Source organism: Myotis myotis, unplaced genomic scaffold, assembly GCF_014108235.1.
Source record: "Myotis myotis isolate mMyoMyo1 unplaced genomic scaffold, mMyoMyo1.p scaffold_m19_p_1, whole genome shotgun sequence".
Classification (NCBI taxonomy): Eukaryota; Metazoa; Chordata; class Mammalia; order Chiroptera; family Vespertilionidae; genus Myotis; species Myotis myotis.
In genome coordinates this window covers 60941029-62094461 of record NW_023416313.1, presented here as the reverse complement: position 1 = coordinate 62094461, position 1153433 = coordinate 60941029, and the positions used below count along the sequence as shown (strand labels likewise).

At 37.3% G+C, this 1153433-nt stretch overlaps 1 protein-coding gene, 1 non-coding gene and 3 pseudogenes across 4 annotated transcripts; 2 read left to right on the top strand and 3 right to left on the bottom strand.

The window, feature by feature from the left end:
• Positions 1 to 30317: 30317 nt before the first annotated feature.
• Positions 30318 to 31616, top strand: LOC118671497 (annotated as a pseudogene).
• Positions 31617 to 179840: 148224 nt separating this feature from the next.
• On the bottom strand, positions 179841 to 179943 carry LOC118661445. The gene has a single exon (XR_004969346.1). It is a non-coding gene; the product is annotated as a U6 spliceosomal RNA (small nuclear RNA).
• Positions 179944 to 331519: 151576 nt separating this feature from the next.
• On the bottom strand, positions 331520 to 1133510 carry CCSER1 (coiled-coil serine rich protein 1). 3 transcript variants are annotated; one of them, XM_036339701.1, is made up of 10 exons: positions 1133076 to 1133510; positions 984988 to 986349; positions 978097 to 978281; positions 901911 to 902004; positions 858671 to 858791; positions 694544 to 694751; positions 622819 to 622896; positions 554502 to 554585; positions 482356 to 482433; positions 331520 to 331667 (listed from the first exon to the last, which is right to left on the bottom strand). In XM_036339701.1, the coding sequence occupies exons 2-10, from the start codon at positions 986306 to 986308 to the stop codon at positions 331536 to 331538; spliced, it is 2301 nt and encodes a 766-aa protein (XP_036195594.1). In that variant the 5' UTR covers positions 986309 to 986349; positions 1133076 to 1133510; the 3' UTR covers positions 331520 to 331535. The 3 variants fall into 3 exon arrangements, with proteins under 3 accessions (XP_036195594.1, XP_036195602.1, XP_036195609.1); XM_036339709.1 differs by lacking the exon at positions 1133076 to 1133510 and adding an exon at positions 1132685 to 1133068; XM_036339716.1 differs by lacking the exon at positions 331520 to 331667 and adding an exon at positions 457142 to 458404.
• LOC118671488 lies at positions 340511 to 341836 on the bottom strand (annotated as a pseudogene).
• Positions 874590 to 874914, top strand: LOC118671502 (annotated as a pseudogene).
• Positions 1133511 to 1153433: the final 19923 nt, after the last annotated feature.

Below are 1153433 nucleotides of genomic sequence, written 5' to 3'. Positions count from 1 at the left end.
CCAATCGCAGGCTCCGCCCCTGCCCAGGCCAGAGGGGTGTTAGGCCTGGACAGGGAACCCCCAGGCCACTCTAATCGCCTGCCCAGGCCTAAGGCCTCTGGCCCGGGGCTTAGGCCTGGGCAGGGGACCTCCAGCCCTGTGCGATCACCGGCTCCACCTCTGCCCACGCCTCAGGCTTCTGGCCAGGACAATCGCCGGCTCTGCCTCCCCAGGTGGTGTATGGCGCTGCCTGCCTCACCCGTAGTATGCAAATTTAATGGCCATCTTTGTTGGGTTAATTTGCATACTCTTCTGATTGGCTGGTGGGTGTAGCAAAGGTACAGTCAATTAGCATCTTTGTCTTTTATTAGTGTAGATAACTACATTTTTCTTGCTCAAGGTATACACTATTTTAATAAGTTAAGTGTTAAATTTGTGGTTTAAAATTTATCTAATAGCCGAAACCGGTTTGGCTCAGTGGATAGAGCGTCGGCCTGCGGACTGAAAGGTCCCAGGTTCGATTCCAGTCAAGGGCATGTACCTGGGTTGCGGGCACATCCCCAGTAGGAGATGTGCAGGAGGCGGCTGATCGATGTTTCTCTCTCATTGATGTTTCTAACTCTCTATCTCTCTCCCTTCCTCTCTGTAAAAAATCAATAAAATATATTTTAAAAAAATAATAAAATTTATCTAATAATGTTAATATCCTCTAGTTCATAATACATAAAAAAATATTTACTATTCATTTACATTCATATAGGTGACATAAAGGAAAATCATTTGCAGTACATTGTATAACAATAAACAAAATTCATAAAAAATAAAATTATTATAAAATACATATCTGAAGAAAAGTGAGTGAAGAGAATAGGATTAATCCATGTGGACAAGAATGTTTATTTCTTTGTTTGGTCTTTCATTCATAATTACACTTGTTGATTGAGGACATTTTTTTGGACTCCTACTATGTGACATGCAAAGCAATTTAGAATATCAAAGATTTATTTCATATATTTTATTTAGCCTTAAGTAGCTTAAAATGTAGTGGAGAAATATGTCACTCACATATATAAGTGATTAAATTATTATAGCTAAGAAATAATATCAGGTAATAGTATGTTGAGACATACTATCTAATAAAGAGGGAATATGCTAATTGATTCTCACACCATTGCAAAAGATGGTGGCGCCCACAGCCAATAAGGAGGGAATATGCTAATTGAACACCCCACCCTCAAAGATGGCAGCACCCACAGCCACAAAATGGCAGCACCCAGTCCCCTCAGCCCCGCCTGGGCAGCAGGTGCGCAGCAAGGCTGGGTCCACCCCTACTGCACACCTGCCTCCAGAGTCCCCCAGTCCCTTTAGCCCCCCAGCCACCCAGGGCCGACCCAAGGCTCAGGCAAGCCTCAGATGGCGGCTGCCCAGTTGCCTAGGGCCGCCTGAGGCTCAGGTAACCAGGGCCAGCCGAGGCTTGAGCTGCTGGCAGTGGCAGCAGCAGAGGTGTGATGGGGCATCGCCTTCCTCTGATCGCTGGGTCGCCTCCTGCCCCTGAGGGCTCTTGGACTGTGAGAGGGGGCAGGCCAGGCTGAAGGACCCCCCTTCCAGTGCATGAATTTTCATGCACCGGGCCTCTAGTAGCCTATAAATAACATTAATAACAGCCACAAAAGAATCAACACTTGTAACATGTTTATATTTTCCAGGTATTAGTTAATTTAATCTTCACAACAACCACATGGGATATTACTGCTACTATTTCCAATTATACTGAATAAATATAATATATAGAGATTTTCCATGAATTGACATTGACATAATGCTAGTAAATGTTACAGTGGTGACATCGAGATAAACTGACTCTGAAGGACTGTGCAAAAGAGAATGGAAGGACTAGTCTAAGAAGGTAAAATTTAAATAGATCTTGAAAAGTAATTTAGACAGGGAAGGAAGAGAACAGACGGAATTCAATTAGAGGAATCAATGTGAGCAAAATAATGGAGCCTGAAATGCATGCAGCAAATTTAAGACACCATGCATACACCTGAATATTTGGAAATAGTATGAATAGGATAACAGTAGTAGCTAATGAGTATGTATTTCAAATTTAAATAGGTTTTAAAAAAGTGACTGGGTGTACACTGTAGTTACATTGAGTGGAATAGCAGCTCACTAAACCTGGTCTTAATCCTGAAGTTAACATACAGTCACTGTAGATTTTCAAGGAAGTCATTCTTTATATGGAGCAGTGTCTCCAGGAGTAAATGATTCATAAGATATATATTTGTGATTATTTTTTTGGCTTGGTTAGGCATATTTCTTGCAACAAGCAGATAAATAAACTACGTATCTTACTGAGAACCCTTCTAATATTTTAACACTACAATAAAAGCAATCATGATATAATTGAAAACCATATGAATATTTTTATTAACTCATCTTTTTTTTGTCACCTAAAATTACTAATGGGGGAGTGTAGAAATAATAATAAGCTTACAAAAGCGCTTGCGGTGATTTAGTTCATCTTCTTTAATATACAGGCAGAACTCAACTACATTAAATCAAACAGAAGAGCTTTCAAATTCAAGTGCCCAGCAATTTATTCTAGAGTCACTGCAATTTTTATATTTGATTATTTGACTTATCTTAGCTACTACCAATAATCACAGCCAGCCTTCAGCAAAACTGAAAGGAAAAGCTATTTGTCTTCTAAACCAATTCTCATTCACTTTTCTTTCCCTTCTGTCATCCATATTTCAAATACCTAAATCAACCTTCCTAGTTCATCCCTATCCCCAAAAGTGAGGTTATAGAAGAAACACCAACATATCTTACAAGGTTGGATAAAATACACTCCAAAGCTTTATCTAGAATGTCTGGAATTCAATAATCATATGAAAAATGATGGCTTATTTTACACAGCAGAGCCTGAGACTCTACTTTCAAATGGGGATAAATTTGTTTAACTCATCCATATTAAAGTATTCATATTTTAAAACTCCAGTCAGTAAAATTATGTGAAAAGTTGAAATAATTCTGTAATAAATGATCTAAAGTAATTCCTATGAAAAAATAGAACTGAGGTGGAATTAATTATTCAGGTTTCTGGTATGTATTGATTAAATTATATGAATAATAACTCATTGTCCCTACATTTATCTGAATATATTTAAATGTATTAGTCTTTGTGTTCCCAGTACCTCAATTACAGCCTATAATAGTTAGATGATAATGTCTCCTAAATGAATGAATGATGAAAATCAGTGGTGCAAAGATTAGCTTGAAAATGGAGAAATTAAGATAATGATCTAATCTGAATTTCAACACGGTGGGAAAAAATCTGAATTTTAAAGCATCTTTCTGTCAATAATTTCCAAATCTTTGATATTTTATCAATGATATTTTTGTGAGATAAATTCCACTGTGAAGATATAAATAGAATTATATTAACCCTCTTGGAAATAGTAACTTTTAATGGAAGTATGTTAATCAGAATATATCCACTGATTATAAAGAATTTTGCTTTGCAAATTACTTTGTGTTTTTTTGAAATTTACTAACTTGTAATAACTTTCATGCTATTATGAACTCATCTGCCACAATGCTTTTAACTTATGGGATTTGTGTTAGCCATCTGGCTAATTATTATCTAATAAATAACTGTTCTCAGAGTTCTATCAGCATCTAATAATCTCTATGAGAACATGTATCTATCTTATTAGATATTATTGATATGGAATTACCACTTACTATCACACTTTTGACATCAGTAAGGTAGTTTAAATCCTTTTCCTTTTACTGACTGATTACTTTTTAAAGCTTTAGTAAGTTTTGCTATTTTATTTTGGCATTTTACATTATTCTCTTTTCCTTAACGCTTTGAATTCTAAAAACAAATAAATGAAACAAGACACGCTACTTCCAGATGGCTAATAAAAACTCCAACTATGCTAATATATAAAAACCCAGTGTCCATAACATCCAAAATGACTGAAGGCTCAACCAAGCAGAAGTCAGCACTGACTACCGAGGGGGCTGTAGATCAGGCCCAGAGAGAGGCCTGGAGAGAGAAGCAGGGTCTGATCTGTAGCCTTGGAAGCAGCTGTTGATCAGCACTCGCCTCTCTCTTTCTCTGGGGCCTGGCCAGCAGCCATGCCTTTTTCTCTTGGGGCTTCCACTCGGGCTGCTGATCAGCCCCGCCTCTCTGATTAGGCATGGAGATAGGCCCGGAGACGCTGACTGGCATAAAAATCAACCAATCAGAACCAAATCTGGGTGAACTGAAAGGAGCCAATGGCTGCCTAGGAGGCAGAGCTTTTGATGCTGAATGGCATAGAAAGCGACCAATCAGAACCAAATCTGGGTGAAGTGTGAGGAGCCAAAGGCTGCCTAGTAGGCAGAGCTTTTGATGCTGACTGGTATAGAAACCAACCAATCAGAACCAAATCTGGGTGAAATGTGAAGGCAGAACCTAAGGTGGGGGCTGAGGAGGGGTTTTAAGGGCAACAGATGTTTGGTGTAAGGTGTAAGAAAGTGGTTCAATTTTTTAATGACCAGTTTGGCAGTTTAGTGCATATGGCTGGCTATCAGTCCAGCTATAGGGATTATGTATTTTTGTCTGCCAAGAGCATCTCCTCCTGCTGAAAAAGGCTCCCCCACCCCATTTAAGTAATCCTATCCTATATAATCCATTTATACTAATAAAAAGGTAATATGCTAATTAGACCAGGTCGACCGGCCATTTCCCGGATGTCCGACTTCCTTCCAGACAAAGTAATGGTGGTGGGGGCTGAGGCAGAGACAGTTAGGGACAATCAGGCTGGCAGGAGAGGGCAGTTGGGGGAGATCAGGCTGGCAGGGGAGAGCAGTTAGGGGTGAGATCAGGCTGGAAGCGGAGGGCCGTTGGGGGCGAGATCAGGCCGGGAGGGGAGGACAGTTGGGAGGGAGATCAGGCTGGCAAGGGAGGACAGTTAGGGGTTATCATGCAGGCAGAGGCAGTTGGGGGTGAGATCAGGCCGACAGGGGAGGGCACTTAGGGGCAATCAGGCAGACAGGCAGATACAGTTAGGGGCGATCAAGCAGGCAGGCAGACAGGTTAGGGGTGATCAGGCGGGCAGACAGAGGCAGTTAGGGGCAATCAGGCAGGCAGGCAGGTGAGTGGTTAGGAGCCAGCGGGATTGGGCCTAAACCAGCAGTCGGACATTCCCCAACAGATCCCCGATTGGAGAAGGTGCAGGCTGGGCTGAGGGAACCCCCACCCCCTCATGCATGAATTTTGTGCACTGGGCCTCTAGTATTCCTATAACATACTTTAGATAATAGAAAAAAGTAATTTATTAACTTTTAAAAGTATGTTATAGTCCTATAACAAACTTTATATAATAGAAAGAATAGTTTATTATCTTCTTTGAATTTTCAATACCTCTTATCAGAAATGATAATATCAATATCTTAGCCTAATTATTATTTGTATACATTAAGTAGAACCTACCATAGTCATTTTTTTTAACATTTGCATGGTCTCAAAGGTAATTAATTTATCTTAAATAAATAGTTATGTGGCTCAGTGGTTGAGTGTTGACCTATGATCCCGGAGGTCCTGTTAGATTCCTGGTCAGGGCACATGCCCGGGTTGTGGGCTCAATCTCCCTTGGGGGGCATGTAGGAGGCAGCCAATCAGTGATTATCTCTCATCATTGATTTTTCTATCTCTCTCTCCCTCTCCCTTCCTCTCTGAAATCAATAAAAATATATTTAAAAATAAATGAATACAGGATTTTAAAAAAAATATAAGTTCTTTACAGCAGGCAACTTTTCTTTGTTTGTTTTTCCTGCATAGTACATAATTGTAAAAATCAATAATATAGAAATGAGGAAAGAATCTGTAATGCCTTAACATTTAAAAATTAGCTTGTTTGGAAAAAATTAAGAACCACATTATCTCGCTCATATGTGGAATATAAAACTGAAAGTAACAAATGAACAAACAAGAAAAACAAATAAAAACTCATAGACACAGAAAACAGTGTGGGGGCTGGGAGTTCGTTAAGGATAAAGGGAGTAGAATATAGAATGACAGAAGATGATTTAAATTTGGGTAGTAGGCATACAATGCAATATCCAGATGATGTATCATAGAATTGTACACTTGAAACCTATATAATTTTATTAACCAATGTCATGCCAATAAATTTAATTATAAAATAATGCATGACTCAAGGGGGAAAATTTAGCTTCCTAGGAAGTTAATGATGTAATTTTTGTAATTTTTGTAATCCTATGATATTGAAACTCTGATATGGAAAATATTAAACTCAAATTAATTACAAGAGACAGGTAAATTACATTGAATAACCTCTAAGCTGATTTTATTTCATTTTAATTAAAGAACTAGAGGCCCAGTGCATATAAGCCTAACCAATGGACACAGACACCAGGGGGGTGAGGGCATGAATAGGGGGTGTGTGAGGGGGTAATTGAGAGATAAGGACACATGTGTAATATCTTAATCAATAAAGAAAAAAAATACACTACTCAATATTGTAAGTTAAAAATATTAACTATCTGATAGCCGTGGGCTGACACATATTAGTGTTTGTATATACAGTAATTGAATATAGACTTTTAATAAAAGAACATGCCCTTTTTGTGAGGCTGAAGGTACTTTTATTGATCCTTTTCCTTCTTCATTACCATTGTGAGAAAAATTGATTCAATGATTCATTTGGGTTAAAAATAATATTCAAATATGGTCATTGCATAAGTTTTTAAAGGCATTTGCTTCTTCAGATGCTTTTCATTTCTGACTAAACTACAGTATTCAACAGATATGGAAATAATTCTTAATGAGAAGAAACACTCCTGAGACATGAAATTGCTTCAGGGAAGAAATGTAATATGCCATCAGAAAGCAAATAAATTCCCCGGGTTGGCCCTCTCATGTGAATTTTAGTAAATTGCTACAACCTGTTCTGTCAATACTAATGATCAGAGCATTTATCAGAGATGCAATAAAGGAGAGAACATATGCAAACAAAAACCTATTAACTTTTCTTAGTTGGTCAAAAGATATCAAAGAAAGTTTTCCAGGCTAGGTGAAGAGAATACCAGATCTCTGGTAACTATTCAGCAAGCTACTTTGTAGCTTACCACAAAAGATGGACTCAGCTACACACACACACACACACACACACACACACACACACACACACACCCACACACAAAACAAAAACACAAAACACAAACACATTTACACAATGGCAACTTGATTTTTCTATATCAAACAGGGATCACTTTTTATTGCTTCTACATGATTCCAAAGCTGTCATAACAAATAAATTGAAGATAGTATAAGAAAAACAATATGTATGTAATAAAAAAACAATAAACATATGAAAGCAAGCCAATTAAAAACTTCAAACCATCAAAATATAGTTAAGAATACTACATACAGCTGATTACTTAAAAACAGCATTTAATCTAGAATTCCTTTTGCCCTGCATGGGTCTTACTGGAATCAATATTACTCCCAAGGCTATAAAAGGTAGTAAAACCAATTAAGATGTTTGCTTTGGTTTGTAAAAGGACATATATCAATAGCACCCTTTCTAAAATTTGCTAATTTTAAAAAAATTAGTCTACAGTAATTTCACTGCTATTTAAGCTCTACATTAAGAATTTATCTTCATGCACCTGAAATTAGTTTTACCTAAATGTATGTCAATGTAGTTAAAGAGAACTCACTACCAAGAGTAAGAGGGTAATTTGACTGTACAAAATCAGATATTAGTAAAACTTGAAGAAACAAAGTGATATAATAACAATATCTTCATTTTAGAATTATTTTTTTTTCTCATTTTGAATTGACTCTCCACAGATCTATTAATCAATGGCTTCAGTTCTGATATGGTTTTCCTCTGTGCCTCCCAGAAGTCCTGCAAATATACTTAGTATTTTATACCCAGATGTTTTGTCCACTCCTGGTAACTTTCTATGAATAGTATGTTATTTACATTGTATCAATTTTTACAGTATTTTCCTAATTCTTAGTATAGTAGATAACACTGAAGAAAAAGCAGAACTTACACAGAAGCAGATGTTCTGGAAGCAAGAGGTAGAAGATATTGCACAAGAAAACACTGACCTTTCACATCTCACATCCATTATTTAACTTCTTCACTCAACAAAATGACATTGTATCTCATATGTGCTAATTATTGTGATGGATATAGAGATGATTTTATATATGCAATTCCTGTTTTCAAGAGAACCAACTTAACCTAGAATATGGTCCTGATGAAATGGACATAAAGAACATAAAATATGATTTTATGGGGAAGCGAAGCTAAGAATAAGATCTACTAAATTAAATATATGTCACTCTGAAGGATGCTGGACAACCACTGGGAATTAGAAGAGGATTGCGTACCAAAAGTAAGACTAAGAGATTCTAAAGATAACCCTTTTTCTCCTTCACAATTTTATGAAGGTCGACACTGGCAATACATTTAAAGCAATCAAAGGGTATTGAATAGAGTTGACCATGGGGGGCATTCTTTGTACTTGAGTGATCTTTTTCAATATAATGAATAAAGAATTTCCTTGAAAGAAGAAATGAAATTTAGAGTAAAGCGGTGACTGTATTCCAAAATAAATGTGGGGCTACCTATCTAATCCCGTCTTCCAAACCCTGTTTCACTCAGGATTTACATTGCTAAGAGTGGATACAAAGTGATGAATTTAGAAAGTGTTCAAGTGGGATACTAGTAACTACTATAAGCATATCTATAAGCATATAAAATTATCAACATTCAGCTAATAAGCTTTAACAAAAAATAAAGTGTAATATTTGAAAAGGTAAATGATTAGCTTCTCTTTTCCAAAGTCAAATATGTATATTAGCTAAAAATAAGAACGTCGATGTATATTTTTCTACCTCAATGTTTACTAAAGACATATTTATAATTACAACTGGTAACAAGTTAAAAGAGGAATCTTTTTCTTTTGAATGATACTTAATAAAATGAATTTAATTTTTCACCATGATCAACCTAGAAAAAATATTAACAGAGATTATATATTTAAAAAATATATCAAAACTGCACCTGACTCTGTACTTCATTACCTTCTTAATTATTATTGCTTGATAATTTAGACATTGAGACAACTACTGTAGATAAATGCATTTTGAGAAAATATTACACTTCTATAATAAAGTGATTAAAGATGGGAACAAAGATCTCCCTATACTATATATGTCCATCTGAATAACTCTGGGCATGTGCTGATAACCTCAGTCCTATATTAGCTTCAGAAATGAATTTCCATCTGTCTTTAGATACTTATATATGCTAATTATCTATGTATCTTTAACTGAATATACAAAAATAATTTTTAATCCTATCCCCACAAACATTCCAGTTTTTTAAAGTTCCATCTCAAGAGAAAATATATAACTTATTTATTCAATAAAGAAACCTATGTCACTGTTACCCTCTTTTCCCCCCCAAATCCAAAGACACATCTTGTTAATACTATTTCCAAAATATCCCATTATTTTCTCCTTTCTCTTTTCCACTGTCATATCATAGCTCAAGATATTTCAATTCATCTCTTTTTTTGGTTGTCACATGGCCTCTATTGATTCTTTTCCTTTACTATGCTCTGCATTGCTATCAAGCTTGTTTTGCCCAAATAAGGATGTCTTCATATTCATCATGCTCAATCACCTTTACAGACTTCTATTGTTGATTGTAAATTCTTTTTAATTTAGTATTTAATGCACTTCAAATTCTAACACCAATCTGTGTTTTCAACTGGATCTCAGGGTGTTCTGCTTGGTACATGTACACTCGCCTTACAAAAGTTGATTCATTGTTCCTAAAATGCTATGCACTTCAAGACCCAGAGGTTATTTAAACAAGTCAATCTCCCTAAAGTGTCATTTTTCTCTTTTTGTTGTTGTTAATCCTAGCCCAAGGATTTTTCCCCATTAACTTTTAGAGCGTGGAAAGGAGGGGGAGAGACAGAGAGAGAGAAACATTGATGGGGGAAAGGCATACCAATGGGTTGCCTCCCGCACACACCATGACCAGGGCTGGGATGGAGACTGCAACTGAGGTACTCACCCCTGACAGGAATTGAACCCAGAACCCTTTAATCTGAGGGCCAAAGCTTGATCCACTAGCCAAACTAACCAGGGCGAGTGTCATATTCCTTTATTCATCTGTCAAAATCCTACGAATCCTATAAAGATCAGCTCATAGGTTACTACTGGTCCTCCTAAAATTAATCAGTTGCTTCCTTCTGCTGTTCACTTACTCTAACTATTTTGTATAGTACTTCTATTGAGAAATTAGGGTTGGGACTGGCTAGTCTCAATGACTTTTTTTCTTGAAATTGGAAAAAGAATAAGATGTCTTCTATTCAAGAGAGTATCTGATCTCAAGAGAAGAATTAGTACAAACTTCTATAAGTTGAGGCTGCACATAAACAAGAAAGCACTAGGGTAAAAGGTTATATTATATTCAGATTTAGTGTTATTTTCTCATGAAAAGAATTCTTTTATTCTATCAAGAATCATCATGCTCTCTGATCAGTAGGACAAGAGCTCTGAAGACCCTATAATTGTATGTGATAACAACACAGCTCTTCCTCATCCTTGGTAGGAAGACAGCATAACCACACACTTGGTTTAAGAGCCTGTATTACCTTGCTATTTTTTCATATATTTTAGTTAGTGATAGAACTCAAGTTGGAGTACTCATTTCCTGAAGTAATCACTCTTAGCTAATTGTTGTAGCAAACTATTCATTTCCTCCTGAGATCTGTTCATTCATAGGCTCTAAGAGCAGCTATTACATGGTTCTTTTCACTCATTCTCCCTTGATATCTTCCTCCACTAAGTATAATCACTTGGTTAGTACCAGCAAATTGCCACCAATTAATATCAAATTGAGATAGCTACCAGATTTTCACTCACTGGGGATAAGAAATCTTCAAGAGTTTGGCACATGTTCAGTAAATGCTTAGAGTTAGCTACACCATTTTGTAAAAATATCTAATTTAAGCAGAATTGAATTTTTATCCTTTCAAACTAAATAAATCAGTTTTCCCTATTTTTATCAAAATTTTAGCCAGAGATCAGTTGCATTCAGAGTGAGATGGCCAGCTACAGACACTTGAATGCAACAGTAATTGAAAATAAAAAAATAAACTTTCAACTACAGTGACCACAAAAGATAGTCTCAAATTACTAAATTTAAAATAATCTTAACAATAAAAAAATCATCAGCAATTTTACAGAAATAAATATGATTAAAGGGGGATATTATGAACAACTGTATGTCAAAAATTAGCTTATCTAAAAGACAAGACAAATTTCTCAAATGACACAAACTACCAAAATTGACTGAAGAAGAAATTGAAAATCTGAATGGGCTAAACAAGTTAAAAAACTACAATAACAACAATCTAAAAAAGAAACACAAAACCTCTCATAAAAAGCCCAGATCACAATGGCTTCATTAGTAAAATTCCATGACATATTTTAAGAAAAATCAATACCAATTTTAACAAATTCTTTCACAAAAAAGATTTAATACTTCCACAATGATTCTATAAGGCCAATATACACTGATACCAAATTAGGCAAAGACTTTGCAGGAAAATTACAGAGCAACAGCCTTTACAAACATAGATGCAAAACTTCACCCAAGTACTAGGAGAACAAAGCTATCAACATATAAAAAATTATATATCATGAGAAAGTATGATTTCCATATAAAATTCATACAAAATTCAATTAATATAATAGATTATAGTAATACAATAACAGAGAAAACCCACACAATTATCTCAATAGATATAGAAAAAGTACTTCATGAATTCCAACATTTTTTTTACGCTAGAAGTACTCAAGTGGTAGGATTAGAAGAAAACTTCCTCAGCTTTCATACATAAAGGACAACTATGAAAAACAGCTGAACAGCATACTTCATGGTGAGAGACTGTATGCTCCCACCTAAAATTAAAAAGAAAAGAAGTACATCTGTTCTCACTACTTCTGTTCAACACTGTACAGGAGTTCTAGCCATGGAAACTCAGAGAAAGAGAAATAAATCATCCAGATTGTAATGGAAAACGTAAAACTATCTCTATTGACAGATGCCATAATCTTATATAGAGAAAATCGTAAGGAATTTACTTGAGAACTATTGGGACTAATAAACCAATTCAGATATGCTGCAGGACACAAGATCAATATACAAAAATAAATTGGATGTCCATACACTAGCAACAAACAATGTAAAAATGAAATTAAGGAAACAATTTCTCTACAGATTCAATGTAATCCCTGTAAATATCCAAGTTGCTTTTCTTTATTTACAGAAACTGACAAGATGATACTAAAATGACACTGAAAGGCAAAGAGCTGGCCCTGATAAGGTAGCTCAGTTGGCTGGAGCTTCATCCCAATATGTCAAGGTTGTGGCTTCAATCCCTAGTCAGGGCACAAACAAGAATTAACCAATGAATGCATGAATAAGTGGAACAAAAAAATCGAATTTTCTCTTCCCCCTTTCTCTTTCTCTAAAAATCAAAACAATTTTTTTTCTTTTTAAAAAGTAAGGAACTCAGAATAGCCAAAATAATCTTGGGAGAGTAGAGAAGGGGATCAAAAATGGGGCATTGAAAATATCCTAAATTAAACAGTGATGATGGTTGCGCAACCCTGTAAATATACTGAAAACCACTGAATAGAACATTTTAAAAGGGTGGTTTATGGTGTGAATTAGATCTCAATAAAGGATATAAAAGATTTTACAAAGGACACTGATTTTATTTCATTTTCACTAAATTCTCTAAGCATTTTTAAAATTTAAGAATAAAATAATCAAGAGGATTTAGGAAGACTTTAAGTAAATAAGGAAAATTATACAGCATGTTAATAATTTCTTCATTTGGTTCACTACTCTGTTCACCTGACTCCTAGTCACCATGATAACTTAAACCTTTAAATAATTTTAAAATATATTCATATTTAGTCATGTTTTGTTTAATTTACATGCATAATGATCCATTGGGTAAATGATGATTATAATAGATAATAGCCAGAAAACATAAAAAACATTGATATTGAAGTTAAAATTGGTGAATAAAAATAAAATGATAATAGCTTTGTAATTATTCTTTAAAATTATTTCGATAAAAATAAGATAAAATTATTATTCATTATTATTTAATAAAACGATACAGGGTTAAGTGACAATATAATGACACTTCTATAAAATTGTTTACCTACAAATGCTTTTGTTTTGTTTGTTTAATAAAGGCTAGCATTATAATTAAGACACATTCAAACGCTATTAGTGGGTAACATAAGACTATTTTTTGGGGTGATAAGACCTATACTTCTTATATGCTTTTATTTCATCCTGTAAATTTAAAAAAAATACATTTTTTTTTTGGACAACCATAAATAGATAGAAAGAGATAAGATTAGGAGAAGCAATATCTGGTGCTTCCACATTTTACAACACTTAATAAAATTTCCATTAGAAACAGTTTTCTTAACTCTTAAAAATATACCTTTTTCGTAAAGATAAAGTATGAATCATTCTAGTCTGAATGTTTAATAATTATCTCCCTTGCAGAGTGGTATGTAATACTTTAATATTTATTAAAAACTAGTGGCTCAGTGCACAGACTCATGCACATTGAAAGGAAATTAACTAGAAGAAAGATTTGTGTGTCACTCGAGAACTGCCACTGCCAAGTCACCACAGCTTGGCAGTAAACCAAATTTGGGGACAACAGTGCCCCAGGAGCAACATAACCCATGGCCAAAGGTGGAATTGCATTGCCCGATGAGGAATCGGGCTCCCTCCTCTCTGGTTCTGGGGTGTATCATCCGAAAACCACCGCTGCCAAGTCACCGCAGCGCAGCAGCTCCTGTGTTGGGAGTCTGCTCTCTGGTGGTCAGTGCATATCATATATACCAGCCAGTCTGCCAGTCAGATGGTCGGATGGTCACTTCGCCTTTTATATATATAGATGTTTATAGTCTCTCTGAGACATGTAGCCATTCAGCTTTGATCCTGTGAATTTATAATATAAAACCTCAGTGTGATTAAATTTAATTCAGCTCAATAAGTACTAATATATCAAAAAGGCTTTTTTATTCAAGGTGGACAGTAATATAAGAATCCTATCTGAGATAAATCTAATATGCGCATTCAATCTAATGGTACTTCTCATTAAACTCTCATTATATCCTGCCACTGACAAGGATTCAGGAAACTTTTGAAAATTGTCAATATAATCATATATTTCATCCTAGGGGGATAGAGAAAAACTAATATTTTCCTTATAACAACCTTTATTGTGACTACTGAGTCTTTGAATGACAGCTTTTCTCAGTTCTAGAATACATTTTATATTTTTTCCAAAAGTTCCTTGCACATATTTTAACTTATGGAATCCTTAATTATATCTTAGTAGTAAACATGAAAAGAGGTAATGATATGTAACAATATCTTATATTATTTTATCTATTGTAATCATGACAATATAGTGCTGCATTTTAAACAGAGAATGTTGTAGTTTCCTATTGTAGTATCAATCTACTGTTTTTTATTTTATTCCTATTTAATACCTTTCCTAAAACGATTTGTCCAATCCTTTCTTTGTATGTTTTTATTATTTTAATCTGGATGAAACCTCCAAAGTATATCCTCAGAGCACTTGTAATTGTCACAATTCATGGAAACATGAAACACTACATTTCTAACATTTCAGCTATTTCAAAAAAGCATTTAGGCAATGCTGTATTTTATATTAAATACCAAGAATAATGTTCATTTTCTTTTCTACTATGTGCTTAAATTAATTCTAAACAGTTGTGTAGTCATTTAAAAAACTAGGCTAAATATCTTGTTATTTATCTATATTATAAAAACTCAGTGGCCCTAATGCTATAACAACCAAAGACCGGTCACCAGGAGGCTGCGTGCGCAGTGAGGTACATGCGGGTGAATGGCGCTTTGTGCGCGGCAAAGCGCAGGGGGCTGGGCTGGGACTTGACTCTGGGTCTCTCGGCACCCGCAGGACTCAGGGGAGTTCCGCGGCATGGCAGGGTCTGGGGTCCCGGGTCTCGTGCAATTTTGCATGCTGGGTCACTAGTAAATTATAATAGTCATATGAAAAAAAGAATACCACCAAGATATTTGTCAAGTCCAAACTTTCTCTTGACTTGCAGATTTTCAACTTATCTCAGAAAAAATATCACTTAGTTTAATTTATGTTAAAGTCTAATATGACATATAAAATAATGTAAAGAGCCCACTTCTACACTTAATTGACATTCATGTTTGTCCTGAGAGCAAAATAATTTTTAGGTAATCTTTTCTTTTAAGATAGAATAGTGGTGGAATGAATTCATTTAAATTATGCAGTCTTTCAGAGGTTAATAAACAGACTCTATTACTCTTAATATGTTATACTAGAGGCCCTGTGCATGAATTCGTGCACAGGTGGGGTCCCTTGGGGTGGCCTGCAGGGATAGGGCTCCAGCTCACAGCCCCACAGCCTTGCTTGGCACATCACCATAGCCTGGCACCACCCACTCACCTGCTCCATCGTGCCGCTGTGGTCCAGCTCTTATTGGGGCCCGTCGGGGCCAGCAGTGCCTCCACTGCCGCCTGCTGCCAGTGCTGCATCACCGACACCCGCCATGTTCTGTGCTGCCCCCTGGTGGTCAGCACACATCATAGCAAATGGTCGAACAATTTGCATATTAGGCTTTTATTATATAAGAAATCTGCCCTCATATCCTGTGTAATGCTTACAAAAGCTACTGTTTGGGTATCTATATATATAAAACCCTAATATTCAAGTAGACCGAACTGCGGAACAACTAAACAACCAAACAACTGGTCACTATAACATGTGCTGACCACCAGAGGGCACAAGCGAGACATGGTGGGCACTGGCAGCAGGTGGCAGAGTGCGGAGCATGGCGGGCATTGGCCGCGGCGGGATGCTGGAGCAGATGAGCGGGAGCGCCAGACCAAGCTGGGATGCCAGTCGCTGTTATCTGGGCGAGCCTCTGGTGGTTACTGAAAATTCTTTGCTCCCACGTGCCATAGTCCTACCCAGCGCTCACACCTGCTGCCAGCGCTGGCTCCACTTGTACCAGCTGCTGGTACCAGAGCTGCTTCTTGCACCCGCTGCTGGCGCCTGGCACCAGCCCCGATTGCTTAGCACCGTCAGTGGGTTTGAGCAGCAGCTGCCAGCCCTGATTGCCACTCAGGGCTTCTCCACCTCCCCCCACTCCTGAGGGGCGATCAGGGCAGCAGCCACAGCTTGCACCCGCTGCTGGCGCTGGCCCTAATTGCTCCGCGCCATCAGCAAGTGTGAGTGGGGCTGGCACCGTCATCACACGGGAGCCATGGTAGCAGTAGCGGGGCTGCCGGCACATAGAGGACCAGGGTGTGGGGGATGGGCCAAGACCCGCCTCTGTGCCCACCACAGCCTTGTGGCCCACAGTTCATTTCAAGATGCATGCACTGGGCCCCTAGTAAAAATTATAACAGCCATATGATTCTACTGTCAGTCAAATAACAGTAAAGGGTTTACAGATGACGGGTAGGTAAGAAGTACTACAAAGCAGTGAGTAAGCAGTCTCTGTCTAATGCATATAAAACTTACTCCATTCCAATATGATGAGAGAGGTAGTAGCAGTTTAGAGCTTATCATGGGCATACATTTATTTTTATTTTATTATTTTTTTAAATCTTTATTTTTAAAAGTATTACATATGTCCCCTCTTTTTCCCCCATTGACCCCTTCTAGTCCACCCCTCCTCCAATCCAGGCCTTCACCACACTATTGTCTGTGTTCATGGGTTATGTATATATGCTTACAAGTTCCTTGGTTGAACTCTTTCCACCCACCCCCACCTTCCCTCTGAAATATGACAGTCTGTTCCATGCTTCTATGTCTCTGGATCTATTTTGTTCAGCAGTTTATTTTGTTCATTAGATTTATGCTAAGTGAAATAAACCAGTCAAAGAAAGACAAGTATCACATGATCTTACTCATAGGTGGAATCTAATACATTTATTTTTAAAGAACATAAAATTTTCACTATAGGTTGTTAGTATTTATTTATTTTTTTAAAATATATTTTATTGATTTTTTACAGAGAGGAAGGGAGAGGGATAGAGAGTTAGAAACATTGATGAGAGAGAAACATCGATCAGCTGCCTCCTGCACATTCCCCCTGGGGATGTGCCCGCAACCGAGGTACATGCCCTTGACAGGAATCGAACCCGGGACCCTTGAGTCTGCAGGCCGACACTCTATCCACTGAGCCAAACCGGTCAGGGCAGTTTTTAGTATTTAGTTGTTGTTTCGGCACCTCTTAATTATCACAATTTTATCTGTACTTTTGATATTTTAGCTAGCACCATAAAAATTAGTCATCTATTCTAATTTTGTATATAATACATTTAGTATAATATGTTAGTCATTACTATTACATCATTGAAATGAATTGATATGTAAAAAATTATACTCTTCCACCTCACCTTCCTCTCATGAAGCCCATTGTAGCTGCACACACAGGATGGACAGTGGCAGTCAGGGACATTTGGCTGAAAGTAGGCTCTTTTAAGCCTGATAGCCTGGATCAATATATTGGTTTAATTAGTGGCTGTGTGATTACTGAATTGATTAACCTCTTTTGTTTTGATTTCATTATCATTAAAGAGGTGATACTAATGGTAGGTGCTTCTTATGACTGTGGTAAGATTAAATGAGTTAATAACTTGGCATATGGAAATACTCAATTCATGTTTATAATATATGTTATATTATTATTAAATTTTTAAAAATGTTTTAGAGCACTAACTAGTTTGCCTCAGTGGATAGAGCATCGGCCTGCAGACTGAAAGGTCCCAGGTTCGATTCCGGTCAAGGGCATGTACCTTGATTGGCGGGCACATCCCCAGTGGGGAGTGTGCAGGAGGTAGCTGATCGATGTTTCTCTCTCATCGATGTTTCTACCTCTCTATCCCTCTCCCTTCCTCTCTGTAAAAAACCAATAAAATATAAAAATAAATGTTTTAGAAATTTCAGTCAATATTTTAGTAAGATTAACACAAACTCTCAATACCCACCAATTCTATTGTGCCTTTATAGTAGTAACCATTTTTAACATCTTTATCTTTATTGAAATACAAATTAAATGTCATAAAATTTACCCTTTGTGAGTATACAATTCAATTCCAACTTCATAAATATTAATCATGAGATAATTTAATACATTACCAGGTACTGTGTAAGTACCTAACCTAATTAATTCATTTAGTCATCAGTCTAAATCTATGGAGTGTGTTCTTTTGGGACACACTCAGTTTTTCATATGGAAAAACGAAGAATAGAGTGCTTAAATAATTTTCTCAAGTTTGATCAGAAAGAAGTGGATAAACAGGGTTTCCAAATCAGTTATTCAAAATTCTAGAGCCTAAACTATTAAACAGCACATTATGTTGATCTTTACATGTCCTATTCAAAGCAATACATATTTTGCAGCATTCATAAAACATTCACAAAGGATGACCATGGATGAGGCTAAAAAAAGGAGCTCCATTCAATTTTAAAAGGGACATATCACTCTAGGTCATAATAAATAAAATTAGGGAAAAATAGATTAAAAGATTTCACACAAAGAGATTCAGAAGACAAGCCACAGATTGGGAGAAAGTATTAGCGAAAGACACATCTGTTATGACTATTATCCAAAATATAGGGTAGGGTAAAAGTAGGTTTAAAGTTGTTCAGATGGAAAATAATTCAATAATTAATAAATAATAATAAAAGAATAAACTGTGTGTTTTGCATACTCAAAACTGTAAACCTACATTTGCCCCATTCTGTATGCAAAGACATCTTAAAACCCAACAAATATGGGCAAAAGACTTGAAAAGATGTCTCACCAAAGAAGATATACAAAGGCTAGTAAGCATTTGAATATGTGTCCAACAATGTATATTGTTAGGGAAATGCAAATTAAAACAACAATGAGGTACCACTACATATCTACTAAAATGGCAAAATTCCAAAACACTGGCATACCAAATACTGGGCAAGGATATGGAACAATGAGAACACTCATTCAATGCTATGGGGAATGCAAAATGGTACAGTCACTTTGAAAGACACTGGCAGTTTCTTGCAAAACTAAACATATTTAAACCATTCAACCCAGCAATCACAATCCTTGGTATTTACCCAAATGAATTGAAACCTTATGTCCAATAGCAGTTTTTTTTATTCATACCTGCCCAAACTTGGAAGCAATCAAAATGACCTTCAATAGGTGAATGGATAAATAAACTGGTACATCCAGACAATGAAATATTATCCAGGACTGAAAATAAATGAGCTACCAAGCCCTGAGCTACCGTGAAAAGACATGGTGGAAACTTAAATGCATATTACTAAGTTAAATTAGCCAATCTGAAAGGATACATACTGTATCGTTCCAATTATAGGACACCTAGGAAAAGCAAAACTATGGAGACAATGAAAAGATCAATAGCTGCCCGACAGGAGGGATGAGGGAGGCATGAATAGACAGCACAGTAGACTTTTAAGGCAGTGAAACTATTTTGTATAGTACTAAAATGATGGATATATATCATTATACATTTTTTTAAAAAACCCATCGAATTTACATTAGGAGAGAAACCTAATGTAAAACTATGAACTTGGGGGTGGTAATGATGTTATCAAATAATGGTTCATCAATTGCAATAAACGTAGAACTGTGGCAAGGGATACTGTTGTTAAGGGAGCCTAGCCTGCATGTGTGTGGGGAGAGGCAGTACACAGAAAATCTTATTATTGTCTACTCAATCTTACTGTGAACCTAAAATTGCTCTGTACATGAAATTTACTAATTAAATAAAAGCTTCATATATCTGGAAACTTAAAATATAGTAAATACACAATACAATCAACAAAAATACTAATTCTCAAAATTTGTGGATACAAACATCTCTATATACAGTATACACACACAATTTAATCAGATTAGATCAGATTAAATAAATTTATTTATTTATTTATTTTTTAAAATATATTTTATTGATTTTTTACAGAGAGGAAGGGAGAGAGACAGAGAGTCAGAAACATCGATGAGAGAGAAACATCGATCAGCTGCCTCCTGCACATCTCCTACTGGGGATATGCCCGCAACCCAGGTACATGCCCTTGCCCGGAATCGAACCTGGGACCCTTCAGTCCGCAGACTGATGCTCTATCCACTGAGCCAAACCGGTTTCGGCCAGATTAAATAAATTTAATTAAACATTTCATTTGACCCAGCCAGTCCAGTCATGGTTTTAAGCTTTTGAAAAATTCCTGCACATGTACAGAAAGGTACAGAAAGTAGAAAGCTTTATTGCAACATTGTTTGCAGTTACAGAGACTTAGAGGCAATCTAAGGTAACTGGAGGCAACATTAGCATAATAAATAAGTAAACTCTAGTGAATTTGAACAATAAAATCCTATGCAGTATTTAGAAGCATTGAATTAGAATCCATAGGTATTTTAAACATAGGATTGATTGAATAAAGAAACAGAGTTATACCTATGCAAATTAAGCATGCACCATGGGATATATTTTATATGAAACAAGGTCATACAAGTCTACATTTAAAAAGTGCATAAAAGGAAAAGTAGGGAGTAGGGAAAATACATAAGAAAAAGGGTGAGGTATGAGGACAGGGTGCCGTAAACTGAAGAATATCATTAGGTGATCCCTCTGTACCTGAGGCCCCCACAAAAGAGAAAGATTAAAAAAAATATGTTGACTATAAGGTTTACCTATCTAAATATATCTACTGACCAATTAACAAACTTTTCAGAAGAAAATGAATATATATTACACTTTTTTAAAATGTAGAAAGAGAAGTTTAGAAAAAACACTTCCTCAAGGTCACCCAACCATTAATAAAAGTATGAAAAGCACAAAGACCATGGAAAATTTCTAGAGTAATATTCTATCACTGACATACCATTTTCTTTCATTAGATTACATACAAGGGGGGTCAGGGAAAATGTTAGGAAATAGAAGTGTAGTTATCCAGGAGGGAAAATATACAGTGTAAATAAGTCTCCCTTTTCTCTGTAGTGGCAAAATTCACTGAATTATTTTCCAGCTAAAGAAGAAAGAAGGGGGTAAAGTATCTAAATTTTATCTTACTGATTTTCTTTAACTCTTATTTTAACTTTACTGTGCAATAGAAATGGATTACTCATTTTGAAACCAACAAAGGATGTCATTTTGTTTTTCTCTGACCTTGAGTGGATTTTCCATTTTCATATTCCTCTCAACTGCTGCATTTGCTCATAATTGCTTTTGCATAATAGCTATATGTTGCTTGGAGATGTACAGTTAATTGCAGTAATCCACACTGTACACTGCAATGCTGCATACTTAAATGCCCTCTTTCACACACTAGAGTGGGGAGTGGAATTGTGGGGGAAAGGCAATTCCAGAGATTAAAGGAAAATTCATACAGTTTTCCAACAACAAATACATTATAAATTATTAAATGTCTGGTCCTTTCATTAAGAATTTTAAAAATGTTGATGTAAAAAAGAATCCTATATAACTTTTTATTTTTTTAAACAAAGACAAACTGAGGAAAATCTATCCTATACGCATTTCAATTTTAATGTACATCTTATCCTAAAGGTTAATGTTGATTATTGACTATGGAAACTCCCCCACACGCCCTTGTAAAAGAAATCATTCATTACAGCATCCTTCAAAACCTGTTGTAAGCCATAGTTGGTAATATGGTCAGAATCAGAAGAAACAGATTTAGCTATTTTATACAAAGTGCTAAACGTTATAGAGAAAACAATTTTTGCTTCAGCCCAAGAATTTTTGTTTCCTTAAACTTCATACAATTATTTTCAATCTTTGCCATCATTAGATATTTATTTCTCTTCCCTAATAATAAATTTGTGGATATCTTATTGCAGTTTTTAAAATATAAACTAAAAAATATTAGGAGTACAGTAAGGCATATTATTATTAGCACATAAACTTAGCATCCAATTCAGGCAGTGTTCCAAAACTTGTATTATTTAATTTAATTTTCAAAAGCACAACATGACAAAAGTATTCTTATTTAAATCATAACTCACAGAAGAAACCCAACACTTAAAATCAGGTAAGAAACCTGACAAGGACAATCAATGAGTAAGTGGGAATCTGGGATTTGAACCCAATCTTTTAACTACAGAGCTTGTGGTTTTTTTAATCTTTCTTGTTGAGATCATTACAGAGGTCCCCCATTTTTCCCCATTACCTCCATCCAGCCAATTTTATTAGTATAATAATACTGTCACTAAGACCATCCATGAAGAGATCAAGTTTAATTTTAAGTATAGAAAGAGGAATAGCAGTAAGGATGGTCAGGTTGGAGAGGGACATAGATAAGTCAATGCAACTTCTTATTCTCTCCCTTCACAAACAAAATAGATGAGCTTTTTTAATAATTTAGTTAAATATATAATATTGGAATTTGTATGCCAACTTTAACCTCCATGTTCATATTTGCTGTAGGGAATGTTTACCCAAGGGCAACACACATAGTAAAGCACAGTGTATCAGGAAAAAAAATCATTTTAAGGCAAAATATAATTAAACCATAATTTTAGTGTGCCACACAAAAAAGTATATTGGATATTTTGGTAACAGTTTTAATATAACATTTTATGCCATAAGGTTCTTGAAAATGTGTTTGTTTAATTTTATGCTTTTCTGATCTACTAGACTGATGATACAAAGACAATAAGAAAAATACTTGCCCTCAGTGACCAGGCTTCATTGGACATTTCAAAAATAGTTCAGTGAATCTGTTCTTATTTCATGTAATCTATTCCTTTATTCCCAGATATGAACCATTAAGAAAACATCTCAAGCATTTCATTTTGGACTTCCAAAGAAAAATCAAATTATTATCTGCTGTCAATTATACTTGGGATTTTTCAGGAACTCTGCTAGTTTTTGTCTAATGATGAGAGACTCTCACATTATCTAAGTAGTATAAGTTACAACTTAATGCACTGTTTTTAAAATAAAGGTGTCATACAAATTTACTTATTTACTAGCAATTATGCTAAGGTGTAACAGGATTTAAATTACCATGCTTTTATTCAAAACTTTATCATACATAAGGCTATGGCATTTTGAATTAATTTTACTCAGTATTTATTAAAATTAAATAAAGAAGAAAATATATGCCCCTAATTAGATTTCATAGCAATTTTTATTTTTAAAATAACTATAAAAAAAGAGTGGATTGCCTTAACTGGTTTGGCTAGGTGGGTGGAGCGTCGGCCTGCGGACTGAGGGGTCCCAGGTTCAATTCCAGTCAGGGGCATGTACCTGGGTTGTGGGCACATCCCCAGTAGGAGGTGGGCAGGAGGCAGCTGATCAATGTTTCTCTCTCATCGATGTTTCTAACTCTATCCCTTTCCTTTCCTCTCTGTAAAAAAATCAATAAAATATATTTTAAAAAAAGAGTGGGTTAGGATAGACCAATTTTGATACATTTTATATTTTACTTTAACATTAAAATTTTTACTTAGTGAAAGTAATTATGACATTTAGATAATATATTTTGGGAGAAAATATTTCTTTTTATTTTAAATGTGTTAATTGACTTCTGAGAAGAAAGGAGAGGAAGAGATAGAAACATGAATGATGAAAGAGAATCACTGATCAGCTGCCTCCTACACGCAGCTACTGAGGGATCAAGCCCGCAACCCGGGTATGTGCCCTCACTAGGAATCCAACCGTGACCTCTTAGTCCATGGAACAACTCTCAATTCACTGAGCAACACTGGCTTGGGGGAAGAAAATATATTTTCTATATATTTCTACTCATAACACAAAATAACATGGTTGATAACTGCAGGATAACTGAATAGAATACTCACAAGACTGAAAAAAAATATGTACCAGAAAAATATGCATTGGGCCGAAACCGGTTTGGCTCGGTGGGTGGAGCGTCGGCCTGCGGACTGAGGGGTCCCAGGTTCGATTCCGGTCAGGGGCATGTACCTGGGTTGCGGGCACATCCCCAGTGGGAGATGTGCAGGAGGCAGCTGATTGATGTTTCTCTCCCATCGATGTTTCTAACTCTCTATCTCTCTCCCTTCCTCTCTGTAAAAAATCAATAAAATATATTAAAAAAAATATGCATTGAAGCAACTATTTCAGATATTTTACTGACTCATCATATTGTTGTATGCATTATAAATAAGTTATGATATGATTGAATATGTTATACCAACCAAGATATATAACTGGTTCAGTGGACTTCACGATCATTAATATAATAAATAAAAATTTAGTCACTTATTTCATTATGTCAATAATCTCTACCACAACTTATAAAAAGTAAAAGGGAAAACTATAGAAATCATTCACCAACTGCTAGTGGATATAAATCCCTTCCATTTCTCCTCAGTTCTTATTTCTTTTTTAATAAATGACACTATATTTTTTGTCTTACTCAGACCTCTCCTTACCTGGCCCCAATAAGTCATTCTTGAAATTGTCTAAAAATACTTGTTAAAACTATAATTATTCTCAGAGCACTGTCCACTTTAATATTTTTGTATAATTCTCCATCAACTGAAAGATAAAGTCCTACACAGTAGTTTAACATAAAATCTTTCATGACCTAAAGTTTGACTCTATTGTATTATTTTTGTGTTATATTCATGCTTTCCTGAATATATCACACAGATGTTTTAAAACATTGCTTAGGCTTTATCCCTACTGGAAAATTTTAGGAACATATTACTACCTGGCACACTATCTTCAAGACAATTTAACTATTATATTTTGCCCATTAAAGGGACTATTTAAAACTTTTGATTTTTATGGACTCATCATCTTTCTCAGTATGCTAATAGTATATCTATGGAAGTAAATGTTAATGACATTTTTATTCTTAAAAGCACAAAATTCCAAAAGAAGATTACGGTGCATTGTTATGCTATTGACTTTAAATACATTATAACTAAAGTTAAAATTTAGTTCATCCCATTAGACAGATAAAAGATGGTATCAGTTGGGGCTGCTGTAACAAAGTACCACAGACTGAGTAGCTTATAACAATAGAAGTTTATTTCTCACAGTTGTGGAGGCTGGAAGTCTGAGATTAAGGTGCCAGTATGGTTGGTTGGGTTTTGGTAAGTATTCTTTTCTGGGCTAGAAACTGCTCACTTCTTGTTCTATCTTCACATGGCAGAAAGAGAGCTAGCTGGCTCTCTGCCTTCTTATAAGGACACCAATCCCATTCATGAGGGTTCCATCCTATGAACTAATTCCCTCCCAAAGGCCCCACCTCAAAATACCATCATTTTGGGATTATGGTTTGAACATATGGATTTGGGGGGACACAAACATTCACTCTGTTGCAAAAGAACAGATAGATAGATTGATAGGTGATAGATTATAAATAGATAGAATGAGCCTTATGTAAAGAGCTGTCTTGAGTATTAATTTGTTTTTCTTTATATTTATTTTTTACATTATTATAGATATCCCTATTTTAAAGTTACTTCTTACCCTAAACATCCCTAACAAAACCTTTATTCTTAATATTTTTGTAACTCATATAATATTTTAGAATTGGATTAATAAATTCATTTAATCATGTTTAAAAAGGAAAATGTTACTACATTTAAAACTTTCATTTAAAATCTACTTTTATATAAATGTAGGAATTTATTCTCTTAGAATTTAGCTAAATTTTCTTCAAATAAAATATTTAAAAAGATAACTTAAAAAGTATTTTATCTCTATACTAGTGACCAGGTCATGAATTTGTGAACATGGAAAGGAAATTAATTAGAAGAAATATTTTAATATCACTATTTGCCCTTTCTCTATGATAGATGTGTCAACCAAATTCATGATTGACAATGACAGATGGAAACCCATGCGTGATTGGCACCAGAGAGTGCTTTATTTATTTTTTTAATTTTTAAAAATATATTTTATTGATTTTTTTTACAAAAAGGAAGAGAGAGGGATAGAGAGTTAGAAACATCGATGAGAGAGAAACATTGATTAGCTGCCTCCTGCACACCCCCTACTGGGGAAGTAAAGTACATGCCCTTGACCAGAATCAAACCTGGGACCTTTCAGTCCGTAGGCTGACACTCTATCCACTGAGCAAAACTGGTTAGGGCCAGCTAGTGCTTTATATGTATCATGCATGTGCAAGTCAACTTAGCCTTTTATAGATATAGAATAAACTTGCTTAATTAGACCTGCTTTCTGATGTAGCTAAACTTTTTCCAGCCCAGTGAAGCACCCCAACTTCTTTTTCTGGTAATTGTCAGCAACACAGCAGTAAATACCAACACGAAGCAGATTATTATTGTAGATCACTCAGGGAGAACAAAGGGTAAAATATTTAACTGCAGCAGTGTTTGACTATATTTTGTGCATTGAGAAAACCTGAGGTCATTTTCAAGGGCCACCGTATCTTACTTCTTTTCACTCAGGTCAAGTTTCTAAGCTTTCTAAATCTCCATTTTCAAGCTAATGAAAAAAAAAAATAGGATTCCACCAAGTCTCCTATCTACCTACTCCAGGACTTCTGTGAGGATCAAATGAGATGAGGCACGTGCAAACGCTTCACAGATGTTTGGAAAACGCTTCACAGACATTTGGTTACAGTGTGAAATGTTTCCACCTGGCTATAAAGCAAGTTGTGTTCCTGGGCTGAAGAAACTGCAAGGAGGCTAGTCTCTCGGGAGAGGAAGCTGGGCGTTGCTGTGTGATGTCATTATCCGGTGCCCACAGCAATCGTTTCAGGGCTGGGCTAGGCTGTGGGCCTCATTTTGCACCATGGGGTCCAGGCTGCAATTTGGCAGGCTGTCACTCCGGGGTGGTGGCAGGGCCTGTGTCCCACTTGGGGGAAGCCAAGTGTTGCTTTGTTGGCACCAGGTCCATGCTGCCATTTCTCTGTAAATGGTCAGCGCGTGTCAAGGCATCTCCTGCATTGAGCATCTGCCCCCTGGTGGTCAGTGTGCATCATAGCAACTGGTGGGACGGGCAGAGGGATACTTAGCATATTAGCCTTTTATATATTTAGATAGCTGAAATGACTGCCTTGACTATAAATGGTTAATAAAATATATTATATTTTTTACTCTTTACTTTAATATCTTGAAAAGTTACAGTTTCCACTATAGATAAACACACACAAATATAGTACTCTGTCAACATCCTATCTAATAATAGACAAATATGGTAATTGACCATACCTTCACTACGCCTCCCATTGGCTAATCAGTGTGATATGCAAATTAACTGCCAACAAAGATGGAAGTTAATTTGCATACGTAGGCTCCAAGTGGTGGAGCAAAGCCTGACGTTTCTGGGGCCAGCGGAGCAGCGAGGCCTGATGTTTCTGGGGCCAGCAGAGCAGCGAGGCCTGACGTTTCCGGGGTCAGCTCTGGCCAGAACTTGGCCAGAGCGAAGGCCTGGGCCCCGGTCGCCGGAGGCAATCTGATGCCAGCAGCCAGGGGAATGGAAGGCCTATTTGCATGAATCTCTTCATGCAACAGGCCTCTAATATATATATAATAATCAGATGTTTTATATGTGTATATAATGATCAGATATTACACATATAGTATTTAGTCAGCTCTGACAGCAATAATTCATACAAATATAATGTTTCTTTGTCAATGCTAATCTGTCAAGTATCAATGAGATAAAGGTGTGCTGAAAGAGCTATGAAACAACAAATGTCTGTTTATCAGAAAATACAAATATAGAAAGATTAGGCAAAATCCTTGGAAAGCTATCCATTTAAAACCCAAGACAAGTACCAGTCTAGCAAGAATACTGGTCATCAGTTGTGGCTTTCAGAACTTCCAAAATCTAGATTTGGAATGAAAGAAAACTTTCCTTTTTCTTCTTCTTCTTCTTTTTTCTGTTTCTTTGTTACTTTCCTTCTATTTTTCCCTTTCTTTCCTTCATTGTTTGAAGGTAGGGGACATTTGTGTGGGTCAAAATAAGCTTTCTATTAGATATTTTATAAATACCAGAACCTGCACCTTAAATTCATGTATAACATTCAATTAGGAAGTTACTCTTTCAACAAAATGAAGAGGACATAATTATAGTGTGAGAACTAATACAGGAACAGAAAATTGCATAGGAAGGAAGGTCAGAGAGAACTCAGACTAGACAAAGAAAAATTGTATTAATTGTATGATGGTGAAAACACAGAAACAAGATGTCCAGCAGAGTATAAGAACTTAGTGACAGACATCTGCAGAGCACAATGAAAGGAAGCAAAACCTTGGCAGTAGAGTTGAAAATGAGGTGGTTTATTTTTATCTTTTTGTATTAAATTTTGATCAAGAAGTAAAACAATAATTTTTCAGAGGCGATACAGTTATTAGAACCAGAAACAGCAAAGAAACAATATCTGGACCAAAACGGAGCTAATTCTTTTAGGATGATGGTTTTCTCCGGTTCCTAATCTTAATATGTTTATGTACCAGCAATACACTAAAGAAAAAACATATCGTTTGTATTTCATAGCTTACCTTGCTGACTTTCAACATTTCTGAGATTTACTTTTTTAGTTCAAACACTTTTATAAAAATAGATCTTTTTGGTATTGAAAAAAAAGTTCATTCATAAGGAAGCAAGCTATGTCTATTTCTTTGGAAAACTTATCTTGCAGATCAATTGTTATGCTCCTCAGGGGCAATATTTATGAATATTTTGTTTTCAGAGATTTTCAATCATTATGAGTTTGTTCCTCAAACGCATCTAATGAACATGCAAATGACATCTACACTACGTGAAATGAAAATGTATGTATCTAGCATTACTTCTTAAAACGCTACTGCACACATCTAATACCACTAGCACAACAAATTACCTGTTGTTCCCTCAACTCACCATGCACTTTCCCAAATCTATAAATTTCTCTCTTCTGAAATGATCCTATAAAATAAAAGGGCTGAGTTCAAAGATCACTACCTCTGTGAAGACTGTCCTCTGTTCCCGCAATCAGAAAATTATTCAGGAAAAGCCCAAGATCAGAGAGAAAGTGCTCTTGAGGATTCATAGTTGTAAATCAATAAACATCTTCAATAACATCATTACTGTAGGCTTAATAATGGATGACTTCTCAGATCGTGTCCTTTAGTACAGGCCATGCTATCATCTTAAAGCATAGATCTACAATGAGCTAATAATTTACAGTAAAAAAGCATCTCTCTCTGACAGGTCGGCTTCTCTGGGGTAGTCAGCAGAGTACAGAATATGCTCCTCAGAGACATGAGGTTGTCCTGAAGTAGCCCTGGGAAAACCAAACATGGCCAATTTACCCATGGCTCCCAGAGAACTTACACATTTTTTGATTTTGTAAATTTAGTTCCTCACATGATTTTATTTGAAGGATTCAGCAACTAATAATTAGTTTGAAAACTATTGATCCAAAAGAATGGATAGGCTGGCTTTCTACTGAGTTTTTCAGAGATTTGGGGCAGCAGGAAAGTTGAGACTATACTTCTAGCCAAGAAGATTGTTGCCAGTAACATTGGCTTTATCTTTCTACAGACAGTGAAGTAGAGATGGTGTTGACAAGCTTTTGTAAAAATCTATCCATTATAATGCATTCCTAAAATAAAAGCCATGCTATTCCCATAGGAGATAAGCCAAGAACAGGTCCACAAAGAGGACTGAAATTATGCTAATTAATAGTGGTACACATCAGGAGTATATTAAAAACCTAGCCAAACAACACTATTTTCAAACTTCAGAAATGCCATTTATTTTTCCTAATAGAAGCTGCCATCATCAGACATATTACTACATTGGAAAAAAACAACACTATTAACAATGACATAGTCTACTCTTCAGTCAGTTAAATTTTTAGAATGAGTAAAACATTTGAATAACATGAAAAGTTGTAAATTATTATAATAACTTAGCATTCATCACTCTCATTGTAACTACTCTCCATCTGCTGATCTGTCTGATAGCCAGCATAGGCCAAAGTCTTATTCTTTAATGGTAAAATAAAATAAAATAAAATAAAATAAAAAATTATTCTTCAGGGGAAACTGGCCAAAGAAGAAAATTTGCAACATTATTTAGATTTTTAAAAAATTATAATTAACAAGAAAATATATACATTTAAAAATAGTGTGAAGATTCCAAACGGTCACTAATCCTGTTCCCTCTAATTTCAGGAGTCGGAAAATTCAGATCCTAAATATGCCACCCCTGCTGCGATGGGAAGTCCTGGACAGCCTGCTTGCTCAGTATGGAACAGTAGAGAACAGTGAACAAGAGCCATCATGAAGCTGAATGGCCACCAGCTGGAGAACCATGCCTTGAAGGTCTCCTATATTCCCGACGAGCAGATAGCACAGGGTCCTGAGAATGGGCGCCGAGGGGGCTTTGGCTCTCGGGGTCAACCTCGACAGGGCTCGTCTGTGGCAGCCGGGGCCCCTGCCAAGCAGCAGCAAGCGGACATCCCCCTGCGGCTCCTGGTGCCCAACCAGTATGTGGGCGCCATCATTGGCAAGGAGGGCGCCACCATCTGACACATCACAAAACAGACCCAGTCCAAGGCTGACGAGGTTCCCCTGAAGATCCTGGCCCAAAATAACTTCTTGGGGCGTCTCATTGGCAAGGAGGGATGCAACCTGAAGAAGGTGGAGCAGGACACGGAGACGAAAATCACCATCTCCTCGCTGCAGGCCCTCACCTTCTCTAACCCCGAGAGGACCATCACCGTGAAGGGAGTCATCGAGAACTGCTGCAGCACCGAGCAGGAGATCATGAAGAATGTTGGGGAGGCCTGTGAGAATGACGGGGCTGCCATGAGTCTGCAGTCTCATCTCATCCCCGGCCTGAACTTGGCTGCCGTGGGTCTTTCCCCAGCCTCGTGCAGTGCAGTCCCGCCGCCTCCCAGCAGTGTCACGGGAGCTGCTCCCTATAGCTCCCTTTTGCAGGCTCTGGAGCAGGAGATGGTGCACTGCAGGTCCTCATCCCTGCCCAGCGCGGGGAGCCATCATCGGCAGGGAGGGGCAGTACATCAAACAGCTCTCCCGTTTGGCCAGCGCCTCCATCAAGATTGCTCCTCCGGAAACTCCTGACTCCAAAGTTCGTATGGTCATCATCACTGGACCCCCAGAGGCCCAATTCAAGGCTCAGGGAAGAATTTATGGAAAACTCAAGGAGGAGAATTTCTTTGGTCCCAAGGAGGGAGTAAAGCTGGAAACCCATATCCGGGTACCAGCGTAGGCAGCCGGCCGGGTTATTGGCAAAGGTGGCAAAATGGTGAATGAGTTGCAGAATTTGACAGCAGCTGAAGTGGTGGTGCCAAGAGACCAGAGCCCTGATGAGAACGACCAGGTCATCCTTAAGATCAGCGGGCATTTCTATGCCAGCCAGATGGCTCAGAGGAAGATCCGAGGCATCCTGGCCCAAGTTAAACAGCTGCACCAAGAGGGACAGCGTAACCGGGCCCAGGCGCGGAGGAGGTGACCCGCCCCTTCTGAGCACATCAACTCCAGGACGAGAGGTTGAAATCCAGAGCGCGTTCTCCCCAGCAGGCCTGAGAATGAGCGGGGATCAGGGACACTTGGGCCAGGATGTCGATCAGGTTTGCCCACTTGTTTGAGCAGCCTGATCAGTGAGGAACCCTGATCTCTCTGACCCAAACACCCAATCAATTGGCCCAACACTGCCCACCCCTCAGGGTGTCACCATGGAAATTCTAGCTCAGGGTGCTTTTAAATATAGATTGTTTAAGTAAGTTCTTCAGGTCCCACCGAGAGGGTGGGCCAGATCCCAGTGGGAAGAGAAATAAAATTTCCTTCAGGTTTTTAAAACATGAAAAAAAAATAGTGCGAATAATTTTTTGTTTTTAAATGCTCACAGATGTTATTGGTATAGTGATAATATTAGAAAGGCATAGTTTTACCTAGGTTGTGATCAAACAGTACCCCGAGTATAGTACTATAATAATTAAAATATTTAAATTTCTATGGAAATATCCCTTTATGTTCTGATGCATTATTCAATGGACATGTTAATATTAAGGTAATGATGACAACTAATATTTGTTAAGTGTACATGATGTAGTAAGATCTCTGTAAAGTGCTTTGTGTGCATTCTCACATTTTAATTTTGAGGACAGTGTTATTATGATTATCATTCTACAGATAAGTTCACTGAGTCAAAGGTTAGGTACCTTGCCTCAGACCCAAATTTAATAAGTGATGGAGATGACACATGAAGCCAGGTCAGTGTAGCTCAAAGTTATGCTTCACATTGGAGACCTTAACCATTTTGCTAAGTAAGTTTCATTTGATTAGCAATGTCTCCACTGCTACCTAGCTATATACACTTAAGTCAATACCCTCAACTTCTCTAAGCCACCATTTCTTCATCTGTAAAGTGGGTATAATAGTGATTTTTTCCTCATAGGGTTAATGTGAAAAATCTAATTAAATTAGATAACGGGTGAGATTACATCAAACTAAAAAGCTCCTGCCCAGCAAAATTAACTATTAAAAAAAACCCAAAAAGTCAATGAATGGAATGGAAGAAGAAATTTGCCCCAAATACCTCTAACAAGGGGGTAATATCCAAAATATAAAAACAACATGTACAACTCAATAACAAAAAAATGGACAGCACAATTTAAAAATGAGCAGAGCTGAATAGACACTTTTTCCAAGAAGACATACAAATGAGCAATAGATATATGAAAATATGCTAAACTTCACTAGCTACTAGGAGAATGCAAATCAAAAACACAATGAATACCACCTCACACCTGTTAGAATACTATTCTCAACACGATAAGTAATCACAAGTGCTGGAGAGGTTGAGATAAAGGAACCCTCATTCATTGCTGCTGGGAATGTTAAATTAGTACAGCCACTATGAAAATTCCTTTAAAAATTAAGAATAGAGCTACCATATGATTCTACAATCTCTCTTCTGGATACACTAGTGACCTGGTGAATGAATTTGTGCACATTGAGAGGAAATTAATTAGAAAGTGGCCAGTGGGGTGGGGCTGGAAAAGAAGGGCCAGACACACCCTGGAACCAGCCTCCTGCGGTTCCTCCCTGGCATCTGTAGAATGAGTGGGGTCCCTCTGGCAGGTGGGGTCACTCGGCCTGGCCTGCGGGGATTGGGGAAACTGGCTCTCCAACATTCCCCAAGGTGTCCTGGAGTTCGAAAGGGCACTCTGCAAAGTTGCTGTCGTACAGGGTGTGGAACGCCAACGCAATTGTGCAGTAAACCAGATCCGGGCTGACAGTGCCCCAGCAGCAACATAACCCACAGCCGAAGGTGGAATCATGCAGCCCGGTGAGGAATCGGGCTCCCACCTCTCTGGTTTCTGGGTGCGTCACCCAAGAACCGCTGCTGCCAAGTCACTGCCATTCGGCAGCTCCTGTGTTGAGCAGTTGCCCCTGGTGGTTAGTGCATGTCATAGTGACCGGTCGGACAGTAGGAGGGACACTTAGTATATTACCCTTTTATCTATATAGATACCTGGAAATTTTGAAAACCTTTGTGAAGAGGTATATACCCCTTTGTCCATTGCAGCATTATTCACAATGGATGATTAGATAAAGATATGGTACATATATAAAGTGAAATACTTCCCAGCCATAAAAAAGGATTAAATACTGTAATTTGCAACAACATGGATGGATCTTAAGAATATCATGCTAAGTGAAGTAAGTCAGATGGAAAAGGAAACAACTATATTATTTCACACATGTGGGATATAAAGCAGAAGGTAAACAAATGAACAACAAATAAACTCAATGACAGAGACACAGTATGGTGGTTAACAGAAGGGAAGGGAATTGAAGAGAGGATAGAGAAGGTAACTGAAGTCAAATATACGGTGATGGAAAGAGACTTGACGTTCAATGGTGAGCACAAAATGCAATATACAGATGGTGTGTTATAAAATTGTACAGCTGAAACTTCTGTAATGTTACCCCAATAAATTTCATTTTAAAAATGGATAATGGATGCAACACTATAAATTATGGCTATCATTACTGTTTTTGTTTTTATTAAGTTTTGATGAGAGAATAACATAATCAAAGAAGTTATTTATGGAGCTTAAGTTTGTAGAGAAAGAAAAAGTGGGGATTGGGAAGACACTGAAGTCAAAGAAATCTAACTGTTCCAGAGGCTGTAATGTAATGAATAGGCAAGATGGAAAGGGAATAATGCAGGCAGGGGGCTCAGGAGAGGAAAGGAACATTATGAGAAACCAAAAAAAAAAACCTCCAAAACCCAAAAACAACAACAACAAAAAAAACCCCTTTCTAATGACTTTCCCTATCACCCGGAATAAAATTGGAAATTCTTATGAGAGCCTGCATGACCTGGCATGAGCTGCCTATCAACCCATCTACCTTTCTGACTTCACCTTCTAACCTTTCTCTCCCTCTACCAGCTCTTGCTTGATCACTTAATTCTAGTCAGAATCCTTCACTCATTTTCTTCCAAAAGGATGTTCATGTTTCTGCCTCAAGGTGTTTGCATTTGCTATTTCTCCTGCCTTATACATTACTGCCCCATGTGTCCATTTGGCTGGCTCAGTCACCTTTTTCAGGACGCATGTAAATGTTACCTGAAAGAAATCTTCCCTGGTTACAAGAGAGCTCTTTCTTCCAATTCATGTCATTCTCTTTCCCTTTATCCTTTTTTATGCTTAGACCTCATCACTTCCTAACAAATGTTATGCCTATTTGTTTAATTTTGTTTGCTACCTTCCCCTCACCCTTACAAGAATGTAAGTCTTCTAATACTGCAGGAACTTTATTTTACTGCTGAATTCCCAGGGCTTCATATTTTGGAATCTATGGATGGATAACGAATTTCATTTTTAAAAATCATGTGAAAATAATTGTTATACATGATGAAAAGAATAGAGCTGGAAATTAAATGTTTTCATTATATGTAATCAATAATTATAAGTATTAGAAACTAATAGAAGTATTGATCTAAATTAAATTCGGCAAATCAATGGGTAACATATATAACTGATAGCAAAACAGCCATTACCTGACTGAGACCTGCTTCATTATAACTTATTCTTACAATATTTTTATTTAAAAAAAATCAGATAAATAACTTTTCTCTTTTGTTCTGCAACTTAATATTTGAGTATATTTGTTTCCATACATAGAATCTTTTCCACAATGAAACAGCAGTAAGTATGATGCAAACTAGTTTCCTTGTAAACAGATTTATGTACATCCTCCCTGCTGCCTCTTGACTCATATTTCCCAAGATTTGAGGTATTTTAAACATAAAACAGCAAAAAAAGAAAGAAAAAATGCAAAAACCTCAATTTCTAATTTAAACTTCAATGTCATCTTGGTCTGCCGCAATGTAAACAAATCCTAAATTTTCTTATTTTTTAGGGTTTCTTCTTTTTTAAAATTTACCTTTATTGTTTAAAGTATTACAGATGTCCCCCTTTTTTACCTATTGACCCTCTCCACCCTACACCCACCTCCCCATCCCTAGGACTTCACCCACTATTATCTGTGTCCATGGATTATGCATATATGCATATACATTATTTTGTTAATCTCTTCCTGGACCCCACCTCCCTTTCCTTCTGAGATTTATTTGTTTGTTCCTTGTTTCTATGTCTCTGGATCTATTTTGTTCATCAGTTTATTTTGTTTTTTAGATTTTTCATATGAGTAAGGTCATGTAATACATGTCTTTCTCTAACTGGCTTATTTCGTTTAGCATAATACTCTCCAGGTCCCCTGTGCTGTCTCAAAGGGTAAGAGATCCTTCTTTAGCATAGTATTCCACTGAGTAAATGTATCACATCTTTATTCATTCATCTACTGATGGGCACTTGGGCTGTTTCGAGATCTAAGCTACTGTAAATAGTGCTGCTATGAAGCAGGAGTACATATATTGTTTTCTGATTTGTGTTTCAGAATTCATGGGATATATTCCTAGAACTGGGATTGCTGGATCAATGGCAATTCCATTTTTAATTTTTTGGAGGAAACTCCATACTATTTTCCATAATGGCTGCAATAATCTGCATTCCCACCAGCAGAGTACAGGGTTCCCTTTTCTCAACAACCTTGCAAGCACTTGTCATCTGTTCATTTGTTGATGGTAGCCATTCTGACAGATGTGAGGTGATAGCTCATTGTCCTTTTAATTTGTATCTCTCTGACCAATGACTTTGAGAATTTTTTCATAGATCTCTTGGACACTGTATGCCCTCCTTGGGGAAGTATCTACTTAGGTCCTTCACCCATTTTTAAATTGGATTGTCTTCCTTTTGTTGAGTTGTATTAGTTCTTTTTAAATTAACCCCTTTATCAGCTGTTTCATTGCCAAATATGTTCTATCATACAGTGGGCTCCCTTTTCATTTTTTGATGGTTTCTTTTGCTTACAGAGCTTTCATTTTGATGAAGTCCCATTTATTTTCTCTTTTGCTTCCCTTCCCCTAGGAGATGTATCAGCAAATATATTGCTATGAGAAATGTCTGAAATTTGGCTGCCTATGATTTCTTCTAGGATATTTAGGGTTTCACTACTTACATTTAAGTCTTTTATCCATTTTAAATTTATTCTTGTCTATAGTGTATGTTGGCGGTCTAGTTATTTATTTATTTTTGTGCATGTACCTTTCCAATTTTCCCAACAGAATTTATTGAAGAGACTGTCTTGATTTAATTTTATGTTCTTGCCTCCTTTTCTAAATATTAATTGAGCATAATGGCTTGGGTTGATTTCTGGGTTCTCTGTTCTGTTCCATTGATCTATGTGCCTGTTCTTATGCCAGTACCAGGCTGTTTTGATTACAATGGTTTTGTAGTATAATTTGATATCAGGTATTGTGATCCTTCCTACTTTGTTCCTCTTTCTCAAGATTGCTGTGGATATTTGGGTATTATTTTTTTTTGGTTCCATGTTAATTTTTGGAGTATTTGTTCTAGATCTGTGAGATATGCTGTTGGTATTTTAATAGGGATTGCTTCAATCTATGGATTGTTTTGGGCTGGTACTTTGAAAAGATAAACAAGAATGATGAATAGCTAGCCAGACTCATCAAGAAAAAAGAAGAGAGAATATAAACAAATAAAATCAGAAATGAAAAAGGTGAGGTAACAGCTAACACCACAAGAATACAAAAGATCATAAGAAAATATTACAAACAACTATATGCCAACAAATTGGACAATATGGGTGAAATGGACAAATTCCCAAAAACATAAGATCTGGCAAAACTGACTCCCGAAGAATCAGAAACTCTGATTAGACCAATAACAACAAATGAAATTGAATCAGTGATCAAAAAACTCCCAGAAATTAAAAGTCCCATACCTGAATGGTTTCACAGGGGAGTTTTACTATTCCAAAAAATTCAAGAAGAATGAAGACTTCCAAACTCTTTTTATGAGGCAAGCATTATCCTAATCCCCAAACCAGATACAGATGCTACAACAAGATAAAATTATAGGCTAATATCTGATAAACATAGATGTCAAAATCCTCAACAAAATATTAGCAAATTAAATCCAGCAATACATGAAACAGATTATTCACCATGACCAAATGGGATTTATCCCAGAGAAGCAAGATTGGTACAATATTTGTAAATTACTAAATGTGATATATCACATAAACAAAATGAAAGATAAAATTCACATGATCATCTATATATATAAAAACCTAAGCAACCATTATGATGGAATGACTGGATCAACTGGAACAACCGGTTGCTATATGCACACTGACCACCAGGGGGCAGATTCTCAATGCAGGAGCTTCCCCCATCCCTCAGGCCCCGATCATCGATGGGGCCTCCTGGCCAACCTCCCAGTTCCTCACCACGGCCAGCAGGCCCAGATCACCTGATTGGGGCCGGGCACCCTGGCTGGGACAGAGAACACAGCCCCTTTCCCAGGGGTCTGAAGGCCAGCTCCCTCCTCGGGGCCAGTGGCCAACCTCCTGGGTCCCCCTGACCCCCAGTTGGTAGGTCCCGAACGCCCAATTGGGTCCGGGCCCTGGGCTGGGACAGGGAACCAGGGGTGGGTGGTGGTGGACAGAGGAGTTGAGGGAAGGAGGAGTGGGGAGTTGGGGAGGTGGGGGACCACGTGGTGGCAGTGCATGGGCGGCGAGGGAAGGAGGAGGCAGGCGGGGAGGCGGGGAACCTGATCAGCCCTGATCGCCGGCCAGGCCTAGGGACCCCACTCGTGCATGAATTTCATGCACCGGGTCTCTAATATCAATATATACAGAAAAAGCATTTGACAAAATCCAGCATCCATTTTTGATAAAAAACTCTTAGCAAAGTGGGAATAAAGGGATTACACCTCAACATAACAAATGCCATATATGACAAACCTATAGTCAACATCATACTTGATGGGCAAAAACTAAAACCATTTCACTTTGGAATAGGAACAAGACAGGGATGTCTGCTTTCACCACTCTTATTCAACCTAGTACTGGAAATCCTAGCCACTGCAATCAGACAAGATGAAAAAAAATAAAAGGCGTCCAAACTGGAAAGGAGGGAGTAAGGCTGTCATTACTTGCAGATGACATGATATTGTAAACAGAAAACCCTAAAGACTCCAACAAAAAACTACTTAGATTTAATAAATGAATTTGACAAAGTAGCAGGATACAAAGTTAATATCCAGAAATGGATGGCACTTTTATACACCAATAATGAACTCAGAAATAGAAACTAAAAAAAAGAAAAAAAAGCAACCCAAAACAATCCTATTTACTATTGCAACAAAAAACAATAGATACCTGGAACAAACTTAACCAAGGCAGTAAAAATCTGTACTCAGAATACTACAGGACAGCCCTAACCAGTTTGCCTCAGTGGGTAGAGCATCAGTCTGTGAACCTAAGGGTCCTGGGTTTGATTCTGGTCAAGGGCACATACTTGGTGGCAGGCTCTTCCCAGGCCCTGGCCCTGGTTGGGGCTTGTGCAAGAGGCAACCAATCAATGTGTTTCTCACATCGATGTTTCTCTCTGTCTTTCCTTCTCTCTTCCACTACCCCTAAAAATCAATGGAAAAATATCCTTGGGTAAGGATTAACAGAAAAAAATAAATAAAGAAAGAAAGAAAGAAAGAAAGAAAGAAAGAAAGAAAGAAAGAGGGAGGGAGGGAGGGAGGGAGGGAGGGAGGGAGGAAGGGAGGAAGGAAGGAAGGAAGGAAGGAAGGAAGGAAGGAAGGAAGGAAGGAAGGAAGGAAACTACAGGACACTGAAAAAAGAAAAAGAGTAAAACACAAACGGAAGAATATACTGTGTTCATGGATTGGAAGAATTAACATAAATAAAATCTCCATAGTATCTAAATTTTCTATTTTTATATCCCTGGCATAAATATATTTCATATTTATTTTATAAGAAAACTTACTGTTTCCCCCCCATCTTTATTGTTTAAAGTATTACATTGGTCCTCCTTTTCCCTCCATTAACCTCTTCTAGCTTGTTGCCATTCCTCTCAGGCCCTCACCATTTTCTGTGTCCACAGGTTATGCATATATGCATACAAGTTCATTGGTTGATCTTTCCCCTCCCTTCCTGTTTTTGTTTTAAATTAACAAGGCTTTTGTATTCATTGTTCATAAGGCATTAAAAGTATTTATTACCTTGCCCAGCCAGCATTCCTCAGTGTTTGAGCATCAACCTATGAACCAGGAGGTCAGGGTTCGATTCCCGGTCAGGGTGGTCAGGATACATGCCAGGGTTGTGGGCTCTATCCCCAGTGGGGGGGAGGGAGGGGGAGGGATGCTGGAGGCAGCTTATCAATGATTTAATCTCATCATTGATTTTTCTATCTCTCTCTCCTTCTGCCTTCTTCTCTGAAATCAATAAAAATATTTAAAAAAATTTAAAACTGTATTACATCTTTAAACACATGTGTACTAGTATATTGTTTATGTTTCTCTTCCCGATAACTTCATATTTTAGTTATATGTATTTGAGAAGTTATTGAAAAGTGAATCAGATTTTTATACTAGCTAACATTATACAATTATATGGAGGAAAATCTGAATTGAATGTGGAACTATCTATAATGGCCATGAAATAGTGATCACAAAATTGTTTTTTCTTTTGAGTATTTTTCAAATCTGAGCACTTAAAAATAGTGAAAAATGCAATTCTCAATAATTATATTTAAGTGAATTGGGGTATACACAAAGTGGTCTCAAAGAATATTTACATTCTAATTTTGTAAAATACTTATTTTAAATTTCATTTTTGTCATAAAGTCTGTTTCTCTACCATACTTGGGCTTTAGTTTTATTATTTGAAGAGTATTATATATTTATGTATACCTACATTCAACATATATACTAGTATGTGTGTGTGTATATATATATATTTACATAATGAAGTTATTAGTAATTATTTTTATATTTATGTACATGCTCCTCAACTTCATTCCCAAGTGATTTCAATCACAGACATTTTAATTCTTACTTATTTAGATTAAGATATAGTAAAAAAAAAAAGTAATAATGAAAACAAGAAAAGAATCATCTGTACTTAAGAGACAAGAACGTCTGCCTGAACTAGAAAGAGGTACTTCAATGTATCAGTAACTATCTTCTTTAAGCCTAGTATGTTCCTGAAAAGAAATGTTTTGATGATACAGGCAGCTTGCAAAGGTTAGGTAGTAATTGCATTGGAGATTGCAGTTCCGTTTGTAGGGCAAGAAGAGCACAAGTGAGTTCACCACAGGTGGAGATAAAAGGCAGGAGGGTAATCATTGGCTCCTGCTTCCTCAGTGATACATGCGACTGCTTTTCCCTTTTCAAAACACCCCCATCTTTTTTGTCAAATTGTAAAAACAATGAAGTTCCTCTCTTATAATTCTGTTTTCTTTATGCCACAAAAAATAGTGACATACATTATCTGAATTTCAAACATTTATTCAGGGCATAAATATGTCATGATTTGGAAAGAAACTATGTTCCCTGACATTTGACAGTCTTTTCTTTGGAGCTTACCAAATCATCCCTGTGTCCTCTACCAAAGCTCTGAAATCACATATTTGTGAAAATGATATTTCAGAAATGACAGCAAGGTTGATTAATTGGTGCTGGGTTATTGTCATTTCCTGTTCATTTTTTTTCCTGTCCTATACCAAAGAAATGTAATGGGAAATAGCTTTTCATCCATGAATTAGGAAATGAACCCAAGTCTACATTGACTTTTAGCTGAGAAATTAGGTATAGGGCACTTGGATAATTTTGAGATGCCAAGCCTGTGGGTGGAATTATAAATCAGAGTGAAATAAGATTGATTTTCTATGGTTATATCAGTAGGTTCTAAAATGATTGAAGAAGCCCAAGTATATTCAAATAGCAATGCTACTATTTTAATTCAAATAGCTATAAGTATTGATTTAGACTTTTGATTAGGTGGCTCACAAATGAGTCACTGGAAGGTTCTTTTAAAATACAGATGACTGGATTGCACCACCAGAGTTTCTGATTTAGTTGTTCTGGGGTGGGTCCAAAATTTGCATTTCTAATAATTTTCTTGATGACCACTCTTGGAGAATCACTGAAATAAACTATTTACAGGTGGATCACTTGGAAGCTAAGAATCAATTATTCTCAAATGGAAGACAGAATGAACTCATACATATCATAGGAACGCAGACAGATACTATACACTAGAGCAGGGGTGGGCAAACTTTTTGACTCGAGGGCCCAATGGGTTCTTAAACTGGACCGGAGGGCCGGAACAAAAGCATGGATGGAGTGTTTGTGTGAACTAATATAAATTCAAAGTAAACATCATTACATAAAAGGGTACAGTCTTTTTTTTTTTTTTAGTTTTATTCATTTCAAACTGGCCGGATCTGGCCCACGGGCCGTAGTTTGCCCACGGCTGCACTAGAGGCACGGTGCATGGATTCATGCATCAGCGGGGTCCCTCGGCCTGGCCTGTGCCCTCTTGCAATCCTGGACCCCTCAGGGGATGTTGGACTGCCAGTTCAAACTGATCCCCGCAGGCCAGACCAAGGGACCCCACCGGTGCACGAATCTGTGCACCGGGCCTCTAGTATGCATATAAGATCTTTAGTTAATCTCTTCCCGCCCTCCCCCTTCCTCCCTTCCCTCTGAGATTCATCAGTCTGTTCCATGTTCCCATGCCTGTTCATTGAGCGTCTCCCCCCTGGTGGTCAGTGCATATCATAGTTACCAGTTGAATGTCACTTAGCCTTTTATATATATATAGATAATTTTTAGCAAATGTTTACTTAAAACCTGAAAATGTATGGATATGTGTTTACTTAAAAGTCTGTATTGTCACTTTCATTCTTCAAATATTCTGCAGGATCCAAAAATTGATTCACTGACTCCTTGATTTTGTTTAGGAAAGACATATTCACTGGCCCTAAGTACTTTTTTCTATACAGTAGTGACCGAGGCTGGTGGTGAGAGGTCATTTTAGCAAGGTTAGTCAGAGAAGGCCTCTGAGGTGTTGTTATTTGATCTGAAAAGTGTAAAACAAGTTATGAAACGATCTAAAGTAGATCCCAAGTTCCTGAAGTAAGAACAAGTTTGACTAGGCTGAATATAATGTTTTACAGTTTGAAAAAAAAAAAAAGTCACATAAAGAGCTATTCAATTAAAGATAAAGATTGGACAAGATGTTTCAAAGAAAAATACATTACAAAGAGCTAGGGAAATTTCTGAATGTATTGACTAATGATGTAAATTTTTTCACTGAATAGGAAGAAAAAGACAACAGTATTTATGAAATAGCATGCTGAAGTTAATTTAAAGTCACAAGCACACTGGGGAAGTTTCCAGAGAGATGGGCAGCCAGCTTAAGCAGGACTGTCTGGGAGCTCATGTTAGATTGCTGAACAAACCAGAAAGTCCGTCTATTCATTTACAACTGGGGACACTCTTTCCCTGGAACTGGAATATTTATGTTTGCTGTCCGTGAAATTCTCATTGTTGCAGCATGGGAGAAGTTGAATCTCAAAATGAATCACTCTTGACAAAAGTGGAATCGGAGTAAAGGAAAACAATGACATTGCAATCCAACTGGCTTCAGTCAGACCCACAGAAAAAAATATCTTGGTAGCATCTGGAGCAGCGGTTCTCAACCTGTGGGTCATGACCCATTTGGCGGTCGAATGACCCTTTCACAGGGGTCGCCTAAGATCATCCTGCATATCAGATATTTACATTACTATTCATAACAGTAGCAAAGCAGTTATGAAGTAGCAACGAAAATAATTTTATGGTTGGGGGTCACAACATGAGGAACTGTTTTAAAGGGCCAGAAGGTTGAGAACCACTGATCCAGAGTGTTTGAGGGTCTTCCCACCCTGATCTCAGCACAAGGCATTGCTGGGAATTTTAACATCAAGGCCTTACCCTTTCGGCTGCTTTTCTCTAGCTCCTGTGAAAACCATCTTCTGCCAAGACTTTTTTTTTTTTAATCAGATGGGGTACAATATCATTTACTATGCTACAGATTTACATTTGCTAATAGAGTGACACTCTCCTGGGATTCTACCTGACACGCTTTTGAGTAATCCTCAAATTCTTACCTCCTTATTTAGGGTTTGCAATGTGGCTGTTTATAGCAATAGCTAAACTCTCCCATTATAACTATAAAAAATGTTAAATTTTAGAAGGTTCCCTAAACTTATTTTGGGAAATAGCTTGCAATCCCCATGTTATAGGCTAAATTGTGTCTCCCCAAAATGCATATGTTGAATCCCTACGCCCAGTACCTCAACCTGTGACAGTTTGTGAAGATAGGGCCTTTAAAGAGGTAATTAATTTAACACGAGGCTGTTAGGGTGAACCCTAATTTAATATGACTAGGGCAGTGGTCGGCAAACTCATTAGTCAACAGAGCCAAATATCAACAGTACAACGATTGAAATTTCTTTTGAGAGCCAAATTTTTTAAACTTAAACTATATAGGTAGGTACATTGTTATTAACTTAATTAGGGTACTCCTAAGGCTTCGGAAGAGCCATACTCAAGGGGCCAAAGAGCCACATGTGGCTCGCGAGCCGCAGTTTGCCAACCACGGGTAGGGTTTCTGTAAGGAGAAGAAAGTTGGACATCAAAAGAGACAGCAAGGATGTGCACACCCAGAGGCACACAGGGAGAAGAAGGCTATCCATAAGCCAAACAGAGATGCTTCAGGAGAAACCACACCTGCCTGTCTTAATCTTGGACTTGTAGCCTTGAAAACTGTGAGAAAACAAATGAATGCTGTTTTAGTCACCAAATCTGTGGTATGTTGTTATGGCAGCCCTAGCAAACCAAAACACCACATGACTTCTGACTATGAAAGCATTTGAACGCTGCATGTCAAAATGTTTGATATAACCTTTGGAACATTGGTAGTAGAGAGGGAAGAGGAGAGGAAGAGAGGGAGAACAAGCTAATAAATGGATTTCCTTTTTGTGATAAAACAGAAAATAAATCATATATTAAAGCTAAGCTCCCCCCCCTCCTCTCTCTCTCTCACACACACACACTAAGAGAAAAAATATCACCTGACAAAAATATACTCCCTGAAGAACCATGATCTATAGATCGAGTACTTGCTTCCAATTCAGTAATGATTGAGAAGACACTTGTAACATATTAACAGTTGCCTTAGAAGTAAGAAGTGTCAGATTCTCTCATCTAGAATAAGAATGACATTTTATTTTTTTATATATTTTTAAAATATATTTAAATATATATTTTTAATATATTTTATTAATTTTTTACAGAGAGGAAGGGAGAGAGATAGAGAGCTAGAAACATCGATGAGAGAGAAACATTGATCAGCTGCCTCCTGCACATCTCCCACTGGGGATGTGCCCACAACCCAGGTACATGCCCTTGACCGGAATCGAACCTGGGACCTCTCAGTCCGCAGGCCGACGCTCTATCCACTGAGCCAAACCGGTTTTGGCAAGAATGACATTTTAAAACAGTTGTGCTCTAGACTGCAGTTTCCAAAATTCCAAAAAAAATCTCCTGAACTTATGTGACATTTAAAAAAAAAAGATATGACTGTATTCTTCATCGACTCAGTAATCTTTTAGAACTGGGTGGGGATGTGTGAAGTGTTCTCACAAAACAGGGAACACAAACTTGAGCCACTTCTGTCACAGCCCAGAGGACAGGGAGAAACAATGGCAAAGATCACTGTCAATCCCAATGACATGCAGGTATGTTATCGTGTTAGAAAACATTCAATGTTTTTATCTTGCTGATGCCAATTTCAACATTTTACAATATATCCTTATATTGAAGTAAATTATAATTACTTATTCCTCTAAAAACTAGTTAAATGTTCTATTTGGAGTTGTGCTACTACATTAAAACTTCCTGAATTTGCTTAGCCATTAAAAAAGAAGCCACAAGCATGTATTTCCAAGTGTGTGGGAGCTAATACTAACAAGAACAGTAAATATATGAAACTATATAGTTTATAAAGTACAAGTGAAAAAGCTACAAAGCTTAATATAGAGGAATTAATTATAACATGTCTTTTAATCTTTCATATTTTTTTAAAATTTGACTTAAGCAGGTTCCTTGTGGTATAAACAAAGAAAGATAGGATTATAAACTCAGTATGTTATATATATGGTCAAGTCAAAGTGTCTTAAAAATTTCCCATAGTTAAATTGTTTCAAACTCAGATTAATAAAAATGACAGAAACTATAATTTCTGACATATATTCCATGCACATAATTAATTGTATCTGATATCTGGCTTTGGCTTCATTAAAGTAGAGCTAGAATTTAAGAAGTTTGCATAGAAATCCAAAGGCAGAAACTTTTCAGATTTTCATATTTCTTCCTCAACTTTTTTACTGACTGAACTTTATTGAGACTGTCTAAAATATTCAACTTAGTTTTTTATAAAAATAATTGTTTTTTATTTATATGTTTGAAACATTTTAATATAATATTTAATTAAATAATACGTTTTTCTATAGTAGCACAATTGGATTACTTATATTTAAGAATAAAAAGTGATTCTTTTTTCCTATATTTATTGAGATATAATTGACATATAATATTGTGTGAGTTTGAGGTATATGTGTTAATCTGATACCTTAATATATTGCAAAATGTATACCACCATAGCATTAGCCAACACCTTGATTACATCACAGAATTATCATTCCTTTTTTGTGGTGAGAACATTTAAGATCTACTCACATAGCAACTTTTGAGTATATAATGAATGCAGTATTATTAACTGTAATCACTATGATGTACAGTAGATCCAGAACTTATCTTATAACTAGAGTTTATATGTTTTTGACCCATATCTTCCCATTTACCTTACACCCCAACGCCTGGTAACCACCATTCTAGTCTCTGGTTCTATGAGTTCAGCTTTTTAGATTCCACATATAAGTGATATCACATAGTCTTTGTCTTTCTCTGTCTGAGTTAGTTCATGTAGCATAACGCCCTCAAGGTCCATCCATGTTGTCATGAATGGCAGTATCTTTTTCTTTTTGATGACTGAATGATATTTCATTTTGTATCTATAACCACATCTTCTTTTTATCTATTCAATTATTGATGTCTGTCAACATTTTATGCTGCAATGAACATGGTGGTACAGCTATCTCTTCAAGACCCTGATTTCATTTCCTTTGGATATATATCCAAAAGTGGGATTGCTGGATGATATGGTAGTTTTATTTTTTTCAGGAACCTTAATAATGTTTTCCATAGTGGCTGCACCAATTACATTTTTACTAAAAGGTTCCCTTTTCTATACCTCCTGGCCAACACCTCTTGCCTCTTGTCTTCTTTATAAGAGCCATTATAATGGATGAATTGTGATTTGCATTTGCACTACCCGGATAACGAGTAATGCTGAGCACTTTTTCATGTATCTGTTGACTGAGTGTACGCCTTCTTTGGAAAAAAATGTCTATTTAGTTTCTCTGGTTATTTTTTTTAATTCAGTTATTTCTGTGTTGTTGTTTTTTTTCTGAATTTTATTAGTTCTTTATATATTTTGGATATTAACCCATTGTTGGACCTATGACTTGCAAATATCTTCTCCCATTTGTAGGTTCTCTTTTCATTTTGTTAATGGTCCCTTCTACTGTGCAGAAGCTTTTTTATTTTGATGTGGTGCCACTTCTTTATTTTTCTTTTGTTACCTTTGCTTTTGGTGTCAAATCCATTGCTACGACTGATGTCAAGGAACAAAACTGGCCCTTGATAAGCAAGTTATTTCACTGGTAGAAACATTAAATTGTCCCATAGCTAAAATATAGCTGAGTAGTTCTGAGTTTACAGTCTGAAAAGATAGTCAGTATCTATATATATAAAACCCTAATATGCAAATAGACCAAACAGTGGAACAACTGAACAACAGAACAACCAGTCACTATGACGTGCACTGACCATCAGGTGGGGCACACAGAACATGGCGGGCATCAGCTGTGGTGGGGTGGTGGAGCAGTTGAGCAGGGGTGCCAGACCAAGGTGAGGCACTGGTCACTGTCACTGGGGCGAGCCTCTGGTAATTACTGAAAATTCTTTGCTCCCACATGCTGGGCACCGGCGCTGATCATCCCTGAGGGCTTTTCCACCTCCCCTTGCTCCTGTGGGGTGATTGGGGCAGCAGCCGCTGCTCGCACCCGCTGATGGCACTGGCCACAATTGCTCTGAGCCATCACCGAGTGTGAGTGGCTGTGGCAGGAGCAGGACTGCTGGCAGATAGGGGACCAGGGGCCGTAGCAGGAGGGGCTGGGCGTAGTCATGGAGAATGGGCCAAGACCTCCCCCTGTGCCCACCGCAGCCTAGCGGCCCACAGTTTCTTTCAACGTGCATGGATTCGTGCACTGGGCCCCTAGTATTTTACATAAGTAACCAATGTTGGTTAATCCATCACGTTGGTTAAGTGGAAAGTGATTAAGGTATTAGTTCTAGAAAGAGATTGGAGCTGCAAGATTTTGTGAAACAGTTTTTAGAAAGCAATGCATAATTGCTTTTCTAGATTTCTTTTCCTGATTATAAATAATAGCTAAGAGCTTCAAAATCATAAACCAATCAATATCACTTAGATGTTTGCAATCTAATTAATTAAGATCATTGTTCTAATTGTCAAGAAAACTGGAAGGTAGTTATAATTATTCACACTTTGACCTTAAATGTGTAATTTTATTATTGGAGGTGTGATTTTTCTTAAATTTGTAAAATAAATGATTGGGATACATTAGTCCTCTAGCACAAAAAATAATTACATAGTCATCAAAATGGAAAATTTGATACATAAATACTACCAAAGTTACTATTGACTTGAGGTAAGTAATCTTATTAATGATGTTGATAGTTTCGTTTTGTTTCTTATATGCCTTGCCAGCTATCTCAGGTTAAAGATACAGAATAAAACTAGATAAAATTGAATAATCAATCCATTCACTCCTTAAATTGACTCCCAAAACTATGGTGTTTACACTTTTAATATGTCCCCTCTAAAACAGTACCATGACTAAGACATCCCAGTCTAAATGAAGACCAAACCCACAATTTCTGGCTAATGAGACCAGTACTAGGTATTTGCTCTTTTGTGATTTCTACTGAAAAATGCTTCAAAGAGAATGCTGTATGAGAAATGGTGTCAATTGTGCAAGGCACTAAGATTTGTGGCAATTTTAAACCATTGGGTTTTTTTCTCCTCTTTGTATACCCTATTCAGAAGCTTCCATAATAAAAATTACTTTTCCAAGGCAAATGCCTGTTTAAGTTATCTTCTTCTACTCATTAAAAATGTTTATAATGAAAAATAACTCTCCTCACACTCCAGATGTTTGCTCATCTCAAGGAGAAGCTCTGTAGACTTTGTCTGGAGGTGGTTGAAGCAAAGAATGTGTTTCCCCTAACACCACATAATATAGGCATTGGCAGAACACAGGAATATAAAATATCATGACACAGAGTCTTGGGAGTAAGCCACACAACTTAACTTGGATAGCATAGATCACAGACTATTATTGAAGGAAATAAAATTTCAAAAAAGGCATTAACCACCAATTTACTCAGCTACCCCTTTCATTGATGGTTCAGGCCAACAATTATAATATGGATAAATATGTTATGATGTTATGCTCTATGTTATGATGATGGATAAAAAAAATCAGAATAGTTTCCAAAGGAAATAATACACAGGCAAAATGCCCATTTATGATTTTTTTTAAAGTTTCCTTCTCCAGCTAAGGCCTGTTGTGGGGTGTGACCTGCCTCTGTGATACTGCTAAGAAAATACCAAGAGTAAGTGGTCAATAAAATCTCTTAAGATTCTGTCAGCTAAACCTGTCTCTTTCTCTGACATGCCAGGGACTTCAAAAAGCAACAGCAGGGCCAGTTTGGCAAATAGTGTCCTTGAAAGTGTCTTAGTACTGGTAATAAATAATATACCAAGATGTCAGTGGGTATATAGCAAAATATTTCTATTCAAATACAAAATCTGTCCTTTTTCATTTTTTACTTTTTTATTTTGTTATTTCTTCTTGTTGTTAATCCTCACCTAACAATATTTTTCCCATTGCTTTTCAGAGAGAGTGGAAGGGAAGGAGGGAGCAGGGAAGGGGTGGGAAGAGAGAGAGAGAAAGAGAGAAAGAAAAACATCCTTGTGAGAGAGACACATTGACTGGTTGCCTCCTGCACCCTGATGGGGGTGGGAGGTGGGGGGCAGGGAGTGAACTGACAACCCAGGTATATGCCCTTGACCAGGAATCGAATCCATCATCCTTTGGTGCAAGGGTTGACCCTCTAATCACTGAGCAGCACTGGCCAGGGCAAAATCTGTTGTTTTTTTTAATTATGTGGGAACATTTTGGGGGGGTTAATCCTCACCCAAGGATTTTTTCCATAGGATTTTTTCCATTGATTTTTTTTAAGATAGAGTAGAAGCTGTGGGGGCGGTGCGGTGCGGGGGGGGCGGGGGGGGGAGAAATTTCAATGTGAGAGAGACACATTGACTGGCTGCCTCTGTACGTGCTCCCCTACCAGGGCCAGGGATGGAGCCTGCAACCTTGACCAGAATCGAACTGGGACCCTTCAGTCTGCGGACCGATGCTCTATCCAATGAGCCAAACCAGCTAGGGCTTGGAAAAATATATTCAAGTTGTTTTTGACATGTACAAATAGGGTTTGGAAACTGCATATAGCACAAAAAAAGTTTGTATACTTTTAATTTTTAAAAAAGGAAGAAAAACAGGGTTCTTATTAATTGATCTGGGTGAGGAAAAAAATCTTTAGCCAAATAACACTACAGGCTCAAGCGAGAACATTTCAGATTCTTGAGTTTCCTTTCTTCATATTAATACCAATCCATCCAAGACATTTTAGTGGCAATTATAATTGTTTTACAACTGACTGGGAAGCCTGTCATAGCGCGGCACTTAAGGAGAGGCTGTCATAACAGCCTGTCTCAAGAAAGCTCCAGCGAAGCCCCGAAGTAAAAGCTCACCCGTTGGCAAAGTCACAATCTGATACAGCACAAGCGAACCGGAAACTCACCAGGTAAACAAACGCTCCAAGTCATTTAAAAACAATGGAAAATCGCCCACCGCTTTTATGTGTGCCGATCCCACCAGGATTCTAAAATGAAACCTAGTAATTTCTTACTAAGGACGTAGTTAAATAAAATATTTACATGTTTGTTAGTTTTAAGGCAACAGGACAAAAATATATCATCCTGCCAGGCACAAAAATATGATAATATGTTAACACACGGAAGCTTCTTAATGATGAGGTACCTTTAAATGCCTCCTAAACCAGTTCAAAGGGGAAAGACAGAATATCACCTCGCGCTGCCAGGTCTGGTGAGAGAGGTGTTTACCGCACGCAGAAAAACAAGCAGGCCGTGGCCCGGGAGCGCGTCATCACAGCTTTTTTAGGGGCCTATCCATTACCTCATGGCAGCTGTGAGCCCGGCACCTTCCAATCAATGCGGCACGGCTGGGTCACTGCGAACCTGAATGATCTCATCTCCTAGGTACCGGGCTGGCAGTTGCAGCAGTCTGTGCATAGAGCAGCTCCTTTGGGTAGATTGCACTGGTAGTAAAGATATCAGAGAGCTTTTTCCATAATTTAGGCTTTTCTCTTAATGGTGTTATTATCCTTCAAGTTCAGTAATGAGGCTACTGAGAGTTTTCTTGTGGTGCTTTACTTCTTACATTCATGTTTAATATCTCGCCCACTCATCACCTTGTCGGGAGGTTACAAGGAGGTGCACTAGGCAGTGTTCCCAGTTTCTGATAGGAGAAAGAGGGTTTTATTTTTCCTCATTTGAAAGATCTTTGCCAAGTTAGAAGCATGATTTAACTTTTAAACAAATACTGTTGAATTAAAATATTAAAATACAGCCTTTACCTGTGGCATTGCAGAAGTCATAAAAGTAGACTTTTTTTGCATGCACAGATTGAACAGTTGCATTTTCAACCTGAACATCCATGACTTCATCTGTAGTTTTCCTGAGACCCACACTTGGATCATTTGCATTACAATGCAAGAGTAAATTTAATAGCTGATGAGTGAGCAAAACAAATGAACTGATATTTATATCTCAATACCAATAATTATTTATTTGTCAACATACTTTTGTGTATAAGGGAGAATTATATGTTCTAATTTTAAGTGAAAATTCAGAGGTCCTATGAATATGTCTTACAAAAGTCAAGGACCCAATGGCAAATATCAAAAGCTCATTACAGATTTATCTTAATAATCATTCTCCCTTCTGCAATCTCAACATATGCTTCCTTCTTACGCAGCCTTCCAGGCAATCAATACCAACCTATCAGAATAGGCATGAGAGATAAAAACTAATTGCCAACCTTGGTCAACTAAGTATGAAGCAGCACTGGCAGGGTCTTCTCTATTTTGATATTTTCCTTACCATTTAGTTTTCTACAATCTAAACACTATTAACAAAATAAAAGAAGTTAATTGCATTAGAAGAGAGCTGGAATACTTAGTTATTCCAACTATAAATGATTTTGAATCCCTCTATATTAGCATATTATTTTAAAAATGTTTAAGAAACCTTTAATATGAAATAAGGTGCTGAATGGCTGTAATCTATACAATACCTTATGAACATAAATATCTGTTACTTCAAATTCAACATTAAATTTAACACATGGCCTTATTTGCTAAACTTCTTCCAAGACTGTACCTTTAGTAAAAGGCACCTGGATTCATATTAGCTCTCTTCAAAAGCATGCAAAATTAACTTATTTCCTCTTTTAATGTGATTTGTAGATATTTACATTTAATAAATATCATAGATTCGATGTAGATTGGTTAAGACTGAACCCAATACATGTAAGTAGAATCGTAGATACTTAAGAATGTATAGAGATTGCTGAATAGTTGATTTTGGTCACTTTAGGAAGTTCTCTAAGGCCCTGACCTATAGTAACATGGCTATTTTTGACCCTAACCTTTTAAGCACACCTTTTAAGTTGATGTGAAGAACATGAAAGAGACAAATAATTGCCTTTTTCAAGATATAAAATGAAAGACGGTGGCAGAGTAGGTTTAAACTACACTCATCTCCTCTCAGAACCAAAATGGAATCATAACTAAAATATAGAGCAATCAATCTGAAAAACAAATTGAAGACAAGCCGAAAATCTTATAACCAAGGATTTACGGAAGAAGCTACATGAAGAATGGTAGGAAGAGTAGACATGCAAAAGGGGCTGAGCCTGCTCCAACAAGAAGAGGCTGAAATTCCAGAGGGATATCTCAGTTGCAAAGGTTCCCCCTGAGGAACATGGGGTTTCAACCCCACACCAGGCTCTCTACCCCAGAGCAAGAGAGTCATGAAGATACACCCACATAACCCCTGGCTGTGAAATCAGAGGGGATTCTGCCTTCCTGGGAGAGTTAGGAGTCTGCTAGGGACACAGGCACCATATGAAAGGGCCAACACACAAAGTCATGTTCGCAGCCATTCACCCTGGGCTCTGGTGATGGGAGGGTAGAGCAGACAAGAGTCCTGCGAGGACAGTTTGGCAGTTTGTGGCTCTGGGAAGAGTGCTGAGGGGATAGCTGCCAGGATCCTCTATGCTGAGTGAATCTACTGCACCACAGATGCCAAATATTTTAAAGCTTTTTTCTTTTAATTGTTTTTTAAGATAGAGGAAAGGGAGGAAAAGAGGGAGAAGGGGAGAGAGAGAGAGAGAGAGAGAGAGAGAGAGAGAGAGAGAGAGAGACGCGAGAGAAACATCCATTGGTTTTCTCCTGTATGTAGCCCAACTTGGGATTCAATGCAAAAGCTAGGTGTATGCCCTGACTGGGAATTGAACTCATCACCTCTCAGTGTAGGAGATGATGCTCCAACCGACTGAGCCACCCAGCCAGATCAACACCAACGTTTTTGGGCTGAGCTTGCTGCTCCTTACAGGGTAAGTCTTGGGGAAAGAAATAGCAATGCACTCCAGACTCCCTGTCACCCAATCCCATGCAACTCATGCGCTGCTGAGGAATCAGCTGCCTGGACCTAGGTGTACAGGTCTGGGCAGACTCAGGGGGTGTCAAAGACTGAGTTGGGTGGCTTTCCCCCCACTTTCCTGTGAACCTGACTGGTGACACCCTTTTCATGAGAGATCCACTAGCCTCACCTCTGGGTCCTGGTGGCCTCACCCTCTCTACTCATAGCGGCTCCATCCTGCTGAGATACGGACAGAACTAGGACAGACTAAATTGTATAGCTCTGGAGTGGGGACAGCAGCCTCCACCTTTCCCCAAGCCTGACCAGCAACTTCCTGTCTCCTGACTCCTAACAGCCCCACCCTGTTGAGAGCAGGCTCCTGACAGACCTTGGCACAGACTGAGTTGTGTGGTTCTAGGACGGGAGAAATTTTTCCTGCGCACACCTGACCAGTGCAGAGCTTTTCTTGCACGTGGCCAAATATTTGTCTGTCAGGACCTATTAAACACTGCTGGCCTCAACCTGACAACTCCTTGAGACCCTGTTCTACCACAAAGGTCTGTGAGCAACTAGAAGGTGACAGTTAGATGTTGTATACTCTGGGACATTTGCTGAGTAGTCTCAGACCCAGCCGGAGCACTGAGTTTGAACCTGTATCAATCTGGTGAATACCACTCATTCTCACCTGATGGCTCAATGAGAATCTATCTCATGCTATCTGGTGATGCTCCAGTATCACCAGAGACTCTTTGGGTGACTGAGCCTGTATCAATCTGGTGAATACCACTCATTCTCACCTGATGGCTCAATGAGAATCTATCTCATGCTATCTGGTGATGCTCCAGTATCACCAGAGACTCTTTGGGTGACTGAGCCTAATAGGCAGGCAGAATGTGGAGGCAAGCAGAGGCAGATCTTGGAATTCTTTGGTACTTTTGCTGACCTGTCCACCAGGCTTGCTGCTGGCAAAAGCCTAACTTGGTGTGCAACGTGATCCTTCCTGCACACCCCCAACCAACAGAGGCAGCCACAAGCTATAGATTGCTTTGAAGCTCCAAACAGGTTACCCAGGGGCAGACACAGGTAGTGTCTGATATTGACCTACACCAGAGTCCCTCCAAGAGGCCCTGGAACCAACACACCCAGTGGCCAACTTCAGATAACATCAGAGCAGGACCTAGTTAGCATCAAAAGTGGCACATCCAAAGGGAGATCTTGACAGGCAACAGGCCCTGCTGAGACAAATTCCATTCTGTGTGTCAATGCCTGCACAACAGCTCATACACTGTGGCTGGGGTTGATTCTCACAGTCAGCCAGCCTGAGGGTTGACCCCAAACACAAATGGACCAATTGTAATCAAGACTCAATTACAACAATAGGTCCCAATAACCTACACAAGGGTCATTCTTGGAGCACCCACTACAGGTGATCAAATAATGTGCCACTGGTCCCACAGGACACTTACTACAAAAGGCCACCCTATCAAGCAGATCTACCTAATACATAGAAACAAACACAAAGAGACAGTTAAAATGGGGAGACAAAGAAGCATGCCCCAAATGAAAGAACAGGAGAAATCCCCAGAAAAAAGAGTAAATAATATAGAGGCAGGCAATTTACCAGATATAGAGTTCAAAAGAACGGTTATAAAGATGCTCATAGAACTTAGTGAGAACTACAACTTGAAGATGGACATAGAAACCACAAAAAAGAACCAGTCAGAATAAAGGATTCAATATCTGAAATGAAGAGTACACTAGAAGGCATTAGAAGTAGGTTGAATGAAGCAGAGGATGGAATAAGCTTATTGAAAGAGAAGGTAGAAAAAAATACCCAATCAGAGCAGAAAAAAAATTAAAATAAAAAAATAATTTGTATAGTTTAAGGAATATTTGGGACAACATGAAGTGAATGAACTCTGCATCATGGGGTACCAGAAGGAGAAGAGAGCAAGCAAGGGATTGAGAGGCTATTTGAAGAAATAATGACTGAAAACTTCCCTATTTCCCTAACCTGGTGAAGGAAAATGACACACAAGTCTAAGAAATGCAGAAAATCCCAAACAAGATGAAACCAAAGAGGCCCACACCAAGACACATCATAATTAAAATGCCAATGTTTAAAAAGAAAGATAGAATCCTAAAAACAGCAAGAGAAAAATAGCTAATTACCTACAAGAGAACTCCCATAAGGCTATCAGCTGATTTCTCAATAGAAACATTTCAGGCCTGAAGGGATTGGCATGAAATATTCAAAGTGATAAAAAGCATGACTTATAACCAAGACACTTTACCAAGCAAGGTTTTCATTTAAAATTGAAGAAGAAATAAAGAGCCTCCCAGACCAAAAAAAAACAAAAACAAAAAAAGGGTCCATTACCACCAAATCAGTATTATAAGAAATGTTAATAGCTCTTTAAGAAGAATAAATAAAAAACAACAGAGGAACATACTTAAAAGACTAAAATGGCAATAAATATGTACTGGTCAATAATCACTTTAAACAGAAATGGCTTAAATGATCCAATCAAAAGACATATGGTAACTGAATAGATAAGAAAATAAGACTCATTTATATGTTGTCTACAAGAAACCCACCTCAGAATGAAAGACACACACAGACTAAAAGTAAAGGGATAGGAACACAATATTTCATGCAAATGGAAATGAAAACAACAACAGCAGCAACTGACATAGCAATACTTATATCTCACAAAATAGACTTTAAAACAAGGCTATCATAAGAAACAAAGAAAAACACACAATATAATATACAGATTATGTATTATAGAATTATACCTCTGAAACCTATATAATTTTATTAACCAATGCCACCCCAATAAATTCAATTATAAATAAGCAAAAAGTGCATAAATAAATAAATGCTGAAAAATGAACACGCATATGTTTCTAAAACCCTACTTAAACTGAAACAGAGGTCTTCCATAACACCATTATATAGGAAAAAGTATTATATGCAGTCATATTTTCCTAGTGTCATAACATTTTTTAAAGCCATGCTCTACTGAAGAGATTTTTTTCAAGTACTTCATGTTTTTGTTACCTTATTTAATAGTGAGCCAGTGAGATTTTTCAGCTGAAATGTCAGGTTTATAATTAGGATTCCTATAGTCTAAAGTTTATCTTGCCTAAAGACATGGGTATCTTTTCAAAGATTTGAAATCTGTATTATACCAATTAGATAAATCTTCTTTGAACCTTTCACATAGTAAATTAATTTTATACTACTTCCTTTTCCTTTTGACCTTTCCAATAGAAATGAGAAATGTAAGTTTAAGATTGAACAATTATTTAGATGAGATTAAATGTTGCCTACTTCCAATCAAGATTGGGAGAAATATTATAATAGTCTGAGATATCACAGATAAGAGTCAATTATTTACACTTTGAGATGTAAAACTTTATTTGTGTGTGTTTTTTAGCACCTAGCACATTGTTGGATCTCTCTCAATTAAACTGATTCATTCTATTTTCAGTTATAGAATTAAGTCTATCATTTAAAGTAATGAGTTTTAATAATTTTTACTATTAAGGTTAACTCTAAATAGAACCTTTAAATATTATAAGAATATATATATATAATATATATACATATATATATATATGTATATATATGTATATATATTATATATATATAACCAAAATGAAATAAAAATCATACTGATTTCTTGGATTACAAATAAAATTTATTACTGTGATTGTTTCATCAAATAAACTGTTCTTATGGTCATAAACATTATTTTAATGCTTTCATATTTTCTTTTCTTTTATAGAAATGCTTAGCAAAAAGAAAATGTAATTTCAGAAAATGATTTTAATATCTGATATATACACAGAATATAATGACTTATATTTGAATAAAATAGGATTTTAACTCTCTGATAAAGAGGAAACTAGGTCAGTTAAAATCTTTATCTTTCAATTACAGGGTGAAAAATCTCATTTATTCAGGATTTTTATTACTTCAGAATTCATGGCAATAAGAACAATGATTAGATTGAAGTTTTTAGTTATATTATCTCCAAAAAAAAATTTTTACTCTTTAACACAGTCTACTTTCCCCTATATCTTTTTTTTATCCCTTATTATGAGAAAACTTTAAGTATGCATAATAGGATACTGGATTTATAATTTATAATTAACCAAATTAAATAAATGATTTTAAAAATCCTTTAATTGGTCCATAATTCCTGTATTCTCACCATTTACATACTTCTCCCTTGGTTTACTCCACAAATAAACTGTGGCCCCCAAGAGGGAAAAGTGATAAATTCTTATTTATGAGGGATCTGTTCTTAATCATTTGTTCAAAATAGCTGTTGAGAGATAGTTCTTTGCATAGTACTGTGCTGGGCGTTAGGTGACCCAACAATAATCAAGAGAACATATCTGGCTCAGCAGTACTTCTATTCTAATTTTGAATCAACCCAATATTATGTTTACATTATCTGGTCATAAGAAGCTCCACAAAAATCAGTACAAGTGCAGCTAATCCCAATGGTAGGTGGAGGTCAGGAATCTGAATGCGTGTGCGATAAAAAGACGCCTTAGGGAGTTTAACAATGCAAAAAGTATTTGTTGTCCCACTACTGTACATTTTATCTTAACAAAGCATATATTAGTTTATACACTAGGATCAAACAGTTACTTTTCAAACCCACCTGTACCACTTTCTACCTGATCTTAGGTGCTTTACTAAATTTTGTGTGTGTCTGTTTTCTAATTTGTAAAATGGGATTTAAGTAGTGGTAAATCTCCCACCATTGTAGAGATTAATGAGCTACTAAAAATTCTAAGTAAAACACTGAAATAGTTTTTGACACATGGCAAGCGCTCAATAGATGTTAGTTATTATCATTTTCATTGTCATTGTGGGCTGTTGAGAAAATATTTTAGTAAACCAGCAGCACACTGCTTCCTCTTTCAATACATTATACTGAAAACTTGATGTCCTGGGCTAAGAGGAAGGCGTGGGAAGTGAATTTTCAATGTATGGGTAGTCTGAGAACTCAAGAGAGAGAGATTTCCCGAACTCAGGAAGTGTGTTTACATTTCAAGATACTGAGACCCAAGATCTTAGAGAAATCACTAGGTCACATAAGCAAGGCGATGGGGTTTATGTGCCCATTGAAGAGATTTACACTAAAAAAGTTAGAATGAGAGTCCCTTATCTTTTCTTCCAATCTCCAAAGAAAAATTTTTTCTTCCTGATTTTTGGTATATGTGGGGAAGGTAGCTGCTTTTTCTAGGGTATATAGGTATATGACATCCCCTTGCTTTTATCCCCTCACCTATGAAGTTTGAGGCCACTCACTTGGGAGATTTTACCATCTGTCTTTCATTGTGTGTTCCAGTAATAACCACTGGAAAAAAAGGGGATCAACGCATCTATTAATGACTAAGTCGTCTCTGATCTAGAATATCTTGGATGCACATTTAGGATAAAATCAATAATGAGGATTATTCCAAATCCAACAAATATCCTCCTCCTCATTCTCTTCCACATCAACATCATGGCAGAGAATAGCTATAGTCCACCTGCTAGATATGTTGAAAACCCATTTCTTTCTGAGCACAGTCTAGAGTGTATTTTTTAACCCTTTGTTTTACATCAGTACAGCTATGTGACTAAGTTTTGGTCAATAAAACCTGGATAGAAGGAGTGCCACCTCCAGGGACTTGTAGTCTACTCTTCAATCCTCTACATACTAGTATTTTCTCCTTTACCTGCCTGGGTGGATGCATAAAATGTAAGGAAAAACTTTGAAATTTTAGATGACAATTGAGCCACTACAGAGAAGGAGGTTGGGAACAGGCAAGGCTATATGAAGGAAACTTCCTCTAACCCAACCCTACCAATCTTCATTATTCTTAGATGTTATGATAAGACTCTAAGATTTTCATGAGCAAGAAGGATGTTATAGTAATTAGCTACGCTGATACAGAGATCAAGTCTTCTTAATCATTATGAAAGACTCCCAGATGTGGTAGGCTCTTTGTATCCTCTTCTTTCCAAAGGAACTCAGCCATGACTCTAGACCAGGGGTGGGCAACCTTTTTGTGAGTGCGTGCCTAAACCAGCAAAATCTCTGACTCAAAATTCTTCTGCGTGCCAACCCTAATTTTTTGAGAACATGTTATACCTACTTGATATCTCTTAAGGTGTACGTATGTGAAGAACCTTGAATAAATAATAAATTCATTCAAGCGACAAAAACACAGTATATGATGATGAAAAATACATTTATTTTTTAATGTATACATGTACACTGATAGTCCAACAGAAAACTTTATGACTCTGTTTGATATTATCAGTGGGACTTTTGCTGCTGCATCACTGATGACAGAGATTTTGCATCAGGTTTATATTTCGTGACCTTCAGAGATACGCACGAGCTACTACTTTCATCCGTCAGGCTACTCCTATTATGAGACTTAACAAAATTCATCACTGATGAAAACATGGAGAGTAATGCTGTTGCAAAGTTTTTTAAACAGAAAAAATTTTCTGGAATGGCATTCCAAGTCCTCAATAGTTTGTTTTTGACACTATTGAAATTGTTCTTCCCCTCTCTCGTCAATCCATGTCTATGGTCTTTAAGATAACTTGTTACGTAAAATTATTTATCTAAGATGCACCTACACTGAATTTATCTGAAAATAAAAAAGTGGTTATTAAGAAAAAAATCGTAAATGGAAGATTATAAGAGAGGGTTTCACGTGCCAGCAAAAGTTACTGGCGTGCCATATTTGGCACACATGCCAGGGGTTGCCCACCCCTCCTTAGACCCAAAGCAAAGGACAGACAGGGTGTATAGGTATTTGTAGGTAATGCATATGTGAAAGAGAATGGCATATAAAGAGAGGAATAAAATTGTGTAATTTACAAAACACAGTTGTGCAATTTCTGTTACCTTTGTAGCTCCTCTGTTTCTCATCATATGAATACTCATTATAATCTTTAAGCATTGTAATCAATTTTTTAGAGTTCAATCCAATTAAACATAGTTCATGTACCAGACTGTATTTTTCAATTATATTGAATTTTCTAATTTGCTTTTCTTAAAAAGTAAAAAAATTGATAGTATACTCTATGAAACAGGCACTTTAGATGTGTGAGATTATCTTATTTACTCTTCACAATAAATGTTTAAGGTAAATGTGTTAAGAAGCATCACTTTTTCTATCATCTTATCATAAAAAACATTTTAAAAACATCAAAAAGCAAAATTAAAGCTTTTGACCTTTTTCACAATGACAAAATAATCTGAGGAAGAGAACATCTAATTTTCTCATTCAAGCATCCATTTCTTTTGTGGATTAGAGATCCAGGAAGATGCAGGCTTAGGGACAGAGAGAGTTAAGCACCACATGGCAGACAAAGTACATAAAAATAGGAAAAGCCTTGATTTCATATATGAAGTGTATGTTCAACCTAATTATAAGAATTCATTTTAAATTGAATGGTCTGCCTCTTGAATATTGTGATTTTTTCTTTAAACTCACAATGGTCATCTTTTATTTCCTTAGATCAATTAGAAATAACAAAATATACAATGTTTTTATTGCAAATCTAAAAGACAGATTTATGGATTATGCGCACACCTCCCCATACAGGCTGACCTTAATTTCTACTGTTTAGTCAAGTGCTCCTGCAGTGTGCTCTTCTATCCCTTGATGCTTACCCTGCCCCTTGAGATTATGCACAGAAGGGCTACACACCTTCCCTTCGAATGCTCTGTATGCCGCCGACAATGGTGAGTCACTGTGGCATTTCTAGGCCTCTGGCACTTCAGTCATTCAATAACAATGATAACTAACAGCAAGGTAAAGGGCTGTTTATCACCAAAGGATGGTTATCAAGCCCAGGTGTTCTATAATCCAGTAGGCAAATGGACAAGAAATGGTATAAACTGGAAAAAAAAAAAGAAAAGAAAAGGAAAGAAGAAAAGAAAAGAAGAGAAAAGAAAAGAAAAGAAAAGAAAAAGTTATGATTATTGATGTCAGAGGAAAAGTTAAGACTTGAAATAAAATATGATTTTTAAGACTACAGATATTGAAAGAATATTTACTCTCTGCTACAGAGATATTAAGAATTGCACATGGATCTTAAAGACCTCTAAGGCAGCAGAAAGAAGACACATTTCTTTTCCAGGAACTTTTGACTATAGATTGTTTCTGGGGCCAAGCAGCCAAGGACCTATATTAATAGTCCCCAAATAGTCATCCTTGTTTTTTTCCCCTTGTATTTCTTATCCCATCTTCCTACCTAAGACTAATAATTCCAGGAAATACATAAGAAGCATGTATTTTACAGCCCCAGGGTTTTATATCCCATGTTTTTTTTTAAACTACTCACATAATCTGAAATTATTTTCTCTTTCCCTTTATTAGGTGCTCTGGTGTTGCCTTATGAGTCAGACAATCATATTTGTCTCCATCCTTTCCCCAGACACACTCATTCAAACAGAAACATACATGCATTCCTATTAAAAATATCCATAATTTTAAAGTAATTATTGTGCTTCTACAACCCCTTGAGCCTCCATTACACACAACACTAATCAACTAACTAAATAAGAACTGTAACTTCAACTCTAACAGTTGTGTATCCCCAATGCTTTCCTTTTACTAAAGTATTTCTATTAAACACACACACACACACATACACACACACACCTTGTAAATGAATAGGACTTCACAAAGAAACTACTGCAAACCAATTTGTTATACAAAATTTTTCATTTAATAAAATCTATTATTTTAAACTTCAAGAAACATTATATATTGTGGTGTCTTATAAAGAACACTTGCTAAAAACAGATTTTATTGTGTTAATATTTTGTTCTTATATCTAGTCAACAAATACTTATGATAACTTAATGAAAGTAATTGACGGTAGAGTAAAATCATCTCTTATTTCAAGAATGTCACTATCAATTCCAAAAGGATCTCAATAACATCCTGAGAAATAGATCACTACATAAAGTCATTATTGTATTTTGTACTTAGTTTTCATGGAAAGTAACAGATCGATTTATAGTCAGATATCATATACCATCTGCTCATGTCTAATATAGATTTTCTATATCACATTTTAGTTTTTTCCTAATACACACAAAAAGACAAAATGATATGAATTAATGTCACAAATTTTTAATATTTGGGATGATGAAGTATGCTTATAGAAGAAACTACATTTTTTGTTGTTGTTAATCTTCACCCGAGGATATTTTTCCATTGATTTTTAGAGAGAGTGGAAGGGAGAGGAGAGACAGAGGAGAGAAACATCAATGTGAAAGAGACACATTGATTGGTTGCCTCCCATATACACCCCAACCAGACCAGGATCGAGCATGCACCTGAGGTACATGCCCTTGACCAGAATGGAATCCATAACCTTCAGTTTGTGGGCCGCCATTCAATACACTGAGCCAAACAGGCTAGGCCAAGAAACTATACTTTTAGTTGAAAACAGGTGATAAAAAATTATCAATTACTTTAAAATTGACATAATACATATATATATGTATATATATATATGTATATATACATATATATATATAATATTTACAAATATCTACAAATGAATTTTTTAAAGTAAATGTCCTTTAGATTGAAATAAAAGAAAAATAGAAGTTGAAGATATTCCTGAACTGGAATAACAGTGTAGAAATAAATTGTACAGTCATATAAGATATATTTTCTGTCAAAATAAATTAGGGATTTGATTAAATATACTTGTACAGTTTAGTGAAGTAATGCCATTATAGTAGACTGAAAAAATAATCAATAGGAATATTTAGGTGTTTCAGTACAGAGGTAGGAGACATAGAGTCATTCTTATATTCCTGAAACAACAATTGGAAATAATGTTAGAGCTACAATTTATTATACAGACAGTATGATTGAATGGTGACTTGTATCTGGTAACTTGGAATTGCTGGGCTTAGAATAAATGAAATAATAGAAATTGCATGAAAGAGTAAAATATGATTTTTTAAAATCCAGTTTTCTGAATAAATACTTCAAAACCTAGGAAAATTTTGGAAAATAAAGAGAACAAAATTATGAATGTTGCTTTCACACTGAATAAAAAATAGTTTAAGAATGCATAACAAGCTTACATGAAAGTACATTAAAAGATCCAGTTGGCAGTATCTAGCCATTCTTAAAATTTCCCCCCTTTTTTCCATCCACCCGGCTTTGCTCTCTTTACATTCATTGATTTGACCATGAATCAGGCTCATATTATAGGACAGAATTACAAACTCTGACTCTGAATTGCCCTTTACTGTCCAATCTTAATATGGGTTGTAGATCAAATTTTTCCTCTAGGTTTTAAGGAATCTCAATAATGTGATCCATTCCTATTCTTATATGCCTCCCGCCATTCTTCTACTTACATGCATTTATGCTCTGACCTGATTCATTATTTATATCCTATTATATAATCCAATCCTATTGGATTCAATTATTTGTTCTGAAATTACATTATAAACATAACAATAAAATTGAAACTGCCAAGAAAAGCCACAATCCAGCCTTGAGTCTGGTTGGGAAAAAGGAAATGATCCCAGAACAGTATTATGGGAGCACAAAGAAACACAGTTCAGTTTGTATGAAAATCAGACCCCATGGTAGGTGACACATGAACTTCCTCTCACCTCCACTCATGATGCTATTTTCACTTGAACGGTTATGCCACTTTCCCCTGACTAATGCAATCATTCTCAAATTTACCTTGAGTAATCTAGACATTTTAGCTTATTTTCATTTACAGAACAAAATCTACCCCTTACATTTTATGCATTAAAAGAAAATAGTTGAAAAAAATAGAAATCTTTGTCAAAATTCTCCTTACAGTTCAGACAAGCAAATAATAACTCCAATATTAACTGTTACTAGTGATAGACAGGACAGTGAATAACTCAAAATCAGTTACTGAAGGAAGAGGATTAGAACAAGGAAATTTTCTGTGTCTCCCCTAAGATTTCACCAGTTTTCAGAGAGATTTTTAAACAAACACACAGCACCTTAATTTAATGTTGATAGTTGGACAAATATAAATATGCTTAGATTAACTCTAATTAAATGCTTGGTCTTTATTTTATAGTTCAAATTTGATCATTCACAACTAGTGGCTTTATTTTAAAACTAGAAGCTGGTGCATGGATTCATACACTGGTGCTGTCCCTCGGGCTGGCCTGTGGGGATAGGGTCAAAACTGGCTCTCTGACATCCCCTGAGCGGTCCCTGATTGCAAGAGGGCTCAGGCCAGGCCGAGTGAGCCCACCAGTGCACGATTGGGGCTGGGGAGGGACCACAGGAGGGCTCCAGGGCATGTCCGGCCCATCTTGCCCAGTCCTGATCAGATTGGCCAGACCCCAGCAGCAAGCTAACCTAACGTTGGAGTGTATACCCCTGGGTGGTCAGTGCATATCATAGCGACTGGTTGAACGCTCGAATGAACGGTCGGACACTTAGCATCTTAGGCTTATTATTATATAGGATAATTAAAATTTTAAAATAAATAAAATCCTGAGGTAACTTCAGACGCTGGGATAGGTTAGATTACAACCTCCAACAATGTCTTCTAAGTCCTGTGATTGTAAATGTTTTTGGTAAATGGGATTTCCCAGATGTGCTGAAATTAAGGATTCAGGGATTATCCTGAGTTATATAGGTGGGCCCTAAATGTAGTAAAGTGTGTGAGAAGAGAGGGGCAGAAGGAAACTTGACTACAGAGACAGAAGACAATGTGACTTACAGAAACAAGGTAAGATTCTGCTGGTTTCAAAGACGGAAGAGGGGACACCAGTCAAGGGTGACGAGGAATGCTGCTCAAGAGTCTGGGGAAACAAGTGAGCAGACCCTCCCCTTAGAGTCCTGCCAACATTTTGATTTTGGCTCAGTTAAATTTATTTTGGTCTTCTGACCTCCAGAACGGTAAGAGAATAAATGCGTGTTCTAAGCCAGCATATTTGTGGTATTCTGTTACCGCAGCCATAGGAAACCATTATAAACATTTTTAAAAATAGTTCCTTGCCCTAGCCGGTTTGGCTCAGTGGATAGAATAGGGTCCCAGGTTTGATTCTGGTCAAGGTTCCCCGGCCTTGGACAGGGTGCATGCAGGAGATAACCAAACAATGAGTCTCTCTCACATCGATGTTTCTCTCTGTCTCTCCCCCTCCCTTCCACTGTCTCTAAAAAAGAGAAAATAGTTCCTCATTCACAATGATCTTGCAGTTATAGGGCCCATGTGTGTTAGATTAAAAATCAACAGAGCAGTCTGCTGTTTTAGTGATACTTATTCCTATTTGTATCTGTGAAAAATTACAAATATACCTCGTTAAAATTCTAGATGTATGTCCATTAATTGTTAGATTCTTTTATTTACCCATTTGTGTAACTATAAGTTATTGCTTTCATTAATTACCAACTTTTAAACTAAAATATATGGTATAGTGATAAAGCCACATATACTTTTCCATATAATTTTTTTTCCATTTTTTTTCCAACCCTATTATAAACTCATGTCCCTTTGCTGGAAAATCAGTGTAGATTTAGCCGAGATATATAACACCTGAAAATTTGCTTGGGTTCTTTGAAAGATAGTATTGAATAGGTAGGTAAAGGTGCAGAAGTGGATGGGATTTGTCTGAAATAGATGGAAAGCTGAGGACACATCATTGAATTTGTATGCTCCAAATGCTTAGGCTTAAAGTAAGTCTGGCAAAGGAAAGGCGACAACATTTAAATGGATGTAAAAAAATGTGTAGGTGGAAAGATGTGTTCTGGAAAAAGTAAACAGTGTAACAGAGGAATAAAAAGGGGCCACTCACTTTCACAGGAAGCAGTCTTAAGAGACTTTCTGTGGTCTGACATGCAAATGACATGGGAAAAATGTACAATTCAAAATAAAACGGAGCAAAAGAAATCGCCTACAAATGCATGATCACCTTCTCAAGTAGACCGTGTTCCTAGGTAGTTTGGAGACCTGTTTGCAGATATCCTAATATGCAGAACACAAATTTTACCAGGAAAAGGCATAAAACTCCAAATGCTGAGAAGTATAAAGATACTTGGATTTTTTTTTATTTTGCAAAATTGCCATAAAATATTATCACACACAATTATAAATGCTCAAATGACCTTGTATAAATCATAAACTGCAGTGGGCTCAAATCTCTTGCTCTTAAACAAATTTTCTTTAGTTCAATAAATTATGAATTATGTGACCCTGTTAGGTGACAGATAATGAAATGAGGTAACTTCACGTAAAGGAGAATAACCCAGTGGTTGCTCAAATTCAAAGTGTTAAGGACATTTTATATGTGAAGGCTAGAGGATTATTTGAACAATTAAACCTTTACAGCATTCAGCAACAGTTACCTGAGGTTACTGATCCTGTTTTCCATAACTAAGGACAAGGTAAGGCAGAGTCCTTATTTGCAAGGAAATGAGCTAGAAAAAGAATCTTATCAGGAGCTCTCTTCAGTTTGAGCTGCAACCAAAGAGCTAAAGAGTGCTTGTCAAGAAGAAAGTGAGGTCTCCAGTCTTTATTAGCTTTACAGGGCAAACACTGAACCTGCTGTGACTAAAAAATGAAAAGATGAAAGAATTCATTCAGCTGTTTTAAGAATGAATTTTATCCACTAGGTTTACCTTTAATAGTCCCACAGCGCATTTGGGAAGACAGTGTGATCTCATTTACCATTTTTGCTATCATTGGAGTCACATCATTTCTGGAAATATTTTCAAAGGAGAGACAAAGACATATATTTAGATATGCTTGACATATGTGACTTGCCTGTGAACAGCTATATGATTTTTTTTAGTATATCTGGTACTCTACAGGCAATGTATAATGTGCTCAATACAAGCTACTCTTATTAGGGAAAATTTACACAAAAGAAAATGTTTACTTGCCTTTGCTTTTGTTTCTTATAGGCAAAGGGAGCTTAGGCAATTCAGGAAACCTTATAAAACAGCTTCATGAAACTGGAGTCACAAGTTCAAATTCTTTTAGTGAGTCACCAGTGACTGACACTATACTTTCTGTCCAGAAGACAAAACAGGCTGGGCACTTAACGTGTTAGATGCTGGGGATTATGGATTCTATGGCAACAAGAAGAAGACATGCTCTACCTGAAGGCATTCAAATTCAACTATATTTTAATTGTACTGGCAAATGAGAATATTCTATATATTTAAAAGTATAATATGCAAATTGACTGGACTATGGGATGACTGGTCACTATGACGTGCACTGACCACCAGGGGGCAGATGCTCAACACAGGAGCTGCCCCCAGTCCACAAGTCTTGACCGCCTGATGGGGACCTGCTGGCCAACCTCTCAGTCCCTCCCCCAGCCAGCAGGCTCCAATCGCCCGATGGGGAACGGGGAACTGGTGGTGGGTGGTTGTGGGCGTGGGTTGGCGCCAGTCCAAGGTAGGTGCGAGCGAGCAGGGCCCCAACGATCACCCCACACAGCAATGGGAAGGGTTAGCTGCTGGCAGCTGGGAAAGATCAGCCCTGATGGCAGGCCAGGCCTAGGGACCCTACCCATGCATGAATTTCATGCGCCGGGCCTCTAGTATCTATATATCAGTTTGCCTTCTGCATATTGATCACCATTTTGAGACTTCTGCCCTAGAAGTTATTTTCCAGATTTGTTGAGAGCATGCACTCCATAGTATGATCTAAATACTAATTATGCATATGTCATAGCATATAGGGAGTGTTCTGATGCAAATTGTTATTAATGAAATGGTGAGCAAAGCCTTAAGGGACTCAGCCAGAGTATCTCTTTGGAACCACACTGGTCACTCCACCAAGGCCAATTGAAAATGTCTACTTTTTGTCAATCCTAGTATTTATTACCGGTAATTAACACTAAACTGGGACTTTGCTTTTTACTTTAAGTGAAAACTTTATTGCTGAAGTTTTGTCTTCAAGTTCTATACTCTTTTTCTCTGGTGTCTAACCTGATGTTAATCCTAGCCAATGTATTTTTCATGGCAAACATTGCTATTTTCATCACTGAAAGTTCAAATTGAGTCTATTGATATGCTGTACATTTCTCAGCATACTTTTTTTCCACCTTCTTGATTATTTGGAGAACATAATGGCTCTTTTAATACCCATTGTACGTATTGTATTATCTGCGTCATTTATGGATATGTTTATGTTGATTTATTTTTTTTCCTTATTGTGGATCTTGGTTTCCTTTTTTGTATGCCTGATAATTTTTTTTGAAATGTTTCTAGGTATTGACTTTTTTTTTTGTGGGGGGGGATAATTCTCTTCATATTTTTAAAAATGTATTGTGATTTACAACTAAGTTACCTAAAAACAGTGTGATAATCTCTTCATTGCTTTTGAGTTTTGTTATATGCAGAACCATAGCAGCCTTTAATGGATCTAATTTGGCCCCACTACTGAATCAGTGTCCCTCTGCCTGTTGCCCTAGGTATTGTACCTTGGCTTTTGGAAATTTGAATTATTCCTAGACCAGTAGGAGCCCTGAGAGTTGTTCCCCTTATTTCTGTCCAGTGGTTCTTTCCCTAGCTTTGGGCAGTTTCCTCACAGCAATGCTCCGATCAGTACTGAGCTGAAGACGTGGGGGAACCTTCTGCTGACCTCTGACCTCTGCCCTGTAGTTTTGTCCTCACAGGTGCATTGACCTCTCCCAACACTCTGTCTCCTCCATGCATAGCAGCACTGAGCTCTGTTTGGGTTCCTCCTCTCTGCGCTTCAGCCTGAAACTGAAGACAGAAAACTGGGGCAGTTGTAGGACCCACTTCATTTGTTTCTTCTCACTCAGAGATCGCTATCCTACACAGCCAGTTGCATGACATTTGAAAACTAATGATTTATAGATTTTATCCACATTTTTAGTTGGCTAAGGTAACAAAGTAAATTTGATCCCTGTTACTCCACCATGGCTGATAAATGGAAATCCTTCCTAAGGTTTATCAACAGATGTCTGATTAAATAATTTCTTATGTGATCTGATTTTTTTTTTTTTGCTATGAATAAGTGCTACCTCAGTCCTGTGTTTTTAAGCAAAGCTTTCAGAGAAATTCATGTTTTCCTATGCATGGTAAGAAAAAATTAACTCTTTGGTAGAAAGATTTTCTCCCTAGTAGGACAAGGAAGTAAGAAAAGTCATCCTTGGACATCAAGGTGAACCATCCTATATAAAAAGACTGTATTAAACATCTTCAGTTACTGAGACGCTGTTGTATAGCATATGGTGGGCCCGTTACAGTACTCAGTTCCAACATAGTTATGTGGAAACAAAATAAATCACATCTGCACACTAGGACTTGGTTGCTCAGAGAGAAAATAAAATAAAACAAAAATAGTTATGCCCTGCCAGCGTGGCTCAGTTGGCTGAGCATCCTCCTGCTCACCAAAGTGCTGCCAGTTTGATTTCCAATCAGGGCATGTACCTGAGTTCTGGTTTTGATCCCTGGTCCAGGACACATAGAGGGCAACTGATCGATGCTTCTCTCTCCCCCTCTCCCTCTCCCTCTCTCTCCCTGTCTCTCTCCCTCTCTCCGTCTCTCTCTTTCCCTTTCTCTTCCACCCCCCACCCTGGGCATGTCTTCAGGTGAGGATTTTAAAAAATCAACAGTGAACTCATGCTTTCTAAATGTAACCCTGAATTGTTGGGACTTCCTTTATTAAAAGTCTTCAAAATGAGGAAGATCTCAGAGCACTAAAGTTATAGTTTATTTATTTATTTATTTATTTCCACTTTAAGAATGAATGGCCAACTCTCTCTCATTCCAAAATGGTAGAATAATGCTTACAACAGTCCATAAAATTCCAACTATGGTAAAATGTTAATCACTTTTTAGTCTCTAATATACTTATAAACAGATAAGTATGTATTGGATTTTCATTTTACTGGGGATAGAGAAAGGTGATCACTGAAAAAGTGACATATTTTATTTAATCTTTTAAAAATATGATTTTGATTTTTTTAGACAGAAAGGAAGGGAGGGGGAGAGAGATATAGAAACATTGATGAGAGAGAAACATGGATCAGTTGCCTCCTGCACACCCCCTACTGAGGATCCAGCCTGCAACCGGGGCATGTGACCTGACCAGGAATTGAACCTGTGACTTTTTGGTGCATGGGATGATGCTCAATCTACTGAACCACACTGGCTGGGAAAAAAGTGACACACTTTAGATTAAATGCCTGATGATGCCTAATGACTTGGATCCATTTGGGTTTCATATTTGAAATTTCAAATTTCTAAATAAGGTGTCAAACTGGGATTCTCAATTGCTACCACTTTTCCCATTTTTCCTCAATATAAACTTTATCATAGACCAACACTCATTCGCTGACCTTTGCTTTGAAAAATATTACTATATCTGCTCCGGGCATAAAGGAGGGAGTAACTCTGTGCTGGGAGCAGCTTCAGAAGAAGGTGGCATTTAAGCCTTAAGTAAATGTACTAACCATGTAGATTCAATATTAGAAAATGCAAAAACATATAATGTATTTTAGCCTTGGAACTAATAAGATCAGGAAATGAATCCCTGCTGAGTGCATGACTCTCTTTGAGTATCAGGAATAAGGTATATATATCAAAGCATGCTATCTTCTCGAGGATTTTGTATTTTATCTTCTTTTCTTCTTTTCTTGGAACACTCTTTCCCCAGAAATCCTCATGGCCCACTGCCTCCCATCCAAGCTTCTATATATATGCACTCTAGTCGTGAGCCTTGCCCTAATATAAAATAGTAAATCTTCTCTACTACCCAACCCACCCATCACTACTCTATTCCTTCTATGTCTTTTCATTGTATTGTTTTCATAGTTCTTATTACTGCCTGGAGTTTATATATATTCACTTTTAATTTATTTTCTGTCTGTCTTTTCCCACTAGAATGCAAACTCCCAAAGGCAGTTACTTCATCCAATTTTCCCTACTATTGTATTTTCATCTACAATGGTGTTTATCACATAGCAGGCACCCCATAAACACTTGTTGAATGAGTGAATACAATACTTAATATAGTGCCAGATATATAATAAGTGTTCAGTCAAGTTACTGTCAACTTTGTACCATCAAAATCATCAATGATTTAATATTCTAAAATACAAAAATACTTTCAAGCATCTCACCTTCCTGAAAGAAATTATATGAAAATAGTATATATGAAAATAGAGAAAACTTTCTTGACATTTGAAATAAGAAACTCTAACTACAGAAGACCACACAGTGAGTGAGTTGGGATTAATTTAGAACAACACTTATAGGTAAAATAAATCATTCTAAATAAGTAGTTAGTTGGTTCTTCTCAATAAATGTGTTTTAAGACATTTTAGCCATCATTTTATTTAACTTCAGTAATCTGATGGTTTGTTGGACTCAGTAATTTGATATTTTATTGAATGAAATTCCCTGGAGTAACAGAATCAAAACGGTATATTTAGAAATGAAGAGTCAAGAGAGAGTATAATATTTGAAACTCACGAAAGACATAAATAAGTTGCTAATACTAAAAAGGAAGTTACAGCATTAATAAGAAAGGAGACAAATTAATTTAGTCCAAAGTGTAAAAAATGCTCAATTTCAATTCATGTTTTTATCTTAATATAAATAATTGACATATAAAATATCATCTAATTTCTCCAAATCTTTACTAACTTACATTACTCACCTTACACAAAAGGAAATTAATAAGCACATGAACATATTCAATAAAGCTAATAAAACATAATAAACACTTACTGAACACTTTTTCATGGACCTATCTTTATTAGCCAATTGAGTATAAAATAATCAAGACAGTTATATTCTCAAAAGACTCAAAATATGGTGGACACACACATGTAAACAAATAAGTTTAATTCATTGTAAGTGCTACATTATTGTAATTTCTAGACTTTAAATTTCATGGACCAGTAAAATTTTAATTAAAAGAATAACTTAATAAAAAGCAGTGTTGTTAACTTGCCTTCTAACATAACAGTATAATACTGTTAGGAAGACCAAACCTTTAAGTGAAATATTTTAACACTTAATAGATAGATCCTCATGAAAAACTCATTTCTCTGTTCTTATTTGTTCAATAAATTCAAATTCCAGTAAAGACTACACATCACTGTTTTCAGCAGCATTGCTATAACAGTGCTACAGGCACATGGTAGGGGAAGTGATCTGTTCAGTGCTGGGAGCAGCTGCACAGGAGAGAGACATCTGAAGCACCAGTAAGATAAGGAATAAAGGTGAAGTAGCCGGTTTGGGGGTAAGATAGTAAGTGACAGAGACAACACTATGAAGGGTGACAGGGCAAAGAGCAAAAGGCAAGGATGGCTAGTACCTGACGGAAGGAAAGCCAGAGTCAGTTAAAAAGAGTAAAAGGAGCCCTGGCTGGTTTGGCTCAGTGGATAGAGCACCAGCCTGTGGACTGAAGGGTCCCAGGTTCAATTCTGGTCAAGGGCACATGCCTGGGTTGTGGGCTTGATCCCCATTAGGGGACGTGCAGGAGGCAGCCAATTAATGATTCTCTCTCATCATTGATATTTCTATCTCTTTCCCTCTCCCTTCCTCTCTGAAATCAATAAAGATATATTTTAAAAAAAAGAGTAAAAGGAGAAAACACTATGTTCTGTGATATGAAACAAACAACCTCTAGCACAGCAATGTTATGTGTAGCCTCAAAAATCAGTGGACTCCTCAACACTGCAATTCTCTGTTTGCAATCTCAAGAGATCTTGCTAGAAGGCTGGAGACATCTGAACTCAGGAAGATGAATGGCAGATAGGAAGCGTGCGAAGTCCCTGATGCCACAAGTCAAACATTGGTCGAAAGAACACATCCATGCCAAAGGCACTGCAACCAGTTTGGTCTACTTGTTTTTTGACACAGGGGAAGGAGCCATTCACTCTATGAAGTAGTCCATTTCCATGTACTGTTTTAATCAAATTAAGTCAAAAAGAAAGTAGACCTGAATTCAAGGAGAAATTCTGTACATTTCAAAAAATATTTAACAGCAAATACCTGCTTCAGTTATAATAACTCAAAATTTAAAGTAGCTAACAATACGAAAGTATTTTATATGAATACTAGAGGCCTGGTGCATGTAATTCGTGCATGAGTAGAGTCCCTAGGCCTGGCCTGCAATCAGGGCTGATCTTCCCCAGCTGCCACCACCTACCCCTGGTTCTCGGTTCCCCACTGGGCAATCAGAGCCTGCTGGCCGGAGGGAGGAACCGAGAGGTTGGTCATTCCTGCCCACTCGCTGGCCCTGCCCCCTCCTGCTGCCACCACTGGTCGCCCTCTGTGTGTGGGGTGACCAACAGGGCAATTGGGGTCCTGGCACAACCCTCCTCTGCCACCACCCGCCCCCAGTTCCCTATTCCTCATCAGGAGATCAGAACCTGCCAGCCAGGGGGAGGGATCAAGAGGTTGGCCAGCAGGCTCCAATTGGGCGACTGGGGCCTGTGGGCTGGGGGCAGCTTCTCTGTTGAGTGTCTGCCCCCTGGTGGTCAGAGTGCATTATAGCTTATTGGTCGTTCCTTTGTCTGGTCAATTTGCAAATTATGCTTTTATATGTATAGATAGATAATAAATTATGTTGTCAAATACGTTCAGAATACAAAAAAATATTTAAAATGGGATAACTTCAAAGGATGCATAACTATTTTATGCATTATATATTCATTATATACATTATATATATTCATGGTTATACATGAGGACATAGAAATACACACACACTACACAAAGGATTGTAAGGAAAATATCAGATTCTTATTAACTGCTATATATTTTTATTGGGTTTATGGGTTTTTCTAAGGCTTATGTATTTTCTAAAGTTTCCATAATGAATACGTAGAACTTTTATAATATGAAGACAACATAGTATTTATGAAACACACCCCGACAATCTATAAATCTTCTGACATATAAATGGCTAATCCTCACTATCTAGAAAACCTAGTTGTTCAAAAGGAGTTTTTGCTTAATTACAATCAATATGTTCTCAGCAATGGTTTTGCTTTTGGCCACTGTTTAATGTGACTTATTCCACTAAAATTCTAATCTTATTATCTGGGAAAAAATCTGAGGAAAGAAGAGTCATTAAAATGATCCTTTCCCTAAAAAAGTAAAACAAAAACATAAACAAAGAAAGCAGGACCCGTACTGCTGTCACTAGGATTAAAACAATACAAACTCAAAGCAAAAGAATAATAAAGTCAAAATGAACTATTTACACTTATTAAAAGTGTACATCAGTTATGCATTTGCTTTTTCTAATTTATTACATACATTCTGCCCACTTCAAAAAGAAAAGTAAAAGTAAATTCTTACCTATAATTATCGCTACAAAGGACCAATTCTGTCCTCTTTTATTGGAATGCAGAGTGGCAGCTGTATAAGTTATACATATCACGTAAAGTCAAGCAAAAAAAAAACCAAAAAACAACCCCACAATTTTTGAAGAGGCATGCAAGCAAAGATAGTAAAGTGTTATATTACCACTATGCTTTGTTCTTCTCCAATTTAAGCTAATATTTTATTAAAAGAAGGTGCCCTTAAAATCATTGGGCAGTATGTGTTAAATTGGAGGTAGATTAGAAGGTGATAGGTGATAGATGCATAGATGTAAACAGATGAGATGTGAAATAAGAAAGAGCCTGTGTGCACGTGAGAGACAGAGAATGAGTACGCCAATATTTGGCCTGCATATTTTCATAAAATCCAAAATATGTAACTTTATTTCTATCATTTTCATGAGTCCAGCACCAGTTCAGTATCTTTTTAAGAAAGAAAATGCCTTTGCTATTGAATAAAAGGTAAGAGTAACCACAAGATAGAAAAAAAAGTGAATTACTATAACTCACCACTTTGAACAATACTCTCACTTTCCTTTTTTCTTCCAATATAAAAGCTGTTGCAAAGTACAAGTGAACACTCATAGCAAAACTGAATATAATACAATTATAGAAATAGATAAAATTTCTTAAAATCTCAACCATAAAATCTATCTTAGAAAGTCAGGCATTGCACAGTAAAAGGGAAGGAAAGAGCTAGTAGAATTATTTTGTGTTGAAGCATAAGGGAGATTATCTTTCTCTAGAAGTGATATAGGGGGGCAGAAAAGTGCTCTCAAATATAAAGCATATCGGGAAAAAAAGTTTTTTTAAAGAATTCATACTCATTTTCACAGTATAAAGTAAGACACATTTATTATTGCTTTTTGCTTTTAGCGGCACACCTTGTCTATAGTACTGAGGTTGGTGCCAAGGCACATCCTGGAACACGACACACTAAACTGTAATGAATGCTTCAGCTCAGTGTGAATAAGGCCACTGACTTTTAGTAAATGGCCTCCTACTTGGATTAATAGAGACCTACTACCAATGAGAGCAAGCAAGGACAACAAATATCAACAAATAGTATTTCTCCGCCAGTTTAGCATTTTACTCCCAGTGGTCAATTAGTTTAAAAACGTAAGTGAATCAGCACTTTAAAGATCTGTCCTTAGTTTGCTCATAAATGTGGCATTGCTCTGCTATACTACTATTTATGACTGCATCATTAGCTTTGATATATTCTAGAACACATAAAATATACAGTGATAGGTTTATATTGAAGAATCTGTTCTACTGAACAATTAAATAATTTAGCTTATGCTACTTGTTTTAGGGGGCTACCCAGCTTACAGCATACTCAGATTCTCATATTTCCTCCACTTTTCATATTTAATTAGTAATAGAACAGATGCCACTCAAAGACTAGGAGAAATATTTAAGAATAAGTAATCACATCCCATCAATAAAGCTAACCCTTACATAATGTGCCTGTATTTTCAATATATGCAGCTCCCATCTTTGTTTTTTTCCCCCCTGAGAAACCCATTCCAATTCTAGGACACAGCATCGGTACGGAGATCTCAGGCTCCATGAGGCCAATATTATATTTATAACTATTAATTATTGGGAGAATTTCAGTCTGTACATCTTTATTATATATTTGAAGAAACAAATTATTCTAATTATTAAATGTCTATATAATCAGATGGTTAACTAATCAGTTGTAATTAAAAAGCCAACAATTCTGTATTACAATTTTTCATCTAAAATGAATTTCAGCCCTAACCGGTTTGGCCCAGTGGATAGAGCATCGGCCTGTGGACTGAAGGGTCCCAGGTTTGATTCCAGTGAAGGCCATGTACCTTGGTTGCAGGCACATCCCCAGTAGGGGGTGTGCAGGAGGCAGCTGATTGATGTTTCCCTCTTATCGATCTTTCTAACTCTCTATCCTTCTCCCTTCCTCTCTGTAAAAAAATCAATAAAATATATTTAAAAAAATAAAATGAATTACGTATGTGCTTTTAAAATTTTCTGATGGCTAGTATTAATAATTTATGTATCAATTCTGAAATCATGATGCTCTATGAGTCTATTATTACATGTTTGGACCTATAATTAAGTAGCTAAAAATCACAGGATACCTCCCTCAATATTTTTCTTGTTTTATGACATCATTGCCTCTCCATAGTATTTAGTTTTGCATGCTTTCAATCTACAACCATTTAAATACCTTCTTGCTCAAATTAACTGTATTCAAAATAGACATGCTTCTCCCAGAGTGTGAGATGCACTTAATTCCTGTTCAATGATCCATTATTTTGTTATCTTTATAAACGGACCAAGAATGCAAATTTCATTCATGGACCAGTTAATATAATCAGACATTAATTTCTCGTTCTTTTCTTTCTCTACCAAAATCTGAATCATAATTTGAAAGCAAAGCTGAGAACACGAAGTATTGCCTCTTCAGTGTTTTTGACTCCTGACACGTAGTGTCAGAGCGAATGAAGATGATATGCAGGCCTTGATTATACATGTGTAGCCAGCCTGACTCAGTAGGCTTTCATTCACATCCCAAATGCAAATGCCAGGAAGACAGCTCACACGTGAATGGGCCCCCACAGCCCTCCGTAGGAAGTCACTAGGCATCAAAGATGTTTCACATCCAGATTTAACACAGTGGCCTTTTGTTATTGCCATGCACACAGTATTAGAATTTCATTTCTGGATGTTTATGACATGGCACTTTTCCCACTTGTCCTGCTGTGCCTTAGGCCTTCTCTGGGGCTTAGAGTTTTTTTCCTAATTTAGGTTCACCTGTGGCCATCTGCCTATTTTCCTAATTGAGTTCCACTCATGGCATAATTACTGGGAGACTCTCAGTTTGTGCTGAGCAGGTTTGTCAAAGGAAAAATTCCAATCTTCTTTGTCACTAGTCATATGATCTTAAATAAAAATGTTACCTTTTTTATTATTATTTTCTCACTTACTGCCCCACAGAATTATTAATAGTGACCTCAATATGTAGTGGGTAATTTTATGTAGCTGCCTAAACAGCATCTCCTTTTATATGTCTTAACTTAGCAGAACCTAAAAAAATAAATAAATCCAAATCTAAAGTCATCATCAACTTTCCCTTACATTCTGTTCTACTACCTCCTTGCTTCTAACTCCAAAAAGTTAACTCCCATTGACACTGAAGGTGATAACAGAAGATTTCTGGAGAAGATGGGACTTGGTCTTAGTGTTTACGTTATTCTTCCTAAATATCTAAATGATAGTATATTTATTGGAAGCTTGCTATATGTCATGCAGTGTAACAGGTATTTTACATATATTATCTCAATTGATTTAAGTCCTACCAATGAGAGTAGCATTTTGAGGAACAGAAATATAATCTATGTGCCTAGAGCACAGAAAGCAGAAGGAGGGTGACATTGAGGCAGGATAGTACGAAGCTAAGGAAATTCCTTGACAAGTGGAATAAGGGAAACTGAGACAAAATAATTAAACAAGGCCAAACAAATTGAATCACAAGGTTTCTTTCACCTTCCTTAGGAGGAGCACATGGTTTGCACATTCCAGACTGTCCTAGTGCAGAACAGACTCAGTCCTGTCCCTCTTCAATAATGCCTTTTGGAAATAAAGCTAACCAGAAAATAACCCTGACCCCTCCATACACACATTTTGATGAATCAACATATGGAAAGACAGCTGGACAGCTACTGTTAAGACCTTCCCTGAGACGTCTCCTAGGATTGCTGCAGGCCAAAGAAAGATAAAAAGCCTTAAGACAAAGAACCACCAGCAGGCTCTATCAGTGGTTCTCAACCTTCTGGCCCTTTAAATACAGTTCCTTATGTTGTGACCCAACCATAAAATTATTTTCATTGCTACTTCATAACTGTTATGTTGCTACTGTTATGAGTCATAATGTAAATAGCTGATATGCAGGATGGTCTTGGGCGACCCTTGTGAAAGGGTCCTTTGACCGCCAAAGGGGTCGTGACCCACAGGTTGAGAACCGCTGCTCTAGATAGAGCATGCCATGCCTTGCATCTCTGCTCTCTTTCTTTTAAACTTTAAGGGTCCCCATAAGACTTGCAACCAGGAGAGCAGAGGACAGCAGCAGCTTGTCCCAGGCTTAGCACCTGAACCTGTCTCCAGGGCCCCTTTCCTCTGGCTTTTCCAGGGAGCTATCAAAAGCCTTGGCTCTGTAAGGTTTCTAGAGTCAAAGCAGCCCTGCCCAGGCTCTCCTGTTGCTTCTCCCACCTCAAGCCCTTCCTTTTTCTCACCGTCCCCTGCTTTAATAAACATACTCTTGAAGTCACTAGGACTCTTGTTGTGAAACTTTACTGCATGAAGTCAAGAACCCACACACTGAGGCAGACCCACTCTGGGCCCCAGCCCCATCTGGCAACAACATGAAAAAAGACCAATGAACTAAGTAGGGGTTCAGAACATTCTGGATCTTGTAGATAATGTTAAAGATGTGCTTGTTTATCTTCAGAGAAACTGGAAGCCTTGATATCATTTAAGTGGAGTGCTAGCATAATTACATTGCCTTCAGTGATGAAAACTGACTACAGGGGCCAAATTCGAATGTGGAGAGGCAGGAAAAAATATTATGGCACAAATACACCTAATCCATGGAACTTTCTCCTGCTACTCTAGCATGTTGCTCTCCTTCCGTTATGGACTGTATTTCAATTATAATAACATGAGCACATGGTTTTTTTTGTTTTTTTTTGTGTGTGTGTTTTTTTTTATATTATAGTGGTTTGACTCAAGTGAAAATAAGACAAAATTAAATTATAGGCTGTAGTTGACTATTACTTCCAACTAAAAGTTGAGTATTGTTATATAAATCAATAATTAAAGATGAATTTGAAATTAGATATTTCGAATAGGCTTTAAATAGTGTGTAATCGCTGTGCTATCCTTCCTTGAATTTAATTAAAATTAGTTGTTCAATAATTTTTTAAATATGTGGAAGGAACCATATAGAAAGCCATATATTTTAATATCACTAATGCATTAATAAGCATGTGATGGTACTAAAATCTTTTCCAACAATCTTCTTCTCTCAGAAAATAAAAGAAGCAATTTACTTTTGATTGTTTATAGAAAGTTTAACTTTGGATTTTCTAAATGGTTAGACACTTTTATCCTGCAAATGAAATAGCATGAGGAGTATTGGATGAGTGCTGTCACACTAACAGCAAAATGCTCCGCTTCTGCCACCAAATGCCAGCTATTCTTCCCAGGTAGGCCAGCAGGTGAATCCACTGAAATCATAGAACATAGACCAAAAAACCTTCATTTTCCCATTAGGAAGAAACTTTTTGTTATGAAAAATTCCCTAAATAAACATCTAGTTAAAAATAAAGGATATGCCGAAACTGGTTTGGCTCAGTGGATAGAGCGTCGGCCTGCGGACTGAAAGGTCCCGGGTTCGATTCCGGTCAAGGGCATGTACCTGGGTTGTGGGCACTTCCCCAGTGGGGGATGTGCAGGAGGCAGCTGATTGATGTTTCTCTCTCATCGATGTTTCTAACTCTCTATCTCTCTCTCTTCCTCTCTGTAAAAAATCAATAAAATATATTTAAAAAAAATAAAGGATATAAACTTGCAGAAATACCTGATAGTGTCATCATTGCACTATGCCTTTCACTAGGACCCTATCTATGGAGAATCGTGGAGTGGACATTGATTTAAGAGAACAGGTTATAAAGAAAGCCCGTGAGATTCATTCTTTAATTTATTTTTATTTTATTTATTGATGAGAGAAAGGCAGAGACAGAGACATCAATTTGTTGCTCCACTTATTTGTGCATTCATTGGTTGAATTTTGGATGTGCACTGACTGGGGATCAAGCTTACAACCTTGACATATCTGGATAATGGTCTAACTAACTGAGCTACCCAGGTCATTCTTTCCACAGGAAAGTTCTGTGGCAAGTTCAGATTCAGGTCAATCTACTACATTTCCATTAAATCTGGTAAAATAACTGCTATTGAGAATTCATATTTAAAACATGAATAAAATGTATAAAACAGAGAAGTCCCCCATCAATCTCTATTACAATAATGGAAACATGGATTTTTATTGCTCACAATTATATTCAAATAGAAAAGAACTTAAAAAAAACAAAACACTTCTTCTTTGACAAGAGATCGAATTGGTAAACTTAGACCCTTGATTTTTAAGGCTAAGATCACACTCTAACTATCCTGTTTTTAACCCTGTTTTTTCAGTTATGCTCCAGCCACAATAAACGGTATTTGTTTCCTAAAAATCATTAAGTAATTTTATAGCCTCTCTGTAACTTTGAACAGATTGTTCTTTTAACCTGAATCGCTTTCATTGTTTTCTGCCCACTGAGATACTAAGCAATTTTTCCATATATCTTGATCAGAAACCTAACCTATTCCACACCCTCAAAGTTATTCATCAGAATTAAATATTCCTGCCTCAACATTCTCCTACTGCCTAAAATACTAGCCATTCAAAAAACAAAAGCAAAAATCCTGTAACTGTCTAAACACACTTTTCTATTCGTAGCTTCCCTTCTTCTGCTTTGATTTTTAGTCCTTCTATATATTTTATATAACTGGAAAATCACAATTCAAGATTTTGTACTCAGTTAATAACTTTTCTCCAGAGATCATCCTCTGACCAGACAGAGTGAAGAACATTTTTACTCAACAAAATCAATGCCTTGTTCCTTTTAGGTTACTGCTCAGAAGCTATGGCATTGATTACTTGTGCATACATGCCTGTCATGGTCAACTTTGAGTTTACAGTTTAGGCACTGTGATGAACATTCATTCATTATTCATTTAGCAAATGTTTAAATGTCTAGGGCTCTAGGCTCTGGGCTGGACTCTGGGGATAATATGGCAAACAAGACAGACATAATTTCTACATTTCATGAAGCCGATAGAGATGTAGTAACCAAACATTCATTCCTATAACTTAAAATTGTGAGTTCATATAATAACTTTAATTAATAAAGTAGTAAATAAATTGATGTGGCATATGTTTACCATATCACTTGCTTTTATTCAGTGTAGTACTTCTCAGTAATTTGCACATTGATTACGTTTTCTTGAATAATCTGTGGTCAGGGACCTAAATGCACTGATAATAGCAACTAGCATACCGTGCTGTACATAGTAGAGCCATGATTCATATTTCTTTACCTTCACGCCCACGGAGTATGAAAAGCCTTCCCAAAATCAAAAATGAATAAAAGGAAATACTAATTTGACAACAGAAAAATAAAAATATGACCATAATCAACAGTTTTGAATTTGAGAAAATGTAATTTACATTTCAAAAAATGGCTAATTTCCCTAATATTTAAGTCCCCTAAAATCAACAATACAATACCAAACACGACAGAAAAAAAAAGGACAGTTTACAAAAAAGAAAAGTGTAAGTTTAATATCATAAAATCAGCTCAATTTAATATTTGGGAAGTAAAAACAAGTCTACATAGAGGCCACTTTTTCACTTAAAAGATTGTAAAAGTTCAAAAGTTTGATGCTTTGTTGATGAGGAAATGGAAAACAAACACTCTCATATATTGCTAGTAAAGAGTAAACTGTTGCAAACCTTATAGAGAAAGATTTGTCTAAATTGATTTAAATGGAAAGTTTATATGTCTATTGAACATGCAATTCTCCTTTATGAAATTTTCCCTACAGAAAATTCATGGACATATATAAAATCATTCATTACAGTAGTATTTGTAATTTAAACTATGTATAAATATCCATCAATAGGCATCTACTTAAATTAGTTATGGTGCATACATACAATGGAATAGCATGTAGTAGTATAACAAGAATAAAGAACTTCTTTATGTATTCATTTAGAAAATCTCAAATATAAGATACATTTTAACTAATATGACAAGCTACTGGATTATATAGAAAGAGTGGTAAAATTTAAAAACAGAGGAAAAGACAATGTTCTGTATATGTGTGTGTACAAACAATCTCTGTAAGTATACATAGAAAATTGAGAACACTGGCTTCTAAAATGTCAGGAACTGAGTGGTTGGGGAAAATGGTGGAAAAATAATTTCAGTTATACCTTGATGTTTTTACATTTCAGCTCTGTGGATGTATGAGCAGGAAAAAAATTTAATTTAAAAGGTTTCTATACACTAAAGACAGATTGCTGAAATAAATTAATCAATCAAAACAAAAAGATTTCTATCATTAAAATATTTGAACTTGTGATTCTAGAGTCTTGGTATGTGCAGGCAAAAAAACATACCCATATATGTATACACAAGAATCACAAGAATCACAGTTTGTATTAGTTTGAGAAGCTGAAGAACAGGAAAATATATGTAGGTCTAATGCATATTGATGTTTTCTACAATGATTTTCACCTTAGCCAAATGATAATTTTTCTGTTTTGTGATGTGTCCATTCTATATTTTCTTAAAAAGAATGTATTTCAAAGCTGAGTCAATTGAGAGCTAATAGCATATTTACTTAAATAGTATTTAGTAATTAACTGGCCCTATAATTATTTTCTTTAAATTATGTAATAGCAAAGACAAAATAAAAATTTAAGAATGTGTGTGTGTGTGTGTGTGTGTGTGCATGCGTGCTTTCCAAAGCAAAATACTCAATAGTGTAATTGGACAGGCAGTAAAGCAAAGGACAAAGTCAGTATATACATTTCATATAGTCTAAAAGTAAAATTTAAATATAGTGGTTTTCAAATAATGCACATATCCTATATAATAATAACAACTGTATTTATAATCTTTTCTAGGAGAAAAATCCATTATATTTCACACATGAATACATATTTAAAAGCAATGCCTAAAATATCATGGTATGTTATTGTAAAAGCTTTTCTTTTTCTTTTTCATATGTTTCAATGAGTATTGAAAAATACTGCAAAAAATGCATTCTGTTTATATGTATGCCAGGTGGAACAATCAAGAAATTTCAAAAGGTTGAGAATGATAAATAATGTCAATAATAGGAAAAAAGAAAGTCTTTTCAAAAAATGGTGTGGGGGAATTGGACAGATGCATGTGAAAAGTGAAACTGGACCACTTTCTTACACTATTTACAAGATAAACAACATTAATTAGACTTAAATGTAAGACCTGACACCATGAAACTCCTAGAAGAAAACATAAGCAGTAAACTCTTTGACATAAATATTTCTTTGATATGTCTCTTCAGGCAAGGAAAACAGAAGCAAAAATAAGCAAGTGAGTCTACATCAAACTGGAAAGCTTTTGCATAGCGAAAGAAACCATCAACAGAAAGAAAAGATAGCCTACTGCATGACTAAACTACAATAATGCCTTTGTATATGACTTCATGAACAGTATTAATTTTTATTGATTTCAGAGAGAGGGAGAGAGAGAGAGAGAGAGAGAGAGAGAGAGAGAGAGAGAGATCAATGATGAGAGAGAATCATTGATCAGCCACCTCCTGCACACCCCACACTGGGGATCAAGTCCACGACCCGGCATAATGCCCTAATTGAAATTGAACCATGACTTCCTGGTTCATAGGTCGATGCTCAACCACTGAGCCATGCTGGCTGACCTCTTAGAATATATTTTGAAACAGATGGCAAGCACTTTTTATAGGCTAGCATTTATATTTTTAAAATGCTGGTAAGGTAAGCAAATAGGGAAAAACTATTCAGAAGTATAAGTAATTGCTTTCCATTCTAGGGATTGACTATATTATTTCTGGTTTTACCTATAAAATAAGTTCCTTGGACTTATAAGCCTATTCTTTAGATAAGAAGAAATATTATGGGTCACTTCCACGTATTTTTGCTAAAGGAGCCCTGATGATGCCTACGTTCTTTCTCTATCATCAGCCAGACCTACTTTGGTATATTTTTAAGAGAAACAGTAAGGCACTTCAGCATGTTTTTTTTTTTTCCCAATGGAATGAAAAAGAGCATATTCATTATTACTCCATCAAACTGTTTATTTTCTAGTAGTACTTTTATATTGAAAAAAGTACCAATTTTCAGTGAATTTTCAGTAGTTAGAATCACAAACATCTTTTTATTAATTTAAAATTTATACCTTTAAAAGCTGAAATTGACATCACTTCCAAACATCTTTAGTCTTTCCAACTGCCTCTCAGTCCTTTGTAAATTATTTACCCATTGCTAACACCAGCTGCTTTACTGTCACAGCACTTGAACTAGACCTGCTGCTGTTAAAAGCTTGTGTATGTTCTGATTTTATATGCTTGGCCTCTTTTTGGCGGTATACTGGATGACCTAAAGGTAATATGCAGAATCCTTTGGTCTTAATGGATCAATTTTTTTTTTCTGGAAAATGAAGGCCAGAAAGTATTTCAAAATATTGGATTTTTAAAAAAAGCATTTAAATTAACAATCATCATTGACCTTGAAATTAAAAATACTTTGAAAATAAAAAAAAATCAAGCTATGAATATTTCAGAAGCACCACTATCCTCCTAAATCTATGCTTGCAAATCCTGTGTGGAAACAAAATATATATATACACACACAAAAGTATTACTCCATGGGACGTAATCATGTGATTAAGTTATGATTTACAATTAGGCAATAAGACAACACCAAATACAGTAGTAGTATGGTACTGCATTAGAATTGTCAAAAGAAGAAATGACCAGTTCAAGCTGGAAGCACTAGAAATTTCTGGGTGTAGTGTGACTAAGATGAACCTATGAGGATAGGTATAGACATGTGAAGGGAGAGCTATCAAGGCCAATGCAAAGGCAAAGGCAGTAGCAAAGACATCCGACCATATAAACATTAATTCATTCCATTAGTTTTCTGTGGCTGCTGTAACCAATAGCCACACACTTAGACTTTAAAACAACACAAATTTATTATGTCACAATTCTGAATGTCATAAATTCAACTAAGTCCCCCAAGCTAAGATTAATGTGAAGCAGGGTTAATTTCCTCACTGGAGACTCTGGGGAAGAATCGACTTCCAGGCACATGTGGATTAGCAAACTTCAGGTAGGTACAGCTAGGACAGGTATTGTTTCCTTGCTGGACTGTGTCAGCTGAGACAAGAATAGTTCTCAGCTTCTTGTCTGCCTGCATTCCCTGGATCCTGCCCCCTTTATCTTCAAAGCCAGTTTAAGAGGTGAGGGGTAGGGGGGAGTAAGTGCTTCTCAAGTCTGAATTCACCAGTCTTCCCATTTGACTTCCTGCTCTCTATTTTGACTATTTCATTTGCTTTTATGGGCCTGCCCAAGAGACCACATCTGATCCACTGAATAATATACAATTATCTCCTTCTTTTATGTGCAGTGTTTAGCAACCTAATTCCACCTACAAATCCTTTTTGTTAAGTAACAACTTCTCTACTGGTATAACACATGGGCAAAGGCTTATAAAGGCCAGAATCCTGGCTACCACACTCATTCAAAACATTGTGTGTGCGTGCGTGTGTGTGTGTGTGTGTGTGTGTGTGTGTGTGTGTGTGCCAGTAGCTCTAATTTTAGTCATGGAAGGATACAAAAAATAAAGGAAAACACTCCTTTTCAAACTCTCAAAAGACAACCTTAAAATTGATCAGAATTAATAAATTGGTACTTTATTGATCACAATCTAGGTGGGGGTGGGAAACAAGATAAATTACATGAAAGCAGCAGTAAAACTACATATCCCTTCTGCCTTTGTTGCCTCTACTTCTTTCCTTTATTTCATGTCATAATAAAATAAGTCAGAGAATATGTAAGTTTGCTAAAGAAACTCTAGTTATTATCATTGACACGGTTGGATACTTGCTGCCTGAGACACTTCTTTACAGAAATAGTTTCTGCTTGCAAAAGACTCAACCAAAACATAAAAGCACACATGCCTAGTATATTTTTTAGGAAGTTCATTCAAGTGGTACGAAACACGTAACCTAAAAAAGGTCTTTAATTTTTTTTTCCTTGGCAGATCAAACAATGAAGTGAATACATTTCATTCCCTATTCATTGTCAGCTCATAGCACCCTTCGAGTTATTACATGCATGGTGAAAATAGTAGAAAGTACTGAGTGTTTTAAATGTGGAAAAAATTTAGGTTTGAATAAAACATGAGAGGTAAAACTTAAAATGTGTTCCTCTTTCAGACTTTAATCCAATTATCCAGCAGGATTGACAGTAACATTTCCTGCAAAGTGTTTGACTAGGTAACTGTTTGGAAATAAAAGATGCTGATAAATTACAAGCTTAAAAAAAATGGGGGAAAAATTGACTAAAATGAAACATTTGCTATATTTTTTCTTTCCCAAATCATATTAATTTATTAATTCTAGTAAGGCTAAGGAAATTGTTCAAAGAGAAGGATTTTACTGTTACTGTGTTCATAATATTGGGGTATCTATAGAATCCTATATAATAAAGAGGTAATATGCAAATTAACCCTCACCCCTCACAAGATGGCTGCCTACAACCAGGCTGGCAGGGGGGGTTAGTGAGGGACGACCAAACGACTGAACAGCAGGCTACATGGGGCAACCAGGCCAGCAGGGGGTAGGCAGTGGGGGCAACCAATCCAGTAGAGGGGAGCAGTTGGGCATGACCAGGCTGGCAGGGAGGGCAGTTAGGAGTGACCAGGCCAGCACACAGAGTCAGTAAAGGTCGATCAGGCCAGCAGGAGGGCAGTTAGGGGTGACCAGGCAGGCAGGCAGGTGAGCAATTAGGATCCAGCAGTCCAGGGATTGGGCCTAAACCAGCAGTCGCACATCACCCGAGGAGTCCTGGATAGGAGAGGGTGCAGGTTGGGCTGAGGGACATTCCCCCACCCCCACCATGCATGAATTTCATGCACTGGGCCTCTAGTATGTAATAAAAATCAGTTATATTTACATGAGCATTAAAGGATAAATTACTAAATCTTTTACTTTGAATACTCATTGATCACACCATACTTCAGGTTGTTATAAAATTTTGAAAGCAAAATACTATTATGTGGGAAGCATAACATGCTGCAGTTGTAACTAAAATAAAGTTTTTTTAAATGACTTTTAAAAGTCTTTCCAGATAGAACATATGGAGATGGGAAGAGAACTTTATTGGCTTAAAAAAATTTGGAAAGCTACAGAACATCTCAATCTGGAAAATAATATAAAAGTAGGTTTCATCAGAAATGGCAGTGTAAATTAAATCTCATTAATGAACTGCAGTGAATGGAGGTAAATAGAACAGCAAAAATTATGTAAATTAAGGTTAAAAGGTACTAAGATGAATAAATTGGACAACATAAGGGCATGTTAAATGAAAATTAAAATCATTAAAATAAATATCTGCATCAAAGATGAACCATTTAACTGTTCCTAATGAAGAGTTCATTAGGATGACTGTCTAATCTTTATTGAGGTTGGAAAAAGTTTTACTGAGATTCACTGTCATAGATGATTTTATTTTTGTCTTAGTCAACATATTTGAATGTTTTTAGACAAATTCAGAGCAGGCCAAATGAAGAGCATTTGTTAAGTTTCAGGTGACTGCTTTGCCACAATGGAGAATGATGTACATCTAGAAAAATTGTTCTGCTCAAAGTAAGTAAGGGGCCAGGAAAGAATACAGTATATGAACTGTGAACATCTAGCTCCAATCTGAGAGCAGCCATTATTACTACATTTGTAAGTAAAACATAGGTTTATTCCTCTGAAAGTCATCACGTCTCATCACACTTCAAGCAATAACTTCAAAAAATCAGACCCCATATTGCGGTATCATCCTGCCATCTATCTATATATATAAAAGGCCAAGTGACCATCCAACTGTTTGAACAGCCAACACCTATGACGTGCACTGACCACCAGGGGGCAGACGCTCAACGCAGGAGCTGCAGTGCTCTGGTGACTTGGCAGTGATGGTTCTTGGGTGCTACACCCTGCAACCAGAGAGGAGGGAGCCCGATTCCTCGCAGGGCCAGCACACACTTCTACCTGCAGCGCTTCCACCTTCAGCCATAGGTTATGTTGTTCCTGGGGCACTGTCAGCCCTGGATCTGGTTTACTGCACACTTGATTTGCGTCCCACACCATGTACGACAGCAATTTTGCAGAGTTCCCTCTTGCATTCCAGGACCCCTCGGGGGATGTCGGAGAGCCGGTTTCAGCCCAATTCCTGCAGGTCAGGCTCAAGGACCCCACCTGCCAGAGGGACCCTGCTTACTCCACAGCTGCCCTGAGCCGTGGCAGGTGCAGCCCTCTGGGGAAGGACCATGGGAGGTTGGCTCCAGGGCATGTCTGGTCAGACATGCCCCATCTTAACCAACCCCCCTCACCCCTGCTGCTGACCTCCACCCAGGACCGCCTGCATTAGTGCCTGCACCAGAGCCAGTGCAGCAAGCCAGAGACCCGAGCATGAGTTTTCTTTCTTTTTCTTTTTTTTCCATTCCCTCCCCAGAGGCCCTTCAAGTGGCACTTCCCCAGGAATTCTAATTAATTCTCTTCCAGTGTGCAGGAATCCATGCACTGGGCCACTAGTGTATATATAATGTAGGAATATGCAAATTTGTTTGGGACGCTGTCACGTCATAACTGTTCACAGGGTGGGTGTGGCTGCAGGGCCATAGGGCGGCACTCTGGGTCTAAATGCGATTTCGTCCTGCCCAGGCAGACTCCCCCGCAGCCAAGCAGAATCCCAACGGCCAACCTGGGGTTTACTAAACTTTACTGGGGCTGCTCCCCACACCCTCATCCCCTGCCCCAGGACCACGCTGGCTGCAGCAGGGCACCACAGCAGTGCCCTGACAGGCAGGTGGCCCAGGAGAGCCAAGTGGAGAGGGGCTGCAGGGAGTCACAAAGGGGCGGGGCCAGCTGGGCCAAGCTCTGGGGGTCTGAGGAGAGCGCCTGAAGGAAGAGGAAGCTTCGGCAAAGTGGCCGGCCAGGGGGTGAGCAGCCCAAAGGGCACAGAGCAGCGCCAAGGTGGGGTGCACCGGAGGGCCCTTGGGCTGGGGCAGGGGGCTGGCGAGCGGGGATCTGCTTTGCCTGCAGAGAGTGAGGTTCTGCAGTGGCCCCAAAAACATGGGAAACAAGAGGTGATGACTGCCAGCTTGGAAGGACGCCCGGGTGGAGGGGCACGAACTCGCAGCCCTGAAGAGGGGGCCTTGAGGGGCGCCGCCACCTCAGTGGAGGGGCGCCACACTGCAGGGTACCCCACTGCGGCAGTTTGGCGAAGCTCCCAGTGGTAACCCGGTCTTGCTGCAGCCTGCGAACTTAAGAGGCCCTGACTCCTGTTCCTGCCTTGGCCCAAAAGCAAGCCTGCGCCTGCCCTGCTGGCAGTTCCCACCCTGCCCTATGGGGGTGCACACCTGCAGGGTGAGTGCAAGCCTACCACCTGCTCCCCAGAAGGGGGTTAGTAAAGAATGGGGTGGGGCGGGGGAGAGGAAAGAATGTGGAGCATCCACATGAAGAAGTGCTTGAGAACGGGGCTCGGAAATTGGCCTCAGTTTGTAAAATGGAGTAAGCATGTCCCAGTGTTCCCTGAGCTTTGAGGGCCAATTGAAATACTATATAAAGAAAATGAGGGAAGACCTGAGAAAGTAAAGGAAGGGTGAGCAACACAAAAGAAAGATTGGAAGGAACCTGTAAACCTAGTGTCACTTAAATAGGGAATATAGTCAACAGTGTTGTAATGATGGTATGATGCCAGGTGGGTACTGGAAATATGGGGAACACTTTGTAAAGTATATGATTGTCTAACCACTACTCTGTAACTAATATAAAACCTGAAACTAATACAAAATAATATTGAATGGAAAGAAATGAAAATAGTGAAATTTTTATAAATTTCAACATTTAAATAAAGGCTGTAAGGGAAGGAAGGGGGAGAATAAAAATAGTGTTTTTCATTTTACCACTTATTGTTTTTCAGTACATGAACAAGACAGTTGTCTTTATATGGTGCTTTTATACTTTTCTAAGTCATTATCTCATTTATGTTCAGGGCAACTTAAAGACTAGATAATTATTCCCTCCACTATTCAAAGAAAGGAAATCTTGGTATCTGGCCCCAATTATTTAATCATCAAGTCCTTATTGTAAAGCAGGGTTAGTGAAATTTTCTATGAAGGGTCATATCTTTACTAATAAAAGCCTTGGGGGTGATCAGGCCAGCAGGGGAGGGCAGATGGGGGCAATCAGGCCATCAGGGGAGTGGTTAGGGGGTGATCAGACTGGCAGGCAGAAGCAGGGCAATTAGGCAGGCAGGCAGGTGAGCAGTTAGGAGCCAGTGGTCCTGGATTGTGAGAGGGATGTCCAACTGCCTGGATTGGGCCTAAATTGGCAGTTGAACATCCCCCAAAGGGTCTGAGATTGGAGAGGGTGCAGGCTGGGCTGAGGGACACCCCCCTGTGCATGAATTTCATGCACTGGGCCACAAGTTGTGATATATAACATTCTACTTTGTTTCTCTCTGAATGTTACATGAGTAGTCTCATAAATACAAGGCATATATAAATTATGAAGGACCCAGAGACCTTTATTGAATGCCCCAGGAACAAAACCAACAAAGAGAGAAAATATTTAAAGGACTGCAAAAACCTATTTTAGATTGAAGGCAAATCAAAGAAGAAATTTAAAACCTTAAAATAAAACTTTTTGAAGTGGTCAGTCCATGGATTCAATACCAACAAAGAAAATTGTAAAGATATTGTAAAAAGTTGAAAAACTTGAGTGCAATGCAACATTAAATTCAATATATTTTCCTGTACATTAATAAGTCACAAGATGGCAAAAGGCTGACCTATATAGCCAAATGGTTTATTACTGGCTACACAAGATTCCCTCCCCTTATGATAGTCAGTACTCAGTAGATGCTTGTATAATTTACAGAAATGGACGTATGTGGATTTGTACTATCGCATGAAAATTGGTTTAAATTACATTTTTCTATGTATGTAGATAGAAACATATGCGAAGATCTGTCTCCATACAAGGTTAAAAGGCTTACAAAATTTATCAGAAGAATGAGAAGGAGAAAAGAAACAATTTACTCTTTGTTTTTTTAAAACTAGGTTTGATGTTCTGTTGTCAAGGTTGTCATCTGGTGTTAAACAGACACCATTATTTAACAACTCAACACTATGTAACAACAACATTATTTAACACTATTTACCCTAATGCAGATGAATCTGTGGGTGCCCTCACCATTCACCTTCGTGCTATGTAATCTTTACTGTATTTTTGGCCTGAAGACTATTTTCTAGGCTGGAGCACAATCTGCCCCTTTGCTGGGTAAGCGGCAAGGACTGACCAACGGTCCTTACTCGCTCAAACAGCGTGGACCAGCGAAAAACAAGGAGTTGGTGGATAAATTCCCCAGATTGCTGGCCCCTGAGATGGGATAACTCTTAAGTCTGCTCTATAAAATATTACCCAAAGTTCCTTATTCCTAGCAGGCTTATAGTTTATTAAGCCTACACATATGATTAAAAAAAAAAGTACTATTGAATATGATTGAACTCCAATTATCTCAGTGATAAGAGTCTTAAAAACTCACTCTTAACATTGTTCTTCCTTTACCTATTTTGTTTCTTAATGCCTAACCTAATATTTCCTGAGATCACCTCCCAAATAAACTACTTCAACTTGAGTCTATCTCAGGGTCAGATTCTAGGGGAACCAGAATGTGTAGTTTCATCCTAGGCAAAATTGAGACGATGATGCCAATCTCAAGATGTACAGTGATCGTTAAATTAATTAAGACAATTTAAAGGCCTTTGAGTGGAACTTAATAAGGAACCTATCTTGTTTGTTATTCTTAGATGTTGAACTATTCTAATGTAGTAAGTGATGAATAGCTAAATTAGATACTATTTGGTAATACCTAAAGAATAAATTTTTTTCTATCTCCACATTCAGAAATCTTCCTATAGTAATAGATGGATTTAGTCCATATTGTTAGGGGAACACATTGAAACAAACAAAAAACACTGATTCTGTTGAAAACATTAAGATGCCAGTGCCTTATTTAAGAGAGCATCTAATTTAATAAAAGGGTAATATGCAAATTAACCATCACTCTGTCATGAAGATGGTGGCGCCCATAGCGCCCGCAGTGGAAGGATGGGGGGCATCTGGGCAGGCAGCATGCCCCCACCCCAGCAGACACAATGCAGGGGGGCCTCTGCACTTGAGCTGCAGAGGAAACACCTTTTCTGACTGCTCATTGGCTAAGCACCCTGCATGCCGCCACTCGCAGTGTTCTTGGTAACTTGGGTAATAAGAATCCAAGAAGGTGATCTAGGGTTTTTCCACTACACTTCTGGAGGAAAAACTAAGGTCCACTGCTGGAGGGGCTAAGAAATGTCTTATCCTGCCATAGCCGGTTTGGCTCAGTGGATAGAGCCTTGGCCTGCCGACTGCAGGGTCCGGGTTTGATTCTGATCAAGGGCATGTACTTAGGTTGCAGGCTCTTCCCTGGCTGGGGCCCAGGTCCGGGCTCATGCAGGAGGCAACCAATTGAAGTGTCCCTCTCACATTGATGTTTCTCTCTGTCTTTCCCTCTCTCTTCCAAGCTCTCTAAAAATCAATGGAAACATATCCTTAGGCAAGGATAAAAAAAAAAAAAAAAAGAGGAGAAAGAAATGTCATATCCTATGAAAGACACATCTTGAAAATGCCTGAAGAAAGTTGTCATTTTTTGTGGTGTGAGGATGGAGTGTATGTTGATGAAACACCTTGGCGGCTGCGGTGGTGTGATGGGGCTGGCACCTTCCCCTGATCAGCCCAGTCACCTCCCACAAAGGGAGGCCAGACTGCGGCTTAGGCCCGCTCTCTGCTAAGCCGTCAGGAGGACATCCCCTGAGGGCTCCCAGTCTGTGAGAGGGGCAGGCTGGGCTGAGGGACCCCCCCCCCCAAGTGCACAAATTTTGTGCACTGGGCCTCTAGTTTAAAATATAAGACTATATGAAGATACACCATAATTCCTGAACTATTCAATAGTACTTATTTTATCATATGTGTCTGTTTAATAAACTACAAGCCTGTTAGGAAAAAAAATGTTTCAATTCAATTTTCTTTTCTTTTTTTCTTTCTTTCTTTCTTTCTTTCTTTCTTTCTTTCTTTCTTTCTTTCTTTCTTTCTTTCTTTCTTCCTTTCTTTCTTTCTTTCTTCCTTTCTTTCTTTCTCTTTTTCCTTTCTTTTTTTCTTTCTTTACTTCTTCCTTCCCCTTTTCTTTCTTTCATCTGGCCATCAAAAACTATGCATTTAATAAAAATTGAATGGGTTGATGGATAGAACACATACTTGGAAAATGTTTAAATGTTTACACTTGGGTCAGCATTTTGAAATGGAGGAAAATACTGTCATCAATAAATCTAATACATTGGAGAGAATGTATTTTCTCATTGAAATCCAAATGGAATCATAGCTTAAAGTAGAGCAAATTAAAATTTGACATACATGTTTGTTGGGAGGTGTGAATGACCTCCTTCATATTAAAATCCCTTCATATTTCAATGAAAAGAAAATATTTTCTTATTAATATAAAACAGTTTCAGATTTGATTCTCAACTCTTTGAAGTAGGTGAAGGATGAATAGTCTTCTTTTCAAAGGAACCAGAAATATTGAAGTTCTTGACTTCAAACCTATACTGCCATTTCACTAGAATTCTTTGTCCATGCTGATCAGATTTGGCATCCATTGTTTTGTTGTCTTTCTCTCCGTGTGTATATGACAATATAAGACACAAAGTGGCAGTGCGTCCTTGAACTCTTAGGGTTTTATTTGTCAAGAGTGCTTTACAAGTCTGGGTACAACATGCTTATAAACACGCCACTCTCCTCAGACTGCATGTTAACAAGATTTTCCCCTTCAATTATATTTGCATGTAGCCTGTTTCTGAAGTCTTGCTTTCATGTCTTAATTTTTAAAACCCTTGGGAGCTTTAATGGTTTGAATATCCAGTTAATAAAGCAATTTGTATACATATTTTATTCCTCCTGGTTATTTATTTTTCTTTTGTGTCACTAGAAAAGGCCAAGCATGAAATTGGAGCTGCAAAGCAAGAACACATTTTTGATATGAAACGGCTCTGAAAACTCAATAGGTGTGCAGCAAAGCAGGAAGGGTAAAGGGGCTGAATAATTCATTGAACCTTAAGCATCAATGAATTACACTTAGAGTGAGGAACGTCTGCTTTGCAACATTAGGTATAAAATGTGAGTGTAAAATAAGACATTTAAAGCACCACTTTGTGAAAATATTCAAATAAAAAAGGTTGTTTTTTTTTTCATTAATAATCCTATGGATGATAACACTATGAATAAAAAAATCCAGGATGGAAAATTCATATTATTACGTGAATTTTACCTATGTAGGTCAAATAAGTTAAATCCTGAATGAAAACATAATACATACAGAATTTTTATTTATACAGAATGATATGCAATGATGAAGATAAAATTATAACTATAAATTCAAAGTCATTTATTTATGTACTAGGAAAAACTTGTGAATATATTGTAAGCCATTTAAAACCATGCAAGCAGCACATCTTTGCATAATACACTATAACTACTACTACTACCATTACTATCAACTATGTTACTACTAGAATATATTTATGAAATTGCTTACTTATGAAAAAATTTCTTCCTTTACAGTCCTTCCTCCTCTTATACCACAGTTACTTTTCTAAAATGCAATTATTATGTTACTCAATTGCTTTATGATTTTCCCATGGCTCTCAAATAGTTATTACTAATGAAAATAAAAAGCCTGATAGTAAAACTACATAGCTTACCTCTGCATCGTGCTAAGCATTTATAGACATACATTTATTCATCAAAATAATCCTGATTACCACGGTTTTACAGATGAGGGAGCTGAGTCCTAAATGTTTAAATAAGTTATCCCACATTCCACAGATGGTAAGTGAAAATAAACTCAGACATTCTACTTCTTGAACTTTCAGAACATCAAATAAAGTTTGTACTTCACTTTTCCTGGCCTTATGTGTATGTCCATCCTAATCCCCCATATCACCTTCCCTAAACACTATGCCCTAGCCACTCCAAACTATTAATCGCATGTATCATATCATTTCATTCATTGTTCCATGTCATCACATTTGCTTTTACTTTGCCACTGCCACCCTCCATTCTATGTGGAAAATTTCTAAGTTTTTAAAAGTCAACTCAAGTTTATTTGCTCAATGAAGCCTTTTATCGATGCCTTGGAGAGGTGTACTGCTTCATTCAAACATTATTTTCTCAGCACCTGGGAATTCAGTAAATAATCCAATCACAGTACCTTGTCTTCCAGGAACTTGCAATTGAACAGGAAATAGAGATAAGGACCTCAATAATCTAGTGCTACATTGCAAATTTGTAATGCAAAGAAAAGTTAAGAAGCTATGAAAACATATAGGATGGGTGGGTTGCCCAGACATCTATATATATAAAAGGCTAATATGCTAAGTGTCTTATGGTCTGACCAGTTGCTATGATGCGCGCTGACTACCAGGGGGCAGACACTCAAAGGAGGAGCTGCCAAGATGGACACTGGCCATTGACAGAGAAATGGCAGTGCCTACCTGGCATTCACAAAGCAGCACTTGGCTTCCCCCAAGTGGGACACAGGTCCTGACACTACCCTGGAGCCACAGCCCATAAAATTGCAGCCAACACTGCCAAGACCCCATGGTGCAAAATGTGGCCCACAGCCCAACCCAGGCTGGAAACGGTGGCTGTGGGCACCAGGTAATGACATCACGTAGCAATGTCCAGCTTCCTCTCCCTAGCAACTAGCCTCCTTGCAGTTTCTTCAGCCCAGGAACATGACTTCCTTTATAGCCAGGTGCAAACATTTTACACTGTAACCAAATGTCTGTGAAGCATTTTCCTGTGCCTCATCTCATTTGATCCTCACAGGAGTCCTGGAGTAGGGAGATAGGAGACTTGGTATTTTCTTTTCTTTAGCTGGAAAATGGAGATTTAGAAAGTTTAAAAACTTGACCCGACTGCAAAGAGGTAAGAAATGGTGGACCCTGAAAATGACTTCAGGTTTTCGCAATGTGCTGAATATAGTCAAACACTGCTGCAGTTACATATTTTACCCTTTGTTCTGCCTACATGATCTACAATAATAATCTGCTTCGTGTTGATATTTACTGCTGTGTTGCTGACAATTACCTGAAAGAGAAGCCGGGGTGCTTCACTGGGCTGAAAAATGTTTAGCTACGTCAGAAAGCAGGCCTAATTTAGCAAGTTTATTCTATATCTATAAAAGACTAAGTTGACACATGCATGCACGATACATATATGATAAAGTTCTCACTGGTGCCAATTGTACACATGTGTTTCAATCTGTCATTGTCAATCGTGAATTTGGTTGACACTTCTATTATAGAGAAAGGACGAATAGCAATATTAAAATATTTATTCTAATTAATTTCCTTTCAATGTGCATGAAGCCATGCACCAGGACACTTGTAGGGAATAATGAGAGGTTCACAGAGAGACTGGCATTTAAGTGAAGCATAAGATAAATGAAAAAGAAAAAGAAAAAGAAGATGAAAGGTTCAGTGTGAAGTATCTATTAGGTATATCTTGTTATGTGTTTCATCTATTATGTAATTTATCCCTGTACATAATTACCTTTTTACTAGAGGCCTGATGGATGAAAATTCATGCAAGAGTAGGCCTTCCTTCCCCCAGCTGCTGACACCGGCTTCCCTCTGGCACCCGAGACCCGGTCAGCTTCCTCTAGAACAGCGGTTCACAACCTGTGGGTCACGACCTTTTTGGTGGTCGAATGACCCTTTCACAGACCATCCTGCATATCAGATACTTACATTACGATTCATAACAGTAGCAACATTACAGTTATGAAGTAGCAATGAAAATAATTTTATGGTTCAGTCACAACATGAGGAACTGTATTTAAAGGGCCAGCAGGTTGAGAACCACTGCTCCAGAAGGATGTCCAGAAGGACGTCTGGTCTAATTAGCATATTACCCTTTTATTACTATAGATATGTGTCTCCCACACACATCTCCCAAGACCACATCCTCTACCTTCATACAACTAGCTCAGAATAGATACACAGTAGTACCCAGTCTACATGTAGAAATAAATCACTTAATAAGGGCCTAACATTAAATCACTGACAGATGGAAAGTAAAGAAGAGTGCAATTTCAAGAAATACTTAGCAATTCCCAATGATAGGGCTGGTGGAGAGATTTAACATAGAGGACAAGAAAGGGAGAGGCAGATATCAGGGATGCTCCTTTCTGGCATGGTGCCTGGCTTGGTGGAAATGAAATGATGGAAAAAAACACATTTGGGGTTAGAGTTTGAGGTGCCTATGAGGCTTTTATAGTCTTCATAGCCCCTCACTTTACCACAGTTCTTGATTCCTAATGGACTTAAAAATATTTGATTTATGTAATATCAAATCTAATGGTTAGGTGTCAAAGTAAAACCTCTAATATTTTGATTTCCCTTGGAACACTTGAAGAAGCCTATTTTCTCAAATAAAAATATCAGGATCAGCAAATGATAGTTTAAAATTTTTATGTGGGTATGTGTCCTCAGGGAAATTACATATGTTTGGGTAAGTTAATTTATGACAACACAATACAACTGTCTGAATCATTATTGCTTAGAGATGAATTATACATTGCCAAACCAAATGCTTTCCTAATTTGACCAGCGTACTAAGATTCTTGGTGCATTCTAATATGAATTGCCAAAAAGAGAAACTTCAGCTAAACATGATTTGCATTTAAAATGTTACTATCACAGCATGTCTCATAAATATATAACTAATAGCTTTCCAACTTTCAGAGTCTAAAGCTTAACATTTTAGACACTGCCATCAGGCTTAAAATTTTCCACCCAGATAATTTCAGAATTTAACCCACAGGTAAAACACATTTATTACATTTTGCCTGCACAATATTTCCTTCATTTCATAAATATATTTAAGAACCACATTTGCTCACATAATAGTCACCTTCACATAATAATCACGAATTTATTTTGAAGTAAGGAAAAACGGGTCAATGATGCCTGTATGAAGTTCACACAACCCAGTTAGTTGCCTCAAGCGACGTGTTAAAAAGCAGCAGCTTCTGTATTTGTATTTATTTATTTAACTTGTATTTATTTCACGTGACAGGTTTCAGTCTCAATGGCTGAATTACACTAGAAACCAAGACATGAATATCAGGAGCATAAAGCAGCAGGGCCCGGCATAATGGCAGGGTGAGGAACCAAGCAAACATTTATTCTGTGTATTTTATCCTGTGCCAAAATGACTAGCTACATTCATTCCATAGCTGTTTATGACATTTGGAAAATCTTAGGATCTGTGAAACTGGAGTAAGTTGAGTTTTACAAAAGTAAAAACGTAAGAGAAAATCTTGAATCCCATGAAACCAAGTTACTTTGGAGAAGAGTAACCAATCAAGCAGAAAATGCCTCTCTCCCCATCATTTACCCATAACTTACTTGGCATTCCTTAAAGCCTCCAGCATCTTTTCATGACTTTAAAAGTAAAAATATCCCTGTGACTCACAATGAACACTCTATTTTCACTCTCCCCCCCCCCTCCTACACGTTCCCCCCAGAGGCCTGGGTAAACTTGTTAATCTCAGAGATCCAGGACAAATTAGGTAGACCAGCTTGTTGTATATAATTCATCCTATGGACTCCCCAGATCCCTCATATGTCCCTACCCTCATCAGAACTACCCAGACCAACCTCAGTCCACACACCCGTCCTATATCTATGATAAGGCCCAGCTGGTACAGCAGTTCTGCATGCTCCACTAAGCACTATTTGGGAAGTAGTTAAACCTACGCTCCAACTTTAACAGCAAAAAACTTCAGAGTTTGTCCTCTCATAATGGCTGCATTCTTTCAATACAGTCAGCAGATGAATAAAGGTGTAATACAAAGTCGGCCACTAACCCACTGTTTTACCCTGTGTTCATATAGGGTATGTTTTGTTGGTATAACTGATCAGCACAGTTAGAAGCTCAATCAAACTGAGAATTCCTGACAGCAAGTGGTATTCCGGAACCTTCCCTGGTAAGACAATGCACAAAGAAAATAGTTGAATAATTTGATCAAAATGCATGGTCTATATCATTTTGAAAATTTTCTTTACAAAACAGGGAAATTCCTACTTCATCACAGATTAAGAATAAAGAAATATCTGGTCATACTTGCCTTTATTCTTTTACAACCCCTATTTTTAAATATCTCCATTGAATTTAAAAATAGTTCTTCATCTGTTAATAGATACAACATACTTAATTTATCACAGAGATTGTGAAAAATATAGGTCATTCATCAGAGTTTAATTGCAAGGGAAAAAAGTAAGTGGGGTAAACTCCATTTCTCATTTTTTTATATTATAGATTTAAAGTAACTGCAATAAATCTAGATGCTTTTTAGTAAATGTGTTAAAAATGACTTTACTGATTAAATACTTCAGCAAATCTTTTACACTTTATTATTTTTAGCTGGTGTTTCTTATTTTCTTTTTTGTCATGCAAAATAGATTTAAAACAGCAATTCAATCCTATAAAATTTACAAACATGTTTGAAGTAAAAAGAAATTCTTTTCTACTTATGATTCTAATGTTGGTTTGGTGCTATGATGACCACTCTATTACCACTTACCAATAATTCCCAAATGACCTATACTGGTACATATCCAACACTTAATTGCTGAAGTAATTTATAGCTAAGTGTTTAGAATGTTGGGTCAATAGAAAAATAAGGGGCTACACTGCATCTTTCAGATATTAAGATTAAACCTTTAAATATAAAGAAATTGCCAAACTGATCTATTTATTTTTAAAGATTATTTGAACTAGATCCTTGTTTTTAACCATACTTAGGCACTTAGTCTCATGATGATGTTGAGATATTTAAAAAAGAATTTTTTCTCAGTACATTCTACCATCATTTTCTTTGCTGGCAGTATTTATAATATTTAGTGATTTACTAAACTTTCCATTTTAATGCTTTCTCTTGCTCTTCTGAAAACCCTCATATCATTGTAGGACAATCCTCTCAAAATATAACCATGATATTAAATGTTCCAGAATTACTGGAAATAAGTAGCCAGCTGGTATATGAGGTTAGGGTCACCTTATTCTGAAGTACCTCCATTCTATAAACTTCAAATAGAGGTACACTTTTCCTGAGGTCATCTCCATCAAGTCTCAACTACTCTACTCTCATGGATCATAAGCACCCCATTCAATTTGCCTTCAAAATATTTCTTCCAAGCATCTTACTAATGTATTCAAAGAAAAAGGAATTCAAAATGAAAAACAGTAACATGCAATGTCAAGTTTCTAGTCAGTCTGGAAACCGTCCTTTAGTTGACTCTCTCTCAGCACCAGCTGTAACCCAATTAAATTCAACAGTGCACAGGTGTTCACAGGACTGACTAACACAAAAGCATACTACCCTTTAGGGCTCTTAAAAATTAGAGTTCTTTAATTTCCATACACCATCAAAACCAAACAATAAAATATTTGGGGAAAAAGAAATTAGATACAGCAGGGGAAAAACACAATCAGCATGAGCTGTAACCCAATTAAACTGAATAGCACTCAGGTGTTTGCAAGAGCACGCTCACTTACAATTTTACCCACACAAATCAGCTTTCTCTACTACCTCTTAAGGTCAATGATGAATATCCATTTGTCTTAATGTTGCTTTGAGATGAGAGTTTTCTGAATCTGGGTTCTTAAAAGTGGATTTAATTGTAAATATAATGTGGTGAAAATAAAACATTTTTTAATCTAAATATTCCATCATGGGAACTTCACATTTTAAAATTTTATTTTTCTATTGAATTTATTGGGGTGACATTGGTTAATAAAATTCTATAGGTTTACAATCCTATAGTACATCGTATTGTATGGTGTGTTCACCACCCCAAGTCAATTCCATCATGGGCACTTCACATTTAAAAATACTACCTGATTTAGTTCTGCAAGAGGCACTAATAGAGGTTTTAGTTTTTACTGACATTCTTTGAATTTCATTGATGATGCAGAAAATATTTAGTTTATGAAAAGATCCAACTACATGGAATACCTCCCTAACTGTGATAAATTATTTTAAAGTCAATGTTTAACATATTAGAAAGACCCAGTTAAATAGATAGGTTCCTATGAGGTGTTATTCAACCCTTTGTACACCATAAGCTTCTATAGATGCTTTTAAACATCATTTTTTCATGAGACATTTCAACTGAAAATATCCAAGAACACCTGAATTGTGAGTAATATATTTATTGTTATAGTGCTCATTGCAAATTGATTTTTAAAATTAAATTCAAAGTGTTGTGGCATGTGGGGATGGCTTCCATTTTGGATGCATGGCAGTTAACTGGTCAATGTGTATTTAGAACATTGATCATATCAGTACCAAGTTACAATATTAATTTATTTCAATGTGAAAATTCAAGGCCATCAGACCTACCCATGATTTAAATACACTAGACAGAAATAACTTTGTACTCATTTTAATAAAACATTATATGTTGTTTTACTCTGTCGGTTTGCAAAGTATGATTGCAAACCAGCAACATTAGTGACACCTGAGAAATTCTTGGACTTGCGCAATCTCACACCCGATCTCAGACCATCTGAATCAAATACTCTGGGCTTGAGGCTTAGCAATCTCCTTATTGCTTTAAATGAGCCCTCAGAGGAACTGAATTTAAGAACCACTGGTCTATTGATTCTACTTCTGCTTCTTAATATACCACAAAACTGTGGCAAACTCCTATTTATACTATTGTGATCTATGATAAATCAGAATGTATCCGTTTAATACAATTTTTCTACCTCCTCATACAAATGACTGAATAAAAACACATTTCTAATATTCTAAAATTTTAACTAAAAGCAAAAAAAATGTGCTTGCCTCACATATAACTGTGCAATGATGCAACTGAACTAATACAACTTTAAATGAAAAAAAAATCAGAGAGCTTATTCAATTATAATTTGAAACATCGCTGCTATAAACAGAAATATGAACTGGATTCAACTGATAGAAATCATAAAATTAATTTTTTGATTTAATATAATTTGAAGTTAAACCTCTGTCCAAGTTTATATAGAAAAGAAATACTACATAGAAACAAGAGAAAATACATTTAATTTGTATAGTGTATTTGTGTATTGTGTATATTTTAACATTGCTAATAAGTTTATATTCATTTTATTTTTACATTCTAATCTTTGAACTGAACATCTTTAATAGCAACAAATCATTACATAATTTTTGCATCCTTTTGCAAAGCTCTACCATAATGTAAACAATTAGCAAGGAAATGATTTTGTGAATGTTAGAATGTAGCTATTTGTACTAAAATAACAAACATATTTCTGAGACCAAGTAAAGAATTAAGAGTGAGAAAAGATTATGTATACATAAATCTAAACAGAATTATACACATATGTAAAAACATACATGTATAAAAAAATTAATTCTAATTTTTTCAGAAAGTCAAGTATATCCCATTTCAGATTTCCTCTTCTTATTCATTCATGAGACAAATATATGCAGTTTATTTTGCATGCTATTTTGTGAATACCAGAAATTTATATAGAAAATATGTCAATAAAAATATACTCTTATTTATTAATTTTAAATGTTGTATAGACATATATAAAATAATTATATAAGTATTATATATTTATATGATATAGATATAGATATAGATATAGATATTATTGATTGCAGAGAGAAAATAAAGAGAGATAGAAACATCAATGATGAGAGAGAATCATTGATTGGCTGCCCCTTTCATGTCCCCTACTGGGCATGAAACCCACAACCCTAGGCATGCACCCTGGCCAGGAATCCAACCATGACCTCCTTGTTCATAGGTTGATGATCAACCACTGAAGCACACTGGCCAGGTTAAAATAATTTTTATTTATAATGTAATATAGACAAGAAGTGTAAAATGAAACAAGTATCATGCTCACTTATCTAGCATAATATGGTTATGCTAGAAAATTTTCAGAACATTTTTATGATAAACTACTGATGAATTTGTTTTTAGGGCTAGGAAAAGTTACTTATTTTAAAAATCAGCTCTTGAAAACAAATTAAACAGCACTAGTCATTCTTTCCTCATCGATTTCTCTTTGTGGTTTGCGGCTTTCTATAGTAAGTTTCCTTCTAGAAAGTGCAAACAACCCATCAACATTCAAGTACTTAAGAAATATTTTAATTTTAGAAACTCTCAACTTTTGAATGTTTATGATATCCTGACGGCATAAACTCACTGGTAATCTTAATTGGATAATAAAATGAAAGCTGTAGGTGTAACTTGCAAGGAAAATAAAAAGAGTACTATAAGCACTGAAAAGATCCATTGAAATGACTCTCATCAATGTGTGCATGCTGATTTAATATAACATATATGAAGTTATATATAATGTATATAATGTATATACACATACTAGCACTAAGCACAACCATATGTACATATGCAACCACTTAACATATGTCATCACCAATATGCCAAAAGAGAATGTCTGGTGCATTCTTGGCGCTGGGAATACAGGAATGCACCAGACAAATCTGGCTCTTGACTTCCTGAAGCTTAGCGTACGGTGAGCATCAGGCATGTACCTAGATCAGTTATTTAGCAGTTATTTAGCAGTTATTTAGCATTCAAGCCATTTGATATACCAATATTGTTTGAAAAAAGCATATAGTAAGTGTATGTAAATGATTTTTGCTTTAAAAATAGCAGAATGCAGTAACTGATAAACCCAACGAAAGAAATGTGAGACTTGCTTTGACAGCTAAAGATAATAGTTGTAACATGGGCAAGTATTTATTTACTCTTAAACTCCCGTAAGAGACAGTGCTTTCAGAAACTTTAAATAAATTCCAGATGATCAGTGAAGACTGGAGGCTTATATTAGCAGAAAATTGTGGATGGAATTTAGAAAGTACACATGATGATATCAAAATACATAAATACACTTTTAATTGATAAAATCATAGTTTGAGCAGATGTCATAAATTTGAATTAGTACTTTATTTTCCAAATATTAATTAGTAGGATGATCCTAACTTTATTTGCCAAAATGAAATTAGTAGGCATTTTTCATGTTAATTGGCAAATAAATTTTATATAAATAATTAATTCTTAGTAATGTCATTTTAAGGTAATGGTTTTGTCATTGAAAATGAACACACTGAAATACTGTTTATTAGCAATAAAAATGTAGGTAACTTAACATCTATTTTTAGGTCCATCTTTAAATCACTGTTATCTTATAAATTAATTTCTTGTCTTTTTGTTTTCACAGTATAATATCAGACATGTAATAGATATAAAATGATTAACATCTTAATATTAGCTATCATAGTTAACATCTAAAGTATGTTACTTGTCCTAGTATTAATACTTCCAATACATACACAAGTAAAAATAGATAAATCCAAATATGTCAATAAATGAGAAAACATAGCTGTAATTTTTGGTAAACGGATTATGCAAGGAATAATTTTTTTTTAAAAGGAATATCTGAAAAATTCTTCACAACCTTTTTTTCAGTATGCTGATATAGAAAAAGTTAAAAAGGTGATCCTGTACTTCTCCACATTCATCCCTGATAGCTCCAAATATATGATAATATGAGTTTATGTACACTGTGCTAAAAAAAGGTGTAGACTACTGATATTTGATTCGAAATACTTATAAAAATCATGGTGATCAGGTAGGGAAGAACTTAATGGAGTTGGAGAAGCCTCATAAAACAGTAATAAGATCCAGGTATACTACATAAGATCAGAAGATATATGTTTTAAAAATATAAACAGTACAAAATTATTAAATATGGCTTGATCACTATATTTCTTCTAACTAAAAGAAGGCTATTTCTACTAGTTGGAGGTGTATTTTTTTAAGTAAAGTTAATGTAAATGAATGAAATTATTTTACACTGTGGATAATTCACTTATGTGTTTGGTAAATAAATTTATGTGTTAACTTTTTTTTCTCTTACTTAAATCAAAATACATATGTTACTGAGTAATGATCGAGGATTTAAGGACATAAATTACACCACCTTAATTCCTCATCATATAATCAGACAGCAATTTATCACCTATCCTATATAATTAAAGCCTAATACGCAAATCGACCAACAACTGAAAGACAAGTCGCTATGATGTGCATTCACCACCAGGGGGCAGATGCTCAATGCAGGAGCTGCCCCCAGCCTGCAGGCCCCAGGCCAGACAAGATGGGTGCCAGCGGGGGCCCCCCCCCAACCGCCCTGCCATTTGCCTTCCACAGAGGGCAATGGAGATTTTTAAAAAAAGGGGGATATATGTAATACTTTCCACAATAAAGATTTATTAAAAAAAATAAATAAAAACTGTCAGCTCACTAAAAATAAATTTAACATTAATAAAATATTTTCATTTTATCTGTTATCCATATTTACAGTTAGTAAATACTCCTAATATTGTCTTTTATAATATTTTTCTTTGTATTAAGAATCCAGTCCAGGATTATGTATTCCATTTAGTCTCTTAAGTCTCCTTTAATCTGGTATATGTCCTCAGCCTTTTTTTTTCTTTCATGATATTGACCCTTTTTGAAGACAGCAGGGCTTTGCTCCTTTTGTTTTGTTTCCTTAATAGAAGGTTCTACACTTAAAGTTTGTTTCCTCATGATTTAATACAGGTCACATATCCGGGGTGATGGCCACATAGGTGATGCTGTGTGCTGTCTAGGGTGTCATACGCACACGCAGACAAAGCTGCTGGCCCTTATCAGTGATCACCTGGTCAGGGTGTTGTTCAGCTTACTCAGTCTAGAGTTATTACTTTTTCTTTTGCAAAAATATTAGTAAATCTGTAGGAAGGCACTTCAATATAATGTTTCTCATCAAAATGTCTCCCTAGATTTAGCATCCGTGGATGATGCTTGCCCCAGAACAATCTTTATTATGATGGTTGCAAAATGATGGTTTTTCAACTCTAATATCCTCCCAACATTTATCAATTGATATTCTGTTTCAAGAAAAGGCCTTCCCTTTTCCTCATATATGTATTTATATTAAAATTTATTTTTTTAAAATATATAAACATCAACCTCCATCTAATGTCACGGGAAAGCACTCAGAGAAGTGCCACCCCTCCCCTACTCCTCCCACTCTCTCTGCCATCCACTTGCACAAGCTCAGCACACATGTTTCTTCTTGTTCCAGTAAGCAGACGTGGGTACATTTTTTAATTTCCTCTTTTTATTTAAAAGCTAACATAATATATAGTCTGTTTGGCACTTTGCTTTTTTACTTAACATTATCTCGTGGAAAATAACCACATATCAGTTCTTAAATACCTTCTTTATTCTTTGTTCAGATGCATAAAGCTCCGTTGTATATTTCTACCATAATTTATCCAACTAGTCACCTACATTTGGATATTTTAGTAATGTCCAATATTTTAAAACTACAAATGATGTTTTAATAAATAACTTTGTGTGCAGGATTTTTGTACTATTGTACATGCATCTTCAGGATAAATTCCTAGAATTGGAATTGCTGGGTTGAAAGATAAAGGTCCATTACTTTTCTTAGATATGGCCAAATTCCCTTCTATACGATTTTACTACTTTTCATTCCTACCTGCAGTATATGAGAATGCTATTTCCCCACAATTTTGCCAACTATTTTTAAATTTTTGAAAATTTTCCAATATTATGTCAAATCTCAGTGTAGTTTTACTTTTCATTTCTCTTATTATGGTTAAAGTTGAATCTCTTTTCACGTATTTAAGAGCAATTTTGAAATCATTTTTGAGAAATTTGATTTGAAATACTTATAAAAATCATGGTGATAAGGTAGGGAAGAACTTAATGGAGTTGGAGAAGCCTCATAAAACAGTAATAAGATCCAGGTAATCTACATAAGATCAGAAGACATATGTTTTAAGTAAGATATATGTTTCAAGTAAGCAGACATGGGTATATTTTTTACTTCCTCTTTTTTATTTAAAAGCTAACATAATATATAGTCTGTTTGGCACTTTGCTTTTTTACTTAACATTATCTATATCTTTTGTAAATATTTTCTCCCAATTCCTTATTTGTGTTTTGACTTTACTTAGAGTACATTTTGTCATGAAAATGTTTTTATATCTATCTAGTATAATTTAGTCTTCTTTAATCTTATGCATCTAAACATTGAATCAATTTAGAAAGCACTTCCCTACATTCAAGTTATAAGAAACACACCTGTTTTCTTCTCAAACTTATTGTTTCATTGTTTACATTTAGTTCTCTGATCTATTTTTAGTTTATTCTTGTGCATGGTGTGAGGAATGTATCTAATTTTATTTTACTCCAAATGATAAACTTTTAATAGCATTTATTCAAAACAATATATTTTTTTTCTTTATCTTTATTGTTGAATATATTACAGATGTCCCCCCCCCCCATTGACCCTCTCTCCACCCCCCTCCCATTCCTCCTACACCCCACCTGGCTTTCACTGTACTATTTATTGTCTGTGTCCATGGATTATGCATATATGCATATGTTATTTGGGTTAATCTATAGCTATCTTTGTTTAAAATCTTTTTTTGTTGAACGTATTACACAGGTCCCCCCTTGTACTCCCAATTAACCTCTTCCAGCCCACTCCCCTCCCCCCTCACACCCCACTCCCCACCCTCACCACACCATTGTCTGTGTCCATGCGTTATACATATGCATACAAGTTCACTGGTTGATCTCTTCCCATCCACCTTCCCCTACCTCCTCTCTGAGGTTCAACAGTCTGTTCATGCTATTTTTGATTATTTCAAAACTTTTAAGAAATGCATTTGAAAATTATAACTTGATATTATATTGCTTTAATCTCATGATATAAATAATGAAAACACTTAGTTATTGTGTTTATTTAAAGATTCTAATTGTTTCCTTTAACAGTTTTCCAAATGTATGATGAGTTACCTGCAATACATTACCACCAACCATGACCTCACTCAGCAAGACTACAAATACTTTATAGACCTAGATGTTATGTTTTCCATCTATCAGCAGACCCAATTTAATATCACTTATTTACAGTGACTCATTGGGATCCTCTCTCATAAAAGGATAAATTAACCAATAATATTTAGGGCAAACATCCATTATGTAGCAGTTGGGAACTTGAACAAAAATTTTACTTTAGCTACAGCAACTAGATCAAGAATAGGTTCCCACCATGAGCCAAGCCTGGTTGTTTTAACAAAAGCTGTGCGTTTCCTCATGCGCCCTCCACACCTTTTCTGTAGCAGCCTTCGCATTTTAATTTGAGTCTAATACTGAGATCCATTACAGGGAGGAAAACATTCTGTTTGGTACCTAATAGTTTTCCTCAAGATGGCAATGATTTCCTAAAATATAACAAAAAGAAATACTCAGGCTTTACTTGCTTATCTTCTCTTTATGTGTTTTAATGATGTTCTCCATCTCCAAATGGGAACACATAAAGTATAATGGGGATTAGCCATTATACCGAACAAGTTGGTAAATATTCTAGGTGTTGTCAGACACATGCTTTTTGTTGTGACTCCTTAACTCTGCAGCTGAAGCATACCAGCAGCAGCCGTTTGTCCTAAAAGATAAGATGTAACTATTTCTCCTCAGACCTTTTAAAGTCTCACTGTTATGTATATCGTAAGGTAGCGCCAATGAAATTTAATTCATTGAAATAGAATAATAAATTTAAGAATCTACTCTGATGTTCAGGTGCTTAAAGGGGTAATAATGTCTGGTTAGGTACAAATACATATCTCCTATTTGGTAACACATTGTTTTAATTTACTAAGATTAACCTTGAGCTCTCCCTACAAAAAAACCTGAGATGGCATTAAGAGAAATGGTTAGAGAAGCTTGAAAGTTAACCAGTGGAATGCTGTCTTTAAGAAACTCAACATACAATTACCATCTTACTGGCTTTTGCACTCATCCATAATAATTGAATATCCTATATCATTTGCAACTGAACTAAATGTTTGAGCTCTGGCTTCTGACATTATCTTTCTTATTTGTTAAAAGAAATCAAAATCAACCATATTTTTTCCAATATGAATTTATATGAAGTTCCAAACAAGAAGCAACAAAGGTATTGAGGCGAAGTCCAAAAGACTGCAATTCTGAGCCTGCAGGCCAGCAGGGCAAACTGGTATTTCCCCCGGTTGTCTTTCTGAAGCTTTAATGTAATTATTTTCGCTTTTCTGAGGACCTAAATCCTGGTGCAGGCCGCTTCATCAATAGACTAAAACTCCACGCTGTAGGAAGATTTCCTGGAAGCTGATCAGCTTCCACAACTTCATATTAACAAATGGCCTTCCTGTTGTACTTTACAGGTACGCTTGCAGTGGCTTTTCTTATTCAGAGTGGAATAGGTTCAAATTACGATATAGCTATTCATGAGAATCATTGTCCTCTATGCAGAAGACTTAATAAATTACCTCTTTTGTCTTTTTTATTAGGTTTCATGAACCTGTTACAGGAAGGTAATTAAGTTAATTTGAATACAGTTTTGGAATGTTGTTAGCCATATCAGAGATAACTCCTATAAGCTTTTACACAATCACATGATTCTGTTTATACCACAGTATATCTAATTTTTAGTTAAAATACTAATATGCTTAATACATGTTTTTAAAAGCAATGGATTTGATAAAGAAAAAATGGTTATATGGTATCTGAAGAAAAACTATATTTGCAGTGTATTATTAGATATGGTTAAAATAAGCTAAATCAAGATGTATCTGTATTTTGACACTGACTCTATTTTTGTCTATAATGACAGAAGGCTATATGATACAGGTATTTGGAGGAGGGAGCCCAATCAGAGCATTCTGCTGATGTGCTGCGGTGTGAGGTTGTCCTAGTTATGGTTAAAATGTTATACATTATGAATTTAGAAGTTAGAGGAATAAACCTGTAGTACACATTGATTATGTTTTTTTTTTCAAGTTTTAGTAATGGAATCAGAAAGGATGTTCAAACTTGTTTTATAGAAACACAGAGGTCTTGACACATATAGAGACATAATTATACTTTTAATCATTGGCTCAAGAAATTAAATACCATAGAAATAGATATAAAAATATGTCAAAGGTACCACAGGATTTTTGCCCATACATCTACGGATGGGCACTTGGGCTGCTTCCAATTCTTGGCTATTGTAAATAATGCTGTAGTGAACATAGGATACATATATCTTTTCAAATTAGTGCTTCAGGTTTCTTAGGATATATTCCCAAAAGTAGAATCACTGGATCATAAGGCAGTTCCATTTTTATTTTTTGAGGTAACTCCATATTGCTTTCCACAGTGACTTCACAAATCTACATTTCTACCAACAGTGTACTAGGATTCTCTTTTTTCCCTATCCTTGCTAGTATTTCTTGTTTATTGATTTATTGATAATAGCCATTCCGATATTGTGGTTTTAATTTTCATTTCTCTGATGATTAGTGACTTTGAGGATCTTTTTATATGTCTATTGGCTTTCTCTATGTCCTCTTTAGAGAGGTGTGTTTATTCAGGTCCTTTGTCCATTTTAGAATTTAATGTTTTTTTCTGGTGTTGAGTTTTACATTTATACAATGAAATAGAACTTGGCCATAAAAAAGAAGGAAATCTTACCTATTGTGACAGATGGACCTGGAGAGCATTATACTAAGTGAAATAAGCCAGTCAGAGAAAGATAAATATCATATGATTTGACTCATATGTGGAATCTAATGAACAAAATAAACTAACAAGCAAAATAGAAATGACTCATAGATAAAGATAATAGACTGACAGCTGTCAGATGGGAGGGGTTTTGTGTGGCTGGGTGAAAATGGTGAAGAGATTAAGCAGAAAAAACACACACAAAAAAACCCTCATGGACACAGACAACAGTATGACAATTAGCAGAGAGAAGGGGGTGAAAGTGGTAGAAGAGGGTATAGGGGGGATAAATAGTGATAGAAGGAGACTTGACTTGGCATTGGTACACATAATACAATATATAAACTATGCATTATAGAATTGTACATCTGAAACCTGTATAATTTTATTAACAAATATCATCCCAAAAGTACAAAAAAAATGTAACAAAAAGGAAATATATCAAAGGTAATGTTATTGCATTAATTAGAGATGTCAATGATCATTTTAAATGTTCTTCTCTTTTCGCAGGTTTATTCTTGAAAACTTAGTGGATATAAATAAGCCTTCACCTCCTTGGGGAAAAAGTACAACTAGTCCTCATAATCAGATTTTCTGAATGTTTTTGAACTCCAAATTCTTGAAATTTGATTGGTCCAAAAGGCACTGTCCTGATTGGGCACAATAGAGCCTCTTTGTTTGTTTGAGGCTTCACAGCTCCAATTGGATGGGGAAATCCTCAGTCCTACTAATTGAAAAGGGTTCCAGGCGCTCCTTTATAAGGGCTGGCTCAGATGGCAGAGACAGTGAAGGCAGGCAGTTCAGTACAGGCTACTTCCTGACGTGCAGTTTGGGTGAGAGGGCCCCTCTCTGCAGAAAGGGCTGCTAGGCTCTGTTTTTTTTTTGTTTTGTTTTGTTTTGTTTTGTTTTGTGTTTTTTTTTTTAATTTGAGCCACCCAGTTCGCCACTGGGAGCCCTTCTTAGTAGGTTCTTAGTAGGTGTCTTTTGTAACTCAGGGTTCACAAGACAAATACAACAAAGAATAAATTTCTAAAAATGTTTTACATATTGCGAAAATGAGGAATTAGATTATTCAGCTTTGCTGCAGTAACAAATAACCCCCAGATCCTGGTGGCTTACAATAGCAAATTTCTATGTCTCACATTACATGTCTGCTCCATCTCTGATCTTCCTGTTTTCTTGTCCTATTGCCCAGCTGAGAGAATAGTCTCTTTGGGATTTGCCAGTTTTATGAAAGAGGGCAAAGAGCAAAAGAACTGGCAGAATGAATGTAATGGTGCCTGTTCCCCTTTCTGTTGAGATGTGACATAAATCAGATCCTCTCATATTCCATTGGCTAAAATGGGTTACAAAGCCAAATCAAAATCAGAGAGGCAGGGATAAAAACTCTGCCTACAGGACACAGAGACGGTCACATGGCAATGAGTGGGGATGTATAATACTCTTAAAAGAGGATTGCTGGAAACAGAAAGCAACCTATCACAGAAGGATTCTGTATTTTCCCGCCATGTCAGGGTTTATGAGTCATCTCCTTATCAGTAGTACCTCTTCATGCTGCCTTTTCATTTTTAGAATTAGTTTATTCCATGTTTGTATTTTTATTTTATTTTATTTTTTTTAATTTCTTCAGAATTGATTAAGTTATTACGTATGTGTCCTTATCCACACGTTACCCCTTATCCCCCCCACTCATGCCCTCACCCCCCTATTGTCCGTGTCCATTGCTTAGGCCTATATGCCTGCATATAAGTCCTTTGGTTGATCTCTCCCCCTTACTCCCACCGAGGCTCAACAGTCCGATTGATGCCTCTCCATCTCTGGATCTGTCCTTGTTCATCAGTTTATGTTGTTCATTATATTCCACAAATGAGTGAGATCATGTGGTATTTATCCTTTTCTGACTGGCTTATTTCACTTAGCATAATGCTCTCCAGGTCCATCCAGGCTGTTGCAAATAGTAAGAATTCCTTCTTTTTTACAGCAGCATAGTATTCCATTGTGTAGATGTACCACAGTTTTCTAATACACTCATCTACTGATGGGCACTTAGGCTGTTTCCAAATCTTAGCTATGGTGAATTGTGCTGCTATGAACATAGGGGTGCATATATCCTTTCTAATTGGTGTTTCTAGTTTCTCGGGATATATTCCTAGAAGTGGGATCACTGAGTCAAATGAGAGTTCCATTTTTATTGTTTTGAGGAAGCTCCATACTGTTCTCCACAGTGGCTGCACCAGTCTGCATTCCCACCAGCAGTGGAACATATTTGCCAATGTTATCACCGATAAGGGTTTAATCTCCAACATTTACAGGGAACTCATACAACTAAACGAAAGGAAGATAAACAACCCAATCAAAAAATGGGCCACGGACCTAAATAGAAACTTTTCAAAAGAAAACTGAGACATACAAAAACATGCTTAAAGTCACTAATCATCTGAGAGATGCAAATCAAAATGACAACGCGGTACCATCTCACACCTGTCAGAATGGCTGTCATCAACAAATCAACAAATGACAAGTGCTGGCGAGGATGTGGAGAAAAAGGAACCCTCGTGCACCGTTGGTGGGAATCCATGTTTGTATTATATTGACAAGTTGGCTGAAGCCCCAACAGAGTAAACTTTAATTCTGAAAGAATAGGGACAAATTTTACACTATATACAGGGACATTTTTTTTTGTGGAGTTTACAGACATCCTCTTTTTTCTCTTCAATATAAGAATGTTGAAGTAAATGAAATCACTACCAAGTGAAAATATTTAGTTATAATGCTTGATCAGAAAGGTATGGCAATTCTGAAGCCTGTAGACAATAGAAGAGGTGCATTAAATGCCCCTCCCCCCCCTAAAAATAATGAAGCATGATGAAAGCTTGAGTATATACTATATCTTATGTATTTAAAAAGAGAAACAACTAAAATACATGCTTTTAAGCAGTAGAGAAATGTGTGAATCTGCCAAGGATTCTAGAAGCCACAGTAAACTGGTAAAGGCAAAACGGGAAAGAAAAAAAATACATTACACATTTAACAAGTCTGTTGTTTTGAACACTATGGTTTTCCTGCTGTTATATTTGCTAAAGGGCATAGAACTATTATTAAGTAGGAGCCAAAAATCACAGCACAGACCAAATGGAGCATATTACCCTAAGTAAATATTTGAGAACATTGAATTTAATATTAGCTGCTGCTGAACAAGAAAAAAAATCTCCGTGTAAGTTATGAATCAGACCACATGCTTGTCATAAGAGTTCTAGTTATATCACCTGACATCCTAGGGAGAAGATCGAAAGGCATGGCAACAAGGAAACAATATTATTTCATGCAAGCTAAGAAATTATTTCCTTAAAATTCACCCACCCATACAAAAAGTATTATCATTTTTTATCAAATATCCACATGAGAAAATTGCACATATTGCATTTGTTCCATATAATTTATAACAGAGGCTAAGAATAAAAGCCACCTAAGCCACCTAAAAAAGCAAGACACATTTGCTATTCAAAACATTTCCTGAAATCATGCTAGACTTGCCAGATCTTGCTTTAGAATGCCTGCCATACACAGAGATCTTAACAAAATATTCATAAGAAATGCTACTTAAGGACCAGTTACAGGTAATGTCCCACAGGATAATTGATGAGCTTGATGATGGACAAAATAACTAAAGAGATGCTACACATGAGGAAATATAACAACCAACAAATGATGACAGAAATTTTGAGAGAGAAAAGCCATCAATAGTGGAAGGTGAAGATGAAAACTATGACATAATAGCATGTGGCCATGTTGTTCTATGTATAAGACAAAATTATAAGGGAACAGAAACTATAAATAGGTAAAAAACAAACAAACAAACAAAAAAACCTACTGGTAAAGACAGAAAAGAACAAACATGAAAAGAGTAGCAGAGATTCTAGGAAAAGGACTGGAGAATGAATGTAAAATCCCAAGTATTGCTTAGGTTCCAGTTCTATTTCCTCTGTATCTTACAGAGGAAAAAAAAAAAAGTCACTTTTTACCAAGAAATTTTAATAAGTCTCATCCTTATAATCTAAAGTCTCTAATGAGTGTGATTTATATTTTTTCTAAATGATGATTACTCAAATTAACCTGTTAAAGTGAAGCATGATCTTCAATTATAAAATAAACTAGAGTCCCAGTGCACAAAATTTGTGCACTGGTAGTGTCCCTGGCTGCTGCGGGCTGCTGGCCAGGTACTCCCTTCCTTCCCCCAGCTGGCGCCACCCCCTGGTTGAATTCCTGGTCAAGGGGACAATTTGCATACTACACTTTTATTATATTGGATACAAAAGCAAACCAAATACAATCATTTATTTTGGTACTGATCATAAATACTGGAATAATATTTTATATAGTACTAGTGACCCAGTGCATGAAATTCGTGCACAGGGGTGGGGGGGGGTTTCCTCAGCCCAGCCTACACTCTCTCCAATTGGGGACCCCTTGAGGGATGTCCAACTGCTGGCAGTCGGACATCCCTCTGGCAATCTGGGACCATTGGCTCCTAACCGCTCACCTGCCTGCCTGCCTGCCTGATCACCCCTAACTGCCCTCCCCTGCTGGCCTGATCTTGCCCCCAACTGCCCTCCCCTGCTGGCCTGATCTCAACTCCAATTGCCCTCCCCTGATGGCCTGATCTCGCCCCAAATGGGTCTCCCCTGCCAGCCTGATCTCACCCCCAACGGCCCTTCCCTGCCAGCCTGATCACCCCTAACTGCCTTTTCCTCAGCCCCCACCACCATGGCTTTGTCCGGAAGGAAGTCAGACATCTGGAAGATGGCCAGTCGGCCCAGTCTAATTAGATTATTACCTTTTTATTAGTATAGATAGATTATATAGGATAGGATTGCTTAAATGGGGGTGGGGGGGTCCTTTTTTAGCAGGAGGAGATGCTCTTGGCAGACAAAAATACATAATCCATATATCTGGACTGATAGCCAGCCATATGTACTATACTGCCAAACCGGTCATTAAAAAATTGAACCGCTTTCTTACACCTTACACCAAACAGCTGTTGCCCTTAAAACCCCTCTCAGCCCCCACCTTAGGTTCTGCCTTAGCAGTTCACCCAGACTAGGTTCTGATTGGTCAGTTTCTATGCCAGTCAGCATCTCTGGGACTATTTCCAGGCCTGATCAGAGAGGCAGGGCTTATCAACAGCCACCCCAGGCTGCTGGTGAGCTGGCTGAACTGCTGATCTCTCAGAGAGAGAGAGAGAGAAAGAGAGAGAGAGAGAGAGAGAGAGAGAGAGAGAGAGAGAGAGAGAGAGAGTGTCATGGCTGCTGGCGCGGTCCAGAGAGAGAGAGGCTGTGGTTCAGAGCCTGCTTCTCTCTCTCTCCAGGCCTCACCAGCAGCTGCGGTAGCCTCTAATCAGCCCCACCTCTTTCTCTCCCTGAGAGGTCAGCAGTTCAGCCCGCTTGCCAGTCCCTGCCCACCAGAGCCTGCTGCGTGCACAGCCTGGCATTTGGGCGAGCATCTGGTCGTTTTGGACATTATAGACCCTGGGTTTTTATATATCAGGATGGGATAAAGCAAATGGTGTCATTAAGAACCAGGATACTAAGAATGAGAGAAAGGAGATACAAAGGTACTTCAATAAGATTATATAAAGCCCCTGTAATTCAAATTTGAATTGAATGAATTAGTATGAATTTATGGTTCAGTACATATGCATATTTAACCACAAATATATCTCTGCTAGCTCTATTCATTCAAAAGGTCAAAAATTAGGAGATATCAAAAATCTACTAAAAGAGATTTAATATACATATCAACCAATTTTAATAGGACTTATTTGGATACTAGTTCAACACACTCTTAAAAGAATAAGACTTTTTGAGAAATGTGGATCTTGATGGAATATTTGGTAATAATAAAAATTATGGCTAAATATTCTTTATGATGATAGTATTGTGAGTTTTTAAAGAATCTTACTCTTTTAGAGACATATTCTAAAATATTTATAGATACATGATATAATGTCAGGATTTATTTCAAAAGGCTTAGGAGATAGAATAGATGGGAGTTTAGAAGAAATATTACTTGATGAATGAATAACTGTTGAAGGTAGGTGAAACATTGGAATTTTTTATACTAGCCTCTCTAACTTCTGTATTGATTTAAACATTTTATGTAAAATATTGCTAAAATAATCAATTGCCAGGAAATGATAGGAATAGAACATATTTAAAGCCTTTTCCAAAATACTCACTATCCTATGGATGGAACCACACCAAATTAACTGAAAATATCCACATCTGCCCATACTAATAGAGAAATAAATAATTCACAAAAAGAAAACAGTGATGACACATTATGGTCATATGTATTCACATCTCTGTATAAACCAGTTATACCAGTTGTACATCCATTGGGAACCTGCCGTGGGCTAGTCTGTGGTACACATCGACATCTCTAAAACATGGATCTGCATTCAGAACATTAATTCCTGATGTTTATTGGATTCTTATGTTTATGGAGTTCCCCCTCCCTCATCACAAAATGGCCTTATGCAAAATGACTGACATACCTGGTATAGTAGGCACTCTAAAATGTTCTTTGAATGAATTAAGGAAAAAATGCTTAAAATAAATACATTGCCAAACTAATATTTCCTTTGTGAATTACTAAATCTGAGATTTGTTTAATAAATATATGCCTTAAAAAATCAGCTATAAGTAGTTGGATTCTATTTAACTGAACCAAAACACATTGATTATCCAATTTGCCATCATTCTCTTAAAATTTTTCTTTAAGTTAAAAAAAAAATCATCCAGTGAGTACAGCATTCTATGTAAGAGACAAGATTTCCTATACTGTTAAAAATAAGGCTTCAAATTTGGATTCTAGATAGGGATGCAAAAATGTCCAAGGCAGTTCATGATAAATTTTTTTAGTAGATGCATACACTGCTAAGAGATTTCTGAGGGTAAACAAACAAAAAGAATGCAATGAGGCAACAATATCAAAGACCAGATCTTAACTATCTGGTTTCTAATCTCATGGTCAGTTTACAGTATATCTTCCTTAATCTACCCTACTCATTAACAATTTAACAAAGATTTAGGCATTCAAATGAGTTTTTGATTATATACAGGGTGTGGAAAAAGTAAGTTTATAGGGAAAATGATACAATAATGAAAAAATAATAATATAGTAACAAATTCTGCGTTTCATGTACTCACAACTGTAAACCTACTTTTCCCCTGTGCTGCAAAATCCTCTCTCTCTTGGAACTTACCTACTAGAATGATTCAGAAAATGCACAAGTGTGTTTGTATGGATGGATGTATATTTACTGCTTACCTCAGGTTGGTCTATTTATAAGCTACAGTGGTGTACCCCTAATGGCCCAAGAATATATATGTGGAAAACACTGAAAGTCTCTCCCAAACAACTAATATGCTAATATACTTGAAAGTCTATCTATTAGAAATAAAAATGTAGTGTTACCATAGTTTGCCTCAAGCATGAAACTACTAATATGCAGTAAACAAACACAAAACTAGAAACATAATTTGATGGAAGTAGACTGTACTATTTAACATCTTTCCTAAAGATTACATCTACTATTTTCTTCCATATTCACCAAGTTAAATTTATAGTAGCTGGAAGGTTATTTTTGTGAGATTAAATTATACTAATAGCCTTTTTTATATCTTTAATACAGTTATGATTCTTAAGGAAGACCCAGGGAGACACAAAGGAGGAAAAAACTGAGAGTTAATAGTGATAGTTGGCTCTCACTATTTTCACAACTTTATGATAAGTATTGGGGAATTTGTGGAAAGTATAACGAAAAATAGAAAATAATTTATCCTCTGATAAAGAACAGGACACCGACTTACGAATCTTCCGTACAAGAAGAAGAAAGGCCTGATAAAATATTTAAAGATATTAACGCAACTATTTCTGATAAAAAATCTTTCCAACTAGATATGAGAATTCTTCATATATCAGCATATAGTTTGGAACATATTAAATGGAATCATTAATGCCCTTTTCTTTTTGGGTAACCAATAAAATTTATTTGGAGGAATTCCTACAGGCTGCCAATCCTGGAAACACTCCCTTTCCAATAAAGTAAACAATAGATAAGCAGTGGGAGAACATATTTAGTTACTAAGTTATGATATAATAATATTATGACAGTATTTTAAAGTATTAAAAATTTAAAATCTAAAAATACAATTTATATAATTTCAAATATCTATAGAATAATTTTTATATCTCAAATAAAGATCGGTCTAAGTTTATATTTCAAAATAAAGAAAATCTGCTACTGAACTATACTATTTAAAACAAAATTAAATAAACCAAGGTATAACTATTTAAAGGCTTAATAGAATAGCTCTTTTACAGTTGACTATAGTATTCAACATCTCTACATGAAAATTATTCAGTTTTTATAAGTTCTTACTGTAATATATAATTTCTGAAAATGTGATGTGTATTCTGGAATTCATGGAGTTAAATTTAAAACATATTAATTTTTAGTGTTTTGAGGAATTGCCATATGTTCTGCCAATTGTTCTGAGACATCAAGGACACTTTAGAATATGATCAATACAATAGAGACCCAAATCTATGAATTACAGTAGGAATCTCATTTGTGACATCCTTGTCTTCATCCAGAGTCATATGGTCCCCAAACTAAAAAGTCATTTGTTCCTAAATTAAAGAGGGGAAAATATTGTTTCTGACCTGAAAAAATACAAAAATACTTCTTCCATTCAAACTGAATATAGCTGAATATAGAAATAAGATTTTAATCAAAGAATACACATGTGCATATATATATATATATATATATATATATATATATATATATATATATATATCGATTTAATGGAGTCATTGACTTCTTTAATCAGTGAAAATGATGTAAATATCTGTTAAAGGTTCTTTTCCAAAAACTGACTCTAAATTTAGATAATTTTTGAGCTCTGAGGATCTGTCAGATACTGCCACATGCTATATTTATATAGCTTTACTTAATTAGAGATAGTCAGAAGGAAAAGGGAAAGAAATAGAGGACACTATAACCGAAGCAGCAGCCTTCTCCTTATATTTGATTTATTCCTTTTCAAGTCAATTTAGTTACTGAATCAGCTGTTTCACCAGTTTTTTCCTTAGTTATTTTGGCACCTTTATATTTTATGTCAACACTTGCTCATATTTATTGTCATTTTCTCACCTACATACATCCTATGTTTCAGTCAACCTAGATTACTTCTATTTCTACTTCAATTCAACACAGTTTTATGGACAGTAAGTCACTCTACTAGAGGCAAACCATAGGTCCTCTTCAAGGATTTTGTAGATTCTAACCTCCATAGCATTATGCTGGAGCGATATTTGGGGTATAAAAGAAAATATATTGACTACCTTGGCTTCTTGGAGAAAATGACTCACGAATGAAAACTTGTTCGAAAAACAGAGGAGTATCTTATGGACACAAAAGAGAGAGCATATCAGGCAAATAAAGATCTCTCAGGAGCCAAAGGCAACAATCCAGGATTGATATGATGGTCTGAAACCAACCTTGAATTTTTTAAACTGTTAATAACTAGGTTTTTCAAGAATTTACACTGTAGTCAAGTACATAACTAAACATTATATAATTCCTGAAATTTTCTCTTTTTTAAAAAAATATATATTTTATTGATTTTTTACAGAGAGGAAGGGAGAGAGATAGAGAGTCAGAAACATCGATGAGAGAGAAACATCGATCAGCCGCCTCCTGAACACCTCCTACTGGGGATGTGCCTGCAACCAAGGTACATGCCGTTGACCGGAATTATTCCTGGGACCGTTTGGCCTGCAGGCCGATGCTCTAGCCACTGAGCCATACAGGTACGACCTGAAATTTTCTTGCCCCAGATATCCTTATGCCCACTCCCTCATTTTTTTTTTTTTTTTGGATCTTTGCTCAGTGACTTCCCCAACGAGGATTATAAAATAACAAGCACAAAATCTCCTGACCATGTTTTTTTCTTTATATAGATTTTCACCACTTGAAACAGTATATATTTACTCATTTAATTGTTTATGCCAGGGGTCCTCAAACCACGGCCCGCAGGCCACATGCAAATACAAATATTGTATTTGTTCCCGTTTTGTTTTTTTTCTTTCAAAATAAGATATGTGCAGTGTGCATAGGAATTTGTTCATAGTTTTTTTTAAAAAAAACTATAGTCCGGCCCTCCAACAGTCTGAGGGACAGTGAACTGGCCCACTGTTTAAAAAGTTTGAGGACCCCTGGTTTATGCTCTGCTTCCTACCACTAGAATATAAAGTTGATGAGAGCAGACAATTTGTTTAGAGAAATACTTGGCTCATAATTAGTGTTCAATTATCATTTTGTTGAAATGATCCAGGAATAAATGCTGGTCTTCAAAGCAAAAACATTTCTGGTCCCTTATGTTCCCAAACTGCATTATGCATTCATCTATTGATGGACATCTAGGTTGTTTCCATACCTGAGCTAGCCTATCTAATAATAGACAAATATGGTAATTAACCATACCTCCACTACGCTTCCCATTGGATAATCAGGGCGATATGCAAATTAACTGCCAACAAAGATGGTGGCCGGCAGCCAGGCAGCTGAAGCGAACATGAGGCTTGCTTGCTCCAGTGATGGAGGAAGCCAAGGTTCCCCCCCTGCTGCAGCCGAGCTCTGAGCTCCAGTCTAAGCAACAATATTGCAATTATAGAAGCTAAACAAACCCCAGAAACCTGCTTTCAGCCAGCCAGCCTCGGAGCTGGAGCCGTAACAAAGTTTCAATTACAGAAGGTAAATAAATCCCAGAATAAAAAAAAAAGAAAAAAGAAAAAAAGGAAAGACTAGGAGCTTCAGTTGCAGGCTTGGCCCGCCAGAAAACAACCCTCAGCCCCTCATCCAGGCTGGCCAGGCACCCCAGTGGGGACACCCACCCTGAAGGGGGTGCGGGCAGTCTGAAGTCAGCCATCAGCCCCTCATCCAGGCTGGCCAGGCACCCCAGTGGGGACCCCAACCCTAAAGGGGGTGTGAGCAGCCTGAAAACAGCCATCAGCCCCTCACCCAGGCTGGCCAGGCACCCAAGCAGGACTCCCACCCTGATCTGGGACACCATTCAGGGCAAACCAGCCAGCCCCCACCCATGCACCAGGCCTCTATCCTATATAGTAAAAGGCTAATATGCAAACTGACTTTAACAGCAGAAAGACTGGGAATGACTGGTCACTATGACACACACTGACCACCAGGGGCCAGATGCTCAATGCAGGAGCTGCCCTCTGGTGGTCAGTGTGCTCCCACATCGGGGAGCTCTTCTCAGCCACAAGCCAGGCTGATGGCTGCCAGTATAGCGGTGGTGGTGGGAGCCGCTCCTGCCTCCTCAGCAGCGCTAAGGATGTCCGACTGCAGCTTAGGTCTTTTCCGTGCTGGCAAGTGGACATCCCCCGGGGGCTGCCAGGCTGCCAGAGGGATGTCTGATTGCCATCTTAGGCCCAATCCCTTGCGGAGCCGGCCTCAGCCAGCAAGTGGTCATCCCCCGAGGGGTCCCAGACTGAGAGAGGGCACAAGCCTTGCTGAGGGAACCCCCCTCTGAGTGCACAAATTTTTGTGCACTGGGCCTCTAGTTATAAATAATGCTGCAACAAATATAGGGGTGCATATATATTTCCCAGTTAGAGTTTACATTTTCTTCAGATAAATATCGAGAAGTGGAATTGCTTGCTAGGTTGTATGGTATAACAATTTTTAGTGTTTTGAGGAATTGCCATAATGTTTTCCATAGTGTCTGCAATGCAATGAGTAGACTTTAAATTTATATCTATCATTTATCAATCAATCAATCTATCTATCATCTAATATGGCTATAAAATGCAGCAACAAAGAATGAAATCTTGCTATTGTGACAATATGGGTGGATCTAGAAGGTATTTATGCTAAGAAAAATAGGGGAGTCAGAGAAAGACAAATATTCAATAGTCTCACTTATGTTTGATATCTACAAATCAAAACAAACAAATAAATAAAAGAAAACAGACTCATAGAAACAGAGATCAAAGAGATGGTTAGAGAACACAGGAAGTGAGGGATGAGTGAAAAAGTGAAGGGGAATATAGTCAATAATATTGTGATAAGTTTGCATCATGACAGATGATTATTAGCATTAGTGAGGTGATCACCTTTGTAAGGCATAAAGATCTAAAATATCGATATTGCACACCTGAAACTATTACAACTAATATAATATTGTATATCAAGTATACTTAAATAAATAAAATAAAGGTTACACATTTTACAAAAACCTAAGTTAGTGTTCTCATAGATCTTCCTCTAACCTGCTGATATATTACTCATTCTGTATTTGTTGCCACTGTCAATAAACTCTCCACTCTCATAAGGATCTATGGAAACACAGCCCATCTCTATCACACCTTACATCTTTTTAGTTCTCCAGTCCTGTTGGTTCTTTCTCCACAATGTCTCCTAGGTCTCTCTTACCTTTATTCATTCCCCTTGACTACTATGTGACTGAAGACTCTACTCATTGCTCACCTCAGCAACATCCTGTCTCTGTAAAAAATTAATTAACTACATTAAAAAGTTTCTGCCAATGTAATGTGTTCTGATCTCTCATGCCTCCAGTTCATTCATTTCTGAACTAGGAAGTTTCTTCCTCGAGTAAAATTCTCATCACTTTACCTTTCCAAATTATTTTTGCTAGACCACAAAATTCAGGGTGGGGCGAATGTAGGTTTTCAGTTGTTTATATAGAAAATAATATGATAATTAATAAATGATTATACAGGAACTAGAGGCCCGGTGCACAAAATTGGTGCACTGGAGGGGGGGTCCTTCAGCCTGGGACTTCTCGGGGGATGTCCGCCTGCCAGCTTAGGCCCTGTCCCCTCCAGGGATTGGGCCTATGCTGGCAGTCAGACATCCCTCTCGCAGTCTGGGGCTCTCCCAGTCCAGACCCGCTTGCTCTTACCACCCACTTACAGTGAAGGCGGGAGAGGCTCCCGACACCGCCACTGCACTCACCAGACATGAGGCCAGCTCTGGCTGAGCAGTGCTCCCCCTGTGGGAGCGCCCTGACCACCAGGGGGCAGCTCCTGCATTTCAGCATCTGCTTCCTGGTGGTCAGTGCGTGTCATAGCGACCAGTCATTCTGCTGTTCAGTCTATTTGCATATTAGGGTTTTATTATATAGGATAAATACTGTGTTTTGTATACTCACAACTGTAAACCTCCTTTTGCCCAACCCTATATACAAAAAACTCCTAAACTTTTAGGATTTAATGAATGCCTTAATGTATATTTTGGTGAAGTTAATAATAAGTAATTTCCTCATTAATGTAATAAAATGTATGTGTAAAATATTAATTTCCTGCCTACTATCTGCTAATATCTCAGTAAAGGCCATTTGCCCCTCTCTCCCTTCTCCATGATGAGATTTGATGTTACCTGTCTGGATTTTGCTTTTCAGGACCTTGTTTAAATACCAATCACCTTGAAAAAAAAATTAAAATATCTCAACTCCGACCTTAGCTTTTAAATCTTTTTATCTTAAATTAATTCTCATAGTGAGCCTGTCTAAGTCAGTCTTCCTTACATATTAAAAAAAAACAAAAACCCAGAATGTATATAACCTCCTTCATCTTGTTAGATAGGATTCTCAACTAAAGGTAATAGAAAATCAGCTCAACCTAGCTTTCAACAGACAGAAATATGTTGGCTTATATAAATGAGTTGGCTTATGTAAATGAGTTGGCTTATATAAATGAAATATCCAATGGGCAGGTAAAGCTGAAAACAGTGAATCGAGTATTAAAATTCTCTCTCCCCCTCTTTCTCTTTCTGTCTCCCACTCTCCCCCTTCCTCCTGTCTCTCTCTTCACCAAGGCTTGTGTAAAGATCCTTCTTCTAAATCACTGCAAGTTTTGGCAGTTCTGAATAATGATATAAACATATGTGTCGAGATGGTTTGTGGACATGAGTTTCAGCTCATTTGGGTGAATACCAAGGAGTGCTATCATTAGATCATAGAGGAACAGAATGCTTTGGGTAAACACACACACACACACACACACACACACACACACACACACACACACGAGCAACAAAACCTTCCAGTTTTTAATTTTTCATTGTAATGAAAAAAACTGAACATTTAACACAATTTATATGACCTGATAACAGCTATATAACAATTTATATACTTGATTAGTTTAGCATTTTCCTAGAAATATTACTAATACTTTTAAATTAACAATGTTCATAATTGTATAATAGGCTTAGAAAGGTTTTTTGTAAGAGAAATACAGCATAATGGCCATATAATTTCCCAAACAAAGATCAGTACTGGTTTCTTAGACCAAATAACTGAGCATTAACAGTAATAGATGTAATTGTTGAACTATGAGAATTATAATGTAGAAAGAAGAGTTAACCCCTCAAGATAGAATTCACCTAAACTAACATTTTATTGAGAATCTACCCTGTGCCAAGCACTCTTCTGGCCACTGGAGATGGAGAAATAAATAAGGCATAAGGTGTCCCTGTACTCTTGGAGGAACTGATGTCTAGGGTGAGGATGGCAGGGTGTACTATAAACAAACATAATACAATAATGTACAATTGGGTAATATTAAGTGCTGCGTTGAAAAATTAAGCAGTATATCAGAAGAGGATGAAAGAAAGTTATATACAGTAATCAGAAAATTCCAACAGAAACAAGAATGAAGGGAGAGAGGGAGCTAATGTGAAGATCTGGGGGAGCAGCATTCCAAACAGAAGCAACAGCAAATGCAAAGGGGACCCACAGCACCTAATGTGAAACAATGCCTGACATGTGTGTGATGGAAAAGCCTGCTACCTATTGAAATGGTGTGCGCATTGTATTGTTTTAGAGTACCTTTTGTTGTTTCTTTTTTTTTTTTTTTTTAAAGCTGACTGTTTTGTTTTGTTTTGTTTTTTTAAAATATATTTTATTGATTTTTTTACAGAGAGGAAGGGAGAGAGATAGAGAGTTAGAAACATCGATGGGAGAGAAACATCGATCAGCGGCCTCCTGCATACCCCCTACTGGGGATGTGCCCACAACCAAGGTACATGCCCTTGACCGGGATCGAACCTGGGACCTTTCAGTCCACAGGTTGATGCTCTATCCACTGAGCCAAACCGGTTTCGGCTTGTTGTTTCTTTTTAATGTAAATTTAAAGTAGCTTGCAAGGCATTGCATGTTACTAATAAGACTAGAGGCCCGATGTACAAAAATTTGTGCACTCGGGAATGGGGGTCCCTCAGCCAGGCCTGTGCCCTCTCACAGTCTGGGACCCCTCAGGGGATGTCCACCTGCTGGCTTAGGCCTGGTTCTTGGGGGGTCAGGTCTAAGCTAGCAGTCAGACATCCCTCTGGCAGTCTGGGAGCCCTTGGGGATGTCCACTTGCCAGCAGGGACCAGGCCTAAGATGTAGTTGGACATCCTTAGCGCTGTTGAGGAGGCGGGAGAGGCTCTTGCCACCACCACCTGCTGCCAGCCATGAGCCTGGCATGTGGCTGAGCAGAGCTCCTCCTGTGGGAGTGCATTGACCACCAGGGGGCAGCTCCTGCATTGAGCGTCTGCCCCCTGGTGGTCAGTGTGTGTCATAGTGACCAGTCATTCCCAGTTGTTCTGCTGTTAGGGTCAATTTGCATATTGCCCTTTTACTATATAGGATAGATGCCTGGTGCATGGATGGGGGGTGGCTGGTTTGCCCTGATGGAGTCCTGGATCAGGGTGGGGGTCCTGCTTGGGTGCCTGGTCAGCGTGGGTGAGGGGATGAAGACCATTTTAAGGCTGGCCACACTCTCTTCAGGGTGGAGGTCCCCACTGGGGTGCCTGGCCAGCCTGGGTGAGGGGCTGAGGGCTGTTTTCAGGCTGGTCAAGTCCCCCAGTGTCTAGACCCCCCAGTAGCTAGCCTGGGTGAGGGGCTGAGGGCCGTTTTCAGGCTGGCCACGCCTCCTTCAGAGTGGGGGTCCCTACTGGGATGCCTGGCCAGCCTGGGTGAGGGGCTGAGGGCCATTTTCAGGCTGGCCATGCACCTCGGCGACCCAAGCTCCCAGCCTCTCTTTTTTCTCTTTTTTTTTCCCAGCAGGTATCTGGGATTTATCTATCTTCTGTAATTGAAACTTTTTAGCCTTGGGTGGAGCCCAGGGCAGGCCAGGGCAGGTGAGATGCTTGGCTTCCTCCATTGCCAGGGGCAACCCACACCTTATTCTCACTCTAGCTCCATGGCTGCCGCCATCTTTGTGATGGAGTGATGGAGTGATGATTAATTTGCATATTACTCTTTTATTAGGATACTAGAGGCCTGGTGCATGAAAATTAATGCACTGCAGGGGGGGTTCCTCAGCCCAGCCTGCTCCTCTCTCACAGTCCGGGAGCCCTCAGGGGCGGGCAGCGACCCAGCAATCAGGGGAAGGTGATGCCCCATCACACTTCTGCTGCTGCCATTGCTGGCAGCACAAACCTCAGCCAGCTCTGGTTACCTGAGCCTTGGGTGGCCCTGGGAGGCTGGGCAGACGCCATCCAATGCTTACTGTGGCTGGGGCACTGAGGGGACTGGGGGACTCTGGAGGCAGCCACATGGCAAGGCCCTGGCTGGGCTGAGGGAACATGGCACAGCCATCTTTGAGGGCATGTCAATTAACATATTCCCTTTTTATAGGCTGTGGGTGCCACCATCTTTGAGGGTGGGACAGTCAATTGGCATATTCCCTCCTTATTGGCTGTGGGCACTTCCATCTTTGAGGGTGGGGCAGTCAATTAGCATATTCCCTCCTTATTGGCTGTGGGCACTGCCATCTTTTGTGATGGCATGAGGGTCAATTAGCATATTCCCTCTTTATTAGATAGGATGACACAACATGAGACAGTCAGGATCTCTGACCTTATAATTGGGGTGAAGGGGGTGACAAAAGTCCAATTCATTGCACTACTTCCATCTTGATCACTAATTGTTCCTTGAAAATAACTTTCATTTTAAGATAATTTTATTGCCAATAAATATTTTCAACTATCTTAGGGAATAATCAGGAAAATAATAGCTGCCCGGGAGGAAAGTAGCATTTATAGAGTTTTAACAGCTTCAGTTGATCTCAATGCTCAGAGAGGCTACATTGTTAATTAATATTTCCTACATAAGTCTGGCACATACTTATTTCCCATAAACATTTAAGAAGTCTGTTTAATTACATGAGACCTCTTCCCATTGAATAATCATATCAAATATTTGATTTATTGATCTTTATAATTCATTATTGAACCTTACAATTCATTTTTGACTGCACTAGTTTCAATCTTCAATAATTTGATTCAATCATTTAAAAGATAATTAAATATTTAAATATTTTCCCTTTCCCCAGTATTCTTTTTTTCCTAGTACTAGTATTCGTGTGATTACATTTACTTTAAAGTACTTTTCTCCGGAAGCAATTTACTGTTATTCAAGAAACTCTAAATCCCATTGAGTATCTCTTTAATGGAACTTCTCTTTTCCTCTTGTTTTCTTTAATGGACTCTGAAGTTTTTGATTAAAGGCAAACAAAATTAAGAAAATTTAAAAAAAAATCTAAAAATACCTAAATTATCTCTTTTTTCCCCCTAGTAAATGAGTTTTATATTCAACAGCATGATGAATTTTTCAATATCCTACACTACTTATAAGCCATGCCCATTACCACATATATGCCATTACCTTATCATTATTTTTCCTATCCCCATTAGTAATTGGAGAAACCATTATTGTTATGTTCTAAAATGGGGAGTTTAGCTATTTATGTGTCAGTTATTATACTGAAAATTCTAATAACATTTGGCAAAGTTTCCCAAACTTCAACCTTTCACATGTCAACTTTAAATATTATAACATTGCATTACCTATTATTTACTTTTACATTTCTCAAAATAAACGGGAAAACAAAATATATCCAGAGACATTGAAGCATGCAACAGATTGATAAATTTTAGAGGGAAGGCAGGGTGGTGGAAAGAGTTTAAACAAAGAATTTATATGCATATATTCATAACCCATGGGTCGACAATAGTTCAATGAAAGCCTGGGGAGAGGGTGAGAAGAGGGTGGAGGGGATTAATGGGGGGAAAAGGAGGACATAAATAATACTTTCAACAATAAAGAAAAATTTTAAAAAATAAACTGCATTTTAACTTATATGTATTTGAAGAGAACATCTCATTTTACTACCATAAGTGGAAAAATTAGAACAGCTTGCAATAAATAGACTATAATCATAAAATAAAAATACCATGAAAAGCAGTATTATTAACTTTTAGGTAGAAGCTGTTGCCTGGTAAATATCTTTGTCTAGTGTCTATCTTTTCTCTGTTCAAGTAGAAGATTGAATGTGTTAAGGTGTTAAAAAACAATCATCTCCAAACGAAGAGTTTATCAGCAGAAATGACAGATCAGAAGAAATGTTAGATATTGTAAACAACATTATACTCTCCCTCTGTAAATCAATGTTCTTTAAGTGCAAAGTAGCCACAATCATCTCTGCTTTAAACCACGATACTGATTCCCCACTTAGTACATAATGGCATAGAGATTAGTGTGAAAGAGATTTACTTTCTCTTCAGAAAATGTGCTTTATAAAATGGTAAATCATTGCCTATTTGTTGTATTTTCACTGTTTTGCTCACAGGCTTTTCTGACACAAAATCAATTTTTATTAATTTTCTGAGCAAAGTGAAGAAACTTAGCTAACTGAGAAAAAGCTGCGAAGCAGATAAAGTGGAATTTTATTTCAGTTAATGAGGAAAAGTTTATACATCATCTAGTTAAATACAATTTAAGGATTTTTAAAAAATGTTTATTGGGCACATACTATGTTCTAAGCATTGCTCCAGGTGCTGAAATGGAGGGCAAGATAATTTCCATAATAAATTTTCAAGAGGGAAAGGGTTAATCTTCATTATTTGTGTTCATATTTTTTTTCTTTTTTAAATAAATATTTATTGTTGAAAGTATTACATGTGTCCCTTTTTTCCCATTGCCCTCTTCCCCACCTTCACCCCAAGCCTTCACCACCCACTGTCTGTGTCCTTGGGTTATGCATATACATATATGAGTTCATTGGTTAATCTCTTCCCCTCTCCACCCTCCCCTATCTTCCCTCTGAGGTTGACAGACTGTTTGATGTTTCTATGTCTCTGGGTCTATCTTTGTTCATCAGTATATATATATATATATATATATATATATATATATATATATATATATATATATATATTAAGAGTTCCCACTCCATAGGAGAATGTATTTGCTGATACATCTGATAAGGGGTTAACCTTCAAAATCTACAGAGAATTCATACAACTTAACACAAGGAAGATAAACAATCCAATTAAAAAATGGGCAAAGGGCCTCAATAGACTCTTCTCCAAAATGGATATACAGATGGCCAAAAGGCATATAAAAACATGCTCAAAATCACAGATCATCCAAGAGATGCAAATCAAAACGACAATGAGCTACTACCTCACACCTGTAAGAATGGCTATCATCAACAAACAACAAGTGTTGTAGAGGATGTGGAGAAAAGGGAACTCTTGTGCACTGCTGGTGGGAATGCAGACTGGTGCAGCCACTGTGGAGAATAGTTTGGAGCTTCCTCAAAACACGAAAAATGGAACTCCCATTTGACCCAGTGATCCCACTTCTAGGAGTATATCCCAAGAACTCAGAAACACCAATCAGAAAGGATATATGCACCCCTATGTTCATAGCAACACAATTTACCATAGCTAAGATTTGGAAACAGTCTAAGTGCCCATCAGCAGTTGAGTGGATTAAAAACTATGGTACTATACAATGGAATACTACACTTTTTTAAAAAAAAAAGAACTCTTGCCATTTGCAACAGCATGGATGGATCTAGAGAGCATTATGCTAAGCGAAAATAAGCCAGTCAGAAAAAGATAAAACCTACAAATATTAAGTTTATATATTTTAGTTAATGTTTCTCCTTCATAAAAGAAGTTACTTATAGGGATTTAAATTTTGAAGACACAGATATGAGAGAGACACATGAACTGGTTGCCTTCCCCCAATACCGTGACGGGAGCCGGGATCAAACCTATAACCCAGGTATATGCCTTTGATTGAGCCATATCAGCCAGGGCACATGCAAGTTGTTTATTTGATAGATGATCCCAGGAAACAATGCAAAGAGAATGGGGAAATGAGATAAGAAAGGAAAGGAAGCCAATAAGCATTTATTTTCTTATTAAAAACTGCCTTACTGAGATATAACTTACTTAAACACAAAATTCACCATTTCAGTGTTTGACTCAATGGAGTTTTAGTATATTTACAGAGTTGTGCTAACATCCCTATAATGTGAGGTCATTTTCATCATGCCCAAAGGAAGCTGGATTCCCATTGGCAGTCATTCCCCTGAGCCACATTGGCCAGGGCCCTACATTAATATATGATAGTGATCAATGCAGATGCATAAAAAATATTAAAAATAACTTGAAAAAGACATACAATGCCAAAGCCCACGTAAAAAGCTTTATAATTTCCCCAAGTTAAAAAAAAATGCACTCAGTAACTATCACTTTATTCTAAACGCATACTCTAAATATTAAATTGTACTTTCAATTGTATTTTTTTCCTCTACCAGAAAACATTAAAGCTAGTTTTAAAATTAATTGAAGTAAGTTATATTCTGAAACCAATAATTAGAACTTTTTATAAAAACCAAAGCTCTTTGTAATTCCAAGCACATCACCTTTTATTGCTTTATTCAATCCATAGTTCAGAAAAGCAAAACCATATAATTAATCAGTGCAATTTTGTTTTCCATTCTCTATGTTGCCCTTTTGTAGCTTTCAATTATAAAGAGAAAATTATGAAAATAAAATAAAACCCAAGTCACCCTAGAAAGCAATGATCTGAAAACAAAGTCAAAGGACTGAAATCGTTTTAACAAACTTTGTAAATGTTGAGAATAAAACGGTAGAAGACAATAGAATGAAATTGTAGCCCAGCCCTCTGAGATCTGGGCAGCAAATTTACCATGCTACTCCACAAGTCATTTAATATTTTCATTAAAGTGGAAAAACTTACAGGAGTTTCAATTATGTCCATTATGCTCAGGGGACCGACTTTTGAAAGTAGGCCAACAAATCCTGACTAACTGATAAAACCTAATGGTTTTTTATCTTAATTGTACATTATCAAAGCCAGACAGAAATACTTAAAGAAATTTAGACTGATTGAGTTCTATTTCACTGAGTTTCCACCAGTTCATATTCTTGTACCCACTGTGAATTAATATAGAAATTCCTGTGTACAAAATAAAAAAAAGATAAAGTCAGAATCACAAGATGTGCGGAACTAACAATGAAACAGATGCATACACTGTACATGCTTCATTAAATGAGAACATCGAAATAAGTTATGAGTCTTTATGATACCTTATCAAAGGATGGTAGAAATAGTACGTATAATTTGGTGATTTACCAAATTAATGGCATTTTAAGATGGAAATTTTCTCTTTCAGATGAACAAAATTTTCTGGCCCTAATAAGAATTGGGAATTTAAAAAATTAAAAATCCTAATCCCCAAACTAATATAGTGATACATATTCTTCTTGAAGGCAACAGCAGATGACTGTTATCTTTGTCAACTAGCGTCTAACCATTTTTCATGAAACTATATTCCAATTTCCCTCTGAGGGAAAACATCCTTCCTCACATTTCATTCAATGTTTGGTGGGACTCACTTGTACTTGGTTCAGGTTTTAACGACAGAGATTGATTTCTTGGTACATATTTTTTCTATCATCACCAGACGTACACCACGAGTCTTTTGCTACAGATTCTGGAGAAGAAAGTAGTATTTTCCTTTGGACTGAAATATGAGAGCACGTTGAATGTTATAACCACTGCTGCCATGTTGTTCCTGTACAAAGCTAGAGACTAGAGTCAAACACACAAAAAGTAGAGCCAACACATGAAGAGATGCCAAACACTGAGAGTTCTCTTTCTTTCTAAATTCAGCTCCCTTTCCCCACCTTCACTGATAAGCAACTATGAGAAGGCTTTTCTTTCACTTACCAAAAAAAGAATATTTAAAAACAAAGATTCATAAATGATCAAATATAAAAAGAGGCTCTATACCAGAATCTTTTAAATTAATTCATTAATGTATCCATTTATTTAATATTTATTATATGTCTGGAAACAGGGAAGATGTTAAAAGCTGATTTGGAATCCATTTTTAATTATCTTATCTTTCATTTAATATTTTTTTCCTTCTTAAGATATCAAGCCTTCTTAAAGTAAAGATGTATTTAACTGATATATATTTTTCAATCTTCTATACCAAAAACAGTTTTAGCATTGAGATAGAATTCTAAGGTTAGTCCATTTATAGGAAACATATAGATAAATATTGCACATTAATTGTTTGATACACTGACAGCACAGAAAACGTCACTTACCTAAAATGTGCCATCACATAGAAACTTCTTAAAAACACAACAACACTTAAGCCATTATCTTAATAATGAGTTAATATAGTAATTCCAGAAATGGTCAATTGGAATCCTTAAAAATATAAAAATAGTGTCTCATGGTACAGTAAACAAGTTATTTGAAAGGTAAAACATGGACTCTGGAATAGTATTTCGGTTTAATGCATAACCTGTGGACACAGACAATCGGGTGCGGGAGGAGGGGAGCAAGCTAGAGGAGGTTAATGGGGGAAAGGAGGGCCTATGTAATACTTTCAACGTTAAATATTAAAATAAAAATATTCAAAAAATCTGAGAATTAAAAAAATATTGAATTTATTAAGGTGACATTGGTTAGTACAATTATATAGGTTTTAATTCTATAATATATCATCTGTGTACTGTATTGTGTGTTCACCATCCAAAGTCGTTTCCTTCCATCACCATAAATCCAATTTCCAGCTCTTACAGTTATAAGTTATATAACGTCATTGTTTCTTAACCTTTTAAGATATAATTACCTCATTTGTAAAGTGGAGGAAATCATACAAAACTCTATGTGTGGATTCTATAAGGAATATAAGACATGTAGTACATGATCTATTACATACAATCATTCAGTAATTAATGGTTTTAAAATTATTACCCTTGCACAGCAAAGGAAACCATCAACAGAACAATAAGAAAGCCCACTGCATTGGAGACCATATTTGCCAATGTTATCTCCAATAAAGGTTTAATTTCTAAAATTTACAGGAAACTAATGCAACTTAACAAAAGGAAGATAAATTATCCAATCAAAAATGAGCAAAGGACCTCAATAGACACTTTTGAAAGAGGACATACAGAAGGCCAAGAGACATATGAAAACATGCTCAAAGTCACTAATCATCTGAGAGATGCAAATCAAATGACAATGAGATACCATCTCACACCTGTGAGAATAGCTATCAACAGCAAATCAACAAATGACAAGTGCTGGCGAGGATACAGAAAAAAACGAAGCCTCTTGCACTGCTGGTGGGAATGCAGACTGGTGCAGCCACTGTGGAAAACTTTATGGAGTTTCCTCAAAAAACTAAAAATGGAACTCCCATTTGACCCAGTAATCCCTCTTCTAGGCACATATCCCAAACAATCAGAAACACCAATCAGAAAGGATATATGCACCCCTATGTTCACAGCAGCACAATTTACCATAGCTAAAATTTGGAAACAGCCTAAGTGCCCATGAGTAGATGAATGGATTAGAAAACTGTGGTACATCTACAATGGAATACTATGCTGCTTTAAAAGAGAAGGAACTCTTACCATTTGCAACAGCATGGATGGACTTGGAGAGCATCATGCTAAGTGAAATAAGCCAGTCATAGAAAGATAAATATCACATGATCTCACTCATTCGTGGAATATAATGAACAACATAAACTGATGAACCAAAATAGAGCCAGAGGGGGTAAAAATATTTTAGAATATAATAAAAGTAATCTATTTATTTACAGATTTTTAATATTTCCTACAAGTTTTATGATATTATACTATGTTAGTACAGTCAGTAATATTATTATATTTAATTTTTTTCTTAAAAATATTAATTTTTATTGCATATAATATTATATTTAAAAATTTTCTTGAAATATTAACTTTTATTGCATGTAACTGTATGCTACTTAAAATCATTCTTGAAATATTAATGTTTACTGCATGTAAAAATAAAATAAAAATGAAATATAAACTGCAAAAATAGAAAAAAAAATGATTTGTAAAAAAAAATGTTATCCAAATAAACTGATATTAGAATAAACTAAATTAACTGGAATCTTTAAGAAAAAATACAGATATTAGAATTTAAAATCAACAATATTTAATTTTTCTTATGATTCAATCATTTCTCAATTATTTTGTACATAGGCACTTGTATTTTTTCTTTAAGTACTTAGTTAACAACTTGCACTATTTAGAACTATCATAAAATTGAGAAAATGCAAATGTATGTAAAAGAAATCACCTTATAAATTTTTGTGGGGGTTGCATATGATTTTTTGATATGATATTGCTAAGTACAGCATAGAAGAAACTTATTATATCATCTGAGCTGTGAAGCACTGATAAACTAAGGCACAAAAGTTAAAAAAATTTTTTTAGATAGTTCCCCACATCCTCACCAGCACTTGTCATTTGTTGATTTATTGATGGTAGCCATTCTGACAGGTGTGAGGTGATGCTTCATTGTCATTTTAATTTGCATGTTTCTGATGATCAGAGACTTTGAGCATGTTTTCATATGTCTCTTGGCTTTCTATATGTCCACTTTGGAGAAGTACCTATTTAGTTGCTTTGCCCATTTTTCAATTTGGATTGTTTGTCTTTGTTTTGTTATGTTGTATCAATTCCTTATATATTTTAGAAATTAACCCCTTATCAGATGTATCATTGGCAAATAGGTTCTGCCATATAGTATGCTCCCTTTTCATTTGTTGATGGTTTCTTTTGCTTTGCAGAAGCTTTTATATTGATGTAGTCCCATTTGTTTACTTCCTTCTTTGTTTCCTTTGTCCTAGGAGATGTATGTGCAAACATATTGCCATGAGACATGTCTGAGATTTTACTGCCTATGAACCTTAGTATACTGCTGGTGGGAATGCAGACTGGAGCAGCCACTATGGAAAACAGCATGGAGTTGCCTCAAAAAATAAAAAATGGAACTCCCATTTGATCCCACTTCTAGAAATATAGTCTAAGAATCCCAAAACATCAATGAGAAAGAATACATGCACCCCAGTGTTCATAGCAGTTCTAGTTATAATAGTTAAATTCTGAAAACAGCCCAAGTGCCCATCAGTAGATAAGTGGGTAAAAAAGCTATACATTTCCACCATAAGATACTATGCAGCTGTAAAAAAAAGAGGATCTCTTAACTTTACAGACAGCATGGAGGGACCTGGAGAGTATTATTCTAAGAAAAATGATCATTTAGAGCAGTGGTTCTCAACGTGTGGGTCGCGACCCCTTTGGCAGTCGAATGACCCTTTCACAGGGGTTGCCTAAGACCATCCTGCATATCAGATATTTACAATACGATTCATAATAGTAGCAATATTACAGTTATGAAGTAGCAACGAAAATAATTTTATGATTGGGTCACAACATGAGGAACTGTATTTAAAGGGCCAGAAGGTTGAGAACCACTGCTTTAGAGATCATATCACATGATCTCACTTATATGTGGAATCTAATGAACAAAATAAACTGATGAACAAAATAGATCCAGAGATACAGTAGCATGGAACAGACTGTGGAATTTCAGTGGGCAGGTCGGAGTGGGAGGGTTGATAGGGTGGGTGGGTGGGGAGAGATTAATAGAAGAATTTGTATGCATAACCCATGGACACAGACAATAGTGTGGTGAAGGCCTGGCAGGGGGGAAATGGAGGGGGGGAAAAAGGAAACATCTGTAATGTTTTCAACAATAAAGATACATTTTTAAAAAGATAGTTCTCATACTCATTATGTGATATGATGAGAAAAGCACAAGAAAAATTGAATGGTAAACACACAAGGTGTCTTCAAATAAGTACATTATTTTTGGTCAAGCTGCCTAACTACCTGTTTTTCAATATACTGTTAATTGATATTTAAAAAGTGTGCTTTCTTTAGAATATATATATATATATATATATATATATATATATATATATTAAAATACAGGAGCAAGTGAACATTACAGGGGACTTTTATGGATTGCAGTTTTCTGGCCTTTACTTTTGAGATTATGCTATTAACCTTTAACCAGAGAGATAGTGAATAACCACATTAGTGGGTTTCACATCTAAGTGAAGTCTTTTAAATTATTTAATGTGCAAAATTTGTTCTAATTCTTACCTGTAAACTAATCACTAGGTATAATGATTAGATTTTAAATGCATTTAATTTCATTTGGCATAATTATTTTATTTTGTTTTGTTGCTTTATTTCTTTTGGGGGCATAATTATATTTTGATATGTTTTTTACCATAAAGCATTTTAAGAGACATATCAATCTGTCCTTTCTTCTCAGTAATATGTGTGAATTACAATATATTCATGTCAACTAGTTTATGTGATCCATTTATCATGTTATTTTCATTGCCCTCACCTAATCTATATTTATAAAAGCCTAAGCAGCTATCCAACTGTCAGACTGGTAGCTATGACATGCACTGACCATCAGGGGCCAGACTCTCAACACAGGAGCTGCTGAGCCGCAGTGAATTGGCAGCTGCGGTTCTCGGTGACCCAGCCAGAACTAGAGAGGAGGTGCATCACCCCAGAACTGCCCTCTCACAATTCAGGACCTCTCAGTGGATGTTGGAGAGCCAGTTTTTGCCCAATCCCCGCAGGCTAAACGGAGGGACCCCACCGGCCACAAATCCATGCATTGGGCTTCTAGTTTCTAAATAATTTCATATAATGACACTGGAACTTTTATTCTTCCAGAATTACAGTTGTTTCTTTAACTCCCAAAGTTAGGCCCAAAGGGACAATATTTTGAACTTTTAGGATATGCCTTGAAGAATCTGAAATAGAAAATTTTTTCATTGCACAGTACTTCCCTTCTAATTAACCTAGCGCATTCCTTACTCAATATTTACCCTATATTTTACAGGGTTATCTACACTAATAAAAGAGTAATATGCTAATTAGACCAGGAGACCTTCTGGACAAAGCCATGGTAGTGAGGCTGAGGCAGAGGCAGTTAGGGGGGGATCAGGCCAGGAGGGGAGGGAAGTTGGGGGGATCAGGCCAGCAAGGTGGGCAGTTGGGGGTGAGCAGGCTGGCGGGGGGGCAGTTTTGGCAAGCAGGCTGGCTGGGGGGCAGTTGGGAGTGAGCAGGCCGGCAGGCAGAGTGATTAGGGACGATCAGGCAGGCAGGCAGATGAACAGTTAGGAGCCAGCGGTGTTGGGTTGTGAAAGAGATGTCCGACTGCCGGTTTAGGCCCGATCCCTGTGGGGTCCCACATTGGAGAGGGTGCAGTCCGGGCTGAGGGATACCCACCCCCATACATGAATTTTGTGCACCAGCCCACTAGTCATTAATAAAAACCCTTTTATTCTGATATTACTTTTATAGTAACTGTTATAATAGCAGGAAGCACAGCCATGGCTGTGAGGATGTTGGAGAAGTTTAGGCTAGGAGAAAGAAGTGCAGAGACAATCTGGAAAGGTTTACAAAGCTCATTTGGATACTTGGATTATCCACCTACAGGAAGGAGCCAGAGTTCAAATCCAAAGGGGCTAAATACTTTTAAATCTCATTACCATTATTCTCAAGGGGTTTTATTGGAAGAGATGAGCAATAGCATTGGGTATGGTTAGGTGCCTACAAGACTGGATCTAAAATACTGAAAACACTGTTTTTCCCCATTTCCACTGCCACGCACACCTCTCTCCTATGCAATGTAAAATTTAAACAATAATGAAATTTGAATAATATATGATCTTTTAAAAGTCTTAATTTTCTCATGATGACTAGTTTAATTTTTTAAAAAATAAATCTCAAACCCTCATGCATTGTATCTTTATGAAACGTCTAATCTTATCCCAAAGAATGACCAGAAAAAATATTCCTAATTATTGAGAGTGTCCATGTAACAACTACTATAATTGAGCAGGAAGAGCCTTTAGGAATAAGACAGGAAGGATTTTAACACAGCTCAAATGGCTAGAGATTGGAGTCCAAATTCAGGCCCAGAAATAATCAGAGTAAGACTGGGAGCAGGGCGACTTCAAAAGGCCAGCAGGTAAACCAGTCAAAGACATTAGGGGTTGGATGAAGTTACAATAAAAAATTCACAGATGTTAAAGGGACTAGACACCAAAACAGAAAGATCCAGACTACTTTCAGACACACTTCTTAACGGGCAAGGCCATCGAATATAATTCTAATTCAGATTAGGAACTGGACAGTGCTGATTCTACCAGACACAGCCTTTAGTGTCAGAAGGTAGTGCAGCAAAACTCAACACAGTGAAGAAAAATATGCTTCCCTTATGTATTACTTGGATATAATGTGCCTGTGGTAAATTAGGAAAGTCTATAGTGCATTAAAATAAGCATTATCATTCAAACATTTATTCAGCTCAAATAAAATCCTTTAAAATCATTTGTCTAAATTTGTCACCCTAATAAATTTAATTAAAAATAAATAAATAAATGGGACTACATCAAAATAAAAAGCTTTTGTACAGCAAAAGAAACCATCAACAAAACAACAAGAAAGCCCACTGCATAGGAGAAGATATTTGCAAATGTTATCACTGATAAGGGTTTAATCTCCGACATTTACAAGGAACTCATACAACTTAACAAAAGGAATATAAACAACACAATCAAAAAATGGGCAATGGACCTAAATAGATACTTTTCGAAAGAGGACATAAGAAAGGCCAAGAGACATGAAAACATACTCAAGTTACAAATCATCCGAGAGATGCAAATCAAAATGACAATGCGGTATCACCTCACACCTGTCAGACTGGCTATCATCAACAAATCAACAAGTGACAAGTGCTGGAGAGGATGTGGAGAAAAAGGAACACTTGTGCACTGCTGGTGGGAATGCAGACTGGTACAGCCACTATGGAGAACAGTATGGAGTTTCCTCAAAAAACTAAAAATGGAATTCTCATTTGACCTAGTGATCCCACTTCTAGGAATATATCCCAAGCAATCAGAAACACTAATCAGAAAGGATATATGCACCCCTATGTTCATAGCGGCATAATTCACCATAGCTAAGATTTGGAAACAGCCTAAATGCCCATCAGCTGATGAGTGGATTAGAAAACTGTGGTACATCTACACAATGGAATACTATGTTGCGGTAAAAAAGAAGGAAATCTTACCATTTGCAACAGCATGGATGGAACTGGAGAGCATTATGATAAGCAAAATAAGCCAGTCAGAGAAAAATAAATATCAAATGTTCTCACTCATTTGTGGATTATAATGAACAACATAAACGGATGAACAAAAACAGATCCAGAGACAGAGGAGCATGGATCAGACCATCAAACCTCAGAGGGAAGGTAGGGGAGGGTGTGGGTAAGGGGGAGAGATCAACCAAAGGACTTGTATGCATGCATATAAGCCTAACCAATGGACACAGACACCAGGCGGGTGAGGGCATGAGTGGGGGTTGAGGGGACAATGGGGGACAAGGACCCATATGTAAAACCTTAATCAACAAAGAAAAGAAAAACAAAATAAAAAAATACTACAGTGATCTAAAAAATAATAATAAATAAACAAACAAACAAACAAATTAGAGGGAGAGAGAGCAAACATGGCTGCTCCTAGCTTCTAAGAGGCCACCTCTAAAGGAGAATAAAATGAAGAGCTCACATTAAAAAAGAAAGCTAGACCAACTTTCCTCTGTTAAAACCATTACAATAGCATTAGTCATCTAAGCTTCACTCGTCCTTAATGTGGAGCTGATTTTAATTAGCACACTTTAAAAACTAACTTCAAAATCTTCTGAGGAGCTATCATCGCCATGGCTATCAATGTAATCATGTAACAATTTCTGTAAAAAAAATGTACTCAAACTGACTCTTCTTTAAATTTATTCTTTATGCATTTGTATTTTTTTTATATTTTTAACAAGGGGATGTGCTAACATAATTAATAATGGGATATACTCATATACAGGGTATCCCAAAACAATATATATGCACTTTACCAACTGGTAGCTCAATTTTGAAAATGAAATGTATTTTTAATGAACACTGCCTTTATAATTACTCAAAGTGTATGTATATATTTTTTGAGACATCCTATATATTAATAAAATCAACACAAAGTACTATGTTAACAAGCTATTAATAGTTTTCTCTGAGGGTATAAATTTAGAGTTGAATCAAGTTTGCAATTAGTTTTCTGTAGCTTTACAGGCAGATATTAATTTTAATAAGAATTATGTGGAAATATTTTATTAAAATACTATGTTTAAAATCTTATTTCATTATAAAACTACTAGAGGCCCAGTGCACAAAAATTTGTGCACTCGGGGGGGGGGGGTCCCTCAGACCGGCCTGTGCCCTCTCGCAGTCTGGCCCCTCGGGAGATAATGACCTGCTGGCTTAGGCCTGCTCTCGGGTGGCAGAGGGCAGGCCCAATCCCTAGGTGCAGCCCCTGGTCGGGCTCAGAGCAGGGCCAATTGGGGTGTTGGGGTGCCGCCCCCTGTCATGCACAGAGCAGGGCGGATTGGGAGGTTGCGATGCCACCCTCAGTCATGCTCAGGGTAGGGCCGATTGGGGGGTTGGGACACCGCCCCCTGTCACACACAGAGCAGGGCGGATCAGGGGGTTGGGGCACTGGCCTCTGTCATGCTGATCCCAGTGTTGGGAGGCCTCTCGGCTCCGCTGATCCCGGTGCTGGGAGGCATATTACTCTTTTACTATATAGGATAGAGACCTGGTGCATGGGTGGGGCTGGCTGGTTTGCCCTGAATGGTGTCCTGGATCAGGGTGGGGGTCTCCACTGGGGTGCCTGGCTAGCCTGGGTGAGGGGATGATGGCTGTTTGCAGCTGGTCACACACCCTTCAGGGTGAGGGTCCCCACTTGGGTGCCTGGCCAGCCTGGATGAAGGGATGATGGCTGTTGGCAGCTGGTCACACACCCTTTAGGGTGGGGGTCCCCACTGGGGTGCCTGGCCAGTCTGGGTGAAGGGCTGAGTGCTGTTTTCAGGCTGGCGGTTGACTGAAGCTTCCAACTGCTCCCTTTTTTTCTTTTTTTTTAAAAAATTCTGGGCCAGCTTTAGCTCTGGCTCCAACTCTGAGGCCTCTGTTGCTGAAAGCAGGTATCTGGTTTGTTTGGGTTCTATAATCGAAACAATGTATAACTCCAGCTCTGAGATCCCAGCTCGCTGAAAGCAGGTCTCTGGGGTTTTGTTTAGCTTCTATATTTGTTACAATGTTTCAAACTGCAGGCTCAGAGGCCAGCAAGGCAGGCGGGGAACGTTGGAGTCCTCCGTCACTGAAGCAAGCAAGCCTCATGTTAGTTTCAAGCTGCCTGGCTGCCGGCCGCCATCTTGACTGGCAGTTAATTGCATATAGCCCTGATTAGCCAATGGGAAGGGTAGCAGTCTTACGCTATTTACCATGTTTCTCTTTTATTAGATAGGATTAGAGTAACCCCTAATTAGTAAAAATGTAAATACTTATTATTCAACTACTATTGACAATCTATTTAAACTATGTGTGTCAATATTAATAACTTTGATCATTAGGCCCTTTATTTCATGCAATTTTGTCTGAAAAATTAGTATTTCCCACATTTCCTGTAGTGACAGTTCTGAAGCTTCATTGTGTACAAAGGACATTTTATCAAAGATGTTCCTAGAATTCATTATGTCTCCAGCAATGTACTAAGGAAAGTACACAACATAGCAAATAGTAGGCTTATACCTTTTTGCACTATAACTATTAAAGATAAGTGACTTTATTGACCAAGTCCATACGATTTATAGCTTTATAGAATATTAAATAGTTATATCTCATAGAACTCTGCCAACAGTTAAAGATGGATTTGAAATTTTAAACATATTCCTAATCAAAGCAGGGTGAATGTTTTATATGCAAGGTACAAAACAACAACATGCATATGCAACGGCACTGAGCTGTACGCACTGAAATGAAGCTTGTAAAACAGATATTGTCTTATCAACAACAGTTAATGAATGTGTATAGACAAATACTATTACAATTTAATTTAAATAGGCTTTCGTCTTACTATGCACACAGGCCCTCCTCTTTTCTTCTCAGCTATGTTACACAAAAGTATGGCTCTGCTGAATTTGATCTTTTCAGTTTGTAACCAAAGCTATGAAAAACATAGTTAAAAAAAAGAGTATAATCAATGGAAGTAAAATATGTGCAGAAAATAATTTTCTGATTTCTTCTTGGCTTGCTGAGAAAATGTAAATGTACACAAAACTCAAGTGATTCTTCCTCTTGGCAGTGGTGGGCACACACCGGGAATCTTTTTAGGTCTCTTTTAACTCTGAACCTTCTCCCGGTCAACATGATTGAGGCATGTGTATGTCCTTGTTTCTTTGAAATCTTGCTAAAAACATTACCACACTGTCCAGTCACTGTTAGCCTGTGCCAAGTCTGTACTTCACCTGAAATCTCCCCCTGACTTTTCCTGTTGGCATACCATCAGCCCATTTTTGCTCTCTTCATGAATGCTGTGGATAATTATTACTAGTATAATATCCATATGGCTACAGAGGGAAATGAATTTCCACCCAGAGAGAAAGGTCCATTTTTCCAACTCTGCCTTATGCATTCTTCCCCACAGAACGAGTGGAATGGCGGTTTGTCTCATTGATGCCATTGAGAAAATGCTGAGTAAGAATGTTTTGCTTCGTCCCTTTGGCCCTCTCTCCTCTCCCTGAGAGCTGCCTTCCTGCTATCTTCTCCCCTTAACTCTAAGTCCCAGGGAACGCAGGGTGGACCAGAGAGTGGGGATGGCTCATGCGCTATAGGGTGAAGTTCACATGGGGGTGGGGCAAGGAAACTGGTAACGCATTTTGGTCAGAGCTTCAGCCTGTGACTTAGCCCCACATCACCTGGTCTCCCCTCAGGTGCTCCAGGGCTAGCCTCCTACTGGCTGGGACACACAGCTTATATAGAGCATGGCAACTCTAGGCAAAAACGGCTCTTCTCAATCTTATTATTTTACAAAGAGCAGATATAAATCTTACTCAGAATAACGAAAGTCTTTTAATTTTAAAAGAGACACATTTTCTCAGCGGGAGGGGGGAGGGAGGCAGGAACGATATTAACCAAAGAATTTATATGCATACATGCATAGTCACAGATAATAGTGTGTGGTGGTAGGTAGACGAGGTTAATGCAGGGGGGAAGAGGGACATCTGTAATACCTGCAATAATAAAGATATATTTTTTTAAAAAAAGATACATTTAGAAGCCTTATTTCATCTCAGTAAGAAAACCTTCAGGGCATATTCAATATATAAACACTGAAGATTAATTTTACACTCCTTTATATTCTAGATCATTCTAGTTTTTAATCTAAATAAATATGTCTTTCCAAACAAATGAGCTTTACATGCGCAGGAAGCATATAATATCTATGATTTCAATATAGAAAAACTAACAACCATAGGCATACAATTGGACACAGTAACTACCCTATTCAAGAAAACATAATACACTTGCACATGGACATTCACCTACTTAAAAGTAGAGACTAATGTATAAACACAGCACATGGCCAAAATACACAGTATGTATAATCTAAACAGAACATAAAAATTTAGGTTTCTCTGATCAGTAAAAAGTGTTTCTATCACCTTGTTTAGGGTATTCTTGGTGTGTGTGTGTGTGTGTGTGTGTGTGTGTGTGTGTGTGTGTGTTCTCCTTTTATCTGCCTCTTTAGACCGATTTTGGATGTCAGTAACTGTTTTCCTCATGTCTCCTTACTCATCACTGCAAATTGTGCAGTACATTACACAAAATAGACACTTATTGAATATCTGAATGTATTTTATAATGAATGAGAAATCATATCCAGGCAAAACTTTATGGACATATATACAGGCAATAACCATCCACAAAGACCCCAAAAATATGTAAAATTGAGACAACTGTGGGATACTGAGTAAAAGGCCAGGTTTGATAAGGTATAAGCAAGTGAAATTTGGTTAGAAAAGGAATATACAGAGGAGTAAAAGAAACTAGCAGTTTAACAAAGGAGGCTCAGGATCTTTAATTATGTAGAATTAATGTTCTCATTCTCATGAAATGACTATATACTCCATTTACTACTCAAATTATCCATCACTCAATTTATATAAACATTTGAATGTTTACAAATTTAACTGAATGTTCTGTTAGTCTAATTATTTTAAGTTTCTAAGTTTATTGATTTATCTCAGCAAAACCTTAAAAATTTTAATTTTAGTGCAATGTTTCAGTCACGCTCATTTTCCAAAACATATTAATAATTTTTCAGTAATTGTTTTACTTCTTTGTAAAAAAACTATTTCAGAGCCAGAAAGACTGCCATTTTACCAATGCACTTTAAAAACTAATATTAAACCTGCTTTAACATAATCACTCAAACATAAGCCAATCATAAAATGTATTTCTGCTATGCTCTTTTGTTATTCACATGCCCTTATTTTTCTGTAATGTTAGATCTCAGTTCCTAAGTAATAGCCATAGTTAATCACTTGCGTTAAACTATAAATTTCTGTAACTGAATTATACAAATAAAATGGAGTTATTTTTAATTAGGAAATTATTACATTGCTTATTGATTTACAATGGTCGCACCATAATTAAATAAGGTATATGTGGTTGTAAATTTGAATTCAAAAGAGGTGCTCTACCTTAATCCATTCCTGGAATTGAAAATCATGACCCAAGAAAGTAGCAGGTATGACATAATGTGGAGATAAATTTCAAATTGAAAAATCTGGAGAAAGGGAGGGGTAGCAAATGAGCATAATAGGTAACATGATCCTTGCCTTCCAAGTAGAAAGGAATGAGCTATTTACAGCTAGCTTGAGTCCATGCCAGAGTTTACAATGCTTTCCTCAGCAAATAAGTAGTTTGCAAATGAATAGTTTTTCAGGTGACATAACACTTGCAACTCTAGAAGAGAACTCACATTTCCACTGTGAAGAATTTCATGATAAACAAGACATTTTATCTGATATACAGTGACAGATGATTAAGACAGTGCATTATAGTACTGTATTCAGAATCCTTTTTTTCAGGACTATCAATCCAACCGTAATGGTATGTTAGAAAAGCGTGCACACTTGGACAATTCCTCCCACAACAATAGCACTCCAAATGTTCCTGCAGATGTTTGGCGAAGATTGCCTTTGTGACAAGAAAAGCTGTGGAGATGCTCATAAGCATAAAAATCTACACGAGAACAAGGAGAAACATTTTCCATGAGAGTTAAGTTTGTTCCTCTCAAGTAGTTTTGGAATTGAAATTTCAATGTGAGGCATCAAATTTAATAAGCTTTTATGCATCATACAGAATATTATGAATTACATAGTCATTTTTTTTATGGGGCAGAGTATCTCCCCTTATCCATAAAGCATTATGTAAGATTTTACAAGGAAAATCTCAAGGCTTTATTATATAAAAAGTAGGTTCAGTTTCCACTTGGGTATTTAGCAGTCGGACGATAGATGATGTGGCTATGAAGTAAATTAGTAGTTTAAAGAGTTCCTGATGTTCCAGAGACCTGCATGGGCCTATAGGAGTTACTATGGGAAGTCACAACTGCTAATTCTCTTACCTTGTATTTCCTACTTCCTTCTGTGGCATTGTAATAAATTGTCACAATTAAGGTAATGCTCGTGCTTTTGATTTTTCTAATTGAAACCTGTGAAATCTATTACATGCATCCATTGAATAGTTTTTATATAAGAAAACAAAACTAGAGACTCTGGTACTTAGAGAATGATAGAGCTGTTAAATGGCAAGATAATTTTCCTTCTTTCCAGATATTTATTCTGACATCCATCCTCTTCCTAATAACCTAAACTTAATTTATTCTTCTTTTTTTTTAAAAAAAAAATATATATTTTATTGATTTTTTACAGAGAGGAAGGGAGAGAGATAGAGAGTTAGAAACATCGATGAGAGAGAAACATCGATCAGCTGCCTCCTGCACATCTCCTACTGGGGATGTGCCCGCAACCCAGGTACATGCCCTTGACCAGAATCGAACCTGGGACCTTTCAGTCCGCAGGCCGACGCTCTATCCACTGAGCCAAACCGGTTTCGGCAAATTTATTCTTTACATGAAAAATTTTCCTACTTTGAGATGTTTTCTTTTTAATTTTACACTTCTTGAGACCAGAATATTTTTATATAACTTGAAAGTGCTTGCAATCTAGTATTGTTGTTTATAAATATAACATAGGGTTTATAATCACTCAATAATGTAGGTAATAATGATGATAATATTATCAATGTAAGTAATGCTTTCCAGATTGGAAAAAGAAAAACATATTTTGAACAGCAAGGAAAATACGCCTTTCTTTTAAGAGTTTTTCAATTATCTTTTAAATAACTGTATGTTTTAAAAATAATAACATGAAGCAGAAAATAATATTAATTACAAATTTAAATTAGTTTTTAATGATCTCTATAACTGGTTTCAACACAAAGAAAACCATGCCAAATAAGCTAATATAACAATTTTAGAAATTAGCAAAATTTCAATAGGTTAGTGAGAATCTAGTATCTTAATATCATTCATTTTTATTAACTTTAATTTGTTGGACATTCATTAAGGTATTGATATGTATGAGCTTAATTTTAATGGAGATGAAAACAACTTCATGTTAGAAATATATTGCAAAAAATTTCTATTGATGATACAGACTGATACACACATTATAAAGATACAGGGTTTGCAGCTGGTTTCTAGTTTAGCCTGGCAATACTTATTAGTGAACAAATGTCCTGTATCAGATGGTGTCTTAAGTGATGTGTGTTTTATAGACATGGGTCCATGTTCTGATTGATCTTCTAGAGTAGTGGATGAGCACTCTTTTTTATCAAATAATCACATTTTTTAAAGTGAAAAAAATCCAAGTTAAAGAAATAAAACCTATGGAGGGTATTTTTCCATTATTTTATGCATATTTTATAAGATATTTATGAGGGAGGTGAAGAAAGAGTTTCTCAAGGAACTGCCCAAGGACTGAGATCTGAAAAACAAATAGGAATGAACTAGGTGAGAGGAAGGAGATGAGGGTAAGTGCTAGGCCCCTGCAGCAGGAGGAAGCAGGGAAGAGTCAGAGGGAAAGACCCTTGTGTCAGAGCAGAGAACCAGGAGCAGCCTGAAACAAGAGGGGGCTAGATAGAAGATGGGAGGCCAGAACTTGCAGGCCCTTGTAATCACATAAGATTTCCTGTCCATGCACGGTGAGTCTAGAATTAAAGTCAGAAGATCAGATTTGCATTCTAAAGAACAGCTGCAAAACAAACACGAAAGAAAAACAAATGTAAAGTGTCTAGAAAGGAATGTAATAATGAAGAAAGAGAGATCAGGCAGGACTTGAAGAAATAGTAATGGACGATTAAGTCACTCAACTCCTCTGTCATTTTCCTCAAACCTATAATAATAAAAGCATAATATGCTATTTAAACTGGACGGCCTAACGACCTTCCAGACGACATCACAGACAGCCTTCCAGACGAAGCCGCTAGGAGGGCCGAGGCAAGCTGCGGCTGCGAGGGCTGAGCCCCTTGCATGAGTTTCGTGCATCGGGCCTCTAGTATAAAATAAGGGGGTTAGACTGGATGACTTCAAAGATCCCCTTCATTTCTAACATTCTATGAAACAAGTAATTCCAAAATAAAGATGTACTTAATGGACAGGATACTAGGCATAGAAACAACAGTTGCTAAAAGCTTAGGCAGATACCTCTACAGGGCAAATGTCTCCTTGATCCTATTGCAACAGAGACATTCTAAACAAGAAAACTGAATAGATAATTTGTATTTTTGTTTCCAAAGAATACATTATTAGCCTTTTTAGCAAATTGAATGTAGTCTCCTCAGAGGAAGGTAATTTCTCTCTTAGCTCAGCTACAGGGTTATTTTAATACATTAGGAAAATAAGATAATTTTCTGCAAATTGAAAAAAAAGTTTTTGCACAGCAAAGGAAATCACCAACAAAACAACAAGACAACCTACTGAATGGAAGAAGATATTTGTTAATGATACATCTGATAAGGGGTTAATTTCCAAAATTTATAAAGAATGCATAGAATTCAACACCAAAAATACAAAAGTCCATTAAGAAATGGCAGAGGACATGACTAGATACTGCAAAGAAGACATACAGATGGCCAATAAATATATGAAAAGTTGTTCAACATCACTAATCATCAGAGAAATGCAAATTAAAATCACAGTGAGATAACACCTCACACCTGTCAGAATTGCTCTCATCAATAAATTAACAAATAAATGTTGACAAAGATAGGGAGAAAAGGGAACCTTTGTGCACTATTGGTGGAAATGCAGATTGGTGTATCCTCTGTGGAAAACAATATCGTTGGTCCTCAAAAACGTAAAAGTGGAGCTGCCTTATGACCCAGTGATTCCACTTCTGGGTATACATATATCTGAAGAAACCCACAACAGTGATTTGAAAGAATAAATGCATTCCTATGTTTATTGCATTGTTATTTGCAATAGCCATGATCTGGAAGCAACCCCAGTGCCCATCAATAGACAAGTGGATAAAAAATGGTTGGTGGTACATGCATACAATAGAATATTAATCAGCTTAACAAAAAGAATAAAATCTTAGCATCTGTGACAGGAGGGATGTACCTAGAGGATATTATGCTAAGTGAAATAAGTCAGTCAGAGAAAAAGAAAATACAATACAATTTTACGTATATGTGGTATCTAAAGATCAAAATAAGACTGAACAAACAAAATAGAAACAGACTCACGGATACAGAGAATAGACAGATAGTTGCCGAGAAGAGGAAAGTTGGGGAGCTTGATGGAAAAGGGGAAGGGATTAAAACTTACAAATTGGTAGTCACAAATAGTCCCGAGGATGTAAAGTATAGCATAGGGAATATAATTATGTATGGTGCCAGGTGGCTACTTGAAATATCGGGGTGACCACGTTGTTGGGTATATGGTTGTCTAAGCACTATGCTGTACACCTGAAAACAATACAGAATATTAATGTTAACTGTATGGTGAATTCTAGCTTCTAAAATCCCACAAAAATTAATAAAACAATCAGAAAATTAAAGTAAAATTGTTATTTGAAGATATAGTTTATTTTTGAAATTATTACCATTGTTTTACAGATTGCTGGATGTTAGTGTGTCCAAAATACTTTTCCTTTACTTTTCAATTTATTAATTTTCATAAGTATTTTAATTACCATTCTTTGTGGGAAGATAAATTAGAGCAATACATAATGCAAAACCCCAGTTATACCTTCTAAATTAGAAAATAAGTATACTTTTTACCACTAATAAAAATTAAATGTAATATGGGTCATGCTCAGTGGTCAAAAATGTTTAAGTTTTTTATAGGATCCCTTCATCACATGTAAAATTAACTGGTCTTTTATTTTTTACTAATTTGAAGGGGCAAATAATTCAGATGTTTTACTAAAATCTAAAATCTAGATGACACAGAACTATAATTATAACAACAGTTTCCTTGTAGGTATATATATATACCTAGAAGGAAACTGTTGTTATGTATGTATATATATATTCAATATAGACTTTGTCTACTGATCAAGATTATATAAAATTATTTTAAATACACATATTTATCATGTATTCTAAGTCCAAAAATTCTAGAATTCAAAACTCAGAAAACCAAATATAACATTGTCAAACCTAATCACTCAAAGGAAAATCTAGAAGTTTTGAAAACGGACACTCATTTCTAAATTGATTCATAAATTTTAATCAATGAATAAACATTTTCATTTTTCAAACTAAAACTGATAAATCTTTTATTCTGTGATGATATTCTTGTAGGTTATGAATATTTAACCATGTTTTCCAAACTCTTTTTTCTTTGCTATGGAGGCTGAGGAGATTGCTGCCACGTATATTGTTACTGGAACTGGAGTCGTTTAAAAGTAAGATGAGTAAACTGGTGCACGTATTAGTCATATGGCAGGCAGCCAAGTCTAGGAAGCTTTGTGCAGTATTATGAGTATAAATGAATGAAACAAGATACTTTATTTCAGCAGAATTGTGCTCCTGAGATTTTATCTTCATGCTGAAAATATGCAGCACTATTTACCTTGACCCAGGCTCATGTTTATTTGTGTGTGTTTTTTTTCATTTTTTTAAAATCTAATTAGTCCATGTGACCCTCTACTTCTAGCTGCCAATCTGATACCTGTTTTCCCTGCCTGCTTACAGAGGGAATCATAATTCTGTCCTCCCCAGGGTCATAAGGTACCAGCTAAACACACTTGCTACCCCCTAGCTATCTTGTATCTATAGATGGATTGTGGCAGATTTCCAGAGAGGAAATTAATGGCAATATCCCCATCAAATGACTTCATTTTCCAAGTAAAGATTCTCTGGGTAATAAAACTTGGAACCCATCTTTTTTTCTCCTGCCTGGAATTCAGACACAAAGGCCTGGAAAGCTACCTACTATGCTGGTGAAACAAGACAACAGAAACAGAGGACTACTGCTAACCCACAGGCACCTTGGGAATTAGAAAAAAGGTATTCCCTCCTGACACAGGAAAGCCCAAGCTGACCTCTTGCAAAACCTAAGCTGCCCAGTACTGAATGGTAGCCCTACAAAAAAACATCGAGAATCTTGCTTCATTTTTACACGGAGTCACTGTATCGGCCCCAGATTGTTACTCTCAGATTTCCTATGCTTGAAACAAATATTTAAATAACTGTGAGATCTGTTTTTGTTGTTTGTTGTTTGATCGTTACAGCCAAATGTATCACTAATATCACTGCCTATAGGTTTTATGCATGTTATTTACCTCTTACGGAATATACACTCAAAATATAAACTTTCATATTTGTAAATAAAGAAATAGTATTCTGTAAGTATATTCCTCTAAATTAAAAAATTATTTGATTATAAATTTAAATATCAAACTTGTTTTCAAAACTTGTCCCCAGCATTTTCCTCATGGGGAGAAATATATGTGGGCAGATAGTATTCACGAATTCCTTTCTAAACCCTTTGCTGAGCACAAAAAGCAATGAAGTCATTGGAACACTGATGAATAGCAAACTGCCATGAAATAGGCCCTGCAGACTGATACTCTTCAAATTATGAAAAAGTAAAGTATTAAATAAGAATAAAATGATAGAGTTTGATAGATAGAACAAATAAATGCAAAAAGAACCCCCCTCAACACACACACACACACACACACACACACACACACACACACACACAAGAGAATATGAACAATGTCACCATATAGACTAGTGATGGCGAACCTTTTGAGCTCGGCGTGGCAGCATTTTGAAAAACCCTAACTTAACTCTGGTGCCGTGTCACATATAGAAATTTTTTGATATTTGCAACCACAGTAAAACAAAGATTTATATTTTTTGATATTTATTTTATATATTTAAATGCCATTTAACAAAGAAAAATCAACCAAAAAAATGAGTTCGCGTGTCACCTCTGACACGCGTGTCATAGGTTCGCCATCACTGATATAGACACTGAATTACCCTAGGTATATTTCCTTTTGCTTCCACTGTAAAATGAGGCAGGATTTTAGGAAAGCGAATTCTATATACCCATAGGCCACTGAGCCAACAAAGTCTTTCTTGTTATGTTCAGTAGAAAATTTATGCCACACTAAATATAATGGGAAAGGCTTAAAGCTTTAAATTAGACTTTTTTAATTGTTAAATGAAGGACAATCAGTTTTTTGTTTGTACAGAAAAATGATTCAAATTTTAATTTCAGTTAAATATCCTAAACATGATTTTTTAATATTCTTATTCCAGAAAAAATATATTTATATAATATGTGTATATGTATATTAGGTAATAATTCATTAATAAAAGTTCAAACTACTTGAAAACTACTGAAACTATTAAAATGTTTTTAGATCTACTCATTAAATCACAGCAGAAAAATGTACTAAAAACTCACTTGAGTAATGGCTAAATATAATTTTCTGCAGAAACCTGTAAATATTCATGATTCCCTTTCATTTGATTAATATTATGTGTTTCTGATCAATTCATTTGTCAATTTTTATTTGGCAATTACTGTGTGCTAGCCACTGTGTTAGATTGGAGGGAAGCAAAAATAATAAGAAATCTTCCCTTCCCTTTAGAATTTTAGAGTAAAGTTTATATAGGGATTGTACTTGGAAATAGCCATTTTATTAACAAATTCTTCACGAAATTTGTATGTTATTTTTCAAATTAGATTAACCTGTAACAAATACTTGAACACTAAGTTGAGGAGGAGATGGGAAAAGGCTGAACTCTCTCAGCTTTTCATACATAAAACTGAACAAATTATTAAATTGGAGTAAATTTACAATTACAAATAATTAAACTGAATCATTCAATTCAACCCAGTGAGGGCAAATTAGTGAGGGGAGATATTCTTGAATAATATCAGATTATTTATAAGAAAAATAGAAAGACAAGTAGAAAAATAGAAATACGTTTTTCTTTGCTCTTATTAATAAAATTTAGTGGATTTGTGAAGCTGCTAAAGGCAAAACAATTTTAACAACATTGCTTTTGTTTTAAGTGAATCCTTATTCAGCAGCATTTTGAATATTTCATTCACTCATCCACTATTCATTAAGCGCCTTTTTTGAATAATCCTTGATTTATCTCATAATGCTAAGGATAAAATGGTAAGAGTCCATGTTTCCTGTCCTTAGAGAATCCATTTTTCAGAGCTAGCTTCACAATAATCAAATAATGACAAAGAAATTGCAAAATGAAACATTTACTCTGGATGTGATAAGAAATAAAATTTGAATTGGACTGGTCAGTGAAATTCAGGAAGGCTTCCTTGAGGAAGTGATGGCCATGTTGAGATCTGAAGTCTCTGAGATGAGAAAAATGGTAGTGCATTCATGCCCAAAGCTTCTGTCTACTCCGGAAGGGAAGACAGCTCATTTGAAAAGTTAAGTATGAGCATGATTTCATTTGTTAAAATTATGAAAAGAAAAACCCATGTGGTGGGTAATTGTCCAGAATGAGTCCCCCAAGATGGTATGAGCACTGTTTGGAGCTACTGATAAGTGCCATTTAACTTCAGGCTCAACAGAAACCTTTGCCTTCCCCCCCTTAGCTACTAGAAGAATTTGAATTTGGGGCCTTGTCCATATAAGAGGTTGAACTACCTACAGAGAAGGACAAATTTCTAATTGCTGAACATTGACTCTTATCATCCTGCAATGACTTTCCTTCCCTCTAAAGTTCCAAGTTGACCCTTAGCTCAGAATGTCATATAGACCTCACTTTTCCTTTCTGTCTTTGTATCTCTCATGTATGTGGTGTCTCTGACTCTCTTACATGTGCAGGGTTCCCATACAGATGTATGTAATTAAATTTGGCCATTTTCTCTTCATCTGTCTCATATCTGTTTGATTATTAGAACCGCTAAAGGGACCTCAAGAATAAAGTTTCTTCCTCCTCTACACCAAGCTTCTGCTGAAAGCTCAATGGATCTATTTCACAACAAAAACATTTAAGAAAGAAAGAATTTCATGAACGATAACAAAAATAAGTGAAACCAACTGACTTCAAATAACACAACTCCAAATAGAGCGAAACTGTTGCTATTGAGTACACTTGCTTTTGAAGAAATACATGATTACTAGGTATATCTGTGATTAGTACATTTTTTGTCATTTCTACTTCTCACATAGTATGGGCATTGACTCTTAAAAGGAGTTCCTTTTATCAAATGCAGACCATGATATAAAATTTGATCACTCAAGCTATAAGTCTTCAAATGATTTTAAGTCATAGACCATCTTTCATTTGCAATAAACATTAATAATGACATAACTCACCAAAACAGAAATTAGAATAAAATTACTAAGAAAAAGTGTTAAGTTGGTATTATCCTAGCCTTCCTATTTAGACTTACAGTGAAAAAGACTGAGTGGCAACATTTATGGAACAGGAATCAAGTGCACCTGTGCTACTAACTAGTTCAGTGTCCCAGATCAAATTAATTAACTTTTCAGGGACTGACCTACAAAATAACAGAGAAAAGAATTAGGACTGAACTTAATGCTGAAATACATGACAAGGTGAAAAATCATGATTCCAAAGGTTGCTTTAAATTTCAGACTGAATGTATTTGTTTTGCTTTCAGTCTATCAAGTTTCTGAAAACCATGACTACATAACAACCTTTCACTTTCCTGAGTATTAATAGTGGAAAATTGGCCTTGGTTTCAGTACAGGTTGAGCTTGACTATTATTATCTTTCAAGAAAAGCACATTTAAGCAATAGAAATCAATTGCGCTGGAAAGATGGGCTAGAGATAGGAATGAAAAACTGTGTTCTCTTGGTTTTATTAAAACAGGTGATTCATTTGTAAATGTGGAAAGTTCTCCATTTTTAAAAGTCATTGCCTGTCAGCTGGTGTACAGAAAGTGTTCGTTTCCAATTCATTTAAATAAACACTGCACTCTAGTGAGCCAAGATGAAGAGCGAACTTCTTAGCCAGCTGTTTGAAAAGATGTACTCAAGGAAACCTCTTCACCTCTTTGCCCTGGTAATAAAGAATTTCTTAGTTTTAGCTCATTTAAACAAGTCTAGACAATTTATAATAATGGTGTGCAGAAATATATTTTCCCAATTGTTTTTCAGATGACTGAATCCATAACTCGAAAAAATACCAGGAAGGCCACAACTGATTGCCTTTTAAATTCAGAAGATTGAGGTAAAATATGGAACTGGAAGAAAATTGTTGATGCCAAGGAATCATCCTCAATCTGCACCTCAGGAGAATGAGGACAGGGAGGTCCCAAATGCAAATACGTCTGGATCAGCAACCCAGAGGACACAGGTGGGAGGAGAACATGTGGAAGACTTTCTGGAAAGAATTATAGTCCCAGCAATTTAAGGAGTATCCTCAAATTTGGCTGTAGCTGGAAAGAACCACAATCTTTATTGACAGCAACTGTACGCCATACACTTTCCTAGAAGCTGAGGTCTGGTAGGAGAAAATTCTGAGATGTCCTACATTAATTACAGCAGGCTGTAGGGTGGGAGGACCGGCCAAGAGAGGTGAATCCCTTAACAACGGCAGGGCAAAACCAGCATAAGACTGCTTACATTCCTGAGTAAACGCTGAAACTTTGAATTACTTTCCCAGGTGGCTATTTTTGGGACTATCTCCCGGCCACAGGCCACTGACCACCAGGCGCCTCTGCTTCTTGTTCACACATGAACTTTCAGACTGTTGCCCAGCACTCATCCAAAGAAGCCAACACTTCTTTCTCCTGGACTCTGTGCCTATCAAAGGACTGAGCCCCGATTCACCTTCTCTCGCTCCCTTTATCTACAGCCAATGCAAAGTCTTTCAAACAATTTACATCTTTCTTCCCCCTGCCTGATGCATAAAAAAAGCACACAAATGCCGGGGTTGTGGGTGTGTCCTTCTCCAGCCTGAGCCCTGCTGCTGCTGGTGTGGACTTCATGTCCCAGCACCTGGTCCTTCTCTGGCCAGTGGTTGGCTCAATCAACCCTTCCTTTCAGAACAGCTTTCAGTGGTACAAGTTTTTTGTTTAACATATCAGAGCAGAGAAAACACACACACACACACACACACACACACACACACACACACACACACACATCACCACCTGGATATTCTATTTTAGCAGAAAGAGACAAGTAAAAATGCAAGGTAAAAAATTAAAATATGTAGTATCTTCACTATTCTTTATCAAGATACTATGGAGTATTTCAATAGTAATAAGCGGTAAGGGGAAACTAATTAACCAGAGAGAAGAAACGGCTTTAAATTATCGTGATAATGTTACCTCCCAAACATCTATCTTTAGGACAAACCTGTTTGACATGAATGTCTAATAACTTGAATGTCCATTGAACCGACACCTTAAAATTCACAAATCAGAAATTAAAATGATTGCACCTCATAACTGGCTCTGTCTGTAAGCTCCACCCCTCCTGTTGCTGAATAACACCTTCAGGTTGTTCTTGACCCCTCCATTTTGCTCACATCCAATCTGTCAGCAAACGTCTTCATTCCACCTTTATTGCTACTCCTGGGGGAGGAGCGAGCACCAATTAGTAAAATATTCATTTTGCCCTTGTTCTCCTACAGTCTGCCCTCAACATAATAGCCAGAGTAACCATTCTAAAACGTAGGTCACACCAAAGGTTTTCCATTTCCTTCGGTATAAAAGTAAAGGCTGCACGACCCAACTCCAGCCATCTCTCTGAAATCCTTTCCTACCCAACCCCTTCCCCTTAATAAGGCTGTAGCCACAGAGGCACATTTGCTATTCTGACAACACACACCTGCCTTTGGGTCTTGGCATTTTCTCACTCCAGAGAGCCTCAGGGCTAATTTTCTCACCTCTTATCCAAATGTTACTTTCTCTCTGAGGTAACAGGGACACTTCCATTCTCCTTCACCTTGCCCTCTTATTTATCTGTTACATCTACTGTTTATTTCCTACTCATTTCCCAAGCAACATAAGCTTCAAAAAGGTGGGGATCGCTGTTTTCTTCAGGAAAGTTTCTCAGGTTTGCCTAGAAAAGTGCCTGGAACATATCTTCATCACTCAATAACACTTGTAAACAAAGTAGTGTAAAGAATGTGTGTGTGTGTATTTGTGTGTGTGTGTATGCAAAATCCAAACTGTCACTACAGCAAAAAAGAGAAACAAATCTTTTAATGGAATGAAACTTATGAGAGACTTTTGAGAAAATGTTGGCCTTGGTTTCACACCACAACCCTCTGAAGGAACCCCAACCATCCCCTAAGAAGGGAAAAGCAGTTCTTGGGAGCCTAACATTGACATCAGAAAGAAGTAAACATTTTCTGCAGAGCAGTGGCCTGGAAAGACTAGCAAATGCTGCAGGCTTGAGAAGGGGACTTCAGCCAGAGGAGTGAAAGGCTGGGAGGCTTCCTAACAATGATAATACGGAAGGGCAGCATGAGATCTGCTAATGGAACCTGGGAGAGAGCTCCTAACCTGCTCTGTTCCATTTGGAGTGGGCATGGATATTTCAACCTAAATGAGATGGTCCTCATTCCATAGGAGAATAGCTGGCACTATTAATAAGAGGCAGCATTTTTTGTAGACAGAAAGTGAAATATACAGCAGTCCTCTTGGTGCCTTCAAAGTCTACCACTACTGAGTCATTGGTCCTCATATGTGGCCCACCCCTTGGGAACTGATTTGAGGGACACAGCCATGGCTGCAATACATTTAGGAAACCAATAAAGAACTGCTGATACTTTAGTAAAAATTGTTTTGCCCTCAATGAGCTGAGTATTTTAAGGGTCATTGATATATATATATATATCTGTGTACATATATATATATATATTTAATCATCACCCTATGATATGTGTTTATTGATTTTTAGAGAGAGAGGAAGGGAGCAAGGGAGAAGGAGAGGGAAATGGAGAGAGAGAAGGAAGAGAGAAAAAGAGAGAGAGAGAGAGAGAGAGAGAGAGAGAGAGAGAGAGAGAGAGAAGAGGAGAGAAACATCCATGTGAGAGGGAAACATTGATCACTTGCCTCCCATACACACCCCAACCAGGATCAAACCTGAAACCATTTGGTATATAAGACAATGCTCCAACCAACTAAGCCACTCGGCCAATGTTGAAAAGTCTCTCAGGGAGAAAAGTGTATTGAAGAGCATAAAAAAATCTCACAGATAGCTAGCAATAATAAGAGCAAAAAATAAATTAATTAGATTTGGCAATTGCAAAATCATCAATGGTCTGCTAAAGCAGTTTCCGTGATGTAGGAGTGGCTTAAAGGAAAAATTGGTATAAATATCTATTCTTTTAATGAAATTAGTTTGTAAAAGAAGGACATAGTGGAAATACAACAAGGAATGGTAGCAAAAGATGCATGTAACATTTAGATGGTTGGCTCTACTAGCCTTTCAAAAAAATAGTAGTCCATAATTCATACATTTTAAGATCTCAAGATTAATATTTTGACAAACAGTTCCACAGCCTACTTCCCTGATAGGGCTGTTTGTCAAATTTTCAAAAAAACTAAAAATTATGACTCTAATTCAATTGTAAAATGTCAAAAATGTCAAATATCTCATTTGACACATAAATTAATGAGGCAACTAGTAAGATGTTCCTATGGAGTATATGTTTGTGTCCCACCCAAATTTATATGTTAAAAAAAAATCAATCCCTAATGTAATAATATCAGGAGGTGGGACCTTTTTGGGATAATTAGGTTTAGATGATGTTTTAAAGGGGGAGTCCCATGGATAGGGTTAATGAAGAAGAGATGATATCTTCTCTCTCTCTCTCTCTCTCTCTCTCTCTCTCTCTCTCTCTCTCTCTCTCTCCAGTACAAGGAATGGCCATGTGAGGACCTAATCAGGAAGAGGGCCCTTATCAAGAACTCACCCTTATCTCAGAATTCTAGCCTCCACAAACATTAGTAACAAATGTTTGTTGTTGAAATCACCAGTTTATGGTATTTGTTACGGAAGCCCAAGCAGACTAAAACAGATGTTAGGATCACTTCAAAAAACCAATTTGTGTGTATGAGCTTTCAGGAATGCTGAAATGAAGTTGCCAATACCAGTGGTTCTCAACCTTCTGGCCCTTTAAATACAGTTCCTCATGTTGTGACCCAACCACAAAATTATTTTTGTTGCTACTTCATAACTGAAATGTTGCTACTGTTATGAATCGTAATGTAAATATCTGATATACAGGATGGTCTTAGGCGACCCCTGTGAAAGGGTCGTTCAACCGCCAAAGGGGTCGGGACCCACAGGATGAGAACCGCTGCAATAGATGCAAACCAGTTAATATGCTACAGGGCAATACATCACTGTCTTCTTGGTGATCTTTTCTATGAGGCAGAAACCAATGTATTTTTACTGGAGGAGGTTCATTTGCACTACTATAGACAAGAATCACTACATTACTATGAATTTTCTACAAATAAAGTTCAATCCCTATGGAGTTATAAAATAATCTACTCAATAGAAAGCCCATCAAAGATACATCTCCATCCTCACCCCTCACTCCCACCATATAACCCCCAAAATTTCCTATAAAAATGCTGAGCACTGAAAGAACACCCAACAATCTTTTATGCTGTCACAAACCAAGGACGGTCAGGAGTAAGGAGTTAGGAGAGAGGCTCAGAATACACCTCCCCTAAAGCCTTCAGAAGTAACATGGTTCTGCCTACACCTTGATCTTCATCTGCTAGTCCCCAGAAGGATGACATATTAAATTTCTGTTGGCTAAGCTACCCAGTTTGCAGTATTCATTATAGCGGCCCTGGGAAACTAACTCACTAACCTATTTCTAGGCCAAATCCAAATTCCCACTGACAAGACATTTAAAATTTCTAACATATATCTCAAAAAGATGAAAATAAATCAAATTTCAATCTAAACACTAAAAGAAAGAAAGAAAGAAAGAAAGAAAGAAAGAAAGAAAGAAAGAAAGAGAGAAAGAAGGGTTGGTTTTGGTTTCATATTTTCTTGCTAGCAACAGGCACTTTGTTCCTGGTAGAGTACAAAGGGCTGCCAGCCTTTTGTGTAGTATTGCTTTATAACATGTAACGCTGTATTTTAAGCAAACATTCACTTGTGGCAAAGTCAATATCACAAATGAAATATAGTCTGAGAAGAAAGGAAAATCAATATCCACCTTTAGGGTCATTACATTTTGATAAGGATTTTCTGCAAACATCAATATACTACCAAATAGATATGCATTGCATGTTTTTCTTTCTTTTTTTAATTTTTATTTAATGAAATCTGTCTGGATCTCTCTCTCTCTCTCTCTCTCTCTCTCTCTCTCTCTCTCTCTCTCTCTCTCTCTCTTTCCCTCTCTCTCTCACACACACACAATACACAGTTTTCTACAGAATCACCAGAATCCTTGAAGATTTCTATTGTTGTTATTTTGTTTTAAATAGATGTGTTAACAGATATTGGCCTTGCATTAGAAAAAAGAAAATATCAAGCTAACCAGATACCTACATACGCTCCAATGTCTGGACAAGTAGTTGTACAAATAGAATAGAGTAGACAGCTAAAAAGGATGAAGGGGATTAAAAATTTTGACTTTCATATTTGACAAAGATGTTTAAATTAAAAAAGATGGAAGTAACCAAAGTATTTAATAATAGTTGAGAAGAACTCAAGATGAAAATGAGAACTAAATAAAGTGTTCTAAAATAGTTGGCCTGCTCATCTTCCCACAGGGTTTGAGACAGTAGCCAAAGAAAACACAATTTCTGACTGGGCTCAAATGATCTAAATTGTTTTTCATTAATATTTTTTCATTTTATCAAAACTAAGCTTTAAGTAACCCATTCCTAGACAGAAAAAAAAAATTCTAAATGATGATTTACACGTGTATTGCTTGACTATATGTTAAAGAAAAACTCAGGCTTTCAAAATATTTTTCTTACATTTTAATGCCATAAACCTAGCTATATGTTACTATTAGCTAATTATCTTTATCCAATTCCACTCAATATTTGATTCACATTCATTGTAAAATGAGCTAATGACAATTTGAATGCCTTGGGCCAATAATTCTCAAACTCTTTGTCTATGCATGCTTTCAAATATGTGCATGCTTATGCAACACCAGGAATGCAATTTTGGACCTTGGAGTGACTGAACAAATACAAGTATAGCTACTATGTTAAATATTAAAACATAGCTACTATGGAACTGTGTGACACACAGACATAGTATGTTAGCAAACACTCTTCCACTGCTAATCTCCTGACATCACAGTAGACCCAGACAACATTGCTTATAGATAATGTCCATAAAAAGTTTGCAAATCTCTCCAATCTTTTGTTGCATGTATGAAGTCCCTTACACTGTGTCTGGATTCATGCACCGGTGGGGTCCCTTAGCCTGCGCCCTCCCGCAATCCAGGACCCCTCAGCGGATGTTGGACTTTGGTTTCAGTCCCAATCCTTGCAGGCCAGGCCAAGGGACCCCACTGGTGCACAAATCCGGGCACTGGGCCTCTAGTATGCATATAAGAACTTTGGTTAATCTTTTCCTGCCCTCCCACCTCCCCCTTCCCTCTGAGATTCATCAGCCTGTTCCATGTTTCCATGCTTGTGCATTGAGCATCTGGCCCCTGGTGGTCGTCAGTGTGTGTCATAGTTACTGGTCGGACGGTCGGACAGTAGAATGGTCGGCTGGTTGCTTAGGCTTTTATATATATAGATGGCAAAGAGCATTCACTGACTCCTAATTGCTTACAGATTTACCTACTATTTTTGGACATATTTCCTTTGAAGTATTTCCAGGTACCCTAAAACTTACCATATCTAGCATGATACACTTTCCCTTTATGACTTTAGGACAGGGTCAGCACTGTCATTTGTGCACATTTTGTCAGTCATTATGAGAGGGAACAGCTCATCAAAATATAAACGGAGAGAATATGTTTCAGTAAACAAACTATGGAAGATAGTGCAGTGGTGTAAAACCTCTTTATATCCAGGAACACTTACAAATGACTGTATATCCTCTCACAGGGGATGTAATTTTGGAAAAAGGAATACACTGAACTTAGATTAGGGCAGGAATGATCATTATCAAGCCCAGGATCTTAGCCATGAAGTGAGCTAGCATCTACGGATAGACAATGCTCAGCAGTGAGAAGCATTTTGTTCACCAAAAGTATTTCCTAGCCGTTGGATCACAAGGAAAGTGTATGATTACAGTGTACTGTAAAGGGCTACTCAAAGAATTATAATTTTCTGGTGCTGTGTGGGCCCAATTAAAAAGAATATAAATGACCAATATTTTTATAGTTCCCTTGATTAAAGATTCAAAGCAATACTAAAAAGAAACATTGCAATGATTCCAATGTAATGGTATTACACCAAAATAACTTTTTCATGGTTTCTATTCAAGCATCCACAATTTCTCTTAGTTGACCTTCAGCAAGGAATTGTTCTTTTCTGTTCTCTAAAGGCTACAGCCTTTCACGTTCCAGTAGACACAATATTGTTCTCCCACTTTGCTCCTACTCATTGTGAGTTGTGCCATGCTTTCACATCATAAAACCCATTCAGCAAAATGTTTCATCTATGAAAGGTCAAGGAAAAGCTAGATAAATGCCCAGTTGTAGCAAAATAACTTTCACAATTTGCTTACAATTTAATAGCATAACCGTGATAGGTTAAATATATCCAGCTAAGCTCTGACATATGTATTCCACTCCTTTAGGGATCAAACAAAAAGGACATTACAGACAGTCCTCAGGTTACATCAGACTCGATGTATGTTGTTTCGTGGTTATGTCGCCATCTCCCATTTATTTATTAAAAAAAAAAGTTCCATCATTTCAACGTATGTACATATGTGCTTTATGTTTTTTATTATTTATTTACCACAAGTAAAGGTCAGGAATTGTTATCTTTCTTTTAATTTTTTTTTTTTAATGTTTCACTTCATTACTGCTGTGTATGTGCTCCATGTGAGTGACGTAGGTGCTTATGTAGGTGGGTTCCAACTTATGGCAAAAATCGTGTTACATCACACCATAGGAACGGATTTCTGATGTAACCCAAGGACCTACTATATAGGAAAGGTGTTTGGAAGGAAAGGAAAAAGCAAGAGAAAGTGAGGCTAGAAAGGGTTACAAAGACTTAGCTATCACTGGATCTCTTCATAGTTGCTCCTTATGTTATTTCCTAATTTTGCTTCTTAACAGGTCACTACACAGAGAGGTTTTCATTAAGAATTGACATACACTTGAAATTTTGCTAAAAGCACATTTTTTTAAAAATCAGATTGTACAACATAAATATATGCAATTTTATTTTTTTAAGTTTACTTCAAAAAAATTTTTTATTTTTTATCTTCATCCTGGGATATGCTTATTGATTTTACAGATAGGAATGGAGAGAGAGAGATAAACTGCCGGGAGCCGGTCCATGCTTGCTGTTTCAAGGGACCTGGCATATATGGCATACTGTTCTTAATATGTTTGCTCACCTTCTTGGCACTGTGTTTTAACCAAAGTCTCTGAGAAAGGTTGTTTCCCCAGGTAGGGATTTTCCCCTGAAGTTAGGGAGGGACTAAAACCTCTTAACTAAGTGCCAGGCAGGTAATTAATCACTTTAACTATGAACAATCATGCTTAAGCTACATAACCTTTACTCCCTGGAATGGAGATAAGAAATGCCCTAACCTTTGGAATAGAGATAGATAGGATTGGAATCAACTGGTATAAATACAGAGGTAACAAGAGAGAACTTAGAAGACAGAACCTACACATAACGTAGAGACAGAAGAACTTCGCTGGAGAGATCATGGCAAAAGATCCTGGACAGAAACTGGACACAGAACCTAGAGACAGAATCTAGCGAGAGAACATGGCAAAAGATCCTGGACAGAAACTGGCAACAGAACTAAGAGACAGAACATAGAGAGAACCTGGCTGAAGAACCTAGAGACAGAACCTGGCTACAGAACCTGGATAGAACATGGCAAGAGAACCTGACTAGAACATGGCTATAGAACCTGGCTGGAGAACCTGGAGAACCTGGCTGGAGAACCTAGCAAGAGAACATGGACACAGAACCTGGCTGGAGATCCTAACCAGAACTTTGCTGGAGATCCTGACCAGAACTTCGCTGGAGATCCAAACCAGAACTTGGCTGGAGATCCTGGCTGGATATCCTGGCTGGGCTGCTGATCAACTGAACGCTGTCTCCATGTCATTCCTTCTTCACCGACTCCGTCCACACCTTTGGGGACCCCTGGACCTGCTGCGGTTGGACCCCAGCAATAAACATTGATGTGAGAGAGATATCTCGATCAGCTGCCTCTCACTTGGGCCGCGACCAGCAATCAGACCCACAACCTCGGTATATAACCTGACAAGGAAGCGAACCTACAACCTTTTGGTGTATTGAACAATGCTCCAACCAACTGAGCTACACTGGCCAGGGTGAGTTTCCAATTTAAACACCTAAGCACATCTAATCTCTATTCATGAGTACAGTTGACCCTTGAAAACTTCAGGGATTAGGGAACTGACCTTGGAACAGTTGAAAATCCATGTATAACTTTTGATTACCCCCAAACTTAACTACTACTGGCCTACTATTGACCAAAACCCTTATTGATAAGATATACAGTCAGTTAACATCTATTTTACATATCATATATATCTATTAGAGGCCCAATGCACAAAGAATCATGCAAGAATAGGCCTTCCTTCCCCTGGCTGCTGGCACTGGCTTTCCTCTGGCACCCGGGACCTGGGCCTTTGCTCTGGCTGCCGCCTTTTGCCTTCGCTCTGGCCAGAGCCACTTTCCGCCTTCACTCTGGCCCTGCCGCCCTCCTGTAGCTCCTTCCACCCCTCCTCTCCCGCCCCAGCCGCTCTGTGCCTGTGCACACACACTGCCCATAGGCCCAGAGTGGCTGGGCCATGGTGACAATGCAAGTGTCCTGGCCTGGCTGCCACCATCTTTGTCATGTCAATTTGCATATTCCCTCCTTATTGTCTGTGGGTGCTGCCATCTTTGTTGCAGAGTGATGGTCAATTTGCACATTCTGTCTTTATTAGATAGGATAAATATTATATACTTACCATGAAGTAAACTTGTGATTAAGAAAATCATGAGGTTTATGACTGAATGATAAAATTACAGCCCTTTCTCATCAGTAATTTGAAAGTGGACCAATTGAAATTATTATCTTCTGGTTTGTTTTATTTTTTAGGGTTTATTTTTTATAGGAACATGATTTCCAATAGTTTGCAAAGTAGTTTTTTAAAAAATATATATTTTATTGATTTTTTTAAAGAGAGAAAGCGAGAGGGATAGAGAGTTAGAAACACTGATGAGAGAGAAACATTGATTCAGCTGCCTCCTGCACACACTTCACTGGGGATGTGCCTGCAACCAAGGTACATGCCCTTGACCGGAATCAAACCTGGGACCCTTCAGTCTGCAGGCCAACACTCTATCCACTGAGCCAATCTGGTTAGGGCATAAAGAAGTTAATACAATGCCCAAATACTGATAACATTGCTATAGTTGCTTCTATGTGCTTCTGCTTTTAAATCATTTGTAATTTAATATTTCAAAATTAAGTCCAAGTTGAAAATGCGAAATTTTTGCATTTTATAATTGCTGATACTGTCTTTTGAACTTTTCCACAAATACATTGCATCTCAAAGGAATTCCATTGTTGTTGTATTCATTTTATTTTAGTTATAGAAATGTTTAAGAGCTTCCATTAAAAGCCTTTTTTTGCCTTTTATAAAATGAATAGAATGTTAAAATGTGATAGTTCTGCTTTACATGTAAAAACAAACCTTTGGATAAGTCTAAAAGCAATCTAATAAATTGGAAAGAATGCAACGATGGGAAACGAAACATTCATCAAGATGATAATTAGACATTTCTAACTGAATCAAAACTATTTTTCTGTTTATTTTTTTGAAAGAAGAATGAAAAGATCCAAAATATTCCTATGTGTGTGCTGTTTCAGATGTTTTATGCAGTATAAAGATACATCATGCCCGATGCCTCACTGAAACAAAGAAAAGTAATCTAGCCTAGAAGGGAGACAATGACTGAGATTTTCTTTCTGCAATTGAGAAATAAGTCCTGAGAAACACATATATTTCTCCATGCAATTGTCTTTTCTACTTTAGTGTTAGCGTTAGAAGAAATTTCATTTAAATAACATTCTTTTCATAACCTCCTAATAACTTAGAAGGCAGATAAACATTTACAAATGAAAACAATAAATACTAAATAAATACGCTTCCAGTAACACTTTGGGCTTCTGCGTGATTTGTCCGTAATGTTAATGGTTGTGTCTAGGTAAATGTCTGAAACAATATATGTTACTAATTAAAAGACTGTATATCCTGTGGTGTGAACTCTGTGATCTAATTAAATTCTGGCTGCCCTCCATTATGAAAAAGGAAAAGATGTGATGTGTGAAAATGTGCAAATTAAACTAGATTACTAAGTCCTTGAACCAATATTGCGTTGCTAAGGTTAGATGTTTTTGATGATCTGGGGTGCATGAAATGATGAATCAAGGGATATAGCTCAAGAATGGAGGTATACATATTATGCCAGAGAGTGTGTGTTAGCCTGCTAAGATTAAAGTTAGCCAATGTATCAACAAGTATAGGTATTAGAAAGAAAAATTTAAGGCAATACCTTGTCCATTTAGCATATGTTAATTCTATTAAACCTTTCTTTCATTTAAATGTCAGTAAACATAATGCTAAAATTATAGACTATCTCTGCAGTTATTTTCTTTTTTAAAGTAATTGTATTTTATGAACTAGTATGAAATCAAATAATAGACACAAAAATCATATATTTCCTAATTAATAGACATCATCATTTAGAAGTGTTTAAGAAAAATCAGCAGATAGCATGGAGAGTTCTCACACATCCTCCCACCCCTGTTATTAACATTTTATAGTACGGAAATTATAGAATAGTATAGTAAAACTTTATAATTTTTATAATTAATAAGTAAATATTGATATATTGTTATGAGCTAAATATTTATAGCCCATCATTTATTTGATAATTAATCCATACTTTATTTAGATTTTCTTAGTTTTCACCTAATACCCTTTCTCTGTTCTAGTGATCTTATCCTGGATACCACATTATATTTAATTGTCGTTTTTCCTTAGGCTCCCCTTGCCTATGACGTGGATTTTGTACAATGTTCTTTGACATAAGATCGGTGCAACACCCACTGTCAAGAATCCCTGGAGCAGAAGCAGTGATTAAATTACCCATTTAACTATATAAGGGTGATTTGGATATCTATTTTGAAAGTCCCTAATAAATAAATTATAAATGTATCATGCATTCAGGTAACTAGCATCGTTCTTAACACTAATTACATCAATGTAATCATATGTCCTTAGACAATGACCGTGTGACTGTGAGTGTTTGCTTTAAACTTTTTATACTGATAAATTATGAGAAGGAACCACAATTTATGGCTATTTATCAAGGGATAATTATTGAGGGATTACTACTTACCTTTGTAGAACTGAATATATGGTGATGAATAAGCCAGAAAAAGTCCTTTCTTTGAGTTTATACAATAGTTAAACCAATAAACAGGGAATGAGATAATTTGATACCATAATTTCAGATATTGATAAATACTGTGAAAAAGTACACATAGTTTGAGCTGATACACAAATGACAAGAATGATCTGTGGGAAAATCCTCCTCGGCAGACAGGAGAGCCAACGCCAAGCTGTAAGGCATGAGCAAGTGCAGCCATCAGGACAGGAAGGTGGTGGCAGAGCGAAGCGAAAGCATTGGGAATTCGGAAAAGCAATAAAGGACAGGCCAGAATGATAGGGCCCTTTACACCACGCAAGGAGTGTGGATTTATATCACAATAAATAAGCCACTGGAGAATTTCAAATAGAGAGTTTATGTAGAAGGCTTATCTGCCCTGATTTATGTTTTTTAAATATTATTCCCCTGTGCTATGGAGATTAGATTTGGAGGGAAACAGTGCTGGAAAATAGATGATCAGTCAGGAAGTGATTGTAGAAATAAGAAATGATGTTGACTTGGAATAAGGTGCTTTGCAGCAGAAATAAACATAAGCGGGAGGACTTGGAATGCCCTTTGAAGGGAGAGCTAACAGAATTTGCTGATTAAATGAATGCTGGGGTAGGGGAAAAGGAATCAAAGAGGTTTCTTAGATTTTTTTGCTTAAGAACCAATTGCCATTTACTGAGGTGAAATATGGGGAGGAGTATGTTCAAAGGTGGATATTGAGTATTTTATTGTGACTCCCATGAATTTTAGATACTTACATTGATATCCAAATGAAGATATCTGTTTGGCAGTACAATATATGCTCAGAATTTGGGAAGAGGTCAGGATTGGTGATACAAATTTTGGGGTTACAGGGACATTGTGTATGTTTTTTTAAAAATATTTTTGTTGATTTCAGAGAGGAAGGGAGAGGGAGAGAGAGAGAGAAATAGAAACATCAATGATGAGAGAGAATCATTGTTCAGCTGCCTCCTACACGCCCCCACTAGAGATCAAGCCTGCAACCTGGGCATGTGCCCTGACCAGGAATCAAACTATTACCTCCTGGTTCGTGGGTCAATGTTCAACTACTGAGCCACACTGACCTGGCAAAATTATTTATTTTTATAAACTCAATGTCAAAATATTTATTAGGTGAACATAATTTTATCTTCTGGCATGTACCACAATCATATTTTAGTAGATAAATCATGTATTAATTCCTTTTTTAATATTTCAGTTTTTAAAAGGTAACTGTCATAACTAAATTCAAAAGAAAATTTTTATTTCAGTAGACCTAGTGGTAATATAAATATCTATGCTATATATATTAGTGGAATGTATCAGTGAAGAACCATGTATCTGTTAGATAATCAATTAGGATCTTTTCCATACTCAGCATAACCTTTACATATCACTTCATTATTAAATAATAGAATATTTATCAATATCCATCTGTAAATTGTGCACATTATTTACAGATTACAAATGAAAGGACCATATAAAACCATCTTTCCCTACTATTTCTGAAAATAGCTTATGAAAATATTTGCTCTTAGTTAAGTCTAATCTTCCTTTTAGGGTGAAGAGAGTAGCCGCTACACTTTTAAAAACGCTTCTTAAAACCTAAGCCTTCAAATAATTACTATATAAACAAAGATAGAAGTAAAATCTGGGATATATCCTAAATACTGGCTGGGGCATGGAGTGAATGAAAGAACCTTAATGCTAACCTAGCTTGCCAAATCAATTATATACTATTCATGAATTAACTTTGAAAGCTCTCTTGGTGATAAACATTTTTTATAATAATAAATTTTACTGCTTAACACAGAACTCTTTTTTCTCTACCTTTTCAGTTGTCACTTAGTTAAAATCTTTCATAAATACCTTGAAAATATCAGCATTTGCAGTGATAAATAAAATCCAGTGTTTTTAAAACCAGTGTTCTTCTAAACATGGGCTGAGAAAAATAATTGTTGAAAAATGAGTAATTTATTTTTATGTTTGAATAATTAATTATATTTTAAGCAGCACCATTGAATTAGTATCTACCTGAGGCACAGATGTCTCAGTCTCTGAAAGCAATTAATGCTTTTATATATCATTTTCCTCACAGAACTGATGGTGGCTTCATTTTCACTGCCATGAACATACATTACTTGATTTCCTTGGCACTAAAAAATAGTGCCTTCAAGTCTTATTCAGAGTTGTAATTTATCTAAAATAATGAGTAGATACCAAAACTAGACATTTTAATACACCATTTTTTAAAAACCCCATTATCAGAAAGCTGTTCACACAGCAGATAACAGAAAATGGAATTAGTTACAGTTCAGATATGCAATCATATATTGTTTGTAGTAATTTTATAATAAGCCCCACTGATGTCACTGGAATTGGTTACACTGAAAAGACACATTAATTCTCTCTTTCAAAGGATTATTGACTTCCTGAGTCTTAAAACTTTTCTTTCCAAAGTAAAGCAACGAAATGATTCATTATTTCAAGAGCAGGTAAAATCTAGACAAAGGAAAAGCAGTAGTTTCAATTGAGCTCCTAACCTGGCAATGACTTATTTTGTCTCCATTGTGTTTCTCTTTAACTTCCATCTATCCCTATGCCTCCTACTGAATATTAGATATCACAATAGCAAGTGGTTCATGTAAAGCGAATATCATTTAATGCAGTATGATTTTGAAGCCAATTTTAACTTAGTAACACCACCCAGTAATATAATGAGAACTAATACCTACTTTTTTTTCTAACTTTTAGAGAGAAAAAAGTCCATGCTAAAATTTCTATTGTAATTTTTATAGAATTTATGATTTCCTAATTTAGTATATGCATGTAAAAGAAGGAAATCAAATTGTCTTTAAAAACATGAATAGAATATGCAAATATCCTTGTAGTATTGCTTTCTTCCTAGTATAGTATAACCCCTGGAGTCAAACTAGTTAGCTATGACATGTCAGCTCTGTCACATACTTTCATTTTCTAAACACACAAAGGTGATAGTAATGACAGCTCCTCTATAGGTATCAAGTTACTATGGTGCTCAAAGTAGTGCTTCACTATGTTGATTTTTGAATACCAAAAGGTATAGTTGGGTCTTTATTAAATAAAGTTAAAAAATAATATCTCAAATGGTATTCTCTGGCCTTCTTACAATTCAGTTTAATCAGAAAATTCACATACATAACATTTGCACTTGTAAAATGCAGTGTATCATGAAAAAAACATGCTTTAGTTCCATGTGATCTCACCTAATTAGGTGCATGCCTCACTTTTAAGGGCTTAATGGAGTTGCAACACTTACATAGAAGCCTATAGCCACAGTTCTTTCATCTAACATGGTGTTTCTCAAATTTTAGCATGTATCAGAATTACCTAGACAGTTTGTTAAAACGTAGAATGCATTTTGGGCCTCACCTCCAAAATCTCTGATTTAGTTGGTCTGGGTTAGGTCCTGAGAAATTGCCTGTCTAACCAGTTTCCCCAGTCCTGCTGTTGTTGGTCAAGGCACCTCAATTGGAAAACTGCTGCTCTAAAAAAAAAAAAGTGATTGCTTTTCCCATCTGGGTTTTGGGAACGATATAATCAGTACTGTAACCACTGAACTGCACACTTCACCAGCACTTGCCAATGGTTTGGCTGAGGCAGGTGATATTTGAGAGACATAATCAGGTCTGAGGGCTTCCGTTTTATTCCCTTCTGTGTTTGGGGACTCCCACAGTCACCTAGGCACGGACACCGGTGTGGTCCACAAAAGATTTACTGAAGTTTTTAAGACTAAAATTCTGGTTCGCTCTATGATTTATACATCTCATTTTCATACATTTCGTGTGCTTGTCTCTCAGCCTCCATCCCTACCACCTTCTATGTTCTCCTCTTTATCTAAGGTGCCTGAATCCTGGAAACTACATTTCTGTATTTGCTTTAGGCCAGGGATGGGCAACCTTTTTGTGAGTGCGTGCCAAACCCAGCAAAATCTCTGACTCAAAATTCTTCTGCGTGCCAACCCTCATTTTTTGAGAACATGTTACGCCTACTTGATATCTCTTAAGGTGTACGTATGTGAAGAACCTTGAAGAAATAATAAAATTCATTCGAGCGACAAAAACACAGTATATGATGATGAAAAATACATTTATTTTTTAATGTATACATGTTACGTAAAATTATTTATTTATCTAAGAAGCACCTACACTGAATTTATCTGAAAAATAAAAAAGTCGATATTAAGAAAAAAATTATAAACGGAAGATTATAAGAGAGGGTTTTGCGTGCCAGCAAAAGTTACTGGTGTGCCATGTTTGGCACCCGTGCCAAGGGATGCCCACCCCTGCTTTAGGCTCTGTTGATGACATGCATACAGGTAAAATTTGGAAGGCACAAGAATGGGGCTGACACAGAGGCTCCAAGACATGACCTCGTGGCCTGTGTGGTCATTTGGAGCTGTAGGCAGCTGGGACTGTTTCCAGCTGCTTCCTGACCTCCGCCTCTCAGCTGTAGTGGCATCGGGCAATGATAGGTGATCCCATTTCCAATTCAGTAGTCCTCCCAACATAATTTCTTGCTGTAAGTGGTTTCTGATATCTGCAAGACTATCTTCTCTTTATACTTTCTATACCTTTTCTCTGTATCTCATAATCACAATTAATAGTATAATTTTATTAGCTGTCATCATGCCATTTTCATTTCATTTCATCAATTATCTACTTATTTCTCTGTTAAATTAGTCCCTTCCTAACATCCATTAGGCCTCCAGAAATCCTTTAATTTCTTAAATATGCCCATAGTTTCTTATCCACATCTATGCAACTGACATGCACATTTGAGTTAAGTTTCAGTGCAAATGTCATTGCGTCTACAAATTGCTTACTCTAAAATATTGTTTTTACCACCTTCTCTCAAATACATTCTCCTTCAAAGTCTACAATACAGTTGTGGTTTCTTTTGTTTTTCCTACATACATTTATTGGTCTACTGTCTGCTCACACACGTTTCTATTGAGAACTTTGTCACATGATTAAGTTTTTGTCCCTTGGCAACCATTGCTTTCTTCTCCGGGGATTTTACCTTCTATTTACCATTCTGCTCTCAACTCTAACCTTGAACTTTTCCCTTCATGCCTTTGATCCTACTTCAGTCGGTTTCCGGGCTCATGTGTGCAACCTGGAATTTCTCAGAGGATAAACATACACCCTTTAGCCAAGACGCTTCATAGTCTAAACCAGGCGTATCTTCTAAACCTCATCATCTTTCATGAATATTCCATTTACATTCTTTGCTTCATTTTACCTTCCACCTAAATATCCTCATCTTAAGAGCAAAGACCTGCCCTCTTTAACATTTTCTGAAAATATCTTGTCCTGTGGCTTTTTTCTGCCCCAAAATCTTGATGAACTTTGTAAAAACAGAGATAATATATACTATCACTAGAATAAAAAGCCAGGTATTTTAATTACAATGTAAATTGACATTGGAGTGCTATAGTATATTAATGATGAGCCTTGTAAGGGTAGTTGAAGTAGACATTTTATATGGAGAACCAGTATTTTTAAGTAAATATTAGTTCATTTTATTCAAAATTGTTCTGTTAAATTGTTCGTTAAAAATCAAATTAAATCTTACTTGCTTATATTAAAATGCCAATTACATTTTGAGTTACACATTCAATATTACTGTTTAAATGAATCAAGGTACGATTCTAAACAGAAATCTGTGTTCTCTTTAATAAGATGTATCGTGGAAAAAAAACTTAAAATTTGTGAAAGATAAAAGAGTCATTTCTATCATTCTTCATGCACCTCAAGTATCACCTCCTTTTAAAGGATATTCAAATGCCTCAGGCATATGACATTCCACTTGACTGCAATCTCCGTCCATTTATGTTTCTATTTGATAGCTAAATATGCAGGGCAATAATTACTAATTACTTATCTCCAACTCCCACTGGAACAGGTGATTTCCCGGGTGTAGTGATTAATATCTGATAAATGAACAAATGAGATAATGCCAGTAAATTTGGTCAATACAAATTTTACTTGCTGATAAAAACAGGAATAGAAAAAAAAATGAGCTATTCCTGTTTACCCATCAGATAAGAATTTTTTTAAAAACAAATTAGTTGCTGTTAATTTTCAGTTTTTACCTATTGAATCTATATATTACATATTAGCCACTTGGCTATACTGACTTTGTTTAATCAACCAAGGAAAGAAAACCTAGAAAAATTCCAACAATTAATTATAATATGTTTTTAATTTAATGCACATTGTCTTCCAACTCTAAACCTGAGAATCACTATGTCACATGAAGAGAAAGGGTGTAGCGGGCAAGAGAAGGAGGTAAGTAGAAGGACAAGAATACACAAAGGGAGATGGATAGACATATGAAAGGAAAGTGAAAAGTAGAATCATTTATCTTCAAGTGGTAAATAGAGGAAGAATATAAGGATTTTGACATTGTTTTCTATACCTGCTTTCTTCCTTATCCTGCAAACCTAATTCCCTCTTCTATTCCTATTTCTCCTCTTCCAAAATTTATGTGGAATTTATTCCAAAGAATCATTCACCCTTCCTTTTTTGAAGTTTGTTGAAAATTTGTGTAACTTTCAACCTGATTTCAAAGGAAGGATTTAAGGAATTACCTCAGGATTTTTAAATGACACATTGTCATATAAATATTTTGAGAGTATGTTATACTTATACACATTAAATCTTCATTTGGTCACTATAATGACACTAGGCTGAAGTTTTTTATTTTTTTTTTTATTTTGGATTTCGTTCCTTTAAAATATCCTAACATGAAACATTCAATAGTTTGCTTTAAAAGCCATTTGTTTAAAGCAAGCTATTGAACAACATGGGTTGGAACTGTGTGAGTCCACTTATATACAAATCTTTTCAATAAATATAATGAAAACATTTTGGAGATTCCCTTACTACTGTGAAGCAATAGATTCCATTAGGCTACCATAAAGCAATCATATCGCTATTCCTTTGTTAGCACTGCAAGGATGGTTATACCTGTAATAAATATGAATTTCTTTTTCACATTATCTTCTCATTTTTATGTTTAATATTAGTAACACATATAACATCTACAGTGTTTTCAGTCATATATTACAATACTGATGTGGGTACTGACATGATACATTTTGTAAGCAAAGTAAACTTATGATATCAATATATACAGCAGAGTACTCTAAATGTATTTTTTCTTCCTTAAGGTTTTCTTAATAATATTTTTTATCCTCTAGCCAACTTTATTAGAAAAATACATTATGTAATATACTAGAGGCCTGGTGCATGAATTCGTGCACCAGTGGAGTCCTTCGTGCTGGCCTGTGTGATTGGGCTGATACCGGCTTTCTGACATCTTCTGAGGGGTCCTGGAATGCGAGAGGGTTCAGGCCAGGCCAAGGGACCCCACTGGTGCACGATCAGTGTTGGTGAGGGTCCACAGAAGGGCTCCAGGGCATGTCTGGCCCCATCTTGCCCAGTCCCGCTTGGGACCAATTGGGGCCAGTTGGCCAGGGAGGGATGTGGGAGGTTGGGCAGCCAGGGAGGGATTGTGGGAGGGCTCCAGGGCATGTCTGGCCCATCTTGCTCAGTTCTGATTGGACAGAGCCCAGCAGCAAACTAACCTCCCAGTAGAGTGTCTGTCCCCTGGTGGTCAGTTTACATCATAGAGAGCGGTTGAGAGGCCTTAGCATATTATTAGCATATTACACTTTGATTGGTTAAATGGTTGACAGGACACTTAGCATGTTAGATTTTTATTATATAGGATATAATATACCAAATATATTCTAATTGACTATTTATGTTATAGGTAAGGTTTCCAGTCAACAGTAATTACATTTTGGTAGAGTCAAAAGTTATGCACAAAACTTTGCATGGAGTTAGTACTCCTAACCTTTTGTTGTCCGAGGATCAAATGTAATTACTGTGATGAATATAAAAATGCAGGCTGACTAATTCATGCTATAACACTTAAAACCCAAGAACAGGTAGGATAACGGTGCCACAGTATCATTTATAAGCCACCCTTCCTGAAAATACTGAAAACCTCAATATCAAGAAGAAAAAACAAACCCAAAGATTTCTCATTGTATGCAATATTTATGAAGATAAATGCATTTTTATAACTTCTAGAAAACTATTTTTTTCTAAATATGTGTTGTGTTTATGCTCTTCATAAAATAATATAGTTGGTATTCTAAGATTTTAAAATATTTAATTTCACAGAATCCAGTAATTCATTCCTTCAAAGAGAAACACCAGCATCACAGAATAATTTTCTCTGTCTAATAAGTTTTCATACTCAAAATCTTCATATTGGTTTTAGAGTTTATTTATTTGATGAGTTAATATTTTATATTTCCTATGAAAAATTTAATATTTCCTTAAAATTAATTTTCTTTATATTTTATCTATTTAACTTTCTGATACAGTAAGAAATTTAAAAGTGCTAAAATTTAAAAATGCTATTTAATTCATATAATAATTAGTATCCACTGCACCTAATTGAATATTCTCACTCTGCTTGTTTCTAAAGTCTAAACAATACAGAAAATATACTTAAGGGGTAATAGATGATCATAAATTTTACTAGGCAGCTTAAATTATATTTTCCTCTCTGTAATTACATTGAGATGACATTGTTAGTTATTTGGAAATGAAAGAGCCAGTCATATTTTGCTAGTGTGTAAGCAAGTCAAAAGCAGGGACTGTGTTTTAAGTCATCTTATTAAGAGTATTATCTTGTGCCTAATATGGAAACGGCTATATTATTGAGTGGGCGTAGAGCAATGAAAAGCGCTGGTCCTCCGAAGTCAGAAAAAGAAAACACAGAATTTGAATCCTGGCTCCATGCATGTTGAAGTAAGCTCAATAGTCATTCTCCAAATATATTTTCAAATGGTAACCCCCTGTTCATACTTGGAAATGGGTGTTTACAGGACTAATCAAGTTAATAATCTTGAGGATAGATAACATCCTCTTGGAGTTAGAGTGGGCCTATATCCTTATAAGAAACAGAAAAAAGACAGAGGTGCAAACAGAGAAAGGCCATGCGAGAATGAAACAGAGATTGGAGTAGAGTCCACAATACCGAGAGTTGCTGACAGCCATGAGAAGCTCGCTGACAGGCCTGGGGAGGCTAGCTCTGGGCCTCCAGAGGAAACCAACCCTGACCATACCTTGATTTCCGACGTCTGACCCCCAACATCCGGGATAATTTGTCACAGCAGTCCTAGGGAACTAATGCCAGCATTCAGTCACTAAGAGAGTTACATTTCTCATTTAAAAATGAGGCTAAGGACTATTATTTCAGATCTGTTAAGAAAGTTAAATGAGATAACCTTCAACCACTTCACCTGATTCTGATATCCAGCAGCACTCAGATATTGGTTCCCCTTCTAACAACCACTCAGGAGCAGCCTCTACTAGGATTTTTCAAGGCAACATATCTAAAATGTGCTTGCCTTAGCAAGGAGTATAAATATAATTTGTGCTTACATAAACTACGATTCATTACGAGGCAATTTTTATGTTTATTTCCTATATTGCTGATGATTTAGAAACCACCATAATGAGAAAATTTAATTAAATACAGTGAATATTAGTTATTAAGGATTAATAACAGCACTTTTGAACCTCTTGAAACATCAGTAAGTCAGGTAAACAAGTTTTATCTTTTTCCCTGAACACTTGCTTTTTTTTTTTTTTTTAACTCACCCGAGGATATTTTTCCCATTGATTTTTAGAGAATGGAAGAGAGAGAGTAAAAGACAGAGAGCAACATTGATGTGAGAGTTGAGGTTTAAAAATCAATGTGAGAGAAACACATTGATTGGTTGCCTCCTGCACATGCCCTGAGCAGGGCCTGGTATGGGGAGGAGCCTGGAACCGAGGTACATACCCTTGCCCAGAATCGAACCCGGGACCCTTCCCTCCACAGAGCAGGCTCTATCCACTGAACCAAACCAGCTAGAGCCACTTGCCTTCTTGACCCTTCCATGAGGCTGCCCACATTGACCTCAACATGAAGTGCAAAGGAAGAATGAAAAACAAGGGAAAGGATTTTGTCTAAACTCAACTCCTAAAGGTCCAGAGAAAACCTTTTATAGCCTATAATTTGAAGAATAATTATATTTCACATTTTTAGAAATTAAAAAAATGTAATTTTAATAAGTGTTAAGTCTCAACAGCCTGACCCCACATTATTTTTAATGTTTTGCCTGTGTTGGCTATTCTTCTATGTGTGAGCAAGGACACATGTTCTTGTTAATAGTACATAAAAGTTTGGCCAAAAAAGCTGACTGTATATCACATTTTCTACCAAAACTGTATTGCAAAAAACACAATTTTAAAGAGACAAGGCTACAAAACTCAGAACTGCCCCTGAGTATGCATTGAATAAATTCTGATCAGCAACTTTTTATAAAATAAATCTCAATGTCCAATGAATATTTATAAGAAATGATTTTTTTGTTTTCTATGTAAATTGAAACAAAAGCAGTTGTTAACAATTAAATTAAAATAATACCCTATTAATTTCAGTTACTAATTGACATTTCATAGATAAAAATGATACCCTAGGCAAATATTCTTTGTAAAAAAATTTAGGTGGTATAGAATCATATATTGTTATATTAATTTCAGGTATACAATATGGTGACCTTTTTCTACCTTACGATGTGATCACCCCACTGATTCTAGTAATCATCTATCACCATGGAAACTTAACTCAATAAAAACGATGGAATGCCTCATGGATTTGCATGTCATCCTTGTGCAGGGACATTCTGGTCTCTGTGTCATTCCAGTTTTAGTGTATGTGCTGCTGAAGTGAGCACAAGCAAAGGGTCCTTACATAATATAAAGGTGTACTTCAACCTGTTGACTAGAGCTTAATCATAAGTTTCTCAGGTAAGTGGGTTCTATAAATTTATTGTGTTTAGCAACTTTTTAAAATGCTATTAAAGCCCACTAAACCAGGCATTAAGAAAAACATATTTATAATGTTTCCAACATTGTTCTAAATGAGACCTAGCCAGTTCAGCAAGGGCTACAAGAAGTGAGGAGGTGGAAAGAATGGCCCCTGGGGAAGGTTTCCTCTGGGGGTCTCCCAGGAAACCATTCCTCAATGCATTTTTAGTCTCCTCAGATTGTACCTTTAGTCTCTCAGGTTTGAAGAGACCAAGAATGAATTGTTTTCTTATGGACAGATTCATCTGAACAACATTTATATGAAAGTTGTGTAAAAGTCAATGTCAATTTATTGATTTCCAATTTCAATTGTTACTGCTAAGGAAACCAGATTCGTAAGGCCACCAGACTCTAGCTATATGTTCTCTCTGTAGATACCCTGTGGAAAAGCAGCTCACAGTTCCAAATATGAAGGTGTATGAGGAGCATGGGATAATAGAGACAAAAAAATGCTTAAGCATTGAATTAAGCTGACTGAGGTTTCCATTTCTCCTATCAATTATCCCTTCCACAGGGATCAACAATTCAAGTGTTTCCTGTATTGTGCATGAAGGAGCTCTTGAATGCTTGATCTGTGGACTATTTTTTGTTTGTTTGTTTGTTTTAAACATTACCAAACCCTCCACTTATGATTGATGATGTCTGCTTTCCTCAGATTTAATATGTTGAATTAAATACAGCCACATTTTTAAGGGTCATGCCAGATTTTTCCAGTTTAAGGGAATTTGCATATATACACCCATATCTATTATGTATTGATTTCAATTTTCAGAAACCAATCATAATTTCAAATGTTTATTTCTCTTGGAGGATATTTCATTATGTTCTTATATAGAATATATGTTTTTATTTTTAAGGGCTTGGCAATGCACCTGATCAACATGCTATGAACAAAATGAGTCACATGTCTTCAAGAGAACAGGATAAAGGATATATTTTACGTCCTATTTTAGGCCAACACAGTCATTTGAGTACAAATGTAGGGTTTTTACAATAAGATTCTTAGTGGACTAAAGAAAACCAAACACACACCCTGAGATTATGTGTGTGACAACAAATGAGCTCATTTTATTTAATTGATATTTAAAATTATCAAAAATTATATTTACTAATATTTGTGTAAAATTGTGATTATAATTTTTCCCCTGAGGATCCAAGTAATATATTTAGTACTCAGAGGAAAATTCAAAATGGAATTTCCTGACTTGTGCTAAAAGAGTTAAATGCTAGTCTATTTGCTCTTTAAGAAGCAAAAACTAATAAAAACAGTTTTGACCCATATTCATATATAATTACTTTAATTTTTTGGCATAAAAAATTAGATCATTATAATACTTGTCACATTTCATAACTGAAGTGAGGAACTTAAAATACTTTACAGGTTATTTGAGGAATCTAACACTATATATATATTTATATAAATAATCTAATAAAAGACAAACATGGTAATTGACCATACCTTCGTTACGCTTCCCATTGGCTAATCAGCATGATATGCAAATTAACCACCAGAAAAGATGGCGGCTAATTTGCATATGTAGGCACCAAGCGATGAAGCCAAGCCTGCTGGCCCTGGGCAGGAGCAGCAAGCAAAGGCTGGTGTGGTGAGTGCAGAGCTAAGCCCGCCATGCTGGCCCCACCTCTGGGGCCCGAGCGAAGAGCGAAGAGCAAAGCCCATCGTGACTGCCCCTCTTGGCGAAGAGTGAAGGCCTGGGTTCCAGGTGTCAGAGGAAAACTGGTGCCAGCAGCCAGGGGAAGGGGGTCCTGCGGGGCCCCAGACTGCAAGAAGGCACAGGCCAGGCTGAGGGACCCACCCAAGTGCACAAATTTTTGTGCACCGGGCCTCTAGTATATATATAAAAGCCTAAGCAACCGGCCGGCCAGCCAACCATTTGACCTTCAGACCGGTAACTATAATGTGCACTGACCACCAGGGGGAAGCACTCAATGTAGGACCAGAGACCACAGGCATGGAAACATGGAACAGACTGATGAATCTCAGAGGGAAGGGGGGAGGGGAAAGGGGGAGGACGGGAAGAGATTAACCAAAGATCTTATATGCATACTAGAGGCCTGATTCATGCACTGGAGGGGTCCCTCAGCCTGGCCTGTGGGGATCAGGCCAAAACACTCTCCGACATCCCCCGAAGGGTCCTGGAGTGTGAGAGAGCACAGGACCCCAGCGGTGCACTTGTGAATTTAATTTGACCTCTAACCGAAAAACTAACACTTTCCAACACTGCAAAGAAATACTTCAATTCCACAAGTGCCTGATCCTTCAGCCCTATGAGCTACATACAGCTTCTCAAAGAAGCTGTGTTCTGGCCCCCGGCCATATCTCCCCACATACTGCTCCATTCTCCTGGACTTGTTCTACTCACATCTTCAACTGACTCACTTATATTCAACCTTCCAGAATTACTTGGGCATCAACTCCTAATTTGACAGAAAGAGGAAAACTTTCCATAGCTTTTGGGGGTTGGGGGGTGGGGAGACATGATGCCTTGATAGAAATATTAAAGAAAAGAACCTTGGAAAAAGAAATAGGAAAAATAGATAGAAGCCTGGTTTTGTCACTAAGCTTTGAACTCTGAATAAATCACATTATCTTTCAAGGATTTATTTGTGATATGTATGGATTGGAATAGATAATCTCTGGGACCATTTATAATTGTATATGGCAACTTGGAAACTTTTAAACTGAGTCATAACAGATAAAATCAAATTTATCCTCAAAATCCATAATATCAATGGGTTCCAATTACAAAATCTAAATTATATTTACTAACATACTTAATATGTTGCCTTAATCTAGACTTTCCTTTATAAGTCATTAGTGATCTTACCACCTGTGTCCCTGGGCCTTCAGTGCTTGGCTTTCTCCTCTCCCAGTAGTTCTGGACCCATCATGTATTCCTATCACTGTCCCATGAATAAAGGATCTTTTTCTGTTCCCTCCTTTCAGCCACAATGGGTTTTCACCAGTATGGGGTGCATTCCCCCCTGTACTTTAGGCTTCTGTTCTGTATGCACCTTTCCAACAGTGGTTAATGTTCTCTTCCTTGGACTCTTCACTCAATTCAAGAGTCACTTTATCAGGGGTTTTGCCAGTAATTTTATGTGATTATCCAGTGTGGACTGTAGAGAAGAGCCTAAAAGTAGGAGCAAATTCTCACTATATTGATATTCTCTTGCTAGCCCACATTTGACCTTACCAGGTGGTTAACTAGAATTTAACAGAAGCCTTACTGCTCTTTACCTGTGTCTGCTACATCTGGTCTCTCCATGCTATCTACTTACCTCTTCACTTCTAGCTCAGGCTAGCTGGTTGGGCTTGACTTTTCTACTCTGGTGGTTTAAGAGAAGTTGCAAATGTATATTTCCTCTATATATTTTTGTTATTAAAAGGGTAGGAAAAAGGCTCTGCAGTTTTCTATACCCCAAGCTAAAACTAGAACATCTACATATGGTTATAACATATTTTCATTACCTAAATATATTCAGTAGCTGAGAATGATAATCATTATTGACTACATATCAAAGGAAATGCCTTCTATATTTTCTTTTTATTGAAACTGAACATAACTTTTACTTTTTAGTTGCTTAAAACTAAAAGCTCCATTAGATGTAAAAACTCTTACTTTGTTCTAAAAAAAAAAAAAGACAATATTTAGAATTTTCCTTCCAGAGGATTACAACATAGATTACATTCTTTTTTTGTACCTTTTCCACTTCCTAACAATCTATTGTATTAGCTTGTCTTTTATTAGTGGTATATTGATGATTTCATCATGTCATTTAAAACTTTTCCTTGTTATTCTCTTTCTAACTGAAACTTCTCTTTTGAAGAATGGGATTTCCTTCATCCTAGATACATATGCACATTTAACTGTGAACTTACAGACATGATGCACTTTCTTTGTTCCCTGAGCACGCAGAGCCACATAAGCCTTACTTCACTCATGTAAGGTTGAAAGCAACCCTACCAGGTGTGGCTTCTAAAGGTGTCTTTCAAAGGCAGTGATCCAATATAGATACAAAGGTCTATTAGTTCTCACTAATGTTGAAGCCTGTTCCTTTATTGCTTCTAAGCACAGAAAACAATGAAGAAAAGTAAAATCAAAGTTATGTCTAAAATAGGATAATAAATAATGTAAAGGTGTTCTGTGGAATAATAGAGACCAAAAAAGGAGGGGGCAATAACAATAAATAAACTGATAAACCCAAAAGGAAATAAATCAGAACAAACAGTGAAAAAAATTGTTAGAAAAATATACTCTGAAGATAGCCCATCTTAAAATTATTCCGACTTTGAAAGAAATATTATTGCGAATAAAAATCTTGCTATCATTCCTTTCTTCTTGAATGTATTGTTCTTTACCACTTGCTGAATTAATCAATTTAAAAATTGCTCTTTAGTTCTAAAAAGAAGGGAAAAACTTGATTGAAAATGAGGGAGGTAAGCTAAAACAAATGAGAGAAAAGCATACTTTGAAGAATAGATAATATTAAATTTTTGACATATGAATAAAAATTGGTATTGCATAGAATAATTTTATATTTTCAAGAATAGATTGAAATACATTGTGAAAAACCCTATAGAAACATTTAATCTTTTAATCATGTGTAGCAAAAATAATTTCCCTTTATTTTTAGGATAATCCCTTAAACTATTAAACAAAATACGTATGTTTTTATGTTTATGCCCTGTTTTAAATATACAACCTCAGTTTATGTGTGTTATAATGGTAACTCCTATCTGATGATTCTGAATAAGAAAGTAGCATCATTTTCATGTGTAATCATTTCAGTTACGTTGATATTCCATTACCTGAGGATGGCGCAGCTAAGTTAGATATAGGGCATACCTTGTTTACTGCACTTTACTTTATTGCACTTCAAAGATATTGCATTTTTTTTTTACAAATTGAAATTTTCTGGCAACAGGCATTAAGTCAATAGGCTTTATTTTTCCAACAGCATTTGCTCACTTTGTGTCTCTGTGTCAATTTTTGATAATTCTCGCAGTATTTCAAACCTTTAATTACTATCATATTTTATGGTAATCTGTGATATTTGGTGTTATTATAGCAATTGTTTTGGAGCACAATTGCATCCAAATAAGATAGCTATCTTTTTTAAAAATTAGAATCCATGAGTTTGCTATTAGCATGAGAAGGCTCTTTTCTTTTTCTTTCCAACCATCCTTCACCTCCTCCCCTTAGGCAACCATCAGCGGTTCTTTGTATCATTGGATTTGTTTCTATCTTGTTTTGTTTATTCATTTGTTTTGTTTTGTTTTCAGATTCCACATATAGATGAAATCCTACAGTATTTGTCCTTCTGTTTGATTTTTTAAATTAAAATTTGTTAAGGTGATATATTGATTAATAAAATTATAAAGGTTTCAAGAGTGTTAATCTTTAATACTAGTACATCCTCTATATATTGTATTGTGTGCCCACCACCTAAAGTGAATTCTTTTTCTATCACCATATAGTTGACCCCCTTTAGAATCTCCCCACCTTCCTTCCCTCTGGTAACCAACATACTGTTGTCTGGGTCTATGAGTTTTTGTTTTTATTTTTCTTATTTGTTCATTTATTGCTTTCAGTTTTATATCCCACATATGAATGAAATCAGAAGGTTCTTGACATTTTCTGTCTGGCATATTTCACTTAGCATAATATTCTCAAGGTCCATCCTTGATGTCACAAATGGCAGTATTTCATGTTTCTATATGCACCCCTCTGTTCATTGCAGCATTAATCATAGTGGCCATGACATGAAAACAACAGAACAGTCCTTCAGTAGATGATTGGGTAAAGATGTGGTAAATATTTACAATGGAATTCTTCTTTTTCTGATTCATTTTACTTAGAATAATACCCTCTAGGCCAGTGATGGCGAACCTATGACACACGTGTCAGAGGTGACACACGAACTCATTTTTTTTGGTTGATTTTTCTTTGTTAAATGACATTTAAATATATAAATAAATATCAAAAATATAAGTCTTTGTTTTACTATGGTTGCAAAGATCTAAAAATTTCTATATGTGACACGGCACCAGAGTTAAGTTAGGGTTTTTCAAAATGTTGACACGCCGAGCTCAAAAGGTTCGCCATCACTACTCTAGTCCCATCCATATTGTGGCAAATATAGAATTTTATTCTATTTTTGTCACTAACATTTGATTGTGTATATACATAGATATATGACATCTTCTTTATCCACTCATCTATCAATGGATACCTATGTTGCTTTCATATCTTAGCTATTGTAAATAATGTTGCAATGAACATAGGGGTGCATATAGCTTTCCAAATCAGTGTTTTTGTTTTTACAGATAAATAACCAGTGTTATTGCTGGGTTGAATTTGAATTTGAATTTTTTGAGAACTCTCCGTACTGTTTTTCACTGTAGCTGCACCAGTTTAAAATCACAACAAAAGTGCATGAATGTTGTATTTTATCCAAATCCTTGCCAACACTCATTTGTTGATTTTTTTATGACAACCATTCTGACAGGTGTGAAGTGGAATCTCATTGTCATTTTGATTTGCATTTCCCTGATGATTAGTGATGTTGATTACCTTCCATATGTCTGTTGGACATCTGTATGTTTTCTTGGTGAATGTCTATTTAGGGGTTTAGCTCATTTTTTAGTTGGATTATTTGTTTCCTTGGTGTTAAATTTTATATATTTGTGATATTAATCCTTTTTTGGATATATCACTTGTAAATATTTTTACCATTCAGTAGGTTGTGTGTATTCCGGTTGTTTACCAGTTGGCAATTCACCAGTCTCCCTTACCCTGGGCCTTCCTATTCCCTGAGACACAACAATATAAAAATTATGTCAAATGATAACTTTACAATAGTCTCCCAGTTTTCAAGCAAAAGAAATAGTCACATGTCTCTCACATAAAGTAAAAAGCTAAGAGTGATTAAGCTTAGTGTGGGAGGCAAATGAAAAGCCAAGCTAGGCCTCTTGCGCCAAATAGTTAGCCAAGCTGGGAATGCAAAGGAAAAGTTCTTAAAGAAAATTAAAGGTGCTACTTAAGTGAACACAAATGATAAGAAAGTCTAACAGGGTAATTGCTGAAATGCAGACAGTTTTAGTGGTCTGGACAGAAGATCAAACCAGCTACAACATTTCATTAAACCAAAATCTAATCCAGAGCATGGCCCTAAGCCTCTTCAATTCTTTGAAGGCTAAGAGAGATAAGGACATAGCTGAAAAAAGTTTAAAGCCACCAGAAATTGGTTCACAAGTTTTAAGAAAAGAAGTCATCTCTATAACATAAAAGTGCAAGTGAAGCAACAAGTGTTGAGCTAAAAGCTGTAGCAAGTTATCCAGAAGACCTGTGTGAGATAATTAACGAAGGTAACTACACTAAACAGGTTTTCAACATAGATGAAACAGCCTTATATTGGGATATGATGTCTTTCAGGACTTTCCTAGGTAGAACAAAGTCAACGCCGGGCTTCAAAGCTTTAAAGAACAGGCTGACTCTCTTGTTAGAGGCTAATGCATCTGGTGATTTTAAGTTAAAGCCAATACTCATTAACCATTGTGAAAATCCTGGAGCTCTTATAAATTATGCTGCATCCACTCTATCTGTGCTCTATAAGTGGAACAACAAAGCCTGGATGACAACACATCTACTTATAACAGACTTTACAGAACATTTTATGCTCACTGTTGTGTCCTAATACTCAGGGGGAAAAAACAAATCCCTCTCAAAATATTACTGCTGATTCACAATGCACCTGGTCACTCAAGAGTCCTGACGGAGATGTACAATGAGATTAACGTTATTTTCATGCCTTCTAACAAACAGCCATTCTGAAGCCCATAAGTCAAGGAGCAATTTTGACTTTCAAGTCTTATTATTGAAGAAATACATATTATAAGGCTATTGCTGCCATAGATAGGGATTCCTCTGATGGATCTGGGAAAGTAAATTGAAAACCTACTGGAAAGGATTCATCATTCTAGATGCCATAAAGAACATTTGTGATTCATGTCAAGAGGTCAGGCTATCAACATTAATAGGAACTTTGAAAAAGTTAATTCCAATCCACGTGGATGATTTTGAGGTGGTGAAGACTTCAGTGGAAAAAGTAACTACAGGTAAGATGGAAAAAGCAAGAGAACTAAAATTAAAAATGAATTATGAAGATGTGACAGAATGACTGCAATCTCATCATAAAACTTTAATGGATGAGGAGTTGCTTCATATGGATGAGCCCTTTTAATTACTTCACCATTTAATCAATCTCTCTTTGTTGCTAGATTTTGTTTTGGGTTGTCACCAAAATAAATTTGTTAAATTGGATATACTTTTGAAAAAGCTAAAGTGATAGCCATAAAACAGATAAGTTCTTAATAGTGAATACAACATAAAAAAGAGTAAAACTTTAGTTAATTTTAACCTCAAGAAAGTATTAATCACTGCTTTCCAACAGTCATAAATATAAATACAACAAACCAAAATCAACTGTAAGATATCTATATATGTGTTGGTTTTATAGAATAGGGTAGGAATGAAGATGATATCAATATTCTCATGTTTGTATACAGAATAAAACATTCATTATTTTAATATCATATTTTTATAAGACCCACGATTACAAATATTTAAGAAGTCTCAACTAATATGTAATTCAGAGATTCCAAGACTTGTACTTGACCAAAAGAAAATGTAATAATTAGCATTCCAAATTCATGTCTTATAAGCTTACTATTTCCAAGTCCACATGTTCAGAAATGCAATATCCTGTTTATGGTCTTATATTCTGAGGCACAGGATACACTTCAATTTTGGTTCCTCAGACTAAGAGAATCCATCCATCATCTTATTTTTCTTTCTGCTTTTAGTGAAATTAAGCCTTATGTAACCAGAAATAATAATTGGAACTCTCAAATATCTACTATTATTTTCATATTATACAGTTTAATTTTCTGCAAGTAAGAAATAAGTTTAATCCAAATTGAAGGTTACACTTCCATAACCTTTATATTTCCACTCATGATTTCACAGCACCTATTATGAATTTACATTTCCAAAATGTTCTAGTAGCAATAATTTCTCTATTCCAAAACAATAGATATTATTTTATCTTCAGTAACATCACTTATATGCACATCAATAACTTTTTACTTTAAGCAGTGGTAAATAATTTTTTTTATCTCATTGAAATTCCTGCTATAGTTTTCATTTTTTATCAATTAATACTGCACCAATAGCTACATAAAAGATGCCATAGCTTTAGTATACTTTAGAAAGTTAGATAATTGAGAAACAGGTAAAAAGAAATAACAACAAGGGGCAATTTGAGACCTGCTAGTGATTATTTAATTTGGGGGGAATATTTAATATATCTAAATCCCATCTTCTATTCACATTATCAGTTCTTTCTGCCACAACTTCAATCATAAGAATTTAAATTTTGACCATTCTTTCATGAAAAAGGAGAGAGTACAGTTCGTAGTTTTGTTTGTTGTTTGGCCAGCTTTATAATGGTGCAAAGTACTTCATTTAAAAAAAAAATCGATTCACAGATCCTCCTCAGTGAATGTCGCCAAAATCATGTGTTTCTTCTGCCGACAGTGAGGAAAGGCATTATGAGACAGAACTGCACCTTCGAATCACCTTTAACATCATATTAAGATGAATCTATTTGGCATTTTATTGCTGAGCACGGCAATTAGATCCACGTGGTGTACTGCTGTAGCAGTCTATAATGGAAGCAAACAACCATGATTTTCTGATGGATGCTGGTATGGGAAAAAGGAAAGACACGAATGGAATGGGCAATGAAAATAGCTCCTTCTCAAAGTCTGATGGCACTTTGGAGATTCCACATCTTAAATTTACACGTACATCCCTCACTGAAAAAAGTTCAGGGTATGCTCCTGAGCTAAAATGCATGTATCTGATTCTCGGGCAAAGTGTATATATTTATAATACAGCTGAGTAAAGTTGTAATACCTCGGATTTATATCTAAAAATTATTATTTTCATCTTTTCTGAATATTATGACTTGGGGATAAACTATGGTGGTTATAAAGTCAACTTTGCTTTAAATTCACTAGTAAGACAATTTCTTTTCATGGATTTTTTTTTTCCTTTTCAAGAAAAGTTGCCTCATTCACGGTGGCTAAAACACAGCTGTATATGATATCAGAGCTCTCTGAACAAGTATGTAAAAGAAGTAATGATTTAAGAAAGCTTACTGACTCGGTTGACAGAGAAAGCACTATCACTGTTGCTAAATAAAAATGAAATTAAATAAGAGCCACTTCTATCTCTGCCCCAGACTTTGAGCCATTATTGAAGCCTCAATGCACTGGGCAACATTGCAATGCAGTTTTCCTAAACGGGCTGGATAATGACAAACGGATAAGGAAGAGGCAAAAGGAACCATTTGCTAGAAACAGGCTATAGGTAATATACAACACGGATTGCATATTGACCTCCGGGCATTTGGTCTCGATCAGCATGCCATGCTACAGCACAGGAACACAGTCATGTTTACAACACAGAGCTGAAGGGAAGAGACTCACATAGCTGCCTGCGAGAAGGTACAGGAGCACTTCCATAAGCTGTGCCCTGTAAATAAAACACATTTTTTTTGGAGCAACTGATCATTAGAAACAGTATAAAATGGTAACAAAATGAACAGAGAAAATGAAAACACACAAAATAAATAAAAAATGGTTTTAGAGGCTGTTTTTATTAAATAAAGTTTTGGAGTTACTGTATGTGGCAGACATAAATATCAAAGTAATATTTGTAGGAAATTAAGAAAAATATGTAATACATCAAAATGAGAGATAAAAATAAAACTTGCAGCCAAATATGGGAAGGTTGAATTTGACAGACAGAACGTTATGTGAAAAGTAGAATGCACATTTATGAAGTGGCCTCCTTCCAGAGTAGGTTCTTTATCTGATGTAAACATTTCCACAGCCTTACTAGTAAACTAAACAGTGTTGTAGTTGCTCTTTCTTTCTCTACCTGACACACTGTACAAACCAAAAATAACGACTTCAATAAAACAACTCTACCCTGTGCATCAATAAAAGTTAATCACTGAAAAACAGCATAATTCAAAGGAAAAATGTTATTAAATAAAGATATTAATTGTGTATGATAGGGAATAACGTTAGAACAACTACATTGTGAATATTTGCTATATCCTTCTAGTTGACAAAGATCTGCACAGACCTATTGTAATTAAAATTGTATATTCTTATTCCTGGCACTGATCTCCATCACAAAATTACATTATAATTTATGCAAGGAGAACTTTTGAAATTTTAGGAGAATATAAGTCTCTGTGAAAATCAATAGTTCATTATAAATATAACTTGCAAATAACAAGAATATTTGAAAATGATTAATAATTATTGAACTTTCACTGTCTAAAGCAGCTATGCCTAGCACATGAACAGCATTATCTTATTTAGTTCCCACAGCAGTCCCTGAGGTAGTTACAATTTTTGACTGTTATTTATTATGATTGCTGTGTTTGATGATGAGAAAACTCCTTAGAATTAATTAAGTAACTTTAGATTCAGGTTGCAATCAGTTAAGGAACTATCCACTTTGTTTAATGCTAGTTATATAATTAAAAGAGGGATCCACAAAATAATTCCTGTTGCTGGCATTTAATGAATTTTCCCTCTAATAAGAATAGCAAATGCTAGTATTAAGGCCTTGGTTCCTATAAAGGTATATAAAAGAGCATATACCTTATCTTGTAAAATGTCTGTATACTTGCATTGATGGATGATAAATAAGACATGCAAATCCCCTGCTTTAATGTTCTCTAAGAATATGTGTGTATTTCTAAAAATCATCATTATTTGCAACAAGATAATAATAACTTTTAACAAAAATTCATCATTTGTGAAAATTTTTTGTACTTTTTAGAATTTTAAGTAATTACTTCAAGTATAAGTAAAACCCATGAAACAAGAATACTATTTTTTAAAGCTGTACTATTGAAACAGAATAGAAACTGAAAATCACATTAATGTTCCTGTTTATTAAAAACAAATATTTCCAAGGCTGGTAGTATAATAGGACTCATCTTTATTAGATATATAATTATGGAAAGATGTTTATTCAAATGTATTCCTATAATTAATCAGGATCAAACTTACCCCTGGACCAAAATGTAAAATACAGGAAAGTAATATATCATGTTAATATAATTTGATTGGAGAAATTAGTCTCTGAAGTTCTGAAACTCCAGTTGTGATCACTGGGTGGGGAGGGTCACATTGAGTTAATCCACAAAAGTTCAGTTTTGTTATTAGAGAAAATACCTTGACTTGAAGGTGGTTTTTTTGTTTGTTTTTTATTTTATTGATTTTTTACAGAGAGGAAGGTAGAGGGATAGAGAGTTAGAAACATCAATGAGAGAGAAACATCGATCAGTTGCCTCCTGCACACCCCCTACTGGGTATGTGCCCATAACCAAGGTACATGCCCCCAACCGGAATCGAACCTGGGACCCTTCAGTCCGCAGGCCGACGCTCTATCCACTGAGCCAAACCTGTTAGGGCTAAAGTTTTTGTTTTAACTGGCTCCAAGCAGCTTATCGCATGACTAGAGGCCCAGTGCATGAATTTGTGCACCAGTGAGGGCTCTCGGCCTGGCCTGCAGGATCGGGCTGAAACCAGTTCCGACATCCACAGAGGAGCCCTGGATTTCAAGAGGGTGCAGGCCAGGCTGAGGGACCCCACTAGTGCACGATCGGGGCTAGGGAGGGATGTGGGAGATTGGCCAGCCAAGGAGGGACCACAGGAGGGCTCCAGAGCGTGCCTGGCCCTTCTTGCTCAGTCCTGCTTGGCTGGACCCCTGCAGCAAGCTAACCTACCAGTTGGAGCGTCTGCCTACTGGTGGCCAGTGCATGTCATAGTGACTGGCCAACCAGTCAACTGTCTGCCCTCTGGTGGTCAGTGCACATCATAGTGAGCATTTGATCATCCTTAGCATATCATTAGCCTATTATGCTTTGATTGGTTGAATGGATGACTGGACAACCAGACACTTAGCATGTTAGGCTTTTATTATATAGGCCTAGAGGCCTGGTGCACGACATTTGTGCACTGGGGAGGGGTGTCCCTCAGCCCAACCTGTGCCCTCTTGCAGTTGGACATCCTCTAAGGGATCCTTAGCACTGTCGTGGAGACAGGAGAGCCTCCCACCACCACCTCTGTGCTTGCCAGCCATGAGCCAGGCTTCTGGCTGAGCAGTGCTCCCCCTGTGGGAGGTCGCTGACCACCAGGGAACAGCTCCTGCTTTGAGCATCTGCCCCCTGGTGGTCAGTGTGCATCATAGCAGCTGGTCATTCCACCATCTGGTCGATTTGCATATTACGGTTTTGTTATATAGGATACTTCTTTCTTGGACAATATGAAACCCATGTGTGGTGTACATACCTCTGTGGGAAACTGATATAGGGTTGAGCCTCGGACTGACCTGCTGGCAAAGTCACAAACAAGTCCCAGCTTAGAGGGCTCAGTCCTCTTAGCATAATTAGGCTTGACCTTATAACACTCCCCAGATCTTACCTGGGAAGCTAATGGGCTGAGGGAAGTGCAGGGAGTGTAAACATGATCAAAACAGGTGAAACTCACAAGAACTGTAACTATGGTAACCACTGCATTGTTTACCTCAGACTATAAAAGGTCGATGCGGACTGAGCACAGGTGGAAGTCCTTCCTCTTGAGTTGGACTTACCCGCCTGGTCCCCCAATATTTCCAAATTATCTTTTTTCTTTTCTATTTCATTTGTGTGCGGCTCCTCTTCCAGATATTGAACCTGAACCACGCAGGACGTGGAAGGAAACATTTACAACATACCTCATTTGGGTTGTCTCCCAGATCACCTTTCTCCCCAAAGTTACATATTCTCTGCATCAATTAAGTTTCTTTTGATGGCACTTTATACAGGTGACTGCTGCGTATTTGTGTTTCTCAGAATCATTTAATTTAGTTATATGTTTATTCTCAGTGGAATTCTTAAATAGACTGTAGTAATTAAAGCAGTTTTGGGTTCACACTGAAACTGAGTGGACGGTACAGATTTCCCCTATCCCCACTGCTCCACATATACCCTGCCTTTCACACTGTTAACATCCCCCACCAGAGTGGTACATTTGTTACAACTGATGAACTTACATTGACACATTACTATCACCCAGTGGCATTAAATGGGTTTGGACTGACATCTATCCATAATATGATAGTGTCATGCAGGGTACTTTTCACTGTCCTAAGAAATTCTCTGTGCTCTGCCTATCCATCTCTCCCTCACTCCAGCGCTTGACAACCACTGATCGTTTTTTACTGCCTCATAGTTTTAACTCTTTCAGAATGTCTTAGAGCTGGAATCATATAGTATATAGCCTTTTCATACTGGCCTATTGAACTCTGTAATATGGATGTAGGAGTCCTCCATGTCTTTTTATGGCTTGATAGCTCATTTCTTTTTAACATTGAGTAATATTCTATTGTATGAATGCACTACAGTTTATCTATTCAACTACTGAAGAGCATCTTGGTAGCTTTCATGTTTGGGCAATTATGAACAAAGCTGCTTCAAACATCTGTGTGCTGGTTTCTGTGTAAACATAACTTTTCAACTAACCTGGATAAATACTAAGGAGGGAAACTGCTGAGTTTTATAGTAAGACTATGTTTAATTTTGTAAGAAACTGTTAAACTGCCTTTGGTAGAGGCTGTATCTCAGTAGAATCTTTTACAAATAAAAATGCCATCAAATGTCAGTGAAAAGACCAAATATAGATAAAGTAATTGTATTTAATAAAATGCCAATCCAGGTAATACATTTCCAAAGTCTTTATAAACATTATATGATGATATAAACCCTGACATTACAACTAATATATGTTATGTGTATTAGGTAAGAACAAATGGAGAGCAAATATTACTAATTCTTTTCAAGTAATCCTTGGGTTGGGGTAACAAATTGTCACATATTACCATAAGAAGATTAAGCATTGTTAAAAAAAATATTATTGTGTGTAGGAAAGCAGTTGAGCATAAGCAACTTAGAACCAGTTAGAATATTTAGGGAGCTCTGATGACTAAATCTAGATTCTTCTATGTGGGTTTACCCACATAATTTTCTTTCCAAACCATTTTATCCCTAAAACGTTGATTAAAATTCCATCTATAATTTGGGGTTATAAATTGAATTTATTCATCCAAGGTTCTGATAAAGAACAAGCCTGTGATCAATCATTTTAGAATCTCAGCAAATCCAACAGAGAATTACTTAACCCCCAGATTTTCTTTCATGCGTACAATATCGTTCATGGATATCATTATGCTTATTTAACTAATATTTTTACAGCATTTTGTAGCACACTATGGGCTGATTTCATACATACTGCTATATAAGAAAGAACCAAATTTTCTGAAGCACATGATATCTCCATATGAGGTGACATATTTCCCATTACCACAAACGGAGAGGGAGAAGTAGAAAAATGAATTCCCATGGTTACAAAGCCAGGATGTGGCAACAGCAGGCCTTGAAGTGAAGTCCTTTGGCTCCTGCAACCCAGGAGCTCACTTACTATAGGCTGAGATTGGTCAAGGTGAATATGAAGAGTGAGCCACACACATAGAGGCTATTCTGTGAAACATGGGAACATGGTGATTCCCACTATAAGTCAAGTAAGTTGTGAATAAGGCCAGAAATAAACAGAAGATTTTGGAACAGTGAAAAATATAAAAATCAGAAATTCACAAAAGAAATGCAATACATGTATGTATGTATGTATGCATGTATTATAAACAAAAATAATTTAATGTAGCAGATTAGGTGCATACAAAACCAATGAAGTTGTAGAGGAGCAACAGACAGAAGATACTACTGCTAGCTTTTAGGTTTTTTGCTACCATGGTAGTGTTGAGAAAAAACATGCTGCTATTGCACTAGTTAGAATTATGAGAAACTACCTCTGAAATCACAGATTCCCCATAGTCACTGAGCAGGTTACCTTTAAAAAGCACACACAAAAAAGTGACAACCCTCATTAATACCTTCCTTCCCTCTGGAAGCATTTAGAAAAAACAGATTGTAGGCATAGTTCAGAACACAGAGATAGAAGAGAAGAACATATAGTCTGGTTGGGGTAAGAGCCAACACTGTTTTTACTTGAGAAAATATTAAAATAATATCTCAACTATGATGAATAAGAATTCAGAACATACTCACTGGCCCCAGGCACACACACCAAAAAGCAAAACAATGCCAGGCATGGAATGGAAATATGAATGTAAGAAAATTCTTAAGTAACCTTTATCCAAAAGCCTTGGGCTAAGTATTATTCAGAATTCGGAATTATTCAAAATTTACAAACTAACACTCCCAGCTAAGTCTAGAGCTGGAGTAATAAAATACATTAATATTGCTGGAGCAAACCAATGACAACTCCACTGTGATTTAATAAAGGTTACGAATAGCTTCTTGTCAATTCAGATAAAGGCAGATTTGGTTACCAAACAAGTCATAGAAAAGCTCTTGGTTTTTAGGGGATTTTGTTTGCTTGTTTGTTTTTGGGGATCTTAGAATTACTGATAAGAGATCAAACAGCTTTAAAATTATTAAAAATTGTGTAATTAGAAAGCAAGGAGGTATGAAATTTAGAAAGTTAGAATTTTAATTGCCTTATCTTACATCCTTGTAGTGCTAAGGTTCTCGTGAAGAAGAAATACTTTAAGAAACAATTAGTTTTTCAAGAAAATGGATTTAAGATTTTAGCATTTACAAAAGAATGCTCAACCTTTAGAATAATCACAAATTAAGGGGAAGTTTGACCTTTTCCTCTCAGATACACATATGAGGAAATAGTAGGATTAAGTAATAAAGCCATTTTAAATTTTATAGAAAATATGATTTTAAATAAGATATTTATAATAAATGTATCAGTATTCTTGCATTCCTTCATGCTTTTTTGGTGGAACTTCTATTTTAATTGATAGTGTAATGTTTCAAGTTTACATATACCTCTCAGAACTATCTTCAAGGACTAATAAGTCAGAGATGGGTGAATAGTTCAGTAAATATGTAGATTTCAAAATGCTTGTTAATTACTGGAAATAGAAAACTATTCAGGTGTGTGTATTTTAGGTACCCAAATCATACAAGAAACAACTTTATTCATTCTTTTCTAACTTATAGTCTTGCTTTGATATTAACTTTATCCCTTCATTAATGTACCCAAATTCAACATACTCAAATACTATCTCTTTTAAAATTTCTCTTAGGTAATAGACCTGCCCAGGTCATGCCCTTGATCTACTACTTTAGAAGACATATAGTGATAGATGCACTTGCTCATTAATCAAACCAGGCAGTGCACAGAACTTGCAAGGCGAACGTGCCTTTAAATAGACTGCACTTTTTGTACCCGGCTCACCTTTATATAACCAAAAATAGTAAGGATCAGATGACTATCTACTATTAGCATCAGAAGACAGTGCAGTAAATTTGATACAATAAAGGAAGAAGGATTTGGTGTTAGATATCTTAACTGCCAAAAAGCAAAAAAGAAATAATTGTTAATCAATAAATAAAAGAGCAGGGATATGTGAGATACTTTATTTTCTCAACAACCTGGTAGAAACTTTAAAATGAAAACTTACAAGGTAACAATGACTGAAATCCTTATGGCTTCCAAATAATGTACTGGGTCTAAACATTTCTATTAAGGAAATAACCATGGTAAAATTGTCATGAGAAAATTAAATTTATGCCCTTCTTTTTTACCTACCTCCAACACTATGTATTTACCACAGTTACACACATAGTAACAAATTTACTATATATGCTTTAACAAAAAATTGCAGTACAAATTTTGATATCATTAGTTTTAAATATTAATGGTTAAAAGTTACCAGTTTTATGAGAGACATTTAACTGAGGCATACGAAAACATATGTACTATTACATGAATTTAGTTTTATATTTTGTATTCTTTTCTTAAATTGACTCTCTTGACAGTTATTCTTCTGCAAGTTTCAATAATACATCTCCTGCTAGTACTTCAGTAAGAAACACAGGAGATGGTATGAACTCTGAAGACACACTGAGAATATGAAATGCAATATTGCCCAAAAGAAAAACGCAAATTCTTCTGCACACTTTGTATCCTTTTAACTTATAATAGTAATCGCAACTTAATGTATTTCCCGGGGATCTCCCAAGGCACAGCCAAAGGCAATCAGTTCCTTCCAGCTAGTCACCAATGTCCAGTGTTTCTTTCGTTGCTTAAATGTTACCCTAAGCCTTTTCCTTTTATTTTATGCCTTTGAAATGTAGTGAACCTTTTCCCAAAAGACACTTATCAAGGAATTTGACATTTGCAACAGTAAGAAGCAGCATGCACTGTGTGTTAATATGAGGGCCTGAAAGACTTGACGATTTGTGTGTCCACTTCTCTGGCAGTGTGTTCATTTATTATTAACATACATTAAAATCTTTTAAATGACAGCACTCTTCACACTATAGAAGTATGGAAAACAGGTTAGTTACCATGGAGGACAGGCTATTCATTATTTTTCTGAGAGGTACAGATAAACATTATCTTTAAACTTACTTTTTTTCTCATTTGACACATGTACCAATCATGACAAACTACATGCTTTCTACAGAAAATGAACAAAGAAAAAAATTAAAGGTAAAAAAAAGTAATGAAAAACAAAGACCAATAAGATTAATTTAATCATTCTGAAACATACAACTGACATGTACAAATATTCATCAACAATCTTAAGTGCTTTCAATGATGGCAGAATTAAAAACCTTTGCTTGACCCTCAGATTTGCTACAAGTTTACATTCACCTACTCCTTTAATTCTATCACTTTCCCAAATAACATTCAGGTTGGCCTTTAAATAAAATGGAAAAACATGTAGATTCTGAGGTGCAGGAAGGAAGCATATAATTCTGAAAAGTTTATGTCTTGATGGGCTAAATTTGAACTTTATCTAAGTAAGTTTATATATTGAGGATCCGGTAAAATTCCGTTTACGTGAAATCAGGGCTGAAAAATATTCAGAAGTATGAGAGGAATGTGGACCTGAAAGTAAAATGACCCATAAGTAGTAAAGAAGATATTGTATCATAGCACTATTTCACAGCTAAGGAATGTAGCCTTCCTTGGGCTACAACATTACAATGAAACACATTAAATCTATGCCCTCTCATTTTTAAGATCAGTACTAGTTGACCGGCCACTGAAAAAGTTTATAAAACCAGAAATATTAAAAAGTGTATTTCCATATGTAAAACATTTTATTTTAACCTAAAACACGTGGAGGTTCATTCATTCATCCATATTTTAACAATGACCATGGCCTTTGGAGTGAAAGTCTACATGTCACTCTCCTTCCTTTTTTTTGTTTTGTTTTGTTTTGTTTTGTTAATCCTCACCTGAGGATATTTTTCCATTGATTTTTAGAGAGTGGAAGGGATGGGGAGAGGCAGAGATAGACACATTGATTGATTGCTTCCCTCACCCGCCTACCAGGGCCAGGGATTGAGCCTGCAACCCAGGTATGTGCCCTTGACCAGAATCTTACCTGTGACCCTTCAGTCTGCAGGGCAAAGTTCTATTTTTTGAACCAAACTAGCTAGGGCTCCTTCCTCTTTCTTTCAAAGTCACACAGTAATGTATCTTCTTCATATTCCAGATTGAGTTACTTTAAAGTGGCTTTAGTTTAAAGTCCATTGCAAAGCAATCTAAATGTTGATTCCCTATGAACTTGCTCATTTCTCCCTTTTTATTTTTCAGTGCTTTCAAAGGCTTTCTAAAACATTCTACTTGGTTTTGTTCATTGTTTTCACTTGCATGTTTTATCTGTTTATCTAATATTCTACTAATTCACCTAATAATGATAATTCTTATAATAATAATTACAACCAAAATAAATATATTTAGGGGAAAATGACTCATGAAAAGGAAGTGAGCAGACTAACGGGAGAGATGCTTGTCACCAGCACCACAGCTTTCCAGAGGGAATGAGGCCTCTGAGTCAATTTAGTAAGTATGTTAAGTGGGATCCTCCTATGATCCCAGATGATGAAATGAATGTTCAATTAAGTTCAGTAACCATGTTTTAAAGATGGGCAGAAAGTTAGATAGGATTATGTGCTATCAATACAATTAATTTCATGACATGGTAATCTTCAATTATTTGGAAAATCCCTTAACTCACTGTACTTCTGACCCTTGTGGTGGTACATTAATGAGGGATATATATATATATATATATATATATTTACATAAACCATTATTTATTCAATTACTTTTCAATTTAATTGTTTGTATATTCAATAACATATTGACTAAATTATTATTTATTTTTATTGAAAAAGCTCTAAGTTAATCATAATTCCAAAGAATGATTTTAGAGACCACCACCAGATTTTAGAATTTGGTTAATGAACATAGTTATATGGAAAACATGAAAGTCAGTAGCTACTGAAAATTCTACTTAAATCTCTTGGGAAATGTCATTAAGCTATATCAACATTTCCTTCTTATGGTTTCATATGACTAAATTTAGGAAATAAGAGTTCACATACTATTACCAGTAACTTTGTCTGAAGTCATTTTAGCCAAGCTCAGAAAGAAAAATAAATGTAAAAAACATAGATTAGCATACATGTGTTCAGATAAATATATTTTCTTTGTAATATTTAATGCCCCTACTGGGAATTGAGTCTACAGCCTGGGCATGTGACCGAGAGGTGAATCGGCAACCTCTTGGTGCATGGGACAATGCTCAACCACTGAACAACACCAGCCAGGGCTATAAATGCATTTTATACATAATACTTTATAATCCTACTAGAGGCCCGGAGCACAAAAATTCGTGCACTCAGGAGGGAGGGGGGGGATCCATCAGCCCGGCCTGTGCCCTCTCACAGTCTGGGACCCCTCGGGAGATAACGACCTACTGGCTTAGGCCTGCTCCCGGGTGGCAGAGGGAAGGCCTAATCCCTAGGTGCAGTCCCTGGTTGGGCTCAGAGCAGGGACGATTGGGGAGTTGGGGCACCGCCCCCTGTCATGCACAGAGCAGGGCAGATTGGGAGGTTGCGATTCCACCCTCAGTCATGCTCAGGGTAGGGCCGATAGGGGGGTTGGGGCACCGCCCCCTGTCACACTCAAGGCAGGGTCGATGGGAAGGTTGCGGCGCCACCCCCTGTCACGCACAAAGCAGGGCCCATCAGGGGGGTTGGGGCTCCATACCCTGTCACGCACAGAGCAGGGTCAATCAGGGGGTTGGGGCGCTCCCCCCTGTCATGCACAGAGCAGGGCCCATCAGGGGGTTGAGGCACTCCCCCCTGTCACACAGTAGGGCCGATAGGGGAGTTGGGGCACCGCCCCCTGTCACACTCAGGGCAGGGCGGATCAGGGGGTTGGGGCATCACCCTCTATCACCCACAGAGCAGAGCAGATCAGGGGGTTGGGGCGCTGCCACTCTCACACTCAGGGTAGGGCCGATGGGGAGGTTATGGCTCTACCCTGTCACACACAGAGCAGGGCCCGTGGGGGGCGGGGGGGTTGGGGCGCCGCACCCTGTCACACACAGAGCCGCAGGGCGATCAGGGCGTTGGGGAGCTCCCTCCTATCAGGCACAGAGCAGGGCTGATCAGGGGGTTGGGGCACCTTCCCCTGTCAGGAACAGAGCAGGGCGGATAGGGAGGGTGTGACCCCGCTCCCTGTCACACACAGAGCCGCAGGGCGATCAGGGGTTTTGGGCGCTGCCCCCTGTCACGGTGATCCCGGTGCCGGGAGGCATATTACCTTTTTACTATATAGGATAGAGGCCTGGTACATGGGTGGGGCTGGCTGGTTTGCCCTGAAGGGTGTCCTCGATCTGGGTGGGGGTCCCCACTGGGGTGCCTGGCCAGCCTGGGTGAGGGGATGATGGCTGTTTGCAGCTGGTCACACACCCTTCAGGGTGGGGGTCCCCACTGGGGTGCCTGGCCAGCCTGGGTGAGGGGATGATGGCTGTTTGCAGCTGGTCACACACCCTTCAGGGAGTGGGTCCCCACTGGGGTTCCTAGCCAGTCTGGGTGAGGGGCTGAGGGCTGTTTTCAGGCTGGGACTGAAGCTCCCAACTGCTCCTTTTTTTCTTTTTCTTTTTTATTCTGGGCCAGCTTTAGCTCTGGCTCCAGCTCTGAGGCCTCTGCTGCTGAAAGTAGGTATCTGGTTTGTTTCGGTTCTATAATCGAAACAATGTATAACTCCAGCTCTGAGATCCCAGCTCGCTGAAAGCTGGTTTCTGGGGTTTTGTTCAGCTTCTATATTTGTTACAATGTTTCAAACTGCCCGCTCAGAGGCCGGCAAGGCAGGTGGGGAACATTGGTTTCCTCCGTCACTGAAGCAAGCAAGCCTCATGTTAGTTTAAAGCTGCCTGGCTGCCGGCCGCCATCTTGGATGGCAGTTAATTTGCATATCGCCCTGATTAGCCAATGGAAGGGTAGCGGTCATACGCTAATTACCATGTTTCTCTTTTATTAGATAGGATGAGATCTTCACAATCTTCAAAACAATCCTCCAAGCAAATATCACTCATCATTTTACAATTCAGGAAAATGAAGTTTGTGGAAGAGGTTAAACAGCTGCCTAAAGTCATCCTTGTCTGCCCTCCTCTCAAATCTACCCAGCAGAACTTTATCCATGCACCTTAGCACTACATTACTCAGGAGTAGGTTCAGCGTATCTTTAGAGCACCAGCAATTCAAGGTACAAAGAAACATGCTGTATACTAACAAATTATATACTTGCTGTTTAGTAATTTAAAAACATTGACATATTTATGAATGGAGGGAAATATTACAATTTAATATTAATATGGTTTCCTTTCTTCTAATTGTGTGGTTTAGTGTTGTTTTCAATTAAATTATAGTATATATGCAGGGGTGAAGTGGCACCATGATAAGACACTACAATTTTCATTGCTCAGAGCTTCTGACAGTCTTACTCTGACTCTGTACATTGCTCTATATTCATAAAAGTTACATGAAGCAGCATTATTTGTGGCTGAGAAAATTCAATTACTTGTCCAAGTTCACAAGACTAGTAAACAGCAGATATGTAATAATGTAAACTAAAAGCATTCTGACTGCAATAGCCACGTTCCTTCTAAGATATCATACTGACAACTAGTCTATTTGAAAGAAAGCCATAAGAGAAGAAGTTAAAAGAAATAAATGGGTTATCCTGGAGAAAAGAAAGGTAAAAGGATTATAAAACTGGTGCATGGGCCAATGCTCAACCACTGGTTGTATTTCCATGGTTAAAACAGATTTAAATGGTATTACCCCCACGAGACAGGACTAACACCAAAAGATGGAAGAAAGAGTGGCAGATTTTGAATTAATCTAAGAACTGTGTTGACAGTCAAAAACTATTACCAGAGATATTTGGATAGAGATCCAGTAACTATGTTGGTGTGAATGAAAAGACTGTACAAGCATTAATGGTAGAGAGAAAGGTGTCTAGACTACTTATTCTCAAGCATGACTATATTTTGGAATCATCTGTAAAATTTTATTTAATGTTTAGCAAAATTTTCCCCAGTCCTATCACTGTTGAGAATCTCTGAGGACCTGCCATAGGATGGATCAAGCCGGGAATCATGAAGTAGGGCATGAACAACAGCAGTTTTGAAATCTGGATTTTAGCAAGGAAACTCCTTCCATAGCATAATAATGTGAACACATATTAGGAGTCACAGTAGAGTCTTGCCTCTGCCAACTAATCACTCTAAAGTTCAGTTGCCTCATCTGCACAGTAAAATACTATAGAGTATATTGTAGAGTTAATGTAAGATCTAGCACAAAATCTATACAAATAGTAGTTATTACTTGTATGATTAATTTCAGTGAAGTAGAAAGTACTGTAGAGAACTTTATTTTTCTTTCCTCAGGCTCATGTGTGGGGGAGTGATGGGTAGGGGGAACAGTATGTTATGCTGTTGCATAATTATTAACCTCTTTTCATCCACAGATTTCTTTTGCATATATTTCATACCCTTGAAGCTTATTCAATGTGCTATTATTTTTATGGTGAGAAAGTAAGCTCAACAAGGTTATTAAAAGAAATAGCTTATAGAAACCGATATCAACTGTATATCCACAGCAATTCTAGAAGTTAATCCTGCTATAAATTCATTTAAATTTGAAGTCTGTGCCCATGTGAATCTGAAAAACAATATACATGAAAGCATAAACATATCTAAACACTCAACTATCCATGCTATTTATTTCATTCATTGTGTGACTGTTTCCTTTCCCTAATGCTTCTATGTTGAATAATTTCTCTTTTGTAAGATTACCAAGGTCTTACTCATGTTTGTATGAGGTCATATCCTTTCATGAATACAATGGCCTCTTTGAGGACTATAAGGAAAATACATGACAGAAAACTGGCTCACATAAATGCTTTGAGAACAAATATATGTCCCATTTTATTCCAATACAAAATATTCAATTAAAACAAAACCATAAAACTAATATTTTTGTTTTTAAAGAAAGAAATATGGCAATGAATTTGCCAAATGTACCTTTAAGATAACATTCATCCAGAGCATTTAATTTCCATCATATTGGTTTTGAATCCTATTCCCATCTACAGTATTATTTTTGTTTGTTTGTTTGTTTAACTTTTCTTTTCCATTTTTTTCTAGAGTGTGTGGAAGGGACAGAGGGAGGGGGAGATAAAAAGAGAGAAACATCAATGTGAGAGAGACACATCAATTCTGCCCTGACCAGAGCCAGGGATCAAACCTGCCACCCTTTGGTCCTCAGGCTGATGCACTAACCACTGAGCTAAATCAGTCAGGGCTAGTGTATTCTTAATAATGCTCTTTTATTTATCAATTGTCCTCATTTTAATTTTTTTAAATTTCATTAAAATTTTTCCTCCAAAACCCCAAACCTGATGTAAAATGCACAATTGTTTTTATTGCAAGCTTAGTTTAGATTTGATTTGCAACCTATTATCATAATTTAAAAACATTTTGGGAAATAGCTCTCAGGTTCCTATTCTATAGACACATGAAATGGAAGAAAAATCTATATATATAAAAGCCTAAGTGACCGGTATGACCAGTCGACCGGTCGTTCGGTCGACTGGTCATTATGATGCAGACACTCAATGCAGGAGCTGCCCCTTGGTGGTCAGTGCACTCCCACAGCCAACCTCCCATGGTCAGCCAACCTCCTGTGGCCCCTCCCCCTGGCCAGATAGCCCCAATGGGCCCCAATCACAGGCCAGGACAAGGGACTCCATCTGTGCATGAATTCGTGCACTGGGCCTCTAATAATATTATAATTAAGGACACATGGATTTTTATCCTGGCTCCATCTCTCAATATGTTGGTATCCCTAGACAACTTGTCCTTCCTGCCTCATATTCTCCCCTAAAGTTAATTAAATGAGTTATATTTGTAAAGCACTTAGAATATTTTCTGATATTTAGTAATGGTCTGTAAATAAGCATGATGGATTTATTTTTGCATATTAGCATAGGGTCTGATATAATATGTACTCAATGAGCAAATTTGAGGTCACTTATATCCACCATTAATTGTATGATATTAAACACAATCTCCTCAAGCTTCAATAGCCTCACCTTAAACACAGGATTTTAGAGAGAGAGAGAGAGAGAGAGAGAGAGAGAGAGAGAGAGAGAGAGAGAGAAAGGGAGAGAGAGATCCATCTGTTGTTCCACTGATTCATGCATTCATTGGTTGCTTTTGTATATGCCCTGACTGGGGACAGAATCTGCAACCTTAGCATCTCAGGACAATGCTCTAACCAACTGAACTACCTGGACAGGGCCTGTGATACCTATTTTGTGTCACATATTGCTATGACAATTATTCGAATGCTATAATGTAAGAGATTAGTTAGAAGAAAACTAAAGTGCTTTACAAGTTATTATTCAGTATTGATATTAACTCAATTTTTCTGTAATGTATTCTCAAGTGTCAGGCAGAGGGAGTTTGCTTAACCCAGGAAGCACAATACTGGGAGACTTAGGGCTTCTCAGAGACAAGATATTCTCTTCCAAGGATACTGCCTGGAAATATGGCTGACAAAGAAAAACATATTTTAAATAACACATTCTATTTCATTTTATTGCACAAAAAGTATTAGCTATCCAAAGATTTTTAGTGTTAAATTAAGTAGTTCTTAGTGCATTACAATTTTCTGTATCTTATCTCTTTGCCTCTCACATTGTGAGAAATTATATTTGTACTCAACTGACTCTAAACGATCACAAATTCTAAATTACTGACATCTACAGTAGTAAAATTATTGAACAGCCATAGCATTTGTCCAGCATAAAATAGGGTTATAATTGACATTTATATACTTTAAAATAGTAGTTATCATATCTCACTTCCCACTGATTATCTTACATATTTATTTCCCCTTTTTATTTTGGAAAATATCTTTCTAAAGCAAATTTGTTAATCATAAACAGCCTCCAGTTAAATGCACAAGTATTAAATCTTTTCTTCCCAGAAATATTTCTCAGAGTAAAGTTATAGCTCAATAAGGAAGACACATATTTCCATCTTAAACTTAGTACTAAATGTTTTGCTCATGGTCTCCTAGCACATTTGCTATTTATTGAGAAGAAACATTCACATTTTCTGCAGTGGGCATTTAATACTAAGGTGAATTATTCTATTAAGAACAAGTTGAGTGTTTTCTTCACAAGTATACACACCTATATTTAAGCACACTGTGAGGTTACAACACACAAAACATTTCTTTTTATTATGTGCCCTTCTTTTTTTTTAAATTTTAATATTTTGTGATAAAAACACTTAACCTAAGATTTACTTAAAAAAAAAAAAAGTAACTGTACAATATACCGTTGTTGACCAGAGGTACCGTGTTTTATAGCAGATCTCTAGAGAAAGAGTCTTCATTCATTATAAGATACTTCTGGATAAAATATTTGGTGTATCTTTATTTTCAGAGACCATTTAACTACTTGGAATAAATAAATACATTAGCTGCCTGCTTTCCATTAGAATATGGTGTTAGATTTGCAGAAATGCGTGTATGTGTGTGAGTGCATGCGTTCTGTATTCAAACCTTCTTGAATCCACATTATTCAGTCAGACTAGGCAAGCTGAATCATGAATATTAAAATGCATTTTTCATATTGAGCTCAGCTTGATGTTAAAATAGTCTGAGATTACTTACTGCAAGAGATTTCTTCTTGAAAAATGAAATATTTAGTTATGTTTTCTAACTCCACTGCATCAGTAGGCTACTTTGGGACATGTCAAAATTTATTAGGATGAAATAAAAGCTAACAAGAAATATTCTAAAACATAATAGTCCTAAGTATATACCAATACTTCTTTTTTTGTTTTATGTTTTTAGTAATAATACTATTCATCACTTTATCCTTAGTATATAGTGTTAGTATTTGGAGGCTACAAGGATAGTTTTACCCATATGAAAAGTTAAAATGAAACAAGACTTCTTTCTTTTTTTTTTTCTTTCTTAAAATGTATAGATAGACTGAAATGTTGAAAAGTCTCGAGAAAGTGACAAAACATTTGTAAGCCTTTAGGAGTATATTATGATTGACTTATTAACATGCCTAATGAAAAAACAGTATCACCCAAGAGGTTTTTTTAGCCCAGAAAGCACAGGCTGGGAGAAGATATGAGGTCCTCCCAGCAAGAGGATGTTTAGTTACAAGAATACTTGCCTGGCAGTATTATTTTCTTTAAATCATAAAGCAACTTAGCAAAAAAAAAAAAAATCAAACAACTTTAATTCCTTCTTTAATTAACATGCTCAGTTAGCCGATTTGATTATATTTTGGCTGCCTCTGTGCCACCCACATGGAGACAAAACTGAATAATTTATCTGCTTCCATCCTGTAGTTAGCGTTCTTACTGTTCAAGGATAAATTAGAATCCTGAGTTTGTACATCAGTCTCATAAACTCATTTTTTTTTGTGAGACTGCCTATGAGTGATGGATGCTTTGGGAGTGCTAAAAGGAGTTTATCATTCTGTAGGCTGACAATTAGACACTAGAACTTTGAAAAATCACTATCAATGGTGACATTTCCTCAGTAATGATAATAAAGTAAGCAGACACTTACACAGGTCTATGATGTGAGAGACTACTGTAATTCCGTCACATATACTAACACATTCTATGTCCATAAGAGGCCTTTGAGTTACGTACTTTTGTTATATGTCTTTTCTTTTTCTTTTTCTTTTTTTTTAATGAAGAAGCTGAGTCAGAAAAGCAAACTTTAGAGGAAAGTGTCAAACTCAGACCTTTGGTTCCAGAAACTGGGCCCTGACTTCTATGTGCCAGAGTGCTTCTAGAATAGTTATTAATATGCTCATTAATAGAAGGCTTATTAATACCAAGCGAAATAAGTCAGTCCAAGAAAGATAAATATCACATGATCTCACTCATTTGTGGATTATAATGAACAACATAAACTGATGATCCAGAGACAGAGAAGCATTGATTAGATGCTCAAACCTCAGAAGGAAGGTAGGGGAGGGAAGGGGTAAGGGGGAGAGATCAACCGAAGGACTTCTATGCATGCATACCAGCATAACCAATGGACACAAACACCATGGGGGTGAGGGCATGAGTGTGGGGGGGGTAATGGGGGGACAGGGACACATATGTAATACCTTAATCAATAAATAAAGGAAATAAAAAACATTAAGTCAGTCTATTTTATATTTCTTCCTTGAGGTTTTAAAAAAATTCCATAAAGCTAAAGTTTTATAACAAGGTAAATAGGAATTAAAATATTAGTTTTGTATTAGTTGGTAATGTATCTAGGTTCTAAAGATCCTGTAATATGCTACTTCCAGTGGAATATTAAAATTATTAGAAATTAGAAATATATTTTAAGTATTTTTGGAATAATTGACCTATAACTTTTTTTAAACCAATGTAGAAAATTCAAGAAAGTAAACTATGGTGCTTTTAAAAGAGTTTTTAAGATAGAGCACTCACTCTTCCTTATATAGATTTTATAGGAAACTTGGAGTTTATGAAACGGAAATCACACATCTATTTATCAATCACTGCCATTGCATGAGAGTTTTTCCTTTATATTTATATTTTCCTTTATATTTAAAATTAGTGACTAAAATGAATGCCTGAAAGGACAAATCAGTAAATCTTTAATACTGCATAATCTTAAAATAATTCTTTATCACAAATATTTGCTTGTGAAAAGTTTATTTAGGGAACACATATGAAAATTATTACTGTGGGCCTGCTAAATACAATGCACCAGGAGAGATACAGAATAAGTTTGGAAAATCTCCCTTTTTAACCTATTACAAAAATACTGACAAAAAATAACAAAATAGCAAAAATAACAATAATATAGCTAGGATATGCTAAGTACTATAAAAAAGTATATGAGAAAAGATTATTTCTGACTGGGCTTTTATTTACTGAATACATATTTACTGTGCTACTTACTCTATTCCAGACTCAGTGTGAAAGAATCGGGGATACAGCAGTGAACAGATACAAGTCTCATGAATCTTACTGTAGATTCTAGTGACAGGAGAAATACTAGAAGTTATCAAATATGTAAGGAAGTGATGAGCTTGCTTATTAAGCAGGATGGTCAAGAGAGAAGTGAACTCAATGACATGAGAAAATTATTCTTGCAGGTACTGGTTGGAGATTAGCTTATTTGGCTGAAGGATGGATAACAGATTAAGAATAGTTATAGTTCATATAAAGCAAAGTTCTTTTTTGTATTTTATAAAATGTAATTTAAACAAAATCTTAAAGGATAAATATGATTTGAGCAACTAATGGTAAGAAAGTAAAATTACAAAGAGAAGGTTTGGCATGAACAAATGCAAGATATTGAGAAACAAGGGAAAATTCAGGGAATTCGGATTATTCTGTGAAAGTGTATGGTATGCATGGAAGGAAAGGGAGGGTGAGGCAGAGAACGAAAGTTGAAATTAGCTGTATATAAGGATATGAAATTTAGTGAAGTAGATTATAATTGCTTCTACGGACAGGTTAGCTAAAATTTGATCTTAAAAATACATTTAGCAGTGCCCATGATGAAATTTTCTTAGAAAATAGGTCAGTGTAAAGGGCGGCGATGTTGTGCCAGTTTCAAACTACATTTATCTTTGACAATGGTTTGCATTTTACATATTTTCCCCTCTGGCTCTTAAATGTGCCATATTTGAAAAATGACCAAATTAAAAATCACGAGATTTGGAATTAATGCCAAATCTGATAACTGTCATTTACATTCAAATCACCTAGTTCCCTCTCCTATAAGAAACACATTTTGAACTCAATGGTTTATCAGATTAGTCCCCAAATTTTAAAACTGATTTAATGATATTAATGCAGTTCCAGTGTGAGGACGAAATACTACCCTATGTTCAAGTAGGGGATGAGCTATTTGATTGACTAAGGTTTTTTACTTGTCTAGGACAAAAGTAATCACATAGTTTGTTTAAACTTTGAAGCTCTGGCTTCCTTTAAGCCATTCTTATCCATGAGTAAATGTCATTTTAAAAAATTTACTACCAAGACATCCTTTAGGGGGATGTTGACAAATCTCAGACTTCAAGTTATAAAATCACATATTGTGGATGAAATTAATTATCTACAGAATTTCTTAGGGCAGAATTTTAAAAATTAATTATACTTAAGTATAGTTGATATACAATCTTATGTTGGTTATATTAGCTTAAGGTGGTCAATATAATGATTCAACATTGTTATACCTTACAATTTAATCACCCTACTAATTCTAGTAATCACCTGTCACCATTTAAACTTATCACAATGTTATTGAATAATTTCCTCTTCCCCTTTTTCCCACCCATTCCCTTCTGGTAATAACCCATTTGGTCCCTGTTCCTATGAGTCTATTTTTGTTTTATTTGTTTGTCTGTTTTGCATATAAGTGAAATCATACAGTCTTTGTCTTTCTCTTCCTAACTTATTTCACTTAGCATAATACCCTTTAGATGCATCTAGGTTATCGTAAAGGGAAATATTTCATTTTTATTACTGCATAATATTCCATTGTATATACATACCACATCCTCTTTATCCATTCACCTAGTGATGGACACAAAGGCTGCTTCTCTATCTTTCCTACTATAAATAATGCTGCAATAAACATATTGGTGCATATATCTTTTTGAATTAGTGTTCTCATTTTCTTTGGATAAATACCCAGAAATGGAATTGCTGGGCCATATGTTATATCTAGTTTTAATGAGATGATAAGTATCAGTACTATTTTGCACAGTTGTTGCACCAATTTGCAGTCCAACCAGTAGTGCGAAAGGATTTCCTTTTCTCCACATCCTTGCCAACACATGTTATTTGTTGACTTTTTGATAATAGTCATTCTCACTGGTGTGAGGTGGTATCTCTTAGATTTGCATTTCCCTGATGATTAGTGGTGTTGACCATATTTTCATAAGTATATGCATCAGAAAATCCTAGAGAATCCATAAAAAATTATAGAATTAATAAAAGAATTCAGTAAAGTAGCAGGATACAAAATTAATATACAGAAATCTGTTGTGTTCCTGTACACAAATCACAAACAATCAAAAGGAGAAATGAAAACGATCAAATGGGCAATTGCATCAATAAAATAAAGTACCTAGGAATAAACTTAACTGTGGAAGTAAAAGGCTTGTAGTGTGGAAACTATAAGACTTTGAATAAAGACACTAAAGGGGACACAAATAAATGATCTACTGTGCTCATAGGTTAGAAAGATTAATATTGCAAAATAGCCATACTACCCAAAACAATTTACAGATTCAATGCAATTCCTATTAAAATACCGACATCATGCTTACCAAAACCAGAAAAAATATTTACAAAGTTATAATAACCAAAACAGGATGGTACTGGCCCGCACACACACACACACACACACACACACACACACACACACGGAAAAGAATAGAGAGGTTGGATATAAACCCTCACTTATATGGTTGACTAACCTATGACAAAGAAGATAAAAGTATACACTGGACTATTGAAATCCCTTCACCAAGTGGTAATGTGAAAACTGGGTAGACACATGAAAAAAATAAACTGGACCACTCTCTTACACCATATACAAGAATAAACTCAAAAAGGGTTAAAGACTTAAATATAAGGCCTAAAATCATTAAACTCCTATTAAAAAAGCAGGAAGTAAACTATCTGACATCAGTCTGAGTAATATCTTTTTGGATTACATCCCTTTGAGCAAGGGAAATAAAAGCAAAAAAAAAATTTTTTTTTAAATGGGACTACATCAAACTAATAAGCTTCTGCACAGTGAAGGAAACCTTTGACAAAACAAATAAGCAAGCTGCTGAATGGGAAAAATATTTGCAAATAATATATCCAATAAGATATTGATATACAAAATATAAGATATTCATTCAAATAAGTAACAAAAAATAAACAATCCTATTGAAAGTTGAGCAGAGAACATGAAAAGACATTTCACCAAAGAAGATCCAATTACTTCTTATTGTGACTGAGTTATCACAAAATACATTTTCAGACTTTCCTACAGAGAAGAATATGCTAACAGAAGATGTGAGTGTTGTTTTTCCCAGCAATTACATTTCTCTAAGTCAGTCACTCTTGTTTTAGAGTTGCTAGGACTTTTTATTATCATGAATTAATCATCAAAAAAGCTCTGACAATTCTCACACATTGGAGGATTTCAACTGGGACAATGAGACTCCATTAAGGCAATTTCCCCAAGTAAAATATTAAGGTCTGGTGAAGATTTTTTACAAAAGATATATGTCAAATTTAAATCTTCACCAGAGGATATGTTTTCTATTAATTTTGAGAGAGAATGGAAGGAAGAGAGAAACAGAAATATCAATGTGAGAAACATCGATCGGTTGCCTTCCATGCATGCCCCAACTGGGGATCAAACCCCCAACCTTTTGGTGTGTGGGATGATGCTCCAACAAACTATGCCACCTGGCCAAGGCTGATATATATTTACTAGAGGCCCGGTGCATGAAATTCGTGCAGGGGGGGTGGGGAGGGAGAAATGCCCTCATCCAGCCTACACCCTCTCCAATCTGGGACCCCTTGGGGGATGTCCAACTGCCAGTTTAGTCGGACATCCCACTCACAATCCTGGACCACTGGCTCCTAATCACTCACCTGCCTGCCTGCCTGGTCGCTCATAACTGCCCCACCACCTGCTGGCCTGATCACCCCTCACTGCCCCCTGCTGCTGGCCAGGTCACCCATCACTGCCCCCTCCCTGCCATCCTGGTTGCTCCTAACTGCCCCCCACTGGCCTAGTCACCCCTCACTGCCCCCCCCTGCCAGCCTAATTGCCCCCAACTGCCTCCCCTGCTGGCCTGGTCACCCCCAACTGTTCCCCCCACTGGCCTGGTCACCCCTCATGGCCCCCCCACCAGCCTGGTCACCCCAGGCAGCCTGTTGTTCAGTCATTTGGTTGTCCCTCACTAACATCCCTGCCGGCTTCATCGTAGGCAGCCATCTTGTGAGGGTGTGAGGGTTAATTTACATATTACCTCTTTATTATATAGGATATATATATATATATATATATATATATATATACACACATATATATATATATATATCTTAATATACAGATCTACTCAATATCTCTAAATTTATTGAAGAACTTACATATTTCCTCTTACTATTGTGCCACTAAAGAGAAAAGCACAGGTTTCAGCACTGTATTTTTATTCTGCAAAAACCTGCAATTATTTCCTTTCATACACATGTAGGGTCAGTATGTGCACATCTGGTTACTAGTCCTTAACGTTTTTAAGAAACATAAAAAACTTTTTGGACAAGCTATATGTCACAGGTTCACATCTATATTATAATTGATGGATTTACAACAACTACCTGACCTTTTAAACACTTGATTTTAGGTCCAGACTTTATTATGATATGCTTGTTATTGCCTTTTAAAATACTAAATAAATATAGACTTAGCACTTTCCTAATTGATGTCCTTTTATCTTCAGCTTATGAGCTCTTTCCTAATTCTCATTCTCAGATGGAAGCATCTTCAGATCCAACCAATATTTCTCAACAAAGAATCCAATGAAAGAATTTGATTACAGGCTGAATTACAAATATTTTAGATTCATTATTGGTTCACCATCAATGGTGATTCATGTCAGCCTCCTAAAAGGCACATTTTAATATGGCCTCTATTGCTTGACTATTCAGGAAAAAGTGTATTTTGAACATGGTTGTGCCAGGAAATGCACTAAGAAATTCAATTAGTGGAAATGTTTGGGACTTCATCAGACTCCTCAAGTAGGTTATGCTCCTCAGAAGCTTCATTTTTGTATTGTGTATCAAGCCTGCTGTTATGGGTAAAACACTTATGTAACAGTAAGGATAAACACCTGCATGGCCTTACTCCCTTAGATAAGAAATAGCTCAGCACTTCCTATGTACAAAACAGACGAAGAGCCTACGAGATACATAGAGTAATTTCTGAGATTGCAATTACCTCAGTATTTCAGCTTTCTGACTCAACTGCTAAATATTTCTCATCAATAAAGATCCAAGAGTTTATTTATTTATTTATTTTTTTAATATATTTTATTGATTTTTACAGAGAGGAAGGGAGAGAGATAGTTAGAAACACTGATGAAAGAGAAACATCAATCAGCTGCCTCCTGCACATCTCCTACTGGGGATGTGCCCACAACCCAGGTACATGCCCTTGACCGGAATTGAACCTGGGGCCCCTCAGTCCGCAGGCCGACGCTCCATCCACCGAGCGAAACCGGTTTCGGCAAGATCCAAGAGTTTAAAGAATTAGTGAGGCACTGCCCTCATGCCCAAAGGCCCTGCTCTAGCACAGTCAGTCACCATATTTCCCTCGATGCCATGGGACATGAGAGCCAGTCCATCAAGGCAGAGGGGAGGGACTCCAGGGCCTGGTTTTCTTAGATCACTTTTCTTTAGAGAGGACCATAGCTGCCTAACATAACAATAACTTAGAAATCTCATTTAAAATAAAGATGCCAAATCCTCTTAAATTAGTAGAAGCAAAATCACAGGGTAGCATCCATTGTGTCTGTATTATAACCTGCACTCTCAGTGAATTTTATGTACACCACACTGTTTAAAATAAGTCTAGTACTGAATGCCAGAGGCTGACATTTCCATCTTAGATAATTATTTCCTTTTAGCTTCCTTGCTGAGAATAATCCATATGTTTATACTATCGTCTTCAAGATTTGACAAAGAAAAAGCTTGTCTCTTGTGCAGATTTTATCTTCACATATAAAATCCACTTTCTGAAGCAGATTTGATGAAACCATAAATGATAAGAGAGGGGAAAAAGATAGTAAAAAAAACCCTGATAATAGTTAAAGACAGAAATAGAAATAAATTATAGAGAGCGACATAGGTTAACATTTACCCCAAAGTTACTACATGCAAGTTGTATTTTATATGCAGGATGAGGCTGGGATTGATGATGATAAGCCACTCAGTCAAAGGGAAAATTAGGTGAAATTTGCTAATTTTAAATGTGGAATATTTGTGAGAGTACCTGCATCAATTCTCATCACCTCCACTTATTATTTGGAGAAAACACTCAGCCCACTTTAACAATTTTGATTCGTGACTTAACATGTCATGCAAAATGTGTCTAACTCAAAGATAGTTATTGCCCTGGAAACTAAGAAACCATTCTATTCATAACAGTTGTGTTTCACCCTTATAAAATGCAACTATATTTTGATCCAGCAGCACGTGAACCAATCTCTCTCTGTACTTCTGATCATTCTAAGAAAACATAGTTATGTTTATCTCCTGTAGTTCAATATTATCAAACCATAAATGAGCAAACATGCATGCAGAATTCAAAAGAATGCCTCCTAATATTTGACCTGATTACTCCCAAATAACCTCGGTACAGCTTTTTAAACAGGCCTGTCCTCTATTAAGGAAAAGAATTAGGCTGTCCTACTTAGGAGAAGGCCAGGACATGAACCTTTGTTTTAAACTATAAAAAGATAGTTGATTTTGTCCCAATTTCAATCTAATCCATTACAAAGCTAGAATGAAAATAGACAAATACATTCAAATAAAGTATAACTTCGTCTGTTCTATATTTTCCCTAAATTTCAACAATTGATTTATCTGAACAAAAACCCAAAGAACATAAAAACTCTGAGAGAATATAGATCGTAACTTTTTCATTCCTTCTGAGCACAACAACAATTGTACACAATGTCCGTGTGTTTTTAAGAAAGAACTATTGCATGCATTTGAGGAATAGAATTCACGGATTTTCAGTAATAAATGTAAAATATGCTAAGAGTTTTAGCTTGTTTATTATAAGTCTATCATGTGTCAATATTAATGAGTACATACCTCTCTTCCAATAGGGGGAAATTAATTAGTATTATTATTTTAGAATAGACTTTAGAGATAAAATAGCAAGGGTAAAATATAATAATATAGGCTTAAGTAGTGGTTGCTATATTGTAGGTACTCTTCTAAGTACTTGGTTTATGTTAACGGATTCTTCATATTACCCTTATGATGAAGATACTATATTGTGTGTGTGTGTGTGTGTTTCCATTTTTCAAATTAAGAAAACACAGCGAGAACATAATGGAACCGTAATTCAAAGCCTGTCAGTCTGACTCAAGAGTTTGTGCTCCTAGCCACTCAAAAGGGATGATTAATTCCATAATGTTTTGGGTTAATATTACTACAAAGGATTATGAGATTTAATAGGAACAGTAATTACATGATAATTTCTAGAGATGCAGGATGACAAATCTGGAAACCATGCCTACAGAGCACCAGGTGAACTGGGAATATCAGATTTTAAAAGGAAATATACCAAGAAAAGAATGTTTAAATTTTTCACATATTTCAAGGAAAAGAAAAAAAAGAGAGATTAGATATATTCAAAATATAATATCACTAAAATGAATATTTGAATTTTCTTCCTAAAAATTCCCAAATTCCATCTGAACTTATAAATGGCAAAAAGTACAAGTTATGCCTAAATATCCCACAAATTATTTTATGGTGTTCAAATTTAGTATCTGCTTTCTAATTAGATAAAAATCCATCATATATACTACAAAATATAACTATTTATGGCTTTTAGGTCTTTCTATAATCTCTGTTTTGATTTTAAGAGTGTTGGTTTTTGTTAGTTTTAACCTCTAATTGAGCTATCAGCTCAGACCCCAGGATTCATTTTTAATTGAAACATCTATTAGAACATTGAAAAAGTAAGAAGAAAGAAACCCACAAATTGATGAGAATCTTCAAAGAATTAAATTAGAATCCGAGTAAATGTTGAATGGTGAGACTGAATTTCAAAGGCTTACAATTCTTGTTTATCAAAGCTAATGGGAGAAGAGGATGAGGCTGGGTGAACAAAAAGGCCTGACTGGAAAACTAATGTGAAGCTGAAACTCTCCAGGCACCTCTGACAGGTGGGTTTTACATAATTGACAATTAAGGGGATTTCCCATTTTCTTCTGAATTTCCATTCTGCTTGTTGCTTTCTTATCTAATGTGTCAAATGTTTGTACTTTTTGTTTACTGTTGGAAAATATATTTTAAGAATATAAAATGAGAAAATCAATATGTTTGCATTTCTAGAAAAGTTCATTGAATCTTTTTTTTTTTAAGTTCATGGAATCTTGACAGAAAAAAATGATATACTAAAAACATAGGTAATCGAAAAGTTTATTCTGAATGTAATTAGTAATACTTTCACTAAATTTAAAAAAAATTTTTCAATATGTATGTCTTTTTTTCATTTATAGAGGTCACATATTATATCTACAGGAGAAAGTAAGAAAAAAAACACATTAAAATGTGCATTAAATGATGCATGTTGGTCATTAAAATAAATTTGGAAACTAAAAGACCATTTGTTGAGACCAGATGATATATTTACATTTTCTTTTACTTAGCTTATAGGCTGGACTTTTATTTTAGTACTTGAGTACACTGATGGGGTTCAAATGATCAACTTTTTGGTAAGACAATCTTGTTCAAATTAGTAAAAGGGAAAGTTAGCAAAGAGAAAAACCTTAATAGCATTTTAATGGTGTATTCTGATAATGGCCTAATCAGCATTTTACACAAACCTATCCTGTAAAGTGGGCATTAGGTTTTATGCTTGAGAGACTTGAGGAATACATCCCATTCAGTAATGTAAATACAATCCCTGCTCAAAGACTTTTCTTGAATTCTAACAAGATGTTCTTAGTGAGGACCCTGATCTGAAAGTTATGATGTCATTATGTCTTTCATTTCACCTTCCAAAGATGTTATCTCTACGACACTTTAATTAAATAATAATATGTTGTTTTCTTCAATAAAAACCTGCCGAGTGACTTTGACCAGCAAGTAAGTACAAATTAGTCACTTCCAAAAGTTTGGTCTCTTGGAAAAGTGTACGTTTTCATTGTTTTAGAATAGGATAATTCACTCTCCCTCCCTCTACTCCTCCCTTTCTCCCATAAAAATAAGACATGCCTTGTATTTTAAAAATATCAAACAGAATATGATACAAAGTAAACAATAAATATATCAATCCAATCCCTCAACCCCAAGTAGCTAAGAGTTCCACTCCCCAGAGACTGCCATTCTCAATATTCTAGAGAATGCTTCATAGAATTTTTGTGCATATATGTCCATGTATATATACAGTGTTACACAGGATGAAACTACAGATACCCTTCTGTGTCTATTTTTTTACTAGAGGCCCAGTGCACAAAATTCATGCACGGGTGAGGTCCGGAGCCCTGGCTGGTGATTGAAGCACAAGTGTCTGGCGTTGAAGGGCAGGTCCCAGCTGACCTCTGGGCCCTAGGCAGCACCTGGGCCCCTGGGCCCCTGCAGCGCCCCCTCATCCTGAGTCACAGCACCCAAGTCCCCACAAGATGTGGTGAGCGCAGCTGGACGCTGCAGGCGTGCTCTCTCCCGGCTGGCCTTGCAGACTGGCTCTTGCGAGAACCCACAGGGAGCCAGACTGGCCCCTGAGGTCCTGGTGGCTGCGGCCTGGCTCACCTGGAAGGTGCCACGCGGGTGTGGGTGGGCTCCTCCTGGGTTCCTGGCACCTGAGTGCAGGGCTTTCCTGGCATGCAAGCCCTGGCATCCTGGGGGAAGGTAGCAGGGGGAGTGAGAGTGCGCTCAGTGGACACCCCACACTGTTGGATTTCTAGGAACAGGATTGCTAGATCAAATCTTTTATTTTATTAAATGTTGACAGAATTTTTCCAAAATGGCTAAAGCAATTTACATTTTTACCAAAAATATGTGAATGTATCACCTTCTGTGTACTCAAGCAACAGATAAATAAGATGCTACTGAATTTTTGCAAACTTGAGGGACATTATGTAAAATTTTACTGTTTATTTCATTTGTTTTCTCTGAACACCAAAGAGTTGGGGCATGATTTATATGTCTTGCAAACAGTTTATAGTTATACTAGAGACCTGGTGCACAGAATTCGCGCAAGGGGCTCAGCCCTCGCAGCTGCAGCAGCTTGCCTAGGCCCTTGCAGCCCTGGCTTTGTCTGGAAAGACATCGGGAAGGTCGTTTGGCTGTCCGGTCTAATTAGCATATTATGCTTTCATTATTATAGATTTTAATTTGTGCCCCAATAACAATCACCTTCCTTTTACTAATGGTTTTACTCATATATATATATTTGAAATGTGTTTGATCATAAATTTGTATTAATATCTTATGTTTCAAATGATTTTTAAAATATTTTATTATATTTCACCTTATGGGCTATTCTTGCTTTGTCTTACTTTGTTGGATTTTCTTTTGTACCCTCAACAACATACAAAAATAGACAGATAAATAGATTATGTATATAATATAATTAATTTTCAACTTCTCAAGAAATAATATTCTAACCCTTACCTACAATGAGCAATTAGAATTTGTCCAATTAGGCTTAGAGTATTTTCAATTATTTTACCCTGTTTTACCCATCACCCATTTAGTTTAGGTGAGCATTTATTTTTTCTTAGTGTTTATATCTGTAAACACAGTTCTAATTCTAACATTTTATTTACTCAGGTAATTTTTATTGAAAAAAATTAATTATCTCACATTTTCCTTATCTCCTCCTCTCCATTATATAATGTTTTCACTATAACCCCATGTATTTATGAGTATTCTGCAATCAAATATGATTGTAATTCTTGCACTGCAGTTAAATGGTTCAATCATTGTATATTTATTTGGTGTAGTTCTTCCTCAATCACTTATTAGCTGAAATTTATTCTCTAGAAACTTCTTATCAATTCATAGCAAATATTTATGTAAGGTTTTGAATATTTTTATTATTTTGTCGCAATCATTTGCAATAGTATGAATGGACCTGGATAGTATCATGCTAAGCTAAATAGGCCAGAGAAAGATAAGTATCACATGATGTCACACATATGTGGAATTTAATGAAGAAAATAAACTGCTGATGAAAATAGATCCAGAGACATAGGACCATGGAACAGACTGATGAATTTCAGAGAGAAAGTGGGGGTGGGGGTGAGATTAACGGGGGAATTTATATGCATATATGATAGCCCATGGACACAGACAATGCTGTCATGAAGTTTTGGGATTGGTGGGTGCAGGGAGAAGGGGGCCAATGGGAAAATATAACAAAAAAACAAGGGGCATATATTCAACAATAAAGAGAATTTTTAAAAAAAAAATTGTAAGAATCCTCAAAATTCTAACATTGAATGTCATTAGGAAGAAATTTGAAACTAATGGGATTTTTGTCCTCTCAAATGACTAGATAATATTTTCTAGATGTCTGAAAGAGTTTTCTATCTGGCCAGGGCCTCTATGTTATTTTTGTTTGTTTGTTTTAAATTCTGAAATTTAATCTGTATATCTAGAAATAGCATATTTATGTTTTACCATTTATGTTCCCTTTTGCAGGATTTTGTCTTGTTTTGTTTTTGATACAGTGCTGCGGTCATATTGCTCACTTTCATATTTTATTTTGAAGTTGCATATAACACAGGTTTTGGGTATGACTGGGTTATTTTAGCCTTTACTTATTCTCTGCCATCTGAGATTGGCAGCCACATGCTACTCACAGGGCAGATGTCTTGTGTTTGCCACATCAGTGATGATTCAACATGATTTATTCTATTCCACCAAGCTTCTCTTGCCAAAGCAGTTACAGAAAGCTCCCAAAGCTAGCCTGTTCAGCTTCCTGATGTTCCAAATAAAGGATTGTTGTCTTTCCTGCTCAAACTTTGTAACAAACTTGAAAGAATTATGCTCTGGCTGGTTTTACTGAGATCAGCATTCCAGGGCCAGTTTATGGCTGTCCTCAGAAACCCTGAGGCCTTCAGGCGTTTCTCAGCTCCTCCTCACTTGTTTCAGCTCACTGATACAGGTAGACCTTGTTTTATACATAGATATATTTTTTCTTGTTATTTTTTTGGCAGGCAGGTGAGGGGATAGATTCCATCTTTATTTCATTTACAATAAAAAATTTAACAATGAAAAGGTTTTTATAAGCCATATTGCTAGTTAATAAAATATATCCGTAAAGATGAAAACACTTTTTGTAACAAAAATGTAAAAATTGATCTTATTCTTCCTGCTATGTAATGGATTATATATTTGATTTGCAGTGGTAATGTAGATCCAATAAGATATATATTTTAAAGAAATGTATTTTTTAATTATTTTGTCTGTTTTCAGATTATGTTTAATCAGCTTATATTATGCTGATATAAAATTTAATGGTGGAGAGGAAGAAAATGGCGGAGGTTTAGACAGACGTGTCAGTGCCTTGTCCCGGAGCAGATAAGGGCAGGCAGCTGAAACGGGTAGCATACAGCCCGAATAAGCAGAGGAGATTCAGCTGAGAGACAGTCTGCAGCCAGGAAAGACAGAGAAATCCTAGATAAAGGGAACGGTTCGAGGCTGAGGCTGAAACCTCTCCAGGTGCGCCGGCACAGCCGCGGAGACCGTGCCATCTTGGGTGACTGTCACCGGCATCCAGAGACCAGCTACTAACCCGGCAACAACGGCTCTCAAGCAGCGCGACTATGTGAACTCAGAGGAACCTTGCTTCTCCCCACAGAAAGATCCAAGCAACAGCGGCCTCCTGATCTCCACACACTCTGTCTGAGGAACAGCTGCTGTGTGTGAAGCCTCCCTCCACCTGCCAGAAGAGCCACAACAGCTGTGAACAGCACCCATCAGAAGACCCGCTACCAACAGAGGAGCAACTGCTACCACAACCGCCAAGGAGCAACCACAGCCCGAGGAGCCACTGCCACCTAGGGAGCAGCCACTGAATGACTCAATATCTATATATGTCAGTGAGATCAAACATGGGTAGACAAAGAAATCCCCAAAGGAAAGAAAAGGAGGACTCACCAGAAAAGCAGCTAAGTGATACAGAGGCATACAACATGACAGAAAAAGAATTCAGAATAAGGGTCCTAGAGTGCATACACCGGATGGAGGAAAAAATCAACAACTTATCCAAGAAGCAAGAAGAAACAGATGAAAAAATCAACAACTTAAGTAAGACCCAAGAAGAAATGAAGTGCGATATAGCTGCAATAAAGAACACCATTAAAAGTATCAACAGTAGACTAGGAGAAGCGGAAGACCGAATTAGTGAATTAGAAGACAGGGAAGCAAAACACACCCAAACTGTACTTCAGTTGGAGAAAAAAATTAAAAGACAGGAGGAGAGCTTAAGGGAGCTTTGGGACAACATGAAACGAAACAACATACGAATAATAGGGGTGCCAGAACAACAGAAAGAGGAACAAGGATTAGAAAACCTATTGGAAGAAATAATATCAGAAAACTTCCCTGAGGTGGGGAAGAAAAAAGTCACACAAGCCCAGAGAGTCCCAAACAAGGTGAACCCGAAAAGACCCACACCAAGACACATCATAATTACCATGGCAAATATTCAGGACAAAGAGAGAATCTTACAGGCTGCAAGAGAGAGACGGAAAGTTACATACAAGGGATCTCCCATTAGATTATCAAATGATTTCTCAACAGAAACACATCAGGCCAGAAAAGAATGGACAGAAATTTACAAAGTGATGCAAAGCAAAGGACTGAATCCAAGAATACTCTATCCAGCAAGGCTATCATTCAAAATTGAAGGGGAAATAAGAAGCTTCACAGACAAAAAAAGGCTAAGGGAGTTTATCACCACCAAGCCAGCAATGCAAGAAATGCTAAAGGGACTGGTGTAAAAAGAAGAAATAAAAATCCCAGAAAGAAAACAGCCACACACAAAAAAAGAAATGGCTACAAACAAGTACCTTTCAATAATAACTTTAAACGTAAATGGGCTAAATGCTCCAACCAAAAGATATCGAGTGGCTGAATGGATAAAAAATCATGACCCATACATTCGCTGTCTACAAGAGACTCACCTCATTAGAAAGGACTCACACAGACTGAAAGTGAAGGGATGGAAAAATATCTTTCAGGCTAATGGAAAAGAAAAGAAAGCTGGGGTAGCAATACTTATATCGGACAAAATAGACCTCAAAGTGAAGGTCATAACAAGAGATACGGAAGGCCACTTCATAATACTAAAGGGATCAATACAACAAGAAGATATAACCCTGATAAACATATATGCACCCAATGCAGGAGCACCCAAATACATAAAAAATCTTCTGGAAGATATCAAAGGAGAGATCGACAACAATACAATCATAGTAGGGGACTTTAATACACCACTGTCTTCACTGGATAAATCCTCTAGACAAACAATCAGCAAAGAAACAGCAATCCTAAATGACTCACTAGATCAGATGGACTTAATTGACATCTCCAGAACACTTCATCCCACAGCCACGGAATATACATTCTTCTCAAGTGCTCATAGGACAGATTCAAAAATAGACCACATATTGGGTCACAAACAAAGTCTCCCCAAATTCAAGAAGATTGAAATCATACCAAGCATCTTCTCAGACCACGATGGCATAATATTAGAAATAAACTACAATAAAAACAACCCAAAATACTCAAACACTTGGAAGCTGAAAAGCATGTTATTAAATATTGATTGGGTTACCAATGAGATCAAAGAAGAAATTAAAAACATCCTGGAAACTAATGACAATGAAAACACAACAATCCAAAACCTATGGGACACAATGAAAGCAGTCCTGAGAGGGGAAGTTTATAGCTCTACAGGCCTATCTCAAAAAACAAGAAAAAATGGTAGTAAATCATCTAACTCTACAACTCAAAGAATTAGAAAGAGAGCAACAAAGAAACCCCAGAGTGAGCAGAAGGAAGGAGATAATAAAGATTAGAGCAGAAATAAATGACATAGAGACCAAAAAAATAATACAGAAAATCAATGAAACCAAGAGCTGGTTCTTTGAAAGGATAAACAAGATTGACAAACCTCTAGCCATGCTCACCAAGAAGCAAAGAGAGAGGACCCAAATAAACAAAATCAGAAACGATAGGGGCGAAATAACAACAGACCCCACAGAAATACAAATGATTGTTAAAAAATACTATGGACAGCTCTACTCCAACAAACTAGACAACCTGGAAGAAATGGACAAATTCCTAGAAAAATACAACATTCCAAAACTCAATCAGGAAGAATCTAAAAATCTCAATAGGCCAATAACTATGGAAGAAATTGAAGCAGTCATCAAAAAGCTTCCATCAAACAAAAGCCCAGGACCAGACGGCTTCACAGGGGAATTTTACCAAACATTCAAGGAAGAACTAAAACCTATCCTCCTCAGACTACTACAAAAAATTCAGGAGGAAGGAACACTTCCAAGCTCATTCTATGAAGCCAGCATCACCCTAATACCAAAACCCGGTAAAGACAACACAATAAAAGAGAATTACAGGCCAATATCGCTTATGAACATAGATGCCAAAATCCTCAACAAAATCTTAGCAAATTGGATCCAGCAGTACATCAGAAAGATCATACACCATGACCAAGTAGGATTCATCCCAGGGATGCAAGGATGGTACAATATCCGCAAATCAATAAATGTGATACATCACATAAACAAATTGAAAGAAAAAAAACCACATGGTCATATCAATTGATGCAGAAAAAGCGTTTGACAAAATCCAACACCCATTTTTGATAAAAACTCTCAGCAAGGTGGGAGTAGAAGGATCATACCTCAACATAATAAAAGCCATATATGACAGGCCCACAGCCAACATCATACTCAATGGACAAAAACTAACACCATTTCCCCTAAGAACAGGAACAAGACAGGGATGCCCGCTCTCACCACTCCTGTTCAACATAGTACTGGAAGTGTTAGCCATTGCAATTCGGCAAGAGGAAGAAATAAAAGGCATCCAAATTGGAAAAGAGGAAGTAAAACTGTCCTTATTTGCAGACGACATGATATTATACATACAAAACCCTAGAGACTCCATCAAAAAACTACTAGACTTAATACATGAATTTGGCAATGTAGCAGGATACAAAATTAACCCCAAGAAATCTGAGGCATTTCTATACACCAATAGTGAACTTTCAGAAAGAGAGATTACAAAAACAATCCCATTTACCATCGCACCAAAGAAATTAAGCTACCTAGGAATAAACTTAACTAAAGAGGTAAAAGACCTCTACTCAGAAAACTACAGGACGTTGAAAAAAGAGATAGAGGAAGACATAAACAAATGGAAGAACATTCCGTGTTCATGGATTCGTAGGATCAACATCATTAAAATGTCCATACTACCCAAAGCAATCTATAAATTCAATGCACTTCCCATTAAAATAACAACAGCATACTTCACAGATCTAGAACGAACTCTCCAAAAATTCATCTGGAATAAAAAAAGACCCCGAATAGCTGCAGCAATCCTGAGAAAGAACAAAGTAGGTGGGATCTCAATACCAGATATCAAGCTGTATTACAAAGCCACTGTTCTCAAAACTGCCTGGTACTGGCACAAAAACAGACATATAGATCAATGGAATAGAATAGAGAGCCCAGAAATTGGCCCGAACCAATATGCTCAGTTAATATTTGACAAAGGAGGCAAGAACATACAATGGAGCCAGGATAGTCTCTTCAATAAATGGTGTTGGGAAAATTGGACAGATATATGCAAGAAAATGAAACTAGACCACCAACTTACACCATACACAAAAATAAACTCAAAATGGATAAAGGACTTAAATGTATGACAGGAAACCATAAAAATTCTAGAGGAATCCAAAGGCAACAAAATCTCAGACATATGCCGAAGCAATTTCTTCACTGATACAGCTCCTAGGGCACTTGAAACTAAAGAGAAAATGAACAAATGGGACTACTTCAAAATAAAAAGCTTCTGCACAGCAAAAGAAACCATCAACAAAACAACAAGAAAACCCACTGTGTGGGAAAACATATTTGCCAATGTCATATCTGATAAGGGCCTAATCTCCAAAATTTATAGGGAACTCATACAACTTAACAAAAGGAAGATAAACAATCCAATCAAAAAATGGGCAAAGGACCTAAATAGACACCTTTCAAAACAGGACATTCAGAAAGCCAAGAGACATATGAAAACATGCTCAAAGTCACTAATCATCCGAGAGATGCAAATCAAAACAACAATGAGGTATCATCTCACACCTGTCAGACTGGCTATCATCAACAAATCAACAAACGACAAGTGCTGGAGAGGATGTGGAGAAAAAGGAACACTTGTGCACTGCTGGTGGGAATGCAGACTGGTGCAGCCACTATGGAAGACAGTATGGAGATTCCTCAAAAAACTACAAATGGAACTACCATTTGACCCTGTGATCCCACTTCTAGGAATATATCCCAGGAAACCAGAAACACCAATCAGAAAGGATATATGCACCCCTATGTTCATAGCAGCACAATTCACCATAGCTAAGATCTGGAAACAGCCTAAGTGCCCATCAGTAGATGAATGGATCAGAAAACTGTGGTACATCTACACGATGGAATACTATGCTGCTGTAAAAAAGAAGGAACTCCTACCATTTGCAACGGCATGGATGGATCTGGAGAGCATTATGCTAAGTGAAATAAGCCAGTCAATGAAGGAAAAATACCACATGATCTCACTCATTCATGGATAATAGAGACCATTACAAACTTTTGAACAGTAATAGATACAGAGGCAGAGCTGCCTCAAACAGATTGTCAAACTGCAGCGGGAAGGCCGGGGAAAGTTGAGGGGGGCAGGAGGGAGTGGTATAAGAGATCAACCGAAGGACTTGTATGCATGCATATATGCATAACCAATGGACATGGGACGCTGGGGGGTGGGGGAGGCCAGGGGATAGTCAAGGGCGGGGGAAAAAAAAGACACATATGTAATACCCTTTGTAATACTTTAAGCAATTAAAAAAATAAATAAAAAAATTTAATGGTATGATTTATGTAAAAAGCTGAAAATAATTTATGTTTTTAGTGTAGATATATATGTATGTATGTCTGTGTATGTGTCTATACATGTGTTTCATTTGTAAACTATCTTGAACATATATAATTTTTAACCAAAGAAACATGTTTTTGCTTTTTAAAAATAAAAACAAAACCTTACTCCTTTAGGGAAAAAACACACATGTTTTTTAGTTTTCAAGAATAATGGATTCTATTTAAAATTACACCTGATTTTAAGAAACCAGTAGCAGGGTTCCCCAACATGTTTACTCAAATTATGACAATTTTCAAATATTCTTAAAATATTTTTGTTCCTTTCTCTGTGCAATCTAGGGTATTGTTGTTTTATTTTGTTTTGTTTTAATGTTTGGGGAAGCATCAGAGAAGATCCCTGGGCTGGTGAGCAAATTTGGTTGGGGATAGACATGTTTAAAAAAATTCACAGAACTGCCTGCGCAGAAGAAAATGCTGACTGGCTAAAATTTATATCCTAAAAATAGAAACCAAATAATTGATAAATCCACATCTCTTTTTTTCTCTTTGCTGGTGTACACAGCTTGCCTTATTCGCACTGATCCCACTATCAAATGCATAAATCTTAACTACCAGCATTAGAGATTTGGAGATTTTTTTTCTCAAATTTGACTAAATAGACTGTATGTTTTAAAGAAGCAAACAAACAAGCATAGACATGATTTTTAGCAGTTGCAGTTTAACTAAATATTTTCCACTGTAAAGCAGAAATTTTGTCTTCCTACACATTCACAATAGAACTTATTAAAATCGAGATTCAGTCTTAAAAATAAATCCTCTCAAGTTCTTTCTGAATTACTAAGTAGACTCCAATTAAGAGAAACTACTGTCATTTTTCGCTCATTTCTATTTGCTGGTTCCTTTTTTGTTGGTTTTCTTTATTGCTTATTACATAGTGTCTGTTTTAAAAAATGTAGTTATCTTCCACTACTTTAGGTACAAAAAGTGTTTGTGAACTAATATATAAACCTTAACTATCAGAGTTAGAGATGTGGAGATTATATGTTTTAGAAAACTAACTAAAAATAAATTATAGAAAACTTTCATTAATAATTTTAGAGGTTCCCTATGTAATGTCATTCATATTTTCAATGATAAAATATTGGGTAGTTATATAATTTATCACTTACAATATATTAAGTTATAGGGAGTAACTTTGGAACATGCAGTGATTCAGCACATTGCAAAAAGGTTTACATGGGTCATTTCATTTAATACTCATATTTATGTGCTTGTGTTAACTATGCTATGATAATTATGGCCATTTTACAGATGATACAATTGTGCCTGAAATACTTTTGTTCAATTTCCAATGACTAATAACTGTTGAAGCGATATGCAGTCTTGACCTAGCCTAGATAATGCTCTAAAGTAAACCATTGGGCCACACAATTTGTTGTATTTAAACAGCAAGCTCCAATGTGTGATTCATATAGACTTAGATTATCTAAAGCCTCACATCAAGACAAGAAGGAAGAAAAACATACAGTGAACTTTGTTCGAATACACCAACAGTAAAGTACTGAAGTCATATCTGCACAGTCCTCCTGCAAGTGCATCCATGCCCTTAATCCCAACACTGCAAATTACTTATCGCTGATGTCCTGGGTAGGAGCACCCGCCCATAGTCCAGCCCCGATGTGCGTAGGTCTATTCATTCACATCAGCCCCACCAAAGAAAAGAAAAGAAAAAGTAAACCATGTTGAATTAGAATTCTGACCTATTTGTGTTGAGGAGTATAATCTTTAATTTAAATCACTGGCACAAAAATGTCTTTAATTTAATCAGATTTTCAAAATTTTGATAATTTCCTCTTTTGAAAATTTAAAGGGTTTACCATAGCTGTGTCATACAAACAACTGCATCATAAATTAAAACTTGTACATATATGTTCTTCCAAATTGACTGATCCACCCCTTGATCTGTATCTGAGTCACCATAACTTCCTACCTTGTTATTTTTCCTTGACCTCTTCTTTTGTATATCCCTCATTGTTTTCTTTCATTTACTCCTTTTCTCTCTTTATCTATTCATGTTAGGGATTTCGTTCATATTTTTAATCTGTCAATTTACACACTACTTCCATCTTCCTTATCCAGACCATACATTATCTTTCTTTTGCTCTGTGCTTACAGTATCAATCTCTGAGCTCAGAGGTTAAGTACTCAGATTCTACCCAAAGAATGACCTATATTTCTGGCCCCTCCAATCTCACTCCGAAATATTCACTGAGTATACAATGTAAAACTATTTACCTGCCACACAGATTAAAAGTTGCAGAATTAGGATTTAAACTAAACTCTGACTACAAAACCTGCACACAGATATGCAAGAGATTCAAAACTAATTCTTAGGAGGTTATAGACTCAAAATGACACTTGTCAATAGGAAGGATAAATAGAGCATCGATCTGTCTTCTCTGGTTGGCTCTTACCACTATTTAAAAAGTTATCCATGTGAGACATATGTACTACTCTTTGTAATACTTTAAGCCAGCGGTTCTCAACCTGTGGGTCACGACCCCTTTGGGGGTCGAACGACCCTATCATAGGGGTCGCCTAAGACCATCGGAAAACACATAATTACATATTGTTTTGTGATTAATCACTATGCTTTAATTATGTTCAATTTGTAACAATGAAAATACATCCTGCATATCAGATATTTACATTACGATTCATAACAGTAGCAAAATTACAGTTATGAAGTAGCAACGAAAATAATTTTATGGCCAGCACAGATAGAAAACCTTTCATTATCATGCATCGTTCTACTGGACAAGAATGAGAAGTAGAGAAAATCTGTCATTTTGCAAATTAGTCACAGACTTATTAGTAATAAATATTAAAACATGTGCCTTATCTGTCTGCCTCCTACGGTATAGTTACAACTTTATTTTATCTTCTTTTTGGATTTCTATATGATTTTGTACAAAATTACTATTTAATTAAATGTATATAAGCAGCATGATAGATAAATGTACATTGCTGAGAGTGAATCTGAAGCAATGTTAACTCACAATGTTTTAGCTAATTTGTTTTCTGAGGCAGGTAAGTGTTTTGTATGCTTTTTTTTTCTCATGTTTGTCACAAGAATTATTTTTAGGAACAGCTCACTCAAAGCACTATAACTAACAAAAAGATACAACAAAACTTTGGCCAGCTTCTAAAGTGGCTGCATTTCAGGATTCCTTCCAAACATAAAAATTGTTTGGAAAGCATTCCAGTTATAAGATAAGTAGCTCACTGTTAATTTTTTATACTTGGTGAATATTTTATTTTGGAAAGCATCAATTTTGTTATTATTAATAAAACATGATAATTTTGGCTGAATTGCAGCAAAAATCCTTAGGAAACCCATAAACGTACTAGTCATGGCTTCATAGGTAAAATGGGAAACTATAAATATACTGGTCAATTCTAACACTCTCTGGGACTCACATTATGTATGCGACAAAGTGTAAATTCCTCAGCGCTCCTCAATAAATCCAGTATGTGTCTACCATATACCTTGTCCAAATTTTCCACCATTGGTACCCATATAGCCCTAAAGATCTTTTTACTATCTATCCTATATTGTTTTCTCTTCAAAATAATTTTATTTTTTGTGTCTTGCCAATTATCTAGGTCATAGCCAATTAGGCCGTTTAGGATTTTCTGGCACCTTGCAGTGCAGGATCATGTGCTCTCCACTCACAGGATCTGAACAAACAGCCTAAAATAGTTGCAACGCTTTCCCTCTCCTCCACCTTCTCTCTCTCCCTTTTTATATATGTGTACATAACTTATATCATATAAAATTGGTTTTCCTTCTTCCCTTATCACACCTTTACTGTGTGCATTTTCTTCACAATACACTATTATAATACATCACATTAGACACACCCAGAATATTTATAGTAAAAGACAATAGTTATTTACTATTTATTTATTTGACAATTCCCCACTGGACAATATATTTTATTCCAAATTTGCTTTCATAAATAATGATCTGTTGTGCACTCTAACACACTGCACTCTGGTTATATTTTGATAATTAGTTTTTAGTGTTATAGCATATATACAATGAGTTCAAGGGCTATATGACTTGCTCATATCTATATCCACATGCTTGGCAGTGAATCTAAACATCTTTGAAACCTAATTTTAAATTTATGCCTGAAATACCTGATAAAAATGCAGTAACTACTTTAGGGATCAGTTCAAACTATATGTATTTGATTTAAGAGAAAATTATGGTAATAAGAAAAAATAAAGGTATTATAATTTATAACCTGATAAACATATAATTGAGTTTTCTTTTTCCATTCATGCTTAAGGATTTTTCATTTTATTGGTAATACACAAGTATTAATTGAATGAAGAAATTGTCATAACTTTTCATTTGGAACTCTTAATATTATAATTATGTTCAATAAACATGTGGTTTAATTAATACTGTTGTGTAATCTAGGAATGGAAAGAAATTCATGTTTTAAGAACAATTCATGGTAAATATTAATTTTACTATCTGTGTGTGTGTGTGTGTGTGTGTGTGTGTGTGTGTGTGTGATGTTGGTATGAGGAAAGAGAAGCTTTTTGCTATGCTGAGATCTGAACAATAGAGAAATACTAGAAGCTATTTGAGTGACAAAAGTGAGAAATAAAAAATGAGTCCCAGAATTAGAAGCTTGAGGACTTTGAAGGGAGAACTGTAGTAACCAGTGAGAAAGTTTGACTAAGTTTTGCTGTGTGGAATGGAATATGATCCTCTCCATACTTATCTACATTGCATGCTGATGATTTTAAAGATGGATTGATTTTCAAGTTGATAACTCATGGTGAGAGCAAAAGCCACCTAACCATCCTAGTGATCTTAGAGTATACTTGAATGGATAAAACATATCTGGTCAGGGCTAGAGCGAATAACATGTCAAAACCCTTTGAAAGCAAAAAAGCTCATATATTGGACAAGTAAAAGAAGGCAGTTCTTGCAATGGACAATGGATCAGACACAAATACAGAGGTAGAGGCCAAAAGAAAGATGAATCTTTAGAAAGAGCCATACATCTAGGTCTCTTGTTTCTTTGTCTTGTTTTGTTTTAATTTGTTTTTAATTTCCATTTCTGGGTCCTGGTTCCTTGAAGCCTGCCTCATTTTCTGTCCCTAATAGTCCTTGAGACATACTAAGTGCTCTTTAGTGTAAATATTGTTTTAATTGTGTCAGAGAGAGGTTTTGTGATTTTTGCCACTTAAGAGATTTGACAAAACAGCAGCTTCTCCCCCAGTATGGCTCAGTGATTGAGTGTCCACCCATGAACCAGGAGGTCACAGTTCGATTCCTGGTCAGGGCACATGCCCGGGTTGTGGGCTCGATCCCCAGTAGGGGACATGCAGGAGGCAGCCAGTCAATCATCCTCTCTCATCATTGATGTTTCTATCTCTCTCTCCCTCTCCCTTCCTTCTTTCTCCTTCTCTCTGAAATCAATAAAAGAAATACCAAAAAACAAACAAACAAACAAAAGCTTCTCTGTCAGTAGGGAAATACCTGAGAAAAGAACCTGTGTTTCTCACTCTCAGTTTAGCTCTGTCCATTATACTGTGCTCCTGGCTACATCTTCTCCCCTCTATGATACAAAACAAAGAGCAGTTTATGAAAGATCTGTAACTCTGGATGTCTTACAATCAGACAGTATCATAAGCTTTATAAAATGTATCCATGAAGAGAGACTAGCAAAATAATAATCCACATGCATGTATGAAATATGTATACTACTTTAGATTAAAAAAAAAGGTATCAATTCAAACTGCTCTTGCTAGGTTACTAAAAATTCAACTTTGTTTAGAGGTTTTTCAGAGTATTGTACCAGAAATTGAAATGTGATTCTCATTTGAAAAGTTTTTCATAATGCTTTAATAATGAATATTGTTGATAGTTTTCCTTTTTACAACAGAGTAGTCCTTAAGGAGGAAACACATTGATATGAAGAAACACAAGGGAAAGAGTGAGCGTGGAGTGTGAGCACAGGTCACCACTGGTGACCTTTGACTGCAGAGCTATGATCAGCCGAACCATCTTCGCCCAGACACATGTGTCTGCAGAATATGTGGACTGTCCATAGAGTGTTTGAGCAAAAGAACATTTTACAAGGATACACAGTATGCAGGTTATGAGTACTTTAGGAAAGTAACTATTCCTCATACCAAATTTACAAAATAATGTTTTAAACAGTCAAGTCCCAAAAATAATAAGTAAATAAATACCACCCTTAAAAAATAAGTTGAAATAGCAAATTTTTATATTTTGTCATTGCTTTTTCAATTTTTTTCATGGAGAACTAGAACATAATTGATAAAGTTGAATTTCCTTTTTTTTTGCCTTCCCAGGGTCAGCAATCCCCTCCCTCCTCTGACAGAAATCACTATCAAAACTTTAATCTGTATCCTCCTTTTCTATATATATTTTTAACTCAGCAGTTCTCAAAGCTTTTGCTCCCAAGACACCTTTATTCACTTAAAATTATGAAGGAGTCAAGAGTTTTAGTTTATGTTGGTCATTTCTATGTATCATATTAGAATTTAAAATTGAGAAAATATATCTATTCATTGAATTAAAATGCACAAAGCAATAAACCCATGACATCTAATATAATAATAGAGGGATATGCAAATTAGCCAGAACGCTGTAACATCACAACCGATCTATAAGCATCGGAGAGATACAGGGGGCAGAGCAGCAGGCAGAGAGCTACGGAGGGTGGGGACGCGAGCTAAGAGCAGCTGAGAGCTACCAGCAGTGGCGGGCGGGGTGGCCAGCTGAGGCCAGCGGCAGGCAGGGAGCTGCTCGCACACGGATTCATGTGCAGGGCTACTAGTGTTACTATAAATAGCATTTTGTTAAAAAAAAAAAAAAACTAAATTTCCAAAAGAAAAATAAGTAGTGTTAAAAGTAGATTGATTTTTTAAATACAGTTCTAAAAAACATTTTTAATGTCTGCCTAAAAAGAAAAAGCAAAACTCTTTCTTCTGCTTCTGCATTAAATCTATTCAGATGTAAGATTTTATTTTAAGTATATGAAGAAAATCTGGTCTGGCACAGATATGTGGTAGGTAAAAAGAAGGATTTCTTAGACCTCCTAAAATATGTTGAGGGTCCCATAGTTTCTCAAACCATACTTTGAGAAACACTGCTCTAATTATTTATTTGTAAACAATGTGTAATATTTCTTCATGTCAATTTAAATTTACTTAAGTGGTACTCTGAATATATATATATATACCATTATGCAAATTTTAAGGTCTTTCAGATTGATACATTTATCTTAATGCTCCATAATAACTCAAACACTGAGGTATTGCAGGAGAGACAGACATAGGGATCAATGGAATAAAACAAGAGAGCCCAGAAAGAAACCCAAGCTTATGTGGGAACTTGGTTTATGATGGGCAAGTGAAGGATTATCTAATTAGTAGTTATAATATTAGCACCCAGGTGCTTAATAACTTAGGTGCTAATTTTTAAGATAAATTAGATTATGTAGACCAGTAGAAGAAACAAAACTGGACTTGGTGTTGTTAAACAGAAGGATGGAGTAAAGGGGGGCAGACGATGAAGCTTCCTGCCAGATTAGCGCCTCTTCTGTCATGATCAGGGCCACGAGAGGATAGACAGCCTCCCATCAGGGAATAGTCTTACCTAAAGTGTAACTTCTTCAATGTCTTTTTATTCCCAGAATATTCTTTAGGGAGACTGCTGGTGGGATTAAGTGAAGTAGGCCAAAAAGAAAAAAGAGAGAGTTGCTGCTATAGTGGCAGAACTAGTCAAATGCTTACTGAACAGTAGACTACGTACCAAAAGGAAATTTCATATGCCAATTCCCATTAACCCGCTTCACTTATTTTAGATGTTTCTGAATTATTACTCTGTTTTGACACATAAGGCATCTCTTTTAAACCGTCATTGTATTCTAGCTCTCAGCAAAGAGTATTTTCCAACATATTGTTCTCGTTAATCACCTAATCATAAGAATCAATTTTTAATGTTCCATTAACTATGTGATCGCTCAGGCAAAACAAATTACTTGTCATATCTGTCAAGTCATTGCCACCTTGTCAGTGAGCAGAAAGCATGCAAGGAACTAGCATACATTTCCAGAGGCAATTGTTACTAGAGAAACAAACAAAACAGAACAAACACTTGCTTCTCAATTTGTTACATTTAAGAAGACAATATCTAACAAATCATGTGACCCCGATAAAAATATACTACCTAGGTTCTATTCTAACCTACCTATCACCCTTTCCCTGTGGTCCACATTTGAAAAAAATCCCAGTGGATTTCAGAGAGCTTCATTGAGCCCTATGCTCTTCCCAAACACAACACAGGAGGGAAGTGACCAGAAAGGCCAAACTGTGGGTCTTCCACTCTCATCTTAACCAGAACAATTCCAGGCATAACTGGGATAATAATTGATATTAATAACTCTATGAATAATTTATGAACTCTAGGGTAAGCTTACATGTTACAAAATGTTATTTTAGATAAAAATTAAATTAATACAAAATGAAAATCACTGGCTAAACAATTGCTCTGCATATGAATTTCTACCTATATGAGTTTCTTTCTAAAAGACAGATATGAATGACAGATACTCACGCTGGCAAGCATAGGCGTACTACTAAAATTAACACATTCAGGTTGGTAAAAATGTATATTCTCCATGACTTTTCTAAATATATCGTGCTCTTTTGGGAGCAGCAGTCCTCATAAAAATAGCATGCTACCAATAGGGATCTCTTGCCCTAAACTGAAATAACTAAGGAAAACTTCTAACAGGTCATTTCTTTCTCTCCCTTCTATCAAAAGTTTAAATAAATAAATATTACTATTTGAAGATAACATATAAACATTTACCATTTACTTTCACCCTCCCCCCAATTGGCCAGTGTAGAGATCATCTGTGAAGTAGGATTCATACTAGCTTTGATAACAATTGTATTTGAAAATAGATTTTGAGAGTGTTTTGAGCAATCATTTAAATACATTTATGAAAATTTATACTGTAGTATATCAACTCAAATGAACTGAAGTCAATGAGATTGATTCAGAAAACTGAAAAGTCTAGGAGTATGTAGACTTTATTAGATCTAGAAGTCAGAAGAAGGCTACTGGGGCAGTTTTCTCCTTTGCATTCAGTATTTTTGCCATCTACATTTGCTAAATTTTTAACAGATTTTTTTTCTCCTGAGGGCAAAATGGTCATAGTAACTCTAGGCTTACAGGTATTTGTGGTGATACTATCTCAATCACAAAAAAGAATTCTAATTGACTTTATGTCAATCACTAAGAAAAAGATACACATTCTTGGTATCTTTCACAGTTCCTGGCTCAATCGCAGTTCCCAGGTATATTTGATAATCTTTGGGCCAGCCTAGGCCATTGATGTTAATATAAGTGAGTTAATATGATACAAGTTCTTTTCTGGTGGGAAAAGTGTAGTGTCCCAAAGGAAGGGAATGACTCTGTCTTCAGAACAAAAGGGGAGAGAATATAAAATATACAAAACAATGGATGTACCCAAACCTCAATGAAATTTCTGCAAAGTATAACAGTGATATGTGTCATTCAGTTAACATATTGTACTAAGATTTTATAAAAATCAGATTTATGAACTTTTAGTGACACCTCATAAACTGGCTTATTTTATTTCTATCTTCTTTTTGTCTGTTTCATAACAATATTGTTTGTATTCCAAACAATAACAACGGGATGATAAAAGAGATGAAATCTAAATGTAGTGAAGTTGTGTATTTGTCCCTTTCATTCCTTCTTTCATTGGTGAGACAGACAAGCGAGAAAACTAACACAGCAATATTTAATTACAATGTGGAAAAAGCAAAAGGGTAAAATAATGCAGGAAAGAATTTGTCCTGTGCATAGGAACTCTTTGAAAAATAAAGAATGACAATAGGATGTCCTAAAGTCAAGACAACATGTGTAGATTAGTGTTTCTCTACTTGATTATATCATGTTACTCATGTGCTCACTGACAAGGGAGAGCCAACAGCTAGAGGCAGCCAGGAGGCTGCAGGCGGGAAGGTCCCTCTTCACCAGCTGTAGGTCTGAAGAATGACAGCAGTTGAGAAGCTCAAGCGCAGATATCTTGTTTGAAATGTTTGAGCAGAAAATTAGGACATGAGTTGAGGAGTCAAGAGAAAGTGGCTTATCAAAGAGGCAAAGTTCTTTAGGAGAAGAAAGGTGATTGGATTCAGAACAAAGACCACTATTTTATAAGCAGGAAAGACAGGATCAAAGACAGGATCCACCTTTGGTGGTGGAAAAATTACATAGTTTCCAAGTCCTTGGGGAGTTCTACCACCTCAGAGATCCATAGCGCAATAAAAGACACTACTGTTTTTTATCTATCAGAGGATTTTAATAATTGCTTGGATTAAAATTGGGCTCTAAAATTAACATTTAAATTAGGCATAACAGTTTATTCAGAGTCATTATACAATGACTCTGGAGAGTCATTAAATACATTTTCACTTAATATAGACAATACAATATTTCAGGATCTTGTGATTTCTCAGTACTTTCATTTTAAACATAATTTATCATATATATATATATATATATATCCAGTTAACTGAATGTCTTTCTTGATTAATGAAATTTTAAATAAAAGGAATTAATTTAAAAAATCAGATTTACTTTAAAATTAATAAAACAATTCTTTTTGTCATATAAATATTCTCTCTTCTTATAGCAAGTGGTAGGTGAAGGAAATTCTCATATTCTTTTGAAAACTATCCCTTCAAGAACATACAATCTCACTTTATTTAAAGGAGACTGAGCTTTTCATTTATTTAAAACTAGAGGTCCGGTGCACAAAAATTTGTGCACTCCGGGGGAAGGGGAGGCCTCTCAGGCTGGCCTGTGCCCTCTCACAGTCTGGGACCCCTCCGGAGATAATGCCCTGCTGGATTAGGCCTGCTCCCGGGTGGCAGAGGGCAGGCCCAATCCCTAGGTGCAGCCCCTGGTCGGGCTCAGAGCAGGGTCGATGGGGAGGTTGCGGCGCCACCCCCTGTCACGCACAGAGCAGGGCCAATCCGGGGGTTGAGGAGCTCCCCCCGTCACTAATAGAGTAGGGTCGATAGGGGAGTTGGGGCACCGACCCTGTCACACACAGAGCAGGGCGGATCAGGGGGTTGGGGTGCTGCCCTCTATCACCCACAGAGCAGGGCCGATCAGGGGTTGGGACGCCACCACTCTCACACTCAGGGCAGGGGAGATGGGGAGGTTATGGCTCTACCCCATCACACACAGAGCAGGGCCCGTGGGGGGGTGGGGTTGGGGTGCCGCACCCTGTCACACACAGAGCAGGGCCGATCAGGGGGGGTTGGGGCACCGCACCCTGTCACACACAGAGCCGCAGTGCGATCAGAGGTTGGGGAGCTCCCGTATCAGGCACAGAGCAGGGCTGATCAGGAGGTTGGGGTGCCTTCCCCTGTCACAAACAGAGCAGGGCGGTTAGGGAGGGTGTGGCCCCACCTCCTGTCACACACAGAGTCGCAGGGCGATCAGGGGGTTTGGGCGCTGCCCCCTGTCCCGCTGATCCCAGTGCCGGGAGGCCTCTCGGCTCCGCTGATCCCGGTGCCGGGAGGCATATTACCCTTTTACTATATAGAATAGAGACCTGGTGCATGGGTGGGGCTGGCTGGTTTGCCCTGAAGGGTGTCCTGGATCAGGGTGGGGGTCCCCACTGGGGTGCCTGGCCAGCCTGGGTGAGGGGATGATGGCTGTTTGTAGCTGGTCACACACCCTTCAGGGTGGGGGTCCCCACTGGGGTGCCTGGCCAGTCTGGCTGAGGGGCTGAGGGCTGTTTTCAGGCTGGCGGGTGACGGAAGCTCCCAACCACTTCTGTTTTTCTTTTTTTCTTTTTAATTCTGGGCCAGCTTTAGCTCTGAGGCTCCAGCTCTTAGGCTTCTGCTGCTGAAAGTAGGTAATTGAAACAATGTATAACTCTAGCTCTGACTCCAGCTCTGAGATCCCAGCTCGCTGAAAGCTGGTTTCTGGGGTTTTTTTTAGCTTCTATATTTGTTAAAATGTTTCAAACTGCAGGCTCAGAGGCCTGCAGCGGCAGGTGGGGAACATTGGAGTCCTCCGTCACTGAAGCAAGCAAGTCTCATGTTAGTTTCAAGCTGCCTGGCTGCCGGCCGCCATCTTGGCTGACAGTTAATTTGCATATTGCTCTGATTAGCCAATGGGAACGGTAGCGGTCGTATGCCAATTACCATGTTTCTCTTTTATTAGATAGGATAGTGAATATGCTGTCTTTTAGGCACTGTTTTAACCACAATTGTTTCATTGTGAACAAGAAAGATAAGCAGCTGCTATTCTAGTAAAAACTGGTAGAGAAAGATGAACAATAAGTAAGCACAGATATAAAGCTTCAGCAGCTATAGGGGATTTGAGAATATCAAATGGACTAACTCAGAGAGTAATAGAGGTAGGCAGGAACCACTTCAGTTGCTGATGATTGCTTTAGAGGGGAGGGGCACTGAAATTACTGAATGTCCAGGTATAGGGAGATGGGATAGGGTTTTATTTTTTACTAGAGGCCTGGTGCACAAAATTCATGCACATGGGTGGGGGTGTCCCTCAGCCCAGTCTGCACCCTCTTGCAGTGTAGGAGCCCTTGGGAGATGTCCGACTCCCAGGGAGTGGGTCTAAGCCGGCAGTGAGACATCCTTAGCACTGCTACGGAGGCAGAAAAGGCTCCCACCACCACCGCTGTATTTGCCAGCCATCATCCCAGCTTCTGGCTGAGTGGTGCTCTCCCTATGGCAGGGGTGGGCTATCTTTTTATGAGTGTGTGCCAAAACCAGCAAAATATCTGGCTCAAAATTCTTCTGCGTGCCAACCCTAATTTTTTGAGAACATGTTATGCCTACCTGATATCTCTTAAGGTATACGTATGTGAAGAACCTTGAAGAAATAATAAAATTCATTCGAGCGACAAAAACACAGTATATGATGATAAAAAATACATTTATTTTTTAATATATACATATACACTGATAGTCCGACAGAAAACTTTATGACTCGTTTGATATTATCAGTGGGACTTTTGCTGCTGCATCACTGATGACAGAGATTTTGCATCAGGTTTATATTTCGTGACCTTCAGAGATATGCACGAGCTACTACTTTCATCCATCAGGCTACTCTTATTACAAGACTTAACAAAATTCATCACTGATCCACAAGCGTATGTGGATGAAACCAAAACACTGGTCAGATCTAGGAAGGCAGGGAGAGTTAAGGCAGAGGCATAGAAATTGCTCTTCCCCTCTCTTGTCAACCCATGTCTATGGTCTTTAAGATAACTTGTTATGTAAAATTATTTATTTATTTAAGATGCACCTACACTGAATTTATCTGAAAAATAAAAAAATCAATATTAAGAAAAAAATTGTAAATGGAAGATCATAAGAGAGGGTTTTGAGTGCCAGCAAAAGTTACTGGTGTGCCGTGTTTGGCATGCGTGCCAGGGGTTGCCCACCCCTGCCCTATGGGAATGCACGGACCACCAGGGGACAGTTTCTGCTTTGAGTGTCTGTTCCCTGGTGGTCAGTGCACATCATAGCAAGGTGTTGAGCATACTTAGCATAGCATTAGCATATTATGCTTTGATTGGTTGAATGACCAACTAGATGATCAGACACTTAGCATTTTAGGTTTTTATTATATAGGATTCATTTTCAAATGACAATTACAATACACAATGTACAACTAAAAGACAGAAAAATGTATGTGACTGCATTAAGTACATAGGCAAGCACTTTATCTCTATGCAGATGAAGATTATGCAAGTAAAGATAACTATTCTTTAATATATTGGTAAGGTAGACAGAATAATCGGAGCATAAGAAAATGTATGTGTGATTTCTCACTGACTCCTGCCTTGCTGCATGCTTTTGTTGATACTGCTGGCATTCTTTTGTTGATAGGCATGAGGCAAATGGTATAAGAATGGAATTTATGTTTTCTTTGCTAAACCCCAAAGACACCCAGCAAACCCACGTACAAGATTTAGTTCTCTAAGGACTGGAAAGGCCTTGTCTATAACTCAAACAGACAAACATTCTGCGGCATCTCCACGGAAATAGGAAGCTGCTACGTGAGGCAACATAACAGGCACAGTGGTAAACAGTGAAGGGTTTCTCCTGGAGGAATCTGAGAATCTGTAGCAATGTGTCTGGTCCATAGAACAGAGATGGCTTGATATACCAACGTGATGGCAACAGAAAGAACTGGTGTAAAGCCCAACATAAGGCTTAGAAACTTGAGTTCCAGACTTCATTAAAGGACCGTATGCTCCCATTGCTGCAATAACTTTGGTATCGAATAAACTGAACTTATGAACCCAAGTTGTAAATCAGGCAACAAGTTTTCACACTGCTTTGATTGTGCAGGTTGACTCATGGATTAAATTTACTCACAGGGTCCTCCTCCCTTTCAAAAAGTTTGTGAATCTCTGGAAGCCTGGCTAGAATGCAGTGTTCATTTTTTATGGGGGACCAGCATATTTCACTTTATAATTGTCATACCTGAAACTCAAAATGTTTAAGTAATTTACATAGGTTACATAGGTAGCAAGAATTTCAGCCAGTTTCAACATGAATGTATGAAACCCTAACTCTTTTTAATACACCACAATACAATAACGTGGTATCTTTGAAGCTGGGAGACCTAATATAGTAAAATTGTGGCTGTACTGTAGACTTTAGGCTCTATGAGAGTGAGACTGGCTGTACAGAATCCCCACCACCCAAACAAATGCTTGGCACAAAGGAGGCATTCACAAATAGTGAATAAATAAATTTAAAGATACACATATAAAAAGTTGAAATATAAAAATTCCAGTCAAAATATTTAAAATCTCTTTGTGTGTTACCTATAAAGTTCATATCATGTCCAATGTTGTTTTCTTTTTACAGAAAAGGTTGGTGCAAAGTGAAGTATCAGAAGTTAATGATCAGAACTGGAATGCTTCTTTCTACTTAATTCTACATTTTCCCTCTTGCTTCAGTAAAATATACTATCCTCTTGATCCCAAACGCTCAGACACAGGTGACATTGCTGCTGCCATATCCATAGTGAGAATACTGCCTCAGTCGTTAGAAAATTATATCAGACATATGCTAGAACCACTTAGCAGCTGAAACACTGAAGAGACAACTTTGTTGGGAAAAGATAAAAAGATCCAGCAGAGGGAGAATGAGGATGCATTCCCACATTCCAAACCGCCAAGGGTCTCAAAAAGCAGCCAGGCGAGAGCTTAATGGAGTGCAGTTCCCTTTTACAATTACAAGCAACTGTTTTTCATACAGCCTTAGCATAATGATGGGGCACAGTGTACAGAGAATACAAAACGGAAAGGAAGGAAGACACTGAAAGAAGTATGTTCTATTCTAAGCAACAAGAACATTCATTCACTTGTCTGGAGTGAATATTGTACCAAACAATTATACCTAAGATATTAGAAACACAGATATAATTTAAGGCCATTTTCCTGGAACAATGCAGTAATACAATCTTTAAATAAATTTCTCACTCTTCAAATATAAGCAAACTATGAGAAATGTGCATAATTTAAGAGATTTGAAAACACAACTATTGTCACAAAATCCAAAGATAACCCTTGATAGCAATTCCTATGTCTTCCATTTTTCTTCCATACATTTTAAAAAAAAAATGATAATTTCTTCAAACTAAAAAATCTTTATTAAAAGTCTTTGCAGAAAATTTACAATGCTACTTCTACCACTACTATTACTACTATTAATAGTGACTATAAAAATATTTAGTTCAATGCTAACACCCACTTTACATTATAATTAATCCTTATACTATGTAGTAGTTTTTACCCATCATTTTATATATGAGGATACTGAGTTTCTAGACTTTAGAAATGTGTCCCAAATTATAATTTGCTGACCTAGACCCTGAAACCATTTCTGTCTAATACCCTAGTATTTATTTACTCCAATCATTATACTATATTGCTCCACACGCCCTTGTTGATGGAATATGACAGTAATATCTTTGTTAAAGCCTTTGTAAATGACATAGTTCTATAACTCACAACTAATTTATTTCTCAATAACTTAAATAATCTTCGGAATATAGCTGCCATATTACCACACCTTTGAGACATGGAAGCTGTAGTACCAGGAAAAGAAAGATTAAAAGCAGCAATAACACTCAATGCCTGTGGGTCTACAAACCTTGTCTGTTAAGTCATCCTGTATGTTTTGTCTTTCCTAAATACTCCACATCCAGCAAGTTTTGGAGGTTGTCATTTCAAAATATAGCTCAACTCCAAGTGATGCTCACCACCACCTACATTATATCCCTAGTTCAAGCTGCCACCATCTTCCTCTAAATTATTATACTGGCATCTCAATTTCTCTCCCTCTCTCTTTTCTTATACTTGCCCATTCTCCATCGTCAAACCAAGCATCTTGTCTACACAGTAGCCATGACGTTTCCTTTCAAATGTAAGAAAGATCATTTCACACCTGAAGAAAACCACCCATGGCTTTCCATCATAATTTGTTCTTATTCAATTTCTAACAACCTTAAATTTATATAAAATATTCAACAAAATGTCATGTGTATATAATGTTCAGTACTAAGAATAAAGCTTTTCCTAAACCATTTAAAATAAGTTTCCAACTGAAATACTTTCCACACAAAAAGGCACTCTCCAATGTAATCATGACACCATTATCAGTATCCGGAACTTAACTGACATTGACATTACTACAGTCTCCTCAGACCTCATTTGGTGTCACCAATTGTCCAAATAATGTATTTTACTGCAAACAATCCAGATCAGAATACCACCCTGAATTTTTCATATCTCTTTTTACCTTCCTGAGTTTTTTCCTTGATTGTCATGTTCTCAACACTTTAAAGATTTTGAAGTTATTTTGTAAAATGTCCATTTGGGATGAAATTATGTTTTCTTGTTCAAATTATACTTATTTTCAAGGGATATTATTTTTAAAAAGTGACAATGTGGTGTCACTGCATCCTACTAGGTGACATACAACTTTGACTTGTTCCATTACCAATTATATAATAAGTTCCAGACTCATTATACTTTCCCTGACAAGCTCTAGGATCAACCATTTCTGCAATGAGTCCTGATTCCTTTTAGTGGAGTATGGTATTTAGAAGCAAGATCTAGGTGCTAAATAGGTATTTGAGGTATTGTTGCTCCTAGGCACTCTGAGTTGACAGAAAGAGAAAATATATGCATAAATATTTTTATGTACATATAGTTGTATATATTATACATATATTTATTAATATTTATTAAACCTTAAAGTCACACCATTATCTCTAATTCTTGTAGACAGAAATATAATTCTCATTGTCCTTAATATATTTACTTATTTTATCAGTCCCCTTCTTTCTAACAAATATTTCTTCACTTCTGCTCTACCCTCCATATCACTTGGGCTTGAACATCCATCATTAGGCCATAGCTCCACATGGAAGCTCCACTCATTCCTTTGGGTTTCTCACCACATGTGGGTTGCTGAAAATCATCCCTGTCATGTTGGAGCACCATGTAATTCAGTACTCCTTTGGGGATATTCTCTTGACCTTGTCTATGCTCCTACACCTGCACTAATTTACCAGGCCTGCTCCTTCAGGTGTGTATGCCTGTCTTACTCTGCCTAGCATCTTGGCTGAAATGTTCAGGAAAAGAAGAAAAGGAAGAGGGAAAGCTTCTGACAACAACTTAAAACATAGCAGCACTACTTGGACCTACAAAATTCTCCATGCACTAGACATAAAATTCCAACATCATCTCTTACTCTGGCCTCAAGCACTTGTTCCGTGAACACACCAACTACCAGCTTGCTTCAAGTCTTTGGGACTGTTAATTTCTGTACTTGAAGCACACTTCCCCAAGATTCCTTTCAGCCTCACAATCACTCCACCTAAATCTAATCAATCTCCATCAGTTACCCTGGTTTATTTGAATTGTTGTACTTTTACTCATATATTTATATTATATTGTATTATGTTATATATTATATTATATTATATTATATTATATTATATTATATTATATTATATTATATTATATTAATTATTGAATTTGTTTATTGTCTGTTCCCTTGATCCCATGAACTGGAATGTAAGCTCTATAAGAACCGGAATTTTGTTTTCTTAGTGCCATATTCTCAGTAGGTAGACGAGATTTGGTACAAAATGTGAGTTCTTCAATACATTGTTTAAATAAATAATACATGGGACATCTGCCCTTGGCTTGGACTGTCTTTTCATCTTTGAATTCTGCCTATGTTTATCCATCTCATGTTCTATTAATTTATAGCTACTAGTTATTAGTGTTCCTCTGCTCAGACTTGCTTGGCCGATCTTGGTTCCTAGATTTAGTACTCCAGATTCTAGATGTATGGCCTACCCTTGAACAGTCTAATCTCATTTTCCTGCCCATGGAGCTAATGAGTTCAGCTACTACAGTTGGCCTAGAACAGGCATTGCCAAATAATTTCCATGAATGTATTCTTTAGTTTTCTGTTCAATATTTCATTCATTTATCCCAATGTTTTGTTCATAAACTTTTCATTGCTTCATTTATGCACATCAATCAAGTATTTTTCAGAAACAGAAAAATTAACATGTTAAAAATTTTATAATCTACCGAGATTAAGCATGACTTAATTCTCCTCTCAGATGGTCACTTTGGACTCAAATTAACGCCAAAACAATCAGTTAACATTTGTTAAAACCTCATTGCTGTTATGAGCAAATGCTTCTCCCCCAGTGTCTTCCCATGACTCTTTGTAGAAGAGCATTCACTAGTGTGCAGCTCCCGGCCTCCTTCCACCCTTTGCTCTTTCTTCTCAAGAGAAAATAACTGATGTGAAGTGTGGTAAATCTGGGAAAAAGTAAACCAATTATGCTTGGCTCGCCTTTATGATGCTGCTTCTGTTAGGGGATTTGTTGATTTTCCCGTGAAGGGGAAGGTTTCCCTGCCTCAGGTTTAGGTAAGTTTGTCTAATACTAAGGGCCAGTATTAGGAGGCCATTATTACAAACGAATAAAGGTGATATTCTGGCCCTTTTACATTCTTCAGATATTTCATATCATTTAGACCCAGAGCTGAGAAATTTTGCAACCTAATCCTTTCAAAACTTTTCTTGTTGTAGTAGTATTTTCCTCACATTCTGATTCTTAATAAAAAATGAAAGCTAGGTGAGATGCTCAGACTATACATTGATTCAAGACTCCTATTACGTAAGTCATTAAACTTAGTTATTTCTTGACACATGCATTTTGAGTGTATGTCTCAGGACTTTGCAACTATATTATTTTGGAAGAATTTTTTATTGGCATATTAGTTTGGGTTTTGATCTTGCTATGAGGGGTTTGAAAGACTGAGAGGTATTTTTCCTTCCTCAATACTAAAAAGTTGGTTAAACCTTGATTTGATGGGAGTGGAAGCCCCAGCTTACAATGATTATTAATAGCGTTGTGTGTTTTTTCCCTCTTCAGATTAAAGATGAAAGTTACCAGGTCCTTCATGATGAGGGGCAAAGAGCTGACACTGTAAAAGGCAACAGCATAAGTGGACACTCTTAGGAGGGAGAAATTAAATTTTGCTGCTACCAGGAAGAGGCTCAAGGTACAGAATTTCCATCAAATGGTAAATATCTTTCCCCCTCTCCACCTTGAAAATAGAATCAGGGAGGCATGGCTACATGGCATCTTTGATGGCTAATCACTATGATCGCTCCTGGACTGGCCTCTATGAATCCACCGGGCAACAGTGCCCAAAAGAAGATGGAGGACCACACTTCACAGCAATATACTAACCACATTAAATATTATAAACCACTCGGTTGTTGGAACAAGGACCCTCTCTCGTTTTATGGATATCATGTCAATTTCTTGAATACTGATAATCTGCAGGAGCTTCAACCAAAGAACTAAGATGGAGGTTCTGGATATATTGATTGGAAAAAAAAAAGGCTCAAATTGAATTTGATTTAAAACACAGTACAGTAGCATTTCATTCACCAAAATATTATACAGCAATTTCACATCATTACTTTAAGGCATTCCTTTATATATTTATAACTCTTTTTTTTCCTTTGAGGTAAAATTTACATAGAATGAAATACTTAAGTTTCTGTAACCCATACTGCTATCAGAGGACATTAGATAATAGAACATTATCATCCCAGAAAGTTCCCTCATGCTTCTTCCCTTGGCCCCAACCCCAGAGGCCACTACTACTAGTATTCTTTTTGTTTTTGCTCACAGTATATTAATTCTACCTGTTCTAGAACCTAATATAAAGGAAATAAAACAGTATGTTAACCTTTTATGTAAAGCTTCCTTCACTCAGAATAACGTTTTGCAATTCATTTGTGTTGCTGCATGTATCAAGAATTCGCTATTTTTTGTTGCTGAGTTGTATTTCATATGAATATGACATAGCTCATCTTCCATGTTCCTATTGATGGATATTCAGTTGGTGTTGAATTTTTTGTTTTTGTTTTTTAACTAATACAAATAAACCACTGTAAATATTCTAGGACAGGTTATTTGGAAACAATCTTTTTCTTTTAGTGGTAAATATCTAAAAAACACATTTTTTAGTCATCAAGGATGTGTATGTTTTGTTTTACAAAAAACGATTCAGACATTTCTCCAAAGAAACTGTGCCATTTCACTCCCACGAACAATGCATGAGGGTTCTGTTTCTGGTTGGTCCATATCTCAACTCCAAAGTTGATGTCAGTCTTTTTATTTTTACTAATGTGGTGAATGTTTTAATTCATTTTTGTATTTTAAATACTTTTAAAATTTGAATTTAATATAAACTAAATTATAAAATTATAAAAATTTATAATAAAGTCAAATGAATTTATATGAGGCAAGGAAACATATTTGTTTTGCTTATTATTAACAGTAGTATCTAGAGAATTGCCTGACATAGTAACTGCACCCGTATTTGTTGAGTAAAGCAATTACGTAAATATTATCTAAAATGTTTTATCAATTCTTCTTCTTTGCTCTAAATTTGTTTTCATAATTATATCCTTTAATTCCTAGCCTCTACATACTTATTGTATTAATTTTAATTACCAAATATCATTATGTTAATTTAAATACATATTCAAGTCCCAGAATATTATCAATATTGCTTATTGATCTCCATCTAGATTTCCCCCCTTCAATCAGGCTTGAATTCTCAAGATCTCCTCTCACCTGATTAGTAGAGTAGCTCCAGTTTCAAATCCTTCCACCCAACTACATGTCTATGGTCCTAATACTCCTGTCTCCATTCATTTTCATATTTTGTTTCCTTTGTGTAAAATGCCCTTTTTCACAGTCTTTTTTGTGGATGGCCCTGTAAGTATCTATGCATATATCTAATTTTTCTTTCTGGATAGAAAGAACTGAAGGAAGAAAATACTACACCTACAAGTCTGGTTGTTTGGAACTTAAAGATGAGTACCAAAAGGTCTAAGAGGAAGTGCAAACCACATTCAAATAGAAAATTCCAGAAACTCATGTACAGAAGGCACATCAAATTGAGAATGATTCAACAATCTCCCACGGTACATTCAGAGCAAAGTAGAAGTCCTTCAATGCCCACAACCAAACAGGTCACAGCCCATCTGTCTTCTATAGCCATTGCCACCATGCGTCTTGCCTCATCAATTGTTGCTATTGACTGCTGGTGCTCTACTATGTGGCCATGTCTGCATAGGTGGCTCTATTCCTTAAACAGGAGACTAGCTTCTTCAGGGTACTTCTCACTGAATCTGCCATAATCACTCCTCTTTATCTCCAGTCCTTGTGGGCTTCTGTATTGTTTTTCCTTTAGAATTTCAGTTCCAAGGGAGTATGGCCTGTATCTATATTGTTGTGACTGTATTCAAGAAATATTTGTTGAAAATAAACAACTCTCTATACTGGTTGAGGTCCTAGGAGTGAGCTTTGGCCTCAAACTGAAATTTCTTTTACTCTGCAAGAATCCCATCTCTGAGGAACATTTTATTTTCTTCTTTTCATTACCTTTCAGGTATAGGAGACCAACTGCATCTTTTAAATACAAAGACAAAATGCATTCACTAAAGGTAGGTGTGTTTTTAAACATACAACACTGATTACTGAACCTAATTGGTGGATGCAGTCATAAATGTATGAGTATTTTCTTCTCTTGATAGAGTAAACACGAGAATGTAACATTTAACCTTAAATTCTGTTACAAAGCCATAGCACAATTCTTTATTGTTTTCAATGAAAAATGCTTTCTCTCTCTTCCATGCTTTCATACATATTCCTTTCTCCAGACATTCCTGATCCATCTCTCTAAACCTTCAGATTTCAGTTTAAGCATAAATTCTGCAGGGTGTTTTATTTGGAAACTTAGAATATACTGGGTATCTTTGCTCTACTTACCCTTAGCTCTCTGTACATCTCAATCATGAGATATATTTATTTAATTCTTTATTAAAATACTGTCTTTCTTGCTAGAACTCATGTTGATCTTGTTCTTTGCTCTATTCCTTGTACTTTTCACAATGCCTGCTACAGAGCTGTAAATGAGTAAAATGCCTAATAATCTTTATTTTCTTATATATATATATATACAATTACACAGCCTGCAATGACAAAATCTATATATATAAAAGCCAAGCAACTGGAACAACAGAAGACCAGAAGGACCGGTTGCTATGATGTGCACTGCAGCAACCAAATGGCCCAATTGGGGGCTTGATTGGCCCCCTTAAACTCCCACACCACTCTCCCCGCCAGCCCGGCTCAACTGGCCCCCATTGTGGTGGGCTGGAAGACCCCGCCTGTGCATGAATTTGTGCACTGGGCCTCTCGTAGAGAAATAAGGATAATCTAGGAGAAATTGGTTGGGGAAAAAAAGAAGAAGAAAGAGGAAGGAAGAAAGAGGGGGAAGAATAAAGGAAGAAAAATGTTGGTAAAAGAAGAATGTCAGTGAAAATTTTGGAGTAAAATTAGATTACCCTCTATTTCCACCATCAATTTATAGAAAATGATTAGAATTCTTGTCACTAGTTGTTTTTAACATCACTAATATAAAATGTACTTAATTTTTACTTATTCCAGGTTAAAGAGGCATAAAATATCTATAATTAAAGATAATATTTAAGTGCTTCTAGCAATATTTAAAATCTATCAAATAAAGAAAGCAATATTAGTAATAATTGAGGTCATGTATATCCTCCTGAAATTATCTGTGTGTACATTCTATAGACAGTAAGCAGCCTAAGTGCTTTTTAATGAGCAAAGCTTCAGCTAAGGATTTTAATTTGAATTTTTATTTAATATTGAAGGAAAATTTAATTACCAAATCATCTTGAGTATATTCAGAATATTTCAATAACTTAAGAGTGCCTTCAAATTTAATTATTAGTAAATATTTCACTGCACATTTAATTTCAAAACCAATGGTCCTATAAATCACAGATAATTTAAAACTATTTTCATATACAATAATGAATATTGTTTTGATTTATCTGTGTGGAAAACTTAATGGTTTAAGAATATTAGATTAAGAAACATTATGTCTTTATATAAGAGTTTTAAGGTACTTCCTTCATTTTTATTTAAAGATCATAAAAACATTTCACTATATTTGCAAAAAAACAGTTATTTTCAAAAAAATATTAATAACTGTCATTTCAATATTTTTATTTATGATTTATATAAAAAGCATACTCCCTATTACCCTTTTTATTAAAGAAAAACATTTTTAGCAATAAATACTGATGGAAGTTTTAGGAGAATGCATATTGTTTATGATGTTTGTGTGGTGAACTAAAAGTACAATATATAGAAATCATAATTATGACCTTAATTTTATGAGAACTAACAAAGCAGTATTTCTTTTCTTTCTCTTTTCTTCTCTCTTCTTCTCTCTTCTTTTCTTTTCTTTTCTTTTCTTTTCTTTTCTTTTCTTTTCTTTTCTTTTTTTTCTTTTCCTTTCTTTTTTCTAACTGACTTTAGATAGCGAGGAAGGGAGAAGGAAAGGGAGAAACATCAATGCAAGAGAGAAACATCAATCTGCTGCCTCCTGCATACCCCTACCAAGGATCAAGCCCACAACCCAGGCATGTGCCCTGACCAGGAATTGAACCAGCAACCTTTTGGTGCATGGGATGACACTCAACCAACTGGGCAACCCTGGCCAGGGCCAAAATAGCAATATTTTTCAGTGAATTTATTTGTAGAAAGTCCCCACAAAAATATAAAAGATTCATATCTTGCAAGAAGTTTTAGGGGTGGACACTTTTTATATAGCAACTGAAAAATAAAGACAGTTAAAAGGACATATATATGGAGGAAGACAGTTAAAAGATTTTCTAAATAGTACATCTAAATGAAACCCCGGGTTGTTTACAACAAAGTAAGCTGAAGTGAAAGTCTTTATAGTCTTCTATGGTTTAAATCAATCTTATTTGCCATGTATGCAAGCTGGTTACTGAGCTCAGAAGTCAGTTTGAAAGTCTATGATCACTTCCCCCAGAAAGAATTGCATTCTCCACTGTTTGCATCTACACTCTACACTGCACAATGCTTTCTGCACTTACGTTTTTAAGTCACCCTCCTGAGAGATCAGAGACCATTTTATAAAGGAATAATGACTAAATTATGTCACTTTATAAATTGTGGCAATAATAAACTGACCTTGACAACCATATTATTTCCTATTCAAATATTTAGTTATTCATAATGATAAAAATTACATTTCAGCTCTGGCTGGTATGGCTATGTTGGTTGGGCAGAATCCAATGCACCAAAAAGGTTGCTAGTTCAAATCCTAGTCAAGGGAATATGCCCAGGTTGTGGGTTCAAGGGGTTGTACAGGAGGCAGCCGGTGGATGTTGCATTCTCATATCAAGGTTTCTCTCGAAAAATCAATAAACTATTCTTTAAAAATAATTGTATTTCAGTCAATAATTTGACATCTAGAAGCATTAACCATACATTAAATTATTTTAAATGTTCATATGATTTTCTACCTAGTTTAGAGTAACCAAATTATATTACTCAAAATTATTTTTATAATTAGGCAGTAATCTTTTACCACAAATCACTATTAAACTCTCAGATCTAATGCATTTTAGATTCAACAGACAGTAATCACTGTGGTCATAAAGTTATAGACTTTATAGAAATAACCAAGTACCAATCCTTCAAAATCTGATCAAATCTACTTGATTCAGAGTTTTTATATTTTTGTCAAGTCTCTTCTCAAAAACATCACTTTCCACACAACACAGTTGTTTATTCTCCTACATAAACACTGGGTTTTCTACAAATCCTGTTTGTTTTTTTTTTAACAGAAAATATGCATGTTTTAACATAGCATACATATATATGCACATGTATATGTATAAATAAACATATCTATAGATCTACACATGCATATATAAATATATTTTATCAATATATATGTTTTATATACACACTAGAGGCCTGGTGCATGAAATTTGTGCACTGGGGGGGGGCGTGTCCCTCAGCCCAGCCTGCACCCTCTCCAATCTGGGACCCTTGTGGGATGTCCGACTAAACTGACAGTCGGACATCCCTCCCACAATCAGGGACTGCTGGCTCCTAACCACTCGCCTGCTTGCCTGCCTGATTGCCCCAACCACTTCTGCCTGCCAGCCTGATTGCCCCCTAACTGCTCCCCTGCCTGCCTGATTGACACCTAACTGCAGGCCTGGTTGCCACCAACTGCCCTCCCCTGCTGGCCATCTTGTGATGACATGGGGGCAGCCATCTTGTGATGACATGAGGGCATAAGGGCACAAGAGCCACCTAGGCTTTTATTAGTATAGATAAATGTGGTATGTTTAAAGGTGTATGTCTGTATGTGTGTACATGTGTTTATTGTCTATCATAACTCCATGGGGACATTTAATTTATTGCTTTAGCTCCAACACAGGAACAACAGAACAGTACTAAGCAATCAGTGTATATTTGTTGAATTAATAAACATCAATAAGATTTTTTTTCAAATCGGGGCTTTGTTTCAGAAACACTAAAACACTTATTTGATAAAAATTATCTCCTAGATAAAAGTGAGTAGTCTGTAGTTATAGAAAAATGTAGCAAATAGAAAGATAAGCATACAAATTTATACTGCTTAATGTATATATCTTTACTAGTTAGCTGGGATCAAAAGCTGAAACTATTTCATCTTTAAAAATTTTGCTCTATTTTATTTTTTTCCATTAACATTCATCCCCCCACCCCCATACCTTCTTCTTCTAATTAAAACATCAGGTATTTCAGTCAACCCAATTTCAAAGATTCTTTCAATGCTAAGATTTGAGATGTATTCATTTGTAAAATATGTGAATGATTATATTCAAGAAGACTTTTAAAACAAAGAATATATTCATTAAAAATGGTTTTTTAAAGAAACAAATCTAATTCATGATCCTTAGCTTTTTTACCATTGAAACATTGTTGTGTTTTCATTCTTTTATGTTGAACAAGTAATAGATTATAATTAAAAATAATATTTCTAAGTTTTGAGTACATTAACAAATTTAGTGAACTTAGAAATTTGATAGATTCATCTTGCAGCTGCACTAACCATGCTGGGCTAGAAACAAAGGAGAAGAGAAATGCCGACTCTTTGGAGGTTCATTTAAAGAACTGAGGCTCTGTGTCAAGGCAAAAGGAAGCCATTGCCAAGTTGTGAGAGGGATGGTGTTAATCACTTCTGAGTGGACAATGACTGCAGTAGGAAAGCAGTGACATCTGAAGACTGGGTGGCTGTAGCTCCCAGTAATGACACAGATAGATCCAAGAGAGAGACAGGAGAGAGAAAGACAGTCTTTGAACATTTTTTCTCAAATCAGATATAAATATTAATAGTATTATTTTTTTTATGCCAGTGAAGAATAATGAGAACAAGTAAATGGATGCATTACAAATAATCTTGAGCAGTATAGCAAATGTGTAAGTCAAAGTACATATAAGAATCTGAAGCATCTTCTAATTTCTAAATATAACTTCTCATGAAATCAATTTCTTCCATCTATTTCTAGTGGAATATATTAATGTTCTCAAGTAGACCATGAAGAAGATTCTATAATAGAATCTTGTAACACTGTCCTCAAAATTTTCCCATGAAGTTAGTAAAGGTTGATTAGCCTCCTAATCCTAGAAGTTCTCTAAAATAGCACTATGCCTGCTAAAATACCAGTACATTCTGTATTTGACGTCTGTACAAAGTAGAGTTTGAGCTGTAACCAAGAGGAGATCTCAAATATTAAAACTATATAATAATATTGGCCATACTGGCTTTGACAGAGTGCATCCAATGATAGACACCTCCCCAGACACTTAAAGAAAAATATGTTTGATCTTTATTTTCACTAATTGGCATGGCAATGTTCTTAATTGCTGAAATATTTGCATCAGGGTCAAGTGTTAATAGCTTCCTTAGCATAGCTAACATATCTATTATTGAAAATCATTCCATCTACTCACCATTTACTGAGGCTCAAAAATACTAATTTCAACACCTAACAATTTATTTTAAAACATTTCAAGTGTTATGATTAGAAAAATGAAGAAATAAATATGGCAGCTTCACTATCACTTTCTTCCTTTATTTAATGACTAGAGGCCCAGTGCATAAAATTCATGCACTGGGGGGGGGGAATTCCCCCACCTGGCCTGTGCCCTCTCATAGTATGGGAGCCCCATGAATGATTGCCTCAAAGAGATAGGCCCTGCCCACCCATCCAGGGCTCCTCGATGGATTGTCCCAAAGAGGTAGGCTGGAGGCAGGGGTCCCGCCCCCATGCCGCATGGAGCCGCGGGGCCCCCAGGCCTTGCGGAATGGAGTCTCCAGGCCCCACCTCCATGCCATGCATGCAGCATCAAGTCCCACCCACACATGCACACCCACTGCACACACAGCCTCCTGGTGATGGATTGTGACAGCGTGAGGGTATCACGGCTATTTGCATATTAGCACTTTATTATATAGGATATTCCAGTGTAAGTTCTCAAATAACCCAATCATTTTTTTTAGATGGGCATGCAAGCTATTTTTTAAGGTAATGAAAACACTTAGAGATTTTCCTGTGGTAAAGTTTTCAATGACTTTCATGGATATGAGTAGGCCATGGCCTACAGAGGGTGTGAGTTGTACATTTGACCTTGTTCTGAAAAATCTAATGAAACCTCATATTAAGATGCATCATAAATCACTCTAGTGAAACCACAGTCCACTTGCAGACAACAATTATAATAGTTGTCTGCAAGTGGACTGTGTGTGTGTGTGTGTACGTATGTGCAAGTATATTTTCCACTACATGCATTAGTTACAATTAAATAAAGAAAACTTGGGATGGTAAAAAGTACTTCTTTTTCATATTTATGTGATGTGATTTGTTGTGCTAAGAATGCTTATGAAAATCAGTAAAATGTTCTAATTTTTGAGACCCATCCCAAATGTCACCACTTTTATGCAGACTTTTTATAAAACATATTTTTATTTATTTCAGAGAAGAAGAGAGAGGGAGAGATTGAAACATCAGTGATGAGACAGAATAATTGATCAGCTGTCTCCTTCATGTCCCCTATTGGGGATGGAGCCTGCAATCCAAGCATGTGCTCCAATGGGGAATTGAACCGTGACCCTCTGGTTCATAGGTTGACACTCAAACATTGAACCACAGTGACCAGGTGCAGACTATTTTGACTATTACTGTTACCTCAGATTCAATCTCCTATTTTGAATTCTTTTAGCATTTTATTTTTATTTCTTATAGGCATTTACTACATTTTTCTTTGTACTGCAATTATATTTTGGCTTGATTTATCCTTCATTCCTATAAGGGACTATCACCCACTATATCTTATTACGATATTTCACATTGTTCATTTTAATGTAAATTGGTTAAAATTATTTATAATTGACATTCATTTAAAATCATAATAAGAGGGTGGGGGGGGGGTAAGAGATCAACCAAGGACTTATATGCATGAATATAAGCATAACCAATGGACACAGACACTGGGGAGGTGGAGAGGGTGATGAAGGCATGTGCTGGGGGTGGGGAAGCCGGGGAAAGGTCAATGGGGGAAAAAGGAGACATATGTACTACTATTTGTAATACTTTAAACAATAAAAAATTAAATAAAAAAGAATCATGTATTTTGTGTTCTTGTCAAGTCAATCAAGAATTGCCTCAAACTAAAACAATTATAAAACGCCTCCCTATTAACACATTGACCATAAGGGGCATCAGGCCAGAAGGCTCTGAAAATCACACACACAAAAATAAGCAGGAAGATAATTCTAAATTATAAGTGAAAATGTAAATGCAGTGGGACATTGTTCCCTTATAGGGGTCAAGATACCTGAGAAGTGGCACTGAGTCAAAATATGGACTTACACAGGAGCACGTCAGGAAGCTTGATTGGGGGCAGTGGCAACAATAATGATCACACTGGAGCATTGCATATTCATATAATATTTTAACAGCTTTCCTAGCGCTTTGGCTTACAGTATTTTTTTGGACTCTTACAGTAATTCTGTTATATTTGCCCCTATAAATTTATGCTTTATCTGAGGTTAAAACTGAGTACAGAGATAGAACTAGTCTGGGGTTCTTTCCAAGAGAGAGAACCTCTTTTTGAATTGTTTTCCTTTATTAGTTTTTATGATATTCAAAACATTAAACATAGAAACAAAAATAAATGTAAGTCCCTATAGTTTATGGAATACAAATCCTGCTTCCATTATTTTAAGGAAAACTCAGTTATCACGGGGCTAGATCATTGTAGGAGATGTTTGTCATGAAGTAAATTTTTTTGCAGATAGAGCATGCTTCTCTAGAGAGAAATTTACTTACATTCAAATAACCAAATGACACTGACATAAAGGAAGTATATACTTGTTATAGGAAAAATAAGGATAAAATGCAATCAGCTTAAGAAAAATATGCATATTAATGTAAATATGTCCCATGAGAATATAAGAAATAGAAGTGCGAATTCTATATAAGGTGCGGAAGTTGCCTAGAAACAGTTGGAAGTCAACTAAGGTTATCATTCTAATTAACTCATTTAATTAGACATGTGAAAGGCTCTGAGAGGTTCATATGAGGGAAATGATATTTCAGTTAAAAAAAAACGAACTTAATCAAAAGATGTTTGCTAGAAAGTTCATTTTTAGAGCTATACATTTTACAATATACCAGGGACAATGCCCATAGTAGCCACCATTAAAAAGCTTATGTTCAGAAATTTAAGAATAAATAATTTTGACATCATTTTATACAAACTAGATTTTTTTTTACTAGGAAAGAAACATTAGAAAACAATGCTGAATAAAAAAGTGAGAATGGAATCAAAAGATACAGAATCAAAACTAACAGGAGGAAATTAAAATACAAAGAGAGCCAAACCAAGGTTCTGCCAAGGGGATGGGCATTAAAAAAGTGATGTGAGAGATTTCAAGGATAGAAACAAGTTCTGTTGGCAATGAGAAGTAGGGGCCAAAAGGAAAGGGAAAGGGAGCATTTGACAACTTTCATTAATTGAGAACAAGCCATTAACTAAAAGAGTAAATTTCCTCAGTGGACCAGGTTTAGTGAGATGGATATATTGGGATATATCGAGTCAGAGGTGTATAGGGGGTAGACAGTTATCCTGCAAACATTGAAATCTAAGCATGATATTGCACATGACATCCAATAAAATTAAAAACAAAACAAACAAACAAAAAAACATGACTTATAATTTGAAGTTGGAAATCTCAAAGAGAAATTGAACTCTTGGAGGCTGAAAATTATCCTAGAGAAATTTATAGGAATATGGTGATAAAATAGCCACATCAGGAACCACAAGCATAATTAAAATGGAATTCCATTTGGAGAAGACAAAGTATAACACTGGAAGGGAGGATTCTGGGGTAGGAAAGGAATCAGGAAAGGAAGATAATGGTTCCCAGAACAGGAAGAACAAAGTTGTCCTGCACTCCACTGAGTCTCAGCAGGGTGAGGAGTGAGTGAGGCTTTAGTTGGGTCACTGTTCCCTAAAAAAGATGAGGCAGAACATAAGGAAAGGAGATGAAGCAGCAAAAAAATAGGCTACTCTTATTTCCATCAGGGTTCTCGGTTGCAAGCAATCAAAACCAACTCTGGCTGAATGAGGCAGAGAGGGAATTTATTACAAGGACATTGAGTAGTTATCAGAAATGGGAGAAGGGCTGACTAACCAAGTTCAGGGCCATGCACACCACATCCAGGATTCAACAAGGACACCGTGCCATCATCTATCAGTACCAGATGGTAAAATTCACACTTTCTAAGCAGCTAGCTCTGGACAAAGGACAGTACCCCACTGTCACTACTGCCATAGGCCCCCAGTCTCCCTGAAACTGTGAAAATTGCCTTGAAAGTGACTATCTATGACTCTATCTTTACAATATGACTATCAGGTTAATGAAACCTGAGTTGTATGTTCCTACCATAGTAGTAAAGGAAGCTGGGGAAGTGAGACCCTACTTCTCCAATGAGAGATGCTCTATCTCTCATCAAGAAAGAATCTGATAATAACCAGGCAGGCATTGTTATTGACATTTTACAGGTGAAAAAACTGAGGTCTACACATTCATAAAGTTGGGATTCAAAGTAAATTTTATTTAACTCTTTTAAGGATAATAATGCAATACACATGAGAGAGGATAATCTTCTGAAACCATGACAAATATAATTTTTACTCTGTAAATCATATTGACCTATAACTCCCTACCCTTTGACTCAATGATATTCATTTATGTAGGAAATATATATGAATACAGTCTCAAATAGAGAAGTCATTGCTCAGCTCTGAGTTTCCAATGTAGGTTCTTTTTTAAGTCCTTAAAAGACATAGTCTTAAAAGTCAGGCTTTGGGGTAATTCCAAAAATCGCCTTTATACATTAAAAGAAAATCTTAGCTATCTGCATTAACAGTTTTTTTGTAAGACAGTATAGAAAGTATAGATGATATCCTATATGATAAAAACCTAATATGCTAAGTGTTTGGTCGTCTGATCATCCATTCAACCAATCAAAGCATAATATGCTAATGTATGCTAAGACTGCTCAACTGCTCACTATGACTGCACTGACCACATGGGGGCAGACAATTGACTGTTCAATCAGTAGCTATGACGTGCACTGACCACCAGGGGCAGAAGTTCCAATCAGTAGGTTAGTTTCCTGCTGGGATCCGACTGATCAGGACTGAGCAAGACAGGCCAACACACCCTGTGGCCCTCCTATGGTCCCTCTCAGGCTGGCCAAGATCCCGCATTCCTCCCTGGCCCCAATTGTGCACCAGTGGGGTCCCTGGGCCTGGCCTGCATCCTCTCGCAATCCGGGAGGGTGTCAAAGAGTCGATTTGGGCCCAATCCCACAGGCCAGGCCGAGGGACCCCACTGGTGCACGAATTCATGCACCAGGACTCTAGTGATATATAAGAAGATAATTTCTTACCACATGGGAAGAGAAAAGTCCACTCTGGTGTTTGAAGAAGTTTGAAGAGATTTGAAAGGGTTCAGGGTAGCTAGCAATAAGGTAATACTAAATCTCTCAAAGGAAACGGGACCTAAATAAACACTTTTCAAAAGAGGACATACAGAAGGCCAAGAGACATATGAAAACATGCTCAAAGTCACTAATCATCAAAGAGATGTAAATCAAAACAACAATGAGGTACCATCTCACACCTGTCAGAATGGCTATCATCAACAAATCAACAAAAAACAAGTGCTGGTGAAGATGCAGAGGAAAAGGAACCCTCTTGCACGCCTGGTGGAAATGCAGACTGGTGAAGCCACTGTGGAGAACAGCATGGAGTTTCCTCAGAAAACTAAAAATGGAACTTCCATTGAACCAGTAATGCCACTTCTAGGATATATCCCAAGAAAACAGAAACACCAATCAGAAAGGATATATGCACCCTTATGTTCATAGCAGCACAATTTACAATAGCTAAGATTTGCAAACAGCCTACAGTGGGGCCTTGACTTACGAGTTTAATTCGTTCCAAGACCAAGCTAGTTAAGGAGCTCGTTAAGGAGCTCGTTAACTCAAATTACTCTATCAACTCAATGCAAAAAATCGGTGGAGAGACAGCTGGTATCTCAAAAAACTCTTTAGTCGGGACACTCATAAGTCAAGGCCCCACTGTAAGCACCCATCAGCAGATGAACGGATTAAAAAACTGTGGTACATCTACCCAGTGGAATACTACACTGCTGTAAAAAAGAAGGAACTCTTACCATTTGCAACAGCATGGATGGAACTGGAGAGCATTATGCTAAGCGAAATAAGTCAGAGAAAGATAAATATCACATGATCTCACTCATATGTGGAATATAATGAACAACATAAACTGAAGAACAAAAACAGAACCAAAGACATAGAAGCATCAAACAGACTATCCAACCTATGAGGGAAGGTGGGGGCTGAAGGGGTAAGAGATCAACCAAAAGACTTGTATGCATGCATATGAGCATAACCAAAGGGTACAGACAGTAGGGGGGTGAAGGCATATGCTGGGAGGTGGGAGTGGACAGGGAGAGGTCAAATGGGGGAAAAAGGAGACTCATATAATACTTTAAACAATAAAGAATTTGAATTAAAAAAAAAAAACCCTGAAAATTGAAGGTAAAACTCAATAAATGTATTTAGTATTGCATATGAATAGAGAAGTTTCCCTGAAATGTGACTCTTGTTCACCCTTGCTATCTTGGAGATTTAGTGAAGGAAAGAGATGCCTCACATGAACCAATGGGTATGGAGAGGTCTTGACTTAGGATAAGGAAACCATGAAATATAGGTATGTTAATAAAAACAATTATGTCAGGGGCCATAGATTCCAATAGTGGGCACCAAGGAGAGGACCACAAGACTAGACAGGTACTGAAGTTCCCAGTGGATATCTGCGTGGGCTACCCAGTGACCAGCCACAGGATGGAAGAGTACTGTACTTGCACTTGCTCTCCTGATGCTATGAAGCACAATCCCAGAAAATATCCTAAGATAAAGAGAAGGGAGCTGAGGAAAGGAGTTTCAATGAGGGGGTGAGTAGTAACGGAAAAATATAATAACAGCAAAAATTGAGATAATTTATGTTGTATACCCTTAGTTTTAATTTGGTAGTTAGCAGGAGGCAGAGAGCTGTGATTGATATGACAGACAGAAGGAAATAGAGATTTAAAATAATCTTTAAGTGAATTATTTGGCCATTTATCCCTGAACCAGGAAAAAGAAACTGCTTTTAAAAGGTACAAAACCATCCATCACATATCTAAATGAATTCAATCCTTACAGTTAATTTGAACACACAACAGATGTTAAATAGTTACATGAAGTTTTATAAATAATGTCTTCTTGTTCTTAGAAACAAACCATATGGGACACAAATTATTTGCATTTATCACTTTAAACTGAACTTTTATATTTTCAGGTATTTTACATCTAGAATACAACTGCATATAATGACTAAATTATTCCACTATAACAACCTGCTATTTCTAAATATGAAAATACTTTTAATAATTAAAATAAAACATAAACCCACTCATTTAAATTCAAACGTTAATGAATAAAAACTTTAAAATCAAATAAATTCTCAATTTATGTTCACTTTTTAAAGAAATCTATAGATCTATAAATCATAACCTTGCATATATATAATCTTTTGGGAAAGAACAAAGTATAAATTGAAATTAAAAAATAAAAAAGAATAACCAAACTGCATTTATTTCATTTGGATTCACAGAAATATTTGGCCAAGGACACCAAAATATTCAGATAATTTCCAGATGAATTTAAAGAGAACTACTATATCAATGACTATATTTTAAATGAGGTCATGTACAATAACTTTCTCAACTATTCTCAAATTCAGGTTAGACAATGACTCCAGGCCACAAGAGACCAGATGCTACAGGAGGAGAATTATTAATTTTATCACTAAGTAAATTTTCAGCATCTCCTGTCCTAATTAAGAATGAATACAGTGACATCAAAATAAGTACATCTACATGCTCTAAACCTGATTTTAAATCCAGGGCACAATACCTCTTGGAATACTTGGATTCCACCCATATAAAATAAAAAATAGGAAACACTTTTAACCATAAATCATTTTTGTTGGTAAAGATAATACTGTTTCCCTGACTGGTTTGGCTCAGTGGATAGAGCATTGGCCTGCGGATCAAGGGTCCCAGGTTTTATACCGGTCAAGGGCATATACCTTGGTTGCGGGCACATCCCCAGTGGGGGGTGTGCAGGAGGCAGCTGATTGATGTTTCTCTCTCATCGATGTTTCTAACTCTCTATCCCTCTCCCTTCCTCTCTGTAAAAAATCAATAATATATATATATATTTTTAAATAGATAATATTGTAATAACCTGACTGTAAAGCTACAGCTACAAAAAGTTTTAGGAGCTACCATTTACATACTAAGCACCACCATCTACTTTTTAAAAATCATTTGAGCCGAAACTGGTTTGGCTCAGTGGATAGAGCGTCGGCCTGCGGACTGAAGGGTCCCGGGTTCGATTCCGGTCAAGGGCATGTACCTGGGCTGCGGGCACATCCCCAGTGGGAGATGTGCAGGAGGCAGCTGATCGATGTTTCTCTCTCATCGATGTTTCTAACTCTCTATCTCTCTCCCTTCCTCTCTCTGTAAAAAATCAATAAAATATATTTTAAAATAAATAAATAAATAAATAAATAAATAAATAAATAAAAATCATTTGATATTTAAATTACTTTAGATCTAACGTATTCCACATATATCTAAAATCATCATGTGCACAATTTGCGGTACTTGCACATACCATCTAGAAAGCAGAATTCTAACAATTATATTCCTAGATATTCTAACTATAACTCTTTTACACTATTAATCTGGTAACTCCTAGAATGTTTTTGGTCACAGAAGATATCCCTTTCAGGAGCATATACAGATAGGCATATTAGTTCTAACTAGCACAATGATAAAAAAACTCTAGAGATATTATGACTGTTGTGATAGGCACAACACAGTTAATATTTTGTTGGTTCTACATTTTCTCACAATGAGTACAATGCTTGAACCACAAACATATTAAGTGTACAATTAGATCATTCATTCATTCAAGTGATATTTATTAGATATGTATAGACCACCTAATCAATATTAGGTAATGTTCTAGGATAAATAAGTAAGTAACAAGATTAAGTTTCTGCCCCTATACTTATGCATGTAAAAATATTTTTCAGCAATCATAAAATGCATCATAATAGTATTGCCTATTCCTATAAATATGTAATACTTGGAACAGGTCAACCTCATCATATTTACCCTCAAAACCTCTAATTCCTTTAGTTTATCAGAATATTTAGCAAACTAAAACAATCAAAGTGATAGGAAGGTTTGGACTACTTAGTTTAAAAATATAGTCAAGCCCAGCTGGTGTGGGCCAGTGATTGATTGTTGACCCATGAACCAGGAGGTCTGGGTTCAATTCTCAGTCACGGCACATGCCCAGGTTGCAGGCTCAATCCCCAGTAGGGGGCATGCAGGAGGCAGCAGATCAATGATTCTCTCATATCTTTGATGTTTCTCTCCCTCTCTCCCTCACCTTTCTTCTATAATCAATAAAAATATATTTAAAAAATAAAACACAGTCAAGTTACAACTGTCTAACAAAACCCAAACACCATAGCATCAACACTGAGAAATGACTGCTACTAGGAAACTTGAGATAGTATTGTTAAACAATTTTTTCTAAAAACGGAGAGAAAAATAAACACTGGCAAGTACTATAATTTTAATATTAAACTAAGAACTTCCTCAAGCTTTACATAACCAAGTGATGAGTGTTTTTTTTGTTTGTTTTTGTTGGCTTTTGTTGGTTTTTTTTTTTTTTGCATTCATACAGGTATAGAAGGGGATATATAATATATCTTCTAAAATGACTGTTTCAATAGACTTCTATGTTAAGGGACTATATTTTATGGGTAGTGTTTTGATCTGAGGTTTATCTGATCCACATAATAAATACATGTTTTAAAGTGACACAGTCATGCTAAATGTCCCCTGGAGTAGAGAGAGCATGACATTTCCAGTCAAGAGATCTGAGGGTTATGCAATATAAAGTACTAAAGGTACTAAAGTTTTCTAAGACTCAGTTTCTTTATCCTGAATATGGGACTGTGTGAGACTACAACAGAACAGTCTACATGCTGAAGTGCTTTGTAAACTGTTCAGTCCTGTACAAAATTGTCCCCTTCAGTTCCTTGTACCACTTCTGAGGTTCCATAGTCACTGATATATGTAGCACGTCAGTAATTTTTTTTTTTTTTGTCTTAAGGTCACTTTCCTCCAGCTTCTCATGATGTTGTGTTGCTTTTTAATTCCAATAGTCCATAATTTGCTAAATAACAAATGCTACCTCTTCTGAGCACAGCACATGTGACATCTGACTTTCACAACTCTGTGAGAAAGAGGCTTAGAGGGGTCATTCAGCTAATACATGACAGAGCCTGGATTCGAACTCAGACAAGCTCTCTGTGTGCCCCTTACACCACGCCAGTGTACCCACTGGCCACAGGACTCTTCTGAGTACAGGATGGTGTCTTATTCACTTGCATGTTCTCAAAGTCTAGTGCTCTGTTTTTCAGTAGGATCCAATATGCTTCAGTGAATAACCCATCCATATGTCCAACTGACCTTCCTCTTCCTGCAAGCTGAGACCATGTCCTATGGTTTTAATATCAAAAGGAATAAAATACTTGGTTAGTTAACATGTGTATATTAGTCCTCAGTGATGTTTATGTAGTATTATATGCATTTTTACTTTAAAAAAATATATTTTATTGATATTTTTTTACAGAGAGAAAGGGAGAGGGATAGAGAGTTAGAAACATTGATAAGAGAGAAACATCGATCAGCTGCCTCCTACACACCCCCTACTGGGGATGTGCCTACAACCAAAGTACATGTCCATGACCGGAATCGAACCCAGGACCCCTTAGTCCACAGGCTGATGCTCTATCCACTGAGCCAAACTGGTCAGGGCATGCATTTTTACTTTTAACTATTATTTTCTTTGAATTTTATAAGTAGGGTACAATCATATGTCTTTACCTTCTACACTTCAATTGTAACTGTTGCTAATGGAGAAAAATATTAGAGCCATAAAAACTTTCCAGATCCCTACTCCCCCCACCCCACCCCCCAAAAAAAGAAGTAAAATGAAAGAAACAAAAAATAAACCCAAAATATTTTATTTCATTTATTCATACCCTCCTTGTCTAAAATAAGTTTTAGGTAGCTTTCAAAATAAAAAATAGCATGATAGAAATAAATTTTTTAAATGAAGCACTTAAAGTAAGGATAGGAAAATAAGAATTAAATTAGCAAACCCATTAAAGTTCCTATGCTTGGTTTAAAGTAGGGTCACAGAATATTCTAGAAGATGAAAAAAGAGATCTATTGCAGTGTTCATGAGATAAAACAAACCAGTTGCCTAAATCTAACTATTCCTTACATCAATACCTGGACAAAGTTTTACTGTGGATCCTACAAGAAATCCACAGTAAACATTGTGATGGATTTTATGGGGCTATTTCTTGTAATGCACCTCAATAAAGGTTAGTGACTTCTTACCAGAACATAATGTTATAACAGGAATTTCACAGAGCACAGGTAGAAGCAATCCGGTGCCAGCCTTATGGTGGTCTGCCCTAAACCAAGAGGATCTTAGAGTATCTAGGGTAGGAGTTGGGTTACCAGAAAAATCTGTGAACCTCCCAGTATTTGATGTGTGTGTGATGGGGTGGGGTGGGGCTATGTATGCTGAGGTGTGTCTTTCTGTAGGGAGCAGAGAGCACCATTAGCTTTCATGAGTTTCTGAGAATGGATCAAGCAATAGAAGAACTGAGCATGTTCCCTCAGGCAGGCTCTGTAAAAGTTTTTACCAATAGAGAGTTCAAGATTATGGTTACTGAGAGGAAGAGGAACTGTTGCCCAGTTCACTGCAGAACCAGTAGATATGGATTTTCTTTTTTGAAAACTATGCTCTTTAAGGACTTCCAATAAGAGGACCATTTGGCAGGGCAAAACCTTCTTTGGGAAAAAAAAAATTAGATGTTCCTTCTAACTCAGAGACAAAATGCACAATAATATAAATTATATAATTTCTTTCTAAAACACATCATAAAGGAATGCTACATTTAAAAATTATAGAGCTTTTATTTATTTGTTCATTTCTTGCTTTAGTTTTATATCCCACGTATGAATGAAATCATATGGCTCTTAGTTTTTTCTGTCTGTCTTATTTGGCTGAGCATAATAGTGTCAAGATCCATCCATGTTATCACAAATGGAAGTATTTCATTTTTACTTATGGTTGAGTAATATACCATTGTGTATATGTATCACAACGTCTTTACCTAATTATCTATCAAAGGATACCTGGGTTGTTTCCATGTCTTGAACATAACGAGTCATGCTGCAATGAACACAGGGGTGTGTATATCTTTACGGATAAAAGTTTTCAAGTTTTCTGGGTAGATTCTCAGGAGACAGGTTTCTGGGTCATATACTATCTCTATTCTTAATATTTTGAGGAGCCTCCATACCATTTTCCATAGTAATAGATACAGACAACATTGTGGTGGTTACCAGAAAGAAGGGGGTAGGGGTTCTAAAGGGTAAATGGGGTCAAATATATGATGACAGAATAAGATTTGACTTTGGGTGGAGGGCACATAATGCAATATACAGATAATGTATCATAGAATTGTATACTTGAAACCTAAATAATTTTATTAATCAATGTAACCCCAATAATTTTAATTTAAAAAACCTCCATATTTCATAAAATATTGCTTATCAATTTACCTCTAAATGAAACATAATCAGAAACTAAATATACAACCTAAATGATAGAAGATATTTGGCTGAATTATGCTCTGTTTTATACTGTTAGTCTTTCTAGATGAATCTATTTATTCACTGTATATCTTGTCTTCTCATTATTCAATTACTAAATAAATATTGTACATTATTTGAACAACAACAAAATGATAGAGCAAAATTTGAAGACATAAGCATTTGATAACTTTGTCTCTAGTCCTTATTATTTGCAATTTCAACTAACATTAAATTTATTTCCAGACCTATGTAGACCTTTATTTTTTTTTTTTTACATACATATGTGTTATTTATTATGTTTTTAATTTTTTGGTTAATTCTCACCTGAGGACATTTTTCCATTGATTTGTAGAGAGAGTGGAAGGGAAGGAGGGAGGAAAGAGAGAGAGAGAGATTGATTGCCTCCCACACTTGCCCTCATCGGGAGCTAAGGGTTGGACCTGCAACCTAGGCACATGCTCTTTCCTGGAAATCAAACCTGATAACCATTCAGTGAGCAGGTCCATACTCTTACCACTGAGAACATTTGCCAGGACTATTTATTTTTTTTAATGGTATCCAACATGTTTAAATAAATAAATAAATAAATAAATAAATAAATAAATAAATCCAAAACAATTTAACCTAGTGATTGATGAGTTTTATGCAAAGCCAACAATAATGAAAGCTACAGATGAATAATTATTATGGAGTTCTTTATGCATTTTTATAAGTATAATTTGTATTTGTTCCTTTCCTAAGCATGACTGGGTTTATTAAAATATTTTACTCTCTGGAACTAGAATTAAATAGATACCTTTCTTTTTTTTTAACTTTACGGTTATTGATATCTATTTTGGATAGCAATATTTTTTATTCACTTGCATAGATAATCAAAATTTGTTATAACAATAAGTATATCTCTAATATTCTGGATTTATTTTACTCTTTAAATCGCTAAACAGTGAAATCAAGTAATAGAATCTAGAGTTTCTATTTCTAAACTCAAATCCATTAATAAATATGTGACATGACATTGTGAAGGTTATGATTTTCTTATATTGTTACTACATTTCTTATAACATTTAAAATATATCAATTTATATCACTGAAACATTATAAAAGTTAGGTAAAAAAAATGCCAGGTGCTTTGCCATGTAAAACATCTGAGAAAATAGAAATTCTATTTCACTGACTATAAAAAAGATGAGAATATCTTTAGGGGGAAATGTACCAAATTGCAAATGTTCACCCTGAATTTTTCAAGAAAGAGAATACCATAAAAACTTAAATGGATTGAAATAATAAAAAATAATATTAAAATGCATAAAAACTCTCCTATCCAAAATTATTATTTTTCATGATGACAGTTTTATGATTCACAGGTTAACAAAATAATTATGTATATTAGATTACCTTATTACATCCAATTGTCAGGTGAATATCACATTCAAATTTTGCCTAGATATTTTACTCTTTTTTATGAGATGTATAATTTAGGTAAAATACAGTACAGAGAAGTGTCATATACCTTGGAATGAAAAATTGAGCTCAGTAGAATTAAATTATTTGAGGCCTGGGGTACTACAATAGTTTAAACAAAACTCTGAAAACAGAAATTCAAGAATACTATACATATATCTGTAAGTTGAGTAGGTGGAAAATAAGTTAAGCTGACAATTTGTTAAAAGTCCATTTCAAAAACATTTCTGAGACTTTTAATATTTCTGTAATTCTAAGTACAATGTTTTGCTTATTTGTGACTCAGCCAAGTTTCAGCATTAATTCATGACGTTAGACTATTCAAGAGAAACCTCACTAAAATTAAGGAAACAGATGTCTGCTGATATCATCTGCTAAGTATCCTATCTAATAAAAGAGAAACATGGTAATTAGCCATACCTCCGCTACCCTTCCCATTGGCTAATCAGGGTGATATGCAAATTAACAGCCAGCCAAGATGGCAGCCGGCAGCCAGGCAGCTTGAAGCGAACATGAGGCTTGCTTGCTTCAGTGACGGAGGACTCCAACGTTCCCCGCCTGCCGCTGCCAGCCTCTGAGCTTGCAGTTTGAAACATTGTTACAAATATAGAAGCTAAACAAAACCCCAGGAACCTGCTTTCAGCCAGCCGGGTTCTCAGAGCTGGAGTTGAAACAGTGTTTCGATTATAGAACACAAACAAACCAGATACCTGCTTTTAGCAGCAGAGGCCTAAGAGCTGGAGCCAAGCCTCAGAGCTAAAGCTGGCCCAGAATAAATAAAAAAAAGAAAAAAAGCAGCGGTTGGGAGCTTCTGTCACTCACCAGCCTGAAAACAGCCCTCAGCCCCTCACCCAGACTGGCCAGGCACCCACTGGGGACCCCCACCCTGAAGGGTGTGTGACCAGCTGCAAACAGCCATCATCCCCTCATCCAGGCTGGCCAGGCACCCAAGCGAGACCCCCACCCTGATCCAGGACACCCTTCAGGGCAAACCAGCCAGCCCCTCCCATGCACCAGGTCTCTATCCTATATAGTAAAAGGGTAATATGCCTCCCAGCACCTGAATCAGCAGAGCCATAAGGCCTCCCGTCACCAGGATCAGCATGACAGGGGGTAGCACCCAAACCCCCTGATCGCCCTGCAGCTCTGTGTGTGAAAGGGGGCAGGGACACAACCTCCCTATCCGCCCTTCTCTGTTCGTGACAGGGGAAGGTGCCCCAACCCCCTGATCATCCCTGCTCTGTGCCTGATAGGGGGGAGCTCCCCAACCCCCTGATTGCCCTGCGGCTCTGTGTGTGACAGGGTGCAGCGCCCCAACCCCCTGATCGGCCCTGCTCTGTGTGTGACAGGGTGCAGCGCCCCAAACCCCCCGCCCCCATGGGCCCTGCTCTGGGGTAGAGCCATAACTGCCCATCAGCCCTGCCCTGAGTGTGACGGGGTGCGGTGCCCCAACCCCCTGATCCGCCCTGCTCTGTGTGACAGGGGGCGGTGCCCCAACTCCCCTATCGGCCCTACTCTGTGAGTGACTGGGGGGAGCTCCTCAACCTCCTGATCAGCCCTGCTCTGTGCATGACAGGGGGGAGCTCCCCAACCCCCTGATTGGCCCTGCTCTGCGCGTGACAGGGTATGGAGCCCCAACCCCCCTGATGGGCCCTCCTCTGTGAGTGACAGGGGGCAGCACCCCAGCCCCCTGATTGGCCCTGCTCTGTGTGTGACAGGGAGTGGCGCCGCAACCTCCCGCCTGAGAGCACAAATTTTTGTGCACCGGGCCTCTAGTCCTATATAATAAAAGACCAGGCGTCACAACCAGAATGACCAAGTGACCAGTCGCTATGAGGTGCACTGAACATCTTTGGTCCCTCACCCAGCCCGCAGGCTCCCATTGCTGGATGGCCAATGGGGAACCACAGGGAACTGGGCTGTGAGGTGGAGTGGGACTGGGGACTGGTGAGTGGGCAGAAGGCAGATTTCTTGGTCCCTCCCCCTGGTTGGCAGGCTCCCATTGATCCTCAGTTTCTTCTGAAAGGAACATGGCACCTCCACTGCACAGCCTCCTGGGATGCAGACTCACCTCTGTGAGAGGCTCTGGAACAGAGACTTCAACAAGGACTTCAGCACCTGCAGCGACCCTCAGCCTTCGCTGCTGGGAGGTGGACAGAGAACAACAGCTTTAAAGCACAAACACCCTCCTCAGGAAGAACCCACCACCTCTCTACTCCACAGCCCCTTCCATGTTTGCAAGAAACTGCACATGCTCCTCCCTGCGGGATGGGCAGGGCCAGAGCCTGAGCTGAGCGGTTCCGCCATGGGGGAGGGACCGAGCCAGGCGGCTGGGCCAGTGCAGGGACAGAGGGAGGGAGGATGGGGCAGGAGCAAGGGGGCAGCCCTGGTTCCCTGCACCTCCTCCCACAGGCATAGCCCTTCTGGGTTGAGTTTCCCACGTCATTGTTAGGGTTTGATGCAGGCTGTGAAAGGATTCACAAGGGAGAGGAGAGACAGGTGCTGAGAGAGGGCGTTTATTTTACTTCTTTAAAGGGAGCAAAGGGCCAGGTGCCCTTTGATGGCACAAGGCACCTAAGGCAGAGTAGGCTGTTCTTTTGATCGCAAGATGGCTAACGAGGAACTGGGGTGGGTGGCAGCGGCGGGGCTGGACTGGGGACTGGCAAGCAGGTGGAAGATGTCCCTGATCGCAGGCTAGGCCTAGGGACCCTACCCGCACATAATTTTGTGCACTGGGCCTCTAGTTTCTTTATATCAAACAATTAATTGATCTTGTGTAAATAATAACTTAGACTTGTGGATACCTAGGCATAATTTTGTAGCTTAAATATGGAACTATATTTTCTATCAGACGAAAGGGCAAATATATTTAGGAATAAAATATGTTTACTACAATGTAAATCAATATTCAGTATCTTTTCAGGTGTAATCTTCAGATTCCTCTTTTTGGATGTTGTGATAAGCTACTATATTGATTACTTTGCAAATATGTTTCTATTCTGTCTATTTTGGAGAGGGGAGAGTCCTAGACTTAGATAGATTTGAGTATACTGTTGCAAAGACTACATCTTGTATGTGTGTGTTTTATATGGCAATAGTCAGAAATCATTTGAGAATCAGGAGGGTCCATGTGGTTAGCAGCTCCTCATCCCTTGCTCAGGCATGGCATCCAAGTGTGATGAGGCTGAGTTAAATATCATGTAACTTTATCATGCCTGATAAACTGTATGGCAGTGGCAGCTGCATTAGAAAATGTCATTCATTTTCCTGTTCAGAATATGGTGAAGTTCTTGTGGGTTGGTACGTTCCAGGCTTGTGTGTAAAAGCAGCTCCGTGCTATGAATTTCTCCCACCTCACCAATGAAGATCAGTATAGCAAATAGTGTTGGTGTGTAATCTTTATAGTGACTATTCATGAGAAATTCATTAGGAAAAAGTGGTATTACAATTCTTCTGTTTGTAAGAAGAAACATGAATAATAAACTCCAAAATATAAAATTAGTAAACTATTAAAAGCGGTTTAAACCCAGAGCTGCCTCGAATCAGGTTCTATTACGCAAGAACATTTCACACCCAAAATAGAAGGGATTTGAGTTTCTTCCTCTATTTGGTGGGTTCCCACCACTCGTCTCACTTTAGTAACAAGGCTCACACTCATGTGTTTTCAGGGAGTGGGCCAAGTTCTTTCATGTGATTTTCTCTATACTTTTTTGGTCAATTGATATATGTGTTTCTTGCTCCTTTTTGTTGGATTTGTATACATTGCATGATAGACCATACCTGTACCATAAATATGCACTACAATTAAGAACTGGATTTCTCTCAATGTAACAAAATATCCAAATCAGAGTCTTACATGTAATAGGGGTATATTATTCTCTACAACCTATCAGGGTGGAGGCATTTAAGTCTAAGCAATAGTGTAAGATGTCAGAATACAAGCCTTCAGATCATCTTACCTTTACAACTTTCAATCTAAGTCCAACAGCTTCAACCTTTATGTTTATAATTCATGCAGAATGTAGATGGACATATGAAAGTCAAAAAGAGCACAGGACAGTTGAATCTAATTTTTAAAGAGGTTTCAATTTGTATTTAACCTACATTGATCATAACAAGAGGACATGATCAACACTACTTAATAAGAGAGGCTGATATGACATTTTAATTGAACATATTACTTTATCAATAAAATTTTGAAATTAGACAAATCACATTTACTCCCTAAACTTCAGTTTCCTCAGTTCTAGAAGTTTACCCCTTCTACCTATCCTATCTAATAAAAGAGAAACATGGTAATTAGCATAGGACCGCTACCCTTCCCATTGGCTAACCAGGGTGATATGCAAATTAACTGCCTGCCAAGATGGCAGCCGGCAGCCAGGCAGCTGGAAGCGAACATGAGGCTTGCTTGCTTTAGTGACGGAGGACTCCAACGTTCCCCACCTGCCGCTGCCGGCCTCTGAGCTGCAACTCTAAGCAACTATGTTACAAATATAGAAGCTCAACAAAACCCCAGACACCTGCTTTAGTCCTGGGCTTCAGCCAGCAGGATCGCAACATTGTTTGAAATATAGAAGGTAAACAAAGGTCAGAAACCTGCTTTCAGCAGCAGAGGCCTAAGAGCTGGAGCCAAGCCTGAGAGCTAAAGCTGGCCCAGAATTAAAAAAAAGAAAAAAGGAGCAGTTGGGAGCTTCAGTCACCCACCAGCCTGAAAACAGCCCTCAGCCCCTCACCCAGACTGGCCAGGCACCCCAGTGGGGACCCCCACCCTGATCCAGGACACCCTTCAGGGCAAACCAGCCAGCCCCCACCCATGCACCAGGCCTCTATCCTATATAGTAAAAGGGTAATATGCCTCCCAGCACTGGGATCTCAGAGCCCTGAGGCCTCCTGACAACGGGATCAGTGTGGCAGGGGGCAGGGCCCAAACCCCCTGATCGCCCTGCGGCTCTGTGTGTGAAAGGGGGCAGGGCGACAACCTCCCTATCCGCCCTGCTCTGTTCGTGACAGGGGAAGGTGCCCCAACCCCCTGATCATCCCTGCTCTGTGCCTGATAGGGGGGAGCTCCCCAACCCCCTTATTCCCTGCGGCTCTGTGTGTGACAGTGTGTGGTGTCCCAACCCCCTGATCGGCCCTGCTCTGTGGGTGATAGAGGGTGACGCCCCAACCACCCCCCACAGGCCCTGCTCTGTGTGTGACAGGGTAGAGCCATAACCTCCCCATCGGCCCTGCCCTGAGTGTGACAGGGTGCAGCGCCCCAATCCCCTGATCCGCCCTGCTCTGTGGGTGATAGAGGGTGGCGCCCCAACCCCCTGATCGGCCCTGCTCTGTGTGTGACAGGGGGCAGTGCCCCAACTCCCCTACGCCCTACTCTGTGAGTGATGGGGGAGCTCCCCAACCCCCTGATGGGCTCTGCTCTGTGCATGACAGGGGGGAGCTCCCCAACTCCCTGATCAACCCTATTCTGTGTGTGACAGGGTACGGAGCCCCAACCCCCCTGATGGGCCCTGCTCTGTGAGTGACAGTGGGCAGTGCCCCAACCCCCTGATTGGCCCTGCTCTGTGCATGACAGGGGGTGGCGCCGCAACCTCCCCATCGACCCTGCCTTGAGTGTGACAGGGAGCGGGGCCCCAACCTCCCAATTGGCACCAGTCCTTATTGCTCAGCACCCTTAGAGGGTGTGAGTGGTGGTGGCTGGTCCCAATCTCCCCAGAGGGCTTCTCCACATCCCCCTACTCCTGAGGGGCAATTGGGGCAGTAGCCTGCGCTCACACCTGCTGCTGGCACCGGCCACTATTGCTCCGCTCTGTCAGTGGGTGCAAGTGGGGCCAGTGCATGTGGGAGCAATGGTGGCAGGAGCTGCCAGCAGACAGGGGACCGGGGGCTGTGGCTGGAGGGGCCGGGCGGGGATGCAGAGGATGGGCTGAGACCCACCCCTGTGCCCACTGCAGTCTCACGGCCCACAGTTCCTTTCTAGGTGCACAAATTTGTGCACTGGGCCCCTAGTAACATTATATAAGCAATTGAATAATTGAAAATGAAATTAAACTGTCTACAAAATGTACATGTAAACATAATTCAATTTAAAAATCTTTATACAGTTTTATGCTACAGACTGCTTTGTATCTAATAAATACAAATACAACATGGCAACCACCATATATGAAACAATTTATATTCTGAAAATATTCATAGTTGTACCTTTAGAGGGTAAAAAATAGCTTAACATGCCTACAAGTATTTTTAACACTGTTGATTTTATTGTCTGTATTTTTTTCAGATGCAGCATTTAATATACATAATTTCCTTTGTTTTAACATTTTATCTTGTCTTTGTAAAATCTTACAGAAATTTATTAAAAACTAGTAAATTGAAAAATCATGTGTATTTTGGCATTTGTTAAAAGGAAATATATTTTAGGTTTTAAAAAAATATTTCTGTCTGGCCTGGTAGAGTGCAAAAGTGATACCAAAGAAAATGAAGAATTGGAACAAATAAATAAATGCATTAATTTATGTTTCCATGTTAATTTTCCAGTAAATCAAAGTTCTCTTTTACAAAAGGCTGGTTTTGTATTTAAAAAAATAAATATTTTCACTGAAAATATTTTCTCATTCAACTTAAAATACTGCTAGTGGAAAGAGAAAAAATACTAAAAATAATTTAAGGTGTCAATCTCAGAGGGAAGGCGTGGGGGGGAAAGAGATTAACCAAATAATTTATATGCATATATGCATAACTCATAGACACAAACAATAGGCTGGTGAAGGCCTGGGATGGGGGTAGGAGAGGAGGCTAGAAGGAGTCAATGGGGGGAAAGGGTATATTTTCATAAATGTCAACAATAGAGATAAATTAAAAATATGAAAAAATGACTTATAAAGCAGAATGATGATTAACTATGTGTGGTATACTGTTTTACAAACTTACTCTTAAACATCATTTAAAAAAACTTAAGTGCTCATAAGATGTCAAAATTAATTATTTATTCATGGCTAATTGAAAGCTAATTAGACTTTCTGTTTGGGCAGTGTTCATCATTAGAGTAACTAACATCCATTTGAAATGAGCATTTGGGTAATGTCAAAGAGAATGTCCACTTTAATCATTTTTTTTTTTTATCACCAGTATGTGGCACAGTTTGGGTCACATACTATGCTCAACAGATATTTGCTGAATTAATGAAATAAATAACTTACAGTATAAGTAAAATTTGGCTTTTTAATGTTAATCTTTGTGCAAAACACTATGTCCCTTCTCAAAGTCATTCGTCACTTAGATGCAAACAAACCTCATTATATTTAACTGGAGGCCCAGAGCATGAAATCTGTGCATGTGGGGGTAATGGGGGTGGTCCTAAGCCCAGCCTACACTCTCTCACAATCCAGGACTGCTGGCTCCTAGCCACTCACCTGACTGCCTGCCTGATTGCCCCTAACCATTCTACCTGCCTGCCTGAACCCCCATAATCCCTCTGCCTGCCTGATCACCCCTAACCACCTCTGCCTGCCTGCTTCATTGCCCCTAACTGCTCACCTGCCTGCCTGATCACTCCTAACTGCCTCTGCCTGCCTGAACCCCCCTTATCCCTCTGCCTGCCTGCCTGCCTGATAACCCCTAACCACCTCTGCCTGCCTGCCTCATTGCCCCTAACTCCTCACCTGCCTGCATGATCACCCTTAATCGCCTCTGCCTCAGCCCCTGCCACCCTGGCTTCATCTGGAATGATGTCCGTAAGGTCATTCAGCTGTCCCGTCTAATTAGCATATTATGCTTTTATTATTATAGATTACTAAAGATTTCCTCACTTCTTTACTATGTCAGTAATTAAAATGTACCTTTAAAATATCTTACAAAATAGAATTAATAATTGTCTTAAAATCATGGTTATAAAATAAAAATTTATGGTATTGAAAGTCTTTGGGAATTTGATTAAGTATCCTTAAAATTTTTCTGAGTTGCACTTAAAATATTTTTATCCACACAGAACAGAAATCTCTAACACATGTATTTTTTCTGACTCTAAAAGTAGTTCTCTGCTGCACAGGTTTTCTGAGAAACTACTAAAGAACAGAAAGAGTATATTTACTCCCAAATATAAAAAGGAATATTAATGGAGGGAATCATTTTACTTTTGGAGGAGAAATTAGATATCAGCTGTGATCTAATAACTAGTAGCTAATATTTCAAGTTTTCAAATTTATTTTAAAAGAATATTTGTACTACTAACAGGCATAACATCATTTTACTTTTAATACTGGAGCTTACCTAATTTTGGAAGTTATTTACTATCAAGGTATGTAATGAAAGCAACCTAGAAGGTTAATACAAGCTCTAATACAAATCCTTCTTCTTTTATTTCAATATAATACAGAATGAGTAATAAGATTTCCCATTTTCCTTGGTCAAAAGCTGTTGGCATGGCACTAACTTACTATAGGCATTAAAGAATGGATGAGATTTTGACAGACCAAGTTATAAGAGGGCACATTCTAATCAGAGAAAATAGTATCTCCCAAAGTGGAAAAGTGCGAGTTCCTGAAGCCCAGGGATCCTATGCGACGAAAGACAAATATGAAGCTAGTCGGAGCAGATTAGTAGCACCTTAACTGCTAAAAACAAGATAAGTCCTTAATTTGACAGGCATTGGGAAATCATTGAGAATCTCGAGAAGGGGAGATATATTACCTGAGCCATACTGTAGGAAGCTGCAATTGCATGAAAGACTAGCTTGAGAGAAGGGCAAGGCAATGGCAAAGTTAAAAACTATAGTCCTGGCAAGAAGTTTAAAGGAAGAAATATTTTCAAGATAGTAAACCAAAGTGTTTTTCTTCCCAGGAATTCCTAGGTCCTAATTGTCTTGTGAGTCTCCCACTAATTGTATCAGTGGTATCTATTACTTTGTAGGAATTCACAGCATCCAGTCAGAAATAAGGGAGTCACTAGAATAAGGTAGTCACTCAAGTCTTAAAAAGTCATGTGTGTGAGAGAGATTGATTTTCTAAATTCCCAAATTTACTCTATATATGGATATATATATATATATATATATATCCTATCTAATAAAAGAGAAACATGGTAATTTGCCGTACATCCGCTACCCTTCCCATTGGCTAATCAGGGCGATATGCAAATTAACTGCCAGCCAAGATGGCGGCCGGCAGCCAGGCTACTGACATGAACATGAGGCTTGCTTGCTTCACTGACGGAGGACTACAACGTTCCCTGCCTGCCGCTGCTGGGCACTGAGCTGCTAAGAAACATTGTTACAAATATAGAAGCTAAACAAAACCCCAGAAACCTGTTTTCAGTCAGCCGGGATCTCAGAGCTGGTGTCGCAATAAAGTTTCAAAAACAGGAAGTAAACAAAGCCAGAAACCTGCTTTCAGCAGCAAGGTCTCACAGCTAAAGCTGGCTCTCAGCTCCAGTGACAGCCATAAATCCAAGAATGCAAAAAAAAAAAAGGAAAAAAGGAGCGGTTGGGAGCTTCAGTCACCTGCCAGCCTGAAAACGGCCTTCAGCCCCTCACCCAGACTGGCCAGGCACCCCGGTGAGGACCTCCACCCTAAAGGGTGTGTGACCAGCTGCAAACAGCCATCAGCCCCTCACCCAGGCTGGCCAAGGCACCCAAGCGGGACCCCCACCCTGATTCAGAACACCCTTCAGGGCAAACCAGCCGTCCCCCACCTGTGCACCAGGCCTCTATCCTATATAGTAAAAGGGTAATATGCCTCCCAGCACCGGTATCAGTGGAGCCAAGAGGCCTCCTGGCACCAGGATCAGTGTGACAGGGGGCAGCGCCCAAACCCCCTGATCACCATGTGGTTCTGTGTGTGACAGGGGGCGGGGCCACAACCTCCCTATCCGCCCGGCTCTGTTTGTGACAGGGGAAGGCACCCTAAACCCCTGATCAGCCCTGCTCTGTGCCTGATAGGGGGGAGCTCCCAAACCCTCCCATGGGCCCTGCTCTGTGTGTGACAGGGTGGAGCCACAACCTCCCCATCAGCCCTGCCCTAAGTGTGACAGGGGGGAGTGCCCCAACATCCCCATCGATCATGTGTTGAGTGTTACAGGGGCAGCGCCCCAACCCCCAAATTGGCTCTACCCTGAGTGTGACTGAGGGTGGCATCACAAACTCCTGATCGGCCCTGCTCTGCGCATGACAGGGGGTAGCTCCCCAACCCCCTGGTCGGCCCTGCTCTGTGAATGACAGGGGGGAGCTCCCCAACCCCCTGATCGACCCTGCTCTGTGTGTGACAGGGTACAAAGCCCCAACCCCCCTGATGGGCCCTGCTCTGTGAGTGACAGGGGGCAGCGCCCCAACCCCCTGATCGGCTGGCTCTGTATGTGACAGGGGTGGCACCACAACCCCCTGATCTTCCCTGCTCCGTGTGTGACAGGGGGTGGCGCCGCAACCTCCCCATCGACCCTGCCTTGAGTGTGACAGGGGGCGGCGCCTCAACCCCCCAATCGGCCCTACCCTGAGCGTGAATGAGGGTGGCATCGCAACCTCCTGATCCGCCCTGCTCTGTGCATGACAGGGGGCGGTGCCCCAACTCCCCAGTCGGCCCTGCTCTGAGCCCGACCAGGGGCTTCACCTAGGGATTGGGCTTGCCCTCTGCCACCCGGGAATGGGCCTAAACCAGCAGGCCGTTATCTCCTGAGGGGTCCCAGACTGTGAGAGGGCACAGGCCAGGCTGAGGGATCCCCCCTCGCCCCCGAGTGCACAAATTTTTGTGCACCGGGCCTCTAGTGTATATATATATATATATATATATATATATATATATATATATATATATATATATTTCAGTATACTGGTATAAAATATGACTATGTGCCATAAGGTAGAGATGATGTAGTGTATATATTATGATATTAGAGCAGAATTTCCTCTAATGGTAAAAGGGTGGACACTTTATGGAGTAGGGAGGAAGTGAATAAATTTGAAGTTAATAGCTCTAGAGCTAAAATGACTGTTGATTTTGGTGAAGGACTCACCAACACAATCTCTTTCCCCTGAGCTGCAAAGGGTGCTCTGTGCCAACAGTCACCACCATAGAGTAAAAATATTTTCAGGTAAGGGAGGGTATAGGATGGTGCTAGGTATATTTTAAGCTTCAAATAACATCTATATATATAAAAACCTAATATGCAAATAGACCGAATGGTGGAACAATTGGTCGCTATGATGTGCACTGACCACCAGGGAGCATGCGCGGAACATGGTGGGCATCGGCAGCAGGAGGCAGAGCACGGAACATGGCCAGCATCAGTCGCAGCAAGATGGTGGAGCAGGTGAGTGGGGACATCATACCAAAGTGGGGCACTGGTCGCTATCATTGGGGCAAGCCTCTGGTGGTTACTGAAAGTTCTTTGCTCCCACGTGCCATGGTCCCGCCCAGCACTTGCACCCACAGATGGTGTCGGAGCCACTCATCGCACCTGGCGCCAGCCCCGATTGCTCGGCACCATAAGCAGGTGCGGGCGGTGGTTGCTGGCCCTGATCGCCCCTGAGAACTTCTCCATCTCCCCCTGCTCCTGAGGGGTGATCAGGGCAGCAGCTGCCAATCATACCCACTGACAGCAGCAGTCCTGCTCGCACCTGCTGCTGGTGCTGGCCTCAATTGCTCTGCCCTGTCTGCGGTGGGAGTGGGGCTGCCAGCAGAGAGGAGACTGGTGCTGCAGTGGGAGAGGCTGGGCAGGGGCATGGAGGATGGGCCAAGGCCCACCCCTGTGCCCACCGCAGCCTCATGGTCCACAGTTCCTTTCAAGGTGCATGAATTCATGCACTGGGCCTCTAGTATTTAATATTAACTAATGGATATTCAAATAACTTAGAAGTGCAGAATACTGCTCCTTTGCTGCTTTGAGCAAGAAGCATTCAATAGTGTTGCCCCTGAATTGAACATTGAGATTTCATCTGCTCTAATACAAATCCTTCTTCTTTTATTTCACAAATACAATAGAGTCAGTTGAATCATGATTACATCTTACCAAATCCAGTTTTCTGAAAAGTGAATTATATTATTTTCAACCCTGTTCTGTAACTTAGTCCACATTTAAGTATAAGTGAAAAATAAGATCTTCCTATTTCCTGAAAGAAATGCTTCCAATTAATAACTTTTGAAGATCTTCTTCACCTTATTCTGTACTAAATATAGGAAGACTTTGAAAAAAGAACATGGACAATCAAAAAGATATTGACTGTTTGTTATACTATTTCCCAGATGCCAGGGAGATAGTGGTCCCAGATTTGGGACTATACCTAGGACATCAGGTTTGACATTTCATTTGCAATAAAAGTTACAGATGCTGGCCCTAACCTATTTGGCTCAGTGGATAGAGCGTCAGCCTGCAGACTGAAGGGCCCCAGGTTCGATTCTGGTCAAGGGCATGTACCTTGGTTGCGGACTTGATCCCCAGTAGGGGGTGTGCAGCAGGCAGCTGATCAATGTTTCTCTCTCATCAGTGTTTCTTATTCTCTACCCCTCTCCCTTCCTCTCTGTAAAATCAAAAAAAAAATATATTTTTAAAAAAGTTACAAATGGTGAAGAGACAAGACCCAGCCAAGTGGGAATAGGTTCTCTAAGTGCTGTCCTTTACATTAACATATAAATGGATATATAAATATAAATGAAGCATGTTATCACCTGTTGAATCAAAATATATTTGATGTTCAGAAGGTTTAAGATTTCAGCATATTGGATATTAAAGTACAAAAAGAAAATATCTATTATCATTATACACCAGTTGACACATTTAAGTCCTGAGAAAATCAAAGAAAATCATGCTGGAAATATGATAACACTAATAAATATAATACCATCCTAAATAATAAAAGGGTAATATGCAAATCGACCAAATGGCAGAATGACCAGTCGCTATGATGCGCACTGACCACTAGGGGTCATATGCTCAACACATATGATCGCCGCTCAGCCAGAAGCTGGACTCATGGCTGTTGAGCCCAGTGGTGGTGGTGGGAGCCTCTCCCGCCTCCGCATCATTCGGACATCCCCCGAGGGCTCCCAGACTGTGAGAGGGTACACCGAGCTGAGGGACCCCCCCGCCCAAGTGCACGAATTTCGTGGACCGGGCCTCTAGTAATACATAATTAGAAAAAAGAGAAATGCCTTAAAACATAAAGTAGCTAGATTCATCTGAAGAGTAAAGTCCAAAGTATTTTATTACTTATTAATTTCAACTTATAATATTAAGCATTTTCTTTTTCAATATTTTTTAAAATAACTCTTAGTATCTAAATCATACAAAATAAGTCTGATTATGAACAATGACAAACAAAACTATTTTTGCTCAATAATATTAAGGAGGACAGATATGAGACCATTTTGTCTAAAGTAGTTTATTTTTCCATAAGGCAAAGTTAATATGAGAATTAGAGTGGTGAGGCTGGAAATGAGTGAGGTTTAGGCTGGTGGTAGGTGAATTGGGTAACACTCTCCAGCAGAGACTGAGTTCTTTATGTAACAGATAAAAACCCTGAAGACAAAGGACCCAGTGCATGCTCTCTCTCTTAAACATGCCCACTCCTCTGCCGACTACCTTCTTCACTCAGGCATGCTCTCTCTTTCTCTCTCTCTTCTTCTCTTTCTTTTTTATTTTATTTTATTTTATTTTATTTTATTTTATTTTATTTATTTTATTTTATTTTATTTATTTTATTTTATTTTGTTTTGTTTTGTTTAAAGTATTATTCCCAGGGCACATATAATTTCTCCATAACTAACTTCTCCCATGAATACAAAGTTTCTTCTTTTTCACAACAAGAAGGTGTAAAAGCAGTGGACTAGCTGAAAAACAGAAGCTGACAAACTTATACAAGAGTTTCAGGGAATCAATTGTTTGGCCCTTAGTTTTAATCACTGTTCTTCTTGCTTACCACAAATCTATATTAAATATTAGATAAGTGTCTAGTTTAATAGCATTTTCCTAAATTTAATTTTCTAGGTTGCAATTATATACTCTGCTCTTAAATGTTAACTCAATGTTTGTGATATTTTCTATGCATTGTGCTGGAGGTGTTGAAAAATATAATCAAAACCCTCCAGACTTCAACACTCTTCTAAGAGCACCAATATACTAGATACTTATACCTGTCTCTGAATTCTGCTACCTCTTGTCCTTTTTTTTTTCTTTCTGTTCAATATATATGCTGAAAGAAATATGCAAATCTTAGAGCACTTAGATATATGGCTTACGTCTTCCATTCTAATTGGCTCCTCCACAAATTGATCAAAATAAATCCTTCTCAAATGGTTGTTCTGAGGAAAGCATGAAGCACAATACTTAGCATAAATAGACAATAAATAGTGCTTGAATCACTTTTCCTATGTGCTTGTATTTAATCCTAAAGACCAGCATTTTCATTTGCATTTCTGGCCATTTTCCCTAAGGTCTTTTGCACATAACAGGTAGATTTATAAGAGGCCTATAAAGACATTTTTTTTTTACAGTAATTTTTACCTCTCCCAATGACTTTCTTTTCCCAAACTATTGCTTTTTGGAATATTGCTTTAAACATTTTTAATGTAAAAAATAAAAATAGGATCACTTTGGATTTAACATGCAGATTTTTAGCATGAATGAAATTTTATATTCTATACTAGACAGTGCTTCAAACAATCTTACAATTAATAGAATACATTTACATTAAACCATATTTGAATACTCATAATACAAGGTAAACGTACCTATCACCATACTATGACGATTTTTATTTATCTTAACTAAACTTATTTAATAAAGCAAACATTTCTATAACAGATTCCTGTAAATTACATAGGAAAAACAAGAAAACATGTAATCAGATATCTGCTCCTGAGCCTTGGACATGTGAGTATTCCTGTGTATCACTTCCAATAATTGAAAATTTATTTATTTTATTTTTTAAAAATTTTTATTTTTGAAAGTATTATATATGTCCCCCCTTTTTCCTCATTAACCCCTTCTAGCCTGCATCTGTGGCCAGCCCCAGGCCTTCACCACACTATTTTCTGTTTCCATGGGTTATGCATATATGAATACAAGTTCTTTTGATAATGGGGGAAACATTGATGAACACATAGAATGCTGATGAGCTTTGCTCTGAAATTTTAAAGGACTTTTTGAAATCTGGCCTCATGACTACTATAGGGATTACTGAATATTTGGGACTTGTAATTTTCAGTATTTTGCTTTCCCAACCTTAGTCATTTGTAAAGAACTAATGAGTGTTGTACACAATCAAACAGAGGATATTTTATAAATTTAAAGTCCTCAATGTAATAAATAAGAGAATTTTGTGAGAAAGAAGAATTAGATTTTATTAATTATATTCTAAAATTTAGAAACTAAGGTATAGAGAAAATAAATAACTTAGAGGCAATCATTCAGAAGGACTCAAACTGAACCTCAATTTCTGTGAATCACAGGATAGTGATAAGAACACGAACACACACATACATACACACATTTAAGGAAGAAATGAAAATTTGCCAGCAACAACAAAAAAATTGTACTTTAAAAATGGAATTTTAATGTCCTGCCATATAATGCCTACATATTATTACCTCAGCATTTAAGTTAATTTAATTATTTGGACCAATATACTCATGATGTCAAAGGCCATGAAATATAGATTAATTTAGTTAGGGTATGTGGTGTATTTTTTAATAAACTTACAGAAAATTTGCAAAAATAATTTAAATACCCCCTTTCATCCAGCACCCAGGGCACCTATTTGTGAAAATCTTACCACTTTTGCTTCTCCTTTCACCACTTTTGCTTCTTCTTTCCTTCCCTCTCTCTCTTCCTCTTTCCCTCCCTGGTTCTTTCTCTTTCTCTATCTGTCTCTCCCTTGTATGTATATGTATGACTAATATTTTTTAGTGAATGACTTGAACATAAGTTGCCGATAGTACATCCCATCACCCCTGAACATTTTATTTATTTATTTTAAATATATATTTTATTGATTTTTTTACAGAGAGGAAAGAAGAGGGATAGAGAGTTAGAAACATCTATGAGAAAGAAACATCCATCAGCTGCCTCCTGTACACTCCCTACTGGGGATGTGCCTGCAACCAAGGTATATGCACTTGACCAGAATCGAACCTGGGACCCTTGAGTCTAAAGGCTGATACTCTATCCACTGACCCAAACCAGTTAGGCCACCCCTGAATATTTTAGAGTGAATATCTTATGTTAAAAGAATTCTTGCCCCAGCCAGTTTGGCTCAGTGGATAGAGTGTTGGTCTGACAGCTGAAGGATCACAGGTGCAGTTCCTGATCAAGGGCACAAACCTTCATCCCAGCCCTGGTTGGCTCCTGCAGGAAGCAGCCAATCAATGTGTCTCTCTCACATCATGTTTCTCTGTCTCTCCCCTTCCCTTCCACTCTCTCTAAAAATCAATGGAAAAAATATCTTCAAGTGAGGATCAACAACAACAAGAAGAATTCTCTGTGTAACCCTGGTACAACCACCTAAATCATAAAATTAACATTGAAAACAATACCACCATCTAGACCAGGGTGGGCAACCTTTTTGTGAGTGCGTGCCAAAACCAGCAAAATCTCTGACTCAAAATACTTCTTCGTGCCAACCCTAATTTTTTGAGAACATGTTACACCTACTTGATATCTCTTAATGTGTACATATGTGAAGAACCTTGAAGAAATAATAAAATTCATTCGAGCGACAAAAACACAGTATATGATGATGAAAAATACATTTATTTTTTAATGTATACACGTACACTGATAGTCCGACAGAAAACTTTATGACTCCATTTGATATCATCAGTGGGACTTTTGCTGCTGCATCACTGATGACAGAGATTTTACATCAGGTTTATATTTCGTGCCCTTCAGAGATACGCACGAGCTACTACTTTCATCCGTCAGGCTACTCCTATTACGAGACTTAACAAAATTCATCACTGAGAACAGAGATTCACAAGTGTATGTGGATGAAAACATGGAGAGTAACGCTGTTGCAAAGTTTTTTAAACGAAAAAAATTTTCTGGAATGGCATTCCAAGTCCTCAAGTTTGTTTTTGACACTATTGAAATTGCTCTTCCCCTCTCTCGTCAATCCATGTCTACGGTCTTTAAGATAACTTGTTATGTAAAATTATTTATTTATCTAAGATGCACCTACACTGAATTTATCTGAAAAATAAAAAAGTTAATATTAAGAAAAAAAAATTGTAAATGGAAGATTATAAGAGAGGGTTTCGCGTGCCAGCAAAAGTTACTGGCGTGCCATGTTTGGCACGTGTGCCAGGGTTGCCCACCCCTGATCTAGACTGCCATTGAATACACAGATCCCATTCAAATTTGAAGAATTCACTTTTTAGATATTTTTGAACTTCTGATCTGGAATCCAATCCAAGAATTCATGTTGCTTTTGTTTTTGTCATATCTCTTTAGTCTCCTTCAATCTTGGAACTGTTTCCAAATCTTACCTTTACTTCTGTGACTTTAATTCATTTTTAAAATGTGGTCAGTTCGTTTTTAGAATGCCTTTCAGTTTTAGTTTATTTGATATTTATAATTGGTTTCTGATTCTGCACTTCTATTAGGTATATTACAAAAATGATGTTGATTTTTCCCATTACTAGTGATCATTTGGTTAAGATGATGGCTTTAAGTTAACTGCTAAATTATTATTTTCAACCTTGTAATGAATAAGTATATGTAGGGAGCTATTGTGAGGCTGAAAAGATTCTGTTCTCAACATACTTTCACTGTCTATTAGCACCCATTGATAATCCCATTACATTATTATGATTGTACCCAAATAGCTACTTTCTATTTCATATTTTCCCCATTTGTTTAATTATTTTTTTTCTTTATGTCAATAGGGTCTCAAGGATTTCTATTTTATTCAGTAGATAATGTGAGCATCAATATTTATTTTGATGCTCACATTTTCTAGGTGTGTTCAGTAAAGACTCTTAAAGCTGGCTCCTACATTTTTCTTTTCTTTTTACTCAAAAAACAAAAGCAAACAAAAAACAAAGCAATAATAACATCTTTCGAGTACTGCCTTGTAAAACAGGAAAGTGCAGACTCATCTCGAACTTCTGCTGCCCTACCACTGTAACCAGTCATGATAGTTATTCAAGAATGCTGACATATTGGAGTAGAGACTGGTACTTAAGATCTGAGTGCTTGATGTAATCATCGTTTCTAAATATCACTGTTTTTTGGCCCTCTGAAAAAGACAAAGTTAGGAAATATATGTTTGCATAAGCACACACATATTGACACTTGTCTATATCTATATTTTTTTCTTTCTATTAAAAATCAAAAGTTCACACCAATGCTTCCAAGTTTAACTCTATACCACAAGTGTCCAGTCATCCAGTTGGCTGTTCAACCAATCAAGGAGTAATATGCTAATGATATGCTAAGGCCACTCAACCACTCACTATGACATGCACTGACCACCGGAGGGCAGACACTCAATGCAGGAGCTGCCCCCTGGTGGTCAGTGCATTCTCACAAGGGGAGCACTGCTCAGGCAGAAGCCCTGAGCCTGGCTCATGGCTGGCGAGCACAGTGGTGGTGGCAGCAGTCTCTCCTGCCTCCACAGCAGCACTAAGGATGTCTGACTGACAGCCTAGTCCCACTCCCCCCGCAGGGCTCCTGGACATCCCCTGAGGGCTCCTGGACTGGGAGAGGGTGCAGGCCAGGCTGAGGGACCCGCCCCGAGTGCAAGATTTTGTGCACCAGGCCTCTAGTATTTATATATTTGTAAATATCTTCTCTAATAGTGAAAATTGATGTCCATTATCATCATATACTATTTACTTGCTCACTCATTCCCTGTGTAACCAATCTCTGACTTTGTGAGGGGCTTTCTCCCTCCAGTGACTGGCCCACTGATTGTCATGGCACCTCCTGAACCCCAAATCCTCTTTACCCTGGTTCATCACACTTTACCACAAAAGAATGGAATGGAGAAAGAAAGAAAAAAGGGAAAGGGAAGGAACAAGAAAGAAAAGAGGAAAAAAGAAACAATATTTTTTTAAAAAGGAAGGAATAGAAGACAAGCAAGTAGAAGAACAAGAACAAAAGGTTTTACTTGAATAACAACATTTAGTACCCTTCAATCTTTTAAATAATATTTGAAAATTTGTAATTATCTTCAATATGCTGGTGGATTTGTTTTATATACAGATAAAGCCCCCAACCATATCAGGCATTCTATCCCCAAGAAATACAGACCTAAAGTTTATTACAAAGAAAAATTATTTCAGTGTATATTTTCTTATTATTTGTTTACCTAAAACTTATAAAAACTAAGGGTAAAGGAGTCTTAAGACTCTAATAGGTATATATTATAAAATCAAAAATAGTTTTATTTTTCCCCTTTTATATTTCAAATTACCTGTTCTACAGTAAAAGTTATATTTCAACTAAATGTTACAACCCTCACAAAACTGTCCCAATACTCCAGGAAATATTTAGATGCTGCTTTGCAATAAGCATCTAAATCCAATAGTCACTCCAAGGGAGGAAATAATTGTAATTGCCTAAATGTATCCATTTCCCTTGACTCTGAAGTCCTTCAATGTTCATATCATTTGTTTTCATATTGCATCACCAACACAGAGTTTAAAATTTAAAAGGTGCTCTATTAAGATCTATCCACTGAGTGAATGAATCAATTCTTCACATCTCATTAAAGTTTCAAGGCAATTTTGAAATCAATCTGAAGTTAGAGGGTGTTCTCTAGTGTTATAATACTAGCATTTACATATTGTAGTGTCAACTTCCTAATTTGTATTCAGCACTTCATTATTCACATGTTTACATTATGCCCTTTATAACCTTTTGTGTACTATAAATTCCTTATTCATCTTATATCTGTTTTTTATTAATTTCCTATATTAATTAACTCTACACTAGTCACCCTTAACCTTCATTTTATTTACAGTCACCAAGGTCATTTGAAGTATGCTAAATTCATTTCCCTAATAAACAAAACACTTAAACTCCTGTCATCTTCCAAAATGATGAATATATTCTTTATTCATATTCCATGTCTTTCTGTAAGGTATTAGAGTACACAGACTGAGTTTTCAGTTTGAGACAAATTTGGCTGTTTCGGTATTCTATATCTAGATATACTGTGTGAAGAGCTCTCGTGTGTTTTCTTTTTTAATCTTAAAAACAACATATAAACTAGTATTTTCATCTTCATTTTAAAGTTGAGAAATATGAGCTCAGACATTTTTAATGATTTATCCAAAAATCATACAGCCAGCAAGCGGCTGAATTACAACCCTACCTCAGTGTATCAATTCCACCCCATGGCTTCCTAGCTTTTTATTTTGAAATGTTTCAACTACTGAAATATTGAAAGGCTAGTTTCATGATCATTGATATACTCTTCACCTACATTCACCAATTGTTAGCACTTACTTTATACAGAGAAAATGCTCTATATCTGACTCTCTCTTTTACTCAGGCTATCTTTAGATATAGAGGTGTGTGTGTGTGTGTGTGTGTGTGTGTGTGTGTGTGTGTGTGTTTTCTTGTAAACCATCTGAAAGCAGCTGCATGCACTATGATACTTACCTATCAAATAACTCAGCATGTATTCCTTATAGAAAAGGACATTATATGCTGCTTACACACACATTACCTATGTAGTATTCTTACCACAAATATTTAACCTGAATCAAACAATGAGGAAAATATCATACAGAGCCAAAATGAGAAGTGGTCTATACAACAATAGAATTGGAATTTTCAAAAAATATTCATATAAGATGATAAAAAATAGGAGAGTGCTATTTATTCTACATGAGACTAAAGTACCATGAAAACTAAATACAATATATAGATCCTATCTTGACAAAAAAAAATAAATAAAACAGCTATGAATACCATTTTGAAGACAGTCCAGAAAATGTTAATAGTGTGGCATATTGAATAATATTATACCACATTCATACCGGTGCTTTTCAGAGTCAAAGTAGTAAGTGCCTCCACAAGACTATTTTCTCTGAAATGCATGCAAACGTATTTAAATGCACAAGAATTCTGTGTATGCTTTCTCTAATATACATACATACATATACAGATCTATAATAATTACGTGTTTATTATTTTTGTAAATATAGTATTGAATGTCGATAGTTCTTTTCATGATGCACCAAAGCTTTATATAGAGATATGGAATGAAAAGTATATAACATATTTTAACCTAAACAGTATGCCTAATAAAAAACAACTGAGAGCAATTTAATATCCCAACCTTTTCTTATGTTCTGATCTTTGGTTATTAACATCAGCAACTTATTAAGAAAATTGGCTATTTGCTTCTCAATAGTAGGACAATAGAAAACTGCTTCCTTTGTAATAAACAGGGATTTTTTTGGTCAGTTATTCAGTCATATAGCAAACACCTTTCGAAGGATCAGAGAGGTATGGGCTAACTAAAACTATTAAGCATATCAAATTAATTTTGTTGATACCATTTTAGATACATATGTATTAATTATATAAAAGAATTTATGATATAAGGATAAAAGTCCATATGATTTTGAGAAATGGCCATGAGGACCAAGAAGGAGACAAACAATAAAAACCAGGGGTGAAGAGAGCAAATCACCATAATAAATCTGAGGGTTGACAAGGACCTGTTCGAGTATAAAACAGTTTCCTTTATTATATAGTCACAGGGGGAATACAATGAACTTTGGGTGTAAATTGGAGAGTTTTATAAGTTCAAGTTGGACGATACCATGAATGTTGGTTAATTACACTTATTAAGGCTCAGCTGAAACAGTGGTTCTTTGTTGCTGAATATTAATCTATATACTTAAAACAATAAACAGAAACAAGCCACTGGGAACTTGTTCTTTACAACAACATTTTCTCCAAATCTGCTGGCAGAGGGTCTGATATTTTTTTTTTTAATCAACTGAGATTGAATTTAAGTATTATGAATGTAATTACATCACCTTTTTTTGTACTGCTAGCCTACTAGCTTGTTTTTCTTAAATAATATGTATTCAAAAGTATATGTGAAATAAGCTAGTCAGAGAAGGACAAGTACCATATGATTTCACTCATATGTGGAATTTAATGAACAAACTGAACTACCAAGCAAAATAGAGACAGACTCATAGAGTGCAGGCTGACAGTTCTGGTGGGGTGGGGGGAGGGGAAGTGTTGGGGAGGGTAAAGGGATTAAGAAAAAATAAGAGAGAGAGAGATAGAACTCGTGGACATGGACAACAGTGTAGTGACTGTGTGGGGGTCGAGGTGGAAGAGGGCATAGAGGGAATAAATGGTGATAAAAAATAAAATTTAAAAAAGTAAATGTTAATTATGTCATTGATAAAATCACAGTTCTGTTTATAAGGTCAGTAACCTTTATTAAAATAATTGTTCAAAAACATTTCTTGAACTGAATCTGAAGAGATACTTAAAAGTACAACATACAAATCAAGAATATAATTAACTTCTAAGGGAAAACTTCATGTCCAGACTTAGGCATTTTTAATAAGTAGAGTTTCTAGTTAAATTTCTCCACATAGATGAAATAGAATGGACTCATCATTTATCTTCTCAAGGTAAAGGTCAACACATTACTATGCAAATAGTAACCATTTCTTCCTATTCCACTCTTGTCTTTATCTGCTCAGATAATGGTATTGCTAAGTTTCCCTTCTCAACCCTGGGGATATCTCTGTCTTTTCCCTCACTCTTCATGCCCAAGAGACTACTGGTGATGCCTGTGTTTGATTTGAAATTCCTAGTGCTATTCCTTAGTTTACATTTCTCTTACATCATTGTGCATTAAACAGTTGTGATCTTTTTGCTTCTTTCTTTTACATCTTCTAATTTATCCCAATCTCTACTTCCATAGTTAAGTGTCTAAACCACAAACTCATCTTGTTATTTCTTTGTCAGACTTAGTAGGTTCTCTATCCTTTCCCTGACTTCTTCCTTGATAATTCAACCCTCATATTGTTCAGCTATAGACAGGTAGCCACATATTTGTGGGAAATCTTGGAATCACAAAATAATCTAGGATTAGGTAATTCCATTCCCATATCAGCGACCATTTTCCAAATAGGCTTATAGAAGAATTTTGGCCAATGACACAGGGGGGCGGAATCTACTGCAGAAATTTCTAGGCAAGAAGATGAAGAAAACAAAAGCTTTATCCCCTACCTTTAGACATTATAGACTGAGACTGTTATGCTTGAAATTAAATGAGCCATATAAACATAATGAGGGAAAACAATTGCAGAGAAGCGGAGTTAAGCCATGCTTTCACTGCATGACTGGATTCACTCACTTTCCCTGTACCCACCTTATCGCTACACCTTGTTATGTGTGATAGTACACGCCCTACTTTTTCTTTAATCAAGGCCTTCCTCCATTACTTGAAATAAAAACCACATTATTCTATTCAGAATTCCTGATGAGGTCCCTAATTACCCACCAGAGAAAATTCTCAATCTTTGGTATAGAATTCAAAGCATCTTAAATCATCACAGCCTAACCTGGGTTTAGTCTAACTCTATTTTCCCATAACCACTTTGCAGAGAACATTTAGAAATTAGAATTACATTCCTTTTCATTTCTGTGTCTTTTTTACTGTAACCTGAGTAAATAATGCTTGTCACCCCTTTTCCCCACTCAAAGGAACGTGAAATCTGACTCATTCTTCCATCCTCCATTTAAATACAAAGCTAAACCTTATTTGGCCCTTAAGATTAGAAGCAAATATTTCCAATTTATTTATTTAATCTCGAAAACAAGTTATTTATGTTATAACTTAGTAATCATATCATGCTTGCATCTAGTAACCCAATTAGGAGGATAAATTATTTTTGTTAAGGGGGAGGACCTTCAGTTGAGCCTGAAGAAAATTTAGGAAGTGACTGGTAAGGATTAAAGTTTACATTTTTTAATCTTTGTAAAATGTGCAAAGTAACTTTATTAAAGTTGAAGGAGCGAATAGAATCCTATACTAATAAAAGAAAAACATGCAAATTGACTGTACTTTTGCTATGCCTTAAGCCACGCCCACCAGCCAATTAGAGTGACTATATGCAAATTAACCCAACCAAGATGGCGGCCGGCAGCCACAGAGCTGGAGCAAGCAGGAGGCTTGCTTGCTCCAGTGATGGAGGAAGCCAAGGTTCCCTGCCTGCCGTGGCTCGGGTCTGAGCTCCACTGAAAGCAACAAAGTTTCAATTGTAGAAGATAATAAAAACCCCAGATACCTGCTTTCAGTCAGCCGTGGCCACGGAGCTGGAGCGAGCAGGAGTGGGTTGCCCCTGGCGATGGAGGAAGCCAAGCTTTTCGCAGGCCTCCACTAAAGGCAAGAAAGTTTCAATTATAGAAGGTAAATAAATCCCAGAATAAAAAAAAGAAAATAAGGAGAGGTTGGGAGCTTACATCGCCAGGGTGCTTGGCCAGCCTGCAAACAGCCCTCAGCCCCTCACCCAGGCTGGCCAGGCACCCCAGTGGGGACCCCCCACCCTAAAGGGGGTGTGGCCAGCCTGAAAACAGGCATCACCCCTTCACCCAGGCTGGCCAAACCTCCTTGGGGTGAGAGTCCCCACTGGGGTGGACATCCTCCAAGGGGTCCCAAACTGCAAGAGGGCATAGGCCAGGCTAAGGGACTCCTCGAGTGCACAAATTTTTGTGCACCGGGCCTCTAGTTAAATGTAATAGTCTCACAAAATAAAGGGACCACTAAGTAAGGATTATAAAATAATGTAATGCCATTTTGTTGGTTTGTTTTTGTTTTGTTGACCCTGCAGAGGGAAGGAGAAGAGAGTCAAAAATTAAAGGGACTGATTTGAGAGGAAATGTGTAGGACTGGGCCAAAGAAGATTTCAGTAGAAGATGACCTCAAGCAGTATTTTCACAGCAGAACACCGATAACATACGTGACAAAGGGCCATGGTTTCATGTGAGAGAGCAGCAACAGGACTTGGACTCATGGCTGAACACTTTAGACCCTGTGAGGCCTGCCAGAAATATTTTATGGTGTCCCTCTGCAAAAGCACTGATAGTTTGGGAATGTGGTACATGCAATAGGAATTTGAGCATTTATGCTAATGTGACTTTTCATGTTCCCCAAAGCAATATGACTTTTGATATCTGAAGTGCATCTATAGTTCATTGCACCTATAATAATACCTTATCCCTAGTAGCCATGCAATAACTATTATCATGATGGAACCAAACAAATTTGTATAATTCTTTGATTAACCACAGCCAGTCAGTACATCCTTGGTCATCACCCAGGAGGCAGAACTACACTGAGGTGGGAAATATTTTACAAACATCAAAGCATATTTACAAAATAAATGCAACTGTGAGTAATTCCTAATTAAAGAACTAAGGAGAGTCTCCCCTTCCCCCCCCCTTTTATTTTTCTCCTGGAGCAAAATATATAAAAGTAGTTAAGGTAGTGAAAAATATAGCAAGGGCATTCAAAATCTCCAATTTGTACAATTTAAAAAAATTACCATACAGCAAATGCAAATTTTGTGCCTGCAATGCTTTGCTGTCAAAAGCAATTGATCTCTGTGTGAATGATAATGCTTAAGCTCATGGCCTTTCTGAGGAAAAGCACCTGCAGCAGAATGACAAACGAGGGGAGGCCGAGTAGTTGGCACATGGTCAGTGCGGTTACAGGAACCTCTTTTTGAAATAGAAGGAGCACAGTCTTCTGAACAGTAGAACTGATTAAATTCGTATCTTTCAGGATCTCCCAATTCTATCTCATATATTGCCTGGACTTTTTTATCCACATGGTGTCCTTGGTAATTTCATAGAGGAATCATGGGGATTTCTAGATCATTTGCAGAATCTAATTTGAAAACATCATAGCTTCTTAGTCAATCATATCCCTCTGACTATACTTTTAAAAAATACATATATTTTTATTGATTTTAGGAGAGAGAGCGAGAGAGAAACATCAATGATGAGAGAGAATCATTGATCGGCTGCCTCCTGTAAGCCCCACACTGGAGATCGAGCCCACAACCTGGGCATATGCCCTGACCTGGAATCGAACCTTGACCTCTTGGTTCATAGGTCAACATTCAACCACTGAACCACACTGGCCAGGCTGATTGTACTTTTTATGAGATGACACATGTTTCAGGATGATGGCAGAAGCAAGGGCTGAATCAATTACAAAGAGCTCTTTCCAAACATGATAAACGCTCTATGTCATAAGGCATCTTCCTAGACATTCTGGCTTTCATGACTCTATTTTCTTCCTGACTGACAACAAAAATATATCCTGAAAAGTCTACCTTGTCCACTTCAAGTTTTTGTATACAGACACTATATCTTCAATCTCAGATTTATTTTTTAATTTATTACCATCCATATTTGTGTTGAGCACTTTGCTGTGAAGTGCACAATTCTAGTAAATGTAGTAAATAAGTAAAGCATATTTGATAATTCAAACTTGGGACATGATGCTTATTCTTATCTCAATTATTCAGCTATTCTTCAATAAAACTTAATGTAAATATCCATTTTCATTGCATCTATTCTATAACTGAATATTTGAAACAACTTTTAAAGTACTACCTCATTCTAATTATGACTAACTCCTAATAAATAAATTGACATATATTTCATCTTATTTTACAGACAATATAATTTCATGTTTGCAACCTTCATTTTTTTAAATACTTAAGTTATTTTATGTTAATAAGCTACTAAAATATTTTTTAAATGTAAATTTGGAAATGAAAAATTTTTAGAAATTCTTGTCATTTATAAAAATACTAGAGGCCCAGTGCATGAAATCTTGAATGGGTAGGGTCCTTAGGCCTAGCCTGCAATCAGGGCCATCTTCCACCTGTTTTTCCAGTCTCCAGTCCCGCCCAGCTGCCAACACCCACCCGGGTTCCCCATTAGCCACCTGGCAATCTATTGGACCCTGTGGGCCAGGGGGAGCGACCAAGAGGCCAAAAGGTCTGCCTTCCACCTAACCACCAGTCCCCAGTCCCACCCCACCACTGACACTCATCCCGGTTCCCTGTTGGCCATTCAGTGATCAGATCCTGTGGGATGGGGGCAGAGACTGAGAGGTGGTCAATGCACCTCATAGTGCCTGGTCAATCGGTCATTCTGGTCATGATGCCATTATAGTCGCTGGCCTTTTATTATATAGGATAAATACAATGAGCCTAGGTCACTGGTCGGCAAACTGCGGCTCGTGAGCCACATGTGACTCTTTGGCCCCTTGAGTGTGGCCACAAAGTTTCAATCGCATTGTACTTGCACGCCCGCACGTGGTATTTTGTGGAAGAGCCACACTCAAGGGGCCGCAGTTTGCCGACCACTGGCCTAGACTATGCACACACATAGACAAGTAGAGAAATAGAAACACAGGTAGAAGGAAAACCACTGAAAGATGGGCAGTGATTAAATAAGTTTTGGGTGTTGGAGCTAGGGTATGTTTCTTCTACTACAATTCCTTTTCTAAATTTCTGTGTAAGGAAAATAGAAAATAGCCTTCTACTTATTGGAGGGCTAAAGGAGGTGTCTTTGGATGCTGATTTTGGCAAATGTATTTACTTCATTCATTTTGTTTATACTTATTTCCTAAATTTGTAACCATGAACTTTGTTAGGAAAAAGTAGTTTTAAAACACTACATATGGAAAATTTATATTTAGATAGAAAAATATGCATAGATATTTATCTTTTTTCTCCTAATCAAAAATTAGCTTTTTTCTCCTATGATCAAAATAAATGATAGATATCAAGTGCCAGTTGAAATATACCTTCAGTTTATTCAATATCTAAAATATCCATAAAAGTAATATTTTTTAAAGGAAAAGATACATATAATATATTCTGGGCTTAAACTAAGACTTTAATTAGGCCTCTTGTGATTTACTGGGTCTCTAACACTGAAATAAGTTTTTAAAAGAGCTAGTTCTCATCCCAGGGTTAACTATACTTAAAAATAAACAAAATATGTATGTAGGTAGTTTCTTAATTTTACAATTACATATATAGTCTTTTTATAATTCATACTTATTAGTAAACTATAAAATAGATTCATTCTGGATGAATGCCCTGGGCTATGTTTAATGATGCATTTGTGTGATGTAACAGATGCATATCCGAAAATTTTGTGTAAGGCATTCCTCATAAATCTATGATTTGTAAAGGTACTAGGAAACCAGATAGGGAAAAAATAAATTCTAAAGTAAAAGAAGAAAACATCTTTCTTAATTAATCTGCTTTACAAACACAAATGTTCACATACTATGTTTTATTTTCAACACAAGCTATTCATGGATAGAGATGCTACATAAATTATAGGAATTTTTTGATATATAAAGTCTACAACACTAATAAAAATAAAACTGTGAGATATGTTTCTTTAGTAGAAATAATGTTTATTTTTACTGCAAAACAAGCTTCTCTATATACATTACTTTTAATGAGATTTATTTCCCAGATATACATTATTACACATGATGTTCCATGCAAATAATATGCAATTAAAATATAGTATATCATATACCACTTATATAAAATTAGTAATTATTTCATAACTACTGATGCAATGCATTTTTAAATGTACTAATTTAAATAATTTAAATGTATGATAAAAATTCTGCATTAAAAATATGTTCTAATTTTATTTAATGATTGAAGAAGTAGAAGCAAGGTTTAATCCCACGTAGTAGTTGTAAAGTATATAAGAAAATTATAACTTAGGGAGAATTTAATTTAAATTCAATTATTTCTATTTGAATTTGGGATCCAAACAGGACTTCCTTTCGATGAAGTTTTAAAAAATTGTTAGCCCTGCTTTTTCTTAAAAAAAAAAGTAGTATGTAGAGAAAAGAAAATGTTCAGAGGAGCGTAATAGAATTAGGTTAAAGCATAAAAGAAGGCTGTTCTTTTGTTCGAGTTAAGTCAGTGAAAAAGTTTAAAGTGGATCAAACTTTTATATCATACAATTTAAATCCACCTAGAAAAAAAAAAGACTTTGACTCTCAGCTCATGATGCTTAACTTCATGTAACACTTCTCAACTTGGGTTATAGAGACAATATGCCAACCATGAAAAATCTGGGTTTATCTATTTGTTTATCCTTTCACACACATTAAATGAATGTCTACTTCTATGGCAGAGATCGCTCCAGGTACTAGAATACAAAACTGAGTAAGCCATGGTCCCTGTACTCAGAGTTATTATACTGCTAAAAGTTAGTGAGCTAAATCAAGTATTTCAATACATTGTATTATGTACCCTGGTTGAAACAAGAATATAGTAGAGGGGACTACAGATGAGCAGCAGCAAAGTCTATCAAATTGAAATGAGGAGAAGTGTTGATGCTTGAGTCCCAAGTTTTCCTCATAGTTAGCCTGATGGAAAATGTCGATGTGGTAAAGTGGACAAATGGATTACATGTATGTGTAATGGCATCTAGATATTAGAAATTCTATTCAGATCAATAGGCTGAATCTGAGGAAAAATATGCATTATTGAATTTTTAATCCAGGTGTAATTTTAAAAATAAACAATGCAGGATTTCCTATGCTGTTATATTTATATTTTGTCCTACAAATGCATCTCCATTATGAATAGAACAACTGACAATAACTGAATTTTTAAGATAGTAATATTCTACTACAGTTTAATAACATTTGGAATAAAAATTGCATTAACAATTAGTATAACATGTGTGCCTCAGGAAAAGATGTATTAATTTTGCTTTGGGTAATATAAATATTATATTTTATATTTATATATTTTATAATACTATATTTTAAAATATTACAGCAATGAAATCCATAGGAGTCCTGGAAAAGACAGATGACAGAAATATAAAGCAATTCTATCATTGCAATTAATCTGTATGTGTGTCCTGCTCACAGTGAATAAGAACTCTTAAAATGGCATATAATTAGATAAACAAAAGAATAGACAGCAGAAAATATTGAGGCAATGCCAGCACACTAATTCTGGGTTTCATTAAATTAGGTTGACACTATATCAATGTCAGCTACAAAGCAAATGACCTTAATTTCATAAATACATAAATCTGTGTTAGTTATATACAGCACATTTTAAGGTATTCTACTTTTGTAAATTGTTAAAGTGACACCTGACACCTGCATTTTTACTCCCTTCAACTAATATGACAATAACTCTAAGAGAAGAGAATTAAGGGTATTGTATAGTCATCCTAGAAAAAAAGTCTCGACCCTACAAATGCATTTAATGATAAGAAAACTAAGTCACTGAGAGATTAAGCAACTTGCCCAGAGCCAAAGTCAGGATTTATAAAATTAAAAAAATATTTAGAGGATGTCTAGTCTGTCAAACTGCATCAGACTCTAGGCTTCCTGATTCCATGCTATACATGGGACATTTAAATGTCTTAATCACTTCATTGAATGCCCATGTGACTATCTTGTTTTATATTAAACTAGTGGCCCATTGCACAATACCACGCACCGTAGGCCACCTGTTGCTTCCGCAGGAGCTGGCAGGAGGGAGCCGCACTGCTTCCAAGGCAGCCAAGCGGCTTCTGCGGGAGGTGGGAGCAAGCTGCCACCCACAAGAGTTGGGGGGGGGGGACAACCTAGAGGTGCTCCATGCACCTGATGGTGACCAGTTGCTCATGTAGCCCCGCCTCTCCCGCGTGCAGTCCCACCCACCCACAGTCATTACTGTGACACCGTAATGGACAATTTTCATATTACCTCTTTATATATATATATATATATATATATATATATATATATATATATCTTCCTTTATTTATTAGTAAAATGACTACACACGTGTCAAAGTTCTGATTTCTAGAGAAGCATCTGGATTACAACAAAAAATTAAAATATTTTGGTAAATATCTTACTGATTCTTTTGTATATTTTATCATGAGTAAATCCTTCAATGAAATATGTTTCTTAATTATAATGCTTGATGAATCTAATCAAACTACCAGGGAATAATGAGACAAAATGTGAAATATTTTATAAAAGCAATGCTATTTGAAAGAAAATCAATCCTATATAATAAAAGCCTAATATGCTAAGTGTTCTGTCATCCAGTTGGCCATTCAACCATTCAAAGTGGATTATGTTAATGATATGCTAAGGCAGCTCAACCGCTTGCTATGACGTGCACTGACCACCAGGGGGCAGACACTCCGACTGGTAGGTTAGCTTGCTGCTGAGGTCTGGCCCATCAAGACCAAGTGAGAGGGGCCGGGCACACCCTAAAGCCTTCCTGCGGTCCTTCCCTGGCTGGCAACCTCCCATGTCCCTCCCTGGCCCCGATTGTGCACCAATGAGGTCCCTCGTCCTGGCCTGCGCCCTCTCGCAATGCAGGCTGAGGAATCCCCACCAAGTGCAGAAATTTCATGCACCGGGTCTCTAGTTTGTTTATAAAACTCATGGGTATATTCACTGGCACAGATGTAGTAAAAGAGGTGAAATAAAATAGACTTGGTTTTAATAAAATGATACAATTCAACAAGTATGACAGCAGCATAATAAAGGTCCAACTGTCATTTATCCTATTGTCCTCTAATATTCATTCAATGGAGTAGAAGTCTTCTGGTCTGTATGAGAATTCCGCCAGATCTCATGAATTTTCTCCTCACATTTAGGTAAGTCATTTAAAGTAATAAAACATCCTTCCTTAATACATTAAAATGATTCATTCTATTATGTCAATCGATACCACAGCCTTCAAGGTGAGATCCGTTTTCTCACATGTCCAGACCTGGCCTGTATTTGGTAGCTATGTGCCTATTGGAGAAGAGGATAGATTGGTCAGATCCTCATCCTTTTTATATATGTTCTCTTTCCTAACATGATAAGTCAGGGGCAGGCACACAGAAAAAAAATATTATTTGTCTGTGTTGTTCTTGGTAATTTATTAAATGTACTGTTATCTCTTTGGAATAAGAAGGCCAAAAACTCTCCCAAAAGTATATGAGCCATATTTGTAGTGATTGGTTGTGGTTATCACTTGCCATACATTATATTTGATAGGTTTTCTCATGCTCCTTGTTTTGTTTGGTTGTGTAATTAAAAAAATAGGAATCCTTTGAAATAATTTTTAAGAGAAAATATGCTTGATATTTGCATGTTGTTTTCCAAGTTGTACATTACCGAGGTCTCAAGATATGTGGAAAAGTAAGAAAAAAACTGTCAAGTCGCTGAAATAGTATGTTATACATTAGTAATGAATTACATACCTTCAAAGAAATGTTTCCAATAAGCTCAACAAATGAATAGTAATAGTAAATTATCTGAAGTTCAGTTAATAATTAGTTTTGTATCTAAAAGTCAGTAAAGTTAACAGAGATTAGGTTAAGATTCAGCAAAATTGTCAAGGGACCCATTAGTACTTAGTATTTGACTTTTGGATATAAATTTTAACCAATCATGACTCATGTGTTATTACTGTACTTTTAAAAGCAAACATATATTTCTGAATCAAAATTATTCCCTCAGAATCCAAATTCAATTCCACGTTTCGAAGTGAAATGTGTTTTTAATATGTTACAAAATAACTTCAAAAATTTTAAGTAATTTTGGGGGATAAACAAATCACATAAGTGATATCTTCTTCACTATCTCAGAAATAAGATAGAATATTCTGCCAAATATGATCTTTTACATGTAAAATGGACTGGAATGATGATATTATATACATATATTATAAATGCTATATATAGTGAATCACAGTAGAATTAGAAATTATCTACTTGTGGATGTAAAAACAAACCAAATAGAAATTAATGTAGGTAAGGAAGTCTTAATTACTTTCAAAAGTGGATTTCCAATCACTTTGAATAGAAAGGGTAATCCATATTTATATGAGTGACAAAAAAAAGAAGGAAACAGAAATCAAATTTAAAAGCCAAGAAGAAAAGTAAAGAGTATTTTTTCTATAATAGCTTTAATTAAATATTAAACATTAACAATTATACATATACTTTTGTATTATATAAAAGTAAGTTTGGGAACATTTTTACATTTCAAATATATCTGCTTTTATCATGTTAAATATAAATAAAGTGTATATTTTTATTTGTATTCTATGCAAAAACAGGCTAAAAACAAACAAACAAAAAAACACCTGTGGGTTGTGCCACACTTTAAAGTGCAAAAAGGAAAAATAAATAACCATTTACTTCGTAACTTTAGAAACTCCTAGATGCTACGCTAATGACCTAGCAATGACTACATATAGTTTCTTTTTCGAAAGAGCTTACTTTTGCTGGGAAAGAAAGTTAAAATAATGTCTTAAGCCTAGCTGACCCATTGGCCAGTGTGGCTCAGTGGTTGAGTGTTGACCTATGAATTTGAAGGTCACAGGTTCAATCCTTGACAGGGTATATGACTGGGTTGCAGGCTAGATCCCCAATGCAGGTGGCAGCTGATCAATGATTCTCTCTCTTCATGGATATTTCTCTCTCTCTCTCTCTCCCCCTTCCTCTCTGAAATCAATAAAAACACATTTTTAAAAATATTTTAAAAAACATATCTAATTAAAGTGATTGTTTTGGAGAAGAAGGCAGTTAACCTATCTATGAAAAAGTAAATAGCTATAATACCAAAATTTTCTCAATAATTGAAAGCAATTATATTGCTAGTATAAAGTATTTTTTAAAGTACTTTCTTTTTTAAAGGATTGTATTAAAAATATTTCTTGGTATAAACTCTTCTAAAGGTTAAAAAATAAGCATATATATTTTAGCTCATACTCAATATTTATGATTAGATAAGAATATTAATATATATTATGAAAACTAAGAAAGATTTCATTTAATTAATGGAGACATAATACATAATCCAAGTGAAATATTTTCACTTTATTCATATGCTATGTCACCTGTCTCTAAAATGATAAAACTAATTAATAGCCACACTCTTCTACTATAAAAGGGAGAAAAAATGGAATATTTCCCTCTTAGCTAACAACTTATTCAGCTGACACAGCAAATAGAGTCTTAATGGTCGACTCTGTCTACCATTGGAGGTGTCAGAACTCTGACAAACTGATCTATAGTAGAAGTACTATTAATATTCAGGAATGTAGACTAGGAACAAAAGTCATTTTTCATTATTATTTTGCCATCAAGAAACCAATCATCAAATAGGTGGTAATAAGAAAAAGGTTACAAGAAAAATTTGGATTACTTAGTTTGATGATAATATAAATCTCCAATAGAAAGCATGGGTAAAAGGGACATTTAAAGTCCCCACAGGAGGACAAAAGGGGTTTTGTCCTTTATATAATACGTATGTCAGGGTGGTTAAGAAAGTTAAACTATTAAACATCAAAGAACTTTTATTAAACATCCATTTCTGTATGGCACTTTTGAGAGAGAGAGAGAGAGAGAGAGAGAGAGAGAGAGAGAGAGAGAGAGAGAAACATAGAAAGATTTTTCTATTTCAATGGAAAACAGTATGGAGTTTCCTCAATAAAATAAAAAATTTAATTGTCATTTGACCCAGTGATCCCACTTCTAGGAATATATCTGTAAGAATTCCAAAACACCAATCAGAAAGAAAAGATGCATCCCTATATTCATCACAGGAATATTTACAATAGCTAAGATTGGGAAATAGCCCAAGTGTCCATCAGTAGATGTGTGGCTAAAAAGCTGTGGTATACTATATAATAAAGAGGTAATATGCAAATTGACCCTCACTCTGTCATGATGGCTGCGCCCACAGTGGAGGCAGGGTTCCCGTAACAAGCGATAAGCAGGGACCTGAGGCTGTGTGGCACTGGGCTGGGGTGGGGGATCTGAGGCTGTGGCCCCCCGCCTGGTGGGGTTGACAGGGGACCTCAGGCCATGCCCCCCACCCCAGGCTGGGGGACCTGAGGCCATGCCCCCTGCCCTGGAACCGGGCCGGGGGACCTGAGGCAGCATCCCCTGCCCAGTGGTGCTTGATGGGGCCCTGAAGCTGTGCCCCCCCGCCCGGCAGGGCTTGACGGGGGTGGGGCCTGCCAGGTCTGGGTCTTGCATGATTTCGAGGTGCACGTGGGCAGGTGGGGACTTGACTCTGGGTCCCACAGCATGCCCCAGACTCTGACAGGAGGAAGATTTTCATACACATTTTATAAATTTTCTTTCATCTCTGACACTTCTATTATAGAGAAAGGGAAAATAGCAATATTAAAATATTTCCTCTAATTAATTCCCTTTTAATGTGCATGAATTTTGTGCACCGGGGTCACTAGTATTTATATAATGGAATACTATGCAGCTGTTAAAAAGAAGGATCTCTTACCCTTTTGAGACAGCATGGAGGGGCCTGGAAAGTATTATGCTAAGCAAAATAAGCCACTCAGAAAAAGACAAGTATCATATAGTCTCACTCATGTGTAGAATCTAATGAACAAAATAAATGGCAACCAAAATAAATCAGAGACAAGGAAGCATGGAACAGACTGATGAATCTTGGAGTGAAGGGGGCAGAGATGGAAAGAGATTAACCAAAGAATTTATATGCTTATATGTATAATCTATGGATACAGACAATAGCGCAATAGGCCTGGGATCAGAGACAGGTGTGGGGTGAAGGGGACTAATGGGGGAATAGAAGGGGACATATGTGATACTTAAAACAATAAAGATAAATTTTTAAAAAATACAAAAGGGAGAACAGATGTTTGTGAGGTACTCTCTATTTCCTCTTGAAACCTTTCCTCCATTTGCTATACCTTTTTGGTTTTATTTTGTTTCTTTCTTGTTATGTTCCTATCTCTATCTCAGATTTCTCTTTCTGCTCATCCCATACATTTAAATATATTCAAACTTCATCCATAGTGATCTGGTATTTTTTGCTACACCCTGAAGATCTCAATTTCCCTCCTGGATTAAACTACCCCTTATCTGATGATGACTTCCCCAAGTTGTTTTGTCTCCTGAAAGATTCCTATAATCAATTAACCAGTGAGAATTTCACAGGTATCCCTTCATCTGGAAGAAAATTTGGAAACTAAACTATCATGCTACAGTTAAGCTTTTCCCTGAGCTCCCTTATATTTGTCACATAGTTAGTTAGTTCTATCAGACCTAAAACTTTGCAACCATCCTTGTTTCTTTCTTTCAAGTAACATTGGACTAGTCTCTAAGATGGGTCAAACCATCCTTCGTGTTAACTCCACCCCCACTGTCTTAATATTTTCATCATAACCATGTTGATATAAGATGAAATAGAAAATTATATAGTGAAACTGTACCTGAAGCCTGCCTCATGTATTACCTCCATGAACCAAATTTTGTTCCAACTATACTTTGTTGTGGTCAACCATCATGTTCAAAAGTTTATTTAATTCTAACAGAGTTCTTTGATTATAGCAAAATTTTAATAATACTGAATTAGTGGATGAAAACTGATCATTGATCCTTCAATATAATATCAAAATGATTATGCAAATCTACACTAATAAAAGACAAACATGCAAATTGACTGTACCTTCGCGATGCGTTAAGCCATGCCCACCAGCCAATCAGAGCGATTATATGCAAATTAACCCAACCAAGATGGCGGCCAGGAGCCATGGAGCTGGAGCAAGCAGGAGGCTTGGTTTCCCTAATGATGGAGGAAACCAAGCTTCCTGCCTGCCACAGCCTGCTCTGAGCTCCACTCAAAGCAACACAGTTTCAATTATAGAAGGTAAATAAACCCCAGATACTTGCTTTCAGCCAACCATGGTCACGGAGCTGGAGCGAGCAGGAGTGGGTTGCCCCTGGCGATGGAGGAAGCCAAGCTTCCATCCCGCCCACCCTGGCCAGCTCTGAGCTCCTCTCAAGGCTACAAAGTTTTAATTATAGAAGGTAAGTAAATCCTAGAATTTACAAAAAAAAAAAGAAAGAAAAAAAGGAGAGGCTGGGAGTTTCCATCACCAGGGGGACTTGGCCAGCCTGAAAACAGCCATCAGCCCCTCACCCAGGCTAGCCAAACCTCCATGGGGTGAGGGTCCCCACTGTGGGGGGGCTTGACCAGCCTGCAAACAGCCATCAGCCCCTCATCCAGGCTGGCCAGGCACCCCAGTAGGGACCCCCACCCTGAAGAGGGTGTGACCAGACTGCTAACACCCATCAGCCCGTCACCCAGGCTGGCCAGGCACCCCAGTGGGACCCCCACCCTGACCCGGGACACCCTTCAGGGCAAACCAGCCGGCCCCCACCCATGTACCAGGCCTCTATCCTATATAATAAAAGGGTAATATGCGAACTGACCCTAACAGCAGAACGACTGGGAATGACTGGTCACTATGACACGGACTGACCACCAGGGGGCAGACGCTCAATGCAGGAGCTGCCTCCTGATGGTCAGTGCACTCCCACAGGGGGAGCTCTGCTCAGCCATAAGCCAGAATAACGCCTGCCAATACAGCAGTGGTGGCGGGAGCCTCTCCTGCCTCCTCAGCAGTGCTAAGGATGTCCGACTGAAGCTTAGGCCTGCTCCCCGCTGGCAAGTGGACATTCCCTGAGGGCTGCCGGGCTGCCAGAGGGATGTCTGACTTCCAGCATGGGCTCGATCCCCCAGGGAGCTGGCCGAAGCCAGCAGGTGGACATCCCCCGAGGGATCCCAGACTGCAAGAAGGCATAGGCCCGGCTGAGGGACCCCCCTGAGTGCACAAATTTTTGTGCACTGGGCCTCTAGTTATTAAATAATGCAAATAATGTTCCCTGATTTCAACATATAGCTTATAATATCACTTATATTGAAATAATTTTAAACTATTTTAGTCATCATGTAAATTCAGTTGTGCAGGTCTGTTTTATTGTTTCTGAAATTATTTGTGAAACTAGATAATCTACAGAATTCCAGGAAGTGCGGACATTCTAAACTTTCCTAAATTTCCCCAGTCCCTAGTATATTCTTCTAATATTTTCATTGTATACTAACTATGAATTCTATTTAAAACATGCTATACACACAAATTTATAAATGTAAATTACACAATGGACACAGCTATTCATCTACTTACCTACCAGATATCAATTCGTTTATTTATCTAGGTATCTTTATAAAATTTGAAAGCAGTCTTATTAATCTACTGTATACTAGCACATATTTATAAATTTGTTTATTATATTTCTACAAAGATAATCAATATAAATGACTTATTAGCTAGTATTTAGAGTTTCCTCCAGGGTTGAAAGACTGACATAGACAACCTTTTATTTCATTTTATTTTTTTTAAATAGTTATACTGCTTTTATTAATTTTTAGAGAGAGAAAGGAAGAGAGAAAAAGAGACATCAATGTAAGAGAGAAACATCAATAGGTTGCCTCCCACATGCACCTCAACTGGGATTGAACCTGGGTATGTGTTCTGACCAGGAATCAAAACCACCACCCCTTGGTGTACTTACTGGTCACCACTCCAACCAACTGGCCACATCAGCAAGGGCTAACCTTTTATTTTTCTTATAGAAAGAATATTTTGAATCTGTTAATAAACAATTATTTTATCCTCTTTTCTCATATCAAAAATATACGTAAAGGCTTATAAATTCTATTAATGTGAGTGAAGATGAATGTTAAAAGGCGGTCTAGGATTATTCTCAGGGATGTGACACTGGCCATACATGTTATATATGTGTAAGTAAATTTGACTGTCTGAAAATACATTAAAATGATAGTTCATTTTAGGATTAATACTATAAATCAAAGAAAGATTTTAAGAGGGGAGAGGCTAAGAAAAGGTTGAAAGACCAACAATACATTTTAAATGGCTAATCCTCTCCTTTGTTCACCAATGGAGTTTAAGCAATGTTTTCTGGAGACCTTCTGCCAAGCCTTGAAAGTAAGCATATTCATCTCTGAATACAGTATATTATGGAAATGAGTTAGCAGAAAAGAACATCTGCCCCCCTTTATACATGAATATCAAAACTGCAGATTACAACTTCAATAGCTCACTTCTCATATCTTTTAAATAAGGAAATGTAAGTTATCTTTTAAACACTGGCTGGCACCTTCACTGAGAACCCCAGAGCATATTTCCTTACTTAGACTGCCTGAGGAGGAAATGAGGCCATCTTATCATGGTTTCTAAATTTGAACAATTTACCTAAATTTTTCACTACAGAAAACATCTTCTATAAAAAAAAAAAAAGCTATTGAAAGAGTTGATCAAAGTACTCATCTTCAAAATGATAGTCTACACTTATAGCAACAAGAAAGCTGCAAGTTAGAAATTATGCAAAATAGACAAAAAGAACACTGGAGTATAATTATGAATGGAGCTGTTGTTCGTATAAACAGAAGGCATTCTTTGGGGATGTATGAAAAGGTGTTTACCCATAAAAGTTTATTTCCATTCAGTGTTTTAGTTTCCTATGAAGTTATCCAGTCTAAAAAGAACTAAGATTAGTACCTATAACTACAGTTGTTACTACTTCCCTAAACAGATTACTACAAAGGAGAAGAAAAACAGATATGTCACTAATTAGCATTTTCTAAATTGTGAACTTTTATTTTTAGAGTATCCATACATGTAATTGCAAGCATTCCTCCCTAGCAGAATATTAATGATTAGAAGAAAATATTGAATCTTGGAGATACCAATAAGAAAATCAAGTATTTATTAGATATACATAATGCTAATGTTTTGTTATCGAATACATAGTAATATTATTTAATATATAAATATATAATACGTATAACTGTACAACTTTTATAACATATTCGTGGCTTACAGTTTGAAATATCAAAGATGGCAAGACTTAATCACTTGGGTAATACAGAAGTTTTTGAATTTTGTTAGAAAGTAAATATGGATGAAACTAATTACAAATAATCTTGTTCTGTTCTTACTATTGAACTAAAAAAAGAAACTAGTTTTGAAAAAAAATAAGTAAGTCTACTAAGGCCATATAATTGATGAGTAGCAAAGCCAGGATTTTTTAAAGTGTGGTTAACCCAGGGGTGGGCAAACTTTTTGACTCGAGGGCCACAATGGGTACTTAAACTGGACCGGAGGGCCGGAACAAAAGCATGGATGGAGTGTTTGTGTGAACTAATATAAATTCAAAGTGAACATCATTACATAAAAGGGTAAGGTCTTTTTTTTTTTTTTTTTTAGTTTTATTCATTTCAAACGGGCCGGATCCGGCCCACGGGCTGTAGTTTGCCCACGGCTGGACCTCACAAAACTGATCCTTGTATTCTGTCTCATAGTGTTGGTTGATTGGGACTACATAAAATTCCTCCTTACAGACAAAGTTACCATAGTGAGGTACCTTTCAGAGCTTTGACTTTGCAACACTATGAAACACCTGATGAACCACTAATAAATCTTTAAAAGATGGTTTTGATCTCATTTTATCAACTCCACTGAAATGACTATGCAATAAAGTACTTCTATGTATTCACTTAAGCACTTACATCACACTTACTCTGCATCAGGTACTATTCTAAGAATCTTATTAATATAAGCTATGTAATCTGCAGTAACCCTGCGGTGGGAACTAGATAAGGAGTCTGACCCAAGGAGAAGTTTACCTGGCATAAGGCCAATTCAACAGCTACTAGTAAAAAGAGGTTAAGTATGGATTTGAACCCAGGCTAACTGGTGTAGGCGTCACACTATGAAGCCTCTGAAAGCTTTCACATTCAATGATCATATTCACAATTTCCAATTGTTTTTCTAGTCTTGCTAAGGGTCAAGACTCATTTATATGGAACCCAAATTTATATAAATAAATGTATTTTGCAGTAATGAACGTTACCTTATTCTATCAACCTGTCTGCTTAGTACTAAAAGCTTTTTACATGCAATTAGGACATTCTGCCATCAAGTAGTGCCTTTGTATGGCTCATGATATGAATGCAAAAAGTTTCTTTTTACTTTTAATATTTTTATTGAATTTATTTGGGTTACATTGGTTAATAAAATGATATAGGTCTCAAGTGTATAATTCTATAATACATCATCTGTATATTGTATTATGTGTTCACCACTCAAAGTCTATCCTCCTTCTGTCACCATTTATTTTAGGTAGGATTCACTGACAAACTCACAAACAGACTTTGTACTCATATTTTTCTTTAAAACAAACAAATATAAAAAGTTGATTATATTAAAATAACTAAATAAATATAATGAACTATTAAAAATTCTAATGTAATTCTCATTTATGTTTAGGTAAAATCATTTTCCACTTTTTTCCTTTGGAATTATTAAGACAAAAAAAACAAATGAACAAACAAGAATGCCTTCTCAAAATTCCCACTGAGCTCATCTAATTTTTATGCAAATTGAAATAAAATGGAATCCTGTGTTTTGATTATCACTTGAGGAGAAAACCGGGAAACGTATTGGATAGTTTTTTTCTAACTTTAAAAAGGTTCAATTTTCTTCAGCAATAACAGCATCAGCAGTAATAGCAACAACTGAAACATCTAAAGCAGTGGTTCTCAACCTTCCTAATGCCGTGACCCTTTAATATAGTTCCTCATGTTGTGGTGACCCCCAACCATAAAATTATTTTCGTTGCTACTTCATAACTGTAATTTTGCTACTGTTATGAATTGTAATGTAAATATCTGATATGCAGGATGTATTTAGGCGACCCCTGTGAAAGGGTCGTTTGACCCCCAAAGGGGTCGCGACCCACAGGTTGAGAACCGCTGCTCTAAAGCATTTATCAAAAGCTAAATATTGTTCTAAGGGCCTTACCTATTCAAGATCATTTGCTCTTCACAATAACCCTATGAGCTAGATACAGTTAAACTCCATTTTCAAGATGAGAAAACTAAAGCACCGTTTCTTAGGCTTTGTTGTTGCTGTTTAAAGAGCTAGTAAGTGACTTAGCTGGGATTTGTTCCCGGGTCCATAGGCCATCGTCTCTTATTGCCAAGCTTCCCTGCCATCTTATACTCAATCAAGGTGTGTAAACCAATGCCCTATGGCTTCCTGGAGCTTCCCCTGTGTTTTCTCGGGGCAAAATGCCAGGGATGCGCGAGGGAGCAGAAGAAAACTGCTAAGCGACCATCAAATCTTCCTCTAAGTTTCTTGATTCACACATTCAACATCCCCATAAATAATTTTTTGAGTATGTACCCTGTGCCAGGCAAAAGTAAAAAGTTACAGATGGAAGGCATATGTACACAGAGCATTTGTCTAGGTTTTATCCGTGCTTTAAAAGTATAAATTGATGCTGTTTTCTACTAAGAAAGGAGTAAAAACTGGGGACATTTTACTTAAGAAACATGTTGTTAATGACTTCAGATAATTTAAAACTCTCTTAATTTAATGCAAATATTGACGAAGGTTGAGGAGTATTTTTGCTTATTTCTAAAGAGATATGTCCTTTTGCAGAAATAATAATTTATTGTTCACTTTACATTAAGCTTTCCTTTATGCATTTTAAGAGGGGATTGAAATTATTTCAAATTTTGGAAATACATTGAGTATATATCATCTCTTTATATTTCTAACTTTTAAATCACATAATTAAATTTTACATACCACATATTAAATATTAAGAGAGGCAGATAGTCTGATTCCATGACTACATTCATTCCTTCTCTTTAAAAAGCAATAGAGAACATTATCATGTTGCACGTAAATATACCATTTTAAATTAGTTGATGGGGTTTCACTCCTTTACATAATTAACAGTAGCAAAAGCAAAATACTAACCACCACCACTGAGTTTGGAAGGAAGTTTAAGTAGTCTGATGCGGTATTGAAACCGACCAATCCAAAGAGAAGCTATAAACTTTATGGAGATCCATGAGCCCCCTCCCTCCCTTTCATCTTTCTGTCATTTGTATAATGGATGTGCTTTGGAGCCACTTCTGCACAGGGAGGTAAAGCATGACCATGGGATCACTCAAGTGCATGCCTTCCGATGTAAGCAGCTCAGCGGCTTCCTTATAAATGTTCTCTGACTGGAGCTCCCACAAATACAGGAATGGGCACACATAGATTTACTGTGCCATTGTGGCATTCCTTTGAGTTAATAAAGCTATTGAAATAATCATAATCTGCATGTCTTTTTCCATATGGACAGCTGTAACATAATTTTGTCCACACCTGTGCATATTTCATCAAGCTCTGGATCTTACTTGGGACTCTAAAGGCAGAGTTGTATCCAAAAATATAATGTGCCCTGGCTGGGTTTGGCTCGGTGGATAGAGCGCCAGCTTGTGGACTGAAGGGCCCCAGGTTTGATCCTGATCAAGGGCGCAATCATGGGTTGCAGGCTCGGTCCCCAGAAAGGGACGTGCAGGAGGCAGCCAATCAATGATTCTCTCTCATCGTTCATGTTTCTCTCTCTCCCTCTCCCTTCCTCTCGTAAATAAATAAAAATATATTAAAATATATATATATATATATATAATGTCTGGTAACGTCTGGAGTAAGCAGTCAGGAACTAGTGGACTTTCAACCACTTAGAGATGTACTTCTAAGTATCTAAGATCCAAAAATAGATAAAGTCACATTATCAAATTGATTCGTATCTCTAGGTACTCATATTAAATACACCCCACGGTAAGAATATCATGATGTTCCTGACTTTGAATCAAGGATACATTATAGGTTTATAGCTCTTTGAAGGTAGGGACTATATGTTATTCATGCGTGCAGTCCAAATTACTAAATGTATCACCATAAACAGTAGACATAAATTTCCAAATGACAACTGAAATAAATACTAGTACGTTAATATAAATCAAACTACTACTGTTCAAAACCCATATTCTTATGTTTAATTAAAAAGATTTTACTGAATGGTAGTTTGTTTTATATTCAGGAAAAGTGTAGTAGAGAAACAAAGTCACTGACTTTTAACTCCAAAGGTCTTAAAAAGTGTCTAGCCCAAGAATAGCATATTTTGTCAATAAAGATTTAATTTGTTTTAAAAAGGTAGCATATAGCACTTATCATTTAGATTTCAGAAGTTCATCATAAGAAAAGAAATAGAATGTCGCTGCCGCTGTGGGAAAACTACATGTTTGATAGTAAGCCCATGTAGATTTAAATCTCACCTCTATATCATACTAGCTGTATGATAGTATTCATCAGTCTAAGCATATGTCTTCAAGGTAGACTTGTGATAATAATACCTATTTTGCAGAGTTATTAAAAAGATACTGGCGCATAGTAGGTACTCAGTAAAGATTAGTTTTTGACTCCTAAACTGCTATTGGAAATGTGGTAGTGACATCTAGTGGTAATTCCTTCACACCTCAAGAAGGCCATCCTTTTACACAAAACTTCCCAAAACATCCTGCATTCATTCATCAGCAAATGTTTTTTAAGTAGCTCCTGTGTTCTAGACACTTGAATCAAATTCTGAAGATTGCAAAGATGTAAAAGGCAAAATCTATGCTAGAGAAGCTCTGGATTTAGCAGACCTCACTCATACTCGCCAATTACTAAAAAAATATTATTTCTACAATAGTAGTAAGAAAAATTCTATATGTGACAGAAAAAGAGAGTTCACTCTGTTGAAGATAATGCCTTTTGTACTGGGTCTTAAATAAATAAAGTTCCCTCATTATAGTTTCACTGAAGAAAAAAAAAATGAGGAAATTTGGATATTTCTAAGATGGTAATTTAAGACCTATTTGCTAAAGTCTTGGTTGATGTGCTAAGGTTAGCCCCTATCTTTGTGTGACAGGAAGACAGTAACATGTTTTATAGAGGAATGCTCATAATTATATTCAGTCAACAGTGTGGAGGACAGAACGAAGAAGCCGGAGAAGCAGTTAAGAGGTCATTATAATAGCTCTCTTGAGAGGTGATGAATATCCAGATGTACTCATTGGAAATAGGATAGACAGGAGAAATGTGATGGAGAGATAAATCTGAAGTAGAGTGGAGACTGTGCAATGACCTTGAGGATGTGGAACATGAGGGAGAAAGAAGAAATGTCGATTCTATGTTTTCTGGAATGAATGACTGATATGAAGTCATGTCATTAAATGAAATTAAAAAAAAAAAACAGAGCAGAAGGAACTGGCTTATGGGGGAGGGGGAAACAAAGGTAATGATAATAAAGTCATTGTCTTTGGACATACGTTTAAAAGTTAAAGAATATTTAAGGAGCAGTGTGTGATAAGTGAATAGACTCAATGGTCTAGGACAGTGATCGGCAAACTCATCAGTCAACAAAGCCAAATATCCACAGTACAACGATTGAAATTTCTTTTGAGAGCCAAATTTTTTAAACTTAAACTATATAGGTAGGTACATTGTTATTAACTTAATTAGGGTACTCCTAAGGCTTAGGAAGAGCCACACTCAAGGGGCCAAAGAGCCGCATGTGGCTCGAGAGCCGCAGTTTGCCGACCACGGGGGAGAGACCTGGACTAGGGAGAGACTCGAGAACCATCAGCATGTAGTCTGTTACAGCCACCCAAGAGGATGAGAGTACCCAGGACAAAGAGGGAGGGCTAAAAGCCAGGATCAGGGTTTTAGGAAACATTGTAATTGAATAAGGAGACCCCAATTAAGAACTGGACTCACCCTTAACTTGTTCAGAACTGTCCCTAGTAATTATAGGCACAGGCTTAACCACAAAATGGCTTTGAAAACTAGGAGGATGATAGGAACACCTCAGATGTATCCAGAACATAACTTTTAAAACCACATTTAGGATGAAAAAAACAAAGCTATAAAATTATTTCCATGCAGCTTCATGAAATAAGGTGTACTTCAATTTCCCTCTTATAACCAAAAACTCTGGTTTATGCTTTGAGTGTAAGTCCTTCCCGAGTTGGAAGGGCAATTTTATTTGACTGCCTATAAAACACCCAGCTTTTCTACTTATCCCATTAAATTTGGCCATCTAGGTTTCTTCCCTTTTTTTTAAAATTTTATTTTAGTGTCTTCTTTTTTTCTCACTTTCTCTTTTCTTTTCTCCTGATGCATGAATTTCTTGCTTCAGTGATTTTCTGGGAAAAGGGCCCAGTCGGTTTAATGCTTTTTATTACAGACTACCTCACGGAGTTAGGACATTAACTCACACGGGCAGCACTGGCAGGTTGAAAAAAAAGAGTTATTCCTGCTATTTTGTCAGTTAAAAATCTACAAATTATGGCCTCCTAAAATAAATATAATCTTCATTTTATTATTAAAATTAAAATTATTCCCTTATTTTTCAACTTGTATCTTATTAGTGGAAATTAGAAAAAAAATACCTGTTTTGTCCATAATTTTTGCTTCATGACCATTTCCTACATGCTAATTCTAATGAACTTTATGTGTCATTTAAATCTATCCCTAATCATCACAGATTAGTTTAAACACCATTTAACTATGTCATTTCAAAATCTATATGCTGCATTTACATGCACAGGTTAACTATGGGCAATCAGTTAATCTACTCTGCACCTGAATCAGCATTATTTGTTCGTAAGAAAATTGCAGTTCAGCAGGGTCATTTTAGATGCCAATGAGTCCTGAAGACCTTGCATAATTTCATCTTGATGAAAGATAATGGGCAATTTAACCAGTGAATAAGCCCCATCATAAAAGTCCATAAACACACTTTAAAATTCACTTGGATCACCAGCTTTGAAATTATAAAACTTGGCAAATTTTAAAAAAATCAACTACATTATATTTTTCCACAATTTAGGCTTTATAAATATTTACATTTCTCACTATTTCAATTTTTTATACCTCAAATTCAACTAAAATGTGATTAACCATTATGAGCATCTATCTCTTTAAGTAAGTTATACTGGAAATAAATACAATTAATATACTTATTCACTTTATTTCACTATTTAATTATAAACCAAACCAAAATATATTTGTTAAATACAAAAAAGACAAAAGGAATGAATTATCTATGTAGAAAATATCTAGCCTGGCCGGTGTGGCTCAGGGGTTGAACATTGAACCATGCACCATGAGGTCACTGGTTTGATTCCAGGTCAGGGCATATGCCTGGGTTGTGGGCTCCATCCCCGGCAGGGAACATGCAGGAGGCAGCCAATCACTGTTGATGTTTTTCTCCCTTCGATGTTTCTATCTCACTCTCCCTATCCCTTCCTCTCGCTCTAAAATCAATAAAAATATATCTTTTAAAAGAAAAGAACTAGCACAGATGTTCTAAACCTAATTCTACTGATCCTAAAAAGGCCCAAGGTTTAACTCAACAGACATTTATTATTTACTTGGTGCTTACTATACAGGAACTGTACAATGTTTTACAGGTACTTATTGAATGAGACTGTGTTCTCTAGGAACTCAGTCTATATGACAGATGGGTGCAGAAACACACAAAGGACTCACAGTACAACGTGATAAACATAATAACATAGTAGAACTATGCATGAAGCACTATTTTTGCAAGGAGGATTCCTTGGGAATTTTTTTCTTGAATTGGAAACATTTAGTTTGAGATATGGTGCTAAGTAAGTGGATTTATACTCAGGGAGGAGATAGTCCACTGTCGTTTATTAATGTAAGGTCATAGTAACTATAATAAACTAGAGGCCTGGTGCACAGAATTCATGCACAGGTAGGGTCCCTCTGCCTGTCTGGCTACCAAGGCCAATTGGGGCCTTCTGGCTGCCAGCCAGGGCCTTCTTCTGCACCGCCCCCTGTTGGTCAGTGCACATTATAACAAGCAATTGAACTCCGGTCTCCTGGTCAAACTCCTGAGGGGACACTTGGCATATTAGCCTTTTATATATATATAGATAATAACAGCATTAAAAACATCCATATTGGCCTAGCCAGTGCTGCTCAGTGGTTGAGTATAACCTATGAACCAGGAGATCACAGTTTGATTCCTGGTCAGGGTACATGCCCAGGTTAAGGGCTTGACCACTAGTGGGGGGCATACAGGAGGCAACCAATCAATGATTCTCTCTTATCTTTGATGTTTCTATCTCTCTTCCTTTCCCTTCCACTCTGAAATCAATAAAAATATGTTAAAAATAAAACAAAATAAAAACATCAATATTGGGCAATAAACAACAAGTGTTAGCAAGTATGTGGAAAAAAAGGGAACCCTTATGCACTATTGGTAGGATTGTAAATTGGTATAGCCACTCTGCAAAACAATATGGAGGTTCATAAAAAAATTAAAAATGGAACTATACTATATGAACCAACAATTCTACTTTTGGGTAATTTTCTGAAAAAAATCCAAAACACTAATTTGAAAAGACATATGCACCACTATGTTTATTGTAGCATTATTTACAATAGCCAAAATATGAAAGCAATATAAGTATCCATTGATAGATAATTGATCGGATAAAGAAGAGGTTGTACACATATACAATGGTATATTACTAAGTCATTAAAATGATTGAAATCTTGCTACCTGTAACAACATAAATGGACTTAGAAGGTATTATGCTAAGTGAAATAAGCCAAAGACAAACACCATATGATTTCAATTACATGTGGAATCTAAAAATAAAATAAAATAATAAAATAAAAAAATTAACAAATAAAACAGAAACAAACTCATACAGAGAACATGTTGATGGGAGGATTATTGGAAAGATGGGTGAAAAAAAGAGGAGAAGTTAAGGTCTACAAATTTCCATTTATAGAAACATTTATAAAAATGGGTATATAAAGTACAGCATAGGGGATATAGTAAAAAATATGTAATAACTATATATGGTGTCAGATGGGTACTAGACTTATCAGGGTGATTATTTTATGTTACATAATTGTCTAATCATTATGTTGTATACCTGAATATCACCTGAATATCATATATCAATTCCAATTGAAAATTAAATAAAGACATTATCAAGAAAGTGAAAAGACAATTGATGGAATGGGAAAAAATACTTATAAATCATATATTCACTATATCTATGAAGAACTCTTACAACTCAATAACACAACTACAAACAATCTGGTTAAAAATGGTAAAAGGAGGTAGTAAAAGGGGTCAATTATATGGTAACAGAAAGAAACTACTTTGGATGGCGAGCACACAACGTAACATTATTTAAATTTCTATGTTTAATACTGTACATCTGAAATTTAAATAATGTCATTAACCAATGTCACCTAATAAATTTAATAAAAATAAAAAATAAAGTAAGATATTTTTAAAAACGTCCATATTGGTTATTTTTATTGGCATCAGACATTGAGATGATTTTCATATGTAAAATCTCATTTTCTCTATTCCTAAAAAGCCCATGAGGTAAGAATCTGAGCTACAGATAGGTTATGAAACTTGCTCAATGTCATGCTGCTGAGCAAAGGGAAGAATTGGTATTAAAAGCTCCAAAATACATGCCGTCTAACAAGCTTACTACCTTACACTGCTTCTAATATAAAGTCATTTCTCATTTAGGAAAAACGTAATGAATTTTTATGCCACAGATGATACCTTTGTCTGCAACACATATGAAAAGTTCTCACAACTAATTTTATGGTCCTATTGAAGCCATTGGCTCTCTTAGCACCTACATCATTTACAGTTTTCTCTGACCTCACATCGCATGAATTCCATATGAATGAATACTGGAGTGACTATGTTTCTCCAGGCAGTGCCTCATTGTTCTTTTAAATTCCTTTCACTTACCGTCTTCTTAAATATGCTTATCACATTCATTTCCTTGTTGCCAACTCTTGAATATTTTCAACATGGCTATCACCTCTTTTATGCCATCATAAGTCATTCACTAAGATTAGTAATAAATTTTTCAAGACAAAACTAGAAGATTATTTGTTTTCCCTGATGCTGTTGACCTCTGTCTGTTTTTGACATTTCTGTACTTGGTACTACTTATTTTCAATATTCTTTGTGACCTTTACTTCCAGAAGTAAACTAGAGCTAATGCATTATTAAATGTAACTTGTTAGAGGAGAAATCAACAACATCTTTATAGGCTACGACTGGAAGCAAAGAAAGAGATGAAATATTTCTCCATTTTTTTTTTGTAAAAGGTGACCAACAGGTTATACTAGTATACAATATGCACAAAATTTTCAACTTAACCCCCCTTTTTTAAAAATAATATATTTTATTGATTTTTTTTTTTTTTTTTTTTTTTTACAGAGAGGAAGGGAGAGAGATGGAGAGTTAGAAACATCGATGAGAGAGAAACATTGATCAGCTGCCTCCTGCACACTCCCCACTGGGGATGTGCCCACAACCAAGGTACATGCCCTTGACCGGAATCAAACCCGGGACCCTTCAGTCCGCAGGCTGACGCTCTGTCCACTGAGCCAAACCGATCAGGCTGATCTCACGTTTTTTAACAAATGTGTTTAATTTCTAAAATTCTGGACTTCTAGAATATTAAGTAAATCTACAGTTTAATTTTTTAACAACACTCAAGATTTGGTTTGACAATGGTATCAATTTTAACTAGGCCAATGAGTTAAAATTGCTAAATATCATTAATTTTTTCATTTTCGATCTGGCACTTTTAAAGTACTTAAAAATTAGAATATAAATTCAAAGAGGCCTGATATTTTATCCCAACTGTGTTAAGGATATTCCTCTGAGCCCTATTTGTGATTGTCTACCCCTGATGCTATGTAGAAATGGGAAGGAAAACAAGAAGTGTATTATGAATTTTCCTATGCAGAATATTGTCTGATTCCTTCCCTCTTAGTTTACAAAAAAGAAATAAAGGCCATGCTAATGTAAGCATTCACATTTGACAATGATTTGGTTTAAGAAATACAATGGCTCAGATAAACATCAGATCAGTGATATCTGCATAGAGAACTATTTTAATTTTATGTATTACTGACATTTGTCTCCTTTTACAGTATGTTATTTTTAATCAGAGAAAGATTAGACCCACACACACCCTCCTCCATATGTAATAGATTAGAGGAGCAGAACGGTTGAGAAGTTAACTATGCAATGGTGACCAGGTCCTAATTAAGAGGGTTAACTCATAGATACAGAGAGCAGACTGATAGCTGTCAGAGGGGAGGGAGTTGGGAGGCAGGTGAGAAAGGTGAAGGGATTAAGCAAAAAACAACTAATACACCAACAACAGTACAGTGATTGCCAGAGGGAAAAAGTATTGGAGAGAGAAAGAAGAGGTTAAAGAGGATAAATGATAATGAAAGGAGATTTGACTTGGGTGGTGAACACATAGTACAAGTCAAAAGTTTGTTGTGAGAATTAAATGAGTGAATATGAATACAGTGCTTACAATGATAAGCACTCACCAAGTGTTAATTCAATTTTTTTTATGGTAAAGAAACAGGACCTTTATTTTTTGTTAAGGCCACTCAACTGCTTGCTATGATGTGCACTGACCACCAGGGGGCAGATGCTGTGACCCGTATGTTAGCTTGCTGCTGAGGTCCGGCCAATTGGGACTGAGCGAGACAGGCCAGACACACCCTGGAGCCCTCCCACAGTCCTTCCCCAGGTGGCCAACCTCTGGAGTCCCTCCCTGATCCTGATCGTGCACCAGTGTGGTCCTTCAGTCTGGCCTGTGTCCTCTCACAATCTGGGGCCCCTCAGGGGATGTCAGAGAGTTGGTATTGGCCCAATCCCACAGGCCAGGCCAAGGGACCTCACTGATGCACAAATTCGTGCACTGGGCTTCTACTCTATAATATATAACATATCTTTTTAATATACCCAGAATATGGAGCAGCAGCCTGTACAAACACATTGATATTTCCATAGCAGATATTATAAACATTCATGCTAAGTGAGGAAAAGAATGACTATAATTAGGTTTATATTAGTTCAACTCAGGTATGGGCTACCAAATGAGTCTGTGCCTCCATTTGAGGAGGAAAGAAAATCTGTTTTCAGAGCATTTGAGATATTAGAATTGCAGATAAGGAAATATTTACATGTGTTATTTTAATATTTTATTTACTATTGATTATTAGAATGTAAATGTAACTAATTTCAAGGTTATTGAGGAGAATGAGATGCAACTGAGTAAATATTTAAGAGCAAAGAGAAAGCTTCTTTTTTGAGGAAAATGGATGGTGGCATTATATTATTTCTAATGTTTGTGATGGGCTGAATTGTATCTCCCCAAAATTTATATATTGAAACCCTAACCCCCAGGACTTCAGAATTGGCTGTATTTGGAGATAGGGCCTTTAAAGAGGTGATTAAGGTAAAATGAGCCCATTGGGGTGGGCCCAAACCAATCTGACTGGTCTCCTTATAAAAGGACATCTGACAGACAGACACTAGGATGTGAGTAACCAAAGGAGAGGGAGGCCATGTGAGTTCACAGCAAGAAGGCGGCTGTTTGCGAGTCAAGGAGAGAAGCCTCAGAAGAAACCAAGCTCGCTGATACCTTGATTGTGAACTTCTAGCTCCAGAACAGGGAGCAAATAAATTTCTATGGTTAAAGTACCCAGTTGATGATATTTTGTTATGGCATAGATAGCAAACAATATGTATAGAGTGTAACAGCAATTTTACATGAAGCTATTATTTTGAGTATAACTATTATTTGTGTGAGTCTGAAATTCTCTTACCTTTACATTTATAATCAAATTATAATTGTTTACATAATTTTTAATTTATTTCAGAGAGGAAGGGAGAGGGAAAGAGAGACAGAAACATCAATGATGACAGAGAATCACTGATCAGCTGCCTCCTGCACGCCCCACTACTGGGTTCCAAGCCTGCAACCCAGGCATGTGCCCTTGATCGTAATTGAACCCAGGACCCTTTAGTCCACAGGTTGACGCTCTGTCCACTGAGCCAAACAGGTTAGGGTGTGTTTACTTAATATTCTGACAGCACAATGATTCTTAGGAGCTAAAGGATCATAAATACATCATTTTTTCTGTTAATAGGAAATTTGTTTGAAGGTTTTAGATTACATCCTAGGTAGCAATGTGGTGATCACTGATAAGGGACTGAGTAGGTCCTTGATGTAACTGAATGACAGCAATGAAATTAGTCTGGGTTGCTCCTAGTCCATTGGATTGACTGTGCATTGATGTCCAGAGAACTGTCTCAAAGTAAGTTTGAGGACAATATGCAAAGGGAGAAAAGACAAAATGTCAAGTAATTGTCCTCAACGGAAGGATGATCAAAGCATGAAAAGAGATTTGGGGATCTATTTCCAACAAAGAGAAGGAGGCCAGTAATTTCACCAGAAAAGAGAGGCATTGCATTGCTGTTGTTACCTACAGGTTTACAGGGTGTTACTGTTAGTCAGGAAAGCCAATATTTGAGCATTTACATGGTGATTTTTATACCACATGGAAATATAAATCCAAACAAAAGGGAAAGTATCTTACTAAATTATGGGTATCAACATAATAAAATGTTTATTTTTGTTTGTACTTTATATATTTTTTAAAATATATTTTATTGATTTTTTACAGAGAAGAAGGGAGAGGGATAGAGAGTTAGAAACATCGATGAGAGACAAACATCGATCAGCTGCCTCCTGCACACCCCCCTCTGGGGATGTGCCTGCAACCAAGGTACATGCCCTTGACCGAAATCGAACCTGGGACCCTTCAGTCCGAAGGCCGACGCTCTATCCACTGAGCCAAACTGGTTAGGGCTGTACTTTATATTTTCTGGTGTGGAAATTGTCTTCTATATGTAATTAACAAAGGAGTCATTAGTGATCTTCTCACTTATATATGAATCAATACTTTTCTGATGAAAGCAGGCTGAATCAATTCAACCAACTAAAATAGTATTGTTTTAATATTCATTGTCATAAGTAAAGGGCAAGAAATTATTGCATAATCAGTTGCATACACAAATAAAACAACAATGCCAACCCCCCCAAAACCCTATAAGCTTTCATATAAAGATATAAGACCATGTAATAAAAATCGTAATTTTTCCCTTTTCAAAATAATACATCTTTGAAGGTTGATTCTAAAAACAATATTATATATTCCTTATGAAAACCAACGTCTAAATTTATGTTGATTAGAAAGTCAAAAATCTTTCTACTTTAATCCTTTTTAGTCCTTATCCTTTGTAAAATCCACTTTAAAGTTAAAAATCTTATTTTATATAAAATTTTTTGGAAAAAATCATAAACCAGGAAAATATGTTGTGTTTCATAACTCAGAATTCAGAATATTCATTCATTTTACTAGTTGTTCACATCAATGCAAAGCTATAGTGTCATAAACTGTGCCTCATCTCTACCTATTACCTTTGGCAATGTAGTATTTGTGGGGGGGTTTTGTCTGTTTGTTTGTCTATTTATTTGTATTCCAGTAGGTCTAACAAACTTAGTTTTGCTTGATCAATAGGTTTTCTTCTTTGTGGTCTTTTGTGAGGTCAATAGTAAAAAATTATGGAGCTATACTAGATTCCATCAAAACCCCTATGCAAAGTGACTTAGGCTACTGTACTTGAAATAAGCCCTTCTGAGGGTAAGGAAGTCTCCCGTTCAGGAGCCTCTCACACAGCAACACGTAAGCCCTGCATTGGGTCTAAACTTGAAGTTCTTTTTGTTAATCTCCCAAATGCAGAGTTTCTGTCTTCTGGGAATAAGAATGCTTTTTTTTTTAATTAATTCTAATCAAATTTGAAAACACTTACCCTAGGTGAAAAAACACCTGTTCTTTTCTTTGCAACATTACTGTTGGTCTGTTTTCATGACTCCCCATTGTGAGTCAATAAAAAGAGGTCTAACTTCAAGCACTCATAAGTTCAGAAGTTTTTGTCAGCCTGATTCCTTTACACAAACTTTACCTCAAATCATCTCTGAAAACCTTTAGAAGGACTGTCCTCTATCTTGTTTTTATTGATTCTACTTAGTTTCATTTTGCTTGGAGTGGCGGGGGGTTGTCAGGACCCTCACCTGGTCTTAGGCTAGGTTCTTTTTTAATGTTGACGTAATTGCAGGTGATCCCCTCCACACACTCCCTCCGCCCCCCTGCGCCCTTGCCCACCTCTACCTATCTCTATTTCTCCCTCCCTTAGTCTTCACCAGGTATTGTCAAGGCTCTTAAAATAGGAGGTCAGCCAAACAAAATTTTATCATGGTCTTCTTAATCTATTTTATCCTTTAGGTCAACATTACTTTATATTCTTTGTCTTTTTATTTTTATTTATTTATTTATTATTAAATATATTGGAATGACATTGGTTAATAAGATCATATAGGCTTCAAGCACACACTTCTATGATACATGATCTGTATATTGCATTTTGTGCCCACCATCCAAAGTCAACTCATCTCCCATCACAATATATTTGGTCACCTGTACCCTTAACTATCCCCGCACTCCTTTCTCCCTGGGAAGCACCATACTGTTGTCTGGGTCTATGAGTTTTAGTTTTATGTCACACATGTGACTAAAATCATATGGTGCTTATTTTTCTGAATGACATATTTTGTTTAGTATAATATTCTCAAGGTCCATCCGTGCTTTTGCAAATGGCAGAATTTCATCTTTTCTAATGGCTGAGTAGTGTTCCATAGTAATATGTACCACATCTTCTTTATCCAATTTATATTTTAACTCGTGTGTCTATGTCTCTAACTGGCATAATTCCACCCAGTACAATCTAAAACTGCAGAGTTCATTTTGGGGAACTTTGTCATGAGCATGACTGTTGAATTGTTGGCTGATGGATTCACAAAGTTTAAAATTATTTTTTAAGCTTATTGTACACATTCTTTTGTGTGGCTCTGTGTATGTGTGGGTGTAATGTATTTCCTAAATCTAACACTTCTTTATTCCTCCACAGTGATGACTTCATACATGCTGTAAGTTGGATCCCTGTTACTTCTTTTCTTTCCTCTCTCTTTTTTTCTGCTTCTCTTTGGAAATATTGTTCTGTCCCTATGTACATACTCTATAAATATCTAATCGTCATAATCAATCAAACATTTCCAAAAGAAAGAAAAAAATTAAATAGTGTGCACTTCTATTGGATTTTCACCCTCATTTGAGATACTACTAAGAATGTATTCTTTCTTAGTAAAGCAGCTCTAATACGCTTAGTTCTGCTTAATCAGTTGGTTTCTTTTGGATAGTTGCTTGAAATGCTAATGGTCTAAAAGCATAGAAGAGATATTCAAAATCTAATTTGAAGATCTCCCAGACATGTAAAAAATGTGAAAAATAGCTTTAACACCTACAGGCCTTAGGCACAGCTCTCTGTAAATAACACTATAAGTAAAAGAAGTATTTTTTTTTTTAATTCATCTGTAACATGAAATGTGGACTTAAGAAATTTTGAGATTCAATGATGGATTTTAAATAGATTTTATTGTCCTATTTGAAATTTGTCACCTCAGATCCAATTTAGAATCAAGCCAGGTCTTAAAGAATCAGGCTATGTCTTGGATACCTGGTCTGTGTAGATAGTAAAATCTCCCAACAACATGACACTCAAACTCTCTCTAACAGTTTGAAAAGATAAAAAGAAAAGCAGATGATATGAAACGCAGAATAGTAATTGCTGCCATTTAGTGGGTATTTATTATGTGGCAGGGCACTGCTCAAAGAGTTTTACTAATTTTATCCTCTCAACAATTTTATGAAACAGGGATAATTATTATGGTCTTGTAATGTGTAATTCTTTCAATTAAATACTGATCATAAGCACAACAGTCTTTTGCGTTCTTTATTGCCTGTCAATCCTGAGAAGGGGGAAATATAGATATTTTATTTTTTACTGAGTCTTTAAAGGTCTCCTGATCTCAAAATCAAACTGCAAATCAAATGTGTCTTAGTGGAAAACTGTAGGAACTGAACCATTGAATTATTCTAGTGACAAATAGAAGAATTTCAAAAAAGAATATAATGTTAGCCAATACATATTTCCCCCCAAAAAAACTGTGTTAACATTGAGGTTATAAAGTATCTTTATTCTACAAAACTTCACAGCAAACAAAAATGAGATAGCTAAATTTGAACAGAAGTAGAAACACTCTGTCTATTCTGAATATTGAACATAAGTAAAACATGCAAACGGAAGTAAGTTTGCAGGAAAATTATTAAAGATAAATGAAAATCATATGTTTCTTGGTGAAAATTTTATATTTGATGCACAAAGCTATAAAAGAAGTATAGTTATTTGCTATAATTTCAAAATTATGTAAAATATTAGATTTTAAGAGAACAATGGCACACCAACATTGTTTGCTAACTCCTATTTCCAAGAACAAGACACTTCCTTCAATTTTCACTCTATTCTTAGAACTCAAAAAGTTGGTTTTTTTCAAAAAGTAATTCTCTCCAGTGGTCTGTTGGACCTAGAAGAAGTAATAAAGAGTTTCTTAGCTTACACAATAATCTGGACCTAAAATAATCTGTTTACTAATTCTAATTAAGTTATAAATAAAGAGAAAAATCAATGGCAATTTTTTAAAAAATATATCTTATTGATTTTTTACGGAGAGGAAGGGAGAGGGATAGAGAGTTAGAAACATCGATGAGAGAGAAACATTGATCAGCTGCCTCCTGCACACCCCCTACTGAGGATGTGCCCGCAACCAAGGCACATGCCCCTGACCAGAATCGAACCTGGGACCCTTGAGTCCACAGGCTGACGCTCTATCCACTGAGCCAAACCGGCTAGGGCAATGGCAATTTTTTTTGTTGTTTTTTGTTCGACTAGGAATATGCTTATGCTAATATTCCAGGAAAACAAATTATTTTGAAATAAAAAATATCATTTAGCATTCTTTGCATTTTCTCTCTTTTGGAGATCAAATTTAAAAATGACTTTTCAACTTAAAAAGTATAGATAAATAATTTGTCAAGAAATAAACAATTAGCGGGAAGGCCGGGGAAAGTTGGGGGGCAGGAGGGAGGGGTATAAGAGATCAACCGAAGGACTTGTATGCATGCATATATGCATAACCAATGGACATGGGACGCTGGGGGGTGGGGGAGACCAGGGGATAGTCAAGGGCGGGGAAAAAAAAGACACATATGTAATACCCTTTGTAATACTTTAAGCAATTAAAAAAATAAATCCAAAAAAAAATAAAGAAATTTAAAAAAAGAAAAAAAAAAGAAATAAACAATTAAAAAGTCTATCTAACTAGACATAACAAAGACATAAAATCCACTATTTTTCAGAATAAAATCCACTATGTATCAGAACAAAATAATTATTCTCTTTAGGAATATTATATGCTCAAATGATACTTTAGATAAATAAAAAGCTTGAATTATTATTTGAATGATTAATGCATTTAATTACAAAGTAGGGTTGGGAAAATAGCATTGAACTATAAATGTTTGCTTTTCAGTCTACTTTTGTCAAATGACTCTAATTATGTTTCTTTAAGCATTAGAAGTCCATATTATTTATAATTTCCTACTCATGGTATTTGACAAAGAAAATGGAGGACTGGGACACTGCAATGCAACAGAGAGAGTTAGTGAAGCATCTGGGCTACAAAACAGATTGCAGGACATTCTCATGATTTTCTTGAGGATGACACACTCATAAATCAGCTATTTTAATAATTTGAAATGTCCACTTTTAAAACTTTGTCTATTAGAGTTTATCTATTTGTACTTGCAATCCACAAATTAAAAGTGGGATTTTTTTTATGTCATTGGCATAGTGAAAAACAAAAAACAAAACAAAGTTTCCCAAACCACAAGGAATTTTTCTAGTAAGTGGATGAATGTATCTATAGTATTTGTTGATCAACTTTCTAAAAAATGCTTCTAGAAATTATCTAAAGTGTTCATTTTCTTTCAGATGCTTGAGAAGCACATCCATAGTGTTCTATCACAGTATAAAACTATTTATTTAAAATGTTCAAATGTAACAATATTAATCCTATATTCATAATTCCAGGTGAAGAATGGCGACATGATTTCTGTTTCTTTTGCTCATAACTGTGGAAGATCTAAGCTTTACAATTACATAAAAGTGATTCTTGTTCATTACACACTTGCAATATTTCCACTGCATTTATCATTCTGGCATCTATGTAACCTCCAACGACACAGCCATAATCCAAAAGTTCCATTAACCATTATCTCTCACATTAGCTTACCACAATCAGCACAATTTCTGAAATTAAATTTTAACACTGATTTATGTGTCCAACAATAACAATTAGTCTTCTTCATCCATGATGTAAAGTCACACATCATTTGTACTTAGACTGATATAAAATATCCAGAATATGGGCGATTGAGTATTATTGAGGCAGGGTGAAAATAAAGATAATTAGCCATTCAAAATCAGTGTGTACACACACACACATGCACACGTGTACCCATACACACACAGAGGAATCTTATTAAATTACCAAAACTGTACTTTGGAAAATATAATACTACTTAAAATAAAAAATAAACTATAAAACATTTTCATAAAACTGATAGTAATTTTGGTTTTAATCAAATTAATTACAAAAATACTATATGGAAAAACAGAAATTCCTTGAGAACAAAATAATAATTTATCTATATCTCAGACCCAATGGATTTTCACTGAGGTTTTTCTATGTGCTATAAGATCCCACTGTAGGGAGAAAGTTTGCTTAAAACCAGATAGAAATAGTAGTTAATCATATTTTGCATAGCATTCCACTAATTTCCCATTTTAAACAACCTTATTATTAACCACTATGCTAGACCTCATCAATCTATACATGGTATGCATATATAAATATACAAAAATATGAATGCAGCTTTTTAAAGATACAACATCTGTTTTTTAAATATTTCACAATAATACAAGCAATTTAGGTGCTACCCATCTCTATTTCCTTCAGAAAAGGAACGTATTTTAATCATGTCTTAATTTATCCTTTTATACAGCATATAGTGTTCAAATCTGGCCTTCCTATCCAGCAATTAGCTTTTTAATAGTATTTAAGGCCTAGCTAAATAGCATATAATGGCCTGCTTCAATTTTCGAGGCATTGCCATTATCTCAAATAAGTAAATAAAACACTTTAAATAACACTTCTTAAACCTTCTTATAAATATTTGGCAATAGGCCTTTAGTATTACATTCATCAACACCTGTTGGGAATATCTGTCATTTGCACTAAGACAAATTAATTCATCTTAAGATGTAATGGTGGTCATTAAATCGTCATCAATCACAGTAGCAATAGGATGAGAAATTCTAAGATAATGTTTTATGTGAGAGTTTCTAAATCTACACATTTCAATTTAACATAATCATAGATATATTATTCACATTTGTAATGCATACATGTAATGCAACAGGGCAAACAGGAATCATCAAGATTTCACATCTTGTAAGTAAGAGAGATTAGGAGGCTCTTAAGATAGTAATTGGGGTATCTGTTTCCAGATCACATACCACTAAGGTTTGGCAGAACAGTTTTCACAACACATTTCACCCAATTGTCTGGTACATCCCTGAATTTCCTACCACAGACCAGATTAGGCTTTATAATCATGAGAAAAAACTAAGGTGAGTGTTAGGTAGGAAAGAAATATGCCCAAGAAACCCAGTGGTGCCCAGAAAGGAGGCAAAGTTCTTTTTTTGAATTCTAATACAGTAGTTGACATTTACTGTTTATTCCTGAATTTAGAGTATCAAGTGGAAAAGACATTCCTGGGCTATCAGTGATTTAATGATCTTACCTTTTTCACAATTACTCCACTAACCTCAGAGAGAGGGCCTGATCAAGGTTGTCCTTTCAATGTAGATGAAAACTTTAAATTATAGGTTTATTAAAAATTTGACCTTCATACAAACCATAAAATAGTTTCAAGAAAAAGTATTTTGAAAAAAATTAAAATACATTATCAGCATGTCCCTTACCCATAAGTGCAATTAAAATAAAAATAAAATAAGAAGAAATGAAAAAATAAGCAATAAAATTTAACACTCTTTTCAAATACTAGTAAAACCAGTCAGCCATTAGGTTTTTTAAAATAACATGAAACATTGAAAAAACCATAATAAAACAAATAAAGAATATTTCTATTATTACATAGACATATGGATGTACGTTTTCCTTCTTTGGACACACAGTTGCTACTGGACTAGGATGCAGCAGCAAGGAGCTGGATATCTCTAAATTGAGTGTCCTGAAAGGCACTGAATCAGCAGAGATAAATTGTGGCAGGACTGCTTGGCTGTGAACTTCACTTAGGAGGTGATGAATTAAGTTCTTTCTCTAAGTGGATCTATTTCAGTCATGTCTGAGCAAAAGCAGGTACCCTCACAAAACTGTAAGTGGCTCTGAGGTCTTCCTTACAGAGCACATCTTCCCCATTCTGCTGCACTGATGACCACATTCTTATTACCTTGCTTTCCTACAACCTGAAAAGTATCTAAAGATTTATCTTCCTTAGCTCTTCTGCCAATGTGAGCCAACTACTATATGTTCCTCAAAAGGAACAGATTCATCTGGATGGAAAATAGCAAATAAATGGAAAGAGGCCCAACATGACAAGTTTACTAGGAACTAAAATGTCAAATATTAAAATGCACACAACTGGAAGTTATAACAGCATGGAAAGAAGAGGGAAACACCACATATTTAATACAGAAGAAAACTTTTTTACAAAAAGAGAGTCATGGATAGAGAGGGAGGTAAGACATATTTTCTCATTTTGAAAGACAAAACATCTTCACATGTGCCTTCACTCACACACACACACACACACACACACACACACACACACACAAACAACAACAACAACAAACAAACACACAAAACAGTTATATAAATATCACCAAAAAATAAAATTACCCTTTGGGCAATAAGAAAATATTGATTTACTGAATTAAATATTCCACCAGCACCCCATTTCAAACAACCGAAATCTCAGATAAATAAATTTATAAGTAAATTTATACTAGTACACTTAGCAAGGAAAGAACTTTATCATGACTGTCTACATATTAGAATTAGAAAATAATAATATATATCATGTTTACAATATGGTCTTATGTTTGGTATTATTAAAAGTTACCCTTATGTTTAAAGCATCTGGGATAGACAATAATTAAAGTTTTAAAATCACTAGTCTTATCAAAGCAACTTAACACTATCAATAACATATAACAGCCTAGTACCATATACCAATAGCCTTGGGTAGGAGGGTAAAGAATCTCATATGTCATAAAATGTTTTCATTGTCAGAATTTTGCTAGCTTCTCAGTAAATCATTTTAAATATTGCATGTAATGTTTTCTTCTGCCCTCTCCAGTGGGCCCAACTGCTGTGAAAGTCCATTTTAACAGAAAGAGCCTGCCTAACCAGAGAAAAAGTATTTTTTTCAGTTGCAGAGAAACAAGCACAAATAACACAGTTACATAAGTATGTGTAAAGTGTGGTTTGGCCAGAGTAAATGGAATATACTAGTATGTACACAACATTCTTCTCACCACATCCCCATCTCCATCGTCATCATCATCACTGTCACTGTCATTGTCATCATCATCATTATCATGATGTCACCTTCACCAACCACATCACTGCAACATTGGAACCATTTTCTCTTCCTCCCTCTCCCTCTCTCTTAGACTTTCTTACCTCTCTCCCTCCTGGTAATGCTTCCAGTCTTTTCAGGTTCAAACCCTGAAAGAAAACAAAATAGAAGTAATATATTATTATTGGAAAAGAAGTTATATAATAATTAGTACTAGTGTCAAACTTTTGAAGTAAAAGAAATAACCCACTTAACAAAGAAGATCTGAGTATAGATGAGTATCTCACACATATGCCAATATCTGTATCTGCATAAGTCTTCCAAGGTGGTACCGACGAACTAGTATTTCCTGCTAAATCTTAAGGTCAGTAGTAAAAGCGCAATATAAGCATTTATTTCAGTAATGATTGCTCGTGCCTTGCTGAGATGACAATCTAAAAGCTGCGTTTAAACTGAAGTGGTGCGTGCAGGACATGCTATGATAGTAAGCTCTTACTCTGGGCACTGGGCCTGGCACATTTGGCACACGAGTAAGAAAGATCAAAGCAGCAGCATCCCTGGCAGCACTGGTCATCACCTAGGAAACATTCAGGATATTATCTCCTGGCAAAGGACCTGTCTCCCTCTTCTGTTATCATACCTGCTTTCTATGAGAAGAATTCCCAGTGAACATGATGCTTCATTTAAATGGAAGAAGAGTTCATCTTTTTCTCAGCAAGCCAGTGCTTATGGCACAAGAAAGAGTCTCTCTCTCTCTCTCTCTCTCTCTCTCTCTCTCTCTCTCTCTCTCTCTCTTGCTATATTCAAACAAAACTCTCAGGAAACACCTATACAGATCTCTAGAGCTTCTTCTCTGTGTATTTCCCGCTACGTGTTTCTGTGATCTCACCCACAAATTCCAGCTGCCTTGGTCTCTCTAAACTCAGATCTTTGTCTCCTCAACTACAAATTTAAAGACTCTGATGTTCTGTTTGGACTGTTCCTCTGTGCGCCGTGATCCGAAAACTGTCTCCAGGTAGAAACCCAGGTACGGTAAGCCTCTCTTTCTCTTTTCTCAAGCGTTATGCACTTTCTTGTGTGCTTTTTAATGATAATTGTTTTATATGTTTTGTCCAGTTTTCTAATCATTACAGCAGACGGCAAGTCTTATAGATAGCACTCCTTCATCAATAGAAGCAGAAGTCAAAGTAAGTACTTTACATGTATTTTTTTCAAAGGAGAAAATTAAAGCTTATAAAACTTAAATTATGTCAGCTGAGTACCAGAACTAGTAAGTACAAAAGCAAAATTTAAACAATATCTTAAAAGCCTGGACACCAAGCTCATTCACTCATCCTTAGCCAGGGTTCTTTAAATTCATAGCAGTGGAAATGTTATGTGCATTTTATACTTATGGACACAAATTAATGATAACATGAAACTTATGAATAAGTCTGGATGTTTCTTCAAGGAAATAGTGATTAAGCTGGGTGTCAGGACTCTGGGGGGAAAAAGCATACCCACTCGGATGAAGAGGGGCTGAAAGGTAAGCTTGCCAGGGTAACATATTGTATGAATTATATACTGAGTTTGGTTATAATTTGGGCACTCAATTATTGAAAAACCAATCTTTAAGTTGAAGAGCTGAGTCAGAGAATCTGAAGGGAGGAATTTGGGAGCCATGTGGGAAAAGAATAATGACCTAAGAGGATTCCCCCTATGCTAACAGGGCCTCAGGCAAGAATTTATCTCAATGGAGAAGTCAAACGATCTAGGATGTAATGAGATTCACTAAGAAGTACTGAGGTGTGACCTGGAAGATGTGAAACCCTAACCGATGGCAGAAATTACTCTGAGCATTAGAGTAAGACTGAGCTTCTAGTTGGAAGGTCAGCTGGCTTGAGTGGGGAAAGCTGTTGGGGGAAGTACAATCTGTGACTTAGAGCTTCTACTAGGAAAACAATAGCTCTCATGATTTTTGGTGGCTCTTACAGATAGTAATTTGGTTAACTTGCTTTGAAAGATTAGACCATCACATCAACCCAATTAACTAAGCAATAACAGTTAAGACAAGGAGTATTTTCAAAAGAAATATTAATCTCAAAGGAACCCAATCTTTTCCTTGTGTTAATTTATATATGTGCCACACAATTTTCACATTTTTGAAATGAAAAAAAAAATTGGTGTTTTAATATTTTGTGTAATATCCACTAAAATAAGTATTGAAATAATTCTGAAGAAAATGATTGTATAATTATATTCAATGAGACCATCTGATTCTCAGAATGACTTGAAGTTGACAAGAACAGTAAAATTATTTATTCTATATAATAAAAGGCTAATATGCAAATCGACTGAACAGGGGAATGACTGGTCACTATGACATGCACTGACCACCAGGAGGAAGATGATTAAGTCAGGAACTGTCCCTTGGTGGTCAGTGTGCTCCCACAGGGGGAGTGCCACTTAGCCAGAAGCTGGGCTCATAGCTGGTGAGCACAGCGGCGGTGGTGGGAGCCTCTCCTGCCTCTGGGGCATCGCAAAGGCTGTCCAACTGCCACAGGGAGCAGGCCTAAGCTGTCAGTCAGACATCCCCTGAGGGCTCCCAGACTGTGAGAGGGCACAGGCCAGGCTGAGGGATGCTCCCTACCACCCCCCCACCCCCCCGAATGCATGAATTTCATGCACTGGGCCTCTAGTGGATATATAAATATGTATGTATACTCGTTGACTATTAATATTAAGGTTTACAAAATTTTAACTGATATAAAATCCCACTTTATTATTCTTAAATATTTAAGAATACAATATTTATCTAGCAAGTCTTGAGAAAATCATGTTTAAAACTACTCTGGAGGATATGGTGGAGGAAAATGTATTTTCCTTGCTATACATATTTTCTCACTAGAGAATATAAATGGTTTGTGTGGAATGAAATTAAGCACATGGGACCAAACAAAAATGCTATAATTTTTAGGTGAAAAAAATTACACCAAAGCAAATGTTCTACAGTGTGCTAAATTAAAATGGTTGAATAAGGCATAAAGGGAAAAAGCTATCAACTGGGGAAAAAAAAAAAAATGAATGATCTGCCATGACTCTCTTGCAGTACAGCATTCAGGCATGTATGTGAACACCCCTGGTAACTAGGCCAGGGTATGAGGTCATGTCTGTGTAAAGTATGTATGATATAAAATATTCTCTTTTGTAATTACTACAATCTCTATCTTGCCAAATTGCTATCAAGCCATAAAGATTTCCCCTGCTTCCTTGTAAACCAAAAGTCAGAAACATAGTATCCAATGCCTCTAGATTTGGTTAATTTACTTGTCAACCAATATGAAAAACTATAGAATAAATAGATGGAATAGATATTTCATTTCCAGTACTGTGGAGATTTCATTGTGATAATTTTTCTTAACTGTAGAAGGTAGTCATGATTTAACTGGCTAAAACCAAAATTTCACTATGGGATGTTTTACATTCAACCTTAGCTATGGAGGCATAAGAAAAAACTAGAAGGAACTTTAAATAATTTGTAGTTCGACCTCTTACGCTGACTGATGTGGGGCTTACATCAGGAATTGAACTTACAAATGGTAGATTAGGGGCTCGAACTCTGATCAGTGGGTCTTCAATCCAAGACTATCTTTCTTTTATCAAATTGTTTTAGTCGTTCTGTTATAAACCATTGTCTTACAAGCTACATAATTTTTGGCATATTCCTTAACCATTTTATGCCCCAGGTTTCTTACCTGTAGAATTGAGATAATCCACTAAGTGGGAGAATCTATATAAAACACAGCTCAGTGCCTAGTTCAAAGTTAATCCAAATATGCACCAAATTTTATTGGTAGTTTAAGGTGTTGCTGCTTTTGTGATATTATTTTTTTAAAAAAAGACTAATTATTACAACAGTTATAAAAATAACTAGTATTTTGGGGGTGTTCTCTATGTGTTAAGTACATCTCCAAGTGTTTTACCTGGATTAATTCAATTCTTACAATAATCTTATTACATATTAAAATCAAATAGTTCTTCCCACACTGAGCTGAAATGAAAATTATCTTTTAATTGTTCTGCTCTATCTGTTTTTGAACCTATTTCTTTAGGCAAATTAAGACATGCCATCTTAGTTCTTGCTGTTGTAAGATCATTTTGTAGCTCCAGTATAGGACCCAAAAGAATGACTAGAGTATAAAACGCTTCTGCTTCTGACTACTACATTTCATCTTAAACAGGGGGGTCGTTTGGAGGAGAAACGAGGAGGGCAGTGTTCAGCTCTAGACTTTGGTTTACCTATCAGGAAAATGATGTGGGGGTGGGAGGATATAGAGATAAATATTTAAAATTTAATATCTGTGGTATGTTTTAACTTAAAAACATACAGACTGGTTCTCTTACTGGTCTTTTCTATCTCGGATGGCTTCTCAGTGAGACTGATGAAACTACTCAAGAAGTTAAAAAAGTTCCAACAAGGTTAAACACAGTTTGATACACCCATTGTCAACCTTACTCGGTTCCTAAGTTCTGGTTTTCTTACCTGGGATATCTACTTTTTCATCTACCATCTTGCTGCACAGACTTTAAATTCAGTGTCAAGTTCCTATTACATTTTGCTGATAAAAAATATTTAGCTGTATACAGTATTTGTATTTCTAACATCAGCCCTACTTAGGATTTTTTTGTGAGTTAGTATAAGATTTGTGACCAGACATAGGTTTAGAAAATAGACTTAGAAATTCAGAAACTTCGCAGCTGCTAAACCTACCTAAAAACTATAATAATTCACTATGACTTATAATTTCCAGTTTACCTTTAAAGTTAAACATAGTTTAAATATTTTTGAGGGCCGTTTATCTCTTTTTTAGTCATTATATTGGAAAATATTTTATTTTCTTATACTATATTGAAATAATGTCACAGAGAGATCTGTAGTGTACCTGTTTGAAAATTGTAGAGTTCATCAAGATCTAGGCTAAAATCTATCAAAGACAAAAAACAAACAAACAAACAAAAAACAGCCAAATGAAAAAATTTATCAAACTTTGTTTTCAAAGTTAGTTATTCTAATCATCTTTGAACCTCTATACTATGATATCTGTAATCTATTCACTGGGAGTTTTGAAATGCTCTTTATCTCCCTTTTCAAAAACCAAAATATGTCATTATTTTTAGATACTTTACCATTTTTCATGGTGAAATTTTTAAAAGTTCTTGCATTTTAAAAATGAAAAAATCATACCACATTTCCTCAGTAATATCATAACTACACCAAAAATGAAAAATCATACCACATTTCCTAAATAATATAATAACTACACCATGGGATACATTTTTTTTAGCTCTGAACATTGCTTTTATTTATTTTTTAATTAAATCTTTATTGTTGAAAGTATTACATATGTCCCCTTTTTTCTCCATTGACCTCTTCTAGCCCACCACTGTCCCCCGCCCCAATCCTTTACCCCCTATTGTCCATGTCCATGGGTTATGCACATAGCATACAAGTTCTTTGTTTGATCTCTTCCCACCCACCCACCCCCTCCACCTAAATGTACACAAATGCATATAATAAAAATAGTGTACAATTGTTGATTTGTTACTAGATGATATAGGCACTATGCTAAGCCCTTTACACGCTTATTTTTTATCCCTCACAATTACACAGTGTTGCAGGTGTTGGAATTGATTCCTATTTTTGTCACAGTAATTGAGGCAAAGAGGCAAAGAGAGGTTAATTAACTTGCTCAAGTAGACACAGCTAGAAGGAGGTAGAGTTGAGTATTGAATCCAGACTATCAGATTACAGAGATTCTTTTCCAGCCACTACACACACTACCTCCAAAAGTAACTATTACTTTGTTTCATTTGTATTGAGATGACTATCTAATATGAACTAGATTAATGTGTCTAATAAATTAATGATTGAGTAACCTATTAGATGAGAAAGCCTATTTCCAGCATTCTATTAAAGTTCACCTAAACCATATCATTTTTACTGAAGAAGTAAAGGTGAATTAAATTCTTGCTTTTGAATTCATTTAAGATTTGGAAATAAATGTGGAGAAAAATAAATAGGATTGGATTCCAGAGTTCCTGATTGACTGGGAAAAATATATAATTCAATTGAAATATTTCCCATGGCATACAAAGATTAAAAGAAAATTAATGTAAGACTATAGGCACAAATGCACTTCATAGAGTTTGTCTGTGATTATTGTCACTCTAGGCTAGCTAAAGTATTAATCAAGTAGAGCACTTCCATGCCTCCAGTTCTCTAGCAGTGCTCATTGTGGTGACTGTGTAAATTACACTCCTGTTCCAAGGACTCGGGTTCTCATATTTTATGAGCTTTGATACGATGGAGTTCACCTTAAAACTGGAGTATTTCCCATGTTTCTAAAGCTCATAGCTGGGAGGTCATTTGTGACGAAGGTGTCGATCCATTTCAGACGTGAGACTAATCAACAACACAGCACTTCTACTAAGACTTTATATAATATTATTTTTGACAACCTGTACTTGTTAATCTAATTCTTACATAGAAAGTTACAGACCCAGTTTCAGAAGACAAGTAACCTTAACTATGTCAATAAAAGGTATATTGCTTTAGAATTCTCTCATGGTGGCAAACATCAGTCCAATGATAAATTTAAACAAACAAGACAGGCATAGTACCTACTGTATGGATTGTGGCATCGTGAAATATTTGAAAAAGTATTCCTTAGTTACATTAGGCTAATTAAATCATTAATCTGTCTAGTACTGCTGTCTCTTATAGTCTTACCATGAAATCTCAAAATAAAAAAATACACTAAACTAGTTCAAGAGAGAAGATTAATAACTAGAATATGGTTATCTATCAATCAATCTGTCTGTCTGCCTATAACTTCAACCCCATATCTTTCTATAAACTCCACCCTCAACATCCATTACAAAATCTGGCTCTCTTGCGAGTCCATGGACATGTGAGGCATTCTTCTACCATAGGCTTTGGATGAGGTGCTAACCCCAGCTGGACTCTCATCACCTAGATATCCGCATGACCAACTCCAACAGCTCCTCAAGTTTTTGCCTACTTATCTACTCAGTGAGGTCTACTTCTATCACCTCTTTAATGACTTAGTCTACTTCACCTCTAGGGACACTTAAAACCTTTTAGCATACTGTAAAAATTGCTATTATTGTGTATTATCTATCTTTCCATACTTGGACTTATATGCCACAAAGACAGGGGTCTCTGCTGAATTATCTCAATTGTCCCAGTACTGCCTGGAGCATGGTAAATGTTAAATCAGTATTTAAATGTTTCTTTGATGAATGGAATATTTACTTTTTTTTCTGGTATTAATTTTATTCTATTTTCTGTATACCTTTAAGTATATAAGGGTTTATTTCCACAGGCTTCAGAAAATAGGTAGTAGTCAAAGGAGAATCTCTCTGCCAAAAGAAAATTGCACACTTTGGTATGTGTTTGTCCTAGAGGGAAAAACTGAAGTTTCCATTAGCAATGCTGTGCAAGATTATTACATAAGACCTAACACCAGCCCACAGTGGAGGTCTTAGGCCTTTGTTTAGGGGCCCAGACAGAAGCCAAAAGCTGTTGAGTGTAACGGGGCAAAGGAGACAGTGAGGATGGGTAACAGGCACCAAGCATGGAGACGGAATACCAGATTACTTGGAATGGGGTGGGGTTTTTTTTGTTTTGTTTTGTTTTGTTTTGTTTTTGTTTTTTCCTTTTTAAGTCATCTTTGTGGGAAGGTGCTGGACAGGAATCCCAGAGAAAGAAAGCATCCAAGATTCCATTAGCTGGCTTGGGTGCAGGGCACTGCTACAGCAGCTGGCACAGGAGAATCTACTATGTCAGGTTCAGGCGGAGCCAGGATGAATGCAGAATTAAAGGAGTACTTAGAGGAAACAGTTTGGCTTGGAATGCTAGATGGCCAAGCGTCAGCCTTTGGTTCAGTGCAACCCTGGCCTCACTTGTCAACGGTGAAAAATTCGTCTGTTTAGAAGAACCAGCTGGAATCACACCAGCTTCTGCTACCTTCATGCACATTGCTTGGAAAAGATTAATTTGTGTGAACTTTCTGAGATGTTAATTCCTGGGGACTGCTTTATTTTTCCCAGAAGGCTGCTTGCTGGTGGAATAATCCCCACGGGCTGAAAGCTAGAACACACCAGTCCTGGTCGGCAGTTCCTTAGGAACGGGTTGGCGGTTGGCGTGTGATTGAGCTTGGAGGAAAAAGCTGCATTTTCCTGTAGGTCAGCGGTTCTCAACCTGTGGGTCGCGACCCCTTTGGGGGTCAAACGACCCTTTCACAGGGGTCGCCTAAGACCATCGGAAAACATATATAATTACATATTGTTTTTCTGATTAATCACTATGCTTTAATTATGTTCAACTTGTAACAATGAAAATACATCCTGCATATCATATATTTACATTATAATTCATAACAGTAGCAAAATTATAGTTATGAAGTAGCAACGAAAATAATTTTATGGTTGGGAGTCACCACAACATGAGGAACTGTATTTATTAAAGGGTCGCAGCATTAGGAAGGTTGAGAACCACTGCTGTAGATGATGAACTAACCTGCCATCCTACACCAACCTCGATCTGAGGTATGCTTCAGCGAAGGCAGGCACCTATGTTTCTCAAAGCAGAGAAGCAGTTTGAAGAGCAGAAAGGTAGAGGGAATCTAGAAAAGATCTGCCCTGATAAAGAGTCATCCTAAGGCAGTGGTTCTCAACCTTGGCTGCACATTAGAATCACCTGGGAATCTTTTTAAAATCCTGATTTCTGGGCCTCATCCTCTGGAAATTCTGTTTCTTTGTTATGGGGTGGGGCCATAACATTAGTAACAAAGAAACAGAATTTCTGGAGGTCGAGGCCCAGAAATCAGGATTTTAAAAAGATTCCCGGGTGATTCTAATGTGCAGCCAAGGTTGAGAACCACTGTCCTAAGGTGTGCGGGAGAGGGCAACGAACCCAGTGACCCTTCCCTTATCCAGCAATTTCTGTCACTGCTGTGACCAGCCTCTTCCCATTCAGTAGGCTCTTGTGCTGCTCAGAGATGGAGGGCTCATTAAAGTCCCTGCCTCTGTAGGAATTTGGACATTCATCTCAAGATCTGGCACTATCTCACAAGCTAGGGAATTCTTGCCCAGGTAAACGTGACAGCCATCTGTCTTGTTGATGGAAATCCCTGGCACTTTTCCCATTACCTGAACTCTGTCATCTCTATTATTGATTATCTCCATGATGCCCACTGCATCATAGAACACCAGTTTCTTACAGTTGTCTAATATAATGGAGTTAATTTTGCTCTTAATTTGCAATGCCATATTAACACACTTGTATATATAAGCCACCTGGTTCAGCTCTGTGCCAACAATTACCGGGCTGGAAATGTTCTCCTGATGTTCCACTCTCTGCTCTTGCCCTCCAATTCAAGGCAGAGCTGGCTCCTTCTTTGTGGCTGTGCTAGGGGATGGGCTGACTCCTGGTTTAGGTAAGAGAATAGCTTGGGGCCGCTTCATACTGGACCACTCTGAGCCCCCAGGGCAGGGTTCTTGTGAGTCTCCATGTCATCAGGTACATGTTTCAGGGCATGTGTGATGCTCTCTCTGATTAATCTGCTCAAACAGTGCTGAGCATGAAGTGGAGACATCTGACCTTGAACTGGTAGGGTAGGCTTTGGTGGGGGAGGCAGGCTTGGCAGGAAAGGGGGTGGGATTTGATCCAGCAGAGGGCCCAGATGGCAAGACACTCAGTTCTTTTGACCAGTCCACATGCTCTTATCCATATCTTTGAACTCCTTGAGGACTTGGTTTGTATAAAACATGGCAGCATCATTCATTTCTTTCACTTAAGGAACAGGCTTGGGAGCCATACCACCCAGCCCAGGGCTTGGATACTTTCGCTGGGAGCTTGACAGGTAATTTTACAACTTGCTGCCTTGGTTCTTCTCTGGAAAAGTTATCACTTCTTGGATCTGCTCTGACATGGGAGCCAACAAATCAGAAAGCTGATTATCTGTTGGCTGCTGTCACTGAGAGGCTATAACCAAGAGAGCTCACTCCAACTTCAGCCCTGTATGCACCATCTCCACCTTTTACTGCACGTCTCCTCCAATCTCTTTCCTGATCTTCAGGTAGTCTGTCACAGGACTAGCTGGCTGTGAGTCAAATGCTTCCACGCAGGGAACAGATCCTGCTTTTGGAGCACTGTCTCCAGACCCACAGTGCATTCCAGAGGCACAGGATACACTGCCTCCAGGCAGCCCACAGCCCTCTCCAATCTTTCTACCAGATTTTGCATGTCAGCCATAATGCACCACTTGCTTGGGCCTGCAAAAAGCCACTCTCCTCCATGTATCTGAAGAGTTTTTCCCAATCTGTGCTGCATTAATTTATATTTGTAAACTGTACAAGTGGCTCTGGCTTTAGCAATTATCAGATAAATAAATTCATTTATTCGCATTAAACAAATCATTGAAAATCTAAAATTTCATTTGTAACTTTAAGAGTTTCAGCATTTTCTTATCACACTGTTGTTGTTTTTTTTGACAACTCCAAAGAAAGTGTGCCATGCTTTTCCATTAAATGCCTAAGCAGTAATCACTCACAAAGCCTTTTTTAAAAATATATATATTTTATTGATTTTTTACAGAGAGGAAGTGAGAGAGATAGAGAGTGCTATTCAAAGGGTTTCTGATACTGAGCCTGTTGATTCCTTCTTGTTAAGTAGGATCTCAATGAAAATCCAAGAAAAGCTAAGCAATGCTTCTATTTAACCTTTCCTTCCTCCCTGAATGGACCACACTCTGTTCATCCTCTTTTCTGTGTTGCAAACACCTCTCTACTCATGGTTGTCTGCATTAAGATGTACTTTCATTTATCAGGTTTGCTATTATTTGCAGAAATCTCAACATCGCATTTCCTCAAAGTTTTCTTTAAGTAACGACCCCTTATGAATTATCCTAGTGACCCAGTACATGGATTTGTGCACATTGAAAGAAATTAATTAGAAGAAATATTTTAATATCGCTATTTGCCCTTTCTCTATAATAGAAGTGTCAACCAAATTCATGATCGACAATGACAGATAGAAACACATGTGTGCAATTGGTGCCAGTGAGAGCTTTATATGTATGGTGCATGTGCAAGTCAACTTAGCCTTTTATATATATAGAATAAACTTGCTTAATTAGACATGCTTTCTGATTTAGCTAAACTTTTTCCAGCCCAGTGAAGCACCCCAACTTCTCTTTCAGGTAATTGTCAGCAACACAGCAGTAAATATCAACACAAAGCAGATTATTATCGTAGATCATGCAGGGAGAATAAAGGGTAAAATATTTAACTGCAGCAGTGTTTGACTATATTCTGTGCAGAGAAAACCTGAAGTCATTTTCAAGTTCCACCATTTCTTACTTCTTTTCAGTTGGGTCAAGTTTTTAAGCTTTCTAAATCTCCATTTTCTGGCTAATGAAAAGAAAATAGGATTCTACCAAGTCTCCTATCTACCTACTTCAGGATTTCTGTGAGAATCAAATGACATGAGGCATGGAAAAATGCTTCACAGACATTTGGTTAAAGTGTGAAATGTTTGCACCTGGCTAAAAAGCAAGTCGTGTTCCTGGGTTGAAGAAACTGCAAGGAGGCTAGTCTTTGCTAGGGAGAGGGAGCCGAACCTTGCTATGTGACGTCATTACCCGGAGCCCAGAGCCACCATTTCCGGGCTGGGCTTTGGGCCACATTTTGCGCCATGGGGTCTCGGCATCATTGGCTGTGATTTGGTGGGCTATTACTCTGGAGTGGTAATGGGGCCTGTGTCCCACTTGGGGGAAACCGAGTGTTGCTTTGTGGGTGCCAGGTCTGTGGTGCCATTTCTCTGTAAATTGCCAGTGTGCATCACAGCAGCTCCTGTGTTGAGCATCTGCCCCCTTGTGGTCAGTGTGTGTCATAGCAACTGGTCAGATGAACACTTAGCTTATTAGCCTTTTATATATATAGATTGCTAAAGGGGCTTAGCACAATGCTTACAACTCGTTACTTATTACCAAGAATGGGTGTCTCACTCTACTTATTAGGTGCATCTCTTAATGCTGCCTTTATTTTTATTTTATTTCTTTTTATTTTTTTTGTTGTGTCTGCAGGTTCTCTGGTCAAGAGTCCCTGTAAACTACCTCTGTGTTCTTTGCTTCACTGGAGTGATCAGAAGAATTTATGTGCTGCTTGCTTCTTTAAATTGAAGTTCACTTTTTGGAAAGAAAAGTAAAAAGGAACCACCACTGTATAAAAGCACGAATTCTATTTTATCCAATGTTCACCACAAGTAAACGTCATTGAGTGTTGCTACAGCTCAAGGGCTTTAAGAATTTATACATTTCACACTGACTATGTGGGTGACATGTCCATGAACATCATCCTGTGCCAGACTCTCTCTGAGGCTCTGGTGCTAACACATTTGATCACACATATTTTTACACAAGGAGAGTTGTGTAACTTCTGGTAGTTTACCTTGTGAAGTTTAAGGAATTCTTAATACATTAGATTTGGGTGATTAGAAGGACCATCATTCTTATAATGAGAACCATTAGTCCATATAGTTAAATGAAACTGCCCAAAGATACGGAATTAAATACTTTGAATAAAGGTTTTCCATGTTAAGAGGTGCCTCAAGCACATAACTGGTAATATTTTCTGAGACGGCTTATTATCTCCCCCAAAGTTTTTATTGAGTCCGTATTGCTAAGAATGCCTCTCAGATGTCACTGAGAGTTGCTACTTATAATAACTAACAAAAGTGCTCAAATGCTTGTGGAGCTTCTCCCTATTAATCTAAACTTTATTCAAACTAGTCAGACTCATGGAGATCTTCAATCACCTGAGCCTACCACTTTCTTATGCAGTTTTCCTCTAATTTCCTTCTGTTTCACCTTAGAATCCAAGGCTCATGATAATCATCAGGATGATACACAAACCTATTCACTTTCTTCCTCTGTTGTACTTCCTCAGCAAATAGTAGACTCTGCATATCAACTGCATGAGGCATAGCTGAACCTAGTAATATACAGTGCATTGCTGGAGAAAAATGAAGAGTTGTGCTTAAATGTATAATTATGAAAGGACTTTTAGAGACAAGACAGGAAGTTTTAGGGAAAAGGGAGGTCCACAGGAGAGGAATGCATATGTGATGTGAAGGAGATAGCTCCAAGGCACCAGAATGCTTATCTTACTATCACGGAGGATAAAGAGATGTTATAAGAGGAAGGCATATATTCACAGAGGATAGAGAAAAGGTGCAAGATGAGGGGAAGAGAAAAAGGGAGACACCAGGTGGGCTTTGACCTTTGAAACTAATACTCTTGTAGAAGAATGACCAATTAGGAAAGCATGGGGGTCATAAATTAAGGAAGGGTCCAATAAGAAAGAGTCATGAAGAGACAAAGAGCTACAGCCTTTATAAACCTGGAGACAAAGAGACTCAGAACAAAATTTAGATTTTTCCCATTTTAGAGAGAACAAGCTTTTCCCATTTGGGAATCCCAGGGGGTTCTCCTTTAGGGAGCATTTCCCAGGGGGAGTTTTTATACGCTTCCAATAAACTACACATTTTTATTTAAAATATTTTAGTCTTCTGACCAGGAGTCTGGCACTGGGACATTCCTGACCCTCTGGACCTAAGCAGCCATTTTTCTCCTGAAAAGCCAGCCCCTTCCAGCAGTCTCCAGGCAAACAATACAGCCACACCCAGACTACACCCTAAGCAGTACAAAGAACACAAAAAATCGGAATAGCCCCAGTAGTCCTCAACTGGGTTGAAGAGAGGCCGTTCAGTCCCAGAAAGTGATACAGCACCCTACCTACCTATAGCTCTGTCAGAAACAGCCACTTGAGAGATAAAGATTGACAGCAGGCAGACAGGCTAAGTGGGCAGATTGGTCCCACCTGCTTGCAGTCAAGGCTGTGAAGATAGACACAAATAGAGGAGTGGTGGATCACTTGGAACTTCAACACAGTGCTGATTACCTAACAGGAAACTAAGAAGTGGCAGACAGAACAGAAGAGTGAGGTCTTAAACCCATGGGGCATTAAAACTCAGCTGAAACAAATGACACTTCACTTATTTTATTTTTATCTTTTATTTAAAAAATTTTTTCTTTATTTTGTTTGTTTTTTCATTTTTATTTCATTTTTTCACATTTTTTTCATTTTATTTTTTATTGTCATTTTATCTTATTTATTTATTATATTGTTTTCTTTATTTTCTTCCTATCCACTCATTCCCTTTCTATCTCCTCTATACTGAACCAAGGTCCTCCCCTATTCATTCAATTCCTTAACCTTACTAACTGTATATAAGCTCCACCTCTACAGATTCTGTCCCCCCCTTTTTTTTCTGGGTGTTTGTTGTTTGCATTTTTTGGTTTATCTGTTTTTTCGGTGGTGTTTTTTTTCTCCCCATATATATTTTTTCTCTTCCCTTTTCTTCTTGTTCTTTCCTCTATTACCTTTTTTTTTCTTTTCTTGATATCATTTTTGCCTTCTTTTCTCTCTCCTAATTTTCTTTTCTCTGGTGGACACTTATATTGGGGTTTTCGGTATTGTGAGTTCATTTGTGTTTTGTTTCCTTTGTTTCATGTCTTGTCAAATTGTATTTTGTGCTGTTCACTCAATGTGGTAGAGAGTGAGCGACATAACCAGACACCCTGAGAAGAGACTCCATCCATAGACGGGACAATAACATTCAAGACCCAACTACACCAAGAGAATGCGAATATACCAAGTAGGGGCATCCCTAGATTACCCATCCCTGAAGACCAGAGAGACTGCACCACTGGGTCCCACAAATCATCTACTATGTAAGACAAACTCAAAAAATCTGGGTGGCATAGCAGTTTGATCTAATACATAGAAACAATCTCAAAGGAACAGCAAAACAGGGGAAACAAAGAAACAAATCCCATACAAAAGAAAAGAAGAAATCACCAGAAAAGCAAATAAGTGAAATGGAGGCAAGCAATTTGTCAGAGAAAGAATTCAGAAGAATGATTATAAGGACACTGAAAAAGATGGAAGACAAATTCAACATGGGTAAGAATCAAGAGGAAATGAAGAATGACATAGCTGCAATAAAGAACACAATGGAAAGTTTCAACAGCAGACTAGAAGCAGCTGAGGACCATGTCAGTGAGTTAGAAGACAAGGTAGAAAAACACCTACACACAACAGCAACTGGAAAGAAAACTTAAAAAGCAGGAGGAGAGCCTAAGGGAGCTTTAGGACAACACAAAACAAAACAACATCTGCATAATAGGGGTGCCAGAAGGAGAGGAATCAAAGCAAAGGTTAGAAAACCTGTTTGAAGAAATAATAACAGAAAAATCCCCTGATGTTGGGAAGAAAAAAGCCACATAAATACAAAAAGCACACAGAGCCCCAAATAAGATGAACCCAAAAAGACCAACACCAAGACACATCATAATTAAATTAACAAACACCAACAACAAAATAAGAATCTTAAAGGCTACCAGAGAGAGACAAAAAGTTACCTACAAGGGATCTCCCATTAGACTATCAACTGATTCCTCAACAGAAACACATCAGGCCAGAAGGGAATGAAATGAAATATACAAAGCGATGCAATGCAAGTGACTGAATCCAAGAATATTATACCCAGCAAGGCTATCATTCAAAATTGAAGATGAAATCAGGAGTCTCACAGACGAAAAAAAAAGGGCTGAGTTAGTTTATTACCACCAAGCCAGCAATGCAAGAAATGCTAAAGGGACTGCTGTAAAAAGAATAAATGGAAACAAAAAAAGGAATACAGGCACAAAGAATAAAAATGGTGACAAACAAGTACCTATCAATAATAACCTTAAACATAAATGGATTAAATGCTCCAATTAAAAGAAATAAGGTAGCTGAATGGATAAGAAAACATGACCCTATATTTGCTGTTTACAAGAGACCCACCTCAGAAAAAGGACTTACACAGACTTATAGTGAAGGGATAGAAAGAAAAAAATTTAGGCAGAAAGGATATATGCATCCCTATGTTCATAGCAGCACAATTTACAATAGCTAAGATTTGGAAACAGCCTAAGTGCCCATCAGCAGATGAGTGAATTAAAAAACTGTGGTACATCAACACAATGGAATGCTATGCTGCGGTAAAAAATAAGTAATTCTTACCATTTGCAACAGCATGGATGGACCTGGAGAGCATTATGCTAAGCGAAATAAGCCAGCCAGAGAAAGATAAATATCACATGATCTCACTGATATGTGGGATATAATGAACAACATCAACTGATGAACAAAAATAGAGCCAGAGTCATAGAAGCATCAAACAGACGGTCCAACCTAAGAGGGAAGGCAGGGGAGGAGTGGGGAGGATTAGAGATCAATCAAAAGACTTGTATGCATGCATATGAGCATAGAAGTAGAGGGTGAATGCATGTGCTGGGTGGTGGGAGAGGCTGGAGAGAGGTAAATGGGGGACAAGCAAGACTTATGTGATACTTTAAACAATAAAGAATTTAAATTAAAAAATAAAAATATATAAAATATTTTAGTCCCCAAATTTATTCTTCAAACTTCATAGCACATGAATCCATAAGGGAAAGTCGGCTCAACAAATCCCACGTCACAATTAGAATATTTGAAAACTGCTCTCATGCCCTCAAAGTCTTAATTCTTCCTACTTTAAAAAGTTTATACAGCTGCTTGCTTCTTGTAATTATCTTCCCACCATCTTTATAAGATCAATCAAATGATTATATCCTTGCCATTCAAATCTCAGTTTAAATTTATTGTCAGAAGACTTCCCTGAACACTGAATCTAAAATAGACATCAGGTTGCTTACTGTTATTTCACCCAATTCTAATGTTCTGCTTAAGACTTACCAATTAAAACTATTTTTATCATTTATTTATTATTTTATGTACTGACTATTTCATCTCACTAGAATGTGAAGTCCATGACAACAAGTGGCATTTGTTTTGTAAAATTGTATTTCTCCAGTACTTAGAACAGGGTGTGGTACTTAGTAGGTGCCACACAAATATTTGTTGAGTAAATAGAATGAATAAGCCTCTATAACTATTCTACTGCTTTTTATAAACATTTTTTAAAAATACATTTCATTGATTTTTTTTATAGAGAGGAAGGGAGAGGGATAGAGAGTTAGAAACATTGATGAGAGAGAAACATCAATCAGCTGCCTCCTGCACACCCCCTACTGGGGATATGCCTGCAACCAAGGTACATGCTCTTGACTGGAATTGAACCTGGGACCCTTCAGTCTGCAGGTCAGAGCTCTATCTATTGAGCCAAACCAGTTAAAGCTATAAACATGGTTTTAACATGATATTTGCAATTCAAATTCATTCCAAAGAAAAATTAATTGAACTAATTGATCCCCTTCTCTCACTGACTTTAGGCAAATAACCTAAACCTCTGAGATCACATTTTTTTTCCAGGAAAATTAGAAAGTTAAACTGGATAGTGTTTTAGTTCTAAGTTACTGAAATTTTTCTTTTCTTTGAGAAAACTATATTTTATACTTCTCAATTTTAATATTTGAGCTTTGTTTTCTAATCAATTTCAACTCAGGAGTTGTGGCCTTTCCCTAGATTAAATCTGTGTCTCAGTGCTTTTCTTTAAAAATTTCCCTCAACTATTTTAAGAGCTTTCCAAAAATATTAAACAAGTACATTTAATAACTTTTACCTTGTAAATTGGCATAACTTTCAGCATATCTATGCAAAGTGTTCACTTTTAAATATGGTACTGATAATGTACAACTAAATATTGTCTGAACAACTCTATTGGAGGCTCGAACTTGAACAAATACATCAGATTGTGTCAAAATCTACTGCTGGAGATCTTACTTTATTAAATATGTTTATTTCTGTCATTATTAATTTCTAGTAACAGCAAAACAGAACAGAAAAATAAATGCATAGTCTCAGACTGCAAGCCAGAAAATACACGATAGTTTAAATTTTCATCTCAGAGATCAGTGTTCCATAATGTAGTTTAACGTCCTCTCAAACTCAAAGACCTACCTGGAAATAGAATGACAATTTCCATTTCTCCTTAGTGTCTACTCTAATTTAACTGAATTTTCATCATGGATATTTGGAAATTGGATCTCTCTTAGAAATGTATGGACATTAAGAAGAGAAGGTTACAACTATTTGGGCTATATTTTTATCTTCCCAATCTGATAATAACATAACAGCTTTGAAAAGTCAGGTGACACAGATTTCCATTCAAACTAGTCAGTGATTTGTGATAGTGAAAAGAAATGAATTAATAAGTTACATGGCTACGTCTGGCAAGGATTAGCCAGGCAGGATGTACCGTTTGGGAAAATATATTTTGAAATTAAATACGGTGTGTTAGTTAACTCTAATGATATTGGCCCCTGCTTTATTCAACTTGAATGTGTAGCCATGGAAACGATAGGCACTGTTCCTCATGAAATAAGCAATCTGACCACAGCTTGAAAGTCTAGGGATATTTGCATGGCAGAGAACCTGTCAGACATAGTATTCTTTAGTCTCAAAGATTTAAAACCACGTTGTAGCTTTGCTAACCAGGGGTTTTCAAATCTGTGAGAAACTTTGAAATTCCCTAGGAACTCCCTTTTTACCCCTCCTGCCTCACCACCACAGAGGGTACAGTTTACATTAAAGAGGAAGGAGAGGTGGAGTCTTAATGCAGCAGTGTCTGTGTTAGCACATGCTGTTCTTCTGTTGATAGTCATTTAACCAACCCTCCAACCCCTCCCTTTTGTTTTCTGGCTTATTCAGTCATTCAACAAATTTTGAGTGCCTACTACTATGTGCTGGGACAAGACAAACAACGTATAGTTCTTATGGTACATATAATTTTTTAAAATATGTAATGTTACATAGAGATTTATAGAATATGGCATTAAAACAGCTTAATAAATCATTTTGCCCATCTTTATTTTATTTGTGTGGAAATTGAGGTCAAGAGATAGGAAATATTACTTTTCAAGATTATAGTTAGTGAAGATCCATAGTATACAGGCGTAAACAAATGTAGTTCACAGCTGTGAGCTTATACTTGCGTTACTTATTAATTATTATAGTACTGATTTGTATTATTTCCATACAAACGACTGTAAACCCACTTTTGCAGACCCTGCATATGATGCCAGTGTTTGTTCTACTTCTTCACATATCCATAAGGATAATTATCTATTCACCTCTGCTTTTTTAAATGTCTCTTTCCTCTTATTCTTTCACTGTGTTCTGGTTATTCTTTTTCTGCAACATGGATGACCTGGTTGAGAGAGTTACACTTTTCAGTTTGCCCTTTTCTGACTCACCTTCAACTTCAGGTTCTTTAATTGTTGTCTGACACCATAGGAACAATCTTGGCTGCAAAGGAGGCCAGGTGAATCCCCAGGGTTTACTGCTCTGTGCTTCATTTCTCTTCTGTTGCTAACTGTGAGACCATTTGGCAACAGTAGACTTAGAGCCTTAAGATAATTAGTTCTTCCTCAGAATGGCATGGTTTTTAAGGAGAAAAGTATGCAACATTTGTTCCAAAAACCAAATCTATCCTTTGAACAACATGACCCATTTTAGGGGCTCTCTGATATTTTTGAAAATAGCTAACATGAATAATATTCTCAATAAAGTTGTCTCCTTATGTTTTACTTCTTAATCATTTTTAATACCGCCCCAAACACATCTTGCCCTAATTGAAGAGAAACTAAAAAAAACAACTCGATGGAAAAACATAACTTACTACCACTTAAGTATAAAATAAAAACTTAAAGTGAATGAAGAATGATTAACACTTTAATTATAGACTTTATATAGAGTAATTTTATTTTTATAGACATGAGTATACTTTGCACCTAGCACTTAGAATAAATTACTACATATTGAACCTATAGATATTTTGCTAACATTTTAACGCAATATTACTAATGTAGAAAGCTATATTCAAATATTAATTCCAAGACAATGAGTAAAAAATTCATTATGATTGGGTGAAAGATAATTTATAATTTCTATACATATTTGTGAATCAGATAATTATCTACATCCACTAGGTAAAACTATTTGTTAATATATGTAATATAATTCCTCGAGGAAATTTATTTAAACATACCAGAACAATCAGACCAGGTCTTACTAAATCTTCTATATTCTTCTGTTTGTAAAGATAGTGAGACAAAAATCAAATCCATAGGGATTATTAAAAAAAAAAAAGCAAGATGTAATACTATGACTTATAATAAGAATATATTTTGTCTTCAGAGAGCACAGAGCAGCCACCAGTAAAATCCTTCTAATTTCCTAAGTGATAAATATTAACATAATGTCATCACATGATTTTTTCAATTTTGTGAGAAATAGTGTGCTACTTAATAGCCAATGGATACTGCTCCTTTCTTTGTTGACATAAAATGAGTAAAACAATTCCTTTGGAATGGAATTCAAAATCCTTGCAAGCTTGGTCCAGTTCACAGTCCTGATCTCATAATTAACTAGAGGCCCGGTGCATGAAATTCGTGCAGGGAGGGTGGGGGTTTCCCCTCAGCCCAGCCTGCACCTTCTCCAATCTGGGATCCCTCTCACAATCCTGGACCACTGGCTCCTAACCACTCACCTGCCTGCCTGCCTGATCACCCCTAACTGTCCCCACTTCCAGCCTGATCACCCCTAACCACCTCTGCCTGCTGGCCTGATCGCCCCTCACTGCCTCCCATGCTGGCCTGGTCGCCCCTAACTGTCCTCTCCTGCCAGCCATATTGTGTCTGTGGGTGCTGCTATCTTTGAGGCAGGGCAGTCAATTAGCATATTCCCTCCTTATTGGCTATGGGTGCCTTCATCTTTGCAACTGCATAAGGGTAAATTAACATATTCTCTCTTTATTAGATAGGATTAATTAGATAGGAAAAATATATATTCCTGTGTCACATTGTAGTACATCTAAGTACACAATGTTGTGCATTCACAGCTCTGTATCTGTTCCCTATAAATGAGAACGTCATTGTACTATCTTTGCCATAGAAATATTTAAGGATAATAGAACTAAGTGTCACTATCTCCTGGCATTTTAAAAATTCTTTTTAAAGGGAATTAATATTCCCTTTTCTTACTCTCTTTTAGTCCTTTAAACACTTATTAAAGCATTTATCATGTCCTACTCTCTATGTGAAATATCTATGTGCATCCCTCTCAACAACTATGGCCTTGGGTTTACCATAGCACTATACTTTTTATTTTTTAACAGTGCAGTAGAGAACAGGCAAACAAGCTTTAATAAATGTGTGTTCCTAGTTATATCTAACCATCTTGGTTTGTCTTTACAATGAGGGATGAAATTCTGAAGAAAAATTTGAAAACCCAGGCTTAGATCATTAGGATTCTTCTTCTACTGATAACACCATTATTTGGTGTTCTTTCTGGCATCAAGTTGTATATTTTTATTCAAAGTCCTGCTGCATTCCACTGTCTTCACATATTGGCACTGTAAACTCTATAGGAGAGAGTTTACATGTAGGTCTAATATTGCTCTTTAGATGGACCTGTGCAGGAGTGGACCATGGTCTGTGCCTGAAAACTTAGCTTTTGTTTTCTGCACTGATAAGGCTGCTTTGCATGCCTGGGGCACTGAATTCACTACACCATCCTGATTTATGGTGAACATCTGTTTTCCTTCTGGGAATCAGGAAGTTCTATGATTGTGGCTGATCACACAGGCAGAGAGGTGCCTGTACGACCAGTTCCAACAGAGACCTTGGACTGAGAGTCTAGCAGGCTTTTCTGGGCAGAAACACTGCATACATGTTCCTGTATTTAGCTGCTGGAGGCAGGAGCACGTTCTGTGTGGCATCCCCTGAGAAGGAGGACTTTCCATCCTGAGCCTGGATTCCTCCACGTTCTGCCACTATGGTTTTCCTCTTGCTGGTCCTGCTGGGCATCCTTTCCCCATAATAAATCATAGCCGTGAGGACAACTGCCTCTGAGTTCAGCGAGTCCTTCCAGCAAATTACCAAACATTCCGGGGAGTCATGACAAAGGGATGAACTAATGAGATGCTGGCTTGTTACTTCTCTTAGCATCCTTCTTCCAGTCACTAGGATATTCTCGTTTACGAAAAATGAATAACCCAGTGTTATACAAAAAAAAATTAATTGTCCCCTATACCTCCTAATACTTCATTCTTCTATCAGCCATTCCTACTTGTTCACAACACGGGCATCATTTAAGGAAGGCTTTGCCTAGTTAAAAGATGAGAGAGTGAAATGAAACATAATTAAAATGTGTCTTTCTAAAGATGAAGCTGTATTGTCAAAGATATTGGGGAGATAATACAGAAGAAAGAAAACATTACTGGGTTTCATAATCCAGTTACCATCCTGCTATTTCCCATGCATGAGACCTTAGGGAAATTTAACCTCATTGGAAATCAATTCTGAATATGTAACATGGGATAATAAGACTTCACTGCCACTTTTATAGGGATTCTGAGAAGATGAAATAAGCTAAAGTGTGTTAAATACAGCTAAACATTATTACATTTAATTAGGATGTATTCTCTCTATAATTCATTATTTTAGGCTTAAAACTGAAAAAAAGAACCAGGAAGAAGTGGTTCCATTCCATTCTGACCTCCATATACAGAGCTAGAACTACACAGGCCTGTGCCTTCATTTTGAGGAAAGCAAGAAAGACTTAAGAGATTTGAAAAAGAGTCAAGATTAAATTGCAGCTGCTCAAGGGTAAAAGAAAAAAAAAAATTCTGAATAATTCTTTTTCTTAAATGCACCATCATTGATAATAACATGCAAGTATCTCTTTAATACACTTTCAAATATTCATTGTGAACCAGGCACTAAACTGTCAATTGCACCACATCCCTTATTTCATGTAATCCTATATTGTGCCTCAGAGATTAGGTATTATTATTATCACAAATTTGCAGACGAAGCATTCCAAACTTTGAGCTATTATGACCTGTCCATGTGGATGGTGAGAACCCAGCAGAGTCGGTGTAGCACACCCATTATGTGTAGGTGTATTGTGTTGTAGGATAATTCCTCTTGAATAACACCATAGCGTTTTCCTATTCCTCTGCTTTGACTAGGAACACAAAACTTTATGAGTTTCTGTTTCATTTGAATGTAACTATTCATGACATAGCTAGATATCATTTTTTCATTTAAAAATAACATATTTTTCATAATATAAATGTTAGCATTATTTGATATCTCCTTATAGTATAATAGAGTATTGAACTGGGCCTAATGAAATCATTGCTTATTTCTGAGATTTTGCCTTGCAAGTTTGCCTGACCAATTTACATAAATCAGGGTGTATCCAAAAACAAAGTCCAACATGAGAGGTATGTAATATTGTGGTAAATCCTACCAGAGATTATATTTGTGAATTTTCTTTTCCTCTTCTTTAGTAAGAGAGATAACAAAAGAATCATCTCAAAGTTACTGAAGATAAAATGTCTTGATGAGTCCAGTTTGCACTTGTATAAAAACTTGGGAAATAGCTAAACGTGGGTTATTTATGTTTTGAGGACTAAAATGGTAATAATAACCTGCTTGGCTTTTAGATATGGGTTAGCTTAAGAAAAGGAGCAAAGTGCCTTGATGATGCACATTTATGTGTGATCCAAATCAGTACTCCAGGGACCTCCTGGTGCCAGAGAGATGGCTGTGTAGGTACTGATATAGTTCAGCACAAAGAGTTGCAATATTAGAGAACAGAGTCTGAGAACCCTTTGTCTGAAATGAGCCCTGAAGTTGGGTATCCCCTGCAGGGATGAAATAAGCCTCTACAATGAGCCAAAGCAGTAAGGCAACATCACAGGTCCCCATGGCTATACGTACCTGGGCACCAACTATTGACACCGCACGACAGCAGGAATCAATGGAGGAAGTCTAGTGATCCTTCTGCCTTGGTTAAGAAATAAAATTTGATCCCTTTGGGGATATAAATTCTGGGGTAAATGAATTTGGCAATGTAGCAGGATACAAAATTAATACCAGGAAATCTATGCCATTTTTATACACCAATAGTGAACTTACTGAAAGAGAGATTTTTAAAAAATCCCATTTACCATCGCACCAAAAAAATTAAGATACCTAGGAATAAACTTAACTAAGGAGGTAAAAGACCTGTACTTGGAAAACTACAGGACACTGGAAAAAGATATAGAGGAAGACATAAATAGATGGAAGAACATACCATGCTCATGGATTGGTAGAATCAACATCATTAAAATGTCCATACTACCCAAAGCAATCTATAAATTCAACGCACTCCCCATGAAAATACCAATGGCATATTTCACAGACCTAGAACAAACTTTCCAAAAATTCATCTGGAATAAAAAAAAGACCCGAACAGCTGCAGCAATCCTGAGAAAGAAGATCAAAGTAGGAGGGATCTCAATACCAGATATCAAGCTGTATTACAAAGCCCCTGTTCTCAAAACTGCCTGGTACTAGCACAAGAACAGACATAAAGACCAATGGAATAGAATAGAGAACCCAGAAATCGACCCAAACCACTATGCTCAATTAATATTTGACAAGGAGGCAAGAAAATACAATGGAGCCAAGATAGTCTCTTCAATAAATGGTGTTGGGAAAATTGGACAGATACATGCAAAAAAAAAAAAATGAAACTAGACCACCAACTTACACCATACACAAAAATAAACTCAAAATGGATAAAGGACTTAAACATAAGACAGGAAACCATAAAAATGTTAGAGGAATCCACAGGCAGAAAAATCTCAGACATATGTCAAACAATATCTTTACCAATACAGCTCCTAGGGCAATGGAAACTAAAGAGAAAATTAACAGATGGGACTACATCAAAATAAAAAGCTTTTGTACAGCAAAAGAAACGATCAACAAAACAACAAGAAAGCCCACTGCATGGGAGAACATATTTGCCAATGTTATCACCGATAAGGTTTAATTTCCAACATTTACAGGGAACTTATACAACTTAACAAAAGGAAGATAAACAACCCAATCAAAAAATGGGCAATGGACCTAAATAGATACTTTTTGAAATAGGACATAAGGAAGGCCAAGAGACATATGAAAACATGTTCAAAGTCACTAATCATCTGAGAGATGCAAATCAAAACGACAATGTGGTACCATCTCACACCTGTCAGAATGGCTATCATCAACAAATCAACAAACACAAGTGCTGGCGAGGATGTGGAGAAAAAGGAACCCTAGTGCACTGCTGGTGGGAATGCAGACTGGTGTAGCCACTGTGGAGAACAGTATGGAGTTTCCTCAAAAAACTAAAAATGGAACTTCCATTTGAGCCAGTGATCCCACTTCTAGGAATATATTCTAAGAAACTAGAAACACCAATCAGAAAGGAAAGATGCACCCCTATGTTCATAGCAACACAATTTACAATAGCTAAGACTTGGAAACAGCCAAGGTGCCCATCAACTGATGAGTGGATTTAAAAACTGTGGTACATCAACACAATGGAATACTATGTTGCGGTAAAAAAGAAGGAACTCTTACCATTTGCAACAGCATGGATGAACCTCGAGAGCATTATGCTAAGCGAAATAAGCCAGTCAGAGAAAGATAAATATCACATGATCTCACTCATTTGTGGAATATAATGAACAAAATAAACTGATGAACAAAAACAGATCTAGAGACAGAAAAGCATCAATCAGACCGTCAAACCTCAGAGGGAAGGTATGGGAGGGGAGAGGTAAGGGGAGAGATCAACTAAAGAACTTGAATGCATGCATATAAGCCTAACCAATGGACACAGACACCAGGGGAGTGAGGGCATGAGTGTGTGTGTGCGGGGGGGGGGGGGGGAATAAGGGGATAAGGACACATATGTAATACTTTAATCAATAAAGAAAAAAATAGAAATAAATAAATAAATATAAATAGAAGGCAAAATTTAACCCAGAGTTATTGACCTTCTGATAACTGCAGTTAATTTAAGAAAGAGATGTGCAATCATTTTTGCAACCTAGTCTTGCTAGTGAGTAAGTATGGTGTTTTGAGATTTGTTATATTGTCAGTGAAAGACTAGAAAGAGAGAGAGTATATAAATGTACTAAGATCCTATACAACAAGAATGATAGCTTAAATATTTCCTGTAGTGTATTTTGGCCCAAGGAAGAGTTGATGGTCCCCAGTCTCCACTCAACCTAAATAAAATACTAAATGCCACACAAAAGTAATCACAAAAACTTCCCTCATCTTGTATAAACTTAATAACAACTATTTATCAAATATATACTATATTCAAGGGAGTTGGCTATGTTGTGCTGCAATTAAGAGACACAAACACTATGCTAAGGAACTTAAATTCTACCACAGATGAGAGAAATTAAACAGTTAATTGCACACACAAATATGTTTGCTTACTCTTCTAATTATAATCATTGCTATGAGGGAGAAATAATAAAAACATTATCGATGAATGACATACCTCTGTCAACATAAATTAGATCATAAGGGAGGATAAAACCAAATTTGGGCCATAGGGTGAAATATAGCTTGTTATACCTTCTGGGAAATTTGATTTTAATTTTAACTTAGCTTCAGAAAGAGATCATCTCTCTCCTTGCTGGACTTTTTACTCGGAGAAACATGAGACCAGTACTTCCTCTAGCTATTTCTTTCCCAGCCTAATTAGGACACACAAAAAAAAACATGGATAAAAGGCAAAAAAAAAAAAAAAAAAGTGAATCCTTAGCTGTATCCAGGGGATTGAGTCAGCCTTGAAACTTGCCTCTGTCCTACAATACATTTCTTTACTATTTATGTTACTTTGAATTGGGTTTTGTTATCTGCAGTTGAAAGTATCTGCACTGATAGAGCCTCGCACAAGTCATTTAACCTCATGATTTTTTTTCATTTACAAGATGAGCCCCAAGGATATGAAGCTTATTATAAATATCTAACGAGATGATGTTTGTCACTGTTTATTTGCAATCTATAAACTCAAATACATTTTAAAGTCATTATTATGAGCAAAAAATATTGTAATCAGATTTATGTTCATTCTCACTAAGAATCATTCCTATACAAACTAAAATAGTAAAAATAATCCTGGATACTGTTCTTCCAGAAGTTTCCAGAAAAGAACTGATTTTTATTTCTTTATGACAACTAACAACAATATAACTGAACATTTTATGGAAATTTAGTATTTAAAATCATTTCCACACTTAACTTATAAAAGAAAGAGGAAGTCCCTAAAGGGAGAATATGTGAAAATTATGAAATATGCTCCCTAAATAAAGGTGAACAATTTCCCATTATAATGCATGAGCAGTGAGCAGATAAAAGTATTTAGGCCATCATCAACCTCATTTAAACTATTGAACTGGGAAACACATGGCATACTGGGAGAACACAGGGTCTAGCATTGAGGTTGGGTACAGAAAAGCAGACGTGAGAGTAGAGAGCAACTAGCCAGCCTGAAGAGCCACAGGCATAGATGTGAAATGAGAGGCAGGAATAAATGAAGCAGAACAATAGGTTGTGGAAAAAGCTCGAGAGGTTAAGAACTTTTTCAATGACATTTTTAAAGAACTTGCTTCAGAGATTTTTCCAGTGGTTCTAATGTCAAGTTTACATTTTATCTTCATAGCTTTGAAAATGAATACCTCTACTTTTAATGTACATTCTATTTATATTGCTCATTAAATTATCCCAATTTGGCCATGGGTGAAAAATAGAATTAGATTTTTATAAATTAATAGCCAATTGCTTTTTTATTTATTAGGGTTTACTTATTAATTAATAAGAGTATTATTATAATAAGGTTAACCTTATAAAGAATATTATTTATTAATTAAAATTCTGAATATTTACCAATAAATACTTTTTGTTTATCTTTCACTTATCAATAGTTGTTAATGCCTCAACCTCATTATAGGAAAGGATATTGTTTTCAACATCATAATTTGGGGGGAGGAGAGTAGGATTATTGCTGTTCATATGGAAAATAATTCAATAATTAATACTACAAGAATAAGATCTGTGCTTCATGTACTCACAACTATAAATCTACTTTTGCCCCACCCTGTATAGCTGGCTGAATATTTTCCATTACTATTATAATGGTTCATGAGGAAGTTTAAAGATATTAGGTAAAATGATAAAAAAAAAAAATAAGAACTACCAAAATGTTAGTAAATCTTCCTGAATCAAATACTAACCTAAGCCTGGGGAAAAAAGGAGTTTCTTAAAAGACTACAACTAAAAGACTGATTGAATGATTGTTCAGCAGTCTGAACTATGGGAAGAAAATTGATCCTAGAGAAAAAAGCAATTATGATTGTTGGCATTTCAGCACTGATAGTGGTCTGTGTGAACCTGTCACTACTCAGAGGAATGAGGAGATTTTTAGAGGTTTTGTAACACAGGCTTTTTTTTTTTCAAATCCTGATTATCCAAAAGCATATGAGCATGTTTTAATATAGGACTTATTAGATCTTATATAAATGTCGTAAAGAAAAAATATAATTGCCAAATATAGATTCATGCTAGGTTGGATTAGTTTTTCTAAAAACTGAAAAGTAGCCTCCTAAAATGAAACAATGAACTATGGGCCTCTAGTAAAATTTTGAATTCTTATCTGTTTGCTTCATTATGACTTCTGAGTTATTTTTCTCTCTTGCTAATAAAATTCCAGTTATGTTGATTTCACTTTAATAACAAATAACATGCATCTTATCAATCATATTTTGTACTCAAACCTTTCTATTCAAACTACTGAGTTATTATCAAATTATTGCCATAATAGAAAGACATTCAGTATTCACAGTTAGGATTGCTACTTTAGAAATATATACATATTAGTTAAATAAACAAACACAAATCAAATCATTTATTAAACACTTATACAAGCTCTAACATAAATGTCTTGGTTCAAGAAAAAGAACTTTTTTCATTACATTCAAGCAAATTCAAGAACTGGTAAGATTTAGGGGATTTCTATGAATAATATAGAGAGAAAATAAACCATACTAGGATGTGACAAAAAATACAACTGTTCCCAAAGGTGGTTCTTTGGAAAGCTTAAAATACTACCCAAGTAATATAGTATTCTCTCAAATTCAACCACATTTTTCTTTCAAAAACCATACATCACTCTGTACCACTAGTAAATATTTCTTATTACGGTGTAGGGAATATATTTGGTATCCTGTATTTGGAGGAAAAATGACTGTGGGAATTATTATAGAGCAAGATGCAGAGTATAATAAATCGATCTGTTAAATTCCTCATTTTGGGGAGGGAATATTGCACGTTGCTTAAATAGAGACCTAGTTCAATTCCCCGATCCCCCACTTAAGCTATGTAAGCCTGAGCAAGTTACTTTCATTTTATAAGCTTCAGTTTTCTCATCTACAAGATGGAAAAAATCATAATAGTGTTCCATATACTAATACGTTCAACTTAGGGCTTCTAAGACTTCTCTAAGACCTCCTAAGGCAAAGCTGACTTCTTGAAAGGAAGACAAATGTGCTTTCTGTACTTGCAGGCAAAAGCAGAGAATAATATGAGGAGTATAAGACTTCTGGGCAGAAAAGGCGTGAAGTAATATTTGAGTAAATAAGAAAGAGCATACAGGATTGGAAAGCTGACCTAAAACAGGTATCATTATAATTTTAAAAAGAATAAAAACTCATCTCGAAATGAGAGATACTTGTCTGAACACAAGACCAATTTAGCTGTATAACAGAAAATAATCCAAGGTAGAAGATCCTGGGCTTATAAAGAGAAATAATTTTAAGTTTTATTTAACATGAAACAGGAAGGGATGGAGATGTTATAATCAGAGAGATTTGGCATGAATGCTCCTTATATAGGCTGCATGCCACTCAGTTTACCTGCTAAATCATCCACATGAAGTTGTTTTGAAGAGCCAGAAATATATACATTTACACACATAAATAATTATGGTCTTATATGGATTGAATGAAATAATAGTCATTGTATAGTCGTTCTCATGTTCTCATGCTGACACTCTCATAGTCACTCTCAGCCTGATCTATTTCCCCTTGGCATAGCCCTGGGAGATCTCAATCCAGAGAATAGGTAAATTTGTTCTTCAAGCAAGAGCAAGATTTAAGAATTGCATATGCAAACGTTAAAGAAGGTGCATAGGAAGAGCAGCCTTTAGTCTTTCGATTTCCAATTGTCTTTCAAGGAAGGTCAGAAACAACTTTTCCTGCAAGTGTTTGGTTAGTGTTATAACTGTGAAACGGCCCAGTTATGTCAGCCTCCTTTCTGTTCTCCTAACAAAGTCATAAAAGCTCTCTTGTTTAAAAAGAGCAGAGGGAAGTTAGGAAGACTGTGTCCTCTGGAGTTTTGTTAGCACAGGATTGCAGCTTGAAAGTAGTTGGTGTTTTCCATGAGTAGAAAGGCAAAAGGCCAACTAGTGGGAACACAGACTTAGGGAAGGAAAGGAAAATATCTATAAGAAGTCAGCCTACGAACAGCCAGGAACCCCTGGGTTTGGAGAATATCTGTGAATCTGATGTCATTCCCTATTGTTATTTGTCAAAAATATAAAATCTAACTGCATGGAATTCTCATTTCAAAGTGGGATAACAAGGCTTAAGAAGATAACTTTTGTAATTGCTTCCCTCTTCCATATGTCTAAATTGACCGACAAAACAAAATTGGAGAACTTTGCCCTGTGGCTGATAGTGACAGGAGGTATGTGGAGAAATCATGCCCATTATAACTTACAAGAGGCCCCGTGCACAAAATTTGTGCATGGGTAGGGGTCCCTATGCCTGGCCAGCAATCAGGGCTGATCTATGGGGTGACTGGCAGGCATAGGGACCCTACCCATGCTCACACCCGCCTTGGCTGGCCTGGTGCTGCCCACTCGTCGGCCCTACCCCCCACTGCCACCACCAGTTGGGGCCTGTGGGCTGGGGGCAGCTCCTGCATTGAGCGACTGCCCCCTGGTGGTCAGTGTGCATTATAGTGACTGGTCATTCTGCTGGTCATTCCATCATTCGGTCAATTTGCATATTAGGGTTTTATTATATAGGATGGGACATCATAATGCTTACTCAGATACACATTAAGGGAAATTTTTTTCCAAAGGTTTACGGTTGCTTCAAGGGCATTTTTTCCTAAATTTATTCTCAAACTACTTTTAAAACTATTTTGTTAAGTAGTCATTTACTATTCTATTTGATCTTGGGCTATTTTCCAATATTTTAATGATTTACATATACTAAACAACCTTGCCAAAGGAGAACACCAACAGAGATCAACCACCAATTTAATATATGTTAAATACTTTAAGCTTTATATAGGGTGTCTCAAAAAATGTGTACATACTTTAACAGCTGATAGCTCAATTTTGAAAATAAAATGTATTTTTATAAACACTGCCTTTATAACTATTCAAAGTGGGTGTATACATTTGGGGAGACAACCTGTATATAAACAAGCTATTGCTATCTTATTAAGTTTTATAGATTTTTAAAATCATACCTACTATAGTAAAGATACAATCTTAGGCACTTACAGGAGCTTTCAAGCCTTGAAAATCAAAATTTGTTTTCAGTTTTATTTATTGTCTAGAGGCCCAGTGCACTAAATTCATGCTCTGGGGGGGGGTGTCCCTTGCCCAACCTGCACCCTCTCCAATCTGGGACCCCTCAGGAGGTGTCTGACTGCCGGTTTAAACCGGCAGTCAGACATCCCTCTCACTATCCGAGACTGCTGGCTCCCAACCACTCAACTGCTTGCCTGCCTGCCTGATTGCCCCTAACTGCTTCTGCCTGCCAGCCTGATGACCCCTAACCACTCCCCTGCCAGCCTGATCGATGCCTAACTGCTTCCCTGCCAGCTTGATCGTCCCCAACTACACTCCCCTGCCAGCTTGATCACCCTAACTCCCCTCCCTTGCAGGCCTGGTCCCCCCCAACTGACCTCCCATGCTGGCCTGGTCGCCCCTAACTGCTCTCCCCAGCTGGCCTGATTGCTCACTACTGCCCTCTCCTGCCGGTCATCTTGTGGCTGTGGGTGCTGCCATATTTGAGGGTGTGACAGTCAATTAGCATATTCCCTCCTTTTTGGCTGTGGGCACCACCATCTTTGAGGGTGGGGCAGTTAATTAGCATGTTCCCTCTTTATTAGATAGGATGAGAAAGAGAGATGGATTTGTTGGTCCACTTATTTATACATTCATTGATTGATTCTTCTATGGGCCCTATGGCAGATTTTTAAATGTGATTATTCAACTGTAATATTAATTTAGAAGATAGCATTTCTAGTAAAATATTACTAATGTTAACTGTTTTAAATTTGTAAAAACTGATCTAATATTTTCACAGAATGAAGCAAAATGTATGACAATGCACAAATAAAAAGCTCATGCTTTTTATTTCCATCTATTTGAAAATATGATTAAAAGAAAGGAATGAAATTATAACAGTGCAGGGAGTATTTCAAATCTCTTATTTGTTTTCAGGAGATTTTGTTAGCCTCCCAAAAGGGAGACACAGAACCTTGAATAAAGATGCTATCAATCATCTGTGCTAGGACACCAAGTGGAAATCAGAGGGAAATGCAGAGATTCAGAAGATAAATACAAGCTATAGTGGTATCTGGCCAACCTTGGAAAGCACTGCAGAATTTCCTGAAATCTCTCAAAGGTCCGCAAACCCCACACAAGCAGTGACTGGCCTCAGAATGCTCAGACTTCTTACTAAGTGGCCCCAATTCTGGCACTAGTAGCATCTGGACTGTTAACCACATAACCACTCCTAAGCTTCTCTAAGCACAGACAACAACTAACTGCAGATCACCTTGTAACTCATGCCATGTGGCTCCAGACCATAGACAACAGCTGACCCTGGCCTGCACCTGAGTCCTTCCCAAGAAGCCCCAGAACCAATATAACTGCTGGTCAACTTCAGACTACCCAAGTTGTGCCACAAATGGCACACCCAAAGGGTGAAGTAAGCAGACACCAGAGCCCTCATAAAGCAAATTCTACTCTGTAGGGTCAGCCCCTAAACTATATATAGCTCATCTGCTATGTCATGGCCAATCCTCACAACCAAGCAGTCTGAGGGTCAATCCCACCCACTGATGTGCCAACAGTAATCATGGCTCAACAAAAATAGAAGGGCACATACAACACACACAAGGGACACACCTGGAACACCTAGGTCACTGTGCAACTGGGCCCACAGGACAGCTATTACATAAGGCCACTCTGCCAAGACTGGGAGATGTAGCAAATCTACTTAATACACTGAAACAAACATAGGGAGGCAACCAAAATGAGGAGACACAGAAATATGTCCCAAATGAAAGAACAGGACAAGACACCATTAAAAACAAAACAAAACAAAACAAAAAACCACAACTAAACAAAATTGAGGCAAACGATCTATCAGATACAGAGTTCAAAACACTGGTTATAGGATGCTTAATGAACTTAGTGGATGATAGATGAACTCAGGGAGAACTTCAACAAAAAATAGGAAACATAAAAAATGAGATAAAAAACATAAAGGAAAAACCAGTCAGAAATGAAGAATACAGTAATTGAAATAAAGAACAAATCAGATGGCATAAACAGCGATTAGATTAAGCAAAGAATTGAATCAGCAATTCAGAAGGCAAGGTAGTGAAAAACACCCAGTAAGAACAATAAAAAGAAAAAAAAATAATTTAAAAAGTGAGGATAGTTTGAGGGACCTCTAGGACAATATCAAGCATAACAACATTCACACATACCAGAAGGAGAAGAAAGAGAGCAAAGAACTAAAAACATATTTCAAAAATTAGTGACTAAAAACTGCCCTATGAATACTAAAGCCACTTACAAAGTTTAAAAGGCAAAAATAGGAAAATCATGTGTCATTATAACAGTAATTTAAGGGATACTCACAAGCACTCACCAAAAAGTAATAAATAATGACAAAAACATAAACATGGAGGGGGTAAGTAAAAATGGTAGTGACTTTACAATGTGTTCCATCTTAAATGGCCATTGATTTAAATAGATTTTAGCTTGGATTCATGAGCACATGGTAACCAAAAACCAAAAATCTACAATAGATGTACAACAAATAAAGAGAAAAGAATAAAAAACAACTCTACAGAAAGTCATTAATATTTAAGAGAAGAGAACAAGATAATAAGAAAGGAACAGAGAACTACAAACACAATCAGAAAACAATTTATAAAAGAGCAATAACTATAAACCTATTAATAATTACTTTAAATGTAAATGGATTAAATGTTCTAATCAAAAGATGAATGGATAAAGATGTGGCACATATATACAATGAAATATTACTTGGCCACAAAAAAGAATGGAATCTTACCATTATCAACAACATAGATGAAACTAGAGGGTATTACGTTAGTTGAAATACATCAGACAGAGGAATACAAATACTTTATTGTTTCTCTTATATGTGAAATATAAAAAGCAAAATAAATGAACAAACAAAAATCACTCATAAATACAGAGAAAAAAAAACTGATGGTTGAGAGGGAGGTTGGGGGATGGGTAAAAAAGGTGAAGGGATTAAAAAGTACAAGTTGGCAACTGCAAAATCATCATGGAGATGTAAAGTACAGCTTAGGGAATATAGTCAATAATATTGTAGTAACTACTGTATTTTTCCATGTATAAGATGCTATTTTTTTCTAAAATCGTTAGACTGAAAATTGAGGGGCATCTATACATTTTAGAACATCGGAAGTCAGCCAAGGAGGGAGCTACGTGGGTGCATAGCTGCCCATACCTTGTCAAACAGGCTTCCTCCAATCATGAGTCTTATTGTTACTAACATCAGCTGATGCCATAATTGGAGGTGGAGGTGGAGAGTGTGCAGATGCAACCAGAACCAGAGCATTCTGAGCCCATAAAGATGTCTTAAAAATAAAAAGATAAATACCAGTAAGTGATTGTCTTACTCTGCAAAATTCAAACTGAATGTAATCAGCTATGCAAAAGAGCATGGAATCAGAGCTGCAGAGAGACAATTTGGACCTCCTCCCACTGAGTGTCTGATCAGACAGTGGAGAAAACAGGAAGAACAACTCCTTAAGATGTCAAAAAAGAAGAAGGCCTTAAAGGGAAAACCAGCAAAATGGGCAAACTCGGAGCAGAGGCTTAAGACTTGGATTGTGGAGCAGCGTCAGCGTGGCTTATGTGTGTCAACCAAGCTGATTCAATGTCAGGCAAGAATGTTTGCAAGCAAAATGAACTTTGTTGATTTTACAGGAAAGGCAAAATAGTGCTTCAATTTCATGAGGAAAGAAGGGTTGGCCATGAGAACACAAACAAAGTTAGCTCAGAAAATACCACCAGTTTATGAAGATGATCTCACATATATAGACAGTGACTCAGAGGACAGCAGTGATACAATAGAAGTTGAAGAAATTGGTATCTCTGGAACTAATAGTGATGAAGAAGAGAGCAGTGGTACAACAGAGGCTGAATAAAGTGATTTGCTGCATAATATCATAGTACTGGTATGTAAACATTACCTGCAGTTATCTATACTAATAAAAGCTTAGGTGGCCCTTGCACGTGACGTCATCACAAGATGGTCACCACAGATGGCCACCACAAGATGGCTGACAAAAGATGGCCACATGCAAGAGGAGGTGGGGCCAGGCAGCCGCTCTGTGCAGTGAGACCTGGGGGTCCCACAGCTCCACGTGGTGCAGAGGAGGCCAGTCCCGGCATCTCCGCTGCCTCATGTGGAGGAGGTGGGTGCCAGCAGAGGAGGTGGGTCGTGGCAGGGAAGGGCAGTTGTGGGCAATCGGGCTGGCAGGGGAGGGCATTTGTGGGAGATTGGGCCAACAGGGGAGGGCAGTTGGGGGTGATCGAGCTGGCAGGGGAGGACAGTTGTGGGCAATTGGGCCAGCAGAGGGGGAAGTTGGGGACAATTGGGCCAGCAGGGGAGCAGTTAGGCATCAATTGGGCTGGCAGGGGAGTGGTTAGGGGGTGATCAGGCTGGAAGGCAGAAGAGATTAAGGGCAATCAGTCAGGCAAGATGTTAGGAGCCAGTGGTCCCAGATTGTGAGAGGGATGTCCCAGATTGGAGAGGGTGCAGGACGGGCTGAGGGACACCCTCCTCCTTGTGCACTAATTTTGTGCACCAGGCCACTAGTTACTAAATAAAAATGTGTTTCGTTTTATGTTTAAAATATTGATTTCTTAATTTTGGGTTGGAAAAGTAGGGGGTGTCTTATACATGGGGGAATTTTATACACAGAAAAAATATGGTATATATGGTTTCAGCTGGGTGATGAACTTATTGGGAGAGATCACTTTGTAAAAAGAAAGATGAAATACCAGCAAGAAAAGTTACCATGTCTTTCAGTCTCAACTAAGTTCAGGCTCTGGAATTTGATGGCCAGGACTAAATTCCTGATTTCATCATTTGTTTATTATGTGACATTGGGTAAATTATTTAATTCCCCTAATTTTTTGTCTCATCATTGGCACAAATTCATAAAACATATCATATAAAGGAATCAAATTGGTGCACTGGATATTAGTTGCATTATCCCAAGATCCACTTACTGTGACTACCTTTAAATATCATTATTGTTGCTAGAATTTATCATGCTTTCTTCTTGGTTTAACTCTAGAAACTGGTTAGTCTTATGATGAACAAAATATATCTTCATTCCTCATTGTGATCACCTTCTCTCTCATTTAAAAACTCAATTAACTGGACCAATATGAGTGAGTCACTTTTAAGAAAAGCTATTAAGATGTCCATGTCTTTAATCTGGTTGCTGTGAGGTCAATTATTAGTCATTAAAAATTATTTTTAAGTATGTTAGGAGACTTAAATATTCTTGACTTTAGAGTTTTATCACCAGTAGTTTTTGTTTAAGTTCTTATTATGCCAGTAACACATCATTAAGCATGGGGTAAACCAATGAAAATTATAAGTAATCCCTTATTTGATCTTCCTATGAGCATAGTGCAATGTGTACTTGAAGCTCATTTTAGAACATTTTGGGATGCATGATGTATAAAGAATTGCTGCTCCACCAATATAAGCTCCTTTCACAGATGATTCTATTTTGAACTGCCAGTAAATTTTAGTAATGCAGAAAGATTTAATCATGAATAGGATTTCTGGAAGTCATTTGTTCATCACAAAAGTGAAGGAGAGTGTATAATCAAGCTCTTCAGGGAGCTACTAGATTATTAACTAATTATGTACAATTGTACACATGAAGTCATTATAATCTTTCATTCTTACTGTAGCCTATCCATGAGAATTAATACTCACTACTATCAAATAGTAGAAACTATATTTTAATACCAATTATTATATCCAAGTCCTCACTTTTGAAATCTTTTTAAACAAAAACACATTATTTGGAGGTTGAATATTATATATATATTTTTATAAATTAGAAGGTGTTGATTTTTTTTGCAAGTTATAGCAAATTGAGGAAAAAATAGGAAAAAAGACATATATACTTTTAAGTGTCTAAGGTAAAGAAATGGAGAGGGAGAAAGTACAATGTTTAGTGGCTAGAGATATATATTTTAAAATCTTATATGATGCATATTTAATAACCATAAAATGGTTTAATTACTGTCATCTACCTTTCTACTATAAGTCATCTGGCAGTTATATCAACTAGTTAATAGGAGGTTAAAATTCATGGAAATATAATACAACCTCTTTAATAGCTACACAATAACTATTTGTCATGTCATTAGTAAAGTATCACATAAGTCCTTTTCTAATCAGAGGTCAATAAACAATAGAATTTTTAATAAATAATTTTTTGGATAGGAGCTTGTAAAATAATAAATTTACCCTTAAAAAGCAAAAATGAGGACTTACTATTTACTTACTAGTAGAAACTAACACATACATTTTGCTTGCTAAAAGTTGCACTTAGATAAATTGAAGAGAAAACATTTGCTATGAATATTACTTTAATATTCCTAAGGACTTGAAGTTATTTTGAGGACAATATTCAAGGATGGCTTAAATAAACCTCAGCTACCTTCACATTAGATGCCTAAATACCTCTTTTACTGAGTACCAACATATGGTCAAAAATGGCCTTTGAAGGATTAGAATTTATAAGTGATTTTCCATCCAAAACTGTGGTCTCACATATAATCTCAGTAGTGAACCAAATTCTAGTTCATAGGAGGAATCTGAAGTCTGAATCTCAATACTAATTATGGAGGAGCAGGTAAAGGGTCATATAAGGAAAACAAAGCCAAACATTAGAAGCAATCAGAGATGAGCTCTAATTTGGCAGGTTGTCAGAAATGATTGGGACAGGAAATAGGCCATTTGACACAAAGTGGGCCTGTAACTGGGTTTTGTGGGCAAGCTGAGGCAAGATATGTGCCTTGGTTACTCTGTTTTACAGAGCTGAAATATTAATTTTCAGGGTTCACCCTATTTTTTCTTTTTACATATCTAATTAAACAAATCGGTATTAAAATGGGGGAGTTAGAAGCTATGTAAAAATAATTTTGAGATGAATATAATTAATATCAAACTGGACTTCAACCTAAAAGCTAAAGATCAGCTCAATGCAGCTCTCACTTTACAGCTCAATGGACCCCCGATCATTAAGGCTTCTGCTTTCCCAGGGATCTGATATCTCCTGCAGTTTTTGGGGCCATGTGACTAAGTTCTGGTCATAGGATTAGGATAGAAATGATATAAACAAAGTTTACCCTTAAAAACATATTTATTCCTCTTCTGTTACTACACAATTTTGAAAGCTAATGTCCCACAATCATTGTTACAAAATGGAGGAGAACTGGCTTAAACATATTGGGTTTAGCATGAATGAGAAATAGGCTCTTTTAAAAAATTTTTAAAGAAACTTTTTATTTTGAGGTAATTAGAGACTCACTTGTGGTTGTAAGAAGTAATACAGAGAGATGGCATCTGTTCTTTACTCAGTTTCCACCAGTAGTAACATCATACAAAACTACACTGTAATATACCACAGCCAGACTATTGACCTGCCACAACACACTGATCTTAAATTCCTGTTTTACTTATACTTGTGAAACATTGGCCTTTCCTGTGACCACAGGAATGTGATTTTTAGATTTGAATGCCACTATCTGGGCAAAGAAACAATAAAAAATAAATGGTGCATCAAAAATATCAATGAAAAGAGAAAAAGCAGCTCTGATTAAATAATTAAACCTGAACACAAAATTTTAATTTCTGATAATTATTAAAAAGAAACACTGTTAGTAATATGAACTTACAAAAATGGAAATAATTCTGTAAAAACAGAAAAATACATATACACAAGAACATTTAATTTGTTATTTACAAGAGACTATATCTTATTTATAGCCAATAGAATTTGAATACTTAAAGAGTGAAAAAACTTAATTCGGGGCTATAATTAAAAATAAAAGAGTAGATAAATAGAAACAAAAGTATATGAGAGTAGTCATTTCTCCACAGTATCTTTTTTTATGGTACCCCAAAACTGTATGTTATTTTCTTTTATAACTATAATGGAAACAGCATTTTAAAAGAAAATATATCAAAATAATCCCATTATAACTTCAGATATTCTGTAGAATTCTAAAATAGGAATATTGGCATACTAATGGAGTTTTGATTTCACAATGTGTATGAATAAAAACGTCAGATATGTTGTTTGAATGAATTTTGAAAAATTTTGTATGTAACATCTCTATTTCAAAAAGAGGAACTGATAGCCTTACCTGGTTTGACTCAATGGATAGAGTGTCAGCCTGCGGACTGAAGAGTCCCAGGTTCAATTCCGGTCAAGGGCACATGCCTGGGTTGCAGGCTCAATCCCCAGTAGGGGGTGTGCAGGAGGCAACCAATCAATGATTCTCTCTCATCATTGATATTTCAATCTCTCTCTCCCTCTTCCTTCCTTTCTGCAATCAATAAAAATATGTTTTTTTAAAAAAGAGGAACTGATAGTTAAAATGTATGTAATCTACAAAGGGTGTTAAATTTATTTTTAAATACCTGAGGCTATAGCAAACAGAAAGCATTTTCATTTAGTTTATAAATTATGTAATATTTAATTAAGAGCATAAGAACTCTTCACAACTAAATTTTAAGTATTTATTTATTTTAATTCAGGGATTCTGGTGGACTGATCTAGAAGTTCAAAAAGGTTGGCTCAGTGACTGCAGAATTTACAAGTTGTAAAATAATGTCAAGATGAGTGTGAGTGCCCTTCCTTACAGGCATATTACCAACTACCCTGGGTTTTCTTCTAATTATATGGCACTGCTTTAAGTTTATGTACATAAGATCTAACCCTCTGTTTTCCTGATCACAATTTAAGTATGTCCATTAGAGAATAATATAAGGTAGCACATGCTACTAACCCACAGTAGAGCTAGTAAGTCATTTTTCTGAGCAAGATACTAAGGACTATAAAAAAGACATATCGCCTAAGCAAGTATATCTATATATATAAAAGCCAAGCAACCAGAACGACAGAATGACTGGAATGACCAGTCACTATGACGTGCACTGCAGTGGCCAAACATCCCAATTGGGACCCCAATCGCACCCCCCATCCTGTGGCCCCTCCTCCCGCTGCCCCGGGACCTGACTGGCCCCCCCATTCTGATTTGTGGATGGGGCCAGCTGGGGGGAACCCCCCCTCTGATTGAGGGTGGGGCCAACTCGTCAACCTCCTGCAGCCACTCCCCCCAGCTGGCCCAGTCCCATCGGCCCCCATCAGGGCAGGCCGGCCTGGCCCCACCCATGCATGAATTCATGAACCAGGCCTCTAGTACATAATAAAGCCTTTAACAAAGAAATAGAAAACAGTATTCCAAACACAGAGAATTTTATGCAAGAAAAATACCATTTATTCATATGATGAACATAAATTTCTTGATCACTTATTATATGTCAGATGCTATGAAGAAGAAGAGGTACAGGGAGAACTAACCTGGTGAAGAGAATTAGGTCACATTTACCTGAGAAATCTGCAAGAGAAGAGAGATGAAAAAGCTTGTTTAAAGGTCCTGAGATGGAGAAGACCTTAGTGTGTATGAGAAAATGATAGAGCAGCTTCAAAAGAAATGAACTGAGATGATGAAGCAGGTTGTATTAGAGGAGGCTTGGATAAAGGGAGGGTCATAACGTACAGGAACAGCTAGGCCAAGATAAACTATAGTTAAGCCCTTCTCGATACGTCTATAAATTAATTAAGAGTTACAAAGAGTACGATCATGAAATTTTTGTTTACTATGAAACCAAAAATTTGTGAGGATTATATTTCCTACTTTAAAGCTACTAGTGTGACTACTATATGCCAAAGGAATAATGTTCCCAAAGAAGAGCTCAAATTATTTCTTCTATTTTCTAATACTTTTTTATCTTTTAACAAGTATGTCAATATTGTTTATTTTGTGGATCTCCTTTACAGAGGACTCTGTTTGGCTCTATTTTGAATGGAATGGTCCCTAGTCCAATGGCTGGGATTTCATCTTGGGACAGAATTTCACCACTGAACACTGGTTTCACATATATCCTCCTATTTCTTGGTTCTAGCCTTCATTTTACTAGCAATTTTCTTAGGAAAGGTATTTTGGAGGTAAATTTCCTGGGCCTTTACATATATAAAATAATCTTTATTTTACCATCACATTGATAGTTTATCTGGGTATAGAATTCTAGATTAATTATAATACCCCCTGGGAGCTTTGAATATTTTATCCATTATTTTGTATAATCTATCTTTATGAGGAGTCTGATGTTAGAATTTTCTTTTTCAGGAGACTAAGCTTTCCTTCTTATGCAATCTCATTATATTTTATTTCTGGTAATTTTATAATCATAAATTTATTTGTTGACTCTGTATTTGGCTGACCTATGAATCTGAACACTGTATCCTATGCATAAGATACTAAATCTGTTGGGGTTTCTTCTTTATTTTATGCTATCTCTCATTGTTGTTGTTTTTCCTCTTTTGTTCTATTTTCTAGAAGGACACCTTTTCTACTTTTGAAGCTCTAAGACAGTGGTTCTCAACCTTCCTAATGCTGCGACCCTTTAATACAGTTCCTCATGTTGTGGTGACCCCCAATTTCATTGTTACAAATTGAACATAAAGCATAGTGACTAATCGCGAAAACAATATGTAATTATATATGTGTTTCTGATGGTCTTAGGCGACCCCTGTGAAAGGGTCGTTCGACCCCCAAAAGGGTTGCGACCCACAGGTTGAGAACCGCTGCTCTAAGGAATAATGTTGGTATTTTATTTTTAAGTTTTCGGATGTTTTTCTTTTTTATGATTGTTTTATTTTCATAGTTACGTGTTTCTTTTTCTTTTCTTTTTTTAATGAATGACTTATCTTCTAGGGTTGTCACAAAAATGTAAGTAAAAGTTTTTTAGTTTTTATCTTTACTTTTTTGTTATTTCTTTTGTACCTTTTTTTTTCATATTGCTTTCTAACTTCAAATGTTGGATGACACTTGGTTGTCCATATACATTTAAGGATGAAGCAACAAAAACCTGCTGGGGAGCTTTGCATAAGATGGTGAGGTAATTTATTGGAAGGGAAAAGGCTTTGATTTTTGGTAGCTGGGAAAGGAACCAGATATTTTTGTTTTGTTTCTGAGGACTCACAAATTTCATAATGTAGGGAGCTATAAGAACACTTTGCTAGCTGTTTCAGATGACTTATTTTCCTTAAAAAGTAACATCTCCCCCACCACCTATCAGATACTTTTTTTCCCTAGTGTATTAGATTTTTGATACTGTAGATTCTGGTCTCACAGAGTCAGGATCAACCGTTCCAAAAATAGCATTTCAATTAGCATCCTTGTCTATATTTTCATATTTTACTACTGATCTCCTTCAGACCCATACTTTCTATGTGACATGCTTCTCTGGGTTCTACTGAGCAGGTTATTTCTTTCTCAAGATGCATATCCTTCTGCGTATATAATAAGCTGCCAATGTTCCTCACTGATATTTCCGTTATCACTCTTCCACCCCCTTTCCATCTTCTGCAAATACTAAACTCCCACAGCTGAAAAGCACACTCAATTGCTTTATTGTGGTTTTGGAGCATCCTTTACAAAATTCTTTCACTGCCATTTTAAGGGGGCCTTATGAGGTTGAGAGCATCTTTAAAAATTTTCTGATCAAAAAAAATTCCTCTAATTTCAAGTTCCTTGTAGGAAAATTGACTGAATACTGACAACATTTACTAATGTGGAAAAACAGGAAGAGGAACAGATTTTAGATGAAAGATTACATACACAGAGTTTGTGAAAGATCGAGGTTATATTTCTATCCTCATTAATTCATGCACAAGGCAGGCTTAGACAAACCAAATAAGGAAACACCTAATTAATCTTACCTTTGCAAACACTTTCACATAAGCAAACAAAATTCCATGAAAAGTAATGTTTTTTCTTTCCTCTAGTTTAGATTTCATAACTTAATGAAAAATGCCAAATAGCATATGAAAAGGAAGATCAGCAATAGCGTCAGAATTATATTTTTCAGTAAACAACTAAGAAGTGGACTTTAGAAATAATTACTTCAATCCATCAAAGAATGTCTGCCCAGCTTCAGGAGCTTGGGAAGAATCACACTGCTTCTCAAGTATCTGAGGGACATGTGATTGATTTTTGAGGACAAAAGGTTTGGGGACATTGTAATTCATGTGTCCGGAAACAGGTTCCTTCGTTAAAACTGCTGAAATTTATTTTGTTGAAATGCATGCCAGGCATTTTATGCTGGCAGAATCTGTTCTGCTTCATTTGTGAGACTGCTTGCATTTTTGTTGTTGTTGTTGTTGTTGTTTTACTTTAAAAACAAGTAAATCTGTAACACCTGGCACCTGTCATGTCAATCTGAAGCTCTGCAAGTGATGGCATTGTGCATGTCGGGGGATCTGCTGCACAAAGTCATGGGGATTCTTTGCTTCTAATTATCTCTAAGTGATACATATATGTTCCAGAGTTAGCGCTAAGTATCAGAAATGAAGAAAGAGTTATTCCGTTTCTTTCTCCAATGTAACCCATGAAGCAATGCTAGTAAAAACAAAAACAAAAAACGTGATATAGAGGAATATGGAACAAGAGGTTCTCACATAAATTTACCATTTCTAAGCCGGCTAAGTTGTCACTGACCAAAATGAATCATGTGTGGCAAAATGAAATGCACAAAGGATCAAGCAACTCCTAAAGTAGAAGTCAAAAGTTAAGCATGAAGCTGGCCAGGATGCCTCAGAGGTTCAGCGTGGACCCATGAACCAGGAGATCTGGTTCAATTCCCAGTCAGATTGATCCCCAGTAGGGGGTGTGCAGGAGGCAGCTGGTCAATGATTCTCTCTCATCATTGGTGTTTCTCTCTCTCTCTCTCTCTCTCTCTCTCTCTCTCTCTCTCTCTCTCTCTCTCTCAATCAGTAAAAAAAGAAAAAAGAAAAAGATAAGCATAAGGATCTTGTAAGGTAGAGGTGAGAGCCTTGGACCCATAGCACGGATTATTTATATCATGGAAAAATAAAATTCCTTAACAAATCCCATTGCATTCCTGATCCCTCTTCCCAATCCATTGGAGACTCTGATGTCAGGTGAAATTCCTTCACGTAATATTTTTCATGTTTCTTGCCTATTTCAATAGCGTTTGGTGCTCCCCACTAGAAAGTACGGAAGTAGCAGTGAAAGATGTCAGGAATCTTGCTCCATCCTGGAATTTTATGAATTTTCTTTTTCTTCCAAAACATTAAATCAGTTTGTCCTAAGTATATGTTTTTGTCTTCTGTTTAAAAAGCTGTTTGTTTCTGTTTTGCTCTCTTTGTAAAACCTATTAGTTATCTGCTTCTAAACATCCCACCAACCCAGCTTGTGTCATGCTTTTGTTTCAAACACTGTAACACTCCCTGCTCCTTTGAATACCTTTTCCTACTTTGGGTTTTAGACTCTGCTGGTTTTTGGACATGATTTAGGATTAGATCCTTCCCCAAACACACAGTATAGAATGAGTGGTGCAGGACATTAACTTTTGCTGGTGTCATGTCAGCACTTCTATTTGACTCTTTATTGAATGATATTGTTTGACTATTAGTGTATAATCTATCCCTCAAAAATTAGTAATTATAAAAAGACAAAGTTTATTTTCATTAAAAGATTTAAAAAATAAACAACCAAAATATCTAAAACATGGAAAGTATAATGCTATTATTTTTTAAATATGTTTTGGTGCTTAAGATAGTCTTACACTCTTTGTTTACCATTGTTCTAGATACCTGCAGACCCATAATCCTGAGCAAGTAGTACTGCACTATTTAAGCCTTGTTTTTTATCACTTTTTTTTGTATATTTGTATTCCTTTTTTATTTTTTTCTCACAATAAATTCAACCTTCATCAAAGTATCTAACCTAAAAGTTGAAACCATAAAATACTAGAACAAAACTGGAAGTGTATATTTTTTATTTAATCTCAGAGTGAATCAGCCTTCCTACACATGGCAAATATAGGAGATAAAGCAATGTGACTATGTAAATAGTTTCCAACTTTAAAGCATATATACACTTAAGCATAAAATTATATTTTAATAATTATCCTAATAGATATAATTGCTCAAATATGCATATATACATTACATATATACACTTAGTGTGCATATTACATATATACACACACACACTTGTAATTCTACATTTACAAATTTTCTCTGCAGATACAATTGCTCAAGTGTATATATACAGATTATATATGTACACATTTAGATATACATATGTATAGATATCTATGTGTACGTGTGTGTGTATGTACGCACAAACATACATATTTTTTGCACCATTAAAAAATACCAACCAAATGGAAATAGCCTAAATTATACTTTTATTCCAGATGTAGTTGAAATAATTTATTATCCTCGTGAATTAGGATGAAAAAAACCCAGGTGAACTATGATTTCCTCACCTCTATACAATGGGCTATTATATAGCTATTAGAAAGAGAGAAAAACTCAAGGTGCTAATATTGGAGAAGTGCCCAGAATAAGAAAAAAACAAAACACAGAACTTTTGTAAAGAACTGGATCTCATTTTGTACATAAAATATATAGAAAGATTATAAAGTGGAACTATGAAATTATAATATTTAAAACTACAGGTATTCCTAAAATTAGCCTGTTTAGGGTTCACTGATCCACCTAGTATTTGAAGTTGACTTGGCCAGCATTGATTTTTATCTCACTATATCCTCTTCTTGACCACAGAAAGATATTTAAATCCTATCTTTCTGCTTATTCCCTTAATGAAACATTATCCCTAAGTCATTTACATTTTCATTTCACACTGCTCTTTTAACAGAGACATAAGATACAGTCTACATGATAAACTAAAGCAGGAAAATACACAAGGATGAATTTGTCTTATTTTATGTTTGCTAATTCAACAATGTGTTCATTAAATCAAATGCTAATCTGCAATTAAATACTTAAGTTAGAATATCAAGTCAAGGATACATGATCATCTTCATTCCATTATAATTGTTGTTTATAATATTTTGTGGGGTTTTTTCATCCTACTTAATGAGGATAATAAATTATTTCAACTACATCTTTAATAAAAGTATATTTTTTAAGAATTTTACTCTTTTCACATAAGTTTTATGTTTTTATTTGCTTTGTACTTTTTTAACTTTCTGCTAATTACATATATGTAATCTTGACTAAGAAGTATTATCTATTGTTTTAAACCTCATTAAAAAATAGAATACTTTCATTATATATTATTTACAAGTACCTCAGGAAACAATATCATCTTTCACTTATAGAGGATTCAAATGATCAATGTTTTATTGCTTTACTATATACTTCTTTACTGTAAATGAAATGAAATAAAAATTGATCACAATAGCAATAAATTTCAGATATTTAACAATCTGTACTACTCATATACATAGAAGCAATGGATTCTCCTTGTGTTAATAGTTGAATTGAGTTAGACACTGGGTCAAAATGGTGCAGCAGGCAAACGCTGTGCCAGAGACTTATGGGGAGGAAGTGAACTGACAAGCTTCACAGCAAGAGCTAGAGAGACAGAAGTCAGGGCAGCTCTTCACAGGGACAGAAGCATTGGCAGGTGCCATTGCTCCTGTGTTGAGCTCTCCAAGCCCCAGTATATAGGCACAGAGAGGCACCTAATCTAAGCTCTCCATGAACCTGGCTAAAGCCATGCACCCTATCCTGATGATGGCCTGAATCTCTAGTCCCACCCAACTCAGGTGCCTGGGCCCAGCTGCTTCTAGGAGCTTTTCCTCACAGGTGGCTTGCCTCAGCTTGTGCTGTCAACTTTCTTAAAATATCTCAAAGGTCCACAAACCCCAAATAAGCTTCAGTGGGCCTCCGCATGCCATGTACCTCTTGCTAAATGGCCTCAGATTTCAGAATAAGCAGCAACCGGTCTCAACATACGTTGTAACTCCCATCAGGTGGCTACATGCCTGGCATAAGTAGTGGCCACCATTGGCTTGGACAGTAATTTCAACTAAGTAGTCACAAACCCAAACCAAGTTGCAGCTGACCTCAGTTCACATGGTGCTCACCAAACAGTCCCAAGCCTGGTACTAGTGGCAGCCAGCCTCAGATTGTAGCATAACCTCTCCCAAGTACCTCTAAGTGCAGCACAAGGGACAACCAACCACAGATCACTTTATAGCTCCCATCAAGCAGCCCTTAGCTGGACATAAATGGCGGCTGACTTTGACCTGCACTGGAGCTTCTCCCAAGAGGCTCCAGAACCAACAAATCCAGTAGCTGGCTTCAGACCGCACCATAACACCACCCAACCAGCTCCACTAACAACACATACAATGTAGGGAGCAGCTATAGGGTTAAGCCTTGGACTGACCTGTGGCAGGGCCACAAACAAGTCCCAGCTTGGAGGGCAGAGCCCTCTTAGCATAATTAAGCTTGACCTTATAATTCTCCCTTGCTCCTTCCTAGGTAGCTAATGGGCTGTGGGAGGTGCAACAAGTGCTGACAAAACAAGGTGAAACTCACAAGAACATTGTAAACATGTTGACCACTTCCCTTGTGTTGCTTTGTGTGATTTGACTATAAAATAAAACTTCAGCTTGCAGGCTGGGTCTTTCTGTGTCCTCATCCAGGGGGAGATCCACTGAGCCCCAGCTGTATTCTCTTGTCTGTCTTCTTTAATCCTTCACTGCCCCTCCTCAGGTTCACCCTTGGCCATGCAGACACAACACCACACAAAGGGTGAACTCTACTGGCACCAGAGACCTGCTAAAGCAAGTCCTTCTCCATGAGGCCACCCCACACAAAACAGCGTATCTGCTGCAGTTACAGCCATTCCTCACTGCCCATCAGCCTGAGCATCAACCCCACCCATTAAGTGCTAATACCAATGAAGAATCAACTTTAACAGGAGGGCACACACAACCCATATAGGGGAACTCCTGAAGCACCAGGCTCAGGTGAACAGGGAGACTGTGCCACTGAGCCTCATAGGACTCCTACTATATAAGGCCACTCTACCAAATCTGGTGGAAGGAGAAGATCCACTGAAAATACAGTAAAAAAAGAGGGATCCAGCCAAAATAAGGAAACAAAGAAGCGTGGCCCACATGAAAGAACAGGTCATTTCAGAAAAAGATCTCAACAAAACAGAGCAAGCAGTTAACCAGACACAGAGTTCAAAACACAGATTATAATGATGCTCAATAAACTCAGGGGAAGAAAAGATAAACTCAGTGAGAACCTCAATAAAGTGTTAGAAACCATAAATAAAAGAACTATTCAGAAATAAAGAATACAATGACTGAAATGAAACTCTAGAAGAAACTGGTGGTAAAATTGATACAGCTCTAAGTAATATTATTTAGATATATCTCTTTGAGCAATGGACAAAAGAGAAAAAAATGGGACTATATCAAGCTAAAACGTTTACACACACACACACACACACACACACACACACAGAAAAATAAATAAATAAATAAATAAATAAATAAATAAATAAATAAATAAATAAGAGGCTACACAGAAAAGTAAACCATCAACAAAACAACCAAACCAAACCAAACCAAACAAAAAACCCACCAACTTAAAGGAGAAGATATTTGCTAACAATACATTGATAAGGGGTTAATATCCAAAATATATAAATAACTCATATAACTTACTACCCAAAAGACAAACAGCTTGATTTAAAAAATAGTCAGAGAACCTGAAAAGAAATTTCTCCAGAGACATAGAGATGACCAACAGACAAATGAAAATATGCTCAGTGTCATTAATCATCAGATAAATGCAAATAGAAATAAAAACCACAATGGGACATCACCTCACACCTGCAATCATGGCTATCATCAATAACAAAAACAGACAACAAGTGTTGTCAAGGATAAAATGAAAAGGAAACCCTTAATTACTGTTGTTGGGATTATAAATGGGAACAGCCACTATGGAAAAAATTATGGAGGTTCCTCAAATAATTAAAAATGGAACTGCCTTATGACCCAGCAATTCCACTTCTGGTTATATATCTAAAGAAACCGAAAATGCTAATTCAAAAAATATATATACACACCTTTATTCATTGCAGTGTTATTTACGATAGTCAAGCTATGGCAGCAACCCAAGTACCCATTCAAGAGATGAATGGATAAAAAAGTGGTGGTACTTACATACAATGGAATTTTACTCAACCACAAATAAAAATTAGAGCATTAAAATATACTCATTTATTTTCCTAATTCCACAGTAACATATGTTCATTGTAAAATGATATGCATACAGATGGTTTAAGAAAAAAAATTTTCATTTTCCAGAAATATGGCTATTGCATATGTATACATATTTAATAAAACTGGGTTTATTGTAAAAATAACATTCTAAAATTTCCACTTTTTCACTAACCAGGCATTCAGTGGTTATTTATTAATAAAAATGGTAACTTTTGACAACTAAGGTATAATATCACTTATATGTGAAATCTATAAATGCTGTACTCAGAGACACTGAGTAGAGTGGTGGTTACCTGGAGCTAAAGGGTGTGTGAAAATGGGGAGATATTGGTCAAAAAGTACAAACTTCTGTTTATAAGATTAATAAATTCGGAGAATCTAATGTATAGCATGGTGGTTATAGCTAATAATATTTATCATGTAAGCAAAAGCTGTTAGAATAGCAGATCTTAAATGTTCTCACCACTAAAAGAAATGTCCTCTATGTGAAGGGATGGAGGTGTTAGCTAATGCTGTGGTGGTGATTATTTTACAATATATAAATGTATCAAATCAACACACTGTATACCTTAAACATAATGTTGTTAAATGTCTACGGTATATCAATAAAGCTGCAAGGTGAGTAACTTTTATTTCCACCAAAGTATATTTTTAAAAATAAAGGAAAGGATTAAGGTATTTATAAATACACACATTTTAATTTGTGTATATTTCTTTCTGAGTCCTCTTACTTTCCATTTTCATGAGAAATAGAACAAACAATCACAGAAGTGGCAAAATCGGTTTTCAAAATGTGGAGGGTTAGATAAGAGACTAGAGGAAGTAATGGGGCAAGTAAGGATATAAAACAAGGTGACTTATTAAGAAAAAAGTGGTGACAAGATCATTAAGAAAAGACTGGTATTAAAATGATGGTAAAATTGAAACACAATTAAAAATAAATAAAATTAAAAATCATCACTTAGATATTTTTTCTTCTACTCCCTAAAATTTAATTTTCTCCAGCACATCTGAAATTTCTTTTTTTTAAATTCTTTATAATGATTTTTTTTCTTTATTGATTAAGGTGTTACATATGTGCTCTTATTGCCCCATTGGCCGCCACAGCCCTACTCATGCTCTCACCCCCCTGATGTCTATGAATTTCTAAAAAGCGCAGGGTCGGAGAAAGTCTTCTCTGATGACTCTTGCTCACCAGACAAACCCTACATTTTCAAATCACAGGAAAGGCCAGTAGCCTTGACTGAGCAAAGGAGTGTGTGTGTGTGTGTGTGTGTGTGTGTGTGTGTGTGTGTGTGAGAAATATAGAGACACTATACTTGGCTGGCTATTATAGTAGTTCTTTCAACTGTTTATATTCCAATTTTAGTTTATTTTTTAATTTCTTTAAATTTGGGGCTTATTTTTTTCTAATTCATGATTTTTCATTTCTATTCTAAAATTTGTCTTTTCCTTTAAAATAAAATCTCTAATTTAAAATGTTTCTGGTTTTATGTTTTATATTATACCCTTACTTCAGGTTTTTACCTTTTATGGTTTTGTAAATAGAGTTAACATATATTCTATAGGTGGAATGGACTAAAGAAGCTATATAGTATAAACAAAAAATTGGCTCATGGTTTCTGTCTTAAACAAGTGAAAGGCTGATAGTTCCATTTACCAACATAAACATATTCCGATTTGTGAAAGTGGAAATTCTGGTGAGGAGTGTAAATCTGATGTTCTATATTAGAAACACAAACTTTGAGCCATCTTTAACACAATCAAGTGTAATATCAAGAAGGGAGGTGCACATTGAAATCTCGGGCTTTAGACTAAAACATAAATTTCAGAATAATCATCATTCTACATTATGTAATAAAATGCTTCAAAATACCGTTTCCTGCCAAATAAGTTTGTTTAAAGAATATTTCTCTAAGATACAACTTTGGGTACTTTGATGTCTTTGTTTTGTGAAAGTGTCTTCTGTATTGTAGCATTTTTAGCACCAGTGGTCCCAGCGCACTAAATAGCAATCATGTCCATCCAATCTTGTGACCATGAAACATCTCCTTCACACACACATTTCAGGTGCCCCTTAGAATGGGTTTCCTGCCCACTTCCAGCCCTTGTGGGATACAAAATGATTCTTTAATACAAGACTTTGAAGGTTTAGTATAGTTGTGTGTACTGTGAATTATCAAGAGGATGGCATATAGTTTGAATTTCTAAAATGTATCTATCCCTGCATACCTATTTTGTGGCATTCTACTGTAATCAACAGTTTGAGAAACACTGATTTATTCTGAAAACACGAAGCCCTCAAGAAGACAATAAGTTGGTTGTGCAGAGAACCCAGAATTACTTAATATTCAGTTTTGACTTGTTCTGGAATTTCATAATCATTCTTAAATATTAATGCAATGTATTATACTGTAAAACATGTAGAAAGTGTGAAATATATGAATAAAAAAAGAAAATATTCTATAGCCCTCTCCGCTCCAACAATCTTACAATATAGAGATGACACTCTTAACAGTTTGATGTTGATTTTCCAGCTATTTATAGAATTATTTCTTTAATAATTTTGAGATCAACCTTCCCACTTGATTTTAAGAGATATGATGGCCTTTACTTCAGGCATCTCTCAGAACCTATCAGGTACAGTCCCTCGCTGACTGACAGAAATCAAATGGCCTTAGAGACAAAGGGTCCTTGCCACCCATTAACCACTGGACAGCAGTAACCAAAGCTGTTTGGAGCAACAAAACTTAGGGTGGATTTTCTGAAAAATGCACAGTCCCTTTTTGTCGAATATTTAGTGTTATGATTAAGCCACTCTGAGAAAGTCACGGATCTCAATGATAATGGCCCCCTGTGGTGTGTGCCTACAGAGCTCTGGTTTAGCACAGTGCCTTCTACTTTTATACAGGGAAATAGCCAACGGAATTGTACATTCACTCTAAAAATAGCACGATTCACCACATTAAGACACATCATCTTCTGAAAAGAGGTTAAAGGATGAATTTTTTCCTTTGGATTCAGTCCAAAAATAGTGTGCTTCTCCTGACCAATTCAACCCTCTCCACCCTCCCCCCCATATTTGATTCTTATATTTCTGGAATGCTGATTTTATCTTACTTTCTATCTCTGATTTTACTTTGATCACAGTGCCTTACCCCTTTTGTCTTACTATTCTGTTGGTACACCTTGATGTTTTTTATTCATTTTTACATTTTCAAAACATTTTTTTGAAACAAGCTTCATATACATCTGTGCATGCATATGTTTTGTTCTGGCTTGTAGTCATGAAGAAAATGTCAAAATATTTTTCCCTCTCTCTTCCTCTATGCACCCAACAGAATTAAGGATTTTAAATTCCAGTATAGTTTTCTGTGAACTTCCAATTTTTTTCAATTTAATACAAACTTTTGGTTTCCTATCATGTAAAAGACAATACAAATAATAAGTAATTGAACTAACATTTATAGTCTAGTATTCCATTTGCTAATCTTAACCATCATTTATTCAACTGGATCTCTACATAAGACCTTGAGGTAAGGTAGACCTTAACCATTTTACAGAGCAGACTGGAGAGATTAAATGACTTGAAATTAAGAAGCTTATAGACACTCACATAGCTATTCAGATAAACTATGTTCAAGGCCCATACAAATATTTCTCTATAACTCACTGCAGTAAGTGGTAAAACCTGCTTCAAAGTGAGGGTATAAAGTGTTTAGTCATTTTAAACTCTAATATATTGCCGAATAAAAGTGACTTAAAAGTAACACATTGAGCTCTGGTTACTCCCGCTTCAAGGTGAAAGAACAAAGAAGGATTCACAAAAAGACAAATAGTTAAGTTAAAACTTTATGTATTTTGACAAGCAGACACAGAATAAGAAAAAGTGGCTTCAGCAGAATAAATTGCATAAGCAAAAATGTAGAGTGAGTTAAACACATGGTATTTTTGGTGAGAAAATGGTTTACTTCCTTTGCCTTATACTTAGGATGCCTATAGAAAAGTCACAGGACTTAAGGATAAGATGGCAATGGGCTCTTTCTACAATTTTGAATGTCACATATTATCTTATTGCTACCCCCAGGCAATGAATTCTGCTTCAGCTCTTGCTTCAGAAATTTCAGAGAGACTACAGAAAGGGATTTGAAAATAATTGAGATAACAAAGGCCATCTCTTGTTTGTGACTGAGAATTATAAAACCGTGCTGGGATTTATTACGTCGAACTACTTCCAGGTACTAAACCAATTCTAAAAGGTGCTTCCTCTTTGATGGTGAGACAGCTATGCTCTTTTTGCCTTCTTGGTGCTTAAACCAGTCCTGGAAGAAGTACAATGGCTTAGAGTCCTAGAAGTCCTAGAAGTCAGCTCAGAAGGAAGGAGCAAATGGTCCCAGTGCAGCTTGACTTGGACAATCATTTATCTCCTTTCTAGAGGCCTGATGCACGAAATTTGTGCAAGAGTAGGCCTTTCTTCCCCCTACTTCCGGCACCGGCTTCCCTCGGGCACCCGGGACCCGGGTTTCCCTCGCATCCCTGGCTTCATCTGGAAGGTTGTCTGGAAGGACATCTGGTCTAATTAGCATATTATGCTTTTATTATAGATATTCAGAGCAAACAATGGTGTTTTTAACAGTATTTTTGAGTGATGAATGGTTATGCTTAAGGTTCTGATGTGGTAGTGATATCGTTGTATTTAACCCAGTTATACAAATATACAAAGGGAAGGGCAATATTATAGGCACACCCAGTAAAGTCTGAATGATATAGGGAAGGAGCTATTTGTCAGTCAAACCTGAAAACAGGTCACTGGCCAGTGTAGGCATGGCCACTGCAAGCACAGGGAGATTTGAGATACATAAGCTCCTGAAGAAAGGAGTTCTCTCTCTTGCTCTTGCTGCTCCCACCTGACTCATTTTATGTATCTCATTCCCAGCATTTCTTACTCTAGTTACTATCATTCACTTGATTAAATGTATTTGTGTTTTTGTATATATTTTCTCTAGGGTTTGTCCCTAGAGAATTCTCAGTATATGAGTTAGCGGTTAATAAAAACTTAGTTTAGTATAACTTTCCTCCCTTACAGGAGGCAGGAGGGAACTACGAGGAAAAAGTTTTACTCCAGATCAGTGGTTCGCCAAGAGTGGTCCCAAGGCACCACCATCAGAAGCATCTGGGAACTCGTTAGAAAAGCAAATTAATTCTCAGGCCCCCTGAAGACTTCCTGAATCAGAAACACTGAGGTGAGGCCAAGTAATCTTTGTTTCAAACCGTCTTCAGGCAATTCTGCTATATGCTGAAGTTTGAGAGCTAGGCACAATTAACAAATATAATCTATGTTCCTATAAATTAAAAATATTCACTCTCTCTTCGTTTCCTGCAAGCAAATACATTAAAAACATCTAGACGTTAACTCTAACCTACCCTCTTGGTCTACCTTCCTTCTTTATCTATCAAAATTCTACTTGTTATTCAAAGTTGACATGAGTGGCACTCAAAACCTTTTCTGCTTTTCAAAAGTGAAAAGAATCTTTCTTTTTGTCTGGTATTTGCTTATGCTGCCTTATAACACTGCAATGTATTTAATTTTCTTTTCTTTTTTTTCCATATAGGAATTATTTATTTCAGTATCCCCATTCTATTCACGACCCCTGACTATGCCTTGCACACTTCTGCACCCACATCTATCTTTTATTTTATTTTATTTTATTTTTTAAAATTAAATCTTTATTGTTCAGATTATTACATTTGTTCCTCTTCCCCCCCCCCATAACTCCCCTCCTCCCAGTTCCCACCCCACCCTCCGCTTTCACTCCCCACCCACTGTCCTCATCCATAGGTGCACGATTTTTGTCCAGTCTCTTCCCGCATCTCCCACACTCCTTCCCCCCCCCAAGAATAGCCAGTCCATTCCCTTTCTATGTCCCTGATTCTATTATAATCACCAGTTCATTCTGTTCATCAGATTATTTATTCACTTGATTCTTAGATTCACTTGTTGATAGATGCATATTTGTTGTTCATAATTTGTATCTTTACCTTTTTCTTCCTCTTCCTCTTCTTAAAGGATACCTTTCAGCATTTCATATAATCCTGGTTTGGTGGTGATGAACTCCTTTAGCTTTTCCTTATCTGTGAAGCTCTTTATCTGACCTTCAATTCTGAATGATAGCTTTGCTGGATAAAGTAATCTTGGTTGTAGGTTCTTGGTATTCATCACTTTGAATATTTCTTGCCACTCCCTTCTGGCCTGCAAAGTTTCTGTTGAGAAATCAGCTGACAGTCAGATGGGTATTCCCTTGTAGGTAACTGAGTTTCTTTCTCTTGCTGCTTTTAAGATTCTCTCTTTGTCTTTTGCTTTGGCATTTTAATTATGATGTGTCTTGGTGTGGTCCTCTTTGGATTCCTTTTGTTTGGGGTTCTCTGCGCTTCCTGGACTTGTAAGTCTATTTCTTTCCCCAGGTGGGGGAAGTTTTCTGTCATTATTTCTTCAAATAGGTTTTCAGTATCTTAGTTTTCTTTACTTCTGTTCGTTAGTCTTCGCTTTGTTTTCTTAGTGTCTTCTAGATTATTACTGAGAGTAAAAATAATGCCTCAATATTCTTTGAATTCTTTATTCGAATTATAGAATATAGATATCAGACATTATTCTAGCATTTCAGACTTATTAAAAATATTGATACTTGAAAGTGCACATTAAAATTCTCCCAATATAAAGTTCTTTGAAGAGATTTATAACATGTAATCAATATAAATAAAGGCTAGGGCATTAATGAAATTACAGTATTAAAACAAAATAAGGAGTTATGCAAAGGTAGGACACATTTTCTTTTTCTCCAGTGCTTGACAATTACTTTATAAAAATAATAGTGTCTCAAAATATAATGTATAAATATAGAAGTATGAAGTTATAACTGATTGAAGTGACAAAATTACTTAGCATCTGAAATATTTATGGTTCAGAAATAATCATTGCTGGTTAGAACACATCATTTATCAAGATTAAATAATATCAGGATAAACAGATCTATATAACACAAGAATGAATTTATAGTAAGAGATAAATTTTTGCAGCACAGATTTGTAAATTTTAATGATTCATTTCATTTACATGATAGTATATATTACCAAAATATATCTATGTTGTAATGTAATCATCTAGAAATAATGTTGTAAACAATCTGTGGTATTTTAAATCTGTGCAGAATTTATGTAACTCCAAAGCAAGATTTAATTCTCAGAAACACAAGTAATTTCCTAAAGAAAAAGAAAAATAGGGCTGAGATTATTCAAAACAGAGAAGTGGTCAAAAAGATTTTTAAAGTTCTAGATTTTTTTTTTAATTAGTCAAACCGAACAACATAAAACTTAGGAGATTATATATATATATATATATATATATATATATATATATATATATATAATGAGGTTTGACATTTATTGTCTATTTTGCAGGTATTATTTCTAAATTACATGGAGCTTTTATTGAATAACCATTTGCAAATCTTTGTTACAAATCAGTAACCAGGAGGAATAAACACCTTGAAAATAAAATCCATTTATTATACGCAAATATTTATTTTCAAGCACGTGTCTTCCTGGTACTAGAGTAGGCCTAGTACATAACCACAGTTTAGGGGTAAAGTGCTCATCCATGTAGAACAAAAAGAACATTCTAGGGCACTGTCAGAGAAAGAATTTATTTCAAGATAACCTAATGTACTTTACAGCTTAGGTGTGTAAAGTTATATGAAAATTAATTACACATTTTATGATAAAGTCAAGCTCACCCGGGCTAGTAAAATCTGCAATAATCAAACTTTGTATACTATTTATAGGTGAATTTTACAATAAAGAACCTCAGTGAAAGAGATGTGCTCCTTACTTTTCTCAGCAGAAACATATTTACACTTCTGGTTTTGCCCATAAGCAAAGCAGATATTTATGAGATGCTGGATAATCAACAATCTGAAAATAACTAAACTTTCTGAGGACAGAAGGTGTGACCTTGGAGATAAAAGACAACTGCAATAAACAACTGAGCTAAACCAATAAAATCAAAACAGTAATATGTCTATCAGAATACTGTGTAATCATAAAGTTGATTTTCAGGGTGAAATTATGTCTTTTCATCCAACTTTTGCATTTTACAGCTGAAGAAAATATGCCTCAGAGAAGCATATTAATTAACTTCTTGCATATATTCCTATTTTTTTCAGAGAAGCTGGAACTTGAGGCTTTTATTTAAACTTTCTACCATTTAACATGCCCAAAGTTTGAAACTTCTGCAAATTTTCTCCTACTTTGATTTTAATTTAACCAATCTGCTAGTCCTTTTCTTTCCTCAGTTCAGAAGGTCACTTCCTTCCCACAGAAATGCCTCCACAGCTCCCAGCTTCCAGGGTGACATCGGCTCTGCCTTGCTTCCTGCCTACAGCTGTGACATCTACATGTAGTTACTTGAATCTGAGTTAATTAAATTACAGTAAGATACAAAATGCAGTGCCTCCGTCACAATACCCACATTTCAAGTGCTCAATAGCTGTATATGGCTTTTGGCTCCTGTATTAGATGGAGTAGGTACAGGACATTTCCATCACTGCTATGCATTCAAGTAGACAATGCTGGTATCTCAATTCTTCAACTAATTTTGATACTTATTTATTTGGATTCTCTTAGCACATTGATAATGTAATGTGGTTTTCTGGATTTTTAAAAATTCATAGAGTTCAATTTCCCATTTTGTCATTGTCTGTGTGCTCTCCAGTGTATTTCTTGGAAGGCTTAGTTTATGTGCCGTGTTGAAAAAAACAGGTAAAATAATAATAATAATAATTATTATACCACATATAACTTGTGCATTCACCACCTTTTAATTGATTAAATTAATAGTCAAGAAATATTAGTGGCAATAATATATAGCCCATCTTGCAGCAGGCAATGTATAAATCTACATAAAACAATCATGTTAGTGGTGAAAATATTTGCACATTGTTAGTGTGAATTCAATGTCCACTTTTCTCTGGTGCAGTGAACAAACATGGAGCTAGAGACCAATACACTTAAACAGAGTGTATTGTGTGCTATGACTATGTTCACAAAAACCCATTATGGCAGGTACAATTATTATTTTTATTTTATAGAATAGGAAACTGAGGCAAACAGATTAATAAACTTACCTAAGTTTGTACAACTATTAAGTAACAGGTTGGGTTGTACAAACCGTGCATTTTATGATTATTACTTATGTGACTTTGGACAAATCAGGTATTCCCTTTAAGACTACACAGCTGTTATTTATTTATTAACATTTATTTATTTATTTAATTAATTAATCCTCACCCACCTGAGGATACATTTTTCCCATTGCTTTCTCAGAGAGAGTGGAAGGAGAGTGGGAGAGGACGAGGGGAGAGAGAGAGAGAGAAAGAAACATGGATGTGAGAGAGCCAAATTGACTGGGAAGCCAACTGCAACCCAGGTATATGCCCTTGACCGGGAATCAAACTCTTGACCCTTCTATGTGCAGGCTAACTCTCTAACCATTGAGAAATACTGGCCAGGGCAGGCACACACCTGTTTTTAAAATGAGTATGATAACTTAGATGATTGTATAACATACAACTAACATGTAGAAGTTTTCAAAAACTAAAGAAGTTTTCAAAAAATAAAATACCTTTCCCCTTGCTTCTCAAAGGTACATTCTCTCTAATCCTATATAACAAAAGCCTAATATGCTAAGTGTCCAGTCATCTGGTCAGCCATTCAACCAATCAAAGTGTAATATGCTAATGATATGCTAAGGCCACTTAACTGCTTGCTATGATATGCACTGAACACCAGGGGGCAGACAGTCAACAAGTTGACCAGTCACTATGATGTGCACTGACCACCAGGGGCAGACCAGTAGGTTAGCTTGCTGCTGGGGTCTGGCTGTTTGGGACTGAGCGAGATGGCCCGGACATGCCCTGGAGCCCTCCTGCGGTTCCTCCCAAGCTGGCCAACCTCCCGCGTCCCTCCCCGGCCCCGATTGTGCACCAGTGTGGTCCCTCGGCCTGGCCTGTGCCCTTTCACAATCCAAGCTGACAGACACCCCTCCCCCTTCAAGTGTACAAATTTCATGCACTAGGACTCTAGTATCTAATATTTGCTTGTTTGAAAATAATGGTTGAGTCTCTCAGAGCATAGTTTTACCTTTGGTATGTGATTTCCTTAACAAGTATCTTTAGCACTTTAGATACTGTTATGTTAAAGGAAACCCTATATGATAAAGATTCTACTAAAATTTGTGAGATGGATGAAATGAATTTTTAAGCTAATATTTACTTTTTGAGAGCACATATATGAATGTATTTAATTAAAAAAATAGAAAAACTATGACTAGTGGTTTCATGGTCATTCCATTTGCTTTATACTGTGAAGAGTATCACTCTATATCCCTTTTCATGGACTTTTTCTGTGTATTTATGTAAGATTTTTTTTCTAGTTTATATACTAAAATTAATTATGAAATTACCATATGATTATAAGCAGTGGAGCTTCTAATACTGAGTAACTTCATTCTTCTCCTGGATTTTTATTTTTTGTTTGCTAGAGCTTATAATTGTCTCAAACACAGTATTAATATGTATTAAAGCTTCTAAATGATGTTTCTGCTACACTGTGATGTGAATGCAAAAGCATTCCCTCTGGTTATTGCTGCATCTGTCTCAAACAAACAATTTAATTTTTTCATATCCATGGGGAGCCATGCTCATAATATTCACCAGGTTTAGGGCTCCGAGCATGAATTTCCTCCTGGACACATGAATAATCAAGACACTGTTAACAAGAACGAAAGAAACAAGTAGATTACTTTTGTGCAGTGGTGGAGAATGATGTGACCCAATAAGATTGTATCGCTAATATTAGGGCTCTCTTTTACTCAAAGTGTTATTTGTTTACAAGTTTGGTAATTATTACATATCATTGTATTCAGGTAATAAAAGTACTCTTTTGTTTTTGTCAACAAACAATGCCTGATGAAATGGCAGTAGGACATGCCCTTTGAGTCATTTTTTGCACCTGTAGTAAAGTGTGCTAATCTAGCAAGATTTCCCCCCCTAAACTCAATCATTTCAAAGGTCACACTTGTGTATACTCCCAATAATTCTATTTTATCAACTCTTGCACTGTAGCCAACTTAGGACTCCTAAGCATAAAGGCAGTATGTTTTACTTCTGATTAATGGAGAAGAAAAGCATTCCATGCTGATAAACATACGAACTATTTACTTCATTACCCAAATATAACATTATTATTAAATTGTAGGTTTACAAATATATATATGCGGTTGAATGTTTTTATTTAGTTATCTAAGTATGTGCAATTATAATGATAAGGTTTATTCTAATAAATCAATAGTGTTCTGCATCTGAATGTTTATATGTAATAGTTTCCTTTACACACCCTTCTTTTCTCTTCTTCAAGTTATAACTAGAGTGGATAGAATTACAATGATTACAATATGTTGAACTCCAGCCAGGTGTCTTAGTTGGTTGAGTGTCATTCCATACACCAAAAGGTTGTGGGTTTGATACCCCACTGGGGCTCATGCGGGAGACAACTGATCAATATTTCTCTCACACATAATTCAATGTTTCTTTTTCTCTCCCCCTTCCTCTCTCTCTCTCTCTCTCTCTCTCTCTCTCTCTCTCTCTCCCTCTCTCAAATAAAGGAACATATCCTCAATTGAGGATTTTAAAAATTAAAAAAAATACACATACACACACAGACAGTCCTCGGGGTATGTCAGACTCAATGTATGTCGTTTTGTGGTTACGTCGCCATTTACCATTTATATATATAAAGTTCCATCATTTTGACGTATGTACATATGTGCTTTATCTTTTTTATTATTTACTGTATTACCACAAGTAAAGGTCAGGAATTGTTATCTTTCTTTTAATTTTTTTTTTTTTTTTTTTTTTTTTTTTTTTTTTTTTTTTTTTTTTTACTGTTTCACTTCATTACTGCGGTGTATGTGCTGCATGTGAGTGACGTAGGTGCTTATGTAGGTGGGTTCTGACTTTCGGGGAAAATTGCATTATGTTGTGCCATAGGAACAGATCTCAAGGACCTACTGTGTGTGTGCGTGTGTGTGTGTGTGTGTGTGTGCGTGTGTATTTAAATAGAAGACATTCAACCTATACCTTACAATGCGTTTGTTGTGTCTGTGTCTTCACAATTTTGGCTTGTATAGGGTTTTTAAGATATACATTAACTATTCCTGCCAGGACTCAACATAAGGTAAGCTCTGCTCCCCAAACAAAATTTACTCTGGATCACTTTAACCCAATCAGAACTCACAGGGCAATATGCCTCCACTGAAATGAAACACGGACCTTGATCAACCAGCAGTAGCTAAATGAGAATGGTGTGCTTAGAGGGGAAAGGGAGAAAAATTCTAAATACTATAACTTTACCACATAAGATTATTCCACCTTTTAAAATAAAGCAGGAGGCTTTGAGCAGGACAGGCAGCTCAAACTATGTATGTTACACTTGCAAAAAGGCAGTTCATATGTTTAGCTACAAATGAGTCTTTTCAAATAGATATAATATTTCTCCCTCATGTTTCATTACATGCCTCAGCTGAGCTCCAACCCTCAGCCTAGGTATGTGCCTTTGGGAATCAAAACTGCAACCTTGTTGGTGTACCAGAAGACAGAAGACACTCCAAATGCTCCAACAAACTGAGCCACCCGGCTGGGGCTAAATAATGCATTTTTTAATCATAAATATATCTCATGCATATTTGGGACATACTCTCAAATGATACTTGCTGGTTATCTGAAGTTCAAATTTAATGTGAATATCATCTGTTTTATCTGTCAGCTTCCTCTAATCTTAGAACATTTTTACATGTGTGATTTTTTACTAGCTTTGTTTAAATACTTATCTTATGAAATATTACTAAGAGAAAATAATATCTCAATCATAATTCTGTTTTTAAAATTGACAGAGTAATAAAAAGATTATATTTAATTTAAAACTATAATTTATCCACAGGCTTCATGCCAGTCTTGGACTTTTCCTGGCAAAGTGGATGCCTCCAGTTTTCATCCTTATTGCCTAATAAGTCATACTTTTTATGAATACCTTTTGGCTAATGGTGTGCAAAAACATGACTTTTTCTTTTAAACAAGATTGTTTAAATCTTCTTAATAGCTTTTAAAACTTTACACTAAGCTATTACCTCAGAAAGTACTTCTAGAGCAAGTGCTAAAATGGTACATTGTGAAGTTTAATTGAAGAATAATCAAATTGGCTCGATCTACTATTCTGTGTATGTAAAACCAAAGATTGTATATTCTTATCGCAAAGGGGGGAGAAAACTCCTAATGGATTTGGAACAGCTCATGATTTAAATTGCAAATCACATATTTCAAAGTTAATTTAGTACCATGACAGACCACAAGACCATGAATATTACCAGGACAGTCAGAAAATCCTATATAATAAAAGCCCAGCAACTGAAATAGTGGAACGACCAAAATGACCAGAGATCAGAATGACCACAGCCCCTTGCCGCAGCCGGCCCCTCCCCACAGCTGGGATCCTCACCCCAATCGGGGCGGGGTCAGCTTAAAAACTACCTGCAGCCCTTCGCCCTGTCCAGTCACACCCCCCAGTAGGTACCCCAACCCTGATTGGGGGCAGGGTCGGCCTGCAAACTGCCTGGTCCCCTCACCCTGGCCAGCCCCACACCCCAGCAGGAACCCCACCCCAATCCAGGGCCCCCGGCAGGGCAGGCCGGCTGGCCCCCAGCAGTACACCAGACCTCTATCCTATCTAATAAAAGAGAAACATGGTAATTAGCCGTACATCCGCTAACCTTCCCATTGGCTAATCGGGGCAATATGCAAATTAACTGCCAACTAAGATGACGGTTAACCGCCAAAAAAGATGGCGGTTAATTTGCATATGTAGGCACAATGCTGGGAGGCGAAAGGGAAAGGACGGAAGAAGCCCCCTGCCACTGACAGTGATCGGAATAAGAGCCTTTGCCCTGCCCCCAGCCGTGATCAGAGAGCCTTGCGCCTTTGCCTCCCGGCCAGTGATAGCGGGAAGCAGGGTGGAGCCGGCAATGGGAGCTGGGCAGGGGGGGAGCTGGCAGTTCAGGGAGCTGGGGGTCCCCTGCACAGACCTAACGCCTTGGCCAGAGGTGTTAGGCCTGGGCAGGGGTGGAACCAGCCATCACAGGGAGCAGGGACGGAGTCAGTAATCCTGGGCAGCAGGGTGTCCCCTGCCCAGGCCTAAGGCCTCGGTGAGAGGCATTAGGTCTAGGCAGGGGCAGAGCGGGAGATCGTGGGGAGCTGGGGGTCCCCTGCCCAGGCCTAACGTCTCGGCCAGAGGCGTTAGGCCTGGGCAGGGGCGGAACCAGCCATCGCGGGGAGCAGGGGCGGAGTCAGCGATCGTAGGGAGCTGGGGGTCCCTGCCCAGGCCTAAGGCCTAGGTCAGAGGCATTAGGTCTAGGCAGGGGCGGAGCCTGCAACTGCGGTGAGCTGGGGGTCCCCTGCCCAGGCCTAATGCCTTGGCCAGAGGCCTTAGGTCTGGGCAGGGTTGGTGCCAGAGATTGTGGGTAGCAGGGGCGGAGCCGGGGATGGTGGGAGCTGGGGGTTCCCTGCCCAGGCATGACACCTCTGCTGGAGGCCTCAGGCCTGGGCAAGGGGCCGATCTGGTGATTGGAGGGTGATGAGGTGCAACTCCTCTGGCCGAGGCATCAGGCCTGGGCGGGGGGCAGAGCCAGTAATCAGAGGGGGCTGGGAGTCCCCTGCCCAGACCTGAATCCTGGCCAGAGGCATCAGGCCTGGGTGGGGGGCAGAGCCGGTGATCAGGGGGAAATGAGGGTCCCCTGTCCAGGCCTGACACCTCTGGCAGAGGCATCAGGGCTAGGCAAGGGGCCGATCCTACGATTGGAGGGTGATGGGGGTCAATGCCTTTGGCCGAGGCGTCAGGCCTGGGCGGGGGGTGGAGCTGTCAATTGGAGGGGTGTGCAGGTCCCCTGCTCAGGCCTGATACCTGAGCCAGAGGCGTCAGGCCTGGGCAAGGGTGGAGCCCGTGATCGGGGGAGATGGGGTTCCCCTGCCCCGGCCTGAAGCCTGGTCCAGAGGTGTTAAGCCTGGGGTGGGGGTGGGTGGGATGCCAAGCCGCAGATTGGTGTGAACTACACAGGAAGCACCTTTTCTGTCCGCTCATTGGTTAAGCTCCCTGTATGCCACTGGTAATATTCTTAGTAACTTGGCTAATAAGAATCCAAAACGGTGATCTAGGGTTTTTCACCACACTCATGGTGAAAAAAACGAAGGTCCACTGCTGGAGGGCTAAGAAATGTCATATCCTGCCCTAGCCACTTTGGCTCAGTGGATAATGCCTTGGCCTGCCGATGGCAGGGTCTGGATTCAATTCTGACCAAGGTCATGTGCCTAGGTTGCAGGCTCCTCCCTGGCCAGGGCCCAGGTCAGGGCTCATGCAGGTGGCAACCAATCAAAGTGTTCCTCTCATTTTGATGTTTCTCTCTGTCTTTCCCTTTCTCTTTCACATTCTCTAAAAATCAATGGAAACATATCCTCAGGTGAGGATAAAAAAATAATAAAGAAATTATTATTATATGAAAGACACACCTTGAAAATGCCTTAAAAAAGTTGTCATTTTTTCATGGTGACAGGACTGGAGTCTGTATTGATGAAAAAACCTTGCTGGCTGCAGTGACTGGCAGTAGCTGCAGCAGCGGGGTTATGGGGCTGGTTCCTTCCCCTGATCAGCCTGGTCACCTCCCACAAAGGGAGGCCAGACTGCGGCTTAGGCCCGCTCCCCTAGGGAATTTCATGCACCGGGCCCCGAGTCCTATCTAATAAAAGAGAAACATGGTAATTAGAGTATGTCTGCTACCCTTCCCATTGGCTAATCAGCGAGATATGCAAATTAACTGCCAGCGAAGATGGCGGCCGGAAGCCAGGCAGCTTGAAACTAACATGAGGCTTGCTTGCTTCAGTGACGGAGGAAACCAACATTCCCCGCCTGCCTTGCTGGCCTCTGAGCTTGCAGTTTGAAACATAGTTACAAATATAGAAGCTAAACAAAACCCCAGAAACCTGCTTCAGCGAGCCAGGATCTCAGAGCTGGAGTTGATACAGTGTTTCGATTATAGAACCCAAACAAACCAGATACCTGCTTTCAGCAGCAGAGTCCTCAGAGATGGAGTCAGAGCTAAAACTGGCCCAGAATAAAAAGAAAAAGAAAAAAAGGAGCAGTTGGGAGCTTCAGTTACCCGCCAGCCTGAAAACAGCCCTCAGCCCCTCACCCAGACTGGCCAGGCACCCCAGTGGGGACCCCCACCCTGAAGGGGGTGTGACCAGCTGCAAACAGCCATCATACCCTCATCCAGGCTGGCCAGGCACCCCAGTGGGGACCCCCACCCTGATCCAGAACACCCTTCAGGGCAAACCAGCCGGCCCCAACCCGTGCACCAGGCCTCTATCCTATATAGTAAAAGGGTAATATGCCTCCCAGCACCAGTATCAGCGGAGCCGCGAGGCCCCCTGGCACTGGGATCAGCCTGACAGGGGGCAGCGTCCAAACCCCCTGATTGCCCTGGGGCTCTGTGTGTGACAGGGGGCGGGGCCACAACCTCCCTATCCGCCCTGCTCTGTTTGTGACAGGGGAAGGTGCCCCAACCCCCTGATCAGCCCTGCTCTGTGCCTGATGGGGGGAGCTCCCCAACCGCCTGATTGCCCTGCGGCTCTGTGTGTGACAGGGTGTGGTGCCCCAACCCCCTTATTGTCCCTGCTCTGAGTGTGACAGAGTGCAGCGCCCCAACCCTCCCCCCCGCCCCACCACAGGCCCTGCTCTGTGTGTGATGGGGTAGAGCCATAACCTCCCCATCGGCCCTGCCCTGAGTGTGACAGTGGCGGCACCCCAACCCCCTGATTGGCCCTGCTCTGTGGGTGATAGAGGGCAGCGCCCCAACCCCCTGATCTGCCCTGCTCTGTTTGTGACAGGGCGCAGTGCCCCAACTCCCCTATCGGCCCTACTCTGTGAGTGACGGGGGGGAGCTCCCCAACCCGCTGATTGACCCTGCTCTGTGCGTGACAGGGGGTGGCACCACAACCTCCCCATCGACCCTGCCTTGAGTGTGACAGGGGGCAGTGCCCCAACCCCCCAATCGGCCTTACCCTGAGCATGGCTGAGGGTGGCATCACAACCTCCTAATCTTCCCTGCTCTGTGCATGACAGGGGGCAGCGCCCCAGCTCCCCAATTGGCCCTGCTCTGAGCCCGACCAGGGGCTGCACCTACGGATTGGGCCTGCCCTCTGTCACCTGGGAGCAGGCCTAAGCCAGCAGGTCATTATCTCCCGAGGGGTCCCAGACTGCAAGAGGGCACAGGCCGGGCTGAGGGACCCCTTCCCCCCCAAGTGCACAAATTTTTGTGCACCGGGCCTCTAGTCTTATATAATAAAAGGGTAATATGAAAATTAACCCTAAGGGCAGAATGACCAGAATGCCTGCTCTACCAGTCACTATGAGGTGCACTGACCACCTTTCAGTTCCTTGTCCTGCCCGGCAGTCTCTGATCGTCCAATGGCAAATGGGGAACTGAGGGTGGATGGCGGAGAATGTGGGTGGCACCAGGCCAAGGCCCCTGCCCCACCAGTTGCCCCATGCACAGAGGGTGACCTGCAGTGGGGGCAGGGCCGGTGAGCGGGCGGGAATGGCGGACATCTTGGTTCCTCCCCACAGCCGTCAGGCTTTGATCACCGGATGGCAAATGGGGAACTGGGGGTGGGTGGCGGTGGGGGGTGGGGCTGGTGAGCGGGTTGAATGGCCAACTTCTCCATTCCTCTCCCTGGCCAGCAGGCTCCGATCACCTGATGACGAATAGGGAACAGAGGGTGGGTTTCAGCGGGGAATGGGCTATTGGCAGCCGGAAAGATGGCCCTGATCGCAGGCCAGGCCTAGGGTCCATACCTGCACACGAATCTTGTGCACCCGGCCTCTGGTAGTTTCATAAAATGTTGAAAATTCACTGACACTTAGATAAACAGCAAAGGCATTTTCAAAAAATGATTTAAAACATATCTTCAACTTGATTCCTTTTTTAACATTCATTGAGGTCATTTAATACTTAAGCTTACTTTACCATTCTCGGTAAGGAGAAATTATAGGTGACCTGAAGTGGATAGGGGTAAGATGAGTAAAATAAGTGGAAAATAGTGGATAGGGGCAAGACAATAGTAAAAAAAAGAAAAAGAAGAGAGAAATAGCAAAATTTATGATGTCCTATAACTTTATATTTATGTATTGTGAAGCATAAAACAAGCTTAAGGTCTATATACATCAAATTTAGCAAATGATGCTCTAAGAAATGCTTATGCCACAATCCCACCTTCTGCCTAATCTGTGAACACCCCACAATGCAGAATGTGTTTGGCCTTCCGGAGGCAATTGATGTGAGGATAACAAGTAGACTATAGAAAGCTGAAGCACACACTTGGTGCGTGGAAATTGCCTCGGCAAAGGAACCTGTCATGTATACATTGTTCCCATCACTTCTCCTGGCATGGTCCTCAACGAGCCCCTGTGGGCTCCTAGAATGACAAAAGCTGTGAGTTAAAAATAAACAGACAAACAATCAAAATAAAAAAACCACACACACGCACACACACACGCACACGCACACGCACACGCACACACACACGCACACACACACGCACATGCACATGCACATGCACACGTTCAACTTAAAACTGAAAGGAGCTGATTTAATATAAACAGTGAGCTGCCAGGAGCAGAAAGTATGTAGAGTTTGGGGTCCTGCAGTAACAGTATAACAGGACGGCCAGGACAAAGAATTGTCCCTTTTGTACCTCAGACTACTGAGTGTTTCTGGTGTCATAATTATGTTTGCAAAATACCCTCTGTCTTTGGCACTGTGTGCTAGTTCTTGCAGAAGGGAGATTTCAGAGAGGCCACAGAATGCCTTGTATTGTCAGGACATCCTACAGGCATCAGTCACAGCGGCAGCAGCATTAGCAGAACAGGTATGCGCCTTCACAGGGCTTCCTGACCCGCCAGGGCTTTTGAAGCCTCGGAACCTTACATCATCACACAGTACTTCATCACAAAGAGCAGAAACTGAAGAATGAATGGCTGGAGAGTGGAAAACGCTACATCTATTTCTCAGCATATAGGAGAGTCTCCCTGAAGACTCTCAGAAATAAGAAGGTGGCTCTGAAGAGCTGAAGGCCTCATAAGAGTTGTTGAGGGACAACTAGAGGAACACTTTTTCTTCCACTATTAGTCTAAGTTTCTATTTTTTAAACTCCCCAGTTTGACACCACAGAAAATGCAGATTATATAAAACAAATATATTCTGAAAAACATTTGTGTCTATTAGCTCAAAGCTGTAAAATATTCAGAATGCACGTGTTCCTGCAATTTTTTTTTTACTTTTTAAAAATGTGTATACAGTTGTAACAGCTAGATAGCAACATTCCATGTTTAAAATTTTTGTTCATTCAAATGTGTTAAATATGATTTCTTTGTAAACAATTGCATTGACAAATAAAAATACACTTGTCTTCTTTTAACGTGAACATTCTTATGTTTGTGTAGTAATTTAAACAAAAGAGAATGACTAATACTGTTTTCAAGTGTCTACAAGTTTGCATTGTATCTCTAAATGTAAATAAAAATAAGAAGCACAACTCACATAACTTGAATATATTAGCCTTATTTTGGATAACAGTATTGAAATGTCAGTTATTTCATTTATTTTCTTTTTAGTATTGATTATCTCAATCCAGTGAACAATATTTAAGAATAAAGAAACTTCCTTTGTGCAAATTTTGACAGGGGTTAACAAAGAATTTACGTATTTACAGTTTTAAGAGAGTTTGACTAATAAAAGGAAAAACTTTCTTTAATTTCTTAATAGAGTTCTTATCTATATCTTAAATCAGTACTTCTCAGATGATCTATAGTGACCAATTTTACAAACTTTTCAATCTGTCACAGACCAATGTTTTGGAAAACAGGATATGAATCATATGTAGAAATAAAATTAAAAACAAAATATATAAAATGGAAACTCCTCCTTTTTTCTATTAGATTTAACAGACATAAAATTAATCTTCAAATTTCTATAAAAGTTTATACTTTCAGTTTCCAGACTTATTTTGTAACAGCAATAAACATTTTGTGGATCACACTTTGAGAAGTATTGGATTAAATAACCAAATTTATATTTATATTGAGAGTACTCATAATTACAAGATATAGAAAAATGTAACTACTTTAAATATGCCTGTATGTTCTGTTTCTGTCTATATCTGTGTGTTCGCACATATTAACTGAAACCAAATGAATGGTTCACGTTATTAGATCTTTAAAAAAACAAGTCAACTTTGAAGTTTGCCTTATAAAATGTTGTCATTGCTCCCGCCAGTTGAGATATCTCATGATGTTGCATTTGTGGTTACTGGCTTCGAGAAGACTTATTTTACGTAATATTAATCTGTATTTTTTACAGTTTTTGGGACATAATAGATGTTAATACATAAATGTTGATTAACTGAGTCATTCGGCATAAGCTGTATTAAACTAGGAGGAAATAATAAAATGCTTCTAAGAAAAAGATGCAAAAATGTGTTTCTGAATAAAAAAGGAAGAATAATGTTTTAACTCATCTTGTTTTTCCCAAAAATATGTACACTAAACAATTAGGTTGCAAATTAAACTTTGTCATTGTAAATTATTTTTTATTAGAATTAGCATATTAAATGAGTTTGAAATGTTTATGATTTATATATCAACCTAAGACTAGTGACTGCATTTTCTCCAAGTCTGTCACTTCGAATATTGGCTATATAAACATAATCTGTTGGAGTGGTTTTCCCTTTTTATCACATGCACTATTTCATGTAAAACAGCTTTGCAGGCTCTTCGCACAATGTGTGCCATGATTTCTCCTTTCTTCTAACAGTGACTTGGAAGTCATTCCGGAAGAAAGGAAGAGAGGAAAAGAAAAGAGGCAAAACTAGAGATTTGAGTAAAACTATGATGAGAAGTTTTTAAATTGCCTTATGAGTTTAAAAGCAAATCTTGCCAATTCATCCTTACACTCATATAGGCATTGCAATTTAAAACACAGTTATTTCCTTTTGTCATGTCTCTTAATGGGAAGGTGGTCCCGTAAGAACATTTTTTTTAAGATACTATCTTTAAAGTAGCTCATCTATCTAAAGATATAAAGAAACATAGCAAAGGTTTGGGTTACCTATAACCACAAGTGGGTTAAGCTTTCCATATGGTACAGTATGTAATAGATCACATTTAAATAAGGATCAAGGTCCTTGAGTGTTAATTTCCAAGTAGAGGGGAAGAAAGAACAAGCAGAAACAAAGAAAACATAAGCGCCGTAGATACCTTTTCTAATGACAAATTGGAAAATAGACATGATCTACAAACAGATATATTTGGTTATATACACAAACTCCAGACTCCCTGGTATTATTTTTTTTTGTAAAGTTGTCAAGTGCTTTTAAAGACTGATATGTTTATTAAAGTAATTTATCAGTAATTAGAGAATCATGATTAAAAGCTACATATCCTTTAAGAAAGAAATGTATACAACTTTGCAAGGTGTATGGTTCGACAGCAACAGCCACAGTATCAAAATTATATTACTTCTAGTTATACATGTAAATTTAAATTTGAACTCCAAATAGAGCTATAACTATTATCTTAAGTAAGCATTTATTTTCCAAGTGAATCTTTTTTTTATCTTGATTTTATTAGTTGTTTTTTCTCCCTAAAGAGATTGTAGGTACATTATATTTTTCATTCTTGATAAACATTAACTCTGATGAACTTTTCTTCAATTTAAACTGGTGGTAATTTCTATTTTAAAAAAAAAACTACCAGTAGTTTGAAATTATATATATATTTTCTTCTTTGAAGGCTATTGGGTAAATATACTATTTTTTTCACATCTGTCCATAATTGGAGAGCAAGCTTAAAGAAATAGCAGTGTGTGATGACAAAGATTTACTTATTTACTTTTGGGCAAAACCATTATGCTGTCTAAAGCTAGTCTGGCATGTACTGCGCTCTAAGGATCCCATTCATCAATGACTTCTGTGGCATTTCAGGGGGGATTTTCATGTAATTTACTTCTAAAGTCCGTGTAATAAGCCTCTTCTGAGTGAGGTACGTAACATGATTATTCATCATTATTGATTATTCTCCCTAGTGGTAAGCAACAGATGCAAATATGCCTATGGAAGAGAAGGAAGGGTGGGTACATGCATGATTAAACATAACTGAAGGCACAGGTTTGCCTTATTAGTCCTTTGAGTCATCATGTGGACTTTCAAAAAACAGCACAAAGCTGAAACTATCACCTTCTATGTTCCTGATGTTAATGAAATTTCATAGCCACTAAGGCAAACTCTAAAGAGGAATTCTCTTATTAATAAGCTAAAATCATTTGTGTTTTTAGACTCAATAAGGCATAATTATGTCTTTTGTATTGAAAAAATGAAATAGTAAAAAGAAATTCTAAATGGTTTTACATAAAACCCATGAATATTAAATTTGCAATTGGGAGCTAGCCAAAATGGAGCATTTTGAGTTAGAAGCTCAGTCTAAAATACATATTTTAAAAATAAATTTATAAAAACATTTATTTATAGTTACAAGAAAATACCTTGTTTTAAAAATGGGAAAGGGTACTGAGAGAAACTATCTTAAAATATCCACAGTGAGAGATGAGCAAATTTTGAATAGTAAACATAGAAAGATAGATTATGTACCATTTTTGGACTCACAGCATTCTAGTCATTCATTAATAACCATTTATTGAGAGGCTGTGTCAGAAACTGTACTTCCTGCAGTGGTTCTCAACCTTCTGGCCCTTTAAATACAGTTCCTCATGTTGTGACCCAACCATAACATTATTTTCGTTGCTACTTCATAACTGTAATGTTGCTACTGTTATGAATCGTCATGTAAATATCTGATATGCAGGATGGTCTTAGGTGACCCCTGTGAGAGGCTTGTTCAACCACCAAAGGGGTGCCACGAGGTAGACTTGATCTGTGCTCTCACAGAGACCAGTATGGGAGGAAAAGTTAGTCCTCAGTCATTATCACAATAATATGGGGTGAGGATAATCATAGGGGAAGGATAGAATGCTTTAAGAACAGAGAATGGGGCATTCAACAATATCTCAGAAATCAAGGAGATCTGAAGGAAGTAAATGGACAACTGCAGGTTAAGTAAGGATTGGCCCAGGGAAAGATAGGGCTTAGGAGGTAAGGTCCCAGACAGAGGAGCAGGCAGCATGAGTCAAGACTCAGAAGCCTGAGATACTATGGTACTGAATCTAAGAATAATCAGTAAATTAAAAGCTTAGCATACCATAGAGGTGTGGCAAGAAATGAAGCCAAAGAAGTGGACAGATGCCAGATTATGAAGGACTTGCTAAGGACAAAGATTCTTACCCTAAGAGTAATGGAAAGTGATGAAGGGCTTTAAACTAGGGAATAATCTGATCAAGCATATGTTTTAATAAAATGACTCTATCAGTGGAAGACACAAGAGCAGTGGTTCTCAACCTTTGCTGCACATTAGAATCACCTGGGAATCTTTTTAAAATCCTGATTTCTGGGCCTCATCCTCCGGAAATTCTGTTTCTTTGTTACTAATGTTGTGGCCCACCCCATAACAAAGAAACAGAATTTCCGGAGGATGGGGCCCAGAAATCAGGATTTTAAAAAGTTTCCCAGCTGATTGTAACGTGCAGCCAAGGTTGAGAAGCACTGAACTAGCGAATGACATCAAGATTGAAGATGAAGAGATAATTTAGGAAGCCAGTAATTCAAATGCGAGATAAGGATGACCTGTATATCTGAAGATAAAATCAACAGGAGTTGATAATTGATACATGAAGCAGGGAATGAAGAGGAGGGAGTGAGAGAGTTAACTTGAAACGGAGATAGACTAGTCAGGGGTCCAGTGGGAAATGAAGGCAGGTAGAATAGACAGGGGCAGATACATCAGTTTGAGGCAGCCTGACGACAGGAACCAACCAAGCAGAAATAATAAAATGTTTCTGGACTCAAAGCAGGAGGCATGGGAAACCAAGGGAGGGTCTACAGTCACAAGGTATACAAACACATAGAAGCAGAGAAAGTTCAGCACAGGAACGGAGAAAGAATGCATAGAAACTGGGAAAGTTCAGGTCCATTGCTGGGCACAAACAATTGAGGGAATCAATCAGGTGACGACAGAGATAGACATAGAAGCAAGCTTGTAGTGAAAGGGCAAGGGCTACGCCCTCCATCTTGCCCCAGGGCGAGGGCTATGCCCTCCATCTTACCCCAGATCCTCCATTTTTGGGCAGCAGCCTTAGCCATGTGCTCAGCAAGGAGCTGCTTCCTGGAAGCCCAAGCCTCTGCTAGCCACACCTAGGATTTCTTTAAACTAATCAATGATAATCAAGGGAAGTGCACACCATAGATACAACCACATCCTGTGTAACAAGACACCAACTTGCGCCCGGCCAATTGGCAGGGCCCACAGTCCTCTCTCCTCCCCTTACTCCAACCCCCCTATAAAACCCCTCTCCACACAGAGCTCCCTCTCTCTCTGCTGCTTGCCGCTGTATCGGTGAGTGTGGTCGGGGAGCCGAGCTAGCTCGAATAAAGACTCTTTGCTTTTGCATCGGACTCGGCTGGCTCCCTGGTGGTCTTTTGGGGATCCTGAAATCTGGGCATAACAGTAGCAAATATATACCCCTGGACTACAAGGCTTTAATGGGCAACCCATTCTTTGCACCCTTCCCCATTGAGGAATCTGAATCTTCTTGTAATAAATTTTCCACACTTTTGCTTAAATCTTCTGGTCTGTGGAGTTCATTCTTGGGCATCATGAGACATAGCCCTTGGCTCATGGTTATGGTTATCAGGAGGACACTGACTTTCTGGCTTTACTGGTCCTATTTGATAAGGAAGAAAATACTATAGAAAGTATAGTTTTGTTTGGGGGAAGATGAGTTTAGTTTAAAATATGCCAGGCATGAGGAAAGCAAGTGTGAGGTCCGTGATAGAGCGCTGAGCTGAAGAAATGAATGGAAGCATGGTAAGAAATATTAATTTGTAACTAAAACCATGGTTGTGAATGAGATTGCCCAGGGAAAAACACAGAGTTACTTGATAGCTCTATATGTTTTATGTACCGGGGACTTCTCTAGTATCTAAATAAGACTAATAATTTCCTCTCCCTCCCATCCAAATAATAAGGCATCCCTTTAACTGTAATAATTTCTTTATCTTACAGGAAAAGGCTTCAGTCCTGAGGAGTGCCTCCAGTAGTTAACAACCCGAAGGTTCATTCCCATCTCACAGAATGATGAAAATCAATTTTGACAATGCCTGTGTGTAAATTTGCTCTGTGATGTGTAAAACACAATAAAATGGAAAGTTAATATACCAAATGGTAGAACCATACTTTCCACTGAAGACTAACTAGGCACAACAACGATGGAACGCTATCAGTATTCCATCCTCTCGCCTGGCAGAGAACCGGTCCTTCACAGTGTCGGGCAATCATCTAGTAGAAGGACAGCTGGTGCCAACTCTATGGGCATCAGTTGAGGCTGAGTGGCTTCCAGGGCTATTGACTTGAAAGGTGGAAAAAGGTGAACAGGAAAATTATGCCCCGGGGCAATTCCAGAGTTTAAACAGACCAAGATGTCAGATGTACAATGTTCAGACTGAATCTAAAAAGAAAGACCCAGGGCCACACTCTCCCTATTCACTTCATGCTTTTCTCTCGAGGTCCTAGATGGTGAACAACAGTGTAAGTGCGCTGCCACGCATTCCTACCTGCGCTAATACAGAACAGAGGCCGAGACCTGGAACACCGACTCTGTGATCGTGTTTCATCAACCAGAATAAGGCTGTGAAAAACTTTGCGATAATACCTACTGCTGGATAAATAAATCACTCAGAAATACATGAAATGGCCGTAGTTGGTTTGGCTCAGTGGATAGAGCGTTGGCCTGTGGACTGAAAGGTCCCAGGTTCGATTCCAGTCAAGGGCAGGTACCTTGGTTGCGGGCACATCCCCAGTAGGAGGTGTGCAGGAGGCAGCTGATCGATGTTTCTCTCTCATCGATGTTTCTAACTTTCTATCCCTCTCCCTTCCTCTCTGTTAAAAAAAAAATTAGCCGAAACCGGTTTGGCTCAGTGGATAGAGCGTCGGCCTGCGGACTGAAGAGTCCCGGGTTCGATTCCGGTCAAGGGCATGTACCTGGGTTGCGGGCACATCCCCAGTAGGAGATGTGCAGGAGGCAGCTGATCGATGTTTCTCTCTCATCGATGTTTCTAACTCTCTATCTCTCTCCCTTCCTCTCTGTAAAGAATCAATAAAATATATTTAAAAAAAAATTAATAAAATATATTTAAAAAAAAGAAATACATGAAATGTAAATACCAAAGACAAAATATTCATGAGCAAATCATGCAATGTTTAAACATGAAATCTAGGAACATTAGAGAAGCGTTCACAAGTAGAGGTTCTGAGTATTTGAAAGCTACTACAGACGTATTTGATTAAGATTATAGTTATCTAACACCTGTAAGCTTGGCAGCTCCATGTCAAAAAGGAAAGCACATATTCTGATGCCTGTTTTGAAAGATTCCTGAGTCTAATACAACTTTACGTCTAATTTGCCAGGCATGGAGAACTTAAGAAAGTAATAACACAGACCAAAAGATTTTGTGTATACACACTTGACTGCATTATGGAAAAGTTGAAATTAGATCATTATTGTGTATTATTTTTTTACCTTTATGCTAAAAAGGCTACTTTTAAAAAATGGTTTAAAGTCAGTATTGCAACATTATGTTAAAGTTGCAAAATAACATAGAATTGTGCAAAATGACCAGTGTCCATAAAATTAATATTCTGTAAGCGAAAACCTTAAAATTAGTTTGGTGGACATAAGTGTTTTAGTAGATATTAAGTTATATGATTAGATGGATTTTTTTTTCAAAGGTGGAAATTTATTAAAGAACAAGTACAGACTCCCACGTGAGGAGGGGGAAAGAGTCCTTAGATTGATTTTTTTAAAAATTAAAATTATATTCACAAATTAATATTTCTCATACTATCAGAAAAGATTCCTGGCATTTGCTATTGAGAATCACATGTTCAAATACTCTTCAGACATCTTGGCCTCTATCTTTATGGAAAGTGGAATGAATTATTTTTTTAATATGTTTTTACTGATTTTTTTATAGAGAGGAAGGAGATAGAGATATAGAAACATCAATGAGAGAGGAACTTCATAGATCAGCTGCCTCTTGCAGGCCCCCCCCCCCCCCCTTACTGGGGATCGAGCCCACAACCTGTGCATGTGTCCTGACTGGGAGTCGAACCAGCCACCTCCTGGTTACTGGGCCAATGCTCAATTGCGGAGTCATACTGGCCAGGCTGGATAGAGTTCATCATTATTTTCATTGGGAAGTTTAGGAAACTGAAAATATGTAAACTCTCATTATTCAGGAAGTACACTAAATGGACAATAAAAGAAAAACACAACTACACATTACATTTTGCATCTTTAGCACTATACAAAGGAAATAAATCTATTTATTATACTCCTAAATGTTTAGTTTAAAAAAATTACAACTATATATTTTAAAACAGCTTTAAAAATGTAACCTCATCTATATACTTCTGATCTATTATTCCCAAAAAAAGTTGCTTGAAAAAATTTTCACATCATAGTGGCAACTTAATCAGCCTCACACTAAACTACTGTCAATACCATAACTGACGCAATTTTTGAAATAATGTTATGAGGTTAAGAACGTAGTCCTATAAACATAAAAGCTAACCAATCACAAAATTATTGAAGCCAGAAACCTGACGTTAGTACTAGCAGATGTCAAAACTTTGCGAGGTCTCAAGCTACATTTATTACTCACTGACATTCTCAGCAGGGTCCATAATCTCTGTTCCGTATATCATCCCGGCAATCACTAGCACTGGCTGTCAGCCGATTCAGTTATGTCAAATGCAAATATTCCATAATAATAACTTGTTTTAAATAAAATTAATGGGGGGGGGGAAGTGAAGGTAAATTAAGAATTTTGATTATTGAGGCTAATTTTAGACCAAAAGCAAAGGATCAGCGCTTACTATTCTGGTTACCTTATCTTTAGGAATGTTCCACTGAGCCAGGGACCACTGCCTGCCACTACGCTGGCTGCATCCTGCACCTCTCTGAGGAAATCGTCCTGAAGGTGTGCAGCACACCAGTACCACCAGGTGCACTGAGTGCTGCTATCCCTAAGTGTAATAAATGTACCTACTTTGTGAGAGCCTTCACAGTTGTGTCTGTATCCAATGCCAAGCATCATATAGATGATTTGTGATTTGAAAGACAGAAGTAGCTAAAGCCCATGGAAACAGATGAAAATTTGAAACAAGAGAATTCCAAGAAATTATTCACTTGTCCTTTTTTTAGTCACGATTTGTATTGCCATAAGAGAACCAGAAGGGATAGTAAATCTTGCCGTATAAACATCCTCAACATCAACAATAATAAAAGATCCTTTAAAAATTGAAAACTCTGCCCCACATTACTCTATGGCAACAAGGAGCAGAAGCCAATTCTTTGGTTCTATTTTGTATTTAGTCTGGGGGGGAAATTGGGAAAAAATGTCATATATTTCATGTCGATTTTCAGTTCCATATCACCTCCTCTGTGAGGTCTTGGTCCCTCAGTAGAGCTTATGTGTCTGTTACAGGATTTATGACTGTGTTAGAGCTATTTGGACAGGTGTTTGTCTCCATGAATTGAATGCTGATTCTTTTAAGTCTCAGACTGGCTTTTATTCATCTTGATATGCCCACTAACTGCTACAATGTTTTAAGAAAATCTAGGAATAAAATAATACCTGGAGAATGAATACGAAAAGGAATAGTTTATAGATGTGCTTTTGAAGGATTTTTTTTAGAAAGCTTATTTTATTTGTTATCATATACAATTATATCATAATCATTTTTACTAGAGAGTGATAATTTTATTCATTTATATGATCAACAAATATTTATCGCATATCCATTATGTGCCGGTCCCTGGGTCTAAGCCCTGAGATAAAGAGTACAAGAAAATATATTAGAATTCTGCCACAATACAACTTAAATTATTAATATAAAACATATATTAAAAACCCAAGTAAAATACAGTATTTTGGTTCCTGTAATACTGATAGTACAGGGCACTATTAGAGCAAGTGCTATAACAGGTGCTATTTATTTAGCAGGAAGAACTATTCTAGAGTATGAAAGTCTTCTGAAGAATTTAGTTTAAAATTGAGATACAGAAGATAAGATTTTTGTCAAAAAAGGAGGGGCAGGAGGGAAAGAATATTTTATAAAATACTAAATGTATATTTGTAAATGCAAATGTTTCACAAGCTGGCTTAGATTTTAAAATATAATGTATACATAACACTACTTTATAAAAATTTGTTTATTTTCAGAATTAACAATATATTTAATGGATTATGTCTTATAATTCCATGAAAAGTTGTCCTGAAAATTTCAACAGCTCTAAGAATTAGCAAGAATAATTTACTAAATCAGAAGCCTTATGACTCACCAAAAGAAGTAACTTTTGCTCTATAAAACACCGTGTAAAGAGATTAAAAGACAAGCTGCAGACTGAAAGGAGAGATTTTCAAACCACATAGCAGATTAAGGGCTACTATCGAGAATATATAAAGAACACTCAAAACTCAATACTAAAAAAACCCCCACAAATAATCAAGTTAGAAATGGGCAAAAGATAAACAGACATTTTACCAAAGAAGATATGTCAACTGCAAATAAGCACATGATAAAATGTTCAACATTAACCATCTAGGAAATGTAAATAAAAACCACATTGAGATATTTCTAAATACATACCAGAAAGGATAAAGTAAAAACTAGTGGCAACACCTAATGCTCCTAAAAATTCAGAGAACCTGGGCCATTCATATATTAGAGGTGAGAATGTAAAATGGTAATGTCACTCTGAAAAATTTGGCAATTTCTCATAAAGTTAAACATATACTGACCATATGTGGTAGGCAGAATAATGCCAACCTGCCCCTTCCCCAATAAAAAATTCATAGGTTCACCCTAGCTGGTTTGGCTCAGTGGATAGAGTGTCAGACTGAAGGGTCCCGAGTTCAATTCTGGTCAAGGGCATATGCCCAGGCTGTGGGCTCAATCCCTGGTAGGGGGTGTGCAGAAGGCAGCCAATCAATGATTCTCTCTCATCATTGATTTTCTATTTCTCTTTCCCTCTCCCTTCCTCTCTGATATCAATAAAGTTTTTTTTTTTTTTAATTCACAGGTTCTGGGTATTAGGTTATAGGTATATGCTACTAGTCAAAAGAGACTTTGCAGAGCTGATTAAATTTAGGATCTTGAAATGAAAAGATTGAGTTAGATTATCCAGCTGAGTCCATTATATGCACAAAGATCCTTAAAGGAAAGAGGAAAGCAAGACAGTCAAGAGTGAGAGGAACACATGTGATAACAGAAACAGAGAAATAAAGAGAAAAGAGGGAGAAAGAGACTTGAAGATGTTATGCTGCTGGCTTTAAAGATGGGGGTTAGCGGGCGGGGGAGAGGAGGGGGTGGGTAATCAAGGAACATGAACAAAACTACTAGAATTTGGAAAAGCTGGGAAGGCGATTCTTCACTAGAGCTTCCAGACAGAGCACTGTCCTGCACTCACCTTGACTTTGGCCAGTGAGATTTTGAACCTCTAGTGTAAAATAGCAAATTTTCTATTGTTTAATCCACTAAATTTATTGTAATATATTATACTAGCAAAAATAAACTAATATTCAGTACAACCCAGCACTGGGTTTACTGTTGTTTATTCTAGAGAAATGAAACAAGTTCACACAGAAATTTGTGCATGGTTTTTACATAAGCTTTACTCATTTTCAACTTGAGACAGCCAAAATGTCCTTCATGGGTAAATAGTTAAACAAATTGTGGAACATGACTGTCATGGAATACGACTCTATAATGAAAGGAACAAATTAATGACAAAATCAATTTGTTTTTTCTTCAATGGATTATACTGAGTAAAAAAAAAAAATGTTAATTTTAGAAGATTAAAGTATGATTTCATTTATATAACATTTTTGAAATGTCAAAATTTTAGAATGGAGAACAGAGTGTTTGCCATTGGTCTGGGATGCTAGTGATACCATATTTTGGGACTGGAACCTGGATCCTTTGTCCACTAGAGTCAAAGAATGAATCCATGGACAGAAAGTGGTATAGCAAAGATGGAGATTTATTGAAGAACAAGTACAGACTCCCACATGGGGAGAGGGAAAGAGTCCCACAGAACTGATTCCCATGTAGGGAGGGGGAAAGAGTCCCACAGAACTGATTCCCATGTAGGGAGGGGGAAAGAGTCCCACAGAACTGACTCCCATGTAGGGAGGGGGAAGAGTCCCACAGAACTGACTCCCATGTAGGGAGGGGAAAGAGTCCCACAGAACTGACTCCCATGTAGGGAGGGGGAAGAGTCCCACTGAGTTCCATTTTCCATGGTTCATAAAGGCTGCAGTGACTGTGTCCTGATATCCCCTCTGATTGGTCAATATTCCCCTTCGAATTGGTTACTATAGTGATTCCTGAGGCTCTCCTCCCTCATAGTCCTTCCATTCCTCTGGGCTTTCTGCTTTCCCATTTATTTCGTAAATAGAGACCTTTCTTGGCTACTTCCAGTTCCCTTGTCTTATGGAAATATATCTGTTGCTGCCTCCTTGTCTTAAGGAGATGCAACTGCACCTGGCTTCCTTGTGTACCTTCTCCCTGTCTGTAGCCCTGTGTTTTTACCATGGACCCCAATTCTAAAAAAATCCCTAAGCCTGATTATGTTTCCCCAAAATTCCTGCTTCAGTAGGGGAGCGGAGGTTAGTATGAAATTTGGTTGGAAGAACTTTGGTAAATCAGTAAGAGGAATTCGACTGGTAGAATGAAGTTTTAGGCTAACGGTGAAAGTGTTTGAATTCTCCCCTGAGTATTCAATTAGAGTCCAAAATAGTCACATTGCTAGTTGTACTGCTTCAACCTGTTTTTATTTTCTTCTTCAAGATAAAGTCCTCTGATATATGTAAATGAGTGAAAAGCCTTCAGAAATAAGAAACAAATTGAAATATCATCTACTTGCCTATTAATGAAGCAGCTATTTTAGGAAGTTAATATTTAAATTATGTAACTCAGCAAATTTGTTAAGATACCTTGAAATGGTCACAACTAATTTTCTGTAGGAGCTTATGGAAAAAAAAAGTTGGAGAGTCCCTGATTACAAACATTATTCATTACAATGACTTATATCTAATTCCTACCTTTCTAAGATACACATCTGCAAAACATGTTTGTCATGTTACCAGAAAATATTATATCAGTGCATATGCTCATCATATGCACTAATTGACATGACACATGCAGGTGAAAATAAAATGTTATTTAACCTTAAACAAATTCCCATTTGAATAATATTTTTTTTCTTGTTGATAGCATTGTTGGAATATCTAAAAGATAATTTCAATTACAATGATTTTGACCAGGCATCTAAATTTAAATTTTGATTTCAAAAAGTCTCAAAATCTGAACAAATTAAAAATGATACGCAGAGGAAATACACTATATATGAATGTTGTTACATTGATTTTATATTTTAAATATAAGGAAAAAAGTATCACAAAAATGTATCATCTTAAGAGCCAGATAATAAGAGGTTACGAATCAACTCAGAATCTTTTATGAGTCTAACAACATGCTACTGGTGAAATGGAGGACATATAGTTTTAATTTGATTAGTTGAATGGCAACACAATAACATAGTATTTCTTAATTATGGTATTATGCTATGCATTTTGGTTTGAGTTTATATTCATAAATAGTAATATAACTTTAAACAATTTTATAATAATAACTCTAATTATGTTCTAAATGTTGGCTGTGAGTAGAAAGTAATCTCAGCTTAATTAGCTGCATACTTATATATGCTAAATTAGAGCTACATAACAAGATAAAAACCTTTAAATTATATAGTGGGGAAAAAATTTCCAAACATAATTACCAGACTCTACAGGAAGATATAATTACTATGGGCTAAATTCTTTCTTCGGTTTCATTTTTGCATCTCCCACAGAAGCCAAAATATGCAAACTGCATTCATATCTCCAGATTCAATATCAATTTACTGGGAATTCTTCTGGGCAATGTCCAAAAACTAATGGAGGATATACTGAGAAACCTTAAAGTAAACATTTTTCAACTATCTATAATAATAAAAATGTAATACGCTAATTAGACCGGATGTCCTTCCTTCTGGACAAAGCTGCAGCCCGCGGGGGCCAGGGCAGATGCTGCAGAGACCCCCAAACACAGAGGGACAAATTTCGTGCATCGGTCTCTAGTTTATAATAAAACCAACTTAAGACAGCATTCATTCTTTTTAGAAGCAGTAATCTGGAATGTTTGATGCTGATCATGATTTCCCAATCAACTTACTGTCTGCTCTTGAAGAACTTATTTAATTAGCTTACGTCTAACTTTATGCATCTCTGAAATGGAGATAATAAATATTCACTTATCTCATGGGATGTTTAGGAAATTCATGACTGTAAAATGCAAAGAGATTTATGGATAAGAATTATAGATCAAAGTGCAGAATGGGGAGCACTTCAGATGGTATGTTTCTGATCTGTGTCTTGAACATGGTGGGTAAAACAGTAGTCATTGGTTGATAATAGCGGTGTTTAGAATAACCAACAGAGTCAGGAAACAGATGATGTAAGGATGTTGAGCAAAATGGAGAAACAACTATATTCTGGTGGAGATAAATGATCTGACCTCTAATCCTACCACAATGAATTAATAAACCACCAAAGGAAGAGTCTGATCCAAAAAGCAACAGCATACTCAAAACACATAATGATTGGAGCTATGTGCATAGTTGGAAATGAAATATATAGCATATTGGTCAAAACCATGAGCTTTGGAGTTATGCAGCCCTGGTTTCCATCTCAGCCCTGCTTTACGTGTGGCCTTGTGCAAATTACTTTGCCACATTTATCTAATCCAGCGGTCGCCAACCTTTTGGACCTCACGGACCACCAGTGGTCTGCGTTGGCAACTACTGATTTTTCTAATCCATGAGAAAAATAACAGAATTGAAAACAGACTCATAAGAATTTTGTTAAAATTAATGAAATAATGTATATACAGCTCTTACCATAATGTTGATCATTAAATGATTTAATCTTTCAATGAGTGAACTAGCCTTCAAGGAGTTTACATTCTGAGAGACAGAAAAAGAGTAAAACAATAAAAGAGCATAATAAATTTATATGGTGATAGCTAGACTATAACAGACACTTTTGTTATAGATGTGTCCACCAAAATGTATGCTGAAGTTCTGACCCCTGGTAGCTGTGAAGGTGACCTTACAGGCTTGTGCCACTTACTAACAGGGATATGTTCTGAGAAATGCACCAGTAAGTGACTATCTTAGCACGTACATAAACCTAAGTGCGATAGCCTACTACTGCGATTTTTGTGCTCTACATACATATGGCAGCTGCTTCAGGTTTACACCAACATCACCACAAACACATGAGTAATGTGTGATGTTACAATGGCTACAATGTCACTAGGTGATAGGAATTTTTTAGCTCCATTATAATCTTATGAGACCATCATTGTATATGTGGTTCATTGCTGACCGAAATGTTATGCTGAGCATAACTATATTTGGAAATAAAATCTTTGCAGATGTAATCAGGTTTGGATGAGGTCATACTACATTAGGGTGGGCCCTAGTCCAAAATGACTGTCCTTAGGAGAAGGAATGGAAACAAAAGGAGAACCATGATGTGAAGACACAGAGACATACAGACATAGTAAGTAGACGGCCATGTGAAGATTGAGGCAGATACTGGAGCTATGCTGCTGCAAACTAAGGGATGCCTGGGCTACCAGAAGCTGGGAGAGGCAAGGAAGGGTCCCTCTCTAGAGGCTTCAGAGGGAGTATGACTTTCCCCAATGCCTTGACTTCAGGCATCTTGGCTTCAGACTGTGAGACAATGAATTTCTGTTGTTTTAAGTCACCCTGTTTGTTGGTAAATTATTATAGCAGCACTAGAAAACTAATATTAGTTTTGAAGAAAATAATCTTGTGATAATTATTTTAAATTTGTTCATACAGAGGAGAAGAATCCAAGGTGATAGAGAGGTTAAAGGTTCCATTACAAAAGGAGAAGTTGAAAAGAGGACTATGCTGGAAGAGACAAGAGGGCAGGATCAAGAGGCATGTTCAATGTGTTGATCACTCCCTCACAAAATCACTTGAGTATTTGTTTGAAAGTTATATTCCTGGGCCCCATAAACAATGTATGAAAATGTAGTCTCTGAGTATAGAGCCTAGGATTTTGCAATTATTGTGATATGATCACACTAAAGTTTAGGAAACACGATCTAATCACTTCTATGTGCAAACTAAAACAAAACAAAAACAAACAAAAAATACACCAGACTTATATAGATATAAAAAACAAATTGGTGGCTACCAGAGGCAGAGATGGGGGACTTGGGGAAAGTGGGTAAAATTGGTAAAGGGGTCAAAGAGTACAAACTTCCACTTATAAAGTAAATGGGCCATGGGGATGTAATGTACATATGGTGACTATCCTATATAATAAAAGTCTAATATGCTAAGTGTCCAGTTATCTGGTCAACCAATCAAAGTATAGTGTGCTAATGATATTCTAAGGCTACTCAACCACTCTCTATGATGTGCACTGACTACCAGGAGCCAGAGAGTCGACCAGTTGACCAGTCACTATGATGTGCGCTGACCATCAGGGGGCAGACACTCCAACGGTAGCTTGCTGAGGGTGTCCAGCCAATCAGAACTAAGTGAGATGAGCCAGACATGCCCTGAAGCCCTCCTACAGTCACTCCCCAGCTGGCCAACCTCCCACGTCCCTCCCTGTCCCAGTTGTGCACCGGTAGGGTCCCTTGGCCTGGCCTGTGCCTTCTTGCAAGCTGGGACTCCTCTGGGGATGTCAGAGAGCCAGTTTTGGTGCTATCCCCCTCAACACAGAAGCTGCCCCCTGATGGTCAGTGCGCTCTCACAGGAGGAGCACTGCTCAGCCAGAAGCTGGGCTCATGGCTGGCAAGCACAGTGGTGGTGGCAGGAGCCTCTCCTGCCTCCGTGGCAGTGCTAAGGATGTCTAACCAGGGAGCAGCCTAAGCCATCGGTCAGACATCTCCCAAGGGTTCCCGGACTGCAAGAGGGTGCAGGCCGGGCTGAGGGACTGTCCCCGCACCACCACCACCCAAGTGCACTAATTTCATGCACCAGGCCTCTAGTAGTTAATAATACTGAATTGCATAAGAGAGTAGATCTTAAAAGTTTTCATCACAAGGAAAAAAAAGATCTTGTGGTTATGTACAATGACAGATGTTAACTAGACTTATTATGGCCATTTCACAATATATACAAATATCTAATCATTATGTTGTACTGAAGCTAATATAATGTTGTCTGTCAATTATTCCTCAATTTTAAAAAATAAATTTAATTAAAAGGAAACACTGGTCTAGAGTGTAAGTAGTTAAATCATGAAATTTAGAATTTAATGTTTTAAAATGAGAGCTCTGGCATATGGAAATGGGTGCTAATCCTAGATTTGTTTTGGAATTGTAAAGCATTAGGAACCAGATAAGATTGGGTCCCATGAATTATTGAAAATAATTAAGTCTTCGTGTCTTTTTCTAGAGCAGCACAAACAGTTGCAGTACGAGTCACCATCTTAATACATTTCCCTGTTCTTAAATATATATTTTTTCACTATCATGTTCTTATTTTTCGTTTGTATATGGCATGATACCTGTCTTATATTTGTTTTCCAAAGTAGATTATTCCTCTGGCTCCAAGTAAAACTGCTCCATTTGTTATTTTTATTCTTTCTTGCCCCAGCCTTTCAATTACATTGACTCAAACTCAACTGCCGGTCTGTTTTTGATTAATCTTCTTGTTTTCTTCTCATACATGCCAAATTTACCTCAAGTCTACATATTTATAGGGGTAGTAGCCCCTCCAAATCTCCAATGGGACAGAAGACCTGTTCTCAAAGTATATTAGAAAGACCTAAGGAGTACACAGAACTTGTATATTCTTGGGCCCTCCCTCAGAGATTCTGATTTAGCATACCTGGGTCCAAGAATCTGGAACTGCAGGTAGCACTTCATCTGATTCTGAATTAGGAGCAACTTGCACATGCTTTCCAGAAACACTCCCCACAGTGAGGATTATTCTCTCTAAGCCCAAAATGATCACAGAGTCTGATGAAGTAAGCAGTGATGCTAGTGAAATATTTGGCATCATTAAGAGCTATATAATATTCAGATCAAGAAAGACAAGTTTCTTTACTCTCCCATGGCCAAATTGAGATTGAAATATTGTGACTGTTTACACATGCCTCTCCATGTCCAAGAGTGCTAGTCTACTCTTTCTATGGCCAAGACGAATCCAAACTTGATGGCTGACTCAGTTCCTCAGACTTGAGAATGTTTTAGTCCATGTGGTTTGGTGACTAACAAGACTCCAGTCTAGGTGTGATGACCTCACCTAGTGAATCATTTCTTTTTCCGATATGGGGTATCAGAATTGTGGAAAATGACATAAATGGAGCCGTTTCAAAATAAGTTGGAGTCATCACCCCAGAGAAATTGCCTTGTACAGTTTACTCCTCAAACCTTTGAAATGTTTGAACTGAGCAAAATAAACTTTGCACTGGGCCAAACAACACTATATTCCAACCACTGTTTGTAAAGCTAACAGAAAAGCTGACACCCTGAAAATTGAGGACATTCTTTAGAATTAGCACCACTATAACTTAGTTTATTTGCACGATTATAAATTCCTTCCTTGGCTTATTAACAGCAATAGAAATTCCTTCCTTCTTTTCAGTTAATTATTTCCCTTCTCTTTCTCATAAGCACCCCTTTGCCTTCACCTCATAATTGGAACACTGGGTTTCTGCCTGTATCAATGCTTCCCAAAAGTATAGTTCTTTCTTATTTCACATAAACACTTGTTGCCTCTCACTTTTTTTTTTTCAGATTAACAGAAGGCAAAAATAATATTCACCCAGAATGGACTGACTGATTTCCTTAAACTACTACTGAGGATTAAGTGAGATAATCTAAATAAAGCACTTAACAATACTTAGCACACAACACTTTCTCAATAATACACATCTAAGGATAACCAGCATGTGAATAGCTTAGACAACAAAAAAGCGAGTTTTAATGATTTCCACCAACAGTAATTCTCCTCCAGCATGCACTTAATTCTGATTCAACTCAGCAAGTACTTATTCATTTATTCATTAACTCAACTGATATTTATTATGAACAAAGAAATTTATTATGAACAAGGCATTGTGCCCAGGACTGTCGGTTATGCTAAGAAGTGTAATAATGGTTACTTCGGTACTGCAACTGATAAAGAGAAAAATCAGTACTTTAGTGAATTGAATTGCTTGTAATCTCCCAAGGAGACAAGGATTTTAAAAATTGTATAAACAGTGTGTTATTATGTGCCAAACTATGTAGTATCTAGGCAAATGAGTACCATATATGATCCACTAAAGGATGGTACGCAGTAAAATGAAATATACTCTAGAGAAAAATGGTTGGTATTAAATTTTATTAGATAACATACTAAAGACTAATTCTGTGAAAAAAGAATGTCTACTAGCCCAAATAGACAATTTCTATTCCCTTCCCTTTAGTGTTTGTTTTCTTTATAATATTGGATATTTCTTTTCTTAAATTCTTTTGTGTTGCTAGTTTTGCATAAATACATCAATGCTATGCTATAACAGGGTTCCTGGAACTCTGTTTTATCAGGAAACAGTGTTAAAATAGGACTTCAAATATTTCCAAAATAAAAAAACTCCTGGAAGAGTTCAAGGAAGATTTATGCAGGATCACAGAATTTCTGTGATTGAAGAGACTTTGGGAGTCATATATCCAGTTATCTGGATTATTATTTACAGTGAATTTCACAAAATAACAGGCAGTTATTGAAAACAATTTATTTAGTATGTAGAGAAAAAGTAAGATTAGACTTTGGAATTAGAGTTATGGAAACATGTTTTGTAGACAGAGATTAATGTGTAAATAATTGTTAAAAATGGCATGAGATGCCACTATGCAAAATTGATACCCTAATAACTGATTACTTTTATCCAAGGGCAAAAATGGAATTCAAAAATACCTCTACATTTTTCTTGCCTTTATTTTAAAACACTCCCCAAAAATAAAAGGTTATGAAAGTGATTCATGAAAGAATGTGTTAGGGTCCCCATGTTGGAGGTGGGGATTGAGTAAATATGTATACCATAAGTCCTCCTGCGACTGGTAAATGAGAGGGCATGAGGAGAGGGTGACTGATGGAGGTCACAGAATACCTGAGGAGATTCACTTAGCTACACTTCTGTGAGTATGAATTGTGTTCTCAGCCTGAGGGTGGGAATGAATGTGGGGCTATTGAAGTATGGTAGTAATCATCTCAGGTAGAAACTATAGTTTAACTTTAACCCTGCTGTGTGGCTTCTGTACTTATTTGCTTTGTTTAACAATAGAAAAGTTATTTTGATTTTCTGAATTATATAAATCATCCCATTCGATTGAATACCGAATACCCCATTGGTTGTGGTCATACTGGTTTTAGAAAGCACATTCTTCTGTACCTGAGAACCAGGACAGCACAATTATCCCAAGACCCGAGGGCTCCAGATAATGTGTCCCTGTCGACTCAGTGGTCCCAAGACTCGAGAGCTCTACATAATGTGTTTCTGTCAACTCAGTGATCCGGACACCCAAAACTATAATTTAGATAACATGCTTAAGTCTGCTTCTATAAACTGCTTTTTGCAAACCAGGTTCCTCATTCCAAACCCTGGGATGTAATCAGTACCTTTGTGATCTTTGCCTATATAAATCTGGTGTTGGGGCTGGGGAGGGCACTGCGAGATTTGGGAGAGCGAAATGCCCCCTTGTAGTCCCGGATTTGCAATAAACGTGACTCCTTAATTCAACTTCTTGAGGCATCCTTGTGTGAATCGCGGGGTACATCACAACACTATCGGTCTGCTTCCAAGGATTCTTCCCATCTTTGGATTTTCATTTTGTTTTGTTTTGGCTCTAGGGTCTCCAGCCTCAGGAACCTATTAAAGAAATCTTATTAGAGGTTTTTTCTCGCTCTTTTTTAGCTGCTTAGGCTCAAAGAAATGACCCTCTTATCTCCTTTGGTGGGAACACTTGTTAGTTGAATTTTACTTTCTTTGTGATAGCACTTGGTTTATTTTAGGTATTTTTATTTAAGCATGTTGTAATTTATCATATTTTGCAGGACTTTGCTTGTATATGTAGCCATATACTAGTACTAGTTCAAATATGGAAGAGGAAGTGCCAGCCTCCCCACTCCGACTGTCCCATTGGATCAAGTCTAGCATCTAGCATTCTGTAAAATGTTTCCCATTCTGGCCCCAGATTAAGCCTTGGTAAAAATCCCTATTACACCTGTGAAGTAATACTGAAAATCCCCTGTAAATTTATGCTAATTGCTTTAAACAGAATGCTTATATCCCCCATAGAGTCACATGTTGAGATTCTAATCCCTAGTGTAAAGGTATTCGGGAGATAATTAGCTTTAGATGAGGTCTATTCAGATGGAATTAGTGTCCTTAAAAGAGGAAGAGATCAGACCTCTCTTTTCATCTCAGCTTTCTGCAAACCAGGAAGAGGGACCTTATTAGACACCAAATCTTCCAGGACCAAGATCTTGGGCTTCCCAGCTTCCAGAACTGTGAGAAATAAATGTTTGTTGTTTAAGCCATCCAGTTTATAATATTTTATTATAGCAGCTCGAGTTGATGAAGGCATTTATAAAAAAAAAAAAAGTCTCTGTTTTCAAAAACATGGATTTACACACAGTCCCTCTCTAAAGCATACCACACTCTCACCTCGGGCCCATTCTTGAGTTCAAAACTACGCTGAGGTGATGGAAGACAGAAAAAAACTAAGCTCAAATCTAGTCTCTATTATTTATAAGTTTTGGGGCTGTGAATCAACTGTTTTACTTCTCTGAGCCTTACTTAATGCACCTCTAACTATAACCTCCACAAAGCTGAGGGGACCTTCTATGTGCTGTCTCAGCTACCAATCATTGTGATTGCCTCTGTCTGTCTCTCCGGTTTGCTTGAAAGCTCCCTTCTTCAAAACTCAGGTAGATCTCTTGAGTCTGAGTCCCCATTGAAAACAACAGCCTTCCCAGTAGAGGCTAACTATTTTCAGTTTAAGGGTTCTTTAAAATATCCACTGAGTGTCCCTGTGTGACAAGAGTCCTTCTAGCGATTGGAATTCATCAGTAAATAAGAGCAGGAAAAAAAAACAAAAACAAAAAAAACACAGAATAAAAACAAAAGAATCCTTGCCTTTGTCATGTTTCAAGCACATTTAAATAAGTACTTCCTCGCCCTAACCGGTTTGACTCAGCGGATAGAGCTTCGGCCTGCGGACTGAAGGGTCTCAGGTTCGATTCTGGTCAAGGGCATGTACCTTGGTTGCGGGCACATCCTCAGTAGGGGGTGTGCAGGAGGCAGCTGATCAATGTTTCTCTCTCATTGATGTTTCTAACTCTCTATCCCTCGCCCCTCCTCTCTGTAAAAAATCAATAAAACATATTAAAAATAAATAAGTACTTCCTCTTCTATCAGCTCCCAACTACAAACCTTACATGATTGCTTTGAGGATTAAATATGATAAGCTTTGTAATATTGTACCTATGAACCGTAAATAAATATTGACTCACTTTCACTGTTTAAATCCACGGGTTTTATTTTAGAAATTATTCAACTTTAAAAAATTGTTATCTATGTATGGACTGTCTTAATTTGGGTTTCCTTAGAAGCAGATCCTGCTGAAAGGATTGAGTGCAATAGTTTATTTGGGGAGGTGATCCTAGGAAACATCATCACGAAGAACAGAGGTGAGCCAGCGAAGAACAGGACACAAATCCAGGGTGAATTATCAGACATGTTACCAATCTGGACAACTGACATTGGATCTCACCAGGAAACTCTAGGTGCCAGCATGGAATGCCCACCTCAGAGCTAGATTATTTACCCACCAGCTTCTGCAAGTAATTGTCTGAGGGCTTCCCACAGAGGGAATTAGTTCTCTGGCACTTTGCATCTACCTGGAGGGTAGACGTGCCCTCAGGCAGACGTGCTGGCTGACTGCTTGGACCTACATGCAGAGGAGTGGCAATTTATCAAGGGGATCTGGGCAGGCTACCAACAGTGCGAGCGACATGAATCTTAGGTAATCTTGTAAGGAAAGAATAACTGTGATAGAGTATTAGCTCCTTAATATAGATCAAGGTCAAATCTGCTCTGGAATTCAGAATGAGATCTGACTTCTCATTCTATTTGTTCCAGGAATTCATTCTGGCATCCTCTCCTTCTAGTTAGTATGTTTTTAGCCCTTCTCCCTAATCTCTCCTTGCATCCCCTGCTCTCGGCTTCTTTTTCCTGTGCTTGCCGCACTCCCTTCACCTTGTAGCCACAATGTCAGAGCAAACGCTGTTGGCTCAATCTCCAGTCTAATTTTGACACTTTGCATCACCTCTACCCCAACTACCCATAGCATACTAACCGGTCTCTCTGCTTCCCCTCTTGCCCTTCTTGTTTGTTATTTGCCAAGAAGTCAAAGCTGATCTTTGGAAATCATAAGTCTAATCATATCATTCCCATATTGAAAACTTTTTTCTCTCACTTATTACCAAGTCTTATTGATCTGTGTGTTCATACAACCTTTAAATGCTTCTTCCTACACAAGAGTCTCCCCTTGCTCATGCAGGCACTCCCACTCTGTGCCGTTCACATGCAGCACCCCCTTCCCCGTAGTCTCCAAACGTCCTCATGGTTTCTCCACATATTTGCAAGAGTCCTGGTGGGCTCAGGACTGTATGCACAAAGTTTGTTTTAGAAGCTCTGTGACCATTTGTAGCAGAAGGCCCTGAGGGCTCTTGTTCTCCTTTATGTCAGGTCTCTGACCAAGTACCACTTCAGCAGCTGTGACTTTCCTGACCATTCTGTCTAAGATAGTACCCACTGCCATTCTTTATCTCCTTATTCAGCTTTATTTTTATAAGCACTTGATACTATCTGTCTTCATATTACATATCAACTTGCCATTATTATTTTAATGTTTTAGTTTCATTGCTCGAACATAAGCTTCATGTAAGAAGGTACTTTATCTGCTTTGCTCACTATTATATCCTCAGCATCTAGAATGGCACTATATCAGTCAGCATGTCAAGTTATGCCTCATTAACAAAAACAACTCCAACATTTCATGGCTTAACACAGTGCAACTATCTTTCAGCACAGTCTACAAGGCAATGTGCATCAGCCCTCTGGTGATCAGTGCGTGTCATAGTGACCAGTCATTCTGCTGTTTGGTCGATTTGCATATTGGCCTTTTATTATATAGGATTATATATGTTGTTAATCAATTATATCACTGAATACCTTTTTTGTACATAATAATACATAGGGCATTGGAAAGGCCCTGAGAACACTAATTAAAGAGATATAATAAAAATGAAATCTAACTGAAACACTAGAATGTTTTATCAATCTATTATCTATTAAAATGTACACTAATGATGATTGAGAAAATGTACCTGCCCATCAACTAATAAAGAAGTGGGAAGGTATATATATATAAATTATTATCAATAAAAAGTTATAAATAAATGTTATAACAAAAGCACATTCAAGTCTTAAGAAAGCAGAATGAGGGTGCTTCCCAGAGGAAGTATCTTCGAGCTAAACCTTGAAGAATGAATAAGAATACACTAGACAGATAATTATATATACTTACACACATACTATGTATATATATATGTATATATATATATATATTAGATATAAATAGATATATAGTTCTTTCTCTGTCCAGTGTACATTTCTTCATACCTATCTATAAGCAGCTAGATATATCCACATATATCTATTCAATTTACATGTATATAATTTGTATTACATAGATACATACAAACCCATCAACTTAATATATAATTAATATATAAAGTAATTAGCATAAAGGTTTATATATGTAGCACAATAAGTCCTCACTTAATGTTGTTAATAGGTTCTATAACTTTAAGCAAAGCAAGGCATAAGGACACCAATCTTCCCATAGGCTAACAGATATAAACAAGAGTTAAGCCCCTAAGGCATTTCATCAATGTTATAACAAAATGGCTTTGAATGAAATTATGCTTTTTGAGAACCTGCTATATGTATGTATATGCATCAGGGTCTGTTTTTAGCTTCAAGTATAAGAAAAGCATCCCATTCTAAGGTACTGGGAGTTTGGACTTCAAGAAATGAATTTTGGTGGTAACACAATTCAGTCCACAACATATACTAAAAAAAATTACATCTATGTCTAGCTATCATCTTAATATCAATTTCCATAAGTCACAGACTCTGAAAATCCTAGTACCTAAGGAACCTAGTTCCAGGGTTCTGTTATATAACATCTTCTGAGACTCAAGATGCTATTCAACAGATATCCAGGTCAAATTTATGTCATAATTTTAAAATCCAATATATGTAGAAATATATTGGTAGAGGTTGTCAATACAACTATAAATACCCAATAATGATTACTTATTAAATACTAGAGGCCCAATGAACGGATTCCTGCACCAGTGGGGTCCCTCAGCCTGGCCTGCACCCTCTCGCAATCTGGGACCCCTCAGGGGATGTCGGACTGCCGGTTTTGGCCCGATCCCCGCAGGCCAGGCCGAGGGACCCCACTGGTGCACACATCCATGCACCGGGCTGGTTTCGGCTCAATGCCCACAGGCCAAGCCGAGGTGCCTCTAGTATGCATATAAGATTTTTGGTTAATCTCTTCCCGCCCTCCCCCCACCCCTTCCCTCGGAGATTTATCAGTCTGTTCCATATTTCCATGCCTGTGTGTTGAGGGTCTGCCCCTGGTGGTCAGTGTACATCATAGCAACAGATCGAACAGTCGAATGGTCACTTAAGCTTTTATATATATAGATACTTTAAATAAATATTTTAAATAAAAGCATCTGAACAATTAGCAATATATGAATATCCAACATGATTTATCATTTTTACTAAAAATAACAGCATTCAAGTTTAAAAGGTGATTTTGATTTTTTTCTCTAAAATAAAATAATATGTAATTACCTAAATTCATGTTATAATTTGTTTTTGTCATGCTACTGTGGTTGTATTATCATTAAAGCTTAATAAACTGCCTTCAGTGAGTAGTAGAATTTTTCATTATCTAAAAGCAAATAAATTAATTTTAAGACAGCCCTATATTAAAAACATGCTCCAGTATAGAAAAACAATCCTGTTATTCCCATAATAATACCTGAAAATTGAAAGACCCCAAAGTATTTTGTCTTTTGCATTTACTTTATATTCCCTCATCTGTACTGTACATTACTATCATTACTATAAATTGCTTGCTTAAACATGACATATTTCAAATGCTCATTACCAAGCCCTATATTTATTCCAGATGGAATGTGGTTATATTCAGTTTGAAATATTAGCTATGTGGCCCATTGAGGTACATTCTGAGAACCAAGTGCAAGGGCATATAAATATTCATAATTTCACGTACTCTCTTATTTTACTGTCATATTGAATATAAATGAAAAATATCCCAATTAAGAAATTAAGCTACCACAGTCAAAATAATATTCTTTCATTTCTTTGTTTAAATAGTACATTGAGTACAGAATAAGTTCTTATTCATGGTTTTGCCTATGATTTGACAACAGCCATCATTTCAACTTTACAACAAAAGAGAAATCAATAATTTTGCCCTTCTACATTTCTTATGCTTACTTGTATCTTACTATTTTAACTTTTTCATGAGAAAGTTTGTTTTTTGTTTCGTTTTATTTTGTTTTTACATTTGGCAGCGTAATTGAGAGGCTGAGGGGACATAAATACTGTAGAATGCTCTGACTTAGCGAGACCTAGGGCATATTCCTGGCCCCACTGCTTAGTAGCTGTGTTACTATGGACTAATTTCTGAACCACTCCAGATCGTCTCAGCACAGAAAAATTGCTCAATGATCAGGGGCTGTAAACAATTATTTTTGCAAAAGAAGATTTTCTAAGCATTGTGAGGACAGGCATGCATCGCATAATGACATTTTGGTTCACTAGGGACCCCATATACCACAGCAGTCCCATAAGATTATAATGGAGCTAAAAAATTCCTATTGCCCACCAATGTCATAACCATCATAATGCTGTAGCACAACACATTACTCATGTGTTTGTGGTGATGCTGCTGTGTACATACCTACTGTGTTGGAGGCTGTATGAAAGCATAGCAACATGCAATTATGTACAGTGCACAAGTTTGGTACTGATATTAAAAAACTATGTTACTGGGTTATGTATTTACTATACTATACATTTTGTTATTTTTGTCTTATAGAAAGTTTGCTGTAAAACAGTACACCATGTTACATCAGTAACCTCCTCATATATTTTGTGTTTACTTTATCTTTTATATGAATCATTTTCTTTTGTATTTGATTTTAATCTTGTGTTGGTTTGTAACGTAGGAGCAGTATGTTATACCATATAACCTAGATGAGCAGTAAGCTTATACCATTTAAGTTTGTGTAACTGCACTCTATGATGTTCACATAATGACAGAATTGCCTACTGACACATTCCTCAAAACGTTTCTCTATCATTAAACGGTGCGTGACTGTATTGAATTTTTTCTGCTGTTATTTATTTTTCCTGTTAGTGCCATCAGGCTAAGGAAGAAAAAAAAATCAATCCAAATTAATTTAAGAAATCAATTGTCAACTTGCAGATCAGTTAAATGAACTGATTAAGATAACTCTATATTATATTGATATTAAAGCCTATTATGCACATTCTAGGCTTTTGCAATGGCAACATTGTTTTTACTATGCTGAGTAGTAATTCAACAAATATACATGTTATATTTTTATGTTTATAATGCAAACATTTTAACTTACAATTTAAATGGAAATTTAATACTGTTTTGAACTCAAATTTGTGTAAATTTGTCAATAATTTCTGTTAATCCATTTGAAAATTGTCAGTATTAAGGCATAAAACCTTATATTAATATTCTAATATTTCATTTGAAAAAAAAATTTTCCTATGGCCAGATTGTTCCATTTTCTGTAAGTTTTATACATATATACTTATTAATACATCTAATATAGGTATAGATATGTACCTACACTCCCATTCATAAGGTTGAAAAGCTAAAAGATGGATCAGAAAACATAATGGTTGATCTTCTATGGTAACTGAATTGCACCACAGTTGTTATCTCATGATATTTATGTTTGAGGAGATATATAAATATATATATATATGGCAAGCTAGAAGGTCTATACTGGAATTATAATAGTTTAACAGGTACTGGATAGGTAGAAGATCAGAATGTAGCTATTAGTAAAGTGACTCTAAATAGGGAGAGAAGGTGATAGGCAAGCAAGTTGCACTTAGGAGGCCCAGGAATACAAAAAAAAGGGGGGGGGGCGGATAGAGCAGACTGGTACTATTGGGAAAACTCCGAGTTTGCTAAGGCACTATGGCCAATGGAGCTAATGGCAGGGAGGGCTGCAAGTCAACACTGGCTCCATTTCCTATGAGGGCACAGGTTCTAGGGACAAGGTTAGAGTTATGAGTGCTGGCAATGAAGGCACAGCTGTAAGTGGAAAATATAATTTGAGAAGCAGGTTGCATGGTGCTTAAGTGTATAGACTGTGAGCCATATTGCCTGGGTTACTTTATCTATAAAATGGGGATGATAATACTCCCTCCCCTGTAGTATTTATAAAGTACTTATAGCAGTATCTAACTATATTAAGGTTCTAAATAAGTATCTCACAACTTCATAGATATCTCTAGATTCAGTCTAGTCTAATAGTGAAGAATAGAAACATAGTTCCAACTCCTGTAGCAAGGTGTCAAGAATTGGACTTTAGAGGGAAGGCAGAGGAGGATAGGTGGGAAGAGATCAGCCAATGAACTTGTATGCATATATGCATAACCTATGGACACAGACAATAGGGTGGTGAAGGCCTAGGGTGGTGGTGGGGGCAGGATAGAAAAGGTCAAAGTTGGGGGGTGGGACATATGTAATACAATAAAGATTTTTTTTAAAAAAAGAGTCAGAATTCCAAGTACAATGGTTCCATTACTGGGAGTAGAACTAAGGGGGGGGGGGGGGCAAGTGGAGCTTTGACACTGAATCAAAATAAAAGGCCTCAGGTCAGCTGTGAGGCATTTGTTCACAGAAAGATGACAAAAGAGGAAGATGATACTACACTCATCTAGACTGGAGGTAGACTGAGAGGGGTAGAGTTCAGACAAATCTGCTCCTCAATTCAGTCCAAATTGGCTTAGGAACTGAAGTGCAATTCAGGTTCCAGATACGGGGTATCACTGAGCCTAATGATGTGGATGGTAGGAGCAGCAGATACAGACTGATGAGATACCAGAATGGGGGTGAGGGACCAAATGTTTCCACACTGGGGAAGGAGAGATGCCAAAGTTAGCAACACGGTGTTTTATTTTACTATGAGGTTTCTCTAGTAAGTGTAATTTTCTTAATAGATGAATCCATTTCAGAGTAATGTCTAATTTTCATATCTCTATTCTTCTGTGCCTCTCAGTGTTTTACATATGAAAGCATTAAATGAAATCTTTTTTAAAAAGAATGAATGATTAATGAAAACAATGTGAACAGATATGACCTGTGAAATATAATTTCAGGTAACTATCCATTCTAACTCATAGCATTAAATATCCAATTATTACAAAGGAAAGCTATTTCCTTATCTTCAAGGGATGGCATTTAGGCCATTTTTGCTGAGCTGTCACTCTGGAGCAAAATTCCTAGACAAGCATAGGAACATCGAATGCTGAAGCAAAAGGTTTGATTAACAGTCTGAACTGGGTTATTAGTCTGAAGCCAGCTGGGTTATTAGACACAGCCAAGTTGAACTGAGGTCCAGAGTGCAAAGGGTCTGTATCAAATGGCAAAGTTGGGGTGAAAAGGTCAGAGGTCACAGGCAAAAAGAAAAGAGACTTAAGGTTAAGATATGGATTGATTGAAGTAGGTAAATAAGATGGATTGCTGTTAGAGAGGAAATGAAAAAAGCCCCCAAGGCAGAATTTAACCAGGGTGCCGCCCCCTGTCACACTCAAGGCAGGGTCGATGGGGAGGTTGCAACGCCACCCCATCATGCACAGAGCAGGGAAAATCAGGGGGTTGTGGCACCACCCCTGTCACACACAGAGCCGCAGGGCAATCAGGGGGTTGGGGAGCTCCCTCCTATCAGGCACAGAGCAGGGCTGATCAGGGGGTTGGGGCGCCTTTCCCTGTCACGCTGATCCCGGTGCTGGGAGGCATATTACCCTTTTACTATATAGAGGCCTGGTGCACGGGTGGGGGCCGACTGGTTTGGCCTGAAGGGTGTCCTGGATCAGGGTGGGGGTCCCCACTGGGGTGCCTGACCAGCCTGGATGAGGGGCTGAGGGCTCTTTTCAGGCTGGTGGGTGACTGAAGCTCCCAACCACTCCTTTTTTTCTTTCTTTCTTTTTTTTTTTTATTCTGGGCCAGCTTTAGCTCTGAGGCTCCAGCTCTTAGGCCTCCGCTGCTGAAAGCAGGTTTCTGGCCTTTGTTTACCTTCTGTATTTGAAACAATGTTGCAATCCTGCTGGCTGAAGCCCGGAGACTAAAGCAGGTTTCTGGGGTTTTGTTTAGCTTCTATATTTGTAACATAGTTGCTTAGAGTTTCAGTTCAGAGGCCGGCAGCGGCAGGCGGGGAACATTGGAGTTCTCCGTCACTGAAGCAAGCAAGCCTCATGTTCACTTTAAGCTGCCTGGCTGCTGGCCGCCATCTTGGCTGGCAGTTAATTTGCATATCACCCTGATTAGCCAAAGGGAAGGGTAGCGGTCATATGCTAATTACCATGTTTTTCTTTTATTTGATAGGATATATGCATTCATTATGGAAAAAATAGTAGCTATAAATAAAAAGAACAGAGAAATCACATAATCCCAACACAAACACAGCTAAGATATGTTGGTGTACACCTTTCTAGACATCTCCCTCTTGCTACCCGTGTGTGTGTGTGTGTGTGTGTGTATCACTTTAAAAATCTAAGGACTCATACTAAATATGCCTTCACAGAAGTGTTTATTTTGAATGATATTGCTACTTCAGTCACTGGTTAAATCTGTAAAATAATAGCTTTGACCAAAGTTAATCAATCATTTTATCCCTTAGTAATAACTCTTCTTCTGTTGCTGTTTGCCACATATACAGAAAAACTCATTTCAAAGTCATCACAATAGATTAAAAATGTTTTCACATTTCACTAGGTGAAACTTGCTTCACTAGGATTTACAAAGAAATATTTACATAAAGATTGAGACCACCTATGCATTATTTGTTTTTCATTCGGTGTATGGTTTTATTCACTTCCACACTAAGTGGAAGCTGAAAACACCATTTGTGTCAATTAACATGGAACAACAGTATTAAACTAATGTTAACAATTTTATAAGATACTTGGGATGAGAACTATCTTAAGAATTCCTTTAACTTCTTGTGATATACTAATGCAATCATCTTTCATAAGATAAACACCCAGTGAAATGCTGAGTATAAGTTAAGTATAAATAAAAAAATTAAATTATAAGTTAGCTATTTTATTGTTGAAATGCAATAAAAATTAAAAAATGTTAACTACTAAATGTCTTTACTAGTATAGAATATAGTTCTGAGAAAAAGAACAAATACAAAAGTTAGATGTAACTGCAGAGAATATGATAGGTAGGCTAGCTTGAGCTAACATAGACTCAGTTCTGAGTCAGTGTAAGAAGGGGACTAGAGAAATGAAGTGTCTAAAAATGACATTATGGTGCTTCCCCAGGCAAAAAGTAGCATTAACACTGAGAGTTAGTAAACAAATCCCTTTATCATGTTCCTGAAAAGTGCTATAAAACATCCTAGTTACCAACAAATGTTTCAGCAATGTTTACAGCCACCAACTAGGGCAGGGTTTCTCAGCCTTGGCTCTACTGGCATGTTGGGCTAGATAATTCTTTGCTGTTGGGAACTGTCCTGTGTATTGTGTAATATTAAATAGCATCCTTGGCCTCTACCCACTATATACCAGTAGCATCCCCCAACTGTGACAACAGAAAATGTCTTCAGACATTACCAAATATTCCCGGGGTGGGAAAGAGGGGTATTAGAAAAGAATTAACATGGTTTGCCTAGATATTTTATTTTCACCTCTCCTCTCTTGTATTTTGACTTAATATTTTATTTTCATACATTTGCTTTGTCATCTTTTAATATTTTTATACTGACTCAACAAAAAGGGAATGCCCTTAATTGTCTGTTAGTCCATGCCTCCAGAAAAGGCTCCTTTACTAGTGAATTTTCCTGCAATGTGGTTTAAATTTTAGTTTTTCTTAAAAGTCTTCCAAAAATAGACAGGAGATTAAAAACATATTCACTATAGGAAATTGAGGGGTGTGTGTGTGTGTGTGTGTGTGTGTGTGTGTGTGTGTGTGTATTAAAATTAATATTCAGAGAATCCTTATTTAGAGAGTTTTCCTACTGTGACTGGAAAAGTTAGCCTGACCATGAGAACTCACATGTAATAACTACCTCAATATCTATTTCTTTGAAAAATCTAACTTTCTACTTGCAATAATGAAAACCAGAATAAAGACTTCAGAAGGATTCAAAATAAAAATTACAATTAGCCATGATCACTGAAAGTTTTTAAATGTGTCTATAGGAAGTCAGATATCACATTTTATTTCTCATAAATGGACATGCCAAGAGTTAATAAAACTTGGCTTTGATATCTCTTCATTATTAGTTATAAAATATATTTCTTACTTTTTTATTGAATGGGACTTCTAACAAAGCTTGTGAACCTTGTACAAAATGTTGTTAGTACATTTTATGAAGACTTACTTAGAAGAATACTTTCCTGACAATTGCAGTAATCTTCTGGCTCATTAAACATTTTATAAAAGGAAAAGGATAACTGGAAAACAAACAAACAAACAAACAAACCTTCCCTACATTTAAAAACATCCTCAGCTAAAAGCGGGTTACGCCCTTTACAGCATTTTCTTCCCTTTGGCCCAAAGATTTCTCTTCTCAGTGGAGTTCCTTGATAAACTATTCATTTTCTCTCCGCCCCTGCCCCCCCCCCCCCAAAAAAAGAAAGTATTATTACCTCTTCTTGGATAAGAGTGCTAGACCAAAAGTTATGTTTTAAGGGTACAATGTCATTTTCTTCTACACTTGGCTAAGCAACTAAAATAAACAAATCCAGAAACACTGAGAGATGAGACATTAGGTTCATTAACCCTTGACATGAGGTCGTGAGCCATTAGGATTCATGGCGTCAATGTTCCTGAGAAATCATACCCCAGAGATTTATTAGAAAGATGACATTTATAAACTTATGTTGTTAATCTCTACCAATCTTGAGTGAATTTTTTAGTTTTCTATTCCTGATAACTATGTTTACAAAACTGCCTATCTAGGGTGCATAGGAGATACTCAATAAGCCATTATTGAAAGAAAGTCAGTGATAATGAAAGATCTCACACTGTTTTTGTGATTAACAATGCTAAACATATTTGTGAAACTTGGAAATGTAACATATGGTTCCCTAAGAGTGTAGTACAGAAGAGAGCACATGAGTAGCACATAAGTTACATTTCAATTGCAGGCAGGAAAATCAAATAGAGATTCCACTGTGCAATCATATTTCTTTCAAGAATACCCTGGCATCAACTAAAGTGGCTATCTCCAAACCGAAGATAATCTGACTATGCAGTCAGCAACCTTGCTGTTTTTGATTACCATGTATGATTGTTGGAAGGCTATAAATATGCCTCCTGGCTCTACAGTTCTACAAAAGCCTGTACAGAAAACAGATGAGCTCCACCCTGCCTTCTGAATCAGATGGATAAAGCTGTGCTAATTCAATGGTTTTCTTTTTTAAAGAATTTCTATATTTGGTTAGTAGGTGATGACACTAGAATACAACAATAGAATTAAGTTTTGTGCTTTGTTTATTTGGGTCTTCACCAGCATATGTAGTTGGTAATAAAAATACATATCAGTCTCCATCAAGTTTAGTTAGTCTCTGAGAAAAAAAAAATAAATTTATAAGATGTCAGTGTGATAATTCAGAAATGTAAAGGCAATAAGATAAAATAAAATTCAAACTCATTCATTCTCTAAGGCATTAATCCATAATATAATACAAGGATCAAAATGTCAAGACTGTCTTTTATCTATTCTACTTTACTTTCCCTTTTAATTAAAGTACTAGAGGCCTGGTGCACAAAATTCTTGCACGGGTAGGGTCCCTAGGCCTGGCTTGTGATCATGGCCAATTGGGGCCTTCTGGCTGCCGGCCAGGGCCTCCCTTCCCGGGCTGCTGGCTGGGGCCTCCCCCTTCCCCAGCTGCCGACTGCCGCCACCCGTGGTGGTTAGTGCATGTCATAGCAAGTGATCGAACTCCTGGTCTCCAGTTGAACTCCTGAGGGGACACTTTGCATATTAGCCTTTTATATATATAGACAGTTTTCATTGGAATCCTAGCAAATAGGCCAGTCAGAGAGTTGATATTAAATAAGTGTGGTACTTTCCACACATCTCTATCCCCATCTACCTCAAAATGAAAAGAAAGCATCACTGCATTTTTGTATCTTTCAGACAGAGATAATCTCTCCTAACACTATACCTAGTGGAGAGGTATGGTGCGACGTAATGGGTGTGGTCTCTGTTGTCAGACTAACATGGAAGACACTTACTACTTATTGTGCCATCAGGCCAGTTATTTAGCCTCCCTAAACCTCCATGTTTTCATCTGTAGAGCATGAATAATGACAGGGCCTTGCAACTCACAATTGTTATGGCTAACAAATAAGATGAAAACTCCATAAAATGGGAATTATATTTGTTTTGTTCACTCTATTTGTCCAGCACCTACATGAGAACCTGGTATAAAACAGACACTCAAATGAATAAATGTATGAATGATATAGAACTGACATTACTCCATTGGAATGATTTATTTTCCTGAATACATCACATGAGAACAAAACATAATTACTGACTGATTTTTAATGATCAATTGAGTACATTATTGGTAGAGTAATGTTGTCCCTGACCCCCTGTAGTGACAATGATTAAGACTAAACTCCACCTTTTTCTAGTTACCACATTGTTTTAATTTTTAGTAGGTATAATATTTTAAGAGCTCAAGAAAAAATTATCTTCTTTCAAGTTAAACAGTTCCTTATTTATGTGTATTTTTATTATCCAGTTATCCAGTTGTAGTTTATGCCTGCTTTAAAGTTATTAATCTTTAAGTCAATCTTAAATATTTAATGGAACTAAAAGAATAAACTGAATTCCTCTTCAGCATGGTTGCTCATATAAACAGACATCAAATATATCTATTTCATACAGAAATTTAATAAAACTAAAAAGTATTCAGAACATACGCAAAAGCATTAAGTGTGCCTATGTCAGATACTCAGAGGTACTTAATATGTTAGCATCTCTTCTTCTCTATAGAAATCTGTAAAATAACCCTAAAATCAAATAAGATCATAGATGTTCTCAAATTATGCTAAAATGCATTGTTTCTTAAATTAACACATTTCTTATCAGTCATTGTTATTATGGTAATTATAATGGTATTAAAAAGCATTGTGATTATACTTATACAGTCTGGTAATTTCTACTCTTCTGTGGTTGGTTGGTACATGGTGTTGTATGGTTTTATGCCCCGGAGCATAATACACTGTATTTAATACACATTTCCTATATTATTACACAAAAATAATGTGAATCCATGCAAATTATGATTCTCTAGTAAAGTTGAATTAATAAATAAAACCTACTTCCATTTTTTTTCTATAAAAATTAAATACAAAATGGAGATCTGACTTGAGAATTCCCTAAGCAGACAAAATCATTTAAGCAAAACTAAAGCAATCTTATTCATGAACAAAGTCAAAAATTATCTTAGGTTATTTCTTGTAAATGCCTCTGACAATCATAAATAAAATTTAAGTCATTGTCCTAAAAATAAGATGATATAATCATTTTTGCCAACCCCCTGCCATCTGGGAGCCCCCGTTGTAATGAAGAATCATTGTAAAAGGTAAATAACTTCCTGATTTTCACTTTTAAAACATTCTGTAACTTAATGTCCCTGAACTTCATATCAGTTTTTTAATTTAAAGGCTCCTAGTTCTAGTTCTATGTACAACAAACACTTATTAAATACTATGTATTGATTTGGTAATTTTAATTTTGCTATTTCTGGATTTTTTTACTTTTCTAATGCATAAAAATTGCTTAATAATGTCAGGATCTATATTTTAAAACTTAGAAAATTAATTATTGACACAGTGGGAATTAATATTTTTTATAATTTGTGCATTTATTTTATTTTTAAAATATGTTTTATTGCTATTTGAGAGAGAGGAAGGGAGGGGGAGAGAGAGATACAAACATCAATGCATCAGTATTGATTGGCTACCTCCTGCATGCCCTCTTCTGGGGATCCAACCTGCAACCACAGATATGTGACATGACTAGGAATCAAACCTGGGACCTCTTGGTACATGAGTTGATGCTCAATCAATGAGGTGATCCAGCCAGGTAATTTGTGCATTTAAAAACTCTATTGATAAAATTTAAAATTGTGACAGTAAAGCATAGGCTGATAATACTTCAAATATTTACAAATTTTCATTTCATCCAAGATGGCTGCAGAGTAGTTGGAAGCTATGCTCACCTGCTTCCATCATTGCTTTATAATTTACAGATGAATTACAGAACAATCAACTTAAATAACCAACTGAACACTAGCTGAACTGAAATCTTACAAACAAAGATGTACAGAAGAAACTACAGGAAGACTGGTGAGAAAGGCAGAGAAGTGGAAAGGGCTGGCCCCCGCTCCCTATGTGGCAGCTGAGACCCTGGAGGGGCATCTTGGCTGTAAAACTCCCTACTCCTAATTGCATGGGGTTGCAACCCACACAGGGATCCACAACCCACAGCAACAGAGATGGGAAGAGGAGCCCACATGGCATCTGGTGAGGAAAACCAGTGGGGATTCAGTTGGCCTGGGAGAGAAGGAATCCTGCTAGAGACCTATATGCCACTTTCCCAGAGTTGAGCACTCTAATTGTTATAGCACCTGCTTGGAGAGTGCGCTTCCTAGTCCCCCAGTTACTGGTGACACCACTCTGCCATGTCCTGCAGAAGGGTCTGCTGCCTATACTCATCGGGAACCTTTGGGGAGTTCTTTTTCTTAGAAAGCTCTTGGAGGAGACTCAGACAGTGATTGAACTGCATAACTTTGGAAAGGGGACCATTTCTCACCACCTTGAGCACACAGATACCTATGAAGCCAAACAGACAAAAAAAAAAAAAAAAAAAAAAAAAAAAAAAAAAAAAAAAAAAAAAGCTACAGTAGCAATACTTAGATCAGACAAAATAGAAATCAAAACAATGGCCATAAAAAGAGACAAAGAAGGTCACTACATAATACCAAAGGGGTTAAAATAAGATCAAGGAAGAAATCAAAGTTAACTGGACACAGATAAAAATGAACACACATAACCCCAAATCTATAGGACACAGTGAAAGTAGTTGTGACAAGAAAGTTCATAGCATTACAAGCTTACATCAATAAGCAAAACAAAACAAAACAAAAAACCTCAAATAAACAATCTAACCCTACACCTAAAAGAACTAAAAAGGAAAGGGAAGGAGAGGGAAAAAGAGGAAAGGGAAGGGAAGGAGGGGGAGGGGGGAGGGAAAAGAAGGGAGACAAAGTCCAAAGTAAGTAGGAAGAAGGAAATAGTAAAGATAAGAGCAGAAATAAATGACACATAGATTTTGGGGCTCAATCTAAGCAGGTCCAGGGGTTCCCAAAGGTGTGGACGGAGTCAGCGAAGAAGGAATGATATGGAGGCAGCGTTCTGTTGATCATCATAGCCAGGTTCTCTGGCCAGGTACTCCAGCCAGGTTCTGTGTTTTATTGTCTTGTTACATCTGTATTTATACCAGTTGATTTTAATCCTATAAATTTCTATTCCAAAGGTTAGGGTGTTTCTTATCTCCATTCCAAGGAGTAAAGATTATGTAGCTTAAGCATGATTGTTCATAGTTAAAGTGATTAACTACCCGCCTGGCACTTAGTTAAGGGGTTTTATTCCCTCCCTAACTTCAGGGAAAAATCCCTACCTGGGGAAACAACCTTTCTCAGAGAGGTGACCTTGGTTAAAACACATAGCACCAAGAAGGGGGGCAAACATATTAAGAACAGTATGCCATATACGCCAGGTCCCTTGAAATATATGCTGTGCAGATGTTTCCTCCCTTCAGCGACTGTGTCAAGCAGCAAGGATGGACTGGCTTCAGGCACATAGACTAAAAAAATAATGCAAAAGATCAATGAAACCAAGAGTTGGTCTCTGTTAAGATAAACAAGATTGATGAAACTTTAACCAGACTCATAAAGAAAAAAATAGAGAGTGTCAAATAAATAAAATTAAAAAATGGAAAGAAGAGAACAACACCACAGAATTACAAAGGGTTGAAAGAAAATATGATGAACAACTAAATGCCAACAAATTGGACAACCTGTGCAAAATGGATAAATTCCTAGAAACATACAAACTTGCAAAACTGAATCCAGAAGAATCAGAAAACCTGAATAGACTCATTACAACCAATAAAATTGAAGCAGTTGTAAACAAACAGACAAACACACAAACAAACAAAAAAATTCCCAGCAAATGAAAGTCCTGGCCTGGATGGCTTCATAGTTGAATTTTACCAAACATTCAAAGAAGAACTAACACCTATCCTTCAAAAACTATTCCAAAAAATTTGAGAGGAAGAAAACTTCCAAGTTCCTTTTATGATCCCAGAATTATCCTAATTACAAAACCAGATAAAGACATTAAAAAGAAAAAAATTATAAGCCAATAACCCTGATAAATATAAATGCTAAAATCTTCAACAAAGTATTAGCAAACCAGATCCAGTAATACGTTAAAAAGTTCATAAACCATGACTAAAGTGGGATTTATTCTGGGGATGCAAGGTTGGTACAGTATTCACAAATCAATAAATGTGATACATCACATAAACAAAATGAAGGATAAAAATCACAAGATCATTTTGATAGGTACAGAAAAAAAGATTTTAAAAAATCTAGCACCCATTTATGACAAAAAATAATTCAGCAAGTGGGAATAGAGGGATCATACCTACAGAATAAAGGCCATAAATGGCAAAACCACAGCCAACAGCATACTGAATAGACAAAATCTAAAAGTGTTTTCCTTAAGATCAGGAACAAGACAGCAATTACTCTTATTCAACACTAGTAGCCCGGTGCATGAAATTCATGCACATTAAAAGGTAATTAATTAGCCAAGATATTTTAATATTGCTATTTGCCCTTTCTCTATAATAGAAGTGTGAGAGATGAAAGGAAATTAGTATAATATATATGAAAATAATATATACATTTATTAATAAATAAATAGTAACAAAAGGATATAACAACAACAGAGGCATGATATAAAAATGACAAAAACATGATATGAAAACAACAAAGACATGATATGAAAACAACAGTGATGCAAACAATGACTGATAAAGTGATTAAACTTATTCTAATATCTCCCTGTACACCACATTAAGAGTGAAAACACTTTCAGAGTGCTTGACTAATTTCCCTTGTGATGAAGTATTTAGAACTTTACCTGTAGCGTCACATGCTCTACAAACTCGAGAGAAAGCAACATATAATTGACCATGTGCAAAAACGGGTTCAGGTAGTAATATGCCTACTCTGTCTAGAGTTTGTCCTTATGATCTATTAAAAGTCATCACAAATGCTGGCAACACGGGAAACCGTCATCGAATCAATTTAAATGGGAGGCCAGTGTCAGATGGGAAAAATTAATTCTTGAAATCAGAACAACTTCTCCCTCTGCAGATCCTGTTAATACTTGAGCTTCGATACTGTTAGGTCATAATCTTTTGATAATAAATCTGGTACCATTACAAAGACCCCATTTACTATTGAGATTTCTCAATAGCATGATGATTGCACCTACTTTCAATTTTAATTTATGACACAGCATTCCGGAAGGAGTAATACTATTAAGAAATTCAATGGGGGCTGAAACTGGTTTGGCTCAGGGGATAGAGCATCAGCCTGCGGACTGAAAGGTCCTGGGTTCCATTCTGGTCAAGGGCATGTACCTGGGTTGCAGGCACATCCCCAGTAGGAGATGTGCAGGAGGCAGCTGATCGATGTTTCTTTCTCATTGATGTTTCTAACTCTCTATCTCTCTCCCTTCCTCTCTGTAAAAAATCAATAAAATATATTTTTTAAAAAAAGAAATTCGATGGGAAAATTTTCCTTTTCAGCATCATCTGTGGAATCAATGGAATCATCACTCAAATACGTGTGAAAATTTCCATCGAGTATATCCAAAATTTCTTCATTTAATTTTTGAACATGTTCATTTTTTGGACAAAAAATTGCATGGTTAGATATATTTTTAATATTATCTATAGATATAGTATTTCCAAAGGTAGCTTCAATAATAGATCCATTACAGATCATTTCACATGGGATTTCAATAATATCCATTCCTAAATGAAAACTGCTATCAAGTTTGCCATCTCCAAGTTTTACTAACCATCCACTATATGCAGAATCCTCTGATCTCCTATTTGTTGTAAGAGACAACTTTCTGAAACATCCCCAAACATTGCAGTACTTTAAACTTGTTTGTACTATGGCAGATCACATAGCATGTGTCACAATACTGAGACATTGTCGAAAATCCCCCCTGAGAAGAACTTTCCCACCAAATACAACATTCAGACTCATAATTTCTCTTAGTAATCTGTCTATGGCGTTTATAGCATGACTGGGTTTTTATATAAGTAGATAGTATTGTTGGTGGGAATGCAGATTGGTGCATCCACAGCGGAAACTAATATGGAGTTTCCTTAAAAATTTTTAAATAGAACTCCCCTCTGACCCAGCTATCCCACTTCCGGGACTATATATGAAGAAAACCACAACACTTATTTGAAAGAATATATGCACCCTTATGCTCATTACAGCATTATTTACAACTAGAGGCTTTTATATATATAGACTAGAGGCCCAGTGCATGAAAATTTGTGCACTCGGGGGGTCCCTTAGCTGGGCCTGCCCCCTCTCGTAGTCCGGGAGCCCTCAGGGGATGTCCTACTGATGGTTTAGGCCCGCAATCTGGCCTCACTCTGTGGGAGGTGACCAGGCTGATCATAGGAAGGCGCTGCCCTCCATCTCCCCGCTGCTGCTGCTGCTGCCACTGCCGGCCATCGGCCCTCGCTTCTTAGTGCTGGTCCTGCCCCCTGCCCACTGGTGGGTGGGGGGTGATCTGGGGCCAGGGAGGCTGGGGGAGGGGCTGTGGAAGGTTGAGGCACAGCAGGTCGTACCCCATCCAGCCTCTGTGGAGGCATGGCACCAGGACCCGGCCCGTGCCGCTGCCTCTGTGGCTGCCTCTGCGGAAGGGACCAGCCAGCCCCAAGACCTCTCCCGCACCACCTCTTGAGAAAGGAGCAGTGGTGGTGGTGGCGGCAGCGCCTCTTCCATGGCCTCTGCCAAAGGGGCAACGGCTCTGGACTGGCCCACACCGATGCCTCTCTCACACCGCCTCTGCTGCCTTTCCCGCAGCGGCGGAGCCACCTCCTCTTTGGTGGTGGTGGTGCCTCTCCAGTGGCCTCTGCAATTGAACCTGGGACCCTTCGGTCCGCAGTCCAATGCTCTATCCACTGAGCCAAACCAGCTAGGGCCATTTCCTTTTCTAACAAGCAACGGTTTTTAATCACTGTGTCATAGGTCCTTCCAGAAACTCCTGCCTGTATTCAACATATACATGCATGTGCCCCTGTTACGCGAATTGAGTTATGTCATGCCTGCACCTTGTTTCTGAAAACCAGCTGATGTGTTCTCCTTCGCTGCCCCACCTCTCCCAAGCCCCTTGGCCCTGGTAGGCGCTGTGGCTTTGTCCGGATGGACGTCTGGAAGATGTCCGGTCTAATTAACATATTACCCTTTTATTAGTATAGACTAGAGGCGCCTTGCACAAAAATTTGTGCACTCGGGGGGGGGGGGCGGTGGAGGGAGGTCCCTCAGCACGCCTGTGCCCTCTCGTAGTCTGGGACCCCTCGGGAGATAACGACCTGATGGCTTAGGCCTGCTCCCTGGTGGCAGAGGGCAGGCCCAATCCCTAGGTGCAGCCCCTGGTCTGGCTCAGAGCAGGGCCAATTGGGGAGTTGGGGCGCCACCCCCTGTCATGCACAGAGCAGGGCGGATCCGGAGGTTGTGATGCCACCCTCAGTCACGCTCAGGGTAGGGCCAATTGGGGGGTTGGGGCACCCCCCCCGTCACACTCAAGGCAGGGTCAGTGGGGAGGTTGCAGTGCCACCCCCTGTCACGCACAGAGCAGGGCCCATCAGGGGGGTTGGGGCTCCGTACCCTGTCACGCACAGAGCAGGGTCGATTAGGGGGTTGGGGCACTGTCCCGTCACACACAGAGCAGGGTCAATCAGGGGGTTGGGGAGCTCCCCCCTTTCACTCACAGAGTAGGGCCTATAGGGGAGTTGGGGCACCACCCCCTGCCACACTCAGGGCAGGGCCAATGGGGAGATTATGGCTCTACCCCATCACACACAGAGCAGGGCCCGGGGGGGGGGTGTTGGGGGGCCACCCTCTATCACCCACAGAGCAGGGCCGATCAGGGGGTTGGGGCGCCACACCCTGTCACACACAGAGCCGCAGGGTGATCAGGGGTTTGGGGAGCTCCCCCGTGTCAGGCACAGAGCAGGGCTGATCAGGGGGTTGGGGCGCCTTCCCCTGTCATGAACAGAGCAGAGCGGATAGGGAGGTTGTGGCCCTACTCCCTGTCACACACAGAGCCCCAGGGCGATCAGGGGGTTTGGGTGCTGCGCCCTGTCATGCTGATCCTGGTGCCAGGAGGCCTCACGGCTCCGCTGATCCCGGTGCTGGGAGGCATATTACCCTTTTACTATATAGGATAGAGGCCTGGTGTATGGGTGGGGGCCGACTGGTTTGCCCTGAAGGGTGTCCTGGATCAGGTTAGGGGTCCCCACTTGGGTGCCTGGCCAGCCTGGATGAGAGGATGATGGCTGTTTGCAGCTGGTCACACACCCTTCAGGGTGGGGGTCCCCACTGGGGTGCCTGGCCAGTCTGGGTGAGGGGCTGAGGGCTGTTTTCAGGCTGGCAGGTGACTGAAGCTCCCAACCGCTCCTTTTTCTCTCTTTTTTTATTCTGGGCCAGCTTTAGCTCTGTGGCTCCAGCTCTTAGGCCTCCGCTGCTGAAAGCAGGTTTCTGGCCTTTGTTTACCTTCTGTATTTGAAACAATGTTGCGATCCTGCTGGCTGAAGCCCGGCGACTAAAGCAGGTTTCTGGGGTTTTGTTTAGCTTCTATATTTGTAACATAGTTGCTTAGAGTTGCAGCTCAGAGGCCGGCAGCGGCAGGCGGAGAACGTTGGAGTCCTCCGTCACTGAAGCAAGCAAGCCCCATGTTAGCTTCCAGCTGCCCTGATTAGCCAATGGGAAGGGTAGCAGTCGTACGCTAATTACCATGTTTCTCTTTTATTAGATAGGAGGATAGTCAAGATCTGAAAACAGCCCAAGTGCCCATTGGTGGATTAAAAAGCCGTGTTACATTTATAAAGTGGAATACTACATGTCTATAAAAAACAAGGGAATCTTACCTTTTGTGAGAGCATGAGTGGACCTTGAGATTATTATGCTACGTGAAATAAGCCAGTCAGAGAAAGACAAATATCACATGATCTCATTTATATTTGGAGTCTAATTAACAAAATAAACTGAGAGAAACAGAGGCATGGATACTAGATATATATAGATATAGATATATAGCTATATAGATATAGATATATACACACATATACACATACACACGTATACACATATACACATATACACATATACATATATACACACATACATATATACATATATACATATATACATATATACATATATACACATATATCTCACACAGAATAGCCGAGGGGGTGGGGAAGGGTAGGTAGAGATAGGTGAAGGTGGGATAAATGGGGACAGAAACAGACTTTGCTTTGGGTGACTGGCACACAATACAGTGTGTAGATGATGTTTTGTTGAATGACATACTTGAAATCTGTATGTTTTTTTCTGAACCGATTTCACCCCAATAAATTCAATAAAGATAAATGACAATGGAAAAATCAGACTAAAGAAACGGAACCCTAATTTTGTGTGTGTGTATGATTTACATATGTGGGTAAACACAAACATATAATTATATTTAGACTAAATATCAAGTAAATAATAGTTTTGGTGATGTTAACTACCATATTAACATTATAAATGTTGACCTAAGTATTTATTTTACTTACAATGAAAATAGTTTAATTAGCCATAGGTGGTTTGGCTCAGTGTATAGAGTGTCAGCCTGTAGACTGAAGGGTCCCAGGTTCGATTCAGGTCAAGGGCACATGGCCAGGGTTGCGGGCTCGGTCCCCAGTTGGGGGTATGTAGGAGGTAGCCGATCAATGATTCTCTCTCATCATTGATGTTTCTCTCTCTCTCCCTCTCCCTTCCTCTCTGAAATCAATAAAAATATATTTTAAAAATAGTTTTAATTAGTTAGTATAGTAATCAGGAAATTAAATATGGATAAAGCCTGGCCACAGTAGCTCAGTGGTTGAGTGTCGACCTATGAACCAGGAAGTCATGGTTCCATTCCTGGACAGGGCATATGCCCTTGCTGTGAGCTTGATCCCCAATCATGCAGGAGGCAGCCAATCAATGATTCTTTCTCATCATTGATGTTTCTGTGTCTTTCTCCCTCTCTCTTCCTCTCTGAAATCAATAAATAAATAAATAAATATGGACTAAAAGTAAATAATATTTTTGAAGAGTCATAGTGGAAAAAAAAAAGCAAGAAAAAAGATGCACCCTGATTTGCTTACAAACTAAAATATTAATAGATAATTTTCTTATTAAATAAAAATATAAATTGTTACATTGTGGGAATTGAATATATTAATATTTTTATATCATAAAGGTTGAAAATATAAAACTTGATTTAAGAGAATTTATGAGAAGGCTTTAACATTAAAATAGAGGAAAGAAAAACTTAACGTGGAACCTATTTGTTAATGCAAATTATCTATTGCTGGATCAAGCATAGCATATAGATTGGGAATAAGAAAGCCACTTTTGTTCACACATTTAAAATGTTATGCCTGTCACCTAAAAGCTCTAGAGATACTTACAGAAGAAAAAATATGCTTGTAAGGAAGTACATGACTAAAAATTGTTGTTAGAAAAACACTGTCACCTTGAATTATTCTGACAAGTACAGTATTGATAGTTAGAAAAAAAATCATCAAGTAGCTCTGAAAAAACAACAACTACCTTTCTATTTTATATATGGGCATCATCATTTACTTTATAATAGTTAAAACAAACTTGAATAGAACTGTGGTAATATCAACAAATTCTAGGCCAATCAGTAGATAGTCTATTGATGTTAAACAGAAATGTTTTTTAGAAAAATACTAGAGACCCTGTGCATGGATTTGTGCACTGGTGGGGGGTATGGCCTACAGGGATTGGCCTGCTGTGGGAGCACCACTCATCCCAGTCAGCTGAGCAATGCTCCCACTGTGGAAACACACTGACCACCAGTGGGCAGCTCCTGCATTGAGCGTCTGCCCCATGGTAGCCAGAACGCGTCATAGTGACTGGTGAACTGGTTGTTCTGGTCATTCTGCTGTTTGATCTCTCGGCTTTTATTATCTAGTATAAATATTTCAAAAACTAGTGGACTGACTGAACTATATATGGAGAATATGGTGTAAGCAATAGGTTTGTCATATGACAAAAATTGAGATAAGTGTTATGTACACATGCCATTTTAAGAAAGGGGTATTCACAGGTTTAAAATTTTTGAATTACACCTCCTCCCATGACCACATCAAAATTACAACTAAATTACAGAACAACCATCATTAAGAACAACCTGAACACTAGTGGCACAGAAATTCTATAACTAAGGATATAAAGAAGAAACCATGTGGAGAGTGGAGACTGACAGGAGGGGCAGAGACATAGAAAAGGCAGGTCCCACACTGGCGGTGTGACAATTAAAAATTGGGAGGGATTTCTCCACTGCAGAAGGTTCCCTGGAGGAGTGAGAGGTCCCAGTCCCACACCAGGTCCTCTGGCTCTGGGCACCAGGGCTGGGAAGAGGCGTCCCCATAAAATCTGGCTGTGAAACCCAGTGGGGGTTGATTCTGAGTGGGATGGAAGGCTGCTGGAGACCTAGACACTTCTCTTAAGGGGTTTGAACACTTACTGACTCACTCGCTCTAGCATCCAGTGCAGGGACAGCAGCTCAAAAGCATCAGGAACATGTGGAGAGGAATTAAATTGACCACCACCAGGGTGAGTGCTGGAGGGGCAGGGTTTTGGCAACTCTCTCCAGGGACAGAAGTGCTGTCAGGCTCCATTATTCCTTTGTTGAGAGTTCTTCCCACCCAGCTGGCAGCAAGACAAATCTGTGCTCTCCATTAACCTAGCTAATATTATTCACCCCACCCAGGTGATTTCCTAAGACCCTGTGACACCCACGTACTCACTGGTCCAAGCCTCAGCTTGCGCTGCAGAATTTGTTTCAAAATATCTCAAAGATTTACAAACCCCAAACAGGCAGTGGCTGGTCTCAGCATGTATTGTAGCTCTTGTTATGCAGCCACAAGCCCAGCACAAATGGTGACAGGAAACAACTTGCATTGTAACACCCACCAGGTGGCCCCAATCTTAGCATAAGCTGTGGTCAGTCTTCGCATGGAATGCAGCCTCAAATAGGTGACCACCAGCCCAGCACAGGTGGTGGCTGGTCTTACCTCACATAATGATGCCCACCCAAGTGTCCCAGGCCTGGCACTACTGGCAGCCAGCATAAGTTTGCAGTATAGCCTCTCACAAGCTCCTCTAAGCCCAGCACAATCAATAACTGACCACAGATCACTTTGTAGCTCCTATCAATATGCCCCAAACCCACCCCCAGTGGCAACTAACCTTCGTCTACACTGAAGCCCCCCTCAGAAGGCTCTAAAATCAACACACCCAGTGTCTAGTTTCAGACCACATCAGAGCAGTACCTGACTAGCTTCACAAGTGACACATCCTAAGGGAAGACTCACCAGCACCAGAGTCCCAATAAAGTGACTCCCACTACATGTGGTCAGCCCCTATGCAATAAGACAGGGCTGTATTTATAGCCTTATGCAGTCAGCCTCACCAAGTGACAAGCCAGGAGGAATTGAGGCCCAACTACAACAGAAGGGAATATACAAAACTTTCACAAGGGACAACCCTGAAGCACCGAGCTCGGGTGACTAGAAGACTGTGCTACTGGTCCTCACAGGATACTGACTATTTAGGCCACTCTACAAGAACTGTGAGATATAGCAAATCTACCTAGCAAATGGGGGGTGTGGGGAGGGGAGGTCAGCTAAAGTGAGGAGACAAAGAAACATGTCCCACATGAAATAACAAAACAAAACTTAAAAACAAGAAACAAAACAAAATGGAGTTAAATAATCTACCATATACAGAGTTCAATATACTGGTTATAAGGATGCTCAATAAACTTAGGGAAAAAATAGATGTACTCAGTGAGAACGTCAACAAAGAGATAGAAAACAAAAAAGTACCAGTTAGAAATGAAGAGTACAATAACTTAAATAAAACACTAGAGAGAATTAACAGCAATTAGATGAAACAGAGAAGCAAACCAGTGATCTGGAGGACAAGGTAGGAGAAAACATTCAATCAGAACAACAAAAATTAAAATAATAATAATTTTAAGAAATGAGGATAGCTTATTGTCCTCTGGAAATCAACTGTACCAACATTTATAGCATAGAGATACCAGAAATGAGAAGAGAAAGAGAACAAGGAATTGAAAACCTGTTTGAAGAAATAATGATGGAAAACTACCCTAGCCTGGCAAAGCAAATAGACATACAATTCCAGGAAGTGCAAAGGGTCTCAAACAATATGACTCTAAAGAGGACCACGACAAGACACATCATTATTAAAATGCTAAAGGTTAAAGACAAAGAGAATCTGAAAAGCAACAGAAAGAAAGAAAGAAAGAAAGAAAGAAAGAAAGAAAGAAAGAAAGAAAGAAAGAAAGAAAGAAAGGAAGGAAGGAAGGAAGGAAGGAAGGAAGGAAGGAAGGAAAGGAAGGAAGGAAGAAAGAAACAAAGAAAGAAACAAAGAAGGAAACAAAGAAAGAAAGAAAGAAAGAAAGAAAGAAAGAAAGAAAGAAAGAAAGAAAGAAAGAAAGGAAGAAAGAAAGAAAGAAAGATGAAAGAAAGAAAACAGTATGTACAAGGGAGCTACTACAAGACCATCAGCTGATTTCTCAACAAGTGAATTTACCAAACCTTCAAAGATGAATTAATAGCTATGCTTGTCAAACTAATAAAAAAAACTAAAGGGGAAGGAAGGCTCCCAAGTTCATTTTATAAGGCCAGCATTACACTAATACCAAAACCAGACAAAGACATTATAAAAATACTAGAGGCTCAGTGCATGAAATTTATGCATGGGTAGGGTCCCTAGGCCTGGCTGGTGATCAAGGCCAGCTGGGGCCTTCCTTCATTCTGTGCCACCCTCTGGTGGCCAGGCATGTCATAGCGAGAGGTCAAACTCCCAGTTGGTCGAACTCCCAGTAGGTCAAACTCCTGAGGAGACAATTTGCATATTAGCCTTTTATTATATAGGATAATTATAGGCCAAAATTCTTGATGAACAGAGTTGCAAAAACCCTCAACAAAATATCACCAAACCAAATTCAGCAATACATTAAATTGTACTAGTATCAAGTGGGATTATTCCTGGGATTCAAGGTCGGTTCAATTCTGTAAAATAATATGATATACCACATAAACCAAATGAAGGATAAAAATAATGTGATCATATCAATAGATACAGAAAAAGCATTTGGCAGAACTCAACATCCATTTATTCAATTACTTTCAGCAAAGTGGGAATAGAGGGAACATACCTCAACAGCCAAGATTATTCCACAGAACAAGATTCCAATCATTAGAACTGAAGAAGAGATAAAGAGTATACCACACAAGCAAAAACAAAAACAAAAACAAAAACAAAAAACAAAAAAACCTCTTTTTCCTTGGGGGGAAAGAAAGTATACCAGATAAGAAAAAGGTGAAGTAGTCCATTACCAATAAACTAGTACACAATAAGTATTAAAGCAACTTCTTTAAGAAGAAAAAAATCACAATATGAATATGAAAATATAGGAAAGGAAGAAATTCTTAGTAAAAGCAGTAAATCCGCAAAAAAACTAAAAATAGAACCCAGCAATTTCTCTTCAGGGTACTTATCCAAAATAATTGAAAACTTCAATTCAAAAAGATATATGTATCCATATGTTCTTTGCAGCATTATTTAGAACAGTAAACAACATAAGTACCCATTGATAGATGAAATGAAGAAGGTAATGTGGTATATAAATACAATGGAATGTTACTCAGCCATTTAAAAATTGAAATCTTGCCATTTGTGACATCATAGGTAAACCTAGAGAGTATTATACTAAGTAAAATAAGTCAGAAAAAGACAAATACCATATGATTTCACTTCCACGGGGTATCTAAAAAAAGTCAACTAACAAAACAAACAAACTCATAAACACAGAGAATAAATATATGATTACCAGATGAGAGAGGGATTGAGTTATTGGTGAAACAGTTGGAAAAGATTAAGAAGTGCAAATTGCCAGTTATTAAAACAGCCCTGGTATGTAAGGTACAGCATAGGGTATATAGTCAATAATGCCTTAATAACTATGCATGGTGCCAGTGTACTAGACTTATTGGGGTGATCACTTCATAAGTTATAAATATGTAATCATTATATTGTACATTTGCAACTAATACAATATTATATGTCAACTGTAATTAATTTTTTTTAATATATAAAAAATAAATATAAATTGTGGCTCTGCCATGTACCAGTGGTTTTACTTTGAGCAATATGCCCATGTAATTTGTTAGGATTAAATTAGAACATACTTTCACAGCTCTTAGAACAGTGTCTGGCATGAAGCAAGTGATCAATACATTTTGCTTCGACTATAAAAAAAAAAAAAAATTAACTAGTTTTTTTCCTGAAAAACTGCAATGGAATTAATAGTTTTATGTCAGTATATTTACCACATAATGATTTTTCACATTTTACTTAAAACCAGATTAATTTAAAGACAAAAAGTGATACAATTATAGCCATTGGTGCCATTTGCCCATGGTTTTTTGTGGTTTTCCCACTTCTGGGCATACAGTTGGTGGGTTCCTCCTGGCTCCTTGGCATTCGTTAGCTGTGACCACTTGACTTACTTTATTTAACCAATGAAATGGGAGTAGAAGTGTTATGTACCACTTCTGGGTGTGCAATCTGCCACCCTCTCTTTGCCTGGAGAAGCAGGAATATGTTAGGGGTGGGCCAGAGAACATCAACTTTGTTTCTTCTTCATACGAACAAGCTGAGAGAGAAGAAACGGCTCTATAAATTAGGAAACTGATGTGAATAAAGACACTGAGACTAGAGGGTAGAAACAGTATGTTTGTGGAACAGCAAATACTGGGTTCAGTTTTTCTTGTATGTGTTTTATGGAATTTTTCTACTGCACATCTGATACATACTCAAGTAGAAGAACATGGAATATATAAAAAAAGAGATTTTACATAAATAATCCTAAATCAAAAATATCTTATGACTAGGTATTTTATATTCAATAAAATATACAATAATGTATATCGTATAATTGACAGAAGAAAACATCAAGAACATACTCTATTCCAATTAGCCAAATTAATTATTGCTCTGGTAGGAGTAATTTGTATAAATAGCAAACGGAAACAAAACAAATATTTATAATTTGAAATATTATATAGCTTAAAATATTATGAAGTTCCTTCTTTTAAAAAGATAACATTTAAATAACTAGCTCTTCTCCGGTGTAATATATTATAGTATACATCCAGAAAATCTTTCCCCAATTGACTCACAACATTCTTGGCCTTCAGAAACTACAATTTCTGAAAGCTTGCCTTAAGTGAAAAAAGAAACAAAGAATCTCCAAGAAAAGCAATATTCTATCTCTGGCCTCAAATTGTGTTTTGAAAGATTCAAAACAGAAGAGAAACAAAAAATAGCTGAAATCTTGGATCAGATAAGCTTTTCCTTATACAGTATTATCTCATTGATGATTAAACAAAATGAAAAATCCAGACATTAGGTTTACCATTCCATTCCAATAGACTATCATCCTCAGAGTGAATGGTGGAAATGAAGCAGGTGGGTAGAAGTTAAAGTAACTGACTCTCCAAAGCAAAGAAAAGAAGGCAGGCAAACCTCCTCTAATCAAAGCAACAGGAAAACTGGATCTCCAGGAAAATAAACTAATAATCCTAGCTAAAAGAAGGGTCTTCATCTACAGAAATTTTAATAGCAAGTCCCTGGTAAAGGACTTTGAGTAAATAAATTTATCATCTGTGGACTTCTGAGCATGGCTCCCTGAAAAATGTCACACTGATCAGAGATCAAATGGAAGTGTTTCATGGATGAAACAGTCCTCCTGTGTGAGGCAACCCACAGAACCTCCCCTGGAGATGTGATTTATTACTCTCACTCAGAAAGCAGATGTTCAATGAGGATAAAAGAGCAGCCCTCCACATTGCAGACCTGTCCCTCTTCATCTGAGCTTGACCACCAAAACATTGAATAATTAGTAAAGCCTGATATTAGGGTAAAATCTATGATTTGTGTGAGTCTGATTTAACAATCTGATCCTTTGTGTTAGCTCACCATGCACTGAATATTCTTTTTTTTTTTTTTTTCATTAAAAAGCAACAATAAATTTCCAATGTATATATGACATTTTTCTATTAGGTGCTTTTTTACTTTTTAAATCAAATTAATGCAAAAAGCAGGGGGTTTTTTTTGTTTGTTTTGTTTATCAGATCACATTCTGATAAAACATTAGAAAAATGTTAATATATAGAATGTGCTTATGAATATAAAATTTTATATATTGTATTTGCATTACTGAAGTTCATAAGGTAGTTTTCAAGAGACTAGTCATTGATTTTCAGAAACCTATTTTTAAAATTCATGTGGTTACACCCAATGCCAGTTAGATTACAGAAATCTCCAAAAACATAAGTCATAAAACAAAGTTGTATAAAAATTGTACTAATATAAATGAAACTCCAAATCTATTTTAACAGTAACTTCTTAAAACATATACATACCATGATATAAATAAAATTAAAATCTGTGGAGCATATTTATTGCCAAATGAAGTTTTCTGTTCTTTCAAGTTCACTCCGCTATTCTTAGTGGGGAAAAAAGTACACAAGTTTTTTCCACGTTAGAAATTCTGCCAGCCTTATGAAGAAGAAACTTCTATGAAGAGCCTGAGCAGAAAGGTAACACATTTATTCATTCTCCCTGAATATTATATTCAAATGTATTAGTACATAAGCCTTCCAGATTGTTCTTCAGAGTTTAAGATATTGGCTGATCTCCCTTAAAGGGTGCAGGGACACTTCCTTCATCTCCTGAGTCTCACATTTTCTAAAATTAAAAAAAAACCCAAAAAACTAAACTAAATCTCAGAGGGAAGTACCACAACAATGGTTTTACCCTTGCTGCCATGCTTGTTTTTCTCCATCACAATTCACTTAGCATCCATTTGTCATTACTCTTCCCAGAAATCAAAAAGCTCTTTCCCTTTCTTCCCTAGGAATGCTCTTGCTACCTATAAACATCCTCGTCCTCAAGTTTCTTTTTCAAAAACATAACTTTACAATGAGGGTGTCCTCATTTCGTACACATGTGTATGAAATTAATGCTGCAATGAATAGCTTTCAGATGTTTGGAACAATCGCTAAAAATATTTTATCATTATTTGAGCCTCTTGCTCATAAACCTCCTATAAGTGAATCAATGTACAGCATTCAAACAGGAAAAAAGAAAAACAGAATTTTTTTTTCATAAAATCAATGGATATACTCAATGTTTGATTTGGGGTAAAAAGTAAGAAAGGTATTTACATCTCCCCCCCATTTACAGTCTACCTTACTTTTCTCCATTGCAATTAATGGTATAAGCACACTGTGTATTCACAGACATCACTTGGAAGGCATAGGACAATCTAACAGCTCTTACTGCTTATTGATGTCAAGAATATCAGTTCTTTTCAATGGAGGATGCATCCATCAATCTATCCGTGACATGTGGACATCTTCCAGCTACATAAATCAAGTACAATTGGTATGTTTAAAAATATATAAAATCCTGTTACAATTTTTTAAAAAGGTTCCAACACATCATAATGGTGATTACTGTTACCACCCCCTCCCCACCCCCCCGCCAAAAAAAAAAAAGAAACACAAAACTTCCAAGCCAAACAGAGAATTTTTTTTTTTTTTTTTTTTTTTTTTTTTTAGAAAAGGTGATTATACATAAAAAAAGATCGTCTGGAATTATATTTAGAGTCCTAAAAGGATAAAAAAGCACAAAACACAGCAACATGAAAAGCATCCCTTTGTTAAATTTGGACATTCATGCCTCTATCATCAGGTTAAATGTGGAATAGGAAGTATATTTTGTTTTCTAAATAAACATTATTTAAAACAATATCAAATTTAGGTAATTATGCAAAGTTATAGAATTTTAAACACTTTAGCAAGGGAGTTTTCATGTGGGTCATAATAAAAATCATATGTACAAAATAACATACTTATTTTACAGTTACTAAAAATCTTTTAAAACAACTATATGTCCTAATTCTAACCAAGAAGGATAAGTTGCCTATAGTTAAAAATATAAATAAATAACAACTAATATGTATATATTTTAGGGCACTACAAATTAAATTTTCAGAATTATTTAAAATATAAAGTATGTGTTAATAACTGTTAAAATATCTAGTAGAAGTGTCTGTGGTTTTCCTTCTAAGCACTTCTGCATTTAAATAAATAATTCTCACTATCATAAAATTATTTCCTGCCGGAAGCCGGTCCATCCTTGCTGCTTGACACAGGTGCTGCAGGATAGAAACATCTGCACGGCATATGTTTCAAGGGACCTGGCGTATATAGCATACTGTTTTTAATATGTTTGCTCCCGTTAGCGCTGTGTGTTTTAACCAAGGTCACCTCTCCGAGAAAGGTTGTTTCCCCAGGGAGGGATTTTTCCCTGAAGTCAGGGAGGGGATGAAACTCCTTAACTAAGTGCCAGGCAGGTAGTTAATCACTTTAACTACAAACAATCATGCTTAAGCTACATAATCTTTACTCCCTGGAATGGAGATAAGAAACGCCCTAACCTTTGTAATAGAAATTGACAGGATTAAAATCAACTGGTATAAATACGGATGTAACAAGACAATAAACAGCAGAACCTCTCTGGAGATCCAGACCAGAACTTGGCTGGAGATCCTGGCTGGAGATCCTGGCTAGGCTGCTGATCAACTGAACACTGTCTCCGTGTCCTTCCTTCTTCGCCGACTCCGTCTACGCCTTTGGGGACCCCTGGACCTGCTGGGGTTGGACCCCAGCAATTTCCTTAGCTCATATGCTCATATATTATACATAGTAGATGGGCATTAACATAGTACATCTTCATCATCACAGTTATTGCTGGTCCACACTGCATATTTTAGAGATTTTAGAGGAAAAAAAAAAAAAATATATATATATATATATATATATATATATATATATATATTGATTTGAGATGAGAGAGAGAGAGAGAGAGAGAGAGAGAGAGAGAGAGAGAGAGAGGAAGGGACTGGGAGAATCATCGATCAGTTGCCTCCTGCACATCCCCCAGTAGGGATTGAGCCCATATCCCAGGCATGTGCCCTGACAGGGAATCAAAGCCACAACCTTTTAGTTCATGGGAGGATGCTCAACTAAGTGAGCCACACCAACCAGGATGAGAATTCAATCTTTAATAATTTATAACACATATACAGTATACAGTTACCTATATATTTGCATATGTAATACATGTATAATTTGTATTGAGTTTTGCAATCATGCAATCCACCTGCATTCTAAAATCAGGACAACAAAACAAAATCCTGACTTTTGATCTGGATCAAAAGCACAATCTATAGCTCTGACACTTGTTAGTAAAGTTACATGAACTTGAGAAAGTCACCCAACTTCTTCAAATTCCACTATTCTTATTTTGAAAATGAATATACTTATACTTGCCCATCTCTTATTTTTAGTTAGTGACTATTTCAGACAAATATACAGGCATAATGGTAAAACATAATGCTTACTTTCATCAATAAATACTAATGTTGCACTCTTTGCAATAGTCAGATACACTCTGATGCCTCTTTCTTCTTCTTTGGGGAATAATTATAAACCTTAGCTTTATTATACCCTGGGATATAGTACAGTAATTACGATGGTTCCTATACAGTTTTTGCTAAAAACAGATCAACACTCCCATGTTCACCCTGTTTTTAATTCACTTTTAATATAATCAAATACATACAAGAAAATTAAAGTTAAATGGACAGATTATATAATAAACATTGTGAGAAAATATATATTTTTCCATGAATGTAAAATTAACCAGTATATTACATGTTCACAGATGTATATTCAGCCCAAGTTCCAGTAAAAAATTAAAATAAAATGGGGGGGGGTAAGAGATGGAAGGGCTTTGGAGCAAGCAGCACTGAAATGTCTTACCAGTATTAAAGAGAAATCATAAAATTGTACCTTTTGAGGTAGAAGCTTTTTTTTTTTTAGTCTGTATTGATTGAGAGCTTCTGCTCATTACTTTTGAGGGGAAAAGTACCTTTCTTTATTGACTTAATCCAGTTGCTAATACAAAGTCGTTTTTTTCCTTTGCATCCTAGTCAAAATATCTTTAACTGAATTCTTTCTTCTTCTTCTTTAAAATGATATATATATTTTTTTTATATTTTATTGATTTTTATACAGAGAGGAAGGGAGAGAGATAGAGAGTTAGAAACATCAATGAGAGAGAAACATCGATCAGCTGCCTCCTGCACACCTCCTACTGGGGATGTGCCTGCAACCAAGGTACATGCCCTTGACCGGAATCGAACCTGGGACCCTTCAGTCCGCAGGCCGATGCTCTATCCACTGAGCCAAACCGGTTTCGGCCTTTAAAATGATATTGACCATTCAAGTTAATAATCTTTACCAAGGAAGTGCTTTATTGTAGGTGATATAGTTTCTTACATTATCTAAATTAAAAGGTTTCAAATATAAAATAAGAAAATAAAAAGAAAGATAATAACAGGATAGAAGAATAAACTCTAGAAAACAGAGAAACAGAAGTTTTTGTATCTTGACATAAAAGGGCACTTTAAGTGGCAAAATCAACGAGACATACAGTGTTTTCATGTAAATAAATATATTTGTAGTTTTATTTCAATACCATGATTTAAACCCAGCATTTGACCATGCGTATTACGTTATGTAACAACACAATTTAAGAAATTTTATAACATATTCTTGAATGTTACCACCATTAACCATGATTATTTCATAGAACTCAATAATACCTGCTTTCTTCTCCTTAGCACTATGGCTGTTCTAGTTCCCAGCACCCTGCCCATAATACTGAGCCACTCTCTGGGATCCATCACTTATCCTTGCAATAAACTACAACATTCATGAGTGCCTTGTTGCTTCCTAGCCATTTGATAATTAAAGTTAACTATTATAGAAAGTCAATACACAAGGACAGGCCAAAATCAGGTGGCTATTTCAAGTCTAGGAGGTATGCTTTCACTTATGACATTTCAAAAAACTTCCCACAATACTTATAAGGTCCATATCCAATAAACCTTCTTCACCTGTTTAGTGATATAGATTTTTAATTTCTATAGTAAGAATAAGACCCACCATTATTCTATTTGAAGACATACTGCTTTCATCTTTTTATCTCAATGTAAGGAAAAAATAGAGATAATTTAGTTCTTCAGTAGAAATTGCCCTACTAGGACAGCAGAGCTAAAAGCATTGTTTTCAAACTTACCTAATGTACACAGAATATGTGGTGAAATTAAATGAAGACTATAACCACAGAGACAAATGATATGGATGAGAAACTTGAACAAAAAATATGTACTGCCAAGTGGAATATTACATTCTAGTATAGTTGAACATAGAATTTTTAAATAAAAGTCTATTTTGTTTTTAAAGTACAATAAAAATAAGGTAGGGATATGTTAGTTGAAACTTTCATCAATATTTTATGCAATTTGGTACAAATGCAAAATGTGTGAAATATTTGGAATGGAAACATTTCTGTCTTACATACTCTGAGAAATAGCTAGCATACAGAATAAAGGAAAATTGATTATATTCAACATTTAATAAGTCACCGATTCCTTATGGTCAAGTAATGATTTAACCTAGGTTGAAATATGTACTGGTTTAAATAAACCTTCAGTGCATGTAGGATTCCACAGGGCCTTGAAAAGAAGAAAACAAAAATAAATAAATGAATGATATCAAATTAATAAAACAAAATGAAATGAAATTTAATGAACATATAAAATTCTTAGACACTTTAAAAAAGCACACAGACCAACATAAAACTGTCCTATTTATGATTTTCTAAGTAAATATTGCTATTAAAATTTACTAAAAATATTTATATTAGTAATGTTTACAGGCTCCTAACTTCCAATTAAATACACTTTAGTATTAAACACAATATGAAAGAGGGAAGACCAACGGACTGAATTTTATTATTTCCTTGGTTTTATAGAGTCAAAAATAACAGTTTTACTAAACCATTTCCTCTTAGAATTCTTTAAGTAAAAAACTTCAGGCAAATTAAGCAATTAAATAATAAGTCTCACATGGCTCTCCTGGTATTGTTGTAAATCATGTTTAGTTACAATCCAAGGTCCTAAACACAAAGTTCCAACATAATTTTGTCAATCTGTAGCAGCTATGTTATTATTTTTAAATTTCTATACTTTATTATAGTTTAAGTGATAGAAAACTAAAACATTTAAAAGTCTATACTAACAAGTATAGAATATGATATCTGCCCCTAAGAAAAGTAGAATTTAGTTGCAGAGACATAGATATAGGAAAAAATTGTCTATACTATAAGGTGATAGGTTATATGTGAATATATGATATATGTACATATATTGAGAACTGATATTATATAGAACAGACAACTGCAAGATAGTAGGTTATATAGGACTGATAGCTGCTGAAGTTCTGACATGAGAGATCACTCCCAGTTTGGGTGATCAAATCAAGTATATGAGATTGCAGCTTGGCCCAAAAAGAAAGATATTACAGAGGAGGGTTAGTCCAGATAAAATGGTTAAATACAACAAAACAAACAAACCGAAACACTAAACAACAGAGACAAGATATAGCAATTTATGTTGGAGCAGTTTAAATGGAATAAAAGGTTTAAGTTTAGAAACAGTAGGAGCTAAAATTGCCTAAATAGGGAAGGGTATAATTTTAGCTGCTACAGATGCTGGTTTGAGAAATGTGAATTTCATCATTTACTAGAAAACCTAGTGAGCCAGGGAGTTTTAAATACAAAACAAGGTAAGCTGTGTGCGGTGTTTTCTTTGTTCTTTCTTTCTTTTTTATTTTTTGCTTTATTCTTGCATATTTCTTTGTGGTATCATATAGATTAGAATACGTAGAGACTATAAGTAGGAAGACAAGACCACGGTCAACATGAAGAAGTCCAAAAGCAATAAGCAGTATTGAAAAGTAATTATTCTCCATAATATGATTTCCCCTACCAAGACGCTTGCTCCAGTTTTGTTAACAGTCAACCCATCACTCAAGTTACAGCTCAAGCACAACATCCTCAGAACGGTCTTTCCTGATGAGTCTTTTCTAGGCACACGATCTCCTCTTTATCTGATTCATATTTTAATTTCATATTTCTGCTATTTCCTTCATGGACCTTATCACTGGGAAAATATCTTATTTAGTTCTATCATTTCTAGTTTATTGTCTATCATTATCCACTAGAATATGAAGTTTATGAAGGAAAGGAATTTGTCTATCACACATTACTACAATCTCAGTGCCTGGAATATCCTTATTTTTTAAATGACTATATGCATGAAAAAGGTGAAATATCTGATGACAAAAATAATCACAGGGCTACTGAACATGATATATGGGTACAATATGTATTTGCCAACCAAAAATGCTTATACAAAAAAACAACAAATGAACACAAAAATCTGTAGAATCATTAAGACTAACAAAGAGTTAAAAGAAGCCCAATGTTCAGTACCCGCTCCCCAAATGCTAGTTGAAACAATGTGAACAGAGGAAAGATATTTTTATATTTTATGTATTTCAGAAATTTGAAATTCTGCTATCCACAAAATGGAGGTTACCACATATCACAAATATAACTTAAGTAAGCCTACGCTTGTGGGAAACGCCTCACTGCTTAGAAAACCTAGCATACCCAATCCCAGTCCTCCAACTCAGCTTCAGCTAGCTCACCTTCCCCCAGGAAACAGGATCTGCCAGTCTGACCCGGCAATCTCTCACCTCAATCATGCTCCGCATTGTGTTGCTGCCTCTAATGCTCTATAAAACTTGCTCTTGCCCCAAATCCCTCAGAAGAATGCTCCACTATTTGTGAGGCACCGCACTACACAATCCATGGATTATTTCCCTTTGAATAAAGGACATCAAACTCATTACTAAATTGTATACTTTAGTCATTTGACAGATTGGCGACGAGGATGGAATCTGAAGAAACCTGCTGAAGATTCCAGGGATGGCTCCCAGATGCAGGTGAAGGTACCCACAGCGCCTTTAGGTTTGCTGTCCCTCCAAGATTGCCTGTAAGCTTCTCTCAAATCAAACTCCACTTATTTTGTGTTCTGAGCTCTTCAGTGATGTTTGTTCTAATCCTTCCTGCTAGAAAATTGGGGTGTGAGAGACTCCAGACTTTTCACAGGATGAAAATGTGGATTTGAAAAACTTCAGACATTTACAGTGTGGAAACTGGGGTGTGACAGACTCCAGATTTTCACAGGAGACTTACAGGTCTCAGGAATTGTGCACAGGCAGCCAGAAACAGGAAATCTGCTTGAATTAGAAAAATATTATTTCAACAAGGAAAAATAATGGCTAGTTCTCAATCTATAGAAAGCAGGGACACACCTCCCAGGACCCTGCCCTTTTTATGATAAAGAAATAAGATGCAAACAACTGTCTATTTCTAAAACATTGGCAATAAATAACCAAAGACAATTTAGAAGTACAGTCACCATTTTGGGGTTCTCTATGTTTGGGCTTATCCACTTATGAAGAGCTTTAAAGTACAGGTTCAAACACTAAACAAAAAGAATGGCATACTTTCTTTGGTATGCTGATGTGTAAGCTTCTGAATCAAAAATTGTCTCTTAAATATTCATGGCAAAAAGCTGCCAGACAGTTAAAACAACAGAAATCTAAAAAATCAGGAAAGGCATTTCACAGTCACTCTAATCCCAACTGTACCCCATCCTCTCACTTCCCTTCTTCCTAACTACCCTGAGATCTCAACTCATGGTTGGATTTCCCTTTCCATTCTGAAGATATCATCACTCAATCCCCTTTTAAAACTCAGCCAACAGAAAATCCTAATAAAGACAAGGACACCCCTAAATTTATTCTTCAATCCAAGGCACTTTTACAACACGATCCAAGGCTGAACTATGAGTCTTAGTAAAATATTTCCCTAAATGAAAGGAGGATCCTCAAAAAATTTACCGAGGAATTTAGAATCCTGATTAATACTTATGACCCAGGACTCCCTGATCTATGCCAATTGATATACCTTCTGGTGGGTCCTGAAAATGGTGAGAGAGGCAGGCTGGATGAAACCGTAAGAGGAACTTCGATGAGAAGCTCAAGCTACTGCCAGAGATGCTAGATGAACTTGTAAAATGGCTCACAATTTTTTGAAGGGCTATTCCCAGAGTATTTCCACTAAGAACACATTGGGCTCTTGTTCAATCTTGTAAACAAACAAAGGATGAATCACTAGCAGATTTTAGAACTAGATTCAAATATTTATTTCTGAGACATTCAGGTTTTACTGAAACAACTTTCTCAAATCAATTTGTCCTCAAGTACCTCTTTATGGGTGGCCTCTTCCCAGATCTTTCCAGTGTGATCAAGCATGACAGACCAAAATGGGAAGTCATGAATTTGATGAAGTTTGTATTCCAGCTGAACATTCTGAATGTACTTTAGAATCATAAAACCCATGGCCCTCCAGCTCCAAGGGTCTCAGCCAACAAACAAGCCACCTTATAACTTTAAACTTCAAGGGACCTGACTTAAACAATCCTGGCCCCAGGCCCATGCCACATCTCTGAACAGACAGCATATTGGAAAAGAAACTGGCCCCCAAGAAACATGAGCTGAACCCATCTTCCGTACTTCTAAAATGACCTCAATGGCAAGAAAAACACAAAAGTAGCCTTCTGTAGTCCCTCTAATGAACACAGTGAAATTCAAATCAAAATAAATGGAGAAACATGTACAGCTTTAGTAGATATAGGAGTGACCTTACCTATATTGAGCCCCACCTTTTTAAGACAACCACTCCATCAAGTGAAAAACAATATAAAATAGTGGTGGTTTCAAATAAGAAACAAGGAGACTGCCCATCAAAACCAGCCCAGATGACTGACCCTAGGGCCGGGTTCCTACAATTATACCTTTAGACTTTGTGATTCAACCCCTTTGAATTTAATCAGCCAAGATCTCATATTTAAATTACAAAGGCACAAATTTCACTCCCAATGGAAAATTAAGCCTTGAATTACCTGACCAACCTGAAAGAGAATTATTATGTGCCTATAGTTTGCTATAGATGATATTGAAGGTGAGTCACCCGATGAGACTCAGAGTTATCTGAAGTTCCCTAGACTCTGGCAACTTTATTAACAGACAGTGGACAATCAAAAGTGCTGAACTCATAAAAGTCTGAACAGAATACACCAAAACTTTGCCTAAATTGTCTTACTATCCATTAAAATCAAGCTGTGCAAGGGCTCACCCCCATTGTGAATTCTTTAATTTCCCTCAGTTTATTTCTCCCTTGCACCAACCAGCCCTTGTAACACTCCCATTCTTCAAATTAAAAAGCCAAAGGGGCAACGAGGATGAGTTGGTTGTCCAAGATCTAGGGACAATAAATAAAATTGTAACTCCTCTTTTTCTGGGGGCACCCAATCCAAACATCTTATTATCACAGGTCACACAAATCCTAAGTGATTCACAGTGGTAAACTTATGTTCAGCTTTTTTTCTTTTTCTTTTTTTGGTTAATCCTTACCCAAGTATATTTTTCCATTGCTTTTCAGAGAGAGTGGAAAGGGGAAGAGACAGAGAGAAACATCAATGTGAGAGAGACACATTGACTGGTTCCCTCCCTGACACACCTGGACCAGGGCCCAGGATGGAATTGAGCCTGCAACCAAGGGGTATGCCCTTGACCAGAACTGAACTGGGACCCTTCAGTCTGCGGGCCTACACTCTATCCACCAAGCCAAACCAGCTAGGGATCAGCTTTCTTTAATATCCCTGTGGTCCCAAGTAGACAATATTTATTTGCCTTTTTACATGGAACAAGAGACAATGTATTTGGACTGTAATGCCTCAGGGTTTTACTGAAGCTCACACCTATTTCCCCAAGCCGTCTATCAGGATCTGAGCTCCCTGTAATTCCCACAGGGGTGCTCATTTTTACAGTATGTTACGATCTGTTGCTATGTTCTCCCACTCAGGAAGCCTCTAAATTAGACTTAATACATGGGGGAGAGGGGCAAAAGTAAGTTGACAGTTGCGAGTAAGCAAAACAGAGCTTATTCTTGTATTATTATTTATTGTATCATATGGACAACTGTAAACCCACTTTTGAACCACCCTGTATTTACTCCAAGAGTTGGCAAAGAAAGTTCGCAAGGCCTCAAAGGAAAAACTTCGATTTTGCAAATAGGTTGTCCACGATTTAGACATAAGATTGGCACTCAGGAGGTTTCGCTCTTTCCCAAGTGTGTGCAATTAATACAAAACTTTCAAAAATCAACCACAAAACCAAACCTTAGTGGGCTTTTAGGCCAGGCAACATATTGCCAGCTTTGGATTCTTGACTTTTCCTTGGATTCTTTCTCTTTTTACGGACTCACCAAAACCTCCACACCAGAACTCCTACCATGAAGAGATAAACATTGTGGGAACCAGGCCAATGAGAGCACAGAGGCCTTGTTATTCATACATTGGGATGTTCAAGGCCAAGATACCATGAACAGCTGCAAGGCCACAGCGATCCCAAGGTACGCTGTGCCCTTCTGTGACCCAAATGATTGATGTCACTGTTCACAACTAGCCTTCTTTTCTCTGGAGTAATATACAGGTTACTGAGCAGAGAGAGGCTAGAGAGAGCGCAGCTGGGCAGAGAGCTCGGAGAATGTAGCTCCTATGTGTGCAGGAGAGTGAACAGCTCAGACGGAGCTGAGAGCTGATACTGCTGATGTAAGGCTAAGAGTTCCGAGAGAGCTCAGATATAGCTACCGTGTTAGCCAGCCAGGGTGCTGGGCAGGGGAAACAGGAGAAGCTGCTGAGCCAGAAAGCTCAGGTGCCACTATGATGTGAGGTGGTGAGTCTAGAAGGCAGCATGCGCCTGCTCAGATAATAGCTGTGGGTACAGAGACTAATGATGCTTTATGGGAAAGAGGCATCTGTTCACCAACCGGTGTCCGGCTGCCTGCCTGTATGGACTTTGCTGTAAAGGCCACAGCTATGTGGCCACTGGCTTCTGCAATAAAGACTCATTCTTATATGCCCACAACTTCTCATGGCTTCTCCATCTGCCCTGCCACCAAGAATTGATCTGTGTCTCTCTGAGCAGTGGATAAAGGAGGAACTTGGGCTAAGTTCTAATAATTTGTACAGTGGGAGGGTTTGAGGAGGACCAGTTCTGGTGTAGTCGAATGGAAGAATTGAGAAGAACACATGAACTCAAAGCAAATCAGACCAGCAGAGCCATGCAGAGCTCCAGCTGGCTCTGACAAGCATGAACAAGCATTTAATGACCTTAAAGCAGCCCCCCGCCCTCCTTCAAACCCACCAGCATTAGGCCTACCCAACTATGACCTTATTCCGCCATGACAGGAATAATCAGGCTTTAGAAATTTTAACTCAAGACCAAGGTGAAAGAATGAGACCTATTGTATATTATAGTGTTACCAGTGGCATTGTCTTCTATGTAAATGTGCCAATGAATCCATGTTTAGTAAACAATAAAAAAAGTTACACTCATTAGCTAGAGTTTACCCAAATTGCATTAAGGAGGTCACAGCAGTGGTTACATTAGTACAAGCCTATCTGATCTCAGGAAATTATGTTTATCTTCAAACACCTTATGCTGTTTAGAGTCTTCTAAACTCAGCCCAACTCAACATCTTTCTTTAAGTAAACTCTTCTCCTTACTTATGATCTACTGTTATCTCCATCTAACATACATCTTAAACTTTAATCCTGATACTTTCTTCCCTTTATCAAATAGGAGAGAATGGGACTATGAAGCAGTTATTTCCAATTAGTTAACAATGTCTAGATTGAAAACATATAACCCAGATTTAATTCTATATGTGACAGGTCCTATACCAAAAATAAGCAGGGAAAATATTAAGTTAGTTAGTTATCCACTACTGAATGTAAGTTTATTGAACACAGACGTCTCCTACAATGTGATTCAGCACAACAGGTGGAATTACTTGCCTTGACCAGAACTTGCATAATCATTCAAGGAAAAATCCGTTAACCTTCACACGGATAGCCACTATGCCTATGGTATGGAAGGAGGTTTTAGAATGTTATGAAAACGAAGAGTTTTTCTAACTTCAAGCAGCACTCTATTAAAAACAGGTAAAAGTAGAACTTCTCTCTGCCATTTTACTTCCATCCAAAATTTAATATAACTAAGGTGGGTATTGCATTAAAGGAACTAGGTCCAGGGATCAGGGAAATGTACTGACAGATTTTCATGCCAAATCTATTGCATTCCCAGGTTGATGAAATCCACCGCATAGTTCAAAAGCCCATTAATTTTCTAACTCAGCTTCTCACATTACAGGTCATCATTTCACGACAAACTACTTCTCCTCCAGGGGAACAGCAATAATGGAAAGCAAAGGATTGCAAATGCAATGAGGCCTCCAAGCTCTGGAGAGTCAGGAAGACCACCTGGTTATCCCAGAATCCCTCAAGGTGCCCCTACTCCATGCCTTACATCCCATGACACACCAAAGAACAGAAAAAATAATGCAAATTAAGGGATGATATTGGTGGGGAAATTGCCATAAGGCTGAAACTAAAATATTTAATTTGTGTAAGACCTGCCAAACTCATAATTCTGGTAAGCCATCCACAGTTCAGGGGGAATAACTTCGCCCCTGAAGAAACGATTTAAACATTTGCAAATGGATGCCATTCAATTGCTCTGGTACAAGGTTATCATATGTACTAGTTACTGTTTGCTCATTTTCTGGATGGGTTGAGACTTTCCCCTATAGAAATACTGATGCCTTTTTTGTTTCAAAAAAACCCCACAAAAAAACAAAAAAACCCAAAAAAACTAAATACAAGTAAGGAAAATCTTTTAGAACATGTTATCCCAACTTGAGAACCTATTTCACCGGAAAAATTGTACAGGCCCTCAATACTTTTCTCCATACCAGGTAACATTGCCATTGTCCAAACCATCTTCAACCATCAGAAAAAAGTTGAAAGAACCAAAGGCATGCTCGAACTTGAACTATCAAAGTTTTCAGAATCCACAGAACTACCTTGGCCTACAAATCTACCGTTAGCCCTATGTACTCTCGGGAGCACACCAAATGGAAATCACAAATTAACTCCTTATGGAATTATCACAGGGATACATACTCATGTCCCTTCTGGTCAGACCACATATTGACACTTCTCTCATTTATCCTGAAATGATACAATATTGCAAATCTCTAATGTATTTCACCACTGTCTATTTCCAACAGGTTGAAGAAGCCTTTCCAAACAGATTCCATTAACTTTACTCTTTGAAATCTGAACTCAAGTTGGAAGAGACATAAAAATATAATCTGCCTTTGTACCTCGGGAAGGCACCTTATCAACATCTCTTCGCCACCAACACAGCAGCCAAGCTGCAGGGCCTGGGACCCTGGCTCCACATCTCAAATGAAGAGGGCACGGCCGGATTCTTGCACTCCCACCACCAGACTTTATCTCAAGAAGACTATTTCCACCCATGATGCCAAATCATAATTTCATACTTTAACCCCAAATTTGAAAACCTTCCTTTTTCTCCTTCTTACCTTTACATCGACACTGGCCTGGAAAGGTAGTGCTGTCATCCATACCTCTCCCAGGATGCTGCTAATGCGGATATCCTTTCCGTCTGCAGGATTTACCCTCAAAAACTCCGATCAGTCCATGATGTTAATTACTCCCTGGTCCTCCTGGTGACCAGTTTCTCTTCTATTCCCAATGTCACCATAAGCTATAATCAACTCCCCTTAGAAGTCACTTACAAAGTCCGAGCTTTACAGTCAGAATATCCTGTGCCTTGCTTTAACCTCTCTTGTCATAACGAGTTCAGACAGACAGGAATACCTTAAACACATTCTCACCAACACGTTCTTATGATTATCTAAATACAAACTGCCCCTGGCCTAAAACTGCATTTTTTTCCCCCTATAAGCACCTGCTTCTGCAAAGAGCTTAGCACTTTTATTTTAGAATAGACAATTATCTTCCCAAAGGCGATGAAACCTAACTGAGCCATGCTCAATTGGGCAAATGAAAAATTCCCAGCCAATGAAACCCATTAGGTTGTACTGTTTGTCATTTCACAAGTATATTTTAAACTTCCTGGCATTCATTATTTTTAATAAAACTCTAATCCAGCTTCACCTTTTAATATTATAGAAAATGTTAGTAAAATGAAGTGAAAAATATAACACCTTGAATATATTCAGAGACAAACGTCACTAAAACATATAATGCTAACACTTCTCTTACCATAAAAGTGTATAATATTCTAGGAGTTGCCCAAACAGCAAGGACAAACCCCCACTATTTCTCTGTCATTTTAGCTAGAAGAACACAGAGAGGACTGCAAAGAAATATTAAAGCTCAACTAATGAGAATAAGTGGTTCCCCATGACAACTCTGTAGAAACAACAATAATTTGAAAAATACAATTATCTTTTATGATTCGTCACTCTGGGAATATTGTAAATTAAGAAAATCAGTTACAATTAGATCATCTTGGGCATTAAAACATAATGCATTCAATGTATTGTTAAATTGGAATAAAAATTCAACATTGAATATTTACTTTTTTAAAATACATTTTTATTGATTTCAGAGAGGAAGAGAGAGATAGAAACATCAATGATGAGAATCATCGATCAGCTGCTTCCTGCACACCCCCTACTGGGGATTGAGCCCACAAGCCATGCATGTGCCCCTGACTGGAATTGAACCCAGGACCCTTCAGTCCGCAGCCTAATTTTCTTTCCAGTGTGCCAAACCAGCTAGGTCGAATATTTACTTTTTAATAATTACATTTTAGAAGAAAAGTGTCTAACTTTGTTTCCTCAAAAATTTTCAAGTTATTTTATTTTGAATGAAAGTAGTACTTGAAATTAAATACAATATACAAACATAATTTCATATCCTTATGGCTGTGTTGGTGAGTTTGCTTTTTTAAATAATATATTTCTATCCTGAAATTACAAACATTATTATTATAAAGGCACATGTGTTCATTGCAAAATGTGAGAAAAACAGATAAGCAGAAATAAGGATATAAAATGCCATAATTCCTAACAAGCAGAGGTGATTCTATCAACTTTTGAGTATTAATTTTCACATTTTCTTCCTTAACAAAATGAGACCATACACTGCATTCATTTTTTTTGTGTGTTTTTTTTTTTAAGTTACTATACTTGCTGACTTTTTTTTCCCAGTCAGTAACTTCTATCTTTCCATGTCAATATATTTTCATGTTATCTAATAACTGTACTTATTCAAATTTCCTTAAATATCCTTTAAATACATGGGATTACTAAACTGCCCAACCCAAGATTTAGTCCTGTACATGCATTTAAATACCATATAAATCTTGCTTCTAATTAAAAAAAAAAAAAAAGAAAGAAAGAAAAAAGAAAAGAAAAGGAAAAATAGCCTTTCTTTTCACTGGGAAAATTCTAAGCAAGTCAAAAAATAGAAAAACTGGTACCTGCACAGGGCCCACTTAAACTCAGTAACTAAGAGTTGCCATAATTGTTCTTTTATTTGTTTCTCCGTCCCTCCCACCCATGCACAATTACATATACAGATTGCACTTGTCATTATGTCTTTTTAGTCTCTTTAGTAATAATAATCCCCCAATTTTTTAAAATATATTTTATTGATTTTTCACAGAGAGGAAGGGAGAGGGATAGAAAGTTACAAACATTGATGAGAGAGAAACATCTATCAGCTGCCTCCTGCACACCTCCCACTGAGGATGTGCCCACAACCAAGGTACATGCCCTTGACCAGAATCGAACCTGGGACCCTTCAGTCCACAGGCCGACACTCTATCCACTGAGCCAAACCGGTTAGGGCAACCCCCCAATTTTTTAATGACACTTTCTTTTTTAAAGGTACATGTCAGTGGTCTTAGAATACTGCTCATTTTGGACTTGTCTGATTGTTGACTGTGGTATTGTTTTACGTATCCACCTACCTCCTGTGTTTACTACATACTGAAAGTTAGGACTGTCAGATTGAATTATTTCAGGCTAGATTTTTCTTTTCTTTTTTTTTTATTGTCTAAAGTTTTACATATGTCTCCTTTTTCCCCAATTGACCCTCCCCACCAGCCATTCCCACCCCAGGCAAGCCCTCACTGCCCCAGTGTCTGTGTCCATTGAGGCTAGATTTTTCTGATTATTGTTTTATACTCTTTCAGTGGGAAGAGATAAATATATATTCTTTAGTAAATTATTATTTCATATTGATAATTTCTATTTGAATATATTACAGGTTTTTTCCCTTTTTAATTTTCATACTTTATACTTCTTTTCTCTTACCCTGTACTAGTAAAGTTCGATTGAATTATTAGTTGAATTATATACCATAATTATTAATTGAATATTACACCATATATAAATAGCTTCAAAATTATTATTACAGTAGCAATATAATTTTACTACTGAGTCAAGTTTTAGATTTTTTATTTTTTGCAGTTTTCTTTGTCCTTAAATTAGAGCCAACTAAATGTACAACCAGAGAAAGGGTTCCAAATCACTTTTAAAAATGTTTTCCCCCTGTGGTTATGATACCAAGTTGATGTACAATTAAGTTTATTTCAAATGGATTTTAACCTTTAGTTTTCTTTTTCTCAAAAAAGATATTAAAATATATACTCAAGAAATTTCAACTTAATGTCATCTCTTCTGCACTATTCTATACTTCTTTCTTGCTTTCTCTATGGATAAACATTTTTATTATTCTGCTTTCATTCTGTTGTCTGCACATATACAAAATATTATGAAAATGAAAACTCTGTAACTGCTTCACACCTTGATTATTTTACTTACTAATGTAGTCTAGAGATTCCTCTATATCTGAACATTCCCCACGCCCTTTTAGAAAGTTTACATTTTGTGAATAAGAGCCGTTATCAAACAGCCCGGGCATTTGTGGTATTTTTCACTTTTAGCTGTTACAAATAATGCCCATTAAGGAAAATCTTTATGGAGAGGCCGTTATTTTGTATGAATGTGCATGCTCAGGATAGATTTGTGGAGACAGCATTACTGGGTGGAGGGGAAAAAACATACAATTTTGTCAGATTTTTCAAAACTCCCTTTTAAAGGGAATAGTGCTATATGATAATGCAGTTCTTTCAAAGAAAAAAAAATGTAAAAAATGTTTAAATGTTTGAATAATATGCAGTCATTTAACTATGAAATTAAAATGTTCTTATTAATATATAGTATAATATTCATTATATATGAAATGCCAAAAATATACGTAGATACATATATGTTTATGTACATCCTATATAATAAAAGCCTAATATGCTAAGTATCTGGTGGTCCTGTGGTCCATTCAACCATTCAAAGCGTAATATTCTAATGATATGCTAAGGCCGCTCAACTGCTCACTATGATGTGCACTGACCACCAGGGGACAGACAGTCTACTGGTCAACTAGCCACTATGACATGCACTGGCCACCAGGGGCATAGAGTCTACAGGTCAACTAGTCGCTATGATGTGCACTGACCACCAGGGGGCAGATGCTTCAACCGTAGGTTAGCTTGCTGCTGGAGTCCAGCCAATCAGGACTGAGCGAGATGGGCTGGACATGTCCACGGTCCCTCCCCACCTGGCCAACCTCCCACATCCCTCCCTGGTCCTGATGGTGCACCAGTGGGGTTCCTCGGCCTGGCCTGCACCCTCTCACAATTCAGGACCTCTTAGGAGATGTCAGAGATCTGGTTTCAGCCCAAAGGCAGAATGACTGGTCTTTATGACATGCACTGACCACCAGTGGGGAGACAATGCAGGAACTAGCCCCTGGTAGTCAGTGCACTTCCACAGGGGGAGCACTGCTCAGCCAGAAGCTGGGCTCATGGCTGGCAAGCACTTCGGCAGTGGTGGGGAACCGGCCTAACCTGTCAGTCAGACATCCTCAGAGGGCTCCCGGACTGCAAGAGGGTGCATGCCAGGCTGAGGGTGCATGCCAGGCTGAGGGACCCCCCCCCCCATGCACTAATTTCGTGCACTGAGCCTCTAGTGCAGCGGTTCTCAACCTGTGGGTTGTGACCCCTTTGGAGGTCGAATGACCCTTTCACAGGGGTCGCCTAAGACCATCCTGCATATCAGATATTTACATTAGGATTCATAACAGTAGCAACATTACAGTTCTGAAGTAGCAACGAAAATAATTTTATGGTTGAGTCACAACATGAGGAACTGTATTTAAAGGGCCAGAAGGTTGAGAACCACTGCTCTAGTGTAATATAGTTACAGATAATGATTCAGTGTTTATGTTTAAACTACTAAAAAAAAATCAAGATGGAGGAAAATCTTTTAAAGAGTAGAAAATAACACATATATTCACAACAGGCAAATTATGTATATTTGTATAATTTTTGTTAAATTCATTTTAGTTTCACATTGCTAAAGGCCTAAGAGTGAGTGACTACAGATGTTCCCTCAAAGAAAAAAAGTTAATCCTTTCACATTCAACTAAGATTTGTAACAACTTTCCCATAAATTAAAAAATAAAAAGACTTTTAAACAACATTTTTGGAACAATATTAAGTGTTTCTTAAAATTGGAAAAGCTAAGAAAATACTATATTTCCAGTTCAACATTAGTTTTTTTGTAGGCTTAAGAAAAAACATACAACTCATCAATTATTATGTTTTACTTTTGCAATGCAAGAAAATAATAAACCTGTTTAGAATACTTTTCTTTCTGAAAATTATTCTCTATTATACCTTAAACAAATTTCCTTTAATTTGTTGGATTAAATCTAAATCTATAAATTCATTTATAAGCACTGTTGTAATGTACCCCTCGAATCACACAAGGATGCCTCAAGAAGTCGAATTAAAGAGTCACATTTATTGCAAATCCGGGACTACGAGGGGGCATTTCGCTCTCCCAAATCTCGCAGTGCCCTCCCTAGCCCCAACATCAGATTTATATAGGCAAAGATCACAAAGGTATTGATTACATCCCAGGGTTTGGAATGAGGACCCTGGTTTGCACAAAGCAGTTACAGAAGCAAGACTGAGCCGATTAGTTATCTACAAAGATTAATTATAGTTTTGGGTCTTCGGACCACTGAGTTGACAGAAACACATTATCTAGTGCCCTCGGGTCTGGGACCACTGAGTTGACAGGGACACATTATCTGGAACCCTCGGGTCTTGGGATAATTGTGCTGTCCTGGTTCCCAGGTACAGAGGAATGTGCTTTCTAAAACCAGTATGACCACAACCAATGGGGTATTCACATTACCATCAATAAGGCATTCAATCGAATGGGATGATTTATATGATTCAGAAAATCAAAATAACTTTTCTATTTTTAAACAAAGCAAATAAGTACAGTTTCTACCTGAGATGATTGCTACCATACTTCAGCACAAAACCCTTAAAATAATGACACATCTAAAGTAATTCTGATATATAAGTAATTCTTAATATTTATGTATTTGATCGGCAATTTATACTCTCTTTAGAGTAATTCAGCTTTAGAAACTTCAAGTACTAATTATCATTTTTAATAATGAAGGGCCACATAGTATCATTTCCTGTTTACAAGGTCAATGCGACCTATGGTTCTCTTTTAGAAATGTTCTGAAATGCAACATTATGCAAATTTCCATTCCATCACCTGTTTGGTCTTAGGGTTGCTGAAGGAGGAAAGTATAAGGCCGAAAATGGTAAAGAATTATAAATTTAGTAGATCACCTAGAAACCAGATGAGCTGAGCCCCCTAATGGTGCCAGCACTAAGGGATGGGAAGTCAAAGTTTTAAACAACTCTATGCGGGCTTTTTTGGCGGAGAATTCTCCTAGCAGATCCTCGGCAGATCCAGAGGGCAAAGATACTGGTCTTAGCAAATGGAACATGGTCTAAGTGAAAGGGCATGTCAGTTATAAAGGACAGGGGAGGGGATATCAATTCGATTATTTGATCAGACCTAATATATGGTATGAAGCCAAACATTTATAAAACTTTTTTTCCCCTGTAGTTCTTTACATTCGCTTATTTAAAAACGTTATCTCTTCATTTTGAAATACTTGTTAGAGAACAAATGGTATCACTTGTGCCCATGATGACCAAACCTAGATTTAATACCTTGCCTAATTGCCATTTCAACCTCCCAGAAACATAATCTTTATCAACCAGTTTGGAATTTCCTGGTCAATACCAATGAGTTAATCTGCCATAGGGCCTTCTCCATGCCCGTTAGAAAGAAGAAGCAATCTGCATGATAAGATCCCTTGCTGTTCCCTTTCTCCCAAAAGATGGTGCCCTGATCTAAAAGTAATAATTTAAAAACCCTCCCATATGTACTACCCCTTGGACTGCCTTTCTATTTGTTAGATAGAATGATGCAACATTCATGAATTGCTTAATAAAGCCAACTAGATCTTCAAATTTACTTGGTTGAATTGGTTTATCAACATACTAATAATCGAATATTTTAATGTCTTCCCCCTCCTAAAATCATTAACCGTTCTTTTACTGGCAGAAGATATATGCTAGTGAAGAGGAACAGAATTTGCCACCCTAACATATGCCTCTTTGACATGTAAATTATCTAGAGATGGCTATTTTTAAGAAACTGCAGATAAAGGATAAGCTCTAACAAGTAAAAGTTACCCTCTGTAGGAGACATTTACATTTATAAGGGAAAACTCTATTTTTAAGGGTGTCTCCCTTTTAGTACCAGAAAGAGTAGGATGACTAATGTCTAGGAACTCTAGGCACCCACTTAAATCTGCGTTACAGCCATAACCTTGTTTACCATGTGTTTCCTGGTAACCTCCCATACTGGTGTCCTCTCTTCCCCTACAGTGTCTTTCTTTTGTCTTTAGTTGGAGATGTTATTTAAGATGGTCGATTGGGCCATTTGGGGAGTTACTCAGTTTTCCTGAGTATCTCCCATGTGTATACATGTTACTAAATTTCTGTTTTTCTCCCATTAATGTTAATCTGTCTCTTATTATGGGGGGAGGGAGGATCTCAGTTAAGAACCTAGAAAGTAGAGATAAAGTTATTTTTCCTTCCCTACATAATTTAAACTACACAAAATATTTTGTATTTGTTCTTTTATTGTTTCATTTTAATGAACATTTTTATAATCATAACAGCTTTAATAGTCAATACCTAGCCTTGCTTTCCTCCTCATAAAGATTTTAAACACAAATTCTCTTAACAAAAGAATTATCAGCTACTTAATTATTTGTAGTCAAAGCTGAATTAAAGACTTGGAGACATTCCAGGAATGATCTGGCTCCTAGATAAAGATTCAGGATTTTACAAAGGAGCATTCAGTGCAATACTGTAAAAGCAACTGAATGTACATGCTTAGGTTTTAAAATTACAGGTTGTATATGCTGATCTGCATTGAATGCTTTGTTCTAAAAGGCACACAGAGTCTTTTCAAAATGTGTTAGATGCAACAACATAATATAAAATAAAATGTGGGATAGCAATAGGCACGTCTGTAGTTTTTGTTGTAAATACAGTAAAATAATACATAATAATTTGCTATAGATTTTTAGTATCATAGTAGTAACATTACAGCCTTTTAGTTAATGCCTTTATTTTCACCAAGTAATTATTGAATGCTGTCTATGTCCATTTACTGGCACACCTCTGATAAACGAGATGCGCTAACATACAACGAAGTCTAAATGTGGATGAAAAGGGACCACATCTTAAGCCTGACAAGCTCAGGTGAGGCATGCATGATGGCCTTATAAACTCAGAGACCTAAAGTAACCACACAGAATGGTATGAAATGAAAACTTTCTAACTAAAAGCAGTTCATGGCCTGTAGTTATGTCCTAGGTGAGTATTTATCCCCAACAAAGGACATCTTTACCTTAACTGTCATCTTTTTGCACAGAGGATAACATACCTGATAACATGCTTTTGGAATAACAAAATCTTTTTTGGACCCCTCAATGCGCAAACACCTCACCAGACTGGGAGCCCACAAATCCCCTCATTATCATTGTTAACTGTTGACTGTTAACTAACCTGTACCCACCTATGTGAAAGAAGTATGTATCTATCCGTTTACCTTATATCCAGTCCCAGAGATTTCCCCACTTTGCTTTCTCCTACCTTCCTAATCTAACACCAATGCATTTCATGTAACCTGAAACCCACTTATGCCTCCTCTTTTGATTGTAATGCATAAAATAAGGTGCAAACCTGCCATTTTCCAGAGCATTTTCTCAATCCAGTAAGGTTTTGCTTCCCTGCAACTGTCCTCAGTTTGGCTCAAATAAACTCATAAAAATCCTTACAGGTTTGGACATTTCTTACATTGACATTAACTTTACATTTGACGTATATAACTTTGACTCTAGAAGAAGAGTGGCACACAGAGAGAGAAGGGGGTAGAGAGGGTGCGTGCAAAAAAGAGGAAAAGCAAATTCAATTGACAAAGCTTGGGTGAGTCTCCCCAACTCTCTTCTCAGTCTTATTCTAGGGCATGTGCTTTGAGAGTTCTGAGAGGACTATTCCCTCACACGGTATGTGTTTTTCTGGTGTAAAATCTCTTCATGCACTGGGTCGGAGTGTAAGGTTTAATGCAGTGGTTCCCAAACTTATTTGGCCTACCGCCCCCTTTCCAGAAAAAATATTACTCAGTGCCCCCTGGAAATTAATTTTTTTAAAAATTTTAATAGCAATTAAACAGAAAGATATATGTATTAATGTTTCTACCTTTTTTGTAAAATATAGTAAAGAAAGGAGTAAATTAGAAACATTGAAGTTTGAAATTATGAAACTATTTATTGAACTCAGAATAGAAAAGTAATACAAAAAAAGTTAAAACAAATGCACCTGTGGCCATCACCGCCCCCCTGGATCGCTGCAGCGCCCACCAGGGGGCGGTAGCGCCCACTTTGGGAATCACTGGTTTAATGATACCAAATGCATTGTTTCCCACACAGCACAGCCTCCAAATGAAGCCAACTGTTCTTACCCATGGCTGCAGCAAGCAAAGCAATTGGTTTTCACCGACTGAAGGTGTTCAGGAAGCACACATACAAAAGGTTTTCTGACTGACTGTGGTTTTCATCTCACCTCCTCCAGGTGTCCCACCTCCCATCTCACTCTCCGACCTGCCTAGATCACCTTGTTTAAAATCTCTGATCATAACCCTCACCCCAATCCCTACATTCACAATCACCCCTCCCCTATGCTATTTTTCCTTTCTAAATGCACTTAGCACTTTCTAGCATACTAAATAATTTAATGATGTTTTATATTTATTGTTTATTATAAGTTTTCTTTTTTTAATATATTTTATTGATTTTTTACAGAGAGGAAGGGAGAGAGATAGAGAGTTAGAAACATTGATGAGAGAGAAACATCGATCAGCTGCCTCCTGCACATCTCCTACTGGGGATGTGCCCGCAACCCAGGTACATGCCCTTGACCGGAATCGAACCTGGGACCTTTCAGTCTGCAAGCCGACGCTCTATCCACTGAGCCAAACCGGTTTCGGCTATTATAAGTTTTCCCTCACAGAACGGAAGCTCTATGAGGGCTTATTTATTGTTTGATTAAAGGATGTACCTCAAGTACAGAGAACAGGCCTGGCTTCCAGGGGTCAGGCAGGAATATTTGCTGAATGAATGCGTGTAGAGATCTTAACAGTGAGGCCCTTAGCACTTCAACACTGGGGAAGCTTCTCCACTGAATGTTAATAAGCACCTGCAGCAAGTGATCATGTTTCCTGTAATTGTTTCCAATCAATGTTCTTGTCTGAACTGGTCCTTACTGCAATATTAAAACCTGTAGTCCAAAAGACAACTTGAAATATATCATTCAGTTTTTAAGCCTGATTTTTTAATTTATAAAAATAAACAGGAACACGTGAGATAAATAAATATAAATAAAGCATGTGGGGGCCACACTCATCTACTAAATGCTGGGCATGTTGATGCCTGATTAGAAGCATTGAATTAAAGGAGATGGTAGGAACAAATGAATCCCAGGTAGAAACTATAGTTTATTAGCAGGAAGATGAGAGCTTAATTGAGAGTTATTCAATTCCTAGGATTAGGCTTAAGCCATAAGGCTGACATAATACATTACCATAACAAAAATAGCTTTGTCCAATAGCTAATAAAACAAGTACAGTAAAAAATAATAATTTTATTACTTACATGATAAACTATTTTCATATTAGCTAGAACTCCTTGCACACTACTAACTGTGCCAGGAGCTCTCCAAAATTAAATCTAAGAAAAGTAGTATAGATTGAGACTACACAGAAAGCATTGAGCAGTTTTTCAAAATGTGTATTCATAATTTTTTTTCCCCTAGCATATAGGCAGAAAACTACACTTATAAAGCAAATCTCACATTTTGGAAAATGTGCTAAAATATTTGAAAAACACAGTGTTTTGAGAACACATTTCCAAATTGATGTATGCTTCATTCCTATGTGGCTGAGACAAAATATGTGTGATGTCACAATTCAGTCCATTTTAAATAAGCAAATTAAAACCACTAATGGCATTTAGACAGCAGTGATAAATTATATTTGATGACATAGCCAATAACTTCAAAACTCAAAGAAAATATAAATAATTGAAAGTTCAAAACTACTAAAAACACTTATTAAATATAAGAGTAAAACATTCACAAATGAAAAGAAGAACCTTTTTAAAACGTTAGCACTTTTGCCTAAAAGAGCAACTTAGAAACCCTATGACTGTTCCACGTTCAGACAGTAATTGAAAAGAACATGTGCTCTTAGTCAATTAGCCACATTTAAAAAGGCACTCTTCTTAGAACATCAAAAGAAAGTTGAGAAAACAAAGCTACCCACAAATATGTCAAGTTAATAAAAGTACCTGCATTTTCTCAGTGTCAGAATATAAAATCTTCACTGAGGATTGTGGATATTCATTCTCAGTTATTTTAACCAAAATGTTATTTCCAGTAGTTCAAACTATGTTTACAGACAGCTTATATGCTATGTTGAAGCATCTATTTATTTAGTTGATACAATCAGGAGAATCTTCCCCACCTCTTAATGTAATCTTATCATCGGCAGCATTGCTAACTTGACTACATCTATTCATCTTCTACCCTGTTTTAATAACACAAGTGACACCTAAGAAATTATTCTTTGATCTCTCAATAAACTAAGCCTGTGCAGACAGAGGAAGGTGAAAGAGGTTAAATTGGCATTGATTATTTAAGACACATTCATCATTTATTTAAAAATCTCCTTCATCACAAGAACTACTGTGTTTACAGGCTTTGCCGAGGCACTCTGGATTTACTTTTCAATAATTTGTGCCATGTGCCAAATTATAGCACATTGTACACTAACATTAGTTTTAAATCTCCTGATGAATCTGGTACAGGATAGAGTAGTTTATTGTACAAATCTTTGAACTTATTCACTGTAGTGAATTTTTAGAAATTTATTTTAATAGTTTTCACTATAATTAAGATCTAATGGGGATTCTATTTCATATCTTAAGCAAAATGTGTAACAACAGCTATCTTCCCAAGGAAATTATAGTAATGCATACTTGTAATCTCTTATAGTCTGGCAATCTTATCACTAAAACATGATTTATAATGATCCATAAAGAAAAATTTGTGGCTAGTGTTTGGCAGCTTTAGGAAGGAAGAAGGGAGTATAAGAATCATCAATAACATGCAAGATATTTACAAGATTTTTCATTATTTTTTCTAACAAATAGCATTACAAATTATAAAGAAGTATATTCTATGTGGGTATCTATATATATAAAAGCCTAAGCGACCGTTTGACTGGCCGACAGGTAGCTATGATGTGCACTGACCACCAGGAGGCAGACGCTCAACGCAGGAGCTAGCAAGCTGCGGTGACTTGTCAGCTGCGGTTCTTGGGTGATGCACCCAGAACCAGAGAGGAGGGAGCCCGATTCCGGGGTTCATCACCCAAGAACTGTCCCCTCGAAATCTGGGAACCCATAGGGGATGTCAGAGAGCCAGTTTTGGCCCAATCCCCGTAGGCCAGACCGAGGGACCCCACCGGTGCATGAATCCATGCACTGGGCCTCTATTATATACATATTTGTGAAAAATTATGTCAAACTACATTTCCTGAGAAAAAAATGCAAACAAAATATTATAAATTAAAAGATTAATTATTCTTATTGCATATAAAATGTGAAAATTATTTATAAACGAATATTGAAAAGTACAGAAGATATGTCCTACTTGTGGAAAAATTACACTACTGATGAATCATATATTCCAAATAGTCACACAAGAAACACTTTTAAAATGCTTTACTTATTTTTAATTTATTTAAAATTCTTCCTCCCCAGGGAGAATGCTCTGAAGTTCATTACAACAGTTACCTCTCGTTACTGGCATCGAGGTCTATATGAATATAGTTGGTAATTAATTTTCTAATTCTGATGATTATATCCTAGAATATGTTATCAAGAATTGTTTACATGAAGTCTTTAAAAAAGATTATTAGTCTATGTTAACAATTACCAAAATAATAACAGACGCTTGTACAAGGGAACCCTTTAGGGACTCACTACCAAGAAATCATTATTCTTTAACATAACCCAATCCAGTCAAATACATTAAGTTCTCACTGTCAGATATGAAAAAAGATAGGAACAATGAGGATTTGACAATGAGGACTTAATAATAAGGATTAACTCTGTTCGTGACTTTAATTTTATTTACATGGTTAGAGAACTAGATAGCTATGATATAAAAAAATTTATGTGGAAACAACAAAATTATGAGGCAAAGATGGGCAAATACATAAGCTGCTGCTAGAAGCTTCAGCTTAGTTAGCACTCCACCTCCCCTCTCCCCCATGCAATTCATTTTTTAGCAGCTCTTTCTCACAAGCAGTCCTAAGTGTTAGACACTTAGAATTCAATCTCCCAAATATAATTTCCTTATATTGGGTAAAATGGACTATTTGTCCAAATTCAAAGGTATTCCACATTTTTTAAGAACACATTACTTTTCATAAAAGACTAGATTTTACCACTACCATGTTGTAGTGAACAAGTGACTTCACTTTTCGAAACTCAGTTAACTTATTTGAAAATTCAAGGCTTTGAAACAGGGCTATAAGTTAACTTGTTCCTGTGTTGTGTGCTTTTGTTACATTGGGATATGATTTTATGGGAACTCTGGATTCATTACTTATTGGATAACTCTCTGGCTTGAAGATTTAAAAATATATAGGCTATTATTTGTAAAAATACATACTGGGTTTACACCCTAGGCACAGATATGCAAATACTATGTATTTAAAACTTTTAAAGAGGAAAAAAAAAACTCCTCCAAAAAGATTAATATTGAAATATGTATGGAAATTCCTCTTTAAACTTAATAAAAATAATTTTTCTTAAAATATGAAGCATTAACATCATTGAAATAATACATAACACTGTTATTCAAGAAGAATTATAGTCACAATACTGAAATCTAGAAGATTTAGGTTTCTCAAAAACATATTAAAATAAATATAAGAAAAGATAAAAATAAAAGCATAGCTTCTAGTGTTTTTATTTTAAATTAAAAAATACTGCGTGTAACTATTGAAGACCAAGTTTCACTGGAATTAAAAACTTTGGTTTATTTCCTAATAGAGACAAATAGCTTTATATTAAGTGTGTTAATATACTTTGCAAAGCAACACAAAAGTAATATCCATATTTATGTTGTTTAATATAATGAGGACATGCAAATAAACATACATTGTATCATTACATACCTTCATAGAACAACTTAAAATTATCTTTATTCTATTTATACTTGTCATAAAGTGCTAATAATTCTGTAATAAATGTTTTTAACTAGAAGAGAGAGTTCTCACAAATGTTACCTACAGATAAAGATAAAGCCTCTATTTTTTCATCAAAATGAAGTTTAAAGTCATAAACTTAGGCAAAATGAAAATTTCATAGCTGCACGTAAGGAAAAAATAGGTATTTGAATCAAAGTTATCCAAAATCATCCAGTGTTACTTAAAGCAATCTTCTATTCAAACACATTTTACAATCTTATTTTGACAGTTCAACAAGTATTTCATATGAAGAAAAAATGCTAACTTTCAATTAGGTTACTTTCTGTAGCCTGCACTAAAGCCCAAGGGCTAAAATATTTTATTTTTTATAAATTTCTCTGCTAAGTTGTGTTTCCTTTTATGTTTTAGATTATAAAAATGATGTGCTTAGCTTTGGTGACTGCAAACTTTATTACACTGTTAATAAATAAATTAGTACTTCCTTAAAAATAAATTGTCCTAGTATCCTATTATGTATTAATCTACATGTCTGCAAATTAACTAATTCAAAGGACTGTCTTAGAGATGTTGGTTTAAAAATAATTATAAAATATTGTTATGCTAGTCAGTGCCTGTAATTATCTTTTCCTGTTCTAGAGGGTATTTGGGAATTATTTAAGAGTAAAAGATGAATAGTGCATCACTAAATTCTTTTAAATCAATGCATGGGCACAGTAGCAGCAGAGGCAAATAAGCTTGTGGAAGTCTGAATACCAATAAAGAAGATAACAATTGTTTTATATAGCTACTTACATCATAGCCTAGAACTTCAGTCTGTGTAGATTTATCTACTCTTGAAGCAAAAGCCTTCTGTAAATGCTTTACTTTATCCTGCAAAATAAAAACAAACAAAACACATTATTGGCGAGACTCTAGTAATTATATATGCACTATGGGGTTATTCTAGTAATTCTAGGCTGTACAAATGCCTTAAGAAAAACAAAAGAAAGGGAGAAGAAATAACGCAGAGACAAAATTGAGGGTATTGCAGAGTAGATACAAGTCACACACCTGTCTGATATGAGGCAGTAATATCAAGTGAGAAATATTTTCATGGATAAATTAGGTGGGTTATTTTCATAAAAAGCTTATGAAAATTAAAAACCTATGAACTCCATCCTCACTTTTATACTGTGGGAGAAAAATTAATGAAATGATTTAGCCAATAAAATTAATTAGGGGGAAAATGCATGGAGAAGTGTCTTCTATAGGTAATACGGCCCAAGAGAGTTTTTTGACACGTCAAGTCCCAAACAATCCCCATTAACAATATCCTGATCTATAAAACACACTTTCTATTAGTCGGGGGAGCCTTCAGTCCCCTGGCCCATATTTTCATGAGGGACTTCTGCTAGAAGTATACTTTTGGTTTCTTTCCCTACCTCTCACTCACTCCTCTTCTATAAACTGGTAAGTGACCTTGGGGTAAACACACACACAATCTGCTTGTTACTGGCATGTACGTAGCCTGAAAGCTCAGCTTGCCCAGGCATAAGCATACAGACTTTCCCTGTGGGAGAGGATGCAATTTTCCCCTCTGTCAGCAACCCTAGTGGGACACTTCAGTTCAGTAAAGAAGGTATTGGAAACTTTTATGGCTGCATTCCAATCCGGATTCATAGTGTATTATATTATAACTAGAGGCCCGTTGCACAAAAATTTGTGCACTCAGGGGGGCAGGGGGCGGAGGGGAGGTCCCTCAGCCTGGCCTGTGCCCTCTCGCAGTCTGGGACCCCTCAGGGGATGACCACCTGCTGGCTTAGGGCTGCTCCCTGGGGAATTGGGCCTAAGATGGCAATCAGACATCCCTCTGGTAGCCCAGCAGTCCTCGGGGGATGTCCACTTGCCAGCGGGGAGCAGGCTTAAACTGCAGTCGGACATCCTTAGCGCTGTTGAGGGGGCAGGAGAGGCTCCCACCACCACCACTGTACTGGCAGCCATCAGCCTGGCTTGTGGCTGAGCAGAGCTCCTCCGATGTGAGAGCGACCTGACCACCAGAGGGCAGCTCCTGCATTGAGCGTCTGCCCCCTGGTGATCAGTGTGTGTCATAGTGACCTGTCATTCCCAGTCTTTCTGCTGTTAGGGTCAGTTTGCATATTACCCTTTTACTATATAGGATAGAGGCCTGGTGCACGGGTGGGAGCCGGCTGGTTTGCCCTGAAGGGTGTCCTGGATCAGGGTGGGGGCCCCACTTGGGTGCCTGGTCAGCCTGGATCATGGGCTAATGGCTGTTTGCAGCTGGTCACACCCCCTTCAGGGTGGGCATCCACTGGGGTGCCTGGTCAGTCTGGGTGAGGGGCTGAGGGCTGTTTTCAGGCTGGCAGGTGACTGAAGCTCCCAATCTCTCCTTTTTTTCTTTTCTTTTTATTCTGGGATTTATTTACCTTCTATGGCTGTCACTGTTGCTGAGAGCCGGGTTTAGCTCTGAGGCTCAGCTCCAGCTCTGAGACCTCGGCTGCTGAAAGCAGGTATCTGGGTTTGTTTGGGTTCTATAATTGTAACACTGATGCGGTCCTGCTTGCTCCAGCTCTGATGGCTGAAAGCAGGTTTCTGGGGTTTGTTTAGGTTCTATACTTGCAACATAGTTGCTTAGAGTGCAAGCTCAGAGCCCAGCAGCGGCAGGCGGGGAACCTTGGCTTCCACCTTCACTGGAGCAAGCAAGCCTCCTGTTCGCTTCAGCTGCCTGGCTGCCGGCCGCCATCTTGGTTGGCAGTTAATTTGCATATCTTGCTGATTAGCCAATGGGAAGGGTAGCGAAGTTACGGTTAATTACCATGTTTCTCTATTATTAGATAGGATTAAATTTCTCCAAATTTTCTATTTTATAATTCATTCTGAATTTAGGAGGGGGGGAAAAGGATTTGGTTATTGTCCCTTTTAAGCCCCCAAAATACACACACACTGAATCAATGTGAAAAAAATTGAATTGAAGTATAGTTTTTGACCAATACAATATCCATTGAACCTTAAATTCAACCTTGAAAATAGTTCCTCTAAAAAAATCTGAATTACTAAAAACAGAAACCTGTCTACTATATGGAGACTGACACCTTGCAAGCATAGCAAAGATTCCCTGAGCTTTTATTGTTTGACATTTTTATTTAGGAAGGTCAGAGTGTTATACTCAGCCCACTTTATCATTATGATTAAAAAGGATATTCCCTTTTTGAAGAAAAGTTTCGCCTCAGGGGATTGTGAGCATTTTCTCTTATTGTAGTGATTTAATTTTAATGTATATAAAAATTCTTACAATGATCTGTATGACAGTTTTTCAAAGCAGTCATTCATAAGGGCAATATGCTGATGACAGCATTACGAAAACACACGTATAAGGGAGACGAGAGAAAGATCACTACAGACCTGCAAACTCAGCACAGCATTACAGGTTGACAATCAGCTAGAAAACAACAATGTCATGAATCAAACTTCACGGGACAAATTCTCCACACAGATCAAACTTCACTGTCAAACTCGAGAAATTCTGAATGCCATAAAATGCATTACCCTTCAAATTTCCTTCAGCACACTCATAAGCAAAAGTAAAAAATAAAATAAAATGCCATATATCTCTCTGAAGAGCAGAACCTAATAAAACAGAGAAGCTGAAGGGATTAGAGGTGACTAGAATTACTTAGTTGTTCTGGATGTCTGTTTATTGATCTTTTAAACAACTGTTAGGTAAAGACATTTAAAGCTGGATTTAATTGATTCCAACAAATATTTAATGTGGATCTATAATTTATTCATCCATCTGTCAGTAATTATAGCACATTTAATTATGTAAATTAAACTGATTTCACTTTTTCCTCTGTATAATTAGAAATACAATAACATTTTAGTTTGTTGAATATGTTGTATTTTATATATTTTACATTTACAAATGAAACTATTTCTATAAAATGTTTGGCTAATCGCTCACTGTGAGCTGTTTTAGAGCCAGCTCCTAAGGAAGGCACGACTCAGCCGTTCAGCTGGTGGAGGTGCAGGCTCTCTCTGGAGAGTGGTCTGTGTAGAAGGCTAAACCAACGCTCTCCTTACATACGGAGTGGTGAACAGAATGTTGTTCTTGCTGTTTCACTACCTAGAGTTCATAGGGAAAACAGGCTTCCAATAAGGAAACCAATAGGTGTAAAAGTACAAATTTTGGTGATATAAAGGGAAGCAATGAGCACCTAGGAAAGAGAATAACATGAAGGATGCCCTTTACACATGATGACACATTGTGCCTAAATAAGGAAATGGCCCCTAATGCTAAACCTATAGGACAAGGGAACAGACAGGCAGTAGGCAGGGGCATGTCTGAAAGAGAGAGATTGACGAAAGCTCAAGGGTGGGTGTGGGGTAAGGTTTTTTTTAAAAAATAGGAACTGAAAAAAAGTACAGTGTGACTAGAATTTAGTGAGCAAGAGGGATATTGGCATATGATTATTATAGGCTCTGCTAAGCATTGGTTTTATGTTAAGTTCACTGGAAACCATGAAAATGTTTTAAGTAGGCAGTCCTCGGGTTACGTCAAACTCGATGTATGTCATTGCATAGTTATGTCGCCATCTCCCATTTACTTATAAAAAAAAAAAGTTCTGTCATTTCAACGTATGTACATATGTGCTTTATGCTTTTTTATTATTTATTTACCACAAGTAAAGGTCAGGGGATTGTTATCTTTCTTTTAAATTTTTGTTACTCTTTCACTTCATTACTGCTGTGTATGTGCTCCATGTGAGTGACGTAGGTGCTTATGTAGGTGGGTTCCCACTTACAGTGAAAATCGCATTATGTCGCTGTGGGAACAGATCTCCAACGTAACCGGGGACCTACTGCATCTTCCCATTATATTTAGCCAGCATCATTCTGACTGCTATATGGAGAAGAAAATAGAGGCAAGGAATACATAGGTATAGGGGACTTTTGAATACTCTAGAATAATGCAGTTCAGAAGAAATGCTTTAGGCAAAAGGAATAGAGTCCTGTATTCTTTTCAGACTCAAAATAACTAGATTTATGGACTTGTAACTTATTATGCAGGTAGGTTAAAGAAAGGAAAAAGTCAAGAATAACTCCCTGCTCTGTTCTGAGCAAGGAAGGCTGGATGGTGGCAGCATCTCTAATACTGGGAAAACTGCAGAAGTAGGTTTAATTGGAAACAGGGGTGGATGGGAGATAGAGAAGCAAGATGAATTGAGAGGGAAGGCAAATGGAACATACTGAGCATATTAAAAAGTGAGATTACTTTAAGATATTCAAGCAGATATGATTGTAAGAGTTGTTTTAAGAGACAATTAGGTTGCTAAAAGCTATAAATAGTGCTAGTAAGAGGGCCAAGGACACAAATAATATCTAAATGAATGCATTCCTCTTTTAAATGATAGCAGCACCCATGTTTTCTAACCAGCACTCCTCATTTTTCCCTTCACACAACCATACTTTCCTGGGAACTTCACCTTCCTCCACTTCGGCCACATGGCTGGGCCAGAGCTGCTGGGAGTAAGATATGATCATGCTGTCACAGTGCATGGATTGCAGAGAGGGAGCATGAACCCTATTCCCATCTAGGCTCAGGACCTGTTCTGGCAGTGTTGGTACAAGAAGAAAGAAAAGTTCATCTTTCTTGTTGTGCTTGGATCAAAAGTGGTTAAGTCTAAGAGCTACCGTGGGCCAAGTTTTTGGTGATACAAGAGAATGGAAGTTGGTGAGAGAGAGAGAGAGAGAGAGAGAGAGAGAGAGAGAGAGAGAGAGAGAGAGAGGGAGAGAGAGATCAAAGAACAGCAGGGATGAGTAGAGAAAATGAGGATTACTATCATCTTAATTGTTAATGATAGTTGTTCCTAGGCCCCAGCCTCAGTCTTGTCTTTGGTTCCATGAGTCACTCAGGTAGTCTTTTAACAAATTCCTATTTTAGCTTATGGTAGACCAAATTATTTTCTTGACATTTATTATTAAGAGAGATATAATCAAGAAAAAGAGAAAGCCAAAAAGCAAAAGTCAAGGAAAGAGAATTACAAAGAAATTAAATATTTCTAAAAAACAGTGACTAGTGGTAGGATCCTAAGTAGCAGTCTTCAAGTCTAGTTTTGTTTGCAGTTGCTTTTTAAATATGTACTTTAAATTTGCATTTAAATAAAATGGGAACTAAGAACTCAAAACTAAGTTGTATTAATAAAATGCATACAACTATAGTCTGTGTATATTTATAAGTATTACATGTTGGCAACTATGCTAACTTTATGTATTTTCAATCATAGTGCTTACATGTTATTTTGTACTTAGCTCTTTTTTCTATTATATAACAAGCTTTTCAATATCAAATAATATTAACAACTATTTGAAAACTAGACAATATTTGATAGATGTAATATTTCTAAATGTTCTCAGACAAAACGTAATTATTATTAATATTGTTAATTCTAATAACCACTAATATTTCAAGTGATATACTTAAACCTATTTTCTGATATGTCAAATTTAGATAGTATCTAATAGTCTTTGTTATAAAACATTACAGCATTAATATGCTTTATTACTGACATTTACATTGTTGGATACAATTAGATTGTTTTAAAATTATAGTATTTTTTCCATTTTCTATATTTTAATCATAAATATTGGAAATATATTTATGATTTTGATATGTGAATATTACTTAGGTTTAAAACAAGTTGTATAATTAGTCCAATAAAAAAGGAAATGTAATTCCAATAGATTTTTCTGAGTAAAAAGAAAAATTCTTTAAGGTTCAAGGTCTAATGGGGCATCTTTTAATTTCACCCTCCATTCCTTACATATGAAATTGTAATGGGCATATCCTGTTACATTTTGCTGATATTACATTATCTGTTAAACCTTCAGGATATTTAGACAACTTTAGAACCATATTGAATATTTTTGTACATGCACTATTTTTGGTTTTGAATTATATCTTAGGGATAAATTGTAGGGGTAGAATTAATCAAACAATATGGATATCTTTATGACTCATGCTACATATTGTTAAATTGTGTTCCAAAAGATTGTAACAAGTAAATGTCACTAGAAATAAATATATGCATCAGTTTTCTAGCAATGCTCGAGCCTTGAATTTGCCTTTAGAAACTATTAGCTAGATTGGTGAATATAATATGTGATTTCAGGCTTACCTTTGCTTAACCAGAGAAATGGGTATTACTAGATGTACGAGTATGTACACTAACTATATCTTTTCTGCTTTGTCTACTATATGTATTTGCTTCATACCAGTTAATAAAACACACATGCAACCTATATGTTCATGCAGACTAATGTCACCCCAATAAAATTTAAAATAAGTAAATAAATACTGTTTTGAGAATATTACTTAAGTCCTACTGATGCCTGAGGTTTGAGAACTAAGTTGATTTGAAATAAAACTATCTTATCTAATAATAGACAAACATGGTAATTAACTATACCTCCGCTATGCTTCCCATTAGCTAATCAGCAGGATATGCAAATTAACTGCCAATAAAGCTGGTGGCCAGCAGCCACGCAGCTGAAGTGAACATGAGGCTTTCTTGCTCCAGTGATGGAGGAAGCCAAGGTTCCCCTCCTGCCACGGCCCAGCTCTGAGCTCCGGATACAACGATGTTGCAATTATAGAAACTAAACAAACCCCAGATACCTGCTTTCAGCCAGCAGCGGGCTCAGAGCTGGAGCCGGCTCTCAGCTCCAGTGACAGCTATAGAAGGTAAATAAATCCCAAAATAAAAAAAGAAAGAAAGAAAAAAAAGAGGCTGGGAGCTTCAGTTGCCTGCCAGCCTGAAAACAGCCCTCAGCCCCTCACCCAGGCTGGCCAGGCACCCCAGTGGGGACCCCACCCTGAAGGGGGTGTGATCAGCTGCAAACAGCCATCAGCCTGTGATCCAGGCTAGCCAGGCACCCAAGCTAATGGGCTGAGGAAGTGCAGGAAGTATAACCATGGTGTAAACAAGTGAAACTCACAAGAACAGTGTAAACAAGTGAAACTCACAAGAACAGTGTAACTTTGGTAACCACTACCTTGTTTACCTCTGACTATAAAATAAAGGCTCAGCTTGCCTTGGGATCTTTCTCTGTGGCCTCAGCCAGGCACAGGGAAGGTCCACGGAGACTAAGGAAAGCTAGAGAGTTCTGAACGCTGTGTCCGTGTAAAACATTCTTCGCCGACTCCATCCACACCTTTGGGAACCCCTGGACCACTGGGCTGGACCCCAGCAGATAGTTACATCTACCCTTTTCATTCATCTTATTAATAAAATATATGCGCTTTTTTGAACAATGTCTATCCCATACGTTAAACTGTCTACTAGGCATGTCCATGTAGATACCCGTCATGCATCACAATCTCATCATATTCTAAATAAAACTTGTCATCTTCTCACATTTTTCTTTCTTTTTGGATTCTCTGTATCAGTGAAAGCTATCATTATCAATGAATCTCTTAATAAATACCCTGGGAGTCATCCTGGTTGCTTTGCTTCTCACATTCATCTATCCCAAATCCAAGAACTTCTCTTACAAAGTATTCTTTGGATGTGTCCCTTCCCTTCTACTTTAACTGCCAGTGTTTATTCCAAGCCCTCATGTTTTCCCAACTAAATCACTGCTAAAACCTTTTTAACAGCATTTTCTCCTCCAGATTTGTTTCTCTTAATATATGCTCCTTATTGCAGCCAAACTAAACTTTCCTTAATAAAATCAGATCATGCTTCATTGGTTTCTTACAAATTCAAGACAAGTTTAATACTCTTTAGCATTACCCATCTGGTTCTTCTTGACCTGATCTCTGACTCTTTGTCTGACCTACAACTCCCCTGGATACTATAAGCTCCTGAAAAAAAAAAAAAAAAAAAGGTATGACTTTCTGTTCCAGAAATCTGATAAGCTCTTGAAGGTGTCTTTGTTTTTTGTAATACTTTAACCCAAAGCCTAAAGTATGTTTACTTCACCTTTTTCTTCACTTGGCTCAGGATTCTTGTGATGTAAAATATAAATTATTTTATACATTTCACTTATTTTCAAGTCTATAAGGTGAAACTAATTTGATTCTTACAATTACAATGCAAATGATTTTATGTTTTTATTCTTTTTGAAAGAGCTGAGCAAAGAAAACCTTGCAACTTGCATTTATTCTTAGAAAGATCAACCTAGTTTTTATTCAGTTTAATGTTACCAAACTCTTGTAAAACAATGTAATACAGAATTTAATAATCCAAAAGGGCAATTTTTAGGCACCCCTAAAAATCACTGTTGTGTATAATATCTTCTGAGCTTATTATTAAGTACTATTTGTTTTTGTTATTCAATTCAAATGCAAAGCAAAGAATATGGCTAGAATATTTAAAGAGTAACAATTCATTAAAGAAATATATGGGGCCTTTAATTTAAGTTTAATGCTATTTTATTTTTCAACTCTCTTTAAATACTTATACCTGAAGGAGTGTATATTTGTTTCATTTTTAGTAAAACATGTAAAATAGGAAAGATATATACAGAGACTATATACTTTATTCAAAAGTTTTAAAATTTATCTTTCCTAATCTAAATTCATTAGTCTGTTAATTTTAATCTAATTTCAAAGTTGCACACACCAAATTCTATTGAATCATAGTTTGTTTGGGCTGCTATAATAAAATGCCATAGATTGGGTGACTTATAAATAATAGCAATTTACTTCTCACAGTGCTCGACAATGGGAAGTCTAAGATAAAGTCACCAGCAGTTTTGGTGTCTGATGAAAGCCTGCTTTTTCATAAATGGTACCCACAGTTGGTGGAAGGGTGAGAGATCCCTCTGAAGTCCCCTTTATAAAGACACGAATCCCATTAATGAGGGCTTCTCTCATGACCGAATCAAGCCCCAGAGGCCCTACCTAACACCATCATGTTGGGGGTTAGGATTCAATATATGAACTTAGAGGTAGCATAAACATTCACACCATATCGGAATCCCAAGAACTACCAACTCTAATTATATGGCAAAAAGCTGAGTACAATGTCCATCACATAGAAAGATTTAGTGAATAATAGATATGGCCATCATTGGTACTTGTAAGAAGAAGAAATATATCATTACTACTTGATAATGAAAGAAGAAGACAAAGAAACAGAGGCAAAAGTGTGAGAAAAGGGGAGAAAATAAATGGTGGAAGAAATGACAAAAACAACTAGAAGCAGGTGGAGAAGGAAGAAAAGGAAGAAGAGGAAAACTGGGAAGTGGGGTGGAGAGATGGAGCCAATGGGCAGTACAGTCTGTTTTTCTAGGAACAAAGCAAATCGCTTTCCTGGGAGAGGGGCAGTGCAAGACACCAATAAAATGAACTGGAATTTAAACAAACATTAGTTGTCTTACAGTATTTGCTGCCTTGGTATTTCCAATATGAGGCCATGTACACATGTTGATGTTTTTATGTAAGTAAGCGTGTGCAAGGAAACAAACATATCAAGTTTTCCTTTGATTCAATATCTCTTTAGTTTGAAAAATAATAAGGTAGTTTAATCCATTAAAATAAAGCGTGGATGTTATTTACTCTATAAAAGTAATATTTATCAGTATTAAAATATATCCACAAAAGAATAAAATTTTATATAAGATTGCATAGGTCTCATCCCATGTTATCTATTCTATAGTTATATTTCTAAGTAATCCATGTGTTTAAAAATTGCATATAAGCAGAAAATTTTCACAAAGATTTATTAGCTGATACTTGGCATTTTCATACTTCATTTACATGTCCTTTCAAGGGAATACTTATAAGGTCAGATTTCTGAATATCTTTTTCATTGTAAATGAAGATTTTTTCACTGTAAAATAAACACAGATATTCAACTCTATAATATTCTGTAGCTATAAAGTTAATAGTTATGAAATTAAAAAACAATGTATGTGAACAATTTAAAAGAGGAAAGTGAGTATGGGACAAATTTTACGCCAATGAATATAAACTTTTTACATAAATAATGCATATTAAATACAAATCAACACATACACACAAATTCATATATTCTCAAGATGTACAACTTACATGGGTTGCTGGTTACCACTTCTAAAAATAAATCTGAACACACAATAGGGAGAGACAAAATCCAATATCTTATAACAATGACTGCATTTTAAACTGCTCTGTGTGAAAAGTGGGTGATCTGAGCTTAGGCCAGAGCCAACCAGATGCACCAGTGGACAGTTTAAATTCTGCTTCATCTCTGCTCATCCCAAATAACCAAAGAACATATATGCATAACCCATGGACACAGACAGTAGCATGGGGAAAGCCTAGGATAGGATAGAGGTTGGGTGGAAGGGGGCAACAAGGGAGAAAATGAGAGATATCTGTAAGAATGTCAACAATAAAATACAATAAATAATAAAAACATATAGCCAATAAATATAAATCAAAAGAAAGTTGGAGCAACAATCCTAATTTCTGATGAACAAACAAAATCCTTCTTTGGATGACTTGCAGCCTTATGTGACTCTCATATGCTTTGTATGCACAGTTCTGACCCAAATTTAAAATAATAATAAAAATTCAAAAACAGGTGACTAGTAGATAAGTAAGTTTAATTCTCATCTTTGGATTATATGCCCTCCGGGGTTTTGTAACTACATGACCTCCAGTTACTCTTAACTTCATTTGCCTTCTACTGTGGTTTTCACATTGGCCCTTTCCAACTTGTTCCCCATTGCCTACACTGTAACTGTACTTTTCTCATCATTGTACGATCCAAATGTCCCTTTCAGGATTGTGTTAATCTCTGTCATTGTTGATTCTTTTTTTTTTTTTTTTAAATATATTTTATTGATTTTTTACAGAGAGGAAGGGAGAGAGAGATAGAGAGTTAGAAACATCGATGAGAGAGAAACATCGACCAGCTGCCTCCTGCACATCCCCCACTGGGGATATGCCTGCAACCCAGGTACATGCCCCCGACCGGAATCGAACCCGGGACCCTTCAGTCCGCAGGCCGACGCTCTATCCACTGAGCCAAACCGGTCTCGGCTGTTGATTCTTAATTAGTATGTCTTTCCCCACCTTAACATTAGGCTTGATATCTCTTCTGGATATTCTAGAAATTTGGAATGTTCTAAGAGTGCCTGAATATGTGAATTTGTAATTTTCTTTGGAATAGAGAGAAATGGCACTGTTATCTGCACTGATGTCTGCAACAAAATGCCCATGAATTTAACCAGCTACTAGAAAGCACTGGAAACATTTTGCACAACTTCTTGCACATGGTGTGAAAATGGGCAAGGAACCAGAGTCTCCGGGAAGGTCAGGCAGAGGTGACTCAGAAAAATGCAACATCCCTTCCCCCCTCTCATTTGTCTTAAAAATGACAAATGTGAATTGATGTTCCTTGTGGAACCTCTATTCTCCCACTGATGGCAGCCTTAACCGTTATAATTCTTGGTGGCCTGCATCTGGAAGCCTATCTCAATCTGGGAGCCTCTTCACTGTATCCCACATTTACGTAAGCATTTCTGTGCGTTATATATGCTTCATCATTACAGGGTATTTCTTTCTGTGTGTATAGTCTCTCTTCTTTTACCCGCATTTAAATGTTTCGATTTGGTAGGTCTATTGGCCTCTTTTATTTGCAATAGTTCCAATGTAGGTGATACTTAAAAGCAGAAGCAATAATTCAGCGGGAGGGTGCTTAGAAATTTCTGACCTCATGAGCATTGCAATGAGTTCAGTTACAGCCCTAAATTTCTCTTTTTCAACTAAGTAGACAGAGTTTTAAGGGCTAATGTTCATAATGGTAGCTTCAATAATAAATAAGAGTGAAAACTCAGCAGAACTATCTTTTTATTTTGTGTCAGGTGACTTTAAATTGTATAAACCTTTTTGCATCTCAACTTTTTAATCAGTAAAATGAGGATAATCATATTTTGCATCATAGAGTTGTTCTGAGAATTAAATGAGAAGAAAATATGGACAAGAAAATTTCAATATATGTTAGTACCATTCTTACCAATAATTAGTAATTATTACCAAACTCAAAGATTATAATTTAGGAATAAATATCTTACAAGTTAACATAGTCAATTGTCTGCATCATTTCAGAAATATCTAAAGGTCTGCCAAACAAAAATTTTCCCCAATGATGCTTAAATTCCTCAAAGAAGTTGACATGCATTTCATGGGGGAGGTAGCTCCCTTAGAATGATCATTATTGCACTTGAGAATATGATATGAATATCTTTCATGACAAGGCAGACTGAGGCTAAATTAGAAAACTAATGTCCGAAGATAAAATTGTTACAAAGACTGAAAGCAGACAATAATAAAAAGGATTAAAAAGAGCCCACATCTGCAAGTTGTAAAGTTTCATGAGTTGTTTTTGCCATGATTCTCTCAAAGATATCTCCAGATTTCTCAAAGGGTGAAGGGCATACCTATCCTTGCAATTTGAATCCCAGTGCTGTTGTAACAGCAGCCAGCACCTTTAAGATTCTCATTATCTGACAAGGATGACTGTCCAGCTCACCTATGAGACCCAGCTCACATATGTCTCTCTGGCTAGTGCAGAGAGACAGAGGTCACTGGAGAACAGCAATGGAGAGCAGCTGCTGGGAGTCAGGATGTGAGAGAATATTCAAGGCAACTTGCCCAAGATGGTGAACTGACATCAAGATGCAGAGGTATCAGTGATCGAATTGAGAAAAGAAAATTAGTAAAAGGATCAGGAAAAGAACATTGGGTATGAAAAGAATAAGAAAGAAGGGCTTTGTGGTAATGGGATTGGTAGTAATGACTTGAATTCTCCCTCATTTGACATTATTTGCCATAACACTTGATGATGTGATTCAGGCATTCAACAAATTTGGCATTTCATTAAGAGACTTTCTGCTGCCCAGGAGATGGTTGTAATGTCAATTTTTACCACAATCATATTTTTCCTCAAATACTATCTCCTATTATTGCCATCTTTTTCTCAATTCCATTTACTGTTCTAATACAACTAAACAGTGCTTTTATAGCTAAAAGTCCTTCTTAGGAAAATATTCCATGTTCTTTAAGGTCCAAACGAATGAACATCCAAATGCAAGATGAACTCGGCAAAAATAAAAGGTAATTCCAGCTAAATTGTACAAAATTCTAAAAGAATTTATGACTCACAAAATCACAGTAGGTGCTGTTATACAGGGCAGGTCAAAGGCAATTATATTTCATCTGGGATATTAATTTTTAAAGCCATTAAGACAGTCTATCATTTATATAAATTTTCCATTACCAATCCTGTGACATTTCCATAACTTCAATGATACTCTCTTTTCAACAGTATTCAATATTCAGAAATATAAAATTATATGTTGGCTGACACATTTTCCTTCCCTTTCTTTCAGCAAGTGCTCTCTTTTCAGTTTGTTTGGGGAGGATACTGTATTAGTGAGAGCCCTGCAGTGGTGGCCCTTTAAAATATAAATGCACTGCAATTTGTGCTTGACTCTCATGGTCACTAATAATTTCTTTTGAGAAAAACAGATTAGGTGACTGTCTCCCTATAATTTCTTGAATGATGTCATCTAAAAAGTATAACATTTTCCCCTTAGTTCTTTATAATGCAGAACTAGACCAAATGAGTTTATGCTTTTAATATTCTAAGGCATATATTAAAACTATAAAAGCTCTAACTCTATTGTAATGGAATTTGAAGGACAAACATAGTGGATGACATGAATTTTCTCATTTTTGATTTCATAACTATATTGTTGAGACATCATCTATATTTTAAAAAACTGTCCTCCATCTGTCCTTTTCTTAAATATATAAAATGCTGAAGTCTCTCCTATCTTTGAAAAAAAAAATCTCTCCTTGTCTTGAGTCCACTCTAACTCCCTCTCATCATTTTACTTTCAAGTTCAGGTTTTACAAAGTGTAGGTCGCACTTATTGATTCTTCTGCTCAAAATTCCCCAGTTATTCTTTATTGAAAGTTGCCAGGAAATATTTTTAGCATGTATAAGTGAGTTTAAAAAATAGCATATACTTATAGACTCACTAAGCACTCTCAAATTTTAGCAAGTTTTCCTGTTTCTTTGATTTCTTAAATAGAGAGATACTGTTAACGTCCTTTGTACAGTTGTCTAATTTACCTCCCATCCTACTTGAGTGAATCACTAATGTAATTTGATGTATATTTCCCCTGGATTTTTAAAATAATTTTACTACATCTGTATATGACCACAGACACAATTTATACAAATTACATCTTATTTTATTTAGGTCCTCCCCCTACCACATGCTGTGCGTGCTTCCCCTTGCCCCTAAATGGTGCTATTTTTCCACCACGTTCTTTTCTCCACTCATGACACCTGGCTTTGTCTATTTTTCAATAAATAACTTGGAGAACTTATATGCCAAATGCTATGTCATACAAAATCCTGTTTAATGCTCTTTGCATGTTGCAGTATCACCTGCGGTTTACAATTCCCCAGTCCATTATACGGACCTCTCCCCTGAGCTCCAGTTATCTGTGTCTCTCTATTTGGGGATAGCTACTTGGCGGATACATTGGCCTCCTCCATCCCCTTATTGGTTCTACTTCCTAATTTCTGAATATCATAAATGGCTTCACAGGTCACCCAGTGACTTTATATATCAGAGGTCACCTGTATATTCCTCTCCATTTAGTCATCAATCTCTGATGATTTTAACTCCTACACAATCCCTAAATGCATCTCCTCTCCAATTGTCCTTCTAAGGCACTTGTCAACTTTCTGTATTATTTCAACCTTTTCAGGTTTACTTTCACTCTATCGCCTTCAGATATAATCCACCTGAAGGAAGAAATAGCTTTAAATAGTTCTCCTAGCATGGAGTTGGAGCACCTCACCATGACAGCATGACAGAAGGCTCTCTGCTAACTGGCACCTGCCTCTATCCCAGACTCATCTCTGCTGCTCTCCACCTCACACTGCTCTGCTCTCGATTAACTCGGAATTATTTTTAGTTCCCATACAGAGGTGGCTATTTTAGAACCAGGCACATTTGCTGTTCATTCTGCCTGAAAAACCCCTCAGACTTTCCTCACTTGTCTATCGTTTACTCATCCTTCAGGGATCCTTTGTCCTTAGGGTAGGCACAATTCCATTTCCCCCCATCTTATCACTTTTTGTATTTCCCAAGCACACTATTCCCAGGGCATTGTAGGAGTCCCACCAGTCTTAGTGGGAACTGAACTAAATTTAACTGTCCGGCATGCCTATTTTGGAAATAAAACAAAGTTTTGTGGGTTTTTAAATACAAAGTTCATAGTTTGTCATTGGTGATAACATCATCTTTGCTGACATGTGGAAGCCATTTATATTTGTCTCCTTTAATTTGCTGCTGTCATGAATCATATTGATAGATTCACTAAAAAATGTAACTATCCTTGAAATCTTACACCGTCAGCAAAACCAGGTAGTATATTGCTAAGACTGTGAGCTCAGGAGTCAGACTGCAGGGGTTCAAATTCTAGCTTTACTACTTATTACATTTATGTAAAGAGTCTACTTTAACTTGCAAGGCCCCAATTTTTGTATCAGTCCAATGGGGTTATAATAGAAAGTACATTGCAGAGTTGTTATAAACAAGAAGTGAGATCATGTAAGCATTTGGTAACCTTTGCCTACTATTTGTGTGATTCTTTTTAATTCATGACTAGACCTTATTTTCAAATATACTTCACTGAGACATTATCTTATTCTTCAGTGAAATTGTTCTATATACATATTTAGGGGGCTTTGTTAGTTTCAGTATTAAAGTTAAGCTAGAATTTTAGAGTAAATTAGAAAAGGCCATTCAGTGCTTTCTATGGCATAAAATAAATGAGTGAAATAAGAAGCATTCATTCTGTAATGATTAGGTGGAGCTCAATTATAAAACCGTTGGTTCTTTTAACTTTAATTCTTTAAAATCATCCTTGCAATTTCTTCTTAACTTCTAGTTTTTAAAACATTTTTACACATATCAGCTCACGGATCCTCACAGTAGGTATGTGACATAGGAAGTTCAGGCTTTATATTACCATTATAAATAAATAAATAAAATTTGAGTTTATAAAAAAATGCTCAATATAAAATATTTATTAACAGTTTAAACATACTGAGAATCTCCACATTCTGCTAAATAGCAATCTTTCTATTCAAAATTTTATGCTGTCTGGTTTGATGGCTCTGTGTGTTCTGAGCAGGTTTACATGGACAGATATGATCTTTCGGTAAATTTGTGTCAATGACTTTAGCACCTTTTCATGAAAAGGGATTATGCCCAATATACTTCCACGAACATTTTGCTTGGCTATTATAGAAAAATGAACAAATACGAACTGTGAACAATTATGATGTAATTAGGCAATATTACACATAAAGGCAATTTTTATATTTGAAAGGAAACCAGTAAAGGTTGGAATTAGCCCCTCTGGCTAATAGTTTAAAGAGGCGCCAGTTTGTGCTATCAGTGTTTTTTGTTGCATATTTGACCTTAACGAAGGACAAAATATTGTGATCTGGAAAATCCCTGCCAACTGCTGAAACTCCCTCAACCATCACCTTTCCAGACACAAAGTTCCCATTTCACTTAGACAATGAAGGGTCTATTAAAATAAAAATATGAGATGACATTTTAATTCTTTCGAAATGGAATGCTCACATACATGGAAATTTACAATGCTATGCCAATGAAGAATTTTAGGTGGTGAGGTTATATGATGGGATACATGTGCAAATACACTGAATACTCAGAAAAAAATATGTTAGAAAGCAAAAGCTCTGAAGGTAATGCTATTGAGGATATTTGGAAGAAATATACTTTTTTTGAAAGTATAACTTTTTGGTTATGTCTTGAAGAAAATAAATTGGCCATATTAATTAGTTCTACAAAAAGGCCAGTAGTAGTAGAAACATATACAGTATCAGAGGCCCGATGCATGAAATACATGCATGGGGGTTGGGGGGTGTCCCTCAGTCTGGCCTGTGCCCTCTCACAGTCCAGAACCCCTCGGGTAGGGTCCATGGGCCTGGCCGGCAATCAGGGCCTATCAGGGCTTTCCTGTAGGGCACGGCTATAGGGTTAAGCCTCAGACTGACCTGTTCGCAAAGCCACAAACAAGTCCCAGCTTAGAGGGCACAGTCCTCTTAGCATAATTAGGCTTGACCTTATGACTCCCTAGATCCTTCCTAGATAGCTAATTGGCAGTGGGAGGTGCAGCAAATGCTGCCAAAACAAGTGAAACTCACAAGAACACTGTAACTATGGTGACCACTACCTTGTTTACCTCTGGCTATAACATAAAGGCTCAGCTTGCCTCTGGATCTCTCTCTGTGGCCTCAGCCAGGCACAGGAAGATCCACCTAGACCCAGCTTATTCTCTTTGTCATTTCTTCATCCTTTCGCTGCCCTCACTCAGGCTTTCGAACCCTTGGCTGAGCTGGCTCAGCACACTTGCCTTCCCCCTGCTGCTGGCAGCTGGCCCCACTCCAGCCCCTGCCACTGCTTGCCGTCTGTGCAGCACTATCCCCCCCCCTCCCCTGCCACCAGTCACCTCCCTTTGTGGGCAACAGGCATGGGGTGCAATCGCTTGGTTGGCCTGGGCCTCCCTCTGCAGGGTCATCGCTGGCCGACCCCTGCACACCTGCCATAGCATTGCTGGCCCGGGGCCTGGGCCTCCCTCTGTGGGGCAATTGATCACGGGGCTCCACAATCAATCGCCCAGCAAAGGGAGGCCCGCCTACCTGCCCACCCACTGCAGCTCCACCAGTCAGGTAGCCTGGGCCTCCCTCTTTGGAAGGATCAATTGTGGGGCTCCATGATTGATCGCCCAGCAGAGGGAGGCCCCGCCCACCCAGCTGGGGCTCCATGATTCATTGCCGCATAGAGGGTGGCCTAAGCCTCCCTCTTTGGGGAGATCAGTCGCAGAGCCTCCCCATCTATCGCCCCACAGAGAGTGGCCTGGGCCTTCCTCCACACAGCAATCAATCCTGGGGCGATGGCTGGGCCCCTCGACCAATCGCATCGCACCCACCTTGGCTGGCCTGGCGCCAGTGCGTGTCATAGTATGGTTTTCTGGAAGGTTGTACGGATGATCATTCTGCTGTTTGGTCATTTGGTCGATTTGCATATTACACTTTTATTATTATAAATTCTAAATGCTTCATAATTCCTCATTCACTGAATTCTCACAACAACTATTATGTATTACTCTAATTCTAACATTAGAAATCTGAGGTACAGACTACTTTAATGTCTTATTTAAGGTCAGAGGACAAGTGGCATAGATGAGATTCAAACACAGAACATCCATCTCCAGTGTACATACTCCTCTCCATTGAGAAAAGATGAGAGAACCCATAGTTTGTGAAAGCCATTGGACTAAGAGGAATTAAAAAATAACTAAAACATAAATACAAAGTTAGGAAATAGGATCACAGTTGGATTTCTCTACTATAAATGCCATATTCTTCTCAATTGATTACAATTTCCTCCAGGTAACAAGGCAAGGTGAGGCGAGGTGAGGTGAGGTAGATTAGTACTGCTGCTAAAATCAACTCCAGAAATATTGGTGTACAGGAGAGTTAGGAAAAGACAAGAGGTAAAGAGGTCGGGGCATGTTTTCTGCTAGTTACAATGAAAGCTGCATTGAGCAAATCGAAACTTGTACTACCAAACTTTGATTATATCACTAACTTTTAGCAAAGCAAGCTTTTCTCCTATATGTCAAGAGGTGCCTATGTATGGTAAGCCACAAATGGGTTTTCTGATCCTGGAAACAATACTCATTTTGTTTAGAAAACAATGTCCCTGAAACTCAAGTTCCTTCATTATAAAGGAAAAAAAGGTGTTTGATTAGAATGAGGATGCAGTTCACATCGGTGTGCATCAATTAGGTACATAAATAATTGGAAGCTGAAGAAGATGTGAATGATACATGAACCAAAAAAGTTTATACTCTAGCAGTTAAAACAACTCTAATATGAGACATAGGAATTCCATACACCAGTAAAGGAAGATTTTCGTTTGATTGAAAAGATATAGGATAACTCTAGGAGACAGTGATTGAGTAGTGATGAAAGGAAGAATGTATTTAAAATATTAGCTGAGAAAACACACACAGAGAATGACTAGGTCAGAGTGTGTAATTGAGCATATGTCAGCAAAACATGGATGGGATTGGATTGGGCTCTTAATGTTAAAGTAAGGGCATTATGATTCAGAGACAACAAATAATTCTGAATTGAGAGATGATGATTAGATAGATACTATCTTGTTGAGAACAAACTCAAAGATCTTTTGGTTCTGATTCAGCTTTAAAATTCTATTATTTTATGATTATAAAGGAAGCAACTCAGTTACAATTCTTTAATATATTAAAATATCACTGCATTAACCTATTCGACTAATTTCTTTCATGTCTGTTGTGTTGCCAATGCATAATTTTGGAGACTATTTCCTGATCAAAAATTATTTTAGCTTATGAATTGCTTTAACAATAATATTTAGATCTAATTGCTATGAACATCTTTGGAGATATAATCATTTAAACTTGGGTTTATGTTGTAATGAATGATAATTTAATGGTATTATTATCATTCCTCTTAGCTAAAGACTTTTGGAGTGCAAAAAGACAGCTTTTTTGGTCTTTGAAATGAGGAGAAAAAAAAACTTCCTGGTTAGAGAGTGATAAGAAGGGCAAGGGTAATCATTTTGGTCTTTCTTTTCTGTTAACTGCCTTCGTTTGCAGATTTAATGATGTTTTTTAAAGTTTGAAAAGAAGGAGGCAGAACTATTACAATGGAAGAAGTAAACAACATTTCAAAGCACAATAAGCATGATTTTTTAAATGTGCTATTGTAAACACTGTCATGAAATTAAGAATTTGTAGTATTGCTTTCCAGAAATGAAATGTCATTTCAATAGTCTACTCCATTTTCTTGTATATTGTTGGATTACATTCCATTAAAGTGTATTCTTCAGAATGTTTTTAAATATGCCCAAAGAAAATTTGCAAATGACTAGGCTTCATGTGCATTGACCTTCGATCTTCTTTTGAATCTGCAGTATGGCTCATTTTAGTCAAGCTGTTCAAACATTTGTGGTATAATGAACAAATTAAAGCAACCAGCTGTGATGTTTAATTTATGTGAAAAGTTTATGATCTACAACTATATAATACCTTAGGTAATAACTGATATTGAGTGTAACTGCACTACAGTGACATGCAAGATATGTTACAAAATATCTATGAAATGTCACATATTTTATCATATTAAGCCATTGGACTTCAGGTCTATAAAGAATGCCATCATTTATACAAAAATGTATATCAGAGGATAAATGAATAGACTCAACATTATTGTCTAAGTGTAGATGAGATATAAAGTAATTTATTCTCATGTGTCAGAAGGGAGGTTTTTTGTTCTATCCTGTATTGTTTGTAATGAAGTACCTTCATTATTTATAGACATTCTAGAATTTGGAAATGTCATTAACCATGCAGCTCAACTCTGTTTATCAAATTTCTCATTGTACAAAAGTGAAGGCATTTAATAACCCCCAAGACAAAAGGATATTCATTTATCATGTTCCCTTTTCTTTGTTCGGCATGATGTTGTTCAAGTAGCCCAGCCAGTACAGGCTGCTCCATGTCATAGATCATTAGAGAACTTAAGCTCTTGAAAAAGTATTACATATATTTTCCTATGTTGGACACTGGGTTTTCAAATCACTAAATAAGATAAGCAAAGAAAAACCAAAGATATATTTCCTTGAAAGAATATCAACCTATGAATACCAAAGTCAGCTATAAACATTTGTTGAATTTATTTTTATGGCATTTTTAGATATAGATGGGAATAGATACTGAAGAAAGCTAAGCAACTTTCTGAAGATCCCTGGCAGTTAAGGGGTGGGGACAGGGCTAACCAGTAGCAGTTGGTGAGATCTAGATCATTTGATGATCTGGCCAAATGCCTCATCTATGAGACTAATATCAAAATAGAAACTCCTTGGCATGATTTCTATATAGAAAGAAAAACTTCCAGGGTTGAAATATATAAAATATTTTTACAAGAATAAGGGGAAAAAAGAAACATTTCAAATAAGTTTGGGCATTTGCTACATAGCCTGTAGCTTTATTTGCTTATTTAAAAATCTTCAAATACAAACCCTTGGATGATTTGTGTTTGTAGATAAAGGATTTATGTAATCATATCATAAGAAAATATTTTATGACTTTAAAAATATTACCTAAAGCTGTGCCTAGAGATAACAAAGCATAAGAAAAAATGCTTTGACAGCAATTTTAGGTGGAAGAAAACATTATTCAATACCTCTGACTAGGTACATAGTTAATTTTTCAGTTGAAAATGGAAGGAAAGCTAAATGTGAAGGAACCATTCACTTTTCACTACACCAGCATTCTCTTTCACCTTGAAAACAGATTAAAGATGGAAAGGTTGAAAACTAAATTATTAACATACATAGTAGTGTAGTGCTATATGTAATTGTTTGCTTACAATTTTGAAAATAGAAATAAAGCCAGTTATTGAATAATACATCTTAATAAACCTAAAATATAGGAACAGCCCATTCTAAATGTCATCTGTGCCTAGTAGTGGCATAGAGAATAACAGAACCGGGACAGCAAAGTCAAGGCACTACAACTTTTAGCTTAATATTTGCTGTTTGTCTCCAGATGTCTGCTATAACAAGTCCACTAACATTTCTTTCTTCTCAAAAAATGTATTTATTTGTATACATTTCAGCAAGTACTGTCCATTTTTCTTAGTCTTAGTACTTAGCATAAGCAGTGAGTACTCAACATGATTATTGGTCAAAAATTATAAATCTAATAAAATTTTTAAAAATAGTGATCTGGTAATCAGAATATTAATTGCTCAATGATTAGATATCTGAAGGGGATACTGAAGGTAAACATCATTTTAAAGGTTTTGGTTTGGTATTAACATGAATTGAACACCAAAAATAAATATCAAAGACATCAATTTGATGGAAGCATTTAAGAAAATCTGAGTCCTAATTGAAAATATTTAAAATCACAGCAAATATTTAACAATCAATACCTTGTTTTAAAATGTCAACATTTTTCACATAAATAATTATAGTGAATTACAGAGCTATAGCAAGGGCCTGGGTTTATAACCTATAGCAGTTTTTACAGTTAGGAATATTAAACAGAAATTATTGAACATTTATGTGTAGAGGATTTATTTAAGCCCCATGGGGGGGAAGAAAGCATGAATATATAATCTCTGTATTTCAGAGGTGTGAAATCTAGTTAAAGAGGTAAAGAAAACATGTAATACAATAATGATTATTATAACTATACAAGCATAAAATTAGTTGCTAAATTACAGGAGAAAAAGATCAATGAAGGATGCAACAATCACTTAAGGTTTCATAGAGGTAGGATAATACTGATTAAACTTTTCATCCATTAATACAACATTAAACCACATAAACTGATACCTAAAACAGGAATTTTTCTTAATAAAGATAATTCTCAGTATTCTGACTGAAAGTATACGTATATTATATTAATAATAAAAATGTACAATTGAAACTCATGCTCAGTTAAGTGTCTTCAACCTACATCTCTCTTATCTATAATAATAAAAGCATAATATGCTAATTAGACCAGACGTCCTTCTGGATGTCCTTTTGGATGAAACTGGGGCTATGAGGGAAGCCCGGGTCCCGGGTGCCAGAGGGAAGCTGGTGATGGCAGCTGGGGGAAAGAAGTCCTAATCTTGTATAAATTTTGTGCATCAAGCCTCTAGCATTGACATAAAAATCAAAATGTAAAAGTTGTTAAATCTAACTTTCTATGCTTTGCTATTAATTCATTTTATTTTTTACTGAATTTATTGAGGTGGCATTGGTCAATAAAATATATAGGCTTCGGTACACAATTCTATAATACATCATCTGTATATTTTATTGTGTTAACCACTCAAAGTCAAGTCTCCTTCCATCACCATTTATCTTCCCTTTAGCCTCTACTACATCCCCCAAGCCCCTTTCCCTTTGGTAATCACCATTCTGTTGTCTGTGTCTATGAGTTTGTTGTTGTTGTTGTTTTTGTTGTTGTTTGTTTGTTTGTTTGTTTTGCTTAATCCCTTCACCACCTATTTCAACCAGTCCCCAAACACTCCAACCCTCTGATAGCTGTCCATCTGGTCCTTATATCTATGAGTCTGTTTCTATTTCATGTGTTTATTTTGTTCATTAGATTCCACATATGAGTGAGCTTATATGGTACTTATTTCTCTCTGACTGCCTTATTTTAATTAGTATAATGCTCTCCAGGTCCATCCATGCTGTCACAAAGGTAAGATTTCCTTCTTTTTTTAGAGCTGAGTAGTATTCCTCTGTGTAAATGTACCACAGCTTTTTTCTCCACTCCCTACAGATGGGTACTTGGGCTGCTTCCAAACCAGGGCTATTGTAAATAATGCTGCAATGAAAATAGGGGTGCATTAATTCTTTGAATGAGTATTTTAGATTTCTTTGGGTATGGTCCCAACCAACTGAGCCACACCAGCCAGGGCTTAATTTAGCTTCTCATTGCCTATTGTGGAATTGTAAGAACACAATATACATGGAGGTATGTAGCAGGAAATTATATTACTAAGGTATTGTGAGGTATGGTTATAAATTGCCTGTTAAGTCTCTCACATATTGGCAATAATAAGCCATCAAAAGTCTCCTGGCGTGGGTACAGTATACTGTATAGATTAGAGCAGGAGGGGAATAGCATGTGAATGAAAGGAGCCTAGATAGTTAAGTGTGGAAGATGAGAAAACACTGGGAAGTGAGAGTGGTGTTTATCTCCTGTAAACTCTGATTGGCTACATGGCATCTTAAAAAAACTGCACATTCCCAGTGTTTCCACTTATTAGAAAATTTCTTATTGTGTAGATATGACTTGTGTCCTAAAATTTAAGCCTAAATTTGATTGTTTATTCAACTCCAAATTGTGGGTGCGGATTTTTGCTAATGCCTGCACAAACAACATCACTACTCTTCTGTGTTAATTTTCTTTCATGTGCAGATATCTTATTCTGGGAAGTAACTATAAAGACCTTTTGTAAAATTATAAAATATGATTAATGCTTCTTTGCCTCTGTAATGTGCCTCATTACTCTAACTACTAACTCATTTATAACATGCTCAAATTAGTCACATTAGTAAATGATTTCTAATTATCAGTAGCTTTATAAGTTTACCAGCATTAGCCTTTGGCAAGCAGAAGAGGAAGAGAGGACTAAGGAAGAAAGAATGGGGAAGTAAGAATGTAAGTATGTGTGTATGGAGGAAAGATGAGGAAATAAAGGGTAATGAGAAGATAAAGTTTGTGTGTGTGTGTTTTTTAAATTGTCCCCTAGATGTTTAATTAAATATATGACTTACAGTGTCATACTAAATGATTATGGAGGCTGTGTAGAGAGGCAAGAAAAAAGAGGTGAGTATAATGCTAGTGAGAGATAATATGAATCATTCTATTATTGATGTGCTGTATGTCTACTAGCTGCCTAGATTAGTGTCTAAGACACTAAGTTGTACCAATAACAAATTGCTGGCAAAGGTATCAGATATATCAGAGTCTGGAGGTAGGCATTTTAAAAATTCCTCAGATATGTCAGGTTTGCTCAGCTGTTATAGTCACATGACTTCCTAACTTCTAATAAGTATGAATCAATATTTAATTGGAGATGAAATTGTCTTTTCACTGCTCAAAAGGTCAACTCTGACTAAAGAAAACTATGTCATATCGAAATGGAATAACCTTAAAGGAAATTCTAAAGAGACTTCCCGATATTATCTTCCTTATTCTCTACCCTTAATCATAACCACAGCAATAACCTTTAGTTTTTGAGTGAGCATAAGAAGACTAGTTCTAGCTATTCCTGTCAGTATACTTCTATGTCCTTGGGCAACTGACTTGTCTGTTCTATAATTATTATGTCTATAAATAATATGTATTTTACATGATTTCAGAAATAAAGGAATATATTGGATTCATCAAAATGAAACACTGCTGCTGGCAATTGTAAAAATACTTATTTTACAGCAATTTTAGGTGGAAGAAGGGAGGTCTTGAAGAAAATAAATTGGCCATATTAATTAGGTCTTGAAGAAAATTAAGACCTAATTTTATTTTATAAAAAAAATTTGAGTTTATAAAAAAAAAATAGATCTGCATCTATAGATCTATTTTTCACAATGGTGTGTTTTTAAAATGTGAAAATTTCAAAGCTTCCTAAAAGTGTGCACTTATAAGTTTACTTTCTCTCAAAATGTAACCTCTTGGTTACTTGAATGAGTAGATTACATATAAATGTAGCTGCATGTCTCTCACACTGGGACATCAATCATTATGCATGGTAATATTGCATTATTGCTTTTGAAATCTATTCATTAGAATCATAAGCTATAAGCCCTTCAGGGACTGATTTAGATACACATTACACCCCTCAGTGCTTAGTATTTGGGTTTTATTATTAATAAATAATAAAATATTTATTATTTTCCTTTACATATGCCACTTTGAACTATTTTATTTAGAATAAATCCTAAATACATTCTCTATGTGTGGGGACAAAGAGACAAAGCAAAAACCAAATAAACAAAAAACACCTAAGGGTCTTAAAACTCTAAAATTTTTAAAGCATATGAAAAAAAACCTATATCTTAATATTTAAAGGAAAAACCTTTTGAGAATACTTAGACCAGGTCATAGATATATCATTAATTACTAGGCAAGTGTAAAATTGGCTAAGTGAAGATATTGGTGGTATTTGTAAGCTACAAGAATGGTAGCCATACTATCAACAGGTATCCCATCTGACCTGATATAGAGTAGGCCCAAACATTGACTGGTCCAGATATTGTGTCTTGGTTCTGGGAATAACAATGATCAGGAAAAGAATATACTGCTCTTATGGATATTCAGGGGATGCTACTGCATCTATAGATCTATTTTTCATTTGGAACCCAAGTCCAACTTAGTTTACTTTGTTCTGACAAACTCTGCAGAATAAAGGAATCTATCACAGAGACATGTGGAGAGCAAGTACAGGGCACTCAGGGAACGGAAGGTCAGCATTAAGCAAGCACACTAAAATCAAAGCTGAGGAGTAAATATGTCAATCCAACAACAGTTTTTGGGAAATATGGAAAGAAGCAAGCCTGTAAAAACATTAGTGGGGTGAATTAGAAGCAAGTTCACAAGAAGAAAATGAAGACTAAGGCTCTGCTACAAAAAAATGACAGCACAGCACAGATCATCAAGGTAGGCAAAACTCATTAAACGTGATAAGCAAAGGTGGACAGGGCAAAAGGAAATTCGGCCCAGATGAGATTGTCTTGGTCACCTAAGTGGTAAAGGGGTTTAATGACAAAGTAATGCTACATGGAACTAAAATTATGCTACTCCAACTAAGCAAAATGTGTTTATCAAATTTCAGGTAATGAAGATTTAACAAAGAGTTTTTCCTTCCTTTCCTCCTTTCCTTTTTTTCTATTTCTTTCATTCATTCTTTTATTTTTTAATCCTCACTCTAGGAGTGAGAATATTTTTTCCATTGATTTCTAGAGAGAATGGAAGGGAGGCGGGCAAAGAGAGAGACAGAGAAACATTTATGTGAGAGAGACACAAGGATTGGTTGCTTCCCGCACATACCCTTACCAGGGCTGGGGTCCAGACCTGCAACCCAGGTACGTACCCTTGACTAGTAATCAAACCCGGGATCCTTCAGTGCACAGACCAGTGTTCTAACCACTGAGCAACTCCACCAAGGCTTATTCATTCTTTCTATTTCTGATTGTGGATGTTACAACTTTAAAATATACCGCATTATTTGGTATAGTCACAATAGCTAATATATAATAATACATTACAAATATACTAAATTGCTAAAGATGACTAAGTAAAAAAATATAGTTTTCTTGAAAAAAAAATGCAGAGGAAAATGAGAGATAAGGGAAAGAAAAGGGGTCTATAATAGGAATACATATGATCACATTTATTCTTATATTAGCAGTTAATGAGATGTGATGTCTAAAAGTACAATCTGATTGAAAAAGAAAATAGGTATTGAACCAGTGAGGCAGAAGAAAATAATGATTTCTGTGAAGAACATCCATGTAAACATTTCAGAAATTCACTACTTGTACCTCACAATAATAAAATGTCAATAAAATAATCTTGAAGGAAAATCAAATAAAGGAAAGTGTTACATCCAGGTATTCCCTAAAAGATAAAATTATCCAGTAGTAATAAGGGCTTAGAAGTGCTACATAAAGATTTTATCTTCCAAATATACGCTTTAATAAAAAAAAGGAGTGAAGACATACTGATATGGCCAACAGTGGCCTCAGTTTCAAATCAGGCCAGTCTGTTGAATACTAACTGTTTTTCTGGAGCCCACCAACATATCACAGAATGGAGGATCATTTCTATGCTTCAACTTTAGTGGAGAAACAACGGCTTTTGTGTCACCATGTTACACTGTCTAATTTCTATCTTGAAGTAGGATGAGATCAGGGAACACCTCAATGTTTGGAGCTACGCAGAAGTGCTGTCATGTCATCTTCAGAGAGTGAGGGCCGTCTCGTACTTTGTAGAACTAGGGAAAAACACTACTGCGGCATTCTCTTGTCTTAAAAGGTAGAATAAAAGTTACAGGCTCAGAAGGCATGAGAAGGGGCATCCAAAACCAGGGCCACTATTAAATTAGTGGTCATTCCTAAAAAGAAGTGACAAATTCTGCTTTATTTGGTAAATGGCCAAAAAGCTTCACTGAAATGCTTCATTAGAGAGTGATAAATTTTCATTGAAGTAGAGGGACCATATGGTATGTCTCTAACTTACATAATTATTTATTAGTCTTGGGGACATAGCAGCAGCCCAGACATTTTTAAAGTATGTACCATGTACATATAAGTACACAATCTAATTGATAACATTTTTATGATGAGAATCTCCTGAGCCTCCTTTAATAAATAGCTAAATCCTATTTCACAAAATTGTATAAGGTAATGTGCTCAGAAATGTGTCTAATAATGACTCAATAAATATTTTTACTTGTTAAATCTGAACTACCTGCTCCTACTCTATGCTTTGTCAAATAATTATTCTTGACTATTAGTTTTGTACCATCCCACCTTCTCTCATCCCACTAACACCAGTGCTCAATCCACACTGTTCTAACAACAACAACAAAATTATAGAGCATTATATTAGGAGATCTGTGGTTTTTATCATATGTAATAAATCACCCAGATAGGCAATATTATATGATCATATTCTCTGTTTCATTACTGGTAAAAATTCAGGAATAATAGCTATATGCTCCATCTCACCGATTTTGTGAGAGTCAAATGAGACATGGTATTCACAACGTGTACTAGAAAGTTCAAAACCTTTTCATATTTAACATGATTATTATTGTAAATTACAAGCTAAGTTGTGATACCTGTAAAACTGTTTTTGTTATATGTTCTCATTGACACCTGTTTAACAAAATAGTTAATTTTTTGTACTTTCTCCAACTTCAAACAGAGATACTAACAAATGGATTAAAATAAGAACTAAACAATCATTCTGCTACAATGGTGTGTATTTTTAAAATGTGAAAATTTCAAAGCTTTGTAATAGTGTGCACTTATAAGATTACTTTATCTTAAAATGTAACCTCTTGGTTACTTAAATGAGTAGATTACGTATAATTGTAGCTGCATGTCTCTAACACTGGGACATCAATCATTATGCATGGTAATATTGCATTATTGCCTTTGAAATCTATTCATTAGAATCATAAACTATAAGCCCTTCAGGGACTGATTTAGATACACATTACACCCCTCAGCGCTTAGTATTCGGATTTCTTATTCAGTTGAAATTTTGTAATTTCTCATATCATTAGCAGACAGCTCTGCTTTCAATAATAAATCTGAAAGCACAAAGATTTGCATATTTTTCTCCTTCTCAAAAATCTAACCTATTTTTTTTTAATTTTATTTCCCTGAATTGTTTTCTACCTGTTTCCTGAATGGTACATATTCCAATTCAAAAATACGTGTATCATTTATTATTATTTTAAAACTCTTTTATTAAGTTATAATTTAGGTAACCATAAAATTGTACAATTCAGTGGTTTTTCGTATAATTACAGAGTCATGCCACTATCAGCACTACCTAATTTCTGAACATTTTCTTCACCTTGAAGAATCTGAACCTATCAGCTATCATTTTCCATGCCCCAGTCCCACACCTTCTGGCAAACACTAATCTACTTTCTGTTTGCATGAATTTGCCTATTCTGCATATCCTATATAATAAAGAGGTAATATGCAAATTGACAATCATGCCCTCGCACAAGATGGCCACCCCCATGTGGTCACAAGATGGCCAGCAGGGAAGGGCAGCTGTGGGCTATCAGGGCAGCAGGGGAGGGCAGTTGTGGGGGACCAGGCCTATAGGGGAGGGCAGTTGGGGGGGGACTAGGCCTACAGGGGAGGGCAGTTAGGGGCAACCAGACCTGCAGGGGAGGGTAGTTAGGGATGACTGGGCTGGCAGGGGAGGGCAGTTGGGGGCAATTGGACCAACAGGGGAGCAGTTAGGCATAGATCAGGCTGGCAGGCAGAAGTGGTTAGGGGCAGTCATGCAGGCAGGAGGCGAGCAGTTGGGAGCCAGCAGTCCCGGATTGTGAGAGGGATCCCAGATTAGAGAGGGTGCTGGCTGGGCTGAGGAACACCCCCAGCCCCCCCGTGCATGAATTTCATGCACCAGGCCTCTAGTTTGGTATAAGTGGGATAATACAATATATGGCCTTTTCTTTCTGCCTCCTTTTACTAAGTTCTTTTCAAGCTTCATCCATGTTGTAGCCTGAATCAGCACTCCATTAATTTTTATGACTAACATTCCACTATATGGATTTACCACACTTGTTTATCCATTTACCAGTTGATGTGCACCTGGGTTTTTTCCATGTTTTAGCTTTAATGAATGCTGCTGCTATGAACACCATGTACAGGTTTCATGGTGGGCATATATTTTCAGTTCTCTTGGGTATCCACCTAAGGGTAGATTACCAACTCACATGTTAACTCTATAACTTAACTTTGAAGAACTGCCAAACTGCTTTCAAACTGTTGCACCATTTTACATCCCCACCAGCAGCGTATGAGGATTCTAATTTCTCCACATTCTCATCAGAATTAGTTAGTGCCCATCTTTTTTATTGTAGCCATCCTAGCGGGTGTCAAGTGGTGTCTTATTTCTTTTGATCTTTTAATTATTTCTCAAGAGCCATATGTAGTTACCTTTCCATCACAATCTGATACAGCCTCTGTTTCTTACAGATCTTCCTCCTCTCCCTTTCCCCATTCCTCCCGTAGCAGGAAAGGATGATAAGCAATTGTGTAAGGCAGAATCATTCCCTAAGAGAAATGTATCTGTTTTGTCAGTCCTGAATAGGAAACTAAGTGCCATAACAAAATACATCTAAATTATATAGTGATATCAGATTATACTTTCTTGCTACTGTGACTTATATATGCTCAAAGTAAAAAATGTAATATGTATTATGTTCCTTTACATATGCCACTTTAAATTGGAAAAGTCACTTCAACATATAAATCATATTACACTATGTTATGAAACATGGCATGCTACCTCAAAGGAATGGATAAACTTATCAAACACATAACTCTCCACAAAAGTCATCCTAATTGTCACACTTATTTTTGAAATTTCAAAATCATTGTGCAAGTTGTTTATGTAAGTTTCTTAATGAGTGTAAGCTAAAGATTTTAAAATTTAAACAAAATTTAAAATTAATATTTGTTATTTTCCAGATATTAAATTATCTTCTGAAATGGTCTTACAAACTAGTAACTGCAGCAATAACATTTCTACGTAAACCAAATGCCTTAGAAATGATAAACAAACATTGGCCTATCCAAACAAAACATAACAATGAAGCTACCAAATGTACTGAGGCCAATCAGCAAGGAGCTATATTTTAGAATTAGCATTGAAGAAAGATTAGAAAGAGAGTGAGAGGAAATAACCTAACTTAGTTGAGAGTGTAGTACATTAATATTTTGCGTAGGTTATTTATAGGTTATTTTTTGCATAGGTTATTTTAATTTCATTGGAGAAGTAGCAATATGAGTTGTTAAATACGGTGATCATGTTTTGTTTTGTTTTTCTTTGTATTGGCTGTTGTTTAACACAGTTTCTATATAAATCAGTTGCTAAGAATGTTAAATAAATAAATATATGAATGTTGTTATTCATGTGCCAGATAAAAAACAAAACAAAACGTTGAGGCAAAAGTAGATAAATATTTAAAATACCACAGCTGATAAAAGTTGAAGTTTGCCTGATTCCCAAAACATTTCCTTTCCCTTTACATGAAATGCTCCCAAATAATTGTCTATCATTTTAAGATCTAGAGTAAGTAGACATCTAATTGACAGTGAAGCTACAACATAAAGATATTGATCAGTAAATATCACCCCCCCCCCAATATTTTTCTAACATTTTAGGTATAGAAAACTGGCAGAAAATTATTTTAGTAAAAATTATTGAACAGAATAGTCATGGAGATATAAAGTACAGCATATGGAATATAGTCAATATTTGAATAATTATGCATGGTGCCAAATGGGTACGAGATTTATTAGGATGATCCTTTAGTAAGTTGTATGAGGTATAATCACTGGGACATATACCTGAAACTAATATAATATTGTATGTAAACTATAATTGAAAAATAAAAAAAATGATTTAAAAATTTATTGACAAACTCTTAATAATAATTGCACTATATAAAAATACCAAAAAAATGTTGATTGCAGAAACCAATTATAAGAATTATTGTTGGCCAGATATGTCCTTTGTCCTTCATTCTTGCTAGGGTGACAGAAACAAAATATATATGTTTAATAACTTTGCATTCATCCCAGAAGTAGACTTATTCTAAAAATTAAAAACATAAAATGAGCAGAGAGCAGAGTAGTGGGATTCTCAAACTATGCTTTGACTTGTGTCTTCACTAGGGATAGAGTGAATAGTCGGAGAGAAAAGCAAAGTGGTGCTGTGAGATCTCAAGAGAAAGAAAGCAAATGTAGTATTCCTAGAAACAAAGGAATAGCCCCCAGTGAATATCAATGACTTTAAATTATATTAAAAAATTCTGAATGCTCTTTTTCGGCCAGCAAGACAAGTGTAAGGTAAAAGAGGCTGCATTCACCTGTGCACTGTGTGAAAGCTGCCATAGAGAGAACGCAGGGAAGTGTTCTAAGCTGAAGGGTTACATGGTGAACTTTTAAAAAATGTTATTGTAGCTCCCTGGCAGTAGGCAGAACATGCTTTCCTAAAATAAAATAGCAATGTAAACAATGACCTTAGCATAAAGTGGATAATTGCTTATAAGACATGATCTGAGAGATGACAAGCAATGGCCACTGGATATAGTCCCTTTCAGAATTTGAATGAAGCAACTCCTTTGAATAAATCTACTCCTAACTCCAGCATGGAAGATGCACCTTTCTAGCTCACTACCTCTACTTTTTTTTTTTTTTTTTCATGTCAAGGAGATTAGATTTTTTTAAAAAATTAAATCTTTATTGTTCAGATTATTACATTTGTTCCTCTTTTTTCCCCCCATAACTCCCCTCCTCCCAGTTCCCGTCCCACCCTCCGCCCTCACTCCCCACCTACTGTCCTCATCCATAGGTGCACGATTTTTGTCCAGTCTCTTCCCACATCTCCCACACCCCTTTCCCCCCCAAGAATAGTCAGTCCATTCCCTTTCTATGTCCCTGATTCTATTATAATCACCAGTTCATTCTGTTCATCAGATTATTTATTCACTTGATTCTTAGATTCACTTGTTGATAGATGCATATTTGTTGTTCATAATTTGTATCTTTACCTTTTTCTTCCTCTTCCTCTTCTTAAAGGATACCTTTCAGCATTTCATATAATGCTGGTTTGGTGGTGATGAACTCCTTTAGCTTTTCCTTATCTGTGAAGCTCTTTATCTGACCTTCAATTCTGAATGATAGCTTTGCTGGATAAAGTAATCTTGGTTGTAGGTTCTTGGTATTCATCACTTTGAATATTTCTTGCCACTCCCTTCTGGCCTGCAAAGTTTCTGTTGAGAAATCAGCTGACAGTCGTATGGGTATTCCCTTGTAGGTAACTGAGTTTCTTTCTCTTGCTGCTTTTAAGATTCTCTCTTTGTCTTTTGCTCTTGGCATTTTAATTATGATGTGTCTTGGTGTGGTCCTCTTTGGATTCCTTTTGTTTGGGGTTCTCCGCGCTTCTTGGACCTGTAAGTCCATTTCTTTCACCAGGTGGGGGAAGTTTTCTGTCATTATTTCTTCAAATAGGTTTTCAATATCTTGCTCTCTCTCATCTTCTGGCACCCCTATAATTCTGATGTTGGTACGCTTGAAACTGTCCCAGTGGCTCCTTACACTATCCTCACATTTTTGGATTCTTTTTTCATTCCGCCCCTCCGGTTGGGTGTTTTTTGCTTCCTCGCATTTCAAATCATTGACTTGATTCTTGCACTCCTCTGGTCTGCTGTTGGGAGTCTGTATAGTATTCGTTATTTCAGTCGGTGTATGCTTAATTTCTAGTTGGTTCCCCATCATAATATCGAGGGTCTCATTAGTTTTCTTGTAGATCTCATTAAGTTTATCGGCGGCTTCTAAACAGTTCTTGAGAGACCTTAAAAGTGTGGTTCTGAACTCTATATCTTCCATTGACAATTTTGTCCTGTTTCTTTGTCTCCGCATTTTGTTATGCTTTCTTGGTGCACCCCCTAGTGGTCTTTGTGCGCAGTATTGTAGTTAAGCCTTGATTGTTGTAGCTAATACCAGGGAGGGTTTGACCTCCAGGCCAACTGGCTGTGAGAATCAGCTGTGTCTGCGGTGAGAGAACTTCTGTCCTCTAGGGAGGTGCTAATCTGGCGTTTGCCTGAGGCTATCTGGCAAATGCCTCTGTGCAGGGCTTGGGCGGGGCGGGTGGGTCGCACAGGATCAACAGGGTGGGCCGGAGAGAGCAGTTATGGCGGCTCTCAGTCCTGTCCCCAGGGGCTCTGCCTCTCTGAGTCCCAGCACCCGCTGCAAACCTCGGAGAGAAAGCTCCACTCGCTCTGACCGAAGCCAGACAGTCCCGCTTCTCCCGTTTGAGTCTGGGTCCCTAAAGACTCGCCCGTATCTGGAGCTCAGAGTCTGCGACTCCCTCCCGATTGAAAATGCCAACCGCGCCCTCCACCGCCAGCCCGCTCCGCACACTCCGCACCTCAGAATTTGACTACAGCACTGCGCCTCCTCTGAGTGTTCATTTCTCTTTCCTCCTAGTTGTAGGACTTCCACTCAGCCAGCGTTCCTGTGGTTCTGGGTGATGTCCATTCCGTCTTTTAGTTTTACTTTTGAAGTAGTTGTTCAAGGCAGCAAACTCCGGCGTTAACCTATGCCGCCATCTTGGTTCTCTCCTCACTACCTCTACTTAAACTGCACATTCCATCCAACCCCACTTACTTCTAGTTCCTTAAACTCTCTTTTGAACTGCATGCCAGTTTACACTACTAATGCGATACGATCAATATCCTTCTAATCAGGTAACTAGAGACTATTCTTTCTTCAAGATCCTAATTAAATCCCAATATATCCATGAAGTATTTCTAAACTATCTTATCTGGAAATCAACAACTACTTCTGTAGGAAGTTGGATAATCTCTTACTGAGTTTTGCATCACCCACATCCTTGAAGGGTCACTGGAATACATCAGGAGCTCACTGCACATTTGTTAAACTTAAGTAATATTTAAAATTCAGTGAGGTCAGGCACTATATTATATAGTCTTCTGGACTCTCCTTTTAGAGATAGTACAGATAGTGAGTGCTAAAAAACACCTCATGAATGGATGGGCTTCCTGACTTGTATAATGGGAATAAGGGAGCTGGCTGCATCCCCTCCTTGCCATTGTTTATCGTTGTACCTCTCCTTGAATTTCATGAGCAAATACATTTTTTCCAATTTGAATTAGTTTTATCATCTCAACAACCATAAATGTCACACCAATATGGCACTGACCTTTGTGAAATGTGAAATACAAGACAAGAAATTAGAAATCCTATGTGTTATTTCTCAGAACCATCCAAACTATAGGCTCTTTCACACACTTTTAGTTTAAACCAATATGTTCATTTCCCAGTTATTTTTATTTAATACATAAAATCCTTATTTAATTAAATATGATTTTATAGGTATTGGCTTATATAGCTAACCAAGTGTTTTTCAATTATAAAGGTTAAAACAAAACCATAGAGAAAACTCAAGGTAGCCGTATGAAGGGAACCAATAACCTATCAGAAATAATTTATTCTTAGATGAAATGTTAAATTGGATTTTTAATTATGACTTTGTTTATACTTACATGTCTGATTTTCTTGGACTTATTAATTAGTAAAACAAGTTATGGCAGCACTGCTTTGGTTCACTAAGTTTCTTTGTTTTCTAAGATTTTCATTATTTTCAAGTTCTTGAAAATGAACCTATATTAGAAAAGAATGGCCATCTCTGGAAGGTACTGCACTATAGGAAAATCATCTATTCAATGCGTACACTTTTATTCTTTGCTCCATCCATTGCAAAAAGTTATCCTTAAACAGAAAAATCTAGTAAAGTAGTAAGATAGAATCAGAAGCAGGAGAGTGACCTGAGGGTTTTGTTGTTTTTTCTGTTGTCATTACTGTTGTTTTGATTGTTTATATGATGAAACCTTGGATATTTTTATTTCATACTTTCTGTTTGCATTACCTCTTGCTTATGCCCAAAGCCATCCTGTATCACAGGTGTTTGCTCTTGAAAGCAGCTTAGGGTCTCTCTCAAATTCCTAGCCTTGGAGCAAATATCTACATTTGCCAGAACATAGAGAAAGCTTTAAACAATCATATCTATGAATTGCTCTATAGTAAGATTATCAGTTTCTTTTTAGTATATAAAGTCTTTGCAGATTATTCTGCAAATCACATACAGCAGGTCTTTGAATGAAGTCATGTGTCATAATGTTGATGAGATGCCATAGGAACTTAAGACTTATTTATATCAATTAGCCTACAGTAAAACTGGTTTCATTATTCACAGTTTCACTTCAAGTTGCAGAACCTATTAGCGACATCGAGGACTTACTGTACAGTCAAATAAAAGCAAAGACACAATTAATTACTAGTTCATTACAAGGATTGTGTGTCAGTTGTCAGTTAATTTGGACTCCCAGTTCCAAATTTACCCTTCATTGCCTATTGTGCAAAAAGTGAGTTGGGACAGTAAATATTCTTCCTTTGCCAGCTAGCATGACATTATTTTTTCATGGTGCTACATTGCAGGAGAAAGGCGTTCTCTTTCCTGGTTCTAATGGGCTCTTTCAGCAGGCTTCTGTAATGTGAGAATCTTAATTGCCAGGCTCCTAGTTGAGGCCCTTTCTGAATCTCCAGCTTCTGCAATGCCAAGGCTTCCCCACTGCCCAGCCCCCAAGTGCATGAGAGCCAACAGCACCCAGTGGCCAGAAGTTTCCCCCAGCAGCCTGCTTAGGCAGTCTTGTAGAAGAGTGCCTCCTCCAATACAGTCCCCATAAGAACACCCCTCAGCATTCTGCAGGGTGAAGTTCCATAAGTACAGGAGGACAGGCTTCCAGTAAATGCTGCCAGTGCAGCATCATGACAACTCCCCTCCCATTCAGTGAGCCATCGTTGTGTTCTCTCCAACAGGGAGAAAACCTTGGTCTAGATCTTAACCTAAGGGTGGGAGGACTCTTCTATGGTTGTTTATCTCAGTCTTAGGAATAGTGGCTGTTCTTTGTATTTGCTATTCCTTTCACTTGTTTGTTTGTTTTTCGTTAATCCTCACCCGAGGATATTTTTCCATTGATTTTTAGAGAGAGTGGGAGGGAGGGGGAGAGACAGAGAGAGACATTGATTAGTTGCCTTCCACATGTGCCATGGGCCGATGCTCTATCCACTGAACCAAAATGGCAAGGACTACTCTTTCCATATTCCTTAGAATTGTCTTCTATTTACTAGCTAATGTTACATTAACTGGATCTACGAATGCAGTTAATAATTTTTTTATATTAACTTCTGTTCAAATTATTCTGTGATGTCTACTTATTGACAGAATAAAGTCTTAATAAAAATGTTAAAATAGATTTCCATTAAATAAATAATTCTATTCCAAAGACAGCAGAGTTTTAGATTATGTGAAGATGGATGGAATTCCTAAACTTTTCACACCTCTCATGTCTACAATTGATGCCTTTGTTTCTTTAAGATGGAAAAATTTCACTCTTATTCTGAAAGATTTCTACATAAACACACAGACCCCTATTTAAAATAAGCATACAATTACCTTGAGTTCTTAGGCAATACAGAAGTTTCTGAAGGTATCAGAAATAAAATATCTAATGAATTTCAAAAGATATGTATATATGAGATAATGAATTAATTCTTCATTTTTGGTTATTGAGTCACCTTTTAGTATGTGGCAGAATAAACTCAGTGTTCTGGGTTTAGACAAAGGTACCCTCCTTCATTTTTTCATGTTGAGCACTTATGATCTTAGGATCTATAATACCCATAAACAACACCTTTAAATGGCCTTATAGCACTATGACACTAACTACACCCCATTTTGTGTTGCTGCCTAAAACTGTGCTCCAGAGTGAGGAAATATCAGCCGCAAGTTCACTGCCACAATTTCAGGTTTATATCTAACTCACGAAATAGGAAAATCTTATTCTCACAGTTGAAATAAGAATATTATACACCATAGAAATCATGATTTCTTAATATGCTGAAGAAACATTTTTGTTGTTGGGAATTAAATTAACAAGAACTAACCAAGGTACTTAATTTTAATCTTTAACCTAGGGTTTTGCTGTCCTCTGACCTGAGACAGCCATTTACTGCTTATTATGATTCTAATTACTCTATTTACCTCAGTTACTCTATCATATGTAAGAATACATTTTAGTTGCTGAAACTGGTTTGGCTCAGTGGATAGAGCGTCGGCCTGCGGACTGAGGGGTCCCAGGTTCGATTCCGGTCAAGGGCATGTACCTGGGTTGCGGGCATATCCCCAGTAGGAGATGTGCAGGAGGCAGCTGATCGATGTTTCTCTCTCATCGATGTTTCTAACTCTCTATCTCTCTCCCTTCCTCTCTGTAAAAAAAAATCAATAAAATATAAAAAAAATTAAAAAAAGAATACATTTTAGTTTTAATGAGGAACTCTTTTAAGATGACTAAGAAGGACAGAGTAAATATTTTAGTTGAGAAGAAATGACTATCAATTTTAGGGTAAAAGGGGAGGTAAACTTGTTAGGTAATTTATGCTTACATTTTTAATACGATTAATTTCAATACATGCATTTAATTCAGTCAGTAAATGTTTATTAAGAAGTCACTATGTGCCAAACATCCCCAGAAAAACCATAGCCAAGTCCAGCCTACAATCTCTTTTAGTGACTACCATTTTATTGGAACATAGCCACACCCACTGATGCCATTGTAATAACCTGGTTATTATTTAAGAGGAAAGAAGGAAATGGAAGACTACATATAGGCAAGCCATTTACACAGCTGTGCCAAAAAGTTGCATTGAACATTCTCCAGTCTGTTCTCTGCTGATCAATGTGGGGAGGGACTGGACAAAGGCAGTTTAGACACACGCCCAGGAAAGGTCAGTGATGTGGAAAGGTGCCTTCCTGTCTGTCAGTCACACCTGGGAACAAATGAGTGGCCAGGATGGGCGTGGCCACTGTAAACTTGCTAAACGTGAATATTTAAACTTCCAAACAATGGACTTTCTCTCCTTTCTTCCCCTCTCACAGGCCTGCCAGGTTCCTGGCTCTCCAGTGGCAACATGGTACACAGCCATGTTGGACTCTACATACGGACTAATAGGCTTTAATCTGGTCTGAATGCTGAACTGCACCCGGGTGCAACATGGAACATACACTCTGCACCCTGGCCCTGTTTCTGGCTCTGCTGGAGCCCTCAGCTGCACCTTTTCCAGGACTGGCTTGCGGGGAAGAGGGATTTTCAGACCTGAGAGATGTAACTCCACCCAAACAAGGCCTGTTTCCACATCCCATCCTTCCATGAGAATCTTAGAAAATTAATTTTCTGAAGATATGGCAAGAAGCTCACTCCCAAGACCAGGGAGTTTAATACCATCATTTACATATTGTCTTAGCTGCTTTCAGGCTGCAGTGACACAGTTCAGTTGAGGCAGACACTTTAAAGCCTATATATTTATTATTTGGCCTTTTACAGAAAAAGTGAAGTGTGCTGATTCCTTCCCTACAAAGCAATAACTGGTGAATGAAACAAACATCCCTGCTTCCTGGTACATACCTATTGGCTGGGGTGGTCAGATATCAATAACAAACATATAAAGAGGTCAATAGTATTGCATATTAGAAAGTAATAAATGATGTGGGGAAAAGAGAGCTGAGTAACAGGAATAGAGCATATGATATGGGGTCAGGTTGCCATTTTAAATAGAGCAGAGTAGGGGAATTTGAGAAGTTAATACTTGAATAAATTTTTGAAGGACAGGAGGTAGTAACCATATGAATTGGGGGGAAAATGTTCGGGTCTAAGAAGGCAGCTAAAGCAAATAACCCAAAGGAAGGAGCATGACTTGTGTGTTCAAGGAAGAATAAGGAGGCTGATTTGGAAGAATAAGTGATGAATATGTAGTTTTAACAATGAGGATTGTTTTCAATGGTACCAATGTTTGTTACTGCCAATCATTGCTGTAAAATATGAGCTTAGAGATTTTTTTTTATCATGCATGGTTAAGCAAGTATAATTTAAGAACTCCAAAGTCTAGTGTCAGTTTAGTAATATCCAGTTGCTACATATATCTCAATATATATTTCATATTACTGGAAAGGAGATTATAATGGTGACATGATTTATAACAATATCCTGGAGAACATCTAAATGTAATAATATATGAGGTCACAGAGTGCCTGGAAAGTTCAAAGTCTTGAAAGGTTTGGCTAGGGCTCAAGAGTACTGAATACATTAAAGAATGCATTTTATATTATTGCCTTTACGCTTCAAGAAACTAAGCAATGTTTTCTTGATTAGTTGAATAAATAATTATAGAATGAGAAAATTTGTAAAACAAAGAAATATAATGTGTACTTTCATAACAGATTTATAGTCAAGAAAATTTCCAAGATATTTTTTTAAAAGGATTTAGTACCAAGTGACTTTTACCAAGACAAAACAAAAGGCATATGGAAAAGACAGCAAAAGAAGAAAGAAAAAATAAGTAAGTATAAAAAAATGATTTTATGTTGGGTGAAATAAAATATGAGAAAAGTTTCACATTCCATCACTAAAAATACATTCCTTTAGAAAACATTTTTATGTTGAAAGAGAAAAAAATTATTCTTAAGAATGGATCAAATTTTAAAATAACATCCTCGAGTATTAAATGGTATGAAAAACTGAAAATATGAATGCAGGTTAATAACAGTTGACTTTGGAAAAATATTTTAGACAGTCTTAGGCAACACTGGTAAAAGGCCTGACTCTTAGTTTATTACCAGTTTCTCCTGTAGGCAAACTTTAATGCAGAAGATCAAACAACACCTGGAAATCTGTAGGCAGACAATTTCCTGGAGCCAGAGGGAACCACTTTGGCAGTGAATAGTCACATTGCTATAAGCTCGCCTTTTTTCAGTGACTCATTTAATGGACACCAAAGCTGTATGAAGTGGATACTATTATTACCTCTATATCACAGATGAGAAAACTGAGAAGTGAGATATTATGTAATTTGCCGAAGGTAAAAAATAATAAGTGGAAAATTAGGCCTCCAACTGTCCAATGCAGCTCCAAAAAGCCCACACTTAATTTTTATCCTATGCTGATTTAAGAGATGCCATTGTAGGGGTTCAGATTAAGCCCCCAAATAATCTGCATACCATTGAGGCACATCGTTGTTTTCTGCTGATTCTCTTTGATGATCAAACACTTCAGACCAGTTCCCACCCGTTCTTCTCTGTATACCCAAAGCAATGCCGCCATTGAGCACCCCAAAGTTCTCCTCCTTCCCTTCAGACTCAATTGCTTACCTAAAATACAATCTGGATGTTAGTTCATCCCTGGGGTCATCCTTTCTGCTCTTACTTTGCCTCCATGTTTCTGCTAGTTTCCCATTTATTCCACCTCTCCCAGAGAAAACCAGTTGAGTCCAAACAAGCAAAGGGATAGCTCCACCAAGTCAAGGAATTAGAGATGGTGCATACAAAAACAACCCCGCCCCCCCCCCCCACACACACACACATTTCCTGTATAATTTGTCCTAACAGTGTAAAAAGAACAAGTTTTAATAACATTATTAATTTAACCACTGATAATTTTTAATCAAAATTTATAATTTTGCTTTCATATTACAGTGTGTTTTAAATACGTTGTAATTAAGGAGCTGGTGAGAAGAAAGAAGTTGTATTGACTAACAAATTAGTCCAGTGAAGGCTAGGGGGTGGGGTAATTAACAGTTACTGAGCACTCATTAATGTGAAGCATTATCTTTAAAAAGGAAAAAAGGAGAGAAAACATTAAATAGGCTGACAAAGGTAGAGAGGAAATGCAAAAAAGATAGCAGTCATGTAAATTATACAAGAAGTTCCTATTTGTGACTCAGACCTAAATTCTCATTCATTAGGCAAGTCATAGGAATGAACTGGCAAGAAAAACCATATTCATTCTACTTAAAGTTTTGGGTTTTGTGAGGACAAATGAGAGCCATATGTAATTCCAGAGTACCAAGACAACCCTCAAAATAGGGATAATGTAGTTTCTACTTGATTTAAAATGTAATAAAATTCAATCCAGCTTTTAACATTTAACAGAGTAGCCAGAAATCTGGGCAAAAGAGAAAATTGAAATCATAAGTAGTTCTAATACAAAATACACCCTGACCTAGATTATATCAGGGAATATATGCAGAAATATCTTCTTCTTCATTAAGTGTTGATTTTTACCTTTGTTCCCATCCTGGACCCAAACACATACCTGACTTCTTGTCTTAGAAATGAGTTACCTAAGTTACAAATGATTATTTTGATAATGAAGGTTATTTTTTGAGAAGGCATGTGTCATTTTGTTTCTACATTAGCTATGGAGGATTTCAGACATTGATCTTATCAATGTGAAAAGTTGACATAAGCAGAGCCATTTTAAAACAGAGCTAAGTCACCCATTCCAGAGGAACTGCCTTGCATATCTTACTCCTCAATCCTTTGGGATGTTTGATCTGGGCAAAATAACCTAGACTGGGCCAGGGCAACATTGTATTTCAAACAACTGTTTGCAAAGCTAACAGGAAAGCAGACATCCTGACTATCATCAGACTAAAAGTTAAAGACATTCTTTAGAGTTAGCATCACCCGCTAATCAGAACACTATTTGGGCTCCAGCTGGTGTTGCTCAGTGGTTGAGCATCACCTATGAAGCAGGAGGTCATGGTTCCTTTAGATTCCTGGTCAGAGCACATGCCTGGGTTGCAGGCTCAATCCAGTAGGGGGCATGTAGGAGGCAATGATTCTCTCTCATCGTTGATGTTTCTATGCTCTTTCCCTCTCCCTTCCTCTCTGAAATCAATAAAAATATATTTTTAATAATAGAAAAGAAAGAACACTATTTGGGCTCTGGCCTGAACCAGTGCTTCCCAAATAGCTATTCCTTTTTCATCTCAAAAAAATGCTTGTCACCTCTCACTTTGGCCTTTTATTTTTAGGTTAACATCTTCAAAGGAGAGGAAAAGTATCATTGAGTAACAACTGACTCTAGCTGCTGACTCAACATTTCTAGGTTTTAGGTAAAATCTTAATAGGGGCATGTCAGATATATGGAATTTTAGAGCTGTAAGAAATCAGGTAATCTGCCTAATTTATGTAACAATTGCACTGGTAACATGCTACTCACTATCTGTCATTTTTAGATTTTTTAAAAAGAAATTGGAAAAAATTCTGCTTTCTTTTTAACCCAGATATCATTTCACCAATTGAAGAAAAAGAATTTACTCTCTGTTGAGAAATGCCAAAACTGCTATTGAAAATCAGAGTGACTTGGAAACAGAGTTTCAACTACTTATTTTAAAAAAATTATGAGTGGCCCTAACCGGTTTAGCTCAGTGGATAGAGCGTCAGCCTGCGGAATGAAGGATCCCAGGTTCGATTCCGGTCAAGGGCATGTACCTTGGTAGCAGGCACATCCCCGGTAGGAGGTGTGCAGGAGGCAGCTGATCGATGTATCTCTCTCATCGATGTTTCTCTCTATCCCTCTCCCTTCCTCTCTGTAAAAAATCAATAACATATATATATTTTTTAAATTGTGAGTGCCCTGGCTGGTTTGTTTGGTTCAGTGGATAGAGCGTCAGCCTGTGGACTGAAGGGTCCTGGGTTCGATTCCGGTCAAGGGCACATGCCCAGGTTGAGGGCTGGATCCCCAGTGTGGGGTGTGCAGGAGGCAGCCAGTTGGTGGGTGATTCTCTCTCATCATTGATGTTTCTATCTCTCCCTCTCTGAAATAAATAAAAAAATTATTTAAAAAAATTATGAGTGCCAATTCATAGCTGAGGATGCTTCTTTTGCAGTATAACAGTGTCCCTTTGTTGATCTGTTTTAAGCCTTATCCATATGCACTGCAGTCAGTGAAGACATAAAATAGATCAACTGTGAAACATTTTGAATACTGACAATTTAAATTATTTTTTAATACTCATAAAACCCTACCCATGAGTTTGCTGAAATTTAGAGCTGTCTGTTTCATTCAGTTCATCAGATACCTAGTAGGAGGACGTAATCACAAAGCTAGAAAAATGTGAAACACTCCAGGCTAGACAACTTAGGTTAATCATAATGCAGAAAATTTCTTCAAGAATTTGACACACAGCACTTCATAAGTAGTATCGCTATCAACTAATTTTTTTTAAATGAAGATTATGGATTTCCCATGGTGAAATTAATGTCAGAGTTAACCTTGTTTACAATAGAAAATGGTTATTTTGTCTTCTAATTCTAAATTAAGTTAGAATAGAACCTGTCTCCCCATTCTTCTTCACGTACACATATTTAATTTAGACATTGGTGGAACTGATTTAAATTTTTCTCTCTCAAGTAAAATAAAGAATTCTCTCCTCTTTCTGCCATGTGAAAATATGACTAGAAGTCAACAGTATGCAGCCTAGAAAAGAGAGAGAGCCCTTACTGCACCCAGCCATGCAGACACCATTATCTTAAGCTAGTAGCCTCCAGAGCTGTGAGAATTGAATGCTTGTTGTTTATAAGCCAGCCAGTCCAAACAAGATCTAGGACAATGGAAGCCACAGGTATGTGCTGTCCTGTCCCATGTTTAGATTCCAATTGTTTCAGAACCTATACTTGGGAACTGTATGAAAAATTCACTCGCATTTTTTTTTTTTATTTAAACATGCTCTGTTTACTTACATCAATGTTTATATCAATGTTCATATATGTGTTTGATAAACTTAAAATTTTGGTGTGTTTTAACCTTTACCAAAACACTTATTTTGTGATATTAATTGCTTATATTTGTGTGTGTGTGTGTGTGTGTGTGTGTGTGTATGTGTTTTCATTCCTTATCTAGATTATAGATTCCTTCTTTGATAAAGCAATTAGCAATATAGAAGACAAGCAAAACACTTGATAGTTCACAGGTTAGAAATGACTATTTCAGAAAAATTAAATCCAAATGTATATCTAATGGCAGAAAATAGTTTACTTTTACTATATTTTATTTATTTTTTATTTTTAAACTAGAGGCCTTCTGCATGAAATTCGTGCAAGGGTTCGACCGCCACCGAGGTGTCTGCAGCCTAGGCCCCTGCCCACTGCAGCTTCCTCTGGAAAGTCGTCTGGGAGGATGTCTGGTCTAATTAGCATCTTATGCTTTTATTACTTTATTGATTTCAGAGAGTAAAAGGGAGAGGGAGAGGGAGAGGGAGAGGGAGAGGGAGAGGGAGAGGGAGAGGGAGAGGGAGAGGGAGAGGGAGAGGGAGAGGGGAGGGGGAGGGGGAGGGGGAGGGGAGAGGGAGAGGGAGAGGGAGAGGGAGAGGGAGAGGGAGAGGGGGAGGGGGGGGGGGAGGGGGAGGGGGAGGGGGAGAGGGAGAGGGAGAGGGAGAGGAAGATCAACAATGAGAGAGAATCATCAATTGGCTGCCTCTGGCACACCCCCTACTGGGGATCAAGCCTGCAATCTTGGCATGTACCCCTGACCAGAATTGAACTCAGGACTCTTCAGTCTGCAGGCTGATGCTCTATCCACTGAGCCAAACTGGCTAGGGTTTACTATATTTTAATAATTTATTTTAGTTATTGAATAACTAATTTAAATGGGGCAACTGAAATATTTTAAATAATTACATAAGAAAATTTATAGTGTCAGTTGTATTATAAAAATGAAAATATTCCACATGACCCTGTTAACTTGAAAAATTATTCATTTTTTGAATTTAAAAAATATATTAGCTGATATATTTTCCTACATAGATATATATACTCTATACAACCTATGAGAAAATTTAGAAATCTTTAAATTTTGGTACTAAAATGACGAGGTGTATGCCAGAAACTCTATGAGTAAGTCATAGAGGCTGAGAAGGAAAAGAGGACCCAAATAACAAGGCTTATGAGTTGAAGAGGCTCAACAGAATATGCTCTGTTCATCCATATCTATATTATAAAAGGCCTGTGGCTGTAACGCCATCATGCCCAAAGACCAGTCACCAGGAGGTGCATTGATGGGCCCCACGGTGCACTGGGCCTGGGTCTCGTGCGATTTGGTGTACTGGGCCTCTAGTTAACTTATAAACAAAAACTTTTCTACAGCTTCTGACATTTGACTAATAATCCTTCATTAGGATGATAGATCCAAAGATGCTTGATCTAAATTTCTGTTCTATGTTTGCTGATCATATTTCTGTTCATCAGTATCAGAAGGGTATGGAAACTGGGGCTGGGTGAGGATGAATAAAACTATTTGTCAACTCTGTATTTCCTAAAAGTGTTCCACCCAATAGTACAATAGTATCATAAATAGTTTGAGCATAGAAGAATATCAGAAATCTCATGCCACGTCAGAACAGAGTTCTATCTCAGAAAGTTGGGAAGGAGTGTTTTTCCCAAATCATGAAATATATTGAAGCCATATATGAAAGCAGCAGTTTTCAAAAGGCCAAATTTCTGTCATTGAACTCTAGTTTCATTCAACAAAGTGGAGTCATTTGAAAATTAGGAAGCATGCACCATTATGTCCCAGACCTTGCATTGCTTCTAATAAGGCGAACATTTCACAATGGCATGTGATTCTCTAGATTTCAGAAAAATTCTCCCAGATGTCTTGCATACAATTAAAACAATCTGGAATAATCAATTTCAATTTGAAAAAATGAAAACTATATTCTAGTTGGATATGTCTCTCAGGAAAAGTTCAGTTTTCCTAAACTGTCATCTTTGATGAAAGTTCCAGGGGCTGCTGGAAAATTATTAGATGTTATCAGTGATGTATAGAGAAAGAAAAGAAAATGTTTTACAGACAGATTTAAATAAAATATGCTCAGGGGACTAATCCCATGTAGCAACACAGAGTGATTCTAAGCATATCACTGAACTCGATTACCGTCTTGCAGGGTGGTTTCAGGGCTCTAAGGTAATAAATACTTCACAACAAAAAGAGACCTTAAATGTAAAGCAGCAGATTATGTTTAATATCATTACATTCAGAAGTTCAAATATGAAGCTGAAATTGGTTGTATTAATTTGAAAAAAATACGGTAGGTGCAAATGAAAAGGGTACTTTAAGAAAATATCAGAAGCCATTGAATAAATGACATATCATGTTCAATATAGATATAACTGTTAATTTCCATTAATAACAAACATCTAAAACTATCCGCTAATACCTTCAGAATGGAATTAAATATTTTTCTCTGCACTGTAATTAGCCAAGGAATCTTAACGTTAAAATAAGATTGTACTGAAATTATTAATTCAAAAATGGAATCTAACATCAGCATCATGTTTAGCATCAATAATTTATTCAGTTTACTGAGGTACTAATATTCCTTACCCTTTGAGAAACATGCATGAGATCCTAATGACTTTAAAAAGTTGATAGTTAGCAAGAAATAAATGATTTAATTTAGAGTTTCCCTGATCCTATATGATAAAAGGCTAATATGCAAATTGTCCCTCCAACCAGGAGTTGGACTGAGAGTTCAATCAGAGTGTGGGGAGCCACCCACCCATAGTCCATCCCCCTTGTCAGCCCGATAGGCCCCGAATTTGTGCACCAGGCTGCTAGGCATTAATAATTACTTGGTGAATAACTAGGAAAGGTAAAGAGGCATGTGGTTTCCCGAGGACCAATAGACAAGGATATTTCTGAGAAAATACAGGAAAATTCATTTAGAGTTGCATATATGACCTGGCTGGTATTGTTCAGTGGTTGAGTATAGGGCTATGAACCAAGATGTCATGATTCGATTTCCAGTCAGGGCACATTCCTGAGTTTCAGGCTCAATCAGTATATTTAGAACAGTGTGTTCATTTATTCATTAAATAAATATTTGAAAGTGTATGGGACATGTATTATTTTATGCACCGATTCTTAATACCTGGGACTGGATGGCAGTAAACAAATGGGATGTCTTTAGAATGATACACAAACCCTTTATCATAAGCCTTTTATTGCCAAGAAAAAGTCCCAAGGAATTGGCATAATGAAAGGATTATTAGTACTCTCCATAACTTTAGAGATTATTACATTGTCCTTGTGTAAAGAGACAGCACTAGACATTTAGATTACTGGAAAAGTGCTAAATAATGAAATATTATTATGCACTACAACAAGTGTGTAGCATCTTATTTCCTCCAAGAAAGAGTATGAATATATAAAATGTACTTAGTTTATCAGTAGGTATGGACCTTCTCATTTATATACAGGAAATGTATTCATACAAAATGTCAATTTAATATTTAGCTATGGATGAACACTATAAATAAGTTGCAATTTCATTGTTCCAAAATATTTTGTTCAAGTGTATACCCTTCAATTCTTGAAGGAAAAATACATAGAGTTGGGAGACATTGTGTTATTTGGTGTGAATTTTTAGTAGTTAAATGCTTCTGAGTAGAATAAGAATATAAAAAATTTTTGCAGATTTTGGAACTGACAAAAGGAATATTGTTCATTTGCCTAATGACAGGTATGTAATATTTTCAGAAAGCAGTACTTCTTTTCTTTATACATCTCTAAGATAGTGCACTTTGGTAACCAAACTTCAATATACATAATAAGAGAAGAATCATCAAATGGGGGGAGGGAGAGTCAACTCAAAGCAATTAACATGATTATTATAAAGTCCTATAGTTTTCTAAGAATGAGATGATTTTTTACATATTAGTATACACTAAAGCTTCTCTTTTTATATAGTTTGCCAGTTTTCTATGGCTCAGGATAAAAAAAAAATGGCCATATCTTTTGATATATTATAAAATGTATATCTGTATCTATACCTATTATTCTAAATGAATATATGCAACTAAACTCAAGAATTTTCTATTCATTTGCAGACATTTCCAGGATAGGAAAGACACTTAAAAATATATATTACTAGTAAACACACACTTGTACTATTGAATTTGAATAAAGGTTAAGTCCTAGCTAGTTTAGATCATCGACCTGCAGACTAAAGGGTCCCAGGTTCGATTCCAGTCAAGGGCAGATGCCAAGGTTGTGGGCTCAATTCCCAGTAGGGGACGTGCTAGTCAGTGAGTCTCTCTCATCATTGATGTTTCTATCTCTTTCTCCTTCTCCCTCTCTGAAATCAATAAAAAAATATATCTCTGATAAAACAAAAAAACAAAAAAGGTTTAAACAGTTAAATGGTAATACCTAATGCTTGGGAACAAGGATGTCTTGACATTTACTCCAATAATGTTAATTTTGAGAATTTAAGAAAAGAATTAGACATGCTAAATTTAGTTGATATATAATTAACACATTGCAGACCAGTAATGTTATTGCTAGCTTTACCCAGTGGCCAGATAAGTTTCTATTGAACGAGTACAAAAAATGTTTTACATAAATGTTAAAGGCACACTTTGAAATTAAATACCCATTGCTTTTGAAGTTATTTATTATATATTCTTACAAGCTAATATGTTTTGAAAGTATGATACTTTGTAAAACACTGTGTAATATAAAGTGAGAATTCTCATGATCTGTCCACATGTGTTAAAAAAAATCAGAGTACAAAAGAGTCATTATCATTTCAACAATATAAATGTGGGGTTAATACCTGAATATAACCAAAAAAATTATGTTGGCATCGTGGGATAATGGGTAATATTTTTTCTCTTCTGCCACTAGACAACTTTAATTAAAAAAAAAATGTTTACAGAGTTCTGGTCAAGATGGCAGCGTAGGTAAACACAGTACTTGCTGCCTTCTACAACCACATCAAAATTACAACTCACCTACAGAACAACCATCATTCACAACCACCTGGCATTTAGCTGAATGGAAGTCCTACAACTAGGAATTTAAAAAGAAGCAAATCAAGACTGGTGGGAGGGACAGAGATGGGGGGCAGAACTGAGGAACGAGTTGGTCCCACACCCATGTATGGTGGTTTAAAATTGGGAGGGATATCTTGACTGTAGAGGTTTCCTTGAGGAGCGAGAGGTCCCAGCCCCCAACCCAGGGTTCCAGAGCTGGGAAGAGAAGTCCCCACAAGTTCTGACTATAAAATACAGTAGGGATTGTGATTGAGTAACTGGGAGGCTGCTGGAGTTCCAGGCAGTTCCTTTTAACCTGCCCTCTTTAGACTTACTGGAACTCACTCCCTCTGAGTTCTAGCACTGGGGAAGCAACTTGAAAGTAACCTGGGACATTCAGGGAGGAACTAAGATGTCTGGAACCATGATGAGAGCTGGAGAAGCAGCTTTCTCCCAGACAGAAGTGCTGGCAGAGGCCAATGTTCCTTTGCTGAGCCCTATCCACCACAGAGCTCACAGACAGGCACCATATCTGAATCTCCACCAATCTGGCTCACATTTTTCACCCTGCCCTGGTGAAAAGGAACCTGAGACCCTTCCACTACATGCAGGTTCATCCAAGCCATTTCCAGTGGCTTTTCCATACAGCTGGCCTCTCTTGCCTCATGCTTGGAACTTTCCTAAAGTCTCTCAAGCAAGCAGCAGCTGACCTTAGCACGCCCCACAACTCTCAGTAAGTGGTCCTAGGCCCAGCACCACACCACCTTGGTTCACAGCTTAGCCTCTCCTGTGCACTTCTAAACACAAGACAAGAGCAGCCATCTACAGATTGCGTTATATAGGTCATGTTAGGTGGCCCTAGGCAGGTCACAGGCAGCAACTGATTTTGCATCTCCTGGAAGGCCCCAGAGCCAGTGCACCCAGTGGTCAGCTTTGACCACATTGGATTACAACACTACTACCTCTGGATTCAGTGAGCTCCAAAGGCTCACTGAAGCAAGTCCTGCTTCATAGAGTTGGCTCCTGCACAGTGGCAGCTCATCCTCACAACTGACTGGCCTGGGGATCAATCCCTCCCAGTGACACCAACATCAATCAAGACTCAAATACAATAAGACAGTGCACATAGCTCACACAGGGACACATCTTGAATGCCCAGTTCAAGAGGCAGGGAAAGCTGAGTCACAGGGCCCTAAGACAAAGAGAGAATCTTAAAAGCAGCAAGAGAAAAGCGTTAGTTACCTACAAGGGAGCACCCACATGATACCTACTATACAAGGCCACTCTACCAAGTCCAGGAGACATAGCAGTTCTACCTAATCACAGGAAAAAATACAGGGAAGCAGCCAAATGTGGAGACAGGGAAATATGGCATAAATGAAAGAACAGGATAAATCTCCAGGGAAAGAACTAAATGAAATGGAAGCAATAAAACTACCAGATACAGAGTTTAAAACAATGGTTATAAGGATTCTCAAGGAACTTACTGAGGACTTCAAGGAACTTACTGAGAACACCAACAACATAAAAAAGAACCAGTCAGCCCTAACTGGTTTGGCTCAATGGATAGAGCATCAGCCTGTGGACTGAAAGGGTCCCAGGTTCGATTCTGGTCAAGGGCATAATTCCTTAAATTATGTACCTTGGTTGTGGGCACATCCCCAGTAGGGGCTGTGCAGGAGGCAGCTGATCAGTGTTTCTCTCTCATTGATGTTTCTAATTCTCTATTCCCTCTCCCTTCCTCTCTGTAAAAAATCAATAAAATATACATTAAAAAAAAGAACCAGTCAGAAATATAGCATATACTAACTGAAATAAAGAATAATTTACAGGGTATCAACAGTAGAGTAGAGAACATTGAGAATCAAATCAGTGATTTGGAATATGAAGCAGTGATTTGGAAAAATCACCCAATCAGAAGAGCAAAAGAAAAAAATATCCAAAAATGTGTAGACAGATCAGGTCCCCTGGAGAGGCGAGTGCTTCGGCTCCACAGGAGATGCTAGACCAGAGAGCAGCCACTCAGAGGGTGGTCAACATCCATTTGGCAGACCTGGATGAGTGGTGCTCCCACAGCAGCCGATCCCCGCAGGCCATGCCCCCCACTAGTGCATGAATCCCGCCTCTAGGACAACTTCAAGCATACCAACATTCACATTATGGGAGTGCTGAAAGGAGAAGAGAGGGAGCAAGAAATTGAAAAGCCACATGAAAAAATAATGACAGAAAATTTCCCTTGCCTGGTGAAAGAAATAGACATTCAAGTCCAGGAAGCACAGAGAGTCCCAGAAAAGATGAACGCAAAGAGGCTCACGCCAAGATATCATATTTAAAATGCCAAAGATTAAAGACAAAGAGAGAATCTTAAAAGCAACAAAAGAAAAGCAGTTAGTTACTTACAAGGAAGTATCCTTAAGACTGTCAGCTGATTTCTAAACAGAAACTTTGTAGGCCAGAGGGAATGGCAAGAAATATTAAATGTGATGAAAAGCAAGGACCTACAATAAAGATTACTCTACCCAGCAAAGCTATCATTTAGAATTGAAGGTCAGATAAAGAGCCTTCCAGATAAAAAAAATAGCTAAAGAAGTTCATCATCACCAAACCAGTATTACATGAAATGTTAAAGGGTGTTCTTTAAGAAGAAGAAAAATATTAAAAATATGAATAAAATGGCAATAAGTACATATCTATTAACAATTGAATCTAAAAATCAAAATAAGTGAACAAGCAGAATAGAAACGGACTCATAGATACAGAGAACATTTTGATGGTTGCCAAAAGGGAGGGGGTAAGGGGGTAAAGAAGGATGGGTGAAAAGGGTGAAGAAATTTAGAAGTACAAATTAGTAGTTATAGTGTAGTTATGGGGGTGTAAAGCACAACATAGGGAATATAACCAATAATATTATAATAACTATGTACGATGTCAGATGGGTTTGAGATTTTTTGGGATAATCACTTAATAAGTTTTATAATGTCTAATCACTGGGGTGTACACCTGAAACTAGTAATATTGTATGTTAACTGTAATTGAAAAAATTAACAAATTAAAAAAAAATACAAAAATATGATTTAAAATATATTTTACCAACATTTATTCAATGTTATTGTTTTATGTAAAAAAATACCCTCCATTACAATATACAAATGATGAGATTTCTTTAAGAAGCATTATTTTTGTTGATAAAAAGAAATTGTGTTCATAAAGTTTCAAAGATGAAATATAGTACTATTCATACAACCTTAAGTTCAATTACATCAGACAGATGACATTAAACTTTTCAAGGGTATGCCTTTTCCAATATATCGGGGATAGCAAACAAATTATGTAGCCAATCTTGAGCAGTGTAACAGGCATAGTGTCACCTTTCTAGCAGCTTGTCTATTTTTACTAAAACAAATATGTCTATTGTGACAAAGTTCAGAGGAGAAAAAAATATAAAGAATCTCAACCATGAGAAAATTATCTATATATATAAAAGCCTAATATGCTAAGTGTCTGACCCTTTGACCAGCTGCTATGATGCACATTGACCACCAGGGGGCAGATGTTCCCAAACAGTAGGTTAGCTAGCTGCTGGGGTCCAGCCAATTGGGACTGGGCGAGATGGGCTGAACACACCCTGGAGCCCTCCTGTAGTGCCTCCCGAGCCCCGATCATGCACCAGTAGGGTCCCTCGGCCTGGCCTATGCCCCCTCACAATCTGGGACCCCTCAAGGGATGTCAGAGAGCTGGTTTCAGCCTGATCCCCACAGGCCAGGTTGAGGGACCCCACCAGTGCATGAGTCTGTGCACCGGGCCTCTACTATACTAATATTTTTCCTAAACAACAGATCATAAGATACTCTATGCCATCGAGGCCTTAGCCTACAAAATGATAGAGAATATTGAATACCTATTATTTTTAATTAAAAAGATCAGATTAACTGGGAAGTGAAAATGAGCAAACACATTTCAATTGATTCTATCCTATCTCCTCTCCTTCATAATGCATATCCAGCATGAAGAAGTCAGTTTTAAGCAAAGGCAATATAGGTAGTAACCGTAAAGCATCCCCCAGTCTCTCATCTACTGCTCATTAACTGATGGAAAAGGTCATTAATTGTGTCGAACCTTAGTTTCCCTATTTGCAACACAGTGAGAACAAAACCAACATAATTTACAGAATAATTGGGAACAGTAATGGAATACAGGATGTGTAAATGAATAAAAACTAAAATAAGTAATGAATAATAGGAGGAAGCCCTTACACTGGACAGCTATTATACTGGGGTTAAATGTGTTTTACTCCTCAGCATTTCTTACTAAAAGTCACGTCCTTTTAAAAATCGTAATGTCGTTTAGAATTGCTACCAAACTAGTTTGCTCACAGATGAAGAACAACTGACAAATGTTGTGCAACTGTAAGGACAGGAAGTGTGGGACAGCAGCCTCAAACCATGGGAGCCTTGACATACTAAATCAAGTTGATCTTGGCTGGCTGTCAAATAAACCAAGAACTGTGAAGTGTACTAGGAATTGGGAATTTAATAGAAGAAAAATTGGCAAATATATCTGGAATGCTGTAAGAATTTTAAGAAACTCTCATTTCAAAGCAACCAAGTTCTGTAAACTTCAATAGCTCTGAAATCCCTATCTATAACCACTGACTTGATATGGTCTGTTTTCTTTGTTCCTCTCAGCCTGACACTCCACCAGTCTGTGCAAGCTACAAACAGTGAGAAATAAATTGATTTAAGGAGCACTACAATGGAAAATTTTTGCTTCTTCATAGCAAACAGTCATATTTAATTTACATGTGAATAGATTGTTTGAATGACAACATGTAGTTTCATAACTTGGAGCAATTTATTTAATATCTTTAAGCCTGGACTCCCTTGATTATAGAGAAAAATAAAAGTATGACTGAGGGTGATGTGAGATGTATAAGCAAATTGCCTAGCATGATATTGACACATAGCATGGGCACTTATTTGCCCCATGTACTTCTTTCTTTTGTACTTTCACAAATATAGGTTATAAATGTTTGCTGTTTTAATTTATTTTTACTCTTCCATTTATACTTAGCTTTTACAGTAATTATTCTTTTTCCTGTGCCATTAGCTTCCCCATAGGTACTTTCTATTCCAAATTTCACATTATAGATCATGTCTTCTAAAAAATTTACAAGATCACATTGTATTATTTCAAATGTTTTTTCTTGTAAAAAATGAGAAGCAGACTACATTAGCACTACCTAAATTTTTGAAAAAAAATTTCATTGTTTTGCTAATGCTGTTTCCTAATGTGTTTTTTAAATTTCTAGAATATTTTGGATTCTAATCAATTTTAACTTTGCCCTTTTCTCTTTGCTTCTATCATTTCTTTTGATTCTTAGTCTTCAGATAATTTTATAGTTCTGCTTTCTCCTCTGTTTTGTCATCACTGTTTACTGTGGCACCCATGTTGCATTTCAGATCCCTATTTCATGTCTCCATCCCTGGTTCATTTGAACTTCCTTCATTAAATTGTAAACCAAAACCTACACTTCCTGTTTCTCCTTTCCTCCAAATCTTGCATCTGCCAAATCATAAAATTTAATAATTGGATATTATCTTGCTTTATTTTCTAAAGGTTTATTTAACAAATGTAGGACCAAGAACTATGATACATATTCATTCCTTCCAACACTCACTGAATGCCCAGCCACTTTGCTGACAAGGCCCTGTCATTAAGGAGCTCATTAATGAGAAAGGAGCTCGCTCATTAATGAGAAAGGAACAGAAGTCAAGGTAAAGCCACATTAGAGTGTGATAGGGCAGCAAATAAGCAGGGCACTTAAACCCAAGCTTCTTTGTAGGAACGAGTCCTGAGTAAACTCTGTATCCTCTATTTTATTATTTTTAAAAAAATATGTTTTTATTGATTTCAGAGAGAGGAATGGAGAGGGTAAGAGAAACAGAAACGTGTTTATTGCAGAAGCCAATGGCCAGATAGCTATCAGACAAAACAGTTCTTCACAGAAATCCCTTATGGACAGCCACACACCAGCTGGTAAATACATATCTTCCCCACATAGTAGTCGCAGGCTCTTTACCCACAGTTATTATCTGAGCAGCCGCATGCTGCCCCCTCCTCTCACTGCCTCTCATAGTAGCGGCACCTGAATTCTCTGCCTCAGCAGCTTCTCCTTTCTCCCTGGCCCAGCACACTGGCTGGTCTCTGTAACCTCACATCGTAACTACCTATGAGCTTCTCCCTCAGCACATTGGCTGGTTAATTACATGTATTATACTCCTTAAACAAAGAAGGCCAGTTGCCAACAATGACATCAATCATTTTGGCTAGAGAAGGGTACAGTGACCATGAGATTGTTGTACTTGCTGTGCACCTGCACATAGTTCTTGGACCTGTGTATGGTATCTTAGCCTTGAACATTCTGATTATGAGTCCCAGGCTCAGAGTGGCCTTGACCATCCAGTGCACTCTAAACAGGGTTCCCACAGGTCAACACTCAATCACTGAGCCACATTGGCTGGTGTGAGAAATGGCTCACCTGTCCAAATTTCAAATGACGGGCTGGGAAACAGAAATATGGTGAAAATGAGACTTTTAATAATACTCTCCAGAGCAGGCATCCATTATACAGGAACACACGTGGGGCAGGGAACATAGCCTATGTATTTAGTCCCTCCCCAGTTCCTCATAGGCTGAGTACTATTTGGTCACCTGTTTACTAATACGTCACTTAGGTCTTGCTGTTTCCCATTGGGCCATTTAAAATGTTGGGCTGAGACCTTTCTAGCTGTCTCCACCTCCCCTCTCTAGCTGAGGCAGGCCCCTTGGGGGATTTCCAACATGTTGGCCATGTGCACAGTTTTGTTCCTACATCCTCTTTCCTCTTACCCACATTCTGCTTGCCTTGGGGAAACAGCAAATTCCATCAGAAGCCGACCATGCTGGAAATGGATCACAGAGGTCCATGTCTTACACTGGGATCAAAGCACTTTTGAAAAATTAAGTTTCATTTAATATCCTTAGATGAAAGGAGTGTCCATGACAAAAACTGACATGGTATGAGATATGACATTGAATGATGTGTGATGTCCATGCCCTTCCTGAGGAAAGTCACCATACTCACCTCTTTGGCTGTGAGAAGGTGCTCAAAGTGACTGCTCTGATATATCTACCTGTTTTGCCACACACTGACTCCCTACTTGCTGCCCTGACTCCCAAGTCTGACTGCTGCTACCAGGCTAAACAATCAATAAACAGGAGCTACTGTTTTCATTCTGGTATTGATACGGAGCAAAGGAGCACTGTGGTATCTTGTTGTATAGCCCTAACTTCACAGCTTTGTAATTTTGAAATGTTTGATTTAATAGGGGGAAAAATATGTTCATGAAATCAGACAGACTGCTTCAAATCCTAACTCTATCCATTATTATGCAGATGAAGAAATCACTTAATCCTTCTGAATTTCAGTTTTATTATAGATGAACCAGAAGTCTTAATATGCACTTCTCAATTTTATTATAAAAATTAAAGGCAACAATAAACCTCAAGAATTATCAGAGCACTTGTCAAAGAGTAGGAACTCAGTAAATAATGGCTATTGTTATTAAAATGATCTGTTCTTGTCTGTCTCCCTCATTTGAATGCTGGCCCTTAGAAAGAGACTGGTAAAGCCCGACATCTTCTTAACCCTTGCTATAGTCAAGCTCAGGCTGGCTTTACAAATTTTAGATAATTTATTGTAAAATAGAACACTGGAACATTTTATATGTAATGTTTTATATATAATTTATTTTTATATGCATGTCGATAGGTATATAACATTTATAGTGCACATACACAAATATATATATATATATATATATATATATATATATATATATATATATATATATATATACTAGAGGCCCGGTGCACAAAAATTTGTGCACTCGGTGGGGGGGAGGTCCCTCAGCCCGGCCTGTGCCCTCTCGCAGTCTGGGACCCCTTGGAGGTTGGCCACCTGCTGGCTTAGGCCTGCTCCCTGGGGGTTGGGCCTAAGATGGCAATCAGACATCCCTCTGGCAGCCTAGCAGCCCTCGGGGGATGTCCACTTGCCAGCGGGGAGCAGACCTAAGCTGCTGTTGGACATTCTTAGCACTGCTGAGGAGGCAGGAGAGACTCCCACCACCACCGCTGTACTGGCAGCCATCAGCCTGGCTTGTGGCTGAGCAGAGCTCCCTGATGTGGGAGTGCACTGACAACCAGAGGGCAGCTCCTGCACTGAGCTTCTGCCCCTTGGTGGTCAGTGTGTGTCATAGTGACCAGTCATTCCTAGTCTTTCTGCTATTAGGGTCAGTTTTCATATTACCCTTTTACTATATAGGATAGAGGCATGGTGCACGGGTGGGGGCCGGCTGGTTTGTCCTGAAGGGTGTCCTGGATCAGGGTGGGGGTCCCACTGGGGTGCCTGGCCAGCCTGGGTGAGGGGCTGATGGCTGTTTGTAGCTGGCCACACCCTTTCAGGGTGAGGGTCCCCACTGGGGTGCCTGGCCAGCCTGGATAAGGGGATGATGGCTGTTTTCAGGCTGGCCACACCCCCTTTATGGTGGGGTTCCCCACTGGGGTGTCTGGCCAGCCTGGATGAGGGGCTGATGGCTTTTTGCAGCTGGTCACACCCCCTTCAAGGTGGGGGTCCCCACTGGATTGCCTGGCCAGCCTGGATGAGGGGCCGAGGGCCGTTTTCAGGCTGGCCAGCGACTGAAGCTCCCAGCCTCTCCTTTTTTTCCTTTTATTTTAATTCTGGGATTTATTTACCCTTTATAATTGAAACTTTGTTGCCATTACTGGAGCTGAGAGCCGGCTCCTACTCACTCCAGCTCTGAGGCCACGGCCTGCTGAAAGCAGGTATCTGGGGTTTGTTTAGCTTCTATAATTGAAACTTTGTTGCTTTTGGAGTTCAGAGCCAGGCCGCGGCAGGTGGGGAACCTTGGTTTCCTCCATCACTGGAGCAAGCAAGCCTCCTGCTCGCTTCAGCTGGGTGGCTGCCGGCCGCCATCTTGGTTGGGTTAATTTGCATATCCAGCTGATTATCCAATGGGAGGTGTAGCAAAGGTACGGTCAATTACCATGTTCATCTATTATTAGATAGGACTAGAGGCCCAGTGCACAAAATTTGTGCATGGGGTGGAGGGTCCCTCAGCCCGGCCTGCACCCTCTCCAATCTGGCCCCTCTTGCAATTTGGGACTGCTGGCACCTAACTGCTCACCTACCTGCCTGCCTGATCGCCCCTAACCACTCTGCCTGCCAGCCTGATCGCCCCCAACTGCCCCCTGCGCCAGCCACAGCATGGTCTGGGTCAGGGCCTCACGAAGTCTTTAGTTCTCAATGTGCAGCTTTGCATAGAGCTTCCTGAAGCCTCCCTAGGGCTCTTCTTATTGGGGCTGGGTTCTGGGTTTAGGTCCTGCTGCCTCTGGAGGGGAAGGGCTGGATTCTAGGTTGATGTCAGCTGGATTCTCCTACTCCCCCTTCACAGGCCCTCTCCTCTCATTGGCAACTCTGCAGTGCTCCCTGGAGGCCTGTGGTCCCTGTCCCTGCCCATCAAGCACCTCTACTCTCTGGGCAGGGCCATCAGAATCCTCAACCCCACAGACTCAGGGCTGCCAGGAAGAATCCAGGCTCTGTGCACCCTGCTCTTGATCAGGATGGGAGAGTCTGATCAGGGGCAGGCTGGTAGGGGGGAGGGGCTGCAAGGTTGGCCTCTGGCTCCAACTCCTGATCAGCCAGTTTGGTGGCTACAGTGGGCGTCATAGCAACCAGCCCAATCAGGGTCATCTTCTGAGGGTTTGTGTCTCCGCTTGCTCTGGCCCCAGCAGTCCAGCACTGTGGCTGCTGCAGGGCTGGGGCTGGGGTCCGGACCCCCCTGTGGGTTTGTGTGTCCACTGGCTCTGTTGCTCTGGCAGCACTGCCATCTTTGTGGCTATAGGTGCCACCATCTTTGTCACAGTTACAGTTAATTTGCATATTACCTTTTTATTAGTATAGAGCAGTGATGGCGAACCTTTTGAGCTCGGCGTGTCAGCATTTTGAAAAACCCTAACTTAACTCTGGTGCCGTGTCACATATAGAAATTTTTTGATATTTGCAACCATAGTAAAACAAAGACATATTTTTGATATTTATTTTATATATTTAAATGCCATTTAACAAAGAAAAATCAACCAAAAAATGAGTTCACATGTCACCTCTGACACGCGTGTCATGGGTTTGCCATCACTGGTATAGAGATATATATTTCTTCTTCATAGTAATTCAGGAACATGATTTGTACTTTTCCCCCCTTAATTCTAAGTCTTTGGCTATCTTTATGTCCTATTTACTACTAAAATAGTTTTATTTGGTAAATTACTCCAAGCACTGGAATCTCGATTGGTAAAATAAAAGTAATAATAAAAAAAAAATAAAGGGAAAACTACTAAATTATATGGCATACCTTACAAAAGAAATGAAAATATCCAAAATATCCAAAAGCATTAGGTATAAATCAATTTCAGCTACATGCCTAATTTGGCAATAATATGGCTGCATGCTCCTTTTAAAACATTTGTCTTGAAGGTAAAACACCTTCATACTGGCATTGAAATTATACCACAGTTATTTTCCTATATCCATGCAATACCGCAGTATGACCACACTCTGTGATAAAGACAAACAAATGTCTAGGATTGCCAAGGCAAGTGCGGCAGAAGAGTAAAAGTTGTACCTTTTTGGCAATTCTTCATCAGGGAACTGGACTGTATAAGGAATGGAGGCTAATCCCTATTATGTATCATGGGATATTGTTACATTCACACTACATCTGTCTCCGTGACTGACAGGAGAGTAATTGCTGCTGAGATAAGCCTTTTCTGGAATATATGCAATTAATTCGCCTGAGAAAAAGAATGTAGACTGCCACTTTAATAATGTTTAAGTATACCTAATCTATTTCTTTTCTGCTCCTAATGTTTCCTAAATATGAAAAAGAAAGAGGATTTTTAAAGTACTTACAGCTGTCTGTTCTTATGTAAATCATGCATGGGCCTGTAATATTCTATCTCAAAATGACTAGCATGAAATAAAACCATAAATTTTAATAGAATGTAGAGCAAGTGGGGAATTCCTTTTAAGATTGATTCAAGATATGGTTTTCATGCTAAAAGAATGTTTCTCTTATCAAGAAGAAATTATTCTGTTATAAAAGCTTCAAGGGCGTACAATTTTATTCAATTTGAATTCTACATGTATTTTTAAACCAAATCAAAATTACTCCTCTCCAGATTCTTGATAAAGTGCTCTTTAGTCATATATATTTCCTAGAGTCTTTTATTTGTAATTCCCCCTTTTTATTATGCATATAACCTGATTATACATAATGCTATACTTCCTGTACTTCAATGGCCTCCCACTTCTCAAAATTCAACAATTCTACAAGTATCTTTATGCAGCCCCATACTTCACTATCAAAATGTTAACAAATGAGCTGAGAGCTTGGCTTACATTTAAATTAAATACATTTCATTTTAAAAGGATGAGGATAAATTGTTTATATGCTTACACTCAAATAAGAATATAATTTTCAATATTTGCTTTGAATGAGAATAAAGGTTTAATAACAAACACAATTTTTTTAACTTCTTTTATGTGATTTTTCTCCGGTTAGCTAGCAAGAGAAAGTGTTCAACATAGGGATGTACCTGCTATGTTGTATATCTGGAATAGATCATTTTTAAAACCCTCTTTTATAAAAATAAGCTTATTCAATAATAATAAAGACATCAAATAGATATTAGTAATGTCCAAGAAAAGAAATATAGCGAGTTAAACCTTTGTTGTATTGAACTTTGTAAAAAGTATGTCAAAAGTAATATTTTAATAAACAAAGTTTATTGAGAGTCTACAAAAGATGAGAATAAAGGTTTAATAACAAACACAATTTTTTTAACTTCTTTTATGTGATTTTTGATAACTACAATCTTGATAACTACTGAATCGTGTTCTGATGTAACATTTTTTATTAGTGCATTAGTTTTAAAACATACAATTTAGTGTAAAAAAAGTTCAGAAGATTTTGAGGATATTAAAATGTACAAACTAAATTTATAAGTGAGAGGGAACAGGGTTTGTTACAACAAAATATGCCTCTTTGGGATACTGATTATGTTAAACTGGCTATTTTAAGAAAAATACTCCAGAAGAACCTCTGACCTTTCCCCCTAACTGTCCTGCCCACGGAAAGGAGATACAATCAGTACCCTATAAAGGAGTGTGATAGGGAGGAATATAGCAAGGCCCATTTGTTCAAAGTCCTCTCTGTTAAAGATGGCCCAACAAACATTTGTTTGCCAAACAGCTTTTTCATCTCCTTGTGAGTTGCCTTTCTGACCACTGAAGCTCCAGACCACACCGCCCCACCTTCTCCTTAGCTCTAGATGGACCATAAGCCTCAACTATCAGATTTGTCCTCCAGTCTCATTCTTATGGCATCTCCATGTGTACATATGTAATGAATTTGTTAATGTTCTCTTATTAATTTGCCTCATGTCAATTTGATTAGTCCAATGAGAAGAATACACCAGTATCCCCCACAACAATAAATGCCTCACAATTCTCACTCCATTTGTCTGAGTCTTAAATAAAAATACTCTAAATGTTTACTTCAAATGACTGAAGTGAAGTAACTCAAGCTTCATTCTTTCATCTTCACAATAACTATGCTCTCATTTATTTAGAATTTAGTGTTGAATATATTAATATGTAGTACCAAAGAGTTAGAAAAAATTGATCTTAAAATTTACTAGATAATTCTGACTGTATGTTTAGACCAGGGGTGGGCAAACTTTTTGACTTGAGGGCCACAATGGGTTCTTAAACTGGACCGGAGGGCCGGAACAAAAGCATGGATGGAGTGTTTGTGTGAACTAATATAAATTCAAAGTAAATATCATTACATAAAAGGGTACGGTCTTTTTTTCAATAGTTTTATTCATTTCAAATGGGCCGGATCCGGCCCGCGGGCCGTAGTTTGCCCACGGCTGGTTTAGACTCTAACTGGAAATTCTCTCAATTATCTTTTATTTAAAAACTAGAGGCCCAGTGCATGAAATTTGTGCATTGGGGGAGTGTCCCTCTCCAATCTGGGACCCCTAAGGGGATGTCTGCACCCCAGCCTGCACCCTCTCCAATCTGGGACCCCTAAGGGGATGTCTGCACCCCAGCCTGCACCCTCTCCAATCTGGGACCCCTCGGGGAATGTCCGACTGCCGGTTTAGGCCCAATCCCACAGGGCAGTCGAACATCCCACTCACAATCTGCGATGGCTGGCTCCAAACCGCTCGCCTGCCTGCCAGCCTGATTGCCCCTAACCACTTCTGCCTGCCAGCCTGATTGCCCCCTAACCACTCCCCTGCTGGCCCTATCAACCCCAACTTCCCTCCCTTGCAGGCCTGATCGTCCCAACTGCCCTCCCCTGCCAGCCCGATCGCCAACTGCCCTCCCCTGCCTGCCTGATCACCCCTAACTGCCCTCCCCAGCTGGTCCAGTCACCGCCAACTGCCCCCCGCCCCCCTACCGGCCATCTTGTGATGATGTGGAGGTGGTCACCTTCTGACAACATGGGGGCAGCCATCCTGTGATGACGTGAGGGTGTGAGGGCCACCTAGGCTTTTATTAGTATAGATGTGATGCTTATTAAGGGATGAATATTAAAAATGTGATAATTAAAATGATTATAAAATATAAAATTCAATCAAAAGCTGGAGTTACTAAATTAGAATTTAGGCCCACAAAAAATATTTTCATGAAGGAGTCTCATCACTAACATTTGTAGAATTGATGACATATGATAATAGTAAATATAGATGACTTTTAGTCATTTGTATTATTGTTTTAAATGCCTTAGAGTCAATGTTTTCTCTTATTCATTAGCTTATAAACATGCGGTAGTTAAGGTACCAGCTTTCACTACCTCCTGACAAGTATAAGTGCTGTCATGTTGGTAAACAGAGGAGGATTATGAGAACAAACGTGGGAAGTATTTTTGTTTTGTCTTGTTTTATTTTTTTCCTTATTGTTTTAATGAGGATGGTATTAAAGTGTACAGTTATTCCTAGATAGAGCTAACAAACTTTTATGCTCAGGAAACTTGATTTGGGTGAACCATTTAAACTGCCCTTTTAAATAGAAAAATATTGTTTTCATTTTAAAAATATATTTTTATTGATTTCAGAGACAAAGGGAGAGAGAGAGAGAGAGAGAGAAACATCAAATATGAGAGAGAATCATCAATTGGCTTCCTTCTGCACTCCCCACACTGGGGATTGAGCCTGCAATTCCGACATGTGCCCTGACCAGGAATTGAACTAGGGCCTCCTGGTTCATAGGTTGATGCTCAACCACTGAGCCACGCCAGCCAGGTCAAATATTTTGTTTCTTAAAATTATACTGTAAAAAGTTACAGCTGATAATTTTTACTCAGATCAGCTAGAAACTGATTAAAAGTTTCCAAAGGGAAAGTCTGAAATGGTAGAAATTATAAAAGCTTAGAATTACTGATAACCACTTTTCTAATGTGGTTATCCATATAAATTCACTAAATCTATTTGACAGAGTATAAGTAATAGGCATCCAAATTGGTATAACGAAACATTCAGTCCATACTATGGTGTATTGATCCTAATTAGGGTAATTAAATTTCAGTATTCACAGTCTTACATCTCCCTAAAGTTATTTTTATTTGTAAGTTACCTTCAATTTATTTAAAAATATTTTGAATCAATACATAAAAACCAAATAAATTTTCAATTTCTGACATATGTAAAATACTTTTTACCTGTAGTATGAAATCATTTATCAGATCAATCATCATTTATAAAAAAATATATCTTTCTCCCCAAAACACAAGGCAACACTTCACCAGGAACACTTGTGATAAATCTCTTGGATATTTTTAGACACAAGAAAGTAATATTTACAATGTTCCTCAGTTTCTTCCTAACAATAAAATTACACTGTATTCTTCAATGTGACTTTCACTAAGTCTGAGAAAAAAACCTAAAACTATGCCGAAACTGGTTTGGCTCAGTGGATAGAGCATTGGCCTGTGGACTGAAAGGTCCCAGGTTCGATTCCGGTCAAGGGCATGTACCTGGGTTGCGGGCACATCCCCAGTGGGAGATGTGCAGGAGGCAGCTGGTCGATGTTTCTAACTCTCTATCTCTCTCCCTTCCTCTCTGTGAAAAATCAATAAAATAAAATAAAATAAAATAAAAAACCTAAAACTTTTTTATGAGAAAACTATTTTCTGCATTACATGATGAAATTTAATAGTTAAAAGTTAAATATAAATTAAATATATAATTAAATACTTTTTACTATAATTGATTCTAATTAAGTATTCTTACTTTTAACCATTATGTTTAGACTTTTGGTCTATACCTACACCTATGCAGTAAAAGTAAATCCATAAAATCCCCAAATCTTTGTGCTATGTGGGAGATTTATTTCCAGTATTAAAGTTGAATATATTATACAAAATAAACACAAAGTTATATTTGAATATATTTGAATATTATTTATTTGTTTAAAGTTCCTATTACTCCTGACTTCAAATGTTGGTTTATATTCATGTCTTTAAGATCTTGCCTGATCAACATGATTATTTAATAATTTTCAGTAAAGTATGTGTCATAGCTTTTCATCTCATTTTCTATTCTGAACTAATAATACATAAGTCTTAGCAAACCTTTTGTCTAGATTTTTGGTTTATTTGATTAATTTTTATTCTTACATGTGACTGTGTCAATCACAATCTTACCGAGAAATTTAATATGGAAAAATAGTAAAATCATATTTGCTACAATTAAGTAGTTGTAAAGGGGCATAATTCCACAAGACATCTCTGATACTCTTATTTCCCTGTTACAAACTAAATGCTTGTGTTCCCCAAAATTTACTTGTTTAAGTCCTAAGCCCCAAGGTCATAGTATTCGGAGGTGAGAACTTTGGAGGGCATTTGGCTTAGATGAGGTCATGAAGGTGAGAACCTCAGGGCAGAATTAGTGTCTTTATGAGAAGAGGTACAGTCACAAGAGCTCTCCCTCCCTCCCTGTGTGTATGCACCAAGGGAAGGATTGTGAGGACATATGGAGGAAACAGCTGTCAAAAATCAAAAAGGGGGCTCTCACCAGACACTGAATCTGCCAACATCTTGGACTTTCCGCCTCCAGAACCTCAATAAGTGTCTGTTGTTTAAGCCATCAGTTATGGTATTTTGTCACAGTAGTCCAAGCAGACTAAGGCATTCCCCCTACATGTGCGCGCGCGCACACACACACACACACACACACACACACACACACACACCACAGCATGAGAGCCACTAAAATCAATCTACAGTCTTCATTTATTATCCCAAGAGATATGTCTGATTTTTTTTTATTGTAAAAGGAATATATACTTGTCATTAAAAGTGAAACACTACTAAAACATATAGAACAGAATCTAAATATTCTCATATTACCTAAAGATAATTATTAATTAAACTAGACTTTCTCTCCATGTATATTTTATGCAATGTTATACTATATGCAATACTCCCCATTTCATTTTATAAATGCACAGCTATGTAAATATATATTATTGACATATACTATCATTATATATTATAATGTATCAAACTCATTGATAAATATTTATTTTTCTATATTTTAGTATTATCTTATTATTTGACAATTTAAAAAAAACTGAGGCCAGAAGAAAGATAACTAAATCTAGTCACAAAGGCACACTCATATTCTGATTTTTTATATCACTATATTCAGTCGGTCTCCTCTTCATGTAGAGAAAGATAAGGCCAAGAAGATAAAAGGAATTAGTGCCTCCTTTGCTCTAGTCTAGTTCTTATTTGATCTTCTACCCGTGGTCGGCAAACTGCGGCTTGCGAGCCACATGTGGCTCTTTGGCCCCTTCAGTGTGGCTCTTCCACAAAATACCACACGCGGGAGCGCACATACAGTGCGATTGAAACTTTGTGGCCCATGCGCAGAAGTCAGTATTTTGTGGAAGAGCCACACTGAAGGGGCCAAAGAGCTGCATACATGTGGCTCGCGAGCCGTGGTTTGCCAACCACTGTTCTAACCTAACGCAAAGTTGATCAAATCTGGTGTATGCCTTGGGGATTCATGTAGTGTAGCTGCCCCTGAAGCCTTGATAAAAAAAAAAAAAATGAATTGTGGAGGGGGAGACTGCATAATATAATTACCATTTTGAATTTGCTATCAGAGGGTTCATGAACAAAGAGTCTCAAAAGAAGATGGTATTCTGAATACAGTTTCCTGACACTATTATCTCCCAAGCTGACACTAATTTCTTCTGGCTGAAGCAGAAAGGCAAGGCTAAGAGGCACATGTGGGACAGTTTTGGTTCTGATGGGTGTTGAGAAGACAGGAATCTCAAGACTGTTCTAGGGGCTTAACTGGAGTCATTGGACAAGCACCAATAAGCTTGGGATTAGAATGAAAAATCAAGGTTCTGGAGAGAAAACAGCTGATGGAATATATCCATCCCTACAAGAAAGGTGATACTTCCCTAATTTCTCATCCTAAGATCTGCAGAGTATTTTTGGCTGGAAGAACTGCAGAGCAGCCACCTACATCAGTCAGTTGTTTAATATTTGTAACTGAAGAGACCTCATGGTGTCACAAAAGAAAGCCAATGACTAAAATCCTTCAAGTTTGTTCATTGTTACTAGCCAACAAAAGCAGGTTCTATTGGGCCTTTGACCATCTCTGGTTTAAATTTTCTATTCTTTTTTTTAACCTGAGTACTTAGGATAAATAGAGAAATAAACAAGCCAAAGAAAGTAATTGTGGATTTTAAGGGGACCAAATATCTTAGGAAGGAAGGACAAGCAAGATATTAAGGACAGGCTACTTACTACAGTGCAATAGAAATGCTGCCACACAAATGACAAATTAACACCAGCACATACTAAGAATATTTAATAGTATATAATTAAAACATTACAATTATTTCCTAGATTTAAAAATAATTTCTGTATTTTAATATTTATTAGACTATAAAAATATAATCATTGTTGATAAACAAATTAGTAGCTTAGAATATTAATGGAAAAATTTCAGCTAAATATAAAATAGTTCAATACTAAAAGAAAAATATAAGGAGAGAGAGATCAATAAGATCAAATATGGACATATGGGTTTCAAGAGAAAAAATATTCTATAATTTGAAGGAAGCCTTGAAGAGAAAATTTGTAATTTGAAGGAAGACTTGAATGGACAGAACAGGATTGCTGATACTAGTCATAATTAAGAAAAAAATATAGTCACACACCTAGGTAAACCATGGAAAAAGGTCATGTGCAGCACCCAAATTTAAAAATTATGGAATGTTATTTACTAAGAAAAAAGAAACAAGACCTAAAAATACTATACTTTGACATGGTATCTGTCTTAGCTCAGGCTGTCATAACAAAATATCACAGGCTAGGTGTCTTAAAAAACAAGTTAAGACTGTCCTACTGGTTCAGTGGTTGGACATCAACCTATAAACCAGGAGGTCACAGTCCAGTTCCTCATCAGGGCACATGCCTGGATTGTGGGCTTCATCCCCAGCATGGGGTAAGCAGGGGGCAGCTGATGGATGATTCTCTCTCATCATAGATGTTTCTCTCTCTCCCTTTCTATCTAAAATCAATAAACAATATATATTTCTTAAAATGTTAATTTTCTCATAGTTCTGGAGGGTAGAAGTCCAAGATCAGGGTTCCCACATGGTCAGGTCCTACTAAGGGCTCTCCTCCTGGCTTGTAGGCAGCTGTCATTTTTGTTTTCACATGGCCTTTCCTCTGTGCAAGGCCACTAAATTCTATCAATTTAGGACTCCACACTTACCACTTTACTTAATCCTAATTAACTTCTAAAAGCCCTATCCCATATACAGTCACATTGGGGTAGGGCTTCAACATATGAATTTGGGGGGATACAATTCAATCCATAGCAGCATCCTTTATCTTTCAAGGTAAAGAGATATTCAAAGATTTAGATACCATATCATCAATACCCCCATTGAAAGGAAACATTTGGGAAAGGACTCTAAAAACAATAAATGAATCAGATGAGTCTATATAATGGAATAAGATGAAAAGGAAAGCAAGGAATAATCCTATCTAATAAAAGAGAAACATGGTAATTAGCATACGACCGCTACCCTTCCCATTGGCTAATCAGGGCAATATGCAAATTAACTTTCAGCCAAGATGGCGGCCGGCAGCCAGGCAGCTAGAAACTAACATGAGGCTTGCTTGCTTCAGTGACGGAGGAAACAAACGTTCCCCGCCTGCCGCTGCAGGCCTCTGAGCTGCGAGAGGGCACAGGCCGGGCTGAGGAGCCCCCCACGTCCCCCCGAGTGCACAAATTTTTGTGCACCAGGCCTCTAGTCTATATATAAAAAGCCTAAGCGACCAAACGAATGACCAAATGACCAGTCGACCTGATTGCTATGACGCACACTGACCACCAGGGGACAGACGCTCAACGCAGGAGCTGCCCCCTGGTGGTCAGTGCGCTCCCACAGCAGGAGCACCACTCAGCTGACCAATGGGCGCCAGACGCGAGGCTATGGCTGGCAAGCACCGTGCAGTGGTGCAAGCCCCTCCCAATCAGGATTGACTGGGTGCGAGCCTGTGGCAGGTGCAGCGGGGCTGGGAGGAGTGGGAGCGGCAGGCAGGAGCAGCAGTCTGACATCCCCTGAGGGGTTCCAGATTGTGAGAAGGTACAGGCCAGGCTGTGGGACCCACCGGTGCACGAATCCATGCACCAGGCCTCTAGTGTGTAATAAATCTTAAACTACATATAATTTAAATATAAATAGACAATACCATGATTAAGGGTTTGCAAATATAAGCCACACATAAGCTTTCATAAGAGAAGAAATACCTTTCAATGGAAAACCAACTAATAAAAGAACTGAAGTCACTAAAAGTCCTCAACAAGCTCAACAAAATTCATGTAAGTTTGTACGGGAGAGAAAAGAGGAAAATAAAAACATTTTAAAGATCTAATTTGATGTGTGCATACCCGATTCTACATGGGCACCACTAGCCTATGCCCTTCACATTACCTCATAGCAGGGCAGAGGAGATTTTGTTCTGTTATAAAGCAGTAGGGAATAATCACCCATGTGTAAACTAGTTCTTTCAGGTTTACCAAAAAAAAATTCCTTCCTGAAAAGAACATTTCTTTTTCTCTTCAATGTTGCCACACCACATACACAAACAACCCCAGGACATTCTAATATTCTAATAGTTAATGCATATTTGTCCTTCATTTGTTGAGTGAAATGAGAAAGAAGTTATTGCTGCCAGAGCCAATGGCACATGGCTACAATTACATTTAGTACCCCCTCCTCCAAGAAAGGTCCTGTGTTGGCTGACTTAGTAAAACGAGGCTTAAGTGTGTCTTTTTACTTTAAATTTGAATTACCCAAATTGACTACAAGCTGACCCTTGAACAACATGGGTTTGAACTGCTCAAGTTCACTTATACAAGGATTTTTAACATTTCTAAATCAGCAATAACACTATGCTCATGAGATCGATAATCAGCATTGTTTCAATCATGGAACAGTCTAAATAAAGGTCAAGTCTCAGTAACATGCTGTCAGTTGCTGAGTCAATAAAATATGCTCTAAATTTGCCTGCCATCTCACCAATATGTTAAACGTTCTCAGAAGCTTAATGGTCTATAAAATCTGTTTTGTCACTTAATTATATTTAATAATTACATTATACATTATTGTTAAGGTAATCAAATCTCTAGTCAAATATGAAACCATCATAAGTTGAAAACACATACTTTGAAAAGTAATGCCCAGTACTTATTACCTACCAAATGTGTTTTCATGTTATAAAAGTATGATTACCTTTTTATGATACCACATTTAAAAAACACACCCTGAAAACATGAACTATATACATTTCATACTTCTGTATGATATTTTCTTTTTTTTAATATTTTATCATTTTTTTTACAGAGAGGAAGGGAGAGGGATAGAGTTAGAAACATCGATGAGAGGGAAACACCGATCAGCTGCCTCCTGCACACCTCCCACTAGGAATGTGCCCGCAACCAAGGTACATGCCCTTGACTGGAATCGAACCTGGGACCTTTCAGTCTGCAGGCCGACACTCTATCCACTGAGCCAAACCAGTTAGGGCTGTATGATATTTTCATCTGGGGTTTATATAAAATAATATCTATATTAATAAGTATCATTGGTAATTTTATGAAAATAAAAAGTAAAATCTGGTTTTGTTTGCAGGATGAATGAGTAATTTGCTTTATATTACACTAGGGGCCCAGTGCATGAATTCATGCACTGTGGGCCACAAGGATGTGGTGGGCACAGGAGCAGGTCTCGGCCCATCCTCTGCACCCCGCCCGGCCCCTCCCACCGCGGTGCCTGGTCCCTGTCTGCCAGCAGCCCTGCTCCCACTGCCACCACTGCCACCACTCCCACACTCTTACGGCTCGGCCCCGCTCGCACCCACTGATGGTGCGGAGTGATTGGGACGGGGGCCAGACGCTGGTAGCAGGTGCGAGCACCAGGCAGGACCACAGTGCTAAGGAGCAAAGAATTTTCAGTAACCATCAGAGGCTTGCCCTGATGACAGTGACCAGCTCCCCATCTTGTTCTGGTGCCCCCCGCTTCACCATCCCACCGTGGCCAACGCCCGCCATGTTCTGTGCTCTGCCACCTGATGCTGACACCCGCTATGTTCCACGTGTGCCCCCTGGTGGTCAGTGCACGTCATAGTGACTGGTTGTTCGGCCATTTCACCATTTGGTCTATTTGCATATTAGGATATATATATATATATATATATATATATATATATATGTTTTTAACTCTAGATATAGTAGAGTTAAATCATGTACTTTACAAAGTAAAATGTGGCTGTATCCTTCACAATTTTTCATAGATTTAACTGAAATGTCTAACTTTGGTTCAGTGATCTGTTTCTGAATTATATCAAGTTTAATACATAATATAAAACGTGCTATTTTTCAGATTGTCAAATCCTTATTACCACAGGATTACAAAATTGATAATCAGATTGAATCACTAACCATTTATAAATAAGTAATATTAGTATTAATAAATAAATTGTTGTAGGGTTTATAGCAAATAATCTTGCAAAGAAAACACACTTGTGGGGCAAATATTATCACTTACCAGCTCTTCCTGAAGTTGGGAAATGAGTTCATCCTTCTCTTTCAGCTGCAGCTTCAGCATTGAGCAGTCATCTTTCATTATATCCTATAAAAACATCAAAGACACAGCATAATAGGCTTAGCCCCTTCACTTTGCTCTTGATAAGGAAAGTCAGCTTCACACAGAGGGAGATAATTGCATCTGACTAATGAAAGTGAAATTTCCTCTACACTATGATAATTCATAATATTCTAAGTTGCAAAATAAGCTAATTCATCCAAAAATATTATGCTACAAATGATACACACGCCTGTGTTTTTTCCTTATATCAGTCCTTTTCTTTGGATGTCCATTTGTCCATTTTGTTCCCAAAGACAGAAACCTAGGGGTCATCCTAAATTCTTTCACCCATTCCTGTGCATACATATCAGTGGAATAAAAATGCCTACATTCTAAAAAAGAGACTTTACCATTTGTTCCCTTGCTGTAGTTAAATATTAGTTCTCAAACCAATGGTCATTTGTAGTCTTTATCTTTAATGATTCCACTATAACATTTGTCCCTTTTTCTAGCAATCTGTGGACATTTAATCTTCACTCTCTACATGTACACTCAGCCACATCTATGGCTTATCTTACCTGTCTTCCAAGCTCCAACCCATGAATAAAACTACTTACTGAGCATATATTCAGCTTTGTCCTATAGACATTTACACTCAATGTGTTGTAAGAATCCAGGGCAGGAGGAATAGGGAAACTGACGGGAAAGTTAAAACAAGGCCAAACACTGTGGGCAATTTGCAGCCAGCTTGTAACTAACAAGCCATTATCTTCCCCAGCCAAGGACACAGAGCAAATGGTTTAAAAACCTCCCTAATGAGAGAATGCAGAAAGGAAGGGGGAAAAGGGAAAGGAAAAAAGGGCCATTTTACTTCCTAAGCAGAGAATCCAGCATTCTCAATGCTTGGCAAGATAAAGTTGCTAGGTGCTTCTCATTATTTCTGGGAAGGCCTCAACAAAGTTAAAAAAAAGGGCGGGGGGACCTTGAGACTTAATCTATACCAAACTATTCAACAAAAGAATTTTGAGATCTATACCCAGGAGGGTGTACGATGCCACAGACCCCAACCAAACTTGCTCTTCAGATTAGCTGAGAGCCCGCCTGTGCTTCATGAGCCAGATGTGTAGGTTCGCTTGCTTTGCTTTTGTTTTTTTTCAATAAAGATGCATGCCTTAATTGTTTTTAATAAATTGGCTTTTCACAATGCAGTCAGGGTCTCTCATATAAACTCATTTGTATGAGAAGACAATGATCGAGGTTGGGGACAGCCCTCTGCCACTCGCTCAGGGGGCTGTCCAGTGACACCTCTCTGGTGTTAGTGAGAGCTGCCTATAATAAATCTTTATTTCAACAACCTTTCCCCTACACCAAAGCTTTACTCCTACTTATTTCTCCCAGTATGTTTTCTAAAATGACCAGGAAGTCATCCTATGCTCTCAGTTCTTGTTCACTAGAAACCAAATCTGGTACTAAACTCTTTTTTAATTTTTTTATTTTTTATTGAATTGATTGGGATGCCATTGGTTAATAAAATTATATAGGTTTCAGGTGTGTAATTCTATAATGTCATTTATATATTATATTATATTATATTATATTATATTATATTATATTATATTATATTATATTAATTATATTATATTGTGTTCACCACCCCAAGTCAAGTCTCCTTCCATTACCATTCATCCCCCCTTTATATTCTTCTACCTCCCACTACCCTCTTTCAGTGTGGTCATCACTATATTGTTGTCTGTGTCAATGAGGTTTTTTTTTCTTTGTTAAATCCCCTCACCTTTTCACCCAATCCCCCAACCTTCTCCCCTCTGATTGGTACCAAACTCTTTAATCTCTATTTCCTTGATGTTTCTTGGACAGGAGTTAACTTTCTCTAGGTACTCATTGCTTCTTACATAACTTACTGCATTAAGTCTCTAAACTGGTTCTCTATAACTTCCCCTATCTACCAGAAATATTTTCCTAAATGGGAATTAATTATATCACTTATTAATTTAACAGCAAATCACTTCCTCTTTCAGAGGAAAAATAAAGTCAAAACTCTTTAGCATAGCATAGTGCCTTTCCTTGTCTGCTATTGCTTGTATCTGGGGTTTCAAACTTTTTAAGCTCCAACTTTCTTACCACCTTGGCTCACCCACAGAACAGAAACATAAAAATGCTCTTTCCTGTCTCCTTGCTTTACACATGCATGTCTCTAGATTACATTGTCACTGTCCCACTGCAACCCTTTATCCTCCTCAAATTTCTCATGCTGGGAGAGGCATTTCTGAAAGGGTTAACCCTTTTCGGTCCAACATGGAGGCTGAGGTCGACACGGCAAACCGTTCAACATTCAATCCCATCAATTAATTTGGACCAGACTGTTTGAATTCCAAAAATAAAATTGGACTGCAAAGGGTTAAAGGAAATAAAACGGGGCAGAGAAAAACGTATTGTGCTTAGCAAAAAGCTTGCAGACTTGAGCACAGTATAGCTCAGATAACCAGAAGACACCTGGCATGGGAAGAACCAAGGATGGACCAGACCCTTACATCAGCAGAGCAGCTTACAGCCAGCAAAAATTAATAAAAACATATCTCTCCCTGCTCTCTTCACTGATGCCTTTCCTGGTCTCAGCCCACCTGCACCCAGGTGTCGGGAATAAAATCTCTTTTGATACATTATGGCCTCACATCATAGGTGCTCAACCCCAGCCCACTCTGAATCTTTCATTTTCAAGCATTACTCCTTATTCCACTAGGGAGCTTTCCCTTGCTGAATGACTTATGTATCCCTAGAGAGTAAGGACAAGATCCATACCATCTAAATTATACACCATCCCATCTAATAAAAGGGTAATATACAAATTAACAATCACTCCATCACTAAGATGGCAGCACCCACAACCACAAGATGGCCACGCCCAGTCCTCTCAGCCCCTCCGGAGTCCTCCAGTCCCGGGGGCAGCCGCTGAGAACAGGCAGCGTGAGCAGCCTGGCGGAATGCTTGCTTCGTCACCGCAGCAAGGACAATAAAAGTTGGCTCCAAAACAGCCTGTTTCTTGGCGAGTCCAGGCAGGAGGGGGCCCTGAGAGCTCTTCTGCTGGCTGCTCAGGAAACAGCACTGACACCACCGAGGGATCCATTGGGCAGGAGGCAGTAACTGCCACTGCGGAGCCAGAGTGGAGGATGCAGGGGAGCGGAAGCGGAGGAGGCAGGGCTGCCTCTGCTTCTGCAGGGGTGGCAGGTGCTCTGCAGTTCAGGAGCCTCCGGAGTGGCAGCGCCAGGCCATCCAGTGCTGCATCCAGTCCTGAGGCATGCCCGCCAGTACTGCAACACCAACTGCCCGCAGCCATCTGCCAGAAGGTGAGGTGGGTTGTGCAGCACACCAAGGGCTGCCAGCACAAGACCAATGGAGGTTGCAGAGTGTGCAAGCCATTCATGGCCCTTTGCTGCTACCATGCCAAACACTGCCAAGAAAACACATGCCCCATTCCCTACTACCTCAACATCAAGCAGAAGCTCCACCAGCAGAAGACACAGCACCACTGACAGCACGCGTAGCTCATGCACCAGTGGATGCCACCATCAACACCTGCACCGTGCCTCAGCCGAGTCTGCCTTCCCCTCCTTCAGCATCACCCCGGCCCCCCACACTGCATCCCAGCACACCCTGGACACCACAGCCCCCAGCTCTGCCCCAAACCTCGTCTGTGAGCATGTCACTAGCTGGCTTCTCCAGCGTGGCCAGAACTCAGCCCCCCACCACAGTTTGCACTGGGAAGCCAGGTGCCAGCCCCCCCACCCCCCACCCAGGTGCCAGCCCCCCCACCCAGGTGCCAGCCCCCCCACCCCCCACCCAGGCCCACCTGCAGCAGTGGAGGCGCCCGGCAGATTGCACATGAGGCATAGCAGCAGCAGCATCTGTACTGGGTGAGCACCAGCAACAGTATGCCCCTGAGGCACAGTGACCCCTGAGAGCCAGATGGCCCTCATGGGCCTGAATGTGACCCAACCAAGTCAGTGGGCCTGTTATTCTGTCTCCCGCCCCCCCCACCCCGAGCCCCAGCAGTGGCAGCCAGCACAGATCCCCCAGCAACAGTCAATGTGAGGCATGCCCAGAACCGTGATGTCTATGCAGACCCAAGGTGCAGCCACCTCAGAACATCTCTTCAGGTGCCCTGCAGGACCTGCTGCAGACCATGAAGTCTCCCAGCCCCCCCAGCAGCAGCACATGCTCAACATCCTTAAGTCAAACCCTCAGCTGATGGCAGCTCTCATCAAATAGCACACAGCCAAGTAAGTGGCCAGCCAGCCCGGCCTTCAGTCTAGCCCAGCCTGCTGAATCTGAACGCCATGCAAGCCAGCAGGCCACCACCTGCTGTCCCTCCACAGCAGCAAGCAATGGGAGGCCTGAACCCCCAGGGCCAGGCCTTGAACATCATGAACCCGGGGCACAACCCCAGCGTGGCGAGTATGAACCACAGCACAGAGAGAAGCCACGGAGCAACAGCAGCAGCAACAACATTGTGAGAGGCACGTTCGACTGTCGGTTGTGATGGGGCGTCGCCTTCCCCTGATCGCCGGTCGCCTCCAGCCCTGAGGGCTCCCGGACTGTGAGAGGGGGCAGGCCGGGCTGAGGAACCCCCTCTTCCAGGGCATCAATTTTCATGCACCGGGCCTCTACGTTTCATATAATACTAAAGTTCAAGTGTTATTTGCTTGCACACAGCCTCAATGGACTGGTTCTCTCCTACCCCCACCACCTAGTGGCTAGACTGCAGGCATAACTCCTTTGTTTTATTGAGCACCACTTTACTGAGCTGCACACACAGATGTGTTTTTACTAATTGAAGGCAACACTCTCTGCCAGCAAAAATATTACGGGTTTGTGTATTTCAATATTCACTTTATTGCAGTGGCCTGGAACCAAACCTGCAATATCTCTGAGGTATGCCTTTATTTCATTAGCATATTATTAGCACCAACCATTATAACTGACACACATAATACACTCAAACCCACCTTTCCTTCTCATAAAATTACCAAACAGTATAAACATTAGGAGAATTCTCACTTTTTCTGAATCTGTTAACCTTATCTGAGCTGACAAGGAAGAAAACAGCTAATGGATCAAAGAAAATAGAATACTTGTTTATTCTGGTTCTTGTGTTCATTTCTTATTCACACAAAGCAATCTAGAACATGTTTCAAATTTACTAATATCTCCTTCCATGTGCTGGCACCAGCTTGACTGGGAGACGCTAATTATCTCTGTTCCTTTTCTTCCATAATAGTTCTATTCCTTTCCTAAAATGGAGCTTTTTGGATACAGTTTATATTAATCATTTTTAATATTTGTATAGATTCTAAATATTACATGTTGCACTGTTAGTGGCAAAAGGCTTAGCTTGCTCCACAGTGCAAAAAAGATATCAGCAGGCTTACGAGGCAGGTAAGAAAACCTTGATGTTTCTGAGAATAAGAGGATCAAATCCTCGGTTCTTCGGTTAAGCAGCCCTGTGGCTCTGAACTTCTTTGAGCCCCATGGACATTTCTGTGGAGGTTAGTGATAACACCAGACTATAAATTATCTGACATAAACTAGTTTATATTCCCCAAATTTCAAATGATTAACTCCCTTCATAAAATAAAATGCCACAGGTTAGGTTCTCCTGGAAACAAGTACTTAGGTGGAATTAAGGGTGCAAAAAGTTTATTAGAGAGTAAATCCACACGAAAAGAAAAGGAGAAGAACCAGAATTGAGCGGAAGTTTATTTGGGCCATGAGTCCTCCCTCACAAATACTCTGCCAGTTGAAGGAGCGGCTCCACAGCCAACACTGCCTTTCAGAAGAACCCAGGGTTGAGGGTGAGCGGGTGGCTCTTATACCACTCCCTCCTGTTCAGCCATTGGTTAGGCGAAATCTTGAGGGAACTAGATCTCAGTTATTACTTTACTCATTGTCTCAGATGAACTTGACTTCAGCTGAGGCAGGCCCTACAGGCACCAATAGCTGGAGCAGTTAGCTAACCACAGGACTTGCAGCTGGGCAGTGAGTCCTCACTGGAAGGGGATCTGAGCCTCAGCCTGGATCTACTACAATTGCTTTTTGTTGATTAGTTATCAACATTTCTTCGTATATTAATTTATATTTTGTTGATTAATTAGTTTAAAATGAAATAGTTATCTATATTTCAGCTAATAAAAATTGTAAAGAAACTTGGTTTTCCAAAAAAAATTCACTTCTCACAATTCTGTGATTTCATTCCTGGGGAACTTTTTCAAGAAGTTCAGAATCTCACAGCTTTAAATCAGACAGGTGCTAACATATCATTTGCATTTAATTATGGAATAACACATTAACTATCATATGTCATCAGAAGCCATTTTTAAAAACCTTATCTATTAATGACTTTGAAAGTAAATATTAGTTTTCTAGAGTTTTGTTGATAGTCAGTATATTGTGGTCTATACCTGTATGATGCAAAAATGAAAGCCTTTGCTGGTGGAGGGTGTTGGTAAGAAAACCTTGATGTTTCTGAGAATAAGAGGATCAAATCCTCAGTTCTTCAGTTAAGAATTTGAATAATTCTTACTCTGAGATGAAGACTGGTAGTGATTTCCCTCAATATTCTCACTATATTTGCAAAATTCTAGGACACACTTGGCGGGATAATAAATTGAATTAGAAATCATGTTGATGTGTAGAATTAACTGGATTTTAATATTCTTGGTTTTCAAAATAAGGATATTCCATTAACACAAAGGCTAATGTAACCAATGTAACCTTGTATTTATTTCAATGGATATTAGTCACAAATAGGAAAAATAGAATTTAATAAGTATAGCATCCTCTGTTTCATTGAAGGATAATTAATTTTTAGGACTAAAATTCAATTACTTCCTAATTCAATAATTATTCATAAATATGGAACGCATAACATAGTATATTGAAAATAGCTACAATTCCTTTGATATTATTCCTACTGAAAGATAGAGTTTAATCCTTCTTTTTGGACCCGGGATGGTCTTCACTGACTTGCTTGACCAATAGAATACAATGGAAGTAACTCTGCTTGACTTTCAGGGTTAGATCACAAAAGACCTTTCAGCTTCCACAGTGGGTCTCTGGGGATACTCGCTCTCAGTTTATTCCTTTGCAGAGAGAACCCAGCAGTCATGCTTCCATCGACAGCGTTGTCTGAGCTGCCAAAGGACACCCAGCATTAACTGCCAGCCCAGAGAGCGAGTCATCTTGCACATCCAGCCCCAGAGCCTCAGGTGACCAAAGCTCCTGCCAACATCTCCCCATAACTACCTGAGTAGAATCATTTTCAAATTCCTGACTTATAAAAATTATGAAAATAAAAGTACAGTTTTAAGCTTCTAAGTTATGGGATGATTTGTTATAGAGATTATCAGAACATATGGGCAAACTCCAAATTATTAGACTTCGTGTAAATTGAGTCATTATAGTTTTATAAAAATGTATGGCGCTAATTTTCAAAATAAAATGTGTTGTGATTTACTTATGATTTTGGTATTTAAGTTATATTATATTTAGTGTAAATTTCAAGTAGCTAATTTAATGCATAAAAAGGATATTTATGTTCTCATTATATAAACTACTAGAGATTCAGAAATACAAATATAAAAATTCCTTACAAATCATCTGATTTCCGCACTTTTATAAATTTGACAAGTTAAGAGCCAGATACCTGTATATTTGGGTATTTTGTCCTGGAGCTGACTTCAGTCCCATTTACTCTATAATTTATTTATTTATTTATTTATTTATTTATTTACTTATTATTTTTTTGCTCCCAGCCCTTTTCCCTACAACTCTCCCCCCACCCTCTATAATTTATTTTTGACTGGAATTAGAATCACCGTTTTGTTTAAGACCAGTGTATAAACAGAAAGCAAGTATCATAAAATTAAAAATAAATACAATCTGTAAATCAACTTGAAAATGATCATATGCTGAAATTAGAAATGCAGATTTAAAAAAAAAATCAAATCATTTATAACTCACAAACCTCCCCATAGTTCCTCAGGTAAAATTATAAATATAACTCTTGGCTGCAAGTTAGAAAAGCAAGTTAAAATTGGTATTGAGTCAACATGACTCTCTATTTATAGACTTTGGTCATCTCTCTGGAGGGCTTTACTTTATGACTTATATACTACTCCCTTATTCTTATAAATGAAAAGGTCAAAGGATTAAATGGAAACAGGCAACTCTATCCAAGTAAACAATGACAGAATGTTATGAACAAGTAGGAAAAAAGGAAAGAAAAAAATAGAAATATGGTAGGAGATGACAGCAGGGCAGACTTTAAAGCGTACAAAAATGTTAATAAATTGACAATATTCTGCAGCTCTACCTAAATAATGGACCTCATAATTCTTAAGTTAACTTAGCTCTTAAGTAGCAGGCTATTTGCAACATAAACAGGACTATAAGAGGAACTGCTTTTCAAATACTGAAAGCAAGGTCAATAAAAATAGGACCCTAATTTTTTATTATTTAGTATAAAACAATTAAAATATATAAAGCATTTAAATATCAATAATTACTACATGACACTATAACATTAAGTTTTTTTCCTTTTATTTTTTCTTCCTTTATTTTATTATTTTCCATCACCACTTATCCCCCAAATACCCCCTCCCACCTCCACCCATCATCTCCTCCTGCATTAAATTAAATAAAGAGATTTTATATTCTAAATTTGACTATACATTTAAGAGATATACTAACACTCCATTGATGTACACTGTGCCTTTTTTCCTAAATATTGTTTTTATAGAAATATAAAAATAAAAAAGGCACAATAAATGCTCAAAATGTGTTCCAAGTGAGTATCTTAGCAATGTATTTTTTCACATGTAAATCAAATCAGAAAACATGGCATTGTCCCTTGTCACAGTGTTATATTGCCTATGTTTTTCAAGCAATTAAATACAAGACTGGATATCAACATAATTTTATAGCAAGTATTACTCTTATAAAATCTTAAGACTTCTTACTGACTTTCATCACTCAGAAGATAATGACAACAATGCTATAATTGTATAGGAGCTTTATAACTTAAAAAACACTTTTATGTACAAAATTTTTTTTGCTATCATAATATTTCTTGACCAATTTTTTTTAATCAAAATTATATAATTCTAGGCCAAGTAGGGCTTTAGGTATACAAATGAAGCAGAAAAGACAGTTGTAGCAAAAGTCAAGTAAAAGAAAACCATTAATAATACCAAGACCCTAAAATTGTGCTCATTATTTAATGTATTCCTACATTTTTTGAATAGTTAAAAACGTTAGCCTATACTTAGAAATTTGCTAAGATGTTAAAACAGTTCCAGGAGACCATGAGCTTGTCATTCCAAGTTATCAGAGCCCTCTTAGATACCCTTTCTTGCATTAATAAGAAAAAATTGTGTTGCATAACTCATCTAGTATAATGTACTCCATCTTACTTTTCTTTTTCTGTACAGTAAGAAAATAGCATGTTAACAGGTCATGATCCTTATAAAAATGTTATTCAAAGTTTTCACTGTTCTTTTCTTTATTTCATACAGTTTAATTTGTGTAAATTAAAATTTAAAAGCAAACATTGGTATTTCAATTTCTAAAGTTTTTAAATGGTGGTACGTAATTTTCAGATATAAGGATATGAAACAAATGCCTCAGTGTCATAGAATGAGTTAGTAGGTATCACAGATTAGTTTCCTGATTTCTTAAACCCATGGGTTTCATCAAAGTCAATTATAAATCACTCTAAAAACATAAATGTCTCTATAAACTCATCAACAATGAGCTTCCCTCCAGAGAAAGTCAAAAGTGATAAAAGTAATATTAATTCATATTGTCCCATTGAACTTGCTTGATACAAAATTCACAGGGAAAGACATGTCCTTATGAGGTTTTGAGATTTCCTGATACCAGCATTATTTTCTCTCACAGAAGATAGGCAAAATTACTACATGATATCTTATTTATTTTTTATGCCTCATTTCTTAAGCACAGAAAGCAATTCTTTAAGTGACCCTTCCCACAATATATACTATATATGAAAAAATAAAAGTGGTTAAAAACATCTTCTTAAAAGTTCCTGTTATGAAGGCATGCTTACTTGCTTTTTATGTTTTAAGTAAGAAAAGAAGAGAGTTATATTTGAACATAACTATGAACTTAGTTTCTGGGAATAAAAAGTAATCAAAAACATCACACACATCCCATTCCCCACCTAGAAGTGTATAATTAAGTTGCTTTTATTTTTTATTTTTTTGTTTAAAATGCTGTCTTGACCCAGGTGCAAGACCCTGGCGAGAGGCCCGTGAGTTCCCCTTCTTGAACAGCTGATTAAGTCCACATCCAAAACACTTCCCTATTGGGCCCTCCCACTCCAGACCCATTATGTACCACCAGCCCAGGTACTAAGCAACTAGGGACAGACTGTATGGCCCAGAGCTCTTGAAATGATTCAAATTAGCCGGTCCTCAGGTAGCCCCAGGGAAACCTAGCTAATTCCATCTTGCCAGCCATACATAAACTGCCCCCTCTGGTTCTAGTTTGCTGTTATTCTGTCCTGCATGGCCCCGCCTGGAAGCCTTCTCTCAGTGGAGGTATAAGTAACAATGAGTTCTGCCTTTAATCAGAGTGTCAGTATGTTATATCCCTCTATCAAAAGGATCTTTATATCTCATAAAACACAGCACTAGCAGGGGCTGGCTGCAGGTAGAGGGCACCTTTCCACCATCCTTCTGGGGCAAGAGGCTGAGCCAGCTCTTGAGCCTGGGGCATTTATGCCAATTCAGATAGAGGGAAGGACAATGTGGGTAATATTGGGCACTGCTTGGCCATGCGTGTTTTTTGCAAAATGAAGGGAGAGTAAAGCCCTTTTAGTTTTATGTGTTAATAAAGGGGAGTTAAAAACTCCAGAGGAGGACATCATAATATTAGCAGATCCTAAAAATTTAGTAGTATTCTTTTTTATGGGGTGCTGCTGAATTGTGACAATGATGAAGAATGCAGAAATAAGTAATGCTTTAGGGGTGTTTATCAAGGATTCTGGCATAATTGTAGAATTCTAAAGATGAGATAAAGTAGAGAGCTCAACATTATGCTGTACAGGAATTATGGACAATGTGACTCAATCTAAGCAGTAGTTTTAGGCAGTCTGGGAGGTCAGAAAAATAAGCTGCAAAAAAGCAGAAAACATTAGCTGAAGCTACAGATCACAGCTACAAAACACAAACCAGTGTTAGATATTAAGGGAAAAAGTAAAGGTTATGCTTTGTTCTGTTTAGAGCACCAATGGATAACGACAGCACACACAGTAGTATCTTCAAGTACTCGTTATATGTCCATTGTTAAGCAGGAGTCTTTTAAGATGGCCTATATATGAATTAGGGAAAATTGATTTTTTAACTTATGAAATAGATATACTTTTGAATGGTTGCTGATATAGTGAATGCCTGCATATTGTGACTAAATGCATAATTAACATCCATCAAAAAACAAAATTTTGGCTTAAAGGTTATAGCAATTAAAGTTAAGAGTACTTCAAAGTTTCAGATTATAACTGAATGGCATTAAACTATACTAGAAACTTTCACCTGCTGTAGAAAAAAAAACCCACAAATCTAGCCATGTTTTTCATGTTGCCTCTTGCTGTCTCTCAATCTAGGCAGAGAAGACTTTATTGGAATCTTTGTTGTGTCATAAATTATCTGTGTGACCTTGTATAAATCAATTACTAATAGAGAAAATACAATTTATTGAAATTCTGAAACAATCCCAAATGCTTCACATACATGTCAGTGGATAATCATCTTTACCAGGGAGTTGTTACTAACCACATTTTTCGGTGTTTTAAGAATGTTCCTATACTAATGAACTAAAAATAATCATTACTGAATTAAACTCAAGTGTTCATTATTACAAAACCACTGGATCTCAGTTGTAGTTTATACTATTTCCTGGAATTTCCATTTTTTTCATAAAATGGCGATCATAGCATTTTTTCCCCATAGACACATTCAAATACATATAAAGAAAACAACCACAGTTAGGCTGTGATGGGTAGAATGTGTAAAACAGCACCACAAAGTTCTCCTGTCCTCATCTCCAGAATGTGTGAATAGAACAAGATATCATTCTTATGGTTATACTATGTTTTATGGTACAGTTGACCTTAAAATAGATAAATTATCTGGGTGGGCCTAATCTAGTCAAATGAACCCCCAAGAATCACATAAGAACGAAGTCAGAGATACTGAAAGCATGAGAAGGACTTGATTCAGGAAAGCTGTTTTGATGATTGCGAGAGTCCCCATGAGAAGGGAGACGAATTTTAAAGAGATAAGAGAAGCCTCCACTTAACAGCCAGCAAGGAAAAAGGACCTTAAACCCATAATGCCAAGGAATTAAATTCTTCCAATAACAGAAATGGGCTTGGAAGAGACCCCAGAATGCAGCTGGCCAACACCTTAACTTCAGCCTTGGGAGACTTACAAAACTTAAGAGTGGGAGGGGAAAATGAGAGTAGAGTCAAGATTCACACTAAGTTTCTGGCAGATCTTCTGGGTGAATGCAATTACTGTTCACTCCTGTTGAGAGCAAATACAATTTGAGGTGAAAGAATCCAAAATGAAGAAAAGACGAGCTGTAATATCCAGCTGAAGAAGTATAGTATGCACTGGCTTTGTAGGTAGGGGCTCAGAAGAGAGAGTTCTGGTCAGCAAATGGAGGTTTGGGAATCACCAGTATATTGATGTCGTGGATAATAAATAATAGGAAAAAAAGTGAAGAAAACCACAATTTATCAGTTTGAGAACAAAGAAAACATGGTGTTAGAATAGCCATAGCAGGAAATACTTTTAAGAAGGAGAGCGAGGTTGATGATATCAGATGTAACACAGATAAAGTAAAAATAAGGGCTCATCAAAAAATAAGGCCCTTTTTGATAAGTGTTAGAAGCAGACTCCAGGATGAAAACTAAACTAAAGCACAATTATGTGCTTATCAAATGCAAGCCCCTTCCAAGGAATGAAGAATAGTAGCTAATCCGGTTGAGAAGGGTGTGTGTGTGTGTGTGTGTGTGTGTGTGTGTGTGTGTGTGTGTGTTTTAGATGAAAAAGCTTAAGCTGGTATAATAAAGACTGCTGGGAATGATTCAGCAAGGAGGGAGAAGTTAAAAATACAGGAGAAAGAAGAAATAACTAAAGGAGGGAAACCCTTCAAGTGTTAAGAGATGAGGTCAAGGACATAGGTGAAGATATTGGCTTTCAGTTGACAGAGAAATATCCATGAACAGAAATAAATGAAATAATCTTCTGTTGGTGGTGCTTCAATGGAAAATATCTTGTTTCTAAAAAATCTTGAACTATTTAACAGACTGTTAAGAATAGAATGAGTCAAAAAAAAAGAAAAGAAAAAAAAATCCCCCCCCCCAAGAAAAAGAAAAAAAAAAAAGAATAGAATGTGTCCCCTCAAAAGTCACATGTTGAAGTAAAAATGCCCTGTGCCTCAGGATGCGACCTTGTTTGGAAATAAGTAATTGCAGATTAATTGGTTAAGATAAGAAAAATAACTGGAATACTTAGGCCTCTAACCCAATAGACCGGTGTCTTACTATAAAGAAGAAATTTGGATGCAAAGATGCGAGCATGGGGAGAATGCCACATGAAGATTGGAGTTATTCTGTCACAAACCAAGGAACTGCCAGAAGTTGGGAGCTAGACCAGGAACAGATCCTTCCCTAGTGCCTTCAAAGGGAGCATAGTTGTAGACACCTTACTCTCAGAATTCCAGCCTCTAAAACTCTAAGACAATAAATCTCGTGATTAAGCTACTCAGTTTGTGATAGTTTATTATAGCAGACCTAGGAATCAAACATATAGACATAACATAAATTCAACTGCAACATCTTCATATAGATTATACATAAACTAGAGGCCAGGCGCACAAAATTCATGCACTTGTGGGGGGTCCCCCAGCCTGGCCTGTGCCCTCTGGCAGCCCAGGAGCCCTCAGGGGATGTCCGACTGATGCTTTAGGCCCAAGATGGCAGTTGGACATCCTTAGTGCTGCTGTGGATGTGGGAGAGGCTCCCGCCACCATCGCTATGCTCACCAGCCTTGAGCCCAGCTTCTGGCTGAGCATCTGCCCCCTGGTGATCAGTGCACATCATAGCAACTGGTTGTTCCTCTGTTCGGTCGATTTGCATATTAGCCTTTTATTATATTGGATAATTGAGTTGATATGATTTTTAAATAGTTAATAAATGAGCAAAAAGAAAGAATGAAAAAAGTATATAAAGCACAACCTATTTTTTTTTTTTTACTAAATCTCTTACCTTTAAAGTTCTCTAAGTACTTACTCTTATTTCTAACATAGAGAAATATTAGAAATAGATGGGCTTATCAGCATATCTATATACATATACATAAAAGGTTAATATGCAAAGTGTCCCTTTGGGAGTTCAACTGAGAAAATGGGAGTTTGATAGCTCACTATGATGTGCACTGATCACCGGGGGGTGGCATGGAACATGGTGGTCGACCAGTGTTGGAGGTGGTGGGGCACTGAGGGAGTGAGGGAAGGAGGAGACAGGGAGGCACAGAGACAGAGAACCTGATCGGCCCTGATCACCAGCCAGGCCTAGGGACCCTACCCGTGCACGAATTTCGTGCACGGAGCCTCTAGTCCAGCCGTGGGCAAACTATGGCCCGCGGGCCGGATCCGGCCCGTTGAAATGAATAAAAATAAAAAAAAAAAAAAAAAAAAGACCGTACCCTTTTATGTAATGATATTTACTTTGAATTTATATTAGTTCACACAAACACTCCATCCATGCTTTTGTTCCAGCCCTTCGGTCCAGTTTAAGAACCCATTGTGGCCCTCGAGTCAAAAAGTTTGCCCACCCCTGCTCTAGTCTAATATAACAGTAGTTCTTTATTCTTTGTTATAAACATAGTATCCTTATCTTTGCACTTTTAGTCACTACTTGATTCTTGAGCAAGTGCATGTATCTATGCAAGGCTTTACCTGACACAGTATTTCTTCCTCTATGTCACAATCACCTAATCATTTAAATGAATCCCAGAACTTCCCGTTGTGGACTTTAGTACAGATACTAGGGCTGCCAGTTAGGAAGCACCACCACATTCTTGAAACTTGAGGTTCATCAAAATGTGTAGACAAGTCAATTATATCAAAATCCAATTCACTTTGCTAATCAGTATGTAATGAAGTTCATGGAGCAATTGTTCAGATTCCTTTTCACATATAATCAAAGTGTAGTTAAGAAAAATATCACCTCCAGACATGGGAGAAAATGTAAATAAATGCCCTGATACCCACACCCATCCCCATCCCATCCCAGCACTGCTATTTAAAAAAAAATTCTTGAAGACTGAAAATTAGCAGCCATACTGTAGATGTCCAGCATGATAATGTCTAAATGTTGAAAGCAACCTAAGTATACAACAATCAAAAAATTATTATTAAATGATGGTAAATCTATTAAATGAAATATTGTGCAATTTTAAAGAATGATGGTTACAAAACCTATGTGCTTAAATGAAAATATATATATTTGTAAATGTATAAATAAAATATATACTTATCATAAATCTGAAAATATACAAAATTATGACAATTATTTTGTTAGGGTTATGGGTTTATGTGTGATTATAAATTTTTTATTTTCTAAGTTTTCAGTAATGTGCTTGCAATATTAAAGGTGCTATATCCTAGAAATATATATATATATTCATTTATTTATATATGTTATATATATAAATATATATATTCATATATATATGAAAAACAAAATATTTATGCAAACATACTGAGCAATCACATGACCTAGTGAATCCATGGCATACATGGTATAGTCTCAGAATAATATTGTTTTCAAAAGAAATGATTCCAGGCCCATAAAAAAGTTCCATAACAACCAGAGATCTTCATTTGTATATCCTGAACAACATGACTAGAACACAAAGTTCATAAGAATAATCTGCACTATTATTCTCTTCTCTGTCAGTTTCTCTGATACACCCCCCTCTGCTCTTACCCCTAAGCATTTTACAGTCCTTGCTTACCTTGCTTAGGATAGGAGACACCTTTCTTCTACCTGTCCAGCTTTCCTTCTTGATTTTGCACCATAAAAACCATTAAGGATATCTCTGATAAAGAAGCAGCCCCCATCAGAGTGTAGGGAGGAAAAAAAATTAAGTAGACAAGACCAAAATTTCCTTTAGTAAACAGGGAAGAGATAAAATTTGGAAATAGTTTTATATACCCGCCCCCATAAATACCCACAAACTTAGAATAGCCTGAACATGTAGACACTAAAAAACGTGGAGAAAAGTGGCTAAATTATAAGCACCTGCAGACAAAGAATGGCCTCTTTGAATCTTTTTGCCACGAAGTACTCTTTATACAAAGAGAAACAATAAGCATTTTGCTAGTTAAGCTTAAGAAAGTATACAAGAACTGTCAGTGCTAAAAAGATGTTACTGAAAATCTACTAGAATGTTATAATTGTAAAATATATAAATGGCAACTTATGAAAGTGTACAATTTTAAATGGCATTGAACTGAGATTTATATAGAAAGCACATATTGTAAAAGTGAATGGTGCCTTATTTCTGTCAATAATTGTCAAGTTATTTTGCTTGAACACAGAAATTGTAATTTTAATTCATGACGTCTTTATTCTGAATTTGTCACTTTGAGAGATTTGCACTTTAATGGTATTATAATATCTTGAAAGTAATAGACCTTTATGTTCACTTTACTGTGAATTTAAACATGATTGCTGTTCTTCCATCGCTACTTTAAATTTTCCCAGCTGTGCATGGTCTAACATCATAAGAAGGGAGCCAAGCAAGTCACCGAATTATAACATAATAAAAAGTAAAGAAAAGAAAACTATATCTTGGAGGAAGCCAATACTGAAGTACTAGTACATGGTTAGCAAACTAGATAGGCATCTTTCAACAGAGAGTGAATGGAGATTTCTCTAAATCACCCGATTTACCTAAGTCATCTGGGAAGCTTTTCAAAGATTTACAGTCTCCTCCTCCCTGCTTTACCCCTCCAGGTTTAAGACTCAATGGGAGGTGTGAATTGGAACCCATCTGTTTTCATTTTTCTAACTTCACTCTTTGGAACATGTTGTTATTGAAAAATCAGTTGAAAAGGAATGATTCCCAGAATATATTAAAAAGCATATGCATTTATGATAAAGAGTATAATTTCGCTTATTGTAGTCACAGTGTGCCGTAAATTGTCCCCATGTGGAAAACACTTTCCACTATCCAGGATGATGGGGAAAAGATGGGTTTCCCTGGAATTGTTCAGAGTTGGTTGTATATAAGATCATAAACAGGATGGGAAAGGTTATACACTTGTTCACTCTATTCAGATTACTCCTCTAAGGGGAAAGCCCTCTAAATTAGAGTAACTGAGTTTAGATCTTCTCTACTAAGTCTCTTAGTTTTTAAACTAGATTAAGTTTCTGCCTTTCTTCAAACAAATATAGCAACAGCAAACATTCTGCGATTCCTGGCTTCTGTTCCTGACTCTCTCCTTCTTTTATTAATGAGATTCTTGGAAGAGGAACTGCATATAGAATCCGCACCATCGTTTGCAATTTAGCCGGCAAATGAATAAATAACTAATAAATAATCAATCTCCCTGCCTCTGAAAGCTGGTTTCCACTCTAGTTACTTAATTAAAATTGCTCTCATCAGTGTTAAGTAGACTTTTTTTTTTTTTTTTTTCTCCAGTCCTCAGCCTGATTTATGCTTTAGGTTTGGCAATACAACATCCCCCTGGACTTCTGCACCAGCATTTTCTCTTATTACATAGTATGATACTTTTTCAAATGTTTTAACATTTTTCCTTTCATTTTGTTCTTTCAAAGTCACTATATATATATATATATATATATATATATATATATATTTTTTTTTTTTTTTTCCCATTCATTCCAGGTTTCCATCTGAAGCTCTCTCCCATCTTCCCTTAAATGTTTCATCTTAACAACTACCTATAAATTAGCACTTCAGTATTTATTATCTATCCCCCTACCCCTCCTCTTACGAAATCTTGAGCCAAATTTCTAACTGCCTCCTAGAGACTTACACTTGTTATATTCTGGGTGTGTCAGACTCAAAGTTTCAAATCAAAGATCCTCATCCCAAGGGGCAACATGTTATTTTTTCTACACTTCCGGTCTTAATAATGTAATTTCTCCTATAACTTGACCAAGAATCCTGACTCATCCTTGACTTCTTTTAGCACTTTAAGTATTTTACCCCATTCTCTTCTGGCATGGTTCCTGATGAGAAGTCCATTGTAATTTTTATATTTTTTCTCTGTAGGTAAAATATTATCTTTCTCTGAATTCTTCCAAAATTTTCTCTTTGTCTTTTTGTTTGCTTGCTGATTTTTTTGCAGTTTCAATATTGCATGTACGGGTGTTGATTTTTTGACTTACATCTTGCTTGGAATTCTGTGAGCTTTCTGGATCTGTGATTTGGTGCTTGCCATTCATTTTGAAAAGGTCTTGTCCTTTATTACTTTAAACATTTATTCTGCTCCATTCTTTCTTTTTTCTTCTGGTACTCCAGTTAGGCACATTTTATATTATTTGAAATTATCTCAGAGTTCCTGGATATTTGGTTATTTTTTCATTCATGTTTTTCTTTTTGTGTTTCAGTACACATATCTTTAAGCTCACAGATTCTTTCCTCAGCAGAGTCTAGTCTACTGATAAGCCCATCAAAGACATCCTTCATTTATGTTGCAGTGCTTTTGACTTGTAGCATTTCCTTGTGATGTTTTTTCTTGGAGTTGCCATCTCTGCTTTACATTGCCAGATTGTTCTTGCATGTTGTTTCTTTTTCCACTAGAACCCTTGACATATTATAATTATTTTAAATTCCTTGTCTAACAATTCTAAAATCTGTGTCATATATATGTCTGCTTCTGTAGCTTGATTCTCTCTTCAGATTGTGTTTGTTTCCTGCCTTGATTATGTCCTGTAATTTTTTTCACCTTGAAAGTAGGAAGTGATATATTAGGTAATAATATCTGGGGTAAATATTGTGAGTTTTTATGTTTATCTAGCAGGAAGTTGGACTGCGTTTAATGTTTGCTGTACCCATAGGCCCCAGAGTTGCAAGTGAAACCAGAAGACTTTATCTTTCTTATCTTCCCTCACATTCCATAAACAACTGACAAACAATCTCCCTCCTTACTCCAAAATTCTTTTAATTTATTCCCTTTCCTCAATTATCATTGTCACTGCCTTCAATCAGGCCTCTGCATCTTGTTAAATTTCTTCATTGATCTCAGAATTGTTCTTGCCTTTGTTTCTACACTAAGGAAGAGAACCTTAATAGAGTTTTTTGTTTATATATCTTAATTCCCTATTAAATATAACCCCTTTGAGGATAGGTACCATATTTTATCTTTATACAGCACAAATCATCTAGTTCAGTAATTTTCAAAGGGGAAGAACTCAATAAATATCAATTAAATGAATGGATGGGCAAACCATCTACTGTCCTTTGCGCCTTTAGTGCTTTAGTAAAAAAAAAAAATAATAATAATTAAGCTAAAATTTGAAGTTAAAATGATATATATATACACAGGTGTATATATATATATATATATGATTTATATCTGAATACTTAATAAAGGATTTATTAATACATAATTTTACTACCTTTCACACTATTAAAACCACTTACTCCTAATATATTATTTTATAACAGATTTTTTTTGTTGCTGCCATATCTGGCATTTAACACACTGTTTTAGTTTTCACAATTCTTTTCAATGTGATTTTATCTTTTTTGTAAGGTACATTGCAATCCTTCTTCCTATCTTTCATAAGTAAATTGAAATAGAAAATAGAATGGAAAAGATAAGTGACTTGCCCAAGGCAAAAACAAAAGTTATCAAAAGAGCTGAAATAAAAGACTGTCGATATTTTGATAACAAATAAAAACCATGATTTCATATTGTAGACAATAGCTATAGAAAACAGAAAAATGAAGGAATTTTTATTTTACCTAATATCTAAAGCCAAGATTGCATATTATATATAAATATAATTTTAAAGAACACAGAAAACATATGTACAAAACACCCTATTTTCTTCAACCTCATAAAATTAAAAATATTAACTAATTCTTATATTCCATATTTTATCCAAAAAATCTTCCAAATTCAACTTCTAGAAAAAAATATGAAAAGATTACCCATTCAGTTCCATGGGATTTATAGCTTTTATTTCATTAGTTTCGATTTTACAGAAATCCTATGAGTTAAGTGGTATTACTAAGATTTTACAGGAGAGTAGAGTGCCTCAGAGAAGCCCCAGTAGCCAAGATTCCACGGTTATATTTACATTTAAAGAAAATCCACACATTGCATATTTGATGAATGACTAATTTCTGAGTTGAGCCCAGGGTCTGGTTCTATAGAGAATAAAAGCATTATGAGGCATAGTTTTTCTATTCTTAGTTCCAAGAATTCATGGTCTTTTGAAGATAACAGATTCATAGAAATGCTGATACTTCAGTGAATTTAGGTTACCTTTACGAAGTATGTTAATAAAGTAAAAACAGTAGTATTCCTGGGCAAGAAGCCTTCCTGACCATCTGTCTGTCTGGCTTCCCAGGCATACATAGTTATTATTTTAACAAACTCATTTGAAATAATATCAATAATATGTAATAGCCTACTGTCCTATGCCTGCCCCCTTTCTTATAGATGGAGTTAACTGGATGGAAATAGTTCTCCCTCCATTAGATCCCACCTTCAACTTTTGAATAAAATAAAATCATGGTAGATAATCTGAACTTCCTTCACCCCTGCTCTCCAGTTGACATCAGTCATGGAAAGTTTTCAGATTTCCCTAGTGTTATTGGACAGGGGACGTGGCCCTAGTGGGTCTGCCTAGGGCCAGCCAGCAGTATGTGAGTTCTTGACTTTATGCAGGAAAGCTTTCATAGCACGAATTCAGGTACCTATGGGGGTATATTTATTAAAGCTGGGGACAATGGAACTGCTTAGCATAGAAGAAGCAACAAAAAAGCCCAGGTTGGTCTGCATTGGCTCTCTCTACACATGTTATAGGAAGGAAATGAGCTGAGGTAGGGCTGTTTTAGCTCATTGGGAAGTCAGAGAAAAGAGAAAAGAGGGCCTTGGAGACAGGTTCAAAGGGTTAGCCTGGGATGAGCTGCCACTGCCCATTGCTCCTTGGGTTGCAAGTCTCAAGGGGTCCCTTAGAGTTTAGGAGATGCACGCCTGTGGGGGAAGAAGAGGAGGGAAAGGAAAGGCACAGGTGTGCTCCACAGAGGGAGAGTGCATGCTGGGTCCTTTGTCTTGAGGGTTTTTCTTTCTTTCTTGCAGGCTGGAAGCTTAGAGGAGGTCTTAGGAGAGGGTTTCGGCAGACAGAAAATTTATCAGTTTTCAGGATCATGGTCTTGACTGATTGGCCAGCTCCAGGGCAGGGGGTGTTAGCCATGGCAGCTGGTCCTGGTGTCACCCACCTGGTTTTGCTGCTTTTCTGTGCCTGGAGCTGAAATACCAGTGAGGCCTAGATGTTTTCCCTAGGGCGGTGACCTTCTGCATCTGGCTGTAAATTGCTGGGTCAGTTTGTTCAGCTATTTGTTTCAATTTCCCCATTCCACTTGCCAAGGAATTTTCTGAGCTTCTTACTCTCCTGCCTCATTAGAGCATGCAGCTTGCATGCACAATAAAAATAAATGACTATATAGTATTTGTACTGCTTCTACTATCTCAGCAGCTTTTTTAAATTCTTTTGAGGATCATTAATGAACCTAAAATATTCTTAGAGATCATTTAGAAGGGAAGTAGAAAATGATACTAATGTCCATGCTTATTTTTTTGGGATTCCAGCCCATCTTCCTTTTGAGGAAGCATAACACGCAGATTAAAGAAGCAACTTGTCCTCATTGATTAGTAGACAAACCTAGATTTCCTACTCCACCAGATAATAATGATTAACTGTGTAACAGGGACCCAGGGGAAGTCAGTCCTGAGGGCATCTCAGTTATAGTTAGGGTGTTTTTGAAAATAAGTAAAATGATACATATTTAAAAGTGGCTTAAACAGAAAAGATGTTAATTATCTCATGTAACAAGATGACCAGAAGTGGGTGGTTCCAGGCTCAGTTAATTCAGTAGTATAACATTATTAAAGATCCAGATACTCATCCTAAAAGGGTAGGCATTGTTTTTAGGTGTGACCCTTTACAGTTGTAGAACGCAAACACACGTCCAAAAAGCAAGTTTTCAATCAACTGGTTGTAATACTGGGAAGAACACTTTCTCATCACAAGTATCTTTTTCATCCCATGAACTATTTTTCCCTCTAGCCCATTGGCCAAACTTGGGTCACACAACTAAACCTTAAATCCAAGGGAGTATCAGGCATTTTTCAGCTGGCAGGTTCTATATCAAGGGGTGATGTCTGTGTGGGGAGGAGATCAATGAGGTAGAATCTGAAATTGTAAGTTTATACATGCATAACCCTTAAGGAAAATCTCATACGAACTTGTAATTTTATAACTCTCATTATTTTAAATACATTTCATTCAGTAGGGTATTTATTTATTCATTTGTTTGTTTTTAAAAAATAGTTTATTGATTTTTAGAGAGAGAGGAAAGGAGAAGAGAGAAACATCAATGTGACAATGATCGTCTGCCTCTGCATGCAACAGCCCGCAACCCGAGCATGTGCCCTGACCAGGAATCGAGCCAGCAACCTTTAGGTGCACAGTGTGATGCCTGACTGACTGAGCCACACTGGTCAGGGCTCAGTCCGGTCCTTTAGAAATAAGTAAATGTTAAATGCTAACCACTGTACAAGGATTGAGAATATAGCAGCAAATAAGATAGAAAAAGGATGCTTATACTATTTACATAAGGGACGGATTTTTACAGTATGATGATGTTATGGAAGAGAACTACTAGGTTTTAGGGAAACATAATCTAGTCTTTTTCAATGAAAAAATGTTTAAGCTGAGATCTGAAAGATGACTATGGTCTTCCTGTGGGAAAAGAAAATAAAAAGAAAAAGAAACACCAAAACACGCCTGGACTGCTGGACTAAGCTACATAAATGGGGACACAGAAAGTTCAAGGAAATAAAACATACCTAGTATAGATGAAGTAAAGAACAAAAGGGGCAAAATGGCACTTAACAATGCTGTAAAATAAGCCATATCATTTGTTTTTCTTAGATTTTATCTTAAGGACAACGGGAATGAAGGTTTTTAGACTTGATTTAAGGACAAAGGAATAGGACATAATCTACAGAAAGCTGAAAGACTGATTGATTGGGAGAATAAGAGGAGGGGATAAAGTTGTAAGAGAGGAAGTGAGGACCTATAAGAAGGCTATTACAATATCAGAGGAAGGAGATAATAATATTCTAACTAAGCTGATAGTAGATGCCTTAGATTGCAAATTTTCTCCCAATTCCTCCAGGAAAATGTTCAACTAGTATCTGAAATAATCTTTACCACAGCATTAACTTCTAAATAAATAAGTGTAAATTAATTCAATATGGTTTAATAAAGACTTTTTAAATGTCAAAAGGACCTCTAACCCTATCTCTAAGGCAGGGGTCCTGAAACTTTTTAAACAGGGGCCAGTTCACTGTCCCTCAGACAGTTAGAGGGCCGGACTATAGTTTAAAAAAAATACTAGTCAGCTGCTAAGCAACAGGCAGCGGCGGCAAAAACACCAGGCGGGCTGCATGTGGCCCGCGGGCTTTAGTTTCAGGACCCCTGCTCTAAGGGATCAGGAATCTTGGGAGTACAGTGTTTCCTCTAGATTAAATGCACTATCCCACACGAAGTTCATTGTCTTCGTTGAAGAAAACTGTCCCCTTCCCAAAATTAAAAACAAACAAACAAACAAACAAACAAACCCAAATAAAACGTACACAATCTCTGGGGTATTAGTTTGGGGAACGATAGATTTGGCTGCTTAACTTGTCGGTGTATTGGTTTGGTTTTCTAGAAGAATACATTTCCAATAATATGCTGGCATTTATTGGGGGGGATTTGATGACAATAAATTCTGCTTCTTAGATACTTTACAGCAAGACTTACTTGCAATCATCCAACAAGAGATACAGCAATCCATGCACTTATGCACATCCTACTTCCAAATTAATCTTGTTCGATATTTTTTCGAGTGCTTGAATTTTAGATCTTTCTACGCACAGACTGATGAATACTGGGATATAGTATAAATCTTCTTCCTATCATAGTCTCCCCATTGCCAGTGGTCTGTAAAATGCATATTCTAACAAATTAACATGAGTGAGACCCACATTTCCTACTTCCTAAAGTAGTAACTTTAAGCAGTTTAGTGTTCAAGATAATGTAATTTGAGTTATACTGTTATCAGGCAAAAATGGTGCTTATATTTTAGAGAGAACTACATAAAAATAGCCTAATAAATTTATTCAGTCTTCTTTTTCCCCCAATATTAAACCAAAAGAATAAAAGAAAATATAAAGTAAAGAAGAATTATTACTAAAAGCAGCAGCTCACATTTATTTGGTTTTAATTGTATGTCAAGCATACTGAACAAATTTTCTCATTTAACCTGTCCAATAACCCTGTGTTAGGGACTTGTATTTTGTGATTAAGCATTGAAAAACTGTTTTGAATGTATAAACAATTCACACAATTTTCCAGAACTACCCAGTAATAGTATTAGGTCTGTTTGGCTCCAATGTTTCAATATGATGCTACATTGCCTCTTTCATTTAAAAAAAAAAAAAAAAAAAAAAAAGATCTAAAATATGCCAAACATTCTTAGATGTTTTAAGCACATTTACTGTAGTCAGTAAAATAATACAGCTGCTGCCTTGGTCAGTGCACTCGGTGGTGAGTGTCAGCCTGTGCACGAAAGGGCCTGGGATCTATTCCTGGTCAAGGGCACAGACTTGTGTTGCAAGTTCTAGCCCTGACTGGGCCAATACTCTAAGCACTGAGGAAACCAATTGATGTGTCTCTCTCATCTCTCTCTCTCTCTCTGCCCCTCCCTTCCTCTTTTCCACTCTCTCTAAAAATTCAATGGAAAAATATCCTCAGGTGAGATTTAACAAAATAATAATAATAATCATGCCAGATAGATATGTTAGTTACTAGTATCTATATTATACACATAACAAAATCAGAGACCTTTAAATACATCTTCCAATATCACACAGTTAAATAGTAGCTAGAAATAAGTAATGGAGTTTTTATTTGAACTTATACATTCTGACAACAAAGCACACTGTTCTGGTTCCAAATGATCCAAGATTAACAACAGAAATGGTGACAAATTCTCAGGAGAAAACTAAGTAAGACAGAGAGAACAGGAAGTGCTGTGGGTGAGTTCTTAGAGTCCAAGAGATTATGTGTAGAGGCATTTTTAAAGTTGTATTTTAGAGCAGAAATTTATCGATTAATTAATCTTTCAATACATTTATTCAACAAATACGTTTTGAGTGCCTACCATGTGCCCAGACACTGGGTGTATAATGTTGAAAGAAATAAGTTTCCCGTTGAGAACTGAGAGGACTAAGTTAACGGGCTTGCTGGAAGTAAAGAAACAGAGAATACTAAGGGATAGAAATGCATGGTGTACTTGGATACTGACAGAATCGAAACATACACACACAGCCCAGCCAGCATGGCTCAGTGGTTGAGCATTGACCAATGAACCAGGAGGTCATGGTTTGATTCCCGGTCAGGGCACATGCCCAGGTTGAGGGCTCAATCCCCAGTGTGGGGCATGCAGGAGGCAGCTGATTAATGATTCTCTCTCATCACTGATGTTTCTATATCTCTCTCCCTCTCCCTTCCTCTCTGAAATCAATACAAACATATTTAGAAACAAAACGAAACAACCACACACACAAAATGTTTTCATTTACTTAGTTGTCTGGCCTTTCTCAGATTCCTGAAGATTGGGATATTTCGTTTTTCTCACATGGAGAATGAAATTATTAGTGCTTAATGTATATGGTTGTTTTAGACATTAAAATGAATGATGAAGATTAGTATGTTAATACATGTAAATCATTTAGGAGTGACTGACTTCCAGGCACTGAATAAATATTACTTATTAACCTTATACTTAGGTTGGATGTTACGATGATGAGTCATGTTTCCTATTAACATGAAGGCACATTACCAAAGTTTATTCAATGTATAGCTAGCTCTTAATAGACACCATTAATTAGAGTTACTAATTGGAGCAAGACCATTTAGAACAAGGGTTTCTTTTCCCAACAAGGTCAATTGGAGCTATAAAATTTTTCCTAAAGCTCTCATTTAATTTTATCATCTTGGAGATAACTTTCAACAATTTTACTTCATTCCCACAGGGGTCTCGGATTGCGAGAGGGTGCAGGCCAGGCCGAGGGACCCCACTGGTGTAGAATTGGGGCCGGGGAGGGATGGGGGAGGTTGGCCAGTTGGGGAGGGATTGTAGGAGGGCTCCAGGGCATGCCCGGCTTGTCTTGCTCGGCTGGACCCCAGCAGCAAGCTAACCTACCGGTCAGAGCGTCTGCCCCCTGGTGGTCAGTGCATATCATAGCAACCGGTTGAGTGGCCTCAGCATATTACGCTTTGATTGGTTGAACAGACAACCAGATGACTGGACACTTAGCATATTAGGCTTATATTATATAGGATAGAACAAATTGTTTCTCCTTGATTTCAAGAGAATTGTAAAGAAATCAAAAAGAAAAATTGTTTTATTTCATACAATACTGTTTTTCATTGTGTTAAAAATTACTAAAACACCAAATTTACTACCAGTTGCACTTTGGGCACTTTGGGATACACAGCTCTAGCCACACCCTACATTTTACACATGAAGATACAGAATGAAATGTATAACCTACTTTCTCAAAACCCTACAGCTAATAGAGGAACCTGTACAGACTGGCACCAAAAGCCCTCTCCTAAACTGTTGTTTACAGCCATGAGACCAACCCAGTGTCACGTACAAGGGCAACTGACCACCATAGTTATAGTTCATCCCAGCTTGGGAGCCAGTGACAGCATCCACCTACTGAAGTGGTCAGACTTTTAAACATCTGCTTTAGAAAAGGAAATATCATAGAATATCCAACCTCTTCCCCTCTAAAGAACTATAAAACACTAGCTAAAAATTCATAGATGTAAATAACAATTTTGAATGTTAATTTCATAAGTTAAAAGGTGCCTGCCTATTTACATGTAAATTATTACATTTATTCCATATTACTTTTGAAACCTATCTACATATATATAAAAAGCCAGCAACTGGAATGCTGTAACAAATGGAATGACTGGCCACTATGATGCCCACTGCGGCCAGACAACTGCCTTATTGGGGGTGGGGCCGGTGGCCAACCTCCCACAGCTCCTCCCCTGGCCGACTCTGCCCCTAATTGGCCTCTCTTACCCTGATCGAGTTCGGGGCAGCCAACCAACCCCCTTGTGGCCCTTCCCCCCAGGCAGCCCCACTCCTGATTGACCCACCCCACCCTGATCAGGGGCAGGGCCAGCTGGCCAACCACCTATGGCCCCTCCCCCAGGCCACTGGCCCCTGATCGTCCTCCCTACCCCATTTGAGGGTGGGGCTGGCCAGCCCACTGCCCACAGCCCCTCTCTCCCCAGCCAGCTCCACCCCTGATCAGCCCCCCTACCCCATCTGGGTCCACAACCCACAGCTTCTCCTCACTGCTGGTCCCACCCCCAATAAACCCCCCCACCCCAATTGGGGGCAGGGCCCCCTGGCCCATTGAATGCAGCCCCTCACCCCAGCTGGCCTGGCCCTAATTGGGCTCCAATCAGGGCGGGTTGGCCAGTCAACCTGACAGGCCCAACCCCGATCCACTGATTGGGGCAAGGCTGGCTGTTCCCCACCCATGCACAAATTCGTGCACTAGGCCTCTAGTATATTTATAATTAACTTCTTAAGGGAAAAATCCATATGTGTATCATAGTAGTAATAATCTTCAGAACAGAAACTGACATTTTTAAAACATCAAATTATAATGAATGTAGCTAAACCTTTGCCTTATCCCTCAAAATATTTTCTTACTATTAACAATTATAGTTCAGAAATTTTCTCTCTGTGTGCCACATTTAAGAACCTTATCATATTCACAGTAAAATCTCAAGAACAATAGGTCTATGTTACAAACTATTTGTAAATAGATGGAATAATATTCTTATGTTGCTTCACCAGGTACCACACAAATTTGGAGAAGAGTTAACAGAAAAGTAGTTATTATTATGTTTGACATTTGAACAGATTTTCCAGACCTCGAGGGGAAACGGGCTGCATTTTTATCACTTCATCTCAAGTACTCAACTCATCATTTTCCTATGATCTCCCAGAGGAAATGTGGAATGTGTCCATTCAATTTTAGTCTTCAAGGTTCTGAAGAGTTATTATTATACAATGAATCATTTTTCCTTTGTTAAATCAATTACAGAAGGGTTCAAATGGAAAAGGTTCTTGTCAATACGAACTCTGGGCAGAGTTTAGAAACTAAACATTTCATTTAAAAACATCAGTCAGCTGCTTGTGGTTTTGTAACTTAAATTCAGAATGTCTTCTTTAAATCTGTAGTAGCTGTCCCTTTTTAAGGCTGAGGATTGTACTCTGACATGCAGGTCCTATCAATAGACTTTTTGGAATAAGAGTGGGTGAGATTAATGAGCTTATTATAATTCATTAGAAAGTGGTATGTGGATGACTGCCTACTTTAATTAGTTTTATTACTGTAGGAAATTGTTTCATATGCCAGGCTCATCACCAAGCATGCCTGGAAAACATTAGAGAAGTAATCAGACTTGATTTGAGGGACCTTTCATTAGGCAGCATGGCTAAGGACACTTATAACGAACAAGGAGGGTATTAAAAAGATGGACACATGACAGCATTTAGCAAAAAGGATTTTATCAATTCAACTATTTTTGTGACGCAAAATACAAAGTATAGCACTTCAAAATACTGTTATGGCATACAGGGTATTAGACACATAATTATGGCAAAAGGTTTAAGTATCTCAGGTTTAACCAATTAATCTCAATGCAAATTTTATCTGATTCATATATTATAAAAAAAATATTAGTAGCCTCATCTTTGAAAAAAGTAATTACTGAATGATATCCCTTAACCATCACTACTCCCAAGGAATAATATACCTATAACTTTGATCAAATAGAAAAAAATCAAGTCACAATCTGAAGGAAGCAAGTCCAAATATAAGACATATTTCAGATTAGAGGTAAATAAAAAAAATTATTAACATATTCCATAGGAATTGACAGGGCTCTTTTGGCAAGTTCTGATTAATAAAAACATGCTTTTAAAAAATGTTCTAAATACTTTTTTATTTTTTTAACCTTAGGTCAAAATTAATCTTACAATCATTTCATAATTAAGAATTTTGGCTTCAGACACCACAAGAAGACACTAAAGGAACTGCTTTTTCAGAGAGCACATCCAGCAGGCTTGAAAATGGGCACTCCAAGAGGATTCGGGAATGTAACATGGAAGAAGTACCGAAAACATACCTTATTCATGTGTATGCGGCATGAACAGTTGGAGGTTCAATTTAACGGCAACAGGTTTCCAAATAAAAACCTCCAAAAGGAACTTGCCTTGGAACTCTACCCACCGGAGTCAACAACAAAGACTTCATTAAGAAAACGAGTCAAATCAAGGAAGCAGAAGCAGCAGCAGCTATCACTAAAGCAACCAAATCAGATTCTTCCAGCCAAGAATGTGCCCACCCCACCCACAACATCAACCAGTCCTTATTATTTCCCCCTGGAGTTTCAGATTCCCATAGCTCCCTTCCACCTCAGCCCATAGGCCCTTCCAATTTGGCATGGGACCCTGTCATCACCGAGAATCCCACAAGTGATGTCCAAATGCAAGGTCCTCAGTTGGAGGGGCTGGAGCCCTCCGTTCCTTCTTTGTTCCCTGATACCTATACCATAGAGCAAACTGTGGAACTGTACAGCCTTCCTGATGACATCAGTATCTCACCCACAGGCCCCAGCTAGAAGAAAAGGGTTCTTAGCATCTTTGGGTCTGTTGTTTGGGCAAACCTCATCTAGTATGACAAGCTGAGGCCATTCAGCCTACAGTCTCAAAAACAGCCTGGAATTCCAGGATAGTGAACTTTGAATTTCTCTGACCAAAATATTAATAAATACCAGATTGTACAGAAAAAAAAAGAATTTTGGCTTCATAAAATATTAGAAGTTAAACCTTATGGAATAATTACAAAGAATAAAACTATGTACTTACTCATATTTACAGTTTACTAAATTTTATTTTACCATACCTTGTTAAGTAGTGTTTATGAAGCACAGTCCTCACTTCACTGACCAAGAAATGAAAGTTATCATTTTTACATGTATTGACAGCTTGTTGAAGTTTCTGACTACCCAATCTAACTTTTACTTTCATGAGTACATCCTTTCAGTAGTAAGAATTATTCCTTCAAATATGTGAGCTATACACTCAAGACATTCTAATTTCACCTCTGCTATTACAGAAATAATGCTATTATAATTTCAGGTAAAGAACTGCAACTTCAGGCCTCTCTGCTAATGTATACTGTGTTTGTGTGGGTTTGTGTTTGTGTGGGTTTGTGTTTGTGTGTGTGCTTTGTTTGTTTGTTTGTTTGTTTTTTTTTACTGGAAATACTCTAATTACAAAGCATTATTGTTCAGTAATCTATCATTAAACAACAAATGCAAAATGCCAGCAACTATTTTTTTATTCCCTATAGATGCTATAGATGTCACCAGGTTGGGTAAAATCTAACTTCAAAAATATTGGGAATAAGATGGAAAGGCATTTCACTATTCCTGATTAGTCTTATTAAAACAACAACAAACAAACTTAACCATCATCACTAATAGTAACAGCCACAACAGAGCACTCCAGTTCCAAACCCAAAAAAAGCATCTGTAGTGTCCTAAAGAAACTTTGTTTCTTGTAGCTTTCAAAAAAAGCTACATTCCAAACATTGTGATTTCCTATTCAGCACACAAGTCTGCCCTCTATTGCTTTTATTAAAGGCATAAAGCAATGTAAAAATAAGCAATGCATATGTTTCAAAATAAGATGTGGGGAATCCATAATTTTAGAAATTTTTGTCCATTGTAAATTCATTTTTTAAAATACTCTTTTTAGATTACATTTCATCTTGTTAGCAATACAGATTAATAGATTAGTGAATATAGAGGACAGAAAAACTTAGGAGGAAAAACATTTTTCCCTTTGGGTCATAAAAGAAAAGTGTCTTCACGGGAAAAGACACTTAATAGATAAAATCATTTTTTTAACACAATAAGAAAAGCCTAATTTTTCTTCAGAGGAAATCAATTTTAACAGACAAGTCACAGTAATTCTGCCAGGATGTTCTTGCGATTAGAGAATGATTTGAGGTTTCATTTTATCTGCTACACCACAACTCAAATGTTAGAACACTACAATAACTTAAATCCAAGCATGGAAACATTTTTAAGTATGAAGGCAGTCAGGTGATTGATTGATTGATCTGCCATAAAAAAGTTATAATTCCTTGTCAATTTTTCAAATGACACGAAAATATTTGCATTTTGTTCCAGTAGTGAGTGTAAATTATAGCTGACATTTTCTGTGAGAAATGTTGCCTATTAACATACATAAAGTAGTCATCAATAAACAGTAAGCATATATTTGGTAAGTCTTCCTCATATCGCCTGTAAAAATTGGTTGTAAGCCCTGACCGGTTTGGCTCAGTGGATAGAGCGTCAGCCTGCGGACTCAAAGGTCCCAGGTTCGATTCCGGTCAAGGGCATGTACCTTGGTTGCCGGCACATTCCTGGTGGGGAGTGTGCAGGAGGCAGCTGATCGATGTTTCTCTCTCATTGATGTTTCTCTCTATCCCTCTCCCTTCCTCTCTGTAAAAAATCAATAAAATATATATATTAAAAAAAGTGGTTGTAATTTTGATCATGAATAGTAATTGATATCAAGTACAATCTCTAATGATAATGACACCCCAAAATATGCCTTTTGAAATATTATTTTAAGCAGTTTTTTAAGAAACAAAAGACTCAGGACTTTCAAAAGACTTTGACCTTCTCTCTGCATAAAAGGAATTTAGATGGAGGAGCTGTAGTAGGCAGACAAACATGAACAAAGCAAGGACGATGGGCCAGATACACAAGGTCACCAGGGTGGAAAGCCCCAGGTACCTAGCAATGGGTAAAACTGGGAAAACAAGGACCTGAACCACACAGTAACCTTCCCTCACTAGCATATCACTGGTCATACGGTTTAGATCCCCTTACCTTTCATATCTCTGGTCATGCAGTTTGGACTCTCCTTGACCTTTGCACTCCTGGCATGTTGCTAGGCATTTGAGTTAGACCCCCTTAGAAGGGAACAAACAAAAAGGCCGAGAATAGCCCTTAAGCATTAAGCCCCCAGGATAATGAGGTTCTGACTCCCATCAAATACATCGAGGCTTCAGTTGTGTTGTTTCAGCTCCAGGACCAGAAAAGCAGCAAAACCAATCAAGGGTGCCATGGCTGACATCAGGACCAGCTGCATTGCATAATCACCCCTGCCTTGATGATGACTAACCAGTGGAGACCATGGCTCTGAAGGACACACCTGGAAAGGTGATGCATATTCTGTTGAGATCCTCCCCTGGGAAGCGCCCTAAAATTCCCAACCTTGAAAGTTCTTAGGAAGGAACACCCAGCTAGGCTCTCTCTATGCAGCATGCCCACACCTTTCCCCAAGGTGGGTTTTTCCTCACCTCTCTCTTTTTCCTAAGCTCCAAGGTCCCTTCTGCCTCTGTAACTTGTTTCCTGAGCCCATTTTTTCTACACTTACTTCTTCTACCTCTGCAACTTTATAAATAAACTTTCTCTTACAGTTTGAGTCTTGACTCTGAATTCTTTCTTAGCCAGAACTCAAATAAGGAGTTTAAGAACCAAAGTCTGGTCTGACTCCATAGGTCTAACACCTGGTGCTATTTTGCCACTAACAAACTTGTTCCAGGAAGGCAGATATCATCACAGATAACTACAGTTCAATATAAACCAGGTGGGATAGACAGGGAAAAACCTAGCAAGGCCCCTTTGCTCAGAGTCCTCTCTGTGCCCCATTGTAAAGATGGTGTACCAAACACTTATTCACCCACAATACCCTCACTGTCGCTCCAACAATATCTTTGAATAACAATGCCAGGAAAATCTCTAAGAATAATGGAATGTGTTTATAATTTGATATTCTATTTATATGTTTTATGCTCTTTGCAGAGTAATCATAAGGTTCTGAATGGATTAAAAAGAAACAAATAAACTCTTGTTTCTAGTATTTTTGAAACAAATGAAAAGCATCAAAACAGCTATTTCCCTATCTTAAGTGGCGATTTCATTTGCACTGTTATTCAAATGACTTTTTCAATTAAGACTTCTAGTAAACTATTGAGCAAGAAATTTTGACTCAGTTTTAACTATGTCAATAATGCTTTTTTTCCCTACTTGCATGTAGTTGTGCTTTTGTGAGTGTATACATATATGAAAGAGAAAAAAACAGCTGTGGGAGAAGAAAAAATTAAGCAAGAGAGAGAGAGAAATTTGGAGAACAAGGGCAGTAGAAGAGGAGAGAATGAGTGAAGAAAAAGGAACACAGTGGTTGGTATGGTAAATGGTGACTACTGAATACATTCAGGAAAGGATTAAAAATAAATCATGATTAATATAAGGAACATAACTTGCTTTGGGCTTTTTCTCTAATATTTGAGGATAATATTAAGATATAGCACCTTGTTTAAAGACTAATTTTGACATATGTTATTCTTGTGATATTGATCTCAATGACCTCATGACCCCATCTAAAAATGGTAATCCTTACATGCCCTAATTTTTTTAATTGCAGTTTTTTAAATTTCCACTCACATATTTAATAGAAAACATTTATTAAGTGCTGTATTAAATATATGCCTATAGCTGTGTAACAAAGTCAATGGAAAACAAATTCATCATTTGACACAGTTTCTGTGAGTCAGAATCTGGATGTGGTTTAGCTGGGTGTGTGACTTAAAGTTTCTTGAGGTTGTTGAAACCAGGGCTACAGCCTTCTCAACTACAAATCTATTGGAACTGAAGCATCCTTTTCCAAGGTTCTTCATGAAAGCCTTCCTCAGGGCAAGTGACCCAAGGGAGAATGATATAGAGTGTCCAAGGAAAGTGTCCAGGATATAATGATATAACACCTATACTAATAAAAGGGTAATATGCTAATTAGACCCAGAGACCTTCCAGATGTCCTTCTGGACAAAGCCATTGTGGTGGGGCTGAGACAGAGGCAGTTAGGAACGATCAAGTCAGGAGGGGAGGGCAGTTTGGAGTGATCAGGCTGGCCGGGGGGGGGGGGGCAGTTGGGGGCGAGCAGGCCAGCAGCAGGGGCCAGTTGGGGGCAAGCAGGCTGGCAACAGGAGGCAGTTGGGGGTGAGAAGGCTGGCAAGAGGAGGCAGTTGGGGGTGAGAAGGCTGGTGGGAGGGGCAGTTGGGGACGAGCAGGCTGGCAAGGGGGGGCAGTTGGGGGTGAGAAGGCTGGAGGGAGGGAGGGCAGTTGGGGGCAAGCAGGCTGGCAGGCAGAGTGGTTAGGGGCGATCAGGCAAGAAGGCAGATGAGCAGTTAGGAGCCAGTGGTCCCAGATTGCAAAAGGGATGTCCAACTGCCAGACATCCCCTGAGGGGTCCCAGATTGGAGAGGGTGCAGGCCGGGCTGAGGGACACCTCCCCCATGCAAGAATTTCATGCACTAGGCCACTAGTCTATATATATAAAAGCACAGCAGCTGGAACAGCCCTAGATTGGCCCCCAACAGCCTGATCAGGGGAAGGGTCAGCAGGCCAATGGCCTGCTGGCCCCTCCCCCAGCCACCCTCACCCCTGACCAGCCACCCTACCTAGGTTGGGGGTGGGGACAGCCGGCCAACCACCTGCATGCCCTCCCCCTGCTGGCCCAGCCCAATGGGCCTCCATCAGGGCGGGCCAGCCAGGCAGACACCACCCATGCACGAATTTGTGCACCTAGCCTCTAGTATCATATAACTTTGTAAAAACTGTTTTTTTTTTCTGAATAATCTAGTTAATGACAAAAGCAAAAGTAGCCTTTTGAATTCACTAAGTTAGGACAATCATTTGGTTTGGTTTAGTAACAGTAAACTATAATGCAACTGATCTTAAAGGAGAATAGAGGTTCATAGATAATTTTTAAAGTAGCAGAACTGACTAAACTATGACATTATTAAATCAGGAAAGAAATAGTAAAAAGTTCATATACAATCATATTATGATGCGTTGCACTAAACAAAAAGGTTTTTTCTATCTAAATTTGCATTTTGCCTTTTTTAGAATTGTGAATGGTTGCACTATGTATTGCTAAATTCTTATCATATTAACTTATTATATCCCAAAGAAAAAACTGTAGGAACACAGAAAAGCACCATACATTTTAATAGTCCTCCTATGAAATCAGTTCAGAAGGCTCCATTGATCTGATATTGTGATGCTAAGATTATGACTATCATATGCATTTTTCCTAATTTGAACAATACACAGATCATCTGTGAGGTAACTGGCTGGATACCATCCTCTAGTCAGATAAATGGCATTCAACTGGCTAAGCAGTACAATCACACTTGACAGGTAATTCATCTTAAGTTGAACTGAGTGGTAAGGTAGTGATGAATTGCTTTGGCTTTACTAAACTAGAGTATAGATCACATCTCATATGAGCTATAGTGCACAGCACTTAAGGCTTCTTAGATCTCGTAAATGTTTTATATCTTTACACTGTAGCTAATTCTGTACCAATGAAGAGAAAATAAATGTTACTGTAGAATTTGTGAACAGAGAAGAAATCCAGAAAAAATAAATATTTAAACTCCTTTAAAATATGTGTGTATGTGTGTATTTAAATATTATTATCAAGTTGCACTTATTACATAGTGACAAGGTCATTTTGATTATGACTTGCTTTATATTCTTTGAATAAAACATATTGCATGTAGGTAACATATTTAAATAAAATAGAGCATAAATACATGTACATTTACATATATATGTATATTACTTCTCTCTAATTAGTTGTAAGTGGGATTACTTAATATGCAAGATCCTGAATATCTGAGTTGTAAATAAAAACTTTACACATTATTCTCCCTACCACAGGTATTTATAAAACAGAACTTGTCAATGTCAAAAAGAGAAAACAAATATTTTATATGAACTGAGGAAATTAGGAGAACAAAACTTTCAGCAATGATTTTCATAAATAAATGATCTGCATTAGATAAAAAATCTGCTATGTTCAAATATGGGTAGGATTTTAATTGAGATCGATGGGTTTGTTGTTCAGATTTTTGGCATACTATCTATCCCTAAATTTCTAACAATTTATATTCTAAAAATTTCTGACTTAGTTTATTAAAATTTTATTTCTGTATTCCCTTTTCTTCCTCCAGTGCCTTCAATGATCCTATCTACCTGTTTAGCTTTAGCCACCATACCTCATAGAAATCCATACAGATAATAGTCATGAACTTCTTACATGGCTTCACCTCCTTACTTTTACCATCTTTCTTTCTGCTCAGATAGGCCTTTTCCTATTCCAGCACAATCTGACAAATTCTTAGAAATTCAGAATAAATATTACCCTTTCAGGGAAATCTGGAATCTCTTGGTGTAAATTAGATGTTTAATTTTTGTATTTACTTAAAAATTGATTTTAACCACTAATAATCTAGACTTTTAGTTTGTTTTTCCCCCTCACTAGACTGTAATTTCCCTAAGAATGAACTGACTTTGCAACCCTGACTAAAATGGAGTTATGGTCAAGGAGGAAAGAAAGAAAGAAAGAAAGAAAGAAAGAAAGAAAGAAGAAAGAAAGAAAGAAAGAAAGAAAGAAAGAAGAAGAAAGAAAGGAAGGAAGGAAGGAAGGAAGGAAGGAAGGAAGGAAGGAAGGAAGGAAGGAAGGAAGAGTTGTATGACTGGGAGAAATGGAAAGAGGGGATGGTTCCCTTTAAATCTCTGCATCCAAGATCCTAACAAAAAAGAGTGCAGAGCAAGCCTAAGCAAGTTATCAGGTGTATTTCTTAATTGCTAAGATTCTGGAGTGTGCCTTGAGTAAAATACCTGTATATTAGGTCTTCATAGGTCAAAAATGTTTACAGGAATGGAATATTAGGATGCCCCTTAGGGAGGTGGGAAAGAAATTTCTCTCCTGCTCTGCTTACAATCTGCATATAAATGAATTACTAATACATGTATTAGGATTTTAAGCAGAGATTCTGAATCCTTTAAGGAGACCAAAGGCTATTGATAAAGCAATTTTTATTAAAAATTTGTTTCTCAAAACTCTTGTACACGTTGTTAAATACTAAACCAATTCAGGTTTGATACAGGGACGCCTCTAATAACATAGGAGATAGTTCATTGAGTTAGTGACTTGCTAAGAAACAAGTCCCAATTAAAAGGAAACCTGAATTCTTTCATGAGTGTGTAAAAAACAAGATGTCAAATAATGTAAGATTTATAGTTATAAATATTAACGGTGATAGCATACCTTGAACAATGTCATTATTAGGCACTAATTCTCATTATTTACAAAATGATTGTCTAGTGTATTAGGCAGTGAGAAATATATATTAGTTAACAGTATAATACCATCATTAAAGTGCTTGGAAGTGGCACAGTCCAGAAGAAAAGAGAACATAAATTGCTACTAATATCCAAGTTATAAGTGACTTTTTAGAAAATCACAGGTTAGGAATTTTGAACTAATTATCTAATTGAAAAAATAAAGTTTCCAAAACTTGGCATAATTTAAATGAAAAAAAAAATTTCATCATTCTTTTAAATGACTGAATAATAGATTAAGTTGTAAAAGTTAATATAAGAATTAATATTTTCAAAATGTTTTACGTTGTTTTAATAAATACTTCAATTCTTATAGAGAAAGTATTATGGCCTTGATACTCTGCTTTCCGTTTAAGAAAGGCTTTCCATTATGCTCAATGCAGCCCATACCTTAGTCACCACCATCATTAGGTGACAATTGATTTTTCTGTAGGCATAAGACATCTGGGAAAAATTAAAATTAATCAGTATTTTCAGTGTGTCCATAAATACAGCTTTATTAGTTTATACTTAAAGACCAAGTATTGGTTCTTCTACATAACAGATGAACAGTGTCCTGGATTATAGTTTATTCATATTCTACTAGAGGCCCAGTGCATGAAATTCATGCACTCAAGAGGGGGGTACCTCAGCCTGGTCTGCGCCCTCTTGCAGTCCAGGACCCCTCGAGGGATGTCTGAATGCCTAAGCCAGAAGTCAAACATCCCTCTCGCAGTACTGGGCTCTTACAACCTGGGACCCCTCGCTCCTTACCGCCCACCTGCAGTGGAGGGGGAGAGGCTTCTGCCACTGCCATTGTGCTCACCAGCTGTAAACCGGCTTGTGATTGCAGCAGGAGTGGCGGGAGTCTCTCCCGCCTCTGAGGCAGTGCTAAGGAGCAGCAAGCCCAGCTTCTGGCTGAGCAGCACTCCCACAGGGAGAGCACACTGACCACCAGGGGGCAGCTCTGGCATTGAGCGTCTGCCCCCTGGTGGTCAGTGCTTGTCATAGTGACCAGTCATTCTGATGTTAGGTCAATTTGCATAGTAGAGTTTTATTATATAGGATTGGTCAAAGTTAATCCTGTTAAAAAAACAAAGAAAAAAGACATGCACATTGTTTGGAGACATTTTCAATTGAAATGTCTATTAAGTAAATATATATTAAGTTCAAGCCTGTCCTCATTGATTATTATAATCTACCTGGAAGGTCAGACTTCATACAAGTCCTACAAGTATAATAGATACTCTGAAAAAAAAAAAAAGAATAAGAATCAGGAGTTAAGGGAAGCAAATGATAAGAGAACAGAGCATATGATCTGGTGAGCCAGGATAATTGTGAAATATTGTAATGTCTGCTTTTCCCCTCACATTTTTTTTTTTTATCTTACTCTCATTTTAGCAAGGACTTAGGTTTAATTTAAAGGATAATCAATGTAAAAAAGAAACTCTTTATAAAATTCTATGACTTTATAAGATCTTGGAAGGATAATGCTGAAGATAGTGAAAAATAAAAGGAAAGTGAGAAAACCTTTGAGAAATACTTAAGAGGTGAAGGGAGATTCTTCCATTAGAAGGAGAACTATATTGGTCCCATGAACAGGAGAGACTTAGTTGTTCCTGGCATCACTGTGGAGATGGCAGAGGCAGCAGAAAAAGGCTGTCTTGTTTACTTTTGACTTAAAAGGCTATATCCTACGTAGAGGACTTTCTAATCTCTCCCAAGGAGCCTGTACCTCAAGTATGACATGACATGGGCAAAGCCATGGGACTTAAATGGTGCACTGGGAAAAGGCATGTCTGATATGGTGCTGTGTGAACTGATTGGACTTTTCAACAGCCACAAAATTTGTACAAATCCTAGGACATTTGCAAAACTTTGCAATGGGACAATTCATAAATAATTGAAGTTATCACTCCTACTGTCATTAAAGGATGAGTACTTGGACAGAGAGAGAGAAACATCAATGTGAGAGCAGAATTCAATCTAAATAACATTAAAAATAATTGTGACCCTGGCCAGTGTTGCTAAGTTGGTTGGGCATTGTCTTGGGCACCAATTCCCAGTCAGGGCATGTGCCTGGGTTGCAGGTGGGATTCCCCTGGTAGGGGGCATCCAGGAGGCAGCCAATCAATGTTCTGCTCTCACTTCAATGTTTCTCTCTGTGTGTCCCTCTCCCTTTCTCTCTCTCTAAAAATCAATACAGATATTTAAAAATAAATAGATAATTGTAATATGGTCCTTGAGTGCATGTGTTGACCTTGCTTGCTCCTATTAACCATGGGGGCTGTGCAAAGCATGCATAACAAATGGGTACTCCCAGCCATGTTGGTTAATATTCTGCCTTACCACTCACTTCCCATTTGACTGCCATAACTTAAAGTACCTAACAAGTGGACCTAAGTCCCAGTGAAAGCAACAATGAAACATAGGTAACCCACTGTGAGAGAATGGAATTGCAGTGAAATGACCATACCTATCACATTTTTGTCAAAATAAATTGCTGGAGAGCAGATGGCAGTTGGAACAACAAGATTTAAGGAGGCTGAGGCTGTCTTTGTAGAACTAATTCAATCTACACTAATAAAAGACAAAGATGCTAATTGACCATACCTTCGCCATGCCCTAAGCCATGCCCACCAGTTGATCAGAGTGACTATAAGCAAATTAACCCAACCAAGATGGCAGCCAGCAGCCATGGAGCTGGAGCAAGCAGGAGGCTTGGTTGCCTAGATGTTTTTTCCCCTCCCTACTAGATATTAATGGTAAGATATTATTAACAGCAACATTAATTCAAATGTTAAAAAATTATGTACAGTTAGCATTCATATTATAAGTGAACATGATAATAATTTACGGGTGAAAATTATAGTCACATTTTCACCCAAAATAGCATCTATTACTTCATATATTCATTTACTCAGGATATAGCATGCATGTCTCATTCAAAATAGCCAATAATTATTGCTTAAGAGACTTTTAACTTGGCACATATTCTTCATGGTAAAACTAAAAGATATTCATATTCATAAAACTTCTTAGTAAAATATTTATTATAATCTTTTAAAATATTAAAACAACAATTTTAAAGAAAAGTCACATTATGACATTTAAGTAGTTTTATACAGCTACTAGTATTTTAACCATATGAGAATACCTTTGTTTAAATAAAGCTTCTAATGTTTTGTAAATTTTGTGAAGTTAATAAATTTGTTCTTGATGTAATTATCATTGCTTTTTTACTAATACACACTTGTGGTATATGTGTGGTGATGGTGTGGAGAGATTGTTGAAAATAATTAATTTTGTTTTGTCTGTACAGATACAGCTTTTCTATTCATATGTGTGTGTGTGTATTCAGACATTTAATACATGTTTATGTATATATATACATTTAATACATAATATTTCTAAATATACATTCTAAATGTATAAAGCATTTCCAAATGTATATATATTTATTTTTAGAATATAAATGTATAAAGGCTTATTATCTATCAGCTTTAACAATGCTTATGCAAATCTTATAGTTGTGCTTTTTCAAGTTGTTTTAGACATCTATGAATTCAGATCTTCTACTTGACTTATATCTAAAGGTAGTATCCGGACAGTTGAAGAAAAAGCAATTGCAATGCATGGCCATGAGATGAAGTTTACAGGAAAATTCTAATTATTTTGTGCAATCAGATTATATCAACAGTATTTTTAGTATATGTACTAGTATGCATATATATGTGTGTGTGTGCATATATATGTACACATATATACATATATATGTATATATACATTAGTATATATATTCTGTGATTCTGTGTCATATATCTTTATATATCAAAATATTATTTTGTCAAAATACTACCATCAAAGAGTTTTATAAATTGTGGCACATGTTCTTCACTGTCTATAAAAAATGTAGCTTACTCATGGCCATCTCTCACAGAAAAGTCAATACATCCATAGCATAACATCAGAGAATTTGCCAGTCCCATAGCTGTTTCTAAGAGGTTTCTTATTTATAGGTTTTGTTTTATCAAATCAGGTGATTCTGTGATGCTAGCTACAGTGGAGTAATGGGATGGGTGGAAGTATCTTGGCCCCAAAGCTTTCTTGGCAGAAGCATAAGAGGAAACTCTTAATGAGGGGACTAACTTTGGCATTTTCTACTAGATAGCAACTTGCCAAATCAATAAAAATTTCTCTCAACAAGTTTGAATATCAACTGCCCCAAACGTATGTGGGAAGTAGGCAGCAGAATTAGGTAGCAGAGAAGAATGGAAACATCAATGAATAGAAGACATGACATGGTAGGAATGATGTGACAATAGATGTCAACCCAGCAGAAGTTAGCAGGGAGAAACAAAAGAGAATTGGGAGAAGTTAGTCAATAGCAAAGGACAAAAGAATGATAACGGTAACACTGAAGGAAGTCAGGAGCATGGCGCCCTAATGTGCTGGCTGTTGAGTATCAGACCCTGAGAACCACAGTGATATACTAAAGAGGATGACTGGTTTTCTAGTTCATCATGGGTTCTCTGCTGGATTTGCCTGCAGGAGTTTGCAAGAGCCCGTTGTGTTCATCTTTCTCGAACTCTGAGGTCAGTAACTTGACTTGATAGTTTGAAACTGGCCTGTGTGGTGGAGCAATGACACCAAATAAATTGGCAAATGCTGTAAATCAGTTTGGTGGTGGTGGTGGTGGTGGTGGTGGTGTGTGTTTTATTTTTTTTTATTTTTTTTAAATATATTTTATTGATTTTTTACAGAGAGGAAGGGAGAGAGATAGAGAGTCAGAAACATCGATGAGAGAGAAACATCGATCAGCTGCCTCCTGCACATCTCCTACTGGGGATGTGCCCGCAACCCAGGTACATGCCCTTGACCGGAATCGAACCTGGGACCTTTCAGTCCTCAGGCCGACGCTCTATCCACTGAGCCAAACCGGTTTCGGCGGTGGTGTGTGTTTTAATTTTAAAGAGCTTATTATCATTTTCCAGCACACCACTGATTCTTACTATTTTGCTTTTGAAACTTGTTCTTTTCCTCCTAATTCCCTTTTATTTATAACATAAACTTCTACTTACTGAAGTGGCTTGAGTTTTGCCTATTCTCCAACATCCCGAGAAAATGCTGCAATTTTCTCATTATCATTCCTATTCAGTGAGATTGATTGGATGTTTATTATTGATTGGGCACTATACACAATGCATTATGTACAGCTGATTCTGAGATAAATAAGACATCATACTTACCATCAGATCAATTATAGTACAATGGAGAAATGGATAAGCAATTATTCCTTTGCCCTGTCATAGGCAATATAATTGAGCTTATTTTGAGGGGTGCAGAAGACAAGCACAAAAGAAAGATACTGTCCACTAGTTGGGAGGCAGTGTTGGTGTCTGGAAATATTGCTAAGAGAATTTGAATATGGATCTTTTACTTTAAGGATGACTAAGCTTTGGTCAGACAGATGGTTTGGGAGGAGGCACAGTTGTTCCAATAGAGGAGACAAAGGATTTAAGAGAAAAGGGACTGGAGAGAGTGTGTGAAATGGTACCACCATAAGAAATCATGACAAGTTGGGGGAAATGCAGATACAATGGTCTAAAATATCATTAAGATTCCTGGATGCGAGGGCGATCTGGCTGCGACATCTGTCACCCCATTGATCGCCAGGGTTGATTCGGCTGATCTGGCTGGCTAGGCGGGTGTCCCCCTCCTCCCTCACCGATCCATGTGCATCCCTCCCGAAGCTGCGTGCTTGGTCGAAGAGGACGACCTTCTCCCCCGAGGAGAGGACCGGTCTTCGGTCAAGGGTATACAAGTAGCTGCGCTCCCCTGCTAGAACCTCCAAACAAGCTCTCAAGATTCCTCTCCCTCCAGTTGTCCTTTTTAACCATCACCAGGGGACTTGAAATTCGCTCAATTTGCATTCTTAGTATTGAAGTATTTTTGTGTTGTTTTCATATTTAACACACTGATTTTATTTACTTATTTATTTATTTATTTATTTTTGTTTATCAGAATAATTTTTTAATTTTTCTTATTTTTCAATTATAGTTGACATCCAATATGTGGGGCAAAAGTAGATTATACTTGTGAAAAACAGAGTTTATTCTTGTATTATTATTTATTAATTATTGTATTATTTTTCATAGGAACCACTGTAAACCTACTTTTGCCCTACCCTGTATATTAGTTTCAGGTGTATAACTTAGTGACTAGACATTTATATAACTTAGGAAATGATCACATAGTTATCACAAAATTATTGACTATATTCCATATGTTGTACCTTACATCCTCTTGATTTTTTTTAAAATTTCTTTATTGATTAAGTTTTAACATATGTGTCCTTATCCCCACATTACCCCCCATTCCCCCCACTCATGCCCTCACCCCCCTGTTGTCTCTGTCCATTGGTTAGGCCTATATGCTTGCATATAAGTCTTTGATTTTAATCTCTTAGCAAACAAGATCTACATCTACATTTTAGCACTTTCACAGGAACTGGTACAAAAATAAATTTTATAAAGGAATTTTTTTAATAAGAGGGGAAAAAGGTTATCCTCAATTACTTAAAGTTTTGATCTTGGTTTAAATGAGTCTTTATAAATTTATTTTTAGTTTAAATAATATATTCATATAAGTGAAAAAATATGCATGTGTCCTCTGTTACTTATTTCATCCTTTTAACCTAATGTTCTGCTATATTTTCAAGAAGTACTTAGTAAAACTTAAGAATTACTTTTATTCAATAATTACTTAATAAAAATGTAAAATATGCAAAGCACGTTGCTAGGTATTTTGGAGGATAAAAATAGATATATGTATATAATAACTGGTTCTTGTCCCCTAGCAATTCAAAATTTGACATGAGAACTGAGAACATAATTTTAACCTTTTCACATTCTCCTAAGAAACCTTTGGCACATGACATAAAGCTGTCAGTATTTATTAGACATATTACATAATGTCATAAAACAAATCTACTTAAGTTGCTCAGAAACTTAATACTAAAAGAGACCATACTAATTAACTTCAATTTAAAAACTTAATTACTTTGATGCATGTTATTCTTTAAGAACCATCCCTGAAAAATGTTGAAAATTTGTTTGTATTTCTGTGTACAGGAGTTGAATATAGAGACAAATATTAGTTAATGAAATCACTGAAAAGTTCTACAAATCATTGTGATGGTATTTGGCATTTGAACAGAAAGTAAATAATTTCATATCAATATTTTCTTATATATTTTAAAAGCTTAATTTTTAGGTAAGATAAAACATTCTCAGTAAAATGGGAAATATATTTTAAACATATAAGTTCCACACAGCATGTAATTTAGCCAAAGAAGAAAGTATTGTTGGATTTTTTTTTTTTCCCAGTGTTTACTTTCATTAAGGGAACTGGTAGCCCTTCACAAATCACTTTAGGAGATTCAAGATTTTGTTCATTTCATTTAGGACAAATCACAGTCAACAGTACTTGCACCGCTGATAGTTCTTTAAATTCTGTTGCAACTTCAGTTGGATTTTCTGTCTAAGTTAAGTAGGCAATTTGGCTATTTATGTAAGAATACAGTACTAAACAGAATGTGGTCATTTTTCTTGTTTTTAAAATATCTTCAGAAGTGCTGACAACATAAGAGACAAGGCTTCTCCAGCTCTTTAGCATCTGCCAGATAAGGTGCTAATGAAATCAAGCCAATAGGTCTGCCACTTTAATCCAAATTTAACAAGTAATTAGTGACCAACTATTATGTAAAATACAGTGCTGGATGGGAAGGTAAATGACAGAGAGAGCACAATAGTGAAATACATAGAGGTGGATTGTATGATAAGAAATGGAAAAAAAAAACATATGCAATAATTATAGCAACTAGGATGTTATATAAGAAATTCAGATATGTATTTCAAATTGACTGTTACTTATTTATGTTAATAGAAATCATGATAATATGCTCTTCTGTGATACTGAATTATCTAGTCAATATATCATTTGAGTGATTGTAAGAGATGCTGTGATCTACTCCCTATCTTCATCCAAATAATGCAGGTGATATTGAATTAGACAGACAATTATGTATAGGTCAAAATACAATCTATAGTATAGGATGGTAGTTTAAAGCCTAGGTTTTGAAATCAGTTTTGATTTGTCAATTATTAAAGGTATATTGGAAATATAGAACATTAGTTTCAGTTTATGGAAAATGGGATTAAAAACTCCAAAATTGAAGTTTTTCCTGAGAAAAATATAAGTAAAACACCTTAAAATCTGTCTAACCCATAGAAATTAAAGTTATACTATAGTTACTTTTTATATAAATCACTAGAGGCCTGTTGCACGGATTTGTGCAATAGGCCTTCTCTCTCCTGGCTGCCAGCACCAGTTTTCCTCTGGCACCCGGGACCAAAACCTTCACTCTGGCCACCGCCTTCCATCTTCGCTCTGGACACAGTCTTCACTGCAGCTGGAGACTTCAGTCTTAGCTCCTCGCTCTGGCTGGAGTCTTCAGTCTCCTGCCAGAGCTGCTCCTGTGGCTCCTTCCGCTCCTCCCCCTCCCCTTCATAGCTTGATCGCTGTTTCACCTGCAGACCTCACCGACTGGCTCCTGGGTGCCAGGGTGCTGCCTTGCCTGCAGCCCGGCTTCCGATAACAATCACAGCAGCAGTGTCCCACCACCCAGGGCCGCACATGGGGTTCCTGGCTGGGGGCGTGGCTTAGGCGGCACACGGGGGCGGATGGCAGCTCGCGCTGGCCCGCCTAGCCTGCAGTATGCAAATTAGCCGCCATCTTTGTTGGGACTTAATTTGCATATTGCTCTGATTAGCCAATGGGAGGCAAAGCAAAGGTACAGTCAATTACAATGTTTGTCTATTGTTTGATAGGATGGGTTTAATGAGGGTCTGTGGTTTAGCAGGAGCACATTCTACACAGATAACTTCTGAGAAAACATTTGGAATATGGTCCATATTAGAATATTGAATGTTCTTATAATTTATAATGTTGTCTAAAAACAAATTTTGTCTTATACTTTTAAAATAAAAAAATCCTGGGTATCTTTCTCTTATTATTAAATGCTAAAATATAAACATAAATATAAAATAATGCTTTGTTATTCAGAAAGAGGCACACTTAGCTCAGAATGAATTCTATGACAATAAAAAACAGAAACCTTAACTTAAAAAACAGATTACTCACCTGGCTGGCTTGGCTCAGCAGTTGAGCTTCAACCTATGGACCCGGAGATCATGGTTCAATTCCTGGTCAGGGCACATGCCCGGGTTGAAGGCTCAGTCCCCAGTATGGGATGTGCAGAAGGCAGCCGATCAATTATTCTCTCTCATCATTAATGTTTCTGTTTCTCTCTCCCTCTCCATTCCTCTCTGAAGTTAACAAAAAATATATTTTAAAAAAACACACAAAAAAACAGATTACTCAAATTGAATCCTATATAATAAAAGCCTAATATGCTAAGTGTCCAGTTGTCCAGCCATCAGTTCAACCAATCAAGGCATAATCCTATCTAAAAAAAGAGAAACATGGTAATTTGCGTACGACCGCTACCCTTCCCATTGGCTAATCAGCGAGATATGCAAATTAACTGCCAGCCAAGATGGCGGCCAGCAGCCAGGCAGCTTGAAACTAACATGAGGCTTGCTTGCTTCAGTGACGGAGGACTGCAACGTTCCCCACCTGCCGTGCCGGCCTCTGAGCCTGCAGTTTCAAACATTGTAACAAATGTAGAAGCTAAACAAAACCCCAGAAACCAGCTTTCAGCCAGCTGGGATCTCAGAGCTGGAGTTGATACAGAGTTCCAATTATAGAACCGAAACAAACCAGATACCTGCTTTCAGGAGCGGAGGCCTAAGAGCTGGAGCCTCAGAGCTAAAGCTGGCCCAGAATAAAAAAAAAAGAAAAAAAGGAGCAGTTGGGAGCTTCAGTCCAAGCCTGAAAACAGCCCTCAGCCCCTCACCCAGACTGGCCAGGCACCCCAGTGGGGACCCCCACCCTGAAGGGTGTGTGACCAGCTGCAAACAGCCATCATCCCCTCATCCAGGCTGGCCAGGCACCCCAGTGGGGACCTCCACCCTGATCCAGGACACCCTTCAGGGCAAACCAGCCAGCCCCCACCCATGCACCAGGCCTCTATTCTATATAGTAAAAGGGTAATATGCCTCCCAGCACTGGGATCAGCGGAGTCGTGAGGCCTCCTGGCACCGGGATCAGTGACAGGAGGCAGTGCCCAAACCCCCTGATCGCCTGCGGCTCTGTGTGTGACAGGTGGCGCTGCCACAACCTCCCTATTGGCCCTGCTCTGTTCATGACAGGGGAAGGCGCCCCAACCCCCTGATTGGCCCTGCTCTGTGGGTGATAGAAGGTGGCGCCCCAACCCCCTGATCTGCCCTGCTCTGTGTGTGACAAGGGGCGGTGCGCCAACTCCCCTATTGGCCCTACTCTGTGCGTGACAGGGGGGAGCTCCCCAACCCCCTGATCGGCCCTGCTCTGTGCATGACAGGGGGCAGCGTCCCAACCCCCTGATTGGCCTGCTCTGTGCGTGACAGGGGGTGGTGCCACAACCCCCCCATCGACTCTGCCTTGAGTGTGACAGGGGCGGTGCCCCAACTCCCAAATCGGCCCTACCCTGAGCATGACTGAGGGTGGCATCGCAACCTCCCAATCCACCCTGCTCTGTGCATGACAGGGGGTGGCGCCCCAACTCCCCAATCGGCCCTGCTCTGAGCCCAACCAGGGGCTGCACCTAGGAATTAGGCCTGCCCTCTGCCACCCGGGAGCAGGCCTAAGCCATCAGGTTGTTATCTCCTGAGGGGTCCCAGACTGTGAGAGGGCACAGGCCGGGCTGAGGGACCCCCCACGTCCCCCCGAGTGCACAAATTTTTGTGCACCGGGCCTCTAGTATGTTAATAATATGCTAAGGCCACTCAACTGCTCACTATGACATGCACTGACCACCAGGGGGCAGTTGCTCCAACCAGTATGTTAGCTTGCTGGTGGGATCCGGCCAATTGGGACTGAGCAAGACAGGACAGACATGCCCTGGAGCCCTCTCACAGTCCTTCCTCTGCTGGCCAACCTCCAGCGTCCCTCCCTGGCCCTGATCATGCACCCGTGGGGTCCCTCGGCCTGTCCTGTGCTCTCTTGCAATTCAGGACCCCTCGGGGGATATCGGAGAGCTGGTTTTGGCCTAAAGGTGAAATGACCAGTCGCTATGACATGCACTGACCCCCAGGGGACAGACACTCAATGCAGGAGCTGCCCCCTGGTGCTCAGTGCGCTCCCACAGGGGGAGTGCCACTCAGCCAGAAACTGGGCTCATGGCTGGCGAGCACAGCGGCAGTGGCGGGAGCCTCTCCCCCCCCCGCGGCAGCATTAAGGATATCCTACTGACAGCTTAGGCCCACTCCCCCCGGGGAATGGGCCTAAGCTGTCAGTTGGACATCCCTAGAAGGCTTCCGGACTGCAAAAGGGCTTAGGCTGGGCTGAGGGACCCTCGCCCTGGAGTGCACGGATTTCATGCACTGGGCCTCTAGTATATTACTTAAATATGCTAACAATCACAAACAATTGAAAATGCAATCTCATTACTCAATAATCCAATAAGAAAATTTCAAATACTTTAGCATCTATTTAATATATTGACTACCATTAATTTTTGAAAATCAATTTATATAAAAGCCTAAGCGACCATTGCAACCAAATGGACGACCGAACAGGCTGCGTGGGGCGACCTGGCTGGCAGGGAGGTTAGTGAGGGTGACCAAACGACCAAGCAGCAGGCTGCGTGGGGCAACCCATATGTCCATCCCTTTTCACTCTCTTGTTCTCAGTTTGGCACCATAGCCTATCACTTCTAGACAGGAATCTCTCCTGCATTTGCCTCTATATATCCAAGCATGGTTTTCTGACTTCCCAAGAAATTCTGTATATAACCAAATACCCCATACTAAAATTCTGTTTGTTTAAACTAGGGAAAGCAAATTATATTCTCTGCATCTATGAAAACTGTCCAATATTACAGGTGGCTTTCATTCCAGGATTGCAAAGGTGGCTCAAAATTATTAGATCTATCACTAAGAAAATACATAACCTTAGTAGCATTATTATAGCAATAGATGCCAAACTGAAAGAATGGAGGGTTGATTTCTTATATCTTTTCTCTTTTATTCCCCTTCCCTTTCACCTCTAGTTTTCTCTCCTCTTATCTTGATCTTTACCTTTGTTTCATTTTGCATCCCTCTTTAGTTATATAAAAGTAATGAATAGTTAGAATCATGCTTAAAATAAAAAATACTGTGGACTTCCTGAAGTACAGTAGTTAAGTCTTTAGAATTTTAAAAATCTGAGTTGAAATTCCAGCTGAGCCATTTACCAGCACTGTGACCTCTAGTCAGGTTCTTAATTGTTTTAGCTTTAATTTCCTTATTTGTAAAATGAGACAATAATTTTGTGTATTGAGGATTGATACTCTAAAGAAGCTGGCAGCTTTGTGAATTTTCAATTTGAAAAAATCAGTCTGTATCTAAAACTTCCAGCATTTGGCTATGGGAATCTCAGAAAAAGGAAACATTTATATACTCAAACAGGCAATTGGCTGGAAATGACCTTGTGTCTTAGATTCTGTTTATCAAATAAATACCAGCTGAAGCAGACACCAAATTTTCAGAACACAAGATAAGATCATGACAAACAAGGGCTATTAAATACTAAATTTCCTAGCACCAAGTTATTCTCATAACAAATAATTTTTACCTTACCATTGGCCCAGCTATGCTTAGAGTTGTAGGGAAAAATAGAATAAGCTACAGAAAATTTGTTCAGCTTCCACTATTGCCCATTTCCACTCTGAGGGCTGACTGCTCACTAAAGCTTAATCCAAAGATTCCTTGTGAATGGGATTTCAGCAAAGCCAATTTGATCAATTTGATCAATTGCTACTCTTGTGTTTATGCAAATAATCAAGCCATACTAAAATTAGACTTAATACAGTCTCTTTGAACATGAGGGTAATCTTAGGGGGAAAAAATAAAGTGTGTTTCAATGAAAATCACCATACCAATTGTAGGCATTGAACTCCAGTGCAATTAACTGTCTTCAACATTTTGTTTTAAGACTGTATCTGTGTATGGCATACAGACCTCAGCACCTGAAAACACCAGAAATGTTCTAACTGCAGACAATCTGTGGAATTGTCACCGCTTGCTTTCATTCCAGCCAAAGACTTGCATATGGAAATCTTCACAATTAGTTTATGATTTGCTGTGTGCATTAACCTTTGTGTTTTCCTGCTTCTGTTTTCATAAAATGTATGCCTATATTCTTGTTTACATGATCGATTGCTCACACAATATAGGCCTCACTATAGAAGCCATTTGCATCAACTTCTTCTGAAATGAGACTCAACGGTTTGGACTTATGGTTGAGACAATGAAACATGGACAATCTATCAGCTTCACTGGAAACTGCTTTCCCTTTTCTGGCCAAACAGTTCAGACAGAAAAGTTCCACAGTTTCTCATGGGGAAAATCTTAGAATACAGTGGGGCCTTGACTTATGAGTTTAATTCGTTCCGAGACCGAGCTTGTTAAGGAGCTCCTTAACTCAAATTACTCTGTCAACTCGATGCAAAAAATCGGCTGAGAGACAGCTAGTATCTCAAAAAACTCATTAGTCAGGACACTCGTAAGTCAAGGCCCCACTGTATCTCCTTTCGCTTAATTTAGATTTAGTGGGGAAAGGGGCTTCAGATAGGTAGGATACACCTGCCTCCAGGGAAGCCACTCCTCCCATTGGAGACACTGTAAGTTTATCTTTCCCTTTATCACATGGGTTTTTACCTCTCACCAGACCTTTAGTTGTTACAAGTCTCCTCACCTTTGAATTATGCCTTTTAACCTTCCTGTCAAGTTTGTCATTTCTAGAATACAACAAGGATGCCAGCTTGTCCAATGCATCATATTCCTGGACTTTGCCCAGGTCACCTCCCAGGGACACCAGACTGATCCAGCCTTTGCTGGTTTTGAAGATGGAAGGAAGTAATGCTGGAAACCCCTGAATGCTAAAGAAAACACATAGTTAATTGGCTTATCCCCTAGCAAGCATGCGGCTAGGATAAGTTTGACATGCTTGTGAGTCTTCAGAATAAAAAACAAAACTTAGCTCTGCCAACACTTTAGTCCAGAGAAACTCAATTCTCTCACAATTATAAGATACTATTATGTGAATTGTTTTAAGCCATCAAGTTTGTGGCAATTTGTTACAGCAGCAATATGAAATGAATACACTAACTACAACTTTTTAAGATATGACAATTCAATAAACATAAAAGTATGAATCTTTTACTATGTATTCATATTATTTTAATATTAACATAGGCTTTTTTTTCCTATTGGGGCAAGTACAGATGTAGACAATCAATAATATTAGCTGCAATATAACAATTACTCAGATTTCAAATACATTGCCCTTGATTAGTACCATTTGATAACCTAGGAATTGAAAATTTTCAAATAAGGTGCAGAACTCATTCTGTGGAAATGGAGCACAAGAAGAATTATAAGCCAAGATCTGGAAATAGGCCAAATGCCCATCAGTAGATGAGTGGAAAAGAAAGCTGTGGTACATTTATTCAATGGAATACTATCCGGCTCTAATCAAGAAGGTACTCTTGCCCTTTGCGACAGCATGGATGGACCTGGAGAATATTATGCTAAGCTAAATAAGCCACACAGAGAAAGACAAATGCCTTATGACCTCACTAATGTGGAATCTAATGCACAAAAGAAACTGACGGGGGGAAATAAAGAAAATAATTACACAATTTTCTACATTTTGCATCTTATTATTTGCTTAACTTGCTATGGTCTGAATATTTTTGTCCCCACAGACTTCATATGTTGACATCCTAGCACACCAAGGTGACAGAATTAGGAGGTGGGGCCTTTTGGGTGTGATTAGGTCATGAGGCCAGAACCCTCATGAATATGGTTAGTGCCTTTATAAAAGAGGACCCAGAATGCTCCTTGACCCCTACTACCATATTAGGTTACATTGAAAAAACAAACAAACAAACAAACAAACAAACAAAAATGTTTTTTTAGGAAGTGGGCCCTCACCAGACGCTGAACCTGCCAATGTATTGATCTTGGACTTTCCAGCCTCCAGAACAGTGAGAAATAAACTCTTATCCTATCCTTTATAATAGAAACCTAATATGCTAAATGTCCAATCGTCCATTCAACCAGTCAAAGGGTCGCTAATAATATGCTAAGACCACTCAACTGCTCACTATGATGTGCACTGACCACCAGGGCACAGACAGTTGACCAGTCAACCTGTTGCTATGACGTGCACTGACCACCAGGGGGCAGATGCTATGTCTGGTAGGTTAGCTTGCTGCTGGGGTCCGGCCGATTGGGACTGAGTGAGACAGGCCAGGCACGCCTTGGAGCCCTCCCGCAGTCCCTCCTCGGCTGGCCAATCTCCCGCATCCCTCCCGGGCCCCGACTGTGCACTGGTGCACGGATTTATGCACTGGGCCTCTAGTTGTTTATAAGCTTCCTAGTTTATGGTATTTTGCCACAGCAGCCAAAAGAGAGTAAAACACAACTCTTGCCTGCTTGCTGTACCTCCTGCCTGGGGAAGGTAGTCCTAGCAAATAATATCCTTCACACCAAACAGCTTCTTCCTTATCAAGACTGAATATTTATAATTTCTAGATCTTTATGACCTAGCCTGGGGCTTGGGTTCTTCTTTCTCAGCTCAGATCTCATGAGACTTCTCTTTCTTCAAACCTGTCTTTGTGCTTTTGCTTTGCACTTTTCCAGGCCAAGTTCACATACAACCAGCATTATAATTTTCTGTAGCTTTTTATAGTCAGAATAAAATATTTATGCCCTAGTACCTTCATATAGGTTTTATACATAGTAGGACCTCAATAAATGTTTGTTCATTTTCTGAATGACTCACCACATTCAAGAAAGTAACAGAAATAGTAAGAAACAATAACAGCAGAACTGATACCACCAAATGACTAAATCCCATAGGAAAGAGCAAGAAAGAGAAGGAAACAGCTATGTTAACAAGAAGATCACTGTAGGCTTTATTCCTGTAGGCATTAGTATTGGAAACTGTGACCAGATTCTCTTTAACGTGGTGTAGCAATTGGCATGGCTCCATTTTTCTACTGGCTCTGCTGCCAAAGGTTCTATTCCCTGGCAAAAACACTTAAGGGAGAAAAGTGAGCTTAATTCCTCTACCCTTAATTATGTTGGGTGATTCTGCTCAACGTTTAAAATTTTTTCAGACTCAAATACTGCTGCCAAAGTCTTTTTTGTTAAACATTTATTCTTAAGAAATACATGCAATAAAATTCTAATGTAACAGGTTTAGCCAACATCTCCAGTGCCTATCACATCTCCTGACATAAGGGTTTCCCATCAGATTTACTAGAGTAAGAGCGATTACCTAAGAAAAGTTCTTGTCTAGGTATAGACATAGCTGACTACTGATAATATCATGCAAAAACTTGAGAAAACATAATTTGCATAGCTGAGACTCTGACATCAACAGTTACTCAGAATATTAAAATTACCTCTAGCTTCACAATTATTGCTATTAGGCTGTTGATTATATTCTGATATATCCATCTGGCAACTGCTTATCTTCAGTGCTCTGTGTGATGGATCTGCCACTATCCAAGACGATAAAAGTAAATTTCTGCAAAACTGCATTGCACCTTTCATTATCTCTTTTGGAATGCATTTTAAAGTGATGCTCCTATTGCCCTACACAACTAAGAATATATTTACTATAGGCAACAGTAAATAGAATTTTCCAGTTTTTCATAATTATTAGCCAACTTTTAATTGGTATCATCAATATGCAAATTTTGCCCAGCAGGATTACTATAAATAACAGAATCTCAACCCAGCTATTTATATGTAATATGAAAACTTCAGGTATAAAATGTTAAAGGTATGCTGCAAAAAATTTAGAACAGAATATTTGCTTATTTTACTAATTTTATTGTATCTGTAACCATGGCCATTTAATACCTCCATATTATATAATTAAAACAACGGATGCCCAATGTCTTAGTAAAACATTTTAGATCTAATCTTTAAATTTATGTTAAAATTTATTAGATTATAAAAGTTATCAAGGATCATATAACCATTTGTAAATTTTATTTGATGTATGATAGAATTAACTGCACTTAATTGTATTATATATATATATATATGTGTGTGTGTGTGTGTGTGTGTGTGTGTGTACATATATATATAATTTATTGTGGTGACATTGGTAAATAAAATTATATAGATTTTAAGTGTACAATTCTATAATACATCATCTTTATGTTGTATTGTGTGTTCATCCCCCAAACGAAAGTCTCCTTCCATCACCATTTATCCTCCTTTATCCTCTTCTGCCTCCCACCAAGCCCCCTTTCTTTTGGCAATCATCATACTATTGTCTGTCTGAGTTTTTGCTGTTTTTTTTTTTTTTTTTTTTGCTTAATCCCTTCACCTATTTCACCAGTCTCCCAACACACCTTCCCTCTGACAGCAGTCAGTCTGTTCTTTGCATTATGAATCTGTTTCTATTTTGTTTGTTTATTTTCTTCATTAGATTCCATGCACATTATAATTTAAAGTTTCAAGTGCATATTGATATGAATTCTAAAATGAATTTGTAATTTAAATAGACAATTCCAAGACAGAACAGATGGAAGTCATTATCAGATAAACTAAATTCATGCTGAGTCCACTTTTGACAGGTTCTCATATTCATGGTCATTCTCAAATGAGCATGTTAATAATGAATCCTAATCTTTAGACTTTATCTTTATTGCTAACATCTTATTCAAAAATATATATTGCAGTATATTTCACACTTACTGGTAAACTCTAAAGTAATGCTAGAGATTATATTAAAAACCAAAATATGAATGTACTAGTATATGGCCTAGAGAGTATATGAAATGGTAATGCAGAGATAAGAAATAAACACTATGCTAAATACGAGATAAGTTGTCTAAATTATCATTGAGAATGATGTGTTATCTTAAATGTAGTGTTAATCCCAAGCCGATTCCAATATCTGATGTCAGCATTAGATGTTAAAAGAGATCTTGTTAACATTCATGCGCACAGCAATCTCATATCAAGGTTTTCTAGACACATGGGGCAAGCATGTGTTGAGGAACAGGGCACCAGCCAACTCTACACATCTTGACTTCACTGTTTTCAAATAAAATTGCCCTGACACCACCTTGTTGCCAGATGAAACAAATGTTTCAGTGATGACACTCCACTTGATGTGGGTCCCCAAACCAAGGTTGAGGTCATAAAGACTCAGTTTCTGTAAAATCTTGTGTGTGTGTGTGTGTGTGTGTGTGTGTGTGTGTGTGTGTGTGTGTGTTTTCAAGAAACACATAAAGTTGTTTTATTTCCCAAATTTTCAAAGCTTTTGTTGGCTTTAGGATTTCGATAGCAGTACTTCCACATCCTGTCTTTTATGTACAAATGTATCCAGGATTATCTTCCTATGGTCTACACCTGAATTTTATCCTCCCATGTTCTACACCTGTTTTTTAAATTCAAGATTTTCCTAAAAAAGCCCCACTTTTGTCAATTATGAAATACAATCCATATCTATGCATCTTGTTTTCTAGGGCTCTGTAAAACTCAGTGATAATATAAAGTGGATCTCTGAATTCAATTTTCTGTGTTTTAACAGATGCTTGGTAAATCTTGTCCACAAAAATATATCTAAGGGACCCTTTAATTAGAATAAGCAAAAAGAGTATAGCTCAATACTCTGAAAGCACATTAAAATAAGGCTTTTCACAAAGAAAGTTTTATATTAGTATCACTTGGAGAACTCAAAAAGTTAAGTTCTCCTAAGGCATCAACCTATGCAAAGATTTTAAAAAAAGAAAAGAACTCATCAGATTTAAATTTAAGAAAGGAAATGAATGGGTGAGCTGGCAATGGTGTGGGAAGGTGTATGCCATTATATTTAGTCTGTATTAATGTTGACAAGTTCTATATCTTGTACAGGCATTGCTAAAATCATTTGGACAGTGTGTGAGAATAACTTGGACAGCAATATGAAGCTAGTAGGCAACATACAAATATTTGCTTTTTTAAAAATTAAAATCCTTCTCCCTGAGGTCTGAGAGATATTGCATATATTTAACCCAAATTAAACAAAATTGGTTTTGGCTTCAATTTATGTAAAATAATTTTATTTGTTTCATCAGTAAATAAAATTATTTTTCTTCCTATGTGAGCATTCATCATACATCAGTAACACTGCAAAAATCAAATAATAGATACAATGTTCATTCAAAATTTATCTTGACAGACCAAAAAAAAGTTAGCATAAAATAACACTGTACAAACATAATACAGAAAGAATTGTTTGATAGTTATTTAAATTTAAATTTTACTCTCAGTGATATTCAAGAATTTGGTAAAATATTTTTAAAGCCATAATTCTTTTATACTATCAACCACAAGATTTTCAGGACTATAAGTTAATTCTAATATGGTGACATTTAATTAAACTTCCCAAATTTAATGAAAATTAAAATAACATTGGAAAATGTACTCACATGTGTATACTGGTTGATAAATATAAACGTTTAAGGAAATCTCTTATTTCCTTATACATATTCTCACACCTGTCTGAGAATCCAATAGCACTGAAAATTGTTTTAACAAAGTAATATCATATGTTAGATAACAGATTGCTGCAAATCTTTGTCATTCCCCATCAAAATAAGCAGTTTATTTTACCTTCCCTTGAGTTAAGATGTGCCCTATGTGCAGAAATGAGATAACCTAGCAATCTGGAGTCTATCTTTTATGGGCTGAATTGCATTTCCCCAAAATTTATATGTGACCATATTTAAAGATAAGATCTGTAAGATGTAAGCTAAAATGAGGACATTTGGGTGGGCCCTGATTCAATATAACTGTTGTCCTTATCACAGGAGCAAGAAATACCAGGAATGTGGATGCACAGAGAAAAAGCCATCTAAGAACATAGAAGACTATCTGCAAGCAAAACAGAGTTTCACCGGAAACCAACACTTCCAGCACCTTGAATTTATATTCCTAGCCTTCATAACTGAGAGAACATATATTCCAGCACAGGACTGCCCTAAGAAAATAACACAATATTGTTTAAGCCATCTCCTTGGTGACATTTCCTAAACTAACACTATCCTTAGAAAGGTCTGCTTATAAAGTTGGCTACTGGCTGGCCTCTGAGAACTGGACTGGTAAACAGTGTCCCACTCTTACATCAAAGTTTTCATAAAGGTTAAGGGTGGATCACTTTGCTTAAAACCATCTGTACAAAAGACATTGCTTATGCTGAACATCTGATTTATTTTTAGGAGTCTGGAATTTCTGTAAGCTCTAGGGCCCCAGTGGTTGGCAAACTCATTAGTCAACAGAGTCAAATATCAACAGTACAACGACTGAAATTTCTTTTGAGAGCCAAATTTTTTAAACTTAAACTATATAGGTAGGTACATTGTTATTAACTTAATTAGGGTGCTCCTAAGGCTTAGGAAGAGCCACACTCAAGGGGCCAAAGAGCCGCATGTGGCTTGCGAGCCACAGTTTGCCGACCATGGCTCTAGGCTTAGGGTTTCTATATGACCAGTCCCCAGTAAAATCTTTGAGTGTTGAATTTTTAATGAGCTTCGCTGGGTAGAAACATCTCATACATTGCTGGAAGAAGGGTGTATGTGCTCTGTGTTGCTACAAGCTGAGTTCTGTGAGTCCTTCTAGCAAATCTCTGAACATAGGGGTGGTCTTGGGGACAATCAACATACCATATAACTGCTTAACCAACATAGAAGGATGTTGGGCTGAATTGCATCTCCCCAAAATTTATATGTGGCCATATTTAAAGATAAGAGGGAGAGCTGTGTATTTCTGTGTCTAGTGTGTAATTGGTGTGGTGGCTTCCACTGCCTCTCCTCTTCAAACATTCACTCTGGGGGATACCAGAAACCATGTAACGATCCTAGTTACTCTAAAACCACTATACTGTGAGAAAACTGAAGCTAGTCTGTAAAGAGTTATCTTGGATGTACACCCCTCTTGATCCTTCAGGTAAATACATTCTCAGTCTACATCTTACTGTAGCCATTTGTAAACCTCAAGTAAGAACTTTCCAGATATGCTCAGTCAACCTAAAGAATCGTTAAAAAAAAAAAAAAACTTATTGTGTTAGGCTGTCAAGCTTTAAAATGGTTTATTAGGCAACAATAGATAACTAAAACAATAATTCTATTTTGAAGTCATCCAAAATAATTGCTTAAACTATACATTTATAGATCCCTTAATACATTTTAATAAATTAAAATTTATTCTAATTAGGTCACACATTGATGCCATTTTGTATTTAAAATTATGATTATATCATAAACCAATCTCTTAAATATATAATCATAGTGATTTTATATTCAAAATTCATGTTTGCCCCCCTGGCACTTATTTCTTCCACTAACACTAAGAAGTCGTGTTTTACTTGGCTGGTGTTGCTTAGTGAAGGAGCGTCAACCTATGAACCAAGAGGTCACAGTTAGATTCCCAGTCAGGGCACATGCCCGGGTTTTGGGCTCCATCTCCAGTAGGCAGCGTGTAGGAGGCAACTAATCAATGATTCTCTCTCATCATTGATGTTTCTATCTCTCCTTCTACCTTTCTCCTTGAAATCAATAAAATTATAAAAAAAGAAGTCATGTTTCTGTCCCATATATAAATCCACATAAAATTATAAGTTAAATCTAGCTTTACCTGTGTGTTTTCAGTTATCTAGGAGAGAAACAGATTACCAGAAATTATTTTCTTTGTATAATTGACATTATCTGACATCTCACATTTCCCTCTGACTCACTACTACTAAAACAATGAAGTAAACCAACAAAAAATAAGATTTAATTCATCTATATAGCATGGCATCTACTTATTTGCAATATCAAAGAGAAAGCAAAAAAGGTAAAAATAGGAAAATATGGACGATGTTTGAATTAAGAATAATCTTTGATATTCTTTTTTATATTGCACATACAATCCAATAATAAATTCTGTAGACTCACATTAAAATGTGTACAACATCCTGCCAATGTTAACGTCTAAACTTTTACTGCCAGTTTAAGCCACCATCATCTCTTGTTATAGGATCCCTGACTTCCTTCTTCTACCATGTCCCCTTGTGCCTAAATCTGCACAGAAGTCAGAGTAATAGTTATAAAAGGTCTGGTTATGTCATTTTCTCTCTCAAAACACTTGAATGGTTTCCTATCGCTAGTAAGATCCCTAGTCCTTCCTTTGTCCCATAAGGCCCTTCCTGATCTGGTTTCTCTCTGACCTTATCTCTAATTACTTCCTGCCTCATTTACTCTGCTCCAGCCGCAATGGCACTCATGACTCTTCCCCAAAGGCCTAATGTTCTCCTGCCTCACAGGTTTTGCACTTCTTGTTCTCAGGCCTCATCCCATAGATAGAGATAGATGTGGCTTTCTCCCTTTCTTCATTAGGGTCTCTCCTAAAATATCTCCTAATCCAAGTGGCCATCTTTGACCATCCTCTCTGAAACAGCAGCATACTTCAGAGTTACTTTCTGTCATCCAAATCCTGATTCATTTTTTATCATAACATTTATTATCCCTACCTGACATGATATGTATTTGTGTATTTACTGTATATCTTTTTTCATTAGAATCCAAATACCAAGAAAGCAGGAATTTGGTCGGTGTTGTTTACATTGAAGCACCAGTGTCTAGAATATTATCAAGTGCATGGTAGGTATTCAATAAATTTGTTCATTAACAAATGAGTGAATGAGTAAACAGCCTAGTCAAAAAAAAAAAAATGTTCAGCCTGGCCAATGTGGTTCAGTGGTTGAACATCGACTTATGAACCAGGAGGTCACCATTCACTTCCCAGTTTGGGCACATGGCTGGGTTGCTGGCTTGATCCTCAGTAGGAGGCGTTGCAGGAGGCAGCGATGGATGATGTTTCTCTCTCATCAGTGTTTCTATCTCTCCATTCCTTCCCTTCCCTTCCCTTCCCTTCCCTTCCCTTCCCTTCCCTTCCCTTCCCTTCCCTTCCCTTCCCTTCCCTTCCCTTCCCTTCCCTTCCCTTCCCTTCCCTTCCCTTCCCTTCCCTTCCCTTCCCTTCCCTTCCCTTCCCTTCCCTTCCCTTCCCTTCCCTTCCCTTTCCTTTCCTCTCTCTGAAAATAAAAATATATTTAAAAACAGAACAAAACAAAACAAAATGTCCAGAAACACAAAATATAATCCTTTGGGGTTCTGTGACACAGAGAAAAAAATGATTTTTAATAATAAAAGAGACCATTGAATTCCTGAAAAACAGTAATAATAAAGACTCACACAAAATGTCTAAATCTCTGCAGGATATACAATAGATGATGTGTGGATGTCATGCCACTATCTGACTCCTCTCTCCCGGAGTCTCCAAATGTGCTCTCTCCATTATGTTGTTGTTAGACAAAATAAATGACACTACTTAGTGGACTGATGCTTTAATACACAAAGAGTGAAATGTCAACATTGCTTTGTTCACAGTGTGGTTTTTCCCAGCATCTAATGTGATTGAACAATGTTTCTTTAGTGGCAGCTGCAGTTAGGAGGTTACCAGCTTAACTTACAGGGGAAGGTTTGGGAAATTAAAGAAAAATACACTCTGGTATATTCCTGATAAAATAAAATACTATTTGTCCCTATGGTTACAGATACTATTACGTATTTCTTTTTTCCCGTAATGATTTACTATACTTACTGGTTTTCCCTTAAGGAAAATTTATTATATCTACTTATTCTCCCTCATAATTAATAAACATTTCAATCAATTATATTTTATAAGAGAAATCAGATATATGAGCTCATCTCAATACTTGAGGGTATAAAATAAACAGCATGACTGCTAGGAGTGAACATTAAACACTTTTTTTCACCAAAGCAAAGGGTTTATGTTTCAACTATATTTCTGATCTCACATTTGCAAATAAAGTAAGAGGGGTTGAGTGAAATATTTCTGTGTCATGTTATTTATAACAGAAACTTTTTGCCTTAAAGTTAGAGATATTTCTTCCTAAAAATAATATTTAACACATATACTTCATACAATATACTATTCTAAGCATTTTCAAGTCCTTAACTTGTTTAACCTTACAAGAACCCAGTGAAGAAATGATTGCTGTTGCTCCCTTTCACAGATGGTAAAATCAAGACACAAAGGCTTAAGGTCACCCAGATAGAAAGTGGCTGGACTGGGATTTCTTTCCAGGCAGTCTCCTAACTCGGCTACATTGCTTATAATGTTCCCAGCTCTCTTTTCTACTTTCTTAAAAATAAATATGTTATTAAAGTAGTAATAAGTTGCCCTTACAGAAACTATAGGGAAAATATTATGATTCCAATAATTGATGATCGATGTATATTTTCTGGATTTTCTCCTATATAATATTTATTTCATACAACTGAGAGCAAACTATGTGTGTTATTACATGCTACTAAGCCCTGAGTTTAGGCTCTTTGGTCAAGTGGAGTCATCAACATCCCTGCCCCCCCCCCAACCCCCACCCCGCCGCTACCCTTCCAACATTGCATGACAGAATAAGTTATCTGAGACTGTAACATTTATCTATTTACACCTTGTTCCTTACTTAAACTGGTGACCCTGTGATTCTTAAAGTTATTTTTGTGTGAGGACAGAAGAATCTTCAGACACTTCAGACAATTCTTTTCCTCAATTCTATTTCTAAAAGTACATTGAAAATATTTTTTGCAGACCCTGGCTAATTAAAGGAGAGAGGAATTATATCTGAGAAAAGTTTGAAGAGAGCGTTTTTCTAGTCTAAACTAAACAATGATTTCTGGGGATGAAGAAAAGGGGTCATGAGAACTTTGGATTGCTCAAGGAGACCCAGGTACAAGCCCAGTGCCACCCCGTGGCAGCTTCTGGGAAGGTGGCTGGACCTCAGATAGGGTGGCTCCATTGAGTATTCCAAGCACTAGACACCCAAACTCACTAGATAGTCTAGGAACCCAAACATCACAGAGAAGCGGCTGTCAATGGCTGGGCCAAGAAAGGCATGAGTTATTTTGCTTTTTTTTAGACTTTGAAGATTGGTGAATTGAGGGTATACTTCAGTGCCCTTGTGTACTTTTGAAGTAGAGACTAAAGAAAATAGAGTTGCATTTGTTTTTATCTCGTTGAATTTATCACAGGGTAAGAATAAAAGGTTAAGGGAGAAAAGTTCCTTTTTCTAACATATCTAATCAAAGAAAATATGTTTTTTTGGAGGAAGAAGGACCAAATGTAGCATCCATGCTTTGATGAAGTAAAAATAAATTTTAAAATATGTGATGAATGTGGCAAGCAAAAAGAACATGGCCAAAAGAACATATATTATTACAGAGGGGCAGGAACAATGAACCAGCTTTATCTTCAAGAGTGCTAGCTTAGGAATGGATTGAGACTGTTAATATACAAATAAGTTAATAGGGTAATTCTACTAAAGAACAGCAGAATTTGGTAGCTCCAAGGCATCTTTGGTGTGGAACATCTGACTGAGCCTAACATAGGGAGAGAGGAGGCCAGTTATCAGATCGTTGAGAGAAATCAGAAAGAATGGCAGAGAGAAAATGTAGAATATAGTAAAATGGGAATATAAAATTTAACAATGCCAACTGGGTTCATTGTTATTCTACAGAAAAACATAAAAATGTAATTAACAATTAAGCAGTGGGCTCTCTCACTTTTGCTGTTGTTGCTATTGCTGTTAATCTTCACCTAAGGATATTTTTCCATTGATATTTAGGGAGAGTGGAAGAGAGGAAAAGACAGAGAGAAACACTGATGTGAAAGAAATATATCCATTGGTTGGCTCCTGCACTTGCCCTGACCAGGGCCCAGGCCCAGGCCAGGGAGGAACATGCAATCAATGTACATGCCCTTGACTGAATTGAACCTGGGACCCTTTGGTCTGCAGGCAAACACTTTATCCACTGAGCCAAACTGTTAGCACTCTCTCACTTTTTTCAAATCAAAGCCTTAGATGAATGCTGGTGAACTTTCATCATTCTATTATGGTTATTTGACAAAATATTATTCCCACCCTTGCCAAATTAGTTTTCCCTTGGTCCTTTCATAATGATGTAGTGGCAAGACAGAGCAGCTGTGTATAGAGTGTATGTAATGCTGACTACTGTATTAAAAAAATAGAGGTTATATATTTGCTTTTTGTCTCCAAAAGTGTGTCTATTGCAATAGCATGCACAGATTTATTTTGGAATCCTAGAAAATTCTCAGCACCAAGAGTCTGACTAAGAAATCTGTGATTGTATTACTTACAGAAAATGTACAGAATCATGCATTATACATCTTCTTCTTTGAAAAGATATAGTCAAAGTTTCCATGGCCAGACATGAATACAGTAAGGAATGGTGATGACTGTGGTGAAATGACATTCATGTGCCCTGCCCTATTTATCTTTGGTCAATCAGTTCTATCTGACAGAAAGACACAAAGTTCCCTGCAATTTTTTAAGACTGGATGAATATTTGTAGAAAACATCCTCATTTTTGAAAGACCAACTAAGCAAAACAAAACACTACAGCAATAGGTTTTAAATGGTAAATGCAAGTTTAGGAAGTTTAGTAAGAGATTACCTGCTCTGTGGAGAACACTAAGAAGGGAATATGGGATTGGATTTTCTCTCAGTGCAGATCTGTTTTTCTTTAAAAAAATTAAATTGAAGAATGAGATCTAATATTAATAGTGTAACCCTAGCTGGTTTGGCTCAGTGGATAGACCGTTGGCTTGTTGATTGAAAGGTCCTGGGTTTAATTCTGGTCAAGGGCACTTACCTTGGTCTCAGGGTCCTCCTTGGGCCAGGCCCTGGTCAGGGCGCATGCAGGAGGCAACCAATTGATGTGTATCTCTCATATCGAAGTTTCTCTCTGTCTTTCACTCTCTCTTCCACTCTCTCTAAAAGATCAATAGAAAAATATCCTCAGGTGAGGATTAAAAAACAAAACAAAAATAGTGTTGAAAATACTGCTATATTGTGGAAAGGAAGCATTTTGTCCCAAACAAGACCTAATTGTCTTGTTTAACCTACCTCTCTTGATTGACTCCTTGAGAGATTCTCCAGGATGCTATCCAGTTTTCTTCCACATTTAACTTAATAGACCTTACTGTGGTACTATTGGTCTACTCTTAGCTAATTTTTCATCTAACATTCAAATCAAGAATAAAGACAGAGATATTAGTGGGAAGATATTTATTAAGTTGTAAATGTGAATAAATAAATAACAAAAATATATGTCATATTTGAGATTATATGGTTAAAATCAATTTAATTGGAATGTCATTCTAAAGCTGATAATTAAAGAAAAGCATTCACTTTGATAAATATTTGAGTCAAAATAGGATATTTTCCTTCAATTGTTGCATGAGTACTTTCAAGGTGGACCAAGAAAGAATGAAATGCATTTCTTTTATTCTATTACTCATTCAAATAGTAACAATTTATAATATAAAAATAAAAAAGCAAATACAGGAATTTTATTTTGTAATTCATAATTTTAAATAATTTTAGATTCTAATGAGACATTTTTATATCTGGTACATTTTTTTGAAAAAATTATAAATAGTATTCCTTTCACAAAAGAAGTAACATAACAGATACTATAATTGTATGCATTGACAAAGCCAATATTATCCTATCTAATAAAAGAGAAACATGGTAATTGGCGTACAACCGCTACCCTTCCCATTGGCTAATCAGGGCGATATGCAAATTAACTGCCAGCCAAGATGGCGGCCGGCAGCCAGGCAGCTTGAAACTAACATGAGGCTTGCTTGCTTCAGTGATGGAGGACTCCAATGTTCCCCGCCTGCCGCTGCAGGCCTCTGAGCTGGCAGTATGAAACATAGTTACAAAAATAGAAGCTAAACAAAACCCCAGAAACCAGCTTTCAGCTAGCTGGGATCTCAGGCCTGGAGTTGATACAGAGTTTTGATTGTAGAACCTAAACAAACCAGATACCTGATTTCCGGAGTGGAGGCCTAAGAGCTGGAGCCTCAGAGCTAAAGCTGGCTCAGAATAAAAAAAAAAATAAAAAAAGAAAGAAAAAAAGGAGCAGTTGGGAACTTCAGTCCCAGCCTGAAAACAGCCCTCACCCCTCACCCACACTGGCCAGGCACCCCAGTGGGGACCCCCACCCTGATCCAGGACACACTTCAGGCAAACCAGCCAGCCCCCACCCATGCACCAGGCCTCTATTCTATATAGTAAAAGGGTATATATGCCTCCCAGCACCGGGATCAGCAGAGCCGCGAGGTCTCCCGGCACCGGGATCAGCATGACAGGGGGCAGCGCCCAAACCCCTGATTGCCCTGTGGCTCTGTGTGTGACAGGGGGCAGGGCCACAATCTCCCTATCGGCCCTGCTCTGTTCCTGATAGGGGGGAGCTCTCCAACCTCCTGATCGCCCTGCGTCTCTGTGTGTGACGGGGTAGAGCCATAACCTCCCCAGTGTGATAGTGGCGGTGCCCCAACCCCCTTATCGGCCCTGCTCTGTGGGTGATAGAGGGCGGCGCCCCAACCCCCTGATATGCCCTGCTCTGTGCGTGACAGAGGGGAGCTCCCCAACCCACTGATGGGCCCTGTTCTGTGCGTGACAGGGGGCAGCACCCCAACCCCCTGATTGGCCCTGCTCTGTGCATGACAGGTGGCAGTTCCCCAACTCCCCAGTCGGCCCTGCTCTGAGCCCGACCAGGGGCTGCACCTAGAGATTAGGCCTGCCCTCTGCCACCTGGGAGCAGGCCTAAGCCAGCAGGTCGTTATATCCCGAGGGGTCCCAGACTGCTAGAGGGCAAAGGCCGGGCTGAGGGACCCTCCCTCCCGCCGAATGCACAAATTTTTGTGCACCGGGCCTCTATTATATTATAAGCACTTCGCATTTTTAATTGTTGATACAATCCCTTACACACATTAACACAAAAATAATATTTATCTCTTAGAACCAATCAGAAACACTAATGAAAATGATTATATTTATATTAGATGTATATCATTTGATTTTAGACTATATCTCACCTTTTATTTACCTCTTAAAAAATACATTAACTTTTAAGGAAGGTAGGCATTAGCAATATATTAAAAAGAGAAAATGACTTCTGATAATGCTTTGAAAATCCAGTGAAAACCTTGTTAAATATGTTTCTTCAGTAAATTTTGTCCCATAGATCATAAGATCAAAATATCAAGTAACACTAAGCTTTGAAATATTGCATTATTTTCTTTTTTTGTTGTAGGATAATAAAGAAATATTTTTCAATAAATAACATAATCAGAATACTATTCTGTATTTTGCAATTTTCTGATATAAATGGATTTTTAACAATTATTATTGTCTATCATTAAGCAAGAAAGCATGCATAATTAGAAAACTATGATAAACAGTGGAATTCATAGCGTTCTATTATTTTAAGTTAAACAGTACAGTAAATATTCACGATATGTAAATCCATGCCAGTCACTACAGTAGGTGTAAGCAGTATGAAGTTGAATAAGTTTTTATATGAAAAAGAAAAACTCCCAAAACAATAATTTTATGATAAATACAAAAATTATGCAAGTTATAATGAACCCCTAAATGTTCATTTCCGTCTTTAAACCAAACAACACTGAATAATTGCACGTAAGTGTATTATCCCATCTCTCCAAGTTTTTCTTTTTATCTCCTGCTCTTAAGGAGTGCCTTTATTTATAATAATCCTAATGAAATCCAAATATCCCTGGCATAAATATAAAGTAGCTGAGCTACAAGCTCTGGCCTAAAGAGAAAAATCTAATCTTAAATATCAAAACAAAAAGATGACTTCATATTTTTAATGTATAAAGCCTCCCAAACTGAAGAATTCTACTAATCATAATACTTAAATACTTATTTGCATATTTACTTAAATATTTTTAAATTATAATGTGGAGGAATGGTTCCATATTTCAATTCATGAATTTGACTATTATTTTGTAAAGATTAGATAATTAATTATGCCCTACAGTCATCAATGAAAATTTAAACACTTGATGAGGGCTGACCATTCACTCTAAATTTATTGCTTAAATTAAAAAGGTTTGGATCCTCAGTTCACGTAACATCAAACCATTACAATGAAAACACTGTCTATCACATGCCAAGCAAATAACATGTTCCAGAAAGTATTTATATATATTCCAAAACTTTACTTTTACTTAGCATTTGGAATGACAACAAAAATGAAACAAAAAATATTTTAATATTTCATATAATATTATTACAGATTAAAGCAGTTCATTTGCCACTTAAGAATTAAGTATCTATTTTATTATATTTATGAACTATTTTTAAAAAATCATGTTTGTATGTTACCTTGAAAGGCAATGGCTCTTCAGTGAGAGGACTAACTGGAAGTGAAGTGGTGCTACTTGCTGGGCTCATATCCGCACTCTGCAGGAAAAAAAAATGAATTGAAAAGACACTTTTTGTAGCCATTTTTATTATTTCTAACTTAGAATATAATCCTTGTTATTAAAATTAAAAAATAAAGTAAATATGGGTGTAGGAAAATAAAATGTATCTATATATATAAAAGCCTAAGTGACCGAATGACTGAATGACCGGTCGACCAGTTGCTATGACGCTCAATGCAGGAGCTGCCCCCTGGTGGTCAGTACGCCCCCACAGTGTGAGTGCTGCTCAGCTGACCTACCTGTTCCAGCGGCCCACTAGCCCGGCGGTAGCCACTCACTCCATCAGTAGTCCTGCAGGTCCAATCTCCAAAGAACGGGCCAGTCACTGATGAACCAGTGCTGCCAGCACGATCCTGACAGTGCTGATGGCCTCCTGGAAGTCGGCCCTGGCCACTGCAGTCGCTTCCCCTCCCTAGACTCTCCACAAGGAAGACATTATATAAAAGTGGCCGCCAGGTGGCTCCCAACAACTGGCATGAACGTCAGTGGGAGGGATCCAGATCCTGCTTTGGCAAGGGTGTCCTACCACACTCCCAGGGGCTGAACGCATCCAGGTCTCCCCAAAGCCCCCTCAGGACAGGCGCCAGATGCAGGGCTTATGGCTGGCGAGTGCTGTGGCTCGAGCCTCTCCAGATCAGGACTGACTGAGCATGAGCGCCAGGGGGCCGGGATAAGTGGGAGCAGCAGGCAGGAGCTGCAGGTGGCATTGGACTGCCAGCTTCGGCCCAATCCCCACAGGCCACTCCAAGGGACCCCAGGCCTCTAGTTGTTATATAATGAACTAGAGGCCCAGTGCACAAAATTTGTGTACGGGGTGGGGGTAGCCCTCAGCCCGGCCTGCACCCTCTCCAATCTGGGACCCCTTGTGGGATGTCAGACTGCAGGTTTAGGCCCAATTCCACAGGGATTGGGCCTAAACTGGCAGTTGCACATCCCTCCCACAATCCAGGACTGCTGTCTTTTAACCGCTCGCCTGTTTGCCTGCCTGATTGCCCTTCCCCTGCCAACCTGCCTGATCGCCCCAACTGCCCTCCCCTGCGGGCCATCTTGTGGCAGCCATCTTGTGATGACATCATGTGATGCCACCTAGGCTTTTATTACATAGGATTATTTCTTATTTATAAATACTTATCTGAGATATCAGTGAAATTATAACAATGTACATTACAAGTGCATTTTATTAAATATAATAATCATTTTTGTGTTAGAGTAGTATTTAGTATTACATTTGCTTACTTTATTTTTTTACCTTTTCTTTGAAGATAATATGTATCTGTGTTAATTCGTTATGTTGATATTTCTATGTCTTTCAAACTGATTATCAAACATAGATTATTAATTCTTTTCATTTATGGAGAATAATATAATTGTATCCAGTTTTTATAAAGAACATGTCTGTCATTACTATATTATTGCAAAATGAAGAAATATTATATTTTTAAGATCCCCACATTCATAGACCCTGCCATTTTACAACCTTATTATATTCTGCTAAACAAAACTTTTAAGGACAAAAGACACAGTATAAGAGCATTATTGGAAATTTGCTAATGCTGTCATTTCAGTATAAAAATTTAATCAATTAAAACTTCTTACGTAAGAGATTAACCTAAAAAATGAGTTAGAAATTTGTCATTATTTTTTCTAAAACCAAGAAAAGGATATTGACAATAGGTAGCAATATAATTTATTTTACTATATTCTTAGCTTATTCTCTCAGAGGAATTTTCCATTTAAGTAGTCAAGCAAATAAAATATTGAAAATAATTCACACCTCCATTTTTCAGCTCATTTTCCAAATATACGTGCACACAAATACAATAAATTTTGCAGTGAAGATTACAGCAAAACAAGGAATTAAGCATGATTGAGATACGGGAACAAGTAGACAAGTTTGGCTGACTTAAGTTCCAATAAAAGAAGAAATTCAAAGAACAGATACTGCCACTGCTACAAATTCTTAAACTTTCTTTTAATTCAAAGATTATTTTTGCCCTGGCCAGGTTGCTCAGTTGGTTGGAGCATCATCCTGTGCACCAAAAGTCTGCGGTTCCATTCCCAGTCAGGGTACATACCTAAGTTGTAGGTTCAATCCCTGGCCAGGGCACATACAGGAAGCAGCTGATTCATCTCTCTCTCTCTCTCTCTCTCTCTCTCTCTCTCTCTCTCTCAAAACCAAAAAGACATATCCTTGAGTGAGAATTAAAAATTATTATTTTAAGTCATTTTTATTTATGTGTACAATAAACTGGACACATAGCAAGTGATAGAACACAGTTCATATACATTTGAATTATATATTATCCTGAACTAATGATATTCTGCAAAGCACATTAAAGTATTTGCCCTTAAAATTATATATTCAGGTGACAGAGATGACATTCAGTTGTGAAAATATAAAATCCTGGATCATAATCTTACAGACGAAGGCTTTCCAACTGCCATAAGTATAGCAGCTCAAAATCAAGTTTCATGGTTAACTTCTCTTAGGGCTGAGGTCTCCCTACAACATTCCAGAAATAAATGTGCCATCCTAAGACTGTAAAAAGCAGACTCTAAAATTTGCATCATGTAACCTTGATTCTTTGAATGTCAGTCTTAGAGAAAACTTTGTTCTAGCTTTCAGTTTCAAATCCATCTTATAGTGTGACACTTTAATTCCATTGCTCATGAGAAGTCATGAGAAAAATCTTTAAAAACAAATCAATCTTATATGACATCTTATGAACTGCACTTAATTATTAAGTTGAGAATATATACATACAGTATGTATATATGTATCAAATTTAAAATCTTCATTTTAGCTTATTGCTTTTTCTATTTGCATTTCAGTGATCTGTAATTTAGCTGCCATTCCAATTTGTTTTTCCTTTGAGTTAAAATACTATAGTAAACTCTTCGGATATGCCTTATCCACACATTTTACCATACTTAAATTCATTTACCCTTTCATTCAATGATAGCAATACCAATGCAATTGTATGTTTAAATAAAATTAACAAAGTACTTCATAGATGTACTTTGCATAGATATAAGTTGCAAAGATGATTTTAAAAGCTAACAGTGTATGTTCTTCTATAATATCTTCATAAAATATTTTGTTAGAATTATGGCTTTATCTGCTTATGATATATTTCAGAGGTTGTGGAAATGGCTGGTTTATGATCATGTGAAAGTCAATCCCAAGGGAATATAGAATACTTATTCTTCAAAGGAAGCAAATCATCCCAAAAAAAGGAATGCCCTTAATTCTCCTGAAATACCCTTGTGTTTTTTACTCATTTGGAGACTGCAATAGACATTCTCATTATAAGAAGCCTATCCTAACTCTGACACGTGTCCTAAAACTTAGTTTTCTGCTTTGAAGTCCAATAAACATCTCCTTTTCAACACTAGGTTTATAAGTAATATAAACCTAACATTTTCCCCACACTTAAAATGTTATTTCAGCCAAATTGCTAGATTCCCCCCTTTCCATTTCTATATCTATAAATTATTTGGGGTCCAGCTTCTTTCATGCAGCAAAATTATTTTGAAATCCACCATATCCTGAAGCATTTTGTTGTGACGGAAAGTAAGGACATGCTCAAAAATAAAAAGATGGGGCATGCCAAAGAGACAGAGGAGCAAACTTGAAAGAGCTTCCAATTGCCAAAGATGAAACACTTTGAGCAACAAAATAAATAATATAGCATTAGAGTACAACTCAAAGTATAAGACAAAAATGAATTCAGACATAAGTAAATAAGTGACCAAATAAATAAAAAATTGGGAGACGAGACAATCTCTCCTGCAGAAGAATTCCAAAAAATTTTGGGTAGCTGCTCCCCCTCTTCAAGAAGTGGGACTTAATAGTCCACCCCCACACCTAGGTTGTGTTTAGTAACGTATTTCTTTTGGATAGTAATGGATGAAAAGGGAGAGAGGTAACTTTTCAGTGGAAAAAACTGGCAAACACTGCCTTAACCAAGTGATCATGAAGGTAGCATGATAATAATGTTATGAGAGGGATAATTCACTTCTGTGGTCTTCTTACCAAAATCCAACTATTTCAGTCTACTTATGAGAAAAAATATTGGACAAACCCAAATTGAGGACCTTTTTAGAAAAAAATCTGACCAAAGTCAAGTTCATCAACGACATGGAAAGTCTGAGAACTATTACAGATTATGATTCTAAGGGCAACATGATGACTAAACATAATGTGTCATTTTGGATAAAATCCTGGAATAGCAAAAGGGACCCTAGGGGAAACTGGTGATATCAAAATAAATTGCTGAGTTTAGTTAATAAGAATGTACCAATATCAGATCTTAGTTGTGACAAATATTCTCTGCTAAGGTAGGAGGATCACAATAGGTGAAACTGGATAAGGGTTATTCAGGAGTTCTCTGCAACTTTTCTATAAATCTGAAACTGTTTTAAAATAAAACGCTTATTTTAAAATATTCTTTATTAGCAACATAACTAGGCTTTTCAGTATTATAATGCATGACTGTCATTTTACTGATTGCTTCTAAGCTTGCATCAGACCTTTTATAACCATCACAAAAATAAATTTTGACGGACCATTTTATTGGAATGCATCATATCTCTACCAAAGAATCTTTAATCGTCTATAAAGATCTCACTGAAAAGAAGATGTTAATTCCCCCCCCCATGCATTTATGTTCCATGTGAGGATGTTGAAGGAAAGCTTCAGCCATATAAAATGATATATTTGTTTGGGTACTCTTAAGGTGCTGGGAAAAGTGAGTTTGAATTATTAATATTTACTGAGTGCCATAATTCCATAGTATAAACCCATTAATTATACCTCCCATGAAAGCATAATTAATGGATCTGTCCTATGGGATTAAAGTTTATTATCAGGATTTATTGAAGTGAGGCATGATCAATCGGGCTCAAATCTGTTGAGTACATAAACAGATTTGAGTGTAAGTAAAACATTTTAATTTTTTAAACCATTAGGGTAAATTTTATAAACTAATTCTCCAGGTCTATTAAAAGGAAATGGTCATCTAAATGCATTGACTCTGATTTGAATATGTGTCCTTATAATTCTAAAATTATATTGTAAAAAATGCACCACATATTACACTATTAGCTGTTTTAATAATCAATGATATTACTACCGATAAAATACATAGATCTCTGTGGTATAAATGGGCTGCTTTTCTTGAAAGTGCTTTTTTTCAGGTGTGTCAATTTTCTGTGAAAATTCAGGCATTAATTCATTCAGCCATTCAATAATTATTGAGTACACATTAGGTTTCCCTTGCCTTAGATTTTAAGTCATGTTTCATCCCACTTTTAAGATGTCGTTGCCTCAAGGACTTAGTAAGAAAAGGAGAGCAGAACATCTCATTATGGCACAGAAAGACATATCCCATGCTTACTTGGTTCTTGTTTTGGCAGCAAAGTGAAATGAGAGAGACAGCAAGTTGAGTTCAATATCTAACTCAGGACTAGCTCTTTGTATTTTAAACAAACTCAACAACCTTATCAATTTTTGTGACCTCTTTTATTGGTCCTTTTTTTTTCCAGATGAAAATGCAAGGTTTTTTTGTTTGTTTGTTTTTTATAATACATTCTCGTAGTTGATATCTTCTACTTTGCCTTTCAAGTATATAATCCGTTTTACTATGTTAACAAAATTTGAATTTTCTTTTGGAGAGTGATTTCTCCTAAAATCTCAATCCATTTGTTTTGAGCAGTGCTGATTCAACACCCCTGAAATAGGTATGAGCATATGGCAAAGTCCTCCAGTCTTTCCTATTGGACACAGAACAGAACAGGAGCCAAATCATTTAAATGAAGCTCAAATATGGAAACTGTGTTGGAATCTTTTTTTTTTTTTTTTTTAATGGATAATGGCTATTTTACTAGTTTGGTAAACTTTAGTCAGGTCACATACAATAATATTAGCTGATGCTTACTTTTTACAGTGCTTATGTGCCAGACACTGTTCTAATCACCTTACATATATTAAGTCCTTTTTTTTTATTATTAGTTAAGGTATTACAAATGTGTCCTCATCCCCCCCATTAATCCCCAACCTCCCCCACACACACACTCATGCTACCATCCCCCTGTTGTCCATGTCCATTGGTATGGCTTATATACATGTATACAAGTCCTGCGGTAAAAAAAAAGGAACTCTTGCCTTTTGCAACAGCATGGATGGAACTGGAGAGCATTATGCTAAGTGAAATAAGCCAGTCAGAGAAAGATAAATACCACATGATCTCACTCATTTGTGGATTATAGAGAACAACATAGACTGATGAAAAGGGACAGACTGTGTTGGAATCTTGAGAAAGAAATGCTCTCATTAAGCTAATGCTGCTAAGGCCGAAGAATGTGTTTCTATCTGATTTTCCAGAGGTACCCAAGTACATGGAATATCCTTCGGAAATAAGCCAACACAGAGCCAATCCAAGAAATGGAGAAAAAAACTCAAGTCCTAAGTACACATCTGGCATATTGATAACGGAGCTCTGCATGGTCAGATAATTTTTACAAAACAGTGTGCCTAAGATTTAAACATCCTCTCTACTCTGGGAATAAACACTATGGTTGGGAAATTGCAAGTTATATAACTTAGAATTTGGAATTGGCTGACACAAGTAGAGACCCAGGATACTACTCTATTCTAAGCTACGCAGTTACCAATATTTATGATAGCAAAATAGATTACAAAATCATTTTCAAAATTTTGGGGGACTCAGTTATATATTTTTGAATTTGAATCTTCATTATTTGATCAAAATATGCCTGCATATAAGAATGTATTTACTTACATTCTTTTAAAATTTATATATATTTTAAAATTTTCGCTTTAACTAGATAGCACATTCACATAGTCTTTTTCCAGAAAAACATTCCCCTTCCACTTTCAGTCCCCAGACATTGAGAGGCCTCTAATTCTATCATTTTATTGTATAACCTTCCATAGATGTTATATGTATATAATAGAAATACACATAAATATATATAATTATGGATTTTTAAAATGTTATATATATAAGTTATTATACATACTGTTCTTCAACTTGCCTTTTCAAATTACCATGTATCTGTATATAATTAGTTTATTCTTTCTTTTATTTTGCTTTATAGTATCCTATTTTATGCCTCTGTCATAATATAGTTAACTAGTGTTGCATTCCCACTCTTTAGCTATTACAAAGAGAGCTGAAATAAATAATCTTATGTCATTTGCATATTTATCTTTAAAATATTTTTTTGGAGGTGGAATTACTGGGCTAAAAGATATATTCAATTTTAATAGTGAATGTTTTTGCCACATCACCCTGCATAGACATTCTATCAATTTATACACCCACCTGAGGCTTAAGAGTAAATATTTTCCCACTGTCTCATCATGCATTCTCTACTTCTAAAGGTCTTTAGTACAGATACACAAGGTAAATAAAAGCTCTGGTTGAAGTTCACCTTCCTAAAATCACAGAGGTTCTAAAAACGATGTATTTTTAAAATCTCTTTCTGGATGCTATCAAGTAAGATAGTTGAGAGAAATAATATCCCAACAGATGCCTGGCTCAGTGTTCAGTTAGTTTTGCCCTTTGCTCTATTCTGATCTTCTGAACATTTCAAATTACCAGTCTCATTTCTTGAATGTTTTGTCACCAAATTACAGCTAAATCAAAGCTGTGACCAAACCCCACAGTAGCCTTACTTATTGGACTATTGCAACAAAATAAACAGACTCAGCCAGGTGCAGTTGGTTGGAGCTTTATCCTATATGCCAAGAGGTTCAATTTCAGTCAGGGCACATATTTAGGCTGTAGTTTCGATCCCCTGTAGGGGCCCATATGGGAGGCAACCTATTGCTTTTTTGCTCTCACATCAATGTTTCATTCTTTCTCTCTCTCTTTCCCTCCCTCCCTCCTTCCCTTTCTCTTTCTCTAAAATCAATAAAAATATGTCCTCAGGTGAGGATTAAAAATATAATAATAACATAAAATGAATTTACTTGTTCCTTTAGGGTAAATCCCACAGGAGAAATCAGAAATGATTTCTAAGTTTGAAAGCTTCAGAAATTAAAGTATATCAATTCGCACAGGTATTAGTACATTTTGCGGGATAATTCAGAATAACTAAATGAATTACACACAGTACTTTATCAGATGGGCCAACGTAGTAGTTAATTTGGCATTTGAACTCAGGATGGCAACCTACTTGAGCTCTTCCTTACTGGTGAAAAGAACCACTCAGAAACCACATTACAGAGCAGAGGATTCTTTGTTTAGTATAAAATTAAAACAAGTAACTGGTAACTCTCAAAGGATGCTTTCGTCAAGCAATGGTTCATGTGTATAGAAATACAAATCATTTAGAATCAAAGCACTATTTTCTTTGAACAGTGCTAGAGCTTCACCACAGTGACACAATTAATGTTATCTCATTCATTTTAAACAAATTTAAAAGTCAGATACCAAAAGCATAATTTCTTCATGCCAGACACAGGACAGCATAATTAAGAAGAGAAATGGCTTATCTTATTAGCAATATATTTTTAAAATCAGCTTATTTTTTCATGGTTTTATGGGCCACCTCAACAATGACTAAGCATATTTATGTTATTTTGCTTTGGGTTTGTTTCAATTTTAGGAAACTGAAGATTCTACTCTTGTATTCAGATTCTGGAAGTGCATGGTATTTGAACCTTCAAGTCTCTATATCATTCGTCTCAGTTATACAGATACTATAAGGCAGAGTTCCTTTTTTAACCCATTATTTTTCTGAGGGAGAGAAATTCTATCTCTGATCCCTAATCTCTGAGGTTGAATCCAAACCAAGTGCTGCTGGATCTCCATATGCTTTAGCCTATGATTTGAATCTCCACTATCCCTCTGTCTGTTTATATATTTTCTTGAACACTCTTGGTAAGTTCTGCTGCTTCAAACAAGTTCAAATTATAATCTCATTTAATAACAACATTTAACAAACAGTATTGAGAACCTACCACAAACCAGATTCTGTGATGTATGTTTAATAAAAACAGTTTGTCCCTCTAATTATCTTATGCTCATTAAGGGAGACAAGCCAAGTATGGAAAGTACAAAAAAAGAGATGATTAGATAGATAGATAGATAGATAGATAGATAGATAGATAGATAGATACATAAATAGATAGATCTATAACAATAAAAGCATAATATGCTTCAGGACAAAGCTGGGGCTGCAGCCACCACGGCTGTGAGGGAGGGATCCAGGCAGCTGCAGCTGAAAAGGCCTACTCTTGCATGAATTTCGTGCACTGGGCCTCTAGTAGATAGATAAAAATCCAAATAGCAAAAGATAATTACTGCTAAAACATATGTGTATTTTCCAGTATTATGCGCAATGTGATTGATTGAAATTAATGTATATTATGTATCATCAATTTTGTCTTAAACTATAGTCTCAAGATTTTTGTCATATCAAATATTTTTTTCAGTGTAACTTATGATGAATGCATACAATTCCATCATATAATTACAGCTGTATTCATCTTCTCAGGTCCCTAATTTTAGACATTTTTTATACTGCCATTTTTTTCCTTTATAAGTAATGCTGTGATAATATTTTAAAAACATATCTGTAATTATTTCTTTTAACACAGTTATAGAATTATAAGGCCTTACTTATAGAATATGCATATAATTAGCTAACTTCACATATATTAATAAATTTTCCTCAAAGGCTAATGTGCTAATTTTTACTCCTATTTGAGAAGTTTGAGAGTTCTAAATTTACTGTCACTTCAGTAGGTAAAGAGAAATATATTAGGTTATTTAAAAGGCTGTGATTTACCAATTGGTTAGTTATTAGAGAAAAAAATATTCTTAAGTTCCATTCAAATAAATCCTGAATGGATTAAAGTGCTAAATACATAAATAACCCAAACAAAGAACTTGAAAATATAGGTAAACATTAGATATAAATTATCATAAAATGGATGGAGGTTTTCTAAACTTAAACCTAAATAGGCCTGGCCAGCACGGCTCAGTGGTTGAGTGTTGACTTATAAACCAGGAAGTCATGGTTTGATTCCTAGTCAGGGCATATGCCCTGGGTGTGGGCTTGATGCCCAGTGTTGGTCCTGCAGAGGCAGCTGATCAATGATTCTCTCTCATCATTGATGTTTCTATCTCTCTCTCCCTCTCTCTGGGGAAAAAAAAAAAAAAATATATATATATATATATATATATATATATATATATATATATATATATATATATATACACACACACACACACACACAGACACACATACTGAGTGGCCAGATTATTATGACCACCCCCATCAGTACTTCGTTGGGCCACCTTTTGCCTTCAATACTGCGGTGATTCTTCTTGGCATTGACTCCACGAGATGTTGAAAGGTGATGCGAGGAATCTGACACCATGCCTGATGAATAGCACTGTCCAGCTCTGTGAGATTTGATGGTTGTGGAACCAGCTGCCTGATGGCTCTTTTAACTTTGTCCCACAAATGCTCCATTGGATTGAGATCTGGTGATTGTGGGGGCCACCTAAGCAAGGTAAAGTCTCCCTCATGTTCTTGAAACCACTCCTGCACAATATGAGCACCGTGGCATGGCGCATTGTCTTGTTGGAAGAAGCCATCTCCGTTGGGATACGCCATCAACATGATAGGATGAACTTGATCAGCAAAGATACTTAGGTATGTTGTGCTATTCAGACGTTGTTCCACACAAATTAAAGGGCCCAAATCATGCCAGAAAAACATGCCCCAAACCATAACACTGCCTCCACCAGCTTAAAGGGTTGTACCCATATATGTGGGGTGCATGCTTTCATGCTGTTTCCGCCAAATTCTCATTCTGCTATCTGCATGATGCAACTGGAAACGTGATTCATCGGACCACATGACTTTTTTCCAATGCTCGACAGTCCAATCCTTGTGTTCCTGTGCGAATTAGAGACGTTTTATCTTGGTAACTGCAGACAGCAAAGGTGTTTGAACAGGCCTTTGGCTTCCATATCCCATACAATGCAGTGTATGGCTAATTTGCCTACAAACATCAGGTTGTCATAATAATCTGGCCACTCAGTGTGTGTGTGTGTGTGTGTGTGTGTGTGTGTGTGTGTGTATATATATATATATATATATATATATATATATATATATATATATATATATATATATATATATATAAATAAATCACACAAAGAGTGGTATATGTGACTATGTGGAATTTTCTGCATATTTAAGAAAACATAAAATTATAAAACAAATAAAAATTTTGGTAGATTTAGAAGTTTGATGGGAACACCTCTTCCTCATTCATGCTGTTCCTTTCATGTAGAAGGAGCTCTGTTAGTGCTACCCTCTCAGTTCCTCTGTCTACCAGAAAAGGATCACTTTTTCTTGCTGATAAATCTGGCATAGATGAATGTGGTGTCTGGCTCAGCTCATTCCTCTTTCGTTTGCTAACAAGATCACATACAGAGAACACGTGTTCTCCTCCACAGCTAAGCAGTTAGCTTTTTACTGCTGAGTAGAGCTTTAAGCTTCAGATCATAAGAGTTTAACTGGAAGGCTGCCTGCTGCTTTGGAGACTTCTCCCATAGGCAGGAAGCTATTTCTACATTCTTCTTATTCTTAAGTGATGTTTTGCGGGATGAATGGGCCTCAGTAAAGCCTCTGCGTCCCAACAACCTCATGAAGGCAAAGGCCATGTGTAGTCTCAGCCAAAACACAGATGCCAGGGCCTTGAGGGCTGCAAGCTGCTGCTGGTTGACTTTCAACAGCACAGAGCAGCTTTTTCCTAGAAGATTTGGCTGGTGTAGTATTGAAATGGAAGGAAAGGGTGTCATTTCATTCTTGGACTTCAAAAGTGTCAGTGGATAGGATAATGTTTGCAGCTTTTAAACTGAATGACAGTGGAATTTCGTGTCTGCTACAGAGGGCTAGTAAGCTTCTAGCTTTAAATTCTGAGTGCCATCCTAGGGCTTAGCATTGGATATGTTGCCCAAGGTAAGTGGCTGCTCAATGTCCTCAAATGCTTTTTGCTTTTACACTCTTGTGTAATACCCTTCCCTTCAGTGTGGGCTGGACTTGATAATTCACTTATAATGAAAAAATGTGGCAAATGCTAAGTTAAAAGGAGACTACAGAAGGGCAAATGTGGAAGCTGAAAGACCACATCTGAGCCAAGAGCAATTAGGGGGAAGGAAGAGAACAGTCAGAAAACTATGAGGAGGAGAAAGAAGGACACCTGCTTCTTCTCTAGGCCCCATGACATGAGGAGATGGGTCATAAACAGCCACACTTAGCTAGACTTCTGGAAATCAAAATGATTACACCTAATTTTTTTCTGTCACAAACCCTACCAAAGAGGACAGAAGTTTAGCACCTTCCTGCCGCAAATATATGTACAACCCACGTAGCCAATTTACAATAAAGAAAGACCAAATGAGGAGATGAAAGAATAAACAGAAAGCGTTTACTTCAACTTTACACCAATTTTACCTCTTTTTTTCCACACTTCATTTGTCTAAACTCCTCAAGTTATCAAGAAACCTAATAGTATTCTCCGAAATCTGTCCAGTCTTTATAGCTAATAGTGTCATTGCCAATAGTGTCATCTCTTCTACCATGCCTAGATCATAGCAGTTAAGAAAAACTTTGCTTTGATTTTTTGTTTCTTTGTTTTTAAAGAATTTAATTCACTGCATGAAAAAATCAAATCTGAGGTGGGATACATATGCTGGTGCAACTCAGCCACCTTGCCAGGGCTCCCTAGAGTTGATTGTGCTCATCTCTTCCAAAAGGGATTAATAGCTCACAAAAGTGTTGTAAATATTATTTTAAACTGAAAACTTCTGAACAATCAGAAACCACAGAAAGAAATGTTATCTGAACTTAAGCAGATCCTCCCAGGAGCACAGCCACCATTGATCCCTTAGCAGGAGTGCAATTCCAGGTGCCCAATAGAACCTCCCATACTTCCCCACTGAAGTCCTAAGCTGCTTCCCACTACTCCTTGTTAAGTGGGGATGGAGCCTTTATCTCTGGCTATCCATTGAGTTACTCACTACTGAGTAGTTCTGCATGAGTAACTTTTCTGCTGTAGATCTGTCTGTTGTCAGTGAATTTGAGGGACCCAGAAATGTCAATCCTAAATTAGCAGGGAAGTTTTCCTCCCAAAACTTCCCAAATTCATGGTTAGTTACATCACACTGGTAGTTTAAAATTAGCCATGGAAAGATTAGTTACACCACAGAAATTGGCAAATTCCAGGTCAGGGCTTTTAATTTGGAGAGCTGATTGTTAACCATTTACCTGCACACCACTAGACACATTCAACACACAGCTATTCACAACATACAATTGCTTGTACAAGAGCTTGAGTAGAAGCAGATGAAGCTTTAATTGCATTTATTTATTTTTTATTTCTTCACTTTGTAGAAAGAAATAATCACAAAATACATGGTGGGGAGGGGTCAATTTCCAAATAATATCTTGTTTTGCAGACTCATTTTCCAAGTTTCCATTTCTATATTGGACTAAAGATCTGATTCAGAATACTATAATCCTTGTCTGTACTCAGCCTTCCCTCCTCCAGTCCTTCCCTCTCCCGAACATCAAACTGACCTTTCTGATCATCGTTCTTCACGCCTCCTCTCTGCTAGAAGGGTTCATTATTTCACTTAGGGACATGGATGAATTTCACACTCTAGGCAGGCATTCAGGTCTCTCAAGCTGAGAAAACCTTTTCTTTTCATTCCTTCACCTTTACTTACCTAAGTAATTCCAGTTCTCAAAACCAATTATTAGCTGTTTTCCAATAATCCTTTTAACCATAATTCCTCTCATGCAATTTTACTTCCGTTTAGTCCCTTCTTCATCAGAAATTTTGGAAATGCCCTTCTTTAATAATCTTAATATCAAAATCTGACCCATCTTTTACCAAGCTCAGCTGCCTATGACTCCATGAACACTTGCCTAATGCCTAAAAGCAACATTGCAGTTCTCTGAAATCCTATAATACATTGCCTGGACCTCTTTTGGGCTCATAATATTTTCAGTTACTATATTTTTGTACATATCTCATTTCCTTTCTAGATTTCAAGCTCCCTGTGGATAGTGTACTTATCTTATGCATGCATTCCTCAGAGTACAGAGTGAAATGGCTTTCATATAACAGACCGTGGAACAAATAACTGTGAATCAAGCATGTTAAACTCTCGGGCCACATGTGGCCCACAATGAATATTTTTGCAGCCCAGCCAATATACGGTATGGAAGAAACATTTTAATAAAAATTTTGTAACTTAATTTTTACAATATCCCGTTATACGTAATTATTAATAACGAACTACAACTAATCAGTTCACTAATGACTGATTACTATAATCATGTTGCATCCATTTCCCTTACGTGCCTTATGCTCAGGCGCACCATTTCTCGCCACTAATACCAGCAGCGAATATTTTTAGCAGCCGGCTGCCACGTCATTAGTCTTGTGCTGACTTGTTTGGTGTGCGCAACAGGAAATAGTTCGCTTTCGGAGAACAAGATAAATAGGTTTATTTGTGTTATGCTTATTAACTTGTGCAATTAGTCAGTGTCTGGTAAGTTAATGTTCAGGAAAAAATGTTAATTTTTATTAAAATGTTCTATTCTTTTATGTTAATGATTACTCATTTATTACAGCCCTTTGCATTCAGCATGCCTCTATCGAAATAAACCTATGTTTCTATGAAAATTGAAGCTTTTGTGTGTTTTTTTTTGCAGCCTGCATAAACTTGAACCTTGTTTATTTGGCCCGTATTAGCCTTTGAGTTTGGCATGCCTGCTGTAAATCAATTGTTCTCCTCTTATAAAAAGTTCGTCAGGTCACCCTTATTTGCCACTAGGATGGAGAATCATTAGGTTAAGTTAATTAATTAATCAATGTTAAACTTGGTCGTATCTTTTGAAAGATTTCCTGAATGTTTGTACAAGTATCAAATAAATGGAATAGAATGATAGGAGGTGGGGGGGGTTGAGATTTGTATCTTGATAAAAGAATAGTTAAGAATGAGTATTTTCTTATGGATTACTTTAGAAGATAAATGAAATAAGGATATAAAACAAATGATTTTTTTTAATTTCTATCTGTTGAGATATTCATTTTACTCTGCCTTTTTAACCAATGTCACCATTTTATGTGTATTTTGAAATACTATTTGTTTTTTTAATACGCTAACTGCAAAGAGGACAGTTTTAAAAGCCTTACTCTGATCTGGACCTTATCTACCCTCTGACACTTGTCATCTCGAACTTTACAGTCTTAACAGGATCCTAGAAATTATGGTGCAGAGCAGTTTGTCACCTGAAATGCTCTAATAGAATGCTCATTTGGGTTCCCCAGAGGGATGCTGACTCAGTAGAACTACGACATAGCCTGGGAATCTCTATATTCATCGTATAGCCAAGGGCTTCTTTCTTCATATGGTCTGTCGCCTCACTTTGAGAAATATGGCTGTGTTAATAAGAACCTGTTATTGTTCGCCTCATATGTCCATGGGTCTCCTAGCTCTTTGCCCTCAAGAAATCTCTTCTCTTATCCCAGAAAACTCTTTAACTGTTCCCACTCCCCCAGCCCCTCCAATGGCTTCCTTTTCCAGCACTCTGCAGCACATTGTTATTTCTCAAGCTGTAACTCAGCATCTTCTCTCTGCTACAATTGTAGCTCCTGTATTACACCTCTTTTTCCCCATCAAAATTCAGGCTGCTTGGTTTTAATCTCAGTTTAGCAAATTATGTGTCCTTAGGCAGTTACATATGCTCTCCAGGCAGCAGTTTCTTTTCTATAAAATGGAGATGACCATAGAACCCACTCTTAAGGTTATTGGGAGGAGTAAATGAGGTAAAACTAATAAAAGCAGCTGGCATGCATGAAGTGCTGTGTTAGTTTTCAGCTATTCTCAAACTATATTGAAATTATTTGTTTTTATGTCTGTCTGCTAAAAATGTGAGCCACCTTTAGGATGGGTTCATGTGTTGTTCATCTCTATATCAAAGAAACTACCATCATTATTTAATTGGGGCTTATTATAGTTCATTATTATGAATTTAGATGATTACTTAAAAAAAAACACCTAGTGGTTAAACTACGTTTGAAAGCTTTTGCTTTGGTAAGTTCAGTGTAATAGGATTTTAGTAGTTTTAGAAAAAAAAGAGCAGTTTTTCAATTAATTTTAACCACAATAAAATACCCAACATGCTAGAAGATCCATCTTGTTATCCAAATTGATAAATATATGAAAAAACAAGTCATTTGTATGAATAACTATTGAATGTGGAACTGCTTGGCAGGAGCAAATCAGTTAATATAAATGTAAATACATTCAGCCACAAAGCACGGTGCACATTATCTGTGGACATTATTCACCCTGACTGGTAGGGCACTTATTTTTTAATTAAAATAAAATAAAATATAAGATCAGCATGATGCTAACCAACCTCAATGTTCACTGCCTATAAATTAAAGTTGATAGTTGGATATAAGATTTATAATAGGGGAAAGTAATCAATGAGTTATTAAAGAGAGTAATTATTTACAGAAAGTGTATCACTTAAATTAATTTAAAAATTCATAATTGAATTAATTTAACAAATATTGAGGAATTCATTTACTATCCTTGGTTTCTTATATATCTTGCCTGACAATTATTTCTAAAGAATCAATCTTAATAGTACAATCATAGAATACCAAGGGTTGAACTCAGTAAAATATAATAAACATTTTATATAATAATATAAAGAAAATTCCTTGATAAAATATAAACATCAGTACCAGGATATCAAATACAAATATTTGGTTTAATGATATCAATAAATGAAATGCAACAAAGTATATTAATGTAAAGAGAGTATTTGTTTGCCCTTCTCAAGTTCATAAGCTGTGGAGATTCATCTAAATGAGCTTATGTGATCATGAATAAATCTCTCAAGAACCCAAACAATCCCAACTTCTTTGCCTTTATACTTTCCTATTCTGCAAAGAAGACATTTAGTCCAATTCCTTGTTTCTTTCTGGATCTAACATTGTATACTATTTCAAGTAATATATACCTAAAAGAATAAACTAATAAAGAGGAAATAACAAATTAATCCTACCTAATAATAGACAAACATGGTAATTTACTGTACCTTCTCTACACCTCCCATTGGCTAATCAGCACGATATGCAAATTAACTGCCAACAAAGATGGCGGCTAATTTGCATACTGCAGGCAGGGCCGGCAGCAAGCGACGCTGCCAGCGGGACCCGGACCCCGGACCCCTGACCTGGCGAGGCGGGGCTGGCAGTGCCTGACACTGCCCGGGGGATCCGGGCTTTGGATCCGTGACCTGGCAAGGGAGCAAAGCAGCTGAGAAGGAAGAGAGCCCAGGTGGCAGAGAAGGGAGGGAGCCAGGGGTAAGCGGCGAAGGGAGGAAGCAAGACAGCGGAGAAGAGAGCGAAGCCCGCCTCAGTGGGCTTTGCTCCCTTCTCTGCTTCGCTGCAGTCTCAGGAAGGCCTATCCTTGCAGGTATCTTCCCGCAATGGAGCTCTAGTAATAGTAATAATTTCAGCTGCAAGTTTTAGAATTCTCACTGTCTTATGAATTGTGCAAAACTGAGATGTTATTATCTAACTAGAGGCCTAATGCATGAAATTCGTGCAAGAGTGGGCCTTCCTTCCCCCGGCTGCCTGCACTGGCTTCCCTCTGGCACCTGGAACCCAGGCTTCGCTTGCAGCCCAGGCTTCATCCAGAAGGTCACCCTGAAAGGACATCTGGTCTAATTAGCATATTATGTTTTTATTATTATAGATAGCTACAGGTGAATGATTTATTTCTCTATAATGCTTTATTTTACTATGTGCATTTTAAAAATTCTTTAGTCTCACAAGTCACAAAATTCCTCATTTATGCTAGATCTTTTTATTTTTTTTAATTAAGTTTATTGGGGTGACAATGGTTAACATGAACATATAGGTTTCAAGTGTGTGTTTCTATGTTACAAGATCTGTCTATTGCACCATGTGCTCACTACTCAAAGCCAAATCTTCTCCTGTCACCACATATTAGGAGTCCTTTCTCCCCCACCCCCTTCCCTCTGGCAACTGCCACACTTATGCTAGATCTTTTATTCATAATTGATGTACCAATCAGGTTCACACTATTTGAGGCATTTATTCAAAGCACTGTGTCCTTGAATTTACTTGTAACATTTTAACTCCTTTTTGAATTATACATGTACGGTTGGCAAGTATATAGAGATCAGAAATTCTAGATTGGTCAAAACAAAACAAAGCACCAAAAATACCCTTTCCCTTCAATTCTGGCCTTCTCTCTACATGCCCTCTGAAAGCAAAAGGAAGCAACATTAATAATAATTTTAAAAAAGTGCACGTTAATGGTAAATTGTAGTCACTGGCATTCAGACTTGATAGTATAGTAAATTATTTAAGTGATTTCCAAACATCTTTCCTTCTCTATAAAACTGAGGTTTGTAGCCACTGTTTTAAGAATTCAGTGCTTAAATTGGTTTCATAAATTAAAACACATACACATCAAGAGGTGAGAAAATGTCCAATACACTGGCTAAATGCAGCTTTTTATACTGTAGAGAACATTTGGCAGAGGTTGCCACATTTAATAAGCTCTCTGACTCCTTGTAAGATTGAAGAAAGATTTTGAGTGTTACTCCCAGCTCTGGAAATTTTCCTGAGGAAACAAAAACCAAACAAACATGAAGCCATTTTCCATGCCCCAAAAGAATAGAACATTTTGAACCATTAGGTTTGTCTATGGCACAAAACATTTCACTGGAACTGAAAGCTAGTATGAACATAAAATAACTACACGGAAGCTTTCTTTTCTACTTTCAATTGACCTTTCCTCTCAATTAAGCAGGGGAAGTTACCATCTTGCAACAGACTAAATAAATTAGCTGTCTAGCAAGCATTAAATGCCTATTCACTCCACTTCCACTGCTTCTTGAATACAAGGATTCATGAAAGAGTTTGTAATGTATGTATAATTTTTCTACCAGGGAAAGATGTAAGTTGTGCACGTAATGACTAAAACGTGAATGCTCCAACTTGAGTACATTAGAATTGAGGATTATTAGCATATGGAAAGTAGTTAGCAAAGTACCTAATTCAAGATAGATGCTCAGAATTACTGCGATTTCCATTAAACAAGGATGATATTGCAAAATTAAGATTTGTTTGAAATTGTCAGGCTCTTGGTCCAGTGTTCTTTCATATAACAAGGACCATTACTCACCTTCAGATGGTGTTCCCTAATTAAAACAATTAGAGCAAACATAAATTTCTAGGTTGTTATGACACTATATTGTCATGAAAGAATTTTTCAGCTGAAACCGGTTTGGCTCAGTGGATAGAGCGTCGGCTTGCGGACTGAAAGGTCCCAGGTTCGATTCCGGTCAAGGGCATGTACCTGGGTTGCGGGCATATCCCCAGTGGTAGGTGTGCAGGAGGCAGCTGATCGATGTATGTTTCTAACTCTCTATCTCTCTCCCTTCCTCTCTGTAAAAAATCAATAAAATATATTTAAAAAAAAAAAAGAATTTTTCAGTTTTTAGCATGTGTGTGCCTTTGTTTTGACAACTAAATTATAAACTAAAGGATAGGAAATTTCCCTCCCCTCCTCACTCCTCCCCTTCCCTCTTTCATAGTAAAAAGGTATTAACTACCCATAGTAGCTAGTATTGTAAAAGATATAAATTAGATACTTAGGGAATTAATTTGTTTTGGGTTATCTGTGGTAGTATAATTTCAGAGTAACACAAAAATTAGAGAACTTAAAAATAATTTAGATCCCAAATATTATTTTATAACAAACTGAAGTCTGTAGAGTTTTCCAGAGGTTAAATAATAATTAGTTGCAAAATTTGACAAAAATCAAGTCTTACATCTGACTGTCACCTGAACAATGAACTATCAATAGGACACTTTTGCATAGTCATCAAGAGTACCCCCTTTTATTTGTTCACAATCTTCTCCCTATCAGCTCAATAAAATTTCTCTTGGCTTGTCTCTTCCTGTGAACAAATTTCCTTTCCTGAATGAAATAAGTATTGAGTTTTTCAACTCCTTTTCCTCCTTCATCGTCTAGGACAGTGGTTGGCAAACTCATTAGTCAACAGTCAAATATCAACAGTAAAACGATTGAAATTTCTTTTGAGAGCCAAATTTTTTAAACTTAAACTATATAGGTAGGTACATTGTTATTAACTTAATTAGGGTACTCCTAAGCTGGCCTTTGCTAAAAACATCCTCAATCTGATTGAGGTACATTCGCTGAGGTCGACCCCTTCCAACTCTCCCATCCACACTCGTCTTGTATACTTGTTTCATCTATCTTCTTTCGTTCATCCTCTCTATATGTCCAAACCATCTCAACATACCTTTCTCAATCCTCGACCCTACATCTTCTTTCACTCCACAACGTTCCCTAAAATTAACTTAATAGACTTTACTTAAAGTTTTAAGTCAACTTCTCACTATACGTGCGCACCCACATGTGGTATTTTGTGGAAGAGCCACACTCAAGGGGCCAAAGAGCTGCATGTGGCTCACGAGCCGTGGTTTGCTTACCACTGGTCTAGGAGACCCAAGTCCAACTTGTAGCATGGAAAGAATAAATGGGGACATAATATGAGTTTGGGGGAAGAATTATTATAACCATCACTATAAACTTTTTTTTCATATCTCTGAAGTGGAAATAGAAATAATTTTAACATTTGTTTTTATCATTTTTTATCTCATAAGGTCTGCAAAGATTAAATATGTTTATACATATAAAGCTTTTACCTTAGATCAGTAATTGAGAAGTGGTAAGTATGCACTAAATGTTAGTTGTCTTAGAGAGAGAATTTGAAGACTCAGGACACTGTGAAGCAGAATTCCATTTAATGAACCCAAGCTCATCATTAACCTCACCCCCTGAAGTCCCACTCTACTGCCTCTGACATTATAAAGACTGTTGTCATCTTTCTGGGATATTATTAGTTTCTTTAATTTCTTCACACAAACAAAGAGATAAACATCTTTAGAAAGAATAAAGAATATGCACATAAGTAAGAAAAAAAGCAGAGTAACTTTGAGAATAACTTTGAGAATATACAGTCAATAGGTCATCTATTACATTTGAATGAAAAATAAGCAAAATAAAATGCATCTTTTAAGTTTATATTGATACTGTTGTATTTGACAATGTTGTATATTGTTCAGTGATAGAACCACAAAAAAGAAATAACACATTGTAATTTATGACTAACAGTGTTAAAGTCCAGACATATTTATTGAAGAACCTTCATTAGCTAATTTAATATTTTTAAGGCATTGCACTATCCTAATTATGTTAGCTATTTCAAATGGTTAAATAATATTGGTCATTCATAAAGTATAACTCATACGTCAAAATTAACAAATAATTTAACCAACATCATTATGGAACGAGGCATTTTACATTTTTCAAGATAACTGAAGTTTCCATTTCAATGTCAAAATTGCTTTAAAAAACTTCTATGTTAGATAGACGCTATTGTAAAACCCATTTTATAAACCCTGCCTTATTAATTTGAGTATACTGAACCACAGTACATTCTAATTTATGATTTAGGAATAGCACCATAAACATCAATTACTCTCCTGTACTTTGTTATGCAGGTCTGCAGCTTGAATACTGCCACTCAGCCAAGTGTCCCTTCACATAACTGCAGCCCTTATGCCTCCAAAAATCCCCTTCCTAATTTGTTCCTGTTAGTCCAGGGTTTTCCAAATGTATTTGACCATGTAACATTTTCATATTATAATGCATCACTGGAACACAATCAGGAAGTATGATATAAATGTGCTCTAGTATTAATGTCGATGCCAGAAATTTATTTGAAGTTAGAAATGATTAGCATTTGATTACCATATTTAACAAAAACATTGAGTAACATAACCAAGACAAAATTATAAGGTAAGGCACATGACACAGATGAGCTATTGGACAGGTGTTAGCAAAATTGGCAATGGATTCATTGAATCAAAGAATGATGTTCTTTGGAAAATGGTTTGAGAAAACCTAGTCTAATATATGATGAATTTAGGAATAAGATAACCAAGACTCTTTAAATTGTAGGAAGCAAATCCTATAAAATAAAAAAGAAACATGTAAATTGACCATCCCTCTGCTACGCTCACCAGCCAATCAGGAGTGAGTATGTAAATTAATCTGACAAAGCTGGTGGGTTAATTTGCATACACAGGTGCTGGGCAGAGAGCAGAGCAGGAGAGCTGGCAGAGATTGGAGTGGCTTGGGGAAATTGGCTCCCAAGCCACCAGACGGAGAGCAGAGCGGGAGAGTTGGCAGCTTGGAAGACTTGGCAGAGTGGGAGGCCATGGGACAGAGACAGAGCAGGAAGGGAAAACCAAGATCACGGGGAGCACCGGGAATTCTGGGAATAGTAGTTTTGGTGGCAGCCCTAGGACCAGAAGCAGAATCCCAGAGCACGGGGAGCATCAGGAATGCTGGGAATCGTAGTTCTGGTGGCAGGCGGATCTCCTAGACACTAGAGCAAAGTGAGCCTGGAGTAAGTTACTGTTGCGGTGGGGGATGGAGGGAAAGCAAAGATGAGAAACATAAGTAAAATAACAGTGTCTAGAAAAAATTAAAGGGAAGATATCCTAAAACTTCCAGGAAATCTCCACCAATGAAGCAAACAAAAAAAAGCCTCTATTATTCTGTGAGCAACAAACCAAACTGAGTTGGGGTCTCAGACAATTTGCTCATATGATTGCACAGACACACAGAAACTCCCGGATTGGAGAGGGCTCCCAGATTGGAGAGGGTGCGGGTCGAGCTGAGGGACCCCCACATCTCTCAGTGCACAAATTTCGTGCACTGGGCCTCTAATGTATCTATAAGAGACTGAGAGGCATATCTTTGAGTAAAACAGTAGTTTATACAGCGCACGAATGCCGTGCACTGGGCCTCTAGTGTATCTATAAGCGATCAAGAGGCATATCTTTGAGTAAAACAGGAGTTTATAAACAACTAGAGGCCCGGTGCAGTCTGGGACCACTCAGGGGATGTCTGCCTGCTATGGAGGTGGGAGAGGATCCCGCCACCACCACTGTGCTGGCCAGCTGTGAGCCCGGCTTCTGGCTGAGCAGCGCTCCCCCTGTGGGAGTGCACTGACTACCAGGGGGCAGCTCCTGCATTGAGTGTCTGCCCCCTGGTGGTCTGTGCATGCCATAGTGACCAGTCATTCTGCCATTTGGTCTATTTGCATATTAGCCTTTTATTATATAGGATAGAATAAAAATTTAATAGTAAATTTATTAAAAGAAATGTTTCTACTTCACTGATAGTCTTGAAGAAGGCTACCATACTGTTATTTTTATTGTTATTATTAATAGTTCCTATAATCTACCATGTCACAGGTACTGCATTGAGCATATGTTTAACACTTACAGTAACTATATGAGATATGGACAACTATCACCTCTTTTTACCAGATGGAGGAATAGAGAAGTTAAATATAATGTTAAAAGTTACACACCAAGTAAGTGGCAGAACTGGGTTATATGTCTGGTTTCAGAGTTTGAGTAAGACTCTTTGAAAAGAAATCAGGAAGCTCCAGAAAAAAAGCATGTAATTTTGTAATCTGGGATCATAATCTATATGGTATCATTTTATCAGAAACTTGGAATTTTAATCCTAAATAATCATTACAGAGAATTAAATAGCCTATTTTAACCTAGAGAGAGAAGAAAATGAAAGAAGCAACAAGGAAAAGGAGAGAATGGTGAAGACAGCAGAGTTCATGCTGAGGAGAATATGGTCTCACTGACAGGGTTAGAAAAACACAATTTAGAAAAAAGAAGAGGAAATGAGGCTAGAAGAAGCAGAAGACCAGACTGAACTTATGTAATTCCAGGAACAGTTGGCATAAAGGACAAGAGGTTTCTCTAACAGTGGATTTTTAATAAGTTTTAAAGGACAATAATTTAGTTCATTCAGTGGGACAATTTGAGATTTGAAAAGCGGACACACGAAATTAACTAAAAGAAATCTTCCTCTAAAAGGTAAGAGAAATATTGTTAATTTTCCCATATAACATTCATAATACACCAGACTAACACTGTTAATGCTTAGTTTATAGTGGCAAACAGATTGACGATTAGGTGTTCTCTTCCTCTTCCTACTCAAGCACCCTTTGATCCTTATTTCCATCAAATAGAGATGAATCAAACTCCAGTCCTGAGTTATTACTGTGCTTTGAACGTCAATACATTATTACATTTATCACATTAATATTTTTAATGCCTAGCACCTCTTCTAGAGCATGAATGTCTGGTAGTAGTAGTCACTGGTGGAGCCCCACACATACTGCTTTCCATGCCTTTGGCCAGCTCAGGTGTATGTGTGCTTTGCTTCTAATGGCTCCAGCTACATCCTTCAGAGGATTTTCCTGGACTCTGGGTCTGTCCACCCGTCAGAGTTACTGGGAAGACCTCGGAGTTCTCAACACTACCTCACTCCCATGATCCCTCTACCTCTTGTCCTGGACAGCAGGTCTAGTAAAGCCTTACTCCTTTGCCCAGAGGCAGGACAAACTCTCAAGTGAAATTTAACTTCCAGAGCTTCCCTTTGGATCAGGCTGAGCCTGGAGCTGCAACTGAAATTTCTCCATCACATGGATTCTCTGTCTTCCAGTTCCTCTTTTCTCCTCCCCTTACTGTTTAATCTGGGGCACTTCCTTGATATTAATCATCCATACCTGAACTTTAAGCTCAGGGTCCACTTATTGGAGCATCTAACCTATAGCCCTCTTGAATCTAGTTAACATGACTAATATTTTTGAGGTCCCAACACCAAAGCTTGTCTTGGCATAAAGCAAGTACTGAATAAGTGATAAGTGAATAATAGTTAAATTTAATGTTAGGAATCTCAGTTCAATGTTATATATACTAATAAATTATTAAAAAATAAATCTAACCACAAAATAATGCATCATAACCAGATATGTTGGATTTATGAAAGACAGTTTTTTACACAGAGAGCATCCAGCAATTTGACCTATCATTGTTTACTTTGAACTTTGACTTAAACTTTGACTTAATGAACACCAATATGCATTCAGAATTCCATGTGATTTGTTCAGTCACTTCCAGCTTTTGCATCCCTTCTTGGGATCTAACTGAGGGTTGTCCGCTCTATTTGAATGCTATACGATTGAGAGGAAAAATGTCTTCAAGTTTGAAATCATATATCTTAAGCATTTCAAAAGAGTAAAATATCACAAGATCTTGAAAACAGAATTATGTACACATTAAGAGTTGTCCTGTAAATGTGTAATCTTTCCAGAGATTATGTGGTATGCAGAAGATAATTTTAACTCAAACTTTATTACTCAGGCTTTCTTAGCCAAAATATAGTACACTAGCTATCTTCTAAAGCAATTTTAGTAGCTCGTAAACATGGTATATAAAAATATTTTCAGATATACATATAAGTAAAAATAATATCATGCATTTATACTGAGTCTTGCAGTGCCTAAGAATCTGAGAGCATGATTGATTTATCAAAAGTAATTTTATAAATAGTTGCCTGCCCAAAGTAGATATTTTATGTAAAGTGTTTAACATTTCCACAGATGCATCAGTTAAGTGGGTTTGTCATATATTTTCTCTGCCTCAGTGTTTGGATGAAATAATTTGAATGCTGTAAGAACAGGCTCACAGGAGACATGCAAATGCCACCATCAAAAATTGCCCATCATGGAGATACACTTGTTCTCTACCTAAACATTTTACCAGGTCTTACTCTTCTGAGAGGCTAAATTTTATTTCCATTTTAAAATCCAGCACATGTTTATTAGGGTACTTATTTAAAACTAGAGGCCCGGTGCACAAAAATTTGTGCACTCGGGGGGGATCCCTCAGCCCGGCCTGTGCCCTCTCGCAGTCTGGGACCCCTTGGAGGATCACCACCTACTGGCTTAGGCCCGCTCCCCGGGGGATTGGGCCTACGCTGGCAGTCAGGCATCCCTCTGGCAGCCCGGGAGCCCTCTGGGGATGTCCACTTGCCAACGGGGAGCAGACCTAAGCTGCAGTTGGACATCCTTAGCGCTGCTTAGCAGGCAGGAGAGGCTCCCACCACCACCGCTGTACTGGCAGCCATCAGCCTGGCTTGTGGCTAAGCAGAGCTTCCCCTCTGGGAGTGCACTGACCACCAGGGGGACAGCTCCTGCACTGAGCGTCTGCCCCCTGATGGTCAGTGTGTGTCATAATGACCAGTCATTCCCAGTCATTCTGCTGTTAGGGTTAATTTGCATATTACTCTTTTATTATATAGGATGTGCTGGCAAGTGTATAATACTATGAAAACCATAAGGAGTAGCCTACATAATAAGCTTTTAAGAGGGACTTCTAGTATTAGGTGGTATGTACCATTAAATTGTTTCACAGTATAGTGCATGGCATTCCCAAAGTGACTGGAAGGCTCATCAGGAATATATTTCTGTGAATAGATCAATCTTCAGCTCACCAAACCCACCCAACAGGAAGGGGATTGTTAAAGCTGTGCAGTCCAGAGGTAACGCATCTCCCATGTGCCCATCCCCCAAGTGCCCATGGTGGATATGGACAAGGAAGTTACCAACACCACTTTCCATCCTGGAACAGAGAGCCGTCATATTTGCAGAACAAAAGCAATTTGGCCAACTACTAGAACAACAGCACTCACTATATATGAAACATGCTATGAGTCAGTGTCATTGTGTTCCCCTCCACCCCCACCCCTTTTTTGAAGGAGAGTTTTTATGGTAGTATTATTTCCTACTCTCCACTATCAGAAGTTGTCAACCTTGGGCAGAGAGTAAAAAACTTTCTTTCACTGAACTATTAACAGTTACAGTATAACATGATAGAAAGAATTGCACTTTAAACAGACATTCTGACCTTGAACTTGCTTTAGTAACTGTAGGAGTGTGTTGTCTCATTTTTGGTAAGGTATAAATCAGTTTCGGAGAGGCATGGACATTTTTGGAAGTGCCTATAGATGGGAAGGACATGTGTTTGTATGGTGGGTAGCTAAGATTTTGGCCTACAGTGATATATTTGATTGACATCCTGATATCCATTGTATTCCTAAATGAATATTCATTATATTCTGCCTCCCAGTATTTCTTGTAGGAATTGGATAATTTTGATAAATCTACTGGAATGTCTGGGGGATAATTTCTTCAGTCTCACTGAAACACAGAAAGATACAGACTAACCTTCTAATTAGGATGTGGCCGTATATGGAGGTATGGCCAGAAAATGCTGTTGCCACCTAGAGATGAAACTATCATCACCAGCAACAAGGGAGAATGTTGGAAAGTACCTAGACACTGAATAACATGACTAACTACTGATTGCTCTATGCTGGGAGCTCATCCTATGCCCGGATATCATTTGTGGATATTGTTTGAGCAGGCTTGAGCTGAGATTTTCTGTGACTTGCAGATCAAACAATCAACATTATATAATAGATATCAGTGGGTGGACTTTTGTCCAGATTTAAAACATAATCATAACAACTTATTACTCTCTATAAAAGCAATAATATTAACCAAAATCTCTAGCCCAGCCTATTTTATTGTTTTCTATTTTTTTCTTTAAAATTCTAAACCAGAAAATATATATTTATCAAAAATAATAATAAAAGATTATTATTTTTTTTTAAGTTTAAAGAAACCACAGGACTGTAAAAATCCTTTCTGGCTCTAAGAATTTATAAACTTAAACACAGGCTTAAACAGTAAGGACAAAAATAATGAATAGGATGTGTTATTTTTAATTTTTTTGTTCCATTGAGTTTTTAGAGAGAGTGGAAAGGAGGGAGTAAGGGGGGGGAGGAGAGAGAGAAAGAGAGAGAGAGACATCAATGTGCTAGAGACACATTGATTGGTTGCCTCCCACAGGCACACCTAATGGGGTTCTGGGGATAGAACCTGTAACCCAGGCACTGCCCTATGACTGTGAATCAAACCTAAGAGCCTTTGGTGTATAGTCTGATGCTCTAACTACTAAAAACACTGGCCAGGACAGCTGTGTTATTTTTTAAATGGGTATAACATGGCAGGCACTATGCCAGTTATATCATTTTATACTCATAAGAGATGGGTATTTATAGTAATCTGATTTTGGAAACAAGGAAATGAAAGCTCAATGAAGTTAAAGAAATATATTTCAAACCTTCTTTCCCAGATATAACACATTTTCTTGAAGAAATTGATTGCATGCCAAAATAAAGTGAAACAACATAGATATATTCCTTTGTTACACAAACTGTAACTATGATCACTACTTTTCTAATTTTGACAATAAGACTTTATTTTAAATTTTAGAAGATGATGTGAAGCTGTTATTTCAAAACATAATCACCGAATCAATCAAACTCAGAGCATTATCTAGAGTACAAACAATACATGACAGGTTTGAAGCTTTCGGAAAGCATTTTTTGTATAATTGCTGGTAACTGCTGAGGGCTTAGAAATATGTTAGAGGAAAAGACTGAAAGAAGGTAGCAATTAGTTTGTTCCAGTTGCTCTCTCAGTCAAAGAAACATGCCTCACAAGACAATTCCAGACCATTATCGAACATATCCTCTCTCATTAATTTATTACATGAGACACATTTTTTATTAATTTTAGCAAAACCCCAAATTCTCTATTTTAGTGATGAGCTTCTTTTCTCTTGGCCCCAAAGCATTTTAATTAGAGCTTGTCTATTTTAAAACCATTTCCATTGTGCAATTCATAATTTTCATAATTAGATTATTTAGCAACTAGGAAGATTTTTTTAAAATTATAATTTAAAGTGACTTAGAGATTAGTGAAAACTAATCCATGTTTTTCGATATATAGCAAAGTGTGGAAAATATGGATTAACAGTGAATGATTGCATCAGGTAATGTAGACATTTATTATTATTAGATGTTCAAAAGTACTCTGAAAAATATTGCAATTTACTTTAAAACTATAAAAAATAATATTTTCAAAATTTAATAATTAAAATTAATTCTATTTAATAATTAATAAAAGAGGATGTGTACAGTAACAACTCATGTGCTCACCAAGTTCTGAGAATTTACATAATGTTACACATATTCAAGGCAAAATGACCCCTTGGATGTCAGTAGACAGTATTAGTGCCTACCAGGTACCACCACACTGTCTCCACCCATTCCCCTTGGGGAGGCAGAGCTTTGGGGCTACTTCTGGCTACAGGTTGGAAGCTGAAACAAACTATGTCTCTTCTGGGATAAAACCTTGGACAATTGTGAGCCCACCATACACTCCCTTTTGCTGCTGTGGTGACCAAGAAGAGGCAGCTTCAGAATATATGGTGCCTTCAATAGTCTACAACCCTAAGTGATTTTGTGGGACAAAGCCCTGGCTACATAACCGATATGAAGCAAAAGCAAGAAGTAAACTCACATTATGTTAAACCACTGAGGTTTTGTAATAATATGACATTGATACATAACCTAGCCTATGCTAATACATATATCTTGCATAAATAATTCCCTATAATGGTAAGATATAGGGAAAGAAGAAGGCATTCACCAATCCATGATATACTATATTTGGTAAACAGTACTAGTTGTCATGGTACATACACACAAAAGGTATTTTTTAAAAAAATCTGAGATAATTTAATTAAACTGATGATTAATTTTAACTTTAATAACTGTCATTTTTAGTCTAGGCACAATTTATGATGAAAGCAATATAAATAGAATTATTAAAATTTAAAGTGTAAAGTAGAGTTATTTGTAAACCCATTCTGGGAAGCATTTATTTATAGACTAGAGGCCTGGTGCATGAAAATTCATGCACTGGAGGGGGGGTCCCTCAGCCCAGCCTGCTCCCTCTCAGAGTCCAGGAGCCCTCTGGGGCATGAGGCAGCCTGGCAATCAGGGGAAGGTGACGCCCCATCACACCTCTGCTGCTAGAACTGCCAGCAGCGCAAGCCTCGGCTGGCCCTGCTTACCTGAGCCTCAGGCAGCCCTGGGCAGCTGGGCAGCTGACAGCTGAGGCTTGTCTGCACCTTGGGCTGGCCCTGGGTGGCTGGGGTCTGAGGGGTCTGGGGGACTCTATAGGTAGGTACGTGGTAAGGCCAGGCCCAATGGGTCCAGCCTTGCCGTGCACCTGCTGCCCTGGCATGGCTGAGGGTACTGGGTGCCAGCATCTTGTGGCTGTGGGCGCCACTATCTTTGGGGGCGGGACAGTCAATTAGCATCTCCCCTCCTTATTGGCTGTGGGTGCCACCATCTTTGTGATGGTGTGAGGGTCAATTAGCATATTCCTTCTTTATTAGATAGGACTAGAGGCCCAGTGCATGAAATTCATGCATGAGGGGGGTCCCTCAACCCAGCCTGCACCTGCTCCAATCTGGGAACCCTCGGGAGATGTTTGACTGCTGGTTTAGGCCTGATCCCTAAACCAGCAATTGGACATCCCTCTCACAATTTGGGACCACAGGCTCCTAACCTCTCACCTGCCTGCTGACCTGATCACCCCTAGGCACCTCTACCTGCCTGCCTGCCTGATAGCCCCTAACCACTTCTGACTGCCAGCCTGATCACCCCTAACTGCCCTCCCCTGCTGGCCTGGTCACCCCTAAGTGCCCTCCCCTACTGGCCTGGTTGCCCCTAACTGCCTCTGCCTTGACCCCTGCCACCTGGCTTTGTCTGGAAGGATGTCCAGATGGATGTCTGGAAGAAGTCTGGTCTAACTAGCATATTACCCTTTTATTAGGATAGATAGATAGGTACATATAAAAACTAAAAATAAAACATACATAATAAATATATATATATATATATATATATATATATATATATATATATATACATGTATGAAATCTCCAAGATAATCTACCCACTCCAAGTTTACTAAATCAGAGTAAGGATGTAATTCCTGCAGGCTGACACCTATATTGGTGGGAAAAGATGTGGGAAAAATTTGATTCCACACTGTTCAACAGCTGTCAACACTGGTAGTTCAGTAAGGTATAAAGTAATTAATAAATAGTTTCTATTCATAGAGTCTAATATCAGCAGTAGTGGACAAGTAAAGGATCGCTTTTGCTTTCTTAACACATTGTTTGCGGGTAGTTTTTATCACGTGCTAACAGGTGGCGGGGGCCATTATTGCTAATTTTTTGTGCAAATGGCAACGTTCAGTAAAATTACAATAACTTTAGTTTATGTATTTATACGTTACCCGCATTCTACCGCTAGTCTATAAAAAACATATTAATACGTGTCCTGCGCTCTACTACACTGGTAGAATGTATAAATACGTAAAACGTGTAAACACGTTTCCCGCATACAATGTGTTAAGGCAATACTTGAAAACTGTAAATATTTTGACATGTCTTCTTTTTCTTTATTACCTTAAGACTTCAATACAAAAAGAAAATTTCTAAAAAAATATATTCCTGAGTTCTGTGAATTTTGTGCAATTTTTACTTCTTCAGTCTAAAAATAAACATGTGCTACCATGTGTGATAGGATATAAACAGATCTATACATATAAAAGCCTAAGTGGCCGTTCAACCGTTTGACTGTTCGACTGGTTGCTATGATGCACACTAACCACCAGGGGCAGATGCTCAATGCAGGAGCTGTCCCCTGGTGGTCAGTGCATTCCCACAGGGGAGCGCCGCTCAGCCAGAAGCCGGGCTCATGGCTGGTGAGCGCAGGTGCAATGGTGTCAGGAGCCTCTCCTGATGCTGCAGCAGCTCTACCAAGCAGTGGCAGCAGGCACAGCGGGCTAGGATGAGTGTGAGCTGTATGGCACCCGACTCTCGGAGGGATCCTGGACTGAGAGAGCGATGTCCACTGCCTGTGTAGGCCTGATCCCCTGAGGGGCCCCTAAGCTGGCAGTCGGACATCCCCTGAGGAGTTCTGGATGCGAGAGGGTACAGGCCAGGCTGAGAGACCTTCCCCAGTGCACGGATTTCATGCACCAGGCCTCTAGTATATTGTAATAAAATGGATTATATATATATATATATATATATATATATATATATATTAACACAACAGTCTTTAAATATATCATTAACATCAAATATATTTGTCAGCAAAGGAAAAATAAAACTTGACCTGATATATACTAACATTTGAAATGAAACTATGCTATGAGAGGTTGAAGTAACTTGCTCAAGGTCACATAGAATATAGCAGAGCTGGGATTTGAACCCAGGTAGTCTGGTTTCAGAAACTGTGCATCTATATGTTAAGTATATGTTTCACTTAACTGAATCACCCACTGAAAAATACCCATAATAATGTAAGACAAAAGCATTAATTTTGTTTACACTTGCAATAAAGCAATTGTTCTTTGCTTTCATTCAGGGTCAAGGTCCCTTGATGTTTCCTGAGGGTGACTTACTCACATACAAAATAATTTGTGCACAAGCCCTAATATTTATTAAACCCAACAATCACTTACTCACAGAAATTGGCACACTTTTTACAGGCTGTAAGGAAAGGAGTGAAACCTGAAGGAGATGGTTAAAGTGCATCATTCAAGATATCATGAATGTGACCTCAAAGCAATCTTGAGACTGTCTGTGAATTGAAAGTATTAAACAATTTACTGATCATAGATATATTCTTAAAGGTCAATTATAATTTTGTGTGGTGATAAGATGATGCCCTCAGGGGTTCCCAAGTGCCAGGACTGTTTCTTCCCACTAGCAAAGGCTTCTAACTTCTTCCTTCTTACTTTTTCCCATCCTCCTTTTATTCCTTTTCACACTTCTCTCTCTGCTTTTTTAAGTATTATCTCCTCACTCACTGTCACTTGACAAGTGTCCCTTTATAATGCTGTAGTCAGCATGTCTGTCTCCAACAAGAAGCCTGCAACCCAGATAATGTACAATCTGCTGCGGGATTTGAAACTATGTAACGATGTCAGAAGTAAGACTAAATGATCCCCCTGAGCCTACGGAGCTCCAATATGCGTAGTGTACTGACAAAATAAAAATGAAGAGCAAGAGGCTTAATTCTCACCGTTGAAAGAAATAGATTTCCCTCCCCTCCATTGTCTTAGAATATAAGCTATAGAAAACATGTAATTACAAGTACATTTCCCCCTCTTTAAGATATACAGACATCTTTTGGATGCTAGATAGGTCTTTTGTCAGCTTTTAAGCCAAGGGACATTTTCCTCAAAAAACTTGGGAGCTGCCCGGCCGGTGTAGCTCAAAGATTGAGCATTGACCTATAAATAAGGAGATCACGGTTCGATTCCCAGTCAGGGCACATGCCTGGGTTGCAGTGCACGATCCCCAGTGTGGGACAGGCAGGAGGCAGCCGATCAATGATTCTCTGTCATCACTGAAGTTTCTCTCTCTCTCCCTTTCTTGTCCTCTCTGAAATCAATACAAATATATTTAAAAACAAAGCCAAACATGGGAGCCATCTCTTTGAATGTAAACAGTTTCTCTGGGGGGGAGTTGCCCAGCTTCCTGAGCATGAGTTATTGTTTACAGACACACCTTGGAGATATTTAGTTCCAGGCCACCACAGTGAAGGGATTACTGCAATAAAGCGAGTCATACAAATTATGTGCCTTCCCAGTGCATATACCAGTTATGTTTATGCCACACTGTAGTTTATTAAGTATGTAATAGCATATGTCTGAAACATGTACATACATTAATGAAAAATATTTTGTTGTTAAAAATGCTATCATCTGAACATCAGTGCGTTGTAAACTTTTGTTGGTGGAAGGTGTAGTTTCAATGCTGATAACTGCTGACTGATCAGGGTGGTGTGTGCTGAATGATGGGGTGGCTGTGGCAATTTCTTAAAATTAGACAACAATAAAATCTGCCGCATTGATTGCTTTTGCTTTTCATGAATGATTTTCCTGTAGCTTGCAATGCTGCATATTACCCACAGTGTACTTTTTCAAAATTAGTCAGTCCTCCAAACCCTCCCATTGCTTTATCAACTAAGTTTAATATTCTAAAGCCTTTATTGTCATTTCAACAGTCTTCAAAGCATCTTTACCAGGAGTAGATTCTACCTCAAAAAACCACTTTCTTCACCCATCCATAAGAACTCCTCATCTGTTAACGTTTTAACAAAAGATAGCAGCTGTTCACACACAACTTCAGGCCCCACCTGTAATTTTCCTTCTCTTGCTATCTCCATCACATCTGTAGATACTTGCTCCATGGAAGTCTTAAACCCTTCAAAGTCATGCATAACAGTTGATTTGAAAGTCTTAAACCCCGCAAACTCATGAGTAAGAGTTGGAATAAACTTTTTCCAAATTTCCATTAATTTTAACCTCTGCCCATGAATCATGAATGCTTCTTTGATTTTATTGATTGACTTTAGAGGGAATGATGAAGGAAGAGAGAGGAACATTGCTTTATTGTTCCACTTATTCCACTGATTGCTTCATATTTGTGCCCTGACCAAGGATTGAACCTGAAACCTTGATGTATTGGGACAATGCTCTAACAACTTAGCAACCGGCCAGAGCAAGATGAATGTTCTTAATAGCATTTAGAATGTTGAATATTGTCCAGAAGGTTTTCAATTTACTTTGCTGCCACTCCCCCACCCTCATCTGACAAAGGAATCACTATCTAAGGCAGGGGTCCTCAAACTTTTTAAACAGGGGGACAGTTCACTGTCCCTCAGACCGTTGGAGGGCCGGACTATAGTTTAAAAAAAAACTATGAACAAATTCCTATGCACACTGCACATATCTTATTTTGAAGTAAAAAAACAAAATGGGAACAAGTACAATATTTGTATTTGCATGTGGCCCACGGACCGTAGTTTGAGGACCCCTGATCTAAGGCAATTATAGCCTTACAAAATGTATTTCTTAAATAATAACACTTGAAAGTCAAAATTGCCCCTTAATACATTGGCTACAGAATGGATGTTGTGTTTTGCAGGCATGAAAACAACTTTAACTTCCTACTTCTCCATCAGAACTCTTGGGTGACCAGGTACATTGCCAAAGAGCAGTAATGTTTGAAAGAAATACTTTTCTGAGCAGTACTTCTCAACAGTGGGTTTAAAATATTCAGTAGAGCATGTTGTAAACAGATGTGCTGTCCCCCAGGCTTTGTGTTCTATTTATAGAGAACAGGCAGAATAGCTTACGTAGAATTCTGAAGGGTCCTAGGATCTGAGGAGTGGTAAATTAGCACTGGCTTCAGCTTAAAGTCACCGGCCGAATTAGCCCCTGCCAACCTGTCTTTTGAAGCGTTGAAAAAGCCAGGCATTGACTTCTCTCTACCTATGAAAGTGGTGGGTGGCATCTTCCAATAGAAGGCTGTTTTGACTCTATGGAAAATCTTTTGTTTAGTGTAGCCACCTTCATTAATCATCTTCGCTAGATCTTCTGGATAACTTGCTGAAGCTTCTATATCAACACTAGCCGCTTCATCTTCTATGTTATGGAGACAGCTTCTTTCCTTAAACCTCTGACCACTCTCTGCTAGCTTTATTTTTTCTCCCTTTCTGCAGCTTCATCTTTCTCAGATATTATAGAACTGAAGAGAGTTTGGGCCTTACTCATGATTAGGTTTTTGGCTTAAGGGCACATGGTAGCTGGTTTGATCTTTTATCCAGACCACTTAAACACTGCCCATATCAGCAATAAGGCTGTTTTGCTTTCTTACCATTAGTCGGTTCACTGAGTAGCATTTTATTTTCCTTCAAGAACTTTGCCTTTGTATTCATCACTTGGCTAACTGTTTGACACAAGAGGCTTGGCTTTCAGTTTATTGTGACTTTTGACACGCCTTCCTCACTAAGCTTAATCATTTCTGTATTTTGATTTTGAACACTTAGAGGCCATTGTAGGTTCATCAATTGGCCAAATTTCAATATTGTTGTGTCAGAACACACAACCTTTATCAATAAAGTTCACTCTGTTGTATGAGCACAGTCCCTACCTCCCCAGAAACAATTACAATAGTAAGGAACATCAAAGATAACTGATCACAGATCACCAGAACAAACTGAATGATTTAAACGTTTGAAATGCTGAGAGAACTACCAAAATGTGACAGGGACATGAAATGTGCGAACACTGCTGGCAAAATGGCACTGATAAACATCCATGATGCAGGCTTGCCACCACCCTTCAATTTGTAAAAAACATACTATCTGTGAAGGGAAATGAGGGGAAGCACAATAAAGTGAGGTACAGCTACACTTTGAAAACATTCATGGAGTGGGTTGTATGTGCTTGGCTAAACAAAGGGTGAGATTTCTGCCTTTGCAATTACTTAGTGAATTGCCTGTGATGTGCATCACAGTCTGGTTTAATGCTTACCTAATAATAAAAGTGTTTATTTTTTCCTCTTGTTACCTTTGTGGAGAGGATTTCTGGGTTGAGAAAATATTCTGTTTTTATTTTCCCAACATTAGGGTGCCTATGTATCAGCCAGCATGGCATTTCATGCCTTTTTTTGTGACTCTTGGAAGTTCATTTATTGTTTTCAAATACTAATGTTCCACCTCAAGTTTTGATTAATTTACGTTTAGAGATAATTGGCAACTGGATAATGAAATGTTTCTACACATGACATGTCATAGGCACACGTATGTGAGCATTCACAGTTTAGACAGCATTCCACAGAAGTAAGATATTCCATTAGTTTGAATTTTTCAGAGAAGTGAGGCTTAAAATTTTTAGTTTAAACAATCATATCCATTCTTTTTTGCTCAGTGCACTTCAAAAAATGTAAACAGCAGGGACTAATAGTTGAGCCCATCTCTGTTCTTCTATCACAGTGGAACATTATAGAGTACTGAACATTACTTTAGCACATAACTCATTATAAAAATATTGATAAACTTCACTATTGCTGCTAAGACATTGACATACTCCTGGATAAAAAAGGTTATGTATTTTTTAATTTATAATAATTCACTGTTCATTTTCAGTAGTTAAAAGGTAGCCAATGACTATTTAATGACGGAACAGTGTGTATGTATATAGAATATGTCTATGCCTTGATTGCTCAGTAATGTATATTGAACATTTCTGGTGCCCTGTCCGCACCCCCTTTATTAGGCCCAACAGTTATGAGTGTTGGCTGCTAAAGATTCATAGTTGTTTCCTTCTTTGGATAATTTCCCTTTGCCTATGGGAAGCTGCTTTACCTAGGCGACTACTAGCCCCCTTCCCCAAAGTCAATAACTGATGCATGAAGGTACAAAAGGCCAGCCACCTCTTTGCCTCAAGGTTGGGCCAACTACATGGTAAGAATCATACTACAGAGCCTCCTCCTGTTCCCACAGGATCAGAATGAATCTAGCTTCTAGCAGACACCACATTCTCAATTAGAGACTCCCCTGCTGCCTTTTCCTTCCCTCACTCCTTTATCTTCAGAACACATCAGCAAAGAAATACTAGAGGAAAGTGTCTAGGCATTTTCCTCTAATATTTCTATTTATATCTATGCATTTATCAAAATATGCCTAATTAGAGTTACAATATTATTATTTTACTATACATTCTGTACCTTATTTCCCACTTAATATTCCTATGATCTATTTGCAATATAAAGAGAACATCTTGATTGACAAATTTCTGGTAACCTTTCTCTTCTGATACTGTATTTTGCTTTGTATTTCCCTATGGTCCTTACTATACTGCACCTCAGACAATAGTCATGTGTACAAATGATCCATCCCTTTAGTTGTACTAGTACCCTAAGGCAGAAAATAAATTGAGTGATTGTTACATCCCATTAAATGGTTAACAGAGTGCCTTGGTAGGTATCAATTAAAAAATCTAGTCCAATCAAAAGATGCTATGATAGTATTAATTTTATAATTACCAACAGAAAAAAGTTTCACTAAAACAAAATCATAATTACCAATTACTTAATTTAGGAAATCAATATTCTTCAAAAGCATTTGAATATAGTGAATTTAACTATTTTAATCAAGATGTTCTTTTAAAATATTTTTTAATCTTCACCTGAGGACATGTTTTTATTGATTTTTAGAGAGAGAGGAAGGAAGAGAGAGAATCATCATCAATGTGAGAGAGAAACATCAATTGGTTGCCTCCCATATGCACCCTGACAGCAGATCAAGCCCACAACCTTTTGGTGTACAGGACAATGCTCCAACCAACTGAGACATCCAGCCAGGGCTGAAGATATTTTGAAAACACATTTCATCTCACATTTCCTGTAAATGATTTTTTACTTACTTTTCAAATCATTCTTTAAAAAAAATCAGATTCAGCATCTAACACTGATGCATTTAGAATATTTTCTTTGTGAAATAATAAGTTAGAATGAATTCTATGACATATTCAACTCATAAAACATTGAAACAAGCATTTACGAGGTTTCAAGTTGCCAACTGCATAGCTTGAAATAACCCTAAATAGCAAGATGCTAGCATTTTAGAGGAAGGCTCCTTATCTGTAAAACTTGTTTACTCTGCTGCAAATGGAGTTGTACAAGGGTAATTCCCACCGGGAGTGTGCTTAGAGGATAGAGTTAGAAAAGAGATGGATAGTTTTTCAATAACAAGAGTGGCATTATATTTCTTCCGTCTCCCAGTAGGTGACAGTAGGTATTTATTGTGACTACTCTACCTAGAGAATCATTTGACCCCCTTTGTTCTTCATGACAAATACATTTCTCAAGAGTATCTCTAAAAAAATCACGGCTCTTTTTGTCAAAAAATAAAGTAATCCGTCAGACAATTTTACGTTACTGTGATTGGTACCTTTAGATCTACCAAAATCATTTAAGCTATAATCTATTTTCCCATCAACTATGTTGATACAGATCCATAGGACACACAATGTACCCCTCTGAGGTTAATATGTTTTTCCTTAGGCAGAACAACTGAACTAACTGGTATACATAAAATTATTAAGTTTTGCACAATTCTCCAGTCTGAAAAACTGTTTTGCAGTTGTTTTTAGTCATGCATATTCTGCAATATTTAAATCTTATATAAGCAGGTGGAAAACTGTACAAGTGATTATTAAATAATAATAACAGCTAACAGTTACGAATTCTTTTAAAGGGACATTTGCTCAATTAATCTTCCTACTACCCAATGAAATAGTCACTACGGTCCTCATTTCCACTTTGCAGATAAAGACTCTGAGGCACAGAGATGTTAAGTAACCAATCACAGCTATAAGGCCAAGATTGGAATTCTTGCACCCGGATCCAGAGTTTGTGTTCCTGAGTATTGTGATACACTGACTTTCATAAGCCATAACAAATAATGAGGCAAACAAATGGTTGACTTGGGTGATATATGCGCTAGACCTTGCAGTCCCTAAAGTCTGGTCAGTATCAACTCTCGCACCCACCATTGAAGACCATGCAGTTCTCATCTACTGGACTTCCTTTGCAGATTATTTGATAACTACTGAAAGGAACACATCCACTTCCAAGGGGTTATTTAAATTTTTATTTATTAATTTGAGAGAAAGAGAGAGAGATTGCTGTTTCACTGATTCTGTATTCATTGGTTGTTTCCTATATGTACCCTGACAGGGGACGGGACCTGCAGCCTTGGTGTATTGGGAGGACCCTCCAACCAGCTGAACTAACTGGCCATGGCTGAGGTACTTCCCTCAGCACTTGATTGTGCACTCTGGGGCAGCTTCCTGATTATCACCCCTCCATGGTCTATAATATTCCTCCAATCTGGGAGGCTCATTTACCCTCTATCCAACCTTGTGCTTAGTAAGTGCCAACTTCAAGGTTATTTCCCTTCATTTAGTGAAGACTTTTGTATTTGACTCCTGTTTTTCTCTCCACTACCACTCTGTCATCATTTGGCTGACTTCTATATGCAAATATATGATCCAAACAACACCTTAGCCACTAAGTTTCTTAACATCTTCCTCTGCAATGAAACATCCCCACAGTGGTAGGCAGAATTTTGATCTATGCCCATGGTGTCAAGCCTGTGCATCATATGGCAAAAGGGACTTTGCCGATGTAATCAAAATGACTAATTAGTTGACTTTAATATAGATAATACTGAATTATAGGCCCAATGTAATCACATGAGCTCTGAAGAGCTGAGTGTTTTGTTTTGTTTTGTTTTTTCCACATGAAAGCAAAAATGGATATTCAGAAGAGATGGGGCAGAAAGAAAAGTCAGAGAGAAACAAGGGATGAGAAAGACTCCACAACCTGTTGAAAGGAGCACCTTTACTGGAAAGCAGGAGGCTTTATGTTGCTGAAAGACACTCCTGGCTGACAGCTAGGGAGGAAATGGAAACCTCAGCCCCACAGCCATAAGGAAATGAATTCTGCCACCAACCTGAATAAACGTGGAAATGGATTCCCTCCCCCATCCTTCTCACTCTCAGAACTACCAGATAAGAAAGAGCTCAGGCTGCTGACACCTTGATTTTTGCCTTGTGAGACCTGGACAAGAAAAACTAGACAAACTTTCCACCCCTGACTTTCGAACGAGAAAACTGTGAGATAATAAATCTGTTATTTTAAGCTGCCGAGTTTGTGGTCATTTGTTACCACAGCAATAGAAAACTAATATACTACTGCTTCCTTAACACTTTGCCACTTTCTCTGACCCCTCCGGTATCAGGACTTTCAGTACGGAGACTCCTCCTTCCCCTTGGATTATTGCTATATGTCTCAAAGCCCAGAAAATAGACTTCTGATACTTGTATTTGTTTCATATTTTTCTTCTCTTTTATATTGTTAGTAGCCATATTACTGATATAGTCATACTATACCCAATCACCTAACATAGTGGTTGAACTTAGTAGGCATTTGGTAATGTTATATTAGATAATAACAATAAAAAGAGAAAATAAAAAAATAAGTTCACTGAATATGGACATAAATTTGTCAAGATTCATTTTTAAAATAATAATCATTTTTAAAAGTAAATCTTTGCCACAGCACAAAGATTCAATAAGAGCATATTACTTTATACCAAAAGTCTTTCTTGGGCAACTTTGTAAATAGACACATTAATCACCCAAGTGTATAAATTAATAAAATTATTTTATTGTTATTAGTATATACAAGTACAAAATATGGTGCCATACATTCTATTAGTAACAAAATTACTGTAATGCCTTTAGCAAAAAAATTTCCTTTTCCATTTGTACATAGTATGAATTTATACCATGTTTATGCTATGTGAACACATTTCCAAATTAAATTATAACTTATGATTGAAAGCTTAAAAAAGACACACTAATCACAGAATTATATCATTGCATTAAGCCCCATTTTGAATTGCTTGTCATCTAGCTGAAAATTTGTATTGAAATGAGAAATCATCATGTTATTTCATTAGTAAATAATGAAGTACATAAACAACATTGTATTCCGTTCATATTTCTATTATAGTCATAGCATTGCTATTTTTTTAATCAATCCTTGGACTCTTAAAAGTTAATCTTCAAAATGAATGCCACAAAGTAGTTTTGTGCATCAAATAAATCCCTTACAGAGTAAGTGGATATTTTTTTATTATCTCTGAACTTGAAAACCAATTCCTAACTTTTAAATGGTAGTAGTACAAGGGTAACTTAATATGGTTAGACTTTTGTTTTGCTTTCAAACAACTAGAAAAAAATATTAAAATTTTGTGTCTTAAGTTAGAAGCACTCATCTTTAACATTTAGATGAAAAGTAATAATAATAACATTATTATTTTGTTTGGTCATACAGATATAACTAATAGGCAAACAATTATCCATCAACAATGCGTTGTTGTGAGGAATGACATAATTGACAATATGCAATCTTGTGTTTTAAATTTGACCTATGTACCTTTAAAATATTCTTAAATATTTCAAAAATTTCGAAGAATAGTATGATTTGGTGATTCAATTCTAAACATTCAAATCATTGATTTTTGTAAAGATTCCCCCCCACTATATCTATGTGTAGCCAGAATAAACAGAATAATTAACCTGATAGGACTTCAGTTTCCTTAGTTTTCTATAAAGTGAAGTTAATGTTACCTATTTCATTAGAAAATTAAAAACTAAATTTTTAAAAATATTATAAAATATTGCCAAGTGTCAACCAAAACAAATCATTATTTTCTTTCCTCTAGGTTACAAATGGTAACACATTAATGCATTAACAAACTACTGCATATGAAAAGGCATAGGGTACCTTTTTCGGGTATATTTCAAAGTACATTTTAGATATCAGTATATACTATTAAATACTTCAGAATGCATATTATTAACTAAAGCTCAATATGTGTTTAGTATTTTTAGGTAAATTTCACATACAGTGAAACATGTATGTGTCTTAAGTGTACCAACTAAACACTTTTCAACATTTCATTAAAAATCAGGACAGCAAGAATACACAGTTAGACTCATATATTTGGCTTACAAACACATTTGGAAAGACAATTTTTAAAAGTTCAAATACTATATGGGGTGATAAGAAATTAATTGCTATAGTAAGAAAGCCTGTTAGGTAATAAAATTCATTGTACAATGTTGTTTAAAATATAGCTAGCTTTATGAAACATACTCACAGTTAAAATAATAAAAAATTTAAATAATAATAATAACTTCAAGCCCACAATAAATAATTTAGAAGTACTGAAGTGCTGTTGCTGCTGATAATTATGATGAAAAAAAATCACAACTCTTTTTGAATACTATATTCTAGGCATGTGTAATCTCATATAATTTTAATTTTATAAAGTAGGTACATTCTTATCCACAGAAAGGAAGAAAATTTATATGCTCTGAGTTATCCACTTTTTAAGTGGTAGAACTGAAATTCATATTCAGAAAGTCTCATCCAGAATTGGAATTTATAACTGAACACAAGGGTATGTCATTTGCCTTTTGTTGGCACCTTCAGTTGGTTGTGCTAACAAGGTAGCAGTATCAGAGAATAATCTTGCTGAAATTCTTTATAGGAGATCAGTCCCATTATAACATTAATTCAGGAGTAGGTCTTCATTGTAACCCAAAGCTCTGAAAAAAGCCTATTGCCTTCCATGATTTTAAAAGTCAAACTGACAATAAAAATTCTGTTATGTTTCTCAAACTACATTCATAGGCAAGAACATAAGAAGGCAAAATCATATATATGTGTATATGTAACACTTACACTAAGAACTCTTTAATATGACCATTTGGTCTCAAATTACTTAAGAGTGTATAACACATTCTAATATTTATAATTCATGAAGTGCTACGAAGGATCAGACTCAGTGGTCCCAGGCTTCTTAAAAAATATCCATTGTAAGTATATTTAAATGTTTATTAACTCTTTAAATACACAGCTTTAATCTGAGTTACCTTATTTTCTTTTCAGTTATTCCTGGGGTAGAGTTACAGAGAATTATTCACATAAATATGGTTGACAGTAAGAATAACCTGCTTCTAATTCAAGAATACTACTCTAAATTTCAGAAAGAGAAACACTAATGGCTTGACAATAATATATGCACTAATCAACAGAGGGTTAATCTAAATGCAGATAAATGATAAACTAGCTACATAACTCTGTTCAATAGTTAAAAATTCAGTACACAAATTTTTAGTTTTGTTTGGCTTATATAAATAAGTAGTATAGTTTCAAGATAGAAGACATTTGTTTATGGCATTTCTGAAGTATTTTCCTAGATCCTTATATTTTAAAATAATTTTCTTAAAGAATGCAAAGATAAATCTGGGCTGTAATAAGCAACAATATAATGGAATTTGGATAATGAAAGGATAAACTGTATTAGACCTTTTGTTACCAATGAAAAATGTATATAATTATGATTTAAATGTATTTCATAAAAATCTTAATCTAAGACAGTGAGACTATTCTCCTAATAGGGACAGAAGAAATAATTAGATTATAAATAATTTTAGTTCTTTTTATCTGATAGTGGTGGATTAGAGCAGAAGTGGGCATTTTATCTCTTCAGGAAAGAGCAAGATGGTGAGTGTTAGGCTTTGCAGGCCATACTGTTTGTCACAACTATCCAATTCTGCCCCAAGTCTTCTTTTGTAGTAGAAAAGCAGCCATAGACAATAGTAACCAAATAGTTGTCTGTGATCAAAGAAAGTTTCATTTATAAAGACAGGTGGCAGAATATATTTGGCATATAAGCCCTAGCTCTTAACTCTTGGATTGACCAATGCTCTACTAAGAAAAACCAGAAAAGTCTCACCAAAACCCAAATTTATTTGGAGACCTCACAAGGCTACTAATGCAGCCTTGAAAAGTGAAAGACCTTTTCACTTTTCAGATTCCAGAAAAAAACAAAACAAAAAAACAAACCACACACACACACACACACACACACACAACAAAACAGCAGCCAGAGAAATAAATTTGACATTTGGTGCCACTTTTATCCTTTGAGTCTGTGAAAATTTTATATTTGGTTTCTGCCAAGGTTTCTGGCATCTAGTTCCTAAAACCCTTGGACTCTCCCAAGTGATAAGTGTATGCTAATGAGATGGCTGAGGGCCTGGGGCTCCTGGACAGCCTCTGGAGGAGTGCTGGTTGCAAGTGGATTCAACCATGCAATTAGAGGGTTGAAACATTGAGCCCAATCCTCTAACCTTTAGAGAGGGAAGAGGGCTAGAGCCTGACTTATTCACCAATGGCCAATGACGTCATCATTAATGCCTACTTAATAAAGCGGCTCTCAAAATCCTCGTCCAAGGGACTTGGAGAGATTCATGGAGGTGCTGGGAAGATGACCCAATTGGAGAGGACATGGAAATGCCATGTCCCTGACTCCATACCTTGCCCTATGCATCTCTTTTGTCTGGCTATGCCTGAGTTACATATTTTTACAATAAATAAATAATATAATAAGTAAATTATTTTCCTGAGTCCCGTGAGCTATTCTAGTAAATTATCAAACACAAAGAGGAGGTTTTGGAAAACACTAATTTATAGCCAGTTGGTCTGAAGCATAGGCAACAATTTGAGATTAGAATACAGAAACGGGAACAGTTTTGTGAGACTGAGCCCATAAATTGTGACATCTCATGTTAACTCCAGGTGGGTTATGTCACAACTGAATCAAGCTGAAGAGTCCTCATTTGCTATCTGCGGAGAACTGAGGAATTGGTTGGTCTGGGGAAAACCCCCACACATCTGGTGTCAGACTTTTTGAGTGAGGTTGAGTGCGATAGGAGTAGAGAGCAGAGGAAGAAGCAGTTTGCCCTTTCAGAGCCACTTGGCAGCTTGAAAATAAAAACTGAGCACAAAGCAGTGGCTGAGACTGAAATATCTTAAGCAGAGTTATCAGCAGTGAGACTGCGTTCAGAGGACATTGGAATTCAGATCTCCCAAGGAGAGTTCATGGGGAAACTTTTGGCTTTCCTTCCATTTCTAACCCCATTAAATTTCCAGTGACTCATGTCCATCTTCAAATCACTCCAATCACCAGCATACCCACACTAGAACAAGTATTAACTAGAACAGGTCTTCAGGCATTAGAACAATGATCTCAGATAGAAGTTCAGAGGTGTAGGAATGTTTAAAGTTCAAAGAAAATAGTAAATATCAGGTAAAAGTGTTCTAAAATTTAAACATTACACAGAAAATTATATAGTCATTTAAATTAAATTTTCCTCAGGTCCAGGATATATTGTAATCTTTAGCATAACTACTAAAAGTACAAATTTTAAATATTACATATATAACTAATAGTTTTTAAATATTATATATGTAACTAATAAAAGAGAAAATGGGATAATTAAAAAATAATTAATCCAAGGGGATACAAAAAGAAACATAGAACAAACAGAAAAACAAATATTAAGATCATACATTTCAGTTCAAATATTTTATTTTTTTTTTTTATTTTTATTTTTTATATATATTTTATTGATTTTTCATAGAGAGGAAGGGAGAGAGATAGAGAGAGTTAGAAACATCGATGAGAGAGAAACATCGATCAGCTGCCTCCTGCACATCCCCCACGGTGATGTGCCCGCAACCCAGGTACATGCCCTTGACCGGAATCGAACCCGGGACCTCTCAGTCCGCAGGCTGACGCTCTATCCACTGAGCCAAACCGGTTTCGGCAGTTCAAATATTTTAGTGGCTAATTAAAGGCAAACAAAATACAGACTCCAATAAAAAGATAAGGCTTTTTAATCTGGAGTCTAAGAAAAAAAAAAGTCAACTATGTCTCATTTACTAGAGAGACATGTAAAATATGAGAATACAGAAATAAAAAAATGAAATAACAAGCCCAGCTGGTGTGACTCAGTTGGTTGAACATCATCCCATGCACCAAGAGGTCACTCATTGGATTACTGCTCAGGGCACATGCCCAGGTTGTGGGCTCAAACTCCAGTTGGGGGCATGTAGGAGGCAGCCAATTAATATTTCTCTCTCATTGATGTTTCACTTTCCCTCTCACTTCTAAGATCAATTAAAAAAACAACACATAAAAAATAAGAAAATGAAAGATACATACCAGGAAGATACTAATCAACAGAACTAGTACAGCTATATAAATATTAGACCAAGTATACTCAATTCAGATTTAATAGAGATGAAAATAAACAAATTATAATAATTATAACCTATATTTTAAAAATTATAAAAGGGTCAACCCATCCAATAATTTTATTTCAAAATATATAAAATAAAAATTGACAGAAACAAAAAAATAGAAAAGTTCATATTCATAGTTGATTTTTTTTAGCTAGGGAGGGAGAAAAAGGGAGAAACTCGATGTGATAGCGAGACAGTGACTGGATGCCCCCTGCACACCTCCTCTTGGGGATCAATCCCACACCCCTGGCATGTGCTCGGGAATCAAACCAGCAACCTTTCATTGCATGGGATGTTGCTCAACCAACTGAACCACACTGGCCAGGTCCACATCGAAGGTTTTGATACATTCCCCTCAGAAATATATAGAATATGCAAAATAAAACAAATTTCCAGAATGGGGGAATTCAGACATTCCAAGGAGCTTTTAAAAACCTCTTGTTGAACAACAATTTTTAAAACCTTTAAAAATAAAAATTTTGAATACCAACATTTCAAACAACTGAGTATCTTTTTATCTCATTAGGGAGATACATGAAGTCAAGAGATAGTCTAAACACCTGAAGATAATGGAGAATAAAATAAATTAAAGCAAGCTTTTCTAGACTTGGGGATGCAGAATATTAATAAAAGAAAAAGGCTAAGTATGTTATAATTACGCATTATTTTTTTAGAATATCTTGTCATGTGCATTCTGTGGATGTTTACTCTTTTATATCTTTTATTTTCATGGATTTAAGGTATTTTTAAAAAAATGTTTAAGGTTGTACAATAATATAAAATTAATAATGCCTCTGTTTGGATTAAGTGTTTAACTCTCTTTCTATTTATCATTTAAATTCTGAATAAATGCCTACATACATGTTAATTCAAGCTATACTTTGTCAGCCCTCAAAGTTTTATTAAAAGACTAGAGGCCCAGTGCACGACATTCGTGCACTGGGGGTAAGGGGGTCCCTCAGCCCGGCCTGCGCCCTCTTACAGTCCAGGACCCCTTGGGGGATCCTTAGAGCTGCTGCGGAGGCAGGAGAGGCTCCCACCACTGCCATTGTGCTTGTGAGTCCGGCTTCTGGCTGAGCGGTGCTCCCCCTGTGGGAGCACACTGACCACCAGGGGGCAGCTCCTGCATTGAGTGTCTGCCCCCTGGTGGTCAGTGCACATCATAGCAACCGGTCTTCCCACCATTTGGTAGATTTGCATATTAGTCTTTTATTAAATAGGATATTGTGGGAACCATGCCAGAGGTGCCTGTTAGTCAAGGCCAATTAAAGCATAGAGGCCTTATTGTCAATACATCAGATTGTCCAAGGCTACTCTGCACCTAGGCTAAGATACCATAAGCAGGTGCATGGAGCCACAGTGCATTGTGACCTTCTGCAGCCAAAATGATTGATGTCACTGTTGGCAACTGTCCTTCTTTGTCTCTGGAGTAATATACAGGTTACTAACCAGCTAGTGTGAGGAGCAGAGGTGGTAGGTACAGAGTATGTAGCTCCTATGTGTGCAGGAAAAGGCCAGAGAGCTCAGACAGAGCTGAGAACTGGTACTGCTATGATGTAAGGCTAAGAGCTCATAGAGATCTCAGATATAGCTACCATGTTAACCAGCCAATGTGCTGGGGGAGAAGTGAGGAGGTAGTTACTGTGTGAGGCTACAGAGACCAGCCAGGGAGACAGGACTAGCTGCTGAGCCAGAAAGGCTAGAGAAGCTGCTGAGGCAGAAAGCTTAGGTACCGCTACCATGTGAGGCCGTGAGTCTAGGCGGCAGCATGCGGCTGCTCAGATAATTACAGAGGCTGCTGCTACTGTGTAGAAAAGATATGTATATACCAGCTGGTGTATGGCTGCCGCCTGTATAGAACTGCTGTGAAGAATTGTTTTGTCTGATGGCTATATGGCCACTGGCTTCTGCAATAAAGACTCATTCTTATATACCCACAACCTCTCATGACTTCTCCGTCTAAGTAAGACCTGGCATCCTACAAGGTCCAGCCCTAGGCAAAGGGACTCAGCCCCAACACCTGTAACTGGAGAGCAGAGAACAAAGTTCCCAACAGCTAGTACAGTGGGCAGGGTTCAAGAAGGAACCTGCCCTGGCGTAGTCGGGAAGAATTTAGAAGAATATAAGAACTCAGAGAACTAGAGCCCTGCATGGCTCTTGCTGGCTCTAACAATCTTCATAAAGCCCAAACTAGAACTCAGGAAAACTCTGAATTAAAAACTATAAAAAACAGCCTAGATCATCAGGACCAATCTGAGGACACAGGGGATTTTCAAAGAAAGTTTTAAGTCAGACTAGATTAGATTGGAATTTTCAAGGTTTGATCATACTCATCTTCAGAGTTTCACAAATGCACTCCAAATATTAGAAAAAGAGAGAAATAGTTTTTCTTTATAGGACAAACAGAAAAACAAAGTTTAAAAAATAAAAAAAAATGTTTTATTTTAATGTGAAACAAAAGAGAATAAAAACTTTCCAAATTTCTTTTTTTACCAAACAACAGAAAGCTATCATAAAAGCCATGAAAACACTAGATTGTTATTGTCCTGCCATAAAGCACACCACAGAATATGCTATAGAAATTTGTTCATAAAATGCATCCTTCATCTCATCAAACCATGACTCTAGTAAAGAGCAAGTGATATGAGGATACTATTATATAACTCTATTATGATTAACTATCCATAACTAGGGTAAACAGAGAACCATTTTATTCTTTATTGAACCTGCTAGAAATGATATGAGAAATACAAAACTAAAATCCATTGGGTTACACTGTTTCAAATCACCAGGCAAGAGATCAAACACACTTTTTTCTGCAGTGATAGTAATGCCATCTGTAGGCACAGAATAGAGTCTATAAAATCCAACACATTTTAAAATATAAACAATGGCAGAATAATCTAAATTTAAATACCCAAGTTACTAGTTGATAAAATTTCTTTATAAATGATAGTGCTGCTTTCTTTATCTACTAAAATTAATTAAATTTCTGAAGATAATAACTCTCAATTTTATTTATCTTCCTCCACTCCATCCACACCCATAGGTAAAATTCTAGGATCTGGCCAGTCCAATGTTTCTTGTAAATCACTTTTTCTGGCAAAAACTCCATACTAAATATTATACTTCCGAATTTAGTGTGACGATGGACTCCCAAAGAAGTTTAAATGGGATGTGACTCTTTCACTTAAAAACTGAGATGTGATCTTACCTTTTGCGATAGCATAGAGGGACCTGGAGAGCATTATGCTAAGTGAGATAAGCCAGTCAGAGAAAGACAAGCACCATATAATTTCACTGATATGTGGAATCTAATTAACAAAATAAACTAGCAAAGTGGAGACAGACTCATGGATACAAAGAGCAGACCAACCTCAGAGGGGAGGGGTTGGGGTCTGGGAGAGAATAGTGAAAGGATTAAGCTCTGCCCACCCAACCCTCTAACTCCCCTTGGGAGGTACCTGGAGCAGCCCAGATGGAAGAGGGACACACCCTCTGTCACAGATAAAAAAAATCCCAAATTTAGGAAATTATAATATTTTAAAGGTGGGCTAGTAAGTTGTTAAAACATTGTCCTAGAAGGGACATTATAACTCTGGTCAAAATAGACTTGTCCTCTGCTTTAGAAGGAGCTATTATCTCTGTATTACAAGTTGAATCAACTTGGGTTTGTCACTCAGTATAATACATTTATGTTATTTAGCATAATGGCTTCTTCTATGGATGTTGGCATTGCTGCTGGTTTAATGCCTAAACAATTATACAAAATTTAAAATTAACTCCCAGAAAGCTATGTTTTTTTTACACCAATAATCAACTCACAGAAAGAGAAACTAAAAAAAAAATCTCATTTACCGTTGCACCAAAAAAATGAAGATACTTGGAATAAACTTAACTAAGGAGATTAAAGACCTGTACTCAAAAACTACAGGACGTTGAAAAAAGAGATAGAGGAAGACATAAACAAATGGAATAATTTACTATGTTCATGGATTGGTAGAGTCAACATCATTAAAATGTCCATACTACCCAAAGCAATTAATAGATTCAATGCAATCCCCATTAAAATACCAATGGAATATTTCACAGACCTAGAACAAAAATTCATCTGGAATAAAAATAAGACCCCGAATAGCTATAGCAATCTTGAAAAAGAAGAACAAAGTAGGAGGGATCACAACACCAAATTTCAAGCTATATTACAAAGCCACTTTTTTGTACTGGCACAAGAACAGACATATAGACCAAAGGAACAGAACAGAGAACCCAGAAATCGACCCAAGCTATTATGCTCAATTAATATTTGACAAAGGAGACAAGAGCATACAATGGAGTCAAGACAGTCTCTTCAATAAATGGTGATGGAAAAATTGGACAGATAAATGCAAAAAAAGAGGAAACTAGACCACCAACTTACACCTACATAAAAATAAACTCAAAATGGATAAAGAACTTAAACCTAAGATAGGAAACCATAAAAATCTTACAAGAATCTATAGACAGCAAAATATCAGACCTATGTCATAGCAATATCTTTACTGATACAGCTCCTAGGGCAATGGAAACTAAGGAGAAAATAAACAAATGGGACTAAATCAAAATAAAAAGCTTTTGCCCAGCAAAAGAAACCATCAACAAAACAACAAAAAAACCCACTGCATGGAAGAACATATATGCCAATGCTATTTCAGATAAGAGTTTAATCTCCAAAATTACAGGGAACTCATACAACTTAACAAAAGGAAGATAAACAATCCAATCAAAAAATGGGCAAAGGACCTAAATAGACACTTTTCGAAAGAGAACATACAGAAGGCCAAGAGATATATGAAAAAAACTCAAAGTCACTAACCATTGGAGAGATGCAAATCAATATGACAATGAGATACCATCTCACACCTGTCAGAATGTCTACCATCAACAAATCAACAAATGACAAATGCTGGTGAGGATCTGGAGAAAATGGAACCCTCGTGCACTGCTGGTGGGAATGCAGACTGGTGCAGCCACTGTGGAAGACAATATGGGGTTTCCTCAAAAAGTTAAAAATGGAACTCCCATTTGGCCCAGTAATCCCACTTCTGGGAATATATACCAAGAAATCAAAAACACCAATCAGAAAGGATATATGCACTCCTATGTTCATAGCAGCACAATTTACCATAGCTAAGATTTGGAAATAGCTTAAGTGCCCATCAGATGAGTGGATTAGAAAACAGTGGTACATCTACACAATGGAATACTAAGCTGCTATAAAAAAGAAAGAACTCTTAGTATTTACAATAGCATGGATGGACCTGGAGAGCATTATGCTAAGCAAAATAAGCCAGTCGGAGAAAGATAAGTATTACATGATCTCACTCATTTTTGGAATATAATGGACAACATAAACTGATGACAAAAACAGATCCAGAGACAGAGAAGCATTGGACATTCAAAAGTCAGAGGGAAGGTAGGAGAGGGTGGGGGTAAGGGAGAGACATCAACCAAAGGACTTCTATGCATGCATATAGGCATAACCAATGGACACGGAGACTGGTGGGGGAGCATGTGCTGGGGGGTGGGAGTGGCTGGGGAGGTGTCGATGGGGGAAAAAGGAGATATATGTAATACTTTAAACAATAAATAAAAAAATAAAACAAAAATAAACATTTTAATATCTGATCTATATACATTGTATGTCAATTTACTTTTTATGATTATTTAGGCTTTAGGGTTTTTATTTTTCTTTTTTATTGAAAGTGCTAAAACAAATCTTAAAAAAATAAAATTCATAAATAAATGAATGCTTTCTTTTCTTGTAAAATCCAGAAGTCAGGATTCAACTTTATAATAATCAACACGTATTCCATAAGAACATATATCATCACCTCAATTAAAATTTACAAAATAAATTTGACATTTATTTTAGCAATAAAGTTGTTTTCCTTCTCTGAGACATCCATATGCACTGTCTTCATGCACTGAAAAACATTTAGTCAGCCTCTCCCTACCTACATTTGTGTGAGGTGCTCTGGGAAATACAGAGAAAAGAAAGATGCGGTCCCTAGCTGAGAACACATGCACTGATCTGTTTGGTGTATTTTTTTTTAATATGTTTTTATTGATTTCAGATTCCAGAGAGAGGAAGGGAGAATGATAGAGAAAAGAAACATCAATGATGAGAGAGAAACATCTATCTACTGCCTCCTACACACCCCCTACTGGGGATTGAGCCTGCAACCCGGGCATGTGCCCTGAACAGGACTAGAACCCTGACCTCCTGGTTCATGGGTTGATGCTCTACTACTGAGCAACACCAGCTGATTATACACTGATCTTAATAACAACTAAATCATAGTATAAGGATATGAATGATTAAATGCATGTAAAACAGGTAAAATTTAAGGTTAAGAATTTGCAGAGTAGGGAGAAAAGGGCATGTTAACCTAGGCGTAGGGAATAAAATGTGCAGGAGTTTACAGTAAATCAGCATGGGGTATCGAGAGAATAATGAAAAGGGAACACTGACCAGAGCAGAGCAGAGACGTTACCTGCGAGATAAGGCTGAATAGCCACACTGTGAACAGCTTAGAACAAAGAATGAGCAGTTGAACTTTATCTTCTAGAAAACAGGGGGTTGCTGGATTTTCTGAAGAAAAATAGTTGATGAAATAAGTAAGACTGGGTTAGAAAAGAGAAAGAAGATAGTTATTCTCTCATGTTTTTCACTCTGCAGTATGTACTAGTCTTCTCACATCTCCCTCTCCCTCTCTGTCTCCCTTCTCCTTCCCTCCCTCTCTGTCTCCCTTCTCCTCCCCTCCCTCTCTGTCTCCCTTCTCCTCCCCTCCCTCTCTGTCTCCCTTCTCCTCCCCTCCCTCTCTGTCTCCCTTCTCCACCCCTCCCTCTCTATCTCCCTTCCTCCTCCCCTCCCTCTCTTTCCTCTCTCTCTTTTTACTACCCAGTACTTATTGGTCTTCTCACATATTATTTAATTCTTCATTCTATAGATGAAGAAACAAATTTGTAGGCATGAAATAACTTTCCCAAAGGCAACTGGTATGCAAATGCCAGAGATGGTATTCTATCCCATGTCTGTGTGACTTAATAGCTTCTCCTCCTAAACACTTTGCAATACTGCTTCCTGGTTATGAGACTACTGTAATATTTCATACATTTAAAGCAATGAACACTTTAACAACAGCATTGGTTATAAAAATGGAGAGTAGCCTTAGCCTGTGCTCAATGGTTAGAGCTTTGGCCCATGGACTGAGGGGTTGAGAGTTTCATTCTGGTCAAGGGCACATGACATGCAGGGCAAGTGCAGGAGGCAACCAATCTCTCTCTCTCTCTCTCTCTCTCTCTCTCTCTCTCTCTCTCTCTCTCTCTCTCTCTCTCTCTGTCTCTCTCCTCTCTCGTCTCTTCTTCTCACTCCCTTCCACCACTCTTTCTAAAAATCAATGACAAAAATAATCTGGGGTTAGAATTAACAAAAAGAAAAAGAGAGAGTAAATGATGAGGTTGAAAAATGGGTTTCAGAAAAAGAATAGAATTTAGTGACACATTGGCTAAGAAGAAAGCGGTATCTACTAATAAGTGGGGGTCCAGTATTAAGTTTTGGTGTTTAGAAAATGGTGGTAGAAATGAGTAGTAAATATTTGTGAAATGGAATATTAATACTAAGAAGCATCAATCTTGAACATGCTGTGTGTAAAGAGGGTGATGTATCTAACAAGGGAAATCAGCTTGTGAAGAGACTGGACCACAGATGCAGTGCTTTCTTCCATTCACCAATTATCCTCCCTTTATTAATTTCAAAATCAGATTTGTAAAGCATGACTTATTTATATCTACAAGCTTCTCTTTTCTCATAATTTTCATCCAAAAAATTTGTAAGTCTAAAATTAAACCTATCTTCTCATTATCTTAACATGTTCTTTTTTTAAATCAAAGACAATTTTTTTAACATAATCCAGTGAACTATTCTCCTTTCCTTCTGTGGAAAATTTGACTATGACAACCCTTTCCTACTTTGTTTAAGAATATTCTCCCCATTTCCCCACTCTTTGACCCTTTATTTTCACAAAATCTATACTTTTTATTAAGAGGCAGCATAATATACTGGTTAAGAGTATGAATCTGAAGCTCTTGGCTATTTAAAATCCTAACTTCAAAATACCACTGAATCTGAATTACCTATGCCGTAATTCATAGGGAGGTTAGGAAGATTAAATGGGATAATATTTGTAAATGACTTATAACAATATTGGCACATTGTGAGCACTATATAAATGTTTGGTACTTTTTTTATAACTGCTTCTTTGCATATCTTATCTTTACTCCCTTCTTCAGACCCACCTGTTTTTACTTTTTTCTTTCAATTTTCCTTTTCATTGCCCACTTCATAAATCACAGAGGGATAATGAATCATATCACTATTGAAGCATATCTAAGCAAATAAATTCACAAATATGTAAATTTTAGCATGACCTTTTATTCTAGCCTCTTCTGTATTGATGACTTATTCATAAGTCATATACATTAGCCACTTGGACAAACCACCACTACCTCAAATCTAACATAAATTAAATCAAACTCATGATTTTGTCTCCAGAACTAGAATTTTGAATATCCTTTCTTGTCATTCCCACCAAATTTATAAAGTGAAGACAATCTTTGATATGTCTTCTCCTCAATCCCTCTACAAAATCAGTCATTAATATCTACATTTCAACTCTGATACAACTTTCAGTCCCCTCTTTTATCCCAGAAACCTGACACTGCCCCACTCCACACTTATTACCTCAAACCTGGATCACCAAGCTGATCTTCATTCCCCCCAGCAATCTTTTTTTTTTTTTTTTCCATTTGAAGATCTAATTGGCTTTATTAAGCACTTCATGAATCAGGCAGCAGCTCTTCTAGCTACTAGAAGGGGTTGCACAAAATGGCAGGGTTTTGTAAGAAGAAGGGTGGGGCAAGGGAGTTATTCACAAAAGAAAAGAAAGGATTATTTTACCCCAGGACATTTTATTTGGGGTGGGGGAGGGAATGGCAAGGGGTCTTATCATGCAGATTGCCTCTTCTTACTATGGGGTAAGTGGATGGAGGGACCATGAGACAGATTACCTTATGGATCTTGACCAGAAAATTCCAGACTGGTTGATTAAAATTACATTTCTGGGACAGGTTGAAACTACAATTAGATCAGGTATTAAATCTAGGTTTGCTGTCATGGGCTTTAGTATGAGTGACACCATTTGGGGCCTGTGGTTTTCTCTTTAACAAAACAATCAAGGGATGCCATCCCTGCTCCCCGTGTTTCCCTTTTTCCTGGGGTATCTTATGTCCTCAGGCCTCCTGATTGCTTCCTCCAGCCCAGAGGCGTTACTGATGGTCTACTTCAAGCCTGGCGTGGGCGCGGCTTGTTCAGTGCTCTTTTGTTGATTGCAAAAGGGGTCCACATTGAGCCTGGAGACAAGGAGGCAATGACCAGAAGCAAGCAGTCTGGTTCATGGGGTTTTCATCTAGTTGGATGCTTCTGGGATTCATGGTATAGCTGGATAGGTTGATGATTGTTGGGGAAATGTAGCTAAAAACAAAACTATTCTCCCAATCCAGAAAATCTCCACAAAGGTAGTAGGAAAAGGAAACTGTTTTATTATTGAATAAGGATTAAGCCAGAATGTGATGCTCCTCACAGGCAATCTGCTAAAAGATGGCAAAGGCAGAAAGGAAATGCACCCCTCTGTATAGCCAAGCAGATACATTTCATCACCTACGTGTCCCCAAGATAAACAATATCTTGTTCTCAAGAGGACTTGTCAGAACCCTTGGTCACACATATCCCCCCAGCAATCTTTATGCCAGTAAATCCTGCCTATTGAAACCAGATTAATTTCTGGACAGGACTGCTGCTACTGTACAAAATATCAGCCTAAAATTAACTTAACCTCTTGGTCATTTGACAGTAAAACCATGAACGGAGCATTGCCCCTTTCTTGCTACCAGTACAAAGCTATCAAGCATCTTGCCACATGTACATACAGATGAATGTGTTAGAATACGCAGCTACCTTCTGCTTTTTAAATCAACATTGTAAGACTATGGCATATATAAGTATATATAAGTATATAACCATATACATTTTTGGTTAATCTCTTCCCATACTGCCTCTGCCCCGTCCCACTTCTGAGATTTATCAGTCTGTTCCATGCCTCTATGCCTCCATGCCGCTGGGCCTATTGTGTCGGTCAGTTTGTTTTGGTCATTAGATTCCACAAATAAGTGACATCATGTGAATGAGTCTATCTCTGTGTGGCTTATTTCACTTCGCATAATAAACTCCAGGTCCATTCATGCTGTCTCAAAGGATAAGAGATACTTTTTTTTTTTTTTTTTTTTTTTTTTTTTTTTTTTTTACAGCTGCATAGTTGTCCCTTGCTATGGAACTTTATTGATGGTCCTCTATGTACTAGTTAAACAGACAAAGTCATTAGGTCCCCTGTATATGATCTGGTTTTGACTTGGCTTCCTCTATTTAGGATGTTGGCTGATATATACATTTTCTAGGTTGCCATAACTAATACCACAGGATGAGTGGTTTAAATAACAGAAATGCATGTTCTCATAGTTCTGGAGACTTGAAGTCCAACATGAAAGTGTTGGGAAGTTTGGTTTTTCCTGAGGTCTCTCTCTTGCTGGCTTGCACATGATCATCTTCTTTCTGTGTCTTCACATGGTCTTCTCTCTGTCTCTGTCTGTGTCCAAATGTCTTCTGTGTGGTTGCATCCCTAGTGAGTCCCTCTTTTAGTATAAGGACACCAGTCATTTTGGATTAAGGCCCCATCCTTATAACCTTAATTATTCCTGTAAAGGCCTTATCCCCAAATGCAGTCACATTAAGAGTTAGGATTTCAATAGTGAAAATATGGGGGATCTATTTATTGTATGATGCCTTACTCCCATAGAGACTTCAGGCTTTAAGCTTGACTTGACTTTCTGAACAAGAGAAACTTTTTGAAAAATTTTATTTATTGTCTGAAGTTTTAGATATGTCTCATTTTTCCCCAAATGATCCCCCCATTCCCCAGCCATTCCCACCTCAGGCAAGCCCTCCCTGCCCCAGTGTCTGTGTCCACTGGTTATGCTAATATGCATGCATACAAGTCCTTTGGTTGCTCTCTAATCGCCCCCCTCCCCTTCCCCTGCCATTTGTCTCTGGATCTATTTTTGTTCATCAAATTATGTTGATCATTATATCCCACATATGAGTGAGATCATGTGATATTTATCTTTCTCCTACTGGCTTATTTCGCTTAGCATAATGCTCTCCAGGTCCATCCATGCTGTTGCAAATGGTAAAAGTTCCTTCTTTTTTATAGTGGCATAGTATTCCATTGTGTAGATATACCACAGTTTTTTAACCATCAACAAAACGATAAGAAAGCCCACTGCATGGAAGAACATATTTGCCAATGCTATTTCAGATAAGGGTTTAATCTCCAAAATTTACAGGGAACTCATACAACTTAACAAAAGGAAGATAAACAATCCAATCAAAAAATGGGCAAAGGACCTAAATAGACACTTTTTGAAAGAGAACATATAGAAGGCCGAGAGACATATGAAAATATGGTCAAAGCCACTAATCATCAGAGAGATGCAAATCAAAACGACAATGTAGTACCATCTCACACCTGTCAGAATGACTATCATCAACAAATCAACAGATGACAAGTGCTGGCGAAGATGTGGGGTAAAAGGAACCCTCGTGCACTGCTGGTGGGAATGCAGACTGGTGCAGCCACTGTGGAAGACAGTACACTGAGTATAGCATTTCCTCAAAAAGTTAAAAATGGAATTCTCATTTGACCCTGTGATCCCACTTCTAGGAATATATCCCAAGAAACTAGAAACACCAATCAGAAAGGATATATGCACCATGTTCATAGCAGCACAATTTACAATAGCTAAGATTTGGAAACAACTTAAGTGCCCATCAGCAGATGAAGGGAGAAACTTTTACAAATCTTTGCTGAGGGCAGCCCTGTCTTTCCTCCTTCCTTCTATTCTTCTTTCCCTCCTCTTGTAATTCTTTCTTTTTATAGCCTCAGAGACTTTTATTCAATGATATTTGTGGAAAAACTAAAGTCTCTGTATACATTGAATTGTATAAGATATAGTAAGGGGCCTATAATATAAGGTGCCATTTATAAACCAAATATTGAATATAAAAAATAAACACAAAGCTTAAGAAATTAGTCAATAAAACAAAAAGTTCTCTTCAGAAATGTAGGCACAATTAAAATTTCATATAAAATATTTTATTTAAAAAGTGATTTATTATTCCTATATTCTCTACTTAGATTCTGAATACAGGTATCATCATTTCTTTTTACCAAAATTACAACTATCACAAGCCAAATAGCATTGGTTATTACTTATTGATTGCTAATTTTTTTTTCCATCCAGATTTTTTACTATCTTGAACTTACTATACTTTGCCTCCCGAAGTCGTAGGATGATTTTGTAAGTCCATTTGAGCTTGTACTAGCCAAATATAAAATAAACCATATCTGGATTTTCCTTGTTATTTTCCATCTATAATAAGTATTACTTTTAAAGAAAAATTTCATGTACAATCAATACTATTTTTAAATTGTCAAAATGGATCTCATTTTTCATGATTTATTATTACTAAATATCCACTCCATTGCATTCATATTACTTACCATACAAATACACAGCATACATTTTTTGGGGAAAGCTATATTAGTTTGTGTTCCAATGTCTTATATTTTAATTTTTAGGGCAGAGTGTAAAGAACACTTCTAAATAATCTAAAATAGTATCAGTGGCTAAACTGATTGATAGTTTGATGTCTACCAGACCCTGTTAAAAATGATTAGCATTGTAACACATGTCTATCTGGAGGGGAAAGAAAAAGGTACAGAATCAATAGAATTATTGTTCTTTAAACACAAACAGGTATAGAGCTACCAGTCCTGTCACTATCTCAATCAGTAATTGTACAGAATAAAGTTCCATGGTGCTTGTGGCAGGTTGTCAACTTGACTCACTTTATACACAGTTAGTGAAAGCCTCAAAGCAGCTTAAAATCAGGAAAATAGATGCTAAACGACCATGAACAGCTACCGAAATGGTGCTGTTAAGGAAAATAATTCTCATTATAATAAGTTATCTTAATTAAAGCTAAATGCTTGCTTATTATCTCATGAACAGGAATTCAATTTCGGGGTAAACAAGAATAGCTGAGCGACCATGGATATCTGAAACAGTGATGAAAACATATCAGAAAGAAAGCACATTTATATTAGGCTGTGATTTAAATAAAAAGGTGTGTGTAGTGGGGTGAGGGAGGAGGTGGAGGCTGTTAGGAAACGATAAGTTCTGTGTGAGGAGGTACTTTTTGAGAATAAGGTGGAGTCCAGATCACTCCTACTCTGTGTAGCCAAACAAATCTAGAATTCCCTTAAGGTGATCAAAAAGGAAATGCCCTAGAGCTAGTAAGAGAGGGAGACTTGGTCATTAAAAAGTAGTCTATTTTTTGCTTTACTACTAAAGGGGAGAAAGATCAATGCATAGGAAACAACAGTGAAAGAGCCCAAAAGCCTACAGGAATAGTAAATTAAGTGGATCTTGTGGAGAAAAGCAGGAAGACAATAACTGACAAGTAAAGATTGTGAATGCAGGTGTGCTGCTTTCTAGGAGCATCTCACAAATTTTGGGAAGGTTGTGTGATCTCTAACAGCCAGATTTAATCTGACAGGAAGGAAGCGAACAGATGACTACTATACATTCAGGGTGTCTGCTCTCTGTACCTATTAAATTTTTTTTTCATTATTGATTTGAGAGAGAGAAACATTGATTTGTTGTCCCACTTACTTATGTATTTAATGGTTGATTCTTACATGTGCCTTAACTAGGGCTCAAAACCGCAACCTTGGCACCTTGGCATATTGGGATGATGCCCTAACCAACTGAGCTACCCAGCCATGGTCCCAACCCCAATACATGTGAATGCATACAACTCAACAACCCCCAACCCACCCTGGTACTTGTGTGCATGCACACACACATACACATATATACCTGGTGTCCTGGTATCTCTTCCATTCTCTAATATTGCAATATATCAAATGCATATTTGAGTTATTACATTGTGTGACTATCTTTCAATAATAAATTCCTATATTTGCTGTACGCACAGAGATGTAGATGTTACCTGCAGTGCGTTTGCTCTCAAAATCAGTGCCAGCAGTTACATGTATCCAAAGTATTATTAAGTGCCTTTTTTGTCCACTATTCATTACCAAAAATTGTTTGCTTTTCCAAAGGTTTCTTGAAGGCAAGAAAATATAACTTTGGTAAGTACTAAGCAATTTGCCAGTAAGATGGATAATATTAGGTATCAATTAAATAAAAATAAAATAAATGTCCAGATAAATAATTTAATAATATTTACAAATTGTAATTATCTCTCCAGTAGCAATTAAATTTGAAATCTCCCCAATGAAGGAAATTTCTAAAGTTGCTAAATAATTTTTCAATAATGTGTACTAAATGAAGACGCCTTATGATATTAGAAAATCAGCCATAGGTTTCAAACAGCCTTAGATTTCAAATGCAATAGAGGCATATTTGAACAGAGAACGTTCAGCAGATACTGAATTAGACCACACCTTATTTACAACCACATTTTCAAACCATGGCAGATATTCAATAGTTAAATGAAAGCAATATGCTGTGAGCTATTCACAAAGGCCTAAATAAGGAATAAATATTTTAATATCATTTAAGGTAACAGTGAATAAGAATTAAATTCCATCCTAGATTACATTATTAAAATAATGTTTTAAACAAACTGCCACCTTGAGGGAAAGCTAAATTGTTTGGGAAAAGATGTAGATGCACTAAAATTGTTTATATGTTGGCTGCAAACAGAAGCTAAGAAAATCACTTTAGTAATATAGAATTTCCTATAAGAAAATCACTTTAAAATAGACTTTCAGCCCTAGCTGGTTTGGCTCTGTGGATAGAGCATTGGCCCGTGGACTGAAGGGTCCCAGGTTTGATTCTGGTCAAGAGCACATGCCGGGGTTTCAGGTTTCATTCCCAGTGGCGTGTGTGCACGAGGCAGCCAATCAATGATTCTCTCTCATCATTGATGTTTTTATCTCTCTCACCCTCTCCCTTCCTCTCTGAAATCAATAAAAATATTAAAAAAAATAAAATAGACTTTTATTTCAGTGAACATTAGGAAACTAACATTTATGTAGAACTTTCCTTTGCCAAACACAATTTATATGTAAACTTCATGATATAATCTATAAGAATTTTTAATCCTCTTATTATATGTGAGGTAACCTAATATTCATCAAAGACATTGAATACATGTGAATAAAATAATATTCCTAAATTGTTATAGATCTAAGATTTGAATTCAGGTTTTGAATTCAGTTTTTTGCCTAATGGCTAAATAAATGATATTTATTTCACGAGTTGTCCTCAGACTTTGTGATAATAAAAATAACTAATACATATTCTGTATTGGTATGTGTCCAACATGGTTTCATGCATTTTATTTATTTACTAGAGGCCCAGTGCATGAAGTTCGTGCACAGGGGAGGGGGGGGGTGTCCCTCAGCCTGGCCTGTGCCCTCTCACAATCCGGGACTCCTTGAGTAGGGTCCCTAGGCCTGGCCGGTGATCAGGGCCTATTGGGGCTTTCCTTCCCCCAGCTGCCAGCAGCTGGTCCCACCCCCACCACTGCCACTGCTTGCCAACTGTGTGACACTGCCCCCCTCTCCCCTGCCACTGGTCACTTCCTTCTGCAGGTGACAGGTGTGGGGTTTGATCGCTTGTCTGGCCTGGGCCTCCCTCTATGGGGCGATCGATCGCAGGAGCCCCCAGATCGATCACCCAGCAGAGGGAGACCCTGCCCATCTGCTGCAGTGCTGCTGGCTGGGTAGCCTGGGCCTCCCTCTGTGGGGCGATCATGGGGCAATGGCAGGGCCCCCCAACCAATAGTATCGCACCCGCCTTGGCTGTCCTGGTGCCAGTGCATGTCATTGTGTGGTCGTCTGGAAGGTCATCCGGACAGTTGTTCTGCTGTTCGGTTGTTCAGTCAATTTGCATATTATGCTTTTATTATTATAGATTTATTTTTTAATCCTTATCCAAGGACACACTTAGAGAAAGGAAGGGAGAATGTGAGGGTGACATCGATGTGAGAGAGAAACATCGATCGACTGCTCTCTGTCTGTGACCCGACCAGGGACTGAACCCAAAACCCAGGCATGTGCCCTGACCGGGAATCAAACTGGCAACCCTTTGATGCACAGGATGAAGCCCAACCAATTGAGCCACTCCAGTAGGACTTTTTCATGCATTTTAAGCATATTAACACATTTAATGTTTTCAACAAACCTAAGTGATATGTTAATATTATTATCTCCTGAGCTTAACGTGCCTAGGGTCATTCAGCTAATAAGTAAATAGATGAGATATAGACTGTATATTCTAGCTCTCAAAATGAATGCTCCGAACTGCACAGTGCCTTCTCATGATATTTTCATCACCACACTCAAAAGTAGTATGACAGGCCAGGCCAAAAACCACATCTGGCCTGCTGCCTGCTTTTTACATGAAGTTTTATGGGAGTCTAGCTATGCTCATTTGTTTATGTCATAAAGCTGCTTTCTTATTACAATTTGGTTGAGTTGTTATATATAGACTAATATGCAGATTTGTCTCAATAAATATACTGTCAGCCCTCCATATTTCTAGGTTTTGCATCTGTAGATTCAACCAACTGTAGATCGAAAACAGTGTTTTCCATTCATGGTTGGGAGCCTGAGACTGCAAAGGGCCATTTTACATAAGGGACTTGAACACACCCAGATTTTGGTATCCCTTGTGGTCAATCCCCATAGATATTGAGGGATGACTATACTTTGGGGAAGGGTCAAAAATTATACGTGGATCTTAGAATGCATGAGGTCAGGGCCAGTGACTCCAGCATTGTTCAAGGGTCAACTATAGATCTATTTGTTTCAACATGTTGGCTGTAAATATAATTTGAGTCATTTTATTTATTTATTTATTTATTTTTTGTTTTTTTATTAATAACGAGTCCCCTCTGTATAGTCCACTTTCACTTTAAAAAGAACAGTATCAGAAAATAATCTACTTAAAACTATATTTGAAATAGTAAAGATCTTTACTTCTATTAGTAAATGTATGCTAAAATAAAGTCTATAGTTCAGTCACGTTTTCATTTTCATCAAGGTTAAAGTGAAAGAGTTAAAGAATCACTGCCTTCCATCTCAATGAGTCCCTAGATGCTGAAACACTTCTCATCTGTAAACATGAGAAAACTTTAAGGTTTATATCACTTTTAAGCAACTGCATTATGCTATCTAAATCTGTACCACCATGTTTTATATGCCCGGTGATTAAAATAGGCATTTTCACTGTAGCTAAATATTGCTTTGATTCTGATTTTCAAACAGAAACAAAAAACATTCCAGTCAAAATGTGTCTCAGAGGAACACAATTGCAGGCTTTCCACAGTACCATTTGCTCAATGGCTCTCTGCTCCCTGTCCCTCTCCCCTGCCAGAAGTGCCTAACACTCTAAGTATCCCCTGGAGAGCCAGTAGGGTGCCATCTGCTGTATATCCGCTGCGCTGCAGCCTGAAATCCTCAATGCCAAATTTAGCTCATATAATTACATAACAGTATGTGAGTGGTATTAAACCGACACACTAACGCCGGATTCATGAAGCAAATTAAAAGTCAGACATGCATAGCAAAACCATTTAGTGGTTATTTGATTAATTATTGAATATGGTTATAACACAAATAACCACAGCATTCAGGTACAATGCGAGTGGCATTTATTGTTAATACGGTGGGTTGCAGTTTTGTTTTTAATAAGCAATAAAATAACACACATAACTAGCAGATAACGTAAGCACGCTGACCAAGAAAGATTTTTCTGACTGATAGGCATATGCTTCCTCATGGTGACCCCACTCCATTTTTATTTCAACATCAAATAAACATCAGAAAATACCCTGACAGCAAAGAAGTAGCCGAAATATTTCTGAAGCTTTCATAGTCAGAGAGATGCAGAGGAAAACAAAATATTCCTTGTGGGAAGTGGTGATATATGAACATAAGGCATTCTATTAAACTAATATACTATACCCTGCTGGGAGAGTAATTTAGTATACACTTTTGAAAAACCTTGATCATATCTAGTAGTTTTGAACATGCATTCTACCACTTCTGGAAGATACCAGATTTTCTTGAAGAAATTCAGCACCTTGCAACAAAGTCACATGCACCAAGTGAGAGGTGAAATTCAAGTTGAGCAGTCTGTTCTAATATAGACTACCATATCCTGATCACTATGCTAGATTGACTTTGCAGTGTAAGTAAAAACCTTAAGTAATATAAATAATATTTTAAAAGAAAAAGAATACCTCAGTGTAGTGGGTTCCCTTATGTAAAATGAACTTTTGGGTATCATTGTGATTGAACCTAATAAAATCTATAGTATCTTTCCAAAACTAAATGTTTTACTTTAAAAGATATTTTAAAAATTCTTTTGAGACATGTATTATTCATTTGCATATCCTTAAAATGCATAGACCAAGGCCTTGTAAAGAAATGAATTAATACTATAACAACTTAGAACCACCTAGAATGGTTACTATTTCTATTCTAGGCTTTGGTTTATAAATGAACACTTTGACTAGGTTATCTTACATATTGAAATTCATAAAGCCCAGGTAATATGCTATGGGGTTGATTGATGTATGATTGCTTATCTTTTATTATCATGCTTACACCTCAGCACCATGTCTTAACTTGGCTTTTTTAAAGTAATATTTTCTCTTATCTTCTTGACACTACACCCTTAGTGTTCTTCTCATCTTACTGGAATCTCTTTTTCCTGCATATCTGATCATTGAACATTGGATTATCTCACCTTGGTTTTAGATACAAGTTATTTCGTTCATAGGTTCAAACAGAATATATTTAATTATAAATAATCAACCCTGATCTTTCTGGTTTTGCAGAGACATTAATTCAAATTTCTACTTCACACACACACTTGCATGCTAAGTAAGCGCTTTAGCCTTAACCTGGCCGAAACGAACTCTAGTTTCCTCCCTGCTTCACATAGGTTGCTCCTTTCCTAGTGTTCCCGGTCTCAGAAAATGGCAACCACATCTGCCCATTGCTTAAACTGCAGCTCTCAGTTACCTTTTTTCTTTCTTTCTTTTTCTGTCACCCAGTTTCCAATTCAACAGCAAGTACTGTTGACATTACTTACAAAACATGTCACACATCTTTTCCTTTTTCTCTCTTTTAACTGCTGCTATCATGGTTACCATCATTTCTCACTTGGAGAACCATTTGTATACTGTAAACAGGAAATTTAATTGACATGTAGTAGTTCTTCTGCCAAAGAATATCAGGTCAAACGTGCTGCCACAACTGAAAGTTCAGAAAAGCATGAGTGGCAAAAATACGTCTACTTTTAGTTTCAGCCAGTGTAGCCTTTATTAACAATTAATGCTGAATTAGTCAATAACTACAAGATTTTGTCATATTAAAGAAAATTTACTGGTACATTTCCAAGTGTTTGAGAAATCTCAAATATCACCCACCTCGCTCAACACAGTAATAATCACACAAACAAAATCATTGCAGTAGCTCATTACATGGGTCCTTACCATACACTCCCACTGTGAAAACCTCTTATATGCACTTTATTGTTTAATTGTCCAAGTAACCCTATGAGATAGTAATATTGACTATGATGAAATAGACTCAAAAACCTTAATCAACTTGTGGCAGCTAGTAAGTGGTAGAAGTGAGAATCACATCTAAATCTTCATCATTCCAAACACTTGCGATTTGTGTTACTCTAATATACTTCCTCCCATGGGACTCCATGAGTGAAATGGGGCTGGGTTTAGGAAAGAATTTTTCTCTGACTTCTCTCATCTCTCCCAGAGCACTGTTGAAAGTTAAGGCTGCTTACATAGCAAAAGAGTCATTGATTATACTCCCTTCCCTTGCTATCTATTCTCAAGATCAGTTCTATTCCCTCACAAAGAGCCAGGCTGTATGTAGGCAGAATATTCTTATTCAAAAACCTACTCATTCTCAGTAAATATAAGGCCACAAGTTTCTTCAGAGTGTATGCAATGGGACCCATTATCATATATGAAGACAATGGTGCACAGTTAAATTTTTTTAACTTTTTCTAAAAATGGGGGGAGGGGAAAGCTCTAACAACAATTTGTAAGAATTCACACCACCATCCTAATTTGGTCTGCATGATAACCGGTCAGAGTTCATTCACTAGTACAGGTCTCCCAGGGGAAGAACAAAAATTCCACAGAATGACACCATTAACAGTGATGCTATCAGTTATGTAATGATATCCCACGTGCTGTTATCTTAAGCATATAATTTGATGAGCTTTATTAAAAATGGAAACCTATGCAACCACAACACCAATCCAGATATACATATTTTTATGAACTTAGAAATTAATTTAGAATATGCAGAGCTAGTCTGAAAGATGAAAAGTGCTGCAGAGTACTGAGTTCAGTCAAAAAGTGCATTTATCTCTAACTGGTTTGGCTCAGTGGATAGAGCATCGGCCTGTGGACTGAAGGGTTCCAAGTTTGATTCCAGTCTGAGTTGCTGGCTTGAGCCTCAGTAGGGGGCATGCAGGAGGCAGCCGATCAGTGATTCTCTCTCATCACTGATGTTTCTATCGCTCTCTCCCTCTCCCATCTTCTCTGAAATCAATAAATATTTTTTTTTAAAGTGCCTTAATTGAGGTTTAAGGATATGTCTCACAAATACTCTCAACAGACAATTAAAATTATAAAATCTTAAAGGGTTGTCTCTCAGCTATTTCAAGTTAAGAAGGACTTATCTTGAAAATATGGGTGGGTATGGCTTTTGTCTGATAGAGTGAATTCCTATATGGCTTTTGTCTGATAGAGTGAATTCCTGATAAGGTTGAGAGATCCCAAAATAATTTAAGTGAATTAGATTTAGAGAAACACGCTGTACTTTAGACTTAAGTGGAAAAAGAAGTTACAAAATTAAAAGAGGCCTTTAGAGTATGTCTATGAGCACAAATAAGGATGAGAAAACTATTCAGCTGTAATCATGTGCTAAGTTTACATGAAAATAAAGAATGACTAGGAGGGTAGAACCTTGAGTACAGAGGGAGGAATTAAAAGCCATGGAGAATTATTCTCAGGCTTTAAGTCCTAATCAAGAAACTGCTAACCTATGAATTAATTCACAGTCTTCAAATGAAGGACTGTACTTGAGTCATTGTACTTAAGCCTCATCTACATCTGCACATGATTTACATGGTAAAATTCTGTACTTTCAGCTGATGCTGTAATGCAGAGGCAGGGACTATCCAGCCCATGGACCATATAAGGCCCAAGAAACCATTTGGTCTGGTCCTGCCAAGGCATTAGGGGTGAGTTCATTAAATGTCTGACCAAATATAGCAGGCTAATTTTTAAGTTGATAATTTTGTATGGCCCATGAATGACGATGATGATATATATATATATATATATATATATATATATATATATATATATTCTCCAAATGGCCCTTGCAGTATAAAGGTCCCCCACCCCTGGGAATGGAATGATTCTTTGGGTGGCATTAGGAGAGGGTAAGTATACTTTGCATTGTGAGAGATGCATCATTGGGGGCTAGAGAGTAGAATGTGGAAGCCAGCTTCCAGATGTTCTACTATGTTCCTCACCTCCTGGTGGCCAAATCTCTGTAAAGTGCCTCCCCTACTGAATCAAGGTTGCTGTTGTCATCAATAAATAAATTTGACAAAAGTGATGTTATGTTACTTCTGAGACTAGGTTATAAAAGAACAGCACAAACTAAAAGGAAACAACAGAAACTAGCTCTGTACAGTAGATATCCTCTTCTTTTATAGATAACGGAATCACGTTTAAAAACATTAACAAAAGAAGAAAAAATGTCTCTTCTGCTGTAGTCACTTCTTTTATCATGAATAGTAAAGAATAAAGTAACAGTAGAATTTCTGTGGGGCCAAAGTCAGTTTGTTTTTGTTATTGTTTGTTTTTAAATAAAGGAGCTGATGTTTGGGGTTGTTGGGAATACTTCTATGCATTTTAATAATAGCAACTGATCTTCAAAGAAGGGGAAGGGCAAAATTAGGAGTATGAGATTCCATTCAGATTATTCACATTTGACTCACCTTAAAATTAAAATCTGAGATGTCACCTGAGCTCCATTAGGAAAAATTTCCAATAAGAGCATTTTCTAGTAGGATATATTAAACTCATTAATCACCTTTTTATCTTAAAAATCAAATAACTGAGTTCTGCAGTTAAAAAATAATCTGTATACAAAAGTCAGACTAATATGGATCATAAAAAATAAGTTCATCGTTCATGGTCACAGACAACACTGTGGTAAAAACCAGGTGAGGAGTGGACGCAGAACTGAGAGGAGCTGGGCTAAGGGAGGGGGAAATGGGGAGGGGACATCTATAATAGTGTCAACAATAAAAAATAAATTTAAAAAGATAAGTTCACAAAATAGGAATAAACATTATTGTTCTATATTAAAAAGTATTGTTAATTTAAAATGGATAGTTGGTATTAAGCTCAAACATAGTAATGAAATGTGAATTGCCGTTTGAAAATTTCTGGTTTAAATAAAAAAAAAAACATTTCAATAAACCATTTCCTTTAAAGACATCTATTATGAACATCTTATTACTACAACACTTGACTATGCTGACCACAATATTTCTTTTCTTGTTGACCATAAAGAATTTAAGACTCCCTGCTCACTGAAGAGGCTTAAATAAATAGATGTAATTATTGCTCATTGTACATCAGCTTCAAAAATCAATTCTCTTCAGTTTCTTCAAACACTGTTTCATGAAGAATAACAGACAAGTATAAAATGGATAAAAGTATAAAAACAACCTCAACATATTCTGAACATTGACTTTACGGTGAATATTACTAGATAGCTTTAAACTATAAAATTAAGTACCCTAAGAAAGCCTCGTGACTCTCCCAGATGACAGCTCTTCTACTCCCCTTTACTTGCATGAATTTTCTAAATTAAAATATGTGACCAAAGAGAGAAGTAAGAAGCTGAATAGTTGAATGTTACTGACTTTGAGATTAATATCTTAAAGATTAATATCTTTTAATACTACCGCCATTATTAAGTTTGCCTTGTTCAAAGAGGTTCAGGTTATACGTTAAGCCAAATGTCAGAGAGATTCCACAAGTGCAGCAAATGCTTATATTGTCAATACAGAAACAATATTCATTCAGAGAGCAGTGTGTTGGTAAATATTTTACAAAATGCTCACCAAAAATTAAAAGCACTAATTTACAGTGTTTGCCGACTTCTGTGGCATAATACTTCTATTTGGCTGATTTCATGCTACCAAAATGACCTAAATGAATCTACAATTGGGAAATATGCACCATAGGTATTATATAGGATTTCTACAAATAAATCCAATAGATATAAATAAGCTCACAAGTATAGTTAACAGTAAAATATAGTACAATAACTAGAAAATGAGTTTTGAGTTTTGATTATGCTGTTAAAAATATAATTTCTTTTGTTACACATGTAGGTAATTTAATTTTTTATGCCTGTGCTTAACCACCAGCTCTTAAACTTCCTGAAATGCTAACAGCAATCCAGTATCAGCACAGCATTCCTACATACTACTGCATATATTGTAAGACCACCTAGCTACATAGTCACAGGTATGGGACATAGAGATTTCCAATTTTTGCTTCAAGGGCTGAAAAGAACACATGACTGAATGTCCTCAATAATCTGTGGAAATCATTTTCATTAAGTATCCTTCTCTCTTCCTGATTCCATTCTGGCCTCTAGTGGTAGCTGCTAGCATTCTTATTATTATCAGTGTTAGAAAAGCAATTATCAATGATCATCATTGTAAAGTTAACCATAATATGATTAATTTCTCTTTTCAAACTATTTATTAGTACTTCCTATCAATAAAGAGAAACAAGTGAACGATCATGGGATATAACAAAAATCCACTGAATTTGAAGTCAGAAATCTCAGACTGTTGTCTTGAATTTGAATGTATATATTTTAAAAAATCCCTCAAAGAAAATAATTGGAGTAATTATAAAAATAAAACCATAAGACACTTGATTCTAAAGCATAGCTGACTCCTGGACAGAAAGGTGAAAGAATGCATTATGCATTTTCCTGAGCAGTTTATCATCTAAATGAGCATAGGCTGTGGGAAGGCAACTATATTCAACAGGATAAAATCAAAGATTCAGATTACATTTTACCGGACTGATTTTCATTGCAACTAAATGACTAAATTGTCATTGTTATACTAGAGGCCTGGTGCATGAATTAGTGCACGGGTGGGGTCCGGCCAGCCTGCCCCAATGGGGACTGATCCAGCCAAGCCAGCAGGGGGAAGGGGCCACGGGAGGTTGGCCAGCTGGTGCCGTCCCCGATAAGGCCAGGGCAGCTGGGGGAGGGGCCACCCCCTGATCGGACAAGTTAGTGGACCTCAGTGTGTGTCAAAGTGACCGGTCGTTCTGGCATTCTGGTCACTTGGCTTTTATATATAGATAGAGAAATAAAGCCTCAGTATGTTTAAAGTGAAATTCATTTAATGTGTCTCATTAGCTTTATCATAGCATATAAGCATAGCAGCTGATGCCTATTTCTCTTTACTTGGTATCAATTACTTTTTAAAATTCCTTCACAGAATATTAAAATTTTAGAGCTGATGAGTATGTCTAGAGCAGAACTTCAAACACTTGATCCCTGCCCTGTGTAATGCAGTTAATTTGTGACAGAAGTGGGGACTAACCAGGTCTGTCTGTATACTAACACCAAAAGACATTACTCTTAGAGTAAACCATTACCTCTTGAAGAACTCTCTTCATCTTTAACAATAGTGTCTTGACAGCTGTGCAGTCCTGTAACATCAGTCTGAAGGGCAGAGAATCTATGCCTCCATTTTCTTCCACACCTTGCAGGGGCCAGTCTGCAGATGGACTACTGGGCATTCGGCTAATATGTGAACACCTGCCTTCCTGATCAACGTCTTTTGTTAACTTCAGTGAAAGGTTCCTAATAAGAAAAATAATAAACAACAATTACAATGTAGCATATTCACAGCAGTATTTTCCAAGTTGTCCATCAATGTCAACAGTGAGCCAGAAAATATTTCCTTGTGACCCTCACATGCCCTCCTATCAGTCTTTAAGAATTCTAAGACTTTTTGTGAAAATTATGAAATGAGCCAATTGAATATTTAGTGGTGTGAGAGTGAATAAAGGAAATCTCTTTTTTTATTAAGTTAGGGAGGACAGAAGGAGGCGCTCTCACACACTACCACTCCATGTCAATTGCAAATCTCAATAGGAAGAAGCCTCAATTACAGACCCCTACAGGAAGAAAGGTACATTGTATTCCCATCAAGAAGTGTCTCAACTACTGCAGCAGCAGGAAGGAAGAGTTCTCCTGGCCCAGCCACAAGCCCAGGGGTTGGGAACCTCACAACTTAGCCAACTGGAAACCATTACCTCCCTGAACTCTCACTTTCTTCCACTGAAAGCACCCCCTGAGTTTCCTTCTTTCTCTTTTCTTCTTTTTTTTTTTTTATACAGTAATGTCCCTCTCCTTTTCTGCTGGATTACCTATAGTTTTTGTTAGAGAATGCTTGTCCCAAATTGCAATTCACTGTTTTCCTGAATAAACCCACTTTTTTGTTGGTAAAATAACTGGCTGTTCTATTTTTAAGGTCAACAATGGTAAGATTCACTGACAATCACCATAAAAAGTGATTATCCCCCCAGGATAGAATTTCTTTCTAACAGTGTGTTTATACTTGTTAAACTCTTTTAAAAATATGGAAAGTCAACAGAAATCGCTGAAAGAGAAATTTCTTACAAAGGTGTTCTGAAAATAGTTTAAAAATTAATTGGAAAGTTAATCCAATACATTTTTATATATTATTTATCAAATTATATGACAAACTTAGTTACTTAAATTGGAAAAAAAATAACAACAAAACTTGCCTTGGAACTTGCCACCAAGGTCAGGCAAGGATGCAAATAAGAAACTATATCCTCAGCTAATTTTATTCAAATTTCATTATTTATAAATAGTGTGATTTAATTTATAAAGTATTGAATAGTTAACAAAGAAAAAACACAATTTTGGATCACACTAAAATGTTTACTCGTCTTCATAGGTACATTCATTGGTTACAATAATATTACTATCCCCATTATCTATCTATATATAAAAGCCTAAGTGACCATTACAACCAAACAACCGGTCGCTATGACATGCACTGACCACCAGGGAGCAGACACTCAACGCAGGAGCTGCCCTCTGGTGGTCAGTGCGCTCCCACAGCCAACCTCCTGTGGCTGGCCAAACTCCTGTGGCCTTCCCCACCAGCCGGTCAACCTCCAGCTGTCCCACCCCGAGCCAGTCGGCCAACCTCCTGTGATCCCTCCCCCTGGCAGATCACCAACCAACCAGGCTGAGGGACCCCACCTGTGCACAAATTCATGCACCGGGCCTCTAGTCCTATATAATAAAAGGCTAATATGCAAATTGTCCCTACAGGCAGGAGTTCAACTGACCGAGAGTTAGACATACACTGACCACCAGGGGCAGCGCAGAACATGACGGGCATTGGTGATGCGGTGCTAACAGCCAGCGGCAGTGAAGGCACTGCCAGCCACAATGGGCCCTGACGACAGCGGGATTGTGTCGGGCCAAGGCAGGTGTGAAGGGAGGCCCCTGCTGGGGCAAATTTTGTGCACTGGGCCTACAGTATATATATAATGAAATAATTTTTTTAAAAAGTCATAGCTAACATTTTTTGATAGCTGACTGTGGGCCAAGTATTGTGCTATCCATTTCATGTGTGTTAATTCAATAAAGCCCAAGAGGTAGATAAAATGAACATTTTCACTTTACATATGAGGAAACTAAGGCTCACATAAATAACTTTGCTCAGAGTTAAAGAGCTACTAACAGATAGACCTGGATGACCCAACATAAGCACTCTTGCACGATAAGATTTTTTTTCATACTAACCACATAATGTGCTAATATATACAGGGTATCCCCCCAAAACAGTACACACACTTTAACAGCTGATTGCTCAATTCTGAAAATGAAATGTATTTTAATAAGCATTGCGTTTCTAATTATTCAAAGTGTGTATATACATTTTGGGGGGACACCCTACATATAATAATGCTTAATGTATCTCAGTTTTGTAAGGACTTTATATATGTTAAACCACTTAATACATATAGCAACCTTTTGAGGTAGATAATATTATAATCCCCATTTCATAGTTGAAGGATTTAATCTCAGAGACGTTAAGCAACATACTGATGGTCACACAGCATAAAAGGGACAGAGCTGAGATCTGAATGCAGGCAGTTCACTCGAACTCTAAATTACTACATAATTCTGCATCTCATGTGAAAAAAGCAAGCAAATAAACAAAAACAAAAATGAAAAAACAAAAACATGCCTATAGTCATACAAAGAATGTTTATATTTTTTCACTCTTAAACTATATTTTATCTGATAGATCTGATTCATTTCAATTATACACAATCATTAAATATCTGTATTTTATTTTAGTGTATTCTATACTATTTTCTTTAAGACTAATAGGAAGAATATAAAAATTAGAAGTCACATTATGTGTAATAGTATTTTAGTTACAGTAGAATTATCAAAAATTTATGAGGTTTACATCATGAACTAGTCTGGTATCTGAAACATATTAGGCTGACTCGGTAAATAATTATACATTAAGGATGAATTAACAAATACAATAATGAGTGACTGAATAAAAAAAATCTTTGTAATAATCTATACATACAACTCTCATTTGTACATTTAATTTTTTTTCTGTAAGGTGAACTGTTATGTATTATAGAACTGCATCCCATAGTTCAAAATTTCTCACCATCTTACAAAAAAAAAATAGTTAACATGTTATGATTTCTTTTAGTTGGATTGATGTTTCTTTGAAATGTTTGTCCAATCGTGAATCTAAATATCAGTGAAGACTGACAAAGCTTTCAGAAACTGTACTAGCTGACTAGTTTCAAGAATTTACTGAGGTTTTGAGAATTAGAATTTAGCATTTACAAATCTAAAGGTCTCTGCCAATGTCAGTTAAGAATGGACTGCATATAGCAATGTATTCAGGCGATAAAATTTGCCATTTGTTTTGCACTTAAAAATTTTAGATCTATTCTTGATTCCAACAAGACAGAATGATGGCATATTTTCAAAATGATGGGCAACATCTACATTGTGTCCTTATATCCAGCACGGCAACAGTCGTTGAAGTTTCAGGGATTAATAGGAATGGATCACTGAACTCCAGAGGTACACCAGAATTATTAATTTCTTATCAGTTGATACCAAAAAATATAACAAATAATATTCTTTCACATGAATTTTTCTTATCTCGAAACATTTTATTTCTACATGAAAAAGAGTTGGCAACAAGATCACAGTAGTCCAATCCATTCTTACTTAGGCTGAGGCAGTAAACTGGGCTGTTAAACAGGGATGCCATTGAGTTGCATTGGCCAGCAGGGGCATCTTATTCTTTGTATGGTCAGTGTTTTTCTGATTGATTAATGCCTGGGGTTTACAGTGGTTAAATATTTTGAACATTGATATTTTTAAAAATAGATTTTTATTGGGCCAAATTACTCAAGTGTCTCTGGATAAATTCACCTAAAAAAAAAAACACAAAACCAAAAAACTAAAAAAAAGGTCCAGCCCTGTAGTTGACAGGAAAAGTAGAAACCTATTTCATGTGGAGCCATGGTTTCCTCTAGCAGAGACAACCCTTATAAGCCCAGAGGGTAGAGCTAGGTTCAGGTGCGTTCTTGCTCCTGTTTAGCAGAATTCACCAGATAATACATTTATACACTTTGGGATATATTGCTCTCCCTGCCAATTCTCTGAATTGTTACAGTTTGAGGAAACTGAACAAATGTTCTTTATATTGAAAAAGAGAGTCCCTTATCTTGGCAAAAAAAAAAAAAAAGATACTGAGGCCTAAAACAGTGGTTCATTAATCATCATAACTACTGCAAATAAAAACAATGTAATTGCCAATGAGCTCATTTATATACAGTTCACCCTCTGTTTTAACTCCATGAATCTTCGGCAGAATTGTTCAGTGGTATTTACACTTGTTTCCTTGCTTATGATGCTGACCAAGTCTTTAAAATTCTGTAACATTTAGATAACGTCAAATTGAGACTTATGGGTCTTTCTCAGTCCATAAGTACAAAATGACAAAAGTTTTGAGTAAGATTAAAAGCAAAACTCATAAACACTACATTAAATGTATTCTTGAAAGTTTCAACTTGGAGAAACTTGAGAATTTGAGCCATAAAACATCTAAATTGCATGACTATGGTGAATTGGCTCTATACTTTTGTCACTATCCTTTGTGTGAAGGGAATTTTCTATCAAGCTATTTCTAAAAGTTCTGCTGTAGTTCTATTTTTCAGACAAGTAAATAATTGTATATTGAAGTTGAATAAACAGTCAAGTTTACATAGAGTGATTAATAGGAAAGAATATAAAAGAGAATTTTCATATTTCCCCTCATTTAGTTATTGTTATCACTATCATTTTAATAGTGAGAAATTTTTCCCGTCCACACATTCTCTTCAAATCACTTGAGAAATTCCCCATACAATGGCCAAAATACAAGATCATGCTCGTTGCAAAGGATTGATGCTCTTACCTATCATAGGAACTACTATTGCTTAGTGCACTGACACCTTTCATTATAATAAATATCTATGGCCAAAAGGGATCTCAAAGATTTGCACCTTATAATGTGGCTATGATTTCCGAACCAGATTTCCAAGGGGTGGAAAGTAAAGGCAATCTCATTTTTCCCAGCATAAGCAATAAGCATGTGTGTACACCTGCCTTCAAACATGCCATTAAGTGGATTTTTGAAAAGGGCCAGGTTAGTTATGGTAAATTAAATCTCAGCTTGAATAATTCTAAGACAAGTGCAAGGTATAAATCGGTATTAATAAACTGGCATCCCATAACCTAAAAAAACTGTTTATTAAAGGAACTACAACAAGACTATTAGTGAATAAGCTATCTATTTGCCTCATATTTTCTATGGAAATATGTTGTTTATCTGAAAGTATCATTTTAGGGGGAAAACCTTGCACCTTAAATTGTCTTAAAATTGTATATTTAGCTGTATTTCTAGAAGAGGTGAAACTAGCACCCATCCCTCCACAGAAGTATAGTAATTGTAAAGAACTTGTTAACATTTTACATTTAGGAATGTATTTACATGTAAGAGAATTTCACACTGCCTAAGTGATGGGTAGAGGAAATGGAAGATATGGAGGAAGGCAAAAATAAAATCCAAATATCTTAGCATAGCCACAAAGATCCTCCGTAATCTAGCAACTGCCTGCCTCACCATATCTCATTTTATAACAACTGCCTCCTTGTGTTTTGAGTCCTAATTTCATTGGCCTTCATTCAGGCCCTGAAATACACCAAGTTCCATCCTGCCTCAGGAACTTTGCTTCTGCCGTTCTAGCTACATGAAAAAGTGTTGCTTACCCATCTTCAGATCTCACCTTAAAACGCATTGCTTCTTTAGGGAAAACTCCTTTGCATTCCTACCTTTCAAACATACACAGGTTCCTCTTCTCTATGCTAAGTCTTTCTTTGTAGCACTTATCACAGATGCAGCTAAGAAAAATTGATTTGAGGAGACCTGTGGGAATACATTGGACTGAGCTGACCTACACTCCATCTCCTGTTCCAAATACAGAGAGATACCGGATTACTTATAACCACATTTATTTCTAAACATATTACAGTGCAGGAGGGAAAGACAGAAACATTTCCAGGTGCCAAAAGCACAAAATTAAAACAGCAATAATTATATGAGTTGCCACTGTGCTGGCTTCAGGGTGTTAAACTTGGTTACAGTCTGTAGTTTTTATGCTTATGCAGATACAGAGAATATCTGCCAGTGACACAGAAGTCACATAGTGCTGGGAGGCATGAGCTTTCCGAGCTTTAAAAAAGCTTCAAAAAATCAATCTGATCAATTTGTAAATTAGCTGCCTGCTAGCACAACACTCTTTTTTTTTTCTTTAAAGGAAGACAATATCAAATTCAAACTCTCAAAAATGTGACATCCTCAATGTCTGACAAATATTTAAAGCAATAGACATGCAAAAAAAACAAAAAAATCATAAACACTGTGAGATGACCCATATATTAGAACTGGCAGGAAAATTTTAAGCAGCTATTATAAATATTTCAAAGTCTTAAAAAAAGGAGTGCATAATAAATAAACAAATGGTTATTCTCATCAGAGAAATGAATACTATGAAAACTTGACTCAATTTATATAAATCTGAAACAAAAAAATTATTATGGCAGACAATGTTAGCTGCTTATTCACTATTGATTCATACCTCCTTCCTGACTCTTTAAAACAGCAACAAGATCACAAACTATATTTATATTTTAAAATAATTTTACTCCCAGTGCTATTTGTTGTCTGTCCTTTTCCTGTCAATATCAGGATAATAAATCACAAAAATACCGATGTCTTATTTCAGAGCCATATGATGTGGGAAAGTTGATTAATCTTTTAAAACAAAACTACCACCATAAACCCATCCTATTTCATTATCACATAATGCTGGGGAGCAGGAGACTTGGTTGGAGAGTTTGTAAGGAGAACATTCTGAGAAAAGGGAAGTGTGTGGAAAGCTGCCTGCCCTGTTTATCAGAATTCCGACTTAGGGGAGACTTAGGGGAGGGTCTAAGGCAGCGTCCCTAATTATTCCTTGACTTTTCCAAACAAGTCTGTGCACATGTAGGTCCCTGGTGTTCACTGGAATCCTTATGCTTAATCCCTGGATGTCTTTTCCTAGAGGACAATGTAAATGCATGTGTCCTCTCAAGATTAATTCACCCTACTGATGGTATCTAAAGATAAAAATTTCAGTAAAAGCCAAAGGAAGCAGGCAATCAAGGTTGTCTGGCTTCTTTAGCTGGGCCATTCCTTAGCCCTCTTCCCCACAGTAAAACTGTGTCAGAGTAATCTGTTCATCCATCGTTCAGGGACTACTGATCAGCCCCAGTAACATAAGATATTATTTACTTACTAGAGGCCCGGTGTATGAAATTTATGCATGGTTAGGGTCCCTAGGCCTGGCCGGTGATCAACATCAATCTGTGGGGCAACCAGTGGGGTGATTGGGAGACTCCCGCTGGCACCCACCTTGGCCAGCCTGGTGCCACCTGTCGCCAGCCCCGCCCCCCACCGCTGCCAGTCACCTCCCGCTGTGGGGTGAATAGCAGGGCAATTGGGGAGCCCCCACTGGCACCTGCCTTGGCTGGCCTGGGGCCTGCGGGCTAGGGGCAGCTCCTACACTGAGTGTCTGCCCCCTGGTAGTCAGTGCACATCATAGTGACTGGTCATTCCACTACTCGGTCAATTTTCATATTAGGCTTTCATTACATAGGATTCCTTCCTCCCTCCCTCCCTCCCTCCCTCCCTCCCTCCCTCCCCTCCTTCCTTGCTTTCTTTCTTTAAAATATATTTTTATTGATTTCAGAGAGGAAGGGAGTGGGAAAGAGAGAGATAGAAACATCAATGATGAGAGAGAATCACCGGTCAGCTGCCTCCTGCACGCCCCCACTGGGGATCAAGCCCACAACCCGGGCATGTGCCCCTGACCAGAATCAAACCCAGGACCCTTCAGTCCACAGGCCAGTGCTCTATCCACTGAGCCAAATCAGCTAGGGCTATTACATAAGATATTTAGAACCGAATGTTAATTGTTTTAAGAACTTTTATGTAAAAGTCTCCTTTTATGACCACTTAAGGATTGCACACAATGTATTTTTTTAGATATAATTTTTAAAAATTATAAAATGTTATTGTATATTTGCTTCCAATAATTTGCATTATATCACAACCCCTTATATAAGAAAATAAAACTATAGAATGTCTTCAATTACCGTCTAAGTAACATTTATAAAATGCAAATTTTTACACATATGAGCAGCAAGAGTTAATTACAAAAAATTCTGATATAATATATAACATTGGTGATATCGTTAACACTATACAACCTACAGACAACTGCAGTTTTAAATGATAGCTGTGTGCCCTTCACCTTTTAAATTATCTGGGACCTGGCAATCTAAGTGTGATAAGTGTTAGCTATGAGTGTATAATTTAGGAAGTAGTGTTTCCAAACAGAAAATCAATACTTGCTCTGTAGCTTGGCATAAAGGCAATACCTAAAATTATTGGCATAATACATTGTGGCAAGGAAACTGTACAAATTCCAATACTTTCAAAAATGAAGGAGTTGGAGATTATGACTCTGAGTAAATCTTTAGAGCCATGGAACTATATCAACTTGGGAACGGTTAATAAAACCTATATCAATCTTACCAATCAAATTTCCCAGATCCCATTCTTGAGATAATGGTTTATATTAGACTTTAACTAGAAAAATAAGATCTTTTTACAGATTACACAAAACTAAGGATTTCCAAATATCCGGAAAGACAAACTCTTTCTCACACATACAAAATCATTTGGCTTACTTTTTAATATATGACTTCCAGCCCACTGTGTCAAATCTGGTCTTGTTATCTTTAGCAAGACAAACAAAACATGTAGTACAATAGCACAATAGATTAGACATATTTTATCGTGTTCACTGGTCATAATTTCCCTCAGAATATATGTGAGTTTTGATATAGCATGGCTAATTTATCCTTATCCTTAAAACCTGGATTAATGTACTCCCTCTCTCTGGAAGTCCTCTGCAATCCTTCCTACTAACTCAGGCTACACTAATTGTTTCTTCTCTTTAATCCAGTAACACCAAAGTAGGTGAAGACCTCTTTTGGTGACCTTTGTATTTCCAAATGCCCAGCACCCAGCAGTCTCTGAATAAGTGTTTATTGAATTAATAGGTAGTCATGGAAAAATGAATTAATATATGATGATTTCACATACACTAAACATATATGCTAAGGATGTTAACTTAAAAATACTAAATAATATGTTTAAATATCACAATTTTTCATGGAGCACTTTTAAGACTTATCTTTAGAGCCTTACCAAGGCATAACTATTCAAGGTAGTAAAAATATTATATGTCAGTGCATTAGGGGTAGAAAAAAATAAACATCAGGTACAATGAAAATAATAATAGTAACAGAAATAATAATAGTAAAGGAACTGAGATTGAGTATGAATAAATATCAAGTAGTTGCATGAGGGAAAAGTGTAGTAGGAATTTTCATGGCTTTCAGGTTTAAATATAGCTCCTCTTCTTGTTCTTAGGGAGACATATTTTAGAATATAAAGTTGTAGTGGAGGCACAGTTGTCTGAGTGAAGAAAATCCCATATTTAGTAATATAGAAAACAATGTATAGTTTCTCACTCTATTTGCTAAATAAAATGTGCATAATTAGGTTCTAGCCAATACGCTGTCCAAAACCCTAATTCTAGAAAGTAAGAGTCTGCTGGACTCATGCATACTGGATGGGTTGAGGGAAGGTAGGGGAGGGTGGGGGTAAAGGGGAAGAGATCAACCAAAGGACTTGTATGCATGCATATAAGCCTAACCTATGGACACAGACACCAGGGGGGTGAGGGCATGAGTAGGGGAGTGGCAATGGGGGTATAAGGACACATATGTAATATCTTAATCTATAAAGAAAAAATTAAAAAAGGTGTTAAATTTAAAATATCTATGCTAAATGTTACAATAATAAACACTATGATATGCAAAGCACACTGTCATGGTGTCGAACCATCAAATGGTACTTTGTTAATAATAATAAGCTTAACCAGTAATGGACAAGGAAGATAAAGCATGTCTACCTTTTTTTTTTTTTTAACTCTGAAAAACAAACAAACAAAAAAAAGAACTGCTGGACTTTGTATAAACAACAGGCTAGACCATTTGTGTAAATGAAAAGCACAGAATATGGTTCATACATAATTGTATATCATAGAACTGTCAACGTATAAATATCTGTTGCAAGTCCTTGAGGCTAGGAAGAGTATCTGAGGCTAGACCTTGAAAGGGGTGACATAAAGACAGAGTGCCAAGGATGAGCTGATTTAAATGACTCAGATTGAAGTAGCTGAACTACCTTTCCATTATTCATCAGGTAGCACCAACATAGATAAATACTGCAACCATATATATAAACATGATATGTGGCTATAAATCATAAGGTTAGATAAGTTAGAAGCTGCAAAATGCTTTAGGTTTCTGTTGACTAATCTTTTTCTAACTCCATTCTTGATGACACAGACACTTAGATTGTTAGACTCTATCTTTGGCTCCAATATATTCCTCTTTTAATGTTATCTCATTTCTTTCTTTCTATGCTGAAGTGTACTTGACATTTAAAACCAGATAACAGTGCTTGCTGGTGGCATAGGATAGTTTCTCTTTTACAGAAGCAGCGGAAACACAGATTGGTATCAATGTTCAATTGTCTTTGAAACAGAGATGAGGGTGAAAAAAAAAAAAAAAAAACCTACCCTTTCCTTTACACCACCAGAAGAGCTGATAAAAGAAAACCTCCACTTTGTTCTTTCTTCTCCAGAGACAACTATCCATTTAGGAAGGATAACAGGGGGAAAAATTCCTCAGAAAGAAATCAAGTTCCATTCTAAAACAAGTGTCCCAAAATAACAGCAGTAGGTTATTTTATATCTATTGTTGATGACTGAAAATAATAAAGTTTGTGGTTTTTTTTAAAATTAGCAAACTTAATTATATCCTAAATTATGTCACCTTTTAAGATATTTTCATAGTCAATTATGATATTAATAACTTACAGATGAGGAATCTAAGGCATAGAAACTGAACAGGATGCAGATGGCAAAACTGGGCTTTAAATCTAAAGAATCCTGCTCCAGAGTCTGTGTCCTAACCCTCTGCTTCCTCTAGAGACAACTGACTGCTTGGCAAACGTTCAATGAGCTCACTCAGACAGACTCTAAAAGTCATAAACAATGATTGGAAAATATAAGCAAATATTACCTTAGAGTAATTTCTATGATCTTTTTATTTCTTTTTCTATCTCAAACATTTTTTGCATCTTATTCTTCAATAGTTTCATAGAAGGTAGCAATTATAATAATTTATATGGGGAACTTTACCAAAAAACAATTTTGTTTTATTAAAAAAAAAAGTATCCTACAATCATTGAAGTTAACAATTTTGGAATATTTAAAGGCAAGCGTCTATGACCCAGGGCGGTGCTACTGGAGCACTGTTGCAAATAAACTATTCCTGGCCTTAGAGACAACTTTAAGAAGCTGGTCATCATAGTGCTCGAATGGATCCTTATATTTTTATTCCTATGTAAATCCGTTTTTTCCTGCACAGGAAGAAATCCTCCTGCTTTCTTTCCTAATAAAGCCTTTACATTCCTTTGAGAAAGTCTCTCCTTTTCATGCTTGCATGCAGTCCTCTGGCGATTCCTCAACAAGTCCCCCCAACTCTTCTGTGCTGTCAAATGTCTTGAGCTTGACCTACAGACTTTGGTTCCCCAAAATATGAATCCTGAGGATCCCAGCACAGGGACAGAGAACCATAGTTGCTGGCTTATTCTAATGGAGCCCTGAAGCGCCTGTCCATTCATGCATGCAACACAGGGCCAAATTCATGGCCTTGTATCCCGTGCAGTCACATCGGATTTGCTTTTAGAAGGGCCTTGCAATTTGTTCAATATCCTGTGAAAATCATCTTAAAATTATCAATAATTTCTAACAAGGAACCTTGCATTTTCATTTTTCACTGGGCCCTAAAAATTATGGAGCTGGCCCTATGATCTCAGTTCCCTGATATTACCGTATTTCTGCTCTTCTTGAGGTCTATTTGCTCTCTCTCTATATATTTCTGTGAACTGTATATCCTTACAATAAATACTTTTTTTAAAAAAAATGAAGTGAGCACAGTAAGTTTCTGGAACTTGTATCAAAGAACTCTATGCTGTACATTTGTCAGACCCAAGGCTAAAGCATAAAATGTAATATAGTTTTTTTTCCGGTGCCCTCACACCCTTCGGTGTATTCCTATTGTGTCCTTTTCTGTGATCTTCTCCAGGTTTGCTGTGCAGTATTACCGCTCCCTGGATATTCAGAATTCATTATCGAGATGCTTTATTTCATTTTGCACTTTCTAAGTCAGAGGCCATTCAATTCTTGTAACTCCTCTGTCAAAACACACTGATGTTATGTCCTCGCCCTCACCACCCTGACCCCTCTTAGGTAATTAATCCAGCTAATGTGCTGGTGGCTGATAAGGGCCTGGTACAGCATTTTTATTTTAACAAATATTTCTTCTCCAGAAGGAATGACTTCACACACAAAAATTTAGGGCATATTGTCTGCTCAAAACAGACATTTTGTGGCTTTAGGTTTCTCAAACCATATTAAATGGGAAGCGGTATATTCTGCATAACACTTTCTCCCGCATTTAGAAGGAAAATATATATGTGGTTCTAAGACTAATATTTTCTAACTTCTTTTCACCAGGAAAAATAAAGTGGCTGGAGGTCTGCACTAGAAAATTATATGAGCTTTGTTTAGTGTGGAATTACCCTGCTTTAAAATGGAGCTGCATGTGTTATAAATCTTGTTTTATGTTATACTGCCTAAGTTTCTTTTCATTGGTAACTCCAATAAATTGACTTTAACTCAACTTATCTTTTTGTTCATTAGAAAGGTAGAAATTAATGGTTGCTTTCTGTGATTATCTTGTCTTTTAAATGATAGACTATCTACTATTCTCCAAGTATATTGCCCTACTAAATTATCAACAGGAACTTTAGGATATGCTTTACACCATTTAAAAAGAATGATATTTGGTATATCCCTTTCCCCCCTCTATAGTCTTTCTAAAAATTCTCCATAAACTAAAATTTTACCTTGATTCAAAATATTTTATTTTCTGTTTTAATGTTATTTTAAGATTTAAAGTGTTTTGTCTGTAAATGACCTTAGTAATTTTTTAAAATATGTTTTTGTTGATTTTTAGAGAGAGGAAGGGAAAAGGATAAAAAAATAGAAACATCAATGAGAGAGGAACATCATTGATCAGCTACCTCCTATACACATCCCCACCAGGGATCAGGGAATCGAACCAGTAACCTTTTGGTTCCTGGGTCCTACCTGGCTCAACGGCTGAGCCACACCAGCCACCAACCCTATTAATTTTAAATTGCACTTTTATACAGCTAGTAATAGAAATATCTGCTATTTGACTTACCTATAATTGTCACTTAAAATAAAATACAAAAAGAAAAGTAGAAAAAATATATATAGTTTTCTTCAAATGAAATAGTATTATAAAAATATCCCTATGAGATTTTGTTTAGTAATGAAAACATACACAAATGAAATATGCCAAACATATAAGAACTCAACATACATTTTGAAAAAGGTCTCTTTTGGATTTTAAACACTAAGTAGACTAGTCATGGATGAATACAAACCTTCTACTCCTAGAATCATTTTGTTCTCTCTGCAACCAACTGAGATTTGAATCAATCCCACTGATCTCCTGTTAAGGCATCAAAGGGATAAAGCACTGTGCCTTTGACCTCTGGCTCATGTACAAAAAAAGATCCTCTGAATTTACAGCTTACCTCCCTCATATCACAGGAAAAACTAGAAAACATTAGTCACCAAAATAGTTCCATCATTAAAGAAAGATGAAATGTGTTCGTTTTTTTCTATAATTTTATTACTGACTGCCTTTTTTTATTAAAAAATTAACCTATAACATTGCTTTGAGATTCTATTTTTTATCTCATAGTTGCTATGAAATGTGATTCAACCTGCCACTTGTACTACATACACATCCTAGCTTTATTTGTTCATTTCATATTAGTAAATTCGATATTATGAGTGGTACCTTTTTAAATCAACAACTATCATCTATAATAATAAAAACCTAACATGCTAATTAGACTGGACACCTGAACAACCTTCTGGACGTCCTTCTGGATGACCTTCTGGAACGACCAGGGGGAGAGGGTGGGGCCAGCCATGGCGGTCCCAGCGCCCCCTGCCCCCCTTCCTCAGAGGCCACAGGAAAGGCAGCACCAGGACTGGGCCTATGCAGCCGCTGGTCCTGGTGCTGCTCCTTCCACAGAGGTGGTGGGAGAGGCCAAGGCATGGCCAGGTCCCAGTGTCACCCCTTCCACAGAGGCAGCTGGAGAGGGGGCTTCACGGTCCTGGTCCTGGTGCCTTGCCTTCCACAGAGGCGGGAGGGGAGGTGGGAACAGGGGGCGGCACAGTCCCAGAGCCTCCACAGAGGTGGTATGCGGCATGACCACAGAGTCTCTACCTCCCACGGCCCCTCCTCCGGCCAGCACGGCCCCAGATCACCTGCCTCCACCAGTGGGCAGAGGGTGGGGCCAGTGCTAAGGAGCATCGAGCCCGGCTTCTGGTTGAGCAGCACTCTCCCCACCCTCCCCTCCACTCAGCCAGAAGCCAGGCTCATGGCTGGTGAGTGCAGCTGAGGTGGCATGAGCCTCTCCCATCTATGCAGCTGGCGGGCGGTAAGGAGTGAGGGGTCCTGGACTGAGAGAGGGATGTCTGAGTGCCAGCTTAGGTCCAATACCTGGGGGTTCCTGGACTGCAAGAGGGCACAGGCCAGGCAGAGGGACCTACCCCCAGTGAACAAATTTCGTGCACCGGGCCTCTAGTAGTCACAATAATATTGACAGATGACGTTTATTGTTGCATAATTTAGATTCTTTATTGATTTGACTTCTAAATATTTTAGAAGCAAACTACTCAAGTGGTACAGTAAATAGCATAAAAGTTTTCTAGCAGCTGAAGCAGATCAATAGCCTCCCTGTCAAGGTATCAGACTCAGAAAATAAAATCACTTTAACTATTCATATCCTATTAAATTGATTAATTTATCTCTACATGTATGATACGTGTAAGCAATGGCTGGCTATAAAGCATTTCTTAAGAGCTGTTTGCCAGTGTTATTACTGAAAGTTTAAGGTGAAAAGTCTGGGTATGACATCAGAAGAGCAGCAGAGTTTTTGATTCAGACAGAACGGCAGGTTCCTCAGGAACTTTTGTGATTACTGTTTTCTGAAATGACACATTTAAACTGATATTCCTGTATAAATATGATTTTTCTTCTGTCAAAAATATATTTTCCGCCCTAACCGGTTTGGCTCAGTGGATAGAGCATCGGCCTGCGGACTGAAAGGTCCCAGGTTCGATTCCGGCCAAGGACATGTACCTTAGTTGCGGGCACATCCCCAGTCGGCGGTGTGCAGGAGGCAGCTGATAGATGTTTCTCTCTCATCGGTGTTTCCAACTCTCTATCCCTCTCTCTTCCTCTCTGTAAAAAATCAATAAAATATATTAAAAAAGATATATATATATACATATATATATATATATATATATATATATACATACATATATATATATATATATATATATATATATATATATTCCAACCAAAATCACACTAATCAATATGAATCTTATGTAATTCTTATATGAGAAATAAAATCATATAAAACATGAATTGAATATTTTTAAGGCCAATGACACTAATATGCCAGTGGTTACTAAAACACACTTCCTGTTGGGTTGCATTTATCTAGATTCAGTATTCTTATCTACTTTTACTCATAAGTGTCTTCTGAGTGTTCATTTATATAAAATAACTCTAAGATAGTTAGCTAACTAGCTAGTTTGGTAAATATAGATAGAGATAGCCAAATTGGGCAATATATGACACCAGCCACCATACACTGGAGTAATGCTTTATAGGTCCATAGTTCTTCTAACAAAGTCTGTCAATTGTTTTCATTGCAGTTTGAAGGTTGGGACAGGTCTTTATGTAGGATATTTTATTTCTTCCTTCACATGTGTACTCTTTGTATCACAAGGAAAACTAGACTGCTTTTTAGTTTCTGACACAGCAGTGCTGGTACTGTCATCAGACTAGAAAGTGTCACATTAGTACTTAAATATGACTGGCATATGATTTTTAAACAATGTATCATAATCATCCTAATTCACTTATAAAATAAATATATAAACCAATCAATATCAACTATAGTAAAGAGAAATGTGAGTTTACCCTTTATTAATATCTAGAGAAAGATATAAGGTCCCTTTATGGCCTGACTTCTACTGTCGATGGTCTCATTATCTAGCAAGGGAAGACATATCTATGTATACGCATATGGCAGAATAAAGAAAATTGATCACACCTCTATTATGGCCAAGTATAGTAAACATCCAAAATGCCGTTATTACAGATAACTATAGGAATCCAAGATTCTATCTTGGAAGCAGTAGCATTTGAGGCAGGTATTGGATGTTAATAGAATGTTATCAGAACAAATGGGGCCACGTGGGGCAAGTCCCATACAGGGAGAACAAAATGAACAAAATCATGGGGTGAGGGTATAATATAGAGAGATACGCTAAAAAGCAAATAGTGGAGCGAAATCATGCAGGTTATTTATGGCCAGATGAAACTTTGGTTTTAGAGCTAATGAAATGCTTTTCAAGTTTTTTGAAGAGAGGAGTTAGGTAGCTTCATTTTTCTTTTAGAAAGATAACTTTAGAAGGGATATGAAGGAAGGCCTAGAGAGTGATGATGGTTATTTTTGAAAGATAATTTTTCAAACATAACTGACACAAAAGCACTTTGAAACATATGAAGTGCTTTCTAAATGTAAAGTATTAAGACTCAATAGGGGGATACATGCCTGATTTATGTCAGGGATAGCACCGTTTCAAATATTATTAAGGACATTCTCATTTTTGCACCCATCACTGATAAACTTGTAGATCAGTGCTTTCTAAACTTATCTGACAATAAGAATCATCTGAAGTATTTCATTAAAAATATGAATATCAAAACCCATTGAACCAGAATTTCGCTGGTAAGCTAAACTTCTAACTTGCTCTGCAAATGATTTTTAACTGAGAAGGATAAGAGAAACAGTGCTGTCTAGATCAGAGCTTCTCGGCCCTATGAAATGGAGATTCTGGTGCACTGGGTTGTGTAGTGGACATTCGAGTTTTCTAACAAACTGTCAGGTGATGTCAATGCTGCTGCTCTGCAGACCAGTTTAAGCAGCAAGGGACTAACCTGCTACTTCTTTCGGAAAGAGGTGCTTAAATGGGTTAGTATCATACATATGTTTTTTAGTTCTGTCCAGTGACAGCACCTAGAAGCAATGGCAAACAAAATGCAATAAGCACATCTAACACCAAGATCTAGGTTCCTAAAACCCTTCCCATGTAAAACTGTAGGGAGCTGCTATAGGGTTAAGCCTCAGACTGACCTGTTGGCAAAGCCACAAACAAGTCCCAGCTTAGAGGACACAGCCCTCTTAGCATAATTAAGCTTGACCTTATGATGCTCCCTAGATCCTTCCTGGGTAGCTAAGCTAATGGGGTGTGGGAGGTACAGCAAGTGCTGCCAAAACAAGTGAAACTCGCAAGAACATTGTAACTATGGCAACCACTACCTTGTTTTTCTCTGATTATAAAATAAAGCCTCAGCTTGCTCTCTGGGTCTCTCTCTGTGGCCTCAGCCAGGCACAGGAGATCCACCTAGACCCAGCTTATTCTCTTTGTCTTTTCTTTAATTCTTTGCTGCACCCCCCTCAGGCTCACCGAACCCTTGGCTGTGCTGGCCCGACACATGAAACAAACTGGATTCTTGGAGAAGTGATCCATTTCAGGCTGGGTCAGGGAAATACAAGATGCACCACCTGTAGCATCTTGTGATGCCAAAAAGTAAAGGAATGCTCAACAAGAACAGTGGTATGCCAGAAGGCACTGACGCTAACCTGGAAAAGCTGGAATGATTTGAGCAATAAAATTAATAATAGTGACAGTTTGGGATTATGCCTATAAAATAAAATGTATTTATAAGGCTATACTAATATAAATGATTGAATAAATATACTAGTATAGACAGGGAGAAAGGATGGGGCTCCCTTCCAAAATAATTTCAATTTCTCCAAATTCCAATAAGGGAAATAGAAAATTGCCAATAGAACACCACAATGATAATTGTTGAAGAAATATCTACACAGAGATACTAAAATTAGTGGGTGAAAGTTTGAGGAGAAATAGGTTATTTGCATAGTTTAAAAAATATCTCCACCAGGAAATGTAATATTTTTAAAAAGCACAACAGCAACTTTGCAGTGAAGGAAGCTGGTGGCAACATTTAGCCAAGCGATCAAGGATAACCATCACCAGCAACAGACATATCCATGTCATAGTTGGCACTAAAGTACATAATTTCTGTTGTCTTGCAAAAAACTAAACTGCCGGGGTCCAACCCCAGCGGGTCCAGGGGTCCCCAAAGGTGTGGACGGAGTCGGCGAAGAAGGAAGGACACGGAGACAGTGTTCAGTTGATCAGCAGCCTAGCCAGGATCTCCAGCCAGGATCTCCAGCCAAGTTCTGGTCTGGATCTCCAGAGAGGTTCTGCTTAGGATCTCCAGCCAGGTTCTGTATCCATGTTGTCTTGCTAGGTTCTCCAGCCAGGTTCTCCAGGTTCTCCAGCCAGGTTCTGTAGCCATGTTCCCTCGCTAGGTTCTCCAGCCAGGTTCAGTTGCCAGGTTCTAGTCAGGTTCTCTTGCCAATTTCTGTAGTCAGGTTCAGTCCAGGATCTTTTGCCATGTTCTCTCGCTAGGTTCTGTCTCTAGGTTCTGAGGCCAGTTTCTGTCCAGGAACTTTTGCCATGTTCTCTCCAGCGAAGTTCTTCTGTCTCTAGAGAACGTTCTGTGTAGGTTCTGTGCCTAGGTTCCGTCTCTCTTAGTTCTGTGTTCTGAGTTCTGTGTCTTGCTGTCTTATTACATCTGTATTTATACCAGTTGATTCAATCCTATCAATCTCTATTACAAAGGTTAGGGCGTTTTTTATCTCCATTCCAGGGAGTAAAGATTATGTAGCTTAAGCATGATTGTTCGTAGTTAAAGTGATTAATTACCCACCTGGCACTAGTTAAGAGGTTTTATTCCCTCCCTAACTCCAGGGGAAAATCCCTACCTGGGAAAACAACCTTTCTCAGAGACCTTGGTTAAAACACATAGTGCCAAGAAGGTGAGCAAACATATTAAGAACAGTATGCTATATATGCCAGGTCCTTTGAAACAGCAAGCATGGACCAGCTCCCGGCACTAAACTAACTCAATCTATTAAGAAAAAAGAAATCAAGTCCTTTGGTTGATCTCTTACCCCCTCACACCCCACCTTCCCTTACAGGTTGGACAGTCTGTTCAGGGTGAGAGGGGGTGATGAGGGCATGTGCTGGGGGTGGGGGAGCAGCCGGGGAGAGGTCAATGGGGGGAAAAGGAGACTTTTGTAATACTTTAAACAATAAAGAATTAAATTTAAAAAAGAAACAGTAAATCAGACAACTGATTTATTAATTAAGGAATGATCTACAAAATACATGACCAGCCCTCCTCAAAAGTATGAAGGCAAAGAAAGACTGAGGAGTTGGCACAGAATAGAGAAGACTAAGGAGAATAACACAACCCCATGGGATGTGGGGTCTTGGCTTGAATCACATAACAGAATAACATCGATAAAAAAAGCAGAGGAAATCCAAATAAATTCTTCAGTATATTTAATCTATCATATCAATATTAATGTATTAATTTTGGTAATTCTACTATGGAATACAAAGTGTTCACATTAAGGAAATCTGGGTGAAGGGCATATGGGATCATAAGTATTTTTTGTGAAAATTTTCTCTAAGTCTAATTATTTTCAAAATAAAAAGTTATAAATAATTTAAAATAATTAGTCATGTTATTGAAAAGGCGTTCCACAAATGTCTTACTATAAAATCCTTAAGAAACTGATTAACAATGAGTATGCTCAGTTTATTTTACTCCCTTTCCTCTTACGAGAGATTGTTATCAAAACTGTAAGTCCCTAAAGATGCTTAGAAGAACTATCTCTGAGTAACTAAACCTCACACAGTTGAAGTTTGATTTGTTAAAATTTAATGTCTTCACCTGGCCTGTGTGGCTCAGTATTGACATATAAGCCAGGAGGTCATGGTTCCATTCCTGGTTAGGGCAAATGCCTGGGTTGTGGGGTCCATCCCCAGTGTGGGGCATGTAGGAGGCAGACGATCAATGATTCTCTCTCATCATTGATGTTTCTATGTCTCTTTCCCTCTCCCTTCCTCTCTGAAATCAATAAAAATATATATTTTTTTAAATTTAATGTCTTCGATTAATTAATGAAGGAGATGGTCCCTAAGATTCAGCCGCTGGTGTTCACACTCTGACATTGTTCCCTTTTGAATAAGGATGGAACCTGTGAATATGATGGGATATCATGTGGTAAGTCTGACAATCTGTTGCTTCCAGTTAATGAAAATAATTTTTAAATTTATCCTAATGGGCCTGAGACAATCAGTAGAGCCTTTTAAAGTAGAGATACTGCCCTGGTCTGTGTGACTTAGTTAATGGGAGCCTCATTGCATACACTGGAAGACTGCAGACTACCAGCTGGGCACATACCTAAATTGTGGGTTCAATCTTCAGCCCGGGCGAGTATGGGAGGCAACCGATCAATGTATTTCTATCACACTGATGTTTCTCTCTCTCTCTCTCTCTCTCTCTCTCTCTCTCTCTCTCTCTCTCTCTCTCTCTTTCTCCCCCCTCTCTCTCAAGTCAATTTCAAATAAATAAAACAAACAAAAAAAGAGAGATGTTTTACTGCTGGCCTTAAAGTCAAAGTCACAATGAATTCTACAGATCCAAGGATATCATTCAGCCAAGGACCACCTGAGCTTGGATGAGTAGCCTCAGGTGAGACCCAAGCTGGCTGATACTATGATCATAGCCTTGCATGTCCCAGAACAGAAGAACCAGCTAATCCCTGTCCAAACTCCTTACTGCTAGAAACCCAAGATGTCTGTGATCCTTGTTCTAACACATTGGAGAAAAAGAATGTACTTTATACACTTACGTTATTGCCATTCTAGTGATTTGAGTTTTCTTATTAGTACCTCTGTTTTCAAAATGAAGCAGCATTGCTTTTTAAAAAATATTGAAGGGACTAATCTAATTATTTTATTTTTATTGCAGTATTTATTGTTTTCTCTTTTTTTAAAAAATTTCTTATAAAAAACATAATGTTGAATTTATATTTATGTGAAGGAATATATAGTCACTAAAACAGTATGTTTGTAGATAGAAGAGCTTTTTGTAGACACATTCTATGCAAACACTTGACAGCTAATTTTATCTGTGTATATTACACACATTCTGGCTTAATTCATACAAAGAGACTTCCATCATTTTGAGGTGCCAGGACAATTTTAAGAATGATAAAACTGTGTCAAGAACTATCTGGGATTTTACTCTACTGGTTAAGTAACAAGTGAACAGGTCATTTCCATGAATTCTGATGGCAGACCCATTTCTGGGGCAGAGACAGAAGACGTTTATTACTCACAATGATAGCAGTAGCTGGAGCGTCAGTATTTTCTTGGGGCACTTCCTTACACCTAATTCCCAAAAGATACTTCAAAGACGTGTGTAATGTCTACAGACACAGGGATTATATTACAGGAGAGGATGACGCTAGGAAAACTGTCTTCGGTAGGGACAGGTTGGCATGCCTATCTTTGTGGCAGAGAAAAAAACTATCTTGTGTTCAAGGCTGTAAGCCATAAAACAAGACACTGTGCCTCTTCCAAGGCTGGTTGGTATATAAAAAAGCATTCTTGGAAACATATTAAAAAAGAAAGGCAGTCAGTATGTCTGTTTGCAAAACCTACAGAAATATGTTAGACCCATGGGAAATTGTCTTTCAACAAACTTTTAAAAGTTTCAGTACTTGCCATATAATCATATATTCACTGTGAAAGGAAAGAGGACACCCTAGTTTTTCTACTGTTTATAAAACTGGCATTCCCCATGTTCAGTTGTTTGTCTTATAAATTTGTTTCTGGTATTGATTGTATCCTCTAAGTTTTGTTTGTTATTTTTAAATTATCAGCCAGGGCTTCATGTCAGCTTTGCTGCCCACTGTGCATCTTAGGATGTCTGTGTCGACAGTTCTTAGCCGGAGCTTTATTTTGGTAACTCCCAGCAAGAGCAGCTGTGGTCACTCTGCAGAGGCTCAGGAGCTTTGCCGTTGGTAGATTTTTCAAAGTTTGAAAATTGCAGGGGTCTCTTCTTTCATGTTTGGAAATCAAATGCATGCCATACAAATATGATTCTTCATATCAGTAACAGTAAATAATGAAGTTTGCTATTCTCCACAAAAAATAAGGTGTTTTTTTTTTCAGAGTAAGTATGTGTCTTTCTCTTACTAAATTAAAAAAGTCATATGACACTTATGAACAAACGGGCATAATGAGTTTAGTGTGATGATATCAGTACTTGTGTAACATGCCACAAGACTATCATAGCACCTGTAGTGGATGAAAAATTGAGGTTTCATTACATGCTGCTCTATTGTCTTAGGAAAAAATCTTAATATTGCCCATAAAACATTTTCAATGTTTTCTCTACCTGTGCTTACTTATTCATTTAGCAATTATCTGTTGAGTGCCTGTGTCCAGTTTATAGCAATTTTCCTCGACTTCACTCTTAAATGTGTGAAAACCATCACAGCAAATCAATATGACTCTCAAAATAAATGTCAAGTCCTTATAGCAAAATGATTGTATATAAAATTGACTATTTTGTTTCCAAAATTTGGACATATAAAATATTACAGTTTGACTCAAGTTATGATCTAATGTTTTGAGATATAACTGATTGCAAATTTTAAGTTCAACAACCATGTTGTTGACTATTGTTTTCTTTAATAATACTATGTACATCCTTTAAAATTTGTTTTTGCAAATAGGTACATGATATAATGTATGATAGCACAAATAATCCAATGATTACAATATTGGTGGAAATATATAAGAAAAACCATAAGTACTTTAGATCTTTTCTGTCCAATAACATAGCCGCTAAACATATGCGCCTGAATTTAAATTAATGAAAATGAAAAAAAAAAAAGTCTAGTTCCTCAGTCACACTTGCCATATTTCAAGTGCACACAGCCCCATGTGACAACACAGAGAACATTTCCAATAGCACAGAAAGTCCTATTGGGTAGCATTGCCCAAATGCTATATTTAAAGTATTCTTCAAGAGTTTCTAAAACAATATCAAATCACAAAATGCCTAATTATTCTGGGAATATATTTTATAGCATATTCATGTATTTTATTTCATAAATTGCATCATGGTCATTACTTCAGTTTAATTGCATATTAGGGAGCTATAAACACATTCTATTTCTAATCTTTTAACTTTCTCAGGCTATGGCTCATTGGGTAGACCACTGAAAGGAGCCCAAGGACACATTTACTTATTTTCCCAGAAAACCTTATGTCTGTGCTAAATGATACAGTCCTTATATGAATTGCATGGTTTTCTCAAAATTTTCCTAATTGAAATGATCTCATTAAATAGTAAACTACACTAGACAAGTGAAGGTAAGTGGTGGATAAGAAACTGAAAGGTCTGAAAATCACGAGTCATGTCTATTTATAAGAAAAATGTTCTTAAAAATTTTCATTTCATATATGTGAATGTAATATATATATCCATAGAGATTATATATATATATATGTATATATGTGTATATATATGCATATCTATATACATAAAAGGATAAGTGACCGACTGTACATCCATCCAACCATCTGACCGACTGACCAGCCGGTACATATAATGCGCACTGACAATTTAAAAATAAACGTTGACTCGCGCACGCTTGATACGTATAAAGCTCTTGCTGGCGCCAATCAAGAAAGAAGCCTACGCTCTATCCACTGACCCAAACCAGCTAAGGCAGTCGCACTTCTTTTTCAATAATTTAATTCCATAAAAATGATTAAACTCTAGACAGGGTAGGAATATTCCTCCCTAAACCCGTTTTCAGACATGGTCAGTTATATATTGCTTTCTCTCAAGTTCAAAGAGTGTGTGATGTTAAATTTAAAGTTGTAAATATTTCATCACAAGGGAAATTAGTCAAGCACCCTGAAAGTGTTTTTACTCTTAATGTGGTATACAGGGAGATATCAGAATAAATTTAATCAATTTATCAGTCATTGATTTTATCAATGTTGTTTTTATATCATGTCTTTGTTGTTGTTATATCTTATTATTATTTATTTATTGATCAATTTATATATTACTTTCATATACATTTTACTAATTTTCTTTTATCTCGTACACTTCTATTACAGAGAAAGGGCGAATAGCGATATTAAAATATTTATTCTAATTAATTTCCTTTCAATGTGCATGAATCTGTGCACTGGGCCACTAGTAAATTACATATTCAAAAATATAATTTGTTTTTGAGGTATATAGTTTTGGAAAGCAACTTATGTCATATTATTAAAACATCAACAACTCTCGAGGTAAAAAAGATACTTTTCATATCTGCTAAATATTTTATAAAAGCAATAATGAAGTAAAAACTGATAGTTATTTAATCACCCCTATTTGACAGACCCTCTACAATGTCCTTTATATTAAATGTTTCCTTAATGATCTATATGCATTTTACATACCTATGAAAGATCTTAACTCCCTTAGAATTCTTATATTTACTAAAAATAACTATTTTACAGGAAATTTAGTAATAAACACTAAAAGCATATAACTGCCTCAAAAAAAGCTTATAATAGTCTTAATATTCAAAACACAAAAGACCCAGGAAAGCAATTTAGAGTATAACTACAAAAACAAATCTCAGTTTTGTTTTACCAAATTTATTTTTGCATTTAAAATGAAGAAAAATAAAATTGTAAGGCACTTTTTACAATATATTTTATCCAATTGTGTAAAGCCACAATTACAGAATCTACACTAAAGATATAATTTCAATCTCCATATTTATAGTATATGAAATAAATATAAAATGCCTAAAGACTTGCTTTTCCTTTGACATTAAGTGTGCATGAGACTTGTGAAGTACAAAAGAGAAAAAGAGAGAGACTGTCTTCTGGAAGGAAAATACAAGGTAAAATCATTTATATTTTTCATGTTATATGTATTAGTTCATCAGGATTGTGTATCAAAAGGACAAGCCATGCCCTGACTAGTTTGGCTCAGTGGATAGAACGTCAGTCTGTGGACTGAAGGGTCCCAGATTCAATTCCGGTCAAGGACATAGGCCTTGGTTGTGGGCACATCCCCAGTGAGGAGTGTGCAGGAGGCAGCTGAATTGATGTTTCTCTCTCATCAATGTTTCTGACTCTCTATCCTTCTCCCTTCCTCTCTGTAAAAAATCAATAAAATATATTTAAAAAAGGACAAGGACAAGTCATGACAAGCAAAACATTTTTACTTTCAGTTATTAAGAAATATGATGCATTAAAAAAAGAAATATATGTTAGAGTAACATTGAAATATTCAAAGATAAAGTATTTTAACAACAAAAAATGCAAACTTTCAGATTTGGTCAAGAGTTTATGGCTTTAAATTTAGGAATCAAGTAAATAATAAATTTGTAATTAAAAGGTAGATATATATGGGATATCTTCATAATTCTGAGTATGCAATGAAGTTAAATACAATCATATTCATCATTCTGTACTTAAATACCAATAAAGAAAAGGAGAAAATGGGATATGTTTTATTTCATACATCAGCCTTTGAAGGAAAAAGGAGAAAGGAAAAGTGGCATTTCTTTTTTTTTTAATATATATTTTATTGATTGTTTTTTACAGAGAGGAAGGGATAGGGATAGAGAGTTAGAAACATCGATGAGAGAGAAACATCGATCAACTGCCTCCTGCACACCCCCCACTGGGGATGTGCCCACAATCGAGGTACATGCCCTTGACCGGAATCGAACCCGGGACCCTTTGGTCTGCAGGCCAATGCTCTATCCACTGAGCCAAACCAGTCAGGGCAAAAGTGGCATTTCTTAAGCAATTAAAAATAAGATATTTTAACTCAGGTTGGTTGCTCAGTGGTTAGAGTCCCAGACTGTACACTGAAGAACTATGTTTGACTCTTCCATCGATGTCTCTCTCTCTCTCTCTCTCTCTCTCTCTCTCTCTCTCTCTCTCTCTCTCTCTCTCCCCTCCCTCCTTCCCCCCTCTATCCCTCCCTCCTTTCCACTATCTATAAAAATAGAGTCAATGCTCAACTTCTGAGCAACACTGTCTGGGCCAAAATTTATTTATACCAATTTTTTGAAAGATACCTATTTGGTGTATAAATACAAAAGCTCAGCCTGAGTCTGATGCCAATGTTAATATTTATACATTATAACCCAGTTTATCGGTCTGGGTATCACACTAACCCTCATAGCTTGAGATGCCCCAGTGTTATTTTAGAGCAGAACAGTACATACATCACTGAACATTATTACCTCTAAGAGAGATCATAATTTCAGCAAATGAACCATTAGATTAGGAATTCTTTAATTCCCTTTATGCTGCAAACCTATGTCATTGATTTTTCTATGAAATGATGCATAGCACTTTAAGAACAAAAGTTATTTATATAAATAACTTTTATTTATATAAAATACTTTGTTCATAATAATATAGTGAAAAACTGAGATACAAACTCTATTCAATGAAAATATAATAACACTGATAGAACATTAGCTCTGGCAAATAAGTCATTAAAGCATAACTTTTGGATATTGTATTGCAAGTATATACACTTATCTCTTCTATATTGAAAAATTTCAGAAGCATTCTATACTCATCCAAAAATTATATTTGCTTTCTTTCAGAGACAAATTTCTGAGCAAAACTAATGACCAAATAATTGTTTTTAAATTGAAACAAGTATAATTTAAAAAATTAAAAGATAATAATCCTTTTATAAGATTCCTGAGAATTATGAAAATTACCCAAAGAAAATGGTATCAATGTATTTAGCATTAAATTTAGGACAACATGCTAATTATAGTTGCATTCAAATAAGCTTCAGTGTTATTAAACAATAAATATATTGCTAAGATATACTGTATCCAAATTATGTTTACTGTCTCAATATTTTGAAAATACTCAAAACTTGCATCAAAATTTTTGGCGAGATTAAACACAATGGCACTAGTACAACTAGAAAATTACATAAGTGCATTACATTTTCAACAATCAAAGGATGTACATTTTGTTTTAATATGAATACCACTATCACATCACTAAGATTCCCAAGCTGTTTCTAACTTTCTGTCTCATTGCATTAGGGCAAGGCATAAAAGGACATAGTGATGGAGTGCTACCAGCCAATTTTCCTTATGAAGGAAAAAGTGGAAGTAAAGTAATTACCATTTATTCCCCCCTTGAGACTTGAGGTGGTGAACACACAATAAAATATACAGATGATGTATTATAAAACTGTACACCTTAAATCTATATAATTTTATTAACCAATCTCACCCCCACAAATTCAATAAAAAAGTAAATGAATTATACTTTAATTGGACTTGTAGTCTGGTATGCACATTCTATTCTATTTTATATTATTTGCAAACATTTTTTTTTCATTTTCAGCTTGCTTTGACTTGTGAAGAGATATAGATGAGACTTAATACCTGACTTTGAAGAGTTAGAAATATCACTTTAGTTGTCCATATTTATACTACCATAAAAATAATTTATAGCAGACTGCACACTTTTACATCAAGTCTCATGATACTCAGCATGTGCTAGTCCTGAACTCTACATTCTTCACCCTTTTACCCCTCTTGCCCCATGGTCACAGGTAAACACACATTAATGCAATAATATGCTAAACACATTATATAGACTAGAGGCCTGGTGTGTGAAAATTCATGCCCTGGAGGGGGTTCCCTCAGCCAGGCCTGCTCCCTCTCACAGTCCGGGAGTCCTCAGGGGTGGAAGGTGACCCGGTGATCAGGGGAAGGCAACGCCCCATCACACCTCTGCTGCTGCCACTGCTGGCAGTGCAAGCCTCAGCCGTCCCTGGTTACCTGAGCCTCGGGCAGCCCTGGGCAATTGGGCAGCCGCCATTCAAGGCTTGCCTGCACCTCAGGCTGGCGCCTGCTGCCCCGGTGAAGCTGAGGGGACTGGGCACTGCCATCTTGTGGCTGTGGGCACCACCATCTTTGAGGGTGTGGCAGCCAATTAGCATATTCCCTCCTTATTGGCTGTGGCACCCCCATCTTTGCGATGGCATGAGGGTCAATTAGCATATTTCCTCTTAGTAGGTAGGACATACACACACACACACACACACACACACACATACACACACACACATTACCTCTAATTCTCACAATAAACTTGCTAGGTATGTACTATTATATCTGCTTTGTAGATGTTGGAAGTAAAGTTCAGAGCTTAATTAAATGGCTCAAAAATCACACGTAGTAAATGATGAAGATGGGACACAGAGTTTGATTTAAAGTAAAATATTTTCACCTCCAAAGTCTGAGTTCTTTCCAATATACATGGACAGCCTTGAGCAGAGTAAAAAAAAAAAAAATCATCAAAGTATTAATTCGAAGTTTAAGGGTGTTTATTGAGAAGGAAGATGTCTGTCACAAACAGAAAAATGAGCATAGGTTTTATAATCTTCCACAGCTGTCTTTGCATCTTATTCTTAAATGCATGATTTTCAACAAGCCACTTGGCAGCTGAAGCTCAAAGACTCATCAGGGATGATCGTGAGAATAATATAACTACTCATAGAATTATACTAACAATTAAATTGAAAAATCAATATGAAAGCTGCTGGAATAATGCCTATCAGAGAAGAGATCTAATCCTTTACTTTTTTCCTTCTCAGTAGTGAAGGGATTGATATTTGATTAGATATTAGGTCACATAATAACATTTCAAAGCATACTTCTTCCCTCTCATTGCTTCGAGGACTCACCACTCAAAGGCACTGAGTGAATGTCTAGGAAGGACAGACTGGGTCCTCACTTCTCTTCCTACATTATCTGCAAACAGCCTTTTCCTTCCTCCATTCTCCTTGGTTACTCCCTGGAAAGCAATTGTTTTTGGAGAGTAATTTGGTACCATCTATCAGAATGTGAGATAGGCACACACTGCAAGCCACTCCATTTCTAGGAACCAATCCAATGGAAATCCTTTCACATATGCCAAAATATAGATGTACAAGGCTATTTACTAGAGTATCGTTTGTGTGTGAGAGAGAAAAACTGTTAGAAATTACATTAATGAAGACTTTGATGCATCATGTGTTGTCAATTCAGCATCGCTTTTCCTCACCCACACTCTGCCATAACACAGGCAGAGGAAGAGCCCTAGGGCTATCCTTCCCAAGTTGCAGAGTGCCTGCAGATTGTGCCAGTGAAAATCACTTGAATGAGATTTGGGATGTGAAACAGTAAGATAAGCCATTATTTTCTGGCACTGCCGAGGACAGGCACAAGGGCATTGGCAGAGAGCAGGATGAAGACTTGGGGTTTGGCCAATAGCTTTCAGGCATCCTCCTGAGAATTAAACACTTTTATACCACAGGCAGCACAGATCTGCAGCTTCAGCTCACCTGCTCTGCCTGCACTTCCAGATATCCTGATAGCAATCGTGGGGTCTCACTAACATTTGCTGCCCCCCCCCTTCCAACCATTGCATAAGCTTCTGATTTCTTATTATATTCAATATCTCCTTACTCTAAATATTTTTATGACAGAACTGTGACTGATACATATACATCGGTTGGGAGATAAATTCCTCAGAAGTCTCCCATTTCTTCATAACATCTAAACAAAGGTCATTAACAGCTTTGGGCAATGATGTTTACAAAGAGACCCCAGGGCAGATACTGGCTTACATCTCAGGAAAATAAAGCTAGAGTATCTTGTCCTCCCCAGAAGCCTGTCTGAGTGAGAAAGCCTGTGTCTTTTCAGGAGAAAGGGCAGATTTGATTCCTGACCAGGGTAAAAGAGATATTTCCTTGCGAGGCAAAGGTTGGTCAAGTCTGTGAGCAGATCCCTTATAAAATTAGAGATGTTCTGTCTCTGTGACAAAGAATCCTATGTGGACAGTATCCAATTGGACTCTTTCTATATTGCCTTCATGGGGCATTGGGGGTCCAGCGGAACCAATGCAGAAGTGAACAGCGTGCTGTTTGTGGTGCCATGGGTAATAAATTGTCTCACTGCTTCCTATTAATCAAACCCATAAAATACGGCAAGCTAGCCTAGCAGGTGCTGGCTACTTTGAAGTCACTTGGCTACACAGCCATATAATGGGATACCTTGCGTTATTAAAAATGATATGATTGAGATACTACGATGGAAATTGGGCAGCTGAGAGACCTCCAAATAAAATGCAGATATTATCAAATTGTATTAAAGCTGCAATACCTAAAGGCATATTGTCTATAAAACACAACTTCAATACAAATGCATAGAGTAAAATAAAATAATGAAAGAATGAAGAATATATATCATGCAAATACTAATCAAAATAAAGCAGGAGAGGCTGTATTAATACTAGCCAAAATGACCTTGAGAGCAAATAATATTACCATGTATGAAGAAGGTGATTTCATTGATAAAGGAATTATTGATTTAAGAGAGAAAAAAGAATCCTAAATGTCAATGCACATAGTAACAGAACTTCAAAATATATGAAGAAGCAGAACCTGACAGAATAAAAATCCATAATTAGAGTCAGAGATTTAAATACTGATCTCTCAATCTGATAGAAAATGTAGACATAGATTCAATAAGAATGTAGAAGATTGGAATAACACAACCAACCAACCTGATTCACTTGAAATTTATAGCCCACTCCATCCAATAATAGCACAATATTAATTCTCTTCAAGTTCACATGGAACATTAACCATGAGAGACCACATTCAGCACTATAAAGCAACTCTTAATAAATTCAAAAGAATTCAAGTCATGATAAGTATGTTCTCTGACCAAATATAATTGAAATAGTAATTGGTACAGAAACTCCCAAAATGTTAGGAAAATAAATAACACACTTTAAAATAACCCATGAGACTAATTAGAAAATATGTTTAACTGAGTGAAAATAAAAACACAACATATAAAAGTTCGTTGGATGTTTAAAAGCAATACTTAGGGGAAATTTAGAGCACTAATCGCAAATATTAAGGAAAAAAAGGTCCTAAAGAAACACATTTTGCTTCCATCTTATATCTAGAAAAAGAAGAGCAAATGAAATACAATGTAAGTAAAAACAGTAATGTAGATGAGACTAAGAATAAATGTAATAGATAGCAGGCAATAAGGAGAGAGAGTAAATGCAAGCAAAAGTTGGTTCTTTGACAGAATTAATAAAATTGGTAAACCTTTAGCTTGGATGAGGAGAAAGAGAGGGAGAGGAAAAAAAGAGGGAGTGGGAGAGAGGCAGAGGCAAAAAAAATGTATTTCTCATATTCTAACAGCCATTCTTGATAAAACTCTCAGGAAACCAAGAATATAAAGGCACTTCACAACTTGTACAATATACAGTAACACCTCACAATTAATGATAAAAGTGGAATACTTTTCATTAGGAAAAACTGAGATGTCTGTTCTTACCACTTTCTTTCATTATTATACTGAAGTTTCTTATGAAATAAGGCAAGAATAAGATAAAAATATATCCATATTGGAAAGGAAGAAGTAAAACTGTCCTTTATTTATATATGACACACTTGTGTGCTAAAAAATATGAATTTACTAGAATAAGTGAGTGTAATGAGGTTGCAGAATACAAGATCAACATACAAAAATCAATCATGCTATATATATATATGGGCAACAATCAGAGTTTGAAATAAAATAATGATATTTACAATAGCATAAAACATTTAAAACACTTAGGAATAAATCTGACAAAAATGAAAACTACTAGTACAAAACATTGCTTAGATAAAAAGAGACATATATATATATATATATATATATATATATATATATATATATATATATATACTATGTTCATAGATAGAAAGACAATATTAGGAAATAACAATTCTTACAAATATATATATATATATATATATATATATATATATATATATATATATATATATATATATAAAGGTTAATATGCAAAGTGTCCACTCAGAATTTGACCAGGAGACCAGGAGTTCAATCGCTCACTATGACATGTGAGCTGACCACCAGGAAGCAGCACGGAACAAAGGAAGGCCCTTGGCTGGCAGCCGGCAGCCAGAGAAGGAAGGCCCCAGCCGGCAACCAGAAGGTCCTGATCGGCCCTGACCGCCAGCCAAGCCTAAGGGACCCAACCCATGCATGAATTTCATGCACTGGGCCTCTATAATTAAATGTAATTTCAATCAAATTCCCAGTTTGCTTTGTAGAGCAAATTGCCTATTTGATTGTAAAATTCAAAAGAAATGTAAAGATATTAAATAGCTAAAATGACTTTTTTAAAAAAAAAAAAATCACATATTTGAAGGACAAATAGTACTTGATTTCAAGAAATTATCATGTTACAATAATCAGGATAGTGTGCTATTGGCATAAAAATAAGCAAAAACATCAATGGGATAGAATACAGAGTCCATAAATAGACCAATAAATATGTGAACAATTGTTTTTTTTAAAGGTGCAAAGTGTAGTCATTTTTCCACAATCTTGAAATATCCATACACCAGAAAAGATACTTCATACCATACCTCACACTCTATACAAAACTCAATCTAAAAAAGGATCTATTCTATCTAATAAAGAGGGAATATGCTAATTGACCCTCACACCATCACAAAGATGGCAGCACCCACAGCCAATAAGGAGGAATATGTTAATTAACTGCCCTGCCCTCAAAGATGGCAGTGCCCACAGCCAATAAAGAAGGAATATGCTAATTGACTGCCCCGCTCTCAAAGATGGTGGCACCCACAGTCACAACATGGTCAGCAGGGGAGGGCAGTTAGGGGCAATCGGGTTGGCAGGGGAGCAGTTAAGAGTCAATCAGGCTGGCAGGGGAGTGGTTAGTGGGTTATCAAGGCTGGCAGAAAAAGAAATTAGGGGCAATCAGGCAGGCAGGCAGGTGAGCGGTTGGGAGCCAGCAGTCCCGGATTGTGAGAGGGATCCCAAATTGGAGAGGGTGCAGGCTGGGCTGAAGGATAACCCCCCAGTGCACAAATTTTGTGCATCAGGCCTCTAGTACATCTATCCTATCTAATAATAGACAAACATGGTAATTGACCATACCTTCACTACGCCTCCCATTGGCTAATGAGCAAGATATGTAAATTAACCACCAACAAAGATGGTAGTTAATTTGCATATGTAGGCAGGAAGCGGCGGAGCGAAGACTGAAGGCGGCTCCGGCCGGAACAGCGAAGGCTTGAAGGCAGCTCTGGCCAGAGCAGTGAAGGCTTGAAGGCGGCTCTCGCCAGAGCAGCGGAGACTGAAAGTGGCTCCGGCCGGAGCCAAGGCCTGGGTCCCAGGTGCCAGAGGAAAACCGATGCTGGCAGCCCGGGGCAGGGAAGGCCTATTGCACAAATCTTATCAGGCAACAGGCCTCTAGTATATATATAAAAATCCAGTGATCAGAACGCCATAACTACCGGAATGACCAGTCACTATGATACCCACTGTGGCCAGTGAACCAGCCCGATCTGGAGGTGGGGCTGGCTGGCAAACCTCCTCCAGTCCCTCCCCCCAGTCAGCCCCATCCATGATCAGCCTCTCCCATCCTGATTGAGGGTGGGATGGTTGGCCAACCCCCCATGGCCCTTCCCCCCAGCCAGCCCCACCACTGATCACCCCCCACCCCAATAGAGGGTGGGGCCGGCCAGCCAACCTCCAGCAGCCCCTTCCCCCATCCTTCCCCATCCCCAATGGGCCCCCACCACCCCAATTGGCCCACAGCCCTACCCCAGGCCGGCCACACCCACAACCGCCCCCCTTAACTCAATATGGGGCAGGGTGGTGGCCAACCTCTTGTAGCCCCTCTCCCCACCCAGCCCCACCCCAGTTTGACCCCCTGATCCCATTGAGGGGAAGGCCAGCCAGCCAACCAATTGTGGTCCCACCCTCCAGCCAGCCCCAACCCCAATGGGCCCCCACTTCCCATCACCCGCAGCCTCTCCCCATAGCCAGCTCTGTCCCCAATTGCCCCCCACACCAATCGGGGGTGGGGCTGGATGGCCACTCTCCCATGGCTCCTCCCCCTGCTGCTGACCCCCAATTGGCCCTCCCCACCCCAATCGGGGGCAGGGCCCGCTGGCCAATCACCCACAGCCCCTCCCCCCAGTTGGCCTGGTCTGATCGGGCCCCAATTGGGGCAGGCCGGCCAGCCAACCTCCTGCCGTCTCCTCCTCCCGACAGCCCCAGCCTTGATCCATCCCAATTGGGGCTGGGCCAGCCGGACACCACCTGTGCACAAATTTGTGCACTGGGCCTCTACTCAAGTATATGACTGAAAAGTCTCAAATTATTACTCTTTAAAGAGAAACCTTGGTGCTATTGGGATAAGGGAATATTTCTCTGATATCACAACAAAGTCTAAATTAATCTCAATCCATAAGACACACAGACAATTAGCTGAAGGTTATAAAGTTTATACAAAATCAAAAGACACTTTTCTTCAAAAGACACAGTTTAAAGAATGAGAAGCTAAGCTACAAAATCTGGAAGAAAATCCCTGCAAAGCATATATCTGAAAAATTACATGTATGTAAAATACATAAAGAACTTTAACATTTCAATAAAAATATTTCAAATGGGTAAAATATATAAACAGATACTCCACCAAATAAGATATAGAGATAACAAAATAAGCTCAGAAAAAGCTTTCAACAGTAGGAAAATGAAAATTAAAACCACAAAGACATATTCACCAATTAGAAAGGCTAAAATGAAAAAGACTTATTGTATCAACTGCTGGCTATGAAATCTCACATAATGCTAATGGGAACGTAAAATGGTACAATCAGTTTGAAAAACAGTTTGATACTTTCTTAAATATTTAAACCTTCAGCTACCATGATTCCAGGCCTAGGCATCTATGCATACAATGGAATACTATTCAACAATTAAAATGAATGAACTATTGACACACACTGTGGCACAGATGAATGTCAGAATAATTATTGTGAATGAAAGTAGCCAGACAACCTAAAGTACGAACTGTATATTTTTATTTATATAAAATTCCAGAAAATGCAAACTAATGTTTCTGACAAAAAGCCTATCAGTGGTTCTCTGGGGCTGCAGAAAAGGGACTGAAAGTGGGTACATTAAACGGGCACATGAAAATATTGGGAGGTGATGGTTATATTTATTATCTTGATCTTTATGATGGTTTCATGGGTGTATATTGATATTGAAACTTAACACACTGTACATTTCAAATATATACAGCTTACTGTATGCCAGTCATATCTTAAACTGCATAAATAATAAAGTAACATGTAACCTCCAGTAAGTCAAAATGCATAACGAATGTAATAATAAAGTAACACAAGTTCAGCTGGGAAGTCATAACACCATGCATTTAAGTTTCGAATGATCAAAGAGGTATAAACCAAGAATAGATAAGCATTTGATTTTTTCAAGTTCCTCTTTGATTTTCCTATTGCAGGTTGTTTTTACAGCTTATTTTAAGTGCTGGGAATCTTAATTTCAACTTTGAAAAGTCTATGGGTTGCCTGGCCTGCATGGTTCAGTGGTTGAGCATCAACCTATGAATCAGGAGTTCAAGGTTCTAGTCCTGGTCAGGGCACATGCCCTGGCTGGGGGCTATATCCCCAGTGCGGGGTATGCAGGAGACAGTCTATCAATGATTCCCTCTCATCATTGATGTTTCTGCCTCTCTCTCTCTCTCCCTTTCTCTCTGAAATCAATATATTGGCTTGCTTAATGAATAAACCCATGGAATATATATTCTATGGGTTTATTCATTAAGCAAGCCAATCAGAAGATAGAATTTACACTTCTATAGAAACAGACATTATCTATAAATATAAAACCCTACTATGCAGATAGACCAAACGGTGGAACAGCTGAACAACTGGACCTATGATGACCAGGGGGCACACACAGAACATGGCAGACATCGGCAGCAGGCGGCAGAGTGTGGAACATGTGGGCATGGGCCGCGGTGCGATGGTGGAGCAGGTGAGTGGGGACACCAGACCAAGGCGGGGCACCAGTCGCTGTCATCAGGGCGAGCCTCTGGTGGTTACTGAAAATCCTTTGCTCCCGCGCAGTGCGGTCCTGTCCAGGTGCTTGCAACCGCTGGTGGTGCACAGCACTGGCCCGGTCACTCGGTGCCATCAGCAGGTGTGAAGGGCGGCTGCTGGCCCCAGTCGCCCCTCAGCTTCTCCACCTCCCACTGCTCCTGAGGGGTGGTTGGGGCCAGCAGCCGCCCTTCACACCCACTGCTGGCGATGGCCTCGCTCGCACCTGCAGCTGGCAGCGGAGCCGCCCTTCGCACCCACTGTCGGCGCCTGGCACTGGTCCTGATTGCTTGGCACCATCAGTGGGTGCCAGTGGTGGCTACCAGTTCTGATTGCCTCTAAGGGCTTTTCCACCTCCCCCTGCTCCTTAGGGGCAGCAAAAGCCACTCCTACAGGCTGCCAGTGTTGGCCCCACTCGTACCCACTCCTGGCACCAGCCCCAATCACTCCACGCCATCAGCGGGTGTGAGCAGGGCCTGCGCCATCAGCATGTGGGAGTGAGGCGGGCGGGGGTGGGGCTGCTGGCATACAGGGGACTGGGGGCCGTGGTGGGAGGGGCCAGGCAGGGTCGTAGAGGATGAGCCGAAACCCGACCCTGTGCCCACCACAAGCCTCGCAGCCCAATGTTCCGTTCAATGTGCCCGGATTCATGCACTGGGCCCCTAGTATTTTATAAACTCCTGTGTTTGAAATTAATAACTTAAAAGATTGAGCTTTTAGGACCATACTAACCAGTCATGTGAATGAGAATGATTGAGAGTAAGTCATATAAACATGGAAACCTTTTTACCTTATTTTTAATGCCCTGGAGCAAATTATTTATTATTTCCATTTTCTTTCTTTGATAATATCTGATGTCCACTATTCAATATTTTAGCCTGTTGTTTATTATAAATTCTTACAATATCCTTGACATTTTTTAAAATTATGGTCTCTTCTAAATTGGTACTTTCTTTGAAATTATCTTATGACAGATTTTAATCATTTGATATGACACATAAAGTATTATTTATGCTTTAAAGTCTGTCACTTTCTGTAAAGAAAATTATCTGGTTAACAACTATTTTTTTTAGGAGAATATATTCTTGCCCTTATCAGTAACAGGAGCATTGAATCCCTTCTCTTATTTTTTTATATCAATTGTATCTGACTGTCACTAGGAACTTACTGCTGTAAACTCAGTACCTGAGCTAGTTATTGAACTGACACTTTAAACTGTCCTAGGAAAAATCAAGTAGACTCATGATCATGATGTTTTATAGCTATATATTGTCAATATAGAAATAAGATTAAACACTAAATTAAAAAAATTAACGATTGGTGCTTGTCTAAAATTTTAAATCATTATACATAATAGAGTATCTATATCCTTTATATTTCACTCACTTCATAATGAAACTTAGATATGAATAAACTCTGAAAAATATTTAATAATTTTTCAATTGAATAAAGGAAAAATTCCTTACTACGTAAATTAGCCTAAGTTATTATTCATGTATTTTAATTTGCTTTAACTTTATAATTTTAATTTATAATTTTATTTTATTTTTAATGTGTATATTTTAACTTGCTTTCTTTTAATCCTTGTAGTTTAATTGTCAAAATGGGAAATAATTTTCTCTCATCATTTGAGTCTATATACGTGCTATTCAAAGGGTGCTCCACAGACTGTCAGCATCAGCATCACCTGGGAGTGAATCAGAACTGCACATGCTCAGACCCCATGAACTAAAGCAGAACCCTTAGTGGTGGTTCCATGATCAGATCAGTGCTTTACTGGACTCTCCAGATGATCTGCATGGACACTCAATTTGTGAATCCCTGTCCTATGTTAACGACTGTTAGAAAGTCTTCCCCTCTTTCATATGAAGTCTGCAATGCCTCCCCATCCCCCTCCCCACCCAGCCCCCATGGAAGCTATGCTCAGTCCAACATAGTCTAATTAAGTAATATTATCCGGTTCCATATTATCCCTTAACTTTTGTGAAATGAATGTTTCAATTTAGAGAGAAAACACTTAGGTCTGGTTAAGGAGCATGAATAAAAGTTGTAAGAATGCTAAAAACTGAAGTATATTACTGTCTCACTTCATAAGATTTTAAACTGCTAATTAAAATCAGAATCAAGAAAGGTTTCAGGTTTACATTGTTAAAGTCAACATATATGTATACTTATTTTATTCCATGGTGAAGTTAATTATTTTCAATTATGTCCAAGAAGCACAAACCAGGAATACAAACTTTCTAAGACTAATTAATTTATAATATAGAAGAAAGTTAATCAAGATAGCCTTCTGTTACTTTAAAAAAGTATAAATATACTCACTATTGTCTGAGTTGATTTTATATTTCAGGTGTCTACCATTATTTTCAAATACTAAGCATTGCCTATTTCCAGTATACTTTCAATTAAATACACACACACACACACACACACACACACACACACACACACACCAAACAAAAAACAACAGCTGTTAAAATGACTGTTTCAGGTGACAATATGTTCTTTGCCTTCCCATAAAAACCACTACATGTTTCAATTTCATCTGAAACATTCCAACCAAGATATTCTATACTTCTAAAGCTTCACTATAAATTAAATTTTATCACATTAAAATTACATTATCCAAACTAGTGGATGGGGTCTTATTTATTTTAAGAATTTATAACAGTAGAATAACATTATGGATAAGATGTTTAATACATGTTCTTGTGATGAATTCTCTGATAAGTGACTAAAAGCTTTTGGATATATATATATATATATATATATATATATATATATATATGATATTAAATAATTCATCATCAGAATTTGTATCACTTAATGTATAAAAAACATTACTTGGGGTATTAAAATCTAAAGTACATGCAATAGGCACATTACCAATAAACTCAGGTTATTTAAATTCTAAGTGCTGCCCTGAAATTTATCTTGTTTCAACACAGCTAACAACTGAGCTGTATTGGCTAGATATCTACAATAAACCTAAAACGAAGTTTTAACTCGGGCATGACCATTTCTCTCTTATATTTTCAACCTTTAGACCAGTGGTTCTCAACCTTGGCTGCACATTAGAATCACCTGGGAATCTTTTTTAAAATCCTGATATCTGGGCCTCATCCTCCGGAAATTCTGTTTCTTTGTTACTAATGTTGTGGCCCTATCCCATAACAAACATCAGGTTTTAGTTATTAAAACTAAAACCTAAATTCATCATTATTTCGAATTAATTTATAATGTTTCATATTTCTATCATACATTATACATAAAACAAAATTACTTTTTAAAATACTTTAAAGTTATTTTCAATCATAGGACATTCAATATTATATTAGTTTCAGGAATATAGCACAGTGGTTAGACATTTATATAACTTACAAAGTATAGTAAGTTGTCTTGTACTCACCTGACACCATGTATGGTTATTACAATACTAGAGGCCTGGTGCATGAAATTAGTGCACTCGGAGGGGGGTGTCCCCCAGCCTGGCCTGTGCCCTCTCACAGTGCGGCGGCCCTGTGATCGATGATCGATCGCCCCAAAGAGGAAGGCCCAACCCATCCATCCAGGGCTCCTCGATGGATTGCCCCAAAGACGTAGGCCAGAGCCGCAGGACCCGCCTCTGTGCCTTGCGGAGCTGCTGGACCCCCATGCCTCGCTGCACAAAGCTGCGGGCCCTGCCTCTGTGCCATGCATGCAGCTTGTGCACCCACTGCGCATGCAGCCTCCCGGTGATCGATCGTTGCGGCGTGAGGGCGTCCTGGTGTGAGGGCATGACGACCACATAGGCTTTTATTAATAGGATTATTGACTATAGTCACTAAACTGTATTTTACATCTTTGTAAGTACTTTCTAATTGTCCATTTGTGTTTCTTAACCATTTCACCTTTTTTACCCGGCCCCTCTATCTCCCTCTTATCTGGACACCATTAGTTTGGTCTCTGTATCTTGGATTTTGCTCCAGTCCTGTGAGTTTCTTTATTTTTTTTAGATTCCACATATCAATGAAATCATACAATATTTTTCTTTATCTAATCTTTTTCACTTAGCTCAACACCTTGTAGGTCCATCCATGTTGTTGCAAATGCAAGTCATTTTTTACGTCTGAATAATATTTCATTGTATGTATTTTTGTCCGTTCATCCCTTTTTTTAAATCCTCACTAGAGAATAAGTTTTCATTGGTTTTTAGAGATGATAGAAATAGATAGAGATAGAGATAGATACAGATAGATAGATAGATAGATAGATAGATAGATAGAGAGCCAGCGAGAGAGATAGAGATAAGAAAACATTAATTGGTTGCCTCCCAAATGCACCCTGAGCAGGGATTAAACCTACAACATAGTGTGTGCCATTACTGGGAATTGTAACCACAAACTTTCTGGGTGTACAGGACGATGCTCCAAGCAACTGAGCCAAGTGGCCAGAGCTCACCTTTTGATTGGAAGCCAAGCACACTGTGTATTTGTTCTGAGGTCCCGTAGGAGGGGATCCAGTGCAGGCCACTACCTTGGTCCATCCTGGGGCCACCTACTAGAAGCTACAAAGTGATTTGCAGTTTGTAGCTGATGTGCTGGGCATGGAGGTGCCTGGGAGTGGTTAGCGTGTGAACCAAGGCTGGCTGCCACTAGTGCCAGGTTTGGGGTCCTTTACCAAGAGGTTTAAGGCACACCGAGGCCAGCTCCTGCTTGTTTTGGGGTTTGTGGACTTTTGAGAAATTGTAGGAAAGTCCACAGGACAGGTCAAGACTTGGAAGCCTGTGTGATTTAGCCTCTTAAATTGGCTTGGGCTGGGTGGGGGTCTCAGGGAATCATCAGGATAGGTGGAAATTAGGATTAGTCTGGTTGGTGGAGAGTTAGACTTGCCATCTGGCTATGTCTGAAAGGAACAATTTCCAGGACAGAGCTGCCTCACCAGCGCTCACTCTGAAGCCAGACAATTCATTTCCTCCCTGTATGTCCCTGATACTTAATTTTTTAAAAAGTTGATTTCAGAGAGGAATGGATCAAGCGTGCAATCCCCGCATGTGCCCTGACCAGGAATCAAACCTTGATCTCCTGGTTCATAGGTCCACACTCAACCACTAAGTCATGCCAGCTGGGCCCTAATGCTTTGTAAACTGCTGCCCTAGTGCTGGAGTGAGTTTGTCAGTAAGTCGGTCCATGGGTGGCTCCTTTAAGAGAACATCTTCAGCAGCCCTCCATTTCACCTGGAGGGAGTCCTTGCTGATTTTCACTGACAGATGTTGTGGGGACTCCTCTTCCTGGCACTGCTGCTTTGGGCTGGGGAGCCCCGTGTGGGGTTGGGACCCCTCATTCCTCAGGAGGGACTTCCATAGCCTAGCCTAGAAATTCCTCCTGATTTTCAAACAAGTAGGTTTGGAGCCAGCCCTGTCCGCATCTCTGCTCCTCCCACTGGTCTGGTCTCGGCTTTGTTTCTTTACATCCTTGGTTAGAAAAGTTTTGTTTAGCTAGTCTTTAGGTGGTTCTCAACTGTGGTTTTTCTATAATTCAGTTGCAATTTTTATGTAAGCACCACGTTTGCCTACTCCGCCATCTTGACCAGACCCAAATAAGTTTTTGCTAGAATTTTTATTTGTATAATCAAAACAGGATTTCAAAAGAAAGTTTATAAATGGCAATGCAAGACATTTTTCAGATTCTCTTAATATTTCAATTTATATTTTCATTACCTTTATGCAGATTTCTTAAATGGAAAAGTTCACAATTCTACATTTTGTTATTAAAACTCTACATAGTACTCTAAGGTAGAATGGCTTAGTTAAAATTTCAGTTGAAGCATTTCTATGTGTTTTATTTTTTGTTTGTTTTGTGTGGGGTTTTTTTTACTATGAAAAGGCAAAACTAAAGAAACACTTATAGGGAGGAAATGCTTTTTACCTGTCCTGCATGCCTTCCTTCTGAAAATAACTCTTTCTCCAATCTATTCAGTCCTCTGAGACTGACCACTCTAATTGTAGCATGTGAGCATGGTGTCTTATTACCCTATCTATACCTTTGGTGCACTGATTGGTCAAAAGATAGGCATTAGAATGAAACTGGTAGCTAAATCCTTCCCTAAGTATTTATGCATGGACCATGGAGAAAGGGCCAGACTTCTAATTGAATTAGGAGTGGAATGGAGCAAATCTGGCCCTAAGAAAAGCTATAGTTTCCTCTAAGTGGGGAGCCAATCTGAAAATCTGAGACAACCATAGAATAAAACAGCGTGGAGCGAGTCAGAGCCATGTTCACATCGTTTAAGCCATGCCATACCCTTTTCTTTTTAGTTCAGAGTTAATAAACACCTTTTTTCTTTTAAGCTAGCTGGAAGTGTTTCTTTTTATTTTTTTAAAAATAAAAGAAATCCTAGCAAATTTACCTTGTGAAGGTCAATAGAGATATCCCCAAAGGATCAGTTCCAAAGGTTTTATTTGGAGTTGAATTGTAAAGATTTTTCTTCCTCCAAAATGAAGCCAGTTAAATATAAGCTATAATTATATTTAATATGCTATAAATATGTATTTATATATTTGATAAGTATTTACTGAGGCCCTACTATGTGCTAAACACTGAGCTAATCATTTTGGAAATGTATTAGTAAAGAAGATAGACATGATCCTTTTGGTCACAGATCTTTTAGTTTCATAGACTACTCTAATTCAATACAGAATAATTTGAATAAATTATACTATACAATGTAATAGGAAACATCTATGTTGTTTTGGAACAACAGAGGAGAGATATCTAATCAGAGTTTAGAAGTGAAGAAAGGTGAAATGAATATAACACCAAGGGGAAATATACAATAATACTGTATTTAAATATAAAAGAGTTAGTGATTTTGGCAGAATTAAAAGTTAATTTTTATTAACATTCACTTGTCTAAAAACTGACATTTTAGAACATCTGCTGTATGTAGGTATAAAATTTTAGATTGAGGTTTTACTACAAGACAACTATAAATAAGTATAACTTTTACATTTTCTTTAAATTGTTTTGCTGTCTTTCTACATTGAAGGGTGCAAAATTAAAAAATATTTTTTTTCAAAGTAGAAAATTATTGTGAGGATGGGTCCTTAATATTTAAGTTTCAAGCTTTGGAGTTCTATTTCAAAGTCTGATAAAAACAAAATAGAGTTTTCTGGTGTAATAATTAAAGCATACCTATGAAAACAGAAAATAGATGCATTATGAGATAGTAATAGTGTCAATTTCAGCATCATTATGTTTTTCTTGGCAGTAATAAGGGGACAATCTCTTATTACAAAAAAAATGGAAATATTACTAAGTTTTCCATTTTATAAAAACATAATAATATTGGCTAGAAACCATTTGCTTAATAGAATGGATGCTTAAGAACCTATGGTTTTCTACATACGGTTATATCTTATTCTTCAGGGGAGAAAATCTCAAAAAATAATTTAAAGGATATTATTGTGACAACATCAGAAATAGAGGAACATAATGGGTGAGGGCATGGATTGTGGGAAGAGGCACGAAAGGCTTGACTCAGGATGTCCAGCACAAGTTACACCTATTCAACAATTAAATAATGTATTCGCTCAGCAGGTGCTTATTGAGCACGTATTCATGCACTATGTTATGCATTTGCATTCCATTTTTTATGATGCTGTTAACAGGTTACTTGAAACTTTGTGGCTTAAAATTATCCAGTCAAACTGAAAATATTATTTTACAGTTCTGTAGGTCAGAAGTCTAACATAGCCCCTTGTGCTAAGATAAAGGTGTTGGCAGATCTGTACTGTTTTCTGGTGGTTATAGGGATGAATCTCTTTCCTTGGCCTTTCCAGCTTCTGGAAGCTGTCTGCACTCCCTGGCTCATGTCTCTTCTCCATTTTCAAACACAGCAATGAAGGGATGAGTCCTACTCACATTGCTTCACTCTGACACTAACTTTTCTTCTGCCTCCCTGTTCTATTTCTAAGAACCCTGGGATTGCACTAGACTCAATCAGGTGATAGAAGATAACCACCCCATCTCAAGATCCTTAATTTAATAACATAATCACAGATTATAAAAATTAGGGTATGAAATTTTTCTGCCTATCACAGATTACAAAAATTAGGGTATGCCATTATTCTGCCTACCACAACATTGTACTAGCAGGGTCAATAAGGTTCCTGGATAAGTTCCTAGTTCCATAAAATTTACACATAAATAACTTATGGAAGTAATTTTTGAAACATCGTTAGCAATGTAAAAGCTATGAAGTTATTCCTGTTCATAGCAATCGAAATGAATGTTGTCCGTTATAGATGTGATTGATTTCTGTCTGGTAGAAAGAATAACCCCAAGCACTATAGTTTATTGCCTAGTAGGATATTAAGTAATTTTGCAGCTTGGTAAAAATTACTCTTTACTGGTACTTATTTTAGGAATCATTGTTTCAGATGCCTTGGAACACCTAAATGAGCCTCATTCTCAATAAATTTTACATATATATCTATATAGATATAGATATAGATATAGATATAGATATAGATATAGATATAGATATAGATATAGATATAGATATAGATATAGATATAGATTTTTTTCCCTTCATTTATTAAATGGGATAATATAATAAAATTATAAATCTCATGATACTTTTGTGAGATTTAAATGGGATAATGTATTTAACATACTGTCTGACATATAGCAAACTCTAAATAATAGCTATTTTATTATTAATACCAATAATCAGAATTTCAGTATGAATTATCATGTGACTAGGAATTATGTAAATATAGAATTAGAACTGACAAACCATTGCTTTGCTATTAACATTGTTGATCAAACACCTTTATGCAATTTAATGACAATTAAATGACAATTTTTGAGACATGCCTGTGCTTATTAGTCAGTACTAAATGGAAGAAAAGTCATTCAACAGAGTAACACAATTCTATGTTGACAATAAAAGTTGAAATATATATTTTAAAATTCAAGCAATAGAGTAATTAATGGTTACTCTTAAGGTAACATCAATTAGAGTTACAAGAACGAGAAAGCACTTTTGAATATGTTGAAACATTCATTTTCATGTAAGCAATTAAAGAAATAAATATGTTAAAAGGTTTTCTTGTCTTCTTTTTTGGTTTTTAAATCAAGGCAGTCACTCTGTGTTTACAAAAGTAAGTTATAGTTTAATCATGGTTTAATTAGAATGTTAAATAAATTATTGGGAGTTTTACTGTACATAGAGGATTTTATCTTAGTTTGAAGAATCTGTTTACAATCTGTTTTACAGTTTATATAAAAATCAACCTAAAATTTGGCTAAGTACATACTTCATAGTTTGATATATATTATCCTGGGCATAGTTTAAATTGCCTGGATCATTTAAAATTTTTATATTAAAATTTGTTATTAAATACCATGTTACATGGCATATTTCCTTAGATAAATCTACAGTAACCTTTTTAGCTTTCTATTGCTATAAGTTACCACAAATTCAATGCCTTAAAACACCCATATTTTAGCCAACAAAAGCTTGGTCCAAAGTCTGTCTCACGATGGTTGGGTTCTGCTCAGAGTTATTATAAATCAGAAATCAAAGTGTCAACTGGCTGGGTTATTTTCTGGAGCTTCTGGGGAAATTTTCACTATAAAACATTTGCAATCTCATTTTTCTGGGAGTTAAGTTCCTTGAGGTTGAAGTAACTGAAGTCCTTATTTCCTTGCTGGATCTCAATTGGAAATCAGCAACTGGATGCTCCCTTCATTATCTGCTATAAGGTCTTTCTTCATGCCAGCAAGAGCAGGTCACATACTTTTCATGATTAAAATCTCTGAGTTCATCCTTCCCTGACCTCTAAACCCAGACTTAAAAGTATGCCATGATTAGATCAACCAAACTGGGATAATCGCCTAATTTTAAGGTCAATGATTTGCAACATTCATTGTATTACAAATTCCCTTTTGCCTTGTGCCTTAATCTAATCATGGGAGTGAAAGCCTTTATGGTCCTAGGGAAATTATATAGGGTATATGCACCAAAAGGTGGGGATCTTGGAGATCATCTTAGAATTCTGCACACCACAGTGACATTTGGCTTAATTGGTATAATTATAAACTTAATAGTTTTTTCTCTCTCTTTTAAATCATATTTCCTATATTATTGGGCACTAATGATGAAAAATATGTTCAAATTAAAAGTAAATTGCTACATATTTCAAATAGAACATAAATTAAATTTTATTCCTAAAATATTTTTATTTAACATTTAAAAGACTATCCTTTGATATGTTCAATAAAATCTAATTTTTCCCCTCGAATATTTTTATCTATGGGTGATTTTTAACCTTTTGTATTTAGCTGAAACTAAAAACAGATGTGCTAGAAAATCACATAAAAAGTGTTCTCATTTGAGAATTGTGACCTTTGAGATAGAGATAAGCGTGGCTGAAAAATCAATACTCAGAACACATCTGCAAAAAATTAAAGGTTCAGTCATCACTAACATATGGGTTTACATTTTAGCACATTTGACAGGAAGTGTTTTGCCTTTTCTTAATACCTATAAAAAGTATATTTAGCATATTCAGAATTCACAGAAGTATACAACATTCCTGAATTTAAACAATGTGAAAGCATGTAATGCAATGATCTGATTCAAAGAAATTGAGTGGAATGTGGTGTAGTCAGTAGAGTTAATGTGAAGTACAATAAGGGAAAATAAGATCTACTAACCACAATGAAAAATAAATTCAATACACATAAAACAATATTTTTGAGAACTGAAAAATACGATTAATGACGATTCTTCAGAAGATTATCGATTAGTCTATCAACCTAAGTAATTTCTCAAGAGTTAAAAGTCGTCTGTTTGTAATATTAGTCAATCTTTCATAGACTATGCCAAAAGTTGCAATTTTTCTCAAGCATGCATTAATCAGATAATTGGTTCAATTTTCCACTTCATTCTTAATGTCTTATATTGTGAACATTATCATCAACATAATAATACCTGAAAGAGCTTCTTTAAATATGCATGTGTCCTGCAGACAAATGTGCATTACACTTACCTGATATTGTGGTCCACAGCCAAGAGAAGAGGATGAGAGAAAATCCTATCATTGAAGTTCACCTTACATGTCTGATAAAAAATTGATTCTGTGTTGGAACCTGTGTTTGATTATACATTGATGTTACCCAATGGACAAATAATAGTTATTTCAACATCACTTAGCACTTGATGGTTTATAGAGTGTTTTTACAGTCATTATGTACTTTGATTTTTGTACTAGTCATGTGGAGTAGCAGTTTTATTCCCATGGAATCAACTCTTGTGCCACCAACTAATATAGAAATCTGGATTCATCAAACTCTTCCTCCCCCAATTTTTAAAGGAACATTTGGAATTCCCACTTGTGAAACAAAATTACTCAGCTCATGAAATTCATCAACCATCCCTCAGATGATAATACTCTCCCTGTTAGATATGACCACAGTTCCACCCCACGTAAAGAATTGCTGCCACTTCTACCAACACTTCACAAAGAATCATTAATTTATCCCCCAAACACCAACGCTCTGTAGTAATGGGAAAAAAAATTTTTGCCTAAATTTGCCTTCATTTACAAGTTCTCTCACAGAGGATCAATTAGTCCCCATGCAAACATACTTCTAGCAGTTCTGCTCTGCCCATTGGTCAGGCAAGGCTGCTGCACCAAGGCAATTCCCAATTCCAGATCGTACACTGTTGAGATACAAGCCATGGCATGCCTTCCTCTACTTATACCAAATCTCCTTACCTAAACACAACTCAAATTACAGATGGGGAAACTGAGGAGTAAAATACTTTGTTTAAAAGGAGGTAAGCAATATGTTCAAGGTCACATAGAAAGCTTGAGACACAGGACCCATAATTTTTGTTATCAAAACCTGTTATTTAGGAACTTTTCCAAAAATCATTCTTCTAAAATCATTCCTGCCAAGTATTTTGGTGCTACTTATATATAACCACTATATATATATTTCACACACACACACACAAACACTCACGTAAACATTATGTCTTTTTCATTCTTAACAATATCTTTCCTTGATGAAACCTGCATCAAGTAGAATCTAACCAAACAGATCTGAACCAGATTTTTTTTTTTTCTGTCTCACAATGACTATCTCATCATTTTATTTTCCTATTGAATGTCCCTAACAAAAAGGAAGTATTAAACTGAACTTTTAGTTTTTTTTCCTGGAATAAAAAAATTACAATTTATTATGTATATATGCTCATAAATTATTTAAAGAGCTTTCTTTCTTTAATCACTCTCTTTGTAGATAAAGTACAGATTCAGCCATATATTCTAACTAGAGGCCCAGTGCATGAAAATTCGTGCACTCAGGAGGGTTCCTTAGCCTGGCCTGCACCCTCTTGCAGTCTGGGAGCCCTCAGGGGATGTACAACTGATGGTCCAATTGTCCTCTGCCCCCATCGTCCCACTGCCACCACCGGTAGTCTCCCTTTGCGTGATGTGACTGGTAGCCATCGCCCCGCTGCCACTGGTCACTGACCCCAACTGCAGTCCCCTCCCTCTGGCCGCTGGCACTCACCTTGGCTGGCCTGGTGCTGTGCACTTGCCAGCCGTGCCCCACACTGATTGGTTGTTCCACTGTTCGGTTGATTTGCATATTAGGCTTTTATTATATAGGATGATAGCCCATGGGAGAAATTTTGAGATACTACAAATCTATAATATAATATTAAATTATTTATGCTACTATATATTAATTAACCTACATTTATTTCATATATTGTAGCTGTTTGAATTAAGAAATTCAGATGGAAAAATTATACAATTTATTTTGTAAGATATTAAAGTAGGTTTTTGAAGGTTAGAAAATAACTAAAATGTTTTAGAATTATTGTCAGTGAAAAAGTTCAAATGAAAAGAACCTTCTAGTTAAGCTTTTGTAAATAAAGTACACAATCAGAACTCACTTCTCCTCAAGAATTCTGTTAAGCTAGATATTTTTCTGTAAATCTTACTTTCTTTTTATCAAGCGCATTTCCAAGAAAAGTAAACACATTTGAACAGTTTTCACTAATAAAGTCTATATATGTAGTGACAAATTTAAATAGAACAGGGACAGATCCAAAGACAGAGAAACAGCAATCAGACTATTAATCCCCAGAGGGAAAGTAGGGGAGGGTGGGGGTAAGGGGAAGAGATCAACCAAAGGACTTGTATGCATGCATATAAGCCAAACCAATGGACATGGACAACAGGGGGATTAGAGCATGAGTGGGGGTTGGGGGGAGGATGGGGGTTAATGGAGGGGGAATGAGGACACATTTGTAATTCCTTAACTAATAAAGAATTTAAAGATAAAAAAATGTTATTGTCTTCAAGTGTACCAAATTTAAATATATTATCATTAAAAATATAACTGAAAAAAAATTATCTTTATTGTTGAAAGTATTCAGATGCCCTTCTGTGTGTGTGTGTTATTTTGTTGTTTATTTTTATTTTTTTACCATTGACCCCCTCCACCCTATACCTGCCCCTCCCAGGCCTTCACCACACTAAGGTTTGTGTTCATGGTCTATGCATATCCTATATAATAAAGAGGTGATATGCAAATTAACTGTCACACCCTCACAAGGTGGCTGCCTATGACAAGGCTGGCAGGAGGGTTAGTGAGAGACGACCAAACGACTGAACAACAGGCTGTGTGGGGAAACCCGGACGGCACAGGGGGGCAGTTAGGGGTGATCAAGCTGGCACACAGAGGCAGTGAGGGGAGATCAGGCTGGTGGGGGGGGGCAGTTAAGAGCAACCAGGTAGGCAGAAGGGGGTAGTTGGGGGCAACCAGGCTGGCAGGGGGGCAGTAAGAGGTGACCAGGCCAGCAGGGAGGGACAATTAGGAGCAATCACGTAGGTGGGGGGGGGCAGTTGGGGGCAACCAGGCTGGCAGGGGGGCAGTAAGGGGTGACCAGGCTGGCAAGGGGGGCAGTTAGGGGCAATCAGGTTGGCACACAGAGGCAGTGAGGGGCGATCAGGCCAGCAGAGGGAGCAGTTAGGGGTGACCAGGTAGGCAGGCAGGCGAGTGGTTAGGAGCCAGCAGTCCAGGATTGTGAAAGGGATGTCCAACTTCTGATTTAGGCCCGATCCCTGGGTTCAGACCTAAAATGGCAGTCAGACATCCCCCAAGGGGTCCCGGATTGGAGAGGGTGCAGGCCTGCATGAATTTCATACACCAGGCCTTTAGTATGCATATACGTTCCCTGGTTAATTACTCCCCATTCACCCTTTTTTCCCCCTGAAATTTGTCAACCTGGTTCATGCTTCCATGACTCTGGATCTATTTTGTTCATTAGATTCCACATATGGGTAAGATCATGTAATACTTATCTTTCACTGACTGGCTTATTTCGCTTAGCATAATATTCTCCAGGTCCATCCATGCTGTTGCAAATGGTAAGAGTTCTTTTCTTTTTTATAGCCACATAGTATTCCATTGTGTAAATGTACCACGGCTTTTTTATCTACTCATCTGCTGATGGGCTATTGTGCTGTTTCTAAATCTTAGCTATTATAAATTACACTGCTATAAACATAGGGGCGCATATGTCCTTTCTGATTGGTGTTTTGGGTTTCTTAGGATATATTCCTACAAGTGGGATCACTGGGTCAAATGGCAGTTCCATTTTTAATTTTGTGGCAGTTTTCCAAAGTGGCAGTACCAATCTGCATTCCCACCAGTAGTAAACTAGTGTTCCCTTTTCTTCACATCCTAGCCAGCACTTCTTTGTTGATGGTATCCATTCTGACAGGTGTAAGATGATAACTTGTCATTTTAAATTGCATCTCTTGGTTGATTTGACTTTGAGCATTTTTTCGTCTTTTGGCCTTCTGTGTGTCCACTTTGGAGAAGTGTCTATTTAGGGCCTTTACCCACTTTTTTAATTGGATTGTTTATCTTCCATTTGTTAAGTTTATGAGTTTCTTACATATTTTGAATATTAACCCCTTATTGGATGTATCATTAGCAAATATGTTCTCCCATGCAGTGGGCTCTCTTTTCATTTTGCTGGTTTCTTTTGCTGTGCAGAAGCATTTTATTTTGATGCAGACCCATTTGTTTATTTTCTCCTTAGTTTCCTTTGCCCTAGGAGATATAGCAACAAACATATTGCTACCTGAGATATCTGATATTTTGCTGTCTATGGTTTCTTCTAAGAATTTTGTGGTTTCATGATTTACATTTAAGTTTTTAGCAAGTATCTGTGTATTTGCTCTTGACTATCTTTGATACAATGTGCAACATAAGGGATCAGAAGTGCTTATTTAGGAGTCTTGTAAAGGAAAATATTAACAAGGTCTCTATGTTCAAACCTTATGCCTTCTCAAAAAAAGCATGTTTCCAGGATTGGCCCTTGGCTAGTGTCCACCAAGGCTTCAGCAAGTTTGCCTGGTTTACAACACTTCATATTTCATATACGAGGAAATCAAGGTGTGGAAAGGTTAAGTAGTGTTACTGGGGTTACATGGTAAGCAGGACAACCTGGAATAATTGATCTGAGGTAGTTCAGCTTCAGAAATAGTCCATAACTACACATTTGCAATACTGAGTGGCACAATTATGCGTGTGCGTATAATTATATATATATAATAATTATGCCTCCCCATACAGTCCCAAAATCAGGAAATCTAAGTGTAACATTAAGAAACCTAATTTTATTTTGCTATGTAAAAATATTATTATTAAAATGCCACTGTGACTTTTTCTTCAATTTTATTTTCTCTTACTTTTGAGTATGAATTTTTGCTGTAACTGTAAAAAGGAAAGAAGAAAGAAAACCTGTGTAATAATACAATTTACAGAACTATATAAAACTTTACTAATATGTTCTTGAAAATCCTCCTTCCCTATGAATAAAATTACCCTCCAGTTCCCATAAAAGTCTTGATTTTACAAATTGCACAAAATCACAAGTATGACATGAGGTAAAAAATTAATTACTCTAATATTATCTCTCAATATTTGAGTTTTAGAGATAAAATTTAAAGATTTACTTGTAATTTTTCATTTCTGAAAGCTGATAATTCCCCTCAGGTGCTGTATTTTAGTATTTCACACCATCTAGTAATTATATATTGCTTTTGAAAATAACCATGAGACAAGAGTGCAAGGAGGTATGAATAGTCTTTCTGCAAAATTATATATGAGCAGATGGATACCACATAAAGTAGATTAATATGTTAATTGTCCAAATGGAAAAGCTTGTCATGCAATTTCAAGCTATTAACGAGATCAAGAATCCCAACTATGAAATAAAGAAGTGGTTTTATGCCCTTGGTAACTAGATTTTTTGCCCTTGTCACTTTGTCATTTTGTAGAATAATTGCTCCCAAAGGAAAAAAGATTGCTAGATGAGAAAACACTGAGTGGTTAACCTCTGCATTGCTAGAAATGACTGTTGCAAGAATATTAGCAGACCTGCTGGGCCTACTATAGCACAAGCAAACAAAGTCCCTGAAAATAATATTTGAATATCTGTTTTATTGTTAAAATAATATAATTTGAACAATGGTAAATTTGTAATTTTACATGTATAAAATGTAATCTCCTCTGTTACCTAACATTGAAAATAAGCATTAGCAGTACCATTTTTATTTGGTTTAATACTTTAAAAATGTAAATCATTTTTCACAGCCAGAGTGGCTCAGTTGGTTGAGCTCTGTCCTGTGCACCTAAAGGTTGCCGGTTCAGTTCTGGGTTAGGGCACATATATACCAGGTTGTGGGTTCAGTCTAGGAAGGGCAGCCAACTGATGTTTCTTCCTCACATTGATGTCTCTCTCTCCCCTTCTCTATCTCTCTAAGCAAGTCCTCAGGTGAAGATTAAAAAAGGAAAATTGAAAAAAAATATAGATATAGATAGATATAAATCATTTTGAATAGTAAAGATGTTATTTTCTTGATTTAAAAAAAACTTCAGTCAATTAGCTTTCCAATAAGAGTAAATGAACAGTCACAGACAACATAGTATTTAAAACTTTTATTAGCACTCAAAGTATATAGAGATTATTGTATGCATTCCACATCACCAGTTATCAGTGTTTTAAATCATATCAAATATTTTTAAAGCTAGAGAAATTCCTGCTTTGCCTACCTCCAGGTTACTTGTGAATTAGACAATTAGTAGAAATCTAGGTAATATATGTGAAATTAGATGTTAATAAATATTTATTCAATACATAATAATAAATTCCATTTATTTATCATCTATTTCAAGAATTTTCCTAGATTCATATGGTAGGCAGGACAAAGCCTCCCTCCCCCAAAGATGTCCATATCCTAATACCCAGATCTTGCAAATATATGTTTCATGGCAAAAAGGAATTAAGGTTGCAGATGGGATTAATGTTGGCAATCAGCTGGCTTTAAAATGAGAGATTATCCTGGATTATGAAGGTGGATCCTATGTAATCACATGAGTTCTTCAATGTGGGAAAAAGGCAAAAGATAGGGCCAGAGTGATGAACATGACAAGACTCAACCTGCCTTTTCTGTCTTTGAAGATGAAGGAAGGGGAACAGAAGTCAAAATGTGCAGGTGGTGCTAGAAACTAGAAAATGCAAGGAATGGATTCTTGTCTAGATCCCCCAGGAAAGAAAACCACCTGGCTGACACCTTCATTTTAGCCAAGTGAGACCCACATGGAAATTCTGAACTGTGATAAATCAGTCTTTTTAAAACGCCAATGCAATAATCTACATTTACATTAACTGTTAATTCTTTCAAGTATTCTAAATAACCTTTTTTTAAATTCACAAATTGTGATAGGATATTTAGTCTCAGTTATTATGTTACTTGTAAAAAGCAACACAAGTCTAACCCATGTTTGAGAAACTCTAAGTCAGTTCCTTTTTACCATGTTACAGTACTTCCTAGTTGAGCAAACGTTAAATAAAAGTGGTTTGAAAATACATGGTTATGCACAAAGGTAATGAATATCAACATTGTTACTAATAGAGAAATATTAAATACAGAGACTGATAGCTCAGTATATACCATGAAAGTGTAAGTTACAAACTCTCATATGTACATCATGAAATAAAAGAGAAAATGTTTATTAAACAGTTAATATTTCTCTTAATAACATCAAAATCATCTCAAATGATCCTCAAGTAGAATATTTTATTTCATTTTTAATGTTTTTATTGATTTGAGAGAGAGAGACCTCTATGTGAGAGACATCAATCCTGCAAGTCCCCCTACTGAGGATGGAGCCCACAATCTGGGCATCACCCAAACCTGGAATCAAATCAGTGACCTCTTGATACATGGGACAATGCTCAGGCCACTGAGCAAAGAAACTCCTGGATTTTTTAGTCAAGAAGTCCAGGCAGACATTTCTCTTTTTTCATTTTGTGAAAATGGATAAGTAACAACCTCTTAGAGTTTCAGTTTTGTCATCTTCTAAATTAAAATAATGTCACTTCAACATTCACTTGGATAAGTAAATGAAACAATAAATAGTTCTTGCAAAGTTAAAGGCATAGATCAGGGTATCAACAAATATGTATAGGTTATTGTCATTGTCTCAACATTTTTTATTCAAATTCATCCTATAATATTAGATGACAGAATAAAGAGTTATTACAATAAAGTATAATAATTGAAAACTAGGTTCTTTCTATTAAACATGATGGATTGACTAAATATATTTATCTCCTGCCTTTCCCCAAACGCAACTGAAATAATTGCAAAAAGTATCTGAAAAGGTGTGAGCCTACAGGAATAAAGAGAAAGTGAGGAAACAATACCAGGCAAAGAATGGGAAATCCAAAGCAGATACAGGAGTGGAGACTGACAACATAGTGGAAAAAGTTATGAACCTAAAATCCTGCAGAACGAGATTATCACTAGGCAGAGAGCCAGCTCATCCACTTGAAAGGAGGAGACAGGACAATTCTTTCCAAAACATAATAATTACATACATACCCTGCTAAACTGTCCATTGAAAGAGAAGGAAGAATGAAGACATTTCTAAACACGCAAGGATTAAAAATTGGAAGGGAAGTAGCGAGTAGAGAATATTTATATTATTCTCTAAGGTAAAAGAGAGGAAAATTGTTAGATAAAAAAGCTTACGTAGCATTGAGAGTACATTTGTAGTTCAGGTCAGGCATTCATTACAATGGTGTAATTTTACATGCTGACAGAATGGCTGGAATATCACAGACAACTGGTGGCTAAATTGAATCACAGATGTGCAGATGCAATAAGGGAGTGGGTCAGAAGTGAAAGGAATGAGCAGAAATTGATGAACCATGGAGAAGTGTGCAGGGAGAAAGTTAAAGGCAGGAGATAAATAACAGTTTTGGAGAAAATGGTACAATCAAGGATTTGAGATTCTACATATAAAGTTATCTCAAAAGACTATACTGAACACTTTAAGCCCCCCTCTATATATCCCTACATGAATACTCAGTAAACATTATAAGTTTATGATATTAAGAGAGGGAAATTACTATATTATATTTTTATTTATGTAACTATGGTTTGAGCAAAATAATTTAGTTGATATTGAAACATTGTTCAGCTAATATTTCATTTTTGCTTTGTTAAAACAAAATCAAGTTTTTTTCTTCATTCACTCCATAGCCTTAAGTGGTATCACCAAAGAAAGGATGCTTTTAAAGTATTAGAACAAGACAATTTCCAAGATATACGAAAAGACAAGCAAACATGGAACAGAATTTGGTGTCATTATGAACTGAGTTGATAAGGTCTAAAATGTATTTGGTACCAAAGATTTAAAGCAGGTGCTTTATTTGTCACTTGTTTAATATGGGTAAATTAGTAAGTTTTAACCAATATAACTATTAACAAAATAAGTATTAATGATATATATTTTAATACTGCAGAATGAAAAAACTAATCAACAATTTTTATAAATGGTAAATTTATAGAGGAAGTTAAAAGGGCATGAAATTCAACATGTGTTTTTACTATGTTAAGTCAAATACAACCATAGTTTAAATAGTATATGGGTTTGTCTTGCATTTGGAATAAATGTTATCAATATCCCTTCCAACTTTAAAAATATATTTGTATAAATGTCTAATAACTATATTGTATACTTTAAACTACACATAGATATTGTACATCAACTGCATTAACAAATAAATTTTTAAAATAAGTAAAAAATACGAATTATTGTTGGCATGTTTCTTTTAAAAATATATTTTTGTATTATTTTTACTTTCTTCATTTTCTTTTTGAAACAGGGAGACATAACTTTTTAATGAAATTTACAACATTAAAGTATGCTTTATCATTTGTTTCCTTTGATTTTAAATTCTGCTTAACCTATGAAATATTTAGAATGATGTTTTTTTGGAAGGTTGTGAATATTAAAATAATCTGATGAATGAAAATCAAACAGGGAGTGAATCAGTCATTAGTAATGGCAACCAGTACCTCCAGGAGAAACCAGAATAGCAGGCCACATGTGAAACATGGTGTGATTTTAATTCATCTTCACAGTCAATTCCCTTCTTATGTTTTGTTGTCAGTATCATGTAATGTCATGTTCCAATCTTGAAGTAATAAAGTAAAAATAAAGTGCTATAATGACTTGGAGAAATAGGAAAATAATTGTAAAGGTAGACATGTATTTATAATTAACTGCCTTCCTGCTATTGGTGGTGGCAGAAGGTTGCTTGATGAACTTAATTTAATGGCTTATACTAGTACCATTGCAAATAGCAGGATAACCCAGAGAAAGTCTAGATATCTAAGGCAATCTTTGTAAGGCTGGCACATGGCTGCAAATAAACTGTTTCACATTGTGTATTCTGGAAATATAGATACAAAAATAAATTACTAAGCATAAGTTATGACTGATATCTATTGGAATAATATGCTTTAATCCCAAATTTTTATGTTAAGCCAAGAGGGAGCTATTTGAGCATAGGAGATTTTACACATCTTTCAGCTAAATTAAAGACATAAACATTAAAGTTAACACTAAGACCTCATGGAGATTTGTGGTACTATCTAGGGCACCATAGATCCATAAACCAATGAAAGGATCTATAAATGAGCTATTTCCTTCTCAGACTGAGTCTTGGTGAGTGGCTTTTAAATTAATAATTTCAGAAGGCCACTAAGAGTTGTGTGGAATAGAAATTACCTGGCAGAGGTGAGGTAGGAGATGGAACAGATCAGAAGATAAACGAGAGATGTCTTGTGTTTCTGGATAGAACTATGAAAGGTGAGTCATAACACATTCATTGTATATTATCTTGTGAAAGGCCATTCCATAGATTTCTGAAACAGACTTTCTGTATTTAGTATCAATATATAAAATTGTAAATGAGAACAAATACCCAGTAAGAATAGTTTACTCCTAACTGAATTAACATACTGGGATTAAAATGAGCAAATGACCAATTCCGGTTTACACATAAAGTCACTTGCCAGATGATCTGAGCTAAGCCTCATTTCATTTTTCTTCAGGGTTTTTAAACTACCAGAAATAATTTTAAATAGTCAAACACAAACAAGATTAACAACATTTTCACTCATTGAATAAGTTATAATAATAAATAATCACCTTGTAAAAATATCAATATTTTAAAAAAGTAGCTAGAGATTTAAAATAGTATTATTATTAATATTATTGTTCAAGATGGTGTTAAATAACTTAAAGTTAAATTATAAAGGCATTTCAGATAATAAGGGAATGAATATGAGGTGAATAATTTCCAATAAACCATGCATTTCATTAAGAGTTTAAAATCCCTACAAAGTGCCATTAGGGGCCCATGAAGATGACATTGGTGTAGCTCAAACACATCATTTTTAGAATGGGCAGTATGATATGGATAACAATGCCTGTAAAACAAATTAAAACTGTTAATGAATTGTGCAGCTAGCCCATCAGGGTCTGTCCTGTCTGGATGGGCAATTTGGATGCAGTTGTTCAGGTTGTGAAGACCAGATTGTGTATTGATAGGGCAATTTTGACGCTATCTGGATGGAACTTCCAATGCAGAGACTGCAATTCCAGAAATCTCTGATTATTTGTCATCCATTTCTTCAATCTAATCTAGGTTGTTCAGAGCTTTGCAGCTAGCAAATATTTGGATTCAGGGACATGCCCTGGCCTCCTGGCTTCCTGAGAGAAGATGGCCTATTACTTCCCCTTTGTGCTTCCCCATCCCTTTCCCCATGGGTGATACAAAACATAGCCAGTCTCTGTTTGAAAACAGGGGTCCAGCAAATCACCAATTATATTATGTCAAAAATCTTTTTATCCAAGGTATGTCATTACAGGCTTTTAACATAACAATAGTGAATGAGTGCTGCTGGCAAAAAAAAAAAAAAAAAAAAAAAAAAGAACAAACAAAAAACCAAACAAAGAACATAAAAAACAAACAAACAAGAAAAACACACACAAACATTTAGCTGTCAGTCCTTCACAGAATCAGTTGAAGAGAGATCCCCAGGGCAGCCAGATCCAATTACTGGTCAATGCAAGTGTAATCTGAAGGCCAGAGGCCTTTACTCCAACTCAGGCCATCCCAGTTTCAGAGCTCCCCGTGGGGTCAGCTGAGGCCTTGTTGAAACTGAATTGCAGCTCTACTCCCTTTAACCAATTACGCCTTTTCCTCTCCCTAGATGGTGACCTCTAAATCACTCCTTAGTACATATCTAATGAGTTATTTACTATCTAGGGAATCAGAAGTGTGAAAATATTAAGGTAAGGAGTGATTAATACAAGGGAGGCAGCTAACTTTTGGAGAGCATTCATTTTAATTTCATAACTTTACCTAGAAATTTTCAGCTGCCTAGAAATAAAAATATAGAAATGAGGAAGTGGTGTTTATCCAGGCTGGGAGTGCAGAAGACAGTTCAGCTCTACAGAGTGTGGATTAGCCAGGTGGCAGCAAGCAGACTGTACAATCTCTTAGAGCAAAACTTGCACTGGAAGCCCTTGGGCTCTAGTTGGTTTTGTTTTAATTTGTTAAAAACATGCCTCAATTGCCAACATTACATACAGGAATATTTCATAAAAATCCACATATTCAGATTCTCTTCAAAAACCTAAAACTGAGTGATGTTTAGCTCCCGTGACTGCAAAATAACAATCATTGTAGCTAAGTGGCAGCTGCCCCCTCTGCACAATGAAGAGTGTTCTTCCACTCTGACACCAGTTCATATTGTTTCACACCTATTTCCATCATGTATTATACTTGATGAATTATTTTGCAATCTGAGTTGTATGAGGGTCATGTTACCTACCTTTTAGACAAAGATATTGCAAATAAAACTCCCAACAGAGTTCCCAGTATGTAGACACTTGCTAGGGACTGAATTTGTATGGTGAAGCCCTAACCCCCAATGGTATTTGGACATGGGGCCACTGGGAGATAATTGAGTGTAGAGGAGACCCTGAGGGCAATGCTATTACAAGAAGAGACACCAGAAGGTTTCGGTTATATTGGTTAGGTTGGCCAGGTAGGAAGCAGGTGAGTCCAAAAGTGAGGTGATGTACTGGAATTTATGTACAGTAATTTAGATAAAGTATATATTAATTTTATTTAATTTCTTCTAAATGTGTCCGGTACAAATTCAAGTTTACATAATAATAATAATGTTTTCATACAGAATGTTAGGATGGAAAAAGGCTTCTTTTTTCCTTGCTCCAGTGGTCGGCAAACCCATTAGTCAACAGAGCCAAATATCTACAGTACAACGGTTGAAATTTCTTTTGAGAGCCAAATTTTTTAAACTTAAACTATATAGGTAGGTACATTGTTATTAACTTAATTAGGGTACTCCTAAGGCTTAGGAAGAGCCACACTCAAGGGGCCAAAGAGCCGCATGTGGCTCGCGAGCCGCAGTTTGCCGACCACGGCATAGCCTTCCACAATTTATGAGGAGCACCGGGTAATTAAACCCCAAGATTGTTAGCTCCTCTGATTCAAACAGTCCCTCTGTTCAAACAGCAAGACAAGTTACTTTCAAGGCTACTTCTTGCATACATACCCCTCCCTCCCTCCTGTTTATTTACAACTCAAGAATAATTAGTAGAAAGTTCCCTTTGCCACTCCTCTTCAAAAAGTCTCTTCTGAACTCTTCATAACCTGTGCTCCAAGAATGTTTTATAGGCTTTGGAAAAATATTAATAAGGCACCTCCCTAGAACGTCTGCCAAGATTGTCTCCTAAAGAACTAAGACAACCCCCCTGGAGTCTGCTCAATTTCACCTAGCAATGGCAGCCGCCTGGAAAAGCCCCTCCCTTCCTTGTGCAAAGCTTTAAAGGGGGGAAGCAGCTTTTTGTTCTTTGCCTTTGTATTGATTAGCAATACACTGACCCTTTCCCTTGGGGGGAAGTAAACATAAAGTTTCTCTCTGCATCTCTTTTCCGTTAGTTGTGAATTCTTTTGCAGCCCGCATCATCTGCCAAAAACCCTAACACAGAATATTTCAGAATGTCTCACTCATTGATTGCAGTTTAAACATGCCAGAGAAGGGAGCACATGAGTCCCATCCATTAGCAAATACTGTGACTTGCTGGCAAATTTTTCCTGAAATAATCATTAGTTTCTAGAAAACGTTCTCTTTCAATTCAAACTTATCCAAAAAAGAAAGTTAAAATCTTCTAGCTAAGTCCTTCGTTTGTTATATAATAGCAAGTAAACTCTATATTACCATTGTTTTAAATAACACAAATGGAATTATGCCTGAAAAGAAACATTCAGAAAAATAAAAACATCTCAAAATAAAAATCCAACTTTTTCACATTACATAATGCAATAATCACATATTAAGATATGGTACTAAATACTTTCAAAGTATTTCAAATCTCACACTTGAGATTATAATAAACAATGTCAAGTGATATATGAAACTTTGCTACATCTGTGAAAGAAACATCTTCAGAGTTTACTAGATTATCCTCCCAAGAAACAATGGCAGCAAAAAGTGATGTTTTATAGGGTGTTAGTTTCCAAACTGTTCTGCTCTTCATTATTCCTAATAGAACCCCTACTTTGTCTTCATTTACACTTAGTATCCAGATACTGCATAATGAATGAGTCACGATTGCTCTCCTGAAGTTATGATGATTCTATACCCTAAATTTCTAGCCTTGGTAGGATGGTCATATAATCCCATTCTTGTCAATAAAATCTAAGTATACATCTGCTTAGACGGTTTCTTGGAAAGCTTTTGCCAGGCTGGCATAAAATAAAATGCATTCCCTTGCTTTGACTTTGGATATGATATTTGTTGCTGAGGCAGTCTGCTGCCTAATAAAACCTAATTGCTCCACTTTTATTTTAAAATAATAGCTAATGCATATAAAGAGCTTAGTATCTGGAAGACAGTACTCTGGGTAGATGATTTGCATTTTATCTCATGTAATCTCAAAAACCCAGACAGTAGGTATAAATATTATCACATATATCTATGAGGACACTGAAGCTCAGCAAGAAAAATGGACTTGGTGGTGGTCACAGAGCTTGTCAATAAAAAAGTTTGGACTGAACCAGAGGATTGTATGACAATATGATCTTATGTACCATAATGTAATGTTTCACTGTATTTACATAGAAAACGCCCACTGCTCAGAAGGTGGGTAAAGTCACCAAAATATCAAGAAATTGGTAGATTGTATTTCTGCTGACACTTTTCTTTTTTCATATATATTTTTTTAAATATATTTTATTGATTTCCCACAGAGAGGAAGGGAGAGGGACAGAGAGTTAGAAACATCGATGGGAGAGAAACATCGATCAGCTGCCTCCTGCACACCCCCTACTGGGGATGTGCCCGCAACCAAGGTACATACCCTTGACCAGAATCGAACCTGGGACCCTTCAGTCCGCAGGCCGACGCTCTATCCACTGAGCCAAACCGGTTAGGGCTTCATATATTTTTATTAATTTCAGAGAAGAAGAGAGAGAGAGAAACATCAATGATGAGAGAGAAGCAATGATTGGCTGCCTCCTGCACACCCCATACTGGGGATCTAGTTATGAACCCAGGCATGTGCCCTGACCAGGAATTGAACCATGACTTCCTGGTTTATAGGTCGACGCTCAACCACTAAGTCTGGGCTGCTGACACTTCTTCATAATTTTTCATTAATGGCTAAAATCTCCATTAAGAGTATTAGTTAATATATAGTCTTCCTCTAGTTGGAAATCTTTGATATTCATCAGGGCACCCCATTACCAAAACACATCCCAGAATCCAGGCTTTATAAACAGCCTTTTCTTGGAGACCACAATGACCTCTATTTTAAGTGTTATTTTGGAAGAACTACAAGACTCCACAGGACCCTCAGGGGCTGCCCCATTGAAATGCTGGCTAATAATTCCCTCCTCAGTTAAGGTAACAAAGACAGGGAATGTTTATCAAAAGGCATGAAAAGAGCACAGAATGTTGACAAAGCATAGAAGTGACCACAGGTACCATACCAGCGGTTTTCCATTTGCCCCTCCAGATCCATCTGCATACACCATGGCCTATTATCTGCTCTGGCAGATTAACCTGTATGTCACAGCAGCAAGCTCCCTTACCCCACTGGCTTCTTGTTAGGTTAACCAAGAAGGGCATCAATGGAGATCAGAAGGAAGGAAGAGGGCAGAGTTTTATCCTCCTGGCTCCTTCCCATGCATTAAGCCCAAATAGATGCATCTAACTCACCAAGATCAAAATTTGCCTTAAGCTTGCATTCTGTACAAGTCTTTCTTCTGCCTAATGAAGGTAATTTCTTCCCCCACTTGTGTTTTCAGACCTAATAAATATACCAGCCCTAATATGGTCATAAAAATTGTGATTTCCCTACATATCACCCACACCTTTGCAATAATCTATGTTAAACCCTTCTTGACTTACCCAAATTGTGTACATTTTTTCCCCTACAGAAATCAGGATTGACATAGCTATGGACACTATATTTATAGTTTATTTATTTTTTAATAATCAAAGGATGTTTAACAAAAATGATTAGTAAAAATAAATGCTGCCTGGCCAGTGTAGCTCAGGGATTGAGCATTGACCCCCTGAACCAAGAGGTCACCAGTTTGATGATTCCTGGTCAGGGCAACTGCCTGGTTTGTGGGCTCAATCCCCAGTAGGGGGCTTACAGGAGGCAGCTGATCAATGTTTTTCTCTCTCTTCAATGTCTCTATCTCTCTATCCTTCTCTCTTCCCCTTTCTCTAAAAAATCAATAAAAACATTTAAAAAAATAAAAAAGAATAAATGCCAAAGTGGGAATGTCTCACGTGTCTTTTTTCTATATATCTGTACATAGCAGAAAATATTTGCACTAGTTTAAACATTTTGATTTACCTTGGTGTTTGGAAAATATTTCAAAGAGTAGAATGTCAGTAAAGAAACTATATAAAAATACAGTAGGATTTCTTTGCTGCACTTTTGTATGATTTATTTAAAGAATATGTTGCTATAACCATTTTATGTTAAGTGAAACTCTATTGTTGAAATTGAGCACAATGTCTTGAGAAAATATCTACAAAATCAATAGTGCTATTTGCTACAAAGTAGTTGCCTCTGATCCTACCTTAAACTATATTTGCTAAAATAAATATTCATTTGAAATAAAATGCTTGAAAACATTGTTTTTTTGATTAGTCAGTACTAGGAGAAAAAAGTGTACCCATCAATCTAATGTTCTTAAATAATTAACAAAAGTAAAAAAAAATTAGACTGACTTTTTCCATTAACAATATGATTGGTAGTAGAACCATAATCATCATTCGATATGATATATTTAGAATATCAAAATGTCCTCTCTAGTCTCTGAAGTTTCTGGGTTCTTATAAAAGTATTTGCTATAGTCCTCAATTATTCAGGTTTCAAGGTAATGGTTGATAGGCAGCTATGGACAATATATGATATAGAAATTCAAGGTAGGTATTAGTCACTGAATAATTTTAGTTTACTTTTAAACATCACAGATGCCAACTCTAGAATACTCTCAGAAGCCTGCTATATCTCATTAAAATCCTAAAATTTTAAATCTAGATTATTGTGGGGATGGGGGATGTCTTAAACATAACAAGAGAAGAATAGAGCAAATATATACAATGCATTCTTCTAAAGTGGTAGACAAGTTCATATCTAAAAAACAAGTTCATATTCAATTTTGGTATATAAATTTTACTTATATTTGCTAATAAATGGGAACGAATGTGATTAGTCACATAATAAAAGTTTAAATAAAAGTGTTTAAGCTTGAGAGTTCTTAAAAAATGTTTTCAATTTAAATTTAAATGTTCTATTATGGTTTAAAGCCCGGTAATAACATCATAAAAATTCATGGACTATTATTTAATTAGCAGGCTAGAAATATTGAATATAACTGATATTCTAATTTGTGCTTCCAATATATTCTTCTGGAATATTCCCAGAGGTCCTAGATATAAAATAAGAATTTCACAGGTAAGGACATAAGAAAGTATCTTTATGTCCTCCCTTATTTAAAAAAAAAAATGCTGTTTTTACACATGTAATTTTCTCATTAAAACTGTATTCAGATTCACTCCTGAATAAAACTTGGTTCTAATCATTGTTATATTGATGTACCATGGCAGTTTACTTACACATTTTTCTCTTCTACAGTTCCTTATATTCTATGTATGTTTATATCTCTAGCACATAGCCTAGAATTTAACATGCAATAATCACAAAAATCTCTCGTAACTTTATTTCCCTTACCCTAAATGCAGTCTTCTATTTTCTCCCACTGAAATTCTTAAATGTATATATATTTACATATGCGTAGACATACACACATATAAATATATAATTTTTCCACTTGATTACCTAATTTTCATAAGTATATATCTTCAGTTTATAAGATCTGATTTCTATAATCCATTATTCTTATTATTCTATGTATATATTTAATAAATATTTTATTTTTCATATACCGTATGGGCCAAGAAAGTTGTGTGAAAGTATATACTCATCAATTTTCTATTTTTCTTAAAAAGTAAAGTTTTATTTCTATCATCTAGTTTAATTAACTTATTTAGGAAGTTTTAACAGTGTGTGTGTTTGTCTACCATCATATGAGTAGTTCAGAATATAGAAAAAATACTTTTTTATCCCTCCTGGTGATAATTTAACATACTCGCATAGTAGATGGTGCTGTTTGTTTTATTTCTTCTGTTTATATTTAACTGCATATGCATTATTTAAAAGACATGAGTCTTGACTACTCTGCACATTATGAATACCAATGGATGAAGTATTAGCAAATACATTTGGAAGTTTACATTTTTATTATAATGTAAAATAATTTGCTGTCTTAAGTAAAATACTGTGTAAGCTATGGTGTCTGCTATGAAATCTAACAAGTTTGCTATTCATGCCCTTGAAAATAAATCATTTCCTTTTTATTTATATTGATCTGCTTTTAAAATAATATCTTGCTTAATTCAGTGATTATTCTTATCAATTGAAGTATAAATAGGACACTAGTAAATTTGATGACTATTAATTTTCTTTATGTAACAATATTTATTATTCAGCAATAACAGACATTTACATATTTTATAAGTATTGCTTTTTTCCTTATGTTCAAATCATTTTGATATTACAAAGGTAAAATTAAATGAAGGTTTATTTGAAACTGGGAAAAGTACAATCTCTAATCAAGCATATTCTCATAGGAAGTAAATCACAAATAGCAAAAACTGCTGGTCAAAACAATGAGCTTTAAATATTTAATTGAAGACAATATGGAAAGTAAATCCCTACCTACTATGTTTCAACAGTCTAAAATATTAAATATTAAAAAGAAACAAAAAACAAATAGAAGTAGCTGGATAATTTTAATAGGACATAAGCAAAAGTCATTGGCTTCAAAAACATATCTGAATAATGTTTACAAATATGCAAAATATCTACTTTTTTGTTGTTGTTGTTAATCTTCACCCAAGCATATTCATTCCATTGATTTTTAGAGAGTGGAAAGGAGGGGCGGGGGGGAGAGAGAGAGAGAGAAACATCCATGTGAAACACATCAATTGATTGCTTCTGGCATGAGCCCCATCAGGGCTGTGGATCAAACCTGCAACCCAGGCATGTGCCCTTAAAAAGAAATCAAGACCCTTTGGTGCACTGACCAATGCTCTAACCACTGCACACCAACACCCATGGCTGCCTACATATTTTTGATGCTTTTACTACTGTGTTATCTAAGAAAAAATCTGTCAGGATAGGTCTTCTCTTGGAAAGTCACTGGGTTCTATAGCTGTCCTATACCAAAAAGTGTTCCTTTGTAAGTGCTACTATGCAAAGCTTTTAAGAAGTTCTTTACACATTATTTAACTTTTCTGAAAAGAAAGAACTCAAAAGGGGGGGGGCGCTGTAGTTTATTTTTTGGTTAGCATATTTTTCAGCAAAAATACATTTTAGCAGATTCCTACTGGGAAAAAAATAATTACTTAAGTTGGCAGCACACATCTGACATAATAAAGAAGGGAATACAAAAGTCCTTGATGTAACTGAAGTGTTTATCACTTTTTAGAAAATTCCTGTTACTGCCAGATTCAAGGAAATATTTAATTAGGAATAGGCTCTCTTTTCATCTTCACTAACTCAAGGTGCAGTCCTCTTTACTCTCCTGGGTGTTGGAGAGTTCAGTAGCATAAACAGCATTATATTCTGCTTACCAAATCTCTCCATTGATAACCAGACATGAAAATAGGCCATATCCTTTAACTTTGGGGCTAAGAACAGTAAAATCTGTATTCAATTATCTATATATATATATAAGCCGAAGCAACCGTCACAACTGAAGCAACCTCACAACTGAAACAACCGAACAGATTACCAAACAGGCTGTGTGGGGTGACCAGGCCTGTAGGGGGGTTACTGAGGGCCGACCAAATGACTGAGCAGCAGGCTGCGTGTGGTGACCAGGCTGGCAGAGGGTTAGTGAGGGCCTACCGAACAACTGAGCAGCAAGCTGCGTGGGACAACCAGGCCGGCAGGGGGGGCAGTGAGGGCCGACCAAATGACTGAACAGTAGGCTGTGTGGGGCAACCTGGCCGACGTGGGGGGAGGGAGCGGGGGGCAGTGAAGGGCAACCATGCTGGGAGGGGGGCAGTTGGAGGCGACCAGGCCGGCAGGAGGAGCAGTAAGAGGCAACCAGGCCAGTGGGGGAGGCAGTTAGGGGTGACCAGGCTGGCATGGGGGGAAGTTGGGGGTGACCAGGCCAGCAGTGGGGGCAGTTAGGGGCAATCAGGCAGGCAGGCAGGTGAGCAGTTAGGAGCCAGTGGTCCCGAATTGTGAGAGGGATGTCTGACTGCTGGTTTAGGCCAGATCCCCAGGCAGTCGGACATCCCCCGAGGGATCCCAGATTGGAGAGGGTGCAGGCTGGGCTAAGGGGACCTCCCCCCACAAGGCATGAATTTTGTGCACCAGGCCTCTAGTAGAAGTATAATCTCTCCCAAACAATTCACATACTTTCAAGAACTTCCTTTGGGAAATTCTCCATTGCACTTTGACCCCTGTCCTTTTGGGAGTGCTTTTAGCAGCTGGCTGGTTGGCAGCAATATATCCTCATTTGTGAGCTCTCCCCCATTCACAAAGCAAGCAGAAAAATGCAGGTCTCCAGATGGACCCATATTGTTATGTCACTTTTTAAACTTACTGAATGGTTTTTATTATTTAAAGGTGAGTTGAATCCTTAATGCAAAAATAATCCATTTTATTACTTAAAAATTACAAAGTGCACATAAGGTAAAACAGAAACTCCCCCTGGAACACTACCTCCAATCTCAAGCAAGAGGTAACTGCTAACAGTTTCATATCTATGCTTCTAATTTCCAAATGTACTTTTAATTTCACAATATGTCATGGACATCTTTCTAACGCAGTAAATACATATCCTCTCTATTTGTTTGAATGGAAACACATTATCACATATTTTGAATGTACCATGATTTCTTTGAACATTTCTCTATTAATATATTATTCTCTCTAATCTTCTGCTTTTACCTATAGTGAAGTTAAACATTATGATATATAAAAGACATAAAACACAAAATTTGGTAAGATACATGGTTCACATAAAGTACAGTAAACCCTCAATTTTGTGGATCCTGATTTAATGGACTTCAGATTTAATGGACAAAATTTCTGGTCCATATGTCATATGTGGCCTTGTCACCTTGAGGTTAATAGTTCTAATGTGTAATATTGATAATACTTATTTAATTATTAAAAATTAGAGCTATAAAACATATTTAATAGGAAATAATAACTAATTCAGTTAACTTTATCTGCACTTACCCTTTTCTTCTTAAAGTTAACATTTATTACTTTCTTTTCATTTTATACAAATGTCTGAAATTTGCAAACATTTTGTGATTAGGAACACAATTCAATTAATATTTTATAAAGGGAACTTCAGCAAATAAACAATGTAATATTTAATTAAAGCTGTATTTGAAAATGGCCATGTAAAAGCCCTATTGTTTAATTGAAGGACCACTCATGTATTATTAACAGTTAATGGTCTGGTTCAGAGATTATACTTTAAGTTAAATATAAACAGACCTCAGGTCAAGAACAAAGAAGCAATCTCACAGTATACTTATGATATTATCAAATCAGAGGTGTTAAATAATTTCTGCATGGCTAGCATGCATAGAGGTATAAAAAGGCTAATTATATAGCACAGCATAAGGCACACTGCTTGCTGAAAATTTAAAATTGTTATTCAAATTAATATCCTAGTTTTATATTCTAATATTTTTATATTTAATTGTAATGGAATATTGTATCAGAGTACAGGTCTACCATTTGCCATATGAGTTAATTGTAATCAAGACATCAATTACTTCATGTAACATTCAACAACTAACATGTATGTTCCTGCACTGTGCTTAGATGCTGAGGATATACGGGTGAATGAGGTAGACATAGTCTCTACCCTTATAATGCTTAGAGCCCTAACCGCTAGAATCTCAAAATGTTACCTTGTTTAGAAAAGAATGGTTATTGCAGAGGTACTTAGTGGAGATGAGGTCATAATGGAGTAGAGTAGGTCCCTAATCCAATATGACTGGTATCATTATAAAATGGCCATGTAAAGGCACAGAAATACAGGGAAAATTTCCTAGGAAGATGGAGGCAGAGACTGGAATGATGCATCTAGAAGCCAAGGAATGCCAAGGATTGTTAGCCATCCCCAGAGCTAAGAGAGGCATGGAATAGATTCTCCCTGAAAGCCCTCATAAGAATCAAGGCTGCTGATACCTTGCTTTTGGACTTCTAGTCTCCAGAACTGTGAAAGAGTAAATTTCTGTTTTTATAAACCACCCACTTTGTGGTACATTGGTACAATGGCACTAAGAAACTAATATTCTAAGAAATTACGTCCCATCTACATTCTAAACTGTCTTAAAAAAAAAAAAAGAAAACCTCTGCAATACTAAAATGTCAGCAGATGCTTGGCTGCCTTTTTATAAATTCTCAAGGGTAAATGTACTCCATAAGTGCTTATTATAGTACCACACTTTAAATCTACTGACAAACTAGTTCATCATATGTGTTTTATATAACAACTAGAGGCCCAGTGCATGAATTCGTGCACAGGTGGGGTCCCTCAGGTTGGCCTGCAAGGATCAGGCTGAAACCAGCAGTCCAACGCAGCTTTCCCCTCCTGCCTGCCACTCCCGCTCATCCAGGCTCCACTGCTCCTGCCTTGGGTTTGCGCCCAGTCAGTCCCCATTGGGAGAGGCTCGGGTTTGCGCCCAGTCAGTCCCCATTGGGAGAGGCTCGGGTTTGTGCCCAGTCAGTCCCCACTGGGAGAGGCTCGCGCTGCAGCAGCAGTGCTCACCAGCTGTGAGTCCTGCATCTGGCGCCCATCCCAAGGTGGGTGGGTGGGGTGGGGGGCTGGATGCGACTGGCCCTCTGGGCAGGCGGTGGGATGCTCTTGCTGGCCCAGAATCTGGATCCGTCCCACTGACATCTGCGCAGGTTGTCAGGATCCACCCGGCAGCTGCTTTTACATTGTTTCTTCCTTTTGGAGCATGTAGGGAGGGGAAGTGGTGGTGGTGCCCGAGGCGCTGTTGTGATCGTGGCAGCGGCACCAGTCCATTGGTGCCAGGCTGGTTCTCTGGAGATTGGACCTGCAGGACTACTGAGGGAGTGAGTGGCTGCTGCCTGGCTGGTGGGACGCCGGGACGGGTCGGTCAGCTGAGTGGCACTCCCACTGTGGGAGTGCACTGACCAACAGGGGCAGCTCCTGTGTTGAATGTCTGCCCCCTGGTGGTCAGTGCACGTTATTAGTGACTGGTCAACAGGTCGTTCTGTCACTTAGGCTTTTATATATATAGATATTCAGATAATATTTCCAACTAGAAAGAGGATAGCATTCATTCTGAAGTGACTTTCAACTACTACAATAGCCAACAACACCCCATCTCCCCAAACCACACTTATGTTAAGATATTAAATGAACTACTTTTCAAGTCTTTGGATGTTAGTTCTCTCTCTCACTTGCTTCTTTTTTTTTAATTGTGATATAAACATATGGAACAATGCTCTAAGTCAACTGAAATTCTTCACCCTTTTCAATTTCAATTTGTTTCACAAAACTTTTTTTGGGTCTGAATAATGGAGTTTTCTAGATTAATTTGTGGTAACTTAAAGGAACTAAAAGATGTAATTTTGGGGGAAAATTGGTAAGTGAATAAAAAGTTTTTTGCCAAAATGTTACTTGGAAATATTTGGGTAAATGAAAGAGGATATTATAGATCTTCAAGTAAAACAGGTAATAGTGGAGCTAGTAAGCAAATTTTAAAAATTAAATTTTATGAAGGATCAGTCACCTTTCCCAATTATGATTCCCATTAGGTAATTCCTATCTTAAGCAAGTATAAAAAATCAGTAAGTAGCACACTTTAAAGGTAAAAAGTACTTCATTTTGAGAATACTGTGTAGATTCCCATACATATGTACATATGCACATATATAGTTAGGGGAATGTATATATTTAGCACATGCCATGCTACAGAAAGACAAATGAAGTATCTCTCACTTATAAAAAAAAACCCTTCTTCTCTTCAACTCCTCACTGGCTACTCCTTGCCTGGTATCCAACTTACATTTTCCTAACTCTAAAATGGGAGGATGATTAAGCACTAAAAAGTGCAGAAGCGAAATCTAAATACTTACAAAGAAATGGAATAGAATGTTGTGATGGTGATGTAGTGACTTTCTTTCTCTTAGTGTCACCACTACTCTTAGCCACCTGGTTTTGAACTTATGGAGATAGCTTTGTGTCCTCCCTCCTCCCATGTCCATTAATTTTCAAGATGATTGAATCTACCTGTGTAAATCTTCCTCACATTATTTTTCCTTTATCTTTATTGAAATTCGGGTACTTTTGACCTCCCACCTAGTCTCAATCTCTTCCTTCTTAATCCATTGCACACTCACCTGAAACATCATCCTGAAATATTGCCCCAACACTAACCCTTAGTGGCATTTCTTTATCTATACAATAAGGATTATATTATTTATTTAGCATTTAAAGGTGTATTTAGCTCAGTTTTCTAACCTGGTCTCTTGCATATCTTTTCAATCATATTGATATTCCCTTGTTCTATGCAGTATCCAAAGTTGTCTGCTATGCACATCTAATATAGGGTTCTATGTGCATACCTAAACTTCCCCATCATCTGCCAATATTTTTTCTCTTTCCCAGATGTATCAAATTCTAACTGTGTTTTACGACCTAACTCAGATTCCAGCAGTGCTATGAATACTTTTCTGAAGAACCCCATTTTCACAACTACCCCAAGTTGAAAGCAATCTCCTTTTGAGAAAACCCCTTTATCTTGACTTCTCTCTTGGCACTTATTTCTATGTTTTGCTATGACTAATTCTGTATGTAACAATTCTCCTAATAGTTTGTTGAATGGGAAGCCTCTTTGTATAACTTCCTGTATTACAGATATTTAGCAAATATTTAGGAAATAAAATGTTCTCATTTTAAGATACAGGTAATTGGTGGGTAGATAACCATGTCTTATTAAACATCAGCCAACTAATATTTATTGAATGAAGCCTTACAGGAAAGAAAACAGTGAAGGCAGTGCTGGTGTGTGATCTGTGAATAATGTCCACATTACGGTGGGTGTACACTGCATATTATATAACATACAAAAGATATTGGTAGTTATCATGCTTCATAAAGTATGTTCCAAAGGCTGCTGAAATCAGATCCATTGTGGATCTTTATTTGGAAAACAAATTATTGGCTCCCAGACCAGACAATTCAATCGTGACTCAGAATCCAAGAACAAGGCTCTGAAATCTCATATTAAAGAACCTTGCCTACTCCTCTCCCCCAACGATTGTTTGCATTCTGAAGTTTAAAACACCTCAGGATGAGCACTTTATTATTGAGGAAGAAAATACCAGTGTATACCTTTAAATGATATTGTTAATTGTTAACAAAATGTTACTATAACTTTTTTCTAAATCTATTCTCTTTAGCATGGCACTAATGGGAATTATTCACAAGTGGACAAGTCACATTAGATTATTAACCTAAAATCGAAGGATCTCTAGAGTCTCAAAACTGGTGGGAACCCTTTGCATTGTTACTAGCAATTTCGAGAGTTCCAACCTCTAACCAGAGGGCAAGCTTTCCTTTCTACCTGTCCTTTGACCTTATTAGTGAGAAAATCAGTTCTGTCTGTTTGTACCAGGTGGGAGCCTTGTATGTCTGCACTATTGCTTTATAAGCTCATGTCACAGACATATCCTAAAAGGTTATATTTGGGGCTGGAAAATGAGTAGTACACAGATAAGAGATACTTTATCTTTTTCCATTAAAAAAATATTTGTACTGATTTCAGACAGGGTGAGTGAGAGAGATATAGAGGCGTCAATGATGAGTGAGAATCATGGATAGGCTGCCTCCTGCATGCCCCCTACTTGGAATAGAGCCCACAACCCAGGCATATGTCCTGACCAGAAATGGAACCATGACCTCCTTCCTGGTTCATAGGTCAATACTCAAGCACTGAGCTGCGCTGGCTGGGCAATAAGAGGTACTTTAAAGGGTAAACCACTTACTTTTTCTTTAGCTGCATGAGAGAGAGTCAGTTGTACTATCAGGTTTTTTTTGTCCTAGGAGAGATCCTGACTTAGGCTGTTTAAAAGTCCTATTGACTACCATTATAAGTTGCTGTTTAGCCTGTACTGCAGATTACACTCCACAGTAATTGTCCTTGTCTTCTCCTTACTTTCGGAGATATGAGAATGTACATTAAAGGTCAACTTGAGCCTTCTTCTTCAGCTCTTTTGACCACAATTTTAGCTAAAACATAAATTATTGGCTTTCTAGCAAATGACTTATTTATTTGAAGATTTATTTAACAAAGAACAACTCAGCAGATATATATTTCTAATAACATACCAGCGAGACATACTTTACCACTGCTTTTTATATCAAATGTCACAGAGAGGACCTTTCACAAATCATTTCCCATTGAATTAAGGTCAATTGGTAAAGCCACATAAAATTTAGGACCAAATTATCTTATATCTAGCAACTCATCTTTAATTTGAAATTGTTATCTAAATTGATATCAATGAAAGTATATCTGACAATGGTAAGCAGATATGGATCTTAGAGAAAGAACTGGGATATTTTCTTGGAATTTTCTTATTTTCCAAAACTTTCTCTAAGTAAGAGTTCCAACTTCCAAAGTTTTTGAAAGAATAAGACACAAAATATATTTTATTTTTTCTATTCCTCACAAATGATATGTGTGAGTAAAATAGTTCATATGATAGTTATAGGTAAAAGAAATTGGACTATGAAACTAAAAATAAAATGACAATGTACAAATAAAAGTGAAAAAGTATGAAATGTTCCCATAATGTATTTCTCTTTGGCAGTAGCTAATAACAATGTTGTTTTCCTGGTTATAAATTGTGCAGAAATTGGCATTTTATTATAAAACATAGAATTAAACATTCCTAATAGGAACATTTTTAAAAGAGCACATTAACAATTAAATAAACTGCATCAAGTATATAACTATCCTTCATATTGTGCTAGTAAAATGTTGTCACATTATAGACCTCTATTGTTATTGCTTAACAAGAGGCATAGGGAAAATATCACCCAAATAAGCCATAAACACCTCAAAATTAATTTCTCTAAAACTTATCTCATAATAATTTATCTGCAAATAGATGTTTTATCCCTCTGACCTTTCAAGAATGAAATATAAATCATAAGTTTTATTAATTTTTCCTGCAAACCCATTAAAACTCATACTCAATCAAATTTTGAAAGCCTTAAGTCAGGAATGTACATATATGAAAAGCTGGATTTACAAATTCAGACTTTGGAAAGCTGTTTGAAAGTTAAATGCAGTGTGATGCAGCCAATAACAAGTAAAAAGTACAAGTGATTATGAAACAAAATAAATCTAAACAAGAATGACTATAAGTTGACATAATGTAATCTACTCATAAATATATACTCTAAAGTTCCTCAATAGATGATTCGCATAGTTGGGGGATTGCAGCTTCTCAAAGAAAAACCAAAATATTGAGAAGTATTTTATTTCCACTAAAAATAATCCATATCATTCATATATAATCTAATAAAAGAGAAACATGCAAATTGAACATACTTCCACTACACCCTCAAGCCACGGCCACAGCCATGCCCACCAGCCAATCAGGAGCAAATATGCAAATTAATCCAACTAGATGGTGGCGGTCACAGAGCTGGAGCAAGCAGGAGGCTTAGGTTGCCACCAGCAAAGAAGGAAGCCAAGCTTCCTGCCTGCCTTGGCCGGCCCTGAGCTCTGCTCAAGGCTACAAAGTTTCAATTATCTACACTAATAAAAGACAAAGATGCTAATCGACTGTACCTTTGCTATGCCCTAAGCCACACCCACCAGCCAATCAGAGCGGCTATATGCAAATTAACCCAACCAAGATGGTGGCAGGCAGCCACAGAGCTGGAGCAAGCAGGAGGCTTGGTTGCCCAGGCAATGGAGGAAGCCAAGCTTCCCGCCAGCCCTGAGACAGCTATGGCCTCCGCTAAAGGCAACAAAGTTTCAATTATAGAAGATAAACAAATCCCAGATACCTACTTCCAGCCAGCCTCAACTGGGAGCTTGGGTGGCTGGGGGTTGTGGCCAGCCTGCAAATAGCCATCAGCCTCTCACCCAGACTGGCCAGGCACCCCAGTGGGGACCCCCACCCTGAAGGGGCTGTGGCCAGCCTGAAAACAGCCATCATCCCCTCACCCTGGCTGGCCACACCCTGATGGGGTGAGGGTCTGGCTGGAGGGCTTGGCCAGCCAGCAAACTGCCATCAGTCACTCACCCAGACTGGCCAGACACTCCAGCAGGACGCCCACCCACCTTGAAGGGGGTATGACCAGCTGCATACAGCCATTAGCCCCTCACCCAGGCTGGCCAGGCACTTCTATATAATAAAAGGGTAATATGCAAACTGACCCTAACAGCAGAATAACTGGGAATGACTGGTCACTATGAAACACACTGACCACCAGTGGGCAGATGCTCAATGCAGGAGCTGCCCTCTGGTGGTCATTGTGCTCCCACAGGGGGGGCTCTGCTCAGCCACAAGCCAGGCTGCCAGCTGCCAGCACAGCAGTGGTGGTGGGAGCCTCTCCCGCCTCCTCAGCAGCGCTAAGGATGTTTGACTGCAGCTTAGGCCTTCTCCCCACTGGCAAGTGGACATCCCCCGAGGGCTCCCGGGCTTCCAGAGGGATGTCTGACTGCCAGCTTAGACCCAATCCCCCAGGGAGCAGGCCTAAGCCAGCAGGTGGTCATCCCCCAAGGGGTCCCAGACTGCGAGAGGGCACAGGCCGGGCTGAGGGACATCCCTCCGAATGCACAAATTTTTGTGCACCGGGTCTCTAGTATATATATATATATATATATATATACTTTAAAAGGCACTCATTTTCTAACTAAAAATATATAACAAATTTTGTATAAAATAATGAATTGAAATCATTTTCCACTAAGTTCTCTTATTTCAACATTAGTTGTTTTATACCTATAAATAGCTAAGCATACTAAATATATCTGGAAAAGAAACAATTGATCCAGCCATTATCGAGGGCAGAAAATTACCCTGATACATGAGTTATAGAGAAATGATATCTAAGAAATATCAATGAAATTAGAGCACTGATGTCTCCACCACCTTAGCCCGTTCTAGTAACTGTATTTTATGTACGAATTATGGAAGCTTGTATTACATTGGATCTGGCGTCCTGCTAGAGTCAGACAGCAAAGCCACTGCCTGAGGTTGGATTTACTGTTCCCTGATAGGCCCAGCCATGCCAGTATCCAGAGGGAACAAAAACTCAGAAGGAAAGCACAAGATAAACAGGAGGGGAGATAACCTCGTTCTGTGAGCTTCATTTTGTAGGTCTAGATTTTAAGGCGGCAAACTAGTTCAACCAATGCTCCTGGACATTAAGGCTAAAGTAGAGCTCTGTTACATCAAAGGCAGTCCCTGGAACTCTGTCCCACTGCCATGGGGGCACACTGTATCTTAGGAGAAAACATGTTAGTTCATGCTGTACTCTGTACTTATTTACAGATTATTACTCCCCTGACTAGATTTTGCTACAGGCCTTGGTTACAGCCTTTTATGCATAATGTATACAGGCATTCTAAATGTCCCTGGAAGAAATACTGTTCAGGGCACATCCCAAATGTATTTGACAGTCAAATTATATTTTAAGGGTGTTATGTTTTAGTGAAAATAGTTTGGAAAAGCTGCCATAACAATTTATTTAGTTACCCACCTACACCCAGCTCACAGCTTTTAGAAAACTCTTTTTAAATGTTCCAACCTTTACTATGGGATATTAAGGGAAGGTATGAGCTGAACACAGAAAGAGAAGCACCATATGCGTTTTCCTTTTGGATCAGTGGGAGTGCCTACAGGGAAAATAACTATCGTGGAGCAAAAGCCATAGCTAAAAATGTGTGTATTAATGAGACTGGGGTGGAGTTGATGACAAGCAGGGGCATCTGAAGAGAAAGAGGAGTATCTGTCATCTCCTTTCCACTGCTGACTGGTGGGGCAGGCTGGGGACTGCAACTGTCAAAAGTGGGACAACATTTTAAGGAAGATATAATATTAGCACCTTAAATTCTAAGTCATGGGTAGGTTTCGTTAATTTCATATCCACCGGGGCATCACATTGTCTTTTAGAAGAAAAAAATAGTAACATATTTCAATAATGCCATCTCATGAAGAGACCTATTGCTATCAGCTTCAGGTAATCTGTGACTTCTCTTTTCACTGAAAGCCTCCCAAAGCTTGCTCAAGCTATGTATCTATGCCTGAGAGATGCAAGAAGCCTCCTAATGTGGAAAGACCTCCTCTCTTGCCAGCATAGAGACCAAATAATTAGGTTGATCACTTTATGCACATCTAAAGGCTTTCACTTGGAGAGAGGGCCGCAGTCCACCTGAAGGGCAAGGGATTGGGGAATGGAAATCTGAAAAGATGAGTTTTATCCATTGCAAAGCCATACCTAGTCCCTGGCAGATGATTTTTCATGAATCTACACATATAGGCAATAATAGATAATTTGCCCCAGGACTAGTTTGTCTGAAATATTTGTATAACTAGATAGCTCTGGAAAGATGGAGATAAAGATAACTTCCACCTCTCCCCAGTAGAGTGAGATTTGCTTACTTCCAAAGGTATGTAATAAAGAAAGCAACCTGGCCTAAATATAACTTTACCCTTAGCTTCTACAAGGTAACCTTTAAACCCCTGGAATGTCATGGCTGACAGAAGTATATTTGTTTGACTAGGGGTCTCGGGTCACTGGATAGTCTAACAGTAGGAATTTGGGGTCTTCCCACACTAGATTTGATTTGGGATGAGAGCATTGGTCACAGAGGATCAGCTTGCCCTCAGGAGGGGATAGAGAAAAAGAATGGCCATGTGGTTAACCAATTCTGCTTAAGTAACAGAACTTCAAAAAACTCTGGACACCAAGGCTCGGGGGCCCCTCCCTGGTTTGGCAATCCTCTGTCAATACTGTCACACAGAGTTGCTGGGAAAAGAGTGCTGTCAATAATTCCACTGGGAGAGGACAACTGAAACTCAGTGCTTGAAACTTTCCTAGACTTTGCCACATGCATCTCTTCTTTTGGCTGATATTAAACTGTATTCTTTCACCACAATAAATCATAACTTCGAATACACAGCTTTCAGTGGGTTCTGTGAGTTCATACAGCAAGTCCTCAACACTGAAGCTGGTTTTGGTGATGCCTGACTCGTAATTGATGTCAGAAGTGAGAATGGTCTTGTGGGTTTTTCCCTAACCTGGCACAGGATAATAAAGATGTTTTCTCTAGGGCAGAGGATGGACCAATTTTCCACAAGCTCCTATGAAATACAGAATCTTCTAATTTCTTCTGAAATATACCCTCACCACACATATAGGTACCACCCTGCACTCGTCACATTGCCCCATGGGAACTGGGGCTCAGGGAACAACACTACAATACTACCCTGGATGTTACTTACACTAAAAGCAATACATTATTTTGTCTCTGACACCAATAACTCATATCTTTCTGCCAATATCTATGCAATTACAACAGGCTAACTCCATACTCATGCTTGAGTACAGGTTAAAAATCTCAAACCCTTTTAAAATTTCTGACTTGATGTTTAACCCTAGTACTAACCATGACCAACCTTTAGAAAGATTTAACTAAGAAAATTCATTCTAAGAGTGAGCTAGTGGCCAGTTTGGAAGTGGTTTCAGTTACAGGAGATAGTATCTTTAAAATGCAGTGAAGAGTCCTACAGGTGGAATTAAAGAAGTGCACGTCAGACATTCTTGTGAGACACAGAAACATTTCACTGCACAGGTTGATAAGCAAACTCATTTTGTGGTGTGCAGGTCTACAGCACTGCTGCCATGGGGTGACTGGGAATTTAAGGTGACAGCATGGTTTATCACTGACACCTCTGCACTGTCTTCAGACTCAAAAACAAACAAAACCAATCACCAACAAGGTTTTGAAATGTGTATTTCCATTGGTTGCTAAATTTTCCAAATCCAAGTCTCATCTAGAAACATTTATGACTACAATCTAGCCCAGTATGACTGCTTTCCTAATTCAGGCTTTGGTGCCCATCTACATATTGACAATCTCTTCCTATAGAGAAAAGACCCATTTTAACTTGCACCTAGCAGCAAAGAGTGAAAAGATAGATATGTATGGCCAAGATTTTTGTAGCAACTCATTGTGTTTTGGGTTGCTATCTATTCTTTCAGTTCCATGGAAAGTCTCTCTATATATAGGTGTTATAGTTTCTATTCAACAGCCACTGAGTAAAATGTGCACAAATGACACAGTTAGCCCATAGCAACAACAGGAAAAACAATGGCAATTGCATTTGACCTCCCAGTATGAAATCCATTTAGTCTCTACTTCTGTTGACAGGCATGCATTACCAGCAGATGTGAGTTCAAATGAACATACGTTTCCATGAATCAAATTTTTAAAAGTAAGAATTTTGAGGTAAATGTGAATATGTGTAAGGGATTAGCATATATTTTTTAAAAAGTAGCAAATGATTTTAATAAATAACTTTTACACCTTTTCAAACCAACACCAATGCCAAATACCAAGGAGGAATAAAGCTATTTTCAGAAACCTGTTTATAATAGTTAGAGTAATATATTCTCCCAAATATGTTAACCTGCCTCATAATATTGTTTTAACAAAAACTCGATTAAGACGCTGTGGTATTAAAAACTGACTTTTGAAAAATATAGGGTGTCCCACACACTTTACCAGCTGATTCTATTACATTTTGAAAATAAAAAGTATTTTAATAAACACTGCCTTCATAATTATTCAAACTGTGTATACATTTTTGGACAAGCTGTGCTGGCAACAACATTCATACATATTTTACAGTAGTTAGTTTAAGTCTTTATACTTATGCAAATAACCACTGAACTTACTAGAGATAAAAGCCTTTCCCCTGTTTTATCTAGCATATACACTTGCAATTCATTTCTGATTTGATTTATAGAGTTGTTACCACAGTTTGCCACAACTGAGACCCCCTAAGTGACTGCAATCATTTTCATCAAAACAACTTTTTTATGGAGCATGCAGCTTAGCTTGATGGCCTTCTTATTATTGATGCAATTGTTAGCCCATAGCAACTACAGGGGAAAAAATGGCATCTCTGAGCCTGACCGGAATAAGTTCGCTTCTTACTTTCTTCCCGCTGTGGGAAAACTCTTTTTTTCATCTAAACTACAGAATATACTGGTGAACCTAATGGAATCTGACAGTCCATCTTAAATAGTGTCATTAGGTAACAATGAAAAATCTAGTTATTTGGTCATTTTGATGACTTCTTTTTCTTTCAATTTGAACAGAAAACTCGAACTCCCAAAAGGCTTTATGAAATTTTGGCTTTTTACTCTGGGTTTCTCTCTGGATAATTCTTTCATCACAAATCAATGTTTTAAGCAAATGGCTTCAAAATATGGTTAGTAAGACTCTGAAGGAGAATATCACTAATGAAGCACTGTTACCATATTATTATTTGTAAGTTTTACAAACTCATAAAATTATACAAAACCAAGAAGTAAACTGAGAAATATTTGGCTTCAAATTTCCTTTAAATGAATGGTATCAAATGAAAAAATAATGTAACAAATTTCAGAGTATGCATATTAAATAAATAACATTGCTGTTAAATGTATAATATACCATTTACAGGTAAAGAACTTGCGGTGTTTGGGAAACTTAAAAAATATTCATTTGTAAATAGCAAAGTAAAGGTCAAGGCCAGTTTGGAAAATAATTGGTATTTACATAACATCAGAGCATTTATAAACCAAATATATATATATATATATATATATATATATATATATATATATATATTCCTTTTGAGGTACTACTACCAACTATGATAAATTTATGTCCATAGTTGTCAAGTGATTTTTTCCAGATAAGACAATTTATAGGGTTTGACATAGGATTTGAAACCAAAAAATCTAAATCTTTAGCTCGTGTTCTCTATAGTCTTTCAGTATCCTTTGAGAAAGCAGAGAAAAGCTTACTTTACAGACAAAAAAATTAACTTGACCAAAGTTATCATTTTAATAAGTAGTAGAGAAAGAAAGCGCTTTCCTGACCTTCACTCTCATTTTCATTCTCAGACTTTCTTCAAAGTCTTTGTTGACGCACAGTGTTATCTGGTTTCCCGCTTTGATACTCAACAATTTTAAAGTCAGTCATTTTTTTTAATTTTTTTTTGCAAGTTCATTTCTTTTCACCCTCTCCATTTCCCTCTTTACTTCCCTAACCACACCTTCATATCAAGGCATAAGGAGTGAACGTCCAATATCTATAACTCTCCCATGGCTATGGTGGCAGAGGTTTTTCTAACCCAATGGGTCAATAAATCATAGAATTTTAAGAAACTGACTTAGTTTAAAAAAATGAAATAAAGAATTTTAGTAAACTGGGAAAAGAGCATTTCATAGTTTCCATCTTATCATCCATGATCATAATATCTTAGTCATGAAGCAATGGATGTTTGCTGATTGTTAACTAACACATTAGTTGTGCTATGCATTCACTATGTCAAGTAACTCTATTGCAATCCCATTCTTGTTGTTTCTGTTTTATAATATAGAAACTGAGGCTCTTAAGAGTTATCAATCTGTCTGATGTTCAAGAGTTGGGAAGCAGCAGCGTAGGCGTTGGAAGCTGTCTGTCTGAGGCCAATAAACTCTGAAAGCTCCTAGAATCTCTGCTACAATGTTACATAATCTCATCTAGGCATACAGCTATATCTATTAATTAATACAAATACATGAATTAAAAAACTGGGGTGGGATAAAGGGGATTATAACCAAATAGTAATATTTGGAATCAGAAAATATTGATGCCAATATAATTATACTAGAGGCCCGGTGCACAAAATTTGTGCACAGGGTATGTGTGTGTCCCTCAGCCAAGCCTGCCCCCTCTCCAATCTCCTTGAGGGATGTCTGACTGCCTAAACGGGAAGTCAGACATCCCTCTCACAATCCAGGACTGCTGGCTCCAAAATGCTCACTTGCATGCCTGCCTGATCACCCCTAACCACTCCCCTGCCAGCCTGATTGACGCCTAACTGCTCCCCTGCCAGCCTGATTGCCCCCAACTACCCTCCCCTGCTTGTCTGGTTGCCCCCAACTGCCCTCCCCTGCTGGCCTGGTTGCCCCCAACTGCCCTCCCCTGCTGGCCTGGTTGCCCCCAACTGCCCTCACCTGCAGGCCCAGGTCCCCCCAACTGCCCTCCCCTGCAGGTCTGGGTCCCCCCCAACTGCCTCCCCTCCAGGCCATCTTATGGCAGCCATCTTTGACCACATGGGGGCGGCCATCTTGTGTGTTGGAGTGATGGTCCATTTGCATACTGGTCATCACTAATTAGCATGTCAGGGCTAATTAGCATATCCATCTCTTATTATTGTGTTGGAGTGATGGCCAATTTGCATACTGGTCATGACTAATTAGCATATCCAGGCTAATTAGCATATCCCTCTCTTATTATGTAATACTAGAGGCCTAGTGGACAAATTCGTGCATGGGTGGGGTCCGGCCAGCATTGCCCCCTGGTTGAACTCCCACTCAAGGGGACAATTTGCACATTAGCCTTTTATTAATAGGACTAGAGGCCCAATGCACGATTAAATTGTGCACATGTAGGATGCCCTCGGCCTAGCCTGCCATCATGTCCATGTCCACTGCCCCTGACACCTCGCATGCTTCGCGGACGCTGCCGCCCCTTGCCCTCCACTGTATGCCAGGTTCTCACCTTCCCTGGGCCTGGCATTCACACACTTGGAGGATGCCTGTAGGCAGCAGCCCCATTATGGAGCTGCTCTCGGTGCCCTCCCCTTTGGCCATGACCCATGGGCCACGCCATCTGGTATCGGGATGCCGGGATGTCCTTCTGCTCCACCAGCTTCTGCTCCATCTGAGCTTGGGTAGTAACCGCTGCTGCCACCACAGTCGCCATGCAAGAGTAAAGCCGGTAGGCCAGTGGCACACGCTAGTGCACGCTCCCTTACACTCCCCCTCGCACCTCTCAAAGGTAGCCCCATCCTATCGAATCCAGCCAATCCAGGAGCCCTGCTGCACCACCTCCAGCCAATCCACTCGCCCACCGGCCTACCCCTCCAGCCCCCCGCAACTGCCTTCCCAACCACCCTGGAGGCTCTCCATCTTTTGAGCTGAATCTTGCAACCCGGTGAAGGCAGGGAGGGCCACCTGACACACCAGGAAGCTGAAGTCCGAGGCTGAGTGTGAACGCAGCTCTGCTCTGTTCCCTCCCATGGAGCCTGTCCTATCCCTGTGCACCAAGTGATCAGGTCCCGCCCCTCCCTGACGTCAAGGGCCTATTCTGCCTCCCCGCCGTTGCCCGCCTACCACCGCCCGCCGCTGCCACCCGCAGTGCCCTGTCTCAGCTCCCGCCTCCCGCCTCCGCCACCTTGGCTTCGTTCCTGTCCCCACCACCTCTACTTTGCTCCCTTCTGCAGTGCTTGGCTTACTTCTATGTTGTTTTCAGTCTTCACTCCCAGCTGGTATATGCAAATTAACCGCCATCTTGGTTGGATTAATTTGCATATAGTCACTCTGATTGGCTGGTGGGCGCAGCAAAGGTATGGTCAATTAGCATCTTTGTCTTTTATTAGTGTAGATTATCCTAGTATATGCTGCTTTATTCATAGCTTTTCACTTTTAAGGAATATTTAAAGACTCCTGATTTCTTTAGTTTTGAGGTTATGAAATATGCATTGCCCCAAGGATAGTCAGTGTAAAATTATAGCCTAATTAAAGCCTGTGTTAGTGGCTTTCTTTGGTCTTTTCACCATGGGAATCTTCTACCATATTATCAAGATTTTAACTACATAAAAATGAATTAATTTGCAACAGGGGCTCAGCTGTTGTGTATTAAGGCTTTTGAAACAATGCTCTTGAACAGACATGTTGACTTTTCTTTGGAAATAAGTTAAGCATTACTCCCACTATTACTGTGTTATGAGCAACAATGCAGACCTTTCCTCTTAGAGGTATAAATAAGTACACATAAACACACATACATACATAAATACACAAACCTTAAACAAACAAATATGAATGGGCCTTATCTATTTTTCTGTCCCTATATTCTTACAAAATTTATTTTAGTGTTTTTTGATCAATATAAAATATAGTTGTTGAGTTTAAGAAATCTTATAAGTCTGTAAAACAGGTTTTACACTTATCAAAAAAAATATTTCACAATATTATATTTCTAAGTTATATTTTTCCAATGCTAAGCTTAGAATATTTCATGTTTCAGAGGCTGTCAAAGGAGCAGCACTGTCTACCTAATCAACTAAGTCTAAAACCTTTCCTTAGCATCCATGTTTATTCCAAACCTAGTCAAAATCTCTTCACCTACACAAATTCACTCCATCCTTATAAATAACCTTTGTTCAAAGCCACATATTGCCCTGACCTTGTCATTTCCATGCCATTGTTGTTCTTTTTTCCTCTCCTCGGACTACAAAACTCTATAAATGCCTTGGAAATTCTACCTCTTCTTCAAAATTCAGATATATGACCACTACTAAGACAAACCACACAAAAATAGACACATATATAAATGAAACAGAAGAGTCCAGAATTAAACCCATGCAAACATGGTCAATTAATTTATGACAATGAGCCAAGAATATACAATGGAGAAAGGACAGTCTCTTCAATAATGGTACTGAGAAAACTGGACAGCCATATGCAAAAGAATGAAGCTGTACCATTGTTTTAAACCATATATAAAAATTAACTTTAAATAGATTAAAGGCTTGAACCTAATATGTGAAACTGTAAAACTCCTAGAAGAAAACATAGGCAATAAGCTTCTGACATAGGTCTTTGCAATCATTATTTGATCTGACACCAAAAGCAAAAGCAAAAGCAACAAAAGCAAAAATAGACAAGTGTGCCTGCCTCAAACTAAAAAGTGTCTGCACAGCAAAGGAAACCATCAACAAAATGAAAAGGCAACCTATTGTATGGAAGAAAATCAAATTTCTGATAAGAACTAAAAGCCAAAATATATAAAGAACTCATACAACTCAAAACGCTAAAAAGATCTGATTTAAAAATATGCCAAAAATGTGAACAGACATTTTTTCCAAAGAAGACATACAGATGGCCAAAAGATATATGAAAAGATGCTTTATATATCATTAATCATCATGGAAATGCAAATCAAAACCACAATGAAATATTATCTCACACCTATTATAATGGTTGTTATAAAAAAGACAGTTATTGGTGAAGATGTGGAGAAAAGAGAAATCTTGTGCACTGTTTGTGCAGCTACTATGAAAAAAGGAAACAAAAACAGTATGGCCCTAACCCGGTTTGGTTCAGTGGATAGAGCATCAGCCTGCGGACTCAAGGGTCCTAGGTTCCATTCTGGTCAAGGGCATGTACCTTGGTTGCGGGCACATCCCCAGTGGGGTGTGTGCAGGAGGAAGCTGATCGATGTTTCTCTCTCATTGATGTTTCTAACTCTCTATCCCTCTCCCTTCCTCTCTGTAATAAATCAATGAAATATATATTTTTTAAAAAAAACAGTATGGAGATTCCTCAAAAAATTTAAAAATAAATTACCATATGTACCTCTATGTTCATTACAGCATTACTTACAATAGCCAAGATATGGAAATAGCCTAAGTGTCTACTTATGGATGAATGGATAAAGGGACTGTGGTAAATACACACACACACACACACACACACACACACACACACACACAATTCATCCATGAAAAAGATTATTATCTTGCCTTTTACTACAGCATTGATGGACCTTGAAGGCATTATACTGAGTGAAATAGGTCAAACAGAGAAAGACAAATAACATGGGATCTTACTTATATATGGAATCTAAAAAAAAAAAAAAAAAAAAAAAAAAAAAAAAAAAAAAAAAATCAAGGCTCAAAGATACAGAAAACAGATTGGTGGTTGCCAGAGGCAGGAGATGGGGAATGGGCAAAATAGGGGAAGAAAGTGAAAAGGTACAATCTTCCAGTTATAAAATAAACAAGTCATAGGGATGTAATATATAGCATGGTGGCTATAGTTAATAATACTGTAGTGCATATTTGAAAGTTGTTGATCAAATAGATCTTTAATTTGTCTTTTTAAGAAAAATATTCTGCAATTACATATAGTACTAATTAGATTTATTTTGGTCATCGTTTTGCAATATATACAAATATCTTATCATTATATGTACATACGAAACTAATATAATGTTGTATGTCAATTATATCTCAATAAAAAATAAAATCAAGGCTCAAATCTAACATCTTTCTATTCCTGTTACCAATACCCTGGTTCAGAGCCTTGTCTTGTGACTCCTTGCAGACTATTGCCAGTATAAAATATTTTAAATGTTTATTTTGACATAACTTTCATTGACTCCTTTTCTAATTATATAAACATTAAAGATAAAATGTATATATTTTAAAAAATATTCAGCAAATTTGTGCAGGAAAAATTTTTTCCACTTTACTAACAATTACAAACATATGAGAAGTTGAAGTAATTGACAAAATGCAAAAATAGGAAAAGCTTAAACATTTAAAAATATTTTATACCTGAATGATTCATTCCATAAGGTCTTCTCCATTATATTTCCCTTTTTTGCATATAAAGTAGTTTGTTATTCACATAAAAAAGCAAAAGGATTCCCCAGGAAGAATTCAGATTCCATCGGTAGTGAGGAAGGGGATGGTGGCTTGTATTTCTATGGTGTTTAGAGGTTGGAGCCAGGATTGGGGTACCTACAGGTCCAGACAAGTCTGGTTTTAAAATTCTTCCAGAGCCAAGGAATTAAGGGCACTGGGCTTTTCTTTCTTTTCTCCTTCCTTCCTTTCTTTTTTTCTTTTTTTCATTTTTTTTCCAAATTTAAATCAGATTGCACACGTGTTCAACAAAGAAAAAAGATGAGACATGAGAGTTTGAAAGCTGTCAGAGATCAACATCAAAAATGTAGTCTATTAGAATTATAGTTGTGTGATTTTGTAAAAAGGCATCACTGTGAAATTATATATAAAAGTTAAAATGATTTTTTAAAATACTTTTTATTGATTTCAGAGAGGGAGAGGAAGGGATAGAAACATCAATGATGAGAGAATCATTGATTGGCTGCCTCCTGTCAGCTCCACACTGAGGATCAAGCCCACAACCTGCCCTCGCCTGGAATTAAACTCTGACTTCCTGGTTCATATGTCGATGCTCAACCACTGACACGCACTGCCAGGCTAAAATAAAAAAAAATTTAAAAGCATTTCAGGTAAAAGAAAACTATTCTTTTCATTAAAACAAAACAAAAAAGAAACACAATAAACAAACAGACAAAAACAGCTTCCCTGACCTAGATCTAAATTCTGTCCTGTCCAGTGATGTATAAATCACAAGGAACTTACAAAATAAGTTGTGACATATATATCACATACATAAATGCTTGTACCAGGTAAGTGGAAATTATATTAACTTCTATGCATATGTGCAATCCTAATTAGATAGAAGGTATCTAGGCAGTCAGGGATGGGAGCTTGGGAGAGGGAGAAGCATGGATGCAGCTTGCTGATTCTGCCCTGTTCCGAGAGAAACAGAAGAGAGAGACAAAATGACCTAGAGCTGAACCCAACTAGGCAGGTTACCAGGGCAACCCAGCTGGGCAGGAAGGAAGCATGCAGGATACATGAGCTTTAAAATGTATGGATGTTGCTAAGACAAAATAATTTGAAAGGACCAATTAGGAGCTAGCAGAGCATATATCTACACCTAGAAGCACAATCTCTTCTACCACTGGCACACTTGGCTCCTGGCTCTCCTGTGGCAGGGGATATGCTCCCCTGTGCCCATGTGGCTGACGGCATATGGGACTCCACACATGGACTAATGGACTTTAATTAATTTGGATGCTGAGCTACACCCAGCTGCAACATAGAATGGAAGCTCTGGGCAGTGGCCTGCTTTTGGCTCTCCGGGAACTGCAGCTACACCTTTCCCAGAGCTGGATAAGGAGCTGGAGCCTGAGACAAAGAAGCTTCATCAGTAAGCCGCTCGGGCCCCCTCCATGCCTGCTGCAGGGAGTTCATCTATCTCTCAGTAAAGTCTTTGTCCATGAACTCATTGTTGACACTATTACAGATATCCCCATTCCCCCTCCCTTTGTCCATCTCCACCCATTATAACTCCTGTTATTATTATTAAGATCTAATTTCATTATTTTAAAAAGAAATACGAACTACTCTATGAGACACTCTGGAGGCTTTAAGATAAGTATTTCAATCAGATAACAAGTGAATAATCCAACAATGGATTAATTTTGCTTCATAATCAGGCTAAAATATGATTTTAAATGATCCAGTGGTGCTGTTATAAAAGTACAGTATATCATACTGCAAAACAATGCACAATGCTCTCAGGCTAATGTTTATAAAAGAAACAAATCTGAGCAAAGGCAAATCAAAGCTGTCAAGTAATAAAACAACCTAGCTCTAGGTTTTAAGCAATAAAAATTGACCTGAGTACATGTTAAAGCTCTTATCGGCTTTATTTAACAGCTAGAGGCCTGGTGCATGACATTCATGTACTGGAGGCAGGGGGTCCCTCAGCCCGGCTTGCACCCTCTCACAGTCTGGGACCTCAAAGGGGATGTCTGCTCTGGGGAGCTGGCCTAAGCCGGTAGGTGGACATCCCCCAAGGGGTCCTTAGCACTGCTGCAGAGGCTGGAGAAGCTCCTGCCACTGCAGCTGCACTTGCCAGCCGTGAGCCTGGCTTCTGGCTGAGCGGTGCTCCCCCTCTGGGAGCGCACTGACCAGCAGGGGCAGCTCCTGTATTGAGCGTCTGCCTGCTGGTGGTCAGTGCGTGTCATAGTGACCAGCTGTTCTGCTAATTGGTTGATTTGCATATTAGCCTTTTATTATATAGGACTCATGCATTGAGTAGCATACTATCTAGCAAATGGAAATTTGCTCTGAAGAGGTGTATGAAGCAGGGGGTCCCTCGGGGGTGAGGACGATGGAGCCCCAACGCGCTAGGGCGTCTGCATGTACGACTCCTGGGACCAGGTTCATTGACGCAGATCCGTTTTATTGTGGAACTACAGGGGTATATATAGCATGAGGGGACCAATCAGAGGGAGACACATTGCTATAGGCGACCAATCAGAGGGAGACACGTTGCTATAGGCGACCAATGGCTGAAAGGCTGGGGTACTGTGCACATGGCTCTAGGCGTTCGTTCAGGCGGCAGTTGCTACTTCCTGGTGTGCCAAGGAAGCATGTCATGGTGGAGTGTGCTCACACTATTGCATCAGCCACAGCGCTGAGACATACTTCCCGAGCTCTACGTACAGGTGTACACAATGAGACTTTGAAGGAAGAAAGGGGATGAGACAAGGAAATTACTGGCATAGAATAGGTTAATTCTATTCACCATTCTTCAGGGATCAGCAGGGGTCTATCAAGAGATTACCTCAGTAGGGCTAACCAGGTAATTCCAGATTAATTGGTTTAATATATCTCTCCAGGGAGGGAATAAAACTATAATTAAATTATGTCTTGGTTGGTAACATAGACTTAGCACAAGTGACTCTCTTTGGGGGTCTGCTGTTTCAATTTTAACATAAAAACTTTTAAAAATAATTCCAGGTTAGCTACGGACTATAGTGATAATACTGCCACTTATCTTTCACAATATTCCCCTCAAATGAGAAAAAAAATGAGAATTATTAAGTTCTACATTTAAAAATCAGTAGAAAAATTAAATTCTATGTAAATTCTTCAAGAATAACTGCAAAATTATCTCTCATGCTTCAACCCTATGCCTACTCATAAGCATGCCAATGTAGGCTGAGAAAAACTGTAGGGAAGACAAAAGAGAGCAATTTACAAGAATCTCTTGAAAGATGAAATCCACCCCATAACTGAAAATAATGAGAAAATGTCTGTGCAGATCAGAGCAGCATGATTAAAAGAGACAGATGCAATTTAAAGGGGGACTCTTTGAAAAGAATAACATATGTGAAAGAGAAAAGACAACAAGTAGCCTTTGGTTATTTGGTGATGAAAAAGAAAAGACAAAAGGTAAACAATAAAATTAGATGATCACAACCTCCATCTCCCACCTTCCCCACTCCCAGGAATAAATACAAAACAAGACAAGAAGCCCTACTGATGCTAAAATTTCAGGTGGGGTACACGTTCCTTTTTTCATAAAATCGAAGAATGAGTTCACGGACAAAAATGGTAAGCAGAAGCAAAGTTTATTGACAGATAGATGGACTCCCTGCAGCAGGCTGCAGCAGGGAGGGGGCCCAAAGTGGTTTGTCAATGGAGCTGCTTTGTCTCAGGTTCCAGAGCTTCTGTTCTATGCTATAACAGGGCATAGTTCAGTATCTAAGGTAACTAAAGCCAAAGAGTCCATCTGTGGAGTCCCATATAGTCATTAGCCACATGGGCACAGGGGACTATAATCCCTGCCATAGGAGAGCCAGGAACCCAGTGCGCCAGAGAGAGAAGAAGAGAGTTGCTTCTTTGTCTAGATATAGCTACATGCTTTGCTAGCTCCTGATAGGTCGTTTCAAAGAATTCTGCCTCAGCAACACCCATACATTATAAAGCTCAAGTTCCCCCTAACAGGTCCTTCTTCCCAGCCAGCCAGTTGCCTTAGCAACTCCCACCAGCTGGGTTCAGTTCTAGGTCCTTTTGTTTATCTCTGCAGTTTTGTTTGTGTTTTTTTCTTGGAATAGGACACAGTCAGTAAACTGCATTCTGTTCAACTTTACAAGATCCTGTTATTCTTGAACTTTGGGTTTTACTTCCTCCTCCCATGGTCCCAACCCTGACTACCTAGCCCTCTTCTATCTTCTCACTATAAAGTACCTGGATTTGCTATGCCAAGAAAAGAAAAATTTGTTAAACTAGGGATGTTGTATAAAATGCCTATAGCATAAAGGTGAAGAAAAAGAAGAAAGTGAAGTTTTACAGAGTTATGGCAGAAAATAAAAAAAAAAAATTCTACACATGAACCGAAGAGAATTCTTCACACAAAACAATTACAAAGCAGAAGAAAACTGTTAACACACTAAGGTATTAGATACACTCAAATAAGAAGGGATGATATTTAAAAAGGCACCTTTATTCAGAAATTAAAAATTTAAAAACAGAGTAGAACAAGTAGATTAGTGAAAAAAAAAATGTACATTAACCCCAGGAAAGAAACAGGTGAAAAATATAAAATTATCTCTGAGATGGAGAATACATTAGAAGATAACCAAGGCAGAAAAAACTCAACTGAAAATTTGTTATGTTTCTTGAAGAAAGGGAGAAAAATAACTAAAAGAATAAAAATGTGATAAAGATGTAAAAGGGTCAGAGAGAAAGTAGTAAAAACAAAAGACAGGCAAAAAAAAGTAATTACCATTTGAATTATCACATATTAATTTGTTATAAGAATAGTAAAACAATGGAACAGACCTAATAATTAAAACTATAAACCAAGAAAAGTTTCCAAGGAAGAAAAAGACCTGAATCTACACATTAAGAGGGCTCCTCTGGGATAACTGACCCAGAATAACATCAAGGATAATAAATCCTCAATGCCTCCAGGCAAAGTGGCAAATAAATTCACAAAGGCAAAATAATTAGAGTAACCAAATTTTTCGAAACTATTATACAAAGCAAGGCAACAAACAAGCATAAAACCCTATGAATACCAAGGATAGAGAAAAAGTTTTCAACATACAGGAACTTGGGGAATTCTGCTCTTATCAGTCCTTGAAGAATAATATACTACAAATGAATTTTACACAAATTTAACTATAGTAATAGCCATATAAAGTAGCTACAACTTCCCCCATTCATTTTTTTAAAAAAGGAAACAATAATGTGCAAGATTAAATGAGAAGATTAAATTCTAAGCAGCATCAGTAACAGAACTTTCACTGTTTTTAGTGCACTTTCAAGTAAATCACAGTTTCCTCCTCATTCTAGATTAATCAAAGTCAAGCTAGAGACTCTAGACACACACTGCAGTCAATAAATGCCACATATTCAAATATCTCTAATGTGGCATGAACCATAAGTATGTTTTTCCCAGTTACAGAATATATACTAGTATGTAATTTGGCCAGCTATATTTTGCAAGTAGGCACACATATTTCTAATAAATCAAACACTCACTACTATAAAGGAGAAAACCTAAAGTATTTCTGAAAAATGAAATATTAGTATCAACATATAATACTTCATGTTATATTTTATTATATTGTTATATTAATCAAGGCATAATATAGCCAAGGGATAGCATAGTCACGAAATTTAACTGTAGCCTTCATCTCTTCAACTGTAAAACTGTAGTTAATTCCACTTCATCGGATTCTTATAAAGAATAAGTTAAATTCTCAACTGAAAGCAGTGTCTGAATACTAAACATATAAGTTACTCAAAGCATTTTCCTATAGATTTATTTTTGAAAATGTGTGATCTCTTCCAGTATCTTTCTCTAATGTCTTCTCTGACTCTTCAGCAACATAATTGCTCTCAGCCTTTGACATAGAAAACGGAAATTGAGTTGTTCTGAAGGGTAAATGGGATATTCTGACATAGAAAGTAAGCTTTCAATGATATTTATGGAACTCCTACTATCTGCCTGGTGCTGCTCCATAGATCAATATAAAAGAAATAAGTGATCCCTGCTCTTATGATTCTTAAATTCTAGCTATGAGTCAATGTAGATATGTATAACAGTAGGGAAATCCAGAACAGGGTTTAATCAAGTCATCTAATCATAGTCTTTTCTATAATTCTGCTAAAAAAAGATTAATCAACTTTTCCGTTTTTATAGACTGCTGATGTCAATAAAACTGTGCCCAAATATGTGCTCCTATTCAGGAGAAAAATCAAAATACTGTCAAAAGCAAATATTGCACTTAAATCAGACAAATGATTGTCCTTAAAACAGATATGTATAATTCACCTTAATTAGTAATTGACCGAAAATTAGTACCAGCTTAGCTTCTGTTTGTTTGTCAGCCATGTGTAACATCTGTGTAGTTTTATGTGAGTTGAAATCTTTTTTAAAATTTGTAGTCTTTGTTTTTTGTTTGTTTGTTTTATTTTGTCGTTGTTTTTTTTCCCCTCAAGAAGCTGTAGTAGAAAATGGAAAACAGTTCTATAAAGGAAATGACATTTTCTAAATACTTTTTCTTCCTGCATAAAGATATTCATTGTTAGTTTGTTAAATTGCTTTGCCTAATAAAGACCCTGAAAATCTTAAAAATGGGTATTTACATTCCTGGAGATATCTTTATTGAGTTTAATAAAATCCTCAGTGGGATTCACATGCTGCAGGTTTTCCTTTCTACTTTTGAAATTACAATCTCTTACTCACCAGGTGTCTTTGTATTAGTTTTATGGTTCTGAGCCTGAATATTTATTTTACAAGTCCATTCAACAAACTGTTAAGCTTTTAAATCAGTAAGAAGAGGGGAAGTACTTTCATTGCACCTTTGAATATTAGTTATTTAAAGGATAAATTTGATGCTTTACATAATTAATATTTAGAGTAAGAATAATCAGGATACACTTCTGTTGTGGAACTGAGAATAAATTACTTAAAAATAGAGAGCTACTTTGTACCCAAAGGTATGATGAGTTACATTGCATTGCTGAAAATTCTAAGAAAAACCAGTCTGGACTCTGTCCACATGGGTACGCACACATACATACATGCATTTTTCCAGTTGAGTCTTTCACATATCAGCTCCCTATTTTTCCTATTAAATTTTACTCATATAGGACTAAAGAAGGATTCTGTCAGCATGCTCAGTATGAAAACAGTTTATATCACATGAATCAGAAACCATTGCATTGATGTCTAGGTTAGATTGAAAGGGCCTTTACAATAAGGCAATAGAACCTGATTTTAAAAGAAATATATATATATATATATATATATTTCTTATTAGAATAACTAAAACATATTCCTATGAGATTTTTTAAAAAATATATTTTATTGATTTTTTACAGAGAGGAAGGGATAGGGATAGAGAGTTAGAAACATCGATGAGAGAGAAACATCAATCAGCTGCCTCCTGCACATCCCCCTACTGGGGATGTGCCCACAACCAAGGTACATGCCCTTGACCGGAATCGAACCTGGGACCTTTCAGTCCATAGGCTGATGCTCTATCCACTGAGCCAAACCGGTTAGGGCTAGACCTTTTTTGATAGACCTCACAATTTAGAGTAAGTAATAGTGCAGGTGAGATAACTTGTAATAACTTTGTAAATCAAAAGTCTGCTTATTTATCATATGTGAGCCCTTTTCCTTTTCCTTTTCCTTCTCCTTCTCCTTCTCTCTCTCTCTCTCTTTCTCTCTCACACACTCTCTTCCACTCTCTTAAAAAAAAAAAAAAAAGCAATGAGAAAAATATCCTCCTGTAAGGATTTTCAAAAAAAGAGAAGTTGGGTCTGGTTACAACTATCTTCTAGGCCAGGAAAAGGCCAAACTTTACTGTAAATGTCCAAGTAGTAATTACCTTAGGCTTTGCAGAACATAAGATTTCTGCTGCAACTATTGGATTTTGCTGCTGCAGCAAGAAGGCAGCCATACACAACACATGAATGAACAAGGCTGTGTTTCTGGATTTGTTATTCTGCTTCTTATTTTCTTTTCCGTAAAATAATTTCCTGTGGGATTCTACCAACATACTTTCCTGTTTCTCACAGTTAAGGCAAATAGTTGTACAGAGAGGACAATTGGCTAGGATGTTTTTTTCTAACTTTGTAAAGCTAAAGCTTTCAATTTTGTTATTTTCTCAAAATATCAAAATGATAAATCTTTACTGCCTCTTCTAAATTCACCCCAAGTATTTATCTTTAGCCTTCCTTGTCTTTGTCTCTCTTGTTTCTGCTCAGGACAGTTTAGGTTATACTCCAAGGAATTTCTTATTTTTTAACTTTTAAAAATTTATTTTTATAGTTTACTGAATTTATTGGGGTGATATTGATTTGCAAAACCATACAGGTTTCAAGTGTACTACTTAATAACACATTACCTGCACACTGCATCCGGAGTCCATCTCCTCAAAGCCCCTTTCCATCTCCACTTTCTCCCCATTTGCCCACCTTCACCTCCCCCCACCCCACTTTCCCTCTGGCTATCACCACACTGTTTGTGTCTATGTGTGATATATGTTTTTTTGTGTGTTTTTGCTTAATTCATTCACCTCCTTTCATCCGGTCCCCCAACCTCCCTTCCCTCTATCATCGAACAGCTATCAGTCTGTTCTATGTACCCATGCCTCTGTTTCTATTTCATTCCTTTTCAGTGTGGTCTTTGTCCTACAAAGGAGTTTAGATTTTTTAGTTTTGAGATTTCAATGATCCAGACTACTCCACACACTCTCTTACTTTACTTTGGTCCTTTTGCATTCACCCACAATTTTGAGTCAGCACTATTTTGTCCCAGGTTTGGCTGTGGTGCCCTGATTGACTCACTGTACTTGCCAGTTGTCTGTGAATGAGTTGGGTTCTTAAGGCCAAGGATGCCTCACCACTGCTTCATCTGGCACAATGACTGATACCAGGTAGCTTTTGAGGTAATTGGTGGTTTTACTGATTCATATTTTGGAGTTCATAGCATCGTTTATAACTGGAATTTGTAGTAGATTTTCAGGAATTTTTGGTTTTACTATCCTGATTTTATGGGAGAATTTGGAAAGATTAGAAAACTGTTCTATTTCTATATTTTCCAATCATCTACCATAGGAGTCATTTGATGGATTTATTTTTCAAATTAGAGAAGATAAAAGTCTTAGGATTCTGGATTTCAGTACTTGAGGGTATTTTTGCCTATCACTTTATACGTTGATTCTTTTATTTATTCAAAAATTACTTTTATTTTTTGAGTTTCTGTGATATTCCTGAACTTGACTAAGCATTTGTGATCTAGGAGTCAGAATGTTCCAGATATAAAGTCAGATGCTTTAACAAATAATAACCCACTTACCCTTCAGAATATCCAATTTTCATTTTCTGTATCAAAGGCTGAGAGCAATTAAGTGTCTGAAGGTCACACACAGCTTCAGTAAAGGGTCTTTAGGTTAATTGTATAATTGAATGAAAAATATAGTTTAAACAATAACTTATTGTTTACAGTTGTTGCTCTCTGGCATTGGGGATAGGATAATATGCTGGCATTTTACAACATATTTGCTTATTTTTCTACAGTAAAAGCTTTACTATTGAAGGGAGTCACTGTTACTTTAGATAGAAATTTGAGAAGATATTGCAAGGCTAAAGAAATGAGTGAATATCTTCACACACATAGGCAGACATACAAAAAGAAAATAGATGAGGTAATGCTCATCTATTTTAACATTAGTCTTTACTTTTAAGTCATTTAGGATGAAAATTTAAATCAGGTTTCAAGGCAAGGAAGAATTACCTGTTCTATGAATCAGCCCTGGTTATTGTATTACTTTATGCTTAGAAGCTCACCTGAGGTATATAATTTTCTTTTATGTCTACGTCATATTAACTCAGTAACAATATCATCAGTCCTTTCTTTAGGCATTTCCACATGTTTGTGAACATTAAAAATACCAATTTAAAAATGTGTGTTTATGAAAACATCTATTATTTCTTTAGATGATCTTTGGCCATAATTAATGCCTACTTAAATTAACCAATCATTTTGCACATGCCTAGATTTCTTATCCATATAATGTCTGCGTTAAGTGTTCTTGAATGCCTTGATACTCAAAGTGTGGTTCAAGGATCAACAGCATCTGCATCACTTAGAAATTAGAAATGAAGAATCTTCTCATGGACATGACAAGAGTGCAGTGATTGGGAGGGGGTGGGAGAAGGCATAGAGGGGTAAATGGTGGAGGGGGAAAAAGAGAAAATAAATGGAGAATCTGGCCTCCACTGATCCAGAATCTACGTTTTCACAAGAGCCCAAAGTTATTCTGATAAATCTTAAATTTTGACAGGTACTTCTCCAATGTTCTTAAACTCATCAAGTCTGGGAAGAAAATAAATACTAACTAAATATCTAAATAATCTCTTAAGACATAATTTTTAAAATACATATAATCTAATAATATTTGAACATAGTAAACAATTATGTGAAATTTTTATTTTAACACTTGTAAATACTGTGTGATATTTTCTACATAAGTTCAATTTTGAGGGAAGAGCTTTGATAGTATGTATGTGCATTAAAGATAATTTTATATAACTTTAATAGTTGCAAAGCTCATATAATTTTATGATAATTTATTTTTAAAACTCTATTGATTATGAATTAGCACAGAGACCTACTAAATAAGATTGTGCCATGCTCAATTAAGGGGACATATGTTAAGTCCTGCCACATGTATATATTCTAGATATGGCTGCTGAGAGCTTCCTGTTGGTGTAAATTATTGAATGGCTTCAAGGAAAATAATGTTTTCCTTTCCTCGATAGAGCAAAAAAAAAAAATAGTTGATCATCATATGGTAGTTTTTATAATCTTGCCTACATCTATAAAACTATCTGTTCATTTCTACTGAATTTTAGAGAAGTTAGGAATAACATAAAGTACAACTAACATGGATATTATGGGATCCGAACTCTTAATATAGGACCTACAACATAATTCAATTTATGTTATGGGACAAATATAACCACATTCATATTTTGCTAAATGTTTCTAATTGTCCCAATTTGCCGGTCATTTAACAAAAAAAAAAAAAAAAAAGTTGATATAAAAAACAATTGTGTGCTAGCAAAATAGCAAAGGTGACTTAATATGCCATTAAACTTTCCCTGCACTCAATTTCGAATGAATGAGTTCTAGTTCACAACATCTAGAATGGGGACAAAAAGTGGGTTCTATAGAAAGTCACCTCACAAGGGTTATCCGATCATAACTTTCTATTTGGACAGGTCATGGAGGTTAGTCACGCCCCAAACATATAACTTCTTCAATAAAAGATTATCTTTGCCTTAACCTAGCTGTGTCCATTGTTTCTGGTGCATTTCAGAGGATTACACTTTTGAAATAAGCATAGCCACGCTTGTGAGACCACAGCAACTTGTAAACTATCCTGTAATCCAATCCCCACCTTGCTTTCTCCTACCTTCCTGTATCTTCCTTATGTTCCCTCCTTATTTAAATGCATAACTGAAACGACGAACTGTCATTCTCAGGAGCATTTTAGATCTTGCTTCTTAGAAACTGCCATCAGCTTTGGCTCAAGTAAACTATTATAAAAACTCTCTATAGGTTTAGATGTTTCTTACATCAAACAAATTTCACGCAAATTTACTTTCTCAGGTGACTAAAAAAATCACTACAAAGCATAACATATTTGGGTGCTTGACAGAAGAATTTACTTTTACACTGGATAGCATATAGCAGAACTAAAAAGCATCTCTGTAAATAAGCTCAGTGAACATAAACGATGTGGTATTATGAGTTATTCTAGTTTGTGTGGAGTAATTAATTCTAACCCAGAAATAGTCATAAGTAATGGTGGAAAAAACAAATTCCTAAAACTGCACTACTAAAGACAAAGTTCTAAATCAAACTGACCCAACTAAGGCACGGTAACAAAAAATAAAAATTTTTAAATAAAGAATTCTCTTTAATCTTTGGGTTTCTAAATTACATTTTTTGTGTATTTTTATGCAAACTTTTGGTAATACAGTGTTTTTTTTCTTTCTGGGTAGAACATAAAACAGCAAAGAGAAACTGGTTGGTTTCAATGACTGACTACAACAAGGTCAAATGCTAATTTAATAAGCCAATAATAAAATTATGAACATTTTAAATGACAGAAATAAAATAAAATAAAATAAAACTGAGAAACATGTGACAGAACTATTTCCTTATGTGCATGTCTATAATCATTGTACACCCAAAATGTATATTTTCATATTTCAAATGCTAGCTTAAAAGGTAACCCAATGGACCGCGGAAGTCTTATTGTGCCTAGAATACATGCATAAATCAAATACTGAGCAAATATCACTTTCAAGTTAAGTTTTGTTATAAATAACTATATGTTTTCATCATGTTCCTTCTCTGTCAAACACTGAAAAAGTTGCACTCTTTAAATCATTACAATTTCCTCTACGCTGTCAACAAAGAGATTTAATAAGGTGATAAAAAATAAATGTAGGATATTATGTGTTTCTTCTAAATCTTGTACATTTTATGTAGAGCTTTAAAAACTAGTATATATTTTCTTTATTTTTACTTAAATGGTATCATCAATTTATTGAAAACAACAGTCAAACAAAATTAAAATTCATATAAACTATGAATTAAAGTTCATATAAACTATGTAGAATTCAGGATATTTCAGATACAAAGAATACATAAATAGAAGCCAATTTGCTAAATAAGCCTTTTGTGCTTTTGTAATTTACATTATATACTTTTTAGACATTGTTTACATCTATCATTCTAGTTTTGATTTAATTTTAGCTAATATAAATTCCATAATACCAAAAATCTAATGAGCCCTGATTCTTTTATATACTTTGGAAAGTCTTCAGATTTTCCAAATCAATCATAATTTAAGAGTTACAGAATCACTAAAATCATCATTCCAGATGACAAAACTGACTTGCCCAGGGTTAAATTGCTAGTAGCAGTAGAACCAAGTCTGGAACTTAAAGTTCCTGAATCCCAGAACTTGGATAGTCTTTATAAATTCCCCCTGAATAATACAAGGAATGATAAAGGATAAATACATTCTCAAATACACTGTTTCTGTTAAATTACTTTTCATGTGAAAGAAGATGTGGAAATACCATACTTTATTTGCCAACCTAACAATTCTAATTATAAGAGGAACACCAAAACTAGAATAAAAGCTGGTTACCAGGAAAGAAAGAGCCCACTTAATTTAATTATGTATAAAGTCACAGTAGTACCAGAAACAATATTAAATCAATGCTGCCATTGCTGGGATTGCAAATTGGCCCAGTTACTATGGAAAACAGTATAGAGAGTCCTCAAAAATTAGAACTACCTTATTATCCAGAAATTCCACTCTGTGAACATATTTAAGGAAACAAAATCACTAACTCAAAAAATAACTGCAACCCTCAGTTTATAGTACAACTAGAGGCCCGGTGCATGAAATTTGTGCACTTCAGGGGTCCTTCAGCCCAGCCTGTGCCCTCTCACAATCTGGGTCCCCTCTGGGGATGTCGGATAGCTGATTTCAGCCTGATCCCTATAGGCCCGATCTCCGCAGGCCAGATCCAGACAGGAGGGAGCCCGATCCTGAGCCTTGAGCATCTGTCCCTTGGTGGTCAGTGCTCAGCATAGTGACCGGTCAACTGGTTGTTTGGTTGCTTAGGCTTTTATATATATATATACTAGGGGCCCAGTGCACAAATTTGTGCACCTTGAAAGGAACTGTGGGCCGTGAGACTGTGGTAGGCACAGGGGCGGGTCTCGGCCCATCTTCTACGCACCCACCTGGCCCCTCCTGTTGTGGCTTCCGGTCCCCTGTCTGCCGGCAGCCCCCCTCCCGCTGCGTCACTCCCATGCACTGATGGCACCAGCCCCACTCGTATCTGCTGATGGCACAGAGCAATTGGGGACAGCGCCAGCAGCGGGTGTGAGTGGGGCCTGTGTTTTCAGCGAGTGTGCGAAGTGTTGATGCCCAGATTGCCTCTCAGGAGCAGGGGGAGGTGGTGAAGCACTCAGGGGTGATTGGGTCCAGCAGCTGCCACTTGCACCTGGTGATGGTGCTAAGTGATCGGGACCCGTGCCAGGCACTGGCTGAAGGTGCAAGCAGGGCCAGCACTGGCAGTGGGTGTGAGTGGCGGCTCTGGTGCCAGCCGTGGGTATAAGTGGGGCCAGTGACAGCAGCAGGTGTGAGCATCAGTTGGGACCTCAATAGACGGGAGCAAAGAATTTTCAGTAACCACCAGAGGCTCATCTCAATGACAGCGACTGGCGCATGGCCAACGCCTGCCATGTTCTGCACACACCCCCTGGTGATCAGCGCACATCAGAGCGACCCGTTGTTCGGTTGTTTGGATGTCCCGGTTGTTCCAACGTTTGTTCTATTTGCATATTAGCCTTTTATTATATAGGAATGATAGATAGCTAAAACATTGAAACAACCTCAGTATCCACCTATGGATGAATGCATAAAGAAGTTGCAGCTTATATGGGACATTACTCAGTCATAAAAAATGAGGATATCCTACTATTTGGGACAACATGAATGGAATTGAAGGGATTACTCTAAGTGAAATAAATAAAATAGAGGAAAACACTGTATAATCTCACTAATATAGAAAATATAATTAAACTGCTATATAATATATGGAAAGTTGCTAAGAGAGTAGATCCTAAGAGCTCTTATCACAAGAAAATTATTTTTGTTTTTTTGTCTTATGTATATGAGATGATAGATGTTAACTAAACCTATTGTGGTAATCATTTCACAATATATGTAAATCAAACCATCATGCTATACAACTTAAAAGTGATGTATGTCAATTTTTTTCTCAATAAATGAAAAATTAAATAAATTTGTGTTGAATTACCTACAATATCAGAACCATTGTTATTAAACTATGAATCTGATTTGTTAGTTACTAGTATATAAACTCGAATCTTTTACTCAACTTTACATCTTCCCTTCCTTAAAATATGTCTTGATTGATTTCAAAGAGGGAGAGGAGAGAGTGTTAGAAACATCAGTGATGAGAGAGAATCATTGATCAGCTGCTTCCTAAACATGATGGGTATCTGTCCTGACCAGGAATCAAACCATAACTTCCTGGTCCTTGGGTCAACTCTCAGCCACTGAGCTACACCATCTGGGCTCAATCTTCTTAATTGGTAAATGAGAATTTGGTTATTTTATAGTACTATTATAAGAATTAATGAGTAGATGCTTAAAATATTAATGAGAAACGTGGCTTGTAACAGCAGTAAATAATAGTTAGTTTCACCCATTTTCCACCCCACACCAAAATATTGTTGACCTTGGCTATAGAGCTTGGAACAGAAATAAATCTAAAGGTGAGCACTAAATAATTCTACAATTTCAGATCAGAATGTGTTAAAACAGGCCACAAATATAACAGAGATTGTACACTACTCCAAATGACAATTAATGTAAGGCAGTGATAGAACATAACCGTTCAATTCATATTTACATAATACCTACTTGGGAACAGGCATTAGGTGATGTAAAGGGAATATAATTTCTACCATCAGAAAAAATATTTTCTTGTAAAGGAACATTAGCAAACAAATTATGACATATATGTTTGTTCTCTTACAGAGCCTAAAAAATAAGAGGGGTGTGAGGAAAGGCTTCACAGAAAAGTAATATTTATGCTGTGTCTTGGAGAATGTATGGAGGTCTAACAGGCATTTAAGAAGAAAAAGCATTTCATACAAAAGGAAAAGCATGGACAAAGACTATGAGATGGCAAGCTCAGAAAATGGGGATAAATTCCTATAAAGGAGCTTAGGATATGGCATCATTGGTAGAGAATGTTCACAAATGAGGCTGGAGAGAAATTTCAGGTCTAGACTTATGGAGGTTGGACTTGAGACTATGGTTAGCAGAGCCATGTGCAGATAGGTTAGCAGAAGGATAGCGGAGCTAAACTGGATTTTTCAGTAGATGACTGACACCAAATTCATCACCACGTTAATGGTTGAGGAAAGTGGCACAGAGCTCAGTTAGGAGCTTATTCAATAAAATTGGAGGAAAATGATGAATATATGACCTAGAGCTATGAAAGCTCTGATTTAGAAAATAAATTCTGTTCTAGAATGTACAGGATTTGATGATTTATAGGCTAAGCTGTGAGTGTAAGAATGTGACCTGGCCTGGCCGGCATGGCTCAGTGGTTGAGTGTCAACCTATGAACCAGGAGGTCACGGTTTGATTCCCGGTCAGGCCACATGCCCGGGTTGTGGGCTCAATCCCCAGTGTGGGTGCAGGAGGCAGCCAATCAGTGATTCTGCAGATTAGAGATGGAAATGCTACCTCTAGCGTTTCTCTCTCTCTCCCCCTCTCCCTTCCTCTCTGTAATCAATAAAAATATTGATGTGCATTACACCAGGATTTTTTAGCTTGGGAGATGGGTTGGATATTTTTAAATACAACTAGGAAGACAGAAGCAAGAGGAACCATATGGAAGTGAGCAGAAATCAATTCAGGTTTGTACAGGTAGAAAACTGGTAAGAAGGTTCTGAAGATCAATGATAGAAAATAAAAACAGATTTTGGAGTTTTCACAAGAGAGCATTTTAAATAAATTATTGATTAGGTAACCCAGGAAGAGTATTTAGAGAGTTGACAAGAAACAGTTCCTTTATAGATAATTAAAATTTTAAAAATAAAATGAAAAAGGGTTAATGAGGAAGATTGTAAAGGAGTGAGTGACCAATCAGCTTGGTCTGACATTTTGAATAAGAGAAAATTTCAAGAAATAGGGAGTAATTTCCATTTCAAATGTTATCTTGGTCAACATTCCCTTAGGTTTAAATTAGTGACCCCCTATTTCAGAAAGGCCCAAAACTCTATGTGAAAGAAAAACAATACTTGTAAAACAGGATATAAAGAAAATAAGTCAATATCCCCTCCATAAACACTATATGCAAAGAGAGAAAAGACTGCTTGGTCTAAAAAATGAATCCTGCAGCGTTCCTATCTCTAACCTGCAGAGAGGAATGAGTTTCCATCTATTTGCTTTTCATGACTACAATTTAGTTTTATAGTTACCATTTATTTCCCTTGCTGCAAGAAGCCGTTCATACATTGGGCTCACCAGTAGACAGTTATGTTTCAGAGGACTTATCCTGTTCAGAGCGGAAAAAGCTTGTGGGTGGTAAACAAGGGTGAAAATGTAGGTAAAATGTGTATTCTATCACATGAATTGTGACAAATTTTTGTTTTCACTACACTTGTTTTATAAATTGTTAATGCTCAATGCGTATCCTGCTCTTGATGGCAAACACAGACATTATCATAATCATATTCTTCAAAACTGTTCCTTTTGTCAGTCTTTCCTTTTTCATTACTAGTTTATTAGGTCATTGTTACTATTATTATTTGTTTAAGAGTGTATTTGAAGTCTGTTATTGATGTAGGCATACTTGATAGCAATAGATTGGTAGCTTTAGGGAACAAAAGACTTCTGCTAAAAACAAAGAGAATCAGAAAGGAAATTGAATTGTAGTTTTCACCTGAGTTAAGTACATTAAATGAAAAGAATCACTTTCTAGAGTGCCTTTCAGATTTAGAAAATTGATGTTATTGATTTTAATTATGCAAAATGAGATTTAATGTTTCATATTTCTTCTCCCAGTGCAAGGTAAAAACTTAATCATACATTTTAACTCACATCTCTTTTCATAAGCATCGTCTTTAGAACATTTGCTTTTTTTTTTTGTGCCCAAGTGTTCTTTAAATATATAATCTGCCAATACTCTTCATAGAAGAAGATGCATTTGATTCACCATTAAGGACAAAGGCTTGTTTTTATGTTGTTAAAATAAATTTGATGAAATTTTCATTAATTCACTCGTGTAAGAGGAAATATACCAAATATTGTGCATTCATAAGATATAGTCCTGAAGGACATTGGAGTTTAGGAAGGAAGCCAGCAAAAAGGTAGAACTATAATGCTCAATCACAATATCAGTAAAAAATGATTTGATACCATAATTATTATTTCAAAAATATTAAGGACATAGATATCCTATAATCATAGTTATTATTTGAAAAATACTAAGGATATGCATATCTTATAATCATAATTATTATTTAAAAAATACTAAGGTCCTAGCCAGTTTGGCTCAGTGGATAGAGCATTGGCCTATGGACCAAAGGGTCCCAGGTTCAATTCCAGTCAAGGGCACATGCTTTGGTTGCAGGCACCTCCCCTGGTCAGGGCTCCTGCAGGAGGCAACCAATCGATATGTTTCTCTCACATCAACGTTTTTCTCTGTCCTTCCCTTTCTCTTCCACTCTCTCTAAAAATCAATGGAAAAATATCATCATGTGATGATTAACAAAATAAAAGTATTTAAAAAATACTAAGGATATAGGTATCCTTTTTCATTTAGAATCTATATAAATAAATTACATATATGTATAAAACAGTCAATATAGTATACTATATATTATATGTAATATATAGTAATTAAATTTTACATTATATTTACTTAAATATAATAGTTATAATCCCATCTAATAAAAGAGAAACATGGTAATTAGCGTATGACCGCTACCCTTCCCATTGGCTAATCAGGGCGATATGCAAATGAACTGCCAGCCAAGATGGCAGCCGGCAGCCAGGCAGCTGGAAGCGAACATGAGGCTTGCTTGCTTCAGTGACGGAGGACTCCAACGTTCCCCGCCTGCCGCTGCTGGCCTCTGAGCTGCAACTCTAAGCAACTATGTTACAAATATAGAAGCTAAACAAAACCCCAGAAACCTGCTTTAGTCGCTGGGCTTCAGCCAGCAGGATCAGAACATTGTTTCAAATACAGAAGGTAAACAAAGGCCAGAAACCTGCTTTCAGCAGCGGAGGCCTAAGAGCTGGAGACTCAGAGCTAAAGCTGGCCCAGAATAAAAAAGAAAAAAAAAGAAAAAAAGGAGCGTTTGGGAGCTTCAGTCACTCACCAGCCTGAAAACAGCCCTCAGTCCCTCACCCAGACTGGCCAGGCATCCCAGTGGGGACCCCCACCCTGAAGGGTGTGTGACCAGCTGCAAACAGCCATCATCCCCTCATCCAGGCTGGCCAGGCACCCCAGTGGGGACCCCCACCCAGATCCAGGACCAACCGGCCCCCACCCGTGCACCAGGCCTCTATATAGTTAAAGGGTAATATGCCTCCCAGCACCGGGATCAGTGTGACAGGGGCAGCGCCCAAACCCCCTGATCGCCCTGCAGCTTGTGTGTGACAGGGTGCGGTGCCCCAACTCCCCAATCCGCCCTGCTCTGTGTGTGACAGGGGGCGGTGCCCCAACTCCTCTATTGGCCCTGCTCTGTGAGTGACTGGGGGGAGCTCCCCAACCCCCTGATCGGCCCTGCTCTGTGCGTGACAGGGTACGGAGCCCCAACACCTCTGATGGGCCCTGCTCTGTGACTGACAGGGGGCAGCGCCCCAACCCCCTGATTGGCCCTGCTCTGTGCGTGACAGGGGGTGGCGCCGCAACCTCCCCATCGACCCTGCCTTGAGTGTGACAGGGGGCGGTGCCCCAACCCCCCAATCAGCCCTACCTGAGCGTGACTGAGGTTGGCATCGCAACCTCCCGATCTGCCCTGCTCTGTGCATGACAGGGGCGGCGCCCCAACTCCCCAATCGGCCCTTTCTGAGCCTGACCAGGGGCTGCACCTAGGGTTTGGGCCTGCTCTCTGCCACCCGGGAGCAGGCCTAAGCCAGCAGGTCATTATCTCCTGAGGGGTCCCAGACTGCGAGAGGGCACAGGCCGGGCTGAGGGACCCCCCCCCTTCCCCCCGAGTGCACAAATTTTTGTGCACCGGGACTCTAGTATTAATAATAAATGTCTACAGAAATAACAGTTTGCATTTATTAAAGGCTTATTTTATGCCCAGAACTCTTAGGTTAAAAAAGGTTATCTCATATACTATCATCTTAAACTATAACATAGAAGTATTAATATAAGAGTGAAATAGAGCATTGAGATGTTAAAACAACAATAAATGCTGGTATACAAATTCATATTCAAAAAGATATAATTTCAAAGATCATGCTATAACCATCGCAGCACATATTTTAAAACAAATCAAGTAGAATCTAGTTTTTAAATAGAATAAAAATTAAGATGATATTCATTTTCCCTGAATTTATCTGTCACTAGTAGAGCAACAATGTTCTGAGATAATTAAACATTAATTAAATGTAAATTATCTTTTCATCCAAAAGCATTAGTCCAACAATTATAACTCCTCAACATCTGCTATAGTTTGATAAAAGTACTGTCAACAGTATTTCACTATCAAAACCAATTTTTTAAGTCTGATTCTGACAAAGACAAAAACTAAAAACATTAACATAATGATTACTAATTAGCAGGGTTAGATTATCTTTCTCACTGTTATTTGGTAAAATAAACTTTATTTATGAATAAAGAATTTTAATAGATTTTGTAATATAATTTATTAATACTGCTTGGAAAATACTATATTATTAATTAATTGACATCAATCTGGAAACATCGTTGTTTTTAATCCTTGCCCCTATAAAATTTGTTTTGGGAATTATACAGTAACCATGTCAAGTTTCAACTTGTGTCAATATGATCATATTCTAAAAAGTTCTAAATTATTAGATTGTTTAACTTATAGTTAATCAATTGGACTCATCTTAGACTTTTTCCTGAATAACAATTTTATAACCACCTTAGGACAATAAATAGCAACATGTATTTACTTACTTCTGTTATTTTCCATCCTTGATTCACTATAAGCTTCATGAAAGTGAAAACTTTTTTATTTTTAAGAGCTAGAGACATGGCTGGTACTCAGTAGGAAGGATGAATAAATAGAGATTGTGAAAGTTACCTTGATATTGTAACTTCAAACCAAAACAACAACAACAAAAACACCTATAAACTTAATAGCTTAAATTGTTTCCACCACAAATTTAAAGTGTAAATTGTATCCATGCCTCCAAACAAATATTTCGAAAAATTATCCTATTGATCATGTTCCTTTAGTACAGAGTAATATGCTATCCAATGGAAATAAATTTCCTCTATTGTAGCTCAAATCTTGTCTGCTATGTAAACGTGTTGGACCTAACAGCATAAAATGTACAAGTAGAAATACAACCTACATATATGTCTTAATATAAAAGTTTGCCCTTTATACATTTAAAATGTAAATATGATATTAAAAATGTATAAATGCTTTTTACATGGCTAAAAAGCAGTATCTAGAAATGCTATATAAACTATGAAAATTTTAAGATGAAATTTTCTATCCTAACACCTCAAATCAGGTCAAAATCACATGTTCATTAATATTTTCTACTCAGTATCTATTACAGTCACTGTGTTATTACCAATTAAAAGGCACTTCCCCTCCTAAGTCTTTAAGGGCACCTGAGCAGAAGTATTCACTGATCATTTTGAACACCTATTTGAGTTCATGACAGTTATCTTGTGGTTAATGAACTGATTATGAAATTGCAGTCATTACCAAAGATGTTTAAAGCTCTATTTTAATATCCTAATAGAAAATAATGGATTTCATATTTTTATGTGATGATGTTTAAATGTCAAGACTTGTTTTCAACTGTACATTTCAAACACCTTCCGTCTAGGCTCTTATTAATAAACTAGAGGCCCCGTGCACAAAAATTCATGCACTGGAGGCTGTTCTCTCAGCCCGGGCTGCCCACTCTCACAGTCTGAGATCACTCATGGGATGTCCTACTGATGGCTTAGGTCCGCTCCCCTGGGGAGCAGGCCTAAGCTGCAATCTGGTCTCCCTCTGCCGGAGGCGACCAGAAGGATCAGGGGAAGATGCCACCCACATCACCCTGCTGCTGCTGCCAAAGCTGGCTGCTGCCGGGGTTGCTGACCCTTGGCCCTCGCTTCTTAGCACTGGCCCCACCCCCTGACCACTTGTGTGTGTGTGGGGGGGGATCTGGGGCCAGGCCGGCTGGGGGAGGGGCTTGGGAAGGTTGAGGCACCTTGGTTGCACCCTGCCCAGCCTCTGCGGAGGCTCTAGGACCTCAGGCTGCCCTGCCTCTCCCAACGCCCGCCACTGCAAACAGAGGGGCCTCACAGCCGCGGGTGGGACCTGCCCACCTCTCCCAGTGCCCGCCTCTGCAGATGGAGGGGCTATGCACACAGGTGAGACTGGCCTGGGCCCACTGGCGCCACCTTGCCTCTCCCAGTGCTCACCTCTGTGGACAGACAGGCTGCACAGTGCAGGTGGGACCGGCCTGGGCTCACTGGCGCCGCCCCGCTTCCCCACACCACCAGCCCTTGGCTTTGTCTGGAAGGACATCCAGAAGACATCTGGTCTAATTAGCATATTATCCTTTTATTAGTATAGATTACATGTTCAAGTATTAGGAATAAGTTGTTGGAAATAAGTACCAAAACTCTTCATAAATCAAGCTGTGGATTAAATTAATTTTCCACCCATTAAGTAGCAAAATCAAATTTTTGGCAACTCTATGGCAAAACCCATTTTAAAATGTTGCTTGACTTAACCCCATTTAAAGGATGGAAAACCTTATTATCAGGGAAAAGAAGGCTAGTTAATTATAATTTAATTTATATGTTAGAAGTGACATATAAACTATGTAAAACTACTTTCCTCATTTTTACACCCCCCTTTTTTTGGTCTATCACTATTCTAGGAAGATGTTGAGTTCACTTTAACAAGGTTCTATCATTTATGATGCACAGCCTAGTGTCATGGAAAAACATTAGTTTTGGAGTGAGGCAGAAACAAAAGCTAACTTATAGCCAGGTTGATTAAGCTGATTTTCAGATCCTCATTCATAATGTTACAGCATTTAATTCATAGAAGCATTATAATCTAAGTGAGAAAACTAATATAAAAGTGCCAGCTTAGTGATAGCATGGATTCATTTGTTGGATCCTCTTTAATTTGCCTCTGCTAAATAGCTACGTTTTATAGGGCTTAGTCTGTCACCTTTCTGGTATCTCAATATGCTCTTCCTTAAAATGATATCATCACTTCCTCCCTTCAAGTCTACTTCTAGAGGATTACAGACTGGTTTAAACGTCTATATTCAATTTGTTGGTAATGCCACTTGAATGTTTCATATAAACACTGAATTAGACAACATCTCTATCCCGTTTTGTTAATGAAATAATGTTTCCTATGGCAGTTTGTGGTACCAGCATCTACTCACAAGTCAGATACACAATACAGGAGAGAAACTGTGATACTTTAATTTGCCCTATTCATGCAAACTATTATCAAGTCCTGCTAATTATACCTTCAAAAAAGATCTGCACACACATAACTGGACCCATCAGATGGGTTACCAAATAACTTCATTTCCGCTGCGCTCCTTTACGCTCCTGCCCCTCCAAATCTGCCTCTGGCATGTTTGCATGGCTGGACCCATCAGATGGGTTACCAAATAACTTCATTTCCGCTGCGCTCATTTACGCTCCTGCCCCTCCAAACCTGCCTCTGGCATGTTTCCATGGCCTCCATGCGTAGCCTCCAGCAAGCCACTGCATCAGATAGAATGGTATTTTTTTCCAAATGCAAATCTGATCACAACTGTGACACTATGATTTATAATAAGAAATATATAAATGTCTTAGTCCCTATTTCTGATAGAGAACTCTAAAGCAGCAGTTCTGAACTGGTGTGCTGCAAGAATTTTTAAAACATGGAATACCTATTTAGTCAGGGGCACTGACCTCTTTTAGATTGTAAAAAAAAAAAAAAAATAGATAACAGCTAACAGAACAGCGTTACATTGTGAACGAATCAAAATTATACCTATTTTTTGTAAGATTGGCAAAAAATATATATATATGATTAGTTTCTGTGTACTAGAAAGGTTGAAAATTTCTAAAGTCCTTGGAATTTCCTTAGAAATAAGAGCATAAAAGGTGTCTGTTGTCATATTAATGAGGTGACTTTGGGAAAGGCCCTGGGTAACCTAAGGTTAAGTGCTGGTTGCCAGTGGAGCCACCCTGTGATTAGAGGGTTGTAACTTTTAGTTCCACCCAGTGACCTCCAGGGATGGGAGAGGGACTGGAGATTGAGTTCAATCACCAATGGCCAATGATTTAATCTATGCAATGAAACCTCTTATCTATGTAATGAATCCTCCATAAATCCCCCAAAGGACAAGGTTTAGAGAGCTTCATGATTGGTTAACATGTAGAGATTTTGGGAGAGTTGTGTATTCAGAAAGGGCAAGGAAGCTCCATGCCCTTCCCACATACATTGCTATAAGCATCTCTTCCATCTGGCGATTTGCGTTATATCATTTTAAAATAAACTGGTGATATAACAAGTAATGGGTTTTTTTTTTTTCTGAGTTTTTTGAGCCACTCTAGCAAATATTTCAACTAAGGAGGGGGTTGTTGGAACCTCTAATCTACAGCAGGTTTGTCAGAAGCAGAGGTGATAACCTGGACTTACTACAGGCATCTGAAGCGGGGGGGGGGGGGGGGGGGGGCAGTCTTGTAGAAATGAGCCCTAAACCTGTAAGACCTGATGCTTTCTTTCTCCAGGTAGTTAGTGTCTACTCCCCATTCAAAAGGAAAGGTCTCCATTTCAAATGTTCCTCATTTTATTTAAAATAAAAGGTAAACACTACATAATGTAAATACATGGCATAATACTTTAGCTGCTGAAAAATTTAATGGATATACAAAACCTCTCTCTACTTTTTTTTTTCACTGTACTCTCTCTCCCAGGAGGCTGACCTAAATGGATTAATCAATGGACTCCATGCCCTATCCTTTGATAGTGTGCAGGCAATAAAGAGTCAACTCCATTAGGAAACTGGAGGGTAGGAGGCAAAGTGTGATCAGAAATTTATTTTTGTCTCCATTCTTTTGGGTTTGCTCTACCTGGCAGTAGTCTTTGATGAAGGAGGCCCTCTCCAAAGGAGGGTCATCCTACATGATCCTCTTCTTTCCAGTTTCAGGAAACTGTTAATCCTTTTGGTCTTGGGGTAGCACTTGTGATACTCTTGTAAAACACTGGAAGAAGGAATCCAACTAAAGGAAGATGTGCCCATGCCCAGTAAAGTTGGGGTGACACAGGGAAGATACTTGTCTGTCAGTCCCACCTGGGGACAAAGATCTTTAGCCAGAACGGGCATGGCTACTGCCAACCTGAAAAAATTTGGGATGACATAATTCCCTAAACAAAGGAAATTATGTTACTCTTGGCTCATGACTCTTGGCTCATAGGGCTCTTTTGCTCCTGTTTCCTTGCATTCGCACTTATGGCCCATGGCCATGTGGACCCCACGCACAATGGACAGATGGACTACAGGGGGAAACACAAACTCAATTGGCCTTGGTGAACTGGACTGCCCTAACATGGAACAGCAACTCTGGACACTGGCTTTGATTTTAACTCTACTGATGCCCAGCTACACTTCTTTTATGGAAGGACAAAGGGAAATGGACTATGGAAACTCAAGGATTTAATTCCACGAAATTAAATTCTTTCTACCATATCTCATCTTCCCATGTGAGTCTCAGAAAATTCTTTTTCTTGGCATCTCACAAGAAATACACCCCCACAAGCTACCAGGGGAGATGAGGACCTCTCTTATCTAATAACAGTAGCTCCACTACTGCTCACCCCAAGTTTTTACATCATTCCTTAAGTAAGCCCTATATCTGGCCTACATCTTCGCAATTAGTCCCTTCATAGATAAACCCTCAATGAAACAGACTAAGTTTTAGAGAGCCATCTGTTTCCTGTTCAGACCTAAGTGATACACAGAGTACTCCCTTAGTTCCAGGAATCCTGGCTTTCTTATATACTGTTCCTTCTACCTGGAATTCTTCCATAACTAATCACCTGGCTAGCTTCTCATCATGATGCAAATCTCAGCTTAAATATAATTTAAGAAACAGCTCGTCCACATAATCTGAAAAAGGCCCTAGGTTTTGTAGGATCTTATAATAGCTTTTCCTTTTTGTTCTTGGCCACAATTTTGCAACTGTGCACTAGTATGCAAGTTATATTTGTATATTCATCACTCTAGGCCTCATGAAGGCAGAAACTGTTTCAGCTTTATTAACTGGAAAACAGAGTGTTGGCACTGTAGGCACTTGTTAAATATTTATTGAGCGAAAGGATAAATTCAATAAGTGCTCTTTCTGCTACAACTAGTGAGTAGATAATCTATATAAACTATGTATTTTATAGAGTCAGTATAGTATAGCGGTTAAAAGCATGGTTCCTGGAGTTTATCCCTCTGAGTTTAAATTCTAATTCTGCCTTATACTATTTTTGTTTTATTTTAACAGTGATTCACCTTACCCATGCCTCAGTTTTTCTCACATTTGTTTAAAGGGGATAATAATAGAACCTGTCATCTACTCATGTTGTGAGACTTGAATCAATTAACTTCTGAGAGTACTTAGGTTTATGGGCCTGAAATTGATATGTGCTATATACGTATTATTATTATTAATATTATTATTATTATTACTAGAGGTCTGATGCACAAAATTTATGTGTGTGTCGAAGGGGCGAGGGGGGGGGGGTCCCTCAGCCTGGCATGTGCCCTCGAGCAACCTGGGACCCCTAAAGGGGATGTCTGACTGCCAGTTTAGGCCAGTCGGACATCCCTCTCATAATCTGGGACATCTGGCTAATAACCACCTGCCTGCTCACTCCTAGCTGCCCGCTTACTCGCTCCTTACTGCCTGCCTGCTCCTTAGCGCTGCTGCAGAGGTGGGAGAGGCTCCCAGCACTGCCGCTGCACGTGCCAGTCATGAGCCCGACTTCTGGCTGAGCGTCACTCCGGCTGTGGGAGCACACTGACCACCAGGGAGAAGCTCCTGCATTCAGCATCTGCTCCCTGGTGGTCAGTGCGCGTCATAGTGACCTGTCATTCTGGTCATTCTGCCGTAATGGTCACTGGGCATATATATATACTAGAGGCCCAGTGCACAAAAATTTGTGCACTCGGGGGGAAGAGGGGGTCCCTCAGCCCAGCCTGTGCCCTCTAGCAGTCTGGGAATCCTCAGGAGATAACGACCTGCTGGCTTAGGCCTGCTCCGGGTGGCAGAGGGCAGGCCCAATCCCTAGGTGCAGCCCCTGGTCGGGCTCAGAGCAGGGCCCATTGGGGGGTTGGGGCACCACCCCCTGTCACACTCAAGGCAGGGTTGATGGGGAGGTTGTGGCATGACCCCCTGTCATGCACAGAGCAGGGCCAATCTGGGGGTTGGGGCACTGCCCCCTGTCACACTCAAGGCAGGGTCGATGGGGAGGTTGCGGTGCGATGCCCCGTCACACACAGAGCAGGGCCCATCAGGGGGGTGTTGGGGCACCGTCCCCTGTCACACACAGAGCAGGGCGGATCAGTGGGTTGGGGCGCCGCCACTGTCACACTCAGGGCAGGGCCGATGGGGAGGTTATGGCTCTACCCTGTCACACACAGAGCAGGGCTGGGGGGGGGGGGGTTGGGCCCCGCCCCCTGTCACACACAGAGCAGGGCCAATCAGGGTGTTTGGGCGCTGCCCCCTGTCATGCTGATCCCGGTGCTGGGAGGCCTCTTGGTTCCGCTGATCCCGGTGCTGGGAGGCATATTACCCTTTTACTATATAGAATAGTGGCCTGGTGCATGGGTGGGGCTGGCTCGTTTGCCCTGAAGGGTGTCCTGGATCACGGTGGGGGTCCCCACCGGGGTGCCTGGGCAGCCTGGGTAAGGGGATGATGGCTGTTTGCAGCTGGTCACACACCCTTCAGCATGGGGGTCCCCACTGGGGTGCCTGGCCAGTCTGGGTGAGGGGCTGAGGGCTGTTTTCAGGCTGGGGGTGACTGAAGCTCCCAACCGCTCCTTTTTTCCTTTTTTTTTTTTTTTATTCTGGGCCAGCTTTAGCTTGAGGCTTGGCTCCAGCTCTTAGGCCTCCGCTCCTGAAAGTAGGTTTCTGGCCTTTGCATACAATGTTGCGAATCTGCTGGCTGAAGTCCGGCAGTATTTGTTACAATGTTTCATACTGTAGGCTCAGAGGCCTGCAGCCGCAGGCGGGGAACGTTGGTTTCCTCAGTCAATGAGGCAAGCAAGCCTCATGTTAGTTTCAACCTGCCTGGCTGCCAGCCGCCATCTTGGCTGAAAGTTAATTTGCATATCTCGCTGATTAGCCAATGAAAAGGGTAGCGGTCGTACGCCAATTACCATGTTTCTCTTTTATTAGTGTAGATTATATATATATATATAGACTAGAGGCCCAATGCATGAAATTTGTGCAAGGGGCTTGGCCCCTGCTGTGGTGACAGCCGCCTCTGCCTCAGCCTCTGCTGTTGCAGCTTCATCCAGAAGGTCATCGGAAGGATGTCCAGTCTAATTAGCATATTACACTTTTATTATTATAGATTACTGTTCATGTTATTTTATTATGTAAAAAATACTTAAAACAAAGGAAGAACAATGAAAAATTTAAGTCTATAAAAGAGTTCTTGATTGAATGAGAGAAGAAAAGTATATATAAAAATAAATTCAACATCACTAAATAAGTGGTGGTATAATAATACATAAAAATAAAGATATATAGAGCCCTCAAAGTACTCAAATTTATTAAGAAAATCCTAATGATTCATTTTATGGGCATATAAAAAGTAACAGGGGATCACAAGTCAGGAAAGACAGTAATTATGAGGTAGAACTCTAACTATGGTATCACTATTACTATAATCAATAAGAATTTTAAATATCATTGCATAAAACTAATTTTAAAAGGTTTATTCTTTGTATTTGCTTCTTTTCTTTATATATATATATATTAATAACTGCAGAAAGTAACTATAAATCATATATTAATGTAATATATAACCATATTTATATATGTGTACTAGCCTATATGGTTACATAGGTTTAAAATGTTTTAGGAACTAACAAAATAGGTCCAGAGACATGGAAGCATGGAACAGATTGACAGATCTCAAAGAGAAGGAGGTGGGTGGGGGTGGGAAGAGATTAACCAAATAATTTACATGCGTATATGTATAGTCCACGGACACAAACAATAACAAGGCAAAGGCCGGTGGTGGGACAGGAACCGGGCGGAGGGAGGTAAACGGGGGGAAATGAGGGACACCAGTAATACCCTCAACAATAAAAGTAAATTTAAAAGTAATGTTTTCTGAACTGTATCCCCATATAATTGTATAGTGACAATCCATTAAAAATATTATCTCAACTACATCTTATTTCTATTAAAATAAGCACACTATTGAAATGGGCTTAATTTCACCTAAATAAAATAAAATAAAGGTCAAAGGCATGCTTTTATCAAATTGATCTTTAATCACTGAAAATAGAATATAAAATTTCATGAGAAATTATATATCATCATAGTCTATGATTCCTGTGGCAGATTAATCTCATCAAATTTGAGACATCCATTGCTAGAACAAATCCATTATTATTTAAGATGCCCAAGTTGCTACCCAACTCCTAAAACCCTTTCATGCTCTCCTCTGAAATCCCAATCAGCTTTCTGCGAATGTCCACTTCTCTTTTGTAGATTTTCTTCTTTATTAGCTGTAACTGAAATCTGACTCTTGAAGCCAGTTTCCCCCATAGCTTTCTCAAATAACAGCTGCTTTCCCTCCCTTACCCGTTTTCCTGAGCAGGTAGCAGCATGGGTATCCATCTTATTTACTCCTTTTTATACTTTTGAATCATTCTCCCTTTCACCTCTGTAACCACTCCCAACCTTAAATCTCATGTCATCAAATACACCAACTGCCCCTCATCCTCATAGTCATCTATCACACCTCTCACACCTCCATTTTTAAAGACTGTTTTCTGATTAACTCAAATTTCGCTCATGCTTATCTGGTTCTGGAACTCAGTCTCCTCAAATGATCTCTTTTTCCACCCATTATCAGTCCTTCTTTCCTACGGTCATGCACTTTTCACTCATCCATTCAACAAATATTATTGTTAAGCTTCTCTGAATACATCAGACAATATTAGAGGCACTAGGGACTCGGTAGGTGGGAAAAGGGGAACAAATAAAATCTCTGCCCTAATGTACCTTGAGTTCTAGCGGGAGAAAAGACAAAACAATATAAAATCAGATAAACCTAGACTTTATATTTAATTAGAATTGTAATTCATTCAACATTATAATTTCAGAAATTTCCATCTTCAAAACTCATTATCTCTGAGTACCCATGGCAATGATTTTTCCACTTTGCAGAGACCTACCATTCATTGATAAAATCAGTTGTTTCAGTATTCTCCACCGACCTCTTTGCTCTGCATAAATTCCATGGTTTCTCATCATATTACTTTATTGCACACAACTTCATTTTCTTTGGCCACACAACCCTGGTAAAAATATAATGCTATTTGTACTGACATCTATGCAACTGAACATGGGGGGAGAAAAACAAAACTAGGCTGAGTGAGCTTCATGTACATGCATGCTCTCTATCAAACGATTTTTTTAGTTTTGACTGGCAACTTTATTTCTCTAGTGAATGCCCTCTGCCACTCCTGACCAGTTATCCAGCTGTTTTGCTTGTGACCCTTCTAAAACAGTTTTGAAAAATCTGTATCTCTATTATTTTCTCAGATGAAATTTAAAATCTTTATTATAATAGTTGCAAATGACATTGTTTCTGACAAACAATAAGTATGTGTTATTTGTCTGAAACAAAACTGCCGGGGTCCAACCCCAGCAGGTCCAGGGGTCCCCAAAGGTGTGGATGGAGTCGGCGAAGAAGGAATGACACAGAGACAGTGTTCAGTTGATCAGCAGCCTAGCCAGGATCTCTAGCCAGGATCTCCAGCCAAGTTCTGTTCAGGATCTCCAGCAAAGTTCTGGTTAGGATCTCCAGCCAGGTTCTGTGTCCATGTTCTCTTGTTAGGCTCTGCAGGTTCTCCAGCCAGGTTCTGTAGCCATGTTCCCTCGCTAGGTTCTCCAGCCAGGTTCTGTCCAGGTTCTCCAGCCAGGTTCAGTCACCAGGTTCTAGTCAGGTTCTCTTGCCAATTTCTGTAGTCAGGTTCAGTCCAGGATCTTTTGCCATGTTCTCTCCAGCGAAGTTCTTCTGTCTGTAGGTTCTGTGTAGGTTCTGTCTTCTTAGTTCTGTGTTCTAAGCTCTGTATTCTAAGTTCTGTGTCCTAAGTTCTGTGTCCTGTTGTCTTGTTGCATCTGTATTTATACCAGTTGATTCCAATTCTATCAATCTCATTTCCAAAGGTTAGGGCGTTTCTTATCTCCATTCCAGGGAGTAAAGATTATGTAGCTTAAGCATGATTGTTCGTAGTTAAAATGATTAATTACCCGCCTGGCACTTAGTTAAGAGGTTTTATTCCCTCCCTAACTTCAGGGGAAAATCCCTACCTGGGGATTCAACCTTTCTCAGAGAGGTGACCTTGGTTAAAACACAGCGCCAAGAAGGTGAGCAAACATATTAAGAACCGTATGCCATATATGCCAGGTCCCTTGAAACAGCAAGAATGGACCGGCTCCCGGCACAAAACATGGTTTATGTACACATATTATTTTTGTTACCACTAAGCTTTAAGTGTTATTGTTTTCTGCTATATTGAATTATTATAATTATTAGTAATTTACAATTAATCAAAATAGATATATTCTAAGTTGTTATTAATAATTATCAAGTTAAAATGTATCATTTTATTAGATCATATTACATTATAAGATACAAAGTCATTTTTAGGTTTTGTTTGTTTTGATGTCACATGTGTACCAATGGATTGATATTATTGCTAAATTTAGCCTGAGTTCAATATAATTTCTATTTCTCATTATCCTTCTTATAGATGTAAGAATAAATAAGTGGGAGTGGAGTTTCATTATAGTAATGTATGTCAGTTTATTGAAGTCCTAATAATATAATCGCATAATGACCTATCACCAAATGCAATAATTATCTAACAATTATTAAATTGACTAGGTCCTTGTTTTTGATTAAAGCTACTAATTTGAAAACCATTTGATTTTCAAAAAGCCTTGTTACTTAGGTGATAGATTAATTTATTTTCTTAACCCAAATAATATCTTACATTTAACTTTCTGTTTTGAGTCAGAGATGTGTTCTCTCAGGGGCATTGCACTAGAAGTGGGTGGTCTGTGCTGCACAATGAAAGAAGAGGTGAGAAGGAAGAGCCTATATTGCAACTCCACCCTCAGGCAGGCAAATCTTAGGGAAGAACACTGGCAAGAAAAGGTTTTGAAAGTGACCTTTTTCAAAATGATCAGTAGCCACACAGCCACTGGAAAGTTTACATGTCCCTCAGTTCACAGACCCTGTCCTCGATCACTATATTCATTTCTTCCTTCTTCTCAAATCTCCAATACTTCTTTGCTCATCTTCTCAGCTGATTATCTTGCTTCCTACTTACTGACAAAATAAAATAAGCAAACAACAAAAAATGTTCCATAAACCCCACAACCACATATTTACACCGATGAGCATGAGCGTATGTTCCCATATATGCATCTGCATTTCTCTTTGTCCTAGGATAATTGTGGGCTCTTCCCTGTTAGAGATCACCCCTTCCTTGGTGAACCAGATTCCTTCAAGGAATTTTTCTCTCAGCAATATTTTCTTTCTCTTTCTCATATCATCACTTTTTCTCCTTTCATTTTGTTACTTGTTAGCAGCTTTCAAACATGCTTAGAAAATTCCTTTTATCCCATCTCTCCCTCAAGCTACTGCTCCATTTTCTGTTTTGCTTACACAGGTTGAAAGAGTTTTCTGTACTCACAAACTCCAATTCCTTTTGGTTCCTTCTTTCTAAACTCATTCTAATAGCACTCCAGTCTTCATCGCTCCACTGAAACTGCTGTTGTTAGAGTTACCAGTGACGTTCACCTTCATCTCTCACTACTAGCAACGTTTGACACAGATGATTACTCTCTCATGCTGGAAACTCTTTCCTGCATCCCTTCCAGGATGTCACTCCTGGTTAGTGGAGTTCAGGCTTTCCATCTCCTACAGTCCCCACTGTTGGAATAGTGGTGTTTTATGGGGTGGAAGGGGGCAGAACAAACAAAACAAAGAGCAAAACAAACAAACGAAAAAGACACTTGATGACAACAGGTAGAGTTTGAAAAGACAACACTGACATCTAGGATTTGTCTTCTTATAATTTCTCATTAATCTGTCTCATGTATGGTTATGCCAGCTGAAATATATGTTCAAAAGGTTAAAAGGAGACAAGATGGATAAAAAAAATTAACAGTTGGCATTCTATCATTCGTTTATGTGAGGATAACTTGGAAGAGAGTAGTATCAATTACTAAATATCAAAAATTTCATTAAAAACTGTTGAAAAAGCTCCATTTCATCAGAATACAAAATACTTTAACCTATTTCGACTATTAGAGATGATTTAAACTCTATTCATCTCAATCTCATTTCAGGAAAGACTAAATAATAATAATACCTAAAAGACTACAGTAAGCATAAAGTTATAAAATGTAAGACATTATTGGTAATAAAGTATTTTGAGGCTTCTCATAGGATTATTTATTCCATTTCCTTTCTTTTTCCCTGCATTTGTCCTTTAAGAAATCCTTCAGTATCACATATTAGTTTCCAATGTGAATGAGCACATCTAAAGGAGAAATGTTTAAATTCTAACATACTGTGAGATTAATAAACCATGGAAATCTGACATTACTACAGATGCAGGGCATTAATTGCCTTTTGATACAGATTTAATCTCTATGTCCCATAAAAATTTAGTTATGATTTTTCAAAGAGCAAGACAATTGCTAAGACAAAATTATTTCTATACTCAATATACATATTAATAGTCACAAGATTGATACTTAGTTCTACAAAGCATATATTTTAAATATTCAAAGACAGCAGGTCCTCAATTACAGTAATTTTGTTCAATGTCATTTCATTATAATGCTGATGAGATGTCAAGAGAACTTAACTCTTGTTTATATCACTTAGTCTGGGGCAAATTTGCTTTCATTTAATGTCCTTTCAATGAAAGATGCAGAACCTATTGAGGACATTAAGTGAGGAGTTATTGTATGTTAGCCTATGTTAGGCAAGCCCAATGATCAGTGATGAAAGTATCACCACTGCCCCCACTGCATCTCCAGTCAGCTTCCTGCTGTCATTTAGGCTAGAACTAGAACTAATAAGTGAAAAAATCAGGGAATAAGTACATACTCATCAAGAAAGCAGTGAACAGGAAGAAGACAAAACAAAAGATTAATCTCTGAAATTGTTCTTAATCAAAGTTTTACTCTTTCAAGTTAAAGCCAGTGCTTGGCTTGAGGCAAATCAAGATACACATAGTTATGATAATAAAAAAAAATGCTTGTAGATGTAATCAGGGGAAAAGATGATTCAAGCCCTTGTTTTACTCAATAGAGTTATCTTATGTCTGAGTTATAATTGGTGTATGACTTGCCAAATTTCAAGCATGTCTTTATGAAAATATATATATAATAACACATTACTCTTGTTATTATTTGATGTTTATTTTCCCACCCAGCTGCTATGGAGATTTACATTCTCAGAATACCCTATCTAATAATAGACAAACATGGTAATTGACTATACCTTCGCTATGCCTCCCATTGACTAATCAGCGTGATATGCAAATTAATTGCCAACAAAGATGGTGGCTAATTTGCATACTGCAGGCAGGGCGGGACAGCGCCATCCCGTCTGCCCTGCCGCCATCTGGGCTTGCTATCTGAGACACGGGGGGCGGGCGTCCATGTGCGCGACCCGGGGCGGCACCCCAACCCCCAGATCGGCCCTGCCGTGAGCACGACCTGGGGCGGCACCCCAACCCTTAGATTGGTCCTGCCGTGTGCATGACCCAGGGCGGCGCCCCAACCCTTAGATTGGTCCTGCCATGTGCGTGACCCAGGGTGGCGCACCAACTCCCGGATCAGCCCTGCCATGTGCTCGAACAAGGGAGGTGGGGCAGGCGCCAAGGGATTGGGCCTGCCAACTGCCACCCAGGAAGCGGGCCTAAGACAGCAGGTGGTTATCTCCCAAAAGGTCCCAGACTGTGAGAGGGCACAAGTGGGGCTGAGGGACACCCCTCCCACCCCCCCACATCCCCTCCCACGCCAGTGCACAAATTTTTGTGCACTGGGCCTTTAGTTATTATAATAATAGAAGAATCTCTGCCCTTCATATATCTAAATTTTCCAGAAAGACAATGTGGAGTTAAGATTGTCCTTTTGTTTAGATGTTAGCAAGCTGCACGTTGTGACAAAAGTGTACCTCTACTACAGCTTTTATCACACAAATATAACCACCCATATATTCATACACATACATATATGCAAACATGCAATAGTGAAAACATATAACTCTCAAACTCTTCTATAATTGAGACTCCTAAGAGAGATTAATTCTTTGAATTTATTAAATACACATTCACACACATGTATGCACATATATATATAGGGGGGGTGGGCAAAAGGAGGTTTACAGTTATAATACAAATAAATAATACAATAATGAATAAATAATAACAGAATAATAAAATCATTTTCATGTTCTTACAAATGTAAACTTCGTTTTTGCCCACCCTGTATGTATATAAATATATATATGTATATACATACATACATACATATATATATACATATATATATATATATATATATATATATATATATATATAGATAGAGAGAGAGAGAGAGAGAGAGAGAGAGAGAGAGAGAGAGAGAGAGAGAACTATGCTGATTAACCAGGACACCGTAACAGGTCGACCGGACAGGAGGAGGTTGTGTGCACAGCATCAGGGGCAGGGCAGCAGGGGCCTGCATGCACCTGCACTGGGGGAGGGCCTGATCTGCAGCAGCCACAGCTGCTTCAAGGGCCGGAGAGGGAGGCAGGGCCAGACTGGCAGCAGCCACGGCTGCTGCGGAGCCCAGGGAGTGAGGCAGGGCCAGACCAGCAGAGGATGCAGCTGCCTGGGGGCCCAGGGAGCAAGGCAGGGCCAGACCGGTGACTCGATGGTGGGTGGCACCGCATGATTTCAAATTGCACACTGGGCTTCTAGTACATATATAACAAAATATTTAAAAATGCAAACTTTCTTTAAAAAGCAATACATTAAATCAATATATGCTAATAATATTTTAATAAGATTAGTAAACATCAAGAAATCATATACTTCAAAATTAGTTCTGATATTTGACAGATGACATTGAACTGCTAAGATAGTTATTTCTACAGTCAATGAGCGTAAATATTTAATTTTGTTAAAATCAGCTCTATTTTTTTTAAAATATGAGAATACGAATTATAATAAGACTAGATCACTCAGCTACTAGTAAAAGAAGAGCAAAATTGTCTCCAAGACATCTGAAACTGCAGTGGAACTAATTAAGGAAGAAAAACATTCAAGAAATAATTGACAACAATACCTAATCACCACCCCATAGATGTCTCACCAATATACTACAGCTCAGAATAAATAATTTTCAATAGGAGAGTATAAGAAAACATTTAGCATATGCTCCCTTCTTGAGGGAGAGCAAGTACAAATGAAATGTTGCAGAGGAAATTTAGAGATTTCCTGTGCAGAGAAAAAATCTGAATGATTTCTAAATGTAAGGAGATAGGAGCTAAAATTAGCAAAATAGCATAGTAATTACATCTAGGATCAAAATTAAAAGTATGTAAGGTCTAACTAAGAAAAAAATCCAGAGAAAGAGCAACTTCAATTTTAATAAATAAGATTGTTAAATAACTTCTATAAGGTATAGAGCCATATGATATAGATAAGACTACAGATAAGAGATGGTGATAAATAGCTAGGTAAATAGATGATTGACAGATAGGTAGACAGAGAGATAATAAATAGTTTGGCCATATCTTGTTCCTCCTTTAATAGATTTCTCAGTACAAACTTTTTTGAGAGAGAATTTTAGTGTTCTCCACTATAATTTCCTTAAATCCTAAACATTATTTTGCATCCATTACTTTTCTAGTCACCTAATCCAAAATATCTATCATAATAAAAGTATAATATGCTAATTAGACCTGACAACATTCCAGATGAAGCCGCAGCAGTGGGGGCCAAGGCAGCTGCCGTGGTGGTGGGGGCCGAGTTCCCTGCACGAATTTTGTGCATTGGGCCTCTAGTAATAAATATATTAAACACAACATGAAACTAAATTCACACATTAGTTAACATTGAACTCCAATTTATTTCTATGTAGACATTATATTATCTGTTAACACTTATCTCATTCTTTATTTTCAGGATTCATCTTACATTTATGTTAAAAAAAATTACCTTACATATATGTAAAATAAAATTTGCTGTCTTGTTTTTCTCAATGGGTTGTCAAACATTTGATTTAGAAAAGAAAATCCTCTTTTAAAAGCAGGCTTTCGATGAAAACAAAGCTGGCACAACTAAAGATAATCCTAACTAATTGAAAATTAGCCTTTACATTAGTTCCTGGCTTCTACAGTTTGAAGCCCTGAGGATAAGTGGCCAGATGGGGAAACAGTCAGCCTTGATAAGGAAAATATGGTAATGGATATACCTAAAAATTTGTCTTTTATCTTTGTCTCTTTTCTATTTTGGGGAAAGAGAAATATGTAGCAATTTTTCATGCAGAAAAATAATTAACTAAAAACCTTAGAGATTAATAATCACAATTTTACATTAGATAGATGGACATTTAAAAAAATAATACTGGACAATGTAAATTCCTCTATCATTCTTGCTTATTTTCCCTTTTTCTTCATTTATGTCTATTCTTTATTTTCTTTTCCATTTTTAAGGGACAAAGCAAAAGGTAAGGAATAATGGTACAATTTACACTATATCTATCTTTTTAAGTTTGTTCTGAGCCATTATGCTTTTATTGCTTTGGGATACAGGAAAGAGCTAATTGCTACTATATTAGCAAATAGCAATCAGTGTAAAGAATAAAACTAGTGTGTTCTTTCATGCTTGGATTTTATGTCTATGTACAAATCCACATTCCTTTATGCTTCATTTAATTTTTCAATTTTTCTCGTTAAGCCAAAATTGTGCATAAAGTATAGGCAGTGAAATCATGAAATAACTATTTAAAGATTTTATTTCAGTGACAAGAGAATTGAAAAAGAGAGTTTATTAACCAAAGGTACTCATCTACCTGCTAGGAACAAAACCAAATTATGTGTTAGTATACAAACTACAAAATAATAGCTAATGTCCAAAGCAAGAGGCAACTTAAGTGGAATATATAGTACAGAACATAAAAGGAATTTAGCAACGTTTGTTATTTTTCAAAGTTCATATTTAAATACTGAGAAAATGTTCAATTGACATAAGCTTAAAAATTTGTGAACTGAAATGTAAGCCAAGCACAATGATGGTTAATAAGCTCTAAAATAACAAATAAGAAAATAATAGTTTTTATTTACTTAGACTCTCTCGCTGGAATTTTATTTATGACTAGTAACCCGGAGCATGAAATTTGTGCACATTAAAAGGGAATTAATTGCCCTAACTGGTTTGGCTCAGTGGATAGAGCATTGGCCTACAGACTCAAGGGTCCCAGGTTCAATTCTGGTCAAGAGCATGTACCTTGTTGCGGGTACATCCCCAGTGGGGAGTGTGCAGGAGGCAGCTGCTCAATGTTTCTCTCTCTATCCCTCTCCCTTCCTCTCTGTAAAAAATCAATAAAATATATTTTTTAAAAAAAGGGAATTAATTAGCAGAGATATTTTAATATTGCTATTTGCCCTTTCTCTATAATAGAAGTGTGAGAGATGAAAGGAAATTAGTAAAAAGTATATGAAAATAATATATAAATTTATTAATAAATAAACAGTTACAAAATGATATAACAACAACAGAGGCAAGATACAAAAACAACAAAAACATGATATGAAAACAACAAAAACATGATATAAAAACAAGTGATGCAAACAATGACTGATAAAATGATTAAACTTATTCTAATATTTCCCTGTACACCACATTAAGAGTGAAAACACTTTCAGAGTGCTTGACAAATTTCCCTTGTGATGAAGTATTTAGAACTTTAACTGTAACGTCACATGCTCTTCAAACTCGGTAGAAAGCATCATATAACTGACCATGTGTGAAAACGGGTTCAGGTAGGAATATGCCTACTTTGTCTAGAGTTTATCCTTGTGATTTATTAATAGTCATCAGAAATGCTGGCATCACCGGAAACTGTTGTTGAATCAATTTAAATGGGAGGCCAGTGTCAGATGGGGACAAATTAATTTTTGGAATCAGAACAACCTCTCCCTCTGCAGATCCTGTTAATACTTCAGCTTCGATAATGTTAGGTCATAATCTTTTGATAATAAATCAGGTACCATTACAAAGACCACATTTACTATTGAGATTTCTCAATAGCATGATGACTGCACCCACTTTAAATTTTAATTTATGACAGGGCATTCCCTAAGGAGTAATACTATTAAGAAACTCTATGGGAAAATTTTCCTTTTTAGCATCATCTGTGGAATCAATGGAATCATCACTCAAATATGTGTGAAAATTTCCATTGAGTATATCCAAATTTTCTTCATTTAATTTTTGAACATGCTCATTTTTTGGACAAAGAATTGCATGTTTAGATATATTTTTAATATTATCTATAGCAGCGGTTCTCAACCTTGGCTGCACATTAGAATCACCTGTGAATCTTTTTAAAATCCTGATTTCTGGGCCTCATCCTCCGGAAATTCTGTTTCTTTGTTACTAATGTTGTGGCCCCACCCCATATCAAAGAAACAGAATTTCCAGAGGATGAGGCCCAGAAATCAGGATTTTAAAAAGATTCCCAGGTGATTCTAATGTGCAGCCAAGGTTGAGAACCACTGATCTATAGATATAGTATTTCCAAAGGTAGCTTCAATAATAGATCCATTACAAATCATTTCACTTCCACGCTCTGCTCCAAGGGCGGGTTTCTGCCTGAAACCTCGCCCTGAGGGCTGGTTCCTGCCTGAAACCTCACCCTGAGGGCGGGTTCCTGCCTGAAACCTCGCCCTCCAGGAAACAGCTGGGGGAGGGCACAGCCGTTTCCAAGACGACCCCTGCAGGACTGACTTCCTTCTGGTTGGTTGCCCTTCTGGCTGTGATGTTACACCCAGGGTTTTTATATAAGTAGATATAAAAATGTTTTCTACATTCTCCTTTTGCTAACTATAAAATAAATAACTAGAAGAATACTTTGATAATGTTTTCGTTTTTCTTGTTTTTCTGCTAATCCTCACCTGAGGATATTTTTTCCATTGCTTTTCAGAGAGAATGGGAGAAACAGAGGGAGCAAAGGGGGGAGGGGGAGAAGGGAAGAGGGAGAGAGAGAGAGAGGGTGGGGGAGGGAGAGAGAGAGAGAGAGAGAGAGAGAGAGAGAGAGAGAGAGAGAGATTGAGAAAGGAAGGTAGGAAGGAAGAAACAAAGATCCATTTGAGAGAAACACATCAACTGGTTGCCTCCCATACATGCCCTGACTTGGGAGGGAGAGTAAACCGAAAACCTGGTACCTACCCATGACAGGGAAATGAACCTAAGCAAGGCAGGGCATTAATGTTTTCTAATGATCACTGACTTACCTAAGATTGATGCTATGTTTTTAAGAATAATCTCTTTCTATGCATACAGGTAACCCACAGAATCAAAAGAACACTGTAAAGTTCAGTACTTTGTTCTGTGTACTCATACTATAATTCAATACTTACTAAGTAACTACATGTGCTAGATCTGAGCAAGGCACAGAGGGTGAAACCTGAATAAAACAGGCCCTTGTTCCCAAAGAGACATGGAAGTAGAATTACAAGACAAAGTTATAAGTGGTATTCTAGAGTTAAGATCAGTGCTGTGGAAACAATCCTACCCAGGAAGTAAAGAAAGGCTAAGGAACACTAATTAAAGCTCTCATTAAACAAATAAAATGTGAGGGTATAGCCCTTCTGTGAAACTCTTTGTCACCATGTTAGATAAGTGAGGCCCAAATAATTTAGTTAATATGTGAGGACTTCAATTTACATCAGCATGCCATAATATGAAGACAGCATCTACCCTTGCAGTATTATCATGACCATTTAAAATATGCCTTTCATCGTGCCTGATGCAAAATTATACTCAGACAACATTAGTTACTATTATCGTATCTTAATTTAACATTATATTCAATATTGGATGACTGTTCTACAGTATAAATAAATCACACTATACTATAACAAGTATGGAATGCATCTTGTATTTTTGTCCTTTTCCCACTTCTATATTTAAGAGCTATACATCTATCTCTATATCTATCATCTATAGGCATATCCTCTTTTAAAGTTATATACATATAAACTACCTCAAATCACCATTGAGCACATGCATGAACAATTACATCAAGAATTTTCTAAGCAAAGGATTGAAGTAAATGAGATAGATAATGGTAATAGTGGTAAAGAGAAACTTTGATATACATTTTGTAACAGATGAAAAATAGAAATTTTAAAAGTTAAGTGTACATGAAGGGACAGGTACAAATTAACGAATGTTTGTTTAGGACTCCAACACAGTGGCCGGCAGAACCTGAGTGAGGGTGAGAGTGCGAGTGAGGTAGTGCGGGAGAGGGCAAATGTGCGGACTTGAAAGAGTGTGTGTGTGTGTGTGTGTGTGTGTGTGTGTGTGTGTGTGTGTGAGACTGTGTGTGTCAGATCACATACTGGAGTCGCAGGGGCTGGTGGTTCTGGTTTTCCTGGCCCAGGAGCCTCTGCTCCACCAGAGCCACTCCCGGGTGCATCTTTGGCTTGAAGACCCTGCCATCCTGAAAGGTTCATAGGTTTAAGGATGCAGGGAGCAGCAGCAGCTAGGTGCCCAACCTTGCCACCACTGGGACTAGATGCAGCCAGGCTGAACCCAGGCGTACCCTTCCCCCAACCCTGTGTGCCAACAGAGGACACCACCTAGACCAGGGGTGGGCAAACTTTTTGACTCGAGGGCCACAATGGGTTCTTAAACTGGACCGGAGGGCCGGAACAAAAGCATGGATGGAGTGTTTGTGTGAACTAATATAAATTCAAAGTAAACATCATTACATAAAAGGGTACGGTCTTTTTTTTTTTTAGTTTTATTCATTTCAAACGGGCCGAATCCGGCCCGCAGGTCGTAGTTTGCCCACGGCTGACCTAGACCCACATGCCTGCCATGGACACCGGTTGGACCTTGTGTGCCCACCACTGACTGGACAGGACTCTTGCCCCTGCTGTGGACTCACTCACTACCACTGCTACCATGCTGCCACCACTGCCCCCCACTGCTCTATTCCCCCTCCAGGGCTCAGCGGCAGGAACTGTGCTGAAGGCCAGGGAGGTGGATGTAGTCTTGCATGCCCTGGACCTACTACAACAGAGGAACTGTGGATACTGAAGAGGCTGCAGACCTGCAGGAACTCAGGCCGGTGAACAGAAAGGAGAATCAGCCTTCTTACCCCCTGGCAAAACAGCTGCTTCTGACCCCACCTGCAGCAGGTAAGGGGGACAGCCCAGGGTAGAAATCTGTGCCCCTGCAGGTGGCAGCCAGGAGGCACGAGCAAACAAGGTAGGGCTAAGGCACTGGAAGGAGAAGAAGTGCCCAGCCCCTCAATTGCACAAGCTACTGGCACCTCTCCCAGGACTACTCTGGTCAAATCATCCCTTCCAAGACCAGGATACCCCTGAACCCAGCTCCAAGGGGGAAGGGAGCACAGCTCAGAAGAGAGACACTCAAGGCTTGAGACTCGAAGCCCACCCAGCCTCTTGGCCAAGGAGGCTCCGCCTAGTGGACTACTAAGGGCTTTAACCTATGGGACCTCAATCAGGTTGCCCAGGGCCAGGAAGGGGCATGAAGCACAGAAAAGCTCCCCAGGAGGCACATGAAGGGACCGGATTCAACAACATCAGAGCAAAATCCAGTGAACTCCACACACATCGGACCCAAAGTTCTTTTGAGTGTGTGAGTATGCGTGGTTTTGGTTTTTTTTGTGTGTGTGTGTGGCAGTGGCTTTTGCTTTTGTTGTCTGTTTTATTTCCCCCCTTTTTTCTTTCTTCTCTTTTTTCTTGCATATCTCTAATTTCTCTGGTTCTATTCTCTTTTGGTCTCTTTTTATTGTTATTATTAATTTTTCTTTATCTCTTTTTTTTCACTTTTCTTTTTCCATTTAACTTTTCCTACCTATATCTTAATATGTCCATTGTTTCTATGTTTTAAATTCATTATTATTTCATTCATTTTCTATTTCCTTTCTTTTCATTCCTATACTAGTTATTTAGCTCCCTTCTTGTCCCCATATTGCCACTTTTTCTTCTTTTCCTTTAGTCTTTGATCTTCTGTCTTTAAGTGTTACTTTTATTTTTTCTTTGTATTACTTTCTCTTCTTTTTCCTTCTTAGTCTTCCCTGCTGTTGCTTTATGTAGCTTGATTTTCATTGGATTTTTGATTCAGTCCTATTATGTCTTGTTCTGTTCTGTCAGTGCATGTATCACAGCTGGCATGATGAGATTGAGGCTAAGCCTCACTGTCAGTAAGTTGGAGGGGAGATCACTCCCACAATCTAGACCTAAATAATCAAGTTCCAATTACAGCAGGGGAGTCCAAATAACACACATGAAAGACAACCCTAGAGCATCCAGCTTAGGAAATCAAAGATACTACACCACTGGACCTCTCAAGACACTTTCTACATAAGGCCATCCCACAAAGGTTGGGAGACATAACAGTTCTATCTAATACATAGAAACAAATACAGTTCTAGCAAAAATGGGGAGACAAAGAAACAATGCCCAAATAAAAGAAAAGGAGGAGTCTCCAGAAAAAGAACTAAATGAAATGGAGGCAAGCAACCTAACAGACATAGAGTTCAAATCAATGGTTATAAAGATACTTAAGGAACTTAATGCAAATTATATGAAAAAGGAAATAACCATGAACAAGAATCAGACAAAAATGATGAATAATATACCTGAAATCAAGAACACTAGAAGTAATTAAAAGTAGAATGGGTGAAGCAGAGGATCGAGTCAGTGATTTAGAAGACAAGATAAACATAAATGCCCAATTAGAACAGTGAATAGAAAAATAATTAAAAATCAGGAGGATAGCTTAAGAGAGAACTGGGACAATACAAAATGTAAGAACATACACATCATAGGAAAAAATGAAAAAAAATATGACAAATAATAAAAAATGCTCAAAGTCACCCATTAGAGAAATGCAAATAAAAAATTACAATGAGATATCATCTCACACCTGTCAGAATGGCTATCAAAAACTCAACACACAAATGCTGGCAATGATGTGGGAACACTAGTTCACAGCTGGTGGGAATGCAACTTGGTGCAGTCACTATGGAGAACATTATGGAATGTCCTCAAAAACTTAAAAATCAAACTGCACTTTAACCCAGGGATCCCACTTCTTGGAATATATCTTAAAAACCCTGAAATACCAATCAGAAAGAATATATGTACCCCTATGTTCATAGCAGCCTTGACAATAGCTAAGATTTGGAAATAGCCCAAGAGCCCATCAGTTGATGAATGGATAAAAAAGCCATGTATCATTTACACCATGGAATACTATGTAGCTGTAAAAAAAGAGATCTCTTACCCTTTGGGCCAGCATAGATGTACCTAGAGACTATTATCCTACATGAAATAAACAAATCTGAGATAGATAAATATCACACGATCTAACTTATTTGTGGAATCTAATGAACAAAAGGAATTGATCAATAAAATAAGACTCAAAGCATGGAGGCATGGAACAGACTAACATAACTCCATGGTGGGGGGCTGGGGGTGAGGAGAGATAAAACAAAGAACCTTGTATGCATAGCCCATGGACACAGACAATGGGGGAGTAAAGACCTGGTGCAATGGGTAGGGGCTGGAGGAGCGGGGTAAAGGGGGAGAGAATGGGAGACATCTGTAATATTGTCAACAATAAAATAAAAAACTTTAAAACTAGAAAGCTCTCTAAACAATCACATGAAACAGCAGAATGCCCGTAGCTAAGATATAAAACTTAATTCATAGAAAACTAGACACATTAAATTATGACATCAATACTAATACTGAAACTTCCAAAAAGATTTTCCACATTTTTTCTAGTCATTCACACAGAGATCCACGACTATTACAAGAATGTATCAGATTTTGGGAGGCTTCCTTCAAATAAGCTGTAAGACATCTGCATTAAGAGAAACAAATGTCATTTGAATATGGTTATAAGACCAAAAACAGTTTCATATAAAATAGAAAAATTAAATTATTGTTTAATGATCACATATATTTATGTATTTATTTTTTATTGATTTTAGAGAGAGAGGAAAGGAGAGGCAGAGAGCAAGAGAGAGAAATGTCAATTTGTTGTTTCACCCATTTATGCATTCATTGGTTGACTCTTGCATATGGCCTGACTGGGGATTCAACCTTCAACCCTGCCATACTGAGAGAATGCTCTAACAAATTGAGCTGCCCAGCCAGGGCTAATTTTGACACATATTTAGATAAGAATTGATAAATTCAGAAAACATATTTGTGGAAATCTTGAAAGATATAATTTTCCCCCTAATATCCAAAACCCTAGGATAAAAAAACAGGGAAGAAAAAGAATGAACACTAACACTTTCACAACACTAATCTCACATTAAAACTCACATTAAACAGTCATTTAAGTACATGCTCTGAAATATTTGTGCACAAAATAACATTTCATGTAATTCTTTTAAATGTGTTAGCCCTAACAGTAATATTTTAATGTATTCATACAACAATGAAGATGATTAATTGTATCCTATATAATAAAAGGGTAATATGCAAATTGACCATAAAGGCAGAACAACTGGCCACTATGACACGCACTGACCACCAGGGGGCAGACGGTCAACACAGGAGATGCCCCCAGATGGTCAGTGGGCTCTCATAGAGGGAGTTCCATTCAGCCACAAGTCAGGCTGACAGCTGCAAGTGCAGTGGTGGTGGTGGGAGCCTCGCCCGCCTCCTCGGCAGGGCTAAGGATGTCCGACTGTGGCTTAAGCTGTCAGTCGACCAACGCCTGAGGGCTCCTGGGCTGCCAGAGGGATGTCTGACTGCCTGCTTAGGCCCAATCCCCCGGGAAACTGGCCTAAGCCGGCAGGTGGACATCCACTGATGGGTCCCAGACTACAAAAGGGCACAGGCTGGGCTGAGGGACTCCCCTGAGTGCACAAATTTTTGCGCATTGGGCCTCTAGTAAAATAATAAAATCCTAAACATGGAAAGCTATGTATAGGTTTTATATCCCATAGGCAATTATCTTCTAATTTAAAAAGTTATACCCCAGAAAAAAATTTTTTTGATGAGAATTGATTATTCCCTTTTATTCTATAAAATTATACAATATATTTTTCAAGAGTAAAACTCAAACAATTTTAGCAGAGTATTTATTCAGCTCCTCTTATGTGCAAAGTGCTGTGCTATTTGGAGGATGTAAACTTTTTAAAACTAAAATTATTCATCTTCAGTTTTTAAAATATCATATTTAGTTGTATACTTTTATATGTTGTGAAATATTCTGCTTAATATATATGGTAGATTCTTATGCTTGAGGTAGTTCAGACAAACTTAAAATAATTTTTCTAAGATATATATTTTTCTTTTATCAGTTACTATTCAACTGAAATTTGATAAATTTGGTAAATTTAAATTGATTTCTGTAAAGTTATTTAAATTGAGAGTTTTAAAAAATTAAATTTGGGTAAACTAATGAGGTACTGTTTTCTAAGTATTCATATATAAAAATACAACTGGAGGCTACCCACATCTCATTTGAAAAGGCCAAAAATATATTTAGAAAAAGGTATTTTTAATTGTGTTTCCTCCATTTGCTAGGCTAATTTAAAAATAAGATTTGCAATGTCTTCAAAAACAGCCCATTGCAGCTTAGAAACATATGCCAGGTAGGTATATAGTTTATATTTCTGATATATTTGAATGTTCCACAGTAATATTTAGAGCAATATCTTCCATTACTATTTCCCCATTATGAACGTAGAGACTAGTAACTCAACTGTCATAGAAAGCATTAAAATGTACCTAAAGGGCAACCTGGTTGTTACAAACAGTCTAAAGCAAAACTAAAATAAAGTTACATCAAAAGACACAATTTACTAGCTAAAATATAACCCTATAAATTTAACAGTGTCTATGATGCTTGGATTAACACAGTTTCATTTTATATCAACAGACATTAATATCATTAATTACCAGTATCAAGGATTTTTATGTTGCATTAAATTAAAGACCAGAAATTTAAGTAGGCAATAACTAGCTACTTAGCCAATATACTATTATTATGAAATCTTTTATCTTTTCCAAGTGAAATTTGTATGAATATCAAATGCACTATCATCAAGAATAAAATTATTTTTAAAATGAACTTTTAATGAAGGTCAGAAGTACAAAGGAATAAATTCCTCCCCAATATTTAACATTTTTCCTTTTGTGCTAGTCTCTATGAAGAAAAACTATTTTATCTACTAAAATCCTATCTAATAAAGTGGTAATATGCAAATTGACCATCACACCATCACAGAGATGGCGGCACCCATAGCCACAAGATGGCGGTGCCCAATCCCCTCAGCCCCGCTGGTGTCCCCCAGTACTTTCAGCCCTTCCAGTGGGTGGCAGGCATGCAGTGCAGCCAGACCTGCCCTCAGGTGTGTCCGGCTGCTCCTTGCACTTGCCACTGGAGTCCCACAGTCCTTTCAGCCCAGCCAGGGGGGAAGTAGGTGTACAGTGTGGGTGAACCCGTCCTCAGCCCCAAAGCTTCCCAGGGACAGCCTGAGGTGCAGGCAAGCCTCAAATGTCAGCTTACCTGCCGCCCAGGGCCGCCCGAGGCTCAGGTAACCAGGGCCGGCAAAGGCGTGCACTGCCAGCAGTGGCAGCAGCAGAGGTATGATGGGGGCATCACCTTACCCTGCCCCCCAACCCTGAGGGCTCCCAGACTGTGTGAGGGGGCAGGCTGGGCTGAAGGACCCCCGCTCTGGTACATGAGTTTTCATGCACTGGGCCTCTAGTGTTAAAAATAAAAACACTTGCCGAAACCGGTTTGGCTCAGTGGATAGAGCATCGGCCTGCGGACTGAAGGGTCCCAGGTTCGATTCCGGTCAAGGGCATGTACCTGGGTTGCGGGCACATCCCCAGTGGGGGGTGTGCAGGAGGCAGCTGATCGATGTTTCTCTCTCATCGATGTTTCTAACTTTCTATCTCTCTCCCTTTCTCTCTGTAAAAAATCAATAAAATATATATTTAAAAAAATAAATAAATAAAAATAAAAAAAAATAAAAAAAAATAAAAACACTTCATAAAGTTGCACACTGTACTTGTTTGCTCCATATAGTCTTTTGATTTCAAAATGGACATATAGTTAGCATATAACATTAGTTTCAGGTATACTAAATAATCCTATATAATAAAGAGGTAATAGGCAAATTAATCCTCACGCCCTCATAAGATGGCTGCCTACGACCAGGCTGGCAGCATGAGGCAACCAGGCTGGCGGGGGGGGGGGGGTGGGGGGAGGGGGGCAGTTAGGGGCAATCATGCCGGCACACAGAGGCAATGAGGGGTGATCAGGCCGGCAGGTGGGAGCAGACAGGGGCGACCAGGCAGGCAGGCAGGCAGGTGAGCATTTAAGAGCCAGTGGTCCAGGATTGTGAGAGGGATGTCCAACTGCCGGTTTAGTCCTGATCCCCGTGACTGAGCCTAAACCGGAAGATGGACATCCCCCAAAGGGTCCTGGATTGTAAAGGGTGCAGGCTGGGATGAGGGGAAGCCCCCCCCCCCCCCAATGCACAAATTTCATGCATCGGGCCTCTAGTGATTTGATATGTGTTTATTTTGAAATGATCACCACAATAAGTCCAGTTAACAGCCATCACCACATATATTTTTTCTACCTTTGCCATATTAAACTACTGATATTTATTTTGCTTGCTTGCTTTTAGGAAGAATTTGACATTATTTTCCATTGTTTCCCAATTACTGTCACTGTATATATTTTACTTATGAACTCATAAAACTCTGAAACAATGCAGGGCTGCTATTTATTTCCTATGGTCACTCTGATTTTAGAAATCATTTAACACATCCTCTCCAAAATATGTCTTCACAGTTTAGGATTAAAAAATGTATTTATTACCCTGGCTTGTGTTTCTAAGTGGTTAGAAGTTCGACCTGCACAACAAAGGGTCGCAGGTTCGATTTCCATTCAAAGGTACATACCTAGGTTGCATGTGCAGGAGGCAACCAGTTAAGTTGTCTCTCTCACATCAATGTCTCTCTCTCTCTCTCTCTCTCTCTCTCTCTCTCTCTCTCTCTCTCTCTCTCTCTCTCTCTCTCCCTCTCTCTCCCCGTCCCTCCATTCCTTTCACTCTCTCAGTATAGCAATGGAAAATATCCTCAGGTGAGGATTAACAGAAAACATATGCACTCACAAAAAGACACATGTATTTTACTGATTTGTTTGCTTGCTTGTCTGGTTTCTTGATTGCTTTTCTTTTATATGTGCATTTATCTATACACTAACACAATTTCCAGGTGACATCAACATTAACGAAAAAAGATATGGAGCAAGTACACAGACCTTCTTTTACTCTAACTTGCTTTTTCTTTGTTATACAAATCATATACACATGCTCATTTTAGAACAGGGTAGGATAATTCAAACACAGGCCAAGTAACAGGGGCTATAAGGTAATATGAGAGCAGCAATTCAGAATTAATCTACCACATGATGAATTCATAGAGCCATTCTCTAGTATGAAAACAGGGGAGAATTAATGTGGCCTTTAAACTCCAGGATCTTTATTGATTACAAACTGAAAAAGGGACAAAATGTTACTACAACAGGAGAAATCATTAACAGGAAAGGAATGTTATATGCAGCAATCTTGTATTTATTTTCTTTTACCTTTGTGCTTTGTGAAATTGCAATTAAAACATCTAAATATTCTTACAAATGGCTGATTTGGCCCCTCAATGTAAAATAAACCTGTCCTTACTGCTTTCTGAATTAACCTCAGTGGAGGTATAGCTGATGGCTTGGTTGTAGTCAAACAGTCCAAATATTCCTTTTAGAGAATGCCCTAAAACCTCAAGGTATGATGGAATATGACAAGTCATAGTTTTATTAATCCTTTTTCTTGCTAATAGCCATCATTAAGATCTGACAAAATTATTCTTCTGCTGGGATTATGATATTATTTTGATTCATTTGTTAGAAAGAAAGATTGTAACAATTTTAGCATGGTCAGCACTGGTTATCAAAACAGGTAAATATATAGGGTGAAAAAAATACAGGCAAGGCCTCTCTCTAATTTACATATATTACCATGAATTTAGAGCTAAGTTCAAACATCAAGAAATAAGCCTGCAGAAAAAAGTGACAAGTTTAATTCAAGCACTATTAACCAGATGTCCCAACTTTAATCACACATGCACAGATTTTGCTAAGAAAGACATTTTAATAGGTGATAAATGGGAGAAATTTGAATAGTGGGGGGAAGGGAGGCAACATTTTATGTTTAGAGATATAAAATAAGGTTCAAGGTTGTACTTGAGTAGGAAACAGGTGACCTTTTATTAGGGAATTTAGAACACACACATTTTACCATACACACAGGAGACACTTAAAACAGTTATTAAAAACGGAACTTCCATTTGACCCAGTCATCCCACTTCTAGGAATATATCCCAAGAAAACAGGAACACCAATCAGAAAGGATATGTGCACCCCTAAGTTCACAGCAGCACAATCTATAATAGCTAAGATTTGGAAACAGCCTAAGTGCCCATCAGCAGATGAGTGGACTACAAAACTGCAGTACATCTACACAATGGAATAATATGCTGCTGTAAAAAAGAAGGAATTCTTACCATTTGCAACAGCATGGATAGAACTACAGAGCATTATGCTAAGCGAAATAAGCCAGTCAGAGAAAGATAACTATCACATGATCTCACTCATTTGTGGAATATAATGAACAACATAGACTGATGATCAAAAATAGAACCAGAGTCAGAGAAGCATTGAAAAGACTGTCCAAACTATGAGGGAAGGCGAGGGGTGAAGGGGTAAGAGATCAACCTAATGATGTGTATACATTCATATGAGCATAACCAATGGACACAGATGGGGGCGAGGGGTTAGGGCATGTGCTGGGGAGTGGGGGTGGCCAGGGAGAGGTCAATGGGGGAAAAAGGAGACTTATATAATACTTGAAACAATAAAGAATTTAGATTAAAAAAAAACAACACACAGTTATGCAATTAACATTGTGGAAGTAGGCCATGGATTCAGCCATAGGCAAATAAGGCCGTAAAGTCCAACATTAACAAGTGTATTTCATAGCTAATTTTATATTTAGAAACGTAGGACTTATGTATTGATAAAGGATTTCCTAATAATTATGGCATAGTTATTAGATAATCATTGACTTATCACTTGCAGTAGGACCTTTGAAAAGTTAGCATTAGATTTAAATAAGATCTAAATTTTAAAAGTATATTCACTAATCTTTTAGAAGTAAATAATGCCAAATTTAGTGTTTGGGTTAATTTCTTCCTCTATTTAAAGAACTACGCGACACTACTACTTATTGTGTGCCCTGTAAAATAAAATAAGGCATAAGACTTGTAAATGGTTAAAATATATATAAGGAATTTTTATCTATTTTAATTTTCTTTGTGATGTGAATATGAAGACTTTAAAAAATGAAGCCTGGTATCATTATTTTATGGAAAACTTTAACCCTTTGTTACAGAATAGACAAAACATAATTTTTGTCATTTAAAATTTACTGCAGCTGTCTATAATGAAATAATATTAAACAAGACAACTGTTGATAGAATATTTTCAAGTCATTGATTTGAAATGAAGGCAGAAAAGCTTCATAAGTTTTACTTCAATCCTGTATCATACCAGGTTTTATGAGTATTTTCTCAACATCAACCTTATAAAAAATGTTAATATTCTGAATGAGACCTTCAAAAATAATGTTTTATTACCTTTAATGTAATCAAATTATACATTAAGGCTTAACTATAGCAAGCACATTGAAACTAAGAGACGGTGTGTGTCTAGATAGAATCTGTTGTTCACATATACTTCTCCCCTCTACTACCAGCTATATCTTTCCTATAAATAGATTATATTTTATGACCAATTTTCAGCTTGGATGTATTCATGTAGCCAGTGGAATATAAGAAGAAGTGTCGGAATGCTCATTTTCAATATTTCCTTTAAAAGATATTTCATGATTCCAACTCACCCTCTTGTACTACTGTACTCCACCACAGATTATTCGCTGAGTAGCTACTGATGCCAGAATGAGGAGACTGGGGTACCAGATCTAAATCCAACTCTTAGCCAAAGCCAAGTTAAGCTGCTTTAGCTGATTTCAAAAAGCAAAGCAAAAGCTCAGTGGATCCTAAGACCATTGAGCTCTGAGATGCCCAGTTGTTTGTTTTGCAGTATTAGTTCAGGAAACCTAACAAAGTAATGTGTATCTTCCTCTAGCTCTAAACTGATTTTCTCTTCTCTTTCTAAGTTACCATAACATTACACATATTTGTGTTGTGTTACTTTTAATCTATTATGGAATGCAGCAAGGTTGAAAGAAAAGTGCTACATTTTAAATTAAGCATTATATTTCATGATTAAATAATCCCTTGCCACAAAAATACTGAAAAAAAAGTCCCCAAATATTTTGTAAAAGCAAATTATTTAAGATAACATTAGAAAACGTTCCATGGCTAGAGTAGATAGGTAACTTATTTTCATTCTTAGTTATGAGGAGGATGTAATAAGAAAAACAACCCAATTCTACAATTCTTCATATGCTTAATATATATATATCGATTGATGATTCTTGAATGCTTGGTCTTCATAGTATAATGTAGCAATTATCTTACAGTTAAATACAAACAGTCTGTCTTTGTACGGTTCCAATTTAACTGAAACTCATCCATGTTCAGAACCATGGCCTCACTTTTGAATGGTTCAGCAGCAACTGAAATTTGATCAAAGCAAGGACAGAGTTCCAAAATGCATGGGTTTCAGTTAACATGGAACCATGCAAAATAATGACTGCTGGTATTGATCAACATATTTCAGTGAGCAAAAATAACTTTGCAATATTACTTTTAACATTTCAATATTGTTGTCTTAGAAATAATATAAATAAACAATGATTCATATTTGCCTTTCTTCAATACTATGCGTTTGATAACTTTTACTTTCTTTGAGGTTTCTGTAGTAGTTTTCAATCCATTTCAAGGAACATATTGGTTGAATTAACCATGGTTGATCAAACTTAGTGGTGTTTGCCTAAAATGACCAATACATTTATTCAAAGCTTAACCAGAGAATCTCCTAAAAATTTGGAAAAAAATAGAAATTAGTACACCTCAGTTTATGAGTACAAATCAATTCTAAGAAACAGAATCCACTCACATTTTATAAATAGTGAAATTTAGGAAATCTATTGATAAATGAATTGCCTTCAATTCCATTTGAATATGTCAGTCAACAGTCCATCTATATTGAAAACATTTGTTTTAAATTCCAACCCCTCAACACACAAATATTACTGAGTGAAATAATTTCAAGTGTGAATTTTCTATTGTACACTTTAAATAGATCCATCAAAGATCATTTTCTGAAAAGAACACAATGATTCTTTGACAGTTTTTAAGCTGTCCATTCCTCAATAGCTCTGTAAGTATCACCATAGGAACTAAGTACATTCTATCAAGCTTCTTTAACTGTTGTGTCTTCAAGTGGAATTCATCACGCTTTCATTGAGTCACTCTGGACCTATGTTATCAAAATTATGTTCCATCAGTATTGTTCAAGTTGCATTATGAAATACGTCCCATTTATTCTTTGAGAGGTTTCTTTTTATTTTTAAACTCCAAAATATCACTTTACAAATTTTTTTTACAAGAGATATTATTTGAATGAATCCCCTTTCTGAGGAAAGTAAAAAAACATAAATTGATCTTAATTACTTTTTATGTCAAACTACCTTTAATCAGTAAAAGTACTCCTCCTCCCATTGATTTCACTGCTTCAGCGGTCTGATAATTATAGAAATATATATTTACAATCTAGAACGCCAAAATGAGGGGCCTTTTATTTAAAGTCATGGATCCTCAACTTCTCCATTGGTAAATAATGATCTCTGCCTTATATTTAGAAGTGCCATTACAAAATATAACAATATGACACAAACTATCAATCATTGTTCATTTCTATTACTACTATAATTTCATGTTATAAATATTTAATTTTTAAGTATTCATATGAAAGATAGTGGGCATCCTTTAGCTCAAGTATAATTAATTCTACAATGGAGTATTATTTATGTGGGGGAATGCTTTATACATTTGTTGACATGGAATACATTGACGTCTGTTATTTCTGGCACTCAAGATGAACTAAAGTAGATGTCAAGACGGCTAAGCTGTAACTACCCAGTAGATGGCAAAATGCCAGTTTCTAAAGTGAACAGGAAAAACAGTGAGTCTTAATAAGCTAACCCATTTGGGGAACCATCAAGCTGGCCATTAACAATGGTCATGGGGTTAGTCCAACTCAAATTCATAACAATAGTAAGTCTTTGAGTTGCTGTAATTTTTAAAGCATTGTTATCTAATTATGAGAACCACTGTTAGATGATGGATATTAGCCATTGCAATGAAAGGTAACAAGTGCTCAGAAATTTAAGTGATTTGCCAAACATAGAATATAGTTATCTAAAATAGGAGAGAGTTACACCATATTAAGGTTTATGCAAATATTTACCTCAGGGAACAATTGGACCAAAACCTTGAGAATATAGAAGAATCAAGTCAATTCAATATTTGGTAAATTTGCAGACAGTGTAATGTTGATACCAGATTAATATCAGGAACTAGAAATTATGAAAGCACCTCAAAAGAATGCCAACTAGAACAGACTACAAAAATCAGGTGCCAAGACAAGGAGGACCAGGTTCAGATATCAAAGCTAGGAATACAGGCAGCAGCAAAGCCATACTAGCAGATGGAAAAGAAAATTATTTTTAACCAATGGCTAAGTTACCCAGGAAGCCCATTCCTTCCTACTTCTTATCTATGGCAAGAACCATTCAGTAAGTGTGCTGGGGTTGGGGCCATAAATATTAAGGTATAGAGATTTGATCAAATGGTAGACTTTTATTTTAATTGTTATTTGAGAAAAGCAGGCAGTCTTGAATAAAAGTTCTAGCTATTATTTATTGAGCACCAACTATATCCTTTCAGCCATTTTTAAAAATTTCTAAGGGCTTTACAAAATGGGTATAAATTTCAAAATGTGTAAGTCCTTAACATTCAGCAAGATCATGTAGCTTATTCAATGTCACCAAATATTCAAGAGACAAAACAGAAATTTAAAAGTAAAGCGTGAACTGATCAAAATTTTCCACTTTGTCAAGATTAGCGAAATCTCAATCAGCATTACATGAAAGTTGACTCCCAAGACGGAGATTTTTACCTCTGTCCTGTATATTTTCTAAAGTTGTCTTAAAAAGTGTAACTCTTAAAATAGTATACAGTTCTCACGTGCAGCTCAAAATAAGCTGTTCACTTATAAGATTGAACTGTAAGACACTGAAATTCATTAACCTTGAGGCAATATTCCACTTCTCTATATGGAAATATTTTTTTTTCATCTTCTCCTGTACACTGGTGTTAATTACCCTGTATAATGTACTAAAACATGATCAAGAGAGTATGCTCCATAAAATAAATAAATGTTGAAGAATGACATGTGTTATCAGAGAAAACTTAATCATGAATTTGGAAAATTATCTACCCATGCCATTAATTATTAATCCCAGAATTAATAAAGTATAAGGCATTCTCATTATCCTAGTATTTATTATTAAAGTCCCCATATTTATGATTCTGAACAGAGAAGTAAAAATTGCCATACAATAAAATATTCACAAGTGAAAAGACTACTTATAAATTAAACGTGCCCTCAGATACTCTTTCCCCATGCATACCCCCATCTTCAGCTCAAAATGCTTAAAGGGTGATTTTGAATTAATTGATAATTTTAAAGGCTTTTGTGAAAGTCAATGAAATCCTGGTATGTTGTTGTGCAAATGATCCTGTTAACATAATAATATACAATTGAAGTAAAATATGTCATATCTTGAGAACCATCACTATTTTTTTCAAAATATCCTACCTTCCAAACAGCTATAATTATAACTTAAATGTAAAATATAAGATAAACAAATTATTATCACATTGTTTTAGTTTTCAGCCACTTAAATCTTTTCTCACTATTACAAAGTTTTGTAGTCACATCTACTGGTTCACATTTAGAGGACTTTTTGTTATACATATTATCTTCAGATATTTGGGGCTCTCTTATATATCTTGGACTACAAAGGACTTTTGTTAAGTAATTATGTAGTACAACAATTCATCTTATATTTCCTCACAAACGATCCAGAAACAAGGAACATACTACCTCTCAAAAACCTGATTTTCTCCATTTTTCCATGTGATGAACTCTTTTAGATATTCAAAACTGTTGAAATATAACTTCTTAGGAGAAGCCGTTTTTATACATATGTGTTAACATCTCTACTACAATCTATATAACCCTAGATAATATTCATTGTTTCAACCACTTATTCTATTCACGTTATAGCCCCTACTATGGATCTGGCACTATGGTAAAGCATTAGATGCAACAATTAATAAGAGAAAGGGTCCCTGCACTCATCAAATTAAAAACAATCACTGTCATATACACTTAACAAACTTTGAAAATCTAGAAGATGGGCATCTGTAATTTACTAAAAGTGACTTCTTTTTTTAATGAAAAAACCTCTGGCTATGATCTAAGTGGGACAGTTGAAGAAAAAGGAACCCTTGCGCACTGCTGGTGGGAATGCACACTGGTGCAGCCACTGTGGAGAACAGTATGGAGTTTCCTCAAAAAACTAAAAATGGAACTCCCATTTGACCCAGTGATCCCACTTCTAGGAATATATCCCAAGAAACTAGAAACACCAATCATAAAGGACATATGCATCCCTATGTTCATAGCAGCACAATTTACAATAGCTAAGATTTGGAAACAGACTAAGTGCCCATCAGCAGATGAGTGGATTACAAAATCATGGTACAGCCCTGACCGGTTTGGCTCAGTGGAAAGAGCATCGGCCTGAGGACTCAAGGGTCCCAGGTTTGATTCCAGTCAAGGGCATGTACCTTGGTTGCGGGCACATCCCCAGTGAGGAGTGTGCAGGAGGCAACTGATCGGTGTTTCTCTCTCATCGATGTTTCTAACTCTCTATCCCTCTCCCTTCCTCTCTGTAAAAAGTCAATAAAATATATTTAAAAAAAAACGTAGTACATCTACACAATGAAATACTATCCTATATAATAAAGAGATAATATGCAAATTAACCTCACACCCTCACAAGATAGCTGCCTACAACCAGTCTGGCAGGGGGTTTAGTGAGGAATGACCAAACGACTGAACAAGCAGGCTGCATGGGGCAACCAGGCCAGCAGGAGGCCATGAGGGATGAGCAGGCTGGCAGAGGGGGCATTCAGGGGCGACCAGGCCAGCGGGGGTGGGGGGTGGGGGGGGAGGGCAATAAGGAGTGATTAGGCCAGCAGGGGTAGGGCAGTTAGGAGTGACCAGGCTGGCAGGGAGAGGGCAGTTGGGGGCGACCTGGCTGGCAGTGGCGGGCTGTGACCAGGCCGGCAGGGAGGGCAGTTAAGGGTGATCAGGCCTGCACACAGAGGCAGTGAGGGGCAATCAGGCCAGCAGGGGGGTCAGTTAGGGGTGAACAGGCAGGCAGGCAGGTGAGCCATTAGGAGCCAGCAGTCCAGGATTGTGAGAGGGATGTCTGACTACCGGTTTAGACCTGATCCCTGGGACCGGGCCTAAACCAGCAGTTGGACATCCCCCGAGGGTCCCAGATTGGAAGGGTGCAGGCTGGGCTGAGGGGACCTCCTTATCCACAAATTTCATGAAGTGGGCCTCTAATGCTGCTATAAAAAGGAAGGAACTCCTACCATTTGTAACAGCATGGATAGACCTGAAGAGTATTATGCTAAGCAAAATAAGTCAGTAAGAGAAAGATAAATATCACATAATCTCACTCTTTTGTGGAATATAATAAACAAAATAAACTGATGAACAAAAACAGAGACAGAGAAGCATCGATCAGACCATCAAACCTCAGAGGAAAAGCAGGGGAGGGGAGGTGGAAGGAGGAGAGATCAACCAAAGGACTTGTATGCATGCATATAAGCATATCCAATGGACACAGACACTAGGGGGGTGAGGGTACGAGCGGGTTGGGTGGGTGGAGGCAATGGGAGGATAAGGACACATATGTAATACCTTAATCAAATAAAGAAAAAAATTAGTTGCTCTGTTTAATAAAATAACAGGAATTCTGAATGTGCAAAGTAGTCTGAAATGAAATTCCCTCTAAAGATGTCATAAAAAATAAGGATATTCATTATTAACTAACGTAAAGTATGCTAGCTAAAGGTTGAATTGGCATTCTTCTCAACTTATTTTTTATCTCTTTAAATATTTAAGAACAGTCTTAAAGTCTCAAGATGTGTGTTATAGGTCCAAGTGTACTGTCTTCATTGATAAAACCAGAAGCAGGAAGGGAGACAAGAGGGAAGAACGTTTTTTAATCTATGTATCAAGAAGAAAATATTTTAAGCCCTTAGCTGACTTTTCATTATGCCTCGTTGTCTATAACTGACTCACATAACCATCTGAAGACAAAAGCCTAGTAAGAGGGAATGGGATTGTCATGACTAGTGAAGTTTCAGACCAGATATGATTCATCATCTGTGGCAGGCATACTGCTGATTCCAGAACAGAAGGGATCTATTGTAAGAAAGATGATGAAAACTGATGTTGTAGATATCCAATATCATTACCCATAATGTGTTTTAAATTGGCAACTCTGGAGCAAGTATGAAGTATATGTAGGAAGAGAATAGAAAAGTGGTGAAAGAACTTGATAGAAAAAGTACTGAGGAAAGGAAAAAAAAATAGCCGAAGCAGTAGATGTTAGGATTTCAGGGGGACTTTAGTACACTGATGGCAGGACACTGCAGATAGCAGCCAGAAATAGCTGAGATAAGGCAACAATTTGGGAACATCAGAATGTTGGAGAAAGACATGACCAGGAGGAAAGGAATTATTGATTATTTCTCTGAAATATGGGGGTAACGGTAAGGAATAGGTCTTGTATTCAACACAGTTCTTGGGAGTAAAGCATAGGACTTTTTTATTTGAATATAAAGGAAAAATAGGACTTAAATGACTGATGACTTGGGACCATTCACAATGATTGATTTGGTAAAATTTTCATACTTTTAACTCTTTTATGCTAAGTAAAGTATAGGAAAACTACATAATGTAGAGCACATAACAGAATGCTCCTACTTGAAGAAGAGAGCTATAAAACAGGAGATGAGTCCAAGTCAGTCAGTATAAAGATGGGAGGAAACTTCTAGGCAAAGTCAACAGCATACAGGGAGGGCAAAAACATGTCTCTGTATGATAGTTTATTTAAGCTGGTGGGATGGTTGGTAGGCAAAAAAATTCCCTACTGGCCATGCTGAGTTTGTGATGCTATTGACAGCCAGGAGAGATGAGTGGAATGTTGAACGTATCAAACTAGAAAGGTTGGTTTGGAAATATACATCTCCTAGAATAGACTCTTCGAATCTGTGTGTTTAACCATTGCTCTAGTGAACAGCATCAGCTTGGCACTAGTCTTTGAAAGATGAAATCAGGGATCCTCTGTACCAGCATAAAACTATCTTTCGCAGAGTTCTCCATTGCGCGCGTGCGTGTGTGTGTGTGTGTGTGTGTGTGTGTGTGTGTGTGTAAATATCGGTAACATAAAATTTACAATTCTAACCATTTTAAAATTTATAGTTGGGTGGCACTACAAAATGAATAGGTGTGCAATCATTACCAAAATCCATCTCCAAAACTCATCTTTCTAAAATGAAACTCCAAACCCATTCAACAATAACTCCCCATTCCAATTTCCCCCACCCCCTGGCAACCACAGTTTTACTCTGTCTTTATGAATTTGACTACACTAAGTACTTCATACATGTAGAATCAAGCAGTATGAATCCTTTGATGACTGGCTTATTATATTTAGCATAATGCCTTCAAAGTCTATACACTTTGCAGCAATAGTATTTCCATAATTTTTAAGGCTGAATAATAGTCCATGTATGTATGCACTTCATTTTGTTCATCCATTCATATGTTAATAGACACCTGGGTTGCTTCCATCTATTGTCTATTGTAAATATGCTGCTATTGACATAAGAGTACAAATATCTGTTAGTGTCCTTATTTGCAATTCTTTTGGATGTATACACAGAAGTGGAACTGCCAGATCATATGGTTATATTTTTTTTTTTTAAAAAAACAACCACTTTTTAACACAGAAATTGCATCATTTTTCCACACATTGTTTTGAAAGGGGATTACATAAATCATTAAAAACAATAAAAATGTTGACTGATTCTGGCCTGAGGTTGAGTCTTGCAGCTTACCAACAAAACTCCCTTTACATTATAGTACAGAAAACAGCACAGATATGGTCCACTTTTACTTATGATTTCCATGAAATTTTAAGACAGTGAAACCATATTACACTGATTCTACAAATTTTTGACCTATTAGACATAAAAATGGTTATATGAGTTCACATAAAACTTATATTTGTCATCATTTTGTAAATTTAATGGCAGAGAAGTTATATTTTATGCTTGATAAATTTCTACTTTCAGATTACTATGTATCTCATTGGGTAGTTTTGATTTTTTTAAAAGAACCACTCTAAGGCAGTGGTTCTCAACCTTCCTAATGCCGCGACCCTTTAATGCAGTTCCTCATGTTGTGGTGACCCCCAATTTCATTGTTACAAACTGAACATAATTAAAGCATAGTGATTAATCACAAAAACAATCTGTAATTATATATGTGTTTTCCAATGGCCTTAGGCGACCCCTGTGAAAGGGTCGTTCGACCCCCAAAGGGGTTGCAACCCACAGGTTGAGAACCGCTGCTCTAAGGTAACTTCTATAAGAAGTAGAAATATTAATACAAAGTACAGTAACATTTATAATGGATGCCAGACCCAGATGCCGCCATCATTGGCACCCCGCTACCCCGAGGTTCCCTGCCTCCCTCCTCCTCCTTCCCTCACCACCACATTGCCACATTGGCAGGCAAGCAGTGGGCTGATTGGGGCCTGCCGGCTGGGGGGAGAAACGGGACATGGAAGGTTGGCCGCCAGCCCCAAGAGGGGAGCCAGCCCTTGGCCCCTCTGGGTTAGGAGCCACATCTGCCGCCACCCACCCCCAGTTCCCCATCCCAGCCTGGGGGCAAGCCCCAATCAGTCAATCAGGGCCTGCTGGCAGGAGAGAGGGACTGTGGGAGGTTGGCCAGCTGGGGGAGGTTGGCTGTGGGAGTGCACAGACCACCAAGGAGCAGCTCCTGCACTGAGTGTCTGTCCCCTGGTGGTCAGTGCACATCATAGCGACTGGTCGTTCTAGTTGTTCTGTTCATTCCAGTCACTTAGGCTTTTATATTTATAGACTAGAGGCCCAGTGCATGAAAATTCATGCACTGGAGGGGGGGTCCCTTAACCCAGCCTGCCCCCTCTCACAGTCCGGGAGCCCTCAGGGGCAGGAGGCGACCCAGCTATCAGGGGAAGGTGACAACCCCATCACACCTCTGCTGCTGCCACTGCCTGCAGTGCAAGCCTTGGCCGACCCTGGTTACCTGAGCCTCAGGTGGCCCTGGGCGGTGGGGCAGCCACCATCCTAGGTTTGCCTGCACCTCAGGCTGGCCCTGGGTGTCTGGATAGCTGCCATACGAGGCTTGCCTGTTCCTTGGGCCCACCCTGGGCAGCTGGGGGGCTGAGGGGACTGGGGGACTCCAGAGACAGGTGCGTGCCACCCCGGCAGGGCTGAGAAGACTGGGCACTGCCATATTGTGGCTGTGGGTGCCACCATCTTTGAGAGCCAGGCAGTCAATTAGCATATTCCCTCCTTATTGGCTGTGGGTGCTGCCATCTTTGCGACAGCGTGAGAGTCAATTAGCATATTCCCTCTTTATTAGATAGAATAATGTCATTTTAATATAAAGTTTTTATTGATTTTTTATTATGTGTTTATTTTGTAACAGGAGAATTGATCAGTACTTAATATTTCTAAATATAACTAACCTAGTAATATCTCAGAACCTTGAAATTGAAAGAATGACTTTTTTTGTGCCAACTGAATACAAAATGTACAAAGTTTACACAACCGCTGTTTTGACAACAGCACTCTTTCTACTGGCACAAAATGATCAGACAGCAGGAAAATATGAACTACGTTCCTTGAAAAAATTTATATATTAAATCTTGCGGGTCTACACTTATTGTTTTTATCCTTAAGATTTTTCTGAATTGAGCATCCGTCATTTATAACCTAAAAAAGTACTGACTAATAAGAAATGCATGTAAGTGTCTCTGTCCTCTTGAAATTTAAGTCATTTCTTCAGGCATCAGAGACCACCTACTGTTAATATTGGGATGGATGGTCAGTAAACTTTCTTTACTGGGGTATCAGACCAACCTGAAACAAGTTGGTCATCAACTCAGTCACATTTCTGAAGACAATTATTTAGGGAGCAGTCTGTTCAATAGCACCTGCCAAAGCATTCAGTTTGCTTTTTAACTTCCATTTTGCTCTCAGTTTACTCCAGATGAAGTAGTTAAAGGTTACTCTCCTGAGTATCTCGGTCATCTAATGACATTTAAAGCTTTGTCAGCCTTGTTAAAATGATAAAAACTATAAAAGATATTGTAATATCCTATATAATAAAAGCCTAATGTGCAAATTGACCAAATGGTGGAATGACCAGTCGCTATGATGTGCTTTGACCACAGGGGGGCAGACGCTCAATGCAGGAGCTTCTCCCTAGTTCATGAGTGTAGCGGTGTTGGCAGGAACCTCTCCTCCCTCCATGGCAGAGGTAGCACTAAGGAACAGCAAGCCAAGCAATAAAGAGTAACGAGAAGGCGAGAAGTAGGAGCGAGGAGTCCCATACTTCGAGAGGGTGCAGGCCGGGCTGAGAGACACCTCCCCTCCGCCAGTGCATGAATTTCATGCACTGGGCCTCTAGTTCTGTTATAATATTCCCAAACCCATTATGGTGATGGGTGAAATAATTCATTTTTCAATTTAGTTCAGGGATCTTTAAGTAGCTTATAATAATTTATCTTCCCCTCCAGGTCAACTACAGGTATAGAAGAAAATGTGATCAATAGTTGGGATACTAGTACAATAGATATAACAAGCCATTCCTTCTTGTTGTTGTTTTTTTTTTCCTAAAATAGTTTCTTTATGACACATAATTTACCAGATAAAAAGTTTTAAACTGCCAAGTAATTAATGACCTAAAACATATGGAAACTACATTAAATTTAAATAATAAAACTTCTATCAGCCAGCTGCTTTCCATCATATTTTGACATTATTAGTTTTCTGATAGTAAACGTTCATTCATTTTTAAAATACTTTCTAATTTGTTCCTTTTTTAAAAAGATTTTATTTATTTACTGTGTTTAGAGAGAGAAGGAAGAGAGGGAGAGAGACAGAAACATCAATTTGTTGTTCAACTTATTTATGCACCCATTGGTTGATTCTTTTATGTGCCCTGACAGGGGATCAAACACAAAACCTTGGTGTATCTGGACAACACTCTAACCAACTGAGCAATCTGTTCAGTGCCGCTAATTTGTTTCTTATTCCAATTAAATGATAAAGCATATGTACACAGTTGAATATAATGCAATAATTTTAAGAATTTTTTTTAGCTAAAAAGCATTTTATATATGTAAATAGAAAAATACTTCTCTAGCTTTATTATATTACCTCAATCTAAGTAGATGATCAAATTTGAGATTAATTTCAGTTATTTATAATGTAATAAAAATAATATACTTATGAAAAAAAGTTACAAACATGTAATTCTGGAATCTCATTAATTTAGTCCCTGACATAACTCACTCAATTAGCTTATGACAATATAGGACAAAAAATACTAGATCATTCTGGCCCTGGCCAGTGTGGCTCAGTTGGCTAGCAGATCTTCCTGTGCACTGAAGGGTCACGGGTTTAATTCCTGATCAGGGCACATACCCAGGCTGTGGGTTAAATCTCTGGTCAGATCTCAAATGGGAGGCAACCAATGGATGCTTCTCTCACATCAATGTTTCTCTTTCTCCTTCTCCCTTCCTCTCTCTCTAGAATCAATGAAGAACATTCTCAGGTGAGGATTTTTAAAAAAATAGAATCATGTGTTACTAAGCAAAAAATTTTAAATTTCCATTTGGAATATGACAATTTTATTTCTGAAGACATTAAAGTTTATAGCTTTATGTAACTGAATAGCTTTTAAATGACAAATGTTTAAAAATACAAAATTATTATAAATACACTAATATTTAATACTCAACTCATATTTTAATATTTTTTAAAATTACATAGCACAAAGAAATGTTAAAATGGCAAGTTAGAACATCAGGGTGAGAGATGAGAGGCCTTAAAAATATTAATTTAATTTAATTTTTCTCAGCATCAGTTATCCCCTCTATGCCCTCCTCCATGCCCTTCCCCCCAAACTTCCACAATAACCACACTGTTGTCCATGTCCATGAGTTCTTTCTTTCTTTTTCTTTTTCACTTAATCCTTCCACCCCACAGCATTCCTCCTCCTGCCCCTAGTTGTCTGCCTGCTCTCTATCTACCAGTCTTTCTCTATTTTGCTTGGTAGTTCAGTTTGTTCATTAACTTCCACTTATGAGTGAAATTATATGGTACTTGTCTTTCTTGTTGTTGTAACTGACAAGTTAAGTTATATCTTGTTTTAAGTAAATATAATACGTTAAATAAAATCTATACTAAAAGGGTAATTGCTAATTAGACCGGATGTCTTCTGGATGTCATTCTGGACATCCTTCCTAATGAAGCCATGGCCAGAGGGAAGCCAGCCTGGTTCCCAGGTGCCTGCGAGCGGCCTGAGGGAAGCCATCCCGGGTCTCGAGTGCCTGCTGGTGGCCGGAGGAGAGAACCCTGGGTCCCAGGTGCCGAAGGGAAGCCTGTGCCGACAACCAGGGGAAGGTTTTCATGCATCAGGCCCCTAGTATAAGATAATTGACTTAATAATAATAACCTTTAAAAATGCAGTTGATCTTTTTTGAAACACATCTCGAAAGAAATTTTAAAGATCTGGGTTCCATTAACCCAATAATGCCTAAATGCACCTACATCATGCATATAAGATAGTTATATAAACATTTCAGTGACAAGAAGCCGCTACATCTATTGGCTTTTATAAAAATCCATCTTTATACCATAATCTATCTTTGTACTCTTCCTTGTGCAGCTTCATTGTGCCTTTTAGAGCCACACAGAAGCATGACCATGACATTATTTCTGGTCCCAAATAACAGAGAAAATACTAAGCTGAATTCTGTAGAAAAGTAAAAATCATCCAACAACTGCCTTTAAAAAGTGTATCAAACTAGCCAAAGTTTTTATCAATATTTTATTTAATGCACAGAGTTGCGATGTATCTTAAAGCATGTGACATTTTACAGGATACAATGGCTGGAGAGAACACCATGTCTTTATTTTCCATCTTATACATCTCTCTAAATTAATATGTGCCTTTTTAGTCCTTGACAAAAAATATTATTTTAACCTTATTGATATTAATGTAATAAAAGTTATTTTCAGAGAAATGTAAAAAAGGAGAAACTAAAACAAGTATTAAAAAGTAGCTAGTAAAATGAATGACATTAACTAGGAGAGAAGCATTACAAAACAAAACAAAATGGTTTTATTCTAGGAAGAAAAAAAAAATTTCTTCCTGGCTCATTTTAGCAGAAATACATGTACAAATGAAGAGGTACTGATTGATTGTGATAAACATCAGTGAAGAATTTTGTTGTTTAGTTTTTCTATTTATTCTATAGATTTGCAAATGCTAGTCATTTTTGGTTTATAATGACATCCATACTTTTTAGGTCATGATAGTCTAATAAAATTAGTAAATATGAAAAAAGGATGATTGCCTCATGTGTCAGGTTTAACATTTAGTAATTAAAGTAATTAAAAGCAAAGTATAATTTAATGTTTTTTTAAAGGGTCATCTTGGATAAATTACTTAATCTCTGTGTGACTTGGTTTCCTCAGAAGTAATAACCTGAGCATAATAATACAGCATAACACTGTTAGGAGAATTAAATGAGTTAATATTTATAAGGCTTAGAATAGTGCATGGCATTCATAAACTACGTAAGTGCTATTAAATAAGTTAATATATTAATTAAAACAATATATGTATAAATTCAACAAATAATAATCCAGTGCCAACAAAAGAAAATGTTGTGCTAAGCACAAGAAATTGAAAAAGAAAGACAAAATTTGATAGAAAATATTAATCCTCAAATAATGTCTTCACCCTGGCTAGGGGGTTCACTTGGTTGGAGCATTATTCCATACACCAAAAGGTTGCAGGTTCAGTCCCTAGTGGGGGCGCATATGGGAGGCAACTAATTGAAGTTTCTCTCTCTTTCTCTCTTTTTCCTTTCCTCTCTCTTTAAAAATATAGAAACATATCCTCAGGTGAGGATTTTTAAAAAAGTGTCTTCAATGTCTTGTGAGAGATAGCATAGTGTACAGGCAATTATATTTTTAAGCATAAGTGTCATAATAAAGGTGCTCAAATATTTTAGCAGTGCATGAGACTAAGTCGGTCTACAAGTACCCTTATTTTCCCATCAATTATGAGGATCCTTTAATTTCAGATTTGAGAATATTCATGAATCTTCATTATGTATTCCTCTAAAAAGCAACGAAAAGAAAAGGGGGCTCCTTCACAGTTTACAGCATGCTTTCCTAGACTTTTTCTACTTAGAACTTCTCTGTGAAGTTTGTGCTGTCAATGTTTGTTTTATAAGCAACTATGGTTTAGAAATACAAATAGCCTGCTCTGTCCCAGATGTGAAAATCAGGTTTCCAGACTCTCTGTTCTGAGATCTTTCTTTTGAATATGTGTGATAAAATTACTGTTTGAATTCCATGTGACATATTAATTTTTTAAAATATTTAATATGTTAATATTGAGGTATTAATATTGGCTTTGCATTAATCAAACCTAAATTTATTTTCAACTTGATAGTGTAAAGCAACTATCATAGTTGGTTCTACTTTCTAAATCAAAGATAATGCATTTCACTTCCAAAATATTCAAGTCTCCAGTATTTTTTTAGTACCTGCTAATTATTCTCCTATATGATAAAAGCCTAATATGCAAATTGTCCCCTTGACTGGGAGTTCCACAAGGGAGCAGGGCCGGCCAGCCAACTGCAGGAAGGGAGGCCCTGGCTGGTAGCCAGCAGCCGGCAGCCACTAGGGACCCTTCCTGTGAACGAATTTCATGCACTGGGCCTCTGGTGTAAGTATTACAGATTTAAAAGGCAATATTTGTTGTAAAATAGACTCAAATCTAGCAGAAGAAAAAAATATAACACTGCCTTCATAAATAATAAGCAGATAATCACCTTATGATTAGGTACAGTGAGGAAAATCTAAAATCATAAATTTCATAGAACAATTTATATTGTTATAGACCTCCTCCCCAACCACTCCCTCAACTTACTCATAGGAGAGATATTAAGTCAGTTACTTTTCATTGTTTATTTTCCCGGTGCCCTAAATTATTCTACCTGTTTTACATTTAAACATTGAATACTTAAAACAATCTTACAAAGCAAGTGCTATTGTCCTTATTTTATCAAGGATACTTGACTTCAATAAAATTACCAATATGGTCTCCACTCCTCAGGCTGCTAAGCAGAGATACATCAAATTTGAAAGCTTTTGATTTCTCTTTCAATCTTCTTCCGTGGAAAGGGTAAAGTTAAATTTAATAGTGGACACTATAGCATTTTTACAGTGTTATTAAATGATTTATGTTATAGAATAAATTCAAGTGAAGTCCTTTAATCATCTAAAAACAGAAATCTTCCACAAGGTGATGTTAGCAGAGACAGTTGAAGGTTGGCAACATGCCTTTTATCTGTGTGTAAGAGCTACTTTCACAACAATGGTGGTGGCCCTGCAGTCATTTTCAGCGGTCTGACAAACTGTATTTATATTACACTATAAAGCACACAGTGGTACTGTGCTGCACTGGTGAGCTGAAACACTTCACTCATCTAATCAAGGCTGTCTCAACTCATCTGAAAAATAGCATAGAGTGTTCGATGCACAAAGAAGGATTGTCAAACCAGATGCAAATATTACAATAGGAATTCTTGACTTGACAGGTTGTCTGCACAAGGGATGAGATATTATGACTCACTAGAGAGCAATAAACAGGAAAGAGATAAAATAACAACACTCAATCAAGGGGAGCAGTTTCTCCAGAGATTTTTATGTATTTATATTGTATTAAGATCCTCTGGCTCTTGAGTAACACATGAAGTTTGAAAACAATCAACTTTCTTGAGTCTTATTTTTTTAGTTTCACAAACCAGTGACTGATGAGGTAAATAGGTATGATGAAACATGAAAGGATCCTCTCATAAGATATATAAATTGATATAGCTCAATTGATCAAACACCTAACCTTCCCCTTTCCTTTGGACCCTGGGCTTCTTCCTATACAATCAGGCCTCAAAGGGTGAGTGCCCCAGCCACCTCTCTTCTTTTTTTTTTTTTTTTTTTTTTTTTTTTATTGCTTAAAGTATTACAAAGGGTATTACATATGTGTCCATTTTATCCCCCTGCCCTAGACAGTCCCCTAGCCTCCCCTATCCCCCAATGTCTTATGTCCACTGGTTATGCTTATATGCATGCATACAAGTCCTTTAGTTGATCTCTTACCCCCCTACCTCCTGCCCCGCAACCCTCCCCGGCCTTCCTGCTGCAGTTTGACAATCTGTTTGAGGCAGCTCTGCCTCTGTATCTATTATTGTTCAAAAGTTTATAATGGTCTCTATTATCCATGAATGAGTGAGATCATGTGGTATTTTTCCTTCATTGACTGGCTTATTTCACTTAGCATAATGCTCTCCAGTTCCATCCATGACATTGCAAATGGTAAGAGTTCCTTCCTTTTTAGAGCAGCATAGTATTCCATCGTGTAGATGTACCACAGTTTTCTAATCCATTCATCTACTGATGGGCACTTAGGCTGTTTCCAGATCTTAGCTATGGTGAATTGTGCTGCTATGAACATAGGGGTGCATATATCCTTTATGATTGGTGTTTCTGGTTTCTTGGGATATATTCCTAGAAGTGGGATCACAGGGTCAAATGGGAGTTCCATTTTCAGTTTTTTAAGGAAACTCCATACTGTCTTCCATAGTGGCTGCACCAGTCTGCATTCCCACCAGCAGTGCACAAGGGTTCCTTTTTCTCCACATCCTCTCCAGCACTTGTTGTTTGTTGATTTGTTGATGATAGCCAGTCTGACAGGTGTGAGATGTTACCTCATTGTTGTTTTGATTTGCATCTCTCGGATGATTAGTGACTTTGAGCATGTTTTCATATGTCTCTTGGCTTTCTGAATGTCCTCTTTTGAAAGGTGTCTATTTAGGTCCTTTGCCCATTTTTTGATTGGATTGTTTATCTTCCTTTTGTTAAGTTGTATGAGTTCCCTATAAATTTTGGAGATTAGGCCCTTATCAGATATGACATTGGCAAATATGTTTTCCCACACAGTGGGTTTTCTCGTTGTTTTGTTGATGGTTTCTTTTGCTGTACAGAAGCTTTTTATTTTGATGTAGTCCCATTTGTTCATTTTCTCTTTCGTTTCAAGTGCCCTAGGAGCTGTATCAGTGAAGAAATTGCTTCGGCATATGTCTGAGATTTTGTTGCCTTTGGATTCTTCTAGAATTTTTATGGTTTCCTGTCGTACATTTAAGTCCTTTATCCATTTTGAGTTTATTTTTGTGTATGGTGTAAGTTGGTGGTCTAGTTTCATTTTCTTGCATATATCTGTCCAATTTTCCCAGCACCATTTATTGAAGAGACTATCTTGGCTCCATTGTATGTTTTTGCCTCCTTTGTCAAATATTAATTGAGCATATTGGTTCGGGCCGATTTCTGGGCTCTCTATTCTATTCCATTGATCTATATGCCTATTCTTGTGCCAGTACCAGGCAGTTTTGAGAACAGTGGCCAGCCACCTCTCTAAGCTCTGTCCACCACCACTGTCATCAGCTGTTCCTTGCAGCCTTCGGGGCCATGGGCAGTACAACACTTGGGGAGGACTCAGGGCCATTTGAGCAGGGAAACCCCAGCACTCTGGTGCAGGAGTCACTGGCTTCTGGTTACTAGGAACCCTTAACTCTGGAACTTTTGCCTTGTGAAAAGAGGCACAGCCAGAGAAAGGATATAACTCAATCCTTTCACGTGCAGAATCCAAGGCAAGATCCCTGACTGCCTAGATCTAAGGGGCTGGTATTAAGAAACAGATTGAGGTTTTGTGAGGCCTGAAGTTTAAAAAGTCTGGAGGTGTCATTAATGAAAATCAACATTATTAAGCAGTTGGCTGGCCAATCTTTATCCTCTAGATTTCACTTCCTTTTTCCAGACATAAATCAGATCTGTCCATTGTGTTTCCAACGGCAGAGAATACATCTGAAACTCTCTGAATGATTTCCCCAAGGACTCTGCATTAGGCTTGAGATTAGAAGATTACTCTTCCCAGCTCCAACTCCTCCTCCAAAAGCTGTGACTGACATTTAGGCAACAACTCTCTGCACAGAAGTCTCTCCACATAAGTCTTCTGACAGCTGTTTCTACCCTTAAATTGACCAATTCATAAAACAGGTACCATTTCTTTAAAAACTTGCATGGGAAGAGGGCTGTTTCATATTCATAGTAGTATGTATCAGATATTTATCAAATTCATGCCTCTATTTCTTTTGTTTTAAATAAATTTTTTGATTAAAAGTCACAACTTCTTAAGAGATATCCCCCAACCTGGAAGAAAGTTTTGCAATGCACATAGCAACCCAAGTTTAGAGATCAGAATATAAAAAAAGAATTTCTCCTAATAGATATAGAGAAAAGACAAATCGCCAATAAAGAAATGAACAAAAAGAGATGGATAGGCCGTTTATGGGACAGGAAACACAAATGTCCAATAAACACTTGCAAAGATACACTACATGACTAAAAATAAGTCTATGTAAATCAAAACCACAATGCCAGTTCACACCCCTAAGACTGGTGAAAGTATAGAGCCTCACAAGGCTAACTGTGGGCAAGAGTGTGAACCATGAGGAGTTCTGGTGAATGATTTAGCATTGTCTGTTGAATTCAAAGATGTATGTGCCTTACAACCCTACCATCCCACTCCCAAAGAAACCTCACACTGGCTCCAGGAGCCCATAAATGTTCATAGAAGAACTATTTACACAATAAACATTGCAAACTGTGTATATGCTTAGTAATAGGAGACCAAATAAATACATTTTGATACAGTTATATGATGGAATATTATCCACTACTAATAAAAATAACTAGCATTGTAAGTCAACCATTTGTCAGCACACTGCTGGGTGGTGGATGTGCCTTCTGGATACCTATGGCCTGTGGTGGTGAGGAGGAAGCTTACTGTGCCTGACTGGCCCCAGGACAAGAACTAGGGCCTTTGTGAAATGGTCTAGGGAGGTTGACATGTGCTGAAAATGAAGAAGAGTTTCCTAACAGGACAGGCTGGCCAAGATCCTCTAAGGCAGCGGTTCTCAATCTGTGGGTCGCGACCCCTTTGGTGGTCGAACAACCCTTTCACAGGGGTTGCCTAAGACCACCTGCATATCAGATATTTACATTACGATTCATAACAGTAGCAACATTACAGTTATGAAGTAGCAACGAGAATAATTTTATGGTTGGGTCACAACATCGGGAGCTGTATTTAAAGGGCCAGAAGGTTGAGAACCACTGCTCTAAGGGAATAAACTGTCATCAAAGGTGTCAAGCAGGGGGTGGGCAAATTCATTTTCAGTGTACAAAGCACTAGATACCAGTAGTGTAAGGGAAGGGTTAGATGAAGATGGTCTTTATGACCTTTCTTCCACACCAAAAGGCCCTGTGGTTCCATGATTCAGTGACGTTGCAAAGCATGATCCAAAGAGGACAGGACTGAATAAATAACCAAATGGTGACGCATCCATGCCGTTTAACACTGCTCACTAATAAAAGGGCACAAACCCTGGCACATGCAACAACACGGATAAATCTCAAAAAACATGCTGCGTGAAAAAAGCCTTGAATGAGGGGCCTCAAACTGATTCCATTTATGTCATGCTTTAATTTCTGACTTTTTTAAATGGGAGAGTTTTAAGGTACCAAGTAATGGAAGATAAATAAAGGCTAAAGACTAAGTATAGAAGAAAATTTATTAGTAAAGAATCATAAGAATTTCAATAAGAACCTAAGTGGAATTTACTGATACTCATGTGAATTTTCAGTGAGAATCAATGGCAATGATTCAGAAAGGAATTTTGTGGAAAGTACATTTATAGGTTTCACACTTACATAGTTCTATTGATAATATTCAATATAAATTAAAATAATACCAGAGGTCTCCCTTGCCTAGACTATTACTAATTCAAAATAACATGTTAGGATTTTCATAATGTTACATTATTTCATCATAAGTACAATTAGTAATATACATATTTCTTCTCCAATCTTAATGGGATTACTTGGTACTATATAGAAAGTTTTATAACCATATTTAATTTGCCTAGGTTCTGAAATGCATATTGGCTCAGTTCCCTTTTCACATTTCACCATGTCCAATGTCAGTACCCTAATCAATGCTACTCTCAGAAACCACGAAATGGTCTCACTATAGACACCAGTAGTGTGCTAGAAAATGGATAATGACCAGCTCTTTGGGAGAAGGGAAAATCCTGATTTGCAAGATCTACCCATTGCTATGGTGTAAATACACCCACCATGGCTAATTTCAAGTTTCCAATGGAAAATCACTGAAACTGGAGTTGGGAAGAAATGATAACAAATTGACTCTTTCAAAACACTGTCTTCACACCACTCCCCTCACCACACCCAATATATTCTTCATAAGAACACAGGATGAGGTTTTTAAAAGATCACACCATCTGGGGCCTGGTTAAAAATAAATTTTTCAATTCTTTTTACTTCTCCCAAACCTTCTTTCAATTTTTTCCTGCTCCCAGTCTTTACAGAGTATTTGGACAAGCTGTTATCTGTGCTGGAAAATTCTTCCTTTGCCTTTTCACATAATTAACTGATATCCTTCAGATCTTAGCTCAAGAATTAGTTTCTCAGAGAACTTTTCCCTGATGTCCTTGGTTATGTTAAAGCCCCATATCAAAGCCCTTATAACAGGATACTACCTCCACATTATAGCTACTGTTACATCTACAGTCTTGTATTTCTTGATGCAATCAATTAATGTGTGTCTCTCTGACTATTAAGTTTATGAGACAGCACTTGGTTTTCAACACCAAATCCCCAGCCCTGAGCAAAGTGCCAAGAACAAAGCAAATACTCAAGAATTAGATGAGTAAATGTGTGCCTAAAATAATAAATAAATATGTTCCCCTGAAATTTGTAGAGTTGAAGATTAGATGATAAGAGGAGTCTTTGATGTGTCTTCCGTAGGGCTACAGAGTTTGTGTAACAACTTTATAAATGACATTAGAAAGTACTTAAGCTTTTCCAAATTTAATAATACATTATTCATTCAGATAAAATAAAAAGAGCTGACAGAACTTTAAATGTTTGTTCTTAAGAACCTATCCAAGTAAAATAGGTTACTTTTAGCCCTTCTTAAAAATATGGCATTCTGTACTAAATGATGGCATTTTCACCCTTTCAGAAGCAGCTCAAACTTTATGTCAACAAATGAAGCACTACAAGGGGGTCTTGAACCTGGAGTGCATACAGCTTATTTAGCTAATGCATCATTTCAACAAATTGAAACAATAAACCAAATGTCTTAGGAAGTTTAGATTTCTCTATATAAAATAAAAACATGGAAATTGACAAAAGTAATAGAATAATTTATCTCTCTCATATTCACCTCTATCTTTCTAAATTTACAATGACCATAAAATGCTTTTATTTCAGATGTTGAGTCAAGATATATATAAACAGAGTACATGCATTTCAACAAACATTTCTAATAAAAACACAAAATAAAATTCAAAACTAATCATCAATATGGTTTCTATTGTCCTCTTCAGAGTTTGAATTTTATGTACATGTCATAAGCTGCTCAAAGCCCATAATTGTGATTTGAGAAATGTATAAGTTTGAGTAACATGAGAGTGTGGCTGGATATGTGGACATATTTTTAACATTAAGATTTTATAATTTTATAAAGCTCTACATTCACAGCTTTTTGATCCCAACATCCCATGCTTATAACAAATAATTAAAAACTGTATACTCTTTTTGGATCACAATGATTTTTTTTTTCCTAGCAAATTTACCCTTTCCATGGTATTCTGAGCTACCTATCATACCAGACTAAAAAGTAAAGTAAAATCTGTACCTTTGCTTTCTGAATGAAGATGATCTTTAGATATATCAACAAGAGAACAGGTCTGCATGTTCTCACTATAGTGCTCAGAATGCAGCTTTCCTTCCTAAAGGATTTAGATATTTCCTCCCTATCGCTTGCTATGCTGAAAAATGTATATTTCATTCCTAACTGAAATGCATTATTCTTCCTTTATTCCTTACAGAAAATGTCTACAAAATTATAAATACATGAGAATATTTAAAAACTATTTGTAAAAATTAGAATATTTTTCCCCAGACTATGACAAAGTTGGTAGGGTTATATAAAATATTTCAGTCATAAAATATTTCTGACATTCTAAAATTATATATCAATACAATGGTATAATTAAGACCAATATTCTGAGTTTGTTTTCATGAATTTATATCAATATATCAATAAATGTGGCCTAGCGTTAAATAGTCATATGTCCAACCCAAATCAATACCTTACATTAGATAAATAGCATCTGTTGCCTTTATACCACCATTGATCTGTTAGGTGCATATTTTACCTCTTTACCTAGATTATGACATCCTCAAAGATACATTATCTTACATATTTTTTCTTATGTAAACTCTTATGTATTCAGAAGCTCGTATACTGAGATTACTGCACTTCTTAGCAACAGATATGCTGAGATTTGAATTATATGACTCTATGAGTCCTATGTTTCAAAGACTCAATGGATTTTTATGCATTTATCATGCAAATCCTGTACAATTAAAGGTAAAATTTTACATAGAGAAATAATTCCATCATGAATTTAAAGGAAATACTAGTTATTCAAAGATAATGTCTCAACTTACAGCATTCTAATATCTTACTACAAACACAGTTTGAATAATTATAAAAGTAGTGTTTATGAAACTACATTTCATTTTCAAAATTTAGCTATCAGCTCTTAAAGTGTGTATATATTTTTGGTGACACTATATATAATACATTTGAGTTTTCAAATATAATTCAATTGGTGTATATGAGATGTAATTTTCCTCCCATTAGACAAAAAAAAATAAAAGGCTTTTGGAACCTAAAGATTAGACTATATTAAGAACAGTTAAATTGTTTTCACTTTTAGATTGTATCAAAACTGAATTACAATCATTACTTTCTGAATTGGTTAATACTTCTCTCATAATAAGTATATTAACACTATTTTCATTCAATCAAATATATACATTGCTCCATTTGAACTCAACATTCTTAGATGTAACATTAAGGGATTTTCTAAATGATTTCAGAAAGAGTAGCAGGCATTTTCATTCCAGAGAACTCTGTCTTCAGGAGTTTATTCAGTAGAAAGGCATCAAGAAACAAACATTATTATACAGTGTTATCAATGGGGAAAAATAACAGGTGCTTTAAGGTAACGCTTCCTCACTGATGAAGTGATCAGCCAGAAATCCTTGGCAACATCATTCATCACCTCTTTCCCAAATTCAAGCAGGTATGGCACTACTTTCACTGGAAAATCATCAGTAGTTTTTCCTTTTTCACTTATTAAATGCATACTCAGAAATAATCCTAGTTTATTTGATATGTCAAGCCCATATAGCTCACATTTGTGGCCATGGATTTAGTGGTCTCTTGTCATTATAATAAAGAAAAGAACTATCACTTATTCCATATTAGATCAAACTTAAATATAAATTAAATTATAAAAAGCAAACCAACTTTAAGCTAGGAAGTTTATATTAAAATCTGATCATATTTTAGAGCATTAAATCCTACAACTACAAAATAAGCAATCTAAGAACAGTGCACCCACATTCCCAGGTAAGGAAACAAAGTTGAGAAAAGCTGAACAAACAAAGGCTACTTACCCGAGTTCTAAGATAAAGTAACAACACGACCCTTGGATGGGATATAGTTCAAACACACAAAGTTGGAAGCCACAGAAGTTATTCATGAGACAGTAGATTGATATTTAATGTGCAAAATTTACTTCTGCACTCTCCATATGACAGTATTGACACATTCATTATAAACCGCAACTTCTGAGCAATCTAATCCAGTTATCTACAAGTTTTACAAAGCTCTAAAAGTCAAATGAACAACTTACTGTTTGGAAAGTTCAGGGATTTTTAGCTCTTCTCCTTTCTTCATTTCTATTGTTGGTTCCATAGGAGTGAGCACTACGGCAGCACATGAGACTACAGAGTTGTACGATTCCTCCCGGCAAACTGTTGTTATTGAAAGAATTCATTGTAAATGTCAAAGTTATTTATTAACTAGTCCCACTTTCCCTTTTTCTACGTTTTCTTTTCAGTCAAATTAAAGAGATAACTAAACTAAAACATTCATTATAATTGCATTATCCTTAATTATCATTTTTTAAACTAAGTCATCACTCACTAGGCATTGCCAACATTTTACAGTCCTTCATTAAAAAAAAGCTTTTCATTGAAGAATGAGAAGAACACAAATTATACACAGCTAAATTAATCTTTGCAACATGAGAACATCTGTTTAATCAGCATTAAAATCAATAAATAGGGCATTACCAGCACCCTAAAAATCCTGTGGTACCCCTTCCTAATCACTATTATAGCCTCCAAACTTAGCCATTACAATTACTTATATAACCACAGATTAGTTTATCTACTTCTAACCTTAATAAAAATTACATCATACTCTTTTGTTGGTGTACTCTTTCATGTGGCTTATTTCAATTTGTTCATTCTTATACTTTCCAGTGAATGCTATATATAAATATAATACATTATATGTATGAATATATATGGTGGGGCAAAAGTATGTTTAGAGTTTTAAGCATGCAAAACAGAGCTTATTATAGTTGTTGTTGTTGTTGTTATTATTATTATTATTATTATTACTACAAAACAGCCATAGTTCAGGTTTATTAGGCTGAATTTAATTAGTTTGCCTTATGGAGCACATATTAGAAATTAAATGACTTACCTTCTATGAATATATTTGCTACATGATTTTTTTTTATTGTCTAAAGTTTTACATATGTCTCCTTTTTCCCCAATTATTTTCCATGCGAACAGCTACAGAACTACTTTTACCTGACCCAATGCGCACGCGCGCGCGCACACACACACACACACACACACACACACACACGTTAATTTTATTGGTAATAGACATTTGGATTGTTTCTGGTCTGGGGCTATTTCAAAATATCTATAAACTTCCTTGTACTGTTTTGATGCATAAATAAATTTATATTGCAAAAATACTTATGAATTGTTCCTAAGGTATATTCATATGTTTTATGTTTGTTCAGCTTTTCTCAACTGATTGTACTAACTTGCATTCCCCAAAATAGAATAAGAATTTCAGTAGTTCTGCATCTGTACCAACACTTGGTTCTGTCAGGTTTTTTTCTTTTTAAAAATTTAATATTGTATTAATTTTATTGCTATATCCAAATTTAGCATCTTAAAACAATATACATTTAATATCATAGATCTTCATGTTAGCAGTCTAGGAAGGCTCCATTGTGTTCTCTGATTAAAGTCCCTCCAGGCCATTGTCAAGATGGTAGCCAATCTTTGCTCTTATCTAAAGTCTATGGGTCAAGAATCCATTTCTGAGCTTGTATGTGTTGCTAGCAAAATTTAGCATGCAGTAGTGGGATACAGGTCTCCTTTGCCTTGCTGGCTAGTGGTCAAGATCTATTCTGAGTTCCCTGCCGGCCAGTGACCCACAGCCTGTCTATCTCAGCAATGGAGAACACCCCTTACATTGAGAACTTCTCATGCTTCAGATCTAATTTCTTTTTTTCCTAACAGCTGTGGAAAATATTCTTCTGCTTTTAAAGGACTCATGCGATTAGTCTAGATTATATCCTTTTTTATTACCTCAAAGTCAACTGATTAATAATCTTAATTATAGCTGCAAAATCTCTTTTACCATGTAACATAACATAATTATAGTAGTGAAGTCCTATAATTTTCCCAGTGGAAGTAATTATACCAGGGCTACAGTCATGTGTCATCTTAGAATTCTGCCTACCATGGCTATTCCTGTAAGTGTATAGTGATATTACATTTTAATTTTCATTTTCCTGATAGCTAATAAATTAAATATACTAGAGGCCTGGTGCATGAAATTCGTGCACTCGGGGGGGGGCGTGTTTCTCAGCTCAGTCTGCACCCTCTCGCAGTCCAGGAGCCCTTGAGGGATGTCCAACTGCTGCAGAGATGGGAGAGGCTCTCACCAAGGCCACTGCGCTTACCAACTGTGAGCCCAGCTTCTGGCTGAGCAATGCACGTGGTCAGTGCACGTCATAGTGAGTGGTTAAGTAGCTTTAGCATATCATTAGCATATTATGCTTTGGTTGAACGGACGACCAGACACTTAGCATATTAGGCTTTTATTATATATATAATCCTTATTTTACATGATTCTGATATGCAAAAATTTCAGTTACATGATTTAGTTAAAAACACCAGATACCACCAAACATATGTTTCAAATTTCAGTTAGCATGATATATCAGCTATAATTGTATAAAGTATAAATTTCTCTACTAGCTCTTCAGTCCACACATCACTACACAAATAATAGGCGTGCTTCATGATCAGTTACACACATATTGCTTCTTTCTAAGTCTGTCAATGATTGGTCAATGATTGGTGCTCAGGTTAAGCACAGACCTCAAAGTGTGTAGTTGCATTGCTCCCTTGTCTTCCAGTGATAAGCCCATGTGACATTTTATAAAAAATGAGTATTCTGAAGAAGGAATTTGCCAGTGGCAATAAAAGTGTAGCAAAAAATGAAAACTGTTGGTGCTGGAAGTGATATTAGATTTGATTATAAATAAAAAAGCCATTGACCACTGATATAAGTATTCATTTCAAGAACTAAGAGCTAGACAACAAATTAACTTCCTCCCCTGTGTAGAAAGGGAAATACTAAACGAACAGCACACATTTATGAAAGGGAAGACAAAAATACAATGGTTGGGCCATGATCTGAAAGAGAAAGGTGTGAGAAATGATCCCAGGTTCTCCAATTTTCCTATAAAAATATTTGCTGAGTTATTAATCTGCTCAGGGCTAGAGTATGAGGTATAAAATAGATGGCCAGCCCTAGCTGGTTTGGCTCAGTGGATAGAGCATTGGCCTGCAGACTGATAGGTCCCTGGTTCAATCCTGGTTAAGGGCACATGCCTGGGTTGCAAGCTCAATCCCCAGTAGGGAGTGTGCAGGAGGTAGCCAATCAATGCTTCTCTCTCATCATTGATGTCTCTCTCTCTCTCTCTCTCTCTCTCTCTCTCTCTCTCTCTCTCTCTCTTTCTCTCTTCCTCTCTGAAATCAATATATATATAAAGAGCCAGGTGCTGTCACATCTGAAACAACCAAATGGATGAGCGAACAGTCTGAGTGGGGTGACAAGGCCAGCAGGGGGGTTAGTGAGGGATGTCCAAATGACTGAGCAGCAGGCTTCGTGGGGCAAACAGGCCAGTGGGGGGGGGGCAGTGAGGAGTGACAAAATGACTGAACAGCAGGCTCCATGGAGCGACCAGGCTGGCAGTGGGGAGCAGTGAGGGGTGACCAGGCCAGCAGCGGGCACAGTTGGAGGCAACCACCATGGCAGGGAGGCTGTGAGGGGCAACCAAGCTGGCAGCGGGGGGGGGCAGTTGGGGGTGACCATGCCAGAAAGGGGGGGCAATTGGGGGTGACCAGGCCAATGAGGGGACAGTTGGGGGCAACCAGGCCAGCAGGGGGGCCAGTTAGGGGCAATCATGTTGGCAGGCAGAGGCAGTTAGGGGTGATCAGGCTGGCAGGGAACCAGTTAGGGGCATTCAGGCAGGCAGGCAGGTGAGCAGTTAGGAGCCAGCGGTCCTGAATTGTGAGAGGGATGTCCGACTACTGGTTTAGGCCCGATCCTGGGGATCGGGCCTAAACCTACAGCCAGTCATCCACTGAGGGGTCCTGGATTGGATAGGGTGCAGTCTGGGCTGAGGGGACCACCCCTCATGCACACATTTTGTGCACTGGGCCTCTAGTAAATAAGTAAAATAGATGACCATTTTGCCAGGCCGAGTGGCTCAGTTGGTTGGAGAGTTGACCTTGTACACCCAAAGATTGTGGGTTCCATTCCAGGTCAGGACACACGCCCAGGATGGGGCATGTAGGAGGCAGCTGATCCATGATAATTGATGTTTCTCTCATCAATGTTTCTCTCTCTATGTCCCTTTCCCTTTCTCTCTCTTAAATCAATAGAAACCTATTTAAAAATAATAACATAAAATAGATGACCATTTTAAGTAGAGCTGAAATTGAAACGATCCTGTGGTGCTCAAGAGATAAGAATGTTCACAGTGGTTCCAGGAGGGGCTCTGGTTTCCTCACCGTCTCTAATGCCATAAGGCAGATTTTCTTTCTTTGTAAAAAACATTTTAATTTTCTCTACTTATTCTTGGCATGAGCTTTGTATCTCTGACAGACAATTCCATCACAGGTGAGAGCACAGAACTCTATTACAGTTTAAATTTGCACTGTTGCCCAACCACTGCTAGAGAAGAATTAGACTAAGAACGTTGATTTACTTCTCTGAGATAACATTTGCTTATTTAGTAAACATTTAGTGAACTACTGATATGTTCCAAGAAACATGCTGAATTGACAGGGTTTAACTCTGGGCTAGAGAGAAGTGACCCCACCCCCCAAAAATGTGTTAATGAAGTTTTGATTTAATCTTCTAGAGTACTGATTTTCAAGCTTTTTCATCTCATGGCACACATGAAAAAATTACTAAACTTCTGCGGCCCATCCAAAAATATAGTTTTGGCCAATTTGACAAAATAATTGGTATAATTTTGATTCATTCACACCAGATGGCTATTGTTGCGTTGGCTCTTGTCATTTTTTTATTTGAGAATCTAAGGAAAAAGAGGTCATTTCCCCTAACTAAATAGTCAGGTATTTCATGTATTAAAAATTCTTACTGCACACTGATTGAAAATCACTGGGTTAGAGATAGTTCTCAAATATTAGAGCAGTCACCCTCTGACCAGATTAGGTGAAAGCACCTACTCAGTTTTCTATAAGAGAAAGTGGAGTTATTTAAAAAAAAGAAATAGAGAAAATGCTGTAAGTAAATAAGAAAAATCACAAAAATAAGAACATTTGTTTACTCAAGGTAATTTGAATATCATTACTTAATTTGTATAATCTAGAGGCTGGGACAAATGACAATGCACTCAAAGGTATAAGGCATTAAAAAATGAATAACTAGGCCAATAAGAAAATAACCCACATTAATTGTTCTATTAAAAAAGGTGACAATTAATGAACCTGTCTGAAGATGGATGGTTGGGAGCTCCATTTAAATGATTAAGCTTTTATATTTAGCTGAAATTAAATTACACTCAAGTTTCAATATCTTTAAATTTCATTTATCATAAGATAAAAGAATTAGTGTAATAAATGCAAGTTAGGTAATTAAGTAATAGAGAAGTTATGACTTCAAAAAAAGTGAATGGAATAATAAACGGTAAGTACAGATTTTCCAAACAAAAAATACTTTAGGTAGTTATAATATTATGAACACCAAAAATGATAAAACCTTCTGGGAGCCTCTAAATAAAAAATCTTTAATTATTGGGGCAGAGTAGAAATAATTTCTGGTTTCATTCCATGTATTTATTTATTTTAAGTATTTCTGGTATATACTTATATTAACAATATAAGTTTCCTGTGAATAATAAAATTATTTAACATCATATACCTTACAATGTGATCACCTCACTAATTCTAGTAATTATCTGTCACCATATAAACTTATCACAATATTCTTGACTATATTCCTCTTCCCCTTTTCACCCATCCTTCCACCCATTCCTTCTGGTAACCATTCTTTTGGTCTATAAGTCTGTTTTCATTTTATTTCTACATTCCACATATAAGTGAAACCATATATACATAAAGCACATAGACATGGATAACAGTATGGTGACAACCAGAGAGAAAAGGTGTGGGGTAGATGGAGGTAGGCAATGTGGGGGGAAGGGGAGTGGGATGGGGACAGAAAGATATTTTACTTTTGGTGATGGGCACAAGATGCAGTGTGCAGATGATGTTTTGTTGTGTTGTACACTTGAAACCTATATGGTCTTGTTAACCAACATCACCCCAATAAACAAATAACTAAATAAATAGAAATTTTAACACTTTTATTTCCAACACATACTCTTATCTTACATTTACTTGCTTACTTTATTAAATGAAACAAAATTCTCATTATATTACAAAACAGAAATTATAGTGAAAGTTTGGATGAGAAAGAAGAATTGGCAAAAGCAGGAAGCAAAGACCTTCAAATTAATTAATTAATAATTTAAATAACAATTTAAACTTAAAAACATATTCTATAACCATATTATGTAAGAATAATATTATCTTGGGAATCATTTTAAAATATGTTAAGAATTGCATAAAAATTATTAATATCCTGAATTAATAACTGATTTGAGAAAGAAAACAGAAATAGAAATGAAATAACTATATTCTGGAAATGTTAAACAAAACTATAAAATGTAAAAAGTAACTTTAATTTAGACAAGCTTATCTCTTGGTATTTTGGTATTTTTATTGTTGTGTGCCAATAGTAACCTTTCATCTTGTTAAACTTTTGGACAGCCATCAGGTTTATTAAAAAATTTTGTTCCTCAAAAATCACATGTTTTTAACCAACTTTATCTTGTTTGCAACAATTTACTTCTTGACTCAACTTTTGAATAGTTATTTTCATCAATCTTATATTGTGCAAATATTTCTAGAGTAAAACTAAAACCTCACTAGTAATAGAGAAACAGAGAACATTGTGAAAATGTGGATTCAGTTTGTAAGATTAGCAAGTTTATTTTATTTTTAAATACTTTTAATTGATTTTAGAGAGAGAGGAAGGGAAAGGGTGTTAGAAAAACATCCATGTGAGAGCAGAATATCAATCAGCTGAGGATCAAGCCCCAAACCCTGGCACATGTACCAACCCAGGAACCAAACCAGCAACACTTCAGTGCACAGAACAACACCCAACCAACAGAGCAACACAGGCCAGGGAAAGCAATTTTATTAGTATAACTCAAACACTATTATGTTTGAGGCAGGCAGGCAAAAATATACCTTGGCATGTTAAATCCAAGTAGAAATAATCAATGGCTTTCTAAATATCAAATATGAAACAAGTATTTATTAATCTCTTCCGATTGCAGAGTAAGAAACTTATGGATAAAGTGGGGGTTTTTTTGTTTTAATACATATAAAAATATTATCTGATGAATGTTATTAGTTGAACTGTGCGCCTTCCCATTTATATGTTGAGATCCTAACCCCCAGTATCTCCGAATGTTACTGTACTTGGAGATATGGCATTTAAAGAGGAAATTAAATTAAAATTAGGGTGGCCCCTAAACCAATATGACTCCATCAAAGCCCTCGGTTGGCCATCATCAAAAACTGAAGGTAAATAAAAGGGCTTTGTATTTTGGCTGAGACATCAAACATCATAGAGCAGAAGGAAACGCCCAGCTTCACCCTGTCTGAATTTCTGATCCACAAATATCATTAAAGATGAATGATGTTCACTGTTTTAAGCCACTAAGTTTTAGGAAAATTTGTTACACAGAAATAGATAAGCAATACACTCTTATAGAACATTTGTCATTAATAACAAAAATAGATTTTAATGCCTCAGGAGAGAATGTTTTCATTAAAATTGTTACTTAAATGATAGAGGGGAAAACAAATTTTTGCCATAAAGACTTGCCCACATGTGTATGTGTAATTTATGAATGAAAATTATAGAAACTAATAGTTTAAAAACTCATTCAGCTGTTCTCTATAACTTAACACTATGGAAAAATAAATTTATATATAATCTATCTATTCTAGAGGCCCAGTGCATGAAATTCGTGCATGGGCAGGGTCCCTAACGTCTGCCAGCTGCTGGCGGGGGCCAACCATCCTTGGCTGCAAGCTGCCAGCCGAGGACTACATACGATTTGCACTGCCCTCCTGGTGATCAGTGCATGTCATAGCAAGCGATTGAACTGCAGGTCAGTTTAACTCCCAAGAGGACACTATGCATATTAGGCATGTCCTATCTAATAATAGAGAAACATGGTAATTAGCCGTACCTCCGCTACCCTTCCCATTGGCTAATCAGGGTGATATGCAAATTAACTGCCAACCAAGATGGCGGCCAGCAGCCAGGCAGCTTGAAATGAACAGGAGGCTTGCTTGCTTCAGTGACGGAGAAAACCAACGTTCCCCGCCTGCCTTGCCGGCCTCTGAGCCTGCAGTTTAAGAAACATTATTACAAATATAGAAGCTAAACAAACCCCCAGAAACCTGCTTTCAGCCAGCCGGGCTTCAGCCAGCAGGACCACAACATTGTTTCAATTATAGAACAAATGCAGATCCCTGCTTTCAGCCAGCCGGGATCTCAGAGCTGGAGTGAGCAGGACCGCAACAGTGTTACAATTATAGAACACAAACAAACCAGATACCTGCTTGCAGCAGCCAAGGCCTCAGAGCTGGAGCCAAGCCTCAGAGCTAAAGCTGGCCCAGAATAAAAAAAAAAAAAAAAAAAAAGAAAAAAAGGATAGGTTAGGAGCTTCAGTCACCTGCCAGCCTGAAAACAGCCCTCAGCCCCTCACCCAGACTGGCCAGGCACCCCAGTGGGGACCCCCACCCTGAAGGGTGTGTGACCAGCTACAAACAGCCATCATCCCCTCATCCAGGCTGGCCAGACACCCCAGTGGGGACCCTCACCCTGATGCAGGACAACCTTCAGGGCAAACCAGCTGGCCCCGACCCGTGCACCAGGCCTCTATCCTATATAGTAAAAGAGTAATATGCCTCCCAGCACTGGAATCAGCAGAGCAGTGAGGCCTCCCGGCACCATGATCAGCGTGACAGGGGGCAGCGACCAAACCCCCTGATCACCCTGTAGCTCAGTGTGTGAAAGAGGGCGGGGCCACAACCTCCCTATCTGCCCTGCTCTGTTCGTGACAGGGGAAGGCACCCCAACCCCCTGATTAGCCCTGCTCTGTGCCTGATAGGGGGGAGTTCCCCAACCCCCTGATCGCCCTGTGGCTCTGTGTGTGACAGGGGACAGTGCCCCAACTCCCCTATCAGCCCTACTCTGTGAGTGATGGGGGGGGGTTCCTCAACCCCCTCATCGGCCCTGTTCTGTGAGTGACAGGGGGGAGCTCCCCAACCCCCTGATGGGCCCTGCTCTGTGCAGGACAGGGGGTGGAGCCGCAACCTACCCATCGACCCTGCCTTGAGTGTGACAGGGGGCGGTGCCCCAAGTCCCCAATCGGCCCTACCCTGGCGTGACTAGGGGTGGAATCTCAACCTCCTGATCCGCCCTGCTATGTGCATGACAGGGGGCGGTGCCCCAACTCCCCAATCGGCCCTGTTCTGAGCCCGACCAGGGGCTTCACCTAGGGATTGGGCCTGCCCTCTGCCACCCGGGAGCAGGCCTAAGCCAGCAGGTCATTATCTTCCGAGGGGTCCCAGACTGCACAGGCCTTCTCCCACCTCAAGTGCACAAATTTTTGTGCACCGGTCCTCTAGTGTGTGTGTGTATATATATATATATATATATATATATATATATATATATACACACACTAGAGGACCGGTGCACAAAAATTTTTGCACAGGGGGTGTCCCCTCAGCCTAGCCTGCACCCTATCCAATCTGGGACTCCACGGGGGATGTCCAACTGCCGGTTTAGGGCCAATCAGCCCTAAACCGGCAGTCAGACATCCCTCTCACAATCCTGGACCGCTGACTCGTAATCACTCGCCTGCCTGCCTATCTGGTCACCCTTAACTGCCCTCCTGCCAGCCTGATCGCCCCTCACTGCCTCTGTGTGCCAGCCTGATAGCCCCTAACTATCCCCCCCACCAACCTGATTGCCCCTAAATGCCCCTGCTTCTGGCCAGGTTGCCCCCAACTGCCCCTTACCTGCTGGCCTGGTTGCTCCTAACTGCCTCCCCTGCCAGCCTGGTCGCCCCTCACGGCTCCCCCCGTATCACCAGCTTGGTCACTCCATGCAGCCTGCTTGTTCAGTCGTTTAACCATCCCTCACTAACCCCCCTGCCAGCCTGGTTGATCCACGCAGCCTGCTTGTTCAGTTGTTTGGTCATCCCTCACTAACCCCCCTGCTGGCCTTGTCATAGGCAGCCATCTTGTGAGGGTGTGAGGGTGAATTAGCATATTATCTCTTTATTATATAGGATAGATGATAGTCTGGCAAATGTACTGATTTTCCCAGTTATGTTTCTCATTTCAAACTTAGAAAGATCCTTGGAACTATTTTGCTAGAGCAAGTACAGACAAATATTTTATGAATTTCCCAAGCACAAGATGAAATCATAGTTGTTATCCATTCTGGGAAAACATGCACTATAAGGCCTATATCATTTAAATAATGCTAAACCCATAATGTCTGTAATCTAATATCCTAAATTCTAGAACACAGAAAAAAAAATAATTAAAAGGAGGAAAAAGAAGATGATTGATATAGTCTATATATAACAGCCTAAGCAACTGTTATGACCCAATGACCAGAACAAACTGGAATGACTGGCATGACTAGTTGACCAGTCGCTATGACATACACTGACACCCAGGGGGCAGACACTCAACACAGGAGCTGCTCCCTGGTGGTCAGGGCACTCCAACAGCGGGAGCACAGCTCAGCTGATCAACCCATCCCAGCAGCCCACCAGCTCGGTGACAGCCACTCCCTCCCTCAGTAGTCCTGCAGGTCCAATCTCTGGAGAACAGGCCAGGCACCAATGGACCAGCACTGCCTTCACTATCCCAACAGTGCAACCGGCCTCCTGGAAGTCAGCCTCAGGCACCGAGGCCACTTCCCATCCCTAGATGCTCCGCAAGGAAGAAATGATATAAAAGCGGCCACCGCTAGCCCAGAGGGCTGATCAAATCCCAGCACCCCCCTCCTCCTCGGGACCCCACCTGTGCATGAATTTGTGCACCAGGCCTCTAGTAGAATACAAAGAATTTGCAAAGCACTCTTTATAGGCAATAGATAATGTCCTCAGGGGAAGGGTAGCTTAAACCAAACTACATTTTAGTTTCATTCTTTCAAGATAAGCATGTCGACATTATACACTGTTAAGAAATATATTCTACCTCGATTTGTCAAAGGAGCAAGAATAAAACCACTAATAAATTTACATTATAATGTTATAAAATATCTTTTAAAACTTATGGGGAAAATATTCTAATTATATGTTAATAAAACTATGTTGAATGTAACTTTCCTAGATGTGTTCCCATTTATTAGACAAAAGCATATTGAGTTTACATATGTGTCACCCACATTTCTTCTCTTATCAGCCCGAAGTTTTTTTGCCTTATGTACTTTCTGAGTTAGGTCTTTGTTCGCTTGTTTTTAATGCTGATGATTATTACATATAATGCAATATAAATCAAGGCAATAATGCAAGTTTTAGTTTATAATCTACATGGAAATTATAAACTAACACAAATTGAAATAGTTATTTAGTAGTCACTTTAAATATATAGTATCCCATGTAATTTAATTAAATAAAAAAGATAATTTATTCAAAAAATATTTATTAAATCTATACCATATTCTAGGTTCAGAAGAAGAAATAGTGAACAAAAACAGAAAAATATCCCTGTTACTTTAGGGAATAATTGCTGTTTGATTTCATCAACATTATAAATGTACTGGTTTTGCCCTAGCCTTGCCAATTTGGCTCAATGGACTGAAGGGTCCTGGGTTCCATTCCAGTCAAGGGCAAGTGCCTCAGTTGCAGGCTAGATCCCTGACAGGGTTGTGTGCAGGAGGCAACCAATTGATGTGTCTCTCTCACATTGATATTTCTCTCTCTGTCCCTCCCTTGCCTTTCTATCTCTCTAAGAATCAATGGAAAAATATTCTCTGCTGAGGATTAACAAAACAAACAAACAAACAAATGTGGCAGTTTACTACTCAGGTTCTAGTAAGAGGAAGTATTATAGGCATTTTTGTTTGTGTTTTTTTTTTCTTTTTTCACAAAGATCTCAGTAAATCTTCTCTTACATCTTTTAGTCCCTAAATTTTGTACTAGATTAAATATCATCAACCAATAAGTAGTTACTGAATAGTCAATGTTATCTCTTCTCCTCCCCTCCCTCTCCTTCTTCCTCCTTCCTTTGCCCTCTCCTCCACTTCCCTCTTCTTCCCACTCTCCCCTCCCTCTTCTTTCTCTTCTCCCCTTCCTCCTCCTCCTCTCCCTTACCCGTCTCCTTCTTTCCTTTTCCTCTGTACTCTTTTTTTGCAGTAACTTTTTGGCTGACCAGAAAAAAAGAACAAGTATCAAATGAATTATTATTCATCTTTGTTAAAAAAATTACATCAGCTATATGAAGAATCTCTCACAGGTTATGAGACATAATTGATAAGTATTTAGTTCTATAGTACTGATGGGTTATTTAATGGGCTTCACTTTGCAAAGTATGAGGAGCAATATAAACCACATAATGCCCATCCTCACTTTTAAGAAGCTAAATAAATTGTTCAATTATCTCCTTTAGAAAAACCCACTCTTCAGAATTTTACATATGAGTTACACATCACAAAAATATATCAAATATGTAGTTTCAATAGATGATTCAAATAACAAAAATAACTCAAATCTGTTGCAGCTAATGGTTTTAGGCTGCTCACCCCTTGCTATCATTAGAAAAGATTCTGAATTAAAAAAAAAAAAAAAGTCATCTTCCCTTTGCCTTCTTTATTCTGTTTCATATGAAGTAATCACCTTTATTTTGGAATCTGTTCAGTCTATAGTAAAATTTCCACCTAGAATAGAAAGTAGCATTATCAACTAATTTGAGTATGATTTGGTTTGATAATAAAGAAGTAGATAATTCAACTGTCCAACTTAAGTGAAAATATAGAAGCCAGAAAAAGGGCGGCCTTTGAGGAATTTCACATAACTACAATCTCTGGTTGAGCTGGTGAAAGTCAGGAAGTATAATTGCATAGATAAAAATCACACAGGGACCAAGGTATACTGAACCATAAATGTCAAGCCAAGTTGTTGTATTTTATCCTGTAGCACCCAAGTTCTCAATTCATAAGCAAGTGCTAATTTCACAGGAGCTAACCATGAATAATATATACTGTTGGTCCTGGCTCTAGAGGCACTGAATCAAATAAATCAATACATATAGCATCATTCTTCACATTCAACCAAATATAAAAAGTCACTGTAACAGCCCAATATTTCCATAGGAGCACCACGCTGATTAGGAAGGAGGAGAAAGGGAACAGCAGCAGCAATATCACACTTCCCAATGTCCTCTAGGTCTCTCCCTAAGGGATGAGTTATCTGAAAAAATCTAACCTTTCATAGTTTACTAACAAATCTCATAATTCTGAAGAAATATTTTCTTTGTTACAACACTCCCTTTTTTAAGCCCCGTTAATCTTTCTGGATGATGGAATTCATGGCTACATTTTATGTCACTAACGTGTCCAGAAATTATGTACATCTAAAAAAGGCATAAGCATACTTTAGTTCACATTCCAAAGTAAATTAAAATTTCTCAGTCCACAAGATCTTGATAGATGCAATCACAAATTTCCCTTTAGACATTCATTGAACACCTTTTCTGAACGGCTACTGCTGTCTGCCCAGAGAAAATATCACACTTTGAAAATTTCTTTAATGTGAATGCTTAATAGTCAAATCTTTTGACATGAGAAATAATTTGTACAGGTCCATGAATGATTTTCAACCCTTTTGATAAGGGTATTTTTCAAATATATGTATATAAAATAGAAAATTATAATATTAAAAAATTCTGAGATAGATATATCAGAATCCTATCTAATAAAGAGGTGATATGCAAATTGACCATCACTCCAACACACAAGATTGCTGCCCCCATGTGGACACAAGATGGCCGGCAGGGGAGGGCAGTTGTGGGCGATCAGGCCAGCCGGGAAGGGCAGTTGTGGGGGACCCAGGCCTTCAGGGGAGGGCAGTTGGGGGGACCCAGGCCTGCAGGGGACGGCAGCTGGGGGTGACTGGGCCAGCAGGGGAGGACAGTTGGGGGTGACCAGGCCAGCAGGGGAACAGTTAGGTGTCGATTAGGCTGGCAGGGGAGTAGTTAGGTGTCAATCAGGCTGGCAGGGGAGTGGTTAGGGGGTGATCAGGCTGGCAGGCAGAAGCAGTTAGGGGCAATCAGGCAGGCAGGCAGGCGAATGGTTGGGAGCCAGCAGTCCTAGATTGTGAGAAGGAAGTCCGACTGCCCATTTAGGCCTGATCTCACCAAATTGGAGAGGGTGCAGGTTGGGCTGAGGGACACACACACCCCTGTGCATGAATTTCATGCACTGGGCCTCTAGTTTTAATATATTTCTTGGATTATCAATATTTTATTTGTGACCAAATTACATAGAACATGGATGCATTAGTATCAGAACATGTCATTAATACTGTTCCAATCTTCCATCATAGAATATGACATCACAGTAATGAAAGCTTTGTCGTTTACTATAGGAAGTACAAATATTAGCAAACAGCACCCAAGATTAGTGTCCACATTAAAAATGGATGCTAAACTTGTTAAAAAATTTAAAAGATGTGATTTTTTGATAAGTTGGCCAAACATAAAAGAGCTATGAGTAAAATGCCAGCTTTGTAAAATTCCTATAGGGGTAGCCCAGGGTCAGTTTCAAATGGTTATGCTTTAGCTTCACCCTCACTTATCTTCTCCTTTGTCATCTTGAAAAAGAGCAAATGGCAGCTAAACATTATTAACGTGTAAATAATGTCCTCTAGCCACATACTAACCATGTCAGAGATTGATTCTGGCTTTTAGCACCTGTCAGAAACTCATGAGAACTTTTCTAGGCTTGTCCTGTTCTGTCTCATCTCCCAACACTCACCCACCAGAGATTTTTATAATCTGCTATTAGATACAGCCAACTGTCCAAAGTATAGATACAAGGTACAAAAGCACCTGAACCAAACATTGCTGACTCTCACAGGTGTCTCATAATTGCATTTTCATAATAAGTCTAATTTGGACACTGGTGTTCTAAATTGAATCATTTCAACATAGATAATTGCTATGGACTGAATTATGTCTCCCCAAAATCCATATTTTGAAAACCTAACCTCTAATGTGATGTTATTTGGAGATGGAGCCTTGGGGAGATAATTAAGTTTATATGAGGTCATGAGGATGGGGCCCTCATGATGGGACTAGAGCCCTTATAAGAAGAAACATCAGAGAGCTTGTTCTCTCTCTTTCTCTCTACTGTGAGAGGGTCGCTGTGAGAAGGGAGCTGTTTACAAGTCAGGAAGAGAGCTCTCACCAGAAAATGACAATGTTTAACCCTTGATCTTAGAATTCTAGTCTCGAGAACTGGGAGAAAATAAACTTCTTAAACCACTCAGTCTGTGGTAGTTTGTTGTAGCAGCCCGGAACTAAATGAGATAATAACATAGACACATTTTGATAATTTTGAATATGAATAAAATTGTTTATATGAAAACAGCCTTAAAACAAAAAGAAAGCAAAATCCCAAATATTCAATTGTCTAGATTTTTCTTGGTTTGAGGAAGTCTCCAAAAGAAAGTCAGATGCCAAAATGAACTTCATAAAGGATTCCTTGACTAAGGTAAATTTTTTTAAACTATTTCTTTAAAGACACTTCAAACCCTAACAACTTGAATCTAACTGCTGTTATCTTCTCTCACCTACTACCACTGCCCTCTAGTCACAAAAAAACCCTTGAAGCTAAATCGCCTCTTAAAGCTAAAGCTCCCTGAAAATAGGGAAAATCCCTTGTCTTAAGAGATTTAAATGTTAATTCCAGGTCTCTGGATGACCTTGGAGTAAATAAGAATTTGCAAAGCCTACACAGAAGATAAAGATATTCTGAGAAATTTTTAAAATAGTCCTATAAACAGGACTTCTGTAAGGACATGTATGCCTGGAAGGCTGTGGTCCAACGCCATTTTTGCAGGCTATAAGCTGGGCTCCAGAACCAGAGGGAGCACACAGCTCTCCTTAAAATTGAAGGTGTTTATGTGGAGATGAAACTGAATTCTATCTAGGCAAGAGATGTGCTTATGTGTACAAAGCAAAGAACAACACAGTGACTCCTGGTGGCAAACCGAACAAAACCAGAGTAATCTGGGGAAAGATAACTCGTGAAAACAGCAGCATGGTTTGTGCTAAATTCCAAAGCAACCTTCCTTCTAAGGCCATTGGTCACAGCATCTGTGTAATGCTGTACCCCTCAAGGATATAAACTTATTGAAAATAAATAAAAGAGTCCTGTGACCATATAATCAAGTACCCCTAGGTCCATATCAATTGGCACATAGGTTAGTATCTTAAGGAAAAAAAGAAGGAGACATATGTAATACTCTTTGTAATACTTTAAACAATAAAACAAAATTTAAAAAAAGTAGAAAAGATTGTGAGACTCACATAAAACAACCCAAACTGTATAGAGAAGAAAAGGTATTTAGAAAAATCTGTACTGTGGAACAACATCTTTTGGAGACTCAAATCATTCCTCTGCACAGAGTACACTCAAATCCAGTCCAGCAAGCTGGAAAGGATGTGTCCATTGAAGACTTCAGGATAGACTCTGTCTTTGGACAGTACTCAGAAGTAAATTCTCAAGCCCAAGTTACCCAGTTCTTGCCGTGTGTGTGTGTGTGTGTGTGTGTGTGTGTGTGTGTGTGTGTGGCCTTCAGCCAGAATTAGGAGATATAGAAGACAAGATTCCAAGGCAGCGGTTCTCAACCTGTGGGTCGTGACCATCGGAAAACACATATAGCATATCAGATATTTACATTACGATTTATGACAGTAGCAAAATTACAGTTATGAAGTAGCAACGAAAATAATTTTATGGTTGGGGATCACCACAACATGAGGAACTGTATTAAAGGGCCGCGGCATTAGGAAGGTTTTGGAAGAGTCTTGGAACAGAGCAGAATAAGACTCAAAATACACTGCTGCCTCACTCAACTCCAATCAATAAGTATTGGGGTAGAGATGTGTGAGCAGTATAGCCTTTTGCAAATAAGTTAAAAGAATGTGACAATATTTATCAATTATTAAAAATCAGTATTTTAAAGTATATTCTCTTATAAATTCTGTGACAATGACAGTAACCAAAACTATATAGGAATGAAATAACTGCATAATGTTTTACCACTCAGGTATTTTTATTATTTTTACTGGACAATAACATGACAGTTTAAAAAATCACACATAATATAATTTTTTTTATATTTCAAATATGCTCATATTGATAAATCCATTATTTCGTTATTTGTATTGCCCCAAATAAAAATTCCTTTTTAATAATTTATGTCCAGAGTGTAATCAACTTGGTCTTTGATAGCAGACAGATAAATGACAGATAAATGGACAGATTGATGACAGAGAGATAGATAGATACATATAGTAGGACTCTGTAGCTGTCTTTTTAAAAGACAATATCAATTTTGATTAAGGTCAGGGATATTGATCTACCATGAAATACCTTGCTTTCCTTCAATAAATCCAGTGCATTTATTATTGGGTTTATTTGAATTTTTAAATTAGAAATTTAAATTAGTTTCACAAGTTTATGTTATGTGAATTAGCCCTTCCTTTTCTTTTCCTACCACCATCATCTTTCATTATTGCTCTATTATAGTGCTAACCAGTTTTTTGTTTTGTTGTTTGTTTACATTAACAATGTCATTTATAAGTACTTAGTTTTTATAGAATTATATAAACATTATAGAAATATATCAACATTTGCCTGTATAAGAAAAAAAAGCTATATAATAATGGGTGAATCAGATTTTGAAAGTATCATAACTAAATGAAACATGATACCCATTTAAATTAAATGATCAATTTATTGTCTCCCCATGTTAATACCAAGGGATCACTGGTAATATATATTTATCCAAAAGCACTGCAATCTACTCAGTTTCCCATAGCTTTCACATTTCTGCAATTGTGCAAAGATTTTTTTAGTTTATTTTCCTTTTTTTTCTTTTTTATTGTTTAAAGTATTACACATGTCTCCCCTTTCCCCCATCAACCCCTCCCTGGCTACTCCCAATTTAGTTTCTTAAGAGAAATTAAAAGGGCCATTGAATTAGTAATGACAATGATAATGACATATAGTAGTTAACTTTATAGAGTTTTCTGTATCAAGCACTGAGGAAGCCTTTTTACATGTACTATTTCATTTAACCATCACAACGACCTCTTCAAGAAAGTTGTATTACTTATTTATTTAATTTGCTTATTTATTTATTTACTAGAGTCCCAGTGCACTGGTAGAGTCCCTAGTGGCTGCTGGCTGCCAACTGAAGCCTCCCTCCCTTCCCCAGCCAGCCACGTCCCTTGGTTGACTCCAGGACAAACTCCCGTAGAAACTTCCAGTGGAGGGGACAATTTGTATACTATGTTTGATTATATAGGATTTATTTATTTACACAGAAATGTGGAGATGTGAATAAAATGCTCAGACAGTTAATTCTGAGGCTAATCCAGGACTTTAAACCAAGTCTCTTTGATTGCAAAGTCCATGTTTTTACCTACTGTTGACAAAAAATTCCTATCACAATTAGCCAAGAGTAGTAAAGCCTTTTGGACATTAAATCACAACTAGCTATTCAATGACCAAAGATCATTTTCATACATTCAAACATAATATTTCCAGTTCTAGTACTTAGGTACCCAAGTAATCAGTAGTATATTTTTTTAGATTTAAATCACGTTAGTACATTAGATATATTATATTGAGGCATAAACAGTCTGCTGGCCTCAATGTGCTGATGTGTCATACAAACAGAATAATATAAAATGACCGCTGACTACATTATCTGCATTATCTCTAACCTTTCCTACAACCAGCAAATGTGGTTTCATTATCCCCATTTTACAGGAGAGAAAGCAAATGGATTCAGGGATATTAACCAATTTTCCAAAGACAGCCACCTAGAAAGTAAAAGGGGAAATTTAAAGATTTTTGTTCCCACCTCTGTATGCCTATCTCATCATGCTATCTCTGTCCAATATGATGAATGTCAATTAGCACTCAAGTTTCAAAAAATATGTAGATAGAAGTATATTTATATTATTCATTTATATAGAGAGACATATACAAATATAAACATGTTCACCTATATTCAATAAGTATCTCCATTACATAATTTTCTAAGTATATATAGCATTATAAGTGACAGATGTATCCGTTTTCTATGGTATAAACATACTAGATTTAGAGTCAGAAAATTTGATTCTTTTAAATAGATTTGATTTTAACCATTTACAGGTCTCAATATTTTTGGTCTCATAAACTAAAGACTAAAGATTAGATGATTTCTAACTCTCTTCTAGCTATAAGCTCTTATTCTCAGCTCAGTTTTTGCTTTTCATTTTGAAATATAAGTGGTATTCAAAAATGTCCCTGATTCACAATATTCATATCATTGCTAGGCCAAGCATAATTGTATCTTCTAGCTTGAGACATACTTTTGAGACATAGTTTTCTGCTGAAGATTCATAACAGCAAATTTATAATTATCTGATTTTTATTTGGAATGTTGTTTGTTAATTTTTTTTTTAAAGGTAAGGCAAATTAGCTTCTAGAAAAGGACATTTTCATTTACTCTTGATGAATAATCCCATTAATCAAGGCAGGGCATCTCCCTCAGTATAACTGATTGTGCAGGTATACAAAAGTAAAAACACAATCCTGTTGGTAAGAACTGCTATAGATTTTTTATTATGAACCTTATCTGAATTTAGTCTTGATCTCTGTCAAGTATATCTTATATGTAAATGAAAATGTAATTTTCTACTACTCTATGAGATCCTGGATACTGAAATTTTTGTACTTAGACTTAAATTAGGAACATTGTAATCTATTTAAGTTTTAAAAAGTATTTGAAATTAAACCAATTTACAAAATTAAAATAGTCCTTGTGTTTAGCTTTATAGTTTCTAAAAAATTTATCTTAAACTATTTTAAAGCAGTCATTAACAAGGAATATTTTAACTATATAATGAGTCTCTATCATTTACTGCCTAGCAGAAAATATTAATGTTGATTGAAATTTTAAGTATCATTATCTGTGGCAGCCATAAATTACACAGCTTAAGTGAAAAACAATTAACATGTTGTCATATTTATGATATGCACAAATAAAACACTGCTAATCTGCGATCACTTAATGTTCCCCACCCTCTTGCAAAGACTCAAACATAATTACAAGCCAAAGGAATAATTTTTAGTGGCCTAGTAGTAACTTAGAAGAATAATACAATCCTATTATTCCATTAAGCTTATATTCAAGAGATACATTCCACACAATCCATCAACAGAACAAGCACTATACTGGTGTTAATTTTATTAGTTTCTTCCTCAATAAATAATAATTACAGGTTATAAATTTTAAGAGAACAGAATCCTTCAGAAATAAAGCTTCTTTTGGAGAAACATGGCTTCCATTTCCTATATTAAATATTTTCATGTTTCTAAGAAGTTAACTAATTTTAAATTGAATGGATCAATATTAAACACTAGGATGTTTCTTTAAAAATCTCCATTATGTTGTTATTATTGACTAAACAAAAGCTTACAAAAGTTGGCAGAAAACGTTGACAAAAACATTAATAAATTTGAATTTCTTCCTATTCTTCACAAGTATAAATTTGCTATCTTCTTGCTTCTTTACAATGATTACCTACTAGTAAAGCTGAGTAAGCTATAGTACTATGAGCTTATTGAGACTTTTTTAAATATGTATTTTTATTGATTTCAGAGAGAAAGCAAGTGGGGGGGGAGGAGAGAGAGAGAGAGAGAGAGAGAGAGAGAGAGAGAGAGAGAGATTGATTAATGATGTGAGAGAAGCACTGATTGGCTGCCTCCTGCATGTCCCACACTGGAGATGGAGCCTGCAACCCAGGCATGTACCCTGACTGAGAATTGAACCTTGACCTCCTGTTTCATAGGTTGATGCTCACCTCCCCTGCTTTCCCTCTGAGTTTGGACAGTCTGTTCCATGCTTCTATGTCTGTGGATCTATTTTTGTTTATAATTTATGCTGTTCATTATATTCCACAAATGCGTAAGATCATGTGATATTTATCTTTCTCTGCAAAATAAGCCAGTCAGAGAAAAATAAATATTCACTCTTTTAATACACCATTTTCATGACTTATTATGTGCCACAATGTGTTTATTCTCCAGTAATATCCATTACTGTCAGACCCATGGGAAGATCTGGGGGCTCTAGAATGAGAAAGTTGGGCTGGCCCTCAGCAGAGCCATCACAGATGCCAGGGGGACCTCAGTAGTGTCTATGGCAGCCGTGGGCAAACTATGGCCCGCGGGCCGGATCCGGCCCGTTTGAAATGAATAAAACTATTGAAAAAAAAGACCGTACCCTTTTATGTAATGATGTTTACTTTGAATTTATGTTAGTTCACACAAACACTCCATCCATGCTTTTGTTCCGGCCCTCCGGTCCAGTTTAAGAACCCATTGTGGCCCTTGAGTCAAAAAGTTTGCCCACCCCTGGTATGGACATGTCCAGAGGATTGCTAAATTCCCCTCTCTACCTAAGTATCACAAAGTCAATGGGATTCAAAGACCTTAAACATTGTAACAGGGGGTAGTAAACTGACATGGATTTCATTACTTTATTATGTTTGGAGCTATCAGGAGCAGGAGACTCGCCCAATACTTGGACTCTCCAGTGTTCTATTCCTATCAAAGGCAAGCTCTTGGGGCAGTTTTTCTGAAGATTTACAGAATGCATCTAAAGATGAATCATGTATGTTCCTTTATTTTATTCATTCTTTCTAACCATACTAATTCCTTAGCAGAGTTAGAACCATATAACTTTAACTTCACTCACAGCTGAAATGTCAAGTAAAGGCCTACTTTTCTTCCCTAACTAAGCTGTTAGCAGTAGACATTTGTTTCTATGTTGTCATGACAGTGTTTTTTGTCACTACCCTTACTTTCAGGTCCAGTCATCAGATTTGTCGATGTGAATGTACAACGAGGTTAACTTAAATGATTCCTAAAATGAAGGGTTTTATTGTTATAAACTACATCAAATGACTCGCTACCATCAATTTATATAACACTTGCTTGATAGTTGCAGTTTGAAGAATTGTTTTCTGTTACTTTTTTTCAGGCACAGAATGCTCTGCTCGTGACTCACTAATGTTACCCATCTAATCATTTAAACATTTCTCAGATTCTTATGATTATACTCCACTTCTTCCTCTATTTTTACATTAATTTCACTGGAGAGTAGAGTTAAATATTTGAGTGGGTTGAGATAATAAAATGTGTGCATTGTAGGAAATCATTACTTCCTTTGGGCTAAAGATGTAAAAAGAACATAAATTATTCATCTCTGTAAACTGAGCCTCTTGTGAAATTAAAAACAGACATCAGTTTTACCTTTGAAGAACTTTGGTTGTTTGACCTGAGAAAAATCAGCTGCCAGAGTGCTTTCCCTCAATATCACTATTTTTATCCCAGTCTTCCACCCATCACTCCCTCCAAGGAAATGTAAACTATTAAAATGTGAGCTTTTAGTAAATCCTTCTTCCTTTAAGCCAGCATTACAGAGATAAAGTTAAAAGTCCATAAACATAATTCCTTAAAATGAAAACAAATTTTGTGAGTTCTATTTTTCTATTCATAATCTCCTCTACAAAAGAGATCTTCTCCTCCTTAAACAATTTTACTTAGCTTAAATTTAGATTTATGAATGTAATAAAACATGAAAAATATTATTTCCATTTCTAATGTTTTATAATGCTCACTTGGATTTCTGCTATTGGTTAAAATTGTTATCACAGAAGTATTGAAATGCCTTCAAATTCTTTGCTAGCTCAGGCAATTCTGCAAATGCTTTCCTATTGAAGTTCTCTGAAATGAGTGTGTCAGGTACCTTGTTATGCATTAGTCAGTTACATGCACACATCACATTTATTATTTATTATAGGCTTTCACATATTATCTTCTGGAGAAAAGATAGTGTTTGACACATAAACATAGGAATCACACACTTTATTGTAAGAAAAAGATCTTAAAAGAAAACTTGCTGTATGGCTTTCATAGGTGGTGAGTGTGCTGTACTTCTAAAGCAGTACTATTCCTGAAACACCAACCAGTGTGGCTGCTAAAATATTTAAATATTCAAATCCCTGAGAAGCAGTGAGAACTGTCAATTAAATTGGACTTAGCTATGTGATATATTTTAATTTACATATGCTTTTAAAGATTACTAAGATAATGTGAATTGATTTCCTTTTTGATGAATTTCAGAGTTCTACTAGAGATTTAAATGAATATAAACTCTGCACACACAAAGGCAAAAATATCCTTGAAAATGGACTTTGACATTGTCACAAATGATTTTTACCTGCTTTTTACATTTTTAAAATATTTTTTGCATAGTTGGGATCACTTTCTTCCTTAAAGAGAATACATCTGAAATAGAAGTTCAAATGTTAGATATAACTGAATATGTAAATATTCATTTTTACAATTTATCAGAAATTTATTTAATGTACAAATAAGTCGAAATTTTAACTGTAATCTTATTAATTTACACATAGAAAAATGCCAATTGCAACCCTCTTTGGAAGTGTACCTGGTGGAAAATATAATTAATAATTACTACTATATTTTCTACATGACTTTTATTTCTCTAAAGCAATTGAGTAAATGAAAATGAGTGCATTACTTTTCTTCATCCAAAAGCACTTTGACTAAATAAATAATAATCTAGCAAATTTCTGATAAATAGAATTTGCTTTGTAACAAACATGATATGGTTAGAGAAGCATATGTAGTTACAGATAATTTTTCTTTATAAAACATATTTGAAATGCCTCATGATCTATAACTATTCTTAGAGATTTCCTATCAAATATCATTATGGGTAATTGAAATATATCTTAATCTTTTTATAAGTATAATATTTTTATAACATATTTTTATTATTATATTTTACTAGAGGCCCAGTGCACGAAATTTGTACACTCGGGGCGGGGGGGTCCCTCAGCTCGACCTGCGCCCTCTAGCAGTCTGGGGGCCCTCAGGGAATGTCCCACTGACTGTCAGCCCCCTGGTGGTCAGTGCACATCATAGCGACTGGTTGACCAGTCGACTGTCTGCCCTCTGTGGTCAGTGCATATCATAGTGAGTGGTTGAGCGGCCTTAGTATATCATTAGCATATTACACTTTGATTGGTTGAACGGCCGACCAGATGACCAGACACTTAGCATATTAGGCTTTTATTATATAGGATAATGAATTTATGTATTCAGTTATTCATTGCTTAATTCTCTCTAATAGTTCTTCTTTCCCCTCCCCTTATATTTCTCTTTCACCTACCCCTAACACACACACACACACACACACACACACACACACACAACTATTTCTGTTCAAAACTAAGAGAGCACAGAGCATGTCTATGAAAACAGGATATATACTCAGTTTTACTACACTCTGTGAGCATGTTTTAAAATAACTATTTATTTAACTCTATTTCAATGCACAAAATAAAATTCTGATTTATAATGGAAGCAAAATAGAGTTCATTTTGATTTGTTTTAGCTACACACAAATTCGCTTCTATATAAATATTCCTAAAAGATATTTACACTCAGAGGTTTTCATTTTTCTAATCTTTCATAATCACAAAATCTAAAATGTTTATTTTCTGTTATTAATTTTCAAATTCTCATGAGATAGTTTCCTGATAACTTTGATATTAGGAGAGAGATTTAAGTTATATTTAGTATCTGTCCAATTTTGCAAATAATAAGCTAAATAATATCTACCAGAGGATATTCTTATGCAGGTATCAGAGGCTACACTTCTTTATAATAAAAGACCAAATGTGTGAGAATAAGTTCAAAGGCCTAAAGTAAGACCATTGAGATATTTATAGATAAACCACATAAACACTAAGCATCTCCTAAAGTAAGTACATATAAGATGTGTCATAAAGTATGTCTCCTAGGACACAACATTCTTTGGCTGCAACCTTGATGCACTATTCTCAATTACTTTCATTTAAGACATCAGGTTGACATTCCAGATTGTCATATTGTTTAATTAATGTTTAGTATAATGAAAATAAATATTTGTATTTTATATATGATGTTACTCACTAAGCATATCAGAGCATTTCCTTTTTTGTTGTTGGAGAGAAAGATAAGGGTAAGATGGTAATGTAGAAGGTAAAAAATAAAAAGGACAGATTCTGCTGTGAAATTCTGCCTAATAAAGCAACTTTGCATTTTGCATAATAGGCTAAAGCTTTTATGTTTTTAGTAAATTTATTCATCTCTGTAGGAGTATTGAAAATATAAAATAGAAAACAAAAAATAAAGTAGCAAATCCATCTGTAACACTTGCTCGATTTAGGACCTATGAGCATCCTCTCTGCACTGTGTCAGGCAGGACCAGTCAGTACAAAAAGATCTGGTTAATACAACCAAACCACAGGTATGCCTCTTACAGAAATGAGTTTCTGTTCCTCGTGGCTATAATAAAAGCTAGATTGAAAATGGGGCTGATTAACATTATATTCTAATCATTAAGAGTATAGTTTGCTTTATACTAGAATAACAAAAACCTCATCATGCCTCTAAGCTCAAAATTAGCACATATAAATATATATCACTGAATATAATTAAAATCAAATTAAAAATACACTTGGAAGCTCAGATCTACCTATACACTTAGGACCATAGAGTTGTTAAAGAAATACAAGAAATACCCTAGCTTATAATTTTGTTTGAAATTCTTTCCACTGGGTGTTGAATAATGTTCATAAAAATCATCAGTATAGCTTGAATTATATTTGTTACATAAAGTCAACCACAAATTTTTAAAAAGTGCCATAGAAAAACCTCATAGTATATTATTGAGACTCACAGTCACTTAAAGCTTCAACTTAAATTTTAATTTATAATATGCATTAATTTTATTAAGCCATATATAACTAAAATTAATTCAAAGTGTTCCATTCCATATTCTATTTCTTGCAAGTTAGATGAGAGTACGTTATTTTACTCATCGATTTGAATGTCCTCATATATAAATATTGTTAGTTAGAATATATCTAAGGTATCTCCCTTTTCTAAAATAATATGTTCTTTTTAGTGAGGTTAATACTTTTTGTCCTAATTCTCCATGGTTAGAAAAAGAATCTTCAAAGAACCTAGCAGCTCAACTAAGAAAAATATCTATATTAGAATTCACTAGGATAAAAAATATGAACACATATTTGTCTACCGGACACACAAAATGGCTCTTAATATTCACAAGCTGGATAGAAAAAAAATTGACTTTAATTACTTTTAAAGGTTGCACGTAAAGTTTACCTTTTTTTCTGAAAATATATAACTTTCTTATCTCATAAAAATGCTTTCTAAATATTTTAAAAGAATTATCTAGATTTTTTTCAGATTATTTCATTTTTCAGAACAACCTGAAAAGAATTCTGCTAGTAACAGAAGTACAGAGTTATTTAGAAAAGTATATTGCCAAGATCCTTTACATAAAACTCATTCCCCTGGTTAATACTTTATGACAATTTTTATTCACATATATCAGCAGAGTCATATATTGAAAAAGAACAACTATTCCTTTATTCAAATATTTATACATTTAATATTTTATTTTGTAGGAAAGTAAGAACCAAAGTTTTACTTTGTTTTTGACTATTTAAAAACACTTGACAAAAAATAATAGGATTAAAATTTTTATGTATTATTCCCAAGTAATCTTTGCTTTCACAAAGTTGGTGTAACCCTCTATTAATTTTCAGATGTACTTAAATATTTATGTCTTTAAACTTTTCTTTATATTGATTCTTGCCCATAGAATGCCTTCCCACCCCAGACTTTATTGTAATTTATTTAAATACAAGTACAACCTCTCCTCAAGCCTATCCCACCTGCTGCAGCCCATAGAAGTATCTCTTTCCCCTGAACATATCTTATGTTTACTTAGTCCTTATCATCATTGCCTTAGTAGTACACTTATTTTTTTCAAGGGCACCCCACTGACGTCAAATAGATCAATGGTTTTGAGACTTTGTTTTAGCAGTTGAACACTGATAGTTAATAAGAAAAGAAAGAACATTTCAGGATGAGAAAGCAGCACTTCCATCATCAAATTTATTCTCCGCTTATCCTTTATATAAAAGCTTAAATGTCACTTTCTCAGGAGGCCTTTCTTCACCACCAAAATTTCCACCTCTTTTCACTCAGTGTACACTGCTATTTTCCTCCTTAATAATTGCTTCAAAATATAGTTTTCCATTAGACCATATGCTACAACCTGTCTCATATTTGATACCATAATTTTAGGACCAACAGTACATACACCTTCAATAAATATTTGCTGGAAGTCAATCTTATCATGTAGAAAAAGTGTTAAGAATCTTGAGAACTTTGTAAACAAAGCTAAGGAACTTGTAATGTACAATAAAGGTGATGTAGAATAATGAAAACAATTGTAAATCTATTAGTGACCAAGATCAGATTGGTGTGTTAGCATATTTTGAGGGTAATATGCAGAATTGACTAGAGGAGGTCAAACTTAGAAATAAAGCAGGAGACAAGCAAATGTAGCAAGGCAGAGAGTAGGTCAACCCTCCAGCGGCAGTTATGAGGATCCAGTTGGAAGAGCCCTGCTTTTGTTGGGAAGATGCTCTGTTAAACCAGTTTTGAGGGTGGAATCTGTGCCTTTGGGCCTGTGAGCCAACTGACACCTGAGAGCAGCAGCCTATAGATTTTCTTTCTGTGAATTAAGAAAGGAAGAAGACAAATGGGCCGGAACTTGGATAACAATGTGGCTGCAGGAGAGAAAGTAAGTCCAGAAGACAGAGTAAAATGAAACTCCTGAATATTCTACATTCTCTCTCACCTCCTGCATTTTCAACTGCCATGCTCTTACCTGCACTGATTACTGTCCATGTCTCTAAAAGCTGATATTAAGTCAACATTAATCATGAAAGTTTTTATGTGATAGAAAAACCTTGCGGAGTGGGGTAATGGAAGGAAAACTGAAACAGATCCTAAGCCTGCATCAACTCTGAAACTAAGTGAAAAAGAAAGAAAGAAGGAAAGAAAGAGAGGAGAGAAAGGGAGAGGGAGAGGGAGAGGGAGAGGGAGAGGGAGAGGGAGAGGGAGAGGGAGAGGGAGAGGGAGAGGGAGAGGGAGAGGGAGAGGGAGAGGGAGAGGGAGAGGGAGAGGGAGAGGGAGAGGGAGAAAGGAAGGAAGGGAGAGAGAGAAAGGAAGGAAGGAAGGAAGGAAGGAAGGAAGGAAGGAAGGAAGGAAGGAAGGAAGGAAGGAAGGAAGGAAGGAAGGAAGGAAATAAATAAGTGACACTAATGCCCACTGGAGCCAGGGAAAGGGCCTCAAAATGTCAACTGGGAAGAGAATTAGAGGAAAAATGAAGTTGGCCCAAATAAAGGTGGAAATAAGAATTGTGGAGAGAAGGGGGTAGAATCAAGAATAACTACAAAGTAGAATTAATTAAAGCTAGCTAGATGTGGTTTCAAATTTTGTAGTCTGCATGATGTTGCTGTCAATCACCAAGAGAGAAATAAATAGGGCAAAAACAAATTTTAAGGCAGGAAGAATAAGGTTAATCTCTAATGTATTACATCTAATGTATTACATATAACTAACAATGTTGGATGAAATTCCTAACAGACCGTTAAATACATCTATATGTACATCATGAGAGAGGCTTGAACTGAAGGTAGAGACTTTATGGTCAATATTTCTGAGTCACAATTGAGGTTGACCTCTTATTTTCATGGAGTGATAAAAATGTAGAATATGAGATAAAAATGTAATTTTCATCCTAGCCGGTTTGGCTCAGTGGATAGAGTGTTAGACTGCAGACCTAAAGGTCCTGGGTTTGAGTCCAGTCAAGGGCATGTATCTCTGTTGCAGGCTCCTTCCCAATCTGGGCCCTGGTCAGGGCGTGTGCAGGAGGCAACCCATGGATGGGTTTCTCACACATCGATATTTCTCTTTGTCTTTCCCTCTCTCTTCCACTCTCTCTAAAAATCAATGGAAAAATATCTTCGAGTGAGGATTAAAAAATAATAATTTTTTAAAATGTAATTCTCAGGAACAGAAATCTCTCAAAAAGGTAGTACATATAATATATAAGAATGATGAAGATCATAGTAGGTAGGGGCTAGGAAATATATAAACATACAAATGCATGAATATGCACAAAACAATAAAATATACTGTATAACCCACATGCACAAGTGGAGAAATGACTATTGAAATTATTACTATACTGAAGATAATGAATATTTTACCTTGGAAAATAATGAGGCAATATAAAGGGAAATGAAATTCTGTTAAGTGTATCCAATCAGAATTGGACGCTATTCTGGATCCTTTAAAAGGTGGAGATCTAAAATCACGGGTTAATATTATACCCTATGTGTCTCTGAGGTTCCTATTTTTCTTACATAATATATATTTTTGGATCTAAGACACCATTGATTATAAGACATTAATTTTATGTATCTCTTCAAAAGAAAAACAAAATTGCTGTTATTTGAGGACATAATGCTTTGTGCACTCAGGGGAGGAGGGCGTCCCTCAGCCCTGCCTGCACCCTCTCACAGTCCGGGAGCCCTCAGGGGATGTCCAACTGATGCTGAAGCAGGAGAGGCTCCCACCACCACTACCGTGCTCGCCAGCCATGAGCCTGGCTTCTGGCTGAGCAGTGCTCACCCTGTGGGAGCACACTGACCACCAGGGGGCAGCTCCTGTGTTGAGCATCTGACCTATGGTGGTCAGTGTGCCTCATAGCGACCGGTCATTCCACCATTGGGCTGAAACTTGCTCTCCAATATTCCCCAAGGGGTACTGGATTGCGAGAGGGTGCAAGCCAGGCCGAGGGACTCCAATGGTGCACGATCGGGCAAGGGAAGGACACAGGAGGTTAACCAGCCAGGGAGGGACCGCAGGAGGGGTCCAGGGCATGTTCGGCCCATCTTGCTCAGTCCCGATTGGCCGGACCCCAGCATCAAGCTAACATACAGGTCAGAGCATCTGCCCCCTGATGGTCAGTGCACATCATAGTGACTGATCAACCAGTTGACTATCTGCCCCCTGATGGTCAGTGCACATCATAGCAAGCGGCTGAGTGGTCTGAGTATATCATTAGCATATTACACTTTGATTGCTTGAACAGATGACCGGACACTTAGCATATTAGGCTTTTATTAGATAGGATTATAAACATATCAATATCAGATATTAAAGTGTGAAATAATGTGAGTTGTTAAATCACTGAAATATGTTATTTAAAAGAACCACCTGGCAAAAATGGCAATGACTTTCCTTACGTTTTCCTTAGAATATTTTTACATTATGTTCCCCAAATAATATGCATTTTTTATAATTTTCTAATTATGAATGTTGTAATTGAGGGAGCGGACCCAAGTTATTAAAGGGTCCCAAGATATCCAAAGAAAACCCAGATCTTTCAATGCATATGTGTGATGTTTATTTAGGAGACAGCATCTCACAGCAACAACAAAAGAGACTTTTTAGGTACCTTAATCACCTTGCAATATGGACAAGTTTACAATGATAAGCTGGTTTAACCTATCATTCAACTACTGTTCCTATATATGGTACCACTGTTAAGATGTTGAGAACAGGTTTAGACAAAGTATTAAAATATTTTAGCCCAGGAGAGATTTCCTCTTTCTATAGAAACCTTTTTCAGATATCCATTTGAGGCCTAGGCTGGAGATACTTTTGTCCTCTTTCCCAGACATCTGAAAATTTGGTAGTTTGGTTAACAACTTCAGCATGGGGGGGGGGGGGATTTATCTCTTGTTTAATCTGTGTACTCAACTTCTGGCTGAGAGTGAACAATACACCCTAACCAGAACCCTTCTTTTATTGTTTGTTTTGCAGTTCAGATGTATAATCTCCAGTCTTAAACGATATCATCCAACTGCTCCAACATCAATAATCTGGTTGAGAAAAGCCTATTCCGCAGAAGGAAAAGAAAAATCTGACTGTCATGGTTGATTAGACAACAACTTTGTATGTGATTGTGTTACCTCAAACAGTAGTAAAAATATGGATTGATCATTTCTCCAGTTAAAATTGATCTATTATTCTGTCTCCCTCGATGTGGAGATTCAAACCTAAAACCAATCTCCAAACAGGTAGATGACTGTCTCTATGAACATCAATTTACTCTTTCATTGTCTTTACTGGAATAACTTAACTATTGCAATTAACTTTATTGTTCATTAATAGGACTTCCCCCAAAGACCCACCAATTCTTCAATAGGAAACATCAACAGTTAGCTTAGGGTCTAAAAACCGTAAAATCCTTCACCTTAAAATCCTTATTTTGCTGCTGCCAATCCTACTCTCTCAAACTATAATGCATTGATCTTTACCCAATCTCAATCAGGCTCCCAAAATAAAAGGTCCATCTTAAACCAAATTAAAATTCTTAATAAATCCTATATTGTTCTTCCCTCTCCACAAAATGGCCAGAGCTCAGTGGAGGTAACATTTTCCCCTAACCTCAGTAAAAAATAAACTGAGCTAGGTCTTACCGAAGGTTTGAGGAGCCAGCATTATCGTGGTACCACTCAAATCTACTAATTATTCTGACAAATATGTCTGTATTTAAGTTATCTGAGCATACTAAGGTGTTCTGTTATAGAAAAGGTGGTCCTCACAAGAATAAGGACCCCCCCATTTCACTGCAGGCTCATCAAGATATAGATAAAAGGGGCAAATGCTTTAGCAAAACCTGATAAAATGATGCTATTAAATTTTTATAATCCAAGGAATAGAAATTCTGTAATTGTTTTTAGTGTGTACAATTATAATTTAATTTGTTATAATAGTGTGAAATATTCATTATTACTTCTCTCTTTTCTGCCTAAGGCACTGTAGAAAATTATGTTACACGTCAGTGGTTATTTTTCTTGTTGGTGTATGATTTTAAATACATAAATATTCTACTTCTTCAGAACAAAGACCAGCGTTTGCTTCTTAATTACTTGTTCATTTTGATAGTGACAGCTGATGTTGTTGGCATTACTCAAGCAATTGTCTGGAGATGTCACCACATAATTGTTAGAGGCCATGAAATTTTATATTGAGCCACATATTTTCTTTCGAATGGCTCCAGAAAAACCATGCTGAATGAAGGAAATCTTTTCCATTGACCCTATCCTCTGCACTGGAGCCACTGACTGACCTTTTGCACAGCAGAAGAGAGTTTATAATGGTGGAAAATGCTACAATAGCAGGTTATAAGTCAATTCTGTGACTTCATTAAAATCGCTGTCATTTAATATTAAATTAGGTCAGAATGTGTAAACATTTTTCAACTATAGTTGATTAGGTCTTAAAAACTATTCTACCTAAGAGCCCTCTTTGCAGCTAAGCCATCTTCATGAAATATAGCAAAGTCTGAGGGGCAAAATAGCAGAGGCACTTTTAAATCCACAAATACAAGTGATTTACTCTGTAGATACTTATATGAAAAATAAAATAATTAATTGCAATGTGTACTTGCTAAATGAAACTAGCCAATTTCTTATTAACAGGCCTGTTTGTACTACAAAATAACAGCATGAACTTGAATAAGGCCTTTAAAACTCTGAATATTCACAGGGAGCAGAAGTAGAAGGGGTCAACTTCATACTATCTGGAATTCTCCTCCACTTATGTCCATTCTTCTGCTATTTAAGTGCAGCATTTAACACAGCAAATTGAATACAGAAAATAATGTGTTTGTCCTATTTTGAACAAGTCAAATATTTTAAAAATTGATATGAAAAACTCAATATTAAATTAATGTACAACTCCTGTTATGTCCATTCAGTCATTTATAAGAATTTGGGGGAAGAAATATGGGGAAAATGTTGAAAATTATATAATTTTTTTCAATGAATATATTCACATTCTTGCAATACAGAATTCTTATAAAATGATACTTCTGGGTAAAGTTTCTGAAGAATTAGGATTATTTTCTCATAACATATTAATGAATAAAACTAACAGTTTAGATGGCTGCATTTCCAAAGTGAATTATACAGCTTACAATTTTAGAGTAGGCAGAATATAACTTTTTTTCTTGATGATTTGGGGCTATAACAATTTTTAAAATGCTATGGAGTAATATATTGCAATACAGTAATGCTTCATGCCCTGCTCATACAGATGGAGATATGTGTTCCTACATTAAATGACCCCACACTGTTCTGTTTTATGACTTTGTCTCCTTTTCAAAGCTTTTTGCTTTTTCTTTTCCCTTTAGGCTAGCAGTCCTTATTTTTCACCACATTAAGCATGTCTGCGTGTAGCAAACCTTTTCTCCTCTTCTTCTAAGATGTTACTATAATTTTCAAAAGCTTTGGAAAATATGTTAACCTAATGTATTAGAATTAGAAGCATCAAGGTCTAGAAAAATAGTGAAAAGAACCCGTCATTTAATGTTAAGATTTGGGTTAATATTAGCTGTGTGAACTGCAATAAATATTTTAATTATATAGTATTTGCTTCCTCCACTGTACTTGGGATATATTAACACCTATTTCAAAGTGTTATTGTGATAATTTGATGAGAAGATAACATATTTGAAATCCCTTGTAAACTAAACTGAATGCAAATGTTTACAGGATTACTATTGTCATTTTCAGAACGCTACTGCCATCTAATGGCTACTGAGCAGATAACAGATACTCTAACCCTTTGAAAGCAGAAATAAAAAAAGCAAAGGCAACAGCTGATCAAAACCAAATAATTAAGACCACACTTTCATCTTTACTACATCTGCTACTCAAAGAGTGCATTACAGTAGAACATTGTGCACATTTATTATAATTGCTTTTTCTAAGAACTAAACATCATTGAGAGCTTTATATAGTGAAAATATTTGGTAGGCATCAAGTCAAAACAGTGTAATGTAAACCCTAGTTCTGCCACTTAACTAGATTGAAATCCTGGACCAACGACAACGCTCTTCTGTGTTTTCATCCCTTCGTCCATGACTGAAAATAGTAATACATGTACTTTCTAGAAGCTTGATGATAGAATTAAATAAGATCATCCCAGTGCTTATAAATTATTGCTTAAAAACAAGCAAAAACACAACTTAGTGCCTAGACCAGTCCTTGGCATAACACAGGTGCTTCAGTAAGTATCAGTTAATTTTAGCTTCTTGCATGAAGTCAAAGGCAAATACATATAAGCTACGCAGGTAAGTGAAAAGTCAATAGAAAAAAGAGCCAGTTTCCAAAAAAAAGGTTACAATGTAGCTGTGATTTTTAAATTTTATATAAATTAATTGTATTAGTCAAAAGAATCATAAAAATTAAACACAGAGCCTTCAGACTTAGAAAAACTTTGGTCCAGGTGCGACAACTACTTCCTGTAACATTTTATTACCTAAAGCTTCAATTTTCTCAAATCTGAAAGTTATTATGTAATTCATTGAATTGGCACTTAGACTCAAAAAATGTCATTTGTTATTCTTTCATCATTTCATTTGATATTACAATTGCATAAATTTTGAAATACATGAGGGTCACAAAATTAACTGCATGTGTTGTGGCATTCTGTTTAAAATTTGAGAAATACTATACTTGAAAATGAGGTTGAGATATGCCATTAATAGACAAAAGAATAATCAAAATTTTCAATACTGGATTCATATTAATCAAGTGTGTCATATTTTATCATGCATAATATAAAAAGTGGTATCTGCTACAGGTCTTAAGAATATTATATATGCCAGATGAGAAAGAGCTTTCTACTGGGCTTTTTAAACATATTATTTCTCACAACAAATTTATAAGGTAGATACTTTTGTTCTTCCCATTTTCAAATGAAGGGAAAACTGAGAGATTAAATAATTTGCTCAAGTTTACATAGTCTGGTTGTTGTCTGAGATTTGCCCAGAGTCAAGATTTCTAGCTATTATATTGAAATTCTAATATTAAGTGTCATATATTTCTTAACTTTAAACACTCAAATTGAAGATACCTTACACATACTTTTTCTGACCCAGACATACCAAAGCTGTAAAAATCTGTAGTTTATTTTTATAATTTTCCCTGTGTGAATGTTGTGATTTGTATATTACCATTCATATTAGCAAAGCCACTAGGGTTTCATCTCTGCTCTGCTGTGCTATAATCCATTAAAAATTAATAACGAAAATTATCTCCTTAATTAATAGGCACAGGAGGAGTTTCTAACTCACTGCAGAATTTTATGTTGCTTGTTCATCAAACTCAAAATAATTTAGCAACTACCTAATTAATTTCTAATTGGGCCATTACTTTCCCATTTGCATCCGGACATATACCAAGAGATACTGTCCTAGGTGTTTTTAGATATAATTTCTTAAATAAATAACAAGAACAATATAAAATTTCTTCACTCAACCATGAAAATGACCATTACATTCTTTTAATCAAAGAATAATATCTAAGTAAAATGTGTTTTCAATTAAGTAACTCAGCTGCAAATTGTTAAGATCAAATTTAATACAAAGTGACAGCCTGCTTTCCCTCTGAATATTAAAAATTTGAGTTAATAAGCTTTAAAGTATTTCACAGGAATGTATTTTCTCTAAAAAATTGTTATTTTAAATATGTTATAGTATTTTGGACATGTGACTAATAACGCAAAAAAAATGTTTTTGTGCATTTCAATGCATTGGTTTTAACACAGAGAAATGTACCACTTGTTACAAGCCAAGTGCTCTAATTAATTTTTGAGTAATAAATACTAAGAAAACACTTAAAATGTTACACAGAATTTAGATAATAAAAATTCAAATAATGCATATTTAAAAATAATACTGATATCAGTGATGAATCATTAAGAAATTAAGGACTATGAAAAATAATCAATGATAGGACAAACTCTTTGACAAGGAAAACTAAGATTTAAGAGAAGTAACCAACTTGAACTAGCCTCCTGTTTTATTCAAGGCAACTGTGAAAGGCACTTTACATATAAACATGTTGTCCATTTATGTAGGATGACATTTTAAGATAATTTTTATTACTGTTATTTTACAAAAGAGGAAAGTCAGCTCAGAAAGAGTGAAACACCTGCCCAAGGACAGTTTGACAAAGCTGGAATTCTAATGTGGATGTGTCTGTCTCCAAAATGGCCCTCCTCTTTGGAGGCGAATTTGTAATTTTATTAAAAATTTTAATGGATCTTTATGATGAAATATTCTCTCTCTGAGTTATTATGAGGATTAACTTGAGGTAGCTGAGGAAAAGAGCATAGCTCATTATAGGGATTCAGTTTTTCTTCCCATCAACTTAGGTCTCCAGCTACTAATTGCTCAACCTTATACACAACCCACTCCTGGGATTAACACAGGAGCCAAGGAAAGCATGGGAGAAATAGTATTTTAATGACTATGTTCCAAACAGGTAACAGCAAAATGTGTTTTAGCTTTCTTTCCTTTTGGCTTTAACTCATTTGATGAATTATGATGCGTCACTGTCAGGTTAGCCAGGCACATTTTCCCATCAGCTCTGGCCACTATGAGGCTGCTACTTACCGTAACAGCCTACACAGAGATGTCACCGTGTTCTAGTTTATTGTGGAAAAGAATGGCTACAGAGTAGGTGTTCCAAAACCCCAACTCTTATTTCTGTATAGAACAGTGTGTGCTATCTGGTATTTAATTGGTGTTTTGATCACATCTATTTGTAGAAGAGTTATCTCACTTACACAGGGTTTCATTTGGGAGGACTCATCAGGAAGTGGCAGTGCTGAACACTGGCTATTGTTAGGCTCTATGGTATTTACCTTGTCTGAGGAAAATGCTTGATAACATGTGCTTTAACTGTTCTCAACATTAAAAGTATCACAGGAATATGAACTATGGACAAGGACCTAAGTTTCAGTTTTAGATTAAGCGAAATCCTCATAAAGTTCAGAGCTTCGGCTAAACTGCTGTGTCACCATTTAGAACTGCTTCTACTGAGCATGATGCTACCAGCTTGTACTGAAAGTAGTTGCTGAAGAAATTGCTGTTGAAGGCATGTGAGCAAAATATCTTTCAGATTTTAGTAATAAGAATTTCTTTCGCCGAAACCGGTTTGGCTCAGTGGATAGAGCATCGGCCTGCGGACTGAAAGGTCCCAGGTTCGATTCTGGTCAAGGGCATGTACCTGGGTTGCGGGCACATCCCCAGTAGGAGATGTGCAGGAGGCAGCTGATCGATGTTTCTCTCTCATCGATGTTTCTAACTCTCTATCTCTCTACCTTCCTCTCTGTAAAAAATCAATAAAATATATTTAAAAAAAAAAAGAATTTCTTTCTTTTCTTTTCATTGTCTAAGGTATTACAAATACCTTAGTACATATGTCTCCTCTCCCCCCATTGGCCTCCCCCTGGCCTCCCCTACCCTCTGGCACATGCCCGCACTTCCCGCCCCCAACCCCCAGTATCTGTGTCTATTAGTTATTCTTATATGCATGCTCACAAGTCCTTCAGTTGATCTCTTAACCTCCCCAACCCTTGCCTGCCTTTGAAAAATAATGCATTGATTGCTAGACTGAATGATAGTTTATAATTTTAATCATGTAACTGGTTGTGTTTCTTTCTTCACATATGCTAGTAGAACATACCACGTAACATTTTCCACTCAGTGTGGTAATACTAGTATATGTTTTGTGTGCCAACATTACCCATGACTTCATCTTATTTTTCTTATCCTCTTTTATTGTTACTCTATTTTTCTCAAATTATTATTATTGTGCAAGATGTTTCAATAAGTGGAAAAACCCTAAACACAAAAATGTAAAATTATATTAAAAATTAAGTAAACAGGTATAGCTGGTATTATTCCTTTGACAGATTCGATAGTTTATAACATGTATTTCACTGTAAAGAAATACTTTAGATCCCTCATTTGAGTATTATATCTATTAAATTTTGTTACTTTGTATGTGGTGTGTGTGTTTTTTAAACACTCGAGATATATCTAACCAACATCACTGCTAACATCTTGTTCCAAGACTCATTTGTGGCCAAAGCATGACCATAACAACATGACTCAGAGACTAAAGAGAGATGAAAAGTTGGGTAGCTTCAGTAATATATATTTTAATTTATCAAAGTACAAATGATAGCATTTGATATTTTATAATTAAAAATAACTGGTCATACATGCATTATAAAAATTTATATGCATTATAAAACAATAAATTTTACCAAAAGAGAAATGATATGTCTGGTATTAAACAAACTTATAATCCTGTATTTGAAACACAATGCATATTAGTTACTCATAAAATTATCCAGAAGAGTAATTTAAGCATGAATTCAAGAAAATGTGACAAGAGAAATCTGGAAGGCTTATCCATAGGCTTTTTAATCTAAAAGCTTGGATTTTAGATTAGAATGTACAAAGATAAAAATCAGATAATGCCAAGATCAGAGAAAGTTATTTAGAAAGGTTGCTTTTATTTTTTCTCCTCAAGGAAGTCTCCTTGTGGGACTCACTTTGAATTAATTCATACGCTTCCTTTCTCTGAAACTGTCTTTTCTTGCTTTCATTAGAAAAATAATAATAATATCCAAAAGGTTGCAGGTTTGATTCTTAGGGCATATACTAAGCTTGTGAGTTCAATACCAAGTTGGAGTGCTTATGGGAGGCAACAGGTCAATGTGTTTGTTTGTTTCTCTCTCTCTCTCTAAAAAACAAATAGGAAACATATCCTCAGGTGAGGATTAAAAAGCAAATAACAAAAAAACAACACACTTTTAAAACCCTAACTGTAAACTTACAATTCCTTTTAGATGAAAATGCAGATAGCAAAAAATGAAATTCAAAAAAAGTATTAAAGATGTCCAGAATTATTATGACTACAATAATAAATAGCAATCTTTACTATGGTAGGTACACTCATAAACACAAAATTGAACGGCATGATTAAATATATAGTTACATATACAAATGTGTAAATATATGAATGTGTCTTTGACACAGACCTTGAACCACACAATTCACACTGTATTTTTTCTTTTGTTTTGGTGTCCTGACGTTTTCCTGGCCTGTTGATATACTTTAGCTCATGTTGCTCATAGTGCAGGTAGTACATATATTATGCTTTTGTCCTTTAGATTGTCTATTTGCGTGTTAAATCATTCAAAAGATCAGTATCCAATATATGCATTTTTCAAAATGCAAGAAAAATTTTTAATTAAAGATTTTAAAAATTTGTCCATTAAAATAAATGTATTAATTAAAGGTATTTGGTTTCTTCTAAGAAAAAAACTAAATTTACTAATTTTTGTTTTAAAAATTCTGATATGTACCTATATCTCCAAAGATGTCTGGCTATATTTTAAATGAAAATCTGCCGAAACCGGTTTGGCTCAGTGGATAGAGCGTCAGCCTGCGGACTGAGGGGTCCCAGGTTCGATTCCGGTCGGGGGCATGTACCTGGGCTGCGGGCACATCCCCGGTGGGAGATGTGCAGGAGGCGGCTGATCGATGTTTCTCTCCCATCGATGTTTCTAACTCTCTGTAGATGTTTCTAACTCTCTGTCTCTCTCCCTTCCTCTCCGTAAAAAAATCAATGAAATATATTTAAAAAAAAAAAAATGAAAATCACATTAATAGATACCAACTGAGCATCTACAATGTGCAAATCACTGAGGTAAAAATGACAGCAGAATTTCTATATTTTCTACACATCGTGATTTCTCTACTCTTTGCAAATCTAATTGTATTTTAAACTAAATAAAATTTATAAATGCCACATATGATAATTACTACAAGATTTGACTTAATAGTTTTAAAACAAAAACACTTCTCTGATCTTTTAAAAAACTTACCTTGGCCTTATTATAAACTTCTATGAATCTTTGCTTTAATAAAACTCTACAGCTAAAAGTAGATATTTTTGTCCTAACAAAGGTATTAAAAAGCCTTTAATGATTTACAATAATGTAAGTAGTAGAATTTATGGTACCATTATTTTAGTTTCAGACTTTTGAAAATCACTTTTATTTAAACCATTACTTCAAAATGTTTAGTATTAGTGAGTTTGTATCAATATCAGTTATCAATAATGCTCCTTATGTTCTGGAAAGACTTTTAGTTATGTTGCTTAATAAAGAAAATAAATTGTGTAAAGTTACCAGAAATTCTTATTTCTGAGCTAATGTGCTAAATAAAGATTTGGAGCTTTTTCAAAACCTATAATGTGGCATCCAATGTGAAACAGGGTTTCAAAGACAAGTTACTAAGCAACATTAAATAAGCCAACTCACTCTAAGGGATATCTCATTTACCAGCACTGCATTCCATATATGCAATACAACACTATTTATCTTATGAACAATTTGGTTAAATCAGTTGATTCCTAAGGCACCTTAGTGGCTTTAACCAAGCTATCTTCATCTTAGTAGAGTCAGGAGATTCATAGTATTTACTGTATCATTATTTTCTTTACAATAAATTAATGAAGTGCATAGCTATAAAAAAGAAACTGGAGTTTAAAGATGTTCATTTTTGTTCCCAAACAAATAGTTAAGGCTTTATGTTTTTAAGTAATTTTTTACTCTTTATCACGATTGCCTACCAAACATAACTGAGATAGCTACACAATCTATAATCATTTTAAATTATTACTTGGTTTTATTTTTGTTGTATTTAAAAGTGCATAAAATAGAAAAAAATTATGACTAATGAATAAACCTTTCACCACAGCTTTGATCATTTCAATATTTTCCAACTTTGTTTCATCTATTATTACTTCCAAATTTGTAGGTAAAACAAATATTAGATATCATATTGTTTTAACTATGCATCCCTTTAGTTTTCCTTAAAAACAAACAAAAAATAAAGATTTTCCATACCCCCAAATAAATAACAATTCCATTATTTCTCAAATTTCTCTGGTTAACTCAGAAGTATATTTTTATGGTAATTTTATGTTCTTCTACATGAATTGCCTAGAAAGATGTTACATTCCATTTGTCACTTTTTATCTAAAACACCTATCCACTTTTTATAGTGCCATTTCTTTGTTGAAGAAACCAGCCCAATTATCCTGTAGAATTCCCCACATTCTATATTTGGTTGCCGGATCTAATCTCTATATTTCCCATAAAATCATAGTTTAACCAAGAAAATAGAATAGACTTAAGTACTTATGAACAGAAGGAATGGGACTATGAACTCTCTAGGCATTAAGAGGGACAGAATGTCTAGTTGTTACTCTTTTCGTGACATTAAGATTAATTAGTGAGTTTAGGTGTTGCCCGTCTAACCCATTATTGTAAAATTCTCCAACAACAATACATTCTTACAATCGTTCTACAGCACATAGTGACACTTTCAATAATCCTTGTAATGACTGCTTCCTATACCCCTGGATATTCAACAAGTGTCCTGTTGCAAATACAAATATTTGCAATGAGTCATTATTTGCATACATTATTTTGTATTTCCACTGATTTAGGATTAAATTTCCAGAAGGTGGACAGTTGTATCTAAAGATAAATGCATGTATAGTTTTGATAGAAATTGACAAATTTGCTAGAGTTTGACAAATTTCCCTCAATTTTCACCATTTGTAAATCTTTTATGATAAACATGAATGACAAAATTGTATAAGTTACTGCATAAAAGTGAGAAAAATCTATATCTTCACATGTATATTTCAAATCAACTGCAGGAAGAATATCTCAAGAAACAATTATTCCTTTTATATTCAACTAAATAATTTAACTTCTTTTTTTAAAACATGTTTTTATTGATTGTTACAGACAGGAACGAAGAAGAATAGAGAGATAGAAACATGGATGAGAGAGAAACATCATTGATTGGCTGCCTCCTGCATGCCCCCTACTGGCGATTGAGCCCAAAACCCAGGCATATGCCCTGACCAGGAATTGAATCAATGACCTCTTGGTCAACAACTGAATCACACAAGCTATGTTTAGGTAACTTCTTATTAATATTAATGTAAAAGAAAGTGCAAAAATTATAAACACTGTTATCACCTTCTTTTGACAACTATTAATATGACATTCCTTAAAATAAAAAAATACTCCATGAACAAAAATCCATCACAAAATATTATAGCTGGAAATTATATCTAAATGCTAATATTTAAAATTTAGACACTAAAATCCAAGAGGCTGATTTTTCTCAAATGTATGCAGTAGGATCCAAAATTTCTTAGCTCCAATTTAATTTTATTACTAATTTGACTTGAAAATGACCGTTTTAAAGTTGTTATTCATAATAAAAAGTAAATAAAAGCTTGTCTTTGTAGTCAAATATCTAAATTTGAATAATTTATTCCTATAACAGTTTCAAAGAAAGTAATTTTGGGATTGGAGACATGACATTTTATGCTTTACTATAAATTTAAAGTATTACTAATATAATGGACTTCCTTATTAATTCATTCAACTAGAATTTATCTCATGCTACAATTATAATTATGTGTGTGTATGTATTTATGAATATGTATTTGTGGTTGATATTGGCAATTATTAATTTTGAGGTCAACTTTATTGCATCAACATGAATGTTGCAAATATTATTGAAGTGACAGATTTAAAACAGTAAATCCAGATCCACCAACCTTCCATTTGGTTATATACAGTAAATTAAAAATTAAATTTTAATTATTATTTTCTTCCAAAAATATTAACTATTTCATTAAGCATTTAATATGGATTTTGTTCTTTTATTTTACAGGGGTTTGGGTTTTTTTTTAAATATATTTTTATTGATATCAGAGAGAAAGGGAGAGGGAGAGAGAGATAGAAACAGCAATGATGAGAGAGAATCATTGATTGGCTGCCTCCTACATGCCCCAAACTGGGGATAGAGTCCGCAACCCAGGCATGTGCCCTTGACCGGAATTGAACCCAGGACCCTTCAGTCCGCATGCAGACACTATATCCACTGAGCCAAATCAGCCAAGGCCAGGTTTTTTTGTTTGTTTGTTTGTTTTTAATTTATAATTCTCTTCCAAAAGGATTTACATTTCCATAATATATTTTAAGCTCACCAGAATCATGAGTCCATGGTACGGAGCAGGAGCCTTGCACAACTGGGGATTGAAAAGAATGAATGCAGCCTAAACAATATACAGCTTATCAAGGAAAGAGTTGCATGACGGTGGCATTTATTTCATACTTACCAGGTGGAAGAAGAGTCTGTTCCTCTAATAATTCTAGGTCAAGCATGAGATCGTCTTCATCGAGTTCACAAGATCCCAAATTATTCAAAACATCCTGAAGAAGAAGCAAAGTCAACATTACAAACCAGAACACTGAAAAACTGAGAAAATATTCACACACAGAAGCCGTGAAGCAAAACAACAACCAACAACCCCTCAAATTAGAAGTGAAAAGTTTTATGATACCCAGAAATTATTTGACTATTTTTGAGATTAGCAGCCCAATAAAAATTCCAAGAAGTTTTATAAAAATATAACTTTTCCAACTATTTACCTGTTAGCTTTTTAAAAGACAGGTAGAATTAAACAGAAATACCTATGTGAGCAGGCATCAAAAATATTAGAATACAGGAACTTATTTGTTTTAATCAAAAGTTCTTTTATAATGATCATGAGAAAGGTGAAATTTTACTTATTGAGCAAAGAGGATACAAGGTTTTTCAAATGTACAGAAGTCTGTGAACTGAAAGAGGATTATTTTTCTAATATTTATCTTCCAAATCTATGTAACATTTTTCTGACACATTTAATGAATTGTTTCTCAAACAAATATTATACACAGTGCCAACTGTGAGACATTAATTTAGACCACACTTGGAAGTGGGGATCCAGTTATCATCTCTCAAAAATCTGCTTTAGATTAGAAAAGATGAATGAAATAAATAAATATCAGTTAGATTAAAATTAACTATTGGTTTTCATAATGCTATGAACATCAGGGCTAGTATCCTTCCTTCCTTCCTTCTTTTCTTTCTTTCTTCCTTCTTTCTTTTTAAGAGGGCAAATAGCAAAGTCAACCAGTAGGGTATATTGAGAAGTCCTGAAGGAAAACAGTGATGCTGAGATAGGAATTCTGGAGAAAGGACTAAAGAATTTATTTGTATATTTGTGTATATAAACATATAATAAATATATTTTAAAAAGCAAGCACTAACATTTAGAGACTAAAACTGAAATAGCAAAGGTACAAAAAAACAGGGCAAGAAAAAGAACCTAAATATAAATGATACTACATCTCCAATCACTTTTTCCATTGATTTGAATGTTACCATAATTCATATTTAAAGAAGTAAATATTCATTATGCAAAGTCTAATGATATTGTCACATGCTTAGTTCTTCAGAATTAAAGGACACTATCATTTATACATAAACTACTCTCATTATAGAAATATAATTAACACTTATTAAACTTTAGAAATGTGTTATTCACAAATACAGCACAACAGCTTCAAAGGTGATAAATGTTTACAAATCTAAGTGCTTCTTTCTGCAAATGAAAGTTACAAGGAACTCTTTTGTATTGTATCATATTGTATTGCATTTTGTTGTAGTATATCTGTATTAGTTACAAGGTAACTAATAATTTAAACTATATATAAAATCACTGTTTATTGTAAGCATCTTAATATACTGTGGCAGGGATAGCTTCTTGAGAGTAAGTTGTTTATTTATATAGTATCAAGAAGACGTTATAAGATATAGGCATCAAAAGATAAGCTGCCAACCTCAATATGTTAAAAAAAAAAAAAGTTTGAATTTGAAATGACAAAAGAAACATAATTAAAGTTAAATGTGAAAAAAGACAGTTTTAAGAAGGGAAATTTTTTAAAGATAATTATTTAAATGTTTATTAAGCACTATCCAAATGGGAGAATCTTGGATGTGAGGGCGATCTGGCTGCGACATCTGTCACCCCATTGATCGCCAGGGTTGATTCGGCTGATCTGGCTGGCTAGGCGGGTGTCCCCCTCCTCCCTCACCAATCCATGTGCGTCCCTCCCGAAGCTGCGCGCTCGGTGGAAGAGGATGACCTTCCCCCGCGAGGAGAGGACCGGTCTTCGGTCAAGGGTATACGAGTAGCTGCGCTCCCCTGCTAGAACCTCCAAACAAGCTCTCAAATGGGAGAATCTTAATCTGCTAGTCAATACAAAGGTTAAAAAAAAAGTTTTATAATGAAAGTGTAATAATTATCCAGTTTCAAATTAGCCTAAATAAAATTATACCTGGATGTGAAATTTCAATGACCAATAATATGGTCTTAATTGTCTCCATCAAAAATTTACATATTCAAGTACTAACCCCCAGTACTAACCCCCCAGAATGCTAGAACATGATTGTGTTTAAAGATAGGAATACATGATCTTTTCAGAAGAAATTCCAGCGAAATCAGGTCAGATAGATGGACCCTAATCCAACAATACTTGTTCTTATAAGAAGAAGAGGATTTTAGGACACAGACAGGAGGATGACGATGTGAGGACAAAGCAAAAAGGCAGCCTTCTGCAAACCAAGGAGAGAGGCTCAGGAGAAACCAAACTGCTTGCACTTTAGGCTGGCACGTTTATCCTCCAGAACTGTAAGAAAACAGAACGGACGTTTGGACATGGTTTATCTGTGGATAGTCCAAAATAGGCATCTTAACCAAATTGGTGATCAGAGCCCTTTCGTAGAAATGAGAAAAGGGTTTTTTGGAGATGGATATTGCAACATGCAAAATGCTGTTATCACAGAGACCTTGGATTTCATTGCATGGATGTGATCATTGTAAGTCTATGCAAAAAAATGAAAAATATCGTAATAGTAGGTCCTCTGATTCGTGGTTCCAGCAGCTCCTAAAGTCTAAAAGAATATGTTATCTCTTCAAGGTTGGAATTTTCAACCGTCTTTTGAATTTTGACAGTTAATAGATCCACCCATAGTTCAAAAAATAAAAAATAAAGTTAACAAGGAAATACATAAGAACCCTGCCACCATTATTTCAACATTTAAGAAAATAACACCAGCCTGTCTAGTGCGGTGCATTTGGTTGAGCATAGTTCCATGCTCTGAGAGGTAGGTCACAGGTTCAATTCCCAGTCAGGGCACGTGCCCCAGACTCGGGCTCAATCCCCAATAGCAGCATGCAGGAGGCAGCCAATCGATGCTTGTCTTTCATCAATGTTTCTATCTCTCTTTTCCTCTCCCTTCCTCTCTCTAAAATAAATAAAAAACATATTTTTAAAAATAAAATAACACCAACAAAGTGAACAAATTAAATTTGGAGAACTCACTAGATGGTTTCAAAGTTATTCTTATTTTGTAAGTAACCTTTGACATTTAGAATAACCCTTGACATTTACTACTGGTCCAGATAAACTATTCTTAAAACTACTCATTCTAAATTGCCTGCTTTGGGAACTTGCTTACTAAGCAACTTTCTTATTAATGTGGGTCAGAGTCTTTGAAGCTGGTGAAACCTCATAGCAAAATGATATGTTACAGAAGAAAAATCAATGTGAACTCATAAACCGATATATATATATAATGTTCCCCAGATCTCTCCTTAAAAGAGACCAATAGCAGCAAAAGTAGTTTTGCTCTCTGCCAGCCCTATGGATAATTCAGATACTTGTTACACAATATTCACCAACAAAAAAGAACCAGCTCCTTAGTTATTAGGGAAAGAAAACAAACAAAAAAAGAAACAAATCAACCAGAATATCTCTGGGATATCTATTTGTTGCCAGTAAGAAAACAAGGGTTATCTAAAATAAAAAGTCAGAGGCAGTTTTGAAAGGCTAAGGAAAGTCACCTAAATGGTTTTTCCCTGGCTAATTTCTGACATGAATTTCAAAAAACATAAATCGTTATGGCTAAATAAAACAATCTGAATCTCTTGAAAGTTCAGAGTTCAGAATACTCAAACAGAAAAGTTAATATGAAGGATATAAATAGGCACTAACGATATATATACAATATCGTAAACAGGGTGGAATATTTTTTAATTTCTATTGTTTTTTAAAAAAAATACTTAATTGCTGGGGTTCTTTTTCTAATTATATATACATTAAAAATATGAAGGCATGTATTTTCCTCTGTATTAGGAAAGACTGGTAAGTAAAGTAGTTGCATCAAATACACCCGTTCTGTATCAGTAATAGAAAAGGCTGGCCAGCACTGATGATCACACATAATAACCAAATGGAAAAGGAGCCCCGCATTTAATTAACACTAATAATCTAAGTGGGCACAACTGTGTGCTTCAGACATTTGATAAATTAGCAAAATATACAAACATGGTAAATACACAGACATAGTCTCTTATTTCCTGGTAGATAAAAAATTAATAGCTCTACAAAATAAAGATATAATCATGAAAGTCAATGAGTTTTTAATAATATTAATATACCAGGAATATATATCATAATAACAGGAATATTGGTATGTAACACAAGCAATTGGAACTTAAGCAAATGATTTTGTGAGGGGACACTAATGTTGGACAAAATTAAAAGCTGGGGTTGAACTTTTAAAAAAGGCCTAACAGCATATACCAAGTTAAGTTTAACTGAAAAAGTAAAGTCCAATCAGATGGCCAGTAACTTGAGTTTAAATCATCTCTGAATGTGTAACAAATTCCAATGAATGACTAAACAAAAAATTATGTAGTTAACAACCTACGATATACAAATTTAAGAGACAACTTTTATTTTTTAAGCATGTTATGGTTACTAAATCCAAGGGAAGTACAAAAATAGACTCAGGTATTTCTGAAATCTCAGAGAAATATGAAATTTCCAGGTTAGCAAAGTGTAAGAAGGAAAAATAGAAGAAAGGTAAAGCCCTAGCCTGAGCACAGGGAACCGGTTTTCAGGGAAAGCATATTGATTTGCTTTGGGATCACTATAACATGTATAAATTTTTTCTCCAAAACTGGCTAAAGAATTTAAGACAAATTGATATTTTAGACTTGGTATTTTTATAAAACATTGGGAATAATTCGATTTTATAAAAGTTCAACTAATGTTTAAATACCATTAAAATTTAATACATATTACAATTTATTGGCATATAGAATTTATATGAATATTTTCAGAGCCTTTGATTGTTTAATGGTAAGAAAATATTAATTATATACTAAATTTATAAGATTAATAAATTTGTTGTTAAATAAAGCACAATTACTACTAAGTATTTTCAAAGTACAGATTTTAAAATATGTCAATAATACTGATTACTTATGTAATCAAGGCATTTACTGACTTCAAGGCATTTACAAAACACTAAATAATTATTAATTAATTAAGAAATTAACTTTCTAAACTATAGAAGTATAACAATGAACATAGCAGGCATGTTTTCTTTCCTCACAGACTTCTCAGATAATTGTATTCTAGTAAATAAATACCAATTTCTTTTATAAATAAGTTGCTCTCTTGTGTTTAGTTAGTGTGAATCAATTCTCCAAAGCCTGATTGCTATTGGCTGAAATAATAAAATTGAAGCTACAAAGTTGAATGGACAAGCTCTGGTCCCTCCACTAATGGGCCTTAGGGAATCCTATATAATTCCATGACATAGGAATTATATAGAGGCCCAGTACATGAAATTTGTGCATGGGAGGGGTGGGTCCCTCAGCCTGGCTGCACCCTCTCTAATCCGGGACCACTCGGGGGATGTCCGACTGCCTCTCACAATCTGGGACCGCTGGCTTCTAACCGCTCGCCTGCCTGATCACCCCTAACCACCTCTTCCTGCTGCCTGATGGCCCCTAACTGCTTCCCTACCAGCCTGATCACCCCTAACTGCTCTAGCCTCGCCCCACACCCAGGAGGACCAAGGAATCCCTCCTCCAGCCAGCTGCAGGCGCCCAGGATCCAAGCCAGCTTCGCCCAGGCAGGCCGCAGCCACAGGCTCCTGGGACTGCGGGGCGGGCAACTTGTCCCTCTCCTAGGCTGCAGGCACAGCCACTGGCGGCAGGGACCGTGGGGACCATGGAACGAACAGATTGTTCCTCTCCTGGGCCGCAGATGCAGACACAGCCACTGGTGCCCAGGACTGCGGGACATGCGGCTTGTCCCTCTCCTGGGCTGCAGCCCCAGCCGCTGGCGCCCAGGACTGCGAGGCGGGTGGCTTGTCCCTCTCCTGGGCCGCAGCCTGGCTGGTCCCCATTCCTCTCGCATGAGCTCATTTTTGCCTGGCTGGTACCCATTCCTCTCTCCCCAGTGTTGAGTGTCTGAGCCATTACTGTGTGACAATGTGAGGGTGTAATGACAATTTGCATATTAGCTTTTTATTATATAGGATTCCATAAGGCCCTTTCTAAAATAACCCTTTAGACTTATTTGTCTCTTTATTGAAATAGAAATAAATTATGATCCAGCTAAAAATAAAGGAAGCTGAAACATGTCACTATACAAAGAAGCATTGCTTAAAAAAGGAAGAATTCCTTCAAAGGAGTTTAATAAACTATTTTAAATTTGTGCCCTACCTAGTGTGGCTCAGTTGGTTAGGAATCATCCTGTGCACCAAGGTTGCTGGTTTGATTCCTGGTCAGGATACATGCCTTGGTTGCAGGCTTGATACCCAAAAGGAGGCATGCAGGAGGCACCAGTGTTTCTCTTTGTCTCTCCCTCTCCCTTCCTCTCTCACAAAAAATCAATAAATATGTTATTTTTTAATTGTGGCATTATAAAATTGCATTTCTTTTTATTTTAATCCTCAGACAAGAATGTGTACTTATTGAGTTTAGAGCAGAAGGGAGAGAAACATCACTCAATTGCCTTCTCTACACACTGACCAGAAATAGAACCCACAACCTAGGTATGTGCCCTGACCTGGAATGGAAGCTGTAACTTTTTGGTGTATGGGACTAAGCTCCAACCAACTGAGCCACTAGGCCAGGGCTTAATTGCATTTCCAGAGTGTTATATTTTAGGCAAAGAACTTTCCAAACAGGCTTAAAAGATCTATGGCATTCTGATCTGGACTTCAATAGTTGTTTATGTAATACTAGAGGCCTAGTGCACAAAATTCTGCATGGGTAGGGTCCCTAGGCCTGGCCAGTGATCAGGGCTCATCGGGGCCTTCCAGCTGCCGGCTGGGGCCATTTTTCTGGCTGCTGGCTGTGGCCTTCTTTTGTTCCACACTGCCCCCTGTGGTCAGCGCATGTCATAGCAAGCAGCTGAACTCTGGTCAGTCAAACTCCTGAAGGGACAATTTGCATATTAGCTTTTTATTATATAGGATTTAATGACATCATAGATCTGTTTTGATCATTTTGGCAAAAAGTGAAGAGAGAATTATACAAATGAATAAGGATAGTCTATCTAGTATGCATTCTAATTCTAGTTATTCTACATTACAATCAGGTATTGCTACGGTATACATTTATTTATCACTAGTCTAATCATAGGAGTTTCCACAGATTGACTAAAAAGAAAATAGTTTTATTTTTCAAATGTATGCTGCAGCTATTATAGAAGACCTTCAGTCAAACTTCCCTATATGAGTCTACAAATACATTCTGAGAGTTGCCTTACATTTAATTATATTTACTGTCTTATGTTGGAAAAAAGATAAATCCAATTAACTTGGTCAGTATTTTTAAATATTTCACAGTACCCGAGAAAGATAATTGACATAAATTGTAAAAAATGAGAGACTTAAGAGTGGCAAAGTACACACATCATCCAGAAGAGACATTGGGACAATTTATTAAGAGTTGACGTATACAACTATACATGCAGTGGAGAAGAGAACATGATACATTAACACATGCATATATTTTTATTGATATGATTTCACTGATATTTTTTGGAAAAAGAAATTAACATGACAATATTTTATAACTAGAGGCCTGGTGCACGAATTCGTGCATGGCTGGGGTCTGGACAGCCCACCCTGATGGGGGTCCATCGGGGGCGGGGGCGGCCAGGGGAGGGGCCATGGGTGGTTGGCCAGCCGGCTCCTTCCCCAATCAGGGTGTTGGGGGCTGATCAGGGGTGGGGCCGGCCGGGAGGAGAGGCTGTGGGAGGGCTCCAGGGTGTGTCTGGCCCATCTCGCTCAGTCCCAATCGGCTGGACCCCAGGAATAAGCTAACCTACTGGTCAGAGTGTCTGCCCCCTGGTGGTCAGTGCATATCATAGCAACTGGTTGACCAGTTGACTGTCTGCCCCCTGGTGGTCATTGCACGTCATAGTGAGCGGTTGGGTGGCCTTAGCATATCATTAGCATATTACGCTTTGATTGGTTGAACAGACAACCAGATGACCAGATACTTATCATATTAGGCTTTTACTATATAGGATTACTGCTTTAAGAATAGTTATTCGGTTTTGATTTCTGGTTGGATAAAGAAAGCATATTTAATCAACTTAATCATTATGATAGTTATCTTTACCATTCAACACAGCAGCAATAAAGCACTTCCAAATACAACTTGCTCTTTTCTAGTTACCTTATGAATTTGTATAGCTCAAAATATATTTTTAATAAATATTTTCAAAAATTTGTCTTAATTCTTAATCTACTCTCACTCATAAGGTTTCCCACTACAAATACAAAAACATATGTTTCTGCAAATACAAATAGTGTTCTTGTGTTTGTCATTAAAAAATGCCATTATAAATTTGTACATAGTATAGTATTTTGTTTTGTTGCTGTGTATTTTTCATACTTGTGAAACATTTAGCAAATGAGATTCGCAAAGTTATACCAAGTTGCCAATTATTCCCTCTATACTGATAAAAGATTATTGGTATAATAAGTAATATATAATATATAAGTTATTCCAAGTTGCACAGCACTAAAATACTAAAACTAAAAAAAATATCTTGCTATAATATTTTACTTTTTAGGAAAAGTTAACATTTACATAGATTCATAAAAACATAGATTTTACATGGATTTTAAGCCAAATTTGGATTCACACACAATTTAAAATTAAACTCTGAACATTTTCATTTTAAACTATGTAAGGAAATAAAGTTAATTTTTGTTTTTAAAATAAAAATGGAAAATTGTGATTGCAAATATATTACATACTTGGCAAAATTCATCATTCAACGTGAAAATTTAATGATTGCTATGATTTTAAGATTACATAGTTTTTCTTCTCATTTAAAACATGGAGAAGAAAAAACTGAAAATTTTTGCATTCTATTTTCATGACAAAGTAGAATCATTGTCACAGATATCATCTCCTTGAGTCAAATGTGACTACTTCAGGTTATGTCATTATCAGAAGCATCACAAATAAATCATTTTATAAACATGAAAGATTTTAGAGAGATTATCATTTCTAGAGTTCATTCTTCTTTGTGTACTAGGGTAATTGAGCATTCCAAGTTATGAAGTATACCTCATTTTCTCTTAATCGTGCCCCTGTTAATAGTGTATCAAAAACCATTGCAATTCTTCAACTTCACTTATAATGCTTTCTGCACACTACTCTGAGATTGCTCTCACTATAGGATTCATTTGTATGCATGTCCTCATTGTCTTAACATACGTGAAAATGTCAATGGCATGTGTCTACAGAATAAATACTAAAACCCTTATAATTCAAAACTCTACTATATGATCACCTATTTACCTCTTCAACATTGCTTCCTGCAAATTTATTATTATAACAAACTCTATTACTGATCGTTTACTGAAAATACCATTTGCATTCCTTTCATTGCACTGAGTCTATTTCCTTGCTCTAAATGTCTAAAGAGCAAATACAAGGTAACATATTCAAACTTTATTATATCCCAGGCATATTTTATAACACCACTTACAACAGGTGCTAAAAAGCACTTCTTGATAATGTTAGGAACATTTAAAAGCTTTTCTTTAAAAACTCCCTTTATATGCAATATATGCTGGTTCTCATGGAACATAAGAACACAAATTGTACCCACATGAAGCAGAGTATAATTGCCTAGACAGTGATTTGGACTATTCATTGTACTTCCTGCAAGAGAAGTCCAGAAAAACACATATGACTGTCTCCTTCCTTGTGCTGATTCTAAGCAGACAGTTCTTAAACTTTCAGATTCTCTAGTATTTTATCATTAGAGAGTATGGAAAATATCTCATTTACCACATAATAGCTTATGTATGATATTATAGCAATATGTCATTTCATTATTTGAAAATGAGATGTCTTATTGCTAAACTATTTTGATGAAGAACATTAGTTTCCTTTTTAGAACATCAATTTTTCAAAACTGCTATTGGATATTTTGAGGAAAATATATTACCCAGAGAAAACACACATGTTTAATAAAAAGGACTATTTAAGGGCTCTTAATTGTTAACTCCACACTATTTGAATTTCTGACATGTGCTTTTTCTAAAGCTGTCATTTTAGCCTCACTGAAAATACTTATTTTTCATCATTATAAGCATATATGATTCTGAAAATTGTATGAAACTCCCATCACTTTGATATTCTAATATATGCTGAATGGGAATTAGCCAAAGAAAACCGAATATGTAAGTTTGTTAAACCTGTGATAATAGTATTAATCACAAAGTAAATTGGTATTTCCCAGATGAAGACAGAGGCTCTAGAAAACTAGTTATTTTTAGGCATGCATAGTTTTCTTACAATTAAGCCTAAGGTTTTATTTTAAGTTTATCTTTGTATATAGCATACTATGAAATTAATCAATAGTTTACTAATATATAAATTAAGAATTGTGATAACGTTATTTATAAAATAGACATCAAATATATCCAATAACATTGATTATGTTAATCTTGTATGACATAACACAGTTTAGTGGGGAACCCAAAAGATTGTGATAAACCTTACCCACCCACCAAACCATCTCTGTGAATTGAAGCAAATCATAACCTGCCCGATGTTCTTCCCCAAAATATGATATTTGAATAGTTCTTTGTAATTCCATCCAAATCTAAAATGTTAAAATTTATAAGGCAACTATCAGCTTCTTTCCCATGATAGGATACTACCCAGATTTAGCCAGAATTCAAGGTCTAAGGGCACAGTCCCCCAAACTGCTCTTACTTTTGACCAGAGCAAATTTGGAGTGTTCATAAAAGCACAGACACATGTAATAATTCCCTGGAAGATCTGATAGAACTCACTGAAAGCTGTACTCACCATTATAATGTATTACAGGAAAAAGGTACAGGTCAAAGGAAAAGATGCAGAGAGCCGAGGAGGGTTCCGAATACAAACTTTCCTTTGAACACATGATGCACTACTCTCCTAGCCCTGATATATGACAATACACACACAGTATTGCCAACAAGGGAAGCTCACCCAAGCTTCTGTGTCCAGAGTTTTTACTAGAACTTTATTACATAGCTATTATTAATTGGATGATTATCTACATGGTTGATCTCAATCTCCAGATTGTGTGATATCAAATGACCTAAAGGTAGCACCGTAAATCACATGGTTAGTCATTCTGGCCAGTCCCACGTTAAGATTGTCAGGTGTTTTCAGCCTCATGCAAAGATCCATGGTGGCCAGCTCCCACCTTAAACAAACACACTTCTATTAGATATCCTATATGATAAACCAGAAACATGTAAATTGACCGTCCCTCCACTACACTCACCAGCCAATCAGGAGAGTATGCAAATTAACCTAACAAAGATGGGAGGTTAATTTGCATATGCAGGCATCAAGTGGCCTGGGTCCCAGGAACATCCTTGGGACCCAGGCCACTCCTAGCCTGTAGGCCCACACATAAGCCCTGAGCAGCCGGTGTCCCAGAACACCCCTGGCCACTCCAGGCTGACAGGCATAGGCGCCAAGTGGATGTTCCCGTCCCGTGGCCGCTTGTGTGTGTGCCGGCACCAAGTAGTGACCCGGGTCCATGTCCCCAGGCCCAGAGCCCATCACAGGGCAACCAGACCAGGCCACGCCTCCCCAGGTTCCCAGGTGAAGAAGCCACTCCTTAGACCAGATGCCCTCCCAGACAACTGTCCAAAGGAAGCCAGGGATGCAAGTAAAGCCCGAGTCCTGGGTGCCAGAGGGAAGCTGGTGCCGGCAGATGGGGGAAAGAAGGCCTATTCTTGCACAAATTTTGTGCATCAGGCCTTTAGTAAAAGATTAACTTTCAAAAGAAGAGGGAAAATGCCAGACCTCTTTTTGGGCAAGGAGCAATTCTTCACTATGCATATACAATGTTTCCATAGATAGTGCATAGTTCCTGATCTAATTTAGTCTTAAATTATTTAATCCTAGCATAAATATAAAAGAGAAATTATGTCATATGACTTTGTTTCTACTTTGTGAGATTCCAGAGTGATATCTGTAGGTAGGAATTACCATTATGAGGCTTGTTTTCTTTTTAAATGAATGCATATTTTTAAATATTAAATAAACAATTAAGTCACTAATATGCACCAAACTTTTACTAGAACTTTGAATATAAGTGAGCATGTGTAATTATGAAAAAGAGGTCTAGATTGTTTTCCTTAAAACTTCTCAAACAAGTATGCTTTCATTTTTGTTATTGTCTGTGGAATCTCAAGCAAGTTAAGAAATACTTTTGGGCCCTAACTGCTTTGGCTTAGTAGATAGAGTGTCGGCCTGGAGACTGAAAGGTCCCAGGTTTGATTCTGGTCAAGGGCATGTACCTTGGTTGTGGGCACATCCCCAGTAGGGAGTGTGCAGGAGGCAGCTGGTCGATGTTTCTCTCTCATTGATGTTTCTAACTCTCTATCCCTCTCCCTTCCTCTCTGTAAAACATCAATAAAATATATTAAAAAAAGGAAATATTTTTGGGTCATAATTCAGTTTTCTATAAAATGAGGGCAAATCATCCCTGATAATCTACTTTCCCTATTTGTAATTCTTTTCACATACAAATGATTCTTCACTATGCTGTAAGATAATGTTAAAATAAAATTGAATTGACCTTTCAAATTTTGCTTGACATTTTCCTTTTTTTCACAGTTGCAAATTGAACTTAATTTCTACCTTTTATTTACACTATCATCAAGATCCAACTAACAATCCATCCCCTTTTTAAAGACTCCCTCATCTTCATGTGGTTAACATTAATTTGTATTACTCACATGAATTACTAACTCATTTCTTCCCACGTGGCTTATAATATTATTCTTAACTAGAGGCTCAGTTCATGAAATCCATGCACTCATGAGTCAGGGGAGGGGAGTCCCCTCATCCCAGCCTGAGCCCTCTCGCAGTCTGAGAGCCTTTGGGGGATGTCAGATATACTTAGTACTGCTGCAGAGGCAGGAGAGGCTCCCACCACCGCCGCTGCACTCGCCAGGTGTGAGCCTGGCTTCTGGCTGAGTAGTGCCTCCCTGTGGGAGCACACTGACCACCAGGGGGCAGCTACTGCATTCAGAATCTGCCCGCGGGTGGTCAGTGCGCATCATAGCAACAAGTTGTTCTGCCATCAGGCCGAAACCAACTCTCCAACATCCCCTGAGGGGTCCCGAATTGCAAGAGGGCACAGACCAGGCCAAGGGACCCCACGGGTGCATGATTGGGGCCGGGGAGGGACATGGAATGTTGGCCAGCCAGGGAGGGACCATGGGAGGGCTCCAGGGCATGTCAGGCCTGTCTCGCTCAGTCCCTATTGGCTGGACCCCAGCAGCAAGCTAACCTACCATTCAGAGCATCTGCCACCTAGTGGTCACTGCACATCATAGCGAGCAGTTGAGCAGCCTTAGCATATCATTAACATATTACGCTTTCATTGGTTGAACAGCCAACCAGACAACTGGACACTTAGCATATTAGGATTTTATTATAAAGGACTAGAGGCCCGGTGCACAAAAATCTGTGCACTCTGGGGGGAGGAGGGGGTCCTTCAGCCCGGCCTGTGCCCTCTCGCAGTCTGGGAACCCTCGGGAGATAATGACCTGCTGGCTTAGGCCTGCTCCTGGGTGGCAGAGGGCAGGCCCAATCCCTAGGTGCAGCCCCTGGTCGGGCTCAGAGCACGGCCGATTGGGGAGTGGGGCGCCGCCCCCTGTCATGCACAGAGCAGGGCGGATCGGGAGGTTGCAATGCCACCCTCAGTCACGCTCAGGGTAGGGCCGATTGGGGGGTTGGGGCACCATCCCGTCACACTCAAGGCAGGGTTGATGGGGAGGTTGCGGCGCCACCCCCTGTCATGCACAGAGCAGGGCCAATCAGGGGGTTGGGGCACTGCCCTATGTCACTCACAGAGCAGGGCCTATCAGGGGGGTTGAGGCACTGTATCCTGTCACACACAGAGCAGGGCCCATCAGGGGGTTGGGGCACCGCCCTCTATCACCCACAGAGCAGGGCCAATCAGGGGGTTGGGGTGCCGCCACTCTCATACTCAGGGCAGGGCCGATGGGGAGGTTATGGCTCTACCCCGTCACACACAGAGCAGGGCCCGTGGCGGGGGGAGGGGTTGGGGCACTGCACCCTGTCACACACAGAGCAGGACCGATCAGGGGGTTGGGGAGCTCCCCCTATCAGGCACAGAGCAGGGCTGATCAGGGGGTTGGGACGCCTTCCCCTGTCATGAACAGAGCAGGGCAGATAGGGAGGTTGTGGCCCCACTCCCTGTCACACACAGAGCCGCAGGGCGATCAGGGTGTTTGGGCGCTGCCCCCTGTCACGCTGATCCCAGTGCCGGGAGGCCTCACGGCTCCGCTGATCCCGGTGCTGTGAGTTATATTACCCTTTCACTACATAGGATAGAGGCCTGGTTCATGGGTGGGGCTGGCTGGTTTGCCCTCAAGGGTGTCCTGGATCAGGGTGGGGGTCCCCACTGGGGTGCCTGGCCAGCCTGGGTGAGGGGATGATGGCTGTTTGCAGCTGGTCACACATCCTTCAGGGTGGGTGTCCCCACTGGGGTGCCTGGCCAGCCTGGGTGAGGGGCTGAGGGCTGTTTTCAGGCTGGTGGGTGACGGAAGCTCCCAACCGCTCCTTTTTTTCTTTTTTTTTTTTTTTATTCTGGGCCAGCTTTAGCTTTGAGGCTTGGCTCCAGCTCTTAGGCCTCCGCTGCTGAAAATGGTTTCTGGCCTTTGTTTACAATGTTGCGATCCTGCTGGCTGAAGCCCGGAGACTAAAGCAGGTTTCTGGAGTTTTGTTTAGCTTCTATATTTGTTACATAGTTGCTTAGAGTTGCAGGTCAGAGGCCTGCAGCTGTGGGGAACGTTGGAGTCCTCCATCACTGAAGCAAGCAAGCCTCATGTTAGTTTCAAGTTGCCTGGCTGCCGGCCGCCATCTTGGCTGGCGGTTAATTTGCATATTGCCCTGATTAGCCAATGGGAAGGGTAGCGGTCGTACACCAATTATCATGTTTCTCTTTTATTAAGTAGGATTACATCATCTTGAATGTAAATATGGTTTATTATTCTCCCTTTGCAGCTCCTACAACACTTAACATGGCCCTGCATATATTAACAATTTACTTCAATCAACAATTAATTTATTGAGAATCTTCCATGTGTCAGGTACTATGCAAGTACACACTGTCTTGAAATTTGAGCTTTTTGACTAGAATAGCCTAATATATAGAGGATTTTCTGAGCTAACAACAAATTCATAGCTATTTAAATAATTTTATATTTCACTTATTAAAAGTAACATATTGGAGGTGCACCATGTCCCTCAGGCACCAAGCACATGCCTGTCCTGCTGCCACGATACCCAAGAGGAAGAAACCTGCTCCTGCAAAAGTGGAAACGAAGCCCAAAAATGCGGTAGGAAAGAATAAGTCTACAGACAAAAGTGCAAATGAAAGGGAAAAGGGGAGCAAAGGGAAAGCAGGCCGAAGTGGCTGACCAGGAACCTAAAGAAACCTACCTGCGGAAAACAGAGAAACTAAAAACAAGGAGAGTCCAACCTCAGATGGAGCAGGAGAAAAAGAAGCCAAGTCTGATTAATGTCACATACCATATCTTATCAGTGGTCCCTGTCTCCCTTCTTGTACAATCCAGAGGAATATTTTTATCAACTATTTTGTAAATACAAGTTTTTCAGTAGCTCTAGAAACATTTTTAAGAAGGAGGGAATTCCACCTCATCCCATGTTTTAAAGTGTAAATGTTGTTGTTGTTGTTTTTTTGAAGATGTGAAATCATTTGCAGATTGTTTATTTTTTGGTACAACCAGAAAGTAATGGGATATTGAATATGGGAGACTTTGATTGTCTTGGGTGTCAGCTTAACATTCCATAGACGGGGGTAGCTTTTATATCCTATAATACAAAGCATACTAAATGGTAATTTGGAGTCAGTCATGCGTTTGCAAAGTCTTGAACATTTTAAATTACTTCTATTGACTGGTGTGAAAAGAAGAAATAAAAAAGGAAAAAGGAACATAGGCACAAAAAATAAAAATGGCCACAAACAAGTACCTATCAATAATAACTTTAAATGTAAATGGACTAAATGCTCCAATCAAAAGACATCAAGTGGCTGAATGAATAAAAAAAACATGGCCAATAAATATGCTGTCTATAAGAGACCCACCTCAGAACAAGGGACTCACACAGACTGAAAGTGAAGGGATGGAAAAATATCTTTTAGGCAAATGGAAATGAAAAAAAAAACTGGGGTAGCAATACTTATATCTGACAGAATAGACCGCAAAGTGAAGGCCATAACAAGAGATAAGGAAGGCCACTTCATAATATTAAAGGGACTGATACAACAAGAGGATATAACTCTGGTAAACATATATGCACCCAATGCAGGAGCACCCAAATACATAAAAATACCCCTCAAAGCACATCTCCCACTGGGGATGTGCCCACAACCCAGGCACATGCCCTTGACCGGAATCGAACCTGGGACCTCTCAGTCCACAGACCGACGCTCTATCCACTGAGCCAAACCGGCTTCGGCATAGTAGGGGACTTTAATACAACACTGACATCACTGGATAAATCCTCTAGACAAAAAATCAGCAAAGAAACAGCAATCCCAAATGACTCACTAGATCAGATGGACTTAATTGACATCTTCAGAACATTTCACCCCAAAGCCACGGAATATAAGCTCTTCTCCAGTGCACATGGGACATTTTCAAAAATAACCACATATTGGGTCGCCGGAAAAGTCTCTCCAAATTCAAGAAGATAGAAATCATATCAAGCATCTCCTCAGACCACAATGGCATAATATTAGAAATTTTAAACTACAATAAAAACAATCAAAAAAAATTCAAACACTTGGAAGCTGAATAGCATGCTATTAAACAATGACTGGGTTACCAAAGAGATCAAATAAGAAATTAAAAATGTCCTGGAAATGAATGACAATGAAAACACAACAATTCAAAATCTATGAGACACAGTGAAAGCAGTCCTGAGAGAAAAGTTGACAGCTCTACAGGCCTACCTAAAAAAAAACAAAAAAACAAAAAAAAAAAAACAAGAAAAAAATGGTAATAAATCATCTAACTCTACCACTTAAAGAATTAGAAAGAGAGCAACAAGAAAATCCCAGGGTGAGCAGAAGGAAGGAGATAATATAGATCAGAGCAGAAATACATAATATAGAGACAAAAAAAATACAAAACATTAATGACCCAAGGCTGGTTCTTTGAAAGGATAAACAAGATTGACGAACCTCTAGCCAGGCTCACCAAGAGGCAAAGAGAGGGACACAAATAAACAAAATCAGAAATGAAAGAGGCGAGATAACAACAGACCCCACAAAAATACAAAGGATTGTTAAAAAATACTATGAGAAACTCTATTCCAACAAACTAGACAACCTAGAGGAAATGGACATATTCCTAGAAAAATACAACCTTCTAAAACTCAATCAGGAAGAATCTAAAAATCTCAATAGGCCAATAACTATGGAGGAAATTGAAGCAGTCATCAAAAATCTTCCAGCAAGCCCTAACAGGTTTTGGTCAATGGATAGAGCATCAGCCTGTGGACTGAAGGGTCCCAGGTTCGATTCCAGTCAAGGGCATGTACCTTGGTTGTGGGCACATCCCCCATAGGGGGTGTGCAGGAGGCAGCGGATCGATGTTTCTCTCTCATAGATGTTTCTAACTCTCTATCCCTCTCCCTTCCTCTCTGTAAAAAATCAATAAAATATATATATTTTTAAAAAGCTTCCAGCATATAAAAGCCCAGGGCCAGACAGCTTCATAGGGGAGTTTTACCAAACATTTAAGGAAGAAGTAAAACCTATCCTCCTCAGACTATTTCAAAAAATTCAAGAGGAAGGAACACTTCCAAACTCATTCTATGAAACCAGCATTACTATAATATCAAAACCAAATAAAGACAACACAATGAAAGACAATTACAGGCCAATATCCCTCATGAACATAGATTCTAAAATCCTCAACAAAATTCTAGCAAATCGGATCCAGCATTAATCAGAAAGATCACACACCATGACCAAGTAGGATTTATCCTGGAGATGCAAGGATGGTACATTACCCGCAAATCAAGAAACATGATACATCATATAAACAAATTGAGAGATAAAAATCACAGTCATATCAATTGATGCAGAAAAAGAATTTGATAAAATCCAACACACCTTCTTGATAAAAACTCTTAGCAAGGTGGAAATAGAGGTATCATACCTCAACATAATAAAAGTCTTATATGACAAACCTACAGCCAACATCATACTCAATGGTCAAAAACTAAAACCAGTTCACCTAAGAACAGGAATAAGACAGGGATGCCCACTCTCACCACTCTTGTTCAACATAGTACTGGAAGTATTAGCCATTGCAATTAGACCAGAAGAAGAAATAAAAGGCATCCAAATTGGAAAAGAAGTAAAACTGTCCTTATTTGCAGATGACATGATATTATACATTAAAGACTCCATCAAAAAATTATTAGACTTAATAAATGAATTCAGCAATGTAGCAGGATACAAAATTAACACCAAGAAATCTATGAAATTTTATACACCAATAATGAACTCACAGGAAGAGAGATTTAAAAAACAATCCCATTTACCATTGCACAAAAAAAAAAATTAAGGTACCTAGGAATAAACTTAACTAAGGAGGTAAAAGACCTCTACTCAGAAAACTACAGGGCACTAGAAAAAGAAATAGAGGAAGACATAAACAGATGGAAGAAATACCGTGTTCATGGATGGGTAAAATCAACATCATTAAAGTGTCCATACTACCCAAAGCAATCTATAGATTCAATGCACTCCTTATTAAAATACCAATGGTATATTTCACAGAACTAGAACAAACTCTCCAAAAATTCATCTGGAATAAAAAAAGACCTGAATAGCTTCAACAATCCTGAGAAAGAAGAACAAAGTAGGAGGGATCTCACTACCTGATATCAAGCTGTATTACAAAGCCACTGTTCTTAAAACTGGTTGGTACTGGCACAAGAACAGATATATAGACTAATGGAATAAAATAGAGAACCCAGAAATAGCCCAAAATCACTATGCTCAATAAATATTTGACAAAGGAGGCAAGAACATATAATAGAGTCAAGTCACTACAATAAATGGTGTTGGGAAAATTGGACAGATACATGCCAAAAAATGAAACTAGAACACCAACTTACACCATACACAAAAATAAACTCAAAATGGATAAAGGACTTAAATGTATGACGGGAAACCATAAAAATATTAGAGGAATCCACAGGCAGAAAAATCTCAGACATATGCTGAAGCAATTTCTTCACTGATACAGCTCCTAGGACAACGGAAGCTAAAAAGAAAATAAATAAATGGGACTACATAAAAAAAAAAGCTCTGTAAAGCAAAAGAAACCATAAGCAAAACAACAAGAAAGCCCACTGCTTGGGAGAACATATTTGCTAATGTTATCACCAATAAGTGTTTAATCTCCAACATTTACAGGGAACTCATACAACTTAACCAAAGGAAGATAAACAACCCAATCAAAAAATGGGCAATGGACCTAAATAGACACCTTTCAAAAGAGGACATAAGGAAGGCCAAGAGACATATGAAAACATGCTCAAAGTCACTAATCATCCGAGAGATGCAAATCAAAATGACAATGCGGTACCATCTCACACCTGTCAGAATGGCTATCATCACCAAATCAACAAAGGACAAGTACTGGTGAGGATGCGGACAAAATGAAGCCTTGTGAACTGCTGATGGGAATGGAGACTGGTGCAGCCACTGTGGAAAACAGTATGGCGTTTCCTCAAAAAACTAAAAATGGAACTTCCATTTTACCCAGTGATTCCACTTCTAGGAATATATCCCAAGAAACTAGAAACACCAATCAGAAAGGATATATGCACCCCCTTGTTCATAGCACCATAATTTACCATAACCAAGATTTGGAAACAGCCTAAGTGCCCATCAGCAGATGAATGGATTAAAAAACTGTGGTACATCCACACAATGGAATACTACGCTGCTGTAAAAAAAGAAGGAATTCTTACCATTTGCACAGCATGGATGGAACTGGAGTTCATTATGCTAAGTGAAATAAGCCAGTCAGAGAAAGATAAATATCACATGATCTCACTCATTTGTGGAATATAATGAAAAACATAAACTAATGAACAAAATCAGATCCAGAGACAGAGAAGCATTGATCAGACCGTCAAACCTCTGAGGGAAGTTAGGGGAGGCTGGGGGTAAGGGGGAGAGGTCAACCAAAGGACTTGTATGCATACATATAAGCCTAACCAATGGACATAAACCCCAGGGGGCAAGAGCATGAGTGGGGGGGTGGGAGGGCAATGGGGGGGATAAGGACACATATGTAATACCTTTATCAATTAAAAAAGGTATCAAATTGGAGTTCTGTTGGAAAGTAGTATAGCTTCACTTACTGAATAATTTTCATATTAATGTACCTTGTACTAAAGTATATACACAAACATTCTTGCAAGCAGAAGTAGCACACCATAAGCAACTGCAGAGCACCTTTCCTTTTTGTTTTAAAAATAGAACTGCTTATCTATTTGAAAGCTGAAATTTATATTAATTTATTACAAAGTTTATGTGGTAAAAAGGGTAGTAGTTTAATCACTAAAATAAAGCAGAGTTACATCATCCAAGAAAAACAACCATTTTGCCAATGTTAATATATGGACATAACTAGTTTAGAAATGCTTTACCATCAACAGAAATTTCTTTAGTTCTTAAATACCTATGATGATTTATAAAGACATATAGTCTTACTTCCTATTCTTTGTAGTCTAAAAAACACAATATTGCCATTACTCTACAATCAAACACATATAATCACAAAAAATATATTCATAAATATCAAGTACATGTCAATATTAATTTCATATAAAATGTACAGAACAAGAAAGTATCATTAGAGTTTGAATCAGAAAAATCATTGTAATAAATGACAGTCAAGCTAAAATAGAGCTGGTTCATTTCTTTAGTTTGGCACATTTGATAACTTTATTTGCTATAAATACTTTCAAATAAATTTATTCCTATGGTTAGATCAACATAAAATGTAGACAAATATTTTATCAAAATCACTTGCAAAATTGAAGACAAATGGGAATATTCTATCCTGTCCAACCACTCACATCAATGTTAATACTATGAAAAATTTAACATCATCTTATTAAATCAATAATCTAGATTGATTGTAAATGTATTGAAAACACAATGTCTATTTAAGTGAGAGTTTTTGTATTTTTATAGCCTGTGTTCTTATGAATAGTCATGATAGTTCTTTATTTAAAGCTTTTTTGAATAAAGCATTTTTTAATAAATTTCCTATTTAAAAAACAAGAGGTGAGGGTGGTACAAGAGGACTTGTAGAATTATAAGCAAATTATGTGCTTATTAATTAACAGAAATCTAGTTCAGTATTTAAAATCCATCAATACAAACCAATCAATTCAACTTCATTAATTTACAAATCAAAGGGATTTACAATATAATGATGAAAGTTATTTCATGGTATTAAAATTGATGTGAATGGTTGGACAGGATAAAATATTCCAATTTGTCTTCAATTTTGCAAGTGATTTTGATAAAATAAAATATTTGTCTATATTTTATGTTGATCTAAGCAGAGGAATAAATTTATTTGAAATGTAAATAAATAATTATTAAGATTTAAAAAATAAGTTTAGAAAAACATCAATTAAACAAATAAAAATTTAAGTAAAATTATAGTTGCTTTACAATACAATCCTGTATAATAAAAGGCTACTATGCAAATTGAAAAAACAGCAGAACGACTGGTCACTAAGATGCGCACTGAACTCGGGCTCACAGCTGGCTAAGGACCACTTGGGAGGGTCCCAGGGGAGTGGACCTAAGCCAGCAGGCGGACATCCCCCAAGGGGTTCTGGACTGTGAGAGGGCTCAGGCCAGGCTGAGGGAACCTCCCCCCATGTGCATGAATTTTGTGCACTGAATCTCTAGTCTATATATATAAAAGCCTAAGTGACCGAATGACTGAAAGACTGAACAACTGGTTGAATGGTTGCTATGATGAACACTTATCAATAGGGGGCAGATGCTCAATGCAGGAGCTGCTCCCTGGTGGTCAGTGTGCTCCTACAACCCCTCCCCACAGCTGGCCCTGCCCACAATAGCCCCCCCCTCCCCTATCAGAGGCAGGGTCTGCTGGCCAATCACCTATGGCCCCTCCCACCAGCTGGCTCTGCCCTGATCGGGGCCGGCCAGTTGGCCAACCTCCCGTCTTCTCCTCCTCCTGACAGAGCCAGCCCTGATCTGCACCAATTGGGGCTGGGCCAGCCACACCCCACCTGTGCATGAATTCATGCACTGGGCCTCTACTTACTTTAAACCTTTTCCCTTTTTACTCAGGTAGCTCATTTTTCTTTCATTCTTTTGTCACAGATTAAGATTTATTTTAATGAGCATTCTAAAATTCATTTCTTAAGTGCATTTTATCGTCTTCCTTTTCCCCCCCTTTATAGCAATAAGATCATTACATTTGTGAAATACAATGACCACTATTAATTCCATGTACATAATAATATTCTTTGGAGTAAAAGTATTTTAAAACCTTATTATAATTACATATTAATGTGCTTGCAGTTTATAAATATATACACCTGTATATAATACAAAGTTAATATAAAATTAGCCTCTGTATTTTACAAAGCTATTGTTTTCATTAGTTTCATTTAATATGCACCATTGTTTCTAAAAGATTCAGACTTTTCCATGATGCTTCATAAATTTGAGAGAAAGTCTTGGAAAAGAACGAAATGAAAATTATTTTATATATTAAAATAAAATAAAAAGAAATTTAAGATGTTAAAACATCTTCCTGGTGGTTTCTTTTTGCCCTAATTGTCCCATATCCTAAATCACAGGGGTATATAGGGGTGGCCAGATAAGACTAGTTTCCCAGACTTGCTTTCAGGCCACACCTGTTCTGCCCTCATATAGTAATCCCTACCCACGGGATGCACATATTTCACCATTGTTACTTCCTCTGTTTCTGCTGCATTCTTTGAAGACTGTGACTCTGGCTTGGCCAACAGTTCTGGGTCCCATTAGTGTCAAACTCTCTGGTCTGAGGTAGGTGTTTTCCTTTGTGTTCTCACATCATTTATGCTTCCTTCTGTCTTGGCACTTTGCACTGTGCTGTACTCAGTTCTTAGATTATCAGTTGTCCCTTTGAACTATAAACTCTTTGGGAAAAGCAGAGGGTCACAGTAACACATGATTCTTGAATGACCTGGCAATTTTTTAGATGTCTCTACCTAAGGAGGTCACTCTATCATAAATGAAACTGTAATTCTTACCTAGAAAATGGAGGAGATTGAAAAAAGTTGTCAAAATTTCTAAAGGCATGAACAGTGACAAGTATTCCACACATGTTAGATTCAGCTAACAGAAACTTGAAATTAATTGAAGTATTTTCAGAAAAATATAAAAAAAAAAACATTTAAAAAAGATTTCAAAATAAAATAGTGAAATAATTATTTTGAATGCTTTTTATGAAAATCAGAGAATTGAAATGCACTCTAAGTGCCAAAAGCAATTGAAGTTAATTATTGTATCTTTCTATATAAATAAATAGGCAAACATTAAAAAATTAATACACATCTGCATAAAGACAAATTGTAATAATAAATATAGTACTTTGAGTATAATTATCATTAATGAATTAATGATAAGTAATAAAATACTATCTTCTAAAAATATCAAAATTATTATCTCAAGATTAATTTAACATAGTTATTTTTATAAGAGGAGAGGAATCAATTTTTATCATTTTTCTCACTTTAGCTATATCATACATGTGCCCTATGATGTATCACTTCTTTTTGATTAACCACTCTCTGAGATATTCAGAATGTTTCTGACAATTACCAATGCTTTTACTATAATTCTGAGAATATCTCTCAGATTCTTATATCATGCCCTATATATCCCAATTTCTATAGAAAGTTAAATTGCCATTCTTTATTCCAAAGGTTCCCATTACACCTTTCTAACTTTGTTATCACTTGTCCTCCTCACTGTTTCTAATAAATGTCTCCTCTGTGGCATACCACTGTTTCCCTTCCCCTATATTCAAAATGTATATGAGGGCATTTCAATCCCTCAGACCCAAAAGGCCTGACAAGTTCTTCAGAGTATGCTTCACATGGTTATCAGACATGAAGGAAAACATTTTTTGGTTTGTTTCATAACCCCATATCTTCAACTCTTTCTTTCAGATGGACATTAAAGTACATATTACAGACTTCCTTGGAGCTATGTTAGAGCCATGTTAACAGGTGTTGACCTTAAATCCATCCTGTATAACCTCTAACACTGTCTCCCACTTATTCACAATATGAAGGAGAGCAGCCCAGGAGAGCCAGGTTCACACTGGATTTTGTGTGAGCAAGAATACATTTTGTGTGTGTGTGTTTGAAGCTATTGAGATTTTTCATGGTTTATTTCTCAGTAGTACATACTGTTCTATCCTAACTAACAGATTTTCATTCTGTTTTTATGCTTATTTCATATGCTCTCTGTTCTTCTAATTTTATCTTTAAGTTCTGTAATCTATAATAATAAAAGTGTAATATGCTAATTAGACCAGACATCCTTCTGGATGACCTTTAGGCTGCCAGGGAAGCCCGGGTCCTGGGTACCTGCTGGCGGCCAGAAGGAAGCCAGGGTCCCAGGTGCCAGAGGGAAGCGGGTGCCGACAGCCAGGGGAAAGGAGACCTACTCTTGCATGAATTTTGTGCATCCGGCCTCTAGTATCCTAATAATTGTCCCTCTACAATAGACCTTAAATGTTCTTGTGTTTCTATCTTTTAGCAGGTCTCTATTGCTTTTTAGAAAATCATTGGCATTATTGACTCTCATATTGGCAATATACTTTGTGTACCAAACTTTCTTAAGGGGATTTTATAATGTATTTCAAATCTCATAGAATTTTTCTTTTGCTATGTACATTTTTTTTTTAAATATATTTTATTGATTTTTTACAGAGAGGAAGGGAGAGAGATAGAGAGTTAGAAACATCGATGAGAGAGAAACATCGATCAGCTGCCTCCTGCACATCTCCCACTGGGGATGTGCCCGCAACCCAGGTACATGCCCCTGACCGGAATCGAACCTGGGACCCTTCAGTCTGCAGGCCGACGCTCTATCCACTGAGCCAAACCGGTTTTGGCTGCTATGTACATTTTAAATGAAGTGAATAAACACTGAGATTTGGCAATACTAATTTACTATACTAGTATATTTAAATTTTAGGATATTACTCTTCCTTGTAGAGAGACTTTAATAATATGAATTCATTGGCACAAGAATCTATGTCTATATGGTATTAAAATCAAATGTGTTCTGTAAATTTCTGATGTACTATCCTATATAATAAAAGCCTAATATGCTAAGTGTCTGGTTGTCTGTTCAACCAATTAAAGCGTAATATGTTAATGATATGCTAAGGCCGCTCAACCGCTCGCTATAACCAGGAGGCAGAGAGTTGACCAGTCAACCAGTCGCTATGACATGCACTGACCACCAGGGGGCAGGCATTTTGACCAGTAGGTTAGCTTGCTGTTGGGGTCCGGCAGATTGGGACTGAGCGAGATGGGATGGACACTCCCTGGAACCCTCCCATGATCCCTTCCCAGCTGGCCAACCTCCTGTGTCCCTCCCTGGCCCCAATTGTGCATTGGTGGGGTCCTTCAGCCTGGCCTATGCCTTTTCACAATCCAGGACTCCTTGGAGGATTTCAGAGAGCAGGTTTCGGCCCAAGGGCGGAATGACCAGTCCTATGACACGCACTGACCACCATTGGGTAGATGCTCAATGCAGGACCTGCCCCCTAGTGGTCAGTGCACTCCCACAGGGGGTGCGCCACTCAGCCTGAAGCCAGGCTCATGGCTGGTGAGCACAGTGGTGGTGGCGGGAGCCTCTCCTGCCTCTGTGGCAGCAGTAAGGATGTCTGACTGCATGGGGAGCGGGCTTAAGCCAGCAGTCGGACATCCCTTGAGGGCTCCTGGACTGGGAGAGGGTGCAGGTCAGGCTGAGGGACACCCCCCCAATTGCAAGGATTTCGTGCACTGGGCCTCTAGTTTGGTAATGACAACATAGACAACTATGTCTGAAAGCAGGTCAAATTTTCAACACTAAAATACTTCTTGATTTTTGTTGCAATTCTAAGCTGTAAAATCCAGATGCATTATTTTAGGCATATTTGGAATATCACAGAATAAAGGGGTAAAAGAGCTTATGTTTCAATGCAGTTTCAGTCAGACCCTTTCTTAAATAGTAATTATCAAAAGATGCTGAAGATATAAATATTAACTCCAAATTGCAATCAGAAGTAGTTTAACCCTATCATCTGCCAAGTATACACAGATTATAGTGAGAATGCACACAATTTTTGTGTGTGTGTAATTCTCACTATGCAATCTGGATTTGGATCACATCCTCCTAAAGACTTAAGTTCTTTTTCTGTAAATGAAAGTCAGTCCTGCTTATCAGAAATAATAGTTAAATGGCAAGGAGAAATTAGAGATGAAACAAAAATAGTGACACAGAAAATAGGATATTTCTATTATTTTTCCTACATTCATGAAAAAAAAAAATAGCTTTGAAATGTAATTACAAATACTTTCTATGGAAATTTTCCATCCACAGTTACTTTGTCTAATTATTGGGTGTGTTTTTTTTTTCAATTATATTTTGTTACTCTCATTAAAAACACTCATCTCAGTTACTTTTGATTTGTTAGAAACTAGAGGCCCGATGCACAAAATTCGTGCAAAAGGCTTGGGCCCTCGCAGCCCCGGCTGCCTCAGCCCTGCCAGTCCTGGCTTCATCCAGAAAGTCATCTGGACGGTTCTTCTGCTGTTTGGTCTAATTAGCATATTAGCTCTTTATTATATAGGATATTACACTGGGTTTCCTACACCTTAATAGAACATGATATTCACAAGTTGATTAATGTAAGTCTTATTATTAAAATTTTAGCAGTGTCTATTAAATAGAATATTTCTTAATCATTTTCCTATTTTAATTCCATCTCTCAGATGTAATATTTTTTTCAAAAAATTAACAATTTTTTATGTGCTACTGATATTTTCCTTGGAGACCATGGCTCTGATATGTTGCTGACATAACCCATTTTGCTATAGAATGATTTAGAATACTGCTACCCAAATTACACACAATTTATCTAGCCCCTTATACCATTTCAGACTTACAGTTTGGTACATGTTCAGAGTTTGGATAGCACAGCATTTTATGGAGCTAAATTTCAGTAAAAATTAGATTTTTTTACCTAGTCATAAATGTTAGTGGGATATAATCTCCTTTCTGAAAATTAGCTTTGACAACATATTCATATTATTTTTATAATTTCAAGTATAATGTATCTACGAAGAAGTATGTGTGAATTGTCTAAGATTTGTCCCTATCTGCAAGCTCACCTTTAGCCTACCACAGATTTATATTTGCTAGGAGAAAACATAAAACTCTTGGGTCAGACACAAAGAACTTTATTACTCACCCTAAAAGCAATAGATGGAATAAACGTCAGCATTTTTTGGTAATAATTTCCTAAGCACAAATTACCACAAATCAACACAAAGAGAGACAGGTAATAGCTTTGCATACACTGGGTTGTTAGATGAGAAACAAACCTTGTTTGGGAGGTTCAGGTAGAATGCAAATCTTGGATAATAATGTGTTAACTTTTTGAAAAATTTCCCATCACAACACTCTGTTGTCTAATCTGATTAATTCAATTGACCATGGTTGGGACCAAATCCATCCCATTTGTTCCATACAGCATTTAATGAAGGCTACTGACAACAAGACTCCAAGCAACAATATTAGGCTGATTTTCAAAGTCAAACTGAAATACGTCCCCCAGGGTCCCAGACCCAGAGAGCTGAACAAATCCTTCAACTGATCAGGGACTGCTATAAAAGCCACGTGGCTTTCTGTATTGACCTTTCCACTTGACCCAAGACATTAACCCAGGTGCAGCAGGAAGTATTAAAGATTGCAGAGTCAGCCTTGGCAGGCAAAGAGGAAGTCTATGGCAAATCTATCATCCATAACTATCCTTGTCAGTGAGTTGAGTATGACCTGAATGCCTTCAAGAGCTAAAGTCATGCCATTAATCACTGCAGCTGAAGGCAGGGGAAATTCTATACTACTTTTCAATTTGGCGATTCCCACTATAGGGATAACTGCATATGCAGTGCACATTAATAACAAGGCACTTACTTCTTCCTCTTTGAAACCCCCGAGGAATGACAGGCAATCTCTGCAGTTATCTGAGGGCTACCTGACCTACTGTGTTTCCTTAGATCCGTGGTCAGCAAACCGTAGCTCGCGAGCCACATGCGGCTCTTTGGCCCCTTGAGTGTGGCTCTTCCACAAAATACCACATGCGGGCACGCACGTACAGTGCGATTGAAACATCATGGCCCATTCGCAGAAGTCGGTATTTTGTGGAAGAGATGGTATTTTGTGGAAGAGCCACACTCAAGGGGCCAAAGAGCCGCATGTTGCTTGCGAGCCGCAGTTTGCCGACCACTGCACTTGAAAGTCAATTATGATCACTCCTATAATGTACACATTTTCAGAAAGGAGGCAAGTTAATCACTGACTTCCACACAAAACAATAAAGTATCACAGCTACATATGGGTGCCCCTGAAACAAGTGTTTTTAACAAGTGTTACTCCTTCAAAAATGGGGGTGGGGGACACAGATTGCCAGTGCCTTGGATGTGGCCTCTGAGATAGCTGGGAAGTCTTGTGTACTGAGTTAATTTCAAATAATTAGATCTAGTCCTTGTTCCAAAGGACTGCCTAAGGGAAATCAATCTAACCCGTCTTGATGCCCATGGCGTTTGTCTAGCGGCCCCATGGTCGGCAAACAGTGGCTCGCGAGCCACATGCGGCTCTTTGGCCCCTTGAGTGTGGCTCTTCCTAAGCCTCAGGAGTACCCTAATTAAGTTAATAACAATGTACCTACCTATACAGTTTTTAAGTTTAAAAAATTTGGCTCTCAAAATAAATTTCAGTCATTGTACTGTTGATATTTGGCTCTGTTGACTAATGAGTTTGCCGACCACTAGCCTATAAAAAGGACTGAGTGACAACTGTGAGAATCTGGGTGTGGAAGATATCAGGAAATTTGGCAGTGCTTTCTTTTTGAGCTGCAAAAACTGGAGCCATCCCTGCTGTAACCAACAGACTTCTCAGTAAGGTTAAAGGGGAATGTAATCAAATTGTAGTTACAGACATTTGGTGGGACATGGTAGACCCAGCACCCATTTAAATTTGTTTATTGTAATAGTTTGAAAGAGCCATACCAGGGTGATTTCCTTTATGTGAAAGGAAACAGGTGTGGTTCTGAAAAAGAAAGATTAATGTCCATCCTTCCCCTTATAGCCTTGATTATTCTTTCTCCGGGTTCTAGAGCTGTTGCTCTCCTACTACCATAAACTTCTCGTGTCCCATCGTAGTAGTTATACCTTACCTTTTTTCTGGAAGCAATAAGGTTAAAGATGACAAAGACATATTCTTAAGTCCTACAGAGACCTACCTATGTGTCACTCACATGCTTCATGTGGACCTCTCTGAGAATAGTGCACTCACTCAATCTCAGAGCATGTCAATTCAACAAAGGATTCCAGGTGGATGAACAAAAATTATGTTTGAATCCTTTAGGTCCCATTTTGGCTGGGATGCTACCCAGAGCGTGGACCAATCAGGCCAAATTGAGGTTGTCACTGCAGGAAAGAAAGGCACACCAGGACAATAGGTAAAACCCAAAATTTTCAAAATAGGTCTTTATAACCACCCCCCTCCCCTTTTGTCAGGCAGTGGTTGAGAGGAAATGATCCCTCTCCATGGACAACTGAACTCAATGACCAAACTTTCTTATTAAGATTTTTTGACCAGGAAGAGGTGAAGAGAATAAACCTCTGATTTGATTATTGAGCAGGCCATTCCAATACAACAGACAGCTATAGATTGATAGGGAGATAGTGGAAGTTTCATGGTCTTAACTATCAGCCCATTATCTAGTAGCTTTTATAATAAAAGGAGCACAAATGTCAGACTACAAAAGTTTGGAAAGCAGAACATATGACAAAGATTAGTTTCAAAGCACATAAAGGTATGGCCAAATTGGGCTGATTGAACAGAAACAGCTCTGTAATCTGAAAAGGTATCAACATCAGTGAGGTACTACAGGGGTGAGGGGATGTCAAAGGTCCAAAGTAGTCAATGTGCCAGAAGTGGGTGGGAACAATGTTCTGTTTAATGGGACTATCTTCACCACGCAAGAAAAACACATCAACTTTGGTAAGAATCATGTCTTTCATGCAACTGTGGCCTCTACATAAGAAACCTTGGGTCCTTTATTTTGTGTCTACTTCGCAATGGTAGGCGTGTTACCATGTCCACTATGATGATGGATTCAGTAATGGTGGCAAACTGGGTAGTTCAGGCTGGATCAACAGCTTGATTCCAGTTGGTCTTGCCAGAGAAAAGGCCAGTGCCATGAATGTCTACATGAGTAGACATTGATTGAAATCTGCAATTTACCTCTACTTTTCATGGCCCAAAAAGGGTACCTTTCATTTTCTAATCTTTAATTTTCCAAATGGCAGATCAAACAGACCATTTGCACTGCCAAGGGTCAGTAAAAACATAAAAATATTCATCAAAGGGAACACTGGCCAGAGTTATGACAGCAGGTGAGTTCTGCCAACTTAAGAGAAAAGGCCATGTGCATTTTGGTTTTGCTTAGCCGATACAGAGTTTCTATAGTTTCAGCAGTCCAGGAGGTATTATTGGGTTTCAATTAAGCCTAATCAGTGTTTCAGGCCCAGGCATTTATGAGAAACTGTGAATCAAGGCTCTATTAAGAGATTTGCTTCAGGCAGTAGAGCAGGGCAGAAAGTTTCCCCCATCAGATTAAGTGCTACTTTTTTCATTTAAAAATGAGATGACCCTAGGGCCAGGCCAATGGCGTTCTTGAATACTACATTTGACAAGCAAGGCTTATCGTGCTCTTCCAGTCTAATTGGTTTTTTAGTTGATCCACCCCAAAATGGAAATATCAGGCCAAAGAGTCACAAGAATCACAAGAGCTCAATAGCAAAATAGTAGCTGCTTTTCTAAAGGAGTATCTGTTAAAACCTTATCAGGCAGAAATAAGACTAAAACCCCAAGGACTGCCTATCAGATGAAGGCTGCTTCCCTTTGCCAGATCCTCTAATTGGCAAAATCATCATCAATAGAGATCTTAGCTCAGATGAGTAATTACTTTGTGGGGCCCCAAAGAAATAACACTTTTTTTATGCCTTATTCCTATTGGGAGACTTTTTCCTAGCACTTGTGAAACAGGGAACTACATTCAATTCAATTTTCTACTATGTATTCAGAAGTGACAGTCACAAAAGCAACATATTGAATTTTCCCAAAGGGACTTACTTAAAAAAATCACTTTAGCTCTTTGCTTCTTTGAGAGCCTTGCCCAAATCACATCTGTTGAATTTTGGTGCCCATTCCCCATATGACCATAAAAAAAAAAATGACTTGAAGATCTACATATAACATAACCATAAAATGTCAGATCCCTTTCCTGCCTAAAGTTCCTCAGCATGTTCAGATGGATCATCATGATCTTTGTTTTCCCTTGGGAACAGGGAGATTTTGGTCTCATCCATAATCTTTCTCCTTAAAGCTATTTAGATTGGGTCTAGGTTCCATGTCATCAAACAAGTCTCCCCACCACTTTCCATTTTTATTAGTGTGGCAGTGGCTTGTAGATCAACTAAACAAACTTCGAAAAACCCAATACTGGGTGTCAGTACTATTACTACTGAGACTAAATTTCAGACAAAATGATCCTTAATTTAATAGTCATGCAAGGGCCACGAGTCTGTTTCTTTGGCAGACCTGGACTTGACTCTGAGAGAGAGCAACAAATTTCTTAAGAAATCACATTATTGTATCACAGTTGCTGCCCCACTGTCATGGCATCTAAGCCCTTACATGGTTTCATCAGGAAGGCTATGAGAATTATCTTGGGTAGCAGGACTGAATGCAAGAATTTATCTAGATATTTTTGAGTCAGTGTCTCATTATCCAGTGGGCCACCTTCATTAGCATTGTAAATCTAATCCACAGCAGTATGGGCCTGAATATTATTCAATGCTTCATCTATGGTTTTCCATGATACTCCCACTGAGTCAAAACACCCTTACAGCCTCTACAACCCATTAAAAATACTCTGATATATTTTACTGTCATGTTGAAATATATCTAAGGTTGGTAGACTACAAAAGGGATTGAGCCTTTAAATGAACAAGGATTGTCATTCTTAATAAACCTTCATTTCCCAAGTAAACAACCAGCTAAAGTTGTAATAATTCACCTGTTTTCTCCTTATACTAGTCATGACTCCCCCCACCTTCATCTTCAGTGTATCTGGAAGATTCTGTAACTGTTTTCTCAAAGCAGGTGGAATTCTGTTAATCTAGGAAACATCTTAGCTCTAGTTGTTTTAGTGGGAGTCTTTAGACTGACAGCCAGATTGGAAAGAAAAAGCTCTTGCCTATGTGTGGAGAGGAGAGACTGTTACAACCGCAGCACTGTTTAAGTCTCGGTATACCTACTCCCCAGTACTCTATCTGGAACCACCTTTCCAACACCTCCTTACTAAAAGGCAAGGAAGTAGAGGATCACTAATTGCCAGGTTGACTATATAATCCAGTCAACATGTTTGCTACCAATTCCAGCAGAATATTTTCAAATCCTCTTTATAGATTCTCACCCATTCTCTTCCAAAACTAAAGACTGTCTGCATCTCATCCTCATACCAAAACTGTCAACAACTTTGAAAAGTCTAAGATTTTATATTACTTACAAACTAGCAAGTTAGCCTGCCACAGTTTGGCTTATGCTTGTATAAGCCATAATACTCCCGGGTCAGAGACAAAGGACTTTATTACTCATAGCTATAACCATGTCTAGAATATCAGCATTTCCAATATCACCACTCATCATCCTTCTCAAAATATTGCTTTCTTCTCCCATTACCTACTATCTCACTGCTACTCAAATTTTAAACCTTTTCTTATTGCTCCATTCAAGCTGAGCTATACCACTTTCAAAATTTTATTGAGAAAATTACCTATACTAGAACATAGAATTATATGGATGCATAAGCCTTAGGTTGTGCATTTTAATTTTCAGTTTAAACCTGCTTTTTCCCACGGAGATTTTTAGCTTCCCCGTGACAGAAACCAGGTCCTCTAGGGCTTTGTAGCTCAGAAAATATATGGCAATTGAAGAGTGCAAGCATATACAAAGAGTTCAAGTTTGAATGTTCACTAGTAGTTGAACAGTTGTTAGCCTTGCAGAGACCCATTTGTACGGCTTTATATGTGAAAGCATTCTTAAATACTTATTTTGTAATTTATTTTTGTGTTTTCTCTTTCAGATGTACAACCTCACGGTGAACAGTTTATTCCCTAGTGTTCTAAATTAATCCCAATCACGTTCATTTTTTTTCTAAGTCACTCACATTAATTTACAGTAAATTGATACATGCAATCATCCAGGATGGTTTTTCACATGGTTCTCATCAAATAATTATCAGCAAGGAAATTCTTGGTATCATTTGACCTGCGATATGACCTTCATCCTAACACTGGTTTTAGTTTATGGTCTGTTAAGTTAACCAGGTCTGTTCATCCATAATAAAAACAGGTTAAACTAAATGATCTCTGAGGCCTCTTTTAACTCTAAATTATTCCAAGCATTATAATGATAATAAAAACAACAGTATTTGTTGTAACTATTAATGTTTCATAACTGCTTTTATATTAATAACATAATTGTTTTCTTTCCTGGCTTATCACTAGTTTTCAATATGTATGAACTCAATTCATATTTTGAACAATGAAGTCATCTCACTACTTCAAGTTAAGTAAAATATGTAAAATAACATATGTTGTGTTTAAGCATGGCAATTATTTATAAATAAATTTGATTCATATATTCAATTATAGTTGCTAGCAATAATTAAGAAAATTGACCCAAAGGACTAATTCCTAAAGGGCATATTTATCTCTAAACTTCACAAATTTGTTATTTAAAAAAATTCAACATAGGGATTATTTTCTGGGAGGACAATGGAGTTCTTGAAATAGGGGTATTTTTAAAAGGTTAATTGGATTCATTGCTCCCAGGGGCTCCCTGAAAAAGTAGACAAGATGATCACACACAATAAAACTATATGCATCTGTACCTTATATGTTGATAGAACTTAAGATTAAAATTAGACCATTATTTATAGTCAAGGTCTGGATTTATTCCCTGAAACAGCTGTAGCAGCTAATTCATCAAGCTTTGTACCAGCTAAGAAATTAAGCATTATGAGTTGCATTAGAAAACCTAAGAAACAGTAAAGGAAATGTTAAGCCATTTAAACTAATGTCAGTTTTGAAATCTGAATAATTCATGGTCAAAATTAAATGTTCCATCTTCTGCAATTTCACATGATTCCAAGGGAAAAAATGTATATAATAAAAATAACAATAAGAAAAACAGCAGGAGCTTTAAATCTGCAGAATCTTTTGCAACCACGAATAAAATCTCTGTGCATAGGTAAAGCTTTTGAAATTATTTCTACAAGAAAAAATCTGAAAAGCTTTTATCCTCTGAAAAGGATAATTTAAAATGAGCTTTCCTAAAAGAATGTGTGTAATAAGCTAGAAAAGAGAATGCAATGCAGGCTATGTGGTTTTTCAAATTCCCTACAAAAGGTATACAGAGCATGCTGAATTTTGAATAATGTTCAATTTTACTCTTAAAAGCTGAAATGTCAATGACCAAAAGCACTTGAAATATGTGAAATAATTTATTTTTAACTCAAGATCACTATCCCCCTTCTTGAAGCTTTGGTTTTACAGAGTGAAAAATTACTATCTATAGTGAATTTTCTGGAAATAAGTGAAAATAATTGTAGTTTTTATGGTCTTTTAAATCTGATTTTAGAGGTTCTAAAAAGTTACATTCATGTTCCTATAACCTTAATTAAAAACGCTCTCTTCTATATGAGAAAAGGTGGCCAATGTGGAAGAACAACTAAGAGTTATGAAGAAAGATGTAGGCACCTGCCGGGTCAGGCAGAGCAGCCAAGATACCCTGAAGGTCAATGTTACGGCAGATGTCTATGCCAGATGGCTCATTTCCTTGAATATATTTTAATTTCTTTATTTTTGAAAATTAAACAAAATAAAAAATAACATAAACATTTTCTGTTTCTTTAACTAAGGTTTTATAAATAAATCTGTTAGGTAAAGCTTCTAAGATTAAGTAAACACATTCAACAACAACAAAAAAATGCTGCTCCATTTTTTTAAACTTGCATCAAATAAACTAGAAAAATTTCATATACCAAATGATCCTCAAGTTTTTAAAGGAGTAGAGCCATATTAAGTTTAAAAGTGCTGTACATATGTATCTCTTCCTAATACCTCAAAGAAATAGCAACCAAATATTTCTTAATAGTAAGAAATTTACATAGGCACACATACATAAATTTTTCAGTAACATATAGGGTAGTTACTATGGTCAGATAAGGATTCCAAAATATGTTATTTGCCCAACCATCACCTTTCTGTAATTTTATGTAACATTTTAATGGCTTTGATCATCATGTTCTAAGACTCGTGAGTTCTTTCAAAAAACACTCAGGAATGCCCATATTCCATACAAGTCTTTCTCTTAACTTGAATAACAATGAATGCACAAATTATTCAAATTTATCACCAAATAGTAGGAGGAAAATTTATAATTATGTTGTAAAATAACTCATCCTAGTAAACATTATAGATTAAATACACCTGTCATATATTTATAGTTTGAAAGTGGTAACTTTGAAATAACACCTGAAGGCAAAGTAGGTGCTAGCCTAACAGATAAATATTAAAGCACCACTGCATATTTCCCACCACCACCACCCCCTAAGAAATTAACTCTTCCATGGCACAAAGAGCCTGAAATTACATAAACAGACACACTGAGCTTCTTGCAGGCAAGGGATAAGCTAAGACTTTCAAATGCTGTTACTTAGCAGATATAATTGAAAATAAAAACGTACATATTTAAGTTGTATGACAGGATGTTTTTATAAACACACTAGAGGCCTGATACACGAAATTCATGCAAGGGGCTCAGCCCTTGCAGTCCTGGCTTCATCCTGAAGATCGTCAGGCTGTCTGGTCTAATTAGCATATTACACTTTTATTATTATAGATACATTGTGAAATAATTACCACTATCAAGCTAATCAACATAGCCACCACCTACATTACACTTTGTGTGTGTGAGGAGAACATTTAAAACCTAATCTCTTTGAAATTTTCAAGTATACAATGCATACAGTGTTAACTTTAGTCACCATGGAGTCTTTTAAAAATTTATCATAGAAGAGAAAATTATGGAGGGCAGTTTTAAAATCGATACTCTAGGTGAGAGACTTACAGAACACAATTAAAAGAATCCAAATCAAATAGCAATAAGGTTAGCTCAATGGATCCTCAATCTTCTCCCTGAAAATGTCATGTGATTAAGAAACATGCCTCAACATAACAAAAAACAAATATAACCAGCCCAAAGCTAACATTATACTCAACGATGAAAAGCTAAAAACTTTTCCTCTAAGATTAGAGAAAAAAATAAAGGTGCTCATTCTCAACACTTCTATAGAAGTCCTAGACAGAACAATTAGATAAGAAAAACAAATTAAAGGCATCTAAATTGAAAAGGGGGAATTAGGGAATTTGGGATTTCCTCACTATTTCTGCGCCATACAGTTCTTTCTGGGCTACTCCGTAGAAATTTGAGAGTTTTGAGCATCATCTTTTACTCGAACTCTTTGGAGACATAATTTAGGAGGAACTTCAGGCTGTGACTAGACTTTTTTTTTTTTTTTTTTTTTTTTTTTTTGGTTGTGACTAGACTTTTAATGGACTCACCAACAAAACTTAAACAAACCTCAATCCAGGAGTCTTCTCAATGCCCCAAGAAGAAGATTCAGCTGGCACTCAAGCTGTCTCAGAAGGACTCGCAAAGAACCTTAGCAACTGGACTCTCTACCCTAGTACCAACTCCCCTTCCCTTCCACCAAAATGTTCACCCCAACAGCAGGACAGAGAAAAAAACTTAAAGGGGTCAGGACTGGGGCTGACTCAAGGTATTGTCTACAGAAAGACAGGTGGATGAGGACAAAGGCAGGCATCAGAAAGAATGGATGTTTAAAGTTATTATATATGGCACCATGTCTCTCTTTGAAAAACACCCACAGGAGAGGAAACTTGAGATTGATCAAGAATCAGAAGTGTAGAAGTAGCTGTAGTTATTGTCAATGTCCTGGAGATCCTTTTGATAATTTTAGCATGGAGAATTCTGACATGGAATCAATTTAGCTATATAGGCCTTATTCTTGTACTTACTTGAGTTGTAACAAAGATGTAACATAAAGAAGAATTACCTGGACATTTTTAAAGATAAAAACTTACTGCAATGGTCTTTACTCTATAAACTCTGTATAATATTTGAGCTGTTTTTGGTAAACATTTTTTATTGGCTTAAAATTTTACTCCAGAGCTTATATTTTCACTAACTCAAATGTCAGGATTTTTAAACTGCAATTTTCTTCTAAGTCCTAAAAACAGAACAACATCTATTTTAGTGGTTCTCAACCTTTAATTTTATCTGACAATTTATACAGTCTTCAATTTTCAAGTTTCAATAGTAAACTTCATCCTTGGTAATAAAGAGAATTGGGGTTTGTGTGAGAAGTATGAGTAGAGGCAAATACAGGACTACCTGAATTTGGAGGAAAGAGACAGATAATTAGAAAAGGCTCACATTTTCTACTTTCCCCACCACACTTCCATATCAAGGAATCAATTTAATTGTCTATTAAAAGGTAAAAATGTAGATGTAAACAGTTTATTTTTAGTTTGGGTATAAAACTCGTTCTTCCTAGAATTTTAAAATCAGATTACTCCCAAGAACTCTATATATGTTTTGCAGCACTTTATAGAAGGTTTGTGTAATTGTTGAGATTCAGTTTTTAATGGTAAGAGCAGGGACATTTTTTTTCAGATTAAAGTATTTTGAGCATACTTATGTATGGCTTTCTTTCAATAAAGCTTTAAAAATTGAGAAGCAGGAAATGCCCTTTTACTCTTTACTGCTGGTGAAGGAGCTGACCTGACAGTTTTGATAGCCTGCTACATCATGTCAGTAAGACAAAAGCAGAAATATCCACCCTGCCGCTAGTGATTAATAACTTCTTGTGACATACACTGTGTTGCCTCTCATTTTAAGCTTCTTACTTGACCTGTTAATCAATGAATGTGCATTCTTTTTTAATGCAGTTCCTGGTTACCTTTTTTTTTATAAATTAAAATACTATTAAGAATGATAAAAACTAAAAATCTTTCAGAGCCATGAATTGTAAATCCTGGAAAATATTAATTTCCCCTTTTCTCAGAAATACCTTTTCTCTGACATGGTTTTACTATGTTCTAGTTTGGTTCCTCCATAAAACATTTCTGAATTATAACCACTTAGGTATTATAAGAAAATAAGTCTCTCATAATTCATGTTTTAATTGAAAGGCTTACCTACACTATTACATAGGAAACCACGCATAAAAATCACCTAAGACTGACTTTATTAAGTACAATACTGCCATCAAGTGGACACCATAAGATTAAATGTACAGAATACTGAATGCAAGTACCTTTAATAGGTGGCCTATATACCTTATGTGGGGAACTATAAAAATATTACATAAAGTAACTTTTAAAAACTACATCAAAGGTTATTATTAAATTATATGTTACATATCTGTTTTTAATATAGCACTGAAATTCTTCAATTAAATAAATGTATTCTGCAATTGAATAAAATTTGGACAATAAAAAGTTTTTTTTAAAAAAAGTCCTGCCCTAGCTCTTTTGACTCAGTGAATAAAGCGTTGGCCTGCAGACTGAAGGGTCCCAGGTTCGATTCTGGTGAAGGGCACATGCCTGGGTTGTGGGCACGATCCTTAGTAGGGGGCGTGCAGGAGGCAGCCAATCAATGATTCTCTCTCATCATTGATGTTTCTATCACTCCCTCTCCCTTCCTCTCTGAAATCAATAAAGATATATATATATATATTTAAAGTATGCTTATCATCACTATTGATTTAAAAAGGGTAGACATCACCATTTTTATTAGACTCATGAAAAGTAATTTTAAAGCCTACTTGAATCTTCCAAATATAATTGATTGCTCAAAATGTTTCTGCAGATCACTTTTTTCTGTCTTAAATTCTATGAATTTAAAAACCTGTAATATAAAAAATATATATCTGTAAGTTAAGTGCAAATACCATAGAATCATTTATTTTGTCTGTCAGAATAGATCCTATTTAATTTCTTCTCTAAAATATTACCAGACATTATTAAAGAAATGTATGGGCTTATATGGTAACTGTATTGGATAAATAGATAAGTTAATAATATTCAATCAAGCAAAAACAAAGATAGTAGCTAAAATTTGTTTCCCTATGGGTTTTAAATTTATTATTTCATTCAAATCTATAAGGTTGGCAATATCATTTTCATTTAGTAAGTAAGCCAGTGAGGCTTAGACACTTTGAGGTCTCAAAGTCACACAGCTGAAAACGTTTAAGGCAAGGCAGACTGAATACTAAACACTAGCTTTTAGTCACTGCACTGTAAACGATAGAGCTTAGATTACTTTTTCATATTAAATGTTATAGTTTTCCATTTCATAAAATATTGTAAATACAGTTACTTCAATATTTCTGAATTTAAAGTAACTGCAAACATTGCAATTGCATTAAGAGCATTAGTTCTTAATACTAATAATTAGTGAATGAATTTATAATTAGTTCTTAAAAGGAAAATTCAATCTAATGTATAAATTGTGGGATAGAATATTGTAAATCCTAAAAATCTAGAAGTTATAAAATATAAAAGCTAAAAAATATTAAAATGTTTAAATACAGAATGGATGTATATGATGTCTTCCATGTTCTTTAAGTTGTACAAACTGTCAATTTTATTGAAATTTCAAAATATAATGATTTGAATGGACTCATTATCATGCCTACCAAATGAACCAATTCACATTTAACTATTTCTAAGATGAAAGTAACCTCTGCATCCTATGAAGTGAATGATTTATATTTATAAAAATTTACAACAGTCTTTGGCAGCCATAAGTTGCCCGAAACCTTGTCTTTCCCATTGTTTTAGCAAGAGCAGAAGTTAGTAAATTCTACCACAAGAGCCATTCAATCAGTGTCTGAACAGATGCCAAGGACCAAGGTGATCTTCCTTTAATATTTTTTCAGAACATATAATAACAGAGCAAAAAGAATATTATATTTGTGAGCATTCTCTACTACTCTGCCATGGAGTAGTAGAAAGATGACAGGCTTTTGAGTCAAATCCTAACTCTATCTCAGCTTCCCCATTTATCAGTGTCTGAGAAATTCAACGTTATTTGTCCTTTCTGAAGCTTCACTTTCCTCATTTGAAAATAGGGAAAATAACTCGTATTTCATTATATATAATGCTCACATGCAGATATTAATAGCCTTCACCAGGATCTTTGAGAATTGAATAGAATAATTACATAAATTGTAGGTACAGAGGGAGACCTGACATAAAGCATGATAAAATCTGTGCCAGCAATATGATAACGTTAATTTAAAAAGTAATTTGAATTAAACCTTTACCAGGATGATTTATTTCTTTCTTACTCTATAATTCATCATTAGCCTCTTCCTTTGGGAAATGTATCTATTTAATAAACGGAAATTATGTGTTCCATTGTTCCCAAAAAAATGTGTAGGCCTATGCATTCTTTTTAAAGACCAATTCTTTATTATAGACACAGCTTAATGTAATTGATAGAGAATTGGTTCTTATCCAGAAGTATTCAGTCTGTTTGTCCTGCAATTGGGTGTGTCTTGGTAAAATGATCTAATTGAGGCTCAGTATTTTTCTTTCAGTAGAGTTAATGACTATAAAAATTTACTGACTAGAAATAATAAAATGAGTAATATACGGTGTTTTGTACTTAGACTTTGTATTTAGAAATATACTTCAGAGTAAGCAACCATCACAGCAAAATGAACTAGGGAGCAGAATGAAGAAACTGAGAAATGCCAACATTTGCAATATGGCAAAATTTCTAAAAGACATGAAATACATTATAAAAAAACAAACACAGAATTTATCTAAATTTTCTTTGAAAAATTCTGGGGCAATTCAAATCATTATATTTATAACTACTTGGTTGGTATAGTATTTAAAAAGATAGCAAAGTCTGTGAAAATGCCCAGCATAAAAACTTCCAAATAGACGGCATAATTTAATTTTAATTGGATATGAATTTGAACACATAAAAGATAAGTTGGCCTGTGTCTAAATGGTCCTCAGAAATGTGAAGTAGGCAAAGATATCACTTAAGAAGGTTGGCTCTGTGAAAATTCATCTAATAGAATTCGTTTTTGTAATTGTAATAATCAATAGAATGTACCGGGATATATTTGAAATATTCTATTGCAGTGAATAATTGAAGAGGAATTATACCTAAGTCACACTTACCTATGTACTAAATTTCTGATTTAATTTCCTTGATACATCCAAAACATGTACTCTACTATTATCATCTGCTAATTCCAACAATGGTGTAAAGGTAAAAATTTCTCTCAGTCAGCAACTATAATTTGATATTCACTGCCCTGATTTCCTCATAAAATAAATTTAATGCTACCAATTTCCTATCCTAATCTATCATTTTTCTTAATTATATGTGTATAATTTTTTGCATTTGTAAACTTATATATTCTATAAAATAAAAATGTCAAAGCTTAAAATACACAAATGAATAAAGAGCTGGGGCTTTCAATGTATCTACTCTTTAATATCTTATTGGCATTTTTATTGCTATTGCATTGCACTTATTTTTAGACTTATATTTTAGAGCAGATTTAGGTCCACAGCAACATTGAAAGGAACGTATAGAGGTTTCCCATATACCTCCAACTTATACATAATTAAAGTCTCCCCAATTATCAATATCTCCCATGAAAGCTGTAAAACATTGCAATTGATGGACCTATATAGACATACGTCTTTCAGTTTATCCCTTTTGGGGTTCATTCAGCTTCTTAAATGTGTAGATTTATCTTTCAAAAACTTGAGAAAATTTTAGCCACTATCTCCTGACTCCATGGCAAAATAAGCATTTTCTTCTATATTCCTCCTCCTTACTTTCACAACACCCTCTTCTTGTATCACCAGGATGTCTGATGACAGTTACTATTTCCTCAGCTCCTAGAATAGGTCTGCATATTGTCAGCTATCAGTAACTGTTGCATAATCACAGATGGTGTTAGTTAAAGATCAAAACTGGTTCTGTGGAAGTTGTAATCTACACAGAAATGACATTTCAAGTTTTAAAACAACCAACTGAGCCACACCAGCTAGGGCCTTGTATGTTTACTTTTATGGGGTTTTTTTCTCCAACTGACCTGACTAGTTATACACCCATGACAAACTTTAATTTCTGTAGCTTTGCAATATATTTTAATGTCTAGTAGAGTAGTATTCCTTTTAATTACTGTAGTTTTATATGTTTTAATATCTGACAGAATTAGTACCCTCTTCTTATTCTTGCTTTTCAAAGTGTCCAGCTTATCTTATTTGTTCATTTTCTCCTAAGTGCTATAAACCATCTATATTACTATTATTCTTTTAAAAATATGTTATTCAAATGTAATTAATTTATAGATTAACTTGGGAAAACTTGACATCTTTATGAAACTGATTCTTTTTATCCAGGACTATGGTCTACTATTCCTTTTCTTCAAGATTAGTTTTGTGTACCAAAAAAAATTCAAAATTTTCTTTGAAATCATTTTGTATATTTCACATACAGTTTAAGTACTTTGTTATTTTTGGTGCTATTTTAAATGAAATATTTATTTCCATTGTATCTTCCAAATAGTTTTTATTGGAATTAAGAATGCAATTAAATTATTTCTGTATATTAAGATTTATATTCCCACACTAAAAATTTTCTTTTTGTTTTCCAAATAACTCTCTTCAGTTTTCTATGTAAACAAATATATTACTGATAAATAAAATTTACTAATTTCTTTATTTTATTGGCACATACTTTCAGAAAGATGTTAAATGATAGTCATGATTGAGATTACACTTGCCTGTTCCTCTTTGTAAGGAGAAAACTTCTCAGTTTTTCCTGACCAATGCCAGGACTCCAAGAATTTGCCCATGTTCTCTTTACTACTCTCCAAGATAATGTATGGTGTTTACCTCCCTCTTTTGCCCATACTTGCATTCAAGCTCAGTTTCCTCTCATGTTTTCTATAAGACTTTCTCACTCCTTCCAACCTGCACTTCACCCTATAGTGACCCCTCTAGCATGTATTCTTTGATATATTTACTTACTCACTAAATTCATTACTTCAGTAATAACTGATCATCTACTCTATGGCAGGCCCTGAATGAGGGAGTTTTGCTTTAAAACTTAAATGTCATAGCCCTTGTCTTTTAAGGAATAAAAATACAAAGGGAAAGCAGAACCATTTGTCTGATGTTTGTTTATCTTTGGAGACAATACAAAGTCATGTTTATGATTATAGATTTTGGACTGAGACAGTTTAGGGTTTTTAATCTTTACCATCTATGGAACTTGGACAAATGCCTTAACCTCACTCAGCCTCATTTACCTCAATCTGAAGGAAGGATGTGCCTCATAAAGGCTTTTATGATTATACATGGGATGCTTGAACAGCTCTGAGCACAGGACCAGAACATAGTGAGAACTCAATGAATGTTAGTTATTGTTATTACTACAACCATTGTTATAATTAATAGAGCTAAATACTATCAGAGGTTCACAAAATGTGCCATAGGAGACAAGAAGGAGTCTTTTAGAAAGCATAAGGAAATGGGCTGAACAGGAGACAATGAGATTGTTTGGAAGACAAAGGTGAAGAATTTTAAAGGAGGAAATATTATAGAGAAATAAAAAGTACATACAATGTCATTGGGCTATATAAATAAGTGCATGGTATGCTGAGAAACAAAAGGTGTTTCAGTAAAATTAGAGCCCAGTATCAGAAGATAAGCTCGAAAGATATACTCTAGAACCATATACTATAGTTTCCATTCTACTTCTTTAGCAGTTACACAAATATGATCTTGTATAATTACTTAACTACTTCATTATCTCTAACATCTCTTGACTGCTAGGAATGTATGAAAAGAAATACAAAAAGTAAACTTTCTACACTTTACCAAATATCATCAGTGCTTTGCATGTTCTAATATCTGCTAAATAAATAAATGCAGGTACAGTATTTGATATTAAAATATAACCTTAGCTGAGTTGGCTCAGTGTACACAGCATCTGCCTGTGGACTAAAGGGTCCTGGATCTGATTCTGGTCAAGGGCACATACCTTGATTGCAGGCTCCAGGTCCTGGATGGAGGTATGCACGACACAACCAATCAATGTGTCTCTCTCTCATTGGTGTTTCTCTCTGTCTCTCCCTCTCCCTTCCACTCTCTCTAAATATCAATGGAAAACTATCCTTGGGTAAAGATTTTTTTAAAAAATTGTCTCCTAGGTAAGCGATCATTTAAAAGTAAAAATTCAATATACTTACACAATTTAAACTTCACCTTCACTACACCCCAATTCATGTGGACTGGCTTATGACTCTTAGATACATGAGAGGTAATTTCTCACAGCTTGTCTTTAATGTTACGTTAGTGGAAAATTATTACAATTTCATTTGGGCTGGAACTTATTCTTTAAAAGGCATGATTGCACATTTACTAATCTACAGGTACAATACTGACCACATCCTATCTAATAAACAGAGAATATGCTAATTGACCCTAACACCATCGCCAAGATGGCAATGCCCACAGCCAACGAGGGATTATGCTAATTGACTGCCAAGCCCTCAAAGCTGTCTGTGCCCACAGCCAATAAGGAGTTAATATGCTAATTGACTGTCATGCCCTCAAAGATGGTGGCACCCACAGCCAATAAGGAGGGAATATGCTTATTGACTGCCACACCCTCAAAGATGGCAGTGCCCACAGCCACAAGATGGCAGTGCCCCGTCCCTTTAGTCCCACTGGGGTGGTAGGCATGAAGCAAGGCTGGGCCCACACCCAGGTGGGCCTGGATGCTCCGTGTACCTGCCTCCAAAGTCCCCCAGTTCCCTCAGCCCCCCAGCTGCCCAGGGCCGGCCTGAGGCGCAGGTAACCAGGGCCAGCCGAGGCTTGCGCTGCCAACAGTGGCAGCAGCAGAGGTGTGATGGGGCGTCACCTTCCCCTGATCACCGTGTTGCCTCCCACCCCTGAGGGCTCCCGGACTGTGAGAGGGGGCAGGCCGGGCTGAGGGAACCCCCTTCAGTGCATGAATTTTCATACACTGGGCCTATAGATATCTACTTTCTATAAACTCAGATATTAGCAGGGAAAAAAGGAGAGATATTTAAAATATATACAAAGTCATATCCCAGATAGATAAAATGTTGAGAGCTATGATGAGTATAGTGGTTTAGGAAGACTACATTGGTTGTGATATGCACCATAGTTTGTTGGGGGTTGGGAAAGGGAAATCTTAAACAGATAGGAAAAGGGACTAATGCAAACAGATAGAAAACTAATGCAATCATCTTACTAGTTAATGTCCACATAAGGGAAATAAAAAGTTCACTCTATTCTACCACAAGGATATTTTTTAAATTTTAATACTTGTCACTGAATATTTTTAATTGTATACCATTCTTTTTCTCAAAATGCAATTAGTTTCTCACAAGTTTGCAGCATGATAAAGAAGAAAAAAGTTCTAGACAAATCCTCCTTTTAACCCTAAAACACAGAAGTAATTTTGAAGTGCTATAGTATTCTGGGAAGAAAAATATATTATTTTAAGTACGTGAAGAACAAAACAGCTTGATATTCATTTTTGTAAGGCATAAAAACATTCCTATAAAATCTGATCTACAGTACATGACAGAATTTTTACTGTTTCTTCTTTTTAAAGTAATGAAATTGTCTACTATAACCTAAATTAAGGGTTATTGGAGAAGAATTTATATGTTCTATTCAGAGTTGCTGATCATTTACATTATTACTTGTTAGTAATAAAATGCAATGTTATAAATAATAAATATAAAAATTGCAATAGTTCTTTGTATTTTCATTACCAGGTCAAATTAGATAGGAGACCAATATATTTTTAATATAACTTGTACTTACATGCATGCAAGTATCATAACAGACATCTACCCACACACATATTTCTGAGTAACACTAAATCATAACCATATTGACACTTTTTTTATCGGGCACTTCAAAGCTCTTTACAAATTTAGACAAATTAAAAACAAAACATTACTTGATAATGGCAAACATTCATAGTTACAAAGCATTCAGGTTTAGTATTCAAATTAAATTTTATCTTAAGTAGAATTATGTTGAGTGTATCTAAGCATTCACTGATAATTAGTCTATTATTAATATACAGTATCACATCATTATATAAAATGTATCAAAATAAAATGATTATTAATTTTCCTAATTTTAACATAATGGATAAAGAGGAGATATCTGCAAGGTAATAAGAAATATATTATTGACTGGACTAGTGGTCAGCAAACTCATTAGTCAACAGAACCAAATATCAACAGTACAATGATTGAAATTTCTTTTGAGAGCCAAATTTTTTAAACTTAAACTATATAGTTAGGTACATTGTTATTAACTTAAATTAGGGTACTCCTGAGGCTTAGGAAGAGCCACACTCAAGGGGCCAAAGAGCCGCATGTGGCTCGTGAGCCACAGTTTGCCGACCACGGGACTAGACCATATTAAATTTGGATTAAATTTTAGGTATATGTACACCATTTTAAATGTACTTTATGACCACATTGTGTTTATTTATATTTCTGCATAAAATTCCTTTGTTAAGGCATAACATTTCTATAACTTTTACAAAGAATTCTGTATATAACTTTAAATCTCCATTGTTGTTTGTTATATAGATTACTTTTAACTTCATCAATAGCATTTCATACATTGAACACACCATGTGCAAAGCTCCTATTACAGGACAAATACCTGGGAAACATCAACACACACACACACACACACACACACACACACACACACACACACACCATTAACAAAAGTAATTAAGAAAAAAATGAGCAATAAAAAAAGAATACAATGGTCTGGAAGGCAAAAAGTTTGTTTTAAGAATAAGGGAGTAGTGCAATGAACATACGGGGTGCATATATCTTTGCAAATAAATGTTTTCAAAATGTTCAGGCAGACACACAGCAAGGGGGTTACTGGGTTATATGGTAACTCTATTCTTAATTTGTTGAGGAGCCCCCATAATGCTTTTTGCAGTGTCTGTACCAGTTTACATTCCCAGCAACAGTGAATGATGGATCCTTTTTCTTCATGGTGGCCAATACAGAGACAGCCACAGTGTCCTTCGACAGATGACTGGATAAGGAAAATGTGGAGCATACACTAGTATACAATGGAATAGCACTCAGCCATAAGACAAGATGAAATATTGCCATTCGTGACAACATGGATGGATCTTGAGAATAGCATGCTAAGCAAAGTCAGTCAGACTGAAAAAGTAAAAAAAAAACAAAAAACATGTTTCACTCATATGTGGGATATAAAACTCTTATAAGATCTCAATGTTAAGCACTTAATCAAGTAACATGTTCACTGATTTCACTTCAAAATGCAAGGGTAAATATGTTGTTTTAAAAATTTATATGTGAGGACAGAAATATTTCAGCTGATCTTTTAAAGGTAGTGATTTTCAAAAATAACATAAAATTGTCAATCCTACAGTGATAGCAATGGTTCTCAAAATCATATACTACTTGGAAATTGGCACAATTTTTCCTTCATTATAATAAAACTATAAAATGAAAACCGATAATTGATATTCAAATCTTGAGCATTTTTAAAGTCACAAGATAAAATGTGTGTTACACAAACAGGGTGGGGCAAAAGTAGATTCACAGTTGTGAGTACACAAAACAACTTATTCTTATATTATTATTTATTTATTATTGTATTACTTTCCATATGAACAATTGTAAAATTACTTTGTCCCACATGTATATTGTAAATTTGTTCAAGACTTCATTGCTATTAAACATGTCCAATCATTTGGTTAAATTTTCAATGTTCTAGCTTGATACCTAATTCCAAGATAAATTGACTGTTCATTTTGAGAAATGTCACTGGGCTCTACTGTCAATACCTCTCTGAAATGGATGAATAACTGCAATTAATAAATAAATTTCAAGTGAATATAAAATGTACTCTGAATGATATTAATATTTTCATGACTTGCACGAATCTTATGGGAATGGTTAGAAATAAAAAAGAGAAAATCTATTACTAGTAAATCTCTTGAAATTGCCAAGTTGTAAAGCACAGAAAAGTTGGCATGTGAAATTAATTGAATTACTGAGTCTCCAAAATTATAAATTCTGCAATATGCACAATAGCTGATTCAACAGTTTTTTTTCATTGCTTTTAACTAATGTAATTATAATTTCCTCTGAATCCACAAAGTATACCAAATAAAATTTAATTTGACTGAAACATTTTGAGTAATAGTGAGTTTTATCTGAGGCCTTTTTTTTTTTTTTTTTTTTTTTTACAAAAGTCTCTTTCCTTACACAGGAAATATGGAAAAACAGAGGAGTCACACTCCCCTTGCTTTGAGTGCTTGAGGATAAATGTACGTCAATATTTCAGAATAAACAAATACACTTGGTGCCTTACAATCATGCATTAATATGTATATTTTAATATAAAAATGTCCTTGTAACATTAGCAGTAATTCTCATTTTTTGTGGCCAAGAGAGAAATTAATATGTAATTTGGTGACTCAGAAAAAGTCTGTTTTAGCAAATTTTTATTTCAGTGGTATAAAACCAATGAAGTGAAGGGGGGGGGGGGAGTAGGGAGGGATTAGAGGAAGTAGATTTTTTAACTCATGGAGAAATTACAAAATAACAAAGGTTTACTATGAATTTGTAAATCTTCATATCCTCAATTATTCATTTCTTCTTGCTTTCATTAATCTGCATTTCATGTCTTCTTTGCATAATTCCCTGCTCTAGGCCTCAAAAATGTCTCACCAAAGAAAATAAATGACTCAAGGATCACTCAAGGATCTTTTATTCCAATATGGGGTAAGGCCAACAATAAACAACAAACACATAATAGGTAAAATGGTCATAAGTTATATGAATAAAATATAAAAAGCAGCCCTGGCCAGTGGTGGGAACCTCTCCAGCCTCCGCAGCGCTAAGAATGTCTGACTGTAAGCCGTCAGTCCAACATACCCCAAGGGCTCCTGGACTGCGAGAGGGTGCAGTCTGGGCTGAGGGACCCCCCGAGTGCACGAATTTCATGCACTGGGCCTCTAGTTTAAATGTATTCTCAGTATTCTTAATTCAGTAAAATAAAGTACAGAATTAGAAAGTAGTCAATCAAGTTAATTCAACAAATGTTCCTTGACTGAACACTATGCTTAGGCCCTTCACTGGGGATAAAACAATGGGACAAATATGAAATCCTCATAGGATAATCAGGATGAAATATAGGGTGTCTCCAAAAAATGTATACACACACTTTGAATAATTATAAAGTCGGTGCTTATTGAAATACATTTTATTTTAAAAATGAGCTATCAGCTGTTAAAGTATGTACACATTTTTGGGGGACACCCTGTATGTTTACTTCCTTATAAAAGACGGCATATTTTGGCTTTGCTTCTTCTTTCCTTTGTAATGTGTAACAGAATGAAAGTAGCTAGAAAGTTCTTTAAAAAAGACACTCACATAATTGCAGATCTTTAAAAAGCAGAAAGAAAAATGTATAAATAGATATAAAGTAATGGAAAAAACAGAAAACAACCAGAAAATCATTTGATAAAAATAGTTATAATCTTCTTGAATTCATTAGTTTACATTCCTGATAACTGAGCTCCTTATGAAAAATGAGCATTATCAGGTCCCCAATAGTTCAATATTTGACTTCTGCTATGTTCATACTTCGCTTCTCAGTAAAAGTCTCTCTCTTATATATATATACACAACAGAAACTTAACTTGGCTGCTATTGATTTGCATGAAAAATATCCCAATTTTAATTTCAACTCTATTTAATTTTCCTAACTACTATGTGAAGTAGAGAGTAAAAACATAGGTTTCCAGGTCAGGGATGTAAAAATATACAAGAGACTAAGTGCCTTGCTAAATCCAAATTTTATGATTCTGAGCTGTTTTCTTTCTACTTGATCTCATTTTCTGGGTCATATATTATATGTTTTGTATTTTATAACATTATATCAATAAACTATTCATGTGTGTTGACTTGATTCTTAGACTTGGAGCCACCCTATAAGTAGCCTTTAATAATTTTCTGTTATTGCTAATGATGATAAATGCAAAACAGAGATTTATTATTGAGGATATTTACAATAAATCTCATACAAAAATCACTAGCTCCAAATTCACTTGTTTTATAAATGTATATTTTTATATACTGCATTTTCTTTAGCAAATTGCATACACACATCTTACTCATCAGAAATAATTCTTGTACTCAAAGACATAGATCTAGGACACATATCCTCAAGTGTAGGGACCAGAATAATGATGTAATACTTCTTATAAAATGATAATATGTAATCAGAAATTTATAAAAGTCTTTTACAGGCTGTTCCATTCTTACTTAAAGCCAATCTTTTCAAATTAACTCTAAGAAGAACAGAGGTGAAAATTGGTTGAGGTTAAACAATATTCTATGATTAAAAGAACAAACTTGTTAATTAAATTTGGTCACAAGTGTTTTTTTTTGTTTTTGTTTTCATTTTATATTTTCTTATATGAAAAATGCAGAATCCTAGGTTTGGAATCTGAACTATCACTCCACATATCAATTAGGCTAAAAAGAAATTTAACAAGATCTATGCAACAACAAATAATTCTGCTATTGTCCCTTTGGTCTTAACTCAATAAAACACAATTGTCAGTTAGGTTAATCAAGACAATAGACAAAAAAATGTTCTGTGGACATTTCAATAGTCAGAGAACAATATCTTAGAGGGGAAAAAAAGTAATTTTTAACTTTAAATGTTCCACGGTGTAGTGTAAAGAAAAAGAGAATTAATTATCTCTCCACTCAATGTGCAGATAAGTGATTTTTGTTATCTGTCAGTGTATATTAAGTGCTTTTAATTTTTTTCCCTAAAAACCAGACTATAAATAAAATGTGAGGGCCCTGACTATTGAAAAAAAAATTATGTATATGTACATATATATATATATATATATATATATATATATTACATACACACTAATAAAAGAGAAAAATGGTAATTGGCGTACGACGCTACCCTTTTCATTGGCTAATCAGGGCTATATGCAAATTAACTGCCAACTAAGATGGCAGTTAACTGCCAACAAGATGGCAGTTAACTGCCAACAAGATGGCGGTTAATTTGCATATGTAGGCACAATGCAGGGAGGCGAAAGGGAAAGCAGGAAGAAGCCCCCTGCCACTGACAGTGATCGGAAACCCAGGGGGGAGCTAAGAGCTGGGGGGCAGGGCAAAGGCGGCCATGTCGCACCTTTGCCCTGCCCCCCAGCCATGATCAGAGAATCAGGTGCCTTTTCCGCCCTGGCCAGTGATAGCAGGAAGTAGGGGTGGAGCCAGCGATGGGAGCTGGGCACGGTCGAAGCTGGCAGTCCCGGGAGCTAGGGGTCCCTTGCCTGGGCCTAAAGCGAAGCCCACGATTGCAGGGCCACTGCAGCTGCAGGTCCCTGCTGCCCGGGCCGGACGCCTAGGCCAGAGGCTTCCTGCAGGGGCAGGGGTGGAGCCCACGCGATCGCGGTGTCCCCCGCTGCCACTGCAGGTCCCCGCTGCCCGGGCTGGAGCCTAGGCCAGAGGCGTTAGGCCTGGGCAGGGGCGGAGCCTGCAACCACGGGGAGCTGGGGGTCCCCTGCCCAGGCCTGACACCTCTGCCGGAGGCCTCAGGCCTGGTCAAGGGGCCGATCCGGGGACTGGTGATCGGAGGGTGATGAGGGTCAACTCCTCTGGCTGAGGCATCAGGCCTGGGTGGGGGGCGGAGCCGGGGATTGGGGGGATATGATGGTCCCCTTGCCCAGGCCTGAAGCCTGGGTCAGAGGCGTCAGGCTTGGGCGGGGGGTGGAGCAAGCGATCAGAGGGAGATGGGGGTCCCCTGCCCAGGCATGATTCCTGGGCCAGAGGCCTCAGGCCTGGGCAGGGGCCAGAGCCAGTGATCGGGGGGAGATGAGGGTCCCCTGTCCAAGCCTGACACCTCTGGCGGAGGCGTCAGGCCTGGGCAAGGGGCCGATCAGGCGATCGGAGGGTGATGGGGGTCAACGCCTGAGGGCTCCCAGTATGTGAGAGGGGGCAGGCTGGGCTGAGGGACACTCCCCCCACCCCCCTACACCCAGTGCATGAATTTCGTGCACTGGGCCCCTAGTATTATATATATATATATATATATATATATATATATAGAGAGAGAGAGAGAGAGAGAGAGAGAGAGAGAGAGAGAGAGAGGTTTTAAGTCTCCTTATTTTTAAAAAATGCCATAAATATTTTTAAAAAGCTTTAAGTATCTGGAGGACTAGATTTGAGTGTAGCATCAGAATGAGACACAGTTAGCGGAAGGCAGAACGCAGTTCAACATGAAAAGAGAATTGTAATAACTACAGCACGTTCACAAAAGTGTACAGAGCTCTTTAATGAGATCTTTCTCTTCTTAGAAAAGGGTTATAAATATGAAATATTTCCCCTATGAAAAGTGACCACGTAATCCATGTTGATGAATAAACTCCCAATAAAGATTAACTTCCTAATTTCCCTATCCCTCTTATGAACTAATTTATGAAATAAATATTTGCTCTGATAAAGGTTAAAATAAAAGAAAGGGAGAAACATTATAAAATCTTTAACTAAGACAATTATAGGTAAAATTGTCACTAAAAGCATACATTTTTAGGCATTAGGAAAAAACAAGAGCTGAACATCTCCTAATAATAAATATTCAAAATAATAATGACCTGCAAGCTACAATCACGACTTCTTCCTTCATCTCAGACAGGTTCGCACGTATTTCTCATTTCGAATCCACCCATCATTAATTAATTAGTTTGGTGTCTTTAATGTCATACCATAAAGTTGTTTAGAAGATGGTGGAGAAAGGAGGAATGGCACTTCCTTCTCTATCAATTGAGAAGCCTAGCTGACAGTTAATTTTACTTTCTTAATCATGACACATCGTTGTGATTAGGAGAGAGTCTTCTAATCAGCTCAGATAGATTGCATCTCGGACCCATTGTCCCTTCATGTCCACCTCATTTAGTAAAAAGATGCACTATGAAGAAGACAGCTGATTACAGAATAATTACACAGGAAAAACAAAAAACAAAAGCATGCTAATTACAATGCAGAGTATCAATCCCTACACTCACAACCACCACTGCTTATAAATAATATTTTCTATTTTTATGTACTCTTCCTATTACCTTATATTATCTTTCGCACAACCCTGGGTACAAAGTTATATGGCCATATTACAGACTGACAGTTGAGTTAGAGACGATTATGAAAATGGCTTGGCTGGAAAATGGGTTGTTCATTAATTAGACTGTGTGACTATAATAGCTAATAAATTATGGTTCTTTATAACTGAGTATAATTATCATATATAATAAAAGGCTAATAAGCAAATCGACCAAACAGAGGAACAACCGGTCACTATGATGTGCACTGACCACCAGGGGGCAGACACTCAACAGGGGAGCTGCCCCCTGGTGATCTGTGCACTCCCACAGGGGGAGCGCTGCTCAGCCAGAAGCCAGGCTCATGGTTGGCGAGTGCAGCGGTGGTGGCGGGAGCCTCTCCTGCTTCCGCAGCAGCACTAAGGATGTCTGACTGCTGTCCTAGGCCCACTTAAGCTGTCAGTCAGACATCCCCAAGGGCTTCTGGACTGTGAGAGGGCACAGGCTTGGCTAAGGGAACTGCCTCCTCCCCAACGTGTGCACAAATTTTGTGCACTGAGCCTCTAGTACACTTTATAATGTGAAAGGTAAACGAACTGCCAAGTAAAGAAAAATAGTCAAAACAGGCATAATTCAGTGCTTTCCTTTTTCTGGAAATATCTTTATTACTATTCTCCATAGAGGTTTAATAGATAAGTTAGTAATTATTCAGTGTTATGAACTAATTGGAAAGCTTTTAGCTACACACTCTCACAATTTTTAGACATAAGCAAAAGGAAAACTTAACATATAATTGAATAAATAAAATGAAACTTTGATGAAGTGCTGAGGGAATAGTTTTAATTTAGTGGCAAAGTACCTCAACCAAATTTGAATACAAGATTTACCTCAAATGCCAACACAAAATCAATATGCTATTTTACATTCACATAATAATAAAAAAACACTACAGGTTTTCTTTTCATGTAAGGTATTTATCACTATAACCTACAGTCACCTACTGAATTCACTTAATTCATTTAAAATTAGGTTAATAATAATGCCAAAAGTCATACTTTCATGCCACTAACCTGCTTAAAACCATCAATGGCTCCTAAATTTCTAGAACATTCTTATTATTTAATGCATGAATGTCTGACCTATATTTTCCTATCTGTCTTCCCCTATTTTGAGAACCCACCTCTATCCTAGCACTCCTGTCTTACAGAACTGTTTCATACATTGATGCAATTACTCATGAACTGCTATTCTCTTGAGTTCACCATGAGGTAATGCCTGTCTTAGGAATCATTATCCAGTATTTCATCTTTGCTCATGCCTGAGTAGTACCCCATTGTATGTATGTACCACATCTTCTTTATATAATCATCTACAGACGGATACTTCGGTTGTTTTCATGTCTTAGTCACCATGAATAATGCTGCAATAAACACTGAGGTGCACATGTCTTTTCAAATACATATTTTCTAATTTTGGGGTAGATATCTAGAAGAGGGTTGCTGGATCATATGTATTCTTAAATTTTTGAGGAGATGAAATACTACCATTTGTGAAAATATGGATGGATCTTAAGAATATCATGCTAAGGCAGCAATTTTAACTGGTGTGTCAGGAGAATTTTTTAAATATGTAATATCTGACTATTTGGTAGGACACTGACCTCTTTTCCTTTAGACTGTCAAATAAAAAAGAATGACAATAGCCAACACAATAGCCATTCAATGTGAATGAAACAAAACTTTACCTAACTTTTTGTGAGATTGGCAAAAAATATGCCAATTATTTTGGTGTGCTTCAGAATTTAGTAACTGGTGTATTTTTGTTATGAGCTGCAAAAGGTTGAAAATCACTGTACTAAGCAAAAGAAGTCAGACGGGAAAAATTAAGAACCATATGATTTCACTCATATATAGGGTATAAAAGCAAAGCAAGAAATGAAACAAGCAGGAAAGAAAAAAAAAAAAAACTTATACATACAGACAGCACTATGGTTGTTACCAGAGGGGAAAAGGGTGGAGACAGTAAAAGGCAAAGGGGGCAAATACATGGTGACAGAAGATGATTTGACTTTGGGTGGTGGGCACCCAATGCAATATACAGAATCATATATCATAGAATTGCATAATTGTACACTTGAAACCTGTATAATTCTATTAACCAGTGTCACTCCTCCAATAAATTCTGAAAAAAGAAAAGGATAAAGAAAGAACCATTATCCAAATCTTAGGAACAAATCCAAAAAGATGACAGCAAATTCAAGGAGAGTCAATTAAACTGCAATGCCAGAGAAGTCACTTCACTGTCTCAATCCAAACATCTCTTCTTGGATCCCAAAGTGACTTCCAAGGAGCAATAGCATTTAAGTGTGCTGACTTTCTGATTTTCTATGTGTTGTTTCTTCTTATTTTACATGAATTTGATTGTTTTAGTTTTGTTTTGTTTCTGATAAATTCTGTTCTTGTCTAACTCCTGGTTTTGGTCTGTGATCCTCTGGACAATCAAGCATCAAGGCTGCTGAGTCTGTGTCTCATCACGAATCACTATGTCAGTTACAAATGAAGAGTTGAGAAATCAGCCTATGTAAGTGATGGCTTCAGCTGTGTTCCTTCTCACAGCCAAGGGAGGAACTAAGCCAGTGGATCTAAGCCAGCTTCAATTGCACGGTCAAAAAAACACCTGTGAGCCTAACCGGTTTGGCTCAGTGGATAGAGTGTCAGCCTGCGGACTGAAGGGTCCCAGGTTCGATTTCAGTCAAGGACATGTACCTTGGTTGCGGGCACATCCCCAGTAAGAGGTGTGCAGGAGGCAGCTGATCTATGTTTCTCTCTCTCATTCTCTCTCAGATGTTTCTAACTCTCTCTAGCCCTCTCCCTTCCTCTCCATAAAAAATCAATAAAATATATTAAACATTAAAAAAGCACCTGTGAGTATGATGTTACATGACCAGTAGGCCCCATTTGTGAGGTATCATTTAATAGTTTGATCATTTGATGATCTCCATTGTATTGATGACAGATCAATCTCTATCAGGTGTGACACAAAAGAGAAACAAATTTATTAGGGATTTTGTTGTTGTCTGTCTTGTTGGGAGCTCAAATTAATTACAATGTTGTGCCCACTGAAAAGGAAAGTAACTCTTGAGATCTGGATACGCCAGAAATCAGGCTTTCAAAAAATATTGTCTAAGTCTCATGGGGGAAAAAAACACAAAACTGTACTTTAAATGTACTTACTTCCTGGAAGAACAGGAAATAGCAAATTTTTGAGACCTCAGATGAAAGAAATTCACCGAAGTATAGGTACTACAAGTGATACCTAATAGAGAGGTAAGCTTAGTTTCCTAGCCTCAAGATTAAAGAGCAAGTAATAAAGCTCTTTAAAGGCTCTATTCCTATATTTCTTAATGACATATAGGATAATTTTTACTCAATGCTCCATGTTCCAGAAGGCGCACAGAATTAACATCTCACACTACACAAATATAAATAATCAATCCATAATAAAATCAGGATCAGCTTTTTTTCTAAGATCAATAATAATCTTAGTATGTTATAATAATTTTATAATGGATATATATATAATGTTATAATAATCTACATATCAATATTAAAATAATATTTGCAAAATATTTGGAATCAAAGAGAACAGAAAAAAATTCAAATATTAAGAATGAGGCCAAGAGGATGATTGTACATCTTGTCAGTGTCATTTTGAAGAATTATTTAATTCAAGAGAAGATTGTCCTGCTTTTGACTCTGCTATTTGCTGTTAATTAAAGGAACAGACCCTGTAAAGTTACATGTTAACTTGTAAACGTGTACCCAATATAATTGTAAATGTTTTCCTAGGAAAGATAATCTCAAATATTACAGTGAATTGCCTGGCAAGACATCAATCAGTTTTCTAATCAAACTAACAATCTTATTGTAATATTTCTTTATTAAACTACCTATAAATAATCTGTTCCTCAAGTATTCTTGGAATCAGGTTTAAATTTTATTGGTTCCCCCAGTAATTAATTTGAATAAGTCTTTGACATATATAAAAGTCATTTTTTTAACTTTTAGAAATTATACTTTTACAGTGAATATACTACTCTTTTTTAGATACTAATTACTCTATAAAACCTTTTGTTAATACTCAAGAATTTATACCTGTATTGTTTGTACCACTACTTTACCCTATTAATAGTATGTGTGAAAAGCACATATAACATCAACATACATAAGTTTATGTACTTCTCTGTCTGCCCTTGCTACACCTAAGAGTTGCAGTAGCCTAGACCCTATTGACATTTTCACTGAATCTCTAGGGCTAACAAAATCCAGTACATAACCACAAATTAACAAATGTTAATGAAATAAGTGAATGAAAGAATACATGAATAAATTTAAAATAAAAATTTATTTATCTTATTTATTTGAAAAGAATAACTCAACCCAAAATAAAAGGTAAGTTATAATGCATTTTGTTATATAGAATATAGAGTTTCATAGCAAGCATTTCATGGCCAATTAGTATCCTTTGAAACTATTGGGGATGGGTGGATATAAAATTTATAATACCAATGTAGAGTATAAAAGTGTGAAAATATTGCCAGTACCAAGAGCTGGAATCTTAGCCAGACACATACTCCTAGTACTTGCTAGATGGTAGATTCACTCAGTCTTCCAGTATCATCTAATCACCCATCTTTAGCTTATTCAAGACTAGACCTTCATTAGTTGATTCTTCAAAGGGATTCAGGAGTACTTTGAGAGGGCTCCCTCAAATCAAATCTGGAATAATTTAAGCATTAAAATAAATAATGATGATAATGAATTATAACCCACTGAATAAAACAGGAACCCATGATTCACTTCTGTTAAATCATAGATGTATATATGCATACATATACATATAGATATACATATACATATACATATACATACATGCAAATTTACCTAAACAGGGAAGAAAGGAAAATACTTTCCTATAGCATAATACCAACTAATAAATATAGAAGGGATAATGTTGTTATAAAATCATTATTGTGCAAGAATAAAAGGAAAAAATAAATTGGGGGGATCATCAATGGATACTAAAACTTCTGAGTAAAAGTTGATGAGAAATATGATTTTTACATAGCTTCAAAGTAGCTCTCCACAAAATAACTGCCATGTCTTGTGAGATCAAGAATGGTGAGGACCCATGCCAGACTGAGAGAGACTAAAGGAAATGTAACATATTATTCTGGATTGGAGCCTGGAATGAAAAAATTTTCAAAAATTGAATATAGACCTATGCATAATAATAAAAGCATAATATGCTAATTAGACTAGATGTCCTTGAGGACAACCTTCCGGATGAAGCCAGGGCTGCAAGGGAAGCCTGGGTCCCGGGTGCCAGAGGGAAGCCGGGGGAAGGAAGACCTATTCCTGCATGAATTTCGTGCATCATGCCTCTAGTGTTAAATAAGATATTGTGTCAAGGTCAAATTTCCTGTTTTTGATACTTACACTGTGATGTAAGAAAATATATTTCTTTTCAGAAAATACATGCAAAAGTATTTAGGAATAAAGCATCATGATGCGTACAATTAACTCTTACATACTTCAAGAAGATAACATACATAATTCACGTATGTATGCATCACAGTGAAAAAAGAAGAGAGAAGATTTTGCAGTAAAAATGATTGATGAATCTATGTGGAGGATATATGGGGTTTCTTGTACAATTTTTTGTAAATATGATAATATTATAAAATAAAATTAAAATATATTTAGTATATTTATGGTAATATGATCTAACCAAAGTGATGGTGGCACTATGTAGTCTCAAAGTCAAGTTGGTTACAATTTTTTTTTAAGTAAAGGATTCACATGAGCACAGAGCATTGAGAATACCTAGTTTTCCTGCTCTTTTGAATCTGAAACCATTAATACCTAACTGAATTGTGTTACTTTGAGTCATGTTTCATTATATTTTTGAGAAAGGAGTTGAAGCCAAGAAGAGGTAGGAAAAATAGGATAGAGAGGAAAAGAATAACACAGAGAGAAGGACAGTTCATTCTTATCTGAGTTCTACTTGGAAAAAGTTCTGTTCTATAAATTATCTGTGAAAAAATATGATATAACCTTATAAAATAAAATAAAAATTACATTTCTTTGAACACACAATGCCTAGCCCAGTTTCTAATTTAATGTAGATAACCCACAATATTGAGGGGGGTTTTTTGTTTAGTTTTTTATCTCTGCACCATTTTTACGTTCCCATCCCCCCACACCCCTTCTCTTTAGCAACAATCAACAAAGTGTTCTCTATAGAGATGTGTCTGTTCCTGTTTTGTTTTGTTCAGTATTTTGTGTGTGTGTGTGTGGGGGGGTGGGGGTTGTGTGTGTGTTTTTTTTTAGATTCCACATATAAGTGAAATAATACAGTATTTATCTTTCTCCATCTGACTTATTTCACTTATCATAATACACTGTAGGTCCACCCTACAATCTTCTTCATTGAAGAGATAATTAGAATTCATTTTACTTAAAAGGTTTGCTATTCACCAAATATATATATATATCTCCACTCACATCTATTTTTCAGATTTGTTATAGGGCTGCTCACTGCTTGGTACATTTCTTAGATCTGTAATAGTCAGATTCCAGAACCAGAAATTTCATATCTATTCTAGTAAGGAACCTTACTTTTTAGAATGTAAGAATTCTATAACCTGCACAAGAAAATCTAGGTTTTTTAAAATCAAGACTTTATCGTGTTTTAATATTGTATAATTCAACTGCCATGAGTAAACACACCTCCTCTTCCATTTACCATGCCATCCCCATCCCAGTCAAAGCATGTCTAACGTGCCCTGGACACACATAGCTTGCACTGGGTTCAACTAATAATTCATTTTGCTTGGCCATGAAGCTCATTTAATAAAATATCTTTTGAATTTTTCTTTAATTTGGGCTACTTTACCCTAAGCAATTATGTGATTTCATCATGCAATCTTGTTTGGTAAAAAAAAATAATAATAATAAATAAGTATTCTTTAATGAAGGTTTTATCTATCGCTTTAGTAAAATAAGTTCGTTTATTGAAACAGAATAATTTGCTATTTTATGGTAAAATGATTTTTATTTTTAAACTACAATAATTTTTAGCAAATTCATAGTGTCAAAATTGGGAAATGACTTTATGTTATTTTATAAGCACAAAAACAATTTCTGTAAAAATCATTTCTATGGGTCAATTGTTCTCATTTCTTTAAAATTCCTAATGGAATACTTTTAACAAGTAGGATTAGAACCATGAAAAGCTGAAGATTTTAACATCAGTTATGTTCAACCCACTGCACTGAATCAAAAAATGGAAAGCAAAATTCTACACTGGACAAAATTATACACTGAACTTCTGTTAACTAAAGAAGTTCAAAGTGGCAGTTTTTGAACTTCTTTAGTTAATAGACCTTACAGGCTTCCAACTGCATGACAGTTAAGTACCCTTCAAGAAATCATAGTATCACTTCATAAAACATAGTGGTGTCCCAACCCCCTTTTTTTATGCAGGACTTCCTAGAGAGATGAATGCTACTGGGGAAAAGTATGCATTAATAGTTCCTTTTTTATTTTCTAAATATAAGCCCAGCATCTCTGCTTCAGTTCTCTTTTTCTCAACTATAGGAACTGCCAATGGACTCCTGGGGCAAGTTAAATCTTCAGGGTCAGTGTGATCTGGCACTCTCTTGGAGTGATATTTTCTACATATTGTTGTTGTTGTTGTTACCATTAAAAATAAAAGAGACAAGCAGTGTGATTCATGAACCATATTCAGGTGGCTGATCTTCTATTCATTGAATATCACTATTTATATTAATGCATCCACAGTTCTTTGGAACATAAATCTAATGAAAGCAACAGCCTGCTGAGATACACTGTCTTATCCCAACCAGTACCTAATAAACACATGAATTTTCTAACACTTGATAACCCCCTTCAAACTGAAGCACTACTGGTGGATGTATTCTTCCAATAGAATGAAGAAAGAAGAAAGAAGCAAAAACTTGAGTCTGTTATAAAAGTGTCTCTCACAAAACTTTATAATTCTTAAATTATCACAGGGCAGACTATCCTATCTAATAAAAGACAAAAAGGGTAATTAACTATACCTCTGCTACGCTTCCCATTGGCTAATCAGCGAGATATGCAAATTAACTGCCAACAAAGATGGCGGCCGGCAGCCATGCAGCTGAAGCGAGCAGGAGGCTTGCTTGCTCTAGTGATGGAGGAAGCCAAGGTTCCCCGCCTGCCGCGGCCCGGTTCTGAGCTCCAAAAGCAACAAGGTTTCAATTATAGAAGCTAAACAAACCCCAGATACCTGCTTTCAGCCAGCCGCGGCCTCAGAGCTGGGAGCACCAGTGACAGCAACAGAGTTTCAATTATAGAAGGTAAATAAATCCCAGAATAAAAAAAAAAGAAAAAAAGGAGAGCCTGGGAGCTTCAGTCACAGGCCAGCCTGAAAACGGCCCTCAGCCCCTCACCCAGACTGGCCAAGCACCCCAGAGGGGATCCCCACCATGAAGCGTGTGTGGCCAGTCTAAAAACAGCCAATCAGCCCCTCATCCAGGCTGACAGGCACCCCAGTCGGGACCCCCACCCTGAAGGGGGTGTGACCAGCTGCAAACAGACATCAGCCCCTCACCCAGGCTGGCCAGGCACCCAAGCGGGACCCCCACCCTGATCCGGGACACCCTTCAAGGCAAACCAGCCGGCCCCCACCCGCCTGTGTACCAGGCCTCTATCCTATATAATAACAGGGTAATATGCAAACTGACCCTAACAGCAGAAAGACTGGGAATGACTGGTCACTATGACACACACTGACCACCGGGGGCAGATGCTCAATGCAGAAGCTGCCCTCTGGTGGTCAGTGCACTCCCACATGGGGGAGCTCTGCTCAGCCACAAGCCAGGCTGATGGCTGCCAGTACAGTGGTGGTGGCGGGGGCCTCTCCTGCCTCCTCAGCAGCACTAAGGATGTCCGACTGCAGCTTAGGCCTGCTCCCCGCTGGCAAGTGGACATCCCCCGAGGGCTGCTGGGCTGCCAGAGGGATGTCTGATTGCCAGCTTAGGCCCAATCACCCGGGGAGCAGGCATAGGCCAGCAGGTGGTCATCCCCCGAGGGGTCCCAGATTGCGAGAGGGCACAGGCCAGGCTGAGGGACACACCGCCACCCCCGAGTGCACAAATTTTTGTGCACCGGCGCTCTAGTTACTAAATAAAATAGAGCTCAAAATTTATTTTTAAAGAAAATAAGATACTCTACAATAACTATTTTCTTCAACATTATTTATTTCCTTGAAGCCATTGCTTGTTCTATTTTGGATAATGCTCTCTCATGATTTAGCAGAAGATACTTTTAAAGTGGTAATTTATCAAGTTATTATCAAATTATTTTATGATTATATAATGTGCAAATTAATATCCACAATTAAATTTGCTTTTCATTTATGAAAACAAAGAATGCAAATTAAATTTCTTCATAAATAGCCAAGACACTTGTTTTAAGGACAGATGCTATATTCCTAATTTCATAATCAGAAAATAACAAGGTTAAGTGAGCCCTGTAATTAGAGTAAAACATGAATGTATTAAAATGTGCAAATCTTAAATTTACTTCCTTCTTCATTTGTTTCTAAGCAATGTAAATTGATTTTGAAAAATGTATGAGTGTCAGAAAAATAACTAAATGAGAAATCATGTAAGTAATAGATTATTCTTAGAAAGCATTAATATGTAAATAAGTTAAATATTTTAATGACCAGCAGTGTGTGTGTGTGTGTGTGTGTGTGTGTGTGTGTGTGTGTATGGCTTAAAGGAACCAGCTCAACTTAATGTCATGGTAGTACTTTAAATGTGAGTTCATCTTTTAACATATTTGTATTTCTAGCTGAATACTTTAATAGACAATACTATTTGTATTTCATTTTCTGGCTTTGATCCATGTTATTAATGAAAATAAGTGTAATTTCCATCAGTATTGTTCCTTAAAATTTGTAGAGCCTTTTCACATAAAATGTATATATTATTTGATCTTTATAACTCTGTGAGGTGGACAGCATTATTATTGAGAGAAATGAGACTAGATATGGTGTCTGTTTCCAAATCCCCATACTCTTTTCATCACACCATATTTGCTTAAAATAAAAAGTTAAAATCATGTTTAACTAATATAAAAGAATTTCCATTTTATAAATGTGCCCATTTTGGTCATGTTTGTGTGTTAGTAGAAATAATTCTCTTTTGATTTTTAAGCAATATACTTTTATTACAGACAAGTGTTCACAAAGACAAAATAAAAATACATATTCTTATAAGGTGTTAAAAGTTAGAAAGCGCTAAAAGAATTCAGGGGGGAAAAGAAGTATAAAAAATATGAAAATGTCATAAAGTTGTTTGTTTATTACTTACTATATTTTTATTGTTATTAATTTTTTATTTTTAGGAACTAAGGTATTTTATAGATTTTCTTCCCTTTTGAAATCGTTTTTAATACATCTCCCTTGCCCTTGCACACACATACTGTAACCACAAGTTCCTCTTGGACCACAGCCAGCCTGAGACACAATCCACAGGAAGCTCTGAAGAGACAAAACAGAACTAGCAGGTTGCAGAGGCCACAGGGTAGGACAGAGGTGGGCAGTGTGTGGTTCTCTGGAAGTTGCCAATTTTTCTGGAAGGTCAAATACATACTGCTTGCACAATGCCCATGTCTTTTGCCATTGTCTGTCCTTCGCTCAACTTAAGCTACTGTGAATTTGAAAAAACAAAAATGAAACCTGTGGTGGTGGGTGATAGCAGTGAAGGAAGGATTGATTATTGCAATGTATTGATTCTAACTCTACTGGAGAGGTCCTATTTCAAGTGATATAATTGCTACCTCTCCAATGTGGCTGTAGAAACAGAGGAAGGGGAGTTTAGAATAATTGGAATATCTGAAAAGGAGACTGAAATATATGTGTACTAAAACAGAAATAAAATAGTAATATAGATGGGGGGTTGGGAGGAGGAAAGCCAAGGGACAGAAGCCAATGGCCATTAGGGCAAAAGAGAGCTTACTGCCTATTTCTCCATATCCATGCCAAAGTTTCAGTCCTCAGTTTCAGCTAATTTCCTTATGCAAATAAATCTTTCACACATCCTCATTCTATTTCCATAAATCCAATATATTGTGCTTTTCAATGCCTATTGATTTTTTCATATTTCTGATATGAGATTTCCAGTCTTTTCATTAGGAAGCTGCATGTCACTTTAACTACATCTGACATTTTCAGGTAGAACAGGTAAAATATAAAACACAAGAGGGTCATGGACCAAATACCAAGTAATAGCTGTGATTAAAGTGCGTGTGAAGAAGATGCCTGCTAAGGGATCTGGAAGGAGAAAAGAAGAAGAACCAGAAGAGTGTTAGCTCTGGAAAAAGGAGAAATGGTAAATATACAAAAAAAGTATTCAACAGTGTTAGAAGCTGAAGAGAGGTCAAGAAAGACTGACACACACAAAAATCTGAAAATTGGTAAAGTCACTGATGGCTTTAGAGTAGTTCTCAATTGGGGGTGATTCTTGCCTACTAGGGCATATTTGGCAATGTCTGGAGATATTTTTGGTTGTCACAACTTAAGGGTTCAACTGGTATTTCATGAGTAGGGGTCAGGGATGCTATTAAACATCCTATACAAGGCATAATACACCCCCCTAAAAACAAACAAACACCAAAGAACTATCCAGGATAAAACATCAATAGTGCCGATATTGAGAAACATCCTGTACATTACAGGAGCTAAAATGCATGAAACTGAGGAGCTTTGTGAGCAGTTAGGAAATAAATATGGCTAGAGAAGGCTATTCTTTAAAAACTTTTTGCCTTGCAGGGAAAAAGAGTGAACAGATGGAGAACTCTAGAAACAGACAGGGCATAGAAACAAACATTGCTGTATGTTGTCTCAGAGATGGAAAACTTGGTAGTGTTGTAACCTGACAATAATGAAGAGATGGAGAAGAATTGGGGATGAAAACAGAAGAAATATGCTGATGAAATGCTGTTTGAAGGAGGTGAAAGGTTGAAATCAGGAAGACTGGTAGAAATGAGTGCTTTGAAGAACACAGGAAAGCATATCTCTAAGATCAGAGGAAATGAAGGACTAATGGGTAAAGATAGGAATATTTTTGGAGTGAGCGGCAAGAACAAGATAGGCAGCTTGAGGAGAGTGTTTAACATTCATATTTAGTGCCTAGAATAAGCAGCTGGTCTGTTATAGAGGGAAATGGCGTATCCTTCCTGGAAAGTAAAAAGGCAGGTGATCTAGTGTGATCTTGTAAACAGACCTCCTAGCAAACAAACAGAGTAGCCAACTGAATATTTTTCACTCTTAGGAGAGCTTATATATGGATCTCATTTAATGGAATGTGTCTAACTAGGACTGCAAATGAAAAATAAAGCCGTAATATAAAGATGTATGGGCTATGGCTCCTTGCATAATATCCATGCATGCTACATAACTATCTGAGTGTAAAACAAAGATGTTTCATGTGATTCAAGGTTAAAACACCCAGTTAATAAGTTCTGGTACATAATGTACAGAATAAGAACTATAGTTGAAAAAAATGGAGCTGTTCCTCATCGAGGTGGCTCCTTCTGTGTAAATGTGGAAATTGTACATGTCCAACAATCGAAACCTCATCCAACAATCAAATGCAGGAAGAAAGGACGCGGGTTGCAGGGAAGGTATTCCAGATCTCTCCCTACTTCACCTGTGCCTCTTGACACCTGGTAAAAGCTCTGATTCATGGGAGTCTCTCTTAACAAAATACTCTTTGTGTTTCTCACTGACACAAACACTAGTTATTGGGTAGTGTTGAAGATGACCTAGCTGATATTGTGTAAGGAGTAACAAATGTATACAATAAAAAGAGGACTAATAATATCAGTACTTAGGCTGTTTCAGGTTGGATGTAACAAGCTAAGCACAAATAGAAGATGTAGACAAAGGAGGTATTTCTGAGCAAACTTTTAACACTAGTGTAAAACGATTGCTGAATTAAATGATAAAACTAATAAAGTGACAGCTACTCTAATTTAGAAATGATTAACTCAAAAACATCGCATTGGAAAAATGTGAAATGTATGTGCATGATTCATTTCTAAGTCATACCTTTTTATCCTGACATTGCAAATATGATGGTATGGGATACAATTATCAAAGTCTCAATTTAAAAATTATTTCAAACACAATATTAATATGTTAAAATATTTATATTTTCTCTAAACTGTCTATAATTCTTAATATTTGATATAATATACTAATATATTTCTTTACCTGGGAAGTAAAAATAAATATTACTTAACTTACTAAATTAATTTATTATGTTGTATTTAAATTTCAGAATAAAGGACTCTATGAATAAATTTTGCCTCGTAGTCTAATTTGAATAAGGTAAAAACTTCAAAATCCAAAGACTATTTCCTCAGTAAAGGTAGTTATTTTACTCAAGACCAATCTGTCTTACAGGTTAGGCAGCTGTTTGAATGGTCAGAGATTTTTCATGAGTCCTAAATCAATAAATACTTTCTCTCATTCTATGAAAGCTGTGCTGGCCCACAGGGTTACCTAAATAAGGCATAAAATAGTTTTTATCTCACAGAAAACTGAGACAACTTGACACAGTTAAAAATGAAATTGTCATTTTTGCATTATAACCCCAACAATAAAAGGTAAACAACCTTAATTATGTAACTTATTAATATTAGAAAGATATAAACTCCCTAACAGGTATGCTCAATACAGTATGGTTAGATAAAAAAATTTTTTTCTACATGTGTTCTTAATTATTTCCTTGAAAAACATAATAAAAAATAAATTAAAATGTATACTTTCCACAATGAAGCTTTTAATATATATTATTTAATACTGATATTGTTACAACATGATTGTTTATTGCTATGGTCTAAAATTCACATGTTGAAATTCCAATCTCCAAAGATGATGGTTTTCGAAGGTAGGGTCTTTGAGAGGTGCTTAGTTCATAAGGGTGGAGGCCGCAGGAATCGGATTAGTGCTTGCATAAAAGAGGCTCCAGAGAGATACCTCGCCCCATCCACCATGTAAAACACATGGAGGAGGTGCGAGTTATGAGCCAAAAATGATGCTGGCACCTCAATATTGTACTTCCAGCCTCCAGAACTGTGAGAAATAAATTTCTGTCATTTTCACGCTACCCAGTCTATGATATTTTGTTATAGCTGCCTAAGGGACTAAGACACATATTAAGTTTTAAGAAAGTAATTACAGAGGAAAATATTAGTTACTCTGCACATTCTCATGTGAACTGAATGAAGAGATAGTTAATGATTGTGGTACTGCAACTTTATTTACTCAAACTAATCTTAAGGTCATTTAGGATGAAGTGAGTTAGCTCTATAAATAAGCTATTCATAATTCTGTCCATCAAACTATGAATAACTATGAAATCTGCTAAATAAAAATGACTCACCCAAAACTAAAAAAGAAAAAAGGTATACTTTATTCAATTCTGCCTCTTTAAAAGTAATGCTGAATCTTCAAGTTTATAAGAAATGAAGTGAGTTGGACTAGATAAAATATGCACAGGAGTTTTTAAAATATCACTTTAAACATACTTGACCAAGAACTTGTATTTTTTAATGGGTTCTCCAATAAATATCACAAGTAATTGACTACTTCTTGTCTCTTCTGTATGGCAAGTCCATAACTATTGTACTGATATGATCTTATATACCACTCCATAAGGCTAATTTTCTAGGGTTGGGGGCTGGATGAAAGAAAGTAAAGGGATTAGCCAAAAACATATACATATAACACATAGACACATATAACAGTGTGGTGACAGCTAGAGGGAAAAGGGTAAGGGAGGAAGGTGGAGGTGGGCAAAGGGGGTTGGGAGTAGGGATGGAAAGAGACTTTTCTTGGGGTGATGGGCACACGAATCAGTGTACAGATAATGTTTTGTTGGTTTGTACACTCAAAATGTGTAAGGTTTGGAGAGCAAATGTCACCCCAACAAATTCAATTTAAAAAAAGTAAAAATAAAATAAATAAATGTTTCTATTGTAACAGTATCATAATTGTATGGCCTTCATGATCAATAATTAGAAAAACCAAAGCTCTATCAAAAAATGTTTCACAAAAGTATCTGCACATTTGTATAATAAACCAAAATGTCAAATAATGCACATAAGCACACCACACACAAAGACTGCACTAAAAGCATGCATCATCACCTTGTCAGCAATTTTACCTTTAATTCACCCACATTTTTTGTGTATCAGGCACTGTAGTAAATGCTATAAAAATGTTAATACATCCAAAATTTCTTCCATTTAAAAGATGACTGTCTAACAGGTAAAATGAGACAAAAATCAAATAACTGAGTGGTGATTGCCACATATGTGATATAACTGAGAATGACATTAATAGGAAAGTATCATTAGTAACTAGGAAAATCAATAAAGGCATTATGAGTGAGGGCTATTAATCTAAAATTAATATACTGGTTATCAACAGATGTAATTTCATGTTGAATGACTGATACTTGTGATTCTCCTTCTTAAAGTATAAAAGGATTGAAGAGAATGATTTGTGTGGCACCATTTCCTTAAAAATATTAAGGCTTTCTTTTTCTCATTAGCTGTCCCTGTAGCAAGCAATGATATCTGTTTTAATTCCATTGACAATGAGTTAAATCAAAAGCTAAAATTATTAACCCTCAAAAAGTCATTAGTATTTTACATATTTGAAAGTCTTACCTAGCATTTCAGGATTAAGAGAAGAAATGTCTTCAGTCAGATTTTCTAATCATCTTTCCTTTAAAACTATTCTTTGAAACTTATTGTTGTACTTTCTTGTCTCTCAGAGTCCCTGTTCATTCAAAGCTGGGCCCCAATGGTAGAAATTAGCAAAAGACACAAGAATACACATATATATTCAACAGCATCTATTGAGCATGTGAGATAGACTCCATATAAATTAAATATACAGTAGTTCTTGTTTAATCCTTTTAATATTTGATATCACAGGTCACAATCCAAATAAAGCCCCACCCATTTAGGATGGTCAAAATGGTTAAATCTGTTGTATTGACAAGATCACATTAGTATCTCCCAATATGGAACTTTAAATACCTGAAGGGCTGACTCTTTCATCTCTGCATCTTCAGAGTAGGTTCTCAATAAATTTTTATTGAAAGAAACTGTGAATGTATTGATGAATGGATAAATGAATAAAAGATAAATTAATAAAGTAGGACATAGTAGAGCACAGAAGAAAAGTGAATGCATAGGAAAGTGTTTGGCTATTTAACATAGGGCTTAAATAGTCTTACATTATTTAACTATTATTAGTAATATCTAAATTCTAGATTTGACATACCAAATGATTAAAATATGACATGAGATGCTAATGATCTACAAGTAACAACTTTTTGCTTAAATATAAATCTGGTCTATTCTTCTATTGCAGAAGTCCTACAGCTTATATTTTCACTGTGCAGTTCACAGTTTCTATAGAAAGGCAGCAGGATGCCAAACTGCGAATGAAAGAAATTAGACTGTGTCAGAGTAAAACTAGCCATAAATGAATGCTGTCAGAGTCACTCAGCACAAATAGTTCAGGGCAACTTTGTGGATGCATTTTCTGAGTCATTTAAAGATAACACAACTTTCTGAATCAGCGTTTTAATGTAATAAAAAATAAATACTTCCAAATAGAGTAGGGTTCCCAGAAATTGAATTGAGCAGTTTTTAGATCTACATCTTAAGGCTTTTAAGTCAGGAAGAAAGCACATGCCAAAAAAATAAAATGTATGGTTATGAATGAATCCTTCAGTGTCAAAGATGTCTTCTATTTTCTCAGTCACAGTGACCAGAGCAGCCTGACATAAAGTCAGGACCCTTTATATGATTGTGGACAAAAGGGAGGGAGAGGCAAGCAGGAAATCTCAGTTAACTGAAAGAACTCAGATACAATAAATTATTTGAGAATATGATGGTCATCAGTGCTGACCGAGCATATCTCGGTCTACCCCTTCCAGTCACAAGAAACAGACTGCCTCCTGTGCCTTTGTGGCTAGTTTGGGCCATGTGATTAGATCAATGAATCTCATGGGTTGGAGCACTTATTATTGGGATTAGGACTTTCCAGAGAGCTCTTTAGCCCTGGTGAAAGGCAAAGTTTGCAATAGTAGCTGCTTCAACAGCCAGGATACAGAATGGACCTTGAACAGAACTCCCAGCACCTTATACAATTACTGAGAAAAACATATTATTAAGTGACTGAGATTTGGGAGCTATTTGCTATCACTTAGTTTATTTCATCTTTACTCACACATTCAGGCACATTCCTTTCTGTAATGACAGATCCTCAGTATTGATCATAACACATAATCTATCCTCCCATTAATAATTCTTATAAAGTAGGGTGATATTATAAATATTTGGAGGTAGACTTCAACTGTGTAAAGTTGTGGGAGAAACATGACAAGTCCTTACATTTATTCAATGATATACCACAGTCTGGAAGGGAAGTTCCCAGAAAGAAAGAGCCTATTTCTAGAAAAAATTTTGTTGTTTGTGTGTGGTTTTTGTTGTGTTTTTTTAAAAAATATTTGGACCCTCCTAAGAAAAGTATCAAGAAAGTTATTCATTATAGAAAAATTAAGAAAAGTATTTAAAGCAATTTGAGCACATATAGTAAATGTGAATGCTTGTACAATTGTTTCAAATATATTTTGGTTTCTTATAATAAGTTTAAGCAAAGTCCAATTTCTTCTGGGCCATTGATATTCAAATAATTATACATCCTACCATTTCTCTTTCAGACTGAAATATCCATAATTGTGGTCTATCTAATGTATTAGGGCATATTTTTGGTCATTGGGGAACCCTTAGCATCTTAATAAATAGAGTCATATCCTATTGGTAGAATTAAATCTCCATGAACTATACAAAGTAGGCCAGTACTTTCTAAGTATTAGTATCTTCTTTTGTGACAAAGTTCCGTTGTGAATGAACTATCTCTCAGTATATACACTAGTACCATTCATCAGCATATCAAGATATACTACCAAATGTTAAGTCCAGAAAAGTACTAAATTGTATTCCTTTTTTGTATTCTTTATGGAGGGTCTCAGTCTACACTTAGAGCAAGCACAGTTTGTCTTAAATGCGTTAACTTCATTACACATAAATGATGCAGAAAAAATAAAAAACTAATTTATATCTATTATATGCCCCCCAAGCAAGCATGATTTAAAGTTTGACAACTAGGGTCCAAATCTACTAGGTGTACTGGTTAATAATGGCGGATTTTGTAATCAAAGAAAACATGATAATTTCAATAGAAACATCAAAAGTGCTATATTCAAAGTAATGTCCAGCACTAGCTATGCATTTCCCCCAGCTTTCAGGTAATTTGTGGATACCGTCCCAATAGAACTTTTCTTGTTTTGAAGCAAACCACTCAGAGACCCAATTTTCCACTTCTTCGGACGTTTTGAAGTGCTGCTCAGAAAGTGCATGTGCCATTGATCGGAACAAGTGGTAATCTGAAGGAGCAAGGTCTGATGAATACGGCGGGTGGGGTAATACTTCCCAGGCAAGATCTTTTAACGTGTCTTTAACTGGTTTTGAAGTGGGTGATGGTGTGTCATCAGGAAGCAAAATTACTTTGCCGTGTCTTCTGGCACATTCTGGTCATTTCATGATTAAAGTGTGGTTCAAATTGATTATTTGTTGTCGGTAGCGATCAGTATTAACCGTTTCACCTGGTTTTAGAAGCTTATAATACACCACACCTTCCTGATCCCACCAAATGCAGAGCATTGTCTTCCTTCTGAAGCAATTTGGCCTTGCAGTCCATGTCAATGGTTGACTTGGATCAACCCAGGATTTTGTGCATTTGGGATTCTCAAAATGAATCCACTTTTCATCGCCAGTCACAATTCGATGCAAAGAAGACTTTCTTTCATGCCCTTGAAGCAACATTTTACTGATGACTTTTCGGTTTTCCATTTGTCTTTTGTTCAGTTTATGTGGCACCCATTTCCCTTCCTTTAAAATTTTTCCCAATAAAACAATTTAAAAATGAAATAAAATAAAATATTTCCCATTGCTTTTAAATGATTGGAAATTGTTTGCTGAGCAACGTTTAATCTTTCTGTAAGTTGTTTTTGAGCTTGACACACATATTCATCCAATAGTGCTTGTAATTGTTGGTCTTCAAACTTTCTCAGTTGACCTGGACATTCTTTGTCTTTCACATTGAAATCATCACTTTTAAAGCGTTTAAACCAGCATTCACTAGTATCTTGAGATGGAGCATGTTCACCATAAGCTTCCCGAAGTATACGATAACTTTCAGCAGCACTTTTCTTCAAAATAAAGTAATGAATTAAAACGTCCCACAAATGCTCTATTTTGGCATGAAATTCAACATTTTTAAGCGTAAAAATATCTATGATGTTAACACCTTCAGCAAATTTGACATATGAAGTTTTGAAGTTTGCTGTCAATACAACAAAATAGCATACATATCAAATCACATACATATCAACATATGTGTAACTCCATCTATTGAAAAAAATCCGCATTATTAACTGGCACACCTACTAAATCCTATTTCTGCCACTTACCATCTGTGTTACGGGGCAAGTGCTTATCTTCTCAGTGCTTTATTTTCCTATTTTGCATACTGTGATCAATAACAGTATCCCGTGGTTCATAGTTTCGTAAGAACTTAATGTTATAATACATGTGAAGCAGTAACTATAGCCCCTTGGTTAAAATTAGCCTTAATAATGCATGTTACTCTTATTATTGCTCTAAAAGAAAAAAAAAAAATAGCTGAACTATGGGTGTATCTTAAGTATATATATTCACTTGAAATATTTTGGAAAAGAAATATAGAAAATGTGGGTCACTTTTCACACGAAAAGCTATGATTTTCTAAATATATGTCACTTGTTTCACATATAGCTAAAATTACCTACAGAACTCTAGCATTTCTTCCTCACTCAGATTGCCATGAGATAGAGAATATATTTTATGCATTTTAATTTAACTATAAAACAGTTAATTAAAGGATGAGATAGTAGTTGCAAATCCAAAGGAAAACAGTAATGTCATAGAGATTTTAATAGGTTTCATGTGAAAATTCAAGTGTTTCATTATTTATTTCAAAAAGTTTTACCTGTAAATCCAGTGAAAATGTATAATATTTTAACCAAGTTTCTGTCCCAACCTTAATACTTCATAGCAGTGATTTTCAACTTGTGTGTCACAAGAATTTTTAAAACCTGCAATACCTGACTATTTAAGTCAGGTGTACTGACCTCTTTTCCCTTAGATTGTCAAATAAAAAGATGACAACAGCCAACACAATAATAGCTGCCCGGGGTGGACTAGTAAAAATTATTCCTATTTTTTGTCATATTGGGGAAAAATATAATACATGTTTTTGGTCTGTGCAGAATTTTAGTAATCAATTCATATGTGTTATGAGATGAGAAACTTTGAAAATTTGCTGCTTTATAACCTTTCCTTCCCCATGGCAATGGTGCCGTCCTGCCATCTACTGGAAGATCTACATCACTGCAGGGACATTCTGAAAATTCATAAAAAGCCTTAAATAAAAGACAAAATTACATTTTTGTGCTTTGATATTTTAAATTTTAAATCTTGAAAGTGTATCTCAAAGGAAAAGTTATTTTGTGATATTACAAGGGAAATTATTTAATGTAGTATAAAAATGAGATACAAAGAATGCATAAGAGGCCCAACTTTGGGCAAGTGTAACGAATAGTGCACAATTATTAAAATAAATACTGATCTATGAAGGTATAATGGAAATTTTATGAAGGGATAATGGAAATTATTATGTTTCATAATAATTCATTAGCCATAACTTATAATTTTACATTAACTGGAAATTTTTCTTAACATGTTCTTAAACTTAGAAAAAAAACTCAATTGTCAAAATAATAAGTTTTAAAGCACCAAAGAACAAAAAAGATGAAATATAATAGATTTCTATATATACACATGTAAATACACACAATCATGTTTTAGTATAATAAAAAACAAGAAGCCCATTATCATTTGTTGTTTTGTAATTCTGATTTTCTCAAGATTAAAATCTGGCCAAGCCTGACCTGATGGCTAGAACGTCTAACTTCAAGTACAGTGGTCTTGCTATCACTCAGTAGTACCTCAGTAACTTAAGCCTTCTTCACAACATGATGGTTTAAACTACATAATCTAACAATTTCATTTGAAAAAATTATCTAGCATATACAGAGATGTCAAAAATTATAGTTTTATGTATTTTTCACATATATGCATGAATAAATAGGTAGATAGGTAGATAGATCATTTGCAAGAAACACTGCTAAATATTAGGGATCAAAGGTGTTACTGAAAAAGTAATAAATCTGTGAGAAAGTAAAGTGAACTCCAAAAGGCCAGCCCTTCCCAATATTTGTGAGACCTGAGGCCTCCGGATCCCTTGGGCTGCAGTCCACTGGTCCCTTCTTCCCACCCCTGACTCCATCTCACGTTACAGAGAAGCTTCATTCACACGCCTCTAAGACACCAAGTCCACAAGTGCAAGCCTAGATGCAGCCCCCTACACACCCGCCTCCACCCTCACCAGCAGGCACCCAGAGTTTGGACCAGGAATTTGGAACCTCTAAGACTTAGAATGTGCAAAAGTTGTGGATTTTGCCTTGACACGCAGGCACCTCACTTTGTGTGGAAGGACAACTGTAAAAGGACAGGCAGAGTAGGGTCCATTAAAGGGTCTAAGGGTGGTACTGAAATAAGGGTAGTTTACAAAAGGACACATTTTATGCTAGCTAGAGGGTGATGGCACGGTGTGCAATAATGGTGCCAGAGCGTATCCTCAGGATCACCATTTTCCTTAGCTGTGCATTCCAGGGTTTTGTTCTAGAATGGAGAACATTGACCTTTCCATGGGAGCAAAGAAGACAGGAATTAAGGGCAGCTCTCTCTGTATGCTCCTATCTGTCATGAGGGTCTTAAGTGCAAAGTGAGCACCTCTGACTTGTGACATCAAACTATGGAGACCAATTTTCCCTTCAAATGTAAGGAGTCTAGTCTTCAGTCTGTTTTCATTTTGCATGCAAGAACTTGCCAGAGACAGAGGGAATTATTTCACCATGTGCAGGCACATGTATTTACTTACCATGCTGTTCATTTTTGAAGATGACGAACCTGCTCTTTGCTTTCTTAGACTATTAACGTCTTCCACATTTCCATCTTTTGGTTTCAAAATCATTCTGCTACTCCCTGCAGTTCCTTCTGATGAAGACCGCAGTCGTCTCTCTATAAATCTTCCTTCACGATATGGACTGAGGCTACTGGCAAGAACTATTACAAAAATAAATAAATATATAAATAAATAAGAATATAAATGTTTAGATGTAGTTTTCATAAATGTTTCATTGAAAGTATATGGGAAACAGTTAGTATCATTTAAAAATTCTCTCTCACAGAAAACGTTTAAAATTAACAGTGGTAGTTTAGTTTGCTTAATCATTTAATTACTTTGAAACCTAAAAACTTTTGGAATTAGCCCGGCCAGTGTACTCAGCGGTTGAGTGTCGACCTATGAACCGAGAGATCATGGTAATATTCCTGGTCAGGGCACATTCCTGGGTTGTGGGCTCGATCCCCAGTGTGGGGCATGCAGGAAGTAGCCAATTAATGATTCTCATCATTGATTTTTTCTATCCCTCTCCTCCTCTCACTTCGTCTCTGAAATCAATTACATCAATTATATCTATACTAGGGGCCCGGTGCATGAAATTAGTGCGCTGGTGGTGGGGGGTTCCCTCAGCCCAGCCTGCCCCCTCTCACATACTGGGAGCCCTTAGGGGATGTCTTACTGAAAGCTTAGGCCCTCTCCCTGCTCCCCTTAGGGAGCAGGCCTAAGCCGCAGTCTGGTCTCCCTTTGTGGGAGGCGACCGGGCTGATCAGGGGAAGGTGACAGGCCCATCACCCGCTGCTGCAGCCACTGCCAGTCACCACAGCCACCAAGGTGTTTTCATCAACACGGACTCCAGTCCCTTCACCATGAAAAAATGACAACTTTCTTTAGGCATTTTCAAGATGTGTCTTTCATAGGATATGACATTTCTTTATTATTGTTTTTTTATCCTCACCTGAGGATATGTTTTCATTGATTTTTAGAGAATGTGGAAGAGAAAGGGGAAGACAGAGAGAAACATCAAAGTGAGAGGAACACTTTGATTGGTTGCCTCCTGCAGAAGCCCTGACCTGGGCCCTGGCCAGGGAGGATCCTGCAATCTAGGTATATGCCCTTGGTCAGAATTGAACCCAGACCCTGCAGTCCACAGGCCGAGGCTCTATCCACTGAGCCAAACTGGCTAGGGCAGGATATGACATTTCTTAGCCCTCCAGCAGCGGACCTTCTTTTTTTTTCTCCAGGAGTGAGGTGGAAAAACCCTAGATCACCTTTTTAGATTCTTATTACCCAAGTTACTAAGAATATTACCAGTGGCCTACAGGGAGCTTAGCCAATGAGTGGTCAGAAAAGGTGTTTCCTCTATAGTTCACACCGATCGCCGGTTTGGCCCCAGCCCAGGCCTAAAGCCTCTGGCCGAGTCTTTAGGCCTGGGCATGGGACCCCCAACTCCTTCTGATTGCCGGCTCCACCCCTGTCCAGGCCTAAAGCCTCAGGGCCTGGGCAGGGCCCCACCATTTCCCTCCGAAAGCTGGCTCCTTTCCTTCCCAGGCCTAAAGCCTCTAGCCGAGGCTTGAGGCTTTAGGCTTGGGTAGGGGCCCCCTCGGCTCTGATCACAGGCTCTGCCCTGCCCAGGAGCCCCCTGGCTCAGGCCCTTCCTATGCTGCTCAGGGCCCACACGGGGCCTACCTCAGAGTGACCTGGGTGCTGATGATGTTCCTGGAACCCAGGCCACTGCGCACCTACGTATGCAAATTAACCGCCATCTTTGTTGGGTTAATTTGCATGCCCATCCGATTGGCTGGTGCACATAGTGGAGTGATACCAATTTGCATGTTTCTCTTTTATTAGTGTAGATGTGTGTGTGTGTGTGTGTGTGTGTGTGTGTGTGTGTGTGTGTATAAAACCAACAGTTGAATCTTTGGAAAATAAACAAAGTTGACAAACCTTTAACTTGGTTCATCAAGAAAAAAGAGAGAGAACCCAAATAAATAAAATCAGAAATTAAAGAAGAGAATTAACAACTGCCACCATAGCAATACGAAAGATTGTAAGAAAATATTACCAACAACTATATGCCAACAAATTGGACAACTGAGGTGAGATGGATAAATTCCTAAAAACATACAATCTGCCAAAATTGAATCAGCAAATATCAGAAAACCTGAATAGACTGATTATAACTAATGAAATTGAAGCAGTAGTGAGAAAACTCCCAGAAAATAAAAGTCATACACTAGACAGCTTCACAAGTGAATTTTATCAAAAATTAAAAAAAGAACTAAAATTTATCCTTCTCAAACTATTCCAAAAAATTCAAGAGGAGGGTGGACTTCCAAGCTCATTTTACTAGGCCAAATTATTTGGATATCCAAATCCAAAATTAGATAAAGACACTACAAAGAAAAAATATACAGGCCAATATCCCTGATGAACATTGATGCTAAATACCTCAACAAAATATTAGCAAATCAGATTCAGCTATACATTAAAAAGATCATACACCATGTCAAGTAACGTTTATTCCAGGAATGCAAAGATGGTATAATATCCACAAATTATTAAACATGCTATATCACATAAACAAAATGAAGAATAATAATCACATGACCATATAAAAAAGCATTTGATAAAATCCAGCACCCATTTATGATAAAAATTCTCATGCAAAGTAGAAATAGAAAAAACATACCTCAATGTAATAAAGGCCATATATGACAAACCCATAACCAACATTATACTCAATGAACAAAAAATAAATGTGTTTCCTTTAAGATCAGGAACAAGACAGGGATGTTTGCTTTCACCACTCTTATTCAACAAAGTACTGGAAGTTCTAGTCACAGCAGTCAAACAAAAAGAAATAAAAGGCATCCAAATTGCAAAGGAGGAAGTACAACTGTCATTATTTGCAGATTCCATGTTACTGTAGATAGAAAACCCTGAAGACTCCACCAAAAACCTATTAGAACTGATAAAATGAATTTGGCAATGCAGCAGGATACAAAATTAATACCCAGAAATCTATGGCATTTTTATAAAGCAACAATGAATAATCAGAAATAGAAATTAAGAAAACAATACTATTTACAATTGCAACAACAAAGAAAAAATAAGTTCCCTAGGAATAAATTTAACCAAGGATGTAAAAGACCTGTGGTCAGAAAAAAAAAGAAAGGAAGGAAGATACAAATAAGTGGAAGCATATACTGTGTCCATGGATAGGAAGAAATAACATCATTAAAATGTCCATACTACCCAAAGAATTGAATCTCTAAATTCAATGCAATTCCTATTAAAATAGCAATGGCACATCTCACAGTGTTAGAACAAATATTCCAAAAATTTATATGAAACCACAAAAGACTCCAGAGAGCCTCAGCACTCTTGGAAAGAATAAAGTTGGAGGTTGCCGGGAGCCGGTCCATCCTTGGAGGTGTCATGCTACCTGATATCAAGTTATACTACAAGGCCATGTTAATCAAAACAGCATGGTACTGGCATAAAAACAGGCATATAGACCAATGGAACATAACAGAGATTCCAGAAATAAACCTATATCTTTATAGTCAATTAATATTTGAAAAAGGAGACAAGAATATATAATGGGATAAAGACAGTCTATTAAATAAATGTTGTTAGGAATATTGTACAAAATATTGCAAAAATATGAAGCTAGACCACCTCCTCACACCATAACAAAAATAAATTCAAAATGGATTAAAAACTTAATTTGAGTTGTGAAACTATAAAAATCCTAGAAGATATAGGCAGTAAAATCTTGAACATTTCTCATAGCAATATTTTTTCTGATATATCTCCTCCAGTAAGGGAAACAAAATTTAAAATAAAATTAAAATGGGACTACATCAAACTAAAAAGCTTTTGCAAAGCAAAGGAAACCATCAATAAAATGAAAAGGCAACCCACTGAATGGGAAAACATATTTGCCAATGATATATCTGATAAGGGGTTACTTTACAAAATTTATAAAGAATTTATATAACTTGATACTAAGAAAATAAACAACCCAATTTAAAAATGGGCAAAGGACCTGAATAGACACTTCTCCAGAGAGTAAATACAGATGGCCAGTAGATGGATAAAAAGATTCAAATATCATTAATCATAAGAAAAATTAAAACTATAATGAGCTATCCCTTCACAACTGTCAGGATGGCTAACATCAATAAACCAACAAACAAAAAGTGTTGTGGAGGATGTGGAGAAAAGGGAACCCTCGCGCACTGTTGATAGGAGTACAGATCAGAGCAGCCACTGTAAAAAACAGCATAGAGTTGCCTCAAAAAAAAAAAAATGAAACTGTGTCATGACACATCTATCCCATTTCTGAAAATACTTCGTAAGAAACCCAAAACACTGATATGAAAGAACATATGCATCTCTATGTTCATTGCAGCGTTATTTATAAGAGCCGAGATCTGGAAGCAGCCCAAGTGACCATCAGTAGATAAGTGAATAAAAAAGCTTTGGCACATTTACTCAATGGAATACTACTCGGCCATAAAAAAGAAGGAAATCTTACCTTTTGTGACAGCATGGATGGACCTGGAGAGTATAAGCCAGTCAGAGAAAGACAAATAAATACCATATGATCTCACTTATAAAGGGTGTCCCAAAATTCACGCAAGAAGTAATTTTGATAGAAAACACAGGTTTATAATCAAAAATTGTAAATTTTTTATTGATTCATAAAGTATACAGTATAGGGTTATATAAGGAATAGCATGTCGGGTAAACGGCCTCCATGGCTTTGCTGGCACAAACACACTCTTTTGTTATTGCCTGAGCAGCCGCATTTTTGAAGAAGAATGGTTTGATGATGCCTACAGCCCAAAATCCGCACCAAACAGTGGCATGTTGTGGATGCATTTGTTTCTCAACAATCACTCATGGATTTTCTGAACCCCAAATGCAACAATTTTTGTTGATTAACCAAGCCATCAAGATGAAAATGAGCCTCATCAAAATTCAGCCACATTTATGCAAAACGGCCATGGAAAATTTCAACAAAAGAGTGCGTATGTGCCAGCAAAGCCGTGGAGGCCATTTACCTGATATCCTATTCCGTACATAACCCTATACTATATAATTTATGAATCAATAAAAAAATTACAATTTTTAATTATAAACCTGTGTTTTATATCAAAATTACTTCTTGCGTGAATTTTGGGACAATCTTTATGTGGAATTTAATGAAAAAAAATAAACACAATAGAAACATATTCATAGATACAGAGAACAGACTGACAGCTCTCAGAGAGAAGGTGGTTTGGTGACTGCCAGAGGAAAAGGGGATGTGGGGAGGTAGAAGAGAGCAAAGAGAGAACAAATGGTTGTGGTAAGAAACTTTGGATGGTGAGTGAATGATTCAGTATGCAGATGGTGTCTTATTAAGTTGTACACTTGAAACCCGTATGGTTTTATTAACCAATGTAATCTAGTAAATTCACTTAAAAATAATTCCTATAATTTTTTAAATGTAGTTATAGCTAAAAGTATGGAAATAAAATGCTAAAATGTCAATATTTGATAATTCTGACAGAGTAGAAGCAATTATTTCCTTTGTATTTCACAATGTTCCTTTAATTTTTACAATGTTTCTAAAGGAATATATTGAGGATAACTTATGCACAGCTTCCCTAGGTCAGATAATTTTATTTCATATTATAATTATAAACATGCAGAATGGACAAAATGAATAGAAACAAAACAAAAAAGTTGGCAGATACATAAAAATGATCTCATCAAATGTAAAAAAACACTAAGCTATATAATTATATCACTAAACAATTAATTCATGGATTTAAAAGTTTAAAATTTCCATAATCATGGAGGGACTAGTTAGGTAAATCATATAATGTTATGATTCATAACATTATAATATACAATTTGACTTATAAATCTTATTTTATATTTTAGTATTATTATTCTTAATGTTTTAGAAAGAGCCCGGGCATATTTGCCTTATAGCCTGGCCATTAAGAACCTGAGCTTTGGATTGAGATAGCTGTAACTGTGGCCAATGTTGTCACAGTGGGAGGCCATGCTTCCACTTTTAGAAAATACATCTGCTTCAGACACAGAATCTTCAGTCAAGGCTAAAAACTCTGAAGGTGTCTGAGCTGTGGTAAGATCAGCAGAAAGCAATGGAGATGGTAAAGAGCTTCCTGCCCGTTCTTACCAGCTCTATGGTCTCTTGATTTTAGTTTTCACATTTGTTAACTGGGAAATATACTAGTGCCTATTTCATGGGGTTTGTGTCCAGAACAATTACATACAATTTGTAACTTTGGACACATTACTTATCCTACCTGTGCTCCAACTGTTTTGCCTGTACAGTGTGCTACAACAAGAGGAGTGATTTCAATGATTTGAAGACTAAATGAATTAATGTATCTAAAGAGCACAGGACAGTGAGTGGGACAGAAAAATCTTTCAATGTTGGGAGAACTAGTAGTAGTAGTAGTAGTAGTAGTAGTAGTAGTAGTAGTAATAGTGGAATATATTCATTACAATAATTAAGAAATACCAATATTCCACCATAAACTCTAAAAAAGACAATCCTTGCTTTAGATAAAGCCACATGGAAAGTAAAATTTGTTTTCTTCCACTTTCTTCTGAGGGTCAGATTTTGGATAACCCAACTAAGAAAAATGAGTAATATTGCTGAATTATATTTTTAGCAAAATGTAAGCTTAAGATCAAATAGTGAACAAATTTCAAATTATAAACAGGAAAGAATATTAGAGTAAAAAAAGAAAAATGTGGTTTCAATTAATGACATGGAGTGAGAAAATTGAATAATTATAATAAAAATTGTAATTTATACAAAGAAAATCAGTATACCTTTGGCAGGATTTGCCTCATATCCATATGTTTTGTTAAAAATATGACGATCACCAGAAGAAGGTATTATCCTTGAATCTGATATAGGATGAATCCCTTTAACACGTTCAGCTATTGCTTTATGTTGCTCATAAAATCCAAGTTTCCTTGGGGAGCTTGTTGCCAACATTGTATCACCGTTTTGTAATACCATATGCTCTTCTCCTTGAGTATCTGCTGATAGGTGATTCTCTAAGTCACTCCCATTTGTAACAGGGAGTTCAGAGATTTGCAATAACACTTCCTTCTGATTAGCAGCAGAGGTTTCTGGTAAGGAATTAGATTCAGTGCTACATCGACCTTCTAACCTATATTTCCCAGGAGACATAATTGCACAGGGAACAGTTCCTATACGATCTATTGTTGCCTTTGTGACAGCAGCAGGGTTGGGAGAGATCTGAGAGGTAGAATCATTGTGGCCAAAGTTGTCACAGTGGGATGCCATGCTTCCACTTTTAGAAAATACATCTGCTTCAGACACAGAATCTTCAGTCAAGGCTAAAAACTCTGAAGGTGTCTGAGCTGTGGTAAGATCAGCAGAAAGCAACGGGGATGGTAAAGAGCTTCCTGCCCGTTCTGTTACATCCACAGAGCAAGATGGAGAAGCTCTTACTGATACAGGTTCTCTCTCTTGGAACTGTGTAATTTCCAATGAGAATTCAGACTGCTGTACCAATGAAGTGGACTGGCTCGGTGGAACTGGCTTAGAAAATTTATGGTGAGAGGAAAAGGATTTAGTGAGCAGCTTCTTTGTTGACTGCTTAACGGAACGGCGAGTTGGTTCTTCTGTGAATCCAGAATCATCCCCTTCACTTTTGCCAGAACTTAAGCAATTTATAAAGACATTCTTATTAGTTGAGTGCTCCTTTTCCCTTTCAAAATCCTCTGTCAAAGATCTTGTTATCTTCTTATTTCTTGAACTACTAAAACCAACAGAATGTCTTCCCCTGGTTTTAATATGTTCTTCCGAAGTCAGTTTTTGCATACTGCTGTGACCAGCTTGAGCACCATTTGAAATACTAAGGTTCTGGTTGGTAGGTTCTTGCTTAGGTTCACTCCCCTTCTTATGGTGGAAGCTAATGGAAGGAGTTCGGAATATGCTCCTGCGTTTACCTGTACTACCTGAGCTTGAGTTCGTGCTGGAAGGAGAGGAACTGTGGACACCTGCTGTATTACTGGAGGAAGGTGAAGAAGGAAGAGAATCATGTCTTCTGCTGATACTTCTTCTGAATATTGGCAACCTGGAGACCAGGGTAGATCGTCTTGATCCAGAGTCCCCCATTGGGACCCCAAAGCTTGCACTGTGATATCCAACTTAGCAGCCTGGGAAAAGTTAAGACAAAAAGAACAAGTCAATAGAATTCAATTATAAATAAGCCATTTTGAAATAAATAATTGTTCTTCAAGACACAAAATATAATTATGTTTATATTAAAACAATAAATACTAAAATTCTGATACTTAAGGATTTTATTAAAAATTTATAAGTGGCAACATTAGAGAATATTTTACGTAGCAACTTTATGATGCTGTAAAAATTTCATGAATACCCAGAATATTTAAAGTCTATTCAAAAGAGTATTGGGTTGGGAGACACAAGATCATTATTCAAGAGCCAGCCTTACTACATACTCTGGTTCTACATACTCTTACTAGTATATACTCTGGTAAATCGTTGAATCTTAACTTTTTATGTCTATTTGTTTAGATGTAGTAGGCATGTGGCAGCCATGATCATTGCCCTCTGGGTAAAATGTCCCACCACTGCCTCTGTTAGCCAGCACTAGATAGACCATGGGTTTCAACACATTATTCACCTGAACTTAATATAATCACAGAAGAGCCTAAGGTATAAGCTTAGAGGCTCCACTCAAAGGATAAACAACGAGGATGCATTCTTCCTCTTGGAGTTTGATTTAGGACATTTAGAGATACTAAGTACATTGGCAGAGGCAACTAAACCACGAAAGAATATAGTGTGGAGTTATAAGCAAGATAAAGTTATGAAGAAACCACAACTATGAGTTGAAGACAAGACCTGATTGAAAGCTAATTCAACAGGTAAGAATACAGACTGAGAGGAGAAGCATGGAAAATTCTGAATCATATTAATATCAGAGTACTGATGATGGAGAAGAAGAAGGAAGAGGAGAGCGTAGATGTTCAGCTAGGATGTACTGAGTACTTTTACACAGTTTATCTCTTTTAATGCTTCTGAGTGGAGAAGTAGATAATACTACTATGGACATTTTATAGCAGAAAGATAACTTGCCTAATGTCACTCAGTTAATAAGTGGTAAAGCAGGAATAAGAAGCTAAGCCTTACCTAACTACAGGATCAGCTCATAATCAGCATGGCTTGTACTGCTTTCACTAGAGTGAAGAGGCAAGGCCCAGACACGCTTCCATTTCAGGGATTCCTGGTTGTATGGTCAATATTGCTATTCTGGTGAATGCTATTTTTCGCTAGTTTTCATAATGTGTCATAACTTGGTTCCTGTTTTGTTTTGCTTTGTCTCTAAATTTCACTTAATACCTTAACTATAATGTGCATGCTCCCTTTGTCAACTTGATTAAGGCTCTATTTCATTTTGTTGTTTTTTGCAACCAAAACGAAACAATAACAAATACACATAAAATGATAAGACCTCCATTTTATCGTCTTTACTGATATGAGACTGAGAAAGTAAAATGTTCTCATGTCCTTAAAGAAGTATGTGACAATAATGGAAAATATTTTCTCTTTCAGATATGCATTCATATATATTTAATATTTTGTCCCAAATAACAAAAAATGTAACAGTTTTGCATTATTTGATTTTCTGGATGATTTTTAGTTATACTCACTAAATTTGAATTTAAATTAAACAGTGTATGAACCACTCCCAATATATTTAAGTATTCTTATAAGGCTTTGGGTGAAGAGAACTTAAAATATAAACATAGACATTAGCTCTTGAAATCTTTCACAAATCAAAAATATTTCATTTTCTTCCCAGCTTAAATTTTTTTAAATGGATATAAAATATAATACATTTTTTCATAATTTCACTCTTAATAATTCTTTAATTAACATCATTCTCAGCTGTGATTTTTCATTTACATGCAAGATTTATTTCCATCAAATGCCCAGTGAAGATGTTGCTCTCATTAGAGCATTATCAATCATAATGATTTGCAGCTGGTGGTGAACCTACGGCCTTCAATGCATTAATGTCAAGATATTTATCATTTGTATTGACACAGTATAAGAACTTATGTATATTGAAATACTTATTGGCCTTTTAAAAATTATTTCTTGCATTTGTATCATCATTTAAAAACAAAAGAGTGACACAGTTCCATATTTCTTTAGTAAGTATTCAAAAAATTTAACTAATAAAAATTCAGAAAAAAATTATAATAATTACTTCTCTTCCTAAGTATTTAACGAAAATGACCAGGTTCCCATTGGGTACAAAAAAAAAAAACATTTAGGCTACTAATATATTTTTCATAATTTACTTAAGTAAAACATCAGAGAGATACTAAGAGATATTTACACACTGAATGGATGATATGGAGTGAACATAAAATCTATTAGAGACAAAAATTCTTTAGATTTTACGTTGTCTACTGATAGTCTTTTAAATTAAGTTCTCTATTTCCTACTGAGAGCTTTCCAGCTAAACAAGAGACAGATCAAATATCTGTAGTTTGGAATTATCAACAGTTTTTAGAGAGACTCTTTAAGGTTTGGATGCTAGCTACATCTCCAGATTCATTATCCCACTTCTCCCACTTTACTCTCCAATTACACTGATTATAGCTTCCATTTTCTGCCCACTTTCACCTTCTGGGCATTTGCAGATGTGGGTGCACCTGCTTGGCATGCCCTTCCTAGGACCTGATGTGGCAATATTCCTGTTTCCATTACATCATTCATTCCAGGACGCAATCACTGAGCCCCCTTCCCACCCTCCTCCATTTCAGATATACTACTCCTTTATGAATCCTAAAATATTACTTTATAAACTAAGAATCTGTTTATCAGTCTGACTTTACTATTTATCATAGGTTTGTTAAGTAGCAAAGGCCATCGCTGCTTTGCTTTGAGACCCCAATGCCTAGTATAATACACAATTAATACCTAAAGAATTGGTGGATTTTGCAAACTGAAGCTTCATCTTGAACACATCAGTATTTCAAATATAAACAAACATCTGCTGTCTCACCACCATAAATAAATGCTATAATTTGCAGTTACTTATGCTGAATTATGACTTTTGGAGTTGAAAGCTTTTCAAGCTATAATATTATTTAATAATCTAAAAGCTGCCAATGCATAAAAATACAATGCTAAACATGTTTAATAAAAGAATATATCATCACATCAGCTTCAATCATTATTTTTTTTTGCAAGGCAAACATCTTTACTTCTGCGTAGAAGGGTGTGCACACATGGTCTGGAAGCACGCGCACCACATCAACCTCAATTATTAATGAAAAACTAATATAACATTACATGTTAATTTTATTTTTATTTATAATCTTATTATAAATAAAAATTACCTTTAATTCCTTAGCAAAATTTGTATGTATTTTCATATTTTTAAAACAGATTTCTAAATCAGATAAAATAGACATATTTTTCACAATTCTCCTCTAATATTTCTTGGTTCAGAAGTCTTAGCCACTTTAAACATAACAGGTCCTAAAAATATATGATTGGACTAGACCTTCCCATTGTCCAGGGGCCTTTACAACCATAAATATTATATTCTTCAGAAAAGCACATTCTTCATATATAAAGAGTGTCCTCTAATTATACCTTTTAAGCTGTATAAATAAGCAAAAATACTGACTTGTAGGCAATATCACTACACAGATGCATACTGACCCTATTAGAAGTGGTGTGAAACTCTGTGATCTCAACTGAAGAAATGGTTTCCTTTATTCTTTAGTATCGAATTTAACAAAAAACTCCCAGAAAGTACTTTATCCAGTGATCTCTTAACAAACACTATCATTGCTCTTAACAGAGTACATTATATGGTGGATCTATTCTGAATAAAAGCAGAGGGGAATTTCTTGTTTGGTATGATTGAGGAAGATATGGATTATAATTTAAGGAGTTATATGAACTGCTACTATGTTAGCTATTTAAAATTAGAGTACAAATAAAATACATTAAAGAAGTTAGAAATACTGAAAAAAAGACTTCCATGATTCCAAAGGCCTTATCCAAAGGCATAACACAACCTTGCATTGTTTCAGAGATATCATCTTGGAAACTGATTCTCATATATACAAACAGATATATCTTTCTGTGCAAGTAACAGAAGCAAAGCAAAAAAAAAAAAACCTTCACCCTTTCCTTTCCCAATATTTTTCAAACATTTCCTTAGAATTTTGACAACCCTCATATTTCTCCACTGTGAGCCCAAGGTAATAAAAAGTCACCTGATGTCCATTTGGTTTGTTTCTCTCCCCAAACTGATGGTATTTTTATGAAAAAAGCAAAACTAAACAAGACATACAGATGCAATTAGCAAAAATAAATATACACACATGCAATTAGCAAAAATATAATAATAATATAGTTTCAACTCCAAGTTCTGTCACATACTAGTAACATGAACTAGAACATAGGTAACAATTATTTTGTAGTGATTTCTTGTAAGGATAAGAAGGCACAACATACAAACCTAACAGTATGTCTGGTATAGAGTATATTTTCAATTTCTTTCCGAGGAAATGCATTCAAACAAAAGTGTCATGGTGGTGCAGCACATACATAGAGTGATTATGATAATGAGCTACTTTTCAAATCTGTCCCAAACCCTCTAATTTAAAAAAATCATTAAAACTACTGGGGGAAAGGAGATATGTAAATTTAAATTGAGATCAGTATTCTATTCCCTTATGATGAACCTCCCCAAAGTATACACTTTTATTGGACTTTAAAAACAATGATCAATATTTGTGAGAAATGTTGCATGAAATACATCCTGTCCCAGTTCTACTCTTTCTCAGAAAAGATTTCAGAAAATAATCCAGTAAAGACTAAATGACCATGCTGAAGAGAAAACCTATGATACATGATAAAATGGAAGAAAGAAAACTCACAGAAACCAAACACTCTCTAGATAACAATTTTTCAATATTAAGAAAATGATGGCAAAAAATAAAAAAGAAAGAAAATAAATCATATGTAAATATACCAAAGGGCATTGATCAATTTTTATTACAATTAAATAGGATAAAAGCTTGAAGAAATTCTCAAAACAGTCTTATCTAATTATGTCATTTAGCCACATATTTAAATGAGGCTCACACCTGTTAGGTGGTTAGTGTTTAGCTGGAAAGCCTCCCAGACTCTTTCTATTACAAAAGCCATGCAATTTCATTTCAACATCCTTATACTTTATGGTATAATTTTTCCTTAAATGTTTTTCCAAAATGTCTTATTGTTTTCTCTTAAATGAATCAGGAACTAATGAAAGCATTTTTAACAGATAAATCACTTCACAGCATGAGGAAGGATCATTCCAGCCAGGAGGGTGAGTGAGGACCATATGAGACACATTAAAAGGATGACTAATCATGATCATGTGGGTGATTGGTTACAGGGAAGAGAATGAGATTGTCAGCCTAAGGCAGCAAGAGTGAGAAATCATATAATTTACTGGATTGTTTAATTAACAAAGTATTATATTTGCATATAATTTAGCCACATTGAGTATACTGTTATTTTTAAATAAACAAGAAAATAATCCAAATAAATATCTTATTACATCATAAATGTCTACTTTTATGTGACTACTAAAAATGATTTGAATCTAAAGGTGATATGTAAGCAGAGATGATTGTCCCTGACCAGATCTGTATAAATTAATCTCCTAAGTAAAAAGAGATGCCAAATTAGCATGATAATGGGAACTGTTACCACAGGAAAGGAGAATACATTTCAAAGAGATTATTCTAGCAGAATTTAGGGAGGCAGATGAGTTCCTTGTCTGAATTAATGGAAGGACATGAACCATGATACATATTTAACAAGACATGTCACCTTGAGACCCATCCAGATATGATATTAGTTCTTTAGTGACCAGAAGAGACAAAAGAAAAATAAAGAAAGACTGGATTTTAGCCAGAGATTAGACAGAAGTTACTAGTGACAGAAGAAAGAAATTTAAACACCATATCTACATGTGACCAGGCTTAGGTAAATAATGAGACAACATTTATATTTTAGGAATATTATATATCCTGGTATTTTTACACAAATGAATGTATAACTGTTATGAATGTGGATTCTGATGAAAGAATATCTAGATTTGAATTCATCTCAACTCATAAGAGTTGAATGGCTTAAAAAGTTACTTACACTCTAAGCCTGAGAATAATAGTTGCATGGTTTTAAAGAGATTTTATGAGGAACACATAAGTAAATGCAAAAAGGGACTTAGAACAGGGTCCAGCAAATGGTAAGTGCTTAACAACTATAATCGACTTATGAGGAACAATTTACAATTTTTACTGTCTCACAGCATATGTATTTTAATTTAGCTGATAACTTCACCAACCTCTCTCAGCTAGAATTTCTAATTGTGTCTACTGGTAAACTAATACTATCATTTCCTGAGTCAATCATGAACAGTACAGAAAGGTAATTCGAGCAGTAATAGTATATGTAAACTAGAGGCCCAGTGCACGAATTCATGCACCGGGGGAGGGGGGCGGTCCCCTCACCCTGGCCTGCTGGATTGGGCCAAAACTGGCTCTCTGGCATATCCAGAAGGGTCCCAGATTGTGAAAGGGTGCAGGCCAGTCTGAGGGATCCCACCAGTGGACGATCGGAGCCAGAGAGGGACTCAGGAGGTTGGCCAGCTGGAGAGGGACCACAGGAGGGCTCCAGGGCATGTCTGGCCCATTTTGCACAGTCCTGATCAGCCAGACACCAGCAGCAAACTAGCCTACCAGTCAGAGCGTCTGCCCCCTGGTGAACAGTGCACATCATAGCGAGCGGTTGAGCGACCTTAGCATGTCATTAGCATATTATGATTTGATTGGTTGAACAGACAACCGGACACTTAGCATATTAGGTTTATATTATATAGAATGAGGCTTGGAATTAGGACATCTATCTGTCTATCTATCTATCATCTAATCTATATCACTGAATAAAGACTGATGTAGTCAATATTACAAACACATCTTAAATTATCTCTTACAATCTCATTCAACCATGACTTGTTTTTGACCCAAAATATTATTGACTGTGTTGATGTCCTTCCTGACTATAAGTTCAGTTCAATTTTTAAAAAAATATATTTCGTTGACTTTTTACAGAGAGAATGAGAGAGGGATAGAGAGTTAGAAACATCAATGAGAGAGAAACATTTATCAGCTGCCTCCTGGACACCCCCTACTGGGGATGTGCCCGCAACCAAGGTATATGCCCTTGACTGGAGTCGATCCTGGGACCTTTCAGTCTGCAGGCCGATGCTCTATCCACTAAGCCAACCGGTCAAGGGCCAATTTTTTATTAAATAAATATTGAGTTTAATTACTCAGTCTTAGTTTTTAATTTTCAACCAGATAATCCAGACTTCAAGGAGCAAATAAATGAAAACACTATAAATATTCAAAGACTGTGTCTTAGACCCTGAATATTATTCCCAAACGATGACTTTGTTAACTTTGTTGAGCAATATCAATATAACAAATATACCACTTTAAAGATGGTTGCACACATCTAGAAGTATATATGTTTGTTAATAAAAAAAATTACATTATTATTTTTAATATATTTTATTGATTTTTCTACAGAGAGGAAGGGAGAGGGATAGAGACTTAGAAATATCGATGAGAGAGAAACATCGATCAGCTGCCTCCTGCACACTCCCTACTGGGGATGTGCCCACAACCAATGTGCATGCCCTTGACTGTAATCGAACCCAGGACCCTTGAGTCCACAGGCTGACACTCTATCCATTGAGTCAAACCAGTTAGGGCTACATTATTTTTATACACATACCTTACGTGGAGTAATTTAGTTTGTTATTTTAAATACTATTTTGGGGGAAAATTTTTTTTACAATTTTCTAAGTTAGGTTTTCTAGAAGCAGAGCCTGAGCAAAGGATTCATGCTGAAGCAATTTATTACAGAACAACTCTCAGGGGAATGTGATGAAAGAAGGCATGATAGGATGGGGGAAAAGCTAACCAAAGATTTGGAGACCAGCCTCAACCTGATCCCATTGAACTGGAGCACTAATTGAGTTCTTGAGAGAGTGGCTGGTCCTTGTATCCCCAGCCAGTCAACCATCTATAGACTTCTCTAAGGAATGGGAAAAAATATTTGAAACATAACAGTCAAATAATTGATAACTGGAATATATAAATAACTTTTACGAATCAATAAGAGAAAGACAATCCGAAAGGAAAAATAAATGTGTAAAGAACATGAATAAGCAATGTGTAAATGCATAGGAAAAAGATATGAAAGGATGTGTGAACAGTGGTTATCCTTGAAGAGGGCATTAGTATTGGGGATTGTCATCAGTAGGGACAGCAGTGCTATCCTATCTAATAATAGACAAACAAGGTAATTGACTGTACCTTCGCTACACCTCCCATTGGCTAATCAGCACAATATCCAAATTAACTGCCAACAAAGATTTCGGTTAATTTGCATAGGTAGGCTCCAAGCAGTGGAGGGAAGACTGAAGGCAAGCCAGGGCAGCGAAGACGGAAGACTGAAGGCGGCTCAAGCTGGAGCGAAGGCCTGGGTCCCGGGTACCGGAGGAAAACCTGTGCCGGCAGCCAGGAGAAGAGAAGGCCTATTGCAGGAATCTCTTCATGCAACAGTCCTCTAGTATGTAATATAAACTCTTAACAATGAGAAAATTCATGAATTGCTTTCATAATTAAAACTTTTAAAATTTTAAATAAAGATACTATAAAAATATGTGCCCTATCAAAAAGTACATAATGTTGAAGGATATAGGCATATAATTGTTTTAAAAGTAATTTGAAGGGTACACAGAAAATTTAAAATATTTGCTGGAAGAAAGAGAATGAGCACCTGGAAAAATGCTTTTTCTAAAAATAATTTGACCAAGTATGACAAATACAAATATCAATTCTGATTGTTTTATTAAAACCTTCATTTTTTATATTTTAATACTATATGTTTAAATAAGTGAAACTGATGAAAGTGTTAAGAATCCTGACAATAATATAAAGACTGTATTTTTCATGAACCTACATTTTTAATACTGAAATTCATGTTTTATGTGACTGTCAGTCCAAACAGAATCTGCTTATGAATTGAGATTTACTTTTCTAACAGCTGGAATGCTATTTAGTTTCACTATTAAAAGCTATTTCCTCCTCCTTAAAAAAATATTTAAGTATTTCTTTACTACATAATTCACCTCTACATATTGACAGTGATAAGTCAGACACAAATGTTTTAAGTCAAGTTTTTCACAATTTTTTTAATGTTTTAGTATTTCCATAGTACAAACATTAAACCACCATAGATTACTTTATACAATTGACTAATAAATCTGAGTTATATAATGATTTGGAAGCATGTAGCTATGACTTCTTGTCATTAATAATAAATTGATGCCATTATACCATTTTTTTCAAGGCTAGTAAACTAAACAGACAGGTTGGTTTTATATTTGCTTGATGCAAATTCATTCTTCTTTGAGACATTTATAATAGTTTATTTGTTTACTAAATATTAAAATGCCTTACAATTTAATACAGATAAATTTAAAAAAGAAAAGAAAAATAAAGGACCAACTTCATAACAAATACCCTGCAGTTGCGTTTACCTATCAGCAGAGGGTGGAGGAGATCTTCCTCAAAGTCAATTTTTTTTTTTAACTTTCAGAGCCAATTTTAGATTCATTAAGCATTTAATTATATAAAATATCACAAAGTCCTTTATGTAATGAATAATAAAAGTCTTCAATTACATTTGAAAGTTAAATATTGATTTATTAAAACAATTAGTATCTTAGAAAAATAAACTGCCTTTAGAATTGAAGAAAGACTAATTCTTCACTTGAAAATTTTAAACAATAATTAGAAAAATAAAATATTTTTGGTATTTAACTTATAATTATATAGAGAGAGCTTATATGTTAAAGGTAATTCAGATTCATATATTTCAATTCAAATTTATTATTTTTTTCAATAGTTTTTGCTCATTGGTTTTGGAACAGTAGAACATATACAATGCTTTGTAAGAAATATACTAGTGCAAAAGGTATATACAGATGATAGCATATCTTTCTACTATTATATGTTGTAAATATCTGTCACTTAATTTTTAAATTTTATTTACAACATTGCATAGAATAGCTCATGGTCAAAGACAGAAATATAAATAAGAAATCAAAATATTATCATATGGCAATATAAAAAGATACCAAAACCAAATTAAAATAATTATTAAATGAAATTTAAAATACCTGTTAGCAGGTTAAATTTAAATGTGGCTATAGTCAATATTCATAATTATGTGTATATGTGTCTGTGTCTATGTCATCAGAATATGAACACCTGATAATATAAATCAGCATTGGCAGTAATATAAAATCCAACATTTTCGATGTATGCTCCAGTTCATTTATAAACTGAATCAATATAAGTATAAACTTAAATCAATATCATAGAAAGTCAGCATTGGTCTGGTGAAAAGAAAAAAAAGGAATGAGTCTGTCTGAAAATCATTCCTGCTTTGTTTCTGTGATAAATACCGTTGTAGTTGTATCCTTTATAATGCTAATGGAAGCATGTTAAAGAATATGCTAATTTCCATTCTATGTGTTGGCATGGACTACAAATTCTATCAGAATTATTTTTAAAACAGAATACTGTATTTGTCATTTTTAACTATTGTCTTTAAACTCAATCTATATATACAAAAAACCAGCGCAATGCCTGAACGACCAAACGACCAGTCGTGCACTGACCACCAGGGGGTAGACGCTCAGTGCAGGAGCTGCCCCCTGGTGGTCAGTGCACTCCCACAGCGAGAAGCCAGGCGCAGGAGCCTCTGCCACCTCTGGCAAGCACAATCTCCAGCAAACAGACTGCAGTCCCAAAGCCTGGGTGGTGGGGGTGTAGCTGGAATGACCATGGATCAGCCATCGCTGGCCCCTGTAACTCTCCCTTCAGACCCTGCGGCTGCACCACACCCATTACCTATTGCCCTCTGGGTCTCCGGATGCAGGCTCAAGAAAAACCCCCAGAGGTGCTTCACAAACGTACTGCCTGGGTCAGCCCCCATCTCAAAACCAAGTGCTGGTGAAGTCCAGCCCAAGGACCAACACCCACGCACGTCCATGGGCAAGCCCTTCGCAATCTCCACCTACCGCCCAGCCCCGGCTCCATCTCCCGGAAAGGTCTGCGACCTGGCACCGAATACCCACTCTGGCACCCGGGATCAGGACTTCCCTCTGGCACCCGGGACCAGGGCTTCCCTCCAGCCCCAGCAGGCACCCAGGACCCGGGCATCCCTTTGGCTACCAGCAGGCACCCAGGACCTGAGCTTCCCTCGCAGCCCCAGCTTCGTCCGGAAGGTCATCCAGAAGGACGTCCAAAAGGACGTCCAGTCTAATTAGCATATTATACTTTTATTATTATAGATTTCCATATAATCTGTGAAATTTAGGAATATACCCTCTAACACACATGCACACATCTAATCAAAAAATGTCATTCTGAATATCATTTTTCCCAGTACAAAGTTAATAATAAACTATGTCCAGTGTTATCTATGTATAAAACTATATATATAAAAGCCTGAACCATCAGATGACCAGTCAACTATGATGCACACTGACCACCAGGGGGCAGACGCTCAATGCAAGAGCTGCCCCCTGGTGATCAGTACGTTCCCACAGTGGGAGCACCACTCAACTCATGGGCAACATATGCCAGGCTCACGACTGACAAGGGCATCTGTGGCAGTGCGAGTCTCTCCCACCTCTGCAGCGGTGCTACCGAGCAGCTGGGTACCCCTTTGCGCACTACTACATTCCTCGGGGAATGTCAGACTGCTGGTTTCAGCCGGTTCCCCCGGATTGCAAGAGGGCACAGGCCAGGTTGAGGGAACCCACCGGTGCACGAATCCATCCACCAGGCCTCTAGTTCCATAGATAGAAAGGTAAAAATAATGTTCTGTAGAATATTACCACAATCACAGATGTAGTGTGTCTTATGAAAAGAGAGCAATTCCCATACATCTGGGAATGCAGTCTCTGTGTTACATGATAAAATTAGAAATATGATATGTTTCTTCCTCTTACATTGTATTTGCTTATGTAATCAATCAATTTGACCAAATCATAAACCAAATCATGGTTTATAATTAATAAAATAGAACAGGGAGTTCGTTTTTAGAATCTAGAAAAGAAGGCATGGTCGATATTTAACATATTTTGAAAATAAAATCCTCTGATATAATATAGTATCAAAGTAAAGTTATTTTAAATTATATTGAGATAACTTTTAAATTGGTAGAAAAGCCTAATAACCCAATGATTAATAGATATACTCTAGATCTATAAAGTATAATTAAAAGTAGATTTTACTAAATATATTAAAGTATATTTTGCTACCTATAGTGATCTTTGACTTAAAATTTTATTTATTTTAAGCAGAATTACATAACATATACTATAATAAAGTGAACATTATAAATTCAATGAATTTCTTTCTTTAAAAAAAAAAAAAACACAAGAACCTTAAACTTTGTTAATAAATTTACTAAATTGTCTTCTTATGAGACTACAGTCCTGCATCAAAGACCACTCTAAGGAATGACTGACTGTTATTTAGTTTATACTGAGTTGTATACTGTTTATTTGATAGAATAACTATTAAGAATGAAATCATGAGAGAAGAACCTATGTTTAAGCCAAATGCACTGTTTTAGCTGTACTTGGTAGCAGGGGGAATGTGCCTGACTTGAGTTGCCACTAGAGGGAGATTTTGCATCTTGGAACACTTAAGGATTTCTGCCTTGGTGAACAACTATTGCATAAAATTTTACACTTGAAAGGTGGACTAATTATTATTATTATTATTATTATTATTATTATTTATTGGTTGTGGGTATACAGCTTAGTGGTTAGATAATCACAAAAATTATGCAATATTCCCCTCAAAAGGTGAACTTCTTTTTGAGAATGAAGAAATCAAAATACAGAGAGGTTAAGTACCTCATTCAAAGACACACAAAAAAGTGGTAGCACTAACATTTATTTATAGAGTTCAGTGTTCCTGATAAAAGAATTAACTCTAACCCAACTGGATGACAGCAGAGACTGTCACTGCCAGAAACTTATTTCAAACAAGCAAAAAGACCCTTGCTCTATAAGCATCTGACATATCTATATATTTAAATAATGTTCCCATTTTTGTATAACTTTAATATATAATTTATTTTTCAAGGAACTACATCAACATAATGTTTTCTCTTGTTTCCCCTGTGTGTGGGCTTTAAAAAAAATCTTAGTCACAAATTGACTAGAATGAGTATTTAAATTATCACTTTAATCTTCCTAACAACTGTGTTAGATAACTGTAAATAGTATTCTGTTACCAGCCATTGAGCCAGCTCCCACTTTTGGTGACCCTGTGAGTGAGTGATGTCCTGCTCTCAACAGCCCTGCTCAGCTCCTGTAGACTCATCACGCTTACGGATTCTTTTATGGAGTCAATCTATCTCATATTTGGTCTTCATTTTTCCCTGCTGCCTTTTGTTTTCCCTAGAACTATTGCCTTTTTCAAAGAACCCTGCCTTCTCATGATGTGCCTGAAGTAGAACAGTGTCAGTTAGTCATTTTCACCTCCAGCAATGTTTCAGGCTTAATGTGCTCTAGGACCCATTCACTCATCATTTTGGTGTTCCAGGGTATCTGTAGAGCTCTCCTGAAACACCATATTTCTCATCCTATTATTATAATTACTAGAGGCCCAGTGCATGAATTCATGCACAGGTGGAGTCCGGCCAGCCAGGCCGTAATTGGCGGATCAGGCCAGGCCTGCCTGGAGGAGGAGACAGCGGAAGGTTGACCGGCTGGCCTGCCCCAATTGGGCCCAATCAGGGATGGGCTGGCTGAGGGAAGGGGCCTCAAGCAATTGGCCACAGGCCCCATCCCCAATTGGGGTGGGGGGGCAATTGGAGGTGGAGCTGGCTGGGGGGAGTGGCTGTGGGCAGTGGGCGGGCCAGCCCCAACCCCAAATGGGGTAGGGGGAATCCATCAGGGTCTAGTGGCCTTGGGGAGGGGCCATGGGTGGTTGGCTGGCCGGCCCTGACCCTGATTGCCTGATTGGAGTGGGGGGTCCAATCGGGAGTGGAGCTGACTGGGGGGAGGGGCCGTGGGACAGTCGGGGTTGTGGGGGCCCATTAGGAGTGGGGCTGGCCATGGGGAGGGGCTGCAGGAGGTTGGCTGGCCCGCCCTGCCCCCTATTGTGGTATGGAGGAGCGATCAGGGGTGGGGCTGGCTGGGGGTAGGGGCTGCAGGCCTATAGGGGTGGGGAGAGCAATTGGGAGTGGGACCAGCTGGGGGGAGCGGCCACGGGAGTTTGGCCGGCTGGCCCCACCCCCTGATCAGGCCGGTTTGCTGGCCACAGTGGGCATCATAGCAATGGTCGTTCCAGTAATTACAGCATTCTGGTAGCTGGCTTTTTATGTATATAGATTATATTCTTGTTATAAGATAAATAAATAAATTCTGTGGGTCACAAATGAGATTTGAGATTTGAATCCAGGTTTTTCTGATGCTAAAGACAAAGTTTGAAATGATATCACTCTGTGGGAGTGCAACGAAGTGGGTAATAGTGACAATAATATTATACGATGGTAAATAATAATATCCTTAATACTACTCTACCCTACAAGTTTGTAATTGAGAGTGGATTTGTATTCCAAATCAGTATTCCAATGACAGATCTATTGCCAAGTCATTAAGAGGAGTTTTAAGTGAGTCTCTAATCAGAATAGGACACAAGGAATATTAATTCTTCAAAACAAAACAAAACAAAACAAAACAAAATACACCCACCAGCAAAGAATGTGCAGAATGTTGAGTTAAACTGCAAGAGAGAGGAGGGGGCCAGGGAGAGAAAGACAGAAATGGTTGTGCCATCCCACAGACTTACTTAAGCTAACAGTCTCATGTCCAAGACTGAGAGTTAAATGACATAAGTGGGTGTGATTCACAATAAAATTTTCAGAAAAACAAAGCAGGTAAAAGAAAGCATAACAAAGAAAGTGGGTGCCCTCCTAGCTTTGTTTGTGGAGGAACTACATAATGCTACTGGAACACTATCTATATACTTTATACTATACTAGTGTCCTGGTGCACAGATTTGTGCACATTGAAAGGAAATAGAAGAAATAATTTAATATTGCTATCCGCCCTTTCTCTTTCATAGAAGTGTCAACCAAATTCACAATCAACAATGAAAGATCAAAACACATGAGTGCGATTGATGCCAGTGAGAGATTTATATGTATCATGCATGCGTGAATCAATTTTTGTGGAAATAGAATAAACTTGCTTAATTAGACCTGCTTTCTGATTTAGCTAAATTTTTTCCAGCCCAGTGAAGCACCCCAACTTCTCTTTCAGTAATTGTCAGCAAAAATTTTGTTGGGTCACGAGTGAGAGCAGTAAATATCAACATGAAGAAGATTATTACTGTAGATCACTCAGGGAGGGCAAAGGGTAAAATATTTAACTGTAGCAGTGTTTGACTATATTCTGTGCAGTGAGAAAACCTGAAGTCACTTTCAAGTTCCACCATTTCTTACTTCTTTTCAGTTGGGCCAAGTTTCTAAACTTTCTAAATCTCCATTGTCTTGCTAATGAAAAGAAAATAAGATTTTACTGAGTATCCTATTTACCTACTCCAGGACTTCTATGAGTATCAAATGACATGAGGCATGGGAAAACTCTTCACAAATATTTGGTTGAACTATAAAATGTTTGTACCTGGCTATAAAGCAAGTAGGGTTTCTGGGCTAAAGAAACTCCAAGGAGGCTAGTCACTAGGGAGAAGAAGCTGGGTGTTGCTATGTGATGTCATTAGCTGGCACCCACAGTGACCATTTCCAGGCTGGGCTGGGCTGTGGGCTGCATTTTGCACCATGGGGTCTCGGCAGCATTGGCTGCAATTTGGTGGGTTGTTGCTCTGGGGTGGTCGTGGGACCTGTGTCCCACTTGGGGAAAGCCAAGTGTTGGTTTGTCAGTACCAGGTCCAGGGTATCTGTATGTCATTTATTTTTAAATGGCCACTCTGCATCATGGAAGCTCCTGCGTTGAGCATCTGCTCCCTGGTGGTCAGTGCATATCATACCTACCAGTTGGAAGGAAGGACAGACACTTAGCCTTTTATATATATACTAGAGGCCTGTTGCACTAAAAGATTCGTGCAATAGGCCTTCCCTTCCCCTGGCTGCCGGCACCGGTTTTCCTCTGGCACTCGGGACCCAGGCCTTCGCTCAGCCGGAGCCGCCTTCAAGCCTTCGCTGCTCCAGCCAGAGCTGCCTTCAGTCTTTGCTCTGCCACTTCGTGCCTACGTATGCAAATTAACCGCCATCTTTGTTGGCGGTTAATTTGCATATCTCGCTGATTAGCCAATGGGAGGCATAGCAAGGTACAGTCAATTACCATGTTTGTCTATTATTAGATAGGACTAGGGGCCCAGTGCATGAAGATTCATGCACGGGGGGTGGGGCGGGCCCCTCAGCCTGACTTGTACCCTCTCCAATCTGGGAGCCCTCAGGGAGCCCTCTCCAATCTGGGAGTTTCTGTCTGTCTTTGCAATCATATGAATGAATTGTCTGAGACCCCCAACCCAGTTTGGTTTGTTGCTCACAGATCAGGCAATTTTTCTTTGCTTCATTGATGGAGATTTCCTGGAAGTTTTAGGATATCTTCCCTTTAATTTTTCCTAGACACTCTGATTTTACTTATGTCTCTCATCTTTGCTTTCCCTCCATCCCCCACTGCAACAGTAACTTGCTCCAGGCTCACTTTGCTCTGTTGTCAAGGAGATCCCTCTGCCACCAGAACTACGATTCCCAGCATTCCTGGTGCTCCCCCACACTCTGGGCTTCTGCTTCCAGTCCTGGGGCTGCCATCAGAACTACTATTCCCAGAATTTCTGGTGCTCCCCCCGCTGGGAGCAACCAAGGGAGCCACGGCCTCCCAAGCCTCCAGCTCTCCTGCTCTGCTCTCCACCCAGTGACCAAGGGAGCCACGTCCCCTAAGCTGCCAGCTCTCCTGCTTCTGCTCTCCCCCCGGTGCCTGTGTATGCAAATCAACCCACCATCTTTGTTGGGTTAATTTGCATATTCACTCTGATTGGCTGGTGAGCATAGTGAAGGGACGGTCAATTTACATGTTTCTCTTTTATTATATAGGATATATATACTAGAGGCCCATTGCACGGATTTGTGCACCAGTGGGGTACCTCTGCCTGGCCTGCGGGGATCAGCCGAAACTGGCAGCTCTGCATCCCCCAAGGAGTACAGTAGTGCGTGAAGTGGCAGGCGGCTGGGGAGGAGCCCAAGCCCAGATCAGGTGTCATGCCGCACCCACTCATCCCAGCCCCACTGCATATGCCACCGCCACTGCTGTGTAGGCTCGGTTCTGCTCCACTGCGGTCTCCACGCACCCATCCTAGGGCGATATCAGTGCACCCATGACTGCGAAGGGGTTATGGGCTCGCACCCAGTCATTCCTGATGTTGGACCTGACCCAGTCCCAGTCCAGATAGGGGAGGGACGCACACAGGGAGTGTCTGCGGGATAGGCTTGCACAGCTGCAGCTGTGCTCGCCAGCCATAACCCCGGCGTCTGGCGCCCATTGGTCAGCTGAGCACTGCTCCCCCTGTGGGAGTGCACTGGCCACTAGGGGGAAGCTCCTGCATTAAGCATCTGCTCCCTAGTGGTCAGTGCGCATAATAGCTACCAGTTGAGCAGTTGAGCAGTTAAACAGTCACTTAGGCTTTTATATACTCTGAGTAGCCAGATTATTATGACCACGTGATGTTTATAAGGAAAGTAGCTATAATTTTGCGCTGAAGTTGCTAGAGGGCCAGACCATTATAAATGGGGAAGCAGGTTGTTTACCACGACAGAAGTGATTTTTTCTGACAATATGGGTAAACAACGCAATTTAACAGCCTTTGAACGTGGGATGGATAGATAGATATAGATATAGATATAGATATAGAGATATAGAGATATAGATATAGTATATATAGATAGTATATACCACTATGTTAATACTTTAATCATATGGCAAATTAATTACTGAAGGAAGGATACAACTGTCTCAAAGTACGTTTTGACCTTTCTTCTAAATAATTTAACATCTCATTCCAGTGTTCTGTATAATCTGTGGATTAAATTTCTGGATCCACATTTTCTGGGTTTGTCTTCCGGATTCTGCACTCATTAACTTGGGATAAACTACTTAATCTCCCTCTTAGCCTCAGTTTCACTATGTGAAATGGAGAAATAAATAGCACCTACCATAACATAGGTAACTATTATGAGGATTAAATGAGCTACTGTGGTTAAGTGCTTAGACCTATGCCCAACACAGAGTAGGCACACAATAAATGTTATCTAATTTTATTATTGCAAATTAGGTAGTGTATCCGACTTTTACATTTTCAGAGTCTGAAAGAGAAATCTGTCAAGAATTTAATGCCTCAAATAAGAAAAACCATTGAATAAGCAACCTTTCCAGAATTTTCTTTTAACAGGGTTTTTTGCTTCTCTGTGAGCTACAACTAAGACAGTGTCTATTTGGATAAAGTGGGTAATATCCCTCCACGAACCCTGCACTGGTAGTCTGGAAACGAGGAAAGATGGAAGCAATGAATCTTAACATTCTATGTGAAAGACAAACTCTCTTTTAGTTTCCTTCTATTCAACTGTATTTTATGCTGATTCCTTGGATACTTTTATGTTGTTCACATTATCTAACACAATAATTTAAAACTTGTTTTACTAAAATAATTGAAAATCTATATAACCTTTATCATACTTTAAAAGTTAATCACTAACAATTTTTCCACTTGTTTAAATACAGCAAAGTTTGTATTTTTGTGGCATGTTCTACACACTCTATGTGCTTTAAATAAATTTTCATTAATATTGTCTAGCGGCATATTTAGCTCATTTAAGGAAAAGATATGTAAATGTATGTCATTATAAATTCATTTTTAAAAGCAATCCTTACTGTCAAACCAACCAGCCAATTGAAGAGTCAGTCTTCAGAACAAGAAAAGGTTGAAATCATCAAATAAAACTATTAATACTCCAAGTCAACATTCTTGTTAGTCATTTTTGGAATCAAATAGAAAAGGGAGGAGAGAAGGTGGAACAAGGAGAGAGAAGAATGACTCAAAATATTGTGTCTATGAAATAAGGCACCATCTCCTCCAGTATTATTCTGAAGAAATACTCAAGAGACTCCCTGAGGAATTAAACCTATGATCCACACTTTTGAGATTTTTAAAGACCAGACAGTCAATGCATCCTAGAAATATTCAGAAAAAAAATGATGTTTGCCTTTTTAAGTGGGTATGAAAGGCAAGGTAAGGAAAATGAACTGACAATCTCAAAAGCTTCTTGAGCAAGGGAACTGTATGGAAAAATCACAACTACATATTGAGGATTGAGAAGTTAATTCATTTAAAGGTATGCATGCTGACATATGCCAAGGGAGTCCTTGAGACCCTGGTGTTATTACACTACAGTTTGAATACCACTGCTCTAGCATACACAAAGTGCTCAGTGGATTCTCTCAAACATTTCAAAAATAGCAACTATACTCTCTGCTAGGCACAGAGAATTCAAAAGAGAATAAGAGGCACTAGGTTTCTTTTCTGGTAGAGTATCTACTCCAGTGAGGGAGACAGAATATAAATAAGAAGTCAAAAGAACATGATAATCTCCAACAGTGTCATATAAAAATAATCACAGTAATGATATAAAACGTAAGGGGAAATGTGGAGGTGGGCATATTTGAGGTGAATGAAGATCAGTAGGAAGAGCATTTCCAGGCAACATCAAGTACAAACTCCCTGGGGCAGGACTGCATTTGGTCTATGCAGGTGGGTTAAGGTAATGAGTATATGAGACAAGGCAGATCAGGAAGGTAGAGGCCATATCCTGTAGGGCCGCAAAGGCCATTGTAACATGCCTATTCCAATTGCTAGAAAAAGCTATCAGTGACTTAAGTTAAATGAGATATCCTTTTTGTAGAGGAGGGATTACAGTAGTAGTTGGCCAGTTAGGAAATTATTCCAATAGTTCAAAGGAAAGATGATGGTGGTCTAGCTTAGGTAGTCATAGTTCATGGGTAGTGCCAACAAGAACTGCTGATGAGTGGGATGTGAGAAGAAAAAAAGAGGAACCAGAAAAATACCAAAGGTTTTGATTTTTATTAATATTGTTGTTAGCTTGTTATTTGTTTTAACTGGAGGAAGAGATGCTATTTAAAATGACCATCATAATAGTAATGTCAATATGGAGTAGATAAATGAAAAGCAGACATCCAAAGTGTGAAATTATGTTTAAACTAGTGTCCTGGTACACGGATTCATGCACATTGAAAGGAAATTAATTAGAAGAAATATTTTAATATCACTATTCGCCCTTTCTCTATAACTAGACCTGCTTTCTGATTTAGCTAAACTTTTTCCAACCCAGTGAAGCACCCCAACTTCTCTTTCAGGTAATTGTCAACAACACAGCAGTAAATATCAACACAAAGCAGATTATTACTGTAGATCACTCAGGGAGGACAAAACGTAAAATATTTAACTGTAGCAGTGTTTGACTATATTCTGTGCAGTGAGAAAACCTGAAGTCATTTTCAAGTTCCACCTTTTCTTACTTCTTTTCAGTTGGGTCAAGTTTCTAAACTTTCTAAATCTCTGTATTCTAGCTAATGAAAAGAAAATAGGATTCTACCAAGTCTTCTATCTAACTACTCCAGGACTTCTGTGAGAGTCAAATGAGATGAGGCATGGGAAAACATTTCACAAACATTTGGTTGAACCTGGCTATAAAGCAAGTTGGATTCCTGGGCTGAAGAAACTCCAAGGAGGCTAGTTAGTCGCTAGGGAGAGGAAGCTGGACATTGCTACGGGATGTCATTACCCGGCACCCACAGTTACTGTTTCCAGGCTGGGCGGAGATGTGGGCCATATTTTGCACCATGAAGTCTTGGCAGTGTTGGCTGCAATTTGGTGGGGTGTCTCTCCAGCGTGGTGGCGGGTCCTGTGTCCCACTTGGGGAAAGCCGAGTGTTGGTTTGTCGGCTCAAGGTCCCTGGTGCCGTTTATTTTTAAATGGCCATTGCACGTCATGGCAGCTCCTTGAGAGTCTGTCCCCTAGTGTGCAGTGCGTGTCATAGCTACCAGTCAGAGAGATGGACACTTAGCCTTTTATATATATAGATAATGATTCTTAAGTTAATAACTTTTTTTCATATTGAAAGCAAAGTGTTCTTGCAACATAGCCTTTAAATATAAGTTCATTTCTGATCTCAAAGTCAGATAATCTGGAAAATAAAAACATACAGGAAAATATAAAAAATTAAAAATATCCAATCCCCTCAATGGTACTCTTCTAGTTTATTTTTAATTGTAGGGGTCTTCATTTTGCATGGTATTATGTTAAGTGAAAAATGTGCATATAGGAATTAGCTTTGCATAATTCTGTGGTACTTAAATCTCATAAGTCTCAGTTAACACAGTAGAAAATGCAAATCAATGAGGAATGCCTATTTTCTTCTGTAAATTTTACATCTTTAAGATAAAATGCATATGTAATGTATCTTAGCAATTCCTCATATTTGATTCACTTTTCAAAGAAATTTTAACAATTGGATGGTATTTCTTAAAGGGAATTACCATAAATTACACAAGGTAGAACATGTAGGTAGTTTCAAATGGTTTCTGCTAAAAAATAGCAATCTTATATCATTATAAAAGTAATCAATCTACTTTATTCCTAAATAATAATTTGACAGCATTAAATGTCTCTAGTTTTGACTGGCCCAGTTTTGGGAAATTTTATTAATGATATAACCCAAAGTGATGTTTTGGATTTCAGCCCGATGGCTATATTTCTTCTACTATCAGTGTAGTTGGACCAAAGTCCTATGTGTAAATCTCTTCTTGGTAATAAATGAAGCTATTCTGAAGCCTACAAACTTGTCCAGGCCACTAGGGTACCATTTAGTAAATTACCACAGCAACACACTATGGCTGCAGTCACCAGAGCCTAAAGTGTCTTATCATACCACACTTGTTTGTCCTCACAATGTCTTTCTCCTATCTGCAGTGATTAATTCACTTGAAGTTGTGTAGACAGAGTAAGAGCACCTCTCTGTAGTACTTTAATTTGAGAAATAAAGTCAAGAAAGCAACCAACAGGGTGAAGAATTCTGACATTGAGATAGAACATTCACAAAGAATATAAATCAATTTACAAGTGAGTGATTTAGCACACCTTAATAAAATCTCTTACAAAGTAGGGGATCTGTACTAGGCATAAACAGTAAATGCAAAATAAATGCAGACTTGCTTCCTGGCTTTCAGAAGTCTAATAATCTGATTAGACTAACATAAAAGGAAACGGAGGCCAAATGTGAATGATACTGTGGTATTGACTATAAATGCAATTATAGTTCTGAGAAGAAAAGGTAATGATGCAGATTGGAAAAGAAAAGAATAAAGGAGAAATCTAAGGCATGAAAATTTGATACAAAGGAGTTTTTATTATGTTTTGAGATTTTAAGGATTTGAGGAGTTAATTTATTTATTACAAAATCTATTCCATTGAAAAATCTATTCTGTTTCAGGTAGGACACCAGGGATGCTCTGCTTTTTTCTCTCTCTCCTCATCTATTTGTCATTAGGCCATGGATTGCAAGAACTATAAAGTCCTGGACCTAACTGGTGATCATCAGAGTCAGGACGTCCTCATTTAATGTCTTTGATAGGTTCTTGGAAACTGTGACTTTAAACAAATTGATGTTTAACAAAACCAATTTTACCATAGGCTAATTGATATAAGCAAGAGGTAATTTCCTATGGCAAAAAAAAAACCACCACCAAACTTTTAAATGAAGATCCCAAACACTTCTAATATTCAAAATTGAAACCTATAAGTTATACCTACATTTGAGAAAATTTAATTTTAAAAAATTAAGATGATTATTTTCCAACCTGCGTATTCCAGTTCAGGGTCAAGGGTGGTTGGAGCTGCTACCAGCAGCTCAGGGCACAAGGTGGGAACCCACTCTGGTCAGGACACCCTTCCACACTCACACCTACATCCGCACTCAGATGGGGCAATACAGACACGCCAATTCACCTCAAGTATACATCTTTGGGATGTGGGGGGAAACCAATGTCTCTGGAAGAAACCCATTCAGACATAGAGAAAATGTGCAAATTCCACACAGACAGTGGTTCTGGTTTGGGAATTGAATATTTTGTATTCTAAATCATTATAATAAAATAACATGCAACAAAATGACATCATTCCGGGACCTGCTATATAGTTCCAGTCCAGCAGCATCAGCATCACCTGGGAAATTATTAAAAATGCAAAATGTTGGTCCACCCCCCAAAAAATACTCAATCAGAAACGAAGCAAGAGTCCCGCCCTGGCCACGGAGAGCCTCTGGGTAGTGGGCACGGAGCAGTCAGGCCCCACAGAGAGTAGAGAACGACAACCACTGGGAATGGGCCTACGCCCCCAGGGATCCTGGATTGGAGAGGGCTCCCCTGAGGGCTCCCAGATTGGAGAGGGTGCAGGACGGGCTGAGGGACCCACCCCTCCAAATATGAATTTTGTGCACCAGGCCTCTAGTATATTAATAATATAGCTCTTTATCATATTTATTATGAATACATTCTTATTTCATTTTTTAATATTTTGAATGTTTTGTTTTTATGTAATATGAAACATTCACATTTTAATTATTTGTCAGTACTTTATGTTTTGAAAAGTTTTATCTTTTCTAAGGGGAGGTGAATATTCACCTATTATTTCTTCAAATATTTCTGAGTTCATTTTTATGTTTAACTCATTAATTCATTTGTATTTTTTACGTGTTAGTCTCAAATTTTAGCATTCGTCAGAAGTACTTGAAGGGCTTCTTAACATACAGTTTATTGGATCTCATTCTCACAGATTCTGATACAGTAGGTCTGATAAAATAGGGTTAGCATTTCTAACAAGTCCCCATATGCTGGCCCTAGATCACACTCTGATAACTACTAGATAAAGAAACCAACCAACAAGCAAAACACTTTCTGTGTACACAGAGGATTTGAATACTGTGCACTGTACTAGTTTAATGGTACAAAGTGGGGAGATCAGAATGAAATAAAGAACAGATTTGTAACTAGAGTGCAGATATCTTTGAATATTAGGAGTATAAATTATTCTCTAAGGCAAAATACCCCTGTCCAAGATTGAAGAAATATATCTATAATCAATGCTCACTGAAATTAATTAAGGCTTAAAAATTCACTCCACCTAAGAAATAATGTTTCTTAATTATAAACTAATTATTTCTCTTTGTTATGTTAACTTTCATCACTGGAAAAAAATTATAAAGAAAGCATCCATCAAGGAATTTGTGTGGCACAGGATAGAGAGGGTAAAGGGATTAGCTAAAGAACATGTATGCATACCCCATGGACACCAACATTAGTTTGGTGAAGGCCAAGAGAGGGGGAGCCTGGGGTGGGTAGTGGTGGGCACAGTGGGGGAGAAAGGGGAACACTGCAAAAATGTCCACATTAAAAATTTTAATAAAAAGAATACATATAATTATTTTGAACTAGAGGCCCAGTGCACAAAACTGTGCACTTGGCGGGGTCCCTCAGCCTGGCCTGCACCCTCTTGCAGTCTGGGAGCCCTTGGGGGATGTCCAACTGATGGGGAGCGGGCCTAAACTGGCAGTCGAACATCCTTAGCACTGCTATGGAGGCAGGAGAGGCTCCCGCCATGGCCGCTGTGCTCACCAGCCATGAACCCAGCTCAGGGCTTCTGGCTGAGTGGCGCACACCCCTTCCCCTCCCCTCCCCCCGTGGGAGTGCACTGACCACCAGGGGGCAGCTCCTGCATTGAGGGTCTTCCCCCTGGTTGTCAGTATGTGTCATAGCGACTGGTTGTTCTGTTGTTCAGTCAATTTGCATATTAGCCCTTTATTATATAGAATAAACCATACTAATCATTCTTTGACTTTATTAAAATTTAATTACCAACTTCCATGAAATTATAAAGCCTGCTTTCATTTCCTTTTCTAAACAATGAAATTGCTAAGTATAATAAAGGGGCAAATCAAAAAATAAAATGTATTTAACCTGAACATTATAAATATAAATTCTGTTTAATAAAGAGTACTTAGTAATAGGTAATGCAACATAATCCTCCAAAATGTAACATAATCCATAGCACTGAAGCAATGAAATCTGACTTTAAAGTCACAGCAATGATGGGATACTTTTAAATCACAAAATATCACAAAGTATTAGAGTTTCTATGAGAAAGATGCTTCCCTAAAAAGTTTACTTAAAAGATAATGTGAATAGAATAACATGTTATCTCTAGACAATGGTCTCCCACTGTTACAAACAGTAGATTACAGGGAAGAAATATATGGGAAATAAAAGTCCAGATAAAGCAAAGCTGTTTATTTTCAAAACAGGAGGAAGCTACCCTACAGTAGTAATTCTGCGTGACAATCATTTTATTGACTCATACCAAATGCTTTGATGTGACTTAGCACTTACCTATCCCTTTTTTCCTGGATAGAAAACTCTTATCAGCATCAGCAGGATTTTAGAGTAGATTAAATACAGTACTGGACCTTAATCTGACTGTGTGAAATACAGTGACCCTCATTGAATTATGCAACTCCTTTAAATAGCCATTTCCAAGATCTCAAAAGAGTGTGGTCTCTACAGTCACCTAATGAGGACACAGTATAGAGGTCTGGTGAATTAGATGATATTGTGGGATTTGTAACAAAGCTCTGCTGACATAGTAATTTGGGCAAATTGAGATGAGCATCTGAAATATCAATTACTTAAATGTGTATAAATCTCAAGTTTCAGTTCTATAGTGTACTTATATTGACTTAATCACTTAAATGCTTTAAAAACACTACTGCCAACAAGTTAAAAGTTCATTCACATTCTAGATTGCATTATAGAAATTAACTATTAGCAAAAATAAATACATATAAAATATGTATACATGTATTGTCTATATATTAACCTAGTTTACAGAGGGATTGCTTAACTTTTTATATCATTTTGGCATTAAAACTACACCCAAAATAGTGCTCTTATTAAGCATAAAAAGAAATAATAAAACATATAATGTATATTAATATAAAATGGTAATCTATTAAATAAACCTAGTTAGAAATGTTTTAGTGAAACTGGAATAAAAGCTTTAGAACAAAATATCAACAACTAAAAGCACTCAAACATATTTATTCAAGTCTAATTGGTATGCAGCTGCAATTAAGCTGATTCGGAAATATAAAACCAAGATACCATATGGTCCTTAGTTCTTTAAAATTGCAAAAATAAATGTGGATTTCATACACTGGTATCTGGGCACAGTACTGTTGATAACAAAATGCTCTGCTCAGTCATCCTCAGTGTCTTTTGAAAATCTGTTTTGGAAAATACAGTGTGTTTATCCCATCAAAACAAGTGAGACTGAAATGCAGCCAAACAGGCAGTTATACAATTTCGCTTATGTTCGAGTTTAAAAGTTCAGGATCATAGAGTAATTGAAAGTGGGGTGAATTTATATATCTATAGGAATATTCTGAATGGGTTGGTTGCTAATTCATAGTTTTCAGACTTTTTAACACCATGAATAAGAAAAGATAGATAAAAATAGACTTGAGAATGTCAGTGATTCATTCCAATGAATTGCTTTACTAGGCATGATTATGCTATTTTCTGTATTTCCTCATTAAGATATGAATAAGAAACATTACCTGGGTGAGATCAAGGGAAGCTATATAAAACCAAATCAGCAAGTCAAAAAAATATATTTAAAAGATGCAGGAAATTCTGAATATCTATACTACCACATAGCTGGATTTGTTTAGTAAACAAAAGGAGGTCACTGTGCTTAAAATACTTTTCAAGGTCAAAAATAGTACAGATACATGTAAATATCAGTGTGATTTCAAGTGTGGTTGGCCTATTTAATTTCAAATAACTTTAAATATGAACAAACACTGGGTTGTGTAATGTGAGCATGTGATTTGCAAAGCAACAGGAATGGAATTGTGAAGATAATAATCTATGCTGAAACATTACTCTAGAGCTGTAGCTCTATTTTATTGGAAGCCTTCCAATGGTCCTTCAGCCAGTGTGATAAAATATTTAGATTAATGGGTTAAAGACATTTTCAGGTGTCAAAGGAGCCTGGCTTTCTTATTCTAAATTTCTTGGCAAGGAGACACTCTAGTAACTCTCATTGAAGGAGACAGTAGGATAGTTGGGAATATATATCCACATGTAAATGAGGGCTTAGGTTAGGACTGATTTATAGCCTCTATATTTCTACTTTCATGGTTATCTGTGTGAGCCCATAGACCATGACACTTAAAACAGAGGCCCACTTATTGAGAGTCCAGCAACCACATTAGAAGAAACAGCAGAGTCCTCCCATTTCCTTTCCTCCCTTCTATGCAAAGCTGTGCCATTGCTTAGTCCTGGGCTCAATTTTTCCTTATAATTTAAATTTGACCTAATTATATGTCTATGAAAATATTTTATGGAGGCCAAAAGACTTATCATTATAATGTGCCCATCAGATCTGGGATAGTGGATTTACTCCTTCAGTCTGTAGGTTCTTGAGTCAATCATAGAAATACTATATAATAAAAAGGTAATATGCAAATTGACTATCACATCCTCGCACAAGATGGCCGCCCCCATGTGGTCACAAAATGGTTGTGCTCTTGTCATCACAAGATGGCTACCACAAAATGGCCGAGAGGGGAGGGCAGTTAGGGGCAATTGGGCCAGCAGGGGAGGGCAGTTGGGGGGGACCAGGCCGCCAGGGGAGGGCAGTTAGGGGTGATCAGGCTGGCAGGGGAGCAGTTAGGTGTCAATAAGGCCAGCAGGGGAGTGTTTTGGGGGCGATCAGCTTGGTAGACAGAGAAGCGATTAGGGGCAATCAGGCAGGCAGGCAGGTGTGCGGTTGGGAACCAGCAGATCCCTGTGGGATCAGGCCTAAACTGGCAGTTGGACATCCTCCGAGGGGTCCTGATTGGAGAGGATGCAGGCTGGGCTGAGGGACACCCCCACCCCCAGTGCATGAATTTCATGCACCAGGCCTCTAGTATTTTAATGAGAATGGTGAGTTTGTAATCCTACTCTTACCAACTCGTTCGAATTTTTTTCTTGATGCTGGTCAGAAAATCCCCTTTTACTTTATATTTTATTAATATGGGCTTCTGAATTATATTTATCCCATCTCTGATACAAATTTACTTGGAACAAAGTCCCTTAACTCTTCTAATTTTTATGTAGTATAAGAATTTTAGATTCTTTACTTGTACTGTCTTGACAGAGAAAATGTCAAAGATTAATTCACAATAAGCTCTTAATATCTGACTAACATTCATAAGCCACAAACCCACATTTAAAAACATGATAACATTTTCATTCACAGCACACATTAATACAACACAGTTAATTCAAAGAGCCAGTCACATCTAGGGAGTGAGTTTCTAAAGCATTTTATTCTATGAGAACCAATAGATTACACTTATTAACCCTTGGAAGCAGTAGGTAGGTAGTTATGGCCATCTGGATATCCTATCTAATAAAAGAGAAACATGGTAATTAGCGTACAACCGCTACCCTTCCCATTGGCTAATCAGGGCAATATGCAAATTAAATGCCAGCCAAGATGGCGGCTGGCAGCCAGGCAGCTTAAAGCGAACATGAGGCTTGCTTGCTTCAGTGATGGAGGGCTCCAACGTTCCCCGTCTGCCGCTGCCAGCCTCTGAGCTGCAACTCTAAGCAACTATGTTACAAATATAGAAGCTAAACAAAACCCCAGAAACCTGCTTTAGTCACCGGGCTTCAGCCAGCAGGATCGCAACATTGTTTCAAATACAGAAGGTAAACAAAGGCCAGAAACCTGCTTTCAGCAGCGGAGGCCTAAGAGCTGGAGTCAAGACTCAGAACTAAAGCTGGCCCAGAATTAAAAAAAAAGAAAAAAAGGAGTGGTTGGGAGCTTCAGTCGCCAGTCAGCCTGAAAACAGCCCTCAGCCCCTCACCCAGACTGGCCAGGCAACCCAGTGGGGACCCCCACCCTGAAGGGGGTGTGACCAGCTGAAAACAGCCATCAGCACCTCACCCAGGCTGGCCAGGCACCCCAGTGGGGACCCCCACCCTGATCCAGGACACCCTTCAGGGCAAACCAGCCGGCCCCCACCCGTGCACCAGGCCTCTATCCTATATAATAAAAGGGTAATATGCCTCCCAGCACCAGGATCAGCGGAGCCGCGAGGCCTCCCAGCACTGGGATCAGCGTAGCCACGAGGCCTCCCGGCACCGGGATCAGTGTGACAGTGGCAGCGCCCTTACCCCCTTATCGGCCCTGTCCTGTGGGTGATAGAGGGCCACGCCCCAACCGCCCCCCACGGGCCCTGCTCTGTGTGTGACGGGGTAGAGCCATAACCTCCCCATCAGCCCTGCCCTGAGTGTGACAGGGTGCGGCGCCCCAACTCCCTATCGGCCCTACTCTGTGAGTGACAGGGGGGAGCTCCCCAACCCCCTGATCGGCCCTGCTCTATGTATCACAGGGGGGGCTCCCCAACACCCTGATGGGCCCTGCTCTTTGCATGACAGGGGCAGTGCCCCAACTCCCCAATCAGCCCTGTTGTGAGCCCGACCAGGGGCTGCACCTAGGGATTGGGCCTGCCCTCTGCCACCTGGGAGCGGGCCTAAGCCAGCAGGTCGTTATCTCCCGAGGGGTCCCAGACTGCGAGAGGGCACAGGCCGGGCAGAGGGACCCCCTGTTCCCCCCGAGTGCACAAATTTTTGTGCACTGGGCCTCTAGTTAGTTGCATAAGAAACCATTTATTTTTACTGCTGAGCCCTAATATGTTCTTGCTACTTTCATATAATGAAATACACATTTTTCATATATGTGTGTCTGTGTATACACACACACATAAACAGTATAGCAAGGAACAGAAAAAAAGTCTAACAAGATTTTCCTTCATAATGGAAATGCCATATAAAGTTTCTAGATCTTACATTCAATTTCCATTCCATTTCTTTACCTCATCTTGGGGATACCAAAATCTTCCTGGGTAATTTTCTGTTTGTCATTCTGTATCATTGCTATGTGGCGATTTCTTCCAGTATATGATGACTGTTTTTAAGTCCAGTACTCTACAAGTTCCTGGTAGTTTTCTATTTTTTCACTACCATGACTTCTATATCTGATGATATGAATCTACCAAACTGTTAAGAGAAGTCTCATATGTCCTCCCCAATATTCTTTCTTGAAGTTTGGATAAAGCTCTACTCCAAGACAAACTCTCATTCAAAGTCAGATGGGGTGAGAGGGAGGAAGAGTGGAGAGTCTAGACACAAAACGATGTTGAAGACTTGAACTCACTGGATTCAATGTCTCCAAAACATTCGGGTAGTATCCTCCTACAGAGCATTTTAATTTGCATTCCTCTTAAAAATGAAGGGAGGCCTACCCTACTCAGGGACGTCTTCTCTGCTCTGATCACACACAGGCGCCAAAACCCAGACACCTTAAAGGATGCCAAAATGCAGATGTCTCCTCACTTCTACCTTCTATGTACTGCTTGTTACTGGGAGTAGTATTTCTGTTGCTTTGATTTAGTGCATAAGAGAAAGTCATTTCCAGGTTGGATTGTGTAATTATGGAGAATTCCACTCATGTTTTGAGCTTCACTTCAGAATGTGTTTTTCAATAAAAAGTCAAAGTTATATATACTCAGGAGATAATGTAATATGGTGCTTCTGTGTTATACCAACTACATAAATTGGTTATTGCAAGTTACCCTTCAATAATTATTACTATAAAATCTCTAAAGAAAAATGTTTGATCAGATTAAGAACCCCAATTTAAAAATCTGTTTTGAAATACACTAGTATAGATGAAAATACTCCAAATTAACAATGATTTACAAACAATGTAGAAGAAATAATTTTATGAGTTTTCTAAGTCATATGACAGTCAATTTTGGTTCTATAATAATAATTATTAACATAGAGTTCTCTATAATGATCAAGGAAAGAGGGGAGGGAAAGAGGAAAGATTGATTATAGAATGTTTTAAAAAAAATCTGTTCCAATAGTGTTATACCAGAATTTTAAGATGAATGATGGTAGTCCTTGTCTGTTCTATTATCATTATAACTAGAGGCCTTGGTGCACAAATTCATGCACAGGTGGTAGGTGATGGGGCCAGCCGGCTGAAGGGAGGGACCGCAGGAGATTGGCTGGCCATGGGAGATTGGCTGTGGGAGTGCACTGACCACCAGGGGGCAGCTCCTGCATTGAGCATCTGCCCCTTAGTGGTCAGTGCATGTTATAGCAACTGATCAACCCATCAACCTGTCATTCGGTTGACCACCCCTAACAGTCACTTAAGCTTTTAGGCACTGAGGGAACTTGGTCGTGGCCCCGCCCCCAACCACAGCTGCTGGTCGCCTCCTGCTGGACCTGATCACCCCACCAATTGCCCCGCTGCCGCCCAGCTCCCAGGTGCTAGGGAGCCAGGCAGCGGCCCTGCCCCCTGGCGGCCAGTGATGCTTCACCAATGCCAGCCAGGTTTTGCACAGTCCCCTAGTGGTAGCGCACATCTTAACAAGTGGTCTAACTCCAGGCAGAACTCCTGGTCGAGGGGGACAATTTGCATATTAGGCTTTTATTATATAGGATAATTATATTTTTATTGATTTTTAAAGGGAGAAGAAGAAAGAGAGAAATATCTATGTGAGAGTGTAACATCAATCGGCTGTCTCCTGCATGCCCCCTTCTAGGGAACAAGCCCTCAACCCTGGCATGTACCCTGATTACTAGTAGCAATGTAATCAGTGACCTTTTGGTGTAGGGATGATGCCCAACCAGCTGAGCCACACAGGCCAGGGCAATAATTATCATATTTATTAGAGCTGTGTTTTATCAGATGCTTGCAGTTTTAAATATTTAGCTAAAGTCATAAGTGAAATAATTTAAAGGTGAATATTAAAAGTCTTAGGGTCCTCACATCTAGGGCTACTGAACAAACAATGAGCTTAAGTATGTTGCTGCAAAATATCTGAAGGCTACAGCAGAACCAGACCTGAATTTGAAAGACTAAAAACTCTGTAAGGTTATAAGACAAGTATTCAATCAGAGCCTGAGGATGTGGTTGTCAGGATATAGCAGTGCCTTTTATTCTACATATCAATTCAATCAAGAAAATGAAATACAATGATGACCAAATTATTTCTCCTACAGAAGTACTGTAAAATAGATTCTTATTCTTAAGATCATGTAATTAATAATTCATAAAGTAAAACAGCTGGATTCAGCAGTAAGCATGAAATATCCTCTCTTCACTATACCTAGAAAGATACAATTGATTCTGAATAAACCCTGGATATAACCTCATGGTAGAATATAAAATATTTGATTTTAATTTCTGACAGCTTCTTTCACTGGCATTCTTTAAAATATAGCAATATGGGCAGAGATGTCTTTACATGATTTGATGTAATCACCTAATATTTTAACAAATTTTAATTTCTGTATCATAATATCCAATAATAACATTGTTATTAACCAACCCTAATTTTACACTGGTGAAATTTAAAAATTTACCAAAATTCACCAGGTTAGTTTTTGTGTACCTGATTAATCATGATTGTATTATTGTAAGTGTTAAAATAAACTTTCATTTATTATTATTTGGATATTTATTTTTTAATTTTAGAGAAAGAGGAAAGGAGAGAGAGAGAGAGAGAAAGGGAGAAGAGAGAGAGTAACATGGATGTGAGTGAGAAACATCCAGGTGTTGCCTCCCACATGCGCCTTGACCTGGGATCAAACACCCAACCTGGGTTATGTGCCCTGGCTCATTCTGGTTATTCAGGTTTTAGTTCCAATTTTACCTCCTCAAAGAAACTTCAAGATCACTCTTTATATCAAATTGCTTTGTTCTCCTACCTCATCACTGTGCAAGCACATCTCCATCCAGTCCCCATTTGCCTGCCTTATTATATTCATTCATCTCTCAACCTGTCTTGCTAACCTATTTCTTTCCTTGCCCACTATCTGCTTCTGGTGGGCAGTGACTTTATCTGTCTTGCTCTCTACTATACTCTATCATCAGGTCAATGCCTAAATTATAATAAGGATTAAAAAATATTTGCTTAAAAGATGAATGAATGAAATGGAAAATTATTTTAAAACATCTCTAATGTTTTCAGTAGTGGTACACTTTCAAAGCTTAAACAATTTATGGGCTACACTCATTTTCTTATCCACAGATTAATAATTTGTTTAGTTCATTTAGAATCATGTAAGTACCTACCATCAAGTTAAATTCCTAGATACATCAATTTCTTTCTTTATATTGCATAATTTCCAAATTAACATTAAAGAAGTCTTCTGTGCTCTCTCCAAAGTGAAATGTTCTATAAACTGTCTAGAATCCAAGAAAACTGCACTATCTTAAAAACAACCATAAAAACTATTCAAAAGACGGTGATGGAAGGATTCAGAAGAGTAAAAAGTGGGCCCTTAGCATTTGATTTCAGCTTAATGTTACCCCAGAATCTCTGACAACAATTTAAAATTATATCATATAAACATTAAAACCAAAGTGAAAAGTCCCAAACTTAACATTACAGTTTTATTCCATCATCCAATTTTGTGAGGAAATGAAAATATTTTTCTGATATTCTATGACCCATCTGCTGCACAAATATTAAAAAACACTCAAATAAATAGGAAAAACAAGGATTTGGGACTTGTCGGTTATTAAATAGGATAATTTGTATGTACTAGTGAAAATATGGATGTTGCTAAATATATTTATATAATTCATTCCATTATTTTTGCATCTATCAACATCAACTTTTTCCCAAAGAATTTCTTTATAATTATCTGAATAATTGAAATATCTAGCTATAATGAATTAATACATATAAATCTAAAAATGATATACTATATTTTTTAAAGTTATAATTTTAAATATTTCAATTTAATGCATTTAGTAACAAGGCTGCTTTTATATTTGAAGATTACTTACCATAGTTTAATTTTTTTATTTCAAAATATCTTAGCACAAAGTAAATGTAATTCCATCCAAGCTCAAAGTTTTAGTTTTAGCATATAGTCCACATGATAAAATGCTTTTCAATATAATAAAATGGCCTAATTAAGCTTATTCCAGAGGCAAAAAAAAATCATATAGAAACATAGAAAAATGAATCTCTAGTAAAAATTCATGAGTTCACCTTATCCTATAATGTATAACTAAAGACCCAAGGGCTCAAATTATACTAAAATTACAAAAATTCTTTAAGCAGAGAATTCTTATATGCAAATCTTTTCAGGAGCTCTCTGTAATCATCAGAAAGTTCTTACTTCTCTAATAATACTAAAGTATTACTTTATTCTTTCATATAAGTGTATCAAGAGTCAGATTTATTCAGACATTATCTTAAATATGTTAAGGGTGTTCAAAGGATAAAATAAAAATTCCCATCCATTTTAAAAAGCTACTGCCCCAATAATTTCTAACCTATTAAATTAAACCTACATAAAAATCACAGTAAAAACATGATGATAGGTTCTTCTTTAAACAACTACTATACCTGTTTCAGAGAAATAAGATTATGACCAAGCACACAGGCTAGCCTAGGCATGTCAGGCTCTCAGTGTATCCCATAAATTTTAGAGGCACATTGGATGCATATGTCTGAAAATGTTTAATAACAAAATATATAGCTATACTACTATGATTTAAAAGTACCTTATGAATTATAATAGCATATCAGTTTACACAGTTGATAGAAAACACTTCTCAATTAAGTAATTCAGATATTGGATTGGCTGGGCAAACTGTCCTGGAGACACACTATTGAATACTATTCATCATTAAGAAAGAATATGACAGTATTTCATGACAAATTTTCAAGTGTCAAAAACATATCCTATAAATTTATACTATGACCCCATTGAGTAAAACATGATGCCTATGAGGGGAAGCCATATAGTTGCTCAGCTCAGATCTTCCTTTAAGAGAACCAACTGCGGGGAGCATAAGCAGCCTCCAGCTGCTGCACCGTTAGATCCAACATGGTGTTATGCTGAGGTGACACTTCCCTAATCTGTTCCCAGTCAATGACTGAGCATGAGGGGACTCCTAGAACCAGGTCATTCTTACCACACATGAGATTTCTATTAAGGGCAACTTTCACTTGAGACCTTCTCAATAGACTGGCTGAGACTCTCAAATGATTTTGCTGAGGTTTCTTTCTACCCAATTTTCCCTCCCCTCTCTTTATACAGATGTCAAATCTTCATCATACTCTGAAAACTCTCCAAGGCTACTTCTGCTCCCTCCCCTTTACCCTCCTCAGGTGTCTCCTCCAACAAACCTTTTGCACATCTGGTTCTATTTTAATGTCTGCTCCTTGCGGACCCAAAGTAACACAGCATATATAATTAATTTCCTTTGTATAGAAAAAGGCTTTAAGAAATATATGAACCAGTATAACTACTTCTGAGAAATGCAACTATAATTTTTTTAATTTTTATATTTTGCTTTTATAAATAGTTTTAAATGAGTAAATCATTTTTCTATAATGACATATCTGTAGTCATCAAATACAGACTTAAATGTTGGAATCATTATTCTATAAACACCATAATATATTTGCTAGCTACCAACTCTGTGTCATCTTGCCATCAGTCTGGAGCCTTAACTACAAGAGAAAACTGAGCAGTGGGATAATTTTGTGTGTCAATTTAATCGGCCCACAGACGGCCCAGACATTTGATGGGCCTCATCAACTCTGATGAAGGCCTGAATAGAGGAAAAACTGAGTAAGAGAGAATTTGCTCTCTCTCAGCCTGTCTTCAAGTGGGACATTGGTCTTCTCCTGCCTTTGTACTTGGACTCAGGATGGAACTTACACCATGGGTTCTTCTGGGTATCCAGCTTGCCAACTGGAGATCTTGGGGTTTCTCAGACTCCATAATTAGATGAGCCAATTCCTTATAACTAACTATCTAGCTTCTATCTCTCTATCTTTCCATCTCTCCTATTGGTTCCATTTCTCAGGAGAACCCAGACTAAATAGCAGTGCTTTGTTATTGAAAGATTACATTTTATGACATAGAACACTGATATTTTGTGCTCTTTTCTTACATTAGTTAAAATCATGTTACCGTTCAAGAAAGTTTGTTGTTGTTTTTTTTTAAATATATTTTATTGATTTTTTACAGAGAGGAAGGGAGAGAGATAGAGAGTTAGAAACATCGATGAGAGAGAAACATCGATCAGCTGCCTCCTGCACACCCCCCACTGGGGATATGCCCGCAACCCAGGTACATGCCCTTGACCGGAATCGAACCTGGGACCCTTCAGTCCGCAGGCCGACACTCTATCCACTGAGCCAAACCGGTTTTGGCAAGAAAGTTTTATATTTATTAATACTACCACTGTTTTCTACAACAATAATTAAGTAAAACTATTACTGATCCACTTCTTAATTATACCATTTATTAATCTTTCATAGCAATCTCAAGATGAATTATGTAAACTTATTTCTTATGACTAGTCTTTTGTGTTTCTTAGTATCTCCTTATTAATATAGGGCTAATAACTAGCTCCATAGAAACATTCTGATTCAAAAAGCCTGACATGTCAAGTACTCAGAAATCATCTGAGGCTATGACAGGGACTGTTGGAAAAGAGCAACATCTTCAGAAAAAAAAAATGGACACAATTCAGATCCAATACTTATAAACAATGCAGCCAAAAGTACCTTAGATAGCCTCACTAAATCTAAGTTCCTTTATCTTTAAACTGGAGACAACAATGCCCATCCCACAGCACTTCACCATAGATTAAATGAGATAACATGTAGGTGGACTCAGAATAATGCCTGGAACACTACTTTTCAGCCTGGTTCTTATATCCTTCCTCTTACCTATCCTGCAAATTATGTATTTTTGCAATAGAGAGAATAGGCCAGGTCATAAATCCTATGGAAATGTCTATGATTATAAGGAACGGCCTCCGCCAGCAATCTAACTAACCAAGTTAAAAGAACAGAGAGAACTCCAGTTGGATCTGGAAGAGTGTCAATAAACATGTTTTTCAAATCTGTGAAACCTAAGGAAATAAACTAAAGAATATGAGAAAAAAGTCTTCACATAATTTCAGATGCAGTGTGGCAGAGCTGGAGTCAGGCTGCCAAGGTAAATGCCAGAGTCCATCATCACCTCGCTGTTAAACTTAGATCAACATAAATTTACATAGACCTCCACAGTTTTGGTTTCCTTTTGCATAAAATGAACAAGTCCCTACCTATTGTGACAACTAAACAACAATATACATGCAAAGTGGACAGTATCTAAAAAACAGAAAGCAAACAGATATTATCATAATTATGCAATGGCTACTGTTGATCTATTTTCTAAAGACTTCTTATGATTAAACTGTGCTCTTTTACTCTTCTTTGGGCAATTGGTAGCAATTATAATCTCAGTGCCATATATTGCATTTAAAGGCCAAACAATCTATTTTGCAATCAATAGATTCTATAAAGCTTATTCTAGGAATAGAGATCTGAAATTGTTAGTTGCAAAATATTTCTGTAAATGTTTAAATTTTGCATTTATCATTTTTATTTATACAGTATATTCTTAGAATTACTATCTTACATTTAAGTTGCCCTAATTTTTATAGCCTGCATTCCTATAAATTGAATAAAATTTATTGACAGTAGAATGAATAAATGCAAACATATAGTCAAAACAAAATTGCTTGATACTATGAATCATTCTAATTATCAAAGAATAACTATTGTTCAGATTCCATGGTCACCAAGCAACCTTCTGATTATAATTTTACTCCCATGTTGATCTCTCTAATGAGAAAAATATATGATGATCATGCGGAGTCAAGTAGTTCTTTCTCTGTAATAATTACAATTATATCTGTAAATTAATAAATCAGAATTCTGGTGGTATTTTTAATGAGACTGTGAGATAGTGTTTATTAAAGTATTGTTACTTTGTGATGAAAAGCACTCTAGTAAATTTTCCCTGATGTATGCTTTGAAAAACTCTATCATTTCACTTTAAAAAAAAAGGATAATTACTGATAAAGGCAGAATAAATATAGAAAAATATGTTCATAAAAAGAAATATATGTATCAAAGTATACTTTTTATAAACATATACATATTTTTGTAAAAGAAAGTAAATGCTAAGGATGCTACAGGAGGAATCCACTTGAAAGAACTATTTTGGGATTCTTTATATATTTTAATTATTTTTCCATTAGAGCTGACATTCAGTATGGGTTCCTCATTTTTAAAATTCATAAAATTTTCATAAATGCGTCTATTCTAAATTTCATTTTTATGTATTTGCTTTGCTTAAAATGTAGTACAGCTGCAGATCTCCACATTTCATCTTTAAGCTACATTTCAAAACTTCACAAGGATACCAGTAATATTCAGTTAAATATTCTCATGTTAGACTCCTGTGGCTATTGATCATTTAGAAATGGCATTACTCATACAGAAGTATCCAACTTTATCTCTCAAAAGACAAAGTTGGGCTAGGTTAATCAGAATATCACACAATTTAGATCAGATTTTTCTTTTCCACATATCTTTGTAAACATGAGCAAGCAACAATAAACATTTGATCTCCCTAGAATAAAATGTTTTTACAAATCCAAGTAATAAATAATCCATATTAAATTTCTGTGAAATCCCTTGGTTTTTCATACTCATCTAAAGTACCACTAACTTACAGAATATTTCAACTTCACAATGCTCATTTGGAGACAGCACGCTATGCAGAAAAGAATAAATATATTTGAAAGAACTTTCCTAGAATAGGTTTAAAGAGCTCCCTGGGCCCTCTTTCCTGGGGAAACAACCATACAGCTGAAAATAATGTAAAACAAGCACTTAAAATAACAGGAAACTGTCCTAAGGATAAGCAACGTGAAAAACATTTATTCAAGCAAAGGTAATAAATCTTAATGAAAACAGTGAGAGTCCATGGCATTTGAGCCATGCCCACTTGCCCCAAACTAACTCAGACTGACGGAAGCTCTAGACAAGCATGTGCAGCCAAGAACACGGGGCTCTCTCTCACCCAATATTATAATCTAGGGCTATGGTTTCTCCACAAGAGGAGCAGTTCACCAGCTTTCTGCATCCTTTCCATCTCAGTGTTGCCAAACCTGTATTCCAAGCAAGAACAACCAAATGATCTGGACTCCTTTCATTCATCTCCCTTTCATCAGGTAGAAGACCACCCAAATGTGGCTGGATCATGGCACTTGGCCCTGATCATCCTTGTGTAACCAAGCTCTGAGGGTGCAGGTACCCCACGCTTTATAACAAGGATGTCATTCCTAGAGCCGTGCCCTATCCCCAGTTCTGAAGAACTGATTCAAGGTTTCTTCCCGGAAGAAGGGATAAGCCATAAGAGTAGAATGATCCAGAGGTCTCTTTAAGGTGCCTGGCTTTATTTGGGTGAGAGCATGGGAAGTGCAAGTCTAAGGACGCTTAAAAAGATTGACGCTAAGCTGGTATGACTGGGTGGTTGAACATCGACCTATGAACCAGGAGGTCACAGTTTGATTCCCGGGCAGGGCAAATGCCCGGGTTGTGGGCTCAATTCCCAGTGGGGTGCATGCAGGAGGCAGCAGATGAATGATTCTCATCATTGATGTTTCTATCTCTCTCTCCCTCTCCCTTCCTCTCTGAAATCAATAAAAATATCTTGAAAAAAAAAAGATTGAAGATTTTTATGGTGATACATAAAGAGAAGACCAGTAGCACTGTGAGAATAAGAAAGATAACAGCAGACAAGCTATAGGTTTTAACAGATAAAACCAGAGCAAGATGTAACTAAAGAGAACACTTCTAGGGTAGGAGTAAGCCTCAAAGTCTTGTTTCAAAGAAAACCTCTGAAAGCAAACTCAAATTTAATTGGATTAAACTGCAGAGTAATCTTTTCCCTAGGTGTTGTTCAAAACAATAGAGTGATCAGAAAGCAATTACAAGAGGCCAACAGCTGAGAATGAAACCAATGGAGATAGACCAGTTAGAAATTTAACAGGGAATTTTAAGAGATAGCCAAAAGGAGACTGACTAAAACTACTGTTATATCTTGATAAAAACTGACATCAAGGTGACTGTGCACATGCCCAAAACTGTGCCTCTGCAGAACAACATCACAGGCTATTCACTGTGGAGAAAATGGACTTTATTAAAAGTTGGACAGGATCACTAAACAAATAAATAAATGACAATGAGCATAAGAAAATCTTGAAAGCATCAAGAGGAAAACAATTTGGCACATACAAAGGAACCTTCAGAAGAACAATAATTTTTCACACACACACACACACACACACACACACACACAAAAACACACACAAAAAAAAACAATGGAGAACATAAGGCAGTGGAAAGATATATTCAAAGTGATGAAAGAAAGAAAAATGTCAGTCATATTCAACAAAATAATCTTTCAAATATGAACACAAATATAGACATTCTCAGGTCAACAAAAATTAAGATAATTCATTACTTAGCATATCTTTAGTTTCAAAAAATACTAAAGGAAGTTCTTAAGGCTGAAAGCAAGTGACATCCAACCATAATATGAACCCACATTAAGTAATTTCACTTAATGTGGTTCAAACTAATATTTAAACTTAACTTAGTCCGAACAAAACCCTGAATTTCTCCCTTCCACCATTAAATCTGTTCAACCTCCTGTTGTTTTTTCTCAGTAAAGTACACCATCTTCCACCACCATACACAACAAAGGGGTTATCCAGGATTCCTCTTCTCATTCACCATCCACGTTCAACTCACTGCGATGGAAGTCACATGGCTTCACCTCCAGCTTGCCAAAGGCACACATTTCTTCTCAGGGACCTTCCCTTGCATTCTCGCCAAGTCCACACCCCCACCATCACAGTACACACAGCACAGACCACAAGAGCTACCTTGTCTATCCTCTAATTAACAGCTTATTGTGGCTTCTAACTGCACATAAATTACTAGCATATACTCATATGTGATCTGACCCTGGTCTGCCTTCTAACCTTATCACCCACCACTCTGCAATTACTGCCAGGATCACTTAGGTCCTTTGCCCTAGGTAACAATGTGCTTGAATGAATATACATGAAGATACTAATATATGAACTTGTATTTCAGTCAGCAAAGGACTTAAAATTATAAAGAAGTACAGAAACAAAGCCACATGATAGTAGCAAAGATTAGGAACTAAAATCAGACTACAATGGATTGAGATTCCATTTGTCAATTTTAAAGTAATGATCCTTAAAAAAAATAAGTGTGAATTCTCTAAGCCTTAATCTTCACATGTGCAAAATGAAAAGACAAACACACATTATTTTTAAGCACAAAAAGTACTGAAAATCAAAATAGCCGTGTGTGCAATGTAACTGTAAAATTGCCAGTGCTTAATAAAGACTTTTTTCATTCCCGGTTACCAATCCACAATCAGCCACAAGATGCCAGGTGATCAATTAGTTTGCAATCCTAGTAAATAACAATGCTCCCTCCCTCCTGTGAGAGAGATAACAATTTCAAGATGACTCAATATTTAGAGAACAATATTAATTACCTTCTCTATAGTTTCTGTTTAAACTTATTCCCTAACAAGAAAAAAAAGAAAAGCTTCTTATTCTGTTCAGTTGTCCTAGGCTACAAGATTCCTTGTGGTTACAAGTATTTTATACTGTTTTCTGGGACACTTTAATTAGATAGATAAGCATAGCATTTCAAAATTGAATATCATCATTGACACTGACTATTTTACAAAGGCCGGAAAGTGAAGGGGAGAGTACATGAAATTGGCCTGAAGGAGCTCAGTAATATACAGTCAAAATCAGTAACACTACCACTGAAAATTATTCACGTACAGATCGATATATACTCACTTGAAACCGAAGCATAAATGTTGCCTTGATGTGTAATGCTCATTTCTGTACAATTGCTCTGATTTTTACTATACATATGAATAAAAAGTCTACAGTTAATCTTCAACTAACAATGGGCTCTTATAAGACATGTAATAAACACAACTCACTAACAATGCCTTTTTCCTGAACTCTGACTTAGGAGAAGGAAGCAAAAAGGAAACAGATGAAAGAGTCTAACACACCCAGTAGTCTAGAGAAAGGGTCAGCCACGGGCAGTTTAACTACTTCGGATGAGGAGACTAATTATACCATGAAAGAACCAAAAAATAACAGGCTAAATTTTCTCAAGAGCTAACAGTCATTGCACGTGTTTATCATTAAAACAGAATTTAATCTTTAAGTGCTATTCACAGATTTAAATAGTCAACCTGTTGTAAAGCTTAAAATCCCCTAGATCAGTGGTTCTCAACTTTGGCTGCACATTAGAATCACCTGGGAATCTTTTTAAAATCCCGATTCTGGGCCTCATCCTCCGGAAATTCTGTTTCTTTGTTACTAATATTGTGGCCCCACCCCATAACAAAGAAACAAAATTTCCGGAGGATGAGGCCCAGAAATCAGGATTTTAAAAAGATTCCCAGGTGATTCTAATGTGCAGCCAAGGTTGAGAACCAATGCCCTAGATTTTCTCTTCACATTTCTAAGAAATTGTTAGAACTTAGACTTGTTTCTAGATTTTTGGTAAAGCATTTAACCTTTGTCTGGTGATATCACACCACCTCACTGTAAAAAAAAAAATTTTTTTTTGATAAATTTTCTAATGCCAGACCACTTCTCAGGGCTTTTGTTAATGAGAATGCTTTTTTTCTTATTTAAATATGTAAAATATGCATATTAATCATAATGGACTGATCTTGCCAAGAAGTTAGATAAATTGAGTTTATTGAGTTTATTGAGTTTATCGAGTATCTGGGTACAATTAGCAAAACCCTATTTCCTAATGCTCTCTCCACCCAGAATGATCAGGTCTTTCATCTGCCATATTTATGGTATAAACACCTCTGTGTTCAGCCTCCCTCATTAAGAGAAAATGGTGATACAACCTTTAAGAAAGTTATTTTTCTAATGGGAGAGGTAAGAAACAAACCTGAAAATACTCAAAATATTATTGGTATAGTGAGATAATAGAAAAACAGAGAAATTTGATAACTCACTATTGTGTTAGCTATTGTTTTCATTACAATACTTAAGAATTAATGTTAGAAAAAAAGGAATCTACAAAAAAGCCACAAAGAGGAACTCAACACACTTAGTTTTTGTTATTTGAGTCAAGAGTGAAACATGAAAATACCAGTGAAAGCCTCAATAGCAAAAAAGAAGATTCCTGGGAATAGAAAAAAAATATTTTTAGAAATTATAATATATTCACCCTGATCACTCATATCACATTGTAGGTTTCAGCTATGTTTATACTTTAGTGGAAATAGGTGTAAAAGTTTAATACAGATCTAATAAAAATTACCAGCTGAATTTTTAGTCTTTAAATTCAACATAAAAGTTAATAAGATTACCAAGTACTTAATAGTGAAAAACCAAATGCTTTAATTATTTTTAACTTTTAGAAGCTACAATGTATATTGGAAAGAGCCTGGGCTTTGGGGATGTGCAATCCAGGATTGTATCTTTGTTAATTTACTTTTTGGTGTGTAACCATGTGTCACAAGTTGCCTTTTGGGTCCAAACTTCCATTTAAAACTAAGGGGTCCTAAATAATGTGTATCTGAGAGGATAGATAAGGATTGGCAAAAACAACCAATTCTTTACATATCAGGTGTCTACTTAGAGGACCTTCAAACATGCTATCTATAATTACGTGTTACCCTTTTATACAAAAGAAAAAATAAACAATGTTTCAAGCTTAATTTTCATACAGTCATTGAAATAATGCATTTTATGAAAGTCTATTCATTTATAACTACCATATCATTTACTAGATTTATGTTCTTGTCCATCCTTTTCTCTCCTTTTTACACTTTTTTGTTCTGAAATGAATTATGTCTTTTTTACTCAAATATTTGGTACAATTCTTGGTAGTTCAGCAAAAATAAAATGTCTACAAATAAAGAGCTATATTAAATTCATTAAAATCGGGAATAGTATCTTACTCCTACCTCCACTACGACATGTAATGCTTTGCTATATTCATGAGAGATGAAGATGAATTCACTTATAGACTTATTATCATGCATTAAATTCAGGGTTAGTAGATTTTATCTTAAAGTTAGAAGATTTTGGAAAATTATTTCATACCAAAGACATATGTTTTATCCTAAATTATTCCATTACTCATTTTATAGATGTGGTTTATACTTGTTTTTAGAGCATCACCTATTTTCCACACTGCAAATAAACTACTTGTATTTGAATATTAGCTTTTCAATACTCATGTTCCTACAACACCATTTTAAAAAAGGTCATTGCAAACAATGTACTTGTTGGATTATTCATGTTGGAATTTTAAAAACATTTATAATAAAATACCCCCCTTTTCCACTTTCTTTTACCTAAAGGGGAGGAAAAAAGCACCCTAAGAAAAGATTATAAATCCAAAGCAAATTGCCAAAGCAATTATATATAGTATTTCCATCAAAAGCTTTTTCCCTTTAATATAAGAAGGAATAAAACATGTATAACAAAACTGTTCTATGTCCTGGCTGCTAGGGAAAAAAAATGTGCTTACCAATGGTAATTCTTATATTAAAGCAACAATAGATATAAATATTGTGAGTGTCTTAGCAACATGGCTCTTACTGTCATTTATAATAAACCAGCTTTATCAAGGAATTATTAGCTTATATCTTTTAAAAACTATATTTAACACCTATACACCTAGACCCATGTGTATTACATATACGTTATAACAGTTGACAACTCATAGACATTTGATTACAACAATATATAAATATAAATGTAAATAATAGTATCTGTAGAACACTAGGAAGCGGTCACTAATAATAACCTTTTCTCACCTAGGCCACAACAATAGCTATACTAATAGCATAGAGAAAAAAAAAATGACTGACTAGTAACACATTGATCCATGCACTTGCATGTTCCTCAGTGCCTCAAGATCAATATTGCTCTTTAGCTTTGCCAAATGAACTGTGTGCTCTTTCTAATGCAGACAGCAGGGGTAAACAGTGTCTTCACTTGCTTATAAAAGAGATATGAACGCTCTCATTAGAATAGAGATTATTGGTATTCCATGGGTTTCTTCCACTAAAGTTGTTCAAACACTTAGTCTAAAGAATATGAGCAGACATACAGTGCCATATGCAGACAGGCTTCCTATCCCACAGCAAAAATCTAGGTGCACTGTGTTTGAAAGATACAGTGAAAAATAACCTCAGTTCTAAGCTCAGCTACTGAAATCAAGGATAGACAAGTACAAGGGCTAAGATTAAGGCACCAGTACACAATATGATATTCTTAAGGAAATTGGAATTGTCAGTTTTGCTGTAACATTAGCTATAACTAGCATCTAAATGAGTAAACATGTGCCTCCTATGAATTACAATTCACCCATGAACAATGCAGGGGGACTACTAGAGCCAACATCTGACATGGAAAATCCACATATAAATTTTGACTCCCCAAAAAGTTTACTTGAGTCATCCCTGGAGATCTGTGGGGGACATCTGCTTACCCAATTCCATGGATGCTCAAGTCACTTATATAAAACTAGAGGCCTGGTGCATGAAATTCATGCATGGATAGGGTCTTTAGTCCTGGCAGGTGATCAGGGCTGTTCAGGGCCTTCTGGCTGCCGGCCGGGGCCTTCCTTCGTTCTGTGCCACTCCCTGGCAGTCAGCACCCATCATAGTGAGTGATCAAACTCCCAGTCGAACTCCTGAGGGGACACTTTGTATACTAGCCTTTTATATATATAGAAGATGATCTAGAACAATGTATCCCTGGATTCCCAACCACAGATCAAAAATACTATTTTCCATCCACAGTGGTTGAACCTGTGGATGTGAAAAACGGGATGTGGAGGGCCAACTAGTACATTTATTGAAAAAAAATTCTACATATAAGTGAACCTGAGCAGTTCAAACCCATGTTGTTCGAGAGTCAACTGTTATGCCTCCCAGCTTCGATTGCACTCTTCAATACATATATGCTTTGTGATCATAGTAGTAGATGGAAATCCTTTAAGAACTTCTCCTTCACATTGAGCATGATGTTACACTTTCTGTATAGAGAAGCTTCAGGTACACTGCAAGACAAAGGGGCACTCCCACAGTTCCTATTGACCAGGGTCCAAACCCTCTAATGGGCAGTCACCAGTTTCATTGCCGGTGCTCTGCCTGCTTAGTTCAGAGTCTGTGAACCACCTCTACATGTGTGGCCAAAACCCTGAAATTCGCTAAACCCAACAGTATGAATTACTACACTTTCTTTCCAAAGATCTGAACCCCTTCCTAGTTTGTCCTTCCCTAATACACACCCTCAGCCCTAGGTATCATATAGGTTTCCCTTAGTTATGCTGTTATCATACTTTAGTATTTTTATATTAAACTCACTTATTTTGCCTAAAATGAACTGACTGATACACAATTCTACCAAAACCTGGTATCAAAACAATCTGATTGTGAGTCAATTTTTGAAACAATTATAAGCTACACCTAAGAATAAATAAAAATATAGACTTTATTTATTTATTTATTTTTGATCCTCTTATTTAAAAGGTAGATTAGAAGATGACTACATTACAAGTAAATGAGTTATTTTGAATATTAGCAACAGAATAACATAAGTTTCAAATATGTAGCAGTAGTCAATTTTTACATTAATGTGCCCATCTTTCTATGTCAAAGATCAATGCATAAAGGGCAGTCCCTGTCTCAGTATCACCAAAGTAATCAATATCCCTGGCTATAGCTTACAAAAAGATTGTTATTTATGAAGGTTAACTCCTATGGGATGAAGGTGCATTGTGTCTAATGGATGTCCAAAGTGTGCTTTTTACTTATGTGAAACAATTCCCCCAAAATGTGTTTTCATTATTAAGTGTTCTAATTTTAGAGGAAAATCTACCAACATAATTCAAATTAACTGTTTGCAGAAGACATCATCCCTCATAGAGCTTCATTAGAGACAAAACAGAGAGGGAGAGGGAGAGGGCACAGAGGGAGGGGGAGAGGGCACAGAGGGAGAGGGAGAGGGAGAGGGAGAGGGAGAGGGAGAGGGAGAGGGAGAGGGAGAGGGACAGGGAGAGGGACAGGGAGAGGGACAGGGAGAGGGAGAGGGCACAGAGGGAGAGGGAGAGGGCACAGAGGGAAAGGGAGAGGGAGAGGGAGAGGGAGAGGGCACAGAGGGAGAGGGAGAGGGCACAGAGGGAGAGGGAGAGGGCACAGAGGAAAGGGAGAGGGAGAGGGAGAGGGAGAGGGCACAGAGGGAAAGGGAGAGGGAGAGGGAGAGGGAGAGGGCACAGAGGGAGGAGGGAGAGGGAGAGGGCACAGAGGGAGAGGGAGAGGGAGAGGGCACAGAGGGAGAGGGAGAGGGAACAGAGGGAGAGGGAGAGGGCACAGAGGGAAAGGAGAGGGAGAGGGAGAGGGAGAGGGCACAGAGGGAGAGGGAGAGGGCACAGAGGGAAAGGGAGAGGGAGAGGAGGGCACAGAGGGAAGGGAGAGGGAGAGGAGAGAGGGAGAGGGCACAGAGGGAGAGGGAGAGGGCACAGCGGAAAGGAGGGGAGAGGGAGAGGGAGAGGGCACAGAGGGAGAGGAGGGAGAGGGCACAGAGGGGAGAGGGAGAGGGAGAGGGCACAGAGGGAGAGGAGAGGGAGAGGGCACAGAGGGAGGAGAGGGAGAGGGGAGGGAGCGGGCCACAGAGGGAGCGGGAGAGGGCACAGAGGGAGAGGAGAGGGCACAGAGGGAGAGGGAGAGGGACAGGGAGAGGAGAGGGAGAGGGCACAGAGGGAAAGGGAGAGGGACAGGGAGAGGGACAGGGAGAGGGACAGGGAGAGGGAGAGGGCACAGAGGGAGAGGGAGAGGGCACAGAGGGCACTACTACCCTGGTCACAAAAAGTCATATCTAACAGTACAGTTCTGCTTCCAGGGCAATATTGCCATATCACCAGGCAATAGAAAATAATTTGAGATTAAAAATAAAAGCAGTAACAAATCCTGCATCTTAGATACAGTATTTCATGGAAAAGGTTATCTGTTGCATTATTTTACTTTTGGCAAAGCTTCTTTTCCCCACATGACTTTTCAATTCCACTTGTAGAATGCCAGACTCAGCTCTCTAGCATTCACCCTCCCCCTCCCCCCAGCATTACTTCATTAAGAACTCTCTGCAATCTAAAGGAAACAGGTTGTGAGGAACCTTAATCAGCAGTCCAACAGAGGCGATGATTAATAGACACCCAGACTACCTGATCACTGGCCTGCCACTCCTGGAGTTTACCGTATGATACCATCATACCCCTGCGGCCCCTTATTCCACATAAACAACTGAAGTTATACTATAAAGTACTAGAGCTACATAGAAAGGTTTGACTTTTTGAGCTGTAGCATTTTTTTTACAATGTATTTTGACAGCATGTCCCGATTCTTATCAGCACCCTGGGATAATATAGGTTCTCATTACCAGCACCTCATCCAGAAATATGCTGTTTCTGCTGTTGAAAGCGCTGATAAACATACAATGACTTTAACAAACATGCTAGGGAGCAGGACATCCAATTTGATTAAGAAAACTGCTGAATATTAATCATCACTGCTCACTGAGACAATAGCTAAACAACTGTCCTTGAAAAACACCACACTGAACCTACTGTCAGAGAAAATGGTGGTGTTTGACAGCTGCTACTACTCCAAAAACCTAGAATGCATCTAATTATTACAATAGTCAGCTTTTAATAAAATTACCATAATGAAGGTGCTGTCATTATTTTCCACTTACAAGTTCTCCCTTCACAGGTTAATACATTCATACATTTAAAAAAATTGTCTTGATAGTAAATTCAGTAGCATTTCCATTTCCAGAGACTCCCTGAATAGTTTGTAGTTTTAATTAATTATTTTCTTCTTTGTTTTAATTTTCCAAGACTTATGAACTAAAATTTTCTATGGTTGTGTATAGTAAATATAAAAATCATTTTAATCTATTTAATGAACTAGCTAATACTTCCTTGAAAAAGCTACCAAGAAAACGTTTCATTAGTCGGCTCGACTATGAACTAAGTCCAAACTCAAGTACTTTCCAATCTCATCTATGTAAACAGATTGGAAGCATAAGAAAAAGAAAAAAGCTATCTAGAAAAGTATCTCTAAGCATAGCACAAACATTTCTTAAACATACCATTAAAATAAAATGAAAATATTAAGTACAGATGATAGACAGGATACTCAATACTCATAAACATTAATATTTACAAATGCCATTTGTCACTCTACAAACTTTTAAAAGCTCTCCCGCCACAATTTTAACTACATAAGAACATTAGTATCTTCACATACGAGGCATGAATTTCCATAAAAAAATAAAAAATAGGGAGGATAAAAAAATAAGGCAACTATAAGTTATTTCTCTCTTCAGTGTTTTTTTTATAATCTTCATTTTATCCAGAGTTCTTTATAACATATACTGGCATGTGGCTCATAAAATATTAAAACAATATCTAGGTAGGATGTTTAAACACTATAGCATTATTAGATTATTTTCTATGCATCATATACTAATCTACTTTTCTTTCATTCCAACTTTAAAATTAAGAAAAAAACTCAAAAAGAAAGCACGCACATTAAATACACACACAACCACATCTGCACATGTTTATTTATTTAGGATAAAAACATATTTATATCTGTTAAAAAATTATATTTTTTATGCAATTTACTGTGGGGAGGGGGGATAGAGTCCCAGATGCAGATTTATTCTGTAACTACAATAATTTGACATGCATGTGTTTAAGTATTATTTACCAATCCACACTTGCTTAGTTGAAAATCAAATACAAAACTCTCAATCCATTATTGCAGATGGAATGTAAATATAAACTTGCATTGTACTCAAACAAAAAAGTTTTTGACAAGAAGGATCTTGATACAACTATTTTTTGTCTTGCTACTTGTAGCAATAAATGAAAAAAAATAAAGTAAATCTTGTGGCATAGAACTAAAAGCTCTTTCAAACTAAGAGCTCTTTGCCCCCCATTGCTTTTCTCAATTAAAAAAAATCAAACAAAATTTTATTTTTAATTAAGATGATAAAGAACAGCAATGTGACATTCTTTTCCACCAGTTAAAAATTCCTTATTTTGCATGTCCTCAAGAGTCATTGTACATTTTCATGCTGATTCCTTATTTTCCAGCTTTGAGACAATATTGGCTTCCTTGTGACTTAAGGTTGGAAACAAAGGTAAAAAGAAATCACCCTCACCAATTAAATCACCTTTTCACTGGAAGGCTTTTGATATCAGTTGTATGAATTATTGATAGGACTTCAAAGAAAGATTAGACTTCCTGACTCCTTTTTACATGCAATGTAAATCACACTACCACCCGTCCTAGGTAGCAAACTTGCATATACTTACATAGTAATTGTTTAATAATTAGCATGATTCAATTCTTGCACAGATAAATATATTTTCATGATTATAAAATTTAAGTGCTTTTTATTTTTTTTTCAAATTAAAATGTCTAATGTAGTGGGACTTCCATATTAAGACTAAATTATGTTCATTCTAAGGTTCAAGTGTTTATGCTCATGTCTCCAGGGCTAGTGGGGCATTACATGAAGGAAGAGCCTCTAAGGAAAAGAAATCTCTAGGGAAGGAGAGAACAGAGAATGGAGGTACATGTTTGGTTCAAGGCCAGTTGCCCCAGATGCTAGGGAAGATAAAACATACCTCCGATCATCATCTATCCCAGGCTCCACGGATTTAAGCCTGAGTCCTGATCCTAAGGCAAAGGATCTATAGGTAATGAGCAAGTGAAATGTAAAAGCAGCTGCTTGTCTACAGAATCACCCTGGGACACTTGGAGCCCAAGGCATCAACAGCACTGGCACTGGCAAAAGCAGGGCTGGCAGTGTTGGCAGCAGCACTAATGACAGCAGCAGTGCAGTTAGTGATAACAGCGAGTTTGGCAGCAACAAGAGCTACTTTAGCCTCCTGCACATCAGCTCCCTGCACCTTGAGCATCCACTGCCTGGTCTCTATGGCAGCAGAACTGGTAGACAACGCAGAGGAGCACAGCAACAGCAGCATCTTCTGTGCCAACCAGTGGCACTGTTGGTTCTGAGACTGACAGAACAGCGAAGCACGTAGGGGAACAAAAAAGCCGAGGTAACACAGAGGTTATGACAGCATGGACCTTGCATTCAGCCACAGCTGGGTTCAAACCAAGTCACTGCCGTTTATGAGATTCAGTGACAGTGGTCTATTTAACCTCTCTAACTCAGTGTGTAAAATGGAAAAACAATAGTTCCTATCTAATATCATTATGGTGATAATTAACAAGATAATTTACCTAAGGAACTTCGCATAGTATCTGAAAGATAATAAAGGCTTAATAAAGGTGGCTTTAAAAGAGAGGAGGCAAATCAAAGACTCTATAGTCTATGAGGGCTATGTCTTATTATCACACAATACACCAGGGATTCCAAAAGTTATCTCAAAAGGACATGAGAGAGGTTGGGTATGCATGGCCCTGGAGAAATGTTATGATTTGGCTGCAACTTTTGCCCTAGTTTTACCACCTGTAAAAACACAGCAGGTCTGGGAATCACAGATTGGATTAATAACCGTATTTCCTGAATTTTCTAACTTCAAACCTTCAAAGTAAGCATTTGTTTTCTATTCATATGACAAACGCACAACATTAAAAATAAACTTCAAAGAACTTCATTCAACTCAAGATTAATAAGTTTATTTCCATACATTTTAATTTCTTCTCAAATTCTACATATTTCTAAGAAATGCATAATTAAATAGTTTCCATATTTCAAACTGATTATTATTATTTGTTCTTTCTTATGTGCTAATTATGCAAGATCTGGGTGCACTGGTCATAGTAATGATACACAGTAATAGGATAGAAAAATGGAAGATTATTTTCCAAATTATAATAAATAGCATCATGATTGATTGGTTTTCCACTCCTCTTTCTTTAATCATCTTTGATGTTAGTGCTATCTGCCCAAAAAACATGCGTTGCAAGAAGCTTCAGTAGACATGTTTTATTAGACAATGATATATGTCCATCTTTTTATGCTGAGTTTAGCAGATTTAGGTGACTCCAGATGGTTACAAATATTAGTAAATGAGTCATATTTAAAAACCACAATATGCATGCACCTTTACATTTTTTAAAAAAATACAGATTTTCCAAAGTATAAAATTTGTGATTTAGATAGATATCTCATGCGTACATCTTAGAATTATTGCAAAGCAAATATCCAACTCTGCCTAGAAGCAATTAGAGTGTACAGCACAATGTTACAGGACTGCCAAGTTAGGAGGGCCTTTACAATTCTTCTAGACTGAGCCACCTGTCAGTTTAGTTCCATCAACTGTATCTTGCTCAGATCCTAACAGAGGCAGGTGCTGAATCAGAAATAGGAGTACAAGATGTTTATAGGGAAGTAACACCTATAGTAATTAGTGTTACTATTTATGAGAGATAAAGAGGAAGGAAACAGGATTGTGCAGGGGAAGTCTTCAAATCACACAGATCCTACACTTGTTAAAAATAATAGGGTAGGAAGAAGCATTGGACAAGGAGAAATAACTATGGAATAAATGCAGCTCTCACACAGTCTTAACCAATCTAATGGGAAGCTCCAGAAAAAAAAAATATATCAGCCTGTCAGAAGGGTCCTGCCTTCGCAGAAACGACCAAGGCCCCTCGTACCCTGTTGTGCCTAGCTATTAGCTGGGGGATGACCTCAAGAGCACTGCTTTAGCTTGAATGCTACAAAGAACTCTAAGGATTCTGCAGCTAAAGGTCTGCTGTCTGCTAACTGTACTCCTCACAGCTGAAAAACAAGTTTTCTTGAAAGGAAGCCAAGTAGCATGACTTCATGACTGCCTCACATCTCAAAAAGGTGGTAGGTCAAAGCCCCTTGACTGTCCAGCAGTGGAGAATGTGCTATTTTTGAAAGTACACTACAGATGATATGTCTATATTTAATTTTAATGTGAGGAAAGTTCCATAAATGAATTAAAAAATAAATAAGTAAATGCTGATTTTTAAAAAATACTAAAATTATATATCAATTTCTTTAGAACAATTTTCCAATCTAAATTCAATGTGAGGGAAGCTTCTAAATGAATCAATCAATGTTGCTTTTAAAAATTACTAAAATTATATTTCTCTAAAGCAACTTTCCAATCTAAAAAAAAACACAGGTATTCAATTTATTTATTTAAATAAATAAAAAAGACATTATATAACTTCATCAAGTCATCAATATCTCTCAATAATATTAATTTTGGATTGAGGGTGCTGTTCTTTTCTTTCACCTTTATTAAGATAAAATTAACATCTAACATTGTGTAAGTTTAAAGTATATAATATGATGATTCGATACATGTAAGATATTATAAAATGATTATCATAATAAGGTTAGGTAACACCTCTATCACCTCACAAAATTAACTTTTTTTTAAAATATATTTTATTGATTTTTTACAGAGAGGAAGGGAGAGAGAGAGAGAGTTAGAAACATCGATGAGAGAGAAACATCGATCAGCCGCCTCCTGCACATCCCCCACTGGGGATGTGCCCACAACCCAGGTACATGCCCTTGACCGGAATCAAACCTGGGACCTTTCAGTCCATAGGCTGACGCTCTATCCACCGAGCCAAACCAGTTTCGGCACAAAATTAACTTTTTAATGAAACATTGAACTTTACTCTCAGCAGCATTCAAGTATATAATTCAGTATTGTTCATTATAATCACCCTGCTGTGCATTAGCTATCTAGAACTTAATCATCTTATAACTGGAACTTGGTTTCCTTTGACCAACATCTCTGCATGTCTCCACCCGCATGCCTACTGTCCCATCCCTGCCCCCCGCTCCACCCGGGTCTGGCAACTACCATTCTATTCTGTTTCTATGAGTGTGGCTTTTTTAGATTTCACATATCAGTGAGATTATTCAGTATTTTTCTTTGTCTGACTTATTTAACTTAGCATAATGCCCTCAAGGTTCATCATCCATATTATCACAAATGGCAGAATTTTCTCATTTTTATGGCTGATTAATATACCATTGTATCTTCTTTATCCATACTCCATTGATGGGCACTTACGATTGTTTCCATATCTTGGTTATTGTGAATAATCCTGCAATGAACATAGGGGTACAGATATGTCCTGTTGACAGTGATTCCATTTCCTGCAGATATATACTCAGAAGTGGGATCCTACATCATATCATAATTCTATTTTTAAATTTTTGAGGGGCCACCATACTGTTTCCTATAGCTGCTGTATCAACTTACATTCTTTCCAACAATACACAAAAGTAGCCTTTTCTCCATGTCCTCATCACTTATTTCTTATCTTTTTTATAATAACCATGGAATATTAATTTTATTTCCCTTCTCATAAGACAAATAAACTGAGAAACCACATGAAAACATTCTATAATTTCGGGCCTACAGCTGAATAAGCTTCTATGTCAGATTCAATGCAATACAGAATTCTTTAGTTATATGGTTTCTTCTAGATCCAAAAGCATGACACTACAATCATTGGATTAATATTGTTCACATTTAACAAACTCCCTACAGTGTGAGTCCTTCAAGGTCATAAAACAAACTCAAGATAATGTAAATTACTAGATGTTCTGACTTTAAATCCACCTTTTTCTCTTTACTTGTGACACCTCTGATAATACCTGCTCCATATTACATTCCAGTGATTAATGTCCACATGAATCTCCCATGTTCAACGTCAATGCAATCAGTATTTTTGTGACCCACAGTCACATACTTCTTGTTTATAGTCTGTAATATTCTAACTACTTATGTGGCTCTCAGCTCCCTCCATTAATACAATAGTGAAGAGTTAATAATTTCCATCTATGCTAAAATACAGAAAAATACTACTTATTCTGAACTTCTAATAAACATTGTAAAATAAACATTGTCTTTTATTAAATTCTTTTAGTTTTATGACAAAAAGTACATCATGAAAAAAGTGCATATTGTTTTAAACACATAGAGACATTCAACCCAAAAAAGTTGCATACTACATTCTTCCATTAATAAATAATTTTGAGAAAAAATTTTAGAAATGGAGACCATATTAGTGGTTTCCCAGGGTTAGGAAGCAGGTAGATAGCACAGAAGGGAGATGGATATGATTATGTAAGGGCAACAGGAGGAATCCTTGTGGGGATGAAATCATTCAATATCTTAACCGACTTCTGCATATGAGAAAATTGTATAGAACTAACACACGTGACACAATAAATGAGTACACACAAAGCTGGTAAAATCTGAATAAGACTAGTGGACTGATTCAATGAAAATATCCTACATGCAGTACTATATTATAATTTTGCAAGATGTTAATACTAGCACAAATTGGGCAAAGGGTTCACAGAATCTCCGTATGTGACAATTACATATGACTCTAGAATTAGCTCAACACATATTTCAACTTAAACACACACAGAGAGAGAGAGAGAGAGAGAGAGAGGAGAGAGAGAGAGAGAGAGAGAGAGAGAGAGAGAGAGAGAGAGAGAGAGAGAAAGCCCTGGCTAGTGTTGCTCAATGGTTAGAGGGTCAGTCCAAGCACCAAAGGTTCATGGGTTCAATTCCCAGTCAAGGGAATGTACCTGTGTTGCAGGTTTGAACTCCAGCCCAGTCAGGGTGAGTGCAGGAGGCAACCAACAGATGTGTCTTTCTCATTTTGATGTTTCTCTCTCGCCTCCCCCCTCCCTTTCACTCACTCTAAAAGTCAATGGAAAAAATATCCTTATGTGAGGATTAACAAAACAAAAAGAACAAACAAAAAAGCAGAGAGCATGTTTTCATAAGGGTCCTAATAAAAAAAAAAACTATGAAAGATATTCATGTAAACATGAAAAATATAAGGAATAGCAAATTTAATGTTTTTAAAATGCTATAGTGACAAAAATTTAATTTAACTTAAAATTAACTTTACTTTGAAATTTAAATGCCATGTGAGATTTCCCTTGTTCTAATTCTCATATTTTCATTTGAAAACAATATACTAAGCCAAATTTTCAAAGCAACTCCAAAATCCAGCCAAGCCCAAACTTGTCTTTAAGAAAAGAAACAATGCCATAAAACAATCCATCCTCTGAACTATGTACATAACATCTACTACCAACAGTGAGGGATATTTAACTGTGGTGCCATGAATTATGAGGTGAGAGAGAAGTAAGGAAAATTAATTATAGTAGCACAAAAGATTGGAACAGATCAAAGTATATTTTAAATTCCAAATCTTTTATGCAGGTCACTCCTTTAATATGCTAATTAGAACTAAGACACTCTCTTAAAAAAAAAGGAGGTCCTAGGGAAATCCCACTTAAATATGTCCCTGTCCAAATATAAGACATTTCTGCCTAACCTTGTATTTTTAAAACAGTGCTGCTTATTCATTCACCTGACCACTGACTTTCAATAAAATGAAGCCTTAGTCAAGTCATCTTGCCTTAGCCTCAATAATTATGTTAATTATATCATTAGGATAACTGTATGTCCCAGTTCACTTGAGACATTCCTAGTTTCTATATGTAATGCCAGCACTGTTATTAACAACTAGAGGCCTGATGCATGAAATTCGTGCAAGGGTCTGGGCCCTCCCAGCCACAGCTGCCTTGGCCAGCCTGCACAGCCCCTTGCAGCCCCACCTGCCTTGGCCGGCACTCACAGGCCTGGCTTCGTCCAGAAGGTTGTCCAGATGTCCAGATGGTCATTCTGCTGTTCAATCTAATTAGCATATTAGTTCTTTATTATATAGGATGCTGCCTTTCACTCTCAAAGCATTCCTTTTGCACCATATTTTTTGCATGGTCACTTCATCTACTATGGACATTATTAACAACCTGCCTGTGGCCCTACATTTTAAGCCTGACCTCTACTACCCAAGTTTGGCATTGGCCCAGTTGGTGAGAAAGTGCCCAAAAAAGAGAAATCAGACTAGGATAATGAAACAGTAGACCAATCACTTATCAAAACAAACTAAAACTATATTACTGGAAGGAAAAATGTAGATACTTTTTAGCATCAACATCTATCCCAGTCCCAAGTCCCGAAACCTAAATAATAAAAGAAGGTGACAAATGCTCAAGAGAATCTTGGGCGAGATTGTTCACACAACTAAGAAAGGATGTTTACTAATTTGATAGGAAAAGTCATGGTTGAGATTTTATAGATAACTACAGGCCCATTGCATAGATTCGTCCACAGGTGGGGTCCCCCGGCCTGGTCTGCACCCTCTTGCAATCCGGGACCTCTCAGGGGATGTCAGATAGCCAGTTTCTGCCTGATCCCCACAGGCCCAATCCAGACAAGAGGGAGCCCAATCCCCGCAGGCCCAATCCAGACCAATCCTGTAAATTGAGTGTCTGTCCCCTGGTGGTCACTGCATGTCATAGCAACATAGCAACCAGTCGAACAGCCATTCAATCGCTTAGACATATATATATATATATATATTAGAGGCCCGGTGCACAAAAATTTGTGCACTCGGGGGCTGGGGGTGGCCTCAGCCGGGCCTGTGCCCTCTTGCAGTCTGGGACCCCTCAGGGGATGTCTACTTGCCAGCGGGGAGCAGGCCTAAGCTGCAGTCAGACATCCTTAGCGCTGCTGAGGAGGCAGGAGAGGCTCCCACCACCACCGCTGTACTGGCAGCCATCAGCCTGGCTTGTGGCTGAGCAGAGCTCCCCTTGTGGGAGCACACTGACCACCAGGGGGCATCTCCTGCATTGAGCATCTGCCCCCTGGTGGTCAGTGTGTGTCATAGTGACCAATCATTCCCAGTCTTTCTGGTGTTAGGGTCAGTTTACATATTACCCTTTTATTATATAGGATAGAGGCCTGGTGAACGGGTGGGGGCTGGCTGGTTTGCCCTGGAGGGTGTCCTGGATCAGAGTGGGAGTATTACTGGGGTGCCTGGCCAGCCTGGGTGAGGGGCTGATGGCTGTTTGCAGGCTGGTCATACCCCCTTCAGGGTGGGGGTCCCCACTGGGGTGCCTGGCCAGCCTGGGTGAGGAGCTGACAGCTGTTTACAGGCTGGTCAAGCCCCCCACAGTGGAGACCCTCACCCCAAGGAGGTTTGGCCAGTCTGGGTGAGGGGCTGAGGGCCGTTTTCAGGCTGGCCAAGCCCCCTGGTGATGGAAGCTCCCAGCCTCTCCTTTTTTTACTTTTTTTTTTATTCTGGGATTTATTTACCTTCTAGAATTGAAACTTTGTTGCGTTCAGTGGAGCTCAGAGCCAGCTCCTGCTCAGTCCAGCTCCGTGGCCATGGCCAGCTGAAAGCAGGTATCTGGGGTTTATTTACATTCTATAATTAAAACTTCGTTGCCTTCAGTGGAGCTCAGAGGCAGCCGGGAAGCTTGGCTTCCTCCATCACTGGAGCAACCAAGACTCCTGCTCGCTTCAGTTCTATGGCTGCTGGCCGCCATCTTGGTTGGGTTAATTTGCATATAGTCACTCTGGTTGGCTGGTGGGCGTGGCTTAAGGAATAGCAAAGGTATGGTCAATTTGCATGTTTGTCTTTTATTAGATTAGATTGATATTTAGAATGTGCATTGTAAATATAAAGTGCCAAAAACTTATTGAACACACAACATAATTTCCTAAGTAGGTAAATCGGTTGTGTTACCTTTCTTTCCACAAATAGCAGTTTCCACCTTGCCACAGAGGGCTATTGCAGAAAACATAAAAACAAACAAAAATAACACTGAAAATTAGATTTCTCTAATTTAGGGGTTTTCATGAAGGCATTTACAACTTTCTCTATTAACTCAGATTTATTTCTCATGGACATCCCCACCTCACTTACTTTGTTACAACAGCCTGAGAAATTCAAACTCACCTGATATTTGGGAGGGCTTGCGTTACTGTTATAACGTAAAACACATGAGTCATACTTGGAATATTCCACAGAAAAACAAAAGAATAACTTAGGGTTTGAGGTATAGATTTGATTCATCTAATATATCAGCTATGATTTATTTAATTAACCACAGTAAAAGCAGCCAGGATTGGTAATGTGTAACATAGGCAAAACAAATAAACAACTCTGTTATCAACTGGCCCTTATTTCTTATGTTCTACCATCTAAGTTCAAGTAGTCAGGGCCTCTAAAATCATTTCTACTTCCTCTGTGAAAGCCTACTTGCTGAAGAGGTTATAACCATTCACAGCAAAGGGTAGATATTTATGAATACAAAGAATAACTCCTCCCAGTAATTTAAATATATATATATACATTTTAAGAGTGATAAAGTTTTAAGTTTTTCGGTTTAATCAGTAGAATTCCAGGGACTAAAATGTGACAATAGGAGGCATTTGGAGGATATCAGACCCCACTGTACATTATAATTTTCTGTCTAATGCACTGCTTACATGTGAAAATGACTGGTGCAGCTCTGGGCATATGATAGATGCCATATAAATATTCTGAAATTTTAAAATTCTGTAATAGTACCATATAAAATGAACAAGATATCTAGTCCAAATATAATGGTGGCACTTAGTGGACTTCAAAAGGATATAACTTGCATGTATGCTAAGCATCAAGAAAATATGACTTCTGCATATTAGATGTAATTAAATTCTCTCTCCACAATTTTCCCAAGATTATCTTTTCTTTTGCTACTATTAGGCAGAAGCATATCTTCACTAAAATTCTATAATACTTTGAGGGTTCATGCATTCTATTTTCTGTCCTTCATTAATATCTAAAGTATTTAAGTAAAAAACACAACTTACTCTCGTCAAAATAATGATTTCTTATTTTAAAGCATATAAACTGGCATAAAAATATTTATTTCTAAAAGTAAATACCTGATTATGCAAATTTAATTTAAAGTTATCCTTAATATTAAAAAGTGCCAATTTATATCACAATCCATTTTACCCCTTACAAATAACTAAATTAGCATATATTTATATAGGTATCTATTTGTCCATAATAAAGAGAAAGTCATGATAGAAAAATAAAAATCAAGAGTAACTAAAAAATTTATTTCTATATATTTATGGTACACGATTCCATCTGAATTGCTTCTGACCAGTTACATTTTTTTTGAAGCAATACACATATCTATAACCATCAGGACCAGCTCTAGCTGGTTCTTACAGATAGCCTGGGCAAACTGTCTGTTGCCTGGTAAATTAAAGTGATCCATCAATGTCGATGCTGCTGCAAATACACAAGATTGGTTTGGGGAGATGGATACAAAGTACAGAAGAGGTGCCAGCTGTGTTAGATGCTTGAATCTTTTTTTCAGACAGGATATACACCTCAAATATGTTGAAGTCTATCAAAACTGATTTCTGTTCTGTTATGTTGTCAAAAATCATTTTTATTAAAATATTCCTAAGAATGATAGCTCCAGTCAATAAAATACACAGAACCCATTAAATATCCTTATAGTTATTTATGTTTTCTTCTCAAATAAAAAGTGAATACAGAAAAAAAATCTAGGTAGATATTCATGTTCAGGGAGGAAAATGACATAGATGACAAAGTAAAGAAAGGGAGAAGATCAGGGGAAACAGCACCAAAGTTCAGTTTTACTTTTTTCACAAGTGGTAAAGTAAAACTATTGAGTAACATTTTCCTTATTTATTCATCATCTTCATGTCCATTCCTCATACATCCATTTCTTCATTCCTAATTTATAGAAGCAATTTGAAGGCTCAGATTTCCAGTGTTTAATGCAATAACTATTTGAGCATAGCATGTTTCTAAGTGTTGTTTTGAGATACAGTGACACTGAAGCAAGATCCATCACAATCCTTGACCCAAAATAATTATGCTTCTCACAATTTGAAACTGAATAAAGTTCCATATATGCCATATGAAAGTAGCAGGATATGAAAAATCCCTACTTCTATTTCCAATGACTATCAAGGCATAATTTTTATTGAAAGCAAATTTAAGCTCACAGTTATATTTGGATATTGAGTTCCAGTGAGTGATCTGGATTGAGAATGTAGACATGAAGGCATTTACATATACAATAATTTGAATGATGGGAATAAATGATATAGAAAGTATAATTACCTCAAGATAGTTAAATATTTAAGGAATGAATATCAGATGTCTATTTACCAGGTATCTACATTTGGATGTTCAATCTAAAATATAAAAAAAATAAAAAACAGGGAAAAACACACAGAAGAACAAACAAAATAACTTGATAGGAACAGAATCGATCAATTCCTTCCACACCTACTTCTCCTACTATATTTCAAATCAATTTTTTAAGGCCCAAAACATATGAATTAACCATGACATTCCCCTCCTTCTCACCAACCCCCAGGAATCAGTGAATGCATCTTATAGATTTCTCCTCCTAAATATTTCATTTCTCCTCATCCCTATTTCTGAATGTCTAATTCATATTACCATCATATTTGCCTACATTATTGAAATAGGTTCTAGCTTCTGTCTGTGGTCTTACTGATTCCCTTTCTTTGCAAGTATCTTATATAATAAAAGGTTAATATGCAAACAGACCGAACGGTGGAACAACTGGAACAACCAGTCGCTATAATGTGCACTGACCACCAGGGGGCGGGTGCGGACCATGGCAGGCGTTGGCCACAGTGGGATGGTGGAGCAGGTGAGTGGGGGTGCCAGACCAAGGCAGGGTGCCAGTCGCTGTCATCGGGGTGAGCTTCTGATGTTTACTGAAAATGCTTTGCTCCCGTGGGCCATGGTCCCACCCTGGGCTCGCACCTGCTGCCGGTACGGTCCCACTCACACCCACAGCTGGCACTGGAGCTGCCGCTTGCACCTGTTGCCAGTGCCCAGCACCAGTCCCGGTCACTCAGCACCATAAGCAGGTGTGAGTAGCAGCTGCTGGCCCAATCACCCCTGAGGGCTTCTCCACCTCTCCCTGCTCCTGAGGGGCAATTGGGCAGCAGCCGCCACTTGCACTCACTGATGGTGCCAGCCCCGCTCACACCTGCTGCTGGCGCCATTCCCAATTGCTCTGCGCCATCAGTGGGTATGAACAGGGCCTGTCCATGGGAGTGGTAGTGGCAGGAGCAGGGCTGCTAGCAGACAGGAGACTAGGGATTGTGGCAGGAGGGGCCAGGCAGGGGCATGGAGGATGGGCTGAGATCCGCCCCTGTGCCTACTGCAGCCTCACGGCCCACAGTTCCTTTCAAGGTGCACGAATTCATGTACTGGGCCCCTAGTTAGTTATATAAAATGCCAACTTCATTCCTTTTCCTAAACTCTTCAACAACTTCTCTTAGCCTTGAGCTAAATTCCAAACACATTCAGAGGGTATAAAAAGCCAACCTCATATCTCACCAATATAAACTCTTTCCCCATTATTAACACCATACAAACACATTTACACACACCTTACACCCCAGGCATACTACTCAATTTTCATTTATTAAAAACTGTCAGGTTTTCTTTTCAGTCTTACTTTTATTTGCATAATCTATGCCTCTGTCTGGAGTTCCAACCCTTATAAACTACTCCTGAGGAATCAAGACCCTGTGAGGTTATCACTTGTCCTTATTATGTAGCTAATTGCATATAACTAGATAATTAAATCCAGATTTCTCAGTAAGTTTAGTATTTTATTTTTTCTTTTATATTGAAAACTTTTTTAAAAATTTAGCAGCAGAAATCTCTTTTACAAGCGTAAAACCCTAATGTGCACAGCCTAAATATAAGGTGCTCTGATTTTTGCAATTTTGAGGCTATATTAACTCAAAACACCTCCTTTCCCTGGAATCTCTTAGGCTATTTCAGCAGCACTAAAAAATTGATAATAGAAGAGTATGAAATCCAACTGTAAGTAGAAATCCTTCTACTTCCTCCTTATACGGTGACTTAGCTCATAGAAGAAGGAATTTATTGCAACATTTCAGGCTTCTAGAGAAGTGCTTCTGAAATTCAATGCACTAACAAGTCACTGAAGATAGAGAGGAATTCTGGTTAAAAGCACATTGTGATTGACTAGGTCAGTGGTAGGCAAACTGCGGCTCTTGAGCCACATGCGGCTCTTAGGCCCCTTGAGTGTGGCTCTTCCTAAGCCTTAGAAGTACCCTAATTAAGTTAATAACAATGTACCTACCTATATAGTTTAAGTTTAAAAAATTTGGCTCTCAAAAGAAATTTCAATCGTTGTCCTGTTGATATTTGGCTCTGTTGACTAATGAGTTTGCCGACCACTGGACTAGGTCATGGATGGAGCCTGAGATTTTGCATTTCTAACAGCCTCCAAGTTGATGCAGTTGCTGCTGATCCAAGAACCACCTCACATTTGAGTAGCAAGGGTCTGAGTTACAAAAAGGTCTCCTTTCTACCAATTTACTCATATTTCTTCAGGGATAAAGGTAACACATTTTTTACATCAGAGATTTCCCCAAATTGTTGGATATAATCCATTGGATACTATTCATACACACACACGCATTCTGCAGAGACTTCTGTGTTCTGGACCTGCAGCAACCTGATCCTGAGAGGGCTCCCATCTCTGCCCCTGCCCTCTCACCTCTTCATGTTCCCAAGTAGTAAAAGGATTTGGGCAGAGCTCCCATTGGGTGGGGGATCTCAAAACTGGAGATGGGGCAGGAGTTATAGACTTCCACCTTAGCCTCCATGTTTGTGAACTGCACAACTTGAGCCTGACTGCACATATTTTAAATTTGTTTCATAAAAACGAAGCACTTTTAAAAAGCCATGTTTTCCATTGTATCTTTGCCAAAAAGGTCTATATTTGGAATATTACTGGAAAGTACCTGGCCCCATTATTAAAGGAGATACTTTGATCCCCACTTGACAGCCAGTGACCTGTGTCTATTTTCTCTGTTAAATAGAGCACAGCAGAGCGGAGAATTGTAGGCCCCCCTAGTCACCTTCACTAACTTAGATCATCTCTCTAAATTTAGTAGTTAGAAAAGTCTGATGTATTTTACTATATAAATACACATCTAAAATGTGTATTTACTATTCAAGTAGACAAAACATTGATTTTGAAAAGTGGGCATGCACAAGTATGGCTGCATATTTTCAAAATGAGATCAACTGTGTTTTTCCTGAACTTCAGGGCATTCAGCTATATTGATGTCTGTAGAGGGATAGTATACTCACCCATCATTAAACTTGCTATTATGCTTCTGGTAGAAGCATAATATTTCTTGTAAGCAAGTAGGTCAAGAACATCCTTTTCCCAGTCAGTATGCTTAAGAAATATATACTGTACATTGATGAGAGGACTTTCATTTAATAAATGCTCACCCAAGTGAAAGACACTTTGAAAATGCTTTAAAAAGAAAACATCTTTTTTAATAGCTATCTTTGTAAAGAAGGGCTGCAATGTAATCTTGTATTGTTAATGATAATGCTTCACTAGCCAAGTATTACATTCAACCTATTTCTCAGGAACATTGCACATGATTTTTTATATAGCTTCTATCTAATCATTTTAAATAACTTATTTCTTTGATAGAATTCTATTCATCCAGAAGAAGTAGTGTAAAAAAAAACTATAGCACTCGAAACATTAATTGAAAACACATTTCTTTAAAATTAAAGAGCTTTTAAAAATAGAATTCCTACTCATTTGTCTCCCCTTAATAATAAAACCGTCAAAAAGAATTTAGATAGCTGTGCAAACATAAATTGAAAAGCCATATGGGAGTGCTCTATGAGAAGGAATAAAAATAGAATAAAATGTAACATTCCTAGGACTGCAAACCTACTACAACCTTCTAAGTTCTTTGTAAGCAGTAAGATTCGCAGAAGATAAGGAATGCCTTTAACCTCTCTGAACCTCAGTTTCTTCACTTATAAAATTAAGAAAATGTTCTAAAGATTTTCTCTGAAGTCCATTATTCAAATCTATATGATAGTTCACATATCAGAGTTTACTTCACCCAAGAATGAATTAGTAAGAATTCTGATATTGCCTTTGCTACTTATCAAACCAATGGACTTGGCTGGATCTTCCTACGTAATGCTTTTCTTTAGAAAATACACCTGCTTTGCACTGCCTTGTAATGACCTAGCAACTATAAGGTTAGATGTTATTAAAAGAATTGAAAAAATACATACAATTTATTTATTTTTCTGAACAAGTATTCATTGACCACTCTGCTGGTTTTAGACTTGCAGGATTTAACCTCCAGTGTGCCTCTGGTTGCACTCCAGCCATCCTACTTGTTCATCCCTCTCCAATTCACCTACATAGCCTGTTCATACCTTTTCCATTGCCCTCAAACCTTCAATACCTTCTTCTACACTCTCACTCTCAGACTTATCACTAAAAGCAGAAGCACTTTGAAAAGGACTTCCCCAGACTGGGAGTCTCATATATACAACCCACTCAGACTTCCAGCCTCATATTTCGAACCCACTCAACCCTGTGCCCATGTAATCTGCTTTCCCTCCCATTACTAAGGATAGATAAAGTGCCTACCAAAGGCCAATTCTCCCCTGTTTGCACTTCATCCCATGCTCTCTAAGCTACTCAGTGGTGTCACTTCAAAAATACTTGTTTTCTTTTCAAACTTCATGGTTAATCTTCTCTTACCTTCTGGATTATTGCATATGATTATTCCCTACAAGTATAATGTCCTCAGTTTTAAAAACAAACAAAAATCCCTAATTACTCCCTTCATCTAGCTATTGGCCTATTTCTTCTTCTTTTTTTAATAGCAAAACACTCCAAAGAGTTGCTTGTACACTTTTAATCTCCAATTCTACTTCCTCCATTTTCTCTTAAACATAGCCTCAGATCCCTGATGATCGCTAATTACAGCTCGTTATGGGAACCCTGCTTCCACTGTGGGTGCAGCCATCTTGTGATGGCATGACAGAGTGAGGGTCAATTTGCATATTGCCTCTATATTATATAGGATAATGTTAATTAAATCATATATAAAAGCATACTTGTGAAAAACAGAATTATTTTAATAGAAATCTGTGACAGTATTTAAAATAAAAGTATTTCAGCTCTAGAATACAATATTTAAATAATTATGTTTATTTAGCTACTTAATTTATAAAAATAAAGTTTGGAAAACTATGCCATTGTTGATACATGCATGTATATATTTCTCATTCTGTATGAAGATCATGAAAGATTCTATAAGGCTTAGTTAAATATCCTATCTAATAATAGATAAACATGGTAATTAACTGTACTTTTGCTATGCCTCCCATTGGCTAATCAGTACAATATGCAAATTAACCCAACCAAGATGGCGGCTGGCAGCCACGCAGCTAAAGCGAGCAGGAGGCTTGCTTGCTCCAGTGATGGAGGAAGCCAAGATTCCCCACCTGCCGCGGCCCGGCTCTGAGCTCTGAAAGCAGCAAAGTTTCAATTATAGAAGCTAAACAAACCCCAGATACCTGCTTTCAGCCAGCCGCGGTCTCAGAGCTGGAGCCAGCCTTCAGTTCCAGTGACAGCAACAAAGTTTCAATTATAGAAGCTAAACAAACCCCAGATACCTGCTTTCAGCAGGCCGTGGCCTCAGAGCTGGAGCAGCCAGCTCTCAGCAAAAAAGTTTCAATTATAGAATGTAAATAAATCCCAGAATAAAAAATAAAATAAAAAAAGGAGAGGCTGGGAGCTTCAGTTGCAGGCCAGCCTGAAAACAGCCCTCAGCCCCTCACCCAAACTGGCCAGGCACCCCAGTTGGGGCCCCCACCCTGAATGGGGTGTGACCAGCTGCAAACAGCCATCAGCCCCTCACCAGGCTGGCCAGGCACCCCAGTGGGAGCCCCACCCTGATCCGGGACACCCTTCAGGGCAAACCAGCCGGCCCCCACCGGTGCACCAGGCCTCTATCCTATATAGTAAAAGGGTAATATGCAAACTGACCCTAACAGCAGAAAGACTGGGAATGACTGGTCACTATGACACACACTGACCACCAGGGGGTAGACGCTCAATGCAGGAGCTGCCCCCTGGTGGTCAGGGTGCTCCCACATGGGGGAGCTCTGTTCAGCCACAAGCCAGGCTGATGGCTGCCAGTACAGCAGTGGTGGTGGGAGCCTCTCCTGCCTCCTGGGCAGCACTAAGGATGTCCGACTGCAGCTTAGGTCTGCTCCCCGCTGGCAAGTATACATCCCCTGAGGGCTGCCGGGCTGCCAGAGGGATGTTTGATTGCCAGCTTAGGCCCAATCCCCTGGGGAGCGGGCCTAAGCCAGCAGGTGGTCATCCCCCAAGGGGTCCCAGACTGCGAGAGGGCACAGGCCGGGCTAAGGGACGCCCCCCCCCCCCAGCCGAGTGCACACATTTTTGTGCACTGGGCCTCTAGTCTATAATAATAAAAGCATAATATGCTAATTAGACCAGCTAGCAGAATGACCTTCCGGATGAAGCCAGGGCTGCGAGGGCCAAGGCCAGATGCTGTGGCTGTGAGGGCTGAGCCCCATGCACGAATTTCGTGCATGGGGCCTCTAGTTATCTATGTTTATTTCCACAGTGTTAACAGGATTTGCATATCACTTCTTTGCTAAATTCATAGTAGGCTTCTACTATTCATAGTAGGCTTCTGAGCTCTACAAAAACAACTTTATTAATTTGATATTTTTTTACCATTTGACCATTAACTAAAGCTTAATGTAAATAATGTAATGTTTTAAATAACAATTTTCAATATTCCAAATTTATCAAAAGTACTACCTAACAAATCAAATAATCACAGAGAATTTTGCCAAATTATTTAATTGCATTATAAATTATAGCAGAATAACTGGTACTACATACAGAAAACAGTTATCAGTAATGCAGATGAAGGCAATTGTTTATACCTTACAATTTAATTTTAAGAGACAACATACCATGGAACAGTCAATTTTTCACATTAATTTTTCCATTATTTTAATAGATTTTAAAGGTAAGTTCTCTGAAGCAATAGATTATTTTTAATATCTTTTAATTTTTATTGAATTTTTTGAGGTGACATTGGTTAATAAAATTATATAGGTTATAGATTTCAGGTGTATATTTCTAGAATACTTCATCTGTACATTGTATTGTGTGTTCACCATCCAAAATCAAGTCTCCTTCCATGAGGATTTATGGTTTCTTAACCCTCTTCTACCTTCCCCTTTCCCCCTTTCCCTCTGGTAATCACCCTACTTTCCTGCGTCTATGAGTTATTTTAAAACAATGTAAACTGTAAAGATTGAAGCACAGACCACTGGCTTGCAGGTGCAACTCAAAGTAGGAAAGGGGAAATGGCTGCTCAATTTCCTTCTTTTTAAGAAAAGGCCTTTCACCTATATAACTGTTTCTCAGGCTACTGAAAATAGAGTGCAAAGAGAGCTTGGAAGAGGCAAGTAGAGGCTCCCCTGGTTAGCAGTAAGCAGGAAGACTAATGTTTTACAATGTTAAGAACAGGGCATAGAAAAATTGCCAGTTACTGACAGAGAAAGGCTACAGCAATTTTAATACCAAACTGATCAGGAGAAATTACAAGTAAGTACAGCACACATCCACAGAAACACACACAGGTACATGCACAGAATGAGATGGGTCTACTGGTTTTACTCAATCTGCACATGGGAAAAATAAAATGTTGTATGTCTTTAACAACAATTAGTAAATATTAATCCTTAATGTAACTAAAATAACACTATACAAAACTTTTTGTAAAAGAAAGAAAGAAAGAAAGAAAGAAAGAAAGAAAGAAAGAAAGAAAGAAAGAAAGAAAGAAAGAAAGAAATTAGACCAGCTGTGGGCAAACTACGGCCCGCGCGCCGGATCCGGCCCGTTTGAAATGAATAAAACTAAAAAAAAAAAAAGACCATACCCTTTTATGTAATGATGCTTACTTTGAATTTATATTAGTTCACACAAACACTCCATCCATGCTTTTGTTCCGGCCCTCCGGTCCAGTTTAAGAACCCACTGTGGCCCTCGAGTCAAAAAGTTTGCCCACCCCTGAATTAGACAAACACAATGAGTATAATCATTCAGAGAAATTTAATTTGGAGATGAAGTTCTAAGGATTCAATCTAGCCCAAAGTAGAGTAAAACTGAAATTCAAAGTGTAAAAACATTACTTTTAAATAAATTACGAATGGTCTTAAAATCCCACTGATTAGATCCATCGGAAAACCAGTATTATACTTAATTTGAGCAAGGTTCTTAAAGGCTGCGTTGTGTTGTGTTGTTGTTTTGTCTTATTTTGTTTTGGGGTGTGTGTGTGTATCATGGTAATCAGGACATATGCAGTTCAAAAGGAAGCATGGCTAGATTTCTGTTCCATGTAAGTGATCTTGGGTGGTTAGGCTGCTGCCTCTCCCACTTAACCTTAGACATGATGTCCTTGGAGTCTGCCCCTCCACCATCTGCCCCACTCTCTTGTTCTTTGCTGAACCTTGGTTTCATTTACCCAGATCCCTATCTATGCCAGTGCTACAAAGAAGGGTGCTCCAAAGGTTAAATCCACTCCTTTGTGCTAGGTCTGACTCTGACAGCCCTTCACTCGAGTGTCTATGACCAGAACACCTAGTGTTCATTTCTTTCTGTAACCACCCAGCTGTCTGTTTCAGTGGATCATCCCTTTCAGCTTCTATACAGTGAAGGGAAGCAATAAGGAATAGAAGACTCTCTCCAAATGATCACTGTAATGGGTCCCATGTCTTATACACAGGTGGGCCTCTGGGCATCTTCTGGAAGGGCAAAAATAAGAAGTTCTGGAACTGATATCAGGCAAATGCTTTCATTTATTATCAATACAGAGCCTAACAAAAGCAATGCATAGAAAGAAAAATCAATTGCTTTGTAATAAACCATTAAATAAATATTTAAAGCACAGTCATATGGCAAATTATTTTATCTTCTGTTTCTACTCAAGAATATCTATAGAAATCATAGTTGTTTCTGGAGACAAACTACAGGCAAGAATTTGACAATGTTAAACAATTAAACATTTTTTTAAAAAAACTAATGATGAAGAATTTAGAGTCCCCTATAATTTTTTTTTTGAAAATCAGTTAAAAACTAGTGGATAATCAAACACAGATTGGAAATATTTCCAGGCCTTTTAACTGCAGAATATTTAATGAGGTACAAAGCCTGTGCCTATCATTGATCAATTTACATGAGTCATTAGAAATCACATAAGCAACTGTGGTTTGTGAAAAATGCATTTCCATAGATAAGAAGACAGTAATTGCGGTGAACAAATGAATGTCATCATCTAACTAAATGTGACAGAGTAACGAAGCAATTAGAAAGACATAATTAAAATATTTCTAAATGCTGGAAGTAGTGAAAAACACTCTCCATACACATCTTCTGCAGACCTGTTAAAATAGAAAATACTCTAGAACAATGCTTCCAGTGCACCAGGTCCATGAAGGTTACAGTTGTGCTGTGAAAATTAGACTCCTTAATCCAGCAAGTTTGGGAAGACTGAATTAAACAAAATTTAAAAGGTTTATTTACAAGACATTCAAAAAACTTATTATGCAGGGTTCACTGTGAAACACCAAGTAGGGTTACTTAGTTTTGAACACTATTTAAACCAATACACACACACACACACACACACACACACACACACACACACTCTAGAGGCCTGGTGCACAAAATTCGTGCATGGGGTGGGTGGTCTTCAGCCTGGCCTGCACCCTCTCACAATCCAGGACCCCTCAGGAGATGTCCAAGTGCTGGTTTCAGGCCTAAACCAGCAGTCGGACACCCCTCTCGCAATCCAGGACTGCTGGCTCCTAACCGTCCACCTGCCTGCCTGCCTGATTACCCCTAACCACTCTGCCTGCCTCTTTGATTGCCCCTAACCCTTCTGCTTGCATGCCTTATCACCCCTAACCACTCTGCCTGCCTGCCTGATCACCCCAAACCACTCTGCCTGCCTGCCAGATCATCCCTAAGTGCTCGCCTGCCTGCCTGATTGCCCCTAACCACCTCTGCCTCAGCACCCACTGAGGGGGAAGGTCCTCAACCCCCTGATCGGACCTGCTCTGTGTGTGACAGGGGGGAGCTCCCCAACCCCCTGATTGGCCCTGCTCTGTGCGTGACAGGGGGTGGCACCAAAACCTACCCATCGACCCTGCCTTGAGTGTGACAGGGGATGGTGCCCCAACCCCCCAATCGGCCTTACTCTGAGCCCAACCAGGGGCTGCACCTAGGGATTGGGCCTGCCCTCTGCCACCAGGGAGCAGGCCTAAGCCAGCAGGTCGTTATCTCCCGAGGGGTCCCAGACTTCGAGAGGGCACAGGCCGGGCTGAGGGACCCCTCTTCCCCTCCGAGTGCACAAATTTTTGTGCACCGGGCCTCTAGTCTATAATAATAAAAGCATAATATGCTAATTAGACTGGACGTCCTTCCAGACGACCTTCCAGATGAAGCCGCAGCAGTGGGGGCCAAGGCAGAGGCCCACAGCCAACGGGGCTGAGGCAGCACCGCGGCAGCAGGGGCCGAGACCCTTGGACAAATTTCATGCATCGGGCTTCTAATTAATAATATAATAGGGAAAACACTGCATTGTAATCAAACACCATGACTTTGAACCCTAATTCTTCCACTTACTTGCTATGTGATACTGTATAAATTATTCAAGTGAATCTACAATTGTTTTCCTGTAAGAAGCAAATACCAAGATTTGTAAGCATTACAAATAATACATGTAAGGAGACTGGCATATCAAGGTTTCCAACAGATGGTAACAAACAAATGTGGAAAAAAAAAACCCTCAAAAAATCAATGGCAACCCAAGTTCACAAATTTTACAATAGGACTTGATGATCATATCATTCTAAAAAATGTTGCCTTGCCACTATTCTTAATTTCTTAAAAATCAAACTTAAAAGGATTAAGTCCCTGTAGATGATAAACAAGAAACTACAGAGACATTATATGAGTAGCCTGCTTTGACTAAGACACACATACAAACTCCCAAAGTGTAGTACTACAAAACTATCATGATTTTTAAAAACAACATATGACCAATTAATTCTATCAGTTTGTAAAAGCAAAGCAACACAGGTATGGAAAAATATGAAGAGACTTTTCATTTTCACAGCAGTTAGAGGACATTCCAAACTAAACTAAACATATTGTCTTATACCAACTCAAACTTTAAGCTTTACAAAGAATATGAGTGGTTAAGATTCTTGGAAACCAAAGCCTTACCTATTATCAATTAGTATAGCTGAATTTATTTCAGTGTTTAGGACAAAGTATTATATCAAATAGCTTAAGCACTGATAACCCCAAATCTTCCTCACACATTTCTGTCTTGTTTGTTTGCTCATTCAGTTTTACCTTCCTTGAGCAAAGAGGAAAGGAGAGGGCTAGAACAGTCGGTTATATACAGTTCAGTTTGTGTCAACTTTTAATTATAGAGTGATTTAACCTATTATAATAGTTAGAAAAATATTTCATTTCAACAAAAATATTACCATGGTAGCAATTATAGAGTGCCTTATTAAATTAAGGTTAAATAAATCCTTAGGTGAAAATGAAAGGGCTAATTAAATGATTAAATTGAATTTTCGGCAAATATTACCATAACTTTTAGGTGTCATTTGTTTGAAGAGAGAAATTTAACAAGTAGAAGTCCAATACAACCTATAGATCAATTCTTCTGTTCTAATATTAATAAATTATGGAGTGGGTGGGGAGAGATTAACTGGGGAATTTATATGCATAGATGCATATGATCCATAGACACAGACAATAGTGTTGTGAAGGCCTAGGAGGAGCAGATGTGGGCTGGAGGGAGTCAATGGAGGAAAAAAAGAGGAAAATCAGTTAAAAAAATATTTATGGATTTAGCATATGTTGATTACATTTTCTGTGTTTCAACATTTTTTTAAATATCTTAAGTTTAGCCGAAACCGGTTTGGCTCAGTGGATAGAGCGTCGGCCTGCGGACTGAAAGGTCCCAGGTTCGATTCCGGTCAGGGGCATGTACCTGGGTTGCGGGCACATCCCCAGTAGGAGATGTGCAGGAGGCAGCTGATCGATGTTCCTCTCTCATCGATGTTTCTAGCTCTCTATCTCTCTCCCTTCCTCTCTGTAAAAAATCAATAAAAAAATATATAAAAAAAATATCTTAAGTTTAGAAACCTCATTATTAAACAAAGAAAATATCAAAATTTAAAACCTATTTCAAAATCAATATTTGTAAACATGAACATTTCAGAAGATACAGCAATGAGTTCCTTATAAAAGACCAAATAATTTCTGAATTTTTGTGTAACAGATACTCTTGAAAAACTTAAACCTAGACAAAGAGATTAGTAAAAGGCTGACCTTTTTTTTTTTCATAAATGAAAGACAAATCTGTTGAAAAATGGGCTGTAAGTTATAACCAAACTAAAGGTAATAAAGTGATAGTCACAATACATATAAAAATCAGAATAAGATAAAAGGTTCCAAGGCATTTATACTAGCAAAACTATCCTGCTCACACAAAGCCTTGAACTCTTATTTCTGAAAAGAATCTTTATTGATTCTTCATCAGTTTTTTTCAAAGTAGCTCCTGTGGACTGATGGATTTATACATTACCATCAAAAGGCCGCTTACATGATTGATTTGAAACAGTTCTTTTGAAATTTAAAGGTCAATAAGCATCTCTGTTAATGCTAGCTGTAAATGGTGAATTGAAGTTTTCAACCAAAGCTGAATCCTTCTGGAGTTGAAATGAATCAAGATAAAGTTCACTGAAATTTTACGTTAGACTCAACATAAGGTCTCAATCTGTAACAGCAAGGTTCAAAAAGCATTTTATCTTGGCATAGAGTTTTTTTGTAATCTGTTTCTATTTCTTTTTTCTTTAAATCCTCACCTGAAGGTATATTTTTTTATTTAAAATCAATAAGAAAGATCTCTAAAATCAAAAAGGAGAGAGGGAGGGAGAAGAGAGAAAAACATCAATGTAAGAGAGAAAGACTGATTGGCGATCTCCCATAGGCACCCGAACAGGGATCAAATGAAAAACTAAGTATGTGCCCTGACTGGGAATCCAACCTGCAACCTTTTTGGTGTACTGGATGAAGCTCCGACCAATGGAGCCACCCAGCCCAGTCTAATGGGTTTCTATTTATCTTATGACATAGCATCAACCTAGTATGTTTCTGTAACTCATATTTCATTCTTGGCTCAGAAACATATTCAAATGTTTTATATCGTATTTCTTGAACAACTGAACGTATAAGACAGTGGAATAGGATTCCTGAATTTTTTAAAGCTTTATTAAAGTGTGACAGGCATGCCTATTAGTTAAATTAAAAGATATATATTGGCCTTCCATATCTGCAGGTTTCACATCTGTATATTCTACCAACCATAGATCAAATATATATATATATATATATATCCCGAAAAGTTTCACAAAGTAAAACATGAATTTGACACTCACGCCAAGCACTACACTGAATCCACATGAATGAAGTGTTGTGCATGGAATACCCTGCTGTAGCCACTATACAAATAGAAGTTATATGCAAATATTACTCCATTTTACATGAGACTTGATCATCCCTGGATTTTTATTTTTTGCAGGAGGGAGGACCAATCTGCCTTCCACAGATACTAAAGATACCTAAAAACTGGCTTAAAGGTACTTAATTTGGGGTAGTGTCTTGATTACTTTGAGGCAGTTACATAGATAAGACTGTTTTCCATTTCAACCTTTCCCATATTTTATGTGAGAATATCTACTATGTACCTGAAACTCACAGAAGAATTAGTTCATTTTCAAAAAAACTATTTCTTTTTTTTTATTATTATTAGTTAAGGTATTACAAATGTGTCCTCATCCCCCCCCATTAACCCCCAACCTCCCCCCTACACACAAACTCATGCTCCCATCCCCCCGTTGTCCATGTCCATTGGTTTGGCTTATATACATGTATACAAGTCCTTCGGTTGATCTCTTCCCCTTACCCCCGCCATCCCCTACATTCCTTCTGGGGATTGATAGTCTGATTGCTGTTTCTCAGTCTTTGGGTCTGTCCCTTTTCATCAGTCTATGTTGTTCTCTATAATCCACAAATGAGTGAGATCATGTGGTATTTATCTTTCTCTGACTGGCTTATTTCACTTAGCATAATGCTCTCCAGTTCCATCCATGCTGTTGCAAAAGGCAAGAGTTCCTTTTTTTTTTAACCGCAGCATAGTATTCCATTGTGTATATGTACCACAGTTTTCTAATCCACTCATCTGCTGATGGGCACTTAGGCTGTTTCCAAATCTTAGCTATGGTGAATTGTGCTGCTATGAACATAGGGGTGCATATATCCTTTCTGATTGGCGTTTCTGGTTTCTTGGGATATATTCCTAGTAGTGGGATCACTGGGTCAAATGGGAGTTCCATTTTTAGTCTTCTGAGGTAGCTCCATACTGTTCTCCACAGTGGCTGCACCAGTCTGCATTCCCACAAGCAGTGCAGAAGGGTTCCTTTTTCTCCACATCCTCTCCAACACTTGTTGTTTGTTGATTTGTTGATGATAGCCATTCTGACAGGTGTGAGATGATAACGCATTGTCGTTTTGATTTGCATCTCTCGTATAATTAGTGACTTTGAGCAGGTTTTCATATGTCTTTCGGCCTTCTGTATGTCCTCTTTCGAAAAGTGTCTATCTAGGTCCGTTGCCCATTTTTTTATTGGATTGTTTATCTTCCTTTTGTTAAGTTTCATGAGATCCCTGTAAATGTTGGAAATTAAACCCTTATCGGTGGTATCATTGGCAAATATGTTCTCCCATGTAGTGGGTCTTCTTGTTGTTTTGTTGATGGTTTCCTTTGCTGTGCAAAAGCTTTTTATTTTGATGTAGTCCCATTTGTTTATTTTCTCTTTAGTTTCCATTGCCCTAGGAGCATTATCAGAGAAGAAATTTCTTCGGCATATGTTTGCGATTTCGCTGCCTGTGGATTCCTCTAGTATTTTTATGGTTTCCCGTCTTACGTTTAAGTCTTTTATCCATTTTGAGTTTATTTTTGTGTATGGTGTGAGTTGGTGATCTAGTTTCATCCTTTTGCATGTATCTGTCCAATTTTCCCAACACCATTTATTGAAAAGACTGTCTTGACTCCATTGTATGCTCTTGCCTCCTTTGTCGAATATTAATTGGGCATAGTGGTTTGGGTTGATTTCTGGGGTCTCTATTCTATTCCATTGATCTATATGTCTGTTCTTGTGCCAGTACCAAGCTGTTTTAAGAACAGTGGCTTTGTAATACAGTTTGATATCTGGTATTGAGATCCCACCTACTTTGTTCTTTCTCAGGATTGCTGCAGCTATTCGGGGTCTTTTTTTATTCCAGATGAATTTTTGGAACGTTTTGATAAAAACTCTCAGCAAGATAGGAATTGAGGGATCATACCTCAACATAATAAAAGCCATATATGACAAACCCACAGCCAACATCATAATCAATGGGCAAAAGCTAAAACCATTCCCCCTAAAAACAGGAACAAGACAGGGATGCCCCCTCTCACCACTCCTGTTCAACATAGTACTGGAAGTACTAGCCATTGCGATCAGACACGAAGAAGAAATAAAAGGCATCCAGATTGGAAAAGAAGAAGTAAAACTGTCCTTATTTGCAGATGACATGATACTGTACATACAGAACCCTAAAGACTACATCAAAAAATTATTAGACTTAATAAATGAATTTGGCAATGTAGCAGGATACAAAATTAATGCTAAGAAATCCATGGCATTTCTTTACACCAATAGTGAACTTACAGAAAGTGAAACTACAGAAGCAATCCCATTTACCATTGCACCAAAAAAATTAAAATACCTAGGAATAAACTTAACTAAGGAGGTAAAAGACTTATATGCTGAAAACTACAGGACACTGAAAAAAGAGATAGAGGAAGACATAAACAGATGGAAGAATATACCGTGTTCGTGGATTGGTAGAATCAACATCATCAAAATGTCCATACTACCCAAAGCAATTTATAGATTCAATGCAATCCCCATTAAATTACCAACAGCATATTTCACAGATCTAGAACGAACGTTCCAAAAAAACTATTTCTAATTTTCTTCAGAAGAGTAACCAAGTTACTAAGAATCTAAGAATTCCTTCCTCCTATGTTATTTAAAGTTTTTCTGTTCTGTTCCTGGTTAGCAAGTAAGGTCTGAGCTGCCTTGTTGTTTTCAATTTTTAAAAAACAAAGTGTGTTTTATTAAAACAACCTATTAAACTCTGGCCCTCCATATATCCAAAGGGAGTGACAGGTCATAAAGTAATAGCACCAATAAAGACCACAAAAATGAGATCAAATACTCTATAGTACAATAAATTCCATATTTACAAGGTCAACTCTGTCTACACACAGTACAAGTTATTTAGCAGAAATCACACTTTAAGGAACCATGGGTTTTAAAACTGGGAAAAATTCAAAACACCAGGAAGTCTGAATCTCTCATGAACGTACAACAGATATAGTGAAATAACTGATATTCAAATGTAGATAACTACCACTAATAAAGTTCAGAATAACAAATACCTAATAATAAGTGCTGCCATCTACTGAGCATAGTTTACATGCTAACCACTGTGCCAACTGCCCTTAAATCATCATTTTATTTAATCTTCATAATAGTTGTATGGCATAGACAACAGTTTTCCCACTTTGTAGATGAGAAATTGAGGCCTGGCTTAAATACATTGTGTAAAATTAAGTCACTGATAAGTAAGTGGGCAGGAATTCTGATCTAGGCTATTTGTTCCAAACTATAATCTTCTAATCATAATATCACTGTCCTAGAATAAAAGACAAGGAGCTCTTTTCTTCCTAAGGCATCCTATTGTAGCTACTGATCCGTTGGGTCTGCAAAGACAACCCAAATTAATACCCCAACATATTCCAAAAAGACTTAATGAATTTATCTGAATGAATAACTAAATGTTTACTATACAGTTGATATAGTATATGTATAAATATTTAAACTGTACATGTTATGACCACCTAATATCCTATATAATAAAATCCTAATATGCAAATCAACCATATGGTGGAACAAACAGTCGCTATGACACACACTGACCACCAGGGGGAAGACGCTCAATGCAGGAACTGCCCCCTGGTGGTCAGTGTGCTCCCACAGGGGGGAGCGCTGCTCAGCCAGAAGCCGGAGCTGACAGCTGGCAAGTGCAGTAGCAGTGGTGGGAGCCTCTCCTGCCTCCTCAGCAGCACTAAGGACCCCTCAGGGGATGTCCGTCTGCCGGGTCTGCCAGCTCATCCTCCAAAGGATCCTGGACTGTAAGAGGGTGCAGGCTGGGCTGAGGGACCCCCTCCAAGTGCACAAATGTTGTGCACTGGGCATCTAGTGCTATATAAAGAATAAAATCAAATTCCCTGATTTTAGTATGTTTAGTTCATATTTTTAACTTTAGCTCCCTTCTTCTGGGAACTAGACTTTTACAGAATTTTGTTGAGTATTATCAATTGGCATTCTCCTCAACGGTTTTTTCCTCTTATTTTGTATACTTTATATCAGGTGAGATAGATGTTAAAAAAATACAAATGTCTTCCTGCAGGTAGAAGTTCTCAGCTTTTTGATGACCTATATTTAAAACTAACTGGAATATTATAGTTATGGAGCAAAAATAACAAATATTAACTGGCTTTCCAAAACTGCATTCAAGGGAGTACAGGAAGAAATGAGATTAACATACTACCCAAAGCAAACTACAGATTCAATGCACTCCCCATTAAAATACCAGCGGCATATTTCATAGACCTAGAATGAACTCTCCAAAAATTCATATGGGATTAAAAAAAAAACCCGAATAGCTGCAGCAATCCTGAGAAAAAGGAACAAAGTAGGTGGGATCTCAATACCAGATATCAAGCTGTATTACAAAGCTACTGTTCTCAGAACTGCCTGGTACTGGCACAAGAACAGACATATAGACCAATAGAATAGAATAGAGAACCCAGAAATTGACCCAAATCACTATGCTCAATTAATATTTGACAAAGGAGGCAAGAACATACAATAGAGTCAAGACGGTCTCTTCAATAAATGGTGTTGGGAAAATTGGACAGATACATGCAAAAAAATGAAACTAGTCCACCAACTTACACCATACACAAAAATAAACTCAAAATGGATAAAGGACCTAAACATAAGATGGGAAACCATTAAAATACTAGAGAAATCCACAGGCAGCAAAGCCTCAGACATATGCCGAAGCAATATCTTCACCGATACAGCTCCTAGGGACAATGGAAACTAAAGAGAAAATAAACAAATGGGACTACATCAAAATAAAAAGCTTTTGCACAACAAAAGAAACATCAACAAAACAATAAGAAAGCCCACTGCATGGGAGCACATATTTGCCAATGTTATCACCAATAAGGGTTTAATCTCCAACATTTAAAGGGAACTCATCCAACTTAACAAAGGGAAGATAAACAACCCCATCAAAAAATGGGCAAGGGACCTAAATAGACACTTTTCGAAAGAAAACAGAAGGAATGCCAAAAGACATATGAAAACATGTTCAAAGTCACTAATCATCCGAGAAATGCAAATCAAAACAACAATGAGGTACCATCTCATACCTGTCAGAATGGCTATTATCAAAAATCAACAAATGACAAGTGCTGGCTAGGATGCAGAGAAAAAGGAATCCTCATGCACTGCTGGTGGAAATGCAGACTGGTGCAGCCACTGTGGAGAACAGAATGGAGTTTCCTCAGAAAGCTAAAAATGGAACTCCCATTTGACCCAGTGATCACACTTCTAGGAATATATCCCAAGAAACTAGAAACACCAATCAGAAAGGATATATGCACCCCTATGTTCATAGCAGCACAATTTACTATAGCTAAGATTTGGAAACAGCCTAAGTGCCCATCAGCAGATGAGTGGATTAAAAAACGGTGGTACATCTACACAATGGAATACTACGCTGCTGTGAAAAAAAAAAAACTCTTACCATTTGCAACAGCATGGGTAGAACTGGAGAGCATTCTGCTAAGTGAAATAAGCCAGTCAGAGAAAGATAAATATCATATGATCTCACTCATTTATGGAATATAATGAACAACATAAACTGATGAACAAAAACAGATCCAGAGACAGAGAAGCATCAATCAGACTGTCAAACCTCAGAGGGAAGGTAGGGTAAGGGTGGGGGTAAGGGGGAGAGATCAACCATAGGACTTGTATGCATGCATATAGGCCTAACCAATGGACACAGACAACAGGGGGGTGAGGGCATGAGTGAAGTTGGGGGGGGGGGCAATGGGGCTATAAGGACACATACATAATACCTTAATTAATAAAGAAAAAAATTAAAAAGAAATGAGATTACAGAACTATGTAGTAGGCAAAACTATGTAATTAGGTGATCAAATGGAATAATAACTTTCAATATGTGTTGCAACTTTACAGGTCCCTACATAATTTTGTCTCTATTATCTTGCTTAATCTGCAATACAACTTTATGAGTAAAAAACTATTTCCAGGATCCCCTAACTCTCTTGTGTTCATACTTAGCGCTTCAATTCCAAATTCAATGTCCTTACTACTATATAGGAAACAGCCCTCTAGATCATACAATATATGAAGTATGACTACAGATTGCTCACTCACTCAGCTACTCTATACGTTTATTGAACATCTACTATGTGTCAGGAACATGTTATACACTTTAGCAAGACAGACCTGCTCCTGCCTTAAGAGTGGCTTTAGGAAACTAGGTATCTTATGACTTATTTTTCTGAATTATGCATCCAGGTTCCAAAATGTCCAGCTTAATATCAGAATTTATTTTTTCACAAAGTAATCATGGACATTAAGAAATAATGATATGCCACTGCCCTCAATACATGGGAATTGTTCCTGATTTTCTTCAACAGGGTGCCATCTGTATGCTGAGGTGATAACAGGCATCCTAATAAAATTTATTTTAAGATTTAGTTATTTGTGGTGCACAAGCTGTTTTCTGGAAAGAAAGACTGTTTTTTTGTTTGTTTTTTTCTTATTTTGATTTTATAGATGTACTAGAGGCCCAGTACACAGATTCATGCACAGGTGGGGTCCCTCGGCCTGGCCAGCGATCTGAGCCGATCAGGGCCATCTCACCCAGTCCCCATTGGGGCTGATGAGAGCCGGTTGGCTGGGGAGGGGGGGGGGCCCACGGGAGGTTGGCCAGCTTGCCTGGAAAGAACCGTGGGAGGTTGGCCGGCTGTCCCAATTGGGATCATTGGGGCCGGCCAGCCGGGGAGGGAGCATGGGAGGTCTCCAGGCTGTGTCCAGACCATCCTGCCCAGTCAGACCCCACCAGCAAGTTAACCTACAGGTCGGAGTGTCTGCCTCCTGGTGGTCAGTGCATGTCATAGAGACTGGTCGAGGGGTCGACAGAATGTTCAACCTATTGGTCAGACACTTAGCATATTATATATATATATATATATATATATATATATATATATATATATATTATGTCTACATTCTTTCATGACATGAAAGTATTAGTGGTATACTTTATTAAATTCTGCCTGCTGCTTTCTATTCAGACCTAATCCTTAGAATTACACACTTTAAACATTTTTTACTAACTTCCTTATCTAGAAACCACCACACACTTAAAACAGGGATTTTATTGTTATTTTTATGTTTCATCCAGTATGAAACTGGTAATATAATTCATCTTCATTATTAACTGTTATGAGCCAGGAACCATGCATGAGGTGCTTGGCATATTTTCTTCACCACAATCTTAATAGATAAGCTATTAGTGTCCCCATTGATCACATAAGAAAATAGTCTTAATGAGGTTAAGTGCTTTATCTGAGACCAAGCAACAATTGTGTGGCAATTGTAAAATTCAAACCCAGGACTTCATTGGCTCCAAAGCTGAAATTCTCAACCTCTACTGGGATACTATTTCTCAAAATGAAAACTAAATAAATGTTTATTGAATAAATGAAATAGATGTGCTTTTTATTTTTATTTCACTGTCTCTGCATTCTGTTATTTTGCACTTTTCTACCTTGGTAAATATAGAGGAATGATGCCTTATACATAACCTAACTCAATGCAATGTCTTTAATATACAGTAAAAAACAACCACATTGTAAAAGTCCCAATTTTCTTCCTTATTCCACATTGGGAAATATTACTTATTGTTGCATTGTTTTTATTTGTCTGAACTCAACAAAGAAACTTTACATTTCTTAAAGGTAGGAAGAAGTCTTGTGATGAATCCCTCTCTCCTCATTTTTCTACTTTATAAGAATGGTGGTATTTCCACTTCTCACTAGAGGAGACTAATGAAGGAAATACTATCAGCACCTCTCCCCATTGCTTTACCAGTTTCTTCCCCAAATAGGAGATGTTTCATCATCCTGCAGAACCTTAGATGTTGCTGGGATGCTTCATAAGCGATTGGAGTCCCTGGTTTTAAAGACAGCATCCACTCATGCTCAGCCCTCTATCCTTTCTACCATGTCCTTTATGCATGCTGCTAGTGTGGTAAAATGACTGCCTCTCGCCCCTAATCATCCTGCTTCCTCTTGCTAACTTGGACTTGACTATTCCCTTGTCCCCGGATTAAATGATCAAGGCAGACAAAGTACAGGCACTCCAAGCCAGCCTGGCATTAGGCATCGGGGACCATCTCTCTCAAACCACCTACCTCATTCCAGTAGCTAGGCTTCACACCAAACTTTATGCCCCACCCGCACGCAGACTATCATAATGCTTTATGCAATAGGCGGAGACACCGCGTGAAAGAGGCCTCACCTAACCTTCTACCTCAAGCAACATCTGGCAATTAGTTTTTCCTGAAAGCCCTGTATTGGAAGGGTTTGGCCAGCAATGTATTCTACTTTTTCTAGAAAGCCCACAACCTACTAAGTTATGAACATAAATAATTGCTCAACCAAACTAGTCCAAAGAGAAATCAGAAATTAGAGGCAAAGCAAAGCTCCTTAAATATGTGTAGGCATGACACTCAGTTCTCATTGGGTTTTTTTTTTTAAGAATTGTGTGGCTCTTTTTCCATTTTTATTAGCTATATGAAGTTTTTTTTATTTCCAGTAATATTTTTGTATGTTATACTTAGTTTCAAACTTTCTATTTCGAGTTACTGCTGACAATAACCATTTTGTTCCAAGCACCAGAAAGAAATCCTTGGCTCCCTTAACAGCTGCACTTAGCATCTTGCCCAAAGAAGTGTTCTTTCCTAATCACACCAGAGAGCTGACTAGAGATAACAGAGCAACCAGATAGTGGTTTGGCAAAAGCAACAAATACAGGACAAATCGAGTTTGGGACAAGTGAAATACTATCACTGTCGTCTGGGAGCAAGTGGCCAAGAATCTCCTGACACACACACACACACACACACACACACACACACACACACACACACGTACATCTGTGAATAGGTTCTATGGTGTCAAGATGTGAGGAGGGATGTTTGAGAGCTGAGAATGGATGCTTTTTCCTTTAGTACAGTGGTTCTCAACCTTCCTAATGGCGCGACCCTTTAATACAGTTCCTCATGTTGTGGTGACCCCCAATTTCATTGTTACAAATTGAACATAATTAAAGCATAGTGATTGGTCACAAAAACAATATGTAATTATATATGTGTTTTCCGATGGTCTTAGGCAACCCCCTTGAAAGGGTCATTCAACCCCCAAAGGGGTCGCGACCCCTAGGTTGAGAACCACTGCTTTAAGTAGAAAGCAATTATCTGCATTCTGATGAAATCTGTCTTCTGACCATGACCAGCTCCTTGTAGGTAATTTCATTATCAAGAAACTGCTACTGAAGTGGTTCTTAAGGTAAAACTAACCAAGGCTTTAAACTTTCCCCATGGTGACTGTCACAAGAAATTGCTTTTCATCATGAATGCAAATGTGGTTGCAAATGCTCATATTTACTTTCTGGGCGGAGTCCTTTCTATAGCTAGTGTCTGACCTAGAGGTGGGAGGTTTTATTCATTGTTCTAGATGTGGTTGCTAAGTCAAATGGCATTTTTACATTTTGGCTTCCTTACCAACTGTTGTTATTAAGTATTAAAGACAAATCACAATACATAAATGTACCATTCTTTGTCATCTCATGTCAGAAATATTATATTAGAGACCCTTTATTAACAAAATATAAGTTGATGTTGATTCTATCCCACATACTGCTTCCATAGCGGTAACTGCAAATATCAAATGTCACCAAATTAAACTATATGTTGTACATTTCTTTCTCTTCATAAATAAAACTCATATTCTATTGAAAATGTGCCTTTCACTCCCTCTCAACAACAATTAATTAAACAGACACATTTCTCTCTGTTAGGAAAATATCAGGGATAAAAGTATAAGAATATTAAATGAGGAAATTAAACCTTCAAGGACCACATATGTTTATCATCCAACTGCAAAAGTAATTATGTATATTTTATATAAAGCAAACACATGAAACATTTGGAGAGAGTATGGGTGGGAAGGATTGGGAGAGAGAAAATTTTGCACAGGGTTGCAATGTAAAAAAAAAATGAGCATAAAATATTAAACATTAATTTTACCATGGTATATATGTTTACATATACATATAAGTATATATACATACACACATATATACATACATATATACACAAGCAATCTATGTATATACACTAAACATACTTGCAGATACTTACATGCTCAGTGCACTTCGTAAGCCAACTATCTCAGACTTGGAATTACAGAGAGGAAAGGGGATTAAGAGGTTATCTGAGGAGGTCCTTTCCTTTGAGCAGGTCAGTGCTTAAACCATCCAAAGACCTGGCTATCTATTCTAATTTTAGAGCTCTCTAGGGATGTGGTCATTATAGACTACACAGTTCTGTACTTGTAATAGACTCACAGGTGGCTTTCTTGACAAAACCACATTTCACAGATCCTTGGTCCAAAATTCTTCCATTGGTACCTTCTAAATGTATACCTCTTTCCTTATTGTGATAGCATGGCAGCTAAAGGACTTAGCTTCACATGAAAATGCTGTAAAGATTTCAAAAGGGACAGATGTGCATGTAAAAATGATGTCGCCATAGGCTAGCTATTCATTCCCATCACCCCTGGGCTAACCTTAGGCAAAAATATAAAGAAGGTAAATTTTGTTTTCTCAATCCACACCTCAAATCTTCTTTATTTGCTTATGGCAGCCTTCTCATGTCATTAGTTATCAGCACTGAATCAGGTTCATCAGGTTTTTCTACTCATTACGTAATAACAGTCCCCTGTCCTATTTCTTACTCACTCACCCAGGTCACTTCACTTTGAAGATTGTTAATCTGAAAAACACTAATCATGGCTGACATATTCAGAAGGAGCTAAAAGACTATTGCTAACTTTCCAGAGTTACTAGAGTACATAATTTTACATAATGCTTTATGTATAAAAAATTCCATGAAAATAAGGGGTCTTAATATTTTCAAAGTTCACCACATATTCTGTAACCTACTAAGTGTATGCATAGCAGTGTCCCTGCAAAAACCAACACTACTTTCAAACCTTTGGAAAACTTGTAAATATCCTATATAATAAAAGAGAAACATGGTAATTAACCATAACTTCGCTACCCTTCCCATTGGCTAATTAGTGAGATATGCAAATTAACTGCCAACCAAGATGGCGGCCGGCAGCCAGGCAGCTGAAGCGAACAGGAGGCTTGCTTTCTCCAGTGACGGGGGAAGCCAAGGTTCCCCGCCTGCCACTGCCGGCCTCTGAGCTGCAGTCTAAGAAACAATGTTGCAAATATAGAAGCTAAACAATCCCCATGCTTTCAGCCAGCCAGCCGAGTTATAACCTGATCACCCTGCGGCTCTGTGTGTGACAGGGGACAGGGCCACAACCTCCCTATCTGCGCTGCTCTGTTTGTGACATGGGAAGGTGCCCAAACCCGCTGATCGGCCCTGCTCTGTGCCTGATAGGGGGGAGCTCCCCAACCCCCTTATTGGCCCTGCTCTGTGGGTGACAGGGTACAGCACCCCAACCCCCCCATGGGCCCTGCACTGTGTGTGACGGGGTGGAGCCGCAACCTCCCCATCGGCCCTGCCCTGAGTGTGACGGGGGGAGTGCCCCAACCCCCTGATTGGCCCTGCTATGTGGGTGATAGGGGGGAGCTCCCCAACCCCCTGATTGGCCCTGCTTTGTGTGTGACAGGGGGGAGCTCCCCAACCCCCGATTGGCCCTGCTCTGTGAGTGACCAGGGGGAGCTCCCCAACCCCCGTTTGGCCCTGCTCTGTGCATGACCAGGGGGAGCTCCCCAACCCCCTGATCGGCCCTGCTCTGGGCGTGACGGGGTGAGCTCCCCAACCCCCTGATCAGCCCTGCTCTGTGTGTTACAGGGGGTGGTGCTGCAACCTCCCCATCGACCCTGCCTTGAGTGTGACAGGGGGTGGTGCCCCATCCCCCCAATCGGCCCTACCCTAAGTGTGACAGGGGGCGGCACCCCAACCCCCCAATCAGCCCTACCCTGAGCGTGACTAGGGGTGGTATCACAACCTCCTGATCCGCCCTGCTCTGTCCATGACAGGGGGTGGCGCCCCAACTGCCCAATCGGCCCTGCTCTGAGCCCGACCAGGGGCTGCACCTAGGGATTGGGCCTGCCCTCTGCCACCTGGGAGCGGGCCTAAGCCAGCAGTTCGTTATCCCCCGAGGGGCCCCATACTGCGAGAGGGCACAAGTGGGGCTGAGGGACATCCCCCCGCCACCAGTGCACAAATTTTTGTTTACTGGGCCTCTAGTAAGACTATAATAATAAAAGTTAAATTAAAACCCCATTTATTTGCAAAGAGTACTGAAAAAAATAGGGTAAGAAAAAGGATCATTGTCCATAGTGAAAATATGACTGGTAATCTATTTTTAAAGCCCTTAACTCCACAATCCTAATTTTGAACTGAAAAGTTAATAGAATTAAAAGATATCCTAGAGGAACATACATTAGTGAACATTCCTCATAGCCTAAGCCAGCATAATTTGGTGGTGCAGGATGGGCAACAGAGCAGAGTGGGAGGCGAGAAGAATAAATAAACAGAAATTGTAAAGAATTATTTAAATAAATATTCTTCTTGCCAAAAAATAGTACTACTTAACTGCTTCAAAAGAGTAAACCAATCTAAAAGGCAGCGATGGATTTGCATGGTGGAAAATTGGAGAGCTTTCTTTCAGCTACAGCTTTCAATCTCAAGAGCACAAAGAGCTGAATTTTAGCCAATTTTCTGACTGATTTTTTTTTGTTGTTGATGAGATTGCTTTTCATTCTGCAATTGTTTCCAATGTCTTCTAAAGAGAAAGAACGACACAAACTCTTTTATTTGAAACTGTGTATCACATGATTAGTAATTACAGATACAAAGCCTTTTCATCTTAAAAAGGATAGCCAATCCTTCAAGACACTATGTTCATCTGTGATATTTACTCACATTGATCACTTCTCTCTCAAAATAAAGTGAGACAGAACAAAAGAAATCAAAGTGTTATAAATGATATTAAAATAGCAAACTGATATGGTAAATACATATTTCCAGTGCAGATTTCTTACAAGTGTCCTTAAAACAATTTGGGGGAGGAGCTTCTTTAATATAGAAAAAAACCCTCAAATTTTAATTAAGGTTTTCACAGCAGCCATTAGGAAATACCAATGGTCCAAGCCGGCTAAAACATGTGTTTATTTATGTATGTTTAGTTTATATAGAAGTGTGTAAGTGTGTGTGTGTGTGTCTGTGTCTCTGTGTGTGTGTGTCCGTGTGTCTGTGTGTGTGTATGTGTGTCTGTGTGTGTGTCCGTGTGTCTGTGTGTGTGTGTGTGTGTGTGTGTGTGTGTGTGTGTGTGAAGTACAATAAGGGAGGTAGTTTCTACCTACACTGAGGCATGGTTTGAAGGATGGTAAAATACAGCTACTCTATATCATCAAATCTAATGTCATTGATTTTAAGAAATTATTATTTTATGAATCACTAAGAATGAAAAAAGCATGCTTCCAATTAAACTATGACACAGTGTTTTATTATCACAGCAGTTTTAAGAATGTATCCTTGCCCTGGTGATGTGGCTCAGTTGGATGAGCATTGTCCCATACACCAAAAGGCCACTGGTTCGATTCTGGTCAGGGCACATGCCCAAGTTGCAAGCTGGATCCCGAGTAGCGGGCATGCAGGAGGCAGCCTGTTGATGATTCTCTCCCTTCCCCTTCCTCTCTCTCTAAAATCAATCAAAATATTTTTTTTATAAAATAATGTATCCTCATTCTCAGAGATGGTAAAATGTGGGGGGGGGAAATCTAACATGGTACTTCTCCCTAGTGATTTGTCAATAGGTTTAGATGCTCACACTGTGTCATCTTTTTAAATAAGTTTATGATTCTAAAAAGACCTTTTAAAATGCAAATATTTTACCCTAGAGGTGTAGCTGATTAAGTCATTAGCAGTCATTAACATGCATTAATCTATTACCAGTCATGGAAATTGTAAGGAATGTTAATTTATCAGATTATCAGAGCAAAGAGAAGGAAAGGATACAGAGATACAAAGGGGAAAAAAGCGTGATCGGTTTATAGACTTAATCTAGGCAGCTACAGAAAAGAGACTTCTGGTGCACCCTGAGGAGAAAATTAGGGAATCCACGATGCAAAGTTAGAGGTATAATGATACAGAGCACAGATGATGAGAGAAACAAGCAAACTTTGCAGTTTGCCTATATCCTAAAGTGAAGACAATTAGAGATTCTTAGGATAGAGGAGATACCTCTAAATAAACCACATTTCCATTTATGGCAATGCTTCCCAGATTGTTCAAACTTTGGGTTTCCAAATGATAGTCATATGTATATGTGTAATTTTTATATTGTTAAATAATAAATACTTCAACTGTTCTCAAGACTAGAAAGCAGTTTATCTATTTTATATTTTATGCTATATGGCACCTTTTTCTCTCTTTAGCTTCAGGAAGACACTGATTTATACTAAAATGAGTCACAGTATTTGGTTTTGATACTAAGAGTACAATTCAAAGTCACTTAGGGTGAAATATCTTACATTTTATATACAGCTATGCCATAGACTTCCTACAAGACATGTAGAAATAATTTAATCTTACCCCACAGAAATACAACAAACCTGAGACATAGCCTTTGAGAAAATCAGTAGCATTTTTAGTTTATGTTAGAAAGGTCATAAAAAAGATTAAATGTTCTCTAGGACCCCAGCAAGTTTCTTAACCTTTTATCAGCCTCATCTCTAAAGTAGAGATAATAATATTATCTGCCTAAAAACAGCATTCTAAACATCATTTCTCGGTGATCAAGATCCAATACTCATTGATCTGTTCTACTCTAAGATATCTAAGATAATTGAGAGCTGCTGAATATAATATATTCCTTGAAAATTTATAATTCTGCAACTCAATATGAAAAATGCCTAATAGTGGGGACAGAGATGCCCATCTCACCATTTTTATTCAAATCATAATGGAAGTCCTAGCCAGAGCAATTAAGCAAGAAAAAGAAATAAAAGACATCCACCCAGAAATAAAATTACCTCTGTTTACAGATGGCATTATATTTTACCTAAAATATACTAAAGATTCCACTGAGAAGCTGTTAGAACTAATAAATAAATTCAGTAAAGCAGCAGGATACAAAATCAACATGCAGAAATCAGTGGCATTTCTATCACTAACAATGGTCTACCTGAAAGAAATTAAGAAATCCCATTTACAATAGCATCGTAATCAATAAAATACTTAGGAACAAATTTGACCAGGGAAGTGAAAGATCTGGACAACAAACACTGTAAGATATTGACGAAAGAGGTTAAAGAAGACACAAATAAGTGGAAAGATATCCCATGTTTTTGGATTGGATGGCTATTGTGAAAATATCCACTCAACTAAGAAATCTACACATTAAATGTAATCCCAATCAAAATACCAATGGCATTTTTTCCCACAGAAATAAAAAAAATATATATTCTAAAATGTACTGGAAACCACAAAAGGACCACAGAAGAGCCAAAGCAACCCAGAGAGAAAAGAACCAAGCTGGTGCATCACACTACTTGATTTAAAGCTATATTACAAAGCTGTAGTGATCAAAACAGTACAGTACTGGCATAAAAACAGACATGCAGACTAGTGTAACAGAACAGAGATCCCAATACCTTCAAATCAGTCTTTCAGTAGATACTGCTGACTACCAGCTTGTGCCAGACACCAGCAACAGTGCTGCAGACCCAACAGTGAGTGACAAGATACTAATCAGCCTCGCTCCCATTCCTTGGGTTCAAGTAACCTCAAATTCTCACTCTGGAGAATAAAATCTTTATGGCACAAAGACAGGAATTGCTGCTGTCTTTTGTCCCAAACTATGTGGAGAATCCAGAACTTCAGCAATAATTAAGTATCATTTCAGTCTGGTATGTAAAGCACATCATTTTAGGATTCTAAGGTCACATTTCCAATGCAATCATTGTTTCCTCCCTCCCTCTGTCCTCACATAGCCCCACCCAGCAGCACTAAAAAGACATTACACCATATTGTCATTCCTTTTCAGTGTTTACACTTCTCATCCCAGGAGTAGAAACTACATCAGGTGTGTCAAAACCCTTGGCAGGCTGAGCAAGAATTTTACCTGCTTAAAATAAGAATACTTTTACAGCTTTGACTTTTCCAGCAGCTAATTAGAGAGGGGTGTTAAAAGCATAGAAAACTTCCACTTTTATTCAATTACTAAAACGCTCCAATAAAATACTCCTATGTCTTCAGTCTATTGCACTACCTCTTTGCAATATTACCTGCAGAAGGATCTGATTTTCCATGCTCCAATGATATCTTTTAAAAAATTGACATCTGGGTTCAAAGAGGATTAAGTCTAAAAAAAAATTGTAAGAAGTCAAAGCCAGCTCTTGAGCCGCCCCCACAGATCATTTTGGATTTAATTGTAAATGTGTTCCTTGGGGCTAACCCTTCTGTAAGCTCCCCACAGGGGTTGCTGATAGAGATCAATCAGCTGTAGGATTGACCAGTACTGTGTTTTGCTTCAAATGAAAGCTTCAAGTCCCAGGTCTGATGTCCTCAGTATTGTTGCCTACTTTCTAATAAGATCAACTAATGTAATAACTGAATGTGCACAAGCGTGTTACTTTATTGCCATGACTAACTGTCTTACTGATTTCAAGAAATATGCTCGCCATTTCACTGAAGCTCCTCCCCTCTGTGTTATTTCTAGACGAGTGCTGGATATTTCAGGCACACAGCAGCCACCGGGGAGAGATTTTCATTCAGATGTGCTGTGTGATGCTCTTCAAAAGACAGTTTTCTTTTTCAATCAACACATAGAGTGTTACAATTTTACAGTATTATTTATTGATTTTCTCGCCTTTGTATGGCAGATTGGTCTCATATAAATAAAATGTAAATGAAGTTTTCCAAATTAATAAACAATTACCCTGAAAACAGTCTCAGGGAAATGTTTGTGAACACATCCTTCAATGCAAACATATTATTTGCAGTAAAATGAAACTGTGCTTCACACTGCCCCATCGTGACAATAGAAGAGAATTTAATTTACAGTAATTTGAGTGTTGTCCTCATGAAAACATTTAAAACTTGGCAAATTCTGCCTTTGAGGTTTAAAAACCTGGTTACTAAAAAAAACAAAACTCATCAGAGTAGCTGTTTAGCTGGGTGAGTACCTTCTCTGCGGTATTATAATAGAAGTTAATTATTCATTATTCATTCTGTGTGTGTGTGTGTGTGTGTGTGTATTGTGGAAGAAAGGTAAATGGCACTGACAGACCTTGGAAGGGAAAGTGAAAAAATTTTAAACATTTCCACTCAGAGGTAAGTTCACTATGATATTATCATTCCAGTCTTTTGTTTTCCAACTTTTCCTTTTATAAATTACAAATAAATTATCACAGATTTGTACTGACAAAGATCCTTTGCTTGACCAAACTTTAGACAGGCTCCTGAACTTTCTTCTCATGTGACCATTTGTACACTTCCTTATAAAATCCAATTTCAGTAAGAACTCTGCCAGATCATTTAAGGAATCCCCACCTTCAATATGGAATCACTCTTGATATCTAATCAGGTTTCTCATGCTCCACCTTCCCACACACCAGTGATATCTGATCATTCTGACCTGCCTGTAGCAAGAATCATGTTGGGTCAGTTTAGCCAGACCTCTTAACCCCTGATATTTAGTAATATTCGATCCACCAACCTCCACAGGCCCCTTGGCTGTAAATCACCATATTGCTGTTTTGTGTTTGTAATTGAACCCAGTTCTATTATGACATCTCTTTTTCTCTATTGCAATAGTTCAGAATGAATTCGGTTTTTATCACTTTAACTACTGTTCAGCTCTGGTTTTTATTTGGCAGTAACTAAACCATTTTCATTTTACATGTGAAGTAGGAGATTATTTATGATCCCTATTTGATGGTTAAGAGGATACAGGGTAGAGAGAGAGAAAGAGTGTGAGAGCGTGTGTGTGTGTGTGTGTGTGTGTGTGTGTGTGTGTGTGTGTTTGGAGATCACAGGGATACAAGAATTATACAAATGGGGAGGAAATCTAGCAAGGGTAATCAAGACAAACCATCTACTTTGTAATTTTGCTTATAGAGAATACTGAATATTTGATTCAGCATAATCTTAGATGTCATAATTTAAACATTTCCTCAAGATCCACTGATAAGTCTTCAGAAGTTTCCTAATTCAGAAAGGTAATACATAGGAAAAAACATATTTTATGTTTTTTTATATGCCAAGTGAGAAAACCAAGGCTATAAACTTGGAGAAAGGAGTACCGAAAAAATAAATTCATTTCCTCTTATTTAATTATGAATGTATTTCTTTCATTTTAGCAATTGTTTATTTAATAGCAAATATAATTCAATTAAATATAATTTTTATTAAAGCAAACATCAGTAAAAAGAAAGTTAATAATTTCTCTTATTAAACCAATTTTTAGAACATATTCTTCCATTCATGTCAGTGATGAATGCAATTTTCTTTCAGGATAAGTGATTAGAAGCCTGTTTCATCAAAGTGTTAAGTGTGTATTTATTTTTGAAAAGCCAATCTTTCTATTACTAAGTGCAACAAGCAAATCTGAGAAAGCTGCATACTTTATGATTCTAACTATAAGACATTCTGGAGAAGGGCAACCTATGAAGATTAAAAAAATCAGTGGGCAGGTGGGGTTAGCTCTGGAAGGAAGGATGAGATAAATTGGCAGAGCACAAAGAATTTTTAGGGTAGTGAAAATATTTGCATGCTATTATACTGACGAGTATATAGCATTAAACATTTGTCTAAACCAGAGATTTTCAACCTGTGCGCTGCAAGAATTTTTAAAACATGAAATACCTGATTATTTAGTCAGGGGCTCTGACCTCTTTTCCCTTAGATTGTCAAATTAAAAAAATGACAACAGCCAACACAACAATAGCTGTCTGGTGTGAATGAAACAAATTTATACTTATTTTTTTGTCAGATCGGCAATTAATATATTTTTGGTGTACTGCAGAAATTTAGTAATTAGTTTATGTATAGCATGAGGTGAAAAAGGCTGAAAACCACTTGTCTAAACCCACTGAATATACAAACCAAGAGTGAACTCTTCGGAAAACTACAGACTTTGGGTAATTATGACATGTCAATGTAAAAAGTGTACCATTTTGGTGAGTTATGTTAATGGGGGAGACTAAATATGTGAGGGTCAGAGGGTATATGGGAAATCTCTGTACCTTCCTCTCATTTATATTGTAAACCTAAATCTGCTCTAAAATATAGTCTTTAAAAAAAATGTTTTTAAAAGCCAATATTTCTTCTAAGCTTATATTGTTTCGTCCAATCTTCCTTTTCAAAATAGAGGTGGACAAGTTTTACTAAGAACTATCCAATGATACTCAAAAATCTGTAATCTCCTACATAAAAGAAGCTTAAAGAGTCAATTATTTCTTGAAAAATTAACCTCAGACATTGTGATTTTTACCAAGACTCTCATCATTACCCGCAGCAACTCTCTGATCTGTCCCAAAATACCTTCTTCACCTCTGGGTAAAGCAAATTGACTGTAATATCTGAGAGAGGTCAGTAAGAAATAACATAAAGACTAGTTCTACTTCTTCTGGTCTAACAACAATACAAAAAAAACCATAATTGCACTGATTAAATCAATTTTGCTTCCCAGAAATTTTCATTCAACTTAATCACAAATAATCTGATTTCTATCTCTTTTAGGTCAAGTAAAGTGAATCAAACCAAAGGCAAATATGTTGTTAGTGTCTTAAAACTATAATCAGCGTTCTCTAAAGTAAAAGAAGTCAAATTTTATAATATGTAGACAAAGTCAATTCAATTCCACCCCAAACTTCAACAGAAAAATATAAAACAAAACTATTTATAATAAATAAAATATAAAAAAGAAAGAAAAAAAAAAGAAAACAAACTACTTATAGCACACTTATAGCAAACAAACTACTTGTAGGACATAATTAAAATTATCTTTAGGTTTTTTTTAACATTAATATAAAAAGGTTTATTATCTCCAAAATACCTGAGCATCAAATCATCATTCTTTTCTTCTTGGCAAATTAACAGATTTATTTACTGTGCCCATAGACTCTGTATACAAATAATCAGTTATTGTCTTACAACCCCTTATTTTATCTCAAATCCTGTGACTCAATCCCCCATCCTTTTTCAATCCCACCCTTAGATGTTCACCAAATGGCTTCTTTTATGGAATCCTCCTTTCTTTTACTTTCAGAGGACTAGGAGAAGTAGAAAAAGACAGATAAAGGCAGTCAGTCAGCTGACTCACTAGCTCTATCTGTTGTACAATCAAGAATCAAATTGATTGTCAAACTGCAGCGGGAAGGCCAGGGAGGGTTGGGGGCAGGAGGGAAGAGGGTAAGAGATCAACCGAAGGACTTGTATGCATGCATATAAGCATAACCAATGGACATAAGACACTGGGGGTTAGGGGAGGCCAGGGGATTGTCAAGGGCGGAGGAAAAAAAAGGACACATATGTAATACCCTTTGTAATACTCTAAGCAATAAAACAAAATTAATTAATTAATTAATTAATTAATTAATTAATTTAATTTTAAAAAAAGAGAATCTTCCCATTGTCAGTAAATCTGAAGCCATCACAGAGTCTGTTGAGTCATACATTGGGGAAGATGGATGCTACTGGGAAACTTAATTTTTTAATCAAAAAGTTATCTTTTGAAGTTTCATTCTAGGAAAATAAAACTGAAGAGTTCATTGGAGCCATGGAAAAGACAGATCAATCCCCTCCCCTGAACCTCTTCCTCTGTCGCACTCTTACCATCGTAACTAGCTATCTAATATTAATAAGTAAAGGCCTGATGCACGAAATTCATAAAAGAGTAGGCATTCCTTCCCCCCAGCTGCCTGCACCGGCTTCCCTCTGCACCCAGGACCTGAGCTTCCCTGGCAGCCCTGGCTTCATCCAGAAGGTCGTCAGGAAGGATGTCCGGTCTAATTAGCATATTACACTTTTATTATTATAAATAGGAATAAAGCAAAAGGAAGGCCAGACATTATAAGCATGGGCATCTGGAAGCTGCACTTTCACATTCCCCACAGGGAACTACCGGTCCATTCCCTGCAAACCACTGGGAAACAGAAATGAATGCACGCATAGTGAAGTCAGGGCGATATAAGAAAGCTGCTTGTCTGTCAGTCTAACCTGGAACAGAGATCATTGGCTGGGAGGGAGGACACCAATGCAAGCCTGCAAAAATGTGGGAATACATAATGCCTAGACAAAAAAATTCTCTCTCTCGTTACTTTTGCTTCACTCCTGCTTCCTTGAACTTGCCCGTGTTCCCTCCATAGCCATGTGGGCCTAGAAGCAGCATGGCCCAGGGCCATGCAGACCCCCACATGTAATGACTGCGGCTGGGAACACAAGCTAACCTAGCCAGATGCTGGACTGGACTAGACTGTGCACATATGGAGGGGAATCGCTGGATACTTCCTTTGATCTTAGCCCTGCTGAAGACAAAATGGGAATGTTTCCATGGCAGGATGGAGAGGGACGGGACTTTGGAAACTCAGGGGTTTAATTCCACAGAAATAAAGCTTCCTATGATACCTCATTCTCTCATTGGGGCTCCATGAAATTATTTCCCTCGTGGCACCCCAAGAAGCCCACTTTCACCAGTAACAGGTGGGGACAGAGAGAGCACCCCACCAATCATTATTTTGCTTTTTCTTCTTTCTTCTACCTCTTTCTTATATATTCTCCTTATGCCTTTCCTCCTATTGCTCTCTCCTAAATGGGTTTCAGATGGAAGAAAACAGGTAAAGAGATACTGAGGCCTTTTGTGCCTGGTCATTTTCCTTAGAGCAATGTCTGTAAGTTTCATCCATTCTGTAGCGTGTATCAAAACTTCATCCTTTTTGCATTATGTTTTTCTATCACATTGCTCATATATTCTCCTTTGATGAAAATATAAATTATGAATTAACATTTTATGTGCATTATTACTACCACCACTAGCTAATTATTTTAAGTCCTTCCTTTGTTCCAGAAATTTTTCTAAGTGTTTTTGTGTGTATTAATGCCTGTGATCCTCACAATACATAGAGATTATTGTAATACTCATGTAGTTAAGTAAATTGAGACACAGAGAGGCTTAATAACTTGCACAAGGATAGTTTGTGCAATGGTAGAGTATTGAACCCATTTAATCTAGCCCTCGACCTATCGTTTTAGCCACATTTTATTTACATGATGATGCTCATTTGTGTTACTTGTGATCAAATCCATGAAATACTTACTGAATACCTATATAATCCCTTTCTCAGTTTCTCAAGCCTTACTGAAAATGATGCTTGTGCCTCTGACGGTGAGAGAATAGGTGACTGAAAGAGAATATGCTAAGTCACTGATTCAAAAGAGGATTTTTATAAAGGTGACTAACTCATACAGAGGGAAAAGTTTTCTAAAAAAGATAAGCAATTATCTCTTTACTCTGAATTTTGGCTTAATTTTGAGAGTTGTCTTATGTACTTAAAATGTGTGTCCCAATTCTAAAAAATATATACAAAATTAAAAGGATTATAAAATGCCTATGGGCAACAAAAACAAAAACAGATATAATACTAATATATCTCTCATACCAACTTTCCTGTTTTAGAAAATCAAATACATTCATAAAAAAATTTTTAGTAGCCATAACAAAATTTAACTTAACTTTTTCTTTCTTTCTTCTTTCCTATCATATATTAGAGATTCTTCATAATTTTAACTTGAAGGATATGATTATTATATATTTAATTTATATAGGCCTTAAAAATAGATATGCCTCATAAAAAATGGCAAAGATATAAAACAATGAAGGTTTCAGATTTTTTTTGGAGAAACAAAACCAAGAAAGGCTTGCTAGTATGTTTATAATTATGCCAGCTAGAAATAATGGAGTTTAACTGGGTAAAGAAAAATTGGGTTAAACATCAGGAAATAATTTCTAATGAAAACAGAAATTGGGCTGTGTAAGAACAATTCAAAGGAAGTTACTGGACATCCATGATTGGAACCACTCATAGGAAATGGTTAAAATGCTTTTAGCTATACCTCAGAACATTTCTTGTACATTTGCCAACATGGAGTTGGATAACTTCCACTCTTGCCGAATTATCTATTTATATGCTCTTCTTTGCTTACCTCTGAGCTATATCTACTTTCTTTTATTTTAACTGTACTCTTTCCTTTTCAGCATACCATGTCAAAGGCTTTGACTCAAATATGTTCTTCAAGGAAAGAAAATTGATTCCTCGTTTGGTCATTCCCAAGGTGTCCCAGGGTAGTAGTACTTTCTTCATTACATAAACAATAGCTGTGTAAAACTAACAGAAATAATGCTTACACCAGCATCACTAATAATCCTCAGGAACTAAAAAACAATATTCCTGAGGATGTGTGTACTAGTATGTGAGTGTGTGTGTGTGTGTGTGTGTGTGTGTGTGTGTGTGTAAGTTTCTTTATTAGGCTAAATGGTAAGCAAAAGAAACCCTAAGTAGTCAATTCTTATTTAGCAAGTTCCGAAGGTTACTCTTTATCCATATATCAAAAGAATTTCACATTTTGGAAACATGCCATACAGAATTTCATTGGAAAATGCACGCACTCTTAACAATCATACACATAACTGAATCACCCGAAGTTTTCCCCTTAAGAACAAAATAATCATTCCATAAGTCTTGGAAGAATTACAATTGTCTTTTAAGGATGTACTGTTATGTCCATACTATTGTCATTTCATAGTCCAACATATTCATCTGGCACAGTTTGTCCTACCCCACCCCAAGCTTTTCTTCTGTAGTGAGTGGGAATAAATTATTCCTTACAGGCCACCCAGGACACTCATTAGCACTTATTTATATGCAATTTTCCTCAGTAGGAACACACAATACTATAATAAATGTCACATTTCAAACTCATAATTTTCTAGAAAAGCCTTCAGTGCTTCAAAAAAAAATTAACATCAAATATTTGATCTTTCAAAAAAGCCACATAAAGTACCCAATTAGAACACTGCCCTAAAATAGGAGGTAGCAGAAATAGAAGGAAATGTTTCTTCATTAGACACAAATTGTTTCCATTCATTAGCTGTCCAATTTCCCTTCCAGTTATTGTATCTTCAGAATAATTTCAATAAGCTTTATTTCAAAGCCAAAAAAAGCAAAACAAAAATTCCAATTTTGCAAATATCCTTAGAATACTTTTCTATTTATGTTCTAAATTTTATACTAAATTGCTATATTTTATATTCAAACACACAACAATTTTTACTGTCAAAATAAAATAATGTGTTCAAAAAGTTTCAATAGTTCAACAGTTCCACCTAGGCCAGTGGTTCTCAACCTTCCTAATGCCGCAACCCTTTAATACAGTTCCTCATGTTGTGGTGACCCCCAACCATAAAATTATTTCCGTTGCTACTTCATAACTGTAATTTTGTTACTGTTATGAATTGTAATTAAATATCTGATAGGCAGGATGTATTTAGGTGACCCCTGTGAAAGGGTTGTTCGACCCCCAAAGGGGTCGCAACCCACCGGTTGAGAACCGCTGATCTAGGCGATCAGCGCTACTCTCCATGCCTATCCTGACTGTGTAAATAAGCATGGTCAGAGTAACCAGACTTGTGTATCCTCCTTGAAATGTAACATATTCTATGTCCTGCTATGAGAATCCTATGGTTTCAGCACAATTTATAATGAAAAAATGTACAAAAGGTGCTACTGTTGTGAAGAAAAGCAGGAATAGCTCCCTTGATTCTAGGCTTACAAATGCAATGATAGCTTTGACCTCCATCATCACAATGATTTTTTTTCAGGCAGGGAAGAAGGATAATGCTGTGAGGAGATCTGAGGAAGAGATATGAAAATAATAAAAGAGTGGATGAATCTCAGTGACCCCTTTGGTAAGACCTACAATGTATTCACAGAAGAGCAGGCTACCCCATCAACAGTATTTTCTCCACATTTGAAATGATGATTACTGGGTCATCTGAATCATGGCTCCCCACCCCTGATCGGTGACCTGGAGAGGAAACTGAAAAAACCCATACATTCATCCTAACAGCACTTTAAAGTCAGCACTTTAAAGTCGAAGACACCTTTCCAATAAAAAGGGAAATTGGCAAATTGTTGCAGTTGCTGCTACAGTTGTGTTTACTCTTAGAATGAAAAGATCAGCTGTTAGAGATCAACATCTTCATTACCGTTATACACTATTTTCTCTTCTCTTGCCCTGCAACTATAAGAAAATATGGCTTATTTTAAAATGAACTGCACTTTGATAGCTGAGCATGTATCTATCATGATGTTCATATTCAGAGATGACATCACAATCTTGCCATTTTCTATGTGTCCTGGACACACAGTTTACCTGAAAATACTAGGGTAAATTTTAGCATAGGGCACTGTGAATATGCTGCTGATGACGTCTGTCACTTGAACTCTGCATCATCGCTTCATGTACCCGTACAACTTTGTAACCCCTTTGCTCATGTGTTGCACATAATGTAATGCTAACTCATTTATCAGCAGTAGGTTGCTCTATTATGAAGGAAGAGAATGTGACTTACAGCAGCCTAACTATTGTACCCTGAGAATAACACAATGTCCTAGACTACATTTGATTTATTATACTCTTCAGAATTGCTGGGTTCCCAATGAAACTCAAAAAAGAAAATGTCAGCCTTCCAGGACCCTCCTAATTTTAAGATGACTCCAAGGTGTTCCTTATTCTGAAGTTTATGTCAAAATAGTCCTAAAGCTATCACAATGTTAACAGCACTTGGAATGCTGCTAAGAGTCCTCAGAGTTTCTTGACAAACACAGTAAGTCCAAAAATAAGACAATTTTTTATGGGGAAAAAAATTATCCAGACAAATTTGCCCTCAGGAAATAACCCTTATCAGAAAAAATCACCAACCTCAACAAAGGATACCTTTCTCTGTGTATTCTCATAGAAGAAGACCTCTTAACCACTGGGTATGTTTGACATAACTTCTCGTAGATGCCCATTCATTGTGCTTACTAGAGAAACTAACATCTTCTCATTGGTAAAGCTATGGACTTTTCATTCTTCCTCTTCACTAGGACTTCTCCAAAGTTTCAAAAATTGCATCCTTGTTTCTGAAGCTCTTTTACCAAATCAGCCTCTTCAATACTATAATGACTGCATGCTCTTCTACATCCATTCCTTTTAAAAAAAAATCTTTATAACTTGCCAGGCCATTGTTCAGTGTTTGAGCGTCAACCTATGAACCAGGAGGTCAGGGTTGATTCTCGGTCAGGGCACATGTCCGGGTTGCAGGCTCAAACCTCGATAGGGGGATGAGCAGGAGGTGGCCAATCATTGATTCTCTCCCGTCATTGATGTTTCTGTCTCTCCCTCTCCCTTCCTCTCTGAAATCAATAAAAATATATTTTTTTAAAAAATCTTTATAACTTTTTCCTGAATTCACGTAACTCAAGTGCTTCTGAAAAATCAGTTTGGTATCCTCTGCTCTTCTGACAACAATCTCCTTCCCTCAGAGGAATGGTCCTTTCTGATAATTCCAAGCATTCTTACTCTAAAAATACCACCAAAATTCCTTAGCCTATGATTCAAAAGTTCTAACCCATCTCACTACTTTTCTTTAACACCAGATGGCATCACCCTAGTTGAGATCACAGCCTATTCACAACCCATGAAAATTCCATGATTTCCACTTTAATGATGTGAACAAATCCCCATTTATCTTTCATCCCTATCAAAATGTTAACTTTTCAGTTCTAACGCATAACTCACTATCTTTGTATAGCTTTCCTTAGCTGAGAGTGATTTATATTTCTTTCTTTCTCCACACTCTTATAAATATTGAACTTACTGTATCTACCCTTCATTTGGAAAATATCATTTGCTCATATTATTCTATTATAGCTTTTTGAAAGATAACCGCTACATAATAAACTGCATCTTTTAAGATGTAATAATCAATAAGTTTTGGCATATGTATGAACTGTGAAACCATTAGCATAATCAAGGAAATGAACAGATCTATCACCCCTAAAAGTTTCTTTATTCTCATGTAACCCCGCCTTTCCATCCTCCTGGCCAGTGCACACCCCACCACTGGACTGATTTTTACCACTATACATTAGTTTAATTTTCTAGAATTTTATACAAATTGAACCATATACTATACCCTATCTTAGTCTGGCTCCTTCCACTCAGCATAATTATTTCGATATTCACTCATTATTATATCAATGGCCCATTTCCTTATATTGCTCAGTAATATACCAGTATATGGATATGTCACAATTTGTTTACCCATTCACTGGCTGATGGCCATTCAATGTATTCTGGGTTTCTGGGACTTATAAGTAAAACTCTAAAGAACATGTGTGCACAAATCATTGTATGAATATATATGCTTTTATTTCTTTTGTGTAAATACTTATGTTTGGAAGTACAGCAAGGTCATCGGTAGACATATGCTTGACATTTTATGAATCTGATGAACTGTGTTCCAAAAATGGTTGCATTTTACATTCCTACCAGCAGTGTATGAAGGTTCTAGATATGGTCAGTCTTTGTAATTATAGTCAATCTATTAGGTGTGTGGCTACCAGCAGCTGGTACTATTCCTAGCCCTGTGTGATTATCAGGCACTATTACCTCTGTGTCTCATAAATATTTCTTTTACTGGCATCAAGTAGTTTCCTCACACACATGTGCTACTTAGTACTCAGCTAATAAGGAAGATCCTTTGCAGATCCCTGGAGTTCTTCCTTTGTATGCAGGTCTCTTTTCCAGTACTGTGTCCTACAATCTCTAGCTTCTGTTGTCTCCTCGAACTTTCAACTCTGTCTCTTCATTACAGAAAAGCCACCAGGCTCCACCTGAGTTTTGCCCTCCATGCACCAAGACTTGGAAACCCTCAGGCACTAAAACTGAGTAAAAATTTAAGGCTCACCTCATTTGTTCTCCAACCTTTATGATTCATTGCTCTTTGTTGACTGATGTCTACAAAAACCCGGGTGCTTCATATATTTTGTCTGTTTTTTGCTGTTTCAGATTAAGACCAGGTTCCATCAAATGTCATATGCTTATATTCTTTTTTTAATTTTTTTTTTAAATATTGTTGAAAGTATTACATATGCTCCCCTTTTTCCCCCATTGACCTCGTCTAGCCCCCACCCCACACCTCAGGCCTTCACCACCCTATCATCTGTGTCTATGGGGTATGCATATGTGCATACAAGTTCTTCTGCTTATTTCTTCATCCACCCGTCCACCCGCCCTTGCCTTCCCTCTGAGGTTCGAAAGTCTGTTCCATTCTTATATTCTTTATTACAGACTTTTGGTATGTTTTATATTATAAACTAGTTGTAAACTCCCAACACATGTAGATTATTCTTGTATCTTTTTATTCCTTATACTGTGGAGATTCTGGCTTTCTAGGCATCTCATACCAATTATTATTAGAAGGCATTCTCTATACCCACTTCTTCTTGCCCCTTGCTCGGGATTACAGATAACACTTTAGTATTAAACAAGCCTATCAGCTACTTTGTCCAAAGAGATAATTTAATGATGTGTATGTGTTGTTTCTGACTTCGATAAAAGGAATAAAAATCTAGTGCATTTGCTTGGCCTTCCTGTTATCCATATCTGGCTGAAACCCTCTTCCTAGGGTCTGTGCTTTTTTGTAGGCCACAGTACCACTGAGCCCTGAAGTGGGCATCTTTGTTTGAGACCTTGGGCAATGGCCACTGGACAGAGGCTGACCCACAAAGAGGGGTGTTATCTCAAAACCCCCCAAACTTCCAAGGTCTTCAGAGATAAGAACTTGTTACCCCCCCCCCCATTCCACCTGGGTGATAAGCACCTAGGAGAGAGAATGTCAATTCCCTTTTATTATTGCCTGCTTTGTAACTGCTTTAAATAATGCATGCTCTGCCCCATCCCAGTGCCTGGTAGGTTCAGTCAACCCTCCTCACAAAAGCTTATATAAGAGCCAAAGAATTCTTGGGAAGCATAGCAATGGTGCAGGTACAATTAAGGAACATAAAGCAAGTGTTGAGTCAATCAGGATTGACAACTGCCAGATAATAATTGTACATATGTAATCAATGCTCCTAAAATGTCCATAACTGACCCTAAGCAACTATATGTGATCTATGAAAATGACTTGCTATTTTCTCAAGCCAAGAGAAAATTATTGTTTTCTTTGCTATTCTTTATTTTTAACCTTTAACTTGGTGCCTAGCCCTTTTGGATTGACAACAGAGTAAAATGGTTTGTCTGAATTGACTTTGGTACCATGACAAGATTCTGCCTCTGGAGTGTTCACTTCAATCACATATTACAGAAAAGCAAGATTTAGGATATTGTACTTAAGGATGAGATTGGGGACCCAGGCTCCTACTTTTCCAGTGGGAGCATTGGTAGGGACAAAAGTGAATAAAGTCCACTGCTGGTGGGAATGCAGACTGGTGCAGCCACTGTGGAAAACAGTAAGAATTTCCTCAAAAAACTAAAAATGGAACTCCCATTTGACCCAGTGAACACACTTCTAGGAATATATCCCAAAAAAACAGAAACACTAATCAGAATAGATATATACACCCCTATGTTCATAGCAGCACAATTTACAATAGCTCAGATATGGAAATAGCCTTAGTGCCCATCAGCAGATGAGTGGATTAGAAAACTGTGGTACATCTACACAATGGAATACTATGCTGCGCTAAAAAAGAAGGAATTCTCACCATTTGCAACAGCATGGATGGAACTGGACAGCATTATGCTAAGCAAAATAAGCCAGTCAGAGAAAGATAAATATCACATGATCTCACTCATATGTGGAATATAATGAACAACATAAACTGATGAACAAAAATAGATCCAGAGACATAGAAGCATCAAATAAATATGTATGTATGCATATAAGCATAATCCATGGACACAGTCAGAAGGCAGGGGGAGGGCATGTCCTGGGGGGTGAGAGTAAGGGGGGAGAGGTCAATGGGGGAAAAAGGATTCATATTTAATACTTTAAACAATAAAGAATTTTCTTAAAGTGAATTTAATTGAGCTTTATCCTAAAATGCTAGAAATTGCCTCAGTCTGCCTGGGTGACCTTGATATTGACCAGTTATTAGGATGAAAGGATGTAACCATTCAAAAAAGTGCTTCTCAAAGTATGTCTCATAAAGAACCAAATTTTAAATGCCAATTATAGATCAATACTTTTGTAAAGTAAAATAAACATAAATAACTCTTCATTCTTACTGGTAATAATTTCTGGCCCAATATAGATCCATGGAATCCAGTTTGAATGACATACTTTTTATCAACTTCCTACATTCATAAAAGTGTTAACAGTGCTAGACAACACAACTCCCAAGTTAATATCTTAATACCTTGTTCATCAGTGGATTGTCTGTCCTGGATTCTTGAATATGCCTTCTGGGTATCAATATCTTAATGTTTTCTAGTTGGCTCAGCTCAGACTAGGAAAACTGAACTTTCCTTTCCAAATGTGTCTCACAACCAACTCACCTTCCTGTAACTGATGCCAGCACTGTTCCAATCATTAGAGTCCAGAATCTCATAAAAATTTCAATATTACCTCACCTTCAATATTTACATCCAGTCACAAATTATTTCAGATTGTGCAATCTTACTCTCTGATCTCATAGCACACCACCCACTACCGAATTCCAACCAAACCAGGCGAGCAGGCTGTTTCAGTTCTAGGTCACATTCCATTTTCCTGTTCCAAGTGCAGCTGGTATGAATGACTTTCAAGGTTGCATGTAATATTTCATCATTTTCCCAGAGCAATGAATAACATAATGGTTAAGAGTATAGGATCTAAAACCAGAATACCTGGTTTTGAATTTAGTTCTCCACATACTAGCTAGCTGTGTGAACTTGAGAACAACCATATCTATGCAACCATATCTTCACCCACAAAATGTTCATTGCAGTACCCCTCTGATATAGTTGTTCTGCAGATTAAATGAGTTAATATAATTAAAGTACTTAACTGTACCCATAACTAGTGCATTATCAATACAGCTACTATAATACTGCCCTATTCAATCTTATTCCCAAGCTCTTACTAAAAGAGAATTTAAATTGACAAAACCTAATTATTGGTTTTCACATTTGACTACCACAAAGAACCTATTTCTATTTACAGGCCTTTGCATAAATTCTTTCTCTTATATTTTGATTTTCCCTGTGTGCATTTTTATCCTAATCCCCTTCAAAATACAACTCAACTTTCATCTCCCCCACGAAGCCTTGCTAGGTTACTTTAACCTGCTCTGAGTTGTTCTAACGCAACTATATGCCATACTCACAAAGGAAGTCATCATCACATAAGAACGCAATGTTATTTTATGATCATTTCTTTTTAAATCCAGTTAATTTATCATGAAGAAAGAACAAATTTTCACCCAAATTTCAATTCCCACTCTTGTCACTCCCACTATATAATTTTTGGCAACTATTTGATTTCTCTAATTCTCAGTTTCTCTCATTTTATTATTAAAATAACACTATAAGATAATTCTATAAAATGCCTATATTAGCATGTACAAATCCCTTCCTAAAAACTGATCACAGAATTATTGTGAATAGAAATCACGTCTCATTTTTTCTATACTCTCTGTCCTGTACAGCAAATGATATATACAGAGTAGTATTCAATAAAAATTAGTTGGTTTGATGTTACATTTTAAAAAGAGTACTGGAACATAACATGTTTATCCAGAACTCTTCTAATTGTACAACTCAAATATTTACTGCTCTGTATTCTCATGGTGTACCCTCTCTCATGCTGCTAAGTAACGAAGTTGAGTAATCTCCTTACAAAATGCTAATCCCTACAGGCTGCAATAATTATAATAACTTCAAGGGACTTACACAGTGGAATCTGTTTCTAAGTAAAGAAAAACTTCTGAAGTGTTTTTAACTTAAAATATCTTTATAAACAATAAATGTTACACTGACATTACCAAAAGAAACCCAGATTAAAAGGAGTATAACTTAAAAGGTTTTAAAGAAAAGAATATACAGTAGACAAGAGAGAGCTGAATGATTAATAGTAGTAAATGTTTATTTTAGATTATGAATATCCTGTTTTCATGAGGGCAGACTGACACAATAAGGCTGGATTTTAGTAGGAACTTTTTAACAACAATATTTTTGAAATTTTAGTTTGAGTAAGCAGTCAAAGGGAACTGGGAAATTTCTTAATATAAATATTTTAAACATATTTTAAAATTGTTTAGTGACAGGCAGGTGGTAAAAGAATATTAGCTATTATTAAGTTGGGTATGTATGGGACTGGAGAATAGAGAGACATTTCGAGGTTATTTTCACATAGCCATAGCTACATATCAATAATTTAGTTTGTAGGGGAAAAACAATATAAATCTTATCCATGATATAACAGGATGTATTGAATTTATTTGTGTGCCCAAGTACAAAATTTATATAGAAGTCTAATTTCTGCCCTAGCTGGTTTTGCTCAGTGGATAGAGCATCAGCCTGTGGACTAAAGGGTCCCCGGTTCAATTCTGGTCAAGGGCACATGCCTGGGTTGTGGGCTCGATCCCCAGTAGGAGATGTGCAGGAGGCAGCCAATCAATGATTCTCTCTCATCATTGATGTTTCTATCTCTCTTTCCTTCTCTCTTCCTCTCTGAAATCAATAAAGCTATATTTAAAAAAAAAGAAATCTAATTTCTGGTAAAGAAACAGTAGCATATTTGAAGATACAATGCCTATCTGTCAGAGGGAAAGGTTTGGCCACGTTTGACTGGAAATAGACAAGTAGAATGAAGTGGGAAGCTGATTAGGTATCAGCAAAGATTCAGGAACTGTGAGGAAATCTGGAAACTTTTAGAGGAACCTGGAAATAAATAAGCCAAAGGAAATCTTGGATGATATGAACCAGAATAGAGGTGAGTCATCACATTAGGCGAGATAAAGACAGAAGGGCAGAGAGAAAAGGCAGAGACTCTGAAAAGGAAGGGCAGGGGAGAAGAGGAAAGGGGAGGGGGAAGTCAGGTTCAGTGCGTTGTCATAGAACACTCAGTCTGGAAAATAAAAGAGTTTATGCTCAGAACTAAGAATAAAGCATGAGAGGGACACTATATAAACACACAAGGTAACCCTGTGGTTCACACCCACAAAAACCAACAAGTAAAGAATCATAGACAAAGGTTAACTATTAGGAAAGGAAGAAATGCTGAATATGTACAGAGAATGGAAGAAGTTGTTCTCATACACCACATTAAAACTCTTGCTGTGGTGTACCAAGACTTAATAACAATGCATTTCGGCAACATGATGGTTTATAGCAATGCCACAATTTTAAAAATGATATCCTTTTTCTTTCCCAGAGTAACTTGGTCTTATTATATCCAATGAAACTTATCCCAAAATGTCTTTGCCATTATATTTTGCATTAATGACTACTCATTATTGTGTGAATAGCTATTGACAAAATGACAACTTACAACCTTACTGAAATATTCTTGTACATTTCTTAAATTCATTGTGTATTCTTATATCTATAATAAAATCCTTAAAATTGACACATTTCTAATGGCTGTGATTTAGGGAGTAACTAATAGAAGATATTTTTAGTTTATTAACTTCATTGATGTTTTAATATTTAGCAACTTTGCAACCCTTTCAGTTTGTATTTTTACCATCAAAAATAGAAACTTAAAAATTATATTAGTAAATTTTATATTACCTGGTTTCATTATGCAAGGTTAAATCATTTTTATGACTATTGATTATAATAAAATTATATATAAGATAACACAAAGTTATGTTTGACTAAAGTCTAAGATTTTCACTAAATTGATGTTTCTAGCAAGCAACTGCTTAGGAATTAAAAATATAACCAAAAAACTAATAAGTTAGATGGCTTCAGTCCAAGAACATCATGATCCCAAATTGCTTAAAAACTGGTAAGTTAATTAAAATGATGATATGGGTTAATTATATACTATTTAAATCAGAGTGGTGTACAATGATCCTTTAAATAAGTTTTAAAAGCTGATTATTTAAAACTCTCTTAACATTTGCAAGAAAAATACCTTTATTTTGTCTATAGTAATGTAATCAGGTCCTATTGCCTTAGACCTGTGTTTGGTGGCAAGTGATTAATTTTGTAAAATTATCTTAGAAATCACAAAAGGAAGGCTTTATTGAATTATGTTCTTTAACCTTACATTCTGACTTAACTTATACTGATATTAGCCAGGAGTTAACATTTGAGAATTATTTTCACTTGAATTATAAGAATGATATAAACTTATAATGATCTAAATAAAGAAAATTCCTCCTTGAGAGTCCTATCTTCAAAAACCCCTGTGTCAAGTTTGGACATATAGTATACTGTTGTATAATCTAGGATCATATAGTTATCTTTTTCTATACGTAGCTTTATAAATCTTCCTATTATTTTGTTATTTGAGTAGTACTCATGGACTCATATCTTGAGCCACTATTCTTAAATTCTGGAAATCAATATCTCCAGCTTTATCCTGGCTTTCCCTAGAATTTTTAATATTGAACTAATAATTCTCTAGTTTCATGCATTTCTACTTTATCATCTCAGTTATACTTCTACTTCTTAAACTCACCATTCCTCACTTACTATAAAATTTTCAACCCAATTAATCTTCACCATTCAGATTTCTTCCCTATATCAACCAGCCTTTTACAGTTAAAACAATTCTCTGATTATTGTCTTGTGATTCCCTCTATTTTAGCATTTATTACAGTAGTAGATCATAATAATGGAAAGGTGGATTTAATCTGTTTACAGATCTGTCTTCTCCAATATATATGATCCATGGAGTCAAACATAGTTCTTATTCACTGTCGTGTCTCTGATAACAGAGTTATCAGGAGTTTCTTCTCCTTTCCAAACTAGTTTAATTCTAAGCCATTCTCAAAGGAGTGGATCAATTAATAAGGAAATATTAGTGTAGTTTCAGGAATTCCAATTCACACCCACATCCCCCAAACTAAACAGAATGGGCATAACCAGATCAATAATTAGGTAAAGAACAGCAGTCTTATTTTTATTATTCTTACAGGGCTTAGAATAGTTTTAGGCACATTTTAAACAAATGGACCTTTACTGGCTCCCAGTGTAGGTATAACACTGGCCATTGTGTTTAATGAAACTCAATATTTGGCACAGTTGGTATCAGAGAAGATTCTATCAACTTCAGACCTAGGCATTACACTAAGGTCAGGATTCTAGTTACTCATAAAGAGTGTCAAGAAGGTAACAGTTTTAGCCTGGGAACTGAGAATTAGAATCCAGGGGGAAAACGTGATTTTCAACATGTTAAAATTATGAAACGCCTATAAATATTTGCTTTGGGGAAAAAACATATTAAATATCATTTTTCCCTGTTGTTCTGCCTTATGGTCTATGTCTGCATGCTCTCTTAATATTCATAAAACACCAATTCACAACTAAAAGAGTCAAAAAAGAAAATTCAAAAACATGCAAATTTTACCAATTGTCAAGAGGAGAGTAAAGGATAATGGGGGGGAGGCATAAAAGACTGGATGAGTGAAAGAATTTGTATATCTAAACAACAAAGAGTAAAATATTTTTTTAAAAAAACCTTAAACACTTGTCTTTAGACAATTTCACATAAAACACAGTAGCTGCTTCACATTTTTTCCTCTCTCCATTTCTGTAAGATTCTAGACTACCTTTTATTTCCCTTTTATCTTTATTTCTGAGCCGATTAGTTCAAATTATTTTATTGTGACTATTCTTTTAAGTTCACTTCTAAAAGTGTACATTTAGCCCTATCAGGTTTGGCTCAGTGGATAGAACGTCAGCCCGCAGCTTGGAGGGTCTGGTTTGGTAGGCAAGCAATCCATGTGTCTCTCTCAAATCAGTGTTTCTCTCTCTCTCTGTCTTTTCCCCTTCCTTCCATACTCTAAAAATCAACGAAAAAATATCCTCCAGTGAGGATTAACAACAACAAAAGCCAGTTAGCTATGTGTTCTTTCTTATTTAACTCAATATACCACCTCTACTACTTCAGAATCCTTATCCCTTATTCTAATTATCAAAAAGAAGACCTCAAAAGCCCAGCAACGCAGGTATAAATTCTTCTTTAGCCAACAATCATTAAAGTAAAAACAACTATTCCTTGAATTTAACTGAATATAAATTTTTATGCCAACATATAAATGTAACCACTGGAAAAGATTCTTCCAGAGGCAAGCAATAGCAGAAGTCAAAATTTAAAGAAAAAATTTTAAATCTTAAGAGATCAACCAAAGGACTTATATGCATGCATATAAGCCTAACCAATGGACACAGACAACAGCAGGGTGAGGGCATGAGCAGGGGGGTGGGGGGAGGGGGTAATGGGGGGATAAGGACACATATGTAATACCTTAATCAATAAAGAAATTTTAAAAAAAGAATTTAGTGAATTGCAGCTATTATTTTCCTTCGTGATTTGAAAAAAAAAGTATCCTTATTCAATATGTACTATGGAATATCTTCATGTAGCTTCTGAAATGCCACTAACCCATGGAAGTTTGAGAAACTTTACACTGATGGAAGGTAATACTAGTATTTCAGGAAGCAGTCACAAGTGCCAAAGAGCCTGCTGTTGACCTAAAGATGTGTGACATCTCAAAGGTGCTCTCAGCCCCTAACAAATATGAACCATAACAGCAGCAGGTATGCAGATACAAAAACTGCAATAAAGTCCACTGAAATTCAAACCTTTACCAAAGAAGATGGTTAGCAGAAGTGGATACAAAATTTCAAAAATTTCAAAAGAAACACTCTCCTTTTCAGCATGCCAAGCCAACGAAGGAAGCTTTCGTAGTGAATATAGCTTCCCCCCAATTATCATTTCTGCTTTATTACTTAAAATTCCAGAAAGTCAGGTTCTCAAATGTCCTTTAATTTAATAGTCCTAACCTTCTTTGAGGGGACAATCTGGAGTAAGTAAAGTTATAAATCTAGGTCTTCCCCTCCCCCTGTCATCTAGATAACTTTGACAAAGTTATTTAACCTTCCTTTATCTCAGAACTCTCATTTTTATTTACATATTTATTATTATTTTTTAACTAGAGGCCTGGTGCATGAATTTGTGCACAGGTGAGGTCCAATTGGGGCCGGCCTGGGGGAGGGACTGCTAGAGGTTGGCCGGCTGCGGGATGTTGGCTGTGGGAGCGCACTGACCACCCAGCCAGCTGTGGGGAGGAATCTTGGGAGACTGGCCAGCTGTGGGAGACTGGCTGTGGGAGCTCACTCCTGCATTGAGCGTCTGCCCCTTGGTGGTCAATGTGACATCATAGCGATTGGTCAACCAGCCATTTGGTCAACCAGTCATACTGTCACTTAAGTTATATATATACTAAAGGCCCAGCGCACAATTAAAACATTCAGGTATGGTCCCTAGGCCTAGCCTCCTGCAATCAGGGCCATCGTCTGCTCGTTCACCAGTCCCCAGACCAAACACTGCCTCCACCACTGGGCTGTCAGGCCTTTGGGATCACCAGTTCATCCCCGGCTACTCTGGGGCTCAGGCCTGTGGTAAAGTGGGCACTGGAGACTTCACCTCCATGCGCATACGCTGGGCCGGCCACTGATGGAACGTGCTGCCTGCTTGGGGCCACTCACGCGGGCGCCGCCACTGCCGCTGCCACTGCTGCTGGGACTTGAGGTGCTGATGGAGGCTGCAGGGCGTGCCCGTGACCTACCTGTCCCAGTGTGAGCGGCCCCAAGCAGGCAGCGCAGTCCATCAGTGGCCAGCCCAAAACATGCACATGGAGGTGAAGTTGCTGGCACCCACTTTCCCGCAGGTCTGAGACCCCAAGCAGCCAGGGATGAGTTGGTGATCGAGGAGCCCCGGATGAGTGTGCAGGGCCTACCTCTTTAGGGAGATCAATCACAGGGCTCCCACACTGTGAGAGGGCACAGGCCAGGCTGGGAAACCCTCCGAGTGCACGAATTTCGTGCACTGGGCCTCTAGTAGAAATTTAAAACCCTACCCCACCACCACTTCAACCCAACCTGCCAAAGGCTCCTGAAACCACAAAATTAGATCACTGATTCAGGCTAGCATTTCAAAGTATAAAGCCTCATTCACATGTGAGGAATTTGCACCTTTCTCCATCCCCTTGGACTCCACGTCTCAGAAGAGGCATGCACAGTACCGACGGACAGGCAAATGAAAGCTCAGAAAAGTGACTCTTTTGGGGTTCTGTGGCACATCCAGGCAGAGCCAAGCACCAGACTCTGTCCCTTCCTCATCCCGCAGCCTCAGCTCCAGACAGGCACTCCCCATGGCAGGACACAAGGAGACTCCCGTCTCGAATTTTTGCAGAGATGGGAATGCTCAGGAGGCCAAGATAATAGAAACCTAAGGAAGTGGAAGGATTGGAGCACATCTATATATATAAAAGAGTAATATGCAAATCGACCGAACGGAGGAATAACCAGGACGACCGCTCAACCAGTCGCTATGAGGCACACTGGCCACCTCTCGTATCCTCCCCCCGGCTGGCAGGCTCTGATTGTCCGATTGCAAATGGGGAACCAGGGGTGGGTGGTGGCAGGGGGCAGGGCCAGCTGCCGGCAGCTGGGGAAGGTGACCCTAATCACAGGCCAGGCCTAGGGACTGTACCTGTGCACAAATTTTGTGCACCGGGCCTCTAGTAACCGAATAATTTCCTGTTTCTTACTCCCAGGGTAAAGATATAAATGTTTTAGATCATTCAATTAAGTGGTTCTCTAGTGACCTGAAGTATTAACACACTTATATACTCCACTGTTCCTGACAAACTCTAATCCACCATTTCTTAACAACATGGTTCCTCTTACTTTCATATTCAAATATTGACTCTTTTAAATTCAGTGAACAAAAATCTCAGGAGGCTATCCTTATACATCATGGAAGAAAAAAACAAATTGTTTTTTGTCAAAGATCAAAAGGTAGCCACCACATCTATGCAGCACCCTGCTGTTTCTGAATTAATTTAGCTTATTTATGACTCATTGGACTCTCTGCTTGTCAGTGCTTAAGTCACTTTCTACCACTGTTGGGGTTTTGATGTCTAAACTTTTTTCTTCATACTACTAGAATACTGTTTAGGGTACTACACTCATTAAAATACAGGATAAGTTTTAGAAGTTCTTTCCCAACTGAATATATAATCAATTTTGTTTACTTTTACAAACAGAAAACGTAAAAGCAAGCATTAGGAACTAATTTCAATTAAACACTTATTTGTCTAAAATGTCATTACCAGATGAGAAATGATACAGGAGGACTTTTGCTATTGCAAAATATGAATGGAACATGAGAACTTATTATACCAGAGCACATAAAATACATAAATACATAAAATAATCTTTCATTTTGGAAATAAAAGGAAAGCAAGTTAATGAAGGAAAGGCTTTATTTGCATTGGGTTGGGGTGGGTGTGTAAGTAAGGCAGTTTGTCATAAATATCCCAATGAGAAGACAACATTCAAAATGAGCTTACCAAGTCACAAAGAGGGTGAGCCTGAGAGAACGTGCCTTATACCACTACAGCTTCCACCAATTTATCCCTTTCCCATTCTACCACACTCAACCTTCCAGTACACTTCAGTTTTATTTTGTTTTCTACCTTCTGACCAGCAGGTTCCACCTAATATTGATATCTTTTCTATCCAATGCAACATTTTTCTATTTACTAACAAAACTCTATCTTATAAAATGGAGCTCTTTAATTTCACAGTTAAAAGTTTCAAAGTGATTATTAGAGTGATTTTATCGGAATTAAATATAGCAAAATGGAAATAGCTAATCCATCATAAAGTATGCAAATCCTATATTTCAGTCTTTTTCATTTGCAAAATCTCCATAAAACTATCTAACTCAGAGATGGTGGGAGTAATCAATGATTTATTATGTCCCAGCCATTAGAACACTTCCTGGAACACAGTAAGTTAAATAAATGTTAACTGTTATTATAAACCAACTATGCAATCTGTTCTTATTCTGCATGGAGGAAGGGTATAAAGAGAAGATGGATACTGCATACTTGTAATAACTCAAGCAAAGTTCATCAGTGAGAAAGCAAAGAACATAGAACACCCATATGAGAGGAAATTTGAAGACCGCAAGTTTATGGAATAAATGCATTTTTATCTTTACATTCACCTAGGAAACATCACAAGTTGTACATTTTTATCAAGCATCTCCGGTAGTTTATATTTTGGTAGCTTATCTTTTGGTAGCTTATATTCTTGTCAGCTAAATTTGAATTTTAAAGGTCTTTGTACTACATGTGGTATTTGGCAAAAACATCACACCAAAGTTCAATGATGGTTTAGTCACATACTTGACTGAGAGCACTGAGCTCATCAATGAGATTATTCCCAATTTCACTTTACTGCAGATGGTGTTTTCCTAAATCTTCATCAATCTCTTATTTCTCTAGTCCAGCGGTTCTCAACCTGTGGGTCGCGACCCCTTTGGCGGTTAAATGACCCTTTCACAGGGGTCGCCTAAGACCATCCTGCATATCAGATATTTACATTACGATTCATAACAGCAGCAACATTACAGTTATGAAGTAGCAAGGAAAATAATTTTATGGTTGGGTCACAACATGAGGAACTATATTTAAAGGGCCAGGAGGTTGAGAACCACTGTAGACATTAATGAATTATTTTTTTGTTTCACTGGAGAATTTGGTCATCTTCTTTGTTTTGAAAATCTCATCTCCACTGCATTCTTTGTCTGAACATTCTTCTTTTTTTTATTTCTTTCTTTCTTTTTTAATCCTCTCTGAAGGATATTTTCCCATTGATTTTTAGAGAGAGTGGAAGAGAGGGAAAGACAGAGAGAAACATCCATGTGAGAGAAATATCGACTGGTTCCCCCTGCAAGCACCCTGACCAGGGCCAGGGCTGGGCAGGAGCCTGCAACCAAGGCACGTGCCCTTGATGAGAATCGAACCCAGGACCCTTCGGTCCACATGCCAATGCGCTATCCACTGAGCCAAAATGGCTAGAGCTGTCACTGAACATTCTTAATGGTCCTCCTAATTTTTTAGTTCCTCAGTCACATTTTGGCCCCAGATTCTTACTCTAATCTTCTTTTCTTCTCTTCCTCTAATCTCTCCTTTGTAAGTACAACCCAAAATCATAGCTCCAATTCCCATTGTAATGTACATTACTGTTATACTAGAGGCCCAGTGCACAAAATTTGTGCACTGGGGGGGGTAGGGGGAGGTATCCCTCAGGCTGGCCTGCTCTCTCTCACAGTCTGGGAGCCCTCGGGGGATGTCCGACTGCTGGCTTAGGCCTGCTCCCTTACTAAGCCATCAGTTGGACATCCTTAGCGCTGCTGCGGAGGCGGAGAGGCTCCTGCAACTGCCACTGCGCTCGCCAGCCGTGAGCCCGGCTTCTGGCTGAGTGGAACGCCCCCTGGTGGTCAGTGCATTCCCACAGGGGGAGTTCCACTCAGCCAGAAGCCGGGCTCACGGCTGGCGAGCGCAGTGGAACTCCCCCTGTGGGAATGCACTGACCACCAGGGGGCAGTTCCTGTGTTGAGCGTCTGCCCTCGGTTGTCAGTTCGCATCAGAGTGACCAGTCGTTCCGCCGTTCGATCAATTTGCATATTAGCCTTTTATTATAGAGGATATCATCAACCCTGTTAGGCCTAATCTTTGGATGAATTTTTAGTCTCAACTTTCTAATTTCCAAATGCAAGTGTCTACAGCAGCCGTGGGCAAACTACGGCCCGCGGGCCGGATCCGGCCAGTTTGAAATGAATAAAACTAAAAAAAAAAAAAGACCGTACCCTTTTATGTAATGATGTTTACTTTGAATTTATATTAGTTCACACAAACACTCCATCCATGCTTTTGTTCCGGCCCTCCAGTCCAGTTTAAGAACCCATTGTGGCCCTCGAGTCAAAAAGTTTGCCCATCCCTGGTCTAAAGTCTACTCCCTCTCCTCCCCTAAGCTATAATACCATTTTAAGGATTTACTTTGACAGCAAAAATGTGCACAGGTTTGAGTACAACAATCTGCAGAATAAATCCCAATTTCACTACCAGCTTTCAAGGTGTTCTACCATCTGATCCCAATGCACCCTTTTGCTGTTATTTGCTACAACTTCCCTTCAGGCACTCTACCCAGCCAAATTGAAATCATCAATGCTCTCTATTGTATACATATTTTCTTTCCTTTATGTGTTTACACAATCCACTCTGCCCAAATGTCCCTCCTGATATCTGAAAGTCTAAATAAATCACACTTCAGTGGATCTTGCAGGCTGCCTCCTAAAGATATACCCTCTCTTTCCGATCACCAACAGTACTTACATTCAAAACTCCCCATAGGCAGATGAATACTAGAAAAAAATCAAGCCCCATTTCCAACTCCAGGGATGAGCCTTGGTTCACATATGCCAACATGCACATTCCTGCACCCGGCCATAGATTTTTTCTAAAAGTGAATATGTATCCTAAGCACAGCAATCACCATAGACCTCGGGATGTTTCTTTGAAATACAGAGACAGTGTTTCTTCTTCTAGAGATGGCTAAGTACAAGTTGTCTCAGAATTCATTCCCACCACCCTCCTTCTACTCAAGGAAAAGAGCGGAGCCAATAACATCAGAGAGAAATAGAGCAGAAGCTCTGAATGAACTGTATCTGTTCACTGCTCTCCGTGTGAGGTTTAGTTATATGACCCGATAAAACTCTGTTGTTTAAGATACTTCAATTACTTACTAATAAGCAAAAAATTTCAAATTAACAGATACACAACTTCATAACCAAATTAAAACAAAATACAACATACAGGTGAAGATAATCTCTCCTTTAAAATAATACAGTGTTTTTATATGCATTTTAATGGCATTTACATTCTAACTACTTAATGCATTAGGATATAAAGAGTATTTGTCATAACCACTTCTTTTGAATGCCAAATCCATGTCTAATTCATCTCAGTATCTTTCACAATGCCTTATACATTGTAAGAATAGAGTAAATAACTATTTTAATACAGAATAACTGAAAAAATGAAAAAACCCATCTATGTAATTATCTCCTAGAACAGCGGTTCTCAACCTGTGGGTCGCGACCCCTTTGGGAGTCGAATGACCCTTTCACAGGGGTCGCCTAAGACCATCAGAAAACACATATATAATTCCATATTGTTTTTGTGATTAATCGCTATGCTTTAATTATGTTCAATTTGAAACAATGAAAATACATCTTGCATATCAGATATTTACATTACAATTCATAACAGTAGCAAAATTACAGTTATGAAGTAGCAACGAAAATAATTTTATAGTTGGGGGTCACCACAACATGAGGAACTGTATTAAAGGGTCGCGGAATTAGGAAGGTTGAGAACCACTGTCCTAGAATCAATTGTTTTAATAAAGATATAAAGTGGTTATCTGAGTTTTCTTTTCAGTTTATTCTTTGCATCATGTGTCTTCTTAATCATAAAAATATTCTGAAACTCTAACAATATGTCCTAGATTCTTAAGATTTAAAAGCATTAAGAGAAAAGAATAGGTTAAATATTAATGACTGTTAATCTCATTTGCTGCTTCAATATCTGTATTCCATTTTAAAAGAGTGATTTAAAATGTAAATTATATAGAAAAAAATCCCAAATAGTACATTTTTTTTAAATTCTATAGAATCACTTTAAAATTAAACATTTTCAAACAATTAGATATTGAACATATTGTATATGAATAAATAATTTCTAAATCAAACATTATAACTATACCTTCATGCAGAAACCCCGTATCATCATGTTGTTGTTTTTCTATAAACCCAAAATATATCAGGATATATTAAAATGCTACCTCAACAACTTCATCTTTTGGCTTTTATTATTCCATTTATTTTATATACTATCATTTCTTTTTGCCTAAGGACAATTCTTAGGTACATTTGAAGTGTTCCAGGCATGGATTTTTTTTTTTTTTTAATCCTCACAGAGGATAATTTTCCCATTGATTTCTAGAGAGAGTAGAAGGGAGGGAGGAGAGAGAGATAAAAGAAAGGGAGGAAGCCGAGACAGGTTTGGCTCAGTGGATAGAGCGTCGGCCTGCGGACTGAAAGGTCCCGGGTTCGATTCCAGTCAAGGGCATGTACTTGGGTTGTGGGCACATCCCTGGTGGGAGATGTGCAGGAGGCAGCTGATCGATGTTTCTCTCTCATCGATGTTTCTAGCTCTCTATCTCTCTCCCTTCCTCTCTGTAAAAAATCAATAAAATATATTTAAAAAAAAAAAAGAAAAGAAAGAAAGAAAGGGAGGAAGAGAGGAGAGAGAAACACCAAGGTGATAGAGACACATTGATTAGTTGCCTCCCACAAGCGCCAGAACAGAGGCTGGGGAACCTGCAAACTAGGTACATGCCCTTGACCAGAAATGGAACCTGAGACCCTTCGGTGGTGGGCCGACATTCCAACCACTGAGCAACCGGCCAAGGCATGGATTTTCATTATTCAGCAATAGGAGGACCTTAGTTCTAACTGCTTTGACAGCTTTGCTTTAAATCTTTCATATTTCCCTTCATCGTAATCAACTGAGCAAGTTTTTGTCAATCCAGAGCATGACTGTGGAAGCTTTTATAAAATCAAATGCTGTGCTTTTATGAGGATAGAAAAACAAACAATAATCCATTCAATAAAATTATAATGATGGTATTTTAAGAAATTTCAACCACAAAACAATAAAATACCAAAATGATGAAAAATAGTGAAGATATGTGTATGTGTGTGTATCTGTGCACTGAACTAATAACTATTTAGAATCCTTAAGTAGACAAGTTATTAAAACCATCTGTCTATAAACACTAAACCTCTGCACTACATAAAATGTGTTTTCTATAAATAGATTTAGATCAAGTAAAGCCGGCTTACTTAGTAAGATATTGGTCTTTCTTTTTAATAATTACAGTGATCTGTATATGATAAAATCATTACAGTGAACTGTATATGGTAAGATCATGGTGGTAGGTTTTAACAACATGTCGCTTCTTACATTCAGGACATTGACAAGGGTGATAAAGATGAATGAGGTACAAGTACAAGTAAGTGTTTTCATGTTCAGAATGCTTCAAAATCTAGAAATAATCTTTTTTTTTAAGGTGAGTATGTGATACATGCACAATGGATCATAAACCATGTATCTCATTTAAAGTGGCAAGAGGCAGGATTGATTACATGTGTCCCTACTAATGAGGAGGCAAGGGCTTAGCAGAAATGAGTGAAATTCAATTTTCCCCACATCTGCAACTGACATTATTAGGGTTCTTATAAAAATATAAATTTAAGAAGCAGACTAATTAATATTAAATTGTATTCCTTTGGAAAATCGAATATAGCTCAGGAAGTCACATAAACATTGGTGACTTAAAAATTTCTTATGGTATGTCCTGTCTGTAAAGTTTCTAAATCAGGGGTGGGCAAACTTTTTGACTCGAGGGCCACAATGGGTTCTTAAACTGGACCGGAGGGCCGGAACAAAAGCATGGATGGAGTGTTTGTGTGAACTAATGTAAATTCAAAGTAAACATCATTACATAAAAGGGTACGGTCTTTTTTTTTTAGTTTTATTCATTTCAAACTGGCCAGATCCGGCCTGTGGGCCATAGTTTGCCCACGGCTGTTCTAAATACACTATGTTACACTGAAGAACATAATGTGATTGCTTTTAAGTATAATATAGACAAATTGAATATGAAAAATATATTGGTCTATTTAATCCCCTCTATTAAATGTCTTGATTTTCCTGCATCACTAAATATTTTAATCAAAGTTCTAAATAAATTCAAGATCAATTTTCAGTTAAGAACAAACATATTTCTCATTTGAAAAGATCTAAACAAGTTTCATGGTTTAGTTAATTATAAATAGTATTTCCATAATTGTCATATAGAGGACAAAGTTATTTATAAGTATATTTTTAATTTTGATTAGTTACTTCCTTCTTCCAAAAATGAGCACATTTTTTAAGAATCACTAAATGTTGGATTTGACTAAAAGGAACATCAGACATCTAAGATCTAGTCCTACTGCTGTAAATTATTTCCCAGTTGATGCTGGGTCATTAGCATCACCTCCAAGTGTAACTACCAATGAAATAGAAATGAATTACTATTTCACCAATATTAGATTTTCATTATTTTTGAAAGGGCCACCAAATGGCTTACCCTTACAACAAAATATGCAAACATTTATGAAGAAATCTTTAGTTAAGCTCTATGTTTATCTAGTGAAGCGGTTAACGGCATAGATTATGGAACCTGCTCAACTACTTCCTATTGGCCTATTTACCTAATTAACATCTCTAATCCTCAATGTCCTCATCTGTAAAATAAGGAAAATATCACCTAACCCAGTGGTCAGCAAACTGCGGCTTGGCAAACCGCGGCTCGCCAGCCACATGCGGCTCTTTGGCCCCTTGAGTGTGGCTCTTCCACAAAATGCCGAGTTCTGCTCATGGGCCACGAAGTTGCAATCACACTGTATGTGCGCGCCCGCACGTGGTATTTTGTGGAAGAGCCACACTCAAGGGGCCAAAGAGCCGCATGTGGCTCGCGAGCCCCGGTTTGCAGACCACGGATTCCCCATCAGGTTATGGTGAGGATTAAATGAGTTAATACGTGTAAAATTTTTAGAACAGTGACTGGTAAATCTTAAAAGTGATTATAAATCTCATGGATTTTTGAAATATATGCCATAAGAAGAAAAGGGAAAGTTCTTACAAAATCAAGATACCTTTCACATTCCAAAATACATTTTGTCACTCATATCTTTCATTAATGATATGATCAAACCAAATATACTAACACTGCAAAAGATATTATATATATATATATAAAGCCAGTGACCGGAAGGCGTAAGGACCAGTGGCCAGTGAACCAGCCAGATCAGGAGCTGGAGCCAGCTGGCCAACCTCCTGCAGCCCCTCCCCCAGCTGGCCCCACCCCTGATTGCCCCCACCCCAATAGAGGGTGGGGCTGGCCGGCCAACCTCCTACAGCCCTTCCCCCCGGCTGGCCTCACCCCCAATGGGCCCCTACCACCCAATTAGCCTGCAGCCCCTCCCACCAGGTCCCATCCCTGATCACCCCCCCTACCCCAATAGGAGGCGGGGCCAACCAGCCAACCTCCTGCAGTCCCTTCTCCTGGCCTGCCCTACCCCTGATCGCCCCCTCTACCCCAATAAGGGTCGTGGCCAGCCAGCCAACCTCCTGCAGCCCCACCCCCAGGATGTTGGCCTCCGATTGCCCCCCCCCACCTCATTCAGGGGCGGGACGGATGGCCCACTGCCCACAGCCCCTCCCCATGGCCAGCCCCACCCCAGATCAGCCCCCACTACCCCTATTGGTCCACGGCCCCTCCCCCAGACAGCTCTGCCACCAATCGGCTCCCCCAACACCAATTGGGGTGGGGCTGGCTGGCCAACCTCCCACGGCCCCTCCCCCAGCTGCTGACCCGCTATCAGCCCCCCACCCCATTCAGGGGCAAGGGCCTACCTGTCAATCACCTGCAGTCCTTCTCCCCAGCCAGCCTGGCCCTGTTCAGGCCCCAATCTGGGTGGGCTGGCCAGCCAACCTCCCACCATCTCCTCCTCTGGACAAGTTCGGCCTGATCTGCCGATTGGAGCTGGGTCAGCTGGACCCCACCTGTACATGAATTTATACACTGGGCCTCTAGTATAATTATATTTTAGTGAATATTTTCAAGAGACTAATATTAGGGTTTTCAAAGTAAAGTCACGAACATTCTAGAAGATCTACACACTACTACTCACAAATACTATTTTTTAGTTTATGCACACATGCTTATTTGGGGGGTGGGCATTTATTTCCTCAATTTCCAAAAGATGCCTATAAACTTAAAATTTTAAATTACTAAATTCACTCTTTAAAATTATCTTTAAAATGAACAAGATAAAGTAGATTATTTTGTTCAAAATGAATCACATTCTAACCTACATAGATTTACAATGTTATGCAGTTAGTGATATGTTTCCTTTACTGAAACCACATTGGTTAGACTAATAGAGTGGCATTTCTGTTTTTCAATATAAATGCGAAAATTATTTTTAATATATTCTTATTGATTTCAGAGAGAAAGGAAGAGGGAGAGAGAGAAACATCAATGATGAGAGAGGTCACTAATGGGCTGCCTCCTGCACACCCCTTACTAGGGATTGAGCCCGCAACCCAGGCATGTGCACTGATGGGGAATCAAACCCTGACCTCCTAGTTCATAGGTTAACACTCAACCACTGAGCCACACCAGCTGGGCTAAAAATTATTTTAAATGTTTATGTTTATTGATGTATTCATCTCATTTTCAAACCTGAAATTATGCCATGGAGATTTTTCAGGATTTTAAGTCTCTTGCTTGCAGTACACGTATTTCTTCAAATACTAGTGGTTATAAAGCATGTATTTAATAAAATTATTTTTTTCAGAATAATTTATAGTAGCCACTTAAGTGTTTGAACATTGTCCATATTACTTTCATGTCTATAAGTAGATGGCACATACTTTAATAAACCAGAAATAACTTCTGATTTGTAATGTCCCTTTTCAAATGCATCGCTTTTTTAATATAATGAAGTGATATAAGATAAAAGAAAATAACTTATTCCACCACATACAAGCCATGCAGTCTTTGATAAGTTAATTTTTCTGTGCCTCCATTTTTCAAGCAAAAACAGAGATTAAAAACAACCTATTTTATAGGGTTGTTCTAAGAATAAAATGAGGCCATGAAATTGGAGCATTGAGCATCGTGCCTTGCCCATAAAATGTGCTCAATAAAAACGAGTATTTAACCTTACATTTTAAATACTTTTATAAGGACATTGTAGTTTTTTAAATGGGAAGTGATGTGTGTGTGTGTTTTCAGAAATTAATAGCAGCACTGATGATGATTTCACAAAACTCAAATTTATAAGAACATGGCCAAAGCAGTGCTGCATCCTCAAGTTAAAGACAGCAAAATAAGTCAGTCAGAAAAAGACAAGTATCCAATGATCTCACTCACATGTGGAATCTAATGAACAAAAGAAACTGATGAACAAAACAGATCCAGAGGCATAGAAGCATCGAACAGACTATCAAATCTCAGAGGGAAGGGGGAGGTGGATAGTTGAGAAGAGATTAACCAAAGATTTTGTAAGCATATATGCATAACTTATGGATACAGATAATAGTGTGGTGAAGGCCTGGTGTGAGGGATGGGTGTGGGCTAATGAGGTGAGGTGGGGCATGGGAAGGGGACAATGGGGAAAAAAGGGGACATCTGTAATACTTTCAACAATAAAGATTTTTTAAAAAGACAACTAGTCATCTTCCAGTTAAATATTTTTCAAAAACATGTTGTTCAAATACATGTATTATCCTTTGGAAAAATAATCATCAACTACTAATATATTTTATGAACATTGTCTGGTCTCATCAAAATTGATTAATATTACACTGATTTACCTTAGCCAAGTTCAATAACAGTTAAAAGTTAACAAAATTATCAATACTAAAAAATATTCCAACCCCCACCTTCCTCTTTTATTATTTAACTAGAGGCCCGGTGCACAAAAATTTGTGCACTCGGGGGGGAGGGGGAATCCCTCAGCCCGGCCTGTGCCCTCTCCCAGTCTGGGACCCCTCGGGAGATAACGACCTGCTGGCTTAGGCCTGCTCTGGGTGGCAGAGGGCAAGCCCAATCCCTAGGTGCAGACCCTGGTCGGGCTCAGAGCAGGGCCGATTGGGGAGTTGGGGAGCCGCCCGCTGTCATGCACAGAGCAGGGCAGATCGGGAGGTTGTGATGCTACCCTCAGTCACGCTCAGGGTAGGGCCGATTGGGGGGTTGGGGCACCGCCCCCTGTCACACTCAAGGCAGGGTCGATGGGGAGGTTGTGGCATGACCCCGTGTCACTCACAGAGCAGGGGCAATCAGGGGGTCAGGGAGCTACCCCGTCACGCACAGAGCAGGGCCGATCAGGGGGTTGAAGAGCTCCCCCCTGTCACTCACAGCGTAGGGCTGATAGGGGAGTTGGGGCACCGCCCTCTGTGACACACAGAGCAGGGAGGATCAGGGGGTTGGGCGCTGCACCCTGTCACATTCAGGGCAGGGCCGATGGGGAGGTTATGGCTCTACCCCGTCACACACAGAGCAGGGCACGTGGGGGGCGGTGGGGTTTGGGGCGCTGCACCCTGTCACACACAGAGCAGGGCCGATCAGGGGGCTGGGGGGCCGCACCCTGTCACACACAGAGCCGCAGGGCGATCAGGGGGTTGGAGAGCTCCCCCCCATCAGGCACAGAGCAGGGCTGATCAGGGGGTTGGGGCGCCTTCCCCTGTCACGAACAGAGCAGGGTGGATAGGAGGTTGTGGCCCCGCCCCCTGTCACACACAGAGCCGCAGGGCGATCAGGGGGTTTGGGTGCTGCCCCCTGTCATGCTGATCCCGGTACCAGGAGGCCTCGCGGCTCCGCTGATCCCGGTGCTGGGAGGCATATTACCCTTTTACTATATAGGATAGAAGCCTGGTGCATGGGTGGGGGCCGGCTGGTTTGCCCTGAAGGGTGTCCTGGATCAGGGTGGGGGTCCCCACTGGGGTGCCTGGCCAGTCTGGGTGAGGGGCTGAGGGCTGTTTTCAGGCTGGCGGGTGACTGAAGCTCCCAACTGCTCCTTTTTTTCTTTTTCTTGTTTTTATTCTGGGCCAGCTTTAGCTCTGAGGCTTGGCTCCAGCTTGTAGGCCTCCGCTGCTGAAAGCAGGTATCTGGTTTATTTGGGTTCTATAATCAAAACACTGTTTCAACTCCAGCTCTGAGATCCCTGCTGACTGAAAGCAGGTTTCTGGGGTTTTGTTTAGCTTCTATATTTGTAACAATGTCTCAAACTGCAAGCTCAGAGGCCGGCAGCGGCAGGTGGGGAACGTTGGAGTCCTCCGTCACTGAAGCAAGCAAGCCTCATGTTCGCTTCAAGCTGCCTGGCTGCCAGCCGCCATCTTGGCTGACAGTTAATTTGCATATCGCCCTGATTAGCCAATGGGAAGGGTAGCAGAGGACGCACGGCTAATTACCATGTTTCTCTTTTATTAGATAGGACTAGAGACTCGATACATGAAATTCATGCATGGGGGGAGGGGTCCCTCAGCCTAGCTTGCCCCCTCTCACAGTCTGGGAGCCTTCAGGGGAGCGGGCCTAAGCCACAGTCTGGCCTCCCTCTGCAGGAGGCAACCGGGATGATCAGGGGAAGGCACCACCCCCATCACCCCGCTGCTGCTGCCACTGCTGGCCGCCTCAGCCGCCAAGGTGTTTTCATCAGCACGGACTCCAGTCCATTCACCACAAAAAAATGACATCTTTCTTTAGGCATTTTCAAGATGTCTCTTTCATAGGACATGACATTTCTTTGTTTCGGTTTTTTTGTGTGTTTTTTTTTACCCTCACATTTGGATATTTTCCCATTGATTTTTAGAGAGCGTGCAAGAGAGAGGGAAAGACAGAGAGAAACATCAATGTGAGAGGCACACTTCGATTGGTTGCCTCCTCCATAAGCCCTGACCTGGGCCTCGGCCAGGGAGGAGCCTGCAACTAGGTACACGCCCTTGATCAGAATCGAACCCAGACCCTGCAGTCCGCAGGCCGAGGCTCTATCCATTAAGCCAAACTGTCTAGGGCAGGATATGACATTTCTTAGCCCCTCCAGCAGCGGACCTTTGTTTTTTCCTCCAGGAGTGTGGTGGAAAAACCCTAGATCACCTTCTTGGATTCTTATTACCCAAGTTACCAAGAACACTGCAGTATACAGGGAGTGGTATACAGGGAGCTTAGCCAATGAGCAATCAGAAAAGTCCTGCAGAGGCGGGACTGCTGGCGTGCCACAGCCACTGTGGCTAGGGGCAGACTCCCCTGCATGTTGTGTCTCCACTGCTCTGGCCCCCCTGTGGCTTGTTGTCTCCACTGCTCCGGCCCCAGCAGCCCAGCACCATGGCCCCGGGGCTGGGGCTGGAGGCCGGCCTCCCTGTGTGTTGTTCTCTCCGGCTCCGGGTGCGGGGACACCCTGTCTGTTGTTCTCTCAAGATCTGGGCCCACGCCAGGCCCCTCCTCCTGAGCTGGTCGTGACCCTTACCCATCCTGGCTTAATTTTCATATCACCTCTTTTTATATATATGTAGGTTCACACCATTTTTGTGATCTACACCTTGAATTAAGTACAAGCCGACAGACTAAACTTCCCAGGAATTAGAATGATGGTAACTGCTATTCCAGGCTAAATCAAAGAGGTACTAAGTACTGTAGGACAGATAATTTAAAAAGGAAAAAAATGATCTAAAGATCAGACTCTTTACATTTGTTAAATTTAAACATGAGAAAAAGCATAATTTGGGGAAAGTATTATTTTATCCTTGATAAAAATTTAAAGACATTTTACATATTAAAATATTCCTCTGATCTTGTATTCTTGCACTGTGGATTAAAATTCTACTATTACAGAAATTTGATCCCCACTTTTCAAAGTACGTAAAATATAAGAATGTAAGAACTAGAGACTTCACAGAATAATATATCAAAAGAAGAACAGTACTTATCACTTGTTCTTGTTCACTAATTTAGTTAAATATTTTACTTTGAAACATTTTTCCCATTTAAAATTAATTTGCTATTTTAAGTCTCAGGCAATAAGACTGCCACTTCCTAAATACCAATAGCAGTTAGCTTTCAGCAAGTGAGAACTACAAAGCTGTATAATAATGGTGCACAGATAAATTCAGGAAATTTATCATCTCTTTCATCATTTATCAATGTCACGACATAAAAAAAAAATGCATCCTAAGAAAATGCCTGTGAGTGCATGGATCATCATAATATGAAGACTCTGGTCTTAATTTCAACTTATATCATCCGAGGAATTGTATTTTATTTTTGTTTTTATTATACATATTTACCAAGGATGCTATGTTTGGGTTCCAGCTTTAAAGATTTCCAAAGGATCTATATATATAAAAGGCTAAGCGACCTAAAGACCAAATGACCGGTCGCTATACACCCACTGACCACAAATACAATTCACTTTGTATTAATAATTGGTATTTAGGAAGTGGTAGATGCTTAATGCAGGAGCTGCCCCCTGGTGGTCAGTGTGCTCCCACAGCCAACCTCCTGTGGCCAAACAACCTCCCCCGCTCCCTCCCTCTGGCCGACTGCCTCCCCTCCCCTGTCAGCCCCAATCACTGGCCAGGCCAAGGGACTCCACCCGTGCACAAATTCATGCACCAGGCCTCTACTGAAATAATAATAAAGGAAAAACTATATAATTTTTATTATGAGACACTTCACAGATAATAATATATTAATATACTCAATAATGAAACATCTATAAGATTATCTTTAAAATAATGACTATATAAAGATCATATTCCTCTAACAGTTTAAACATCTGTAGTCCATATAGTCCACAGATTGTAATTTAAAAAACAAAATCACTTTTAGTTTAATAGATATTGAAATACTAAATACATATTCAGCCCAAGTCCATGGATAATGTTAATGCAAGTATGAGTCCAGAGCATAATACTAAAGAGAACATCATTATAACAATGGAAATTTATTTTCAAGGCAATAATATACAATACAATACAATACAATACAATACAATACAATACAATACAATACAATACAAAGGCAGAACTACTATTATTACTTGTTTTACTCTTCCTAGTTTTATTTTATAACTAGAGGCCCAGTGAATGAAATTTGTGCACGGGGGTGGGGGGTAGGGGGGCCCCTCAGTCCGGCCTGCACCCTCTCCAATTCGGGACTCCTCAGGGGATGTCCAACTTCCTCTCACAATCTGGGACCGCTGGCTCCTAACTGCTCGCCTGCCTGCCTGCCTGATCTCCCCTAAACCCTCTGCCTGCCTGCCTGATCGCCCCTACCCACCTCTGCCTGTCTGATCACCCCTACCCACCTCTGCCTGCCTGATCACCCCTAACCACCTCTGCCTGCCTGCCTGATTTCCCCTAACTGCTCCCCTGCTGGCCTGATCGCCCCAACCGCCTCTGCCTTGCCCCTCATCCAGGACCCAGGATTCCTTCCTCCAGCCAGCCTCAGGCACCCAGGACCCAGGCTTCCCTCCCTCTGGCTGGCTGCAGGCACCCAGGACCCAGACTGGCTTCGCCCTGGTCAGCCATAGCTGCAGAGGACCGTGGGCAGGCAGCTTCTCCCAGGCCGCAGCTGCAGGTGCCCAGGACGGTGGAGCAGGCGGCTTGTCCCTCTCCCAGGCCACAGGCACAGCCGCTGGTGCCCAGGAACACAGGGACTGTGGGGCTTGTGAGTTGTCCCTCTCCCAGGCCACAGACCCAGCCACTGGCACCCAGGACTGCAGGGCAGGCGGCTTGTCCCTCTCCCGGGCCAGGCCACAGGTGCAGGCATAGCCACTGGTGCCCAGGACCACAGGGCCTGCAGCTAGTCCCTCTCCCAGGCTGAAGGTGCAGGCATAGCCGCTGGTGCCCGGGGCCGTGGGGCTGGTGGCTTGTCCACCTCCCAGGCCACAGTCTGTCTGGTCCCCATTCCTCTCTCGTAAACTCATTTGTGCCTGGCTGGTCCCCATTCCTCTCTCCCCAGTGTTGCATTCTGAGCAGTTATGGAGTGATGGCGTGAGGGCATGATGATGTAAGGGTGTGATGTCCATTTGCATATTAGCTCTTTATTATATAGGATGTAACTCTTAATTATTTAAGTATTATTTTGATCATATGACACTCCACATTCACTAATTTGATGCATTTTGTTTGTTAAATTGGAAAGGTACTCTACCTTCATATTTTCCTTTAAAATTTCATTGGGGCCTAGGATATCAGAGTATTTTAAAGATAGAAGATAACAAAAGAATATGATTTTCATTTCAAATGTTATCTAGAAAGCAAATAAATTAGTTTATATTTTTATCATATTACTTGATTTCTGGAAATTTATTGGCCATTAGACTTTTCTCTTCATAATTATTTGTAGCCAGAAAATAATTTTATTTACAAAAATAAACATCATAATGGCCCTAAAACTTTTCAGAAATATTACTCAAAAGGTAATTAATTTAAATAAGTTGATCCTTTTGGTTGCTCTTTTAAAATGTTAGATAGTAAGTTTGATTATTGAATGATACAAAAAGTATATAACTGAACAAAATGAATAAATGGGACATTTGAATTCTCATAGGGGCAACTAAGCCTTAGAATAGAATATTTTAAGTAAAATATTTTTCTGGAGGCATATTACTTAGTGATTGCAATAGTCTGCATATCTAAAATTGGATTCATGTAATTGTGCTATATAGAAAGTATAAAAATCCTATGTGACCCTACTGTATTCTTTAAGCACTCCAAATCACCAAGGTCACCTAAAAATCCAGCTGACATTTCATGCCTGAAATGATGAGTAGATATAATTATATTCCACTACTTCATCATTTATTTTTTCTCACCACTTAACCAAGTTTTCACCCAGCTGCTTCACTAAGTGCAATTACTAAATGAGAGTCCACATTCACAAAAAAACTTCAACTAACTTATGTCCAAGGCTATAGCCATGAAGTATCAATACTTGGTGATGAGGTTAATATTACAAGAGTTATATGGTAATCCACATGTCCTTGATTTAATGATGTTCCACTTAAAATAATGTAGTCACCCAGATTATATTAAACTAGAGGCCCAGTGCATGAATTCGTGCACAGATGGGGTCCGCTGGCCCGCCCCAATGGGGCCCAAGGGCTGGACCGGCCAGGGGAGGGGGATTGGGGGAGGGACCATGGGCAGTTGGCCAGCTGGCCCCGCCCCCCGATCAGAGGTATGGGGTTGATTGGGGGACAGGCCAGCTAGGGGGGCCATTAGGGCCCAGATCAGGCTGGTTGGCTGCCACAGTGCATGTCATAGCCACCGGTCGTTCTGGTCGTTCTGCTGTTCTGGTTGCTGGGCTTTTATATATATAGATAGAAAACAGCAAAGATGTCATACACAAGGTTTGGAATTACAATTAATGGAATGAATAGCAGAGGTTGCCTTCTATAATAAAGTTCCCCTGACAAGAAGGTGAACATAACCTAGCTATAACTTCACCAGGCAAAGTATGGGAATAAGTTCAGGAAAACTATAGCTAAACTGAAATAAAATTTCAAAAAACAAATTCAAACTAAGTTTGGGGAATAAAGGCTATAGATGGGATAAACTAACAATTAGTTTCTTTCATTCTAAAAAAAAAAAAAAAAAAAAAAAAAAAAAAAAAAGATACCTTATAGTTTGGGAGCTGAAGCGGCCTTATAAGCAATGCATACACACATACCAGTATTTGGTAGGATGCAAATGAAAAAAAAAATACAATTCACATATATTAAACATGTCAGCAAACTGACATCGAACATGGGACCTGGGGCACAGCTAAGGTTGAGAGACTGTGGGCAATTCACTTCCCTGAGCACCAGTTTAATCCCCTGTAAAATAAACAGATATGATTTTATTCTATATTATATCTAGCAACTATAGAACCCATTTCCAATTATCTTTGTTTTCTTTCTCCTTTCCCAGAAGAAACCACTACTGAAAATTTGGTACACAACATGCACTTTTATACACAGTATGTGTTTAAATACAATGTGTAACTTTGATTTGCAAGTTTAAGACAAAAATAAATAATTTTAAACTCTTACAAATGTATATCTATGAATAGTAAATAAGAGTGTTGCCAGATATTCAAGAGTTTTAAAAATGCTGCACTGAACTTTTAAAAAATGTATTCTGATGCACATGTGAAAGAATAACTCTAATGTAAAACCTAAAATAGAATAATTTGATTATTGACTCTTCCTTATCTTCAACTTTATTATATATTACCCCTTAAGTGTTTATAATGATTTACATTCACAAGAAATGCATACTAATAATACCCTGCATTCCTACCAAAATTAAGTAGTGCCAAAACTTAATTTCTGTCATTGTAAGTGCTATAAAATGACATGCTACTATTTTATTTTTAATATATTTTTATTGATTTTAGAGAGAGAGGAAGGGAGAGAGAAACATTAATATGAGAGAGAATTGACTGCACACACCCCAATCAGGGATTGAGCTCACAATCTGGGCATGTCCCCTAACTGGGAAATGAGCAGGCAACCTTTCAGTTCACAGGACTAGGCTCAAGCAACTGCGCCATGCAGACCAGGTCGACATGCCACTATTTCCATTTCCCTAATTATTAATAAGATTGAGCGTGTTTACTTTCCAATGAGTTTCCTCTTTTATAAGCTGTTATTTTTTATTTATTTTTTATTAAATGTATTGAGGTGACATTGCTCGACATGATCATATAGGTTTCAGGTGTGGGTTTCTATGTATAAGTTGTTGGCTTTCCTTATATATTCTGGGTAGTTAACCAGTGATATTTATTGCAAATATTTACTTCTTGTCTGTGATTTGTCTGTTCACTTAATTTATGGTGCCTTTTTTATATATTCTTAGATTTAATAAAAATATCAATAGTTTCCTTCAAAAATTGTCAATTATTTCTTTTAAGGCCTTGTTAAAGTTACCCTTCTATATTCAAGCATAATAAACATACTCTTTTATACTTTCATTTCTAAGCTTTTCGATTTTGTGCATTATTTTTAAGTTTTCAATTTCTGGAAGATAGAAATATAAGAAATTGGAGCCTATAACATTTTATTTTCTACATTGTATTTAATAAAAATTTTATAAAACAAAAACATAAGCCACAAACTTCCACAAATTCATACACTACTAGGAAATGTGGTGACAAAAGTGATATGGATAGAAAAAGAAGACTCATTCTAAGAAGGATATTCCAAGTTTAGTTGTCAAAAAATAAATTTTATCCATTCATCCATTCATGCAACTAAAATTTATTGAATAATTGCCTATATATATGTATGTATACACATATAATATGCATGACACTTATACTATACATATTAATACCTGCTGTGTGTAGGTGTGCGTGTGCATGTGTGTGCGTGTGCGTGCGTGTGCGTGCGTGTGCGTGCGTGCGTGTGTGTGTGTGTGTGTGTGTGTTTAAGTGTTTGACAGGAAATGGGACTGCAGCAGTTGGGAAAAACAAACATGATCTCTGTTCTCATGGAGCTTACAGTCTAAATAAATAAAAAATACTATCTAAATAATCTCACAAATAGTTGTAAAATTACAGCTACATTACCAAAAAGTGCATGGTGTTCTAAGAATTTAACATAGTATAAAGAAATGACACAAGTTGAAAGAGGAATTTGGGGAAGAAATTGGCTAAATAAAACAGGAATGAGAGAGCATTTCAGGCAGAGGAAGGAAAATCACACATTAACCAACATACACATTTTACTAACATAATTCTCCCTATTTACCCATCATATAGGAGCTAATTCAAATTACAAAAAAAAAAAAAATGCATTGTAGCAGAACAGACTGTACTTAATTATCTGGGCCAACTAGGTATTGCTCATAACTCAGAGTGTAACAAAGGAAACTCCCAGGCAGGTTAAAGCTGTCCTGGAAGGCTCCAAGGAGTTAGAACTGTAATGACAGCTGAGATTTGCATAAACAGGATGGATTAATGCATATACCACATGTGTGAGTGTGCTCTAAGTTACCTGGCCTTAATCAAGCGAAAAATCTATGTTTGGATTAGCAGGGTGTGGTGAGTTTACAGAGGGCCTCAAATGCCAGGCAGTCAGTTCATATTACTTGAATAAGAAAAGATAGTTTGGAATGAGGAAGTATTATGAGAAAATACCCATTTAAATACAGTAAAGTAAATGTTTATTGCTCTATGCAATATGAATAACATGATTATCAATAAAACATGACAGTCCATTTCTCAGACCTGTTTGAGTGCATATGAATCATCTTTGCATAGATTGAGTACAAATACAAATCCTTTAAAGTTCTAAAATGAATGTATTCATGGCCAACATCGTATAAATGCAGTGGACAAGCACACTTTTCATAATCCAATTTTACATGTTATACTTAAATTGCTAAGTAGAGTAACTTAGCCTATTAACAATTGGATGTGAATTTTTTTTTTTTTTTGGTTGCTCATGGGGCAAATGACATTTACTAGTAAATAACAAGGTTGAAAAACTGACATTAACTCTACAAATTTACTTATCTATAGCCTAATATGCAAATTGTCCCCTCGAAAGTTTGACCAGGAGACCAGAAGTTTGATCGCTCCCTATGACGTGCACTGACCACCAGGGGGTGGCACAGAAGGCCCTGGCCAGCAGCCAGAAGGCCCTGATCGGCCTTGATTGCCAGCCAGGCCTAGGGACCCTACCCGTGCATGAATTTCATGTAACATAGTTGTGGATCTTCCACTAGAATTAATACACTTGGAAGATATGGCCTCTGTCATTCATTTTCTGTAAATTACTCAATTGTCTAGCATTGTCTCTTGTACATAATGTGTGCTTAATAAATAAATGACTATAAAAATGAATAAATAATAAATAAATGATGACCTATGCCTACAAATGCCAATAGCTGAACAATATTAAAGTATCTCTGGCCAAAGAAAAAAATACGAATATACCAATTTATGTAAACCATAAAGGGCTTCCTAACATATTATACTTCACCCCCTGTGATGGTTAAATTGCATGCATCAATTTGGCCTAGCTATGGTACTCAGATTTTTGGTCAAACACTCGTCTAGATGTTTCTGTGAAAATATTTTATATGTGTGATTACTATTTACAATTGGACTTTAAGGAAAGCAGGGTGAAGGCCTGAAGAGCAAAATTAAAGTTTCTTGGAGAAGAAATTCTGCCACAAATTATAACAGAAATCCTGTCTGAGTTTCTAGCCTACTGGCCTGTCCTGCAAATTTCCAGTCTCCACAATCATGTGAACCAAATTCTTTAACATAAATCTTTTCATAGATAAATGATATAGACATATACACCATTAATTCTGTTTTTATGGAGAGCATAGACTGATTCATTCTTCCCCCTCAAAATAAAATGAACTAAAAATACCCATATTATTACAAGAAATGTAGACGAGACAGGTCCATTATAACACATTATACTGCTATAGTGTGTGTGTGTGTGTGTGTGTGTGTGTGTGTGTGTGTAATTATATATATAATATATATGTGTGTGTGTGTGTGTGTGTGTGTGTATGTTTGTACATACACAGGTAAAACAAAGATTGACCCAAGCTTATACTTAATGTCAAATAATACTGTAGCAAAAGCATTTTAATTTGGTAATATTTGAACAGGATTTTAAATTGGTTTTGCCTTCTTCTGTTGAAGAGAAGCGTGCAATCACCGCAGAGCCCCATCTTTCCTGACCACACTCTAAATCAGAAGCAGTGATCACTTTTGGACTCCTGGGTTTGCCTAAGTGCTGAGGATTCCTGAGGCTATGCTTACACAACGCAAATGATTCACATGATTGCAAAAATTCCTCCCTTCCTACCAGTTTCATCATAAAACACCTAAATCCTGAGTATACATCATTTTCTCTATTGAAACAGTTTTAAGGCAACTTTTCTTTCAGATAGATTAAACATAGTTTTCTACAGAAGGGTTTCATTTCTAGTATTATTAGAAAATTGGCTCTACTCATTTTTAGTCCATAAAATTAATGATGATCATATTATTTGGCATAATTCTAAATATTTAGCAAAGAAATGATTAGTTTTCCTAACAATGAGTTCATTTGAAATGGTTACAGAAAACCTTGCTTCACTCATTTTGTACTCTTTAAAAATCCTTTCTTTTAGATCTAAGTTATTTTGAATCCATATTATTTCCTCTAAGGTATATAACTAGGTTCCCAAAGAGAAAATCACTAAGAATTAGAGCTTTTCATTTTTTAGTTCATAATTGGAACAGTCCTGCTAGCATTGAGTAAAAGAAAAAAAACAACACAGAAAAACATATGACCTACAGGATAAATAATATATACATTTCAAAAATGTGAATGGTAGAACTACAAAGTGAAAATATTCCTCAAAGACTTCACAACCATTTCCTATGTCATGCACTTGAAATACATGGAATTTCTCACCAAAAGATAAACTATGAAATCTAAACTATTCTTGGAATGTCCTGATAAGAGGAGATATAAACATGTACACAAACTACCAACATCAGGTAAAAGTGATGAATAAGTCAATATCACACCAGTGACAGGATGGATTACATGTAAGTAGAAGTGTATTTCTAAATGATTTAGTCAACCATTGCCACATTGGACATTCAGAGCAATGATATGTGTGAGGACAGAGTAGTGGAAACAAAAGCACACTTACTCTTTATGGCTGTCCAGAAAGTCCCTAATACGGCTACAAGAAGACAGAGAAAGGAAATTTACCAACTTCTATTCGCACCAAGGCCCATGGATAATATGGGTACTACAAGTGGGAGCTAGACTTTATGCTTCAGGAATGAAAGAATTCTGCCAGCATCACACGGACTCAGGTTTGCAGACATTTCAAAATGTGGATCTGGAAAATGATAGGAAATGACATATTCCAGAGGCCTTAGAAAATGAATGTGGAGTGGGTGTTCCAAATTCTAGTTTGAGGAAGTGAAAAGCCAGATTCTCCTTTGACCCCCATTCTCCACATCAATGTGTAGGACTGCTGCTTCTTGCTTTCTTAAACCTTGCAGATCCCGCCCCCCCCCCCCCATGGCCATGTTATATGCCTTTTCTTTCTTTTTCTTTTTTTTTTTCATGACTTTTAGCCATTTTAGGTTACTCAGTTTCAAGTTAAGAAAAAAAATCAGGCCATAAAAAAGCCATGGAGGGCAATATTAAAAGTGAACCAACATATGATTCAGGACAGTGGCTGCTAGCACAGGAATACCTCACATAACATGGACAAAATTCAAGTCACTCTTTATTCATTCATTTATCAATTACTGAGGATCCTCACATCACTGGTTGAGACCAGCTGCTTGAAAAATGAGAATAAAATACAAAATTCCTGCTCTCACAGAGCTCACGATCTAGTAGGCATGAAGAACAAGCAAGAATCAATTGTGATACTTTAAGTGGAGATTTGACAATGATGTACACAGGTTGTTGCTAGAATTCAGAATAGGCTTCTTGCATGGGGGCTGGGGTAGGCTTCCTTGAATTTATATTTGAATTGAGCCTTGAAGGACCCACTGGAATAAACCAAATGATAGAAAGTTAGTCACTCCAAGTGAATAATGTAGTCTGCCAACAGCAGGGGTGGGCAACCTTTTTATGAGTACGTGCCCAAACCAGCAAAATCTCTGACTCAAAATTCTTCTGGGTGCCAACCCTAATCTTTTGAGAACATGTTACGCTTACTTGATATCTCTTAAGGTGTACGTATGTGAAGAACCTTGAAGAAATAATAAAATTCATTTGAGCGACAAAAACACAATATATGATGAAAAATACATTTATTTTTTAATGTATACATGTACATTGATAGTCCAACAGGAAACTTTATGACTCCGTTTGATATTATCAGTGGGACTTTTGCTGCTGCATCACTGATGACAGAAATTTTACATCAGGTTTATATTTCATAACCTTCAAAGATATGCACGAGCTATTACTTTCATCCATCAGGCTACTATTACGAGACTTAACAAAATTCATCACTGAGAACAAAGATTCAAAAGCGTATGTGGATGAAACCAAAACACTGGCCAGATCTAGGAAGGCAGGGAGGGTTAAGGCAGAGGCATAGAAATTGCGCTTGCCCTCTCTCGTCAATCCATGTCTATGGTCTTTAAGATAACTTGTTATGTAAAATTATTTATTTATCTAAGATGCACCTACACTGAATTTATCTGAAAAATAAAAAAGTCGATAAGAAAAATATTGTAAATGGAAGATTATAAGAGAGGGTTTTGCGTGCCAGCAAAAGTTACTGGTGTGCCATGTTTGGCACACGTGCCAGGGGTTGACCACCCCTGCCCTAGGATTAACCCTACCCTCACCCCCCAAAAGGCAACAAAATGTGTTACACAATTTTGCAAGAGTTCAGCAGGAAGTCTAGTACCCTGGATAGCTCCCTGTCATCAAACGTGATTGGAGAGACTGAGATCTGGCAGACTGGAAGAGAGAAGAGAGGATCCCTAGAACTTCAGTTACCAATATATACTACATCCAAATAAAAAAATCTAAGGATTTCAAAATACTTCATCCATTCCTTTACTGCATTAGATCTCCGAGGCTGTGTGTCTTCTCTACCATCATCCAACAAACCTGACTTTCCTTAGAAATATCCTGAGAGGCAACTTCTTCCTTCACTAAACAGCAGTGTAGAGTCTTTATAACTTACTGTTTTAAGAAGCACTTAAACCTGAAACCCTGAAAATTCCCCCAGAGATGCATCATATTACACTTTCCCTCCAATCAACGTCCAGCCGTGGGCAAACTATGGCCCGTGGGCCGAATCCAGCCCGTTTGAAATGAATAAAACTATTGAAAAAAAAGACCGTACCCTTTTATGTAATGATGTTTACTTTGAATTTATATTAGTTCACACAAACACTCCATCCATGCTTTTGTTCCGGCCCTCTGGTCCAGTTTAAGAACCCATTGTGGCCCTCGAGTCAAAAAGTTTGCCCACCCCTGGTTAGACCCTACATTTACACCTTGCGGTATCCTGTAGGTGTACCTACAGGTGTACCCAGGCATTGCCCTGACAGGGAATCAAATTGTGACTTCCTGGCTCATAGGTCATGCTCAATCACTGAGCCACACTGGCTGGGCTGAAATAAATTACTCAGTCCAGATCTCTAATATGAGTTTGAGTTTGGTTTAGAAATTGCCTTCTTTACCTAACCTGGAAGAATTTTCAGGGTCTCAGGTTTAAAGAAATTGGTAAAGAAATCGCCTCTTTTACCTAACCTTTTCATCTGATGTTTCTGGGATATTTGCATGCTTTTTTGCCTTCATGTCTTTCTTAAGTATCCTAAAGAAGACTGGATGTTAGAAAGGAGAACTTACTAAACATATTTAATATATTTAAACTTAATGCTCTGGCAGTTTGCATAACTATAAACGAAAAATAATCAAACAAGCAAAAATCAAGATAGTTTCTAGAGAAAGAATTGCCTAGAATGTTTAAGCCTACATTTGCACATATTTTTGCCATGTCTTTATTCATGTATACTTGTTTGGTTTTATTTATAAACCTAATACAGGTTTGTGATAAATTGTTTTCTGCTGTTGTCCAAAACAAACAATAAACAAAGAAACCACACACACAATAATAACAAATCATTAACAGAATCACAGTATTTACCCATTGCTGTGAAACAGCTAATTGCAGTGAATAGGCAAATAAACCTGACATGCTCGTCTAAATTTGGTTGATAAGAAAGATGTATCACTAAGTCTCCCACAAGAGTTGAATTAGGGGAGTGCACCTGGCTTAATCACTTTTTGAACACAGGCATACTGCTAGTTTTCATTAATGAATGATAAAAAGTGGAGAAGGCATTATACCTTCTGGAATATGTTTCCTCAGCTGTTCTATATTCCAAACATATCATGTACAAAGAAGGTTACGATGGAGAATAGAGAAGAGCCAGATCATCTAGAAATTAACTGACTAAACAAAGAGAAACAGACAAATCCTAAAAATAAAATGAGCACATTATGCAAATACTAGAGGCCCGGTGCACGACATTCGTGCACTGAGGGGGGGGGGTGTTTCGGGGCGGGGGGCGTTTTGAGGAGCGGGCCTACGCTGCAGTCGGACATCCTTAGTGCTGCCACAGAGGCAGGCTGCTGTGCTCGCCAGCCATCAGCCTGGCACTGACCACCAGGGGGCAGCTTTTGCGTTGAGCTTCTGCCCCCTGGTGGTCAGTGCGCATTATAGTGACCGGTCATTCCATCGTTCGGTCGATTTGCATATTACCCTTTTATTATGATGATTTGTATACACATATCACATTTGGGTACTAAACAAGACATGGAAATGTATATTTCATTTATTGTGGATTATGCTGTTTGGGAACCATAGGATGTGCATTCTTTTTGAAACAGAATGGCTTATACATAATGAGAATTTACAAATGTTTGTTGTCAGTGATGGTGAATGAGGTAGCTCTATAGTGGGGCATAGACATGTAAGGGGAGGTTACATGTAGCAAAATGAGGCATCTCTAGTGATGGGTGGAACCCAGAATTAGACTTGTAATTAGTGTAGGATGCACTATAAAAACTTAGCTGTAAATAACTCCAAGAAGTCCAGCCAGCCTGAGTGTCTGGGGTATGGCAATATGCCATAAGTCACTGGCACCACAGAGATCCAAGAGTGAGTACTGGAAATTTAGCATACCTCTAGGAGCTGGCAATGTTTAAACATCCAGGAAAGTGGTATTTTGTGGGCAGTCTCCTGCTATATAAAGGAACTCCGGAAATGAGATGGTTTCAGAGGGAGAAGCCTAGTCTTTAAAGACATAAAGAAGGCCCTTTCAAAAGGGCTTTGCTCAAACACTGGTAGAAATGGTGATATTGGGTAATTTCTCAAGAGGCAGGGGAAAGTATTAGGTGAGAAATCAGTTTTAGTTACAAGAAAGAAGCACTACTATAAATATATTATATTGTAGTTGGGCATCAATGGCTTAATGGTAAGTCCCAAAATGTTGGGCTAGACACAGGTCAATTTTTCCACTACATAGAGGGATTGGTCCTGAATAAGGGGCATGGCTGAGGCTCCAGTTAGTGATCAAGTTTTCCAACAATGAAAACAGATTCTGACAACAGCTACAAAATAGGCCCTACCTGAAATACTCAGTTAAAGCAATCATTATTTTCTTCCTGATATTAGGCATCTACTGTTATTCACATTGTGGACTAATATAAACACATTATAAAATATATAAGTTTGCACATTCAGTCTACTAGAGGGGTTCAGAATAATCAAATTTAACTCTCTGATTGTCCACTGACGTCTATAGAATCAGTCTTTAAATATTTCCTTTTCTGCAAACATTTGAACACTGATTAAACTCACATTTAAATTAATGAGTTGAAGCATAAAAGCCAAAAGAAACTAAACTGATATTACCATATGACATTTCCTTCGCATCGAAGACAATGTGGGTTAATAGACTGTACCTATGATCAACTCTGCTCAAGCAAGGTATTCAAAGCTCTGGTTGAAACTTTCCAGAAGATAAGTTGCATATCTCCAAATATGGAAAATATCTAATGTTTGAACGTCCTCTACATACAAGCACCTATTCTTAAAAGTATACTTGCTTGCGTTTTACATTTCCATTAATGACTTGGAATATTCTGAACAGATGGGTAAGGAATTTTGCTTGCATGGCACTGAGGGTGCACAATGTCAGTGCTGAAAAGAACAATAAGAAGCTGAAAGCTCCAGCCTTGCAATTCCTTCATCACTTGTTCTGGTTACATGGGAAGCAAGAACATTCTCACTGAATATGGTGGCAACAGGTCAGGTAATGCACAGACCGTGCTGGGCCCCGAGTTAAATCAGGAACATGGCCTCAGTTTCCTCATCTCTAAAATATGCACAAAAATATGTTTACAATTTTTGATAAATCACATGGCATAACATATAAACTGCTTATCATGGAGGAAGTGTTCAGCACATTATGGCCATTACCGTTGTTAATAAAAAATATGTCATCACTCTGGCCAGGTGCTCATTTAGTTGGAGCGTCGACTCATACACCAAAAGGTGGAAGACACAGCCTTCACATTTCACTGTAAATACTCTAGGTCCATGGTCGGCAAACTGCGGCTCACGAGCCACATGCGGCTCTCTGGCCCCTTGAGTGTGGCTCTTCCTAAGCCTTAGGAGTACCCTAATTAAGTTAATAACAATGCACCTACCTATATAGTTTAAGTTTAAAAAATTTGGCTCTCAAAAGAAATTTCAGTCGTTGTACTGTTGATATTGGGCTCTGTTGACTAATGAGTTTGCTGACCACTGCCCAGGTCAGTGATGGCGAACCTATTGAGCTCGGCGTGTCAGCATTTTGAAAAACCCTAACTTAACTCTGGTGCCGTGTCACATATAAAAATTTTTTGATATTTGCAACCACAGTAAAACAGAGATCTATATTTTTATATTTATTTTATATATTTAAATGCCATTTAACAAAGAAAAATCAACCAAAAAAATGAGTTCGCGTGTCACCTCTGACACGCATGTCATAGGTTCGCCATCACTGGCCTAGGTCATTGTTTCTCAAACTTAAGAGGGCATAAGAACCACATAGAGGACCCCACCCCAGAACCCATCCCAGAGTTTCTAATTCAGTCAGTCTGTGGTGAGATTGGCATTTTAACAATTCACTGGTGCTCTGCTCAGGGAACCATATTTTGAGAAATACTACTCTAACTTAAGAATTTGCCATTAGATAGTAATATGATTCCTTATAAATTACCTTTCGATTTTTTTTAGTTTCAGAACAGAGTCATGGTATTCAAAATTTTAATCAGCTAAATTGAAATTTAAAAATTGTTAATACAGTGTAAGTAATGCAAAGCCAAAAGCTATGTTTTAAATTAATCGAGGCACAGAGTCACAGTTTGGCCAAACAACAAACTTCATCTGTCAATTATCTAAACCAGTGGTTCTCAACCTTCCTAATGCCGCGACCCTTTAATACAGTTCCTCATGTTGTGGTGACCCCCAATTTCATTGTTACAAATTGAACATAATTAAAGCATAGTGATTAATCACAAAAGCAATATGTAATTATATATGTCTTTTCCGATGGTCTTATGCGACCCTTGTGAAAGGGTCATTTGACCTCCAAAGGGGTCATGACCCACAGGTTTAGATTCTATCACTGTTTATCGGGAATTTTATTTAGCCAGAATAAATAATTTAAAAATTGCAATATGATCACTGTAAAATAAAAACTGATAATATCTTGGTACTGTATCCATTGCAATTTAGATTGGTCAGTTTTACATTTTTATATTATATTTAGTTTAAGCTACACATTGAAGTATATTTCATTTGTTATAGTGTTTTTCATTAATCTCCCCATCTTTTTTCACTGCTTATCCCAGCCCAGACTTTATGTTTTATTATTAACTGACAGTCATGCATAGTGAAGATAATATATTTCTTACAGAAGTGTACATTTGCAATATAAAGCCAACAGATTTTGTCATTATCCAATAGGGAAATCATACTGAACTGTCAGTCACACAGTAGGAGAGATTACATTATCAAAGTGATACACTTGTGACAAACCAAACTCCTCAAACCAAACTCAAAAGAGACCAATTAACAGATAGTCTGATTTTACTCTAACTTGGAAATCCTCCCATTCCTGCACAGAAATGAAATTAGTGACTTATAGGTTTTTCACTTTTGTAATAACTCTTATCTATTCAATCAACAAAATATATATGAAACTTTTAATTCAACTAACCTGAAAGTAATTTTATTGTTATTTATTGATAGTCATATCCAATATTTATACTATTTCTTTACTATCACCATAACATACTTTTGGGGAGTCATATTGAAAGACAGGTTAAAGTCAATTCAGATGTTTCCCTTTGTATTTTTATAATGAAGAAATGCATTTTAAAATTTTTGTGTATTTTGAAACATAAATATATTTACAAAGAAGAAAAAACTAAGTTCAGAATGCTGAGAGAAGACATGTTTCTATTACTAATACAATCTATTTACCAGAAGATAGTTACAATATCTTTAAAATTATTGCTACAATATTAAAATAGTTTCCCACAATTCCTTCATGGGAAATAATGTAAGAATAGATTAACTATTATATGGATGAATGTTAATATTTAAAATAAAAATGTTATAGAAAACATGTTGTTTAATGAGCTATACATTATATATGAAGAATATAATATTAAGGATTCAATGAGTAAGTATTGTCTACAAATACATGTCAAGCATTTTTTCCATTAAAAGGCAATATAAAGTCAAAGATTTGTTTTCTAAGGTACAAAATATGTACTGACAATTCATTCCAAGAATAGAGTATACAGAATGTTGTACATCAAAACAGACTCACCCTGCACTTGGCACAACAAATTCAAGTGCAATAGCTAAATCTATTTCAAAGCAAACTTATCTTCACTATCATATCTTTTGTTCTTTTCTATAATTCCAAGAGACTTGCATCTTGTACCTCATATTCTCATCCACAAGCCACTAATCCTATTTATCCTTTAAGATCAAGACCAGGCAAGTCTGTCTACCCCAGAAGCCTTTTCAAACAAAACCCGGTATGAAATGTTATTATCATGCTCTGAACTCCTGCAGCCCTCATTAGACATGCAATCTCTTATTGCCATGAGTTGTTAACTCTGTCCAAGCATGAGCATCAGATTCCTCCCAAATGGAGAGTAAGCTCCTGAAGGGCAGAGAGCTAGGAAGTCATGTTCCCCACAATCTTTCAATAGTGCCTTGCACATGATGGGCCATCTATTTTGAGTGCTATGTTGAATAATAAAATGCAATAATGAGTATTATATATAAAACAATACATTTTCACTTTCTACTTCATGAATTTGATGTAAATTTACATCCTACGGTATAAATAATGCATCACTAAAACAAATAGTTGCTGATTCTCTGAGTGTCAAAAAACAAAATATATCCATAAATATGACTTTTTGATAATTGTATAATACAGTTTATCAAGTACATTGTAAAATTCCCCGTTGTTTCTTCTACATTGCAATGATTCAGGAAAGTTAATGTAACAACACTCAGTGGGACTCTAAGCCTGCATCCAAAGGTAATATATAAAACCGCACATGCTCCATGTTGAAAATGCATTTCAAACCAATATGAATATAACCGAATCAAAATAACAAATCCGTAACTCCCCTCTGCCTTCAAAATGAACAGGACCGGTAAGGAACTGGTAAGCTACTTTCACACTGGGAAAAAGAAAAAAGAAAAAAACTTAAACGGTTGGCATGTTTTGATTAAAATAAGATGCTCCCTAATTAATATCAAAGATAGACAAATCACTCTGACAATAGATTGACCAGTTTATTTCTCTTTCTTCTCAATGAAACTATTGAAGGAGTAGTTGCAACATGGAACTTCAGTGTTATAAAGACTGTGCTTGGCCGGCAGGCCTTTGAGATATACCAATTTAAAATAATAATGACCCTGTCCTAGCACCTCAGTCACAACCCAGTCATCGATTCTGTAAAAGCACAGGCTGCTAACTTTTAGGAACAAACAGAAATTTGCTAAAGCTTAGTTGGTAGACACTGTCCCAAGTCATATCTAAGCTTCAAGTTATGTCTCTGGAATTTGTACTTATTAAAAAGCAAATAGAAAGAGAAACAGAAACAAACTGTGTCGTAGCCTAAGTTAGCAGAATTTTAGATCGTCTCTTAAAAGCTGGCTTTTAGTCAGTAGTAACCAATATAAACCCAGCGAGGTGTCTGCTTCTCTTTCCTCCCAACATTTTTAATAAAAACATCTTTACAGTAAAATGTGTGTACATCATTTTTAATAGCCCTTCTTAGGGGCAGGCGCGGACGGCATGTGTTACATTTCAGTGGGAAGGTATTCAACTGTAAAGATATTAGAAATGAAGCTGTTGAAATCAAGTAGGTACTTTGTCCTATGGTCCTACTGATGGCCTGAAGAGTTAAGAGGAGTAGAGAATAAGTACAAAAACATGAAAGGGCACGAGATTTTCTAAGCAGCATTTTTTTCCCACCTGTTTAAAACACACATACACACACACACACACACACACACACATACACACACAAAACAACAACAAAAAAAACACACAAGTCATTCACTTCGTATTCCAGGTCCCACGAGAGAAGGTGGAAAAGCAAAATTGCTGCTAATTCTGAGAAAAATGAGGGAAGAGATGGGAGAGCGTAAAGCGCCAGATACACTGAAAGAAACCCCGAGAAATTTCACAACTCTTTACCATAAATAGCCTTTCTGCTCACTCAGGATACCTCCTCCCTGACATCAGCAAGGCTCAGCCCCGCGCGCAGCGAGCCACCATTCACAAATCCCTCCGACAGCCCTCCGCGCACGCTACCCCAGGCGGACCGCGCGGGGTCCCAGGAAACAAGCCCCCAAAACATGCGGGCCCAAGGGGCCACCTGCGGTTTCGGCCCAGAACTGATTTTATTTTCCGGTGAAACAAACAGAGACTAGTCAGCAGCGCGAACGAACACACACACACACACACACACACACACACACACGCCTCCCGAACCCTGGACGCGCCACCACAAAGCAATTTGTTGCCACTAAGTCGCTGCTGTTCCGGCGCCGCTGGGGAGGGTCTCGTCTCCAACCCGGGAAGCCAGCGCCAGGGGATCATCGGGCGGGGGCCGGAGGCGGTCCCGGCCCAGCACTGCGGGGAGCCCCGCGATCCCCGCCCCCTCTCCCCCTTCCCTCGCGGCCGCCGCCCCCTCCCAGCGCCCGCAGCCCGGCCGCCTTACCTGCGGGACGCGGGCGGCGAGGGAGCGGGTGAGCGGAGCCTGCGCCAACTCCTGCCTCCTCGGCCGGCCACGCTCCACGTCGCCCGGGAGCGGGGGCTGCGGCCCGGGGCGCAGAGCGCCGGGGAGCACGAGTGCAAGGCCACGCAGCGCCGGGAGTCACGGGCCAGCGGCTAGCGAGCCGTGCGTCTCCCTCCCCGCCCGCCCGCCAGGCCAGGTCTCCGCGCCGCGCACGCCGGGCCCGCAGCCGGCGCCCCGGGCCTGGGCGGGGGCTGCTCCGCGGCGGCCCGGCCCCGCGCGGTCACCTGCCGGGCGGTCACCCTGGCGTCCGCCTGGGGCAGCGGCGACCCGACGCGCGACCCTCGGGGCGCGGGGGTCCCGGGGGCGTTACTACCTGAGGGCTCCGCGTCGCTTGTTAAGGCTCCTCCCGGGCACTCGGGGATTTATGTCTTCGGGGCACGGGGGCGTCTTGCCTGGACCCCCTCCTCCGCCCGCCCTCCCTTCTTTCCTTCCTCCTCGGCTGTCGGGCTCCTCTCTCCTCCCCCAGGTGCACGGAGTCGCGCCGCGTTATCTAATAATCCTCCTGCTCCTCTCGCCCGCGCCAGCGGAGCTGCTCCGCCTGGGCCACCGCTTCCCAGTCGGTCATGGTGCTGGGAGCGAGGCGAGCGAGCGAGCGAGGCGGATTGGCAGTCTGTCGGCGACTATTTGCGGGGAGAGAGAGGAGAGCCGAGCCGGAGGAGGGCAGGGGAGGGACGTGGGGAGGCGCCTCCAAGTGTGTGAGCGCGTGGAGTGTGACTGTGTGGGGAGCCCGGGAGCCACCTCCCCAACAGGCGCCCTTCCCACTGTGCGGAGGGCGGCGGCGCGCGCGCCCTTTAAAGGGGTGGGGGGGGGCGGGGCGGGGCGGCGCCGGGCCAACTGCGGCCGCGGGTTTCCACGCGCGCATACTCTCGCCTTAACGCGTGCACACCCCTGCCGGCCCGTGCTGAGTTTTCATTTCAGGGGACGCCGTCTCTGACCGTGCTGACTTGGCTTTCCCCGGAGCCCAGCCTTGTGCTCCAGTGGAATCCGAGTGCACGGGCAGGTCCAGAGAGAATAAGAGGGGGAGGCTCACGCTCAGCGAAGGGATCCCAGGGATGCTGAAAAGGCACGGTCTCCGCCCTCGTCCTCTGCAAACCACCGCTGTTATCTTCTTTCTCTTCCTCCGCCCGGGAGGAAATTGTGAGGCTCTTTTCACTCTCACCCAACCTATTCACATCCTGACAGGTCTCTCTTCCCTTCGGGGCTTCTGTCCTCAAAGCAGGTCACACCTTCCAGGAACCATTGACAGCAATCAGTTCTTCTAATGAAAGCATGGGCCCTGTGACCCGGAGTGAAACTTGGGTTACTACACAGAAGGCCCTGGACAACAAGGGAATTACAAACAGAACCAGTTACCACGTTCACCTGGTTTGACTGATGGCCCCCTGGAGAAAAGTTGCCAGTTTAGAGATGGAGAGGACTTCTGATGCATGGTGCTGTTGCATTCTTAATTGGTTTTCCCTGGATCGTCTCTCCCATTGCACTGTCTGATTTCCTTTTAGGTTTACACTAGGTCCCGAACTATTTCCCATCTATCCCCTTCTTTATCTCCACTCCTATATACATGCATTTATGTCTTGAGCAGGCAGTACAGCAGATGGAGTGCATTTAACTGTGTGTTGGTGAGACATTTTTTTAAATGTATTTTATTGATTTTTACAGAGAGGAAGGGAGAGGGGTAGAAAGTAAGAAACATCAATGAGAGAGAAACATGGATCAGCTGCCTCCTGCACGCCACCTACTGGAGATGGAGCCTGCAACCCAGGTACATGCCATGACCAGAATCGAATCCAGGACCTTTCAGTTCAAGGGCCAATGCTCTATCCATTCAGCCAAACCGATTAGGGTTGTGAAACATTTTTAAACCCATTATGTTGGCGTGTAGGACCATATCTGGATAGATAATACATCCCCAGTGTTAAGTTTGTACACCTGACAACGCATCCCTTATACCTTAACTAGCCTCCAGCCCAAATTACAGGATCTTTGTAATCTGGCATATTACTGTATCAGAAAAGTGTACAGGAATCAAGCGATCTGTCACTTTCACAGTTGTGTGCGTTGGGGTGGGGGGGTGGGTAGGGATGTTTTCTAAATAATGTGATTGCCATGATCTGACTTCAGAAATGTGAATCAATTCGGTGTAAAATCAAGGTGTTTTTTTGAATGAGTGTTAGCAGTTATTGTGCATTTAGGCGTGGGAACAACCCGGCTTTTGGGAGACAACTGTGGAAAACTCTTTTTATTTATTATTTTCACAAATGTGACAAAAGGAACCTAAGAATATTTAGGAGGCTAGCGAGGTGATGGAAAGGTTGACAACTCAGTTATTATATATTTTCTCATTATTAGTATCTCCTGATCATTGCTATGTCTTTGGGTTTTTCACACTGATTTTTTCTTTTCCCTGATTCCTTTATGTCTAATATAAAGAGTTTAGAGTCTGTTTAAGTCCATTAAAAGTGGTTTAAGCATATAATCAAGAATGGGCAGCAAGTTGGATCAAGTGGACAAATATATGAATAACATATAAATATAGGATGTTATAGCTTCTTTGATTAAGCATTGGAAAATGGATGCACTAACAAAGGATGTTGGGATTTAAAGTGTGTGCCCACATTTTTAAAAGCTATTATTATTTCTTCAATTTCACAAATCAGAAATGTCAGGTTTGGGGAGTGTAGGTAGTTAACTTTAGATCACACACAGGTCAAGTGATGAGGCTGAAATTCAACCTTGGTCTGTCTTACTCTACTGTTCATACTGCCATTCAGAAATCTTGGCTTAGTTGAAAATCTTAATAGTTTCTTTAGAGCTTTTGGTAATCATGAAAAAGCTTATCTATAATCTTTTGGCATTTTTCTATTGCAGGAATGTTCATTTCTAAGATTAGGTGAGGAAGTCCTAAGTGGTGACTGTACTTAGGAAGTCCTAGCTAACACTTATAGATGAAAAAAAGTTAGGAAACTTTTCTACAAAGTCCTTATTAAAGAATGTCACTATTAATGCAAAATGGATTTTTTAGAAGAGATATTCCTGATCTGAACGTTTGCACTGAGCAAATAAATATTTGATTTATTTAAGAGCTGTAAACAGAAATTTTTTTTAAAGTTTTGTACCCCTTTAAGGGTGGCACTCAATTATATTGGGCAAGTTTTGGGAGCTTTTATTGTTCTCATTCTTTATTTAATTTTCATCAATAATGATAATTTAATAATGACTCTATAGTCCATATTTTAAAATTATACATTAGACCAGATATTTCAAGGGCATTTTGGTAACCACAACTGATTGTAATTTTCACACTCTCAAATTGTACCCATAATTAGTGAGGACCATGACAATCTGTTGATTGCCTTTATTCATTAAGGTATTAAATAAAGCCAACATTTCTCACTTAATTTTCTAACAATTTTGCTTTCCAAATAAAGTCTAGAATTTATATACACTAGACAAAATAAAACAAATGAAAATGTCACCTACAGCACATTCTAAAAAGTTGATTCATTTTAAATGTTTTGTATTTCTGTTTTTAAAAAATCTGTACTAGAATTCCCATTTATAAATTATAATAAACAACATTTTAGAAGTTATATAAATGAATTATTCTCTTTTAAGACTGCTTAATGTTTCAAGTAGAATTTCCCATGTTGCTGCACGTTCAATGATACAATTTTTGTTGTGATAGGAAAACAGAAAGTTAATGACTCTTTCCAGTTTGTTCATTTTCATCTCTTATGCTTGCTGCTGTTTGCTTCCCAAGTGCATTTAACTGGCAAGTTCAATGAAGATTTGGCATTGCACCATTTGATGAAAGCAGAAAAATTAGGTTGCCAATTACATATGTGCCCCTTATGTGCACTGAATTCCCACTGAAGTGATGAGCCAAATTAGAAATTCTTCAGTAGTGGCACCAAAAAATTAAAATTAGTGCCTAGGGGAAGGTAAGGGAGGTATTTTTTTTTTCTTTCCAACCCTATTACTATAATAAAATTCATAAGGTGTTTTAGAAAGCGAATTAACTTAAAACATTAGCAAACAATGTTTGTAGATGAAGAATCAGAAAATAAAGTTAAAAGTTACATTTCTTTTTTTTTTTTTGGCCTAGCTATTTTATAGTTTTCTGATTTACTTCATATCTTATCATGGTCATCCAATCATTATGAAGGCCATTTCCCCCCATTTGCTTTAGTCTAATGGTAAAAAAGAAATGAATATATATATATATATACATATATATATATATACATATATATATATATATATATATATATATATATATATATTAAACATTCTGGATTTCTTCCATATTACTACAACATAAATTATTCTTTTGTAACAACTGTTGTAACATGAAAGCAGCATTATGCATACCTTGGAGTGGCAGGAGCCTTTATTGGAGATGGAGGCTGAAACTTGCACTTGGTTCAAGATCAAGGACTGATGAGAAAATGTGAGATAGGAAACAGGAGGATTTCTCAGTTGCAGATCACACTCCAGAAAGCAGAGGAAAAACTCAATCAACATGGCATTAAGTGGGGCAGTCTACTGGTAGACAGGGCACAGTCAATGAAAATTTACATAGAATTATTTTTCAGGAATCTGGTCATGGTGACTGTAATTGGTAAATTATCTTTTATGCCAGGTGTCACAACAGCAAGATCTCTTCATGTTCATGCTCTCTGGAGGAAACCAAACGGCCAGGCAGGCCAATGAACCAGGATTTCAAACAGGAATCCTTGGCAGAACCTAAATCCACATGACTGGATCAAAATACTCACCCAGATGACTGGATCAAAATACTCACTGCATCAGCTGTCTTTGATCTGGGAACTACAGACCCCAAGGATTCATCCCATGGGAGAAACATGGGATGGCTGTAAAGGTGAATGAATGTATGCCACTGTCCGTGTTACTGGGTTACCAAGCTCCATGTTTACAAAGTGATCTGGGTCTAACCCATTAAATGGGCTGAGAGAAAGGAAAGCAGAGTGCATGGAAAGGCATTGCTTACCCAGCAACTGAGGTAGACATGAATTTTCAGGGGAAACTTTCCAGTTGAGAGAGCTAAAAAAAGTTGAAGTGGTAGAAACGGGAACTGACAACAATATTGATGTTCTCTGAATTTACACCTCTATTTTTTAAGGCAAGTAAATTGTACTAAAAATAATGTTTGTCACCATAAAACCAAAAGAGTCTTTGTAATTTTATATAATTTCCTTATTTTTGTTTTTGTTTTCCAAATGTGATTAAGGAAGTCTTTGGAGAATAACCTCAGGATTTCTCACCTTCATATGAGGTAATTTTCATGTCTGAATACTTGTTTTTTTCTGATTGCAATATTAAAAATATATCTAACCTGCCCTGGCTGGGTGGCTTTGTTGGTTGATGGTTCAATTCCCAATCAGGGCACATACTGAGGTTTTGGGTTCAATTCCGTTGGCATGTATTTGGGAGGCAACCTATCAGTCTCTCTCTCTCTCTCTCTCTCTCTCTCTCTCTCTCTCTCTCTCTCTCTTTTTCTCTCTCTCTTTTTCTCCCCCCCCCCTTCTCCCTCTCCCTCTCCCTCCTTTCCTTCCTTTTTCTAAAATCAATAAACATATCCTCGGGTAAGGAGTTAAAAAATTATATATATAAATCCCAATTAATTGGTTCATTTGTTGAAGTTTACAGGCTACATTTATCAAAGTGATTTTTTAATTGAGCTTTTAAGTTGTTCTATTATGATTGTCCTCAGGCATTTATGTGTTTGTAGGCATTTCATTAAAATAAATAGAAATTGACACATCGTTTTAGAGAAATTATTAGTTAAATCATCTCTAAAAGTAAGTATATTGATAAGTCTGAATCTATAATAATAAATTTATGTATAAATCACATAAATAGATCTATAAATATAGCAACACAAGAATTGTAACATAATAGTAATAGTACTCTATGCTACTTAGATATATAGTAAAAGTAGACAATGCTAGTAAAATAATCTAAACCATATTAAACCAGTACTTAAGCAGGTTGGAAACTGGTCTCACCATCTGTCAGTTTCTACACTGGCAGTTTCACAAATGAGATCTCTTTTTAACAAAACATCACAGCAGGAGACACAGATATGTGATTTGTAATTAAAATGTAGAAAATGCATTTCCTACTTTTTGTCATTTGTATAAAAGTTCTCTCATATTGTGAAATTTTGACTTATGAAGTTATGCAACATGGAAGTCATTTTTATTCTGCCAAACCCATACATTGTTTGACAAAACTTTAACTTCAATAATAAAAGTATATACTGTCATGAATTAAAGTTTTCTGGCTCACTTAGTAATGAGATTCAATTTTTAATTATCCAAATGTAAGAGATGAGGAGTCATTTGTATGTTTTTATGCAGCTTTGATCTGCTTATTTTTTTATATTCACTTACCATTGTATTCTGTAAATAAAAACAATATTTAGTTTTATTTAGTTTCTGGAAAAAGTAGACCTAAATTAGATACTTAACCCTGTAATGGAAAAGTTGCTTACATTTTATATCTGAGTGAATAATAGCTTCTCTGCTTTCTTAGCATTTACATACCATAAAACCAAAATAAGCGATGTATTTAAATGCAACCATTGTTAATGCTATGTACTACTATATATTGAATAAATGTTCGAGAAATTAATAATGATGTAATTTGAGCTAAAGGCATATAAATTACAGTTAAAATAATACATTTACACTTAAACAGATCTTCATTTTTATTTTTACTCCTCTTCTTCAACACCTTGAGTATTTTCTAGAAATTTAAGTTACCGTTAAAGTTAGCAAGCATTTTTGACATTTGTCATTATGGGATTTATTATGTACAGGTAGGTGTATATATCTAAACCATTCACAGCCCGAGCTTATAGCATTGAGGTCTAATGATTATTTTCCTTGCACTGTCTTAATTTCAACTTTTCCTTCAAATATTAACATTTTAGAAACAAAATGGGTATTGAGATAGGAGTGAATCATTAAACTACCATGTAATTGTATGTTTCAAATATTTCACAAAATATCCCATTTCATACTAACTTCTTACAATGGGATGTTGAAACCATTCTAAGTGGTAAGGATTATGTCCTTTCTGCTTGAACCTGTGCAGATCTTTATGACTGATTCCACCAACAGAATATGGTGAGTTATGTTATGTAATTGCCTAGGCTAGGTCATAAGATTGGCACTGACTTTATCTTTATTCTCTTGGGATGCTTGCTCTTGGAACCTAGCCAGCTGCTATAGGGAAGCCGTGTAGCCTAATTAAGTCCCACATGGAGAGGAACTGATGACTCCAGCCCTCAGCGTAATGTGACAGACACCACGTGCAGCCAGCACCAACTTTGCAGCCATGTAAGTAAGCCATCATGGAAACATATCCTCCAGGTCCAAATCTATCCATCTGCAGCCAGCCATGTGGAGCAGAGAGAGAAGCTGTGTTCGTTTTTTATTAATGCATCACCAATTACCACAAACACATAGTGGTTACAATAAACACAAACTTAGTAGATCACAGTTCTGTAGGTCAAAATTGTTGCAAGATGTGGCTAGTTTTCTGCTCAATTTCATAAGCCTGAAATCAGGTGTTAGCCATGCTGTGTTCTCATCTAGAGTCTCTGAGGCAGAAATCAACTTCCTAGCTCTTTCTGGTTGTTGGCAGAATTCAGTTCTTGCAGCTGTAGGAAAGAGGTCTCTGTTTCCTTGACACGTGGCTTCTTCTTTTTCAAGCCAGCAGCAGCAGCTCTGAAACATTCTCATGCTTCAAGTCCTTACATTTGTCTTCTTCCACCAACCAGAGAAAACTCTGCCACTAGACTATAAGCCAAAGGTCATCCCATGACTGAATTATTTCTCATAAAATCCTCAGTGCCTTGTTGAAGCAGAATAATAGGTGAGACAAAAGGTGGTGGATATGACTGAAGCTTTACTCTTTATCATTTCCTAAAAATTATATGGAATGGAGAAGTCATATTGTTCATTATTCCTTCAAGAGCCTTTATTTTCCTCCAAACTATTGGCCATCTTTGTCTTTAAACATCTTTCATAAGTTATCTTTCTTCTGAACTGACTTTGAAAATGAAAAATTGTACATGATGGAACTCTTCCAAGCTCATTTTGCAATGCCAGTATTACCCTGATACCAAAACGAGACAAGGGTGTCACAGGAAAAGAAAATTATAAGGCAACATCCCTGATGAACATAGATGTAAAAATCCTCAACAAAATATTAACAAACTGAATTCAACAATACATTAAAAGGATCATACACCATCGTGAAGTGGGTTTTATTTTAGGGATTCAAGAATAGTTCAACGTCTGCAAATTAGTCAATGTGATACACCACATTAACAAAATGAAGAATGAAAAACATATGATCATCTCAATAGATGCTGAAAAAGAATTTGACAAAATTCAACATCCATTTATGATAGAAACTCTCAACAAAGCTGGTATAGAGGAAATGTGCCTCAACAAATAAAGGTCAAATATAATAACCACATAGCTAACATTATACTCAATAGTGAGAAGCTGAAAGCTTTTCCTCTAAGATTAGGAACAAAATAAGGATGCCCATTTTCACCACTTTCACTCAACATAGTATTGGGAGTCCTAGCTGAGCAGTTAGGCAAGAAAAAAAATTAAAGACATTCAAATTGGAATGGAAAATGTAAAATTGTCACTATTCACAGATGACATAACATCTTATATAGAAAACTCTAAATAATCAAAAAAACTGTTTGAACTAGTAAATAAACTTTGTAAAGTTCCAGAATACAAGAATCGATAAGTGAAAATTCATTGCATTTCTATACACAACGAAGAATTAGAAAGAAAATTTAAGAAAATAATCCCATTTATAATAGTATCAAAAATACCTAGAAATAAATTTAATCAAAAAGGCAAAAACTTTGTCTAATGAAACCAGAAGACACTAAAGAAAGAAAATACAGAAGACAAATAAATGAAAAGATATTCCTTGCTTGTGTATTAGAAGAATTAATATTGTTAAGATATCCAGACTAGCCAAAGCTATACACAGAGTCAGCACAATCTCTATCAGAATTTCAATGTCATTTTTCACAGAAATAGAACAAACAATCCTAAAATTTGTATAAAAGTATAAAAGACCCCAAATAGCTAAAGCAATCTTGAGAAAGAAGGACAAATCTGGAAGCAGCATGCTCCATGACTTCAATCTATATTATAAAGCTATAGTAATTAAAACAGTATGGAACTGGCATAAAACCAGACACATAGATCATTTAAACAAAATAGAGAGCCAAAAAATAAACCCATGTATATATGATCAATTAATTTATCTCAAAGGAGCTAAGAATATACAATGGGGAAATGACAGTCTCTTCAATAAATGGTGTTAGGCAAATTGGTCAGCTACATACAAAACAATGACACTCAATCACTACTTTACACCATACACAAAAATTAACTAAAAATGGATTAAAGATTTGAACCTGAGACTTGAAACCATATAACTCCTAGAAGACAACATATGCAGTCAGCTTTTTGAGTAGGGTCATGGCAATGATTTTTGTTTTAATCTGACACCAAAAGCAAAAGCAACAAATGCAAAAATAAACAAGTGGAACTACATCAAATTATAATTTTCTGGACAGCAAAGGAAATCATCAACAAAATGAAAAGGCAACCTGAGTGGCAGAAAATATTTTCAAATTATATATCTGATAAAGGATTAATAGCCAAAATATACAGTGAACTCATACAACTCAATAGCTTAGAAATATCTGATTAAAAATGCACAGAAGGTCTGAGTAGACCTTTTTCCAAGAAAGATATACAGATGGACAACAGGTATATGAAAAGATGTTCTATAGCATTAATCATTAGAGAAATGCAAATCAAAACCACAATGAGATATTACCTCACATCTGTTAGAATAGCTGTTATCAAAAAGACAAGAAATAATAACTATTGGCAAGGATGTGGAGAAAAAAGGAACTGTTGTGCACTGTTGGGAATATAAATTGGTGCAGCACCATAAAAAACAGTATGTGGTGAGCTTTGATGCAATAACATAGCAGTTGTCTTAGTTCTGTTGGGATGCTATAACCAAGGCCATAGACCAATGACAGAAATTTTTTTCTCATCGTTCTGGAGCCTGAAAAGTCTGAGATCAGGGTGCCAGCCTGGTTCTGAAAGACCTCTTTCTGGTTCATGACCAGTGCCTTCTAGCTGTGTCCTCATATGGTAGAAGGTCTCTTTGGAATACTAACACCATTCATAAGGGTGGAACTCTGACCAAGCACCTCCAAAAGACCAACCTCCTAGTTCTATCCCACTGGGCTTTAGAATTTCAACATATGAATTTTGAGGTGGGAATAGGGAGGCTGACACAAACATTCAGAACATAGCACAGGTCAAGACTGCAGAAGATATAAAAGACCTTAAAATAAACCCACCATTTCCCAAGAGGTTTAACTGATGCTGGAAGAGGCATGGAATTTTTTATTACCATGTTTACTTTTTTGACTCAATAAATAGTTATTAACTATTTTCTTCACCTTTCTCATATATTGCGGCCATCTTTATGGATAAAAGTCATAGCTAGTAGAATGCCATATCTCTGAAAAGTAACATGGGATTTTGGTGCATCATATATTTCTGGTACTATGTTGAATCATAGGAAGTAAATATTGAACAAAAAATCTGAAGCGATAAACTAAAAGATGAGAGAAATAATAAAAATAACAGTGGTGAGAAAACAACAAAATCTATCATGAAATAACTCAAAAAGTAGTCTTGGATAGAGAGGATTCCTAGATCAATAACATGTAATTATTTATATAGTTATGCTGTGTAATCAACAAAAGTTAAACAAGTGATATAGTAATTATTCTTTTTCTAGAAAATAGATAGAAGTGACAAACTGACAGTCATTCTAAGCATATTGGAGGAGCATATTTACAAACATGATACATGAGAATTATTTCACAATCTATATTAACTGTTAATTTCTCCCCAATATTGTGTTGTTAATATCTACAAAACATTTTCATTTAAAATCAGAGAAATGTAGAATTTAAAATTATCCTAGACATTTAAAAAATTCTATTGAAGATGTTAAACAAACCAAATATTCTTGAGACCAAGATGAGGAAAAAATTATTTCCATTGAGATAGCCATGGATACAAATGACTAGAATTCAATGCAATAAAAAAGGTACATAGGCAACTACTCTCTGCCTTCAAGGAAGTAACAATCCAATAATGGACATATCGCAACCAGTGATTACAATAGTTAACTCTCAGCCCTCACTTTATTGGATTCTGGATTGGAGTGACTTTGTACTGTGTTGACCTAGCTAAACTGGCACTGTTCTTCCCAGAATCCCCTTCCCTGAACAGTTCTGCATTGGGATTGTCAGAAAAGAGGTCTCCATAGGATCTGGAAGAAAGGAATGCGGCATCGGCTTTATTATGTGCGGATGGTTAGTGTAGGGAACCAGCCGCTGCTGCAGCTCACGCTCTTTGTTGAACTGCCACCTCACGTTGCGGGTTTGGAGCAGCAGCTGCGTCTGCAGGTCCCTCAGTTCCTGCTGGAATTCCTCCTTCCTTCTCTCAGAGTGTGCCTATACATGGTGGGACGCTCTATTATAAAAGGTCCTTCTACGTATAATGTGTAATGTTAAAGTTGGAGGTGGAGAGAGACAGGTGTAGGTTCAGATTGTCTTTGGGGGCTCCAGTTTATCCAATCTGTCCCAGCAGATGTTGGTAAAGACTGTCTTTTGGAAGTCTAATTCATTCTGAGGACTCCAGTTTGTCCCAGCTTGTCTTCCCGCTGCCAGTTTATTGATCTCAGTGACTTTAAACCACCAGATGTAGTGGCAATGAAGTTCATAGACTTCTTCTAGCTCCCACAATTGTATAATGTCTAATCCCTTTAATAAATTCCTTAGTCTAATCTCTCATATTAGTTCTGCTCCTCTGATGAAACACACACTTACATGGAAATATTTTGTAGAAATAACCAAAAAAGTACTGAGGATCAGATGTAGATTGTAAAAAAAGGAGAGTAAAAAGTGATAGTTTTAGTCTTTTTTTTTTTTTTATTGAAACATGTCTTTCATTTGGTTTATGGGACACTACAGTTCCATTATTATTCCTCTCTTTCTCTGCATGCTCAGTCTATTTTGCTGGGTTCAACTCACCTTCATGACCTCAACATTTGGACTGTTCCAGGAATCAAGACTTAAACTTCTGTTTTCTGTTATTACGCCCACCACCTTTTTTTTTGGTGACCTCATTTAGGCTCAGAATTTTAGTGCCATCTTAATACTGATTACATCCAGGTTTGTATCTCCAGCTTTAAGCACCTAACTCTTGTCTACCTGCCCACTTGACATCTCTGCTTGTACATGGAAGAATCTCAAGCTAAAATACACTAAGCCTTCTAAATGCCTCTCAAAACCGGTTCTTTATGTAGTCTTCTCAGTCAATGTCATCTCTATTCTTTCAGTTGTTTGCGTTGGAGACCTCTGGGTCATTCTTAGTTTCACTTTTTCTTTTATAATGCACATCTAATGTGTCAGCAATCCCATTGGCTTTATCTTTACATAAATAGAGTGTTCAACTATTTCCACTGCTATGACCTGCTATTTATTTTAACCCACCATCATCATTCACCTAGGACTCAGTGGTCGGCAAACTCATTAGTCAACAGAGCCAAATATCAACAGTACAACGATTAAAATTTCTTCTGAGAGCAAAATTTTTTAAACTTAAACTATATAGGTAGGTACATTGTTATTAACTTAATTAGGGTACTCCTAAGGCTTAGGAAGAGCCACACTCAAGGGGCCAAAGAGCCACATGTGGCTCGCGAGCCGCAGTTTGCTGACCACTGACCTAGGTTATTGTGATAGCCTTCTGATCTATGCAGCTACTTTTGCCCCCTCACAGTCTATTATCAACACAGTAGGCAGGGATATTATGTGAAAATCTGAAAATCAGATAATCTCACTGTTCTGCTCAAAATCCCTCAGAGGCATCCAGTTTCACTGAAAATAAAAGTGGTTAGAACAGTTTACAAATCCTTAATTTCATAACTCCCCTCAGGTACCACCACCACCTATTAGTTGTGGCACCTCCGTCCATAGATTCTCTTGCTGGCTATGCAGGAGACCCTCTTTACATTCTTTCGGACTTTGCTCAAATGTCACTCAGTGAAGCCTTCTCTGACTGCTGTATTTAAAATACTAATGCCACGCCACACAGTGTCAATTACCTTACCTGTTTTCTTTTCCTTAGTGTTTATCTCTGTCTAAAACAATGTCTATTGTATGCATTTATTCTTGCTACATCTTTCATCACTAACATAAAATATAAAAAATAGGGATGTTTCTATTCCCTCCCTTCTCTACATGCCTAGAACAGGCTTTGTGCTTAGTGACCCTCAATAAATATTTGTTATATGAATAATAAATCACTAAAAAAAGCACAATGCCATCTATTCAATGATAGAAGCAAATGCAAGAAGTATAACAGGGGGACAAAAAGGGTTTAAATGCTGTCTTCACTGACTTTTCTGAAAAACAAAACAAATTCTTGACATTTGCACTAACTTTGTAAAGATTTAGTATGGATTTTTTTTTCTAATCAATCTCTATATTTATGAGGCATGTGGTAATTGAGAAATGAGTTCTCACAATGAGTCTAAAAACAGATGGCATTCATTCATTTATTCATTTAGCCACAAATATTTACTGAGTATCTACTATGTTCCAGGAGTTAGATACAAAGGTGAATAATGAGATAGTCACAGACTTTAATTAAACATTGGCAATATTCTAGACAGAGTCTTAAACTATGGAGATGGAGAAATAAAATATATATAGAGCTGAAAATCTAATATGAAAAATGAATAAATAAATAGGCAATTACTAAACTGTGTGGTAAGGGCAAAAATAGATGCAAAATGGGATGTTTTGTATTATATGTCAGAGGTATTAATTTTCCAACCTTAAGGGGTAGATTGTCAGGGAAAGATTCCTATTAGATACTTTATCTGGCCTGAGTTCTAAAAAGTGTGTCTTGCTTAACTATATAAATTTTGTGAGACAGGTGGCAGCAAATAATTATTCCATTGTTGAGTTCAATAAATATTTGTGAATTTGTTAGTATTCAAATAATTTTGTATTTGAGAGTATTATTTTAATAAACATTGAATTTTTAAAAACTTTATACATTGTTAATCTTTATCTTTACGCATTTTATTTTTTATTTTTATAACTAATTTAAAATGAGATTACTAACTCAGAGGTCTTAAATGTCTTGCTAGAAACATATGGAGATAATGGAAAATACTTATGCCATCTATTTATTTGAGAATCTCTGTTCATGAATAATAGCACAGTGGGCGCATATTCCTGAGAATAAAAAAAAAAAAACGAAAAATTACAGTTCTGTAATTTCTCTTTTTTTCTTGAGATTTAATGGATGAAAAAAAGTCAAAATTTAAGAGTCAATTTATAATTTAATTTTTTATTTCGTTGCTGACATTAAAACATTAACTGTTTAGTTTTGAGATTCTATGTTCAATTAAAATGCCTAAATAAAGAAGAGAATGTACTACTGTACAGAAGCATTATATGTTGGAAAAGTTGCTTGAAACCCTGCAGCTACTATCTAGGGGAGATACACATTAGAATAGACTGGAAAAACAACCAGCAAGTTTAAATTAAATCACCATTCTTCCTGACCTCAAATGCTTATTCTAATGTGCATATTTCACTCGATATTTTTATGTCATACATTTTTGAGGCGGTTCTATTTTTATCCATATCCTGCATAAAACGACAGCCTCAAAATATAGGTCAGGGTGTTACTGACTGCTTAGAGCAAGTACACACTTGGGAAATTTCTTTCCCTAAAAATCCCTGTAAAGAGAGAAAGGTGGTTGGAATTTTTGATATTTAGGTATCATTATAAAATCCGTAAAGGTCTATAACTTTTACATATAAACACATATGAACATTTACTGTAAACAATGAAGATCTGCTTAAAAGTTATTTATATTTAATTTTTTAAGATGATGCATTAACATATCTTTTAGAAATACCACACTTTAATAAAATCAGATCATACAGATATATCATTAGAATACCTATAAAAAGCTACTTTTACCTTGTAATTATAAAGTCCATATCAATGCTGCATTATTTGCAATAACATAACTCATCTGCTCTTCTAATTTAGGGCATGAGTGTGATTTTTATGTTACCCATTCAATTTGATATTTTTCTTCTAACAAGGCACATCTGTCTGCTCTGTGTTAATGTTTGATGTTCTCCTAGGAAAAGTAGCCTACAGCCTAGACAATTAATTACCCCCTGAAAAAAAAAAAAAGAAAGCATAAGTGCTGAAGCATATAGAATGTGCTATCATATTAAATATGTATTCATTAACAAAAATAAATGTAAAATGATAGTGGTTTTCAATCTTCAGGGCAATTGTAAGTTATGCCTCAACAGTCTGCATGAATTTATGACCTAAATGTACTATTCCGTACTCTATAAAATCTATAGAGTCATATTAATACACTTAATATTTTTGGGAGACAGCTCTCAGTAAAGGTTTTTTTGTTTTCTTAATGGTTAAAAATTTTAAGGTATTTATATGTATTTAATTTAGGTAACTGCAGGTATTTTTTTCAGAATATATAGCAGTATATGAATATCTCTATAATATTTACCAGAGGAGAGGATTCCTTGACTTAAAAAAAAAAATTAGCAAAGGCTTGTAAAAGTAAACAAAATATTTCTCCTTTGTTTTCTCTACCTTTCTTTAACACCTTCTTCTCTTTCTTCCTCTTGCTACTCCATGTTATTTTATTCTCCTTCTTACCATCCCTCTCACTCCTATTTCTTTCTCTTCTTTATCATAATGACTACCTTCAACTGAGGCCTGACTCACACGGGGAATGCTGGTGTTATTTCCTCAAATGTCTTCATCAAAATGAAGACATTTTGAAGTAAAACCAGCTACAAAATGGACTCCACTCTTACTAATTTTTGATTGAGTTAAGCATGTAACTCCATTTTCAAGAATTAAGCTTCCAGTGATGAGTACATTATTTCCAGCATCTGAAAGCCTACCTCCAAATTCCTGGACCAGTTTCTTATAGGATAATGCACCTGATAGAGCCTCTCAGGGAATGTGTGTGGGCTACACAGCATGCTAATGTCATCACAGAAACGGGGTCACTACTCCTTTCTTCACAGCCTCCTGTAGTCACAAACTACCCTAGCCTTGGTTAAGAGAGAAAAAGTGTGAGTAGACAATGCACATGTCTATTTAAACAGAACAATTTTTAAAAAACCAAAGTTCTGGAGGAAAATATTTTTAAAACTGTTGCTTAAACAGAAGGCATATTTTGTGGAAAATAATTATATAGCTCTTATGTGTAAATAATGAGAACAGATATCAACATAGCAGCTGATTTAATAAGAGGCCATCCTATATAATAAAGAGCTAATATGCAAATAGTCTCACACCCTCACACCCTCATACCCTCACGCCATAACGGCTCAGACACTAACACTGGGGAGAGAGGAATGGGGAAAAGCCAGGCACAAATGAGCTTGTGAGAGAGGAATGGGGACCAGCCATGCTGTGGCCCAGGAGAAGGACAAGCCACCCGCCCCATGGTCCTGGCGCCAGCAGCTGGGGCTGTATCCCAGGAGAGGGACAAGCTACCCAACCCACAGTCCCAGGTACCAGCGGCTGTGCCTGTGGCCCGGGAGAGGGACAAACCACTGCCCCATGGTCCTGGACACCTGTGGCTGTGGCCTGGGCAAAGCTGCCCACCCACAGTCCCCCGCAGCTGCAGCTGGCCTGGGCGAAGCCGGCCCAGGTCCTGGGTGCCTGGGGCCGGCCAGAGGGAGGGAAGCCTGGGTTCCAGGTGCCTGTGACCAGCCGAAGGAGGGAATCCTGGGTCCCAGGTGTGGGGCAAGGCAGAAGCGGTTAGGGGAGATCAGGCCAGCAGGGGAGCAGTTAGGAGTAATCAGGCAGGCAGGCAGAGGTGCTTAGGGGTGATCAGGCAAGCAGGAAGGATGCCTGTGGCTGCAGCCAGAACGAAGCCACCGCCCACGGTCTTCTGCGGCTGCAGCCAGCCTGGGTGAAGCTGGCCCAGGTCCCAGGTGCCTGTAATTGGCTGGAGGTGGGAATCCTGGGTCCTGGGTGCAGGGCGAGGCAGAGGCGATTAGGGGCTATCAAGTCAGCAGGGGAGCAGTTAGGGGCAATCAGACCAGTAGGGGAGCAGTTAGGGGTGATCAGGCAGGCAGGCAGAGGGGCTAGGGGTGGTCCAGCAGTTAGGCAAGCAAGTGGTTAGGAGCCAGAAGTCTTGGATTGTGAGAGGCAGTTGGACATCCTCCGAGGGGTCCTGGATTAGAGAGGGTGCAGGCCAGACTGAGGGACTACCCCCCATGCACAAATTTTGTGCACCAGGCCTCTAGTCTATATATATAAAAGGCTAATATGCTAAGTATCCCTCTGCCCATCCAACCATTGCTATAATGTGCACTGACCACCAGGGGGCAGACACTCAAGGCAGGAGCTTCCCTGACACACACTGGCCATTTACAGAGAAATGGCAGCACAGATCTTGTACCAAGAAAGCAACACTCAGCTTCCCCCAAGTGGGACACAGGCCCCATCACCACCCTGGAGCATCAGCCCACCAAATCACAGCCAATGCTGCAATGGTGCAAAATGTGGCCCACAGTCCAGCCCAGCCCTGAAAGGTGGCTGTGGGCACTGGGTAATGATGTCACGTAGCAATGCCTGACTTTCTCTCTCTAGCGACAGGCCATTTAACAATAAATGGCACCATGGACCTGGCGCCCACAAAGCAACACTCAGCTTCCCCCAAGTGGGACACAGGCCCTGCCACCACCCCAGAGCAACACCCCACCAAATTGCAGCCGACACTGCTGAGACCCCATGGCACCAAAATATGGCCCACAGCCCAGCCCAGCCTGAAAATGGTCGCTGTGGGCTCCGGGCAATGACATCACAGAGCAACCGGCTTCCTCTCCCACATGACTAGCCTCCTTGGAGTTTCTTCAGCCCAGCAACATGACTTGCTATATAGCCAGATGCAAACATTTTACAGTTTAACCAAATGTCTGTGAAGCGTTTGTCCTTGCCTCATCTCATTTGATCCTCACAGAAGTCCTGGAGTAGGTAGATAGGAGACTCAGTGGAATCCTATTTTATTTTCATTAGTCTGAAAACAGAGATTTAGAAAGCTTAGAAACTTGACCCAACTGAAAAGAAGTAAGAAATGGTGGACCTTGAAAATGACTTCAGGTTTTCTCACGGTGCAGAATATAGTCAAACACCGCTGCAGTTAAATATTTTACCCTTTGTTCTTCCTGCATGATCTACAATAATAATCTGCTTTGTGTTGATATTTACTGCTGTGTTGTTGACAATTACCTGAAAGAGAAGTTGGGTTGCCTCACTGGACTGGAAAAAGTTTCCAGTAGCTAACTACATCAGAAAGCAGGTCTAATTAAGTAAGTTTATTCTCTATATATAAAAGGCTAAGTTGACTCGCACATGTGCGATACATATAAAGCACTCGCTGGCACCAATCACATGCATGTGTTTCGATCTGTCATTGTCAATCATGAATTTGGTTGACACTTCTATTATAGAGAAAGGGAAAATAGCGATATTAAAATATTTCCTCTAATTAATTTTCTCTCAACGTGCACAAATTCGTGCACCAGTCCACTAGTTATTAATAGTAGAAAAGGAGGAAAGGAAAGGCCAGACATTGCAGGCATGTTCCTTGCAAAACAGGGTGGAAGGGAACCACATAGGGAAGGTGGACACATGCCTAGTAAAGTTGAGATGACATAGGGAAGGTATTTGTCTGCCAATCACATCTGGAGACAGAGGTGGTTGGCCAGAATGGGCATGGCCACTATAAGTTCATGAAAATTTGGGATACTAACCCTCTGAACAAAGAAGTTTGCTCTCTTGGCACATTATGCTTGTCTCCTGGAATGCAGGGCTCTTTTGTTCCTGCTTTCCTGCTAATGCCCACCTGGCGCACAGCCATGTGGACCCCCACACACAATGGACTGCTGGACTGCAACTAGCCTGATGCTGTACTAGATGTACCTCCAACATAGAAGGGAAACTCTGGACACTGGCTTTGCTTCTAGCTTTACCTAAACTCCAACTGCACTTCTTCTATGACTGGACTAAGGGAAATGGGACTTTGGAAACCCAGGGATATAACTCTACAGAAATAAAGCTTTCTACCATATCACATCCTCCAAGGAAGTCTCAGGAAAATTTATTTTCTCAAAATACTGCAAGAACTCCAACTCCAGTACTCACTGGGGAAGAGAACCCATACTTTATCCAACATCAGAAATATATTTCCAAGTTTTCAAAAAATATTTATTGAACACTTAGGATTTTTTAGTCATTATTCTATAATGAGACTAAAAATAAGAGTGAACAAGGAAGTTAGGATTCTGGCTTTTCTGGAGTTTACATTCCAGTTTGTGGAAGAATGGAGTAGGGCAAGAAAATAGAAATATAACTAATGGATAAACAAATACATTAGATAATTTTATGAAATATTTAATGTTATGAGGATTTGAACCCCATGACACTTATAGCACCTAGAAATGGCATGCACACTTATAGCACATAGAAATGGCATGCAGGGAACAAGATAACAATGTCCTCATTGTCCTGGGACTTAATTCTCCTTGTTCATTCCCCTTTTAAGGGTGTTTAACCGGCAGGACTAACAACATGCCAGGGGAGGATTTGAATGTGCTATAAGTGCATTTTCAAATGTGGTCCACATTTTTAAATGGCCAGTACGCATCATTTTGAGTAGAAATCAAAATGATATGCAGTATGTGATGGGTAACTTCTTTGGTTTGAAATGTCAACAGAGGACTCTTTTTGAATGTTCACTTAAAGTTAAGTCTAAAAGAGAAGAAAGAGCTATAGCTAGCTCAAAGATTCTAAGGTGGGAACAAGTCTACTATATTCTTAAGTAGGAGGAACAGAAACTAGTCCAATGTATCTGGGGATTAGTGGTCTAGGGCCTACCTTTTTCATCTCATAGCACACATAAACTAATTACTAAAATTCTGTGACACACACAAAAATGTTTTTTTTGCCAATATGACAAAAAATAGGTATAATTTTGATTTATTTGCCCTGGACAGCTATTGTTGGGTTGACTATTGTCATTTTCTTAGTTGACAACTCAGGGAGAAGAGGTCAGTGTTCCTAAGTAGTTAGTTATTACAGGTTTTGAAAGTTCTTGCCGTACACTGGTTGAAAATCACCGATCTAGGTGAAGAGTAATTTTTAAACACTTTGTTTTGTGCTTTTATTTGTTTTTCCTTGTCTGGATCATTGACTACTTTCTATTTAATTGACATATTTATTCTTGATGTTAGAAAAAAATCATTTCCTTTTAACCCAAGGTATTTACAATTTCTCAGAAAACGCCCACTGTGTACTCTGACAGCATTAGCAAATTTAAAAACTCAACACAATTTATATGTCAGAGATAGAGAGGTGATTTTTTTTTCCCTGGGTACAAAAGCTAGAAGATATTGTTCCATAGACACTTG

Bases quoted from the DNA above. Each gene is read 5' to 3' on its own strand.
- CCSER1 (XM_036339701.1), bottom strand. From the start codon at position 986,308: ATGGGGGACTCTGGATCAAGACGATCTACCCTGGTCTCCAGGTTGCCA. The intron at 978,282-984,987 runs GTATACTGATTT...TTTTTGTAATAG, and splicing joins TGAGGCAAATCCTGCCAAAG to TTCTTGCCAGTAGCCTCAGT. The intron at 694,752-858,670 runs GTAAGTTGTTCA...TTTTCTTATTAG, and splicing joins ATCCCTGAACTTTCCAAACA to GAACCTTTCACTGAAGTTAA.